The sequence below is a fragment of the Urocampus carinirostris genome, chromosome 8 (assembly GCF_059441175.1).
Source record: "Urocampus carinirostris isolate Australia breed hairy pipefish chromosome 8, RoL_Ucar_1.0, whole genome shotgun sequence".
Lineage (NCBI taxonomy): Eukaryota > Metazoa > Chordata > Actinopteri > Syngnathiformes > Syngnathidae > Urocampus > Urocampus carinirostris.
Window position 1 is genome coordinate 21,429,282 of NC_142356.1, and position 1,143,796 is coordinate 22,573,077.

The 1,143,796-nt window shown below is 40.0% G+C and overlaps 17 protein-coding genes, 2 long non-coding RNA genes and 4 pseudogenes across 22 annotated transcripts; 17 read left to right on the plus strand and 6 right to left on the minus strand.

The window, feature by feature from the left end:
• Positions 1 to 2,682: 2,682 nt before the first annotated feature.
• brat1 (BRCA1 associated ATM activator 1) lies at positions 2,683 to 26,021 on the minus strand. Its single transcript, XM_088341974.1, has 11 exons — positions 25,393 to 26,021; positions 19,868 to 20,016; positions 18,366 to 18,513; positions 16,211 to 16,592; positions 12,465 to 12,667; positions 9,851 to 9,957; positions 9,579 to 9,780; positions 7,751 to 7,824; positions 5,811 to 5,895; positions 5,455 to 5,714; positions 2,683 to 3,656 (listed from the first exon to the last, which is right to left on the minus strand). The coding sequence occupies exons 1-11, from the start codon at positions 25,514 to 25,516 to the stop codon at positions 2,922 to 2,924; spliced, it is 2,469 nt and encodes an 822-aa protein (XP_088198100.1). The 5' UTR covers positions 25,517 to 26,021; the 3' UTR covers positions 2,683 to 2,921.
• LOC148361230 (U2 spliceosomal RNA) lies at positions 5,962 to 6,125 on the plus strand (annotated as a pseudogene).
• On the plus strand, positions 25,786 to 35,215 carry eif3bb (eukaryotic translation initiation factor 3, subunit Bb). Its single transcript, XM_088341975.1, has 19 exons — positions 25,786 to 26,027; positions 28,322 to 28,514; positions 28,589 to 28,708; positions 28,786 to 28,843; positions 28,928 to 29,056; positions 29,140 to 29,297; positions 29,371 to 29,502; positions 29,582 to 29,648; positions 29,721 to 29,767; positions 29,843 to 30,053; positions 30,131 to 30,203; positions 30,279 to 30,401; positions 30,479 to 30,557; positions 30,675 to 30,813; positions 30,889 to 31,014; positions 33,461 to 33,538; positions 33,644 to 33,752; positions 33,834 to 33,946; positions 34,765 to 35,215. Exons 1-18 carry the CDS (start codon positions 25,928 to 25,930, stop codon positions 33,932 to 33,934), a joined length of 2,043 nt encoding a protein of 680 aa, XP_088198101.1. The 5' UTR covers positions 25,786 to 25,927; the 3' UTR covers positions 33,935 to 33,946; positions 34,765 to 35,215.
• A 1,945-nt stretch (positions 35,216 to 37,160) lies between these two features.
• Positions 37,161 to 55,833, plus strand: LOC148361232 (carbohydrate sulfotransferase 12-like). The gene is made up of 6 exons (XM_088341976.1): positions 37,161 to 37,316; positions 46,614 to 47,210; positions 48,364 to 48,506; positions 53,211 to 53,339; positions 53,413 to 53,605; positions 55,293 to 55,833. The coding sequence occupies exons 2-6, from the start codon at positions 46,743 to 46,745 to the stop codon at positions 55,566 to 55,568; spliced, it is 1,209 nt and encodes a 402-aa protein (XP_088198102.1). The 5' UTR covers positions 37,161 to 37,316; positions 46,614 to 46,742; the 3' UTR covers positions 55,569 to 55,833.
• A 2,654-nt stretch (positions 55,834 to 58,487) lies between these two features.
• Positions 58,488 to 82,653, plus strand: ern2 (endoplasmic reticulum to nucleus signaling 2). Its single transcript, XM_088341977.1, has 24 exons — positions 58,488 to 58,751; positions 61,803 to 61,920; positions 61,990 to 62,023; positions 62,109 to 62,181; positions 62,251 to 62,323; positions 64,260 to 64,382; positions 64,450 to 64,551; positions 64,654 to 64,713; positions 65,837 to 66,062; positions 68,792 to 68,870; positions 69,017 to 69,167; positions 70,494 to 70,639; positions 70,708 to 70,887; positions 71,142 to 71,286; positions 73,170 to 73,256; positions 73,325 to 73,412; positions 73,483 to 73,672; positions 75,288 to 75,384; positions 76,498 to 76,697; positions 76,770 to 76,917; positions 77,029 to 77,156; positions 78,926 to 79,049; positions 80,632 to 80,699; positions 80,776 to 82,653. The coding sequence occupies exons 1-24, from the start codon at positions 58,686 to 58,688 to the stop codon at positions 80,956 to 80,958; spliced, it is 2,889 nt and encodes a 962-aa protein (XP_088198103.1). The 5' UTR covers positions 58,488 to 58,685; the 3' UTR covers positions 80,959 to 82,653.
• LOC148361234 (uncharacterized) lies at positions 78,817 to 83,139 on the minus strand. The gene is made up of 3 exons (XR_015851122.1): positions 83,043 to 83,139; positions 82,827 to 82,890; positions 78,817 to 79,065 (listed from the first exon to the last, which is right to left on the minus strand). It is a non-coding gene; the product is annotated as an uncharacterized LOC148361234 (long non-coding RNA).
• Positions 83,140 to 102,632: 19,493 nt separating this feature from the next.
• On the minus strand, positions 102,633 to 141,000 carry LOC148361235 (guanine nucleotide-binding protein subunit alpha-12-like). Its single transcript, XM_088341979.1, has 6 exons — positions 140,304 to 141,000; positions 128,063 to 128,281; positions 106,738 to 106,788; positions 106,459 to 106,659; positions 104,721 to 104,927; positions 102,633 to 103,956 (listed from the first exon to the last, which is right to left on the minus strand). Exons 1-6 carry the CDS (start codon positions 140,619 to 140,621, stop codon positions 103,795 to 103,797), a joined length of 1,158 nt encoding a protein of 385 aa, XP_088198105.1. The 5' UTR covers positions 140,622 to 141,000; the 3' UTR covers positions 102,633 to 103,794.
• Positions 141,001 to 166,094: 25,094 nt separating this feature from the next.
• LOC148361236 (protein-glutamine gamma-glutamyltransferase 2-like) lies at positions 166,095 to 189,290 on the plus strand. Its single transcript, XM_088343097.1, has 15 exons — positions 166,095 to 166,237; positions 168,174 to 168,341; positions 170,833 to 171,069; positions 173,810 to 173,928; positions 175,617 to 175,745; positions 177,955 to 178,135; positions 179,197 to 179,332; positions 179,400 to 179,503; positions 181,344 to 181,486; positions 181,561 to 181,660; positions 183,819 to 183,964; positions 187,371 to 187,500; positions 187,567 to 187,727; positions 188,843 to 188,979; positions 189,057 to 189,290. Exons 1-15 carry the CDS (start codon positions 166,222 to 166,224, stop codon positions 189,196 to 189,198), a joined length of 2,049 nt encoding a protein of 682 aa, XP_088199223.1. The 5' UTR covers positions 166,095 to 166,221; the 3' UTR covers positions 189,199 to 189,290.
• Positions 189,291 to 191,356: 2,066 nt separating this feature from the next.
• On the plus strand, positions 191,357 to 191,440 carry LOC148361237 (U2 spliceosomal RNA; annotated as a pseudogene).
• A 100,950-nt stretch (positions 191,441 to 292,390) lies between these two features.
• sdk1b (sidekick cell adhesion molecule 1b) lies at positions 292,391 to 714,215 on the plus strand. 2 transcript variants are annotated; one of them, XM_088341980.1, is made up of 46 exons: positions 292,391 to 293,456; positions 423,010 to 423,166; positions 431,711 to 431,817; positions 431,896 to 432,043; positions 484,194 to 484,327; positions 532,925 to 532,951; positions 547,620 to 547,722; positions 549,757 to 549,932; positions 559,210 to 559,293; positions 567,061 to 567,255; positions 567,335 to 567,451; positions 567,942 to 568,109; positions 573,240 to 573,342; positions 573,455 to 573,628; positions 578,179 to 578,315; positions 582,580 to 582,727; positions 602,909 to 603,049; positions 607,490 to 607,671; positions 611,826 to 611,941; positions 620,540 to 620,735; positions 625,770 to 625,868; positions 627,654 to 627,845; positions 633,804 to 633,925; positions 634,000 to 634,112; positions 638,015 to 638,165; positions 642,945 to 643,179; positions 643,319 to 643,434; positions 648,842 to 649,028; positions 651,846 to 651,944; positions 659,798 to 659,992; positions 672,789 to 672,990; positions 673,698 to 673,801; positions 674,799 to 674,869; positions 676,414 to 676,537; positions 678,328 to 678,384; positions 678,466 to 678,567; positions 684,749 to 684,864; positions 696,982 to 697,168; positions 698,564 to 698,701; positions 699,587 to 699,748; positions 700,716 to 700,841; positions 703,005 to 703,169; positions 705,343 to 705,480; positions 709,593 to 709,716; positions 709,787 to 709,916; positions 711,455 to 714,215. In XM_088341980.1, the coding sequence occupies exons 1-46, from the start codon at positions 293,381 to 293,383 to the stop codon at positions 711,767 to 711,769; spliced, it is 6,459 nt and encodes a 2,152-aa protein (XP_088198106.1). In that variant the 5' UTR covers positions 292,391 to 293,380; the 3' UTR covers positions 711,770 to 714,215. The 2 variants fall into 2 exon arrangements, with proteins under 2 accessions (XP_088198106.1, XP_088198107.1); XM_088341981.1 differs by lacking the exon at positions 532,925 to 532,951.
• On the plus strand, positions 339,305 to 339,451 carry LOC148361239 (5.8S ribosomal RNA; annotated as a pseudogene).
• On the plus strand, positions 388,262 to 389,524 carry LOC148361240 (uncharacterized). The gene is made up of 2 exons (XR_015851211.1): positions 388,262 to 388,733; positions 389,152 to 389,524. It is a non-coding gene; the product is annotated as an uncharacterized LOC148361240 (long non-coding RNA).
• On the minus strand, positions 410,879 to 411,059 carry LOC148361241 (U2 spliceosomal RNA; annotated as a pseudogene).
• Positions 714,216 to 718,992: 4,777 nt separating the features above from the next.
• Positions 718,993 to 727,609, plus strand: LOC148361242 (uncharacterized). Its single transcript, XM_088341982.1, has 3 exons — positions 718,993 to 719,137; positions 722,456 to 724,752; positions 725,538 to 727,609. The coding sequence occupies exons 2-3, from the start codon at positions 722,533 to 722,535 to the stop codon at positions 726,279 to 726,281; spliced, it is 2,964 nt and encodes a 987-aa protein (XP_088198108.1). The 5' UTR covers positions 718,993 to 719,137; positions 722,456 to 722,532; the 3' UTR covers positions 726,282 to 727,609.
• A 2,698-nt stretch (positions 727,610 to 730,307) lies between these two features.
• Positions 730,308 to 733,302, plus strand: gpank1 (G patch domain and ankyrin repeats 1). Its single transcript, XM_088343098.1, has 4 exons — positions 730,308 to 731,252; positions 731,326 to 731,467; positions 732,647 to 732,725; positions 732,799 to 733,302. The coding sequence occupies exons 1-4, from the start codon at positions 730,848 to 730,850 to the stop codon at positions 733,232 to 733,234; spliced, it is 1,062 nt and encodes a 353-aa protein (XP_088199224.1). The 5' UTR covers positions 730,308 to 730,847; the 3' UTR covers positions 733,235 to 733,302.
• A 1,492-nt stretch (positions 733,303 to 734,794) lies between these two features.
• LOC148361244 (PRELI domain-containing protein 1, mitochondrial-like) lies at positions 734,795 to 750,499 on the plus strand. Its single transcript, XM_088341983.1, has 6 exons — positions 734,795 to 734,960; positions 737,684 to 737,878; positions 739,061 to 739,286; positions 741,474 to 741,587; positions 741,808 to 741,886; positions 748,984 to 750,499. The coding sequence occupies exons 2-6, from the start codon at positions 737,787 to 737,789 to the stop codon at positions 749,103 to 749,105; spliced, it is 633 nt and encodes a 210-aa protein (XP_088198109.1). The 5' UTR covers positions 734,795 to 734,960; positions 737,684 to 737,786; the 3' UTR covers positions 749,106 to 750,499.
• A 1,919-nt stretch (positions 750,500 to 752,418) lies between these two features.
• Positions 752,419 to 798,188, minus strand: mxd4 (MAX dimerization protein 4). The gene is made up of 6 exons (XM_088341984.1): positions 797,993 to 798,188; positions 797,405 to 797,504; positions 789,084 to 789,113; positions 764,642 to 764,756; positions 763,572 to 763,734; positions 752,419 to 760,881 (listed from the first exon to the last, which is right to left on the minus strand). The coding sequence occupies exons 1-6, from the start codon at positions 798,054 to 798,056 to the stop codon at positions 760,688 to 760,690; spliced, it is 666 nt and encodes a 221-aa protein (XP_088198110.1). The 5' UTR covers positions 798,057 to 798,188; the 3' UTR covers positions 752,419 to 760,687.
• Positions 798,189 to 847,747: 49,559 nt separating this feature from the next.
• LOC148361246 (uncharacterized) lies at positions 847,748 to 864,745 on the plus strand. 2 transcript variants are annotated; one of them, XM_088341985.1, is made up of 6 exons: positions 847,748 to 847,941; positions 852,303 to 852,350; positions 852,627 to 852,671; positions 854,389 to 854,536; positions 855,632 to 855,793; positions 858,754 to 864,745. In XM_088341985.1, exons 1-6 carry the CDS (start codon positions 847,891 to 847,893, stop codon positions 859,620 to 859,622), a joined length of 1,323 nt encoding a protein of 440 aa, XP_088198111.1. In that variant the 5' UTR covers positions 847,748 to 847,890; the 3' UTR covers positions 859,623 to 864,745. The 2 variants fall into 2 exon arrangements, with proteins under 2 accessions (XP_088198111.1, XP_088198112.1); XM_088341986.1 differs by lacking the exons at positions 852,303 to 852,350; positions 852,627 to 852,671.
• Positions 864,746 to 871,524: 6,779 nt separating this feature from the next.
• pdcd4a (programmed cell death 4a) lies at positions 871,525 to 897,851 on the plus strand. Its single transcript, XM_088341988.1, has 11 exons — positions 871,525 to 871,796; positions 878,980 to 879,282; positions 882,152 to 882,249; positions 888,122 to 888,235; positions 888,307 to 888,528; positions 889,038 to 889,135; positions 889,278 to 889,392; positions 891,951 to 892,058; positions 895,864 to 895,974; positions 896,069 to 896,208; positions 897,334 to 897,851. The coding sequence occupies exons 1-11, from the start codon at positions 871,751 to 871,753 to the stop codon at positions 897,383 to 897,385; spliced, it is 1,407 nt and encodes a 468-aa protein (XP_088198114.1). The 5' UTR covers positions 871,525 to 871,750; the 3' UTR covers positions 897,386 to 897,851.
• A 498-nt stretch (positions 897,852 to 898,349) lies between these two features.
• On the plus strand, positions 898,350 to 907,335 carry mogs (mannosyl-oligosaccharide glucosidase). Of its 2 annotated transcripts, none has more exons than XM_088341989.1 (5): positions 898,350 to 898,467; positions 899,698 to 900,064; positions 900,689 to 900,912; positions 901,064 to 901,257; positions 905,392 to 907,335. In XM_088341989.1, the coding sequence occupies exons 2-5, from the start codon at positions 899,713 to 899,715 to the stop codon at positions 907,160 to 907,162; spliced, it is 2,541 nt and encodes an 846-aa protein (XP_088198115.1). In that variant the 5' UTR covers positions 898,350 to 898,467; positions 899,698 to 899,712; the 3' UTR covers positions 907,163 to 907,335. The 2 variants fall into 2 exon arrangements, with proteins under 2 accessions (XP_088198115.1, XP_088198116.1); XM_088341990.1 differs by having other exon boundaries at positions 898,361 to 898,467; positions 899,682 to 900,064.
• A 40,328-nt stretch (positions 907,336 to 947,663) lies between these two features.
• LOC148361249 (uncharacterized) lies at positions 947,664 to 950,935 on the plus strand. Its single transcript, XM_088341991.1, has 2 exons — positions 947,664 to 948,039; positions 948,644 to 950,935. Exons 1-2 carry the CDS (start codon positions 947,889 to 947,891, stop codon positions 949,858 to 949,860), a joined length of 1,368 nt encoding a protein of 455 aa, XP_088198117.1. The 5' UTR covers positions 947,664 to 947,888; the 3' UTR covers positions 949,861 to 950,935.
• Positions 950,936 to 998,467: 47,532 nt separating this feature from the next.
• On the plus strand, positions 998,468 to 1,068,019 carry fbxo41 (F-box protein 41). The gene is made up of 14 exons (XM_088341992.1): positions 998,468 to 998,550; positions 1,025,690 to 1,026,430; positions 1,028,302 to 1,028,531; positions 1,036,046 to 1,036,250; positions 1,042,899 to 1,042,972; positions 1,049,555 to 1,049,940; positions 1,052,802 to 1,053,040; positions 1,054,581 to 1,054,696; positions 1,055,467 to 1,055,619; positions 1,057,610 to 1,057,705; positions 1,057,785 to 1,057,903; positions 1,058,970 to 1,059,128; positions 1,059,258 to 1,059,373; positions 1,061,498 to 1,068,019. The coding sequence occupies exons 2-14, from the start codon at positions 1,025,885 to 1,025,887 to the stop codon at positions 1,061,558 to 1,061,560; spliced, it is 2,502 nt and encodes an 833-aa protein (XP_088198118.1). The 5' UTR covers positions 998,468 to 998,550; positions 1,025,690 to 1,025,884; the 3' UTR covers positions 1,061,561 to 1,068,019.
• Positions 1,064,131 to 1,108,317, minus strand: smox (spermine oxidase). The gene is made up of 7 exons (XM_088341993.1): positions 1,108,198 to 1,108,317; positions 1,093,055 to 1,093,289; positions 1,090,383 to 1,090,609; positions 1,088,043 to 1,088,216; positions 1,085,726 to 1,086,452; positions 1,070,454 to 1,070,614; positions 1,064,131 to 1,069,800 (listed from the first exon to the last, which is right to left on the minus strand). Exons 2-7 carry the CDS (start codon positions 1,093,260 to 1,093,262, stop codon positions 1,069,648 to 1,069,650), a joined length of 1,650 nt encoding a protein of 549 aa, XP_088198119.1. The 5' UTR covers positions 1,093,263 to 1,093,289; positions 1,108,198 to 1,108,317; the 3' UTR covers positions 1,064,131 to 1,069,647.
• Between the last annotated feature and the right edge of the window lie 35,479 nt (positions 1,108,318 to 1,143,796).

Genomic DNA, 1,143,796 nt, shown 5'->3' on the forward strand with positions numbered 1-1,143,796 from the left:
ATTGAATCCGGCCCGCGAGACAACGCTCAGAGAAGCGCAAGAGAAAAACGAGCAGCAGGTCGAAATATGTCCACTTGATGTTGCCAAAGCCAGGTGCCTCAAACAAAGACACTGTACTTGTATGTGTTTCTCTCCCTCTCTCTCTTCCTCCCTTTTCCTGGCTCTCTCGCTATCCCTTTTCCTCTCTCTCTCGCTCTCCCTTTTCCTCTCTCTCTCTTTTCCTACCTTTTTCTCTCTCTCTCTTTTCCTCCATTTTTCTCTCTCTCTCTCTTTTCCTCCCTTTTTCTCTCTCTCTCTTTTTCTCTTTCATTGTCCCACCCACTCTTTTTCTCTCCGCTTTGTCTTATTTCTTTCTCTCTTTTTCTTTCTCTCTAATATACTAGTCCGGCCCCCGACAGAATGTTTGTTCTATCGTGTGGCCCCCGAGCTAAAACGAGTTTGACACCCCTGATATAGCCCTTAATCTTAAAAATGTCTCAAAGGACTGCACAGGATTACAATGACACCATTACCTGATCTTAAACCAACATGCAGGCAAGGAAGCGGGAATCGAACGGGCGACCCCTTGATCCCAAGACGAGCGCTCTACCTCCTGAAAACCAAACAATTTAGAGTTAAAGAAGTACAGAATTTGAAACTTTTTTTACTTGCTGGCGCCATATCCTGGCTTGTGTAAGCTTTGCAGCCTTGTTCAGCTCATTCATGATGCGCGTGCAAGTACGTGCAATTCTAAGCTTATTCTTGCTATTTCAAGATTCAAAGTGTTTATTGTCATGCACAGTAAAGAACTACAATTCCCCGCACATTGAAATTCTTACTTTGCTGTCCACACAGTTGCTACCGTAATGAAACTAAGATAAATAAAATAAATAAAACTACATGTATACATAAAAGAATATTACGTGTATTAAAAAGATAAAAATACAAGATTGACTCAAGATTAGTTAAAGGGTGGTGAGCTGATGTTTGGACTCTACTTGAAGCAGGGTTTTTCTTCTATTCACCATTTTCATGCTACACTAACAAATAAAAATGTATGAAAACAGTACTCCCCCACCCCTATTCCTTCTTCCTAATATGTTCTGCCCCGACCTGCTTTTCAGCAAAGAATAAAGTATAAGGGCTCTTTGAACTCAGTTGGGCATACTTAGTAGGGAAAAAATAAAACTGTTTTAAGGACACCGTAAACCACACACCCTACCTTTAAAGACTAAGAAAATGATAGTATGAACTATCATACAAGGCGTGCATTTTTTTAAACCCTGGAGAACCCAAGAACCCTTTTCCTCTTTGGAAAATTATGACGAACCACCCACCAAAAAGCTTCCTGCCGATATATGTTAAAAACTCTTGAGCACTAAACAAAAAACCCATAAAAACTAACTTTGTTTTGTACTTGTAAGTTTTCCTATAGCCTCTTGTTTTGTACCTGTAGCTATTTGACCCGTTTGACTCTATAACTGACTCACATGCATTTTAAAGGGACAGTGTGTATGATGTAACCACTAATTGTTGCTGTATCGTGTAGTGCGACCAACAAGCCTAAAGACCACAAGGCAGAGTATGAACTACGGAGACACAAAGTGACCAAAATTAACCAATTTGTCTTCTTATGTTTTTGTCGCAAGGTTTTTGTCAGCTCATGTTATGTCAAATAAATGCATATTAACTGACATATAAGTATTCAACCCCAGAGAACCAATGGGTCATAAATATCTAAAGGGTTATTTCACGTTTTGTATGAAGGTTCATGTATTTTTTCTTATTATTTCAAGGTAGAGTGAGTGGTTTACGGTGTTCTTAGAACAGTTTAATTTTTTCTCTATTAAGAATGCCCAACTGAGTTCAAAGAGCCCTTATACTTTATTCTCTAGTGCAAAGCAGGTCGGGACAGAACATATAAGGAAGAAGGGTGGGGAGTACTGTTTTCATACATTTTTATTTGTTAGTGTAGCATGAAAATGGTGAATGTAAAAAAAAGCCTGCTTCAAGTAGAGTCCAAACACCAGCCCACCACCCTCTAACTCCATCCATCCATTATCTGCACCGCTTATCCTCAGTAGGGTCACGGGGGTGCTGGAGCCCATCCGAGCTATCTTCGGGCAGTCGCAGGGCACACAGGGACAGACAACTCGCTCGCTCATTCACACCTAGGGACAATTTGGATCGGCCAATTAACGTGACATGCATGGTTTTGGATTGCGGGAGGAAACGGAGTGCCCGGAGGAAACCCACGCAAGCACGGGGAGAACATGCGAACCCCACAAAGGAGGTTTGATCTCATGACCTCAGAACAGTGCCGCACACGCGCTAACCACTGCGCCGCCATGCTGCCCACCCTTTAACTCATCTTGAGTTAATCTTGTATTTTTATCTTTTTAATATTCGTAATATTCTTTTATGTATACATGTATATAGTTTCTTAGTTTTATTACGCTGGCAACTGTGTGGACAGCAAAGTAAGAATCTCATTGTGTGGAGAATCGTGGTTCTTTACTGAGCATGTGACAGTATACACTTTGAATCTGGAAACAGCAAGAAAGAAGAGTTTTTCCCAGCACTTCTAAGAATTGCACGTACTTGCACGCGCATTAGGAATGAGCTGAACAAGGCTGCAAAGCTTACACAAGCCAGGAGATGGTGCCAACAAGTAAAAAAGTTTCAAGTTCTGTACTTTTTTAAGTCTAAATTGTTTTGTTTTTTTAAAGAATTACCTTTTTTTTAACCACTAGGATGCGCTAAAGATTACACGTCGTCCCTTTAACAGAACAAAAGAGGTAAACACACAGTACCAAAGTACTATTGACCGCATTTTAGTATTTATTCTGACATTGAAAAAATAATAATTATATATATATGTATTGCTTCAGTCATACAACATTTTAGGTGCATCCAAAAAAGTCACTCAAAGTCAACCTGAGTTAGTAACAGTCCACTATGACTTCCTGGCCGCCATCTTTGCCGGCATCTCCGTTGTGAAATCTTGTGCTCAGGATGTCCTGCAGCAGAGACTGGAAGGAGTTGTGAACGTGATCGCTGCTCTGGCTCAGCAGAACCCGACGTTTATCTAAACCTAGCGCTGTTAGGGCTTCAAAAACGCTAACGCGCTGGCTTTCACCTCCTGCGAGCTCCAGCATCTTCCTGATCTCCTCTTCCCAGCCCCGTCCCGGCAGTTCGATAGAGGCGCCGGGCCTCGGATCGCCGGCGGTGTCTCGGATTTTTATCAGAAGTTCGCAAGCCTTCAGCGCGACGGGTCGGTCACAGTCCGACAGGCCGTTCAGCAACGCCGAAAAGACTCCGTGCTCGGCTAAAGAACTCAAATCTAAAGCTGCATCCTCAGCTGGTTGTCCACTACCGTGACTGGAAACAATTGCGTAAGGGTGAGTCTCAGCTCCAGTGCGTCGCCTGTGATCCGAAAACGTCGCGTCCAGGAGAAGTTCGGCCAGTTCCAAAGTGTACACCTTCACCTCCCAGTCCAAATCCACGCTTCCGCAGGAAAGGACCACGCGCGCCGACTCCGAGAGGAGCGAGGGGATCGAGGAAGCCGAGGCGGAGCAAGAGGAGAACCAGGCCGTGAAGTAGCGGACCACGGCCCGTCTGGCGAAACCCTCGGGGTCTTCTCGGAGAATTTCCAACAGGCGTCTCACTATGGTAGTCTGGAAGTAGAACGGATGTTTCAGACTCAGTTCGGCTCGGGGGCCAGATTCAGATTTTATGTTCTCAGGTGAGCCACGTATCGGATCGGCAACCACTTAGAAATTTGGTGTCGGTATTAATCTAAAAAAATCGAATCATCTCCAACTTATTCTTACAATATTACTGATTTGGACACAATACCAATATACGGTATCGGTACTCTCATATTCCGAGTGTTATTTTTCTGGTTTTACTACATAAACAAAAGCATCTCCAAACAAAAGAGCACCTTCAATGACAGACTGCTGTCACAGTCTTGTTCCAAGGACAGACTGAAGAGATCATTTCTTCCTCATGCCATGAGGCTCTTTAACTCCACCCGGGGGAGTAAAAGCCCACATTAAACCCCACCCCACATTTGCATATTACCCTATTTTTATTACAGTGTGTATTTTATGTAGCACTATTTAAATACTCTATGTCAACACGTTACATTGGGTATTTATGTATTATATTTCTTTTACTTTATTATTATTCTCTTTTCAACACAAGGATGCTGCTGGAAGTGTGAATTTCCCTACGGGGATGAATAAAGTATCTATCTATCTATCTATCTAGTAAAATAGTAAATTATTTTAATACCTCTTATTTTACTTTCTTTTATTATTGGATGAGGGGCTGCTCCAAACGAATTGTCGGTTTTTTTTTCCCGACAATGACAATTAAAAAAATAATAATCTAGATCTAAACCAGAGGTTAGATCTTGAGCCCGGAATTCAACCTGGAATTCGGGCCGGGTTCGGGCTTAAAATGTCAATCATTAAGTCGGGCCATTCGGGCCTCTCTGTTTTATTTTTTTCCTTCACTTAGTATCTGCACAGCATGCACTTACTTTTACTCAAGTATTCATTTAGATAAAGAATATGTTAACCGAACTACTCCAAATCACAAAATCCTAATGAGTTTTCATCCTCTGTTGGGGTAAAAGACGCCCCGCTTTCTCCTTCCACCTCCTTCATGTCAGACGTCATTTCCGCTTCTCGCCAATAGCTTACAAGCTCTACAAATTTCCTATTGCTTTTTGTCCAAATATTTCACTATTTGTTATCTGCAGATTATGATTTTCTTTTCTGTGCCAATTTTTTTCAGTTTCACTTTCATTTTCGTTTACTGCACGTCGCTAATATGCGCACTTTGGCGTCGAAACATTTATTTTGGCGCTGCACTTGCAGTGAGCGAATAAGTTGAGGGAGTAAGTCCCAAGTAAACCCCAAGTTGCATGGTTTAGCCAAACGCACAGTTTGGCGTTGAAGTACGCACTTAAATTAAAGCTTTGGGTTTATTTCAGACTCAGTTATCAAATCAAGTTACCCAAGGTTCGGGTTTGGGCGGGTTCAGGTTTATATAGCTGCATTTTGGGTTGGGTCAGGCTGATTTTTTTTAGACCCAATCTTACCTCTAATTTAAACTTTTTTACAGATCCTGCTTTGTCTGTGTATTGTGTGTGCTTGTATGTGACTTATAGGCTCCGAAACGGCTAAACCGATTTTCATGAAAATGTACACAGTTGTACTTTAGGCTTTCGCGAATGTCTTTAGCTAGGTTTTGTACCAGGGCACCTCCAAATTATACCAAGGAAATCGAAAAACATGGCATTCCGTGGATCTCTTCTCGGTCGATCGCCCAGTGTGCCATACTTCTTGTCGTAATATAAAAATATTTCTTCAATCAGGACTCATTATCCAGCATTAATGATACTGGTTTTATTGTTACTAAGTATCAAATCATAAAAGATTAAAGTTCTCTAAATTCACTCACCTGTTCCTGAGGCAAGTCTGTTCCCTCCTGCCAGCTGGAAGTAAACATGGACAGTGCGGAGACGGCGCTGGCTCTTACGTAGCTCTCCGGATCCTGCAGCGCCTCCCGCAGCAGCGGAGTCGCAAAGCGCTCGCTCAGCAAAACGGCCTCAGCCGAGTTTAAAGATGAGATGCGGCTCATTTGCCCCAAAAACTCGATGGTGGAGTCTCTCACCTCCCAACGTGGGTCACATGTACGCTTTTCCACCACTGTTTGAAGATCTAAATTCAAGAGTAAATTATTTTATTATTTAACCGCTATATTTTTCTCAGTTTTTTAAGGAGAATTGTTGGTTGAACTGTTGGAAGTACTGCTACCTTCTCTAAGTTGCTTGGAAATCGATGAAATATCTGTTGAAGCACTGATCCATTGTATTAACGCCTTATAGGACTTTTGAAGTACCTACAAAGAAACAACCAATGGTACTATTGATAGTATGGGTAGTAATAATGCAAGCATTTTTAACTAATACCAATATCCAAATCTTGTGTAGTCATTGATACCCATCCATCCAATAAGAATCATAACGAAATAGTGAATCAGGAAGGACCTGGAGATGGAATAAGAGCTTGCTCTGTCCACTCCACGCATCGGCCCGGTATTGCAGTACCTCCGGGAACGGTGCATTCGCAATGATCACAGCAAGGCTTTAAGTCTAGGACCTTAGCTTGGCCTTTTGGCTGAGAGTAAGAGTCCCGGCTCCTAGGCTTTGTGGCGTATTATGAACTGACCGATAACGGATAATGGATAATGAATAAAGAAGATAGACCAATAACCCTTAAAAATCTTCCCCCCCCCCTGGAAATTCGCAATGATCGCAGCAAGGCTTTAAGGCTAGGACCTTAGCTTGGCCTTTTAGCTGAGAGTAAGAGTCCCAGCTCCTAGGCTTTGTAGCGTATTATGAACTGACCGATAACAGATAATGGATAGTTAATAAAGAAGATAGAACAATAACCCTTAAATAATCCCTCCCCCCCAATATATGACCCGCTTATCCTAAGTAGGGTCGCGAAGTTGCTGGAGCCCATCCCAGCAATCTTTGGGCAGTGGGCAGGGGACACCCTGAACTGGTTGCCAGTCAGTCGCAGGGCACACAGAGAGAAAACTCACTCGCTCACTCACATGTTGGGACGATTTGGACCGGCAAATTAACCTGACATGCATGTTTTTGGAATGTGGGAGGAAACCGGAGTGCCCGGAGGAAACCTATGCAGGCATGGGGAGAACATGCAAACTCCGCATGGGGAGGTTACGGTAGCTGGACCTCGACCCCGTCATGGATACCAAATCCTCTAAAACATGAAACACCTACCAATGCCTCGAAGTATTTTTAAATAAATTTGTTTGAATGTATTATAATTAAACATTGACTTACATTGCTGTTAAGTTTTTATGGTACCATGTCCGCACTTATAATGTTTACATTCATTTATGCGTTGTGGGTTACTTATGGATTTATTTTTCTATATTTATTCTGTGTATTTTCTATTTTCTTTCAATTGTTAGATGAATGGATGCTCCAAACGAAGTTTCGTTGGTCTTTTTGACAATGACAATAAATATTCTCAATATGAATTCTGGTAACAGCCACTGTTTTGAGTAGCCTTGAAACAGGAGTGTCAAACTCGTTTTAAATCGGGGGCCACACGATAGAACAAACATTCACTCGGGGACCGGACTAATAGATTAGAGATAAAGAAAAAACAAAAAGAGAGGGGGAGAAAAGTAGAGAGAATGGGACAGAGAAAGAAATACACAGAGAGAGAGAGAGAGAAACAAAAGAGATAAAAAGAGAAATAGTGAGAGAGGGGAAACAAAATCCAAAGAAAAATGGAAAGAGAGAAGGAGAGAAAAGAGAAGGAGAAAGCAAGTGAGAGAGAGAGAAAAGAAGGAGAAAAGGAAAAAAGAGGGACAAAAGAAGGTAAAAAGACAGAGAGAAAGAGACAAAGAGGAACAAAGAAAGAGAAAAAGAGAGAGAGGGTGAAAGAAAGAGAGATAGAGAAAGAAAGAAAAAAGGAGGACGAGAGAAAGGGAGAGAGAGAAAGTACAGCGTTTGTGAGAGGCACCTGGCTTTGGCGACATCAAGTGGACATTTTTTTTTCTCTTGCTCTTCTCTGAGCTATGTCTCGCGGGCCGGATTCAATCCCTTAGCGGGCCTGGTGCGGCCCGCAGACTGCCTATTTGACACCCCTGCCTTAAAATGAGGGCGGTATTGGCACTGATATCAATACCAACTAAAAATAATACAAATACTTACGGTGGGGTCTGTATATGGGTTGCTCATATAATGTACCAGAACATCAGAGACCTCGTTCATTGTGCTGTTAGCCCCTAAAACAAATCAGATTAAAAATAAACATCACATCTTTCATTAAATCCACCTGATGTTATAGGACCGAGTGATCATAATAGAATCATGCTTACAAACTCAAAATACAGAAATGTCATTAGATTGTTTCCATTTTTTTCCGTTTACAGCTCAAAATCTGCAGATATTTTTACTGAGACATCCGCGAGCGGCTGGTGCTGGCACCACAGCTTCAATTGGCTAATGCTAATGTCACTTTCACTATATGCTATTGCTAATTTTATGGCGGTTTTTGCTCGCTTCAAATGTAAACTCCATAGCCTTTGATGCAGGGGTCTCAAACTCATAGCCCACGGGCCACAAATTACAATAGTTTGAGGCAACCTCCTCATATAGAGGTTAAACGTCAGTGGGACCCGTGCAAGTTTGATATGAATGCTACTTCTGTGCTTATTAGTCAGGCAGGGCTCAAAATTGATAACAAATCACTTGCCACAATTACAGTACATGCAAGAGAAAAATAAATAAATACTTAAACATTAGCTGTCAATAAGCAATTTCTGTCTGTAGTGTGTTTTAAATGTGGTATTTGAGGGTCTGTGTACTTTGACAGTGGCTCCCGTTGATAGCATAAGACAAAGCAACAGAGACAGAACGAGAAATAGACAGAGAGTGATGGACAAACAGACACAAAAAGAGAAAGAGACAGGCAGACAAAGAGAAAGTGAGGGACAGAGAGGGAGGAACAAAGAGACAGACACCGAGAGAGAGATAGGAGAGACAGAAACAGGGAGAAAGACGAATACTTAGAGAGACAGATACAGGGAAAGAGAGGGAGATCAAATACACATGGGCTTATGACTATATCTGGTTTCTTCAACCTTCAGGGTTCATAAGTCTTTTTCATGGACAAATTCAAGCCCTTTTCAAGCCAATTTTCCAATTTTTCTAGCACCATTAAAAGAAGAAATTCTTGGTGAATTGTGTATTTTTCAGAGCCACAAGTATATCTGCGATTTGCATATGAAATTTTTAATCTAGCGTGTGCATTTATCAAGACATACTTTTAGATACTGAGTAAATCAGGAATATATATGTTTTTGAGACAAATCTCTCCCCATACAGGTAGGTGTTGGGTAACAACGAAGCTTACATTTTCAGTTGAAGGTTTTTTTTCCCATTACAATTTACGACTGGGAAATGCTACTTCTATTTTTTTGCATGGCCCATACTAAATCTCCGTAAACGAAACGTAATCTTTGCATGAATATACAATTCATAGAGCCCTGTTTAGGTGTAGCATGCACCTATCCTCTTGGGGGCGATGACACTTAATAGGACATTGCCTTACAAAAAAATGCCAGCTGCCGTTTATCTTAGGGCAAGAAGAAATGCAATGGCAGATCGAAGCCACCAGAGAGCAGTGTCGGCATCGTTTTTAAGCTGTTCCTTATTAAATAGTTATCACAAATTTATTATTTTTCTATTAAACCTTAATACAGTTGTTTACTTATATTTAGATCTTATTTTGTGTAGAAAAAGATAATTGAGAATGGCGGAATATTTGATGCAGTATAGCACCACTTTGCCTGGACCCTAACACCAGCAGTTCCCGATTAAATTGAGTTTGAGACCCCTGGTCTAATTCTACTAGTGCTAGCAGCTTGCTTTTAAAGCGGTCTGGATGCCCTGAAAAAAAAACAAGATTGGAATTTTGAAGTAGACACATCGTTAAACTTACTATAGAAAAATGTTATTTTTCCCCCGGGTAAATTACCTGAGCTGCAACTTAGGGAAGCCAAAGCCTCCATAGCAGATTTCAGAATTTTCCCACTGTTGACAATGAAGCGGAAAGCTTCACGCTTGCCGCCATCGAATAAACATGAGGAGGAAGTGGAAGTGTGACCGCTGCACATTCTTAGTAAAGCAACTACTGAGAGGACAATCGCTGCTGGGGGGCACTGGAGCACTTCAGAAGGCTATAGGAAGTTGTCAAAAATCATGTTAGTTTGTCCAAAACCTGGAAAAACATCTCAGCATTTGTCTCACCATGAGGGCCATTTGGGAGGCACTTCTCAAAGAAACACAGATCATGGAGATGAATGTGCTTTTATTCCTGATCTGCAACTCCATGATTAGGTTGTCCTCTGCGGGGACTGAAAATGATATTTACAGGTGATTACAGAAGCCACTACTCGAGATACAAGAAATTCGAGATATGAGCAAAAATCTTGCCTGACGTACAGTACGAGATAAAATCGAAATTACGAGGATTTCCGGAAACTACCACTAGAGACCGCTCACCGCCAGCTTCAGCTCAATACTGTTAGCGCTTGCATTCCCTGCTATATGACACCAGATTACACAGGCTGGTTGCGTTGTTGCATTTTTATCGCATTGCATTTTCTTTTTGTTTTTTTTTACTCTAGCCATGAGTTCTGGAAAAGAGAATTGTAAAGTGTATCCTGAGGGGAAAAAAAGAGGCTGATGTCAATTGAAACGGAGCAGTAAATGCCGTAAATTCCGGAATACAGGTAGCTTCTTTTAGACATAGTGGCTTTAAATACGGTGCGGCTTATTGTTTTTATTCATATTGGCGCCGAGGAAAACAGCGAGCTGCTCTTTTCCGCAATGTATGCGCTCTAAATATGAAACACCGCGGTGAGGTCTGGAAACATTCATGAAAGAAATGAGTCTATATACAGTAATGTCTAACAGGAGCAAAACGGGAGGTTTGACAGTATTTTATACAATATGGACAACATATTCATGATATTTGTAACTTTTTCACCCACAAATCAAGGCCTCAATTTATACATCTGAATTGAACAGCAGTGGAAGTTTTTTATGAAAACTGCTACACTTATTTTTCCTATCATCGGTGTCAATGGTCAGATTGCTGAAGTTTCCTTTAATCCTTAGGGAACGATATCTAGTGAATATAATTTGGTTCGTTACCGCGGCAACCCCCAATGACATCAACACAAAAAGCACTATTGAATAGTGCCAGCTAATAGTGACTATTCTCCACAGTAAGGTTGCACTGGCGCTGTTATCTATAAATATGGGGCTCCCATTTTACATGACACAGGCCTCATTCGCATTTTATTTCTGCTCGTCTTTGTTATCACTATGGCCTGAAAACAAGTGATGTAAACAACTCGGTGCAGAACTGAAAGTCAGGTGTGCTGGGGCACGGCGCCATTTGCGTTCTCCGCCAACCCCACATTTCACACAAAGTTGGCGCCAGGTGTGTGCAAGGCTTAAAATGTAAGATATGGACGTGAATTAGTTCTTTCCTATGGGTGTTTAAGCCTGTGACTGCCCCGGAAACCCTGTACAAAGACAAAATTCTGTTTTTTTTTCTTTCCTAATTCAGAGAAAACAGCTTTTAATCATGTGTCATGAGGAATATACAGTAATAGACAAACATGATGTTTATGATGTAATGAAGCAGTACGATCATCATACAATTTCCACAATTTTAAAACCAAAAGAGGAATTCCAAAGCTATAAAAAACAACCAAGAGTGTGTCTATTTTTTCCAAATTGAGAACCGACATTGATGACAAGATGGCGAGACTTCTGTTGTTATGGATACGCAAGAAGGAGCTGGCGGGAGATACAGTACAGTCTAGGGCTGCACGATTGACCAAAATCGATATTGTGATGTGACGTTGTGCGATTGTGTTTGTTAATGCAACATCCATCACAGCCTGGTCATCTTGAAAGGGGGATTACCACATGTGCGGTCCCTTCTCAAGGTTTCTTCATTTTCCTCGTGTTGAGTTTTTTGAGTTTTTCCTTGCCCTCATGTCTGTTTTAGATCAGGGGATGGTGTAAAAATAGTCTTTAGTTTGCTATAATCTGCTGCTATATAGTCTGTGCAGCCCTTTGAGATTTTTGTGATAAAGGGCTATACAAATAAACATGACTTGACTTATCGTAGCATGTTGCAATTTGAGCCTTGTGTGAGCAGACAGAACCCCTAACAAAGCAACCCCAAGGAGAGGGCGCTGTTTTCTAAATAAAACATGTCAATGTGATTAACCTTAGTGTTAAGGGCTATTTTTGTTTTTTTAATACAGCTTACTTGGAAATATGAATTAAAACAAAATGTATTTTTTCTACTGTTGGGACGAATCTAGAAAAAGAACATTTTAAATATCATTCTAGGGGATTTTTCTGGGTTTTTAACAACACAGTAGCAGGTCATTTGGATCTGAGGACAACAGGAAGGTTAAGTACTCACAAAAAACAAAACCAGAACAAAAAATTGAACTTTTATTTTAAAATCGAAGATCGCATTGAATTTGCATTACTGGTAAAAAAAATTGCAATTAGGTTCAGTTCCAAAATTGTGCAGCCCTAGTACAGTCACTAAAAGGTGCATTTTATTTTTTTAATACCATCTTATAACTGTATTCTGTTCTTCTTTTCGTGATCAAAACAATTTGTTTTATTGCTATTTAGGGTTTACTTGGAAGATTTGGGGCGGCCAGGAATGGATTAATTGGTTTTCTGTTGTTTCTTATGGGGAAAAAAATATTTCGAGTTATGAGACAGTATACATACGAGCTCGATCCGCGAACCAATGAACCTCGTATGTAGAGAGACCACAGTATATCCATTTTCTGTCGTCTTTTCTATGCACAGCTCATACCTGGTCCTAGCAAGGGGTGCTCAGTGACAAAGCGCAGGGGCATCAGGAGGATTCTCACTGCCCGGCTGGTGTTGACGGCATCCCTTGGCGCATGAGAGCCACCTCGATGGAGAAACACAGCAGCAGCATGGACGAGGTCGGCCGGTTTATTGGCGTTCAACATTGAGGACAAAAGACGGTTGGTGACGTCTTCATTGCCAGGGCTGATGATAAAGAGAGTCAAATACATTCAGTTAGATATTCGATCGCAGGGATATCCACGTCAAACAGATATTTTTATCAAGCCATTTATCAAATGTCATGCATACTTTGTCGGAGCAACCCCCAATGTCAACAACATAAAAAGACACGTCAGTGTTGCAATCTGGCACTATTCTCCACAGTATGGTTTCCCTGGTGCTGTCATCTAGAAATATAACGGTCACATTTAAAGTGACGCAGCCCTCGTTCACGTTTTCTTTTCGGCACGTTTTCTTATGTGCTCGTTTGTAATCCCCATCTTAAAACACGTGAGGTAAACGGGTCCAAGCAAAACTGAAAATGAAGCAGCTGAAAACGGCGTCCGTTGGGCGCAAAGGCATTGACACTATATCCCCAAGGTGTTGAACCTAGGTGTATTAAGCTTAAAATGTAAGCCATTAAGGTGAATTAGTTTTTATGGCTGTTAAAGACAGCGGCGTAAAATCCAGTGTGGCTTTTACAAACACAAAATTGAGTTCCGTCCTTAAATTTGAACATGTGGCTTTTGATCAGGTGCATGATGTAGTCCAGAATTTACGGTTTACAGTGCCCAGCAAAATCATCCCCCAACCCCAAAACCTTTAGTCATTTCGCAACATTTCAAGCTTCATACTCAAAGCTAAAAATTGGAAAATATTTTATAATCAACATGTAAGGGGCCGGTCACACAGACATTTGCGGCTGAATCACGGCCAGAAATTTCTGCCTGTGAGGCGGACGCTATTGGACGCTTTGAGATCGCCATACAGACGAGATACAGCAGTACTTAACACGCGGTCGGAAATTCGCGCGCGGGTGGCAGCGCGAAAAAGTTTTGCGCTGCTCAATTCTTCAGAGCGCGGGTACACAGCCTTTCACGAGCGTATCAAGGTTGAACCACGGCCAGAAATTTTGGGCGCTGTTGGACGTTTTGAGACCGCCATATAGACGAGATACAGCAGTGCTTTACTCGCGGTCGGACATTCACACGCGGTTGGCCGCGCGAAAAAGTTTTGAGCTGCTCAAAAGTTTGAGCACGTGTTAAACCGCGTGCCGCACACGTGGTCAGCACGAGGTAATGACGCGGAAATGACGCGGAACGACGTGCTCTGGCCGCGGCCAGTGCGTGGTTACACATGGGTAGGATGGGAAATTTCAGCGAGTAATCGTGGGTGGAGCATGGTAATAGCATGTTCTGCGCCTGTATCACGGTGTTATTACGTGAAATTAGCGTGTTACGCGTGTGACAGTCAAACGCCTTTCTCCGCGTATATACAGCGCGATTTTCCGAGCACACGTCAGTTGTGCTCGAGACGTCAAGGGGGTGAACATGGATCCCCGTCAGCGTAGTGACCTCGTCTTAATCCATTTTTATTTCTTGACATTTCTTTTCAAGATAATAAAATAAAAATGATGCCATAGCTTGAAATCTTGATCTTCACGGGACTGTGTCTTGAGCGGTTATGATTTCTACAGCCCGGTGTTATCCGAGAAATGCATCCCTGCCGAGATTTGCATCCCCTCGCTACTACAACCACTTTTACCTTGTTTTATCTCACTTTTAGGGAATGTAATGGCGAACATATAACCAAAACCACTTCGTCTTGCATTTGTTGGGAATGTAATACAACTTAAAACATTCCGTCTTTGTTTTTGTTGTGAACGTAATCGAACGGTAAATCCTCCCCCCCTCGCGTGAACGCGCATTCTGCTGCGCTTCCAACGAAAGCGATCGTATTCTATATAAAACGCTTATTAAAACAATAAAGCGAGCTAATTATAACAATTGGGAGATCCTAGTCTATATAACGCGTTTATTTAAACAATAAAGTGCGATCGTATTCTACAAAATGCGTTTGTTAACGCGGATGAAAAAGTCAAAAGCGATCGCAGCAGAATGCGCGTTCACGCGAGGGGGTGGGGGGTGTGGGTGTTGCGTAGGAGTCGGATTTGACTGACTTGTTAACCTGACTGCCCATCTTGCACATCTGGTTAGCGTCTCTTCTTGCACTATCGGCACTATGGTAAATAACACAATACAGCTTTATTTATATCTGTACACTGAAGGACACTGAGGGAAACTGTGGGAGTCAGATCCATCGACATTTCGTTCTGTATACACGTGTACTAGAATGACAATAAAGTAGATCTGAATCTGAATCTGAATCTGAATCTGAATTTGGGCACAACACCGGCTCGGGAGCTTTTATACCCGTGGTCCACACGGGAAAATGACGCAGAAATGACGCGATGAGGAAGCGGAACAGTCGCCGGCGTCTGTTTTGCGGGCATACCACCGATGAACAGCGGGTTGGCCAATTTTGCGCATTTTCCATCCCGGGCAACCACGGGCAAAAAAACCCGCAAAATTTTAGCCGTGATTCAGCCGCAAACGGCTGTGTGACCGGCCCCTAAGACACAGCAGCACGGCGGCGCAGTGATTAGCGCATGTGCCGCACAGTTCATGTCTTGGGAACCTCCTGCGTGGGTTCAAATCCAGCTCCAGACTTCCTGTGCGGAGTTTGTATGTTCTCCCCGTGCTTGCGTGGGTTTCCTCCGGTTTCCTCCCACATTGCAAAAACATTGGATTGGCCGGTCCAAATTGTCCCTAGGTGTGAATGAGCGAGTGAGTTGTCTGTCCCAGTGTGCACTGCGATTGGCTGGCAACCAGTTCAGGGTGTCCCCTGCCCACTGCCCGATGATTGCTGGGATGGGCTCCAGCACCCCCGCGACCCTACTGAGGATAAGCGGTGTAGCTAATAAGATGAGATGTAAGACACAATCGTGAAGTGGAACCAAATTAATTTAACATTTAATATTATATTTACAATGAAAAAACTGAAAAGTAGGTGTCGCTCTCTTTCTTTATCTCTCTTTCTCTCATTTTCTCTCTCTCTGTCTCTCTTACTCTCCTTCTTTCTTCTCCCCTCTTTCTTTGTTGTCTCTCTTTCTCTCTCTTTCTCCCCTCTTTCCCTTCTTTCTCTGTCAGACTCTTTCATTTTGTCTCTCTTTTTCTTTCCTTCTCTCTTTCTTCTCTCTTTATTTTTCTAAATATTTATCTCTCTCTTCTCATCTTTTTTTCTCTCTTTCTCTTTTTTATCTTTATTTTTTAATATCACTGTGTCTTTTTCTCTCTCCATGTCCCTCTCTCTTTCTCACTCTCGCTTTGCTCCTCGCCCCTCTCTCTTTCGGTCTTTCTTAAACTCACTCTCTTTTCCCTCTCTTAATATAAATGTCTCTCTTTTCTCTCTTGTCTTTCACCCTTCTTTTTCTCTCCCCTCTTTTCTCCCTTTTTATCCATATTTTTACAACGCCCACAGTTTTGTTTTTTTATTTGTTAGCAAATACAAACTGTTGGATACATTTGGTTTCTTTTCACAATTGAATCTCACATGTTGTAGATTCTTACAAAACATTTTGGCTTTTCTATCAATACGTTTGAGGCCCGAAATATGGCAATATGTACAATACTTTTGCTCGGCAAAATATGTTCTACCTTGTGATGTCAATTTTTATATAAAGTCTACCTGTATCCAGCCATTATAACATCCATCAGCGCCGACGTGAGCTGACTATATCCCGCTTGTACCAGGTCCTCCAGGGAAGCAGCAAGGGCCCAGAGCAGCTGGTCCCGCAGGGGACGCCGTGCCTGGTCCAGGATCAGTGCCAGCAGCCTGAGGACCTGCAGACTACCAGCTGCCAGCGTGCCTTCTTTGGGAAGCAGTGAGCCGTTCATGTGCTCACACGCTTGCAAGAAAACAGCGCCATGTTCTGCATTGGTAGCAATGTTTGCACCTTCTTCTTCTCCTTGCTGAACCGAGAGCATGACGTGAGCCAGCAACTGGTTAGCGGCCGAAGCAACAAACATGCTTGGGTCCGACTGGAGAAGCAGGAGTGGCTTGATGAAACCTTAGAAGAATTAGGACCGTTATATCAATAAACATTTGATCATTAACTAAACGTATTATCATGCAGGAATTTAAAATGTTAAAGTATGTACAGTATGTGCCCTGCAACTGTCTGGCAACCAGTTCAGGGTGTCCCCTGCCCACTACCCGAAGATAGCTGGGCATGGGCTCCAGCACCCCCGAGACCCTACTGAGGATAAGCGGTGCAGATAATGGATGGATGGATGTAGAGTATGTACCAAAATTTATATATTGTTCCACTTTAAGAAAATTTTGCACATATTAAGTATCGTTAATCAAAATGTAATCATCAAAATATATTAAAATAGAGTATAATAACCACTTTAAATAATAGCACATTTTTATATAAAAACATATATTTATAAATCAACCTTGTTTCTAGTCAAATAAGATGAATACCTGGAAGGGAAAAACCCATTTTAAGAATTGTTTTTCAGATTTTAAGTATTATTTCTCACATTTCACCAAAAACACAATTTAAAATATTGTTTTCTTTAAGAAATTTTTGATTTCATGTTTTGTACAGAATAGTGAACTAAACCTAAAAATGAATAGCATTTAATGTAGATAAAATGTTAATATTGCAAAAAAATTAAATGGATATCCCCAAATTAACTTGGAAATGTTAAAAATAAAATGTTTAATCCAATTATGTAATTTATTTATAATACAATATAAATTGATTCGTTTTTCACTTTTTATATACAGCAAGTGAAAAGGCTCAAGTTTAACTTTTATTAAGTAAAATAAGAAAACTAATATTTAGAGTAGAAGGGGATAAAAACAATCCAGAACATAAACAGAACTAACTGCCAATGGTGCAAAACATTTTTAGATTTAATGATTATTTCACAAAGTTTTGCTAACTAACTATAGAATCTTGCACGATAATATTTGTATTCAGATAGTGTGAGCCTTTACTGCCTCCCAGTGGCGAAAGCGGGCACACAACATTAAAGTAGATAGCAGATACAATATTGATCAAATCAAATATTTCATTCTTTATTCAGAATTACTGTGTTACAGTACTAGTTAATAAGCACACACTTTAGAATGGGTTACTACAGTTTTAAATCAATTGACTATTAAACCAGATTCATTTTAACGGGAGTGTTTAGAACAGAAGTAAACAGAAGGAGACCAAGAGGAAAGCCACGATCAACGTGGATGGATGGTGTTATGAGTGCACTGGAGGAAAGAGGTCTAAATTTAGTGGAAGCTAGTGCTCTTGTTGGTGATAGGAATAAGTGGAGAGGTGTTGTTAAAGGATAGTGGGATGTTTGGACGCGTTCTAAGGGTTGGGCAGGGCACCTGTATGATGCGGCAGGGGTAAACCAGTGAAAGCTGTCGGGCCCTGCTGTTGAACAGAAGAATGTGTTGTGTCACCCTGACCCGAGTGACATGGCCACTTTCTTGTGTCCCGTTTCATCTGGAGGGACGAAAGCACGACCAACTTGGGTGCCGAGGTACTTAACTTCTTTGGGCATTTGGGTTGGCCATGGTCCAATTTTCTTGTTTTTGCTACTTTTTTACTTTTTTCTTTTCTTTGTATTAGTGTATGTGTTCTTCTTGCTGTCGGTAACCGCTCTCAAGGGATATGACCATGTTGGGTGTCTATGTGGGTAGGCAGGTAGGTAGGTAGGTAGGTAGGTAGGTAGGTGGGTGTGTAGTTTAGAGCACAAGTGTTGTCCAAAAACAAATTAAATTTCTACCATTATCTTCCTCCATAAAGCAATAAGAATAGTGGACCTACCTGACTGCACAAAAAAAGCCATGGCCATGGGATGCTGCAGCATCGTCTTTAGGCCGTGAATCCATCCGATTCGGATGCAAGGCTCATCCCACAGTTCAACATCTTTCCAATGCTGAACGCTAAAAATCACTTCCAGAACCGAGCGCTCCTGTGCAGAAAAGCAGAAGAATCGACCATAGACACAATGAAAATAACTCAACTTCTGACAGAACTGATTAAGCTGGGTTCTAACATCCTTAGTGAATTTACAGTGCCTTGCAAAAATAATGCCGCCCCCAATAACTTTTTGACTTACTTCCATATTTCAGGTTTCAAACTTATTAAAAATTTAAAAATATTTTCGAAGAATCAACAACATGTGGGACACAATTGTGAAAAGAAACCAAATTTATTCAACATTTTATATTGTGCTATATCTGTTCGGGCGCAGTTAAACTGAGACTTAATGGCACACAGGCGCACTTCCGTTTGTCATTGTTAGTCATTCAGAAGTAGAGGTAATATCAGGCCTAAAAAAATTCAGCCGGACCCGACCCGGTCGCTGGTATATAAACCCGAACCGGCCCGAACCCGACGGATTAACATAATTTGATGAACGAGCCCGAAATAAACCCAAAGCTTTGATATGCCGCCAAAGTAAACACGAAACTTTACTCCGGCTGTGCGTACTTGCCGAACTGTGCGTTTCGACTGAACTACGCAGCTTTGGGTTTACTTGGGGCTGAGACCCTCAAATCAAATGGGCACTGCAAGTGCAGCATCTAAATGAACGGTTTGGCGCCAAAAAGCGCATCTCGGCGACGTGCAGTGAACAAAAGTGAAACTGAACAAAATGGCACCGAAAAGAAAATCTAATTCTGCAGATTATAAGCTGCAAATAGTGAAAGATTTGGCCAAAAAACAGAAAGAACGTTTGTAAAGCTTGTAAGCTATTGACAAGAAGCATGAAATGGCGTCTGATGTGAGGGAGGTGGAAGGAGGAAGCCGCACATCTTTTACCGCAACACCGGGGAGGAAAATGTCTTTGGATTTAGTGATTTTGAGTTTAATCGTCAGTTTGGTAACCATTTTCTTTATCTAAATAATTACTTGAGTAAAAGTAAGCCCATGCTGTGTAGATCCTCCACGAAAGGGAAAAAAAAAAAAAAAAAAAAAGCCCGACCGGCCAGACCTAATGATTGACATTGGGTTGGGTCCAAGATCCTACCTCTATTCAGAAGTACAGTAATCAGAGAACTTATGGAGTGAGTTACCTGAGCTAAGAGAACAGGGCGACAATAGTTTTGCAACACCTACTTTTCAGTTTTTTTTTGTAAATATAATATAAAATGTTGAAATGATTAGGTTGTTGATTCTTAGAAAAAAATCAGTGTTTTGGCTTTACGTTTAAAGCTAAAAATGAGGCAATACGTACAACAAAAAGTTCTTGAGGGGGCCCATACTTTTGCTAGGCACTATATTCACAATCATCTGTGTGTACCAGAAATCTATCGGCTCTTCACCTGCAAGGCTTGGTAGCCGTCCTCATTGGCCGCAATCAGGCCGGTGAGTCTTACAGCAAAGGAAAGGATGCTTGGATCAGAAGTGGAGGTGGTGGCCATGGCAGAGATGAAGTCGAGAAGACAAGAGGAGCTCTCCAGAAGTGACACACCTTCAATGAGAGTGGAAGGCACTGTGAAACTTTTGAAACCTGAACTGATGATAACCAAGAGCGTCTAACCCAGGGGTCGGGAACCCATGACTCGCGAGCCATATATGGCTCTTTCTACGAGTACCTGTGGCTCAGAGACAAATTTGACTGCATGCAAATTTTCTCCATCTCGTTCAAAACATGAATCATTAGTCCTGTTCAGATACACGCAAAGCCAAACCAAAACTGAATCACATAGCAGTACTTCGCAAAATATATAGGGCACGTTTTTCACTACAATTTACAGTCAAGGTGTCATACAAAAATAAAACTCGTTTTGGCTGTACAACGCTAAAGAATCCTTTATATAAAAGCTCACTACATAATCTGTGTTCAGTGTTCAGATACCTTATGATGAATCCACAGAACAAACTGTAAATACGATAAAACACCGGAAGAGACCTTAAAGTTATTTAATTGGGTGAGTGGGAGGGATGGGTGGAGCTATGCAAAAAGTACAGGCCCTCCCTCCCATCTCTCGCCCTACGCCGTCTGCGCCAAAGGTAAGCACATCAGGCTCCCTGTTTGCAGAATGTTGTGACGTTTTTACAAAATAACTGCTTGCATCTGGTTTTGAAACCAATATGTATTTAAAAAGGGTCAAAATCAGTTTAACCGATCTTGAGTAATTGCAAAAAAGACAAGTTTTTTCATAATTTTTATCAAATCATCAAAAATAAATGTGCTGAAGACTAAGCTTTTGTCTGGGGCGCGGGTTTAGCAATTTAGTAAATTTGTCTCATAATATATGGTGTGGCTCTTCCCCAAAATAAAATATATTTTGCTTTTATGGTTCCCGACCCCTGGTCTAACCTAAGAGTCTTTCGACCAGTGTGCCCGGACACACTAGTGTGCCATGAGACTTTGTCTGGGGTGCCGCACAAAACTACACAATTTTATCTTTACAAAAAAAGCATTCCATTGTTCGGTATCTTTGCTTCCTTCCATTGATCAGCCGGGTAGTTGTAACATTCATCCATATCAGTAGGTGGCAGCAGATTATCAATTTTTACATACATTGTTATACACTGCTCACAAAGCAGTTCAGTTTACTGATCCCTTAATCGCCAGGGCTGTCGGGGGAACACTTCATGTGGCGTGTTATGGGCAAATACAGCCTTGCGGCGCCTATCCATATCTAGGCCGGTTTATGGGTAGGGGTTTGCTTTCCCACATGAAACAGATAGTAGTGGTTTCCATGATTACCAGTAGCAGGAGAAACCTCCTGATTTGACTCAGATACAGATCCTCCATCATCTGGTCACCGTTGTCTTTAGCGTCATCCCGTCGATTGGGGATGAGCCGGACCTCGGCATTGACAAGCAGCGGTGTGTGACAATACTGAGAGTGGATTGTAAATCAGTGGAGGAAACTATTTAATTCTGAGAGTTTGTTTGTACAGTATACTAAATAACTCATTTTGTTTAGTGAAGTTTTTGAAGATTGCACTACAAACATGATTTAAAAAAAATCGAATAAAGTAAAAACCGATTACACTATTTTGCTGATTTTAAATATTAATTGATAATTTTACCGGTTCCAATGGCAGACTCATCCATCTATTCATTATCTGCACCGCTTATCCTCAGTAGGGTCGCCAGGGTGCTGGAGCCCATCCCAGCTATCTTCGGGCAGTGGGCAGGGGACACCCTGAACTGGTTGCCAGCCAGTCGCAGGGCACACAGGGACAGACAACTCACTCGCTCATTCACACCTAGAGACAACTTGGACCGGCCAATTATTGTCCAGAAGTCTGGGGCAATAATTATAAAAATTCACTACAGCCCCTTTTTATCCTCCAAAAACGTGCAATTAGAATCATAAACAGGGTAAGATATCGTGATCATACTAATATTTTATTCCTGCAGTCCAAATCGTTAAAATTGGATGATTTATTAACGTTTTTCACTTTACAACTGCTATTTATCGTCAACAAAAACATAGCGCCAGAAAACATCCAACTGTCAGGAAAGACCAGAACAGAGCAGGGGACCCCAGAGTGTTCGTTACAAGTCTTTTATTTGGGAAACGTAAGGGTTAGCGGGAAACACGATGACCGTCGAACGTCAGCAGCAACGTCGTGAAGACAACTTCGGAAGACGTAGCTAATCGTAGCGTGGGACGGAAGCAGGTCGAGTTTACCAGGACTGGAGAGAAGATCGTAGCGTGGAACGGAAGCAGGTCGGATCGGAAGCAGGTCGGATCGGAGGCATGCAGAATCAGGTAAACAAGAAGGCACAGGTAATCGGGAGAGTCTTACGGGGTACAGAAGTAATCCTCCGACAAAGAGTTCTCCGTGTAACGCGTTTAAAAAGGGAGCATTAACCAATCAGGAAGCACATTCCAGCGCGCCACATGATTACCCCAGGTGGCTCCACTTGGGTAATCATGACAGAACCCCCCCCCTCAAGGAACGGCTCCAGAAGTTCCCCAGGAAAAAAAAAAAATAAACCCACGGCACGTCACAGGGTAACACAGGAAAATCAGGAGAGTCAACACAGAAGAGTCGGACTCAGGGGGGTCGGATTCAGAAGAGTCGGACTCAGGGGGGTCGGATTCAGAAGAGTCGGACTCAGGGCGGGCATGTTCAGAAGACTCGTATTCAGGGCGGACATGTTCAGAAGACTCGGACTCAGGGCGGGCAGGTTCAGAAGAGTCGGACTCAGGGCGGGCAGGTTCAGAAGAGTCGGACTCAGGGCGGGCAGGTTCAGAAGAGTCGGAGTCGAACAGGCAGGCATGGGAGTCGAACAGGCAGGCATGGGAGTCGAACAGGCAGGCATGGGAGTCGAACAGGCAGGCATGGGAGTCGAACAGGCAGGCATGGGAGTCGAACAGGCAGGCATGGGAGTCATTGCGCAGTCATACGGCCGGAGGTGCCTTAGCCAATTTTGCCACGTCGGAAAGGACTTGCCGAACTGCACATTCTGAAGGGGAATTGCGCTGCTGATTCAGGCTTTCATAGTGGTCAGGGGGCAAATGTACGAACGCGGGGTCCATTCTGGTCGGAGGATTCTGTCAGGGAAGACCAGAACAGAGCAGGGGACCCCAGAGCGTTCGTTACAAGTCTTTTATTTGGGAAACGTAAGGGTTAGCGGGAAACACGATGACCGTCGAACGTCAGCAGCAACGTCGTGAAGACAACTTCGGAAGACGTAGCTAATCGTAGCGTGGGACGGAAGCAGGTCGAGTTTACCAGGACTGGAGAGAAGATCGTAGCGTGGAACGGAAGCAGGTCGGATCGGAGGCATGCAGAATCAGGTAAACAAGAAGGCACAGGTAATCGGGAGAGTCTTACGGGGTACAGAAGTAATCCTCCGACAAAGAGTTCTCCGCGTAACGCGTTTAAAAAGGGAGCATTAACCAATCAGGAAGCACATTCCAGCGCGCCACATGATTACCCCAGGTGGCTCCACTTGGGTAATCATGACACCAACAATTATTCCCTCGGAAAGAGGAAAGTTATAACTTAAGGGGCTGTAGTAAATTCAAAATCCCAATGGTGAGAACCACCAGGAAAAGTATGAGTGTGTCTGTGCGTGGAGTCAAACTTTGGAACAATTTAGACGAGATCAAACAATGTCCAAATATTCACGTGTTCAAATTTAAAAACCAAAAAAATTACTGACAGAATACAGAGATGAAGAAAATGGGGAACGAGTGATACTAGAGATTGGAAATATTTAGTATCAAATGGATGGTTTACAACTATAGTTAACCTTGTTGTTGTTATCGTTACCATTATTACATCGTAACTGTTATTATTGCTATTGCTGTTAGTATCATTGGTGTCACAATGATATTTAGTGACGAGTAGCATTATAACGTTAATAGATGGGTACTACGATGATTAGTGTATAACATATGAGACTATTGTTATCATTATAATTATTGATATCCAACCTGTGTAATATGTATATCTGTGAGATTTTGTTATATTTAGACACAAAAGAGGAGCTATCTGTAAAATGTAATTAATGAGGAAGATGAAGGGGTAGGGAAAATAAGCGTATGCTTTTTACTATCCCTTTTTAATTTTTGTTGTTGAGTCATTGTTTATGTCCTGTCTTTATTTTTTAATGTTCAAAATAAAGTTTTTTTTTCATTCATCATCCTGTCATACATGTTTTTGGGAATGTGAGAGGAAACCAGAGTGCCCGGAGAAAACCCACACAGGGAAGGGGAGAACATGCATACTCCACACGGGGAGGCTGCGCTAGCTGGACTTAAACCCTGAACCTCTGCACGGTGCGGCTGTGCACTAACCACCCAGCCGCCGTTCTACCTGCAATGAATTCATATTTCAATATTTTCAATGGACGCTGTGCTGCAAGATATTCAATGAAGGTTGAGAAAAACTGGTCTTTGCTCTCAATATAAAAAGGAAGTTTCTTATAATGAGTCCCTTTTAAACACAACATTGATAAACCTAGTTTAACATTTGCCTGCATTTTTTCTGAGGTTTCCCAAACTGTGATTTGAGGTTTTTTTCCCGAAGGGACAGTGTAATATTTAGCGCCTCCTAGTGGTAAAAAAGTTATTCATATGGATTCCAATAATCAGTATAAATACAGGAACTATTATATAAACATGCATTTTTAGATTAGAATAGAACAGAATTTACTTTTATTGTCATTCTTTGTAACCATGTACACAGAACGAAGATTATTATAGGTCAAGGAATTTGTATTTATTGTGTATATCATTATGATATCTTGTTTCTACAGTTGCCCCCCAAAAACCTACATCTTTTCTTTTTTCTCTTTCGCTATTGTTTTCTTTTACTTTTATTCATTCTTTCCTTCTTTTTTTCTTGCCTTTCTTTTGATTATATATGTCGCTCTCTATTTTTCATTCATTAATTCCTTCTTTCTTTCCTTTCCCCCTTTTTTATTTTACCCTTTTCTTTTTTCTTTCTTTTTCTGTGCCCCCTCTCATTTTACATTTATTGGTTCTCCTTTATTTTCTTTGTTTATCAATTATTCTTTACTCCTTCCTTTGTTGTTCTTCTCCTCATTTTCTTTCTTTCTCTTTTTTTGTCTTTTTCCCCTTTTACTTTTCTTGTGTGTTCTTTCCTGTGTTTGTGTGTTATTCTTAATCCTTACCTTATGTATTGCTTGCTCTTTTTACATTTCATTTTTCTTTGTTTTCCTTTCTTCGTCAAAGACAGGTTAAAACACTGAGAATAACTTTGTTGATTCTAGGTAATTTTTGGTCTCAATTGTTTGCCATCTTTTTGTGCTTTTTAGCACCCGTTTTTGGTTGCACTGAACTACTATTGAGCGTCATCTAGTGATCAAATACTCCACACTGCCCCTTTAAGGAAAGGGTAACACGAACCTGCGGGGAGTTCGGAAAGCCGGTCCAGTAGTTTTTCCAAGCTAGTGTCATCAGGTAGAGGCTTAGTGGAGCTCGCCAGGAGCTCGCAAACTCCGGGAAGAAGCGACGCGATTTCGCTATCCATGATTGTGTTTAACTAGAGTAGAATCATATGTTATTACTTTGTATCACTAAGATAATTAATTAGAAATGTGCCGGTAATAATGTCCCTGTTCATGATCTCGCGGGAAATCGCTTCCTTCCTTCGTTTCCGTCAAAGAGCATTTCAGCCAAGGGATTCACCAACATACAAAAACACGGATGCGAACGAATCGGAAAAACACTGCTGAAATGCAACTCCAGTTGGTATACAGCTCTATCATATTTTGCTTGGACTTCCGGGTTCGTGAACTGCTTCCGGTGGAAACCAACCGTCACGTCGTCCATTTTCGCAAAAACCGCACATGGTGTCGCGCCGGTCGATATCCACCAGCCGATAGTTATTTTTCCAATAACCTTGCGGTTGTAAGAAATAACATCCCCCTCCAAGTGTTAAATGCAAGAAACCGTGGATATGGTGGAGGACCCCGAGTACGACGAAGAGGAGCCCTCTTTCAGCGACCCGGAGGACTTCGAGGATGACGTCGACGAAGAGGGTGAGCGGAGGCAGGAAAACCCCCGACTTTACGGCCTGCTAGCTTATATAGCCGTCCTGATACCGGGATGTCATATTCTCAACATCAATCCGCCTCTTCATTGGTGCAATAAGCAATTCTACACGAATCAATATATAATCTTACATTTTCCTACTTTTGTGTTTAGTATCAATAAAAATATGCCGCTCGAGAACGGTTTAACATGCTTGGGTGTTTCTCATTTTGCTTAACGGCTATAATGGAATTTTCTGTGAGGTCATCAAGGTTATTTGAAACAGATTACATGCACTATTAAAGTTGCATTTAAACGTACTTTTATTTATAAGTCAAGACACTTTTTAATTTATCGGATGTCATGCATTCAATTATTTTATACGTTCGATTTTAATTGGTGGCCTTTCATTATGATGAAGATGGCATAATTGCCTTTTGAGTCTTTAGGTGTAAGAACTCAAGTTTGTAATATAAACACAGTACAGCTGTATGTAACGGATGGATTTATTTTTATGCCACCAAAAAACTAGTGTCACTCGATGTCTAGTAACTCAAAGTGCCAGGCACAATTTATCCATCTATTATCTGCACCGCTTATCCTCAGTAGGGTCGCAGAGGTGCTGGAGCCCATCCCAGCCTTCTACAAGCAGTGGGTAGGGGACACCCTTAAATGGTGGCCAGCCAGTCGCAGGGCACACAGCGAATTTGCTCGCTCATTCACATCTAGGGACAATTTGAACCGGCCAATTAACCTGACATGTATATTTTTGAAACGTGGGAGGAAATCGCGCAAGCACAGGAGGTTCGATCTCGTGACCTCAGAACTGTGTCGCACACAACTACTGCACCGCCGTGCTGCCCAGGCACTATGTCTCATCTCATCAGCCGTACCGCTTATCCTCATTAGCGTCACGGGGGGGCTGGAGCCCATCCCAGCCATCTCCGGGCAGTGGGCAGGGGACACCCTGAACTGTTTGCCAGCCAGTCGCAGGGCACACAGGGACAGACAACTCATTCGCTCATTCACACCTAGGGACAATTTGGACCGGCCAATTCACCTGAAATGCATGTTTTTGGAACGTGGGAGGAAACCGGAGTGCCCGGAGGAAACCCACGCAAGCACGGGGAGAACATACAAACTCCGCACAGGATGTCTGGAGCTGGATTTGAACCCACGACAAGTTCCCATGACATGAACTGTGCCGCACAAGCGCTAACCACTGCGCCGCCGTGCTGCCCCCCAGGCACTATGTACAATATTAAAAATTTGATTGCTCCGATGCACTTGGCTTTTAAATAATTAGCCTTTTGGACTCAATGCTCTGTTCACATATGTCTAAATCGTGTCCCGCAAGATGTTCTTTTAAAGATCCATGAAATTATCTTGATTCATTTTTTTTCTTTGTGCACCAGTAATGACTTCTAAAGTATTGTAATTGGTTCATACATGTTTGCATTTTGTTGTGTTCTAATCCAATTTTTATCTGAATAAATATTTCAGTTGATCTGAATGATAAGTAATTGCTATTAGTATTTACTCTTTGAAATATATATGACACTTATTCCAATACAGAAACATTTGGCCACTGATTGTGCCTGAAGAATAACTGCTTCTTTCATTTGATGTTTATGTTTTGTAGATTTTTATATCAAGGTAATTTGTTTTGTGCCTGTTGGAAATTCAAACCTACTGAGTAAATATTTCTTTATCTTAACTTATTCGGATAAAATTGTTACGTTTTTGGTTGGTTCAACTAGGGTCGTAGTACTACTGTATGTGCGTCATTTCAAGAAAATTCAACATTCCATTAGTTCGGCCCTAGGCTTGTAGCCAAATTTTTATTCGGCCCTTTGTCCATTTATCTTTGACACCCACCGGAATTTTATTCGTACAATTTCTATGTTGCTTATAAAAGAAGTAAATGTTAATAATGTTGAGAATCTGCATTTAAAGTGTCATGTCTACTAAACATTTTGAAAACGCTCACAAGATATTTACTAACAGATATTTTTTCCTGTCCCCAAATCAGTTTGATGACATACTGCAACTTCATAGTTTGGTCAGGATTAAAACTCTTCGTGATATCTGTAGGAATAACCAACAATTGCTAGCTTAAGCAAACAAAACTCCTTTAAAGTTTAGGTGGACCAACATTCAGAAATTCTACTTTGGGATGCATATACTCTGTTTTTGAACTAATACACATGTGTATACTCAACATAATTTAAATTTATGTTTGCTAATGCCTCAATGAGGTTTTTATTTTATCACATTCCCACTTGGCTCCTCTTTATTATAGAGCTTCTGGGCGACATCCTCAGGGAGAAACCTCAGGAGGCTGACGGCATTGAGTCGGTGGTGGTCATAGACAACGTCCCGCAGGTTGGTCCGGAACGTTTGGAAAAGCTCAAGAATGTTATCCACAAGATTTTCTCCAAGTTTGGAAAGATCACTACAGAGTTTTACCCGGAAATCGAAGGCACGACCAAAGGGTAGGATGATTCCTCCTTTAGTAATTAGAGGAAGAGTAAAGCGATTTTTTTGATGGATGCATTGTTTTTTCCAGGTACATCTTCTTGGAGTATGCCTCGCCTAACCAGGCCCAGGAGGCAGTAAAGAGTGCAGATGGCTACAAACTTGACAAGCAGCATACGTTTAGAGTCAACCTGTTCACTGATTTTGACAAGTAAGCTGCTTAAATAAGCATAATGATTTATATAAAAGCAGACACAGTTATTCACATCTTTATTCAATTTTATAAAGGTACATGAACATTAGCGATGAGTGGGAAACTCCTGAAAAGCAGCCCTTCAAGGACTTTGTAAGAACTGCACATTATTATTGCGGTCATGTAAGTTTGAATGGCAACAGTTTTGCGTGACCGGAGAACTTTTTATCTCTTCAGGGCAACATGCGCCATTGGATCGAGGATCCTGACTGCCGGGACCAGTATAGTGTCATTTATGAAGCTGGCGAGAGGACCGCCATTTTTTCCAACGATCCCAAGGATCCGATTGTCTCTGAAGAGAGGGCGGTACGTTAGATCAAATTATTTCGGAGTGTGGAAAGCATAAAATGCAAGTTGTGTGGCTCACCCATGTCTATATGTGGCTGCAGCGCTGGACCGAGACGTACGTGCGCTGGTCCCCCAAAGGCACATATCTAGCCACCTTCCATCAACGTGGTATCGCCTTGTGGGGTGGGAAGGAATTCAAGCAAATTCAAAGGTTTAGTCACCAAGGGGTGTCCCTCATTGACTTCTCGCCCTGTGAGAGGTGAGTAGTGATGCTTACTTTAGGACAATGGCAGCTGATTCATTAGTAACCTTTTGTTTCCCATGTTATGCAGGTATGTCGTAACTTTTAGCCCGCTGATGGACACCAAAGAAGACCCGCAGGCCATCATCATTTGGGACATTTTGACAGGGCAGAAGAAGAGAGGGTTCCACTGCGAGAGCGCAGCACACTGGCCCATATTCAAGTGAGCACTCTTGGAGAATTTTTGCATACCCTGCCAAATCTTTAAATGTTTCTCAAGATTATCTTTTGTTCACTTTCAGATGGAGCCATGACGGAAAGTTCTTTGCCAGAATGACACAAGACACTCTGAGCATCTATGAGACTCCAGTAAGAAGATTGACATTCCTCAAAATATCCTAACTTCTTAGGGGTTTATAAACTTCATTGTTCTGCTTTCAGTCGATGGGCCTGCTCGACAAAAAGAGTCTGAAGATCACCGGAATTAAGTATGCGTCATCCAACTACCTGTTCGGGTCTATTTTGGGGTGATTTCTTTGTTAAAATGTACGTTTGGCAATTAGGGACTTTTCGTGGTCTCCGGGGGACAACGTCATTGCCTTCTGGGTGCCTGAAGACAAGGACATCCCAGCCAGGGTGACTCTGATGCAGCTACCTTCCCGCCAGGAGATCCGCGTGCGTAATCTCTTTAACGTGGTGGATTGCAAGTTGCACTGGCAGAGGAATGGAGACTATCTCTGTGTGAAAGTCGACAGGACTCCCAAAGGGACACAGGTGACTGCCGCAATAAAAAAAATAAACAAGAAGTTATGAGTATAAAAATATGAATGATACCTTTTTGTTTCATTCAGGGCGTGGTTACAAATTTTGAAATCTTTCGTATGAGAGAAAAACAAGTTCCCGTCGACGTTGTGGAGATGAAAGGTATGCCTACTACTACATCTGCAATGGAAACAAAAAAACAGCTGTATTACATAAAGACTTTGTTTCTTTTAATAGAGAGCATTATTGCATTCGCGTGGGAGCCTAATGGAAGCAAGTTTGCCGTTCTACACGGGGAGTCTCCCAGGATTAATGCCTCCTTCTACCACGTCAAAAACAACGGCAAGATCGACCTCATAAGTATGTTCACCGCACTGCACAAAGATTTTGTGAGCATGTGCAAAATCTTCACTAAGCAATATTTTTTGCCCTTGTAGAGTTGTTTGACAAACAACAGGCTAACAGCATTTTCTGGAGCCCCCAGGGACAGTTCTTGGTTCTAGCTGGACTCAGGAGGTCCGTTTTTGAGTTGCTTTGTTGATGCAGAAAGGAGATAATTAGATCTCATTGCTTATGCATTAGATTATATAAATTTGCTGTATTGTATTTGTCATTTATATTGTTCCCCAATAGTATGAATGGCGCACTGGCTTTTGTGGATACGTCAGACTGCACTTTGATGAACATAGCAGAGCACTATACAGCTTCAGACATAGAGTGGGACCCCACCGGTCGCTATCTGGTCACCTCAGTCTCTTATTGGAGCCACAAGGTGCTGTGACACCTTATGCTACCAATCTCATTGTTGAAAATAATTCTTACTCACACTCTTTTTTTCACCTTGTAGGTGGACAATGCTTACTGGCTGTGGACATTCCAAGGTCGCCTTCTTCAGAAAAACCCCAAGGACCGTTTCTGCCAGCTTCTGTGGAGACCCCGACCCGCTAGCTTGCTCAGTGCTGACCAGATAAAGGTACTATTTTTTATGTTTATTTGAGAACTATTTTTTAATGGTGCGGTTAATAGTCCTTTGGTTGCTACCTAACCAGAATGTGTTGCCAATAACCTAAGAAACGTGTAGAAGGTAAACATTGTAAAACAAGATCTCCGGATGCAATGAAAAGATGGCCCAAATGAGTGCAGTGATGAGTCAGAAAAGCAGCATCAGTCGAAAGAAACTGACAGAGTTGTTATTTTGGCAGACTCTTAACATATAAAATATAATGAATACTGTCCAGGCAACAAACCAAGCCATTAATGCTTCTCTCCTGCGTGAGGAGGGTAACGAGGACAGCAGAGAAAATAATCGGGACTACACTTCCCTCCATTCAGGACATTGGCCAGAAGCACTGCCTATCCCATGCTAAAAACATTACCGGGGACCCCTCTCACCCCCATCATGGACTGTTCACTCTGCTAGCCTCTGGGAAGAGGTACTGCAGTGTGCGGTGCAGGACCACCAGGCTCCGCAATAGTCTAGTCCCCCTGGCCATTAGACTGTTAAATGGTCAATCTAACATATAGTTAACTTAAATCTAAACGGCTGCTAATCTGACTTTTGCACTACTGGCAATTTTTTTTATAGCTTGCCACTCCTTGCACATTGCTCTCTGCACTATTGTAATTACAGCGTTATTGTTACAGTGTTAATGTTACTGTGTACCTGACTTGTTAACCTGACTGCCCATTTTGCGCATCTGGTTAGCTACTCTTCTTGCACTATCGGCACTATGGTAAAATACTATACGTAGCCAAAATACAATACAACATTATTTATATCTGTACATTCAAGGAAACTGTGGGGGTCAGATGCATCGACATTTCGTTCTGTATACACGTGTACTAGAATGACAATAAAGTAGATCTGAATCTGAATCTGAATCTGAATCTTGTTTCCTTCTTTGAACGGATAAAGTTACAGCTTTTTTATATGCGTAATGACAGAAACGCATGTACGGATGTCATTAACATGTGTTTTATTTGAATATATCACCCTGTCCATCAATTATTTGAAAAACGGTTGCGAAAGTTAAAGTATGATACTTTGAAGCTTGGTATTGTGTTGGGTTATTATTACCTTTAAAACAGATGATGTCAGTTCAAATACCAGCCATTGACGCGTATGTCCTGTCGGATTGGAGCTCCAGATTTAAGGCCTATGCTATAAAAATAGGTGACTTACATCATCAGATGCAACATCATTGATTTATGTCAGATGTATGCCAATTACTAAATGTCTCTGACTAGTAGGGTTGCACGATTTTGGGGGAAAAAAAGTAACTACGATTTCTCACACACGTATTGTAATTTTTGTTCTCGTTTTGTTTTGGGCGGGAACTTAAATGTAGCAACACGCAAATTTACCTCAAGTTGACGTTCTTAGAGACTGAGAATATACAGCTGCAACAAAATAACAACTATAGATCTACAAACAAAAACAGAATTGTACTTGAATAAATGACTTTATTGTTATTATACAACAAAATTGGAGGGCTACTAATTTCAGTGTAAGAAAGCGATTTAGATAGCTACACGCTAGTGATGGGTAACCGCAAGTTCTGCAAGGTCTCTGTAATGATTAAAAATCAACAGTCACAAATGTAGCGGGTTTTCACGAGTAGTAGCTCCGTTTCATGGGTAAAGCATCTGGCATTGGGGACTAGCAACATTTGGCAATGGTGGCTTAAGAGTTGTTAGCCTAACTGTTAGCTTAACCTTTTGATTCCTCCTCAGTCAATTCCCGGATGCAATAAAAATCCAGGGTGCACCTGCTGGTGATCAGCTTCTCTTTGCGCTCTTCTGACTTTCCTCAGAGTCCAATTTAATTGATCAGATTATTTTTTATGTAACCAGCTGCTAAAGTTACGAGTTTGGTGGCCAGTTGTGTGCCCAGCTTCTTGGCTGAGCGCTAACACCAGCCTATCAAAGTCGTGCACACACGTCTTTGCTCCGCTTTTTTTGGCTGGTTCCATTAAGACCTGATTCTGAGTGCCTGGTGCAGTTAAACCCCGATATGTGAGAATTCTTGTTGGCCAAACACTCCATCGCTCAAATAACAAACTGTGTGTTGCGGTTACACTATCGCACTACAGATGCTGCCCTACTTACCAGCTAGAATCTGGACGATAGTTCATAAGTTGAATTTGTTCGCAAGTTGCTTCAGTGCTATATTTTGTATGAAATTACAACTGTATCCGGACCCAAAAAGTTAAACTCTTTGGCAGGGAGGGAACACTTCCCCCCCAGGTCCTCAATATAAGTTATAGCTTGTCTGTGTGTCCAGGCTAATAAATCTCCCTTAATATTTCCCGTTAGGGTTCTCGGGCAATGTCTAATATGGGAACACTAATACTGATCATTACACGTTGACCCATAGCTCTGCCAAAACTTGATTCTATGTGTGTGTATTTTCCCCAAAGAATATCAAGAAAGATCTGAAGAAATACTCGAAGATATTTGAGCAGAAGGATCGTCTCAGCCAGACTAAGGCTTCTAAGGTTAGATATTGTTTCCCCTCTTCCGTCTGTCGATCCGTGAAGCCCATTCTTGTATTTCTGTTAGAACATGCCTACATATTTCAATGTTTATTTGCCTGCTTGTAGGAACTGGTAGACAAGCGCAGGGCCATGATGGATGAGTACCGTAGTTACAGGGACCAAGCGCTGCAGCTCTATCAAGAGCAGAAAGAAGCCCGCATTGAACTCCGAGGGGGTGCGTTGAAATCCTACCTAATCACTTTCTTTTCAACTTAAATCTCTTCTGACTCGTGTATTCTTGTGGGGGGTTTCTTAGGTGTGGACACTGACGAGCCGGATAGCAATGTGGACGACTGGGAGGAGGAGACCATTGAATTTTTTATCAACGAAGAAATTATTCCCATTGGAGATCTGTAGTCCCCTACGCAGGTAAAATTATGTACTGTTTTTTTCTGTATTATGAGGCGCACTGAATTATAAGCTGCACCCCCCCTAAAATAGTCTTTTTTTCATATATTTTTCAAACTTAAAGCACACCGAAATGTAAGGTGCATTAAACGGCTATCGTGTATAAGTCAATAAATATCAATGATAAATGAAAAATATTGTATGCATCGGGAATCAGTTTACAAATGGTATAAAATAAGAAAAGGCAATAGAGGTTATCCCATTGTCACTATTTTTAATAATGGTGCCAGAAACACTGATTTGCATGTGATTTACAGTGATTTAACAGTTTGCACATCTGGTTTTATAGTCTACCCACTTTTTCACCTGTGTTCTCAATAATGTTAAAAGAGCTTCTGTGGTATTTTTTTGACTTTGTTTCCCCATTTCTCTAACATTTGTTGATCGATGATTGCACAATTACTGCTCAAATACAGTAGTTTGCCCTATATGTGTACCTATAGTTATTGTTTGCATCTACACTCTTATCCACTGTTTTCTGCTGTCCATATGGTGCTCTGTGTGATGAGGCACACTTTCACATCTCCAGCCAAATTAGGGGTTTTAGGTTGTGCTTTACAGTCCAGAAAATATGGTAACAGATTTGGGGAAACCAGCATAGTTTCGTGGCTAATAATGGTGGCTGCGTTTTTTAATCTTTAGATTTTTAAATCAAACATTAGCTGGTATGACTTCACTATTAACGGCTAATACAACTTGACTAATACTTTGGTGATCAGTTACAATCAGGAGAAGACTGTAGAATACACGCTAATCCTCTGTTTTTTACTTTTCCTCAGTCCATCTGTTTTTGTGTGGAAGGGACAAGCAGCGTCATTGACTGGAGGACGACGACGAGCACACAGTGAATTTTGGGGTTCAAGGCCTTAACATTCACCCCTAGTGACATCATCACAGCACGCTTGGCAGATCATCGGCCACATTCAGGGACTCATCCACTACGCCTGTTTTCTTTCCCTTGTGGAACTTTGTACTTACTAATCGCCCCTCTGTTGTTTAATTGGAGTGAGGCGTTGATCTGGAATTGGCCTCTCATCATGCTGCTGTGCCTCCGGCACACAGCGCAAAGTGCCATAACGGCAGGGTGCGGAGGTGCTAAACATGTAGCCTTGATAGTGAATGTGCTGATGTGGCACTATAGTGGCTTGTATCCTCCTCCTTTCAGGCTCGCCTTTCACACAGAGAAGGGGTGTGCAGTGGGAATTACTTTAAATAAAAAGTCGGACGTGATTGTCTTTGTGTGATTCTTTGTGTTTACCTCTGCCTTTCGGATGTTTCATGACTTGATTACTATTGCAGGTGAGTTAAAATGAGTCAAACAAAAAATCTACTTGTGAATTGGAGGCACATTTTACAATGTTATAATTTCAGTTAACTCGGTCGTCAAAATGTTAAACCAAAACCCTCGATATCGAGTATATGTATCCTTCCTAAATTTCCTCTTTTAAGCCCTGCAGAAAATTTTAGCTGCTTGCAAGGTCATGTGACTTATTACAACCCATGAAAGTCCTCTTCTGTTTTCTAAGTGAAAGGATTCAAATAAGTACAAGGTAACTAACAAAACGAAATACCAGCTTCAATTTGCTCTTTCCCACCCTGTGTTAAGTTTGTATGTTCTCCTGCTGCATGTGCAGGTTTTCCCTCTGGTTTCCTCCCACGTTGAACCTTGGCACTCTTGGAGAAGACCAACTATTTCTATGTCGTGCAGAAAAATGCGCCACAGATGTACATTTAAATATGTTGGCATCCAGTAAATAGTTAAAACAACATTGTGAGGTTTGCTGATTCTTTAGTGTTCAGAGTTGGTACAGGTAATTGAAATCCTTGAAAATGCTTGAATTTAAATGCTATAATATAATTTGAATTTTGAGTGACGTGATTGTAAATTCTTGAAATTGTTGCTGTTTCTCAGCAGTCTGAGAAAGTTCTGAGGCACACAGTCTGTCGAAAATGAAGTTATGTTTGAAAAAAAAGTTATGTAAAGTATTTCTCTATAACCTCATAAGCAGATAATTGGGATATAAAAAGAAAATTATACTTCAGAATTATGTGCTTTGTTTTTTTTTACAGTGCAATCTAAAACCGCTTTGTTAAACAAATTAAGTTATTAAATGTGCAATGCTACCTCATGAGCAGATAATTGGTATATAAAAATCTACTGCCACCTACTGATATGGATGACTATTACATTTCCTTGTCTGAAGATAGCAAAAATACTGAAATAAGACCTAATTTTTTGCGAAAAATAAAATTTTGGCAAATTCCAACAGTACACTAGACAAGGTCTCACGGAACGCTGGTTGAAAAACAATGCTATAGACCACACAAAATGAATAGATAATACAATGTAAATAATACAATGATGCTGATTCCTCTGTTCTGGTGGCTTTTCTTTGCAATTGCATTTCCTAGTGATAAACGGCAGATGGCATTAGTTTATATGCCATCGTCATTTAAAGTGTTATTGCCGCTAAGAGGACAGGTGAACTTGAAAATTTGCTTTTAAAGTGATTTTAAGGTGTTAAAGTTGTCCATTGTTGGTAATAGGAATGAGTGGAGAAGTGTTGTAAAAGGATAGTGGGATGTTTTGGCGCTTTCTAAGGGATGGACACGGCACCTGTATGATGCGGTAGGGGTAAAACAGTGAAAGCTGTCGGGCCCTGCTGGTGAACAGAAGCGTGTGTTGTGTCACCCTGACCCGAGTGACATGGCCGCTTTCTTGTGTCCCGTTTTCATCTGGAGGGACGAAAGCAAGACTTGGGTGCCGAGGTGCTTAACTTGTTTGGGTGGTTGGGCATTCGGGTTGGCCATGGTCCAAAAAATTTTGAGTGTTTTTTGTTTTTTACCCTTATTTTATTCTCTTTCTTATTGTATGTGTTTGTCTTGCTGTCGGTCACCCCTCTTGGGGGATATGACCACGGTAAATAGATAGATGGATAGATAGATAAAGTTGTCCATGAATAAGATATATGAACCCTCAATAAAGCGAGCATTAAAAAAAACGACCAGATACCCTTGTTCTGTTTTACTCCACTGTCAAAACACAAAATCACTTTGGATCCTTCCCCCCAATATGCAAATATAGAAAATTACGCACTAGAAAGCATTCATCCTGTATAATCACGCGTATATCATTTGCGGTTTGGCGCGCTCACTTGTGTGCTAGAGTGTGACAAATCTCGCGAGACGTTCTCCACATCTCGTGGCGCTCTGGCCGCCCCAAGTCTCCCCGAACCCGAAGCCCTCCCCTCAAAGCCCGCCTGGCTTCTCTCCTCACCGGGCACAAGGACGTCAACACTCCGCTGTCGGCACCATGGAGCACATCCACCGGGTAAGTACAAAAATCCCACTTTTGTTACTTATCCCTCAATTATATTTGTTAAAACAACAAAACGTCCAATTTAACGGACTTTCAACGTCTTGGAGATGCTTGCGGAGTGAAGGGAACACAAGCGGGCTTTCTTCCATTCCTTTACGGGAGCTGGATGAAAGGATTCGCGGGAGGAGTGGAGCTCCCCCCCTCCTCCGACGGCGGCTACTTGTGATGGAAGACTGGCGCCAAATCGTTTTTACGCATGAAAGGTCACATTGTTAGGCGTTTATAAGCGTCGGGATAATAAAAATCGTAAACGAGTCTTCGGACGATAAACGTCAATAACAAGGCATCCTAATGTGTCACTCGGTTGATGTTGAAATCGAAGTATGGAGTCTACGTGGAGTGTTTGGAAAGGAACCACACACAAGGGGAAGAAAACAACATGTTCCACTCTTTTCCACTTTCCAGTTCAGTAGCTGCTGCAAGTCTCCTCTTTGCTTATTTTGCTAACCAAATCAGGCGTTCCACCGGCAGATGTTTTTTCTACTTGCTTCCACGCACGCACCTCCAAAGTCTTCTACACTAGTGTTTTTCAACCTTTTTGATGAGCCAAGGCACACCCTTTTCATTAAGAAATCTCGATATACACCACCCGTCCGTCTTTTTAAAGATTATTGTCATTATTTTATTTCCGTTAAAGGTTAAATGACCGTGTTGCCCGAGTTGACAGTGTAACGTTTTTCTTATCATTTGAGCACATCGTGGTGAAAGAAGCAATGCAGGTTATTCTTTTTGGTTAACGGTCTTGCTGCAATCTGGTTTTCGAGTTTTATTAGTGTCTTTTCCTGTTTTTTCCCTAAATATATAACAAAAATAATAATTAAAATGAGCATTTTTTGTGGCGTTACAATAAACATATACATACCGGTACTACATTACAACAGATTTTTTTTTTTGTAGAATAATTTAAAACAGCAAAATCACATGCAAGTTTTCATCTTATTTTTTACATTATTTGCTTTATAGTTTTATATTCAGCGTATTCCCAAAATATTTTAGAAAAAAATACAGTAAGCATACTTAAAATAAGGAAAACAAAATAAAAAGATTTTGTCATGATGACAGATTAACTTCACCTGTGCACGCTCGTTTGGCGCCAGCCGCTGCGGGCTTCCTGATAGGTTCTTCGTCCTATTTAGGCTCAATCCTTTCACTCGAATGTTGTCAGTCCGTCAGCAAACCTCTGTTTCTACAAGGCAAGCACTTTGACTCTGACTCCCGTCGGTCCCGCTTTTTGAACCTGTTTTCCACCTGTCCGTTCCTGATTTCCCTGTATGTCTACGGCTACGACCCGTTTTTTTACCCCGACCACGTTTTGCTTTCCCGTCCCGGCTTACGACCCGTTTTTGATCCCGACCGCGTTTTTCTCTCCTGTCTCCTATTGACCTATTTTTCCGTCCTCGACACCACGATCTCATGCTCTCGAAGACCTACTTCCGCATTCGGAACGCGTTCCGATTCTGTGAGCGGCTTGCTTCCCGCGTCCAGCGAGCACCGGATCGCAGGCGCTGCCTTTCCTCTTTATCTCAATAAACTTGTGGTTAACGTTATGCATCTGGGTCCTAATTCCGTTCTGATGGTGACAGATTTACGTTCTAACTTTTTTTCCAAGTTTTTTTTGTAAAATACTGATTAAAACAGCAATGTAAAATATAAAGATTTTACTTTATCTACTTTATTCTCAGTGTTTTTGGAAAAATAACAAAAATGAGGCTGAAAATCAGAATATTTATTGGGCTGCTTAACAATGAAATGTGGGCTGGAAATAACCCCTGGTCCGTAGTTTTGACACCACAGATTTATCGTGATCTTGCAACTAATGTGATATTGGAAATCCAAAACACATTTGCTAAGAAAATACTAACATTATTCAAATGTTGTTAAAGAATTTAGTGGAGGAACCTTTTGTGATATTTATAAAATGGCAAATTGGTGCAAATTCATTTGACAGGAAACATGATTTAAATGTAGCGTGCTGTGTGACGCAGCCCTGAGGCCTTGAATCTGATATCTGCATTAATAGTCTCGCTTGAGTAGCAATTCGAAAACACTGTGTTGTTTGTCGTGGCACGACATGCTGTGAGAAATTATCCAATTACCAAACAGTTAAAAAAGAATACATAGAGGGACATTGGTTGATTTATTGACATTTGTTTCCTGTTCATCCAAAAACAAGGTTACAATGAAATCAACGACTTTATGAAACAATTGAGAAAAGCAGAAAGAAAAAAAAGGCTTTCGGGAAGCATCCGGCGCTTATCTTCGTCCTGTCCCCTTGACAGTCGAAACGCTTTTCACAATACAGACGCTGCCCTACTTACGAATGAGATATGCTATATTTTGTTTAAGGTTTATATAAGTATGTTTAAGGCTTGTGTACCTAACCTGTATTGTTTTGTACTAAAAAAATAAACATTTCATTAAATGATATGCTCTATAAAGATATATAAAGTTGAGTTTAACTTACTTTTGGAAGGTGGACTTCAAGAGTAAGGCGACTTCTTTATCCGTGGTAGAAAGTGGCCGAAAAAAAGCGATCTAACCATTTTCTCAACCGCATCAAGCTTTCCTATTCCACTTTCGTTTCCAAAGAAATGTCTCAACTTTTCTTTACACTTTACACAAACCATATTGAATGGATGCACGAGGTATTAAACAATACAAACATCAAAGTTCTTAGCGTGCTAGATACAGTACAATACTGTATGTTTACACACGAACTTGGAAGTAGAAGCCAGATTTCTTCTTCGGGGAAGATGCCGGGTGACTTCTCACAGCGCCACTACACGCCGGTATCCGCTAAAAGAAGCACTACAGAACTGTCCTCTACTCGGAAAAAGGTGCACAGAATGTAAAATCTTACTTACAGCAATGTCCGGATATTTTTTCGACATTCTGAAAAAAATGTTTTTATCTACAGTTTTGCGTAAGTCGAATGGTCTTGAGTAGGGGAGCGTCTGTAATACATTCAGGAAACCGAATGATTATGATGGAGTATAGCATGAAAAATGAATCACATATTATCATTTGTATATGTAATCATATCAGATTCACTTTAACACAATAACATGACAGTTTCTCAGGAAAGTTAAACCAAACCAACGTATAGCTTAAAGGCGCAGTGTGTGATATGTAGTATCTCCTTGTTGTAAAAAATACAATTAAAAATGTCATTCATTTAAAAAACAACAGCAAAAATGATTTAATTCAGTGTTTCTCAACTTGTCTGACTTGAGGACCCACCGACCTACCTAATTACGAGCCCCGACCCAAAAAAGGAATATTCCCTTTGAAGGCACATTGGTGTTTGATTTAGTGCCTCCTAGTGGTAAAAAAAATAAAGAATAAAACACAATATTGATTTAAATAAGCAAAAATACAAGTAACACATATAAACATGTATTTTCTAAAATAATCTAAGGTTGAGAAATCATTTTTTAATTTGACATAACATAAGCCTTTCGTAGAGGGAGCAGACGTAATTTTCGGTAATCTTGTTGCTACGGCCAAAAAAAAGAGAAAAAGCTCAAGAAAATCTTGGTTATTGTTTTCCTCTTTTTCTTTTTCCTTTCCCCTTCTTTCTTTTCTTACTTTTTCTTTTCCTTGTTTTTTATTTTTAGTTTTTATTGCATTTTTTACTTTTTGTTTTTGTTTTTCATCTTTCTTATTTTTCTTGTATCTTTCCTTTTTTCTTTTTTTCTTTTGGAAATGAGAAGCAAAATGTCATGCTTTGGTCACTTCGTGTTTCCGTATTTCAAATTTTAACCTGTGCTTTTTAGCACTCGTTTTCTGTTGTATTACACATTACAGCGGCATCTAGTGGTCAAATAATACGAATGGTCCCTTTAACGCTCATTTAGCTGCATTTTCAATGAATACAAACTATTTCACCTTATTAGATTTGTCTACAATAAAATATAATCTGTGTAGAAAAAACCTTTCTGGTGCATGAAATGGCGATTGCTCTTTTTTCTTAGCATTATTTTGCAAAGGAAGAGCCCCATGACCCACTTTTGTGTCCCGACCCACCTGTTGAGAACCACTGAATTAAATATAAATAAGCAAACTATCACATGAACGCGCATTTTTAAAAAGTGCTCGTAGGTTGTGAAATTAGTTTCATTTTTATATAACGTTATCCTCATCAAGAGGAAGCTGTCATATTTGTCCACCATGTTGATGTTACAGATACCCAAATACCTCAAAAAAGCCGGGCAAAAATATGAAAAGTAAATAGGGTGTTTTGGTCACTTTGTGTCTCCATAGTTTGTAATTTTCCTTGTGCTTTGTAGGAATGCTTTTTTGTTGCACTACACCCTGCAGTTGCATGTATTGGTCAAATAATACACATTGTGAATTTAATATAAACTCAGATAAAATATGTAAAGATTGTTTCTCTATACCTTCCAAGATCCAAATTTGAACCAATTTGAAATTTGACTGGCTAAACCCACAGCAATATCACATAGATGCATGGAAAGGAAGCTGAAGCAAACCACAAAAACAGCGTTAATCATTATCTAACAGTATTAATGAACAAAATATAATGAACACATGATGCAGATATTTTTTAGGCCAGCAGAGAAGACCTTGCAGGCCCTCACGGTCCACCACTTCCAAATATGTGTTTTGGCTCCAATAAAAAGGGTGGGAAACTTTGTTTGAGATGGACTCCAGCAAAGAGCCACCCCCTCGCCTCCGTTTGTTCGCACTTCTGTGATAGTCCATAACTCACAGAAGGGCTTGTGTACTTCCCACATGCCCCCCTCCCACGGGACACTTTCCCCCTCCATTAAAAAAAAAACGAACAAAAAGAGCTCACGAGGGTAGAGTGGGGTGCAATTATCTAACACTGCGTTGTTTTAATCATGTTTTCTTTAGTTGCACTGCACAAGGCTGTGGGATGAGTCCAGCACATTCCGTCCTTGGTTTTGAACTGGACACTTGCGTGACAAGTGTACAATCTATGTTATGCTGGTTGCAGAGCTCCTAAAGAAAAACAAGCGTTTCTTCTGACATTCACAAAAAACATATTTAGAATGATTCAAACCCATATCATTGAACTATGCGGCCACCTGAATGTCTCATTCGGAAATAAAACGCTCGGGCAAAAATGACTCTTGCAGTGACAAATGTTAGAAACTGTTCATTAAAATGGCGCAGTGAGAATTTTGCGGATTATGTGAGACCAGATGGTGTCCTATTTTGGCATCTTTGTACGGTAATCCTTCTGCATAAGGAGGTTATGATTTAAAAAAGAGTGCTAGATAAACCCTAAATAAATTCATGTTTAAATATTTATCATTAAAGGGGCAGTGTGTATTATTTAGTGCTCTCTAGTCGTGAGGAAAACTATCTGTTAAAATAAAACGATATTCTGTTGAATAATAAGCAAAAATATATGAGCTTGTCACAAGCCAGAAACGGAGACAGGAACCAGTAGCGTTCGTTTACTCAGTTTTATTGATAAAGAGGGAGAGCAGGGCTTGCTTCCACGATCCAAGGATCGACGGACACTGGTTGCAGGTGGCGGGAACGCGGAAGTGGTGCTTCCGTGTCGAGCGAGGATAATCGTAGACTGAAGGGATACTGGTCACTAGCCGGGACGGGAGAGCAAGGGTGGTATCGAGTTCGGAAAAGAGGTCAGCAACAGGTATCAGGCGGGAAACAGGGCAAAACAGATCGGTGGTCGGGATGGTAGTGCTATCATATAAATGTGCATTTAAAAAAAAAATACTATTTGATTGAGAAATGTGCTACTTAACATGAGCCTCACCTAGAGGCAACTGACCTTATTGCCGGACATCTTGCTGCTACAGGTAGCCTAAAACCTCCAAAAGGCTGAGCAAAAAAAGGAGAAGTAAATTGATGGAGTTTCCTCAGTTTGTATTCTTCCTTGTGTTTTTTATCACTAATTTTCAGTTGCACTACACAATACCCAATAATATACACAACTATATATGTCCCTGGTCAATGCAAAAAGCCAATTCCATCAGAGGAACAGTTGCCTCTGGATGCTCCATCCAAAGAATTCTGGATGAAAATATCAGAGATTTTGGATGATGTCAGATGTCAATATCAGATTGGACACCCTTGGTGGAACATGGGAACATAGATTAAAATGAGATTCAATTATATTCAGATTTTTGCGTGTGTTTTTGTCTGTATTGCAGTCAACAATAACATAGTTGAGGTTTAAAACAGAAAACGCAAACAAATCTGTGGATTTTATCACGACATTTAATGTTTTTTTGAGGAAAATCCAGAAAAGTAAGTACCCCTAAGAGTCTGGACTGCACAAAATTTACCAACATTTTAAATGATGAAGAATGTAAAATGTATACTGTCAAGGTTAAAACTCGAGATTGTATCAGGATGAAAAATGAATACACTCTGAGTCAGAGATTAGGTTTTTGATAGCCCTTCCATTAGACGCGCGTCCCATCTGAGCTGTCTCCTAGATCTGCTTTCAAGATCGGCTCAGGCAGGAATCACACACCCCCAATGGCTAGAGACTCATTTATTGAAAACACAGGCATAAAGCAACACATCTGATTGGCTAAAGCGATGTCACATGATTACATGATACAAATGTGATTGGTTTAGACAGAAATCACATGTTTGTCGCTAGATGGCGTGCGAGCTTAATAAATGAGCAATAAGGAAAGTGAAACTTTGTAACACGAAAGGTACAATGCGTCACTGTGAAGTCAAGGGAGTAGGAAAAGGGAGGCAAGCTCTTCCCCAGACTTCCCAGCAACAAAGTGAAGGCCATCTTGATAAATAGTTAGCGGGCCCCAACAGGATACAATTCTTGCAAGAATACAAACAGCACCTTGATATAATCTGTGGCTTCGTTAAGGTTCTTTTGAGGATAAAATCATACAAAGGCACATACAAACTATAATCAAACTATAATTTCCCTTACACATATATTTGAAAGGGACATTGTGTATTATTTACTTAATTTATTTAAAAAAAATGATTTAAATAAAATACAAAAACACATGAGCAATCGTATTGTTGTAAATATATTGTATTTTCTGCACTATAAGGCGCACCGGGTTATAGGGCGCACCCCGAAAAAATAGTTTTTGGTCCTATATTTGACATACATAAGACGCACCGGATTATAAGGCGCTACAATGGGAACGTCGACAAAACAGTCAGATAGTTCAGTCAAACTTATTACCCCCTTAACATTCCGAGAGCTTGCAAAGATGCAAATACGTGTCGAGAACACGTGCGGATGCGGTGTCCGTACGATGTCACTCAAATGCATCGTTCCATCATTCGGAAGGTTAAAGTCTTGGGATTCAAGAAATGCCAACCATTCCTTAGTTTCTATTTTCGCTCGCAACTTTACTGTGCATATGACAATAAACACTTGGAATTGAGTTTAATTTAAAAATAGACACTCCATTCCATCCATTATCTGCACTGCTTATCACAGAAACATCGAGTTCAGTCTGAAACAAGATACAGGGAAAATATAAAGCCGAAGTAGCTCACCGAAGTCGTTGTGTTCAATAATAATGTGCAGCCATGGTCCTCTTATATCTGTGAGTTTAGTAAATCCAGGAGAATAAAATATTTACAAATACAGAATAGTAAAAAAAATGCTTCCTGTATGCCGTCAACGATGTGCTATACGCATTCATCTTTTTCGGCCAATTGCAGGCTTTGTTTTGCCGCTTCAGCCAATGCCAGCCTGTAAATGATAAAAAGGATCCGCCCCTTGACCTCCGAATAACTTTAGCCAATAGTGATCGATTCAACTGATGATTGACACATCTTTTTCGGCCAATTGCAGGCTTTGTTTTGCCGTTTAGGCCAATGCCAGCCTGTAAATGATAAAAAGGATCCGCCCCTTGACCTCCGAATAACTTTAGCCAATAGTGATCGATTCAAATGATGATTGACACATCTTTTTCGGCCAATTGCAGGCTTTGTTTTGCCGTTTAGGCCAATGCCAGCCTGTAAATGATAAAAAGGATCCGCCCCTTGACCTCCGAATAACTTTAGCCAATAGTGATCGATTCAAATGATGATTGACACATTGGTTAGCCAATGAAACGCCGGTGCGTGTGCGGACTACTTGGAGTTCGGGGGAAAATCTAGTCGGCGGCTGCAAGTTACCGGTAGTTGGAAGACTTTGCGATTTAATACTGATCCATAAATAAGGCGCACTGTATTATAAGGCGCATGGTCAGCTTTTGAAAAAAATTAAGACTTTTAGGTGCGCCTTATAGTGCGGAAAATACGGTACTTATAGGTCAAAAAATGTGCGTTTATATTAAATAACACTAGCCCCACTCAGAGGGAGCTGACATAATCGTGCGCGAGCTCGTTACTAACTACCCAAAAACACAAAAACCTTGTGAAATGTTTGGTCACTTCGAGTGTCCGTAGTTTGTATTTTCATTGGGCTTTTTAGCTCTCGTTTTTAGTTGCACTACACAACACAGTGACACCGAGTGGTCGAAAAACATTCACTGTTCCTTTGAAAATGTGAAACTCAGGTAAAGTCATTTCAGTAATGTAAAAGCTAGGCAACAAAAATGGTACGGCTTGGTCACTCTGAGTCTCCGTAGTTTGTATTCTTCCTTGTATTTTTAACACTTATTTCCATGTGCACTACACAATACAGCGTCGTCTAGTGGTCAAATAATGCATACTCTTCCTCTTGAATAATCATATTTTTGGGGTTTGAAAAACTGTGTATTACTATCTTGCAACATTGATTTAAATCAAGGGTCTCCAACGTGGTGCCCACAGGCACCTAAGGACATCTGAGGCAGACGCGAACTTGTTATAAAAATAGCTCACCAGTTCTAGGTCATTGTGATTTTCGAGTAAAATTCTTCTTCTAGTGCTTGACTGAGTCTAAATGGCCCTACTTCCAATAAAAAACCTGGTAATAACATAGTAACAACATAATAATGACAAGATAAGTTGTCATTTTAGAAATGCACATCAAACTGTGTGCCCTTTGCGCTTACTAATAGCAAAAAGTAGCCCTCTGCTTGAAAAAGGTTAGAGACTTTAGATTTAAACGTAATCACACTCGATGCTAAATCATATTTCACTTTCTTGTCTGTGAGTTAATTAACCACCGAGCACTATGACAGCACAAACATCATTTCCTCATTTATCAACTGCTCCTTTCCTTTCACTGAGACCTCTCAAACTGCACTTAAATCAACACTTGGCCTGAATCAGAGTCTTAATCACATTTCCTTCTTGTTTCAGCTGCAGTTGAGGAGCAGGAAGTGTCCCCTTCCGCGATAGACGTCCCGCACCATGGAGCTCAGATAACCTCTTCCTCTTTTCTGAACCAATCTCGGGCCTCGCAGTTCCCGCAGCTTCCGCACTTCAACCATGGGAACGTGGCGCGGATTTCGCGCCGCCTTCATTCTGGGCTCTCTGTTCGTCATCCTGCTCATCATCGCCTACTGGGATGACGTCGGCGGCTTTAACCTCTACCCTCTGCGAGATCGTAAACTCGAGTGTTGCCCGCAAGCAGCCACAGGGCCCTCGCACCAGACAGTAACAGTTCCGGCATCCTTTGCGGGAATATCCACTACCAGGTGGGCTCCAGCAGCGACGAACAAAAGCGCGGAGGGGAGAGAGCGACCGCAAATGGGTAGCCAGGACCCCATAGAAGTTGAGGAAAGGAATGAGGGCGGAAGTAGGGATCAAATGGCGAGGAAGCGGAGGATCATGGATGTGTGTTCAGGGATGGACTTTCCCGGAAGGACCCGTGCATTCGAGCAGATTCCAAACAGGGAATTGGATCACCTGATAGTGGATGACACGCATCAGATCATCTACTGCTATGTCCCCAAGGTAGAGAATACTCCGACCATGTCGAACGCCACCAACCTTCTTCAGCTGGGACCTGCAGGCGGCTGTTGCTGAGTCCTATCGCTTGTCGCTTGCTAGCTTTTGTCAGCTTCTCCCGCTTTTATTAGCCGCTCCAGTGAGTTCTCGCTAACTTGCATCCTATTAAGTCAACACTAGATGGCCCACACTTAATACACAGTTCCATGCATCCATCCATTATCTGCACCGCTTATCCTCAGTAGGGTCGCAGGGGAGGGTGGAGCCAATCCCGGCTATCCTTGGGCAGTGGGCAGGGGACACCCTGAACTGGTTGCCAGCCAGTCCCAGGGCAGACGGAGACAGACAACTCACTTGCTCATTCACACCAAGGGACAATTAAGACCCTCCAATTAACATGCATGTTTTTGAGATGTGGGGTGAAACCTACGCAAGCATGGGGAGAACATGCAAACCACACAAGAAGGTCCGATCTCATGACATCAGACTGCCGCACACACACTAACCACTGTGCTGCCGTGCTGCCCTACACAGTTCCTTCACCGTAAATTTTAAATTTAGATACGTCTCAAGCCAGACATTTTAATTGTATTTGTAATTGTTATCGTAACTATGTGCAGGTTAATTATGAACATAGGATTTGGCCAATTAATTTACTAAATAAAAAAACATATCCATATATTCTTGTCATTAAAAATTCAAACATGCTGGTTGTAGTTTCCAAAAGGAAATGGAAATATACAGTTGTACTTTTTGTTATTGATCCTTAATTATAGGTAGCTATATTTAATGAAATATAGAATTTGAGTTGAAAAGAAGTTGGGAGACATTTTAACAAAGAAAATGTCAGGACCAGAACGGAAAGAACAGAAACAGGACCCAATTGCGTTATGTTTCTCACAAGTTTTATTGAAGGAAAGAGTAGCGGATCGTGGGCGCAGCCCTTCCTCTTTCTTTCAATAAAACTTGTGGTAAACGTTACGCAATTGGGTCCTGAGTCCGTTCTGGTCGTGACAAGAAGTTGCTCATCTTAGTAGTAACCATTTTGCAACTTGCTGTTAACTGAAAATAACATCCCTCATCTACTTCCCATCATCCCAAAAAATGTAATAATTGATACAAATGACTAACGGATCATAATGTATCTGTGTTCATTCAGGTGGCCTGCACCAACTGGAAGAGGGTGATGGTGGTCCTGTCCCAGTCTTTGGTCTCGCCCGCCTCAGGAAAACCATACACCGACCCGGAATCAGTCCCCCCGGACCTCGTACACAATTCCTCGCTTCATCTCACTTTTGCCAAGTATGACACATAATCAGGCAGCAAAATAGTGTTTTTGTTCCGTGTTATCAAGATATCTTTATTATGTGTACTATTTTTAAAGACTATTATAGGGATACTGTATTTTTTAGTGCCTCCTAGTGGAGAAAATGACTTCATTCATAAAAAAAGTAATATTGAGTTTAATAATAAGAAAAAATACATGAAATATAATTAAAGTGAATTTCAATTTAACGACATCTGTAGGGCAAAAACACACACTACTGTCATGAACCGGAACAGGATCAGGACCCAAATGCGTGACATTTCTCACTCAAGCTTTTATTTTACGAGAAATGAGGAGTCATGCACGTTAGGCAGCGGTCTGGCGTGGACAGACAGGAAGCTAGAGACCGACGAGATCGATATCGATTGCCCGAGCAGATATCGGACAGATGGGGTCGATACCGGACGGGACAGACAGGATTGATATTGAAACAGCATATCGAAATTAAACAGGACAATCTAGACGGGAACGAAAACTGGAGAGAATAATAAACAGGACAAAAATAGACAGGAACAAAACTGTAAACCGATATTAAACAGGACAAAATAAACGGGAAAAATACCGGACAGGAAATACCAACAGGAAACAGGACCGAGTCAGAACCCACGTCTTGCGGGGCAGAGGTTCGTTGACGGACTGACAAACGGAGAGTGAGAACACTAAACTTAAACAGAAGGAAAGCCAATCTGTCAACGGGCCGCAGCTGGCACCACACGGGCGGGGCCAATTGTGCGCCATGGCAACCGTGACAACTTATCCATTATTCTTTGCCAAAGCCACGAAGTATGATGACATGAGATGACAATGGTAATGAAGGACTTGAGAGGCCATCGATAGAAGGGGACGGAATTACAAGAGTGGGGCGGAATCTTTTGCAGATCCTCCACAAAGAAAAAGAAACAAAGTACAATGACGGGTGAATAATTTAGAAAAAAGGAAAAAAAGTCCGCAAGAGAGAAGTCCGGGCCAAATGTAATGACTGACATTTTAGGCCCAACATTCGCCTTTGGTACCATGACTAAAAATATTGTGATCATGAAGTAAGACATGATCCATATTTATGTGTCAGTTATATCCTTAGGATCTGACACGCTTCACCAAATAATAATATACTAAAAATGTGCTCAAGGAAATAATGAACTTGCTTAGTAATATCATGATTGGGCATTGCCGTTATCCTTGCTCTATCTTCAGCCAGACAAAAGACCGAATGACCCTGTTCCTCCCCTAACGTAAAAATTTTCCTCTGAGCAGCGTGCGTGTGAAGTTCCCACCTTAAGGTTTATATTAGCGCACGTGTTTTGGCAAGCGTCCGTGGGCCGAAAGGGAGTTATTTACTGAGGCGGAGGAAGAGAGTGCAAGGAGCATGCAGCACAGGCCGACCTTTCTTTGCAAGTCGGTGTCATGTCAGCCCGCTTCTAAGTGCCCGACTCGGTGAACTCTCTTAGCGGACCCTTCCCGTGACACATTTGTGTCTTGTTTTTTGCAAAATCTGGACTTGGAGCTTGCAGTCAAATGTACATATTTATATAAGGTTTTTAATGGGTCAGGGATCCCTAAGAGGTTAGCCATTGAGCTCTTGCTAGTTGATAAGTCTTTTTCTGTTTTTGATATCGGACTCCTGTAAAGAGATTCCATAGGAGTCCACATAGTTATTTCAACTATTATTGCTCACTGGTGTTCGTTTTTTTGACTATTGACTACTGTTTACATCATTGTCACTATGAGCCAATCCTGTTTTTGTTCTTTTGTTTTAGGACAGATCTGCTTTGTAACCTTGGAGATTTAATAAAAAGAAAGGGCTCAGGGGAGACCCTTTTAGAACAGGTTGGAGTTGAGGCTTGGCCTCCTGTTTTCCTTGCAAGCCCAAAATCCTTCAATATCGTTTCTCCTTTTTTGAGTGTCCACTAAACTTTAAACTTATCTAATGGTTCAAAACGGAATAATCAAGATTTCCTCCCACATTCCAAAAGCATGCATGTTAGGTTAATTGGCCGGTCCAAAATGTCTGTAGGTGTGAATGAGCGAGTAAGTTCTCTGTCCCTGTGTGCCCTGCGACTGGCTGGCAACCAGTTCAGGGTGTCCCCTGCCCACTGCCCTAAGATAGCTGGGATGGGCTCCAGCACCCCCGCGACCCTACTGAGGATAAGTGGTACAGATAATGGATGGATGGATAATAATTTTTGTTGGTGATAGGAATGAGTGGAGAGGTGATATAAAAGGATAGTGGGATGTTTGGATACGTTCTAAGGGATGGGCAGGGCACCCGTATGATGCGGCAGGGGTAAACCAGTGAAACCTGTTGGGCCCTGCTGTTGAACAGAAGAGTTGACCTGAGTGACATGGCCGCTTTCTTGTGTCCCGTTTCATCTGGAGGGACGAAAGCATGACCAACTCAGGTGCCGAGGAGCCTAACTTGTTTGGGTGTTTGGGCATTTGGGTTGGCCATGGTCCAAAATTTTTTGTGTGTTCTTTGCTATTTTTCCCTTTTTTTATTTTATTTTAAATTTATTTTCTTTGTTATTGTATTGTTTGTCTTGCTGTCGGTCACCCCTCTTGTGAGATATGACCAAGGTAGGTAGATAGATAGATAGATAGATAGATTGATAGATAGATAGATAGATAGATAGATAGATAGATAGATAGATAGATAGATAGATAGATAGATAGATAGATAGATAGATAGATAGATAGATAGATAGATAGATAGATAGATAGATAGATAGATAGATAGATAGATAGATAGATAGATAGATAGATAGATAGATAGATAGATAGATAGATAGATAGATAGATAGATAGATAGATAGATAGATAGATAGAAATCAAGATAATTTCCCAGTAGATGTCGTCAGCAAGTAAAACATTTCCAAATTCCGGACAGCACCTTTAAACTTTTTAGTATGTTTTGATATTTTATTTTTCAATTTTCCTTTGATTCAAAATGATATAAAAACAATGTTTTTTTTTATTAAGGTGAACATGCCATTTAAGTTCCTGTTTTTGTTGTATGTGTGTAGCTATTTTCTTTTCTTTTTTACATTTAAAGCGATTTTGTTTGGACTAATTTCCTTTATTATTTTTTTCATTTATTGTTATTGTCTTTAACAAAAAAATAAATGATAGTTTGTCCAGTTTTTCCCTCCACATATCAATTTGAAATTTAATAACTTTTTTTCTATTCCTTAATATGTAAAAATAATTGATTTTGATATAATGGCTTATGTATAGGAATAAATTAACAAACCATTAATTAAATTGAACCAAATCAAACGCTTTTGGATTGTATTTAAAATGTCCAGATAATTGTATTGATACCCAGCCCTGATTGCGATATTCAAAGGTTTACTTAGATTAAAGGGACAGTGTATAATATTTAGCCTCTACTAGTGCTATAAAAACATAATTTATAAAAATATAATAACAAGCAAAAATACATGAACTATCATTTAAGCATGCACTTTTAAAAATATTTTTAGGTTGAGAAATTAGCATTTATTTTACATAACACGAGGCTTGCCTAAAGGGAGCTGACAAAATTGTCCACTGATTTCCTGTTAGGAGTACCCAAGTATCTCAAAAACGGTAAGCAAAAATCCTAAAAGTGAAATTCCGTACTTTCAGTAGTTGGCCTTTCTCTTTCTGTTCTGTTGCACTAATTTTTGGTTGCATTATACAATACAGGAAAATCTAGTGGTCAAATATGACATAGTGTCCCTTTTAGAAGTTGTACTTTTGCTATTTCAATAATCAGGAATACACCCTAAAAGTAGTACTTCGAGGCAGTTCCCTGAGCCTGAATTTGAGCGTTATTCTTGTTAAATTCATCGTAGGCTTTTTTAGCCTGATTTTCAGTTGCCTCTTTTAGCGGTTCGTCTCAAAAATGATTTTGTTTGCATTTCCATTATTTATTCATTCAAATAGTGTCAAGAACCAGAGCAGGATCAGGACCCAAACGCGTGACGTTCTCACACAAGCCTTTTATTTTACGGGAAATGGGGAGTCATACACGTTAGGCAGCAGTCTGGCATGAACTGATAGGAAGCCAGAGGCCGACGAGATCGATACCAACTGCCCAAGTAGATATCGGACGGATTGGGTCGATACCGGACAGGACGGGACAGACAGGATTGAAACAGGATATCGAAATCAAACAGGACAAACTAGACGGGAACGAAAACTGTAGAGAATAATAAACAGGACAAAAATAGACAGATACGAAACTGGACTTTGATAACAATAAACGGGAACAATACCGGACTGGAAACACCAACAGGAAAACAGGACTGAGTCAGAACCCACGTCTTGCGGGGCAGAGGTTCGTTGACGGACTGACAAAGTAAGAGAAAGCGCACTGAGCTTAAAAAGACGGAAAGCCAATCTGTTAATGAGCCGCAGCTGGCGCCATATGGGCAGGGACAATTGGGCGCCATGGCAACCGTCACAAATAGTGTCTTTAGTCTGAGCAGCATATTGCTGTTGTTATTATTAATGCAAGCACAGGGGGGAAAGTCTGCATATTCGTTCTTGTGAATCGGTAAAACACAATAATTGGCATGTTGACTATTATACTGACATTCTTTTTTCTTTTTTCGTCTTTATTACGTGTTTGATTGACAATAAAGACAATTCTTTTAAGATGTAAAATAAAGTCATCTCATTCCAAATGTGTCCACCAGGTTTTGGCGCCATTACGGTTCTCTGTCCCGCCACCTGATGGCTCTCAAGCTACAGCACTACACCAAGTTCCTATTCGTACGTGACCCTTTTGTCCGCCTCATCTCGGCCTTTAGGAACAAATTCGGCAGGTATGATAACCGGATCGGTGCCTAAACTATGGTCTGCAGAGTCGTTCGAACCTACTTGTGATGTGTTCATCAGACCCAACGAGGACTTCTATCGCCAATTCGGTTCGGTCATCCTGCGTCGCTACGGCAACCTGTCGGAAAGTTTGCCGGAAACGGCGGCTGAGGCCTTTGCAGCCGGGATCAAACCAACCTTCCAGCAGTTTGTCTCGTACCTGCTGGATGCCCAGACGGAGAAGGAGAGCGTCTTCAATGAACACTGGCGGCAGGTTATACAGTAATCCCTCGGTTATCGCGGGTAATGGGGAACAAAACCACCCGCGAACGTGGAACCGCGAAGTTCATATCAAATAAATTGACAGATAACCATCGAATTACTTGCCAACAATTATTTAAAAGTAATTCTTTAGATCGGATCTGGAATCCTCCAAACTGTTGGAATACCCGCTTGTCAAAAGTATTTCTTTTTGTTATTGAATTAAATTGCTCTCATTGTAATTGGTAACAACGTAGTGAAACCTTGTATCCATTGTGAAACACGGGGAAAAATCGTTTGTATACAATGAGTAATACAGTACTGAGTCAGTTTGGAAACTTGTTCTTGTTTGTAAGTTTTATACTGCTCCCAAGTGGCCTAGGCATGCACACCATGCCAATTTAATTGAAGCAAAATACTGTATGAGTGGAAAAAACAAGGCACCACTGTCAAAGTCAAAAATAAACAAATACGAAGGTACAATTCCTTTATATATGACAAGAAATACAAGTGTTAACAATCACCACCTTTTACTTTATAGTCAGTAAATGACCAGACTAGTGTACAAATGACCTCATGCATGTGTTCCGTTCCACTACTTTAAGTGTAACATGTGCGAATGGAAACTTTGTTTTGGCAGGTGCAGCACACTCACATAAATGCACCATTTTATGCGGTTTAGCTTCAAAAACGACATATTTGTGACATTGCAGGAAGGGCATATAAGGATAGCAGTAATCGTAATCTAAAGCGAAGGTGTCAATTATGCGGCTCCTCCTCATAATCACTATCTTTTTCCCTTTTTTCTCTCTTTCCCTCTTTCTCTATCCCTCTTGTTTTCTTTCCCTCTTTTTTGCAACTCTATCTCTCCCTTTTCTCTGTTTCTTTCTCTGTTCCTCCGCTCTCTCTCTTTTTCTGTATCTCGTCCCTCTCTCTCTCTCTCTCTCTTTCTTTCTATCTGTCTTTTTATTTTCTCTATTTTTATTTCTCACTTTCTCTCTCTTATTTCTCGCTCCCTCTCTGTCTCTCTCTTTCTTTTGTCTCTCTCTCTGTATTTCCCTCATCTCAATTATTTTTCTTTCTTTCTTTCTTTATTTCTGTCTTCCTTTCTTTCTTTCTCTATCTTCTTCTAACTCTTCTTTTCTCTCTCTCCCAATCCCTCTCTCTTTTGTGCTTTTTTTCACTCTTTATCTATCTTTTTGTTTTCTTTTTTGCATCTCTATCCCTCCATTTTCTCTCTCAATCTCTCTCTCTATTTCTTCTCAATTTCTTATTCCTCTCTCCCTTTTTTCTCTCTTTTTTCTTTCTCTGTATCTATTCTCTCTCTCTCTCTTTGTATTTCACTCATTTCCATTCTTTCTTTCTTTAATTCTTTCTCTCTCTCTGTCTCTCTCTCTCTGTCTCTCTCTCTCTCTGTCTCTTGCTCTCTCTCTTCCCTATTTGTCCGGCCCCTGTGAGAGTTTTTTTTTTTCCATGTGGCCCCTGAGCCAAATGAGTTTCACACCCCTGGTCCATAGATTAGAACTGTGTAGGTGTAAAAGTAACAATGGTAAATGGACTGCATTTATATAGCACTTTTTAAGTCACTGAAGACCCCCCACCCCCAAGCGCTTTACAATCTATTTCACACTTACAATCAAGTAAATAAATGATATTTGCAGTGTGCTGAATGTGACCATCATCTGTATTTTGGATTCTAGGTCTACCGTCTTTGCCATCCGTGCCAGGTGAAGTACGACTTCATCGGGCGCTTGGAAACGCTGGAGACGGACGCCGAGCATCTTCTGAAGCTCTTGCAAGTGGACCACCTTCTACGTTTCCCCTCGGGGGCGAGAAACCGAACCGCAGCTAGCTGGGAAAGAGACTGGTTTGCCCAGATTCCTGTTTCAATGAGGACCGAACTGTACAAGCTTTACCAACCGGACTTTGAGCTGTTTGGTTATCCCAAACCCGACAGTGTGCTGCAAAATCAGTAGGCCAGAAAAAAAAAGCTTTCCAACACCATGTCTTCAATGCTGTTTGTTTTGAGTGAATACCTCATGAGACATCAAGTGCCTGACAGTGTTAATTTTTCATTTTTCGTTTCAGCCGAGTATTGATGCAGCAAACTCGCGTCAAAGCTACTCTGGAACACTTTGTTGGCCCTCGTTGAAGCACTTTTATGGGTTTCTTGATAAATTATATGTGAGAGGAAATGTGATGAGGATTTATTTTGCAGGGTAATAAAAATGTGAGCAGCAATCTGGCTTTTAGGTACTTTGACTCCCAAAAATATTTTTGAAATATTATATAATATCATATTTTTGAAAAACAACTGTATATTTGTCACGAACCAGGAACGGAGACAGGACCCAGTAGCGTTCGTTTACTCGGTTTTATTTATAAGAGGAAGAGGAGATGCGGAAGTGGAACTTCCGTGTCTAGTGAGGAGGATCGGAGAGAGGCGGGAATTACAAGTCGTTGACCCGGACTGGAAAGCAAAGGCGGAGTCAAGTTCGGAAACTAGGTCGGCAACAGGAGGCAGGCAGGTAACGGGGCAAAACAGGTCAGGTAACAGGCATGCAGAACGGGGCGAAGTCAGGTCCGGAAACAGGTAGGCAACGAAGATCAGGCAGAGAAAAGCAGGACAGGAACAGAGTCGGACAACAGTTCGCATAACGATCTGACGGCTTCCTCTTGGAAGCCGGGGGTTTAAAAAGAGAGCATCAACCAATCAGCTGTCCAGGCTGTTGGCGCCAATTGAGCAGTCGCAGGCGCTCTCAATCGGTAATCATGACAATACCACAATATGCTCAACTTTTCTTTTTCCTTTTGGTCCAAGGGAACTTTATTTTTTGGATGGATGGATGGATGGATGGATAGATAGATATTAATTAGTATTAATATCTGCAAATTAGTCAGTTCGCTTACAAAAAGGCAGAAGTTGGTTGGTTCAGATGAGTTGGTTGGTGGGATGATCCCTTAACCACTAGGGTCACGGGGGGTTCTTGGGCAAGTACAGCCTGATGGCACCCATTTCTCTCCAGGCCAACATATGACTGTGGCTAATTTTACCCCACATCTAATAATAACATAGTAATAAGATTATACGTTATTTTAGAAATGCTTATCAAACTGGTAGCCCTTTGTAGTAATCAGTAACCGAAAATAGCTCTCAGCATCAAAAAGGTTGGTCACCTATGATCTAGATTGAAAAATGTACTCCCGGTCTGGGCAGATAAATAGATTAATTGACTAAAATTAGATGCTTTCACAAGAATGGAACCTTTATAAGAGTGGCATTAGCACCCGTGGCGGTATGTTATCTGTTGATTTTCCTTTTTCGTGTTATCTTGCTATAGCTAAATAACTTACTTGCTATTAGTTGACTACTTGCTGCTTGTCTTGCGATTTAGCAATCTTGCTCTATGACTAGTATTATTGTAATATAGCAACTTAGCTATCCAGCTCTTCCATGCAATAGATACCTCTATCTACCTCTATATCTTTCTACCTCTAAATCTATCTACCTTTATCCATCTCTTTTTAGCCCTAGATATCGATCCCTTTCTACCGCCAGCTATATAGCTCTTTCTAACTCTAGCTGTCTTTCTGCCTATAGCTATTGAAGGATTGTATACATTTGACTATAAAGGATTTTATACGATCGAATACAATTTACATTTAATGCAAAAGATATTCACTGGCTGGGCTGTGGTGCGATGTCAGGGCACCCTGGTGGAAAATGTTGTTTACAGAAACGGCGGGAATGGGACGTAAGGCTGATTACTGAGCAGTTGGCAACAGTTCGCATAACGATCTGACGGCTTCCTCTTGGAAGCCGGGGGTTTAAAAAGAGAGCATCAGCCAATCAGCTGTCCAGGCTGTTAAATCAGCAAAACCAGACGCAGAAATACCCTGATGACGTAGAAACGCTCTGTGTTGTTTTGAGTATTCCAGACATCGCGATACTCTTCGACGAGATGGTGAAGCCCAGAGGGGACTTCCTTGGCACGCTCATGGGAGGAGTCGGCACGCAATCATTCAGGGAGAAGATGGCCAATAGGAGAGAGCTAAAGGACTTGAGAAAAAGGCTTCCCATGGACGCCAACGACACTAATTCGGCCGTTTTCGATGGAGTACACAAATTAAGCCTGCCCCCGTGTGAAAATGTCGGCTTTCTTGTTCATCTTTTCCCTCAAGAAACGAGCGCGCATAAATTGTTGGGTGAATGTAAGTTGTGTTTGGTTAATGGAGTCAGATAACTAATTTGATCAATTTGATAAATGGCTCATTTTGATATTAATTCCCAACACTATTTATCTCTTTCTACTTCTAGCATTCGATGTATTTCTGCTTCTACCTATTTTTCTCTTTCTCTGCATATACCTATCTATCTTTTTATGCCTCTAGCTTTCTATCTCTAGCAATCCTTTTCTACCTCTAGCTAACTCTTTCTACATATCCCTCAACCTACTTCTTTGTAGCTCGATCTCTCACTACCTCAATCTGTCTGTCTGTCTGACCTCTCTTTCTCTCTCCCTCTCTACATATATCTCTACATATACATGTCTGTCTTTATATTTCTCTATCCATCTAGCTGTTTCCTTTAAAAAGGACAATTCTGTCTTTTGTTCAACCCGACGTTTTACATCCTGGGGCACACAGTTTTAATGTAAATAGGCGTGGGTCAGCATCAGGTCACAAAAGTATAGAATGAGCGCCTCTTGCGTTTTCTGTTGCACAAAACGACGCGCGATGACGCTGTCAACTATTGCGCCGTCTCTTTCCACGTGTTCCAGAGTCTTCCTCGCACCACGCCCCCTCTAGGTTTTACCGCCTCTCTCATTGGTCAAGAGCGCCCTGTCAATCCTCGCGTAAACGTCCCCGCCCACGATGCATGTGACGTCAGCGGCTGGCCCCAAACACGGAAACGCACTTGCAACTCTTGCGTCGCTGTTAGGAGGAGTCCAAAATGACAGCGTTGTCTTCAAAACAACGACATGTCCGCCGCTTGTGATGTTACACGTGCGACTCGAGGCGACGCAGAGCGTCAAGGGGCCGTTTGACCTTTGTTTTTTGGTTGAGTAGAACGCGAAGAGGCGGTCCGTGTCATGGGGGCTTTGGGGTGGCCCCTGTTGTGCTTTCTTCTTCTCTCGTGGCGAGTGAAAACATCGCAGGTGAACTTACTAATTTTTGTGTCTTTTGAGGTGTTTCTTTCGAATGTTGCTTGTGTGCCTCCATTAACATCGAAGGAGACTCGTCCAGTGAGCTCATGTCGCTATTTTCAGCAACGATTTAAAAGGAGGGTTATTACTAACAATAGCCACTGTTGTGTGATGTTTTGTTACGATAAACGTTACGCCAACTCACTTTAATTAAGGTAAGATGACGTACGATCATGTGAGCTTCACGTTTTGTAAAATCCACCTTTTATTTTCAAAATGCATATTTATACAGTTCATGTATTGTTTCCTTTATCATTCAAATCATCCATCCATTATCTGCACCGCTTATCCTCAGTAGGGTCGCGGGGGTGCTGGAGCCCATCCGAGCTAACTTCGGGCAGTGGGCAGGGGACACTCTGAACCAGTTGCCGAGAAAGCAGAGACAGACAACTCACTCGCTCTCTCACACCTAGGGACAATTAAGACCGCCCAATTAACCTGTAATGCATGTTTTTGTAATGTGGGAGGAAACCAGAGTGCCCGGAAAAAACCCGCGAAAGCACGGGGAGTACATGGAAATTCTGCACAGGAAGGCTGGTAGCTGGATTTGATCCAATGACCTCTGGACTGAGCTGCAGACACGCTAACCACTCATCTGCCGTGCCGTCATGAATGATCATCTCATCTCATTAGCTACACCGCTTAGCCTCAGTAGGGTCGCGGGGGTGCTGGAGCCCATCCCAGCAATCATCGGGCAGTGGGCAGGGGACACCCTGAATTGGTTGCCAGCCAATCGCAGGGCACACAGGGACAGACAACTCGCTCACTCATTCACACCTATCAATGTTAGTTTTTATCAATATTGACAGGTTGAGAATTGTGTATTTTTTTATATAGTGGATTCCATATTTAGTAGTCGCCGCCATATTTGTCTGTATCTTGCTGCTTCACTGTGCTGAATTAGCATTGGTTTTTGGTCTCATTAAACAATACAGTTTCATCTAGTGATCAAATACTAAACAATGTAGCTTTAAGCCCGCCAAGCCCAATATCTTGCGGCCAGCGAGACGATGCTGAGAAAAGCATAAGAAAAAAACAAGCCGCTTCTGGTCAAATAACAACCTGCAGTTTTCAATATGTCCACTAAATGTCGCCAAAGCCACACACCACTCCACCTATAGCTGTATATGCTGACTTCTATTTATCAAACAGAGAAATTACTGCAAATGCCTATTCAGTTGTTATTTGAATCAAAATAGAAGTCTTTGTTTGAAAGGCATTACGATTGCACTCACCTGGATTTCTTAGCCTGTGTCCCTGTTTACCCCATTTAAGCTATAGTTTTCATTGCGCTCATAGCAAACACTCAAATAGCCGGCTACATTTTCACGCAAATTATTTTTTAAATATCAATTCATCAAGATACCATATTTCATGGAACAAAATATGTCTGAAATAGCCCTATTAAACTGACCTTTTCAATGAAGTCAATCGAATTTAGTGCTTAAAAAGGGAGCTATTACATTCACTTAAAGTATTAAGTTGCGAATCAATATATTCATTTGTATATTGTGCGTGTTTTGAAATCAATTGTATGAAATGGTCCCTTTACAATTGAACACAACTTGCGAAGGAAAATGCAAATGTAAAAAAAAATAATTTGCTTATGTTATCTATTTCCTCACGAATTGCAGAGTTATTGGATTTAACGTTCTCAGCATATATAAAAAATAAATACATCAATCAGCTATTTTTTTTTCCTCTGGCCCCTGTATACATCTTTTTAAATCAATGCTGCCCCTTACTCAAAAGGTTTAGAGAACCCTGTGCTAAATAATACAGTGTCCCTTTAACGCCTTTCTAAAACAGAAAATTTGTTTAAAAAAATCTCACTTTGGGATTTACCGTGTATGGAAAAAAAAGGATTCAAGGTTTGTCATTATTTTCAAAATTTTAATCACATGGCTTGAGTCAGGTCAAAACCATCTACATTCAAAATAATGTACTTTAAGAGACCCGAACATGGCTATATATATTTGTTTAGTAATGCTTTTTTTGTCAAAATATTGGGATGAATTTTCCAGATTGACGCTGTGCTTAAGAGGTTCAGTCCACATTTTAAAATTGTTTTATGAAACCTGAGTTAATTAAGTCATATGCGATATGGTTTTTGTATGATAGTCTTATTCTGACTTTTTTTATGCCATACTTAGGGTTTCACCCAAGAGCTGCTTTGTAAACCACAGTAATATCAATATGTTTTTGCAGATGATACTGTATATAGCTGTCAGTGTTTGTTTGATTATCTTTCTAAAATTCTACGCATTGTTCAGCACATTTTCTTCCCGGTTAATCAGTTCATGGCTATTCACTTGTTTTGTTTGATCAAGTTGTTTAAGTGCACTTCAAAAAGTAAATAGAAATAAATTAAAACTCATGATAAGCTTAACAATTATTTTTCTATTTTACGAAAATAAGAAAGTGTGCCTTTGATTAAAAAAAAGGTTAAGAAATACTGCTCCAGGAGACTCCAAATAATCATATATGTTTGTTCAGTAATTTTGATGACTGTAGTTTCCAGATGAATTCTGTGCTTAAGAAGTGCAGAGCACATTTTTAGATGAATTTCTTCATGAAAAAGGAATTGAACAAGTCATGATTTTTGTCTTATTGTGTGATCCGGACTTATAAGGACATGTTAATGACACACTTTGTGGTAATGTCTCAGCCACAAATGTCTTGGTAAACTGCAGTAACATCAAGGTTTTTGAAGAATATATATCTGTGACTGGTTTTTATTTAACCTCTAAAATTTTACACGTTGTTGAGCACATATGACTATTCACAGCAGGATCTGGTTCCCATCCTGCTCAACTGTGCAGAAGACACTTGTGCTCCAGTAGTCCGTAAACATAGGAGGGGTGAATAAACCCTCATGCAGGGGTGTTTATCAGGATATCCTGCTGAATGAGGAACTCTGAATAGTTTATGGAGTAGAAACACTGTAGGGCCCGACACTCCCAGTCAGCCACTCAAGTGTTTTTTTTTTTTTTGAACCGTCAGGTGGCAGGGATCAAGGCTGTCACCCTCCCAGAATCCCTTCTGTTCGTCTCCACGCTGGACGGGAGTCTTCATGCGGTCTCCAAACAGACAGGGGACATAAAATGGACCCTCAGAGAAGGTTTCTATGAAAAAGAGTGCTTCTTTATCACAAATAATTTTCTCAATAATAGCCTTTTTTTATTTCCAGATCCTGTCATACAAGTGCCCATCAACATTTCGGAGTAAGCATATATACACATATACACGTACACAAACACAACACACTTATTATGTTCACCAGATATTTCTCACAATGTAACCTTCAAGGACGAGTTTTCTCCCGGACCCTAACGACGGCAGCTTATACATCCTTGGTGGAAAACACAAAGAAGGCCTGATGGTGAGGAATGGCGAGCAACATTATGTGTATGAGTGTTGAAATTTCAAATTTCGGTGATGTGTTCCCCAGAAACTCCCTTTTACCATTCCAGAGCTGGTCCAGTCGGCTCCCTGCAGGAGCTCTGATGGTGTCCTTTACACGGGTGAGATGCACAAAAAACATGTGGAATTTGATTGCAGATTCTCGCACAAGCAAAATACATAGTATTATGTTGTAATATGTAGTACTTTTGTAGTAATTGTAGTATAGACACTACCCGACCTACAAATGAATTAGGTTCCGGAATACCGTTACTAAGTGGAATTTGTTCGTAAGGTGCTTCGGTGCTATATTAAGTATGTTTAGGGCTTGTATAAGTGACCTGTATTGTAATAATAGGCTCTACAAAGATAGATAAAGTGAGTTTTAACTTACTTTTGGGAGATGCGCTTCAAGAGGTCGTCCTCCGTGGTAAAAAGTGGCCCAAAGCGTTCCGTTTTCTCAACCACATCAAGCTTTCTTATTCCACTTTCATTTCAAAAGAAACGGCTCGCCTCTTCTTCACACGTTACACCAACCATATTGAATGGATGCACAAGCTATTAAACAATAAAAATGTAAAAGTTCTTAGCGCGCTAGCGATACAGTATACTTTGTTATGAATATACATGAACCAGGAAGTCGAAGCCGGATTTCTTCTTTGGGGTGGATGCTGGGTGGAGAGCCATACCATACATTTTAGACAAAATTCAGCAACATTGTCAAACCAGCTCTCGAGACAAAAACTAATTCTTCAGCGCATTTTTTATACTGTGTGCACGTTAGATGATTTGATAAAATGTATGAATTAAGAATAGTCTTAGAGGCTGTGTCCCATATCAACAAATACTGCATGCCACCTAAAACTCATCTCCATCCCGCATTTCTTTAGGAAACTCGTATTGACTTAATTTTTTTCATAGTCTTTTGTAAAAATGTTGCAAAATATGTTACTGACAAATTTACCTTTGGTTCAGACTGCACTAGGAAGAGGGAAATGAGTACATTTGTAGAAAAAAGGTTTTTATAGGGTTAAAAATGGAATGGGAATTGTTAGCAATCTCCCAGTGATGCGGTTTAAATGAAATGAAATAAAATAAAAAGTACTGTGAAAGGCAGCACGGAGGGGCAGTGGTTAGTGCATGTGTGGCACAGTTCTGAGATCATGAAATCCATCTTCCTGTGTGGAGTGCATGTTCTCCCCGTGCTAGTGTTAGTTTCCTCCGGGCACTCCGGTTTCCTCCCACATTCCCAAAACATGAATGTCAGGTTAATTGACCTGTCCAAATTGTCACTGGGTGTGAATGAGCGAGTGAATTGTCTGTCCCTGTGTGCCCTGCGACTGGCTGGCAACCAGTTCAGGGTGTCCCCTGCCCACTGCCCGAAGATAGCTATAAATAGAAAAATAAATAAAATTCATAGTAACATTTTATAATTTGGTTTCATCACTAATCTTAAATGATTCATTTATAAAGTGTTATCGTATATTGTAGTATTTCATTTTGATAATGCATTTTGAATTGAATTGTCTTTATTGTCATCAATATCAATGTAGTGTTACCTTGGATGCAACGAGAGTAGACATGGTACTTTGCAGAGAAAAATAATATAAAAGACTGTCAGGATAAATAGGCAAAAATACATACAACTTCATGCTTAGAGTCTGGCTAAAGTTATAAGAATAGTGCACTGAAATAAGAGCATCGTAACAGTTTCCAGTTTTATCTACTGTATTTTATGGTTCATAAGGCATACTGGAATATAAGACACTTTTTTGTTAATTCCTGGAAAATTCCTGGTTTTTCAGGTGTGCCTCATAGTCTGGAAAATACGGTCTTTATTTGAAATACATTTGCGACTCCAATTACCTCTTATGTGTTTTGGACAAAATTGCTCCACAATGGTTGAGTTCAGAAAAGAAAATGTTGAGTCAGGTGGAAATCTTTAAATACCGCATTTGTGCCTATACAATGTCAGTAGGAGTTATTTGGTATACCGAGAAACTAGACAAGAAAAAAATAGGTCCCGTAATGACAATGAAGTGATATATTTTTTTACAGGCAAAAAGCAGGATGTGTGGTTTGTAGTAGATCCTGAAACAGGAACGAAGCAAACCAGTCTAACTACATCCTCGTCCGATTCCATGTGCGCCAGCACTCCTCTCCTCTATATCGGACGCACAGGTAAAATTGTTTAATTGGGTGTACATAAAACTAGATATTCTCCCACTACATATGTTTTTCAATGCAGAGTACGTGGTCACCATGTACGATACCAAGAAGCAGGAGCTGCGATGGAATGCTACATACAATGACTACTCCGCTTTGCCGAATGATGAGAAACTCGACTATCGTAGGTGTCAGTTTTGTTTCGGTCCAAGTGGAACTCATTAAAGAGGCCTATTTTAAAATGTTACCACCATTGTGTATTCTGTTTCCTTCTCTTTTCATCCAGGAATGGCTCATCTCGTATCCAGTGGCGACGGCCTCCTCGTTACCGTAGACAGAGAATCAGGTAAGGTCTTGTATGTGAAAAACTTTACTTTGACTGATATCAGAATCACATTTAATATTGTATTTCTACAACAAGAGTACAGTTGCACTGCAGTTGTCCAAAAATATACAACTCTTTCTCTCTCTCGCTCTCTCGCTCTCACTCTCTTATATATTCATATATATAAAGAGAGAGAGTCATGTTTATTTGTATAGCACTTAATCTCAAAGGGCCGCTCAGACCACAGATTATTGCAAACCACAGACAATTATTGCACCATCCCCTGATCTAAACCCTACATGAGGGCAAGGAAAAACTCAAAAACCTCAACATGATGAAAACGAAGAAACCTTGAGAAGGGACCGCACATAAGGTAATCCCCCTTCCAGGATGACCAGGCTGCAATAGATGTTGCATTAACAAATAATACACAGATATTGTCAACATAAAATAAAGGTTATTCATATGTTATAGAATAGAAGTGTGTTTTAAGCTTAAATTTAAACTGTGCCACTGAGGTTGCAGATCGAATATCATGGGGACGAGCATTCCACAGCTCTGGGGCCCGAATGGAGAATGCTCTCAAACCTGCGGATCTCTTCTTGGCTCTTGGATCACTAGTACACCAGCATTTTTAGAGCGAAGGCTCCGGACCGGAACCTAGGGCGAAATTAAATCTGAAAGATATGAGGGATAGATAGATATCTAGATATATCTATATATATCTATAGATGGATATCTAGATGTGTATATATATATAAATATATATATATATATATATATTATAATAATGTAATGTTCACGTCTAGTATAAAGTATTCACATCTGAAATGAGAATTATACACAACCGGGATAATGTTCTTGAATCGGGTGAAATTGCACTCAAAACTGCAAACGGTAAACCTGACAACTGAATTACATTTTCCATTGTAAAAAGTTATGGAAATGAATTCAAGTATAGAAAAGTAAACAGTACAATGTAAAACCTTTAACAGTAAAAAAAATAATAAATATAATGTATAATATATAATCCAAATATAGGATACTAATGTCTCTTTCTTGCATAACCGTTTTAGAAGTAAATCAAAAACACCTGAAGTAAACCGGGATAATGCACTACTGATCCCAACATGCCTTCCTCTAGGTGATGTACTTTGGAGTCAGGACTACGGCTCGCCCGTAGTGGGTGTCTATCTGTACTCGGGCGACTCGCTCCGACATGCTCCTCACCTCTCATTGGCTGTGGAGACGTTACGTTTCCTCACCTTCTCCTCCTCATCCGTCGCTAGTGGGCAGACCGACGCCCACGCTGCTCTGAAGTGGAGCTATCAGTTTGTGAAAGAGCAACCCAGTGCCCAAACACAACTCGTGTAAGACTCACACATGAACATAACATTTAAAAGTGGGGTGTGTTGTTTGAGGTGCACTTAAAAAGTTGAAAATAGTTGATAAGAAATGTCCAACTGAGTTAAAAGAGAATTTATGATATTTTTTTACCGGGCCTATCTGCTTTTAGCTTACTTTTAGCAAAGTTGTTGAAGGAAGAACACATTAAGTAGAAGACATGAGGGTGTTGGAGTGGTGTAGAGTAACGTCATGTTTGTCAATACATTTGTTTGTTTCTATTTGAGTGTAGTGTGAAAATGGTCAAAGTCTTGTTTCAAGTACAGTCCAAAGGCCTAACCAAACCCCAAGAAAGCTGGAAAAAAGAGTGCATCTAAGAAATGCATGTACTTGCATGCACATCATGAATGAGATAACAGGCTGCAACCCAAGATATGGTGGCCATCAGTAAAACATTTCTAAATTCCGTACACCTTCTTAAAATTAGGCTTGGTCAACTAATCTAGTTGGTTGAGTTTATTCATCATTTTAAGAAACAATGATTTAGAAATTTGCTGAAAATTTAAAATTGGGGGTAGAAATTTAAGATTTAATTTGAATTACTCAAACCTGGTGCTGATTATTTAACTTTATGGATTCATATGAGTTAGACACTTGCTCCAAAGAGCTATTTTTTTTGCACGACTGCTAACGTTTTGATAAAGCTTATTTTATATGTGCTATCCCCTATTTAACTCTGGATTTCTGTTGAAATGCAAAAAAAATGTTTTGTTTACTTTAAATCAGGGGTGTCAAACTCATTTCAGTTTTGGGAGCCCACATGGTCCAAAACATTTTCACAGGGGCGGGACTAGTAAATTAGTGGCATAAAAAGTGTGCCTAAGCTTGAGGGCTGAGGGTCTTTTTGGCGGGGCACACTTAAATTATGTTTCAGGGATTTAAGTTTTGATTTTAAAATTAAACTTTTTTTTTTCCGGGCAGAACGGCAGCGCAGTGGTTAGCCCTTGTGCAAAACAGTTCTGAAGTCATGAGATCAAACATTCCTGTGTGGAGTTTGCATGTACTCCCTATGCTTGCGTGGGTTTCCTCCGGGCACTCCGGTTTCCTCCCACCTGTCTCTGTGTGCCTTGCGACTGGCTGGCAACCAGTTGAGGGTGTCCCCTGCCCACTGCCCGAAGATAGCTGGGATGGGCTCCAGCACCCCCACGACCCTACTGAGGATAAGCGGTGCAGATAATGGATGGATGGATATTGTTTTTCCCCCATCAATATTTGTTTCATTTACTAAGATTTAATCTGTTTTAGTGTTTATAAACTGCATTTATAAAAAAAAAAAAACTAAAAAAAAACAACAACGAAAACAATTGAATTCATTTCCACTACAATTCATTTAACTCTGGGAAACTCTGGCTGATTGGAAAGTGACAAAGATAGCATGCAAAAAGTGATTTAAATGACTGATTTATTGGTTCAAAAGTCTTCCTGCTTTTTGTTTTTATGAAAATGTTTATCTGAATATAGGATTTTCGCTGTTAGATATTATATATTTTATCAAAAAGAGTTAAAGCTTCTTAAAACGTTTCCAAAGGTGCAATTTTTTTATTTTGTTATTTTTCCTATTGCCGTAAATAAAAACAACTACCGATTGAGGAAATAAAACATTATGATAGATTTCCCCTATATAGTCTGACAATATAGTTACTGTGGGTGCTTTGCAAGTGGGGCCTGTGTTAGATATTATATATTTTATCAAAAAGAGTTAAAGCTTCTTAAAACTTTTCCAAAGGTGCAATTTTTTTATTTTGTTATTTTTCCTATTGCCGTAAATAAAAACAACAACCGATTGAGGAAATAAAACATTATGATAGATTTCCCCTATATAGTCTGACAATATAGTTACTGTGGGTGCTTTGCAAGTGGGGCCTGGCTTTGTATACATTCGGTGTACATATTTAAAACTGCAAGTCATTGTTTGATGCGATGAAGTTAATTTTTCTCTTGTGCTTTTCTCAGCATTGTCTCACGGGTCACATAAAATAATGTGGCGGGCCACATTTGTCTCGCTGGCCCTGAGTTTGACACCTTACTATAAATGAAGGTTTCTCTCCTCTGTGTTTTAACCTAAAAATAATCAAAACATGCATGTAAATATTTAAGTCATTTAAAAGTGGTTTTGTAACATTATTTAGTCAAAATGAACAAACTATGGCTCAAATCACTCCTTTTTGGGAGATACTTTAAAGTTGTGTCTTCCTACTGCTACTGTTACCAAGACAACGTCGGGTAGCTGGCCAGGCTTCCAACACAGCAAGCGGCTAAACTGTTGCCATCTGAAGTTACATGTAGCGGTTTATTTCAAAACAAGTGACTGGTACCAAATCAAAACAACTGTAAAAAATATTTTTGTCTATTTCAGCCCAGATGATTTCCAATTTGTCATGAATCATGATGCTCACATGCATGTTTTAAGGATGGGAAATGACTGGTTTCGTTCTTCAATTGAATGCTTCATCTGTGGGCTTAACACTCCATTTTCACCATAAAATTCCTCTAGTCATGTAAGAAAAAAATACTATGGAAAGAAAATTGTGTTTGAAAGGAGTTTGAAAACTATAAAGAAAATATAAACAAACACATGGACTTCCAATAAATATTTTGAAAAGTTAACATTTGTAAAAACACTATAATTATTTTTAATGAATGACTAGACAAAAAGGCCCTTTTTAATTACAAGGACTTTTGCTGTCTTTTTAAGGCCCACCCTCTACGTTGGAAAATTGGACTCTCACCTCTATGCTTCCATTTCCCTGGTCCACCACGGATTCTCCCTGGTGGTGAGTTCAGTTACAAATATATTTTCCGTGACCTTCCCAGCCAAGTTTTGGTTGCGATGCTCCCAGCTTCCCACAACAACAGTAAAAACCTTGCGCATTGCACATGTGATGAGCTGAATTAAAAGCGAGCCTTGTTTCCTTGGTAGCCTCGAGGTCTGACTCTTGGACGGATCGAAGGGCCGGAGACGGCTGGCGTGACGGTCAGCGGGAGAGGGGAGTGTGAGATTATCCCATCCACCGACGTGCGCTATCCACCTGGGAGCACCAACAGCCGCAAAAACCACTGGTTGCTAATAGGTACTTGCAATGTCTTACCCTGGAACAGAGGGTGGGATTTACTTACGTGGGTGTAGATTAAAACAAAGTGAAATAGATGTAGTCTTTTATTTTGTGAGTGATTATCTTTAGTAGATGTTCGGGATGAAGAATCTTAAGTTTAAAGTTTAGTCAATACTCATAAGGAAAGAAGACATTGATGGGTTTTGACCTTGCATGGAGAAATAGGGGGAAAAGCCTTCAAATAAGAGAATTCCATTCCCCGTTTCTGGCACCCTACCCTGAGCATCCTCTTTTTATTAAATCTTCAAGGTTACAAAAAACAGATCAGGGGTGTTTATTGAGATTTGTCTCTTTTATTACAAATCTGGTGAATGTGATAAGATACTATTCAATTTATTTGGAGCTTGCAAAGAGAACAAGATGTACAATATCCAGTCCGTTCTAAACATCCTCCACTGCAACCTCTCTTTTAAAAAAAAACGCATAATTTAGAAAGTAGAACAGATTAACTCTAAAGGGTGTGGTAATCAAAAAACCGCAACATGATTGACCAATAGAGACAATGATGCAATAATCAAAACAACAAAAAAACGCACTCAATAATAATCCAAAAAAGGAACTGGAATCCTGTAAATCTCCTTCGCATTTGTCCAATGTTCAAAAGAAATACACTTGTCAAAGAACTATGAGAACCTGATTTGCTGATTATATAACTTGCAATGCAATTATATGAATTATACACAAGTTTCAAGAAGCCATTTTCTTTCTTTTTTTGCACAACTGCTTAAATTGTAAATGTTTATTTTATTAGCTATCCCAGTAAGATCATTTTACACAGAATACATTCTTTAATACAACAAATTTTATTTAAATACATCTGTCAGGTTTGGTACTATTTTACAGAATTGATTTAGAATACTTCATGTCCATCCTGATTATATAATAGAGATTTTACTTTGGGCTTTAAACCTTAAGCACAGGTTTTAGTAAGTGACGCGCGGTTTTGTATTTTAAAAGGTGGGAAACAAATTTTCTGTTGAAATGCCACAAATATGTTTAGTATGCTTTAAATTAGGGTGTCAAACTCATTTCCGTCCCGGGGCTACATGGTTGAAAACCCTTTCTCACAGGGGCCAAAATTAGTGGCATAAAAAGTGTGCTGAGGGTCTTTTTGGAAGCTGTAGAAGCCACATACATAAAGACAATTATAACACTTGCATTTTCATTAAAACAAAGTATTTTCCCCATACATATGCAACATTTTCAAATTTTAAATATTTTGTGATGATGATATACATTCGATAAACTTTGTAGTTGTGGTTCTAAAGATGTCATGCGCTGCAGGGCACCATGAACTCCCACCAGTCGCACACACCACAATGTTAAGGGAATCTCAAGTTAGCTTGCCACGCTCAGGGGAAGCCGTCATCCCCCCTCAATCCCCTGCCTCGCATTTCTCAGAGCACTCCTCCAGCTACAACCAGTACAAAGTGAGTCGTTTATAATATTTTCTCAAAGCAATCGGCCAACCTCAACTGACGTTTCAGTAATCTTCTAGTTCTGGATGGTCGGCCGGAGAAATGGCCAAGAAGGAGGAGGAGACGATGACAGGAGAGGATCAGAAGCTTCCCAGAAGTCGGTTGCGGTGCACCCAGTTTACATGACTCAGGACGGTCTGGCTTTGGCTGTGGTCACCGTCTTAGTGGGAGGATGGCTTGCGTTTGCCTTCACGTACCGCGTGAGTCCGTATATTTTGATTATGAAGTATACATGCTCATTTAACATGGCTTTAAGCTAACTTTTCCACTGGTATCATTAGTGTGATTACGATCTGTGACAACAAAATTGGGTTGCACACTTATTTTTGGCCGTATTTTTGGATTTTTTTTTTTTTTTTAATTCAAACAAACTCATTGTGCGACCTGATTTCAACCCTTGCTTTATTCAAGTTTTAAGGAAGTTTATTGTGATTTTTTTTTTTTGTTTCACCAGCAAGCAGCAAAGAAACTAAAAGCTCTGCAGCAGCAACTCGAGGAAGCATTTGAATCTTGTGTCCAGCGCGCACAGACCCACCCGCCGACACCGAGACTCGATTCGTCCAACTCTTCACTTACAACCAACACGAATATCTCAAGCGGTAACCGTGAAACTTGAATGGGGTTTCTTTAGAAAATACAGCTTGGTTTCCAATTCTGAGGTTTGATAACTGTCACTTTTCAGAGTATGAGATATCAACTTGATTAGTTAATAAATTGAGATACCGTGCTTTTGATATTTAGACCAGTGTACCGTGAGACCGTGTCTAGTGTGCTGCAGGAAATTGAACAATTATATCTGACAAAAAAAGCTCGTTACAAATATAGAAGAACCCCAAATTACAGCAAAACGATTCACTAAAATCAATAAACTATTACCTGCTGAGCCACGGTGACCACAAATGATAAAAATACTGTCAATTTATGCCATGTGATTATTTAACCTTTTAAAAAAAAAATGTGTCTGGAATTAATTTCTGAATATTCTCAACAGATGGCATGCCTTGATATTTTTTAACAAAATAAGAGTCTTGGCCCCAAATCTGTGAAAAATATGCACGACTTATTTGAAAGTCGTTGCTGCTAAAACTTTCTGAACTATTTTTCTTTGTGATATTGTTATAATGCATATTTTGCATATTTTTCATTGCATTATTACAACTTAGGCCAGTCTCTAATAGTGTTGAGAATATCATCGTTATACATTTTTTTCAGTAACAGGTTAATCTAACGAATTATTTACTGTTACTGACGAGCAAAAGTGGTGCGTTACCTAGGCTGCACAACGCCATCAGCGGCATGCCCTGGTAAACCTGGCCCGGGTTTTCCGCTCTCCTCAGAATTATTTATTTCACCTCTTATTTGATCATGTCAGTATTCAAAATAACGACGACCATATAGTTAGATAGCAATTACGAACACAGTATCTTCTTATGTGTCGAAAAAAGAGGCGAATGAGGGCTGAGTTTTGACAGCACATGACTCGTGTTGTTCGCGAAAGAAACGTCTTTATGAGCTGCCTCTTGGAATTGATCGAAGGGAGCCAGCTCCCCACTCATCAACAGCTAGTTCCCTCCGCAACGCCTTTTTTCCTGGGATTGTTAAAGTCTTTTATCTTTTTTAATATTTTAATAATATTTCCTGTGGTTTTCAGTGTTCATGTGTTTGTATTAAAATGCAAAGATTATTCTTTTTTCTTCTTTTATCCATCCTTTCCCTTTTGTTATTGTATCTTTTTTTTTTCATTTTTGTCTTGTTTTATTTTCCCCCCTTTTTAAGTCCTTACGTGCATAATGTTACATAATGATTGGTAATGTGGGGATTAAAGCTACAAAAACAACCCGAAGAACCTGTTTGGGACCTGAAAAAGCCGGCTCTTTTTATTGAGCCGAACCAAAATAGCGGTTTTACAAAAATAGTCAGAATTCCCATCTCTACGAGTAAATGCGGTGTTTCGTATTTGCTCTGAAATCTTTTAATTATTTGACATACATCAACTTATTTTTAAAGTAGCGGAAGTAGTTACTTTCCCTGGTAGCTAGTTACTTTTACCACTGAGTAATTCAGTGACTAACTCAGTTACTTTTTGAAAGAAGTATTGAGGAACTGTAACTGATTACTTTTTTAAAGTAAGGTGCCAAACACTGGTCTCTAAGCACTAAATTATAAATAATTTGTCTATTTTTCCTGAGTCTTTAGTTTTATTTTCTCTCTCAAGTCTTTCTTACGTGTTTACCCTGGAGTGCCATGTCTAATTTTGCAGTACACAATGCGGTAAAGAGGCCTGTGTGCCTCTTTCTTTAAAATCCCCCCATTGTACATTATGTGCCTACATGACATTTCTCAAACCAAGCCGCAAAAATAGGACTTCATATGCAATGGAAAGTTAATTCCGAAGGGGTTTAAACTACACTGTAATGTACATAACAGATTTCGACCACTGTTTGAAAAGCTAGACTGCTTATTCACTTCCTTCTCTGTCCAGACTCCCAGGATGCACTAGCAGGCTTAGACGGCAGTGTTGCCTCAAGCGTTAATAGCAACAGTACGGCAGGCCAACAAATGGCAACAGGTAGCAAGTGTTATTGACTTTCTTGGTCAAAACCAGTTTTATTAATTGGTGCGCTTTCCCCTCTGCAGAATCCAGCGAGGAGGTGCACTTGGGGAAGATCTCCTTCAACACGTCGGAGGTGCTTGGCCGTGGAAGCTCGGGCACGTTCGTCTTCAGGTGCGTGACACTTTGTCAGCCCGCCCACCGAGCGAAAAATGATCCCACCTCGGGGTCGTTTGGGACGCAGGGGCAACTTCGATGGTCGGCGCGCCGCGGTGAAGCGGATCCTTCCTGAGTGTTTCGAGGTGGCCGAGCGCGAAGTGCAGCTGTTGCGACAGTCCGATACGCATCCCAATGTCATCAGGTACTTCTGCACGGAAAGAGACAACCTCTTCACGTACATCGCCATCGAGCTGTGTGCCGCCACCTTGCAGCAGGTCAGTTTTGTTTGCTTCCCTGGGACTACAATCTGGCAATTTCATCATTTGATTCTAATTATTCCTGAGTAATATACTGTGCCATTAAAAATAATTTGCCCCTCATGATTTCCTTATTTTTGTATTTATATCACTCACAAAGGTTTTATAAAATTAAACCAATTTTGATATCACATAGACAACCCAAGGAAATACAAAATGCTGTTTTGAAATGTTGATTTCATTTATTAAGGCACAAAAAACTATCTGGCCCTGTTGAAAAAGTACAACTTGCTGTGGTTGGAATAGTGAATTTTGTTTTTTACTAGAAGTGTCAGAACCCGAACAGACGGTTGACCCAAACGCTTAACGTTTTCACACCAAGCTTTAGTTTACGGAAACGGGGCAGTCATGCGCGGGAACACAAACGCCAGCGATTCGCCGATTGCTGGGCAGAAATGAGACAGAGAAGTCAGGCGCCGGAAAACAGGAAGCCAGGGGCAGACGGGATCGAAACCGGACAGGACAAACAGGATTGATACCATATGCATGATACCAGAGCATATACTGGACAGGACGTGACAGACGGGATCGATTCCTGATATAGGATGCACGAGCAAGATACCTGACAGGACGGGACAGACAGGATCGATACTGGAGACTGAAGCAAGATACTAAACAGGACAGGACGGGTGGGATCGATACCGGATACTGGAAACATGAGAAGGATACTGGACAGGACGGATACTGGATACAGGATGCACGAGCAAGATACCAGACAGGACGGGACAGACAAGATCAATACCGGATTCTGGACACACGAGCAAGATACCGGACGGGACGGACAGGATCAATACTTGATACACGAGTAGGATACCGGACAGGGTCCAAATGCTTTCCTTGCAAGTGCAGAGGTTCATTGACGGACTGACGAGTGAATGAGAGCACTGAGTTTAAATAGGAGGGGAGCCAATCGGGCAACGAGCAGCAGCCGGCCTCAAACGAGCGGGCCCAGGTAAGGGCAATGGGCATTCGTGACAAGAAGATCCTGAAGGAGAACGTCTGGCCATCAGTTCGTGCCCTCAAACCCATGCGCTCTTAGATCATACAGCAGGACAACATCCAAAACACACCAGCAAGTCCACTTCTGAATGACTCGAAAACCAAAATGAAATGAGTTCTGCAGTGGCCAAGTCAAATACGGGAGCATTGAGATGCTGTGGTGTGACCTTAAACAGGCAATTCATGCAAGAAAACCCTCCAATATGGTAAATTTGAAAAACAAAATGCAAAGAAGATTGGCCCAAAATTTCTTCGCCGCGTTGTGAAAGACTCATTACTAATTATCGTAAACATTCGATTTCTTTAATCGCTGCCAAAGGTGGCCCAGCTCACTGTGAGGTTCAGGGGGCAATCACTTTTTCGCATAGGGCCAGATAGGTTTTGATTTTTGTTGCGCAATCATAAATTGAAACAACATTTCAAAACTGCATTTTTGGGTTGTTTCTGTGTGATATTAAAATGGACTTGATGATCAGAACCGTTGTTAGTGATAAATCTGCAAAAATCAGGAAGGGGCAAATACTTTTTCACAGCACCGTAACAGATGTGCATCCTGCTATTGTTTTGTTAACAGTACGTGGAAGAGCCAGATTATTTTTCTGACCTGAATCCAATCGTGATTTTGGAGCAGACCATGTGTGGCCTCTCTCACCTCCACTCACTCAATATAGGTACGTGTCACATAAACGCACAAGATGGGAAGAAAATGGCCTTTATTGTAATTAAGAAAACTGGGGGGCTTCTTTCTTTAGTGCAATTAAAGCAAATAAAAACGGTAAAAATATACAAAAGGAAAAAAATATAATGTTTAGTAAATTTATGCATAGTCGCAGTTGTACATGTACAGAACATGTAACATACAATAAATTTAAAGTCATTCTGACCCCAAAAAATGATTTGATTTTGGTGTTGATGATATACAATCAAATTATAATTAAGGTGACCCCTGTATCATTCACTTTATAAGGGACACTCTGAAGAAAAGCTTTAACATTTTTAATCAAAAGAAAGATTTTCATTAAAATCTATTATTACTTTAACTTGAGAGTTGAAGCATCTATAAAGTAATAACAATTGCATGAGAGTTGGACTTTGGGTAGAATACTCAAAGGTTTAACATATATCTCATTCAAAACTGAGTTAAAGTTGGCTTAAAAGTAACTCGTAAGTTAAATTAGCTTCCACTGTCAGTTGAAATTTAAACATGATTCACTGCAGACTTAATGCTAATAACGATTGAGAGAAAGAATTACTTAGGGTTAAATAATTGTTTTGAATTAAGTTAGAGCTGCTGTAAGGTTAAGCCATAAGTTAAAGCTTTAACTTTTCATAAACCTTTCATCTCTTTGTAATGTTTAAACTTGAGTTAAAACTTTAACTCATAGGTAAAAAAAAATCATTAAATCTTTCACATCTTTGTAAGCTATTTAGTGTAAGTTGGGCCATTAATTGAATGGTAAATCTTTCAATTCTCAATTAACATTTTTACTTGCGTTAAATCTTCATGAAGACTTAAGTTAAACACCTTTAAAACTTTTAACAGCTCTGTGAGCTATTTAGTGTAAGTTGGACTTTTGAGTAAAATGGTCAAATATTTCACCTTGAATTTAAGTTTAACCTTGAGTTACAGCAGATTTAAAACTTTAACTCAAGATTTAGGTCATCTTTAAATGTTTTGACTTTTGAGTTAAAGTTTGAATTTTGAAAGCACTGTTATGAACTATAAACGATACATTTCCTCAGTGCTCTTTTGCTCTTTCCTGCCTCTTTCAACCTTCGTCCAGTACACCGGGACTTAAAACCTCGGAATATCCTGCTGTCCTTTCCATGCGCACTGGGTAAAGTCCGAGCTCTCATTTCCGACTTTGGGCTGTGCAAAAAGATCCAGGACGGTAGGGAGAGCTTCTCGTTGCGCTCGGGAATCCTGGGAACCGAAGGCTGGATCGCCCCTGAGCTGTTGGAGAACATTTCAGGCAGCAAACCAGTAAGTTAGGCACCTTTATACTGCATCGTGTGGATTTCTTATTTCTATAAAGCGTTCTCACTCGTCTTTTAGACCACTGCCGTGGACATTTTCTCAGCTGGCTGCGTCTTTTACTACGTGATCAGCAGGGGTAAGCACCCGTTTGGCGAGACTCTGATGAGGCAAATGAACATCCTGTCAGGAGAATATTCACTGACTCAGTTCATGGACAATTTATACGGTGAGAAGGAATAGTTAATATTATGTTATGAGTGCTCTCCGATCTGCCCGAATTATTTAAACAACCAAACAGTTCCAGTAAGTAACCTCTCGCAATATCTCACTACACCAGAAGACGTTGTGGCCGAGGACCTCATCAAGCAGATGATCAGCGGCAAGGCGGAGTTTCGGCCCTCGTCCACCGGCGTGCTCAAGCATCCTTTCTTCTGGAGCCCTGAGAAGCAGTTGCTCTTCTTTCAAGTCAGTTGTCACACTTGCTCACACGTTGTTTAGAATTCACCAAGCACCGCGTAGCCTTGTTGTGTCACGCCTGGAAAGCATCCGGTATCTGGCTGTCGTGTTTGTGGAAATCTCACCAAACACGTTAAGTCATTTTGTCGGCTGTCCACAGAAACAAGTTTATTATTTTGAAACATCTCGGTTTTCTGTTTCGAATAGAAGTGAGGTCTTAAAACTCATTTAAAAACTATGCCCATCATTATCTTAAATATCCTGAAATATCTTTAAAGTTAATGATTAAATCGGGCGGAACGTAGGATGACTGGTTAGGACAAGGGTGGGCAAATTACAGTCCGTGGGCTTCATGTGGCCCATCAGGCTTTTAAATCTGACCCGCCAGATTAAAAGTGTAATAATATGTACAAAATGGTTGAAATAAGTTCAAATCATAAAAACGGGTTGATTTGGTGCTACTATAGTCCTCAGCGTCCCCAACATTCAAATAGCTGGCTACATTTTTCTTCACCAGGTATTTTTTTAGGTATTCCATCCATCAAGATTTTTATTTAGTGTTTCAAAACCAAATTGATGAAGTTGTGTATTTTAAAATAAAAAGGAGACATAAATTCTACATGTCTGCATGTTTCTTTATTCATAAAGGCATTTTATGCCGCTTTTCTAAAAAGACACATCTCCTTATTCTGCATGAATGAAATGTTTACAAAAAAGGCCAAAAACTTAGGTATGTCTTTTTGAAATAGCGATATAAGAAAAATTTAGTATGCCCAAGGCATAGGATTGAAGACCATATTGTAGATACAAATAAAATCAAATACATTTTTAATGGCAATTTATTTCACCAAATGTGGCCCACCAATTAAAACATTTGCCTACATTAGGTGTGTGACGTTTGCCTCACATTTCAGAGATGCTGGGTTCTAATCCACTTACCAGCTTCCATTTGTCGAATTTTTCATGGTTTCCCCATGCCTGAGTGGAATTTTTCCGGGCACTCCGGTTTCCTCCCACATTCCAAGTACCTCAATTAGAGAGTCAAAATTATTTGTCAGAATAACTGTGTGAATGAATGGTTATTTGTCTCTGTGTGTCATGCAATTCGGGTTTTTCTGCCCACTACATGAATTCAGCTGGGATCCAGCACACTTGCGACCGTAGTTGAGGATAAATGGCTGGAAGGAATGAATGATTAAATCATGTACAGTACCATAAATTTCAAATCACAGAGCGCACCTGATTAAAAGCCACATGCTTAAATGTAAGAAAAAAACTTTTTTACAGGCTGCACCGGACAATGATCAAATCAAACAAGGAAACGATTGCAAAATACAAAAATATTGTGTGTAGTGTCTGTTAAAGCACTGCTTGTAGATACAAATGTTATACTTCTAGCTTGTTACCAGGCTATTGATCTTTATTATCTATCTACACAATTGGGTACTTATTATTGTTTACGTACACAATTTTGCCTACATGCAATGTAGGCCTATATCCAAGTATATACAGTACTTGAAGTCGTTTTCTTTTTGCTGGTTATTTTTGTTTTTTTTGAAAAAAGAAAACGTGAATGCATCATACTATCTCTGCACAATCATTTTATTAGGAACATTTGAGAAGTACACTTTTTTTCTTGATTTGATCGTTACTTCATTAGAGTGGAAAGGTGGGTCCTCAAGTCAGACTAGTTGAGAACCGCTCGTCTAAGTTAGTCATACAATTGTACTGCTAGCCGAATGAGGTCTGATTGTTTAAGATGTTTCATGTCTACACAGGATGTGAGCGACCGCATTGAAAATGAGGCAATCGACAGCGAGATAGTGGTGAAACTTGAGAGCGAGCACCGAGCGGTGGTGCGGACAAACTGGAGGCTGCACATCTCCACACCTCTGCAGATGGGTATGAAGTTTCATTTCTGAAAACATTTTCAAATGTTAGCATTACTTATTGCATTTTCCCACATTTGTAATACCAGCCACAATGAAAAAAAAAAACGATACAAAAAAACTGTAAACAAGAAAAAATGCAGAAAAATAATAATGTATTTTTCCTTTTTCCCTATGTTTTTTTAATTGTTTTTTTGCTCATTTCCCTTATATATATATATATATATATATATATATATATATATGGCTATATAATTATGGCTTTTTTTTTCATGAATACTTATGGTTCGCGTGCCATATATGGCTCTTTTTTTGTGAGCACATATGCATTCAAATAATTTCCAATTATATTAAGTCAATCTTGTTGCCAACATTATACTTCCACTAAAAAAATGTAATTAAATACAGTTCTGTATCGTGCAACGGACTAAATAAGGCCCCAAAAATGTTAGTATTATGCGACAAAAGATACCAGGATAAAAAAGAAATGGAAATTTTGTGAAAGAATTGTAGAAACAAATGACGTTTGTAGGCCGAACAACCTTTGCAATAGTACATGAGTCAATTCATTCAAAAGACAAAAATAATTTTGCATTGCCGGAAACTCAGCAAAATGTAACTTGATGTCAAGTTTTGGACATGTCTGATAATTATTTAGTTGCCACACTTAGAATTACTGTTGCTCACTGTTGTTTCAAGCGTTGCTCACCGTGTGAACGCTCAGACCCGTGGAAGATTTGAGGGAATATTGGTTGAGACACGTTATGATGAAAAGCCACAGGACAGCCCTAGCATAGTACCTGGAGCAATTTGATTTCCTGAGAGGTAGGAATGGGTGCGCAAACTCTTTCTCCTTTGTCCAGCGCCGTCTGCACTGAATGTAAATTTGTTGGTATCCTCTCTTGCAGTATTTTGTGACATTTTTAAAAAATAACTCTGCTTGCACCTTGTTTTGAAACCATTACTTAGGACAAAAATGACGTTCAAAATTAGACTCGACACTGTAAAGCAACTGCGGGAGGGATACAAATTTTAGGTGGTATATTTATATTGATATGGAACACTGGCTCTGGTTTTATCAGTCAAGTCACATTATTTGTGTAGTCCTCAATGACAAAATGTCTTCAAAGGACTGCACAGGTTACAATGACACCATCCCCTGATCTTAAACCAACATGCGAGCGAGAAAAAACTAAACCTCAACATGAATAAAATAAGAAAACTTGACAAGTGGGAACCCCCCCTTCAAGGATGACCAGGGTGCAATAGAGTTTGCATTGGGAAACAATACACAAAACATAGTGAACATCAATAAGAAAAACATAGGTAAGATATAAAAATTGGTCCAAAAAGTGCATGACAGCAACGTCACCTAAAGCCTGTAAAATTGTCCTAATAAATTAAAAAAAAAATCAATTATTATTTTTTTATAGCAAACATCACAAAATGAAGTATCAGCTTTTGTTCAGAGAGCGAGTTAGCCGGTTTTGCTGAATTTTTTTCTATACTGCCTTAAGCCAATTGTTGATTACGGTCTTCTGAATCACATGAATAATGTCCGGACCGCCACGTTTCTCTTCGGGTTTGATCCCCAGACTTAAGGCGTTTCAGGACCTACAAAGGCAGCTCGGTGCGAGACCTGCTGAGGGCCATGAGGAACAAGGTCTACCCAGTCGCTTGTCACTGTCATGTGCACCTAATATTTTTTTAGCCTGTATTGAAATAAAGTCTTCTTACAGAAAGCTCACTACCATCAGCTGCCGCCAGAAGTGCAGAAAAGCCTGGGCGAGCTTCCTGATGGCTTTGTGGACTACTTCACTTCCCGCTTCCCAAAACTACTGATGCACACGCACACGGCACTGCGGGGGTACGCTAACGAAAGATTATTTCACCCCTATTACATGCCACCCGGTGCCAAATAGCTCAAGAGGTAAAGCGCCTTGTCTTAGGATCAAGAGGTCTCGGGTTCGATCTCTAATGCCGCCGATAAGCAGGTAGTTGCCTTGCACGCAAGGCAATTGGCATGTGGGTGTGGGTGTGGGTGTGAATGGGTAAGTGTTGAGCACATTGTAAAGCGCTTTGGGAGGTCTTCATTAACTTGAAAAGCGCTATATAAATGCAGACCATTTTTGAAGATGTTACTGGGTGTAAATGGAGGACCGATCCTGCCTTATGTAGAAATAATTAGATAAAAACCTACATATATATTTCATATGAATAAATAATACATCTTATACCTGAGTACAATAAATAAATGCCATTTTTTTGCTTGATTTAGTCATTTAGTTTAGTATTTGTTTTGTCTGGTATTTAATTGGGTAGTTTATCAATTATTTTGTCTTCTATTTTGTCACAACAAAACACTTTTAGATGAAGGGGCAGGTCAAATTCCCTGAGCTTTTCACTTATTGGTTGATCAGTGATGAAGAAGGCATTGCAATTGATTAGTGCGCACGCCAATCAACCAATGGGTGAAAAGCTTAGCCATTTCGGCCCGCCTCCTCATTTGAATAACATATTATTTTGATGAAATGGAAATATCCATGAAGAATGACGAAATATACGACAAAATGCACAACAAAGTAAATTACAAAAAAATACAGAAATAAATAAATGACAAAATGCTCGGCAAAATAAATGAGAAAAAATTGTAAAATACATAAATGACAAACTACAGGACAGACCACAACAAACAAATACTGAAATAGATTTCAAAATACACACGAAAAATACACAAGAGAAAACACACATCCAAAAAATAAATTGACAAATATACAACAACATGCAAGACAGAATACACGACAAAACAAATACAGGTATAAAAAAATGACAAACTGCATGAACAAGTGAAAAAAATTATGCCATATATGTATGTGATTTATGCGTCCATTTAGTTCTATGGCATATGTTTTTTTTCTAAAATATGACAGGATTGGTCCTCCATAAGGTGTATAGTATATTTACATTAAAATGCCAGGGCAAAGTTTATTTATTTTTAACAGACTTGAAAAGATGTTATGAAGTGCTTCACTTACATACCACACTGAAAATGACTTTTAAATTTGCGGTTTTTAAGAGTATACTGTATTTCTCGAGGCCTTAGTCACAAAGTTGTCTTAAAGAGATTGCCAAATAACCACATTTGCCAAATATTATTTATAACAATGCTGTCAGATAACCGTGTTTTATAAAGGAAGACGAAGGTAGCAACACTGGCTGACGAATTGCACCGTGATTTTAAACACGTCTCCATGGTAACCACTACAAAGCCTACTGATGTTCACTCCCATTGTTGTTTTTTTTTTTTAACGGCAAAGCTGTTTTCGGTACTGTGCACTATAGATTGGTTGGTTGGATCCCTTAACCACTAGGGGTCATAGGGGCACCACTTCTTGGGCAAGTACAGCCTGGTGGTGCCCATCCTTCTCCAGGCCAACAAATGTTTCCTCCGAGTCTTGAACCGAGGACCTTTCGCATGTTAGGCGAATGTGCTAACTACTGCACTATGGAAACCTATTTTGAGGGATTTTCTAAATTAAACCTGTACTTTTTGACAAAGAAAGACGCGTGTGTTGATATATTTTCTTCTTTAATAAAAATGAGGTCAGGGAATTGAACGCTTGCCTTTAATTGTTTTACTTAAAGGGACACTGTCTATTATTTAGCACCTCCCAGTGGTTAAAACTTGATTGAATAATAAGCAAATGTTCATGACCTGTCATATAAATGTGCATTTTTGATACACTCAGGTTGAAAACTTTGAATTTGTATTACATAACATGAGCCTCACCAAGAGGGAGCTGATGTTGCCGGCCATCTCGCTTCTACGGGTACCTAAAAGAACCTCAAAAAGGCTAAGCAAGAAAATGAAAAGTTAAAAAAAATGATGAGTTTTGGTCACTTTGAGTTTCCATAGTTTGTATTCTTCCTTGTGCTTTGTAGCATTTGTTTTCAGTTGCACTTACACCATATAGCATCATCTAGAGGTGAAAAAATACACACTGACCTTTTACACCAAGGATGCAAAACTCTGTTTGGCTTTGGGGAAGGATCCAGACTTTGTTCTCGGGCGAGCTGGATCAGAAAAAGAATGTCAACTCCAAATGTTTAGCTTTGATCACGCAAAATACTGAAAATCATTCAGCCTACCTTAGTAACCTACACTAGTAGCCTAGATGGTAAGGCGCCCGCTTTGAGACTGGGAGGTTCGGGTTCGCGCCCCGGCCGAGTCATTCCTAAGACTTAAAAAGTGGTCGGCGGCGCCCTCTGTTGGCTGCGGCTGCATCGGCTCGCTACAACGGGTCAGGTGCAATCGACATTTACCAGCTCAGTAGCCTAGACGGTAAGGCGCCCGCTTTGAGACTGGGAGGTCGGTGGTTCGCGCCCCGGCCGAGTCATTCCTAAGACTTAAAAAGTGGTCGGCGGCGCCCTCTGTTGGCTGCGGCTGCATCGGCTCGCTACAACGGGTCAGGTGCAATCGACATTTCGTTCTGTGTACATTGTTACACAGAATGACAATACAAGGAAATTATTATTATTATTATTATTATTATATATTATAATCACGAATGACGAGGGATCTTTTCCATTTGTTCACAAACTGTGGAAAATAACGTTCATGTTTAGCTTTGAATGTGTTCACTGGTTTATTTTAACTGTTGAGTGAATGCAGCTTTCCATTTGAACCCACTCACCCCACTATACAAACTCAACACTGCCCTCATAAAGCTGGAGAAAGCATTAGGTTTGCATTAATTGAATAAGTCATAGCTTTTGGTTAAAAAAAGTCCTAGAGACTCGCTTCTTTTTTGACATACCGTAAATTCCGTACTATAGAGCGCACCTGATAATAAGCCGCACGCACCACATTTTAAGAGGATAACCGCTTTTGAACTTACACAAGCCGCACCTGTATATAAGCCGCATGCGCCCACATTAAAACATGTAACACAATTACAAAATTAACCCAAACCCGACTTTGAGTCCCGCGATTGTAACTGAATATAAAGTACACAGTCCAAAAACCACAGCCAGCAAAATGAACAGAAAATGATACCGGTACTTAAGGTTTGATGCAGAGTCCGGGTCCCGTTGAAAATAATCCTAGGAAAAAAAATGTATATTTCCAAAGGTAAGGGTGGGAAAAATATATATCCACTATTGTCCGCTGCATCCACAAACACGTCTCACCTTTACTCCACTTCCCGAAAGCCCCCCTTGTTTTCGGCCCTTCTTTTTGATTCGCCCGTGGAAAACATATCAGAATAAGTCTCTAAAATAAATACATTACAAAAATATACAGTTGCAAATACATATTATACATGGTTACACATATTTACAAAGAAAGACGGTACACCGAGAGAGTTTTCAAAGCTTTGATAATAATAATATAACTTTCATCCCAAACCGTGCCTGTAAAGGGTAGCAAAACGTTACTAGCAACACGCTCGCAACTCAGTAAACGGGTCTGTTAAAAAAAACATACCGCACATGTGGAAATCACGGTAAACCGTTCTCATCTTCCTCCTTATAACTGACGTCACCAAAGTCGTCTTCCTTCAGTATGGGAAAGAGACTTTGTCATATAGACGTCGTCCTACGCTCCCTATTCAAAAACACGCTAGCAACACGCTCGCAAAGTAAAGTTTACGTGCAGTAGCTCTGTTTCCTTCTTCATTGGACTCCTCGATTGCGTTTAGCTTGAAAGCTGCGTCATGTGCCTTTCTTTTTGCAATTTGCATGATGAGGATATGTCTACGCTTAATTAATTTGTGCACAAGCTAAGAAGTTGCAGTCTTCCTCGGCGCATATATTCCACCGGTCAAAATCTTACCATTTGTAATCGAGCGCCGCTGGCGGCTGTTAGAAAAATTACATAAATTGGCCGCATCACTCAATCAGCCGCAGGGTTGAACGTTTGGGGGAAAAAGTAGCGGCTTATAGTCCGCAATTTACGGTACTCACAAATTTATGGGAAGCCGGATTAAATCACGGAACGGGCCAGATCCGGACCATTGCCATATGTTTGTCATACCTGCTTTAAGCCAATATTTAATAAAAGTATGAGTCTGAATTTTTTTAAAGTAAAAAATCTATTGACCTGCCCGCCTATACACAAACAGTACAGCGAAATAAGAAAGTATCCAAACCTTTTGGAATGTCACACATTTCTGCATAAAATCACTATCAAATGTGTTATTTTTTTTCCACATTTTAATAAGGATTACATGCAAACAATGACAGAAGCGGGAGGAATAAGTAACTAGTTCACATATTCTTTCATACTACTGTGCATACGCACACAGTATTCATTTAATATCAATATATTGCATACTAAATTCATCAAGTGAAGTGGTGTCCAACAAGCAACCTGCGGGCCGGATCAGGCCCGCTAAGGGATTGAATCCGGCCCACGAGACAATGCTTGGAGAAGCGCAAGAGAAAAACAAGCTGCATGTTGAAATATATCCACTTGATTTTGCCAAAGCCAGGTGCCTCTCACAAACGCTGTACTTGTATTTTACTCACTCACTCTTTTTCTCTTTCTCTCTTGTTTTCTCTTTCTTTCTCTCCTCTCTTTTTCTTTCTATTTCTCTTTTTATCTCTTGTTTCTCACACTCTCTCTCTTTCTCTTTCTCCCTTTCTCTTTTTTGTTTCTAATGCTCTCTCTCTCTTTCTCCTTTTCTCTTTTTATTAGTCCCACCCTCTCTGCTTTTCTCTCCCTCTCTTTCTCTCATTTCTTTCTCCTCAATCTACTAGAATGTTTGTTCTATCGTGAATGTTTTTTTCTATCAAGTTAAAATGAGTCTGATCTAGTGTGATCGTTGTTTTCAAATTCAGTGTACCCTTTGATGATTTGCCAACAGATGGGATTTAAAGACTTTGGAACGGCACGACCTTGCAAGGTCATTCATTTGAACTGGCTGTTTGCCAATATTTTGTTTCTTGGGCAAAAACAGTTCATGGAAATTTCGACAGACGTGCGTCAAAACAAATGAGGTAAGCAATGAGAGTGCAACAAACGGTTGCCTTTTTTTTTTTTTGTTGAATTCATATTTTTTGTGTTGACGTGCCGGCCACAACATTTATAGTCAAGTTGTGTTTATTCAAATAGCCATTTATCGATAGAGGTCTTCAAAAGCTGCACAGACTATTGTTACACCATCCCTCAAACCACAGGTGTCAAACAGGCGGCCCGCGGGCCAGATCAGGCGCGCTAAGGGATTGAATCCGGCCCGTGAGACAACAATCAGAGAAGCGCAAGAGAAAAATAAACTGCAGGTTGAAATATGTCAACTCGATGTTGCCAAAGCCAGGTGCCTCGAACAAAGACACTGTACTTGTATTTCTTTCTCTTTCTCTCTCTCTCTTCCACCCCTTTTCTCCCACTCTCTGTCTCTCTCTCTCTCTCTCTCTCTCTCTTCCACCCCTTTTCTCCCACTATCTCTTTCACTCTGTGTCTCTTTTTCTCTTCCTTTGTTGCTCTTTGTTTCATTCTCTTTCTGTCTTTTTAACTTCTTTTGCTCTAGCTTCCTTTTTTCCTTTTCTCTTATCTTTCGCTCTTCCTATCCTTTGCGCTTTCTTTTCTCTTTTCTCTCCCTCTGTCTTTCTATTTCTCTTTGGATTTCTTCCTTCCTCTCCCTTTCTTTTCCCCCTCTCTCATGACTTTTTATCTCTTTGGTTTCTTACGCTCTCTCCCTCTCTGTCTTTTTCTTTCTTTGTCCTGCCCTCTCTCCGTTTCCCTCCCTCTTTCTCTTATTTCTTTATCTCTCTTTTTCTTTCTCTTTAATCTACTAGTCCGGCCCCTGGCAGAATGTTTGTTCTATCGTGTGGCCCCGAGTTAAAATGAGTTTGACACTCCTGCCCTAAACTAAAACCTACATGAGGGGTAAATAGTAATAGTACTATAGTCAAAGTAACTAGTTACCAGGAAAAGTAGCCATTTCCAGCGTTTACTCGTACAGCACTTTTTCAGCTCAGGTGACTATAAAGAAGCTCTTTTGGGTCCCAAATCATCTCTTCGGGTTGTTTATGTTGCATTATTCCCGTCATTACCAATTATTATATAACATTATCCACAGAGTGACTTAAAACAGGGAAATAAGGAAACTCAAAAGAAAAATACAATAACAAAAGGAAAAGACGGATTACTTTGTCCTGAGCACACACATTAAAGAGACAGTGTGTATTATTCGACGCCTCCTGAACGGTATAAAATGTAATTTGTATGAAAAATGAAACAATATTGATTTAAATAATAACCCAAATACATGAACTATCATATACATACGTGCATTTCAATAATGCATTTGAGCAGTTTGTATACATTTTACATAACATGAGCCTCAAATTGATGGAGCTGACTTAATCCTCCCGCATTTCCTACTAAGGGTACCCGAAAGAAACAAAAACCTAATGAAAGGCATGGCAAAAACAAAAAAACAGAAAAATATAAAATCCGTCTTGTTTGCTGTCTTTGAATGTCCAAAGTTAGGACTCTTCCTTGTGCTTAGTAGTTCTCGCTTGCACTCCATAATACGGAAACATCTAGTGTTTAAATAATACACACTGTCCCTTTAAGGGCAATGCTAATGGAGAAAAAGAGATTCTCCGTTTTGGTAAATGGTTCAAATGTAACCACTCTAAAAGCAATGGGGACCCATTAAAACACAGATTAAATGCCAAGGGCCACTACCTTTCATCTCCCCTTCAAAATAAAATAAAAAGGGAAATAATACTTTGATGAATAAATACAAATATTACGATAAAAAATTAAAAACAACACGCATGATCTTCAAAAAGGCAAAAAAAAAAAAGAGATGTATAGAGAAAGTATACAAAAACATATACAGTGGAAACTGTTCTCGACCATAATCCGTTCCAGAACCCTGTTCGAAAAGCGATTTGTTCGAACACCGAAATCATTTTTCTCATTACAAATAATGTAAATCGTTTTAACACCCTGAATGTTTACCTTTGTTTACCTTTAAGACACAAATAACATAAACGTAAACCAGGCTAATCGTACGTTCGTGTTATCGTAATCTTCCGTACCAAAGATTACGCTAACACGAACGTGTAAAAATAAGAAAAATAAAGTATAAAGGAAAGAATTATGAATAGGATTTTTTTACCTTTGTGGTGGTCAGCAGAAGGCGAGCTCTTCTGTCTGAGGGGTGCTCACACGTTCAAATCTCTTTGCTACGGATGACTAGGCTACAAGATGTTCTTTTCTCTCAAAGTATCTATCCAATGACACTTTCTTCTGCCTTCTTTTTAGCACTTTTCGGAAGTGGTTCATGACAGTGTCGTTAAAATCATTGATGACTCTGGTGGCTGCAGCTTCATCGGGGTGGTGGAGTTCGACGAAATTCTGTAACTCGGCCCATTTGCTACACATTTGTTTAATCCCGGACGTCCCCTAGTGTAGTGGAGGTGCAATTGCACCTGAGAAAATTAAAAGGAGTAAAAAAAAAAAATGTGATGTGAAACATCAACCCCTAGAGACGGTACCACTGCACTACAGTTAGCCATAGCTGTATCGCGGAATGCTTAACGTGGTTTTGCGACTTCATGTAATTTCATCACCCGTACGCCGCTCAGCATCCCAACCTCGCTTACGCACTCACGCGTCGTACCGGCGTTCGAACTCCGATTTTTGTTCGAACTACGGAGCGAGAATTTCTCGAAATTTTTGTTCGGACTCCGATTTGTTCGAACTGTGAGTCGTTCGAAAACCGAGGTTCCACTGTACAAATAAAATTTCACAATGTAAATTAATCAAAACATTGTGCTTTCAAGTTTTGTTAAAAGGGTTATTTTGTAATATTTAAGCTCTAAATGTCCGTGTATTTTGTGAAAAATAAGTAAAACTACACATTATGGAGACTTAAAGGTACACAGTCTAATATTTGACCACTAGATGGCCCCGTTTTAGGGAGTTAAGTGCTTTGAGTTAAGTTTATATGGGTTTAAAATTGGATTTGCTGGTGACTGGACCACCGGTTAGGTAGACCTGACGATCCACCATTAAAAATATTTTTTTTCATATCCTTAATCATTTCCGAGATATTGGATTTAAAAATATACCCAAGACTTTTCGAACACCAAGTATATCATTAATACCGGTTGTCCAAAATAGCCTCTTTATCATGAAGGAAGCAATTTTCCAAACATTGTTATTTTAGCTTTAAATGCTCGATTTTGCAGTTCATTAATAAATATTAATATTCTCTCTACACTGTCTTGCCTTTTATGAACTAAATTGAGTGCCCAATGAGCACAGTGTAGCAGCAAAATGCTAGACAAACATGGCTGCGACTACTACAGTAAGTGGATTCTGCTATGTAAAAGAAATAAACATTTCTCGACCTAAGAATATTTATAAAAAATAAATAGTTGGTATTATAGTTCATGTATTTTGCCCATTATTCAAATCAATGTTTTTTTTTCCGTGTACCAAATGAAGTTATGTACAGAGGCACTGAATATTACACAATCTCCATTTAAAGTGACCTAAAAGGACCAAATCACATTGTTTTGGGGGGCCTGGTCTTGTGTAAAACAAGAAAATTACAAATGAAAAAAAGACAACATGGGAAAAAATGACTGAAAAAAGAAGAAAAAAAATTAAAAGAGGGGAAAAATAGGGAATAAAAATATAAAAAATAAATAAACGGCGTACCCTTAGCAAGATGACCAACAATGATGTCATCTGTCTATAAGGTGAGCTTCATGATATGTAAAATAAATACGATAATTTAAAAAAAACTTTTATGTATGCCAGTCCCTGCATTTGTGCTTACTATCCAAATCAATATTTTCTTTAATCAATTAGTTTTTTTTCCCCAACCATTAAGTGGCGCCGAATGACACACATTGTCCCTTTAACCCCGCAGACAACGTTTGGTAAACACATTTTAATCGTTGAGACATTTCGTACGACACACTGACCAACAGAGGGCGCTGTCTCACACTCTTAGAACTACAACTACATCGACATCATGGCTCAACCGTCACCCAAAAAAAAAAAACCTGTCGAAATGTTGTTGTTTTCTCAAATTTTGTGGCTTTTTAGTTAGTCTCATCGTGTGAGTAATAGTGTTCAGGCTAATTAAGAGGTTCATTTATTCGATGGCAGCTTCAGTAAAAACGCAGCATTGGCAGCAATAAGCTTCACTGAAACAGGTGAGTGGACTGCATACAAACTACATACACCATAAAAAAAAACAAAAAATAGCTTAGCATTGTGGCTAATTCTGCGAGGGGCTCAATTAAACAAATAGCGTACAAATAAATATTATATTTTGTTCGAAGGTTAGGAGGATTGCTTTTAAATGTAATCTGATACTGCTACTAGTTACCTGTTGAGAAATATGAGTAACATAATCCGAATACTATAATATTGTATATAATAATGTAACTGGATAACTTTTGATCATTATTGGATAACTCCCAATACCAAATATGCTAATAAATAACAAAATACATTGAATCTAAATTAAATTACTACATTTTCTTTAAAGGGACAGTGGTACAAAAAACCCCTCGAATTCAGTAAAAAAAAAACAACATTTTTTGGGGTAACGAGAGTAGGAAAAAAATCGAGAGAATAAGTGAAAGATAGATAGAACAAGAAAGATAACAAGAGAGAGTGAGAGAAAGAAAGATAGAGAGAGAGAGAAAGCGAAAGAAAAAGAACAAGAAAGAGAACAAGAGAGAAAGAGAAAGAAAGCGAACAAGAAAGATAACAAGAGAGAATAGGAGGGAGATACTGTAGAGTGAACAAGAAAGATAACAAGAGAGGAAGAAAGAGAACAACAAAGATAATTACAAGATAAAGAAAGAGAACAAAGAGATAATAATAGAGAAAAAAAGAAAGAGAAAAAAAACATAAGAGAGAGAAAAAGAGAAAGCGAAAGACAGAGAACAAGAAAGATAACAAGAGAGAATAGGAGACATCAAGAATGATAATATGAGAGAAAGAGAGAATAAGTGAGAGAGAGAAAACAAGGAAGTGTAAAAGAGAGAAAGAGAAAAAAGTGTGACAAAAAATAGACAAAAAGAAAGAAACATGGAGACAGTGATGTAAAAAGAGCAAAATCAAATTAAAAAGAATGTCAAGATAAATGAGCGAGCATATTTACGAGGTGGTGCTTGGAGATTGAAAAAAATTGTAAACAATGGTGCAGTGAAAAAGAAAGCAATGACATTTAGCAGCAACATATATCACAAATAAGTCGAACAATAAGATGATTACTCATTTTTCAATACTTAGACAAGGTGTTTGTTTTATTTACTGTCACGGGGAGACCGGATCAGAACGGAGGTAGGAGGAAGGAGGGGAGAACTCATCTGCGTTCACGATCAAAACTTTTATTTAGCAAAATAAAAGTCATCCAAAACTCAGTAAAAAACAAAAAACAAAAACAGGCTTTTACTCAAAACGCGAAAACACAGCTTTCCTCTGAATCAAACAAAACAGGACAGAGCAAAACAGAACGGAAAATGCAGACCGAAAATGCAATGAGCCAGCACCCGCAAAACCCCACTTAAGAAGCAAACGCGCAAATTAGGCGATCTGCTTCAGCTGTTGCCCAGGGGGCGGGGCCAGCCGGTTGCCACGGCGACCATGCTGGACATGACATTTACGGTCAGATGTGCTTATTTAGGGTGGTGATGGCACTGGCACAGAAACTGTCTATGAGTCTGTTTATTCTTGTTTTAGAGCCCACAACAGGCTAAAGAGGTGGTGGCCAGGGTGAAAGGAACCTTTTATAATGGTGTTGGCTCTTCTGTGGTATCTTTGCTCCAGACTGGGCATAGAGCAGCCAATGATGTTCTGGGCGGTGTTGATGACTCCCCATATGAAAAATGAAGTCCGCGGCATGTACGGGTGAAGTGGCTAATCGCTCTCCAGCTAATTCACTTTTATTTCTTACAGTTTGCTGTGGAGTGCTCTGCCCACTGAGATTCCATCTGCAATTTCAGTGGAACTGTTTAAATCTTGGCTTAAAACACACTTTTATTCTATAGCTTATGAAGGACCTATATTTCATTTTGACAATATCTATGTATTATTTGTTATTGCAACATCCGTTGCAGCCTGGTCATCCTGGAAGGGGGATTACCTCACGTGCGGTCCCTTCTCAAGGTTTCTTCGTTTTCCTCATGTTGAGTTTTTCCTTGCCCTCATGTAAGGTTTTAGATCACGGGATGAGGTAATCATAGTCTGTGCTTTGCAATAATCTGTTGTCTTTGCAGCCCTTTGAGACTCCTTGTGATTAAGGGCTATACAAATAAACATGGCTTGACCTGACTTGACTTGTGTTTCTTTAGGTGTTGTTTTGTGGGCCAATTAAAACCCTTGGCGAGCCTAATCTGGCCCAAGGACCGCGTGTTTGACACCCGTGCTCAATGTTTTTTGTTTTGTTATGTTGACTCATCATTGTCTGGGACAAAATGTTGCACACGTGAGCAAGCAAAGTACAAAATGACCCGGCTGTGCGAGCGTCCTTCCTTACCTTTTCGAACCCCGCTGGGGATTCGGCTTTCTGCTGCCTTATTTTTGCTAACGCCTCCTTTTGTGGAACCCTGCAGGAGGTTCCTTTTGTGTGCGTTTGTGAGCTGAAAGAAAGTGGATCTTACCCCGTTTGAGGAACAAGACAGGAAGTGGGCTCTGCAGAGGAAACTTGACCCCCCAACCCCTGCCCCAAACAACTCCCCCTCTTAGTACTTTTACTTGCCTTCCGCCTTTTGTGCCTCTATGCTCCCTCTCATTTCTTCTTCTCTGCATTAGGGATGGGATATACTAGGAATTTTGGTATTTATTCGATCCAAGTAACTACATATTATCGATCGATGCAGATCCGATACTTTTTGCAGGGAAATCTCATGATCATTGAATCCTCTCCCCTTGAGTTATTTCAGTATCACGATAAACACAGCACCGTCGCAAAGTGTCGGCCAGACCCAAATGCAGGACACAAGGAGACGTAAAACAAGGGATGTGAGTAGACCCAAACAGGGGCGTTTATTTACCCCCCCCCAAAAAAACGCAAACTAAATTTCTTAGAGAGAAGAGATTGTGAAACCTGGACTGCTGATGACAGAAAACTTAAGAAGGGGTTTTGGGTGGGTGAAAATCTTGAAAAGGAGATTTGGGAAAACCTTCATAAAAGATAGTTGAGTGGAGGATCTCGGGATGAGGAGAGAACTGAAGAAGAAGGGGTCGGGAACCTTTTTGACCCAAAGAGTCATAAAAGCAGAAAAAGGTTTTAAAAAGAAATTGAGAGAGCCACATCATATATTTTCAGACAAAATTGAAAAAACTGACAAATATGCTCTCTAGACAAAAGCTAATTCTTCAGCACATTTTATTTCACTGTGTGTCATTTGATGATTCAATCAAATGTATGAAATGAATAATGCAAAATCCTGTGTCCCAAATCAATGTAAATATGCCATTTACAATTTGTCTTCCACTTTCAGTTAAGTGTGTTGAGGCAATTTATTTTCCATGAAATTTGTCCTTAATAACGGTTTCAAAAGTTCTTTTGTAAAAATGTCACAAAGTACTGCAAACGATAAGCATATCGTCATATTCACTTTCGGTGTAGACTGCACTGAGCGAGAGAGAGCGAAGAAAGTGCAGGGATCCGCCCACCTGTACTGCTCACTCAATCAAAGTAGTTTAGAAGCGTTTTTATTCATCAGTTTAAATGGTTACTTATCAAACTTATGCATTAAGTTGCTTCGGCTTTATATGGACCAAAATCAGGATAAAATCACTTGACTTTGGAACGCCACAGAGAGATGTGCAATAGTTACATTTTATTTCGGAGCCATACGCACTCATGAAAAGAGCCATATATGGCTCCTGCGCCATAGGTTCCCTACCCCTGGTCTGGAAGGAGAAGCGTGTCGTCATGGTGAGTGAATAACTCAAGAAGATTTCAAAACGGATTAACAACCTAAGGTGGGAGCCCAGAGTATTTATGGAAGAAGTTGGCTAATAAGTTGATGGGTGATTGGAAAATAGGGTGATGCTGCCATCTCTCGGAGAAGGGGAGGGACTGCAGGTGCTGTACCATGACAAGCACAAAGATTCTATGCACTACATTTTTTCATTTTGTATGTTAAATATTTACATTGCAAACTTTAACAACATATTAATATTTCTTATATAAATCTTTTAAAACAAAAGCCAAGAGAGTCCAACGAAAAAAGCAACACTGTAACAAAAATATAACTACTGTGTAACAATGTCACGAAAAGAACGAAAATAGCTTCCATTGCACAATATTTGAAATATAAAGTCAGTATTGCTAATGAAGTGTCAATTGTCACTCATTAGTCCCGTTTCCATAGTTACAGCCGATATACATTTTTTTGTTCAGGAACATGCTTACAATTTTGGTTGCACCTAGTTGCTCTCTGCAGGGTGAGCTTTTTCATGTGTTTATGCAAATGTTGTTGTTGCCACAGTAGTACACCATATTACAACACGAATTACCCTTGGCATTTTCCTATACTGTAGTTGGGGGCAGGGGGAGTCCACCCTGTGCTGCACGTCTGGTGTCTTTCTGTCATTTTTAGCTAATGGTAGGGGTTGGGTGCGTACATATGTCCCTCTCTTCTGCCTGGAAGGCAGGAAGCAGCAGCAGACCAGGTAGTTCACTTGTGAGGTGATAAAAGTGTGCCTGTCATTCCCACACTCAGGCATAAACTTAGAGAGTGGCTGAAGGCGATGGGTAATTGAGAAGGGCTGGGCTATATCCTTAGAGAAGCAGCGCTATGAGGAAAGTGGTAGGGTGAAGTATCGATCCGATCCAAGTACTTGCGTAGTATCAATGATATCGAATATTTGGATCAACAGCCCTTCTTCCCGGCAGACGTCATATCACGTATGTGTGATTTGTGATTAGATTAAAGCTGCAGAAACGAAAAACATTGAAACAAACACAAGAAACATGAAACTGTTTTTGCCAAATCTTGATGCTGCACAATTTGGGACAAAGTTAACTTATTAACTGATCTGCTTTCTCCTCTCTCCAGTGAGGTATAAAACTTTTGACGACCGATCTTGCCGTATGTAGAAATGAACGTATAAATAGAGACCTACAAATATATTCCATTCAAATAAATGTACACATAAATAAATTACATAAATGTAATAGATTCATTTATCCATGCATTCTATCATTTTTTGCGGCATTCGTTTTGTCATGTGTTTTCCTTATTTTTTGTCACTTATTTTGTCATTTCATTTGTTAGTTTTGCCGTGCTTCAGTGGTTAGCACATTCACTCAAGCAAAAGGTCCTTGGTTCGAGACCCGGTGGAAACCTCGTTGGCCTTTACAGGGATGGGTGCCACCAGACTGTGTGTGCCCAAGATACACCACAGGAAATGGTGCCTGGAGTGGTTAAGAGATCCACCCACCAACTATATATTTGGTGTTTTTGTTGTAAAGTGGTTAGCACATTTCCCTCTGAAGCTGTACATGCCCAAGACACACCACAGGAAATGGTGCCCCTAGTGGTCAAGGGATCAACACCCCGACTCCATATTTTGTGTTTTGTAGTGCAGTGGTTAGCACATTTGCCTCCACGCGAAAGGTCCCCAATTCAAGACTGGGTGGAAACATTTGTTGGCCTTTTAAAAGGGATGGTTAACACCAAGCTGTACTTGCCCAAGACACACAACAATAAATGGTGCCCCTAGTGGTTTAGAGATCTACCCACCAACTTTATATTTTGTGTTTTTTGTTGTAAAGTGGTTAGCACATTTCCCTCTGACGCGAAAGGTCCCTAGTTCGAGACTGGGCGTAAACATTTATTGGCCTTTAGAGGAATGGGTGCCACCAGGCTGTACTTGTTGAGAACACACCACAGAAAATGGTGACCTTAGTGGTTAGAAGATGCACCCACCAACTCAATATTTAGTGTTTCTGTAGTAAAGTGGTTAGCACATTTGCCCCCCATGTGAAATGGCCACAGTTCAAGACTGGGTGGAAACATTTGTTGGCCTTTAAAACGGATGGTCAACACCAAGCTGTACGTGCCCAAGACACACCACAGGAAATGGTGCCCCTAGTGGTCAAGGGATCAACCCCCCGACTCCATATTTTGTGTTTTGTAGTGCAGTGGTTAGCACATTTGCCTCCACGCGAAAGGTCCTTGGTTCGAGATTGGGTGGAAACAGTTGGCCTTTAGAGGGATGTGCACCACCAAGATGTACTTGCCCAAGACACACCACAGAAAACGGTGACCCTAGTGGTTAAGGAATCCACCCACCCACTAGCACATTCGCCTCACGCAAAAGGTCTCCGGTTCGAGACCCGGTGGAAACATTCGTTGGCCTTTTGGGGGATGGGCGCCACAAGGCTGTACTTGCCCATGACACACCACAGGCAATGGTCCTTTTTAACCTATTGGCCGTTCAATGATGAGTTGCTCAGCCAGCTTGACCTGCCCCCTTGAATAACATTTGATAAAATACATGACTAAATACAGAATGAAATAAATACTGAAATAAATAAAGGATTTAAAATAGCATTTATCTCATATATTTATGTATTACAAGATTTATATATGCATTCATATAGCATATATTTGTATGTTTACACCTACATATAGAATCGAATTTATTGTCTGTGGCACGAAATTACAAAGCGCCACCGATGGTACAAGAACATTTAAAAGATAAGAAACAACAGTTAAAAATAAGTTAAATGTAATAGTATAATATTAAATTTGAAAAACGGCAGTATTGGTCCTCTTTAAAATCTTCTCCAAACCAGTAGCCATCAGATTTATTGTATAATGTTTCGTCTCATATTTAGTCATAACCCAATAATTGAATTACAATCGAAATGATTCCAATTGCAAACATTTCTGACATCGTTCCTGTTCCTCTTATGTTGCGCTTTTAATATTAAGTTTGTTTATGATCTCTCCATGTACAAGTTGTATAAATTCCACTGCTTTTATGTTCTTGAGTGGGATTCAATTTGACAGAAGCGTGTCTAAGTGTTAGTTATATCCGCTAACAAAAGTTCAGAAAAAGTAATAAACTCCCACCGCTTGCTAGGCTGCAGGCTTTTTCTGGGTTGTTCTGAATCTCAGAATAAAATACGGAAATGTTGAGTGCAAGGCCGAGCTTGATGGGGTGTGTTGGCTGCATGTCCCCCTTGCTAATGTCGAAAGCTTGCCCGAACGCCTGCTGGGAAATATGTGTGGCTTTTATCACAAAAGATTTTCTTCATGTTGAGGTTTTTGAGTTTTTCCTTGCCCTCATGTAGGGTTTAGATCAGGGGATGGTGAAATGTTTAAATCTAAGCTTAAAACACACTTCTATTTTATAGCATATGAATAACCTATATTTTATGTTGACAATATCTGTGTATAATTTGCCCTCATGTAGGTTTTAGATCAGGGGATGGTGTCATAGTCTGTACAGCTCTTCGAGAGTCTTTGTGGTTAAGGGCTATAAAAATAAACATGACTTGACTTGACTAGCCTATGGCCTTCATTTTAGTCATTCGATGCAGTAGATAGAGAATCTATGAGAGTGAGTTTTGTTATATCTTCTGCAGAAATATTGATGCTCCGGTTTGATTCAATTGGCCAAATGCATTCTGGGGCAATCAATTGCGTACTAACATTAATTAAGATATACGCTATGTTACCAATTAGTTTGTTTTGAGCGATCACTGCATGAAAAACATTCAACAGCTCTCTTAAGTATGTTTTTCCCTCTGTGTGATTTGTGGATTATCATAGATCATTTACATTTTTTTAAATGTAATTTCCAGAATTTATTGGTGGAAAGTTTATGTAAAAAAACTTTGTATTTGCAATTACTTAAATTTTACAGTTTAACAGATCTCCCAAAGATTAAAAAAATCTGAGTTGGTAGAGAATCTTCAAATTTATGATTTAAAAAATAATAATCATAATATCACTATGTGTCTATGTTATTAAAATGTTTAATACCAGGGTGTGATTATTCAAATGTGGGTTAACATAGGCTCGGTCCAACTTTAAAACATCTTTCTAGTTAGAAATCAAATGTCTTGGAAAAGCTATATTTAGAACCAGTCCACAGGTTTTCTTAAACGAACATGATGCTTCCAGGTGGTAAAAATTCATTCATACATATTTTTATTTATAATAATATAAATAATAAGCAAAAATACATTAAATATCCTATAAACGTGTTTTTTTTAAATACCTGTAGGTCATGACATTTATATTTATTTTACAAAACATTAGCCCAGTGCTTCTCATTTATTTCATGTCACAATAACCCCAAACCCCCTCCGGAAGAAGAATTCCTCTCACGCCCCCTCAATCTTTTACTTTTTTTTTTTAAAGGATCACTTAATATTCTTGGGGACAAAACAAGGATTGTTAGATATTGGTGGTCCGTGCAAAATCTTTTGGCATATTTTCACTGAGAAAAAAAACAAGCATCTTTGCAGCGTGATTGGCTTGTAATGTCTTAAAGTGACATCTTACTTTATTTGGCTTTGTGCTGTCCGCTGCCAACGTTTTAAACATAAAACTGGTCTTTCTTCGTCTCCTTCTGTGGTCGCAGTGAAGTGCTAGGTCCGCTTTGTCAGACTTCCTCTTCTTAGCTTTCGCAAGACTTTTGTTCGACTCCTTACCCAATCTCTTTTTGCCTGTCTCCGCATTCGTGTTAAATATTTTGTTCATGGAGACACTGAGGGCTCTGCTACAATTTGTGTCAAGACTTCGTACTCAATGCTTATACTGTGCTCAATACATTATGTGAAGGCTGAATGTAAACATAACACTCTGCCAATTAGAACACCACTGCACTCTAGTGTAGCAGAGGTGCAATTGCACTTTACGATGGTAGAGTTTAAGATAAAAAGTTCCGTAAAGTCAAATGTGCCCCCATCGCTTTTGAGAGGCCCGCCCCACTATTTGAGAACTGTTGTTTTAACCTCACTGAGGGGGAGCCGACATGATTTTCCAACATCTTGCTGCAAAGGGTATCCCAAAAACCGTGGGCAAAAAAAATAATAAAAAGGGTGTGGTATTGGTCACTTTAACTCTCCGTCGTTTGTAATCTTCCTTGTGGTTGTAGCACTACACAATAGAATATTTAGTGGTTAAATAATACACACTGTCCCTTTAAGGGTCTCCTGCTGCCTGCGGGCAGCATTTTGGTGACCCCTGCTTTGGAATTTTGGGTCATATATTCACCAGTTTTATGTATTTTTATGTTTCCGCTTCTGAAATGATCAGTAATCTGTCTTTTTAAACCGAACGACGTACAAACTCTTGCTAATCCAAAGTAGGTTTACTGAGCCTTGGCAGAGGTCTTTGTTCTTCCAAGTCAATGCAGTAGTCAAACATTGTCAAAACAGTGCAGGAATTCTCTTGCTGCTAGTCTGTTTTGGCTCTCATAATGCGGAGAGTGGCGTCCTCTTGCTTAACCACACACTCGTGCACACAAACAAACGACTAAAAGAAGCTTCTGGGCAAAGGCGATGTATTTCACCACAAGACACACAGCCAGTAGCACTGAAAACAAAAACAGAAGGTCGAAACGAAGCAGAGGCACCGCGAACTTCCATCTTTCCCCCTCCCACTCCGCAGTTAGTCCTTGTTGTTGTCTCTTAGCACGCATCCAGTGCTGTGACGACATGTATTTACAAGATTATTGTCCTTTTTTTTTTTTTAAAGTGTGTCAAGCGGGTTAGTTGTACATTTTCAGTGCTGCTGATACAGAGTGGTATACTTTTATCCCCTAACACAAACAAAGTGACACTTTTACACTCTTCTGTACACAGGAAATACAAACAAAAACAAAAGGCCGTCTGTTCGGTTTAAAACACATATAAATTAACAAGTTAGACTGAGAAACTGATTTTAGGTTATGATTAGAAATAGTCTTCACCCTGGGTGTTGAACATATTTTAGCTCATGCTAGGAAAACTGTTCTAACAGGGGCTGGACTAGTACATTAATACTGTAAAAAAATGTGCCTAAGCTGGAGGGTTGGGGGTCTTTTCGGAGGCTCACAATCAGGGATGTTAGATTTGATGATAGAACATATGTTGAAGGGTCTATGAAAAGCCGTTTTAGAATTAAATCATACTTGCTCTCACGTGTAGCAATATACTCTTGGACACCTATACTCCCACACAGACAGTCATACCCAAGCACAAACTCTACTACATTCTTATACATACCAATATACTCCTTCACACATACCACTAGCTAATGCAAGCTTTGTAACTAGTTAATGCATAAGGCACTCAGTTTGATATGAGTTTCTAAAATAACATATTGTCATCTTAATACTATGTTGTTACTATGTTATTACCAGGTTCCTTATAGGAAGTAAGGTTACATATACTCAGTCAACCACAAAAAGATAGTTTTACTAGAAAATCACAATAACCCAGCACCTGAGCAATCCTTAGGGGGTACCCTGGTGCCCACGGGCACCACGTTGGAGACCCCTGCACTATACTCTCATACACACACCGCTATACTAATAACACTACAAATATACTCTCTCCTACGCACCATTATATCTCTTACACATACCACTATGCTCTCATATGCATATTACTATCCTATCACACACATACTACTATACTCTCACATATATTACTGTACTCTATCACACATAGTACTAAACTGGGAGCAGTTTGGCATCAAAACTGCCCAACATACACACACACAAAGAAATCAAATGTACCAAATGTACCCTAAGTAAAAAAACAAAAACAATGAGAGGTGAAGTGGCCATTACACTAGGTGTGAAAAACTCCTCGGGTAATAGAAATTGTAATAGTGTGTGAGAAAAAAAATCGTAGCACGTGAGTATAACAGTGTGTGTGTGAGAGTATATGATAGTGTGTGTGTGAGTGTAGTAGTGTGTGCCAACGAGTATAATTGTGTGTGTTTGATAGTCTGTAATAGTGTGTTGGGGAAGGAAAGCAGTATTCGTGTGAAAGTATTGTTTTATGGATGTGAAAGCATAGTAGTGTTTAAAGAAGGGTTTGTGAGAGAGTATATTTCTGTTGTGTGAGTAAGTATGGTGGTTTGTATGAGAGTATAGTCGAGTTTTTGCATGGGTACGACTGTCTGTGTGAGAGTATAGTTGTGCATGTGTGAGAATATGATGTTACATGTGAGAGCAAGTATGATTCAATTCTCAAGCTGCCTCTCATGCAAAACGACAATTGCGGTTATTTCCACTACATTTTAGCATAAAGGACTAGTGTAAATGATTTACTGATTTCAAAGGCTTTCTAATTTTCATTTCATATGAAAATGTTTACATGAATACATGAACTACCCATTTTTATCATAGAAGAGCTGAAGCTTCTTTACACTTCTGCAAAGACACTCAAGTGCTACTTATTTTTTATCGTATTGCCTGCTAGGGTGCGTCCGTGACTTCTTTTTAATAATAAAAAAAAATGAAGGTGTGTTTCCTTGATGTTCTCTGGTTGATTAAGGGTAGTCAGAAAATGCAGCTACAGCGTGTGCTTTGAGAGTGCCGCCTGGCGACATCCAGTTGAAATTTGTAAAACTGCAAATCACTGTCTCATTTTTCTCCTGTGCTTCTCCAAGCATTGTCTCGCTGGCCAAATAAATTAATGTAGCTGGCCACATTAGGCATGGTGGCAATGAGTTTTGAGAAAAACATCTTTGAGTACGAATTTGCAATATCCCTGAAATGGCTGTTACATAAGGGTGTGCACACTTGTGCAACCACCTGATCTCCGTTGTTTTTTTTTGACTTCCTTTCTTTTGACTGCAGTCAAGTTCTAAGTCACATTGACGCTGGAAAAAGTATGGAAATGACGGACTGCCTTGGAAATATGTCTCCATTCAAATGATGGGTCTGGTTTCCGTGGCAATCACAGATAAACAGAAGCTTACTGTATTACGGTTGCTCTGACAAACACCGCTCTTAAGATCGTCTCGAGTTCTATAACGTGGATACGTCGACTTGTTCATCCTACTCAAATTCATTGACGTCCCCAGCCGTCATTGGCATTGAATGAGTCGGGAAATGTGGCGTCATTGAGTATAATCCATTTCCCAATGAGATCGATTGATCAATCAACTCCTGCTCGCATCGAAGAGATACAAAATATGACCCGTTTTCTTAATTGAAGGGAAGTGAGCCATTTCGAATTCTTAGAGTACACTCTAAAAACAGTTGGGTCAAAAATGGAACAACCCAATATTTAAGTTGATTGGACCCAACCAACTGTTTTGTTTTGGAGATACAGCGCCCACAAAAATCATGTGTCCCGTATTTTCCAGACTTTGAATCGCACTGGAATATAAGTCGCACGCCTGTCCAAGCAAAACCGCGACTTATAGTCCAGAAAATACGGTAATGTTTTTGTACAAGAGAATTCTGTTAAAAGATTAGTTTTGCTGAAAATAACAGGCTTCACAATTGGAAAACTGACCATGATAAAGCAATTTGGATTATTTTGTTTAGAACTGGGGTCACCAAAGAAGGTCTTTGAATACATAATCACTTTTTCAGAATGAACTTATAATTGATCTATGTAAATCATTTACTTTCCTTTGATTTTCTTCCTCATTTATTGCGTGGTCTATAGTCAGCCTGCCAAAAATATTGCAATGGCAAGAATTTCAAGCATTTTCACCCCAAATTCAAACATTTCCTGACCTTGAAAACAGCATTAAATTTCAAGCATTTTCAAGCACATGTGCGAACCCTGTAATTCTGGAAAAAGAAATAGCTCCCGTTTTTAAAGGTTGGTGACCCCTGGTTTAAAACCACACAAACGATTGTGTTTTATGTAAAGCGACCCAAAAAAAGGGTCAAATTGAGCCAAGTATTGGGTTGATCCGACTGTTAAGTGTTTTTAGAGTGTGAATGTGTAATATACAGGGTTGGGTAGGGTTACTTTAACTTGATTACTTTTAATTACTTTTGGATTACTCCAATACCAAGTATGCTAATAAAAGACAAAAGAAACTAAATATGAATACAATTATGACTCACAACACGTGGTAAGTTTTCTCCCCTGGCTTTGATCTCCGGCAAAACTAACATAAAATGCGACGGAAACAAAATGAATATAAATCCAAACAGCTTGCCAACATCATTTTGGCTGTTCCATGTATTCCGTTACTCCCCAAGCCTGCACAAAATTTAGTCATTGTATTCATATTTAGTTTCTTTTGTCTTTTATTAGCATATCTGTATTGGAGTAATCCAAAAGTAATTGAAAGTAATCAAGTTAAAGTAACCCTACCCAACCCTGGTAATACATTACTAGCTCACATTATCTTGGTTAGTTTCACCATTATATGTTAGCTCTTGCTCAAAAACGTCTCACATAAAGGGCAGAAAAGGAGGTATAGTGACTCCTTTTCAAGGTTAGTAGCACACAGTGGTCAACTAGCGCACAGGTTTTGCCTGGGACGAATGAAAACCCAACAAGCCAGATCGTCGTCGTTTCCTCTTCGGCTACAAGTTCACCGAAGGGTCACTTGCGCAAGCTAACATACAAGACGGCATGTGACCGCAAAACGGCCGATCACGCGCGCCCCCCACCCCGCTCTGCCGCGATTCAGTGTCTTCCTCGTCAATCGTCTTTCAAATCATCCGTAAGAAACAAACACTTTCAGTGCTGTCGTTTCCGACGGCTTCCACAGGTCGCGTTCCAGCCATTATACGGCTCCACGGGTTAGTCTTAAGCGGTTTTGCCATCATGCTACTGCAGCATGATGTCCTTGAGGTTCTCCTGCAGGATGGTGTCCTTGACGGCGTGGAAGACGAAGCGGATGTTTTCCGTGTCCACCGCCGTGGTGAAGTGGTGGAACAGCGGCTTGCCTCGGTTTCTCCTTTTACGGCTGAACGACTGCACCAAAAACGCCTGCGGGGGGGAAAAACAGTGGAGAGTTTTTCTAATAGCAGGGTTTGTATACCTTCCTCATGGCCACATTCAAGCACTATTTAAGGACTTTCAAAGCTACATTTCCAATGTCTCCTATAGTTTCCATAGTGTTGTGGTCAGCACATTCGCCTAACAGGCAAAAAGGTCCCTGGTTCTTGACCGGGTGAAAACATGTGGGCTTGGAGAGGGATGGGCACCACCAGACTGTACTTGCCCAAGGTACACCACAGGAAATAGTGGCCCTACGAACCTCATGTAAAGGATCCAACTCACCGTTTAAAGAAATCTGTTGTGAATCATGTATTTTGCAGACCCACTAGTACAGACGCTCCCCTACTTACGACCATTCGACTTACGTAAAACACAAACATTTTTATCGGGATGTCGAAAAATACCCAGACATTGCTGTAAGTTACGATTTTTTTATTGTGTGCACCTTTGTCCGAGTACAGGACATTACTGTAGTGCTTCTTTCCGCCACTAACGGCGTGTGGCGCTGTGAGCGGTCACCCAGCATCCAGCCGGAAGTAAAAAAATCTGCTTCCTCTTTCTAGTGTCTATACTGTATCTGCAGCAAGCTAAGAACTTCGACATTTTTATTGTTTAATATCTCGTGCATCCATCCAATATAGTTGGTGTAAAGTGTACAGAAGAGGCGAGCCGTTCATATTAAAATGAAAAGAGGAATACGAAAGCTTGATGCGGTTGAGAAAACGCTCGGAGCTCTTTTTTTCAAGTAGTACCTGCACGTCCTCCAGCCTGCGCGGGTCTCCCCTGTAATCAGGAAAGTACTTGCGGATGTCGACGGTCTGGATTTTGTCCACCAGCAGGTCGGTCTTGTTGAGGAAGAGGATAATGGAGACGTTGAGGAAGAGCTTGTTGTTGACGATGGTCTCGAAGATGTTCATGCTTTCCACCAGGCGGTTGGTGCGACGGTCCTCCATCAGGACCTGGAATCGACACACAACTTTTAAAGGGACTATAAAAGACCGCTTAATTTTTTCAATTCGGTACAGAACACCCAGTCATGCAGAGAGGGTTGCAAACTATTCCCTGCGCTGAGGGATTTGAGAAATTTGGTTAGCTATCTTCTGCCCACTGCCGGAAGATTGCTGGGATGAGCTCCAGCAACCCCGTGACCCTACTGAGGATAAGCGGTGCAGATAATGGATGGATGGATAGTCTGTGCAGCCCTTTGAGACCTTATGTGATTGAGGGCGTCACAAATAAACATGCCGCACAGTGGCTGGGAACCAGTCCTGTATTTGTACCCACGTTTGTCCCTTCAGCAATAATTTTGGAATATTTCATAAATATGAAATCCCTCAGATCATTTGTTGACGGCTTGGCCATGAATGAAATGGCTCTCGATCATATGACTGCTGATTGAAAAAGGAGCCAGCGCTGAGGCAACAGTCAAGTGTCTTCAAGGTGACCACAAAGAAAGCTTTTGTGCTTGCTGAACTTCTCATGTCTCAAGTCCATTTTGCAGTTTTTGGAAAGTACATGAAGAGGGATAAAGACAGCACTGTCTGCTTGGCGCAGAAGGAGGAGGTTAGGTTGTCACACGACATTAATGTCCAGTCGACAGTTTATCAGCACTGATACTTGCACATTTCTCGAATATCTATATCTGCATTTTTTTCTTCGTTAGAGGAGCCGATTATTAAGTCTCATGCAGCTGAGACCCGACCTTCCCTCCCAAACCTCCTCCTCTCTCCTGCTACCCTCCCTGCGCCTCCTGTGACCGGGGGCAGAGCCACTGAAGCAGGAGAGAGCGGCAGCTCAGCTAATTTGTCCTGACCTTCCTGTGTCCTTGATAGAACAGCGGTATTGTGATTAAGAGATAGGGTAAAAAGTGTAGTCAACTTGTTTTAGAGAGGTTTGATCTGGTGGAGATCGATAAATTAGCTTTTATCATAACATGAGTTCGTCACTCAAGCGTGTCTGTTTGTGATTAAGGGAGAGCAAGAAAGCAAGCTAGAGTGGAAGCGATGAGCTCTTATCATAACGTTAGTTTGTCAATCTGGCTCTAAAACAGCAGTGCCCACACTTTTCAATTTTTGTTTTGAGTTAATTTAAGTAATGTTGCTTGTATTGTATTTTATGTACATAGGCTATTGTCAAAAGTTTCATGGAGCTATTTAAGTTTTTATGTACATTTTATACGAGTTGCTGCTAAGCCTATTTTTATGTCCTGTTAGTTTTTGGTTGAGGTGGAAGAACAGTCATGTCAGTTGTAATAAAATTCAAATTTATTTAGTGTTAAATGTTTCAGAAAGGGATTTAGGTTTCTAGTTTATATAGTTTTATTTAAATTTAAACCATTTATCCTTTGTTTCTTTTTGCATTATTAACATTTTCTTACGCCAATTTTAAGCTTTAATATCGGCTACGAACATCGGTTTTCAGCCTCCTCTTATTACTAATAATCTGTACCGGCCTTGAAAAACCAATATCGGGCGATCCCTGTTCCATTACCTGGTCGTACTCGGACGAGGACACCATGAAGAGGATGGAAGTGATCCCGTCGAAGCACTGGAACCATTTTTGTCTCTGGGAACGCTGGCCGCCCACGTCCACCATCTTGAAGGGAATCTTCTTGATGACAAAATCGTGCTCTACGATGCCCTTGGTGGCCTTGCGGGCGAACAGGATGTCCTGCCGGCTCGGGGTGTAGCTCTGAGTGGACGGACCGCCAAGATCGTGTAAAAGTTTGTTTCTTGCTTTTATTTAAACCCGACGCTTAACGTGACTCACCAGCTGACCGATGCGCTCCAAGTTATCCAGGAAGTACTTCACAGACTCGCTCTGCAGACAAGAGGGGATAGCAAGGAGCAAAGATTGTAAATTTGGTTTTCCGGGCCGTGAATTCTAAAAACATCTGGCTCAATCGTTTTCTTGATTTATGGAGTGAATTTTAAACACTATTCTTTAACACTATATATTTATTAACATCATTTCACATTAACATTGAAGGCAATCTATAGCAATCATGGTTTGTCTACTGCTATGGCTCAACATGTGTCAGAAAACTATGCTATCATTTCTAATATAATATCATGCTTGCTCAAACATTAGCAGGGGTTCCGACACGCATCATCACCAAAACCCTCTTTCGCCATCACATCAACCTTGTCCTTCAGCAACTTCATTGTCTCCCAATTAACCATAGAATCAACCATAAAATCCTGCTGTACACTAACATGCCCACTCATAACCATACCCCTCCCTACCTCTCCTTCACACTGCCACGCCATCCCGCACCCTCAGATCATCTTTCTCCCTACATCTCACTATACGCCATGCCCTCCTCAGCTCCATGGAGAGCGGAGCTTTCAGCCGCTCTGCCCCCCAGCTGTGGAACTCATTGCCGCCCGACCTCCGAAATTCTGCGACCCCGTCCACCTTCCATTCCCGTCTCAAAACTCACTTCTTCAGACTTGCCTATTCTCGACCATATGCGTCACACACCGCCTTTTTGCTAAATTTCCCAAGCATTTTTATCATGATGCATGAAAATGACATTTTTATTTTATAAATCTTTGAAGTTCAAACAAATATAAATCTTATTGATGTGTTTACATGTTTAAGATTTTTGAAAATTGGATTGAAAACATCTTAATACCAATAAACGCCTTATTTTTAGAATAAGGAATTTAATGACTTTTAAGACTATTCAAGAATCTTCAGGAACCCAGCTTGTTTTTTCACACTTTTGGTTAATGCAAATGATTCATTATTATGAACCCATGGCACGCGGGCCCATATATGGGTCTTTTTATGAGTACATATGTCTCAAAGATGGAATACGTACACAGTGTAAAGCACTACTTTTACTCAGTGCCGTCTGAGACAAAGGTAAATGAGACGATTTCAGTATTTTGTGACATTTTTACAAAAGAGCTTTGCTTGCACCTTGTTTTGAAACCATTATTTTGGACAGAAATGATGGTCAAAACGAGCACTACACTCTTAAGTAACTGAGGGAGACCAATTAAAGGGGACACAAATTATTACCTTATTTTCACGACCATGAAGCGCACATAATATTTTCGTTAAATTGTGCGGTGCGCCCTCTGTTTGATGTAAAACGGTGGACGTAGCTGAGGCTGTCGTTCACACTGCTTGTTTACGGAAGTACTCATGGATGCCAACGCCGTAGCCTATCAAGCAATTTGAAAGGTATTGTGCTACCGGAGGCTGACCAGAATTAGTCTTGCGCTTCTACAGCCAATCCCCCTTCTTACTTTCACCACTAATGCTACACTAACAAATACAAAGAAAAAAACAAACGCAGGGTGGAGCATGAGATCACTCTCCACCACTCCCCCATCCCTTCTACCTAATGTGTTCAGCCCTGAACAGCTTTACCAAAAGTAAGATAAAAGCAATAGGAGCGAAGAGAAAAACGCATAAAGGCTTTTTGAACTCATTTGGGCATTGATAACACATAACAGAGAAAATATTCAACATTCTTTTTAGGACGCACCACACATTCAAGGGAAAACAATACACCACTTTTATATGCTTATGTTTAAATATTGCTTTTTTCTCTCTTTCTCTCTCTCTCTCTTTTTCTTGCTCTTTGTCTCGGTTTTCCATTTTCCTCCCTTTCTATCTATTTGTCCTCATTTATTTCTACGGTTCTTTCTTTTTTCCTCTCATTTTCTTGTTTTCTCTTTCATTCTCTTGCTCGTTCATTACGCTTTTTCTGTCTTTCTTGTTCTCTCTTTCTGTGGCTTGTTTTCTCTCCCCTTTCTCCTTCTTTATTTTTGTATTTCTCTTTTCCCCTCTTTCTTTTTGTCTCTAAATATTTGTCTCTGTCTTTTTCTCCCTGTTCTTCTCTTTGTTTGTTGCTTTCTCCCTCTTCTCCCCGTTTCTCCCTCTCTCTTGTTGTTGCTCTCTCTTTCTCCAACCTTTTTCTTTTTTTCTTGATCTCTCTTTCTGTTGCTCATTCCCTCTCTCTTTTGCTCTCTCTCTCTCTCTCACTCTTCCTGTTAAATCTACTAGTCCGGCCCCTGTGAGCATATTTTGGCCCTCCTGATCTAACGTAAGTTGGACCCCCCCGCGCGTTAGCAGAAAAGACGATCGCTATGTAAGCGTGCATGAAAATGAGCAAACATCTGGAAGGCCCGTGTGAAACCGTAGAACCGGAGTGGCCTCCTAGATAAGATGTCCGCCAGAACTCTCTGACCCACTTTCATTGAATCCACGTAGTGTTGTAATTGCGGACAGGAGGGAACCTCTCCCGGTAACTAGGACGATGAGCAGATATTGTATTCTCAAAGTATAACACGCAGGATCCATTGTGTACTTTTGTAGGGCAAACCTTTCCTCGAGTGCGTGATTTCCCGGAAGCAAACGCTGAATTATTATTATTATTTAGAAAATCTTTCAAAAAATGAAACCTTTGTACACAGTTCTATCGTACTCTGAATCCAGGAGCATTACGAATCATTTCGGCTACAACGTAAAAACTTCAAGGATTGTATTATTTATTGTTATATGTTTCGGGAAAAATTGAGATTACATTTTGAAATTTGTACAAATTTCAAGATTAAAAATTACGATAATAGAATAACATATATATCTTATTTTGAAATTTACTATGAAATAATCCTTAAAATTAGAACATTTATCTGACATCTGCAACACTAGAGTATTTGTCTCCTTTTATTTTCCACATTTTATTGGAGAAACAATATAAATAGAAATGGAATTTAAAAAAAATAAAATAAAATGAGGTGAAAAATGTTTTTTTTTTAAAGATTTTTTTAGTAAACTGGGAAAATACTAAAGATAATAAAACAATAACAAAAAAGGTCTGCCCAGATTATCTCATTTGTTACTATCAACATTTAACTCATTTATTTCGTTTTCTTGTTTTACATGAATATCAAATTGAAAATATATTAAAAGATAAAAAAAAGATTAAAATGGGTTTAATACTCTCACATTTCAAGAATTTCTTTAGTAAAATAGGAAAAATATAATTAAGAATAGATAATATAAAATAATAACATTTGTCAGACTATCTCACATTTTTTTAATTAATTGATTTAATTTTCTTACTAGACAGGAAAACCAAATTTAAAGTATATTGAAATATGAATAACCTAAAATTTTGAGCATTTCTTTTAGTAAAATGGGAAAAACATACTTCATATGAAAGCATTTATCTGCCATCTACAACGTTAGATGATTGTATTTTTCTTATTAAATTGGTAATGCATAGTTCAAATAAAGTAAAATACACCATTATTTTTTCACATATTCCCGAAAAAATCAAATGTAGTAGAATAAAAAAAAAATCATACTTAAAATTGTTCTTTCATGGGAAAACAAATTGGCAGTTTTTTCCCCGTTAAATATTTATTTTCTGAAGAAAATGGTTGTGTTTTTTTTTTAAACCCCTAAACGAAATAATTTAAAGGGACGATGTGTTTATTTGTCCACGGGAGAAGACTACAAACTACGGGGACTCAAAGAGACATAACTGCACTTTTTTTCCTTTTTTGCTAAGCATTCTGTGAGGTTTTTGGGTTTCTTGGGTAGCCGTAGAAGCAAGATGGCAGACAGTTATGTCATCTCCCTCTTGGTAAAGCTCATATTATGTCAAACAAATGCAAATTTCCCAACCTAAGAGTATCAAAAATGCTCATTCATATACGAGTTAATGTTTTTTTTTTTTGCTTAATATTTAAATCAATATATTCTTTTCAATAAATATGTGTTTTTTACCACTAAGAGGCGCTAGATAATCCTGTGTGTATATAAAAGTGACCCACTAACAAATTTATTTTACGTGTGGACCTTGAAAATAAAATGTTACCCAATTAAGAAATGAAAACAGTAACAAGCGTGCGCTGTTTTGTGTTGGTATCCTTCTAAACAAGGGGTCTCAAACTCATTTGAGCTCGTTCGCCACAACATTCCCACAGGGGCGAGAGAGAGAGAAAGACAAAGAAAAAAGGGTGAGAGAAAGAAAGATAGAGAGAGAATGAAAGGTAGAGAAAGAAAAGATTGAGAGGAAGACATAGAAAGGAAACTGGAAAAAAGAAAGAGATACAGAAAGAGAAACGGGAGATGTAAAAAGACAAAAGAGAGGACGAGAGGGAACAAGAGAAAGAAAAAAGTGAGAGGGAGAAAAACATAGAAAAAGAGCAGAAGAAGGAAAGAAGGGACGTAGGAGAGAGAAAACGAAAAATGTGAGAGTGAAGGAAAGAGAAAACAAGAGGTTGAGGGAGAAAGAAAGAAAGAGCAAGAAGCAGAGACAAAGGGAGTGATAGAAAAAGAAAAGAGATAGCTCAAGAGAGAAAGAAAAATAGAGAAAGTGAGTGACAAAGTGCAAAAGAAAGAGAAAAAGGGGGAGATAGAGAAAAGAAAGAGTGAAAAAGAAACAGAGAGACGAGGAAGGTAAAAACAAAAGAGAGAGGAAAAGAGAGAAATCAAGAAATAAAGAAAGAAGAGACAGAAAGTGAGGGAGAGAAAAAGAGACAGAGAAAGAGAGAGAAAAGGAGAGTCTGAGAGAAAGAAAATGAGAAGTGGAACAAAAAATAGAGAACTCAAATAAAAAAAAGAGGGAAAAAGATAGTAAGTGAAAAATTGCAAGAGAAAAAGAAAGAGAGAAAGGGAGGGACAGAGAAAGAGAGAGAGATCGAGAGAAAGCATACGCCTACAGTTGCCTTGTGACTAATGTCTGACTTTTGCAACATCCAGTGGACATATTTCAAACCGCAGCTCGTTTTTCTCTCGTGCTTCTCTCAGCATCGTCCCGTGGGCCAGATTACAACCCTTGGCTCTCCTCGTTTGTCATGCGACGTGTAATCCGGAGCCTCGTGCACGAGTCCAGTCAGAAATGTAGGACTCCGGGCGGCAAACCTCCTTAAATCAAATCAGGAATAATCCAGCAAACAGGAAGTTCCTGAAACCGTCTCACACATTTCTACATTGAATGCACTTTTGCCGAGTCATCGCTTCGGGCTATAGAAAAATCACTATTGCAACATTATAATGACCTTTCCGAGCCGTTATTCAATATTTGTACCCTGCGGACGTACGACTAATTAAAAATGCTTTATTGAACTTGCCAACATTTATCATGTCCATGTCAAACGTTTGTGACACTGCACACTGAGCCAGGAAGAGATTTCGTACACCGGAGGGCCAAATTCAAGCACTTTCAAGGCCAATTTTTCACATTTTCCAGTACCTTCAAGGGAAGAAATCTAGCGATGATCAAAGTAGTGTTTTTTGGGGAATGGGGGTGCGTGTCTTCCATGACTAGAATGAAGTCGCTATCTTGCTGCTAGCACATTACTATTTTGTGTGGTTCCTTTCTATAATCTCTGATCTTGTTGTGTCAATGGGCTGCTATAAACTGACATGAATTCTGCCATTTTGCTTCAACAATGCATGCGCAGCTTCGCCTGTTAACAAAAATGGCTCTATAGGTGTTGGGTAATAATGGAGTCACAAAGGACCACATAAAGTACTGTATGTCTGAAAAATGTGCCAAATTTTGCACACATTTTAATGATATTGATAGTTTCAAAGCAGATTGCATTCAATATTTCAATCTTACACACTGCTGATCTTTTGTTTTTTGTTTTACTTATTTTAATTTATATATTTGTGCATGTTTTTCAGATGATCTGTGTCCAAATTGGTCAAAATAGAATTGTCAACGTTTTTTATTTTTGCATTTTATCATGTATTTAGACACTGAAGTGTTAATATTTCCAATTTTTATTTTAATGTTTTACATTTTCAGGGATTTTGTGTTGGCATTTGAAAGTTAAATTCAAGACTTTTTCAATGCCATAATTCGCGGTAATCAGATTTAAGACTTTTCAAGTTTTTAAGACATTGGGGGAACCCTGTTCTAATGTTTTTTTTTTTTTTTACTTTGCATGGGTGGTAACAAAAACGGATTAACCGTGACAACCGTGGAAATACTTGCATTCGCGTTGCTGATTTGACATTGACTTCACACAGATTTCTACGAAGTCCCGCTCCGAAGCAGAAAATCGGAATTGGACTGTCGAAAATGAATGTCTTGCTACTCTTTGCCTTTTTAATGGCACATGCAAACGCTACAGGAAACAGCTGTGTGTGTGAAAACAGCGACCAGAGACACGGAGGGGGGAATCCAGTGCGAAACAAAGTCACATTAAACGTGTCTCTTTCTCACCACACGCAGAAACAAACAAATTCTTTCATCGGCAGTTCCTGGAACACAGTTACTTTCCTCCGTAACAAGTACCGTTACGCCTTGTTAGTAACGTTAAGCAACTCATTTGTCGCTACTACGCTAATTTTTGAGAGTATACCGATCTTTGGCGGTTCCACTTTCGCTCAGGAAATAATGCGGCACAGCACTACACTTAACCCTCTCGTTGTCCTTGAGTCAAAATGATCCGACTCAGTGTTGTTAAAAACCCCCCCACAAAAATGAGAGCAGTACAAAAAATTACAAAAATTATCCATAAAATGAGGGCAACACGCAGGTTTTTAAAGTATAGAAGGTTAGGCGTGTTTATATCACTTAATAGTTACTATGGCGTTGTACGAGTAATTTCTTCCTACCGATATTCTGATACTCTACCATATATACTCTTATCAAAGCCGTACAGACGCTGCCCAACTTATAACCATTCAAGTTACGAAAAACGATAGATACGAACATTTTTTGGGGATGTCGAGAAATATCCAGACATTGCTGTAAATTAGATCTTGTATTGTGTGCAGCTTTTTAGAAGTAAGGGACAGTACTGTAGTGCTTCTTTCCGCCACTACTGGCATGTGGCGCTCTGAGAGGTCACGCAGCATCCACCCCGAAGAAGAAATCCGCTTCCTGTTCCTAGTTCAGGTTTAAAGATTCTATACTGTATCCTACTGCGTGCTGAGAACTTCCGGCTTTTACTTCCTGGTTCATGTGTAATCATAACGTGTACTGTATCGCGGGCGTGCTAAGAACTTTGACATTTTTATAGTTTAATATCTTGTGCATCGTTCAATATGGTTGGTGTAAAGTGTAAAGAAGAGGCGAGCCGTTTCATTTGAAATGAAAGTGGAATATGGAAGATTGATGCGTTTTTTTCTGCCACTTTTTACCACGGAGGAGGAAGTCACCTAACTCTTGAAGCTCATCTTCCACAAATAAGTTAAACTTAACTTAATTTATCTTTGTAGAGCATATTATTTAATGAAATGTTTATTTTTCAGTACAAAACAATACAGGTTACTTATACACGCCTTAAACATACTTAGATAAACCTTAAACATACATTCCACACAAAATATAGCAATGAATCAACTTACGAACAAATTCAACTTACGAACAATTGTCTGGAACCTAGTTCGTAAGTAGGGGAGTGTCTGTCTTTACAACTAAAAATAAATACTGAAACAAGGGGGTCACGATATATGCGCACCTTTGGTAGTGTGTCACCAGCCACAAGTGGTAGGGCAGTTTGTTGGGAGGGGACGTGACTTATACTTGAAAAATGAAATCAATGGGGCAAATGTGAGCACAGAATTCAGGGCAAAAGATAGCTGAATACTGGTTAAAAATATATTTTTTTGTGAAATAATATGCCTGGAGAAAAATAAGAAAACATAAGGGATATTACCCAGATCTTTGGGTAGTTTGAAGACAAAAGGAAAAATGGATATGGAATGTCTCGGCTATGTTAGTAAGCTCTCTCTCAAGCCAAGAAATATAAAGGTTTCACCATTTCCACGGATTAGTGTACACGTTTTATTCTTTTATTCTGTAGCTATTTTTAAGCAGTTTTGGAGGTCTGCTACAATGTGAGTATATACAGTAATTTGTAACTAGATAGTTCCTTTCAGAGTAACGCTCTACTTGTACTTTTAAAATTAAGTAACTGTAACCAATTCCTTTTTTTTTTTGGTAAAGCATCCAACAGTGTTGATCTTTTCCACTTCCTGCTCCACCCATCCAGAAAGCGGAGATTACCACTTGTGATGCCCCTTCTCAAGGTTTCTTTATTTCCTCATGCGAGTGAGTTTTTCCTCACCCGCATGTTGGTTTCAGATCAGGGGATGTTGTCATTGCAACCTGTGCAGTCCTTTGACACATTTTTTGATTAAGGGCTATATAAATAAACGCGACTCGACTTAATTGATGTCGTGTAAGCGGCCCGCACAAGTCGAGCACCATGGAGGGTAGGGCTGGACCCCGTGGCCTTTACGTTGACCTGCAATGTCACACTAGTAGAAAACACACATAGCCCCAAATCTCTCATCGGCTAAGCAGGACGAGCGGGGGCCTGAAGGGGAATTCCTGGAGATGAAGGGATTTGCAAACACCGATAGACACACACACGTGTACACACTTCCAGTCACTTTGACTCCCATCTGCAGTAATTGCACGTCCTGATCGTTGATGTAGTGGAGACGTTAAAAGCGGAACGTCTTTTAAAGTCTGCTTTATAGGGTGAAATATGAAGGCTTTAATAGCGTTTGCTCCAGAGTTATAGATGGAAATGAAAATAAAATGTGTGTGGTTGACCAGAGCGAGAGGAATGTGTTCAGGGCACGTATGCAAAGATTAGTAGTGGTCTTATTGCGGTTAAAACAACTCAATAGTCTGACTTTCTGCTGTGCGGCTGAAAAAGAAAGAAGAAAGATCTGCCACTATATTTGACCAGTAGGCTGACCACTAAATTAGAAATAAACTTGAATTTTGCTCACAGACAACATCATTAGAATAGATCACATTTTTCAAATTACCATAATTTCCGCAGGTTCGGTTTCAGATGCTCTGCGATTATGGTTAGAGATGTTTTTCATTGCACAAATACTGTAGTATACCATAAAACTTGTGCAGTAACACGTGTGTAAAAATACTGTATGCATTTACAATCTCCACTGTATTTAGTGGTATATAAGGTACACAGGGTTTTAAGGCGCACTTTCAAATTTCTGGCCAAATGGGGTCTTTAAGTGTCGCTTAAGAGTCCGGAAAATACAGTATCTTAATCCTTTTGTTGCACCATTCTACAGGAAGTCAAATACAGATGATCCCCTACTTACGAACATTCGACTTATGCAAAACGGTAGATACGATCTTTTTTTTCGGGATGTCGAAAAATTTCCAGACATTGCTGTAAGTTAGATTTGTATTGTGTGCAACTTTTTCCGAGTAGAAGACATTACTGTAGTGCTTCTTCCCGCTGCGAGGAGCTGTGAGAGGTCACCCTGCATCCACACTTCCTGGTTCGTGTATAATCATAACAATGTGTACTGTACCGCGAGATTTATTGTTTAATATCTCGTGCATCTTTTTAATATGGCTGGTGTAAAGTGTAAAGAAGAAGCGAGCTGTTTCTTTTGAAACAAAAGTGGAATAAGAAAGCGTGATGCGGTTGAGAAAATGGTCGGAAAGTTTCTTTCTGCCACTTTTTACCACGAAGGAGGACATCTTCAAGCGTATTTTCCAAAAGTAAGTTAAACTCAAAATTATTTATCATTATAGAGCATATTCTTTTATTAAATGTTTTTTTTTTTAGTGCAAAACAATACCGGTTACTTATACAAGCCTTAAACATACTTATTTAACCTGAAACATACATCCCATACAAAATATAGCACCGAGGCAACTTATGAACAAATTTAACTTACGAACTCATTTGTAGGTCGGGCAGCGTCTGTATGCCATTAGCTATGGGATTTGATTAATTTTCTCCATGTGGACTGAGCAAATGAATTACACAACCCGAGAGTTCAGTCTTGGACTCAAAACATATAATGAATCTTGCACTAACTGGAAGGTTATAATCTGCAATCTTCATGTCAGAAATAAATTACATTCAAGAGGTGCTAAACTTGAAAGTCAAATAACCCTAAACTGTAATCTTGGCTTTTACAAGAGACGGATACTAAATATAGAATTAACCACTCGGTAAAGATATTTAGATTTAATTGTGACTCAATAAACCGGAACACTTCTCAGTTGAACTTAAAAGGACGTTTTGAGGGTTTTACCAGCAGACTCTTAACCTTTGTGTGAACTAAAATTGTTTGTGGCCTTTGACGGCAATCGATTTGAGAAACCTACCTCAGATGTATGTAGGGCGGGGTACTGGACAGCTTTCTGAACCTTGTGATACATTATGTACCTATACTTGTGATACGTACCTAAATTCGATTAATACTATTTCATAATAGGGTTAGGGCTAACAAAGTGCTAACCCTAACCCTATTCCTAGCCTAAACACTAAACCCCAACTACTAAAAACAAGACTTCTCACTCTATATTTCAATTTAGTGATAAAGGTCAGTAAAATACATTAGGACCTTACTTTTTTTGTTAAACACATGTAATACTGGTCTAAGTATACATGTAGGATGTAGCTTAGATACAATGCAGCGTAATTGAAAGTATCTCTTGCAAGCTCATTGGCTAATTGTTGGTGCAGCGCCGGCTAAGAAAATAGCCCAGCCACTAATGATGGCAATATTAAAACTTGGAATACCAACACAGAATCCTTTTCATTAGGATCGATAACTATCAATTTTTGCCCCCTCCCAAAATCTTTGTTACAATTTTGCTCCATTAGTCGATGAATTGATGGATTTAATTGCTGGATAGAGGATTTAGACTATACTAGACAGCTGCAGTCCAATTCATATTGGCAGATATTCAAAGAGGATCGTATATCATCCACATTTGGAAGATTTGTTCCTATCTGATGACGCATTTTTCTTCTTCAAGCAGCCATGAAACTGATTCCCAAATTGTGGCCTGGAACCTCACAGTATAAATTCAATGTGGTAAAGCGTTCTGTACTACTGTACATGCACGCTCCACAATTTGAGAGTTCCAGTCTGGAGTTTTCAAGTCTTCGTATTTCCCACTGGCCCCAAAGATTCTGCCTTCCCACGTTTGTTGAAAAAAACTGTGCCGAGACAGGATACAGTGACACCGCAGCAGTAAACTGTTATGTAGTGTGTTTGTTTGAGTGTACACTGATTTTGTACATCGGTTTAAGACCCTGTCACACCAACACTTGCTCCAAAGACAACATCATATATTTTTAGTCTCAGCAGGACTTTGTGTCAGTCAAAGTCTCTCTGGATGCTTGGTCACCATATCAAGCGAGGGGGTGTTATCAGGGTGCAGTGAGAGGCCTTCAAGTAAACAAAATGCCTGCACGGGTTTGTTTTTTCTACTTTCTCCCCATCCCCCTCTCCTCTCTTAAGTTCCCTTCTCCCTTCCCTCCCTCTCTGCGGTGTCTGCCCGTGGCCCGGGTCCAACCGAGCCTGGGAAAAGCTGACCGAAAAAAGCCTCGGCGGGAGAGGAGCAGGACAGGGGCGGAGTTGCTAGAAGACATGAGAGGAGGGGGAATCTAACCCTGGGTGAAGCCTCATTATGACTTCACAAATCTGTTATAGACGAGACAGTACTGTGGATTCATGGTGTCAGGAAACCGAAAAAAAAAAAAAAAACTACACTGCACTGAGGTGACCCCGGCAGGTCTTCTGGTGATATCATGGATCAGATTAGGAATATGAAGGCTTCTCAGTTGTCTGCTTTGGGAAATGCGACCACAAACTGGTATTTCAGCCAACTTGTGACGCTCAATTCTTAGCAAGTTATTTGAAAATGACACATTGAAGTTTAAGGGACATGCAGCTATGCAGTTAAGTGACAGTGCCAACTACTGGTCTGGCATGGATATTTGCAAAGGGGTGTAACAAAAACACTTTGAATAAGGAAATCATTGAAAATTTGCAATGAATTGGACCGAAGCAAAAGTTTCCACTTTGGAATACATAGAGATACGTATCAAATCGTCTTTAATCGGAAAAATCTATATGGGAAAGTTATGGGTCATTGACAGGATTGGCAAGTTGATGTAAAGACAGAAGACCCGTAGGTATGATGACCTCATTTTAAGACATTTTCCCCACTATATGACATCAACAAGAAATGACTTTTTGTGCCCAAAAACTCTGAGATACCTGACAGCTATTGGTCAATGTCATAAAATGCTGGTCTGCTATTTGTGTCAAGACATCTTGAAATGCCGATAATCTTGCATGCTTTGTAAAGACTTAGCGAACTGCTTGGGGGAAACAAAACATGATAACCCAGGAAACAAAGCTTGCGATTATCACGAAATATGAAAAAGGCGCATGAATTGCTACCTTTGCTAAGTTGCATGGCCGTAACCAATTAACAATCGGGACTATTATCAAAAATAAGGAGGCGATTAAAGCGCCATAATCTTATGGTATGACAATCTTTGCAAGTGGAAGTTTTAAGAGCAGTTTCATTTTTAACCTGCCGTTGCCTTCATGTCCCTTCACTGCATCCACCAGCTACTGCACTTGACCAGCTCAAGTCACGTCACACCAAAGGTAAATAAAATGTCCTTTTTCCTTTTCACGTATATCGAATCTAGGGATCTTTAAACATTCATATATAACAGATAAGTAGTACTTATGATATACTTTTTTTGTTATTTTAATGTTTTTATCTGAACACATTAGCTCTGCATTACCACAGTTTTCTATCCCCCACTATACAGCGATTTGACTTTGTGATCCCCACCTCAGAACAGAATAATGTTGTATCCTGGGGGTCTCATGTAAAAGGAAAATGACAAAAAAATAAATCTATCATGGCTTGTAAACTGAATCATAAGATGTAGGATTGAATCACAATCTCTCTTAGTTGAATTAAATATATGTATCCCTCTCTCCAATGAGACAGTCTTAATAATTTGGCAATGCCACATATCCTAGACGGTATCAAATCACTTCTTGTGAATTTTTGACAATGAGACCGATTGCCTACATCCTGATTCTTTTAGATAATTTTGAGCTTACAAATATTGTCAAGAACAATCGAAAATAACACGGGAGCTGCTGGAGTGGCTGCCATTCGTGACGGCGCCGGAGAAACGATTCAATTTGAATCATGTACAAACAAACAAACAATTGAATCATGTACAAGAAACGATTCAATCTGAATCATGTACAAACAAACAAACAATTGAATCATGTACAACAAACAAACAAAATATTTATGTTTCAATAAGTGGAGTGTTAATAAAATGGGGGGAAAATAATTTCTGATACTGATATAACCAGGTAAAACTAATTTTAAGTTATTTTCGATTGTTCTCAGCTTAGGGATGCTGCTGGAAAAGTGAATTTCCCTTCGGGGATGAATAAAGTATCTATCTATCTATCTATCTATCTATCTATCTATCTAAGAAACGAGTCTCCTTTTTTTTGGTATTTTATTTTACTTTTACTCTAAGAAATGTTTACATTACGTTAGTGAAAAGGGACAAAAACTGGGAAACGCTCTTTTTTTAAATAACAAAGATTAATGTTTTTATGTGTTAATTAGCTTTAGGAACAATTTTAAATCTAAAATACACTGCTGTTTAAAAGTATGTCACCTTATTTCTTTTTAAAGAAAAGCATTGTTTTTTTCAATGAATATAACATTAAATTTATTAGAACTACACCACATACATAGTTAATTTGATTAAATACTATTTTAGCTGCAAATGTCTTGCGTTAGAAGGCTGATGGATGATTACTAAACCTTTGTGCGATTATGTTACAAATTTCATATTAGCCATAAAAAGACAGTTATAATGTGAAACCTCGACAATACATTCTTGTTTTAAGAAATAAAGGCTATTCCAGGCGAGAAACTGCCAAGAAACTGAAGATCTCCAACAACAGTGTGTACTACTCTCTTCAGAGAACAGAACAAACAGGCACTAACCAGAGTAGAAAGAGAAGTGGGAGGTACAACCAAGCAAAAGGACCAGTACATTAGAGTCTCTAGTTTGAAAAATAACAGGTCTTAAACTAGACACTAGTCTTAATATCTAGAGTCAGGAGGCAACTTTGAGATGCTGGCCATCGAGGCAAAGAGGCAGAGAAAAAAAAATCTATACCTGAGAAAGTAGAGATCAATATGGGCAAAAGAACACAGAAATTGGACAACTCATTTGATGAAAAAAAGTGTGACCTTTTCATTTAAAACACAAAATTGTCTGAGTGGCCTCAAACTTTTGAACTGTAGTGTATGTCTAAAGCATAGGACAAACATTCCAAAATGAAGCAATACTCCTTCTAAAAATGCTCTAAAATGTTTTTTTTAAGTTGAACAGGCATTTTCCACAGAAAAACGTTTGTGTTTTTTGGACATCCAAGATGCCAGTTGTTATTTTAAAATGACCCTGAAGGACAGGTCACTGGACAGAAGAAGATAATGGGCAAAAAATAACCTGTCAACTTCTGTAGACAGACAGATCTGGAGCGGATGTGGCAATAGGCCCTCCTCCCCCAAGCTTTCCTGATTGTGTGATGGCCTTGTGCGTGACGAAGATCGCCTACATTGTGCTCTCGGCGTTAAGTAAACCCCTGATCTAGAATGTGCATCTCTATGTTGTCTGCATGGTGGTTTGAACTCAGAAAATAAATGTCATAATTAGGCATGTAATCATGACTGTAAAGATAATTCTTCAGTTTCTCACACTAACTGTCAAAGCAGTTCGACACATCACTCAGAAACAGCATCCAATTTGGCAATGTTACTCTGTCAAAAAGGCCGGAGATGCTTGTCTTAGCTCATCTTATTCTAAACAAGACTGTATTTTTTTTAAATTTTTGCAATCAGTTTTAACATCAGTATCCGTCCTCATTTTTGGTTATGTGAAACCACAGCTAGTTTTCTAAAATGTATTGATGATTTTATGTTTATACTGTACACATTTGAGGCTCAGTAATTGACTTCCAAAGGATATATGGTACAAGAAAGGCACACAGATTAAGTAAACAGTCGCTCGGTGAGTATGTCTACAATTTAAATCATTTTATTTACATCTTTTCATTATAATGAAACCATTAATGCTAGTCATTGGTCCATCTAAATGCCATGACTTGCTCTCAAAAACGGCTCTGAACGTTGACAAATGTAATATCACCCAGAGTGATATATTTAGGTGTCATATTTGACGCTGATTTGTCCTTTCAAGCACACGTTAAGAATATTACTAGAACAGCTTTTTTCCATCTTTGCAACATTGCTAAAATTCGCCCTATGCTATCTCAGTCAGATGCGGAGATTATAATTCATGCGTTTGTTACCTCCCTTCTCGATTACTGTAATCCACTACCCTCCGGTCTCCCGAAGTCAAAAATCAAGAGCCTTCAGCTGGTACAAAATGCTGCAGCGATGCTTTTAACTAAGACAACAAAGTTCGAACACATTACCCCGATTTTAGCTAACCTGCATTGGCTCCCTGTTAACTTAAGATGTGATTTTTAAGGTTCTGTTGGTAGTATACAAAATCATGCATGGACCTCATATCTTTCAGATTTAATTTCCCCCTATGTTCCGGTCCGGAGCCTTCGCTCTGAAAATGCTGGTCTACTAGTGATCCCAAGAGCCAGGAAGAGATCCGCAGGTTCGAGAGCGTTCTCCATTTGGGACGCGGTTCTTTGGAATGCTCTGCCCACTGAGATTCGATCTGCAACCTCAGTGGAAATGTTTAAATCAAAGCTTAAAAACACACTTCTATTCAATAGCATATGAATAACCTATATTTTATGTTGACAATATCTGTGTATCTGTGTATTATTTGCCCTCATGTTGGTTTTAGATCAGGGGATGGTGTCATAATAGTCTGTGGTTTGCAATAATCTGTGGTCTGTGCAGCCCTTTGAGACTCAACTGAACCATTTTAATGAATGACTTATTTATGTTTCTTATTTTGAATTATGTATTTTAACTTTTGAAGGAACCATTACATAGATTAAATAAATGTTATTCATCTAGTCCTTTAATGGACAAAGAGTCTTTAAACCTTTAATCAGTCACATAATCAAAGGATGTTACATCATGGACACAAAGTTTGTTCAAATATCCGAAAAAGTTTTCCCTCCAGTGATTTAAGATATAGTATCAGTATGGTCAATGCTGAGGCTCTTTTCTGAAGAGCGGGATGACATTTTACACCGAAAAACAACAGCGACCAAATGATGAAGGCTCTGTATCTAAGTCCGATCAGGAAGCTGCTTTGACTACTAGCAACCATGCAAACCATTACTATCTGTTTCATGTGGGGAAGCAAACCCCTACCTAAAACAAGGGCCTGGATAATGATAGGCGCAGCCAGACTGGATCACAAGAAGTGGTGCCCCTACGACCCAGGTGGTTAAGGGATTTGTGAACCGTGAAACACTTTTTTGCTACCTTTATTTAATGATTTTAATTTGGCACTTTTGGTCTTCCATATTTCACAGCTACACTGACAAACACAAATACTTACATTTCAATACAATGGCAACAAAGCCCGGTGCCCCAGTCTAATAGGAAAGTAGTACATTGGTGTCAAAGAACTATGTTCAAGTGACACACAACACTCACCATAACCAAAGTCAAGTCATGTTAATTTGTATAGCCCTTAATTACAAGACGTCTCAAAGGGCTGTACAGAATAGACTACTATGACACAATTAATAATAATATCCATTACACCAAAAACAAAACAAAAATACTACTACAATGATTCTGTAATACAAAAATATTACTACAGAAGTATTACCTAACTAAAGAACTACTACAAAAATACTGATTCAGGCATCTTCAATGTTTTTTCCACAGTTATCTCGTCACTCATCTTAAAATACTCATCAGCCATTATGTGATATTACATTACAAAAAACACATCCTCTATCAATCCATCTTTCAGTGATGTGATTTTTTTTCTGGTGAATTGTTATTAAACAGGTAAGAATATTTTTAGTATTTTACAAATAAATATAAATTCAAAGCTGGAACAAAAAGTACAAAGAAAATAAGACTGTCCTACTTATCACCAATGATAAATCCATAGATAGAACTCTGTCCATTTTTTGGGGACAATTAAATTCTGTATGTTTCTTGAGATAGAAACGCTATTGCGCAAGAGCAAATCTTAACAGGAACTTTAATCATGTAAGATGCCTCACTCTGTTGGAAAAATGTATCTGGCGACAGTAGTCAAGCCAAGTCAAGTCAGGTTTATTTGTATAGCTCTTAATCACAAAGAGTCTCAATGGGTTGGACAGACCACAGATTATTGCAAACCACGTAAAGCCAGGTACTCTCTCGCTTCTTTGAGCTTTTGGATGCAGTGAAACTGTTCATGGAAGAGAAGGACAAGAACTACCCCGAGCTCTCAGACCTCATGTGGATTATGGATCTGGCATCTTTAGCCGACATCATATGCCACCTGAACAGACTGAACCTTACCCTGCAGGGTAAGTTAAAAATGCTGACTGACCTGACGCAAAGTGTTTGCATTTGTTAATAAACTAAAACGGTTTAAGGCAAATATTGAAAAGGGAGATTTAACACATTTTCAAACTCTTTTTGCCAGAAGTCTCACAAAGCAGCAAAGTAAGAGAAAGATATTATGCTTGAACTTAGACTTTGAGTGTGTAGAATAGAATAAAATAGAATAGAATATACCTTTATTGTCATTGTTACAACATGGGTTGAATATATTGTGACAACGTAATTGGAAATCCTAGTCGCTGAATGGTTTGCCACCCCTGGACTAGATGAATAACATTTATTTGATCTATTTAATGGTTCCTTCAAAAATTAAAATACATAATTCAAAATAAGTAACATCAATAAGTCATTCATTAAAATGGTTCAGTTGAAAATAAATAGTCAAGTCATGTTTATTTGTATAGCCCTTAATCACAAAGAGTCTCAAAGGGCTGCACAGACCACAGATTATTGCAAACCACAGACTATTATGACACCATCCCCTGATCTAAAACATACATGAGGGCAAATAATACACAGATATTGTCAACATAAAATATCTATCTATCTATCTATCTATCTATCTATCTATCTATCTATCTATCTATCTATCTATCTATCTACCTTGGTCATATCCCTCAAGAAGGGTGACCGACAGCAAGACAACACATAGAATAACAAAGAAAATAAAAGGGAAATAAATAGCATAAAAAAAACACACAAAAATGTTTGGACCATGGCCAACCCATTTGCCCAAACACCCAAACAAGTTAGGCACCTCGGCACCTAAGTTGGTCATGCTTTCGTCCCTCCAGATGAAACGGGACACCAGAAAGCGGCCATGTCACTCGGGTCAGGGTGACACAACACTCTTTTGTTCAACAGCAGAGCCCGACAGCTTTCACTGGTTTACCCCTGCCGCATCATACGGGAGCCCAGCCATCCTTAAGAACGCGTCCACAATCCCACTATCCTTTCACAACACCTCTCCACTCCTTTCTATCACAACAAATATAGGTTATTCATATGCTATAGAATATAAGTGTGTTTTACGTTTAGATTTAAACATTTCCACTGAGGTTGCAGATCGAATCTCAGGGGTAAGAGCATTCCACAGCACCGGGGCCCGAATGCAGAACGATCTCAAACCTGCGGATCTCTTCCTGGCTCTTGGGATCACTAATCGACAATGGAATTAATTGTCTACTATTCCTAACATCGATTTTTGCTGCCCTAGTCAAATGGAAATGAAACTGTTTTCACTTCACGGGGACCTTGAATAAGCAGTTAAAAAGAATATGTATCTTTGACACACTGACCATATCTGCTCTGGCCTCGAGATAAGGTGAGGCAGTGTGACATAAAACTGTCGGCGTATGTCTCGCACACCAACTGTTTTGCAAGGGTGAGACGGAAGTGACTTACTCTCTAACTCCAGATTGCTTTGTCACTGATAAATACCCAAGAAGGTAGAAGGTCGAGCGTTTCAGCCGAGCCCTTCGCTTTTGTGTCTAAAAAATGACGAGGAAATCAAAAGTGCAGCGGTAGCTAAAACGGCCGGCCGGTGGAGCAGCGAGAACAATACGGTCTGTGATCCTTCCATGAAACTCAACCTTTAAGCATCTGCCCAGTCCATCATAGTGGATTTGTTGTCGCTGACATGCTTACTTGCTGAGCAAAGTACTTCTCCAGTTCTTCTGTTTTTTTTTTCAAGAGAACATAAAACAGCCTTTTCGGAGTTTCCTTCTCTTTCTACTCAGCCGGGAGAGGGTGTGAGACTCTTAGAGAAAAGATGATCTGAACGGAAAAACAGATATTCGTCACTCTTAAGTAGACCCCTGACTCTTTTTTTTCTCTCCTTTGGACAGATGTATGTTTCCAACTTTGTGGGGAACGTTAAGGGAAGACCCTTTTGTATTCCAGCTCTACTCAGAGCTAAAACTACAGAGATGTTTTTGTGTCCGTTTGATTGATGGCGTTAAATCGATTGATGATTAACCGAAAGAATGGGCGATATGAGAATAATATATTGTAAAAGACTGACAAGATTACAATCTTCAAGCTGAAAGATTGTTAAGCATCCAAAGGGTCCATGCTATTCCAATTAAGTTGCGAAGTTGGTCAAAGGCAAATATTTTTGTGGTCATTATCAGCATTAGTAACTAGTGGTAACTTCAAAAAGGTTTCTATTCCTGAAAGCTAGGATTAACTTCTCTTCAAGAGCTGGGTTCGTCAATGCGGCTTCAAGCCTGATTAGCGACTAGCACTAGCAGCTAGCTTAAGTGGCTACCGTTGCCAATTCAGCTGGAAGCTGCGGCGAGCGTCGACTTGATTCTCAACTATAATAGCGGGGGATTTTCTGTTAAGGGGGGGCATTTGACTTCAAGGATCTTTTTTTTCAGTTTCCTCTACTTGCGAACCATCGGTTCATTAATTTTCATATCTCTTGCAGCTGCTCGGTTCCCATGTTCTTCCGCGTAGGTGATGGCCGCCAGTTTAAATTGTGCTTTGTAGGTGTGTCTCTTTGCCATATTCAGGGTTGTTAAAACAACATGTTCTGAATAATTCACAATCCCAGTCTTTTGTTAAGGTTCCTACAGCGTACGGCAATTTAAATTCAAGACTTGTTAACTTTTTAATGCCTATTGAAATCAAACTCAAGACCAAGTCGGCAAAAAAAACGCACAACTGAAACGAACAAAATAAATCAACAAATTCATAGGTTTCACACAATACATCATGCCTCGTCACATAACCTGGCACAGTTTTTAACCATTGCGAAAAATGTTTGTTGGACAGCCACTTGGTTAAAGTAAAATAAATGGACACTTTCCCATTGTCTAAAGTTATTGTGGGTAGACCTAAGACATGTGCCTGCTCTGAAAGGTCCAACTGAGACCACATCTCCGTTATTGTGGTGACGCGATATTTCCATAAAAGTAAATTGGTGAAATATTAAAAAAGACAGTTGATAAATGTCACAACATGTATTTAGATCAAACAAATACAAATCCTAATAGTGTGTTCACATTTTTAAGATTTTTGAAAACTGGACTTAAGATATTTATTGCCAATTAAGGACTTATTTTTGGGATAATGAATTCAATGCAAGGAGGCACGGCAGCTAAGTCGTTATGTCCGCGGGACAGTTCTGAGGTCATGCAATCAAAACCAGCTACCAGCCTTCCTGTGCAGGGTTTGCATATTCTCCCTGTGCTTGCGTGGGTTATCTCCAGGCACTCCGGTTTCCTCCCACATTACAAAAGCATGCATGTAAGGTTCATTGGCCGGTCCAAATTGTCCCTAGGTGTGAGTGAGTAAGTGTCAGTCCCTGTGTGCCCTGCGACTAACTGGCAACCAGTTCAAGGTGTCCCGTGCCCACTGCCTGAAGTTAGCAGGGATGGGATCCAGCACCCCCGCGACACTACTGAGGATAAGCAGTGCAGATAATAATGGATTGAATTAAATGCTATTTAAGACTTTTCCAGGATGCGCGGAAACTCTTATTATATACACACCCACGCCACTCGTAAGCAGCCCCATGCTGTCCTCAGCTACGTCCGCCACCTGTCATGGCACTTAGGACGCGCTACACAATTTGACTTTCATCTCCGCCTTATTGTCGTGAAAATACATTTTATTGTTCTTTAACATTTTTTTACCCTTTTGCATGTTTAACTCTTGCAAATTTCTTATAATTGTATGACAATGAAGGCCAATTATTCCTTCATTCATGACGCAGAGCGGCGGTTTACTCACCAGCTGGAATTCGGAGCGCCTGGCGTAGGCCTGCTGGATGCTGGCGTCGGCCCAAAGCGCGCTCAGGGCCATCACGTACAGTTGGAACTCGCCAGGCTCCACACCCACGGCGCCCGTCCGGCCCTCCCACGACATCACCAACATGCCTTGCTTTTCATTCTCGCAGCTCTGCCAGCTGATGCCAAGCTTGTCGCGGGCATCAACCAATACCCGCATGCCCTTTGGGAACAAGTTACAGAAACGATGAATCAATTCTTCAAGTGAAATAAATCAACATCCGTGTGGATCATTAGTTAGTCATGCGGAGTAGTCAGTTTTTAAATGTCCAAATCCTTTAAATGTAATTTCCTCGATAGAATCCTATTTTTGGATTATAGGCCACCTAAGAACCCAAATTGGCAAGGAATTTGAAAGTGCGCCTTAAACATGGCAAAATACAGTGGATAAGATTGGAAATGCATACAGTACTATACGTGTATGTTACTATACAAGGTATAACAGTATACTACCACATTTGAGCAAGGGTTGATTACCAGTATTTGAAAAACATCGCTGACCATAATCACGAATAATTGTATGCAACGGAAAACATGATTGCGGTGGTGAGAATGCCGATAGTTAACCACGACCCCACCAGTTATTCAGATGACATACAAAAAGGCATTAGATCATCTCATTATCACAATATTTTTACTCAAGCCGCTGGAAACAAGTGTTAGAGAATGAGGAAAACAGAAATGTTCTCTTGAAAGTTAAAAATAAATTCAAGTCTGATTCATCATCAGACACAGCAAAGAGTTGTTTCCTTCATTATCTTTTTATGCGATTATTTAGATCTTTCAGGACGACTCTCGGTTATCTCTATTCTCTAAAATTCATTTCTGGCACGTGAGTAAAAATAGTGTGATTATGAGATAAAATCTAAGGTCTTTTTGTATTTTGTCTGCATCACTATTGGTCTTGTGGTTAAGTTTCCCGTTTTGCAGATTTGGTCGGGAAAATTGCACTATTAAGATACCATAAATGTATGAAATGTGCAACGGGCATACACAAATAAATATGGTAGCTCTTATTGTAGTGTTAAATTCATGCGCCTGATAGTCAAGTGCGCCTTATATAGGATAAATGCTTAACAAAAGACTTTTTGAGGGAGCGCTTTATAATAAGTTGGGCCTTATAATACGAAAAATACGGTTAATAATTATCACAAAGGTACACATACATCTGTTAAAAAATGGTAAACAAAAAGAAGAACTAGAGATTGTTCTGTAAAATAAAAAAGGAACAACTGCAGTACAAAATGTCACTGTCAATACAAAAAAAAAACATTTCAGTCACTCAAAACACACAAAAAAACGTTCTCGACTTACAGTACATAATGCTGAACTAAGCGCTAGCTTTCCAAGCTATCTAAACCCCCAGCCTCTCACACCATGGCTTAATTTGTCAACTCAAATAACTCTAAATTAACTCAAAGGCACAATGGAAAAAACAAGTGCGCTAAGTCTGTTTTTTTTCTTTTAGATTACGTAATTTCTTTAAACCCTCAAAGCCTATAAATTTTAGGTTATCCCACAAGAACCGATAGCCTGCAAATCATTCTTATAGCCGACATCAAACAATTCCGTTGAAAAGGCCACGGATGGGAAAATCCTACCGCTGTGGTTCATGTTCCTTTTGTAGTTCCCGCTTTTTTCCCACTTAGCCAGACTCCATGATTTACGTTGTTTTTAAATCATTTCATCACCAATCGAGAAAAACCAGCATGCTCATCTTGGCAAATATTTTTGGTTGTAAATGATAGTATACTTTTAGAATTTTATCGACTTCAATGTTTTTTCTGCCCCAAAAATATAGTTTTATCAACTGAGTGAAATGAAATGTCAAATATCAAAACTAAATTAGTGATAACTCTCTTCTCACATACAAATGAAATGCTGCAAGTGACCTGAGGAAACATTTTCGAAGTTAGACCTTTTACGTGGGATGACGAAGGACAGCAAACACTGATGCTTTCATTTAGCCATCTGAGGGTTTGTTTGTGAGGGAGGCAACTTCTTGGGATCAAACAAACCAACACAATCCTTTAGTGTAGTTGCCTTATCTTTAACAGGCAAACTTTGATGAAGATCTCTTGGATAACAAACTGCCTTATAATCATGAAATACAGTGCATCTTCTGTTAATGGAGGGAGATAATATCGTGTATGTTAGAATTTTGACGGACCAACTAATAGAAGTTGCATGTGGTGACGCATTAGGGCGTCAAGCGTTTTTGTTGATAAGCATCAACCTGTGATGTTTTCAGTTAACTTCCAGTATAGAATCTGCTAAACGAGTTAAAATAATGCTACATGTATGTCGAACTATCATTCTTTAAAAGCTACCGGGGCAATGCTAAGCTAATGAGCAACGAACAAGCTACTAGCTCGCTTCGATCAAGACAGTGTAGAGCCACTGACTCACAGTAGATATACTGTGAGTCACTGAAACCTGCACAGCACAGTTAAATAAAATACAGTGTAAGTTTTTGTTTTTTAAATAAGAAAGGATTTCAAGATCAAGATTTTAAAGGACAAGGACCGAGAGCCACTGAACTTATCTCTGAGGCATCAGCAAGTTATATTTATTTGCAGTTTAAATGTTTCTTCTGTTGTGACAATTGCATTTTTGGTTTGTTTGGTGATAACATTGCATACTTTAGGTTAAGGGTGGGCAAACCCTTTCATCTGAAGTTCACACAGCTCCCCTACTTACGACTATTCGACTTTCCAAAACTTGTGACAATGTCCTCCTCACTAGGGTTGTAGAGATGGTCCAATTAAATGACAACAGAAGATCTGGTTTGATTAGAGGGGATTTTAAAGAATGGCAAGTTAGCCCAGGTGGGTAGACTAGCCAATAGTTTTTATGTTACTTCAGAATAATATTACTCAAGTAAAATTAGTCATCCAAATATATTTGATTAAAAGTAAAAAAGCACTTAGTGAAAATATTACTTGCAGTCACTCCTCTACTTACGACCATTTGACTTACGAAAAACGGTAGATACGAAAAAAAATTTCAGGATGTCGAAAAATACTTGGACATTGCTGCAAGTTAGATTTTGTATTGTGCACCTTTTTCCGAGTACAGGACAGTTCTGTAGTGTTTCTTTCCGCCGCTACCGGCGTGTGACGCTGTAAAAGGTCACCCAGCATCCACAATGAAAAAGAAATCTGCTTCCTCTTCCTAGTTCGTGTGTAAACATACTGTACTATCTCCAGCACACAAAGAACGTTGACATTTTTATTGTTAAATATCTCGTGCATCCATTCAGTATGGTTGGAGTAAAGTGTAAAGAACAGGCGAGCCGTTTCATTTTAAAGAAATATAGAATCTTGATGCGGTTGAGAAAATGGATCGCTTTTTTTCCGGCCACTTTTTACCACGGAGGAGGACCTCTCGAAGCACTTGTAGTGGTAGAAAAATCTACATAAAAATATACTCATTTAAATAATAAGCAGAAATACATGAACGGTCATTGAAACATCCATTTTTAAAAATAGTTTTACATCGAGAAATTTGCATTTAATTTAAATAAAATGATCTTCACCTAATGGGAGGTGACATTATTGTCTTGCTGCTACGGTTACAGAAAAAAACTCAAAAAGGCTGGGCAAAAAAATGACAAGTAAAATGCTGCATTTTGCTCACTTTTAGTCACCGTAGTGCATATTCTTCCTTGAGCTTTTTAGCACTTATTTCCAGTTGCACTACACAATGCAGTGACACCAAGTGGTCAAACAACACACTCTGTCCCCCCACCTATATGGTATTAGCTGAAACAGAATGAGTAATGTTCCTCCCTAAAATTAAGCAGATAGGTTGCAAAATATTCTACGCACCAAGGCACTCTAGAAATTTAGTTTTAAAGTTGACCCATGCGGCTTGTTTTCTCGAGAGCTGTGTCGTCATTGAAGGGACACAACACTTTGAACTTGACGAATCCCATTAACAAAACATGTAAGAGCATGCTCTGAAACAGACAGCGATAATAGTGAACAGCGATTGCATAATGCTCATTTCTGCTTGGAGGTAGGCAATTGTTGCGTTTTTTAAGTGTTTTATGCCACGTGTGTCGCTGTTGGTATGTTTGTCCCTGTTATCATCGTGGTTGCCGAGGGCTTTCCTGTTTCGTTTGCTCCCGCCCTTATTGGCTGACTACCTTGTATTGTTTGGCTGGCCAGCGTGGCATCAGCGCCAATTTTGCCGTGTCCCTTGGTTCATTCCCAGCCAGCTTCGTGTTTATCACTATTACCGTTTTTCGTTCTCTGTTAGCCTGGCTGCTCACCCATGTTTTTTGATCGTCTAGCCTGGCATTAGCACCGGATTTGCCGTGTTTATTGGTTTCATGATTCCTTCCAGTTTTGAGTTTGTTCCCATAGCTGTTGCCGCTTTTGGTTGTTGTTTCCCGATTAGCCTGGCTGCGCAATATGTGTATTTTTTTTGGGTCGGCCAGCTTGGCGTTTTTTCGCCAAGGCTGCGGCAACCTTTCGTCGATTGTCCCAGTTAGCCCCCAATTGGCAGCTCTCCGTGTTTGTATTTTATTATTGCCAGGTAGCCCCTTTTGGGTTGCCCGCCCTTGGTTTTATAATTACTGCATCCACCTGCGACACAATGCCTGGTAGAGGTAAGCTCAGGCCAAAAAAAAAAAAAATCCAGACCGACCCAACCCGCAGGTATTAAACCCCAAACCAGCCCGATTCCGACCGATTAACTTCATTTAAGGGACTAATCCCCAAGTAAACCTGAATATTCACATTTTGTAAGGAGGAAGGGTGATTTTGGCCATCTCTTAAAACAACCCCCACTCTCTCCCCCGCCGCACGAATGCTTCTGTGCCCAACAGTGCAGCCAAACAGCGTACGCGCTGAACAGTGCATGTGGCAATTGGCGCTGATGTTTATTTGTGAGGAGAAAGGGTGATTTTGACCGTCTCAGACAACATTTCGAAATCCCGGCCAAGACCGTGCCCAACATCTTATCTCTAACGCCTAGGCATTCTCCACAAACTAAAGCTTGGCTTAAAACACTCTTAGAAGGGTGCTGGTGTTCCTCCGATGACATCACAGCTTACGATGACAAAGACAAGACATGTTGTCTTCAGTATGCATTGACTCCGAAAATAATTAGAAAATATCAATTAATTATATACAGATTTTATGCAAAAAAACTAACTACCGTAAATTCCGGACTATAAGCCGCTACTTTTTTCCCAAACTTCCAACCCTGCGGCTTATTCAGTGATGCGGCCAATTTATGTAATTTTTCTAACGGCCGCCAGCGGCGCTCGAGTACAAAAGATAAGATTTAGAACGGTGGAATATATGCGCAGAGGAAGACTGCAACTTCTTGGCTTGACTAGCGGCGAGAAATCTTTCACTAAAACTGGCGGCATGCGAAAGGCAACTTTTTCGCAAGTCTGCCAGTGGATCCTGACAGCGTGGGGGCAGCATCAAAAAATCCACCATCACCAACGGGTTCCGAAAAGCCGGTCTGCTGCGTGATGGAGAGGAGGGCACAGAATCAGGAGTGGATGGGAGCGTTGGACGACGTCTATATGACAAAGTTTCTTTCCGACACTGAGGAAGACAACTTTGATGGCTTCAGTTCTAAGAAGGAAGATGAGGACGGTTTACCGTGAATTTTACAAGTATGGTATGTTTTTTTTTAACAGACCCGTTTAGTGTGTTGCGAGCGTGTTGCTACCATTAACTGCCCGGATGAAAGATATATTATTATTATTAAAGCTTTGAAAACTCTCTTGGTGTACCGTCTTTCTTTGTGAATATGTGTAACCATGTATAATATGTATTTGCAACTGTATATTTTTGTAATGTATTTATTTGCAAACAAACCTTAAGTACCGGTATCATTTTCCATTCATTTTGCCGGCTGTGATTTTTGGACTGTGTACTTCAATGTAGGATATTCAGTTACTATCGCGAGACTTAAAGTCGGGACTGGGTTAATTTTGTGTTAGTGTTACATTTTTAATGTGGGCGCATGCGGCTTATATACAAGTGCGGCTTGTGTAAGTACAAAATCGGTTTTCCTCTTAAAATGTGATGGGTGCGGCTTATAACCAGGTGCACTCTATAGTCCGGAATTTACAGTATTTCACGTTACTTTTATGTTAATATTCATCATGTTGCTTAAGCAGTCTAAAAAATGACCAAAGGGAAAAACAACAGACTCGTAGCCGTCTACTAATGTATTCCCGAGAAATGGTTAGTAGGATTTCTCGTGCATGCGTTGGTAATCTAACTGCGATGGCCTTTGGTGACCTCGGTGACTAAGTAGTGAGTGCGAGACGGACTAAAACCTAAACAAACACAGACGCCCCGCAGCTGAACTGGTATTTACTGCAGACAGCCGTGCCTAACACTTTTCATGACACACTGCAAGCAGTGCTGTAACACTGATAAGTACATGAAAAAATAGAACATAACATGAACAAACATCGAGTCACATCCCGTTTTGAAAATTGCTATTGGCTTCTTTATTCATGTTAAGTCATTCACTATTTGACAGAAATATTATCTTTGTGGTATTGAAAGTACCGCTGCCAAAATATGAAAATACAAATGAACAGATTGCAGTTCTTTGGAATCTCTAGCCACAGAATGGACCTTGCTTGTGTAAACGTTGCTCGTTTTATTTGATGTTTTACATGGCGGGGGAAGAGCAGCGTCTCAGCCTCACTGTGCCATTTTCCCTTTTTTTTTTTAACTACACGTCTCCTTTTTTGTTTTAATTGCCTGTTTTGTAGAGACGGGCCCGGTGTTTGGTTTGGATGCGTCTTTGCTTTATATGCTAACAGCAAAGAGGTATTCTGCTTGCTCATGATCTTCCTTTAGGACAAGATTACGTTCAAAAAAACTGCTTTGGAGCAGGGTTTATTTTTGCCAAATATATAAAAACATTTTTTATGAGGCAATGTAAAATATTTTATGCTATGGGTTGCCATAGATCTTAAAAGTAAATCCCCTAAATAATTTGTTAGTATGAGCATTTCCTAAAAAACGGACCATCAGAATATTGGAACATAATTTTTAGGCGTGACAGTCCGTAGTACAGCTCCACGCCATATTGTGGCACCTTTTTTTAATTTTGGCACCAGGACACTTCAGCTCAATCTCATTTCTTCCTCTTTTACCAACCCACTTTGTCTTGTTTATATTTCTCGCCACTCTTCTAATTCTCTGGTGAAGGCAAGGTAACAATGCCTCTTTAGGAATTAGGAACGTAGTTCCTTCTTTTAAAGTAGATAGCTGTGTTTGTTGTGATACAATATATGTGACGATTGTTCTTTTAATTATCTCACTCAAAACGGCGATATTGGAACAGGTTACAACAATTAACTGAAGTTCAATTTACTAAAGAAATAAATCGCAGTATCCTCTATAACATTTTATAGTACTACAAAACCACATAACGAATAATTCCCTTCCGTGATTGCTTCCAAGAGTTCAGGAATGCCAAGGGGTGTGACTAAGGAAAGCCTAAGGCGTTCCAGATCTGACTTTGGGGCGGCAGTAGCTCAGGAGGTAGAGCGATCGTTTTAGGATTAAGGGATCCCAGTTCGAATCCCGGCTTGTCCGTGTTACGTGCCGAAGTGTCCTTGGGTAAGACACTGAAACCCCAATACCCCCAATAAGCAGGTTAGCGCCTTACATGGCTGCACAGATCACGGCCGCTATTGGGAAATGTGAAGCACAATGTAAAGCGCTTTGGGAAGTCATTGACTTGAAAAGCGCTATAGAAATGCAGATCATTTCATTTCATTTCATTTCACTTAATGAAACGAGGCTTAGTCACTCAATTTGACTTAACGTGTTGCGGAGGATTTAGGCTTTCCTCAACCTGAAAACACTGAGCTAGAGTAAGGAGTACAATTGAGAGGGGGGAAAATTACCAGATTGAGCCTTATTCTGGTATCTTTCCGTTCTTCTGACTTTGGCTATTGACCTAAGTTCTTCATGAGGATAAGACAAATGAGTTTAGAAAAACCGGTCTTAGTGCTGAACTACATATTTTCATCAGAACTTTTGGGAGGATCAACAAAATGTTGCAAATTTGTGATTAGTACCACATCATGACGTTTTTTTACAGTGGTATTTATATCAACATAATGTTTTAATAGTTACATGCCTAATTATAATTTAGTGTTTTATTCAGTACTTGACAAATGTAGGCGGGATGTCAGCTTGAAAGGAAGTGACACTTTTGGTCTCACAAGGCTATATTCACAAAAGCAGAACTGAAAGTGAAAGAGTCTATTTCAAAGGTTGTTGAGCCAGATGACAGTCAAGTTTAGGACCAGAAGTTAAGTCCAGCATGGGAGGAGCTACTGAACTACCAGTACTTAAAAATGTACGAAAACAAAACAACCATATGTACTGGTATGGCCAACCGAGAAGTTTCAGATAATAAAAACACTCTAGTCACAACTACAGCCCAACTCTGATTTGAACTTTAAAACGTATAAATGGGTAATTTCACAGGTTACTTATCTCAAACTTATCAGCATGGTTGGGTAGGGTTACTTTAACTTGATTACTTTCAATTACTTTTGGATTACTCCAATACCAAATATGCTAATAAAAGACAAAAGAAACTAAATATGAATAAAATGATGACTCACAACACGTGGTAAGCTTTCTATCCTGGCTTTGATCTCCGCCAAAACAGTATGAAAATAAATCCAAACAGCTTGCCAACATCATTTTTGCCGTTCCATGTATTCCGTTACTCCCCAAGCCTGCACAAAATTTAGTTATTTTATTCATATTTAGTTTCTTTTGTCTTTTATTAGCATATTTGGTATTGGAGTAATCCAAAAGTAATTGAAAGTAATCAAATTAAAGTAACCCTACCCAACCCTGTTTATCGGTACCTTACACGCTACGCAGAGGGTCAGGAAAAAATGTGAATTGATAGTAAGTCCACATATATTAATTAGCCGCAGATCATAATTAGTCAAATGTTTCCCCTCAAATATTGGCCAAAATAATTTCCCAAATCACTTATTACCTTATCAAAATGTCATCATTTAAAGTAATATCTGTGACATTGAGAAGATACGCTTTTGAAAATTAAGCAATTGTTAAGGACTTTCAAACCCAATTTTTCAATTTCTCCAATACCATTAAAAGAAATCCAGCGTGAATAATGCATTTTGCAGATCCACGAATGTATCTGTGGTTTACATAAGCAATTTTTAGTCTTGCGTGTGCATTTATCATAACATATGATTTTTAAATCTTGAATAATCGCTAAATTATTTGACGCTTTATAGGGCAATTCCATACCAATTAATGCGAGCTAGGAAGAAATGCAAAGCCAAAGCAAAGCCAGTAAATAGCAGGGTCGGCATCTTTAAGCAGACTTGTTGTTAAACATGACAACAATTTCAAGCCTTTACAAGCACTTCACCCAGTCCAAGCACTTTTCAATCATTGAAAACACAACATTAAAATTCAAGCCCTGGTAGAAATATCAACTAGCAAGCCTAGGTCTTACCCCGGAAAACAATTTATCCTAATATGTATTTTATTTTTAACATTCTTGCTAAAGTAACAGTTTATTGGGGAATACCATTGAAATGCTAATTTGGGCGGTGGGAATCATCTCATAAGGCTGCAATCGCTTTTTTTTTCTTCCACGAAAATCCGTAGCCCCAAAAAAAACAAACTTCCTTATCAGTGAATAATGAATAATAGTTACTTAGACTATAGGTCACGATTGGATGGAGATTATTACATATATTCTCCACTTATTTGAGGGAATTATGGTGAAGAATGATGATAAGCTGAAGGGGGCATTGTACTGGTTTTATGGTAGAGCTGAAGCCTCTTATCCTGGTTGTTGGCTAAGCGGATGTTCTCATCCCTGAGGAATAGTCTGGTATTGTTAGCTGGTGAAGGAGGCCCAGCTATGGCAGCAAACAAAGGGACATTTACACACATGTACACACATACACTAGGATAAAAATATGCAGTGTGTCAACAAACCGATCCACAGTGAAAAGGAAATGTCAACAGTATGATCAAGTATTATTCTGGTGAACTTTATGACATTTTCATACATTATTGAATACATTGTTTTATTGTCAAGGTTTTGATAAGAATGTAGAAAATCTTGTACTTTGTGCAAAAGAAAGTAGCACTCAGAGTGATTTGCTACATTGAATAGCTGTTACATTCGCCTTGATGTTTAAACCTGTGCTGGCGCAAACATGATTTTCATAAATGATTTATTTTTAAAATTATTTTGTTGTAAATCAGATATATTTCATTGTTTTGTTTGAATTCATTTATCCTTAAACATTATAATATATATTATGATTTTGTGTGAGAACATTGGAAAATAATCAACATATTTTAACATTGAAAATCAAATCTTGGTAACCATCAACCTTCCCATTCTATTTTCTTAAAGAGACCCCAAAAATGATCAATAATTTGTAAAAAAAAAAAAAAAAAAACATACTGCCCAAAAATGGACTGACTTTTAAGAATTTTTCAGGAAAAAAATAAGAAGCTTAACCAATTATGAACATTACATCTTGGTCCCAACATTTGAAATGTTTTTATTTAAAGCACAGATGAATTGTAAGCTATCATCATAGATATTTATTTTTTAAATCGTAGAATCTTTAATAATAAGAAGCTCAAATGTTGAGGTTTTTGGAAAAAAAGAAAGAAATTTAACTAATTGTGAACAATACGTTTATGTGCCAACATAGCAAAAGTTACATTTTCATTCAAAGGGACATTGAGTATCATTTAGTGCCTTCTAGAGAAATAGAACAATATTGATTTGTATTTTGAGCAAACATACATGAATGATCATATGAACGGACATATTTTAAATACCTTAGGGTCTAAACATTCACCTAGGAGTTGAAATGATTGTCCACCATCTTGCTGCTACAGTTAACCCCCAAAACCCAAAAATCGTGTGAAAGGCTAGGTAAATAAATAATTCATGAAAATGTGTGGGTTTTGGTGGCTTTGATTCTTTCTCATCTGTTTTCTTCCATGCACTTTGTAGCACTCGTTTTCCGTTACACTAAACAATACAGCGACATCGGGTAGTCAAATTTTACACGATGTCCCTTTAAAGCAGGGGTCTCGAACTCAATTTACCTGGGGGTTGCCAAACCTGGGTGAGGTTGGGCCAAATGGGGTTTTCACCAGAGAATAGGCCGATAAAAAACATTGTACTCTTTTTAAATACTGTATCTTTCAAACAGTTCTATACTAAATAAGATCTAATTTCTTTAAAATCATATAAACTCGATCAATCAGTAATAAAGAATCCATAGTATACTTAACTTGCACTTAAGGGACAGTGTTCATTATTGCCTCCTTCGCCCATTAAAAACAATACTCCTGGTTTAAATAATGAGCAAAAATACATAAACTATTAAGATAATGTTCTTATTTTTATTACTTGAAGGAGGATATGTTTGTATTAATTTGACATAACATGAGCCTCACCTCGAGCTCACATTATTGAGGGCCATCTTGCTGCTTTGGGTACTGATTTTTCCCCTTTCTTTTCTTTTTGTTCCCTAGTCATCCTGGGAGTGGGAGTACCTCATGTGCGGTCCCTTCTCAAGGTTTCTTCACTTTCCTCATGTTGAGATTTTTGAGATTTTCCTTGCCTTCATGTAGGTTTTAGATCAGGGGACGTGTCATAATAGTCTGTGGTTTGCAATAATCTGTGGTCTGCGCAGCCCTTTGAGATTAAGGGGTATACAAATAAACATGACTTGACTTGCTTTTTTGTATTTCATTCTTAGTCTTTTCTTTTTTCATTTTTCTCTTTTCTTCTTTATTTCTGATTTGTCCTCTTTTACCTTGGTTTCTTCTTTCCTTTTTATGTATTTTTCCTTACTTATTTTCTTTTTCTTTCTTTTATCGCTTGTTTCTTGCCTTGAGGGCCGCAATCGGCCCACAGGCCAAGTGTTTGAGACTCTTAGTTTAAAACATCTACTTTAAAACTAAATATTTGGTCATCTATCATGATTTTTTTAAACGTAGAATATTTATTGATAAGAAGCTACAATGGTAGATATAATGGGTATTAAAAATGAAAATCAATCAATTTATTTTGGTAAACGATTGGTTGTCGAATATAGTTGATTAGTTGCTCATATTGACATTTCCAACATATCCATTGTCTCTTACCTTCAATATATTTTCATAAATAGTGTCCCTGAAGTCCAGAAGTGCTTTCTTGTCAAACTCTTGTCCGTTAATGATGCGCATTTGTTTGAGAAATGTCGACTTCCCGCTCTCGCCAGCCCCGAGGAGCAAGATCTTCACCAGCCGCCTAACGGCTCTCCTTTCCCGGGCGAGCATAGCGTCTATCTCCCGGCTCCTCCGGCGAGCCTCCCGCTCCTGCGCGGCGTCCTTTCGCCGGCCGCTTTCCTTGCTGCCACCCGCGTCCCGGCTCGCCTCGGCCGGCAACAGACAGCGGCTGAGGGTGCGGACCACTCCCGCCATAGCTTGGCTTCACCAGACTCGCAGCGGACAAATTGTCATTATAAGCCCCTTCAGCTTCCACTTGTTGCGCCTACATTTAAATAAAAACGTCAATTTTTTTGATACCAAGGAGGTATGTTTAACTCAAAGCGAGCGGGACACGTCGCCGTCTGGTCGGGGAACCGCAGACAGACACGAAGTGTCTCGGTTGAAGAACGCCATGTAAATTAAGAAAGACACGAGTTTATTCTTTACAAAATGACGATTTAAATCCTCTTCGTGTCCACACTAAGATAAATAAAAGGCTAAGAATAGGTTCAAAGTCCGAAAACACGGCGAGAAAAACTTTACAACAAAGCAGCCGACCAGCGGCGATGAACTTGGGCAGCGACCGGGAGGGCGCGACTCGCCGAAGGGGGCGGTGGTGGGACAGCCCCGGCGGGGGTTGGTGAAGCGATACCGGTGCTCACCACAGGAGGACACTGTAACGTACGCATACTAGCGTTTTGGCAACGGTGTTGTGAGATAGATAGATAGACAGATAGATAGACGGACAGACGGATTAATAGATGGATGGACGGATAGATAGACAGAAGGACAAATAGATTGACAGACGAACGGACAGATAGATTGATAGATAGACGGACGGACGGATGGACAGATAGATGGACGGACAGACAGATGGATAGATGGACAGATAGATGGACAGACAGACAGACAGATAGTTGGACAGACGGACGAACAGGTGGACAGAAGAATGAATAGATAAACGGACAGACAGACAGATTGACTGACACACGAATATATAGATAGAGGGACAGATGGAAAGATAGACAGATGGACAGACAGACAGATAGATAGATAAATGGATGGACGGATAGGTAGATAAATAGATAGATAGATAGACTGGCGTAAATAGATAGATATATAAATGGACAGACGGATAAATAGATAGACAGACTGACGGATGGACGGATGGATAGATAGAAAGATAGATGGATAGATAGATAGATAGATAGATAGATGGATAGAGGTAAAAGTTATAGCTAGAGAAAGAGGTAAGATATTTCTTTATTTGCCTCTTTTTCCTTTACTTTCTTCCTTTCTCTCTTCCTTCCTTCTTATCGTTTAGTCGTTCGGTTCTTCCGTTCATCCGTCCACCCACCAACCAACTTCTAAGACATCTATCCTAACCTACATATTGGTGTGACATGCAATCATAGATAGAATATTGCTTTATAAACACATACATGAACAAACATTTTTACACATTGATTATTTTAGGCTAGGTTTACACTGTGGAGCTTAATGCTCAATTCTGATTTTTGGTAATATCCGTTTTTTGTGAGAGCGTTCATATTTCCATCTTAATCGGATTTATATGCAATGTCCTGTGACTTTTCTGCATCTCCTGCGCAAGCAAAGGAGAACACGTGACGTCACACCAATGCACCCAGTGTTTACGGAAGTACACATGGATGCTAAGGGCGGCGGGTATCGAGCAATCTTAAAGTTATTGTGCTCCCGGAGGCTGAACAGAGTCGCCCCCCCCCGAATTATTTATTAAATACAAACCTCAATTTCCCCCCATTGAATCCTTTCAGGGTTGCTGAGTTCTACGCCTTCCCCCGCCTCTCGATGATGCGCAAGTCACATAAATGAGCCTTGGCCGTTCACACAGAAGTCGCATTCCAAAATGTAAAATATGTTTCGGATTTAGGACCACATATGAAAGTGGCTTGGCTCTGGTGTGAAAAAAATCGGATGTGTGCCGTTCGGACGGACTTTAACGGATCAGATACAGGTCGCGTCCCTACAGTTTAAACCTAGCCACAGGTAGACATAAAGATCATTATTTCAATCCCTATCAAAACGATGTATTTCCAAGTTAAGTAAGTCTTTCTCGTGGAGTAATTTGAATGCTTTAGACTGCAATACAATTTGTAAAATCCTTGACAAGGACACAAGCATTCATATTTCGTATTTTTCCGTTGCCATTCAGGGATTGACAAATGTTAACCGTTCAGCTCCTGGCATACCTTGGACTTCAAATTAGTTTCCGTTATCACTGGCTTTAAATATTTATACCCAAGCTTTTTGTCCTCAATGACACAGTCCAATAGCTTTTCTACCCCCAAAAAGTGTAACCCTGAAGAAAAGCACAAATCCATTACAAACTAAAAGCACAATAAAGCAACCTTGCCATTGTGTCAAGGTCTGTCTTTTTAATTCATTTCTCAGAAGTTTGATGGAAATCATCAGAAAAAGACAGCTTCAGTGTGGTGTCCCATTGAAGACCTCAACAAAGTTTCCAATTAAATGAAGAAGTGTCTCGCAAACACAAGGTTACTGTAGTTTATATGAGCGTGGGCCAAATACTTGCCTTGTTTATGTGCGCTTCGTCCTCTGGCAAGGTCCAGGTGCTTTTGTGCGCAAAGTTTTTCATTGTCTAAGTCAAAAGTCGCTGCTTCGAATACTTGATCAGCATGTCGACATTGTTTAATGTTAAACTCTTGTGTAACATACGCAACGGGTTGCTAGGAGAAAAGTCTTTTTATTTGTGTAAATTTTTTCAATTAAAAAATATTTTACAAATATTGAGTTGGAACTATAGTAGATACTCAAAATAAGGAGAGAAGACCTCAATGGATTTTGAACTTGTGAGGAGGACAAGGAGATAATGAGATAAGATAATTACATCTTGTTTTAAAACCCTCCTCTTTGTAATTAAATATTCATGGTTACAAAAAAAACTGATCAGCCCTTAAGGGTGTGGAAATCAAAGAATAGCCACACAGTAGGCCAATAGTAACAATGATGTAATATTCAAAACGAACAACATTGGACAAGAAGGGTAAAAATATTGAACTGGCATCCTATTTAATTTCATTTGCATTTTTCCAATCTTAAAAACAGACTAAAATTATAAACACATAACATTCCTAAATGTTTACATAAAAACTAACATTGTTTTTCGACATTATTGTATAATGGGCAAAGCTCTAAATGATGTTCTTTTTTTATTTATATTGTTTTGAAGAACTACAACATTGATGTTAATCTCTTGTTTCAGATGTTTTTTTTAATTTAGAATATCCATCCATCCATCCATTATCTGCACAGGTTATCCTCAGTAAGGTCGCAGGGGTGCCGGAGCCCATCCCAGCTATCTTCGGGCAGTGGGCAGGGGACACCCCGAACTTGTTGCCACCCAGTCACAGGCACACAGGGACAGACAATTCCCTCGCTCATTCACACCTAGGGACAATTTGGACCGGCCAATTAACCCGACATGCATGTTCTTGGAATGTGGGAGGGAACCGGAGTGCCCGGAGGAAACCCACGCAAGCACGGGTGGAACATGCAAACTCCACACAGGAGGTTCAATCTCATGACCACAGAACTGTGCCGCACATGCGTTAACCACTGCCCTGCCGTGCCGCTCTTGTCCCAGTGTTTTTTTTTTTTTTTTTTTTCTCATTTTGTTCTTGCTCTTGTTTTGTTCCCTTTTTGTTCTAGTTTTGTTTCATACATAGTTATTCATCAATGCATGAGAAAAATCAGATATGGCAGCATGATCTTTTTTCCTTGTCTATCACCGAGGTATGGGATTTGAAAATCTCTAACGCCAGATTAAAAAAAAATGGATTAATCCATCTTTTTTTTCTTCCTGGCCCTGCTCTAAGTGCTTAACAAACACAGGCCAAATGTCTACATATGGTCACATTAGACATAAAGGTTTGAAGAGATAAAGCCGTAAATTTGTTTGCATTTGTTTTTTAATTTGATTTGCGATTTAGTGACTCTAAAGTATTTTGTAAACACTAAAAAGACATTTAAAGACATTTAAATTCCTTTACTGACTAATTAAAGAACAAACAATTGTAAGCCTAACGTAAAAGCAATTTATCTATGTGTGTTAAATCTTATTTAGATTAATTCATTGTGTTAGTCACTAAAATGCAAGCGGCCATCATAATATTCACAGTTGTTTTTAAAAGAAATGTTCTTCTTAATCTAATGATGTTTGATCAATCGTGCTCACAGCTCCGGGATCCGTCAACAGCCAGCGTCGGAGGGGCACCACGTCCTGTGGTGTGTCTTGGGCAAGTACAGCCTGGTGGCGCCCATTCCTCTCCAGTCCATTTTTTGGAGGCAGGTGTTTCTCCCCCACATGAAATAGACAGTATTGGTTTCAATGGTTACCAGTAGTAGGAGAAGCCTCCTGATCTGACTCAAATGCACCTTAAACATCTGATCACCATTCTTTTTCAGTATACAGTGTTAGTTAGTTGGTTGGTTGGATCCCTTAACCTCAAAGGTCACAGTGGCACCATTTCCTGTGGTGTGTTGTCAGGTTCAACCCAACACTTGTAACAAAAACCTGCATACAAAAAGACACAGAGAATTGTGTATGGTTTACTTGCAAGGGAAGTGAACGGAAAACTGCTTTTGGTTACAGACCTCCAACTCACTCCAAAGCAGTTTTCCCTTGCCTTGCCTTTTATTTAGAAAAGGAACGCCCTGGTTACAATGTGATTTCAACACTAAGGGTTAGGGGTTGGTTGAAGGTTGAATTTTCCATTGAAACCAGTTCTTGCACAACAACTTGTTATTTGAAATGTGACTAAATAACTCTCTTCTGCTATACTCAGGAAAAGATCCTTGGCCTTCAGGTCAAATCTGTAACTGATTCACACCATTAGTTCTTTCTTGCCAGGGTGTAGTAGAAGACTTTTGCTGAGAGAATATCCTATTTTGTAAGCACAATATCTCACAAGCAAACATATAACACACATAAATTATAGTAAAGTTGAATAACTTATGTACATTATTCCAACATGTGTCTTGGGTAAGTACAGCCTGGTGGTGCCCATCCCTCTCCAGGCCAACATATGATTCCACGTAGTCTCTTGCCGGGGACCTTTAGCGTGTTAGGCGAATGTGCTAAACACTGCCAGATCCTAAATCACTGGGGAGAAACTGTTTTGTTTTAAAATCTCCAGTATTTTATCGTACAATATGCGTTGCATCATTTGTGGCTTTTATATTTTTTGGGGGAAAAAACATTTTGTGGTGATAACATTTCGTCCTTTGCTTCTGTTTCACATTAAAGGCACATGTATATGTCATTATATTCTGCACTTTTCAAGGTCATTTACTGTAAATTCATCATATCCAATCTTTATGTTTCAGCCAAGGAAAATAAATAAATAACGAGTACAAGTAGATCTAAAACTGACAAACTTAAATCTTCGTTTAAGCTTTTGTGCATAGTGCCGGCTTGTGATATACTTTAAAATCTTGTAGGTAGAATTATTCTCACTGTATGAACAATAAGGCATGGATGTAATATTACATAGTACAGATTTAACAAAAACTGCTTACCTATTGCTCAAACAGAAATAAAGAGCGTGGAAGTCAACCCAAAACACCATGTGTTTCCAAAGGCTTGCAAAAAGACACATACACAAAAATATCCTGCATGTCAAGTCATTGGTGTTATTCGACCATGTCACCACAGAGGGCGCTGCTGGCTAAGATTTCATGAGTTGGAATTGTCTTGAAAAAAAGCGGAATTGTGTCTTTTGCAATATTCCTGGAGTGTAAGATCACATCACTAACTAACAAAGACAGACTTTGAGAACATTAAAGAGCCATGTTCTCTTAAAAACACACACATCCTCAGAGCCTTTATTCTTTAAAGGCCCTGGCATTGTCGATCTGTATCTGTCGAAGCTCAAAGGTATATTGGACCAAATGGCATCACCCTCTTCATCTTCTGTAATTAGCCTAAAAGCATTCTCATCTAGCTTGTGACAACACATACACTCAGCTTAGTTTGCGTGTGTCTGCAGGCGTCATTTATATGCTAATGGCATTGAAAGCCATATTGAGGTTAAAGAAGAATAATAGAAAGGTTTCTGTTGATGTCATGACACCCATACGATCTCCTTGTTCGACATCTAGTCGGGTAAAAGATAACCAAGTGTTAAACCCGATTCCATACCTGTCAACCTCCACAGCTCCATGCTCTTACAAACTGTCGTATTTAAAATACAAAATAATCTTACACCATATTTTTTTTCAAACGTGTTGATTTATGTAGTTTAACATGTTATATTGTACAGGTGTTTCGTTATATCATATTGTTAATTAACATTTTGTTGTGAGATACTGAGTTGCTCGACATGAATGAGGTTTATTATTAAAAAAGTTCAAAAATTAAGTAGCTTGGACGTTCACCTTAGAAGGAAAACATACATGCAGATATAATTAAGTAGAATAATACATGTTCTTATTCAAATTATGAATTCATTTTCTGAATTAAATTATTGTTGGTAATATACTGATTAAAGGGATAACCACAAACCTGTCTTTTTTATTTTCTCTTTTTATACTTCCTTTTTTTCTTAACTTCTTTATACAACATAATAATTCGTAATGTATAATGCATCAAAGCAAGTGAGCCGTTTGAGAGCTGGCTCTCTTTAATAAGTTGAGCTGAAAAAGCCGGTTCTCTAAAAAGAGACGGACTTTCTTTCACTGCACAACTACCACATGAAATCTGATGTTTTTTAAGACCGCATGTATTTCAAATTTACTCAATCAACCCCACCTGTTGATTTCAGATCAGAATGACTTACGCCATTTTAAATCAGGTTTGGCCATTGCGACTTGATGATTGTATCCAAAGAAAATTCAAAACGATGTTGTAATGTAGGCCTATTGCTCTGCTTTCGCTTTGTTCACGTGTGATCGGAATGATGCATGATGGGAAATCCCCAGACGGCAGACGCATGCGCACACTAGCGTCAAACCGCTCGCTTTTTTTGCAACAAAAAAACGATACCGAAATAGAGGCTACCGCGGCGAACTGACTTGATTGATTTGGCGTTTCGTGATAGTCTGTGTATACCGGATGGTACCCATAATTGACAAATTTGCGTTTTTCCGTACAGATTTTCTTGTACGTCGTACACGTCTTAAAATGCATAATAAACGCACTTTGTATGGAAAAAACGTAGTTGACAGGTATGCAATTCACACAAAGACGCTGAAGGTTAATTTGTGTGTAGTGTGGGACAGTGCTAACCGCTATACAGTAATCCCTTGCTGTTTCGCAGTTTACTTTCGGCAGTTTAACAACTTGGCAGATTTTTAGCGTGCATTGTGTTCTGCATTCTGATTGGCTAAATAGTCACCCCGAACCCTTCTCTGACTGTATCTTCCTGTGCGTCATTCTCATTGCCAAGTTGTACATGTGTGTAAAACAACTTGACAAACTTACATAACATACAAACAAATATTTTCAATTTTGAGTTTCAATAAAAGCCAACATAAACAAAATGCTCTGGACAAGCAAAAGCACAGTGGCCAGGCCCAATAGGTCAGAGTTTCTTAACTGGTGGATCGCGAGTCCAAAAGTGGGTTTTTGTTCTTTGCCTTGGCAAATAACTACTTAAAAAAGAAAAAACAAAAACGGAGGGTTTATTACACTCCTTAACAGTAGATGGTGATAATCCCTTGCAAATATGAGTTGACACCAAAGAAAAAGACCGGATAGTTTGTTTTACACATGTTGAATATGACGATACCCAGATACCATAATCGGTTTATCGTGGTTAACGGGGACCAGATCCCCCGCAATATCGTAAATCAAACTTTCTGAAAAGGGGCAATGTCAGTTTGTAACTGTAAAAGGATGATGATTGCAAGAGTGCCTAAGTGTAAAAATGCATTGTTTTCCATGGAGGCACAGTTATATGACCCCTCGTGGATTCTTCATTTTTAATTAGTCATAAAATAAATAACAACACTAATAAGTAAACAAATATCAAACAAATACACCTCTCTGGATTTTGCACAGAACAAAAGTCAGAAAATAAAACAAAATGTTTTCTGAAATAAATGCTAACCAAATAGAGACTAAAGAGATAAAGAGAAGGAAAACACAGTAAAGGGATCAATAAAATAACAAGAGAGAGAGATTTTTCACGGGAAGTCCAAAGTACAAAGACTTTTTGTGTCATAATTGCCAATTTGGAACACCTGCAGCGGCTTGATTGGCACCAACAGCCCGGACAAGCTGATTGGTGGCCACACCCTTCTTAAGCGCCCGGCTTCAGTTCAGTCCTTGTCAGATTGTTGCGAGCTGTTGTGTTTCACTCAGTGAGCGTTCCCGTCCGACTCCTGTCTGATCTTTGCTTTTGACCCGTTTCTGGACCTGACTACGCCTGTTCTGCCTGCCTCCTGCCTACGACCCCAATTAGGAACTTGACATCGCCTCTGATCTCCAGCCCCGGCCAAGCGTCTTCGTCCGACACGGAAGTGTCACTCCCGCCTCGCTCGCTTCCGTTTTCCGTCAGTCCTCGGATCAAGCAAGCAAGCCTTACTCTCACTCTCTTTTCAATAAAAACTGAGAATCGTATGCAATTGAGTCCTGAGTCCGTTCTGGTCTGTAACATTTTGTGTTGCCATGCACCATCAAATTCAGCTTAGTTGTCAGAGCACTGAACTACCAGCGGTTTAGGTAACTTGCGAAAAGGCAATAGATTTAATCTGATTAACACACTATTTTTAGTAACGGTACCAGAAATGAATGTTAATCTCGTCATGCGTTTCACATGTTACATCGACAATAAATTATATTATATTCTTCGACTCTATTCACAAATTTATTGTCATTGTAACATTTGAAAGGCAAAATTAAATTAAAATTTGTCTCTGGTACCCAGACTAAAGAGAGTGTGATGAAATAAAAAAACAATGCCTTTTCATATATCATTTATATAACTGGCAGTGCAGTGGTAAGAGTTTGGTGCTGAGAATGTCTTACTTGAGCTGCCATTTGTCACTTGTCACCTGTGGCAACTCGAGGAATCAATGTTAGGTTTTACACCCGGAAAACACAAAACCAAGAGACAGTTTTCTAGAGTTGAACAAACAAAGATTTATTTACGACCAAAAACGGTATAGGGAGACCAGGGGAGGTCCAAAAACTAAGCTTCATCTCCAAGGCAGAAAAGAAGTGCAGACAAAAGCAGGAATTTGAGAGTTTTTAAATGGGTGGGGGGATTCAACACAAAGCCCTGCAATAGAGGAAAGGAAAAAAAAGAAAAACACAGTCGAAAAACAAGCGGCTGGCGAAAAGGCAAAGTGTCAGGGATAGACATTATTAAAACTATTTAGTGGCTATATTTGCACAGATAAAATACATGTATATAGTTTAATCTTACATGATGGTGGGAGCAAAGAAATCACGACCTTCTTGGCTGAGGTCCCGAACAGAGAGAGAGGGAGTAAAACCTGACAAAAGTCAATCTCCACTGTTCAAAGCAAAAGATCCGACACAGAGGTGTTTCTCCTCGCTGCTTTAAACTGCTAGAGTTAATGTGCTCACTTAACAATTCAAACACTGCGGCGCCCTCTAGCTGGTGTAGACAAGCTGGACCCTTACAAGACATAGGGCTTTTGTGGTCGGTGGAGCTCAGAGGTTGCAGAGATCCTTTTGTCTCCCCTTCCTGGGGCAAGACCACATTAGGCAAATAGAAAGGAAACAGTTAGCGTCAATTCAAGGAAATCTTCAAGCGCTCCCAAAAGCCAGGGTTCTGCCTTGTCTTTATCCCAAACAAAAACGTGGTTGCTTCTCTTACTTCTGAGAAAAATAAGATTCGGCCACTGGCTCCTTACCCCAGAGGCGTTGAGGATTTGGCGCGTTTGCTTCACCTGCCTTGTCTTCTTCCCTCTTTTCCCTCTGGGCAACTGGCCTTACATACAGCTTCCTGGGACTGAGGCGGGACCACTCCCTGTAGCCAATTTATGAACAGGGAAGTAATGGTTGTTCACAACCTTGCCCAATAGGAAAGAGCGATTCAAACCACCCAGTGCAACCTGCCTTGTAGGGTAAGGACTTTGGGTTGCCCCACACTAATGACATGCTGTCCGCCATGAACTGAGTTGCTTACAAAACAAATATCACAAATAAGGAGAACCATAAAGACAAGCATTGGTTTTATTTCTTGCACAGTCACCAAAACACATCTTGCAGGTTCGCCTCGACTGTGTTCATCCCGCTCGACCTTCTCCAGAACCATTTCTTTGCGGAGATCATGATGAAATATTATTATTGTCAGGTTGCGTCTGCCTGTAGGTATTTCGGCGCCAAACGGACGTCCCCTCCTCTCCTCCTGACTCCCTCTCCCCAGTCTCCTGTACCTGACTAAAATGGCAAACTGTGGTGAGTGACAGGCCCGCACTCCACTGGGCGCCACGTGCATTAGCCGTCTGCTGCCTCTGCTGAGACATCAGACGGATCAGCGCCAGCAGGATGACTGGCAGGAGAAATGTTCTATTTGTACCGCACAAACATTGGTTTTCTAAATTATGGCCTTTTATGTTTTAAAATTAAAGTAGACTTTTAGAATTTGTGTGATTGAGATCAAAGCGCCGCCGCCACCAGCGGCAGCCTTTCCAGCAGCCTTTCCAGCAGCTCTGTGTTATTTTGCACTTTTTGGGATTTATTGTTTTAATGTCTGCTTCTATCTTCTGTGTTTTTCGTCCCGTTTGACAACTACACTTTGGATTACTTTCTATCCTATCGTTATGGGTTTTAACGCACAAAAGTGCGTTTATTCGAGGAATCAACTCCTTGCCCTGAAGAATTCTCGAGCCAGCGTGATGAGGGGGCCCTATCGTGGATGGAGAGCCGGAGCTAGCTAAGCAGCTAGCGGCGTTATAAGTCTTCGGTACCGTGTGTAATAATGGTAAATGTGAACTCTCTACCAAATAAGACATACGAACTGGCTGTGCTGGTGAAAAACATCAAAGCGTACAGGGAGTGCAGTTTGCTGTGTTTTACGGAAGCGTGGACCACGTTTAGCATCCTGGACGCTAACGTGGAGAGCTTCAGCGCTGTTAGACAGAAACACGAAAGCCTGCGGGAAGCGGAGAGGAGGTGGACTCGCTAACACGAGGTTGTGTATCCCTGGGCACAAAGATTTCCATCTGCTGCAGGGACGTCGAACTTTTGGACTAGCGTGTGACGTCATCCACTCCGCTGTAGCTAAACTACAAGACAGCACCCCGAGGGCATCCTGTTAATCTGTTAATAAACAACAAAGCAGACTGCTGGAAGTGTGAATTTCACTACGGGGATGAATAAAGTGTCTATCTATCTAGTCTTGAGGCTAAGCTATTTTCACACTGCAGAAATGAGTTCTGCACAGCTCTTAAATTATGGTACCTCTTTATGAGAGCACCTCTTCACACAAGTTGTTTTTTATAAAAACAAAAATCCAGTTCACAGGCAGTCCCAGAGGCTACCACTCAAGACTGCTCGTGACCACTCACCACTATCAGCTTGGTCCAGTTTGCGCATCTGACCCCTGACATCAGGCACCTGATTCGGCGCCCTTGGTTATACAGAGACCCCTCACTACTTCATACTTCTGTTATCGCTGGTTCACTGCTTTGCGGTTTTGATTTGTCTTTATTGTCATTGACATCAACGTATCATGCATTGTGTCCTGCAGCAGACAGCAAATGCCATCTCGGGGGGAGGTTGTATGTGTGTGTGTGTGTGTGTGTGTGTGTTGCTTGGGCATGATTGCCTGTGTGCGCGACAGTGACACGCTGGTGTATGCTCCATACCTGTCAACCTGTACGGTTTTGCTGTACAAAGTACATTTTTTATGCATTTTAAGACGAGTACGACGTACAAGGAAATCTGTACGGAAAAACGCAAATTTGTCAATGATGGGTACCATCCGCTATACACCGACTATCACGGAACTGCACATCAATCAAGTCAAAGGAGTTCGCCGCGGAAGCCTCTACCTCGGTATCGTTTTTTTCGTTGCAAACGAAGCGAGCGGTTTGATGCTACTGTGCGCATGCGTCTGCCACCTGGGGATTTCCCACCATGCATCATTCAGAAAATAAATATATGGTGTACAATTATTTTGTATTTTGTACGGGAAAATACAACAGTTTGTACGGGCATGGAGCCCCGGAGGTTGACAGGTGTGATGCTCAGTCAAACAGCAGGGCAGGCGCACAAGTCAATGTAGCAACCAAAACAAACTGGGAAGCATGGCGCCAGATAGCTCTTTGCGACTTGTTACGTTGAAAAAAAAAACAAAAATGTGAATTTCCCTTCGGGGATGAATAAAGTATCTATCTATCTATCTATCTATCTATCTATCTATCTATCTATCTATCTATCTATCTATCTATCTATCTATCTATCTATCTATCTATCTATCTATCTATCTATCTATCTATCTATCTATCTATCTATCTATCTATCTATCTATCTATCTATCTATCTATCTATCTATCTATCTATCTATCTATCTATCTATCTATCTATCTATCTATCTATCTATCAATTTAATCAGACTCTGTAGGAAGTCAGAATAGGGCGACAAAATTGTGATCACCAGCAGGTGCTCCGTGGATTATTTTCGGCTTCCGGAAGTGACTGGTACGGCTTCGTAAAAAATCTCACAAGGCTGTATCTCACCAACACCACATCTAGTACCCATCAAACTTATTACCTGAAGCTACAACTCATGGAGCCTGCTACATTCGGGATGGTTGTATTTTAATCATTGTGGAGACCTGGCTCCACTTGATTACACCCGATGGTAGCGTCTAGCTAGCCAGCTGCTTTTTTAATTACTTTCTCACACCCTCCAATTTTCTTGTTCTTTTGTTTGATGAAAATAGTGACCATTTATTTAAGTGCAATTCTGTGTTCTGTGTTTCTTTTTGTAGCTCTAAAGTTGTTATTTTGTTGCAGTCGTATACTCTTAGTCGGTGAGGACGTCATCTCCAGGTAAGTTTGACCCTTGGGGGCTTTTGTGAAGGGGGATTGTTACTTCACGGGTATTCACGTTTTGTGAGAAGTTGTGGTCCACATTAACCGAGATAACAGAGGGATTAGTGTACTTGTAAGGTACCTGTATTCTGCAGTAAACTTGTTCCTCAGTTTTGATCGCATCTCTTTAATCACATTTTACATTATCCTCTTTTTGTCCCTTTTCTGGAACTTAGCTCTGAGTTCCGGAAAGAAACTTGTAATACAATCCAAAAACTATTGATGCTCAAACTAGATCCGAGTTCGTCCTTCAACCTAATGAAAATAGGTGTACAGGTGTCCTAATCTGGTATTGCTATAGATATTTCTTTACCCTAAAATTTGAAGCACTTCATTCCGTTTACTATTCCAGTCCTCATATGCACAGACGGCCTAAATAAAAAATCAAAAGTGGGCCTAAAGGATTTAGCGTTATAGATATCAGCCATGGTTAACCCTAAATTTGGAGGAGCAGGAATAAACTTAAGATCAATACTATTAACAGTGACTCGAGAAACCTACTATTATGACACATCCCCTGATCTAAAACCTACATGAAGGCGAGGAAAACTCAAAAACCTCAACATGAGGAAAATGAAGAAACATTGAGAAAGGACCGCAAATAGAACAGGTTGGACTTTCTTTTCTGAAGGCTCTTTTGATGTCTACCTTGAATGTTCAAAATCCATTGATGTCTTCTCTCCTTATTTTCAGTGTCTATTAAAGTTTAAACATTTCATTTTATGTGAAGGTTGGTCGGTTTTTGAGTTAACAAAATTTATGCTAACAATACTCATTCATTTATGAGAAAATAGGTACTTTTAGTTGTGGATAACTCACTTGTACTTGTCCTTGGCTTTGGCGTATTCAAGTCCATATAATTAAAACTCATCTGGGGTTTGATAGGCCTTCGCCACAAGACACAATAGCCAATTGCCGAATTGTTGTAGAGTTTCATCATAAAGTCACTCGGCCAGTGTCTTTTATTTTGCCGACCATATTTCTTTTATTTATAGTTTTTAAATCAACGGTCTTCCTTTGTCCTATTTCAGACTGGATAGACAAAGGAGATCTTTTCTTGTCCGATGTAATTTACCGCATCTTAGCGGCTAGTGAAATAAACGGAGCCAGAAACGTTCAGGCCTTCGAAATACGACCGCACCGTAAACAATGACAAACAATCGTAAGTTGTGCAAGTCGTAAGCGGACAAACGTCTCGAGCCGTAGAGGTGGCGACTAGTGTCCCTCGTTTTAGAGGCAGTAAAGCAAGACCCGGCTTCAAGCTTGTAAACATTAACCTCTTTTGCACTTCCCCTATGGAAAACTGCTGCACCACCCAAGAGTAATGTTTTCAATCCAGGACCAATGAAAACTCTGTTTTTTTTGGGAATCTTTCGTCTGTTTTTTCAAATAGTTTTTATTAAATCTCTTCAACAACAGGAGTTAGTGTCCGAGGTCAACGGTGGGCCATATAAGTTGTGTGGACTATGTACAGTATTGATGTGGAGGCTCTGACCCCATCGCCAGCCACTCCAAAGCTTAACTGTGAAAAATTGGTAGCGACAATAATAACTTAGCCCGGGGCTACAATAGACTGTGGGCTCTCAGGTGGATGCTGAGCCAGACCGTTTCAAAATGGGATATCAATGGCAAGCAAGTGCGGCGGCCAGAAGGCCAGTCGTGACCTCAGAGACTCGCCATGATTCAAAGTGTTCCCTGGCTATAACTCTCAAGGAAAAACACAGCCAAGGTGTCGGAGCTCACTTTTGGCCCATGATTGCTTTGAGTAATAGCCGCTGAGATTTGGAAACAGGGTGCAGGAACGACACTCAGGCCATCTGTCATACACAAGGGTTTCAACACAGCAACCAAAAACAGAAGACGCTTCAAAAACACGTTTTGTAGTGTTCTGAACGAAACGCCGTTTCGCAGATGATTATCTAATAATTTGGACTGCAGGAATAAAATATTAGTATGATCTCGATATCCTACCCTGTGTATAGTTCTAATTGCTTGTATGTATTACGCAAGCAACAAAACTTGCAGTTAATGAACAATTCAAAGAGCTTTTAAGTCAAAATCAAGGCCCGGGGGCCGGATGTGGCCTGCGAGAAGGTTTCTTCCGTCAGCCTGAAATGATCTTGATTGATTATTGTATTATACACCAGAAATCTTTGAGTATTTTTTTCATTGTACAGTACATTATTTGATTTTGGCACTTTATCTGATCATATTTCTATCCAATGCTGTTTATAAAATATTTCTGTTGAGTATATAATTCATAATTGCTATTATTTGTTAGCCCACTTTCTCTAAAATACAAACTTTGGGCTACTGAACAATATTGGCTTCTTTCATTTCATGTAGATGTTATGGGGATTGTTTGGCATATACTTTTTGACTCTCTTACCTATGTTTTATGCAAGTAACAAAACGTGCAGTTTATGAACAATTCGAAGAGCTTTTAAGTCCAAATCAAGGGCCGGGGGCCGGATGTGGCCTGTGTGAAGGTTTCTTCCGTCAACCTGAAATGATCTTGGTTGATTATTGAATCATACACCAGGAATCATTGAGTATTTTCTTCACTGTACAGTATATTATTTGATTTTTGCACTTTATTTTATCCCTTTTTATCCTCCCAAAACGTGCAATTAGAACCATACACAGGGTAAGATATCGAGATCATACCTATATTTTATTCCTGCAGTCCAAATTATTAAAATTAGATGATTTAGTACGATTTTTCACTGCACAACTGCTATTTAAGGTCAACAAAAACATAGTGCCAGAAAACATCCGTAAATTATTCATTCGGAAAGAGGGAAATTATAACTTAAGGGGCTGTAGTGAATTCATAATACCAAAGGAGAGAACCACCAGGAAAAGTATGTGTGTGTCTGTGTGTGGAGTCAAGCTTTGGAACGGATTGCAATACGAGATCAAACGGTGTCCAATGATTCGCTTGTTCAGGTTTAGATACAAAGGAACATTCCTGGCGGAATGCAGAGATGAGGAGGATGGGGTATGAGTGGTGCCGGGGATTGGGAATAGTGCGTCTAGTTAACTTTGTGTTATTGTTGCTATTCTTATGTTGTTACTGATTATTAATATTATTACAATTGTTGTGATATCATTGGTATATTCGGTGGGGAAGATGAAGGGGTAGGGAATATAAGCATTTTGCTTCTTACTACCCCTTTTCGCACATATTATGTAACGTTATTTTGTTGTTAAATTATTTTTTTATTCTGTTTTTATTTTGATGTTTGAATAAAGTTTTCATTCATTCATTCATTCATTCATTTCTATCCAATGCTGTTATAGAAATATTTCAGTTCAGTATATAATAGACAATTGATACTATTTGTTAGACTACTTTCTCTAAAATAGAAACTTTGGGCTCCTGAACAATATTGGCTTCTTTTATTTCATGTAGATGTTATGGGGATTTTCATATCAAGGACATTTGTCTCTTGTGTCAGTTGAAAATTCAACATTAGAGATTGAACATATTATTTTATCTATATTGATAGTTTTCAGTAGCCACTCCACCGTGCGGCATTTGTAAACGTGTTCAACATTCCATCAGTCCGGCCCTCGATTTGTAACCAATTATTCTATTCAGCCTTCTATCCATTTGACTTTGACACCCCTGAAATAGACGATGGCACTTTATTTCTACACCTTATCATTCACTCAAGGCTTTCGACAAAATTTCTTAATAAAAAGGGAATATCTGGAATTTATAAGGCATTTTAAGGTGTCCACACTTAAAACATGGAAATACCGACATCAAAGATGAGTTCCAGGAAAAATGGTTTAAAATAAAATGATTGATGATAATTTGATTTGTTTGTTTTTTGTTAAATAGAATTGTTCTTGCACCACTGATTCAAACCAAGAGAAATTCCCTGGAATGGATGACCATGAAAAAAATAATTTTAAAAAAAAAAAAAAAAAAAAAAAAAAATATATATATATATATATATATATATATATATATATATATATATATATATATTCACAAAGTTAAAACTTATATGAACTCTATGTTGGCATGATTAAACAAATAAAAACAAGCATTAAGGTAAATAAAATTTATTAGCATTGGTGATGGCCCAAACGCCACTCGCCCCGGCTGGGCTCCCGGCCACACTGCGGGCCCCCGTGTGTCCAGTTAACTTTAGTCACACAGGAAACAGATAAATACACCGGAAATGCAACTTCAAAATAAAAGAGTACAAAACTGATAAACATACAAGACACGCAATTAGACTGATTATTGAACCGTTACTTCATGTGTGTGTGTGAAAGATTGTTTTTATATTTAGGAATATAAAAACAAGTTATATTCACACAGTGAATTCTGAGAAATGTTACAACCAAAACGACCAACCTATCATTATATATATATATATATATATATATATATATATATATATATATATATATATATATATATATATATATATATATATATATATATATATATATATATATATATATATATATATATATATATATAATATAAAATAAAAACTAATATATAAAAAAATAATAAATATATATGAAACATATTAAAAAAAAATAAAAAAAATAAGCCGAAACAGAAGACAGTGGAACATTTCCAAAATCCCAACTTCACATCAGTTCTTTGTCCAGACTGTGTCTGACTACAACTAATTAAATTCAAGGACTTCTAACTAAAACATGTGAAATGTTGTAAAGACTGAATGATAACTGAATGAATGGATATATATATAAAAGTCTGGTGATGCTATTATGAAGTATATTAATGACTATTTTTACGAACAATTACATGGATTCCTTACGATTATATAAAGGGGAAGTATATGACTGATATTATAAAACGTTTAAAGCTGAAAACTCATCCGGATACAGATCAGCAAAAGAGAAAGAAGGAGAACATTTGATCGAGAGAAACATAATAAGAGAAAGAAAGGGAGAGAGAAGAGAGTGAGGGACAGAAAGGGAGACAGAGAGAGGAGGAGACTCAGAGAAAGAGAGTAAGAAAGAGAGAAAGAAAAAAAGAGATCGAGATAAAGAAAAAGAAAGAGATGTAAGAAGTCGGAAATAAAGTAAAAGGAAGGAAGTTTGTGAGAAAAAAAGGAAAAGGGAAAGAAAGAGAAAAATAGAGGGATAAAGAGAGAGAGAGAAAGAAAACATGTGTGGAAGAAAGAAAGAGAAATAAAATGAGGGAAAGAAAGAAAGTGAGAGAGAGAGAGGGAAAAAAAGGGAGAGAGATAGAAAGAGATCTAGATATTGAGAAAGAAAGAGAGGTAAGAAGTGGGAGAAAAAAGAAGAAAAAGCAAAAGAGAGAAAAAGGGAGAGAAAGAAAAACGTTTGGAAGAAAGAAAGAAAGAAAATGAGAGAGAGAAAAGGGGTGCAGAGAGAGAGAGAGAAAGAGAGACAACTACAGTTGTTTTGGGAGCGGCACTTGGCTTTTGGCAACATCAAGTGGACATATTTAGGACTGCAGCTTTCATGACATATTACTCATTTGCACTTCTCCGTGCCCGATTCAGCCCGCTGGCCATACATTTTAACCCCCCTTACTTAACCGAACACTCCCTGCAAACTGAAGTCATTCATTTCTTTTTGCGTCAAGCCGGAGACTTTCAAACTACTTTTACTGAGAATTTCTCTTCCGGAAGGTTTTTCTCAAATGGCAAATTGTCCTCTCACCGCGGCAGCCATTTCCACCGTGAAAGGCTCATTCCAGGTAATAGGCAAGCCCCAATAATGCCCGATTACAAATGGAACTCAATCACATAGGATTTGTGTGACAGTATTGTGTGTGTTTTTGTGTGTTAGCTTAATGTCAAACCTTTCTATTCTGGGCTAAACTCTGCGTTTGTATGTGTTTGTGTGTTTGTTTTCCCCCCTATCTGAAATGGCCTCTTTGTTGTTTTATCATCCATTACTCACTCTTTACGCGGGTGTTTGAGGGGGAAACTAGCGTTTGGAGAAAACCAATTACCACAGGTAAATAACATAGCCAAATAACCCCGCCGCGCCATGATTTAACCAAATCAGGAATTTGTTAAAGAGGCAGTGTATAATATTTGACCACACGGTTTTGCATACAATGTTTAAAAACATTGACATCAATGACAATAAAGACATTTCTAGTTCTAATTCTAAGCTATGAGGACTCAAAGAGACCAAATAGCCCCTATTTCTTCTCATTCCAGCATTTTGCAAAGAACGAAAAAAGTGGGTAATTTGAAAAGGAAAAGGGGGGAAAAAGAGGAAAAGAAATATGAAAAAGGGAAAGAAAAATGGAAAAAAGTAAGAAAAAAGAAAAAAGGAAGCAGAAAATGAAAACAACAAATAAAGGAAAAGAAAGAAAAAAAGAAGAAAAAAAAAAGTTAAATAATCTCGTAGGTAGGCCTGATCCCACCCGCGGGCCGTATGTTTGACACAGCCGCGCAATATGTATGGAAAATTATAGAGCAGAGGTGTCAGACATACAGCCCATGGGCAATACCACGCCCACTAAGAGATTACCCAGCCTACATGACAACGCAGAGAGAAGCACAAGAGAAAAAAAAGCCAAAGAGTAAGTTGCAGGTTTAAAAATGTCCACTTGTTGTACCAAAAGCCGGGCGTCGCTCCCCAAAACAACTGTGGATGTATTACTTTCTTTTGCTCTCTCTTTCTGTTTCTCTCTCTCTCATGCTCTCCCTTTCTTTCCCTCTCTCCCTCTCTTTATCTCTTTCCCTCTTTAGTATCTCTCTCTCTCTTTCCCTCTCATTCCCTCTGTCTCTCTGTCTCTTGTTTTGTTTATTCATCTCTTTATTCTTTCTCTCTTCCCACTCTCTCTCTCTTTCTTTCTCTGTTTTTTTCTCTCTTTCTTTATCTCTTAAGTCTCTCTCTCTCTCTCTTCCTATTTCTTTCTCTCTTTGTATCTGTCTTTCCTTCTTTATTTTTACCCCCTCTTTCTTTCTCTCTTTATCTTTGCTTCTCTCTTTCTCTTTCTTTATCCAATCTTCCCTTCTCTCTCGGTTCCCCTCTCTCTCTTTCTCTCTCTCATTCTGTTTTTCTTTTTTCTCTCTTACTTTCACTCTTTATTTATCTTGTACTTTCTCACTACCCTTCTGTTTCTTTCTCTCAATCTTTGGCTTCTTTCTTTCTCTTCTCTTTTCATATTTCTCTCTCCATCCACGCTGTCTCTTTAATCTTTCTTTCTCCTCTTTTCTAATTCTACTTGCCGGCCCCCTCTAGAGTTTTTTTCTACCATGTGGCCCCTCAGCTCAAATGAGTTTTCACCACTATTATTAAACAACTGTCAAATCAATCCTCAAAACATCTTCATCAAGAAACGTTATTATCATTATGAGTTTACCGCAGCGAAAATAAAAACGTGATTTCCTGGGAAAATTAGAAAAGAGGAGGGAAAAGTACGCGGCCTAATTAAAACGATACCGAATTTCCCGGAGAAGACGTGGGATGAAATAGTGTCAGCATTAGCAACGGGAAGGAGGAGCGGAGGCGGCGTCCGTTATCTTGTTTTTCCAGGGAACTTTCTCATTTAAAACCTTCATTAGTCCCTCGCTGGCGCCTCCATCGCAACATTCAAGACTTGATTATTTTCAAGGTTTTTTTTTCCCACGACGCTGCGGAAAGCATCGATCTTTTTTTTTTTTGCTCTTAATTGTAACACGCAGGCCGTATGTAGATTTTGCCCAATCCACGTTCATTTTAACTGTATGTAGTGTGAGCGTACTAAAGGTAGGATCTTGGGTCCGAACCCGACCCGAACCCAGGCTTGAATGTTAATTATAAGTCGGGCCGGTCGGGCACATTCTCGCAGATTTTTTTGGGCTTTGAAGGATTTTATACATTTGACTCTAAAGGATTTTATATGATGGAATACAAGTTACAATTATTGAGTTTAATGTTATAGTTATTTACTGACTGTGCCTTTGTTCAATGAGCATTGAAAGTTTAGGGCAGGCATAAGTGGTGGAAGCGGTTGTTTACAGAAACGGGACGTAATGCTGATAAGATAATCAGCACACCCGGACGCTGTTGACGCAGAAAGGCCCGGTGTTGTTTTGAGGAATTCAGACATCATGACGCTCGTCCATGAGATTGTGAAGCCCACGTTGGGCTTCCTTGGCACGCCCATGGGAGGAGCCGGCACACCATTATGCGGGGAAAAGATGGCCAACAGGAGAAAGCTAATGGACTTCAAAAAAAGACTTCCCAGAGACTCCAACGTCGCTTCTTCAGCCGTCTTCGATGGAGTTCACTTAGTTCTTTTGTTAGGGAAAATAAATCTGCCCCTGAGTGCAAATGTCGACTTTCCTGTTCATTTTTCCCTCAAGAAACAAGCGTGCATAAATTGTTGGGTGAATGTGGGTTGTGTTTGGTTAATGAAGAACATTTTGGTAAACGGTACGTTTTGATAATTTAATTCCAACAGCTTGAATGTCAATTATAAGTCAGGCCGGTTGGTCTTCTCTCTCGCAGATTTTTTATTCTTTTCTAAACAACATGCACTTACTTTTACTCAAGTAATTACTAAGATAACTCAAAATCACTCAATCCAAATAGAAGTTCCTCCTCGGTGATGGGGTAAAGGATGCGCGGTTTCCTCCTTCCACCTCCCTCACATCAGACGTCATATCTATCCTTTTTTTATTACTACAGGATGTGCAATTACAATAGGATATGTACTCGTATTTTTTTACAACAAGTGCATATGTATAAAAATGATTGTACCTCACAAAATGCTAGGTATTGGATTATCAAATGCCAGCATAGATACACATGCAAACACAGACCAACCCACCTGCCATCCCCTTGACGTCACGTGGTTAGCTAAGTGCTAAAAGCTTAAAATCTTTACAAACTTTTGCCTTTCACTATTTTCAGTTTGTAATCTGCAGAGTTAGATTTTCTTTTCCGGGCCATCTTGTTCAGTTTCACTTTTGTTCGTCGCTGAATTTCACACTTCTGGGCCAAACCGTTTATTCAGGCACTGCACTTGCTGTGCACATTTGATTTGAGGCCCCAAGTAAACCCCAAGCCGAAATGCACAGTTCAGCGCTGAGGTATGCATGTCCGGGCGGGTTCGGGTTTATATACTCGCGACTCGGGTCGGGTCGGGTTGAGTTTTTCAGGCCCGATCTTACCTCAAGAGAGTACAGACAGCAGACCGTAGCAGCCAGTTATGAGTCAATGCAAATCACTAATGGAGCTTGGGAATTTCAGGTTTAATGAATTTATATTAAAATGGGTTTCTTTTAAAATTCATTTTACTTGCATATATTTATATAACATTTGTGTCCAGATATCTTTAACATGAATATGCAGAACAGCGATTTTACTTGCCAATAGTAGTTTTGCGAAACCTATCACGAAGAACCCTGAAATAGTTTTGGTAAGTTTGTTTCCTTTTCTGTTTGTAGATACAAGGGGTTGCTTTGATACACTTAGAAAACATTGCTCACAGTAACAGATTATAACATCTTATCTCATCTCATTAGCTGCACCGCTTATCCTCAGTAGGGTCGCGGGGGTGCTGGAGCCCATCCCAGCAATCATCGGGCAGTGGGCAGGGGACACCCTGAACTGGTTGCCAGCCAATCACAGGGCACACGGGTACAGACAACTCACTCGCTCATTCGCACCTAGGGACAATTTGGACCGGCCAATTCACCTGAAATGCATGTTTTTGGAATGTGGGAGGAAACCGGAGTGCCCGGAGGAAACCCACGCAAGCACGGGAAGAACATACAAACTCCGCACAGGAAGTCTGGAGCTGGTTTTGAACCCACGCAGGAGGTTCCCATGACTTGAACTGTGCCGCACATGCGCTAACCACTGCGCCGCCGTGCTGCCCAGATTATAACATATAAATGGAATTTGAATTTTCTTTTCATTTAATTCAGTGTCATAACCTAAAAATTACGTTTTCAGAAGCATTTTCTCTGAAATTGTCACAGACCAGGAATGGAGACGGGACCCAATTGCGTTCATTTTACGGAGTTCTTATTAAAAAGGAGTACAGGACTTGTATCCACGATCCGATGATCGTCGGTCACGGGTGGCAGATAGTGGCACTTCCGTGTCGAGCGAAGGTAGTCGTTGACAGCAAGAACAGACAGGTCAATGGCCAGGACGGGGAAGCAAAACAGAAACGGGTCCAGAAAAGAGGTCAGGTATCAGGCAGGAAATAGGGCAAAACCGATCGATGTCGGGGGATGGAGGAGCAAAAGCAGAAACGGGTCCAGAAAAAGGTCGGCAACAGGTATCAGGCAGGAAAACAGGGCAGGATAATGTCAGAGAGTACAAAAGCTTGCCTAGCTGAGAGCGTAGGTTCGCAGAATGATCCGACGAGTGTTGTCAGGAAGGCGGGGGTTTAAAAAAGAGGAAGCTACCAATCAGCGTCCACGGCTGTTGGCGCCAACGAAGCAGACTCAGGTGCCCCGCATCAGTAATCATGACAGAATAATGGTGGTTTTTTTTTTGAATTATATAAAACAGGATTATAAAGGCCTTGGTGCAGCTCATCAGCATTTAGCAAGCCTCTGGGATTTCAGTATGAAAAATCAAAGGAGAAGCTTTGATTAGATTCATACTACTATAGTATACTATAGTATACTTAGAGTCATACCTAAGACTTACAACATTGGTACCCATTGCCTCCCTGCTTGGCATTAGGGGTTGAAATTGGGGGGGCTTGGTCACCTAATAACTAAAATAAATCGGGATAAAGAAATAAATAAATGCAAAAAATGTAAAAATCGAGCTAGGTCAGTAATTAAAAAGGTGGGAAGATAGCTAGGTACAAAGCTAAAAAGCTAGCCAGTTAGCTATCTAAAAAAATACTGCACATTTTTTGCTCATTCGCTTTAAAATGAAAAACATAAATTGCAATTTGATTTGTTGCAGTTCCTGTAAAATAAATCAATAAAAAGACAAATAAATACATTTGTTTAATACATGAATAGATTGTCATTCTATTCTTTTAATTAATTAATTATGAATAATTATCAATGCTTGAATACATTTTCTTATCCATGAAGGCCATGAAGTGGAATTGATTTATTTGAATTTCTAAAAGAAATATTAATCATGTTATTACCATTTAATTACTATGCTATTAACAGGTTTATTGTTCAAATGGAGTTAAGCTCAATGTTCCCTCTAAGCTGCGTGTGTTCGCAATTGCGCACTACCCAGAGCGCTAGCCAGCTCACAAAAATCAGGGCTAGAAATTGCTAATTAAAACGCGAATTAAGTCAAAGTTACAGTGCATGCAGGTAAAAATACACGGGTTCCCCTGACGCTGTGTTCTAAATGCGGTATTTTGAAGTCAATGTCGAAGTAAAACGAAGTTGAGTAAAGTCGGTAGAGTTTTTCGAGAACCGGCTTCTTCGGCTCGGCTCACTAAAAAGAACCGGCTTTTTCGGGTCCCAAACGGCTCGTCAGGTTGTTTTTGCTTCTTTAATCCCTACACGACCAAATATTATGTAAAATTGTGCACAAAATGACTTAAAGGAAGGGGGGGCAAATAGAACAAAAAAGAAAAAAAATACCAAAATGAAAAAGTCGTGAAAAGCTGAGAAAAAAACGACACAATAGGAGAGAAAAAGAGAAAAAAGGAGCAGGAAAAATTCAGAAAAAAAGCCAGAAGAAAAGAAAGAAGCAAATAAAGGGAAAAGGGTAATAGGTAACAAAAAAGCAAGAAAAGAGTAACAGCTTGGAAAAATTAAACACAATGAGAATTTTTTAAAAAGGAATTTAAAAAAGGAGAAAATAACAGGGAAAAAGTTTGTGTTACATTCAAATAATTTCCAATTATGTCAATTTAAACTTGTTGCCAACATTGTACTTCCACTAAATAATGTAATTAAATACAGTTCTGTATTATGCAACCGACTAAATAAGCCCCCCCAAAATGTTAATATTATGCGACAAAAGATACCAGGAATAAAAGAAATGGAAATCTTGTGAAATAATTGCAAAAACAAATGACGTTTGTAGGCCCTGCAACCTTTGCAATCGTCAATTCATTCAAAAGTGAAAAATAATTTTGCATTGCCGGAAACTGAGCAAAATGTAACGTGATGTCAAGTTTTGGACATGTTTGATAATGATTTAGTTGCCACACTTGGGATTGTTGTTGCTCACCGACTTTGTGTGAACGCTCAGGCCCGAGGAAAATTCGAGGGAACATTGGTTAAGCTGGCACCTCAACTGGTACCATGGTGGAGAACCCCTGTCCTATACCCCTATAAAATAGCTACAGAACAAACTTTTTTGATGGTTTTCAAAAATTGCCCGGCATCCGCACTTCCTATTTGACAGAAATGCCTAGCATTGAACAAGTTATTGAGCAATCTCAACTAGGTTTACGTTTCCTTTCAATTTGGAGTGAAATGTGAGTAAATATCCCCGTACGATGCGATCATATTGATGATAACTAAAATGTTACATCGCCTCAACGAAATGACGCTGATAACAAAATGAGTTTGCTCACTCTACTGTCTGTTCGCCTGAGATACTCTTTGCAAGACAGTGCAAGAAGTGATCCAGATCAGTGACAACGGTTTAATACATGACGAAAACCTAGTCACTTTTGAGACAATGTTGGAGCATGGAGGTGTGGGTCTTCCATGGGGAGGGGTCACCCTTTCGCTGTTTAAATAAAGGACTGGGCCAGACCGTAAGACAATTGAGTGGAACAAAGAAGACTCAAACCTTTGGAAAAGACAACCCAAGATGTCGTATAGCAAAGGTGAGTGCTTCCGTCTCTTTTCAGTTTTGCTCATAAATTAGGGTGGGCGGATCTATCCCATTATCGATACTAGGCGAATATTTGGATCGGATTGATACTATTGTCTTAGGTATTTTTTAACCGTGAGAGTCAAAGAGCCACACCACGCACTGACCCACATTAGACGTAACCTACGCAGATGATTGGGAGTCAGTTGTGTCCGGAGCAGCATAAAAATAACAAATCTGCCAAATTAATTTCAAAATATTATTTATTATTTCTTATAAACTCTGATGGATTCAAGAGTGTTTTAGGAGGGAAAAAAACTAAACATGAAACGAGGCAAAGAGCCACAGTATATAGAAAATATGATGAGGCAAAGAGCCGCATTCTTATTGGCTCTTAGTCGTCAATGAGACTCATTGTCAAATATTTCAATTCAATTTTTATCTTCGACGTCGACTAATCGTTACAGCCTTACTTGGGGTGGATACCGTCTTTCCATTTTAAGTATTGTTATAATCATGTTGTTAGTGGGTCATAAGATTATACATGCATTATAACCATATTTTTGCACCCAATGCATATGTTGACTATTTTTTGCACTATGATGACTATTTTTGCACTAAATGCATAATTGCACAAACCCTTAGGATACCAACTGGATTATGATACCAAACTGTATGTAACATCCTACATGCCGACATTTCTTGTGTAAATATTGTGTAAATTATAACTATAACCTTATCCTCCTTGTTTTATAACCTTATCTTCTCTGTTCCTTTATCTTCTTGGCTTTTTTACCTCACTGTGAATGTGTGAAACTGGAGTGTCATGCCCAACTTGGTTGTCACAATATGTTAACCCATTTTGTAACAATGACAATAAAGGTATATTCTATTCTATTCTATTCTATACCTGTCAACCTCCAGGGCTCCATGCGCTTACAAACTGTCGTATTTTCCCTTACAAAATAGAAATCTTACACCATATTTTATTTTCAAACGTGTTTATTTATGTAGTTTAACATGTTATATTGAACATGTGTTTCGTTATATCATGTATATGCTTAATGAACATTTTGTTGTGAGACACTGAGTTGCTCGACATGAATGAGGTATATTACAAAAAAGTTCAAAAATGAAGTAGCTTGGACGTTCACCGTAGAAGGAAAAAATACATGCGGATATAATTAAGTAGAATAATACATTTTATTATTCAAATTATTCATTCATTTTCTGCATTCATTTATTGTTGGTAATATACTGCTAACCACAAACCTGTCTTTTTTCAATTTCTCCTTTCATACTTCCTTTTTTTCTTAACTTCTTTTTACAACATAATAATTCGTAATATAATGCATCAAAGCAAGTGAGCCGTTTGAGAGCCAGCTCTCTTGAATGAGTTGAGCCGAAAAACCGGTCCTCTAAAAAGAGACAGACTTCCTTTCACTACACAACTACCACGGAATGATGCATGATGGGAAATCCCCAGGCATACGCACAGTAGCATCAAACCGCTCGCTTCATTTGCAATGAAAAAAACGATACCAAGATAGAGGCTACCGCGGCGAACTCGTTTGACTTAATTGATTTGCCGTTTCGTGATAGTCGGCATATACCGGATGATACCCATAATTGACAAATTTGCGTTTTTTCCGTAAAGATTTCCTTGTACGTCGTACACGTCTTAAAATGCATAATAAACATACTTTGTACGGCAAAAACGTACAGGTTGACAGGTATGAATAATTCTCAAATATGATCTAATTGTTTTTCGTTATTATAAACTAACTCAAGGGGGAAGGAATTCAAGTATTTAACAATGACATTAACAAGCAAAACGTATCGGTATCGGGTAGGTGTCGATCGATACTTCCCTCCATTTCCTCGGATCAGATTGATATCAAAATTCATAAATGACTCGGTAAACTCATTTGAACTTCATCTTTTGTCAGTTGGGATCGTGGAAGCTGATCTACGAAGTCACTCCAACAACCAGAAGCACCGCACCCATGAGATTAGCCTGGAGCGCTTGATCGTACGTAGAGGGCAGAACTTCAGCATTACTGTGAGATGCTGGAACTATTATCCTGACAAGATGCTGGCTTTGGAACTCTCTACTGGTGAGTCAGGCTTGAAGTGGCTCGAGGAAAAACTCTAAGTTGACAATCCCAAACTCAAATTGGGTCAAAAACAGACCAATCTACTCCTTAAATCAATTTCATCAAACTTTTTGAGTTGTTTGTGTCAAGAACCAGGTCAGGAAACGGGAATGGAGAACCCAATCGCGTAACGTACTCACAGTTTATTAGGGAGAGGAATGCGCGTACACTCGATGCGGGGATCGATGGTCGCGGAAGTGGATTGAAATCCGAACAAAAGAGTGGTCAAAATCAAACAGATCAGGCCGAAAATAAAACAGCATCAAACGCAGGCAAATTCACAGAACTGGGAGTTTAACAGGAGTCTTGCAGACGCTCTCACAACCAACGGCTCAAAGGACCACGTTTAAGTACTCCCAAGGAGCAATCTGTCAACCCGTTTCAGCCGGTGTCCATGGGCGGGGCCAATTGGGCACCCGTGCAACCGTGAAAGAACCTGGCGCCACACGGCGGGGACCAATTGGGCGCCATGGCAATCGTGACAGTTTGGTATATCACAACTCAATTACCCCAGTTCTATTAAACAAACTCACACATCTTTTACGAAGTTGTTATGTGAAGCTTAGTTATCAGGGTACTGGAACACCAGTGATACAGATTACTTGCGAAAAGGCAGTAGATTTTATCTCATGATCACACTATTTTTAAACATGGTACCAGAGAAGAATGTCAGTACCGTGACTAAAGATTGTGTGATAACGAGATAAACCCCAACGCTTTTTCATATGTAATCTATGTCATAGGTAGTCCAGTGGTAAGAGCGGTGACCTGGGTTCTAATCCCTTTACCAACAAAAACGTGCACCTAGTCTTTGTGTTTCTTTTTGTCACAGACCAGAAACGGACACAGGACCCAATAGCGCTCGTTTTCTCAGTCTTTATTAATAAAGAGGGAGAGCAGGGCTTCCTTTCACGATCCGATGGCTGAGGGTCAAGGGGAGCGGGCGATGTGGAAGTGGCACTTCCGTGTCTAGCGAGTAGGATCGGAGACAGGCGGGAATTACAAGTGGTTGGCCGGGACTGGAGCGCAAAGGCGGTGTCACGTTCGGAGACGAGGTCGGTAACAGGAGGCAGGCAGAACGGGGCGAAGTCAGGTCCGGAAACAGGTTGGCAACGAAGATCAGGCAGAGAAAAACAGGGTAGGAACAAAGTCGGACGAAAAGGCTTACTGAGCTGAAGGCAACAGTTCGCATAACGATTTGACGGCTTCCTCTTGGAAGCCAGGGATTTAAAAAGAGAGTATCAGCCAATCAGCTGTCCAGGCTGTTGGCGCTAATTAAGCAGTCGCAGGTGCTCTCAATCTGTAATCAAAATCCCTGGACTTGCATTGAAATACACTGGGTTCATGATATATCATTGCAATAGTTGGGGCCCACTGAATTAAAGGCATAAAAGCTCTTGCTCCAGTAAAGGACTTTGCATTCTGTAAATATTCGGATCTACTGTATATTCAAATTATTTATGTATTTAATTGAATAGATAACTAGATCAGGGGTCAGAAACCCATGGCTCGGAGCCACATATGACTCTTTTCATGAGTCCGTATGGCTCGGAGATCTAATAGAATTGTGCATCCTTTATTACAGGCGTGTCAAACAGGCGTCCTGTGGGCCGGAACAGGCCCGCTAAGGGATTGAATCCGACCTGCGAGATAACGCTCAGAAAAGCGCAATAGAAAAACGAGCTGCAGTTTGAAATATGTCTACTTGATGTTACCTATCACAAATGCTGTACTTGTATTTATTTCTCTCTCTCTCTCTCTCTCTCTCTCTCTCTCTCTCTCTCTCTCTCTCTCTCTCTCTCTCTCTCTCTCTCTCTCTCTCTCTCTCTCTCTCTCTCTCTCTCTCTCTCTCTCTCTCTCTCTTTCTGTCTCTTTGTCTTTTTTTATCTCACTCTTTATCTCGCTCTCTTTCACTCTGTCTCTCTTTTTCTCTTTGTTCTTCTTTGTCTCTTTGTCTCTGTGTCTTTTTACCTTTTTTTGTACTCTCTTTCTTTCCCCTTCTCTCTTTTTCCCCTTCTCTCTTTCTACCCTTCTCCTTTCGCCCCTTCTCTCTTTCGCTCCTTCAATTTCTCTTTGGATTCCTTTCTTTCTCTCTCTTTGTTCTTTTTATCTTTCTCTTTTTTCACTTTGTGAATTTCCCTTAGGGGATGAATAAAGTATCTATCTATCTATCTATCTATCTTTCTTTTTCTCTCTGTATTCATTTACCCCTTCTTCTCCATTCATATCTCTATTCTGCTCTCTCTTTTTTTCTCACTGTTACTCTATCTCCCTTCTTCTCCATATCTGTTTATCCCTCTCTCTTTCTCTTAAACTTACTAGTCCGACCCCCGTGAGATTTTTTATAGCATTTGTGGCCCCCTGCTAAAACGAGTTTGACACCCCTGCCTTAACTAGACGGCTAAAGATACCTTTCTGAAATTTCTCATTCCACCTTTCATTTCTTTTTCAGGCAAGAAAGAAGAGACTAGGTTCAGGGTTAGGAGCGGGCGTGGCAATGGAAAAGGATGGTTTTTTACAGAGCGCCACACCCACGTAGATGAATTTCTGCTGACTCTGTACAGCCCACCAGATGCACCCATCGGTCTCTACAGTCTGACCGCGTTGCTGCTGGACAGATTTTCCGGAGACGAGATAGGCAGAAGCTGGGGCAGTAAGTTCCACCTGCTCTACAACCCGTGGTGTAAAGGTGAATTGATTTCACTCACTTTTTATAAAAGTATTTCATTTTCACACCCATTCGGCGCACTCTCCTTGGTTCCAAGTGTTTCTGAATCGGCTCATACGGCGCATTGGCTTATTAGGCGCGAGTCTCACGCGACCGCCTTTGATACCGCAACAAGTGCGCGTATCAAAAACAAAGTATCACAAGTATCACAAAGTAAAACCCGAGAATACAACAAAACAGTACAAAATAAAAAGACAAAACAGACTACGTAGTCCTGGCCCAAATGAAAAAGCGGCAACGTTTCATGGAGCGAAAGCACCAATCTTCATCTCCTTCGCTAGCGTTGTCGCTTGTAGTCGAATGGAGATCGTGGAAAAACTTCTGCCACTGGATGGTTGCTCGATGATCCAATGGCAGAGGTTCTCTTGGAATTCGGGCCACCTTGCCTTAGATTCGCGGAAGGTAAGTTGCGTTTTCTTTACCTGTTGGACAGTGTTCATTTTACCTGTGAAAAGTGATGGGTCCCGAGGACTCGCATGCTCAAAAATCTATGGGTCCCAACAGAGATCTATGGGCCCCCAAAATTTAGTGTTATCGAGGTTGACATTGTAAATCGGCGACAAATATATAATATAAATCTATATATTTATTCAGTTTTGATCATCACAGTTTATTGGTAATACAAATCAGTTATCACTTCATTTTAAGTTCACAACAATATTGTACATTAAACAAAATAATATTGCTGAAATTATCATCTTAATCTATATTTTCATTTAGTTTTAATTATCACAGTTAATTGGTAATACAAAGCAGTTATCGCTCCAGATTTTTCAGTTCACAATATTGTGTATCCGTTCATACTTGCCTCTCTCTTCCTGTAGCAACGGAATTTCCATAGCTAATTTGTGGTTTTTATTGTCGTTGTGCCAATCCAAGACGCTTTTCTGAAAGTTCGTATTGCGAAATGATTTATGCAATCCAGTTTTTTTGTCACGCTGGGTACACGCATCACAGAACATGGAGCCTCCGTTATCATCTCCTCATAGCGTAACCAGGAATATAATTTAGTCCATTTTGGCAGAAGAGTCCTTTTCTTGCTAGGAGTATTATTTTTTTTTTTTGTATATTCTCTTGGCAAGTTAGATAGATAGATATACAGATACGTTATTCATCCCCGTAGGGAAATTCACATTTCCAGCAGTATCCTTTGTTATTTATTAAAAGATTAACATGATGCCCTCAGGGTGCTTTGTTGTAGTTTAGCCACAGTGGAGTGGATGACGTCACACGCTAGTCCAAAAGTTCGACGTCCCTATAGCAGATGGAAATCTTTGTGCCAAGGGATCCACCTCCTCTCCGCTTCCCGCAGGCTTTTCGTGTCTCTGTCTAACAGCTCAGAAAAGCTCCGAGTAGCTCCACTTTAGTGTCCGGGATGCTAGACGTGAGCTACTTTCCGTAAAACACAGCACACTGCACTCCCTGTACGCTTTGATGTTTTTCACCAGCACAGCCAGTTCGTATGTCTTATTTGGTAGAGAGTTCACATTTACCATGATTACGGACAGTTCCGAAGACGTATAACGCCGCTAGCCGCTTAGCTAGCTCCGGCTCTCCATTTGCGGTAGGGCCCCCTCATCACGCCGGCACGAGAATTCTTCAGGGCAAGGAGTTGATTCCTCCAATAAACGCACTTTTGTGCGTTACAACCCATAACGATAGGATAGAAAGTAATCCAAAGTGTAGTTGTCAAACTAGACGATGAACACCGAAGATAGAAAAAGACATTCAAATAATAAATCACAAAAAGTGCGAATTAACACGGAGCTGCTGGAAATCAGAACAATTTTAGCATGTTGCGTAAATGGTACACGCGTTTGTTTATATGCGATAGCGACGACGCCCACCATTCAAATGGTAGCAGCGACGCCTACATTTCAATTTTTCGCAGGGAATCCCACACGGCTGTCCTCTGTCAAGTCCGCCGAAAAAGGCACCTTGCGTGATAGTGCCCGGCTGAATTTTTGAATGAAACTTTTGAGACTTTTGTGTGTGCTTAGATCTCAGCTACTGTCAACCTATTCAAAACTTGTGGCATTCAGGTGTATATTATTTACATTTTCATGTTTTTTCTGTATTTTCAATCAAAGATAGGGCATTGATTAATAAACAGAAGCCCAAATTCCCTTTGGAGTGTAAAAACATGCACATGTTTAAAATGGCATTGTGTTGTGATCTATATGTCATTGAATTTTGGAGCTAACAACATACTAGACACAAAATGTACATTATTTGGACAAATGGACATTGATTATAATTCGTAATCAATGACATATCATAAACCCAGTGTATTTCAATGCAAGTCCAGGGATTTTGATATTTTTCTCTCAATTATATGTAAAGAATATTTTTTGGCGAAGTGGCCTGAGGGTTGGGTGCCCGGCCTCGAGACTGGAAGGTCACACATTTGTATTACCTAAGACTGTCACGAACCAGGACAGGATACAGCAATCAGAACCCAATCGCGTAACGTTACTCACAAGTTATTGGCATATCACACAGAGTCTAGCAGGAGTTTCGCAGACGCTCTGACACCAGGCAACCCGTGATTTCACTCTTATTTTCAAATAAGGCATGCTTTTTGTCCCAAAAAACCCAAAACAAAAAACACATTCCACGAAGGTAAAATTGAAAATGGAGGACTGTCGTCTATTGCCGTCACTGCCATTGAATCTGATGTGTTTGTGTCTCCGTGCCACAGATGATGCTGTGTATCTCCCTGATGAGAGTCTCATCAGTGAGTATGTCATGAACGAGAACGGGATCATTTACCAGGGCAGCGCTAAGAACATTACCCATAGACGTTGGAACTTTGGACAGGTTTGCATAAGTTTGATTATTCTAGCCCAGGTATGTCAAACTCCGTTTGGCTCCGGGGCCTGTATTCTGTTGAATTGCCTACCCTTGTCCAAACGTCCTAACGTAGGCTGATCTGACAGCAACTTTGTCTTTTTAATCAAGTAAAACAGCAACACTAAAACTCGGAATCATTGAAAACAAAACTTATACCGATACTGTTAGGAAGTAAATATTAAAATGTACCGTTTACCAAATTGTTCGAATGAGTTATCTGACTCCATTGACCAAACATAACCTTCATTCACCTAACAATGCATGCTCGTTTCCTTTTGTGAAAAGACGGACAAGAGACCGGCATTTCCACGCAGGGGCAGATTTAATTTCTTAAATAATAAACTAAGTGAATTCCATCGAATTAGCCGAATTATTGTCGCTCGAGTCTCCGTCGATCTTTTTCTCTCGATTGTCCCTCTCGTTCTCCGATCTTCTGAAGTTCATCTCTCGACCACGTCTCTCCAAAGCTGGCGTGCCGAATCCTCCCATGGGCGGGCCAGGAAAACCCATGTGAGCTCCACCTTGTCACCTCGATATCTGTCATGGTCAAAACATCACCGCGCGTTTCCACGTCATCAGGGCTTTGTTCTCCAAACATCGCCTGCCGTCCCCCGTCATCAGTGCCCCTCTCCGTCGTCGGATGTGCTGATTATCTTATCAGCCCTTGTCCCAGTTCCTGCTGTTTTCTGTAAACATCATCCTCCACTAGGTCGCAATGACCTGCCCCACAGCTCAGCCAATGAATATATTTTGCGTTTTAATGTAGTTTGTATTTGATCATACAAAATCCCTTATAATTAAATGTATAAAATCCTTCAATACATACACAAACGTGATTACCGTTGTCAACAAACCCCATGCTAAAAAAGCTACCACAGAAAAACACGCCAGGCTTAAAAGCTATATCAGAAAACAGTATTTTGAAGCAGTAAGAGAGTCAAATAAGACAAAATAGTAATACCTGCGACTCAGGTCGGGTTGAATTTTTTATGCCCGATCTTACCTCTAGTTTGCAGACGGTCTCGATCCTAGGACTATAGGATTGATCCGATCCAAATACACCCTTACTACTTGATCCTCACCATTAGGAAATAAACTATTAAAATGTACAGTTTACCAAATTGTTCTAATTAGTTATCTGACTCCATTAACTAAACTTAACCTTCATTCACCTAAAAATGCATGCTTGTTTCTTTTTGGGAAAAGATGGACAAGAGACCGGCATTTCCACACGGGGGCAGATTTAATTCCTTAAATAATAACCTAAGTGAATTCCATCGAATTAGCCGAATTATTGTCGCTCGAGTCTTCGTCGAGCCTTTTCTCTCGATTGTCCCTCGCGATCTTCTTCGTTCTTCTGGCCCACGCCTTTTTCCGCAAGCTGGCGCCTCCCATGGGGCGGGCCAGAGACTCCCCACGTGGGCTCCACCTCGTCCCCTCGTTGTCTGGACCCCGAGCGATTATCAAATCAGTGTCTGGCGTCCTACGTCCGGCCTTCTCCGTCAAGAATCCTGTTATCAACAGAACTAAACAAAACATTCGCATTCGAAACGGCGTGACCTGTCATTGAACTTAAGCCTTCTCTGTGAAAAATCTTAATTGTAGTAAAATGTATAAAATCCTTCATCACTCATATTTACTCATTTTCAACATAGTTTGAGGAGAATATCATGGACATTTGCTTCAAAATCCTGGACAATTCCAACGAGGCACAGAAAGACTCCAAGGCGGACTTCAAACAAAGATGTGACCCCGTCTACGTCAGCAGGATCATCACCGCCATGGTGAACAGGACTTCCACGCAACATTGACTTTCATTCTTTTGTCTGTGGCCCAAAAAAACCTGACTGAAAAAAGGAATTAGTTACAGTTACTAATTACCTTATTTAAAAAGTAATTACCCTATTTAAGTTGGCGGCTGATAAAGCTAGGGTCTGGTGATGTAGGTCTAAATGGGGTTTTCCACACAAAAAATTGCTGATAAATATATTCGTCTGTTTTTAAAGAGGCAGTGTTTGATATTCGCCCACTAGATGTTGCTGTGTTGTGTAGTGCAACCAAAAATGGGTCCAAGGAAGACTACAAAGTACTGAGACTCAAAGTGAGCAAAAGGCAGCCTCTTTCTTCCAACTTTTACCCAGCCTTCCACATAGACAGACGAAAAAAAGGGAAATGATTTTTTTTTAAAGGAGTAAAAATAGGGGAAGAAGAAATAAGAAAGAGGCAAAGAAGGAAAACAGGTGTAAAAAAGTAGCAAAAAATGGAGAAAAGCAAGTAAATAGGAAAAAAAGAAAAGGAAGGAGTTAAAGAGAAAAGGGACAAAAACGGCAAAACAATGGAATTTTTCTCTCTTTTTTCTTTACATATTTTTACTTTTATTTCTTTTTCTTTTCTATTATTTTCTTTTATTTTATTCTTTTATTTTTTATTTTTTTATTTTTATTTCTTTTCTTTTCTTTTCTTTTCTTTTTTCTTTTCTTTTTTCTTTGTCCCACTCTATGTCTCTCCCTCCTTCTCTTTCTGTGTCTTTCGCACTCTCTCTCTGTCTGTATCTCTCTCTCTCCCTCTCTTTCTTTGTCTGTCTGTCCGTCTGTCTTTCTGTCTGTCTGTCTGTCTGTTTGTCTGTCTGTCTGTCTATCTCTCGTTCTCTTTCTCTCTGTCTGTCTCCCTCTCTCTTTCTTTTTCTTTCTCTCTCTCTCTCTATCTCTCTTTCTCTCTGTGTCTGTGTCTGTCTCTGTGTTTGTCTCTGTGTCTCTGTCTCTCTTTCCACTTTCTCTCTCTCTCTCTCTCTCATTCTCTCTCTCTCTCTCTCTCTGTTTCTCCTTCTCTATATGTCTCTCTCTGTTTTTCCCTCTGTGTGCCTCTCTCTATTTGATTCTCTTTATGTGTATATCTCTCTCTGCCTCTCTTTCTGTGTCCCACTCTCTATGTCTCTCCCTCTCTCTCTCTCTCACACTCTTTCTCTCCCCCCCTCTCTCTCACTTTCACACACACACTGTCTCATTCCCTTTGTCTGTCTCTCTCTCACACTCTTTCACCTTCCTTCAGTCTGTCTCTCTCTTTCTTTCTCTGTGTCTCTCTCTGTTTATCTTTGCATCTCTGTGTCTCTTCTCTGTCTCTCTCCCTCTCTCCCTCTCCCTCTCCCTCTCTGTGTCTCTCTCTGTTTCTCTCTCTCTGTCCCTCTCTCTCTCTGTCTCTTTTTCTGTGTCCCACTCTCTGTGTCTGTCTGTCTGCCTGCCTACTTTTTTTTTCTTCTCTTTTCATTTTTCTTTTCTTTTGTTTTTAAAGAAATAAAGTGTATTTTCCTCACATTGAGTCACCCTTTTTTATTCCTCCCTTGTGATTTTAACACTCGTTGTCAGTTGTACGACAGAACACGGTGACATCTAGTGGGCAAATAATACGCAACCTTCAACTTTAATATTAGAGCATGGGGTATCAAACTATACTCCGGGGGCCACAAGTGGTCCTTTGGTGGCGAGACCCCTGGTGTACACCAACCTTTGGAAGTGGTAACGCTTTCATGATTCTCGTGTAATCTTCATAGCTTGCTGAGACACTCCATATCCATTTTGTCTACGGGCTTCAAACCACTCGAAGACTTCCTCCTTCATTGATGAGTACTGTCCGAGACGTTTGCCTATTTCCAGGCATGGTCTATTGCTTAAGAAATATTACGAAAAATAAGACCAAAATTCAGCACATTTTTAGTGTAAATTCTATGCTCACATTTGCCCCATTGATTGAGAGGTTCTTGTTGGCAGGGGTGATCAGGTACCAATAAGATACCGTTGAAATTCCAGAACTGTTTGTAATAAGTAGTGGAGTATCGCACCATGTAGTAACGCTTTTGGCTTACAATTTTTTTTCAATAAGAACGTGTTACGGAGAACAGTATTTGAGTTCCAGGAATACGTAACTTTGTAACTGAGAAGAGCTTCATTGATGGATCAAATAACGAAGGGAAGATGAATAAGTGTTACGTTTGTCCAGATAAACAAGAGCGAAAGGGACCGAGGCGTGCTGGTGGGCAATTGGAGTGGAAACTACTCCAACGGGACAAACCCTGAGAGCTGGACGGGAAGCGTTTCCATCCTCCGGAAGTGGAGTGAAAACATATTCAAGCCCGTCAAATATGGACAGTGCTGGGTTTTTGCTGCCGTTGCCTGCACCGGTCAGTGCTCTCTGTCTCTCTCTCTCTGTCTCTCTCCCTCTCTGTCTCTCTCCCTCTCTGTCTCTCTCTCTCTATCTCTCTCTCTGTCTCTCTCTCTGTATCTCTCTCTCTGTCTCTCTCTCTCTCCCCCTTTCTTTCTGTATCTCTCGCACTCTCTCTCTCTGTCTGTCTGTCTGTCTGTCTGTCTCTCTGTCTGTCTGTCTCTCTGCCTGTCTCCCTCTCTCTCTCATTCTCTTTCTCTCTCTCTCCATCTCTCTTTCTCTATGTGTCTGTCTCTGTGTCTCTGTCTCTCTATTCCCCTTCTCTCTCTCTCTCTCTCTCTCTCTCTCTCTCTCTCTCTCTCTCTCTCTCTCTCTCTCTCTCTCTCTCTCTCTCTCTTACTCTCTCTCTCATTCTCTCTCTCTCTCTGTTTCTCCTTCTCTATATGTCTCTCTCTGTTTCTCCCTCTGTGTGCCTCTCTCTATTTGATTCTCTTTATGTGTATATCTCTCTCTGCCTCTCTTTCTGTGTCCCACTCTCTATGTCTCTCCCTCTCTCTCACACACTCTTTCTCTTTCCCCCTCCCCCTCTCTCTCACTCTCACTCCCACACAAACATTGTCTCATTCCTTCTATCTGTCTCTCTGTCCTACTCTTTCACCTTCCTTCTGTCTGTCTGTCTCTTTCTTTCTCTGTGTCTCTCTCTGCTTATCACTGCGTCTGTGTCTCTTCTCTCTCTCTCCCTCTCTGTGTCTCTCTCTGTTTCTCCCTCTCTCTGTCCCTTTCTCTCTTTCTGTCTCTCTATGTGTATATCTCTCTCTGTCTCTTTTTCTGTGTCCCAATCTCCGTGTCTGTCTGTCTGTCTGCCTGCCTGCCTGCATGTCTGTCTGTCGTTTTGTTTTCTTTCTTTTGTTCAGAATATCATAGGGAAGATCGAATGGAACAATTATCTACCCTTTCTTTTTTAATAGATGATTGACCCCATGTTTTCTCAAAAAATACCTGTTTCTCTCATCTTGAGAGTTATAGTTTATACAGTAGACTGGCACTGAGTTTTTTTGTGGTGTGTTCTTCTTCGAACAGTACTGCGTTGCCTCGGAATCCCAACACGCCACATAACCAACTTTGATTCCGCCCATGATAAAGATGGAAACCTTTCTATTGACTATTTTGTCGATGAGAACGAGAAACTTATCGCAAAGAACCGCGAGAGCACTTGGTAAGACTGCATGCGAAACATGTAGGAGAAAAAACAACCTGTCCCTTGATTTCTTGAAATGTCTTAGGAATTACCATTGTTGGGTTGAGTCCTGGATGAAGAGAGATGACCTCCCACAGGGAAATGACGGCTGGCAGGTTCTGGACCCGACTCCTCAAGAATTGAGTGCTGGTGTGTTCCGATTCTCTGTAGTCAATAGAAAATTGCGAGCAGCCATGTTAAAGGCAGCGGTGGGAAGATATTTTAAGCGGTAGGGCCGCATTTGGTTAAAAAAGTACAGCCAAGGATCCTGGAGACCAATCCATTGTTTTCATTTATCAAAAAATACACATCCAGACAATTACATGGTATGATTCTTCATGATTGTTTTAAAATAGATAGATAGATAGATAGATAGATAGATAGATAGATAGATAGATAGATAGATAGATAGATAGATAGATAGATAGATAGATAGATAGATAGATAGATAGATAGATAGATAGATAGATAGATAGATAGATAGATAGATAGATAGATAGATAGATAGATAGATAGATAGATAGATAGATAGATAGATAGATAGATAGATAGATAGATAGATAGATAGATAGATAGATAGATAGATAGATAGATAGATGGATGGATAGATAGATCGATACTTTATTCATCCCCGTAGGGATATTCACACAAATAGATTCATTTCATCGAATCAAAATGAAAGCAAAATAATATATTATTAGGTCCATGTTTTAAGCACAAAACTTAATATTTAGGTGTAATTTGTTGTCAGATTTTTGTAGTATTTTAACATTAATATTTGTGTTTTTTCTGTCGTATTTCCATTTTTTAATTTTGTAGTATATCTGTCGTATTTCTGTAGTATTATTTGTAGTATTTCTCTGGAAGTATTTTTGAAGTATTTCCCTAGTATTATATTTTGTCGTATCCCTCTAGTATTTTGGAGTATTTTTGAGGTATTTTCATTGCATCTCTGTAGCGTTTCTGTAGTATTTTTGTTATATTTCCATAGGAGTATTTTCATTGTATTTCTGTGGTATTTTTTATTGTATATCTTTATAGTATGTCTGTTGTATTTTGCTGTATTTCTGTAGTAGTATTTTTGTAATATAGTATTACTGCAGTAATATTTTTGTAAGTTATATTTTTTTCAGATTTCCATTGTATATTTTTTTAGTATATCTGTAGGTTTTTTTTGTGTATTTCCATAGTAGTATTAGTGTAGTATTTTTCTCGTTTTTTAAAAAGTATTTTCATAGTAGTATTTTCATTACATTTCCGTAACATCGCTGTAGTATTTCTATAGTAGTATTGTTGTAGTATTTTTGTAACTTATATTTTTCTCAGATTTCCACTGTATACTTTTTTTAATGTATCTGTAGTTTTTAAAGTTCTACTGTAATAGTATTTTTGTATTATAGCTGTGCTGTAGTGGTATTTTTGTAGTATTTTTTGTAGGAGTATTTTTGAAATATTTCCATAGTTCCATAGTAGCATCCATTGTAGAATTTCTCTATTATTCCCATACTCGTATTTTTGTGGTATTTCTTTCGTAGTTTTGTAGTATTACTGTAGTTGTATTTTTGTCTTATTTCTCTTGTAATATTTAAGTAGTATTTTTGTTTCATATTATTACGGTAGTAGTTTTTTTCTTCCATATTTCTCTTGTATTTATTCTTTTTTTCTGAATAAAAGCTAAATAATATATTGGGTCCCTGATTTCAAATACTAAATTTTATATTTTATTTTGCAGACCTGTTTTTGTAGTATTTCTGTAGTAGTATGTTTTGTTGTAGATACACAATGGGGACAAAGTTGGAACCCCCAAAAAATTTTCATTAGTAGTACTTTATTAACTATTACGTATGTTGTCATTATATTTTGACCATTTTCGTTTGGGGGCGGAATGAAAAAGCCGGCTGGGGCCCGTGGGCCGTAGTTTCCCACCCCTGATTCCACGTCCATAGCTTTCAATGGTTCTGCGTGTGTTATGTAATCTTTGGTTTCTCAGGTGAATACCGTTGTGGCCCCTGTCCTGTGAAAGCCATCAAGGAAGGAAATCTGGGAGTCAAGTACGATGCTCGGTTTATATTTGCTGAGGTGAATGCTGATGTCATTTGGTGGATGGAACGAAAAGATGGCACACGTCAAAAGGTGTTTGTTCTCGATTGGAAAACGAGCAAAGAACATTTTTTGAGTTTCTTGAATGAGGATTTTGTGAATTGCAGTTTATTACCCAGGAGACCTCTGTTGGCAGCAACATCAGCACCAAAAGTATTTATGGCAATCAAAGAGAGGACATCACTTTGCAGTACAAGTACCCCGAAGGTTCGTCAATTATTGCTGACTCTTCTAATCTGTTGTCGTAGGTCAGGGGTGTCAAACTCATTTTAATTCGGGGGCCACACGATAGAACAAACATTCTGTCGGGGGCCGGATAAGTAGATTAAAAAAAAAGTAAAAGAGAGATAAATAAAAGACAAAGAGGGAGGGAAAAAGAGAGAGGGTGGGACAAAGAAAGAAAAAGAGAGAGAGGGAGAGAGCGTGAGAAACAAAAGAGATAAAAGGTCATGAGAGAGGGGGGAAAGAAAGGGAGAGGAAGAAAGAAATCCAAAGAGAAATAGGAAGACAGTAGGAGAGAAAAGAGAAAAGAAAGCGCGAAGGGTAGGAAGAGAGATAGAGAAAAGAGAGAAAAGGAAAAAAGGAAGTTAGAGCAAAATAAGTTAAAAAGACACAGAGAGAGAAAGAGACAGAGATTGGGAGAAAAGTACAGTACAGTGTCTTTGTGAGAGGAACCTGGCTTTGGCAACATCATATTGACCTATTTCAACCTGCAGCTTGTTTTTCTCTTGCGCTTCTCTGAGTGTTGTCTCGCCGGCCGGATTTAATCCCTGAGTGGGCCTGATCTGGCCGCCTGCTTGACACCTGTGTCATAGGTGGTCACGTAACTTCAATTTCCACACAAAAAGTTACATTTTTGCAATAGAAACCCAATTTAAAACCAGTTTATGCATCTTTTTACAGTTATTGGATATTTAGTAATGGTCGTTCAAAGGATACTCATTCAAAAAGTATGAACTTGTTAAATTTCCCCAAATTGGGTCATCATCCATTTTTCACCATCACCTTTTTATCAATACTATCCATGTTTCTGAGGTTTGGTATTTATTTTCTGGTTTGGATAGTTTAGTTGTTCATTGACTATTGTTTGTTACTTTGTGTCACAGACCAGAAACGGAGACGGCACCCAATAGCGCTTGTTTTCTCAGTTTGTATTGATAAAAGAGGGAGAGAAAAGCTCGCTTCCACGATCCGCTGATCGACGAACACAGGTAGCAGGTGGCGGGGACCCGGAAGTGGCACTTCCGTGTCGAGCGAGGAGGATCGGAGACAGGCGGGGATAGCAAGTCGTTGGCCGGGGCTGGAGATCAAAGGCGGTGTCGAGTACGTAAGCGAGGTCGGTAGCAGGAGGCAGGCGGGTAACGGGGCAAAACAGGTCAGGTAGCAGGCAGGCGGAACGGGTCGTAGTCAGGTCCGGAAACATGTTGGCAACAAAGATCAGGCAGAAAAAAGCAGGACAGGAACGGAGTCGGACGAAAAGGCTTACTGAGCTGAAGGCAACAGTTTGCGTAACGATCTGACGGCTTCCTCTTGGAAGCCGGGGGTTTAAAAAGAGAGTGACAGCCAATCAGCTGTCCGGTGCCAATTAAGCCGCCGGAGCTGCGCTCAACAGTAATTCAATAACATTCTTTTTGCGCACCTTGCCTTACTTCCTGCATTTGGGTCCACCGCAAAATCATGACACGATGACCCGATCGTGTGCGATGCCTAAAATGTTCAGGATAATTGGGTACAGGTGTGTGGTGATTGGACACACCTGTGCCCAGTTTAAGTCCTTGATGGTTCCCTCTGATGTTAGGATGAGTACTAGACCCTAAAATTACAAACAGAACATGGCACCTATTTACTCATAACAAGACGGACTCAGTACCGCTACAATACTAGTTATCTACAATGACGTTGTCCTCTGCTACCATTGACCGAGACAATAGGGATGAGAGTCGAATTGGACAAGACGAGATGGGTCTGCCTTTTGATATCCAACGGATTGTCAAAAGTTGGCAAAAGCAGACATCATTGGATACGTTTTTCAAAAAACGCGAGGGAAAAAACACTGCTCTCTACTTACAAATGTTCCAGGTTACAAAGCTACTCCCAGAACGAATTCAATTTGTAAGTAGAGGCTCTATATCCATCTCAAGACAATAGTATTCATCCGAACCAAGTACTTGCCATGTATCAATAATATCGATATTTTCTTCGATCCACCCTCACTTCGAAACTGATTGTTTCATTAAAACAACGGGCTGTTGCTGACGTGAGACTCTCCACTCGCCGTCCAATTTGCTTCCGCGGCGTGTCTGCGATTGTCACGTAGCTGCAGTCATGGTTTAATTATCTCGGCTTGATTAATTTTCCTCATCAGGGTCTAAGAAGGAGAGAGAGGTGTACGCCAAGGCCCAGGTTGTAATCAGAGAGCCGTCCCCAGAGGAACCCAGAGAAAGCAAACTGTCGTTGAGCGTCAAACCCGGGAAACTCGTCTACGGCTCGAACGTCGATTTTGTCATTGAGGTATTGCACGCTACAATGATACCACACTTTTCAACGCAATGCAAAACTACTGGAGTAGTTCAGACATTCCATGATTGTTTTATCAGTATCAATGTTCCCTCTAATTTTCCTCGGGTCTGAGCGTTGACACGAAGTATGTGAGCAACCCCTGAAACAACAGTGAGCAACAGCAACCCCAAGGATGGCAACTAAATCATTATCAAACATGTCCAAAACTTACTTGACATCACGTTACATTTTGCTGAGTTTCCGGCAATGCAAAATTATTTTTCACTTTTGAATGAATTGACTAATGTACGATCGGAAAGGTTGCAGGGCCTACAAACGTCATTTGTTTTTACTTTTTTTTTTTTCCTGGTATCTTTTCTCGCATAATACTAACATTTTTGGGGGCTTATTTATTCGGTTGCACGATACAGAACTGTATTTAATCACATTTTTAGTGGAAGTACAATGTTAGCAACAAGATTGACTTGGTATAATTGAAAATTATTTGAATGGAACACAAACTTTTTCTTCTTTTTCCGTTTTTTTATATTTCTTTTTAAATAACTTTAAAAAAAATCTCATTGTGTTTATTTTTTCCTAGCTGTTACTTTTTCCTTTTTGTTCTCTATTTACTTTTTTTCCTTTGTTTCTTTCTTTTCTTTTTTTCTGTCTTTTTCTGAAATTTTCCTTCTTTTTTGTCTTCCTTTTGTTTCTTTTTTTTCTCATCTTTTCACTACTTTTTCATTTTTGTTCCATTCCCCCCCTTCCTTTAAGTCATTTTGTGCACAATTTTACATAATATTTGGTCTGTATGGATTAAAGAAGCAAAAACAACCTGAAGAGCCGTCTGGGACCCGAAAGAGCCGAGCTGAAGAAGCCGGTTCTCGAAAAACTCTACTGACTTTACTCAACTTCGTTCTACTTCGACCTTGACTTTAAAACACGTTTACCATAAAGACCACCAGTGTTGGGCAGGTTACTTAGAAAAATAAATGAGTTACTCACTACTTTTTCCAAAAACGAACTGAGTTAGTAAATGAATTGATCCCTTGTTAACGGAGAAATCAACTATTTTCATTTTTTTTAAACGAAGCTCTGTGTAAAAGAATTTCAAATTTTCTGAGCAAAACACCCGTATAGGTATTTGACCGGAGTTTACTCAAAGGGATGGGAATTTCGACAACTTTTACAGAACTTGGGTTTGTTTTCAGCTCGTGAAACAACAAGACATGGCGACACACCTAAAACATGCATTAAAGACTTTAAAAAGGAAAAAAAGACTAAAATATATTAAGAATATTCAAAGCGTAGTGCTTAGAGACTGGCCTGAGTTATGATAATAATGGAATATTTGCGAATCAAAAAGAATACTGTCGTACATCGTAACAATAATGCAGTAATAAAATTAGCAGGAGCAACAAAAACAAAGTAAGCCACAAGATGTGTGCAATAGTATCTCTTTTAACAGTTTTTTTAGCTTCAACAAAAAAACCCCAAAGTAAATCATAAGATGCGTTGTCACAGTTTTGTGCGCTCGTTTAGGGTGGTGATGGCCCCCGGGAAGAAGCTGTCTCTGAGCCTGTTTGTCCTAGTTTTGAGGGACCTCTACCAAGGATAGCCATTTGCGTGCCCTGAGCACAAATGCTTTATGGTGTTTTAACATTTTTTGTATGTGATCTGTGTTATTAATTTAGTGCTGTTAAAATAATATTTTACTCACACAACGGATTAATTCTTACTCACCCTATCAATCAAAAACTTTCACTGACAGTCTGACACTGAAAACACGCCTCCTAGTGACACTTTTCACTTCTGCCCAACACTATCATCCACTATCTGATTTTGAGGGCTTTGTTTAAAAAATGTGATTACCAAATTGTTTGGTCTTTTTTTATTGTTTTTTTTTGTTGTAATTTTTGTATTCTGGTACTTTACTCCGTGATAAATACTTGATTAAACCACAATCAAACTCAGTTTTAATCCCGGTGTTTTTTTTTTTTAATACTCACACTTCTTTTGGCGGTGGCGTGAGACTCGCATCTAATAGGCCATTGCGCTGGAGCAGTCGCATCTAATAGGCCAGTGCACCATGCGAGCCAACAAAATGTAATTTGAACCGAGGAAAGTGCGCCCTTTAAAACAGTGCGCCAAATCGGTGTGGGACACAAAATACAGTGGAACCTTGGTTCTCGACCATGATCCGTTCCAGAACCCTGTTCGAAAACCGATTTGGTCGATCACTGAAAATCGTTTTGCCCATTAAAAGTAATGTAAAATCGTTTTAGTCCGTTCCAACACCCTGAATGTTTACCAAGAACGTAAACATGAAGCTAACCCAGGCTAATCGTACGTTCGCGTTAGCGTAATCTTCCGTACGAAAGATTACGGTAACATGAACGTGTAAAAATAAAAAAAGGATTATGAATAGGATTTCTTACCTTTGTGGTGGACGGTGGGGAGAGAAAAATCATCAAAAGTTTTTCAACCTCTTCCAAATCTTGCGGCAGTTGCTTGCTTATAGCGCTAACTTCCTTAGCCGCATCACTCGATTTCACAGCCTCCTTATTCTTTACTATCGTACTGATAGTAGATTTAGCCATGCTGTATTCACTAGCAAGATCGGAAATTCGTACACCTCTTTCAAATGTAGCTATTATGTCTTTCTTAAAGGCAATAGTTGGACAAACAACTTGTCTTTTTTTTCACCTGTCCTGCTTGCACCGACCTTCTTCGGAGGCATAATTAGGGGCTAAAACACCCGTACGCCGCTCAGCATCGCACCCCAGCGTACCGGCGTTCGAACTCCAATTTTTTGACCGAACAGCGAAGCAAGAATTTCTCGAAATTTTTGGTCGAACACCGATTTGTCCGAACTGAAAGGCGTTTGAACACCGAGGTTCCACTGTACAATAATGACCTTTTTTATTTTAACATTGACTACCGGCAAGCGACGCATGGGCTTCATCTCATTTTTTCTTCTCTTTTCTTTTCTTTTCTTTTTCTGTTCACGAATGAGGCATAATCAAACAAACCATTAGGAGGGGAGGTGGGCACCATTAAACTGGAGAAAGGCCGGGGCACAAAGCAGATTCACAGCATTTCTCGGAAAGTTTGATTTATGCTGCTTTTGTATTGTTTAACCATGTAAGTTATATTATTAATCATATTATTAACACTTTACAGGTTTTTTTTTCATGACCCTGATTTTTTTGGTGTCCCCCTGGGCACTTGATGTCCTGCGCAGTGCGCATTATGTGCATTTGTGGGTCTAAGGCCCTGCCTGTAGCGCCTACCAGAGGGCAACAGGTCAAAAAAGTTGCGGCTGGGGTGGGAAGTGTCTTTTATGATGGTGATGGCTCTCTAGACGGTCAGATGAAATCATTTATGTTTGTGGAATTGTCTTTCCCGCTCCACACAGTGCAAAAACGAAGGCAAAAACCAAGCCGATGTCCGTCTTACCATGGTTGCCACGGCAGAAACGTACAATAAAGAATTTCTTGCGACTCTGAAAGAAAAAACCAAGATGATTTCTCTGCAGGCTAACCAAGGTGCGTGTCCATATTTTTCCCTAACATTTTTCAGCTCTATGACCTTCGCTAAAAAAATGTGTCCAGTTCACCAGGAGGTGCTGCAACTGTGCTATGAGGACTACGTCAAGTACGTCTCCGGGATGGAAACAATTAAGGTGACAGCGATGCTTCTGGGCGAGAAACTGGAAAGACCTGTCATGGCCCAGGGCAAAGTTACTGCCACTAAGCCTGAAATCGCGGTGGAGGTAGCAATTTTTTTGGTTTTTGATATACGTATACACACACACACATGCACACAGGACGTATTTTCCGCACTATAAAGTACACCGGATTATTAGCCGCGCGCTCCAAAAATAGTCTTATGTGATATACAGTAATCTCTGGGTTATCCAGAACCCCCCTTGAGAAGTGAAAATCCACAAAGGAGCAACCCCTTCATAAAATCCCTCGAGGGTCAAACTTACCTCTAGATTACATCCTTACCGACTGAGAGTATACGATTGTAACAAAATAACAACTATAGATCTACAAAAACACGGAGTTGCAGTTGAATAAATGGTCTTTAACTTTATTTTACAAAAGTACAACAAAACTGGAAGGTTTCTCTTTTCAGTGCAAGAAAGCGATCTGGAGAGCGGCTGGCTAGCTGCACGCTAGCATTGGGTATTCTTGAATTGAACCAGGTCTCCGTGATGATCGGAATACAACCGTCCCCAATGTAACAGTTTCCACGAGTTGTAGCTCCAGGTCATCCGTTTAATGGGTAATGGATCTGGCGTTCGTGACTAGCTATGTTCGGCAGGAGTGGCATTTTTGAGTTGTTACGTAGCCTAGCCGCACATGCGCCGCCTTTGTTTCCTTTTCTCTCGAGGCCACCTCAGTCTCTTACCAGATAACAATCTATGGCGCACTCGCTGGTGGTAACCATTTATTTGCTCTCTTTAGAATTTCCTCAGAGTCTGATGTCATTTGATTGAATTTCTTTTCAATGTAATGATTCGCTGAAGTACAAGCTTTAGCTGTAGCCGTGCTAGGCAATATGTTTTGGCCTGACGCATTGACTTGTGGACCCGGCCACCCTGGTAGTTTGACTCATAGCATACACCAGCCTATCACAAATAGTTATGTCTACCCAACACACACATACAAACACGCAACATGCCCTCATGATAGCATTTACTGTGTGCTGTTTGCTGCAGTACACATTGCACAATACGTTGATATCAACTTCAATAAAGACAATTCATTTCAATTCAGAATCTGCAAAGCAGTGAACCAGCAATAACTGAAGCAGAAGGTGTACTACAATAATCATTATATATTTTACTTCATATATGTATATATCTGCATGTCTCTACAGGTTGACAATAACACTTATCAACATCGAAAAGCAAGGTGCACCATCTCTTTTACCAACCCTCTCAAGGTGCCGCTGAAGCAAGGCATTTTCACTCTGGAGGGGGCTGGCCTACTGGCGCCCACTAGGGTCAAAGTCAAGTAAGTACAAAAAAAGTGGACTTAACTTTATGACCATGAATCACTTGTTCCATTCTTATCAATCTTTTGCCTTTCAGAGGTGACGTCGGTCCCGGCCAGAAGGCGTTTGCCGAGGTTTCCTTTACTCCAGTTCGCACCGGATTCAGGAAACTTCTGGTTGATTTCTGCTCTGATGGCCTGATAGACGTGAAGGGAAATGCTACAGTGAATGTTTGCTAAGGTCTGTACCAAATGAAATAAATGGGACAGGAATCAGCTGTCACCATAATGTCCCTCATGAGGGTAATACAAATAAACAACTGAGCATCAAATCATTTTGGTCATTATTTCAACTTGAGTGACATGCAATAACAGAGTACAATGAATTATCAGTTCACCACTTAGATTCAGGGTTTCTTCTAAGCCTGGGAGGTGAAAGAGGACTGGCTTTGCTTCCTTCATGTATCTTAATCAACATCTGGGTAAAACAAGCACTGGAGTGAGGTTTTATTACAATAGAATGAATAAAACCATATTCTGGCCTTTTGAATACAGAATGAGGCTCTAATGTGTTCTTAAGTGCACTTTCAAAATGACTGACAAACATTTATATACAAAAGGGGCGGAATGTAAAAGTTAGTGAAACATACCCAAAGTACCAGCTTCACACCCATCCCTTCTCCAGACGGAATCCTGCGGGTGGTTTGATGAGAATAGATGAATGGATATTGTTATTAACTCACTGTAAATGGTACTGAAGCACAATGCTGGAGCACATATTACTACAGTTAAATGGTAGTACTTTATTAGGGCAGGGTTCAGTACTCAGAAAGTCAAGTCGCATCTCTTTAAATCGCCCTTAATCACAAACTGTCCCACAGGCCAGAATCAAGCCATTCCATTATCTGAAACACGGCATGGAGGCAAGGAAAAACTCAAAAACCTCAGCATGAGGAAAATATTTGTCGCCAGCCAGTCAGCCACAAAATACAGGAAAAGAAAAGTATGAGGTTGGCATCAATCAAAAGTTATAGAAAATAAGTGTGTCCTTAGTCTAGATTTAAACACTTATACTGAGGTTGCAGATTTTTTTCTAAAGGGGCAGAGGATTCCACATACCGGGCCCAAATGGAGAACGCTTCAACCCTACATATTTCTTCTTGACTCTTGGAGTCATAGGTAGATGAGCATTTTTCGAGCAGAGACTCGAGCAGGAACATATGGGGTTATCAAATAAGAGCGATAAGAGGGTGGAACCTTTGTATGTTAGTGACAGAACCTTAAAGTCACATCTCTAAAGGACAAGAAGCCAGTGCAAAATAAATTGAGTTATATTAAAGGCAGACATCGTGACAACAGTATCCGGTTCATCAGAGGCACTCAAAAGGCACAAAGATGCAGTCGCATAGACAGGCGAAACGTTTGGAGATCCCAAGTTAAAGGAGCGAAGTGGACGGTCCAATAGTTCGTAAGGCATTACTCATAATCTGGTAGGTCAGGCAGGGCTTCAGAACAGGGAATCATCAAGTTCTAATCAAGTTCAAGGGTGCCTTGACTGTGACGAGAAAGGAACCAATGATCAAAGAACCGAGGAAACAAAATACCAACCAGACCATCACATTGCCACCACCATGCTTTATTGTTGGCATCGCGCTCTTTTGGTCAAATGCTGTGCCACTTTTACGCCAGATGTAACAGGCAGCACATCTTTTGAAAAGTAAAATCATTTACTCATCAGTCCGCAGAGTGTTTAAAGAAATGTTTTCAGGATAATCAAGATGTTTTTGGCAAATGTGATACGACTCTTTGTGTTCTTTTGTGACAGCATTGGTTTTGGCCTGGGATCTCTCCTATGGATGTTATTTTGTCGACTGGCTTTTTTATGGTGGAGTCGTTAACAGTAAATGGTCTGGGGCTGCTTTGCTGCCTCAGTACAAGGATAACTTGCTGGAGTTTACGGAATAATGAATTCTAGTTTTCACCAGAAGCAATGAAATGACTTCCAGCCATCAGTTCATGCCCTCAAACTCAAGCACTTTTGGATCATGCAGCAGAGCAACGATTCGAACCACACCAGCAAGTCCAACTCGGAGTGGCTCAAAAAAACCAAACATAGTGAAGGTTTTGTAGTACCCAAGTCAAATTTAAATAAAATTTAGATGTTGTGCTGTGACCTTAAACAGGCAGTTCATATTAGAAAACCCTCCAATATGGCAGATTTCCAACTTGTATGGAAAGAAGAGTGTGCCAAGATTCCTTTATGCGACTTTATACCAATTAGCGTAAATGTTTGATTTCCGGTACCACTGCCAAAGGTGGTACCGGTGCTATACATATGAGTGTGCTATTAAGTTCAGGGGACAACAAGTTATTCAAATCGGGTTTTGCTTTTTGTGCCTTTTGCATTCCGGAGATGGAATAAGAGCGTGCTCTGTCCACTCCACGCATCGGCCCGGTACTGCAGTACCTCCGGGAACGGTGCATTCGCAATGTTCGCAACAAGGCTTTGGGGCTAGGACCTTAGCTTAGCCTTTTGGCTGAGAGTAAGTGTCCCGGCTCCTAGGCTTTGTAGCGTATAATGAACTGACCGATAACGGATAATGGATAATGAATAACGAAGATAGAACAATAACCCTTAAAAACCCCAATAAATAAGATGATAATTTCAAAACTTTTTCTAGAATGTCCTTAGATTGACTCTGTGCAATATTCAAATTGGTTTGATGATCTGAAAACTATGTGACAAAACACAGAAATCAAGACTGGAGCGAATACTTTTTCACGGCACAGTCCCTTTGAGAAACAAAGTTGTTTAAATAGATCTACAGACGCTCCCCTACTTACGACCATTCGACTTCCGAAAAACGGGTGATACGAACATTTTTTTTCGGGATGACGAAAAATATCCGGACATTGCTGTAAGTTAGATTTTCTATTGTGTGCACCTTTTTCCAAGTAGAGGGCAGTACTTTAGTGCTTCTTTCCGCCGCTACCCGCGTGTGGCGCTCTGAGAGGTCACCCAGCATCCACACCGAAGAAGAAATCCAGCTTCCTCTTCTTAGTTTGCTAGTAAACATTCCATACTGTATCTCCAGCGCGCTAAGAACGTTGACATTTTTATTGTTTAATATCTTGTGCATCCATTCAAAATGGTTGGTGTAAAGTGTAAAGAAGAGGCGAGCCGTTTCATTTAAAATGAAAGTGGAATAAGAAAGCTTGATGTGGTTGAGAAAACAGTTGAATGGCTTTTTTTCGGGCACTTTTTACCACGGAGGCCGAAGTTGCCTAACTGTTGAAGCCTATCTCGCTAAAGTAAGTTTAACTTAACTTAAGGCATCTTTATAGAGTATATTATTTCTTTAAATGTTTATTTTTTAGTACAAAACAATACAGGGTACATATACAAGCCTTAAACATACTTGTATAAACCTTAAATATACAAAATATAACACTGAAGCTACTTAGGAACAAATTCAACTTGGGAACAATCGTCCGGAACCTATTTGGTTCGTAAGTAGGGCAGCGTTTGTTATCAATATTCTAAGATGGGCCATAGTAAAGATCTGTTTTTCGGCATGTTTCGAGGGTCGGCTGACGTCTGCCATTTATCTGCACCGCGAGTCGAGCAGTCTATTTAGTCTCCATCACACGGACGACAAGCTGTCACTCCAGCGTGAGGCTGTTGATTTTATCTTTAAACACCCGTCTGCCTTTAATCGGTTGACACACATGAAATAGTGAGGAGATCCTAATCGGACTAATCCCGGATTACATGGCCGCTATTGCAAACTGTGTTTGATTTAAATGAATACTATGCATGATTGTGTTGGTTTAATTAGATTTTAAGTGGTATTTAAAACCCGTTTTTCTAATACTCCATTAATAAAGTAGAAAGCTGCAAATACATGCTTAGAAATCACAAAATTGTGATCCCGCATCTTTGAAGATTTTATTCTCAGCCATGCTTTAAGAGCATAACCGCATGTTTCTGATTGTAAGGGCGTAACACAGATGGTTCGATGTTTTGAAATCACATGACCTTTTTTCACCCGTCTGCCCGGCTAAGGCCGATACTTTCCCGCATGAGTGAATACTCACAATGTGCGTGTCTGAGGAGCCACCAGCAACAACATTGCACACGCTTTACCACCAACATGTCTACAGGCTTTACGTGACACACATTTTCAAAATGACAAACATCCTTTTATACAATGTCCAAACTATGCTGCTAAAATATATTTGTAATATTGAAAAGGAGAACCAACGCCGGTAAGGCTTTTTTTTAGGTTTTTATCAAATGTTAGGAGTGAAACACGAATGCATGCAGCGACAGACATCTCACTCACTTTACTCCTGCACTTGAAATAATTTCAAACTATTAATTCCTAGGTTTGTTATTTCGAATAGAATAGAATTGATTGTCAAGGTAACAAGTTAAATGCACAATGAAATCAAAAAGCGCAATACAATTTCCATTTGATGAGAAATAAAACAAGTGTGTAATGGTACAATCCCTCACTACTGAGCAGTTCGGTTATTGCTGATTTATTGCTTCGCGGATTTCCAATTGAATTGTCTTCATTGATATCAATGTATTGTGCCTTGTGTTCTGCAGCAGTCAGCACACAGCATATGCTATCACGAAGGCAGGTTGTATCAGTGTGTATTGGGTGGTTGCGACTGGCAGTGTGTGTGATGCACGAGTAAAATGTGGCCACCAAAACTAACTGACAGCCAGCTTTTAGCAGCTCTTTATAATGAAAATAACTTCATTAATTAAATCGGACTCAAAGGAAAATCAGAAGGGCGCAAAGAAATAGTGATCACCAGCGCGTTCGCTGTGGATGGATTGTAATCGGGTCCGGGAGGGGACTGATGTGCATTGGGAGAGAAAGATAAATGGGGGCGACAGGTCTCACAAGCAACCCCTGCCAAGCCTGTATCTTACCAACACCAAATCCATTACCCATGAAACTGATGCTACAACTTGTAGGAAACCGCTACATTCGTGACTTATTTTGATCATCAAAGAGACCTGGCCAATCCAAGGATATCCAATGCTAGCGTGCAGCTAGCAAGATACTCTCTAACTACTTTTCTTACACTGAAAGGAGAAGCCCTTCAATTTTGTTGTACGTTTGTACAATGCCAATAAAAGTTATTGGCAAAAATTTGTTCCGTGTTTTTATCCATAGACATACAGTTGTTATTTTGTTGCAGTCATATACTCTTAGTCAGTAAGGAAGTAATCTCGAGGATTGTTTGACCCTTGGGGGGTTTATTGGGGGTTGCTCCTATTTTGCAGCTTTTCACTTTTTGCGGGGGTCCCTATTAACTGCAATAACTTAGGACTTACTGTACATACATTGTTTATGGGATAAAACCTACTTTCAAGCAACACAAACTTAATTGAGACCCAAAAATAAATACATATTAAAACAATGGTAAATACAACTTGTTTTCGTGTCCCTGTCACCTGGTGAAGTGCTTTTCTCACACACAAAAATTGAAAGAGTACTTGCAAAGTTTAGAAAGTTGTATTCGTTTGGGCCTTTATAATTCCACTTTTTTCAATGCAAACGCTTTGGCTTTATTCTATATTACAGCAATACGTTTTTAGTCACACAGACGCTGCCTGACCTACAAACGAGTTAGGTTTCGGACGATCCTTCGTAAGTTGAATTTGTCCGTAAGTTGCTTCGGTGCTATATTTTGTATGTTTAAGGTTTATATAAGTATGTTTAAGTAACCTGTGTTGTTTTGTACTAAAAAAATAAATGTTTTATAAAATAATATGCTCTATAAAGATAAATAAATTGAGCTTGAACTTACCTTTGGGAGATGCGCTTCAAGAGGTCCTCCTCCGTGGTAAAAAGTGGCTGAAAAAAAGCGTTCCGACCATTTTCTCAGCCGCATCAAGCTTTCTTATTCCACTTTTGTTTCAAAAGAAACAGCTCGCCTCTTCTTTACACTTTACACCAACCATATAGAATGGATGCACGAGATATTAAACAATAAAAAACGTCAAAGTTCTCAGCGTACACACAAACCAGAAAGTAGAAGCCGGATTTCCTCTTCGGTGTGAATGCTGGGTGACATCTCCCAGCGCCACACGCCGGTAGTGGTGGAAAGAAGCACTACAGCATTGTCTTCTACTCAGAAAAATGTGCACACAATAGAAAATCTAACTTACAGCAATGTCCGGATATTTATATATTGTTTGTGTCTACCGTTTCTCGTATGTCGAATGGTCGTAAGTACGGGAGCGTCTGTATACGTCTTTTTTTCTATAGTTATCTAAGCATGATAAATCCCACATAGGTTGCTTTAATCAAGTGTAATATATTTTATTTTTCAAACCTATTGGAGGAACAACAACATGCTACACTATTATGAGATCAGAATTTGTCCCAATGTATATAGTGTGTTAGATTAAAAAGGGTTGATGTTGGTAGCCAACATAATAGCTTGTGTGCTATTTTAGAAGTTAACAAGCGGGGTGCGTCGTATGTGTTAACAATGCCCAATTGAGTTCAAAGAGCTCTTGTATTTCTTACCTACTGCGCCTATCTGCTCTTATTTTACTTTTAGCAAAGCTGTTCCGGCTGCGGAACACACTAGGTAAGAGGGATGGAAGTAAAAAAAGTCCTCTTTCATATACAGCGCCAAACATGAAAAATGAGTTTATATAGTATATAGGAAATGCATGTATTTGCACGTGCAACATAAGAAGCTTGACAGAGGCTGCAATAATGACACAAGACTGAGTAGAAATTCCATACAGATTCCATACAGCACCTTTAAAGTCAAACACTACTCCCAGATTAAATTTAAAAAGTGGGCTAAAAAATACAACCAAACTTGTCGTAGTTAATTTCATTACTTTGCTTTCAGACTGTTAATAAAAATTGCCGTGAAGAGCAGAGCAGCTTCCATCATGCATTGGCAGGAACGTGGTTGCATGATGTTGGTTTTCCTTATGGTTGAACTGCTCATTTGTATGCACACTACTAGGTTGTGTTGGGAACTAATTTAATTGTCGGGAAATTACCTTTTTTTTGTTACTGATTATTAAATACAGTATATAAAAGAAAACAAAGAAACATTTATTGAAATTTTTCCAAATCTGAGCTTCAAAAGACATTTTTTTTTAAAAGGGAACTCAATATCCTAGTGTTGGCTCAAAATACAACTCTTGTTTTCATTTTAGAAAAACCTCATGAAGGACAGGCTGTTTTCCGTTAGTTGCAAGCTATTCCTCATGTTTATGTCTGTCGCAATTGCGACAGACACATCAATGTCTATACTGTATAACGTTGAACTGCCCTTGTGTCTAGACTTTGGTCTCGTTTTGCTGAGTGACATTGTTATGTGTTGTTTTACAGTGTCACTGTTATATGTCTGCGACTCCTCTGTACGACTTGTAGTTGCTAATTTTTGTTACCCAATGCGATTTAGCGTGTCCATAGAAAAACGACACCACGTTGAAAAATTGTACAGTCAAACGAAACAAAGAAATGGCATGTAAGGACAACGAATAGCAAAATATTGTTTAATTTAAAGTACACACTGTAGATGTTTAGTAACAATGCTGTACCTACCAAAGGCAAAGGGACAAATGAACTTACCATTGGGAGATGCGCTTTTTTTTAATGATTTTATGTCTTGTTTTTATTTAATATTTCGCTTACAATTTTTTACATTGTATTTTCTCATTGTCTGTACAGTGTCCTTGGGTGGCTTGAAAGGCGCTTTTAAATATAATGCATTATTATTATTATTAAATGAATCTTTGATCAGTTTACGAATCACGGATGGGTCGTCGGGGCACCAACGTGGGCCAACTCTGGACAGCCTTGTCCACTGTTGACATTTCCTGTTCTGTTCTTGGGTCCTGGCAAAGTTGGCACCCGTCCATTCCTTAATGTTTGCTGCCTATTGCTTTTTCCGTCTTCCACTCCTCCTGCCACCCTGGACTGTGCGCTGGAGAATTGTCTTGGTTAAGGCCCGGTCACACAGCCTTTCACGGGCATATCGAGGCTGAATCACGGCCAGAAATTTCTGCCCGTGGAGCAGACGCTGTTGGATGCTTTTGGATGCAGCCGCGGTTACCAGCGATAAGGGCGCGGAACAGTCGCCGGGCAAAAAAAAAAATTGCAAAATTTTACCCGCGATACAGACGCAAAAGGCTGTGTGACCGGGCCTTTAGTCCTGAGGATACGGTGACGTGACCATACCACTGAAGTTCCCGTCTGCGCACGGTTAACAACAGTTCTTCGTAGGGTCCATGGTGTTGTGCACCATTTCGTTTGTCACATGGGCTAAGTAGCTAAGTAGAAAAAAAGAAGAAAAGTAAGCCAGAAAGAAAAAAAACATTTAAAAATTTTTTCCCAACAAGCAATTATTCCAACCTATAGGAGGCACTAAATAATACCGTCTCTTTAAATGCAGCTCACATGGATTTTGGATTCATCTACAACTGATTTACTGATTTTCATATTCATTTTAAAAGCTTTATATTTTAAGCTCTTATTTTTCATTTAAGAACAGCGTTTTTTTGGGGGGGAATAACATTTTGTTTGGCCCCCATCTCGCTCAAACCCTAGCTCCAGAGGCCCTCAAGTCAATTGAGCTGTAGACCCCTGGAATAGAGCATTTAAGGCCTTCGGTAAAAACGAGGAAGAAATTAGAAGAAAACAAAATAGGAACAATGCACTGACGAGATAGGAGAGTTGAGTGAAGGATCATGACGGTAATTAGCACGTAACTTCAAATAAGTGTTGAACGAGTGCTAATTATTTGATGACATGCAAGCTTTTCCCCGTTGGGGGCATTTAACAAGCTCATGAATCCGTCGTGCTTTTTCGGTTGATCAAAGAAGACACACCGTGCATTTTAAGCAAGCACAAGCCAATTAATGTGTGCACCCTTTACAAATACATTATATATTGTATATATTTTTAAAGCACCATAGCCCCACATCAAAGTACCTTGCTTCCGAGGCCAGGGATACATTTTCTGCATTTTTAAAAGTTGTTTCTATATTGTATAAATTGTATTACAACACACAATGTTTCGCTACAAAAAATCAAATGTGAAAACCTTCGAAACTATTGCATTTCATCAAATTTAGTGCTTGAAAATTGATGTTTTTTTATTTTTTACTAGCACTTGAAGACTATTCAACGTTTGATCAGAATTCCGTTTTGCAATGTTAGAAAATGATCAAACTATGTCAAAACATATGAAGTAAATACCTGTACTGTGTTTTAAGTCAATCACATTAATATGTTATCTGACTGATACTGCTGGATTGTGAGGTTCGCATCAAAGGTCGCCGAGACAACTCCAGCACAGGGTGTCCGCCTTTCCCAGGAGACCGGAACACAGAGCTGGTACATGTCTCAGCTCGCAAGGGCAGTCTGAGATTAGCCAGTCAAAAGGCAGAGGGCAGATCCTAACAAAAGAACTGGACCAAAATCCTGGCCGGTCCTGACCAAGTCTCAGCTCAACAAGCAGCCAGAGAACCTTGCCAAGTCAGCAGCCAAGCTTGATCAAGCTGGTGGCCAAACCAGTGGGAGAAAGCCAGCGACCACAGAGAAGCCTCAAGCCACCAAACCTCTGCTTCAACAGTCTGCATTCTGTGGTCCTCGTCCCAACCAGCTCTCGAGCCTACCAGGATTCCTCATCGAACTACAGCCGAGGACATAGAGACTGGGCCGTCATCTTCATCGACCCGGAACTTCGCAGAACATCTCGTTGTTACTAGGTATTGGGATTGCTGTGACGTAAAAGGGGGAACTCTATCGAAATACAATAACGTAATAATGCTGCCAATGTTGATGTCTATCCAAATGGTGCCAATTTAAGTTCTCAACGTCTAGTTTTGTTTTGTTTTATTGTCTTATTATTGTTTTGTGTTCTATTCAAGATTCTTCAGTAGATAACTAGTAAAAGAAAAGTCCATCAATCCTAGAGTGTGTGTGTCTTGATTAAAGTATAATGAACTATCAAAAACGGTATAAAGAATTCACCTAAAGTGTGTGTAGCTACCCTCCAGAATAACTAAACAAGGTTTTTCATCCGTTTTCCTGACCCATTATTTACCACCCCTATTTGTTAGACACTATTTTAAAACCAATTCGATGAAAAGTATTTTAAAAGGTCTTTATATGAGCAGATATTTTCAATGAAATGAATTGTTTTCAACATGATTTAGTTTCAATCCACGTGTTGACTACATGGGTTGAAATAAAATCCCTTCAAGTTTAGTAAAATAAGTAACAAAATAATCAACAGATTAATCAAACACTAAAATGGTTCTCTGCAGGCCTGGATTCCAATTACTATATGTTTTACATATATTCGAACCATTTCGATAACGGTGTGGAATTTGATGAATTGATAGAATGGTAATGTGAAACAGAAACTTTCTCATAGGTTTATTCTGCTTCTTTCTGTTTTTTTTATATTCGACACTTGTAAATGAGAATGCTAAAATGCCATGGTTATTTGCTATTTTGGGTTAACCCATACCATAACCCTTTGATGCACTCTTTACATCATTGTCATTATTGGGGAATAAAGTTGCTTTTCTTTAAGGCCGATTGGATTTTTGTAACCCATCCATCCATTATATGCACCGCTTATCCTCAGTAGGGTCGCGGGGGTGCGGGAGCCCATCCCGGGCAGTGGGCAAGGGACACCTTGAACTGGTTGCCAGCCAGTCGCAGTGCAGATAGGTACAGACAACTCACTCGCTCATCAACACCTAAGGACAATTTAGACAAACCACTAAACCTGACATGAATCTTTTTGGAAAGTGGGAGGAAACCGAAGAGCCCGGAAGAAACCAACACAAGCATGGGGATAACATGCAAACTCCGCACATGAAAGCTGGTAGCTGGTTTGAACCCATGACCTTACAACTCTGGCGCACTAACCATTGCGCTACAGTGCTGCAGATTTTTTGTAGATTTAATAAAAAGAAAGGACTCTGGGGAAGACCTTCACTACTCATCTTGATGATTTTTGTACAGTCCTATCCTGTTCTTATTGCAGGTTAAAAACAATATCATCTCTTCTTATTTATAGTGTCTACTAAAGCAGTGGTACGCAACCTTTTTTGTACCACAGAATGGTTTATTGTCTCACTATTTTCTCTCAGCCCGGCCCAAAAACAACATTTATAATAGAAACAACAACAAAAATGGTAATATTCATAAGCTAAAACCCAATGTGGATCTAGGTATCATTGGAAGAGGTTTTAGATTTCATCTCATCATCACACAATTTTTACTCATGGTCACACGTTGTACAACTTGCTTCGGCTGAACTATTTCCCATAATGCTCCCTAACAATGTTGTGAAACGTGGCAACGTGATTAAAACTGGAGTAATAATGACATTAAATCTAATGCATTTTTTTGTCATCCACAATCACAGTGACATAATGGTTAGTATTATGCACTCTTTCCACGCGATCTGGGTTTGATTCCTGTTACATCCAGTTCTGAGTAAATATGGTCAGCGTTATTTATCGTCTGATCAACCATTGCTCGATTAGTTATGTACTAATGTAAAACCTCAGCATAATGCGCTATCAAAATGTGTGCATCCAAACTATGGCCTGCCTCAAAATTTGGTCCAGCTCTCTGAACAATACCAGAGAGCATTTTGATGCAAATATTTGTGTAACCGAAAAAGGAAGTAAAAGTCTGGCGTTTTTTTTGTAGTACCGGCATGTAAACCCGGGTTATAGCGGTGAGGGCGGTGACATTTAAAGTTTTTTTTTTTTATCTCATGATCACAGAATCTTTAGTCACTGAACCAGAGAAGAATATTCTATTCCGAGCATTGTAATTGACAAATTTCATGTTACAGCATGTTAAATGCACAGCAAAATTAACATTTGCCCTTGGTACTGTGACTAAGAACATAATAACAGGATCAAATAATTTAATAATTCTTTTTGCAAGTCATCTAGTGCACTGACACCCAAGCTGATCTTGGACCAGTTAAAATTCTACAGAGCACAACACGACATTTATGTTCTGTGAACTTTTCTCCACAGTGTTATTTGGTTATTTTTTATTTCACAAAAAAGAATACTCCAGAAGGGTGTTTAGATTGAGACTTTCTGGAAAACAGTATTTCTTTAATATATATTAAGGCACTCCTGGAATGGTCACACTTTTCTGTTACAAACTGACCCCGGACCCTCACAGAGAAGAGAGAAGTTATGTGGCCCTCACAGGAAAACGTTTAGGGACCCCTGGTATACATGAATACATTTAGTATAATCATAAAAATCAGGTTTGTTTTTCTACCAAAAACAACCCAAGGCCCAGTATGTGCCGACCCCTGTACTAAACGATAAACTTATCACCTGTTTCAAAGAAAGAAAAATCCCCAAAAAGGAACTTGTTCGTGTCCATGCAAGTGCATATGTCTGTTTACGTTTGCAGCAATTAGAGAGACGGCATACTGAGTACACATGTCGAGCAGCTTTGAGTTATTTTCACCAAGCCACCACCCAAAGGACCACACAAAAATGCGGGTGTCAAACGAATATCTGCAGGAAACAAAAGAACAAAAGCAGGACAAGTGGGGAGCGACGTCGCTGCGTGTCTTCAAAGACGACTTCTAAGAGAATCGGGAATGAGTCCACATGAAATGCGATGAGATGAGCTCGTGATTGCTGAAAACAAACAAAAAAAACTAACCATCCTGTCAGAACACAGGAGAACGTGTGTGAGTTGCTTGAACGCGATGTGTGAGAGTGCGTGCTTTTGATAGCATGAGCCGGAAAAAAAAATTCAAATAAGATAGCTGGTGCCTGTGTTGTGTGATCATCCAATTCCTTATTAGAGCTGTGCCGGCTCTCCAAGATGAAGAAGCACTTAAGAAATTTTTTGTTTTTCGCCGCACGGCTCTCGCACTTAATTAAAGCTTCGGTGCGATTGCTTTCTCCCACTCGCCGTTCCGAACGGCAACAATTCCACGGATGAGAGATAATTTCACTCTCGACACAAACAGGACTTTGTCACGTAATATATTAACGTGTTAGAGGTTCTGGTAGGATGCTGTGAAATGTGATTGAAACATGCGTGGTAGCTGAGAGACCATTTTCTCCTCATGACTCCTCCATAAGAAAGACACTGGCCAAAAATGGAAGCCGTGGGAGAGTTCCGGAGCGAAAGAAAACAATCAGTCGTCAAGAAGCATCTTGATTATCCTCAAGACTTTTTGAGTTACAGTCTGTGGAGTGAGGAGTCAAAAATGTAGCTTTTTGGGAGGTGTGAAGCCCGTTGCATCTGGCGTAAAAACGGCAGAGCATCTGACAAAAAGACCATGATGCCAACAGTAAAGCATGGTGGTGGCAGTGTGATGTTTGGGGCTGTTTTTCTGCCTCAGTACGAGGATAACTCGCTGAGGTTTACTGAATAATGAATTCTGGTGTTTATCAGAAAATCCTGAAGGAGAACATCTGGCCATCAGTTCGTGCCCTCAACTCAAGCAGCGTGACAACGATTCCAAACATAAAGTCGGAGTCTGAATGGCTCAAATAATACAAAATGAAGGTTCTTCAGTGGCCGAGTCAAAGTCTGGATTTAAATCCAATTGAGATGCTGTGACCCTAAACGGGCAGTTTATGCTATGAAACCTTCCAATATGGCAGCTTAGGAACCATTTGTGGGCCAAAATTCCTCCACAGCGCTGTAAAACACAATTATCGAAAACTTTTGATTTCTGTTATCAATGACAAAGGTGGGGCAATTCGTTTTTCACATGGGGCCAAATAGGTTTAGATTATTTTAATTTATTTTTTGCCTTGATAACATTTAAAAACTGAATTTTGTATTTCCTTGGGTTGTCTCCGTGCGATCTTTGATACGGTTTGATGATCTGAAACTTTTGTGAGTGATAAATATGCAAAAAACACAGAAATCAGGAAAGGGTCAAAAACTGGATATCCCCCTGACATTTATTCTGTATATCTGTCAAACCTGTTTGCCCCATCATAGGTATCTACCGTTAACTTTGGGACCGCGGCGTTTGACAAGCATTACAAAAGCACGTAGAGCTATTTATATGCAAAGCAGACGGAAGAGGAAAATATTCATTGGAATGACACACAGCGAGACAGGCGGAGATCTAATTGGACAGAAGCTTACGCGTTCTGACTGCGCCCGAAATTGCTTTGATGCAAATAAAGACCGCAACGCATCTGTGCGACGCGTTTTAGCAAGCAGGGTGTCTTATCGAGGTGCTGAAAAGTTTGAAATTTAAAAAAAATGAAAAAAAAAAATAGGCAAATATTTGCAGTGGAATGTAATAAAGTAACAGTACTTAGTTTCTGTGCATATGTATTTTTTTATTTTTATAAATCTGTTCTTTACAAGAATATACTTGTTAAGGGATACAACATTTAACACGAAGTTTGTGTTCTTCTAATCTCTTTTTAGTTTTTAAATTGTGTTGAATGACACGCTCCTTTTCCTTTCATACTGGTAAATAGTTGTGGTGACGCACTGCTCAAAAAAAAAAAAGGGGGGGGGGGCAAGTGGGAATTTACTGGAATCGATTTTACTGCCGCATGTCAGTATTTCCTCGTGAGTGGCTTACTATGTTCCTGATCTTCAGTGTGCACAGGTTACAGCAAAACCCAGATGCATCTACTGGAAATCTAATCTAAATCTAGTCTAAATATTGTCTAATCAGATCTAAATCTGATCTAAATCTAAATCCAAATCCAAATCCAAATCTAAATCCAAATCCAAATCCAAATCTAAATCTAAATTTAAATCTAAATATAAATCTAATCCAATCTAATCCAAATCTATTTCGAATCTAATCCAAATCTAATCCAAATCTAATCTAAATCAAACTAAATCTAGTCTAATCTAGTCTAAATCTGATATAAATCTGATATAAATCTGATCTAAATCTTATCTAAATCCAAATCCAAATCCAAATCTAAATCTAAATCTAATCTAAATCTAGTCTGAATCTAATCTGATACCATTCTAAATCTAATCTATATCTAATCTATATCTAATCTATCTCATCTCATTAGCCGTACCGCTTATCCTCATTAGGGTCGCGGGGGGCTGGAGCCCATCCCAGCCATCTCCAGGCAGTGGGCAGGGGACACCCTGAACTGGTTGCCAGCCAATCGCAGGGCACACGGGGACAGACAACTCACTCGCTCGCTCATTCACACCTAGGGACAATTTAGACCGGCCAATTCACCTGAAATGCATGTTTTTTGGAATGTGGGAGGAAACCGGAGTGCCCGGAGGAAACCCACGCAAGCACGGGGAGAACATACAAACTCCGCACAGGAAGTCTGGAGCTGGATTTGAACCCACGACAGGTTCCCATGACATGAACTGTGCCGCACAAGCGCTAACCACTGCGCTGCCGTGCTGCCCCTATCTAATCTATATCTAATCTATATCTAATTTATATCTAATCTATATCTAATCTAGTCTAAATCTGATCTAAATCGGATCTAAAATCCAAACTAAAATCCAATCTAAAATCTCATCTAAATAAGGTCAAATCTAATCTAATCTAAGGTTTCATGGCGGTGCACGTGATTTATAGACTCCAAAATGGCTAAACCGTTTTTGTGTGAAAATTTACACAGTTGTACGTTAGGCCTATGTGAGTGTCTTTATCTATGTTTTGTGTCCCCAAAAAATACTGAGGGTAAAATCGATAAACATCTGCTTTTGTGTGGTCTGCTTTTGTGTGGTCTGCTTTTGTGGGGTCTCTAACACTCTCTGGCGGGCAAACTAGGTACTGTAGTTACTAACCAACGACCACTCCAAGCAGCCAAAACCAATCTCCTATCGGAACCAACACCTTGATTGATGCAGTTGTTACTTATGCACTCGTTTCAATAAACCACGGCCTCTAACCCAGGGCCGTTCTGCTTATAAAGAAATAACAATAAAGGCTATAAATGGTGATATTTAAATCCAGTGACTGAATTATTTTTTTGTGATTTTTCTCTTTACTTTGAGATATATTCTAAATTAAGTGGATTTTCCACTAATACTTTAACTTTCCTCTGGTCATGTTTTTTACAATTGCAATGGTACTTTCATCCATCCATTATCATTATTATTATTATTATGCACCACTTATGATAGATAGATAGATAGATAGATAGATAGATAGATAGATAGATAGATAGATAGATAGATAGATAGATAGATAGATAGATAGATAGATAGATAGATAGATAGATAGATAGATAGATAGATAGATAGATAGATAGATAGATAGATAGATAGATAGATAGATAGATAGATAGATAGATAGATAGATAGATAGATAGATAGATACTTTATTCATCCCCAGAGGGAAATTCACATTTCCAGCAGCATCCCTGAGCTGAGAACAATACAATAATAAAGCAGAAAGAATGCAATATACAAATACCCAGTGTGACGTGCAAATGCCCACTGTAGCGTGTTATATAGAATATCTAAATAGTGCTACACAGAATACATATTGCAATAAAATTCGGTAATATGCAATGTAGGTGGTGTGGTTTAATGTGGGCTTTTACTCTGCCGTGTAGAGTTAAAGAGCCTCATGGCATGAGGAAGAAAAGATCTATGCAGTCTGTCAGTAGTACAAGACAGTGACAGCAGTCTGTCGCTGAAACTGCTCTTCTGTCTGGAGATAATGCTGTGTAGTGGATGCGATGGATTGTCCATGATTGACCGCAGCTTTTCCAGTACCCGTCTCTCAGATACTGTTATTAGGCTGTCCAGCTCTTTGCCCACAACAGAGCTCGCTTTCCTAGCCAGTTTATTGAGACGAGAGGCATCCTTCTTCTTGACGCTGCCTCCCCAACACGCTGTCGCATAGAAGAGGGCGCTTGTCACAACTGTCTCATAGAATATTTTCAGGAGCTTTTTGCAGATTTTGAAGGAGGCCTGCCTTCTGAGGAAGTAAAGTCGGCTTTGCCCTTTCCTACATGGAGCTTCTGTGTTGGCAGTCCAGTCCAGTTTGTTGTCCAGCTGCACACCCAGGTATTTGTAGGTCTGAACAAATTCCACACATTCTCCTTTGATGGTTACAGGAACCGGGTGAGTTCTGGTTCTCCTGAAGTCCACCACCATCTCCCTGGTCTTGGTGGTGTTCAGGTGCAGGTGGTTTGCGTCGCTCCATCAGACAAAGTCCTGAATCAATTTCCTGTACTCCTCCCCCTGCCCATTTCTGATACATACCACGATCGCAGTGTCGTCGGCAAACTTTTGCACATGGCAGGACTCAGAGTTGTACTTTAAGTCTGGTGTATACAGAGTGAATAGGAACGGAGAGAGCACGGTCCCCTGCAGAGATCCTGTGCTACTAACCACAGTGTCCGATGTACAGCCCCCCTGTTTCACATACTGGGGTCTGCCTGTCAGCTAGTCAGTAATCCATTCTACAAGGTGTGAGCTAATTCCCATCTCTGTCATTTTCCTACTCAGTAGGAATTTAGTATTAGAAGATAGTGATTGGCTTTAATTTTAAGTACAAAATTCAAGTTTAAATTCTACAACTACGAATACAAAGTAAGACCGTAAGATTTGGCCGGATAGGGAAATTTACTGTGATCTGCTGATATTCCAAGTTTTGAGACGAATCTTCCTTTCTGCATGCTCGTCAGCTTAGATCTCCGCTCTGACACTCGATCAAAAGTGGCCACGCACAGTAGGGGAGAAAACAAAGCACGCAAGATGAAGTCCGCTCAAGTGTGGCGGCTGAAGAGCTCTCATACATCATCTCATTAAGTTTGGCCCTCCCACGCACTCACACAACAGTGATGTTGCGTTGTCGCCGGGCGGCAAAAAAAGGGGCAAAAGATGTTATGATTTGAATGGAAATTTTGCCTCTCACCATCGCCATCGCTAAATTTTCAAACTTGTGACAATGTCCTCCTCGCTAGGGTAGTACAGATGGCCCAATTAGATGAAAGCAGAAGGTCTGGTTTGTTTTAGGGGGATTTTAAAAAATGGCAAGTTAGCTGAGGTGGGTAGAGTAGCCAAATGTTTTACTCAAGTACTGTTACTTCAGAATAATATTACTCAAGTAGAAATAAAAGTAGTCATCAAGATACTGACTTGAGTAAAAGTAAACAAATACTTACTCAAGTACAGACACTCCCCTACTTACAACCATTCGACTTACAAAAAACGGTAGATGCGAACATTTTTTTCGGGATGTCGAAAAATATCCAGACATTGCTGTAGGTTAGATTTTGTATTGTGTGCACATGTTTCCCAGTACAGGACATTACTGTAGTGCTTCTTTCTACTGCTACCGGCATGTGGCGCTATGAGAGGTCACCCAGCATCCACCCGGAAGAAAAGAAAACCGCTTCCTCTTCTTAGTTCGTGTGTAAACATTCTAAACTGTCTATACTATGTCTTTACTATGAACTTTGACATTTTTATTGTTTAATATCTCGTGCGTCCATTCAATAGGGTTGGTGTGAAGTGTAAAGAAGAGGTGAGCCTTTTCTTTTAAAATAAAAGTGGAATAAGAAAGCTTGATGCGGTTGAGAACATGGTTGGATCGCTTTTTTTCAGCCGCTTTTTACCACGGAGGAGGAAGTCGCCTAACTTTTGAAGCTCATCTTTCAAAAGTAAGTTAAATTTAACTTTATTTATCTTCGTAGAGCAAATTATTTTATGAAGTTTATTTTTTTAGAAAAAAAAAACAATACAGGTTACTCATACTAGCCTTAAACATTCTTATATAAACCTTAAACATACAAAATATAGCAACTGAAGCAACCTACAAACAAATTCAACTTACGAACGATCGCCCGGATCGTCTCATTTGTAAGTAGGGCAGCGTCTGTTCCGAGTAACCGTAGCAACGTCGTATTAATTGATTTTTCTCAAAACAACCAATGAGATCATTAAATTATCAAAGTCCATCCAATCAACAAAAAATACATTTAATCTAAAAATAGGTTGAAATAATCATAATAATTCAAGTGTTTTAACAAACATTAAAATAGAAATAGTATGAATCAAATAAATAAATTAAGCCCTAACACTTAACAGGCTCTGCAAGCAGAACAACAATCTTGCCCATGAACTCGAACAAAGGGGACATTGCATATTGTCGCATCCTTATAAAGGGGAACATGCTTTTCATGTAGAGCCGGGGGTGCTCTTCCTGTTCTGTGTTCACGTATTCGGTATTACTAAGCGACATTTTCGATATCTTTCATCCGTAAACAATTCCCCCCACTGATCCCGTGACGATGCTGCTACGTTCGATTGGTCAAACATGGTAGAACTTGGCAGAGTTCTGCGTCAAAATAAATGCGCCTTAGCGGAGACAGACAGACGCGTATTTACAGGGAGTCGATTTATTAAGTAACGAAGTAACGGCTTCAATGTTGCCTAATGTCGCGGAGTAAAAGTACCTAATTCTAACTTTCAAATATGCCCTCACCTCAAAAATGGTCTGGAATCGGAATGTTTTTTTTTTTTTTAGCTATAGTCCTGATATCTGACATCCAAGTACTTCTTGATGAAAACTTTTTCAAACGAGCTTCCCTTAATAAATGCGACTGTAGGCGTAATCGTTGCTGGTTGGAGGTCAAGAATGTGCTGGAATTCTCAAAGATAGGTTATTGGAGCCAAAAACTACGTTGAATGGGTTTTTCTTGAAAAAGTGGCAATTTAAAACGTACAAAAGCTCCAAAAAGTTGGAGTTAGTGTAAAAAAAACACAAGACACTATTAATGACCGTGTACACTCATCCTTTACAACCAGGAGGCTGTATGACCTGTCACATGCAGATGTTTGTGTCACAGTTCTGTAATCCGCAATCATGTAAAATATTTTTACAAAGAGGATTAAATGCTAATGCTATTCATAAGCCTGTCTATGGCATTTTAGATTTGTTAGCATTAAGCTAAATAGGCTTAATTCTATGGGAGTCTACATAATGTGATTGTTCTTTAAAAGTGCCGTTGGAAATTCACTAAACCTATAGGCTGCACTATACCAGAATAGACTACTTTATTGATCTTGAGTTTACTGGAAAATCAAAGTAGCATTTTTTCTAACCAAATCTTAACCACCCACACTGTGTGAATTTACTTATACATGACCTGGGGTATGTTTTTCCCCTGAAAGTGTCACCCAAGAGTTAGTACGATTTGTCACTCGGTGTTTCGTTCATGCAAAGCACCCACAGATTCCTCCGTTGAACTTGAGAGGCCACATCACGGGATTTACTTCTTCTTGGCAAGAGAGCATCCACGCGGAACTGAGTGGAATGATTCGAGATTCAGATCTCAGCTCGTATACAGCAAGGATTTCATGTTATTTGAAACGTGCTTGTGCAAACGTGAAGATAATACTGATGATTTTGATGAATGATACCATCCACAAACGTGAATATTCTAGAAATTCTGATTGATTGCAGTACATACCATTTTTGGGGTACTTTCTAGTTTCTACCCAAATGTAAAATCCGTCATTGGTATGAAATTGTCACGGAACGTGGTGGCGTGGAAGGTGACCGGACCAGAACGGAGGCAGGAGGCATGAAGGGAGAACTCAAATGCGTTGACGATCCATAGGTTTTATTTAATAAAATAAAAGTCGCCCAATACTCCGAGGCAAAACAGAACAATACAGAGTTCCTCCGGCACGAACTCAACAGGACAAGGCATAACAGACTAAAACAGGACAAGGCATAACAGACCGGGATTGTGAATAATGAGTAATGAACCAGCACCCGCCAAACCCAAAATCCAGCCTTAAATTGCAGAACAGCAATCAGCTGATCTGCTTCAGCTTGAGTTCGGGGGCGTGGCATACTGGTCGTCATGGCGACCGTGACAGAGCCCCCCTCTTAAGGGACAGCTCCCGAGGTCCCAAAAAAGAAAAAATTACTACCTCGCGCCCCGGAATGTTGACGATCGCGATTGGGGCAACCCTGCTCCCTCCTCCGAACACGCAGGAACGGGGAGAGGCAGGCGCCATCTGCGTCGGGCGGATCGGAATCGGCGCTCGGCAGGGGGGGTCTGGTGGCCAACTGGACAGGGGATGACAGACAGGCAGAACCGACGAGAACAGGACAGATAAACAGGACAGGCCTCTACAGAAGAGTCGCACTCAGGACAGGCCTCTACAGAGGAGTCGCACTCAGGACAGGCCTCTACAGAAGAGTCGCACTCAGGTCAGGCCTCTACAGAAGAGTCGCACTCAGGTCAGGCCGATGCAGAAGAGTCGCACTCAGGTCAGGCCGATGCAGAAGAGTCGCACTCAGGTCAGGCCGATGCAGAAGAGTCGCACTCAGGTCAGGCCGATGCAGAAGAGTCGCACTCAGGTCAGGCCGATGCAGAAGAGTCGCACTCAGGTCAGGCCGATGCAGAAGAGTCGCACTCAGGTCAGGCCGATGCAGAAGAGTCGCACTCAGGTCAGGCCGATGCAGAAGAGTCGCACTCTGGGGGTTCGGGTTCAGAAGAGTCAGACTCTGGGGGTTCGGGTTCAGAAGAGTCAGACTCTGGGGGTTCGGGTTCAGAAGAGTCAGACTCTGGGGGTTCGGGTTCAGAAGAGTCAGACTCTGGGGGTTCGGGTTCAGAAGAGTCAGACTCTGGGGGTTCGGGTTCAGAAGAGTCAGACTCTGGGGGTTCGGGTTCAGAAGAGTCAGACTCTGGGGGTTCGGGTTCAGAAGAGTCAGACTCAGGGGGTTCGGGTTCAGAGTGGCGATTCAGACAGGACAGGCGGAATCAGAACAGGCAAGACATGAGAGGGTCAAAATCAAAACAGACAAGACATGAGAGAGTCAAAATCAGAACAGACAAGACATAAGAGAGTCAAAATCAGAACAGACAAGACATAAGAGAGTCAAAATCAGAACAGACAAAACAGGAGGAGCGGAGTCGGACTGGCAGGCAGCGGAGTCGGAGTCGGCCCGACGGGCAGCGGAGTCGGAGTCGGCCCGACGGGCAGCAGAGTCGGAGTCGGGCTGGCACGCAGGGGAGACGGAATAGCAGGCAATCGGCACGGGAGTCGGGCAGGCAGGCATGAGAGTTGAACAGGCAGGCTTGGGAGTCGAACAGGCAGGCTTGGGAGTCGGAGTCGGCCCGACGGGCAGCGGAGTCGGAGTTGGCCCGACGGGCAGCGGAGTCGGAGTCGGACTTGCACGCAGGGGAGAGGGAATAGCAGGCAATCGGCACGGGAGTCGGGCAGGCAGGCGTCAATTCTTCCTGGGACCCCATTCGAGGCACAGCAAGGGCCACGACGGGCGGGGCCGTGGTTCGAACAGGCAGGGAAGGCCAACTCAGTAGGCGCCTGCCGAACTGCGCTCTCCAGCTCTCCCCAAGTCGCGCTGGGATCGTTCGCTGAGTTCTATTTGTTGGCGGGTTCATTCTGTCACGAGACGGCGTGGCGGCGTGGAAGGGGACCGGACCAGAACAGAGGCAGGAGGCATGAAGGGAGAACTCAAATGCGTTGACGATCCGTAAGTTTTATTTAATAAAATAAAAGTCGCCCAATACTCCGAGGCAAAACAGAACAATACAGAGTTCCTCCGGCACGAACTCAACAGGACAAGGCATAACAGACTAAAACATGACAAGGCATAACAGACTAAAACAGGACAAGGCATAACGGACCGGGACTGTGAAGAATGAGTAATGAACCAGCACCCGCCAAACCCAAAATCCAGCCTTAAATTGCAGAACAGCAATCAGCTGATCTGCTTCAGCTTGAGTTCGGGGGCGTGGCATACTGGTCGTCATGGCGACCGTGACAGAAATGAAATGAAATGATCTGCATTTATATAGTGCTTTTCAAGTCAATGACTTCCCAAAGCGCTTTACAGTGTGTTTCACATTTCCCAATAGCGGCCTTGTATTGCAGCCATGTAAGACGCTAACCTGCTTATTGGGGGCATAAGGGATTCAGTGTCTTACCCAAGGACACTTCGACATGTAACTCGGACAAGCCGGGATTCTACTGCCACCCCCGGTAAAATTATATGTGTAACTTCATCTCGATGTTTTCTAGAGTACTGTTTTGTCCTTATGACTCTTTTTATGTATGGTACTGTTGTAATATTGACATATGTTACTGTCGATATTTAGACATGATTGTGTAATTTCTTCATTTATAACTTTATTTAGTCCTAATTCATGTAACTTCAGTTGTGTTGCTGTGAATGGGCTTGAGCGTCATTGTTAGGTTATCTTTGACTGGGATACACATTGACAGGAAACATCAAGGAACAGTGATCTATTTAATTGTCCCTTAAATGATTACCTTTGTATTAGATTCAGTTTATGGGCAACTCTTTTTGTATAAGAATGATGATAAGCCACCTCAGTCTTTGCGGTAGTGAAGTAAATCATTTGTGCCCAGAATATTCTTTTATTTAAAAAAAAAACTGCGAAGAACCCGCTCATTCTTCTTCATACTTTATCTTGAAAACCTACTGTCTCACTACCTGAAGTCAAACCTACACACAGAAGAAGAAAAAACTGTTTAAACGAGCATTGCGTATGTTAGATTAACATGGCTCCGTTTGCTGTTGGGGGAAAGGAAACACAAATAAGGACAGAGTTTGAATGCTAGCCAGTGAATATCCAAAGTAGCCTTTAGTTACTACCAGCTGGATCCTCAACTGCGTCTCAACACAGTTCTTTGGCACAAAAAAAACGAAATGGCAACAAAACCTTTAGAATTAGTTCAAATTCATGTAAAATAATAACAAAAATGTAGTGATCATCATTTTGCGAACTTTGTCTTACAATATTAATTCAAACCACAATTCCACAAAGAGGGCAGCACGGCAGGGTAGTGGTAAGCGCATGGGCGGCACAGTTCTGAGGTCCTGAGATCGAACCTTTCTGTGTGGAGTTTGCATGTTCTCCCCGTGCCTACGTGGGTTTCCTCCGGGCACTCCGCTTTTCTCCCACATTCCAAAAACATGCATGTCAGGTTAATTGGCCTGGATAAATTGTCCCTGGGTGTGAATGAGCGAGTGAGTTGTCTTTCTCTGTGTGTCCTGCGACCCGTTGGCAACCAGTTCAGGGTGGCCCCTGCCCACTGCCCGAAGATAATTGGGATGGGCTCCAGTAACCCCTGACCCTGGATTCCACAAAGGTAAATTAAATCAAATGATCCATGGAGAGGGATGGATGCCACCAGGCTGTACTAGCCCAAGACACGCCACAGGAAATGGTGCACGTGCGATCCTAGTGGTCAAGGAATCCAACCAACCAACTGAAAAAAGACAGACTTTTTACTTTCCTACATGCTCAAATCAACATCCTGGTTGTGAGATGGGGGGTAAAAACAATCGCTGAATGTTTTTATTACAACAAGAAAAATACAATTAATAAACAGGGCTTTTAATAGTACAAGGCTGTAATGTTTTCACAAATGCCCTTTTAAAATGGCTGACAATGATTGTATCAAATCGGCTTAACAAAGACTTCAGTGAAAAATTCCCAAAGTAACAGCTATACATTTGTCCGTTGTCCTGCAGGTTGTTTTATAAAACTCAAGGCTTCTCAATAATAAACCAGAACACCACTCAGAACAATGTAGAAATAGTATAAAGACTAGATAAATGTAGATTTTGTGGCAACAAGTGAATAAAACAAAAATTAAATAAGTGCATATGTGTACGGATAAGGTGCATTAATTACGGCTAAATGATCAACTCGATTAAAATATTAGAATAATGTGTATATGTGAATAGGAATAATAAAAGGGTTATTACTGGAAAACGGACAAAATTCTGAGTATATACAGGGATACCTTTTAACATTATGCACATATGTGTTCCAGTTTGGAGTTTCCTGAATGCATGCAAATTATGGAGTGTTAGAATCAATAAGCAAAAAAAATATTAATTGCAAAAAAGTATCCAGTGAAATGAAAGTTCTCTAAAGCTTTTCTTGGTATCGTCTGATTAATTAATCTGCGGCATCTCTTTATAGTTCCACATCATCTGTTCGGAAAAAAACATCACATGAAGTAGAAGGCACTCATGTTTATTCACGAAGGCGATAAACACACAAAAAGTTTTACTGTTGCCGCTGTTTTGCCCCACACATGTCGAACTGTGAGAACATCTTGAGCATTTTTTTTGCACTTTACGGGACGGATTAATTTGAACTTGTCTGTCACTTCGTGTTTGTGTGTGTACGTGTTAGAAGAGAGCTTGGCAGCCATTTTGGATGCTTTTGAGCATAATCACATGTGTGGGGATGTAATACGGAATGACGCCTTGGATCAGAGCTCTGTGACAGAACGAAGAAGAGGGGAATGTCTTTAATGTAACACCTACTCATCGACTTTAGATGCCAGTCAAAGGCAACAGAAGCACCGAGTATAAACACACGCACGTTTAAGTGCTGATAACCAATCTTCATCATCGGTAGACATGAAGGCAGTTGTAGTGCTTAATCAACTTGAATGTAAATTACAAACTAGACAGCTAGCGTACGACGTCTTGAATAAGTTCCAGGGTTGGGTAGGGTTACTTTAACTTGATTACTTTCAATTACTTTTGGATTACTCCAATACCAAATATGCTAATAAAAGACATAAGAAACCAAATATGAATACAATTATGACTCACAACACGTGGTAAGCTTTCTCTCCTGGCTTTGAACTCTTTGATCTCCGGCAAAACTAACATAAAATGCGACAGAAAGAAAATGAAAAATGAAAAAATTTGTGTCACCATTGGCAATTTGTGTGTCCACTCAATGACATTTCTACAGGAATACAACGAAAATACTACACAATAACTACAAAACTAAATATCAACTATTGTGCTTAAAAATGGGGACTTCATATATATCATTTTGCTTTCCTTCTGAAAATAAAAAATAGTATAGCATCACTACAAAAAATACAATTAGAGTATTGCTACATTAAAAAATATAACAACAGAATGATTTACTCTAAAATACTGGAAAAAGAAAACTACAGTAATATTACTAAAAATACTAAAGAAATGTGACAAAATACTAATATGGAAACACTACAAAATACTACGAAAAAACTGCTTTGGAAATACATCAATTACACTTCTACTAAAATACTAAAAATAACACCAATACATAATACTATAATATAAAAACCTACTAGAGAAATATTACTACAAAAATACTACTACAAGAGGATTACAACAGAAACTGCAAATTACACCTAAAGCCATACTACAACAATATTCCTATGGAAATATCACAAAAATACTACAAAAATAAAACTGCAATAACACTGTACTACAAAAATACTGCAGAAATACTACATACATGCAACAAACATTCTAATATGGAAATACTACAAAACACAACAGAGATAGTACAAAATTACTAAGAAAAAATAATCCTAAAGTAATACTTCAATAATACTACAATCATAAAACTACAACAATAATAATAAAAATATTACGAAAATACTAAAGATATACAACAAAAAACAACTTTTGTAATGCAACAAAAGTACTACAGAAATACAAAAAAATACTACTATGGAAATACTACATAAAAAAATTGCTTCAGAAATACTCCAAAAATAATACAAAAATAAAACTACAGTAACACTACAAACTGCAGAACTTCAATAAAAAAAACAACTTCAGAAATACTAAAAAAAAATAAACTAAAAAAAACCTACAGATATAACTAACAAATGAAGTGCTTAAAACAGGGACCTCATATACAATTTTGCTCTAATTGTGGTTTCAAAACCAATTGATGAAACTAATCTATTCAAAAAGTAAAAGCCTGACTCCAAAACAGTTGCGTACCCCTTGAGTAAAACATAGAATGAGTTCTGGTATGGATGCAAATTATCAAGTAACAGGTGGCCCCAAATCTCATTTTTGCTTGGGGCCCCATTAAGGCCCGGGCCGGTCCTGTCTCGACCACTACCCTTTAGGGCCGCCATAAAAATGGAACAAAAGTACAAAAAAGTGCCTTTAGCTTGCTAATTATACGTAAACATTTGATGCTAAGCTAACACAGGCTAATACCCGGTCACACAAAAGTACATAAATGTGTACAAAATCCTACAATAAACAAAAAAAGTATATCCAGAAAGTAATCACAATCTGTTTTATACTTACAGACAATAAGTCAAGTAAAGTCATGTTTATTTGTATAGCCCTTAAACACAAGGAGTCTCAAAGGGCTTCGCAGATTATTGCAAACTATAGACTATCATTACACCATCCCCTGATCTAAAACCTACATGAGGGCAAGGAAAAAAAAAAAAAAAAACTCAACATGAGAAAAATGAACAAACCTTAAGAAGGGACTGTAAAGTAAAGGAATATGGAAGTTTGAATCTAGTTTTGTTTGTTGGACTCTCTGTGTTTTGTGCAAAGGTTTTCTGGAGTATATTACGTGGGGCAGCTCTCAGGCAGTGGGAGGTGACCAGCTGTTAAGGGCCGAGACGGAGGAGGTTGACGCGCCATTCTTCCGGGTACGGGAGACCAATGGGAGCAAGCCAAGTGGCGGAGGAGATTCTTTGCTGAGCAACTCGGAAGAAGGAGAAGAGTCGGTTTTTGGAAGGAGAAGAGTGCAGAGCTGTATTGATTTGTGTGTTAGAAATAAATCTACTCGTGAGTGAAAATGCTTCTTGAGAACTTTCTATGCAGAAAAGAGCGCGTGAATTGTTGGGATGAGTGGTGATTGGGAAAGGTCACAAATTGGAGTCAGATGATTAATTGAAGTTTGTGTTGATTTAACAAAAAAATTCCAACGAAATTAATCAACGCAAGAACAAATTTGAGGAATTCTCACAGAGCGTAACACCGTGCTTCTGATGTGCTTCAGTCTCTGTGTTTCTGCTGCTTTCACTTTCTTTTCAAAAACAATTAACATGTTGAATTGTAGAGGATGCTTAAGACCACTCTATATTTTTTACTACAAGGGAGAACAGTATTCATGTTTCGATGATTCACGGTTTACATTGGCCTTAACGATTTGGGTCATTGAGGCACCACTTTTTGTGGTGTGTCTTGGGCAAGTACAGCCTGGCGGTGCCCATCCAGGATGTTTTTTGGGGTTTTCTTCCGCACATGAAACCGATAGAACTGTTTTTTCATGGTTACCTGTAACAGAAGAAACATACCGGTCTGACTAAGGTACAGCACCTTCACCATCTGGTCGCGTTTGTTTTTCGATGTCTTCAGAGATGAGTCGGACCTCGGCATTGACAGGCAGCGCCGTGTGACTATACTGATACTAGTTTCTTAATTACTAGGGAACAAATATATTGTTCTAAAATTTTCAGTACTGTATCCTGCAATACACCTTGCATCGCTTGTGGTTTTCATCTTTTTGTTAAATAACAAACTTTGTGGCGACGTCATGTTCTTTGCTATTGTGACAGATTAAAGGATCAAAGGCGCTTTGTCCAGTAAAGGACTTTTGAGAAAAAATAAATATTTATAATAAGTTTCATAAAAAGATAAATACATAATTCAATAAAATGGTCCCATAAAAAACACATAAATAAACAAGTAAATGCATGAATGTCTATAAAAAGATTTGAAATAAAAAACATACTTATTGAGAGCCGGAAGCAATGTCCATTTGCATGATTTTTCAATTGGAATATTAATAGGATGAATTAATTACATGCAAATAAAGAAAATAGCAGCACGTTAAGGTTTATTCTGCTTGCTTACAATAGAAAGTACTCGCATTTGCATCCTAACAAAAATGTTCTGGTTCTCAGGAAATGTCATACCTAGACAGATTCATAACGATGATTCAAATTGCCAGAGTGTAAGCTTGGGGCTTTTTGCACAGTCCTCTCCTGTTTTACTTTCAGATTCAAAATTCATTGATATCTGACTTGTTTATAATTTATTCGACAGTTAAGTCAAGTCAAGTCATGTTTAATTGTATAGACCTTTATCACAAGAAGTCTCAAAAGGCTGCACAGACCCCAGATTATTGCAAACTCCAGACTATTATGACACCATCCCCTGATCTAAAACCTACATGAGGGCAAGGAAAAACTCAAAAACGTCTTCTGAAGTAAATAAAGAAACCTTGAGAAGGGACTGCACACGAGGCAATCCCCCTTCTAGGATGACCAGGCTGCAATTGATGTTGCAATAACAAATGATAAACAGTATTGTCATAAAATATAAGTTTTTCATATGCTATAGAATAGAAGTGTGTTTTAAGCTTAGATTTAAACAGTTCCAATGAGTTTGCAGATCAAATCTCAGTGGGCAGAGCATTCCAAAGAACCGGGGCCCGAATGGCGAAGGCTCTCGAACCTGTTGATCTTGGAATGGCTCTTGGAATCACTAGTAGACCAGCATTTTCATAGCAAAGGTTTTGGATCGGAACACAGGGGGAAATGAAATCTGAAAGATATGAGGGAGCAAGTCCATGCATGATTTTGTATAATACCATCAGAACCTTTAAATCACATCTTGAGCTAATAGAGAGCCAATAAAGGTTAAATAAAATCAGAGTAATGTGGGGCGGAAGTGGCTCGTCTTGGGATCAAGAGATCGCAGTTCGAATCCCGGCTCCTCTGTGTTACTTGTCGAAGTGTCCTTGGGTAAGACACTGAACCCCTAATACCTCCAATAAGCAGGTTAGCGCCTTACATGGCTGCACGGCCGCTATTGGGGAATGTGAAGCACACTGTAAAGCGCTTTGGGAAGTCTTGACTTGAAAAGCGCTATATAAATGCAAATCATTTCATTTCATTTCAGCAAATTTACTCGTCTTAGTAAAAAGCCTTGCTGCAGCATTTTGTACCAGCTGAAGGCTCTTGATTTTGGACTTCAGGAGGCCGGAGTGTAGTACATTACAGTAATCAAGACGGGAGGTAACGAACATATGAATTATGATCTCCGCATGGGACTGGGGCAGCATGGGGCAAATTTTAGCAATGTTGCGAAGACGGAAAAAAGCTGTTCAAGTTATATTCCAAACGTGTGTTTAAAGGACAAATTGGGGTCAATGTGATACTTAACTTTATCTCTAAATAAGGAGATATTACATCGATTAATTTTGAACTTGCAAGAAAAACAGGAGAGGACTGTACAAAAAAACTACCCGAAGACCGCTGAGATGGGCTCCAGCGCACCGCGACCCTACTGACTACTGTATAAGCGATGCAGATAATGGATGGACGGACTCATGATTGGCCAATGTTGACAATGATGTAAACAGAGCATCATGGACAAAATAACAAACAACAGTGAGGAACAATAGTCACAATAACGAACAAACTGTCATCCTATGCAATCTCCTTTTTAAGTATCCAATATGAAAAACAGAAACAAGCAGAAAAATGTCTTTTCTCCTTATTTTGGGTGTCTACTAAACTATAAACTCATCATTTTGGTCCTTCGAGCTGGATGATTTAGAATTGCATGAGTTATTGAATAAGCACTTTTGTAAAAAATTAGTCACGAGAAACACATCCCGGTGTTTGTGCGTATCAGGCTCAAACCTCAGAGGCTTATTTTTAAACTGCCTCCATCTGCATTAAAATATGAGTTAAATATCCGTCTCATCTAAAAGGAGCAAGAGCAAGTAGCAGTTCGCCCTGACCCTAATGAGGATCGATTTTTTCATTTAATTTAATTAAGGTCAGTTTTTACCTCAGCTGAGCAAGGCGAGCCGTATTGCTGATATTGACATTTTCCAAATTACTTAATTAGTTTACAGAAAAGCTGCAAAACCAATTACCACCTAACTTTTTTAAAATCTCCTGCTCTTGAACTGTATCACATTCCTCATTTTTGATGAACCATTGCTGTCAAGTGATTTAAATCTTATTTCTATAGTGAACTATAAAAAGCAACTTAATACATCATTAGTAAAGCATGTCAGCTTTAATAATTTAATAGAAAGCCAACATTTTTAAGATATTTGTCATTTTGAATGTATTGATTGTATTAAACGTCTGGCTACATTTGAATGCACCTTCAGCTTCATGGCTGATGATAGCTGCCAGTCACTAACACTGATGATTTGTCCTGTATTAGTCATTAAAAGGCGTCCTTTTCACCTCTGTGTTTTTAGGTCAAGTGCAGGCATATAAAACATACAGCCCGCTGTAAATTTCCAAGTATGTAAAAAAAAAGAAGCAATTGTTTAAATCTAAACTTAAAACACACTTCTATTCTATAGCTTATAAATGACATATCTTTCCTGCTGACGATATCTGTGCATTAATTGTTAATGCATCATCCATTGCAGCCTGGTCATCCTGGAAGGGGAATTACCTCATGTGCAGTCCCTTCTCAAGGTTTCTTTACTTTCCTCATGTTGAGGTTTTGAGTTTTTCCTTGCCCTCACGAAGGTTTTAGATCCGGGAATGGTGTAACAATAATTACTTCTCCGGTGCTTATCTTGTGCTAATAGTCTGTGGTTTGCAATAATCTGTGGTCTGTGCAGCCCTTTGAGACTATTTGTGCTAAAGGGCTATACAAATAAACATGACTTGACTTGACATCAAAAGTTATGATTTTTTTTTTTTTAATTAATACACACCAAATGCTCCTTCTCGCCACTAGAGGGTAGTCAAGGTTTTAAAGAGCTGACTTCCAAGAAAGGTTAGGCTCATGTTTGGGACTACTTACAGTATATTTGTGATTACGTGTTCTCTGTGATGAACAATAATAAAACAAAGCAGCGCTCAAGGTTAACAAACACATACTTGAACGATACTTTTAACTGTGCTGCTACTACAGGATTTGACACCTGATGCACATATCAAGGCAAACAGATGCTAAGGTTCAGGAGCCAGCAGAATCAAAAAGACTGCAGTGGTGCAATGAGAGAAGGGAAAGAGGTATAACGGCACAAACTTTGTTCGTGCAGACTGGTTTCATGTTTAAGACAATATTGTGCAGTATTTTCTCAGCTTCATTGTGCCCAGCCTGGTAGTTGTATCTCATATTATTGCCTTTTCACTGCAGAACCTATTATTTCGTATTTATTTTTTATTTATTCTATAGCAGTATGACAATTAAGGCAAGCATATTTTTTCATAGCACCCACTTGAGTTTGTTTAGTGTGGTGAATTGGTTTGGATGTAAAGTTGCATTTATTCAACTGTTAAAATAACCAATTTCAAGTCAAGTTAAGTCAAGTCAAATTTATTTATATAGCCCTTAATCACAAAAATGTCTCAAATATTATAACATTCAAAGTATTTCCACTGTTTGTTGATGAATGTGTTGAACTTAGAAAATATCCCTTTTCATCCGTGATTATACTTTTTAAGGTAAGCTACAAATGTAGACTAAACGATAAAGCATAGTACTGAAAAACAAAGCAAAATATTTGGCATTGACATTTTTGTATTGATCCGCCCCACCCGAGAACATGAAGTCTGGATCCAGCCCCCGAGCCAACCTGAGTTTGACATGCCTGGTCTAATGGACTCACAGTTCAAGGTTGTCAGGGCACCATTGAGGACACAACTCTGGACAGCATTCTCCTCAGTTGATGGGTTTTGGCAAAGTTGGCACCAGTCCATTCCTTAATGTCGTAGGCCCAGTTCTTTTTCGGTCTTCCTCTCTTCCTGCCCGCTTAAAAAATACCTTGGTCAGCCCTGATGATCTTGTGACGTGACCATGCCACTGAAGTTTCTACCCGCACACAGTTGACAAAAGTTCTTTGTTGCGTCCAATGTGCCCTCTGATGGTGTTGCGCACTGTTTCGTTTGTCACATGGGCCAGGTAGCTGATGCCTATAAGTTTCTTGTAGCATTGCATTTCCATGGCCTGGATTCTCTTTTCCAGTTTTAATGTGAGAGTCCATGGCTCGCAAGCATAGAGGAAGTTGGAAGTAACCAGCGCTTGCATGAGTCTGATCTTTGATTTCACTGCTATGATCTTGTCACTCCATAAGGGTTTAGGTCTGGAAAGTGCGGCTGTGGTTTGAGCTATCATGGCCATGAATTCTGGTTCCTTTTCTGATGTGATAGCTCCAAGATATGTAAATGTGGTGACAGGTTCTAGCTCTCTGTGCTGATGGTGATACTGTGGGGATTGTTGGTCATTAGTTTTGTTTTTCGTGTGCTGATTTCCATCCCATAATGGGTTGATGCTTTGTCAAGGCGATAGACCAGATTTCTAAGTTCCTGTTCGTCTCCTGCCAATCCGACAATATCATTAACCAAACAGAGGTTAGTGACGTTGTGTCCCCCAATACTGACTGTACAACAGTGCCAAATTTGTTGACAAATGATTAAGTATGACTAGATCAGGGACGGGCAAACTACTGCCCCTGGGCCATGTGTAGTCAGGTTTATTAACCTGTAAATTGAGATAAAATATTTATTTTGCATTTTGAAGGAATAAGCCATAACCACCATTTGCTCCTTTCATGCAGCCATCATGACATTCATGCAGCCATCATGACAGAAATGATCGTCTCAAGTCACAGATTAAACGGAAATGTCCTGCGCAGGTCTTAAGGGAAGACTGAGCTCACCCGCCAACTTTCCCACAATGAGCTCATGGTCACCGAGAGCGTGTTTTACCCAGCATGTGACCACCCTAAACATGTTATTATGGATTATTTGGCCTTGCACCTCGTTGTCAGGTTCCACTTCACTGATCCACTATTGGGGCACAAACGCCCAGAGGCCGCAGCGTGACTGCAAATTGGCTGAGGCAGACCGCGGTGCAGGTTGAAGGTAGACACAGGGACTTGAGAGACAAATTGCATGTTAATGTGCAGGTGTTCAATAGCAGTTTAGCGCAGGAAGGCTGCGGCATACGAGCACTTTCCACCTTTACAACAACCGGATAGAATGCTAACAACCTCAGTGTTAGTTTAGTGCAGGCTTTGCTGTGGAAACCGAGCTGTAGAGAGAATACAATGTTTACGATGCTTGTGTGAGTAAATTTGTGTGTGTGTGTGTGTGTGTAATTGGTCATTCTCACCACTTTGCCGGATTTTTTTTCAGCGGCAAAACAACCTCAACGGACGGCTGGGCAAAGCTATTACTCTGCCTCAGTGCTTTTGACACGCACACAAAGAGACAAACGCGCAAACACTGACGTGCCGAAAATGACCTGCAGTGACTTTTACGTGCCACATGACCTTTTATACATACTGTGGGAACAAGAAAAACAGAGTGGGGGTGGGTCAGGGGAACAGAGGTGCTGGTGTATATTTTGCGGTGCACAGTATGCGAAGTTCCAACACACATAACTTATATGCAAAAGAGAAAAACCTACTGGATGGCTTGACTTGCTGCTAGCTTGCTAATACTGTCACTCATTATATTATTTGCGGCAGAGATGTGCCCCAAAACAGAATCCTTGGACTCACTATTGCCCTCTGTCACGAGGTAAGAGAATTGCGTGCCTCACTCTGCATTTGCAGTCACTCCGCACAGTTCTACGTTACATCCCAGTTTAATAAATAAAATTCATAACGTAATGTGAGAAATCAGCAAATTTCAAAAGTAATTCAAAATAGTTAGAGAAAGAATTTTACACTTAATAGGCAAAAACATTTAACATATATTAATAGTATTTGGTACCAGAAGGGTAAGTTCAAATACTGGAGGGCAGGAAAGCAGTAGAATAAAAGACACAGGGAAGGTGTTTCATTCTGTGCAAATAAATATATTCATAAATAAAATGTAAATGTACAAAGATGGACGCCACCAACGCCAGATCCATTACCCATGAGACGGATGACCTGGAGCTACAACTCGTGTTAAACCGCTACATTTGGGACGGTTTCATTTTAATCATCACAGAGACCTGGCTTATTTTAAGGATACCCGATGCTAGCATGCAGCTAGCCAGCCGCTGTCAAATCACGTTCCTAAACCGAAAGAAGAAGCCCTCCTATTTTGTTGTGCTTCTGTGTAATGACGATAAAGAGCATTCATTTAACTGCGATTCTGTGTTTTGTGTTTTTATTTGTAGATTTTACAGTCACATACTCTCAATCGGTAAAGACATCCTATTGAGGTAAGTTTGACAAATGGAGGCTTTTATCAACGTGCAACGCTACTTCGCAAATGTTAACTTTTTATGGGGGTTTGATCGCCATTAACCACGATAACCGAGTAATTACTGTACTGTAACTGAAAAACGTACACAAATATGACTATATGCAGTAACAAATTTTAATAGTGCCTTGCTCAAAACACAGCTCCGTTCTTTAGTTCTTCGAAAATGACAACGAGAAATCTGACGATCTAAAGTACCACACATTTTCCATTAGGCCTTGCATTTACCTGAGACACTGGATGCTTTGAAACGTCTGACCTTTTGCAAACCGTCTTTCAAAAAGGTTCAGATGGTGAAATGCTGAGTTAATTTCTTTTCCGGTGCTTATCTTGCGAGTCTGAGTGCTATGATGGTGTCTGCCTTTCTCTCCATTTTCTAAATAGAAATAATGTGTGTTCTGCGCTTGACTATGAAACATTTGGCACATGGCTCAAGGGTACCATAGCAGTAGGAGGGAGGTCAGACTGTTTCTTGGCAATTGGCCGGAGCTATTTAGATTTCGATCGAATGACTTGTTATCAAAGGTGAAGAACTTTCAGTCTAGCCCTGGCGGCTGCTGGAATCTTACAATTTATAGCGCAATATGTTTCTGGTAACCTCTTAGCCCAAATGTTTTTAGCTGGGTTGAATGTTGTCCATAATATGGTTTTGAAATGTATATATAAAGATTATATAGATTAATATAGGGGCAGCACGGCGGCACAGTGGTTAGCACTTGTGCAGCACAGTTCTGAGGTCATGAGATCGAACCTCCTGTGTGGAGTTTGCATGTTCTCCCCGTGCTTGCGTGGGTTTACTCCGGGCACTCCGGTTTCCTCCCACATTTCAAAAACATGCATGTTATGTTAATTGGTCGGTCCAAATTGTTCCTAAGTGTGACTGAGCGAGTGAGCTGTCTGTCTCTGTGTGCCCTGCGATTGGCTGGCAACTAGTTCAGTGTGTCCCCTGCCCACTGCCCGAAGATAGCTGGGATACGCTCCAGCACCCCCGCGACCCTACTGAGGATAAGCAGTGCAGATAATGGATGGATGGATTAATTAATATAGGGCGGCACGGCGGATGAGTGGTTGGCACATTCTGAGGTCATAGGATCAAATCCAGCTACCAGCCTTCCGGTGAAGAGTTTGCCTGTTCTCCCCGTGCTTGCGTGGTTTCCTCCCACATTTCGAAAAGCATGCCGGTCCAAATTTTCACTATGTGTGAACAGGTAAGCGAGTTGTCTCTCTCTGTGTACCCTGCGAGTGTCTGGCAACCAGTACAGAGTGTCCCCTGCCCACTGCCAAAAGATGGCTGGGATGGGCTCCAGCACCCCCTCTGACCCTAATGAGTATAAGCCGTGCTGATAATGGGTGGGGTGGGTCGAGTAATATAAATTGTTTAATGAGTTTCCACATAAAGGATTCCTTAGCCACAAACAGACAAAATGGGGTGGGCTGGTGTGACACCTTGACTTTGCCCTCTATATACTTGACCGAACCATTTCCATTGCTGGTGTTTCATTGGTTATGCACGCGCCATACTTGACTCTGTGCTTATCAGACTTGGAGTGCTATAGGAAATTTTGCAGGTTTAGAATTTCATTTCCGAGTCAGAGGTACTCATGAAAAAGCCAAATCTGGCTCGAGAGCCATAGGTTCCCAATCCCTGCCTTAGTAGAATAATAGATCTTAGAATTTGATGCTTTAGCACCTCTAGATGACATTTCCTACACCTGCAAGGAGGCCTTGATGTCGTCAACTCAAAATCCGATTGGCTAAACAAACTTCTTTATCGAACACTGATGTTATACTACAAGCGCTGTCAGATGTGCGAATGAAGGCATTCGGGCAGATTTCTATGCCTAGCAGCGAGTAATGGCAGAAATGTCATTGGGTAAATGCTTTAATAGGAAAGCAAATATCTTGAAAAAGTGCAACATGGTGGAAAACAAATGAAAGGAAGCTGACAGACATTTAGGAAATATTCAACGAGAATATAAGAAAAAATACAATTACATCAAATGATTCAGTTACTTTTTAGGCCAACAGCAAATACTTTGCAGGCCCCGACGGCCTACCACCGATAGGATGTCATATATGTGGTATGCCTATCTGTGTTTGGCTCACGGGTCCTAATTATGGACAAGGAGCTACAGTCATTGCATAGTTATGTTATCATCCAATTTCTTTTTCACAATACAACGCTACTCCAACAAACTATTTAATTAAAGTAGGTATTTTCTTTATTTTCCACAGTTGGTTTGTGAGTTTGGTGGACTAGTTTGAACTTTCTGATCCAAAATCAGACCTAGGCCAGTCAGATCCAAAGTGCTTTGCTAATATCATTCAAGTAGGCTCATCAGTTGAAATGATTGAGAGGAAAACAATATGAATAATGTGGAAAAATGGAAAAGCAATCATATTTTAAATTGCTTTTGGAGTACATCTGTAACGTGACCAACTGGTTATACATTATAAAGCACGATTGTGTGTCAGTAAAAGAGGCACATTTTTCAAGTAAACGTTATTTATTATCCGACCCTGCAGCAAAGGAGCGCAGATACGAGAAGTCAAGTTTGTTGCTGTTTATGTAGCGAGGGCCCGTCTTGATGAGGCAATCCTCCCATCTGCACTCTAATTATGGTCTATTTCACAGCACAAGGAGATTGTGCTGTGTAATTTGCGGTAAAACGCAGATCAATTATCATTCATCTCACCTGTTGTGTTGAGAAAGAAAAAACCCTATTGATGGAAAGAGAGGCTTGCCAGCACACTCGTCACTAGAGGAGATATCGCACTTTACAGCAAGGTCAATGGCGGCCTTTTTTATCTCATCACCGGCCATCGCTCTTTTTCCTCCATGTCTTTGTCCTCGGTGACTTCCTTGCTTTTCGTGTTTCTTCACACACCGTCTAGCCTTTTATTTTGCAACACCAACAACCAGACCCACCATATTTTTGAGTGCTGGCTTTCTTCACAAAAAGAAAAGCACCTGAGAGTCAAACCTAAACAGTCTTTTTTTAATAATCAAAGTTGGCTCAGTCCTTTTAATTGGATTTTATTGACAGGGGATCCGAATATCTATATCATCGATATCAAGCACACTATTGTCCTGGGATCGATACTTCACCACTCCACCAAATTTCGCAAAGCACCTCTTCTATATCAGATCAGTTCAGAAAATGTCTTGTCATTGTCAAAGAACAACGAAACTTTGCGTGGACCATCCAGTCATCCATTCACAGTTAAAAAAATGTCTAAAATGCAAAGATCCATAAATAATCAGAATAAATATAAACCTACCGGACACTTAATTAGGTACACCTCGTTAACACTTAATTTCTAAACAGCCATAGCGGCAACTCTGTGTATTTATGCATTTAGACATGGTCAAGACAATCTCCTGCAGTTTAAAACAAGCATCAGCATGGGGAAGAAATGTGATTTGAGACTTTGAACGTACCATGGTTGTTGGTGGCAGAAAGGCTGGTCTGAGAACGTCAGTAACTGTTGATCTCCTGGGACTTTCATGTATAATCATTAATCATCCCGAGGGTTTATAGAGAATGGTCTGAAAAAAAAAAATCCAGTGAGCGGCAGTTCTGTGGACGGAAATGCCTTGTTGATGCTAAAGGATGGCCAGACTGGTATCGAGCTGATAGGAAGGTAAAGGTGACTCAAATAACCACCCGTTACTATCAAGTTAGGGAGAAGAGCGTGTCTGAACGCACAGTATGTCGAACTTTTGAGGCAGATGGGCTACATACGAAGACAACTCCTTTCAGCTAAGAACAGGAAACAGAGGCTACAATTTGCACAAAGCTCACCGTAATTGGAGATTGGAAATTACGTTGCCTGGTCTGATATGTCTCGATGTCAGCTGCAACATTCGGATGGTAGGGTCAGAATTTGACGTTAACAACATAAATGCATGGATCCATCCTGGCTCCTATCAACGGTTAAGGCTGGTGGTGATGGTATAATGGTGTGGGGAATATATTCTTGCCACTCTTTTGGCCCCTTGCTAACAATTGAACACCGTTGCAACGCCGCAGCCTACTGAGTATTGTTGCTGACCATGTCCATCCCCTTATGACCACAATGTACCCAACTTCTGATGGCTACTTTCAGCAGGATAATGCACCATGTCTTAAGCTGGAATCATCTCAGACTGGTTTCTTGAACATAACAATGAGTTCACTGTACTCAAATGGTCTCCACAGTCACCAGATCTCAATCCAATGAAGCATCTTTAGGATGTGGTGGAATGAGAATTTGCATCACAGATGTTCACCCTACAAATCTGGGCCAACTGTGTGATGCCATCATGTGAATATGGAAGCAACTCTCTGAAGAACGCTTCCAGGACCTTGTCGAATCCATGCCATGAAGAACTGAGGCTCTTCCGATGGCAAAAAGGGGTCCAACCTGTTACTGGTATGGTGTACCTAATAAAGTGACCAGTAAGTGTAAAAACCCAATACCCATAGATCACCCAATAAACAAATTAAGAGTAAAAGTGCAGAGTTGTATAGCCTTACAGCCTGAGGATATAAACTGTTGCTCAGTCTAGATGTGCTGGCCTGTATTTGTCCCCACCCTGCCCTGCTGTGTGTGGTCTGTCAGGAAGTCCACAGTCTCTCTCTCTCTCTCTCTCTTTCTCTCTCTCTCTCTCTCTCTCTCTCTCTCTCTCTCTCTCTCTCTCTCTCTCTCTCTCTCTCTCTCTCTCTCTCTCTCTCTCTCTCTCTCTTCTCTCTCTCTCTCTCTCTCTCTCTCTCTCTCCCCCTCTCTCTCTCTCTCTCTCTCTCTCTCACACATACACACACCTTGTGCCCTAAGTTTATTCCTGTTTGTGTGACTGACAAGCACACTTATAGTACCTCTCTATAGCACCTCCCTACCTAGCCTGCTGCTGCATCTTGCCTGCAAGGCAGAAGAGAGTTCCAAATGTAGACCATTATCAGAAACTAAATATGAGAGAGGCAAACAGGAAGCGCAACGCTGTGTGGACTTTTTTTTCGACAACAAAGAAGGACAATGCCAGGTGTCATTCGTGTGGTAAAGTGGTTTTCTACAGTAGAAAATTTACATAAACTCACAAAGAAGTTCCATACAGAGCGCAACGAGCTTCAACCAAAATGCAAAAATGTTCCTAAACAAAAACTTGTAAATCTGTTGTCACTATGGCAACAGAACCTAAAGGGCTTCGTCAAAGATTCTCTATTGAGTTTTGCTCAGTTACAGTTGCTGTAGTAGAAGTATTTTTTTCTATACTGTCAGAGGTTCTCAGATTGTACTGTTTACACCAAGGGAGTCCAAACCTTTCAGAAAGTTGGCCAGATTTGGTAAGCTGAAAATGTGTGATTCAGCCTAGAATGCCTTGGACAGTATTCAAAAAATTCACCTTCTATGAGAGGTTTGTAGTGCTTGGCAATCAGCGTTGAAACCTCGTAGCTCGTCTTTGTAGCATTTTCATTTGATACCCGGGGTCTCGTGAAAAGGCGCTGTTGTGCTGTTAAACAGCTTCCAGTTGCTTCATCTTTCCACAGCGTTCATTTCCAGTAAGTGTTTTGTGTCACGCGGCGTGGTGGCGTGGAAGGTGATCGGACCAGAACGGAAGCAGGAGGCATGAAGGGAGAACTCAAATGCGTTGACGATCCATAAGTTTTATTTTACAAAATAAAAGTCGCCCAATACTCCGGGGCAAAACAGAACAATACAGAGTTCCTCCGGCACGAACTTAACGGGACATGGCATAACAGACTAAAACAGGACAAGGCATAACAGACCGGGACTGTGAAGAATGAGTAGTAATGAACCCGCAACCGCAGAGCCCACCATGCAGCCTTAAATACAGACCCACCATTAGTGGAACTGCTTTCAGCTGTTGCCCAGGGGGCGGGGCAGACTGGTCACCAAGGCGACCGTGACAGAGCCCCCCTCTTAAGGGACAGCTCCCGAGGTCCCAAAAAAGAAAAAATTACAACCTCACGCCCCGGAATGGTTCGACGCTCACGATTGGGGCAACCCCGCTCCCTCCTCCGAACACGCAGGAACGGGGAGAGGCAGGCGCCATCTGCGTCGGGCGGATCGGAATCGGCGCTCGGCAGGGGGGGGTCCGGCGGGCAAGCTGGACAGGGGATAACAGACAGGCAGAACCGATGAGAACAGGACAGGCAAAATCAGGGCAGGCAAAATCAGAACAGGCAAACATGAGAGGGTCAAAATCAAAACAGACAAGACATGAGAGAGTCAAAATCAGAACCGGCAAAACAGGAGCAGCTGAGTCGGACTGGCACGCAGGCAGCGGAGTCGGACTGGCACGCAGGCAGCGGAGTCGGACTGGCACGCAGGCAGCGGGGTCGGACTGGCACGCAGCGGAGTCGGACTGGCGGGCAGCGGAGTCGGACTGGCGGGCAGCGGAGTCGGACTGGCGGGCAGCGGAGTCGGACTGGCGGGCAGCGGAGTCGGACTGGCGGGCAGCGGAGTCGGACTGGCGGGCAGCGGAGTCGGACTGGCACGCAGGGGAGTCGGACTGGCACGCAGCGGAGTCGGACTGGCACGCAGCGGAGTCGGACTGGCACGCAGGGGAGTCGGACTGGCACGCAGGGGAGTCGGACTGGCACGCAGGGGAGTCGGACTGGCAAGCAGGGGAGTCGGACTGGCACGCAGGGAAGTCGGACTGGCACGCAGGGGAGTCGGACTGGCACGCAGCGGAGTCGGACTGGCAGGCAGCGGAGTCGGACTCGGCCCGACGGGCAGCGGAGTCGGCCCGACGGGCAGCAGAGTCGGAGTCGGCCCGACGGGCAGCAGAGTCGGAGTCGGACTTGCACGCAGGGGAGAGGGAATAGCAGGCAATCGGCACGGGAGTCGGGCAGGCAGGCGTCAATTCTTCCTGGGACCCCATTCGAGGCACAGCAAGGGCCACGACGGGCGGGGCCGTGGTTCGAACGGGCAGGGAAGGCCAACTCAGTAGGCGCCTGCCAAACTGCGCTCTCCAGCTCTCCCAAAGTCGCGCTGGGATCGTTCGCTGAGTTCAATTGTTGGCGGGTTCATTCTGTCACGCGGCGTGGTGGCGTGGAAGGTGATCGGACCAGAACGGAAGCAGGAGGCATGAAGGGAGAACTATATATATATATATATATATATATATATATATATATATTTTATTTTTATTTTTTTTACTCTGTACTGCGTATCCAATAAAATAAATAAAAGTAGTTTTACAAGGCGGTTAAAAGGAACACAGCAGCCCTTTTACTGGTGTAACAAGTAAAACTGCAATTTCTGGCAGCTTTCACATATTCGTACATTTCAGCAAAGTGTAATGAATTCAGTTAATCCTTCTGTTTGACTTTGTTACCTGCACTGCGTGACCATGTGTTCCTAGTCTTATTTTGCTTCTGCAAAGATTTTCTCAGCCTCCCAATAAGTTTTCCCCTGTATTGATTTTACGCTCTGCTAAATGTGCCACTACAAGACTGTCATTTCATTTTTACGTGTTTTACGTGTTTTACTTTTTGACAAATGCATTAATTCTCTCCTCGTCTGAAGCGGCCTGCAAAAATCGACTGAATATTCACAGCCCGCTCACCTTAACCCTATCCTGACCCCAATTGTGTGCTATGTTTGTGCCGTTGTGCACGGGTGTGTGTGCATGTGCACGTGCAAGCTAGTTGGAGAAGGTGTTGGGCATTAAATTGAGCGATGGAGCGCTCCTATTGATTTCCACAGTAGAGGAAAAGTAATCTTCTTTTTGCAAGGATCCATGCTGGTGTGTGTGTATTTGTGTCCGTGTGTGTGTGTGTGTGTGTGTGTGTGTGTGTGTGTGTGTGTGTGTGTGTGTGTGTGTGTGTGTGTGTGTGTGTGTGTTTGGCAATCCCTCTGTGATTGAAACAGTGGTCAGAAACAGTATTAAAGATTTTATAGCCTCCGCCTCGCCGGTACAGTATATCACTCTAAAGTAGTGGATAATAATTGTTGCTGTAAACAGCATCCTGGCATGTTTGGGTGAAAACAAAAGCCCTGAGTCCACTTTACCTGTGGAGTGCTATATAGAAGCATGCTGCATGTTTTGAAATGACAAGCAGTGAAATGGTACATGACGTGAAAGAAAAAGGGAAAGTATTCATTTGGCTTTTGTGTAATGGCATCAAAGATTTATGTGATTTTGAAAACATGGTCAAAATTTGGTCAAGGAAAGAGAACATTTTTTTCAAATGGTAAAAGAATTCAAACTAACAAAATAAAAAATAAATTGAAGTATTTGTTTTGTTTTACTATACAACGGGAGAGGTAAAAAAAAAATGGAGTCAACATAGACCCAAAAAGAGAAGCAGGAACTGAGACAAGAGTGCCCAAAATAAAGATAGCTTTTAATAGCAAAACAAGGAATAAGGTAAACAAACAAAAAAAAAAAACAAGAATGTGGTCTCAAAACAAAATTCATGGCCAAACAAAGTCAAACTTGACAGTTTCGAAACCAGACACAAAGACCAAACCGTAAAAAGAAAGACAAGGGACGAAGTAAAAAACAAACAAGGGTCACAAAACTAAAAACATATCTAAACTATATCAAACCTAAAACTATCCAAACCTGAAACAAAGACCAAAAAAGAAATGCAATGACCCGATTCTGTCTGCTGCCCAAACAGTCATTATAAAGGGTCAGGATATTTAGGAACAGGTGTGTAGAGATTGGGCTCAGGTGTGTCTTGCCTGACACCCTTCTGGTGCCCGCTCAGGGAAGGTGGCATGCCAGATCCTAATATTATCAACTGATTTCATGTGAATTTTGAGGATTTTCTAATAAACCAAAAATATATAGTCAGGTCCAAGCATTTTCAAAATGTACATTATCTTGCCTAAAAACACACAGTATGCCACAAAACTATCCATGCATCCATTTTGTGCACGGTTCATCCTTACTATGGTCGCAGGGGTTACAGGAGTCCATCCCAGCCATCTTTGGGCATTGGGCAAGGGACACCCTGAACTGGTTGCAGGCCAGACAATTAACTCGCTCATTCACACTTACGGACACTTTCGAGTGGCCAATTAACCTGACATGCATGTTTTTGGAATATGAGAGGTAACCTTAATGCCTGGAGGAAACCAACGCAGGCATCGGGAGAATATGCAAACATAGTGAGGCAGTGGTAGCTGGAATTGAACCCTGGACCTTTTGCACCATGGGGCCGTGGCCACAGAACTAAATTATTGCAAATACAATGTTCAAGCAATTGATTGATCAAAAAATGTTGTTGGTGCTTTATAAATTTGATAGCCTTCATTAGCCACAATGTTTATGCTTCATTTGTTCCTTATCGTCATCAAGATTCAATGCTTAAAAATGCAACCCTGTTTTGTTCCCAAAAAAAGAGTATTTCCCTAACTGTAGAGCACGTCCCTTTCCACGTTAAAGAGAGAATACTTTGGTGTAGTTGTGAAATTCAATTAGATCTATGATATGTCCGGAAATTATGTGTGTTTTTCTCAATTAAACTCTGTATTACACATGATTGTTGACGGTTTTCTAAGCAGATGGGCAAAATTATATTTGTTATGTTTCTAAATTACTCTCAACACACACACTATGAGATAATCCCCGCAGAAAAATGCTTGATGGATACGCGACAACTGAGGCATTGCTTACTTTGAATGCGGGTATGGGGTATTTCCCCCTTAGCCCATGACAAAGTCCTGGAGACAAGCATCATAACTGAATACAATGTAAGGTGACCTCTCCACCCACATATGTGCAAACGCTTTGTCCTTGTCTGTTTTACAGCACCGCTCTAAAATAAATCAAGATAGGCTTGTATTTTCTATCTCAGCACTTACTTGCAGAGACAAAGGCAAGCACACTGATGAAACATAGGTTAATCCAATACAACCCTTTGACAACGTTATTTATCAGTTCGTCAATGGAGCAGGAAGGCCGACGTTATTTATCACATCGATTTATTGGCATTGTTTTCAGAATGCTGGTGAAGACATCAAATGTGTTATTGGGACAGTTTATGGTCAGACTACTGCCAGTTATTTGCAACAGTTTTACCCTTGTAGCATGTGACTGTCATCTATTTTTCTGGCATAAAAATAAACCTACTTGGTGTCTTCGGCAAAAAGCACCGTTCACTGGCCAATAAAAAAACCACGATATGCCGCATCATCTTTTTTACCGTGTTTGTGTTTTTTTAAAGGATTTGTGTCAGGTTTCATATGCGTCCGTTTGTGACTTTTTCACTGATCACAAGCTCCCCGGCTCCGGCTTTTGCCTGAGCTTCAATATATTCTGACTATGAGGTGGCCTATAGCAGGGATTTAAACAGACATCCCGCTGTATGGATGTGATCTGAATCGCGAAGACGATATTCATCTTACATTAGAGTGAAATGGTGAGAATAAAATCAATTCATTTCCCATCGAGAGGAGGCTCAGTCCTGTTACAGCCTTTTTGCATTTACAGATATTTTTTTTCATCATCAGTCTTTCACAGAGACTCAAACGGCAATCATCTATGACAGCACGGTGCGGGACAATTTCAGATGGAAACTGAAAACAGCTCTCGGAATAACGCCTCAGTGCTATTTGCTCTGTGGCGTTTTGTGTGTGTGTCTGTGATCACAAGATCCTGTTTCGGCGCATGTTTTCATAATTTGTAGTTTTACTTTTTGTTGTTGTTGTTGTTGATTGCCAGAGTTTTGATTAGTCGGATCACTGTCTGAATGCAGCGCAGGGAGGCCAGCCTTATTTTGTGATTGCCAGTCAAAACAGTCATTATGTGATGAGACACGACAGGCTGTCGTTCTCTTTCCAGCTGATTGGACAGCACAACTTTGTGTGGAAAATGTGCCATATTTGCCAGCGGCTCTTTTAAAAGCCACTGCAAACAAGCCATGACCAGTTTCAAATGACACTTTTTTGAGCTCAGCAGATTCTATGCTCAAATTTTGGTTGCCCAGGTTTTCCAGATCCATTGGAGACTAGGAATTGCCGTATAATGTGAATAGTTCTGTAAGTAGGAAGTATGGCAATTAACATTTTAAAGAATATTTGGCACTTATGCAAGAATAGTAGAGTGAAAGCTCAACGGTAAATGATTTTTCTTAATGCCACATGTGCTGATCAAACTCTGATAACAATACTATTGCCGGATCACACCAGGGTACCTTAGAGGACAAGGTTGAGCCCCCTTGTACAAGGGCAGAATATTATGAATCCACCTTTAAGGAGAGTGCCGACAAATAATGTCCAACTTTGATTCAACACCAGCATTTAATCTTCTTTTTTTTAATTTATTTTGTTGTTGTTTGGGCTTCATTCAAATGAGGATTTTGTTTCACTGCTAAGCGTGAAGTCACTGATATAGGAATCATCTTTCAGATTGTGGGGACCATAGTTTTTACACTCGAAATGTATATGAACTTTTTTATCCGGGGCGTAGAGGATGGTAGGATTCTGTAACAGCCATCAGTATTGGCATTCAATTTGCCTGTCACTCTGTGTTCCATGACAGATCTCAGGTACAACCAGCCAACATAAGTTGTCTTTCTAGGGTCTGCATTAGGGGGAGTGAGTGTGTAGAGATACAGAGTACAGACAGTATTACTTTCTATTCAAAAGAGCTGGACAAACTGGCTTTTGCATCATCTGTAGTTGTACTATTTCCCTGGTGGCTTCCTTTTCATGGGAATGTGTTCGAAGTCAAGTCATGTTTATTAGTATAGAACTTAATCACAAAGAGTCGCAAAGGGCTACACAGACTAGGATTACCCTGATCTGAGACCCAGGAAAAACCCGAACCTTACCATGAGGAAAATGAAAAAACTTTGAGACGGGGCCACACATGAGGTAATCCCCATTTCAGGACGACCAATCTGCAATGGATGTGGCAAGGGCATCAACAGAAAATACACAGACAGCATTAATATGAAATATAGGTACAGTAAGAACATAATGACCAGTTGACAGCTTGCTGTTCCAAAATCTTGACAGATGCGTCAGGTTCTAGGTGATGCCATACATCAGCTTGAATTCCATGCACCATGCAAAAACCAGGCTCATCCTTCTCCCTCAAGGACAGCCATGTCCAACAGGAGAAATCCCCAAAGCCAAGCCAGGCTGCCTGTTAGCCTAGGATCCCTAAGGAGAAAGACGGAGTGTTTGGCTAGTCTCCCATAAGATGGATAGATGGCTGTATGTACCTCACATTTGAATGGTGGGCAAAACCAAGGTGAAATAGATTCAATAACCTCCCTTCCCCCCTCCCTTCAATTTTCTGACTGTTACAAAAGTAGACCTTCGCTAGAGCTTCAGTTCTTAAACTGTTTGCATTCCAGCACATTGCAAAGGATCTTTTTTAATTATGAGCAAGGGACCTGCACTCTGAAAACAGTGGCTAATTAAATCATGTTCATTTGGCACAGTCACAGCCCCGCTGGGACTCAAGGCCCAAAGCCAGAACCTTCACAAGTCACCAGCGACATGCACTTAATTTTGATTTAAAAAGTTGCCTTTGTTTACTTTTAAACATTTTGGCACAACCTTGTTTGATATCTGTGAGTGTACTTTAATTAAGTTTTGTATTATTTCTTAGGAGAGTACTCTGTATACCGGGTATTTTCCTTACGTCTGCCGCCAACTAATATTTAGTAATAAACTGAAAATTAAAAGACTATTTTTATGCCATTGTAAAGACTTTTAAAAGGTGTGGCATAATGAGAAACTGGACGTGGAAATTGTATATTTACTATTTTACATGTTTGATCACTTGTCTTGCTTATCAAATGGCTAAAATTGTATCAGTGATGAAGGCTAGAAATAAGAAAAAAAGATTAAGATTATGTTTTTGGGTTACAGTTTGTCATTAACAATAGATGTAGCCAGTTTGAACATTTAAGGTAGTGCAGACTCACCATTAGTAACAAGTTTATAATTTGTTATTCCAATTATCTAAAATAGCACTTCAACTTTCCCATTTACTGTACAGTACATGCCCCATGCTGTAATTAACCTTTTTATCTTTAGCGGGCACCCTTGCAATTATAGTGTTTCACATTACTTTGGTTCTAAGGAAGGAATAAGAAAACAACAACAGTCATAATTAAAGGGGAAAAAGTCACGCCTCCCAAATGAAATATTAAACTCATGCAAAGCTTATGTTTTCCTATGAGGACTTTTTTAGATGCTTTCATCGTTTGAAGGTTCGCATAAGTACACATGAAGCCAAGAAATCGAGAAAACGTGTAAGGGAACAAACAAAAGCACACGCGCACACAAATAGAGAAATGGAGTGTAGAGAGTTGGTGGATGAAAGGAAGAATACCAGGCGATAGAGGAAAAGTCAGTTGTATAGACCAGGAAAAGACTGAAAGGAGATTAACGATGAGCACGAGTGCAAAACTGCGGAAACACTCCGGTGATGGTGGAAGAGCTACAGGGTTGCGCCAGCGTTTGCGTTCTCGTGTGCAGGAAAAGATAAGAAACCAGAGTTAAGGGAGCAACACGTTAACGGTGGGAATCAATGGCGGAGGAGAAACAAGGGTTTGTTGGCTTCAGTGAACAAGTGGGGAATGACGAAGAGAGTCATAAAGACGCACACACTCTCACACACAACTGCATGCGGTGTGGGACAGGTGAAGTGCAGCATGAATAATGGAAGCAATGGCAAAGAAGAGACACCCAATGGCCGGGAAAGCAGAGGCCAAGGATGGCAGGTTATATAGGACAGAATAAATAAGGACATTATGTGACGGACAACTGGGTTGATTGACATTTTTTGTACGGTATGGTTTTCCCAGCTCTTTGCAGAGGAAAATCAACATATGGTTATGACGTACAATTGGTGTTGAAATCATTCACTCAAGTTGCACTTTCATAAATCAATTAATTCGTTCATATTCCGACTGATTATCCTCACAAAGGTCGGAGGGGTGGTTATGCCCAACTGACTTAAGGCAGTGGACAGGGGAAACCCTTGACCCGTCCCCAGCCAATCGCAGGACACATGGAGACTAACACTTACTCCTACGGACAATGTTTGGAAAAAACAGTTGACCTGCTATGCATGTTCTTGGGATGTGGGAGGGCACCAATGTGCCTGCAGAAAACCCACGCCATCACGGAGAACATCTAAACTCCATACAGGGAGGCAGGTAGCTGGAAGTGAGCCCAGGGCCGCTGAACTATAAGGCAGATGTGCTAACTAGTCATCCACTATGGCAACTGAGGTCCAATCAGAATTTGAATAAACAGATTGAATAATTGATCTAAAGAGCTGAGTCCAATGTTCCTACAAAGCCCATCCCACCGCATTGCTTTTAGAATATAATAGAATAGAATATACCTTTATTGTCATTGTTACAAAATGGGTTAACATATTGTGTCAACGAAATTGGGCATGACACTCCAGTTTCACACATTCGAAGTGAGAAACCAAGAAGATAAGGAACAGAGAAGATAAGGTTATAAAACAAGGAGGATAAGGTTATAGTTATGATTTACACAATATTTACACAATGAAATGATGGCATGTAGGATGTTACATGCAGTTGGTATCGTAAGGGTTTGTGCAATATGCATTTGGTGCAAAAATAGTCATCATAGTGCAAAAATAGTCAACATATGCATTCGTGCAAAAATAGTCATCATAGTGCAAAAATAGGCAACATATGCATTGGTGCAAACATAGTCATCATAGTGCAAAAAACAAATAGTCAACATTGTGCAAGGTGAGCAGTAAACATAGTGCAGTCAACATTGTGCAAGAAACATAGACATGAGTACCATTTTACGTTCGTATGAGGTAGTGTTTTTTTGTGCGCTGTGTGTTTAGATAGTTTGATAAGGAGAACGATTAAAAAACTTAATGCAGTCAGCTATTAATCTGGATGTGGCTACACATCAATTTAGGTGAGTTTTTGTACCGTTTTTTTGCGGTTTAAATTGGCGTATTTTAATTGACACATACATGAGTACGCAATGAAGTTGGTTTTCTGTGCGTGTTTAATACTAATCTACAATGGGGATTCATGAAAATATGAAAATAGAAACTAATTAATGATAATAGATAAAGAAAAAGAAAATAGGAGTACAATACATTGTTTTAAACTGAGTCATTGAGGAGCTTCCTAACAAAGCTATATGAGAGTGGCGTGACATTTAACAGGACCACTCAAGATCCAATTTGTACCAATCCATACAACCTAGTCAGCAAAGTTGTAAATCACGACCGCCTTAGCTTGAAGAATGGGATACTGACTACGGTAGGTTACGTTGTCATCCTGAAGAATGCATGTAAAGGTTTGGCCTCAAAAGCAAAGGTTATAGTTCCTAAAGATGAGCAACCCCAATTGGTACTTGAGTTTTAGCTTGCAGTCCTGGAGTCTGCAGGGTTTCTGAGAAGTGGGATTAAGTGTGTTGGCTGAGACCTAGAGTGAACCTCTTGGATTTCAAGTTTGGCAGCTTCGTTGGATCAGTTTTGATGTTCAGGCCTATTCTGACATCAATTGTGGCACGTGCGGAAGTGTTTGAAACTTGAATATTTCTAAAAAAAAATAGCAAAAAGATGAAGAAATCTAAGACTTCCCCATACCCCTTGTATTTTAACCGAGATGTGGGACAGCCCATTTGTATTTTTCGGCCATTTTTTGTAAAGGAGAGTTCGTGAGATTAACTTCTCAATAAGTTTCTGAATGAAAAAACATTACGTTAGCAAAAGTTAAGACTTGAAGTCAAACTACAGGATTTCTGAGTAAAATGCCATTCATGTCATTCTACCCGGGGCGGGTCGTGCATTTTAGACCTAGACCTTCAGTGGTGCTATGTCTAAATTATCACAACCCTTAATAACTATTTTATGGCTACACAACACTTACTGCAGCTACAGCTGGACATATTGAATTGCAATAATATTTAGGAAGATTGCAACATTTTATTCATTTTTATTTGTGCGCAAAATTAATCCTCATTTATTTCCTCAAGAAGAATTCAAGTTATTAACTATCGCTAATGAAACTAATGCTGTTGGTCGATCCTGCCTGTCTTATTTCTGGCGTAAGTATTTATTAGATTAAGGGCTAAAAATGTCCGTTCGACAGAAGTAGTGGTTACGGGGATCTTTTTCTTCACCTTTTCATTGGCATACTTCCGGCCCAATCATAGTTTGTGAAACTGGTGACGTTTCCCAAGCCCCACTAGCAGGCGCTGACTGCCAACTTAGAATCTGATTTGCTAAACCAACAGCATTATTGACACTAGTGTTATGCCTCAGGGCCTGCAAAATTGATTGCAAAGGCCTCCGGGCAGATTTCTGACCCTGGCAACCTATAATGGCTGTAATGTGATTTTTTAAATCCTTAAAAATGAAAGCAAACATCTGGAAGCAAACAGGGTAGAAGCAACAAACGGAAGCTGACAATTTGAAAGTTTTCATAGACAAAATATAATTAACACCATATGATTGAGCTATTTTTAGGCCAGTACAGAAGTCCTAGCAGGCCCTGATGACCCACCGTGGCCATTTACATGCACAGAACTAAACACAATGGCAAAACAAGAAAGCGATAGCGTTTTGTAGTTTTTTGAGTTGTTAGAAGACGTTGGGACACGGAGTCTTGAGGCATTATATCTTGAATCAGCATGATGTGACTCAAACCCTGCCGCCAGGAATCTCTTTTGACTCTTGAGTGTGTTTGAGTGGGAAGGGAGGTGTATATCCGTAAAATGCCTTATTTAAAGATGGTTTTGGCAATCTCCGATGAAATTATCCAACTGGACTCCAGCGTAAACCTTACCAGAACTAAAGGATGTGTTTGGTAATAAGTAACAGTTATAATTTTATGAATGCGCATCATAATAGTAACACTTCACACTCATCAGTAACAAATTAGTGTTCAGCTTCAAAAAGTTGGTGACCACTGCTTTAAACGCACCATTTCTTGTCCTCATATTTCATGGAGTTTGGTATTTAAGTTCAACTTTGAGTCGTGTAAAACCGCTACCATTCTCTGATTTTTCTAGTTGAGTTATAGGTCACTTTTTATTGTTACGAAGAGTCAATAGTTGACGTTTTTCGACTTTACCAATAATGTTCTGATTCTGAGCCTTGGTACGGTATTGTTTAACTCGTTTAATATCTGAGACATACACATCAAACACACATTTTAAATCAAAAATGGCCCCTGTCTGTGACATACGGTATTAGGCAGCCTAGCATAGTAAGCACTTCAAAGGTGACGACTGCTAAAATTCAATCCGGATTTGATACATATACAGTTAACCCTTGTCTATTCATTACCATTCTCTAAAAACTGAGAATCTTTAATGTCCAACTTCTCAGAAAGTTACAAAATGCGTTTGACTTAATACTGTACATGAGCCTAATCAAGCATGGTATTCTTTTGTTTATTTCTTTAATATTTGTCAGAAATGCTATGAAAGACTAGAACTAAATGTAATCAAGCAGCTTCATCGTTCATCCCTTTGCTCATATAGCAGAAGAAACTTGTTTAAATAGACTATAGCTACGCAATTACGCCCGTTGAAGAGGATAAGGACTTTAACACCGGGCCATTTTGTTGAAGAGAGAACTGGAAATGGGCCGGTGGGTGCAGAGATTTTCATCAGCACAAGAACGCATGCATCAAGGAACATGTTGAGATAATGAGCCTATTTATAATAAAGTGATCCCAGTATGATGCAGCCATTGTTCTGATCTGGTTGATCTGAACCATTCATGTCTACTCAAGTATCAAGTAAAAGGGAATTTTCTAATCACATAAGTGTCATTAACACAAGATGTATGTTCTTGCTTCAGTGCTATATTTTGTATTGTACGTATGTTCAAGGTTTATAAAAGTATGTTTAAGGCTTGTATAAGTAACCTGTAATTTTTGGTACTAAAAAAAAACATTTCATAAAATAATATGCTCCATGTAGATAAAGTTAAGTTTAACTTACTTTTGGAAGATGGGCTTCAAGAGCTCCTCCTCTATAGTTAAAAAATGCCTGAAAAAAGCGTACCGACCATTTTCTTTACCGCATCAAACATTTTATTCCACTTTCATTTAAAAACAAATGTCTCGCCTCTTTTTCACAGTTTACACCAGCCATATTAAAAAGATACACAAGATATTAAACAATAAAAATGTCAAAGTTCTTAGCGCGCTGGAGATACAGAATAGAGTGTTTACACACAAACTAGGAAGAGGAAGCCGGATTTCTTCTTCTGGGTGGATGCTGAGTGACCTCTCACATTGCCACACACCGCACTACAAGTACTACAGTACTGTCCTGTACTTGGAAAAGGTCACAATATATATATATATATATATATATATATCTCATCTCATCTGCCCGATGGGCTCCAGCATCCCCGCGACCCTACTGAGAATAAGCGGTGCAGCTGATGATATATATATATATATATATATATATATATATATATATATATATATATATATATATATATATATATATATGATATGTATATATATATATATACATACATATATATACATACTAAGGCATGGCGACCAACAACAAGGCGGAAAGCCTGATTTCAAAAACGTTTAATATTAAAAAAAAAATGGTTTCTGGAGAACTACAACGTTATTAAAGTTTTACATTGAATATAAATATATACAGAATGTTATATTTTGCATTCCTTATAAGGCAGGGGTTGGGAACCTATGGCTCTTTCCATGAGTACATATGGCTCGGAGATAAAATTATACTCATGTTAATCTCATCTTCAGCGTTCCAACTCTAAATAACAGTAAGTAAGCATAGCTGACGAAGCGCGAGTAATATGAGTGATTCGGTCCAGTATATAAAGACCATATTCCCCATTTATTTCCACAACAGTTTACAGTCAAGGTGGCACACCAACAGACCCCATTTTGGCTGTACGTCGCTAAGGAATCCTTTATATGGGAGCTCATTAAACAATTTAGGTTCACTCTTGAGACATTTTATGATTAAACCCCACAAAAAAACTGTAAACAGCCAAAAACGCCAGCCAAGCACGCAGAGAATTTTAATTAGGTGAGCAACGGGGATGGGCAGAGCTATCCACATAGCACACTTCTCTATGCCCAGTGCTGTCTGCACCGAAGGTAATAACGTCAGTATCCTCTTTTGCTTTTTTTTTATACAAAAAACTCTGCTGCGCCATGTTTTGAAATGAGCCTCAAGATCCTAAGTAATTGCGCGAGGGAGATACGTTTAAAGTGGTTTATTTGTTGGTATGGATAACAAGCTTTGGCATTATTCTTAATTCATAAATTGTATTAAAAAATCTTACATCAAAGAGTGAAATAAAGTGTGCAGAAAAATGTGATTTTGTCTGGAGAGCAGGTTTGGTGGTTTTGCTGAAATTTATGTCAAAATATATGGTATTTCTGGATTTCTCCTCATGGCGATATTCTCCTTACCTTAGCTCTTCAATATTTTTAACTACATATAAAATTATTTGAGCATATTTGGTTGAGTGTCGCCAGTAAGGAATAGTAAGCAGCGCATGGGCAAGAGACGTGATTGATAGAGGAACAATAAAATCAATGGGGCAACTATGATCACAGAATTTACATTAAAGCGTGCGAAATTTTGTTCTTTGCATTTTTGAAATTATTTTTGCGCTACACAATTCCTGTAAAAAAAGAAAAGGTCGTAGGCAGTACCCAGATATGGAGAATTATATCTTCTAGTGGTTTGAAGCCAAAATGGATATGGAGTGTCTCTGCTGTTTTGTTTGGAGTGTTTGTTTGCAAGCTCACAAGATTGCAAAACCAAACAAATATTTTACTGATTCTAAAGGTTGGTGTACATCTTTTCTCCTACTTGTTTAACGAGGTGCTATCTAAAAGCAGTTTTAGGGGATCGGTTCTAATGTGAGTATGTAGAGTGTAATTTGTGCCTAATATCTGTGTTTTGTCTTTTCACAAGTATAATTGATTAACAGAAGAAAGTAGATTAATTGTTCAATATTACTGACATATCCAAGCAAAAGCATTGTTATCTGACGGGTATAAATTGATACTAATATGTATCTATGGATCAATACCAAAATTCAAAATCACCTACTTGGCTTACGGTCCAATTTTTTTGATCAACCTATGTAAGGCATGTTAATATCTTATGACATACCTAGGCTTTGTTCACACTGCAGGAATATTGGATTTTTTGCACAGATGTGACCTGTATGAACCAAACATATCTGATTTTTTTCTTACCCAGACTCTGGCCACTTTCATATGTGGTCCTAAATCCGATACGTATCCGATCTTTTGGAATGCGACTGCTATCTGAACGGTCAAGCGGCATTTATGCAACCTGCACGTCATCGATAGGCGGCAGATGTCACTATTCTGCCATCAACCAGGAGGGAGGAAGCGGAGAATTCAATAACCACGGCGGAAGAAAACACAAATTGTCACGAATTCACACATTCATGGAAGATGAACACTTGTTTGTTTTGTAACTCACGGAGCAGCCAACATCCAAAGTGATTGTATCCTCTAGTGGTAGTTAAAATTATTTACATTCAAATCCAGTTTTGGGCACGTTACCTCAAAAAAAGTATTTAGTTATAGTTACTCACTACAGTGGGACCTCGCTACTTCGCGGTTCGACGTTCGCGGATTCTGAGCTTCGCGGGCCTAAAAAATAATAATATTAAGAGAAAATTATTATTTTTTTAAATATATATATATATATTATTATTTTTTTTTTTTTTTAAGCATTTTTGAAGGGGCGTCGCTACTTCATGGTTCCACGTTCACGGGTTCAGAGCTTTGCAGATCTAAAAAATAATAATAATAATAAAATAAAATAATTTTATTTAAGCATTTTTGAAGGGGTGCCGCTACTTCGCGGATTTTCACTTTTCGCGGGTGGTTTTGGTACCCATTAACCGCAATAACAGAGCTCCCACTGTACTTCTTCCATATATTAACTGAGTTAGTAAATGAATTACTCTATGGTAAAAGTAACTAGTTCCCAAAAAAGTAACTATTTACGTTACTTTAAAAAGATGTCAGCAAAGAATTTGTAATTTTATGAGCAGTATTTGGTTGAATAGAGAAGAACAGAAAGGTAGTTGTGATGGATAGATAGATAGATAGATAGATAGATAGATAGATAGATAGATAGATAGATAGATAGATAGATAGATAGATAGATAGATAGATAGATAGATAGATAGATAGATAGATAGATAGATAGATAGATAGATAGATAGATAGATAGATAGATAGATAGATAGATAGATAGATAGATACTTTATTCATCCCCATAGGGAAGTTCATACTTCCGGCAGTATCCTTGAAAAATAAAATAATGAAATAAAAATATAGAATACAAAAATACCCAATATAACTTGTTGATATAGAGTATTTAAATAGTGCTACGGAAATACACACTGTAATAAAAATAGGGTAATATGCAAATGTGGGGGAGGGGTTTGATGGGGGCTTTTTCTCCCCCGGGTGGAGTTAAAGAGCCTCATGGCATGAGAAAGAAATGATCTCCTCAGTCTGATTTACCACCTCGTCAGCACCAGTTTCATCCTATACAATACAATAATAATCATCAGTAAACAATATACAGTGAGGTTAATAGATTAAATCTAACTTGAATGGTCTGTTTTTGAGAGAACCTGCTTTTTCCAAATGGCTCTTCAGGTTGTTTTTGTTGTTTGATTTATTTATTACCATTTAGTATGTATTATTATAAATGAATAAAAAAGGGGAAACATAAAGAAAAATTAACACTAAAAAACACAGTAAACATAAATTAAAACCAAAATTCAAATGCAAAACAATTTCTAACCCTACCCGGCTCTCGATTGGTGGGTAGCCGGCTCCCACTTCCAAGACCCAGCATGGAGATGTTTCATAACGTGTACATGCTGCCATTGGCGTTCTGCACCCAAAGTAACGCACAGCTTTTGACCATCAGTAACGATAACGGCATTGTTATGGCGGGAAAAGTCATAAGTTAGATTACCCCATTACTAAAAAAAGGAATGCCCTTACGTAACACGGCTATTTTGGATTTATTCAATATTTTGGGGGACAACGTTCCACTGTTGACATCCATGAGTACTTCCTCAAACATGAGTGCATTGCGTGTGATATTTCGTGTCCTCTTGTGCTCACGCGTGACAGGTTTGGCACATTCACACAGGAAAATCAAGTCACATTTAAGACACATTTAGGTAGTAATCTGAATGATCTTACAAAAACATCGGATATTACTCGGAAATGAGAGTTAAGCTCTGCGGTGTGAACGTAGCCCTAGTGACGGCCATTTACCGTAACTACACCATTACAGGTAGTACAGAAAATGATTCTATGTATCCATGACAACCTCCATCTCATATCTGAGTCTTGTCCAATAGTGATTTGTTCTTGGCTCACAATTCGGCGCCCGAAGAGGAGCACAAGGTGACACCGAACCATGAATGGGGGTGTAGGGGCGATGTATTCTTAATCCGATTCCATCTGTCTCACCGCTAGTGGCTTGTATTTACTGTCTATGTGTGTGTAGTACAGAAACAGAGGGGAGAATGAAAAGAGGATGATGTAAAGTAATCTCTGTCAGCAGGCTACTTCCCCCGAGAGTCTGAGTTCATTTTATACATACGCCAATAGTTCGAGCGTATGACGCTCGCTCAAAGACAAGAAAATAGTCCCTTCGGTGGAACACGGGAAGAGATGAAATGTCATGATACAATAGCATTAGCATTTGAATTGCCTTATGAACTTTATTTGATGCTGCACCATGAAAGATTGATCTTTGGTTGAGATCAAATGACTTTTAACCTACAGCGGAGGCTCGCTCAATCAAGGGGACGTGGGCGCGTTTGCCCCCTGGGACTTTTTTTATTCATTTTTTCTAAATAAGTGCAATTGCAGCTCCACTACAATAGGGTGCAGTAGCACTCTTATTGCGCCATGAAATATTGAGGTTTTGTTGAGATCAAATGACGTTTAACCTACAGCAGGGGCTCGGTCAAGGGGGGTGTGGGCACATTTGCCCTAGAGACCTTTTTTTTTTTTAAAAGAATCAAGTGCAGTTGCAGCTCCACTGCACTAGGGTGTTGTGGCACTCTCGTTGCGCCAAGAAAGATTAAAGATTTGTTAAGATCAAATTTACCAACGGCAGAGGCTCAGTCAAGGGGGCATTTGCCCTCGGGAACTTTTTTTTCTTCTTTTTTTTCTAAAGAATCAAGTGCAATTGCAGCTCCACTACACTAGGGGGGAGTGGAACTCTCATTGCGCCATGAAATATTTAGGTTTTGTTGAGATGAAATGACTTTTAACCTACGGTAAAGACTCGGTCAAGGGGGGGCGAAGGCGCATTTTCCCTCAGGAACTTTTTTTTCCAAAATAATCAAGTGCAATTGCAGCTCCAATACACTAGGGTGCACTGGTACGCTTATTGCGCACTGAAAGATTAAAGATTTGTTAAGATTAAATGACTTTTACCAACAACAGAGGCTCACTCAAGGGGGCACTGGCGCATTTGCCCCCAAGGACTGTTTTGTCTTTTTCCATAAGAATCAATTGCAATTGCAGCTCCACTACACTGGGGTGCAGTGGAACTATCATTGTGCCATGATGGATTGAGATTTTGTTGAATCAAATTACTTTTAACCAACGGCAAAAGCTTGGTAAAGCTGGCGCATTTTGACGCTCTTCATTTCATATAGTATTGAGTATAACGTGTAGATATAAAGTGGAGCGGACCCTTAAGTGACCGAATGGAAATATGTTTAACCCGGGTGAGGAAACAGGCGAAGAGAGACGGGTTAAAAGAAGAAAGTATTTGAAAGCAAAGACGGGGAAGTTTGACCAAACGTACGTGGCGCTTAGATTCACTGCACAACAGAAGTGAAGACAAAGAAAGATCTGACTTCCTGCTATTTTAAATATGTTGGCAGCGGACAGCACAAAGCCAAATAGATTAAGCTTTCACTTCAAGACGTTACACCCTAATCACGGTGTCAAGACAGAGAAGTTCTTCTCAGTGGAAACGTGCCGAAAAAGGGAGAAGATTTGGCATGGACGGAGGTGACGTGTACCACCGATATCGAGCAATCGTTGTTTTGTCGCCACCAATACCAAGTCTAGAAAGCTTTCTCAAAAATTTGGACAACCCTGCCTTTAAGTGAATTAAGTTGGGTCCTATTGAGAAAATACAAAATCCATCATATGTTTATTCTAGCAGCACGGCGGCACAGTGGTTAGCGGTTGTGCGGCATAGTTCTGAGGTCCTGTGTTTGCATGTTCTCCCTGTGCTTGCTTGGGTTTCTTTAGGGTACTCCGGTTTCCTCCCACATTCCAAAAAGATTCATGTCAGGTTAATTGGTTTGTCTAAATTGTCCCTAGAGTGAGTTGTTCCCTGAGCACTGCTCGAAGACAGCTGGGATGGGCCCCAGCACCCCCGCGACCCTACTGAGGATAAGCGGTGCAGATGATGAATGAATGAATGGATATTCATTCTCATAAAACAGAGAAGAATTGAAAATTCAAAATCCAAATGCTGACTAAGAACACCTAGGTAACAAAAGGTGTCTTATATGCTTCAAAGTTAAACCAACAAGTAAAGCATCCATCCATCTAACCATTATCTGCACCGCTTATCCTCAGCAGGGTCGCGGGGGGGCTGGAGCCTATCCCAGCTATCTTCGGGCAGTGGGCAGATTGCCTGCAGGGCATACAGAGACAAACAATTATCTCGCTCAAACACACCTAGTGACAAATCAAACCGGCCAATTAACCTGGACTGCATGTTTTTTTGGAAAGTGGGAGGAAACTGGAGTACCCGGAGGAAACCCCCGCAAGCACAGGGAGAACATGCAAACTCCACATAGGAAGGTTCGATCTCATGACCTCAGAACTGTGCCGCACACGCACTCACCACTGCCGCCGTGCTGCCACAAGTAAAGCAATCATTTTGAAAATGGACCGTCATTCGCAATGCTGTTTGAATGTTCTGAGAGACACGCTTCCCTTTTGACAAGCATTGTTCGGCCCCGTCACGCCACAAGAGGCTGAAAAGAATCAAAACGGTCATAATGCATGGTGACATACAGGAAATACCCGAATGAAAGAGAAGCGTTCTGAACAAAGAGGGGAACCGTTCACCTCAAAGTTTCCATCTGAAAGGGGAACGAAGGCTAATGAACAATTCATCCCTTTGAATGTCTCTCAGAAGCCTCTTCTCTTCAGCTATGCAATTTTGGACAAAGATTAGCTACCTCAAAGTGATTGCTTGTGGTGCAAACAAATCACACTAGATTGCTTTTGGAGAGTGCTCTCAAACAATCCTTTGCAGTCCGAAGCATGGTCGGCAAGAAGGCTCCACATCCTCTAGATGTCACGAAAGTGCATACGCTTTCATTACTTTAATCTGAATATAAAACCGATTTGCTGAAATCTGTAGCAATTATATGTGTTGAATTTGCATTTTTTTCCTTACATAATAGAAGCATAATTTTGAATGGCAGTAGATGGAAAAAGTAAACTGTGTTAGATTATTAAAATAGAGACTGAGTATGTTTTGTCACCATAACATGAGTTTTCCAGCTAAGTTTTTGGATGGAAAACTTCCATGCTTTGATACAATTGTGTCCATTTTAATTTAGCATATTTTAGTACTTAAATTCAAATGTTAAAAAAAGAGTGTGAATTCACTTTGTAGGGACCTGTTAGTTCATCACGTGTCTAATTTCTAAATGCATTTGGCAGCAGCCAGAAGAGCATTATGTTCTACCACTAGATGGCGGTTAGATACTTGTCACGTACCAATTCTCGTTTTTGTTTAATCATCACATCATTGCTTTGATGTTCGCATTGTTTATTTAGTTGTTGTTGATGTGCATCATGTTTATCCACATATTTTAGCAAAGTGTTTACAAGGTGTATCCTTTCGTATCAGTACTTTCCTAGCAATGGTCTTCGACCCTTATCTTATTGTACAACTTTCAAAATCCAGCTGTGTACAGTTTTAACAAAAGTCTCTTGTTCATTGGGATTGTAATGCAAATTTGGCCCGCAAGACAACGCTCGGAGAAGCGCAAGAGAAAAACGCACTGCAGGCTGAAATATGTCCACTTGATGTTGCCAAAGCCAGGTGCCTCTCATAAACACGTTTCTTTCTCTCACTCTCACTCTCACTCTCACTCTCACTCTCACTTTCACTCTCACTCTCTCTCTCTCTTTCTCCCCTCCCTTTTTTCTAACTCTCTATCTCTCTCTCTTTAACTCTCGCTGTATCTATTTTTCTCTTTCTTTGTTCCTCTTTGTTCCTCTGTCTCTGTGTTTTTATATATATTTTGCTCTCTCTTCCTTTTTTCCTTTTCTCCCTCTTTTCTCTCTTTCTCTCTCCACCTCTCTCTTTCTCCCCTTCTTTTTTTCTCTCCTCTTTTCCTCTCACTCTCCATCTCCCTCCCTTTCATATTATCTGTCTCTTTTTTTCTCTTTCTTTGTTTCCTCTTTGTTCCTATCTCTTTGCGTCTTTTTACCTTCTTTTGCTCTCTCTTCCTTTTTCCCTTTTCTCTGTCTTTTCTCTTTTTTCTCTCTTGCTTACCCCTCTTCTATCTTTCTCGCATTCTCTTTTCTTTCATTCTCCCTTTCTCTCTTTCTATTTCTCTTTGGATTTTTTTCTTTCTCTTTCTTTCCCCCTCTCACACTATATCTCTTTTTATCTCTTTGGTTTTGCACGCTCTCTCTCTCTCTCTCTCTCTCTCTCTCTCTCTCTCTCTCTCTCTCTCTCTCTCTCTCTCTCTCTCTCTCTCTTTCTTTCTCCCTTTCTCTCTTTCTTTGTCCTACCCTCTCTACTTTTCTCTCCCTCTCTTTCTTTTACTTGTTTCTCTCTTTTTTTATTTCTCTCTAATCTACTAGTCCGGCCCCCAAGAGAATGTTCTATCGTGTGGCCCCCCGAGTTAAAATGAGTTTGACACCCCTGGTCTAGACAAAAGGCCGGTGTGAAGAAGGATTCTTTTACCACCTCTAGAGTTTTGTTTTCATGGCCAGTGTAAAAGTGTCAGCCATTTTGACATCACACTCTAGTAATCCTACAAGCCATTCTCCTGTAGTTGAGCCCAGAATATTCTGATATATCAAAACTGTTAAACTCAGCTTTGTTTGTTTTACCTGTCTCACAACCCGGATATGAATGAACATGTGGAAGAACATGGTCACATAGCGATCATTTTTGGAGTGGAAACTAAAAATTAACATAGCTGTGAACCCTGCCGGACTAAAATGTACAAAAGTCAAGCTAAAAATCGACATTAACATACTTATAAAACATCCAGCTCATAAACATACTGCATTACACAAACCTATTTATATCTTTGTCTGTTGTTAACATAGACGTATGTCCCCTGGAATTACAATGCTGGTTTGGGTACAGTGGATACAAGAGTCCTTCATTTCAACCAGACTTGACCTAGAACGTTTCAACTTATTGGCGCCTGTGCCTCATTGTCCCTTTTTTTCTCAAGCACCATAAAGATTGTAAGTACACCATGTGTTCCAGATACGGAATTATTTCCAAGAACGCGTGTGTTGAAAATAAACGCATTTCAAAACGTAAAAACATAAACAAATAAAAAATTAAGTACAGTTCCATATTGGTCTATACCAGGGGTTAGGGTTAGGGTTAGGGTTAGGGTTAGGGTTAGGGTTAGGGTTAGGGTTAGGGTTAGGGTTTATGGTTAGGGTTAGGGATACGCTTAGAGTTAGGGTTAGGGTTAGGGTTAGGGTTAGGGTTAGTGCTAAAACATAACCCTGAACCTAATTTCAAATTAAAGCAAAACTCTGAAACCAAGTTTTAAGCCTAAAAATGTTGGCAAACTAGCCTCTGCCTCTTGTATGCTGAAAACAAGTGTATTTTTGTAGGATTTCTGAATTATTTAGACACATTTTTTACATAAACCTCCAAAAATCCAAATGATACTTAAGGGTAACGGATGTTTTTTTTGTTCTTCTAGCCTTTATGCCTGTCTTTTACATAAAGTTATTTGTGACACATTTCAACAACATCAATGAAATCCCACTTGCACAGATACAGTATATGGGTTACATCTCTAGTGTAGAAACTGAATTCCTAAACTCAGGTACTCTGTGTTTGTTTTTTTGTTCATTTTCATTCATAAAAGAAGCAAAAAAGTCAGGTCAAGTCAAGTCAGATTTATTTGTATAGCCCTTAATGACAAAATGTCTCAAAGGACTGCACAAGTTTCAACAACACCATCCCCTGATCTTAAAACAACATGCAAGCAAGGGAAAATTCAAAAACCTCAGCATGAAGAAAATAGGAAAATGTGAGAACGAGCCTCAAAGGTGTAAAAAATTTAGCATTGGGTCACAATCTACAATTCATAGTGAAAATCAATAAGAAAAATATTGGTAATGTCATTGTTTATCAACATGCACCAAACTTTTAATGCAATCTCGGGCTTTTCTTCAAATTTTGTAGAGAAATATTTGTTTTTTAGCCATAAAGATAGAAAAAAGTATACATATAATTACTTTTCCCCTTATTTGAAAAAGTGCTTCAGTTAACATGGTCAGTAGCTTTAAAATATGACCCCACCTTCCTCCCATTTCAAACTCAAAATTGGCGAACACAATTATTCCACAAACGGGGTAGATATATCTGTTGAATTTTTCTGCTGATGAAAAAAACTAATTTAATGCCATCACTTATCGATTCATGTAGCCGCCAACCTCATTGTGTCGGCCAGACATAGTCGTGGAAATTAAATGCAGAACAGTCACGTCATGGCTAATGCTGAGTCAATTTTGGAACCAATCAAATTATGGCCAGCAGTCGGTAAAACCCTGTTTGGGTTTTGAGCAAGCATTTCATCTCAAAGTCTCAACCCACTTTTTGATAACATTAAGGCCAATCATTCGATAGGTTCAGAGGCAGGCGATAATCTGATTGGAAACTATTGCCAATATTCAAATTATGTAAAACCATGTAAACGCGCACAGAAATCAGATTAATCCAACTCATTTTCAGATTACTCGTGCATGTAAACGTATTCGAGTAATCCGATTGCTTTGTGGACGTGCATTTCCCCCATTTGTATAAAAGTCGCCGCCGACACCTTTGCAACCATCTGCCTCACAAAAAAAAAAGAATGATAGGCCGCAGGGTATTGTGGGCCGCGGTGTTTAAAATGTAGAAAAAGAGAGCACCGATAGTGCGGAATTTACAATAGTTTAAAAAAAATTGTTTTGGATATGGGGCCAGAAGCAGTTAAACTTCCACAAGATGGGTCACCACGTCGTAGTTTTCCCTGACTGACAGGTGATCGAACTTATTTAACAACCCGTCTCATCATTCAGACGTTAGTTCATTGTTACTCCGAGGGCAAAGGTTCTTTTTGTAGTCCTAACTGTTGCTGTTATGGTGTGGGTTCATACATTCAAGTAGCAAGGGACACTACTCTGCTTGAGTATTTGTTTATTTCCCCGGGACATTTCCGGTTTATTTCCTGCTCCCACGGGGGAAACGCTACTGTCCTATTATAGTGCATGCAACAGTTGTATCCATCCATTAATAGTGTAAGTCTTTGCTTTTGGAAAGCCATGTATGAGCTCACCAGATAAAAACATGCCACTTTTGGAGCACAGAAATACAAACTCGGTGCTTTGTTGAATTTTGGTGAGGGATATGAATGAGATCATCCTTTATTTGATGTCAAAAACCAAAGGCAAAAAGTATTTCTATTGGCATAATGACATCACTCATGCTTTGCCCTTGCAATCGGAATTCTCACAAACGCCATATGGACGGGGTTGTTTGTCTCTTGGCATTTAAACCACTTTTTTGGACTAAATAAAAAATCTAACTTCTGATTTCTGTCATGATTGCCGATTGAGCGCAACTGCGGCGGCTTAATTGGCCCCAAAAGCCCGGGACGACTGATTGGCTGTCACTCTCTTTTTAAACGCCCCGCTTCCTCTTGGAAGCCGTCAGATCGTTATCCGAACTGTTGCCTCCAGGTCAGTAAGCCTTTTCGTCCGACTCCGTTTTTGCCCTGCTTTTTTCTTCCTGATCTTTGTTGCCAACCTGTTTCCAGAACCTGACTACACCCCGTTCTACCTGCCTGTTCCCTGACCTGTTTTGCCCCGATACCTGCCTACCTCCTGCTACCGACCTCGATTACGAACTCGACACCGCCTTTGATCTTCAGTCCCGGCCAACGACTTGCTGTTCCCGCCTGTCTCCGATCCTCCCCGCCAGTCACGGAAGTGTCACTTCGGCACCGCTCACTCCTTTTGTTCGTCAGCTTTACTCTCCCTCTTATTCAATTAAAACTGAGCGCTATTGGGTCTTGTGTCCGTTTCTGGTCAGTGACAATTTCAGGTGAACTATTCCCTGCATGTTAATGAAGTAATATATATATCATTACTGTTAGTTACTGGTACGGCTGCACATGGGTCCACCCGCAAAAAACAGGCTGATCTGACCACAAAGGACACAGGGAGAAGCTTCCACATCCCTGCCCCGGCGGCAGCTTTTGGTTTTCTGTCTCGGTGGTAAAATTAAAGCCCTTTGGCCACTCCTGTTTCCTGTCTCGGCGGCAAGGTCGCAAGGACCTTCAGCCGTCCCATTCCCTTTGCTGCAGCAACTGTAATTTTTTTCTCATTGTTGTGTTTTTGAGGGGCCGACTGGTATTTAGCCCTTGATGTGAAGGTTATGTTAGGGTCTGGTAGACCTCCTTCCACCACATGGGTCCACCCTTAAAACAAAACAATTATAGTGATGAAGCAAGGCGGCTACCAAGTTTTAAAGTCCAAACTTACTTTGTCTTCTGGTGACTGACAGCTCTCGAAATGATTGTCTTTCTTTCGGCAGTCGCGGCATGAACCCTGCGATTGGTCGGCGCGTTGAACAGCTGAACGCCATCAAGCGTGACTGCTCACGTTCTCGTGTCTTGTGCTAATCGCACAGCCGGACTGCTTTTCAACAACTGTGTAATAACAACGATAGAGCAGCATTTGTAATGGCGGTAAATAACGCCGGGAGGAAGAGAACGTGATATCAACAGTGAGCACCGATTTGGCGTTTAAAGATGCACATTTTTTTTTTTTCTAAGAATCTCACCCCAGCTTTTGAGAGACAACATAGTTTGCTGTGCAGTATCCATCTTGTCACGGTTTCCCATTGCCCTAACTTGGGTCCGCTCGTTTAGCGCCAGCTGCTGCTCGTTGCCTGATTGGCTTCCCGCCCTTTCTGGTATCTTGCTCGTGTATCCAGTATCCAGTATCAATCCCATCTGTCCCGTCCTGTCCGGTATCTTGCTCGTGTAACTAGTATCTGGTATTAACCCCGTCTGTCAAGTCAAGTCAAGTCATTTTTATTTGTATAGCCCTAAATCACGAGGAGTCTCAAAGGGCTTCACAGATTATTACACTATATTACACAGACTATTTTCAACCGACAAGAAGAGTAGGTTATTCATATGCAATGGAGTAGAAGTGAGTTTTAAGTTTAGATTTAAACATTTCCACTGAGGTTGCCGATCGGATCTCAGGGGGAAGAGCATTCCACAGCACCGGTGCCCGGATGGAGAACGCTCTCGAACCAGCAGAAGACTTCTTTGTTCTCGGGATCACCAGAAGACCGGCACTCTCAGATCGTAGGCTTCGGACCGGGACATAGGGGCAGATCAGATCTGAAAGATAAGAGGGAGCAAGTCCATGTATGATTTTGTACAATACTAAGAGAACCTTGAAGTCACATCTTTGGCTAACTGGGAGCCAATGCAAGTATCTGGTATTTTGCTCCAGTATCCAGTATCCAGTATCGATCCCGTCTGTCTCGTCCTGTCCGGTTTCTTGCTCGTGTATCCAGTATCCAGTATCAATCCTGCCTGTCTCGTCCCGTCCTGTCCGGTATCTTGCTGTTGTATCCAGTATCTAGCACCCGGTATCGATCCCGTCTGTCCCGTCCTGTCCAGTATCATGCTCCAGTATCAAGTATTGATCCAGTTTATCCCGTCCTGTCCGGTATCTGCTCCTGTATCCTGTATCTGCTATTGATCCCGTCTGTCCGTTCCGGTTTTGATCCCGTGCCTGACTTCTCTGTTTCACTTCTTCCGCCCAACGATTGCCAAATCACTGGCATTTGTGTTCACACGCATGATTGCCCCATTCCCGCAAAATAAAGCTTGTGTGAAAACCTTACGCGTCTGGGTTCACCATCTATTCGGGTTCTGAGACATCTATTTTCTTCGCCGCTCATCCTCAGTAGGGTCGCGGGTGGGGCTGGACCCTATCCCAGATATATTTGGGCAGTGGGCAGGGGACACCCTAAACGGGTTGCCCTCAAACTCTTCATCCTCCGTCTCAGACATGAAAAGCTGCGCCAAGGCTTCATTTTCGAACGGCTGGTGTTGTGCCGAGAAATTGTGCCCCGATAAATGTGCCCCTATAGCAAGAGCGTGCACATGATCTATTCATTCAAGTTAAATACAATTTATTCAGTTGTTACGTCTCGTTCGATGATGACAAGAAATCAGAAACATTAGTCTTCTGTTTTATCTGTAGATAAATTGACAGTTCATTTCAACGTGATAAGCCTTATGGTAGAGCATATAATATTTTCAATACCAGTGATGTTGGGTAAAAAGGGCAAAATAAGGATGATACTTGCTCAAATGTGCGTTACTGTTCTATTACATTCTCAACAAATGCGAGACGAAATGTTTTGGTGACATTTTCGCGATTACATTCCTGAAAAAGTGTGATAAAAGTGAGATACGAAGAGGTTTTATGGTTTTAGTGATAAAGCGCGGGTGACAGGTACACGCTCCAGCTTGGGGGGGACAATTCTCGGCACAACACCGGTTGACACCGATGCCTAGCGGTAGAAGCTCCTTTGTCAGCCTCCCCAGGATGATAGCAAGAACATAGTTTATGTCAGAACCCGAACAGACGGAGGACCCAAAGGTGTAACTTTTTCACATAAGCTTTATTTTACGGGAATGGGACAGTCATGCACGTGAACACAAACGGCAGTGATTCGGCGATCGCTGGGCAGAAGAATTGAGACAGAGAAGTCAGGGGCGGGCAAACAGGAAGCCAGAGGTAGACAAGATCGAAACCAGACCGGACAGAAGGGATCGATACCAGATATAGGATACACGAGCAGATACCGGTAAGGACGGAACAAACGGGATCGATATCGGCTACTGGATACAACCGCAAGATACCGGACAGGAAGGGACAGACGGCATCGATACTGGATACTGGAGCGAGATACCGGACAGGGCAGGAATCGATACCGGTTACACGAGCAAGATACCGGACAAGGCAGGACAGATGGAATCGACACCAGATACTGGATACACGAGCAAGATACAGGAGAGGACGGGACAGACAGGATCGATACTGAATATTGGAGACAGGAGCAAGATACCAGACAGGACGAGACAGGCAGGATTGATACCGGATACTGGAGACTGGAACAAGATACCGGATAGGACGAGACAGGCGGGATTGATACCGGATACTGGATACACGAGAAGGATACTGGACAGAGTCAAAATACAATTCTTGCAAGTGCAGAGGTTTGTTGACAGACTGACCAGGAGTGAATGAAAGGACTGAGTTTAAATAGAAGGGAAGCCAATCAGGCAACGAGCAGCAGCTGGCGCCAAACCGGCGGGCCCAAGTGAGGGCAATGGGCAACTGTGACAGTTTATTTGCTTCACTATTTTTTTCACAACGGCTGTCAGATGGGCACGCATAGAGCCACAAATCAAGAGCGATGGGGCGGCATGAAAAAAACCCACCTGGTCTTCTGGCCATAAACATTCCTCAGCCATTATTTCATCATGCCTTCGTCCATCCAGCTCTTTTCATTTGCTTGTTTGTATACAATAACAGCAGCGCCCACTATTCAATTGATACAGTGTTGTTGTCAGAACCAGAATGAAAACAGGACCCAATTGCGTAACGTTTACCACAAGTTTTATTGAAGGAAAGAAGAAGGCTGGGCGCGGGAAGCAAGTCGCTCTGGTACTCGGATTGTGATCCGAACACGGAAGTGGATCATCCGTACCAAGCGATGGCGATGTCAGGGACGGAAAAACTGGACTGATAGAGCAAGGCGTGGTCGGGGTCGGAAAAGAGTCGTAGGGGAGAGTAGACGTAGTCGGGAGCAAAATAGGTTGTAAGCAGGGACGGGAGAGCATATGTGGTAGCGATCAAAACAGGTCGCAGCCGGAGACAAATGGGAGCAAAAACGGGACAGGTGGGAGTCAGGGTCAAAAAAAGGCTTGCTTTGTATACGCAGAGGTTCGCAGACGGACTGACAACAGGGGACTGATAGGACTGGGTTCAACTAGGGACAGGGCGCCAATCAGAGCCAGTAGCGGTTGGCGCCAAATTAGCGGGCACAGGTGATTCACATTGGTACAATTGTAGTGCCTGTGAGAGTGTGGCAGCATGTATGAGAATATCGTAGTATGTGTAACAGAAGACAGTAATTTGTGTATGAGAGTATAGTAGTGCGTATAACTATGAGAGAGTATAATAGTGTTTGCGCATGGTGTATGACTGGAGCTGTATGTATAGTTGTGCACGTGTGAGAGTATGTTGTCATATGTGAGAGCAAGTATGATTTACTTCTCAAAGGGCCTCTCATACCGCATCACAGCTACACATCAAAAGTAAATGTTCACTCGCACAAAAAATAACAACAAAAAAATCAAATCATCCCGCAGCTCAGAGGGCAGGTGTTGCTCCGTATTTGCTTACTGATTTGGATGTGCACGCAGAAGCGTGTGCATGTACGCAAACTAACCTGTCCGTGAAATTTTGCACGCGTGTCATCGAGTGCTCGGTTGCGTGGGAAATGCGCTTCGCTTCGATGGTGATCTCACAGAGGTCAGTTCGTTTGATGAACATGAGTTTTGATTGGTTCAGGTGACCTAGCTCAAATGCACACTCACACACATTCCTGTACTTACGATTACATTGTGAGGACTTCATATGTTGGTTAAAAAAAAACCATGATGCAATATGTATACAATTACTCAAGGGTGGGTGAACTACACCCCTTGGGTCTTTTATGGACTGTTGGGCTTTTGAATCTGACTGCCAAACAAATAAGTTAAAAGTATAATGATAATAAAGATACAATGTTCCTTTCAATAGACATGTGTTGACTTGGTGACATTCTTGTCCGCAGTGTCCCTCCCTCACTTGAAAAATATAAGATAAGATAATACTGTATTTTACAAGATGCACTATATGTGCACGTCCCAAAAATACTACTACTGTTTTTGTTAGTTTTTCTAAAAATTAGGATTTTATGTCAAGAATAGGATCAGGACCCAAATGCATGACTTTCTCACACAAGCTTTTATTTACGGGAAATGGGGAGTCATTCACTTTAAGCAGCGATCTGGCGTGGAAAGACAGGAAGCCAGAGAACGACGAGATCAACAGCAATTGCCCGAGCAGATATCGGACAGATGGGGTCAATACCGGACAGGACGGGAGGATTGATATAAAAACAGGATATCGAAATTAAACAGGACAAACTAGACGGGAACGAAAACTGGAGAGAATAATAATCAGGACAAAAATAGAAGGGAATATAACTCAAAACTGATATTAAACTGTACAAAATAAACGGGAACAATATTGCCGGAAAAAACAACACAGTGAACATTGGCTTCAATGAGATTACAGGACTGTCTCAGAAAATTAGAATATTGTGATAAAGTTCTTTATTTTCTGTAATGCAATTAAAAAAACAAAAATGTCATAAATTCTGGATTCATTACACATCAACTGAACTATTTCAAGCCTTTTATTATTTGAATATTGCTGATTTTGGCTTACAGCTGAAAAAAACTCAAAAATCCTATCTCAAAATATTAGAATACTTCCTCAGACCAAGTAAAAAAAATAATTTTATAACAGCAAAACTAAAACAAACATTTGAAAATGTCCATTGATGCACTCAGTACTTGGTTGGGAATCCTTTTGCACGGATTACTGCATCAATCCGGCGTGGCATGGAGGCAATCAGCCTGTGGCATTGCTGAGGTGTTATTGATGCCCAGGATGCTTCGATAGCGGCCTTCAGCTCATTTGCATTTGTAGGTCTGGTGTCTTTCATCTTCTTCTTAACTATACCCCACAAATTCTCGATGGGGTTCAGGTCGGGGGAATTAGCAGGCCAATCAAGGACAGTGATGCCATGGTCAGTGCACCAGTTACTGGTGGTTTTGGCACTGTGGGCAGGTGCCAGATCATGCTGGAAAATGAAATCCTCATCTCCATAGAGCTTTTCAGCAGATGGAAGCATGTAGTGCTCTAAAATCTCTTGGTACACAGTTGCATTTACTCTGGACTTGATGAAACACAGTGGACCAACACCAGCAGCTGACATGGCTCCCCAAACCATTGCTGACTGTGGGAACTTCACACTGGATTTCAAGCAACTTGGATTTTGCTCCTCTCCAGCCTTTCTCCAGACTCTGGCGCCTTGACTTCCAAATGAAATGCAAAACTTGCTTTCGTCTGAAAAGAGGACTTTGGACCACTCTGCAACTGTCCAGTGCTTCTTCTCCATAGCCCAAGTCAGACGCTTCTTCCGTTGTCTTGAGTTCAGAAGTGGCTTGACCATGGGAATACGGCTATTGTAGCCCATTTCCCGGACACGTCTGTGAACTGTGGCTTTTGATACCTGGACTCCAGCTTCAGCCCACTGTCTTTGAAGCTCCCTCAAATTCTGGAAGCGGCTCTTCTTCACAATTTTGTTAAGGCTGCGGTCATCTCTCTTGGTTGTGCAGCGTTTCCGGCCTCATTTTTCCCTTCCAACAGACTTTTTGTGGATATGCTTTGAAACTGCACTCTGTGAACAGCCTGTTCTTTGAGAAATTTCTTTTTGTGTCTTACCCTCCTGATGGAGGGTATCAATGATGGTCCTCTGGACAGCAGTCAGATCAGCAGTCTTCCCCATACTTGTGATTTAGTTTACTGAACCAAGCTGAGTGTTTTTAAGGCTCAGGAAACCCTCGCAAGGTGTTTCGTGTTAATTAGATGATTCAGGTGATTAGTTGAATAGCCTACTTGTATACTTTTTCATGATATTCTAATATTTTGAGATAGGATTTTTGAGTTTTTTTAAGCTGTAAGCCAAATTCAGCAATATTAAAATAATAAAAGGCTTGAAATAGTTCAGTTGATGTGTAATGAATCCAGAATGTATGACATTTATGTTTTTTTAATTGCATTACAGAAAATAAAGAACTTTATCACAATATTCTAATTTTCTGAGACAGTCCTGTATACATGACACTTAAGGAAAACTAAAGACTTAAAAGAAAAAAAATTGTCATGAACCAGAACTGTATAAGGACCCAAACGCGTGACGTAGTCACACAAGCCTTTTATTGTACGGGAAATGCACGTTAGGCAGCAGTCTGGCGTGAAATGATAGGAAGCCAGAGGCCGCCAAGATCGATATCGATTGCCCGAGTTGATATCGGACAGATGGGGTCGATACCGGACAGGACGAGACAGACAGGATAGATAAAGAAACAGGATATCAATGACAAACAGGGCAAACTAGATGGGAACAAAAACTGGAGAAAATAATAAACAGGACGAAAATAGACGAAAACAAAACTGGAAACCGAAATTAAACAGGACAAAATAAACGGGAACAATACCGGACAGGAAATACCAACAGGAACAGGACTGAGTCGAAACGCAGAAGTTGACGGACTGACAAAAGGTGATTGAGAGCACTGAGCTTAAGTTGAAGGAAAGCCAATCTGTCAACGAGCCGCAGCTGGCACCACTCGGGCGGGCCAATTGGGCGCCATGGCAACCATGACAAAAATAACATCAAAATAATGTCAGGATAAATAGACGAATTATTTACAAGCTAGTACCTCAAAGCCTTCCTAAGTTGTAAGTGCATCGTCACAATATTGCAATGAAAAATCCTGCAACAACATTTAGAAGCAAGAGAATGATCAAAAGTTCATAAATACCATAAAAATACACATATTTCTATACATAGAGAAACTGTGTATTTCCAAAGTCTTGGGTGCTTGTTTGTGAGGTGATAGCTCTGGGGTAGAAACAGCCCCTGAGCCAGTTAGTAGTCCTTCATTTAAGGGACCTGTGCTGATGCCAGTTCAAAAAGATGGCCAGGGTGAGATAAGGCCTTTATAATGTTGTTGGCTCTGTTGCGGTATTGCAAGCCCGCATGCAGGTTTAAGATCAGGGGATGGAGTGTAATTGTAACCTCTGCAGTCTTTTGAGACATTTTGTCATTAAGGGCTATACAAATAAATGTGACTTGACTTAACAATATTGTTAGGTCTATTACCTTACATCTCTGAAGAAAATACACAATAAGAGAGACAAGCGAATCCAATATTTTCTCATGAGGAGATACTTCATATTCAAAGCCTGATTCACATCTGACCAGAACTACAAGAGCTCCCCTATTATACTACAAACAATTGAGTCACAGGGTCGATGGAGGAGTGTTTAACCTAGCGGGAGGACACCATCGTAAAATAAGAAACTTCAAACAGACCTGAGAAAAATTAACATGATATTGCAGCAGCTTCTCCTCTCAGGAGAATGGTTGAGAGGTTCACAAGCCAAGTCAGGTGATAAAACTCTTTGAAGCAAGCAAAACATTTTACTCAACTGTAGGAACCCTATATAATAAGGCCATTCTAATTCCAGTTCTAATTCTAATATTGTAGTAAATAAATAAAAAAACATATTTACAATTACCCCATCAAATATCCTCCAGACTGGGCAGAGAGCAGCCAATGATTTTTTTGGCAAATGTAAATTTTGTAAACAATCATTGCTACAAATGTTCCTTCATCCCTTTATTTCAAATCCATTTTTTTAATGTTTCCTTATCCACTCTGTCTATAGTCAACCTTAGATTAGTTTCCGGTCCAGTATTTGGAACACAAGATCGACAACCTTTACCAATGACTGGGTTCGAATTGAATGCACGCTGCTTGCACCGTTAGATGAGCGAACAAACATCAGAGAGTCATCCTTTAAGTTTTATTCTAAACAAATCAAATATCCTTTGGCCTTAGAAGTTCGCTGTAATTTTGTCTTGTGTCAAAAATATACAATCTTGCCCTTTTCTGCTTTGATGGATGAAAGAGCATCCAGCCTGTGGGGGGCAGTGTAGCTCTGTGACCTATTAGAAAACAAGCCCCATGAAAGAAACGTTTGGGGAAAAAAAAGACAAGAGCGAGAGATGAGGAGATGGTGACATTTTCTCACACTTATACACGGTATCCGCGCCTCGCTGGAAAAAGCGGCCATGTGTCACTCCTGTCTTTTGTTGCAGCCCTCAAAGGTCTCGAGGCTCTTACTCTCAAGTATGTCTTAAAAGTTACAGCTTGTGCACTGAAAAGTGAAGGGGCTTTTTGGTCAAGTCCAGAAACCCACAAGGTTGTGTGTTGCGGGAGAGTAAAAGGCAAAATGAAGTGCCTCTCCAGTGTGCTTTTTTTATGCACCGTGGTTTGAATCAGACATGACCGTTTAGAAGTGGCTGGCCGTGTATTTCAAACCTAGACCTTCAGCTTCGGTATGAATCAGTGATGTGTCGTCCATAAACCAACCAGCTCTATGAGCGGGCTCTCGGATGTGAAATTTCCTATTTTATTTGTGAGGACTCGACTGGAGGAGAGATTATTTGTCCCCCGGCCCCGGTTCTCTTGGTCTGGACACTATTGTTGCAAAGCACAGTCCGCCCGGGGAGCCTGCAGCGTGGGGGGAGGGGTTTGAGCGCATTCCACAAATGGCCCCACGCTGTGCAAAGGGCCGCACACTGCGCAAAGGTTCTGATGTTGCGCGTCACACGTAAAGCCTTTTGTACCTTTTGTAACTAAGTTAACAAAGACGGTATAAAACAAGACAAAGAAGAACAATGACGGGTAGATAGAGAAACTTGGCCCGACCCGAACCTAATGATTGACATTATAGGCTGTTGGCGTGATCGCTTTGGTGGTTTACTACCCATTAGCCAATTGTTTGATAACCAAATGACATTTCCCAAGGCCTGCTAGCAGGCGCTGATTCTCCAATCCGATTGGCTTTATCGAACACTGATGTTACGGTACATGGCCTTCAGGATTTTTGTGTGAAGGCTTCCAGGTTGATTTCTGGGCCTAGCAACAACTAATTGCTGAATTGTTATTAGTTAAATCATTAAATTTGAAAGCATACATCAGGAAGCTGTGCAACCAGGGAGAAGCTATGAAAGGAAGCTTAAAGACAATTATTCAGGGTAAATATCGAAAGTGAAAATATAATTAAGATCACATGATTTAGATATTTGTTAGGTCAGCAGAGAGGGCCTTGCGGGCCCTGGCGACCCCTCCACAGCCGTGTAGTGATATGTTCCACCTTGCTCAATGTCTGACAACCAAATCACTCATCTGTGAACTGATTCTGAGTTGGCGTGCATAAGCGTGTGCGTGCATTGATGCATGTGTATGTCGTTGCCTCAAAGAAGGACGTGCGTGGGGGGTTGACAGTGTGTTTGGAACTGCATCTGTGACAGATGTGCATGAGGAAAGCATGTCAGAGGATGTACATGCACCAGTTACTAGCTCAGCCAGGTGAGTGCACGGATATTTAGTATACGTATGAGTGAGCATGTGTGTAGAATCCGCAACGATACCCAAAGAGTTTTTGATGTAGAATTTTGTATTCCTCACTTCTTCTATCACAAACAGAACATCGCCCAGTTATATCTTTGTGGCCTTTCCTCAAGTGACATTTTTTCACAGCAAAAACTGTCATGATTACAGATTTGAATCAGCTGTGCCCGCTCATTTGGCGCCAACCGCCACGGGTTCTGATCGGCTCCCTGTCGCTATTCGAACCCGGTCCTGTCAATCCCCTGTTGTTGTTCTCCCGTCCCGGCTTACGAACTCTTTTTGTCTCGGACTACGTCTACTCTCCCGTTCTGGCTTACGACCCGTTTCCGACCCCGACCACGACTTGCTCTCCCAGTCCCGGCTACCGACCTGTTTTTCCGTCCCTGACACCACCATCGCTCCCTACGGAAGATCCACTTCCGTGTTCGGATCACAATCCGATTGCGAGAGCGACTTGCTTCCTGCGTCCAGTGAGCATCGGATCGCGGGCGCTGCCCTTACTCTTTGTTTCAATAAAAGTGAGAAAACGTTACGCGATTGGGTCTACCCTGTGTGCTGGTCGTGACAAAAACAAGTTAAGTATATTTTTTTACACTTTTCTATACAGTAAATTAAAGTTGTTGTCTTTAGGTTCTTTATAGTAATTGATAATAAAAATAAACTCTTCAAAACATTCCACCAGTAGTTAGTTTTGCTAATTTCAAAATTTATTTTTTATCATTTTTTTTAATTTAATTCAAATGAAAATATGTTTACAGTAAAGTAATCCCTTTCTGTATCGCGGTTGACTTTTTACAGTTTCGATACTTCACGGAATTTGAATTGAATTGTCTTCATTTTCATTTATATATACTTATTTTAAGCAGACAGCGACACAGCAAATGGGTGGGCGTGACTGTCAATGTGAGTGACTGTGGTCAAACAGCCGAGGGGGGCAGGCACACAAGTCAATGTGTCCACCCAAAACAAACTGCAAAGCACGGCTACAGCTACAGCTAGTATTTTAGAGGCTTGTTTGATGGAAATTAAATTCATCAATTAAATCAGTCTCTGCGGGAAGTTAGAAGAGCGCAAAGAAATGGTAATCACCAGAGGGGACCCTGCTGTTTTTTATCGGGTCCGAGAAGGGACTGAGGCGGCGACAGCAGAGAAAACAAAGGTCCTGCAGGCTTACTGCTACGGAAATGGAAAAAAAAACAATCCTGTGGAGCCTGTATCTCACCAATGCTAGAACCATTACCCATGAAACGGATGACCTGGAGCTACATCTTTTGGAAACCGCTAAATTCTGGACGGTTGTATTTCAATCATCAGAGAGACCTTTCCAATTTGGGAATACCCGATGCTAGCGTGCAGCTAGCCAGCTGCTCTCCAATCAATTTATTTCAATGAAAGGAAAAGTACTCCAATTTTGTTGTACTTTTTTTATAATGACATTAAAGACCATTCTTTCAACTGCAATTCTGTGATCTGTGTTTTTATTTGCGGGTATATACAGACGCTGCCCTACTTATAAACGAAATAGAGTCCGGACGATCGTTCTTAAGTTGAATTTGTTTGTAAGTTGCTTCAGTGCTATATTTTGTTTGTTTAAGGTTTATATAAGTATGTTTAAGGCTTGTATAAGTTAACCTGTATTTTTTGTACTAAAAAAAACATTTAATTAAATAATATGCTCTATTGAGATAAATAAAGCTAAGTTTACCTTACTTTTGGAAGATGAGCTTCAAGAGATAGGCGACGTCTTCCTCCATGATAGAAAGTGGCCGAAACAAAGCGATCCAACCGTTTTATCAACCGCATCATGCTTTCTTATTTCACTTTTTTTATCATAAGAAACAGCTCGCCTCTTCTGTCACAAAAATGCATTTCGATTTGGTCTTTGTCCAACACAATCAAGTATTTGGGGAATTTAGTTAAAGAAATCCCATCTCGCTTCCATGTGTCACCAAACGGTTTATCGAAGATTCCTCCGAAAAACTAAACAGATGGAAATATAAAGGGCACAAAATCTACATTAATCTTCAGCATCCCAATTACCATAATGATCATAATACGTTGCCCCTTTCGAACTGTCTCCTTGCATACGAACCTCACTTCATTTTGCCGTCAAATATCGATTCTGTGTTAAAACCTAATGTGGGAGCGCGTCAGGGTTCAGGTTTACGCGATGACATATTGATTTAAGTGAGCGGACAATGAAGAGATATAATGACAGATGATGAAAGCGCATTTATTAACACTCAGCAGAAAAAAAATAGCTCGGCATGTTGAAGAATGTCTGTTATCTCGCTTGTTTTTATCCTCCCCCAAAAAATATTTTACCCGCTATTTTCAGGAATATTTTTTGAGATTTGTCTGGTGGGGCTCCTGATTTATTTGTTTGGAGTGCATATTAGTTAATTTGCATTGGTTTAATTAAAAATGTTGATCAAGGCGCAATTGTTTTGTGAGCTCATTTAAGTAAACGGCTGAAGGAATAAACAGTAAGAAAGGGCGACGGCTCACAGAGGCAGAGTGGATGTTGCTGGTTAGGGGGTGGGTGAAAAGTCCGTTTTTAAGACCAAAGAGGAGGGTCGGCAACCAGCGGCTCAGGAGCCATTTGCTGCTCTTTAGTGCTGCTGAATAGCTCCCTGGGGCTTTTTCAAATTTTACAAATCAAAAAGTTGGAGTAGGGATACAGATTTTTGTTTTAATATGGTTTGTATAGCAAGGCAAACATGACACAAACACTTTTTACGTTTTCAAATGTAGAAAAATGTGTAGAATAAACATTACATTTCAACGAAGGGTGTAATTGTTTAACTATGAGACTAAAAGGAAGATCAGATGTTAGGAGATCATGGGTAGGAAGCAATGGGTTTGAATGCCGCTCTCTCACTGGTGTTGGGTTAAGTCAAGTCAAGTCATTTTTATTTGTATAGCCCTTAATCACAAAGAGTCTCAAAGGGCTGCACAGGTTAGATAGATAGATAGATAGATAGATAGATAGATAGATAGATAGATAGATAGATAGATAGATAGATAGATAGATAGATAGATAGATAGATAGATAGATAGATAGATAGATAGATAGATAGATAGATAGATAGATAGATAGATAGATAGATAGATAGATAGATAGATAGATAGATAGATAGATAGATAGATAGATAGATAGATAGATACTTTATTCATCCCCGTAGGAAAATTCACACTTCCAGCAGTCTAACCCGTTGTTTATTAACAGATTAATATGATGCCCTGGGGGTGCTTGTAGCGGAGTGGATGACGTCACGCTAGTCCAAAAGTTCGACATCCCTGCGGCAGATGGAAATCTTTTCTTTGTGAAAATCAGGGATACACCACCTCGTGTTAGCAAGTCCGCCTCCTCTCCGATTCCCCCCGGCTTTCGTGTCTCTGTATAGCGGCGTTGAAGCCGGATAGCTAGCGGTAGCTCCGGGTGGCTACACGTTAGTGTCCGGAATGCTAAACGTGAGCCACGTTTCCGCAAAACACAGCAACTGCGCTCCCTGTGCGCTTCGATGTTTTCCACCAGCACTCGATGATCTTATTTGGTCGTGAGTTTGCATTTACCATGATTACGGATGGTACCGAAGACTTATAACGCCGCTAGCCGCTTAGCTAGCTCCGGCTCTTCTTCCACGATAGGCCCCTTCATCACGCCGGCACGAGAATTCTTCAGGGCAAGGAGTTGATTCCTTGAATAGACGCATTTTTGTGCGCTAAAACCCATGTCCATAGGATAGAAGTAATCCATAGTGTAGTTGTCAAAACGGGAAGAAAAAACACCGAAGATAGGAGCAGACAATAAAACAATAGGGCAGCTGCTGGAAAAGGCAGCGGCTCGTGGCAGCACCGCTTTGAATTACCTAGCGGTTATTTCAGACTATTATTACACCATCCCCTATTCTGGAAACAACATGAGGGCAAGGAAAAACTCAAAAACCTCAACTTGAGGAAAATGAAGAAACCTTGAGAAGGGACCGCACATATGGTATCCCCCTTTCAGGATTACCAGGCAAAGGATGTTGCAATTACAAATAATACAGAGATATTGTCCACAAAAAGTATAGGTTATTCATATGCTATAGAGTAGAAGTGTGTTTTAAGCTTAGATTTAAACATTTCCACTGAGGTTGCAGATCGGATCTCAGGGGGAAGAGCATTCCACAGCACCGGTGCCCGGATGGAGAACGCTCTCGAACCTGCGGAACACTTCTTGGCTCTTGGGATCACCAGTAGACTGGCGCTTTCAGAACGAAGGCTTCGGACCAGAACGTGGGGGGAAATCAGATCTGAAAGATATGAGGGAGCAAGTCGATGTATGATTTTGTATAACACTAAGAGAACCTTGAAATCACATCTTACGCTAACAGGGAGCCAATGCAGGTTAGCCAAAATCGGCGTGATGTAATCAGACTTTTTTGTCCTAGTTAAAAGCCTCGCTGCGGCATTTTGTACCAGCTGAAGACTCTTGAGTCTGGACTTCGGGTTGTGAAAAGAAGAGATACAGGTTGTCGCCTCGAAAGCAGAATGGTTATACAGACGCTCTCCCACTTATGACCATTCGTCTAACGTAAAACGGTAGACGAATATTTTTTGGGGATGTCGAAAAATATCCGGACATTGGTGTAAGTTTGTTTTGTGTACACCTTTTTCAGAGTACACGATATTTGTGTAGTGCTTCTTTTCGCCGCTAACGTTGTGTGGCGCTGTCAGAGGTCACCCAGCGTCCACCCAGAAGTAAAAAAAAGTGTGCTTCCTCTTCCTAGTTCCTAATTCTATACTGTCTATGTCTATACTATCTCCAGCGCGCTAAGAATTTTTAAATTTTTATTGTTTAATATCATATACATGCTTTCAATACGGTTGGTGTAAAGAATAAAGAAGAGGCGAGCTGTTTCTTCTCAAATGAAAGTGGAATAAGAAAGCTTGATACAGTTGAGAAAATGGTTGGAATACTTTTTTCTCAGCGAGTTTTTACCACGAAGGAAGATCTTTTATAGCACATCTTCCAAAAGTAAGTTAAACTCAACTTTACTTACCTTTATAGAGCATATTATTTTATGAATTGCTTATTTTTTAGTACAAAACAATATAGGTAACTTATACAAGCCTTAAACACACTTATATAAACCTTAAACATACAAAATACAGCACTTAAGTAACTTACGAACAACAACCGTTTGTATGTAGCGCAGCGTCTGTATTGTGGCGTAAAGTGGTGGGTCTCAGGTCTGAAATTCTGCCAGGAAAACTAAGCAGTAATAAAAAACTCAGGGTTATTTCTTCTCAATTTTTTTGGCTCTCTCTCCACTGTCACCTTTGTTAGAGCTGAGCTGTACGGGCCCAAGTTCCGTCCCTTTGAAATGGAAAGCATCACAATGTAACTCTACGTCTTTTCAACAGTTAAGTCACATTAGAGGGGTAAAAACACAATCCTGTCATAGGCACTTATTTAGTAACAAAGGACCTGTTTTTATTAAGTGACTTCTGATTTTTTTGTTCGTATATATTTGGACTGACACTTAGGGATATTATTGTTTTGTTGCTCAGGCCTGCGGACGGGTGCATTGATTTGGTAACAAGAGATCGAGACGAGAATGCTGCTGCGTTTTACCCATGCATTGATTTGCTTGACATTTGCACATAAATCAAATTTAAACTTTATTCATTTAATTATATTTACATTTTCAAAAGGCTGCTGTTTCATTCGTATGAATGCATTTTGCGTTTTGATAGCACTCCGAATAGAGTATACCTTTATTATCATTGTTACAAAATGGGTTGAACATATTGTGACAACCAAATTGGACGTTTCACATTTAACTGTAAGGATAAAAAAAAACACAATTAAAAAAGATAAAAAATATAATTTACACAAAAAGTGAGGGCATGTAGAGGCAGAAGATATTTACATTGGGTGTTTACCTACAGTTTTGGGATCGTATTAGTGCAATATGCGGTAGTGCAAAATAGGCAACATTGTGCAAAGCAAGTTTAGGCATGAATACAATTTTACATCTTTATGAGTTAGTGTGTTTGCAAGAGTTTCCGTTTTTGTGTAGTGTGTGTTAAGGGTGGTGATGGCTCTGGGGAAGAAACTATCTGTGAGTCTGTTTTTATTTTGTGTGACCTGTAGCGTCTGCTGGAGGGCAGCAGGTCAAAGAAGTGGTGGCCGGGGTGAGAATAGTCCTCGATGATGTTTTCTGCTCTGGTGAAGTAGCAAGAGCAGGCAATATCATCTAGACTGGGCAGAGAGTAACCAATGATTCTCTGGGCTGTGTTGATGACCCTCTGAAGTGTTCTCCTGTCTGCTGCCGTGCACCCAGCATGCCACACCGAAATGCAGTATTATTAGCATTATTAAAACCCTAAAAATGGATATGACATCAAAAAGTGGATCTCTTTATTGCATTTCTTTAGAAATGTCAAAGCAAGGCGGTTCGGCAGCTGAGAGCTTAGCTCGTCTATGGCACAGATCTGAGGTCATGGGTCCAAATCCAGCAACCAGCCTTCCTGTGCGGAGTTTGTATGTTCTCCTTTTGCTCACGTTGGTTTCCTCTCACGTTCCAAAAACATGCAGTAATGTACTCCAAATAGTCCCTAGGTGTGAATAAGCATTCAGGGTGTCTCCTACACAGTGCACAAATTTAGCTGGGATGGACTCCAGCACCCCTACGATATTACTGAGGATAAGATAGTGGATGGATGGTAACCGTAACAATGAATTTAGAAATAAAGTTGAGGCAGTACTCTACAACAGAATAGTTACATGGTGCACCATTATTCAGATTCAAGATGGCTGCGCATGGATACATGCTTGCGGCTCGTAGCTCTCCAGCTAATCTTCTATTTATTGCCGTTCTCTTGTCTTTTTTGCTTTCACTTTTGGACACATGTGTGGCCAAAAACACTTACAGTAGGGACGAACTTATTCGGTTGGGTGAGCGTCTAAATTTCGACTTTTCGGGCACTTTTTATACCGCCCATGATATACCGAGTGAACTTCAAAGAGACCCGGGATCCTTGTGGACAGCTATTCTTAATAAACGACGCCGACGGCGCCGTAAAGAAAGGAAACAGAAGCGTGGTTGCCGTGCAGGTAGATGTGTGAAGCGTGTGAAGTCCAAGCAGCAAGATGGACGCGAGGATGGACGCGAGGATGTAACTAATTCCACCATTCATTCCTCGCCGGACAACCGACGCTTTAAACTCAGCGCTCACGAACGGCCACAACGCCGGGAGCTTTTGAAGATCTCGACAAAGACTACAAAGAGTTCAGCTAAGTCAAATGATTCAGCAAAGCTGAAATTTGGTCTGTTAAATATTAGATCGCTTGCTCCAAAAGCTTTACTTGTTGATAACATTATTCGTGATTATAAACTTAACTGTATGGGTCTTTGTGAAACGTGGTTGCGCCCGGATGAGTACTTAGCGCTAAATTATGCCTCTCCCCCAGACTACGAGAGTAGTCATTTAGCGCGCACGTTGAAAAGGGGTGGTGGTGTTGCGCTAATCTCTGAAAAATCGCTCAAATTTAATCCACGTACCTCTAATAATTACAAAACGTTTGAGGCTCTTGTGATGCGGTCCTCTCTATTGTCAATTGACGTAATAACTATCTATCGTGCACCTGGGCCATACACAACTTTCTTAGACGAATTTGCTGAACTTTTGTCTGAACTAGTAACCTATGCAGACAAAATGATAATTATGGGAGACTTTAACATTCATATGAACTCCCCACACAGTTCACTTACTATTGCGTTTAGTTCTCTAATTGATGCATTTGGTTTTAATCAATTGGTTGATTTGCCAACCCATAAAAATGGGAACACGCTAGACTTGATTCTGACTCGAGGAGTTTTAACCTCAAACATTATGGTGTTACCGTGTACTACCGTTATCTCTGATCATTATCTAGTGACATTTGAGGTGCTAACTAAATGTAGTGTTAAAAAAGCTGAGGGATTTAGCGGACGCAATATAAGCAGTGGCACAGTTTCTGAGCTCTTTGAACTCCTTCCTGGAGCAGTTGCGTCCTTTCCTAAATACAATGGCTCGATTGACTCACTCATGAATGAGTTCAATACCACCCTGACTAGTGTGCTGGATTCAATAGCGCCCATAAAACTAAAATCACGTCCTAAAAGACGCACACCTTGGTTTACTGATGAAACTAGAACCCTTAAAAAAGAATGCAGGAAATGGGAGAGAAAATGGCGCGCTACCAAGCTTGAGGTTTTCCATAAAACCTGGTGTGACAGCTTGTTAAAGTATAAAGCGGCCCTTGCCTCTGCAAAATCGGCCTACCTTTCGAAGGTGATTGCGTCTCAAAAGAACAACCCCAAAGCCCTTTTTGACACTGTAGCATCCCTTACAAGGCAACAGACTATCGCAGATAGTTCGACACACTCTGCTCAGGACTTAATGGTCTTCTTCACTAAGAAGATTCAATGCATACAGGAAGAAATTGCAAAAGATATTGTTAGTACCACACGTATTAAAGGACTGAAATTTACAAATGCACGACAGGGTGGCTGCCCTGGGAAAATGGCCGGTTTTAGTGAACTGTCACTTGATGATCTCAAACAAGTGGTGAATGCGGCCAAACCGACAACTTGCCAGTTCGACCCGCTCCCAGGTTCACTTATTAAAAGTCTTTTTAGCGTCCTTGGGCCTTCAGTTCTAAATATTATAAATACATCACTCTCCTCAGGTGTAGTTCCAGCAGCTTTTAAGTCCGCCGTTATTAAACCCACACTGAAACGACCCAACCTTGATCCAGAAATCTTAAGTAATTACAGACCTGTGTCAAACCTACCTTTCCTCTCTAAAGTACTCGAAAGAGTAGTGGCACAGCAGCTGAATGCTTTCATATCTGAGAATAACCTTTTTGAATCCATGCAATCAGGATTCAGGGCTAACCACTCTACTGAGACAGCTCTGATCAAGGTAACAAATGATCTCCTAATGTCAATGGATTCTGGCGCATCATCACTTTTGCTGCTGCTGGATCTTAGTGCTGCTTTTGACACAGTGCGCCACAATATCCTACTAGAACGGTTGGAAAAATGGATTGGTCTCTCAGGAACCGTCCTCTCGTGGTTCAGATCCTACCTCTCAGATAGGACGCACTGTGCTAAATATGGTGAAACGACATCTGAGCCCTTTAATGTTACCTGCGGTGTTCCGCAGGGTTCAGTGCTCGGCCCCCTACTTTTCAACATTTACATGCTTCCATTAGGTGATATTATTCGCAAGTACAATATCAGCTTCCACTGCTATGCAGACGACACTCAACTATATCTTCCGTTGGAGGAATCTTCCATACTAAACTGTGGAAATTTGGAGGCCTGTCTCACTGAGATAAAAGAGTGGATGTCACTCAATTTCTTGCGTCTTAACTCTGAAAAGACCGAAATGTTAGTCATTGGTCCTTCTAAATGCCGTGACTTATTCTCAAAAACTGCTGTGAACATTGACAAATGTCACATCACACAGAGTGACTCAGTTAAAAATTTAGGTGTTATATTTGACCCTGATCTATCCTTTGAGATGCATGTAAAGCAAATTACTAGAACTGCCTTCTTCCATCTTCGCAACATTGCTAAAATCCGTTCAATACTGTCTCAGTCTGATGCGGAAACAATAATTCATGCATTTGTTACCTCCCGTCTCGATTACTGTAATGCACTACTCTCCGGTCTCCCGAAGTCCAGAATCAAGTCTCTTCAGCTAGTACAAAATGCCGCAGCGAGGCTTTTAACTAGGACAAAAAAGTACGATCACATAACACCGATTTTGGCTAACCTGCATTGGCTCCCAGTTAGCCAAAGATGTGACTTCAAAGTTCTCTTAGTATTGTACAAAATCATACATGGACTTGCTCCCTCTTATCTTTCAGATCTGATCTGCCACTATGTCCCGGTCCGAAGCCTACGATCTGAGAGTGCTGGTCTTCTGATGACCCCGAGAGCAAAGAAGTCTTCTGCTGGTTCGAGAGCGTTCTCCATCCGGGCACCGGTGCTGTGGAATGCTCTTCCCCCTGAGATCCGATCTGCAACCTCAGTGGAAATGTTTAAATCTAAACTTAAAACTCACTTCTACTCCATTGCATACGAATAACCTACTCCTCTTGTCGGTTGAAAATAGTTTGTGTAGTGTAACAATCTGTGAAGCCCTTTGAGACTCTTCGTGATTTAGGGCTATACAAATAAAAATGACTTGACTTGACTTGACATGTGCTGCACACAGTCTTATTCATTAGCTGATACAGATACATACAGCATATGTTGCATTCATTAGAAAGCTTTTAAAAGAGTTTAAATTTTTTGCTCCAGACACATCTTTGTTTTTTTTTTTGGTTTTTTTTTCCCCAATAAGGCTCTTTTAACATTTTGACTTCCTAACCCCTGACCTAGAAGGAGGAGAACATGTTTAGTATAGTATTTGATGGATATGGGAAACTCAGTTTTGAGGATAATAGAGAAAGGGCATCAAGCTCGACGGATGAAAGAGTAGAAAATGAAAACTAATGGCTCGCTTCCCTGCAGGTATACCATCATTTTTCTCAGGAGATCAAAAAGGTCCTCCACACCCAAAGACCAAAGGGGTCGTGGACGCTCTTGTACAAACGTTTGCCGCTTCACATGCTCTTTTAACAATACTCCTAGTTTGGGTGCATTTTGGGTGCGGCGATCAGAATGCCAAATTCTAACCACTGGACAACTAGTGATATAGATGACACATGAAAACCCATTTGGTCTGATCTCATTAGCATTATTTATTTATTATTATTATTATTTATTATTATGTTTAGTTACAGTACCAGGGACAAATGTTAAGTTACATTGTTCATGTCACTTGTTACAATGAGAATACAATGCTAAAAATCAAATAAAGAAGGGGTCTTCATGAGCGCAAAGGCCTCCCAGTTTTATATGCATTTCTAAATTGACAACTTATTATTATGTTGTTAAGATCAAAGCGGCGCTGCCACGAGCGGCTGCCTTTTCCAGCAGCTGCCCTATTGTTTTATTGTCTGCTCCTATCTTCGTTGTTTTTCTTACCGTTTTGACAACTACACTATGGATTACTTCAATCCTATGGACATGGGTTTTAGCGCACAAAAATGCGTTTATTCAAGGAATCAACTCCTTGCCCTGAAGAATTCTCGTGCCGGCGTGATGAAGGGGCCTATCGTCGAAGAAGAGCCGGAGCTAGCTAAGCGGCAAGCGGGGTTATAAGTCTTCGGTACCATCCGTAATCATGGTAATGCGAACTCACGACCAAATAAGATCATCGAGTGCTGGTAGAAAAAATCGAAGGGCACAGGGAGCGCAGTTGCTGTGTTTTGCGGAAACGTGGCTCACGTTTAGCATTCCGGACGCTAACGTGTAGCCACCCGGAGCTACCCCGAGCTATCCGGCTTCAACGCCGCTATACAGAGACACGAAAGCCGGGGGGAATCGGAGAGGAGGCGGACTTGCTAACACGAGGTGGTGTATCCCTGCATTTTCACAAAGAAAAGATTTCCATCTGCCGCTGGGATGTCGAACTTTTGGACTAGCGTGACGTCATCCACTCCGCTACAAGCACCCCTAGGGCATCATGTTAATCTGTTAATAAACAATGGGGTGGACTGCTGGAAGTGTGAATTTTCCTACGGGGAAGAACAAAGTATCTATCTATCTATCTATCTATCTATTTTATTACCTTGTTAATACGTGGAAGTAAGGTAAAATAGACTCAGTCAACCATTAAAAAGTTTTTTTTTAACTTGAAAATCACAATTTTTCTGAAAAGTTCTGCAGGCACCTCAGCTGTCGTGAGGGGTCACCCTGGTGCCTGCGGTCACTATCTTGAGTAGAATTTATTGTAATTGTAACATGTTAAAATGTCAACAGAATTAACGTCCACGCACTATACACAAATTAATACGGTAACGTCGAATATGTTTATAATATACACTGAAAATTTTAAGTTTGACTAAAAGAGCATACTATATGCTCCGACACACAGACAAAAATAATATAAAACCATCAAGAAATCTCTTTTTCAGTTCCACCTGTAGTTCTGTATTGTTGGATTCTTTTCAACTGGGTCCACTCGTACCCAACTGTGTTTTGCCGGATAAATGTGTGTGATTACAGGTGCACCAGAAAAAACTTCAGAAAGATCCCCGCCGTGAGGCTCCCTGTCGTCATGGCGGACGCCCGATGCGTGTGCCGAGGCGGAGGCCCGGATTATCTGTCGAGCTTGTTGCTCAAAACAAGCCACCCCCGATCTCGGACTTAATCGATCAAGAGAAAAGGGTAAAGCCCTAAATAAAGTAAAACAAAACAAATCAAAAGTAATACATCTCTTTTATTTTTGCATATCTTTGCGACCGTCCTCCTTCTCCATCACTTCAAGTGGACTTAACTACGGGTTCTCATCTGCTTTGCGTCATTATCCTCTACTTTCACACTCTGTTCTCAGACTCACTAAAAGAGATTCCTATCCCTCACCATTCTGCTTTTTCCCACAGGTATTACACTTTTCCCTACATCCCTTCTTGTCTCTTTCAGCCCAATACAGGTGTGACTTAACCCCTCTTTAGAATTTCGGCTTCATGCTTTTCCTTCCCCCACCCATCCACATGAAAGGCTTCCCACTACCCTCGGTTCACCCTGGCGTTGCACCCAAGGGGAAAACTGGAATACCGGGTGGAGTAGTAGGTTTTTTTGGGGGGATCAAATTCCCAATCTTGAAATGTAAGAGCGCAACGTCACCGTGGGCTACAATGAAATGAAACACTAAACGATACGGTTGCAGTTGTCCCGAAAAACAGTAAGAAAACTCAAATTATTTAGGTGAAAACAATGCCGTTGTAATGGCTTGAGATTACTGATAAATATGGCTTGAAAACTCTCTAAGTCAATTAAAGTGACATTTCTTTTTATAGCCCTTAATCACAAAGTGTCTCACATGGCTGCACAGGCCACAATTACAGTATGGCAAAAAACAACCCAATCGTCCACTTCTTTCTGTAACAATACTGCCCCACGGTTCTGGTTTCTCTCTAGGTTCCCTCTCTACTACTCTCTCTCTCTCCTCTTTCACCCTTTCTCTCTCGGCCTTAACTTATTTGCTCACTCAATTTTCCTTCCTTGCTGCGGTCACTTTCTTGACTGCCCTCCTATCACGACTATCCTTTATCACTATTTACTGTAAACACTGTCTCCTTAGTCAAATGGTAAATGGTAAATGGTAGATGGTCTGCATTTATATAGCACTTTTCAAGGCAATAAAGACCTCCCAAAGCGCTTTACAATGTGCTTTACACTTACCCATCCACACACTAGTTCTGTGCCAGCTTGTTGTCTCCATGTCACGTCCCAAGCACTATTGTCTCAGGCTTTGTACTCTTTCGGTGTACCGAACCCTTACCTGCCTAGAGATGTTATGAACAAATGCAATTTTGCACAAATCAAAACCCCATCTTTGAGTTTACTACTAACAGTCCTATTTTTCATATATCTAAAAGAGATTTTTGGTGCAATGATCTCTTATTAAGAGTGGCAAAAATCTGATTATAATTTGTAAAATCCCTCTTTCAGTGTGATTATGAAAACTGAAAAAGTTATCTAAAACTATCACGAAAAGAGAAAAAAAACTTAACGAGTGATTACAAAAAATATAACTCACTGAAACCACCATACGTTTCATATTCCCTAAGATAACATTTTGGATAATTTACATTTTGTTACATTCATAAACCTTCTCTGTGTATTTTAGATTTAGTCATTTTGTGGCGACTCGGCGAGAATCAAAACCCACGAAGTAGAAACATTTGTTTATATAGATCTACCAATGAAAATACAGTACACAGAATGGCAGTTGAATGAACGGTCTTTATTATCATTAGACAATATTACAACAAAATTAGAGGGCTTCTCATTTTCGAGTAAGAAAGTGAACAAGAGCCTCCGGCTAGCTGCACCCTAGCATCGGGGATTCTTAGGGTCTACCAGGTCTCCATAATTATTGAAAAACAAGAGTCATAAAGTAGGAGTTTAGCATGAATTGTAGCTCCATGTCTGTTTTATGGGTACTGGATCTGACGTTGTTGAGAAACAAGCTCAGCAGGGGTGGCATGTGTGAGTTTTTACATAGCATAGCTGCAGTAGGCCGGACCTGCAGCCCTGCTATTGCTTTCTTTCCCGACGCAGCCTCAGTCTCTTCCCTAACCTGATTGCAATCCAGGGAGGATCTGCTGTGTGTTGTCTGTTGCAGAACACCATCCACAATGTAACTCCGCCAAGTATTGAAACTGTGAAAAGTAAACCGCGATACAGCAAGGGATTACTGTATACAGTAGCTAATGTAATTCGTTTTTATGATGTTTATAATACAAAAACTAATTATGAAATAAATATTACACATTATAAAAACAATTTCAAATATTTTAAACCCTAAATTTCAAAGCAGATGTCAAAACAAACTATCAAGAAAAATTCAATTTTTTGGGGGGGGGGGGATTTTATATACAAGTGCATCATAAATTACTGTTTTGTATTATACCGTCATAATGCTAATGTTGATGATAATGATGATACTGACGATAACAATCATTATAATAACGATGACTATGATTATAATGATGATGATAAAAGATTGCCCCTCCTTCAGACTCAAAGCCTATTTAATCTCTTTTGCCTAGGACGTGTAGTGCCTCAAAATTATATACTTAAATAAATTATGTCAGTTTTTGGGTCACCCTATAATTTAAAGATCAATTGACGATTAAGAGTAATCCAGTGTATTAACATACACGGGCTAAGATAATTATTAGAAATCCATGACATTAGGGAATAATCCCTAAAATCTCAAAAATTGGATGGAAATGTGACCAGATAACAGCTAAAGTAAAACAACATTGAAAAATATTGCTGATGGACCCGGGAGTTCTGGTGGCAACACTAAGAACTGATGATAGTGGTCAAGCTCCGACTGTGACGCATTAAATCCTGCATGTCCTCCTGTCCGTTACCACTTCCCTGTGGTGTTTATCCTCCCAGCTCCTATGACAGGTCAATTAATATTGACATTATCTCCCTCCACCACAATGACAACTCGAGCTGCAGGAAGCCACTCATTAACTGCATCGGGACTTGCGCGGGGTGTTCTCAAAGTGCCTGTTTGCTTCTGTGTTTGCGTGCTCAGGTAGCGGTGTTGATTACTGGGACGATGGTCATTAGCCAAGTTTAACATGTGTTGAAGAGATGAGGGATGGTGCAGGTGTTTATCCCACCGAGAAGAACAGATCGGAGCCATCGCTCAGGCCTATTTTGGTGCAGATTTTGGTGCTGATGTTTTGAGGGCTGTTTGTGAGTATATGATAGGGGTTAAGAAAAAAAAGGTGGTCATTCTAAGTGTGAACAAGAAAATAGCTCAAAAGCTCAAGATAACAAAATCCTGTTAAATTGTATCTTATTTAATATCTTAAACATGTTAGTATCACAAAAGTCCTCCTAGGTACTCACTTGGGAATATCTTGTGCAAATATTTCTATACGGCTGCAAAAATCTGAAAGTAATCCTCAAATCTCTGGATTATGCTGCTTAACACAGTGGTCGTCACTGGGCTACGAACCGGTACTGGGCTGTGTGTGTTTTATAGTAGCAGGACCATATTTTTGCTTATGCTGTAGTCATTGGTGTATGCAAAATGTTTTTAACCCATAAAATAATTCAAAGTTAAGGAGAAAGATTTAACGTTTGTATATCACTATAATTGACTGACCTCATTTGCTCAGCATTACATTAAACAGGAATCAAACCCAAATCGTGGTGGTGAGAGCACAAAATCTTAACCACTATGCCATTAGGACTGTGAATGACAAAATAAAATGCATAAGATTTGATTTCATCACCACACTTATACCCACGGCGCCACATTGTGAAATGTTGTAATGGAGCATTTTGGGAAAGAGTTCAAGTCAAGTCAAGTCATGTTTATTTGTATGGCCCTTAATCACAAGGAGTCTGAAAGGGCTGCACAGAGCACAGACTATTGCAGACTACAGACTATTATGACACCATCCCCTGATCTATAACCTACACGAGGGCAAAGAAAACTCAAAAACCTCAACATGAGGAAAATGAAGAAACCTTGAGAAGGGACCGCACTTGAAGTAATCCCCCTTCCAGGATGACCCGGCTGCAACAAATGTTGCAATAACAAATAATATAGTTCAGCCAAAACAACTTTGTACAACATGGTACCATAAGTAAAAATGGTGCGATATTGAGAAAAGATCTAATGCCTTTTCCTATGCCATCCAGATCCCAAATGGTCTAGTGACTAAACAGTGGATTTTGGCTCAATATTGGTTTTATTATTATTATTATTATTATTATTATATTAATATAATATTGAACAATAATAATAATATTCGTATTGATATCACCACTAATGTTTTCCGCGAGGATATAGACAGACATTAAAACGGTATGACCACTGTATTAATAGGTTAAAGTGTTTTTATTTCACCTGACATTAATATTGTGGAAAATACATGTAAGAATTATATATCATATGAATTACGAATTCCTTGACCATCGATATGTCTGGTTTATTCTTATGTTTCTAAATTCATTTTTATGCAAATATATGTATTTTACTAGGTTTTGAACCTTGTGGCATTCATAAAGATGAAGTAAGCCTGTGGATTTTTCTCTGACAACTAGGGACGATATAACTATCCATCCATCCATTATCTGCACCGCTTATCTTCAGTAGGGTCACAGGGATGCTGGGGCCCATCCCAGCCATCCTCGGGCAGTGGGCAGGGGACATCCTGAACTGGTTGCCAGCCAGTCACACGGCACACAGGGACAGACAATTTGCTCGCCCATTCACACCTAGGGACAATTTGGACCGCCTAATTAACCTGACATGCATGTTTTTGGAATGTGGGAGGAAACCGGAGTGCCCATAGGAAACCAATGAAAGCACAGACCACAGATTATTGCCAACCACAGACTATTATTACACCATCCCCTGATCTAAAACCCACATGAGGTAATCCCCCTTCCAGAATGACCGGGCTGCAATGGATGTTGTAATAACAATTAATACACAGATATCAACAGGAAATATAGGTTTTCACATAGATTTCAACATTTCCACTGAGGTTGCAGATTGAATCTCAGGGGCAAGAGCATTCCACAACATCGGGGCCCGAATGAAGAACGCTCTCGAGCCTGCGGTTACCTTCTTGGCTCTTGGGATCACCAGTAGACCAGCATTTTCTGAGCAAAGGCTCTTGACATCAACATAGGGGGAGATTAAACCTGAAAGATATGAGGGAGCAAGTCCATGCATGATTTTGTCGGCAACAGGTAACCAACCTTAAAATCACATCTTATGCTAACAGGGAGCCAATGCAGGTTAGCGGTAATGTGATTAAACTTTCTTGTAGTTAAAAGCCTTGCTGTAACATTTTATACCAACTGAAGGCTCTTGATTTTGGACTTCGGGAGACTGGAGAGTAGTGCATTACAGTAATCGAGACGGGAGTTAACAAACAAACAAATTATAATCTCCGCATCCGACTGAGACAGCATAGGGCGGATTTTAGCAATGTTGTGAAGATGGAAGAAAGCTGTTCTCATAATATTCTTAACGTGTGTTTGAAAGGACAGATTGGGGTCAAATGTGACACCTAAAGTCACTCTCTGTGATATTACATTTGTCAATATTCAGAGCAGTTTTTGAGAACAAGTCACGGCATTTAGATGGACCAATAACTAACATTACGGTCTTTTCAGAGTTAAGGTGCAAGAAGTTGAGTGACATCCATTCTTTTATCTCAGTGAGGCAGGCCTCCAAATTTCCACAGTTTAGTGTGGTCGATTCCTCCATCGGAAGATATAGTTGAGTGTCATCTGCATATGTATATGAGTACAAGTGTATTTAATCTTTGATTTGTTCCAATATAACACAGCAAAATTACTTCAATATTATAAGACTCTCTGGTTCTACTTATATAAAGCTCTGGTTTACAGTGTGTTACTTTGTGTCTTTTATACTGAACCACAAACTTTTAGTGTAAGGAGTAAAAAACATTTGCAGTATACGCATGCTTGATTTGTCATGCTAATTAAATTTGCCCTGAACCCCATCATTCTGCTTCTGAAGATGTCCCTGTTAAATTAATTTTTTTCTGGCCAAAATAGATACTTCTTTCTAAACAGAGTCTATAACCTGACCATAAGAGCTGAAATCAAATGAGACTGTAATGTGCACGGAAATATGTTTTTGTAATTTTCAGTTGGATTTCATGGCGAGCCACAGAGAGATTGAGTTGAAAATGCAGCGGTAATTGCAACGGGTACACAGGTAATTGGAACCTAAATTGGGTTCCGAATTAGACCCTGCCAAGCACTCGCCGTGCCATAAGCCTGCGTGTGGATTTAGAAAAAGAAAACGAGCTTAAAAAAAAATGACAATTACCTTGTAAAAGAAGGCTTTTATCCGTGGGTGTTTCTGAATGGCAGGAGTTAAAGGTTGGAACATCGGCATTCATCGGCTCTGCATTTGAACCTTGGCTGGGGACCTTCATCTGTCAATATAATATGTTTTTTCCATGTTCATTTGGATTTCCAAAGAACATGTATGTTTTCAAAAAAAATTAAGATTCTAAATTGAGCATAAACGTAAACTATAAACGATTGATTTCCATTATTCAGTTCAATTCATTGTATGAAGAAAAAATGTCAAGGTTAAGTTCAGAAAACAAATTAAATGTGTTACGTAAAATACCAAGTCAAGTCACATTTATTTATATAGCCCTTAATCACAAAAAATGTCTCAAAGAACTGCACAGGATTACAATTACACAATTACCTGATCTTAAACCAACATGCTGGCAGGGAACAACTCAAAACCTCAGGGTAAGGAAAAAAGAAACCTTGAGAAGGGGCCTCACAAGTGGTAATCCCCCTTACCACCATACTAACTGTCACGGTTGCCCATTGCCCTGACTTGGCCCAGCCCGTTTGGCGCCAGCTGCTGTCACAAGCCAGAAACGGAGACAGGACCCAATAGCGTTCGTTTAACTCAGTTTTATTGGAAACGAGAGCAGCGCTTACTTTCACGATCCGATGATCGTCGGACACAGGTAACAGATGGCAGGAACGCGGAACTTCCATCTCAAGCGGGGATAGACATGGGTGGCAGGAAAGCTGGTCGGTAGCCGGGACAGGGGAGCAAGGGCGGTAATCGAGTCCAGAACAAAGGTCGGCAACAAGTATCAGGCAGGAAACAAGGCAAAACAGTTCGATGGCCGAGACGGAAGAGCAGGGCAGAAACAGGTCCAGAAACAGGTCGGCAACAGGTAACAGGCAGGAGAAAACAGAGCAGGAGATTGTCGGAGGGTATGGTGCTTGCGTAGCAAAAGCGTAGGTTCGCAAGACGGTCTGACAGCTTCCTCTTGGAAGCCGGGGGTTTAAAACGAGTCAATGAACCAATCAGCGCTCAGGGCTGTTGGCTCCAACGGGGCAATCGCAGGTGCCCCGAATCAGCAATCATGACACACCTCAACTGTCGTCAGGGGGCACTCTGGTGCCCAGAGGCACCACGTTGTAGGGATTGAATCTGGCCCGCGAAACAACACTCAGAGAAGCGCAAGAGAAAAACACGCTGCAGGTTAAAATATGTCAACTTGATGTTGCCAAAGCCAGGTGCCTCTCACAAAGACACCGTACTTGTATTTATTTATTTATCTCTTTTCCCCTCCCTCTCCCTCTCTCAGACCCATTTTCTCCCACTCAGTCTCTGCCTCTTTCTCTTTCACTCTCTGTGTCTCTTTTTTTCTCTTCCTTTCTTGCTATTTTTCTCTTTCTCTCTCTGTGTCCTTTAACCTCTTTTGCTCTAACTTCCTTTTTTCCTTTTCTCTCTTTTCTTTCTCTCCTCATACCCTTTGCGCTTTCTTTTCTCTTTTCTCTCCTTCTGTCTTTCTATTTCTCTTTGGATTTGTTTCTACCTCTCCCTTTCTTTTCCCCCTCTCAAAACTTTTTATCTTTTGTTTCTCACGCTCTCTCCCTCTCTCTCTTTTTCTTTCTTTGTCCCGCCCTCTCTCCTTTTCCCTCGCCCTTTCTCTTATTTCTTTATCTCTTTTTCTTTCTCTTTAATCTACTAGTCCGGCCCCCGACAGAATGTTTGTTCTATCGTGTGGCCCCCGAGTTAAAATGAGTTTGACACCCCTGCCCTAGTGGTTAAGGGAACCAACCAGCTAACCAACCAACCAGTCATAGGTTGAGAACAGTATGTTTCCTTTAAATAGCGGAATCCATGCCTAGTAGTCACTACTATGTTTGTTTGTCATCTTGCTGCTACGTAGTTTTCGTTTGGCAATACAGGGCCATCTTGTGATCAAATATTACACAATGTACCTTTGAGGATTGTGCATTTGTGTGATGAACTGCAAAGCTGGACACATGGGTGACTTTCCTTAACAAATTGGCACCTCTTAGTTCCATTTGAGGGGGTGTCAGAAAGAGCCTGTTTAGTCAGTGTCTCGAAAAATGATACAACCAGAGAGGAGACGCATGTTGACTTCTGTCGATTTGCCGCGAAGATTTTCAGAACATTGTAGCCTACAGACATGTGCCTAAACAATCCATAACCGACTACTCGCCGCCAATTGCAGGAAGGCTTCCACAAGGGGGTTGGGGTTAAGAACATGATGTCCACGGATGAATATGAATTCCGCCCACGGCAAATGTACCGTAGGATATAAGTGTAAATAGGAGGTGGTGAACTCTACCATTAGAGTTTGATTTGTAGCTTTTTTTAGGTAAGTATTTGTAGGTAGGTTTTGGGAGGCATCTTCTCGACTTTACATTTGAAATAAGCAAAATTGTTAACAAATGGCAGAAAAATTGCTCATTTAAAAATGTTTATAATCTTGTCGGGGAATATTTTTTACAATGAGAAACATTATAATACCAACATCTGCTGTGTCAGGACCAGAACGGAAACCAGACCCAATTGCGATTCGTCTCTCCCAAGTTTTATTCAAGGAAAGAGGAAGGGCTGCGCCTACGATCCGGAATTCGCTAGGCGCGGGAAACAATTCGCTCTTGTACTCGGATTGTGATCCAAACACGGAAGTGGATCTTCCGTAGCGAGCGATGGCGGTGTCAAAGACGGAAAAACAGGTTGACATCCGGGACAGGAGAACAAAAACGTTGTTGGGGTTAGGAACGGGTCATAAGTCACGAAGGGATAGCAGACGTGGTCAGGAAAAACGGGTTGTAGCCAGAAGCAGATGGGAGCAAAAACGGGACAGGTGGGAGTCAGGGTCGAAAAACGGCTTGCCTACTATTCCCTGTGGTTTGCAGACGGACTGACCAAAAGCGACAGGCTCAGGAGTGAGTTTAAATAGGGACAGGGAGCCAATCAGAGTCCGAGGCAGTTGGCGCCAAATGAGTGGGCACAGGTGCTTCACATCAGTAATCATGACATATCTAGCTTCTGATACGTCAGATATTTTCTTTTTCTCGTTTTAAGGATTTTTGTTTTCCCGGGTAACTAAACAAATATGTTGGAAACGTGTTTTAAAATAACAATTCATCATTAAGTAATCCCAAATATTCTGGCTGGTGTTGCGGAATGTTTTCTGCAAAATATTTGTGAGCAATTTAGAGAATTGTTGCCTGTAGTCCCCAAAAGGAAGGTGACAATTTGATTATGTCATTTCAATGTTCCTTACAAGAAATGCTTGAGGAAACCTGGAAATTGGAAAAATTCGGCCTTTTATTAGATTGGGTATGAAATGAATAGGGGAGTCCCTGGAGGGAGTGTTTACTCATGGAGTGTGAAATTAAACGACCAACTAAATCTTTAGTTAATCGTCTATTTCTAAAAATACCTATGAATGCGAGTGGTATTAGGCTTCTGTTACATTGCAATGAAGCTAATTTAAATAATTTCGAAATGACTAATTGGAATTGTCTGGGTGAAGGTCAGGAGCCACTTTAAAATAGAGTTCATGAACTGTGCTATGCAATCATTGAAAATCAACCCTACCCCTCACATTGTTAAAATTAATGTTGAGCAGAGCTATGCAAAATGCTGTTTATTTCACTGATCATCACAGATCATCATTTGCTTTTGGAATGGGTTTATGATTAGGGATAGATACAGTACATGTGTAATTTATCAAGAATGAATTCCCATGTCAACTTTTTTTAGAATTGAACTTTGGTTGAGAAATGACACTCCACGGGCAAAGCATATCCTTCATTTCAGCTCAAATTACAGGCACTGTAAATGACAGTAGCTCAGGAGGTAGAGTGCTCGTCTTGGGATCAAGAGATCGCAGTTCGAATCCTGGCTCCTCCGTGTTACATGTCGAAGTGTCCTTCGGTAAGACACTGAACCCCTAATGCCCCCAATAAGCAGGTTTGCGCCTTACATGGCTGCACGGCCGCTTTTGGTAAATGTGAAGCACATTGTAAAGCGCTTTGGGAAGTCCTTATTGACTTCAAAAGCGCTATATACATATGCAGATCATTTCATTTATTTCTAAACAGGAATTTAAAAGTATTCCACAATACTCCCCTTTTAGGAAACTATTGAAAAGATGTTTTGACAACAGCTGAGAAACTGCTGAGGCTTGAGAAAAAAAGAATGAAAGGCTGATCAGCAAAAGAGCCTGTTAGGTACATTATTGCAGAAAACAACGTTCGGAAAGTCTTATGTGAAATGAGCTTGGGCGTTAAAAGCAATAGCTGGGTGAAGGTGCTTAAAGAGAGTATGTCCGCCGCAGCTCGACAAGTAGGGAGACTATTTGGCCAATCACAGGATGGGAAGTCCATCTGGATTTATAGGGGAAATAAAAGATAAGGTCACTGTGTTGTAAGCTTTAATATTAATGTGCTATTTAATGACCCTTGCAGGGTTGGAAAGTAGCTTTTCACTAATAGTAAGATATAGCCCGAGGCTCTTATTTGGTGTGCCACTGCTACTCTGCTGCTGGACCACCAATGGTGCTTCGGTGTCTGTTTTGCATGAATTACTTGAGGATTTTTTTATAACAGGATGAGGAGTTGATGACGGTCCTCGGGCTGCTTTTCTCATTTTTGTATCCTTTCGACACCGAAATGGGCGCCACTTGCGGTGTTGAGAATAACGCGCACTCACAAAGTTAATTACAAAACACTCTTCAAAATAGCCCTCCATATTAATTCATACTCAGAGTGCCATCACCCAATCCTGTAATTGTGATTAGTAGCATTATAGAGTTAAAATATGCGTAAGACAGATAATCAATCTGGTATTAATATTATTATTATAATTATTACAATGATGTTGATTAGTATTATGACTGTTATGTGAACTATATTGCTATTATTAATAATATTATTATTGTTATTATTATTATTACTATTATTATTATTATTATTATCATTATTATTATTATTATCTAAATAATGTTAGTGAGCAGAAGCCTTATACAGTCAATAGATGTGGCAAGCTAATAATTGAGCTTGTTGTTTTTATTATGATTATGATTATTATGATTATTATTATTATAACTATCATCAGGACTATTATTTTGTTGTTATCGTTGTTATTATTATTATCATCATTATCAACTATATGACAATGTTTATTGTTATTGTTGAACGTTGATATTGTCACTATAGTGGGGTCAACATTATATTATGCAAAATTCATTGCAATTTCAATCTACATTCATAAACAATATTTATAATCTTTACCTTTTGTAAACAGGAGCAATCAGGTAGTTTGACACCTCAGAAAAAAATATTGCGAACTGAAGTTTTCGCAAATCCCATAAAAAAGAAATACTCAAATTACCTCAGTCTGTTCGAATTCAACAGCTACACTACCGCTACCAACTAAATAACGTAAAATGTTTAAATCAGCATTACAATCTAAATTTATATTTATAAACAAAAGAAATGAGGTGATTAAATATGTTGGTAATGATGGTGAAAAAAAAGAAAAGAAAATATTTACATGGAGATACAATCACGTAGAGATAACAATTTAATAAGAACACAAAAGATACATGAACAACTCATAGTTAGGGAAGACAAGCAGGAGCTTTGGTGCTTAAGGCATTTGGCTCAAGCTGCTATGTTTCGTCTTTTTAATGCGCAGATCAGGCACTTAATAATTGGTGGTCCTGCTGCCTGGGGGCAACCCCCTCTAGCGGCAGGTTCAAAGAGACTTTGCATTAAAAATACAACCCCCCACACACCACACTCAGTCACTTGTCACCATGAGCACCAATGAGAATTATTGTTATTATAATAGATATTCTTATAATATAGTATGCTCAAAATTTATGAAGACAGCTATGATGATGGGACCTTCTCCCAAGTTTGAGATACTTCTTTTAAACTACAACCACAGCTATGGAAAAAGGAAACTGGGATTTAAAACTTAACCTTATCTTAATCCTGACCTTGGCTAAAAAACATGGTTTGAAATGTTGAGCCAATTTCAAACCATACTCTAAAACACAAACTTCAAATTAAAGTTTGAACCCTACTTAAAATGACTAACTTCTTTTAAAAACCTACTTTTGAACTATACTTTTAACCCTTCAATATATTTTACAGTCATACTTTGATAGTTTAAGAATCGTGTTTCTGTGTTTGAAACCCCAGTTCGGTCTTCAACCCTTCATTTGAAATCCTAATTCAAAACCCTTATTTAAAACATAAACAATAACCTTTTGTAAACAAGAGCTACCTAAGAAAACAATATTGCGGATGTAAGTTTTTCTCCAATCCCGTTAAAATAATTACTCAAATTACCTCAGTCTGTTCGAATTCAGCAACTACATTACTGCTACTAACTAAATAACGTAAAGCATTCAATCACCGGAACACTACCGCTACTAACTCAAAATCATCAAATATTAGCAGCAGAAAAGGTATAAAAGAATGCTTTACTGGTACATTAGGCAGATTTATATTATGTTTGTGTGTGCATGCAGAAAAAAACATACAGAGAGTCAGCAACACAACACAAAATCATTGGCTTCCCTCTCCCCAATCTGAAAGACATTGCTGGCTTACGATACTGCAGATGAGCCAACAACATTGTATAAGTCTGCGAAAGACATATATTACCTATGTACAGACAATGGGAACTCGTATCTTATTTATATACTTATTTTGGAATTATTTTGCTGCACTTACATTTCAAGCCAGTCTCAAAGTACTACTCTGTAAATATGTTTGCATATTTCTACTAACATTCTCTTCATATTATTTTAGAATTTTAAGTCTTTATTACATGCTCGTTCTGGAGTGCCATGTTTAATCTTGTTGTAAACAATGTTCACAATGTTGTTATCAATGAAAATAATTGCGATTTAAATTCTATTTTTGATTTCTAGTTTTGTGTAAATAAATCTAATATTGTTGTGTTTTTTCATTTAATCAAGGTTTCCAAATGATCTCTTTCATATCTGATATTCTCAAGCAATTGCTCCACTTATAAATGATTGCAATTACCATTATTAAGCGATCATAAACCTTACAAACACAAAAGAGCACCCGATTACTCACAGCAAGACAGACTTTGTAGAATCAAAACAAAGATACTAACCATATTTTCTGCACCATAGGCCTCACCGGATTATAAGGCGCGCTCCCATATAACGGTCTTTTGTCATATATTTATCATTCATAAGGCCCACTGGACTATAAGGCGCTACAGTAGATGCTAGGGTTACTGTATGTTATGCATCCAGTAGATGGTGCTGCGCTAAAGGGAACGTAAACAAAACACTCGTAATAGTGCAAAGCAATAACACAACTGATAATAACTCCAAAGCAATAGCATAATAACTGTAAACTGTAAACACACAAATAAAACACGTAAAGCTGACTTTCTCAGTCCTACATCCCAAATCCCTTGAAATCTTCTTCCGTGTCTGAATTGAACAGCCAGGCAAATGCGGCATCCAAACGCTCGGCTCATTAATTCATTAATTGACTCAAAAATGATCCACATTATGGTCAGCTTTTGAAGTTGAAATGAGTTGAAATTTGATTGTTTTGAGTTTTTTTTTAATTCTAACAAAATCTTTTTTTTTTGTTGCATTACTGTTGAAATTCTGGTACCACATTCATTTGCTAAGCCATGGGTGTGTGCGACTGTCTTTTTCGTTTGGCACTTTATGGGCTTCTGCGCTTGCCGTACTTTCAGCTCAATAACATCGTGCTGAAGGCAATAAACCGAGTGACTGTGAACCCTTGTGTCGCGCATGATTGAGGTTTGCATACCTGTCAACCTCCATGGCTCCATGCCCATACAAACTGTCGTATTTTCCCGTACAAAATACAAAATAATCTTACACCATTTTTTTTTCCGGAATGTTGCATGATGGGAAGTCCCCAAGCGGCAGACGCATGCACACAGTAGCATAAAACCGCTCGCTTCGTTTGCAACGAAAAAACAATACTGAGATAGAGGCTCCCGCAGCAAACTTGTTCGACTTGATTGATTTGCCGTTTCGTGATAGTCGGTGTATACCGGATGGTACCCATGATTGACAAATTTGCGTTTTCCCGTACAGATTTTCTTGTACGTCGTACACGTCTTAAAATGCATAATAGACATACTTTGTACGGCAAAAACGTACAGGTTGACAGGTATGCACCTTATATTGCGGAAAGTACGGTAGTGTAAAACAAGTCGTTTTATTTACCCAATAAAAAACTCAAAAAGTTGCAGCATTTTTCTTTGTTTTTTTCCCCGACATGCTGTTAATTCAGTGATGCTTAATATACGTAGCAGTACAATAAAGAAGAAACTCCCATATACAAACGTTTGTATGGCATATATAATTTGAAATGGTCAAAAAATGTATAAAATATGGGAAACACTTATAAATTGACAGGTATGTCCTTTATTGATATAAATACTATTTTGATAGAGGGCAGCATGGCGGCGCAGTGGTTAGCACGTGTGCGGCACAGTTCTAAGGCCTTGGGAACCTCCTGTGTGGGTTCAAATCCAGCTACCGGACTTCCTGTGCGGAGTTTGTATGTTCTCCCCGTGCTTGCGTGGGTTTCCTCCGGGCACTCCGGTTTCCTCCCACATTCCAAAGACATGCATTTCAGGTGGATTGGCCGGTCCAAAGTGTCCCTAGGTGTGAATGAGCGAGCGAGTTGTCTCTCCCTGTGTGCCCTGCGAGTGGCCGGCAACCAATTCAGGATGTCCCCCGCCCACTGCCCGATGATTGCTGGGATGGGCTCCAGCACCCCGCGACCCTACTGAGGATAAGCGGTGGAGCTAATTAGATGAGATGAGACTATTTTGATAGCATGAGAGTGAGATTATTTTGGTTCCCTCCCCCTTGAATTAGTCTGCCCAATAGGAACTCTGGAGTTTGTCGCTAGGGCCAATCAGCGACTAGGGATGCTGCTGAATGGAAGTTTTTGAGTTTGGAGTACCGTAGACCAAGTGTAAAATCGAGCGTGTACAGTCGGAGTAAACCTGAAATGTTTGAGGGAAATTACAGCCATGGAATTTAATTTTCCCATATTTCTTTCTCTGAGCACGGAATAAAAAGAGGAAGATAACGTGCTCCCTTTCTCTCACTCTCTCCCCCTCCAAGTGTGCGCGGAGGAGCTTGGCAGGTGTTCGTTCGCGAGGGAGCTGCTTCCTTCGCTCAGTCTGCGCCCAGAGCTTCAACTGGGTGCCGGCAGGGCTCCATAAAGAACCAAAGAGAAAAGAACTTCGAGGACCTCAAGAAGGAATTTAACTCATACATTTTCACAGACTACCGACAATCGTAAAGGACCGCGAAGGAGTTTGTGGAACTACCAAAGCGGCAGCGGCGGAGAGGCACCCGTGACGCCGCGGAAGAGCTCGGATATCCGAAGGTCCTTCCTCCCGCTCTAAAAACAACTTTGTTTTCCGCTAGTTTTGAACAAACTCTCATTTTTGTTCTAAACATCTATGAAATTGTGAACTGAGTAACTCACACAAGGTATTTAAACGTTCTTGTGTGGGTTTATGCTAACCTGTTGTGCCAGCGGCGGTCCCCGCCGCGCTTATCCGAGGAGGGCGACCCTTCTGCGGCGAGAGTACTTGAGCGGCTCCCTAACGAGCACTGACCTACTACTGAACTATTGACCCGCAACTAACTTAGTTAAATTGTACGCAATCAGCGGAATATTAACTAGATTTAGTGTAAGCATAATTTAAGTATTTTATTAACGCTGGTTTTTGCAGACATACCCCTAGTGCAAAATTAACCAAGCATCATTTGGGAGGTGATAGAGGAGTAATCGGATAACGCATGACCAAAACAAAAAAACACACATTTATTAATTTAGCAATCCATAATGAAGAGAGGTGCAATGGGACTAGGGGACTCCTTCACAGTGCGTTGCGGGGTGCTTTAGCAGTGAGTTGCTTTTACCCGGTGGCTTCCTCCCTCAAATGACTTTTTGACGCCGAGGCTGCCTGAAGTCACCAGCTGCCATCCGTACCAGAATTTGGGACTAACTTCACCAGGGAAAAAGGCGTTATTAACAGGAGTGGACGTCGTTGCTCCAGGATCCCGCGTGTTGGGAATTTGCTGGTACAGAGGCTCCCAGAGGTCGTGGAAGAATTGTCTCCAGGGAGAGTGAGGATGATGCCGAGGAATAGGCGGGAGCCTCTCCTGCTCCTGCTGCTGCTTCTCAGCTGCCACATGTTGCACGGCCAAGGTAAGAATAAAAGTGGTAGATGTGCATTAAACAAGATGGCCATAAAATTTACTATCCTAAATGGTGTACATGTGGTAAACTTGATAACAGATGGCTTTGCATAGGTAATTATTCTGCTTTCTGTGTGTTGGTAGTAACGCCCAATAAAGGAACGTCAATTACTTTTCTTGTTAACGAGTGCAGACTCTTCCCTACTTACGAACGAGATAGGTTCCGGACGATTGTTAGTAAGTTGAATTTTTTTGTAAGTATGTTTAAGGCTTGTATAAGTAACCTGTATTGTTTTGTACTCACAAATAAACATTTCATAAAATAATATGCTCTATAAAGATAAATAAAGTTAAGCGTAACTTACTTGTGGAAAATGGGCTTCAAGAGTTATGCTACTTCCTCCTCCGTGGTAGAAAGAGGGTGAAAAAAAACGATCCAACCATTTTCTCAACCGCATCGATCTTTCTTATTCCACTTTAATTTCAAAAGAAACAGCTTGCCTCTTCTTTACACTTTACACCAACCATATTGAATGGATGCACGAGATATTAAACAATATAAATGTCAAAGTACTTAGATATACAGGACACGGAGTATGTTTAGACACAAATTAGGAAGTAGAAGCCGGATTTCTTCTTCGGGTTGAATGCTGGGTGACTTCTCACAGCCCCACACGGCGGAAAGAAGCACTACAGTACTGTCCTCTCCTCGGAAAAAGGTGCACACAATACAAAATCTAACTTACAGCAGTGTCTGGATATTTTTGGACACGAATAAAATGTTCATATCTAGCGTTTTTCGTAAGTCAAATGGCGGCTGTGCTGTAAAGCGTTATTCATGAAATATTGTAATTCAACTGTATTTACAACATGGTGCGTTTCTTCAGAATATGAAGAGTTTTCTGTTTTCACTGGTTGGTGTACACAATTTATTTTATTATGTAGCTACTCTTAAGCAGTTTTAGGGGGTCAACTTCATTGTAAGTATATACAGTATTTTGTAACTAGGTAATTACTTTCAGCCTAACCCTCTACTTATGCGATTACTTTTAAAATGTAGTTACTAGTGACTGTAACTAATTACTCTTTTCAGTAACGCGCCCAACACTCATTGTGAGAATTATGTTAGGGAGATAAGGGTCTGCAGGATTAAGGTATTGTGTATGTGCGTCTGCCTTGGGGAGAGTGTTACCCTTTCTAAGGATTGATAATCCCTCCCCCCCACCGCTATAGTCAATGACCTGCTTAACCGTGGCCCCTGATTTGACACAACAAAGACACACACAATTCCAGGGTTTTCTAATTTAAATAATGCTTTTGGGTTCATCTCTGTTGCATCACTGTATGGAAAATTGTTCAACATAAGAAACGATTGACACTGAACGTTTTACGTTGTTCATGGCGTAGGGTAAATGTGTTTTTGTGTGTATCAGGAGAATGGGGTGTAGGAAGGTGGTTAGGCCGGGCAAAACAAAGACGCAACGAAAAAGGTCAGGCCGGTGTCAGCGCACAAATGTTCTCTGGGTCACAGATGGTGTGTGGTGGGCGAAGGCTGAGATGCAGGGTTATGAGGAGGAGGGATTTGGAGGAATGTTTGTGAGGTGTTGGGGCAGAGTGGTGGGGGTGGTTGAGCTATTTGTAAACGTTAGAGGAATCGAAAAGTGTCAGTGTCACTGTGAAAGAAAAAACACTTGGCAGTTAGGGGGGAGGCACAGTGGGTTAGTAACGGATGAAAATCGTGCTGGTATTGGCATAATGGGTTGCCTAAAGTTAAATTGATGACAGCAATACGGAACAAAAACAGTACAGGCAGAGTTGTCGGCAATCACCATCATCACCCTCAATCCTGGGAGTTGAGAGAGGGGGTGTGAGCTGGACTTGTGGCTGCAGAGTCAGCTCCCACTTCCTGCTCCCTCCTCCCTTTGCGATATCACGGTCAGCATCATCATCAATAGCAGCACCTAAGTTTATCCAAAGACCTTAATTGATTTTTTGCCCTTTTTAAACATACAGTAAGTGCATGTTCGTATTTCCATGTCACCCTTTTTGTTCAATTCCTTTGTAGCACAGTTGAAGGTAGGCAATCCTTGAAACTAATCATACGGGTCATAAAAGCTATGGTTCGGTAGTTTAGTTCCCTTTACAACACATTCAAATGTGGAGGTTTCTGCAATGACTAGCAAAGCTAAAGGAGATTTTTTTTCCACATGAAACCTCACACATGACCAGAAAAAGATTGCCATGCATTAGCGAAGCTATCTTATTGTAGATAACATTTCACCATAGCACATTTCCAATCACCCCTAAAAATGTTTACCTCTTTTAAATAAATCAGATTTCTGCTGTAATGCCTGGACTAGCCTGTGGGAGGCAGTATATAGCCAAAAGGAATCTGCACTCTCCAAAGAAAGCAGTAGTGGAAGAGGTAGAATAATAATAATAATAATAATAATAATAATAATAATTTCCTTGTATTGTCATTCTGTGTAACAATGTACACAGAACGAAATGTCGATTGCACCTGACCCGTTGTAGCGAGCCGATGCAGCCGCAGCCAACAGAGGGCGCCGCCGACCACTTTTTAAGAAGAAGCTACGTCAACAGTTTGTTACGTTTCTGACAACATTGCGGCTGAAACCTCTCCTTTTTATTTTGGTAATGAGGTACCGCAATTTACTTGAACCATATATTTGTGTAAGTTTTTATGTGGCTTTCATCCCATTTAAATTTTTACAGTACACTACAAATATCCCCCAAAATAAATTTACCTTATAGTACTTGTATTTATTAAACAAATACTTGAGCGTGCAAATTGGGTTTGTTCTTAGGGTTTCAATGTATAGTAGGGTATTTAATTAATAAACAAATAAAGGTTTCTACTTTGCTGGTTTTGACTGGTGCAGGACATTTTTGGAACGCAACCCCCGTGAAAAATGAGGGATTACTTTTTGTCCATTTGTTTGTGTTATACTGCACCACAAGGCACCACATTCAGCTGCTAGACAGTGCCACTTGTTAAAATCCAAAGCTATAGTCTTTATTTAAGGTGTTCCGAAGCCCTGATCGCCAGCCTTTATTCTGGCTTTTTTTAGGTGGAGATGGACGAAATTCACAAGCAAGGATTGATCTTACTGATCGCACCATCTCTCTCACTATAACTCCATCCCTCCATTCCTTTACGCCTCCACCTCCAATCGATGCCCACACCCTCATAAATGCGAGGCTTCATACGAGCCAACCCTCGTCTCAGGGAGCACATTTAAATAAGCTCATCGATCTTTTATTTTAGAGTTTAAGTGACGGCAGCATTTTACTGTCTCTCTTCCCCAGGACAGCCCCCCCACTGCCTCACTCTCCCCTTAGCTCTCATCTGTTCACCTTTCTGCTCTCCCTCCTTTTATTCATAACTTATCCCGCTGCTTGCCGACTGCCCCCGTGTCATTGACTGGGTTCAGCTCCGCAGCTGTTGGAATGATTTATTTTTCCGATGTAGATACTTGACCGAGTCTTATTCAGTACTTCAGATTCAGATGAGAAGACGAATAACGTTTTTAATTGACAATGTTCTTCACTTTCTATGTCACACACTGGATGAGAAAGAATTGCCATGATAAAATGGGATTCTTGGATTTTTTTCCAAAGGCACCCACTGTCATCGGAACACATCCATGTTTTAATTTTGTCGCATTCCTTTATGGGGCCTGACTGAGTTCCATGTGAAATTAGTCAGATGCCTAAAGTCAGCTGAGGTTAACATAACAACAGTGATGTGGATCATTTGGCTCCCAACAGCTGTCCCAGTTACTGTGCAATAATGATAATGGTTTATAAGTAGACAAGGTATCATGAAAAAAAATGTCTGGTTATTGTTAATATTACTAACCTTGGCCAAGGTAACTGCAGCGTGTGCTCTTGTGCTTTCCTAATCCTGGAATGACAATTATCCAGCTATACTTTGTTATGTACTGTAAATGAGTTAAGAACGTTCCAAGAGTGGTGTGACAGGACATATTTCAAATTCAACATAACAATCTACAACTGTCCTGAAATCTTACTAGCTTTCTCACGTTTCTTGTGGTAAAGACATTCCCTGCAGTACATGTTAGTATCGGTCATAATAAAGGTATGTAGGCATTGCATTTTTCCTGGAAGTAATTGGGGAATAATTTCTGCAAAGCAAATCATTTTATAAGGAAAATAATGATGACAATTGGTAAAAAAAAACATTAACACTAGGGGTACAGTATAGTATATACTAAAGGTAGGAAAATGTTTTAAACTGTAATCAAATGTAAACAATGTAAGGGCTTTAGATCAGACACCATCAAACTGGTTTAATTCCAAATATGTCAAAATATGTAATAAATAGTCTTTTATCATATCTTCTCAGCCAAATATTTGTAAAACGACAACAACAAGAATAACTATCATGTAGTACCGCATTGAATTTAAACAAAATCCCACAGTGGTCAACCCAACGGAATCGTTTCTCATGCATAGGCCTGGGCGATATGACAAAAATTGTTATCACGATATAAAATTTCTTATTAGTTGATATCAATTATCATCATGATAATTATCACATCTTTTTATATTTGACATTCTGAGTCTAATTTTCGACAAAACCAGATGCTGCTTGAATCTTTAATGTCAGAACAAAGGCGCGTGGTGACACTACTACACAGCATTTCACAAATTTTGAAAAAAATTAAACAAAATTAAAAGTTAATGAAATGAGATTTGCACATAACCACAGGCAGACCTGCAATCTCCCAAAATTAAATAACCATAAATGCACAAATTTTAATCTACAATCATCAACAGATACGTTAACGGTTTTATGTTCAATAAGTCTTAAAATGTCTCACAATGTTTACAAAATGAATAAACAAAAGGAGACAGCAAGCTTCTGGAAAACGCTGTAATGAGTGTTTGTTACTTTGGGCTCAGGACTTGATAGCCTGGTGCTTGGCCCGCTAGCACTCGTTTGGGTTTGAATGTTTTTACTTCTGTATATACTAGCGGGTTATATTATTTTAAATTATAAAATACATTTGTTATAAAGTCTTGGGGGCCAAACGTTGTAGGCAAAGTTTGTAATAGATGCTTTAGCTCTGCTTTTTTCCGACTCTAAGTTTCCGAAATACCTCCAACCAACTGAACTTTTTCAGTGTGCATGCCCGTGTTATCCTGTGTCTTTTTCGCTCATTTTGACCCATTTGTCTTTATTTCCTTATCACTCTGTGTGAAGTGCGCCATTGCCATTCCTGCGAAATAATTGGCTGATTCCCGTCACCTTCATCATCACCTAAATGTTGGTCTAGAATTTGCGTTTTCATTGTATTAGCGCCTCCATTTTCTCCAATGTTCGGGTTGTGTAATTACAGGTAAAATAAATTGACTTTAATCAAATGTTTTTATCATTATTTAATTATCGTTTTATCGCCCAGGCTTACTTCTTCGAAACAGTCCACGATTTTTTTGGCACACAATGTACAGAGAAAACCACATTGAATAAGCTTTGTTGAAATATTTACACCCCTAGTAAATACCAACGAATTAGAAATAACTGTTTGATGAATCAGGTCAGCTTTCAAATTTTTAATTTTACCCAATACCACATTCGACCAAAAATTCGATTCAATTTATATCATCTTTATTTCTATTACTCGATTTTAAGAAGCCACTGTAGAAAATAATTTCAAAAGAATCCTGGTCTTCTGAGCATCTGCTTAATTTGACCCAATTCTTACAAAATTGACAAAAGTCTTTATTTTGCAGAGGTTATTATAGTAAGTTATTTGACAAAACTTTGCATTTATCCAGGTATACAACAAATCAACACAATTTTTTGACATTTGCAATTACTTGTCTTCATCCTTTACTGGGCCAGGCAGACAAATCCCAAACAAATCCCTTTGTCATGCTCACCCAGTCTCATTTGATCCATGAATATGACTAGGTCTGATGTGACGCAACACAAACACACCACTCACTGAGCTCTGACACTATTGGACCTTACTAGGCTAAACTTGGGTGACGTGGTGTAATTGATAGAAATGCTTCATGGTTAGCTTAAAACTTGCATATCCCTCACATGAAAAGACTAGCGTGCAGAATTAGATAACACACAGACACACACATTTAAACAACTTCACACTCATCACTGTCAAACTGTTAAACCAAACAGAAAATTTACCTCAGTGTGTTGTAATGAGGAGGAGGTTAATTAGATACCACATCTAACTAATTAGACTGAATCACCCACACACCATTACTTTCCTACCTCCTCAACACTCTTGGTGTGGGATTTGAATTGTTTAGAAACTTTATGTCCCTTACGATTTGTATAGTCAATTTAGAAGCTTTGCACACAGCAACAGCTTCTCAATTACTTGGGGATTGAATTGAATGATATGTGGTTATATAAACTGGATAGGTTGGTAGAATATAAATCATTTCCTTGGATTTAATGCTAAACAGTGTTTTACTTCCTATCAAGTTCTTTGAATATCAGCGACCTGGGGGTGGACAGAAGGCAGTGGTGTGTATGATGATGTGATCGATGTCTGGGTCAAACAGGTTTAAGAGAGAGGCCCCCAGTCGACTCCCCTATTTCTTCTCTGTCAAGCACAACAAATCACCAAGCCTCAGGTGTCACATGAAATTTTGCATTTTTTTGTGCCTGTATTGGTGTATTTGTGCAACGGTAGACGACTGACAGCCTTATGCAGGAAATGAGGTGTCAAATTATGCTAACCGGACAGTTTACAAAGTGTGACAGATATTTTGTAGGGAAAGTAAGGGATTCAAAAGGATTACAAGGCGGGTGCATAAAGAATGGTGCCGCCTGTCGTTTTCACACCACTGCACACACTTCATGTAATTGATGGTGACATTGAGCCTGGTTACTTGTTCTGCTGAAGTTACTCTTCGCTGAAGTGGTTTAAACACTATTACTTATTGAGACTGATAATGAAATGAGAAGAGAAGAGAAGTTGAGAAAGTCTTTTTTGCTCTTTTTACAAAACATTAATCAACAACGGCCCATTCTGGCTGACGCCAGGCAGGGAGTAGGATACACTGTCAACTGGTTGCCAGGAAATCACAGGGCACAAATAGGCTACGTCCACACTGCTAGGGTTAATCTTCAATTCCATTTTTTCGGTGAAATCCGATGTTTTTGTGAGATTGTTCACATTTCCAACTAAATGCAACTTGTATGTTATCTCCTGTGTGAACGCCACAAGTGGACATGTGACGTCACACGCAATGCGCTTAGTGTTTGCCCAAGTACCCTTGTATGTTACCGCCGGAGCATATCCAGGAATTTATTTTGCTCCCGGAGACAGTAAACGTACAACTTTTAACAATTTAAAAAGAAGATTAAGAATGCTCTTTGTGTTTTCCTCCACCATGGTTGTTGATTTCTCCGCTTCCTCCTGCCTCGTTGAACGGAGAATAGTGACGTCTGTTGCGTATCAGATGACGTGGTGCTCAGATGAATGAGTCTCAACTATTCTGGCAGCAGTCACATTCCAAAAGATCAGATATGTATTGGATTTGGGACCACATATGAAAGTGGCCTGGCTCTAGTGTGAAAAAAAACAACAACAGATATCTGCCGTTTGGACAGTCTTTAACAGATCAGATATAGGTCACATTTGCGCAAAAAAAAAATCCAATTTACTTGCAGTTGTGAACGTAGCCATAGTCATACAACTTTTCACCCACACATCTATAAATAGGGACAATTTGGATTCACCAGTTATCCTGGAATACATTTTTTTCAGAGGGTGCTGGAGCCAATCCCAGCGCTCTTCCGACACTAGGCAGGGTTACCATGAACCGGTTGCCATCCAGTCGCAGGGCACAGAGACAACACGCTAGCTCATTTAAACCTGCTGCCTAACATTGATTAATTTTTTGTAAATATTTAAGATACATTTGCTTTATTGTAAGGCAAGACTGTAATCTAAGATGTTAGCAAAGATTTACAGTTACCGTGAGTCTACAGCCTGGGCATATATTTATTTATATTCTAAAGCAACAGGCAGCACTAAAACCATAATTTAAATTTTAGCTTTGGATTTTTGAAACATGTCTCAAGCTAACAGTCACACACTGTGCCAGTAAACCCCATTCCTAAACATTTAAAAAGGGTAAGATATAAGTGAGCTTCTTTTTGGCACTCGGTACTTCTCATCTGATGGGATAAGGCCTTGCCAACCCCCCCGCAAAAATTGGAAAAATTCTCCCATAAGCGTTTTCCACAAAAAAAGGGATAAAAAGAAATTATAAAATCTATTTTACTGGCAGAGCTCTCTGTGTTTCTAATTGAACTAGACTTTCTTACTATTTCTTTTTGTTCATGTGAGTTTGAGATTCAAGGACCTCACCTTGAGCCTTGCTATGTCTTCAATAGTGGGAAGGAATGATTAGAATTCACTGCTGAAAGCCCTTTTTCGGTGGAAACGTCTGATTGGAACCATTTCTGAATTAAAAAGAAAATCCTAATATTTTTTCAAAGTTGTATTGTCTGTCATGAAAACAGGTTGCATTTTAGATTTTTGTTTTGGGTGGTTTAGAGTTCACACACAACAAATGAATGTTGTTGCCACATGGCACCAAAGAATTTACTAACAATTAAAGCAAAAACAATATTTCATATGCAGACAAAACACAACAATGAATTATTATATCAAAGGTCATTTACATTTAGAATGTAAATGAGAAATGCAGTTGTCTGCAGTGTCACGTTGTGCAACCATGGATTTTACATCCCTAATTGTCTCGGAAACCCGATAAAATAACATCAAAGTTAAAAAGATGGACATGCTTGACTGGCGACTTTAAATTGCCCAGTTCAACAAAAGTATGACTTAAAAAAAGAGTGCACTGTGAGTGTTCAAAATTCAAAATCACGTGATTGGTGCATTTTCCCAAGATATTGTCATGAAGTAAGGTAAAATTGTTGTTCTGTATGTCATATGTTAAGTATCTCTCCATTTAGATCAGGCATGTCAAACTCAGTTTGGCTCAGAGGCCAAATCCAAGCTTTATGTTCTCAGGTGGGCCAATTCAGTAAAAAAAATGTCAACACCAAATATTTAGCTTTACTTTTTTCATAATTTGGCCGGGGATGCGACTTATACTTTGGCGAGACTCATCTGGTAAATCATTTCACAATTTAACACTAAACTGCAAGAGGGTTATCTAGGCCTGTGTTGATCATTTCAACCTTGCCATGTTGTGCTCAAAAAGGATTTCTTATTTGAAAAAGCAACTGAACAAAAATGGCACAGAAAAGAAAATAATATCCTGCAGATTATAAACTGAAAATAATGAAAAGCAGAAACCGCCATGACAATGAGTCTGACCAAAGCAATGTAGAATCGGAAGACGGAAGTGGCTGATTGTTTTTGGTAACAGTGACAAGAGGACGAAAATTTCATTGGATGAATAAATCAAATCAAATCTAACCAAATTTATTTGTAAGGCACTTTTTAAGCAATAAATTGCCAAAGTGTAGAATAAGACAATAAATTCCCCTCCTTTATCCCCGCCAAACAACCCAAAATATGTAATACAGACACACGCAATGGTTAAAACACAGTGAAAACCAAATAAACAGTAAACAAAATGTGATTTCGACAAAACACAGACTAAATATGTTAGGAAGGGGACCTGAGGGAGGGTCTTCCACACTGATCGAGATGGCAGCAGATGACTTCAGGATTTCAGCCATTAAATCACACTCGACCAGTGTGGCGCTCCAAAATGAGAAAACACTGAAATATAAATATATAAATGAAAACAATTACAGAACAAAACATAAAAATGTGAAGTAAGAGTAAAGCATGATACAGTAAAAGATTAAAAGTTAAACAAATCAAAGCTAAATGAAAAATGATCAGTTAAACGCCATTTTAAAAAAAGTGGATCTTGAGCCTCCGCTTAAAAATAACAAGGGTCCCCGCAGACCTGATGTCCTCTGGCAGACTGTTCCATAGGTGAGGACCTAAGTGGCTGAATGCTGCTTCAGTATTGTCAGTGTTAAAAATTAGTTTCATTTAACGGTTGAGTAAATGCAGCTCTACATCCGAACCAACTCACCACAAACATCACAAACATAAACAAACTTAAGTGGGAAGTATGAATAAAACAGAAAAAAAAAAGAAAAAAAAGATAAGAGTTTTAGCAGTGAACAAGCAATGATAATTTGTGATATTTTGTTTATATGATTGATTAAGAATCCAAAGTTATTTTTATTTTTCTTAAAAGCTTTTGGCTTCAACATACCATCCCTTTTATTCTTTTCAGGGGATTTGGTCATTATGTGATGTTATATTTATTGCAACATGACTGAAAAGAGAAAACAAATGAGAAAAAAAAGACATCAGATCAATCTACTAGACTGAGCCTACATATCTGAGAAAATGCTGCTTAATTTTGTCTTTAACATGAAACCAGACTGGACGTCAGCACTTTAACTACTGCCGTCTAGCAGTGGGAAGGAGCCTTTGGTTTGTGTGTTTATTTAAAAATAATCATTATATCCTTTGATAGGAAAAAAAGCTAGAGACTTGCTTTTTTTGACACGCTCTGAAATGTATGGACATGCTTTTATTTATGGTCATCCTGAAAGGGGGGATTACCACTTGTGAGGTCCCTTCTCAAGGTTTCTCTATTTCCTCACGCTGAGGTTTTGAGTTGTTCCTTGCCCGCATGTTGGTTTAAGATCAGGTAATTGTGTAAATTGTAATCCTGTGCAGTCCTTTGAGAGATTTTTGTGATTAAGGGTTATATAAATAAATGTGACTCGACTTGACTTGAATTTAACATGATGTTGCTTAACACACCTGATTTAGACAAAAAATTCACAGCTATAAAGTTCTATCTCAATCCGTCACTTGGCTGCCTACAGGAAATTCTACTTGATCAGCCTCTGCATTTTTTTTTTATTCAGGAAACTTGTACTGCGTGAGTGATGTACGAATGTTTCATTGACAGAGTAAAACTCCAGTCCCTGGTTCTTAGATTGCTTTGATGACAACCAAACACATGGAACATTTGCGTGATTGTGTACTCTACGCATTACATTCCCGTGATTTGCTTGTTCAGTACACAAGCTGCACCCTGCTGCAGGTGCGTGTTCCTTGTATGAAGCTTTTGATCCACCACAAGTGTTTGAGTGGGAATCTTGTGTGTGTGCTTGTGCAAGTGTTTGTATCACTTCTATAAGCGCCAAGCGGGGAAAAAAGAGATCCTTTTTGATGTCATGCAGGAATTGCTGTACGTGCGTGTCTGGTCAGTCCTTTTTTTCTTTTTTAAACCTACCCTTTGATCTAAACTGGAGGAGGGCTTCGCCATGGCAGGTGGCTACAGATTTTGCGTGTGCATCACATCAGACTCGTGTGTGAGTATATCCATCCACAGATCAACTCCATGGCCGAATTAAAACTAAAGTGCTATGTTTACTGTGCATTTGTAAAGCACTCATTAAACGCTTTAATGTATGGCTATCACAGAGATGTTTGCTGTTTAACAGGCTCGTTTTTGTTGTTGAGAACTGACAAATGAATAACATAGTGTCAAGAGGTCTACATTTTTTTTTTACATTTCAAATAACGCAAAAAAATTCACTCAGTTATTCGTTGGAATGGGTGACTAATTGTCTGAGAAATTAAAGGTTCATAAAATTCACAGTCTTTCAACAAAAAGGCATGATTTGAATCAATCCCAGTGGAAATTGATTTAATGTACTTAGGACAAAAACAAGCTTTAATTCGCAGGTGATTTAGGAAAGTTACCAAAAAAGTATAGAATAGCTTGAATAGATGTTCAAGCCTGTTCTTCTGTTTTTGTGACCTCGTAATCACAAACCCATTAATGTTGTGATGAGATTTTATGTGAGGGTTGGCAGAAAGTAGCTCATAATTGTTAAGTGGAATCAGAGCTTGATTGGGACAAATTTACAGCACTGATAGTTTCAGAGCTCAGAGCTCAGAACTCCGCGCTTTGCTTGGTGATATAATGAAATGAAGCTATACCGTTTTTTTTTAAACATTCATGCGGGAATTTACTAACACATTTAGTCAAATCAGATTTTGTGTAATTGTAAAATTACTGAGTCGGTGCCCAAATAGAATTAAACTCATACATGTTGCCTACCTTTTAAGTCCCTTTTTATATTCAGTCCTTAAGTGATGGTGGTAAAAACAGTACAATGCAATTTGCTCCTAGAGGTTGACTTATTAGTGAAAGTTCGGACTATGTGTAATTTTTACCTGCTAACAAAATACACTTGTTCTGCGTAACTCACCAGTCAAATCAGGAATGAAGTTGTGAATAAATTCAAAACAGGTTCAGGTTACATACATTGATTAAAAAATGGAAAGGTGTGCAACAATTTCAAATGGAGTAAGTCATGTCCTTCTTATTGAATTGAAACATTGAGTGGGGAACATTCAAGTCAAGTAAAGTCACATTTATTTATATAGCCCTTAATCACAAAAATGTCTCAAAGGACTGCACAGGATTACAATTACAAAATTGCACAATGACCTGATCCTAAACCCGCATGCGGGCAAGGAACAACTCAAAAACCTCAGTGTGAGGAAAAAGGAGAAACCTTTAGACAGGACCTCACACGTGGTAATCCCCCTTCCAGGATTGACCAGGGTGAATTACAATTAGCATTACTGTACACATAATAGTAAACATTAGGTAAGATATTGAAAATGTCCGGAAAGTGCACATTTGGTCATAAAATCAGCATTGAGGCCTGTAGACTTTCTAGATGAGCCGCAGAAATCCACTTCTCAGGTGGTGGATTGTGTTCATAGGATACCCAGAAGCACACTCAAAAAAATCTGTTTTTTTTTGGATAAGTGGAAAGAAGAAAACTGTTTAAAACGACACGATTAAATGATCTTAGACTGGAAAGTAAGTGCTGTGTGTACACAATTCTCTCCAATTTTTAAATCCTAATTGACCATCTTGTCTGTTACCACTCGCAGTTTGATAACTAACCATTGATTTGCTTTAACAACACCAAGAAAAACAAGTAACAACAAGAAACAAAGAGAAAAATACGCAAATTCATGCAATCAGTGCCACTCCAAAATCAACCCTATGCTTCAGGAAAAAAGTTCTTATCTCCTACAAGTTCAATCCACCGACAGGCTAATATCAGGCAGAGTGAACTTTTGTGACATACTTCTTTTCCTTTGAGCCCAGAATGCTTGATGTGCCTCAAGCCTCCGGTCTGGAGGAATCAATGAGCACAAGACTGGAATGCTCAGGTGAAAACCAATCAAGTTGTTGGCACCTGGAAAGAATGAATAGGGGGATGAAAGGAAAAATACTCGGGAGAAAAAAACCCTCACAGGTAAAAAGCACATTCACTTCGTCTGGCACACCGAACACTTTGTCGCATTGACAATGTAGCTTTCTGGTTGATGGAAAGTTCTGGGCTTAATCTAGATTCTGGCACACACTCTAGTTTTCTCCTGAAATGCTTCCGGAATACAGAAGATTTTATGTGCCATTTTGTGTGATATTTGCGTGTAGAAGGTTCACTTTGACCTCAGATGATGTCGCCCAAATAGGAGCATCTGCTTCCTTCACAACTCACGGAGCCTGCTTCAGCAAACAAACAAAAAAATCAATGATTTATGATACGTAAAGGTTTGACCCAAAATACCGCATGTCAGAAAATACGTATACAGGCTCATTACTGTCCAAGGTAAAATGCATTCTCTGGTTTACAAGCCTTTTACAACCAAAATTGTCACTATTCATGAGAACCCCCAAACATTTCCCATGCATTTTCACACCTTATATTAGTCAATATTTTCGAGGGTTGGGGACATTTGAGAAAAATATACAATTAAAGAGAATGTGACCTACGTTCCAACATTAGCAAAATGGATTTCTTCTGATTCGACAAGTCAATAACCTTTATTAACAATGGAAAATAGAACATAATTCCCGCTAAAATGCTGAAACTAAAGTTTAAGGGGGGGAGGATTTCAAATGCAAAATATATTTTTATGATCAGACGACTTTAAAAATAGTTCGCCATTAATTCGATAACAATTTCTTGACTTGCATCTGTTTCAAACACATCTATTGGTAGAAGTTCAACCCAGCGTGGACCCCATGGTTAGATTGATGGGTATGTGATACGTTTATTCTGAATTTAACATTGGACAAATGGGAAGGAGATTTCACAGGGTGCTGGTTGTTTATTTTGACTATTGTGCTCTGTTTTCTGTTGTTTTGACCATTACATCAGCGTTTCTATTGGTCAATCCTGTTGCTGTTCTTTGATACACACACTCTTCTGGACTGATCTGTTTTATAACTTTGAAGATTTAATAAAAACAGGGGACTCATAGGCGGGATTTGGGATAGGATGAAATTCTCACCCAACCTCCTTGAAAGTTCCATTGATGCATTCTCTCCTTATTTTGAGTTTTTGCTAAAGTTTAAACTTAACACTTTCATTGTCAATTTAAGGTTGAAAGTTAGGTATCCCATTATACGATCCTGTTTGCACTTCTAGCGCCTAATGGTAATGCCTTACGCTTTACACATAATAACATTAAAACATACCTTTAGGAGTTTAAGTAATGACTAATAATCAACCATTTTACAATAGATTTATCTTCAATTAATTATTTTAGGTCAATAATTTTGAATGGATAACTATTTTAGGTTGGGCACATTTCCATCCCAAAGCGTCTCATTTCCTTCGTACTGATATTTTCAATGTTAAGAAGGGGTTACCCTGACATGTTGATTCAATGATGAAATGAGTATGTTAGTAAGATGTGGAAATGAAAGGCGACAGATAAGATGAAAGTATCAATCAAAGACGCAAACTCATCAAATTGGGTTGGGTAAGAAAATAGGGTTGAAGAGTGTTCTGTCTGGAAACACTGATGCATTGGACACATTTTTTTGTGGGTGGATGGGGTTTTAGAATTTTTCATCACTAAAGAAGACTGATATGTTTAAAAAGACAGCACAGAAGGAGGGGATATGGGTAGGGTCATCTTCAATTCATAGTCCTGACGGATGATGAGAGATCCTCAAAGTGAGAGGAAATAGTTTAAAGGTAAATGGACTTCCTTCATCTCTCCCCTCTACCATTTCTCTAATTCCTCTCCAGCTGCTGTCTCCATATTTTTATACAATCATTGAACATTATTTTGCTTCTCTGCTTCTCTTGCTTATGTTCAATTTGGCAACTGAATGCAGAATCGGCTCCTGTTTTATCATCTTGTGGTAAAATAAATGTTTCCCCTCTTCTCAGATTAACTGTGCTCAGTTAGTGTGGGAGGAGAAAAGCAAACAAATGAAAGCGTTCGCGTGGAGACAAAGGAGAAATTAATTATCCCATTTGCTTGTTCATGCAAACTCCTCTCTGTTGCACCATGGAGAAGGCTGCTTGCTTCAGTGTTTGTACAAGGAGCACACTTCCATACACACAGTCACCTTGTATTGTATTCCAAACGACTGGCTTTCATTGCTGGAGATATTGTGCTTGAGCTTGACTCAGCAAAATGTTTTGCCATTCTATTTTCAACCTGCTATTATATTAGCTTTATGAATAAACCTTTGTTTTGAAACCTCACAATTTATATAATCTGTCACGGACCAGGAACGGAGATGGAACACAATTGCGTTCGTTTTACTCAGTTTTATTTAGAAGAAGGAAAGGGCTTGCACCCAGGTTTCGGGTTTACAAAGCTATTACAGTATCACATCATCAGTATCAATGTTTAATGGTAAGCATAAAGCTGGAAATTGAATTTAGACCAAGCAATAGCCAGAGGTAAAGAAATATAGTCAAATACAGGATGAATTACGCGCTGCATTGTTTCAGTGCAACTAGGAATAACTTTTTATTATATATTTTACAGAAATGCTTTTTTTGAGTAAAATTATTTCATTGGACTTTGTCTGATTTATTTCAATCCAACAAATATGCAAAACGTGATTGAAGACAGTAAAAAAGGACAATTTTATTAAAGCTTCTTCAAGTTTTTTTGTTATATTTTGATTTGTGATGAGATACACATGACGCAATCTATGTTTATTATGCCACAGCACAGCCTGTTCTTAAAGACACACTTGTGCAATTCACATGCTTTTTGTGGAAGAAGACACATAATACGGAATAGAAAGTAACATTTGTCATTTTGTCTTTTAAAGCAGACTGGATATAAAAATTATGTTGTTTTTTTAAATTAAAGTTGCAATAACTTGCAATCAATTTGATTTTGAAATCCTTTTGGATTGAAAATGGATTGTGAACAAAATTGAGGACCCAAAGAAAGAAATTAAATAGACACACTCAAAATTAAGGAAGACATCAATTGATTTTGAACTTACAAGTGTGACCAGGAGAGAAGCCTTCAGATAAGAAAGTCCAACCAGTCTCAAGGGTCCTGCTTTGAAAACTTTCTTTTTATTACATCTCCTAGGTTACAAAAGCAAATCCGCCCTAAAAAGTATGAAAATCAAAGTACAGCAACAAGAATGCGCAATAATAGTCAAAATAATAAACTAATAAACGCCCAATATTAAAAACAGGAAAAATGCAACAGTGAGACAGGTGTTTTAATCATCATGATCCAAAGGATTTTGTTTTTTGACCTGTTGCCTAAAATGCAAATATTATTTGTGTCTTTGTGGATTATTTTATTTGTATTACCCACTGTATACTATATATAGGGATGGCACAGTTGTCGTTGCGGATAATAAGCACTTTGATGAATTAGGGAATCTGCTTTTAAAAAAAAAAAAAAAAGACTGTTCATAACAGATCTTTATGAACCTGTTAAATATAACTGCTCGCCTTCTAGTTAGGGTTCCATAGTGCAGCGGTTATAGCCAGGGTTGGGTAGGGTTACTTTATGTTGATTACTTTCAATTACTTTTGGATTACTCCAATACCAAATATGCTTATAAAAGACAAAAGAAACTAAATATGAATACAATTATGACTCACAATACGTGGTAAGCTTTCTCTCCTGGCTTTGATCTCTTAGATCTCCGGAAAAACTAACATAAAATGCGACAGAAACAAAATGTAAATAAATCCAAACAGCTTGCCAACATCATTTTTGCCGTTCCATGTATTCCGTTACTCCCCAAGCCTGCACAAAATTTAGTAATTTTGGCAACTGTGACAAACGATAAGGTGATAAAAAGATAAAATCTAATAATTTTCGTGTGTCATCTCACAGTTTTGAACCGGCTTTAAATCCCTTTTAAACTATTTTTTGCAATAATATAGTTAAATCTCGTGTATAACGCTCACCCGAACATTTGAGTTATTTATTTTTTTTAGGTGAAAAAAGAATGTTTGTGTTATGCAAATCAATACGGTAGTTCCAACATGTTCTGTTCCTGTAATGTCCAAAGGATTTGGAAGTTGGTCAACTTCTCTGACGTGAGTTTTGCTCAGTAATTTAGGATTGTTTGAGGTATCTTTCTGTCAAAGGTGTCTGCTGGAACTGCGTGCAAATTGAACCTTCTTTTACTGTAATTTCAGGATTCACAGCAGCCACCTGTCCGCCGTTACTGAAGGCCAATTTGTAACAGTCGTCGCTAAATATGTGTTGCACGCTTCCAAACAAGGTCCCATTTGCAGCGTCGCGCTATATGATTGCTATTGTGACTGCGGCCTCTAATTGTTATGTGAAATAATACGATCCTCCTCAAAGGCGGCGTGTGTGGGCTCGGCTCCAACAATCTGCCGCTCTGCCGTTCAGACGTCCACATGCCAGGCAAGCAAGCCTTTAATGGCTTTTGCGTTTGCGCGTGTTGCTTTTGGGGCATGTGTATTTTCTGCTTCGTATACTGCTTTGCCAAATTGACTTGATTAGTGCTTGCACACTCACTTTGTCTTCTTCAGTGGCTTATTAGGATGTCACACGCATGAAGTGACGTGCGTGTGTTTAGCTTTTGTAACGGAGCATTTTAGTCTATTATCTTACTGGATAATTGCGTGGTGGAAATGCGTTTGATTTAGCTTTTTAAGCACATATTTGAATATTTTTTTGACAATGATATCTGCCTAGTAATCTATCTACACTTACCTCCTTTCTCTCCTTCCTTATTTTATGCTTCATGTCGCTGAGAACAAAATATATTTATTGTGTATCTTGGATGTACTAGACTTGTATAATGGTACAGCTGGGCACTTCTCATTTTGGGCACAGACTTTCATACATTTACACACAAATGCACACGCCCTTGTGGTAGTTTCCACATTTTAAGGAGCTTTTCGGATCCCCTTTCATTTCAACCGTTGGTCTGAACTCACTCTCTTTTTCCATACCGTCACCATCACCTCCCCCCTTTGCGGTGTCGCGTAACTGCACACAGACTTTTCCTTTTTTGTGTCAACGGCCGGCTCTCTTGTGATGGCTGTCCTCCCTCTCCTCCCTCTCCTCCTCTTTTCCTTTAACACTCTCTGTCCATCCAGTGATTATCAAATATTTTTTGTCAACCCCCTCCCCTCGGAAGAAAAAGTCCTCTCCCTTCCCCCAAGACCCAATACCCCTCCAGGGGTATAATTCCTCCATTAAATTTGGTTTAAGTACCGCCAAAAAAATGTGTCCAATGCATCAGTGTTTCCAGACAGAACACGATTCTACCCTTTTATTCTCTACTTTGATTGATTGACCTTTTTTAAGGTGATCACATATTATTGGTGGGGACAAAACAACGATTGGAACAATATTCGTGGTAACACGTCACCTTCGTCCATGCCATGTATTTTCCTTTCGAAACATTTTTGCTAAAAAAAATTCAAGCATGATATCAGCATGATTGGGCTGCAATACTTTGTAGTGACAGCTTGATTCTTTTGGCTTAATGCGGTCCGCTGCTAACATTTTTAACATAGCAAGCACGCTGGTCTTTGCTTGTCCCGCACCGTGGTCGCAGTGACGCACGTCAAATTTCCTCGTCCTAGCTCTCATTGGAGTCTTTTGTTTGTCTCTTTACCTTGTCTTTCTTCGCCTGTATCTGCATAGGATCCGTCTAAAATTGTTTTTATTATGGGGTCACTTGAGGATCTGCTCCATTTTACACTCAATGCTCATATACTGTTCTATATGAACTGCGTGGAGGCTAAATGTAAACTAAATACTCTGCCGATGAGAGTGCCACTGCTCTCTAGTGTAGTGGAAGTGCAACTGCACTTCATTTTGTTAAGGTTTAAAAAAAAAGTCCCCTGAGATCATGGCGCCCTAAGATTGGAGAACTACGGTTTTCTATTTTACATTTTTGTCAATTTTTCCACCAGGCTCAATACAAGGAGATCCATTCCGGGGGTTCGGGTAACTGCCCCCTTTGGCAGCAGCTGTTGGTCCAAACCCCCATGACTTCGTACTTTTTTTACCGTGCGTGTGTATGTGTGAGAAAACAAATGAGTCTTGAGTCAAGTGGTGTTTCGTGAATGCGGTGAGTAACCCAATCTGGGGCTGCATGCAGTTAAAAGCACTAGGTTATAACAACTGCCAGGCCTGCCAGCATTTGCTAGGGCAAAGATAGAAAGACAACTGGAATGTCGGTACCTTTATTGTGTAAGTATGTGTGTGTGTGTGTGTGTGTGTGTGTGTGTGTGTGTGTGTGTGTGTACATAGAGGTTGGTGTAGGGTTAGCGGACGTTTTTGAGTAGACAGTGATTATGGGGACCCAGAGTTGTTAATTTGTGTAATCAGTGTATAATTGGCATGGAGGAAAACACATTAATCAGACTAGAATAAGTCTCCGGTCGTTATGTAGTTATTCATTAGCCAACCTCTTTCGGCCAATCACAGGCATGCTGTGGGCCGGAAATACCTGGTGAGTAAATGACATGTTTTGCTCGCCACTTATACAGAGTCCCTGCATAATTGCACCATAAGAGTCATAATAGTAATGCCGGCACTTATTTGCATTTGCCTTTTTCTACAGAACATAGCTCGAGTGAGGTAGAATTAGTATTAGAATGTGTCTTTATTGTCACTGATATCAACGTTGTGAAACATTTCATGCGACAAGATTAGACATGGCACTAAATGATAAAACATGTAATGTAGACTTTGAGGGAAAAAAATAAAGGATTATCAGGCTGAACAGGCCCCCCAAAATATAACTACATACTGCTAATAAGAACTGGCCTAAGTTGTAGTAATAATAACACAATGAAGAAGAATAGTGCACTGTAACAGGCCTAGAGAGTGATGGGCATCTCTAGGCAGTATTGGAAATGGTGCCGCTACAAAACTAGTGGTCAAGGGATCCAACCAACCAACCAACCAACCAACCAACCAACCAACCAACCAACCAACCAACCAACCAACCAACCAACCAACCAACCAACCAACCAACCAACCAACCAACTAACCAACCGACAGCAACAGTTTTAAAAAACAAACACCTGGCACTAGTAAGGCTGGGTCATCGCCGGTTGGTTTTAGGCAGGGTCTAAGGGGGTCGTGTTTCGTCAAAGCACAGCATTTCTAGCCTCGTCCCTCCGCACGGAGGCTTGTTCTGTCTGTGTGCTGGCCCCCGGGTTTCCTCAGGTCAGCCCATCTCTTCACTGACCCAATAGCAACAATGTCCCACCTGAGTGCGTGGCCCATCCCTCCTCAGTGTCATCACGAGACAGCTGCCCTCTGAAACTAAACCCAGTCGCTGGGTATGCAACACCAGGATTTAAAGTCCGCGCCATATTTCTGAATTGACACATCAAGTTGCGATTGTTCATTTCCTGTTAGTAACTCATCTTCATGCTGGACGTCAGCCCTTTTACATATTTACTGCTTCCAAGTGGAAGGAGAGAACATTTGGTTAGCATTTACTTTAAAAAAATTACTGGAAACCCGTGTCTTATTTTGACAAATTCAGAAATTTACGGCGGGTCAGATCAAATCATCCAACGGGCTTTGTCCGGCATGTGGCCATATGTTTAACACACATAAAAACACCTATCACATTTAAAGGTGGTCTCTGTAACCTCAAAAATATTCTACATGCTGACACCATATTCTGTCTGAAATCATCTTTGCCGCCTCTGTCAAGCTGCCTGTCTGCTGTGTGCATGTGCATGTCTCTCTTAGACACGCTCTTCTTTTTTCATTTTTTGGGAGTTAAGGTTAGCATTTGGACCGTATTTGAAAGAGTTCATTTCTTAATTTGACCATTCTCAAATAAATGAAAAAAGTGCCACGCAAAATCACGAAATGCGTTATATTACTCTCCAACACCCTCTACCGCCCGCCTCGTTTCGTCCAACATACTGAGCTGAATGTCTGGAACACAGATGATAAAAGTAAGATAAAAGAAGATAGGCAGTGATTTTTTTTAACTGAGTTGGGCATTGTTAACACATATTTAAAGCGACAGTATGAAATATTTAGTCCCCACTAGTGGTACAAAAAATGTTTAGTAATTAATTTTAGAAAAACTTTAATTTGAATATTAAGCAAAAATACATAAACCAGCATACTAATGTTAATTTTCATAAAAGGTTATAGTTCAAGAAATTTGTATTTCTTTTAGTACATGGAATCCATAGCTAGCAGTCGCTGCCATGTTGATCTCTGGTCTCACTTTCACAACGTTGATATAATAATCATAATAATAATTTCCTTTGTATTGTCATTCTTTGTAAGAACGAAATTTCGATACACCTGACCCGTTGTAGCGAGCCGATGCAGCCGCAGCCAACAGAGGGCGCCGCCATTTTACCAATGTTATCAAGACAATTGTAATTCTAACGTACTATACAACTACCATTGTGAATTTGCGCATATTATTTATCATCAATACATTGTGTCTTGATTTTTTAAAAAAATAAATCCTTTTTACGCACTTTTATCTTTTCTTGGCACGTGGGATCACTAGTAGACCAGCATTTTCAAAGCGAAGACTCTGGACAGGAACAAAGGGGTGAAATTCAATCTGAAAGATCTGAGGGAGCAATGATTTTGTACAATACCAACATAAACCTTAGACTTGCATCTTAAGCTGACAGGGATGTAATGCAGGTTAGCTAAAATCGGGGTAATGCGATCAAACTTTTTTGTCTTAGTCAAAAGCCCTGCTGCAGCATTTTGTACCAGCTGCAGGCTTTTGGTTTGTGGACTTCGGGAGACCGGAGAGTAGTACATTACAGTAATCGAGATGGGAGGTAACAAACGCATCAATTATAATCCCTGCATCAGACTGGGACAGCATAGGGTGACTTTTTGCAATGTTGCGAAGATGGAAAAAAGCAGTTCTAGTAATATTCTTAACGTGTGTTCGGAAGGAGAGATTGGGGTCAAATATGACACGTAGATTTTTGACTGAGTCACTCTGGGTGATATTACATTTGTCAATGTTCAGAGCAGTGTTTGAGAACAAGTCATGGAATTTAGATGGACCGATAATTATCATTTTGGTCTTTTCAAGGTTAGTGACGTCCAACTGTGGTACTCAGTGTAGCAGGCCTCAAAATTCTCACAGTTTAGTGGGTCAGATTCCTCCGTTGAAAGATACAGTTAAGTGTCATCTGCGTAGCAATGGAAACTGATATTATAATTGCGAATAATATCACCCAATGGAAGCATGTAAGTGCTGAAAAGAAGGGCCAAGTACTGAACCCTGCGTAACGCCACGGATGACACTAAAGGGCTCAGTTGTAATTTCACCATGATTAACACAATGCGTTCTATCTGAGAGCTTACATGCTATTCTCTTAAAATTACATCTGGGGGCTAGAATATTTACTGTATAAAACCCATTGCAAATATGTTCTCATGATTAAGACATTTACTTCACATTTCTAAGATTCATGGTTGAAATCTGGGTTCTTTGCGTTTTTACAAGGCTGAATTATGTGTTGGACAGCTGTTAGCGACAAGATACAATTGTATCATTAAAAAAAAAAAACTGGTTGCATAAAAAAACAAAATAACAGTTTTTTTTCTATATTGAATCAGGTTATTATTTAAAAAATGCAAATAATTTTATGATTTGATAATTTATTTATTTTTTGTGTACTACACACTATACTCTTGAAAATGTTGCCGATTTTTATATCCATTATGTGAAATACCTGGGATAGGCTCCAGTAACCCCGCAACCCTACTGAGGATAAGCGGTGCAGATAATGGATGGATGGATGTTAAAGACATATTTACCTCGTTTTACCTCTAGAGCTCTCAATGCAACGAGTTAATGCCAATTATGTTGATAGCTTTTAACAACAAATAGTAAGTTATGTATTGTTCATTTAATCTTAGCAAAAAGTAATTCTGAAAAAAGAGAAATTCATCTGCCGTGTCAGATAAGTTTGCCTATTTAAGGATTATGTTAATTAATATTTTAAAAATACAGTTAAAATAATACTAAATCATGTGCAAAAATGTGGCAGCACGGAGGCGCAGTGGTTAGCGCGTGTGCAGCACAGTTCTGAGGTTGTGTGATCAAACCTTCCTGTGTGGAGTTTGTATGTTCTCCCCCTGCTTGCGTGAGTTTTCTCCGGGCACTCCGGTTTCCTCCCACATTCCAAAAAACATGCATGTCAGGTAAATCAGCCGGTCCAAATTGTCCCTAGGTTTGAATGAGCGAGTGAGTTGTCTGTTTCTGTGTGCCCTTCGATTAGTTGGCAACCAGTTAAGGGTGTCCCCTGCTCACTGCCCTAAGATAGCTGGGATGGGCTCCAGCACCCCCGCGACCCTACTCAGGATAAGCGGTGCAGATAATGAATAAATGAATGAATGAGCAAAAATGGCTGTGTTTGAACAGATACGTTCTTTTTTGCGGTGTATTAAAATCACGATCTCAAAATTCCTGTGGGTGTGGCCAAAATCTCGATAATACCTTTCCTTCTCTACACCACTAAATATTATGACTTGTGATATATATGATAGTTTTCTGTCACATATTATTATTATTTTATGGACTTAAATGTGGATCGAATTAGTCTCACACACATTCATTATGTGTGTAAATGTCCACGTGCAGCACTTTCAGCAGATCTTTTAATGCTTTCTGTGGAACCATCAAATAAGTTGTTAACCCAGTTTTCCCAGGGGATTCTTAACAGCCAGTAAATGGGGATTTGACACTATTAATCTTTAATCAAACACGGAAAAAGGGTGAATTATTTAATTTGTGGTTTTGATTCCCAATTGATTTTGTTGCTTGTATTCAATTACTGAAGGGGGGGCGCGTTTCCAATTCACAAAATAATTTCCTGAGCACCATTATGTTGAAATCCGGTGGAAATATGAAATATGTATGCAATTGGTTAAAAAATGTCTCCGTCTGGACTTACAACCATAGTCGGCTTTGTAGCGATGAGCTCCGATTTCTCTAAACACGAAAAAAGCCAAAACCCCAGCTCATCTCACAGTCTGTAATGGTCTTGCTGTTTTCCAATCAATTATTCATGTTTAAACAAGTCCAAACAAACACATAATTTTACGGGTGGCTTTATATAAAGTGGTATATTTCTGTGGACTTTATAGCGTTTATGGTGAAGTAACAACAATTTTTACATCAAAACAGTTCTCATTAAAGATGTCAGAGTTGCTGTCGGATCTCCTTTAGCCTTACAGCCCAGCAGGGCTCCCAACATTACAACATCGCCCAGCGGGAAGAGTAACCACAACATGGTAACCTACAAATTACACAGTAGAGCAACATAAAACGCAGATGAAAAAATGCATCGCTTCCCTGATTTAAGGCTTTCAAGCTTTTGTAGATTAGTCCCTTAGTGATGTCAACAGCTGACTGGCGATTTACAGTTAAAATTTGTCTGTGCTGGCTCGAAAATCTATGCCATGTTTCTATAAATACTAATGTATTCGATTGATGTCAACATATTTTCATTGTTGCAATCCAGCTATAACCAAATAAGCATGAGTGCTACCTTCCACGGTGTCTTCTTTTATTTAATTTAAACGATGGCTGCAGGCATTTTAGGTTCCTCACTCACCAGGAAGAAAACGGTAAAAGGCACAAGAGAGGTAGAATTAGCTTGTTCCAAAGCATTTAGGGGTTACTGGGGGGTTACATATGCCACATATTGTTCTTTCAAAATAAAAAGCGAGTAGTCAATGTCACGTCCTCAATGTCAATGCGGGCCCTAAAGAAGACTAATAGACTAATTTGTATATTCAAATATCATATTTTCTTAATACATAGGGTTTGAAATGCACGTGTGTTTTAGAAAGACCCAGAAAGGAGCCCCAGAGGTCGGCAACCCGCGGCTCAGGAGCAGCATGCGGCTCTTTAGTGCTGCTAAACAGTTTGTCAAATGATTTCCGTTAGCCTTTGACCTTTTGATTGACACCATTCTCAGTCAATACTAGGTTTTTTCATGTTCCACAGCCCCCACGAGCCTTTAAGGGCCTGCATTGATAAAACCGAGACTGCCTTCCATGCTCCGAATATCTTTAGCCAGTAGTAACCGATTCAAATAATAGTTGACACATTGCTTACCTGATGAATTTCTGAACAGAACAGTACGCAGATATTCATTGTGTATTCAAATTAGACCCTAATATAAACGTGCGTAAAGCAACTCGTGATTGATTTTTACGCACCATTATTACCCGCAAGTGTGCACAATCATTGATTGACTTCTTGTAAGCAAAGTCAAACTCTTTCAACGTGTCTAAAAAATTTGGCCAAAGTAAAATACACAGTTGCAGAGTTTTTATAGCTGTAAAGTTATTGTTTCCAAATGGCCACCTTTGGGAATGGCTACAGTCTAGCCGCTAGACCAACCCTTAGAAAAATGTGTAAGATACAAATAGTTTTTTAGATTGTGATCAAATTTTACAAGGTACCAGGTAAAGTCACATTAAACGAGTAAAATTACAATCTTGACAAGCAGCTGTTTTTGATAAGTGGCTTTGGAATTTTGTCTTTATAAAATTTGAACGACATTAGCGTTATTATTTGTGTTTTGTTGCTTCGGCCCAAGGATGGATGCATTGAATTGGGATTCAAAAGAGAGAGAAGAGGAGGCTACTGCATTTTACCCATGCACTGACTCCTGACATTTACACAGAAATACAACTTAAATTGTATTCATTTGAATTAGCTATTCAAAAGGGTGCTGTTTCATTCTTATGAATCTATGCTATCTATTCGTTTTTCCCAGATAAACGGCACATTATGCTTGTTCCATCTTGGTTTCTTGTCAAATCGAATGTCTGTAAAAATGGCTTTGTTACATCAAGGACAATTCATAGAGTCTAACTGTGTAATATGTTTACTCTAAAACACAATAATTCTGGTAGATGAATAGGAATCCGCCGTGAATATTTATGCTTTGTTGGACGATGGTTCTTGGAATCGCCACATTATTTTTGTTGTTATTAAGGACTATACAGACGCTGCCCTGCTTATGAACGAGATGCGTTCCAGACAATCGTTCGTAAGTTGAATTTGTTGGTAAGTTGCTTAAGTGCTATATTTTGATTGGAAATGTATATTTAAAGTTTACGTAAGTATGTTTAAGGCTTGTAAAAGTAACCTGTATAGTTTTGTACTAAAAACATTTTATAAAATAATATGATCTATGAAGATAAATAAAGTTACATTTAACTTACTTTTGGAAGATGAGCGTCAAGAGTTAGGCGACTTCTCCTGGTAGAAAGTGGGCGAAAAAAAAGCGATCCAACCATTTTCTCATCTGCATCAAGCTTTCTTATTCCACTTTCATTTCAAAAGAAACGGCAACTCAAATGTTCGTAAGTAAGGCAGCGTCTGGGCAAAAAACTTGAATCATTACGGTAGTTTCTGCTCCCCTTTCAATTGACACTTTTTCCTTGATGAGGGTCTTTTAATGCTGGTTTTATTCATGCACAACGTGTGAAGTAACATTAAACTTGCGTCTTTCGTGCCACATATATTCCACGTGTTTCATTCTACCTTTACTGCTTGGGCGACCTTGGTGGCCGTGAGAAAAAATACATTAATTAGCCGCATCATTGAATTAGTCGCAGGGTTGAAAGCTCGAGACAAAAGTTGCGGCTTATAATCCTGAATTAACGGTAGATACGTATAGGATATGTTGCATTCGTTAAAAGACTCATATAAGGCTCTCATTTCTTTGCATTTACAAAGAAATTCTTTTTTTCTTTTTTTTTTTGTCTAATATGGCCTTTTCAACATTTTGGGTAGCTGACCCCTGCCCTAGCCCATTCAAAGTAACATGTCAATGTTTTTATTCAAAGCACAGATTTCTCATTCCAACTTGAAAACTGCAATGTGAATCAGCTTAGAGTCTTTCGTTCCATGTTTGCAGAAAGATTGCATCGAAAAGGGCTCAATGAACCTCACCATAAAATCAGCTGACGTACTCACTACCTGTAGTGCAACATTATCTCCCTTCATCATAGAATCTCAGTCAAAAAATTAGATTCAGGGTTACTCAGTCCATCAATTTCATTTGTTTCACCCCCCCCTAATAACAAGTACTTTTTCACATCTTGAAATGTTCAGCTCGGCCCTGGCAAAATGGAAATGCTCATTTGACTCACGAACTGTATGGAAACTTGCACTCGACCATAAAGAGCTTCAATATGCATAGTAATGGGATGAGAGTGGCACATTCACATCTTCCAAATGGAAAGCAATATCAGCCTCCCTTTCTTTGTCAGGATCTCGCTTTATTGAGTGAGCTACTCCTTTATGTCAAAATCTTCGTGACATTTAACTGATCAGTTTAGCTTGCCATCAAATACCAATTTTCAAGGCCTACCAAAAACAATTCAATAAATCCTGGGTCAAATACTTATATATACTTACAGTACATCAATATGGAAAATTCAGCTACGTATACCCTTTACATTATGATAATTAGAGGTGGTGTGCACCGTTTGAGATGTCCTTATAAAAGTAGGTGTGACCAATGCCCAACCTAAAAGTTGAGTTGAAACAGCCGTTATGCTTTATTTTCCACTGTGCCTATATGGAGCTGTTTAGGGCGGAACACATTAGGTTCTCGGAATGAAGGCTGAAGGCAGTGCTTGTGAGTAACGTCATGTTCATCCCCGCAGGTATTTTTTATTTTTAAGTGTAGCATGAGAATGGTGAAAGTAAGAGCAGTCCAAACGCTATCCCAAACTAGGGCTGCAACAATTAATCGATAAAATCAATTAAAATCAATGATTAAAAGTGTTGCCAACAAATTGGATCATCGATTTGTTGTATCACATGCTTTGGGAGCCACTAAGTACGTTCAATTAATTAAGTGAGCATGCAATTCTGCTTTGACCTTGGGAGTTTTGATACCGCTTTGGTCTGGCAGAGTGCGGCAAGACAGTTTTTATGAAAAAATTACGTTTTTGAAATATTTTTTTTTTGTTGAAAATCGCATCTTTAGAAACAAAACTGGCATTCAAGTTTGATATTTGTAGTGTTTGACTTTTTCATCATGAAACAAAGTTAACAATTTTCAAGGGAACAGACAGTGCTTCAGAAACAAAAAGAAAAAAATCAGAAAATTAGTACAGTATATAAAACAAATAAAGTAAAACAACAATAATAATTATGACATGTTTAACTCTACACAAGGGGAATTTCGTTGAGAATATATTATTTTCATATTGGCAATGTTCCAAGATTTGGGGGTTTTGGGGTTTTTAAGGGTTATTGATCTATCTTCGTTATTCATTATCCATTATCCGTTATCGGTCAGTTCATTATATGCTACAAAGCCTAGGAGCCGGGATTTAACCCCCCCAAAAATGTTGACAACATTTTAACAAGTTCACAGATCACAACAGCGTTGTCTTTTGATAAACAATGGCTAGCTCTACATGGTTCATGGTTCACTTCTATTCCTGTTTTCACACTTGAGTAATTTGCAAAAGTGGACAAAATAAACTTTACCTTGAATTAAATGGGGCAAAAGGTGCAACTGTGAATTGGAAATCCACTTTTTAACCACCATCACGAAACGCACATCTTTGTGTACTTGCCCAAGGGTGTGCGTGTGCAGATGTGTGCGTGTTTCAGTTAGCTTGTTAGCACTATTCTGGAATGAAAGAACACTTTTTTTAATTACAGCTCTCGGATAATAAAGAGAGGAGGAGGGCAGGGAGAAAGGCAGTGAAAGAGGGTTGGTTTAATCTCACAGTTCGTTTCACCCGTTGCTTGTGGTTTTATACTTCCTTTTAAAGACATAAATCGCTGATCACCCGGAAGACAGAACAATGAAGAGGGACGGGGTGGCATACTGATAGCTTTGCATGATGTGTTATATATTCTGATATTTGGATATTGTGTTTATTAACAAAGCCTTTTTCTCTTTGAATATTACCCAAAGTAATTAGTGGAGCACATTATTTCATGGTGGCATTAATTCATAATTTTCTGTGTTTTTGTATTATCCTCAAAGTGTATGCATTATTATTTTACTGGAAGAGTATTTTGTATTAATTCAAACTTTTACAGGGTGCGTCATAAAAAAAGATTAATCCGAAACGACTCAAGTCCAAACCATGAATGAATACTAAACAACACCAATTAAGACCAGCCAATAAAATGGAATTGTAAAATAATTCAAATTCATAGTTGAGGATGAAGCAATATGTTTTGTTAAGTTTGCTTTTTTTTGAAAAAATACTGTATGGCAGTGCTGTGTTTAACATGCTGTAATGAAATGTATCTTTGTGGTTAATCAAGAGCTACCAAGTTTGGAACCTCATGAATAAAACGTCCCGTGTTTGTGTGTGTCCTCATGTAGAAATGGAATTATTCATGAAGAAATGTTCCAGTGCCTCAAATATTCTAATAAGGACACTGTAGTCGTTTTGGCCGATTTCCTCACGGAACTTGATAGATAACTGATAAGAAACAAATAAGCAAGTGTTGCTGCTTACGTAAAGTGGATGAAAAACTTCAGATTTTTCGGGCTGGAAAATTTAACCAAAAACAAACATAAAAGTAAGGTGAAAAAAAATGACAGTTTAGTCTTACGGCTCACAAGGGGTATTGTTTGGAATTTCAGGAAACAATATGAATATGTTTTGAGCAGTGTTGGAGAACATGCCACAATGAGCTGGAATCAACAGCTCAGTTTTTTCGCAGTTAAGGTGCAAGAACTTAAATGACATCCATCGTTTTATTTTAGTTTGTCATGCCTCCAAATTTCCACAACCATACAGCGTGGTTGTCTCCAATGGTAAATACAGTTGAGTGTCATCCACATAGCAGCGGCACTGAACCGATCGTGCTCCACTTTGGAGTTTCCACAGTATTTTTTTCCCCTCCACATTGACTGTGAAGCCAGGGGGTGATAAAGAGTCAAGAGATTTAAAAGCAGGCGGGAAAGTTGCTTTGTGTCCCGCGTAGGCTGCGGGACTTAATAATAGACACGTATATGCTGCAACGACACCAAGCTCCGTTCTGCGTTTTTTTTTTCTCATTGTGAGTTCCTTTTTTGATTGTCGAGACTCAACAGCGTCTATTTTCAGGTTGAGAAGTGTGTTGAATGCAGGTTTATATGTGGCAGCGGCACGTCTGTTTTTGCACCTTGGCCACAAACACGAGTGTTAAAACCTCCCTGGTAGCTCGAGTGGACTTTTTCTTTTCCCCCCATCTGAGAAGTCGATGCAAGACGTTTTAGAGACATTTACATCCTGATACCTCAACTCTCCTGCTCCCCAAGATGCTTGTTCTCTCCACCCATGCTTCTGTTCTTTCTTTTCCCAAGCGTTCTTTCAAACATACCCATTCCCCTATTACTCGCGTCTACCCCCTCAACCCACCTTTTGTCTCTTATTTTTGCCTTTTGACTGTTGAGCCTTCTCTCTTTATTTCATGGGTGTCTATTCATTGTCTCGCGTAAGTGGTCTTAATCCTCCCCCTGATGCCATGATACTTCTTGCATATTTGTGTATTCGTGATATATCAAGGATGCCTCATGTTTAATAAAGAGGCAGAATCAAAAACAAGGACAGTCAAGGTGGGAAAAGCTCAGGATAGAATAGCTAAAAAGCCAACAGTGAACCGTCTAGCGGCTAAATATGCTCGCTATTATCAATCAATTTGCATTATAGCTTATCCCTTTCAGGGTCGGGGGGTGGCTTATCCCAGTTGACTTGAGGCAAAACATGGAGTGTACTAAAGTGTTTGAATTGAGTCATTGGGAATCACGTGGAATATTTCAACATTGAAAAATTGAATACATTTCTATCGTTGACGTATGTTTAAAGGTGGGGTTTGTGGTTTTATGTGTCCTTAAAAAGTTGAAAGTAGAATATTTTATCTACAATGCCGAACTGAGTTCACATAGCCCTTATGCCTTATTTTCCACTGCACCCATCTCCTTTTATCTTATTTTTAGCATTGCTAAAGAGTTTATTCGAGCATATCTAAGAAACCCACGTACTTGATGAATGAACTGACTTAGGCTACGATTATGACTTTAAGTCAATAGATGGCGGCAGGGAGTCAAAAAGATCCAGATTTCTGACAGAACCTTTAAATTAAATGTGAAATTTACAAAAAGTGGAATGCCATTCAAATAAATGATTACGAGTGACTCAACCCATTTAAACCGCATGATACAAAAAAGGTTAATTGTAAACAATCTGTTTACCTTAAAATTTAACATTATGTAATCATTCTGCTGAGCTGTTTCAAGATTGACTAGTATTTTATTGTAGAAATTCACACTTCCTAGTGAAAAGCATAATCTACCTGCCCGTTTAGTAGACGGCTGCAATAGTCACAGTCACATTCAAAATTGGTTTGAATAGTTGCTCATTTACTTTTAATATAAAACCATGCCATACAGTATGTTTATTGCAGTTTTTAATTGCATGACATTGTTTACATTCTGTGTATTTAGTTGTTGCTTTCCCTTTAAACATGATTTGGATATTGGAATCAATTATATCATTCGCAAAGTTTTCTGTATTGAAAAATTGAATTACAATAATCACTTATTGCGATTTACTCATCCCGGTTTTGCTGCTTTGTGGATTTTCAACGTGTATTGTGTTCTGCATTCTGATTGGCTAAACAGTCGCCCTGATTCTGCTTCCGTGTCTGCGCGTCAATGACGTTGCAATCTGAGTTGTACACACACAAAATAAAACTTGATGAAACTCCATGATGTATGTGCAAAACTTTTTCAACTTCGTTATTTCAATTAATTGCTCTGGACTGACAAAAGACCAACAGCCGGTGAAAAAAAGCAGACTTAGATGCTTTTTATCGCCGACAAAATGGACCTTTTGACCTGCTAAATGTGCTCTGAAGCCACAGTGGCTCCCTGGTGCTTTTTCAAAAATGTTTGATAATGGAAAACATATGTGGTTTCTGTGAAAATACACATTGTTAACATGTTTCAATGAATATAAATAGATAGCGTATGAGTTTCCTTCGTTAAAAGGCTTATATAAGGCTTTTCATTTTTTGTGCCTCGGTCTCAACTCAACTTTATTTATAAAGCCCTTTAAAACCGCCACAGCTAAAGACAAAGGGCTGTACTGTCAAGACAAGAATGGCAACAGAACCCACTTGCGTAACGTTTACCAAAAGTTTTATTGAAGGAACGAGGAAGGGGTGCGCCCACCATCAGGTGTTCCCTCTCGTACTCGGCTTGTGATCCAAACACAGAAGTGGATCTTCCGTAGCGAACGATGGCGATGTCAGGGGCGGAAAACTGCTCGGTAGCCGGCACTGGGAGAGCAAGACGTAGGCGGAATCAAAAACAGTTCGTAATTCGGGACGGGAGAGCAGACGTGGTCGAGATCAAAACAGGTTGTAGCGGGAGACAAACAGGAGCAAAAAACGGAACAGGCGTGAGTCAGAGAGCCAATCAGAGTCCGAGGCAGTTGGCGCCAAAGGTGATTCACATCAGTAATCATGCCATGTACTCAAACAAATAAATAGTTTATAAAAAACTCAATAAAATAATAAAAACACTTAAAAAGTATGGAAAATAATAAATAAATAAAACAGTCTCACAAAAGCAAACAAAAATCAGAGGTGATTTCACAGAGGAGGGAAGAAAATTATGATGGGGGTGGGAGGTTGAAGACATATTACTCATTTATTTTTTTATTTTTATTGTTTTCTCTGGTTTACAATACTGTAGAGCTTCTATAACGTCCACATGATGACAAAAAGTATCAAATGACGTCAATTTGATTGTGACTTTAATCAATACAATTGTGCAATAACGTGTCAAAATTATTTTTAAAATCATAGTATGTAAAAGTACAGAAGCTATCTGAAAAACAAACGTTTATACTGTAAAGTACTTTTATTTGTTAAACAAAGAAATGAGCCCAGAAATTGGGTTTTTTCTTTGGTTACGATGTATAATTGAATGTTTCATAAGCAATTATTAATTAAATGAATAAATACATCAATGAAAAAAGGTTTCTACTTTGCGGGTCTTGATTTTCATGGAAGCTTTTTGGAATGCAACGAGGAATTAATGTAACCCCAAATTGTTATAGCTCGATTAGGCTGAAGTTCAACCCTATATAACATTTCTACAAACAAATTGTACTTTCTTGATCAAAAATAAGGTCATCTTTAGCACCACTGTTGAACAAATATTGAGCCTGTAAATTTGGTTTGTTCTTTGGTCACATTGTTTAACAAAATATTTAGTAAATAGATAAATACAAGTTTCTACTTAGTGGGTTTTGATGCAGAACCTTTTTGGAACGCGACCTCTGCCAAAAACTAAGGATTACTGTTGTCACAAAATTTAAAAGAATGCCTGGGCCAAAATTCAACTGATATATTCATATATGCAAACTTGTCACTTAACAAGCCAATGTTGTTTTAGATCAGGGTTCTTTAACCCTTTTCAAGCTGAGAGCACCTTTTTGTTACTATTTAGCGGAAAGGCACCCAGTTTGATATGCATTTCTAGAATAACAACTTCTCGTGTCATTACTATCACTCTACTATGTAATTACCAGATTTATTACTGGAAGTAGGGTTGCATAGACTCTGTCAACCACTGAAAAAATACAAAAAACACAATAATTAGCAATGACCGAGCACTGGTGAGATATTTTCAAAACAGGTCCGCGGGCCACTCAGGTTTCCTTAGGGCGCACCAAGTTGGACACTGTTTAAGATCACCATAAGGGTATTCTCAGCACTATCTCTCTGAAATATTATTACCCGTATTTTATGGACTTTAAATCGCTCTGGATTATATATTGCACTGGAGTATAAGTAACACCCCCAGCGAAACTGTGAAAATAACTGCGACTTATAATCCGGGAAATACGGTATGCATTTCATTTCCCCCCCAATTATTCGTCTCGTACACATAATTTATGCTTGGGCTCTCAAGGCCTCAGGCGAAAAGATCATATGTGCTTAAATCTTTGAGTTCAACTTCACCGGCTTAGCTTCTCTCCTATGCCGTCATCCCCTTCCCACCTCCTGCCCCATCACAACTTTTCTTCTCACCTCTGAGGAATCATGTCTGCTTCTTGTTTGCTTTGTATGCATGTTTTCACACTAAATGTGGCAAACATATTTTTCTTCTCTTCTTCTCTACCAGACTTTTTCCTCCTTCTCTTCCTCCTGCTCACTCTGACATATGGCAGTGTGATATCCACAGCCGCAAGGCTTTAATTTATTGAGCTAACGATCTACACCACCCCCATGAATATAGAATGAAGGTCTAGTCTCACCCTCTTGCTGTCTTTAGCTCTCCGTCTGCACGCTTCACCTGTTGTTCGCCGCATGTAAATGAGTTGACACACATACAGTGCACACGCGTTTGTTTAATCTAATTAAGCAGGAACCTGTTTTCACAAGCAGGTCGTAAATACTGAGACTGTATTAGAGAAATGAAATTAGGCATGGTTGTGCACGCCTGTGTGCGCCTTAAATAATGGTGTTCAGGAAATTGTGTTCACTCATGTGTGCTTGGCTTTATTTTGGAGTAAGATCATGTTTCATATGGGTATTGGACAGAGTCTTAAGCAGGGGTGTCAAACTCATTTTCACTGAGGGCAACATCAGTGTAATGGGTGTCTTTAGAGGGCCTGATGTAACTTATAAATGTGACTAAATGTAATTGGTATTTAACTCATTCATTCATTCGTTTTGTAGCTATATAGATCTCATCTCATCTCATCTCATTAGCCGTACCGCTTATCCTCAGTAGGGTCGCGGGGGGCTGGAGCCCATCCCAGCAATCATCGGGCAGTGGGCAGGGGACACCCTGAACTGGTTGCCAGCCAATCGCAGGGCACACAGGGACAGACAACTCATTCGCTCATTCACACCTAGGGACAAATTGGACCGGCCAATTCACCTGAAATGCATGTCTTTGGAATGTGGGAGGAAACCGGAGTGCCCGGAGGAAACCCACGCAAGCACGGGGAGAACATACAAACTCCGCACAGAAAGTCTGGAGCTGGATTTGAACCCACGACAGGTTCCCATGACATGAACTGTGCCGCACAAGCGCTAACGTGCTGCCCTAGCTATATAGATATATGTGACATTTCAAAAGAAAGCTTGAACCATCATCCTTTATTAGAAAACAAGTATGTTTTTAGCTTTTACAATTGTTCAGTAAACAACAGTTGCACATTTCCATGAAAACTGAGAAAAAAAAAGATTTTTGTGAAAGGATGCATTTCAAGCAGAACATTTTTGATACTTCCAATATCTAAACAATGCTTTCAATAAACTTAAGAACACTTTGCATACACTTGCATCATATAGAAGGGACACTTTGCATGCAAACTCACATTTTATTGCAGGAACACTGAACTGATGCATGAACTATGCAAGAACATTTCAGCGCCTAATGTGATGATCACACGATTTCAGTCATCATGGCGTTCGTGTTCACTTAGACCAGGGGTGTCAAACTCATTTGTACTCGGGGGCCACACGATAGAACAAACATTCTGTCGGGGGCGGGAGTAGTAGATTCAAGAGAAAGAAAAAGAGAGATAAATAAGTAAGAGAAAGAGGGAGGGAAAAGGAGAGAGGGCGGGACAAAGAGAGAAAAAGAGAGAGAGGGAGAGAGTGTGAGAAACAAAAGATAAAAAGTCGTGAGAGAGGGGGAAAAGAAAGGGAGAGGAAGAAAGAAATCCAAAGATAAATAGAAAGACGGAAGGAGAGAAAGGAGAAAAGAAAGCGTGAAGGGTAGGAAGAGAGAAAGAGATAAGAGAGAAAAGTAAAAAAGGAAATTAGAGCAAAATAGGTTAAAAGACACAGAGAGAGAAAGAGACAAAGAGCAACAAAAGAAGAGGACAAGAGAGAAACAGAGAGTGAAAGAGACAGAGACAGAGTGGGAGAAAAGAGGTGGAAAAGAAGGAGAGAGAGAGAGAGAGAGAGAGAGAGAAATAAATACAAGTACAGTGTCTTTGTTCGAGGCACCTGGATTTGGCAACATCAATTTGACATATTCCAACCTGCAGCTCGTTTTTCTCTTGCGCTTCTCTGAATGTTGTCTCACGGGCCGGATTCAATCCCTTAGCGGGCCTGATCTGGCCCGCGGGCCGCCAGTTTGACACCTGTGCCTTAGACGATGCTGTCCCCTCGGGCGGCCGTGTTCCTGCAGACGTGCACGAAACATCCCTCTTTGACCAGTCAAAGAAGATAGGACTTTGTCATCCTTTTTGGAAGGGATAAGCTACCTGAAAAGTTGACTGCATAATATTATTTGTGCAAATCTCGCGACTCCCACCACTCTGCCTCACAATGCCCCCTCGCAGTATGGGGCCGCCTACACACACTCATCCACTGGATACAGAGAGCAACATTAGGAAGTAGGGCTCCATCGATGTGCGGATAAAATATGATCAGGCAACTCCTTTCAGATATATATATATATATATATATATATATATATATATATATATATATATATATATATATATATATATATATATATATATATATATATATATATATATATATATATATATATATATATATATATATATATATATATATAAACTGGAAGAGACTTGGGAATTTCATTGAGTGAGTTACATTAATGATTATTGTTTTATAATCAAGGCTTGTGTTGAAATGAAATGAAATGATCTGCATTTATATAGCGCTTTTCAAGTCAAGACTTCCCAAAGCGCTTTACAGTGTGCTTCACATTTCCCAATAGCGGCCGTGCAGCCATGTAAGGCGCTAACCTGCTTATTGGTGGTATTAGGGGTTCAGTGTCTTACCCAAGCCTCTGCCGCCCCTGTGTTAAAAACAAACACAAATGCTGTGTATTAATCTACTTCAATTATTACTATTATCACACCTGCTATTGTAATTTCCATACTTAGTGTACATTCTTCCGATTTTCTGCTCATTTTGCTTTTTTTGTAGTCACCATTACAACTTAAACAAGTTCTTTGGTATTTTTTTTTTGTCTGAGACATGTGATGATTCACAACCACAATTTTCCACTTATCACGATACAGAATCCTCCAAAAGTCAGACTGGATGATCTTGATATTTGCCAGTCCTGATTTTTAAAAATAGTGTAGCGTAACCTTGCAGCCAGACCTTTGCCAGTGTCGCCCAGGTCACCTATGACCATGAATGTAGCTTACTGCTTCCTATGTGACTGTGAGACTGTGAAAGTGAATGAATAATATCTTCAGTGTAAAGCGTCTTTGAGTGTCCAATAAAGTACTGTATAAATCTACTGCTTTATTATTATAATTATTAAAGTGCTATGAGTCACCTCAGGAAGAGTAGACAGTGGCTGACCTTCTTGTATAGAAGAAAATGGAGATGAGGTTGATGGAAAAATACAATGTATTTTACAACAGACCAATGACCTAAAATAACGAAACACAGGCTGATGAATCTGGTTGGCCAAACCACAACTCTGGCATCATTGTTTTCCCTTTTTCCTTTTTTCCTGTTTCAAGACACATTGATGTTATTTGTAAATAAATGTACTTATTTAAATCTTTGATAAAAAGTTCAGTAATTATCATTTTAGGTAGCCAAGTTTGGAATGTTTTAGTGCCCTTCCTTGACATTTTTTTATGCGTAATTGACAACAGTTTGTTTCGGTACTTGAAGTCCTTGGAAATGCTTGAATTTTAATGTTGTTTATTCAGAGACTGAAAAGAATTAGAATTTTTGGGGATGTGCTTGTAAAAGCCTGACATAGTTGCCATGTTTTACAACAAGTCTGCTTAAAAATGACCCCAACACTGCTCTCTTGTGGCTTCACTTTGCCATTGCATTTCTTCCCTCGTGATTAACAGCAGCTGGCATTAGTTTGCCTTCTACGGGTCGCGACCAATAGGGCACTAAACAAGGCACTATGGAATGTGTATTTGTGCAAGGATTACGTATCAATTATGGACATTTATTATGTGCCATGTAAAAAAATTAAGTTAGCATTTCCCAGTGGCAAACTGTATTAGGAAGACTTCCTGCAACTGAAAAATTAAGCTGCATTTCACTATCAATTTTCTAACAAACTATATGGGAAGTAATTTCCCTCAAAAATATTTACTCACGCATTGCTCAGGTCCACGAATATAATCGACTAAGGATCTAAAAATCATGTCTTGATAAAGGGACACGGAGGATTAAAAAACACACATGCAAATTGCAGATATATCTGTGGAGTTGCAAAATACATGATTCACACAGGATTTCTTTATTTGATTGTATGAGAGAAATTGAAAAAAATAGTTTTAAAGTTCTTCAACAAGTGCTTGAATTTTTAATTCGAGAATCCTTTTGGCAATGCCATTAAATTTTTTTTGCAAAAATAAATCAAATAAAGCTGCGAATGTAAAAACACTCAGTTCCCAAGTTTTTGAATTTCTATTGAGAGTCAGCTGCATTTTCAAACCCTACAAAAGACTCTTTATCAACATGCAGCATTTCTATTTCAATCTGAAGAGTGAAGCCCACCTTGCTTTCATTTGTTCTCTCCTCCTCTAAATCATTTTCAGGAGAGGTTACGGTATTAGGAACAATCCTCAAAGAATGAAAGAAGAGGTCAAAGCAAAGTTTGGGGCCCAGTCACAAGGAGTTGGCAGACTTTCTTAGTTACTATAGCAACACAGCCCCCTTCGGACCACTTTTTACCTGTGGGGGACATGGAACAGTTGTTAGCGTCATTTCATATCTCATCAAATTATAATAGAGTGCAGGTTCCATTAGTGGCTTTATTCACCTGATCATTGATGAGTCTCTGCAGGGAGCTCTTTAAGACTTATTTGTGGCATTTTTTGTATGAATGGGAGCAAGGCAAAGCCGAAAAAGAATCGTCTCCTTTCCTGCGAGCGTGTCTAAGTAGGCCATTGTAGCAGTTTAGTTTATGCCTAGCTCCTAAGAGACAGCTTAATAAATTGCTTTTTCTCCTGCATGAAATCAGCAGGGAGATATGTGATTGGAAACACTTTTTTTTTTCTTTGTGTTTGTGAGATGAGCGCTCAGGGTGGGAATTAGCCTGCCAAATGTGGGCGATTTTTATGCTGTGGCACATTAATTTGCTGAAGCAAGAAGCCATGCTGACACATAAGTGTATGTTTGATTCCTTTCAAATCCAAATGAACTTGTGCTTGTATCACTCAACAGCAAGACAAAAGAGTTAGGCTGAGCAGGATTTAACACAAAATTAACTTTCTCCTGGTAAATACTGTCCCAGTACTTCATTTAACAGTGGCCTGCTGTTCTGTGGCCAATTTATTTCTTGCTGCTAAGTGTTATTGCACTACGTTTTTGTTGCATCACTGTTAAAATGTATTGTACTATTATAAGTTAGACCGGTCTCTAAGAAATGGACGTACTTGCATGCGCATTGTGAACGAGCTGATGTGCGGACAGAAGCCAGATGATGGCGGCATTGTTAAAAAAGTTTAGAATTCCATACAGCTCTTTTAAACACTGGTATATCTGTTAACTACGGGGCTCACATTTAACCCCGATTTTATTATTATTTATAAGCTACGTACGCATTCTTCTCCTCGCGACAGTGATGTGATGCTGTCCTTCGATATAAATAGAAATGCCTCACTTTATTTTTCATAAACATTATTTGTGTCCCTCCCCTCTTAATATCTTCATAGATGGGACATGAGTCCTTTATCATGTTTTACTTCATTGAACACAATGAAACCATACAGTACAGCACTATTTTCTTTATTCAATATACAAACTTTGGATTGGAAGGATTCATAGAGTTTCAAATCAGGAAAAAATAATTTGTTGTTCGACCACAAAAGAAATAGCCGTGCTCTCGGTGTGTTTCCATTTCAGTATTTATCACGGGAACCATTGTTCGGCAGCATTCTGTGTTACCCCTCATCTTGTTTCAGACTGCGTAGCTGCAGTGTGCATCAAAGCTTAGCCACTCTCTTGCCCAATATTGGTTGCACGTCATACTGGCCCCGTGGCTATCGGGCACTCATATTCAATCAGAAATAGTGTGGGAAAGAAAGTGAGCATGTCTCAGCCTGTTTGTGTTCTTGTTAATCATTTAACTTTATAAAAGACTTATTTACAGATGTATTTATTTTGTTATATATTGATTTTACCTTCTTGTTAAAATGAAAAACCTGTTGGCATATTCTCAGCTTCAAAGCACAGTGGACAGGTGGATGAAAATAGTTTATGTCAAACGCTAAATGACATTAAAAACCATTTTCATATTCAGTATACCTTGAGACCGGGTAGAAACATATGTTTGCCTGGAGAAGGACAGGCGCACCAGGCTGTACTTGCCCAAGAAACACCACAGGAAATGGTGCCTCTACGACCCTAGTGGTTAAGGTATCCAACCAACCTACCACCAACCAACCAATCATACCTAGAGGGAAAGTCAAGAATGTTGGTATCATTTGCGGTTAGGTGTTGTGGTTATAGATTTTTTTAGTTTTTCTATGTTTTCATATCTTTTTAAGGGACTTCTTTCAATTCAGTTTGTTCCCATCTTTGAAATCTGTTGCTTGAAATCATTTGTATACATTTATTCATTTGTTTGATGACTAGGAAGCCCTGCACTGATTTGTAGACTTACATGAACTTGTTTGTAATATATTGGCTATAAGTTCTGAATGAGAATTAACATCCACATGTTTGCGGATGCAAGCATGAACACAGAGCTATTATATAAATAGCGGCCCCACGGGATGATGCGATTTTGCAGTGTAGCTAGTTAACTTTTATGTATGCTGTGTTGGTAGAAATCAGCCATTTGATTAGAGCAATTCCTCGTTTGTTCCAGTGGCCGCGATTGAAACCATCCCTGCAACATCGCAGTTTCTCAAATTAGATTACGTTTGCAGGAAGCCCTACCTTTGTGACAACCATTAAAACAAGGACTTGTCTACTCCCGTGTAATTTCTCATGTGCTGTAACTTTAACATGCTTCACTCGACAAACAGCTCAAATCAAACATCAGACAACAGGAAGAAGCCTCAAACTGAATGGGAAAAAAGCAGGTTGTTTTTATTTGTTTGTTTGTTTGTTTGTTTCTATCTTTAACCACTTGAGTCATAGGCGCACCATTTCCTTTGGTGTGTCTTAGGCAAGTACAGTTTAGTGGTGTCCTTCACTCTCCAGTCCAACATATGTTTTCACCTGATTATACTTGGGTTGAAAACAGCACTGCTGATAACTGGTGAGAGTATAAGCAAAAACAGATTTTTGTACATTTAAAGTCACCCTCCTTTCGTTCATCTTGTAGGAATCTATAGAACAAATTTTATACATTTCGGTAAAGTTTTGTTATACTTTTGTAAAATTTGTTGCCACATCATTATAGTCATTACTTCTTCTGGCTTTCTTTCTGTCCGTTGCAGATGCAATAACCGTTTTAATGCTCCCAGACAGACGGAGGTGTCGTGACCCAGGCTTTTTACTCTTAGACATTTTCAGTTTTGTATGGCTGCCTCTGTTGTGAAATTAACTGTGTGTTTGGATGTAGTATCGCTGGCATTTTTCAATTTCACAGTTTTTACAATTCTTGGTGGGCACAGTAGTGAGTTATAACATTGCAAGGGATTTGTGCTACAGTATACTCATAGATTACCATTGCATGCCAGTGTGTTTGCGATTTGTGTGGATTTGTGGGTCCATAAGGTTGAATTTGTGCTGGACAGTAATAGATGCAGATGCATGCATCTATCCACGCTTGTATTGATCGAGAGCTCTGTTAAACCCGCTAAATGCTGATCAAAAAGCCTTCCGATACATTATAAGCCTATAAACCCCCTTTTCATCCCACCGTCTCCCAATCCTTGACTGTCTGCATCATTCTCAAAGGCTGCAATCATTGCAAGCAAGACAATGAGGTGTGTCAAGGGTTGACGAGGAGAAATCACAGTGGACATGACCACACAAACAATCAAAGTCATATGGACTCATAGTAAGCCACATCTGTATAACACAATGCTGGAATACTATTGGATGACAAAAATGTCTGCCTGGGGTCAGCCAAGTGAAGCATAAATTTCAATTTGTTTCTGCATGCGTCTCATTGCTCATTCAATAATGTCGAACTCTCTCAAATCTGTTTGCGTCCTTTGTTATCTGTTATCGCTCTTGAAGGAATGGGATTACAGCACCATGTGATCTAGACACACATGCACTGACAAATACAGAACTATTGACTCATGCTTATGCACCCTAACCTCTGGACAGGGTCCCATCCAAAGTATTAGAGGGTCTTAAGAGGCAGAAATCACTAATGACTTCCTTTATCTCTTGAACACAGCTTTAAACCTGATCACCCGGCCCTGAAATCGCTCGCAGACAAACACACACATACACAACCTAACACACCTAAATTCCAAAGATGGATGATATCCCAGCATTTTGCAACTTGTTGTATGGTTAAAACGATAGAGTTATTTAAAAAAAAAACAAAAAAACTGTTTGTATGAATGACCAGGAATAGAATGTCTTATAAAATTCACATGACCTGCATATTGATGTTTTGGCAGCCACTAAATTACATATTCAACACTTTTTTAATCAATAAAGCGAAATCAGTTACTAAACTGACAAGTTGTCCAAGATGTGAAATGTACCGTAACACCCCCCCCACCTCGATTTAGAATCAATTACAACGTTCTTTTTACCCCTTGCCACCTTAAATGGCTCGCAGCCCAACTTTTTGTCTCCTTGGTCAGCTTAATGCATTGTATTTAAAAGAGTGTTTGACCTCTTTGTTAGTGTAAGACACAAACAAACATTAGTGAGCTACAGAAAATCGATCAGCAACTGAATAAAAGCAGCATTTTCTTTTATTTATCTCTCCCCAAGTGCTTACGCAGAGTGCATCTAAAATTTTGTGCTTCAATAGTCTTGTGCCCTGCATAGTGTAAAAAATTGCGAGTGAGGTACTTTTTATTGAAGTAAAGCTATAATAATTTAGTGGCAATAGCTCAGAGTTGGATTTACCTTTGCCAATGTCACGCAAACAGGACTTTAATAGGCAAAAAATAGTAACTACTAAATGACCTTATATAGAGAACTGCATACATTTGTAAATTTTTGATACACACGTGGTTACCTGTGTTCGGTTCTTTCACTTGCCTTCGTTTTGAATTACACTATAGACTAATACACCCCTGACTCAGAATAACATTGAAGAAAATGGGCCATGGTTTTTATCTAAGAGTCTAAAGTGGGATTTGATTTAAACATGTTGGAAGAGGAAAATGAAAGGCAAGTAGGAGGAGATTCCTCCGGATGAAGGAATTGGAGCTGCTAAGCCTGGTTATCTCCCTGGCTTTAAAAACAAACACTTAACTGAGTGACCAGTGATAAAGTTCCTAAACATACTTGGAGCTTTTTCTTTTTGAACGGCCCTCCTACAGTTTTCTTTCGTTGCGTATATCCACCCGCAGGACTGATCCACTAGATGTTAGCACGGAAGCTGAAATCAAACAGATCGTATATCAAATAAACGCTTTTCTGTGGTTTTGAGCTTAGCTGTCATTATTGTTTAACACGCTAAAACCAAAACCAAAACTGCTGTCTAGACTCCTATGTCTATAATAGATTTTTTTTTTTTTTAGCTTTGAAGCTCTTCGAAAGCTGCAAACAACCTGCTGACCTTGACTGATGCATTTCACTCTGTGTTTGGTATTTTGCAGGCAGGTAATCACAAGCTTAATATAAGCATTTGGCATCCTATTTGGAAACTTATAGAGGGAATTTTAGTTTTTCCCGTTTCTCAAATGGCTACAATTGCACAATCACCTTTAAACAAGCCATCCATCCATCCATCCTAATTTTATTATAATAATAACGCAGTTTGTGACAAAAGTGAGGACACCCCTTACATTTCTGGAGCGATTTCATCATAATGTTTTCAACACTGAAGAAGCATCACCTTGACACAATGAAAGGTAGTAATTATTAGCTTTACCCCTTGGTGAGTACACCCTTAAGTAAAAGTTCCTGAAGTTTAATATTTTGTGTGGCCACCATGAATTTCCAGAACCACTTTAATCCTCCTTGGCATGGATTTCACCAGAGCCTCACAAATTGCCACTGGAATTCTCTTGCACTCCTCCATGACAACAAGACTGAGCTGGAGGATATTCAATATCTTGTGCTTCTCCACCTTCCGCTTGAGGATGCCCCAAATTTGTTCGATTTGATTTAGATTTGAAGACATGCTTGGCCAGTCAATCCCCATTACCCCTTTAAAAAAGGTGTATTTGGGGTCATTGTCAGGCTGAAACATTGCCCTCTGACCCAGTTTCTGTAGGGAGGGGATCATTCTTTGCTCCAGTATTTTCACAGCACATGCCTCAAACAATGACATTTCCAACACCATGCTTGACTTTAGGCACAACTCAAACATGTTTGTGCTCCTCACCCGGTTGCCGCCACACATGCTTCCCACCATCTGAGCCAAATAAATGTATCTTTGTCTCATTAGACAAGAGGATATCTTTAAAGTAAGCCATGGCCTTTTTTCTACATTCTTCTTTTCATTTTGCCAAGGCGTTGTTTCTTATTAATGTTCTATTAAGCGTTATAATGAAATCTCTGCAGAAATGTGAGAGTGTATTAATTTTCTTGACATACTCTATACCCATTGACACTTTTCTTTCATTCATTCATTTTCCGAACTGCTAAGGGTGACGGGAGTCCATCCTACCTTATGTAACAGCTAATCACAGGGCGCAAAAAGACATAACTACCACTCACACATGCATCCATTCCTAGTGACGACTTAGAGTCACCAATCAACCTGTCGGGCATGTTTTTCAAATGTGGGAGAAAACCAAAGTTCTGAAAAACACAAACTCCACACAGGGAGGCCAGTGGCTGGAAAAAAAAACTAGGGCCGCCAGTAAATTTTAAGGCAGACGAGCTAACCCAGTTGTCAGAAACCTTTTTGACTCAAGGAGCCATAAAATAAAATATTTCCCGCATTCTAGAAATGCATATCAAAGTGGGTGCCCTTTGCGCTAAATAGTAACAAAAAAGTGCTCTCGGCTTGAAAAGGGTTAAAGAACCTGGCGGGGGTCACTCCCGGGCCGCGCGATGGAGTGAGTTCGGCGGACGCGGCGTCACACGGCGAGACGCGAGAAAAGGCGGCAGGCGTGATCGGGCTACCACCGTAACTGGGGGGAGCCCGCTCGTCCGACGACCCCAGTAGCGCGGCGCAACGACAGGCGGGTGAAAGGCGGCGGACGTGCGCGGGACCCCCGTAACTGTGTCGGTGCCGTTCGTTTCGCGCCCGAAAGTACCCCCGCCGCGTGTTAGTGGCTCGCTCGCGGGAGCGACCAAACGGCACCCGCGGTGCGCGTAAGTAAAAACCCTGTCGTGAATTTGTCTCCGATCGTCCCAGGCGGACGTAAAATTGCCCAGCTGTACGACTCTTAGCGGTGGATCACTCGGCTCGTGCGTCGATGAAGAACGCAGCTAGCTGCGAGAACTAATGTGATTTGCAGCTGCGATTGGCTGGCAACCAGTTCAGGGTGTCCCCTGCCCACTGCCCGGAGATGACTGGGAATGGCGACCCTAATAAGGATAAGCGGTGCAGATAAAGAGATGAGATGAGATTCTTTTCTTTTTTTTTTTGAAGGTGCGCCGCTACTTCGCGGATTTTCACTTATCGCGGGTGGTTTTGGTCCCCATTAACCGCGATTACCGAGGTCTTACTGTATATAAAAATTTTTGAGAGCCACAACATCCATTTTATGACATTTTTCAACAAAACCGGGACAAAAATATATTTCTTCAAATATATTTTTTCAACTCTGTGTGATGTTTGATGAATTGATAGAACTTATGAAATAGTAATAATGCCAGAGCCTGTGTCTAATACCAACAAATATACCATTTACATAAGTCTCCCTCCCGCAATTACTTAAGATCGTTGCGGCTCATTTGTTGTAAGTAGTGGTTTGGAAACAAGTTGTTTTGTAAAAATGTCACAAACACTGCAAACGAAAGATACAGATTTGCCCCATAGGGCGCTGGGCGAGAGATGGGGCAAGAGTGCGCTATGTGTGCAGAATTCCACCTACCATTGCTGCTCATCCAATAAAATTGGTCCGCATGCTTGGCTGGCATTTTCGGGTTTTTACAGTTTGTTCTGTGAGTTTTTATCATAAAGTGTCTCAGCAGTGAACATACTTTATTTAATGAGCTTCCATATAGATGTACAGCCAAGACGGGGTGTATTTGTTTCACACCGTGACTATATACTTTAGCTGGGACTTTCCCCGATATGTGCTGGACCGAACAAGGCACCCAACATGTTGGTTTGCATATACTACAATTGGAGTGATACAGAAAAAATTAGCATCACCTTTATTTTATCTCTGAGGCAGATGCACTCATGAAAATATCCATACCTGGTTCGCAAGCCATACGTTCCCGTCCGCTTTGCAAACCAGTCATCTACCATGTCACCCCTACTAACTTTTATTTTGATTTAATTCAGTGAGCAAAGACTGAATTCTGTTTTTGTTATATTTGTGGTCATAGAAACTTGCAAGTCAAGGCCCATCCGTACACATCTACAGAATGATGATCAGATTGTGAAATGAAATTTAACATCATTTTGTGGGAAAAAAAATCCAAGGTTTTGCTATAGGCTTAATAGTAGGGTTTTCAAAATTTGACCCTCAGATAAATCAACAGCTACTGGTAAATGAAAATAATTATTGCTTAAACACCCTTTTTTCATTAAAGTGTACACTTCCGCTAATTTCTGTAATTTGGAATGGCAGCAATAATTCACTTGTGTTTAACTGAACCGCATTTGGTAAATCAATACCACCCTGATATTTTCAATTAATTCTAAACATCATCTTATTACATTTTCACTTGCATGTGATACTTAATAATAATGCAAGTCTACCTACTTTTTCAGTTCCCTTTTCCAGCTCTAAAATAGCGCTCTGTTGAATGTGCTATACCGTAAGTCATTCAGGGGCAATGGGCTTTTCAAAACCGCCTGCAGCAGCAAAAAGTGCGATGCTAAAGTTAGGAAAACGTCAAGTATTGACTGTGTTACAAACGATGCTATGACTGCCCTCGGGATCCTTTGCAAAAAACACAGCATCTGGCCGGATGTATTCCTTGCGGAATATAAATGATAACAATCCTTAACACTGGTAGAATTATGGGCTCGAACATTGTGATTTATGGAGTTCTTGCTGCTCACTTGAGCTGCTAATGTTTCTCAATGAGGCATAGCCTCCCACTCAGTGCTTAGAACCAAGTCACACAGAAGATTGGACACAACACCATCATACCCACAACATCTACAACCTTTTTTATACTCAAATACATAAGAAAAAATTGTTTACAGTATCATGTTTTGTAGTATCTAATGCGATATATTTATCGATGAATTCATAAAATATACCATTTGAATTGTTTTGACGCGTTATATTTTTAACAAGAACCTCCTAGAATTTTCTTTTTAAATTTTTTTCAACAACATGTTCATTTTGTTTGAAACAATAAAAAAGGACATTGGTTTATATATCACTCTAATGAATCTAACGTCTTGTTCAAGTTTGTGTAAAATAACTGTTGAAAATGGGTATTGTTGTAAACTAAAATGAAAAGGATCAAACGTTGGGTCATTCCAAACAAAACAGACCAGAGCATTGGATGAAATTGATTCAAGTTCGGTTAGCGCGTATTCCATCCAGGTCAGAAGTCCTGGGTTTCATTCCAGCTACTGGCCTCCCTGTGTGGTGTTTACTTGTTCTCCCCGTGCCTGAGAGGGTTTTTTTGGATGCTCCGGTTTCTTCCCAACTCCCAAAAAAATGCATGGCAGGTTCATTGGTAATTCTAAGATTTGTCCCTAGGAATGAATGCATTTTAACAGTTGTATGTCTATGCCCTGTGATTGGCTAGCAACCTGTCCAGGGTTTCACCTGCCCACTTCCCGAAGACAGTGGAGGACCCCGCAATCCTAGTGATGACAAGTGGATGGAAAGTGAATGAATTAATAATATATGTTCTGGAGGATTCCACTTTTGACTGAATTTATTTTATAGAATCTTTACATACCTAAACAGCTTTGTATAGTATTTTGTTGAAAGACTTTCTGTTTTCTCCATTCTTCTTCTGAAGAAGAGGGATGACTGTTTCACGAATCAGAATGCACTAAGCAAATCAGTGTTTCTGGCACCGTGCGTAACAACAATGTGATAAGATTAGCTCTAATATCTTTTCAGATGTCATCTGCACCACTGGTGGTCCAGTGGTAAAGTGCCTGTGGCGTCACCATCACTACTTGGGTTCAATATCCATTTTGTCAATTGATCAATTATTGCACAATCATTGCTCAAACATGGTAGTATACCATAAAACCACATACAAATATGTTACCTCATACCTACTGTTTTGCTTTATTTTACCCCCGCCAAAAATGGTGCCAAATGAGCAATCAGTTGGTTAAAACTCAAAACATGTTTCCAATGGATTGATTTATTTATTTTCTTGTCTACATTTAAAACTTAGCTTTTTAAACCTGTAGATAGAGATAAATGTAATGGTATGATTCTTTTTTTTTAATTCAAATATTACATATAAATACATAAATGCTAATAAATAAAAATACAAATACATACATCCATAAAGATCTCCCCCTCGGATGGGTCTGGCCTTGATGCGGCGAGGGGGCTTGCGTGTTCCAGTGACCCTGGAGAGCGATACCGTCGGGAGCTTGCTCCTGGTAGGGTCACCCATGGCGGGCCGGTCTCCGGGGTAGGTTCCAGACAAACAAAGACCCCAGCGTGTCGGTACGCTGTGAGGTGGCAGCCCCACCAACCGACTATCCTGCGGAGGGCTAACAACTCACCCAGGAGAAACACACTTTGTTACGAAACTGACCAGAGAAAGAAGCCGGACTGACCAACACGGTAACGGACCCCAGCCTGCCCCCGACCAACGAGTACGGATCGATCTTCGTCATAAGACCCGTGTCGCCACCTGGAATGTCCAGACACTCCTTCGCCCCGGAGCTGCCACCCTGCTGTCCCGAGAGCTCTGTCGCTATAACATCACCATGGCAGGGCTCTGTGAAGTACGATGGCAAGGCAATGGTGAAACAACAGCTGGCAACCATTGCTACATCTGGAGTGGCCCCGAGAGTCGGACCGGCCTTTACGGTGTGGCTCTTGCCATTCCAAAAGCCCTCCGGAGGTCCCTCATCAGCTGGACACCAATAAGCGACAGACTACTGTCTGCTCGATTCCTCCACCATCACGGCAAGATGACAGTGATCGTCGCCTACGCCCCCACCGATGTCGCTGATGAGGATGCGAAGGACGCGTTCTTTGACCAACTCCACCAGGCTGTCAACCAAGCCCCACCACACGACGTCACCATCATCCTCACTGATGCCAACGCCACTCTATCCAGCAATGATCGGTCCCCCGGCTCACCTGTCGGCACCACCTTCGTTGACAGCACAACAAACGACAATGGCAACCGCCTCCTCCTCCTCTGCCACCAAAACAACCTTTGTGTTGCTGACACCTGGTTTCCCCGGAAATGCATCCATCACTGGACGTGGTACAGCCCAGATGGCAGAACCAGGAAGGCATTGGACCACATCCTGATATCACGACGCTGGAAGTCGTTTGTAACCAACTGCCGGGTGTTCAGAGGAGCACAGCTTGGCAACACAGACCATCGTCTGCTGGTGGCCCAGCTCAAGCTAAAGCTCCGAGCCAACCAGCACAAGACTCTGCCTCGCCCCGACTCCTCCCGACTCAGCGACCCCAACATCGCCAGAGACTTCAGTTGCTCCATCCGCCGCTCTCTTGATACCCTGGCTCCTGACAAGCTGACAGACTGGGCGGCCTTCAAGGAAAGTGTCCTCCAGTCTGCTCACAATGTCCTCGGACGCCCGCGATCCTCCCCGAGAAAGCCCTGGATATCAGAGAGGACACTAAACATCATAGACCAGCGGCGTGAGGCCCGACTCCGAGGCGACCTCACAGAGTATCGGAGACTGAATCGCCTGCGCAATGTGGCCATTGCTGAAGATAGGGAGAGGTTTTGGCAGGCAGAAGCCCAACAGCTTGAGTCCGCGGCCAACAACAACAACATGAGCCGCGTATTCAGTCTACTACGCCAAGCCCGTAGCGGCCCACACATAAAGACAGCCCTGGTAAAGGACTCAGACGGCAACCTCATCATGACAGAAGCCAACTGCCTCGAGCGCTGGAAGGAGCACTTTAGCCTCCTCTTGCAGCACAGCACCATCCCGGCTGATCCCACCCTCCTAGGGGCTGCGAGCACAGCACCTCCTAACGACACCTGCTGCACAGACCCTGTAACACCCGAGGAAGTGAGAGCTGCTCTGAAGAAGCTGAACACCAAGAAAGCCCCCGGCATCTGTGCCATTACCGGCGAGATGCTCAAGGCCGGCGGTGATGGCATGGTGGAGTGGCTAACCCGCCTATTCAACCAGGTGTGGGAATCGGAGCAGCTGCCCACCGACTGGACCAGAGGAGTCATCTTGCCCTTCTGGAAATGCAAGGGCGACAGGCTTGTCTGTGGAAACCACAGAGGCATAACCTTACTCTCCATCCCGGGCAAGGTCTTTACCAGGATCTTGCTCAGCCGTGCCCTTCCAGCAATCAGAAGCTGCCGCCGTCCCCAGCAGGCTGGCTTTATGCCCAACCGCTCCACAACGGACCACATCTCTGCCGTCCGTTTGCTGATAGAAAAGACCCGTGAATTCCGTAAAGATCGCCATCTATATATCGGATTCATTGATCTGAAGGCCGCCTTTGACACCGTCTGCCACTCTTCACTGTGGAACATCCTCCAAGCTCTCAGAGCACCACCCAAGATCATAGCCCTGTTCAAGCTGCTCTACAGCAACACAGAGAGCTGTGTCCGTATCAACGGCATTGACTCCGACTGGTTTGCTATCTCCAGCGGCGTTCGCCAAGGCTGTGTGGCTGCTCCCGACCTTTTTAATTGCATCATCGACCATCTGATGTTCAGGGTTAGTGAGCGCATCCCCGGAGTGTCTTTCGGCAACTACCACCTGACTGACCTGGAGTATGCTGACGACACCATCATTCTCAGCACTTCCTACAGCCAGCTGAGAGACGCTCTGGGCATTTACAGCGAAGAGGCAGCGCGGCTTGGCCTGCAAGTGAGTTGGACGAAAACCAAGTTCATGTATGTCGGTGATGGACCAGATCCACCTCCCATCCAAATTGGTAGCGACATCGTAGAGCCTGTCAAGAGCTTTGTATATCTGGGGTCCATGGTGACAGACAATGGGGACCTAAAACCAGAGATTCTCCGCAGAAGAGCCCTGGCAGCATCTGCTCTGCAGTCTCTCTGGAAACCACTCTGGCGGCACCAGACCATCGCACGCAAGACGAAGCTCCACATTTACAACCTCGCCGTACTCCCTATCCTGCTTTATGGCTCAGAAACATGGCCCCTGAACGACACCCTGGCCACAAGAATCGATGGTTTTGATAGCAGGGCTCTCAGAACCATCGAGAACATCAGGTGGCCCCAGCGAGTCTCCAATAAAGAGCTCAGAGCCCGCACGTGCCAGCCCCAAGCATCTTCCTTGGTCGCACAACGCCGCACCCGCTGGTTTGGCCATGTCCTTCGTCTACCACCAGACCATCCGACATGAGCCATTCTCCAGTTTGACCCAAAGGCCGCAGGCTGGAGACGACCACGAGGGAAACCCCGCACTCGATGGCTCGACGTCGTTGCGGGCGACCTCCAACAACACGGAGTTGCCGTAGAGGATGCAGAACAGCTGGCACAAGACCGCCAGCATTGGAAAAACCTGGTTCATCTGGTCGGCTCAACGCACAGGGACGGGACCCCCCGACCTTCGCTGGAGCAATAAGTAAGTAAGTAAGTATAAAGATCTAAAATATATAAGCTATGCATTATTTTCAACATTGAGCCGCATCAGTGTAAAGAAATATCAAGCACATGAACTTTATTGGCCATTAACACTACCTTTCCCAAACTGTCTCATCTCATCTCATTAGCTGCACCGCTTATCCTCAGTAGGGTCGCGGGGTTCCCAAACTGTATCACTACAAAACAAGGAAGTTGATACGCAAGCCAAGTCCAATTGTCCACAGGTTTGCTGCAGCAGACAACCAAAACGACCCCAGCAAGCAATACAAAGTTAATCTGACCAAATAACAAAGTAGCAGCAGACATAACCCTAAGCAGAAGAAAATGCATTTAATCTTACCAGTGGCGTCTTGCACAGTCGGCATTTGTATGGACATGGTTTGGTATTTTCCATACTTTTTTGGTTTTATGGCTGCTCCGGTTGTGCTGACAGCGCGTGCCACCAATCACCAGCCACCACGGTGAGTGAACCTCTCCACCCTATTAGCTGTTATACATGACAAAATCACCCTCGGGTCACCCAACTACAGTGTGAGTGTGCGCAACACCTAAAATTACTGTATTCATTTCAAATCTTATCCGTTGTATTCTGCAGTATATATCTGCACCGGTTTATAAGGCGTAATTTCATATTTTATATCCCAATTGAAAAAGATCAGGTAAATATTAAAATGTAACATTTAGACACTGTTTGAAGTCACTTTGCTTAGCTTTGTCAAATTTTTGGCCTACAAGATCATTCAACTAAAATGTTTTTGAGAAAGCTTTTAAAGGCACAGAGAAGACCAAGAGGTTTTGGGCAAAGGAAAAATAATCAGGTGTATATCAGTGGATTTGTCGAAGGAAACAACGTGGGGACTTAAAGCATCAAATGGTCTGTCAGAGCTGATCCTGACCCATTACACTTTCGTTTACACACACACGCACTTCTCCGTCTCTGCCCTGCAGCAACAGATGCTGGCACACACAGCGGCTTCCTTTGAATCTCCTCTCTGTTTCTATTACTTACTCTCTCGATCTTTGTTGCTCCTCTCGTCTGCGAGATAAAATGCCAGTCATCCTTGGCTCTGATCGTAAACAACAAATGAGGGTTGCGTTGAGAGTACAAGGAAACCGGCGTGTGACCGTTAAGACGAAGTGGGGTGTCGGGGGGCAAGGGGATGTTGAGCAGAGTATAAAGAGAGAGAAAGGCAGTGGCTATTTGATAGTGTCGGCTGTATAGAAGAGATACAGACAGGCCATTCATCTCAATGGATCAGATTGTGGTCTCTGAGGAGTGCACAAACACAAAACACAAGAACACACCTCAACTAAGGGGACCTGATGGAACTTGCATATTGAGAAGCCCTTTGATACACTAACCAGTTCAGGTTTCATGATAACATATGAAACAAAGACTTTCACCGGGGCTGTAAGTCATGAGTTGACTACTACGGAGAAATGGCTCAAGTGAAGGTTTGTTTTGAAAAGTGTAGGGGTTTGTGCAAGCTCTTCACATGTTGAGCTGTTCGCTTTCTTACTCGGATCACAGGGGAAAGAGGAAAGAGCGGCCTACCTTTCTACATCCCAAATCTTCGGGAGTCACTGTCTACCAAACCTCCGCAGAAATAACGAGCCCATTGTAGTGTTGCCAGCCACGACCATGAAACTTTCTAAGCTTATTCCGGTAACAGAGATAAATAACGATTAGTATTGGTTATTTGTTATCCAACTAACTTAACTGTCATGTACACCTGAGTGCTCAACTTAATATTTTGATTAAGAACTGAAAGGATCTGGGATAAGTGTCCCTGGGGCACACTTATACAAAAAGGACTCTGTGTTGGGCGTTGTAACCAATTTGCCAGTAAACCGATTAATACGAGTTTTGTTAATTGTTTTTTCACTGTGTCCTTAAATGATTGGGAGAGTATGGAGTGCATGTGACAACATTCAACAAAAAATTTCTTTACTTAATTTGTGTTCCGGAGAATTAAACAGGTATTTAATTTTCAATCTGTTTCCTAGGACACACCATAACTTTAAATTGTCATTGTACAATAAAATAAATCAAATAATTAGTTATATACTAGTTTGACCTATGTGTCCAAAACGAAAGAAAATCAATCCTCTTAGACGGAAGATAGAATTCTAAAAAATCATTTTTTCCAACATTTTCATGCTTCAAACTAATAGCGATGATTTGTAAAAACAACACCATTGTCATGATTTACCGATATGCTTCACCTGTGCCCGCTCCTTTGGCCCAACTGCCTCGGGCTCTGATTGGCTCTCTGTCCCTATTTAGATCCCCTCCTCTCCGTCCCCTTTTGTTAGTCCGTCTGCAAATCTCCGTAATACAAGGCAAGCCTTTTTTGACCCTAACTCTCGCCTGTCCCGTTTTTTTGCTCCTGTTTGTCTCCCGCTACGGCCTGTTTTGATCTCGACCACGTCTGCTCTCCCATCCCGAATTATGATCAATTTTTTAATCCTGATAACGTTTGCTCTCCTGTCCTGGCTTACGACTCATTTCCGACCTTGACCATGTCTTGCTCTCCCAGTCCCGGCTACCGACCAGTTTTCCGCCCCTGACACCGCCATCGCTCACCATGGAAGGTCCACTTCCGCGTTCAGAGCAACCTGCTACCGGCGCCTGGAGAACTCCGGATCGTGGGCGCAGCCCTTTCTCTTTCCTTTAATAAAACTTGTGGTAAACGTTACGCGTTCTTGTCCTGACACCATTAAATCCAAGCTAATAAACATATATTTCGGAAACAGTTTTAGTTTTATCAAATTGTAAATGTTGAAGTTTCTTTTGAAAGTCAGCAAAATGTTTTTTTTTATTCAAACCAAAAATAAATGGGAAAAACACCTGAAATTTGGAGGGTTTTGATAATTTCCAATAATAATAATAAACATGAATTATTTCAATAATTGTTGGTTGATACACAAATATTTCACTTTGAGCTGGAGCCATTTCTAGTTTTGCTTTCAGAACTAATCATTTACAAATAAAAATTGACAGAATTTAAATCACAGATTTGTATAGAAATAATCTTCCCTTGTTGTACTAACTTGAAGTGTTTTGATTGAGGCATTTTATCTTCCTAGCCACATGTTGACATTTAACTACCTACTCTGTAATTTAACAATAGATTGCTGGTTGCAGCCAAGTTATGCCCTTTTTCCTTAAGACTCAAACATCTACCGATCAGGTCCAAACAATTATTTCTTGTGTTTCGGGCTTTACAGTGATACTGTTTGGTATTCTTTATTTATTCCATCCAAAGGTCTATTTCCTGTTCTTGTTTTGGAGCTGCATCTTTTGTATACTTGAGTCCCTTCCCAATTTCATGTTTTCAGTTTACTTTCCTAAGTAAAAAAAAGCAGACTTGTGTGATATTGTCCATACCAACACTGTTTCTCTCTCTCCTCAGCAGCCATTATTCTGCTCTCTCTACTTCTTCTCCCTCCGCCTCGGCAAAATCAACTTCTTTAGTATTCCGCTGCAGACGCTTTTGAAGAACAATTGCAGTTTAGCCCTTTCCTCATCTGTCTGCGCATTTATTAGTCGGGCTGGTTTGTTTCATTTGCCATACAGGCCCCCTGATTAGATGTTTACTTCCTCTCTCAGCATTCGTCACTTGCAATGCAGTGTGTGTGGTTTTAATGCCGAAGTGGGGCTTTGAAGTTGTATGAAACAGGCATGACCGTCCTTTTTTTTGTTGATAGGTGTATTAGTTATGAAAGAGGGCGGTAATGCTATAGTAAATGAGAGACAAACAATTCTGTAGATAAAAGTGGAAAATCATCACTTTGTCTGTGTAATGGATGTTTTGAGTTTTCTCAATTACTGAGATGATGCATGTGTGTGTACATTTTGTGTTTTGTGTTATTGTCTTTGATGCAAAAAGTTACTGTAATTTCGGCACTTTAAGGTGCACCGGATTATATGGCCTACCACCAAAAATAGTATTGTTATATATTTTTACACATACTGTAAGACGCAATGGAGCACATTATATTGAGACTACAGTAAGATCTTTTGTGTGTATAAGTTAAAATCAATCCAATTAATTAGTATGTGCTGCTGACCTAAATCGCAAAACATTGTATGAAATGGTAATCAAACACAAATTGTAGTAGCGTGTGCGCCAACACAGTATCACACAATCACGATCAGTTTAAATGAGATGCAAAATGGCTTTAGAACTTACCTGATTATCACACCATTTATACTCATGGTGCCACTTCACTGATTTGCATAGTGTATTCTGATAGTTTAAACATCCTCTCTTCTTCCCCTTTGCATTACTAACCTCTCAGTTTTAATATGTAGGCATACGTAAAAAGGCTTGTAAAGTATTTTGTTGAAATACTCTGTTTCCTCTATTCTCTAACATATGTTAGTGAAATAGTGAAGGGACTGTTCAACCTATTAGAATGCACTAAGCAACTCAGTGTTTCGGTTGTTGGAGAAATAGTGTAACAATGAGAAAAGGTCTAATGCCTTGCCGCACTTTGTTAGCATCACTGGTGGTTTAGTGATACAGTGCTCACACTCTCACTACTCGGCATTGCATGCTATTTATTGGAAAATAAGGTCAGAAATGTTTATCAATTTTATCAGTCATGAACCATCATTGCTCAAATGAGGTTTGCCGTAAAACCTTGTATGAGAATAGATACCTATAATTACTGTATGCATTTCCAGTATGGTAACGCATAACCATAATTACTGTATGCATTTCCAATTTTGTCCGGCATATTCTGCAGTATAAAAGGCTCACCGGGTTATAAGGTGACCTTTCAAATTTCTGGCCAACATGGGTTCATTAAGTGCGCTTTATAGTCCATAAAATAAGGTAGTTTTTTAATAGTTGACAGGTTATTAGTGAAGAAAGAGGGTACTAATGCTATAATAGATGAGAGACATGGATGCGCAGATAGAAGAACTAAATCATCACCTTGTCTGTGTAATTGATGCTTTGAGTTTAGAGTTCAGCGACATTTCTTGATACTTGAAATGATGCATGTGTGTATATTCAGTGTGTGTGTGTGTGTGTGTGTGTGTGTGTGTGTGAATGTGACGTCTTTGCTGAGAAAAGGTAATCAGTTCCTTGTAGAGGTGATTTAATCTTTGGGTCACGTGCACAGGATGGATTCCTCTCGGGGTAGATAGATCATTGTCAAACACTCACACATAGACACCCACACACACGGTTAAATGACTGGTCAAATGGAAGCTCGGTAGCGATGACACTGAGGTGGCGGGAGGTCATCGAGTCTGTCTGGCTGATAGCGCTTTTGTCATTTTACATCACCTCTGTTCGAAACCACAAATCCACCTCCATTCTTTTCTCCCTCGAGAACTGTTCAGCTTTTTCTGTGTTCTTAGATGTGGGTGGAGCACACTCCCACACACTTTGTTAGGAACAGGTTGGAATGGGGAGCTGAGAAGAGTAATGACAAGAGAGTGATGGAAGGTTCATGGGTAGTCGTGTTAGTAATAACTTCTTTTGTGTGCCTTCTCTTGCATTGAGTACTCGCGCCGCCTGTCTTTTTGTCTTTTAAATATATGCTAATGTTGTTATCTGGCCGCATCCAATCCAGTTTTTAAGGTGCCAAAAACCTTAAAAGATGTATTTTTGCTATTTGTCACACTGCAGTAGGCTCACTGGTGTGTTTCTGTGAGTATGTGAGTTTTTCACCAGTTGTTTTGTTATGGAATTATGTGGAAAAACTCTCAATTTGCAATCATTTGACTTCTTTTGATATTGGATTTTTATGAAACATGCCAACACATATATTTACACACACAAATGTACATGCTCTAGCGGTGCGGTGACTCAATGCTTTGAGCTTGGACCCAAAATATTTCTTCGTGGTAGTATCTCCATGTTGCAGATGAAACGGGAGCTTCGCCAAACACATTGCAAGGGTCGGTCGCTTTGAGTGCCAGTAGCAGCAAGACCCGAGACAAACATGCCAATGACTTCTAGCTCTGGATTCCAAGAGGTACAAGAAATACAAATTTCTCGATCTATGTTTTTTTAATGAAAATTAACATTGGTATGATAGTTTATTTATTTTTGCATTGTAGGCAAATCAATGTTTTTTTTAATAAACAGATGAAAGTTTTATGTACCATTAAGAGGAACTAAATATTACACACAGTCCCTTTAAGCGATGATAAACCTTACAAACACAACGCGCAAAACAGACTGTATAGAATAAAAACAAAGATAATTTGTGTAGATTATTATATTTAACAAATAAAAAAAACAAACTACTAGATTTTTCTTAGATCTTCCCCACTTGCTGTAAATTCAGTGATCATTCATAGCAGTGCAGGGTTTTGCAGACTTCGTCTTCATTAGCGATCTACAATGACATTATCATCTACTAACAATAACTAAAACGATCCAGATTAGAGTAGAAATGAGCAAGACAAGATTGGTCTAACAAACAATTTTTTAAAACAAATTCCCGTAAAAAATTGTTATTCTGCGTATACAATTTGAAATGATTAAAAAACGTACTTAGAGGGAAAACGTACAAAATGACAGGCATGTACAGTGATGAAAAAAAGTATTTGAACACCCTGCTATTTTGCTATTTCTCCCACTTAGAAATCATGGAGGGGTCTGAAATTTTCATTGTAGGTGCATGTCCACTTTGATAGAAATAAACTAAAAAGAAAAATCCAGAAATTACAATGCAGGGTTTTTTAACAATTTATCTGCCTGATACAGCTGCACCTGTGTATCATCTAGATTTCTCACCCTAAAGACCTGTTAGTCTACGCGTTAGATGTCCACATGCACTCCATGTAGAATCCTTAATCAGATGGACCTGTTTTGAGGTCGTAAGCTGCATGAAGACACCTGTCCACCCCATATAATCAGTAAGACTTTAACTTGTAACATGGCGAAGAACAAAGAGCGGTCCAAAGACACCAGAGACAAAATTGTACACCTCCACAAGGCTGGAAAGAGCAATTGCCAAGCAGCTTGGCGCAATCATTAGAAAATGGAGGAAGCTTAACATGACGGTCAATCTCAATCGTAGTGGAGCCCCATGCAAGATATCCCCTCGTGGGGTCTCAATGATTCTACGAAAGGTGAGGAATCAGCCCGGAACTACACGACAGGAGTTGGTCAATGACCTGAAAAGAGCTGAGACCACCATTTCCAAGGTTACTGTAGTTACACTAAGACGTAATGATTTGAAATCATGCATGGCACTAAAGGTTCCGCTCCATAAACCAGCTCTTGTCAAGGCCCGTTTTAAGTTTGCATATGACCATTTGGATTATACAGAGGAGTCATGGGAGAAGGTTTTGTGGTCAGATTAGACCAAAATAGAACCTTTTGATCATACTTCCACTAAGCGTGTTTGGAGTAAGAAGAATGAAAAGTACAATCTGAAGAACACCATCCCTACTGTGAAGTGTGTGGGTGGTAGCATCATGCTAAGGGTGTGATTTTCTGCACATGGGACAGGACGAGTGCACTGCATTAAAGAGAGGGTGACTGGGGCCGTGTATTGTGAGATTTTGGGGAGCAACCTCCTTCCCTCAGTCAAAACATTGAAGATGGGTCGTGGCTGAGTCTTTCAACACGACAACCACCCAAAGCACACAGCCAGGAAAACCAAGGAGTGGCTCCGTAAGAAGCATATCAAAGTTTTAGCATGGCACAGCCAGCCTCCAGACCGGAACCCAATCGAAAATCTTTGGAGGGAGCTCAAACCCCGTGTTTCTCAGTGACAGCCCAGAAACCTGACTGATCTAGAGAAGATCTGTGTGGAGGAGTGGACCAAGATCCCTCCTGCAGTGTGTGCAAACCAGGTGAAAGACTACGGGATACGATTGACCTCTTTTATAGCAAACAAAGACTATTGTACCAAATATTAACCTTCATTTTCTCAGGTGTTCAAATACTTATTTGCAGCTATATCACACAAATAAATCATTAAAAGAATCATGCATTGTGATTCCTGGATTTTTCTTTTTCGTTTATCTCTCTCACAGTGGATATTCACCAAAATTTCAGACCCCTCCATGACTTCCAAGTGGGAGAAATAGCAAAATAGCATGGTGTTCAAATACTTATTTTCTTCGCTGTATCTGCTTCATCAATACCATTCGGTAATACATATTTGTTTTTTATAAGATAATTCTCGCTCACTGAAAAAAACAAACAACCATATACGGCTCATAAAAATATACGATGATATGTACACAGCATATGTCAATACAATATTTTTACGAACCACACATTTTGTCCTCATATCTTTTAGTAGGCTAACAATAATGGAGCCAGCCATTTTTGCTGTAAGTGATTCTTAACTACATTCCCATTATATAAAGAGGAGAATGTGTAAAAAAGAACTTCCAAATTGAACGTATCTGCATTAGCTTGATGACCGAGCACACACCCTTGTGTTTCATCCTGTGCCCGCTTTCTGGACCGTAACCATTTTGCCTCACTATTGTCTGCAAATTGGCCAAGTTTGTATTCAGCAAAGCTCCCTCGCGTTACCTTTCAAGTCCACATTTTCCATTCGCTATTTTTTAATCCATCACACAAAGAACCTGACGGAAAACACGCACATACTTTATGCACCGAGACCGATATGCTTTTAAAAAATTGTTCTTGCAGGAAAAAAGTTCCATTGTAGCAGGAAAAAAGAAGCTCTTGATCAGTTGTGTGCTTTTCCTCTGGCTTGTGAGAGGAACAGAGAGATAGACTGGGGAGAAGATAGTGTCAAGAGCAGGCGGGTGTTCACACGCTGATACTGGAGTTGAGGAACTGCTCACAGATCCGTACGATGATATCGGCAGACACGTTTGATAAAGATGCTGCAAAAAGCACACAACCGAAAAATGTGGCCCAATTACTAGCATCTTGTGTATCCCAGGCAGTAAATTGCACAACCGCAAACCCCCAGCCCCTCCACCCGGAACACACACGCCATGCACTTAGATGCATTGCAAATGCTGCTTGTTGCCTCGGGGAAGCATCATATTTAAAAGGATATTTTCATATCTTGACAGCTGAAACATAAATACAAACCTCACCTTGAAAGGCCTTTTTTAAGGAAATGTGCAAAGCTGAGCAATAAATCATCACCAATCACAGTCTCATATCAACAAGGACAATATTTTTGGTTTGTTTAATAAGTCCTGATAAATGTGCACAGTTGGCAAATTTATGAGACATTAAAATGATCCCATGGTTCCACCAAGACTGATTTTGCTTTTTTCAGAGTGAAACACATTGTGTTTGAAATGGTTCCATCAAGGTGAAAAAATATTTTATTGTCTAGTGAATTTTATTTAGAGCTACCTTGAAATAGATATAATGTGAGGGCTTATGAGGGCAGCCAATACCAATATCTACTACGATCTACAGAGGTGGTCGGCAGCCTTTTCTGTACCACGGATAGGTTTATTGTCTGACTGTTCTCGGGGCCCAGCCCAATAAAAAACAATAGTAATAATAACAATAACAATAGTAACAAAGATCATAATAGTTATAGTAATTATAATAGTAATAATAATAATGATAATAATAACATAACCACTTTGTAAACACTAGACAACCAAGGGTCTAGATAACAGAAAAAGGCATTACATTTTATGTCATCATCACACCGTTTTTACTTACGTCACGACTTTATACCACATTGTTTTGGCTGAACTCTTTCCCATAATACCCCACTAGAACATTGTACAATGTGGCATCAGTAGTAAAAATACTGTGATTAGATAAAATATAATGCCTTTTCCTCTGACATCTACAAACCCACTGATCAAATGGTTGGTATTCGGCGCTCTTGCTGCCGTGATCTGGGTTTAATTCTAGTATCCAATGCTGGTCAAACGAGATAAGTGATATTTGTTGCCTGGTTAATCAGGCTTAATTATACTGATATACTACCGAATGGCTTCTGTGGAATGCATACCCAGAATTTGAGTTTCTATTGTTGTGAAAAAAATATGCATATACAAGAGTAAATGCGGTATGAGCAAAAAATAAGGCATTTTTTTTTTGTCTTTCTGTGTTGCCCGGTACCAAACAGTCCATTACAGGTCCGCGGTCCGGTGGTTGGCGATCACTGATATGCAGTACTCATAATTAAGTTCAGTAGCAATACCAGTTCAATCCAATTTGGTTACATTTAAATTTCTCTTATTTATTGTAGCTTATTAAACAATTCAGGCATGTTTTATAACACTTTTCTCCGAACCGATACTATACTTCACTCTAGTGGTCATTGATGCCGGTACCAGATACCGATCCCTAAATAATCACGATCAGTCTATAACAAGATAACCTAAAACCACAAAGCCTGGGTAACTCACCAGTATGTCCCACTGGGCCATCTTCAACTTCTTTGAATCTCTGCAAAAATGGCTTTGTACTTCAAGGACAATCCATAGAATCCAACCGTGTAAAATATTTACCCCAAAACACACGATACTACTGACAGATAAATAGGAATCCACCTTAAACATTTCTGCTTCGTTGGACATTGCTTCTTCAAACCCGTCAGTTTCACCACATTATATGCTTTTACAAATAAACAGACTCACAATTATTCCATACATGGTAGTTAGCCCTGTACCTTTCGAAGTGACACCTTTTCAACGATAAGTGTCTGTTTATGCTAGTTTTACTCGTGCACAAAGCGCAAAATTACATTAAACTTTCATCTTCCTCGGGAAATATATTCCTCATGTCTCACTCTCACCTTTACTGCTTCGGCATCCCTGTCGCGGGTAGAAAAAAATGCATAAATTGGCCGCTTTGTTGCATAGGCCGCAGGGCTGAACGTTTGGGAAAAAAGTCGCGGCTTATAGTCAGAATTTTACGGTATAAATCATTGATAAAACGGCAGAGACTTATAATTACACACAATCGCACTACGTCACATTGTGATCACAATTGGATTTCGGTTAATCGTGCAGCCCTAGTGCTACGTGTGCCAAACAAGTCTTTCAAAATAAAAGAAATAAACATACAAAAATACACAATCTAATTTTATTATATGGGCTAACTCATCGCATTTGTTCTTCTGCCCATGTTTCTTCCTGTCATGTTCATCTATTCGTCAGCTTCTCCTCAGGGAGCTTTGCACTACCGCCAATTCTAGATAGAAGCTTGAGAGGTTCTGTTCACACCTGTCACCTCAGAATGCAAATATGTTTTTATAGATATCCCAAACAAATATAGAACTATTTTAGCACATTTCAACTACTGGAGCGCCTCTTTTAATCTCAATGATTTAAGAACTGTCCTTTTGAAATGGGAAGGGACTGATCCAACTGAGTGGTCATTTTAGCACATTCTGCTATCCTTTCCATTTCTTAGTAATGACACAGAATGCTAGTGACTCATAAAATAACCATGGAGCACCAACAAAAAGGCAAAGTCACTTGCATCCTAAAGCCCACTGCATCCGATTCTTACCTTACCAGAGTGCTTTTACCTGAAAATAGGTCTTACATATAGACAGTTTTCCAATTCAGGCCTGTAGTTGTGTAGCTTTTACTTTGCAAGCTTGTCGGTCATTACATCACCAATCCGAAAGTGACAACTTGAAGATAAGTGTATATATAGACCCTTGAATGTGATATATACCTTCCGGGTGCTTGGTGGTGAACTGCAGAATTGAGCTAGGGGCCTCATCTCCTAATTGCTTGCAAAATTGATTGTGTTGCCCGACTCATCCATCACACCCTGCGCCCTTTTGACCACTCTTTTATTAGTATGCAATGCATATGCATATGAGACCTTTCAATGGTGTGTGAGACTTTCCTTCTGTCTCGCTGGGGGTGACTTCCTGGACAGGTGTGAGCGCTGTATGCACATAATATGAGGCGCACAGGAAATAACAGACACATTATCAATATGCCCTGGCTCAAGTGCATTAAGTATTCTGGCGCTTGTGCCATTTTGACGTGTTGTAGATTGAGTGATTGTCTTTGCATGGACATGTGATTGTTCATCCACTGGTCAATATTTGGAGTAAAAAAGAGAAATGGTTAATGATATTGATTCCGCTAACGGATAATCAGACATTCATCAGGAGATGTATAATGTATTAGTACTTAGAAAAATCTCTTCCAGAAGGCTGTGTGAAGTGTCCATGTCACAACACTTGCAGCTTGAATACCATACCTGTCAACATCAGCCAATTTCTCCCCTTATTATAATTGCAATTCCCCTTATCAAACAATAAGAGACCTTACAAACACAATGCAGAAACTATTTACTCACAGCAAGACAGAATGCGAAGAATAAAAACAAACATCATTCGTATGAACACGTTTATTTGATAAACAACACAAACAATTTTCTCAAGATCTTTCTTAGGTATTTCTCTACTTCCCTAATTCAGTGTTGCTTATTATACTTAGCAGATTACAGATTAAAGCGGAAATTATCGGTTTTTAATTTTTTTTTTGTTTTTCCTGGGAACTTTTGGTGAAGGGTGTATCTAACTTGAAATGATCAAAAACATATGAAAGGAAAACATAGGTAGACAGGTATGGAATACATCTGTGGCCTACATACAAACTATGTTTTTTTTTTTTAATATTAGCTTTTGTTTTTAAGTAACGTCAAAGATATGCATTTAAAACATGCACTTAGATTTCAAAAACATACATTTCAGTTACTGAAACACACATCAGTATTTAAGAACTACTTGATCTTCTACTATTTAGTTATTTTTTCCATTGTCTGTACATTGTCCTTGGGTGGCCTGAAAGGCGCTTTTAAATAAAATGCATTATTATTATTATTATTATTATTATGTTGTGTCTTGTTTTGATGAAAGCTGAGCTTTTTGTCGTGACACTTGTCTACTTCATACATTTAGCCTTCAGATGTGAGTTTATTGTTGAAGTACCATATTTTTTGGACGATAGGGCGCACCTAAAATCCCCAAATTGGGCTGAAATTTAAAAGTGCACCTTAAAACCAGGTGCGCTTTATATGTGGATAAAATTGGAAATGCAGAGTTATCTGTGTGTGGAAGTACATGAGATTTTACAGTGTTACCGTGCAATGATTGGTCAATTAAAGAACCCTACTGACCAAAATTGCAAAGCGTTTTAGGGTTCAGAAACCTAACCACTACAACATGAGAGATACAGGAAACAAATGAATAAACATTTGGTTTGATTATTACAAATTCTTACAGTGTCAGAAACAAATGTTGGAGAAATCAGAAATTAATTCTGAAAGATATCTTTGTAGTGTGATTTCTGTCTCACTGGTGGTCCTGCGGTTAGATTTCGGCCCTCTCACCGTTGCAACCCGCGTTTGAATCTTGTTGCATGCAATGTTTTGCATTCTTGGTCTGCGACTTGAATACAATGAAAATGAAAATGCACAACAATTGAACATGAATACCAACGGCAGGTCTTACTTTAGTTTTAATTCCATGCACTGTATAGTCCTTCTATATGAAAAATATATGACGAAAGACTGTTTTTTGGAGATGCACCTTATATTGGGGAAATAAATGGTAGTCATATTCACAAAATATTCATGTAGTATTTTTAACATTTATGGCAATGCTTGTAAATAACACAAAATCTTTAATAAAACTTAATATTGAACCACACCTCGTAAATTAAGCAATTTTTTATAGACTAAAACTTCTTACATTGCCTTTCCTATGGCAGTTTGCACATTTCCCTAAACATAGGTGGCCAAAAAATGCTGATATAAAATTAACATATGGCCGAACAAGCTTGTGTACCATCAGTCTGCTGGCTGTAAATGTGACAATGGTGACAATGATCGTTGTAATGCTGATCCACGTCTTGTCTGCTTTAATGGCGGCCAACATTCCTAGCGCACAACTGCGTCACATTGCATCCCGTCAGTTCTCATTGCATCGGTTTTGATCAAGGTTCGCCGTCTATGACGTCGCGTGACTGCCTAAGCGGTCGGCTCGTCTCCGCCGTATCATCCATCCCTAACGCTTTCTTTCTGCCTGCCACGCTTGCTTATCAATGCTGACATCCTCACTATCTGTCGCCCATTATATTCTGCTATCTACCCCTCCCTTCCCACCCTCCTCTTCCGCTCATTTTAGAGCTTTATGTACTCACACTGGCATATGGAGAGAGACAGACAATGGGCTGATAGACGGTTTATGCAGTTTTAGAAACAGGTCCTTGTCGGCTTAAATGTACAAGTTCCCTAATAGCTGCAAGTCAGCGTAATATAGAGATAAGCGCTACATAACAGCAATGTATGTGTGACGCCGGATTGCACTTCTATTGATCCTCTTCACTTAGGCACACATTTGCTGCATTTTCTGAGTTGTACCTGGTGACAGCACATTAGCCCTATAGTGGCTATTTACATTTGCTTCAGGGATGGGAAACCAATTCGAGCAACACCTTTGCCCCTTTGTTTCACATCCCTCTATAGTACCATCCAGTTAATGTACTCTGTCATTGCCAGGTAGGGTTAAACGAAAGTAGAATGCTTTTTTGGGTCATCTGTGCTGAGACCGGACCGGACTTGATCGCTGGATTGCATGGATGTATCACTTTAGATCCTGTCACTGTTCTGGCACGCTGAGTGTGACATCAACATATAGCCCCAGGCAAGCTGGCAACATTCCCCCTTCAGGGAAAAGCTTCCCTCATGTTCAGAAACCTTGTGGCTCCGCACTACTGCAAAATTGTGGTTTGATGCGTTTGGTGCCCGAAAAACACCGACTTTTCTCCCTTCTTATTGATCAAAGACAAGGAAGCTGAACCAAAGAATGAAAGAAAGTGCTTCCAGACAAGATGGCGCAAGGAGTTTTTTTATTCCATGCTGCGCCGGAGTTGCAAAAAAAGTTGTTTCCTTCCATGACGGGTACATAGAGTTCTGTTTTCTGCCTCATTAGATGGAGTGCCAGTGTGCGAAAGAAGGATGTGATGAAAGATGCAAAGCATGAAAGTTTCATGTTTATGACTGACATGAGCTAGATAGTTCAGCCAGCTTTTTAACAAATTCTTTAATCCATTCTAGTCAACTTTGATTTGCCTCGATTAAGGAAATAAAAAATCTCAACCGATCCAACCTCAGTTCACAACATGCACAACCTTTAATTTGAGATATGGAAACAAACTGAGCAGCACGGCGGCGCAGTGGTCAGCGCGTGTGCGGCACAGTTCTGAGGTCATGAGAGGTTTGAGGTCTGTGTAGAGTTTGCATGTTCTCCTCGTGCTTGTGTGGGTTTCCTCCAGGCACTCCGGTTTCCTCCCACATTCCCAAAAATGCATGTTAGGTTAACTGGCCGATCCAAATTGGCCCTGGGTGTGAACGAGCGAGCGAATTGTCTGTCCCTATGTGCCCTGCAACTGGCTGGCAACCAGTTCAGGGTGTCCCCTGCAAACTGCCCGAGGATAGCTGGGATGGGCTCCAGCACCCCCGCAACGCTACTGAGGATAAGCGGTGCAGATAATGGATGGATGGATGGATGGATGGATACAAACTGTTATATTGTAAACATAATGATTTCCTAGTTACTCCTAAATGTACCTACTTAATAAATATAGGAATTTGCTTCCGTTTTAAAGAATTATAAGTTAGGTTAATACTTGCCTACATAAGAAGAGACAGCCCTAATCATCTGGCATTCATTCCAAGGTGTTACGTGGTTATTGGCAGTTGACCACCTGCCTTCAAAATAAATCAACTTTTAATGTGTATGGTAACAACAATACATCGTATGAAAAATGCTACTTATAAGTGTGATGGTGCAGCAATTTTCAGTTCTATGTTAAGTGCACTATTTGTGTCTCTGAAGTACTTTCCTCCAACATTTTACTCAGAAATTCAGAGAAGACCTCTCAAGTGTAATTTGGAAAACTATATATTTCCCAAGAACATTTCTCCTCAGGACTTCTCTGAGGAAATAGAGCTCAGAACACTATTTTCTGGGTGAAGGGTTCTCTGATGCACATGCATATTTACACTTGTTGGCCTTTCGAGCTGCATAAATGTTGGCTACATATGTATGAGAGGAGCTTGCAGTTGTGTGAGAGCGCAAGACACCCTCTTACAAACAGAATTTATTAATCTTAGTTATTCAAATCTTTGATATCAGTGCAACTTCAATAGCAGTTTCTTGAAAACTTTGAATCTCGGTGAAATGTATGTTCCTGTCATCTTTTGAGTTTGGATGCCTTTTGTTTGGCCGTGCTGGACATGGTTACTGCTCTAATTTTCCGGGCTTCTGAACATGTTGAAGAAAATGGACTTTTAATTAATTTTGGATGCGGTGTGACTCTGTTGATATTTTTGCAGATGAGAATCAGCGTTACGCTTCTCTGCATCTTTTATTACACAGTAAGAGCACCTGTTTTTTCCTGGCATTATTTCTAAATGACCATGTAGTTGCTACGCCAGTTGGTTTTGACATGATCAGAGAGCGTAACCTTATAAACATAGAAGATGTTGAAAAACCTGTTAAATAGCGGTAAAATCATATTGCCAATATTATCCTGTGAAAATTAATGATTTATTTTGTGATTACAGGCAAACAAAACCGCCACCAAGTACTAATTGTTAGCCTGTTTGTTATATTTCTAATTCTACTGCAGTGGGACCTAATAAGTTGCCCTACATTTGCAAAATGCAGTTTTTGTTTTTTGACAGAAACCACCAGATATACAGGTATGTCGTATTGGGCAGTTTGAAGCTTCCTTTTCATTCACATTTTCATACTATCTGCCTAATGTCATCTTATTGCCAATTGAAAGGCGTCACCACCACCATTTTCAAACTACTTATCTCTGTAGTTTCTCTTTGGGATTGTGACCGCTGCCCTGGAAACAGTAATGACACCTGCATAATTCATGCCCATAAATTTGGCAGGTGTCCTCCTGCTCACCTCCCTATGCTTATTGAGAGGATGTGTGTACTGCAGACTTGAGGAATCAGGGCCAAAGATGGACAGATGGACCCCTCCACTATACTCATTGTGTCGATCTTTCAGCCGCCACCAACATAATTAGTGTCCTATGAGGCGTCAACCTTGTCTTTTTAACCACACTCTCAAACTGTCCCATCCTCCATTTCTGGAACCCTTTAACCCCCTCTCTTTCCACCTCGATCAACCTTTCTGCCTCTGTACCTTCCACTCTGCCCCTCGTTTGCCATGCCAAGTTCCTCTTGAGAGACTTTCACCCCATCTGTGTCCTCCCACAGGTGGCTCTCTTGTTGCAAACCCTCCAGACTGTATTCTCTATCCCACCCCATCTGCTTCTATCAACCAATATGCCCACCTGACCTGGAGCATTTTACCGTGGGCTTTTGCCTGCAGAGTTTATAGTCCAAACTGTCACATTTAGAGACCTCCTTCACCTTGAACCGCTAAGGTCTCTGTGTGGGTATGTGTCTACAGCGGAGCCAAACGAATGACCTGTCATAACTTGTTAAGTCTTATTATTAAGCCTTTTAAAGGCTCCAGAGGCAACAAAATGAGCTATTTTAACACCTACCTCATGATGGATAACATTTGCTGCGTTTGTCTTTTTTACTCAACGCAGTGAAGTGGGCACTAGTAGTCGCACCGTGACCACATGTGTGAATCCTCTCTCTGCAACCTACGAGGATTAAAAAAAAACAAAAAAAAAAACAGATGAGTATAATAATGAGTTATATTACTGATGAATGAAATGTGCCATCACCATTTACTGTTTTTAGAGCTGTCTGTTTGCAGCTAGATTAAATCCATCTAAATCGAAACACAAGTGCCATAATTGAGTGAGTTCAAATACATGGTCACATATGAGGATTTTTTTTAAGTTTTGGCTCAATCTGTTTTCCCATTCTCTGACAATCTTCAAAAGTGTTGCACGGAAATGGGAACTTTTTAACTCACTGATGCCGTCTTCTTGCTTTTGTCATTATTGTCATGATGGCGATTAAGAGCACCTGTGACTGCTCAATTGGCGCCAACAGCCCTGAGAGCATGAACTCTTTTTAAACCCCCGGCTGTCAAGAGATCTCTGTCAGATCGTTTATGCGAACCGTTGCCCCCAGCTCGGTAAGCTCTTAACTCAGACTCTGTTCCTGCCCTGCTTTTCTCTGCCTGATCCCCGTTGTCAACCTGTTTCCGGACCTGACTCTGCCCCGTACTGCCTGCCTGTTATCCGATCAGTTTTGCCCCGTTACCTGCCTGCCTCCTGTTGCCGACCTCGTTTCCGAACTTGACAACGCCCTTGCTCTCCAGTCCCGGCTAGCGACTTGTAATTCCCGCCTGTCTTCGACCCTCCTCGCTAGACACGGAAGTGCCACTTCCGCGTCTCCTGCTCCTCTTGTCCGTCAACCATTGGAGCGTGGAAGCAAGCCTTGCTCTCCCTAATTATTAATAAAAACTGATAAAACGAGTGCTATTGGGTCCTGTGTCCGTTTCTGGTCCGTGACAATTATTGGATTCTCTATCAAGCTCCTTATGCTGCATGTGCAAGCACGTGCATTTTTTAGACATACTCTAAATCCTTTTTTTTTTTTTATCACTTTTTGGGTTTGGACTGGCATTTGGACTGTACTTGAACATGCCATGTAATACTTCCACCATGTTAATGTATCACTAACAAAAACTGCTATGATAGGTCATTCTCCAATTGCCTATCCCTCTTCTTCATCTTACCTAATTTTTCTGTGGCCGTAAAAACTGTACTTAGAGTAAGATAAAATCAGATATGCGCAGCGGGAAGAAATTATTTGAACTCAGTTGGGCATTGTTAACACATACTTAATAAAGAAAATATTCTACTTTCAACTTGTTAATGACACTTCAAACCAAACATCCCATCTTTAAGTTGGAAAGTGCAGTAAAGCCAAAGCTATGGAATCTAGTCAAATTAATCAAAATCTCAACCACCACAGGGATGCATTTGACCTTTAGTTCTGTTGTTTTCCTGCTTGACAGGACAGCTAGAGCGAGAGCCAACTAGGGCCTATGCAACTTCCAATAACAAACCCCTGCCCCTCAACCCGCCGGCACACAGCAAGGGGTACTCGACCAGTGTTGTCTCATCGATCCCACGCATGCATCGGTCGCACTAACACTTGCAGACACAATGTGGGGAAAGAATAATAATGCTCATTTTTTCAAGGCTGTGTGAGGACTTGTACCCTGTGATTGGCTCATTTATCCAGATTCATCGTGGGAGGAAAAGCTTTAGCATACATATGTAATCTTTTTAGTGTTGGGTTGTGGGTCAAAATCAGAACTATGCTGAAATGCACGCTCACTTTTGCAAGAACGCTGCATTCAATACACTATGTCGGGAGCGGAGTTGAGGAAAAGGTCTTTGCCTTTAAGTGTTCTACCTTTGTGTGCGCCACAGACTTATTTTCCAGTTCAGTTTAAGTGTGAGGCACACATTGGCAGATTTACAAATGGAGGTTCTACACTCACTCTGTAGAATTGCAAATGGCAAAGTCACTCTGATTCTCAAACCGTTCACAGCATTATGATTCTGCTTTTTCTTCTCTTTAAGAAGAAATGTAGTAGTTGTGTTTGTGTGTGTCTAGAGTTTCAGAATTTGCTCGGATTAGACACAATGATGAATGAAAGGCTTTTCTATCCCGACATCGCAAAGACATCGTTAGTCGGTTGATGGAAGACTCTAAATATTCTATTGGTCTGGATGTGGGCGTAAATGCTTGTTTGTCCCTGCAATTGACCGGGAACCAATCTAGCATGTCACCCGCCTCTCTACCCGAGTGAGCTTTGATAGGCTCCAGTTACCAGCGACCCTAATAGGAACAAGCACTATAGAAAATGGATGGATGGACTTTATTCCATGTCAGTTCTGTTGATACAGGGACCTGTTAAATGTTTTCTTGTTATAAAAACTCACTGTTGAATTGATTAATTAATAATTAATGTCAAATGTTTTCATTTTCTGGATTTTTGTACCTCTGAGAGAAATAATGTAGATAGCGTACCCTATTTAGGAGTGAACTAGCCGTAAACATTCAATGACAGATAAAAATTCTTATAAAACAATTCCTCAAATTTGAGGATGGATGCTGGAACGAATATTTTATTATGTCAACTTGTATTTTTGAGTTTTTTTTCTGGACTTGTTTCTTTTTTGCAAAGCTAACATGTATTTAGGCAAAATTGCACTCCCACCTTGTTAATTGTTATTTCGAACCAATGAAAAACTCAAGTGATCCAAAACGCTAAATGGAATTCACTATTTACAGCTGGATTATAGTCTTTTCTTTACAAAACTAAATCACATAACTCATTCAAATAGACTGCATAAAATTTTAGCACTCGTCAGCATCGTCTGAACACACACACAAAAAAAGTTTATACATTTATTTTTTGGGTTTTGGTTTAAAACACTTCCTGTACCATATCGTACTATGCTCGACTATGCCTAACATGATATCAACAAATTGTTTATTTAATTTTGGTCTTATTCTTTGCGGCTATATTCCTCATCCTAGCTGGTTCTAAGCTAGTTTAACTTTTACATATCTTGTACAATGTGCAAATTGTCATTTTTTCCCCTGCTAGAACAAATCAAGCTATTTGTTCTGCTCACTGTCCCTATGAGCAGTATAAACCAAATAACCAAGAGAAGGCTGTTCAACCTAATTAAAAAAGTGTGTTATGGGATCTTTTCTGTTTTGTGTTTTAAATATTTCTTTCCATCTACTTATATCTCACCCGGTTCCTGTAACCATCAAAGGAGAATGTGTAGAATTTGTCCAGACCTACAAATACCTGGGTGTGCAGCTGGACAACAAACCTGACTGGACTGCCAACACAGAAGCTCTATGTAGGAAAGGGCAAAGCCGACTTTACTTCCTCAGAAGGCTGGCCTCCTTCAAAATCTGCAAAAAGCTCCTGAAAATATTCTATGAGACAGTAGTGGCAAGCGCCCTCTTCTATGCGACAGCGTGTTGGGGAGGCAGCGTCAAGAAGAAAGATGCCTCTCGTCTCAATAAACTGGCTAGGAAAGCGAGCTCTGTTGTGGGCAAAGAGCTGGACAGCCTAACAACAGTAGCTGAGAGACGGGCACTGGAAAAGCTGCGGTCAATCATGGACAATCCATCACATCCACTACACAGCATTATCTCCAGACAGAAGAGCAGTTTCAGCGACAGACTGCTGTCACTGTCTTGTACTACGGACAGACTGAAGAGATCTTTTCTTCCTCATGCCATGAGGCTCTTTAACTCTACCCGGCAGAGTAAAATCCCACAGTAAACCACACCACCTACATTGCATATTACCGAATCTTATTGCAATATGTATTCTGTGTAGCACTATTTAGTTATTCTATATAACACGCCACAGTGGGCATTTGCACGTCACACTGGGTATTTGTATATTGTATTCTTTTTGCTTTATTATTGTATTGTTCTCAGCTCAGGGAGGCTGCTGGAAATGTGAATTTCCCTTCGGGGATGGATAAAGTATCTATCTATCTATCTATCTATCTATCTATCTATCTATCTATCTATCTATCTATCTATCTATCTATCTATCTATCTATCTATCTATCTATCTATCTATCTATCTATCTATCTATCTATCTATCTATCTATCTATCTATCTATCTATCTATCTATCTATCTATCTATCTATCTATCTATCTATCTATCTATCTATCCATCCATCTATCCATCCATCCATCTATCTATCTATCTATCTATCTATCTATCTATCTATCTATCTATCTATCTATCTATCTATCTATCTATCTATCTATCTATCTATCTATCTATCTATCTATCTATCTATCTATCTATTGTGCAAAGCTAAAAAAATCCTTCCCACATTTTTTTAACTTATTTATATTTTTTTGGTTAGCAAGGAAAATACATTATAATAGGAATTTTGCAGCCTTGTTTGTTACACTTTCGCTTATAATTGAATGTTATGTGCTCATATTTTAAAGCGGCCTTTTCATCACGGCTTCTCTGTGCAAAGGGCTACTAAATATTCTCTTCCATTGTGGAGCTAATTTTTTTTCTCTCCATTTTCTTTCAATTTCCTTATGCTGGCACTGCCTACCTGGACATGTCTGCACACTTAGGTGAGTAACATTTTTCTTATTAAGACAGCACACATTTGAATGCTCTGACAGTGAATGTGTGGCTTTAAGTTGTTTTGGCTTATCTCTTTAAAAAACGTTATTGAGTGAAACCTTTTTGATTTATGCATTTAACGCCGTTAGTGCATGCATAATGTGTCTGTATCCAAAGTGCACTCGAGGTCTTAATCATTTTAATATATTGGGCTGCTATCGACAGTATGTTGGTGTTAACTTAATAGGGTGACACCATAATGATTTGGGCCCTTTTCATTGCAAACGGAGAGCTGTGGGCATGACGATTATTCCTTGGTGTGATGCAGTGGCTGGCTGGGTTAGATCCGAACCTTAAAACAATTTCCAAAGGAATTTTGTTAAGTAAAAGGAGCTACGCTACACATGCGTATTGAAATTGGCCAAGTCTGACATGGTGTCACATTTTTTTAAGATGTGTATTCTGTGAACTATAGAGTAACTACCCATTCATTGAGGGGGCTCAATTCCACTTCATTGGGCTGGACATAATGTTTGCAACGCCAAATTGTTTGTATGTAACTTGCTCCGACTTTAATGGCCCACTCTTGACACTGCAAAAACAAATGTTTACTGAAGCCAAGCAATTTCAACAGCATCTTAGAGAAGAGGGTTCATCAGATCGAGCTGTCGCAAGTTTATAAAAACTCTAGAGATGTCTTAAAATTGATGGTGGAACCATAATTAAAAATGTTTTTTTGTGATGGATTGCATTTTTGCTTTATTGCCCAATTGTATTGTTATTAAGACCCAAATGGTAATCTGCAGTATTGATCTTAATAGCAATTAGTACCGACGTTGGTTGGTTTCTGGTGAGTGGGCTGAAAGGGCACTCAGAAAAAGGCCCTTTTTTGTTTTTTTGCTGACATCATATTTATTTTGACCCGACAGTTTTCTGTGACATCTTCCTCAATGTTTGAGTTTTCCTATTTTTTTTCCCTGTCTGCACCGCTTTGGCAGGAGAGCGAGCTTGTGTGGGTTTTAAAAGGATGCCACACTGGACGGACTGAGTCCGAGAGAGACAATGTGTTAGTATGTGGGTGCTTGCGTTGAAAGGTGATGGCACTTAGCCTAATTGTGCTCAAGCTGAATACTCTACATTGGCTGGCAGTCAAATTTAGACCATCCGCTAGGCTACAAATACTCATTTGGATGAGCTCCAAAAAATGTAATCATGTTTACACTTCATGCATGAATCTGATTTTTGAACATGTTTTCCTGTTTCTTTCCTTATATAATCAAAGGTAAATATTAACCTTTCCCCGGTGACTTTGGGTCAGATGTAAACAGGACTTTTTTTTAGCATTTAGAAAAAAATACTCACAAAAACACATAACGCTATTATGAAAAATAAAAAACTTAAAGTTCTTCATGATCTACTCCTGCATTATATATTTTTTTCTTTAGTACAGAAACCCCTCACTACTTCGCGCTTCACTTATCGCTGGTTCACTCCTTCGCGGATTTTGAATTTAGTTTATATTGTCTTTTTTTACATGGCTAACATTGTTTCATGCATTATGTTCTGCAGATAGTGGGAACTTATTTAGAAGTCGACCGAGTATCGGGTGGGTGGATTATCTGCACAGATATTTGCGAATTCGACTGATATCTGTAGTGAATGGTTTATAGATAAAACATTAAAATGTGATGTGGTCAATGGATGAGGAGAAAATACATAATTATACATCTTAATGCAGTGCTAGGAATCAAATGAACAGACCCATTTTAAGGCAGTGGAATGTTTTTTTTTTGTTTTGTTTTCCTTTTTAATTGTTTAAGTTAATGTGTCCACCCTAAACAAAGTGCAAATCATGGTGACAGCTAGTATTTTACCGACTCATTACATTGATTAAAAAAAACATCGATTTAATCGGACTCTGAGTTAAGTCAGAAGAGCACAAAGAAATGCTGATCACCACTGGGTGCTCTGTGAATTGTTATCGGGTCCGTAGAGAGACTGAGACGACGTCGGTACAAGCCACCCATTCCGAGCTTGTATCTCACCAATGCCAGATCCATTACAAACAAACGGATGACCTGGATCTACAACTCCATGAGCATATCAAGGGGATGATCACCAGTTACTTTGCCAGAATCTAGCTATGGTTTAAAACAGCCCATTTTATAACAGAGTGGCAATCCTTGAAAAAAGGGAATCATAACTGGATTTTCTTCATCATGGGCCTAAACCTCTTAAGGAAGCTTGAGGCTCAAAGATGGAATCGGGCATATGACAACAACTACCTCCGGAGATGGTTGGGAAACCCTCCGAGTTTCACATCAGTAAACCTGAATATAATGGGGCAGTTTCAACTTTCTCTGTTATTTGGGGTGGAGGATTTCAAGGTAGCTAAGTGCAGAGTCATATTGACATACAGAGACTCCCAGGACAAACAAGTTAGACATGCAGGCATCCTCACAAGATAAGGAAGCAAGTGGGCAGCTGGCCCAGCTATTGCACAAGCTAAATGACTACTGAAGCTTAGTGACATTATCGGAACAGGATGCAAAGGAATACAGGGCCTTGGGCCTTTCCAAACCCAGCAATAGACAAAGACAGGAATCAAGGACCAAAGAGCCATGATCCAGCCTAGAAGAGGAAAGCCGGAGGGCAAAACCAGTGGAGCTTGGGTCCCAGGGAGCTTGGACCAGTTGGGATCTACCCAAGTGAATTATCACATGGGAAGATGTACAGCAAATGAGACCGTTCCACATCTCTTTCCTGCTAAGATCTGTTAATGACACACTGCTGACACTGTTTGACTCGCACAAGTAGGGCTTAAGGGAAAACCCATTTTAAAACCTTTGTGGAGAAAAGGGTACCATGGCGGACATTCTGTCAGGGTGTGCAATAGCTCTCACCCACGGAAGATCTCATGACCCTTGCTTACACCTTGGAACAGGAGCAATGCTAGAAACGGCCACCACATGGGAAAACAAAACTTTCCATCAAATTAGTTAGAAAAGGACAAAATCCTTAGACCACTGCTACGTCTAGAAGCAACCTACATCAGAAGGCCCCATCAAGGGAAATGAAGGTCGACCTGTGGGAAGGACTGCTATTTCCTTTGGGTTGTCCAGACCACCCTAAGGCCAGTTGTGGTAATGTTGTCCAAAGAGGCAAAGGAGAATATCCTCATAGAACTGACAGTGTTGTGGTTCAAAACTGAAACACCTGATGATTTTGGTAACCACCTCTTGGCCCTAGCTACATTCACTAAAAGTGAATGAAGTATAGGTATCTTCAGGCGATAAAAAACAATCATTCACTCATTAAACTTCCATTTTTTTCCCGTGTTTCTATCTGTAGGTCTATAGTTGTTATTTTGTTACAGTCGTATAAATTATTTACTACTGATATCTTCTAAATAAATTACGAGTTTTTCCTATCACAGGACTTTTTGGGAATGTAACCCCCGCGTAAAACCAAGCATTACTCTACTAATTTGTGCAATGGTGACTTCTTTTTGTTTTAATAAGAGTTCTACTATTCTCCTGATAACAGGTGCTCAATGCCTAGGAAAGTGTAGATGATGTATGGGGCTCTCTATTGTTATAAGTCAAGTTCCCCTCTCTTTGAGTGTTTACGGCATTCTGCAGTCTTGTTAGCAAGTCGAGGAGGGCAGTTTCAGTTTTGCCCTTTCCCAATCCACTCTATTCTCTTAACTCGTCTTTGCTTCCGCCTCTTTTGTCTTCCCTTCAGTCCCTCAACATCTATTCCCTTCTTTCTTCATCTCCGGGCCAGTAGAAATTACTTGTCCCTTTGCTAGGGTGCATCATCAATCCCATGATTCATCGCGCGGTGCCACTGTAACGGCACCTGCCTTGATTGAATTGAGGGTGCAACCACGTTTGTATCTGCTCGGACACAGCTGGCCACATGTGTGAGAGATGACTTTTGAATTAACGCTTTAGTTTTTTTTAACCCCTATAAATGCTCCATATTTGTCTGGCCTCCACCCTTACAATGTGCACTTTCTCTTCGTCTCTGTCATGGTCTTTCCTTTTGCCATTCACCACATCGCCCACGCTCTGCAAGGCCAGAGAGCTGTTTGCCTGGCCCTTACGCTCTTGTTTTTTTGTGTAGTTTATCTGTCTGTTTACTACTAAAGGATAATGCTGCAGTGAACTATAGTAGTTCCCGGCATTCTACAAGTAATTGGTAACAATCACAGAAATGGGAGGGCTTTTAGTTCCTGGTAATTGACTGCTTTATGATGTACTTTTCTGCAGTAAAGCACTCTCTACCCCAGTTATTTAAACATTTGTGTTTGTTTTTTTAAAGATGACACCGTTAGCAGTGACCACCATTAAGAAAACTTATTCCGTATGACCCTGCGGCAGGGAGTCAAAAATGTCATGAGAATTAATTAAATTCACACTTTTTATACAGGAACTAATATTTGTATTTATTTTGATTTATTTTTTAAAGAGAGCCACACCATATACATTTAAGACGAAAAGCAGAGTTATTCTTTAAAAATTATGCAAACTGACATTTTTACATTCGGTGTAGACGGCGCTGGGCAGGGAGAAGAACAGACACTCCCCTACTTACGAACACTTGTTTGGGGATGTCGAAAAATATCCAGACAATACTGTAAGTTAGATTTCTGATTGTGTGCACCTTTATCCGAGGAGGGCACAGTGCTGTGGAATGCTTTCCCCCCTGAGATTCGATCTGCAACCTCAGTGGAAATGTTTAAATCTAAGCTTAAAACACACTTCTATGTGAATAACCTATATTTTACGTTGACAATATCAGGGGATGGTGTCATAATAGTCTGTAGTTTGCAATAGTCTGTACTTTGTGCAGCCCTTTGAGACTCTTTGTGATTAAGGGCTATACAAATAAACATGACTTGACTTGACTGTAGGGCTTCTTTCCACCGCGTGGCGCTGTGAGAGCTCAACCAGCATCCATTCGAAAAAGAAATCCGGCTTCTACTTCCTGGTTTGTAATGTTATAGAGCATATTATTTCATTAAACGTTTATTTTTCAGTTTCAAAACAATACAGGTTATGTAAGCCTTTAACATACTTCTATAAACCTTAAACATACATTCCATATAAAATAAAGCACTGAAGCAACTTATGAACAAATTCAACATACAAACGATCGTCCAGAATCTCGTTCAAAAGTAGGGCAGCGTCTGTACGTGCGCCGTAAGCATAGCTCCGCCCAAACGTACCCCTTTCCCTATCAAATTGCTCTGTGTGCGTGGCTAGAGTTTTGGGGTTATAAACTTTGTTCGGTGGGTTTTAATTACAGTGTCTCAATACTGAACAAACATTTTTAATGAGCTACCATATAAAATCATTTATTAGATTTACAGCCAAAACAGGGTCTGTTGCTGTGAAACCTCGACTTTAAACTATAGTTGGCGTGTACCCTTCATATACTGGCATTACGTGGGTTATGACTTTTGCATGATTAGAATTTGATCTGTGAGCCATATGTACTAATGAAAATAACCATATGTGGCTCACATACCATAGTTTCCTGACCCCATGTGTAGATCCTTCCTTTCAGATAGCACATATTTTATGAGATTATGTAGGGTTATGTAGCGAAATATGGGTGGTCAATTTTTTTTTCCATGTCACAAAAGCCAGTTTGTGTAAAAAACAACCTTCGCTTAATTTTTACTGTTGGTGACATTTGAAGCAACTGTAATTTGATAGAATTCCCCCTTAAAGTCACACCAATCAATACTTAGCACCATGAGATGGACTTTGGTCTTGGTTTGATAAAGTTGAAGGCCCCATCTTGAGGTCCCCAGCAGTATCCTCAGAGCTGAAGACCCAGTCGGGATGAGGAACACCGAATGCAGTGTGTAGTATTTATATGCTTCCGCAAGGTGATATTATTCGCAGGTAAAATATCAGTTTCCATTGATGGCACTCGGCTGTATCTGCCTCTTGAGGAAATTTCTTTGCTGCCCTTTGACACCTTTTTGTGAAATAGGGCTATACTAATAAGCATCACTCGACTTGACTTGACATGAGAGAAAACATTTTAAGTTCTGTAGTGCCCCATGTGGAAGTGTCCCCTTGCATTGTCCCAGTATGACATGCATCATCCATTAGTAAAACTTATTGTTAAAGACAAGTTTTTAAGACATAGGGAAATTGCTTATAATAGAGGAGAACATACTAGTAGCCAGTCTTTCTTCTAGCTTTTTAATCATAATGTTATCTCGCAGTTCTTTCCTTACTGGCTTTTAAATGGTTTTTCGTGATATCATTGGTTTTAGTATTAACTGAGAGGAATCATTGGATACTTGGAGTGATGTTGTCTTTCACCAGTTACTTTTTGCCCTGCAACGACCAGCCATTTATTAGGTTTGCACTGTATCTGCACAGAGGCACTGAATTTGTGTCTAATTGATTTAAAAAGTGATTAAAGTGAAGCAGTCTGTTAGCCTTGTCTCCAAGTAACTGTGATTTAACAGTCATCAAGCTATAAAATAATATTTTATTAGTCTCACGGCTGGGAAATTTACAGGGTTACTGCAGTAAAAGCGTTCGAAGGATAGGGGGCATAATAAAAAGTGATCTATATTAAGACGGGGAAACTGACATGGGGTTGGAGGTAAAATTATTACTTGGGGGAAAGTACTTACTCCAGCACAGGTTTGTCTACAGTAAATGAGGCATTTATTCAGATTAGAGCTTTATAACTGACAAGATGCAAGCAATTGTCATGTTAAATGGTGTTCCAATTGCAGTGCCAAAGAGTTTTCTTGCCAGCCTGTGAAGAAAGACAAAATAGACGTTGATAACTAAAGAATCAGCATTTCTTTACGTCGAATACACATGATCTAACACTAGAAGATCATGCACTTTCCTTGTGTTTTTCCGAAAATTATTCAAGGCATACCAGGTTTTTCTGAAATTATTTAGTCACCAACATTTCAAGGTTTGATTTAGTCACTTATAGTTTAAATAAGCTCTTTGTCAATGAACTTTTTGATTTGCGCTGGAATGGATGGACCAGCTTTGGTGGGTTTTTCTTTGGTACGTAAGCAAGGAATCAGTAAATCATGTGCAGAACCCGACTGAACGGTAGCTCATTCCGTGCAGGGACACATGGAGTAGTATGTCTTTGGAAGTTTTCTTTTGTCGCTTGCTTGTACAGAGCATAATTGATTCCTTCATTGAGGGACAGAGCCATATTTCAGTGGGCTAGGCTCCAAGCAACAAGGCCATTTGTGTCAGAAAAGCAGCTGATTGGACTGATGAGCATTTCACCTGGGCCCATCTCTTCCAGTGATGTTGTTTTTCTCACAATATTGATCGTTTTTGTTCAGTGATAAAACCGCAACGTAAATGGCCGTTATTCCTTTGTGTCGGTAAATGTTTATTTCTAACACAACGATAAGAATTAACATTTACACGCATGCATAAACTCACTGGAAGAGTGTGTTTTTGGCAGTTTGTTCAAACCAGTCAATAGGTAATCTGCTTGGCGACGATGCAGTAGAAGTTATTAACTCTACCTCACGGCTTGGTCGTGTGAATTAAAAAGTTGTCAAATATCACCACACATTTAAATCCTCACTCAATTTTGGATCATCTGACTCTGCACAAACTGCCAGATTCTGAGTCTTAGCAGACAAACATTTATCAGCAATCCATTTTCTACTCCGCTTATAAATATCCTGTTCAGTGTCATGCCAGTGGCTGGTCATTTCAAATGACTCTAGGTGTTAGGTGGACAACACCCAGGAGTGATTACCGCTCAATAGAATGGCATCTGTAAATGTGAAGACCCCTTCAAGCACTGCCTGGAATAGCCAGCCATTAAAAAAAAATTGTCCATGTTCTATCTAAAGACCATCAGCACAGAAATGGGGACAAGTTACAAATTATGTTGCAATGAAGCACAATAATTATCCGGCCAATTGTTACCAAACTGATAATAGCCAAGTATGACATCAAAGTTATCCGCTAGACAAAAAAACAACACAAGCTATACTATTCAATCACTACTTGTTTTTATCCTCCGCATTTATGTTGCCCATTAAAATTTATTTTGATTTTCTATAACAATTGTAGCACAGCCTCTTCATGTCTCTTTTCTAATTCCCCATAATAGGCGTGAGTCAACAGACAGCTTGGACATAAACAAACGCATGGGTGAGGATGTGTACAGTCTGTTGTGGTTGTACAGGCTTTTGAATTTTAGCTATTATATTAGGTTTTGTTTTTTTTATAGATGATTTTTGTTTGAGTAGTTTTGTAGTGCATTTGTGCATGCCCAACCAAAATAATTGAGAGACAATATGTTTTTTTCCTGTACTAGACATACACAAATTGTACAGTACATATTTTTATTTTTTATACCCCTTAAGCAAATCATCACTGCCATACATTTGCTTCACATATTTTTAAATTTGACCGATGTAGAGTATCTTCTGCATAGGCAATTGTATATTAACTAATATGATAACTACTATAATTACACCAAGGCATTTGTGATGTTGTATATTAGAACACTTTAATGTTTGAAAGTGACATACTTTTACGGATACAACACACCCACACACACATATGCAGTTTTTATCCACATGTCAGTAATGTGGTTTTAATAACAATACCCTGTCATTATGGTTATTATTGACAAACAAAGTAGGTATTGATCAATTGATTAATAAAGTGAAGCTATCCTTCATTATTTTTGGAGACGTGTTTAATGGAGCTGTATAATTGCATTGTAATAGTAAACTGTAATAAAGACTAACATAAAATAATTCGATATTGCATGCTATTACATGCCCACACTTTCTTGTGTAAATGCTTTGTGTTCATATACATCCAAATTCTTTTTATCCTTTTAATGTTTTATCTTTACAGTCAAATGTGTAACTGGAGTGCCACGTCCAATTTCGTTGTCACAATATGTTCAACCCACTTTGTAACAATGATAATAAAGGTATATTCTTCTTCATTCTTCTTCAAAAAAATAATATACATAAAAATAGTTATCGGGATCAGTCTCCAGAAGCATGATTTTAGCATTTATTGTTATCGGTAGAAACACGATAGTTATCGTGCATCTCTAGCTGTGATACTACTTCTGTGATTGTTTAATTAGGGTTGTGGTTGGTCTGATGATGATATTCAATATCATTTAAATGTCATTTAAATATCATCATAGAAAACTGTATTGAAGTTGATCAGATTTTATCCTAAATCTTCAATATTAGGGCTCATTCCATTTTCTATCCAGCAGTAAAACCTTTTCGATCAAAACAACTGTGTCATGATGACTGATTAATTTTACCTGTGCCCACTCGTTTGGCGCCTGATTGGTTCCCTGTCCTACTTAAGCTCAGTCGTTTCACTCGCCTGTCGTCAGTCTGTCAGCGAACTTCTGTTTCTACAAGGCAAGCATTTTGACTCTGACTCCCGTCGGTCCCACTTTTTTCATCCGTTTTCCACTCGGCCGTTCTTGATTTCCCGTTTGTCTCTGGCTGCGACCTGTTTCTTGACCCCAACCACGTTATGATCTCCCGTCCCGGCTATCGACCTGTTTTTCCGTCTACGACACCACGATCTCCCATTCCGCAAGATCCACTTCCGCATTCGGAACACGTTCCGATTCTGTAAGCGAGCACCGGATCGCGGGTGCTGCCTTTCCTCTTTGTCTCAATAAACTTGTGATTAACGTTTTGCATCTGGGTCCTAATTCCGCTCTGGTCGTGACAAACTGTGGGTCGGAAGGGGTTACTTTTATGGATATAAAGATAAAAAAACAACAATATAGGGAGAAAAACTGAAATTCAATTTAATATGTTGATTTTGTTTACTAGTATCGTGGAACCCAAATTGTCAACATTTAATCTACATTAATACACACTTTAAATTAAACACAATACATTTACTGATTTTTACTGATATTGGATAAGTTATCTCATTATTAATCTGGGCTGCAGAATTAGTATCAAATCAAAAGAGAATTTGTGTCTGACAACTGTAATTGCACTGCAATTATCGGAACTATATATCATGTTGAACACCTTACACTTACCTCCCACATTGCAAACATTGAGGAGAACCCATTCAATACTAACTGCTGAAAGTCAGCAACATCATCCAGTGCCCTTCAGACCTACGTGAACGTAAACACACCACATAACTTCGTTATTATGAGCCTGCCTAGAGCAGAGGTCTCCAACCTTTTTCAAGCTAAGAGCTACTTTTTGTTATTTTTTAGCGCAAAGGTCATCCAGTTTGATATGAAATTCTAAAATAACAACTTATCTTGTCATTACCATGTTGTTACTGAAGAAGGGTAAATATTCTCACTTAACTACAAAAAGAAAACCCTCAATTGTCATCAAACTGATTACTGAGCAACAGTTTGTATGTAGTTCGCATGCTGGCACCCCTTATTTTTAATATCCCTGTAAGGTGGTAGCTCTTAGATTCTGATAAATATGTGGAGTCTTGAAAAAGGTAAGTAAATATGACACTGCATTACACTAAATTGTAATGTAAAGTTCTCTTGTAGGGTAATACCGATGTTTCAAACCATGCACTTCAAACTGACTTGTTTTTACTAAAATAACACTTCCCGTCTGTCACTCTCACCCAACCCTGTTGTCTTAATTTTGGCCTTGCTCGACTCGATTTTACTTGTCTCTCTCCTGTACGGACGTTGAATTAAAAATTAAGTGCTGTAAGTCTCCTTTCATATTCCAAAATCTTTTGAAAAATGAAATAATCCTGGCCTGAGCATTTTTTTATACCACAAGAAAATTTCCTTTGATTCTGGGTAGTGCCATCGTTATCTGTATAATTGGACAAAGGAGCCTTTTTGTTAAGTGACACACTCAGAGGTGTAGCCTCTAATTAAAACTGTTTACCTCCCGGCTGACACTATGTGTTGTTTCTTTAGTTACGTGATGTGGTTTCTTGATTTTGGTTGCCTGTTGACTGGCCTTTCTTTTGTGGTTAAAACTTCTTCTTCTACCCTGCGTCATGGTCCTGTTCTCTCATTGGTATATGATCGTACCTATCTATACAAGCACCTCTCAAATGAGAATTTCGGCATGCAAGTTTTATTTGCAACAAAAATATTGTTTTCTATATGAAGGAAAATCCCAGTTTTTGAGCAGTCCCACAGGCTCCCACTATAAACTGCTTGCAGCTGCTCGCCGCCCTTAACCGTTTACCGCCTCCAAGAGGATGGAAATTACTACAGGTAAAGCACTTGTAACGAGTTTTGTCTGAAAGTTCATTTAAAGTTACAGTATCTTTAATTTTACGCTACGATTCTAGCAATCTAATGATGTTGTCGTCTGCTATCAGTGAGCAAGACGAGCCGATTAGAGCAGAAATGGTCTTTGTATTTGTATTTTTTTTCATCCCCCGTATAAAAATGTTACTTGCCGCACATAATTTGAAATGTTCAAAAACTTAAAATACGAGGAAAACATATAAGTTCAAATCTATGCACTCTCCTTGCAACACTTTTCATTATGTTAATATTGTCTTATTCCTATTTTAGGATGACAGTAGCAGACCAATTTATTTGTGATTTTTTTCATATCCCAAAAAATCCACTCACTACACAAGCAATTCCAGCTACGGGCACAATCCTATAAAGAATTAATCTTGTATGAAGTTCAAGTTACCAATGTACATTAATTTGACGATTCACAATGTTTCATAATTTGCTGGGATGTCACACTGGTTTATCAACAAACAAAATGAGAAAATGGCAAAGGTAGAGTGTGACCTTTTTGTATTTACCAGATCACACTGCTGACTTTTGCACCGCCTAATGAGATCAATCCCAACTTGATGCAGTCTTTACATTTGACCTGTGATTGATTGGTGCTCTGTCTAGCTGGTTGGTTGGGTTTTTGCAGTGAGTTGACCCAATCAAAACCAGGATTGATGTGTGGATCGATGAATTGCAAAGGATGGACATGTGGAACAAGAATTGGACACCCATCCATCCATGCAGCTATCTGTTTCCTATACTGCCCAATTATTCCATTCATTGTCACAAGAATCTGTAGTCTATTCTGGCAGACTTGGGGTGAAAGACAGACACTAAGCAGACACCTTCGCTCCTCAATCACAATGCCAGGTACTGGGCACTGGAGAACAATGACAGTTTATCAACAAAGAGTTGTAGGAGAGACACAAAGTGAAAGCAGTGAGTAATGAGTTAAGAAGACAATTGGGAAATTGCAATGACTATGTGCATAAATTAGACTATTATGGACGGAATGAGTGCTGCGTTTTTGATTGATTGTATCAGTCTTAATTGTCTAAAGACATAGGGAATGAAAGATACACGTTACTGCATTGAAGACATTTGGTCCATCTTATCAAACCTGTAATTTACAAAACAACCCATATTATTGTTACTATTCATCCATCCATCCATCATCCATCCACCCATTTATTATCTGCCTATCTTTAGTCGCAGATTGTTATTATTTTTATTATTATTTGAGAGTACAATGAGAACTTGAAAAAAACGCTTGGTAGAATGTCAAGCGAGATTAGAGATTGTGTCTATACTTTGTTCAGGGTTCAAATGAGTGCTTAAAATACTTGAAAATGCTTGAAATTTAATATTTTGTCTTCAAGAATTGAAAAGTGCTTGGGTGCAGTGCTTGTAAATGCTTGATGTTGATGCCATTTTTCTTAACAAGTCACCTTTTTGGTGGCTTTGCCTGCTGTTGCATTTCGCCTTAGTTTGTGATTAACAACAGCTGTCATTAGTTTGTATGGCGTTGTCCTATGAAGTGTCATCGCTCTCTATGAGCTGCGCCCTAGAGGACAGATGCATGCTACACCTAAACAGGGCAATATAAAAGGTCTATTAGTGCAAGGATTACGTATCAGTTATCAACAATTTTCATTGACCATGTAAATGATTAAGGTAGCGTTTCCCAGTAGTAAATTGTAATTGGGAAGATCTGCTGTCAACTTAAAATGTAACCTGCATAATACTTTTTACCCAATACCTCCAGATATAGGAAGAGATTTGTCTCAAATACAAATATATTTGCGATTTACTCAATATCTAAATATTATATGTCTTTATAAATGCGCACGCAAGATTAAAAATCAGATATCTAAATCGTAGATATTTATGTGGCTCCACAAAATACATGATTTACATCGGATTTCCTTTTACGGTACTGGAGAAATTGGAAAATTGGCTTTGAAAAACCTTAAAATGTGCTTAAATTTGGCCATGATAAAGGTGTATGTACCCGCAACCCCAGCCTCTCAACAGTACCAATGTGTATGATGCAACAGATAATTTGCGCATCATGTTTGTGCGCTTCCCGTTTGGTTGAGGTTAATGTTCAATCTGTCTAACGAGAGAAAAATTGATTCACGCTGCCAACCCCGCGGGCGGCGACTTTCCTCTTCTGAGGAGTGTGTTACGAAGCCTTCACTTAAACAGTCACAGCACACATTCACGTCCGAGCTTTGTTGTGGAATCCAAGACCCCTCCTTGCACTCGACGCAGGCTTACGTTAAATTGTGCCTTGCCCTCCATTATTTTGTGTTCAATGAGTTTGCCATCCTGATGAAGGGTGTGTGTGTGGAGCCAGTAGCTGTCACGCAGCAGATTGTCCCATATCTCATCATGGCATGGTCGTGGGGTCAAACGGGAGGAGGGTGCGCTGGCAACGCAAGACCGGGCGGCTTGACGTGATATAAAAGCCTGTCAAGTGAAGACAGGAAGTGTCACCGCGTGAGCACGAATCTGTGTGCGAATCACCACGGTGTGCGAGACAGAGGGACGCTGATAAGTGTCCGTGTCTGGGGGATGGTAGGGAGGCGGAGGGCCGACTGCCAGGGTCTGATTGAAGGGCGGCGCAAAAGGTCAAAGTCAAAAGTCGTCTGAAGAGCCCACAAAGTGCTTAGTGATTGAGGTGTGGTCGTAAAAGAAATAACCTGCACGATGCGCTGTCTTGCACAAACTCAGGGCCAATGTCGTAATTCACTTAAGCAGTAATAAATGTTCTACTTAGGTCGGGCGCTGTATTTGATGGTTCCACCTAATCCAACTATTGTTCATTTTCCACACAGAGTACTTTCAAGTAAATGAAATTCAAATACAGTTGTGTTATATTGTGTTGAGATTGATGCCTTCTCCCTAAAAGTCAAGTCATTTTTATTTGTATAGCCCTTAATCACAAAGAATCTCAAAGGGCTGCACCGGTTATTGTACAGACTTATGTCAGAGTATTATTACACCATCCCCTGATCTGAAACCAACATGAGGGCAAGGAAAAACTCAAAAACCTCAACATGAGGAAAATGAAGAAACCTTGAGAAGGGACCGCACATGTGGTAATCCCCCTTTCAGGATGACCAGGCTGCAATTGATGTTGCAATTACAAATAATACAGAGATATTGTCAACAAAAAATATAGGTTATTCATATGCTATAGAGTAGAAGTGTGTTTTAAGTTTAGATTGAAACATTTCCAATGAATGACGATGAGGTTGCAGATCTGATTCTTCAGGATGCGAGCTACATACAAAATGACGAAGTCAAAATGGTATACCCACTTGAAAAAAATGGAGATTCCAGAGCAGGTTAGCATTAAAAATCACATCCCATTAAGTGAAATTGAATGCTCACAATATTTCTCAACGGACGCTTGAAGAAATCAAATGCGATATTTCAACAAAGAAAAAAAAATGTAATACCACTATAAATTATAATATGACAGTAATGAAAATTATTTGTAAGGTTTTTAATGTACAGTAATTTTAGTTTTGAAACTCGTGCTTGATTCTGTGAATTGGGCTTGTTTATCGGTTTTAATGTATGATAGAGTATTTACCGTATGTCACAAAACATGAGTAGACCCCTCACAAACCTGCAGATATTTCATAATATTGTTTTAATTAGAAGAAATAACACTGAAAAAACATCGCTTTGAAACAATCAAAGGTATTTTGTGTAAAGCTCATATAGCAGTATAAAGGTATTTTTCCTCTCAAAAAACAAAACCCCTGGCAACAAAAGTGAGTACACACTAAAGTAAAAGTTCCTGAAGTTCAATATTCTGTGTGGCCAATAGGATTTTAGGAACCACTTTATTATTCCTGGCCATGGATTTCACCAGTGGCTTAAAAATTGCCACTGGAATGCTCTTCCACGCCTCCATGACAACATGACTGAGGTTGGGAATATTTGAGATCTTGTGCTTCTTCACCTTCTTAAGGATACCACAAAGATGTTCTATTGGGTTTAGATCTCGAGACATGCTTGGCCAGTTCACCCCCTTTTCTCTTTAAAAAAGCCGAGGTCATCTTAGAAATGTATTTGAGGTCATTGTCAAGCTGAACCATTGCCCTGCAACCCATTTCCAGAGGGAGGGAATCATTCCTTGCTCCAGTATTTCACAGTGCATGGTTGAGTCATGTTTTCCTCAATGAAATGCAACTCCCTAACTTCAGTTGCACTCATGCAGCCCCAAAACATGGCATTCCCAACACCATGCTTGACTTTAGGCACAGCACAAATATGTTTGTACTCCTGACCTGGTTGCCGGCACACATGCTATACACTGAGCCAAAAAAAATAATCTTTGTCTCATACGACCAGAGGATATCTTTCCAGTAAGCCATAGCCTTATATTGACATACTTCTTTTCATTGTGTAAAAGTGATGTTTTTTCGGTGATGTTCTATTAAACATCACAATGAATTCGATGGAGAAATGTGAGGGGTGTACTCACTTTTGGAAATCTGTTAATCGTATTATTGTGTCTTATTGTGTTTACATTTTGAAAATATTTGGAAATCGGATTTGAGACATTTAGACTGAGACTGTCTAGAGTAAGTCTGTTTGAGCACACTTTTGGAGCGAGGAGAATACCAAACACACTGTTTTTGTTAGTTAGTGCTTTTTTTACGCCATTGCTTAAGACAAAACATAGCAACTTCTCACAGAGATTTTTACTTTAGACCAGTGGTTCCCAAACTTTTGCAGGCTGGCGCCCCCTTCGCTCCCCAGTGAATTCTGCAACGGACATTTTCCTCTGTTCCACGTCTGCTTTGTCAAAACAAAAATAGGTCCAAAAAAGTTATGTACTGCCCTTCTTCGGTGCAAGCTTCGTTTCCTTCTCGTTTGTTGACTCTGGGACTATGTTAACGGAGTCCGTCATGACACTCACTGAGCTCACACAGTGGGTGTGGCATAATGTGGTGCTTGCAAACTTTGAATCTCGTTTATTGGCTTGTGCTATTATTAAAACTTGCTTCTGATTGGTCCGTGCTTTTAAAAACTTGAACAGTAACAATTGTGGTTGGCGAAAACTCCATCACTCACGACAGAACCTTGAAAAAAACCGCAGTGCTTTGTGGTTTCACTACCGCACTAGTTCACATCGCGATGTCTGATTCGATTTCGGTTAATCGTGCACTCTCAATGTGTTACGTACAAATCGTCAAACAAACCTTCAAACTTCGACTTCGGACAGTCGCCCCCTGTATTGTTTTATACTAAAAAGTAAACATTTCATAAAAGAAAATGCTCTATAAAGATATATAAATTTAAGATAAACTTACTTTTGGAAGATGAGCTTCAAGAGTTAGGCGACTTCCTCCTCCGTGGTAAAAAGTGGCTGAAAAAAAGCGATCCAACCCTTTTCTCAACCGAATCAAGCTTTCTTATTCGAATTTCAACGGCTCGCCTCTTCTTTACACTTTACATCAGCCATATTGAATGGATGCACTAGATATTAAACAATAAAAAGGTCAAAGCTCATCGTACGCTCGAGATACAAAATAGAATGTTTACACACGAACTTGGAAGAGGAAGCGGATTTCTTCTTCAGAGTGGATGCTGGGTGACTTCTCACAGTGCCACACGCCGCTAGTGGAGAAAAGAGGCACCACAGTACTGTCCTGTACTTTTAAAAAGGTGCACACAATACAAAATCTAATTTATAGCAATGTCCGGATATTTTTTTTAACATTTCCAGTTTAAATCAACCATTACAGATTGAGCCCTTTTCATTGAGTAAGCCGAAGTATCTTTTCCTCTCTGTATTAAAAGTCCAATATTTCCTGGATGACTGCATAAAAATATTAAAAATATTGTCGGGCGTATTTCCCTTACTCTCCATGGAACACGATTAATATCATGGGAAATATTATAATAAACAGAGCTGCTGTCAAAATAGTTAAGAACATTCACTGTGATTCTTATCTCATTAAAAGAACATTTTAACAAATAGAATTTCACTAGATAAAGGAAAACATCCATTTATTTTTAAATAATTTTGCAAGTCAAGTAAAAAAGTAATTCCCTAATAAAAAGTTAGATAGGTGCTTCCTTTCCTTCAGAGACATTTTTTAAATCGCTTTTTCTTTCTTCGTTTTTAGTGTGTGATAGTTGACATGTTTTATGGCTCCTGCCAGACTGAGAGTCACTGCATGAATCATACCATTATTAGCCGTTACTGAGTCGTTAGAAAAATATTACCATGCTTTTTTGTAACTAAAGTCTCAGTTGTGATAAATCGCTACCCTTCTACCTCTGACAGCATGTTGAACATTGGAAAAAAATACTTGTTTCCATTATCTCAAACCTGTTCTTACCATTGATATAGTGCATCATTCAACTCTATTGGAGGGAAACACACAAACATTTTGCAAACATTCTTCAAAGATTTTGATTCCCTGGCGTCCGAGGTTACGTTTATAGAGTCTTTGGCTGTCTTTTGCATGTTTGCTTTTGGCTGGAAGTTTTTGTGCAGCAGCCACAAAATGCAAAAGCAGGCGCCTGAGCCAATAGTTACCCTCCGCTCTGCGCAAACTGCTGCAGATTCCGGAAAAGCATAGTAGTCAGGACGTTCTGCCAGCTCCCCCGTCGACGAGCTTGATTAATTAGACCTCGATTCTGTCCGTGTGATATTTGGAGTCGCTGTACAAACACGCCACCGGTTAGTAACGCAGTTGGAGTGCTGTTGATGCGGCTTAGCATACCTGTTGGCTTTGTGCTCTCTCGATCCCGCTTCCCTCTGAGTAAACATCCCATGTTTGTTTTTATCTCACACCCATACCTTTGATTTTAACAGACGTACTGATTTGTGTCATATCCTGTTGTGTCGTTTGCAGCTATCTTCCTGTCAAAGTACCTTAATGCATATTTGGGAAAAATATCTTCTAAACAAAGACATTTCACCATCCATTACAGTGTATCAACATAATGATATTAATCAATAAATTTGGGCTGGAACTACTGTATTTTTCAAACTATAAGGCACACCTCCCAAAAATTAGAATGTTGTGATATTTTTTTTTCTCATATATAATGCGCACCATACTATAAGGCGCATGTAATTAAAATTACATTAAGAGCTTGGGTTAGTCAGACAAATTAAAAAGTGTCAAACTTGTGTAATACATCCATGATCACAGTTGCATAACATTGGATGCAACGAGAAATGCGGCAGATACTATTCACTAGACCACTAATGATACAGGCTACACATTAAAAGGCATTAGGTATCTCATGATTACACGTACCAGATTGTTTTAGGCCGGGCAAGGCCGATATTTTCAGACATTAAACAGATCAGTAGTGCAGAAAAGGTTGGGGACCACTGAAAATCTTTACGAAGCACATGAGATTCTGAACTGAATGATGAGGAAGGCATTGTGGGAAGTAATTCAGTCATCTTTAAAGGTATAATCAAACATTTTACGCATGTATTGAAAATTGTTAATACTTTCAATGCTTGGTTTGACCTAAGAAAGTGAATAAAATGTTCTACCCATTTAAAATCACTCTGTGTTTTCTCATTTTTCTAACCTATCCGGTACAATGACTATAATAGTGTGATAGTGAGATAAGAACTAAGACAAGAAAAGAGCTTTCTCACATTTTGTATGTATCCCCAGTGGTCTAGTGGATAGGATCTGATGCTCATTCCGCCGGGATCCGGGTTTTATTCCCATTATGACCAATGCTATGCAATTGTGAACAACCATCCATGGTCCTAGCGGGCTGATATTTAGGCTTTATGCCACAATAGCTATGCAATTGTGGTGAATATATTGTTAGAAGTTTTCGTCAGAACACTGGTTGCACGCGTTTAAGTTGAATGCTGCTACATCCTAACATGGCACTATCTAATTTAAGAGAAATGTAAGGATAACCGAGTGTATTGCTTGACAGGAAAAACATCAATATTCTTTTTATCCAATGGTTCTCCAACAAGCTTTGGCTTTATGATTGTTTAAAAATGCTAGAAAAAAAAACTCAATTAAACAAAAAACAAAACTAAAGTGCTAAGAGTAGCCCCTTTGTAATGCTAGCCGCTAGCATTAACGATTGCACTGATGAAGCTATATAGCTGCATTAGCAGTAGCCATTTTTGAGCTGTGGTTAGTTACAGCAACACAAATTAAAATTATTCATCACTAATTAAAGTAGTTTACTATTATTTTTATTTTCAGTGCATTTATTACACTTAATTTTTAGACTAAGTACACTTTCATCAATGACAAACCAAGCCATTGTTTGGCTTGCCAACAACTCAGAAACAAGAGCTTGGACAAGGTATCAATCTCCAAGAAGTGCATTATTGGGAAAGTGAGCTTTATTTTGAAATTCATATATGTATATTTTTTGGAACAAGTGATATAGTGAGCATTTTCTAAATTCCTAAAAGGTTGGCAATTTGACTCACATAAACAATGCCTCAAAATAAAAATAAAACACATCTCCTGCATTATGTGCTTTGCAAAAGCGGGATTTCTCTTGGGTTTTTAATATTGTGGAAACACTAAAACATACCCTCGTTGGAAACTATTTGGTGTCGTTGATTACTGTGCAGAGGTAAGATCTTAAGCACAATCCCAATCCAACCTGAATTTCGGGTAGGGTCTGGCCTAGAATCTCAATCATTACGTTTGGGCCGGGTTTCTCGCTCAGCGCCTTTTTTTGAAAATTATTATCCACCCGTCATTGTTCTTCTTTGTCTCTCAGCCTTCCTGCCTCTTAAAGTGTTACACTAAATTCTTGAGGTCATACGTGGCTTATGGCCCAAATGTCAACCGATGAAAATGACGGACGGCCTCAAAATCTTCCGTCAATTCGTAAAAAAATCCGCTGATGGTTAATGTAACCTGCAGACAGAAATATAAAAGATGTAAATGTTTACACGGTTTTGTTTAACTTTTGTTATTATAAATCACCCCTCTTCCTTTTGAAACCTGAAACCTGACTTTATTTCAGGTACAGTCCTGCAAATCAAGTTAATATTTAGGGCTCAGGCTGGGTCTGGTTTTAATACCGAGGGACCTGAGTCGGGTCGGTCTGGATTTTTTTCGGCCCGATCTTACCTCTGTTACAGGGTGCTACCAAATTCATGTAAAGCTTTGCCCTGTAAAATGAGTCATAGGCCCAATCCCATTTCTCTCACTCGGCCCTGAGGACCCTCCAGTGAGGTCCCTCGAAGAGGAGTGCCCTCCGCGAGTGAAGTGCAAAGCGGAGATGGTTTGGACAAGACTTGCAAGGTTCCACCCCTGTCCAGGAGATGGCGGTAATATTAATTGGCTGTAGACCTCAGTGACGTATTGGTCTACGTCACATGTAAACAACTCGAGTCTCAACCTGTAGTGTGTCAGTTGGAGAGTTCGTGCAACGTTAAAAATGCCCGCTACTGCTGTGTTATTACCGATTGCCTGAAAGCTAATCATCTTTTCCGTGTCTCCAATCAACGGAGGAGAAATGTGCTATACTGAAGACAGCTTCGGCGCTATGTAGTGCTGATTCATCTTTACAAGGTACGTACACTCATTAAAAAAATTTGACCCGTTCGGTCAAATACAGTAAGAGTTAACATACAATGCACGTTCACATAATACCCTATGTTTGTGTAGACATAAATGGCAATCTACTTATTAGTATCTTAATGCCATTTTATGACATATAGTAGGGGTCTTGAATCTGTGACATGACGAAACGTAAACAAACACAAGAACAGTCCACCTGACCCTTTAGCTGACATAATATCGTCACCAAACTTCCCTGTACGACCCAAAAACCTTAGTTCATAAGGAATTTAATTCAAAAGAGTTGTCATTGAATATAAAAAGGTCATTTCAACATTTTTTCATGATGCTTACATCACAGTTAAAGCGGTCTTTTTCTTTTCTATGCCCACATTTATGTCTAAATTGTTTGTTATCTATTGTGTTCCAGAGTGGCTGTCCCATAAGCGTGGACAGGTTGGACAGGAATGTTCCCATCCTGTGCTTATGGTTGGATGTGGAGTCAGAACTCATTCAGGACTTAAGGTTGAGCAAGGTTATGTGGGCCCTGCAGGAGCTGCTAAAGAGGGAACAGGGCCATGGCTGGAGGTCCTGATCTACGTGTACTGGCTGGTCCACGCTCTGTCCTACCGTGTGGTGTCACGGGTCTTCAGGGTTCCCTGGTCCACCGTACAAATAATTGTCCACAGTTAATATGGAATAAATTGCCCAAAAGCCATATTTTAGGCTCTGGAAGTCAGACCCACATTTGCATTATGTGCTTTTCTGCATTACTATTCAATAAACATCTTCATTTTGAGTAACACCTTGGTGGTTTATTTCATAATGATGTGAGATACTGTGTGTGAACTATGTGACTGTTGGACAGAAAACAACTACAAATCACTCCAGCTTAAATAATAGTTTACTTTCAGAAAAACAAACTCACATTGGGCCAAAATACATAATAGTAAATAAATAATGTGTCACAAATTTTAACAAAAATATACCAATACTTCCATAAAGCTGGAAACAAACTAGAACTTCATTGAGTTCTTAATAAAAAAAAAAAAAAATCCTTTTATAAAACAAAGGGAAACATTGCAGAGATGTCACTGTTCTGGAAATTTGTCCACGAGCTTCCCAAAAAGGACGGGAACCACTCAGTTTTGGCCACAGTTTATTCGAGCCTTTTCCTCGCTCCGGCAGACTCCGCTTTCAAAAAGTCAAGGAGTGTATCGTGCTTCCTTTTTTTTCTGGGTGATTTGGGGTTTGGCGCCGGATTAGAAGGTGCCAACGACGTGCCCGGTGGTGTGGATGGCGTGGTAGCTGTGATGGTGACCAGCTCTTCCACGGGACGTTCTACAGTGGCCTTTAGGTTGGGTGGAAAAAACAAGAATTACTTAATGCTGATGTATTGTACAAAACAACTGTGTATAGGATGCTCAACAAGTTGATATGAGACAGGAAATTATAGGATGTGTTCTGGATAATTATTTGATAGTGAATAGATACAAAAAAATGACATGTTATTCTTATGGCTGTAAGAGCCTTCTATTGGCCAGCATCACATGCTTTAGAATTGTCTCCACATTTGGACAATATTTTGAGAAGGTAATTAATTTGTTTACTTAATATGTGTTTACAGAGAAGGCAGTGGACTATGTGATAGTAATTTGTTTCAACTGTATTTCCACGTGAAATTCGGAGACATTACTCATAATGCATGATGAAAACTAATGCATTCTGATCTCACATGAAAGAATCATATTGTAAATAAAACACGACACCCGAAATTGTGTGCAGTAAACAAGGGCTTATGTCCAGAACGGTATTCTGACTATGCTCCATGTAGATGTAAAAGCACGACTCGTTTAAGATAAAAACAGGGATGGGCTGAACCGTGATTTTCTGCACAGTTATCCTACTTTACAGATTGTAGCGTGAAGATTTTTTTTGCCAGCTCCCTTGGTAGATTAGTGCACTTCGTAAAGTAGCGATTTTGCAATGTTCGTGTTTTAACGCGAAAATACGATTTTCTATTGCATTTACGTCTAACTAAGATATCTCAATACATTTTGTTGCAAATACATGCGTGGTTGTGGAAAACTACTTACATTTGTGCGGTTCCTTTTCGGGCATGTTTGTTGATATTGAGAATTCGCAAAGCCTTCTGGGTAGTCACTTCGCTGCCAAGTGAGGTCGAGAGCCCCCTCGGTCTTGAAGTGGTTACGACATGGTTTGAGGGCACTTCTGCCTCGGTCTTGAGAGTATCGGGACACACCCCATTTTCACGTGAACGCGCAAACCGAGTGACTAGGGCACATAGCGAGTGAAAGTGCGAAGAATGGGACTCAGCCATAGTGTTATCAGGCATCAACATTAGTTCATTGCCAGCAGACCCGCTTGACATCAAATTCCATTCTCTTCACTACAAAGCACTCCGCAGTTTGCCTGGAACCATGCCGACTCATTTGGCCCGCATTCTGTTTCCGAGCTCACACCTGACCAAACAGAGCGCTGCGGCAACAAGCAAAACAAACTGCGATTGCATTCTAAGAACACCTAGAAGGAAACAATAAGGACATATGAAGGTGAAGGCAGACTAGCTGATAATGGTTTTCTGTTTACTGTGCCGGCTATAGCCCAGCCTTCTCCACATTTCCCCATTTATTCTAGGAGATCTGCCAAATTCACTATCGCCGCATCGTGACACACCGACGTCAAAAGAATGCACTTCCCGCTCAGCATCTGCTAAAGAAAGACACTCCTCTTCGTTTATCAAGTTTGTTTATCATGCAAACTGATAAGCCTTTCAGACCGACTGGCAGATGGGCTGCATGTGAAATTACTTTTTCCTTCTTTTTCCAATAAGTTCATATGATATCTTCCATTTTTCTTCCCTTCCCTCTCTCGCTCTCTTTCTTTCGTTCTCATATACACAGTTGATTGCCCCCCCTACCACACTTGTGTTGCATTACTTTCTCACCCTTTATGCTTCATCCATCTTCACCGGCAGCCAATACAGGAATTGTTGGTGGAGGGCCATTTTCTGTAAATCTGAGCTTTGTTGCATCTCCCCTGTTAGCTATTCATGAGCTCCCCGGACTCGGGTCTGCATACTTGACTGAATGTGGATATAATGACAGTGTCACGTCAAATGCAAGAGTGCGATGCATCCTAAAAACGGAGAGTCGGAGTGGGATTACCTTTTCATCATATCCAGACTACCATATTTTTACGACCATAGGGGGCACTGTGTCAAAAGCGTAGTCTCCAAAACTGGTTCTTTTTCTGTATTTAACACATACACAAGACGCACAGCATGATAGGGTGTGGATGCCCTTTGCTGGGTCTGTCTTACAACAACACAAGCATACAAGTGTGCATATTTAAAAATAAAGCAGGAACAAAACATAGTTTGGTTGAGGTTTAGTTAAAAATTGACTACAAATTAAAACACTCGGATTAAAAACTTGTCAGAGTTCATTTTTCAGCTTCCTTGACCTGCAAACTATAGATTTGTTTTCAATGCCTTTGCAGCTCCTTGGTTTCCATGTTATTTCCCCTAGCATATAAATCAAACTACCATGGCAGACAAAAACAAAGAAGGGAGGGAAAGTGAGCTTTGGATTTAATTAATGTTTTGTTCAGCCTCCGGTAGCACAATAGCTTTCAAATTGCTAGATATGCTACGGCATTACCATCCGCGAGTGCTTCTGCAAACAATGTACATATTGTATGTGACGTAACATGTCCTCTTCCACGCAATCAGGATATGACGGCGTTCACACAGGAGATGCATTTAAGTCACAGGAGATCAAATACAAGTTGCATATAGTTGGAAATGTGAACGACCTTACAAAAACATCGTATTTCACTTAAATATGTTGTAAGTCTTAGGTACAACTCGGTCAAGGCTCAAACCTGTGATCTCTCTGTCTCAGGGCGGACACCCAATCCTAAGGCTACCGAGCCAGTCTACAACTGCCACCATACATTACAGACAGGGCACATTGCTAGAATTATAAGGGAGTCTGAGACTTATAGTCCCGTAAATACAGTAACTAAAATACGGTCTTACCAGCAACTCTTTTATTAATTAGCAAAAAAAACCATGAAAACATAGACTTTTTTATGCATGTAAGGTAAGCTACACTTAGGCACAGCAGATGGATAAAGCTGATGTTATCATTGGATCGTTTTGGACATGTTTCAATGACAAATTTGACGGACCGCTGAGCAACTGGCTGTGGTTTACGTCACCCCTGCCAATGGAGCATTTGGTGGTAGTCAATTTGCCACTTTCCGATTCATAGACCTTGCATAATATTTTGTACAATGGACCAACTGCGCAGGTTCACTAACTTGCTTTTCTACAATTTAAATGTTTTGTTGTGATAAACTTTCCTGGCCTCATGATTTTGACAATTCCAGACAAGGGTTGAAAATGGTTAACCTTCCTTGATGTTCCATTGTCAATAAATTAATAAGCAATAGGGTATGGGGTTTCTGGAAAAGCACTTTTGGAGCAACTAAATCACACAGTTGGTGGTAGTGATTTGAATATGCCCTAAATGTAAGAACTTTAAAAGAAAAACGGTATCTTACCTGATTTTTTTCTACATTATCTTCAGAAAAGTTCCATGAAATATGGTTTGATCATTTTTCACCCCCTATACCAACCAGTGTCCCTACCATACCCTACACGGACAGTCTGTGCTCTCTATAACTTAGCCTTAAAGTTTTTTTTTTTTTTTAGCCAGCTGAGCATTTGATGCACTGCACTTACACACTCACATGCTCACGGTTTTTCAGCACATTGACTTACAAATTGCAAGAAGCGAGCAGATGAAACTCTGAACTTTGAATCCAACACCTGCTTTGAAATTCTCCTGCTTCTTTTGCTTTCAACCTGTCTTGTTCCTCTCGTATCTTTCAGAGAAAAATCTTCTCTGTCCTACAGGGTAGTGGCCATATAATTAAAAAATAAATGCTGTAAAAGGATAGGAATCTTGAAACCTAAGAATTAATTCATTAGCCTTCGGTATGAATTTTTCTTGACGTTACCTCAGAGTGGGCACGACAGGTAATATTTTAGGCCTGGCCCGAACGAACCCTGACCAAACCCGACGCGAATGTCAAACATTAACTAGGGTTCTGGCTGGGCCGGGCTTCTCTCTAGCTGGTATTTTAATATTTTTAATCAGTTACGTGTCATACGGCAATAAAAAAAAAATGCTTGTCCCGCACTTTAAGGTCTGTCGTGTGCCTAGCTAGCTAGACTCCATTCATCTCCAAACCTACAGAGGGTGGCTAAGCCATGTATGCCGGATTAACATTGCCTGCTTTCGCGTGTAACTAGCTGTTGGCTTCAATAAAAGTTTCAAAAGATCCACGGCACTGGTGGATCGCCAGGCAGGGCGAGGAACGGAGGAAAGGGCGAGATTGGAAGCTCCATCTTTGTCGCCAAAGCAATGTTTAACAAGGCAATTGGAAACCAGATTTGTGCTTACTTTCAATAGTTAACTCTTTGTGGCAACTGCACACACCATCCTAACCTTACACTGTGGCTATATTTACACATGTCATGTTCTGTGGTTCCTTTTCTCTGTCGACAGCGCCAACGCACGCATGCGTGTGCGTTCGGCGGCCAAAATCACATTATCTTCCTCCTCCATCCTCTCCCTCAGCCTCACAAATAAGATATGCAAATTATATATATTTTTTTGGCTTGCTCCCTCAAATCAAGTTCATTCGTCGGGCTCGGGATTGGATTTATTGGCCCCGATCTTACCTCTGGTGGGCACATTTTGAGTAAGTAGCATCGGCTCTTTGCGTCAAGTGCTGAAGACCAATTTCTTCTAGGTTTTCAAATGTTGTACAGATGCTCTCCTACCTACGGCCATTCGACTTACGAAAGACGGTAGATACGAAAAAAAAATTCGGGATGTCGAAAAATATCCGGACATTGCTGCAAGTCCGATTTTTCTATTGTGTGCACCTTTTTCCTAGTAGGAGACAGTACTGTGGTGCTTCTTTCCGCCACGTGGCGCTGTGAGAGGTCACCCAGCATCCACCCGAAAGAAAAAAAATCCTCTTCCTCTTCCTAGTTGGTGTGTAAACATTCTATAGTGTATGTCCAGCGCGCTAAGAACTTTGACGTTTTTATTGTTTAATATCTTGTCCTTCCATTCAATATGGTTGGTGTGAAGTGTAAAGAAGAGGCGAGTCGTTTCTTTTGAAGTGAAAGTTGAATAAGAGGGCTTGATGCGTTTGAGAAAATGGTTGGATCGCTTTTTATCGCCCACTTTCTACCACGGAGGAGATCGTCGCCTAACTCTTGAAGCTCATGTTCCAAAAGTAACTTAAACTCAACTTTATTTATCTTTATAGAGCATATTATTTTACAAAATGTTTTTTTTTAGTTAAAAAAAATACAGGTTACTTATACAAGCCTTAAACATACTTACTGTATACAAACCTTAAACATACAAAATATAGCACTGAAGCAACTTACGAACAAATTCAACTTATGAACAATTGTCCGAAACCTATCTCGTTCATAATTAGGGCAGAGTCTGTATTTACTCGTCAACTCAGGCTAACCATCAAGCCAAATAACTTCCATTAACAATCAGATTAAAACATTTCATCCCTTTTGTGATTGTAAAAACAAATAACAAAAAAAAATACTTGCATGATAACAAAAATAAAAATGATGGAAACAAAGTCATGTCACCCTCTCGCTTGTTAAACTGAGACAGCCGACGACATTTAATGATTTCCCGGTACCTGCAAAAAGTGCAATTGCACCAGCAAACAACCACAACTTCAGTTTCCCTCAAAGCATAGAGGTGACAACAAACTGATTAAATGTTTTCTGAGCAGCTATCTTTTAAAAAAACTACTCAAACAAACTACTTGCATGGAGAAAGAAAAACAGAAACGTCCATCTAAATATAGAAACACCCTCCTTAACACTTATGGTATCTCTGATAGTGAAACAAATCCAAACAACGAAGCCCTTGGCAAACAATGAAAGTGTATGAAGTCTCTGCGTGTTTCCAGTCATTAGCAGAGTTTGGCCGCTCCTAGTAAATGGAAACATCTGTGCTGAATTATTGGTTGACCTTCAGTCTACTGTATATATTATATCCCCATCTTTTGTGTTTGCAATGACAGTTCCTTTCTTTTCACAAGGACATCTATGTACCTCTGTATTTAATGACTTAAGTACAGAAATTTATACATTTTCTGAGATATAGTGTGCCGAATCCCAGAGGAGATAGCCTTTTAGGTAATTTGGGACGGGTGACAGTGCAGAGACATAAGCTAGTGGCAGATGTTTGCAAACTGTGGAAAGGAAGAGGTAAACATCCACATTTATGAAGTTTAATGTACATGCATGCTGTAGGTGGAGTATATACAGTATATTTTAACATTATGGAGAGTTGTTGGGATACAATCTACAACTAACCCAAGATCATTGTTTTAGTATATGACATTATTATAATTAATTCCACTTCGTAGACTGATTACTTGTGTAAACATGTAAAAATAGATTGTTGCAAAAATGCAACTCAAACATCATATTCTTTGCTGGGTATTAATACATTAATAAATAAATATCTTAATAAATATCCTGAATGAATTTGAGTTTTAGTCACACAGATATAATTAGATTCGATTTTGCTTTTTATCCGTGAAACGATTCAAGTAATTCAATCCTACATCTACAAATAAATGCACTGTAGTGTTTGGTACAGTAAAAATGTTACATTTGGATTGTTTCAAAATAAGGGTAGTATTATTTGCGTTAAGATAAAGTAACGTTAACACAAATCTTTTTGGCCGTCTAGCAAACTTATTTTATGGCTTGCTTCGCACATAACAACCCCTTAATCGTTTTCTGTTGTTTCTGTGATCCTTGTGCCCTATGGTTGCCCCTCGCATCCATACAAACAGATAACAAAAACAGCCGAAAAGGACGCATGGGCCAAATAAGCAAGTGCCTTAATGGAAGAGGCAGATTGTAGAGGTGAATCTTAAAACTGCTCTTTTTCCTGTCCACATGTGAATAGCAGTGTCCAAAGTTGTAACATACTAGGGCTGCAATCATTAGTCTACGATGTCGAGAAAAAAACAATTATAGTAATAGTCGAAAATGAGCTTCATGGTTGACTATTGTTGCCAGACTTGTTTTTCCAACAGACGGAGGCATCTCTACATGGTTATGCTCATGCGCAATAGCCAATAGTGTCAAGCAGTAACATAAACATTTTCAGAACCCGAAAAGACGGTGGAGCCAGCGCGTAACGTTTTCACACAAGCTTCATTTTACAAGAATAGGGCAGGCATGCGCGTGAAAGCAAACGGCAGTGATTTGGCGATCGCTGAGCGGAAAAAGTGAGACAGAGAAGTCAGGCGCGGGAAAACAAGAAGCCAGAGGCAGACAAGATCGAAACCGGACTGGACAAACGGGATCGATGCCGGATACTGGTTACACGAGCAATATACCAAACAGGACGGGACAGACGGGGTCGATACCAGATACACGAGCAAGATACCGGACATGACGGGACAGACGGGTTCTATACCGGATACTGGATGCTGGAGCAAGATACCGGACAGTACGGGACAGATGGGATCAATACCGGGTACTGGATACACAAGCAGGATACCGGACCGAGTCAAAATACACGTCTTGCAAGTGCGGGGGTTCATTGACGGACTGACAAGGAGTGAATGAGAGAACTGAGTTTAAATGGGAGGGAAGCCAATCAAGCTACGAGCAGCAGCTGGCGCCAAACGAGCGGGCCCAAGTGAGGGCAATGGGCATCCGTGCCAACCATACAGAAATGATGGCGACAACATAAACTACGTGTACCAAAACTTCAAAATTTGGGAGCATTTTGACCTTTTTAGGGTTAATAAAAATACCACTTGCAATGTTTTCAAAGCAGATATTGTGTATCATAGCAGTGGATTGGTAACACACGGACATTTAAAGAGCACGTCAGACAGTTTAAACAGAGTCTGACTTGCCTTGGTGTGATTAAGGTAACTGTCAAGCCAATACGGTTTTGATGACATTATTGTACATTTTCTATTAATAATTTAATCAAATGCACATAGTCCAAAGTCCAAATATCAGTTGTTGAAACTTTTTAAACAACAAATGTCAGTTGCACACGCTCTAATTTGAAAAGAGAATGAAATGAGTCGGTTAGTCCGCCCCCCCCAAAAAACAAGCAAAAAAGAATCAATGCTAACCTATGCGAGGTATGGAATTGAGGTAAGAATAATTGAGACTGATGACAAGGGGAGATGATGAAGTGTGGACCAACATTCAAAATGGATGACAAAAATACACAGGAGGAGACTGACTATTGGATTTTGCTGTCAGCTAAGATGATATTACTCATCACTGTAAGCATGTTTCATTGCATCGTCTGGGGATTATTGATGATTCCTTGTCAAAACGTCAAGACCAGTAAAAAAAAAAAACATGCATGAAATATTTAATAATGTTTGGACGTATGAAAACAATATTATAACTAAAAGACGTCTCATATTGAAGGACCATTACCAGCTTCTACTGAAGGAAACAAATAACCCTACACTCTGATACAAATATACTGTCCAGTTTCAAATCATGTATTTTTTGATTACAAATCTTTTATTGCTGAGCTATAGGATAAAAGCCATGTTTTGATTAAATTATGACCGGATGCTACTGGAGTTGTTCCCCGGTATGTTATATTTCCTTTTATTTAATAGAAGCCCACCGGCAATTTCATCTGTGCGGTTATGATTTCATTGAGATTGTCTGCCATTGCTGAAAGCTATTTGGCGGTAGTATTTGGGCTTTTTATGCAAAACACCCACCAGGGTCAAATATGTTGCGGTTATAACTTTGAACCAATCACATTTACCCCAGCAGCAGTGCACATCGCAAGCCATCCATGCTGGCCTCAACATGGTCAAAAGCACTCACTTGCATGTAAATATCATGCATAAAGCTTCATATCCAACAGGTTTGTTTTCATCTTTTTGTAAACGTCTTGCTGTTCTGGGGTACTGGATGAACGCAAATATCTGAAAGATAAATAAACTGTAGATATTAGAACAAATCATATTCAAAATGAGGATAATTATCCCTCTCCGACCAGACGATGACAATGTGACTTTGTCATCTTTTTTTGAAAGAAAAATCGCCCATTTGTCTATGCATTGCCAGTACTGCAATACTGCAAACGAGGATACTAACGTGTTTACATTTAGTGCAGACTGAGGTAAGTGAGAGGGAGGAGTGTTTGCACCCTGTGTATTCCACCGCCCATTCGCTCCGCTCATCCAATCAAATTGCTGTAGATGCTCAAGGTGCTAGTGTCTCAACAATGAACATAGATTGTTTAATGAGCCTTCATATAAATGATTATTTAGCGATATACCGCAAAATGGAATCTGTTGCTGTGACACCTTGACTGTAAACTGTAGTTAAAATGGTGTCCTATAAATACCGGTCTGAACCCAAACTAATTGACCAGGCTTCGCACTTGCGGAAATCGCTATGAATGTGTTAGTTATTTGTGCAGGTTAAATTTTATTTCAGAGCCATATGTATGTCATGTAAAGAGCCATATATGGCTCTCGAGCCATACATTCCCGACCACTGATCCAAACACTTCTACAATCGATGGAATAATCACACAAAATCTCAAATTTAAACAGTTGGCCATATGGGATGAGTCCACCAGACACAATTTGATTTTGTCAGGGGTCTACATTCATTTAGTTCAATGTTCAAATAAAAGAGTAAGGCATCAATTGTTTGTAAATAACTGTTTTTTTTTAAAGCATCGTTACTCGACGAGTGGAGCGCAGAAAGAGAAAACCTCAATTAGTCAATGCAACTACTGACGTGCACCATAAAGCCAAGCAAAAAATAGTGTGGTGTTTGCCGCTGAAATGAACTCTAAAGAAAACCCAGAGTGCACCCTTATCAGGTGAGTTGAGGACAGAGCAAGGACCTGACCTAGTGTATTGCGACTTCCGGGTATGGCCTTGGCGCACCAAGACGCTTGGTCGATGATGGTGAGCCTTTTGCCGGCCAAAACGAGTCCTAGAGAGCCTTAATTAAACCCTAACCCCTCCTCCACTCATTTGTCCCTAGCTTGTATCTGTGTTGTTTATTGATCAGTGAACTTTTGTTGTCGGCAACATAGCCTGGAACATTCTTCTAACAACTAGATCTGTAAATTTCTGAGGTCAATCACAAAAACAAGAACTTATTTACTTTTGCATGGAGGTGCCCCCTCATATATTTATGATTTAATTTCCCCCCATGTTCCTGCTTAGAGCCTTACCTCGCAATTCGCTGGTTTACGCGTGATACCAAAAGCCGCGAAGAGATCTGCAGGATTAAGAGTGTTCTCCCCTCGGATACCGGTGCTGTACAATGGTCTGCCTTTGGAGATTCGATCTGCAACCTCTGTGGAAGTGTTTAAATATAGGCTTAAAACACAGTTATATTCAAAAGCTTATGAGTGACTTCATACTCTTGTCCTTTTGTCCTTGAGGGAAAAGGATGAGCCTGGTTATTACACAGTGCCATCGTATCAGTACTTGGACCTGAAGTATGACATCATCTAGAACAGGGGTATCAAATGTAGTGCCGCCGGGCCCCAGGGTGCCTCCAAAGATAGCCGAGATTCCCACAGACTGGTTCTGAGAATAGCTCACCTGGTCTCGGTCATTGTGATTTTCTAGTGGAAGGGGGATACCACATGTGCACATGTGTGGTCCCTTCTCAAGGTTTCTTCATTTTCCTGTTGAGGTTTTTTGAGTTTTTCCTTGCCCTCATGTTGGTTCCAGAGCAGGGGATGGTGTAATAATAGTCTGAAAAATAGTCTGTGTAATATAGTCTGTGTAATATAGTCTGTGTAATAACCTGTGAAGCCCTTTGAGACTCTTTGTGATTAAGGGCTATACAAATAAAAATGACTTGACTTGACTTGACTAGTACTTTTTTTTTAGCTGACATGATAGGAACCATCAATTCCCCTCGTTCATCATGGAGATTCTTTGAAATGGTCATCCAAGAAGATCACCATGCAACTCATGCAAACATTTTCAGCTTCAACCACTTCTTGCAAACTGGCTCAAAGTCAAGAATGTAAAGCGATGAAGGACAGCACCTGTGTCTGATCCGACCATTATCATTCTCAGACAGCATTCATTCCTTTATCAGCCTCCGTACTTTTCCTTGTTTGTTCGGATGACCTCCCCCTCCACCTGAGCACTTTACTACCGTCTGCTCTGCTGGGCTGTAACGGCGATACCCCTTGGCGCTGCGCTCACGATCTCCTCCTTCAATAATGAATGAGTGGATACAATTCGTCAATCACTTCAGAAGCAGGCAGGCAACAATGTCCAAGGTCAGACCTATGGCAGCTGTCAGAGAGGCGATATGATTGGTGCCTGGATACATGCACAGACACAAGAGATGGAGTGGGTGCCGGATGGATGTTGTACTTCTACCCCAAAAAAAGTTGGAAAAAAATAGAAACAAACAAGCTGGCTTAAATGATCCTCCAAAGAGGTAAGACAAGTCAAGGATAATTAAACAATGGCACAATTACAGAGAAGAAAACAGTGTGATTGAAAGAGATGCAAGGTCGTTAAATAAAGTAGCTCAGGCTTATGTTTGTCTGATGGACATCAAGTTAGGATTTTCTGTTTCTTCCCATGTCTAGGCTTTTGCTCAACATACCTTATTTTCTTTACTATAAGACCCGCCAGAGCATCCCCCAAACAAAAACTTTTTCATAAAAAAGGCAATCTGGGCTATGAGCTGTATTTAAATGTGACTACAGTAAGAGCTACTGTTTGTATTTGTTTACAATCATTGGACGATTGGTACATTCACGGTATATGTTAACGCAATGGTTAGTGTCACTGACCAAGGTCGTAAAAAATGCGACTGGAATTGAACCCAACTAGTGGCAGTGAGGGAGCCTACACTTTAACACTAGACCACCAGTGGTACGGACTGCATACGAAAAAGCACATTACTACACTCATTATTACACTATCTTACTCTGCCAGAAACAATTATTTGCACAGTACATTTTGTGCTGCATTCTGATAGATTAAATAGTCTTTCCACATCTTCACCTGTGCGGTTTAATATATATAGTGAAGAAAATAAGTATTTGAACACCCTGCTATTTTGTTATTTTACCCACTTTGAATTTTTCATCATAGGTGCATGTCCACTGTGAGAAATAAACGAAAAAGAAAAATCCAGAAATCAAATTGCATGATTTATTAACAATGTCTTTGTTTGATATAGCTGCGAATGAGTATTCAAACACCCGAGAAAATTAAAGGTTAATATTTGGTACAGTAACCTTTGTTTGCTCTTACAGAGGTTTCCCGTAGTCTTTCACCAGGTTTGCACACACTGCAGGAGGGATTTTGGCCCACTCCTCCATACAGATCTTCTCTAGATTAGTCAGGTTTCCGGGCTGTTGCCGAGAGACACGGAGTTTAAGATCCCTCCAAAGATTTTCAACTGGGTACAGGTCTAGAGACTGGCTGGGCAATGCTAGAACCGTTATATGCTTCTTACGGAGCCAATCCTTGGTTTTCTTGGCTGTGTGCTTCGGGTCATTGTCGTGTTGGAAGACCCAGCCACGACCCATCTTCAATGCTTTGACTGAGGGAAGGTGGTTATTCCCCAAAATCTCACAATACACGGCCCCAGTCATCCTCTCTTTAATGCTATGCACTCGTCCAGTCCCATGTGCAGAAACACAACCCCAAAACATAATGCTACCACCTTTAGAGTAGGGATGGCGTTCTTCGGATTGTACACTTCATTCTTCTTCCTCCAAATACGCTTAGTGGAATTATGACCAAAAAGTTCTATTTTAGTCTTGTATCACCACAAAACTTTCTCCCATGTCTCTGTATCATCCAAAAGGTCATATGCTAACTTAAGACGGGCCTTCAAATGTGCTGGTTTAACCAGGGGAACCTTTCGTGTCATGCATGATTTCAAATCATGACGTCTTAGTGTATTACCTACAGTAACCTTGGAAACAGTGGTCCCATATCCTTTTAGGTCATTGACCAACTCCTATTGTGTAGTTCCGGGCTGATTCCTCATCTTTCTTAGAATCACTGAGACCCCACGAGGTTACATCTTGCATGGGGCTCCACTCCAATTGAGATTGACTGCCATGCTTAGCTTCTTCCATTTTCCAATGATTGCTCCAACAGTGGACCTTTTTTCACCAATTGCTTAGTAATTGCTCAGTAGCCCTTTCCAGCCTTGTGGAGTTGTACAATTTTGTCTATAGTATCTTCGGACCTCTCTTTGTTCTTAGCCATGTAACAAGTTTCTTACTGATTGTATGGGGTGGATAGGTGTCTTTATGCAGCTAACGACCTCAAACAGGTGCATCTGATTCAGGATGATACATGGAGTGCAGCTGGACTCCTAAAGGGTGGACAACAGGTCTTTCGGGGTGCAGAATGCAATTGTTTTTGGCTCTGAGTGTTGAAATAGTGTGGTGCTCTAATGCCTTTTCATATGTCATCCTTACCACTGGTGGTCTTATGGAAATATGTTGGCGCTCTCACTGTCAGTACGTGGGTTCAATTCCTGCTGCTTTAAACTTTTTACGAATTACGTCAGCGATGTTTATTGATTGTTTGATAATTGCAATATAATTGCTCAAAAATGGTAGTACACCGTAAAACCTTATAACCAACCTATAATTACTGTATGCATTTCCAATCTTATCCATCTTATTCTGCGGTATATAAGGCACACCTGGTTACAAGGCCCCCTTTCAAATTTTGGCCAAATTGGGGATTTTAGGCGAGCCTTGCAGTCCGGAAAATATTATAATTGTTGCTCTTGAATCATGTTCAACTCTGAGACACTTCTTACTGTCATTCGTCTCTGAGGAAAGTAGTATCTGGAATCGCCCTGATCTGGGTCGAGTGTGTGTGGAACCCGGGGCAGTCGTGTAAAGGTTGAATGCTAATGGTGACCGACAAGGACACACCCCCAGGAGCGTGCTGCTATTGACCCCATCCATCCATCCATTCATCCATTCATCCATCCAAGACACACATAAACACACTCATTCTTTTGTTCTCAAGTGAGCATGTTTTAATGAGGACATGTAAAGAGTTTGAGGACAGTGGGTGTTGGGGAAGATCAAATGAGTTGGTAAAAACAGAGATTTACTTATTGAATTGTGTGTGTGTGTAGTTCACTCCTACGTGTGCAACACTTACCACAGGCACTTGTATGCACAACTTTTCCTTTGTGGAGTCTGGTCGCAACAGGAGCTATTTATTTCACTCCCTTGAAAAGAACAGACAAGATGACAATGTGTTGGAGACATTTACTTCTTTTCACTTTTGCAATAATAATTTTATGTAGATAAATCATGACAGTGGTATAAAGGTAAGATCTAGCCTGACCCAACTCGGCCCGTGGGTATAAACACTCGCACCAACCCGAAGCCAGACAGATTAACATGACTTGAGCGACCCAGCCTGACAAAAACGGAAGTTTCACATTTTATTTGTGGAAAGTAAAGGTGGTAATGGCCATCTCCGACAACAAAAAGTCCGGCACCGAGGTGCACAGCATTCACGCTACCCCGACTATCTCGCAAGAGTGATTTTTGCTGTCCATGACAACAAACAGCCTGGCGTATAGGTGCGTACTTCGGCCCAATATCTTAGCTGTACAAGTGGTACCTCTATATTTAAGCACCTTCAGACCTACGAATTTTGATATACAAGATATTTCTTCAAACAAAAATCTCGCTCGACATTGGAAGGAAAAGCCGACTTATGTGTATTCCCAGAAGCTACCAATCACCGTTAGCATCAGCGTGGCCAGTTTGCACTTGCACTTCCTGAAGAACTACACTGGAAATAAACGCAAACATGCTGTAAAATGTTTGTTCTTTTAAGGGTGCAGTCAATTAGTTGTAAGTGTTACAGTGAGTGCTTCCATATCGTCAGTCTCGTCTTCCATCATTCCTCCCTGATGCTTTTTATAAAATATTTGATAATGGAAAATTATACGTTTTTTGTAGGAGGACACATAGGACATGGACATTCTTAACATTTTACAATGGATATAGATATATACACTACACGTTTGCATCATGTGTTGCCTTCTTTACATAAAGCCTTTCATTTTTTGTGGCTACAAACATGTTTTTTTATTTTGGGTCAAAATGTCTTCTTCAGCGTTTTGGGTTGCCAGCTCCTGCCCTGGCTGAAGCCATGCCGCCCTAGCATGTGTAAATGGACAATGCATGTTTTCTAGAAGTATCTACACAATTTGTGTCTGCATTTTCTGCAATAAAATGCCCCCAAATGTCGGTTCATGCCTGATGTTTGCCAATCAGACGATCAGAGCCGACAGTATCATGTAGCATTTGTGTGTCCTCTAGCAGATGTGCCCTGCAAGGTGGTCCACCTCTTTGGAAATGTCACTGATCACAGTCTCTTCCATCCGATTGCCTTGCTTTTTCCCCGGCTGTCTCTCGCTCTCTCCTAAACACACAAAAGCACCATGAGTGGTATTATTAAATGCCAAACAATAAGCCGACATTTTCAAAAGACTTATATTAATTTAGTTTAATAATGCTGTAGGCATATTCCTTACTATCAATAATAACATACTGGCATTGCTAAATGCCTCAAGCTCTTGTATTTTTCCCTTATATCCTTTTCCTCATCTCTATATAGAGTAGTGCAAATATTTTTCCCCTAAGCTGCAAGATTTTGTATCTGTTATGTTTTTCGATTTGCAGTACAGTAAGAATCGTCAATTAGGACCTTGGCAATCAACTATTGAACCAATCCCTCCACTAAAACAAATAACCACGAAACAAATATTTAAAAAACATTAAAATAATCATTATTTAAGAATGTCCCACTGTCCATATGGGGTAAAATTTTACCAAAATATGAATTCTTCGAAATACAAACTATCCCTGTGAGTGACAAATGATATTGTAGGGAACAACTATCCCCACAAAAAGTGCGTGTATTACACATTCTGTAGTATCATCGATATGACTCGAACTTAAACCACCAAATAAGGACTGTGACCACAGGGGACATGTTATTGAAGCTTTAATTTGTTCCCCCTGATGGTAACAACTGCAACAATACAATACAATGTTATGCATTGAGACCATGTGCAAATATATTTGTGATCTACTTATTATGATTACAAGACATAGTTATTTATACTTCAAAGAAACACTTCTTTGAAGTATAAATAATCTTCCGGCATTTCCTTGTTTTCCTTTAACATGAATGGATATGGATTGGACATACAACCGTCATGTCAGAACCAGAAGTGATGCTGGAAACCCGGCAATAATATAAATTTGCTAATAAATACACAACATATTTATGGAGGACAATTCTTCATTGATTTATACCTGTGTTTAACCTTGTGCTATATTTTAAAAACAGTCAATTATTTAAGAAAAATATTTGCGTTATGATCATCGTCTTTTGAAATCACTAACAGTAATAGAAGATTAGGTATTATTTTTCCTTTATGTTTTAAACTTTACTGCCAACTAGTGGCCAAGACAGGAAATCAAAATAGAGGACCACGTGATAATAAATTGCAGAAATATATTATTGCAATTACGTATATACATTTTTTTCTTGTTTTCAAAAACTCTCTTTGTGAAATGACTGTCACGGTCGCCTTGGTGACCAGTCTGCCCCGCCCTCTGGGCAACAGCTGAAAGCAGTTCCACTAATTGTGGGTCTGTATTTAAGGCTGCATTGTGGGCTCTGCCGTGGCGGGTTCATTACTCATTATCCACAATCCCGGTCTGTTATGCTTATCCTGTTCTAGTCTGTTATGCCTTGTCATGTTTTAGTCTGTTATGCCATGTCCTGTTGAGTTCGTGCCGGAGGAACTCTGTATTGTTCTGTTTTGCCCCGGAGTATTGGGCGACTTTTATTTTATTAAATAAAACTTATGGATCGTCAACGCATTTGAGTTCTCCCTTCATGCCTCCTGCCTCCGTTCTGGTCCGATCCCCTTCCACGCCACCACGCTCTCGTGACAATGACAATGCACAAAGTGAGAAAAAATGTTGAAAATTGATCATTTAGATGGCAAATTATTTGTTTTTTGTTTTGTTGTGTTTGTTTTTGTTTTTTCGCAGTTACTGTACAAAACCCCAACTGACCTGATTGCGCAACATGACTGGTGAAACAGAAACAATGATGAAATGTGAATAGAAAGAAACCAGGGAACTGAATACCAGCAGACTAACAAGGAGACAAGTAACGCCTGCACAATGGTTGGAGGCATATTTTAGGTCGACACAAGGGACTGGGCTGATGAACAGGTGAAAATGGATCAGCAAACACAAATAAAAAAACATGGGAAAAGAAAACAGATGCACAATAAAATGGAATTTGAAAAGGTTTCGTATGGAAGTGTCATTGGTTCAATAACTTTGATGACATTTACTTCAGATCTTAAGACACCAATGTATCCGCTTTATTCAGGATTGGGCTTCAAGTAACAACTATGTCAATAGTCTTCTAGTCACCAACTTCACGGTTCATGGTTCATGAATCCCCTAATCACCAGCGTGGTTAAGGCACCACTTTCTGGGGTGTGTCTTGGGCAAATTCAGCCTGACGCCCATCCCTCTCTATGTCATGATTACTGATGTAACTCAGCTGTGCCCGCTCTTTTGGCGCCAACTGCCGTGGGTTCTGATTGGCTCCCTGTCAGTATATGAACCCAGTCCTGTCTGTCGCCTGTTGTCAGTCCGTCTGCTAACCTCAGTGAATTATAGGCAAACCTTTTTTGACCCTGACTCCCACCTGTCCCGTTTTTGCTCCCGTCTGTCCCCGGCTTTGACCCGTTTTGATCCTGACCACATATGCTCTCTGTCCCGGCTTTCGTCCTTTTTTCGTCCCTGACTACGTTTTCTCTCCTATTCTGGCGTACGACTCGCTTCCGGCCCCGACCACGCCCTGCTCTCTCAGTCCCGGCTATCGGCCTGTTTTTCCCGTCCCCGACACCGCCATTGCTCGCTACGAAAGTTCCACTTCTGCGTTCGGAGCACCACCCGAGTACAAGAGCGACTTGTTTCCCGTGTCCAGTGAACACCGGATCATGGACGCAGCCCTTTCTCTTTCCTGTAATAAAACTTGTGAGAAACGTAACGCAATTGGGTCCTGTTTCCGTTCTGGTCCTGCCATTCCAGGCTAATGAAATTCATTGTTGACTATAAATTAACAATTTTTTCGAGGACGTCGTCGAGAGGTAAAGTTTTAGGCCAAAGCCTAAAACCGGCCCGAAAATAAAAATCTTTACGTTCGTGTTAGGGCCAGGGTGGACATCCCTCCTATTGACTTTATTTTTGAAGTATTCTTCTATCATTTGTTCTGTGTTTGTTATTATTTGTGGAAGCTCATGCATGCTCGTTCGGCATGTGTGCTCGTCGGCACGTGCACTTGTCCAGACTTGTGTTCGGTGGCACTGTTGGACACTAAGCATTGGGCGCCCAAATCACACTTCCTTCCTCCTCCTGAGTCCTCACATATACATGCTGAAACTATGGGTTGATTCGTTGAGCTTGGATTGGACTGGATTGAGAATCTTAGTCCGCAAAATGAGCAGGAAAAAGGCTTCTCACCAGTATGGATTCTTTTGTGATTTTTTAAGTGTTCTTTCTGGATGAATTTTTTTATTGCAAAATAAGCATGTTGACTTTGGGGTGAATTTTGTCTGCCAGCTCTTACCTCTAATGGTGACTGATTGTTGCAGCCCTAATTCGGAGTAGCCAAAAACCGTGACCTTCCCACCATCGACGATAGTAAACCGGCATGCATTTTTGTGTGCATTTGTTGGTATCTCGGTCTGTTCTGTCATCTGTCGATCTATGAGTCGCGATCAGTCAGTCACCTGTCCTCTCCGATTTGATAGCTATCAGTCAAAGCTCACTGAGAGCGTGATAGGACCTGGCGCTGTTGGATCTCTCGGGGTGCTAAAGAAAAGATGCATAATCTCCACTCTAGGAGTTTAAAACAGCCGCTGCTGCTATTGTTAGTCATTTAATTATATGAACAGCAATAAAAAGGCTGACAATATCTACAGCCTCATTTTTGGGAATTGTGGGAAAAGATTAGAGGATGTTTTTTTTTTATGCAAGCCTTAAGCCAAGGAAACATTTTTCCCGGCGTGTGCTGGTTTCTCTGTTCGCTTCCCATCCAGGAACAGAGCCTCTCATCCTTGAGCCCAAGGTGTCCTTTATGAGTCAGCAGGGCGCCACGGGTGCTCCAGTCATGAGGCCATGTTAACGTAATTAGGAGCTCAGGCAGGAGGTCTTTCCTCATCAAGTGTCTCATGTAACACATTTAATTAGTGTGGGTCAAAAAATTTAATCCTAAGGGAATTCCAATACTAGAGAGCACCAATTACATTTGTTGATTGTTCTTTACATACACTAAGTGCATGGCTTTTGATTAGGTGTACCTGATTGAAACTAAGGCCTGACTACTGTCTGAAACCCACACGGGGTGGTGCGGAAGCATAGTGCAGTAACACTGGTTAGTACAGCAAACAGATTATCTATTCAAGCAGGGCTCCCTACACAAGAAGTCAAGTAGCAAGGATGCAGGCGAGGGGTCGGGGGTTTTAGTGATGCCAAATAGCGAGAGTGACAATCCAAGTGTTTCGATAGGCAGCACTTGTGATCTGGAAATGCAGGGTTCTGTAAACTGGAATGACAGAAGGCTAGGACAAGAATGCTTGGAACAAGACATGAAGGCAACAAACTAGCACTGGGCCAAAAGTACAGAGTGTTCAAATACATTAGAGATCAAAATTAGAGAACAACTTGTAAAAGAAATATACATATGTACTAATTTTGAAATAGTGCCATCTTCACTGCTCTACAATTTAAGGACATTTTGTTGTGTATATACAATGCTACTACTGTACAACACTTTTTTCATAAAATGGGTAGGGCAGTTCAACCAAAACCTGTACTTAACCAAAATTGTTCTAAACAAAATTACACTTTCAGGTGCTTCCCACTCAATGGTGCTAATCTTGCACATGGTGCTAATTTCCTTGATTATTTATGAACCTCCATTTAAATGGCATTCTAACTGCCAGTTTCTCTGACTTTGCAAGATGTCCAAAATTTCATTTAACCGTGTAACAGTAAAAGTGTTTTATTTCAAATGTATTTAATTTTTAAAACAAAATATTTTTCTCTGATTTTGATCCCCAGTGTAGTGAAGAGGGAGTGTTATTGGAGGGTTATCAGGACAAGTGCTACCAAGTGTGGGGTGGAAAGTAAAGCTGGGAAACTTGTGATCAAATAAGGCAATGGCAAGCGAGAGCAGGGGGAGAAAAAGAGAGAGAGAGAGAGAGAGAGAGAAAGAGAGAGAGAGATACTTTAATAAAAAAAATCCTAGAATTACTGTATGCAAGCTTTGATGGCACATTTTAATTGTTTTTGTTCGAGAAGAAAATAACTCTTATGATAAGGAAAATGAAAGACCGTCTACTAAAGCGTCTACTGTTTTGGCCCTTTAGCCTATCGTTCGGGGGAAAATCGAGTCGGTGGCTGTTGCGTAAGTTGCGAGACCTTGCGATTTAATATTGAGCCATATATAAGGCGCACTGTATTATAAGGCGCAAGGTCAGCTTTTGAAAAAAATGAAGACCTTTAGTTGCGCCTTATAGTGCGGAAATTACGGTATATTAAATGATATAAGAATTGATTGGCAAAATCCAAAAGGTTGTGCTTTTAAATTCACCTACCATATTTATTCGTGTATGATGGAATTTTTTTTTTTTCAACCCAAAAAAGAACTTTGGTTGTGCATTATACACAAAGTTTCATATATTACAGCAAAACGGTAATTGTAACAGGAATCAAACCCAGGCTGCAGTAGAGGGGGGGAGGGTTTTTTTAAGGGTTATTGTTCTGTCTTCTTTATTCATTATCCATTATCCGTTATCGGTCAGTTCATAATACGCTGCAAAGCCTAGGAGCCGGGACTCTTACTCTCAGCCAAAAGGCCAAGCTAAGGTCCTAGCCTTAAAGCCTTGCTGCGATCATTGCGAATGCACCGTTCCCGGAGGTACTGCAATACCGGGCCGATGCGTGGAGTGGACAGAGCAAGCTCTTATTCCATCTCCGAATTGCAAAAATCACCTAAATCGAACAAATCGTGAACCCTCGTTTCGTAAACAGCATTTCCGTACTCTAACATCTGGACCACCAGTGGTATAGATGACATATGAAAAGACATTAGGTTATATCTCATTATCACATTATCTATACTCACGGTACCAGAGACAAATGCTACGTTTTATGTGCATTTCACTTGTTACAATGACGATACATTTGTCACTAACAATGCTTAGAATAGAAAGTAAGAATAAAATATAATTTATTGTCATTTTAACATGTTAAACGCACAACAAAATTAACATTTTTCTGTGGTACTGTGTCCAAAAAAGTGATCGTGAGATCAAATCTACTGCCTTTTTGTGTGTCACCTATACCAGTGTTTCTCAACAGGTGGGTCAGGACCCAAAAGTGGGTCACTGACCCATTTTTAGTGGGGTTCAGGCCTTTGCCTTGGCAAAATAATGTTAGGAATAGAAAAAAAAACTCTGTATCTGTGGATCTGGCGACCTCTCAGATATTAGAAGACTTGAACTGAGCCGCTAGGTTGCTGAGACTTGTTTTTGTTTGGCGTTTTACTATTTAAAAGCACTCCTGCACACATGGTTACTTATTGTATTATAACTTTGAAGAATAAGATTTGAGATTACATGGATCACTAAACACAACTAATTGGGGGGAGGCGTTTCCCATTAATGATGTTTGCTAGCGTTCATATTTTTTTTAAATAACACCTCACGTTACAGCAGCACGAACCGCGTAAAAATCTTTTAGTGTTCATTTATGACCTCATCCATCATGATCAGCACCATCACCTTGGATTGTCTCATTAATTGCTTTCCCTCAGTTCCATCAGTTCGCCATTACCATGCAAAAAATTCTTAACTTATCCCTTCCCCAACCACTGTGGCACCCTAATTGCGTGTTGTAAATGCCTGTTAAAACAAGTGCAGGCAGATTTATGAGATCAAAATGGACTAGAACTCATTTGCTCCCAATAATCAAAAACTCTTCTGCAGTGAGGGGGAAAAATGCTTAGCCACGCAAATTGCTACCGCTTATTAAAAGTAAAATGACTTGTCATAAAAACGACTGATTTAGGTATTTTCTCTCCTTCATCCTTACGCGGCAAATGTGTGTGTGTGGGCGCTGCGATACCCCAAATCAGTATTCATCGGAGTCGACAGTCAATTCCGTTAGCCTAGTCTCACGACGGGTGTAGCTCTATGAAGATTAAGTGATTTTTCTAGGGTGACTGGCCCCGGTGGTGACCTCTCCCACTCAAATTCATTAACACCGCATGGTTCCCACAGCGGCTCAACCTGTTTTACTTTAGTGGGACGTGCAAATTTGGTGGAGTTCTAACACACTTTTAATACTTCAAAGTTGAGGTGTGAACCATTAGCGTTTGCTCGGTAATACATTTCATTTAAAACAACCAAACTTTGTATGAGTATTTGAATTCCTTAATAACGCTTGAATTTTAATGTTGTGTTCTCAAATATTTAAAAAATGCTTACATTTTGGGAAAAATGCCATTAATTGCTTAAAATTGTTGCCATGGTTCACAACAAGTCTGCCTAACAATGACGCTAACACTGTCCTTTAGCAGCTTGGTTATGCGATTGCATTTCCTCTTCCCTTGTGAGTAACAGCAGCCACCATTACTTTGTATGGCTTTGTCCTATTAAGCGTCATCGCAACCTACGCATTGTGCCCAAGAGAACAGGTGCATGCTACACCTTAACAGGCCACTGTGAAATATCTATTATGTATCAATTATGGACATTTGATATGGGCCATGCAAATAATTAAGGTAGCATTTCTAAGTGGTAAGTTCTAATGGGAAGATTTTTCTGCAACTAAAAAAATAATCTGAATATTACCGTCATTTTAGCTAACACCGAAATGGGTAGAAATTTGTTTAGAATATATTTACACACATATTGTTCAAACCAACAAATATATTCGCAATTTCCTCAAACTCTAATTTCAATAAATGCACACGCAGAATTAAAAATCTCATGTATTAATCAAATATTTATTTGCAGATCTCCAAAATACATAAGTGATGTCTTATTTTTTCTTTTAATAGTACTGAAGAAATTGAAACATGTTATTTGCAAGTCTTTGAAAAGTGCTTGAATTTGGCCAAGAAAAAGGTGTACAAACCCTGAATGCGGACCCGAGATTTGAGATGATTACCATTTGGAATACTAAATTTCCAATATGTTTGCACTTACCGATATGTACTAATAAATTGTGTTAGGCTTTAACATGTGTTTATTGTTCTTGCTAAAGGAGCGATACATGGCGTTTGCGTCTTTAACATATTTTAATTGTTTAAAAGTTTCATCATTCGTTAATCCTTTTTCATTGTACTTTTACTCACCTGGGTAAAACATCATCACACTCGCTTTGCTCACAGTTGAAACTATAATTGAGAATATATTTATTTGATGTCTTTTGAAGTCAGATTCATCCATCCATCATCTGCACCGCTATCCTCAGTAGGGTCGCGGGGGTGCTGGAGCCAATTCCAGCCCTCTACGGGGACACCCTGGGCAGGGGACACACTGAACTGGTTGCCAGCCAGTCGCAGGGCATACAGAGACAGATAACTCACTCGCTCATTCAAACTCAAGTACAATTTAGACCGGCCAATCAACCTGTCATGCATGTTTCTGGAATGTCGATGAAAACCCATGCAAGCACGAGAGAACATGCAAACTCCGCACAGGAAGGCTAGTAGCTGGACATGAACCCATGACCTCAGTACTGTGCTGCGGACGCATTAACCACTCTCCCACCGTGGTGACCCAAGTCTGATTCAGTTTTAATGAATTATTTTAAATGTGACTCCACGTTTTACTTTGTACTGTAAAATTAATGTGATGATGAGATAAACTCTAATGCCTTTTCCCGTGTCATTTGTAACTCTAGTGGTATAGTGATTACGATATGGCACTCAAGTCCGGTTGCGATCATTTTTGAAACGTTTGTGACCTACAATGCTTAGTTTGAGCGGGGAAAAAATTGAGAACAAAAATGTTTACAGATTTTTCATGAAAAAATAGGGATGCAACTTGTATGCGAGTGCAGGTTATACAGAAATAATTAATGGTACATTTGTTTGTTTGGCATACAAATCATTACTTGATGGTTGAGGAACACAATCATTAATCTTTTCTTTGCAACCACATGCATTTACTGCACGTCAGCCTCCTAACGGCGCCTTTCAGTTTGTCAGTCCTCCTTTGCAAAAGCGAAATAAACAATCACTGCTCTGTTTGGCCTGGTCAAAGCGACACACTGCCAGGTAATAGTGACCGTTGCTTTCTGTAGCCGAGGTGCTTGAAGCATAATGGCGGAGAGTGGTTGGTTGACAACGGGTGACAAAGACAGCAAAACATCCCGTTCGCTGACCTTGCTCCTCTCAGAAGCTCGCTAGCGTTTGCCGTCTCCATCTCTCATCCCTAATGGACTTGCCTTTAAAGCACAAGGTAGGATTAAAGGGCCACGAGAAGTGGAGCCGGCTACCAAGAAAGTGCAGATAAGTGAAATGGCAGGGGCACTTAAAAAACATTCGCACGGTTCTATTTTTTACTGCGTGCAGCCGTGCCTGCCTTACTTAGTCGATTCATAGGGTATGATAAACCGTTACGGCTCCACACACATACACACACACTAGCATACATGCTGAGATGAATCATGTCGCTGTTCACTGGAATGGCCGAGGTAGCGCTGTTAGCCATTCAGTGAGGAATTTTCCAAATAAATTCTTACGGCGGTGTTAACACTTACTCACCGTTTCCTTCTTAGTGCTCGCTCACACTCACACACACATCGGCATGCACACACGGGCTCAGATATAAATCAAGTGGCGATGGAGCATTTCCCCCGCGTGCACAGCGAACGCAGCTATCAATCCAAAGTAGAGGGGGCAACTAAAGATGGAAAGAAGGGAAGAAAATGCGACCCTGAGATCTCCACAGGGAACGAGCAGAGTGGACGCCAATGAAATAGATACAGAATGAGAAAGCTGTTCCCAATAAGAAAGGAGAGTTGAGAGTGAAATACTTGTGACCTTAAAGTAGGGGTCATCAACCTTTTTGACGTTGAGAGCCACTTTTTGTTACTTATCGGCGCCAAGGGCTGACATTTTCATTTATATTTCTAAAATAATAACTTATATCTTATTACTATGTCATTCACGGTTAACGGATCCTTAACTACTTGTCAAGTCAAGTCAAGTCAAATTTATTTATATAGCCCTTAATCACAAAAAAATGTCTCAAAGGACTGCACAGGATTACAATGACACAATTAAATGATCTTAAACCAACATGTGGGCAAGGAACAACTCAAAACCTCAGCGTGAGGAAAATGAGAAACCTTGAGAAGGGACCTCACAAGTGGTAATCCCCCTTCCAGGATGACCAGGGTGAATTACATCGAGCATTACTGTACACAAACATAGTAAACACTAGGTAACATGTTGAAAATTTGTCCGGAAAGTGCATGACAGCAGCGACGCCCCCAGCCTGTAAACTAGTCCAGAAAGTCTATGACGGCAACGGCAGCTTCCCATCTCTGCCAGATGTTTGTGTTCATAATTTAGGGGTTGGTCATTTCTTTAGTTTCTTCGATGCTGATTTCCATGTCATATCGGGTTGATGCCTTGTCTGGGCCATGATCTGATCACTGAATTCTAGTTCTCCTCCTGCCGGTCCGGTAATATCATCAGCAAAACAGAGGTTAGTGACGATATCTCTCCCAATGCTGCATGTACCTTCATATTGGTCCAGGCTTTGATCATGATCTTCTCTAGGAAGATGTTAAATAAAGTTGGTGAGAGAATGCAGTCCTCTCTCACCGTCAGTTTGAAACCAGTCTCCAATGGTTCCTTTGATCAGTAACGCGCTGTTGACATTGGCATACAGCTGTTCAATGATATGAACTATTTTATGGCCCATGTTGTTTATTGTGTTTTTCTCAGGGTGGAATCATTAGAGGTTAGGTCAACCACTGAACATGTCATTTTTAAATCATATTTACTACAATATCGCAATGAACCATAACTGGTGAACTTGTCCACAGGAAACTCATGTGTTTTTGGGGGGCTACTCGGGCACCAGGTTGGAGAACCCTGCCTTAAAGGACTGATCTAAGATAATACTTTACTACACATAGATCACCATTAACCAGTGGTACTACTGGTAACCAAAGATTCTTTTGGGATGAGTGTGATTAAGTTTGAAAAAGAAGAACGTATCATCAAAAAGTTTTTCGGTATCAACAAATTTTGTCTTCTTCCCTTGTTGAATAATTGATGTCTTTAAACATCAAAGATTCTCCAAGTAGCTTGGTGCTTAAAAAAGTCTACAAGAAAAGTTCAGCACATAGTTTATTTCACTGTTGAGTTGAAAGCAGAAACTGGGCTACACAATCCAAGAAATTATGTCTAGCAAAATATAACAAGATAATACTGGAAATGAGGGAACTTTTCTTTATTCTTAACCGAGGATCTCGGACTCACGGCCCGGGGGCCACTCTGTGGTTTAGTAAATTACAGTATTAAATAACAGTACTGCAGCTTTTGTGATTGCTGCTGACAGGTTGTCGCTTTCTCTTTCTTGGTTTACGGGAAACTACCTGTCAACCTCAGCCTCAGCTCCCCTTTTTAATGTTTGCAACTCCTATATTAAGTGATTATCAACTTTACAAACAAAATGCGGCACTTATTTCTTAACAGGAGTTTTTATAAAATAAAAACGAGTTATTATTCTTCTTCTTATTTTTCACATACATTTTAAATGATCAAAACACGTATAACATTAGGGGAAAACGTGTAAGTTGACAGGTATGTTATCGAAACATGCAACCTATTACTGATTTGTTGCTTTAACAAAATACTCCCAATAATAATGTAACATCAAGCATGAAATGAATAAGTAAAAATGTATTATACCACAATATTATACTAGGCTTTATTTTTTTCACTCAGAGTGAACTTTTAAGTAATTTGAACTTGTTCATACTAAGCAGCTTTAAAGTTAAGGAGCTGTCGTATCAGAAGAGGGGTAAAAACCAGAAATCATGGTCAGGTTAGCTCAAACCACAGCCGTACTTACCAGACATAAACCCATCTTGAAGGACAAGAACTTAGCAGTGAAATCAAAGATCAGACTTATGCAAGCACTGGTTACTTCTATCTTCCCCTACGCTTGCAAGACATGGACTCTCACAGCAAAATTGTAAAAGAAACTCAAGGCCATGGAGATGAGATGCTACCGGAAACCAGGCATCAGCTACATAGCCTGTTTGCCAAACAAAATGGTGCACAATACCAGCAGAGGGCACATTGGACCCTAGTACTGTGTAATGCTGTGCCCTCTGAGATTCGATCTGCAACTTCAGTGGAACTGTTTAAATCTAGGCCTAAAACACACCTATATTTTGTAGCAAATTAATGACCTATTTTTTATGTCTGTGTATTGAAACATCCTTTGCAGCCTGGTCATCCATGGAAAGGGGGATTACCTCATGTGTGGTCCCTTCTCAAGTTTTCTTCATTTTCCTCATGCTGAAGTTTTGATTTTTTTCCTTGCCCTCATGTAGGTTTTAGATCAGGGGATGGTGTATTACTAGTCTGTAGTCTATAACAGTCATTGGTCTGTGCAGACCTTTGATATTTGTGATTAGGGGTTATAGAATAAATATGACTTGACAAAAAAAAATAGAACTATTATTTTTCAGTGCTATAAAAATCTTTCAAATACAATAACCAGAACATCTGAAAAGACATGCAAAAATAAAAATTAAATGGGTACTGTATAACTAAAACAACAATATCATTAGTCTCTACTAAATATTGGAATTAAGGAACACAAAGTGTTAAGCTTTCCTCTTCTGCTCAGCAAACGAGAACACTCGTATTAACCAATCAACCAATAACCCAAAAGTGAGTGAGAAAACACAAAAGAATACAACTTTTTTTCTAATGCAAGCTTGAGACCCTGGCGGTGACCAACTAAACCCTGGCAGCCCACCAGTATTTGTATATAATACGGGAAACACTGACTTTGTCATGATTACTGATGTGACTCAGATGTGCCCGCTCATTTGGCACCAACTGCCGCGGGTTCTGATTGGCTCCCTGTCAGTATTTGAACCCAGTCCTGTCTGTCCCCGGCTGTCAGTCGGTCTGCGAACCTCAGTGTATACTAGGCAAGCCCTTTTCGACCCTGACTCCCACCTGTCCCATTTTTTGCTCCCGTCTGTCCCCGGCTTCGACCCGTTTGTTGATCCTGGCCAAGTCTGCCCTCCCATCCCGGCTTTCGACTTCTTTTTGTCCCCGACTTCTGGCTTACGTCTCGCTTTCGAACCCGACCACGCCTTGCTCTCCCAGTCCCGGCTACCCACCCGTTTTTTTCCGTCCCTGACACCACCATCGCTCACTACGGAAGATCCACTTCCGCGTTCGGAGCACTAGTACGAGAACGACTTGCTTCCCGCGCCCAGCGAACACCAGATCGTGGGCGCAGCCATTTCTCTTTCCTCCAATAAAACTTGTGAGAAACGTAACGCAATTGGGTCCTGTTTCCATTCTGGTCCGGAGAGTACTTATTTTGTAAATAAAGATAATATTTGTTTCCAGTTGAATGTTTAAAATATAGCTTTTCTTGTGGAAAACCCGATTCAGCCCATCCTGACACAGATCCTATCTCTCGTTAAATTAAATTGAGATTGAGACCCCTGAACTAAATACAGTGGTTTCAGTTTTAGTATCAAAATTTGATCATTTATTATAAACAAATCCACTCCCTTTTTTTCTAAAAACATGTACAAAGATGTGGACGTTTTTTTTTTCTTAATATATTTGACAGTAAAGTAGGTGGTAATTATAGTGGCACAAGTGCAGATGCAATGTTATTATTTTGATGAGGCTTGAGCAATTTGCTAAATGTACCTTGGCAGACCTGGTGGATAACTTCAATTATTTTTTAGGGCTAATAATTGGACCATCCACCTTCTTTTCCGAGACTCCAGCATGCACCTTTTATGACTACATCTAATTTAACGGTTTTACTGTCACCATTAACGACCTCTGTTTTCATGCCCCCCTCTCTATGCCCCGCACCTTTTGTTTCTTGGCAAATTAATATGGTGGGTCTTTATGTACGGCATTACTTTGTGCTTTTTATCACCCTTAATGGGATTTTACGAATTTCCTCTTTTGCTTTTAGGAACATAATTATTAAAAGCGTATTCAAAGTTCATTTTTTTCGACAATATGTGTTTTTTTGCGCATCAATATTTTATATCTGCCTTGGCATTTGCTAAATGCCGCAGGTGAAATGAATACATAATATGCAGATACTCCTCCAGATATATTAGGTGTCTTGAAAGTCCCAATCCATTTTTTTAATTTGTTTCAGTTTTTGCTATGATCCTGAGAGAGCCAAGATCTGCTGTAGCCGCTATACTAATCAACATTGCAGCAGCATTGCAAAAATGCCACATTCCAGAATATACATCTTTTTGACTCAGATACTTTTTACTAATCCTGCTCCAACGTAGAGTGCAAATCGTGCCATCCATGCGAATATCCTTCCAACCGGATCCGTTTTGACAAATCTTGCAACGGAAGGTCTGCTACTACCGCCACAACTGATGAAAAAGCTGAGCTTTTAGAGTGGGCATTTTTGTGCAAAGCCAAGGAAAGTCTGTCCGCAGGGTTGCATTGTAACGTCGCATCAACAGAAGTTTGCTTCGGCGGTTATTAGAGCTTTAAGTGGTCAGATTCAGACTTCAGGTCACTGAGTATCTTTCCTTTGAAGTTGTTGGACAACCTCAAGTTGATTGCTTGCAAAATTGAAAATCGGAAAATGTTTATGCCTGAATTTATATAGGAAAAAAACCAACAGGTGAAAACAAGTGTATTCGTTTTGCGACACCAGATTTTAGAACTGGTTGCCAGCCAGTCGCAGGGCTCACAGAGACAGACAATTCGCTCACTTATTCACACCTAGGGACAATTTTGATCAGCCAATTAACCTAACATGCATGTTTTTGGAATGTGGGAGGAAACCAGAGTGCCTGGAAGAAACCCACACAAGAACTGGGAGAACATGCAAACTCCACACAGCAGGTTTGGTCTGACATCAGAACTGTGCCTCACACACGCTAACCACTGCCACCGTGCTGCCTGTCAATTCTAATTATACTAAATTATTTTCAAGGTCTGAATGACTGAGGAAAACTTAAAAAAAAAACTTCAAATTTTTGATGATTTGTCGAATTTGTAAGTGTTCTCTTTCTTTTTCTTCTGATGAAATAATTTTGTATATTTTGATTATTAATATTTATCTTATTTTATCACATGTCTAAGTGTTTTTCCTGGTAAATAACAAATTCATACTCAACACAACTTAAACATTAATCCAAAAACAAAAAAAATAATGTTCTCCTTTAACAATACTTTAAAATTATTTTTCTAGTACAATCAGTATGTTAGTTAGATGGTCAAGTCAAGTCATCTTTATTTGTGACGCCCTTAATAACAAAGAGTCTGAAAGGGCTGCACAGACCACAGATTATTGCAAACCACAGACTATTATTACACCGTCCCCTGATCTAAGACCTACATGAGGGCAAGGAAAAACTCAACCTTGAGAAGGGGCTGCACATGAGGTCGGAGGGGGATGATTTGCATCGGTCACAACTCGATTGTATCATGATACTAAGTTGCAGATTTTATTTATATCACAATTTTAGATAATTGCGATTCTACTAGTACATTATTGCTTTTCGAAATAATTAATGAGGGTGATGTAATTTTCTTTCCTAAAAACAAGCAACTAAAATTGCACACTTCTGAGACAATAAAACATGAATGATGTTCACTCAATGCAGTTTGTGCCCGGCAGTCAGAAAGGGGACATTTATTTCAACTAAGACAATAAGAACATAACATGTACACTGTTCAACACTTTTACAGCCACAAAATGTCACGAACTGAAATGTCAAGGTAACACAAATGTGGTCCTTTAATGATCCTTTTTACAGTTAACACTGTAAGATGATAAAATTAAAATACAGCAAAGAAAAAAAACAGCACAAGTGTAAGCCATCATATTAAAATCGAGATCCTCCAAATTCAACATTTTTTTTAAACCCACGCACTGCAGGTAAACGTTGATGGCCAAAGTCATGCTTTCAGGCTGCTTCTGTTAATTGAGCTCGTGCTTAAGACTATCAATGTTCTTGTGCATAAACAAGAGCTGCCGTGAGGGTGCTCCGCTGAGCTGTAACAATGTCCCCAGCAGTGGAGAACACACGTTCATCAGACACACTTGTTCCTGGCACACATAACTATTGCTTTGCCAGCTTTGCCAGGAGAGGATACTCAATACGATGATATTTCCTCCTGTCTAATGGGTTCTCAGATAGTGAGAGAGAAGCAGGCGTATTTTAAGCTAACCCCCTCTTCCAACTGATGTTGCCAAAGCCAGGTGTCTCTCACAAACGCTGTACTTATATGTCTTTCTTTCTCTCTGTCTCTCTTCCTCCCATTTTCTCTCACAATCTCTCTCTTTCACTCTTTTTCTCTTTCGTTGTTCCTCTTTGTCTCTTTCTCTGTCTGTGTTTTTTTACATTATTTTGCTCGCTCTTCCTGCTTTCCTTTTCTCTCTCTTTTCTAATTGTTTTCTCTTATGCTTTCCCCTTCCCTCTTTTTTTCTTTCCTTCTCTTTTCTCTCCTCTTTCTCTTTCTATTTCTCTTTGGATTTCTTTCTTTGTCTCTTTCTTTCCCCCTGTCTCACTATTTCTCTTTTTATCTCTTTTGTTTCTCACGTTCTCTTTCTCTCTTTCTCTGTCCCACCCTCTCTCTTTTCTCTCCCTCTCTTACTCTTATCTATTTCTCTCTCATTTTCTTTCTCTTGAATCTAGTTCGCCCCCGAGATAATGTTTATTCTATCTTATGGCCCCCGAGTTAAAATAAGTTTGGCAGCCCTGTCCTAGAGTGTCTGCAACAAAGTTTGCAGACAGTTTTGGTTTCGCTTCCCGGGAACTGTATTAAAACCAAAATGTGTCCATACTTTTGATTTAACATTAGTTCTCGTTCCTCGCTTTTCCCCTCCATTTTTCACTTCCATTTTTCACTTCCATTTGCATTCCTGTAGTTTTACATTCTGGATATGACGTCAGAAAAAATGTTTCTGGGAATAAACGTCGATTATAAAAATCGTCAAAAACAATACGATATATACATGAATCTGTTTTTGTCCCACGCCTATTAGATGACATATTGTATTTTCTATTATTTTATAAATTATTTAGCATTTTTAAGAATGATTTTTAGTGAAAGTATACATAAAAAACGCAAATGTATCTGTCAGTGTAACAATGACATTTTACTTGGTTTTCTGGTAGATAAATTTGGTCATTTTCAGTTAAAGAAAAAAAATAAAATAAAAAATACATATATATATATATATATATATATATATATATATATATATATATAAATATGTGTGTGTGTGTGTGTGTTTTTATTATTATTTTTACAATAAGAATACAATTTAGAATAAAGAATATAAAGAATCAATATTTTAAAATGAGTATACCGTACGTACTCATCTGCCATTGTAAGATACGATAATTTTACATGGAGCGGTATTTACTTTACTACCTTTTCCTTAGATTTTATACATAGGCTTTTAATAGGAATCAATTATGTAATAGGAAATATTACTTACTATAATATATTAACCTCAATGCTCTTGGGTTACACTGCTGAACAAAGACCCAGAAAAAAATGAGTTCACCCACTCCAGATGGTTTGCAAAGAAAAAACCAACAGTGACAATTCATTTTTGAATCCCCTTCAACATTATTCTCATTTAAAACGTGTGAATTCAAAGGTGGAAAGTGCTTCATTACGTTGAAAGAAAATGCAAACGTGCCTTGCTGTGCTCTCCAGGAATTCCCAATCATGTAATTTGCAAAACATTGATTTATTCCTTGAAACGTATGTTTCTGTTTGTGTCCATCAGAAGTGGCGCCCTACCTGCGAGGGATTGGCCTGGGGCGACAAGTTGTGCTGGAGGGAAACAGGCTGGTGCTGACTTGCTTGGCTGGAGGCAGTTGGCCGCTGCAGTATCGTTGGACTTTAAACAGCAGCAACATCACCGATTGGACGCAACAGTACAGGTCAGTGAGAGCCAACTGGCTGTTTTGGTCTAGTTGGCCACCGTTGTAAATATCGACACCCAGGCCTCTTTGAAACAGTATCTTTGGGAGAAGACATCAACCATAAAACATGCATTTACCAGATTTTTGCACTATAAGGCACAACAGATTATAAGACGCACCTTCACAAATAGTGATTTGTCATTTAGAAAACTATTTTTTAAAGGTGCACCGGACTATAAGACACATACAATTCAAATTACAGTAAGGGCCAGGGTTACAATAATAATATATGAGGACGATTTTTGTGTGTCGATAGATTATTCAAAATTAGCAACCTCTGTTCCAGGTTAAGAAGAGTCGCTGCTGGGCCTCCCACACCACACAGCACAAAAACAAATTCTTGAAATGAGAGGGAAAAAACAAAGATCCACCCGGTCAAACATTTTTGCTCTTTAACTTAGAACACGTTTCTGCCAGTGGGATAATAATTTAATTTTTGCGGATTGTTATGTAGCCTATGTCTGCTGTATTTGAGTGGTTCTCAAACCGTGGGGTAGGACTCCCTTTCCAAAGAATCAAGTGCAATTGCACCTCCACAACACTTGCAGTGGCACGCTCATTGGCAGTGTTTCGTTTACATTTAACCTCCATGCTGTGCATAGAGCACAGGGTATAAGCATTGAGCATGAAGTGTAGATACGAAGTGGAGCAGATCCTCAACTGACCCCATGTAGGAAATTAATCAACCCGCATGAGGAGTTTTTTGGTGGAACACAAGAGGATCTCTTCTTCCTGGGAGTTGCGATAAGTCTAAAACAATGGTTCCCAAACGTTTGCAGGCTGGCGCCCCCTTGGCTCCCCAGTGTATTACTAGCGCAAACCAACAGTCCACTTGTAGATGCTCCTTCTTCGTCTTTATCTTTTACTTGTAATCCCTTTTCTCATGCAGTGATAATTTTTAAGGTGCTGGTACAAAGGACTTGTGTTTCCTCTGGACCTAGCGACTACGCGAAAGCAAATTCTGCAATGGGAGTTTTCTTCTGTTTCACGTCCGCTTCGTCAAAACCAAAATGGGTCCAAACAAGTTATGTACCGCCCTTTTTCGGTGCAAGCTTCGTTTCCTTCTCGTTTGTTGACTCTGTTGAGTACGCCATGACACTCAATTAGCTCACACGGTGGGTGTGGCATAGCGTGGTGCTTGCAAACTTTGAGTTACGTTTATTGGCTTGTGCTATTATTAAAACTTGCCTCTGATTAGTCGGCGCTTTCAAAACTGGAACAGTAACAATTGTGGTTGGCCAAAGCTCCCATCACTCACTACAAAACCTTGAAAAAAAACGCAGTGCTTTGCGGTTTTCACAACTGCACTACGCTCAAACTTCGACTTCGACATCGGAATGTCGCCTTCTTCTTCCTCACCGCCCCCCCAGATGTGTCCACCACCCAGCCCGGGGGGCCACTCGTTTAATGTCTTATCTTGGAGAGGAAGTAACATATTAATGGACGAAAATGTATGTCATTTCATCGTTTTACTATATGCAGGGATCAGAATTTTCCGCGGATCCGCGGATTTCGGCTGTTTTTGAACCCCAAAGGTCATTCCCGTAAATCGTCTAAATTCGATGAGAAAATATTTTGGAGGGGTGAGGTATGATACGTGACTGTTTCATCACCCCAAGTTAGCAGTTAGAGATCGCGAGAAAAATCGGCAAAAAGAAGCGCAGCGCATTAGATCTATAACACACAACAAATAGATCGACTCCTACCATTGGTCGATTCGACCATTGGTTCGCTGATAACCAATCAGCGGAGCTTTTGTTCAGAGCATTGGCTTTCTCAAACATGGCGCTCCTTCCGGTCTTTTCAAACGGTGAAATGAGTGTTTGAAAAAGTAAATATGAAAATACTAAGAAAAGAAGACAAGGCTTTTGTCTCCGAGATAGATAAAGGAATCAAGAATAAATTTAAGTGGTCATGGCTGGAGAAGACTGTCACAGACTGACATGTATTTTCTTTAAGCATGTTCAGTTTGTGCATTCTATTTTCAAATTAATGATGAATGGTTATTAATGTATATATTTTCATATATATTGTTGATTAGTAGCTAAATACAAGGTCCATCTTCATCATCAAAACACAACAATGGTGATGGTTGTAACATTGTAATCCCCCAATTGTTTTAAACATCTCAAAACTGAAAAAAATACATGGTTTCTGTTTTGTTGGATTTAATTCATTCTAGTGCAATTTTCACATGGCAAATAAGATAAATGCTGTGGCTTCAGGGGGGCTTCGCCCCACTGAGCCCCCCACCGGGCTCCGCCCTGGACCTGGCCGGGGCCTGCGGCCCCTGGACCATGGCTATTTCAGCTGAAAATGAAAATATCCATTCTGATCCCTGTATATGTAGCTGTTTACGTAATTACGACATCCAACCAAAGCTTCGCAGGTCTTTCTATCAAAGCCCCCGAGAATCAATTTAAGTTCCAGGGTCAAACGAATGGTTCCGAATTTAATATGATAAAACCAAAATAACCATTTCAGAATGTTTTTTTTCTCCAATTCCAATGTTTTGTTTGTCAAAAGCCAAACTGTCCTTGTGGGCAGAACGGCTGATGTCAAAAAATCCATAAATCATTTGTTGTCATCGTTTAAAATAGTGTCAAACTTGGGAAGGCCCATCCAATCGGGTAAGACAGCAGGTGTTATGCGATAGCTTGGACCTCTCTCAAAATTATGGCATCTGTAGTTTGATGAGTTCAGCGCCGTGGCAGATTGGCAGGGCACTGTGTGTGTCATTTTTGCACCACTGTCAAAATTTAGGACCAGTCTGATGAGAAGACAAACAAAAGAGAACACAATGCTACATTATTTAAGTATATTTTATCTCCAGTCTTTATTGGTGAATTCAAACTGTTTTTTTTTTAATTTCTTGACATACTCTGTTTGGTCATCTTAAAACATGGCTGATTAGCTTTATTATTGTGGTATTTACTGTTTTTTACTGACTAAAAAGCTCACCTAAAACCTACTATTTGCCAGAAATTTGAAGGTGCGTTTAACATACAGTTTTGCAGAATATGGTGGATATGATTGGGAATGCATATCCACCAGTATCTAAATGTGTACAATACTACACAAAGTATCACAGTACTTTATACTACTGTATCTACTGTATCTACTACTGTTATATTGAGATTAATATAAGCACTGATCAATTGATAATCATCGTCAGGTAAATTACAATGCATCGCTTGCAACAGAATTTAACTCCAGTCATAAGTGACGATGACAACACTTTAACCACTAAATGTAATATGAGAAGTCTTTAGTTTATAAAATGGTCGCACTATTTTTATTCATGGTGCTGGAAACACTGGTTTGCATAGTGCATTTTGTTGTGAATCTTGGTTAAACAGTTTACTTCTTCAGCTGTGCGTCGATAATGTTGTGAAAGACAGAAACATGAAACACAAAGTCTCTCAACAAAATACTATACAACCTCTTACAAAAGTATATATACTAAATGCAAAGTTATTGATGCACAGATGAAGAAATGGAGAGACTGTTTAACCTATCTGAATGCAGAACAAAATGCAATATACAAATCAGAGTGTCTGTAACCGTGAGTAAAAGTAGCATGATAATAACATAAGCTCTAATGCCTTTTCATATGTCAACTGTACCGCTAGTGTGGTCTAGTGCTAAAGTGACGACACCCCTATGAACTGACCGATAACGGATAATGGATAATGAATAACGAAGATAGAACAATAACCCTTAAAAACCCCTGAACTACATACTCCGAATACGATTTCTGCGGCTTACTGTGTTTTGCGATTGATAACCAGCAACACTTGTTAAATACACTCTTGTATGTCATAAGTATAAAAAGAGCCCAACTGTCATTCACGATAAAACACAGTAGCCGTGTTACTTGGATCCCCACCTGTCTAGTAATTACATTGTGGATTTGGGCTTTTTCTTCTTCTTCTTTTCATTATTGTCATTCTTACATATAGTCAGGCATTAACCTGTAAACTGGTTTGGATTTTAGATGTTTAAAAATTCAAACACAAATAATATTTATACATCTATTATAAGTTAGGGTCTCTCAAAACATTTTTTACAACTGACTCCCAACACCAAGTAAGAGTTGTGTCTTAAATTAAGAAGAAATCTCAACGTGGAAGCAATCAAGCCTAAATGAGAATGATATATGAGAATCGATTAAAGCAAACACAAATTTAAGGATACAGTATAAATCAAATCAAAACAATCCTTATGCATTCATGTTGATTATTAATGAGAAAAGTAACTAATTAATTGCTCATTGAATATTTGTTTATGAATTGGTTAATCTGTTGCGCCTCTACTACAAAGACACAAACTGCATTTTTAGTGTCTTTCCAGATAACATAACTCCAGTGTGGTTACGTTTTAATCATTGCTGCATAATTAATCATCAAGATCGTCAAGATTTGTCTTGATCCAATTGCTGAAAATAAGTTTATTTTGCACAAACCCATGTTTACCATCTTCCACACAGATATTGTTGATTGCTACATACATTAAGCTACACTTATTTATGTATGCTGACATTTATTGTAAGGGATAGAGCCAGGAGCTGCTTGTGCCAGTTAACTCATTCAATTACTATCATGTATAAATACATTTTCAGAAGCATTTTCCCTGAGTGTCAAAACGTAAAAATATGTGTTTTTGTTTGTTTAAAAAAAAAAAGGAAAAAAGTTTTAGCAACGGTTTTGCATATACCATTAGTATCAAGCCTCTGGGAATTATTTCACCATGACACATAACCATAAGATGGCAGGAGTGGCTTCTTTGTCCACTTACAGAGGGGACCCTCAATTCCTAGTGTTGCTTCCTGTATCCCTCAATTGAAGTGTGTAGGTGGCCCCATATGGCAAGTGGGTAGTGAAGTTGTGTTTAAGAAAAGCAAATAAATGGATAAGTAAAGACATAGTTTTTTTTTCTTATAAAAAATTTGCCTTAGTCCCTTAGTCATCCTTGGGACAGAGACGGATGGCATTTCCGTAGGAAGGCGATCGCCATGGTGACCAAAATGTTGTGATCATGTCACCGCAAACATCGGGCCGTGAATAGTTCCTTCCAAAGTTCACTCATCGTCCATGTTCAAGTTCAGCGTTCTTGCAATAAAATGTTAGTGCCCCTGCGTTTATAGAAAGTTTTGTACATTGGAGGGATCAGAAATGCAAGAAAATTTCCCTTCAAATGCATACCTTCACAAAAGCGGTTTTGTATTTTCAAGAAACTTAGCAATGTTCATCTGGAGTTTACTCAGCAATGATAAAAGCTAGAAACACATATTTTTTTCTAATGAAAGATGACGGTTGAAGCTTTCTTTTACTATGTCCTATGGCTATATCGCCACACAACTAAAGTTTCTGTAGGCCCTAAAAAATGAGTCCAAATGGCAAATATTGTCCGGCACCGGCTCTTCCCTTTTGAGAGAAGCGTCTGACATTGAATGAGTCAGGAAACTTTCCATTAATTGACAAAAACAGCTTCAACAAACTTTTCTCACCAGCTATCTCTATTTCTTAAATTGAGCCCACACAGTAACAGAAGCAGTCAGGTGGATTCTGAGCCACCACTGCCTGTATAAGCCGATTGAACTTGTCCTAAATCATCCAGGGAATTGAGCCCTGCTAGTGAGGCAGCGACCATGTCACCAATATTATTGTATTGATTGGCAACTGTCACCATTCAACTTTGAGTTTAGTGAGATATATACCAGCAAATCGACGGCTGCTTAAGAACTACAGTGACAAGCGATGAATAGAAATCGAATTGATGACACCTTTGTGTTATAGTATGTACATGTTATCACTGATTAAACTGAGTTATGCAAGCCTTTTAAAGAGTATTTGAGCATACAAACAATGCATATACAGCATCCTAGAGTTTGTGTGTACGCCTGTTGTGCTCACTATTTGGCATCATACACTGACAGCCTGGGTGTTAAGTACTTGGCCGGCCTATTATTCGTAATGAGCCCCAAGCGATGTCCAGTTTTGTGTGTGCGTTGGTGTGCGTATTTGTCCAGCATGGCAGCAACCTAGATCTTACGCCAAGATCGCCATTAGGGAATCCCTGTCCAATTTAAAACCCATTAATGCCCTCGCAGGAACGAGCAAAAAACAGAACACAAACAGTCAAATAAATATGCTGGTGATAAGCCGGTGTAATGTTGCCCCAAAAATATGGACACTATTTTGACAATGGAAACAAACAGCCAGACCTTAACCAAATTCTGTACATTTCGCTCTGTATGGTGCACCAGATTATAAGGCATACCTCAACAAATAGTTTTTTGTGATTTTTTTTTATACATTAGGCACACTGGAATACAAGGTGTTGCGTCGAATTGGGACTATAGGGTGCACCTGATTATAAGGCTCACCCTGTACCTTTTTACAAAACATTTTGTACATACATAAGCCGCATCTGACTATGTGCTCATATTGAAACACAAGATATTTACAAAGAAAATACAGTACTGTACACAGAGTTTTAATACTATATGGTACCTCAAACCCTCAACGATCTGAAGGCCCGCCAGTGGCCTTCCAGCACCTATTTGGTAAACAAATAGGTGTCAGTCTCTTAAATATGTCATGCCTCATTATTGGAAAGCTTAAAGTCTTAGGATTGTATGATATGCGGACCATTTTAATATATACTCATCAGAGAAACACCATGATAAGTCTGAAAAAAGAAACCCTAAAACTATAAAGCCGGCATAACTCACCATTACGTCCCTTGCCTGTCTTGAACTTCTTCGAATGTCCTCAAATGTAGCTTTGTTACATCAAGGACAAACCATAGAATCGAACTGCCTAAAAAATGTACTTCAAAACACACGATAAAAAGGAATCCACCTTTAACATTACGGCTTCATTGGACGTTGCTTCTTTAAATCCGTTTGTTTTACCACTTATTTTTGGTTCACATAAGCAGACTCGTAAAAATATGGTAGTTAGCCTTTCCCTTTTGATTGACACCTTTTCTAGATAAGGGTTCATGCTAGTTTTATTCATGCACAAAGCACGGAGTCACATTAAACATGCGTGAACGTGTCTCACTATTAACTTTACTGCTTGGGCGCCCCCAGTGGCCGTTACAAGAAATGCATAAATTAGCGGTATCATTGCATAAGCCGCAGGGTTGAAAGCTTGGGGAAAAAAAGTAGCGACTCATCGTCTGAATTATATGGTACGTATTAATGCAATGCTGCAATATGTACCGCTAATTGCATCGCAAAACATTGTTTGCAAAGGGAATCTAACACGAGTAGAGGAGGTGAGAGCACGAACACATTACTACAGTGGAACCTCGGTTCTCGACCATAATCCGTTCCAGAACCCTGTTCGAAAACCGATTTCCGTACGAAAGATTACGCTAACATGAACGTGTAAAAATAAAAAAAAAAGGATAATGAATAGGATTTCTTACGTTGGTGGTGGACGGTGGGGAGAGAAAAATCATCAAAAGTTTTTCAACCTCTTCCAAAACTTGCGGCAGTTGCTTGCATATAGCGCTAACTCCCTTAGCCGCATCACTCGATTTCACAGCCTCCTTATTCTTTACTATCGTGCTGATAGTAGCTTTAGCCATGCTGTATTCACGAGCAAGATCGGAAATTCGTACACCTCTTTCATATTTAGCTATTATGTCTTTCTTAAAGCCAATAGTTGGACGAACAACTTTTTTTTTTTTTCACCTGTCCTGCTTGCACCGACCTTCTTCGTAGGCATAATTAGGGGCTAAAACACCCGTACGCCGCTCAGCATCGCACCCTAGCGTACCGGCGGTCGAACTCCGATTTTTTGACCGAAGAGCGAAGCAAGAATTTCTCGAAATTTTTGGTCCAACACCGATTTGTCCGAACTGAGAGGCGTTTGAAAACCGAGGTTCCACTGTACTTGACCACCAGTGGCACATATATCAGGACATTAAAGCTTATCATCACACTGTTTTTACGATTCAACTAAACCGATTTTCCCCAATGCTTTCTAATAGCATAAACAGTCACTCAATTTCTTCTCCTGTGTGTCAACAACACAACCCGGTTTGATAGGTATGCATACTTAAAAGGGCTTTTATAGTATTTAGTTTAAAGACTCCATTCCTAAACATTCATTGAGAAAAAAGTGAAGCGACTGTTTAAACTATCAAAATACACTATGCAAATCATTCTCACCGCGACTACTAGGGTCCAATAGCCGTTGCATATAATGTTTTAATTTAGGTCAATAATTATTATTGATTTGATCAATCATTTCTCTAATATAGTATTAATGTAAAACCTTTAAATACTGTATTAATTTTGAATTTTGTTCTCTATATTGTGCGGTACACATGACACACTGTTTTCAGGCACACTTTTAAATCTCTAGCCAAATCGTGGTTTTCAGTGTGCCCTATACTCGGTAAAATATGGTATAATGAGTTCTCTGTTAAGTGGAAACATGCTCAGGTTTACTATTTCCTGTGTTTTTTTTATACCACGTGTAGGTTGTTTGTGCCGTCACTGCAGAGGACAGACACTGGTCTGTATCAATGCACAGTGAGGAACAGGATGGGTGCCATCATACACAGGAGGACGGAGGTGCAAGTGGCCTGTAAGTACTAAATACTCAAAGAAATGGGCCAAAAACATCAAAATGGTGTAACATGAAGTATTTGTATGTTGTATCTAGTTATGGGCAGGTTCTCAGGCCAAGAGCAGAGGATGACGGCCAGCCAAGGCCAGGCTGCTATCCTCAGCCCGCCTCCCTTGGCGTCCTTCCCTAAACCTTTGGTCACTTGGTACAAAGATGGACGCAAGATTATTCCCAACAATCGTATGTAAGTAAAACATTCCCACTAATTCTAACCCAAGAAAATTCTTAAATGAAGCGTCACTGCCCCTTTTGTGCTGCGCCCAACAGGACAGGTGCATGTTACACCTAACAAGGGCATTATGAAATGTGTATTAGTGCAGGGAGTACATATTAAGGATTAAGATTTATTATGGGACATGATACATAAGAAAATATTTTTCAGCTGTATGTGCACAGAAAAACTTAATGCAACTGGAAATGTAACTTACATATTACTGTCACTTTTACCCATATGAGAAGAGATTTGTCTCAAAAACAAATATATTCACAGTTTATTCAATATCTCAGTCTTGGCAGATTCAGCAGGGAAATGTCCAAGAATAAGTCTGTCTATTGCTAACTCTGTATTTTTCTGTAACATATTAGGAACAAATATACCCGATTATAAGTCACCTGCTGCCACCATAAAATGTCCAATCAGCCGGCAATACTTGTTAGAAAGTTTTTAAGTGCAACAATTTTTGTCAAACTTGTGCATAAATGTTTATGCCTTTTAAATTCATGTCGACTGCTGCGCAAGTTGATTAAGATTGACAGCTGCGGACAAAGTCCGCAAAGGAGTGCCTTCATGGCAGCACAAGTTTTTATATTTTACTGCTTTTTAATTTTTTAGATATAATAAATGTACAAAAATGTATTCATTTTCATGCTTTTTTACGTACGCGCCCTGAAATCCAGTGCAGCTTGTACAGAAAATCAAAGTTATAGTCCTTTGGTTAAATTTGCACGTGCGGCTTTTAATCAGGTGTGCTCTGGTTGTACGGAATTTAGAGTATGCCTGGTAGCCCTTCTACTCACCGTGCAGCTCCAGCACTATTGTCCGCAAAAATGGAGCTTGCATCCGCAACGTAAACCGTTATTGCTAGATGCTAGTAAAAGATAGATGTAAGTAAATCAACATTGATATTATTATTATTATTATCATTATTATAGTAATGTGATAATAGTTATTATAATCATTATGACCGTCATTAATTATTATTATTGTCATTATTGGTGACTGAATAATATTAGGTGATTGCTAGCATTATAGTTAATAGATGGGTAAAACAAAATCAATCTGGTATTTTAAAAACAGTGATGGAAGTGGTCATGGTGATGATGATGATAATGTAGAGACTGTGTATCCACAGAGCCAATGTAAATATGTATATTCGAGAGGTGTTTGTTGTTAGTAAATACACAGAAGAGCTAACTGTGGGACCCAATTATTAATGAAGTCAAAGGGTTAGGATTTGATAAGCATATGCTTCTTGCGACTCCATTTCGAACATGTAAGGTAACATCGCATGTGTTTTTTTTCCTATTTGTTGTTTTGTTTTTGTTTTGTCATGTTCGAAATAAAAGTCATTCATTCATTCATTCATTCATTCATTCATTCATTCATCCATTCATTCATGTTATTGTCTGCAATGTTAAATGCTAAATATAAATATGCGCTACATACTGGCCAGGGACTTAAAAAAAAAAGGCACATCACCCTTATCGAGCTGTATTTATTAAAGCCTCAGTAATTTAAAACAAGTGTAAATAAAACCATATGTAAGCTACTAAAGATGGTATAGATGGATGAGAATGCTTACTGGTTTGAAAATAAATGTGTCAAGAACCGGAACAGGATCAAGACCCAAATGTGTGACGTTTTTCACACAAGCCTTTTATTTTACGGGAAATGGGGAGTCATTCACGTTAGGCAGCAGTATGGCGTGGAATGATAGGAAGCCAGAGGCCGACGAGACAGTTTGGGTCGATAACGGACAGGACAGACAGGATTGATATCAAAACAGGATATTGAAATTAAACAGGACAAACTAGACGGGAACGAAACTGGAAACTGCTATTAAACAGGACAAAATAAACGGGAACAATACCGGACAGGAAATACCAACAGGATACTGGACTGAGTCAAAACCCACGTCTTGCGGGGCAGAGGTTCCTTGACGGACTGACCAAGGAAGAGTGAGAGCACTGAGCATAAATAGACGGAAAGCTAATCTGTCAACGAGCCGCAGATGGCGCCACATGGGTGGGGCCAATTGGGCGCCATGGCAACCATGACAAAATCATTTAAAACACAAAGCCATCGACGGTGATGGATATTTCTGTTGTGCATAATCAATCATTATTGCTTGTGACACACAAGATAATACAGACTTCCAGAACACCCACAAATGTGAAATGTGTACTAGATGTTTATGTGGAGCTGATTTAAGGAGATAAGTTACTCAAATATTATGGGACGGACAAAATAAGGTCCAAATCGGATGAACACCATGCTGCATGAAAGCCGTGTCTACACAGTCTTTGTCCATCACAAACATTTCGGTTCCACGATCATAATCATACCACTATAAAATAAGAAGTTTCCCAGCATTTTCAACAATGCCATACATTGTTCTGTTTCACATCACTGTTTTCCCCACACAATGAAACCCAGGCAGATTTTGATCTCGGCCAGTATCAAATTGAATAAAACTGTGTAGTCGGAACATGAACGACGTGAAGATACGTTGCTCGCCGGTATAACTAACCATTAAGAGCACTAACTGCTCCCGGGCGTGCCATGGAATCAGATTGTCTGAGGCCTCTCTGTGCACGTAAACGGTCAGTCTGCTGCTTTTTTTACTCCTTTAATGGCGTTCCCCCAATGCTCGACGGGGTCCTTACCAAATAAACTCGTTTTTATCGCGAATCATTTCAACCAATAGCTTACGAGGGAAGACATTTTTACGTTAGGTTATCAAAAAACAATTACTTTTTCAATTATATTATTAACTGTTATGTTATACTCTTTCCGTGCATCATCCAACGAGTTTGAGGTTTTATTTCGTTTTGCGTGCTTCAACGAAAAGATTTGTCAAGACATTACATTTAAATGTTGTATGGATTACTGCCAAATCCCCATATGAATGATTCCACTTTCCCTAAAAGCCTTTGCATCACTGTTCACTTTGTCTCAACAAATTCCACCCACTCACATTTTTATAAGGCCTAATGAATTATTTTACAACATTCTGGCGCAAGTAGAGCTGTGTTACAGTATATTATAAGAATTACGTAAATTAAAGATAATTGCTGCCTAGATTTAAGTGCTCTAAATGCTCCGCAGTGCAAAAACAGCAACTATGTTTGGGTTTAAAGCCTTTAAGTTAAGGATGACTGGTACTCGGCTCGATATTTCGTCAATTTGGAAATCTGATGTCAAGATAAGCGCCTCACTTAATTCTGGTGTACTGCACTTCCCTGAATACCCTGAATAAACATGGCCACCTTACCCAATTTAATGATGCACAAAGGTGATGCTTTTACGAGGTATGGGCAATCTTTAGAAACTAGGCCTCAATCCATCAATCACTTCCCATTTATTGCAAGGCTATTTCTGACATGTCAAAGTGTTTCATCTTCATAATTTCACCCATTTTCCCTTCCTGTAAATGACAGACGTCCACATACTTTAGTTTAATTTGTATGCAGCCTTTCGCGTTACAACAACAGTTTGGGTTGATGTTAGATGAAATGTACTTTACGAAAGAAATTGCTTATTTTCTGACACTGGAAAACGGAGGATGACGTCAATGCCTCTAACATACTGAAGGTGAAGCACATTAAAAGAGAGGGAAAAAATGCGTTAACGTGTCCTTGACAATGTCCTGACCTACTGGGTGAATAAAAGTGCAAAACCTGGTCAAATAAACTGCCAAACACTGAGGAGAAGAATCAAACTCACAGTCAACCACATTTTAAGATATCTGCCTGTGTAGTTAGGAAGCTGTAACGACTGCAAATCAATTTTACCTTGTGTTGAGCAAATGATGGAAAAAGTAATAGCAAGGAGAGGCAATTAGAAAGACAAACTTCATTGATTCCTTGCTAGTTTTTCTTCTTCTTGCCATTGTCCTCTTCAACAGCAGTAGCATAAAGCAATATCTGCAGCACATAGCTGCTCAGATATTAAATGACTAAGTAGACAATATGTGCATTTTGTCGACTTTTTGCACAGGTTTGAGAATATAGATTAAGTTCAGTAGAGTGACCAGTTGTCAGGAACCAGGACAGGATCAGGATCCAAACGTGTGACGTTCTCACACAAGCCTCTTATTTTACGCGAAATGGGGAGTCAAGCACGTTAGGCAACAGTCTGCCGTGGAAAGACAGTAAGATCAATTCCAATTGCCCGAGTTGATATTGGACAGATCTGGTCGATACCGGTCAGGACAGACAGGATAAATAATGAATCAGGTTATCGAAAATAAACAGGAAAAACTAGACGGGATCGAAAACTGGTGAAAATAATAAACAGGACAAAAATAGATGGAAACAAAACTCGAAACCGAAATTAAACCGGACAAAATAAACGTGAACAATACCGGACAGGATTCACCAACATGAACAGGACCGAGTCGAAACCCAAGTCTTGCGGGGCAGATGTTTGTTGACGGGCTGACAAAGGAAGCGTGACAGCGGTGAGCTTAAAATAGACAGATAGACAATCTGTTCACAAGCCACAGCTGGCGCCACACAGGTGGGGCCAATTGGACACCAGTATTCTTACGTGCTTTGGCTATACTGTCCTAAGCAGCACAGGAGTTTCTTATTTGCTTCAGACATCCATGTCCTGGTGTCAAGGAAATATGTCAACAGGTGTCAGGCCGAAGAACAAGAGGAGCCAAAAACAGACCTCTTTAACATGACACTCACTGCCTATTCATCTCTTGGAAGTGGGAGCCGGCTACCCACCAGATATGAGCCTATTCCCTTAGAGACCCTATTTTCATCTTGTGATGGGTCAAAATTGATTTTTTTCATGTATTCTGTGCTGTGGACTTATGAATTTGTTGAGGAGGAAAAAGAGTTAAAATTGTTTTGTATTTTATTTGTATAGACTTGTAAATACTTTCATTAATGTTTCCTCTGTTTTTCAGTGTTAATTGTTCTTTATTTTTCTCCTTTTTAAGTCATTCATCATAATAGATAACAAATGGTAATAATGGAATAAACAACAAAAACAAGCTGATGAGCTATTTGGGAGCCAAAAGAGACGGTTCTTTTTAGTGAGGGAAGCAAAAAAAAAAAAAAAACGGTTCTTTAAAACGAGGCGGAATTCCCATCTCTACCATGGACCATTTGAGTTAGTATTAAATTACAAAAGTCCCTTTGTACTGTTTTCTGCTGATTGTTATTTGATTATATTGTTTACATTTTTGTTCTTGTTGCAGTTCAAGTGTTGGATAAATATGTTGCTGGTGCAGTGGAATCAATAGTCATGGTTCACAGAACACAGATCCAGTAACCGCATGGGTTGTCGGGGCACCAATGAGGATGCAACTCTGTACAGCTTTTTCCACTGTTGACGGTTCTTGTTCTGTTTTTGAGTCGTTGCAAAGTTGACAGCAGTCCATTCCTTAATGTTTTTGGCCCAGTTCTTTGTTGGTCTTCTTCTCCTCTTGCCTCCTCGGACTGTGACACAACTACCTTTTTGTTCACTATTCAACTGACTCAAACACTGCTAAGAAAACATTCAAATCCTTTTACAAACAACAACTTATTTTAAAAGTAATGGAAACTTTTTGGAAGAAGTAGTGAGTAACTATGACTAATTACAAATGTCGGGGCGGCATTAGCTGAGGAGGTAGAGCGCTCGTCTTGGGATCAAGAGATCGCAGGTTTGATTTCCAGCTCCTCCGTGTTACATGTTGAAGTGTCCTTGGGTAAGACACTGAACCCCTAATGCCCCCTATAAGCAGGTGGGCGCCTTGCACGGCTTGGTGTGTGAGTGTGTGTGAATGGGTAAATGTGAAGCACATTGTAAAGCGCTTTGGGAAGTCTTCATTGACTTGAAAAAGCGCTGTATAAATGCAGATCATTTCATTTCATGTTCCCAACACTGCTGATACAGAGAAAATGCCGATATTCCTGAATAGTAACTTTGCTAATCCACATTAACCTTACTCAAAGTGTTTTGTAGTGTAAGGTGGTTTTGCAAAGGTCCAAACAAACAACTACTCCAGAGGGTGGATCACATACCGGAAGGCAGGGCAGGCCAAATGAAAAGGTAGACGGACCAGCTTGTTCCTAACTTGGGGCGGCAGTAGCTCAGGAGGTAGAGCGCTCGTTTTAGGATTAAGGGATCCCAGTTCGAATCCCGGCTTGTCCGTGTTACATGCCGAAGTGTCCTTGGGTAAGACACTGAACCCCCAAAACCCCAATAAGCAGGTAAGCGCCTTACATGGCTGCACAGATCACAGCCGCTATTGGGAAATGTGAAGCACAATGTAAAGCGCTTAGAGAAGTCATTGACTTGAAAAGTGCTATATAAATGCAAAACATTTCTTTTCATTTCATTGTTTTTTTAAGTTGCGTTTTCAAGGATTGAAAAGTGCTTGAATTTTGGGTGAAGTGCTTGTAAATGCTCAAAATGTTTGCCATGTTTCTCAACAAGTCTGCTTAAAAATGACACAGACACTGCTCTCTGGTGTCTTTGCTTTGCCGTTGCATTTCTTCTTGCCTTGTGATTAACTGCAGCTCACTTTAGTTTGTATGGAATTGACCTTTGAAGCTTCATAGACCCCTACGAGTCCCGCCCAAATGGACAGGTGTGATCTCCACCCAAACAGAGCACTAGGAATTGTGAATTGGTGCAAGGATTACATTTTAATTTTGGACATTTGTAATGGGCCATGCAAAAAATGAAGGTAGCGTTTATCAGTGGTAAATAGTAATGAAAAGACGAACTTCCTAACTGAAAATGTAGGCTGCATATTTTTGTCATTTTTACCCAACATCTTCATGAAGAGATATTTATTTTAAATAATATAATATAAGTATTGTACAGATCCACAAATATATTTGCGATTTACTCAAGATCCTAAAATGATATGACTTAATAAGGGCAAGATTAAAATTTGCATATGCTAATCGCAGATATATTTGTGGCTCTGCAAAATAGTTGATTCACATTGGACTTTTTCTTTAAATGGTACTGGATAGATTAGAAAATTTACTTTGATAGTCCTAAAAAATGCTTGAATTTGGCCATGAAAGAGGTGTCTTAACCCTAAATAATTATTTCGCAGCTACTCACTGTCATATGTGTCACGGTTGCCATGACGCTCAATTGGACCCGCCCGTGTGACACCAGCTGCAGCTCATTGAAAGATTGGCTTTCCGTCTTTTTAAGCTTAGTCCTCTCATTTTTCCTTGGTCAGTGCGTCAACGAACTTCTGCCCCGCAAGACGTGGTTTTCGACTCAGTCCTGTTCCTGTTGGTATTTCCTGTCCGGTATTGTTCCCGTTTATTTTGTTCTGTTTGATTTCAGTTTCCAGTTTTGTTTCCCTCTATTTTTGTCATGTTTATTGTTTTTTCTCCAGTTTTCGTTCCCATCTAGTTTGTCCTGTTTATTTTCGATATCCTGTTTCATTATCATTCCTGTTTGTCCCGTCCTGTTCGGTATCGACCCCATAGGTCGATATCTGCTCGGGCAACTGGAATCAATCTCGTCGGTCTCTGGCTCCCTGTCTTTCCACGCCAGACCGGTGCCTAACGTGCATAGTTCCTCATTTCCCATAAAATAAAAGGCTTGTGTGGGAATGTCACGCGTTTGGGTCCTGATGCTGTTCCGGTTTTTGAAAATATGACATTATCAGTTACAGTATCATTTGGAAAAAAAATACAAAAAGAGACTTTACAAATTACTAAGCAACAAATTGTGTGTTTTTATCACTTAGAATTGTCACATCTTAATTGCTGCAGTTAATTTCGATCAATGTTCAGTAGCATGTTTCCTCATTGTAGTAACGGACCAGACTAGAACTCAACTGCAAATATAAGACGGAATGACTCAGTACTCTTGGACTGTCCATTTATTTTCGTTTGTTTTTTCTTTGCTCTATCCATTTGTTGAGCAGTCAATTAACTGGTAATAAATTGAAGACCGTATCCGTTGATCCATCGTCCATTCGTTGTTATGAGAAACTGTGTGATTTTGGCAACATTTATGTACTCTGATTAGTTTGACACACGTGTCAGAATTGAAATTTTTTCCGCTTTCCAAGACGCTGTTTCACGCTGGCATTTCAAGCGTGAGAGTTATGTGGACAGAAATTGTATTTCCTCATCTTGAAATGAAATTTGGCTGATTGGTTTGCCACCCACGCATCCTCACACACGCTCCTACACCCTCATGCGAGCCTTTTGAAGACTTGCGCCTGGCACTTCCTTTGAACCTTCATAAGACTAATTTGCACCTTTCTTCACAGATCCTCTCTTGTCTTGACAAGAAGCGTCACACCAGCCTCCCCCACCAAAGGCAACCCACCTCCTGTTCCCTCACGTACCTTTTTTTTTATGCATACAATTTTTTCTTTATACCACCACATTCCCCTCGGTGCATTCGCCTTCTCTGTCTCTTTTACGGTCATTATGGCTTTGGAGGATATACTGTCATGGAAGCCGTAAACGTCTGTTCCTCGGTGAACACATGCATAATTACAATCTGTCTCCAATAGCAGATCTGACTTACATACGCTATACCTGGCTGGCAAACTGCTCAGCTTCTACACGTGGATGGTAAGCTCTCGACGTTGTGTGTACGGGTAAGAGTGGCTGGTCCCACGGTCTGAAAAGACAAGGCCAGATGGCGCCTCGGTGGTGGGCTATCTTGGCGGTGACCAAGCTGATGATACCGTTTATGGAGTTTATTGATCTGTTCAGCGTTGTCTCACTCTCTTTTTTCAGCCCTCGCACACAGCTTTCACTTTATGTCTGACATGCGGCTCTTAAAAGTATATTGTCCTGTGCTGAACATACTGAACACCCTTTAACTGATAGTTTTACCATTCCTTTTGTTAGGGGATAACGTTCTCACATTTAAGTACAATTAGTACAGTGATATATAGTACAGTGACTGTACAAGTTGTTATGAACTGAAAAAAAGAAAAAAGAACTTACACCGCGTGAAAGAGCACAGTCGCCGTAGCTGGTTCTATGTGTTTGTTTATTGAATTATTATTTACTATCCATGTATTTGCCAACAATATTCATATAAAACATAGGGGGAGCAAAATGGGATGTTTGACACTATCCATCCATCCATCCATTATATGCACCACTTATCCTCAGTAGGGTCGCGGGGTGCTGGAGCCCATCCCAGCTATCTTCGGGCAATGGGCAGGGGACACCCTGAACTTGTTGCCAACCAGTTGCACGGCACTCAGAGACAGACAACACACTCGCTCATTCACACCTAGGGACAATTTCGACCGGCCAATTCACCTGAAATGCATGTTTTTGGAATGTGGGAGGAAACCAGAGTGCCCGGAGGAAACCCACGCAAGCACGGGGAGAAAATGCGAACTCCAGACAGGAAGGTTCGATCTCATGACCTCAGAACTGTGCCGCACTCGCACTAACCACTGCGCTGCCGTGCTGCCCTAGGTTTGACACTAAGTAATTTATTAATATTTACAACGTACTCTCTGTTGTACCCTCAAGTCCTCAATGTATACATACAAATCGGATAGCAGTGGAAGTTATCTATCAAGAACGCTCCTCACACTCCATATCATCGGCGCCAATGTCATGTCGCTGGTGTTTCCTTTAATCCTTGAGAAACGATAGCAAGCGAATGCAAGACACATCCCTCTTTCTCGTGTTTTGTTTTCTTTTTTGTGCCGTCGTAAATACTCTACGTGCTCGGTTTTAAAATCACCATTTTGAATGGCCACACGGTCACTTAACCCCCACCCCTGTCCCCCATTCCTCTTACCTAATGAGCTCGCAATTAGTAACCGACTAAAAGGTAAGATAAAAATCTAAATGCTCTGTGGTAAATATGCATAAAAAACTCAGTTCGGGCATAGTTAACACACACTTAATACACCAAAAATATAACTTTTTTAAGGACTCAGACGATATACCTAACCTTAAATAAGGTGCGGCTCGTACAAAGACAAAATTGAAATTCGTCCCTAAATTTTCGAATTCACGGTATATATAATAGTGCCACATCTGATTTACCAGGTTTATGCCACAGCTGTCTGCTGGCGATCAAAACAACTTTGGGCCGGCTCTGGCCACCGATCCGCGCTGATATATATTTTAGCGGTGACCCCAGTAGACGCGGGTGACGCGGAGCGCGCCGCTGCCTTTAATTAGCTCAGAGGCTTGTGGCAGATGGACGTGAAGTGAATGTGATGAAGAGGTGTTGAAAAACATAGCCAGGATGTGAAGAATTAGAACCCTCCTGACGATGGACCAGATAAAGCCGGTGATCTATGCAGTCGGATCGTAAGAACGGTCGGTGCAGGCCATATGCTGTAAAAATGTGTACGCCAAGTCTGTGGGTGTGTGTGTTTGGTATTCATTTATTTTCATTTGTCACATACCGCTTTAACGGGAAGGAGACAATTCATTATCCCACTTTTTCTATTACACGCGCCGAAGAGGTCTGAACCACAAACAGAAGGAATTTTCTCGGTAAATGAACTTTTAGAACAGGTGTGTGTTTGTGTGTGGGTGTAATGCTGGCATTGCAAAAACAAAAAAAAGCAATAATTTTACAGGGATTCTGAAAGCTGCCACATATTGCAAATACAGCAGACTATTTCGACAAGCCTCCGACTTTAACATTGCCACTTTCTCACGGCAGCCTCAGTGGCAAGGGGCCTTGAGGGTTGCGTGGAGGGGATCACGGTGACTGGAGGTAGCAGAGCACTTGAAAACAGGAAATGAGTGTGGAGTTTAGCAGTTTAAGCTCTTCTGAATCCAATGTGTCTGGAACTTAATCTCTGGAGTCAGAAGGGTTTAGATAGTGTATGTGACTATCTTCCCAATGATATGATTTGGTTGCTTTGGAGATTAAAGAAACAGGCCAAGCATTTTCAGGCATATGGCTGCAAAAAGTGCCATGTGCTGAATGTTTGCTCATCTCTTTTTGTGCTAGAGTGTCAAGTTTTTGTAAATCCTAATTTCTGTTCAGTTTTTTTTTGGGCAGGAAATCAAAATGTTTCCTGGAATGGAAGCTTGAGTTGGGTATTGGTTGAGTATTATCCAAAATCAGTGCCAACTCTACTCTTTTACCATTACACAAATGCACATGTTTTCTCCAAAACCAATCAAATTGGACAGAGCAATATCCAGAAAGTTGCCTTATTCATTTGTTTATCACGCGAACCCCTAATTTTTTTGTATTAAAAATCAGAGTGATTTGATCAAATCCCTGCTGACTGGTGGACAAAGAGAGAGAGAGAGAAAGAGAGAGAGAGAGAGAGAGAGAGAGAGAGAGAGGTAGATAGAGGGAGAGAGGAAGAGAAAGAGAGAGGGATGCATCGCTTCGCCGAAATGACCAAGGTGCTTCACACAAATTATCAGCGAGATGCAGAGAGACGCAGAGCTGGTGTCCGCTCACACACAATACAGTATGAAAGACGCTATGATATGAATTGGCATCGAAGATCTAAAGTCAAGGGGTACTGGCATATCGACATGAATCTTGGCTGTCCCTGCCTCTCACTACAGCCCTCCCGCACAGTTGAGCCAGAACACAAACACAGCGAGAGTAATTTAGCAAAAGCGGTGCCACACTCAGTAAGGGAAACATTTTTATTTTTAAAATTGAATGGCCAATCAGCTTCAATCTTGGCTGCTCGATTTGTCCTCCGTCCACTGGTGTGGGAAGCATCCATTTTTCTTTCTCTTTTTTTATCTGATCTTTTCCTTTTTTAAATTGTATACCCCCCATTTTTTAATTATTATTTGTTTCTGACGAAGGAGTGAACCTGCAATAACCGAAGCGCAAAGTAGCGAGGGGTCCCTGTACTTATTTAATGTTCTTCAAAGTCTGATTTATCATCAGATACACCAAAGAGTTTTTTCTAAATGTGTTAAAATGGTGAATTATATCCACGAGCCGCATGTACTCATAAAAATAGCCTCACCTGGCTTACGAGCCATATGTTCCCGACTTCAGGCTTCGAGTAAACATAAAGATATGTAAAATCTACTCATAGTACTAGTAGTATTGAAAATACTTGATGAATTATTTGCAAGTTATATTTACTTACACTATTGGAGAATGGTTCAAAGAACAAACTTTATACACTGATAAAAATGCACTCCCCTTAATTTGTCAACATATTTAATTGTGATGACAAAATGTTGGCACCCGCAAGTAGTTTCAATCTATTAGTGCATATGATTTCCAGTTGGAATTGTTGGGCCTTGACGGATGTCTGCGCTCCACTGAGTGCCAATCTCTTTCGCATCGTGATATTAAATGAGATTCGCTTTTTGGAGCGAGGTATCATTCCATCAGTTTTTTCACATTTTGTATACCAATCTACCAAAATCCATCTATCATGTACCTGCAGGACTTATCGGTCTGTCTCAACCTTGAGATAAATTGAGAGCGCTAGACGGTTTTGTGGATTTTTATTCCGCATTATCACTGTCAGACTTTTATACCCGCATTTCTTTGCAACTTCCATTATGTGTCATCCTTCTTCTCTTGTTTTTCACCGACTCGTGCATCATGCATATTTAACAAATGGAGTCCAAAACCCATTTGGAGCCTCTCCAAAACATTCCAAGCACATTTGGAAAGTTTAATTTTACATTAATCACAAACCACTTGCGTGCTGAGTTTTTGTGCCAGTTGTGATTCAATTATCTTAAAGTCTCCTACATGAGTTCACTGCCAGAACAGCCTCTTCCCTGCAAGGCTAAAACAGCTTGTCTGACTTGTTTGGGCAAAAATGTCAATGCGGTACGTCTTCATTTGCAGGATACTCTCAACTGGTGTCTTAATGTGAGCTTTTAGTCAGCCGGCATTACAAGGATTAAAGATCAAAAGACCAGTTTAGCTTCACTTTCGGTCAATATTCTGTCGTTATTTGGAGACAATCAATGCCAAAGACGAACACCTTTTTTTGCCCAATGTTTGTGAACAAATGCATACATGCCTACCTTCTGGAATTAAAGAGCTCTATTTTTAAGTGCAAAACACAACCATCTCCAGAAACCATCTTGTTTTATACCGTAAGTCGCAAACTTTTACCAAAATGGAAATCTAATACGATTGTTGGGCACACAACCACTTTAAAACAAAGCAGACATACTGATACGCACTGCCTGAGAATAGAAAATATGAATCTAGACAGACTGATTTTGCCAACCCTGAGATAGTCCATCATTGCCGAGATCGGCGTGCAGACGAAAACTCGAACAGCGAGATCTGCCGGTTCTGCCTGACGAAAAGTTTGGAGTGTGGTAAAGCCTTGTTTAAAAAAAATATAATCGGGTAATAATGACAATTTTGTGTCAAAAATGTTGCGTCCTGTGGACGCACGTTGATTCGACATTATGCGTCCCCACTAATAATGATGCGTCTAGGTTGCAGGGACGCGGGCAAACGAGAACACTGTGTACTGTATACAAGTCATCAACGATCTATTCCACTCATACTTGGTTATAATAGTCCCTCTACTAGAAGCTAAAATGCCATGCATAGATGCCTCCCCTCTTGACAATTTTTCAGTATACCCTCACCATTCAATTCACTCCAAACTCTTTCTCAATATTTTTGCTGTATAATTGAATGGGTCCCATTCCTCCCTTAATGCAATGCCAAAGACCTGAATGAGCATTTTACATTGTAAACATGTCCGCCTTTATCGCCACACTCATCTTTTAAAAATGTTTATTTTTCTGTCCTTGGGCCATTATAACCCCACTTAAGCTAATGTCGACAAATCGCCCTCCCCCCATGAAGTTTTCTTGCTTTTTCAATATGACCTAGATATAGTCACCTTAATTGCCCCTATTACCTGATCTCCCGCTGGCATGCCAAAGGAGAAAACAACGTTGCGTAGTGACACTTCAGATGAATGCCTTGATTGTGTGCATCGGGGCAAAAGACTCATGCAACAAGAGTCAAAGGCTTTTTCATTAGGATATGTTATTTCTGTTTGATAAATACAAATGTACATTTTTTTTTAATATATCTATTGCTGACTGAGCTATCATAGCAACACTTTGGTAACAGACTATATGAGAGGACACTAAGCTTTCTTTCTTTTTATTACTAGATTTCAGCCCTTCATCATTGTTTTCAGTGATGGACGTCTGTCAGTGATATATTGTTAGCTGTCCATTCAGTACAGTCAGAAAGTCCACCTTTGAATGTAAGTTTAATAATTGCTCCCAGTGCTGCTTGTTTTGTTTAGCACTGACATGCAAATATGCTCTGTGGGTGAGGACAATCATCTCATCTCTCATCTCATTAGCTACACCACTTATCCTCAGTAGGGTCACGGGGGTGCTGGAGCCCATCCCAGCAATCATCGGGCAGTGGGCAGGGGACACCCTGAACTAGTTGCCAGCCAATCACAGGGCACACGGGGACAGACAACTCACTCGCTCATTCACACCTAGGGACAATTTGGACCGGCCAATTCACCCGAAGTGCATGTTTTTGGAATGTAGGAGGAAACCGGAGTGCCCGGAGGAAACCCACGCAAGCACGTGGAGAACATACAAACTCCGCACAGGAAGTCTGGAGCTGGATTTGAACCCGCGCAGGAGGTTCCCAAGACATGAACTGTGCCGCACACATGCGCCACCGTATTTACTAAATCCATGGTTATTCGTTCTTTGTTATAAGCACCATTTTTAAATGATTTGACCTGAATTCATTAAGCAGACCAAAATCAGTTATACCAGGTGTTTGAAATCCTTGAAAACACAAATTGTTGTATTTTTAAGGGTTGAAAAGTGAATTTTGGTTGAAGTGCTTGTAAATGCTTGTAATTGTTACCATTTTTTACAAAAAGTCAGCTGAAAAATGATGCCGGCACTGCTCTCTGGTGACTTCGCCTTGCCATTGCATTTCTTCTTCCCTCATGATTACCTGCAGCTGGCATTAGTTTGTATGGAGCGTCCCCTCCCAAAAGGACAGATGCATACTACACTTAAACAGGATACCATGAAATGTGTATTAGTAAAAGCATTATGTATCTATTATAGATATATAAAATATTATGCCCATGCAAATAAATGAAGGTAGTGTTTCCCAGTGGTAGATAGTAATGGGGAGAATTTCTTCAGCTAAAAAAAATCTTCATATTACTGTCATCTTTTCTATATATGTGCAAACATTTGTTAAAAAGTGCATTCCTAAATCACAGATATATTCGCCGCGCTGCAAAAAACATTATTCAAACTGGATTTTTTAAAATCTTTTATTGGTACTGAAGAAATCTTAAAATTGGCTTCAAAAGTCCTTAGAACGTGCTTGAATTTGGCCACGAAAACAGTGTCTGAACCCTGTTTTCAGTATTTCACTAAATACTTGATGGTTAAGGACCATGCTGCCCAAAAGAAACTATTGCTAAATTTAAAAAGCTAATCTACAGAGTAGCTACTTTCAGTTGGGCTGTAATCTTTCTGGTAATGTGTTCCCATTTCCGCCTTTGACTAATAGCTAATAAAAAATAACTTTATTGCAAATACTTTATTCAATAGTGTAATAAAGGGAATGGTTAATGAACATTTAATTAATTTCTATTTTTGGAAAACAAATCAACCCTTAGCAAATATAATTTTGAGTGGATGCCACAGGCTACTCAAAATGCATAGTTGGCCCCAAATGGGCCCCAAATGTATTTTTAACAATTCTCATTTAATACTATCATATTTTTTATGGTGAGTTGTTTGCACCTGAATTGTAGATTCTGGAATATTTCAATTCTAAAAGACTTTTGCCCTTTCCTGTTTGCCCACCGTTTTTCCAATGTCTCCTCTAATTTGTATGCGGCTACACTTCATCCACTCTGAAAATATTTCCTTTCACACATTTATTTCACTTTTACCTTATTTTTCATGGATTTTGCAGGTGGTGAGGATAGCCAGCTCTGTGGCAAAGTCAGGACAGAGACGAAAGGTGTTTTAATTGAGTTTTCAAGTATTATTTTCATCGTCTGTGTAGAGGTTGTATAAATGCGAGATTGAAGAAGACTTTAGGGCCTTCTGTAACATCAAGAATATTCATGATTTGCGATCCTAAAAGTAATTTATTGCCGCTCAGTATTGATGTGACTTCTTGTCAACGTACAGGTTGACAGGTTAAGTATGCATACCTGTCAACCTGTACGTTTTTGCTGTACAAAGCACGTTTATTATGCATTCTAAGATGTGTACCACCTTGCGCTATAAGAAAACGTAGATGCAAGCAACCATATGGAAAAGATACATCCATTTCATTTCCAAGCTCGTGTCCTGACAGTGCTTTTGTGTGTGCTGATGCTTTTTGCAGCTCAATTCTGTAAAGAAGACGTCAAATAATGCTTCTTTTATAAATAAAATATCTCTACTGCGAAATGCCGACCCCCGAAATAGCCCAAACAACGGCAACTGTATACAATTTTTGTCTTAATGGTTGACAAACTAATCCAGCATCCACATACAAAAGGACTTTTTAGTTGATAATCTAAAACTTGCCCCTAATTAACAGCTACTTGTCCCAGCTCTCCAACAACCACTGTAGACATTTTACTCTTGGCACAGATCTGGTAGAGGCTTGCTGGTTTCAGACTTCTACTCTAACGTCACGGACAGCCGGCAGCCCAATAGTCATAAAATACCCCAAAATTGTATAGTTTGTTCCAAGATTAATCTGCTTCAACATTTAAGTCAGCGTTAATTCATGCAGATACTTTGTCCACAGACTTAGCATCCACACAGATCATAACAAGGACGATTAGATCCTGCTTTGCTCTTAATGGGACCCTGGACCTCAATTTTATAAGCATATGTAGATAAACATATGCTAATGAAAGGTGTTAACACGCCGCATCGTCTCGTCTGTGCTGGAGCGCCACATACACAATAGCAATCCAGATCATGAATAATGCTAATTCTTTTCACCCTACCTTACAAGACATGATCTGTTTTGCTCCAACAAGGATCACATTCTCAGAAGTTTGAAGGTTTGCAAACACACAAATAAAGCATTTAATTACAATGAAAATGACAATTCAGTCTCCATCCACCAGCATTTGAGAAGAGGCTGTTTGCTCTCACTAATAACATGATACTCTCACACATGCACAACTCTACTCTAATACTCTCTCATACATACTCTTATACTTTCATACACACAACTACACTCTCACACAAATATTATTATACTCTCATACACACAGCTATATACTCTTTCACTCGGCACTTATAATCTCATAAACACAGACAAATATGCTGTCACACACATACTACAATACTCACCTATGGGATTATATTATCTCACTTGTAATACTATACTCTCTCTCACAGACTTCGTATTTTCCCGACCATTAGGCGCTCATAAGTCTCAGATTTTCTTAAAATTGTGCAGTGAGTCCTGCGTCTTTATAGACCAGCTCGGTGGGCTTCAGGGTTAGGTGCACACAGATTCAAGCCTTGGCCGAGTCAAGACTGACAACTTTTTGGGGTGAAATCGGATGCTTTTGTTCACATTTACAACTAAAGGCGAAATGTATGCGATCTTCTGTGACTTTTGTTCCTATTTTGCGGAAGTACTTACGAATGCTAACGCCATAGAATATCTTCTTGGTGTTTTCGTTTCTCGAAACGGTGTAATTTTTTCATCGGGATTAGGACTACTTTGGCACAGAAACCCTCAGTGGAATATAATGAAAGTAATGGATTCTTAACGCTTGTTGTTTTAGCTTTAAGGAAATTACTCTGAACGTGACTCTAAAAGTGAAGAAAGCAAACCTTTTATTTTAGCGAAGCTGTTCTGGTCAGAAACAGAGGACGAGGATTTTGACCGCTCGTCTGTATTAATGCAACACATCCTGGGGTGCCCCCTGTGTATGTGTTAAATACAGGAATTAAACCAGCTATGGAGACTGCATCTTTTAACTGTGCGCCCAAAGATCACGAAAATACGGTACCATACTGTAAGCAACTCCAGTTTGACATCGAACTGTACAATATTTAAACACAGATGAGTGTGGATTGCCGAAAAAACCAAGGTAAAACACCACTGAATAATGAGGGGATCATAAAACTAGATGTGAAAACCCCCTGTAGTAATAGCTATTCTAGTGGAATGTAAGAAAGAATATCAGTGTGTGAGAGAGAGTATAATAGTGTGTGTGTGTGAGATTTTATAGTATTGTGTGTGGGAGCATAGTAGTTTGTGTGTGAGAGTATGAATGTGTGTGAAAGCATGGTAGTGTGTGTATGCGAGTATTGTCGTATATGTGATATAGTATAGTAGTCTGAGTATGAGTGTTTAATATTGTGTGTGAGAAGTGTGTTGTGAGCGTCTAGTAGTGTTGCATGGGTCTGTATGACAGTATAGTTGCGCATGTGTGAGAGTATTATAAATATGAAAACAAGTATGATTTACTTTTTAAACATCTTCTAAAGCACCTTTTCTCATCTGCATGTGCTTTAGATTAATGATTTGGTGCTCTGTTACTTCTGCCCGCCAGGCAGCAGCTGCTTCTGTCTGAGTCTATCACTCAAAGTCGGCCAGAGAACCGCACACTAGTGATTCATTCTCAGCATATTTGTATTCTCTCCATCGCTCTCGTCTTTGCTCGTTTGACTCCAGCCGCGTCCCAAATCATCTAAAAAATCTTTAAGGCCCCGTTAAGGGCAGAGACAATAGAATGCCTGCGCGCACACCTGTCTGAAGTCATTATAGGTAATCCAAACAAAAATGTTCTTTTTTTTTATTAGGCACGGAATGTGCCTAGTGTTTCTACCCACAAATATGCACATACGTTGTAAAATATTGCAATTATTATTTTACCTGGGGGCTCTAGAAATTTAGTCTCAAAGTTGGCCTGTCTAGGTTTTTTTACGTACAGATATGATGTCATTGAAGGAAAACAACAATTTCAAGACAGCAAATCCAGTTAACACAACAAGTGAGGCGAGCTCCGAAACATACAGCAATTAAGGTGAACCGTGATTGCAAACGGCTCATTTCTGCTTGGAAAAAAAACTTTTCTTACCCTCTTGCTGGAGGCCTTGTGACTGTTTTGTCGGTGGGTAAATCATGCCCTCCAAAGGCTGCGTGGGGTTTGTTTACCTGCTGCTGTTCCGGCGTGTGTTCCTTGTTTGTCTTCATCACTTTTAAGGGGAGCGATTGTGGCTGACCTTTTTGACTAATTAACATGTAAAAACAATACGCCGACTGGCTTGCTAGAGTGATGGTGCTCCTCTGATTACGTCACATCTCAAGATGATAAAGACAATACATGCTGTCTTCAAAATGCTTTATCTCAGAAAATATGTGGCACACACTGGTGAAATATAAATAGATTTGATGCAAAAACCATGTACAACCACAACACAATCAAACACGTATCCGAACCATGCAAATCCGCTCACCCCAAAATCAATATCAGTAAAACAATAAAAATATGGGTAAAAATTTGATTCAGTGAACACTTTCCAATACTTTGGAGAAACCCTGGACGACAAACCACAGACATTAAAAAAAAGAGTCACCAAAGACTGTCGGTCATCTGTAAACTCAAAGGATTATATGTTGCCCCTCTTCTGTTACTACTGTACCAAAGCATTGTTCAACCCATCATCGTGTACTGTTCCCGAATTTTTTTACCATGCTCTCTGTCACGAACCGGACCAAAGTCACACGTATCACTTAGACAGCAGCTAAAATCATCGGCCTAACCCACACGCAACCTCTCATACTCTAATGACAGGTCCACATCCGACTGGTAAACCAAATAGTCCCGGATTCCACTCACCCACTACACCCTGGATCTCCTTTTTCAAGGTTAAATCTACTTTTTAATAATTAGCGCAAAGGGAAGCCAGTTTTATAGGTATTTCTAAAATAACAATTATTCATGTTACTATGATGTTGTTGCTATGTTATTAACAGCTTAATCATTAGAAGTAAGGTTAAATAGACTCAACCACTGAATAAATGATTTTCCTAAAATATTTCAATGACCCAACAATTGTGAGCTATGTTAGGAACAGGTTCGCGGGCACCTTAGAGGGCACCATATTGAAGACCCCTGCAGGACACCAATACTTTATCCCACTACCATTAGAGCGCAGTTACAGGACACTGAGATTAAAGAGGGCCTCTGGAAAAGCCTGATCCCCACTGCCATCACCCTTCTGAACAACAGGCCGCGCTGACTCATCTAATCAGTCTGCCCTCGGTGTCCCACTGTCACATATGTTTGTCATTCTGGTGTTTTTGTGACGGGGCGCCTGTTTTCCGCACGGTACAGTTGATGGAAGTGACTTTCCCTCCGGGGACCAATAAATCAAATCTTATCCATTCGACTATTTCCTTACATTTTGCCCGTTAAAGAATTTGGGATTACTTTTGAGGGCCGAAACAATATTCCGCCTGAGCACGCACTTGTCTGGAGTCATTGAATATTCCGACGACAGAACCATCTTTTAATTATCCACTAATCACCCTTTTAATTACCTGCCATGCACGCATCTATCTCACACTCTCGACTCTTTACACGCACCACGCACACACGTATGAAGGTTCTTAACCCATCGATGCGGAAGACAACGCGAGCCATCGACTGCGCGTGAGCGAGGAAGGCAGCGGTGAGTGACTGATGAAAACGTTCTTTTAGTGCTAAGGCTGGTTAGCGCAGGAAGGACGCAGCTTACAAAACAATAAACAAATCCTGGGTTGGGTAAAGGCGATGCAAACATATCTGTTCTTGGATGACACCAGCCAAATGTTTTTGCTCTAGTCAAGTCAAGTCATGTTTATTTTATCCGGCCTCTGATAAAGGTTTTCTTAATTTATTATTGCATTGTATCCCGAGAATCGGTTTTGTTTTTTTCTTTTTTTCTCTCCACTGTATGTTGTTTCTGGCTCAGTAGCCTAGATGGTAGTGTGCCCGCTTTGAGACTGGGAGGTCGCTGGTTCGCGCCTCGACCGAGACATACCTAATTGGTATAATGGTGGCGCCCTCTGGCTGCGGCTGCACCGACTCGCTACAACGGGTCAGGTGTATCGACATTTCGTTCTGTGTACATTGTTACAAAGAATGACAATACAAAGGAAATTATTATTATTATTATTATTAGATTACTGGTCGCACATTTCATTTCAATCCAATTATATTTGAAAAAAAGAAAACACTTGAGGGTATGACGGAAATTGTTATTATCATTTTTTTCTTAAGTACATTTAGACAACTTTTGCTAAACTAGAAACTAAAGGCTACTGATGGTTGCTTGAATAATACTTGCTTTATTTTTCATGGTATGGGGGTTAGGGGTACAAAAATGAATCGATAACATTGGTTAAACTCGATTATTAAAAGTGGTGGCAATAAATTTGATCATCGATTCGTTGTGTCACGCGATTTAACCATCATTCTGCATGTTAATTCAATGCAAATGCATTACTTTTTTGTGACATTGTAGTGTAGTCGGGTTGTTGAAGGGACATGCTTGTAGTTCCACTTCTATCCAGCAGAAGGTGAATCCAGATCACATTTTGTTGTGTGACGTCCTCCTAGACCAGTGACAAACTTGTAGTAGCAATTATGTCCATCAGAGGGCACCCTGAGACCATATTTTGATGCACAAGGTCCTCACATTCTCGTTTGATGTTGCCACTCTATTTTTACACTTAACAAAAAAAGTTTCTTACATATTTGCTGGTGTATAGCATACATTTTTATGAACTATTTGTATTGTTATATGATCAATATTTGTAGGATAGTCTGTTGTTCTGTGCACTATTTTTTTGTCTGTCCAAAGCTTGCAATTATTTAACTGAAAACTTTGTTGCTATCTACGTCATCATGCATTTGATGACAATATAAAAATAACGTAGGACTGACAAAAAAACTTGAAACTAAGTTAAAAAAACAAGTAACTTTCTCTCAGAACTAAGAAGACCAACTCCGAACGATGACAATCCAATCCATGCAATCTTACGATCAAAATACCTATTTTCATTGATATTTCAACATATCACCATAACAAAGGCCGTATATTTGGTATTAAGTCATGTTTATTTGTATAGCCCTTAATCACAAAGGGCTGCAGAGACCACAGATTATTGCAAACCACAGACTATTATGACACCATCCCCCGATCTAAAACCTACATAAGGGGGAAATAATACGCAGATATTGTCAACATACAATATAGGTTATTCATATGCTATAGAAACGAAGTGTGTTTTAAGCTTAGATTTAAACATTTCCACTGAGGTTGCAGATCGAATCTCAGGGGGAAGAGCATTCCACAGCACCGGGGCCCGGATGGAGAACGCTTCCGTACCTGTGAATCTCTTCTTGGCTCTTGGGATCACTAGTAGACCAGCGTTTTCAGAGCAAAGGCCGAAACATAGGGGAAAATTAAAATCTGAAAGATATGAGGGAGGAAGTCCTTGCATGATTTTGTATACTACCAACAGAACCTTAAAATCACATCTTAGATGATCAAAACATTGTAGGACACATATTCCTTCATGTACAGATGCCAAATACACATTGTGACTCATGCTGTTGTTTCAGCGACTCGAATTCCTGATTGAATGTCATATTTTCCCCTCTTTTTTCATACTGCACAGTGAACGGCCCAAATCTCATGAGCAGGAACCCAAATCAATAAGCAAAGGTCACACATTTATTCTGTTGACTTTATAATCCTTTTGACAACATTCATTTGGTCGTTGCTCTCGCTTTTTTGGTTGGAAAGCTTTATACATCCTACCTTTTCCTGATGCTGTTTTCTCCTTGACTTTTCACAGAGGTTAATTACGACAGATGAGACACACATTTGCAAAATACACGCAGACACAAACACAGAGTTTTGTTCTAGGGTTGTTTATGGAGCGTAGCTTGACTTTTTATTATCTGTTAACGTGTTTTGCCTAATTGAAGTTCTCATCACATGCATTCCTACATGGAAAGCCTGAGACCAAACTTTTTTTTCTCTTTTTTGAAAAATCAGAACTATCCTCTGATTGACAAATATCAACAGCTACAAGTGAAGCCCATTAAAATGCATTTAAAATAAATCTATTTATATCAAACAGTTAAAAAAGGCTTTGATGAATACCAAAAATTTAGGGAAATCTCAGTTTGAAACTGAAAATATGTTGAGGTCCACTGTGTTGACATTGGCATAAGATGTGCAAACTTTGATTAATCAGAAACAAATCATTTAATTTTTACCAATTAATATACACCTTTTTTTTGGTCTTCGTTGATATAAAACAAAATATTCTCATGTTGAATCAATCAAACATATTAATAACATCAGAGCCCAACATTATAGGTCACTAATTCGTAAATTGTGGATTAAAAACATCCTTAAAATTCCGTAGCTCACACATTTGAGGTTATTTTCATTCATTTATTTTACAAATTATTGACCACAAAATAATTTGGTTTGATTCGGGAAATACTGATCCCTATGTAAGTCAATTTTTTCACATTTTTGGGCCAAAGCATTTCCTGAATTATCATCAGTTCGTTTTCTAGAACTGTAATCCGAACTACTGTGTTTTTTAGCCTGATATAAAGAATATTCTAATATGTTTAATTATATTAAATGAAGATTAATTGTGTACCAATATTATCAAAATTATCAATAAATAGTTAAAAGAAATCATCAATATTGAGGTTTTAATATAAATATTTTAACATGTAAAAAATGAAAAAAATTGTGTTTACTCTCATGGTCCATTTGTGTATGATAACTAAAATCTATAAGAGGCCATTTGAGAAGTAAATAATTCTGTCTTTAACATTTAACATCATACTCTCACATATGCACAACTGTACTCTCATGCAAACACAGTCATACATATGCACTTTGCTCTCTCACACATACTGTTATACTCACATACTCACTACTACACTCTCTCACACATACTACCATACTCTTCTACACACACTGCTATGCTTTCCCACACATACACTATACTATTACACAAATACATTCACACTTGTACTATAGACTCACAGAATGGTGATTCACACTGATCTGTATGTCATCTGGTCACTTAAGTATATTACTATTTGTGAAATAGTATAATAGTGTGTGTATGAGATTAAAATGGTGTGTGTGAGAGAGAAGAGTAGCATGTGTTTGAGAATATAGTAGCATTTGTTAGAGAGTATAGTAGAAAACTGCACAATCATTTTATTAGATTCTTTTGAGAAGGTTTTTCTTTTTTTTTGGGTCACAGCTAGTCATAAGGGTGTAACGGAGGTTCTAAGACCAGTTGTTCTGCCTCATGTTCCTCTTCATCCTTGTATCCACCTTGGTTTCTGTCGCACTTCTTTGTATAAAGTGTTTCTAGTAAAACACATCTTATCTGAAATTAGCATAGCCATCGAACTGTGCTTTTTTACCAAAAGATAGTGTCATGTGAGCGATGAGCGATGTCTTGAAAATGTATCAGCATGCTTTGTGTTTTGTTTTATTTCTTCAAAAAGATCACGCGAACACTCAAGTGTGCACTTGCGTAGTAGCAAGGTAACACAGTAATGCAGATGAAAATGTTTTTGCCTTGGGGCGGAAGGCTTGTTTCCATTGCATTGATTTGCGATTAGCTTGGTGGCGAGTGTATCACTTAAAAAAACGTGCTGTGAGACAAGAAGCTTCGATGTTCGCTGTTCGTTTAATGAAGTTGAGGCGTCGCTTCCGCTGCAATGCTTTTATCGTTGACCCACTGTAATTGTGTAGCTGTGGAGATTGCGTCTTTGTCACCACTGTAGTGTGTTTATGCTTCTTCAGTTTGGTATTATGACCCTCAGATACTTTATTGGACAAAATCACTGAGTGTCTTTTTGATTACATAATCAAAGGCTGACAATGGAGCAAATCAACCGTTATAACTGTAACCATCCATTTAGTTCCAATAACTGCATTGTAGTTGACATGTCCATTGTATGTTACCTAATCTATGTGATAGACCTTTAGCGTTTAGCTTTTGTAGAATACATTGTTAACTTTATTACCAAGCTCATCATTTTATATTTGAGTTATGAAACACTATCACATTTCTTTCATATTGATTGGTTTAAAAATAGATCACATTCAATCTAGCCTGCTACCTACCTACCTTAAAGCCATGCAAATAAGGGCCACCCTAATACATCAATTTACTTTAGATTAAATGGTATTCGCCAAATAGAACATTGATATATATATTTCTGATATTTGATATTTGAGATCACAATGACATTATCCTTAACCTTTTTAGGCCAGGTACAAGGTGGTTCGTACTTCCCCTTGGCCACGTTATCAGCTAATTATTGAACCCGTTAAAAGCATTTCACTCAAGTACCACCGAGAGTGACGTGTTAATGGCTCTTGGCTCTCCTTTTAAACAACCTGCTGTATGGCTCTGCATGTACACTTTTGTTCTAAATGCAAGGCCGTCCGGGCTTTGGAAGAGGCCGTTAAAATGCCACTCAGGTGAAACAGATGCTGTCAAAGTGTCACTGGGTGAATTTTACCAGACACCCCTTGCCCTCCTCCCCCATTGATTTACTGTCCTTTCCCTCCCTCCCTCTGAGTACACTGTCAGCTTTTTTGCCAATCCTGATCTTCGCCTAATATATAACTCGCATTGTTTGCCTAATTGCTTGAGTTCAGTTTAATAAAAAATCTGATGACTTTGTATAGAGAGGAAAAAACATATAATAGGTGCTCCGAATAAGCCAAAGTGCTTCACGACTCACAAGATGAAGCAGGTGAGAGAATAACGATTATGCCAGGGAGATTAATGTCTGACTCTTAATGAAAATTAGAAAAGGACTTGGTAGGATTAAAAGACCTATTTCCTTAATTTTCTTAATCTAACAATGGTCATTTAGCCCTTAGGGCTCATTTGTTACAATGATTCAATAGCAATCCCGACACAGACAGAACGATTTTCTCCACTGATGTACACTGAGAGACTCACAACTCAGTGACATTGTAACAGCTGAAAACAGAATTGACCTTAGTGCACTGCCCCATCTGCAAAAAATGTTGCTTATTTTGAGAACTCTGTTCATTATTTGAATAGAGAAATACAGATTAAGAGAATGTAGTATAGTCAGTTTAGTGAAATAATACCAAAAAGGAGCCGTATTTTCAGAAAATATATTTTTTCCTTTTTTTTCTCTTTTTTCATAGTTACTTACTGTACCGTAGTGCAAAAGGAGCATCTGGGATATACAGCCATATGCAAAACTTTGGGACCCCTGATCATTTTCAAGATTTTCCTTTATAAATCATTGGTTGTTCGGATCAGCAATTTCAGTTAAATATATCATAAAGCAGACTAAGACACTGTTATGGTAGAAGTGAAATATGATTTACAGAAAATGTGCAATAATTGCTTAAACAAAAGTGGCCATGTGCGTAAATTTAAGCACCCTTGTTGTTTAATTGATTTGAAAACCTTTAGCACTAATTCCTGGAACACAAAATGTGTTTGGTAAGCTGATTGACCCTTAAACCTACATACACAGGTGAAGCCAATCATGAGAAAGGGTATTAAAGGCGGCCAGTTGCAAGTTGTTCTTCCCTTTGCATCTTCTCTAAAGGTTGGCAACGTGGGCGCCTCAGACCAACTGTCAAATGACTTGAAAACAGGTATTGTTCAATGTCATGGTTTAGGGGGAGGATACATTAACCTAGCTCAGAGATTTCAGCTGTCAGTTTCCACTGTGAGAAACATAGTGAGGAAATGGAAGTTACAGGCACAGTTCTAGTTATGTGTGGCCAGTCCAGGTACTGGCAATCTTGTTGAAGTTGAAGGAAGGTCACACGGATTCCAGTCCTTATCAGCAGATTCTTGCTAACAATGTTCTAGAATCAGTAACAAAGCTGAAGTTGCGCCGGGGCTGGATATTTCAACAAGACAACGACCCTAAACACTGCTCCGATTCTACTAAGGCATTCATGCAGAGGAACAAGTACAATACAGTTCTGGAATGGCCATCTCAGTCCCCAGACTTGAATTTCATTGAAAATCTGTAGTGTGATTTCAAGCGGGCTGTCCATGCTCGGAAACTTTCAACCCTGACTGAAGTGGAGATATTTTGTAAAGAAGAATGGTCAAAAATACCTTTAACCAGAACCCAGACCCTCATTGGAAGCTATAGGAAGTGTTTAGAGGCTGTTATTTCTGCAAAAGGAGGACTAAATATTGATGTAATTTTTCTGTTGGGGTGCCCAAATTTATTCAACTGCTTCCTTTTGTTAAAGCAATTATTGCACATTTTCTGTAAATCCTATGAACTTCATTTAGCTTCTCAGATATCACTGTTTGCTATATGATATATTTAACAGAAATTGCTGATCCGAACAACCAATGATTTATAAAGGAAAATCCTGAAAATGATTAGGGGTGCCCTAACTTTTGCATACGACTGTATGTGCAAAACGGGCTGTGAGGTAAACGTATGCACACACAATACAATACATAATGCAGTAGTGCAGAGGAGAACAGATCCGCAAATGTGTATAAGTACTAGAAGTAACTTACTTACTTACTTATTGCTCCAGCGAAGGTCGGGGGGTCCCGTCCCTGTGCGTTGAGCCGACCAGATGAACCAGGTTTTTCCAATGCTGGCGGTCTTGTGCCAGCTGTTCTGCATCCTCTACGGCAACTCCGTGTTGTTGGAGGTCGCCCGCAACGACGTCGAGCCATCGAGTGCGGGGTTTCCCTCGTGGTCGTCTCCAGCCTGCGGCCTTTGGGTCAAACTGGAGAATGGCTCGTGTCGGATGGTCTGGTGGTAGACGAAGGACATGGCCAAACCAGCGGGTGCGGCGTTGTGCGACCAAGGAAGATGCTTGGGGCTGGCACGTGCGGGCTCTGAGCTCTTTATTGGAGACTCGCTGGGGCCACCTGATGTTCTCGATGGTTCTGAGAGCCCTGCTATCAAAACCATCGATTCTTGTGGCCAGGGTGTCGTTCAGGGGCCATGTTTCTGAGCCATAAAGCAGGATAGGGAGTACGGCGAGGTTGTAAATGCGGAGCTTCGTCTTGCGTGCGATGGTCTGGTGCCGCCAGAGTGGTTTCCAGAGAGACTGCAGAGCAGATGCTGCCAGGGCTCTTCTGCGGAGAATCTCTGGTTTTAGGTCCCCATTGTCTGTCACCATGGACCCCAGATATACAAAGCTCTTGACAGGCTCTACGATGTCGCTACCAATTTGGATGGGAGGTGGATCTGGTCCATCACCGACATACATGAACTTGGTTTTCGTCCAACTCACTTGCAGGCCAAGCCGCGCTGCCTCTTCGCTGTAAATGCCCAGAGCGTCTCTCAGCTGGCTGTAGGAAGTGCTGAGAATGATGGTGTCGTCAGCATACTCCAGGTCAGTCAGGTGGTAGTTGCCGAAAGACACTCCGGGGATGCGCTCACTAACCCTGAACATCAGATGGTCGATGATGCAATTAAAAAGGTCGGGAGCAGCCACACAGCCTTGGCGAACGCCGCTGGAGATAGCAAACCAGTCGGAGTCAATGCCGTTGATACGGACACAGCTCTCTGTGTTGCTGTAGAGCAGCTTGAACAGGGCTATGATCTTGGGTGGTGCTCTGAGAGCTTGGAGGATGTTCCACAGTGAAGAGTGGCAGACGGTGTCAAAGGCGGCCTTCAGATCAATGAATCCGATATATAGATGGCGATCTTTACGGAATTCACGGGTCTTTTCTATCAGCAAACGGACGGCAGAGATGTGGTCCGTTGTGGAGCGGTTGGGCATAAAGCCAGCCTGCTGGGGACGGCGGCAGCTTCTGATTGCTGGAAGGGCACGGCTGAGCAAGATCCTGGTAAAGACCTTGCCCGGGATGGAGAGTAAGGTTATGCCTCTGTGGTTTCCACAGACAAGCCTGTCGCCCTTGCATTTCCAGAAGGGCAAGATGACTCCTCTGGTCCAGTCGGTGGGCAGCTGCTCCGATTCCCACACCTGGTTGAATAGGCGGGTTAGCCACTCCACCATGCCATCACCGCCGGCCTTGAGCATCTCGCCGGTAATGGCACAGATGCCGGGGGCTTTCTTGGTGTTCAGCTTCTTCAGAGCAGCTCTCACTTCCTCGGGTGTTACGGGGTCTGTGCAGCAGGTGTCGTTAGGAGGTGCTGTGCTCGCAGCCCGTAGGAGGGTGGGATCAGCCGGGATGGTGCTGTGCTGCAAGAGGAGGCTAAAGTGCTCCTTCCAGCGCTCGAGGCAGTTGGCTTCTGTCATGATGAGGTTGCCGTCTGAGTCCTTTACCAGGGCTGTCTTTATGTGTGGGCCGCTACGGGCTTGGCGTAGTAGACTGAATACGCGGCTCATGTTGTTGTTGTTGGCCGCGGACTCAAGCTGTTGGGCTTCTGCCTGCCAAAACCTCTCCCTATCTTCAGCAATGGCCACATTGCGCAGGCGATTCAGTCTCCGATACTCTGTGAGGTCGCCTCGGAGTCGGGCCTCACGCCGCTGGTCTATGATGTTTAGTGTCCTCTCTGATATCCAGGGCTTTCTCGGGGAGGATCGCGGGCGTCCGAGGACATTGTGAGCAGACTGGAGGACACTTTCCTTGAAGGCCGCCCAGTCTGTCAGCTTGTCAGGAGCCAGGGTATCAAGAGAGCGGCGGATGGAGCAACTGAAGTCTCTGGCGATGTTGGGGTCGCTGAGTCGGGAGGAGTCGGGGCGAGGCAGAGTCTTGTGCTGGTTGGCTCGGAGCTTTAGCTTGAGCTGGGCCACCAGCAGACGATGGTCTGTGTTGCCAAGCTGTGCTCCTCTGAACACCCGGCAGTTGGTTACAAACGACTTCCAGCGTCGTGATATCAGGATGTGGTCCAATCCCTTCCTGGTTCTGCCATCTGGGCTGTACCACGTCCAGTGATGGATGCATTTCCGGGGAAACCAGGTGTCAGCAACACAAAGGTTGTTTTGGTGGCAGAGGAGGAGGAGGCGGTTGCCATTGTCGTTTGTTGTGCTGTCAACGAAGGTGGTGCCGACAGGTGAGCCGGGGGACCGATCAATGCTGGATAGAGTGGCGTTGGCATCAGTGAGGATGATGGTGACGTCGTGTGGTGGGGCTTGGTTGACAGCCTGGTGGAGTTGGTCAAAGAACGCGTCCTTCGCATCCTCATCAGCGACATCGGTGGGGGCGTAGGCGACGATCACTGTCATCTTGCCGTGATGGTGGAGGAATCGAGCAGACAGTAGTCTGTCACTTATTGGTGTCCAGCTGATGAGGGACCTCCGGAGGGCTTTTGGAATGGCAAGAGCCACACCGTAAAGGCCGGTCCGACTCTCGGGGCCACTCCAGATGTAGCAATGGTTGCCAGCTGTTGTTTCACCATTGCCTTGCCATCGTACTTCACAGAGCCCTGCCATGGTGATGTTATAGCGACAGAGCTCTCGGGACAGCAGGGTGGCAGCTCCGGGGCGAAGGAGTGTCTGGACATTCCAGGTGGCGACACGGGTCTTATGACGAAGATCGATCCGTACTCGTTGGTCGGGGGCAGGCTGGGGTCCGTTACCGTGTTGGTCAGTCCGGCTTCTTTCTCTGGTCAGTTTCGTAACAAAGTGTGTTTCTCCTGGGTGAGTTGTTAGCCCTCCGCAGGATAGTCGGTTGGTGGGGCTGCCACCTCACAGCGTACCGACACGCTGGGGTCTTTGTTTGTCTGGAACCTACCCCGGAGACCGGCCCGCCATGGGTGACCCTACCAGGAGCAAGCTCCCGACGGTATCGCTCTCCAGGGTCACTGGAACACGCAAGCCCCCTCGCCGCATCAAGGCCAGACCCATCCGAGGGGGACTAGAAGTAAAATAAGGCCTAAAAGAAATTCAACCGACCTGCAGGTATTTAAGCCCGACCCAGCCTGAGTCTACCAATTAACTTGATCTGAGGCACAGAGCCTTTTCATATTTTACATGTGACGGCTGGGCCGTGTTCCCTCTAACTGACTTTAAAAAAAAAAAAATCATCCACCTGTCATTGTTCTTTGTTTCTTTTCCTTTGTGTTGTGCGATGGAGGATCCGTGCGATGGATTTATCGTGTGCAGATACTGGTTGAGCGCTCTGCTGAGCACTGCGATGCATTCTTTGATGTATGCTGTACTGCGCAAGAGGGGGGGTGAATTCATCCTCCACCACACTACACAAAAAAAAGAAACAAAAAACAATAATGGGTGGATATTTGAAGAAAAAAAACAGCCTGGCCTAAACCTGAACATATCATTGACCCGAATTTTGACCCGAGTCAGGCTTAAGCTTTTACATCTAAAAGGTACTATGAGATCTAATAGTAGTGAAGGGAAAAGCAGATATGCGTGGAGAGTAAAACTGAATGTAAGTTTTGTTACCATTTCTGTCTCTTCTAATGATGTTGACTGTGATAACTTCTAACTTTCTAAGGAGGGATAGCCCACCCTTCAATTGCCAGGCACTTTTCTACAATTTGCTCACATTTCTAATTGCTCATTGTAATACATATGAATTATGAATCACTATTCTCGCACTCATGTAAATCGTACGTATTTATTGTTTTGTGTTATAAAAATTTTCCAGCCTTACTTAGAGATCTCCAATTGAATCTATGGTGTAAATCCTGCTTTGAAAAAAGCGGCCCTTTTGACAGAAAAACAACCAAGGGAGCTCACTGCCACAATTGCAGTTAATTAGTCAAACACGTAATTGGTGCTAATTAGAAAAAGGCTGTCCGCCTAGACAGCCATCCCCCTCCTATTGGGACATGAATGCAAAAATACACAAACCTAGGCATCCATTGGTGTAGGGTTTTTTTTCCCAGGATATGTTTAACACACTTTTAAGCGCAAATCTTTTTCTGTCTGCATTCGTTTGAACAACTAGCATGCAGCAGAACCTAAAAGAAGGTCAGTGACAGAGATCTTTTTACTGAACAAAGAGCGAGCATCTATCCTTTACTGGTCCACTCAATACCTGTATTAAGCTCACCTTTTCACTGCACCGGTATCATTCGCTTGGATGCATTTATATAATGTGATGTCTCCTCGTGTTGTTGGAGATTGTTTTAATCCATTTTCCTGCCACTGTTCCGTTCCATTTTTCATTAAAATTCCGGTTGCGTGGTAAAGTATGTAGGCCAGATTTTCAAAATGGCTTCTGTGGCTGGAAACTGCTAATGGTCATTAATAGTCACCTAGGAAAAAATGTTATGAACTGAGTTAAAAGGAAATTTTTTAATGCATTTGAAACAAAGGCTAATGGAATCATATACTGCAAATCACCAAGAGGTCGCTAAATGGATTTTTAACTGATTGTTGTTGTCTTTTTTGAGAAAAATGTCACCTAATAATGAATTAATTTTAAAGCTGAGACATTTTATTTCTGTATTCGTATGCAGTGATCTCTTGTTTTTTGCCGGGGTTGCAAAAGTCCTGTAACAATCAAAACCCGCAAAATAAACATTTTTTTTTTGTATACTGTTTTAAAACAAAGAAGGACATCTTCATGCGACGCGGGGGTCAGCAATCTGTGGCTCTATAGTGCCGCCATTGTGGGTTCTTGGATCTCTGTCAAAAATGTTAGGAAATGGGAAAAAATGGAGGGAAACATTTTTTTTTGAATGGACAATTTGTATTATTTAGCCCGTCCGAGTGGTTAAAAAAACATTCATTATTTAAAAACAATATTTTTAAGGGTCAGAAGGAATAATACATGCACTATCATATATTTCTATATATTTTTTTAGATCTTCGTAGTTGGAGAAAATTATAACATAAGATGAGGTTCACCTGGTGGAAGCTTACATTTTTGTCCGCCATCCTGCTTTTTTCCCAGATTTGTATTTTTTTTTTCTCATTTTTTTTAATTTCATCTATCCTTCCATCCATTTTCTGCACCGCTTATCCGCAGTAGGGTCGCGGGGTTGCTCGAGCCCATCGCAGTTGTCTTCGGGCAGTGGGCAGGGGACACCCTGAACTGGTTGCCAGCCAGTTGCAGGGCACTCAGAGACAGACAAATCACTCGCTCATTCACACCTAGAGACAATTTGGACTGACCAATTAACCTGACGTGCACTTTTTTGTAATATGGGAGGAAACTGGAGTCCCCAGAGGACACACAGGCACAGGGGGAACATGCAAACTTCATACAGAGAAGCTGCGGTGAACTTTAAACCTCTGCTCCGTAGGGCTGCGCGCTAACCACCCATCCGCCGCGCCACAATGTTTGTTTTTTATTCATTCTTTACTTTTTTCCCATATATTCTTCGCATTTTCTTCTTGTTTTTTTTTTTTCTTTTTCACCTACCCCCTTGTAATTTTCCCCGTTTTCTCTTTTGTATCTTCCATTTTTTCACTTCTTTTTTACTGTCATTGCAAATGGCTGGGAAAAAAATGAAATGTAGTGTACTTGATCACTGAGTCTCCATGATTTGTAATCTTCTTACTCGTTTTCGGTTGCACTACAAAATATATTGACATCAATTGGTCAGATATTATTCACTGTCCCTTTAATCTTATAGTTCTTTTGGGAGGACAAATCCCTGTACTAGTTCCTTGTTTTTACTACTCCACAATACTAAGTCTACTTCAAAAAACAAATGAAATTGAATTGATTTTATTGTCATTGATATCAACATTGTATGCAATATATTGGACATGACACTCCAAAGTAAAAGACTATCAGGATGAAAGTCAGAAAAAATAAATTCAACATAGTGCTTAGAAACTAGCCCAAGTTAAATAGTGCAACGTCAGTGAATGAAAAAAAAAATAGTGCATTGTGACAATTGTGCAATGAAAATAAGTGCAACAAACATTAAAAAAAAGAAAAAAAAGTCACACGGTATATACTTTCAAAGTTTCGTGCAATAACATTTAGCAGCAACAATAAAGAAAGAACCCGAAAAAAGTCGCAAGATCTGTTTTCACAGTGCGCTCGTTTAGTGTGGTAATGGCCCTGGGGAAGAAGCTGTCTCTGCGTCCTTTTTCCTTGTTTTATGGCACCTGTAGCGCCTACCAGAGGACAACAGGTCAAAGATGTAGTGGCTGGGTTGGGTCTTTTATGGCTCTGGTATAGTATCGTAGGCTGGCGATGCCATCTAGACTGGGCAGAGAAAATTCAATGATCCTTTGGGCTGTGTTAATTACTCTTCATGGTCCGCACATTTCAAGTCAATAAAGCGCTTTACAACGTGCTTCACACTTACCCATTCACACACACACTCACACACCAAAAGGGAGTCAGCCATGCAAGGCACCTACCTGCTTATTGGGGTCATTGGGGATTCAGTGTCTTGCCTAAAGACACTTCAACATATAACACAGAGGAGCTGGGAATTGAACCTGCGACCTCTTGATCCCAAGACGAGCGCTCTACCTTTTGAGCTAAAGCTCGCCAGCTGCTCCAAAACGAACAATATTTATAGTATTACATTTTGTCCCACAACATTTATTTTTGCTGTTCTTCTGGATTACTTTGAGAAGAAGAAAAGCTATTTTTGCGCTCCCAAGAAGAAGAAAAAAAGGCATAGGGCATGCTTTTGAGATGAACAATGCGCTTGTGTGCACCAAGTTTTACCTGCGCGCTTTTTATTGTCAGCGTTATCTCAGCGCGCCACGGCGTTGAGGTCGCCCCCTCTGAGGCCGCTCAGTGCTTTGAAGGAGCTCTAAAGGTGATTGAGGGAGAAAGGCGCTGATTTAGGCAGTGCATTAATTACAAGTCACAAAGCTGCAGAGTGTGTAGGGGGAGAAGGCAGTAAAATGTTTTCTGACTCACTGAAGGGGGCTGTTAAAATATCCCACAAACACATCAGGGTTCATTACAGCTGTAACCTTTACCATATTTCTTTTTTTCACCTCTTCTCCCTCCCATTTATTGCTCTCATTTGCAGTCACATATATTTCCTATATTTCTAAGGCCAAGGCGAGAGAGAAGAAAAAAAAAATCAAGATTTATGGAGCAGATACAAGACGTAAATGGAAGACTTTGATGTATTAACACAATGTGGAATCCAAATTGACTGAAATGCCATATATATATATATATATATATATATATATATATATATATATATATATGAGGTTGTGTTATTCAAATACAATAAATTGGACCTTGGCCACACTGAAAAAAAGAATATATATAGAGGATGAATTGTATCATAATTTCAATTCAAGCATCGTTTAGGGACACACATATTTTAGCTGACTTTAGGTCAGAGATTTCAAACTAATTTTGATTCTGCGGCTGAATCCAGTCTTTCTGTTCTCAGGCGGGCCAGTAAAGTCCACATTTTTAGCTTTTTGTTTTTCAATTGTATGCTATATGACAGACATGGGACCAAGTCACACATGTGCAAGTCTCAAGTAAGTCTCAAGTCTTCACCTTCAAGTCCCAAGTAAGTCCCAAGTATTTTTTTCTTGGGCAAGTCAAGTCACAAGTCAAGTCCCGAGTCTTAGATTGCCAAGTCCAAGTCAAGTCACAAGTCATAAAAACAGCGACTCGAGTCGACTCGAGTCCAAGTCACTAAGTCTCAAGTCCCCATGTCTGCTATATGATGATAGGAATGAGTGGATAGGTGTTGTAAAAGGATAGGGGGATGTTTAGATCTGTTCTAAGGGATGGGCAGGGCACCTGTATGATGCGGCAGGGGTAAACCAGTGAAAGCTGTCGGGGCCTGCTGTTGAACACAAGAGTGTGTTGTGTGCGAGAGAGAGCAGGTTGAGAGGTTCAAATTTGTCAGCGATAAAAAGTATCTTTCTCTGTTTATCCAATCATAATAGAGAACACAATGAACGATGAAAATCCACAATGTAGCTAAACCCGCATTAACTATACTGCGATACAGCAGGGGATTACTGCAAAGAAGTTTGCTAAGGGGTGTTCGTTATTTTTTATATTATTATTACGCACAGTTGTTAGTTATTTTTGGCTCATTGTTTATAGTTTTGACAATGCTAATGTTGTCCAAGATATGATTTACAACATAATCACAACCCATTAATGCTATTTGGTATATACTGTAGTCCTATATCATCAATGCTCCCGGCTCTCAGTTGAAATGTTCAGCCCATGAAAATAGGAAGATACTGACTGACAAACGCTCGTGCTTCATAACTTGATTGTGCATATTCCCCAATTAGCGAGTTCAGCGAGCATGCACACTCCCCTCTTATTCTTGCAAAAGGCTTGCATCCAAAAAAGCAGCCTTCGCTCCTTGTAAATTGTTGATGCACCTTTTCAATGTGTTGCCAGCACACCACTTTATCTTTTCCTTTTATTTGGTTTAGCTCCAGCAAACTTACTTTTAATGGGGTTGAGATTTATTTTGAAAAGATGGCGACCGACAGTCTTCGACACAAGTTTTAGTTGGAAAGGAAGATGCCAGTTTTTGGCGTAGATAAAGACAAGGCTTGCTTATAAAATGGGGGGAAACAGCACTAGTTTGGGCCGTATAGGACCGTTGTGTTGTTTTTAGTGTCTATAAAGAACAAGTGTTCAACGTATACGAAAATGATGCTTGTTTTTAATATATAAAAAACCTATCTTTGTTTGCTCTATGAGTACATTTTATTTTTTTCCTTTTGTTGTGGATCATGATAGCAAGAATCAGGGGAGATATTAAATATTAAAATGGCATCATTCGGTTGAATAATTTGTATTTAAAGCACATGGAAATGCATATCCCTTTTGGCCAGAACAATAATTCAGGGTGCACTAATTTAAAGCTTTATCTGCAAGTTTTTTTCCTTTACACGCTCCAATTTACAACAAATCTTGCTCAGTGATACTTGTTTGCAGCAAATTGAGAGGATTAAATTGAAGTATACAAATGTGTTATGAAATAAGATAAACGTGTCACGACCGGTACAAGCAGGGACCCAAACGCGTAACATTTCACACAATGCTTTATTGAGGAATCGAGGAAGTCAGGCAAGGGGGGAAAAAAACAAAAGCGATCCGATGTTCGCTCGGCAGGAGGAGCAAGACGCCCTCGCGAATCCGTTGCTCGCTGGACAGGAGGAGCAAGAAGCCTTTGCGTACGAAGCATAGTCGAGGATCGGAAGAAAATCGGGCAGCCGGGACGGGAGAACGAAGTGTGGTCTCGGAGATCGGAGCAAGTCGGGCACCCGGGACAGGAGAAAGGAGCGTGGTAGGAGATCGGAAGTAAGGCGGGCAGCTGGGACGAGAGAATAGCGCGTGGTCTGAGATCGGAAGCAGGTTGGGCAGCCGGGACGGGAGAACGAAGCGTTGTAGGAGATCGGAAGCAAGTCGGGTAACCGGATAAGATCGGGAAGCCAGGGACGGACGAGCAGGATACAGGACATGACAGTACAGACAGGAGCCGGAGTCAAAAAGTGCTTGCCTTGCATGTGCTGAAGTTCGCTGACGGACTGACCAGGAGTGAATGAAAATTACGTGCTTAAATAAGAGGATTAGATAGGAAACGAGGGACAGCTGGGGCTAAACGACTGAGCGCAGGTGAGAGCAATGGGTAAATTATGACAGAAAATACATCTTCCATCTTGGGGTATCAACAATAGCTTTAGGAAAGCCTCATGTGGAAAATCATGAAAACTGTCATCGCAGAGCAACAGGCAGCAGGGGGTCACAACCCTGTCATTCACTTCTTACTGGCCACTAATCTTTTCGAAAAAAATGCACCATATGCTTGGAAACCGTGGGTGTGTTGGCAGGATACCTTAACCACTAGGGTCGTAAGGGCACCATTTCCCGTGGTGTGTCTTGGGCAAGTATAGCCTGGTGGCGCCCATCACTCTCACAAAAACTGTACCAAAGCATTCTGTAACTGATAACACACATTCAACTTTGTACAGTATTGTTATGTTTAAACTTTGATGGGAAATTCAAATAAGGAGAGAATACATTAACGGAGGCTCTGGGAGAGTGGCCTTCAGATAAGAGAATTCCATCCAGTTCTATAACCCACCTTTGATTTCCCCTTTTTCAATTAATCTTCAATGTTACAAAAAGACAGATCAGCCTTGATAGGTGTGGAAAAGAACAACAAACCACATCGGTCCATCGTGAAAATGAAAGCAACAAACAATATTACAGAATAATAGTCAAAAGTGGCATCCTATGAAATCTTCCTTGCAGGTGTCCAATTTTGAAAACAGAATAAACTTATCAAGTATGAATATTACAACTGTTTTGAGCCAATTTCTGCCTTTAAAAAACTTAGATATACAATCATAGTCCTATAAATTAACCCCCAAATGAGAAGTTTTACTCAAAAACCAAACCATATGTTGTATACAACTGGTTATGCATGCGTGTGTTTGTGTATTACGTTAGGTGTAAAAAGCAATTGATTTATTGCAGTCCACGGAAAATAAACCCCCTGTCCGGCATTGTTGCTCCCTTCGCACATCCTCCCAGTCATCTTTTCCAATTTCACTGTTAATTATTTGTTTTGTCTTCAAGCCAAAGCTGCATTTGTTTTCCCAAGGAACTCATTTCTAACACAACTTTGGGGCTCTTCTTTTATTTGTGCATATGCAAAATGACTAAGGTGTCGCCCCACTAAGGGTGGGCGATACTGGTAATTTTAGTATTGATCCAAACTAAGTAAAAACATGGTAGTATTGAACAATATCAATCCAAAACTGATACCATGATCACTGAATAATTGAACCCTCCCCATTGAGTTACTTTATATTTCTGATATACACAGCACAAATATTTTAGGCACTAAAAATGTTTTGTTATTTTATTAAATAACTAAAACTCTAACAGTATACAAAATTAATTTAATTATGGACGCTGCCCTACTTACCAGTGAGTACGTAAGTTGAATTTGTTCATAAGTTGCTTCAGTGCTATATTTTGTATTTTCAAGGTTTATATACGTATGTTTAAGGATTGTATACGTAACCTGTATTGTTTTGTACTGAAAAAATACATAAACATTTCATAAAATAATATGCTCTATAAAGATAAATAAAGAGAAGTTTAACTTACTTTTGGAAGATGAGCTTCAAGAGGTAAAAAGTGGCCGAAAAAAAGTGTTCCGATCATTTTCTCAACCGCATCGAGCTTTCCTATTCCACTTTCATTTTAAAAGAAACGACTCGCCTCTTCTTTACACCAACCATATTGAATGGAGGCACGAGATATTAAACAGTAAAAGTGTCAAAGTTCCTAGCGTCTTAGTGCCAGCAATTCACTACACGTTGTTGTGATCACACACGAACCAGGAAGAAGAAGCCGGATTTCTTCTTCGGGGTGGATGCTGGGTGACCTCTCACAGCGCCACATGGGAGAAAGAAGCATTGCAGTGCTGTCCTATACAGGGAAAAAGATGTGCACAATACAAAATCTAATTTACAGCAATGTCCGGATATTTTTCGACACCCCGAAATAAATGATCGGATCTACTATTTTTCGTAAGTCGCTAGGCTGTGAATAGGGGAGTGTCTGTAATTTCATTATAAAAGTTTCAGAACAAAATCCAAGAGAGTCAAATATAAAGCAGCAATATAACTAAAATACAAAAACAATGTCAACATGTAAACTATATCTTCCATATTACAATATTTAGAAAATAGTGCAAAAAGTGTAAATAATACCATCTAAAAACGTTTAACAATATACAAAATAAAATACTTGTATTACAACAACTGTTTCAGATGAAAAGTCAAGAGAGTTAAACTAACAAAAAAAATAATCAATGTAATAAACAAGCCCTTTTGTCTCTGTTGTCAGAGTTCAGGACGGATTGACAGGTTTTTGTTTGGAAAGAGTAACATGTACATTTTTGGTTGTAGCTTGTTGCTCTCTGTTAATGTAAATCTGCCCCAGTAACAAACCACTTTACCACACACATGACACCTGGCATTGTCCTTTTCTGTTGTCGATAATCTCACATGGTGCTGCGCTTTCCATTTGCCTCTCTCATATATATATTCTGGTAGGGGTGGGTGCATAGATCTGGCCCTGCCTTCCGCCTGGTAGGCAATGTGCAGCATCAGGCCAGGTAGGGAGAGGTGCTAAAAGTGTGCCTACCAGTAACACAAATGGGCATCACTTAGAGTGGCCGAGGGCATTGTGTAAGAGAGAAGGACTGCACTATCTACATATAGAAGCAACGCTTTGACGACATTGGTAGAGGGTTGGAGTATCAATCCCAGGACAATTGTATTGTTCCGACCAAAGTACTTGCTTAGGATCGATAATATCGCTATTTGGATTGATCCGCCCACCCTTACTCCACAATATTTTCAACCCTGCACACTCTGCAGTGCCCGCTATTTTCCTACATCGGCTCTTCAAAGAGTCCTTGTGTGCAGTCCTGTTAGACCTTTGGCTGTTAGGTCTCAGGAAGGCTTTAGTTTTATGGGGCAAGCATCAAACAAGCAGCCACACATGGGTAGGACATAAACAACTTCCCGGTGAGCGGCGCCACAGTTGGCAGCATTCAGTGCGCCTCGCTGCCGTTAGGAGTGAGCGCTTGCTCAGGTGGATAGTGAAAGATTCCTGTGTTGGACTGTGATGCTTCATCGAGAAGGAACACTCTGTGAGTGTGGTTAAACATCAGTGTGTTTTTCCATCATCGTCGACTGCACTTTTGGCTAGTGCTTTTATTGTGTGATACATTTAGAGTTAGGGCTCAATATTGCGACTAAGATTTTTGCAAATGTAGCTGATTTTACCGTTCATGCAGTTTACAGAAATACAACAATGCTCTCCGTCCTTACTATTAAATACGTTTTTTTTAACTAAATGTTTTGTTTTGGATAATAAAACGGCAACCCTCTGGCCTTGGGTCGTGTGGTACCAGGCTGCACAGAAAGAAAACAAGTTGCTTGATTGTTAGTTTCTCGTGTGCATGTCATTCGCGATGGTTACGGTTGTAAATTACCGCATTTGAGCTATGCTTAATTAGTCGACAAATACCACTCACCATTTTTTGCTTAGCATAGGATGCAACTGGAATTGAATCGGATAACTGCAGTGACAGTTACTCGAATGATCACATTATTTTTGCTCACAGTGCCACGTTGTACAATGTTGTAATGGACCATTATAAGAAAAAAAAAAACTGACAAAATAACATTGTGCATTGTGGTACCATGAGTAAAAATGTTGATGATAACATAAAATCGAATATCTTTTCCTATGTCATATCGAACCTTGGTTTTTTAGTGAATATACATTGGCTTTAGTCTTATGATTATCATTATTATTATTATTATTTTTTTACTGTTATCACAAATCTTACCTATGCTATCATTAGACCAGGTCACAAGAATATTGTCAACCTCTGTTACAGAAAAGGTTACTGACAACTGTAATTCAACACAACAAACTATTTTGCTCTGTTAATTAAGATATAAACTCATATTATTTGCAGACCTCTTGCACAAAATCCCTGGCTTTTTTACTGAATTATCCAACAACATAATATGCAAGAAGTTGACACATTTTTTTCTGAATGTATGAAATATTTTGGGAGTATTCTGAAAAACAAACAAAAAAAAAACCAACAACAACTTTGGGACAATGGTTCTTTAAAACAACCCAGGATGTTGGGTCCAATTATCCAACCTTATGTTTATAAATGGCAAACCTGTCATGATTACTCATTACACTCACCTGTGCCCGCTCGTTTGACGCCAGCTGCTGTTCGTTACCTGATTGGTTCCCCCTCCTATTTAAGCTCAGTGCTTTCACTCTCCCTTTGTCAGTCCGTCAGCGAACCTGTGTTTACACAAGGCAAGCATTTTGACTCTGAGTCCCGTCTATCCCGTTTTGTCACCTGTACCCCACTAGTCTGTTCCTGATTCCCCGTTTTTCTCTGGCTACGACCCTTTTTTGCCCCCGACCACGTTCTGATCGCCCGTTCCGGCCAACGACACGTTTTTGACCACCGACCACGTTTTGATCTCCCATCCCGGCTAACGACCCGCTTTTGGCCCCCGACCACAATCTGATCTCTTGTCCCGGCTAGCGATCCATTTTTCCCGTTTGACCACGCTACAATCTCCCGCTACGGAAGACTTTTTGTGATTAAGGGCTATACATTTATAGCCCTTAATAGATTAATTAATAAATTAATAAATTAGACTTGTATGAGAAGAGAGAAAATGAAAAAAATGTAAAGTAACTATTTGAATGCTTCTGCTGTTGGCACAGTCATTATATACTGGGTTCATAATGAGGGACAGGTGTGGGTGATGAGAGGCAGGTGTGGAGATCCTCCAGTCCATCTTTCTGCTGGCGCCTTCTGGATGACTTTGGTGTGCTGGGTCCTAAGAAACGTAGTTGATTGGTCTGTTTTGACCCAAACTGGGGGAGAACATGTTCAACCCAACTATTTTTATGTCTTTTTAAAGATACGACAAAAGGAGAAAACGGTAATTATGGGCTGTACTGTTTTAGGTCACACAGAAATTACTTCAATATGACATACCATCAGCTCTAAGGGACACTGTATAAATATTGCTCTCATACACTGTTCCGTCACCTTTCAGCTGCAGGGTTTCTATTATTACTATTTCTTTTTTAAATCCAATAAATTGAGGGGCTCTAATCTAGGCTGCTGGAGCAGACACACATTGGCACATTTCATTTATTCTGCACCGGGTTTCTTCCGATAAGCGCGCTCCATGTGTTCATTTAATGGGAAATCAAGCCTGAGACCTCCCAGTTTGAAACAAACGAGCGAGGCGAATCACCGCAAACATCAGCCCCGTGTCATTGTCGGTAATTTCACGTGCAAATGGAATATTTAAATGGAAAAATGCAAATGAGAGAAGGAGGAAACTACGCCCGAAAATGAACACATTCTTTTAACGCGACAAATTTGAAGATGTAATTGTTCTGTTTTAATTGGCCTTGCCGCATACTTAGAGCCCTGCGCCTCGCTCTTCTGGTTCTGAACCTTATTAAAGAAACATTCCCCCAAAATTTTTCAAAGCCACATACTTTGCACACGCCAGAAAAGAAGAACGTGCTGGCGCTGTCTATTAATCAGCATCTGCTGAATTAAACAGTTGAAATGAAATGGGCTGGCCAGCGCAATTAATCGGCTTAGAACCTTATAGTGATGCTACAGAGTGCATGTTAGCCGTAACTTGACGGGAAAGAACACGCCAGAGGTTAAAAATGAACTGCGCGAGTGGAATCCTGGCATTGAGTTTTGGGCTCTTGTCGACGCCCTCCTGGGAAATCACTCGAAATAAAATTAGAGCTGAAATATTCTGTACGCGATTGTGTGTTGGTCTGAGTGGATGTCAAAAGCTCTTGTTATACGATGGATGAGATCTTCTCTGCTCATAGCTGCTCTCCTGCTTTCCTTTTTGGGAGGATTACACTTGCTTCACTTTCTACTTCCACAACCTGTAAAGAAGACCTCCCTAGGTGTCTCAAGTTTGGTACATAGAGTCCTTAAGTCAAATAACATTTCATACGCAAAGGATATCACTGTGCCTGGCACAATGAAAGAACATATATTTGAAGTACACTTTTAGAGAAACTTTTTGAGTTATTACTAGGGCACGTGAGCATAAATTCTAAGGTTTTGTATTTAATTTTGTACATGACGAAAAAGTTACTGTAGTTAAATTTCTTGTTTTACCATTGACTAAGTTACCAGAATGCTTGCTAGTGGCTGCGATATAGTCATCCGAAATCAAATTTTAATTCATTGTCTATTCAAACAGACAGCGTAAAACCCCCAACAACTGGACAGCACCTCATTGCGTTTTACCTCTTTGGTCAGCAAACGGTGACCACAGGCAAAGTATCAGGATCTGGCACGCCAACCGGGTGAGGGATTCGACACACACCTGTGCCCAACCCCCCTCACCTGTTCCCAATAATCCGCACCCTTTACCCGTCCCTGTGGCGAGGGGAACCCTCAGGTGCTTCTGTTTCCTGTGCCGGGAGAAGGCCCCTCGACTGCTTTGTTTTCTGTCATGGCGGCCAGGAGAAGGTCCGTTGGTCGCTTCTTTTCCCCGTCCCTGTGGCGAGAAGGTGCCCGTCCTGGTGGTGAAGTGAAGGTCCCCCTGCTGCATCTGGTCCTTCTTTTAGTGGGGAAAGACAAAGACCCTCGACCACCCAAATCCTGGTGGCAAGTAGGTCGCTGTCGTGGAGAGGAGTCTTTGGCTGCTTCTGCCCCTGTTTCGGCAGGGACAGAGTCCTTAGGTCAAAGAACATATCATACACAAATGACTTTAAAAACAAAATCATATTTATTTTAATTCTGTCTAAAAAAATATAGATTGACAATGTTTTCTGTTGAACATGTAGAACTTTGCAAGTTCTAAGGATTTTTGTCAAGAACAATCAGAATGTAGCTGCTAAGAGGGCCAATCATTGTATTTATTGATTCATTGATTAATTAATCGATGTATTTATTTATTTATGTATTTATCTATTTAAAATGAGTACTTAGTCTGTGTCAAGCTCATGTCATTGTGCCACTCGCATCATGCTCATTTAGAGATTATTTTTCTTCTAGTGCTACGGAAATACAGAAATCCGTTTTTTTTATTTTTTATTGTTTGTTAATGCAACATCCATTGCAGCCTGCTCATCCTGGATGGGGGATTACCTCATGTGTATTCCCTTCTCAAGCTTTTTATTTTCTTCATGTTGAGATTTTTGAGTTTTTCCTTGCCCTTATGTAGGTTTTAGATCAGGTTATGGTGTAATAAGAGTCTGTAGTTTGCAATAGTCCGTAGTCTGTACAGCCCTTCGAGAGGCTTTGTGATTAAGGGCTATACAAATGAAAAAAATATTTTATTACATTTTGAATAATTTTAATTTCCATTTAAACTTTTTTGTAGTGTGCTGTTATGCATTGGACCACAACTGTTATTCATAATTAATGAAAACAAACCTGGGATTCACTGTTCATGTCTTTGGTCTCACAAAAATAATTTCAATTATGCATGGGCCATTGAACGATTTAATCCGGCAAGCCATACATTTCTTTGTATGAGGAAAAAGAGAAGTCGTTTCTATCAAAAGTTAGATTTTTTTTTTAAACAATGCAAATCAAATGCTCTCCCGAGTATTGAGTTTGTATTGCTTGGTATGTTGGTCCAGGTATAAACTGCATTCACTCAAGTGTTAAAATAAACCACTTAACATATTCAATTACAAACACGGAAAAACAATACAATTCATTGCATGTTATTTTAATGTGTGATACACAATCCGTCTCCAGAATATCAAAACATAAAAACAATATGTGCCTGTTTAAAAGCAAAATGTGGCAAACTATTACCCAAATGGAAATCTTCTGCTATTTTTCTTGCGGTCTATTCACACACACACGGACTTATTCTCGCTGTCACGGTTGCCCAGTGCCCTCATTTGGGCCCGCCGTTAGGCACCAGCTGCTGCTCATTGCCTGATTGGCTTCCCTTCTATTTAAACTCATTGTGCTCTCATTCACTCCTTGTCAGTCCATCAACGAACCTCTGCAATTGCTCCAGTATCTGGTATCGATCCCGCCTGCCTCGTCCTGTCTGGTATCTTGCTCCAGTATTCAGTACCCGGTATCGATTCTGTCTGTTCTGCCCTGTCCGGTACCTTGCTTGTGTATCCGGTATCGATCCCGTCTGTCCCGTCCTGTCCGGTATCTTGCTCCAGTATCCGGTATCGATCCCCTCTGTCTTGTCCTGTCCGGTATCCTGCTCGTGTAACCAGTATCCGGTACCGATCCCGTCTGTCCCGTCCTGTCCGATATCTTGCTGTTTTATCCAGTATCCGGTATTGATCCCGTCCTGTCCGGTATCTTGTTCGTGTATCCAGTATCGATCCCATCTGTCCCATCCGGTTTCGATCTCTTCCTCCTAGCGATCGCCGAATCACTGACGTTTGTGTTCCCGCGCATGACTGCCCCATTCCCGTAAAATAAAGCTTGTGTGAAAACGTTACGCTTCTGGGTCCACCGTCTATTCGGGTTCTGACACTCGCTTCAAAACAAAGAAGCCATTGACTAAACTAATCAATGGATATACTATAGTCTTTGATTTTTTGTTTTTGTTCTTTACATTTCTAAAAGCGTTTTATAAAAAACCCAAGGCGTTTTTAAGGAAAGAAAAGCAATAGTCCATCTCTTAAATCGGTTGTGTCGGTAGGTATGTAAATCCCTTGTCATTATATGAGGTAAGGTATGTTACTAATGTCAAGTAATATACTGAAAAACAAACATTTGGAGTTGACATTCTTTTACTGTTTCAGCTCGCCTCAGAATAGAAAGTCTGGATCTGGCCCCAGAGACAAACGGCGTTTGATATCCCTGAATAAGACACCTAAAGAACATATTTTAACAGTATATTTTCTTGTTTTATCCCTCCTACGCATTTTTAAATACTTCCCAAATGGCTTAAACGTATTACAACTCACTTTTTAAAATATTCCTTTGCTGCATAGCTCTTAATTAGGCCTCCTCATCTACACATTAGTTATTTCATTGCATATTAAGTATTTATAGTTCCAGTGATCTTTTTTCCTCCGAATCCTTTGCGATGCCCGACATTCCACCAAAACAAAACAACAGGGACCCCCTTTCTAACACTTTCTTTGCTTCATCTCTCGCGGTCTTGTTTTATCATAGATTTTCAAGGCATGTTTTAATATTAAAAAGAAAGTTGACTGGAAAGTTTTCAGATTTTCTCAGATTCACCTTCTTGGATGTGTTCCAGGCAAGGTTGCGCTTCCAGAAGAACAGCTCCCTCTTAACATTGGCTCATCCTTCTAAAAAGGTGCAGTCGAGAGTGTTTTGGACGTATCTAGCGGCCACTTCTGCTGCTACTCGGTATTTGGGCTGTAATAACAGCCATGCCAAAAGATCAGCCAAGTGCCGCCTGGAGATCGGCGGAGCTCACAGGAGGCTTTCTATCGTCTATCTAGTGCCCTTCACGCAGCGCTGGCGATTGTCACGGGTTCTTCACAGCCTCTTCTGAAATATTTTTAATCCCTTGCTGATGAAACGACCAAATCCTCCATTTAGAAACGCTGATAGCCTAATTACATTTCTAGTGTTTGCTGATGAGCTTACGTTTCTTCTGCTACACGCGCTGGCAAAGGTTAAAATGTTTAAAACGGTGGTCGGCAACTGACGGGTCACAAGCCAATAACAGGCTGAGGGTCGTTTGATATCAAGTCGCACAGAAAAAAGAAAAATAAAGTTGCTCTTGCTTTCAACTCATATTTATTTTTTTAACCTTAAAAAAACCTTAAGTTTTTACAGTTTTACCAGCTGTGAACCATCGGGGCCTGCAAGGACTTCTCTGCTGGCCTAAAAAATACCTGGAACATGTCATGTTGTCATATTTTGTCCATAATTTCCTATTTAATAATTCCAATGTGTCTTTTAGCTAATTTGTGGTACTTCCAGATGTGTTCTTTCATAATCAAGCATTTAACACACTCACATCTGATCCAATACTTGCCAGGGTCAGAAATCTAGCCAGAGTCCTTCACAATCAATTCACAGGCATAACTAATTAAGACGATAAAGCTGTTGGTCTAGCCACTCAGATTCCAAGTTGGAGAGACTTTGGGAAACATCAGCAGAAACGAAAAACTATTGCCTAGGGGGCGTCAACGGTAGTACCGCTACAAACATGTGAAGAAAAAAAATCACAGTGTCCACTGCTCCTGACTTTCATCACCAAATCAGATAAAAGATTAAGCCAAAAATACTTCAGGACAGGTTGGACTTCCAACATTATCTTTGATGGCAATAGAAAAGAAATTATTGATGGAACTGAAACTAACAAAGTATGCATGGCAGAGTAATTGACATCCTTATTAGCAAAGAGAGGATGATTAATTTGTGCATGAATAAAAAGGATTTTGGTGAGTAAAAGGTGGCTATGTTCCCACTAATGTTGTTATTGTATGAGGTTATTCTTAATGCTGATTTATATATGCTGCAGCTGCAGTAATTGTTTTATTCCCATAACATAGTAATTAAGGGTTGGATTTATTCAGTCTTCTGAAGGCTTATGTGTGAAATGCACAGCCCACTACTGGGTTATACAGTTTTACAGTAACAAATTATCACATTTGCGCAAAGGTTGATCAGTTGGCAAATACCACCGAGCAGATTTGTTTACATTTGGATGCTACGGGTGGAAGTCCCGAATAGACGGTAGACCCAAACGCGTAGCGTTTTCACACCAAGCTTTATTTACAGAAGCGGAGCAGGCATTCGCGGAAACACAATTGCCAGCGATACGTCGATCCCTGGGCAGAAAAAACAGGGCAGAGCAGTCAGGTGCGGTTAAACAGGAAGCCAGGGGCAGATGAGCAGGATATCAGACAGGACGGGACAGACGGGATCAATACCAGATAAAGGATAACAGACTTGGATCAGAGCTCAATACAGGATAAGGGACACACGGGATCGATAACGAGCAGGATACCGGACAGCACGGGACCGATGGGATCGATACCGGATACAGGATTCAGGATGGTCCGGGAACAGAACGTGAGTCAGAGTCAAAATGCTTGCCTTGCAAGTGCGGAGTTTCGTTGACAGACTGACAAGGAGTGAATGAGAGCACTGAGTTTAAATAGGAGGGGAACTAATCAGGCAACGTGCAGCATCTGGTGCCAAACAAGCGGGCACAGGTGAGTGCAATGGGTAATTGTCTCATCTCATCTCATCTCATTAGCTGTACCGCTTATCCTCAGTAGGGTCGCGGGGGTGCTGGAGCCCATCCCAGCAATCATCGGGCAGTGGGCAGGGGACACCCTGAACTGGTTGCCAGCCAATCGCAGGGCACACAGGGACAGACAACTCACTCGCTCACACCTAGGGACAATTTGGACCGGCCAATCCACCTGAATTGCATGTCTTTGGAATGTGGAAGGAAACCGGAGTGCCCGGAGGAAACCCACGCAAGCACGGGGAGAACATACAAACTCCTCACAGTAAGTCCGGTAGCTGGATTTGAACCCACACAGGAGGTTCCCAAGACCTTAGAACTGTGCCGCACACGCGCTAACCACTGTGCTGCCGTGCTGCCCTGCAATGGGTAATTGTGATAACGGGAATTAAACTCGGGTCAATGCAGTAAAGGCATAGTTGATAAGATAGGCAAAGGCATTCGGTTGTATTTCATCATCACACTATTTTTACTCACAGTGCCATGTTGTCTCACTTTTTTTTATCTTGAACGAGCACATTATTGGTCAATCGTACAACATTGTTTTCGCTGAACTCATTCTCATAATGGCCAATTACAACCTTCTGGCACATTTAAAGTGTGATAATGAGATCAACTCTAATGCTTTTTCCTATTTCATCTAGCTAGTGATAACACAGTTGATTTGGGCTTATTAATATTGCCATTACTATTATTGTTACTGTTACAAATGTTATTAATGGGCCAGGCCGCGATAATATTGTTGGACATAAACCGGTCCCTGGTACTGAAAAGGTGGCGGACATCTGATCTAAAATGTATACGGGTTTTGTAAAAAGTTTCTGTTGTACACAAATTCAATCACCCTTGCTAACAGTTCTTCTCTTCTTCTAAAATAAATTCAATAGATACAAATTTTACTTCAATGCAGATTGCATATCTTATCCCACGTCATGTATTATTCACATGGCCTAAAATCCCGAGTGTGCCGCTCAGGGTCGTGCATCTCAAAATGTAGTTTACAGTAGATGCAGAATAAATAAGGCGGTCATGATGATTTAATGTGCTTTCTTCTGCTTTTCCTCATATTGATTTTTTTTTCTTGCCGTTAGAACTCAAGTCAACACGCCCAAAAATATTGCGGTATATAGTTGCCCCCGGTCTGAAAAAACACAAGTCACATCAATAAACCATCACGCTGACTTCCTGACTAGCGGCGCCCTCTTCCCAGAGCGACGCGCTCAAATAGGGTGAAATACGGCAAGCTGCCTTCTCCTAACGTGCTTCACGATCAACTTTTAGGAAATGCTTCTGAAAAATAGTCTCTTGTGAACATCGTTTACGCGTGGTATCGATTGCCGCGGAAAATGACGATGGATGAACATGGTTGAATCCTCGTTCCTCCCTGCCGCTCGTGTTGCTTTAGTGCTTGCGATTTCCAAATGTGCCAAATTCCTTCCTTTCCAGAGTCTGGGTTCGAACAATATACCTGTCTGGATTTTTCTTTTACGGGGTGTTTCAAAAGTCTTGTGCACATTTTGACATTGGATATCTCAAACTGTAAATAATTTTACTTGGTTCACACTGCAGGAATATCAGTGTTTTTTTAAGGAAATGGCCTTTATCCAATTTGTTGAAGTCAGTCGGAACGGCACCTAAGCACTTTTTTCACACTAGAACCAGACCACTTTCATTTGTGGTCTTAAATGTCATACATGTATGATGTTTTTGAATGTGACTTCTCTGTGATCAGTCAAGACGCATTCATGCGACCTGCGCATCGTCCGTAAATGTGACTATTTTCCCTTCAACCAGGCTGGAAGGATGCGGACAAGTCAAGTACCATGTCGGATGAAAAAACAGGGTGCCATGAATTCACACATTCATGGAATAATAACACTTGTTTCTTTTGTAACTCACGAAACAGCCAACATGGCATCGCATTCAACTGGTTTCAAAAATGTTTCTGAACGCCCCCCCTGTTTGGCACTCATCAATAGTATCCTGTAGTGGTAATTAATATTTACATTCAAATTGCAACATAGAGAGAACATCCAATTGCAGTTTTGATTTAAACAATATATAGAGGGACAACCCTCCGCTGCTAACATCCATGAGTACTTCCGCAAAGATAATCGCAGTGGTTGCGATGTTATGTGACCTCTTCTGCGCATGCGGACCAGTTGTGGCGTTTGCATGGGACATCAAGTCACATACAAGTAGCATTTGGATTTGTGAACAATCCCCAGAAAACATCGGATTTCTCCAGAAAAATAGTATCGAGAATTAAGCTGTGCAATGTGAACCTAGCCATAAAAATGCATCTGGTATATTCAAAAGGCATGTCAACCTAATTTTTACATAGTATGTTCAATATGAGCCCATTGGTCACATGACACACATCAAACCGATGGTCAAATTCTTGCCAAAGGGGCCCAGGGTTGCGTTTTCAATGGTTGCAAAAGCTTCTGTTAGTTGTGCCTTCAGCTCATCCATGTTTCTTGAAATAGGGGGCACATAGACCAATCCTTTTACAAATCCCCTCAAAAATACATTTCATGTTGGAAGATCTGGGTGGCCAGGACATAAGATTGTGTTCATTCTCCCCAGACTGTCCAATCCATCTGTTTGGTAGTGTTGTGTTCAGAAACTGTATAACCCTGAGGCTCCAGCTATGTGGCGCCCCATCAGGTGGGAAAATGAAGTCACCAGACTCTATTTTAATCAATTTATCCATCAACCAGTTTTAAAGCATATCAAGGTATATCTCATCATTGATTGATGCTCTTCCGGTAATATCGCTGATGTTCAATAAATTCATGTGGGTTTTCAGTACCCCAAATGCAAGTGGTATGATTGTTAAAACTGCCGTTTACATGGAAAGTCACCTCATCACTAAAAAAAAGCCCGTTAAATTTTTCGTCTTCCATCTTCTGTTGCATTGCAACAAAAAAGTAACGAGCTGGTTTATGAGTTTTCTCCAACTGTTGGACTTACTATTCAATGTAAGGCGTCATGTGCAGTCGTCTTCTTAAGACACGCCAAACAATTTTTGTAGGCAACAGAAGTTCCCTACTGACTCTTCTGATCGATTTACAGAGGTTCCACTGGAAAGCAGTTCAAACTTGTTCAATAACGTCTTCTGAAGGTTGAGGGGTGTCTTATTTTTTTTAGAATGGGCGTAAGCACCAAACCTTTATGAATTTACCATGCCCATCTGACTATGGCTCCTTTCCGAATTTTCTGCAAAATGCATGTTGAACATCATTCCATGATTCAGTGTTTGCTAATTCAAGCACACAAAATGCCTTTTCTGTTTGATTGAACAGCAATAATGGATCTGAAAAGAAAGAAAACAATGAATAAACTTAAACAAATATAGTAAGCTTTAAAATTGCATATTATCTCACTACCATTAATAGGAGAAATGGGAACTTCAAATGTTTCCAAAACTTTTAGTACGCCCCCCGTTTGGCTTTGTTTAGTAACCGCCTCTCCCGGATGTCTTGCAGCGCCATCACCTTGGAAAATCAGCTGGTTGTCCTGGCAACAACTGCCGCTGATGCCGGACGTTACAGCATGGAGGCTGTGAACGAGATGACGGGCGATAATGTGACCAGTCCAGCTGTCTACTTGAGCATATCAGGTAAGGCAAAAAATGAATAAAATAAATAAATGAATACACATTTTGTGTCCAAAACCTTGAAACGTTCAAGGTGCATTGGCGTGCGCTTGTTGTGCTCCTTGGTTTGGTTTGAAAAGAGGAAAACAATGATTTATCCAGAGATTTGCACATCTGGCTCACGGTCATAGGGGGTTGAAATCTTGGCCTTGTCCTTCCTCTGTTGTTTTTTTTTTTTCTTGGTATATGCCGTATTTTCTAGACTTTAAGGTGCACCCAAAAAATAAACAGTTTGGCCAGAAATTTTAAAGCGTATATTATAATCCAGTGTGCCTTGTAAGTGGACAGCTGTAAGGCTATTGCACTTTGCCCCTGTCCCTCTTTGTCCCCCACTCACACACACACAATAGCTAAACTACTTGCACTACTACTACTCAATCATCACTTACCACTTCTTTCCATCATAATTCCTGAGTGAACAATGATGACTGTCAGACACAAATGCACTTGAACATTGACTAATTCAATTAAGCTGCTATCGAGTTTTTATGGTACCATGTCTATACTTTTACTTTTGACATGTATATTGGGTCTTAGGTTTTTATCCGGCTTGGGGATGAGATCTTGCCCCAAGTGGAGGAGTTTAAGTATATTGGGGTCTTGTTCACGAGTGAGGGCAGGATGGATCGGTAGATCGACAGACGGGTTGGTGCAGCGTCTGCCGTCATTCGGACCTTGTACCTGTCCATCGCGGTGAATAGGGAGCTGAGTCGAAAGGCAAAGCAATCGATCTACCGGTCGATCTACGTTCCTACCCTCACCTATGGTCATGAACTTTGGGTTATGACCGAAAGAACACGATCCCGGATACAAGTGGCCGAAATGAGTTTCCTCCGCAGGATGTCTGGGTTTTCCCTTTGAGATAAGGTGAGAAGCTCAGTCATCCGGGAGGGACTCTGTTAAGAGCCACTGCTCCTTCGCATTAGGAGGAGCCAGTTGAGGTGGCTCGGGCATCTGATAAGGATGCTTCCTGGCCGCCTCCTTCGGGAGGTGTTACGGGCATGTCCCACTGGCAGGAGGCCCCGGGGGCGACCCAGGACACGCTGGAGAGACTATGTCTCTCGGCTGGCTTGGGAACGCCTCGGGATCCCGTCGGATGAGCTGGAGGAGGTGGCTGGGGATAGAAACGTCTGGGCTTCCCTTCTAATGCTGCTGCCCCCGCGACCCGACCCCGGATAACCGGAAGATAATGGATGGATGGATGGATATTCTTAACATTTATGCGTCCTAACATTTTCTTTTAACTGTGAATGGATAACCGGATTCTCCAAACGAAGTTTCGTTGTTCTTTGACAATGACAATAAGTTTTCTGAACTGAACTGAACATTGGAAATGTAATACTGTATCTGTGCAATTATCGACCAGTCGGTAAATTATATCACTGATTTAAATTGCATAACAAATGGTGGCAACGGGGATATCGCTACGGGCATGGAAGATTGCAAACTAGTGCTGTGTATTGATAAGGTTTTAGCCATTTTGATTCCTTATCGATCCCTGCTTATCTATCCAATTCCTTATCAATTCTCACTACGGAAAATTAAGTACGATGTGACTACAGATATAATAGAAAAGGTTTTATTAATATAAATGTAATTTAAAGATGGGCTGGACACGTTTTAACCGTTAGCAGGCTAGCTAGGTTGTTTACCTCTTGTGGCTACACTGTCTTCCTGTCTTCGAAGCGCCTCAAACACGCTGCATTCTTTTGAGTCTAATGCCATGTTGTCCAGCCAGGTGTCTGGGATGGCTTTTTAACAAGTATGGCAAATACCTGCATCGTCTTTTGGAGTGAAATACAGGCACACCTTTGAGCCTGCAGCTGATATGATTGGTAGAGCAGCGACAACAAATAGCACGTGCAACGACATCACCTGACCCTGCATCGGGTTGCGTTCATTTGCTATGTTATCACCACAGCACGATCAATAGTGGAACCGAAAGTTTTACCACCGATTCCAAGGAACTGGTTTACTGTGGAACCAGTTCAGAATTAGAACCGGTTATAGGTGCACAGCCCCATTGCTAATGTGGTATGTAACGTGAATCGAATCCGGAACAAGTTGGGGAATGCGCCAGATCCTATCCAGTAGACCACTAGGGGTAAAGACGACACATGAATAATGTAATGCAATTGTGATCAGTGATGTATTTTTACTGATCAATGGGCAAGTAAGTTACTTTTTTTGAAAAGATTAACCCTTACTGTATTTTTTTTTCCATTCGCCTTATAGTCTGGTGTATATATATATATATATATATATATATATATATATATATATATATATATTGGTATATATTTCACAAAAGGCTATTTTTCGTGGTGTGCCCTATAATCCTGTGCACTTTATAGTGTGGAAAATAGATATCCAATATTATACACAAAACATTTTAAACTGGGAAATATTTATTTACATACCTTACATATAAAATAGCTTTCAATCTAAGACTTGTACAAATTTCCTGTGATACTAGCAAGTCAAGTCAAGTCATGTTTATTTGTGTAGCCCTTAATCACAAATATTCTCAAAGGGCTGCACAGGCCACAGATTATTGAAAACCACAGACTATTATTACACTATCCCATGTTCTAAAACCTACATGAAGTCAAGGAAAAACTCAAAAACCTCAACATGAAGAAAATGAAGAATTTTGAAAAAGGCCTTGCGTTTTATCGATCCTTGCTAGACCTGGTCTAGACAAAGAGCTGGTGTGAAGTAAGGATTTTTCACTATCTCTTTGGTTCCTTTTTGTCATACTACCCTTCTGTTATTAAAAGTCATTGTCAGCCATTTTGTATGTGCATTTTTGAAACCACCCATCCTTGTTCTGTACCTCACATTGCCGAGAGTATTATTATAATTAAGAATCTCGCCAGCACTGTTCTCTGCCTCTTTGTAAGTCTCAACTTCCCTGAACTTAACTTTTGAAACACGGAAGGAAACCAGTGAACTAAAACCTCAGCCTGGTAAAGACATCCTCTCATTTTGAGTCTCTTAAAATTGCTTAAACTCCAAATGACAGCACTTTTGGGACAAGGGTCCACTGTACAGAGCCTCGCAGGATGAGCAACTTTTTGTGACGTTGCCGGAATTATGTTATCACTCTGCTTTCCCCCCCTAACATCCGTCTTTATCTCTGTGGGAGTGAGATGATAGACTGCGCCGTCTAGCAAGTCCTTCAGCTGAGACGTTTGCTGGAGAGAGGCACAGTGTCTCTTGTGGCTGCATAGACTTTTAATTAGATTTTCTTTACGGGGTTGTATCCTTTGGCATCTTTTGTCACTTATACCCGCTGATGCACAGACACACGTTGCATCCTCGTTACTGCTGTCAGCATGGAGTGTTCCCCTGGGTGCTTTCTAAGAATTGGTAAGACGGGCGTAGTTAGGCTTGAATGATAAGACTTGGGTCGTAAAATATATACATTTAGTGGGTCGGTGTGTGTTTGTCTTCTTTTTTTTAGCTTTTGTTTTCCCACTTTAAACTTTGCTTTTTTCAAATTATCCTTTGCTATAAAGCAATTGTTCGTTGTTTATTGACATTGGGGGAAAATAGAGTTAAGGAAGACTTTGGGAAATTGTTTTTTTTTTTCACTCAAATGAGAAATAAAGCCGAATGCAAAGACAGCTGTGTTAATATTAGCAGTGCAAGTCATTTGTGGCAGTGTTGAGAAATTTGTCTGAAACAAAGCAATTTCTTACATGATGCAATCAGCACCTAAGATGGTTGTGTGGTGTCTGTAGTCTGGGTTATAACAGTTTTACATGCGTCTAAGCTAAGGCTGTCACATAGCGGAGCGGGAAGCAGGAAGTAAGAACTCATTTGCGTAGACTTACTTACACAATTTATTGGAGAAAGCAAAGGGGGGTGTGCACACTCGATCCGGGGATCGATGGTCGCGGAGTGGATTAGAAATCCAAACAAAAGAAAAGTTGGCCAAAACGGATCAAACGGACCAGACTAAAATCAAAGCAGGGTCAAACGCAGGCAAAATTACAACCTAGGCACTTCTCAGAATAAAACAGAACTTGCAGGAATCTCACAGAAGGTTTACCCAAAGTTTAACAGAGCTTAACAAGTATAACAAACGTTCAAGCAAAGCACAGGTCAAAGGAGCGCGTTTTAGTACCCACAGAAGCAATTAGTCAATGCGAGTCAGCTGGTGGCCTAGGGTGGGGCCAACTGGGCGCCATGGCAACTGCGCAATACATGACAAAGGCTTGCAGAGAGGATTTTCTTGACAACACAAATTGTAGCCATTTTTAACTAATTACATTTGTAGTTTGGTAAAATATTTTTGTATCTTATAACTTGAAAAAGTACTGTATGTTGGTAAAGTATGTATTACCGTAAGTATCATTTTAAGGGATGCTGTCAAGCTGAAAAGGGAGTCTTATCAGGCCCTCCTGGCCTGTGGGACACTGGAAGCAGCTGGCAGGTATCAACTGGCCAAGCGAAATGGCAGTCGCCGAGGCAAACTCTCGGCATGGGAAGAGTTTGGCGAGGTCATGGAAGGCGAGTTCCGAACGGTTTAGTGGAAAGACCGAATAAGACCGAAATATACCTTCCTTATTCCCACCCTACAACCCCAAAACGTAATATTTTGAATGAATTATGATTATGGCAAGGTACAGACTAACCATGTGAGGATTGGGACCTCCAGGAGACTTATCCACACTGACCAAAAGCGCAATATATGGCCTTAGGATTTTCAGCCATTGAACCACACCCTACCAGTGTGAACGTGAGGAAAACTGAAATAATAAAAATGAAGTGAAATGCGAAGTGAAAACTAAAGTATGTTACAGTAAAAGTTTAAAAAGTAAAACAAATCAAATTAAATCAAAATGATCAATTGAAAGCCACACTTCAAAAAGTTCTAAAGAGTATGAATGGTCCGCTCAGACCTGATGTCCTCCGGCAGACTGTTCCATAAATGAGGACCAAAATTAACTGTATAATATCAGACCCATTCACCCTGGTGAGAATAAACGGTGCATATAATGGACGGACGGCTAATAATGTATTGGTTGTTGTTTTGATAGTACTGGAGACGTGAACAAAATTAGCTTTGAAAGTCCTTGATTTTGTGCTCAGAAAAATAAATGTAGAGAATCCTGTTTGGTGACTGTGGGCTCCAGAAACAGAGGAGCTCAGAGTGAGAACTTTCAAGTCCCGAGGCGGAAAACTACTTCAGTTTTTACTGTACAAGCCACTAAAGCCTGGAACTGTTTATTGGGTCATTTTTAAGTAGAAAATTAAAGACTTTTTAATTAGAGGTAGAAGGTGTGACTACCTGTAGCCTCTGCAATTGTGCTTTTTTTACAATACTGTGTATTTTATGTATTCTTTTTTCTGTAAAAGCCCTTCTGGGGATAGACATTGAGCCATAGATTTGGCTAAAATGTTATAGAATGTGACATGAGTTTATGGAGCATACTTGTCCCTTTCCAAATAAACGAAACTTGAACTTGAACTGCTAGAAAAAAAAGTAAAACAATGGTAGCATTCACCCATGCTGGAGACAGAATAGGCTCGATTGATGGCAGCTCGACAGCACGGCAAGAGGTCGCACGGTAATCACTGGCACGACAGCGCCGCTCCAAAGTAAACAGCTCCTGCTGTGTTTTAATAGCAAAGACAATATACGCTCATAAACTTCAACATCCTCAGTCAGCAGGACTCCGTAACGGCTATTTTGATTTTCCCTTCAGAAACATAACGTCGGGCTTTGTGGTATGATAAAAAGAGACTATTATAAATCAGTCCAAAAATGAATAGTTTGCAGAATGGTTTTCCGAAACATACATTCCGCATCTCAAGGCAAGCATGGTGCTTACAGTGACATGATTTGTGGCTGCCTTTTAAATTTGGTAAAGAACCGAATGAAATATAAACAGTTAAAAACAAGGGGTCCAGGTTAGCGCAATACATCCAGGTTTCTGTGAGAAGACTATACACAATGAAATGAATAGTCAGGAAAGGGCTACTAGAACATTTAATTTCCATTTATGGGCTATAAAAAGGCACTTTACATTGGATTTGATATAATTAAATTGTCCTTATTATAATTTATATCAACATTGTGAAACTTTGTATGCAACAAGATTAAACATGGCACGTTAGGGTAAACATGAATAGAAGACTTAAAAGACAAACGTACCCCAGAATAGCCCCTCGGGATAAATGGGCCAAAAGACATTTACATGGTAGCTCTAAGAGACTGGCCTAAATTATAATAATAGTGCAATGTTTATGGATGAAATAGAATAATGCATCTTAACAATAGTGCGATGGAAGTAAGTGCAACAACATTAAGCAGCAACAAAAAAACCCAAATAAGTGAAACGGTATACATTTTCACAGGTTCGTGCATTAACATTTAGCAGCAAAAAAAAAACAATAACCAAAAAATGGTGGGCAGGTTTTTGCTGATTAAAAATTGTTATAGTGGGGGTATCATAGAAACAAACTGCAAAGAACAAAAATAAACAAAAAATGGTGCAATTTTATATATTTTTTCAAAATATTTGCTTGCTTTCCATGTTTTCCCCATTATTCCTTACAGGTTGTTATTGTAGAAATGACAAAAAAATATATAAGATAATATTTTTATTTTTATTTTGACTAGTATTTTGTAATAAAACTCAACAAACCTACTAATAAAGAACATTTTATTTATAAAAGAGACAAAATGTAATGACACAATGTTCTTCTTTTTTAGTATTTTCTTTTTACGAATATTACTTAAAACGATTAAAATAGTGTACCAACAGATATTTCCTTTTCGCAAAGATAATTTTCTTTTTTTAGTATTGTATCCTTTTTCTAAATACGAGTTTGCAGTGTCTAACTGCAAACAATATAGTTCAATAAAATGTATTCACGTTTCTTTTTTAAACAATAAAAGAAAATAATCAAAAAACACGATTATCTGCCAAAATAAAATATTATTTCACAAACAGTATCATTCATATAATTTTACAATTTATTTTGGTTGGTCATTTGAACTGGGCAACACTGATTTTAATGTATCCATTATATATTGTATTTGTTCCTGTTATTGCGTTGCGCTAGATACTGGTGCTGTCATGATTACCATGGGAATCACCTGCGCCCGCTCTTTTAGCGCTAACTGCTGCGGGCTCTGATTGGCTCCCCGTTCCTACTTAAACCCAGTTCTGACAATCCCCTGTTGTCAGTCCGTCTGCAAACCTCAGTGAACATTAGGCAAGCCTTTTTCCGACCCTGACTCCCACCTGTCCCGTTTTTTGCTCCCTTCTGCTCCTGGCTTCAACCCGTTTTGGATACTGATCATGTCTGCTCTCCCCTCCCGGCTTTCAACCTTTTTTTGTCCCCTACTACGTCTTCTCTCCTATTCTGGTTTACGACTCGCTTCTGACCCCGACCACGTTTTTGCTCTCCTGTCCCGGCCTCCGGCCCCGCTTTTTCCGTCCCCAACACGGCCATCGCTCGCCACGGAAGATCCACTGGCGCGTACCCAGGTACCAGAGCGGCTTGCTTCCCGCGTCCAGCAAACCCCGGATCGTGGGCGCAGCCCTTTCTCTTTCTTCCAATAAAACCTGTGAGAAACGCAACACAAGTGGGTCCTGTCTCCGTTCTGGTGTTCACAGGTGCCTGTTTTCATGTATCGATTACCACTTCTTCTGGATCCTTTTATTAAAGGAAAATACAGGGTGATAACTAGACGATACAAACAAAATATATACATGTCTAGTTTGTTCAAAGATCCTGCATATTGCCCATTCACATTCAAGGGAGTAACAGGCACGCTTATTAAAGTATCGATTTTACACAGTAAGTTACTTGGTTTTATAATCCAAACACAATACGCAACACATTATTCAGTGTGCATTTGAAGGTGCAGTTGCTTAGACTGAATTTGACTCAATGAGCTGTCAGAAAACAGTGTTGTGTTTATGTCTAATCGCTAAACAGCAGGTCATAACATAAAGAAATGTTTTTCCATTCCCTCCATGCCTCCAGGAATCCTAAATTCGGTACCCGGCGGCTATCTGGGTGCCACTCGCTGCTCCACAAGGGATGGATTAAATGCAAATTGTGTTACAAGTTTTGGCACAAGTACAATTGGCATTCTTGGGCAAAAAGTTGCTGATCACAACCAGTCTAGGACACAAAGATCTAAAAGCAGTTGCTGATAGGCTCCACTTCATGCATGACCCTAATGAGGACACAGTCAAAAATAAACAGTAGCGCGTGTGTGTCGTTTCCAAGCGAGACAGGCATTTCCAATTGCCTAAAGGCTTTTATTTTCACAGTGAAAAGATATGAGACCATGTAGTCCAATTAATTAAAGTCCATACATACATGCTATTATATGTCTTTGATGCCTAAGCACGCTAACACACCTTGGCTTGTCAATCAAAGGCCCGGCGGTGGCGCCTCTTTTTTCACCTCACTTCAGTGCAGCGGAGCTCTTTGTAGATTTATACTGCAGACCATTAGAGAAAAAAATATCCCCAAAGAAAGCGACCACATGAAACACGTACAAAAACAGCAACCAGACCAGCCACAGAGGCGCTCTCGCCACATTTCGGACACCATCAAAGACACAACGAGCATTTAGAAGCGTACAGGAACAAGGGGATGGGAAAAACGGCAACTATGGATGGCCGCGAGGAAAACAAGGTGAGGGAAGCAGCCGTGTTTTGGACAAGGACATGAATCAAATGGGCTGTGGGAATAAGACGCGAAATATAGAATAAAAAACACTCTGGAATTATCACTTTAAATGCTATCTCGGCTTTGGCTTCAATAATTGATCAGCCGCCACCATCTTTCGGAAGAGAAGGCGCTAATGTCACGCTTGTTAATGATTGCTGAATTGCGAGAAAAATGCTCAAATGACTGCTATTCATGTCCAATGGCAACGGGCTTCAACTCTTCTGCCTAACAGGAGTCACATCTCCAAGCCAATTTAAATTCACAGTTGGTTAGTATTAGTTTAAGAAGCAAAGAGAAAGCAAGGAAACTGTGCGGGTCAGATTTATCGACATTTCGTTCTGTATACACGTGTACTAGAATGACAATAAAGTAGATCTGAATCTGAATCTGAATCTGAAAACTTCATGCATTCCTGCCTGGATGCAACAACATATTATAATGCATTGTGTGAAATTTCAAATGGCATATATCATAAAGTCTCGATTCCTCCCTAAGTGGAGCTAATAGTTGTTCTGGACTAGAAAAATAGATCAACATGTTTTTGGTTCACTTTTTGTTAGCAATCAAGTGCCAGAAAGAGCAAGGAGTTTTTTTTTTAACTAATTTCAAAATGATTGTATTGCTGTGATCAAATGAGATATAATATCTCCTTTTCTCTCTGTGTGGCACTAATAATTCTGCACAATATGAATGACGCTGATACACTTTTTGTTATTAAGTTCTGAAAAGAGCTTAAAGTCGAATATTTCTTTGTAACGATTTTCGTTATTGTTGAGTTCAGTTAAGCACTTTCACCTCAGGTATTCAGTGCTAGTATCCCAAGTGTAATGCGAATATTTAAAAAACAACAATTGCCACCCTAATAATGACTTGTGTCTCAAAGTATTTAGCTTTTTCATGTTTTTTTTCTCCGCGTAAACTAAGTATTGTAACTAACAAACGTTCTTGAATACGTACGGCTGTGATAAAAATCATGTATTGACAACGTAAAAAATGAACAAAATAAATAATACCAAAATACCTTTAACAATATGTTTGTAGTCCTTCAAATTCCAATTCATCATCAGATGCACTAAAAAGTTTCCTTGCCTTGCTTTTTTTTTTCTTTATATCTTTCAGGATGACTTGATGTTCTCTCCATTCTCTAACATTGGTCTCTGGTACAGTGATTTTTTTTCCCCTAGCTTCTACATTACTATGAATTTCAGCATGGTCGGCATTTTTAAGATCGAAAGGGGTGTCATTTGCATAACTTTTCCTCTTTGCAGCCCGAGTTGCCATCTAACATGTACCAATATATAATTATATTTATGAAAAAGACAGATTTCTATTCATAACGATAGATACTAGTAATTGTGCGAACTGGCAATGCTTAACTTGCGCTTCAGTGTGAGCGAGGAAATGAATCAAGAGGCGCCTTGCCCCTTTGCGTAAAAGCCATCGATAATTTCTTTAAATATAAGGTCCACGCGATTAATGTGGATTTGTAACACAAAAATGTGGGTGTCTTACAGCCAGAGAGATGTGGTTGCATTCAATGTTTTGCGATTGTGTTCGGTGATATTTTTGATTATTGTACAAATATGGTAACACAAAAAGTATAGTTTATAATGCACACCCAAACTTTGGGTTATTTTTGGGGGTTAAAAAAAATGCATGTTATACACGAATAAATATGGTTTGTCACAAATGTCAATACTTTAAGTGCCAATGTTGATATCTAGTATCCAAATGCAATTCCCATTCCTCATGGTACATGTACTGCTGATTTCAGTTTAATTAAACTGTTTATTCCGCAGGGGTCGGGAACCTTTTCGACCCAAAGAGCCATAACAGCTAAACATTTTTATTTTCGAAAGAGCCATATACATATATTTTAAGACAAAATTCAGCAAAACCGCCAAACCTGCTAACTTTTCAGCGGCTTTTGTTTTACTGTCTGACGTTAAATTATTTAATGACATGTATGAAACAATAATAATATTAATAATAATAATGCCAGAGCCTGTGTCCCATATTAATAAATATAACACTTTAAAATTGTCTTCCTCCCACTGTTGCTTAAGATCATTGAGGCCCATTTTTACCTTCATTTTTTTTCTGTAAAGAATGGTTGCAAAACAAGGTGCAAGCAAAGTTCTTTAGTAAATATGTCACAAAAAACGTTAACCAAAAATATACGGATGTATTTCCCTTCAACGCAGTGGGCACGTGCTATGTGTGCCTAGCTTTGCCCACACCCACTGCTCACAAAATCAAATTGTTCTGTGTGCTTGGCTAGCATTTTGGGGTAACTAGTATGTTTCGGGTTTCTAATCTTAAAGTGTCTCAACAGTGAACATACATAATTAAATGAGCTTCCATCTAAAGTATTGGTTAGTAATGTACAGCCAAAACAGGGTCCGACGGTGACACCTTCACAATAAACTATAGTTAAGACTGTGCATGTTATATACTGGACCCAACACCCTGCCGTGACAGAGACTCTTCGGCAATGTGGGCACCAGACTCAAAGCTGAGCTTATCAGGATACATAAAAATTTACCTAGGAACAATTTTATCCCAGCATGAAAAGAGCCATATATGGCTCACAAGCCATAGTTTCCTGACCTCTGCTGTACCAGCAGGTTTGTGTTAGTCATACAAGTAAAAAAAGGCGTTTACCTAGTGTTTTCCGATATCAAAAAGCAATATTTTATTTCTCTAGTATTTCATTCTCGATCTTGACATTTAAGCATCCTAAAATCACTAGCAACAATGCAGCAATACTATGCAAAAAGAGTGAAATAACCTTGTAAAAACCCAAATGATCCATTGATATATTTGACTCGAATTTCAAAAACTTTGTGTAGTTTACTGTCTTTATATACTTCCATAAGCCATTTAACCTGACTTTGAAAGTGGTTCAATAATCCTGACCACAATCACATCTCCATTGACAAGAGCCTGTGCACCCTCAGAAACATTCTGAGGTAATTTGTCTCTACTTTTTTCATACTGTATAAGACTGTCATCTGGACATGTCTAAGGCGCACAGCCTTTTTGTACTTATTGTATGGACGCAAAGGCGATCAGGTGCTCTATTATCTAATTTCCCTAATGTTGGCAACACAGCGAGATGGTAATTTAGAGAACGTAAGGCTTAATATTGATGCAACAGCAGTCAGGATGTCTTGACTTCTGAAGCCTTTTTTCATATGATCACTAAGATCTCTGAATCGCAAATGCGTGCAAACTGTTTTTAACTCTTTGGTCTATGGCTGGAGTTGACAACTCAAAATGTTGAAAGAGTCATATTGGACAAGAAGGAAAACGGGCAGCACGGCGGCCCGGTGGTTAGCGCGTGCGCGGCACAGTTCTGAAGTTATGGGTTAAAATCCAGCTACCAACCTTCCTGTGCGGAGTTTGCATGTTCTTCCTGTGCTTGCGTGGGTTTCCTCCGGGCACTCCGGTTTCCTCCGGGCACCCCGGTTTCCTTCCACATTCCAAAAATTCCCTTGCCAGAAGGCCCATTTAACATCGGATCATTGACTATGTATATATGATCCAGACAGTTCAAGGAAAAATAATATATGCTCGTCGTAATTGACCGCTTTAGTCGTTGGGTTGAAGCAGTACCATCAAAAGATTTAGGCAGAAACAATAATTCAGTTTTTGATCAGAGAAGTTATTCTGCGATTTGGTATTCCATCAGATTCAGATTCAGATTCAGATTCAGATCTACTTTATTGTCATTCTAGTACACGTGTATACAGAACGAAATGTCGATACATCTGACCCGCACAGTTTCCTCGAATGTACAGATATAAGTAAAAGTTGTATTGTATTATGGCTACGTATAGTATTTTACCATACCATAGTGCCGATAGTGCAAGAGGAGTAGCTAACCAGATGTGCAAAATGGGCATTCCGGTTAACCAGTCAGGTAAACAGTAACATTAACACTGTAACAGTAACGCTGTAAGTACAATAGTGCAGAGAGCAAATGTGCAAGGAGTGGCAAGCTATAAAGAACTGCCAGTAGTGCAAAAAGTCAGATTAGCAGCCGTTAAGATTTAGGTTAACTATATGTTAGATTGACCATTTAACAGTCTAATGGCCAGGGGGGACTAGACTACTGCGGAACCTGGTGGTCCTGCACCGCACACTGCAGTACCTCTTCCCAGAGGCTAGCAGAGTGAACAGTCCATGATGGGGGTGAGAGGGGTCCCCGATAATGTTTTTAGCATGGGATAGGCAGCGCTTCTGGCCAATGTCCTGAATGGAGGGAAGTGTAGTCCTGATCAGAAATAAGCTCAGATAATGGTGCGGCATTTGTTCAAAAGGTCGTGAAGGGTATCCTACAAAAGCTACACATTAAACAACGGTTAGGTGCGGTGTATCACCCACTGCCCGGAGATAGCTGGGATGGGCTCCAGGACCCCCGCGACCCTACTGAGGATAAGCGGTACAGATAATGGATGGATGAATGGATGGAAAACATAAACATATGTTTGGAGCCGCAAAGCCTTTTAAGGAAGCCAACACTGTACATGTCTATATCCTTTTAAAAATGTTGAAAATATTTGTGTCATGTTTGTCTTCTTGCAGAAACAATTTCATATCCCATTAACAAACTTTTTTCAAAAAGTGCCAGGGAGCCACTAGAGAGTGCCAAAGACACATTTGTTGCTAAGTCCTGATCTACAGAATTGAATATAGTTTTGTTTTATTAACCTCAATTTTACTCATTGTTTTGTACCTAAGACAACAATGTTGGATGCACGAACTTTTTACATTTCTATTAAAAGTTCCATAACTTGAAGTAAGTTTCCTTTTATACGAACATTTTACATTTACACGAGAGGTTTGACTATCTTACAGAATTTCCAATGTTCTACATTCTGTAAGTTTTATACTTTTGCACGTATTCACATTTTTATGTGAGTGTCAAGTCTTTTTTATTTTTTGCTACGGTCTTTATGTGATCACATTATCATTTTTTAGTTTCAATTGAATACATTTTAATGTTTCTATGTGACACTTTTCATATTTTTGCATCTTTGATTTACATTTTACATGGTAATAATTGGAATTTAACCTAAAGATTATGCAAAAACTTGACGTGTCTCTTGTAAAGTGGAACTTGGAAATTTTCATGTTAGAATAATACAGGCATCATGCAAAAAAAAACCACATAGCTGTGTTTCAGAAATCCATTTCAATATTTATTTTTGTATAAATGATCAGATGCAAATGTTTTTGTACAATAACTTGTAGCTCAATTTCAAATACAGAATTCGTAGGGTGCCTGTGGTTTTGCAAACCAATCGATGCAAGTTAAAAAAAACAGGGTTCGAACGGATGCTTGGGAATGTTGCCTTCTGTCTAAACAAGACTGCTTTGAAATGACGCTGACACTGATCTCTGGTGGCTTTGCTTTACCGATGCATTTCTTCTTCCCTCGTAATTAAAGGTAGTTGGTTTGTATGGCATTGTCCTTTGAAGTGTCATCGCTCGCGCCCAGAGGAAAGGTGCAACCTGCACCTAAACAGGACACTATGAAATGTATATTAGTGTCAGGATTACGTTTCAATTTATTATTAGCTGTGCAAAGAAGGTAGTGTTTTCCCGTGATGGATTGTAATGGAAAGAATGTCATGTAATTCACAGATATATATGTGGCTCTGGGCAGCACGGCGGCGCAGTGGTTAGCACGTGTGCGGCATAGTTCTAAGGTCTTGGGAACATCCTGTGTGGGTTCAAATCCAGCTACCAGACTTCCTGTGCCGAGTTTGTATGTTCTCCCCGTGCTTGCGTGGGTTTCCTCCGGGCACTCCGGTTTCCTCCCACATTCCAAAGACATGCATTTTTGGTGTACTGGCCAGTTCAAATTGTCCCTAGGTGTGAATGAGCGATCGAGTTGTCTGTCCCCGTGTGCCCTGCGATTGGCTGGCAACCAGTTCAGGGTGTCCCCTGCCCACTGCCCGATGATTGCTGGGATGGGCTCCAGCACCCCTGCCACCCTACTGAGGATAAGCGGTGCAGCTAATGAGATGAGATGAGATATGTGGCTCTGCAAAAATACCTGATTCACACTGGATTTCTGCTATAAATGGCACTGAGAAATTTGAAAAATTGACTTTGAAAGTCCTTAAATAGTGCTTGGATTTTGCTATTAAAACCATTAATCAACCCTGAAAAAAAAAATAAGGAAAGAAAACTAAAGCATACCCAACCCGGTAGTTCAAAAATTCAAAAGTTACCGTAAAGCTTGAATCTGTCCTACTTTTTTCCTGCTTTGTTATTTCACATGGTTTAAAAAGAAGTAGTTCAAATAAAACTAGAAGCATAGCCTGGGAGTTTTGCGCAGCACTGTGTCCTGTTGAATGCCAGTGTGTGGATGCCGATTCATTTCTCATCCAAGTCACTGAAAGATTTTGGAAATGCTTGTTAGGGCTTTATTTGCCCTTTTTCTTCCATCACTTTTCTCTCGAGCTTTGCTGCTGAATGACAAAGCCTTTTCAGAGAAAATGAGGCGATGGACTAAAATAGAGCTGACTGACTGCAAGTTCCCAAAACGTGAATGGTAAAATAGTTTCACAGCAGTGATTGAAAGAAATATCTACAACCTTCTTCTATTCATCTTCGCCTTTAAGGCTGCTGTCTGTCCCCTGCACAACCTCGTGCAAAAAGTGAGCAATTCTTCCAAAAATGAGCCCTCTACATCTTTAAATTTGCTGACAAACTATGATGACCTACAAAAACATTTACATTCCATTAGCACAATGCTAATGCCAAACAAAAACTAAGCAAATTAGAATGTTAACCATTCTCAACAATGCATCACACTTCTTGCTATTTCAGGTTTCTCCTAGAGAAGTGATTACCATAGTTTCCACACTATAAGGCACACAGAATTAATACTAAAATAATGACGAGGGTTACAAAAGAAAATGCCATATTAGCGCATTGATTGATCCGTCGAAATATGTCATTGATCACGATAGCATGAAATTGCACACCATAGCATTGGATGCAACCTAGATCACGGCGTGGATTCTATCTGTGTCTAGACCAGAACAGAGACAGAACCCACTTGCGTTGCGTTTCTCACAAGTTTTATTCGAAGAAAGAAAAAGGGTTGCGCCCACGATCCGGTGATTGCTGGACGCGAGAGGCGGGTCGCTCTGATACTCTGATTGGGCTCCAAACGCGGAAGTGGATCCTTGGTGGTGAGAGATGGCGGAGTCGGGGACGGAAAAGCGGGTCAGTAGCCAGGACAGGAGGGCAAAAATGTGGTCTGGGTTTGAACTGAGGCGTAAGCCAGAATAGGAGAGACGATTTGGTTGGCGACAAAAAGAGGTCAAAGGCCGGGACAGGAGAGTAGACGTGGTCAGGATAAAAAAACGGGGCGAAGCCGGGGAACAGACGGGAGCAAAAACCTGGACAGGTAGGAGTCAGGGTCGAAAAAGGCTTGTCTAGTGTTAACTGTGATTCGCAGACGGACTGACAAAAGGGGACAGACAGGAGTGGGTACAAGTACTGATCGGGAGCCAGAGTCCGAGGCAGTTGGCGCCAAAGGAGCGGGCACAGCTGAGTCACATCAGTAATCATGACAATCTGCTAGACCACAAGGGATACAGATGACACATAAAACGGTATTAGGTTGTATCTTATCATCGATATTACCACTTAAATACAGTATTGTATTGCCAGCTAAAAAGGTCTTTGCAAAGCGTATGAGATTCTGAACTAAATGTAGAGATAGGTATTGTGGGAAGTAATTAGGCTGTCCTGAAATATATAAATAAAAACAGAGTGGTAAGTATTCTAACCGTTTGCCACTTTTTTTTTTTAATTTGAGCTGAGAAAAGTAAAACATCTGTAACAGCTTTTTCATTTATTGGGTGTATCCCCTTTTGATTTAGTTGATTGAATCGGGCCCGATTCCCTTTGCATTCAACTTCAGGCAGATGTGGACAACCGTTAATTACCGAGTGGCCTGTTCGATCCCTGTTGCCACCTTTGGTATGCAATTGTATTAAGCGATTTTTATCGATTGTTTAATAATTGCGCAAATGAGGTAACACTTTTCCAATATTTCATGCATCTAAAGTGGAACAAATAATAAGGCACACTTTCAAAAATTTGGTCGATTTGAGGTTTTGGGCTGCGCTTGTTTGGGTAGTTTTTGTGGGTCTATGGTTGTTATTTTGTTACAGTCATATACTCTCAGTCTTTAAGGACGTCATCTTGAGATATGTTTGCATGTCGCTATATTTAAGTTCTCCTTAAAAACAAAAGAAGCACAGATATTGCACTGTTCTTTTAAAATCACATTCGCTCAGGTGGTAGAGCGCATGTCATGGGATCAAGAGATCACAGGTTCGATTTCGGCTCCTCCGTGTTATATGTTGAAGTGTCCTTTGGCAAGACTCTGAATCCCTAATGCCCCCAATAAGCAGATCGGCGCCTTGCATGGCCGCTATTGGTGTGTGAGTGTGTGAATGGGTAAGTGTGAAGCACATTGTAAAGCGCTTTCGGAAGTCTTCATTGACTTGAAAAGCGCTATATAAATGCAGACCATTTACCATTTACAAATCAATTAGAAATTGCAATGCATGTCTGAAAAGTTATTCTTTTATTTTATTTTATTTTTCCCCGAAATCATGCCGCCTTACTAGAGGACCTGAGCCAAATCGGCTAACTTCTAGACAAAATGTGGACGTGAGAATATTTTTAAAACATTGCTGCATGATTGCGAGGAGAAACACCACACGGTGTGTGCCTAATTGAAAAAAAAAAAAGGTATTTTATAATCCCTTTAGTATATGCACGTTCATGTTTACGTACAAGTGGGTATGGGTGCTCCTGTGGACAATATTTGTTATGTTTGTGTGGCAATGTTCCATTTGTTCCCATCCTTAAGACCACCCCCACCACACACACAGACGCTTTCGACCAGATGTTTCCGTTCTACATCACTGAATCTTAAATGAGAGACTACCGCTGCTCTTTCTCTTTCTGTATGTGCGTGTATGTGCGCACAACTGTGGCTCCGGGTCCCTTTCTGGTTGTTCTGCGGCACATCTAATTGGAGGTATTTTACTGTCCCTGATTGTTGTTGTGCGTGCATGTCGTATGAGCATTGCAGCGCCGTTAAACCGATTCTAACAGGTAATTTAAAAACACGTTTAACACTCTCTGACTTTCTGCTATTCCCTACGTGTAGTATAGAGGTAAGATCAAGCGTAAAAAAAATTAGCCCGACCCGACCCGAGTAGCAAATATGTAAACCCGAAACCGACGGATTAACTTGATCTGACAAACAAGCCTGAAATAACCTCGAAGCTTTAATTTGCCGCTAAAGTAAACACAAAATTTTACTCCGGCCGAGCGTACTTCAGCACCAAAACTGTGTTTTTTGGCTTAACTTTGCTGCTTGTGGTTTACATGGGGGAGAGTCCCTCAAAACAAGTGTGCACTGCAAGTGCAACGCCGAAGTGCGGATATCAGCGACATGCAGCAGACTAAAGTGAAACCAAGCAAAATGGCACCGAAAAGAAGATCTAATTCTGGAGATTGCCAGCTACAAACAGTGAAATATTTTGCCAAAAAGCAAAACGAACGTTTGTAAAGAATGTAAGCTATTGGCAAGAGGAAAAAATGACTTCTGACATGAGGGTGGTGGTGGGAGGAAGACGTGTGTCTTTTACCCCAACGCAGAGAAATAAAATGTGTATGTATTTACTTGTTTTATTTTAAACTGATAGTTTGGGAAGCATTTTCTTTGTCTAAATAATTACTTAATTAAAAGTAAGTGTACGCTGTGTAGATCCTCCACGAAGGGAAATAGTAAAAATCGAATAAATATTTGAAGGATTTTTGTGACATTTAAACATAATAACTGCTTGCACCTTGTTTTGAAACCATTCTTCCGAACAAAAATGTGCCTGTCTTCTATTTTGTATGTTCACGTGATCTGTAAACACGGGCAACACTTGACAAATCAGAGTTGAAAAAGGTGCCGCTTAAAATGGCTTCAGGTATGCGGGTGCCTGTGCCATTGACATTCTGTAGCTAACGGCGTCAACGTCAAATGGCATTAAGTGTATGTGGGGGCCTACTTGTTTTAGACAATCCTAAAACCTCAAATACATTTATATATTTTTTTCCAAAACAACACCGATTGACAAAAGTCAATTCTCTTAGTAGATTGGTCCTTTCTTCACCTTGTTTGTTATTCTTGACCCAACCATGTGGTATGCTTCATGAAAGATTTTTGGTGGTCTTTTACATTTTCATTATGACGGAGTAATTCTAAAAAACATCCTTAAGTCACTTAACACAGTACATATTGAGCCACGTGGAAAGCCTTTTGTCCGATGCTCTTGTGTAAGAGGCAAAGGTTGATAACAATCTGTGTTTTTGTCACAGCTCTGAAGAAGCAATTTAGCAGTATCTCTGTGTGAACAAGGCCCCCATTAGCTTTCAAACCTTTTTTATTTGAAAACGCCAGTTCTTTTTTCTGGAAAAGCCTTCCTCGGTTTATACTCATTACTGCTCTGCTCGGCTAACGACTCCGTACATCTATTAATTCCTGCCACAAGAGTTTGAAACGATTCCATTGACTGCTGCAGCTGCAGAAGGATCAAGCGGTCCTGCGTTCGTGCTTCCCCCCGCCCCGACGCTCTCATTTCGCTGTCTTTGTCTCTCGCTGCGCTTCCATAATTAAAACCCGGGTAAAAAGACAAAGAGATAGAGTGATGGACAGAAGAATGAGTCATGCACTATGTTGGTCCGACAAGCAATATGCTCGCAGCGTTACTGCTTTGTACGCGGCTCATTGTATGTTTTCCATCAAAGATTTGATATCCGTGTGTATTGTTTTGACAGTCACGTAGGCGGGCGCCCACTCACACGGGCCAACGCTCAAGAATCTTTAAAAGAAAATGGCTGTAATTAGTGAAAGACCAAGAGACAAAACTAACAGGAACAAGCCGAATACTCCATGTACCGTAAATTCCGGAATACAGAGCACACCTGATTAAAAGCCGTCAGCGCATATTTACGGAAGAGAGTCAACTTTGTTTTTATTCAAGCCGCATACGATTTTAAGCCACAGACTTAAACAGCAAGTAGAATTAAGCCATTCATGTCAATTTATTACATTTTAAATGGACAGTGTGTAATATTTAGTTTCTCCCAGTGGTACAAAACAGTAAAAAAAAAAAAAAAAACAATAATAATAATTCGACTTCCAGGCAAAAATACAATAACTATCATACCAATGGTAATTTTCATAAAAAAAAATCGGTCGAAAAATGTATATTTCTTTTACAAAGTGGAATCCCTATTGAAGGCCGCCGCCGTGTAACAGCCTGGGTTCTTGCTGTTACGGTGTGCACTTGGCACTGGATTTCACTTGCATTAAACAATACAGTGCAATCTAGTACTCAGATGTTACACATTGGGTTGTAAAAACTAAGTGGAGAAAGGTCTCTTGCCAAAAAATAACAAACGCATTGTAAGACAGCCTTCTGTTTTCAGCCCGATACCTGATAATTAGTCCCCTGCTGCCAAACCAAAATATTCAATCAGCTGACACTACTCGTAAGAAAGATTCCAAGCATGTATGTGTAACGATTTTTTTATGTATTAGTAGCAATACTTTGTCCCTGCTTTATTTTATCATGTGTGTAAGGGATGGGAGAGCTTAAGATAAGCCACATGGCTCAGCAAGTGTATGGGGTGTTGTGATTGTACGGGCTTCTGAATTTTTATAAGTACATTCTATTAAGTTTGGTTTTGAGGATGTTTATTGTCACACTCCTGCATATATGTTAATGCCAATGCATTTAATATTGACTGCTAAGCAAATGTCCTAATCCCGGCACATGTGTTACAGTACTTCTCTGTACTAGACATTTCCCCACTGATTCTGTCAACATTGCGGTCTTACTCCATACGGGTAGTGGGAATATCAGTTACACATTAAGCGCGCCACTAATTAGATGGCAAGGCATTTTCTACCAAAGGGAGTCATAGTTACTTCTGCTGTTTAGCTACGCTTTATTCAGAGCACATGGCAGAAATCACACCGTGTCATTTCATGTCCCATGCCCTTGCGATGCTTTGATTTAATAAACAGTCAGATTCCAGCTAAGCCAGCTGCTAGGAGACTCCGGAAACGGAACCTGGACAGTCACCGTAGCTGGGGAGATCCGTGGGAAGGGCCCGGGGTGCGTCCAAAGTTTCCGCCGACAGCCTTGCTCGCTAAATAGGAACGCTTCATTGTATTGTAAATCGCAGTGTTTGAAATTTAGAAAAAAAGTAGAGGCTTGTAGGCCGGTAACATGCTATTTGTACAAGCCAGCGAGCAAAAAGTCTTAACTCAACTTTTTTGGCTGCCGCAGTGGAATCAAGGACAAGAAACAGAAAACAAGCGTCTTGGAGACTCTCGGAGTTATTTGCATGCGTCACCGTGTCTCCTGGCAATATACAAATGAAGCAGATGGATCAATGTCCTGTGTTGAATCAGCCCAGGGGAGCGTCGGGAACCGCCGATGGGGTTTACTAGACGGAATAATGTGCCGTTATTGTGAGAGATGCCTGTTAGAATAGATCCCCCTCAAAAATACATTGCACACCGGCTATTGCATGGGGATATTATTCCTCTTCGCTTGTAGAGATGCGCAAGCACACATGGAAGCCACTCAGGGATGTCGAATGAGGTGTCAAGTGCACCGCTACGTTGCTCGGATTTTTAAAGATGCAGACATCTCCGGCGCCGTCCCTGCGACCTAAAACCATGTCTTTATATCCAAAATGTGTGTATGCAAATCAATGTTGTGGATAGCAGCTGGAGACAGCACATGCTCCTCAATGTTTTACAGTCATTACTTGGCTGCTTTAAAAAAAGATGTATGTATGAAAGGCACAGATGCAGAACTGGGGAGACAGATATATTTTGCATTTGCATTTTATAGTGATCACTTAAGTCCTGAAGCTGCAAGATGTTAATAGAGCTTCACTTAACCACTACCTTGGAAATTAAACACTCTAATTGAATGGTTAAAAAATAAATATAAACCCGTCAAACTAAAATGTTTTGATTTAAGTAGATAAAATAGCTAGTGGAAAGATTAGCTTTTTTTTTCTAATGTCCATTTGCAAAACATAATAACATACCTGCAAGGAATGGTCATCCAATTATTCCCGAAAACATATAGCTGTAGGAATACTTTTCTATTAAATGTAATCAAACATTATTAAATATGCTTAAAGGGACACCCTGCAATATTTAGCGCTTCCTAGTTGTAAAAAAAACAAAATCAAAAAATGGTAAAATAATAATATAAGCCATAAAAATGGAAATATTGATGGATTTTATATATATATATATATATATATATATATATATATATATATATATATATATATATATATATATATATATATATATATATATATATATATATAAATATATATATATATATATATAAAAGCAAAATATAGGAACTACGACATGAATGTGCAGTTTTTTAAATACTTTTAGATCAAGAAATGTTTATTTTACTAAATATGTCATGCTTTTGGGTGAAGTGAAGGAAAGCAGAAACAGACGCATGAATGATTAAAAAAGGGATTTTTTTTTAACAACAACACCAGGAACCAAGTAGCAAATAAACAAGGGGTCACAAAACAAATAAAATGTTCAAACAAAAACCAGTTGACATGGTAACTGAAGTGGTAAAGTATAAAAATGCAATAATCAAAGTTGAAGTCACGAAGTTGCAAAAAAATAACACCATGTCCAAACCAAAAACGGGAAACACAAATAAATCAGACATAACACGACAGTTGGGATACAATTAGAGCTAATATGTGAGTGACCAGAAAAGTTAAGGCCAATAAAGAGCGAATAATACAGCAAGAGAGTGGAGAAAGAGAGAACACACAGAAAACAGGACTCACCTAAAGGGCCTTGATATGATTGCCCATCATCTTCCTGCTAAGGGTACCCCAAAAACCCAGAATCTTGTAAAAGGTTCATATGTTTAATAATAGAAAAAATAGAAGAACAATTCTGCAGTTTGGTCACTTTAAGTCTCTGTAGTTTGTATTTTCCCTTGTCCTTGTAGCACTCATTTTTTGGTTGCACTACAGATTACAGCAATATCCAGCGGTCAAATACAACTGAACCACATACATAACTTGGTAGTTGTATTGGGAAATTGCATTTTGCATTCATTCTTAGTTTTGGGACGTTTTAGGTGGAAAACGGTCATTCGGACATATTTTTCTTGTTGATGACTAATATGTGGTCGTAAGTGATGTGTTGTTGCCAACCAATTAATCAGTGCACAAATCGATTACCAAAAAAATATCCTCTTTATACATCTGGACCTAATAGATGCCACAGCCTGAACTATCCCAAATAAGCAGCCAGGCAGGATTACAATGTTGACATCCTCACTCGTATCACCGTGTTCTGCTCGTGTAAACACTTTCAGAGTATCCAGAATACAAATGAAATATTATTATGCATGCAAATTCAACATCCAGTCTCTGTGCGACGGAGCTTGCACTCGTGTGCACTGCATAACAGGTTAGATGAGAGTTTGGGGCCGGTCGGGAGCCACTCATTTGTTGCAACAGTAAAAGGCGGGCAGACGCAGCAGTGAATGATAAAGCTGCGTGTCAAAGCAAATGTGACTCTGCATAGGAAGAAAAGGAACCTAAAGGAAAGGGTGGAATGTGATTTAATGAGGTGCTGAGGAAGGCGAAATAGTGCATGGAGAGTTCAGACGAGATAGGAGCAGAAGAATGTCAGGAGGTTCGTTGCTCAGCTACCTCCGCATGTGTATAATTCAAAACGGTTTCAATACGTGGTTTGGAATTATTTGATTTGGACTTTATTATTTTGATTAATTCATTCATTAAAATACGTTATATATCACATTATCAATTACCACTTTTATCCGCATATAAGCCAAATTTAAATCAGGGGGTGGGCTTATATGCACATAAAACAAAATATACACAAGGGGGGCTAAGGCAGACATAGTCCTCCAATAACCCCCTCGCCCGATCTAATCTTCCTGTTTCGTCAACTGGTCCCGTCCAGATTGTTTTTGAGAGGGACCACATTTATTTTTTATTTTATTTTCTGCATTTATATAGCGCTTTTCAAGACAATGACTTCCCAAAGCGCTTCACAACGTGCTCCACATTTCCCAAAAGCGGCCTTGCAGCCAAGTAAGGCGCTAACCTGCTTATTGGGGGTATTAGGGGTTCAGTGTCTTACCCAAGGACATTTCGACATGTAACACGGACGAGCCGGGGTTCGAACTGGGACCCCTTGATCCCAAGACGAGCGCTCTACCTCCTGAGCTACTGACGCCCCAAATCTCATTTTATTGTGATCCAATGTGTTTTTTTTTGCCCTATTTGCCGATGGTAATGAGTCTAAGTTATTAACAAGGAAAGGTGGAAACAGTGTCAAGAATGATCTAGTCGAAAAAGGAAATGACCACGAAATATGAAAACGTTGGGCTCGTGTCTGCCATCGGAGCGCTGCTTACAGGAACTATACCTGCTTTTAAATGGTTTTATTTTTACAATTATTCCCAGGATATTAATCTTCATCATCCATCCATTCATTATCTGCACTGCTTATCCTCAGTAGGCTCACAAGGGTGCTGGAGCCCATCCCAGGTATCTTCGGGCAGCGGCCAGGGGACACATTGAACTGGTTGCCAGTCAGTCGCAGGGCATACAGAGACAAACAACTCCACTGGCTCATTCACACCTTGGGACAATTTGGACCAGCCAATAAACCTGACATGCATGTTTTTAGAATGTGGGAGGAAACTGCAGTGCCCTGAGAAAACCCACGCAAGCACGGGGAGAACATGCAAACTCGGCACAGGGGGATTTGATCCCAAGATCTCAGAACTGTGCCATGGACGCGATAACCATTCACCCGCTGTGCTGCCCAATAAATGTTATGGGAAACACTGCTCATGACAGGGGAAACTTTCACAGGCATTTGCTTTGATATATGCGCTCTAAATAAAGTGTTATTGCACCACATAGATTATATTTTTCTTCAAAAGCATACACTAAATCTGAGCACATATTGGCATTCAATTGTTTGCGGTTCAAGGCCTTGATTATGCATTTTGTGGTGGAGTCAATTGCTGTGGTTAAAAAAATTACCTTTTTACGGTGTTTCTCTTTTTTATAATCTTGATACTGTGTAGTTTTACAGAGGTTATTGTATAGTATAAAATAAAAGCAGACCAAACAGAAACAATGAACCAATTGAATGAGCAGAAAAGGTGTTGGAATGAAATCTCAACAATTTTGATACAACTGCAATTGCTGTGAGGACAAAAACAACTCGAAGAGAGTCGGAGTGAGAAACCGATTTTGAAGGGAATTCTGAGAACAGGAATAGATCAACCGTCCTTTCTTCTAAATATAGTCTCTTAACCTCTCACTCACTCTTTGCGTGTGTCTGCATGTACCTGTGTTAAAACACACAATGTACCTCATCCGACCGCAGTATCGCAAAAAAGATGACGGCCATTACCAAGCTGTCCAAACCAGGTGGTACAGCTGCAAACAGAACACACTGATCTATTGCCGCTCTAATGAATCCGTTATGGCCAGACCCAAACAATCAATCTCCGAGCCACTTAATCAATTAAGCCATTAATCAGACGCGGACCCCAACTGTTCTTGCCGGTGGGGACTGGAGGGGAATGAGTGATCGCTTTACATATAAACACAGACTAAAATACACACAAGCACGCTCGCTTAATTTGTGAGTCAGCTCATGTGCCATATGCCTTGAAGCGTGTCATCATCAGGCAGTGACAATTCTAACACTTTCTTGGCTTATGGGATAACAAAGTATCTAAGGGTATGTGTATTTAAAAATAATTGAGAAAAAAAAAATCTATGTTTTTCATATTTGTACAGAAGCACCAAGGAAAACATCTAGAAATTAGCAAAGCTATCTCTAGAGACAACTAAGCATTTTAGTTGGAAAGATTGTTATTCCCCCTCTTTTCCTGTTATTTTTTTACATCCATTTAAAAAATTTACTTTCACACAAAGAAGAACAAAAAGTTAACCTCATGCAAAAACAACATTACTTACGATGATAGTATCACGAAGCCGGACCAGGGAGGCAGGAACGGTGAACTCAATTGCGTAACGATCAGTTACTTTTATTTAAAAAATAAAAGTTGTCCAACACACAGGGGCAAAAACAAAACAAAAACAGACTTACAGGCAATCAGAAACTTAGACTAGGAAATACTCACAAAACAAACTTAAAGCCACTAACTCAAACAAACGGCATGACAGGTCTTCCTCGAGTCAAACAAAACAGAACAGAGCAAAACAGAGCAATGCAATGAACCAGCAACCGGCAGTCCCCAAACCAGCCCTTAAGAATCCCAAACGTAATTAGGACAATCTGTGTCAGCCGGTGTCAAGGGGCGGGACCAGCTGGTTGTCATGGTGACCATGCAGGACATGACAGATAGGTTTTCGAGAAAAAGGCTAAACACTGTTCAATTTTGAAAAAAATAACATTTAATTAGCCTTATTTCCTTCTAAAATCACAAGTTAATTTGTATTTGTACCACATAATTAGTAAATGATTAAAACATTATTCCGTGCACTGTGGCCTTACGGTTTACATATTTTTCATGTAATAATGGACTTACAAACATCTGGTGACTTTGTTTGACATATTTACAAAAAATACCTCATGTCAAAATAATAATGCATGTCATAATGACCTCACAGTACATCAGTACGGCCATTATCACATACTAGGTATGTAATTATTTAAGGCAATTGTCAAATGCCAACAGTTAAAGTATGGAATTTAGAAAAAAACATTGAGAGTTTAATTAACTGAGATAATCTTCCTACTTAACATGCAATTTTTTTTAAAATATTAAAAAAAAAATCCTGTGCCATCTTCGCATTAAGTTAACAGAATGTACCAAATAGTATAGGATATGAGACAATACAATTGATTTCCAAATCATTCAAATGGAAATGAGTTTAACAGGGAAAACCACAATTTGATATCTGCATTCCTCTACCGATTCTTAAAAAATGGAAAAAGAAATATCCTGCATTTCACAGAAGAAATTAGCTCATCATATTTTTTGTGAGTAAACAACTTAAAATTCATGGAAAACTGTTTAACATAGTAATTCGTGATTAATTTGCCTTTATTTTTAAAGCTCAAACGATAAAACCTACACATTCTGATTACAATTTGATACGAAAGACGTGATTGCTTGTAGATACAGTATTCATGGAAATTAGTCATTGAATAATGAACACATTTAATAGATGTAGTTGTCATATTGAGGAACGAACTTCCAAACTAATTTATTTTCAAATAAAGTTAACCAGGACAGGCCCAAGTTCAAGAGCCAATAAAATATACAGAGCTCATATTAAAGATTACCGTATTTTTACAATCATAATGTGTACCGTACGAAAGGCCGTTGTATCAGTCACTTCTACCAATGCTGTATTTAACACAAACTTAAGGCGCACCTTCTAATATGGTGTGGGATTCTTATACAATCCATGTGCCTACACTTTACTTTCTAATGTCCTCATGGTGTCCACCACTGTGTCCACCTTACAACAACAACACGTAGCAGAGTCTTGCAATTGCACGACGTGAATGTTTTCTGCGTATATACATGTGAGAAGTAATGCATGCTAAAAGAAGACAACATGCCAATGTTACATATACTGCAGGAAAGTATGCATGCTCCACATTTCTAAGGAAATGTAATATTTTCATGTGCGCCTTGTAGTCATAAAAATACAGTATTCACACTTAGACATCATGATTGTCTTTAATTACAGTGTGCTTTGCTATTTGTTGTGCATATGGAAAAATTCTTAGTGTACTGCTATGGTAAATAGCACGCTGTTTGACTGAGAGCATGTCAAGACCACATACACACTAAAGTGCTTCCGTATTTCTAAAAATTATTGGCAAACATGTTCAATACAGTCTGATTTTGTAAACAAATGTAAGACTAATAATCTTGCACGGAATATGAACAATATAAGCAATTGGGATTTTATTCAAAAGCTCATATTGTCTAACTTCTAATTGCAAGTAAAAATGTGTTTGAGTGTCTGCGATTATTATAACGACCAAGGCAATATCACGTTTTATTAATAAATGTAAAAGCTTGGTCTTCAATGAAATAGAAATATGACTCTAAATGAGTTTGAAATTATATGTATTTTTCCTGGGTGGCACTGCGGCTGAGTGGTTAGCTCGACCGCGGCACAGTTCTGAGGCCATGGCATCAAATCCAGCTACTAGCCTTCATGTGCAAAGTTTGCATGCTCTCCCCGTGCTCAAGTGGGTTTCCTCCGATTTACTCCCACATCCAAAAACATGCATGGTAGGTTAATTGGCCGTTCTGAATTGTCCATAGGTGTGAATAAGCGAGTGAATTGTCTGTCCCTGTGTGCTCTGCGACTGGCTGGCAACCAGTTCAGGGTGTCCCCTGCCCACTGCCCGAGGATGGCTGAGATGGGCTCCAGCACCCCCGCGACTCTACTTCGGAAAATTGATGGATGGATGTATTTTTTCTCACTGTGACTAGTCGATGGACTATGTCGTGTCCGACTTTGTTCAATGCAAATACGTTTCAATCTAAAGTTACTCCAAACTTATGCTTATGTGCCCTTAATCTATATTATTAAACATTTTTCAATAAACATAACTTTTATTCAGCAACTTCTTGTCCCCACTGCATGGCAATGCATTTTCCTCAGAGGAACACAGTTCTTCGACAGAAAGCCCGCACTTGGATTTGACCTCAAAGCTCAGCTCACGAGTGGCTTTACCTACTTGCGATTTCTGTCTCTGTTGTCTTGCGTCATCTGCATTAATTTTTCATTTCCCATTTACATACTTATTCATTCCTAATGCATTAATTATGCATAAACACGGGATTAGTTTACCGTTTCTTCTTCATTTCGTTCCAAACACCAGGCAGTGCAGGATCTTTTTGGGGAATTATTTATTGGGAAGATTAGATCGGATCAAAAAACTGAAAATTAAATGTTTTGATCTCCCTAAGAATGTATGAGTTTTGAGAAGTGGGGTCACTTAAATGCCCCCTTGACCCACTCTTCAAAAATCCTTTAACTTTACCGAAATATTTACTCAATAAATAAGCAAATGAATGAATACATTCATAAATTCTTGACTATTTCCATGGCAAAGTGACAAGAAACATACGAAGGAGAACATTTTGCCTCATCCTAATATCGAACTGCATATATTCTGTTGATCTTTAATGAAAATACATTGTGTAATATTTGACTTCTTGATGTATTGTACAAAGCAGAGGTCCCAGGGTGCACCCTAAGGACAGTTGAGGTTCCTGCAGACCTGTTCTGAAAAAAAAAACTCACTAGTGCTGGGTCAAATTATTTTTTTATTGTTTGACTGAGTCTACTTAAACCTATATTTAATAATTAACCTGGTAATAACACAGTAACAGCATGACGGTAAGTTATTGTTTTAGAAATTGAAATAAATACATTCTAGTTCATGGGCTTCACGGAGAAAAAAATCATAATCTATTCGTGTATGAAACTTATCTATTTATTCATCTATTTATGGATTTATTTGACATGCAACAAACTAAATGCCAATTTATGAGGTTTATAAAGCGAATGAGCAAAAGAATGTGCAGTTTCTTTTAGCTAATTGGCCAAATTAATGGCGGCGCCCTCTGGCTGCGGCTGCATCGACCCGCTACAACGGGTCAGGTGTATCGACATTTCGTTCTGTGTACATTGTTACAAAGAATGACAATACAAAGGAAATTATTATTATTATTATTATTATTATTAAATTGTTTGCATGCTACCCAGCTACCATTTGACCTTTTTTGCTATTTATAAATCTAAATGTAGGCTTCCTTTCTTGTTAGCTTTTTAGCTTTGTCTTTGCTTTCTTTCTCGCCATTTGAATGGATTTTAGTCCTATAGCTAGCTAACTAGCTAACTTTGAGTGTTTTTTTAGCCGTTTACCTTTCTGGCTAACTATCAAGCTACATTTTTGGCAATTTAGCAAGCAATCAAGCTAAGTTGCCGTTTTAGAAATGTATATCAAACGTGGTGCCCTTTGCGCTACTTCGAACACAAAGTAGCTCTCGACTTGAAACAGGTTGGAGACCCCTGGTGTAGAGCAACCAAAAATGAATGCTAAAAAGCACAATGAGGAACACAAACTATATACACTTAAACCGGGTACCTGTGACAACAAGATTACTGAAAATGGTGTCTGTTCCCTCCTGGTGAAACTCATGTTGTGTCAAATGAATTCCTTTTTCCTTTACCCATGTTTGTTGAAAAAAAATACAAATTGGTATTATAGTTTGTTTATGTTTGCATTTTATTCAAATAAATATTATTTTTCTTAATTAGTTAAGTTTTGCAACTAGGATGTGCTAAATAATACAGTGTACTTTTAAGAATAGATCAAACATAATCATCAAAACAAATAAAATAATTGCTTACTGGTAATTATAAAACAGCAATATACTGCCCCCTATTGATGCTAAAGGTAACTTCAGTTACTTTTTTGATCCTCCCCCCAAAAAAACAGCATGGATATCCATCAATGGGCACACTTTATGCAAACATTCATTAATTTGTTTCGACTAATAACATGAAATTGGGCACAAGAAAATGTCTCATGGCACACAGGTTAAGATAAACTCAGACACAATTTGTTTCATTTATTTGGGTTTTTGGGGTGGTGTTTACATTCTTAAAAACTTTTAACTGTTTTAACTGTCGATTGTTTTAACCGAGTACTTAATGCAACTGTTTTATTTTTTATTTTTTATAATACATAGTGCTACCAAATACTACGGATATTCACACTTAAAACATACCTGACTCAAAAGGGTAAGCAGTGCAACCAAAAAGTCTGAATCTTCTTTAGTTTACTACCCCAGTTTATAGTAAATTACGAAAGACTGACTTTCTATGAAAACGACTAAAATTGAAAAAGAGCAAAGCTATTTTAAGTATTGACACTATTCCTTAATAATTTCCGGTGCGTTGCTGCCATCTGCTGGACACTATAGTAAAATCAGGTTTGGTTCTTTTTAGAACTACTTTGGACTTAGAAATTGCACTTTTAAATCCTACTGTGAAAATACTTTCAAAGTATTGAAACTATTATTGGGGCAGCACGGCGGCACAGTTCTGAGGTCATGAGATCGAACGTTCTGTGTGGAGTTTACATGTTCTCCCCGTGCTTGCGTGGGTTTCCTCCCACATTCCAAAAACCTGCATGTCAGGTCAACTGGGTGGTCCAAATTGTCCCTAGGTGTGAATGAGCGAGCAAATTGTCTGTCCCTGTGTGCCCTGGGACTGGCTGGCAACCGGTTCAGGGTGTCCCCTGCCCACTGCCCGAAGATAGCTGGGATGGGCTCCAGCAACCCAGCGACTCTACTGAGGACAAGTGGTGCAGATAATGGAGGGATGGATGGATGGATGAAACTACCTTCACACACTCTGAAATATGATTTTCAATGGTTGGCAGCTCTGAATTCACAATGAAAACGGGGGACATTGGCCCATACACAACTGTTAGCAGTATTTTTGGCGTTATCATTTCATTGTCACTGTGGTAGCGAGAACACGTTTCACCTTGCCATTATTGTTAGCGGAAATAATTACAATGTGCCTGTTGCTTCCAAAGCGCATTAATATTGGTGTTTTAGCCTCAGTATACAATAAGCCCCTAAGTACCTGAAGCAGTTCCAAGGCCATATCTCATCCAGCCTCGTCTGAAATGGTCAAAAAGTGAAGGGCGTAGGCAAAGAGTTGTGAAGACTAAGCCAGAATATCCATCTCTTCCTTAAGGGGACACTTGAAATTCAATCTCCTCTCACATGCCAGCAAATTTACTCGAGCCGAAGGTGCGCCGTGCTCACTTGCTCGCGTCGGCCGGACAAGAGCAAGACGATAAAGAGCGCCAGGGACATAAAGACAAAGGAGGCGAGACAATGAAGGAGCGTGATGTATGCGGAGGATTACCTCGCCATTTTCTGCAGGGGGAAATAAGGAGAGACACACCTGATTAGATGAGAACGGATGGTCTCCGTTGGCAGCGTTGCTCCATCTGCTGTTACGCCGCTAGGTAGGGCCTCCGGAGCAATGCTGCGCTTTCTCATATGCCTCACAAGAAGTTGTTAAATCAAGGGAAAGGATGGATACCTTTAGGTAAAACGTGCTCTTTCAGGGTAAGGGGGCTTCCCTTGAAGCATGATACTGCATTCTTACATGAGTTTGAATTCCTTAAAAATGCTTAAATTTAAATGTTTTGTATTCAAGGTTGGAAAGTTCATGGAATTTGGGTGACGTTCTTGTCAATGCTTGAAACTGTTTACATGTTCTCTTGTGAATGACTGCAGCTAGCATTAGTTTGTATGGTATCGTCCTATGAAGTGTCATCGTCACTTACGGACTATGCCAAATAGGAGAAGTGTATGCTCCACCTAAACAGGACATTATGAAATAAGTATTAAAGCAAGGATTACGTATCATTATGGACATTTATCATGAACCATGCAAAAAGATTAACGTAAGCTACATTTTACAGTCATTTTACCCACACACATATTGTTCAGACACACAAACGTAGTCGCTATCTATTCAAGATTTAAAAACCAGAAGTCTTGAGAAATACTCACACAAGATTACAAATGACATATGTAAATATCTTTAGATCTTCTTAATACATAGTTTACACCGGGTTTATTATTTTAATGGTAATCGAGGAATTGAAAAAATTGGCTTTGAAAGGCCTTAAAAAGTGCTTGAATTTGTCAAAGAACTAGGTGTACGAACCCTGTTCATAACGAAAATGTTTTTTCCGCTACTTATTGTACCGTACGTCAACTATACCCTTTCAAAGGTTAGATTGACTTTTATCCGAGTCACATTTTTAATGAAAGTGCTCATTTGCTTTCTCCTGACTTTAAGAATGGCAAAAGATCAAATCTCCATACAGTCAATACGCTCTCTTGCTGTGTCCCTCAAAGGCTACACTTGTCGACAGGGATAACACAGCGTGACGGCTGTCTAGGTTCAGACGGGTGCTAACATATTCTGCTTTGATTGCCCCAATGCACTGTTGGTCGATTGGCAATGTTATTCAGATGTGGAAATAAGAATTCAATCAAAATAAGATGAAAACAACTTATAATTAATTAAGTCACAAGAGTTACACTACAAAAACAATATTATAATAGGAACCTTGTTGTTCATGTTAACTGCAGAAAGTCAATTTTTAAAAGAAAAGAAAAAAGTTGCACGGACATATTATCAGGTAAAATAGCACAGAACTGTCTTTATTGCCATTGATAACAATGTAGTAAACATTGTTTTCCACAAAAGTAGACATAACATCCATGATAAAAAAGCGAAACATGAGAAATACAAGAAAAACAATAAGATAAATGAATGCCAGGATAAATTGGCCAAAAAATGGCCCTAGTTGTAAGTGCAGTTTATTTTGTAAAAATAGCACAATGAACAATAGTATATTGTAACAATAGTACAGTGAAATGTAGTGCAACGGAATTCAGAAACATCACAATTCCCAAATAAGTAGATTAATAAGATATAAATAACTATTTTTCGATACAATACCCACTTTTCAATACAACTGTCAAAACATATAGTTTTCACAGTCTTGCACACTTGTTTAGGGTGGTGATGGCCCTGGTAAAGAAAACCTGTTAGTCCATGTTTTAAGAGGCATATAGCACCTATGAGAGTGTAACAGTTGAAATGGGTGGTGGTTTAAGTGAGACTAGTCCTTTATTTTCCTTGTTGTTGGCTTTGTTGCGGTATCACAAGCCGAAAATGTACTCAAGACTAGGAAGAGCAGCCATAGATTCTCCGGGCTGTGTTAATGACTGTTTTTTTTTCGTCCATTGTCATGCTTCCAGCATACCACACTTTTGTGATGGTCAATTCTTGTTCGAGTGATGGATAATATTGCTCATTTACTTTTTAAGCAGAAATACATTCAAGCACAAATAATTGTAAACATAATCATTCATGTGAATACTAAATACCTATTATTTTAAAGAATGATGTCATATTTATATTGATATTTGGAAAAAAAAATAAGTAGACATTACCCCATCTTCCATATCATTGTTAGGATATTTTTTCTAATTTTACTGTAATTTGAGTTACTATTCAATTAGATATTTACTACATTATAATCTTTGTTTTTCCTAAAAAAGGAAAAAAAAAAGAATAACACCTACTTCGAGCTAAATTATATGTATTCTATAGCAGGTAAATTTACTTCATATAAATACATTTATAATTAGAAATGTCTTTGTTGTCATTGATAACAATGTTGTAAAAACATACTTGCAATGGGATTAGTGTTAGAAAAACAACAATTGGTCTTGCTTTCAATAATGAACACGAAAAAATGACTTAAAGGAGGAAAATAAGAAATAAATGATGTCATAATAGATAGTAAAAACATATTTACAAAGTATTGCTGGGAGACAGGGCTAAGATGTAAGTGTAGTCGAACAATAATGCCACACACTACACATAAACAAGATATATATTTTTTTTCACAGTCTTTGTACTTTTGTTAAAGGTGGTGATGGCCCTATACAACAAACTGTTTCTCGTATAAAACATCAAATTATTAAAATCCATTAACAGTTCATTGTAATTAATGATGTTCATTATTTTACAGTTTATTTTTAGAACTAATCTTAGCAACATTAGAAAAAATAAGCGCTATTATCTGAAACAAGTACTAGAAACGTTTACTTAATTAGTACCACACAATTCGGACTATAAGGCACACCTGATTATAAGCGGCACACAGTGCATTTTTAAAGTAAAAAACATTTTGTGCATACATAAGCCACACCTGACTATAAGCCACATGTGCCCACATTGAAACATGATACATTTACAAAGAAAGAGTTTTATTAATACATTGTATCTCAACCCCTTACTGTTCCGATTTGGCCGCCCGACTTTTGATAAACAAATGTGTTTGTACGATGTCACCTGTCAGCAAAATATGTAATGCCACATATCATTGGAAAACAAAGACTCTTGAGATATGACGACCATTTCAACATATACTAATCAGAGAAACATCACGATCCATCTAAAACTATAAAGCCGGCATAACTCACCATTACGCCCCCTTGCTGTCTTCAACTTCTTTGAATGTCAGCGAAAATGGCTTAGTTAAATCAATGACAATTCATAGAATCCATACGTGTAAATATATTTACTCCAAAACAGACGATAATGTTGACAGATAAGTAGAATTCGCCTTAAACATGTCTGCTTCTTTGGACGTTTCTTGTTGTAATCTGTTCGTTTCCGTTCCGTTTACAGATAAACGGACTCGTGCAATTATTCCTAATATGGTAGTTAGCACCCCCCTTTCGATTGAAACCTGTTCCATGATGAGGGTCCGTTCATGATAGTTTTATTCATGCACAAAGTGCGAAGTTAAATTAAACTCTCAACATATATATATTGTGAATTTCCCTTAGGGGATGAATAAAGTATCTATCTATCTATCTATCTATCTATCTATCTATTGCACGTGTCAAGTCAAGTCATGTTTTTTTGTATAGCCCTTAATCACAAAGAGTCTCAAAGGGCTGCACAGATCAAACTACAGACCATTATGACAACATCCCCTCATCTAAAACCTACATGAGGGCAAATAATACACATATTATTAACATAGAATATAGGTTATTCATATACTACGAAGTAGAAGTGTGTTTTAAGCTTAGAATTAAACATTTCCACTGAGGTTGCAGATCACATTTCATGGGGGAAGAGCATTCCATCGCACTGGGGCCCGGATGGAGAACGCTCTCGAACCTGCGGATCTCTTCTTGGCTCTTGGGATCACTAGTACACCAGCGTTTTCAGAGCGAAGGCTCCGGACCGGAACATAGGGGGAAATTAAATCTGAAAGATATGAGGGAGCAAGTCCAAGCATGATTTTGTATAATACCAACAGAACCTTAAAATCACATCTTAAGCTAACAGGCAGCCAATGCAGGTTAGCTAAAATCGGGGTAATGTGTCTCACTCTTACCATTACTGCTCGGGAGCCCCTGGCGGCCGTTATAAGATTGCATACATTGGTCACATTGTTGCATAAATCGCATGTTTGAAAGCTTGGGGATAAAGTCACAGCTTATAGTTTGAATTTTACAGTATTTTTACTACTGTTCTGTAAATAGATTTGTTTGTATTGCATTATGAGCAACTCGGTTTGAGTTTTAAAGCCAAATATTCTTGGTGAAATATGAGTGCTGTCTTCAAACATTGTGAGTGGAATTGGCATTTTTTAATGCAACCTGCATATGCAAAGCCAGATCTTGCGTCTTCTGCTGCTCTATTTTTGTTGCTTGAGTCATTGGCTTCAGTCATGAGCCATTATACGCACGGTCTGACACCTGGAAAATCAAGCATTCACAGCACAAATAGTAGCAGCTTGTCCGATGAGAACACTGAGATTGAGTTCGCCTTGTCCAAGATTCATCTGCGTCCTAACACATTATCGAACTCGGCGGAATCTTGGACAGAAAAGCAATGATACCATGGCACTGTCAGAAACTTTTCTGTGAGATATGCAATTTCTAGATTCCACCAAGGAGGATGATTTTCGCCTTCTATTGGTTGCATGGGGCTCCTGGAGGAATGGGGAATACCTGATTTCCAATCTTTAACTTCTATTCTTAAGGGTCGTTTGGATTTTTTTTATTTTTTGGGGGGGAATAATCTGCATACTGTTTCACCTACTCTGGAGAAAGAAATTGCATTAATTTGTAATTATTCAATTTTTCAGATTCTTTAAGAGATGAACGTGTACTTTTAAAGAAGAAGTTAAAAAATATATACTGAAATGAATTTAATTTAACATAAATCAATTTATACCGCACATTTCATCCCTAAGAATGGCACACAACTCAAAACACTGAATTTTTAAATATTTTTATATATTAGTCACACTGGACTATAAGGCCATTAACAATACAATAAGAGTTAGGATTGCATGAAAAAAATAATTTAGTTAATTACAATTTATATCATACTTACAGACAATTATAGTCCAAAGCATTAACAAAAGGGTATTTGTACTAAGCATGTTAACCACAAGAGAGCGCTCAAAAACCACTCTGTGTGTTTCTCAAAGGCATTACAGTTACTGTATGCATTATCATTTAATTGTAACTGCCATATTTTCAGGTATATAAGATGCACTTTCTAATTTCTAGCCAATTTGGGTTTTTCGGTGCGCCTTATAGGCCGGAAAATATGGTACATAAAAAAATAAACTTTAAATAACACGTATAACGACAGGGAGATATCAAATTAGTGAGGAAGTAAAATGAGCCGCTTCCAGTTTCTGTCTCTGCTGCGAGGAGAAAGTCCCTTGACCGCTTCTGATTCATGTTTCAGCGGAAAAGGGAAAGCCCCCTTGGCCACTACTCTTTCTTGTCTTGGAGGAGACGTTCCCTGTCTTGGTGGTGAGGAGAAATCCCCTTTACTGCTTCTGGTTCCTTTCTCTGCACCGAAGAGAAAGCCCCTCGGACGCTTCTGGTTGCTGTCTTAGTTGTGATGAGAAAGTCCCTGAGCTGCTTCTGGTTCCTCTTTCGGCGGAAAGGGGAAGGCGCCTCTGCCACTCCTGGTTGTCGTCTTGCCAAAACAGAAAAAGTCTCTTGGCCACTGCTGATTCCTGCCTAGGCGGCGAGGAGGAAATTCTTCGGCTGGCCCTCAATCCTCGTTTCAGCGGCAAGGAGAATGCCCCTCAGCCACTTCTGTTTCTTGCTTCGGAGGAGACATGAATCCAGGAGAATGTCCTTTGGCCAGTTTTACTGAGGATGAATACCCCTTAGCCGCTTCTGGTTGCTGTATCAGCACCGGGGAGAAAGCCCCTCGGCTGCTCTTGGTTTCTGTCTCGGGGCGAGGGGAAAGCCACTCGGCCGCTTCTGGTTTCTCTCTCAGCTGCGAGAAGAAAGCCCTACAGCCGCTTCTTGTTTCTGTATCAGCGGCCAGGGGCACAGACCTTCAGCTGTCTCATTTCGGTGGAGTCAAGTAACAGAACACGTTCAAAGCAGATGCTAACTACTTGTTAGTATCTGAACATTTAGCATTGGCAAATTAAGCGTGTTTTTGTTAAAGAATAGATTGGATGTATTTCTTGTCACATTCCAAGTTTTATAGTTAACTGGGGAACTGGGCAGTCAACATAGTTATTTTTTCCCCAATACATATTTTTTTTAAAACAGAGCACACGACACATTTCCTTTGCTGGCAATCAGCTGCTTCAGAGTGACTGCCTGTTTTCCCTGTTTTTTTTTTCTCTGACGCTTGTTTATTTTTCCAAATCTTTTGATGTCATCAACGCTAATTGCAGAAAACGAGTGGCGGGCATTGGATCCCTAATGTTTATCAAGGAGCATACAAACAGGTCCTACTGAATAAGAGAACGCTTCTGATTTTTTATTTTGCACAAGAGCCACACATGGCCGTTTATACATTACAGTAATCCCTTACTATAACGTGGTTCACTTTTCACAATTTCCTCAGGGATTTGAATTGTGGATTGTGTTCTGCATTCCAATGGACTAAGCAGTCTACCTGATTGTTATTACTCTACAGCTCAAGAGTTAAAATAAAACTTAAAACAGTTTTACAGTACTTTTATTTGTTAAACATATAAGCATGTAAAAATAGGTTGTTCTTTGGTGCAGTGCATACTAAAGCAGTGTTTGTCAACTGTTGGGTCGTTGGCCGAAAAGTTGTTCGCCGACCCATTTTCAGTAGGTCTTGGGCCTTTACTTTGTCAAAGTAATGCCATGAAAAGAAACAAAATAAGTGAGGGTCATGTCACCCCTTTAACAGTAGGTGGCGATCATTCTGATTAAATGTGAGTTGACACCCGCCATTTCACACCACAGAAAAATATAATGTTTTTTAAAACATGTTGAGCATGGCCAAATGAAGATAATGCGAGAACATATAATATATGGATTTTGTTATCTAGCGCTTGGAATTTCATTAAAAATGCTATTACTAATTGAAGTTGTTATGTGTTTAGCTGGTCTAGGGTTTTTTTTTCCCAATTTATCATACAAGTACCATATCTGGTTTAAACTGCACAATGCTTTCATTGAAGAGGTGTTTTTTCTTGATTTGGATCGCGACTTGTAATTAAGGTGCAATTGTGGGCCCTAAAGTCAGACCTGTTGAGAACCACTGTACTAGAGTATTTCATTGTATTATAATTATACAAACAAATAAAGGTATGTAGTTTACAGTTTTTGCCTATTGCATGTTATATTCAGAACATAACACTATATACAAGGACTTGCTGTTTACTGCATTCGCGAGAAGACCTTGTTTTTCCCAGTGTATCCATGCCCTTGGTTTGCTCGGAGGCAAGATTGGTATACAAAAAAAAACATCTGACAGGTCAAGTGTCAGCAACGTACAAAAGGCCGAGAAATAGGAAACATGGACCTCGCCGGGAGTCCACGTTTATGGGGTCGAACAAGGCCAGGAAAAGGATTTGTGCAGGTGTGTTTTTTTTTCTTCTGGTACCGGACCGTTAGTCACACCTAAATACTCCAATTTGGCCAGAAATTTGTATGTGCGCCTTATGACCTGGTGCCCCATATATAATGCAGAACATGGTGGATACATTTGAAAATGCATACAGCATTTATCGTATGCGTTACCATGTTAGATTTTACAGTATTTTACTCTATTTGAGCAATGATTGATCAATCAATACACACTCTAACCTAAATTGCAAAATAGTATTAATAGTATATGCAAAACTAACCCAAGTAGTGGCTGTGTGAGTGCCGTCACTTTACCACTAATGCTACAGATGATTTACGAAAAGGCATTAGAGCTTCCCTCATTTATCACACTATTTTTGCCAGTAACTCTGATTTGCATAGTTCATTCTGGTAGGTTAAACAGTATCTCCACTTCTTTGCTAACACATGTTAGAAAATACAATTGAATCTCTTTTATGTACTCTTTTACGTACATATCTCTTAAACGTTCCTTTGAAATTTGCCTAAAATCCCAATCGAAGACGTTTCCAGAGTAAATTAAATCCTGAAAACAAGCCTCCAATTGTGGTGTCCATCAAAAGGTCAGAAGCTATTGGCTATCTTGGAAATCATCTGACGAGTCTGTTGATTTTTAAAGTGAGTTATGGAGCGAACCACACTGATTACAACAAAGATCCTCAAACGATGCAGGAATAGTTTAAGGCATGTTTGTTTTAATTTTTGGGCATTATCGTGTGTTTTGGAGTAACAATTTAAAACTGTTGTATTAACTTGGGGCCCTGGATGTAACGAGGCCTTGTTTGCGGACGTATTTGGTGAGCTGCAGCTTTAGTTTCCCGATATCTTGTTTCAGACTGATTGTGATGTTTCTGTGATAAGTACACTAATCCCAAGAATTTAAGCTTTCCAATGATGTGTGGCATGACTTGTTTCAAAGACTGGTAAAATTGTAAAGACTCAACTTTATTTATCAACAGCCTGATGGCAGGCCGTCAGAACGTTATAGGGATATACATATTAAAGCACATTATTGACACAGAGGTGAATAAGTGGTGATACTAACATATGATATTCCAGAACAAAATGTTAATCAGTGTTTCTGGCACCATGAGTAAAATTAGTATGACAATGACATAAGGTTGAATGCCTTCTCATATGTGATAACGGCGCTGCCACGAGCGGCTGCCTTTTCCAGCAGCTGCCCTATTGTTTTATTGTCTGCTCCTATCTTCGGTGTTTTTTCTTCCCGTTTTGACAACTACACTATGGATTACTTCTATCCTATGGACATGGGTTTTAGCGCACAAAAAATGCGTGTATTCAAGGAATTTCAACTCCTTGGCCTGAAGAATTCTCGTGCCGGCGTGATGAAGGGGCCTATCGTGGAAGAAGAGCCGGAGCTAGCGAAGCGGCTAGCGGCGTTATAAGTCTTCGGTACCATCCGTAATCATGGTAAATGCGAACTCACGACCAAATAAGATCATCGAGTGCTGGTGGAAAACATCGAAGCGCACAGGGAGCGCAGTTGCTGTGGCTCACGTTTAGCATTCCGGACGCTAACGTTTAGCCACCCGGAGCTACCCAGAGCAATCCGGCTTCAACGCCGCTAAACAGAGACACGAAAGCCGGGGGGAATCGGAGAGGAGGCGTACTTGCTAACACGAGGTGTTGTATCCCTGGATTTTCACAAAGAAAAGTTTTCCATCTGCCGCAGGGATGTCGAACTTTTGGACTGGCGTGACGTCATCCACTCCGCTACAAGCACCCCTAGGGCATCGTGTTCATCTGTTAATAAACAACGGGGTAGACTGCTGGAAGTGTGAATTTCCCTACGGGGATGAATAAAGTATCTATCTATCTATCTATCTATCTATCTATCTATCTATCTATCTATCTATCTATCTATCTATCTATCTGTCTATCTGTCTGTCTGTCTGTCTGTCTGTCTGTCTGTCTGTCTGTCTGTCTGTCTGTCTGTCTGTCTGTCTGTCTAACTACCATTGGTGGTCTAGTGGTATGCTGCCAGTGTTCCACTGCCACCACCGTTCAATTCCCATTGCAGTTGCATACAATGTTTTGCGTTTTTGGTTAGCGACACCTATCGACTGATTAATCATTGCAATCATTTATACCGTTAGTGTATAAAGAGTCCAATCAACACAAATACACAGGGTAGCTCTTACTGTAATCTTGATTTCATGTCCCTTATTGTTAGGACCAGAACATAGACAGGACCCACTTGGGTTGCGTTCCTCACAAGTTTTATTGGGATAAAGAGAAAGGGCTGCGCCCACAATCCGGTGTTCGCTGGACGCGGGAAGCAGGTCGCTCTGATACTCGGATTGTGCTCCGAACGTGGAAGTCGAGCTTTCTTGGCGAGCGATGGCGGTGTCGGGGACGGAAAAAGCGGGTCAGCAGCCAGGACAGGAGAGCCAGAACGTGGTCAGGGTAGGAAGCGAGTCGTAAGCCAGAATAGGAGAGAAGACGTAGTCAGGGACAAAAGAGGTCAAAAGCCGGGACAAGAGAGCAGATGTGGTCAGGATAAAAAAAACGTGTCGAAGCCGGGGACAGACGTGACTAAAAAAACGGGACAGGTGGGAGTCAGGGTCGAAAGAGGATTGCTTAGTGTTTACTGAGGTTTTCAGACAGACTGGCAAAGGGGGACTGACAGGACTGGGTACAATTACTGATCGGGAGCCAATCAGAACCCGCGACAGTTGGCACCAAAGGAGCGGGCACAGTTGAGTCACATCAGTAATCAAGACACTTATAATCCGGTGCGAATAAAATAAGCTTATTTATTTATTTATTTATTACCACCTTATAATCGGGTGCGGAAAATACGGCAAAATTCAAACATGGAGACCCATTCCTTTATTGCATCTCGTCTCCTCATTGGCTCTGCTTCAAATAGAAATACGAGTCTTACAGGAATCACTGTGGAGTCGAAGGTCAAAAATGCCCGCAGGTCGATTATTTGACAAGTGTGTAGTTGTGTCCCCGACTCCGTTTGTGTGTACGTGGATCTCTATGAATTAGTCTGCCATGGAAACCAAAGTAGTTAGTGCTCGATATGAATTCCAAAAGTGACTAGTGAGGAGGCGGATGAGAGGAAGGGTCGGAGGGGTGGTGTTGGTCGGTGAGATTGACAGGATAAATTGGAGTGCAGAGGGGGGTTTTTCCGAGGTCGGAGTCGCCAGGGAGCGAAAGAACTCCCGAATGTGTCGCCCCAAAAAATTGGCGACTAAGCGAGACTGCCACAAGGTCAAAGGACGTTTGTGAGCGAGCGGGCTTGTGTCCGGTGGGGTTGTAAAGTCACCTCAGCTAATAGGTGACACACCGCAAGGGCTCAGGTCCACAAAATGAGACCTGACAAACATAACAACCTCGACCCACACACATTCAAAGAAGGCAGGCCAAACCAAAGCGGCGCACACACAATTTGAGGACATACTTGTGACCTGCTTGTTTTAGATCCTTCGGGCAGCTTAATATTCCACGCTTGAATTCATGAATACAAATCAAACCCGGAGGCCACAAATATTTCCGCATGGGATCAAACGGCATTTCAATTTCAGATAAATTTAGGACAAATCGCATTGCATTCTGTTGCTGGGAATGGCAACACAACAAGAGTTTGAATGTGACTTTTTGGGCCTCGCCGTCAGAATTGTTTTACTGTGTCTTCAACTTTAGGAATTATAAGTGTGATATAGTTGCAGGCGAACGAACAATTTAGTTTGAAACAGCACGACGTGTCAAACGTACGGCCCGCGGGCCAAATCCAGCCCGTTGGGTGACTAAATCTGGCTCGCCTAAATATCTTAGCATGTCAAGAAAAGAACCGAGTGTCTGGGTAAGTTTCATCAGGGGTCTTCAAATGTTTTGAGTTACATCGGTCTGAAAACAATTGCACACGCCAACCTCGGGAAAAAGATTGTTGATTGTTGAATTCAACGTGTTGTATATGCGGATGGAGAGTACCTCGACAATACATGAGAAAAATAGATAACAAATACCAATACATTTTTTTTACATTTGTATTTACCTACACAAGTTGTGTTTCATAGTCTTTGTTTATAAAGGGCCCATTACATCTGATTCGCTTTGAAGCGCAGAGATTATATCAATAAATATTTTCATTTACAAATAAAAACTTTAAGAGTAATAGCAAAATAATAACGCAATAGGGATACTTTAGAAGTGATTTTTTTTTTTTCATGTAATCTAATATTGTCAGAACCAGAACAGGATCAGGACCCAATCGTGTGACGTTCTCACACAAGTTTTTATTTTATGGGAAATGGGGAGTCATGCACGCTAGCAAGCCGGTCAGGCGTGAAAGGACAGGAAGCCAGAGACCGACAAGATCGATAACAAATCAGAATAACGGAAATAAACAGGAGAAACTTGACGGGAACAAAACCCAAAGTAACTGACAAACAGGACAAAAAAAGACGGAAACAAAACCGGAACCCGAAATTAAACAGTACAAAGATAAACGGGAACAATACCGGACTGGAGATATCACAGGAAAACAGGATCGAGTCAGAACCCACGTCTTGTGGGGCAATAGTTCGTTTGGGAGATAATCACAGGAAAACAGGATAGAGTCAGAACCCACGTCTTGTGGGGTAGAAGTTCATTTGACGGGCTGACCCCCGATGTAAGAGAGCGCTGAGCTTTATATAGACAGAAATCCAATCTCTCAACGAGCCGCAGCTGGCGCCCTATGAGCGGGGCCATTTGGGCACCATGGCAACCGTGACACACACGTGCGGGGCGAATTGGGCACCATGGCAACCATGACAAATATCTTGTTAAATGAAATTAGTTTCATAAAGCAACTACGGAAAAATTGAGCCAGCTTTTTAAGTGTTGGCCATGAACGCAATGAAAAAATATAGTTTCTATGAGAATAGACGGACAAAGAAATCCGGGTGAGTACAATTGTATTGCCTTAAACAAAGACTTCTATTTTAAAGACTGCTAATGCAAACTTAGGTGGCCACAAGCTCACATCATTATTTTTTTACCAGACGTGCCACTTGAATGGCATAATTGTAGAAATACAATCAATTTAACGTGTGTTTTGGACTGTAAGGCACATTGGACTATAAGGTGCATGCAATTACAACTTGAGAACATTGCGGACTTCATTGTACATAAACAAGAAATCTGCTTTCCCCACTAATTTGGGTTTATTTGTTCTTAAAGGTTTACTACTTTTCGTTTAAATTATGTATTTGTATTCACCTGTATTAACCCTATCTACGGTATATAAAATGCACCACATTGTAAGGCACACTTGTGAATTTCTGGCAAATTTGGGTTTTTAGGTGCTCGCTATAGTCCAGAAAATAGAGTAAATATTATTTCCTTCATTGTTTGACTGACACCCATCTGGTTCCAGTGACCAGACATCAACAACTGTCAGAACCAGAACTACCCAAATGCGTAACGTTTCACACAAAATTTTATTGGGATATCGAGGAAACGAGCGCCAGTGATCCGGTGCTCTCTGGACAGGAGGAGCAAGAAGCTCACGAGATTTTAGCGTGATTGGAATGCGGAAGTGGATTTGCCGGAGCGGAAGATCGGAGCGTGGTCAAAAGGGCAAAACGGGTCGATAGCTGGAGCGGGAGATCAGAGCGTAGTCGGTGGTCAAAGACGGGTTGTTAGCCGGAGCGGGAGATCAGAGCGTGGTCAAATGGACAAAAAGGTTGATTGCCGGAGACAAACGGAAAATCAGGAACAGATGAGTCTGATACAGACGAAGACGGGTTCGACGGGAGCCAGAGTCAAAGTGCTTGCCTTGCGTATGCAGAGGTTCGCTGATGGACTGACCTGGAGTAACTGGAGTACTGGGTATAAATAGGAGGGGAATCAATCAGCTGGCGCCAAACAAGCGGGCATAGGTAAGTGTAATGAGTAATCATGACAACAACACTATATTTTGTAGCCTTAATTCTTCTAAGACAAATACCAGCAAATAGTAGTGTTGACTTTTCGGTGTCAACACTGACCCAAAAATAAACAAATGATATTTGTTTTAAAAAGCAGTCGGGAAGTCCAAAATAAAACCTTCTGACTTCAAATTGAAGACATGGAATGCTCACTACTGTTGGGTGGGTTTGAATACCTGAAGTCCGAGTGGTGTTGCTCATACCTGCCAAGAAATCGGCAATGCTGGGATTTATTGTAATGGAATTTATAGGTCTGTTGGACAGCATACACCAAGCAGTGACAAAGACGCATGCTTTTGTAATATGCTGTATATGTTATAGTAATGGAGGCACAAATTAACCAGTGTAGAGTATCGATAGATGTGAAGCCAGCGCTGATTCTCGTCCAACAAAATGCCAATGGATTCATTTATCTCAGGCTGTACAGACAACAGGCTTCTTTTGCACAGTCCTTCATGTGGGATGACATCCGTTTTACGTGTTTTGTTCCTGCAGGTCCTTTAAAGCTCTGAGCTAAATGCATTTTAACTTAATATGGTGCTTTCAAGGTTGTTCATTTTTTATTCAACATGTTTTATTCTTCAATTACGTATTACTAGAAGTTCAATTTAAGTACACATGCCATAACTCATGTACAGAACTGGTACCATACCATTCTTGAGGCATGTGCTTGGAAAAAGTTTTCTATTTTATATTTCCTCCGGGCACTCCGGTTTCCTCCCACATTCCAAAAACATGCATTTCAGGTGAATTGGCCGGTCCAAATTGTCCCTAGGTGTGAATGAGCGAATGAGTTGTCTGTCCCTGTGTGCCCTGCGATTGGCTGGCAACCAGTTCAGGGTGTCCCCTGCCCCCTGCCCGGAGATGGCTGAGATGGGCTCCAGCCCCCCCGCGACCCTAATGAGGATAAGCGGTATGGCTAATGAGATGAGATGAGATGAGATGAGATGTTCACATACAATTTAATATGCACACTTTTGGCAGAATTGCTTTAAATTCTATGTATTTTGTTAAGAATTCATTTTGGTGGTAGCCGGTTCCCACATTAGGTGGGGCTGACGTTTCACCAGAATTAGTCCCCAAAACACAGTCTCATTGCATTTTAAAAGAATTATCAAGTTTGTAGTTTGCTGCTTTTTGATAATGATTAATCAAAAAATTAAAGACATAGAGAGAACCACATTTCTAACAAGTAATGATTGTTAACAAGGAAAGGACAATCAAATCAATAACAAAGTAAACATTTGTGGTAGAAGAAAAATGTCTAACTACCAAAGGAGACCGAGTTTGAAGAAAGGCGGCGGGGGGGATTCTGTACGATTGTAAGAACTGATCAAAAAAGCCTGTTTTTCAGATAATCATATTTCAAAGATCATTAGTTACTTTGTAGCGTGTCAGAATGATATATTTGCCTCCAAAACATCAAAAACGGTTTGTTTTGGAATATTTTATTGGGTTACCTTTGAAACAAAAGCCTCTCATAGGGAAGGAAAAGCCATGTGGTCTATTAAGAAAAGCGGATCTTTCTCCCTTTTTGGAAACTGATCTTGCAGACTTCTTAGCCGATCGAAAGGGAAAGACAGGACCAAAGGCACTCCAAGCTTCGTGGTTCTTGTTGGCCAGGCTTTCTCGCTGAGGGGCCAAGGCCCCTTGGCTTCGGCCTTCTTTGTCCCCATTGTCCAAGGGGGCAAATGCCAGGGCTCCTTTTTGGGCTGCAGTCAAGTGTGAAGAAAAAAGAGAGCAGGCGTTCCGGCCTGCACTTTGAAATACCAATGATATCATCGGTCACTAGAGGCGTGTCCTGTGACCGGTCGAAGTTTACTTTTGACGCTTTTCAAAATACAATTATCCAATTCACTAATTGATTAATAGGCAAAATTTAATTCAGACACAAAACAAAATAGATCTCTGGCATGAATCATGACGACATACTCAGGTACCTAATTAACCTTTTAATTACAAATGAACGTTTAGGGGGTTCAAATATTTATACAACTGGCGAGTCTGGTCATTTCATGTAGACGGGGGGGCCGTGGTGTAGCGTGCTGTTGTGTGGACTTTAGGGAAAAGGAGAAGGGAACGGTCTTGTGAATGAATTGCAGGTCTTTTGAGTTTCCTTCTTGTTTTGGCAGTTTGTTGTTCGAAACGGCTAGGGAAAAACGTATTTGTGGCAGTGTAGTCATCTATAACACATTAAATGCGAGGTGGTTTAGATATGTAAAGTAACAAAGTTTTCAACATTTTACAGGTTTACAATTGAGTTAATGTGATTAATTACTGTGGGAGTCTTTTCCACCAATGCGTAGTTTGTATCGGTAGTAAACATGTGCCCCAGCTGCAATGACATAAGGTACAGAATGATCCTATTTGGAAAAACACAAATCTTTACATAACCCTAGGAAATTTCACTTCCTTAGTGTTTCTTCCAATGTTTTTTTTCCCTTAATTTAAAAAAAGGGTGAATTTTTTTTTTTTTTGCATCAAACACATCCAAAAATGTTTTTTTCAATAAAATAAACCAATTTCCCAAAAGCTAAACAATTATAAGAAAGGAATAGGTGCAGGCTATTTAGCACTACATAGTGTCCATCTATGAAGACCACTGTATGAATTAGAATCAGAGTTGCCTTATTTGTCATTGATAAAACAATTGAACACGAAAGGATTTCACATGGAGCTTTAGGATAAACACGTAATACATACTTAAAGGTGAAAATAGAATTTCAGGATAAATAGTCAAAATATTTACAATGTTTTGCTCGTATACTGGCCTAAGTTCTAAGTTCATTGTTACAATAGGGCAATGACAAATAGTGTAATGACATTTTGATACAATATAATTCCAAAATTATTTGCTCAAATGGTTATAAATACCCCTTTTTTGTACATAGGCTATATATATATTTCACAGTCTTTTGTTCTTGTTTAGAGTGGTGATGGCCCTGGGAAGGTATAAGTATGGCTTTATCAAAAATAATTGACAAAATGAATATACGATATCATCTTATTCACATATAAATTGTCCCAGGTTTTTAGGATTCTTGTTTTTTTTTTTTAATTATGTTTTTGTTGTTGTACTTTGTGTTTGACTTTCAATGTTTAATTTTTTGTTTTTTTTACATACCCAAACATTTACATTTCTGTTCTCCTCTCCCTCTTTGTTGTTTCCAAATTGCTACCAGTTGTCAAGAAGATCGAGGGGTCAACAGGTAAAGCTCACATTTACATTTGTCACTCATGTCCCATCCCCTAGATTATCCTGTACAGAGCTCCCTCAGCTTTCACGGTTAACACTTGCGAAAACTGAAAATCTGCGAAGTGGTGTTGCACATTTTTTAGTTGACGTTTTAACTGTTTTTTTATTGATGTTTTTGGTGATTTTATTATTGCGTACTTGCTGACTTTTTGGGATATATCACAGAAAAACAGGATAGAGCGTGTGTGTGTGTGTGTGTGTGTGTGTGTGTGTGTGTGTGTGTGTAGAGAGAGAGAGAGAGAGAGAGAGAGAGAGAGAGAGAGAGAGAGAGAGAGAGAGAGAGAGAGAGAGAGAGAGAGAGAGAGAGAGAGAGAGAGAAGGGGGGGGGGGCAGAGAGAGAGAGAGAGAGAGAGAGAGAGATCCATTGAGAGAGGGATAGAGTGACTGAAAAAGATAGACACTGAAAAAGATAGACACTGAAAGAGAGAGACATAAAGAGAGAGAAACAGACATACTGAAAAAGAGGGAGAGAGAGAGAGGGGCATACACACAGAAATAAACAGAAACAGAAGGAGGGGCACTGAGAGAGAGAGAGAGATAGATAAAGAGAGACACTGAAAGGGTGAGAGAGAGAGGGAGAGAGAGAAGGAAGAGAGAGGCACACACAGATAGGGAGAGAGAAGCACACAGAGAGAGAGAGAGAGAGAGAGAGAGAGAGGCACACACAGATAGGGAGAGAGAAGCAAAGATAGAGAGAGAGAGAGAGAGAGAGAGAGAGAGAGAGAGAGAGAGAGAGAGAGAGAGAGAGAGAGAGAGAGAGAGAGAGAGAGAGAGAGAGAGAGAGCCCCTGAGAAAGAGATAGATAGACACAGAGAGAGACATAGAGGGAGACAAAGAGACAGAGGAAAAGAGAGGGAGAGAGACAGACGATTGTCCATTTCAATTCAATGGACAATCGGCTTGACTTTTTTCCAGCCCAAATGTTCCTCGGGTGTGGGAAGCATCAGTTGTTTTTCTGTTTAATGATTATTTTTTTTCCCAAATAAAAAATATTTTTCCCCGAAAATGACTTAACTGACGATAACTGAAGTGCCAAGTTGCGAGCGTTCTCTCTATTTATGTGGAACCTCACAGCCTTCATGAGTAAATCATCTTGGAATTTACGTGTGGCCTAAACACTATGTGAACGTAATGGCCTCCGGTCTTGTTGTCCGTGGAGTCTCGCAGACAGGGCTCTTTGTATTGTGTTTTTTTTTTTTTTTTTTTTTCGGTTCGGCAACTGATGAGCGTGTAAATGACGTGCGGTGCCGTTAATTGGTGTCAAGTGTCTGACCTCGGTGCTCACCGCTAATAAAAAGGAAGGTTAGTCAGGCAACTTTACACACTCATACAGGTCGATGGCAACTACAGTCCTAATTGGAGCCTTGAATTACTTTATGTCTACTTGTATTACAAATAATCAAATCAAAACAATACAAAAATGAGAAAAACGATCACTCATTTGGAATTTTATGATAATAATAATAATAATAATAATAATAATAATACTGTTCTTTATTTTCTTATTTGTGTGGCACTTCAGGAAAACATACGTCTTTTCTAAGTACTTAGAATAGTAGTAATATAAAGTAAAGGTCAGCTAACCCGTATATAGATCGCTCTCAACATTTACAGCTAATTCCACACTAACTTTCTAACAACGAGAGCTGCACGGTTTTGGAAAAAAAAATATGACTTATGCTTCTTCAGACCTTTATTGCAATTTCAATGTGATTTTTTGATTTTAAAAGATTACTGGGTTTCTGTTCTCGTTTTGTTTTTGTGGATAACTGACAAGAACTGGAACAGGATGAGGACCCAGATGCGTGATGTTTCTCACACAAGCTTAATTTTACTGGAAATGGGGCATTCATGCACGTCAACCCAAAAGGCCAGTGATTCGGCGATCGTTGGACGAAAGAAGTAAGGCAGCAGTCTGCCGTGGAATGACAGGAAGCCAGAGGCCGACGAGATCGATACCAATTGCACAAGCAGATATCGGCCGGATGGGGTCGATACCGGACAGGAGGGGACAGACAGGATTGAATTGATATCAGGCACTAAAGACTGGAGTCCGATGACAAGCAGGACGAGATAGACGGAAATTATACAAGACACTGGCGATCGAAATTAAACAGGACAAACTAGACGTGAACACAACTGGAGATCGATATTAACAGGACAAAATAGACGGGAACACTACCGGACAGGAAACACAAGCAGAAAACCGGACAGAGTTAAAACCCATGTCTTGCGGGTGCAGAGGTTCGTTGGCGGACTGGCAAAGGGTGAGTGAGAGCACTAGAGAGCTTAAATAGAAGGGAAGCCGATCTGTCAACGAGCCACAGCTGGCGCCACATGGGCTGGGCCAATTGGGCGCCATGGCAACCGTGACAATAACTTAAACGAAGTGACATGCAAACTTACCTCAAGATGACATCCTTAGAGACTCAGAGTATACAACTGTCACAAAATAACAACTATTATATCTACTAATAAAAAGAGAAAATTCAGCTGAATAAATGGCCTTTATTGTCATTATACTATAAGTGCAACAAAATTGGAAGGCTACTTCTTGGAAACTCCTTGAAAGCGATCTAGGGAACCAATGGCTAGCTGCACGGTCTATGTGATGATTAAAATACAAGTGTCAAAAATTTAGCAGCTTTCCACGAGTGGTAGCTCCAAGTGGTCCGTTTTATTGGTAATAGATCAGGCTTTGGTGACTAGCCACGTTCAGCAGAGTTGTTAGCCTAGCTGTTAGTTTTCCCTTCTGACGCCACCTCAGTTAATTCCCGGACACGGTAAAAATCCATTGAGCACCCGCTGGTGATGAGCTTTTCCTTTGCGGCCTTCTGAATTTCCTCAGAGTCCGATTTAATTGATGAATTCATTTTCAATGGAATGTTACGCTCTATCATGTTTGTTTTTGTGGCCAGTTGTGCGCCCGGCTGTTTAACTGAGCACCCAAATCAGCCTTAATTATGAAAGTCGGGCACACACGTCTTGCAAACTTTGCGCAGTCTTTATTGGCTGGTGCCATTTAAACCTGTTTCTGATTGGCCGGGGCTTAAACTCAAATAACAAACTGGAACTACAAATCCTTAAAAAAAAAATAAATAAATGTTTTGCTGTTACACTATTGCACAACGTCACATCACAATATCCATTAGATTTTGGTTAATCATGACCCCTACTAACATCCATCCAAAAACGCCAACCCCGATGGGAGACAATTTTGCTCATTTTAGGTATGATGCATTTTCTTGGTTTAAGTGTTATTAAAATATATATTTCCTTGTAGCAGGTTTTAGCCACAAACTCAAGGAGTGCAATTCAAAATGATTCCACCGCTCAAAATGAATGATTCTTTGGATTAGCTTGTTAATAATAAGAATCACTCTCTGTCTCTGTCTCTGTCTCTGTCTCTGTCTCTCTGTCTCTCTCTCTCTCTCTCTCTCTCTCTCTCTCTCTCTCTCTCTCTCTCTCTCTCTCTCTCTCTCTCGATCAGTCTCTCTCTGTGTCCCTCTCTGTGTCCCTCTGTGTCCCTCACTGTGTCCCTCTCTGTCTCTCTGTTTCTGTCTCTGTCTGTCTCTCTTTCTCTGTCTTTCTGACTGCCTCTCTCTCTATCTGTCTCTCTCTCTCTGTATCTTTCTCTCTTTCTGTCTCTCTGTCTCTCTCTCTTTCTGTCTTTCTGACTCTTTCTGTATCTGTTTCTCTCTCTTTCTGTCTTTCTGTTGTCTTTCTGTTTATCTCTTTTTCTGTCTCTCTCTTAGTGTCAATCTTTTTCAGTGTCTATCTTTTTTCAGTCGCGCTCTCCCTCTATGTGTATCTCTCTCTCTCTCTCTCTCTCTCTCTCTCTCTCTCTCTCTCTCTCTCTCAATCTGTCTCTCTTTGTGTCCCTCTCTGTGTCCCTCTCTGTGTCCCTCACTGTGTCCCTCTCTGTCTCTCTGTTTCTGTCTCTGTATGTCTCTCTTTCTCTGTCTTTCTGTCTGCCTCTCTCTCTATCTGTCTCTCTCTCTGCGTATCTTTCTCTCTTTCTGTCTTTCTGACTCTTTCTGTATCTGTTTCTCTCTCTTTCTGTCTTTCTGTTGTCTTTCTGTTTATCTCTTTTTCTGTCTCTCTCTTAGTGTCAATCTTTTTCAGTGTCTATCTTTTTTCAGTCGCGCTCTCCCTCTATGTGTATCTCTATCTCTCTCTCTCTCACTCTCTCTCTCTCTCTCTCTCTCTCTCTCTCTCTCTCAATCTGTCTCTCTTTGTGTCCCTCTCTGTGTCCCTCTCTGTGTCCCTCACTGTGTCCCTCTCTGTCTCTCTGTTTTTGTCTCTGTATGTCTCTCTTTCTCTGTCTTTCTGTCTGCCTCTCTCTCTATCTGTCTCTTTCTCTGCGTATCTTTCTCTCTTTCTGTCTTTCTGACTCTTTCTGTATCTGTTTCTCTCTCTTTCTGTCTTTCTGTTGTCTTTCTGTTTATCTCTTTTTCTGTCTCTCTCTTAGTGTCAATCTTTTTCAGTGTCTATCTTTTTTCAGTCGCGCTCTCCCTCTATGTGTATCTCTCTCTCTCTCTCTCTCTCTCTCTCTCTCTCTCTCTCTCTCTCTCTCTCTCTCTCTCTCTCTCTCTCTTATTCTCTCTCTCCTCTGTCTTCCTCTCTCTCTCTCTCTCCTCTCTCTGTCTCTCTCTCTTCTGTCTTTCTGACTCTTTCTGTATCTGTTTCTCTCTCTTTCTGTCTTTCTGTTTCTCTTTTTGTGTCTCTCTCTCTTAGTGTCAATCTTTTTCAGTGTCTATCTTTTTTCAGTCGCTCTCTCCCTCTATATGTATCTCTCTAAGTCTCTCTCTCTCTCTCTCTCTCATTCTCTTGCTCTCTCTCTCTCTCTGTCTTCCTCTCTCTCTGTCTCTCTCTTTCTGTCTTTTACTCTCTAAGTGCGTCTTCCTCTCAGTGTATCTATTTTATTGTCTTTGTCTATATTTTTCAGTCTATATTTCTCTCTGTATTTGTTCTCAAGAAAATAAAAACCATGCCTAATGAATTATCCGCTGTATATGTGTTTGACCTTGCTCCGCATGTGTTTTGTATTTCTTTATATTTGTATTTGCATGGCATCATCATTATTAAAAAATGCATTCAACCGTCAGTTATTTACTTCATTTCATTTTCTTAGCATTATTTTACCAGGGTCAAAACGTGCGACCCACTGAAAACAGGTCCGCACCCCACCTTTGGCTCGCAACCCACCAGTTGAGCAACACTGCTTTCAACGAGGAGTTGCCGGTTATGAGAAGTGTATGTCTCTTTCCTGCTTTGGGAGTGACAGGGTGTTAGCGTCATGGCACTTTCAAGCTGACTAGCTCACTTAACTCAGTTTGAACGATGGCTTCTGACAGTGTGACTAGACTGTGTTACCTGAGTTTGACTCCAAAAACACCGTTTGTTGCCCTTGCCATCCACTCATGCACTTTTATCCTGTGTGCAATTATTCTTCTTCAAGCCGATTATATAACCTCAATATGTCATCATGGCTCTAAGAATACAGTGGGTGAAAAAAACTCTTATTCGGTCTGTCACAAAAACGATGGAGGATTTTTGACAACCGAGAAGCGAGGGATGAATATTTAAAATAGGGCGGGTCGATGGGGGTCAGTTTTTGGCCGCTGGTGCCGCCGGTGGTGATGTGAACGGGAGGCGAGACCGTCGTAGTCGTGTCGTGACAATTCGCTGTCAGTGCGCCGCATTAATGAGAGTGGTGACATGCACAAAAACTCGTTTTTGCACGCTCTATTCTCAAGTCGGTAAGCAGGGTTTCCCCAAGGTCTTAAAAACTTAAAAATAGCTTCTAATTCTAATTTAATGACTGCAAATTAAGGCATTGAGAAGGTCTTAATTTGTATAAACACCAAAAAATCAGGTCTATAATTCTTAAATTTCAAATGTCTTGTCCGTGTTACATGTTGAAGTGTCCTTGGGTAAGACACTGAACCCCTAATACCCCCAATAAGCAGGTTAGCGTCTTACATGGCTGCAATACAAGGCCGCTATTGGGAAACGTGAAGCGCACTGTAAAGCGCTTTGGGAAGTCATTGACTTGAAAAGCGCTATATAAATGCAGATAATTTCAGATCATTTGTCTTATCTGTGTGATAAAGCAAAAACTGTATAAGTAAACTAACAACAGTATGGAACATGTATTGTAAACATATTTTTCACTTTCTCCGACTTTATCGATAAGGGCGGCGTGTTGGTCGGAAAATCCTGATTGCCGCGTTTTCCGCTGTCCTTCACAACTCCACGCCTACCTCCCACAACTGTATGCCAGAAGAGGTGCGAAATTGGTATTAATTTTTTTGGTGGTCTTGAATAAATACTGGTGGAATCCTGGTAAGGCAATTGACCACCTTTTTCCTTGCAAAAAAACAAAACTAATATTTGTTTTCCTCAATCTAAATTTCAATTGGGTAGTGAATGTTTTTGTCCAGTTGTCTGACCCTGGTGCCCTGCGACTGGCTGGCAACCAGTTCAGGGTGTCCCCTGCCCACTGCCCAAAGATGGCTGGGATGGGCTCCAGCACAACTGCGACCCTACTAAGGATAAGCGGCGCAGGGAATGGATGGATGGATGCCACTTTATTGTGAAGTGCAATTATACAACACGACTCATGACCATCCGTAAGTCATCAACTAAAAACATATGGCCAAATGGCTGTTTTTAACTTTAAATGCACAAAAACCAAAAACAAAGGCACAGTTTCTGACGCTGCCAAAATACCTCGAATGCAGCATTTTACATTGCAACTAGCAAGTTATGTATATGGCGTTATTTTGTTATTAAAGGGACACTGTGTGATATTTGATCACTAGATCAACTACGGAGACTCAAAGTGACCAAACCACTTATTTATTCTATTTTATTTTTTTTGTATTTTTTTGACCTAGCCTTTTTTATATTTTATATTTTTTATATTTCAGCTCAAGCCATCAGTTTGACAAATATTTGCTCCAAATCATTCGAAATTGATCCATAAAAACCTTAATTCATTTTTTTCAACAATTTAAAGACATACATATTCATTTAATATAGCATATTTACCCCCAAAAAAATCCCTATTCTCTAATTTTTCAATATGTTTCCAAATCTCGCACTTTATTTTCAAAAAGTTTTATATGATATATATATATATATATATATATATATATATATATATATATATATATATATATATATATATATATATCATATAAACATCAATTTTTCAAAATACTTATAGGTCAAGAAATGTGTTAATTTTACATCACATGAGGCTTCTTTAGAATGAGTTGCCACCAATGCCCACCATCTTGCCGCTAAGGGTGCCCAAAAAGAAAATCAAAATCTTGGGAAAGGCCTGGCAGAAAAAAAAAATGTGGTTTGGTCACTTTGATAGGTAATGTTTCTTGTGCTTTATAGCACTTGTTTTCTGTTGGACTACAATGCAATAGTTAATAATTTAATCTATTTAATAAGTGAAGATTGTCAAATATTACATAGCGGTGTCCCTTTTATCAATTGGCAATTTACTCCTGCCGCATGATTTGGGATTTAAGAAATGTTCGATTTTTAAATTCTTCACTGCCATTGACGGCTACAGATGTCAATGATGCATTCTCACTGGAATGACAGTGAAAGAGTTAAAGACTAATTGATTTTCCATAAATATCAAATAAAAACAAAACAAAAAATAGTCAAATTTAAATATTCTAACAATCAGAGATAATGAAACACTAAATTAGGGTCAAATGCGACACCTAAAGTCACCCTGAGTGATATTACATTTCTCAAGGTTCACTGCAGTGTTTGAGAACGGTCAACACATCGAGTTGGGAAAATAATTTCAGTTTTTTTCGGGGTTAAAATGCAAGAAATTAGGTAACATTCATCTTTTCATCTCATTGAAGCAGGCCTCCAGATTACCACAATTTAACGGAGCAGTTTCTCCATTGGCTGTTACATTTGTGTGCCATCTGCATAGCAATGGCAACTCATATTTAACCATCGAATAATGCCCCTTAGCGGAAGCATAAAAATACTGAAAAGGACGTGACCAAGGACTGAGCCCTGTGGAACGCCACAGCTAACACTAAAAGGCTTAGCATATCACCGTATTTGAAACTTTTTATGATTAAGAGCTAAACAAATACACATGAATGGACTTGAATATTAGTATTGTTCACTGTCCTCGGTGTTATACATCCAGAATTTGTAGGCTAGAACAGATTGATAGCATTTCCATTTATTTCAATGTTAAAGTTGATTTGAGACAAATCCCTCTTCTCTCCTCACAGTTCTCTCTGAAAGGATTTCAGATCACAGACACACACACACACACGCTGGCTGGCTCTTCATAATGCACTGAGTGAGTGACAGCTTTAATAGGAGAACAAGCTGTAATCCAAGAGAATCCAGTCAAAGCGGGATTACTCTCTAATCTGGCTGGAATCACCTTTGCGCTCTCTCTCTCTCCCTCTCTGTCCCTCGTTTTATCTATGTTCACGTTGATCTCTTCTTTGCCCTAAGGCTGCATCAATCCTTTTCCTGGATTTGATTTTGGCCAATCCCATTCTGGATTTAATTTGTGAATTTCTGACTCTGACCACACACTTGCACAATCCATCTCACGCAGTCGAATTCAGGCAAGCCTCGCAGACAACTAGCTTTCAATGTGCAGCGATTTTCACTGACGAAGGCTACTGGATACAAAAACTTACTGAGTTTTTTGCCATTTGATTCATTATAATTGGGCCAGGTGTCAGTAACAAGTGGTTCTGGTGCTGCATGCGGCTCTTTGGCGCTCCCCAGTGGCTTCTTGGTGCTTTTTAAAAAATGTTCGATAGTAGAAAATTATATGATTTCTGTAGGAGGACAAACATAATAAAAACATTCTTAACATTTTCCAATGAATATAGATATACTGTATACAGTATGTGTTGCCTTCCTTTAAGGCTTTTATGAAGCAGTTGATTTTTTTTCAGCTCCAAACCTTTTGGGTCCATTATGACTCTTTCAAAATGATGGGTTGTTTTAGGTAAATTTTAACAAAATATGTATATGAGCGTGTATTTCGTGTCGAAACGTACGTGAATTCTGCTGGCTTACAGAGGGTTCCCGCGGATCATTGAGAAGTCTTGAAAGGCCTTAAATTTATTATTTTAAGAATAAGTCCCTAATTAGCATTAACTTGCCTTAAATCCAATTTTCCAAAGTCTTAAAAACATACACATAAATGCGATTCATATTTATTTGACTAAAACTATTTAATGACAGTAATTACTTGTCTTTTTTTAATAATTTACCGATTTACTTTTGTGTACACATGGCATGACCACAATGACGGAATTATTAAACCGGTGATGTTGTTTCAGTCAGGCCTTTCAGAGCAGCCACATATCTTAGGTTTAGCCACAAAATAATTTATTTATGTTTTATTGGCTACGCTAAGGGTGAGAAATGTGTTAAGACTTTCTGGCTGCATATTTTTGCCAATGCAGCCTCTACGTTAGCAGCTATTTTTATCACCAACATAGACACTAGCATTAGTGATTGGCGTGGCCAACACAAGAGCATTTAGCGTCACAAGTGTGGTCGAAGGTGTAAGCATCAAATGTAGCAAATGCTTATAAAATGTAGGCACATGTAGATGCATTTCTTTCTGTTAAAAGTAAATTAGGAAAATTAAGGGAAAACAAACCAAATCCTTTTTACTGTAGTGTACTTAAGGTTTTTTCTTTTTTTCTTTTTTTTTTTTCCATTAACAGTATCCGTGACTATATAACCGACTGAAAGGGGTTTATTTTCAAAACTTTCTCTTTCTTGGTGTTTATATAAATCAGGGCTCCCAAAATTAATACACCTTTTAGGTAAGGCTGGGCCGCATAAGGTTGTTCCCAAGAAAATATTCCAATGTTCTCAAATATCTTTATTTTGTAACATAAAATAAAAGGGAAAAAACTATTTCCCAAAAACTTTTTAGTAAATTAAAAAAAAATAATAATACAAAAAATAATAGTACAGGAGATATAAAAGACTAAAGATAGCACATAGTTGCTGATTACAAAAAACACTCTTTTTATTCAGTTCTGTTGCCTGTTCAGTATTAAACTTTTAAGATGAACTGTTCTAAACATAACTTCTCTTTCCAACTCCAACCCAAAAAATGACAAAAAAATTATCAGAAAAACATACTTTCAAATTAAAATCGACCCAAAACGGACAATGCCCAATTTCGTTGTCACAATATGTTAACCCATTTTGTAACAATGACAATAAAGGTATATTATATTCTATTCTTCAAACTACTTCTTTTTTTCCAGACAGGGCGCACAAAATATCATCCCATGGGCCGCATTTGGGCTGTGGCCCGCGTGTTTAAAAACCCCTGCATAAAATGGAGCAATGTAGCTCAACAGAATGTTCAAATCAAATTCAAATTGATTTTGTATTCAACACGAGAGTTGTCTTTCAGGTGTTTTTTTATCAAAGGTTGTGAATATTTATAAGGTTGTTTGACTTTCGGAGGACGCCAGCCGACCACATGGTGCTTCTCATTTGCTTCAATAGCAATCTCATATTTTTGATGAAAATTCTGGATTTGCCTCGCAGCTTCTCTTTGTGGCGAGCTTTTCAAGCCAGCACCATTCGCCCGTGCACTGAAAAATTAGGCAAGCAAAGTAACTTCTGTCAGCCGTAATCCTGAGCTGGAAAACGTTTAATCAGTGTAAGAGGAGTGCTGATCGAATGAGGGATGCTGCACGCTCAACAAGATGAAATAATATTCCCCCGCGGAGTGAGGCTGCTTGAGAGAGGAGACGGGAGGGAAGATCACATGTCCATATGGCGTTTTGCGTCCCAGACGCTTCCACCATCCTTTACTCTGGCGACCGGCAACCATCTGCAATACTTTGCCCGGCACTCTCCGTCTGCCCTAGCTGAGACCGTTTACTGAATTTGTCCCACGATATTTCGTCTGCTTTCCTTGGTCCGAGCTAGCAGGCTGTCACCATACTTAGGGGGGCACTGTCGGCTGGTTTGACCACTCTTCATCTCGCTGACCAGACAATTTGTCACTAAGTTGGTGTTTTTATCCTTCCATGCATCTCCTGTACTGGTTATCCTCACAAGGGCCGCGCTGGAGCTAGAGCTCTCTTGCGATGGAGAGAAGGGGACACCCTGGACCAGCCAATTGCAGGGTACACAGAGACAGACATCCATTCACACACTCACTCATACATTGGGACAATTTAGACCCGCCAATCTACCTGCCATGCATATTTTTGGAATGTGGGAGGAATCCGGAGTGCCGAGATTAAACCCATGCGGGCACGGGAGGACATGCAAACTCCAAACAAGGAGGCGAGTAGCTGCAATTGAACCTTGGACCTCAGATCTGTGAGGCAGATGTGCTAACCAGACTTGACTATGCAACAACACTTATTTAATGGCCATTACACATAGAAAGTCGTGTCCATGTGCCTTTAGCGTTACTCTTAGATAGGCAAACCTAATTGATTCTATGTGTATGTATGTATGTATATATATATATATATATATATATATATATATATATATATATATATATATATATATATATATGATAGGCAGCACGACAGCTGTATGGTTAGCACACAGCCCCACGGAGCAGAGGTTCAAGTCCAGTTACCGCAGCCGCAGTATGGAGTTTGCATCTTCTCCCCGTGCCTGCGTGGGTTTCTCCCAGGCACTCAGTTTCCTCCCACATTCCCAAAAACATGCATATCTGGTTAATTGGCCGGTCCAAATTGTCCTTAGGTGTGAATGACAAAGTGGGTTGTCTGGCTGGCAACCAGTACAGGGTGTCCCCTGCCCAGTGCCCAAAGATCGCTGGGATGGGCTCCAGCACTTTCGCGACCCTACTGAGGCTAAGCGGTTCCAGATAATGGATGGATGGATATATAGATACATATATATATATATATATATATATATATATATATATATATATATATATATATATATATATATATATATATATATATATATATATATATATATATATACATATATATATATATATATATATATATATATATATATATATATATACATATATATATATATATATATATATATATATAAATGTACACACATAAATACAGTTTTTTTTTAGTTCATTTAGGGTGGTGATGGTAGTGAGTCCTCATTTCAACAGACTTCTAGCGTGTGCCAGAGCGCAGCAGGTCATAGAGTTGGTAGCTAGGGTAAGAGGAGTTTTTTTAATGTTGTTAGCTCTGTTGCCGTGTCACAAGCCGGCAATGTTCTCCTGACTGGCAGAGAGCAGATGATGACTTTATGGGCTGTGTCGATGAACTTATAGGTCTTTCTGTCTGTAGTCTTTCTTCAACCACATGCTGTATGTCTGCTCTCCACTATGGCTCAGTTGAAGGAACCAGCAGAGTATATTCCAAGTTGTTCTTCTTGAGCATTATTAGGAAGTTGAGTCGCCACTGGGCCTTTCCTACCACAGCTCTGGTGTTAGCAGAGCGACGTGGACACCCAGTCTCCATTGATGATGGTGGATCTGGGTCCGTGCTTGTTTTACTGAAGTATGCAAGACTTCCTTGGATTTTTTTTTCATTAGTGGTTTCTTTTTCAAACACCACATTGTCTCTCCAACTTCTCCTTTTAGTGTCGTCAGGGAACTTTACGATTAGGGTTGATCATATCGATATCTTCATTGATTCTTAATAATGACAATGCACAGACTACTTGTGACTCTTGGGGGAACAAATGGTGAGCTTCAACGGTTTACTTTGCCGTTAGTGACTCAACCTCTCCTCTTAAGTCAGAGCACCAGTGTGGGTGTCAGTGACAAGTCGCTGACATGTAGAAGTTTGTTTTTTTCGCATCACTTAATCACAGCTGGGTGTCTCCATCATGTGATGGTGGGATGCCATGCTCTCACGGGCTTCAATTACCACCTTTTGGTAGGCCGGCTTCAAACAAGAGATGAAAGGCACACCTCACCTCCTTTCCGATCACTTATGTTGCGCCGCTTACATCCCGGTCCAACTCCTGTCACAGTTGGCCCCCTCAATTTGTTCTTCCTACTTCTGACTGATTGCAAAACTGCATATTCACAGTAGCGTAGCGACGTGGCCAATCCAATGACGTCGGTGTGTATAGGCCCTTTGCCGACAAATACCACTGAGCACGTTACAAGGGATGATAAGAATCCTATAGAACTTTTTTTCTTACATTATGAGAGGCCATTTGGGTCATAAATCATCTCCTCTCTGGCTCATTCTCAGACACACACACATCATCATCATAATCTCTTGCAGGCGCCACCATTTATTTTACCGGTGGGGACATAAATCACTCTATAGGCACACTGCTCTACTATTTTTCATGTTATCACTGTAACGCATGTGTAGTGTTAGCTTCTATGCAATTCATCATTACTGCTCACACAAGTTGGGAATTGTTTTCTGTGGGTTGGTAATGGATTTTTTTGGTACTGTATACAATGAAAATATGCTGAATCTCAAAATCTGCAGATATATGATGCCCAAATGAGAAGAAGTTGGGAAAACAAAACCCTGGGTTTGCACCGATGCTTGACATCCTTTAGAATTCTTGAATTTTATGATGTGATAAAAAATATTGAAAAGTTCTTGAATTTTGAGTGAAATGCTTGTAAGTGCTTAAAAATTTTGCCATGTATCTAAACAAGGCTGCTTAAAATTTACGTTGACACTGCACTCTGGTGGCTTTTCTTTTGCCATTGCGTTTCTTCTTTCATCGTAATTAACTGCGGCTGATTTTGTTTGTAAGGCACTGTCCTGTAATGCTCAATGGCCCCCTATGGGTCGCGCCCAAGACAACAGGGGCATGCTACACCGAAACAGGGCACAATTAGGTCTACAGCAGTGCGACTATTACGTATCAATTTTGGACATGTACTATAGGCTATGCAAAATATGAAGGTAGTGTTTCCCAATGGTAACTTTTGATGGGAATAACTCTCTTTAATTGAAAGTGCATTTAGAAATTGCGTATGTAAATTGCAGATATATTTCTGGCTCTGCAAAATACATGATTTACAACAGATTTCTTCTTCTATTGGTAATGGATAAATAGGAACATTGGCTTCGAAAGTCCTTCAAAAGTGCTTGGATTTGGCCATGAAAAGGGTATACAAAAGCCGTGATAGTTAATGATTTAATCTATTTAATAAGTGAAGATTGTAAAAAAGAAGTATCAAACCTTTGGACTGTTTTCTTGGTACCTTGTTCTTGGTATTGAAATCAGAAAAAGTGAAACGCATCTTGAATAATTCCTTTAATGTGGAAGTAGGCTGAAGTTTTATCAGACTGAAAGCTGAACTTTTTTGGGAGGGGTTGGGGCATGTGGGTGGCTTTCAACATAAGCATACATTGAAATAAGCGGGCCTTGCAGTAGCACAGTTCAAAAAGTGAAGTACATTTATTATGCAGATACATTAAAAATAAATGTTGATTGAGCCCTGGTTAATAATTTATTTGGCTATAATTAACCAAAACAATACTTTTTTCTTCTTCTTCTTTTATTCCCCCCAATAACAATGTGGCTTGAATGAACCCTTGTTTGCCTTTTTTTGCCAGATTTGGAGTCCGAAGGTGACACGCCGGCCGTTGTGATTGGTCCGAAAAACACAACAGCGCTGGCAGGGACCATGGTCACCCTGGAGTGCATCGCAAATGCCAGGTATGATATGTTATCATTGACTGCATACTGTCGCTCAATTTTGATTTTATGACAATTTCTTGCTTTAGTTATGTTTTAAACATCTCTCAAATAAACAATTGTGAAAACTTCCTTTTACAACATTTTTAAAACAATCACGCTAATCATATTTAAAATCGACAAACATTAGCAGTTTTTTGCACAAACTTTTTATAAAATGTAACTGGTATTACGCTTGTGTATTTATGTGCATGCTTTAAGATTTTGTTTTTGTTGTTTTACGAGCGTGCAACAGAGGTAAATGGAAGGAGACCAAGAGGAAGGCCGTGATTGACGTGGATGGATGGTGTTATGAGTGCACTGGAGGAAAGAGATCTCAATGTAGTGGAAGCTAGAGCGCTTGTTGGTGATAGGAATGAGTGGATAGGTGTTGTGAAAGGTTAGAGGTATGTTTGGACGCATTCTATTGGATGGGCATGGCACCTGTATGATGCGGCAAGGGTAAACCAGTAAAAGCTGTCGGCACCTGCTGTTGAACAAAAGAGTGTGTTGTGTCGCCCTGACCCGAATGACATGGCCGCTTTCTTGTGTCTCGTTTCATCTGGAGTGACGAAAGCATGACTACCTTGGGTGCCGAGGTGCTTAACTTGTTTGGGTGTTTGGTCATTTGGGTTGGCCATTGTCAAAGAAAAAATAAATGTATGTGTGTTTTTTGCTACTTTTTTCCTTTTTTATTAGATCAAGATTCTTGCCGAGCGTCGTCTCACATATCAACAGTGGAACTTCCCAGTTTAAAGTATTTTGTAAACCGACTGTTTAAGAAATAATGAACCAGATGGGGTTGCTGGAAAATCTGGTTAGGACATCTGGGTCCACTCAGGACACACTACAGCAGGGGCGGGGAACCTTTTTTGCTCAAAAAGCCGTTAAAGGCAGTTATTTCTATATTTTTTTCAGTGAGAGGAACATATAATTTTAGACAAAATCCCATAAAACTGCCAAACATGATCTCCAGACAAAAGCTTTTCTTTCAGTTGATTTTATTTCACTTTTGGATGTCTGATGATATCATGAAATATAAAAAAAATCAAAAATACATGAACTATCATATAAATGTGCATTTTTTAAACACTCTGGGTCAAAAAATGTGTATTTATATCACAGAAAATGAGGCTCACCTAGCGTGAGCTGAGATGATTGTCCACCATATTGCTGCTACAGGCACCTTCAAAAACCTTGTGAAAGGCTTGGGGGAAAAAAGAACTATTGTGCAGTTTAGTCACTTTAGTCTTTATTGTTTTAATTCTCCCTTAAGCTTTATAGCACTAATTTTTGGTTGCACGACACAAAATACCCACGTCTACCAGGAAAATATTACAATGTAATTTTAAGCTTAACATGGTTTTCTATGCAATGTAATGAGCTGCATAATGTCTTACAAATTCATGATGCCAATTGTGCAACAATATCTTACCCTACATGTACTTTTGAAAATGACACATTTCTGTTGGCTAATTCTTTAAATCTGTATGTATAAATAATTGTTAGCATTGTACGTATTAGCATGATTAATATTAGCATTCAACTCACTTGGCTTTGACTCTATCTGGTTAATTGGAAATAAACACAATGCAGTTTTATTTAACTGTTTTTAATCATCAGCTTTATGTCCATTTACAGGAGAGCCATGAATATTTAACCTCCACTAACTAATTGAGGCAATTTTCTCTAAATTGGGGCCATAAGTAATTGCTGTTTACAATACAAATTTACTGCTTTCAACCCTATTTTAATTTACCTCCTTAGGAGGGCCTTACATAGGATTTTATTCAATGAACAAAGTATGTAAGAATTGTACTCTCACAAACGAACGCCAAAAAGTCAAATTAAAAATGTTGTTCCGCTCTGATTCTCAGTTGGTTCTTGCAGAGAAGATGTGACTCCAAAATCTAACGTGTCATTATTTATTTACTGCCTCATGGAGGCAAAAAGTGAAGCATCCACTTTGTTTTACAGTCTCCATTTTCTTAATTCGCTTGATTTACTCCTCCTCAGAGATGTGGACAGCCTGCTGATTACGTGGAAACGCGATGGGCGTCAGATGGCCAGTGGGCGTCGGCTGATATTGCCTACTACGGCATCCTCAGATGGCGGCGAGTATGTTTGTGAAGTGCTTCTCGGCAACAGTACTGGCAAAGCTGCAGAAGCTAGGGCGCACCTCAATGTGATCGGTAAGCAAAACAATTATTACTTGCTCAAGCATTCGGCAAACTTCCGTAGACTGTAAAACTCGGTTATTCCAGATTCAAATGTACTGGAAAAAATATCCTAATTATCCGAGTATCCGGATTAGCCGATGTCCGATATTCTCAGAACCCCCGACCTCAAAATTATGTTTAGTAAAAAAAATGCATGAATAACTCATCTGGTGTCAAATGAACATGAATTCACCCGTTTATGTTCACACAGATAAAGTAAGAATTGTAACGTGTAAGAATGGGAGTCTGAGGTGGAGTAATTAATGTGCGCAAACGGGAGCTTTATTGACATAGATCTTCAAAACAGGGCACAACAACAATAGCACGTTGCTATCTCTTTAACCGGAAGAAGGGACAGCGCAGCTTCCTAACTTGTGAATTATGTAAACCCATTACAGAATATTAATAAAACATACATAATGCGTCTTTCAGAATATCTGACAATGTTTGAAGTTTGGTGTGAAAATAAGCAGTGATATATTTCTTCTTCAGGCCATTGTGTTCGTGATAGTACTGTATGTCTGGTCCTCTCGACTCTTCTTCACTGATGCCATGATATGACACTCAGTGTAGTTTCCTTTGGTGTTGTTTTGCACGACTAGAGCACAACTTGAATCGAAACACAATGAGATAGAGTCAGTCAGTGATAACCGGAAAGACCTCCCACGAAAACAAACGCATAGAGAAATGTGTTTGTCTACGGACAAAAGGATGTCATACACCTTCCCGGAAAGTTGCGTCTTCCAGCCTCTTTCGGGAAGAAGACGTCAAAGATGGCATGTCGACTTGGAATACAGTATGGCAAAATGCATAGGAATGGATCAAAATTATAAGGATTTTGATCCGGAATAGCCGAAGATCTAGATTGCAAAATCCGGAATATGCATTGATTTTTTGTAAGAAATACATAAGAAATTATCTGGATTAAACTTGTACCCGGATTTCGTGAAGATACAGATAAACCGAATCCGGATTAATCTAGTTTTAACGTATATCATAAGTGGACTAAAATAAATAACAACCAGCTCGCTGGCTTTATGTTTGAGCACCTGTCCTGATACTGGTAGGTCATGGCTGGTCATTGCCTCCCTGCCTGGCGCTCAACATTAGAGGTTGGAATTGGGGAGTTTGGTCACCTCATCAATCATTATTAGATACAGGTTGTTCATTCTAACTTTAAGATATTTGTCTTTATTATCTGTATTGTCGATGGAACTGGTGGTCCAGTGGTTAGAAAACAGTGTTCTCACACACAACCTAGGCTTGACACCTGAGCATCCAATGGGTTGCGACTGTGGGCAGCGATATTATTCGTTTGATCTATCATTACATGAATTGTACCATAGACCTTTGTGTATAACAAATATATTTGCAGTTTACTCAAGATTTAAAGCTCATGTCTTGATAAATGCACACACAATATTAAAAGTCGGATATGAATATTACAATTATATCTGTGGCTCTGCAAAATACGTGATTCACCAGATTTTTGGTCCCGGAGAAATTGGAAAATTAGTTTTGAAAGTCCTTCAAAAGTGCTTGAATTTAGCAATTAAAAATGTATACGGACCCTTACAATACATCGAGGAGTGCATTTCCCCTCGGAATAAAAAACGTAAAATAAATCAAACAGGAACACGTCTCCGGAAATTGTAAATGCACACACTACCGGTATTAAATGTCTACCATGGTAGAACTCTAGCTATACATCTTGTCCATCAATAAAATGTATCAACATGCAGTAAATTAGTGAGCGCGAGGTTTGTGGATTTCAGACTCGAAAACGCAACAGAGAAATGATGCAACAAATACACACACCGGTAAAATATCCCTTGTTTTTGGGTCACAAATCAATGTACGGGTTGAGTGTTGTTGACTAAGGAGTTTAACAAATAAATAAATAAACACAGGCAGTGTCACTGGAGCCCTTGTCGCACACAGTGGCTGTCCTGGATATTTGTGTGTAAATAAGAAACAGCAGAGACCGGCAGCCAACGCTTGATTGATGAAGCACTCGCTCCCGCCCACATGCCAGCCTCTTTTTTTTTGATCTACTGTGATTGTCGGAGCGTGGGAGCACCTTAACGCAAAGTGAGCAAACCAGCGACACCGATAGAATTCTCAGCAGTCACAAAGGATCCGCCTGGGCACGCTAGGTAGTTTCAGCACGGGTGGGGTGATAGCACCTGATGCTGCAGGCTGCATACATCCTAATTTCAGATATATGAATTCATTTAGTTTTTCTTCGGTGCATTTTAGAGAATAAACACACAACAAAGGGAAAAAATGGGGGTTATTGCAGCACCCGTCCATCCATCGGTTGTCTAAACTGCTTATCCCAGCAATCCTCGGGCAGTGGGCAGCGGACACCTTGAACTGGTTGCCAGCCAGTCGAAGGGCACACAGAGACAGACAACTCACTCCCACATTCACACCTAGGGACAATTTGGACCAGCCACTTATACAGACATGCATGTTTTGGGAATGTGGGAGGGAACCGAAGTGCCCGGAGGAAACCCACGCAAGCACGGGGAGAACATGCAAACCCTGTATAGGAAGGTTGGTAGCTGGATTTGACCCAATGGCCGCAGACTCGCCAACCACTCAGCGCCTCTTACTGCAGCATGTATATATATATATATATATATATATATATATATATATATATATTTATATATATACCGTATTTTCCGCACTATAAGGCGCACCTAAAAGTCTTATTTTTTTTCAAAAGCTGACCATGCGCCTTATAATACAGTGCGTCTTATTTATGGATCAACATTAAATCACAAGGTCTCGCAACTTACGCAACAGCCGCCGACTCGATTTTCCCCCGAACGTGGAGTAGTCTGCGGTGTATGCTGGGATTTATATACCGGCGTTTCATTGGCTAACCTATGTGACAATCATCATTTGAATCGATCACTATTGGCTAAAGTTATTTGGAGCCTCGGATAGGCTAGAGGGCCGAAACAAACCCTGCAATTGGCCAAAAAAGATGTGTCAATCATCAGTCAAATCGATCACTATTGGCTGAAGTTATTCGGAGCCTTGGATTGGCTGGAGCGCCAAAACAAACCCTGCAATTGGCCAAAAAGATGTATCAACCATCTGTTGAATCGATCGCTATTGGCTGAAGTTATTCAGAGCCTCGGATTGGCTAGAGGGCCAAAACAAACCCTGCAATTGGCCGAAAAAGATGTGTCAATCATCCGTTAAATCGATCGCTATTGGCTGAAGTTATTCGGAGCCTCGGATTGGCTAGATGGCCAAAACAAACCCTGCAATTGTCCGAGTTTAGCAATGGCGTAGCAAGCTTAGCAAGCTTGCTAAAGTACACCATAAAGAAACATGTTTTATTAGTCTGTATTTGCAAATAATTTACTCTCCTGGATTTACTTCACTCACGGTTGTAAGAAGACCATGATTGCGTATCATTATTGAACGTGAGAACTTAGGTGAGCTATGCGGCTTTTTATTTTCCCGGTATCTTGTTTTAGAACGATCTTGATGTTGCTGTGATGAGTTGAGTCAATTAAACTCAATTCCGAGTGTTTATTGTCATATGCACGGTAAGGTTGCGAGCGAAAAATAAAATAGAAACTAAGAAATGTTTGGCATTTCTTGAATCCCAAGACTTTAACCTTCCGAATGATATTTGAAATGATGCATTTGAGTGACATAGTACGGACACCGCATCCGCACGTGTCTACGACACGTATTTGCTTCTTTGCAAGCTTTGGGAATGTTAAGGGGGTAATCAGTTGGACTGAATCATCTGACTGTTTTATCGATGTTCCCATTGTAGCGCCTTATAATCCGGTGCGCCTTATCTATGGAAGATATAGGACCAAAAACTATTTTTTGGGGGTGCGCCCTATAACCCGGTGCGCCCTATAGTGCGGAAAATACGGTATATAAAACATATGTGTGTGTGTGTGTTTATATAAATCATATCGATGGGAAAAATATTGCGTTCATGGTTTGCGTTATAATTTTCAATTTAACGCGTGAAAATATATTAACGTAACGATTAAAATTCCCCCTGCGCCCGCCCCCGCAGGCGGCATTGTTTTTGTGTCTGGTGGAGAGAATCAGAGGAAAATACAGATACAGAAGTTGGTAGCTAGCCTCAGGAAGATACCTAGTGCTGTTAACATTATAGCTGGCACTTGGCAGGAAAGGCAAAAACCAATAGGTTACCTGATTACCCAAAAGACAATCATCAAGAAATACAACCAAATTTCACGATTATTTTGTCTAAAATGGCTTTGTGTTTAGTCACCTACCGATTACAAATTGTTTAGAACAGACTGTAACATTCGGATACAGTTTGGGTGTTAGGTCTGCTCTACTACACCTTGACAACCATGAGTGTCTGCCTACTTGTCGACAATTCCTTACCTTAGCAGCAGGCAGACGAAAAAACCAACTCCTTAAACTTCCCACTTTTGTTTTAACACCCAATAACAACAATTTAAAGCAGACATGTCCAAAGCCCGGCCTTGGGGGGCCAGTTATGGCCCGTGATCAAATTTTTACTGGCTCGCGGCCTCTGTCATAAATATAATAGAACGTGGCCCATCAGTAATGTTGACGGCAGTATAAGATTAATACGTACAAAAAAATAAATGAAATAATAAACTAAATCACCATTTTACCAGATGATGGCAGATGAGGGTCGGCGTTTCCAGGACAAATGGATATTGGAGTATTTTTGTACCGAAATCAGAGACAACCGTGTCCGCCTAATTTGCCGAGAGACTGGCTGTTTTTCAAATGATACTAAAATAAAAATAAAATATCAAGCGGCACTGCCAGACAAAACATTCCGATTACAAAAAGCTCACTGGACGCTGAGAAAAGGTGAAGCAATTTGAATACATAATGAGTAAAACAAATATTATTTTCCCACACAGCGTTTTTGTTCATTTTATAATGGTCTCTGATTTATTTAATGGAATAAATATATTCATTCATTATCTTTACCTTAGGGCAGTGCTTCCTCAATTATATTCTGTCATGCCTCCCTAGAAAGAAGAAAACCCTTTGCGGTCACCTTCCCCCCTAAGTGAAGGGATACTGCCCCCTGGTATAGTGTTGGTGCAGTTGCACTTTATTCTAGGACAGTTACAAAAACAAGCAAAAAAATGCAAAGGTCAAACGTGCCCACCTTGACAGAGCCAATGGCTAAAGGTCATGTGGTCTGCTGGAGCATATCCCGGCATTCCTTGTGTAAAGGCGGGGTATGCCCTGGGTGAGTTGCAAGTTCACCATAGGGCCACATAGAGACAAACAACCATTCACTCTCGTACTCACACCAACGAACAATTTGCACTGTCTAATTGGCTTCTCATGTATGTTTTGGGTGTTCGTGTTAATGATAATGGTTCAAAGAATGCCAGGTCAGTCCTCACACAATTTCAGTTCATGAAATCTGGCCCTCTTTCGGAAAAGATTGGATAGTAAGAACCATGACAACATTAAACTTTGTCTGTTAGACCTAAGTGTCTGAAACTCATGACAAAAAGTTACCGGGTTACCAGGGCAGGCAACTTTTCAGAGTTGTCTGCCCTAAAGTTGCCTGCCCCATTTTTCACAACTTGAAAGACAATGAGATGACTAATCGCAAAAAAAAAATGAAAAAAAAACATCCTTGCAAAGTATTAAACAATATATAACAGAACAACACTTTAAAATTGAGTTTATTATAAATCTACTTGTAACATTCATTGCATGTATATGACATCGCTGTTTTCCATCTGTCATCAGTATGTGCCTGTATTTACTCAAATTTATTCATGCAATGTTTGCGTTGCGTCGTCTGCTACAAGCTACGTGAACTCCTCTTTCCACGATGCTTTTAATTTACGTTTACGTTTTGTAGCGTCATCAATTTTGTTAGCTTCTTTTGAATATGGAAAAGGTGGATTCCTAACCACTTCTCCATTTTTCTTGTGTTCTCTGTGCGTCTACTTTAGAAAATGATATGCAAATGCACGACCGTATAACGCTCAGGAAAGTCCGGAAGCACAAAGTTATTCGATGCAGGCCTCTGATTGGCTGCCGAGTATGCAAATTGCCAAACGAACTGAAATTCCGAAATTTCCAAACCGAACAAAGATTTCAAAATCGGAATCAATGAAGCGTTTGATTTGAAAAAAAAAGTTTTACACCCGACATAAAAGATATTTCAGACACTGCTGTATAGTCGACTGTCTGCATTTGGGTATGTGTGTGACGTTACACGAATACTATTTATAGTATTAAAAATATACTAGCTTCCTTGTTCAAACTATAAATGAACTCACTTTTCTGATTTTAGAAATTTGTTGTCAACACAATAATAATCAAAACAAAGTGCACGTTGTCTTGCCACAGCTAATCATGTTTATTTTTAAATGTATTACTCCCATAAGCTCTACAATTCATTATAACTGCTCTAACAAATATGACAAAAAGTTTAGACCGTAGATTAGCTACCCCAAGAGGTCGACTAGACCGCCCTGGTGAATATTAATGTGTTTGGTTAATGGACTCACTAGACCTGAATGCAGTGAAATGAATTCCTGCGCCGAACGGCGTGTTTGCGCGCGGGTCGGGCGCTGGCGGGGGAGCGTGCGCATGCCTCAAAGGTCTTCATTATTCAGTCGCATTTCTATTCTGCCCGCTAATCGGAATATGTATGACACGGGGAGCTGGTGTGTTGCGTTGCCGCCACGAACAACAATGGGCGCGTTGTTTTTCCCCCGCTTTACCCCCCTACAGGAGTGGGACTCGGGCGCAGGCGGCATGAAAACCTAAACAAGCAAAACAAGACCGTAACGGGGTTTTCGCTATGCCTGCGTCTCGGTTCTTGGAACTTACCTGACTGAAGGGGATTAATGCGCCGTCTTTATCAGTGTCACACCAGCAGCCTCCTTTTTTTCTCGTTTGTTTTCCTCTGCGGCACGCTTTTTCAACAAGTCCAAATCACACCAAACCCCAACCTATAAATCTACGAATCGGGCTTCATGTGCTTTAAAGGCAAACGCATAAAGGGTGACTTCAAAGCTGAAGTAGTCAAATAGAATACATGTAGAAGCTGCTAGCTCCCTGTACACCATCACAAACATCGTTGAGATTCCTTACAATTGAGGATGTGTATTTGATGTATTTTTATTTTATTTTTTGTCAGAGATATTCAAATAGAAGAGTTCCACATATCTTCTTTCAAGCGCGGAGTTTAGCAGTGACAAAAGTGAATGAAGGCTTGCAAAGAAGGATAGAAGGCCGTTTTGAAAAGGGGACCAAAAAGTATGTGTAGTGCACTGAAAGATGTTGGAATACAATGGCAGAAGGTTCATCTGGTTAAGGGGAAAACTAGTTTTTCAAAGAAGCAATAAATAGATAAAAAACTTAGAATTTCACAAAGAAGGACGTTTGCCATTAGAATATTTATTTTAGCCAACTTTTTTTTTTTTGCATTTTAGACAAAAAAGAAAGACCTACTTACAAATATAAGCTTCAAATACAGTGATACCTGTTAAGGCTTGCGAGTTTGACTCAAACACAAACACACGAGAAGAGTTGGTCTGCATTTATATAGCGCTTTTCATGTTACTGAAGACCTTGCAAAGGGCTTTACAATGTGCCTCACACTTACCCTAGTTCAAACGGTATTGGGGACAATGTTGAATGAAAAAAGGTGCTCCGCGTATGGGAGGAGGGAGAGGAAAATTAGAAATAAAAACGATAGTCCGACAACAACTCACGGCTGGAAAGAAACAAGAAGTCCGGGGTTGGTTACAGACAGGTGTCCAGGAGTAAGGCAACAGCAACAAGCAGGATGTCCACTCGGAGTAAATACTGATTCGACAAAGAAAGCTGTTGGTGCAGTCATTTTATACCAGGTCATAAATGATAGTCATGTGTGGATGATGAGAAGCAGGTGTAAAGATTCTCCAGTCCTATAGTTTGTTGCGGCCTCTTGCGAATGGTGGCATGCTGGATCATCACAAGACCTCTACATATGAACTGCTGGAGATATGAGAAATTCGAGATACAACATATCTTACGAACCAAAATTCTTTCCTGCCCTACAAGAGAAAATCCAAGTTTCGAGACTTTCTGAATGCTAAAGGGTCGGATGTTCGAGAACGCTCAACGCTAGCATCAGCTCGTCCCAGTTAGTGCATGTATATCCCACCATACAGACCTTATCCCGGGCTTTTATGTTTTTTTTGTGGGTTATTTTTTTTTTTTTTTTTTTTTTTTTTTTTTTAATCTGAGCTCTTGTGCTCGATTGTATTATCATCTTATCATGTGTAATTTTGTTCGATTACAATCTCAATGTGTTTTTAGTCATCAGAAGATATATTTTATAGTCAAGTCATGTTTATTTGTATGGCCCTTAATCACAAAAAGTGATTATATATAAAGCTATTTAGGGACAACTTGGATGCTGTTGGGAGGCCCAGAACGAATTAAATGGTTTTCAGTTATTTAGTTTTGGGTAAATGCATTCAAAATACGATCCGGGGACAATTTATTATCGTATGTGTTATTCTATTATTTAACTAAATTCATAATAGAAGACTAAAATCGAGTACTGTTTTCACACCGATAACTGATAAATATTTGTTGGTGCGAGCTAGTGAGATTCCCACTGAGCAGGAGCTAGCTTTGGTAGCTAACACAATTCAATGGCGAGAGACCCAATGGGACTCCAAGATGATACGTTTTCTAGATATGAGATGCACATGCTGGGATCCTTCACTCTTTGAAATGATTTATTTGTCACATATTTGTAAAGATGCACCTTTTTTGTTTAAATAGTATCTAAGATGTTCCCACACTATTTAGATACATTTCTTGTACAATATTTTTTTAAATAATTCTATGGAAAAAAACACTTTTTTGTAATATATTTTTTCAACAATAATTTAGTATTATCATCAATGACCAAGCATTGCTGTAACTTGTACAATGAGAAGTTTACTTTTGTATCATAGTAGTATATGTCATGCATCTTTAATGTATGTATTCAAAAAGGTCACTAGAGATAATTTTCTGTTTATAATTGCATGCATCCTGCACTCCTTACAATCCATAATTAGTCTGTATTTAACATTTAAAGCGCTATCATCCCAATCATTGATTAAAAACGATCGCTATTTTTGGTTCTGACGGATCGTCTTTCCAATTCAAGAAATCTTTTATTTTTCTGTTGAATGATTGGATTTTCCTTTTTTTGGCCTTTTCTCTCCAGATCCGCCTTCTTTGTTGGCGCAGCCCCAGCCGAAGATCTTTGGTCAGATTGACAAAAATGTGGATATCCCCTGCTTGGCCACGGGTAAGTTGGATGAGTGTAAAGCTGATTTTGATTTTAGCTTCATCTTCTCTTGTAGTTCATAAGGATTTTACTAAATAGATCTGTTTTCATTGAGTTACTGTTAGATTGAAATATATCACGATGATTTATTGAGAGTAGAAATGGAATTTAACTTCCTTAAAAGAAAATGTAAAAATGACTGTAATAAAAAAGAAATTGCTTTATTACAAATATAATATGTTCATTTTCAGTATTTGCTTATTTTATTGTATGTTTGTATTCCTTATACAATTATATATTGTATGAGCTGGTAGAAGCTATCCACTTTAGGTCAGGGGTCTCCAAAGTGGTGCCTGCGGGCACCAGGATGCTCTCTGTGGACAGTTGAGGTACCCACGGACCTGTTCTGAAAACAGCTCACCAGTGCTGGGTCATTGGTATTTTCTTATTTTCTGTTTGTTTGTTTTTTTTAGTTATTGACTGAATCTATTTAAGCATACTTTCAATAATTAACATGGTAATTACATAGTAACAACATAGACATGACATAACTTGTTATTTTTGAAATGCATAATACACTAGGTACACTTTGCGCTAATTAGTTAAAAAAATATATGATTTTATTGTACATTGAATATTTTGATATGGCAATTTGCATTTTATTGCCTGAAAAGTGCGCTGTACAAATGATAATATGTTCTTATCATTTTTTCAAATATCTAACACTTTTATTCTTTTGAGGTATGAGGTTTCTTATTTCTACTACAATTTTAACCAATTTCTTTACGGGGGGAAATACACTAAGTAAGCACATTTGGCAGAATATCTTTAATTTGTACCTAACATTTTTGTTCTTCTAGTAAAAACAATCTTATCAATCATAAAAAATATTGTCATAACAAATATATTAATTTGATCAAAATAAAAAAGAACTTTAAATTTCACTTTTTAAGATGCATTTTAAGATGATTTCCATTTAATATGACACAATATGTTGTGTTTGGATGTTAAACCAAAACGCAGACACACGGGCAACATTGGGAAAACGGAAGGGGAAAAACATGAACAAAAAGCACAGTCCAATTAACTCACGGCTGGATGAATAATTGCACATTTTTGGGGCGTATGGCACAGGCACATTGGCAGGTAGGAACGATGTGAAGTGCAACAATCCGTTAACTAAGATTGTCAGCACAATCCATTTATACAAAGCCCCTGATGAGAGGCAGGTTCAGACGTTGGCTAGCAGGTGTTGTGCTTCTCCAGCACCCCCTGATAAACAATGGAATACTGGATCATTACACAAAACCTAAAACGAGTAACTATATTGTCCACTGAAACAGATTTTACCTATTTTTTTCACATTTTTGACCAGATTTTTTTGCAGGGAGTTTTGTTCTTTCCAATTTAACCCTTTAATATCAAGAAGCAAATACGTGTCAACAGTCACTTAAATATGTCATTCCAAATATAATTGGAAAGCTTAAACTCTTGGGATTCAAGATTTCATGACCATTTAGAAATGTACTCATCACAGAAATATCACGAGGCGTCTGAAAAAGTAGACCCATAAACTATATATTCGGCATAGCTCACCAAAGAAGAGATGTTGCCGCCATCACATTCGTCAGTAGTACACAACCATGGGCTTCTTACATTCGCGAGATTTTAGTGAAAAATATTTCCTCCAAAGCACAAGATAAGGGTGATAAATTTAAAAAAAAATCAGCCGAAAGACCTCTCTGCATGGCTGGCAGTCCTTGTTGCTTAGCCCCAAATAAACAGTTTAGTAAAATGATTTTGTATTGGCCATTTGCAAATGAACTTTTATTGACATTTTTCCACGTATAGGCTAATGGTGGTCCACAGCCCGCATTAGCCGATACGGGGCTGGTTTCTCAAAAAAAAAAAAATATATATATATATACATATATACATATATATATACACCAGGTGATTCATTTTCAAATTTGTACGTGCAAGTGTGCACAATAGTGATGGAAACGTGGAAAGAGAATTTAAACGTTTACAACTCGTTCACAATGTCTAAAAAAAAATTGTAAATCTAAAATGTACATTTACAAAGGTATTAGTATTGTAAACTTGTCGTCTCCATATGGAGACTTTTGGAAATGCCTAAACCTCCCCTTAAAAATGAATAAATATACAATGTTTAGTTTTTTAACATTGTGATCAAACTTGATGAGGTACCAGGTAGGTCTATAAGCTATTGTTTCACCTGTTTTTTCATCTGAAATGCCCATGCTACACTAATCTGGAGGCACTTAATAAAACATTACTAACATTACTCAATGTTAGTAGCATTTGCAGTGATCATTTCAGTTTGGGACACAACTTCAGAGTGTTAACTTTTAAAATACATGAAAACCGTCCATATTCTCCAAATGGTTCAAAAACACCAATTAATTTACTTTGGTTGCTTCTCGGTGGGACAGGTACTTTAAAGGAACATCTAGGGGTTAAAAAGACAAACACTTTGGTTTGCACAGGGTCAGAACAGATTCAACTTGCATCCTTAGACACCACTGTAATTCAACCATGGTCCCTGGGTGTGTGTTTGTGGAGTTTGTGTGCAAATGTGTTTAGCAGTAGAAGTAGATTAACACAGTGACACCAAAGCCTATTGTTCATGACAGCTGCTAGAAAGTGGATTATGGATTATGTGAAGATGATTTAATGTGTAGGAGTGGACACGACTGGGCGCGGAATAAAAACAAGTCAACATTCGGGCCACTGTCACATGAAAGTTTGAAGTTCCTCGTCGATACGGCCAGACTTAATTAAATAGGCTGAGCGCCTCGGGGTGAGGGCAGAGCAGAGCGATGGAGGTTGGAAGGACGAGTGACAGGTCGAGAGAGGCGAGGAATACTTGACGTGTTTTCCCGGGAAGTTTGACACTGAGACATCTAGGTGAAAGTCAGAAGCTCTTACCACGAAGCATGCTCACACATACACACACACACACACACACACACACATATATATGCATTCTCTTCAAATTAGCATGGATAGCCGATGCTAATTAAATTAGCCACCTGCCCGTCACTTTTGACACTTGTGTCGGGCGGGTTGACACTTATGCTGTAGATATTTGCAGCTATAATTTATTCAGAATGTTTTCCTGCTGCCCCCGCCACCCAAACGCAGGCTGCAATCAATATATTATTAGCGGTCATTATGTCCCCATACATATTAATAGACGGAGGGAGCAGGGAAACATATTGTAGGCCCGTCAGGGTATTTGCACAGTTCGCCGATGTCAGAATTATTTTTATGATTAATTGTGTCCCATTTGAATGAGCGGTGAGTGGAGTGTGTGCAAATCCTGGGTCCAAGTCTGACAAAAAGGCACATGCGGAGTTTTCAAATTGAGATTGCGTCATTACAACCACCAATTACCGTAAATTCCGGACTATAGAGCGCCCCTGATTATAAGCCGCACCCACCACAGTTTAAGAGGAAAACCGATTTTGTACATACACAAGCCGCACCTGTATATAAGCCGCATGTGCCCACATTTAAACTTGTAACACAAACACAGAATTAACCCAAACCCGACTTCAAGTCCCGCGATTGAAACTAAATGTCCTTTGTTAAAGTCCACAGTCTAAAAATCACAGCCGGCAAAATGAATGGAAAATGATACCGGTACTTAAGGTTTGATGCAGACCTGCAGAGTCCAGGTCCTGTTGAAAGTAATCCAAGGAAAAAATGTGCATATTTCCAAAGGTAAGGGTGGGAAAAATATATCAGATGAACACATTTACTCACGCAACTCCTTTTTCTTTAACCAACTTTTTAACCCCTCTTCTTTCCTTGTCTCTCCCTCACATTTAGCGGTCCCCACTTAAACTCGGCACCCCACGTTTGTTCCGCCCCTCATTTTTCGTTCACCCGTATCAGAATAAGTGTCTAAAATAAATACAAATAAATTCATTACAAAAATATACAGTTGCAAATACATATTATACATGGGTTACACATATTTACAAAGAAAGACGGTACACCGAGAGAGTTTTCAAAGCTTTAATAATAATAATATAGCTTTGACAGGGCAGTTAATGGTAGCAGCACTCAAGCGCCACTCGCGGCCGTTAGAAAAATTACATAAATTGGCCGCATCACTGAATAAGCCGCAGGGTTGAAAGTTAGGGAAAAAAGTAGCGGCTTATAGTCTGGAATGTGTTTGAAATAAAAAGGGGGTTGGATTAGAATAGAGTAAACCAGGAAAGTCTTTATTGTCATTGATAGTATATATATTATATTATAATATTAGACTTGGCATTCCAGGATAATCACAAATTAAAGACTCGAAGGAAAACATATATAAAAGACTGGCAGTCCTCGTTTTGTCCCATATTTTCAAGAACCGTCTTTGAAAATGTATTACATTTGTCCGAGATTTGTGTTTTTTGTTTTGAAATGTCATTGATACTGATCAGAATCCTCCTCAATCTCCCAAAACTTTGGCATTAAAAAAATTAAAATACAATCCAATACTGTATATCAATTTTCTTTTCGGGAATATTCTATTCTTATCATTTCTATTTTCTCATCATAACATGACCCTGAGAGCAGCTAATACTGTTACAAAGGACTGCTATTAGTATTGAATGTGGAATAAAAGTACTCACCTATCCTTAGTATTTCAAAATGATGTATGGGTAATTTAACAGGAAATTCAATTTACTTTACAAATGTGGCTTTTACAAAATATAGCCTGTTAACCATTTGAATACACACATACGTTTTCCGTTAGTTTTGCATTGTTTGACAAGTTTCACATTCCACAAGTTTGAAAAAGTACTTGAGTACAGTAGCGGGAAAAAACTGGTCGAAATTAGTCTAATCTGAGGCTTGATGCAACCGTAATCTACTTGGTATATGCACATTCTCTTCCAAAGTTCAATATGTTGTTAGCTGAAAATCACACCAAAAAAAAAGTTGAATCTTTTAAAAAAGTAAACTTTTGCATGCCGTTTTGATCTAATTGCCTACCGTGCAATTAAGATGGCCTTGTATATTCTATTTATTGAATCAAACCTTTGAACGGTATTCTTTTCTGTGATTTCAATCCGCTTGCCCTTCAGTGAACTAATGTGAACAGCTAACTGACACAGAAACAACATTGAGATAAGAATAAAACGTCTTCCATTCTATAGAATTGTTTTGTACTTCTATTTTCTACAAGGATAAGTTGGTGTGCTTTGCCAACTTGCTGAACAATTTTATACAAAATGTGTTCTCCATCTTTTAAAGTAATGGATTTAAAAATACAAGTTTTGTTATAATGAGTCCATGGGTTTAACCATGTGATAAGAGGAAAAATAAGAGGAAACTCAAAAACATATTGATGCAACATCAATTTAAACGTCACGCCAGACAAATCATTAATTTAAATGAAAACACCTTACATTCACAAAACATGACATACTTCTTCATACTTCTAAAACCCACAATAATACTAAGAAAATGGGATGTGGATCGTTTGGGTCAAAACATATGTTGGCCTGGAGAGGGATGGGCGCTGCCAGGATGTACTTGCCAAAGACACACCACGGGAAATGGTGCCACTAAGTGGTCAAAGGATCCAACCAACCAATTTGTTTCTTTGTTTCTTTCTTTGTGTTCCCTGAGGTAATTTTCCTGTTTCTGCTTCTTTGAATCCACTTCTGTGCATTACTGCCCCCTATCATTACGGATATTTGTCTCTGTTTCACTCACACAAACTCATACACCCTTATTCCATCAACTTACTCCTTTGATTATCCCCCTCTACTTGACTTCTCAAATTCTATTAAAAAGCCCCGTACGCCTTAAAAATTGGAGAAGTATCCTTTTGTTGAAGCCTGTCCAACAATCCTTTTAGTGATGTTTTATTTACTCTTTCTACCAACCCCTTCTTCATCATCTCCCTTCCTGTGTCTGTGACATGTCTTCTAATTGAATGATCTTGCGTCCTTAAGAGAACTTTTTTTTTTTACAATGTAATCAAGAACTAAACAGGAAACTAATATGTTTAACCATTCACAGAAAGAGTAATATTTCTATAATCCACCGTAAATGTAAATGTTTTAACTTTATTTTTATTATTATTATTTATATATTTTGCTTTATACTGACACAAGAGAGACATAAGTCACATTTCTAATGTGTCCATTTTCTCCATCTGAATTCAGGCATGATTGCCATGATTCCAAACACTGTGGATCACCCTACCTAAGACCAAACATAAATCTATTTTTCAAACAATAAAGCTGACATCCAACTTGTTACCTGCCCTATTTTTGCGTTCTTAAGACCACAACCAGCAGATGCTGTATTTTTCCCCCAGATACCCGTTTATTTTATGTCATGATTACTAACTCTGATCACCTTGAGGAATCATGTGGGTGCCTTCTGATTGGCTGGCACTTCGCTCTTAAGCACACTGCGCCCAGACCTCCTCGTCAGAGTGTACTTTGTAAGTCTGTGTGACTCTCCTGATTTCCCGTTCGTCAAAGAACTCTGCTTACCTGTTTCTGCCTGCCTCCGATCCGACCTGTTTCCGTCCCACGCTTCGATCTCCTCTCCAGCCCCGGTAAACTCGACCTGCCTGACTTCCGCACTCCGATTGGCCACTTGATCCGAAGCTATCTCTCCGGCTCCGCTGCTAATGTCTGACGGCCATCACGTCTCCCGCAAGCCCTGAACGCTTCCATAAATAAAGAACTGAAACGAATGCTCTGGGGTTACCTGGTCTGTTCTGGTCCCCTGATATTTTAATCCAATGTCTGGCACCTGAGCACATAGTAGTTCGGCAACGTGTTTGACAATTTTGGCAGCAAGCCGGCACAGCAATCTACTACTGTGAAGATGGCAGGTCGCCAGTAGCCATACCACACCCAGTAGAAAGCACCAGTACACTAGTACTTCAGGAGTATGAAATGAGACGTGTGCTGTGAACTGTAAACCCCAGGAAGTCAGCTGGCCTGGATGGAGTACTAGGGAGGGTGCTGTGTGACTGCACTGACCAGGCAGCTGGGGTCTTCGCCCATAACTTCAACTTGTCCCTGTCACAAGCTACCCTTCCACCCTGCCTTAAGACCTCCACCATCATCCCCATCGCAAAGAAGTCACGATTGATCAGTCTCAATGACTATAAGCTTGTCACACTTATGCATGCGGTCATGAAATGCCTTGACCGTCTTGTATCATAATTTTCTTTGTAAAGTCTTGAGGTAAAGCATCTGCCCCAAGACTGTGAGGTCATTTGTTCGAACCTTGGCTGAGTCATATCGAAGACTTACAATGGTGCCCATTGCCTACCTGCTTGGCTCACAGCATTAGGGGTTTAGATTTGGGTTGTTTGGTCCCCTAATAACTCCCAAGGTCAGGTGTTGCAATACATCGGTTGGTTTTACCTATCGTCGTTTACTGTGCACATTCATATAACTGTGTATGGCAGCCGACCCCTGGTAAGATGGAATAAGGCAGGAAAGAAGAAGAAAGTCCTAATAACGAGTTATATTGAGTGCCATGTCTAGTATCGTTGCATACAATTTTACCATGTTGATATCAATGACAATCAAAACTATTAAATTCCCTGTAACTTGATACTATATTGTCAGCATTATCATGGATTTAGGATCGGTTGTTCGGGAAAGAATGCCCCTTGAAAAGCGGAGGCACGAAGAATAATTTAAAACTAATTATACTGCATCATCTGCAAAGTTTATCCCATCCAGATCTAGTCTAAGTTTTTGTCCCCTTTGTGCTTTCTCACAGGTGTCCCTCCACCCAGAATCGAATGGTATAAAGACGCCATTCCGCTGTCCAAATTGGCTAATCCTCGCTACAGAGTCATAGGGGCGGCAGGCTTGACGGTGCGGCGGGTGCAGCCGGGGGACGGTGGGATTTTCCAGTGTTTTGCCCGCAACGCCGCCGGAGAGACGCAGGCCCACACCCAGCTCCTTGTCACCAGTAAGTCATCTGAAAATTTCAACCCTGTGTTTTTTTTTATTTTAAATGCTATCAATGTTTCTTTCTTGCTCCATTCCAGATGCCCCTCCTACCTTCCACATGCGGCCTTTCGACAGAACCGTAACAGAAGGAAACACAGCCTTGTTTATATGCCAGACGAGCGGCGCTCCCAAGCCCGCCATCACCTGGAGGAAAGGTAACATGTCGGCAGAATTACAGACACAACACAACAATGGCTCTGAAATCTAACCTGCAGAGGGTAATAGAAAGCAAAGTGCTTCTTGGGTTCTCACAACACTGAACGATGTGACCAAACTGGACAACTCAGAACAAATGAAACTTAGTGACTCACTGTTGGCCGTTGACCTCGCATGCATTCAAGTGATAAAAACCTCCAAGTAAACAAATTTCAGGTGCTTTGTATGCGCATTTATGAGTTTTGTATTATTTTTTATTCATGAGACAGTTAATAAAGAAACAGTTTGCCTCGGCCCTGTGACGCTACAGCATATTGAACTATTGCTTGGAGGGAAAATGAGTGCAAAATATCTAAGAGTGCTGCTGAGACTATACTCACGTTGCTTTTTCGCCACAGGTTTTTATTTTAATTTTCGGAATGATTGGATGGACAGATTGATGGCTTTCAGCATTTAGCTAGTTTTCAACAGGCATTGTTCATGTTGCAGGATCTCAGGTGCTAGCAAGTGGTGCCGTACAAGTTCCCAGGTTCACACTCTTGCAGTCTGGCAGCCTGCAGATTCAACCCATCAGCTTCCAGGATTCGGGAGTTTACACCTGCGTGGCTTCTAACTCGGAGAGGACCATCAACGCATCGGCCAAGCTCACTGTTTGGAGTAAGTACAGCACATTTTTTGCAGCCATAACTGGCTTTTGCAGCCATAACTGGCTTTAAAGACTATCCGTGTCCAAAATACAATTTTGGGGCCATTTTACAGCCTGTGAAACAAAAACACTTCTACTACTTATAATAATAACAGCCTTTGTTGATATGAATAAATAAATGAAATTCTTTGCTTACTAATTCTGATAGTGAAAACATTCTTCTGATAAAACGTTTTTACTCCTCTTACAGCTCTTAATTCATAAATTTCTGTGACTTACAGATTATTCTTCATTTGATTCTAAAATGGGAACTAACGTTAGAAATTTGGGAACAGATATAGTAAAAAAAAAATGAATGTTGTTTTAGGTCAAATGTCATGTTTTCATACCTGTCAACTTATATGGTTTCCCTGTTTTTTATACGTTTTTCTGATCATTATAAACTGTTAAAGTGGTATAACCATCGTTGTACGGGGAAAACAATAATTTGTTAGGCTAATCTCGTCTTGCCCATTTCGGCTCTGATCCGAATCATCTCCGTCACTGTTAGCAGACAACAGTGTCCTCGTTATTTGCTAAAATTGTTGCGACATGCTACATAGTCTGTGTTGCTGTTGATAAATAGGTGCCGCATTGTGTTTTTAAGGTTTGTTGTTTCTTAATAAAGGTAATTGCAACCATGAATAAGAGGGAAAATTGGCTGAGTTTGACACATAGGCTATGCTATTTTCTGATTACATACGTGGGATTATAATATAAATCATATTTCAACCTGACTTGTTGACGATCTGAGAGCACGCTAAAAAGGTCCAGCTAAAATTATTCAAAAAAATTGAATTAGATAACAAAAATGTCTTTAATGCAAACATATATTTCAACAAAACCAGGAACTTTTACTTGGAGTGACTATTTTCTCTTATTTTACTATCTGGTTTACTGCACTTCAATAAGTGCAATAAGAAACATCTCATCTCATCTCATTTCATCAGCCGTACCGCTTATCCTCATTAGGGTCGCGGGGGGCTGGGGCCCATCCCAGCCATCTCCGGGCAGTGGGCAGGGGACACCCTGAACTGGTTGCCAGCCAATCGCAGGGCACACAGGGACAGACAACTCATTCGCTCATTCACACCTAGGGACAATTTGGACCGGCCAATTCACCTGAAATGCATGTTTTTGGAACGTGGGAGGAAACCGGAGTGCCCGGAGGAAACCCACGCAAGCACGGGGAGAACATACAAACTCCGCACAGGAAGTCTGGAGCTGGATTTGAACAGCGCAGTGGTTAGCTTGTGTGCGGCACAGTTCTAAGGTCTTGGGAACCTCCTGTCTGGGTTCAAATCCAGCTACCGGACTTACTGTGCGGAGTTTGTATGTTCTCCCCGTGCTTGCGTGGGTTTCCTCCGAGCACTCCGGTTTCCTCCCACATTCCAAAGACAGGCATTTCAGGTGGATTGGCCGGTCAAAATTGTCCCTAGGTGTGAATGAGCGAGCGAGTTGTCTGTCCCTGTGTGCCCTGCGATTGGCTGGCAACCAGTTCAGGGTGTCCCCTGCCCACTGCCCGATGATTGCTGGCATGGGCTCCAGCACCCCCACGACCCTACTGAGGATAAGCGGTGCAGCTAATGAGATGAGATGAGATGAGATTTATATATATATATATATATATATATATATATATATATATATATATATATATGTGTGTGTGTGTGTAATATATGTAATCTATAGATAGATAAATGGATAGATGGATTTTTTTTTTTCCCATTTACATTTTCATAAACGAGCCCATGTGTCTGGTGGCTTTTGCTCTCCTCTTAAATTGGCCCACATTAATAGATTCTATGTCGGAGGGGGTGGCCCAAGATGCCCCGTGCAGTTCTCAGCACCCATTGCAGTGGTTTCCTCTCCTCTGTCCTGCAGCTGCCATACCACATGGTCAGGCAGAGGATGTTCTTAATTGTTGCTCAGGAGAAGTTGAGGCGCAGTTCAGGGGGGAGACCAGTCCATTTCGATTTCCTTAAGAAAAAGACCCTTTGCTTATCCTTCTTCACCATGCGGCACGTGTTGGTGGACCAGGAGAGGTCTGATGTGATGTGGAGGTCTAGGAACACACACCATTTCTCCATCCAGAAGTAGGAGGGCGTGATCAGTCTTTCTGAAAATCCTAAAGTCCACGGTGACCTCCCTGGTCATCTCAGTTTTCAGCACCAGGTTGTTTGCTGAGCACCACCGTGAGAGCTGATGTATTTCCTAAATCCGAACATTTTTTTTGCTCAATTAACTTTATCTATGTGGTATCACCCAGAATGGATAAGGACAAACTTCCACAAAACAATAGACAGTTTTAATACAGTTCTTCTTTTCACATAGTAATATTCCTGTGTTTTGTATTCCTTACATTATCTTTCCAAAGACAAAAAACTCCCATGGTGCCTTATCAAACTTTAGCCAAGCTTCTTTAATTGCGATCACCTTCATAAGGAGAATTATTTTTTGTGGTTTATTAATAAAACAGCTGAAGTAGTTTATTCCAAAGGCCATGATAAAGTTGGTCGTGAATACGTAAAAGTAAAAATCATATTTTGTTCACCCAACTTGGAGGAGCATGACGTCCTTGGCTTAGCCACCGCTTCGAATAAACCTTCGATATTTTCTCGCAGCGGACGACGACCACTAATTAAGCCATCGCTGTCGGCCAGCATTAGTTCAGCATAGCAAAGAGGTGCGCCATTGACGATCGATGTCACGGGCAGACGCGACGGCGAATAAATCACGCGATTGGTCGGCCGGGAGGACGACTGAGCGGCCGCTAAATGCATCGATCGCCTCATTTTTACATTCATTCCGCCGGCCTGGCATTAAATACTGCTGGATTCGATTAGGCCGGCGGCCTGCGGGATGCTCGCCGTCACTGCTCCTTTGCCGGGTGATTCATCTCAATCGCCGGCGAATGAGCCGCTGACGTGCTCTCGGGCGCCGTGCCCCGCACAAGTTTTTATTCCCTTTTTGCGGGCAGGATTAAATAGGGTCTACTCAGCGCTTTTGAGAGTGTGTTTCCCGTCGATAACACACGCACATCCTCGCAGCGATGTGCGGTGCTTGTTCCTGGCTTTAGCAGTCACTAATTGATTCTTCACCAGTCATGGACGCTCTCGTTGACACGTTCGAAACGACGTCATATTTGACAAAGTTTCATTTTTTTGTTTTTGAAAACTTTTTTTTTTTCTGGCATATGTTGTTTATATAACTAACTCTACATTGATTTCAGGTATTAGTATCAGGCTTTCTGACAATATCGCCACTAGCGACAGCATGCGATACCAGTATCCACTGCCCTCTTCTGTCTGATTAAAGGGACATTGTATTATATTTGACCACTAGAGGTTACTCTACTGTGTCATGCTTTAAGCCCAAACTGAAACATACAAGGAAAATACAGTGAGTCTAACACAATTCCACAAATGATTGTCTAGATTCAGATTCAGATTCATATATACTTTATTGTCATTCTTGTACACATGTATACAGAACAAAATGTCGATACATCTGACCCGCACAGTTTCCTTGAATGTACAGATATAAATAAAATGTTGTATTGAGTTGGAGTATTAAAGTACTAATAATATACTAAATTATTATAGCTATGTATAGTATTATACAGTAGTGCAAAGAGTGCAAGAGGAGCAGCTAACCAGATGTGCAAAATGGGCAGTCAGGTAAACAAGTCAATATACAATAACAATAACACTGGAGTACGATAGTGCAGAGGACAGATGTGCAAAGGAGTGGCTAGGTCTAAAACCACAAAGCAATTAGATATTTGATCTACTTGAATTAAATTTCTATCTACAAAATAATATATTTGGAAACTCAGAAAAGATGGGGTCGGAGGCGGAACAGAAGAAATAAATGGCTGTTAATGGTGATGATGCAATGTGTCCATGAGAACATGTCAATAGATTGAATGAATGACTTCAATTCATGTCTGAGAGTCTCCTTCAAAATAAATACGCTAAACTATATAAACTTCAACTTAACTTTTTCATGGGGGCAGAACAGGTACCCTTAACAGTAAAATTGTGAACAATTTTGTCTGCTACCTCTAGGTGAGCCTCATGTTATGTAAAATTAAAAAAAATAAACAAAAAAAATTGTATTTATGAGTATTTGAAAAATGCACTTTTATGTGATGGTTCATATACTTGTCCTTATTGTTCCAAACAATGCAAACTTTTTAAATTAATTACATATTTTCTTTATGACGAAGAGTTGCTAAATAATGTACACAGCCCTTTTGATGAACAGGAAGCAAAAATATTAATGAAAACAACAGAGAAATACATACAAGTAAACATTTCTGTAGAATAGTTTACATTTTGTTTTTTATTTTGTTTGTTTCCTAATTAGGATTAGAATTGCCTTTTATTCACAACAACATAGTTAAAATTGTTTACAATGAGATTTGACATGGCTCCCCAATATATAAATGTGATGAAGGCTTTTAATTTCAGTAAAAAAAGGCAAAAGTATTTTTAAATTGGTGTTTGGAGACTGGCCTTAAGTGTACATGCATCATAACAACATTGCAATGACAAATAGTGCAATAATATTTTGCAACAATCGAAATTACAAACGAAGTCAATAAATAAATTAGGAATACCTATTTTTTATACATGGTCAGGATATAAATTAATCACAGTCTTGTGCACTTGTTTAGGGAGGTGTTGTCCCTGGGAAAAAACTGTCTCTGAGCCTGTTAGTCCTTTTATTAGGGGACCTGAAGCCAGGTTGAAAGGAGTCCTTTTGAATGTTGTTGGCTCTGTTGCAGTATCGCAAGCTGGTAATGTCCTCCAGACTGAATGCAGCCAGCCAATGATTTTCTGGGCTGTGTTGATGACTTACTGTCTGGTTTTCTGTCAGCTGCTGTGCTCCTAGCACGCCACACTATGGAGAAGGACTGTCACACAAATGTAATTTTTACAACCATTGTTTTGATGGTTGCTCAGGTCTACAATGCAACAGGACTTTTATGTCGGCCAGGATGGTGTTTTGTATATGGTACTTGGTGTTAAATTGAGATATGCAGTTTACTGGACTTGTGTAGAACACCCCTCTCTAATCACAATCCTGTTTTCTAGGTCGCACTGTCATTTCCGGGCCTCCGTCCGACCTGCGTGTCATCAAAGGCACCACAGCTTTTTTGGCCTGCAATGCCACACACGACCCCAGGGTCAATGTTAGGTAACCAGCTTCTTATTTGCAGAGTGCAAACATTTTAGTCTGTATTCACATAGTTTTTTGTTTTTTTGAAATAAATTAATAAATCATTGTATCTGTTTTTTCGTTGTTACAGTTTCAGGTGGGAGCGAGGCGGTGCACCAATACTCAGCACAAGTGGGGGTCGCGTATCGGTACGCCAAGGCTCCCTTACCATTGGCCAGACCTGGTCAGGTGACATTGGTGATTACACCTGCACTGTGAGCTCGCAGGCTGGCAACGATTCCCGCTCGGCTCGTCTCGAAGTTATGTGAGTAAAGACATTCATCAATTATTAGGAAACAAAAATTGTACAGTTTAAAGTTAAACAAGGAATTTTCAACTTTTAATCAATCAACCTAATGTTTTAAAGTAGTTAAATTGGTAAATCACCTGGACAAAGCATTAACCCAATATGGTATGGAAATCTGCACTGACAAAACAAAAGTATTGATCAACTTCCCCCAAGGTGTCACCACAAACATCACTATTAACCAGCAAGAGCTAGAACCTGTCACCAAATTTTGATATCTTGGGGATGTCTTATCAAAGGACAAGGAATGATGTCACATTTGCCAGACTTAAACCCATCCGGAGGGACAAGAACCTAGCAGTGAAATCAAAGATCTCATCCCAACACTGGTAACTTAGATCTTCCTCTATGTTTGCGAGTCATAGATTCTCACAGCAAAGTTGGATAGGAAATTCCAGGCCGTGGAGATGTGATGCTACATGAAACCTCTTAGCATCAGCTACTAAGCCCATGTGACAAATGAATCAGTGCGCAACACCACTCGAGGGCATATTGGGCCCTACGAAGAACTGTTGTCAACTGTTTGCAGACGAAAACTGCAGTAGTTTAGTCACCTCACAAGATCATCTGGACTGATACAAGAGGTCAGTAGACGAGGAAGACATACAAAGAACTGGGCCAACAGCATCAAGGAGTGGACTGGTGCCAACTTTGCCATGACCCAAAATCAGGCCAGGAACCGTCAGCTCGGAGAAAGCTGTCCAGAGTCGTGCTCTGCCTCTCGTCTCAATAAACTGGCGAGGAAAGCGAGCTCTGTTGTGGGCACAAAGCTGGACAGCCTGACAACAGTAGCTGAGAGACGGGCACTGAAAAATCTGCGGTCAATCATGGACAATTCATCACATCCACTACACAGCATTATATCCAGACAGAAGAGCAGCTTCAGCGACAGACTGCTGTCACTGTCTTGTACCACGGACAGACTGAAGAGATCTTTTCTTCCTCATGCCATGAGGCTCTTTAACTCCACCTGGCCCACATTAAACCACAGCCCCTACATTGCACAACACCGTACTTTTATTGCAGTGTGTATTTTATGTAGCACTATTTAAATACTCTATACAACACGCTACAGTGGTTATTAGCACGTCACATTGGGTATTTGTATATTGTATTCCTTTTGCTTTATTATTGTATTGTTCTCAGCGAAGGGATGCTGCTGGAAATTTGAATTTCCCTGCGGGGATGAATAAAGTATCTATCTATCTATCTATCTATCTATCTATGTGGTGCCCCAAAAACCCAAGTGGTTTAGGGATATGTAAACTGTGTAGTTTCACTTCTTTTTTCCTTTAGACAGTCACCATGTCCAAATAAATAACGACTACATTCATCATTTAAGCTTCTCATGTGTTCCTGTCAATTACACAAAATAACTACAAAGTGGCTATCTGTATGGACCCTCTAAAAACACACACGGTACACAAATGATGAAAATGTTCTTAAAAGCATTTAATGTGACCCGAGATTGGCTGGCGACCAGTGAAGGGCGTCCCTAGCCCCTCATTATGAGTCAGCTGGGATCAACTCCAGCTCACCGGCAACCCAAATCACCGCAGGCCCTCCAGAAGATAGATGGAGCTGAATATTAAGTCGCACTACGATGAGATAATGTAGCACTGGCTCAAACATACACCAGAAGGCTTGATCTTATTTTAATCTGTCATCTAAATAATTGGCTTGATGTGCAAATGTATCACAAAAGTACGTGCCCCGCCCACCACCACCGCCCACAATACGAGTCACTAATATTGAATCACGCCGCATGTATATTTCACACACCGCACCTCATTAAAGCCGCTGTGAGAAAATGCTCGCAGGTAGGGGCCATTATGTATTAATAAGCACCTGTATGATGTATTTATAAATGGGACTTATGCTATATTAATACAACGGCTGGGGCAGAAGAGCGAGCGAGCAGGAACTCGGGTTCTTCGGAACAATGGTGAGCTCAGAGGTTCCGTGTCAATTGGCGAGGCTTCTTATTTACGCCGATATATGAAAATAAAATAGGGGGTCGGGAAATTAATGACGCGGCGTACGTACGCCAGGGGGACATTCTCGTTAGCTCGCTATCTTTGGGTCGCGGAGGCTAACAGACGCCGGCAGCTGAGGAGACCGACTAATTACCAGCAGGTTATTGGTTCAACTCTCACAAGACCCATCCATGTGTTCGTCAATCTTGTGGTGTGCGTGTGTGTGTAGCCCTGGCGGAGGTTACCACTCCAATGTTCTCTATGCTCCTCCATTAATTAATGCCGTCATGTCAGCCCTGAGAAGAAAACATCAATCTCATTTCTCCCCTCGACTTCAATCCCCTCCCCCGCATCGTCTCGAAGCGTCGTCACCTTTCACATCACCTTCATCTGTCTGCCGTCATCATCCTCACCCTCTCTTCGCTATTGAATGAAAAATGGAGCAGCTAATTAGCGGCAACAAAAAGAAACAGGTTCATAAGGGGTACGGTGAAAACAGTCTGTCATTATTTTTTCCTCTGAGGTGATTTAGCTAGCTGGGTCAAGGCTTAGGTGAGATGATTTCGAGGTTAGGGGAGGAGCGTTTAATTTTCCAGTACAGACTGAAATATTTCAAAAAGGGACTCCATTAGGTCTTCTCAATTGTCATTTTGACCATGTGAGTGCAACAAACACCTACCGGGGTGCATGTGCAATTACACTTTACCATAGTCAAACACATTAAGCTGGTGTTTGCTGAAATCCGTATTTGTGTAACATAAATTCCGGACTACAGAGCGTATCAGTTTAAAAGCCACATGCTAAAATCTAAGAACAAAACTCAATTGTGTCTTTGTACAGACTGTACCAGATTTTAGATATGTGTTACTGGACACCCTTTCCTTTCATCTTTGGTTTACTCAAAGCTAACACATCAACCTTCCTTTTAGTCATCATCCTTCCGATATCCTCTTTCCTCTACTCTGTCGCTTTACTTCCACATCCTCTCACATTTAGTGACCCTATAACTAGCGTTTGCAAGACCTTTCGGTCTCCCGCCCCCCTTTCTTTGCCTTGCTGTCTCTTAGAGAGGAGAGGATTCACTGTCCCCTCGCTCCCTCCACTTTAGTCCCCTCTTACGACACGCAGCGGACCACGGTGGGAGAATTCTCACACCTCCCAGGGGGAGAGGACCCCTCACCACAGGACTGAAAGGTCTAAATATAGTGGAATCTCAAGCTCTTGCTGGTGATAGGAATGAGTGGAGAGGTGTTGTAAAAGGATAGTGGGATGTTTAGATGTGTTCTAAGGCATGGGCAGGGCACCTTTATGATATGGCAGGGGTAAACCAGTGAAAGCTGTCGGGCCCTGCTGTTGGACAGATTAGTTTGTTGTGTCACCTTGACCCGTGTGACATGACCGCTTTCTTGTGTCACCTTTAATCTGGAGGGACAAAAGCATGACCGACTTGGATGCCGAGATGCTTAACTTGTTTAGGTGTTTGGGCATTTGAGTTGGCCATGGTCAAAACAAATGTTGTGTGTCTTTTTTTCTACTTTTGCCCTGGTAGTCACCCCTCTCGAGGTATATGACCAGGGTAGATAGATAGTTACTGGACACGCAACACATTAAGAAGTAGGGCAGCAAGGGGGCGTAGAGAGTAATTTATTGCTCATCTTTGCAGTTTTTTGTTTGTGTCGCAAGAAAATGGTAAAAGTAAAAAAAGGTCTCTTTCAAATACAGTCCAAACGCCAACCCAAAACCCAAATAAGATGTAAAAAGAGGAGTTTATTTGAGTGCATCTAAAACATGTCTTCATCGTTTTGCAAACCGAGAGCTATTTTTTGTCAATGAATAGCGCAAAGGGCCGCCAGTTAGATATTCATTTTTAAAATAACTTATTATGTTATTACTAAGTTGCTACATTGTTATTTTCAGGGTAATTATTGGAAGTAGGGTTTAAAGAAAATACTGAGTCAACCACTGAAACCATAATTTTACTAGAAAATTACATTGGCCCAGCACTTCAGAACTGGTCGGCAGGTACCTCATCTGACCTTGGGGGGGCACCATGTTGGAGACCCCTGATCTAAGATGTGCACGTACTTAATGAATTAACTCACTGAGGCTGCTAACATGACTTGCTAGAGTGACAAAGTTTCAAATGCCGGACAGCACCTTTAAAATGGGCAAACATTTTTTTTTTTTCCCAATCGGTTAAGATTATTTATTTTACCAGTTCACATAAAAAAGTAATTACTGCTCTGCTGTTAGATTATAAGTCACAAATGTTCATTCTGTTTGCATGCATTGTGACCTCAGGAATAATTCCCTTGACAGCCACCAGTTTATTTCAACATTCAACTAAAGTGAACTCATCTCTAAATGTGAAACTGTTCAAAAAGGCACTCTGCCAATTGTCCTTAGCTGCTTTTAGGTACATCTGTTGGAAAGAGTGAGGGTTTTATTTAGTTCCGTGACTTACTGCATGTCAATGTGAACATCACATAAAAACCTTGCATTTCAATTGTTGTTTTTCCGACTTTTTCCCAGTGAGCTGCCGCACTCCCCACGCTCCTTGGCTGCACGTCTTAACGACTCCGACTCTCGCTCTGTCCTTCTCTCCTGGCTGCGTCCGTTCGACGGCAACTCCCCGCTTCTCTACTATCTACTGGAGCTTTCTGAGAACAGTACGTATACAAGCGGGGGAATTTATATCCTCAACGCATCAAACAGCTGTTTGGTTGCTGTCTAGAAATAACTGAAGTAGGATGGTTTATAAGGAGACATACGGGGAATAGTGTTGCTGGGTTAATGGATGTCCAAGTCGACTATAAATAAATTCTATCGCCAGCCTCGGCCTCACTCTTTCGGTGTGGGCTGTCTCTCGGCCCTCCGTCGGAACAGATGTTGGCAACAGCAGGCAACGTCTCTCTCAGATGGCACACAGAGGGAGTGAGAAAGACGATGACAAGATGGCTACAATGATTTCTTTTCTCCTTCTGTTATGTGCTAAGACAGGCACTTTGGACCTAACTTTTGGAAAAAGTTCAACTCGTAAACTCAGCGCTTTGGGATGGAGTGTGTTGTCTAGAATCTGCTGGCGAGATTTAAATGCACCCGTGCTTACTTCTTTACTTCCTCCCTCGAAACACAAAAATGTGCATGACATGACGCTAAGACAGCTAGGTACATTAACAGCAATGATTTACTGATGTTGGATTTGCCCAAATAGAATTGATGTCAATGAGCTGTTCAGTGGACTGTATAGACCAGGGGTCGGCAACCTATGAGCGCACGACAAAAATAATACTGATTGTTTTTTAAAAAATTGCAATTTTACCTGAAATTTAGACATTTTCAGTTGTGCGCTGTGTTATTTAGAGGCTTTACGATAGCGCCCCTCCTCCTCTGCTTCGTGTGTGTGTGTGTGTGTGTGTCCACGCTGTGCTGAGAGGAGGGATCCGTGTTTTGATAAATGAACGAATCATGTCTGCTCCTCCAGCGGAAAAATCTCGTTCTTTCCAGCCTGCGTGGACAGATGACTGGGGCTTTGTTTAAAGAAATGACCTTGCTGTTTGTGCATTATGCCTCGAGAGCGTTGTACCTAGCACATCGAGTGTTATACGTCATTACAAGACGAAACATGAACATGAATTCAAGGATGAGTCCGACATGGCGGAGAAATTAAAACACGCTGTGTCCAGGTACGGCAAACAAACACAGACCCTGGAAACTATTGTCACTACTGAAAATGCCACCACCGAAGCAAGCTATCACATTGCTCACTGCATAGCAAAGCTCAGAAAACCAATTAGTGCTGGCGAATATTTTAAAGAACCCTGTGTGTGTGCTTGTGTGCGTGCGTGTCTTCTGCTTTGCTGCTGTTATTTATTTATTTTTTTTAGTTTTGATATTTTCTGCAACAAAATACCATTGATGAATGGTATAGTAGCTGTCCATATTACTTGTAGTTTATTGTTGATGAAGAATGGTTGATTCTGGTTAATTCTTGTGGTAAAAAGTTAAAATCATGAAAGGCTACAGGCCTTTCCAAATGTCGTTCACATTATTTTTTTAGTTAATTGATAAACACGTATAGTGGAAGATAAATAGGTCAGTTATACAATTTAAATGTACAGTATATCCATGTTGTATATTTGGACTGGTGTAAAATGACAGCTCTGTTGGATATAAAAGAAATGTTGCATGAGTCATTAATCTTGGTATGGCACACTAAATTTACAAGGAAATTTGAAAGTGGCACTACAAACCAAAAAGGTTGCTGACCACTGGTGTAGACAATGTGAATTCACTCTATTTGGACATTTTTGAACAGCATTAAAAACAAATCCCAACTATTATTGAAAAGATAAATGCAATTCAATGCACTAGGAAAAAAATATTAGAGAAAAAAAGAAATGAAACACAGCAAGGCCGCTAGTATAGAATGGCTGACAATAGTCGTTTTTGTTTTGGTCTCAGTGTGAGTGCACCCTCAAGCATTCAAGACACATGAGGTGCTTTGGATAGCCGCTTTAAATAACCCACAATGGCTTATTTGCTTTGTTTGCACCAACATCAGACTTGCCAGTCACACAATTACGCGTTCCTCCTTCGGGAGGCGTGGCAAATAGACAATGAAAAGCAATATCAGCATCTGTTGTACATTTTTGTTTTGCACCCCTAGATGATATGATGTCGACATTTTCGAATGTTGATTTTGTGAACAAAATCATTATCATAATTTTACAATAAAAACAACAAAAGAAAGAAACACATGCGCATAGATGCATGTCCTGAAATACAAATAAGCATGCTTTCCAGACTATGCGCTGCTCTGGAGTTGTTTCAACCGGGTCGTGACCCGTTGACTGCAAAATAATGCGAAGAAAAACTGTAAAATAATGCTGAGGCTCAATTACAACTAATTACACTAGATCAGGGGTGTCAAACTCATTTTAACTCGGGGGCCACACGATAGAACAAACATTCTGTTGGGGGCCGGACCAGTAGATCAAAGAGAAAGAAAAAGAGAGATAAAGAAATAAGAGAAAGATGGGGGATAAAGAAAGAGAGAGGGGGAGAGCCTGAGAAACAAAAGAGATAAAAAGAGAAGTCATGAGAGAGGGGGAAAGAAAGGGAGAGGAAGAAAGAAATCTAAAGAGAAATAGAAAGACAGAAGGAGATTAAAGAGAAAAGAAAGCACAAAGGATAGGAAGAGAGAAAGAGAAAAGAGAGAAAAGGAAATTAGAGCAAAATAAGTTAAAAAGACAGAGAGAGAAAGCGATAAAGAGCAACAAAGGAAGAGAAAAAGAGAGACACAGAGTGAAAGAGACAGAGAGTGGGAGAAAAGGAGTGGAAAGAGAGAGAGAGAAATAAATACAAGTGCAGTGTCTTTGTGAGAAGCACCATTCTTTAGCAACATCAAGTTGACATATTTCAACCTGCAGCTTGTTTTTATCTTGCGCTTCTCTGAGTGTTGTCTCGCGGGCCGGATTCAATCCCTTAGCGGGCCTGATCTGGCCCGCGGGCCGCCAGTTTGACACCTGTGCACTAGATGGTGATCATGTGCTCCAAATGCGAGTTGACACCAGCCATTTTACACCACAGAAAAAGACCAGTACAGTTTGTTTACACATGCTGAGCATAGCCAAACACAGATACAGCGGAGAATATATTAGATATGGGTTTTATAACAGTAAAGTTACTCAAGTTAAGTGTTGCGGATTTAATTAAAAAAGTAGAACATTGAGCATTAAAGGGACACTGTATGATTTGATCACTAGATGTTGCTGTATTGTGTCTCCCTTACCTCCTGCGCCACAGTGACCAAAAATAATAAGAACAACTTTGTAGTCTCATTTTAACAAACATATAATTTAAAAAAAGGTTGGGAAATCTCTGCAATAAGCACAGTCCAGAAAACGCTCACAGCTTGCGAAATTCAGGTCCAGGATGGATCACTAACAGGTATACTCAGGCAGAAGATCAGGAACATAAAGTTAAACAACAATTTGACTGCTTTTGCTGTTGGCACAGTTCTTTAATACTAGGTATCTGATTAGGTTATAATTGACAGATGTGGGGACTTCCATTTCATGTGCCCCTCTCTGAAGGAAAGTGGTGGATCCTAATCATTTTATTTTTTCGAAATATTAATAATCAAAAGGCTAACTTTTATGTATGTATCGCCTTGTTTTTTAATGCAATTTTAGTTTTATAAAAAATGTTGTTTTTTGCGGATCCAGGCAATTTTTTTTTTTTGCGTTCCTTATGGCTCTTTTAAAATGTTGTGTTGCAGACAAAAAAATGATCCCTAATTTTTTTGCGGAGTTTTGTTCCAAAAATAACCTGCAATAATCAAAACCCGTATTTATTTAATATAAATATGTTATTTTACATTGAAACCAAATAACAAACCCTATCTATAGGCTCAATCATTTTTTAACAGATTAAAATGATGTACTTGATTTTATATATTATATATATATATATATATATATATATATATATATATATATTCTCATTATTATCTTTATTTTTTCCACAAATAACTTGTAAAATTATTTCAGGGCACTGTTTCAGATTGTCATATGGATGTTATTGGGAAAACATAAATGTGGCATGTAAAATATTTTACTTTCCTTTAGCATGTCTGTAAGTCCAACTTTATCAGAAATAGAAAGCCTCTTCCTCTACATATTGGTGCGTTTTTGGCATAATGGCTTTTAGAGAAACTAGAAAAGTATGTGTTGAACAACAAAGACCACAACATTACAGTATTGACATACAGGAAGAAAAGGGGTGGGGCGACGGTTTAGCCAATCAGAATGCAGAACACAATGCACTATGAAATCTGCTAGGTAGCAAAACTACGAAAAATAAACCATGATATAGCAAAGCTATACAAATTAAATTTCCTTGGCTTTTCTCTCCTTTGTTTTTTTTTAGACTCCCCATGGAAGGTCTACCTGTCCGAAGTAGACCCCACCGTGACCAACATGTCAGTGGGCGGACTCACCCCCGCCCGGACTTACCAGTTCCGACTTTGTGCCGTCAACCACGTTGGCCGGGGTCAATACAGCGCAGAGACGCAGCGGTATGTCTAACATTCTTAACCCGGATCTTCTTTGGGTTTGTTGGCAGTTTTATTGTTCCTTTTAAGATATGCCATAAAGTAATGCCTCGTTTATCACATTAACCCCTCGCAGAAGTGAACTATTGCGAAGTAGCGTCTCACCTTCATAAAAGCCCCACTATGACGTCCTTACCGACTCAGAGTATATGACAGTAACAAAATAACAACTATATATCTACCCAAAAAACACAGAACAAAAAAATGCTGTTAAATGAATGGTCATCATTGTCATGATACACAAGTTAAAAAAAAATTGGAGGGATTTTCATTTCATAGTATCCTTGTATTAGGCCAGGTCTCCGCAATGATTAAGATACAATTGTCCAAAATGTAGCAGTTTCCCGCGAGTTGTAGCTCCAGTTCATCTGTTTCGTGGGTAATGGATCTGGCATTGGTGAGATACAAGCTCGGAAAAGAAGGCTTATGAAAGTTGTAAGCCTAGCCGTAGCAGTAAGCTGGACCTGCATTCTTGTTTATTCCTTCTCTTCCGTTGATGCCTTAGTCGCTTCCCGAACCTGATAACGATCCCCAGAGCCCCCACTGGTGATCACCATTTCTTTGCGGTCTTCTAACTTTCTTCAGAGTTTGATTTAACTGATTAATTAATTTTCAATGTAACAAGCCTCTGAAAGCTATCTGGCATCATGCTACACATTTTGTTTATGTGGCCACTTGTGTGCCCACCCCATCGTTTGACTGACAGCATATGCCAGTTTATCACAGTCGTGCACACAGACGGTCACGCCTATCCAACTCAAATCCCTCCCTAACCTGTCCCGTGATAGCATTTACTGTCTTCTCAGAACACAATGCACAATACCTTGATATCAATGACAATAAAGTCAATTCATTTCCAAATTCGGCGAAGCAGTGAACCAGCGATAACTGAAGGGCGAAGTAGCGAGGGATTTCTGCACTTTCTATGAAATACAGAATTATCGTGGCAAACTGAGAGTCAGAATATGGCGGGGATTATTTTGATAGCTGTGCACGAGGAGAAGCCACTCTCCAGTCTAGTGCTCGTTGCCAAGAGGGATTACGACAGGAGATTGCATCTCTGAATGCTTTATCATTTGAAGGTTTATTGTTAAAAAAAACGTATGCGCCAGTAGTAGGCTTTTTGATCCCCACACATTTGTCTCTTGTTTGGAGGAGGGTGGATTTGGCCCGAATAGCGCACTCGTCGTGCAGGTGTGTGTTATAATGTGTTTGAAAAGCTTGATAGAGGTTTTGAAGGAGGTGTGGTTTGCAATTGTGCTCCTGATCGCACATGCACGCACAATGGCGCAGATGTGGCCATTGACGGATGCCAGATGTGCCACCTCCAAATAGCATATCAGCCGGGGGAGACGCTGCCAATTGTGATGACAACAAACGCATCTCGCGAGTGCGTTTATTTAACCACCTAAACTCGTTAGAGTTAAGAAAACACACCATGCTCTTTAAATGACAACATGATCGATAAAAAAACATCTGGCTTTACATAATACAAGGAATGAAGGACACAGATAAGAATATGAAAACAATTACAAACATGATCAAGAACATCAACCTGCTATGGAAACAGCACTTCTGATTTGATTTACTTAGCCATGGCCACACAAAGGCGCAGCTTAACACAATCATCATTGTTCATGTATCCCACAACCAGTGTTGGAAAAAACGCCATTATGTAACAATGTTATTTTTTTTTTATAACAGGGTAATCTAACCAATTACATTTTCTGCTATTAAAACACCGTTATCGTTACTGACGGTCAAAAGTGGTGCGGTACTCTGGCTGCAGCGGCAAGTCTCTGCACACCTGATGCTGTTTATAGTGGCACGGATTTTTGCTCTCTTTTGAATTCGTCTTTTGGGATCATACAAAATAGCGACAACCATATTGTAAGATAGCAATTACCAATACACAGAGGTGGTTAGATTAGCCAAAAAATTGACTTAATTAAAAGTATTGTTACTTTAGAATAATATCACTCAAGTAGAAGTAAAAGTAGTCATCCAAATACTAGAATAGAAAGTAAAAAATTACTCTGTGAAAAAATTAGACAAATATTGAGTAACTGTAGCAACGTCGTGTCATGACCAGAACGGAATCAGGACCCAAATGCGTAACGTTAACCACAAGTTTATTGTTAGAAAGAGGAAAGGCAGCGCCCGCGATCAGGGGCTCGCTGGACGCGGGAAGAAAGCCGCTCACACAATCGGTTCGTGTTCTGTATACAGAAGTGGATCTTCCGTTGCGGGAGATGGGGGTGTCGACGATGGAAAAACCAGGTCGGCAGCTGGGACAGAAGAGAAAAATGTGGTCGTGATCAAAAACAGGTCGTAAGCTTGGACGGGAGAGCAAACGTGGTCGGGGTCAAAAATAGGTCATAGCCGGAGACAAACGTGGAGATCAGGAACGGACGGGTAGAAAAACGGGTGCAAAAAGCGGGACCGACAGGAGTCAGAGTCAAAGTGCTTGCCTTGTTGAAACAGAGGTTCGCTGAAGGACTGACAACAGGCGAGTGAAAGGACTGGGCTTAAAAAGGACAATCAGGTAGCCCGCAGCAGCTGTGGCCAACGAGCGGGCACAGGTGATACTAATCAGTCGTCATGACACGTCGTATTTATTAATCATTTTTAAAACAATAATCAGATCATTAAATTATCAAAGTCCATCCAATCAACAACAAAAATATTGAATGTAAATGTACATTAAAATAATCAATGTAAATTCAAGTGCTTTAATAAACAATAGAATACAAATAGTATAAATCAAGTAAACAAAATAGGCACGTGTAGCACCAAGCAGCACATTTAAAGCCCCGATAATTAACAGGATCTGCAAGCAGGACAACAAGCTAGCTCATGAACTCGAAAAGAGGAGACATTTGATATTGTGGCTGGTGTTTGGCACCCTTTTTAAGGGGAACATGCTTTTGATGCAAGGCCAGGGGTGCTCATTCATAGTCGGTATTGCTAAGCGACATTTTCCATCTTTTTCATCCGTAAACAACTGAAGTTGAATACGGTCACGTGACGAGGTTGCTATGTTAGATTGGTTGAACAGGGTGGAGACCAATGTTCCCTCTAATTTTCCACGGGTCAGAGCGTTCACACATAGTCGGTGAGCAACGCTTGAAACGACAGTGAGCAACAGCAATCCCAAGTGTGGCAACTAATCCATTATCAAACATGTCCAAAACTTGACTTCAAGTTACATTATGCTGAGTTTCCGGCAATGCAATGCTTTTGAATGAATTGACTAATTTATTATTGCAAAGGTTGTACGGCCTACAAAAGTCATTTGTTTTCACAACAATTCTTTCACAAGATTTCCATTTCGGTTTTTTTCCTGGTGTCTTTTGTCGCATAATACTAACATTTTTGGGGGCTTATTTAGTCAGTTGCACGATACAGAACTGTATTTAATCACATTTTTGAGTGGAAGTACAATGTTGGCAAGAAAAGATTCACTTGATATAATTGGAAATTATTTGAATGCAACACAAACTTTTTCTTCTTTTTTCCGTGTTTTTTTTCTACTTTTTTTAAAATTCCTTTAAAAAATCTCGTTGTGTTTATTTTTTCCGAGCTGTTACTTTTTGTTCTCTATTTACTTTGTTCCTACATCTCTTTCTTTTCTTTTTTTCTGGCTTTTTTCAAAAATGTTCCTTCTTTTTTTCTCTTCCTTTTGTTTCTTTTTTTTCTCAGCTTTTCACTACTTTTTTCTTTTTTTTTTTTGTTCTATTCCCCCATTCCTTTAGGTCATTTTGTGCATCGTTTTACATAATATTTGGTCATGTTGGGATTAAAGAAGCAAAAACAACCCGAAGAGCCGTTTAGGACCCGAAAGAGCCGGTTCTTTTTAGTGAGCCGAGCCGAATAAGTCGGTTCTCGACAAACTCTACTAACTTTACTCAACTTCGTTCTACTTCGACTCGACTTCAAAATACCGCATTTAGGACACAACGTCAGGGGAACCCGTGTATTTTTACCTTCATTTACTGTAACTTTGACTTAAGTCGCTTTTTTAATTAGTAATTTTGAGCCCTCATTTTTGTGCGCTGGCTAGATTTTCGCTGACAATGTGCGAGCAGTGCGCAGCTTAGAGGGAACACTGGTGGAGACATGTACTTACGTGGAGGGGATTTATTAAGTAACGAAGTAACGACTTCAATATTGCCCAATGTAGCGGAATAAAAGTACAGTTTTTTCTTCACAAATTTACTCAAGTAAAAGTAAAGCTATAAGGGTTTAAAAATACTCCAAGAAGTACAAAAGTTCCCAAAACTTACTCAAATAAATGTCAAAGAGTAAATATACTCCGTTACTACCCACCTCTGGTATCTACTAATGCTCTAAAAGAAAAGGCGAAGTAGTGGTACGGCAACCTACTTGGTCGTCCGCTAATGAAACTGCTCTATTATCCGTATCTTAGAAGTGGGAGCCAGCTACCCACCAATCGAGAGCCAGTACCCTTCGAGATGCCATTTTTCTCTTATGATTGGTCAAATCTATCTTTTTGGGGGACTCCGTTCTGTTGACTGACTTTATTGAGTACAAAAAAGGTTTTAATTGTTATGTATATGTTCCTTTAATTTGTAGATTTATAAATATTTTAATTTATTTTTCCTGTGTTTTCAATGTTAACGTTTAAGTGTTAATTTTGCTTTATTTTCCCCCTTTTTAAGTCATTCATCGTAATACATAATAAATGGTAATATATGGCTTAGACGGCAAAAAAGCCCAAAGAGCCATTTGGGAGCCGTATCTTTTAAGTGAGCCAAGCCAAAAAGGCCGGTTCTCTAAAAGAGTCGAAATTCACATCTTTACAAAAGTGACCATTCGAGATAGAGTTAATTTATTAACTCACTTCATATTGTTTACTGCTGATTGTTTTTTTTTTATTATATTGTTTCTTTTTGTTTCACTTCAAGTGTAGGATAAATCAGTTGCAATAAATATTACAAGGTGCTATAACACAACTATCTGCCTGTTCTTCATTCAACTGACTCAAATACTGCTTAGAAAATGTCAAATTCTTTGATTTATGACTTATTTTTAACGTAACAAAAATAGATACTTTCCCTGGTAACTAGTTACTTTTAATATAGAGAAACTCAGTTACTAACTCAGTTACTTTTTGGAAGAAGTAGTGAGTAACTGTAACAAATTACTTTTTTGAAAAAACCTACCCAACACTGCCTATACATACCTTGGTCGTCCGGGCACCACTTCCCGCGGTGTGTCTTGGGCAAGCACAGCTTGGTAGCGCCCATCCCTTTTCAAGTTGTATTTTTTTGGGGGGAGTGAGTACAGGTTTGCCCTAACCCTCAAAAACTGTAAAATACATAGCGTGATTCACAATGTGATTATTTGTAAACTGACGAACAAATCATTGACATAATAATTTCTTTGAATAACTGATAAAAAAGAAAGCGTCGGAAGTTGCCCTGGACACAATTCTTATAAGCTTTTGGCCTTAACCAATCATCCCTTTTTTTAGGTGATTAGTTCATTGTTTGAAGTTTGTTTTAACACGATTGAAAGTTTAAAAAATGAATGAGAAATACAAATATAAATACAGTGATATGTCGACTTACGAACGTCTCTAGATATGAAAATTTTAGGTTACGAAGTACCTGAATGGGAATATATTGGATCTAGTTACAAAGGCGTTTCAGGATACAAAGTCTAAAATACAGTACACGCTGCTAGTAGCCGCTCCTAGAGTTTCCCAAACGTAAAAAAAGTGGTTATCGCTTAAACTCTGCCTGGAAACCCAGTGCACGTGCATGCTCCCAGCATCCTCTTTCAGTCACCGTCACTGTTCAAAGTTCAGAAAAGACGAGAAGGAGGGGTTCCAGCAAAATGGCAGGGAGGAGGAGGCAGCCATCATTCAATCAGCTCTAATTCAGGACATTTTAGCAAAATTCGATAAGGTCTCAGGATTTGTGGAAAGGAATCACCCAGAAAAAGTGTTGACAAGTCGGGCTATTGCTATGTATGCCTCGCGCATTTGCAACAGATTGTCAAAAGCCTGCAAAAGCAGACATCATTGGATCAGTTTTTCAAGAAACGCGAGGCAAAAGGTTATATTAATGTTTTTATCATTTCCTTTGTTCTTTGTTTCTTTTAACATTGTGTGCCTTTCGTTTTATGTTTATTGTAAGTAATCTAGTTTTAACATGTATTTGTTTCATGTTCTGATGCTCTTTTATGGTTCATTAAAAAAATATACTGTACTTTTGCAGGGCTTGGAACGGGTTAGCGCATTTACATTTAAAAAGTTACAAAGCTACTCCCAGAACTGATTGAATTTGTAAGTAGAGATTCTACTGTAATTTGTTTTAAAGTTTTAGCACAAAACAGTTGACAATGAGGGTATGTTTACACCCAAAAAAAATTAGCATTAGTTTTATAATTTGATATTTTAAGGCTGCTGGGAAATTCAAGAAGTGATGCTATTGAGTCTATTTTTTAAACAAATCTATAATCAACAGGATTCCCTATTGTGTTTGTTATGATTTGTGGCGAACCCTAACGCAGGGAAGCAGGAAATGCTCAAACAAGATGGCATTTAATCACAAAATAATTCAATTTTTGTCTTTTTCTCTTTATTTTTATAGTGCATGTTACATGATAATTGGTAGTGTCGGGACTGAAGCAACAAAAATAACCTAAAAAGTGGACCCGAAAGAGCTCATTTTAGTGAGACAAAATAAAACGGTAAATTCCTGATAATTTTACACACAACATATTTTTAAAGAAACAGATATAGTTACTTTCCCTGTTAACTAGTTACTTTTACTATAGAGTAATCAGCACTGTCAATGTCAGAAATTTCTCTCAAATGGGAAGAGCCAGTGCAAGCCAATTTTGGCTATTTTGATTCATTTTTGAAAGCCGACAGAATACCTAGTTCTGCAGATTTATAGGCAAAGGAAAGCTCAAATCCTCTTATTTTATTAGGAAAATCAGTGTTATATGGTATGTTTTTTATCTTTGTCCATTGTTTAGTAAATAACAATTAAAACTGTTTTTGAAAATATTTGTTTCCAAGAAAACTACTGAAAATTGGTTTTCAAGCAGAACTTTCACTGTTGGTGCTTTATTTTCATTTGTGATACCACCAATATATAAACAATGCTTTTCGTAAACACAAGAGCACTTTGGTTTCAAAATAACATTTGAATGCACGAACACTGAATGTATGCATGAGCGATGCATGAACGTTGCAATATCCTTTCAGCACCCAACGTTTCTGGTGACGTGATCACACTATTTTGCTCACCATGGTGATTGCATTCCTGCACACATACATAGATTGTAATCCATCCTGCCCCGACGATGACGAAGGGACTTTGTCATCTTTTTAGAAAGAGAAAAGCTCTGTTAAAGCCTCTGTCTGTCCTTATCCATATATTTGCTCGTCTCACTACGCAGCCTAACTAAGCCTACTCGGGGCCGCCTTCACACTCTCAATCTTTGGATACAGGAAACAAAACTATGAAGTGGGGGCTTCCTCAATGTGTGGACAAAGATCTGATCAAAGACACTCCTGCCATCTAATGATGTTTTTTAAACTGAAATCATTCCCAGTGGCTTGACAGTTACTGATGATCTATGCCAAACCTCTATACAGTAAGATTGCGGTTAACGGGGACCAAAACCACCCGCGATAAGTGAAAATCTGCGAAGTGGCGACGCCCCTTAAAAAAAAAAAAAAAAATCTCATCTCATCTCATTATCTGCACCGCTTATCCTTATAAGGGTGACGCCACGTCCGCCGAACTCGCTGCGTCGCAAGTTCGGTTTTAACCATTACAGACCGCGAAGCTCTGAAGCCGCGAACGTCGAACCGCGAAATAGCGAGGTCCCACTGTAATATATATTTTTTGAATATAAAACATTGAAAAATCCATATATTCATGTTTTGGCAATCAGGGACAATGCTTCTGAAAACATTTTTACAAGTTATGGCACTCAATGAGCTGAATGAGATTTCACAGAATCTTTTTGTTTATATTTCACATGACATGGAAACAAAACCAGAATAAGCACACAGGGTACTGGAATAGTGTACTAGCATATTAATTTTATTTCGGGATACACTTATGAATCAAAGTACAGAAATCATCTCAATTTGGGAGCAGATTGGTAGAGGCCACCTGGCATAAATTTTGTTTCGACTTGGCAGCCTCTTGTGCATACGTGTCCTCTGTTTGCTGCTTGCCAATCTTCAGTGTTGTTCTCCCGTGCACACGTGCGTCATTTGCGCGGGGCAGTGGGCCAGTTTCTCCTCAGCACAAACTCACTTGTTAGAACAGAATGCATTGATCCTCCCCGAATGAGGGACTGGCAGGCAGACAAGTCATCAGTGGTCAGCGTATCACAGCAGATGGATACGGCTCTTCATCAGCGCTCTCTTCGTATGTGACCACACGCGCCGTGCTTTCAATTTCACTGACGTAAACTGGCGCCAGACGACACGCCGGTGCGGTTGGCCAGCAAGGTATTCAGTGTGTTCGAGGGGAACGAGATGCACCAGCTCTTCTTGTGGTTTCAGACTTGAGGAAGTGGAAAAGTGAAACTGAATATCAACATGGTCCGTAAGGGTGCTTGAATTCCTTGAAAATGCTTGAACTGTAATGTTGTGTTTTCGAGGATTCAAAAGTGCTTTTGAGTCAAGTGCTTGTAAATGTTTGAAACGATTTCCATATTTCACAAATTACGCCCGCACTGCTCGTTGGTGGTTTCGCTTGGCCATTGTATTTTTTCTTTCCTCGTGATCAACGGCAGCTGGCATTAGTTTGTATAATATTTTCCTATAAAGTGCCATTACTCCTTACAGATCACACCCAAGAAGGCAGGTTAATGCCACACCTAAACAGAATATGTGTGAAATATGTAGTAGTTCTGAGGTCGTGAGATCAAACCTCCTCTGTGGAGTTTGCATGTTCTCCCCGTGCGTGTGTGGGCCTCCTCCGGGCACTCCGGTTTCCTCCCACATACCAAAAACATGCATGTCAGGTTAGTTGGTCGGTCCAAATTGTCCCTAGGTGTGACTGAGCGAGCAAATTGTCTGTCCCTGTGTGCCCTGCGACTGGCTGGCAACCAGTTCAGGGTGTCCCCTGCCCGCTGCCCGAAGATAGCTGGGATGGGCTCCAGCACCCCGCGACCCTACTGAGGATAAGCGGTGCAGATGATGGATGGATATGTAGTAGTGCAAGGATTAGGAATCAGTTATTGCAATTTATTATGGGCCATGCAACAAATGGAGGGATCATTTACCAGTGGTAAATTTTATTTTAAATGGTATTGAATAAAACAAAACTTAAAATAAAACAGAGCATGACTTTTCAGAAGAGATGAAAGAACTATTATCTAAGTTTAGAGTGGATGATGTTAGTTTTTGGGAAAAAAAAATGGTACCCTCTGTCATCGAAGTCCCATTTTTTTTTTTAGGGTTTTTCCTCTCCAAAGCAGTTTTTAGCAACTGTGCACAGTCATTGATTGCCGTACAGTGCCGTAGGAAATTATCCAATTTGTGTGCCTGTGCGGTGTAGTAAAAGCTATCTTTCACTTCGATTTCGTTTTACCGGAGATGCAACGGCACCGACCGGTAGTGTCCCACAAGACCTTTTAAATTAAAGAAATGTGCCTCTGCTCAAAAAAGGTCGAAAAATATTGCTCTAAAGAAGGCGGCATTCCTTTTTCAGCAAACAAGAAACATTTTTTTGTCATGTTTTAGACAAAGTTATTTTTAAAGTGTGGATCATAGGTGTCAAACTCACGGCCCGAGGGCCACATCCGGCCCGGCGTACATTTATATCTGGCCCATTAAATCATTTTATGGATTGTTTGTTAATGCTAAATCCATTGCAACCTGGTCATTACATTATACTTTAATTATTTTATATTTTATTTTTATTGTTATTGTTTACCTCATGTGCAGTCGCTTTTCAAGGTTTCTTCATTTTCCTCATGCTGAGGTTTTTGAGTTTTCCCTCGACCTCGTGTAGGTTATAAATCAGGGAATGGTGTAATAATAGTCTTCAGTTTCCAATAGTATGTGGTCTGTGCAGCCCTTTGAGACTCATTGTGGTTAAGGGCTATACAAATATACACAACTTGACTTGACCAGCTCAGTAGCCTAGATGGTAAGGCGCCCGCTTTGAGACTGGGAGGTCGGTGGTTCGCGCCCCGGCCGAGTCATTCCTAAGACTTAAAAAGTGGTCGGCGGCGCCCTCTGTTGGCTGCGGCTGCATCGGCTCGCTACAACGGGTCAGGTGCAATCGACATTTCGTTCTGTGTACATTGTTACACAGAATGACAATACAAGGAAATTATTATTATTATTATTATTATTGATCTACTATAATAGCCCGGCCCTATGAAATGCTGATAACTCTCAAACTACAGATCCCACAATGCAGCTCTTCTGCTGTCGCCACAAGTCTTCCCAAGAATGTTCCCGCATCAATCGAGTTAGCTTGACGAGTGCAGCCACTCTTAAAACTATCTACTGACAAACAACACGTTGGCCCAATGGAAAAACAAGGCCGACAAGTGCATTGATAGTAAGTCTTAAGTGCCAGGAAGCTGAGACATAACGCCCATTGACAAACTTCTATCCATCACGATGTGACAGAAGGCTAAACGGAGAAAAGCAGGGTGACTATTCTGCTTCTGTGGATTACGTGGATGACAAACCCTCACAATGGCCGAGCAAAAAGTAGATTCGGAAAACTGAGCCTTTCAAAACTGAGGAGAGGCCGAATATTTGTGAACTGACGCTTGTGGAGTTAATGTGGACCTTAATTTAATCTAGATCATCTTAAGAAAACAAAACATCAGAGTAAGAAAAACCGAATGCAGAGCAGATGGTAGAGAAAGTTGAAGATTTAAAGAACAATATGAGGACCCGGCACATGTTTTTTACTAGAGCAAAATTCCCAAAGTGAAAAGCACAAATTATATTTAAAAAAAATCATATTTTGAATTTGGATAGTTTTGACAGGAGATATTTTTATGGAGAGCAACGATTTTTGGTTATTTAATGTTCAAGTTTGTTTATTCCAGAAATACTATTCCCGTCTGTTTTTTAAAAAAAAGTTTTAGTGTATTCAATAAATATTTATCCTTTTCGGCCCATGGCCATTGGCGTGGTTTGAGTTTTGGCCCTGTGTGCAATTGAGTTTGACACACCTGGTGTACATAATGACACTACTTTTGTCACGGTTGCCCATGGCGCCCAATTGGCCCCGCCAGTTTGGCGCCAGTTGCGGCTCGTTCGTGATTGGCTTCCCTCCTATTTAAGCTCAGTGCTCTCACTCACCCTTTGTCAGTCCGTCAACGAACCTCTGCACCAGCAATATACTGTTTGTGTATCCCGTCCGAAATCGATCCCATCTATTTCGTCCCGTTTTGATATCGCTCTCCGGTCTCAAATATCTGGTATCATTCCCGTCCTGTCTGATATCTGTCTCCAATCTTCTATATCTGTTATCAACCCCGTCAGTCCCGTTCTGTCCGGTATAGCTTGTGTGAGAAACGTTACGCATCTGGGTCCTCCTCCTGTTCCGGTTCTTGACAGCTTTTTGGTGTTGAAGATGATGCCAAGTGTTGTTGTGGAATAAAACAGTAAATATTTCATAGCACTGATACTCAACTTTTTGTTGTCATCAATACAGCTACGAAAGGGCAGATACCAGCTCATAAAATCCTTCCTCCCCCATTTAACTAGTAATTGCAGTTATTTATAACAGAGGTGAAAAGAGGAGGTCCCAACATCTTGGCTTGTGTGCTTTCATCCTTTCCTGCTAGCAGTACCAAGGTACGGACTTTGCACAGGTTGCCACATCAATATTATTAATGAGGCACCTTTAACCAAGGTGGAATACAGGTTCCAAACCAGGCTGCCCTCTTTTCCACCTATCTACCATGAACACACACTCAAACACGACAAGGCACTCGGAGATGAACCCGTTTAAATGAATCACATTAGTAGCACCCGTCGTACTAACTCACAACAACTACTTTGGGTAATTAGCGAAGCACATCTACATTAAATTGCATATTAAAGCAAAATTGTATTACTTGTTACTCTTCCTTCCAGTCATTTCACATTGAAACAAAGCCAAATTGATTGCCTGTCTGCGTTGTTATGACACAGTGGCAAAGTCTTTTTGTGTAATCATCTGCAAGGCGACTGACAGTTAATACAATGTGTTAATTGTTTTAGTCACACTTTTTAGTTCACTTGATTTGTTTGGTAACATTCGATTAACCTTTGAGGTAGCAGCGGGGATTACTCTAATCATAATGCTCGCAAGACCGTGCACTCTATTTGCATATCTGCTCGTTAATTATGACACACACACAAATATTGTCAGAACTTAAGACAATGCAAAACAGAACTCAATTACTAGTTTGTATCTTACCTGATTTACACAATTTGGAATTTGTCACAGTGCCACATTCCTGGGACGTCTGACCTAGTTCTGAGTTGTGCAAATGTACATGATCGTGCAGAGAGTAAGGTTAGCTTATTTTGGCACATGTTAAAGTGTTAAAGTGATGTTGTTGTCACGATTGCTGATTCAAGGCACCTGTGACTGCCAATTGGCGGCAATAGCCCTGAGAGCTGATTGGCTAAGAGACTCCTTTTAAACCCCCGGCTTTCAAGAGGACGCCGTCAAACCGTTGCAAACCGATGCTCCCAGCTAGGCAAGCTCACGCTTTCAGACATTTTTCCTGCTCTATTTTCCTCTACCTGATGCCCGTTGCTGACCTGTTTCTGAACCCGATTATGCCCTGTTCTGCCATCCCGACATCCGAACTGTTTTGCCCCGCTACCTGCCTGACACCTGTTGCCGATCTCGTTTCCGAACTCGATATCGCCCCTGCTCTCCTGTCCCGGCTAACTACTAGTATTCCTGCAAGTTTACGATCATCCTCGCTTGACACAAAAGTGCCACTTCCGTGTTTCCAGCCACCTGCTACACTTGTCCGTCAACCATCGGATCGTAGCAAGCCCTACTCTCCCTCTTATCAATAAAACTGAGAAAACGAACGCTACTGGATCCTGTGTCTGTTTCTGGTCTGTGACAGTTGTTTCCTTGACTGCAGTCGGTGTGTGTCCACTGGTTAAAAAAAAAATAAAAAAATAAAAAAGGGGAGAGTCAGGCTCTAGGTGATGCGGGCAACGGGGAGAGAGTGGCTGCGAGGAAGGGTGGCAGAACAGGGAGTGAGTTCAGCATTCTGACAGCCTCAAGGGGGAAGGTGTTCAATTCCTCAATGATCATAAGATGTCTAAGCATCTATGCTACCCTATATTTACTTGGATCAGATTTATTCCAGGGCAGCACTGCGGGGCAGTGGTAAGCACATGTGCGGCACAGTTCTGAGGTCATGAGATCAAACCTCCTGTGTGGAGTTTGCATGTTCTCCCCGTGCTTGCGTGGGTTTCCTCCGGGCACTCCGGTTTCCTCGCGCATTCCAAAAACATGTCAGGTCCAAATTGTAGGTGTGAATGAGCGAGCAAGTTTTCTGTCCCTCGGTGTCCTTCAACTGGCTGGCAACCAGTGGGCAGGTAGGTGTGATGGGCTCCAGCACCCCCGCGACCCTACTGTGGATAAGCGGTGCAGATAATGGATGGATTGATACCAAAAATCCCAGAATATCCCACTCCTACTTTTGACCCCCACAATCCCCCTCCTCGCTCTCCGATTTCTTCAAAACGGCTGATCGCCCTCCATTTTTCTGCAGCAATGTTGTCAACCTCTTGCTTTTCCTCCCTCCTAATCTTTGCCCTCAATTATTTCATCTTTCACTTGTCCTTCCGTTCTTCTCTCCCATCCCGTTAACCTCTCTTGACGTCCCACCCTGACCCGACCCGGCCTCGCAAGTGATTACGGCTCCAGTCAAAAAATAAGAGTGCAAGTTGGCCCCCGTCGGTGGTTTTACTGTAAGCTGCTCAGCTTACACAATCTGCGGCATATGTGTCCGTAAATTAGAGCGTCGCATTTGGCTTAGGAGGTGCCGCAACATCCGACGGCCTCTTCCCTGGCCTGGATTTGGACTTGCCGCATCTCGTTTTTGAGGGGTGATGCTCAGAGTAACCGACCCATTAATCGTGTTTTTGTGCGTGAGTTTGTGGACTTTTATTAAAACTGTTAGCTTGTTAGCTGGATTCACCACACAGACTGCTGGTTTTACAACTGGGATGTGGTAAAGGCATAACGGCATAATATATACTTTTATAGATTGACTATTTCCACATATCTTTGGGTCACTTCAATGTGAAACACTTTATTTGTGCGTAATTCATAGCGGCACCTAGTAGCAAAAAAAATAATAATTTTGGTAGTCCTGGAAGGGGGATGACCTCATGTGTGGTCCCTTCTCCAGGTTTCTCCAGTTGCCTCATGTTGAAGTTTTTGAGTTTTTCCTTGCCCTCACGTAGGTTTGAGATCAGGCGATGGTGTAATAATAGGCTCTGGTTTGCAATAATATGTGGTCTCTGCAGCCCTTTGAGACTTCTTTTGATTAAGGGCTATACAAATAAACTTGACTTGACTTGACATTTATATTTTGATGTATATAATGAGAAAAAAATTTATAAACTATCCTATAAACATGCATTTTTTCAAAATGCTCATAGGTCAAGAAATGTGTATGCATTTTGCATAATACGAGGCCTACCAAGAGGGAGCTGAGGTGATTGTCATCTTGCTACTACGGAAACCCGAAAACCCCCCACAATTTTGACGTTTGGCCAAAGAAAATGAGACAAAAATGCTGCAGTTTGGTTGCACATAGTTTCCACACTGTGTTCTTTCTTGTGCTTTGTAGCACTTGTTTTCGGCTGCATTACAAAATACAGCAATATCTAATGGTCAAATAATACACAGTCAATTTAAGGTATTGGTCCAAAGCAGATACGGTCTGTTAACAAAAGTCTTCGAACTGCAACATTAGCAAAACACACAAGGAGTATAATAATATTAATCAACTTTAAAGCTTTTAATTTTGAATTAAAGATGAGTAATCAATTACATCATCAATGTTTTGCTATTTGTTATTTTTTTGCGGGTGTAAAAATTGACTTTCAAATGGGTTGTACGGATTTTGGAACCGTTTTACTCGCTGCTGCCATCTCCTGGTTTGTTTCATAATTGCAGCCTAGGTCAGCTTGTTCATGATGCGCGTGCAAGTACCTGCATTTTTTTAGACGCGCTCGAATAAACATTTTGTTTTCTCAGCATTCTTAATGTTTGGCTTGGCGTTTGTATGAAGACCCTGTTTTACTTTTATCATTTTCAGGCTACACAAAAAAATCGAAACAAATACACTCGAGGGGACAAGCAAGATGTCGCACTCCAAGCACTTCCCCCAACCCTCAACAGCTTTGCTAAAAGTACGATAAAAGCAGATCCACACGGTCGAAAATAAAACATAATGCATCTTTGAACTCAGTTGGGCATTGTAAACACATTCTTAAAAGTACGATAAAAGCAGATCCACACGGTCGAAAATAAAACATAATGCATCTTTGAACTCAGTTGGGCATTGTAAACACATTCTTAAAAGTAAGATAAAGCAGATAAACGTGTTGAAAAATAAAACATAATGGCTCTTTGAACTCAGTTGGGCATTGTAAACACATACTTAATCGATAAACTATTTAACTTTATTTTTTTTTTTGGACACTTCAAATGATGCACCCCACCTTTAAGACTAATAATTAGCACATTGGTGCCTTTTTGCAATTGTTGAGTAGTATTGGGCTAGGTTAACTATGTTTTTTTTAAATACTGTGTGCATGTAATTATCTTCTTCAGGTAAATATTACTGTACACTTACATTGGGAGTTCCACTAATGAGCTTTTTTCCTCACTTTAACCTTTTGGGAATTTTAGGGAAATAAAAACGGTTGGGGATATTAAAACAAGACTGCTGTTGCCAATATATGTCACAATCATGCGTCACTATTTAAAAAGAAAATCAGATAAGCACATTGGCACATCTAAAAAATCATGCTTAATACTACAAGAAAGTGATGAAACAAAAAAGTTTAGAATTATTGAAAGGGACTTTGTGTATTATTTGCCCTCTAAATGTCGCTATCTTGTGCCCAGCCTTTTGTGAGTTTTTTGGGTACCCGTAGCAGCAAGATGGCTGACTTTTAAGGCAGCTCCCTCAAGGTGAGGCTATTTTGTAAAGTGAATTCAAATGTCTTTTTTTTTGCCCAACCTTTCGCGACAGTCTTGTTTTTTGGTGTTTCCTTTAGTAGCAAGATTGCAGCGAAATTATGTCAGCTCCCTCTAGTTTAGACTCCACCAAATTTCTTCACCTGAGTGTATTTCGAAAGATTCACATTTCAATGATATTATAGTATGTATATCTTTGTTCATCATTTAAGCCGATTTTGTATTTTTCAATGATCAAAGGTATTTTTTTTATACCACTATCAGTTGCTGAATACTACACACTGTCCCTTTAAACTAATATATGAACAACGACACATAAATCATTCCCTTTACAAAAGAAACAGATGTAAATATATGTCATTTACAGTGAAACGTTTCCAAAAGAACATTTCCAAACTGGGAAAAAAATCACTGCATTTGACAGCAAGACAAGGCTCTGATGAAAATGACCACAAGGAAGACAATGGCTGAAAACATGGATTGTGCGGTCAAAAGTTAAAGCTCTAACTCTTTTTTTGTGTTTAATCTCCTTCAAATCAAAAGTTACCATAGCTTTCCAACTGTATTTTAGAAGTTAACAAACTTTTCAAACTATAACTGTGTTAGAGCTGGCAAGGTTGATGCCACGGCAGCCCATTGCCCTCACTTGGCCCCGCCCGTTTGCCGCCAGCTGCAGCTCGTTGTCTGATTGTATTCCCTCCTATTTACACTAAGTGCTCTCATTCACTCCTTTTCAGTCCGTCAACAAACCTCTGCACTTGCAAGAATTGTGTTTTGACTCTGTACGGTATCCTGCTCATGTATTCAGTATCCGATATCGATCTCGTCTGTCTCCTCCTGTCCGGTATCTTGCTCCAGTGTCTGTATCGATCCCGTCTGTCCCGTCAGGTATCTACCCGTGTATCGATTTCATCTTTTCTGTCCGTCCTCGATCTTGTCTGCATCTGACTTCTCTGTCTCACTTCTTCTGCCTAGCGATCACCACATCCATGGCGTTTGTGTTCTCGTGCATGACTGCCCCATTCCCGTAAAAAATAAAGATTGTGTGAAAACGTTACGCATCTGGTCTCTCCGTCCGTTCGGGTTCTGACAGTTGAAGCAGCTTTAAACCTTTAATTCCAGATTAAAGCTTTAAAACTTTAACATCGGCAGCTCTACTCAAAACACAATTTGGACAGACAAAAATTTGAGCAAAAGATTTAACAATGACACCACAAACACAATTACGCTTCTCTTTCTTGACAGGTCGACTTTTTCAATATAAAAACGCGCTATATGATTATCCTGTCGCGTTCAGAACCAAAATCGAAAATAAACATTTCCCTGCCGCCCCATCTCTACACCCGCTCACAAGCTTTTGCACCCTAAAATGAAAAACACCTTGTGAATTGTCTACCTTCCCACCCGAAACCGTTGGATAAATATTTCACATCAAGCGGGTTCAACACGGGGCTGTTCACTTCGCACAAACACGAGTCGCAAAGCCCCAGCCGACTCGAAAGCGCCACACAAATATAGCAAACTGTTCCAAAACAACAACTCCAGCTCCTAACTTTATCTATCCCCTGCTATTAAGGAAAAGAGGATGGATTTCTGGAGATGAACATTTTATCTTTGTGTGTATGTGTGTGTGTATATGTATGTGTGTAATTATCCACCATGCAGGAATTAGCAGAAGTTTCTATCTGTGTCATCCTCCACTCTTTAATGCCCACACACTTGCTTCGCGTCGAATCCACATTGCGTATCGACTTTGGAATGAAACGCTTGAGTCGACCGCATTTCAAAGGAAGTAAGAAGGGAAAAAAACGACAGTTTACTGGAAGAGGAAATCAGGGCAGGATATTAAAAAGCTGAAAAGCAGCAGTGGACAAAGTGCGCGAGCGCCGGTCCGTTTACCTCGCAACAGAATCCAGCTGACCTCCAATTTGTTGACGGTTTTCGATTAGGAATTAAACACCCACCCGTCCAATTTCCATGCCTCTTATCCATGTCTGGTGAGCTGGTAGCTTTCCCAGCCTTTCTTAGGTAAGAAAGCAGTTAAATTACCTTTGTACATTATTCAAAAGTTGCAAAATAATACACATGAAGAAATATAAAACACGTTTGCACACATCACATTTTACATTGGAAATCAAGTGGAATTTATTCAAACATAACAGACAAACCCCGAATTAGAAGTACACTGAAAGATAACTTTATAGTTTAGTAGTAACTCAAAATAAGGAGATAACACATCAATTTTGAACATGCAAGAAGAACGGGACAGTACTGGAATAAAAAAAAAAAACCTCAAAATGCCAAATGCCAAATATGTTCTAAAAGCGCTCCCCTGAGCCCTATCTTTTTTGTGTTAAATCTCCTGGATTACAAAAAGCAGATCCACCCTAAAAGGTGTGAGTAACATAAACAGCAATAACATTTGCCGATTTCGCCAATGTAAACAGTCAAAATAATGGACATGTACTCCATGCAATCTGCTGAATTTATGTTTTTGAGGTTTTCATACATATATATATATTATATATATTATATAATTTCTAGCTTCCATGTTGATGTCCTAACCTGGAATCAAACAAACAGGGTAAGGAAGAAAATAGCTTTCTTGTACAGTTAATCTGTTTGTTTATATATATATATATATATATATATATATATATATATATATATATATATATATATATATATCAGTATAGTAATTCTGTACATGAAAAAAAATCAATCATAAATAATGAGCAAAAAAGTACGAGAAAGTCATCCCGTCACCGCGTTCATCTCAATTCGTAACGGCTATCCCCTAAATGCTCTTTTATCGTCTGCCACGGGACTATCGAAAGATGCAAGGCAATCAGCAGTTGGCGGTCGTAAAGAGCCCGTGTCCGTGCCAAAGGTCTCCTGGGATTATGGCTTAAGCACTTCTATCATCACAGGCTGCAGCAGTGATTGTTTGAAAGGAATGAACAAGACTGCAAGACAAGGAAAACAAATGAATTGCACGACCTGGCCAGACAATAACAGTAATAATGAGGAATGGGGAAAATGAGCAACAAAATGCCGAATGATATGTACAGTAATTGCTGAGGGATAAAATGAGTTGTAGTGATCTCGCCAACGTGGTACTTGAATGTGTTACCTTCTGTCTTTAATTGTTACTCTTTTCACATGCAATCTACCCTCTGGCTCAAATGTGGCAATTAAGCTAAAGTTTATAAAACATTTGTTTAGGACTTTAAAACTATAAACTGTGTTTTTTGGGCAAAGACGATGACACTAGTTTTTGACTCAGAAGAAATGACAGTATATTTCGGTTGAAAAAAAAAATACAACACTTTTGTTTCCTAGGAAATACTAGATATTGGATGTTTGGTTTAAAAATATAAAGCTGACTAGCTTTCCATACAAGAAATGACAATACTAGCTTTCAGCATAATTTTTGGGGTGAAATTTAATACAATACTGTTTTGGGCCAGAAGAGAATTTTTAACCAGTTTCCTGTCATTGTTAACAAAGAACATTTGATTTCCTCAGGCAAATTTGCACGGCTTGAGAAAATTACCCCCAAGTGTGACGGGGCTATTTGTCAGTAGAACAGTGCTCTATTCACCTGTGGGATCCCATTGTTATGAATGCATAATCAGTTTATGGACAGCACTTTTTTCTTTTTTCGTTTGTGAATTCCTACAGCCATTGTCTGTAGCTAAATTTTGCACAGAATATTCTTTAAAAATAAACTTTGATAGAACTGCTCATCCTTCTCTAGCCTTTATGTTTATGTCCTAACATGGAATCAAACAAAAAGGCTGAGGAAGAAAAGAGCATTCTTGTACAGTTACTATGTTATTTTTTATAAAAAATACAACAATAACCATACTACTTTTTATTGGGTCTCGAATTCATACAAACTTTGCTCTCTCCATCTGTTTTCATGATGTTTAAGGTTGATGCTGAGGGAAGAGGCACCTAGCGCCCCCCCAAAGAACATTGTGGCAAGCGGGCGAACGAACCAGTCCATCATGGTCCAATGGCAGCCTCCTCCAGAACTACAGCTCAATGGAGTCCTCAGAGGATATATGCTCAGGTACAAAGGCCACAGATACATCATACACATTCTTTCTCTTCCTTTAATAGACCCCTTTAAAATACAAACACATGTCCTTAAATTAGGCTCTGTAAATTGCTCATACCTGTGCAATTTAAGAGTTTAATTGTAAGAGTTTGTCCCTGTTATCTTTTTTGCTCAGTCATCTTTGGACACTAATGGAGATAAACTTTGTTAAAAGATAAATGGACGTCTGGTGCACTTTGAAAAGCTATTGTCCTCTCTATGGAATTTTTTTCTGCACTCTGGAACAAATTGCTCTGGTCTTAAGGACTACAGAAGAATGAGGAATGGATCCCTTGTTTGTTTTGGGAAAACAGTAAACAAGTTAACTTTCACCCTTTATTTGTACCCAGATGGCAACTTCTGTTGTCAAAGTAAATTATAAAGGTGCTTTACAGGATACCTTTTTAAAAACTCAGTTTATGGAAAACCTATCACTAAAGAGCATTAGGCACTGTAAAATACTTCTACTGAGCCTATGCAAATGCATTATTCATGATAACATGCATGCAATACACATGTGTTTGCCTCCAAAATACAGAAATGGCGAAATGTGTTTTTTTTAAATAATAAATATTATCATTGCCTCATTTTCCCAAGAAATGGCCACATGTTTCCATTGTTCACTGCACAATTGCAGGATGATAACACGTATTAGTAATCTGCATAATGAGCCCCCCGCGTCTGTCAACAGTAGCTATGAGTCAAATAGATATGCGCTTAATGCCACACAACCATAATAAAATGGCTGTATGTGGATTCTATATCACATATGTCTCCATATTATGCGTGTGTTATAGTTGTGTGCATCCAATAAAAGACGATGCATGCGGGGCGACACATTTCAAGACTACGGTATAACCAGGAACTGTTCTGTTCAAATGGGATTGTGATCTAATTTGATACGGCACAGCTCAGCCTAGCTCAAGAGGAAATGATGAAATAATATCACACATATATGTATGAATAAACCTGCCAATAATGGAAATGTGCCTCTCCAAGATATGTGTCTCCTTAAGAGCCTATTTGATAAAGAAATTATATATAGTTGGAGAGATGGATTCAATACTTTCAACCAATTGAATTCAACAATTCACCAATACCACTGTAATCCAGCAATTAGTTGCTTTTGTCTTGCTGACGAGATTGACGGACAGGCAGGAGAAGAACGGGAACTGAGATTTGTTCAATTGCCTGGACAAAGCATCAGACTGGTATGGGATGGACATTAAAGGCATCCAAAGGCGCCAACGCCAAGTTCCACACGTGGGTGGCGCCAGGTGTGTACTAGGGCTAGAATGTAAGAAATGGACATGAATTAATTCATCTTTATGGTTGTTTAAGTCTGTGGCTTAAAGTCTCGTGTGGCTTGCAAAATCGAGTTTATTTTTATATTTGAGCATGCGACTTTAAATCAGTTGCACGCTGTAGTCCGGTCGGTATTCTTCTATTCATGGCATGGAAAGACAAATTATTTCAAATTTGCAGTTGAAAGAATGGGCAAGGAATAGTAAAGTTTTCTACCCGGGATTCCATACATGTAGTTCATTTTCACATTTCTAGAGCCGTGTTTGCTAATTTTTGCAATGTGGCACGGATACACGGTCAGACCTATGCATGTGAATTCGGAAAATCCTTGGGAACCTTGTTCTTTCCCTGTACACTATTCGATTGATTTTCTGTGAACAAATCCTCAAAAATCGCATCTCTGTTTACATTTATGGTGTCACACCAAAACACAGAACATAGTAGTACAAAAAGTACAGAGGGTGAAAATATCTGAGACTATGGAAAAAATACACATGAAAGGAAATGTGTAAACTTTTTTTCTTACAACAGCATACGTTACCCTACCCTGTTATATAAAATATAATAAATAAAAATAAATTTATGTGATAAAGAATCTCTGCTCTCTGTATTCATTTTTCCAAATACTGATGTGTGGATTGTCAACATGAAACAAATTGCAAGCTCAAGCACTTTTACACCTGTTACCCAAAAGGTTTGCAATTTGTTTGAACAAGTTCTTTACCGCTTTCTTTTTTGGGGTCCTGAAGGCGAAAAGGACAGTCTGATGTCTCACTGCATGTTAAGACTTTGGAAAAATAGAGCTGGAGAGAAGCAATTCAGTTGTGAAAGTTTCTAAATAAATATAAAATCAGAGTGCACTCAGGACCCAGGAACAATTGATAGAGACTCTTTCTCCCACCAAGAGGCATGCAAAAATGTTTTGGCCCCTCTCTTACAGTGAAAATGTTGTACGTGCAGCATTACAGACACTCAGAATTCAGACTTCACATTACAAAACAAAACAGAAACAAAAACTCCCTCTACAAGATTAGTACTGCACATTGCTGAATCTTCAAGGTTGTATAATAAGTCCATTCCTGTGAAAGTACACTGATATGAAAGAATACATTCAGGAAGTAAATAATTCATTAAAATATATGGATAAATATGATATGCATTTACGACAATTAAATGAAAAATGTGATTATCAAATTATTGATGTGATCATTAAATAATAAACTGAATATAGCTGGGAAACTCATGTTATGGAAACAACATACTCAGGGACCTATTTTAATAATTAAACAATTCACATCAACTACAATGTATTGGTTACTATTTGAATGTTACTAACTAAGTCTCCTTAAATGCAGTGGCTATACCTTCCATATTTTTTTCTTTATTTATGTTTCTTCGTGTACCTCTTTCTGTTGCTTGTGTCACACTGCAATCAAAATAGCCTCCTGCCTCCTGCTCATTTGCATATAATTGCAGCGCCTATTTTTTAATCCTCATTCACCGTGTAATCTGCTCCCACTCTATTGTAATCATAAACTCTGGGGGTGAGGGGTGGTATGCCAACCCCTTCTTTCTTTGTATTTATCTAGCCTTTCCTCAGTCCCTTGTTCCCCTTTTTCACTCTCGCCTCTCCTCTGTTAAGCTTGCACTCGAGCATCGCTACTGTTTCTTTTTTCCCTCGGCCTGTCGAAAGAAACATCTTGTCAGCCTCCAGTGGCGCCTTCACCAAATGCAACAGTGTTCATTTGTGCAAGCGCCCTGCTCCAGAAGACACATAGCACGTCATTCAGACGCTCTGACTCTCGTTACACTTTTGACAAAGACATATAGATTAGCACTTCTTTGGTTTTTATATTATATTTTTTCTCCCGACAGTAGCAGTAGCAGTAAGCGCTAGCAAAAAAAACTGGAGGAAGAATTGTGTGCCCAAAGCTTTTCTTAAAAACTGTACACAATAAAATGACCGGTGTTAATTTAACACCACTAGAATACATTTAACACTACCCTAATGAGTATATAACCCTTTCGCCTGAGCAAAAATGTTCACTGAATGTAGAGTTAATTTTACTCTGGTAAGAATAATGTTTTACACTACACGACACTAAGGAGTGTTTGTCTAGTTTTATACTGGGTCAAAAGTCACACCATTGGTGGCATGAACCGGAACAGGATCAGGACCGAAATGTGTGACATTTCGCACACAAGCTTTTATTTTACGGGAAATGGGGAGTCATGCACGTTAGGCAGCGGTCTGGCGTGGAAAGACAGGAACACCGACAACATCGATACCAATTGCCCGAGCAGATATTGGAGGGATGGGGTTGATACCGGACAGGACAGGACAGACAGGATTGATATTGAAACAGGATATCAAAATTAAACAGGACAAACTAGACGGAAACGATAACTGGAGGGAATAATAAACAGGACAAAAAAAAAGCAACAATACCGGACAGGAAATACCAACAGGAAACAGGACCAAGTCAGAACCCACGTCTTGCGGGGCAGAGGTTTGTTGACAGACTGACAAAGGAAGAGTGAGAGCATTGAGCTTAAATAGACGGAAAGCCAATCTGTCAACGAGCTGCAGCTGGCGCTACATGGGCGGGGCCAATTAGGTGCCATGGCAACCGTGACAATTGGTGTGGTTACAATTAAACAATGGAGAGTTAACAGCTGCAGTGTAAATCCTATTTACTATTTTTTAACTTGTTCTTACGAGCGTTGAATGATACAAAAACACAAAAATTAAGCATGGCTCATGACAAATTTATTTTGAGTAAATGAACATTTTTAATCATTTGTAAAATCACAGTTGAACCAAGAAGAAAGTTTTCTAGAGTAAAACATTTTCTTCACTTTTAAAAGTCAGGTATTTTGTACACCTTAAAGAGTCTGCTAAGGTACTGGTAAGGTATTTTACCCCAGACTTAGTGTTACAGTGTAAAACCTATGTGAATAACTTATTTTCTTCCATTTCACTCAGTCTATTGTTGGACGAACACCATGGGAATTAAAACACTTTAACAATGCATATTTAACTCTGGTAAATTTACTGTGTCGATGCCCACAATAATGATGTCATAATGTATCTCCCGGATTACGAAGGTACCGTCTAGCGGGGCTACCTGGTGACTATCAGGAGAAGAACATCAGCAGTCCAGAGACCAACTACTGTTTACTGAAGGAGCTTATTATTTGGACTCAGTACCAGATCCAAGTGGCCGCCTACACTGGTGCTGGGCTGGGTGTCTACAGCAGTCCTGTTACTGAATACACACTGCAAGGAGGTCAGTACACACACAGAAAAATATTAAGCATAAGAATGTGTTGTTTTTAAATAAGCTTTGTGTGTATATATATATATATATATATATATATATATATATATATATACATTGATCTCATTACGCTCAGATTTCATTTATGCGGTTATTTGCTTATTCTTCTTTGCTCTTCTTTGTTTTTTTACAATGAAAACTAGCCCAACCTACTAATAATATTAGTAATGATTACAATAACAATCTCAACAATAATAATAAGGCTTAATCCACTTCATTATCACTAAAGCACTAGCAATCTAAAATACATGGGAAAAGGCGTTCTATTTTATCTCATCACCATACTATTTTTAACCTCATGGTACCACATTCTCTTACATTTTTTTATCTTGAAAGTGCATGTTTTGTTCCTAACTCTTACAACATTGTTTGGACTGAACTCATTCCCATAATGCTCCATTACGGTAAATTGTAGCATTTGCTCAACATCAGATGTGGGGGTTTTGGGGTTTTTAAGGGTTATTGTTCTATCTTCGTTATTCATTATCCATTATCCGTTATCGGTCAGTTCATAATACGCTACAAAGCCTAGGAGCCGGGACACTTACTCTCAGCCAAAAGGCCAAGCTAAGGTCCGAGCCCTAAAACCTTGATGCGATCATTGCGAATGCACCGTTGTAACGAGAATCGAACCCGGAAAGCCGAAGTGAGAGTGGCGTGGATCACAGGTAAAGTTGTTAGATTTTATCCCTGCATCACACTATTTTTACCCACAGAGCCATGTTTTCGCTTCTTTTTTTAATCTTTAAGGGGCACCTGCTTGATCAATAGTTGCAAATCAATCTCTTGGCTAAACTCATTCCTATGATGCTGCATTACACCGTTGCGGCAGGTTTGTTTCCATTGCAAATGTTGTCGGCGGTAGGTGTCAACTGAGCAACCGTTATAACCGTTAACTTACAACCTTAAAACTATACAAATCCTGTATACAGAAATAAATAGTGTTTGATTAAAGAACAAGGGCAACTATTTCTTTCTTTCTATGTGACGCGGTATCAAAAGGACCCACGGCCTGGTACCAGTCTGCGGCCCGGTGGTTACCGTCCACTGCTCTAGCTTACACTATTATATTTGTTCTTCCCTGCTGACATCTAGCTTCTTCTTTACCAAATATTATTCATTCGTGCCAAAAATTAGCAATGTCTTCTCCTATGCAGAAACTTTGCACCATTTTGTCTTTTACATTAAAAAATAAACATCGTGTACACATACCCAAAGAAATAGCATCCTTCTCGTCCAAAACTAGTGTTGTCTTCTTCTACACCAAAAACGTATATTCTGATTCCTACCCTAACCTTCTGTACTGAAAACCTCTGCTGTCTTTATTTACGTCTTCTGCACTAAAAATAAGTTTCTACTTTTTCTGCACTGAAGGACTACTATTTTTTTCAACAATTTAGCCATGATGTTGCAAAAGCTGTAAAATTGCTACTTGTACTCTATTGCAAGTTATTTCAAACCTATTCATGATATTTATTGTCCAGAAATATGGTAAACACTTGCAAAATTGTCAACACCAGTGCTAGTAACTGTTTGGACAGACTTACGCGATGTCCAAGTCAAGTCATGTTTATTTGTATAGCCTTAATAGCAAGGAGTCACAAAGGGCTGCACAGACCACAGACTATTGCAAACTACAGACTATTACTACACCATGCCTTGATCTAAAACCTAGACGAGGGCAAGAAAAAACTCAACCTTGAGAAGGGCCTGCACATGAAGTAATCCCCCTCCTGGAATTACAAGGCTGTTATGGATTTTGCATTAACACACAACACAAATAAAATATGAAATAGTTTAAGTATAATTGGTCCAAGAATCTCTTATCTTTACCTGATGCCTGTATGGACTTGAAAACAATCACTAGTTGCTTCTATCAGTGCAGCGTGTATCACTTCACCTGCCAAAAATAAAGCTCTACATAAAATAAATGATGGGCAATGCCTATCTATGATTCAACGAACTCACATCGCGAAAATTGTCTTCACGGCTGTTCAGTTTCCCTCCGCGGGAGCTCAGCCATGATTGTGCTTGATGGTTTTAATTCCCGATAGGGATGCTCTTCGCTCCACGTTGTTAAGGACAGAGCCACTTAAGTATTAGGAAGTTTTTCAATTTGTTGTTTTTCATTTGAAGTGTTTTGTAATTAAACCCGCTCGTCATCGGCCAGCGCGGCGGACAGCTTTATCGACTCCGAAGTGTAGCTCATTAACGTGATCCGGAGGGTGTGGAAGTGGGCGGATGAGTCACGTTCCGTCTTAGGTGAAGTTCGGCTGGTGTTTTAATCGTATTTCTCTCCCGCCGCCGCTTCTTCTTCTGCCGCCCTTCTCCACAGCACTCCGGCATGCCTGCATAGTCAGATTTCCCCAGAGGACAGACTTTAGTCTTTTATCTGGGGCCGCGAGCTGCCGGGGTTAAGAAGCCGGGCCCCACGAGTGCACTCAGCATGGCAGGGGGAAGAGAGCATCTTTAGCATCAATTAATCTCTGTCTCCCTCCCGCTCGGCCCCTCCAGTCTCTTCTTCACTGGCGCTCCCTCAAACCATATAAAGGGCATTCCCATGTATCGCCGTAAACCTCTTACTGCATAATCACCGTGACGTTTTTCACACACGTCTTTCGTATGACCGCTCAGTCGGGTCCATGTAAGACGGACTCTTTCTCCTTATGGCATGTTAGCCATGCGAGTATCCCCTTTTGCACCCGCACTTTCAAATTAAACTGATAATAAGTCTTAAAAATGAGCTGGCATTTAAATGGTATGTCCCTAGGCGCCTCCACTTAATCACCGTCTGCTCAAAACACTTTCCTGTTTTGATCTCAAAAGTTTACCGAGCACTTTGCATATAATTACCATTTTTTGTTTGGCTTTTCGCTTTGTGTCTTGATGGGCAGAAGATGTTTGTATTTTGAAATAATACGAGACACCAAACAATTTCTTTCTGATTGCCTGTGGTGGAGGTAGGGGCTCAATCCTGACTTGCACAGACCCTTGGTAATACTAATATTTTGAAAACAAATACAAAATAGATTTACAGTATGGGCTGCTGATAAGTCACTGTGGAAGTGTGCAAGGCTTTAAAAATATCTTACACTTTATTCAATCAACCGAATTAATAATAAATCAATCATTAAAAAGAATAGATTAGCGAACTAATCACCATCATAGTTAAAATTGATCATTTATTTTTAAAAAGTGTTTTTACTACAAAATTTACCAACTCCTAGAAATGGTTTTATCTCAACAGTAAGTAATACATAGTTTCTATTGTCAATTATATCGTACAGGTACATAGTGTAATACATCTACATACATGATTAATTTGTTCCCCGATCATGCTCGTCTCTAGATTTTCTCGTATCTTGAGTGCATTTTTCCAATATGAAATAACTGAAAACCAATCCAACTGTACCCTAAATAAGTAAAAAACATCTAAGTGATCACTATAAACACAGTCATATAGTAATCGACCATAAAAATGCCATATTGAGAAGAACAAGATTATAATAAAATTACTGTATTTTTTTTGTTGAATCAGATTAAAACATGTGTTTAATAAGTTATGTCACGGTAAAATAGATATCACAATTTTTCCCAAAGGTTCTCAAAAATTATTTTTGATGTTTGGAAAGTGCAAAAGTATTACGAGACACATGAATTTGGTTTGCATGATTTCCTACTCCTTCAATGTGGAAGCAGTGCACACCATTGTGTATTATGTCCTAGATATCAAAATCGGTTAAAATACGAACAATTTTTTGAGAATGGACTTCATTTGTGACACTCTCTGGTCTCTTTAGCTGTGCTGAAATTTCCATGACTCCAAATTTATCATTGGCAGGACAACGCTATGTAAAATACATGAATGCAAAATTAAAATTGGGTACTTAATGAGAGGTCGTGCCATTTGCAAGTCAGTCACTAATGGCTGCATAAGTGGAAAAGTTCTCATATATCCCAATTCAGAACCAATTTCTCATCTACAAACTGTTTAATATACTTAGTTTCTAGGGTGCGTTCTTCCTCTTATATACCACTGCATTTTCCGTCTTGTAAGCTAATCATTCAAGCTAAATACAGCGTATGTTTGTTTGTTTGTATAGTTCCCACAGCTCCTCCACAGGAAGTGGAATTGGTTGCTATCAACTCCACCACCATACGCTTCACATGGAACCCGCCTCCTCAGCAGTTCATCAACGGCATCAACCAGGGATATAAGGTAAAAATACAATATATTTACTATTTTTCAAACTTTCCAATGTTGCCATTGTATCACATGGGTTTGGAGGGAGGTGGGGGCAAGAGAGCGAGAGAGAGAGGCAGGTAGGCAGGCAGTCATTTTAGGCAACCACAGTGAAATCCTCACAATTACTGAGTATTGCAAATCCTGGCAATGTATGCATAATTCATAACTCAGAGGAAAATCACCATTTAATAAAATAAAAATAAATTCAAGGTAACACTTTGGTGATTTCAATTTTCATCACAAATCTATTACGGTGTGTCATTTTTCTGAAAATTATTGGGGAAGGAGTTCGGTGTAGTCATAGAAAAGGCATTGACCTACACTTTCTATCCATCCATCCATCCATCCATCTGCACCGCTTATCCTCAGTAGGGTACCCAGTGGGCAGGAGACACCCTGAACTGGTTGCCAATTGCAGGGCAAACGGAGACACTCATTCACACCTAGGGACAATTTGGACTGGCCAATTTGGAATGTGGGATTGATATACGTTCAATATGAGCGTCACCTATGACTATGCACACGGCGAGATGGTATTCGAGCTTGTGCTTTGATCGCTAAAGCAGCCCTTTTTTAAAATGTTGGGTGCCAAATACTAATTTGATTTGTAGTTTATGCATTCTTTGCAAAAGAAAGCACTCTGAGTGAGCATAACACGCAAAATGGCTACTCTTTTGAAGTGAACGGCATTTCTTAACCTGAAAAAATAGAAATGCTAAAAGCTGGGAAAAGTTGAGATGATTCCAACAGATTTTTTTTTTTACATTACAGTAAGACCTCGGTTATCGCGGTTAATGGGGACCAAAACCACACGCGATAAGTGAAAATCCGCGAAGTAGCGGCGAACCTTCAAAAAAAAAAAAAAATTTTTTTTTCTTCTAATTATTATTTTTTAGACCCGGTTAATGGGGACCAAAACCACCCGCAAAAACTGAAAATCTGCGAAGTAGCAACGCCAATTCAAAAAGAAAAAAAAAAGAAATCTCATCTCATCTCATTATCTGCACCGCTTATACTTATTATTTGCGAGCGAGCCCCTAACCCGCGGCGCGGGTACTTTCGGGCGCGATACGCACGACGCCGCGACAAGCTGAGCGGGTCCGGCGCTACGCGCGGAGGCCGGCCTGTCGGAAGCGCAGAATCCGATTTTTTGGGGGGGTTACTTATAGCAGTAAGATGGTAGACAATTTTGTCATCTTCCTCTAGGTGTGGCTCATGTTATGTCAAATGTATCTACCTGGATTTTTTTTTAAACACACGTTTAAATGATAGTTCTTGTATTTTTGTTTAGTATTCAATCAATATTGCTCTTTAATGAGTAAAGGTTTTTTTAACCCTAGCAAGCACTAAATAATGCACACCGTCCCCTAAAGACTGCTCTGCAGTTTGTTCTTAACGGGACAGTGGATATTATTTGACCACTAGACATTACTGCATAATGACGTGCAACTAAAATTGAGTACTAAAAAGCACAAATGTATACTATGGAAACTCAAAGTGACCAAAAAGCACCATATTCCTTCTCTTTTGTTCGCCAAGCTTTTTGAGGTTTTCAGTCACCCATAGCAGCAAGATGTTGGTAAATGGTCTGCAACTATATAGCGCTTTTCAAGTCAATGAAGACCTCCCATAGCGCTTTACAATATGCTTCACACTTACCCATTCACACACACCAATAGCGGCCATGCAAGCCGCCGACCTGCTTATTGGGGGCATTAGTGATTCAGTGTTTTGCCCAAGGACACTTCGACATAAACCCTAACCCGAACCCTAACCCTAACCTTTAACACAGAGGAGCCGGAAATCGAGCCTGCGATCTCTTGATCCCAAGACAAGCGCTCTACCTCCTGAACTAATGCCACCCGTTGGAAAATTATGTTCGCTCTATTCAGGCGAGGCGTTTGTTATCTAAAATAGATGGTAATTAATCAACCTACGATTTGTTTTTTAAAGGCCCGTTTGGATGATAATTTGTGTATATTTGTTTATTATTTAAGACAATATATATACTTTCAATGAATTACGGGTTTTTTTTTCCAACACCGGGGGGCATTAAATCAAGGGTCTTGAACCCTCTGCCCAAAGGACTGCTCAGGTGCTTGAGGATCTGTTCTGAAAATACCTCTTTATTGGGTAATTGTGATTTTTCTTGTAAACTGATTTCAATAGTTAAATGATTTTTTTTTCACCCGACATCCAGCAATTAACCTGATAATAAAATAGTAAAAACATTGTAATAACCAAGTTTTTACTTAGGACATGTATATCAAACTGAGTTCTCTTTGTGCCAATAAGTAGCAAAAGGTGGTTAACAGCTTAAAAAGGTTGGTAACTCCCTGCGCTAAATAATACATACTGTCCCACCAATATAACAATTGTCTGCCCCACTTATCCTCACTAGGGTTGTGCGGTTCATACTGCCCCTTTAAACAAAAACTGAGTCATACCAGTGAACAAGTTCATGTTAAACTCTGAAAGTAAAGTATTGAAATCTGTGAAAAGGCATCTAATTATAACCAATAATTTTGAGCCGACCTCCCTGCCGAAGCATAAACACACTTATTCAGAGCTGAGTGATGTGAGCATCAAAGCCTTCAAACAACGAATGGACTTTTTTGTCATTGTTTTATCCGCAGAGACTTTCAATTGAGTGGAAATTGTACGAATGGAATTATAGAGTGCATTTCTAACTTGTGAACTTTTAAAGCCAACACTGAAGGGAAAAAAGAGCAGACTCTAAAGGAAAACAGCATGTGCCACAAGATTGAGCATGATTTTAAAAAAGAGAAAGTCTATATTTACATCGTGTTGGCAATTGCTCACCATTAGTCAAATGTTGGCTCCATGGAAGCGAGTCCATCTGTGTCGGACTTTACAGTGATGTGCACTTATTTACAGTCTGTAATCAGGAAGTGTGTGGCTTTGAGCCCTTAAAAGGTGAACCTGGCCTGTTAAAAACAGCAACGCTGTGATTTAAGTACTGCGCAGTACGAGGAGCACTCATCGGCGAATTGAACTTGCCTGGCGTCTCGGGTCCTGGATCAACATGTAACTATAGCAACAGTAGGAACGATCCTTTTTGGCACTCTTAAAAGGAAATCTGAGGCGAAGGGACTTGCATCAGATGCTCAGGGTGCCAAATCAGCACTCTTTTAGTGCGCCCAAACCGTACTCGGGCGATAATAGACGACAATAGAGCCCCCTTATCTTGCCATGGCAGGCCTGGCTGCAATGCGGCACCCCGAGGCGCTTGGGAAAAAAACGGCCACTGGAACGTGTCCGGTGTCACTGGCACTCTTATTTGAGTTGTCGATTGGAGATTTTGCCAGAGAATAACCATTCAGACTGCTAACTATGGTTAACACTTATCTTTGTTACTAACTGAAGTGTGTTGTGGTTTCTATGCTGTCGATTGCAGTGACGTTACAGTAGAGGAAAGATAGGGCGTAAAAAAATCCAGTCCGACCCAGGCCTGAGCCCAACCAATTGACTTCATTTGCAGGACCGAGCCCGAAGCAAACCCCAAATTTTCTATTTTTATCTGTGAGTATTCGAGAGGAGGAGAGGTGATATATGAAAAGATAGTAAATCATGTCTTTTTAAGGATATCTGAATTAAATAAGTCTGTATAAACAATAACATATTTATATTTTGGGGACTGGAGAGGTTACATTAACCATCATTGACGGATTGTTTTAAGAGTCGATGGGAAAAATCTAAGGCTGTCTGTCATTTAAATGGGTTGAACATTAGGCCATAAATGAAAGCAGTAGTAAACTCTTAAGAATCTAGTGCGGAACTTAAAGAGAGAAAGAGGCAGAGAGACAAAGAAAACAATGTAGAGTGGATATTTCTTTTTAAAAAGTCACAGAAAGAAAAGGCTGGCGAAACCCAAACATATTGATTGACATTTTGGGCCCCAACCGGGCGAAAATTCAGGTCATGTCGGGCTCGGACTCAGGCTTGGGCTTAAGATCTTACCTCTAGTGTGTTTTACAAACACATGAGCCAACCATCATTTGATTGGCAGAGAAAAACATGTTTTATTGTCTTACCTTAACTTACAAATGCAGTCCATGCAGTGTTCCTTCTGAATAAAAGCATAAATAAATAGGAACCATATTTATTCATGTATCACACACACCTGTGTATAATGTGCATGCCTAATTTTTGATTAGAAATCTTTATGAAAATGCAACGGAAATCGAACCCAGCTTGAGGCATTAAGAGCCCTCAATCCCAAATACTGTACCACCAGACATATAGATGACATAAGAAAAGGTGTTAGATTTTATCTCATCATCACATTATTTCTATTTCTATATATTTCTACCAGAGATGAATGTTATTATTGTTTTGCATTTCACATGGCCCAATGACTATAAATGTTATTCTTCTGTCTTTAGCATTGTAAGTGACAAACTCATTGAATTAATTTAATTGCAGGACCAATTTATGTTTTCTCCAATCGTCTCTAATACGATGAGTGAAAATAGCGTGATAATGAGATAAAATCTCATAACTTTTTGTATGTCATCTATATCGCTGGTGGTCCAGTAGTTGGGATTTTGAACTTTCACCGCCTCTATTTCCATTGCATCCAATGCCTTATGATTGTGGTCAGGGATATTTTTTAACAACTAACAAGGCGCACACAAACTAAATGTGTGTTATGCACAAATACATACAGTGAACTTCCAAAAATAGAAAAAAGACCATGCAACGAGAAAAAAGTACAGTACTGGATGGTTTGATGTGTTGTTTGCTTGCTAATACTATCAGTTGTCCTAATGTTTGAGGCTGAGGTTTCCGCCAAATCAGAATACTTTGTCTCGCTATCGCCCTCTGCCATGAGGCAAGAAAATTGCGGGCTTCACTCTGCAGGTGCTCAGCACAGTAATATGTGACATTCTAATTCTATTAATATTAATTCGTAGAAAACTCAGAGATTTGAAAAAGAAAATCAAAACATCTTGAAGTTACGTTAGGAAAAAATTTCACTGTGAGTGAATATAACCATTTAATACATTTTCTCAACTATATGTTTCCATAATGATAGTTGATGCACGCCTTTCCTGATTGCACATTGTTGATTTGTTTCTTAAAAAGAGAGACTAGCTGAGACAGCTTACTAAGCCTTGGTTTTAAATAACTCACATTAACACATACTATATAAAGTTAGTGTCGTATCATGTTTTTAAGTTTATGTTTTATATATTATTTGAGATAAATTTATAAAGCAGAAAATTATCCCACTACCAGATCATGTATCACAAGTATTTTTCCACAATATTTTTACATATGGTTTAACTATTTGATAATTGATTTGTTAAATTAATTTAAAAATGGCAAATCAGATTTTTTAACTCATTTTAGGTATTTGTTTTCTTATTTTAGTAAAAAAATGCATGTACAGAATTCCTACTTTACAAGTTAAAATATATTCACTACAATACATAATATGGAAATTAGCAATCAAAACTACTCATTTGGACTTCTTATCTTAGTAACAAATAATTCTATAATAATTACCATGATAAAATAACCTCACAAATTGCCACTGAACTGCTCTTCCACTCCTCTATGACAACATGACAGAGTTGAGGGATATTTGAGATCTTGTGCTTCTATTTGGTTTAGATCTGGAGACATGCTTGGCCACTCCATTCCCTTTGTCCCTTAGGCCCTTTAAAAAAGCCCTTGCTCATCTTAAAGGTGTATTTGAGGTCATTGTCAGGCTGGAGCATTGCCCTGTGAACTAGTTTCTGAAGGGGGGGAGATCATTCTCTGCTTCAGTATTTCACAATAATTTATATTTTCCTCAATGAAATACAACTCCCCAACTCCGGTTACACGTATGGAGCCCCAAACCATGACATTCCCATCATCTTGCTTGACCTTAGGCATGACACATAAGTTTGTACTCCTCACTTGGTTGCCGCACCATCTAAGCCAAATAAATGAATATATGTCTCATCAGACCAGAGGCAGATCTTTCCAGTAAGAAATGTTCTTCATTGATGGAAAGCGATGTTTCTTCAGTGATGTTTTATTAAACATTATAATTAAATCTCTGCAGAAATGTAAGGGGTGTCATCACTTTTATTACATACTGTGATAAATTGATGTGTTCAGATTACAATTGCCTATTCGCTTCTGGCTGTAGACATGCTATTTCATAATTAATAATTTGGCTTTCAAAGAGACCCCTTAAAGAAATCCATGCCGCACTAAAATTGAATCTAATAGAGAGCAGTATATCCTGGAGGGAATAAGCTCATTATTGCCAGCACGGGCTACATTTGCTTTTTAAAAACAGTTAGTTCACCTAATTGTTGATCGTTCTAACCTGAAGAGCGTAATTAAGATGGCCTGACACACCACTAACACAATGTATCACACCTCAGAAGCGATTACTCACCGCTTTGAATTGCTCCAAACGTACAATGACAAATGCTAACGTGCGCCCGCCAGCAAAATAGCGCTAATTAATCATTTACATTTCCATTAGAATGCGATTTTCACATGGGGAGGCATCGACCCGCCTGTTAATTCATTGTCAGTGGGCGGGCAGGTAGAGAGATGTGATCCGACAGATGGAGCGGCTGGCAAATGGGCCCCTGACACCTCGGCGTGCCCACGCGCCTGCTCGGCTAGCAGGCCAGAAAATGTCTTAAGAACACAGAAAAATCCAGATTGGGTATTACAATCTCTGGATACAAACACTGTAGTCCTAATGAGAAGATGACGGAATACTATTGGGGATTTTCGATGTTTTACAGAACACGCTCTTTCGGCTCGGCTCAATAAAAATAGATGGCTCTTTTTGCTCCCTAACAGTTCTTCAAATTTTGTTTTTTGGTTATAATTCTATATTAATAATAATAATGAAAAAATGTGAACTAAATTAATTAATTTGAATCCCTCTTAGCATGCAAGTACATATTATGTACCATTTCATGCTTTTTGTATTTTCAGTCAAAGAGAGAGCATTGAAAAACACTTGTAAGCTCAAATTTCCCACTAGTAACAATATGTGGATGTTCAAAATGGCATTGTGCTGTGATTTATATGTGATTGCATTTAAGAGCCAACCACATACTAAACACAAAACGTGCTGTGTACATTATTTGGACTTATAATCACCCATTATAATTCATCATCGTCCATTTCTCATAAACCTGGTGTATTGCAATGCCTTTCCTGGGATTTTGGTATTTTTTCTATTTAGTGCCGTGTAAAATAAATATATCTAACTAAAATTGTATGCAAAGAAGAAATTTTTCTTGAGTGATGACAAAGTCGAAGTATAATAATAGTAATAATAATGATAATAATTTTGCCTGCAAACCACTGACTGCAGCCCCCATGAGGCTGGTATTGCAAACTGTGGTGCATCGTGCATGTAACAATTATTTTGCATCTTTCATTTTGCATTGCTTTGCCGTAACTTATGCAAAGCAATGCAAAATAACTGTCATGCTTTCTACATTTTTGGTGCAAAATCCAAAGTGTCGTGAACTACAATTGCACGTGTGCCTCTTGGCTCAACCAAAGCACTTGTAGGCGTGTTTACCCTGTGCTGATTCAAAGATAAACAGATTTATTACAGGGAAAGAAACATCTGAATGATTCTCTTTGGAAAGGTAAACAATACAAATCAAAGTTTTTATATATATATATATATATATATATATATATATATATATATTACAAAATTTACCTCGGAGTGTTATGTATATAGTTTCTTTATAGTCACTGTAACGATATGTACTGTCCTAAGGGTTGGAGTGATAAATAAATACAAAACTATATGTGTATGGATAGGTCTGATGCCACTGAACATGTTAAATATTCATAAATGGTTTTCAGTTTTCACACTTTAAATTCCCGGCCAAATTATGAGCTAGCGAGAGAGAAGGGGAGAAGAGTTAGCAATAGAGAAGAGAGAGTTACAGAGAGAAAGAGAGAAAAAGAGAGAGATAGAAAGACAGAGAGAGCTATAGCATAGACAAAAGAATTAGAGAGAGGGAATTTGACAGAAAGAGAGTGAGAGAAAGAGACAGAGAAAGAGATATAGCAAGGAATAAAGAGAGAGAGGCATAGCGAAACAGAAAGCAAGAAAAAGAAAGTGAGAGACCTAGGAAGAGAGCAAAGAGATAACAAAAGAGAAAGTGAATAAGATACCAAGAAAGAACGAGAGAGAGAAAAAGAGGGAGATGAAGAGAGTGAGAGAAAGAGAGACAGAAAGTGAATAAGAGAATGGGAATGAGAGACAAAATTCAAGAGAGAAAGTGAGAAAGCAAGAAAAAGGAAGAAAGAGAGGAAAACAGATAGAGATAGAGAGAAAGAAAAATACCGCGTTTTGAGGAGAGCTGGCTCCTCATTAATTGAGACCCGGCTTTCATCGTTCACTTCACACAGCCGGCTTATAGAGCCGTTTCGTTCGCGAACGCCACATTACTAAACGGAATGAAATGAATGACTGTACAACCTTGGGGATTCACCTGTAAAAGTTCAGGCCCTGTAAGCATTGTAAATGAATTTTAAATATTTACATTTGTGCTCTAGCTCCTGGTCTGGCCGGAACAGTCAGCAGAGGACGTCACCCTGGTAACCATCACCCCGGATTACCCTAGTTTGCGCCACACGGGTCTGGTCAGCGGACTGAAGAAATTTGCCTGGTACTTTGGCTCCATCCTTTGCTTCACAACGCCCGGCGACGGACCGCGAAGTGCACCCACCCTGCTTCAAACACACGAAGACTGTGAGTTGATACGTACATTGAAATATGTAGTTGTTTATCTTGCTTGTACATCATATAGCTTCCAGAAATGATAACCGTATAGTTAAGCGAACAAACAAAAAAGGAGAGAAGACATCAATTGATTTTGAACTTGCAAGGAAAAGAGGAGAAACTATATACACAACTGTCAAGATGCAAAACTCCAATCCATTCTAGAAGTCCTCCCTGAGCCCTTTCTTTGTGTTATATCTCCTCAGTTACAAAAAGCAGATACACCCAAAAGGGTGTAGACATAAAAGAAAAACAACAAAATTGGCCTATAGTGACAATGATGTAAGCAGTGCATTATAGTCAAAATAACAAACAATAATAGTAAAACAGTGCGCTATAATGTGAATAATGAACAACCCTTGCATCCTGTTCAATCTTTCAATATTAAAGGGACAGTGTGTACTATTTGACCACTAGATGTCGCTGTACTTTGTCGTGCAACGGACTTAGTGTAAATACAGACATAAATCAAATTCCTTTTGTGACATATCATTCAGCCATACACAACTCAAAGTGATATCACTACTAGTCAGTTTTTAATAAGTGTGGTGGATGGGCTTCCTTTAAGAAGAAGAAAGAATTACTAAATAGCATATCACAGTTCTACAAAATGAACAATAGGGGTGTCCAAACTATGGCCCTTGGACAATCCGTAGCATACCAACAATGTTACTGCAGCTTGCAACATTGACTAAAAAATAATGCAACACGGGACCATGTGTATTATTTGACCAATAGATATCGCTGTACTGTGCCATGCAATTGAAAACGAGTGCTAAAAAGCTCCTCCAAAGCTCAAGAATACGAACTACGGAGACTCAAACACCATAAAGCACTGTTTTGATTCTAGTTTTTTTGCAAGGTTTTTGTTTTTTGTGTATCCGTAGCAGCAAGATGGCAGACAAGTATGTCAGCTCCCATGTTATGTAAAATAAATGCTCCATCGACAATTATTCAAAAATAAATGTTTATATTCATGTTTTTTTTAAACAAATTAGGTTTTTTTTCACCACTACGTGTCACTGAATAATAAAACAGAAGCAAGCATAGTAAACTTACCACAGCAAATCTTGTTTTTCCTGTTAATTATACTGACAAAAGAAAGGGCATTACATACCATCGTGCCACAGGATGGCGCTGTTTTTATTAGATATTGCTTAAACCAGCGCTTTTTTCAACTTAACCCCAAACCATATGTCCCTTGCCTGACACCCTTTTTTTTCTCCTCAAATTCAGATTATTTCATAGGAGCTATTAGATTTTCCAGGAGGTTTTCTTTAAAATGGACTGAGAATGTCACACAGATTTCAAGAATAGATCACACTGGAAAAACAAACGTGTTTGCCTATGTGTGTTCGACTGGTAGAACTTTTGAAAACTAAACCTCCCCCAAAAATTCTCATCCAGACTGCACATATGGAAGTAAAATGAATCTAACTCGCCTAATCAAATTTAACATATTTCGGTGCTAATAACTGTCTAATCTCATCACATCAGTGATTTTGTCGTATAAAATTTTAGTCTTGTATGGCCAGAGGAAATTGAGGGCCTGGAACAAATTTAGAATGATAATTCAAACTGATTTGTTTTTCTGTGAATAATATGGCACCTTTTCCCAAAGATCTGGCTACTACTTTCAAGCTTACATTGTGTCACAGTCGATTGAGGAAAATAAACAGTAAGTACCTTGATTTTTGACGTGGCCTACGGTTTTCAGGAAACAAGACCGATAGCTTAATGCAATTATCCATCCACTATCTGCACCGCTTATCCTCAGTACGGAGCCCATCCCAGCCATTATCAGGCAGTGGGCAGAGGACACCCTGGACTGGTTACCCACTGCCAGTCGCAGGGCACACAGAGACGGACGACTTTTGCCTCAAATATATTTACAGGCATTTTGTTTAGATACACAAATATATTCAAGATTTACTCAAAAATCATATGTCTTGATAAATGCACATGCAGCCCAGAAACCTGACTGAGCTAGAGAAGATCTGTGTGGAGTGTGTGCAAACCTGGCGAAAGACTACAGGGAACGTTTGACCTCTGTAAAAGCAAACAAAGGCTACTCTACCAAATATTAACATTTATTTTCTCAGGCGTCCAAATACCTATTTGCAGCTATATCACACAAATAAATTGTTAAAGAAATCATGCATTGTGATTTCCGGATTTTTCCTTTTAGTATATCTCTCTCACAGTGGAAATGCACCTACGACGAAAATGTCCGACTCCTCCATGAGTTTTTAAGTGGGGGAAATAGCAAAATAGCAGGGTGTTCAAATACTTATTTTCTTGACTGTATGTAAATTATAGATATATTTGTGGCTTTGCTTAATACATGATTCACACCTGATATTCTTTCTTTTCATGTTACTGAAGAAATTGGCTTTAGAAGTCCTTAAAAAAGTGCTTGAATTTGGCCATGAAAAAGGTGTACAAAGCCTGGAGAATACATACACATGTTCTCCAGATGCTTGTATTAATCGCCATTTTTTTTTCACGGATAAATAGAAATCACCTCAGTCCTCCACGGCAAACGCCAAGTACGCACACGTCACTGTAAAGTAAACACAATAGCCTTTGGCGGGTAGACAAGCCATTATGAGCAAGCGCAATTATTGAGTGGGAGGCCGCAATGAGAGCCCTCGAGCACGTGAGCAAACACGCGCACAAATTCACATAATCGTTGACGGGCATTGATCGGGCGCCGGGCGTGTCGCAGGGTTAACGGCGGGTGTAATTCTCGCTTGATGACGGCTTTCTGTGTGTGTACGCGGGCATCGGCGTACGTGTGTTAGTGTGTGTGTTATCGAACGTCTCAGCTGAATAGCTTAATCGCTCTGCTGGGAGAGGAGCTTAGAGAGCCGTAGATGAGATGAAAAATGGCCGGCGCGCATGGCTAAGCGTACGTGTACGTGCAGCAGTGGTCAATGCTAGCGTGATTGCTTGCCGGTGTGATAATGGCATGTCGGGTACTCTGTGTTTTTGTCCTGCAACTGTAATGTTCTCGGACTTCCCGTGGCGCTTTGTGTATGAGGGAGAAGGTTTTACCATAGGCGCTTAAGTATAGAGCTTATCCCAAGTTGATGGACAGCCTGTGTGTAGTTAGGTATATTTATTTTACAATGTTCCATTGTGATTAACATAAAAGAAAAGAAAACTTGAACATACCACAATACATTTAAAGTGAGATACCTGTACATCTAGTTCACATGCGTCAAACTCAATTGTGGCACGCCAGATCATTTTATGTGGCCCGTGAGATAATGCTGAGAGCAGCACAAGAGAAAAAATGAGTCAAACAATAATATGCAGTTTTAAATATGTCCACACAACTCCTAAAGCAATGTTTGTAGCTGTAGTTGCTGACTACCATTGGCTCTTTTAATGCCATAACGTATAAATAGGTTTGCAAAAGCATTCTCCCTTAGTGCCAAAACATAAACAAATATGTTTTCATAGTTTTAAAAAAAAATATCCTAGTGGGTTTGGCGCTGCTTATCTGTAAGTACCAAGCCTCTGAGAATGATTTAGGTATGATAAATCACCATTAGCTGGCAGAAGAGGCTTTGATTCGAATTTTGTTCTCATATTAAAGAAGCCATTTCCTATATCTGGCTTCTGGCTGTCTGCTCAGAACACAAAGGCTACATTGATATCATAGACAGTAAAGACAATTCAATTCTATTTTTTTTTCTAGACAGCCCCATATCATGAATAGGCATAGTGAAGCAGTGTCTTGGGAGTCACGAGCCATGGAGTTCATGGTCGAATACAGACCGTTAACTCTTAAAAGAGCTTTTTGCTTTTAGAAAAAAAAAAAAAAAGACGACGACGTCCCATCGTCATCGTCTGGTCAGGGAGGGATGACAATACATTCACGTCAGCAGGAACAAGATTGCCAGAGGGAACGCGATTGCCATGGTGACAATGATGGTATCATCAATTTACAGGAAACATCGGGCGCTAAAAAGTGCTTTGAAAGATCATGCATAAATTATTTTTTTTTACAATAAACTGTTATTTTACAAGCAGAGTGCCCTTGTGTCGTTTATGGAAAGCATCATTTAGATATTGAAGGTATCACAAATGCCAAAAAGAATACAAAATTAATTAATTACTTCAGATGTCCAAGAGATTGGGCACCGTGTGTTTTTGTTTTCAGTTGTCTAATTTAGCAATCAGTCTCCTTATTTCAAAGGCCGCCTCATTGATATGTTAATTTACGGCTTTTTGATTTAACAATAGATTTATTAAATTCTGTCAATGACACACACATTGATTGATAAAATACAATATTGAGTTTATTTAAATTAATATAGATAATCAAGGCACTTCAATGCGAAAATCACCGGGTTTAAAATATGCAAGTAGCAAGGACCACTACTTTACTCGTTTCTCAAGTAATGAGCAGTTTGAGGAGCAACTGCTCCTAGAATTAATCAACAGCTACTTGATGATCAGATTGTTTGTCAATTATTGGAATAATGGATTAGTTGTTTTTTGGATTTGAATTTCCCCAAATTAAAACAAAAGAAAATTACTTTTAATATGGAACAGTTTATGTGTATGCGATGCACAAAACATACCCTGATATCAAAATGTCATGTCACAATTTGGTAAATTAAATAATAATCAGGAAATCTCCAATAATGGTCAGCCCAAATGCTGTTACACATATTGTCACTCTTTTTACTTTTACTTTGAAATGATCAATGAGTTAAAACACAATCAAAAATAATAAAGAAACACATTTAAAGCACTGTCATTCTTTATTGACAATTATCCATAATCTCAACCTCCTGCTGGTTGTTTAATTTGTTTAATTCAGGGATCCTTAATTAAATGTGCCTATTTTTGTTGCCATTAAATGAATTATCATTCATTTGTATTTTCCACACAGTCAATTTGAAATGAGAATTCTGATGGATTTAGAATGGAAGGTTTGAAATTGCAGTAAAATCTGTCAATAATCTGTGACATGTGTGCATCTTGCAGCACCTGGACCTGTCCGTCAATTGAGTTTTACCAAAATTATGGACACATCCGTCCAAGTTAGCTGGGCGGAGCCAGAAGAAAAGAACGGCATCATTACTGGTAAGTTGATGACTTAATTCTAGTAAAACAACACAGCAAAACAGCCATATGCAGGGAATTTGCTAGTTTATTTACTAGGAACATACAATCTATCTATTTATTCATGTTTTTTTATTGATAATTGCTATAGCGAAGACAACGATTTTGTTATTCTTTTCATATTTGTTTTTTTCATCACGAAATAACTCCCACTGTCATAAGCTCCATATTGGCTTTCACAGTAGGTAAAGATACTCTGAATTCCTTGTATTCAAGTAAGATACTTCAACTTTTGGTGGGGTATTTGATGGACTGTTCAAGATCTGAGTTGGTCCGACTGGATGTAAGCGATTCATCACCCTGCTAATCTTTACTCCCTGTGACTTGTCTTCTTACATTATCTCCAACATGGCCTCAGCCAGCGTGTCAGGCAGATAACACCACACACATGCACACACACTTTTGCGTTTTTTCATCTTTCTTTTACATGAGAGATGTTTTTAGTTCATGCTCTTTTGTGGAAAGAACAGTGCTGCTTTGAAAATTTTGTCATTAGAAAGATGTATAAAAGTCTCTACTACACCTACCTTGCAAAACTGCTAAATACAATATAGTTATCTCTCCAAACTCATCAGATTGCCTTGATTGTCACGCTCCAGTGGCGTAACGTGTGATATGTCACAAACTGAAACATCCCATGGGTTGACTATAGATTTAAATGTGATAATGGCGATTTTGGGTTTTGGGGTTTTTATATCGAAACGTGTATACATATAGCTTCTTTTTCAAATATTTGCAATTTTTCTATAACATTGGTACAGATACCTGGATTTAATTGAACAGGTTGCAGTCAGTAAACACAGGTTGAAAATTCAACGTGAACACATGCCACTACCCACCTTAACACATTTAGCAACACATGTTCACCATTCCGAATACAAAAATACCTGATTAAGTCAATAAATAAAATGAAGAAAAGAGTAAGTAGCTGTATGATAATGATAAAATATATATTTTGATAAATGCACAATGCTACTTTTGTAAGGATTTTTGATACCATAATTTTTAGACTAATGCGATACTCCACACTGGATTACTCATTGATATTGATACCAGATACGAAATACAATGTTTCATCTGAAAAAATTGGCTATCATGGGGCTGGTATCCTTTAATCCCTATGTAATATGTTAGCATTATATTTATCCATTTAATAAATGGAAGTTTATTATTCCTCTAATTTTGAGTTCTGTTTTGGTAAATGACCACTAGGGGACAGTCAATAGGTTTCAACTTCCACAGAAATGGTGTAATATAAAAAAGAACCCGGTCAAAATCTCAGAGCACCCCATGTTCTGTAACTGTTTTTCTGCTGGAATAACCCAAAAACCCTTTTCACAGTCTCTTTTCATTCACTAGACCTCTAAAGTTCTTAGGCCAATGTTTAATGGCACGACACTGAGGTGCCACGCCCGGATTTGTCTTAGCCACACACCAGAGCGGCAGAGAACTTCTTCAATCACGTCACCTCACACAATATTCTCTCATCCCTACCATAGTTTATTCCTCCCCCAGTGAACAGAGGAACCGCGCACTCTCTCTTGAGCTTCACACAAACAGGAATCGAGCTTTCACACGCACGTTTGAAGTTGCCGGAGTGTAACGTGTGACTCTCAAGATGTTATGGGACACAGGGAGATTTAGGATGCCGTTATTCCACCTTGACTCACGGCCTTGTTTTTCTTATTGGTATCAAGGTATTACGTGCTCTCAAGCGTCCCTTTAATCACTGAACGCTTCCTTCAGGTTACACGCTGATGTGGGAAGTGTCGGGCGTGCAGTCCCGGCGTGAGGAGCGAGCCCTGTCCAATGCCACCCTGCAGTACCGGCTCACAGGCCTCACCTCTACGACCTCGTACTTGCTGAAGGTGGCTGCCCTTACTGCCGCCGGAAGGGGTGTGGTCACGTCTTCCAATATCACCACAGGGGTCCCGCCAGGTACCAAGCTCCTAAAGTTAACTGTAGCGCCCATTAGGTGGATGGAAAAAAAGCTAGTTCTAGGTTTGATGAGTGGCAAAATTAAGAAATCAAACACCAAAATGTGTTTAAACAATGGCTTGCAATTTAATGAACAATGGACTAGATAATTGACGACATTATACATACGTTACAGAACAAGAATAATTGTATTCGGTTAAAGGTGTTGGATGAGAAATGCTAAATTTGGTGAATCTTAGTTTGATAAAACTGTTTCATTTGTATTTCAATTTGATACCCGGGCATCTACTCTTGATTTCAGTCCATAGACCTATTATTAGTCGCATTTTTTTTTTCACACTGTCATCGTTTCAAAATTCAAAGTCACAGAATAATAAACTTCAAATTTCAATGAAAATTCAAATGAATGACAAAAAAGGTTCAGCATATAAGCAAAGAAAACACAATTTTGATGTTCACCAATTCAGGGAATTCCAAATCCATGGGTATGTGCTATAAGAACACGCTGGTTTCTCAAAGTCAAGCAGTCCACAGTCAAGCGCAACGAAATAATCCAATTCGTATTGCAACCTTGATGTGGAGCTCTTTGATGAACCAGATGTTGTTGGATTCCTGGTCAGGGTAGCTTGAGTCTGCCATTATAACAATGCTTTCTACCCTCCCGCTATTGATATTTTTATACTTTTTGTACTTGAGAAAGTGTTTTAAAATGTATATAGGAAAATAAGACAAATGACAGTTAAATAACAAATTGTATTTTAGCACATTTTACTAAAAAAAAACAGGTTACAAATACAGGGAAAAAATAGGAACAAAATAATTAAATTGATCAGAATTATCTGGCAATGGAACAACGCTATGGGTACCCAAAAACCCAGAAACTTACGAAATGCTCTGAAAAAAACAAAATAAGGAAAATGGTTCAGTTTGGTCACTTTGAATCTTTGTAGTTTGTTTTCTACCTTGGGCTTTTAAGCACTCGTTTTTAGCTGCACTACACAATACAGCAATATCAAGTGGTCAAATGATACACACTATCCCTTTCACATAAAACTGAAACCTGTTTTTGCTGCTTCATCAAGTTTGGAATTGTTTTTAGTAAAAGAGAAAGGTGCAATTTTAAAACAAAAACAGCAACAACAGAAAGTTGGAAGTTGTCCTAACTCATTCACTGCGTTTGACAGCTATTAACATTAAATATCCATTTTGTCTGGCCTTAAGTTGATATACAGAGTTCATACCAATGGTTGAATTTCTTGAAAATGCTCGAATATTAGTTTTGTGTTTTCAAGGATTGATAAGTGCTGAAGTTTTGGGTGAAGTGCTTGTAAATCCTTGAAATCATTGTTATGTTTCTCAACAAGTCTGCTTAAAGATGACACTGACACTGCTCTCTGATGGCTACTCTTTGCCATTACATGTTATCTTCCTTCATGATAGTTTGTATGGAATTGTCTTATGAAGGGTCATCGCCCCCTACGGGTCATGCCAAAGAGAGCAGGTGCATACTACACCTAAATAGGCCACTATAAAACGTGTATTAGTGCAATTAATAGGCAAGAACCTCCTGCAACTGAAAATGTAAACTACATAATACTCTCACTTTTACCCACCACCTATATAAGGAAAGTAAATGATTAATGGTCTGCATTTATATAGTGCTTTTCAAGTCGATGAAGACCTCCCAAGCGCCGTCAGCCATGCAAGGCTCCTACCTGCTTATCTGAGCTACTACCACTTGACTTTGAGCCTAGAGATGGCGGCAGAGAGTAGCAAAGTTTCCAATTCCGGACAGCATCTTTATTCAATACAGTTGTGCAATAAAGCAGCCAGATTAGGTGCATTATTCAACATTCACACCGGATATCTTCTTTTAATGGCACTAAAGAGAGATTAGAACATTTGCTTTGAAAGTCCTTGAATTCGACCATGAAAAAGGTGTACAAACCCTTGATATACTTTGTGTGTTACGTCCTCACACATGGGTTATCCCTTCCTGACGCATACCTATCCGTTTAAATCAGACCAACATTCCGACCCCGTGATTTTCCTCAATTCTGGAAAAAATTCACTCCTGTGATCCTGCTGCGTTAGATTGATTGCACTTGTTCAGATCATCAGCGCTCATTCTGCAAGCACGCTCGCTCTCGACGTCCTCGGCCGGAGAGACAAGAGGTCATCAAAAAGTTCCCCCTCCAAAAAAACATAATGAGGCAGAACAAAATGTGTCCCGCAGGCTGGAAGACTTAACAAGGCGGGAGAGGAGTGTGGAAGTGAAACCGAGCAGATTTTTGTGCGCGCTAACACTTTCTGATGACTAATTCATGAATAAAAGCAGGAAGAGTAAGAGCGAGATGACTACAGACAGTTCTTAGATTCACGGGTTCTTCATTAATTCATGAAAGCAAAACTCGTCAAAGAAAGACAGGGGCCAAAGGATTAAAGATGCTCAAACGTAACAAAAGAATGAACAGAGTGAATCAGGGTGGCGAGATTCCTATCCCGTTTCTCTATTCATGTATTCATGAAGTTGGCGGCGTTTGATCATCACAGCAAAGCCGCCCGATGTCAACATCATCATCGCAACACCAGCTTACCGTTGTCCTCCTGTCGTCACTCCCAAATCCCTCAGTATATGACTTATATGCATATCTGGCAAATTTTTCAATGTAGATAGCAGGCTATTCTGATTTTTTTTCCGACTCATCAGCAAAAAACGCGTCGCGGAATCCCACGGATCAGTGGCGATCACGAGAGACCACTTAGAGCTGCTCAAAGATATCAAGTATTCGCCCAACATGGTTTAAAGCCCTCACCCTTGTTAAGATTGAGTGAGAATCCGAATGAGATTCATCCCTTTCTCCCTAGAATTCCCTTTTCTTCTCTGCCACCTGACATTTTATTACAGAAACAAGATTGTTCGTATATTGCCAAAGTTTACAATGGCTGTCAGTGAAGAAACCGCCTAACTTTTATTCCTTCCCTCTCGTTGGTGGAAATTAAAAGTGTATTACCGATATGTTATGAATTCCAGCTCATGACTGGGGAAAAACAATATCAGTGGTGCATGCCTTTGAACTAAACAAGCATCGCAATTATATATTTGCAGCAAATTGTCTCATTCAAATTTTACATTGAGCTCACGAGGAAGGAAATGAGGCGCATTTGCATCTCATCACTTTCAGTACAATTATAAGAGCTGTAATAATGATACGGGTTTGCAAGACATACGGTAAGTTATTGTTATTATAATGATGCTTAAAGTGCTTTATTGAAATGCACTACTTTACACTGAGAGAACTTTTTAGTGTTGCCATTATTGTTAGGATCATATTGAATGTATTTTGTTAGGTAGGCATCAAAAAACACACATATTTTTATTTGCCTAGTTTATGCAAAAAACTATAAATGTAACCTGTAAGAATCCAAAGTTAAAGTATTACGCTATGGCTTTAAGCATGGATCCAAACCAGCGGTCATGACCCCACGTTGATATGAAAGTTTAAATATAAGTGTAGCCAACGCGAATTATGAATGCATTTATCACCGACTGAATTTTATATTCATTTTGAATGTTTCTTTCTTTTTTTTTTGATGTAATTTGTGTGAAACACTTTTAAAAGATATTGGACAACAGTGGAATAGTTTTTGTATTAGAGAATTTCTTCTGGAAAACCTGATGCGGCCGACCTTCAGCCATACCTCGGCTCTGGCGCCCCTTGTTATTTGAGTTTGAGACACCCGGCTTAAAGGAACATTGTGTATTATTTATCGCTCTCTAGTGGTTGAAACACTCATTAAAAATGTAACAATGTCAATTTGAATAATGAGCCAAAATACATGACACATATGGTCACTTTGAGTCTCTGTGGTTTGTATACTCCCTTGTACTTTGTGTCATTTGTTTTTCGTTGAGCTACACAATACAGCGACATGTCGTGGTCAAATATTACACAGTGTCCCTTTAAAGATGCAAACAGTTTAAAACTGTTGCCAGCACGAGCAAAAGAAAAATACATGTCAAGGAATATAGTAAAAGAAGACATTTTGAAAAATGTCTGCCTCAGGCAGTAACAATTCCAAAAACTGTAAATGAGATCAATTCATTCCCGGATCTAGTTAGTATCTAGATTTTTCTTGAACCCCGAATGAACATTACCCATGAAAAAAGGAATGAAAAACAATGAATCCATTCCAGGCCCCTCTAATCTAATTACTGAACATTCAGTAATTTTGAACACTTACCATGAAGGAAGTCAGCAGTTCCTGACTGGGGGTATGAGTGGTGGTGGAGATAGGGAGGACAGAGGTGCAGGAGGAGTGAGGGAGCACAATAAAAAAAAACACAACACAAGAGCCTGGGATCAAGGCTTTATGGTTGTAAACAGACGTGCTAATTAGAACGAGGTGATTCTGGGGGTGAGCGGTCTCAAGCAATTGATCCTCAAGTCGTAGCATCTGAAAATTTGTGTAAATTGGATTTTCTCGAATATGTCGGAAAATATATCTGCACAAAATACTTCTTGTATCTCGAATTCTTCATAACTGGAGTAGCTTGTTTGTACATTTAATTTCTCCAAGAGCAATGACAAATGATGTTTTATCCACGGTTTAATCCCCAAATAACAGGATGTCTTCAAATAGCATGAAATTAATGACAATTTGTAATCCTTGTGATGTCCAACGGCAGAATGTAAAATGACCTCAACAGGGCACACACTGCAACACATACCAATAACGAAATTATGGTTCTTTAGTATCTGTGCTCACCATTGACCACATTGTAAAAGTGTTCTTCAACTGTGTTAGAAGGATAGGTACTCCCCATCTAGGGCCTAGATGTTTCCTCTGTTGGTTATTGCCGCCGAAACAGAGTAATTAACGATGGTCAAACATGATTAACAAGAATTGCTACCCTGCACTTGTCTGGTCTTAATGAACTTGGATTGGGGAGCACATTGAACTCATCACTCACCATCAGACTTTTATCTTTTAGGTGTCGGGTAGTCACGTCATACCTTTGATTTAAAAAAAAAAGGTGAGCAGTTAAAAAACCCTACAACTTCAAGTTGCTTTTCTTCTTTTGCTACTTGCAAACAAAGAATAATGAATCTATTATAATATTTAAGTCAATCAGCGGTTGAGAAAGATCATATGTGCAATTCAATATTTTGGTGTCTTGTGTCAGCTGGACAGTCTGCATTATTTTTTCAATATGACGTTGCCGTATTGTGTAATGCAACCGAAAACAAGTGCTTAAAAGCACAAGAAAGACTACAAACTACAGAGACTCAAAGTGACCAGAAAGTACCATTTTTATTGGCGGGCAAAGGGAATTAACAAAAAGCAGTCTGCACATAGCAGGAGAGTAGAAAATTAAAAACTAAAAACACAGTCTAGGCTAAACTCACGGCTGGCAAGTTACAGGTAGTCCTGAGTCATTCAATAGCAGGCATCAACAGATAAGGAAATAAGTGCAGGTAGGAACATCAGCATGTTGGCACAGTCATTATATGTAAGGTTCATAATGAGGGTCAGGCGTGAGTGATTCGTGGCAAAGGTAGAGATCCTTCGGTCAATTTCTCCACTGGCGCCCACTGGAGGACGGTGGTGTGCTGGAACTTAACACATCCACGAAACAGGTTTTACTTTTCTTTCTGTGGTGTATTTTTCTCAGCTACTGAGCTCCGTTGTATATGTATAAACAGATAGTATTATATAAAAAAGCAAGCTGCCCCTAACAATTGGATTTTGCCATACGTATTCCATCACTTTTGGCTTTCATATTTTTTTTTAAACAAACTTTGCGGCGATAACATTATGTCCTTTGCTTTTGTCATATGTCTAAGGCTTAAAGGCTCTCCGTCCGGCAAAGGACTTTGAGTTTTGTATATTTACTCCTGATTAAAAAAAAAAACTGATAATTACCATTGACACCCAAAATAAACTTTGTCTTAGAACTCCCTGGTGCTCCATCCAACTTGGTCATCTCCAACATAAGCCCTCGGACTGTGACCCTCCGCTACCGGCCTGGCTCTGACGGAAAGACGGCCATCTCGCGGTGGATCATTGAAGGCCAGGTACTCCCATCCAAATAAATCAGACGGTCTTTGACCACTCTATCACTACAACGGTGCCTCTTTGTTGCTCGCAGGTGGTAAAGAAAGATGGCTCAGAGGATGCCTGGAGGGTTGTTTACCAGCTGGACAACCAGGCAGGAGCTGACAGTTTGGAAATACCCAACCTCACTCCCTTCACTCAGTACAGGTGAGTGGCTTTTACACAGGAATGCAGAAAAGCCATCTCTTTTTCCAACACACACAAAAACACGCAGACGTCAGCTCCCCCCCCAAACTTGACACCCTGGCAGTTTTTGCTATATCGGAAGCCGAAGTTGAAGTCAGATAAATCACAGAGACGGTTCCATATGAGACCATTTTTGTTTGTCAGCACCTTCACATCTGCTGCATGCAGATCCTCATTAGCCTCTTGCAAATAGCGCCCAGAAAGGATGGGGGGCCCAAACGAGGTGGAAAGAAAGGGACGAGCGATCTCAGAGGGAATGGAGAAAGGAGAAGTAGAGCTTTCTCATCCAATAGATAAAATTGGACAGGGAGGTTGAGTTGAAAACAGCCAAGACACTTCGCCAAAGCTAATTTCTTTTGGTTTAATTTTTTTTCCTCATAGGAAATTTAGGGGAATGGAAATAATCTGTCAAACTGTCGCCTGGTATGTGGGCAACGTTTATTACCTTGCGGGCACCATTTTAAGAGATATTTTACCATGCGGGACTGTCATGCGAGTGTAAAAATATGGTAATAATTTCACACTCAGGCATAAAGTAATTTAACTTTCAATCTTAATTTTAACAAGCTTCTTAATAATATATTAGACAAGTCAGCAATACTAAGCAAAAAACGGATTGTACCATGAATTCAAATTGAGGATGGGAAATGTGTTTTCCAGACCTATCTATCTACCTTTGTCATATCCCTAGCGAGGGGTGACTGACAGCAAGACAAACACATATACAAAAACAAAGAAAAGTAAAAAGAAGCAAAAAACACATAAAATTGACCATGGCCAACCCAAATGACCAAACACCCAAACAAGTTAAGCACTTCGGCACCCAAGTTGATCATGCCTTTGTCCCTCCAGATGAAACGTGACACAAGAAACCGGCCATGTCACAGCTTTTACTGGTTTACCCCTGCCGCGTTTTCTAGACCAGACGAGAAAAAAGACGCAAATTACTGCATTTCTGTTTTTTGGAAGAAGACAGTGTCTGTTTTCAGTTAAAGGAAACAATAGTTTTCAGTGTGCTCGAAGAACTTGCAAGCGTGTCTGTGAAATTATAATTATTCCGTTGTTTACCACGCCAGTTTATAACAAATTACGTAAATACGGATTTTCTATGCTGGCAGCTTGCCAGACAAACATGGCAGTGACCTAAGTGGGTATTCCGAATTTCTCGACCTATGATTTTTTTTTAATAAAAATTAACATTGATATGATAGTTCATGTATTTTTGCCTATTGTTGCCTTGTTGACACACCACAGGAAATGGTACCCCTACAACCCTAGTGGTTAAGGGATCCAACCAAACTATTCTTAAAACACAGTGGAAAGTTGTGCTCATATTATGCTGTTTTTGTTTTTTACAAAAAAATCAAACAATAATATAACTCATAATAATAATAAATACAATTATTTGTTAAGAAATACAAAGTTCTCGACCTATGAATTTTTTTTTATTAACATTGGTGTGATAGTTCATGTATTGTGGCCTTGTGTTTGAAGGTTTGGGCGCCTCCAGGCTGTACTTACCCAAGACACACCACAGAAAATGGTGCCCCTACGACCCAAGTGGTTTAGGTATCCAATCAACCAACCAACTGAATAAAAGTTGTTTTTACAATTAGGAGGCACTGAATATTACTCAAGGTCCCTTTAAATTTGTTACGGTTGCCCATTGGCCCCAATTGACCCCGCCCGTTTTGCGCCAGCTGCGGCTCGTTGACTGATTGGCTTCCCTCCTATTTAAGCTCAGTGCCCTCACTCACCCTTTGTCAGTCCGTCAACGAACCTCTACACCCGCAAGACGTGTGTTTTGACTCTGTCCGGTATCCTGCTTGTGTATCCTGTTTGGTATCGTTCCTGTCTATCTCGTCCTGTTTGATATTGGTCTCCAGTCTCCGGTGTCTGGTATCGTTCCTGTCTATCTCGTCCTGTTTAATATCGGACTCCAGTCTCCAGTGTTTGGTATCGATCCCGTGTTTCTCGCCCTGTCTGATACCTTGCTACAATCTCCAGCATCGGGTATCATCCCCGTCTATCTCGTCCTGTTGGATATCAAACTCCAGGCTCCGGTGTCTGGTATTGATCCCGTCCGCCTCGATCTATCTGATATCTGTCTCCAGTCTCCTGTATCAGATATCAATCCTGTCTGTCCCGTCTTGTCCGGTATTGACTCCATCTGTCCGGTATCTGCTCGTGTAACTGGTATCGATCTCGTCGGCCTCTGGCTTCCGGTTGTTCCACGCCAGACTTCTGCCTTACTTCTTCCGCCAGCGATCGCCGAATCACTGCCGTTTGTGTTAACGTGCATGACAGCCTCATTCCCGTAAAATAAAGCTTGTGTGAGTAACGTTATATGCATCGGGGTCCTGATCCTGTTCTGGTTCTGACAAAATTTGGGCATGAGGTGCAGTCTGTAGTCCAGAATTCATGGTAATCAATTGGCAATTTATTTGATTATCACAATATAGAAAACGTCATTGTTTTTTTATTTTATTTTGTTTCTTTTTGGAACCGAACCACAGATGTAATTCTTCATGCATCTCGTCCCATCTTCTCATTGTCGAAAATGCGACGGGTTGTGTGCAGGAACACACAGCGGTATTATGCTGTTGCATGTCCCACCAGCGGGACATTTGATGAAGCGGTTCACTCGTATGGGAATTCTTATCACATTTTCAGAACATGTTCCAAACACCAGCATATATGCACCATGTTTCTTCTCGTGTCATTTCAATCAGGTGTGCGGTCACATTTGTTTGGACGGCAAATGCTCCCCTGTGAATGTTATGGATGTATGACAGCATTCATCAATGTTTGGTTACCCTCCTTACCAAGTACGTGGCTTGTGACACCGCTCGCAAGCTTTTCCTATCTCTTCCTCGCTTTCTTCACATGTCACCTGATCTGCCTACAAAGGTGTGAAGGATGTGAATTGAATTGCGCACATGCAATATGTGTAGAAGAATCATGCCAGGGAGTGTGAACCACGGCTCTCACTTGACGATTATTGCCGCCATCCTGCACATCATATGCACTGGAAATCTCACACTAGAGGCATATCTAGCTCCAATGGATTGCGATAAAATGAATTTTATTTGCATTAATGTTTAGTCCATACTATGAGAACAGTCAGAAATACTTGTCAATCTAACCAAACATTGTTGATATTTTTCACAACAAATTGTTGGTGTTTTAAAAGAAACCAGTTTGTGGGGAAAACATTTTTTACTCTCTCTTGCCTGAATTTGTATTTATTTCTTTACTCTTTTTTTAGAATGTGAATCTTTTTATGTATTTATTTATTTATTATGGTCAAAGGACTAGTCTAAAAAGTTTGTTTTTTGGGGCTTGTTAGAAAAATCATGAATGTTGTGTTGGGCTAAGTGAGAGAGAGAGAGAGAGAGAGAGAGAGAGAAATCCATCTTCTGTGTTGTTCAAAAATAAGTCAATGTAAATAACCCCTCCACATATATATGTTTTATTTAATATGTTTTAGAACAATACACACATAAATAAAAAGCCAAGCCCCCAAATCCTTCCACCCCAAAAAATCCCCCCCAAAAAAACAAGGATTGGTTGGTAGCATAACAATTTTGAATTGAATTTTAAAGCTCGTAAATATGCACTAAAATAATACGAAAAGTAGTAGTTAACCTTTTAACCAAAACGTCGGACCATTAAGGATCAAATTTGGGTCATGGTTCCGGGTTGACTGAAAAACCCAATCAGTTGACAAAAAATGCAATTGGAGATGTAGGTGAGTCGTGATTGTACAACACCAACGTCACAATTTTTCTCAACAGCAACATTCTGATTTTAGTCTCTAACTTCGTTCTTTTTTTCCCTTTCATTTTGTGTGGCCTGCACAGATTTAGAATGCAGCAAGTGAACATCGTGGGCTCCAGTCCTCTGAGCGGCCCCTCCAGGCTAATCCAAACCTTACAAGCGGCCCCTGACACACACCCGACCGACCTCAGCGTGCTGTCTCCTACCAGGACCGGCCTTCGCTTCAAGTGGAAGGTACCTGCATACAAATTATTTTTACTTGATGGGGAATCATCTGTGTATAGCTCGGCCTGGCTTATGATGGGCATTACACTTTACCTATTTCCAAAACACGTACAGAAGTGCACAATCAGTTCAAGAGCTCCTTCTGAACTGTATATTGAATTGTGATCGTCTAGGCTTTTCATAAAATTAGGACTACTCTTGTCAAAATGAAGCTCTACAACTCACTTAAACACCCGAATCCCAGGAAATGGATCCAATGATTTGGTCTAAATGCAACACTCACCATGTTTTCAGTGAGAATTAAAAGCAAAAATGTATGGTTATGTTCTGACGCCTTCATTATTATTATTTTATTTTATTTTTCTCAGATTTAGCAAATAACAATTAAATTAAAGATTTCCAGCTTGTGATACTGTAGCATTATAAAGAACAATTCCTGCTCCGGCCACCACCTCTTTGACCTGTTGCCCTCCGGTAGGCGCTACAGGTCCCTCAAACCTAGGACAAACGGGCCTCCCCAGGGCCATCACAACCCTAAATGAATGCACACAACTCCAAAAACCTATCTTGCAACGATTTTGGGATTATTTCTCTCTTTGTTGTTGCCAAATGAAACTGTAGAAAAATATACTATTGCACAAAACAGTGAAAAATCTGAGAAGTTTATTGGATTCACAGAAAATGTGCAATAATTGCTTTAACAAAAGTAAGGTGCATAAATTTGGGCAGCCTTGTTGTTTTATTGATTTGAATACCTGCAGCACTAATTATTGGAACACAAAATTTGTTTGGTAAGCTCATTGACCCTTGACCTACATACACAATCATGAGAAAAGATATTACACGCGGCCAGTTGCAAGTTGCTCTCCCTCTTGCAGCTTCTCTGAAGAGTGGCAAGATGGGAACCTCAGAACAACTGTCAAATGACCTGAAAACAAAGATTGTTCAACATCATGGTTTAGGGGAAGGATACAAAAATTAGCGCAGAGATTTCAGCTGTCACTTTCCACTGTAAGAAACATAGTGAGAAAATGGAAGACCACAAGTATAGTTTTAGTAAAACCCCGGAGTGGCAGGCCAAGAAAAATCAGCAGAGGCGAAAGATGGTGAGAACAGTCAAACTAAACCCACAGACCAGCTCCAAAGACGTACAACATGATCTTGCTGCAGAATGTGTCACTGCACATCCCATAAACAAAGTCGCTTGAGGTATGGTAATGCACATTTGGACAAGCCAGCTTCATTTTGGAATAAAGTGCTGTGGACTGATGAAAATGAAATTGAGTTATTTGGACATAACAAGGGGCGGTATGCATTGCGGAAGAAGAACACAGCATTCCAAGGCAAACACTTACTACCCACAGTAAAATTTGGTGGTGGTTCCATCATGCCGTGGGGCTGTGTAGCCAGTGCAAGTACTGGCAATCTTGTTAAAGTTGAAGGTTGCATGGATTCCAGTCAGTATCAGCAGAATCTTTTGAACAATGTTCTAGAATCAGTGACAAAGCTGAGGTTGCACCGGGGCTGGATACTTCAACAAGACAACAACCCCAAACACTGTTCAAATTCTACTAAGGCATTCATGCAGAGGAACAAGTATAATGTTCTGGAATGGCCACCTCAGTCCCCAGACCTGAATATTTTTGAAAATCTGTGGTGTGATTTTAAGCTGGCTGTCCATGGTCGGAAACCATCAAACCTGACTGAAGTGGAGATGTTTTGTAAAGAAAAATGGTCAAAAATACCTTCAACCTGAATCCGGACCCTCATTGGAAGCTATAGGAAGCGTTTAGAAGCTATTTTTTCTGCAAAAGGGGGATCTACTAAATATTGATGGAATTGTTCTGTTGGGGTGCCCACATTTATGCACCTGCCTACTTTTGTCTAAGCAATTATTGCAAACTTTCTGTAAATCCTATGAACTTCATTTCACTTCTCGGATATCACTGTGTTGGTCTGCTATTCATATATATATATATATATATATATATATATATATATATATATATATAGTTGTAGTATTATAACTTAAGCCAGTTTTTCTAAGCACTATGTTGTCCTGGTCAATTCACCCAGATAGTCTTTTATCGCTTTTCTCTTCAAAGTAGCTATCCTACATGTTTTACCCTGGTGTGCATTGTCTAATCTTGTTGCCCATCAATGACAATAAAGACAATTCTAATGTGATCATTTCTAAATTGACTAACAAACTATTGTTTTAGTGATGCAAGACATAGTAATGAATTGAAATGAGTGATAGAAAAAGCGTCAGGAATTATTTTAGGGATTGATCTCCCATAAGCCTTTGGCATCGCCAGTTTCTTTTTGGGTGATGTGTTGATTTTTTAAAGTGATGTTTGTTGCAACATACTTGAAAAAAAGAGAAAAATATGAAATACAACATTTCATTTCAAATACAATAATCATATAAATAATTGCAAACCTCCCTTTGGGTGAGACCTTGAATCTGGAACATTTTACCTGCAGAGTCTGCTGGGTCATCATTGTTAAGCACGTCGGTTCGCCTTCCTCCACATCGTTGCTGTCCCTGGCTTTCTGCCTGATAAACTGCAACCCTGCCTGACTTTACTGTCTGTTTTATGTCACGTTGTAGTCCACGGAGGGTAAAAAAGGACAAAGTAAACAGTAAAAAAATACACTTTTTGTCAATGGTAGACATAAAACATAACCCTTCCCCAAAAAATATACTTTAGGTCATCGAGAACAGAATTAAAAAGAAAAAAATCTCGAGTTTTCCAAGGCCCTTTGCATTGTGGTTCTTATGGTTTAGAAAAATAGAAAGTTCAAATTAGAATGTGCAGTGTCCAATGCCCGCTAAAAGTCAGCCCAGGCCATAGAAGCTCTCGGCACCAAGAACGCCACTAATAAAACAGGACGCTGTAAAGAAACAGAGGTGACAAAGCATAAAGGGCAAAATGGGCATGTGAGGTGACAATGGCAGGAAATGAGAGAGGAATCCAGGACGATGCCGGTGACAAAGACGATGATGAAGGGTGAGAGGGACACGGGGAGGACGTTGGTCAGGAGATGGGATGTCAAAGGGGAGAAGATTGTAAAAGGATTTTAAGATCTACTTAAGATTCCCGGCCCGTCCATGTCATTCAAATGGCAACAGGGGGAAAAGGCTTCTTTTAAGGTGTCCTTTTCCGTTTTTTTTGGGTGGAGAGACATTTTTTTGTAAATGTCGACTTTGCATTATTTTGTTTCTGGATTTTATGTTGGAAACAGGTGAAATCACCTTCATCAACTAACACTAAAACGGTTTTACCACAGAATGACTGCATAGCTTGTGGGGAACTTCCAGTACACAATTTGGATTTATCAGCAATCATTTGTTTTTATTATTTAGGTAGGTCAGTAGGTATAGTAGGTTGTAAGTTGGCCAGTCTGGTCATTTCGTTGGTAGGTCGGTATAAAGCTAATTGGTAGGCCGGCTGCCAGGTCATTTGATAGTTTGGTCGTATGAAAGGGTGCCTTTATGCTTGGTAGGTTGCTAAGCTGTTCGGTACATATATAGACAAGTTGCAATTATCATTCGATTGTTAGGTCATAGGTGGGAAGGTAGGTACCAAGCTGGTAGGTAAGTTTATTGGTGAATCAATACACAGAAAGGTCGCTAGCTAGATTTTCAGTCGTACGTAGGAAGTGAGGTAGTTAGGTTGTAAGGTAGGAAGCTAATCAGTACGAATATAAGTCGACAGCTAGGTTTTCTGTAGGTAGGTATGTAGGTAGGTTGGTGACTAAATAGGTAGGTAAATAGATTGTAGGTTGATAGCCATTTTGTCTGTAGGTAATTAGTTAGGTAGGTAGTTGGGTAGGTAGTGATAAGGTTAGTCTATATTTAAAATGTATTGACTACAAATATTGAACATTACAGAGATATATCAGTTAATGGTCATATGAGGATCAGGACTTGAACTGGTTACATCTCCTCATGGGCTAGAATTAATGTGTTTGTTATTTATTGTGTGTTTTATTCACAGATGTAAGGTGACAGACCTAACAGGCAGGTAGGAAGGTAGGTCGATACTTGGTCCGTTCGATAGGTATGAACATGGAAAGATAACCAAGTGGTCTATAGGTGGTTAGATTGGCATGTTGACAGGTGGATATATTGTTGATTTGATTGATATATTGGTGGGTAGGTTGATGGTATGTTGATGGCATTTGTAGGTGTGTTAGTAGAAAGAGATAGTTGGGTTGATCAGTACATACGTTGATAGCTAGGAAGAGTTGGTTTTTGGCTTGTTTGATGGGTAAATCGATCAGTATATAGAAATACTGCCAGGTTGTCTGTTGGTGGGTAGTTCCTTAGGTAGGTTGGTTGCTAGGTTAAAACTTGGTTCGTTTGATATGTTGGTCGATAGATTTGTTGGTAGGAAGGTTGATGTTATGTTGCTGTTTTTTGTAGGTATGCAGGTAGTTGGTTGTTTTATAAGTCAGATTTGATTTATTCATTATTGTATTTACTTTAAATATTTTCTTTTTAATGTTATTTTCCACACTTTGCACAGTATTTTTTTGTCTTTCCTAGATATGATCCACACATGGAACATCTTAATTCCATATCCTCAGTTTTTAGCAAAATAGCTTACAGGTTTTGTATTCATGAAGAATTTGATTTGGAAAAGACACTAAAATATATCATTCCATTGAACTAGCTAGAATCAAAACCTGCAGCATTCAGATTATAATCTGAAATGCTTAATTAACCAAAACTAATGACTGATTTGTACCCTAAATACTTCTCTCCTCACTTACCTCCAGCCTCTCCCAGAGTCCGAGTACAACAGCAGCCCAGAAACAGTTGGCTACAGGCTTCGCGTCCGCAGGACTGACGGACTCGCCGAGGATCGCACCGTTGAGGTGGAGGGTGTTGCCGGTGAAGTCGCCGTCGAGGGCCTGGACCCTTGGACTCAATACCGGACCCGGATACAGGCTTACAACTCCATTGGGCCTGGCCCATGGAGCGACGCCGTCTCTGCTCGCACAGCCGAGTCCGGTGAGAGCTTCAACACTTTTGTTTTCTCTTTCACGGAGGAAGGCCTGGAAGTGATTCTAAAGCAGATTGATTGTTGATGTGAAGTATCACTGATCCAAATGTATGTGTTTGTGTGTTTGCCTGTGTTTATGTGTCACAGTCCCATCAGGATCTCCGGTCAATGTGACTGCCAATGCCGTGAGTTCCACCAAACTTCTGATTACGTGGTCTCCCGTCCCTCAGGCTAGGCGGAATGGGGCAATCCTGGGATATAAGGTACATATCACATCTCTCTCTCTCTCTCTCTCTCTCTCTCTCTCTCTCTCTCTCTCGCTCTCTCTCTCTCTCTCACCCTACACACACACACACACAATTAAGAACCCCCCCCTCATCTCCCAGTTGTCACACCCAAGCTCTCACACGTTTGCAAAAAGTAATACATGAAAGGCCAGGCATGATGTAAGGTCCGGTAACCACAGTGCTATTAGTTTAAGATAAGTTCAAGCTCCAAGTTTCTGCAACTGCAGTTATGGATATGCACACTTTCATGTTCTAACATTGTGTCAAAATACTTTTTTTACTGTTGGTGTTGTTAGTTTACTCTTCATATTTTAAATATATGAGTGGGGTCTAGAGATATCAAAAACAATATTTTCGCTTGACCATAAAATACCATAGGTGACGCAGAAAACATCACTTTTTAACGGCCTAACGAAATAGTTCGTTTTTAATTGGCATTTTTAATTTTCCTCATTCTTCTGAATAAGGCTTTTTAAGATTATTTTATCATTGTTTTGTTTTGTTATCCATACATGTTTTTTTTTTTGTCAATGATTTTAGTTTTAACTTAATTTTTTCTCATTTTTTATGTTAAATATAATTAGTTACTGTATTTTCCGCACTATAAGGCGCACCTAAAAGCCTTTATTTTTATTTAAAAGCTCACCATGCGCCTTATAATACAGTGCGCCTTATTTATGGAACAAAATTAATTCGCAAAGTCTTGCAACTAACTTGCAGCCGCCGACTAGATTTTCCCCCGAACGCCAAGTAGTCTGCGTTGTATGCTGGGATTTATTTACCGGCGTTTCATCGGCTAACCAATGTGTCAATCATCATTTGAATGGATCACTATTGGCTAAAGTTATTCGGAGCTCAAGGGGAGGATCCTTTTCATCATTTACAGGCTGGCATTGGCTTGAACGGCAAAACAAAGCCTGTAATTGGCCGAAAAAGATGAATGCGTATAGCACGTGGCTGACGGCATACAGAAATTATTTTTTTACTATTTTGTATTTGTAAATATTTTATTCTCCTGGATTTACTAAACTCACGGGTAAAAGAGGACCACGGCTGCACATTATTATGAACACAACGACTTCGGTGAGCTACTCTGGCTATATATATTATCCCTGTATCTTGTTTCAGATTGAACTCGATGTTTCTGTGATAAGCGGTGCAGATAATGGATGGAATGGAGTGTCTTTTTTAAAATTCAACTCAATTCCAAGTGTTTATTGTCATATATACAGTAAAGTTGCGAGCGAAAAAGAAAATAGAAACTAAGGAATGGTTGGCATTTCTTGAATCCCAAGACTTTAACCTTCCGAATGATGGAACGATGCATTCGAGTGACATCGTACGGACACCGCATCCGCACGTGTTCTCGACACGTATTTGCGTCTTTGCAAGCTTTCGGAATGTTAAGGGGGTAATAAGTTGGACTGAACTATCTGACTGTTTTGTCCATGTTCCTATTGTAGCGCCTTATAATCCGGTGCGTCTTATGTATGTCAAAAATAGGACCAAAAACTATTTTTTTCGGGGTGCGCCCTATAACCCGGTGCGCCTTATAGTGCGGAAAATACGGTACATGTATTTTTTAATTGCATTCATGTATTTATTTATTTATTTATTTATTTATTTTTTACTTATAAAACTATACCCTACCCAGCAAAATTTGTATATGTATTACCATAACACATCTCAAATATAGTGCAGTGGTTAGCACATTCGCCTAAAACGCGAAAAGTCCCTGGTTCGTGACCAGGTCGAAACAGAAGTTGGCCTGGAAAAAGGATGGGCGACACCAGGCTGTACTTGCCAAAGACCCACCACAGGAACTGCTACCCCTACGACCCTAGTGGTTAAGGGATCAAACCAACCAATACTTAAAACACATCTAATATTTGTGCTCGGATTATTATTTATTCTTTTTACAAAAATTCCGAACAATAGTATAACTCATGGGCAGCACGGCGGCGCAGTGGTTAGCGCTTGTGCGGCACAGTTCATGTCATGGGAACCTGTCGTGGGTTCAAATCCAGCTCCAGACTTTCTGTGCGGAGTTTGTATGTTCTCCCCGTGCTTGCGTGGGTTTCCTCCGGGCACTCCGGTTTCCTCCCACATTCCAAAAACATGCATTTCAGGTGAATTGGCCGGTCCAAATTGTCCCTAGGTGTGAATGAGCGAATGAGTTGTCTGTCCCTGTGTGCCCTGCGATTGGCTGGCAACCAGTTCAGGGTGTCCCCTGCCCACTGCCCGAAGATGGCTGGGATGGGCTCCAGCCCCCCCCCCCCCCCCCCCCCCCCCCCCGCGACCCTAATGAGGATAAGCGGTACAGCTAATGAGATGAGATGAGTATAACTCATAATAATTCTTCCATCCATCCATTATCTGCACCGCTTATCCTCAATAGGGTCGCGGGGGGGCTGGAGCCCATCTCAGCTATCTTCAGGCAGTGGTCAGGTGACACCGCAAACTGGTTCAACTGGTTGCCAGCCAGTTGCAGGGAACACAGAGATGGACTATCCACTCGCTCATTCACACCTAGGGAGAAATAGGACCGGCCAATTAACCTGACATGCATGTTCTTGGAATGTGGGAGGAAACCGGAGTGCCCAGAGTAAACCCACGCAAGCACGGGGAGAACATGCAAACTCCACACAGGAAGGTTTGATCCCATGACCTCAGAACTGTGCCACACAGGCGCTAACCACTGCCCTGCCGTGCTACCTACTCATAATAATAATGAATAAAATTATTTGTTAAGAAAAATAAGAAAAATGCTAATCTAAAGCTATATTTCGTATATGCTCGGATAGTTTTAAATGTTTTTTTATGAAATAATATAAAAGATATTTAAATCTGTAAGATTGTCTACCATTTCCCATGTCAGATATTTGTGCTATTTCAAGGTTAAGATATGTGCTTATTTTTATTTTTTTAAAGTTAAAAACAATTACAATAACAAATATGCAACACTTTACTTTTCAGTCATTTCACCTTGTAAGGGATTTCCTTCACTACATGTATCTTTTTTTTTTTTTTTCTGTTTTAAAACGTTTCATTGAGCAACCACCAAACTCGCCTTGTTGCAAAACAGCTCCCTAGTGCCATATTCTTACTCCAAGGCACTTTTTTTAGGGGATAGACTTCTTACCGGATAGTGAATGCTTTTTCTATTTAGAGAGTGTTTACATTTTTTTTCATATACCAACAAGAGAAGGAAATGTTTCTACGCTCTTAACACACAGAAAGATGTATTAACATGCCAGAAGCAAAGATGGAGATGATCCGTCATTGGCGCGTCATCCGTCTTAAGAAAGTGCAATCTGTCAAAGCTGCACAACGTCACAAAGCTCTTCATTGAAATCAGGACATAGATAAATAGCTGAGCTAGACGAATACATGATATGCTCATTTTTTTTTCTTCACACTGTATCCCCACGCGTCCCCTGAGGATTTATCGCAACCTACGGTTTTGTTGTTTGTTTGTTTTGATCCCAACATAAAGAGACAACACGCAGCTTTGTGTCTGTGTTTTCACAACACGGAAAAGAACAAAACTATTTTGGCTAATGTGATGTTGAAATTGTGTCCGCGTCTTAATCTGCAAAGGAGATGAATAAAGAGGGATTTATCTCCACTTGTGTTGGCATGCGCGCCTTAATATGCAGGAAACAAAATAACTCCGGCGAGCATTGTTTGGAGATTTCTGCTTATATAATCCGTTAGCCCCCCAGCGCATGGCACACTTCGGGAGCTCCCTGGTGTGTGTGGCAATGTGAGAATGTGCCCACTGTGCTGCGAGATGACAAGCAGATGCCAGCAGCGCTTGCTTCCGTTCGATGTTTGACGTCCGATCGTTTTTGGGGCTTTTTTTCCTGCAAGCTGCCACCAGCAGCTCCTGACTTTTTGCTTTGCGTTCCCTTCAAGTCACAACTGACATTTTGCTGTGCGCTTTATTGTAAGGTGAGGCATCCAGTTTAAAAAGCAGAGGGAGACTTTATATATATATATATATATATATATATATATATATATATATATATATATATATATATATATATATATATATACACAGTGGATCCTCGGTTCTCGACCATAATCCGTTCCAGAACCCTGTTCGAAAACCGATTTGGTCGATCACCGAAATCATTTTTCCCATTAAAAATAATGTAAATCATTTTAATCCGTTCCAACACCCTGAATGTTTACCTTGAATGTTTAACGTAAACATAAAACTAACCCAGGCTAATCGTACGTTCGCGTTCTCGTAATCTTCCGTACGAAAGATTACGCTAACATGAACGTGTAAAAATGAAAAAAACAGGCTCGTTTACAAGTCATTTAGCACCCGGGTCTCCACAACAAGTGGTGAGTGGTTCATTGGAAAGGGGGCTCCGTTCCAACACCCAGAATGTTGGGCTCCGTTCCAACACCCTGAATGTTTACCTTGAATGTTTAACGTAAACATAAAGCTAACAAAGGCTAATCGTACGTTCACGTAATCGTAATCTTCCGTACGAAAGATAACGCTAACATGAACGTGTAAATTTTTTTTTAAAAAGGGCTACAACACACCTATATTAAAAGCGAAAGCAAAACGAAGCACGTCCGCACGCGATAACAGTTGGTCACGAAAAGAGCGATCTACACCTCTACGCCTAGCTTACGCACTCACGCATTACCGGCGTTCGAACTCCAATTATTTGACCGAACAGCGAAGCAAGAATTTCTCAATTTTTGGTCGGACTCTGATTTGTTCGAACTAAGAAGCGTTCGAAAACCGAGGTTCCACTGCATATATATACACATATAGGTGGTTATGTGTATGAGTCTCAGGGTTCAAGTCAAGCTACCGTAGCCTCCCCATGTGGAGTTTGCATGTTCTCCCCGTGGTTGCGTGGGTTTACTCCAGGCACTCTGGTTTCCTCTCACATTCCAAAAGCATGCATGTTGATATAATTGGCCGGTCCAAATCGTGAATGAGCGAGAGAGTTATCTGTCTCTGTGTGCCCTGCGACTGGCTGGCAACCAGTTTAGGGTGTCACCTGCCCAATGCCTGAAGATGGGATCGGCTCCAGCACCCCCGCGACCCTACTGAGGATAAGCGGTGAAGATAGTTGATAGATTTCTATTTCTATTATTTTTTTTATAGTTAGGCATTCATCAATTGCCTAAATGTGTCACAACATTGCACGCTGCTTCAGTTTAATCTTCTGGATATTGTTTACCCGCACTTTGAAGCGCCATCCAATAAGTTGTGAAGCATTTCACTAAATGTTATTTGTCTTTTTGTTATGTTTTTAACATGTTTCAGCATTGAACTTATTTTGTTAAAGTAGTACACACGTTCAATTGTGTGTGTTTGTGTGTGTGTGTGCGTGCGTGTGTTCAGGTGTTGTATTCCGAGAAGGACTCGAACCGTCCCCCAAGTGTCCTTTTGGCAGAAGGAGAGAGGAACGCATCCTTGCTTCTTAGCGGGCTGAGGAAGTACGCGGTGTACACGCTGCAGGTGTTGGCGTACACAAGGTTGGGCGATGGACCTCCTTGCAGTCCTGTGCTTATGAGAACCAAAGAAGACGGTAGGAACCTTCTAGCAGCAAATTTATCAATGGAGCTATACGTTTTGGATACTTGATCGCGAGAAGTTCTGATTATGATGGATAATTTGTTATGTGTAAGCTGTAGTCACTAATTTGAACTCTTCTCACATGCCAGTAGGTAAAGATTCGTCTTTACGACTACTGTGCCCCGTCCACTATTACTATCTTTGTTGGTGCTCCAAGCTTTAAGGCCGTGTCATGGGTTCCACCTATACATGTTTTACAAATAAAATATTGTCAAATATTGTATTTTAAATTAAAAAAACACACTAGCCTGACCAAAATGCATAATGTCCCTGTGATGTCAAAATGTCTTGCTAAGCGTCCCTCCTGGTTGGTCAGATTGATAGCCAGTTGGCAGAAGGCAGAATCCTAAACACGACTTAAAAATATTTTGAGCCTCGATGCGTCACATTGTGCTTTATGTGTGGTAAAAACTAGCACTTTGTTCTTCCGTGCTGAAAACATGCATTATCATTTATGCTGAAAAGCCTCAATCATTTCTATACGGAAGCTATTGTCTTCTTCTTTTGTAAAAACAAGCATCACCTTACGTGTATTAGTAAAGCTCACCTTATTTTCCACTTAACAAACATTTTCTCATTATATGCTAAAACAAGTATCCTCTTCTTCTATGCTGCAAACTATCATCATATTTTTGCATGCCAAAAACAAGCATCTTATTCTTCCTTCAAGCATATACTCTAACGCTGAGAAGTGCCAACCTCTCTACTATCAAGTACTATCTTCTATCTCACTGAAAACAGGCTTCAGACTCTAGTTTAATATTTTATTTTGCTAAAAGAATCATCAATAAACAATCATCTTCAAGTCAAAAATGGACATAATCTTGTTTTGCTGCAAAAGAAAGTTTTGTCTTTTTAAAGCTAAAAAACTGTTGTCGCCATTAATGATGAAAACAAGTATGTTTTCTATGTTGACATTTAATTATTTCTTCTTCATATGTAATTAAACTAGCATTTTCCTCTACTATAGTGAAAGCATGGCAAAACTAGTGTCTCTATATTTACCAAAACTTAGCATCTATGCATTTTATTACACATTTCTATAAACAAACCGATTTATCTACACTAAAAACAAGCATCTTCACCTTGTGTTATGCTGAAACTATAGTAGTGGTCTTCTTCGCACTGAAAACAGGTATATTTTTGTATGCCAAAAGGAGCGTGCTTGATTTTGCCCAAAGCTTGTCAACAATTCGTGTTATACTCTAGTGCGGGGGTCTCCAAACTAGTGCCCGCGGGTACCTGGCTATCCTTTGAAGTAAGCTGAGGTGCCCGCGGGCCTGTTCTGAAAATACCCCACCAGGGCTGGGTCATTGTGATTTCCTAATAAAAAAAATGTCTGTGGTTAACTGAATCAAATTAACCCCACCTCCTACTTATCTTTATTCTTCTCTTTCTTTTTCTCTCTCTTGTTCTCTCTTTTTTCTTTCTTTCTTTATTTCATTCCTTCTTTCTTTCTCTCTATCTCTTTTATCTTTCTCTTTCTGTCCTTCACATTTATTTTTCTCTTCCTCACTTCTCTTTCTTTGTCCTTTTCATTTTCTCTCTCTCTCTCTCTATCTATCTATCTATCTATCTATCTTTCACTGTATGTCCTCTTTCTTTTTCTCTCTCTGGCTTGCTCTCTTCCTCTACTTATATGACTTTTCTCTTTCTTTCTCTCTTTCTTTTTATCTTCCTTCCTTTATCTCTCTCTCTCTTTCTCTCTCTCTCTCTTTCTTCTTTTTACTTCCAATAATGAACCTGTTAATAACATAGTAACAACATAGTAAGTAGCACAGTATTCGTTATTATTTTACAAATTTATATTAATATGTAGCAAAAAGATGTACTGCATATATATATATATATATATATATATATATATATATATGCGCACTAATATGTAGCAAAAAGTAGCTCTTAGCTTGAAAAAGGTTGGAGACCCCTGCTCTAGTGGGACTTAATAATTCTATTCTGACGCTGTATGTCAAAGTTCATATTACATGACCAGTGTTTTATAGGGGTGCAATAAATGCATTTCTATTGAGGAACTTCAGCATATGTTTAACTTTGAGAGAATCTTGGCAAATATTTGTGCTCTATGAAAGCTCTGATATCTTGCCAGAAGTCTTCCTGGAAAAGTAGAGGCTCATTTTTCCACTTATAGTGTCGCAAAGGTTCCTCACTTCATCTTTGAGTGTCAAAGAAGGCATCAGGGTTTTCATGTCTGTGCACGTTTAGGTTGTAAGACGCCCTCTGCTGCCCCTTAAAAAAAGAAAATCAAATGGTAGCTCGCACAAACCTACCTCAGTGAACGCTGTCACATTTGAAAAGTTTTTCTCATTTCGGGCTGCAACCTGAACAAGTCAATTTGTCAAAAGTATAATGAACCCGCTTTTTGTGTGCGTGCACTTGTGCAAGTGTGAGTCTCTCCTGGGGGGCGCGTGGGCGTGTGAGTCGCAATGACATTTATTTGATGGTGTGGAACATGTACAGTACTTCTGTCGGCTTCAAAGGAAAACGCAGTCAGGTTAAGAGAAAACTACGTTTTCTATTTTTTGCATCTTTCAAGGTATGTCTTAAAAATTTATAAGATGCTCTACCGTTTGAGTGTGCGCGTGGGTTTGTGCGGGGGTGTGCGTTTGTGGGCAAAAGCATTCCCGCTGCCTCGTATACTGCATATAGTCACACATTTAATGTTAGCGGTTGATGTACTCTGCTTCTCTTTGTATATTATTAGTGGTCTGCTCGGCTCTCAACGCCCATTTCTTTTTTTTTCCCCTTTTAGTCCCAGAACCTCCAGTGAGGGTGTTGTTTCCAGAGGTCCGCCTTTCATCAGCCAGGGTGGTGTGGGAGCCTCCATCAAACCCCAACGGAATTATATTAGGTATAAAACACACACACACACACACACACACACACACACACACACACAATCGTGCAAAAACACAAAGGAGGGCAGTGGGGGTTGAAATTCATCACCTAGTGTTTTATATTTAATAGAGCTGAAAAACAGTCTCCTTTTCAAAATTTACAAAGTCAAAATACACACAAAAGCTCACAAAAGAGTATTTCTAAAAGTCAAGCATTTAGCGACTAGTTACTTTCTATTAGTTTGTATGTTGTCATAGGCGCAGCTGTGACATGGTTACCTGTTGAAACTGTAAGATGGCAGAAAAACTTGACTTAAGTCAGCCTGGAGCTCCGCAACTCCCATCCATTCATCAACTGCACCGCTTATCCTCAGTAGGGTCGTAGGGGTGCTGGAGCCCATCCCAGTTATCTTCGGGCAGTGGGCAGGGGACACCCTGAACTGGTTGCCAGCCAGTTGCTGGGCACACAGAGACATACAACTCGCTCAGCACGAGGAGAACATGCAAAGTCCATACAAAAAGGCTGGTTGCTGTATTTGAACCCATGACCTCAGAACTGTGACGTGGACGTGCTAACCACTCAGCTGCTGTGCCGCGAACTCCGCAACTCACTTCAACATAATTTGTTGGCGCCCGAATAGGGATGTCAAACTGATTGTAGGTCAGGGGCCAAATGGTAGAAGAACAACTCTCACAGGGGCCAGACTAGACAACGAATGGCCTAAAAAGTATGCCTTACCTGTAGCGGTGAGGATTGTTCCAGGTATCACAATTAAATCATGATTATGATTCAGGGATATAAGATTTCATTATAAAACGATTATTGAGGGTTTTTTCCTCAATGTGTTTTATTCTTCACTAAAATTTAATCTCTTGCGGCGTTAATCAACTGCGCTTTTGTAGACATAAGCAAAACAACAATTGAATTCATTTCCACTTTTATATATAACTCAGGAAAGGTCGTACAAACTGTAAAAGAACAAAAAAAGTACACAATACAAATATCAGTGCAAATGATTTAAAGGATTTTTTAATGATCCAAAAGTACATTTATTTTTTGTGAGTTGTATAAAAAAAATATGTATCTGAATTTGGGAACTTTGCTGTTAGATTTCATATATATTATACAAAGGAGCTTGAGCTTTTATAAACCTCTGCAAAGAAACCCAGGTGCTACTTTTTTATTGTATTTTTTAATCCATGTGCTAACCAATATTTCCAATCACTAGGGATAGAAAGCTTATTTTTTTTAGCTAATAGTGCAGTCAAGAGAGATTTGCACGCAGGACACAAATGCGTGAGTTATATTTGTAAGTAAAATAACAAAGGTGTTTCCTGAAGTCTTCTCTGGTTGATAAATGTTAGTCAGGAAATATAGCTACAGTGGGTGGTTTACTTTAATAGTAGTGTCTGGCTTTGGCGACATCGAGTGGACATAATCTGAACTGCAAGTCATTGTTTAATGCGCTGCGACTCAATTATCTCCTGTGCTACTCTCAGCATTTGCGGGCCTGATCCAGCCCACTGGCCGTATGGTTGACATCACTGCCCTAAAAGCATCACTTTTGTGTAGACGAAGCATCTCAAGTTATGTCAACATACTTCCTCTGCACCAAGATGGGACAAGACAGTTATTTTATTTTACATTTTCATTGAATTTAGTGAAAGGCTTTTAAAAAGTAATGCTCAGATAATCATCATCTAATTGCCTTCTGGCTGGATTTCAAACCTTATTTAAATATTCAATTAGGGGGTTTTATGTCCGATTGAAAGAATCACATTTTCCGGTGAGTAAAGATTTTAACTTTTGTAGTTTTAGATAAATCAAAAAGTCCCTAATCCAGCTTTTATGTTATGGTATTTGGAGCCAGAAAGTGAGAATGAAATGACAAGACCAAATTGGTAAATGGTTGGCTGCGGATTGTTTGTATCTATTGAAGGTAACATTTGAGTTAGGGTATACTGTGGCTAGTCTAATGTTTGTTGATAAGATTGTTTTCTTCAGAATTTGTTTTCTCGATTGTATATATTTGAGGATTGTTCTGAATTATCTCCCCCATAAAGTGGCAGTGGTTAGCGCTTGTGCGGCACAGTTCATGTCATGGGAACCTGTCGTGGGTTCAAATCCAGCTGCTGGCCTTACTGTGTGGAGTTTGTATGTTCTCCCCGTGCTTGCGTGGGTTTCCTCCGGGCACTCCGGTTTCCTCCCACATTCCAAAAACATGCATTTCAGGTGAATTGGCCGGTCTAAATTGTCCCTAGGTGTGAATGAGCGAGCGAGTGAGTTGTCTGTCCCCGTGTGCCCTGCGATTGGCTGGCAACCAGTTCAGGGTGTCCCCTGCCCACTGCCTGGAGATGGCTGGGATGGGCTCCAGCCCCCCCGCGACCCTAATTATGGGAATAAATTCAGCCGAAACAAAGTTGTACAATAATTGACCAATCGCGTACCCCTTCAAAAATAAACAAGGTGAGAGAGACAACGTGGTAAAATGAAATAAAATGGTGGGATGATGAGATAAAATCAATTGTTTTCCTATGTCCTATATCAACGGTGCTCTCATTGCCGTGATCCAGACTTGATTCCTTTTGCATGAGGAGCAAATGTGATTGATGGTATATGTTGACTTATGGACATTGCCCAAGTTCTATAATTTACCACAGTAAAACCTCATGAACTTTGAGGTTGTTATTGTTTAAAAATGAAATTGTGAATAAGTACAGTACAGACGCTGCCTTTGTTGCTTCAGTGCTATATTTTTGGATGTTTAAGGTTAATATAAGTGTGTTTAAGGCTTGTATAAGTAACCTGTATAGTTTTGTACTAAAAAAAATAAACGGTTCATAAAATAATCTGCTCTAAAAATATGAATAAAGTTAAGTGTAACCTACTTTTGGAAGATGTGCTTCGAGAGGTCCTCCTCTGTGGTAAAAAGTGGCCGAAAAAAAGCCTCCCGACCATTTTCTCAACCGCATCAAGCTTTCTTATTCCCCTTTCATTTCAAAAGAAACGGTTTGCCTCTTCTTTACACTTTACACCAACCATATTGAATGGATGCACGAGATATTAAACAATAAAAATGTCATAGTTCTTAGCGCGCTGGAGATACAGTAAAGAATGTTTACACAATAACTAGGAAGTAGGAGATGGATTTCTTCGTCGGGGTGGACGCTGACCTCTCACAGCGCCACACGATGGGAAGAAGCACTACAGCACTGTCCTCTACTCGAAAAAAGGTGCATTCAACACAAAAGCTAACTTACAGCAATGTCTGGAAATTTTTCAACATCCCGGGAAAAAATGATCAGATCTACTGTTTTTCATAAGTCGAATGGTTGTAAATAAGGGAGCGTCTGTATAAGCAAGGGCAAATTGTTTTTGGTGCGCGGCCTGGTACCAAACGGCCTGGTACTGGTCCACGGGCTGGTGGTTGCCATCCACTGGTTTAAATGACAATCAGAGTTGTCCTGCATTTGTATCAATCATGTATACTGTGCCTTTTAAACATGTTTTGAAAAACAATCTCTTCAACCCGGAGCTTGAGCTGCACTTTATTTGTGTCCACACAAGCCATAAGTGCATGTCCAACATGCTTCGCCTCTATAATGTATATTGTAAATTGAAAACATGAATATAGATACATATTGATAAGGTTTCCCAAGTATGAGCGTGCCATGTAAGAGCTATCTCGTGGACGAGCAGATGAGGTCTGTGGGTCTTTGTATGTCACATTCGCCAGCTTAACAGTGGTAAGAATCACTTGTCCTCTCTGCAGGGCAAAGAGAAAGATGTGTGAGCCTAATGTAAGCAGGAATGCATTTAAAAGTGCCGCTCGCTGACACAATCGGGCAACGGCCGGTAATCCCGCTGTGCCCTTGCTCGGACCCGTGGAGTGCACACGGTGCATGTTTGTGTTTATATGCAGAGACAAAGGGGCAAAGTTAACATAAAGTGTATGGTCTCATTTGGTGCAAGGTGCCTTTTATGAATAATAGCTTCTGTGTGTCCTTTCTGCATCCTGGCGCTATACAATGTAGTCACATTGTTTAGTCATTAAAGGCATTAACATCATCCATCTAGTTTATATAGCATGTCCTGATTAGCCGCCGAGTTCAGTTGGAGCTTATAATAGCCCGGAGATATAATATAACAATACGGACAGGCATATTTTCTTTATCATTTGCGAAAGTGACAACTAATATTGCTGCTGAGGAGGCATAGATGATGTTTGAAACATTTCTACAGGAACAGTGTATATTATTTAGCGTCTCTTAGTGGTTAAAAACATAATTTATTAAAGAAACAACCACAACGGTTTCAATAATAAGCAAAAATACATGAACTGTCATTTGAACGCGCTTTAAATAAATATATAGTTTAATAAATTTGCCTTATCCATGAGAAAGCTGACATAATTGTTTTTCATCTTGCTGCTAAGACTAGACAAAAAAGTGAGGAGAAAAACTGTGCAGTTTGTTCACTTTGAGTCTTAATAGTTGGTATTTTACTTGTGCTTTTTAGCAATAGTTTTTGGTTGCACTACGCAATATAGTACAACAACATTTAGGGTCAAATCATACATGCTGTCCGTTCAAAAGTTTAGAAACAAAAGTTGTTTTCTAAAAATAAATTTTGGTCAGAAATAACTCAATTTAGTTTTGCAATAAATCAAAGAAAAATGAAAAATGTTCTTTAGTAAAACTCAACAACATACTCCCCTCCTCCTACCATCATTTTTTCAAATTCAGTACTAAACAACACCTAACAATTGTGTTATTTTGTTAAATTGTACAACTGCCCCCAATATTTTTCAACGTTTTGTTTTGTTCCTACTGTCACACCAATATATAAAAAAAACTGAAAAAAGAAAAACAACCTCCAAAATAAGATGTATTGGTTTAATAATAAAATAATTACAAACAAAATCCCCTCCTCCCTCCTAAGTGTCTCGTTTCATACTAAACAATGCCTAAAGTAGTAGATCAGTTGATTTTTTAACCAATTCCGGTGATTTTCATACTCAGGTTCTTTTAGATTGAATAGAAATGCCATAACTATGAAATGGACCCGTCCATCCATCCATTATGTGCACTGCTTATCTTCAGTAGGGTCGTGGGGGTGCTGGAGCCTGTCCCAGCCATCTTCGGGCAGTGGGCAGGGGACACCCTGAAGTGGTTGCCAGCCAGTCGCAGGGCACACAGAGAGAGACAACTCATTCGCTCGTTCACTCCTAGGGACAATTGGGATCGGAAAAATTAACCTGACATGCATGTTTTTGGAATTTGGGAGGAAACCCACACAAGCACGGGGGAGAACATGCAAACTCCACACAGGAAGGTTTGATCCCATGACCTCACAACTGTGCTGCGGACGCGCTTACTACTCAGCCGGTGTGCTGCCTATGAAATACACCTTCAAACTAAAATTAATTTTTGGAACTAATAAAATATTTAACAGAAACGACAATCTCAGCACTGGTTAATTTTAACGCGTGCGCTACAAGAAATCTGTACGTTCCTCGAAGCGCTACATCTAGAAGTGTTAAATATACAGTCGCGAGCATGCTAGCTTGTTAACTTGCAGCAGTTCTGAGTATTTCATGAACTACACAAACGCAGCCAAGCACGCTGAGCCGCAAGCGTCCCCATTCACGCGCATTTTGCCAAAAGCCAGCAGCCCGCGTTAAATATTTATGCGATGCATCTTTCCCACGGCAGGAAAAAAAAACGAGAGTGTCTTTTTAAGAAAACGAGACAGTCCTCTTTTGTAATGGAGATTTATCCTCATGGATCTCGTCGGCGGGGATGTCCCGCAGATATCACCTACATAACGGCGAGCTCGGAAAGCGCTTGTTTTGATGTAGCGGATTTGCCATCTCGCCGTTATCGTGTAATCTGGCTCGCTTGATGCTTACATCCAGCAAACAATTGGACAAACTGATGAGATTATCGCAAAACGCAAACAGATTAGATGCCCGTCAGCAGATTAGCGTCACGGCAGTTTTAATGGAGACCGATCGTTTCCGGCATTGAGCCTTTTTGCTCGGGAATTTCGTTGGATTTTCTAAATAGGGATACATAAGTGTGTACTCGCAGATTCACAGTCGCCCTGTTTTCTAAGGTTACCATCGTTTGAAAGATTTCAACTCAATCAAAAAACACACTGTTGTTGTATTGCTGAGTAAACAGTGTTGTTATAGTGAACATCAAAGGATAGGTTCTGCTTTTTCTTTTTCTTCTATTGGTGCACTTTTATCCGATATTTTACTATTTTGCATCTTGCAAATGCTTGTTGGTGTCAGGGGCTCTCGTAGGATAGTGTGGAAACAAAATTCAGAAACATAGATTAGTACAACTGAACAATTGTCATTTATTAGAGCAGTGTTTGTCACACAGAAAGGGAGGCAACAGTGTAACAGTATCCAGAGCATGGCAGGCAAACAAGCATTTCCAAATGAACATGCGAATGGTTCGGAGATTCCAGCAGCAAAGTCGAAAGTCCAAACGCTTATTATCAGTATTAGTCAGTATTAGTAGTCTGGGAGGTCAGGTTGGGGTTTGGTACACTGAGTAGACAAGAGAGCTGTGACAGGGGTGCTTGGAACGTGACGAGAAAGGTAACAAACTAGCAAGGAACCAAGGGGATTGAGTACTAATAAAGGAAAGAGGAAAAGTCGTGATAGGAGGGAACAACTGCAGGGAAATCAAAACAAGTGACAACAGCTTTGAGGAGGAGAGACCAATAAAGATGGTGAGCATACAGAGAAACACAACTCACAGTGTAGGATTGTGACAGTTGGATTTACTTATTTATTATTTTTCATCCTGGTCTGAATTCCAGCTCAATTTCCGCAGATTTTAAGATGTACTTACAACCAAGGCAAGTGTTCAAGCACTACCTTGTAAGTATATAATATTTTTTTATATTTAGTCTTTTAATACATGTTCATATTGGAGTGCTACATCTTTTTTTTTTTTTACAACAATGTACACTAAGATATAATCAATGCCAATAAAGACAATTTAAATTCAAGATTAATTGCTCTGAATGTGACAGATAAGGTTTTTTTTTAACTCCAGTAATTACAAGTACGTTTACTTATACAATAGAACAGAATTATCTTGATGTCATTGACAACAACACAGTGAACAAGATAGACATGTAAACATATAAAGATTGCAAGGAGAAAAATAAGATGGGAAAAAATATTTACTATGTTGTGTTTGGAAACAGTAGTGTAATGAAAAGTGTTGCAATATCATTTAACAGCAAACCTATTATTCAATATACCATTCACAGAAAGAAACTGTCTCTGAACCTTGTTAGTCTTTGTTTGGAGAGGATAACTAACAGGTCAAAGAGGTGATGTTTGGGGTGAGAAGAGTCCTTTACTTGAAGTATTCATTAATTTATTTTAAAACCGCTTATCCTCGAGGCCGTTCTGCAGCCCATGCCAGATGACACTGGGGATTTCCAACACTGTGGACTCGTTGCCAGCCGATTGCAGGGCATATTTACACAGACAACCATTCACACACACTAATACCTGGGGACAACTCACACCTGTAAATCAATATTTTCAAAAGTAGCTATAATTGCATTTACAGTCCACGCTATTTTTAACTCGACCCATTCTTGCAAGCATCTATTGCGACCTGTGGAAAAATGGATGTAGGTGTACGTTATCGCTATTACATGGCCTGCTGCACATGAGACAGGAAGCGCATGTACACCCTGATTCCCAGCCAAGAGGATGAGAGCATGTACGCATATATGAGAATGTCACAACCTGAGCACTCTAGGACTTGTTTGCCTTCACACTATGATTTTCTCCATGCAAACACGTTCCTCTTCATCACTCTGTTTCAGGCTACCAGATTGCATACCGCCTGGAGCAAAGGGATAGTCAGCAGTGGACCACAGTGGAAGTTGGTTCCAATGGACGGCAGTTCACCGTTACGGGACTCACCCCAGAGCAGACGTACGTCTTCCGACTGGTGGCTCGCACTGCTGTTGGCTGGGGTCAAGAACTTGTGGCCCTGGTGGTCACCACAGAGCGGAGAGGTAAAATTAAAAAGAGTGCTAGGATTAGTGGAGACAAGCAAATGGCATTACGGGCTAAGGTTTGTTGAAACGTGTGTATAAGAAACATCTGCATCAATCAAGTCAAGTCATGTTTATTTGTATACCCCTTAATCACAAGGCGTCTCAAAGGGCTGCACAGACCACAGATTATTGCAAACCACAGACAATTATTACACCATCCCCTGATCTAAAACCTACATGCGGGCAAGGAAAAACCTAAATTCTTCCCCCTGAGATTCAATTTGCAACCTCAGTGGATCTGTTTAAATCTAGGCTTAAAACACACTACTACGTATTCTATAGCATATGAATAACCAATATTTTATGTTGACAATATCTGTGTATTATTTGTTATTGCAACATCCGTTGCAGCCTGGTCATCCTGGAAGAGGGATTACCTCATGTGCGGTCCCTTCTCAAGGTTTCTTCGTGTTCGTTCCAATAGAAAATTTGATTCGATTGCTTGGAGTGGATCGGTGATCGGGAGCTGAAGTACTCAATTTGACCGCCAGAGGGCGGTAGGGAAGAAAGCATGTGTTTATCGACTTTGCTGGTATTTATTAGGGGTGCCTTGACACAAAACCTAACAAAAGACACTTGCATATATACTTTTATTTTGTGTTTTTGTAAGAATACCACTAAAAGTGATAATCAAAAGTTTTTATTCACAAAATATTAACAGGAAGTGACTGACACAAAATTTCACATACTAATTGTCAATTTCATATATTGAGTTTTTTTTTTTAATTGCTTGAATTTCAATTTTACAGTCCAGTTAAGAGCATTATAAATGTTGCTTGTGAACTGAAGTTTTTATATTGCAATCAATGAATAATTTGTAAAAAGTAAAAAAAAAAAAAAAAAAAAAGCAGAAAGAACGGAGAAAGAAAAGCTTTTTTTTCACATTTGTATTAACAAGAAACAGACAGAAACAGACAGAAATTACTAAATTTTCAATAGGTTCAATTAAAATTTGGTTCATGGTTGACAGATCCCTGTAACCGCATGGATTGTCAGGGAACCTTTGAGGACGCAACTCTGGACAACCTTCTCCACTGTTGACAGTCCCTGGCCTCTTCTTGGGTGGTGGCAAAATTAGCACCAGTCCATTCCTTAATGTTGTCAGCCCAATTAAGTTTGAGTTTAATAAAACCTGGATTTTCATGTAAAAAAATATGTTTAATGCATAATTTACAATAAATGATTCACCCAAAAATCTAACTACAAGTCAACCTTTTATCGAATTAATTATCCAAAAACAGGATTGATTCCCCAACTAGGGGGCGTAATAAAGCAAATTCTTTAATTTCACATATTTGTTTAAAAAAAAAAGAGATTTTTGATACTAACACATCAGTCCTTTTTCTCTGCCAGTGACGGACAATGAAAGAACAATCAAATGTGTTTCTGCCACTTACAAAATAATAAGAAAAACTTTTTGGAGCTCAGATTTTACATCAATTCCCGATTTCAACTTTCAAATTGTGAACATTGAGATAGAAAGATTCACGCTTTGTGAATCCACTTGATTTATACTCTTTAATTCAATTGTATCCATTTTATTTAAACCCTTTCAAGACCTCCATTGGCTCTTTTTGTGACTTATAATAAAACTCTCTCCCCTAGGGAAGAATAAGTATGTGTATTGAAGATTGAAAAGGGATGTCTTAATGAAATATTGGAACCTTTTTCGCTCTCATATGTTTTGTTTCTTTGTTGAATCCTTCCAACGTATGCTTAAAAGTCGATAAAAATAGAAGCGTCCGGGTGAAATCATCCATCCACCTGCAAAATGTGATTACTTGATGTGTGTTTAGAGCACAACATCTCATCTTAAATTCATTGCGAAGAAACTTCCCCGAAGGAATCGGTACGCAATCAAAATGATGTATGGGAAAATGAAACAATATCTACAGAGGCGGCTGCAGCACATGGCGAGAAATGGAGGAAGCAGGTCGTCAACATGTAAAGCACCCGAGATGCCGGAAGCGACAACCTCTTTAAAAGCCGCTTCGGTGCATCTCCTTCATTAATGCGGAAAAATGCCAACCGCCGTGAACGGTGTCTTCAAGCATCAGCTTCCTGTTGTGGCAACCTGGTTACCTGATTAGCTTATATTAGCTGCACTTGGATTGATTTCGCGGTGGATTTAGTATGGGACTGATTTCTATTTCTCATCTCATCTCATTAGCCGCACCGCTTATCCTCCAAAATAAGATGTATTGGTTTAATAATAATAATTGGAGCCCATCCCAGCCATCTCCGGGCAGTGGGCAGGGGACACCCTGAACTGGTTGCCAGCCAATCGCAGGGCACACAGGGACAGACAACTCACTCGCTCAGTCACACCTAAGGACAATTTTGGACCGGCCAATTCACCTGAAATGCATGTCTTTGGAATGTGGGAGGAAACCGGAGTGCCCGGAGGAAACCCACGCAAGCACGGGGAGAACATACAAACTCCGCACAGTAAGGCCGGGAGCTGGATTTGAACCCACGCAGGAGGTTCCCACGACCTCAGAACTGTGCCGCGCACGCGCTAACCACTGCGCCGCCGTGCTGCCCTGATTTCTATTTTTATAATAAATTTAAATTTCTTTTTTTTTAATTCTCATTTTGATAAAATAAAGACAGGAGTGTGTCCAATAATTAAACTAATAGAGTATATTTTGGATGAACTATCAATTATGATACAGTATGCCCACACTATAACGTGTTAACCTTTCACATTCTCGCTAATTCGCGGATTTCGTTTCATTTATTTACTTTATTTTGGTCCCCTTGGGGAAATTTGTTTCCGCCAAGTGGACCGGGGGGGTACAGTCAGTGCCATCGCAGTAAAGCGTGCACCAAATGACCGTTTTACAGCACCTGGTATTTCAAGGTGGTCTCCCATCAAAATACTAACCAGGCAGGTGAAAATAAGCTGAAACCCAGTACGTATTTTAAATTAGTTAATGATTTTATTTTGGGTTTTTTTTGGCGGGGTGCACCTTGATGAAATGCTTTGCAGAATAAGGCAGACAAATAGAGAGAGAGAGAGACACAGAGAGAGAGAGAGACATCGAGATACACATTTAGGCTGCATGAGGAAAGGTGCAGGACACAATTTTTTCTCAGCAAGATGCAGTAGAACGGAGAGCAGCTGTATGGTCACAGTACAGTAGAAAAGACTCTATGATATGAATTGGCTGAGATCAGGACTCTGGGCAGGCCATATCATTGATTCAATTTTTCACTCTTCAAAGATAATGTTTCCCCATTTTACTGTGTGACATGGAACATTGTCCTGCATGAAAACTGCAGGCTGATTGGAAATGAAAGCAAGGAACCATGTGCTTTTGGAGAAGGCTCTGATACATATTTGCATTCACTTTGCCATGTGGCTGTGCAAGGAGCCCAACTTCTGCTGCAGAAAACATGCCCCAAACCATGATACTTGTTCCTCCACCTTTCAATGATTTTTTCAAACACTTAGGGTTTCGCCTTTCTCCAATGTGTCGCAGAACAAAATGCTTCCCATCAGACCCAAATGAATTGAAGTTTGAAGTTTGGTCACTGCAGTGTGGGCCTTTAGTCTAAATGCTCTTTGACAACACTGTATGGCGAGACAAACACCAAATGCCGCACTGAACTGTCGAGCAATTCCAGCTGCAGTGTGAAGATCTTTGACATCCTCTGGAGTGACCTTTTCTCTCTTACATTTGTCCTCCGTGGACAATCAGCCTTCTTGGGTGACTTGAATGAGTTTGTAGTTTTGTAAAGATTGCATATTCTTGAAATCACAGATTTGGAACCATCAACTGGTCTTGCTACGGGTGATCGTGTCATCCCTCTCGTTTTCATCTGGACAATCTCCTGCCGGGGGCTTTCAGTCACTTAAGAACAGCCCTCCATCATGCAAAGTCAGTGAAACTGGCAGTTAGAATTCCAGTTATGGAAGTTGACAGATAATCAAGGAAATTAGCACCATGTGCTAGATTAGCACCATTAAGTGGGAGGCACCTGAAAGTGTTGTCTAATTTTGCTCAATGCATTTATGGCAAAATACGGGGTTTTATTAAACTTCAACAGTTGTAGTGTTGTATTAGCATGGTATAGACACCACAAAATATCCTTAAACCCCTAAGTAGTGAAGATGGTATTATTTTAAAAGTATTGTTTTTTTTTATATATATATAAGTTCTTTAATTTTGATCTCCAGTGTAAATTCATAAATTTGTGACTATCCCTGTAGACTTTTAAGGGTGGCTTGTTTTACAATGGATTGCCATGACATCGACATCACACGTCCTTTTTTTATTTAAAAAACTGTCAACACTAGTTCTGATGCAAACCTGCCACGTCAGAAGTTTGCAGATGACACTGCTATCGTGGGATGTGCCAGAAGTGGGCAGGTGGAGGAGTACAGGAAATTGATTCAGGACTTTGTCCAATGGAGCAACGCTAACCACCTGCACCTGAACACCTCCAAGACCAGGGAGATGGTGGTGGACTTCAGGAGAACTAAAACTCACCCGGTTCCTGTAACTATCAAAGGAGAAGGTGTAGAATTTGTCCAGACCTACAAACACCTGGGTGTGAAGCTGTACAATGAACTGGACTGGACTGCCAACACAGAAGCTCTATGCAGGAAAGGTCAAAGCTGACTGTACTTCCTCAGAAGGCTGTCGTCCTTCAACATCTGCAAAAAGCTCCTACAAATGTTCTATGAGACTGTTGTGGCAAGCGCCCTCTTCTATGCGGCAGCGTGTTGGGGAGGCAGCACCAAGAAGAAGTATGCCTCTCGTCTTAATATAATGGTGAGGAAAGCGAGCTCTGTTGTGGGCACAGAGCTGGACAGCCTGACAACAGTAGCTGAGAGATGGGCACTGAAAAAGCTGCGGTAAATCATGGACAATTCACCACATCTGCTGTCACAGTCTTGTTCCACGGACAGAGGAGATCATTTCTTCCTCATGCCATCAGGCTCTTTAACTCCACTCGGGGGAGTAAAAGCCCACATTAAACCACACCCCCACATTGCATATTACCCTATTTTTATTACAGTGTGTATTTTATGTAGCACTTTTTAAATACTCTATATCAACACATTACATTGGGTATTGGGTATTTATGTATTGTATTCCTTTTACTTTATTATTGTTTTATTTTCAACACAAGGATACTGCTGGAAGTGTGAATTTTCATACAGGGATGAATAAAGTATCTATCTATCTATCTATCTATATAAGAGATTCTTCTCTCAGCTCTGTCAAATCTTTCAGAAGAATAACAATATTAAAGTCTATTATGTTGTTGATCCTTCAACAGCCAAGTGATGATGTCACACATCTAGCAAGCCCTATCGGCCTCTCTAGTGCACTTTAATTGGTTGGCACACACATAGCATCCCTATCTTCTTTTCCCAGGACCACCATTCACAGCTCAACTGTTCCACTTCACTGGCGTGACGGCCCGTTTCCAATAGTCTCATTGAGAATTGTTTCAGATGATAGCAAATAGGCCGAATTAATCCCACGAAAATGAAATTGGTTCTATGATGGTATGCGTGTGTGAGTGAGGGTGAGTTTTTGCGGATATTGTGCCATAAAATATGATTCTCTTTCTCCTGGAGATGTTAATGTCTGCAGTGGAGAGGTTAGTAAACAATTGACGGCAGACGTTTTAAAAGTGAACGTCTGTGTTGTATTCAATTGGGTTTCCGATTCTCTTCTGACCTTTTGCCTTATTGCTGTCGTTCACCCATCGTTTTTTATCCTTAAATTGGATAATGTTGACATAAAAGCGCAGTCTCTTGTCAAAATGTGATACTATTATCAGAGCATTATTTTCTCTTCACAAAAATAACCCATCCATCCATCCATCCATTGTCTTCCGCTTATCCGAGGTCGGGTCGCGGGGGCAGCAGCGTTAAAAGGGAAGCCCAGACGTCCCTATCCCCAGCCACTTCCTCCAGCTCATCCAACGGGACCCCGAGGCGTTCCCAAGCCAGCCGAGAGACATAGTCTCTCCAACGTGTCCTGGGCCGCCCCCGGGGCCTCCTGCCGGTGGGACATGCCCGGAACACCTCCCGAGGGAGGCGTCCAGGAGGCATCCTTATTAGATGCCCGAGCCACCTCAACTGGCTCCTCTCAACGCGGAGGAGCAGTGGCTCTACTCCGAGTCCCTCCCGGATGACTGAGCTTCTCACCCTATCTCTAAGGGAGAACCCAGCCACCCTGCGGAGGAAACTCATTTCGGCCGCTTGTATCCGGGATCGAGTTCTTTCGGTCATGACCCAAAGTTCATGACCATAGGTGAGGGTAGGAACGTAGATCGACCGGTAGATCGAGAGCTTTGCCTTTCGGCTCAGCTCCCTCTTCACCACGACAGACCGGTACAGGGTCCGAATGACGGCAGACGCTGCACCGACCCGTCTGTCGATCTCCCGTTCCATCCTACCCTCACTCGTGAACAAGACCCCAAGATACTTGAACTCCTCCACTTGGGGCAAGACCTCCTCCCCGACACGGAGGGAGCATACCACCCTTTTCCGACTGAGAACCATGGCCTCGGACTTGGAGGTGCTGATCCCCATCCCGGCCGCTTCACACTCGGTTGCGAATCGCTCCAGCGAGAGCTGAAGATCACGGGCTGAGGAAGCCAACAGCACCACGTCATCTGCAAATAGCAGTGACGCAATGCTGAGGCCCCCAAACCGGACTCCATCCCCGCCAAGGCTGCGCCTAGAAATTCTGTCCATAAAAGTTATGAACAGAATCGGTGACAAAGGGCAGCCCTGGCGGAGCCCAACCCTCACCGGAAACGAATCCGACTTATTGCCGGCAATGCGGACCAGACTCTGGCACCGGGCATACAGGGACCGCACAGCCCGGATAAGACTGTGCGGTACCCCATACTCCCGAAGCACCCCCCACAGGGCCTCCCGAGGAACACGGTCGAATGCCTTCTCCAAGTCCACAAAACACATGTAGACCGGACAGGCAAACTCCCATGCACCCTCAAAGACCCTGAAGAGTGTATAGAGCTGGTCCAGTGTTCCACGGCCAGGACGAAAACCACACTGTTCCTCCTGAATCCGAGATTCGACTTCCTGGCGGACCCTCCTCTCCAGTACCCCTGAATAGACCTTACCAGGGAGGCTGAGAAGTGTGATTCCCCTGTAGTTGGAACACACTCTCCGGTCCCCCTTCTTAAAGACGGGAACCACCATCCCAGTCTGCCAGTCCAGAGGCACTGTCCCCGATGTCCACGCGATGTTGCAGAGGCGCGTCAACCATGACTCGCCCACAACATCCAGAGCCTTAATGAAGTCTGGGCGGATCTCATCGACCCCCGGGGCCCTGCCACCGAGGAGTTTTTTGACAACCTCGGTGACTTCAACCCCAGTGATACGAGAGCCCAACCCAGAGTCCTCAGGCTCTGCTTCCCCAGAGGAAGACGTGCCGGTGGAATTGAGGAGGTCTTCGAAGTACTCCACCCACCGATTCACAACGTCCCGGGTCGAGGTCAGCAGCGCCCCATCGGCACTATACACAGTGTCGATGGCACACCGCTTCCTCCCCCTAAGACGTCGGATGGTGGACCAGAATTTCCTCGAAGCCGTTCGGAAGTCGGCTTCCATGGCCTCGCCAAACTCCTCCCATGCCCGAGTTTTTGCCTCGGCAACCGCCAAAGCCGCATTCCGCTTGGCCAGCCGATACCTGCCAGCTGCTTCCAGAGTCCCACAGGCCAGGAAGGCCCGATAAGACTCCTTCTTCAGCTTGACGGCATCCCTCACCGCCGGTGACCACCAACGGGTCTGAGGGTTGCCACCGCGGCAGGCACCGACTACCTTGCGACCACAGCTCCGATCAGCCGCCTCGACAATGGAGGCGCGGAACATGGTCCACTCGGACTCAATGTCCCCCGCCTCCCTCGGGACATGGGCGAAGTTCTGCCGGAGGTGTGAATTGAAACTTCTTCTGACAGGAGATTCTGCCAGCCGTTCCCAACAGACCCTCACAACACGCTTGGGTCTGCCGGGTCGGGCCGGCATCTTCCCCCACCATCGAAGCCAACTCACCACCAGGTGGTGATCAGTTGACAGCTCCGCCCCTCTCTTCACCCGAGTGTCCAGAACATGCGGCCGCAGGTCCGACGAAACGATGACAAAGTCGATCATCGAACTACGGCCTAGGGTGTCCTGGTGCCAAGTGCACATATGGACACCCTTATGTCTGAAAATGGTGTTCATTATGGACAGACCATGACGAGCACAGAAGTCCAATAACGAAACACCACTCGGGTTCAGGTCAGGGGGGCCGTTCTTCCCAATCACGCCCCTCCAGGTCTCACTGTCATTGCCCACGTGAGCGTTGAAGTCTCCCAGCAGTACGAGGGAGTCCCCAGGGGGAGCGCTCTCAAGCACACCCTCTAAGGACCCCAAGAAGGGTGGGTACTCCGAACTGCTATTTGGTGCATAAGCACAAATAACAGTCAGGACCCGTCCCCCCACCCGAAGGCGGAGGGAGGCTACCCTCTCGTCTACCGGGGTGAACCCCAACGTACAGGCGCCGAGCCGTGGAGCAATTAATATGCCCACACCGGCTCTGCGCCTCTCACCACGGGCAACTCCAGAGTGGAAGAGAGTCCAACCCCTCTCGAGAGGACTGGTACCAGAGCCCAAGCCGTGCGTAGAGGTGAGTCCGACTATATCTAGTCGGAATTTCTCAACCTCACGCACCAACTCGGGCTCCTTCCCTGCCAGAGAGGTAACGTTCCATGTCCCAAAAGCCAGTTTCTGTAGCCGGGGATCGTCGCGCCAAGGACCCCTCCCTTGGCTGCTACCCAGCTCTCTGCGCACCCGACCCCTTTGGCCCCTCCTACAGGTGGTGAGCCCATGGGAAGAGGGTCCCACGTCGTCCCTTCGGGCTGTGCCCGGCCGGCCCCCGTGGGTAAGGGTCCGGCCACCAGGCGCTCGCCAGCGGACCCCACCTCCAGGCCTGGCTCCAGAAGGGGGCCCCGGTAACCCGCGTCCGGGCGAGGGAAATCGAGGACCAAAGTTTTCTCTCATCATTAGGGGTCTTCTGATCTGCGTTTTGTCTGGCCACTCACCTAGGACCTGTTTGCCATGGGTGACCCTACCAGGGGCTTAAAGCCCCCGACAACATAGCTCCTAGGATCATTGGGACACACAAACTCCTCCACCACGATAAGGTAGCAGATCAAGGAGGAGCAAAAATAACCAAAAATGTACCATTTTACTTCTCATTTTTTAAGGTTTTGTGTATCTAGCTCCCTCTATGCGAGGCAAATGTTATGTAAAATAGATGCACATTTCTCAACCTACAAGTATTTTTAAAAATGCACGTTTTTTCACTTATATTTCAAAATCAATATTGCTTTGGTTTTGTTGAACAAAGTGTTGTTACCACTAGGAAGCACTAAGTTATATTTAACATCGTGTCATGATTACTAATCTGACTCAGCTATGCCCGCTCATTTGGCCCCAACTGCCTCAGGTTCTGATTGGCTCCCTGTCAGTATTTGAACCCAGTCCTGTCTGTCCCCTTTTGTCCATCTGTCTGCAAACCTCAGTGTATACTAGGCAAGCCTTTTTCGACCCAGACTCCCACCTGTCCCGTTTCTGCTCCCGTCTGTCTCCGGCTACGACCCGTTTTGATCCTGACCACGTCTGCTCTCTCTTCCCGACTTAAGCCCCGTTTTTGATCCCGACCACGTCTGCTCTCCCATGCTGGCTTGTGACCCGTTTTTCCGTCCCTGACACCGCCATCGCTCGCTGTGGAAGATCCACTTCTGTGTTCGGATCACAATCTTGAGTACGAGAGCGACTTGCTTCCCAAGCCTAGCGAAAACCGGATAGTGGGCGCAGGCCTTCTTCTTTCCTTTAATAAAACTTGTGAGAAAAGTAACGCAATTGGGTCCTGTTTCCGTTCTGGTCCTGACACATTGTCCCTTTATAACAAACGAATCTCTTCGGTTTGAGTTATTATTCATCAGGCAACACAAGCAGGAGTTTGCTTAAAAATAACCAGTTTTTTGAGCAATAGTATTTCCGAAACAAGTAGGGATAATAGGTCAAATTGAATAAGTTGTAGATCAGTCCAAATCAGGTTATTTTTGACCCAATTGTTTTAAGAATGGTTCTTACAGAGGGATTAAAACTTTTCGCTTGCAGTCAAGCTAAAGCAACAGTAAATGGTGATTTTATTTATTTGTTTACAATTTTTTGTTTTCTAAATTCTAAGATCTCAGAAGGAGTCGGCATCCTTGGTTGTACTCTTATCAAATGTTTTGAAAGAGACTGATGAAAAAAGGTGATAAGAGGCAAGAGGAAAGCAATCCAATTTGTCTTAATTACTGGTGATAAGGATGAATGGAGATTCGTGAGCGTGCGCGCGCGATCACGCTTTGCACGCCTGTGCAGATTAATTATACCTCAGGGTGAATCAATAACGCTTTTATTACCGCACATAGTCAATATCCTCATAGCCCTGAAATGAGACAGCCAAGTTCCCTTAAGCGGTGTGTGGGGCTTTATTTTCTTTGCACATTTATTTTATAAATCCACACAGACATCAAGTCAGTTAAAGTAGGAGCAACTTGTGAGTCTTTGGTCCACGTGCCTCCTTTCTAATTGAATATGAGCGACGCAGACCAAAGCAATCGCCGTCTCTCGTCATTCCTGCTCCAGCTGTTATGTCGTGTTTCATTTCATCAGTCTGCGCGCGATGCATGAAAATGTATACGCTTCAAACTCGATGGGAGAGTGAATCACCGCCGAATTCAGAAAGTGACAAAGGCAAAGCGGATGAACGCACTAACATGAATTACTCATTTGATTCGGCCTGCTGTTCAAATTGTCTTTCAACGTACTTCATCCTTACAAGGGAGTAAAGTACATTCATCATTTCCTGGTTCAACGTGTTTTCAAATGCTGACAGATTTGTATGGAAGTGGAAATCGGCACATACCTTCATAATTGCCTCGTGCTATTTATTGATTCCTTTATATTGAGATGGGTTATATCATGAACACAATGCCGACACTGTCTATACCTCTATGTTTTATGGTAATGACAAAACAATAAATACAAATTAAAAAGATCACAGTAAGATTAACTGGCCACTTATATCATAACTAGAGATGGTCCGGTCCAATCCAGGGCAAAATATTAAATCATTATTTATTGTTTTATTGGCAAAAAAGATCTAATCCATAGATTCAAACAATGACTCATTTCCTTAAATTCAAGTCGCGACTTATTCTTTGTTGACCCCACAATTACTTCTTCGTGTTCGGAGGCTCCTTGTGTCAGACTGAAAGAAAAGCTTATTGCAACTTTATAATGAAATAATCACACACTCGTCTGCATGCTGAAGTTACTCGTAATACAGCAAGTAAACCGGCTCTTTGTCTTGGGCGAAACCAAGAGATCAATAACAAGTTTATTACATGCACACAGAGATGGGTAGAGTAGCCCAAAACTCACTCAGGTATAAGTACCGTTACTTCAGAATAATATTACTCAAGTAAAAGTAAAAGCAGTCATCTAAATACTTACCTGAGTAAAAGTCAAAAAGTACTAGGTGAAAAAAATTACTCAAATACTGAGTAACTGTAGCAACGTCATATTTATTGATTTTTTTGAAACAACCAATCAGATCATCAAATTAGCAAAGTCCATCCAATGTACTCCATTACTACCCACCTCTGCATTACTACCCACCTCTGCATACACATTTAATTATCTTTTCATTTGAGAAAAAGATTGGGATCGAAATCTACCAATGCACAATGGTATGTTTATCAGTATCAGATACGAAAAAAGTAGTATGGAGTCATCCTTTTGGTGAAAGCACACAAATAATTTGTCTTATAAACAAAGAAATATGCTACCTCATTAACTGAGATGTGTTTATATTTTAATTTTGTGTTTTGTTTTTTTTTAGTTTATCTGTAATACTATTTATCAAAAGGAGAAGTAATGCTTAACCCGGCAAATGAAGGATATTTTTGCTTTTCTGTACCATCCTTCTCATTAGTAGTGTTAGAAAAAAAAGGTTAAAATAATATACCATTTTAAAAAAGCACTCAAATGTCTTGACATTTCTTCCAAAGGGTTAAAAAGGTTTACGTTTCCCAGTACAGTCATACCCAGTCAAATAAAGCGAAAACTGATAAGACAGGAAAGGAATTTGGAGGACGGTGAAAAAAAAACAAGTCCAGTAAAGAGGATGGTTGTGGGGTAGTACACATGCACTTCAGAACACATTTAAAAATGCAGTTTTTTTTTCTTGATAACTAGACGCTAAATGTAATAACAGCTTTAGGAATGACTAATGTCGTTGTGGATGAGTGGTTACTGCATCAACCCCACAGTTATAATGTCCCTGGTTTGAATCCACCAGCCTCCTTATTCAGAGTTTGCATGTTGCCCCCAGGCCTCCGGTTACCTCCCACATTTATAAAAACATGCAGGGCAGATTGATAGGTGACTCCAGAGTGTTTCTAGGTGTGAATGTTCGTATATCTCTGTGTGCCCTGCATCTGACTTGCACCCAGTTCAGGGTGTCCCCTGCCAACTCCCAAAAATACAGCTGAGTTGGGCTCCAGGACCCTTGTGACCCAAATGGGGATACGTGTTTTGAAAAGTAACAATATTACTACCTATTATTTTTGAAGGCATATTCAAATGGATTAATACTAAAATTAATTGTATCCAAATAAAATGTGGAGTCACAACAATCGTTCTTTTTCATATGTGCAGAACGTCCACAGCCGCCCAGGAAGCTGGCAGTTCCTCAGGATGGCGTGGAAGCACGTCGACTTCGCCTCCATTGGGTGACTGGCAGTTCGGGCTCCACGCCCGTGAGGTACTTCACCATACAAATCAAAGAGCTGCCGGATGGAGATTGGATCGCAAATGTGGAGGATGTCCCACATAACCTGACTGTCTGGACTATTGACAGGTAATGAGATCAAATCTAACACCTTTTCATATGTCATCTCTATCACTGGTGATCTAGAGGTTTAGTGTTGGTGCTCTCACCTGGGTTCGGGTAGGATGCTTTGCGATTCTGATCGGCGATGTTTTTCGATTGGTCAGTCGTTACACGAATATAGTAGTAAAACCTGGTGTAGTATGCTTTTCCAATCATATCCACCGTATTTTGCGTTAAATAAGGTGCACTGGGTATGAGCTGCGCTTTCAAAGTCCTAGCCAAATTGGGGTTTTTAGGAGGCCAAAGATATGGTAAACTTTTTAAGTGTTTTCTTTTATAAACTTTGATTAAAGCTTCAGTTTTTAAGTGCAAGCAATGACAATTATAAAGCGCTAAGATTATATTGCAAATCATTGGTTTGTGTTGCGAGTTATTGCTCATTGTTTGTACTCGGAAGTGTTCTGTTCCTCAATATGAATAATGTTATGATTACTCTTTGCTTATTAATGCATTCACCTTGCACCAATGAGTAAATAGAGATAAGATACTGTCTCCCGACAGCATTTAAAAACATGCAGTTATTATTCCAGACCCTTTCCTACTATTTACAAGCAGCATGATTCTCAGTCGCACCACAGCCTTGAAAGAAAGTGATTCATTATTTTTTCTTCAGAGCTAAAAGTGGATGGAGGAATCATAAAGAAATATGTGTGTGTGTGTGTTTTATTGTGCAGGTTGAAACCTTTCACTTCGTATAAGCTGCGAATGCTGGCCACTAATGATATCGGAAGCAGCGTCCTCAGCAAGGAGACGGATGCCGTCACAACCTTACAAGATGGTGAGACCATGCACAATGACGAAAAAACCTGTCTTCTTAAAAATGAAATCAAAGAAATCTGATGTGGTAATATCAATTCTACATCCATTCGATTAACCGTAAATTTGTGACTACCGAGCGCTGCCGATTAAATTTAAGAACAAAACTAAATGTTATTTTTGTACAAGCCGAATACTTAAGATAGAAACTACATGAGTGATTACGAAAACAAGTCATTTTTTTCTCCGGCGACGAAAAAAAACACGAATGAGAGCTGTGTCGGGTAAAATATGAACCACATATTTTGAGACGAGAGCGCCGAAACAACCATACTGTGGAGAATAGCTTCAGGTTGCAACACAGACATGGTTGGTGTACTGTTGTCATCGGTGGTTTAAGTGGTAACGGACCAAAATGCATTAGCTTGCCATTGTTCCTCGAGGATTAAAGGAAACTCCAGTGACCTGAAAATGACTACAATAATACTGAAAGAGAACACAAGCGATTTTGATAGATAACTTCCACTGCTGTTTAATTCTGATGTATAAATTGCGGACTTGATTTCTGAGTGAAAAATCTGAAATATCTTTGGTGCGTAGTCAATATTGAATAAATTAGCATCACACCTTCTTTTGGTTCCTGTTTATCAACACATTGTTCTTCATGCTGGCGCCTCCACCTTCTCACCATTGATTTATTTATTACAACTTAGCCGGCGGTAGCTCAATGTTGTTTATCAACTGCCAGAGTGATTGTTTTTCACTTAAATGCCACACCATATGCTTTTTTTTCTAGTATTTTCACAGTTGAAAAAGGTTAGTACATTTGACTAATTTACAATAATGAAGGTTGGGATGAATCATACCATGCAATTGGACCTCTGTGAACCACTCATTTAAAAATAATAATAAGAATAAGCTTCACCCAAGCTAAAGTGGCAGTGCTTAAATTATAGCAAAAAAGTAGCAAGTTTTAGTCCGGAAATTACCATATGTATTTTACTTGGTTTGTCTTTTAGCTCCCGAAGAGCCTCCTGAGATCCTCTCAGTCAGACCTTCAACGACAACCTCCGTACTGGTGCAGTGGAAGGTAAATGTTGCAGCAATGTATTTAATTTATTGTTACATTCATTTTAAAAATCATGTAATTAGTGTGTCAACTATTAAATCGGGTTTTTGCTTCCGTGCATGTTATGACATGCTTGGAAGCAATTAGGGCTGCTGGAGGAAAACCAGCACCCGCATGAAGGGAAGATAAGGTCCCCAAATGAAAACCAGTAGTCATTATCACAGAGCAAACAGAATATTTAATATGTGTGTCCCTATTTGTATATGCTCTTTTGGGGTTGTGTGTGAATGTTAGTACTAAACGAGCAAACTTCAGTTATATGCAATTGAACAACTATTTGGGATAAAGTAAAAGAAAAACTTTTTTTTTTTTACTTAATCCTGTAAGGCCCAGTGTTGTAAAATAACAACATTTGTATTGGTTCCAAAAATCTGTAGAATCGTTTGGGGTTGTTTCTTAGAGTTTCTTCACATTAACATAGTCAGTGGGTGTTAAGGTGCGACACTTGCATATAATCCCTGCCCACAGATGTAGAACCTTTACAATCTGCAAAACTTTGGCTGAGCAAAAACACTTTTAGAATTTTTTTTTTTTTTTTACTATAACAAAAAAATCAATCATGCAAGTGTTGTATTTTACTGAGGCATACATTTTTGCACTATTAGCCAAGAGGAATTTCTCCTAATCTGCGGCAGAATATCAAAACATTCTCACAACATTTTATATTTTTATTTTTTCTTGCAAACACCTCATTTTCATCTCCAAATTCATCATTGAAACACTTTCTAAATGTTTAAAAATGTTTATTATGTGTTTTTTTTTCTATTTCTGGGTCTAACTGGATAAAGCAAAAGCAGGCCGTTTGTTAATTTGTTACTATTGACCTTTAAAACTTTTGTCGGACAGCCTAATTTGCTTTAGACAAATACTTTAAAGGGACAGTGTATACTATTCGACCACTAGATGTCGTGCAACCTAAAACGAGTGCTAACAAGTGCTTTTTTTCTTGTGTGTACTTAAATAAAGGAGTTTAAATAAGCTGCTCCACTAAGGCTTGACCCCATCGCATATTGTAGGCTTTTTATGATAACAATCTATTACAGTAACTGACCATTATCCGCTCCCCTGACATGCTTTAGACAAGCACACTTTGGAAACGCAGTCTAAATACACGTTAATAATTCACCGTGGCGATAAAAGCCCTACAGAATGTGTGTTTGCGTTTAATGCATTATTCATCAACTCCAAAACATCAAGAGCGAAGTGACGATTGAAGGGCCGGATTAGCCAGTAGCGGGGCGAACGGACGGTCCCGGGGGTAGAAACACAGCCGCCCGTTGCGTAGCGTCTTCTTCGCTTCGTGTCTTAATGGCAAAGGCAGGAGGCTGCAAAAACAAAGTCGCAAGCGATGTCATCATCTTTTACGGCCCACTCGGGCTCCGCGCCGCTTTCAAAGTCATCTTTGTCAGCTGTACTTTTTGCCGTCAGTCAGCACTACCCGGGAAGATGAAGGCCCGGAATTTACGCAGTAGGAAATAAATGATTGGGTCTGCTTGTTTCCCCAGCGGCCGAGCGACGAGCGCATCAACGGGGTGCTGACGGGGTACCGGTTGTATTACAGAGAGCTGCCAACCAACTCAACTTTACCCGCTGATATGGTCCAGGGAACCATAGATGCACATATTACAAGTAAGTTTACTAATATGTACTGTATATACTCTCATATAAGCTAAATTAACAATAAAATGCAATGCTGAAATCAGGTGGCCGGCTTATATGTGCATAAAACAAAATGACCACACGGGGGCGTAAGTCACCCAATTGCTCACAACCATGCTGTGTCCTCGTGCTCCCCCCTCGCTTGATCTCTTTCTCCATGTTTTTTTTTCGTGTTTTATTGCCTTTTAGCACAAAATAACGAATCTCAAGAAAGTTAGTGATAAGGGGTAGGAAACGTGGAAAACAGTGACGACAATGATCTACTCGAAGAGGAAGTTATTGCAAAATATAAAAATAGTGCTGCTTAAAGGTACAGTACATGGTTTAGACATGTTTTATTTTTATCTTTATTATCAGTATATGCGTTTTTATTTTATACACATTTAAATAATTATTGTTGTTTAGGTACTGTACACATTTCGTTAATATTTTGGGTATGTATTTATTTCAGTATGTGGCAATTTTAAAGCAATTTTAGGGGTCCGCTTATATGCCATGTGTGTAATGATTGCCGATTGAGCCCACCTGCGATGGCTTAATTGGCGCCAACAGCCCGGACAGCTGATTGACTGTTGCTCTCTTTAAACCCCTGGCTTCCAAGAGGAAGCCGTCAGATCGTTATGCGAACTGTTGCCTTCAGCTCAGTAAGCCTTTTCGTCCGACTCTGTTCATGCCCTGCTTTTTTCTGCCTGATCTTTGTTGCCAACCTGTTTCTGGACCTGACTACGCCCCGTTCTGCCTGCCTGTTACCTGACCTGTTTTGCCCCGTTACCTGCCTGCCTCCTGCTACCGACCTCGCTTACGAACGCGACACAGCCTTTGATCTCCAGTCCCGGCCAACGACTTGCTATTCCCGCCTGTCTCCGATCCTCCTCGCCAGACACAGAAGTGCCACTTCTTTTGTCCGTCAGCCATCGGATCGTGGAAGCAAGCCTTACTCTCCTCCTTTATCAATAAAAACTGAGAAAACGAGCGCTTTTGGGTCCCGTCTCCGTTCCTGGTTCTTGACAATGTGGGCTTATATGCGAGTGTGTAATTCATATGATATATATGAAAATATAATAAACTGTCATTTTAATTTGGTGCTAATATGGTGTTTTTATTGTGTTCTTTGATCCCATAAAACATAAAAAAACAACTTCACATTCGCATCACATCTTGATGTAAATATTTCATAAACGTCTTACCCTCAGTCAGGTGCACATTTTACACACATGATATCAATATTTAGTATGGCGTATATTTGACCGATGCTACACGATGACGATTTTTACGGACAAATAAACAATCGGAGAGACCTGTTTACATGAATGAGCACAGAGATTACTCCCGTTGTTGGCATAGTCGATCCCGGGAGTGTTAAATGAATGGATGTTGTTATTAAAACTTAATGGTGGTTGGGTTCACATGAATTATAAATTAACTAAATTCTGATTAAGAAAGTGGAAAAATTCTGATTTTTATAAAACCCCAAAAAATATTTTTGGGTTACATAGCCTTTAACTAGGACTGAAAAATGTTTCACTGGGGATACAGTGAAGATAGAGGGTATACAACACTGAATGTAAGCACCATATAGCTAAATTGGTTTTGACAAGGTCACTAGCTGGATTTAAGAACTAACCGGGTAAGCCAATCTTTTGTAAAATGTGAATAAAACTGAAATAATGGTTGCTTCTTCCCATCTTAAAGGATGTCAAACGTCTCCATCTTTGTGACATTTATCAATGTTCTCGTCGATTTGTCTCTCTCTGTCACAGCCAAGAGCACCTTCAAGACTGTCAGCAGCTCTTCACTGACGGAGTTCGAGTTGACACGTAAGATTTTTCTTGTCATGATGAAAATCTATGCAAAACTGCCGTGTCCCGTTTTCACAGAACTCATCGTTGTATTTTCAGAGCTGAAGAAGTTTAGGCGCTACCAAATCCTCATGACCAGCTACAACATCGTGGGCGAGAGTCCTCCCTCTGAACCCGTGGAGGTGTCGGTCGGAGAGGCAGGCAAGTAGAACAAAACGGCGGCTCTTATTGAATTGAATTGTTTTTATTCATATGGATATCAACGTTATGAAACATTGTATGCAACGAGATTAGACATGGCACTCCAGGGTAAACATGTAAAATGGACTGCTTTTTATATAGCTTTTTCGAGTCACTGAAGACCTCCCAAAGCGCTTTACAATGTATTCCGCACTCTTAAACACCTGTAGGCACCAACATGCTTATCAGGGGCATTAGACACTTCGAAAGTAACTCGGAAGAGCCAGGAATTGGAATTGAACCTGCTAGCTTTCAGTCCTAAGATGATGGCTCTACCCTCTGATAACCCTAAAGAAGTAAACTGTGTTCTTACGAGTGCTTGAAAACCTTAAAAGGGCTTCTATTTGAATGATTTGTTTGGAAGGATTGAAAAGTACTTGAATTTAGGGTTAAGAACTTTTGAATGCTTTAAATTGTTGCCAAGTTTCTCAACAAGTGTGCTTAAAAATGACACTGACACTGCTCTCCGGTGGCTTCGCTTTGCCATTGCATTTCTTCTTCCCTCGTGATTTACAGCAGCTGGCATTAGTTTGTACCGTAAGTGTCATATCCCCGTGCATCCAAGAGAACAGGTTTATGCTAAACCAAAACAGGACGGAATGAAATGTGTATTAATGCAAGTATAATCATAGACATTTATTATGTGCCATGCCAAAAATTAGGGTAGCGTTTTCCGGTGGTAAATTGTGGAAGAACTTCCTGCAAATGACTTATTTTTACCTATCACCTACATTGGGAAATATTTTGACACATGTATTGCTCATTTATATTTATATATTTGTGATTTACTCTATCTATCTATCTACCTTGGTCATATCCCTCAAGAGGGGTGACCGACAGCAAGGCACACACATACAATAACAAAGAAAATAAAAGGGATCTCAAGATCTGAAAATCATATGTCTTGATAAATGCACACTCACGATTAACAATAGCATATATAAATCACAGATATATTTTTCGCTCTGCAAAATACATAATTCACAACGGACTTGTTATTTTAATGGTACTGGTTTTTTGGTTTTTTTTAATGGCTTAGAAAGTCCTTAAAAAGTGCTTGAATTTTACCATGTAAAGGGTGTACAAACCCTGGATAAAAGACTGTCAGGATAAATTGGTAAAATGTTTACAAAGTGCAATGAGAAACAGTAGTGCAAAAGCATTAAGCAGCAACAAAACACTATTAAATGATTCCCAAAAAGTCGCAAAATATATATTTATGCTGTCTGAATCCCTTTTGTGACGCTCAACAGAGCAGCGGCTTTTGTAGAAGCGGCCCCTCTGTGTTGATTAAGGCACTTCGTTAGCTTGGGCGCATTACAGGCTTTGTTGGTTTTCACTTTTGCTGCAATGTTTGGTCTGATCCTTCAGACTATTTCCCGTGTTGCGTCATTTGTGGACTGCCCTCGGTACAGCACTCTCCTAGTCAAGTCAAGTCATTTTTATTTGTATAGCCCTAAATCACGAAGAGTCTCAAAGGGCTTCACAGATTGTTACACTATATTACACAAACTATTTTCAACCGACAAGAGGAGTAGGTTATTCGTATGCAATGGAGTAGAAGTGAGTTTTAAGTTTAGATTTAAACATTTCCACTGAGGTTGCAGATCGAATCTCAGGGGGAAGAGCATTCCACAGCACCGGTGCCCGGATGGAGAACGCTCTCGAACCAGCAGAAGACTTCTTTGCTCTCGGGATCATCAGAAGACCAGCACTCTCAGATCGTAGGCTTCGGACCGGGACATAGTGGCAGATCAGATCTGAAAGATAAGAGGGGTTAATTTAGGTTTCTTCATTAACATTAAATTTATTTGAATCTTGACCTTTCGGTAGCTACTGCACAAAGCCCATTTGAGCTTGTACAGTACAACAAAAAATGGAAAATAGACTCAATGACGCAGAGTTGAACAGGTTCCCTCCCTGCTCAGTAATGTACATCAGTGAATAGGTAAGCTACTATTGAATGCATCCATTGAAACTGTTTGGCCTTCAATTAGTGAGCACTTACTTACTTATTAAAACATTGAAATACTTAACAGATGTAAACTCTTCACCTATAATGCACCCAAAGCAGGCAAGTCCTAAGCCTGGCCCAGGGGCCAGATATTTTGTCGTAAAATTGATGATATGTGGCCCGCCAGCAATGGTGACCGTAGGATAAAATAAAATTGTTTAAAAAAAAAAATCACAATTTCACAGAATGTCTGCAGTAGCCCTTTGGCCACTGTCCCCATAGCGACTGTAAATAAAAAAGGAAAGTTGACTGAGGGTTGCCGCTTTTAGGACAAGTGGAAATTGGAGTATTTTTTTCAACAAAATCTGCAACAATTGTGCTTTCAGAATTTCAATTGGCATTACGCACGTGAATATGCATTGGAGCTCGAGTCAAGAGAACTCAAAACGTTAGCATGTGTCAAGCAAAGCAAAATGCCACCAGAAAGTCCCTCTTCATTATGCTCCAGTTTTACTGTTGTTATAATTCCTGTTTTTTGTTACTTTATGCTGTTTAATATTGCTCTCTTTGTGATTGTTGTCTTAGTTTAGTTTTGCGGTTCTAAAAATGTTTAGACACTGAATGGTCACATGACAGCACTTCTGTGGTGCGGTGATTTATGGGTTTTGTAGTTTTTCTGGTCAATCGTTGTGGCGAATTAGGATAGTGAATGTTGCTTTAAAATAGATATCATTTAATTGCTTTATTGTTTATTTGGTACTTGAAATGAATGTAAAGTAAATTATGTTTATTGTATTGTAGGCGTATAACCTACCCAAGTGTCTTGAGGACTGAATGCTTTTGGTGAATCCAGTAAAGGAAATCAAACCTACAGCAAGAGTTGTAACTCTGATTTTCCTTTTTTACCGCGAGTCAAATGAAAATTCTACAAACACGAGCTACGAGGTCATGTCAGTGATCGCCAAGCACTGCAAACCTTTCACGGGGGGTGAATTTATTAAAGTCAGGGTCATAAAAATGTTTGGGAACATTTGATCGTCTCTCACACTTTTTCAGCTTACCAAATCTGGCCCCGTTTCTAAAAGGTTTGGATACCACTGTATTAAAGGGACTTCGTAATTTTTTTTATTTTCTGGACATTGTCTTCCATTAAGCGCTTCTTGTGGTGAAAAAAAAATAATTCATTAAACAAAACAATATTAATTTGAATAATAAGGAAATACACAAAAACTATCTTTTTTTTTTTAAATATGCGTAGGCCGAGAAGTTTGGATTTTTTTACATAGCATAAGGAGCTAGCATGATTGTCAGGCATGGTGCATGGTACCCCCCAAAACCCCAAACATTGTGAAAGACTGGAACATAAGAAATGACAAGAAAAATTGTGCTTTCTGGTCTCTGTATTTTGCCTTCTTCCTTATGCATCGTTGCACTAATTTTTGGTTGCACTAAACTATACAGCAGTCAAATGTTACAGTGTCCCTTCGAACTCCAATTTTTGTTGTTTGAAAATGATTTTTTATGTTATAAGGTTGATAAAAAGACAAAATTGTCTTACATTATGAACAAATGAACATAACTTTAAAAATATCTATCTATCTATCTGGACTTTTTTGCACTGTTGACTTATTTCTTCAGTACATGTTTTACTAACATAGTTAACAAGTTAAATTCCCTTAAAATATATATATATATATATATATATATATATATATATATATATATGTATGTATGTATGTATGTATGTATGTGTGTGTGTGTGTGTGTGTGTGTGTGTGTGTGTGTGTGTGTGTGTGTGTGTGTGTGTGTGTGTGTGTGTGTGTGTGTGTGTGTGTGTGTGTGTGTGTGTGTGTGTGTGTGTGTGTGTGTGTGTGTATGTGTGTATGTATGTATGTATGTATGTATGTATGTATGTATGTATGTATGTATGTATGTATGTATGTATGTATGTATGTATGTATGTATGTATGTGTGTGTGTGTGTGTGTGTGTGTATATATATGTGTATATATGTGTGTGTGTGTATATATATGTGTATATATGTGTGTGTGTGTATATATATGTGTATATATATGTATGTATATATATGTGTATATATATGTATGTATATATATGTGTATATATATGTATATATATATATACATGTATATATATATATGTATATGTATATATATATGTATATATATATGTATATGTATATATATGTATATATATATGTATGTATATATATATATATATATATATATATATATATGTATATGTATGTATATGTATATGTATATGTATGTATATGTATATATATGTATATATATGTATGTATATGTATATATATGTATATATATATATATATGTGTATATGTATATATATGTATATGTATATTTATATATGTATATTTATATATGTATATTTATATGTGTATATATGTATGTATATATATGTATATATATATATATATATATATATATATATATATATATATATATATATGTATATGTATGTATGTATGTATGTATGTATATGTATCTTATTTTATTTTTTAGAAAATATCACTGTCAGAACCCATTCCTTGTGAATAGTAATGATAAAGTATTATTTTCAAAAATGCTTGTCACATACTTTGTGCAGCCTTCCCACTTTAATCCCGACTTGTTGGAGAATTGCTTTTGTTTTGATGATTGTCTTCTGTGCCAGAAATGTTATGAATATAGGAGCAAATGATTGATCCACTACTTTTTTTGTTGTCAGCAAGCAAATAAATAAATTAAAGTCCAGAAAGTTCTGCCTTGGTCTCAAAGTTGTTTGGCAGCGCTAAATGTTACATCGGGCGAGGCTGACAGCAACCTTTTGAATGACTAACCCACAAGTCGGTCAAGCCTCTCCTTTTCGAAGAAGATCACGTCTCGAATTCTCCACCAATATTTACCTTTCGCCACGCAAACAAAAACCGGCCCAGATTTCGGTCAAGGCGCATTCGTATTCCGGAGAGTTTGTGCGTTTTGTCAGCTCGGGAAGGCTCCGCATATCCCATGGCGAAAACGGAGACGATGGTAAGCAGAGGAAATGGCTGCAGGGCGATAATGATGAAATGCGCTGATTTTGTGAGCGCCTCAGGTACGAAGCAATCGCATATGTGCGGACACTGTGCAGTCAAAAAGTCTCCAGCCTCGGGCCCACACTAATTGGGAGTCTTCGCTGTAGAGCAGCAATGGAAAATGAGAATAATTGTGTGAATTACAGTAACATATTCTATGCTGGTTCTTCAATTTGAAATGTAGTGGTGATCTAAAATTGACAGATATATTTATCAAAGATTAACTGAAACTTTTAATACGTTTTTTAATATGTCTTGGAATGTAATCAATTATCAATCTAATTATATATATATATATGTATATATATATATATAATATATATATATATATATGTATATATGTGTGTGTGTAAAAAAAGCAACCTTAAATGTTGCTTGCATTGTGCTCATGGATGCTGTAGATGGAAGTTTAGGGTGGTAATGGCTCTTTGGAAGAAGCTGTTCCTTGTTTTGTTCCTGCTTTGATGCACCTCTAGCCCCTTTCAGAAGGCAGCAGGTCAAACAGCTGGGCACCTGTATATAACCTGTCATTGATGATGTTTTGGGCTCCGCTGAGGAATTGAGTAGAGTAGCTGTCCATCAGGGAGTGGAGAGGGCAGGCAATGATGCGCTGTGCTGCTTTCATTGTCCTCTGCAGCCTCGTTCTGCCCCCATCAGTGCAGCTCCTGTACCAGACAAAAACACAGTAGCTCAGCAGGCTTTCAAAGGATGAGCGGTAAAAGGTTAGCAGCAGCTTTCTCGTCTAGGTTGGTCCTCCTGAGAACACTCAGGAAGTGAAGACCCTTCTGGACTTTTTTTATGATGGCTGTGTTGTTTGCTGTCCAGTAGAGATCATCAAAGATTAGGACCCCAATAAACCTGATTTGGTTAGACCCTTCCACAAACTTGCCTCCTGAAGTCCACAATGATCTCCTTCATTTTATGTGCGGTTGTTTCCAGAGCACCAGGTAGTCAACCTCTGGACTTTCTCCTCTCTGTAAGCGGCGTCATTGCACGTAGTAATATATTAGTAGCAATATTAATGAAAGTTTAGTAAACTAAGAAGCACATTGTCCTTCAGGTGTCTTTTTTAAATGTATTTTTATTTGTGTTAACAGCTCCATCTGTGGCCCCGCAGTCAATACGAGTGTCAGCCGCGTCTGCCTATAGTCTGGAAGTGAGTTGGGATACGCCACCCCTGGAGACCCAGAATGGACTCATCCAAGGATACAAGGTGAGGGGCACAAAAGCAAACAAGTGTGTGGAAGCACACACCCACCCACTGTACCTTCATTTTGGTGCACTTGTCATTGCTTCTCGAAGCTGTCACTGTGCTGCACCTTCAAGTGCCCTGCAGAGGGGCAGAGAATTAAGTTAGAGCAATGGACTTAAATGGTTTCGCCATCACGGCGCCAACCGCACCCCCATTTCTCCTCCTCCCGTCTGCTCTCAGCACTTCAAACACAAGGTTATCTGTCCCGCTTCAGATACATTGATTTCTGCTGCAGAGCAGAGGTGGAATGGAGAAGAAAGACGGGAATGTAATATTTGCCAAGTCGGGAAAGGAGACGAGCGGCGCGCCCCCTCGAGAATCCTGATTAAGGCGACTGCATCAAAGTGTCAGAGACGGACGGACACGGTGACGAGGTTAAGCAGATTAAGTGCTGCCAAATAGGAGGGAAGAATGAATCTTTAATGAAGTGATAGCTTCTGACTTGGGTTAATAGTCCCCATGACTTCAGGTAAAGAACAGGGAACATTTTTTTCAGGAGGAGAGAAGACTTTTTGCCACCTGCAACATTCCAGTGGGCTTGTTAGACTCTTTAATAGAAAAACAACAGGTAATGGCGCGTTTCTGCAAAAATCAATCAGCAAAATTACACACTCGTGCTTATCAGCAATGAAGCTGGCCCACCAATAGATTATTTGTTACTCAAGTTTATTATCAGACTTTGAGATTCTTATGTTACACTTGGGGACAATTTGAAGTTTGAAGAGTCTGGCGTTTGGTGAGTTTGCAATGTTTCAGCAATAGTAGAAGGTGTGGTGTTTCAATCTTGACTTGAAGTTTTGAGCTTTTTAACTGGTGTTAGCGCTTTAAACCTGCTTAGCTCGAGTTAAATCTTGCAATTTATTCATTTCTTAAGTTTAAGTTCTAAACTTGCTTAAACTGTCCAATGTAACATACATCCTTATCAGTAGGTGGCAGCAGATTACTATTTTTCTTTTTGTATACAGTGGAACCTCGGTTCTCGACCATAATCCGTTCCAGAACCCTGTTCGATTTGGTCGATCACGGAAAATACTTTTTCCCATTAAAAGTAATGTAAAATAATTTGAATCCGTTCCAACACCCTGAATTTTTAGCAAGAACGTAAACATAAAGCTAACCCAGGCTAATCGTACGTTCGCGTTAGCGTAATCTTCCGTACGAAAGATTACGCTAACATGAACATGTAAAATTTTTTAAAAAGGATTATGAATAGGATTTCTTACCTTTGTGGTGGACGGTGGGGAGAGAAAAATCATCAAAAGTTTTTCAACCTCCTTCCAAAACTTGCGGGAGTTGCTTGCTTATAGCGCTAACTTCCTAAGCCGCATCACTCGATTTTACAGCCTCCTTATTCTTTACTATTGTACTGATAGTAGATTTAGCCATGCTGTATTCCCTAGCAAGACCGGAAACTTGCACACCTCTTTCATATTTAGCTATTATGTCTTTCTTAAAGGCAATAGTTGGACGAACAACTTTTTTTTTTTTCACCTGTCCTGCGTGCACCGAGCTTCTTCAAAGGCATAATTAGGGGCTAAAACACCCGTACGCCGCTCAGCATCGCACCTTAGCGTACCGGCGTTCGAACTCCAATTTTTTGACCGAACAGCGAAGCAAGAATTTCTCAAAATTTTTGGTCGAACACCGATTTGTCCGAACTGAGAGGCATTTGAAAACCGAGGTTCCACTGTACTTATTTACTCATGGTATATATAATAACTTAATTTGTCTGATGAAGATGTTTAAGTTGGCCCTGCAAAAAAATTTCAACGGACAGTGTTCCTCGGGATTTAAAAAAATGTTTGACTTGGCTCAAAATAGGTAAATTAAAACTCTGGCTAATCTATAAAACTGAATTTCAAGAATTAAAATTTTAGGAGTTAATCTAGTTTTCAAACTTCAAACCTGTTTGAGTTAAAGCTCGTATTTTGGATGTTTCAGGTAAAAGTATTTTATTGAAATCTTCCTTTGTTCTTGGACTTTTAAGAATCGAAAACAAAAGTTAATGGTTTGGGCTAATAATGGGAAAATATACATTTTAGGTCATACAGTGTGTTTAACTACCGCTTGGCCTGGTAAGGCCAAACATCTGTTTTTTGATTTATTTAATCTATATATTACTTAACATGAATAAAGAACGTTTTGAAGTTAAAGATGTAAACACATTTTTCTGTTATGAATACCTTAACTTTTCTAATTCATTTATTACTAAAGTTGGGAGTGTGTATAAAAATATACTGATACAAAGTAAAAATAAATAAATAAATAAAAGAAAATAATTAAGTAATAAAATCATAACAAAAGACCCTCTAAGATTGTGCATATGGTTAACGAGTCCACAGTTTTATTCTGCAAATATCCTATCATTAAATCAGGGGAACCAGAATCCTTTCAGATGGTTGACTAAAATTCCCAAAAGCAATTAAAAGAGAATATTGCTAATGTCACAGCACAGAGCTACCCAATACTTTGAATCTTCTTTAGTTTACCATGCCAGTTTGTAGCAAATTACAAATTACGCATTATTTGAAAAATACGAAATTTGGGGGGAAAAAAGTCGGATAATGTTCATTTTTCTCCTCAAAACAGTGCTCTGGGTTAAAACAATAAGACTCTGTCAATACATTTTGAGTGCATCTTTAGATAAAGAACGCCATCTAGAATTTATAAATATCAAAAGTGCTTTATGAAACCAGATGTCTATCACAATTTATACTTTAATCACTAAATCTGTTGATTTCTGCAAATATAAAACAATTATATTCAATTAGGGAGTGACTCATCGGGAAGAACGGGAGACTTCCCCAAGGCCGGCTCATGTCAAAGTGGACTTTGGGCTAGCTGGATCAGATAAATCATTTTAACATGTATCTGTCACTTGCACTATCTAAAGGCATGGTCACACAGCCTTTCACGGGCGTATCGCAGCTGAATCACGGCCAGAAGTTTCTGCCCGTGAAGCAGACGCGGTGGAAAATGTGCAAAATTGGCTAAACCCGCTGTTTACCCGTGGTATGCCCGCGAAACAGACGCCGGCGACTGCATCGCGTTTGACCGTGCTTACACGCTGTACACGCGCTAATGCACGTGATAACACCGCGATACAGGTGCAGAACAAACGTGCTATGACCGTGCTCCACCCGCGATTACCCGCTAAAATTTCGCGTCCTACCCGCGTGTAACCACGTCTTGGCCGCGGCCGTAGCACGTCCTAGCACATTCGGACCGCGTCTTTACCTCGTGTATACCACGTGTGCTGCCTGCGGTTACCCGTGGTCTAAAGTTTTGAGCAGCGCAAAACTTTTTCGCGCGGCCAACCGCGTGAGAATTTCTTACCGCGTGTAAAGCACTGCTGTATCTCGTCTGTATCGTGATCTCAATGCGTCCAACAGCGTCTGCTTCACGGGCAGAAATTTCTGGCCGTGATTCAGCCGCAATACGCCCGTGAAAGGCTGTGTGACCGGGCCTTAACCTTACGCTTGCATTCATTCTCAGTCAGCTATTTGGCCATGTTCAGAACAGTAGATGAGGTGATTTTATCATCTAGGAGAATTCCCCACACCCAAATTTTAAGTTTGTTTAGCTTTACCATTCTTCTTTTCTGTAGCGGTAGAATTAACACAGAACAGTGCGGCTGATATAAGTCAGGTACAATAGAGGGGAGGAAGGTGCTAGGTGTAGCCAAAAAAGCCGGGAAAAGAAAAGAAACACGTTAAAAGAAGGACTGTAATTATTAATTTCTCATTTTGCACTTTTTGCCTGTCATGTCTGTTTGCGGTTGTGTGTTGTTCTACGTGTTTGCAGAATTTAATAGTTAACTGTCTTTACCAGGAAACGAGCTCCTCATACTCAAATAAGCTCATATGGGAATTATGTGTCCTTTTTCAGAAGCGGCTCACTGAAAAGATCCGTCTCTTTCGGCTCTCAAAAGCCTATTCAGATTGTTTTTGTTGTTTTTATCCATATATTAAAAATAAGTACGTAACAATATGCACAAAGTTACTTATGGGGTACCAATAAAGCTAAAGAAAAGAAAAAAATTACAATAATGAAAAAAGAAACAACAGAAGAAAAAAAACTAAGTAAAGGCAAAAAGTGAGAAAAAAGAAGAAACAATATGAAGAAAGTAAAAAGAAGTAGAAGGATAAAAGAGTCAAAAGAATGCAAATAAAATGAGAAATGGAAGAATAAAAAAGAGAGGTAAAGAGGAAAAAAGAAGAAAAAAGTTTGGGGAAAAAGAAACAAAGGAAAAGAAAAGAAAACAAAAAAGCAGGTCCTCACACAATATAACCCCCCCACAGTTGCCTATCATGTCATTGGGCTGGCATATAAATTCCTGTTGACCCTTTCCTTTACTCAGGTTGCATGTGAGCGGAGCTTCTCTGCTTCAAAATTTGTAAAAACAAGGCTAAGAAGCTCACTGACTCAGGAACTTCCTGCTGATGTACACTGAAAAGGAATTTCTAATCTCTATAGACATTGACATTTTTATCAACATAGGTTGCATAGAGCATTGTTTTGTTTTTAAGTAGTCTACTTAAAATGTGTGTAGTGAGGCTACTTCATAAGAGTAAGAGTAGTGAAAAGCCTAACAATCCCTTGGAAGGGCAATTGCAATTTCCGTTTCAAATTACTGATACTGTACAGAGGTAAATATATCCATACCACAATGTTTTTATAATTTTCCATTGAATTAAAATGGTAAAGTGTTTTCTGTTAACTTATCTACATGTACCTGACTTTATTCCAAACAAATTCCTCTTCTATAGCTACGTGGGCCGGCTTTGGGTATAAAACAGCCGGCTGAAAAAAGGGCCTCTTCCCTGGTTATACTCATACCAAATTTACACAATCAAGTGATTAAAGATTTCTACTTTGTTGTTTGCAGTTTTTTGAGTCATTACATGAAGTAGTTTAAACTTTAAACTTAAAATTCTGCTCTCAAATGCTACTACGGATTTTTTATTATTTTCTTCAAAATCTGAAAACTGTCTTTATCCATTCTGAAATTCCATTGTCAATATTAGACATACTTTTGCATTCTGATGGTTGAATCTAATGTTCAACTTGGAAATTTTGGTACAAGGAGGTTCAAACCCATCTCACTTCGCTGGTGTGGTGCTGCCCTCAAGTGTTTTTCATGGGGTTTGCTCTCCAACCTGTAAATGGATGTGAACGGCGGCACCCTAGAATTTGCTGTTGTGTGGTTGAATGAGGATTAGATTACATTTTTAAAAGAAATTGGGGGTGGAACACCAAAGCTAAAAGCAATAATTGAATTACTTCGGGATAGGGGTTCACTTTGGCCTGGAGAGGGATGGGCGCCACCAGGCTGTGATTGCCCAAGACGCACCACAGAAAATGGTGCCACTACGACCCTAGTGGTTAAGGGATTCACTTAATATGTATCTATGCATATTTAACGTCTATGTATCAATGTTGTGCAATTGATGGATATATAGAATTAAAACTATATTGAATGGTGATATTTATTCAATGTTAAGGTTGTTTCTGATTGAACCGCACAATTTTTTCTTCAAAACCATTGAATTTTCTCATGATATTATAAATATAATAGGTATGATTAGTACCATTACTAAGTAATATATTACCCTGCTGATTGTCTGTAGATGAAATGTGAGGCGCGCAATTCTTTTGCCTTTTGGCATATGGCAATAGTTAGACTAGGGATTTAGATTTGCCGCACACCTCAGCCCCAAAACAAGAAAATTAGCGATAGTATTGGGAAGCTAACAGTGAGTCAATGGACTAGAAAAAACTGAAATATTCTTGAATGTTTAACTTTATGTGTTCAAGGATTGAAAATGTATTGAATTTTGGGTGGAATTCTTGTAAATGCTTAAAATGATTACCTTGTTTCTACAAGTCTGTTTAAAAACAACGCCAACACGGCTCTCCAGAGGCTTAGCTTTGCCGTTGCATTTCCTCTTCCTTTTGATTAACAGCAGTTTGTACGGCATTGTCCATTGAAGTGTCATCGCCCCCTACGGGTTGCGACCAATAAGACAGGTGCGTGCTACACCGAAACAGGCAATATGAAATGTTTATTAGTGCAAGGATCAGGGTTGGGTAGGGTTACTTTAACTTGATTACTTTCAATTACTTTTGGATTACTCCAATACCAAATATGCTAATAAAAGACAAAATAAACTAAATACGAATAAATTGACAAAATTTTGTGCAGGCTTGGGGAGTAACGGAATACATGGAACGGCAAAAATGATGTTGGCAAGCTGTTTGGATTTATTTTCATTTTGTTTCTGTCACATTTTATGTTAGTTTTGCCGGAGATCAAAGAGATCAAAGCCAGGAGAGAAAGCTTACCACGTGTTGTGAGTCATCATTTTATTCATATATAGTTTCTTTTGTCTTTTATCAGCATATTTGGTATTGGAGTAATCCAAAAGTAATTGAAAGTAATCAAGTTAAAGTAACCCTACCCAACCCTGGCAAGGATTAAGTATCAAAAATAGACATTTAGTGTGGGCCGTGAAAAAAATGAATGTGGCGTTTCCCAGTGGCAAATTGTAATGGGAAGAACTTTCCGCACCTGAAATTCTAAGCTACATATTACATCATATTACGTCATTTTTACTCAACACCTATTTGGTGAAAGATTTGTCTCAGAAAGATTGACACACATATTGGTCAGATCCACAAATATATTCACTATTTACTCAAGATATTGTCAAGTCAAGTAATGTCATGTTTATTTGTATAGACCTTAATCACAAAGAGTCTCAAAGGGCTGCACAGACCACAGATTATTGCAAACTACAGACTAATAACACACCATCCCCTGATCTATAACCAACATGAGGGCAAGGAAAACTGTGCACAGAAGATTAATAATCGCATGTGTAAATTGCAAATAGATTTGTGGAGCTGCAAAATACATGAGTCACAACGGATTTCTTAAAAAGTGCTTGAATTATGCCATGAAAAAGGTGTACAAACCCTGCTATCTGTCTATGCTTTTATTCAAAAGGAGCATAGACTTAATTTACAAGATAGGATATTCTATGCAATAGTTTATGTATTGTTTTTGGGGGGTTAGGATTGTATAAGACGTTAGTTATTTTATTGGTAATTCTGACTGTGCCTCACCAGACACGAACCTCACGGCAAGGCATTGATTCATACCAATTTAAAATGTCTGTAATTATCACAGCTAAAAATAACCCAACTAAGTGGAATGTACTGTCCTATCTTCCTCCTCTCTGTTTTCTCCCTCAGAAAGCTCTGGTGAATACAAGATACGTTTCTTACCTCTCCTTTTTAATTCATTTATAATGCAAGAGGCTCAGCCGGTGCCGTTGTTGCAATTAGCGTGAGTGGGGGGGAAAAAACGAGAGTTTCCCAGCACTTTCCGTGTCGGGCCTTTATTCGCTGCCGCTTAGCACCATCATGTCTTTCCTATACACGCTTCGTGCTTAAGTGGATCAAAGGGAAGGAGTTGCACTTATCGCGTTACGGGTGAGAGGATGCCACTTTGAATGCGTCGCGAAGGCCGCTCAATAGAAGTCCATTGCTCATTTACAGCGGTTTGGCATTACACTGCCCGTTATTTAACTCATGTCGTACTTTGAGTAAAAAAGAAAGACTAGGTAGCTTTAATATCAATGCTGGATCTTTGGCGTCTTCAGCTTCTGACCATAAGTTTGGATTTTCTATTTCAAATTGTTCACCTTCTATTATGAAAATTATTAATACAATTGATATGTAAGGTATTACGGTGCTAAGCGTCTGCAGAGTGAGGCACGCAATTCTATTGCCACGTGGCAGACGTGAGTTCAAGGATTCTTATTCGGTACACACCTCAATCCGAAGCAATACGATTAGTGATAGCATTAGCAAGCTAGCTGTCATGATTACCGATTTGATTCACCTGTGCCCGCTCATTTGGCGCCAACCGCCACGGGTTCTGATTGGCTCCTTGTCACTATTTGAACCCAGTCCTTTCATTCCCTTGTTGTCAGTCCGTCTGCGAACCTCTGTTGATACAAGGCAAGCCTTTTTTGACCTTGACTCTCGCCTGTCCCGTTTTTTGCTCCCGTTTGTCTCCGGGTTCGACCCGTTTTTGATCCCGACCACGTCTGCTCTTTCGTCCTGGCTATCAACCTGGCCCCGACCACGTTTTTGCTCTCCTGTCCGACATGTTTTTCCGTCCCTGGCACCGCCATCGCCCGCTATGGAAGATCCACTTCCGTATTCGGAACACTATCCGATTGCGAGAGCGACTTGCTTCCCGCGTCCAACGAGAATCGGAACGCGGGTGCTGCCCTTCCTCTTTCTTTCAATAAAATTGTGAGAAAACGTTATGCGATTGGGTCTACCCTGTGTGCTGGTTGTGACACTAGCAGCAAATCAAGCCATCCAGTATTTTTTTTCTTGATGCATGGACTTTTTTTAATAATGCAGGATTTTCTATCAACTGATGCTTTTATTTAAAAAAAGCAGTATGTAACATTGCTGTACTCAGCATCTAAAGATGCAGAGTGAGGCACACAGTTATCTTGCCTCGTGACAGAGGGCAATAGTGAGACGAGGTATTCTAAATTGGCCCACACGTCAGCCTCAAATAATACAATTTGTGATAGTATTAGCAAGCTAAATAAATGCAAGACAGGCCATCCAGTACATTATTTCTTATTCCAATGACTTTTTTTTATGTTGGGTGATTACCTATCTATTGATGTTTTTACTCAAAAGGAGAAGCCCAAAGACTTTATTAATAACTTAGATTAAGACAATAAGATGTTTTCTTCAATGCTAAAGTTTACATATTGATTTCTTGTTCTGCCAATCAAATGATGTATAAAAGATGTAGGTTCCATTTTTTGCGAATCGTCTGTGCCTCACCAGACACCAACTTCCCAGGTCACTGGTTTAGGCACTGTGCACACAAATATTTTGTGTTTTTTGTCCTCTCAACAAGTAGTTCACATCTCGTTTTGGTTCAAAACAAAAAGCAAACCGCAAAACGTTAAACTTTAGGGTCAAGTCAACACAGCACAATGATTTTTCTTAAACAAAGAATAATGCATTCATCAGCCAAGAAAGCCAGAAGGGCCCCAAAAGAGCAATATTCCTCCAAAACATCTGGTCAGAGCTTTACATTCGTCTGGAAAAATAGATTACATTTTTGACACCTGAAAGTGGGTATAAGCATACGGCTTCCATCAGAGGCGAGATTGCTTCATTTGAGCCTGAAATAGCCTTTGCGTCTTCATTACTGCCCACAGTTAATGAACTTTGGCAGCGGGGTGAATTTGTTGTTAGCGCGTCTGCCTCACAGCTATGAGGTTTTTAGTCAAGGACAACCCATATTGTGTATATGTACCAGAATCTGGACCCACAGAAACAAGTACTGTACATAAAATGCAATAGCCTTGCCTCGAATAGCAAAATAATGTCAGTAATTGTTATCTTCCCTAAAAATGTGTTAATTAAGGTTGACAAAGGCTTGTTAACTTAGTGCTAACACAAATTGTTGAACACCTTAGTGTGTGTTAAAGTAACATTTAAAACATTAGTGTCAAACATGAAGCCTGCAAACCAGATCAGGACCACTAACGGATTTATTCCGGCCCCTGAGACAATGCTGAGAGCAGCGCATGGAAAAATGAGGTGCATCAAAAAATAATAATAATAATAATCACGTGCAGTTTTGAAAATTCCCACCAGATGTCGCAAAACTGTTCATTTTCTCAATACCCAGGGTTTTCAGTACTTTTCATTACTTTTCAACTTATTTTATTACTTGTCGAATTTGTTGACACATGTCAAATACTAAATTAGTCTGTATGGGTGGCACAGAAGCTGGGTTGTTAGCGCGCAGCCCCACGGTGCAGAGGTTCAAGTCCAGCTACCGCAGCCTCCCCGTGTGGTATTTGCATGTTCTCCCCGTGCGTGGGTTTCCTCTGGGCACTCCGGTCTCCTCCTTCATTCCAAAGACATGCATGTCAGGTTAATTGGCTGATCCCTAGGTGTGAATGAGCGAGTGAGTTGTCTGTCTCTGTGTGCCCTGTGACTGGCTGGCTACCAGTTCAGGGTGTCCCTGCCCACTACCCAAAGATAGGTGGGATGGGCTCCAGCAACCTTACTGAGGATAAGCGGTGCAGATAATGGATGGATGGATGGACATTAGTCTATAATGTCCATCCATCTATCCATCCATTATCTTATCCTTTCTGGGGTTGCGGGAATCTGTAATGTGTGGGTGTCTCGCATGGCTGCATGGCCGCTATTGGTGTGTGAGTGTGTGTGTGTGAATGGGTAAGTGTGAAGCACATTGTAAAGCGCTTTGAGAGGTCATTGAGTTGAAAAGCGCTATATAAATGCAGACCATTTACCATTACCATTTAATGTGTTATTATAAATTAATACATCTGATAACAATACTGTTTTAAATTTATTTTATAATACTTTCACATTCACCCTGTGTTCTTATTTTTCTCATGTGTAATTTCTAGCAGGCATATTTTCTTCAACTGTTCTACTTCCTGTTGTGTTACATTTACCGTGTCCAACACTGTTGACGTTTCTAGAATCATGCCAAGTCAGATGCTTTCCGCATTTTCTGTTTGCCATTGCATTCAGAAAAGCTGAACAGCATTTTGGGCTACTCAGGGTTTGGCTGTTGGCCTCTAAAGAGCTTCCCTAGACTTTACTGTATTAATACAGTTGAATCCAATTTGCATAAATGTTGTGATAATTAGAAACATCAAACAAGTTCAACTTTCCAACTCATCTATGTTCCTATACTTTTTACATTTGGACTAGCTTGTAAAAATCCATGAAAAATCATATTTTATAAAAGTACAATAAAACTGTGACAGTGAAGTGTGGTGAGGTGTCTGGCCAGGCAAGGTCAGAATTACAAATATTTAAACCTACATCTGATTCATCGTTTGATTGGTCGAACAGGTAAGCATTATACAAACTAGGGCATAGAAAAAAATGTTCTATTGTCTGACCTTAACCTATAAATGAAGTGAATACAGTGCTTCCTTCGATTTAAGCATCACCGGATAGGTAATAATCTATTATGGGGGAAAAAACGACCATGCAAAGAGAAATAAATTACTGGATGACTTGTTTTGCTGTTGGCTTATACTACCACTAATACTATGATATAAGGCTGAGGAGTGCGCCAAATCAGAAACCTTGGTCTCACTATCGCCCTGTGCCATGAGGCAATGGATTTGCATGGCTCACTCTGCATCTGCAGATATTAAGCTAAGTAATACGTTTAATTCATTAGAATACTAATGGTATTAATCCAAAAATTGAAGTTAAATGAGAAAGGACTTGTGAAAAAATATAACAATTTCTCATCTCATCTCATTAGCCGTACCGCTTATCCTCAGTAGGGTCGCGGGGGGGCTGGAGCCCATCCCAGCAATCATCGGGCAGTGGGCAGGGGACACCCTGAACTGGTTGCCAGCCAATCGCAGGGCACACAGGGACAGACAACTCATTCGCTCATTCACACCTAGGGACGATTTGGACCGGCCAATTCACCTGAAATGCATGTCTTTGGAATGTGGGAGGAAACCAGAGTGCCCGGAGGAAACCCACGCAAGCACGGGGAGAACATACAAACTCCGCACAGAAAGTCTGGAGCTGGATTTGAACCCACGACAGGTTCCCATGACATGAACTGTGCCGCACAAGCGCTAACCACTGCGCTGCCGTGCTGCCCATATAACAATTTAATATATTTTATTTGTTATATTTAAGTGATGACTTTTAAGGCCCCGCCTAACCTGCCTTCCCCTGAAGGTCACTGAACAGCGACCTCCACTATGAGCTGCATCATAAAGAATGTCTGCATCATTCTGTTTTTTTTTTCCTTCATGCAGCAGCATCCTTACCGTTGAAGCGTTTACAGTCAAGTTTTGTGTCATCGGAATTAACGAGTGGGTGTCGAGGAGCAGATAACGTGACCGTACACAGCAGGCACTGTTGTTAAGGGGGCAGTTTTGAAGGCAGATGACGAACGGGCCTTGGACGAAGCACTTGACTTTGTTAACAGTTCCTCTCCTTTGGTAGGTGCACTACTGGCAGAAGAACAAACAGAACCAGACAGAGAAGGTGAAAGTGATTTTTGTCCCGGACACCCGCGTTCTCCTGACTAACCTGAGCAGCTACATACCATACCTGGTCACTCTTACCGCCTTCAACACGGCCGGGGATGGACCGCCCAGTGACCCCCGTGGAGCACAAACTCTGCAGTCTGGTAAAAGCCATTATTTTCCTTCTAGTTTTTGCTTCATTCAAAAAGAGTAAACAATACAATTTGCCATTATGTGTTGTTTATTTAATATTAAGCATTTACAAGTGGAGAGTTACTTTTTGTTACTAATTAGTGCAAAGGGCACCCAGTTAATTCTGCATTTCTAAAAAACAACTTATGTTATAACTATGTTGTTAGTATGTTATTACAAGTTTAATTATTGGAAGTAGGGTCAAATAGAATCAGTCAACCATTTAGAAAATAAGTTTACTAAAATAACACACTGACCAAGTACTGGTGAGCTATTTTCAGAACAGGTCTGTACGCATCTCAGCTGTCCTCAGGGGGCACCACGTTGCAGACCCCTAATTTAAAATATCAAGATTGAAGTATCACAAAAGTGATCGTATTAGGAAAATGTTGGGGTTTTTCAAGACAGATAACTAATGTTATTAATATTAATGTGTTCGCAATGAGTCTTGTTGTTTAGTTTATGGCTGTTTGAAATTAAAGTGTCTAATATCCACAAACCTGTCCCCTAGCTTTATTAAAATTTAAAAACGAATCAATACGATTTTTTTTTAATTCTGTCTTGAAGTAAAAATTTGGTTTCCTAATACAACCAGGATCATGATACTTCAATATTGATATTATAAATATTTGATGTTATAAAAGTTGTCTCCATGAAGGAAAAATGTGTCATGCAACGTTTGTTTCAAGGACAGCAACTGTAGTGTTATCGATATGACACGAAGTTAAACGGGCAAAGAAGGACCCTGAAAACAGTGGACCTATTATTGAGACTTTAAGTTTCTTGTCGGATGGTGAAAACTACAATAATACAATACGGTGTATTGATACCATATGTCCATCAGTGCATAGACTTTACATCTGTCCAAAATATAGTCGTTAGAATTTGTCAAAAAAAACATTGAATATTTATTTACAACACCTCTTAATGAACCTTGAGCCTTGTGCTTTATTTAGGACATTAATTAAAGAAAAACTATTTCCTTTAGGGAAACCACAGCAAAAAGTGGCGACCGTCAAAGATTTAACACTTAAACAATAAAAAACACCAAAAGTATACTTCCATGTGTAATAGTAACTCAGTATGGACAAGATGGTTATAAATTGACTACATTTATAAGATTTCAATCATTACAACAACCAAATAAAATACATATTACAATGTTATGACTACAAATTGCAAAGCAATGAATATTTATACAAATAAAATGGCATAATATTAAACTATTAAGTGGGATTATTTTCAAGAAAGTGTAAAAATATGTAGAATATTACAGAGCTAAAGAAAATTTTACAAAATACTGCAGCCAGAGGTCTTCACCTAGAAAAGAGAATATTTCTGATTTTCTGCATTTGTTGTATCATCAGCTCCTGGGCAGCCCAGCTACTTGTCTTTCTCCGAGGTGACTGGTGGGAGCGTCAACGTTTCCTGGGGGGCTCCACTAACTCCCAACGGCCTGCTGGAGGGCTACCAGGTCATGTACCGGCCCACCGCTCCGGTGCAAGGTACGCAAACACAAAAATAACAAATACATGTGACGTGACGCCAGAGTTGGATATTAACGAGTTCTATTGACTGTTACATTTAATTAAGTTTCAGGATATTTTGTACTTTTAGGAGTATTTTGAAATCACTATAATTGACTTTTACTTCAATAGTTTTTTAAAGAATAAACTTTACACTTACCCGCTACATTAGGCTACATTGAACCAGTTACTTAAAACCCCTCCACATAAGTGCACGTCTGTCTCTCCTAAGCCGCATTTCTTTTATTCATATTTGACCAGTAACCCAAACAACCACCAGGTGGCACTTGTGTGCAGGGTTATAACGTTGTTGGGTTTTTTTTTGTTTTTACTTTACTGTATGCGCAGTGTATATAGCTGTAGCCTCACGTATCTATTTTTTAATCCACATAGGGTTCACCCAAACAGACTTACAATTGCAGATTTTATTGTTGATAGTTTATTGTTAATTTATTGTTGATTGAATGGAATTTGATGATGGTAAATGGTCAATGGTCTGCATTTATATAGCGCTTTTCAAGTCAATGAAGACCTCCCAAAGTGCTTTACAATGAGCTTCACACTTACCCATGCACACACACTCACACACCAATAGCGGCCATGCAGCCATGCAAGGCGCCGACCTGCTTATTGGGGGCATTAGGGATTCATGATCTGTTTTAATAGTTAGTTTAAACATAACAAAAATCAACAATAATAAGACGTTCCCACAGTTACCAGTGCTTGAGTAGTTTTTTCACCAATTACTTTTGTTATTCTACTCAAGTAATTATTTAAAAGACTACTTTTTGCTTTGACTTCAGTCTTTTATTTGAGTAAAATTTTTGGCTACCATACCCATTTTGGATGTGTTTGTTTGCAAAGGCGTCAGCAAGGTTGTGACTGTGGACGTAAAGGGCAGTTGGCAGCGCTGGTTGAAGGTTCGAGATCTGGTCAAGGGGGCCACGTACACTTTCGCTGTCCGAGCCCTCACCGTCAGCTATGGACCCCCGATCCGCGCAAACCTCACGGCAGAGCCCGTCCAAGGTGAGCTAATAACAGTGTGCCGACTTTTATATCTTGTGGTGCATTTGGATTTATTTTGCTTATGAATAGAAGGCTTATAATAATTAAAGGGACAGTGTGTATTATTTAGAGCCCTTTTGTAATTAAAAAAAACATACATTAAATAAATTGTTGATTTGAAATATTAGAAAAAATATCAATAACAAAACATGCATTTTTTAATTACTCATGGGTCAAGAAATTATCATATATTATACATAACATGAAAAAAAACGAGCTAAATTTGTATGCATCTGCCCATAGTTTCGATTTCGATACCCTGGCCAATCATAAAGGGGAAACAACAATTGTATTTTCTTAATTTGTATTTATGAATAGATACACATGAAGACATTTATGTATCTGTTATATGACGTTTTTTATTGGTTTATAAATAGGATATAATGAGTTAAAAGACTCAGAATTAATGCAAAGTAATACTGGTCAAAATTGATTCGGAAAACGCCAAACCGTGTTATTTCGGAGGTATCATTGCATATAAAAAACAATACTACCGTTTTATTTTTGGTCGTCTTAATATATGTCTCGAGAAGCTAACATGCTAAGCTACCTGATTTTCCGATTTGATGACGTCACTAGTACGCTGGGTAGCCATGAACACGAAAATAATATACCATTAAAAAACAAACAGCCAGATCAAATAGCTTGAAGACCATATGTAGCCCGCATGTCATAGCTGGCCCACTATTTTACTAAAATGTCACATTATGAACAATAACCTGAAACCTTTTTATGGAGGATAAGACAACACCAAGAGTGACATCAAAAAATGTATTGTTGTGGTTTTCTTGGAAAGGTTTTGTTCAGAAATCTGGATTAAAGAGGCTAGACTGGGCTGCGTGTAGAATGTGGACCATAGTTTGCCCACATTTTGAACTTTGATATCTAAGTGATGTAATCCAAAGTGTGTTTATATGTGAACTTGCAGGGGCACCCGGGCCACCAACGGGCATCTCCATCACCAAAGCGTCCTCCGCCCTCACCATCCACTGGGCAGAGGGCGAAAGCGGGGCGGCACCCGTCAGCGGCTATGTGATTGAGTCCCGTCCCTCAGGTGAAAACCGGACGTCCCCGTTCGTTTTTGTACCCCAGAGATCCTGTGGTATCTTAACAACGCAAATTAAGCCCTTGAAGAGATCTTGAATTGTGTTTACAAGCAGTGTTCCCTCTAAGCTGCGCGCGTGCGCAATTGCGCAGTGCTCGCACATTCTCAGCGCACAAGAAAATCTAGCCAGCGCACAAAAATGAGGGCTCAAAATTACCAATTAAAGAGCGATTTAAGTCAAAGTTACAGTGCATGAATGTAAAAATAAACGGATTCCCCTGATGTTGTGTCCTAAATGCGGTATTTTGAAGTCAATGTCGAACGAAGTTGAAAAGTAAAGTCAGTGGAGTTTGTCGAGAACCGGCTGCTTCAGCTCGGCTCACTACAAGGAACCGGCTCTTTCGGGTCCTAAACGGCTCTTCAGGTTGTTTTTGCTTCTTTAATCCCAACATGACCAAATATTATGTAAAATTATGCACAAAATGACTTAAATGAATGGGGGAATAGAACAAAAAATACAAAAATACCAAAATGAAAAAGTAGTGAAAAGCTGAGAAAAAAAAGAAACAAAAGAGAAAGAAAAAAAGAAGGAAAAATTTAGAAAAAAGCCAGAAAAGAAAGAAATGTAGGAAAAAAAGTAAATAGAGAACAAAAAGAAAAAAGTAACAGCTTGGAAAAAATAAACACAATGAGATTTTTTTTAAAGGAAATTTTAAAAACAACATTGTACCTCCACTAAAAGATGGGATTAAGTACAGTTCTGTATCTTACAACCGACTAAATAAGCCCCCAAAAATGTTAATATTATGCGACAAAATATGTCAGGAAATAAAATGAAATGGATATCTTGTGAAAGAATTGTAAGAACAAACAACGTTTGTAGGCCGTACAACCTTTGCAATATTACATCAGTCAATTCATTCAAAAGAGAGAAATAATTTTGCATTGCCGGAAACTCAGCAAAATGTAACTTGATGTCAAGTTTTGGACATGTTTGATAATTAATTATCTTGCCACACTTGGGATTATGGTTGCTCACTGTTGTTTCAAGCGTTGCTCACCGAATTTGTGTGAACGCTCAGACCCGTGGAAAATTAGAGGGGACATTGTTTACAAGTCTCAAATTTAACTCTTAAATGTAATATATTTTCCATTTTTTTTATTAACTGTATAATCAGTAAACTAACAAAAGTATGGAAAGTTGTGTCGTAAAACTGTTTTTCAATTTCTCTGACTTTATCAATCCCTGACCGTTAAATGCAATGTGTAGGTCGGAAAATCCAGATTTCAGCGTTTTTGAAAATGCAGCCATATGTTGGATCGTAAAATGGAGGTTTAACCTGTTGTGGTTGAATTATTTGAAGGATAGCTAGGTTCAGGTTGTACCAGGGATTGAGTGGGCGAGGTTGCCTCGTTGCGCTAGTGTAGCCGGGTCGTCGTCGGCGAGGTCACCGCGTTCACAATGGGTGCATTGCCTTCTGCTCTGTCCCCCCAGGGGATCGGTCCCCGTACTCAGTCCTGTCCTCTCACGAGTCGCTTCGGTGTTCGGGTCGATCTTACCCATCCCCGGCGCCACGCGGTCTTGCTGACGGCTTCCTCTGTTTCACCCTTAGTCCAGGCTTGGTCTTGACCGTGGGCCAGTTCGGCCTCCAGGCACACAATACCTTCCCCGCTCCTTCAGCACAAGGCAAGGCCCTAAAGTCCCCGCTGCCGTGACCTGGTAGCGTTGGGCACCAGGGTCCACCTCTCCGCATCCGTATGCCAAAATCGGATGGGTCAGATTGGTCCTAAATTTAATTGGATGTAGTCTTATAAAGGTCTCAAAAAGTCTTAAATTAGAATGGAAAAATCCCGGTGGAAGCCTGTAGCCTAACTCCGCCGCGTGTGCTGGTAATGAGCCGATCTATCAGAGGCATGATCATCAGCGGCAAATGATTTAACAGCGGCGGTAAATTGCTGGACCATTACGAGCATCCCGACCACAATCGTAAACTGAGTCAACGTTATTACAATCGCGTCAGCCAATCAAGGCAGAATTGGGCACGTTCATCAAATGATGAACGCAACCAGCGCATCAAGTCACTTTACACAAATTGAACAAGAATGCGAACAGTGGCTCTATTCATTCCCGTGAATGTTTTTATTTGATTGACACAAGCTCCTTCTGTGCAGATGAGGGCGTGTGGGACTCGTTTATCCGACTGTTGTCTCCTGGGACCCGGTCTGTGTCGGTGCCGCTGGAGCGCCTGCGACCCGGAATCGGATACGAGTTCAGAGTCATCGCCGTCAACCGTTTCGGCTTCGGACAGCCTAGTGCGCCTTCTGCGGCGCTGGCCGGTAAACACAGTCACAAATGATTACACACAACCACAGCAGCAGATGAAGGTTCTTGAAGAGTGTTAGCTGATTTTGAGATTTTGTCTCAGGCAACCTAGTGACAGTGAAACTATCAAGGTTTGCAAAATTTCAAAACAAATTTAAGCTCAATCAAGGACATAACGTTTTTTATTGTTGTTTTTTTATTGTTGTTTTTTTATTTCACACTCTCTCAATGCAGGGCTAAGTAGCTTTTTTTCTCTCTTCAAAACTAAGTATTTTGTATTTGATATGATAGCTTATATTTCAAGGAAACTACTGTAACAGGTTCGTATGTTTAAAGTTTAGCAGACACCCAGAATAAGAAAGAATACTTACAAGCGAGATGGGTTCCGGAGGATCGTTCGTGAGTTGAATTTGTTCGTAAGTTGCTTCAGTGCTATATTTTGTATGTTTATAGTTTATTTAAGTGGTATGTTTAAGGCTTGTATAAGTAACCTGTATTGTTTTGTACTAAATAAAGATTTCAAAAAATAATATGCTCTATAAAGTTAAATAAAGTCAAGTTTAACTTACTTTTGGATGATGAGCTTCAACTGTTAGGCGACTTCCTCCTACGTGCTAAAAAGTGGCCCAAAAAAAGCGAAAACCATTTTCTCAACCGCATCAGGCGTCAATATTCCACTTTAATTTTAAATGAAACGGCTCGCCTCTTCTTTACACTTTACATTAACCATGTTGAATGGATGCATGAGATATTAAGCAATAAAAATGTCAAAGTTCTTAGCGTGCTGGAGATACAGTATTGAATGTTTACACACGAACTAGGAAGAGGAAGCGGATATCTTCTTCGGGGTGGGATGCTGGGTGACTTCTCACAGCGCCACACGCCGTTAGTGGCGGAAAGAAGCACTACAGTAATGCACTGTACTCGGGAAAAGGTGCACACAATATAAAATCTAACTCACAGCAATGTCTGGATATTTTTCGACATCCCGAAAAAAATGTTTGCATCCACCGTTTTACGTAACTCGAATGGTCGTAAGTCGGGGAGCGTCTGTACATTAATTTTGAGCTTGCAAAGCGATAAGGAGAGAAATGTAACGATGCAATAATCCAACCTGTTCTAAAGGTCTTCTCACAGACCCTTTCTCTTTATCAAATTTCCAATGTTACAGAATGCAAATCGGCATGAAGGGTGTAGGAGTGAAAGAACAGGCCAATCGTAACATGATGTAAACAGTGCATAATAGTCAAAATTACAAGCAAAAGTGAGGCAAAATAAATATTTCACAATAATAGTCAAAATAAAGAACAACTCTAGCATTCTAGGCATTCTATTTTGCAGGTGTCCAATAGTAAAAACATCTGTGAACCTTAATTATGTTTTTAACATATTTCAACAGTAAAATAAAAAATTTACTCCATCCTTATCTTTTTATCGAGTATAATCAAAATGCAAAATAGTATTATTTCAATGCTTAATATTACCTCGGTATGTACAAAAGGGACCACTCATGACAGAAAAAGAAATGATGAGACAAGCCAAGCTATCATAACTGTAGTTGGGAGTAAAAACACTATTTTAGGGCATTTTGAATTGTCAATTTCCTCCAAAGGCCCAAAAGATCATCGGCTGCTCTCTGCCTAATTTAGAGGACATTACCAGCTAGCGATACTGTAGCAGAGCCATTAACCTTTTAAGACAATTTCCACCCCGGCCACCACTTTTTGTTGCCCTCTGCTAGGCGCTACAGGTGTCTAAGATCTAGGACAAACAGGCTTTGAGACAAGGGCCATTGCCACCTTATACAAATGTACACAAATATGAAAACATATCTTCCGACTTTTTTTCCCCCCACTTTTTAGTTGTTGCCAAACAACACTGTGAAAATGTACACCTTGTGACTTTTTTTGGGTTATTTAATTTTTGCTGCTAAATGCTGCACTTATTTTCATTGCACTATTCTATTTCATTGCATTATTGTTTTATCTTGGGCATTTTATAAGCACTACATGTAATTATTATTTTGCCTCGTTTTATCTTTTTTCCTTCCAAAGTCTTGTACATGTTTTACCCTGGAGTGTCAGTCTAATCTCGTTGCATGCAATATTTTACAACGTTGATATATCAAAAGACAATGAAGACAATTCAATTCAGTCCAAGTCACCTAGGTGGGCTTTGTGTGTGCAGCCCTGTCAGAGCGTCCCTTCTATGAGGAATGGTGGTTCCTGCTGGTCATGGCGCTGGTGGGCCTCATCTTAATCCTCATCCTGGTCTTCACCCTTTTGCTGCACGGACACAACGGCAAGTACAAGGCCTGTGGAACAGGTAACATCTACTTTGTTATATAACTGAGCTTAACTAGAAACATAAAAGAGTCATATAATTACATCACTGGTTTTCATACAACAAAATTGTTTTGCTCTTTTATTAAAATTCATAATCCATTCCAAACCAAGGTCCTTCTCTTCAGTAAGCTGCAGTAGTACAAGTTAATTTTTTTCTGAGAATAAAGGAAATACTCCTACATGTATTATTATATTTTCTTTGGTTCAAATATCCTTGAAATAGCTCATGAAAACCCGGCTGTTAGCGTTTCTCTGGTGGTATGCATTGTGCGCCCCCTAGTGATAAACCAAACTTAATTTATTATAAAAACAATAATGACTTAAATAAAAAGCAAAAATACAGGAACTATCATATAAACATGCATTTTTTAAATTAAAAATATGAGGGGTGAAGGGTGCATTTTGGTCACATTTTGTATTATTCCTTGCGTTTGAGCACTCGGTTTCAGTCTATTAGTCCAATAATACAGACTGTCCCTTTAATCAACCTATATTTAGTGATTGATAGGGATGGGTATTAGTACTCATTTTTTAAATTGATTTGATTTGGAATCACAAGAGTTTAATTAGAATTTGATTTTCCATATTTTTGATTGACTCCAATTCAATCCAATATAAATTGATATAAATGTACGTCAGGACAATTCATCCATCATTAATATCAACATGATTAAAAACTCAATGATTTCCAAATTCAATATTGCGGAGGGCGTAAAAGGATTTATCATTTAGTGTCATTTTTGTGAAATAATGGTATCATAGCGGTAATTCAGACGTTAAAACGGCAAGCCTCACTTACCCGGAAAGAAAGATATTAAATTACATATGCAGTATATGAATCATATTTGACAAATCCAAACTTTTTTTTAAAAAAAATTAGTAAATGAAAAAAAGCAAACATGAAAACTCTTTTTTTCCAGATCATTTTAAACAAATTACATTCAATATTTAGTGTTTGATTTTTTGCTCAGGTGAAAAAAAGCGACGTGACTGCTTGGATTAATTAGTTAAGTAATCCTTGGTTGAGCAAGGGCTCTGCAGTGTATTCAAGTGAATAGAAATAAACAGTTTCAGAAATATTTAAGTTGATGTTCAATCCTTTAGGCATGACAGTTTGACTCACAGCTTTGGAGTCAGGCAATAACAAAAAAGAAGAAAAAGAAAAAGGCATCTACTCTTGAAATGAGTCCGCCTTAAGGAGCCCAAGCCGTACACCAGAGAGAATAACAAGGTTGTCTTTGTTCCGCCTCATTCAGGTTTCAAGGACAAGTACTAACTTCCCTCAAGCATCTGAGTCTGAAAACAAAGCAATGCATACGAAATCAGAATATGCATTTATGTAGTGTTTATATATCATTTATGAGCTTATTTGAGAAAGCTGCAGGCAACTTTAGTGAAAAGCTTTTTAGTTACCATTTCAACTATAGTCCTAGATTTGCTTCATTCATTCATTCATTCATGTTCCAGTTTCCATCACAGCTGACTTTGGGCAGTGGGTTGGGGACACCCTGTATTGGTTGCCGTCAATTTCAGGAAACAGACAACCACTTACGCACTCATTCTCAGGGATAATTTTGACTTTCCAAGCCCGTTTTGGTACATGGTAGGAAACTTTAGAGCCCAGGCAAGAGAGATTATGCAAACTCCACACACAGGGAGGCTGGTTGATGAATTTGAACCCAGGACCTCTAAACTGTGAGGCAGATATGCAAACCAGTCATGCGACAAGCTGCCGGATTTGCTTTCTGATTTAAAAAGAAATAAAGAAAAAAGTAAGAAAATAAAGAGGGTTGTCAAAATATTCATGCGAATTAAGCTGGCAGTGAAGGAATCAAAATACTATTTGAACTTTAGTTTTCAACCCTTTTCCAGACTAAGATACAATACAATCTCAACCCAGACAAATTCAAAACATACAAGCGTAAGAGCAGTTCAACATCATATGTGCTAAAATGAAAAGCAGTTCTTTACTCTCTGCTGCCATCTACTTGCTTAAAGTCATGATCGCATTCAAAGTCTTCATGATGCGATGCAAGTAGATGCATTTCTTAGGCGCGTTCAATAAACTCTTGTTCTTTCATATTTTTGGGAGTTTAGTTTGGCGTTTGGAATGAATTTCAGACAGTACTTTTCTTACTTTCACCATTTTCATGCTACACTGACATATAAAAAAAATTTTACGTGTGGGGACGAGCATGACGTCACTCTGCAGCACTCTTCCAGCCTCTATCCCTCAAACCTAATGTGTTCTGCCCTGAACAGCTCTGATCAATTTAAGCTAAAAGCAGATAGGCGCAGTGAGAAATAAAGCATGAGAGCTCTTGGAACTCAATGGTAAACACATATTTGATGGATAAAATATGAAACTTTCGACTTTTTAAGTACTCCTCAACCAAGGCACTGCACCTTTAACTAGGAGTGTGACATGATGCACTACAAACACAGAGGCATTACATTGTTCTGCAAATTAACAAATTTCAAATTAAATATTGTAATATTTCATGTTAAGCAGCGAGACTCCATCTTCCTTGATGATAAGTAGAATCTATCAAGTCAAATTTTAGGTGTATTCATGTCCCACAAGACACAAGTAAAGTTTTATCATATTATCATAGCTTGACAGTATATTTTGGAATGAATATATGTATCATGAGCAGCACGGTAGGGCAGTGGTTACCACATGTGCGGCACAGTTCTTAGGTCATGAGATCGAACCTGTGGAGTTTGCATGTTCTCCCCGTGTTTGTTTGGCTTCCCTCCGGGCACTCTTGTTTCCTCTCACATTCCAAAAACATGCATGTCCCTAGGTGTGATTGAACAAGTGAGTTGTCAGTCTCTCTGTGCTTGGACACTAGTTCAGGGTGATCCACTGCCTACTGCCTGAAGATAGCTGGAATGGGCTCCAGCACCCCCACGACCCTATTGAGGATGAGCGTTGCAGATAATGGATGGATATATGTATCATTCCCGTTGTATAATGTATTGGTCGTGTCTCTGACATTTTAAATTTAATGTCAAATTTAATTTACAGTACTCCACTTTCCAAGATGTATTATTACTTTGCCCAAAACCTTTTTCATATGAATCAAGAGAGTTTCTTTAATATCTGGAGAAGGTTGTATGCCTAAATACAGCGTACCTGTTGAAAGCATTGTTAAAATAAAGGGTGTTAGCGAGGTTCAATTGCCAATTGCAGCCCCCAGGATGAAAGTTTGAAGCCTCCCACTTAATATGAAAGTTAAAGGGACAGTGTGTATTATTTTCCCACTGTATTCTGTCTAACACCGAAAACGAGTGCTTAAACACAACGGAAGAAGCCAAAATACGGATACTAAAAGTGACCAAAACACACCTTATTACTTTTGAAAAGAAGAGAGAGAATACAATAAAAAATAAATTAAAAAAGGGGAGAGAAAAAAACAAAAGAGATATCAAATGTAAAACATAATAATAATACAAAAATTAAGACTCGAGAAAAGAGGGAAGATCAAAACAGATACAAATTTAAATATTAAAAGAAAAAAGAGAAAATTGCATTCTGTTTTTATCTTTTTTTCTCCTTAATTCCTTTCTTTCATTTTTACTTTTTTCTCCTTTTCATTTTTTGTCTGTCTTTTCCCCTACATTTCTTTTTATTCCCATTTTCATTTTTTGCCTCTTTTTCATATTCCCTCTTCCCTATTTCTTATTCCGTTTCTAAGGAAAAAAAACATTTTCCTTCTTTTTGTCTTTGAAAAGGCTAGGTAAAAAATGAAAGAAAAAGGGCGATTTTTGCTCACTTTTAGTCTCAGTAGTTTGAAGTCTTCCTTGGACTCATTTTTGGTTGCACCGCACATTACAGCAACACCTAGTGGACAAATGTAAAACCGCAGAATGATTTTTTTTCAGCGCTGTTTTTGTGGAAAACCCCATTTAGCCCAACCTCACCCTGATCCTAGCTTCATCATTCCCCAACTCAATAGTGTTTGAGACCCCTGCCTTAGGCTGTAAGAACCCCGGTTAGTTGGTCTTGCGAACACGTCGTATAAAGAAAAAAACATGATGCGTGAAGTCAGTTGGTTTAATGTCTGCTGCCCCCTTGTGGCGCTTCAGGAAAACATCTGTCTTCAATGGAGGAGTCGGTCACTTTAGACAACGGCGGCTTCACCACATTGGAGCTCAACAGTAGAGCGCTCACCAACACGAAGAGCAACTTCTTGAAAAAGAACGGGACCAGGTGCATGAACACACAAACACAAACAAGTTCTTTCTGGTGGCCCCAATGCTGAGCCTATAAATCCTTTTAGGTCACCTCCAAGACCTAGCCCAGGCGGTCTGCACTACTCCGACGAAGACATTTGCAACAACTACAACGGGGCCGTTCTGACTGAGAGCACCACGCTTACAGAGAAGCCCACCGAAGTCTCAGAGTCGGAGGTAAGAATCAAAAGGGAAACTGACGTACGGGAAGTAGCAAAAGTGTGCACACCAATCACCTTTGTGAAGATATTTCATGATGTCCTTTCTTCAGGCAAAACTCAAGAAAGAACACTTTGACTCTGTGGAGGGTTGCCGGAAGACAGATCCTTATGATGTCTTCATTCCTCGTTTCCTAAAATAAAAAAAGCCCGTATGTAGCTAAACCGTTTCGAGTTCGGCCACGTTAGCCAATATTGTTGAATCCGACATTTTTCTTTCGTAAACCTGGTGTGTTAAAATTACATTCTGGTCATTATAGACACAATCACTTCTCTTGGAAGTCTAAGTCCCCACCCCCGACAAAATATACAAGTGTATTTGCCCAATATATTACCCAATATCACCAAATCGTCCAATATGTATTTTGCCAATTTGCAGAAAGTTTTCATCCATTTGAGGCATATTTTTATGGCAACATGAAAAATGCCGGCAGTGCGTGTGCAGCACAGTTCTGAGGTCATGAGATCGAACCTTCCTGTGTGGAGTTTGCATGTTCCCCCCGTGCTTGCGTGGGTTTCCTCCGGGCACTCGTTTCCTCCCACACTCCAAAAACATGCATGTCAGGTTAATTGGCCGGTCCAAATTGTCTCTAAGTGTGAATGAGCGAGTGAGTTGTCTTTCTCTGTGTGCCCTGCGACTGGCTGGCAACCAGTTCAGGGTGTCCCCTGCCCACTGCCCAGAGATAGTTGGGTTGGGCTCCAGCACCCCCGCGACCCTACTGAGGATAAGCGGTGCAGATAATGGATAGATTAATATTACCGTAAAATGTACATAGTGCACTCGGACTTTGAGTCTTTTTTTAGGTATGAGAAAATGTGCGTTGTGTATGAATATATACAGTGTCATGGTATTGTCATTTTTGCATTTTTTGCAAGAGTGAAATGTTTACCAAAAAGGGGGGGAGATACGTCTTTCTGAAATAGACATAAACATTATATTTTCCCTTATTCGTTGTCGAGATTATGAATTAGATACTGTAAAAAGGCAAATAAAAAAAAAATATTTCCTCCTTCTGTTACTATTTTGGGCAGCGCGGCAGTGCAGTGGTTAGTGAGATCATGAGATTAAACCTCCTGTGTGGAGTTTGCATGTTCTCCCCGTGCTTGCGTGGGTTTCCTCCGGGCACTCCGGTTACCTCCCACATTCCAAAAACATGCACGTCAGGTTAATGGGTCGGTCTGAATTGTCCCTAGGTGTGAATGAGCGAGCGAATTGTCTGTCCCTGTGTGCCCTGCGACCGGCTGGCAACCAGTTCAGGGTGTCCCCTGCCCACTGCCCATAGATAGCTGGGATGGGCTCCAGCACCCCTGCGACCCTACTGAGGATAAGCGGTGCAGATAATGGATGGATGGATGTTACATTTTTAATCATATCCAGCCCACCAATCAAAATGTTGACCCTCCCCTGGATCAAACAGTTATGTTTAAATATATAAAGATGTTAGATCAAAACGCAGAAAAATAGTCCTTGTCCTCAGCATTCGTCTTCCTTTCCAGATGACGGACAGCGACTACGAGGAGGAGCAGCCCAAGCACTCGTTCGTCAACCACTACATGAGCGACCCCACCTACTACAACTCGTGGAAGCGGCAGCCCAAAGGCCTCAAGCCCCTCGGATCGCCCTTTAGCTACGAGGAGTGCGCCGCCGCAGCAGTCGAATCGGAGCCTTACTACCAGACAGTAGTCACCCAACACAGCGCCGGGGGCGTCTACACACCTACCGGCCAACCAGCGCTAGCCCACGCCAATCCCAACACAAACCCCCCGCCCGGATCTCGCACACCTGTCACTGGATTTTCCTCCTTCGTGTGAGGCCGGGAGCTGACTGGTGTAAGGGGGGGCGAGGACTGACTTTTCAGACTGAACTTGTCGCTCCCCTAAAATAAAAACAGACGCACTTATCCTGGTCAAAAAGCTCTCCAGCTCTTTCATGCTTGAGTGTTACTATGCTCTCCGACACACTGTTAGCATCCATGCACACTTTCCTACTTGGACACTGCAGAGACTCTCAAAGAAGAGAACTGGGCCGGTGGAACGTGGATTACGCAGCACAAAACAAAAATATACAGTGGTACCTCTTCATATAAGTTTTATTTCCAGGATTGTGTAGCTCGAAATCCTCGTGTAACAAGCAAATTACCCCGATAGGATTGAATGCGTTCCCGTCCTCCCAAAAGCATCTAAGTGAACCCTAAACAGCTATAAGACATATTCTTAATCACTAAAAACACATTCAAATAGAAATTGAACACAAAAAATACAGCAATACGACAAAAGGGATGATATTTGACTATTTTTATACAGGAGGTTTTTGTTTTTTTTCAAAATGACAGATCTCGTCTTGCCCTGTTCAGCACTGATTCCAGATCATTTCTGTCACTGGTAGCACACGACAACGTCATCGTAGATTGCTACATAGTCTGTCTTGCTGAGTAAATAGGTGCCACTTTCAGTGTTCTCGTTTGCCCGCGTCCCTGCGTCCTAGACGCATCATTTTTGCTGGGGACGCATAGTCTCAAATCAACGTGCGTCCCCGGGACGCAACTTTTTTTACACAAAATTGTCATTATTACCCGATTACATTTTTTTAAACAAAGATTTACCGCACTCCAAATTTTTCGTCAGGCAGATCCGGCAGATGCTGTTTTGGTCTCGCGGTTTGAGTTTTCGTCTACACGGCGATCTCGAGTTGTGTCGTGAAAAGTCCATCTCTTTTTAGAGAACCGGCTTTTTCGGCTTAACTCAATCAAGAGAGCCGGCTCTCAAACGGTTCACTTGCTTTGATGTATTATATTGCGAATGATGGTGTTGTATAAAGAAGTTAAGAAAAAAAGTAAGTATAAAAGGAGAAAATGAAAAAAAGACAGGTTTGTGGTTATCCCTTTAATCAGTATATTACCAACAATAATTTGATGCAAAAAATGAATTAATAATTTGATGATTAAAACTGAATGAATATATAGATTTTATTATATTATGTGTCACCGATTTACAATTTCAACCTCGATAACACTAAATTTTGGGGACCCATAGATCTCTGTTGGGACCCATAGATTTTTGAGCATGCGAGTCCCTGGGACCCATCACTTTTCAGAGGTAAATTTAACACTGCACTTTATGTTTGTAAGGTTATCATCACTTAATAAAGGGGATTGCAATCATAAATGAGGGAAGGAAATGGCTGAGTCTGACAGGTATGACATTGAGTTCATGATACGTAAGCACTTAATGTACCCATAACATTACTGTAACTTTAAATTAACGTGCACAAAAAATCCCTACAGTATGACTGTTTTTTTTGTCTGCTGTAGTTTGCATGCACAAACTGGAATGAGCTGATGCTCTGTTGGTGAGCAGTCTCTAATGGTAGCCTCTGGGAATGCTCGTGACCTGGAATCTACGTTATTTGCAGAACATGGTTTTTGCTTTCAAATAAAACTCGTATAGTGAAATAATTGTGTTTAGATTTTCTTGTATAAAGAGGTACCACTGTAAAAGCTTCTTGTCGTCTGTCTGTATGTTCACAAACACACCCCCCAAAATATGTTCATGCACCAGCTGAAGATTGGATTTCCTGTGCACACAAGTGAAGACGAGAGCTTTAAAACGAATTTGGGGAGTGGGTGAAAATCACTGTTACAAGATTTGTGTGTGTTTGCGTGTTGACTCTCCCCCATCGCTACAAAGTGAGCGGGATTGAGTTTTTGTTTGTTTTCTTACTCAATTTGACCCTATTTTTCGAACGTGACACTCCTGTGTTAAAGGGACTGTGTGTATTATTTAGCACCTCCCAGAGGTTAAAAGAAAAAAAACATTTATTAAAAAAAAACAATATTGACTTATAAGTTTATATTCTTACTTGTGTTTTAGCACTCGTTTTTGGTTGCACTATACTAACCAGAAGTATCTGGAGGTCAAATCATCCACACTGTCCCTTTAATTTTTGTTTCACTGCGAATTGGAGTGCGCACGTGTGAGTGTGTTTGACGCATGCGCACAGAAAGCATCCTTGTGACGTGCAAAGGGCGCCATGGTGTGTTTATATTTTTTAGAAATGAAATTTTGTACATTTAAAAAAAAAGTCAGAGTGGCCGAGCTTTGACTTCTTTGGACTGGGCTGATACGAACACACGCACGAGGACACACACGCGCACACCTCATGTATTATTTAAGGTTCTTGCAAGCAGCCTCCAGCACTCTGTACCACACGTTTTAACGCCTGTACGGTGTGTGAATAAATGGTCATTGTTAAACCGCGTGTCTTTTGCCATGCTTTGGTGGTCAACGATGCGGAACGATTATATTCATACAAGGCCATGTTTATGCATTATCTGGTCTACATATACAGTAGCGTAGCCATATTTTCACGACCATAGGGTAGACCGTGTTGAAGGGCGCAGTCTCCGTAGCTGGTTCTATTTCTGTATTTAACACTACACATGGCGCACTGCAGGATAGGGCACGGATGCCCTCTGCTGCAGCCGCGTTTCAACAACACCAATACAGACCAACATAGAAATGTGCGTATTTTAAAATGCAATGGAAACAAAACTTGAGTTTGGTTCTGGCGTATTTAAGTATTGATCATAAAGTAAAACAGACTTTTTTTAAGAGCTGGTGCAAAACAGCAACCCATATTCTGCTACAGCTACACTTAAAGGGACAGTGCATATTAGTCAGTGCCTCTAAGATAAAAAAAAATGTTAAAAAAGAATATTGATTAATGGATTGTCATATAAATGAGCATTTTGTTAAAATACTCATAGGGCAAGATTTTTTTATTTTACATAACATGAGCCTCACTTAGTGGGAGATTACTAATTTGTCTTCCATTTCGCTGCTCCGGATACCTGACAAAAACAAAAACCTGGTGAAAGGCCGAAGAAAAACATACAAGAAAAATTGTGCTTCATAATCACTCTGAGTCTTTGTATTTTTTATCCTTACTTGTGGTTTTCAGCACTTGTTTCTGATTGCACTACACAATACAGTGACATCTGGTGGTTAAAAAATACATTTTAAATGACTGATATTCTACATAGGCAGGGGCGATTTTAGGTTGAGAGCTTTGGGGGTGCTGAACACCCAGAGTGTCTCCCTGGTTAAAAATGTAAAATGCAATTTAGATAACATTTTAGTTAAAATATTTTGCGAAAGTTTTTCTAAAGGCTGTTTTTATTAACTTTCGTTTTTTATTGAATTATGACACTCTTGGGCTTCCATAATACTCTCACAGTTATACACCGGGGCCTCCACAGACTCCGCCGCTATGCCGCAAGTGACACTAGTCAAGCGAAAGAAGAGCGAGAGCGGTGCTAGGAATCATCATATTTAAGCCTATGCTGTCCTTTATTAAGGAAAGAGTTTTAAAACTACAATCATGTCTTGGGTCTTGCCTTTAATTGTCGTTGTATTTGAGCACCACCAAAAACGGACTGCTTACGCTCACGTTCATAAGCAAGTGTTTTCTGTTAACTTATCAACATATACCTAAATTCCTTCACAATAAAACTGCGTTATAAGAGCTCACTGCTGTTCCATTCATTCAAATTCCTCATGGCTAAGTTGCCCGCCTTTGGGTAGAAAGCTCCTGGGCTGAAAGAGGGGCCCACTCCATCTCTGACTAAAAGTCCTTAGAAAATATTAGAAAATTGACCTACGAGCTTGCGTGGATGATTGCCAAACACTGCAAACCTTTCACGGACGGTGAATTTATTAAAGGCTGTTTAAAGAATGCCAGGCTGAATAGTCGGCCCTGACACAATTTCAACTGACCAAATCAGCCCGTTTTATGAAAAGTTTGGATACCCCTGCGCTAGGTTACTGTGACCTTGGATTGGTCTCTCAGGAACCGTCCTCTCATGGTTCAGATCCTACCTCTCAGATTGGACGCACTGTGTTAAACATGGCGAAATGACATCTGAGCCCTTTAATGTTACCTGTGGTGTTCCGCAGGGTTCAGTGCCTGGCCCCCTTCTTTTCAGCATTTACATGCTTCCATTAGGTGACATTATTCGCAAGTACAATATCAGCTTCCACTGCTACGCAGACGACACTCAACTATATCTTCCGTTGGAGGAATCTCCCACACTAAACTCTGGAAATTTGGAGGCCTGCCTCATTGAGATAAAAGTGTGGATGTCACTCAATTTCTTGCGTCTTAACTCTGAAAAGACCGAAATGTTAGTCATTGGTCCATCTAAATGCCGTGACTTATTCTCTAAAACTGCTGTGAACATTGACAAATGTCACATCACACAGAGTGACTCAGTTAAAAATTTAGGTGTCATATTTGACCCTGATCTATCCTTTGAAACGCATGTAAAGAAAATTACTAAAACCACTTTTTTTCTATCTTCGTAACATTGCTAAAATTCGTTCTATACTGTCTCAGTGGAATGCGGAAATTATAATTCATGCGTTTGTTACCTCCCGTCTCGATTACTGTAATGCACTAATCTGTGGTCTCTCGAAGTCTAGAATCAAGTCTCTTCAGCTGGTACAAAATGCCGCAGCGAGGCTTTTAACTAGGACAAAAAAGTCCGATCACATCACACCGATTTTGGCTAACCTGCATTGGCTCCCAGTTAGCCTTAGATGTGATTTCAAGGTTCTTTTAGTATTATACAAAATCATACATGGACTTGCTCCCTCTTATCTTTCAGATCTGATTTCCCCCTATGTTCCGGTCCGAAGCCTACGTTCTGAGAGTGCCGGTCTTCTGGTGATCCCAAGAGCAAAGAAGTGTTCTTCTGGTTCGAGAGCGTTCTCCATCCGGGCACTGGTGCTGTGGAATGCTCTTCCCCCTGAGATCCGATCTGCAACCTCAGTGGAAATGTTTAAATCTAAGCTTAAAACTCACTTCTACTCTATAGCATATGAATAACCTACTCTTTTTGTCGGCTCCAGAGCAGGGGAATGTATGATAATATTCAGAAAAATAGTCTGTGTAATATAGTGTAATGATCTGTGAAGCCCTTTGAGACTCTTCGTGATTTAGGGCTATACAAATAAAAATGACTTGACTTGACTTGACCTTCCTTGCTTCCTTGAGTTTTTTGCTTCCTCTTTTGTCTTTTAGCCCTTTTTTTAGATTTTTACTTCTTCTTTGTTGCTGTTTTACGATTTTTTTTCTTTTTTCTTTTTTACTTTATTTTATCCGTCTTTTGTCATTTTCTTTTTTTTTCAAACTGCCTTCAAAACAACATTCAGTTTTCTTTGGGTGGGCAGAGTTTGTCAATGGGTGGGCACTGCCACAACCACTGTCAAGCACGGTGGTGGCAGCATCATGCCCTAAAGGCCAGGTCACACAGCCTTTCACGGGCGTATCGAGGCTGAATTACGGCCAGAAAATTCTGCCCGTGAAGCAGACGCGGTGGAAAATGTGCAAAATTGGCTAAACCCGCTGTTTACCCGTGGTATGCCCGCAAAACAGACGCCGGCGACTGTTCCGCGTCCTTATCGCGGGTAACCGCGGCTGCATCGCGTTTGACCGTGCTTACGCGCGGTACACACGCTAATGCACGTGATGACACCGCGATACAGGCGCAGAACAGACGTGCTATGACCGTGCTCCACCCGTTAAAATTTTGCTTCCCACTCGCGTTTAATCACGTCTTGGCCGTGGCCGTAGCACGTCCTAGCACGTTCGTACCGCGTCTTTACCTCGTGTGTACCACGTGTGCCGCCTGCGGCTACCCGTGGTCTAAAGTTTTGAGCAGCGCAAAACTTTTTCGCGCAGCCAACCGCGTGTGAATTTCTTACTGCGTGTAAAGCACGGCTGTATCTCGTCTGTATCGCGATCTCAAAGCGTCCAACAGCGTCTGCTTCACGGGCAGAAATTTCTGGCAGTGATTCAGCCTCGATACGCCGTGAAAGGCTGTGTGACCGGGCCTTAAAGTTGCTAATATTGAGCAGGAATTGCTATTCTGGGCAGGAAATCTCTTGGAGTCTCCAAGACACCTAAAATTTAGATGCAACATCATCTTGCAACAGGACAATGACCCTAAACATTAAGCAAAATTTATCCTCACTAGGGTTGCGGGGTGCTGGTGCCCATCACAGCTATCTTTGAGCAGTGGGTAGGGGACACCCTGAACTGGTCCCAGTCAGTCGCAGGGATTAAATTATCTAAAATTTACAATATAAAGATGTTGAATGGCCAAGACAAAGTCCAGACCTCAATCCTATGGAGCATGCTAAAATTTCTGCGAGGCAGGCCTGTCAGTACATTTGCCAAACAAAACATTTTATAATCCGGAATCATCTAACATCAGCATATAATGACGTGAGAGCAAAGCCAAAGATTTTCATTACAATGAAAAACCTTGTCAGTCGGCTCTTGTAATCTAATCATCTGATAGAACAAAATTGTTGTCTTGTGGGGGTAGCATGTGACGCTTTTGACAGATTGCAAATCTTGGCAAAGGGGTTTCCGCATTCAGTTTGAGAATATCTCTACAGCCATCTTTTAAAAGCAGTCAGGTAGGTTAACCAGATATTAAAACTCCCACAAAAAAGCGGGTTTGGCATTTTTGGTTTTGATGACTCAGCAGCTTGGCTAAAAAGAGAAATGCCTCCGTTTCAACTCGAATGTTGCTCGAATGGCGCACAGCCATTCTACTTCTATTTTTCCAATATGAATCACACGAATGGCAAAACGTTAGGTGCAAAATAATAAATAATAGGTATATATTAAGAATTGTGGTTGGCAATTTTCAAAATTTTCACACAAGGTGAATGAAAGAGCTGAATGGTTTTATTTTGAAGAGGAAAAGATGGAGGTGATATATTTTGAAATGCCTCTCATAGAACGAAATGGAAATCTGTGTGTGAAATCGTTGCAAAATTCATACAAAGGTGTTTAAAATAAATTGATAAATAACAAGCAAACACAGAGGGCACAAATATTAAGAGATTTACATTCGGTCCTCGAAATCCAAACAAAATCATACCTGCGAAATCCAAATACAACTAACAAAAAATGCCGTGTGGTATCCTGAACGCTAAGAGGCGCTGTCTGTTACGGCGTGTGTTTGTACTGAGCGGAAGTAAATAGCGTTTTTCCTTTATCGTCGCCTAATTCGGACATAGTGTTTCTTTTAGAGTTTCTGTGAGGTTTTTTGTTTCGAAAAACATAATAAACAATTTTGTTTTGTTAGCGACGTGACGTTCGTGACGGTGAGTTTGTGCCGCTTATGTTTTCTTCAATGAAATGATTTTATTGAGGGCGTAGTTTTGGTGTGGACGGAGAGGACATGTCCTCACCAGTATTGAGCAATGATTATTTAATGCCCAACAATATTAAGTGATCACTTTCAACCAAATGTGCTTCTTCCTCAAAAATATCGAAAATTCCTTGTTTTGTCCCCACCAATATTACATGATCCCTTAAAAATACCGTAGGTCCCCACCAATGCCAAATCTCCGTCCTTGATTGTTACCCTCTTTAGTATTTTGTTGTTCTGAAGTCATAGAATATAATTGTCTTTATTGTCATTGATATCAACGTGGTGAAACATTGCAGGCGACGAGATTATTTACGGTACTCCAGGGTAAACATGTAAAGAAGACTTAAAATAGAAGAATAAGATAAACGATTATCAGAATAAAAAGGCAACATTGTTTTGATCTATAACACTGCTCAAAACATTGACAAATGTATTCTCACTCAGAGCGAATCGGTCAAAAATCTCGGTGTCACATTTGACCATAATCTGTCCTTCTCGTCATACGTTAAGAATATTACTAGAACATATTATTTTCCATCTTCGCAACCAGGGTTGGCTAGGGTTACTTTAACTTGATTACTTTCAATTACTTTTGGATTACTCCAATACCCATATGCTAATAAAAGACAAAATAAACTGAATATGAATAAAATTACAAAATTTTGTGAAGGCTTGTAACGGAACACATTGAATGGCAAAAATGATGTTGGCAGATGTTTGGATTTATTTTCATTTTGTCTTTTATTAGCACATTTGGTATTGGAGTAATCCAAAAGTGTTTGAAAGTAATCAAGTTTAAGTAACCTTACCCAACCCTGTTCGCAACATAGCAAAAAATCTCCCTAGGCTGATGCAGTGATTAGAATTAATGCGTTTGTTGCTTCGCGTCTCGATCAAGTAATGTACTACTCTCCGGTCTCCTGAAATCGAGCCTGTGCTGAAACAAAATGCTGCAGCTAGGCTTTTAACCAAGACAAGAAACTTTCACAGTATCCTGATTTTGCCTGACTTGCACTGGCTCCCTGTCAGTTTAAGAGGTAGGCGCCTTCCATGGCTGACTCCCTATTCAGGGATCAGAATGGAGATTTTCATTTTCAGCTGAAATAGCCAGGGTCCAGGGGCCGTAGGCCCCGGCCAGGTCCAGGGCGGAGCCCGGTTGGGGGCTCCGGGGGGCGAAGCCCCCCTGAAGCCAACAGCATTTATCTTATTTGCTATGTGAAAATTGCACTAGAATGAATTAAATCCAACAAAACAGAAACCATGTATTTTATATATATATATATATATATATATATATATATATATATATATATATATATATATATATATATAAATTTAAAAAATAATAATATATTGACATTAAAAGCATTTGTAATATTGAACATGATCATGATGATACAAAATAATTTATTTTAATCATGTTTATAACAAATTTTAAATTTTGTTTATCCTGTTCTAAATATTGTATAAACACAAAAGATAAAATCATTTCATAAATAAATAGATTTATAAATACCTCAGATTGGGATTTTCTGTCACACAGGGGAACCAGTGGTTGACTGCTGCTAGTATTTGAAGTGGAAGGATTTGGAACGGCCAATAATGTTGAACCGGTGGTGTTACTGTTAGTTTCACTGCCGATTTTAAATGCGGATCCGAGTGCATAATTTGATTGCCGGCAAGCTATTTTTGCTTTGTGTTTGTTCATTTTAGCATGATCAATCCGTGCCACACAATCTCGCGTACCATAATTGATCAGATCGACACAGTATAGACACTTTGCTTTCCCTGGAACGTTCACACTTTGCGATGAACTGGCTCAAAGTTTCTGTAACTTCCTCGATCTTTGCGTCGATTTTAACGTTTACTGTGACAGTCTTCTCCAGCCATGACCACTTAAATTTATTCTTGATTCCTTTATCAATCTCGGAGACAAAAGCCTCGTCTTCTTTTCTTAGTATTTTCATATTTAATTTTTCAAACACTCATTTCACCGTTTGAAAAGACCGGAAGGAGCGCCATGTTTGAGAAAGCCAATGCTCTGAACAAAAGCTCCGCTGATTGGTTATCAGCGAACCTATCGACCAATGGGGTGACGAAACAGTCACGTATCATACCTCCACCCCCCCCCCCCCCCCCCCCCCCCCCCCCCAAAAAAAAAAAACTATTTTCTCATCGAATTTAGACGATTTACGGGAATGACCTTTGGGGTTCAAAAACAGCGGAAATCCGCGGAAAATTCTGATCCCTGCCTATTGGTGTGTGAGTGTGTGTGTGTGTGTGAGTGGGTTCGTGTGGAGCACATTGTAAAGCGCTTTGGGAGGTTTTCATAGACTCAAAGTGCTATATAAATGCAGACCATTTACTCTTTCAAGATTCTTTTGGTTTTACACAAAATTAAGAATGGACATTCCCCCTCATATCTTTCAGTTTCAATTTCCTCCTATATTCCTGCTTGGAACCTTGTTTTGGAAAATGACAGTCTTCTTGTGATCCCAAGAGCCAAGAAGAAATTTTCCCTCTGAGTTTCGATCCGCAACCTCATTGGAACTGTTTAAATCTAAGATTTAAAACAGTCTAGTCTATAGATTATGAATGACCTACATTTCAGATTGATGATGTCTTTGTAGTGTCTGTTGATGCCTTTGCGTCACCCATTGCAGCCTAGTCATTCTGGAAGGGGGATTACCTTAAGTGTGGCCCTTTTTCAAATTTTCTTAATTTACTCATGCTGAGGTTTTTGAGTTTTTTTCCCTTTTTCCCTTGGCCTCATCTAGGTTTTAGATCAGAGGATGGTGTAAAAATAGTCTGTAGTCTGTGCAACCGTTTAGACTTGGTGTAATTTAGGGCTATGCAGATAAACCTGACATTACTTTACTTTTAAAACATAGTGCTTAGAGACTGGCTGAATTGATAATAATAGTGCATAGAAAAAATGGTGCTTCATAACAAGAATGCAATGAAAAGTATTGCAATAACATTTAGCTACAAACAAAATCCCAAATAACTCACAAGTTGTATATTTTGACAGTTTGGCACGCTTGTTTGGGGTGGTGATGGCTTTGGGAAAAAACCTGTCACTGAGCCCGTTTGTTCTTATTTTGTTGTGTTTTCTAAAATCGTGCATGTCTGAGTTGAAATAATATTCAGTTGTTTTTTTTTTCATTTTATAAATTGAGTACCCATAACTTTGAGTAATTAAACACAAAACTTGTGTTGCATTTGTCAAACAAGGACATTGACAAATAACTATGTTGTGTTTTTGTAGAAACCCGCCATCAATTTGACCGGGAGGAGTCATCTGGAGACCTGAGAGAAATTTGTGTCAGTTAAACAACATCAAGGATGAGTGAATTGACTCAATTTATGGATGAGGTGATGAAAAAAGTATTTTTACCAGAGCCACAGATGATCGTTTTGGCCATGCCATCCCCTTTCTTGCCAACGCCCGGTGAACCTGAAATCGTTTGGCCTAAATGGCTTAACTCCTTCGAAAGCTACCTGGATGCACTCAAGAATGAGAACATGACAGACGCCGGTAAATGCATGCTCCTGTATAACTGCTTGGGCCAAGAAGGCCAGCGCATCTTCACAGCGATCGTCACACCGGAACAGACGTACTCAGCGGCCATCTCGGTGCTGACCGCCTACTTCAGTGCCAGCCGTGTATCCCAGCTGCGTTTGCTCCGATTCTACCAGCGGGCCCAAATGGTCAATGAGTCCACTGATGAGTTTGTTAAAGCGCTGGGGGCTCTGCTGGAGCCCGGAAAACATGCAAGCGACGAACTCATTCTCAATCAGCTGATCGAGAAAACAAAATGGCCGCAGCTCAGAGAACGGCTACGCGCAGAGAGGCAAACGCTCACGCTTGCCACAGCCTTGTGGATGGCAAAGGAAGTGGAGACTGGAGTCCACAGGCCTCAAATCACGCAACGGCGCAAACGAGGAAGACCTCGCCGTGTGGACACAGATGGGATTAAAACCAAGATGTTACAGCAAATTGACTGTGGCCATCATGAAAATGGGTTAAAGACTGAATATGACAATAATGATGGCAATGATCAAGTCAATCCTATCGACGGCTCGTCATCGCCTCCCTTAAAAGTAAAAGAAGAAATCCTGCATGAATCAAGTCTAGTAGAGAGACCCATGACACGAAAACGGTTTGCTTGTACCGTTTGCCCTGACAAATACTTCATCAGTGCAGACAAGCTTGCAAGACACATGCGAACGCACACCCAGGAGAAACCATTCCGCTGCCCCGTGTGCCCCACCGTCTTCAGCCAAACATACCACCTGACGCGGCACATGCGAATGCAGCACAACGCGGCCAAGCACGTGTGCCACATCTGCTGCGAGAGCTTCGACGACATCGACCATCTCAAAAGCCACAAGAAGACGCACACTGCGCGTATCCTGCTGTGCCCGTACTGTCCCGAGCAGTTGTCCAACAGTGAGGCATTTTTAGAGCATGTCGCGCTTCATGTGGACCCGCCACAAGGAGGCTCTGAGAACGACCAAAACAGTTCAGTGGAATCGAAAAAAATGGCTGATGACACAGCAATCGAAACAAAGGAATCGGGCATCTGCGTACAAAATGTGTCGACGCAAATTGAGAACAACAACAACATTTTAGTGGAATCAAAAACAATAGCGGATGACACCGCAATTCAAATACAGGAATCGGGCATCTGCGTAAAAAACGTGATGACGTCTTATGAAAGTGGCTCTAGCATCCCCTGCAGAAAGAAACACGTTTGCTTCCTCTGCAACATGACCTTTAGCCGTTCCGACAAGCTCAACCGGCACATGCGCAAGCACACCAAAGAGAAACCCTACCGCTGCACCGTCTGCAAGCAGGCTTTCAGTCAGTCGCACCACCGCAACCGGCACCTGAGGGAAAAGCATAACCTGTCGCATCATGCTTGCCACAAGTGTGGCAAGCTGCTGCCCAGTTGGCAGAAACTCAAAGAGCACCAGAAGATGCACACGGTCAAAGCGCTGGTGTGCCCCGCCTGTGGCAAGAACTTCAAAGAGAAAGCCCTCTTGGAGGTCCATCTCAAGACCCACGAGAGCATCCCGCACAGCCCGCACTCGCTCATCTGCCAAGAATGCGGCAAAGTTTTTGGTCGCCGTTACCACCTGAAGAGGCACATCTTGTCACACCGCAGGGCGGACAACAATCCATCCTACACCTGTGCCGAGTGTCACAAGAGCTATGTGACTGCAGAGGAGCTGAAGAAGCACCTGATAAACCATGCCAAGGAGAAGACGGGAACGTGCCCGCGCTGCCAGCGCCAATTCGGCAGCCGTGAGGAGCTGGAGGCGCACATGCAGGCGCACGACATCTCCTACTTGTGCGGAGTGTGCGGTAAAATGTACAAGGTAGAACAGGCGCTGAGGCGGCACGAGGAAAAGCACAAGCACGAGCCCTTCTACTGTGCTGTGTGTAGCAAATACTTCATTGAGGCGGCGCAGTACGAGCGCCATTTGGAGATGCACGACCGGCACGAGCACAAGTGCCCGCACTGCGAGTGTGTCTTCCTCAAGCTCTCTAACTTTAAGGTAATCCCAAATTCTTAAAACATGCAAAAGGTGTAAAATTATATACAGTGATACCTCAACATACAAGCTTAATTTGTTGTTCCTAGCTCGTATTGATCGTGTAATGAGCGAAATTTACAATTATTTTAGGAAATAATAATAAACGAATTGTCTCGTACCTGACCTTCCAAAAGGATCAAAGTTAAACCTAAATAGCTATAAACACACCTTGCTGATCACTAAAACACCTTTGTCGTGTGCTGCAGATGTGTGAGAGTAGTTACTGGGCACGACTATTGATGAAACGCAAGCACCTTTTGTACACTTGAAATTTTATTTTATTTACAGTAAATGAACTTCAACACACAAAAACATTTCAGAGCACGATTTTTGTTTCGCCCTTTTCCATTCTTCACTTTCTTTTGCCCTTTTAGCTAGAATCGCAAGGCATTCAGCCAAACATGCTCACCTTCAAAATGTTACGAAAATTATTAAGGCAATTCTCAATAAAGTAAACTGTTGGATGACCAGTTGCCACTTTTTCAGGATGTTTATTTTCAACGAAGCCAGCAACTTAAGCTAGCACAACTCTAATCTCTTTTGTAGCCTTTAGGGACTGCTCATGAACTGGATTTTCCTTCGTAAAGCGACGTCGATTTTTGTATAAAATTAACTCGTGTATTGAAATTCCTGTATACATATGCTCGTATGAAGAGATACCACCGTATTTGCGTTATTGTGGGGAGGAACACTACACATTCTGTGCCTAAATTGAAAAAAATCTTGTTTGTGAAATACCTTTCAAGGATCACCTGCAGACGCACACTGAGGAGCGGCCCTACCACTGCGCCTTCTGCGCAGAGACCTTCGTGGACAGCGAGGAGCTGGAGCGCCACCGACTTAGGCACCGCGTTTTCCGTCAGGAGCGTCCATACAACTGCACGCGCTGTGACGCCGCTTTTGCCGAGCTGGCCGAGCTGACGGCGCACTTAGAGGGCCACAAAGGTGAGGTGCCGCTCTCCTGCGACATCTGCGGTCGCACCTTCCTCAACGCGGGCAAGCTGGAGAAGCACATGAGCCTCCACTCTGGCCTGCGGCCGCACTTGTGCTCACAATGCGGCAACGGCTTCCCTACGGCAGCTGACCTCAAGCAACACATTTACTCGCACACGGGAGAGCGACCCTTTGCCTGCTCACAGTGTAGCAAGACCTTCCGCTCGGCAAACGGGTTGCGTTTGCACGGCCGGCAGCACATGGAGGCACCTCCCACTTTTCCCTGCGCCGACTGTGGCAGGACCTACGGTCGTAAGACCGAGTTGAAGATGCACCAACGCTACCACACGGGCGACCGGCCGTACGCCTGCGTCAGCTGCGGTAAGACCTTCATCAGCAAGCACAAGCTGTCAGTGCACGCCCGCATTCACACGGGCGAGCGGCCGTACTCGTGCCCCTACTGCATGCAGACCTTCAGGCAGTCGGGGGACAGAAACAGACACGTGAACAAATTTCACCCTGAGGACTCACTGCTGGTTTCTACAACCGATTGGTGACGTGCTAGGTAACGGAATCGAGGGCTCAAATATTACTGTGGATGAAAAAATACTAACGGAGTTTAGAGGTCATTTTACTGGCCCTAATACTACTGTATTTTCACACCCATTAGACGCACTAGACGTTTTAAAGGGCGCACTCTCCTTGATTTTTTTTTTGTCTGCTTATATAGCGCTCTGGCCTATTAGACGCGAGTCTCACGCGACGGCCTTTAACAACTCGACAAGTGTGTGTGTCAAAAGAAAAAACACCGGGAACAAACCTGAGTTTGATTGGGGTTTATTCAATACTTATCACAAAGCAAGACACCAATATACAACAAAATTCTAAAAAAAAGACCTAACAGTTTGGTACTCACATTTTTACACAAAGCCCTCGTAACTCTTCTTCCTCTGTCTCGGACTTGAAAAGCTGCGCCAAAGCTTCATTTTCTGAGTCACTTTCTGTGCCGTGTGGCTCTAACAGGGTGTAATGCAGGTTTTTGAAAACGATCAACTGACAGTCCGAGTAGAAATGCCAGCGTCCACAATCCATTCACAAACTGGCGTAACCCGCCTGGCGTTGCCTCCCACTTTTTGTGAAACTGTGCACCCCTTCAGTCATCCATCGCTCCCACGCCGCAGGTAACGCCACCTTGAACAGCCGGTTGACATCGATGTCGGCAAGAACGGAGTTCACTTGCTTTACTGTTTTTTTCACATCGGCTGTCAGATGGGCACGCATAGAGTCTCAAATTGTGAGCAACATAAACATCCCTCAGCCATTTTTTAATCATGCCTTTGTCCATACATCCCTTTTCATTTGCTTGTTTGTGTACTATAGCGGCGACGCCCACGATTCAAAATTATAGCGGCGACGCCCACAATTCCAATGTTCGCGAGGAAACCCACACTGCTGTCCTCTGTCACATCAGCCAAAAAGGCGTGCTGTGTGATAGAGCGCGGCTCACATTTTGAATGAAATCAGAGGCTTGTGTGTGGCTAATGGGCGTGAAAATTTGGTACATGATGTGATGACATATATTTACACCACTGAATCACCGACATTATTCATTGCATGGAAACAAACCTGTATAGTGTAAACATTGGTAGTGTAATAAACAGTTTTGATCGTGTTACTGAAGAACACTTAATTAGTTAGAGTTACTATTTACTTCATTTAAAATGCATCTCAGTTACCCAAGCCCGCAGATTACCGACACCCAAAAGTAGCGCGTTACTCTGAAACTAACAATCTAGTTACAAATTACTGTATATACTGGCGTAGAAGGCGACCCTCTACAATTGCTTCAAAATCACCACATAATAAAAGAAACCATTTACATCAACCTGTGGAAGCAGGGAATTCTTCATAGTTCTTGGCTTGTGTGATCTTGAGAGTTTTCGGGGAGAAATTCAATTTTCATGTTTTATCTGGGCTTCAAACCACTTGAAGATATCCTCCAGTTCTGGGTACGCTCCAAGAGATTGTTTTTTTTCTCTCTTGCAAACAATTGAAAAAAAAAAAAGACTTAATTTAGGCACACGTTTACTGTAAATTCTATGTAAGGAGGACATCAGCGTCTTCTATGAGACTGTGCCAACATAACTGCATTCAGTTGTACTTTTAGGTACTGTACGTATAAATATGCCCACCCATTGGCACTGATAGAATGAGGGTTTTATCATCCATACATTATCTGCACCGGTTATCCTCGCTGGCAGTGGGCAGGGGACACCGGGAACTGGTTGCCAGCCAGTCGCAGGGCACACAATGGCTCATTCGCACTGGCCAATTAACCTGACATGCACGGCACCTGGGTAGCATGCAGCCACACGGTGCAGAGGTTCAGGGTTCAAGTCCAGCTACTGCAGCCTCCCTATGTGGGGTTTGCATGATCTACCCGCGTCTGCGTAGGTTTCCTTCGGGCACTCTGGTTTCCTCCCACATTCCAAAAAACATGCATGTTAATTGGCCGGTCCAAATTGTCCCTAAGTATGAATGAGTGAGTAAGTGAGTCTGTCTCTGTGTGCCCTGTGACTGGCTGGCAACCAATTCAGGGTGTCCCCTGCCCACTGCCCGAAGGATAAGCGTTGCAGATAATGGATGGGAGGAAACCAGAGTGTCCGGAGGTAACCCACGCAGGCATGGGGAGAACATGCAAACTCCACACTGGGAGGCGGCGATACATGGACTTGAACCCGGAATCTGCACCGTGGGACTGTGCGCTAACCACCCAATTGCTAAGCCACCAGGATTGTATCTATCACATTTTATTTGTATAGCACTTTCAAGGGAAATGATTGCAGCTTAAAGAGCTTTTTAAAAAGATTCAGTACAATAAGAATAATCTTCTAAAAAAAACCTCCACCCAAAATGCCAATACAGACGCATAATTTGTTTTCTTTTTTACGGAAACTGATTGTCTTCTCAAACACTAAATTAAATAAAATAAAATAAACACATTGCATAAAATGCATATTAATATGATTATGGGTGTGTTCATGTTGTAAAAATACCTATGTGACAATATGAATGATGCAGACCCCGCTCTGCCCACACAAAGAAAACTGGATATAGCGGTGAGGGCAGACTGAAGAAAAGACTAACAAAAAATTCCAAAAATAAAAAGGGGATAAAACAAGAAAAAAATGAAGTAAAAAGTCGGTCGGGGAGGAAACAAAGGAATACAATAAAAAGAAGATGAAAAAAATAATGAAGCAAGAAAAATCAAGTAAAAATCTAGGGGGGAACAATAAGAGAAATGAAAGGAATAAGAAAGTAAGCAGGAAAAATAACAAGGAAAGGCACGAAAAAAAGGCTAATATATGGGAAAAAAGCAGGGAAAAAATAAATAAAAAGCGAGGGAAGGAAGAAAAATAAAATGATTTTTTTTTTTTAAAAAGGCTAGGAAAAGACAGTTTTTTTCCCAGGGGTCCTTTTGTATATTACCAATAATAAAATATCTCCACATAATTAATATTTTTTTGAAAAATCTAATATTCTCCTAAATCATAATAACATTTACTTTTTTCACTTTGCTGCGAATGTTTTACACTTAGCAACTTAAAACTACAATCCCGGCATGATGCAAAACACTTTTTATTAAGAATATTGACTTTTCAGTGCAACAACAAACTACTAAATACAAGAATAAACTATACATTTTCAAAATAGCTAATCGTGAAACACATTCCTGAAAATCACTCAAAACTGCTGTGCAAAAATGGTGGTGGGGGTAGTAATAGTTGTGCCCAAGCCATGACCTACACACCTCCCATCCAGGAATATTTAGTGCCTACTAGTGGTACAAAAACATTGATTTGAACATTGGGTAAAATATATGAAATATCATACCAATCCTAAATTGTATATATATTCATAGATCAAGAAATGTGTATTTATTTTACATAGTGGAATCTATACCTAGCAGTCGCCGCCATATTTGTCTGGCATCTTCCTGCTATGATGTGCTTATTTTGCACTGGTTTTGTTTGCATTAGACAATACAATGCCAATGGTCAATTACTACACAATATAAATTTAAGTATGATGAAAAAGTCAAAACCTTCCTGTGTGGAGTTTGCATGTTCTCCCCGTGCTTGCGTGGATTTCCCCCGGGCACTCCGGTATCTTCCTACATTCCAAAAAACATGCATGACAGGTTAATTGGCCGGTCCAAATTGTCCCTAGGTGTTAATGAGCAAGTGAGATGTCCGTCTCTGTGTGCCCTGCGACTGACTGGCTGGCAACCAGTTCAGGGTATCCCCTGCCCACCTCCCAAAGATAGCTGAGATGGGCTCCAGCACCCATGCGACCCTACTGAGGATGAGCAGTGCAGAGAATGGATGGATCGATAAAAAGGAAAAGAATTAACCAACCTAACACTCTGGGTGCTCTGCACCCCCAAAAATGTGACCCTAAAATCTCTCCCGAATTCAAGCTATTTTTTTCATGTATCGACTGAAATCCATTTTAACATAATAATAATAATAACAATAATGACATTAACCATTACAAAAATGTTCGAAACGTGTTCGTTTTTGTGAGGCAGCGAGTTGAATTGTCGAAAGGAGGCGAGACTGAATATCGGTACAGTGTAGACGCTACTTCGAGTTAAGTCACGAAGAAGAAAAAGGAAAACATGCTAAAGCTAGTCATGTAGTTTTGCATTTTTTGGTTTGTAAATTTTCACTGTTTCTCCTCACGTTTTTTTTTTCCTAAAAAGATCCGTAACGTGTTTGGCTAACATATTTATATTTAAATCCTATTATATCTATAACTGGGATTTATTAAACGTAATATTGCAGCTAAGCTAGCTTCGTATTTGCAGTTTTAGCGGCGTGTTGCAATTATCTTAAACAAAAAAACTGCTTCAATCGTTTATTTACATTATTAAAACATTAGCTGTTATAAACGTACGTACTCAACCCCGACATTAAAAAACAGGACGCTGTTAAGTTACTTAATGCCACGTTTGCTTGTTTCAGGGCATACTCTTTGATACAAGTGTCAATATGTGTCACGGTGAATAATATAATTTACAGGGAGTGCATTAGCGTAAATAGTGAATTACGGTATTTGCAATGGCTAGATTAGGTTTCAACCCTGCCCGTAAACAGGACGTTTTCAGCATAGACTCATCTGAGCCTTCCTCTTCTCAAAGGAGTGGCCCATCTGATGGACAGGAGGCTAGAACATTTTACGAAAACCTCCTTCATGATCGAAAAGTGACTTTCAAAAAACAACGGCATCGAAATAAGCAGGCGGGTAAAACAAACAGGAGAATTGCAACAGAAGCAATAATTGGAGAAAGGACAACCACGTCAGGAGGTGTTGAAGGCAGGCGAGCAAGGGAGAACACAGAAGTGCAAGACAACTCTGAAATGTTGTCGGAGCTCAAAGGTCTCAAGCTGCTACGCTGTGCCCAGGAGGGAGACATCGCCGGGCTGAAAGATTTGCTGGCGAAAGGGGCGGACATCAACTTCCAGGTTGGCCCAATCTCTTGTGAGTGAAGGTGAAAAAATGATACAAACCTTTATGATGATATGACTTGTGTTCCAGGACACCTTTTTTTGGACGGCAATGATGTGCGCTTGCTGGTCAGGACAAAGAGATGCTGTGAGGCTTCTGCTGGAGGAAGGCGCCGCCTGGGTGGGCGTTGTCGACACTCGGGGTCGGGATGCCAAAGATCTCGCCATTGAGGGTACAGTTTACCACCTGCCTCAGACATACATGCCAACCTTTTGACTTAAAACAGTTGTAGATGTTATCGTGCACTCTATTATTACGCGCAAAACACAATTTGTCTCGGTAAAATTAAAAAAACTACTTGTTTGAAACCCTAAGTGTCAACTTTCACCATAAGGGAACTCTAATAAGATCATTGGAGCCTTTCATTCCGAGCCCAAAGACCTAGTCTTGCTTCAAGATAAAGCAGCTATAGACTAAAATACTAGTCTCGAGGCAAGATTTTGTTGTCGTTGTTTGAATTAGAAGAAAAAAACGCAGGCATAAAGTCTCAAATGTCTTAAAATGTTTTCCCTGTGCCAGTTTTATGTTTGAAAAAAAAAAAAAACTTGCCTTTAATGACAGTAAAAATGTGTTGTTATCATTTGTGGTTGCTGTGCCATTGAAGGTAATACAGGTTAGTCATTTTGGATCAAAATGTTTTTTCAAACATAACTATTAGTAGTATTTTTCTTAGTAAAATAATAATTGCAAACTGCAAAATTCTATCACAGTATGCCACACCATTTCTTTCATCCCCAGTGGCTGGATTGCATCACCTGCACTTCTTTATTATTCCAACTCTTCATATTAGTTAGTCATTTTTACTTTGTTTGATTTTATTAATATATTTTATTGTTTTTCAATGTAGTCTTAAATATCTCAATTGAGCAAAATAAGTTATCTATCAATATTTTGCCACTTTCAATCGGATTTGTTGTGGGTGGAATTACAACCCTTCTTGAAAAATGCCAATTACACCTTCAAAATGCAGCTAACGCTGTAAAAAGGATAAATACACCACTGAATAAAATAGGCAACCAATGTTGGCAGGGTTAGAGTTTGAACTGGCCTGTCAGTGCAAACACAAGTTTATTTGTGAAAGGTTAGTATAATATTAGAGCCTAGTTCCCTGATCCGTGGCTTTAATAGGGTGGAGGACCTGTACTACCTTAAGGGCAGAAGCTTATTTAAAAAGAAAAAATAGTAATCTGTTGCTGCCTAATGATGTGAATAAATGTTCCAGTTACTTGGCTGATCACTGGAAGAAAGCAATGATATCACAAAGATAAAATTGGGCAATTCCCTGCGGCACACTAGACAAGATCTCGTTGCGCACGCTGGTCACCTAATCGCTTTCTCTTGATTTCTTCAGCGGGTTACAGCGGCGTGTTGGAAGAGCTAGAAAGCTACGGGAGGAATCCCCCAAGCGCACCCAATGCCAATGACCTGGGGTGAGGTGTCACGTATTGTTCACGACATCATCCTTCCTTGGTCTCTTTTTAACATAATAATTTCTGTCACCAGCTTTGCCCAACCACAACAGTGCCAACTTTGCGGTGTGGAATACACAAGCAGTCTTTCAGCACACGTGTCGTCCACTCTGCATCAGTTCAACAGAAAACACCCCCCGCCCGCTCCTTATTACTGTCTCCCGCCCTGCGCCAACAGTTACAAGATGATGCTCAACTACGGCTGGCGACCCGGGGGCGGCTTAGGTCCAGACGGGCAAGGCACGAAGAGACCAGTGGCCACGGTCTTGAAGAGAGACCAGAAAGGACTGGGCTACGGGGAGGCGCCAAAATCCAGAGTGACTCACTTCAAAGCGAACGATCGGGACGCCGTGAAAGCAAAAGAGGTGGTTAGGCCGTTATTGAAGAGAAAAACTAAAGAGGAAAGTAGGAGAAAAGAACAACAAGACAAAGAATGGGAAAGGGATTTTAGAAACTCTTTTTATACCTAAGCTCCTCTAATATTGGATTTCTTCATATTTGTTATATAGTTCAAATAAAAATGTTTATTTAACTTTCACTGTGAATGTCAATTTGTTTTTCATGTGGGAGCGCTTCCAAGTACTATAAATCTTCTGTAATTTACTGCAATGTTTTCTGTGAAAACTACGAAGATTTAAAAAAAAAGAATCACCAATGCTTATTTTTGTATTGATATTGATAATTGTTCCTTGGTTATTTGTGGTACATTAGTGTGGTGCAGTAACAGTATGTTTGATGTAGTTTCTTTTTTAAGGTACATTGTGTATTATTTAGCGCCTCTTAGTGGTAATAAAGTTCAATAAAAATCAATATGTTTTCAATAATAATCAAAAACACATGAATTATCGTATAAGCGTGCAATTTATCAAAAAATACTCTTAGGTTGTAAAATGTGTATTTAATTTAAATAAAATGGGGCTCACATAGAGGGAGCTGACGTGATTGGCCACCATCTTGTTACCAAGGGTACCATCATGAACCAAAAACCTTGTGAAATGCTCGGGGGATGGTGTGGTTTGGTCACCTTGAGTTTCTGTATTTTACCAATGTTATGCTTTGTAGCAATTGTTTTGTGTTGCACAATACATTTCAATATACTGTAATATTTTGGTTACACAACACAGTGAAATCCAGTGGTCAAATATCACAGTGTCCCTTTAAGTCCCAGAACCACTTCCGATTTGTATGACGAAATATCAATTTTAAATGCTACTACGGGAATGAAAAATCAAAATCTGAAATCTCTCATTATACATTTTGAAATCTTATTTTCAATGTTCGGAAGCTCTGATGTAGAAATTATTGTCCCTATAGCAAGGCAGAGGACAACAATATACATTTAAGTAAAGAACAAGAACACCGTAATATATAAATATCTCATTTCATTAGCTGCACCGCTTATCCTCAGTAGGGTCGCGGGGGTGCTGGAGCCCATCCCAGCATCATTGGGCAGTGGGCAGGGGACACCCTGAACTGGTTGCCAGCCAATCGCAGGGCACACGGGGACAGACAACTCACTCATTCACACCTAGGGACAATTTGGACCAGCCAATTCACTTGAAATGCATGTTTTTGGAATGTGGGAGGAAACCGGAGTGCCCAGAGGAATCCCACACAAGCACGGGGAGAACATACAAACTCCGCACAGGAAGTCTGGAGCTGAATTTGAACCCACGCAGGAGGTTCCCATGAAATGAACTGTGTGTGTATATATATATATATATATATATATATATATATATATATATATATATATATATATATATATATATATATATATATATATATATATAATTTAAACTACAGTATTTCAAAACATGACAATAATAGACACGGTCACTAGTACAATTTTAAATGTTTTTTTTCAATACACTATATGTATTTCAAATGCATTGTGTTCCTACATCTCGTTTGTTGATGCCCTATTAGTGAAAAGGGTTACCGTAAATAAGATTCCATTCCGCATCGGAAGAGGGCGCTACCGCGTGATTACTCATCTTTCCCTAAACCGAAAAAAACAAGGTCTTCGGTGCCTGCAACAGTGCCGCCCACAGGAGAAAACCCGCAATAGCGTCGGTCATTATGTCTACAGTTTAAAATGGCTAATCGCGGTATCCTAATTTAAACCCCCTAACGCTTCGAAGAAGACACTCAAGAAAGGGATGTTGCAACCGTCATCTTTTGAGGAGATAATAGGTACAAAGCTTTTTAATTGCCGGCGGCGGTGTTGATGTCGCTTCACTGTGTTAGCTGAATCCCTATCTTGTTTTCCAGTTTAAAGTCCTAAAATGATAACATTCATGCAATGTGTGGACACTAAACGATAACGATTTTCGTGTTATTTGCGTGTTTCATGAAATAAGGGTGTTCATCGCACGGTATCGTTTTCCTTTTAGCAACATTTAAAACACTCGTGAAATAACCTTCGGACAAACAACTCCATTACAGACTGACTGACTTTATTAACATGTACAACATGACGTACATTCAAATATTTTTTTACGCCAATGTGTCCAATTTTCACACACACCAAAAATTACAATAATAATAATTTAGAAATTAATAGCATAGTTGTATTGAATTTTTGGTTTATCTAATATATCAGCCTAAAACCAAGACAACAAACTACAGCATTACTATACAAAATGCCATTTTCAAACACCACCACTATTGTAAACAAACAACAACAAACTATAATAATAAAAAAAAATTTGTTCGAACAATTTTATTGACACTTTTAACAGCAATTAAAAACATTCACAATTTCATTATATCATATTCTAACAATATAAGGTATGAACAATATTTATCAACACTTATAACCGCAATTAAACACATTCACAATTTCACCATATCATATTCTAACAAGGTAATCAAATTAATTGATAATAAAGCAAGTAAAAGGCTCTTAGCGTCCTTTTGAGATACCACGTGTATGAGGGTATTGGTAGTAGGCAACTACCCATCATATGACTGGTTCCAATTCATAATATAGAGGCAATTTACTACAGCTTCTTGAGATGCCATGATCAAGATTTTGGAACTTCCAGTCCAAATTGTTGTTGGTGGAACCATAACTCTTCTCCCAAAGCTCCAATAAAACCTACACAATGCAGATGGTGAAGAAAGTCATGCAGGTGATGCCGTGAGATGGGGTAAAAACGGCAAACATACATAGGGTTTGGATTAGCTCGTTAATGCAAACACTAGTTCATTTGTGCTAGACCGGGCTGTAAAATTGTAAAGCATTATCGGCTGGTCCAAGGCGTGCATACGAGTGGAGGATCTCCATGAGCCAAGGTGAGACAAGAGTATTGACAGATATTAAGGCAAAAAGAATAATCTTGAAATCTATTCTGAACGGCATAGAAAGTTTACTTGCTTCATCCCATGAGCAAATTTACCTTTTGGATCAATTGAAGATTTACTACTGGAGTAATCAAGATGAAATACATTACAGCAATCAATTTAAGAAGTAAAACAGAATTAAAATTAGAATCAGAATTTGTCTTTATTGTTATTGATAACAGTGTAGTGGTCATTGTGTGTGTATCATTTAGGGTCATCTAGTTGTAAAAGAAAACCCTAAATTTATAAAAGACAACATTGATTACAAAAGAAGCAAAAATACATAAATCCTCACACAGACCTTCATTTTATTAAATTCTCGTAAGTCGAGAAATTTGCTTTTATTTTACATAACATAAACCTCACCTAGAGAGAGATGACATAATTGTCCCCATCTCGCTGCTACGGGTACCCAGTTAACCAAAATCCTCACAAATGGCTGGGCAAAACAATGAGAAGGAAAATGATCCTTTGGGGGTCACTTTGAGTGTCTGTACTTTGTATTCTTCCTGGTCCCTTTTAGCACTTTATTTCAGTTGCATTTCACAGCACAGCAACGTCTAGTGGTCAAATATCACACGCTCTCCTTTAAAAGAGAAAAATACAAATGAAAAATTCTGGATGGATTGGAAACCTTTTTACTAGGTAAATGCTTGGAGATAGATCTAAGTTGTAAGTGCATCAGGATAGTGCAAAGAAAAATTGTGGAATAAGGTGTTGATTACCATTCTTTAAAAACAATGACGCCTATAGCCATTGTTGGAACTATTTTAAGTGTATTACTCAAATAAAATATCTCTTGCAGAATTTTTGTTAAAGTTCATACTGCCTCTGATTTCCTTCAGTCAAAACAAAGAAAATGTAAAGGGGCCCCAAAGTGTAACCCTGCAGGACATCATATGGCAAACCATTTGGAATGGAATGGAATAGTCTTTATTGTCATTTATAACAACAACCAAATTAAACATGGGACTCACGATAAACATGCGATTAAGACTTTAGAAAAATAAGATGAAAAGATTGCCAGGATATTCGGGAAAAATATTCGAAAGGTAGTTTTCTTTTGGAATAACGGTGCAATGAAAAAGAGTGCATTGTAACACTATTACAATGCAAAATAGTGCAATACCATTTACCAGCAACAAAACTATAAACTAAGTATATCAATAAGGTATGAATACCAATTTTTCTGTACAATACCCAATTTTCAATACAACTGACAAGATATATACTTTTCACACAGTCGTGTGTGCTTGTTTAAGGTTGTGATGGCCCTGGAAAAGAAACTATCTGAGTGTGTTAATCTTTTTTTAAGGGACTTGTAGTGCCCACCAGATGGCAATAGATCATAAAGGTGGTGACCGTGCTGAGAGAACTTATTAATAATGTTGTTGTCTCTGTTGTGGTATCAAAAGCCAGCAATGTCGCTTAGACGGGGTAGAGAGCAGACAATGATTTTGGGGGCTGTATCCATTACTCTCTGTGCATTATGAATGATGGCTACTTGAGCGCAACACAACGGTTGCACTTTTAATGTCTCAATATTAAAGAATGTTGTTTGACCACTGCAGGACTGTCCTCAATTTTGGATGGAGTCAGCGTCTTGTTTGTCTTCCTGTGGTGTCACAAGTGACTCCACGTCGACACATACTTCAGATCACCATCAGGAGAACAATGGTCAAGTACTACGCTAGCAAAATCGACATCAGCAGCGCCTGGGACCATGTCATGCTTGCGTTTTGGCAGCGCTATCCGAACCCGTTCAGGTAACCTTAGATGTCACTGTGCCAAATCCAGAATAATTGAAATATTTGTCTTTCGCAAACAAAACGGCTCTGTGAGCTGGCTCTAAGTAAACTACAGGTGTTAGCATTAATTAATGTTTCATGTGTTTTATGGGGATCATGCGTTTCACAGTTAGTTTTTCGTTTCATAAAAAATATCAAGCTTAAGCGTGTGTTTCGTAGTTTGACGTTGCCCTGAAAAGTCAATATTCGTATTGAACATTTTGTCATTGGCCAAATTCGGCTCGCCGCATGAAGGGTTTAAAATGTCTGAGCGCCTGAGAATAAGTAAGTCAAAGGTGTGCATCGATGAAAAACTACATTTCCCACAATGCTGGGCGACTATGATCCCCATGTAGTGACAGCAACAGTGTTTCCATATCACAACCAATGACTGGAATTGATGCAAAAATGATCCCAAAAATGTCCAAGAATATTTATTTTTATTTTTAAATATTTTGTTTATAATATGCGGCACAGCAACTGGGTGGTTAGCGCGCAGCCCCACGGTGCAGAGGTTCACGGTTCAAGTCCAGCAATAGCAGTCTCCCCATGTGGGGTTTGCATGTTCTCCCTGTGCCTGCGTGGGTATTCCCCGGGCACTCTGGTTTCCTCCCACATTCCAAACAACATTCATGTCAGGTTAATTGGCCGGTCCCTATTCTCCCTAGGTGTGGATGACCGTGTGAGTTTTCTGCCTCTGTGTGCCCTGCGACTGGCTGGCAACCAGTTCAGGATGTCCCCTGCCCACTACCCGAAGATAGCTGGGATGGGCTCCGGCACCCCCGCTACCCTACTGGGGATAAGTGGTGCAGATAATGGATGGATGGGTAGTTTATAACATATTATATTTGGGTAGTGACATTTTTCCAATGCAACTTGCATGACAGCTAACAAATTCATCTTACATGAATGAGTAGTCACATTCGTTTTACATGACATTCAATTACATTTAGTAACATTTATAAGTTACATCAGGCCCTTTGAGGACAGACATCACGTAGATATGGCCCCTGAGGAAAATGAGTTTGACACCCCTGGATTAAAGCAACAAAAACAAACTGAAGTGCCCTTTGGGATCCAAAAGAGACAACTCCTTTTCATCAGCCGAGTCAAAAGACGGAATTCCAATCACGGTAGACAACATGTCCTCTCGTTTGTTAGCACCCACGTCCTCACGGAGGACGTTGTGTACCGCGAGGTGACCTCGGACAACCGGCTCCTATCCAGGCGCCTTCTCACAAAGACTAATCGGCTTCCCCGATGGGCCGAGCGCTTCTTCCCCGCTGGAATGTCACGCTCCGTCTTTATTTTGGAAGATTCCATTGTGGACCCCGTCAGCCGCAGTTTGACCACCTACACTTGGAACCTCAATCACACCACTCTCATGGTGAGCAGAGATTTTTAATGGAAGATTTGTTGAAGAAAGCTTAATCAATTCATCCCGCTAAAGAGCTCCTGAAGTTCCATGAACCATATTTTATTTCTTGGTGCTTTTAAAATAGAAAATGTGCTTGGAGTCTCTTCTCACCTCAATTTCTTCTCTAATTTCAACTGTGGACCTTTTTACAAGCACTGCCATCTGTTTTCTATATACTAAACACATTTAGACAAATGTTTCTGCTAAATTCTGAACCACAAAGAGAGACGTCTTTTGTAGTCGCAATGGCAAATGTATAAAGCTGTATGTGCTTGTGACAACCTTAAAATACGTTAGAAAGCTCTTAAAGGGACAATTTGTATTAATTGACCTCAAATCATTTAATGGCCTGGATCGTTGGGGCACCTTTTTCTGTGGTGTGTCTTGGATCAGTACAACCCATGCTATACTCGAACCCGTTTTTTTTTTTTTTTTTTTTTTTTTTTTTTTTTTTTTTTTTTTTTTTTTTTTTTTTTTTTGAGTAGGAGTTTCCTCACCCACATGAAACAAATAGTACTTGTTTTCATGGTTACCAGTAGCAGGAGAAGCCTCCCGATCTGACACATATAGAACCTTCCTCGTCTGGTCGCCGTTGTTGTTGGTGTAAAGCCTCCTCCAGCACTTCAAATATGAGCTTGATCTCGCCATGGATGGACAGCAGCCCCAGAGAGTACTAGATGTCACTGTATTGTCTAGTGCAACTGAAAACGAGTTCTAATTAACAGAAATAACACAAACCAGCGAGACGCAAGTGACCAAACCGAACCTTTTTTCTTCTCATATTTTTGCTCAGCCTTTTGCTAGGGTTTGTGTACCCATCGCAGTAAGAAGCCATACAAATATTTCAGCTCCCTCTAGGTGAGCCTCATGTTATGTAAAATAAAGGTAAATTAATGAGGATGATTAAATAATTTGCTTATTTTTTAAATCTATTGGTTTTTTTTTCCAATTATGTTTTTTTTACCACTATGAGGGGCTAATTATTAGCAAATCAGATGTATTTGTAAAACACTTTTCAGGCAATAAATTGCCACTTTAAGTGCTGTATATAAGCATTAAATATATACCAAAACGATAACATCTCCTCTCCCTTCCCCACCCAACAACCTAAAAAACCTTATACACAGACACACACACAAATAATAAAATACAATAAAAACAAAATAAATATTAATAGAAATATGATTTTGGGAAGGCACAGACTAAGCATGTGAGGAAGGGGCCTCGAGGAGGCTTATTCACACTGATAGGATGGCAGCAGATGGCCTTAAACATTGTCCCTTCAAATTGTGAGTACCGCAATGTTGTGTGGGCCCCACTGATTTTAAAATTGCATTTGGATAAAGATAGTTTGTAAACTATGAATCAAAGGGACACTGCATTTTTGACCACTGTATTGTAGATTAGGGTTGGAGTTGGGTCAGGATTGTGCAACCAGAAACTGCTAAAAGGCACAAGTAAAAATACAACGGAGAATCAAAGTGACCATAATGCACTGCTTTTTTCTCGATTTCTTTGCCCAGCCTTTCACAAGGTTTTGGGTTTTTGGGGTACCCTATCAGCAAGATAATCATGTCAGCTCACTCTACATGAGCTTCATGTTGTGTAAAATAAATAAAAATTTCTCCACCTATTAATATTTTAAAGAAATGCTCATTTATATGATTCTATCTATATCTATCTATTTATCTATCTATCACTAGCTCTATCTATCTTACAAAACCATTGGGTTTTTTTCCCACTAGGAGGTGCTAAATAATTCAGAATGTCCCTTTAAGAACACACTATGAAAAAAGGTGCTGGTAAATTCTGGACCAAGATGAAATAAATCCATGGTCGTCACTATGGCAACTATTTTTTTTCTTGTGACAACCTTAAAAGGCATTAGACAGGTCTAAAATTGGGAGTCTCGCCATGTTGCACGGGCCCAATAGTTTAAATGAACGAAATGAAATGAAAATTATGAAGCAAAATCCGCCTTTTGTATAGCTCCCTGAGGCGCCCATTTTTAGAGTTGTTGTCGAGGGATGACTTTGAGGTCTAAAATCTATTCACGGTTCAGCTGCTGTTTTGACTATGGATTCCATTCAAACATAAGTGTGATTATTTTGTTCCCTTGGGTTGTTTTTCTGATGTCCCGGGTTTCTCTCTTGGTAGTCAGTCGAGGAGCGATGCATTTTCCAAGACTCCCCCGAACAACTCGGCGTCACACAGCTAAAACGAGAGGCGTGGATTTCCTCCGGCATTTACGGCTTCTCTAGACCCATCCAGGTGCCTCCATGTCCTTTTCTCTTGTCTTAATAAACCTGTTTGAAAATGTTCTCTTCACTTTAGTTGTTTTCTAAACACTCAACTAGATTGTTATAATTTTACCAAGTTGATGATCCTTCACAGAGCATAAGAATAGTTCAGGAGTTGAAAACAGGAAGTTAGGTTCTCCATAGCCGTCTTCCATTAAAATCATGTCCCGCTTTTCTCCCTCCTCACTCAGGAGTTTGGTTTAGCCCGCATTAAGAGCAACCAAGCGAAAGCTATGAAAGGCCTGGAACACGTGCTTGCCAACCTACAAGGTTAGTCCGCACAACCAAATATACCTAATCATGTATTTTTTGCTGTTATAGTATCCTCCATTTCAGTCAGTTTTAAATCTATGCATGAATGGGATGTTTGTAATGAAAAAAAAATGCCCAAAAATAAAATAAACGCCAAAAAATGGAGATACATCTTTTTGAATTTGTAGCGACAATCAGGGATTGTACGGGTGCTTAAAATCCTTGAAAATGCCTCAATTTTGATTTTGTGTATTCAAGGTTTGACTAGAGCTTGAATCTTGTGTGACATACGTGCCATGTTTCTTGGCAGTGTGACTCGATATTTCACGCATTGAATGGAGAAAAATAAAACAAGTCCGCTTAGAAATTACGCTAACACGCTCTGATGACTTTGCTTAGCCATTGCATCTCTTCTTCCCTCGTGATTAACGGCAGCCGGCATTAGTTTTTATGGGGTTGTCATCTAAAGCGTCATCGCCCCCTACGAGTAGCGCCCAAGAGGACATGTGCATTGGACCTACAGTAGAGGCTGCCTTTTATTGAACAATGACTAGAAAACAGAAAATGTAAACAATGGCTAAAACGCGGAACAAATCCATGCGCAACATGTTGTAAAGTATGCAAGAGATAGATTCAACTCCAATTATATGAAAGTTAATTCAAGGAGATGATTAGCTTAAGTGTTTCTTGTTTTTGCTTACCGCTACATGCCACACCTAAATAAGGCACTTTGAAATGTGTACTAGTGCAAGGATTACGTATCAATTGTGGACATTTATTCTGGGCTGTGACAAAATGAAAGAAGCATTTCCCAGTGGTAAAATTTAATGGGAGGGACTTCCTGAAACTGAAGATGTAAGCTACATTTTACTGTCATTTTTACCCAACAGCCATATGTGGAGAGATTTGTTTTAAAAACATATATATATATATATATATACTGGACTGTCTCAGAAAATTAGAATATTGTGATAAAGTTCTTTATTTTCTGTAATGCAATTAAAAAACAAAAATGTCATACATTCTGGATTCATTACACATCAACTGAACTATTTCAAGCCTTTTATTATTTGAATATTGCTGATTTTGGCTTACAGCTGAAAAAAACTCAAAAATCCTATCTCAAAATATTAGAATACTTCCTCAGACCAAGTAAAAAAATAATTTTATAACAGCAAAACTAAATCAAACATTTGAAAATGTCCATTGATGCACTCAGTACTTGGTTGGGAATCCTTTTGCACGGATTACTGCATCAATCCGGCGTGGCATGAAGGCAATCAGCCTGTGGCATTGCTGAGGTGTTATTGATGCCCAGGATGCTTCGATAGCGGCCTTCAGCTCATTTGCATTTGTAGGTCTGGTGTCTTTCATCTTCTTCTTAACTATACCCCACAAATTCTCGATGGGGTTCAGGTCAGGGGAATTAGCAGGCCAATCAAGGACAGTGATGCCATGGTCAGTGCACCAGTTACTGGTGGTTTTGGCACTGTGGGCAGGTGCCAGATCATGCTGGAAAATGAAATCCTCATCTCCATAGAGCTTTTCAGCAGATGGAAGCATGTAGTGCTCTAAAATCTCTTGCTACACAGTTGCATTTACTCTGGACTTGATGAAACACAGTGGACCAACACCAGCAGCTGACATGGCTCCCCAAACCATTGCTGACTGTGGGAACTTCACACTGGATTTCAAGCAACTTGGATTTTGCTCCTCTCCAGCCTTTCTCCAGACTCTGGCGCCTTGACTTCCAAATGAAATGCAAAACTTGCTTTCGTCTGAAAAGAGGACTTTGGACCACTCTGCAACTGTCCAGTGCTTCTTCTCCATAGCCCAAGTCAGACGCTTCTTCCGTTGTCTTGAGTTCAGAAGTGGCTTGACCATGGGAATACGGCTATTGTAGCCCATTTCCCGGACACGTCTGTGAACTGTGGCTTTTGATACCTGGACTCCAGCTTCAGCCCACTGTCTTTGAAGCTCCCCCAAATTCTGGAAGCGGCTCTTCTTCACAATTTTGTTAAGGCTGCGGTCATCTCTCTTGGTTGTGCAGCGTTTCCGGCCACATTTTTCCCTTCCAACAGACTTTTTGTGGATATGCTTTGAAACTGCACTCTGTGAACAGCCTGCTCTTTGAGAAATTTCTTTTTGTGTCTTACCCTCCTGATGGAGGGTATCAATGATGGTCCTCTGGACAGCAGTCAGATCAGCAGTGAACCAAGCTGAGTGTTTTTAAGGCTCAGGAAACCCTCGCAAGGTGTTTCGAGTTAATTAGATGATTCAGGTGATTAGTTGAATAGCCTACTTGTATACTTTTTCATGATATTCTAATATTTTGAGATAGGATTTTTGAGTTTTCTTAAGCTGTAAGCCAAATTCAGCAATATTCAAATAAGAAAAGGCTTGAAATAGTTCAGTTGATGTGTAATGAATCCAGAATGTATGACATTTTTGTTTTTTTAATTGCATTACAGAAAATAAAGAACTTTATCACAATATTCTAATTTTCTGAGACAGTCCAGTATATATATATATATATATATATATATATATATAATCACATATCCTAATCGCAGAACTATTTGTGGTTCAGCAAATTACATGATTCACACCAGATTTCTTTATTTTATGGTTAGAAAGAAACTAAAAAATTGGCTTTGAAAGTCCTTAAAAAGTCTTTGATGTCTCAAAACAAAATAAATAACAACAAAATTGAGATTCATCTTTTTGAATTTGCTGCAACGGTATCCAAGCCAAAACGATATAATGGTTACAATACCTGCCCGTACAAACTGTCGTATTTTCCCTTACAAAATAATTTTACACCATATTTTTTTTTCAGAATGATGCATGATGGAAAATCCACAGGCGGCAGACGCATGCGCACAGTAGCATCAAACCGCTCGCTCTGTTTGCAACGAAACAACAATACCGAAATAGAGGCTACCGAATTCGTTCGACTTGATTGATTTGCTGTTTCGTGATAGTCGGTGTATACCGGATGGCACCCATAATTGACAAATTTGCGTATTTCCGTACAGATTTTCTCATACGTCGTACACGTCTTAAAATGCATAATAAACGTACTTTGTACAGCAAAAACGTACAGGTTGACAGGTATGGTTTACCGTTATATTAATAACAAAATGACCAGTGAAATTATCCTTGACTTGTCCTGTGTTTAGCCTACAGGTTCTTCCACACAGCTATGGGTGGGCAATACATTTAGATTCTAAAAATTACCAGCTTGGATTCAGCACGTATTTGTGCAATATTTGCTCCTGTTGTTATTGACCCATCCGTGCTAGCATGAGCAGATAGGACCGTGAAGGAGGAATGACTCTTCTTCCTCTACATTTTGGTTTAACATCCAGGTTGCCAGACGCGAAGGGTATAACAAACGCTAGAGTGAAACAGTTCTGTTGAGGTTTCTATTACAATAAAACAAATAAGTTATAACCCTAACCTAGGTTCAAAGTAAAAATTAACCTTACGGGTGGAGCTAGTTGCTTGCCTTACACACTCTGGGGTTTGAACCACAGTCAAGCCAGGAAAAATTCTAGGCATAGGGTTTATGCCCAAAACTTGGGTTTTTGAAGAGTTGTTTCTAGTTACCTACTGATTAAAGGTAATTTTGATCACTGGTAGGCTTAAATGTCAACACGCACAGCTTAGTTGTGGGTTCAATTCCCAGTCAAGACAGTACAGGGTCAAGGGTTACTGTTTTGGTTAGAGCTGGAGCATTGCTTTACACACACATTGTTGTGGGTTTGATCCCGAGTCAAGCCAGTGTAAACCCTAACTCTAACCAAAATCCTGACCCTAACTCAAACCCTTAACCTAGCTGTAAACAAAACCTGGTATGTTTTAATGTTTCTTATGTTATTGTTAAAATACTGGGCAGTTATAACCAAAAATCAAATATCACATAAGAGTAAGTTGCGCAGTAAAATAATTTTCTTCCCCATAGATCATAAATCATTGCATTGTCAGCCAGTTAGTTTGCTGCCTTGTAGAGTTTAAACTTAAACGGAGGGAAGTTTGAAAAAAATGGGTAAATTGCATGCTACAACAAATCAAGTGTGCATACGTGTTTAATGTCGATGCGTGATGTCTGTCCCACTCTCATGTGATTCTGTCCCACCGCCCTCAGACGTCAGCTTCAGGCTTAGCCGGGTGAGTAAGGTAGCATTAGTCGCGCCCAAGAATTCTTAAATGAAAGGTATCGAAATGTGTCGAGTGACTGAATGAGATAAAATCTCTTTGATACAAGCTCCGGTGCTTGATGTCATGCGTTGGCAAATAGTGAAAATGCCCCCAGGCTTTGGTGTTTAATGCCACGCCTTGTTGACATTCAAATTCGAAAACAAATTGATGTAAAACAAACAGAATTTTGAAGCAAACCAACTGTTAGTCTTTAGTCTACCCTCTTGTTGCAAATGCTAAACTCTGCCAAGTTTCAATAGCTCCAGACATTCAGCTTAGTTTTTGTAACAGTTAGGAGAAATTGGTCCCCTCACTCAATTTAGGTCCAAACCATGTTATCAAAAATTAGATAGAGTGTCTTCGCCCCGGCCGAGTCATTCCTAAGACTTAAAAAGTGGTCGGCGGCGCCCTCTGTTGGCTGCGGCTGCATCGGCTCGCTACAACGGGTCAGGTGCAATCGACATTTCGTTCTGTGTACATTGTTACACAGAATGACAATACAAGGAAATTATTATTATTATTATTATTATTCTACTCCACTATTTTTAGAGCAGGGATCACCAGTGTGGTGCCCGGGGCACCAGGAAGCCCCCTGAAAACACCCGAGAAGCCCCCTGATCGGTTTTGAAAAGAGCTTACCATTGATGGATTATTGTGATTTTCTAGGAAATTAGATTTCTAACTGGCCTGACAGTGACATGATTAGTGTTTTCCAAAATTATATTTGAAATCAGCCAATAATTTGTATATCACTGAGTGCCTTTATTCATGGCAGATGTCTTAATAGTTGACAGAATCTAGTTTGACCTTACTTCTGATATTACAATCTCGGTAATAACACAATGACATAATTATAACACAATAACTTCAAACTGATTACAAAAAAGTAGCTCTCAGCATCCAAAAGGTTAGGCTATACAGATGTGGGCAGGTTCTCGAGTCTAGACCTCACCTAAATCTGTGTAGCCTAGCGCCTCATTGAATGATCTTTGCCGGTTTGGTGTTAACTAGCCCCACCCTGGTTGATGGTTGATACTAGTGCTTGTGCAATAAACCCAGTAGATCTTGCTTCCCTCTATTTCCAATGTCTAGCTCTAGCACCACAGTAAATGATGTCAGTACCCTAGATGCATGTTGCATTTCTTTTAATAGTATCTAGAATAGAATAGTCTTTATTGCAATTTCACAGAGTGCCATCAAATTCATAGCTGCCCCATAGAGTGCACATATAATTTAAAAAAGAAACATAGAATTTACTGCAATTACCAAATGCCAAAAAATATATCTAAACTTAAACAACAGAAGACGAAAACCCAGTAGGCAGCAACTGAGATAGCAGCGATCAATGATATATATTGGTTATTTACAGTGTCAAGTCATGTTTATTTGTATAGTCCTTAATCACAAGAAGTCTCAAAGGGCTGCACAGACCACAAATTATTGCAAACCACAGACTATTATGACACCATCCCCTGATCTAAAACCTACATGAGGGAAAATAATACACAGATATTGTCAACATAAAATATAGGTTATTCATATGCTATAGAATAGAAGTGTGTTTTAAGCTTAGATTTAAACATTTCCACTGAGGTCTTAGATCGAATCCTCAGGGAGAAGAGTATTCTACAGTGCTGGGGCCCGGATGGAGAACGCTCTCGAACCTGCGGAATACTTATTGGCTCCTGGGATCACTAGTAGACCAGCATTTTCAGAGCGAAGGGTCTGGACCGGAACATATGGGGAAATTAAATCTAAAAGATATGAGGGGGCAGGTCTGTTCATCATTTTTTTACCAACAGAACCCTAAAATCACATCTTAAGCTAACAGTGAACCAATGCGGGTTAGCTAAAATCGGGGTAATGTGATCAAACTTTCTTGTCTTAGTTAAAAGCCACACTGCAGCATTTTGTACCAGCTGAAGGCTCTTGATTTTGGACTTCGGGAGACCGGAGAGTAGTGCATTACAGTAATCGAGACGGGAGGTAACAAACGCATGATTTGTAATCTCAGCATCAGATTGGGGCAGCATAGGGTGAATTTTAGCAATGTTGCGAAGATGGAATAAAGCTGTTATAGTAATATTCTTCACGTGTATTTGAAAGGACAGATTGGGGTCAAATGTGACGCCTAAATTTTTGACTGAGTCACTCTGGGGTGATATTACATTTGTCAATGTTCAGAACAGTTTTTGAGAACAAGTCACGAGATATAGATACTATGTAATTAACCATCAGATAAAGTATTGACACTACTTAAAGCCTTTTATTGTGTGTCAAGCTTTTGTTAGGGTCATGTTCTACGCCAAGGGTGTTCAACTATGGTCGCGGGCCACCGGGGCACATACTGCCCGTCCGGTTTTTTAATCTAGCCTCCCCAACAACAATTTTGAAAATATCATCATAATGTACTGTATATAAAATGTTGTTCTGGTTTCTTTTTTTTTTTACAATTTGTCTTTTCGCCAGTGTCCCTTCATTTGCTCCCCCCTCAATAAGAAATGTGTTTTCTCAAGGCCAACATTAAAATAGCTGCCTTTATTTTCGTGTACCTGTTATTTTTTTATCATTTTTCATACAAAAAACAACACAAATTTCTGAGCTAGCCATGTTGTATTTAGAGTTTTTTTAATGCATAGTATTTAATGTAGTGTTTGATATATTACTTTAATTTAATTCTCAATGTATTGTATAAGTATCGGATTAGAGACTATCGTCAGATCCCCAAAAATGAAGTCAATCCTTTTTTCCTCCTGGCACGACACCCCAGCTCTGTTTTTTTTTTCAACCCAATGCGGCCCATGACTCAAAAAAACTGTCCGCCCGTTTTCTGCACTATGAATGGGTTGGTTTTGGGTTAGGCACAAGTAAATCACAGCAATTTTCTCCGTTTTGTGTTTTTGTGGATGCAGGAGAGACCCCCCAGCGGCTGCTCCGGTGTTCGGTAAAGGAGGCCTCGGACAAGGGGAAAGGAACGAGCAAGAGCCTGACCACATCCGCCTCCACCTCACAGAACTCCCAGCAGTTCGTCTGACAGATCAGAGGCAAATTATGTTAGGATTTAACTCTCTCGTTGTTTGGTTTCAAGTCTCAGGGCTGAGCTTTTTAAAGCGATAGTACATAAAAATAGAGTGATGCTACGTCTCCCGGCAGACTGAGCAGCAGCACGTTTCATTGTTGTATCATTTCAACATATATAAGCTACTATTTTTCTATTTTTAAGAATAATATTCATCTCCTGTATTGGGTGTCTTATAAAATACCAGTCTGACTCTTGGCACAATGATCAAAAAAATTGCACGTGATGCCATTTACGAATCTTTACTTATGCCTCTATGAGCAGAAGACACACCCCGGTGTTAAATGTCAATCGGATTAAAACCAGAAGTTCATTAGTGCGTGCATGACATTCTCCTGAAGCGAGAAGTTAAAATCCTGTTTACACAGCACAAGGTAAAGTGAAAAATAGGTTTGCAATTGTCTTTATAGTGCCTGCTTATGTACACTAATGAAACATATCAATGACTGCAAAAGTGGAATCAAGATACATTGTTGCAGATAGATTGTGATTGTAAAGATGATTATTAGTTGATAGAATATTCTTGTGGTATTTTCTTTCCTATTAAGCTTTAATAAAGCAATGTATTTGTGATTTTATTCCTCCTGTGTCTAATGTAGGATGAAAATGCTTGATTTAAGTTGTTTTTAGTTAAAGCGGAGGTGTCTAGGGAGCGGGCCAGACTGGCTAACTTGAAAATATGCGAGGGCTGACTAGTCTGACTAGACAGTACTCGGCAATCAGCGTCGCGACTTCGCAACTTGCCTTTGTAGCATTTTCATTTGACTCGCAGGGTCTCTTGGAAAAAAGTGCTGCGTCCCGTTAAAACTGCTTCAAGTTGCTTCAACTGTTTTCTTATGGAGTCAGCATCTGGCAGTGCCTCTCGATATTCTTTGAAAACGGCCACAGTCTTTTAGTAAATTAGGCAGATGCAATTGTTCCGGATTTCGGTGAAAATATACTCAAATTTCCAACTGTCCTGGAAGTGGTGTCCCTCACAGTCAACTTTCCTTTTTATTCACAGTCGCCATGTCGTAAATGGGGTGGGGTAACATTCTCACAGAAAGCCATGGTCTATGTGGCTAAAGGGCCACTGCCATCTGGTGAAACGGTGACTTATTTATCTATCTATTTATTTATTTATTGGACAAATGAATTTTATACTGTGGTAAACATCACTGGTGGGCCAAATTTTGTTATAAATTTATGACAAAAGGCCATAGGCCAGAAAAGTTTGATCCGTAACTGGTCCCCGGGGCCGGTTTTTGGACATGCCTGGATTAAAGAAATGAGTATTTTAGGAGGGGTAAAAGTGATGTAAAGGTATGTCACTCGTGATTTATTTCTGAAATAAAACATGCATGCATAAAGGGACAGTGTGTTTTATTTAGCACCTTGTAGTGGTTAAAAAAAACAAAAATACTCATATAAAATCAGATTTGTTTTAAATCCACGTAGGTCAAAATTTTTTTCTCATTTTATGTATCTTGTGGGAGCTGACATCTTGCCCATCTTACTACTACACATACTGGGAAAAAAAACAAGTTTGTGAAAGGTTTGGCGCCAAAAAGTTAAATGAAGCTGTTTGATTACTTTGAGTCTCCGTAGTTTGTATTCTTCATGCTTTTTAGCACTTGTTTTCAGTTGCTGGACACGATACAGCAACATCTAGTGTTGAAATCATACACACCCTGGCTGTGTGAACAAGTCTATGGTAGGCAAACTATGGCCTACAGACAACATTTGGTCCTTTTAATCTGGTCCGCCAAACAAAAATTTTAAAAACATGCAAGGGTAATCACAGTACCACTAATAAACGAATGGTTTCCATGTATCCATATTAATTTATAAACCCAAATGGTTGTGCACTAATAGAGCATTACCTGCGGTAAGATGCCAAACCATTTTTGGGTGGCATTTCCCTTTTTGGCAGGATCTTTGGTACATGACATTGGAAATCCCAAGAAGTAAGACTTGAGTCCAGACGGCCATTCCTGAAATGGGGGTATTAACGTTCCAGAATTGGAATTTGTCTACATATATATTGTTTGGAAATATTAAACTCAAGATGCAAAAGAATCCAAAGACAAAAAAAAATTAAAATCTGGAGACGGCAAATTGATAAGCAGCTTGTTCAGTCATCCTCTTGATCTTTTCTGCTAAAAATATACTGAGTCAACAAAAGCAAGAGTGCTGAGTCAGCTTTTTGGCAATTTTTGAATCTAGGGTAACCTGTCTGACTGCCTGTAAAAGATGGTGTTTATCTAAACACCATCACCATTTTTGGGGACGGACAAACACACAAAGTACAAAGGTATTTCTGGGAAAACTGCCTAGTCAGCAAAACCAAAAGTACCAAGTCAGCTTTTTGGCAGTATTCACATCTGGAGTAACCTACTTGACTGCCTGTAAAATTTTTTGATTTTTAATGTCAATCTGGCCTAGGAGAGCGAAATGTCTTTATGGAAAAAATGCTGAGTCAACAAAACCAAAATTATTGAGTCATCTTTTGGGGGCATTTTCACATCTAGGGAAACCTACCTTGACTGTATGTGAAAGATAGTTGTCTTATCTAAACTCCTTTTCTTGGGTGGACAGAAACACGAAAAGACAGACAGACCAATATACAGGCCCCCAATAACTTTTTGACATGTTGCCATATTTCAGGCTTCAAACATGAAGATAAAAAACTTAAAATATTTTCTAAGTAACAACATGTAAGACACAATTATAAAAAGAAACCAGATTTATTTTTATTAACGTTTTATACTGTACCATCAAAAAAAGAAAAAAAGTAGGCATTGCAAAAATATTGGCCCCTTTTGTACAACCCCCCTTTGATTTAACAAGGCCAAAAGTACTGAATAAGCGTTTTGGCATTTTCATGTCTAACCTATCCGACTGCCTGTGAAATATAGTGGTCATATCTAAAGCCCTACCTCCTTTTCTAGGGTGGACAGATGGAAACAGACAAAAAAATGAACAGTAGAAAGTCTGTCTTGGAAAAATGCTTTTTTTGACTGTTTTCACATCCGGGGTAACCTACCAGACTGCCTGACTTTCCCCATTTCTTGAGTGGACAGACACAAACAGACAGATACACATACTTATCCCAAACGAAAACATCACTACTCTTGCTTTTCTCGCAGGGGATTAGAAAAACAATTAGATAGGACTACATTATGTTTTCTATTTGAATTGCGAGGTATCAGATTCACGACTATCAGCAGATACTTTCCTGGCCCTTTTAAGCGTATGCAATTATGTATACAATGATAAAACCAATGCACCATTTTAGTATAAAACATTTTATTTATTTTACAAGAAGAAAGTACACAATACCTTCAAGTGATTGCTCAAATGTAGCCAGCACCAGGTACTCGTGCACACACACTTTCATTCGTGCACACACGCATACAAACGCACTTAAAACTTTTTTTTTTTTTAATAGCATCCCGTGAACGCATATTACACATCTGCCAACCGGAACATATTCACAGGTCTCTGGCACAGAACTCTCCCCAACTCTCTGTCCATACGCACCCGTCTGCTCTTCAGTGTCCTTTGATAAAATATTCTTATTCACTAAGGTCGCCCTAGTTAAAGCTACGCAGAACTACAAACATTTGTAAAGGTGTTCGAAAGTGACTCATGTATTTGGCAGGAATATTGATTTGAAAAGCAAGGTTATCATCAAGGTCACAATGGGTTTGAGTTCAATCTCTGTGCAAGAGCAACAACATCCATTCCCATTTGCACTTCAAGCGGATACAGTGGATACTCTTTAAATGATTACATATATAATAACATCTACTCTACTTTTTTTTATAACTTTTTTTTCAATCTTTAAGAAAATACAGTTTTCACAAGGCACGTCGTTAAAAGAGGTTTCCAGAACTGGTTACTGCATAAGAACTATAACACATTCTACCAAGGGCTGTTGGGGCCACACTAAGACAAATACAGACTATATTGTTCACTACCATTCAAACAATACACTGTATTTCAAAGGTCTTTTTCTTTTGAGGGGAACTGACAGTAGGTGATTTAAATCAGTCATTTAGCGCAATACATCTCTTAATATAAAGGAAATCGTTGTACTAGGGGGAAAAGATACATTTACAAAGTAACTACATAAAAGATTAATGTCACATGATAACAGTTAGATTTCTGCCTGTTTTACTTCTTAATGTTTGCCTTTCATCATTGACACAAAAAAATAACTTAACGGGTGAATTTCGGATTAAGGTTTGGAGAAAAAGAATACATCGTATTACAGCGAAAAGAATATACAAAACTCAGAATGTTGCAAGATAGAATTCATTTAGGAAAAAAGAAGATTTATCAGACTAAAGGTTAGAATAACGTTTTAAAATAATGGAGGACATAAAACAAGGAAAATTGCTTCTGAATTCATAAAACAAAAATATAATTTTACACTTTGAAAGTTATTTCTAATGGGTGTTTTTTTTTTAAGATTATAATTTTAAATAATATTCAGTGTTGTGTACAATGAGTTTTTGAGGTTATACAAGTATATAAACTCGATTTTGATGACAGTATTTTATTTTGAAAAATGACAGCATTTGCGCATATTTACTGTTTATGCGAAAATGCACGTAGAATTGTCTTTTAAACAATTGTGTACACGGCGAGATAAACCTTGGTAAATAATCACCACAAAATCCTGTTGAACTAATCTCACACGCGGCTCCCAAAAGCAATCACCTCACCAGCGCTTCTCCGTAGGGAGGTTCTGTGCAAGAGATCATCTTTTATACCAGTAAAAATGTCTTTTTAGCAAATCATATTGTTGCCACAGTCAAAAGAAAAAAAGCTCAGTAACTAGTTCAAAAATACGCACTAATTTTGAGATGCATGTGATTTACTATATTGGATTGAAACTTTTTGTAAATTTGACCACCAGGTGGTGGTAGAAAACAGACCGATCGATGTAATGTCCTTTGGGGAATTTTATGACCGTTTAAGTGACCAATTATATTGCAGACTTTCTATTTTTATGCTAGATACAAATCCAAAGCCACTATCCAGATTTCAGAAATTTAGGAAACTAGTTAATAACATTGGCTAACTCGAGTGGTGGGCCGCCAGGGCCTGCAAAGCCTTTTCTGCTGGCCTGAAAAATACCAGAATCACTTGATGTTTATTATTTTATCCATGAATACTTATAAACTAATTCCAAATTTTCCAGCGTCTTTTCTTACATTGCTTATCCTCTGGTTACGCCGATGTGTTCTTTTATTTTCAAGCATTTAACCAATCACATTTCAACACATTAGTTATTACTAGGCTTACAAATCTATCCGGAGGCCTTAATAATAAATTCTGAAGGCAGTGTCTTGTAAAATCAGTCATGGATAGAGCTGTTGGTTTATCCAATCAGATTTTCAGTATGTGGGGCCAGCGCCTGCTAGCAGGCCTTGGGAAATGTCACAGGTTTCACAAGCTATGATTGGCTAGGGGGCAGTAACGAAAGCATCACAACAAAAACGTGGGAAGAAAAAGAATCCCTGTGTTCACTTATTCTGTCGAACGGACTATTTCAACCCTAATTTGAACAAAAACGCCATTATTATGACAGGACTGGCTCAACTTTCAGCATTAACTTCGATAGCATAGAACTTCTTGATGAAACTGAAACGCACGGAATCTGCACAACAAAGTGGATGAAAGATGGATTTTGTGCGCTAATAAAAAGAATGTTTTGTGAGTAAAACGTCATATTACAATTGTGTCAAGTGATTATTGATGCTTTTTTTTACATGTGTCGCTGCTGCAGATGCAGTAAATGCTTTATAGCCATAAAATCGTTCTTGAGGAGAGTTGGGTTGATTCAACCTACTGACGGCCTAGGAGTGAAATGCACGGCCCTCCACTGGCTAACCCAAACTTATAACAATGGTATTGTGCAATGAAGTGATACTGAGTCTTTGTTTTTTTACCCTGTGGCAGCAATCATCTCACAAACGTTTTTAACCAACAAACTCAAACGAGCGCTACAGTCATTTTTAAATTCTCGACATGAATGTAAACTGTCAATGATGACAAAAAAAAGAAGTTTTTTTTGTTTCGCTTAATTTTCCTTTTTTTTTCTTGGCCCTCCTGCAGTGTTTAAAGAGAGTGCAGATAGGAGGTCGTCAAGAGTTGGTCATCATTAAATGCACCACAGAGTCCCAAAAAAACAAAACAAAAACAAACAAAGCAAACACCTGCTTGTCAAAAAAAAAAAACCCTGGCCGCCATGACAAAAAAGCGCACGATGGTCGTATTGCTGTGTCAGCGGGAAAAAAGACAAGGAGGAAACAAAATAAAACACTGTTGTCGGGAAGTCAGGGAGACGATCACGCCGCAAAGCTGCCATCGGGTCCGGTTTTCTTGAATAAAAAATCGCTCCTTGCCCGCACAACTGGCACAAAAGCTTTTAGAACAACAAATTTTGCACAAAAACACGCTTCAAGCCTGAAAGGTTCCAGCCCCCGGTGGTGATAGTTTTTTCATGTTTTTTTGGGGGGCGGGGCAACTAGAAGCTGCCATGGGGCAATACCAGTGTGGAGGGCGGGGGCACCAAATGCTGTCACGCCCCCTGCTGGTTGGAAGTGTTTTTTGGTTGATGGTTGGAGTGGATGGGAGTGAAGGGGGTCGTTGCAAGGTGGAGGGAAGCAACCTGAGCGGGAGGGCCGGGGAGGGGTTTTGGGTATTCAAGGTGGCTCACCAAGGCACAGAACACAGCAGGAGAGTTTGTTTGCCCCTGTGCTCCCTTCCACAATTGTCTTTTGTCACATGGGCCCAAGAGACCTCGGGTGCACTCCCACCAGACCGCGTCCACTAATCGGCCTTTACCCAGAAAACAACACTCTGTCCCCAGTGGTTATTAGCAAGAACATTTAGAGAAATATTTGGAGTTGGAGTACTCGAAAATAGGCTTCATTTTCAGGTTAGGCAACACAAAATTGAAAAGCCCTAGAACACAAAAAACAAAAAACTTTAAATAAGCCTTATGAGAAAGGCTTCACATTCTGAATATAATATATATGTATATTTGTATATACATGCCATGTTTGTCCTACTACAGAAAACAAAAAAATTTCCATTATCAAATATTTTTGAAAACGCGCAAGGTAGCCAGTAGGGGGCTCCAAAAAGCTACATGCAGCTCCAGAGCTGCTTGATGGTGACCGTGTGTAAAAGGACAGTGTGTAATATTTGCGCACTAGATGGAACACACAAATACTATCACTTTAGGTAGTTTTCGACAACCAATTTTCTCCACTTAAACGCAAAAAGACTTACTATCGCTTCAAAATAAAGCATCCGTAGTCTAAAACAGAAGTCTCGAGTCAAGATTTTGCTACTTTTTTTTTTAAATGGGCGGCCGTTTTTAAGGGGAGTAAAAAACGGAAGTGTAACCCATATCAGTAGTGTTGGCGAGTGTGTACTTTCAGGTTGAATACAAATTGCTCTAAAAATAATCTCCGTTTTACAGAGAATTAATGACCCAGTGTGTAATAGTTGACCACTAGATGGCACTGTGGTCTTGTGTGAAAGAAAACCAGTGCCAATGAGCACACCGTAGTAGCAAGATTCTCTGCAATTATGGCGGGACCTCTGGGTAGGGATTTCCCGATGTAAAAAATTGTGGATACTAATTTTCTTTAAGAAAATTACATTTGCATGATCCATTCATCCATTATCAGCACCGCTTATCCTCATTAGGGTCACGGGGTTGCTGGAGCCCATCCCAGTCGTCTTCGGGCAGTGGGCAGGGGACACCCTGAACTGGTTGCCAGCCAGTCGTAGGGCACACATAGACAGACAACTCGCTCACTCTCACCTAGGGACAATTTGGACCGGCAAATTAACCTGACATGCATGTTTTTAGAATGTGGGAGGAGACCAAAGTGCCCGTTGGAAATACACTTAGGCACGGGGAGAACATGCAAACTCCGCACAGGAAGGCCAGTCGCTGGATTTGATCCCATGACCTCAGAACCGTGCCGCGGTTTGTATGATAGTTAATGTATTTGTGCTTGGTATTCAAATAAAGGTTTTTCTTAACACTAGGGGGCACTAGATATTACACACTGTCCCTTTGACGTAATGACAAAAAAAATGTGTTAAATTGAACTTTTATAATACCTTGCAAAGGAATAAAATAAACAAAACAAACTGTGTGTTTAACAAAAAAAAAAATCAATTTATAGATTAATTAAAAATATCAAAATTACACAAGATAGATTCAACAATTTTATATTCAAAAATTCGTGTTTACAAGCTAAAAGTAATTATAAAACTGCATTATTCCCAGAAGAAACCAGAAAAATCTTATAATAAAAATTATTTTAAAAAACATACAAGATAGATTACTGGAAACAAAAAAGTCAAATTATATAAGAGACGCGTAAGCTCTTTTCAAGTAATAACTATAAATTGAAAATATATATTTCTTAAAATATTTCGGTAAAAAAAATTTAATAAACTGAAAACAACAATAAAAGGTTCTTTGCAAGATTAAAAAAAGTCAAATGAATTTGGTAATACCACTTGGGACCGTGTTCTTATCTTTGTTAAGGCTTTCATATTGTATTTGTGTATACATCCATACCTAGTCCGTTTTGCATATTAGATACACAAAAATCAGTATGTATGTGCACACAAAAATATACATCTATTCATATATTTATATCTTTATATACTCACTTTTTTGTCTTTTTTCAAAGAGACATGTAGGAAAATAGAATACAAAATGTAATGAGAGGAATAGACTACACTAGCGAATATATACTTTTTTTTGGGTGGGGAGGGGAAATGGGGGTATTTCAGCCTTCTGTCTTTTTCTTCCAAGGCTTCTCATGAGGGTTGTTTTTTCTTTTTCGCAACTATGACGCCTCAGGTGGCAATCAGAAGCTTCTCCTCCGTCAATAGTGACTGTCGTTAAGTAAGGAATCTTTTTCTTCTTGTTAAAAGATTGGAGTGACTTTGACAAAAAAGGCATGACTAATTGATGAGAGAGCTGCTGCAGAGAAATGCCAAATCTGTAATTGGGTGATTTGACATGGGTTGGGGGGCAAGTCTTCTCCGTTCTCTTGCATGCTATGCTACATCGCTTTGCTACTGAGCGAATAGGATTTGCAAAAAGGCCATAGTAGTCCATCCACACCATAGGTTTTTATAGCGTAGTGGTCAGTAGTGTGGAGTAAGTGGTGAGGCAACCCAACCAAACTAAATTCAAATAAAAGAAATAATTGAACTGCTCGTTTTCTCTGTCGCAGCTCAGTGACTTATCTGACCATCTGTTTTTGTCCTAAAACATTACCGAATTTTCGATAACACTAGTTGGATTTTAGGATTTAGGTGTTTTTAGATTATTAGACTACCTTCATCCAGACTATAGATGAATTTAGCTACCGTATTTCCAGACTATAAGGCGCACCTAAAAACCTCGATTTGGCCAGAATTTTAAAAGTGCGCCTTATAACCTCATGCCCCTTATATACCGCAGTGGATAAGACTGAAAATGCATAGGTGTACGTTACTACACAAGGTTTTACGTTATACTTCTGTATTTGAGCAATTTTTTATAAATTGATAATCATAGCTGGCCAGGGCAATACATTGTATGCAACGGGACTCGAACCCGGGAGTGAGGGTGCCAACAGTATAGATGATATATGAAAAGGCATTAAAGTTCACATTATCTCTCATGATCTAATTATCACACTATTGCATGATTTTGAAGGTTTTTCTTCTTCAACTCAGGTGATACAAACCACCAGCTTGTTAGCAAGCTGGCAAAAGCTTGGAATGACCTGTATTGAAGCAGAGAAACCTCAAAAACCGGGGAGGACATGCAGCCCTCGAGGACCGGTGTGCTCAGGTCTGCTCTATTGCTGTTTCATAGGTCATCCATACCACTGATGGTCTAGTAATAAAGTGTCAGCACCCCCACCTCTGGAATTCCGGATCGATTTCTGTTGCAAAATAAAGATCATTCATTCCACTACTGTATGCAAGGTTCTAGACAAATAAAAATGGTATCTGTGATTTTAGGATCAATTACATATACCCTATAGTCAGTTGCGCCTTATGTATGAAAAATGACAAAAGTCATATTTTTGGGAGTGCGACCTATAATCTGGTGCGCCTTACTTTGCGGAATATACGGTAACTTAAATTCAGCGGAGTCAATTAACAACAAAGATATAAAATGGTAGTACATAGACATAATGTAACTTTTTCAAAATACTTGCAATCTGGAGGATATTGCTAGTCCAATAAAATGCTTTTTTTTCATTTACTTTTGCAAAAAAAGACAATACACAATACAAATAAGCTAACGCTAGAAATAAAATGTCTGCAACGGTTCCCAGTTCTACAGATAATAGTCATCTGAAAAGTTGATTTGGGGCAACAATATTCATCTATTATTTTCATGTAATTTTTAAATGCCTTTTAGTTGTGCTACTAGGTTAGCGGTCCTTTATTTCTCCGCAGCTGTATTCAGGATCGCAGCAGTGTGCTAACGGTTCGACTCAACAAATGGGAAAAAACATACTTTTTTTTTTTTTTTTGAAAGTTAAGTTAGCTTCCCAATATCTTCTTTCTCATTTGTCACAAATGTATGCATTACAATGATTTTTAATTCAAATATTTTACGACTTAATAGGCTTGTTTTGATGAGCATTTGGGTTATTGGTTTTCTGGAGTTGATTGTTTTTTGTTAATTTATTTTAACTGCCTTTTTAGCTGAATACTATCACCATTTGGATGAATTTTAAAGTTATGTGTTTTGTGGAAGTATTTTAAACTATGGTTCATTTTTTAAAACACTGCTATTATTCTGAACAGAACAGGGGCTTCGGTAATGACGAGCTTGTCTATAAATACAATTTCATTGTAAAACTCAAGCAAATTTTTATGGAATTTTAGAGTGGCGCGGCACTGTTTTTTCCCAAGGTTTAATTGTTAAAACCAGGCTAACTGGTTCTCCTTCACCTCTCCGGTGCAAAGCCAAAATGTTTCCTGATTCTGGAGTGGGAACACTATGTATCTCCTGTTCACTCTCAAGCCCGTGACTATTGTCACGCTGTGTGTTGCGACAGGCAAACGAGGTCCTAGTTGTGTAAAGACTGCGGCTAATTTGCATATTATAAGGCTTCTGTCTGCGTGTTATTGCCAGGTGGAGATGACACACAGCTTTATGTCACGTTGCCTTCTGACGCACACTCCCAAGTCTTGATTAAAAAGGTAAAGTTATCCATCTCACCACAGAAGTCCACCACTGCCCATTGTGAGCCTGCAGCTATACTAGCTAAGAGTTGTTGGTCGGTTGGTTGGTTGACTTGTGGAGGTGTTGGTTTCAGGGCACAAAGGGCATGATACAACATGGTGACGTGGGGGCTCGGAAAGCTTGTGTGGTATTCATAGGACTTTTCAGACTGCTCCTTTGAGGGTTGCAGGTATGCAGTCGGGGCGACGCTGGTCCAGAGGTGAGAGGGTGCCGGCAGATTGAAGAAACCAGATAGTCTTGTCACGGGCGTCTAGCAGTGGTGTGGCTGAAGTCTGTGGGAATGTGGGGCCGTGTAGCTGGTGTCGCTGGAGCTGCTCTGAAGGCCGTAGTGGTCCTCCTCTTCTTCCTCCTCCTCGTCATCCACCTCCTCTTCCTCGGGATCGGTGATGCTCCCTACACTGTCCACCTCCACAGGGGTGAATTCTATGCCCTCGATGTCCACCTCTGTGTGCGAAACAAAAATTAAGTCAAGTCACATTTATTTGTATAGTCTTTAATCACAGAGTCTCAAAAGGTGCAATGGCTACCATAGAAATATACCCTGATCTGAAACATACATGAGAGCAAGAGAAAAAAAAAACAGCTTAAGGAAAATTACAGGGTCACACTTGGGGTAGTCTATACATATACATTATATATATATATATATATATATATATACATACATATATATATATATACATACATATATATATATATATATATATACATACATATATATATATATATATATATATATATATATATATATATATATATATATATATATATATATACGGGCAGCACGGTGACGCAGTGGTTAGCACGTGTGCGGCACAGTTCTAAGGTCTTGGGAACCTCCTGTGTGGGTTCAAATCCAGCTAGCAGACTTCCTGTGCGGAGTTTGTATGTTCTCCCCGTGCTTGCGTGGGTTTCCTCTAGGCACTCCGGTTTCCTCCCACATTCCAAAGACATGCATTTAGGTGGATTGGCCGGTCCAAATTGTCCCTAGGTGTGAATGAGCGAGTGAGTTGTCTGTCCCCGTGTGCCCTGCGATTGGCTGGCAACCGGTTCAGGGTGTCCCCTGCCCACTGCCCGGAGATGGCTGGGATGGGCTCCAGCCCCCCCGCGACCCTAATGCGGATAAGCGGTACGGCTAATGAGATGAGATGAGATATATATATATATATATATATATATATATATATATATAAATAACTTCTCATTAGCTCACTAATCTTATTCACGGTACCAGAGGCGAATGTTAGACTATGGAGAAATCCGAATGTTTTCCCGAAAGATATGAATAAACGCAAAAATGACAACAATGGAAACAACACTCTTTGGTGTGTGTCTCTGATGACAAATGGGACTTTGAAAGACATGAAATAAATACATTGTAAATTTTATGATGGTGAAAAGTTCATAGTTGAGGGGTGCGTGTTATACGCAAGTGAGCGTTATACACCAATATTGTCTTTTGTTTGAAAAATTGAAAACCTCGGCAAAAGGATTTCAAGCCAGAGTGTCATTTATTCGTGAACTTCGAACATTCTGGCAGCACACGAGGGCGAAATGGGAGCTAATTACCATGTGGTTAACCACTTAAGACCGTTGTGAGGTCCACAGGTCACGTATCAGGAAAAGGAAAACAACCAATGTGTCGGAACAAACAAGTGTGGTAAGAGTTAGTGCGGCAGGCACCTGTAAGTCACGACTAAATGCAAAAGCACATGGGGGTCAGGCTCGGACCACCCTTTTGCAAGATTTATGACTAAAGTGCTTTCGAAAAGCTGTATATCCAGTCTATTCGCGTATATAATCAGATGTTAGCTGCTCAACGGTTTATTGCAGGTTTATCAGAAAATGGAGACATTTGAGATTGGTGATACCCGCATGTCAATTACCAGAATTATAGAATTTTAAGAGAAAACATATCAATACAAAAAACACAATAAAAACAAGAAATTTGCCATATTGTGAATTTTGAGGAATCGGCTGTTGGCTTTTAAGTGAATCTTTTGGTACTTAACCCAAAAACATCTCGGTCAACAATAATTCAGATTGTGTTAAAAAGGGACCAATACACCTATTTAGAATTGTTTCAATTGTCATTGAGAACAATACAGTGAAAATTGTTTACAACGAGATTAGACTTCCCACTTGAAGATAAACAAGAAATAAAGACTAAGAAAAGAAATATAAGATAAACACAATGCCAGGATGAATACGCAAAAATATGTACAAGGTAGTGCTTGAGTTATAAGTTGTAAGCGCAATTTTCTTTCATAATATAGTACATCTTAACATCAGTCCAATGAAAAGTACTGCTATAAGACCTAGCAGTAACAAAATTCACAAATAAGTCGACGAATAAAATACCCAGTTTTCAAAACAACTGGCAAGATATTTATTTTTCACAGTCTTGTGCACTTCTTAAGGGTGTTGATGGCCCTAGGGAGGACGCTGTCTCTGAGCCTGTTTAGTCCTTCTTTTAAGGGACTTATAGTCCCAATCATAAGGCAACAGGTCAAAGAGGTGGTTGCCCGGGATGCAAGGAATCCTTGAAATTCATGTTTGCCTTTTTCCCGTTAATGAATCGATTCAAAAAGATTGATCAAACTAAATACCCGACAAAAAACATACAATTGAGTTCTTTTGTGAGTTAATGATTCAAATTCCCATCATATTGAGGTTTAGTAACTCAAGAGGTTGGGTCAGTCTCAACTCCATCAAGCATATTAATCTGAAATGTTGGGTCAAAAGACTAACCCGAAATCCCTTGTGGTGTATTCATTTTGATGGGGTTAAATCATTCCAAAAAATGTGTCTGTCAATTCTTTGCCCTGATATAATTTTCAATTAAATCATTATGTGTGACCGGAGTTCTTTTAGTGTGTTCTCATTGATATTGTACGGTTGGTCACAGCTCACACTCAATGTCAATGAGAGTATGACTGGTTTCTGTCTCCATGTACCCTTTGATTGACAGTTAAAAAGTGGATGTTGTTTAATGTGGGCTTTTACTGTCAAACTGGAATTTTCCCATTGCGTGACTGGAAGGGTAATTTTTACTCAATGCTAGTCAGCACTCCAATGGTCAGATATTCCCACTGTTTGAAAAATTGTGTCAAGGCGTCCCCTAGAGAGCATACCTTGCTCCGAGTCGGTGGAGATGGTTGAACCCATGCTGTCAGTGCGGACACGTTCCACAGATCCAGACACCGAAAGCTGCTCGAGGCGGCGTTTGAGGTAGCGGTGCTCTCTCTGCAGCTGCTCCTTCATGTTCAAAGCCTTCCGGTCCTGCTCTTCCAGCTTCTGCAAACATACACATACAAAGGCCACTAAATCAATAGACGTCGGGTCTAAGAGGAACACCAATTTGAGTCAGAAATGTAAGTCGTTTATCAAGCGTCTACTCATTAAATGTGCCAGTCAAACTAAGGTAGCAGCGACACAAACTGAATAACAGAAATACTAAATGGTTGCACTTATACTAAACTGTTTTATTTTCCAAAACCAGACCAAAACAGAAACTGGTGTTACACTCACGCAAACCAGGCCACGTCCTTAAAAATGTGTTTAACAAATGCATTTCCACACACAAAGAAGGAAGTGGCCAAATGACCAAGCAGAACAAAAAAAAATTCACTCTGCTTTCCCTCAGTGAGGGTTTCAAACTGGTACGGATCAATAAAAAAACGTGTTTATTTTATAGTTGTTGTTGTATTAAAGAGAAATGTCATACCTAAAAAGGCTCTTCAAGCGAGACTACAATGATGACAACCATTGCTACAATATTAACACAGGCACAGAATGCACAATAAACAGGAAGTGAAGGGTTAAAACTGGATTTTCCACAGACGACACAGTATTACCTCTCCCGCTGCGGGTAAACAGATCGAGCATTTTTACTTCAGTTTTTCTTTTATGCCGACATCGAAATAATATCTGGCCCAAAGTGGATTTGCAACTCATTTGTTTGAAGTCTGACTACCTTCATCATTTCCAGCAAAGGAAAAAACAAGCTCAAAGTAACTTATTTCACCGTGGGCATGGTGTTCTTGTGTACATATTTTTGGGGAAGTGTTTTCAAAAAGTAGTACTTCAAAAGATCTGTCTGTAAGACACAGCATGGCACATCCCTCAAAAGAACACCAGACCCACAGTATGATCCTTGAGGGAAGTAAAACCCAAAGTTTGGCTGACTAGGGTCCTTTAATACCTTGATGTGCATCTTGGCCCTTTTGAGCAAGCTCAGCGTGGTGTGTCTGGTGCTGTCTGGACCCAAAGGCACCAACTTCTTTAGCTGCTCCAAGTACAGCCGTAGTTTGGCACGTCTGCAAGCAAACAATTGGAGGGGCAAGTGAATAACAATTCAAAAGCAATAAATAGTGAGACGCTGTGACCTAGAAGGAGCTATGCTATTTTTTCGGTTCTTGTCTCGGCGAGAGAAAAAAAAAACATCCATGTAGCTGGAAGGACAAGTTACTAAACAATCAGGAATGATTCTCTGTGGATTCAATGATTCCAATTCAAAACTTGATGTATTTCCACCCTTGTTTCTTAACCTGTTTAGAGTTTGATTTTATAGTAGAGTGGTATTCAGCTGATGTTAACCATCTATTTAGTATTCTAATGAACAAAAATGGGTTTTAAACACCAAGTGTAATGTATTCCCTCACGTGCTTCTTATCCTGTTTTGAGTTTGATTTTATAACTAGAGTAGGATTCTTGGGTCTGAATCAAGTGATGGTCATTGTGTCAAGTCAAGTCAAGTCTCATTCATTTATATAGCCCTTAATCACAAAAATGTCTCGAAGGACTGCACAGGATTACAATTACAAAGTTGCACAATTACCTGATCTTAAACCAGCAAGCGGGCAAGGAACAACTCAAAAACCTCAGTGTGAGGAAAAAAGAGAAACCTTGAGAAAGGACCTCACATGTGGTAATCCCCCTTTCAGGATTGACCAGGGTGAATTACAATTAGCATTACTGTACACAGAATAGTAAACATTTGGTAAGATGTTGAAGATGTCCGGAAAGAGCATGACACCGAACAACGCCCCCAGCCTGTAAACTAGTCCAGAAAGTCTATGACGGCCACGACGCAGCTTCATGATCTTTTTAGTTTTCTTGATAAACCAAGAAACTATACAAACTATACAAACTGGATGTAACAACATCATTAACTAATTAAAATAGGTCTAAAGTAGGTGGTTGCTGACTGGATCATACTTGGTATCCCAATCACATCTTGGATAGTTTCACTAGTTTTGTTCCCCATTACTTTTTTTGGGCACATCTGCCCGTTTGAATCTTTGGTACAGTCCACAGACAGTATAATATAAGGGGGTGAAATAAGCTGAATTCTATGTATCAGCTTCCCTTTTTCATTATTAATTCACATTTGTCAATGCTTGCACTAGTACACATGCCAACAGCCAATAATGGTAAACAAATGTCCTGATGTTCTGACACAGGTCTAGCAAGGTCAATCCGAGAAAAAGGAATTCAAGGCACTTCCAGACAGCTCTGTTTGGACCGCGTTTATTTTAGAAACCAATCAAACGCCACAATACTTTCTGACCTCCCATTCTGGCCTTTAGGGACTGCCTCTTTGAAAAGCTTGCAACTGTTTTTGGAGAGTCTGCATATAAAAACCAGGAGCAAATGTCATTGTTGACCAACATGACAGGCATGGGAAGTTCCCCAAGTTACTGGCTGAACATGAGAGACAAACAGTGGCCTGAGAATACCTTGCATTCCTGCCAAGTCTTGCCAAGCTAAAGTTTCCTAAGTCACGGGCAAACTTGTCTGTCGATGCACAAGTGCAAGTTCAATTCCTAAACGTTGAACAGTAAAGCAGCACACGTGAACTAACTTAACTTTGTTGGACATACTGTATAAAACATTATTTTAGAAAAACAAGGGATTACTCCCTGTCAATCCTTGGTCTGTTCAAATTTGCTCACGAGGGCCTTTCAATCTTCCATTAGTCAAGCTTGTCCATGAACCACGTCTTTGTTTTCAGCACCAAAACCCCCTCCTCACCCCTCACATCCATCGTTCCTTTAGATAACTCCAACCAAATTGTAAACAAACTCCCAACAATGGACTGTCTTCAGTCCACTGACCATTGCTGCAGCCACAATAAACCTAATCAGGGAGATGAAGCTGGTAAGAGTGGCACTCCTGACACAAGCACAGCTTTTTCCCAGTTTCATCTTCAGGAAAGTTGTTGCCACCGCCATGTACACAAGCTAAGACCTTCCCAGAAACCAAGTCAGTTTATTATGACCACTTACATGATAAGCCTTTTTCAATTTAAGATAGAAATGGAATCTTGTTTAATGTCCTTTAAAAAGACTTTACCTCTCTACAGGTGCATTTAGCAGACTTTAAAAAGGGCGTGTGAAAGTTCTCTAGTTCTTTTATTTCATCTTCTCCCAAGGGGGCGGTCGCAATCCCTCTTCATCCGCAGACTCCCCCCAACCCTTTTCTACGCTTTGCCAACAGAAACACACCCTCGTCCCATCGAAAAACAAGTGTCTTCAGAGGACATGGGTGGAGGCCCCACCTCCAACCTGCCCCAGTCACAGCCACATGAAGCACTTGGACCATAGCCAGGGGGAAGCAGGCAGGAAAGAGCTGTGGGTCTGCAGCGAGGGGAGGGAGCGGGGGCTTATTGGTGTTTTTCTGGAAGGGAGCGGGGGTACGAGGATCAACGAGTGGATGACTTTCTTCCAGTTTGAAAAAAGGGCTCTTTGATTGCAGTGTGCTCAGCTGCACCAGGCAGTGCTCCATACACATCATCCAAAGGGGTAACTCGAGCCAATGGGCAAGATTCTTGCACCCCACATTTCCCCATTCTGCCTCTCTTGTAAAGAAAAACAAAAACAAGGCGTTGCCTCAAATTCTGTGCCTGACTACTCACAGAAAAATTGACTTTTTGGATAGTTTACTCATTGGAGCTCCAAACCTGTATCCTAACCGCATGATTCTGGCACGTGACAAATAAAATGTGTACTCCTTCCATTCATTATGTTCATCTACAGAGGGGCAGTCACCTACTATATTTCTATTATCCACAACAGGATTATTTTGTTCTAAACACCAATTTTAATGCCAGTTTTGACGGATTGATGCTAACCCATTGTTTGTTGCACTCTCACAGAAAAGTTGGAAAATATAATCCAGGCCATGGAAATGCAATGCTACTGGAAACTTGTACGCATCAGCGAAATAGCCCATGCTAAAAACCCTACGAGGAACCGTTTTCAACTGTGCCCAGATAAAAACTGCAGCGGTATGGTCAGGTCACAAAATCATTAGGACTGGCCAAGACCATTCTCCAGCGCACAGTCCAAAAAGGCAGAAAGAGAGGAAGACAGAAAAAGAACTGGGCTGACAAAATTAAGGAATTGCCTGGTGTCAACTTTGCCACAGCAGCAAAAACAAGTGCACTAGCTCAGACCATACCAGCATTTCTAGCCTAAGATGATACTTTTTTGTACACAGGAAAATAAGGATACAACAATATTTACCAAGACATGTCTAAAGGAGGGAATGAAAAGACAGCCTGACAGGGGTGACGGGCTCATTTGGGTTAAAATGAGTTTACCCTCTGCCAGAAGTTGAAGAATTATTAGGCATAATAAGCCTCTCTATGGGCAGTGTTTGTTTTAGGTGTAGAAGGATTTCACTTGGCTGCTTGATGCACATAAATGTTTCCATACAAGTGTTAAAATCTTCTTGGGACACATCTGTCCGCGATGGTGGTTCTTAGTACAGACTTGTATTTTTGTTCATTCTGTATGATTACAAATGAAGTGCACATTAAATAAAGCCCTAAAGGGGCCAATTTCTTATCAGCAAGTTATGGCTCATACAATTTTTACAGCTTTAAATAATATCACACGGTCCTCATCAGGAGGTCTGGCCAACCCATTCTGGTACTGTAATATAATTTATCAGTCTAAAGAAATATAAAAATGACAGAATCATTATTAAATTCAAGAACAAATGATCATTCAGAAATTTACAGGGGTCCCTGTATCATATCAATGGAGCCAAAGTGTCTATGTCTGAAAAGTTGGTTATGGAAGCCTAAAAGGTTTGCAATTGGCAAAACTTGCCCAAAAATTAGCGAAGCAGCATTTTGGCAAGCATTTTGACATGGAAGTTGGTGGGAATCCCCTTGTCTGGATTTACCCGGAGCTGTTAACCAAGGCCAATACAAGAAGTGACTAGTTGAAGTAAGTCACGACTTGAGTAGGTAGCATTCAAAGGGCTAACTTGAGCGGAAAGCAGGAGAAGCTACAGAAAAAGCCAATGTAAGACTGTAAAAGCTAAGAAGAACTGGTCAAGCGAAAGGAGCCTGAATCACAGGACTCAGCAAACTGTATTTTCCTAAAGCAGCAAACAATGACAACAACGGCTAGCGACGAGCTGTAGGCTGCAATGAAGTGGTTATGTAATGTATGGTTAGCGGGCAAGACAAGTGAATAAAAGGCTAAGAAAAGCTTGTGGGCAAAGAAGAAGTTGACAAGAATTGCAGATTTGAGGGATTTTGTAGTGATTAGGTGTAGGATCCAGATGTGAAAGGAAAGCATCTTTTATACAAGAAAACTTCACAAAATTGTCCTTCCGACATGGATACATGCTTGCGGCTCGTTGTCCAGCTAATCTTCCATTTATTGCCGTTCTCTTGTCTTTTTTGCTTTCACTTTTGGACACATGTGTGGCCAAAAACACTTACAGTAGGGACGAACTTATTCGGTTGGGTGGGCGTCTAAATTTCGACTTTTCGGGCACTTTTTATAACGCCTATGATATACCGAGCGAACTTCAAAGAGACCCGGCATCCTTGTGGACAGCTATTCCTCTTAATAAACGACGGCGGCGGCCCCGTAAAGAAAGGAAACAGAAACGTGGTTGCCGTGCAGGTAGATGTGTGAAGCGTGTGAAGTCCAAGCAGCAAGATGGACGCGAGGATGGACGCGAGGATGTAACTAATTCCACCATTCATTCCTCGCCGGACAACCGACGCTTTAAACTCAGCGCTCACGAACGGCCACAACGCCGGGAGCTTTTGAAGATCTCGACAAGGACTACAAAGAGTTCAGCTAAGTCAAATGATTCAGCAAAGCTGAAATTTGGTCTGTTAAATATTAGATCGCTTGCTCCAAAAGCTTTACTTGTTGATAACATTATTCGTGATTATAAACTTAACTGTATGGGTCTTTGTGAAACGTGGTTACGCCCGGATGAGCACTTAGCGCTAAATTATGCCTCTCCCCCAGACTACGAGAGTAGTCATATAGCACGCACGCTGAAAAGGGGTGGTGGTGTTGCGCTAATCTCTGAAAAATCGCTCAAATTTAATACACGTACCTCTAATAATTACAAAACGTTTGAGGCTCTTGTGATGCGGTCCCCTCAATTGTCAATTGATGTAATAACTATCTATCGTGCACCTGGGCCATACACAACTTTCTTAGACGAATTTGCTGAACTTTTGTCTGAACTAGTAATCTATGCAGACAAAATTATAATTATGGGAGACTTTAACATTCATATGAACTCCCCACACAGTTCACTTACTATTGCGTTTAGTTCTCTAATTGATGCATTTGGTTTTACTCAACTGGTTGACTTGCCAACCCATAAAAATGGGAACACGCTAGACTTGATTCTGACTCGAGGAGTTTTAACCTCAAACATTATGGTGCTACCATGTACTACTGTTATCTCTGATCATTATTTAGTGACATTTGAGGTGCTAACTAAATGTAGAGTTAATAAAGCTGAGGGATTTAGCGGACGCAATATAAGCACTGGCACAGTTTCTGAGCTCTTTGAACTCCTTCCTGGAGCAGTTGCGTCCTTTCCTAAATACAATGGCTCGATTGACTCACTCATGAATGAGTTCAATACCACCCTGACTAGTGTGCTGGATTCAATAGCGCCCATAAAACTAAAATCACGTCCTAAAAGACGCACACCTTGGTTTACTGATGAAACTAGAACCCTTAAAAAAGAATGCAGGAAATGGGAGAGAAAATGGCGCGCTACCAAGCTTGAGGTTTTCCATCAAACCTGGTGTGACAGCTTGTTAAAGTATAAAGCGGCCCTTGCCTCTGCAAAATCGGCCTACCTTTCGAAGGTGATTGCGTCTCAAAAGAACAACCCCAAAGCCCTTTTTGACACTGTAGCATCGCTTACAAGGCAACAGCCTATCGCAGACAGTTCGACACACTCTGCTCAGGACTTAATGGTCTTCTTCACTAAGAAGATTCAATGCATACAGGAAGAAATTGCAAAAGATATTGTTAGTACCACACCTATTAAAGGACTGAAATTTACAGATGCACGACAGGGTGGCTGCCCTGGGAAAATGGCCGGTTTTAGTGAACTGTCACTTGATGATCTCAAACAAGTGGTGAATGCGGCCAAACCGACAACTTGCCAGTTCGACCCGCTCCAAGGTTCACTTATTAAAAGTCTTTTTAGCGTCCTTGGGCCTTCAGTTCTAAATATTATAAATACATCACTCTCCTCAGGTGTAGTTCCAGCAGCTTTTAAGTCCGCCGTTATTAAACCCACACTGAAACGACCCAACCTTGATCCAGAAATATTAAGTAATTACAGACCTGTGTCAAACCTACCTTTCCTCTCTAAAGTACTCGAAAGAGTAGTGGCACAGCAGCTGAATGCTTTCATATCCGAGAATAACCTTTTTGAATCCATGCAATCAGGATTCAGGGCTAACCACTCTACTGAGACAGCTCTGATCAAGGTAACAAATGATCTCCTAATGTCAATGGATTCTGGCGCTTCATCACTTTTGCTGCTGCTGGATCTTAGTGCTGCTTTTGACACAGTGCGCCACAATATCCTACTAGAACGGTTGGAAAAATGGATTGGTCTCTCAGGAGCTGTCCTCTCGTGGTTCAAATCCTACCTCTCAGATAGGACACACTGTGTTAAATATGGTGAAACGACATCTGAGCCCTTTAATGTTACCTGCGGTGTTCCGCAGGGTTCAGTGCTCGGCCCCCTACTTTTCAACATTTACATGCTTCCATTAGGTGATATTATTCGCAAGTACAATATCAGCTTCCATTGCTATGCAGACGACACTCAACTATATCTTCCGTTGGAGGAATCTTCCACACTAAACTGTGGAAATTTGGAGGCCTGTCTCACTGAGATAAAAGAGTGGATGTCACTCAATTTCTTGCGTCTTAACTCTGAAAAGACTGAAATGTTAGTCATTGGTCCTTCTAAATGCCGGGACTTATTCTCAAAAACTGCTGTGAACATTGACAAATGTCACATCACACAGAGTGACTCAGTTAAAAATTTAGGTGTCATATTTGACCCTGATCTATCCTTTGAGATGCATGTAAAGCAAATTACTAGAACTGCCTTCTTCCATCTTCGCAACATTGCTAAAATCCGTTCAATACTGTCTCAGTCTGATGCGGAAACAATAATTCATGCATTTGTTACCTCCCGTCTCGATTACTGCAATGCACTACTCTCCGGTCTCCCGAAGTCCAGAATCAAGTCTCTTCAGCTAGTACAAAATGCCGCAGCGAGGCTCTTAACCAGGACAAAAAAGTACGATCACATAACACCGATTTTGGCTAACCTGCATTGGCTCCCAGTTAGCCAAAGATGTGACTTCAAAGTTCTCTTAGTATTGTACAAAATCATACATGGACTTGCTCCCTCTTATCTTTCAGATCTGATCTGCCACTATGTCCCGGTCCGAAGCCTACGATCTGAGAGTGCTGGTCTTCTGATGATCCCGAGAGCAAAGAAGTCTTTTGCTGGTTCGAGAGCGTTCTCCATCCGGGCACCGGTGCTGTGGAATGCTCTTCCCCCTGAGATTCGATCTGCAACCTCAGTGGAAATGTTTAAATCTAAACTTAAAACTCACTTCTACTCCATTGCATACGAATAACCTACTCCTCTTGTCGGTTGAAAATAGTTTGTGTAATATAGTGTAACAATCTGTGAAGCCCTTTGAGACTCTTCGTGATTTAGGGCTATACAAATAAAAATGACTTGACTTGACTTGACTTGAAAGGTGGCAGCTTGTCAAGCCTTGTAATATAATTACAAATTTATAAATTCACTAATTTGTCCTAAGCGCCTGTTTATTTGACATTTATTGTGTTCTTGTCATTTAACACAATAGTGTATGATATTTTCCGCACAATTAAGCATACGGGATCATAGTGCGCACCACCAAAGAACAGTGAGATATTCTCATACATAAGGCACACTGGACTATAAGGCGCATGGAATTAAAAATAACGTAAGAGCTAAGGTTGCATAATAAATAAATATATTTAGGTTAAAATAATGTGTTTCGTAGAACATAAATTAACATTATGGCATCTGGTTACAGCAGCTAGTGAACGAATAATAATTGTTTTGGTTAGTTGCTATTTATTCAGACAATGGCCTCAACCATTACTCTCATATGGTCGCCCCGAAACTAAAAACTAAGTACAAAAAAGTCCTGTTATCTTGCTATCTTAGCTACACCTAAGCTAAGATATGCTAACAACAATTCGAACAATAGTATGTAAATTTTTACAAAACATTACCATAAACAAAAGTCTCCGGTCAAGTAACCAAAATATGTCTCATACTTGCGGACAATTATCGTCCAAGGCAACAAAGGAAGACGATTTGCAATAAGTGTTCGGAAGTTGGCGTCTTAGCTGCCGCTGAAGTTCTACTTTTCTAGATGGCAGAACAGTTGCCATATGCAGCAGATTATAAGGTGCACCTTGATCCTTTTTTTTTTTTTTGAGAATAACGAAAATATTTACTATAATACAACTATTTGCCTCAAGGTGTACTTTAACAATCTCTATTAAACCTTAAGGCTAACACTGATTGCTTATCAAAGAAACCAAAAATAACTTTGAGCCTCACATTGCACCCTTGTCTTAATATTGACATTCGGCATTTAGACGTCGAACAAGCCCGGGCAGGACCTCTTTCTAGCACTACATGTTTTCTTTGACGTGTTATTGTGACTGTGTCGAAAAAACAGCTGGCGATGCGCCCGATGCATATCTCTGAGATACGACCCGGAGGTCAAAGCTGGTGGGGCCTCCTGACAGCCCCTTGACCGAAGCACGTGCTTGCAAAACGAAGATCTCCACTCACGAGTATTTACAGCAGAGTGCGTAGCTCATTGGAAAGGGGGACATGACTCTTACTCCCTCCTACCCTGCCTCGCTCACTTTTGTTATTCCCAAGTCAAACCCTGGTCACGCTATGTTTATCAGATTGCCTCTCAACAGCCGTGCAGAGTGTGGCACCGCTTTGTTGAGTACATGAAAGCAAGAGCACAGATTACGCCGTCTGGTATGCGTTATTCTAAATAACATCAAGTTTTTCCAATTTGCCTGGTTTCAAAAGTGGACGCTCTTTTGATACTGAAGTGACAAACATAAAGGGTGTTTACAAGAAACTAAGGAAGAGGGATAGGCCCGTTTGTGTATTTACACGACGCTAAATTTGAGAATTGCTTCCAGTGTGGAAGTCTTTGAAAGAAATCGCATTTCAGTCTGTTTCCATTGCTTAATTGCTTACCACTGGTCAGGCGTTTATATTACAACATGTTCATTGTTTTGTTTGCTTTTTTCAATACTACAACGTTCAATACTACACTTGTACAGTCCAATATGATTTGGATACTCAAATCTTGAGTGGTTAACCAAACCAATGCCGCACACAAATACCTTTAGAGCATAAAAACTGATATTCTTAAGGAAATACCTTTAAATCTCAAATGATGTTTTTATAGAATATTGCATTTTGTTAAAGATCATCGATTATTATTTGACGACTCTGTTAATGTTTTGTATTGTGCAACTGAAAAAGAGTGCTAAAAATAACAAAGAGGACTTCAAACTATGGACACTAAAAGTGACCCATCCACACAAATTTTCTTCTGATTTTTTTTTGTCTTTTGCCAAATTTTTGGCAGTTGCAACATTAAGCACAATTATGTCAGCTCCCTCTAGGTGAGGCTCAATTTATGTAAAATGAAAGCACATTTTTCAACCTCAGAATTTTTTAAAATGCATGTTTATATGACATCCATGTATTTTTACTTATTTTCTGAATTAATGTTTTTTTTTTTAATAAATGAAGATTTTTTTACCACTAGGGATAAATCAAATACAGTCAATCACTCTTAAAATAGACTTTCATTTGTGAAATCTGCGGCTATAGTCATCTATAGTTTGGGTACCTTAAAAATTGATTGACAAAAACACCACAATAACTCGTATTATAATGGCTGTACGGAATTGGGAGCGTTCTTACTCTCTGCCGCTATCTCCTGGATTGTGTCATCATTGCAGCCTTTGTCAAGCTCTATATGTTATGCAAGCATTTCTTAAATGCGCTTGAAGGAACTCATCTTTTTCCTCTTTTTAGGGGTTCGGATTGGCGTTTGGAATGTACTTGAAACAAGGCTTTTCTTATTTTTACTGTTTTCATGCTACACTAACAAAAGAACTGCGGTGACAAGCATAAAATCACTCCCCCCCCCATTCCTTTTCCCTAATATGTTTTGCCCCGAACAGCTTTGCTAAAAGTAAGATAAAAGCAGTGGGGAAAAAGCATAAGGGCTCTTTGAACTTAGTTGGACATAGTTAACATATACTAAATAGAGAAAATGATCTACTTTCAAGACATTTTTTGGTTCATATTGTGATAAAAGGGTACCAAAATGATTAACATCTTAAACTATTTGTATTTTTAACATTAGTCAAAAAAACGTTTTACAGAAGTTTTACTTTTTTTTTTTTTTTTTTAATAATCGCTCCATCTAAGAAATGTAGAGTGTAAAATTCAAGTCAAAGAATATTAAATTGGCCTTTTCAATTTTTCAGATTTTTTACAGTGTGGCTTTAAATTGAAAGACTACAGAGATTTCTGATTTTAATTCCATTTAACAATTATACAAAAAAAGAGTTTTGCTTTAAAAACAAACACACAAAAAAGACACAAGACATGTTGGCTTAAGCCTGCAATTGAATTTGACATCTACAGGGAAGCAACCACCTGACTGCTCTCACGTGCACAGCACCACGGGACGATGTGTGTCTGATCTCTGGCCTTTCCCGTCCCTCCCCCAAAACCACCTCCCTCCACTTGAGGCTATGTGCCAAAACAAAGCTAAAGCAAAGCACGGAAAAGGAACTTAGAAAAAAAAACTGGACCAAGCTATTTAAACTGCTGACTTGCTCTCCAAGGTTACGCGGGTACGGATCGGCCCGTTCTCACAGATTTGCTTGGGCCTCCCCTCGTTTAGCAAACAACGGCAGCTATATTTAAGTCTACGGCCGTGTTGTTGTGCGCTGTACTAGAGACATCAACGTAACCAGTTTGACACAGTCCTGGAGAGAACAACTCTTTCAAGGGAGGGCTTTGGAGCAGACAAAGGGGAGCAGGTTATGAGAAGGACAGCCAGTGCAAACAGCAAACCCTGAACCCTCACTCGCTCACTGACTGCGCTGCTTAATGAGACCGCTGCGACCCTGCAAATTCCTTAGCCCATGTGCACAGGAATGAGTGGCTTGGCTGGCACTCTGACAATCCTGCTAAATGAAGGTCAACAGTCATCAGAACCCCCATTCCGGTGTTTCCTAACACAGCTCACGGTGAAGGAGAAAGGAAAATGCCAGGGCCTCTGGAGTTGGAGCCCACAAAATAACATGAGGGTCATCTTCGCAGCTGTAAAAGCGTCTGAATTTTACACCCTAAAACCACAAGATGCTAGTTTGGTGCAGCTCACCGTGATGCGGTTTGGGCCCTAATTGAATGAACTTTGAATAAACTATAAATAAACTGTGTAAAATCATAGTGGTGGGATGAAATCTAACCTGTGTTCCACAAGGTTCAAGATCAAGTCATAGAACAGTATACCAAGAGTCAAAGAATCTACTAAGAAAAGTTTTTCTCACACTGTATGTTGCCCACTAGTAGTTTGGAAGAGGAAGACTCTTGCACGTCACTTCACAGAAAAGGATAATCCCCTCCATAGAAAAGTTTTGATAATTCAAAGTACTGTATTATCATATATTATGTTTTTGATCCCCCCCCCCCGGAAAATATAAAATGTATCCTTAAAATGAACTAAATAGTCTGAAATGGCATTTAAGTAAAAAAAAAAAAAAAATTAATTAAAAAAGTAATGCCATACTAAATAATTGAAAGGATTATTTTCTTGTTTTAAGTTAAAAATAGGGATTTCACAATTTTATCCATAGAGTTGGCTATAAAGCCTGATCAAATCCAAAAACACAGTCTGTGTTCTAATTAGAAAATAATCCAAACCAATCCAGATAAAAAAATAATAGCCAAAACAGCTTAAATTCATATTTATTGTTGTTCATTTAAATGTGTTGACCACCATGCCGCAATGTCTTTATTAACCTTTTTGCATTGTATGCAAGCTGCTGTTACACATGGTGCAGCGATTAAAAAAAAACAAGTTAAACTTAAACTTTATAAAAAGCATATGCGGTCCTTATATAATTATCAACGTTTTGGTTGAAAAAAATAATCAGATCAGTAAAGTAGCAGTAACGACAGATCCACACGCTCGCAGTTTCTTAGTAGTATCAAGTACAAAAAAGTGGGATTGGGACATTATGTTAAAAATCCATTAAAATACTAAGCAAAATAAGAGGAAACATTTATTTCACAGCGTGCAGCTGTCTCTATGTCACTATGTCGTAATCTGAAACTATACAAAATGACAGCTTGATTTAGCAAAATTAACAGATTTTGTTACGAAAGCAGAACCGTGGGAAAGAAAATAGAAAACACGGTTACTTCATCCTATGATGTCATTAATGCTATAATGGTGCAAAACGGTTGCTTTTGGCTTTCCAACAAAAAACCTCAACCCTGGCCCTCCAAACTCAGCATCTGCTGGCCTCTTTGCCAGTGAAATGTAGCGCCTGATTTGAGTGTGGGTCGCTACGGCGCAACTGGTGCAATCCAGGCTTGCCACTATAGTGGTTCCACATCTGGCTGGCAGGTACCTGGTGCACACACTGCACAGATGGGTGGAGGAGAGCTCTGGTGGCTTAAGGAACCCGCCCTGGGGGAGAGTAGCCATACAAACACACATATACAGTGGGTCTTTCAGCAACTCTTCATCAGTCTCCCCGTCACCCTGCCCTCAAGTGTTTACATTGAACTCCCATCACATGCAGAGTCTGTGAAAACGAGCGTGGACGCGAAAGTGGCCGTGCATCGCACATGCACGCTAGATGTGCAGGGTAAGAGGCCTCTCTCGCCTCAATATGAAATGTCAATCAGATAGGGACAAGAGCTGTTTGTTTTCTGTTGTCCGTGCCCCTCACAGCCCCACCCGTGTCTGAGGCAATGCAAAGCGAGACAGACGTTGACGCGTCCCTCATAAACACGAACTCCTGACGCTGGCAACATAACGCTGGCGCTCACATGACTGTGCGCTGACACGCAAGCAGCTCACTCAGCACTCGAAACTTGGCGAATAATCAACAGGAAACCCGAGAGTGCTAGTATTTGAAAAAAAAAAAAACCATTTATATTACAGTGTGCTCGGGAAAGCCATGTGAGTGCAACTCATTAGACTTTTTTCCCTGTCTTTTAGAAATAATAGAGTGGTACCTCTTTATACGAGCACCTCCAAACATAAGATTTTTGTTATACGAGTTTTTTAAAAACCAAACTCTTGCTGTACAAAGGAAAATACAGTTACAATATCAGCATCCGCTTGTCCAATTTGTGCATGCAAAATACTACTGGCAGAAAAATTGTGCTCTACTAAGTTTTTGTGTGAACGTTAATTTAAAGTTACAGTAACTTCAATTTAAAGTGTGCAAAAAGTGCTTACATATCATCAGCCTCTCAAAATCCTACCTGTCAACCAACCCCAATTGCTCCCCTTATTAAAGGTTGCAAATTCTCATTTAGTGATAAAAAAACCTTACAAACAAAACGTGTCACCTACTTATAGAAAGACAGACTATGTAGCATACCACGACAATTTTAGCAATCGACAATGATGTTGTCATTTGCTACCAGTGACTGAGACGATCCAGATTAAAGCCAAAATGGGCAGACCAGATTGGTCTTTTTTTAAGTGCTGTTATAAAATTGTGAAATGATCCTGAAAAAACATATAAAATACGGGGAATACATATAAGTGGAAAGATATGCCATCTCCGTCACTCCTCCTTGCAACCACCTCCCCCTTCCTCCGTAGCACGTGCACACATACGTTACAGCGCTCATCATAAACTCACATTTTATTTAGTTAATATCTTCTTATTTATCTCATTACTCTACTTTTCTGTGTTTAATTACTATTTATATGTGTTTTTGGTGATGAGGAAGATGTGTTTGTATAGCTATTTAGGGTTCACTTGTATGCTTTTGTGTGGATGGAAACGGACCAAATGGTTTCCAGGGAAAATTTGCAATTCAAAATACGAGCAAGATCCTGAAATCAATTAAGCCAGTATGAATAGCTACCACTGTACATTACCACATGCTTGGGGAAGCTATACGAGTGCAACTCATAGGACTTTTTTTTGTTAGAAACAAAATATCTGTGAAAGGATTCCATAATGCTTGCTGGTCTTAACAGAACCATATGTCAAGTAAAAGCTAAAAAGGGTGTATAAGCAAAAAGAAAAACAGAAATGAGAGGAAACTCAAAAGTCGGGTTGGGTATGTGTCTCGGAAACATTTGAGCACAATGTCAAATGACAGACTTGGACAGTAATTGCCTACCGCTGTGAGCTCACAGGAGTACATGTTGCGACGCACGAGCATGGACAAGTTCTGAGAGCTCCATAAACACATTCCCCTGACATCGGCGAGCTCTGCTTTTTTTTTTTTACTTTAATGAAGCCCTGTCAATGATTAGCACACCGGTATCCTGCACCAGGACAAAAGAGCTCAGCGTTGATATTTACTGTAACACAGGATTAGGAACAGTGCACCAGCCTCCAAGGGGGATAGTGGGAAAAGTATGTCAACGTACTGATTGTTGCCATGGTGGTAAGATCGTGATTAGTGGCAAAACTAGATATTATTGTCAGAAGTTTGGATCGAGTGATTACGATAGATGTTTTTAAAAAAAATAGTCTATATAAATGTATGAGGAGACCCAAAAATCTATTAACGAATCAGAGTTTTTAGCACACTTTTAGAACATGACAAATTAAAAGCTATAACATGTTTTGTTGTTTTTAAGAAAAAAATGGAGGTGGACAAGTGGGACATTTCATGTCAAATAACCACCCAAAATTCAAGAACAATAATGTAAGATCATTTTCGTTTGAATAAAACTTTGCCTACGTGTTGATTGTGATTACACACCACAAAATCTAAAATTTTATGTCATTAAGAGCATGAGTTTGTCAGCTACGCCCCACACAATATCGCATTTTCCCGCAATAAAGGACTTTGATCCATTGTATCTCAAGAACTCCACCATTGGAAAGGAAATTCTAAAAAGATACCAAATTCAAAATTGGTGCTAGTTTTTATACTTGAAAATAGACCATTTGGACCACGTGATCTTGGCACATTTTCTCTTGTAAGAATTCCTGAGGTGCAATTTGTTTTTGTTATACAACTGCATATTTGTGGCTGCAAAAGGTTGTAATAACTGCTCCCCTGCGACTTTGATGACTTCTCCTACGCACAAACTCTGCTCGCTGCAAAAGGCCTGTTACTTAACACTGCATTCTAGCATATGTGTGCATACTCTGCTGACCTGAATTTCAGGCTGACTGCTCTACGCACAGCAGCCACGTCCTTCCCTCAGGCAACGCTCAAGAATGTCTCAGCCTCGGCCTGCATCCAAAGCAGCCAGCTTGGTCTCCTCCCTGCTGTTAACCTCATGTGTTATTTCATTGTTTTCCAGGCACTCCAACGCACCCCTATGCAAGCCTTGCACATTAATAAAGCAAATATGGTACTTTCACCCCACTTTTTATGAGCATCAGCTGTTTGGCAGCAGTCATGCAAGAACATGACGTTCCCCGCCATCCAGTGATAACACCTGAGAGGCAACGCGAGTGTGTTGCTGAAATGTATGTGGCTGTCCAAGTGCACAGGAGGACACGCAAGGAAGGTTATAACGCCAGAGGCCAGAGATAGCGTACGGAGCCGCGGTTGCACCCGGGCGTGACCCGAGCAATACGTGGAGCTTCTCAGCGGCCACTGACCTCCAGCTAAGAAAATTCCACAAGGGAGCTCTAGCATTGACATCCAGCTGGAGATGTTGTATTATTGTTTTGCTCACATATGACTTTTTGCCATCTCTGACTGTGCACTTTGACCACATGCTATCGTGTCCTCGGGCAAAAATCACTGTGAAAAACAGTCTCTAAAAACAATTTTTACGAGAAATTCCCAGCAGCATGGTTACATTCTAACTTTGCAGGAATGAGCTTTAAAAAACAAAATTACAGCCAGTTCCAATGGAGCTCTCCTCCATTGCTAACAGACTAGCGCTATATGTTATCTGCTATTTGTATTGCCTCTATATCAAAGATAAACATGCATCTAAATATAAGTTTTGTAACACTTTAAATGTGTTATTTTTGGATCAAGTTTAGCTTTAGTTTGTGCTAAACAAGAGGATGACCAATTTTTATTTCCATGCAGCCTCCAGACGTTTTGAATTATGTCATAAAATAAAGTACGATGTTTTGTATTAAAGGGCATTTAATAAATTGTATTCATATTCTATTTGTCACTTACCAAATATGTCAGCAATAAGAACAGTGTACTTCACCTCCCTATTTGCGCAAAGCCTGAATGGTTCACTACATTACATCTGTCTTGTGATCGTCTCCAACTTGTCCAAATTCAATTTGAAATCGGACGCAGCTCAATAATGCGGACAGGTGCACTCGACAGTAAGCATTGGAGAGAAAGATATACCTTTATTTCAAAAGGGGCAAAAAAAAGAGAAGTAAAGGAGGGCTATTACTCAGTAATACTGCATCTGGTCGAAAGAAAAAATACCTGAAAAAACACCTGTCTTAAGTTACCCGTAACACTACATAATGCAATGTGTTTTAATCATCTGTGACTTGGATATGAAGAACAACAACTTAAAAATGTCATCTTGGCCTCTGGGAACCCACTTAGCACATACACAGACTCTCAAAAGTCAGTGCGTACAGCTGCATTTCTTCGTTGTGTGACCAGCTGCATGAAGTGCAAAGCAAGATTTTCCTATTTTTTAAGTGTTTGTTTCCATTATGGCTCTCACTCAAAACGACGTTGATTGTCGATTACTCATTGCAATAAATTCTGAATTATTTGGTTCAAAGTCTTCCAATCAAGATTGTGCATTACATTGGTTTATTTTTTAGTCTGAGGATACGTTTAATTATATAGCGGTTCTCAACTGGAGTAATCTGTACCCAAACTGCAGCACTTTGTTCTATTCTACTCACATTCTGCAAATGATCATGTTATTTTGCAGTTATTCTTTCCAATATTCTGTATCATTTTTATACTACCCTTAAGTTTTATACTTATTTTACAACAAAAATGAGAAGAAAAAGTATATCTCAATGATCAGTTTTGCTCGAAATAAAATGCATGAGTTAAACTACTACAAAACAAGAACAAAATTGTTAAATTACTGATTGTTTTTCCAGTATTTAGGTAATTTTGTAGATTTTTTTGGTGAAACAATCCAAACAAATATTTCAGAAAAAAAATTTCAACAATTGAGTCGATAGGTCAGCTTTTTTTAACGTAATGTACAGAGTCAAAGACCCTCAGTAAAACAATGGGGGGGACATAGATGAAAAAACATATATCACCCAAGGTAAGTCAATGAGAAAAGGGTTAGAAAAGGGTTAGAAAACTGTTATAACACATGCAAATCCTTTTCAGTTGGAACTGGACTTTATGTTTTACCGAACAAAAAGTTAGTCCTGCTCTATTCATGTGGTCTTTTTTTGTATCACTAAGCATCACAAGACTGGGTTTCGCATAGTTTGTCACCCGGTCTGTGGGTCACTACACCGTCAGGAGGTATGTACTGTATGTTAAAATGACTGTTCATAACAGATAAAGATCCACATAAATTCTCTCCTTTATGTTATCGAGCTTGCCTATGCTTTTGTACTGCATCTTCATCCTAAGTCCTGAAATGACCTCCACTGCATTCCTGATAGAGTCAGTATGCAATCTGCATTACAAATGTTGGACTCGCCACCTCCTACAGCGAGTCACAAGAGAAGATTTATAACTTTACAAGAGGAGCGACTGGCACAGATGAGTGTTGGCATGGAGGGCGGTCAGGAGTGATAAAGGCCCTCTGTGAGAGAAGGGGGGTGAGCGGTTTGGAGGGCACTTCTCTCCCTCTTTCTGCCGCTTCAGGTTTCTGCTGACTTGGTGAATTTTATGGGGTGAAAAGTAAAGGTGGAATGAGGAGAAAGGTAACAGAAAAAGCAGATGTGGCATGTCGAGATAGAAAAATAGCAGAAAAGAAAGGCGGAGGAGGGGCCATACAATGCAACAATTCAAACATACATTCATTCATCAGGTCGGCTTCACTCAAGGGGAGAAGAGCACCCCCAAAGCCAAATAAGTCATTCATCACAGCTGGGAGTGGAAGACACCAGGAGAGTAAATTTAATTAGAGGGAAGCTTAGAGCGTGGTCAAGTGTCCCCGGAGTAAATTTAAACTCAAAGACCAACATTTGCTACACAGTTGCCCTGGTGTAATTTGCAGGAGCACCCTTGACTTGCACATTACAAAAAAATTAGCAGAATATTTGGATACAAGATGTTATAATATACACTAAACTTGAAGATAGTTGCAAAAATTGTTTTGTTCAAATGACAATATAGCAGATAGTGTAAAATGTTGCTGGACAGTCACCAGAGATGGAGTTTTTATATCACATTTAGAAAATATAATCCTCCGAATGTTTTTTTGTGTTAATATTAGGATAGTTCTATATATTGTAAAACATTTGAAGAAAAATATTTCTGAGCCGGTAGTTGTATTCTTTTTTCTTTTGACATTGATTTGTCTGACAAACAACTGATCCTGCATGATAGCCTTCCAATGTAACGTGGCTTCAGCTTGATGTTTATTTGGCGTGTGATGTACGACTTACGCACTACCGGTAATGTTGATGTTACGCAAATAAATTTCAAAATAGTTCAGCGGTTACCATTGATTCTCCATGCACTTCTGCTATGTACACTTTTTTTGATACGTCACAAGAGTTTTCATCTATAGAGTGTCCAACAAATTAATGTAATCTATTTATCGCTTCTGCAGTCTTTAAAATTATATAATGCTGTATTTTGATATAACATGAGAGTAGGGATCGGGAACCTTTTTTACTTGAAGAGCCATGAAAGCAATTTTTTTTGAGAGAAAGCCCAAATTCAACAAAACCACCAAACCCGCTCACCAGACAAAACCGAATCTTGAAGCACATTTTATTTCACCGAGTGCCGCTTGATGATTTGATAAAATCTATGAAATAATAATAGAGACAGAACCTGTGTCCCACATCAACAAATATTCCACTTTAAATATGTGTCCCATAGTTACTTAAGATCGTTGAGGCTCATTTGATCGTCATTTTTGTAAAAAATAAACGTTTCAAAATGAGGTGCGAGCAGAGTTATTTTGTAAAAATGTCACAAATTACTGCAAACGAGAAGGATACTGATATTTTTACCTTTAGCTACGTGACAGCTGTGTGACCACCCACCCCATCAAATTGCTCTGGGTGTTTGGCTAGCTTCTTCAAGAGTGAACGGTTTGTTCTGAATCATAATGTGTCTCAACAGTGAACATACATTGTAAAATGATCTTCCATATATTGGATTTCATTGAGACGAACATCCAAAACTGGGTCTGTTGGTGTAACACTAACTGTAAACTGTAGTTGCGCTATGTAGTCTGGACTAAACCATGCAATCACTGTGACGCTTCAGCTTTGCAAATACCAAAATTGGGATGACACAGAGAAGAACAGCATATCAGTATCTTATCTATGAGACAGATGTACTTATGAAAAGAGCCATACGTTTCCGACCCCTGCATAAGTGCAACTTTAGGTAAACGGTTTTCCGGTCAGGGATTATGTTCAACCTCTAAAAGGCTCCACTGTGTTAAGAGGATAATGAAACGTGTTGGACAAACTTCGGACATCATGCTTGTCATGTGTGCAGTAAAAATGAAACCAAGAGCAAACATGGACGGGGACAAAAATAAAGGCGTAAATCTGTGAGTCAATTGAAGAAAGTGTGCATAAACAAAGCAGAGGAATGCCACACGCGAGTGGACTCACATTTCCAATAAACAGGTGACATCCTTCGTAGCTTTGGTGTCACCAATAAATTAAAGCAAAAAAGGAAGCATGGAACAGGGTCGGTTGGATGGTTGGTTGGATCCCTAAACAACTAGGGTCGTACGGGCACCATTTCCTGTGGTGTGTTTTGGGCAAGTACAGCCTGGTGGTGCCCATCTCTCCAGGCCACCATATGTTTCCAACAACGGCAAGTCAGAAATAGGAAGAAAGCTAACCCAGAAGCGACTGGTCAAAAGGCATTTTGGTTTATCAAAGCTCTTGCTAATCCAGGCCTGTTCCATTACACACTTACAAAAAAAGAAGAAGCAGAAGTCACCGATGAGATAGTCGAAAGTGAAAGCGTCACAGCTACAGCCGATAAGCGACTCACATCAGGGCAAGGGCCCCTTCGGACGCCGCTGGCACCCACCCAGCCTTCCTCTGATAACAGGACATAAATACTAGCGAGCCGCCTCTTAAAGAGCAGACATCTTTGTGCTATTAATAAAGCCAGGAGAGTTTGTAAAAGCACATTCGAAAAATCCACACAAAAAAAGCTATGTGTCCTAGTTTCAACCACCGCACTCCCCAACACCCAAGAAAAAAACCTTATGGTAATGTTACCATGGCCAAAACCACCCAGCAATTCTAATTTATATACCCAATCATCTTTTTGACAGTCACTTCCTTTTCCATCCATGCATCCATCTATTTCTATGCCGCTTGTCCTCATCTGGGTTCAGGGTTAACTGGGGCCCATCACAGCTGACTTAAAGAGTGGGGATGAGTACACCCTGTACTACTTGTTAGCCAAATTGCAGGGTATCGTACATAAGAAGAGAATAAAAAATTACACTTATTTCCACTCACAGGACGGATATACAGTAATCCCTTGGAGTATCCTGATTCACTTATCTCAGATTTTCATCGTTCATTGGGTTCAGCATTCAGATGGCTAAACAACCGCAGTAATGTTGCAGTCTAAATTGGTACACATACATAAAACAGCTTGACGAACCTACATGATGTATTCACATTTTCATTTTTAAGTTTCCCTTAAAGCCATCATGTGAACTAATCCCTCTGAACCCACAAAGCATCGGTGGTTGGGGAAAAAAGGAGAGGAAGATGCTTTCTATCGCCAACAAAGTTTGACTTCTCCACCCGCTAAACTTGCTCTGGAGCAACATGCTGGTCTTTGGCACTCCATAAAGCTTCCATGGCACTTTTTCAAAAATGTTTGACAAGGGAAAAATATATGTTTTTTTTAATAGGAAAAAACAGGAACAATTCCTAACGTTTTGCAATGACTATAGATAGATACAGTATGTGTTTGCTTTTTTAAAAGGCTTGTATCAGGGTTTTATATTTTAGCGGCTCCAGACAGATTTTTTGAAGGGATTTTTTGGTCCAATATGGCTTTAAACAGAAGGTAAATGCAATTTTCCATAACGTCCACGTGATGGCGGTAATGCGCTGGAGCCTGGATATTGGGGTTGTCCCCGGGAAAAATTAACAATTACTGTATATATAAGTTGTATTTGTATAAGTCAACAGTGTTTTTGCTATAAGCAAAAAGTGGGAAAACGGTAATAAAGAGAATTCTGGCACTAAATCAAAAGATAAAATAAAAGAAAAAACTTTAGTTAATGCATTGCCTTGAAGACCATTAAAAGATGCAAAACATGATCTACTGCCCCAGTAGTTAATGGCAATAACTATTGGCAAAAAAAGCTAGTTTCGATTTGCTGTAGAAGTTACTTTTATAATAATCTGGTTCTATAAAGGCAATGCACCAATGAGTGAAAATCTCTTACTATAAAAAAAAACAATAAAGATGATACAAAATGAAAACTATATTAAATTGAAGCCTTACATTTAAACACTACATGTCTCGTGGAATTCAAGGTCTTATTGTCACCTTGCCAAGCTCAAGAACATAGACTAAAAGGATAGCTCAATGTGACTGAACAAAGACGGTGAGTCAGAGATGCCAATGCAGCGCCACCCTGGAGTGCATCTGCTCGCGTGAGGGTCAAGAGGTGGATTTTTTTTTTTTTCCAACGATGACGGCCTTGTAGCAGATTAATCTACAAAGGTTGCGATATACCCAAGGAACTAGTTGAGCAGGAATGATGACAGCTTTCAATGACTTTATGAAACAACAACCAAACGAATGACAGCGTCAACAAAGCTATCAAGTTGATTTATTTTATTATCTTGGAAGCTCATCAAAGACTCTTCTTTCATTCAAGCCAAATATTGTAGACTGTGAATGTTTTAATCGGGAGAAAAAAACTAAAATCATCTTCCTAACACATATGTGCTTCCAAAGACAAGCATTTACAGTCGTACAGTCAATAAATTGAGGACTTTTTTAAGATACTGCCCTTAAAGTATGTTGATCGTTTTATTGTTTTATTAGTATGATAAAGGACTCGTTATTTTAGCTTTGAATACAAATAATATAATTTGCTTACTTTGGAAGTTGGCTCCTAACTTCATAGATTACACTTAAGTGTATTTCTAATTTTTCCATAAATTTGAGAACTTTTAGCCCTCATAAAAAAGTTTTTGAGTAAAGTACAAATGGCAGTGTTTGAGCAAACAAAACATTCTGGATTATCATTTCAATGGGTATAAATAAAATGAACTTTTTTTTGCACCATGACTATTTACACTACACATGTCATTACATTTTTACTGATTTTGTGTCAACAGGGCACTAAAAATTTACAGCATGAGCCGACCAAGACCCGTAGCTATTTAAGCCCGACCCAGTCTGAGCCTGACAAAACAACAAGATTTGCAGGACCGAGCCCGAAGCAAAGCCGAAATTTCACATTTAACTGTAAGGAAATTGGGAGAAAGAGAGGTGATTTATGAAAACAAATTGAAGCCTGTTTTTTGTAACAAAATCAAAGTTTAACAATACCGTATAAACTTTTGCATCTTTTTATATTTCTGTGTCTGCAGATGTCACATTAACCGAGATTTTTCCCACATCAACATATTTTATATAAGAGTTGAAGGAAACATTTTAAGACCATGCGTCATTTTGATGGGTTAAAAATTGGGCCATAAACGGCAACCGCTGTACTTCCTTAAGTAGAGTGAAACTTTAAGATAGCAAGGCAGCGAGACAAAAGAAGAACAATGGCGGGTGGATAATTAAAAAAATAAAAAAATCATGAGAGAAGCATGAGAGAAGCCCTGTCCAACCTGAACATAACGTTTGACATTTTGGGCCCAACCAGGGTTAAAATTGGGGTGGGGTTGGGCTCAGACTAGGGTTTCAGCTTAAGTTTTCAACAATTTTAAAATGTTTATTGGTAAGTAATAATACACACAAACCTATAAACTTGCTAACATATACAAATGATCTTCGGTAATTAAAAGTGCCACCTGTTCATTTGGCATGGGCTCAATGCACTTAAGAGTTTTCCAGTAGTGTGGACTCTGAACATTGTTTGGACTTTGGAGTAAGAATAAAATAATGCCCGTGTCAACACGTCATCAAAGTAATAATGACGATAAGAAAAAGAAGTAAAGTGGCATTACCAGAATGAATTGGCATGCATGTGAGCGTCATATGGCTTTTGTCCATAACCACACCCATGGTTGGACATGAGGTATATGTTGTGTCTCAACATCTGCAGCATAATCACACCTTTCCGTCTTGTCTTGAGGTGGAACTTGCCCATGCATGTTCTACCCCTCACGGCACGTCCCCTGGCAGACATGTGACTTGCTAATCCTTCAACGTGGATGACTGTGTGTCACATACACGTACCAACACTCGACCTTACACACCCATCGCCGCCTCTGCTCACATGCTGGTAGTCACATCAGCTGTTTCCTAAATCCTCTTGGCCATGCATATTTTTAAGTCAGAAGATCACAAGCTTTTGTTGACCTTAATACAGCGATGGTCACAATAGTATTAATTCACTTTTCTCTCCAATGGAGCAGCAAGCACACGAAGAGATTCCAGGATTCCCTTTATTTTCATACAAGGAAGTGAAACCAGGGCACGTCATATCTCGATGACCGCCCACTGTTTTTAATACATATTATCAGTTTCTTTTTCAGCAAACGGAAAAATGTAGCAGCGATTTAATCGATCTCTCTGACGAAGGCGTCTGTGATACCAGCCGCCTACCTGGAGGAATCTATGCTAGGAGAGTGAGACAAACATGCTCGTTGTGTGTTTAAGCGGCACACACGTACACTACACACACGAAAAAACTTGAAAAACAGCCTTACCTGTGTTTCTCCAGCTCGTTGTGCGACGATCTAAAAGGAAAACAGACGAATGATGAGGATGAGTCTCAAAATATGATGTGCATGTTTTGTTCGACCAAACAAAAGTCAATCTGTCACAGGTCGACTGTAAAAACAACATTGAGTACACTCTAAAATCCATTTTGGTGAAAAATAAAGATAACTGGCTAAAATAAATGTAACGGTCGAACTGTCATGGTTGGTTTGTACGAAAACACCCAACTAATATTAAGTTCTTCTAAACAAAAGGAGGAGGGGTGGGGGCTGGTTTTTATAACACAACCCAATTTTATTGATACATTGGAGAGATATTTAAAGGAGGCTCAATATTTTAAAATGTTTTTTAACTAAACCCTATCTATTGTTCCATAAACAAAATGATCAAGCTTGTTTTGCTTGTGTGAAAAAAATAAACTCCCTTTTCAGGAGTTGTTTTGTATTATACGACCTAATGAAATCTCATTTGTAAAACAGCAACACATAGAGGGGTTGTTTACGATGACATTACTCACATTGACATTAAGTAAAACAAAAATTGAACCAGTAGATTTTTGAGTTACTTAAAACCAAAAAATACAATTTTTGAGGGGTGGATTTGCACTTAACGACCCGCTTTTTGAGTTACGTTACAGAAATATGAAGCTTTTTTTCATATTATTTCCAAAGCAATAAACCCATACTTTGAGCATTCATGTTAAATTTTCCTGGGGGTTGGATCAAATCAATCCACGTTCCTGATCGGTGGACTACTCTAGACCTTGGGTTATTTTTGACATGCTTTATAGAGTGTGGTAAATGAACAAAAGTTAACTAGTTATATTGATAATGTCAACTATGGATTGACTGTATAAAAGACATAACTTGTCTGAGTCCCTAAGAAGAAACTTACTTCGTGGAGACATGTTTCTGTTTAGGTTTAGTTTTTGAACTGTAATCTGTGGCCCAAAAAATGTTAGCACAGGTGAAATGAAAAAGAATGTCAGCGTTTGCCAAATATTCCTATGTAAATTAAATCCAACAAACTACGCTTTTCCAAAAGAGCAATGAATCGTCCAACTCAACTGAACCAATTCAGAAATTATTGAGCAAATTCTAAATCCGTTTAATCAAATCAAGATTGGAAACAAGAAAATACGAAAAACGAAGACCTGACATGGCATGTGCCCAAAACCAAAGGTCATTTTATCTATAGGAGTTGGCAAACTGGAAGATAGGCCCCCAGCATGGGGCACAACAACAGCCCTCTCAGACGTCTGGAGGCCTAGACGCTGTAGAATTCCACAGAGTGAGTGCTATTCTGAGGAGAACCCAAGACCCGCCCACAAACAACAGCTCCCCGGTTATGATATGCTGACCCGGGAACAGCGAGGACACTGCAGGGCCTCTTGTTGATGTGGCTGTCATGGATACGATGGCAATAAAAACAAAAACAGGGACAACAAAAGTGTGTAGCGGGAGGGTGGGCATAGGCACACAACAGGCCTTTTCACATTTCACTCCCGGTTTGAGGGCCCTTGTGCTGGCGAAGCAGTGGTTCCCACAGCTGTGTCGGCAAGTTGGGTGCACCACGGGATGCGTGTGACATGACCAAGAAACATTAGCTGTTTAAAATCATTAACAAGACCCGTTGCTCCAGCAGACCTTTAAAGGTGTTACTCAACAGATTTTTTTCCAATTAGGCATGGAACGTGTACTGTTCCTTCTCACAATTATGCAAATGTATTGCAAAATATTCCACGTGGCAGGGGACTCGAGTCGAATTCAGTCTCAAAGTTGACCCATCATGTTAAAAATGGTTTTGGTCCCCATTAACCGCGATAACCAAGGGATTACGGATTACTGTATATACAGTGCATCCGGAAAGTATTCACAGCGCTTCACTTTTTCCACATGTTGTTATGTTACAGCCTCATTCCAAATTGTATTAATTTAATCTCTTATCTCGAAATTATTCACAAAATACTCCATTATGACAATGTGAAAAAGTTTGTTTTTTTTTTATTTTTTTTGAATTGATTAAAAATAGAAAACTAAGAAATCAAATTTACATAAGTATTCACAGCCTTTGCTTAATACTTTGTTGATCCACCTTTGGCAGCAAATACAGCCTTAAGTCTTTTTGAATATGATCCCACAAGTTTAGCACACCTATCTTTAGGCAGTTTTGCCCATTCTTCCTTGCAATAAGTCTCAAGCTCAATCAGGTTGGATGGGAGACGTTTGTGCACAGCCATTTTCAGATCTGTCCAGAGATGTTCGATCGGATTCAAGTCTGGACTCTGGCTGGGCCACTCCAAGACATTCACGGAGTGGTTCTGAAGCCAATCTTTTGAGATCTTGGCTGTGTGCTTTGGGTCGTTGTCCTGCTGAATAATGAACCTTCGCCCCAGCCTGAGGTCAAGAGCGCTCTGGAGCAGGTTTTCATCCAGGATATCTCTATATATTGCTGCATTCATTTTTCCTTATATCCTGACTAGTCTGCCAGTTCCTGCTGCTGAAAAACATCCCCACAGCATGATGCTGCCACCACCATGCTTCACTGTAGGGATGGTATTGGCCTGGTGATGAGCGGCGCCTGGTTTCCTCCAAATATGGCGCCTGGCATTCACACAAAAGAGTTCAATCTTTGTCTCATCAGACGAGAGAATTTTGTTTCTCATGGTCTGAGAGAGTCATTCAGGTGCTTTTTGGCAAATTCCAGACGGGCTTCCATGTTCCTTTTACTAAGGAGTGGCTTTCGTCTGGCCACTCTACCATACAGGCCTGATTGGTGGATTGCTGCAGAGATGGTTGTCCTTCTGGAAGGCTCTCCTCTCTCCACAGAGGAACGCTGGAGCTCTGACAGAGTGACCATCGGGTTCTTGGTCACCTCCCTGACTAACGCCCTTCTTCCCCGATCGCTCAGTTTAGAAGGCCGGCCAGCTCTAGGAAGAGTCCTGGTGGTTCCAAATGTCCATTTACGAATAATGGAGGCCAATGTGCTCATTGGGACCTTCAAAGCAGTAGAAATGTTTATGTATCCTTCCCCAGATTTGTGCCTCAAGACAATCCTGTCTCGCAGGTCTACAGAAAGTTCTTTTGACTTCATGCTTGGTGTTTGTGCTCTGACATGCACACTCAACTGTGGGGCCTTATATAGACAGGTGTGTGCCTTTCCAAATCATGTCCAATCAACTGAATTTACTGCAGGTGGACTCCAATTAAGCTGTAGAAATATCTCAAGGATGATCAGTGGAAAAAAGATGCACCTGAGCTTAATGTTGAGTTTCATGGCAAAGGCTGTGAATACTTATGTAAATGTGATTTCTTAGTTTTCTATTTTTAATAAATTCAAAAAAAGTAAAAAAAAAAAACTTTTTCAAATTGTCATAATGGAGTATTTTGTGTAGAATTTTGAGATAAGAGATTAAATTAATACAATTTGGAATGAGGTTGTAACATAACAAAATGTGGAAAAAGTGAAGCGCTGTGAATACTTTCCGGATGCACTGTATATAAGGGGGCAGCACGGCGGCGCACTGGTTAGCGCGTGTGCGGCACAGTTCTAAGGTCTTGGGAACCTCCTGTGTGGGTTCAAATCCAGCTACCGGACTTACTGTGCGGAGTTTGTATGTTCTCCCCGTGCTTGCGTGGGTTTTCTCCCACATTCCAAAGACATGCATTTCAGGTGGATTGGCCGGTCCAAATTGTCCCTAGGTGTGAATGAGCGAGCGAGTTGTCTGTCCCTGTGTGCCCTGCGATTGGCTGGCAACCAGTTCAGGATGTCCCCTTGCCCACTGCCCGATGATTGCTGGGATGGGCTCCAGCACCCCCGCGACCATACTGAGGATAAGCGGTGCAGCTAACGAGATGAGATATATACCTGTATATATAAACACACAATTTCGTATACAAAAAACATGAACTATTTCCTCACATTTTGCACGTTTAGGAACTTGGGATTACCTTTAAAAGGTGAATACATAGAAACTGTTTGTTACTTTACAAAATGGCTTTTAAATAAACATGCGTCCTGTTGTCATAAGCGTTTAAATCATCTCTTTTTGTCATGTAAGCCATTTCTGTTTTTGCTTTTGGAGCCTCAAAAAAAACATCTGGGATTGATCTGTGGTATTCAGAACCCAGAAAAGGTGATCTAACACTGCAGCTTGGTTTGTTACTCAGAATAACAATACATCCGAAACCTAATCTGTGAGATGACATCACCGCTGTTTAAAGTTGTAAATATGTGTTGGATAGTGACAATGGCTTTGAATAAACAGGGAATGAGACGAGAGTCTTGTGTGTGAAACAATATCTTGTACTTTGGCTTTTTTTCCCATTATAATTGGCAAACAGCCATCTCCCACCGCTCCCTTCTCCATATTTCAGCTTTCAAATTCCGTGTAAAATTGGTGAAGGAAATAACAATGAAGTTTGCATGCACCATATTACAGTGGTGTCAAAACAATGGCCCACAGGCCATTTGGTACAAATCCCCACAAAGTGGAAATACACTCAAAGGATTTCACACGATAATTCTGTATGATATATGGACTCCGGCATGGGCTGCTGCATTCGGATTATTATAGTGTTTGTAGAATATGAGTTATAGACCAGAATCTCCTTACTTTTATCTATCTCAGAGGGTGGCCATTTTGTTACATATCGTCCAGAAAATTACAGTATTGTCGCTATCGGTCAATCGTGTTGCTGTTCTTTGATTCCACACCGTTTAGCACTGCTCTATTTTTTTGTCACCTTGAAGACTTAATAAAAAGAAGGGACTTGGAGGATGACTATAGGAGGGATTTTATGATGGAATTCTCTTATCTGAAAGCTCCTCTCATGGTTTCTCCGGGCAATTTTAAAACCCAATGCTGTCTTCTCCCCATATTCTGAGTGTCGACTAAAGTCTAAACAAAACAACAGTCTGCAGCTAAGTGGCCGGCATATCAAATTGATGAAACAAGTTGGTTTTGATTATCATAAGCACCACAAAACATTTTTAAGAAAATTAATTTCCACATTAACATTTAATGATGTTGCTCTTTAGATTCAAGGGATAGTTTTATCATAAGAAAGAAAACCAACTTAAATACAATTGTTATACATATAAGCTGTATTCCCTTTCAACAGTCCAAATATGACACTGTAACATCACATTAGAGAATTTGAAATCAAGTTGAAAAAAGGCATTGTCCCTAAAAAAGGCATCACCAATGGTAAGGTATCAGGCAAAAACCAATCATGGCTCAGCTATTTTCTAATTTTGATCATGTGACATTTGCAAGTCACAGTTTGATTAGTTGTTGTCTAAGCAACTACAATTTAATTTTCAGAAAACAGCTAGGGCAAAAAAAAACCCCACCTGGGATGATAAAAAAACAGGTGAATTTTCATCCCTATTCAACAACACAATTCATACGTCCAACAGCACTTGTTTTCAGCAAATCAGAACGTGAGGAAGACAGCCCGTGGCTGCCGATTAAGGTCAGCCATCTTTGTATCACAAACAATGCACATGTGATCCACACGCTTCTACAGTGTTTTGTATTAAAATCGTTCGCCAATGTGTCTGGGGCACTTGTAATGTAGATCTCTTAAGACATAAGTTGCCTGTCAGAGAATATGCTTGAACCCACGTCTTGCATTGCATATGATTGAAGGACATTTGTCTTTCCATATAAAGTCTTAAAAATGACACGGCCTGTTACTGTTATTATATGTAAAATCAACAATCAAGATAAATGCATTTAGAGCAGATGCCTGTTTTAACGCTTACATTCACAGTAACATGCTGGGAAAATTAGTTCCTTATTCCTTACAACACACCCTATCAGCCTCGCAGCATGACATATAGCTCCTTTCTGCTATTGAAACTTGGTAAATTACCATGAAATAGAAACGTGGACACGCCTTGAAAAAATTCGGAATGGGTTCGTTCTGTCATAAGTTATGAACTTATACTGTTATCTGAAAAAACAGCGTAAAGAAAATTTGGCTTCTTTTATAGCATTACATAAGCCGAAAATAAGAGTGAGGCGACGGATCTAAAACTGATGAAGGTCCGTTAGAAGGGAAAACAATCAAGTGTACATACCCTGCTTTACATGTGCAGTAAGAGCCCGTCAGAGCTGACAAATCTGAATCAATTTCTATGTGTGGTTCAAGACCCCATGGAAACATTTGTTGGCCCGAAAAAAGACGGGCGCCACCAGGCTGTACTTGTCCAAGAGAAACCACAGGAAATGGTGCCCCTACCCTAGCGGTGAAGGAATCCACCCACCTACCCCATATTTTGTGTTTCCGTAGTGCAGTGGTTAGCAAATTCGCTTAACAGGCAAAAAGTTCCTAGTTCTGGACCAGGTGGAAACATTTGTTGGCCTGGAAAGGGATAGGTGCTATCAGGCTGTACTTGCCCAGGATAAACCACTGGAAATGGTACTGCTTCGACCCTAGTGGTTAAGGGATTCAACAACCCAACCTCCATGTTGGTACAGGGCTTCTGACTTCCTCGTAGATCGCCAACATCTTGCATACACCCTTCAAAGGTTAGCATCTTTGGACACCTTGATGCCATCCTATCAGGAATATCGACTAAAGAGTTGCTTGCTGTTGTTGTTTCAGCCACTATATTTGCTACGCTTGTGATACATGGATATCGTACCTGTGGTGTGTGTTGCTTAACACTAGCTGTCAAATGTTTGAATTAAATCATACTATAGGGTTTATGAGAATGGAGATTAATAAACCATATTGTTGGACTAAACTATTTGGCCTGATGTCCCCTTTAAATCCGTAACACTATTGTGGTGTGTTTACAACTACAAAGTATGTGCGTGTTTTGGAGCAGGGGGCGGGGGGCACAAGTCTGTTTTAAGAGCGCGAGTGGGCCAGTGTTTGTAACAAGCGTGTAGGTGTCTGTTTCAGCCACCACACCCACTTTGCTATGCATGCCCCTAACCCAGTCACTCACATAATTATGCTATGCTGTCAGACACAACCAGAGGAATGTGGAAGAGCGTAGATTGTGGGACGAAGCTAGTGGGTTCAAGTGTACGAAACTACACCTCAAAATGTAACAGTAGAGTCGTGTGTGCATGTACTACTATGTTTTTACTGAACAGTAGTCTTTGATATTTGTAGAAGTTTGTACCAAATATCCCAAAGACAAGGGGTGCATAGGTTAGCCAAAGCCTAATCAAGTTCATTTTAGAAGAGCCGTAACCGAGTAAACAAACACCCAATTTTACTCACATGTTGAATAAAGACAACTTGCATATTTTTAGAAAGTGCAATGACAAAGTCCCTGGCAAAAGGCCACAAAAGCACGGGAATAACATTCTAACTCATTAAACGCTTTTATTGAAAACTTTAAAAATAATTCTCCATTCATCCAATGAATTTCAATACTGCTTATCCTTAGCCTATCACAATTAACTTCAAGCACTCCCAGGGATATATTTTGGGCAGTTTGTCACAAAATCACTGAGAGGACTGATAAAGACAAGGACAAACAGACTAAACTCCTTAAGGAGTCGAGCATGCTTAATCATAAAAACAGAGTTGTGATAATAAATTACAGCTTGGTGGTGCCCCCAACCCTCTCCAGGCCCCCCAAAAAACGAATGATTAACGAAAAATAATATTTTTTTATAGGGCTCCAAATCAAACAGAATCAAGAGATACCGCAACATTGCGTAATCCAATGATACATTACAGTCATTAGTCATATTTTCCATTGAAAATGGCAATATTTCCCAACTTGGGTGAGTGATTTTGCTTGCAAAAATGTATTTTGAAGGCAACAAATGCACACACACACACAAGAAAATAAACAGTGCATATCCCCATAATCAAATCCAACTATGTGCTTATACGACTTCAATCGTGCATGCACTTACACTTGGGTTGGTTGGGCTTACTTGTGAGGGTTAGAGAGTAGCAATCATTTTATGATGGTTTTGGAGGGAATAAGGACTAGATCGGAAATGCATGATGACAATACATGTACATATGAGTGTGGGGGTGCATGCGCGTGTTCCTGTGCACGAAGGGAAAAAGAGGGGCTAAAGTGCCTTTTAATCCATTGAGTTGACAGTGTACGCGTGGCAGTGTTTATTAGAAACCAAAACAGAGCCCAGCCCAGCCCAGCCCCAGGCTGCAGAGAGATGGCAGTGTGTAGAAAAACAGCGACTCCCCGCTCCCTCCCTTTCATTCCCTTCCTCCCCAGCCCGCAGCAGCACTCACACTAACATGCAAAGAAGAAGAAGGGCAAGAAGAAAAACACAATAGAAGAAGAGAACATAACCATATCGTACCTATTGTTTGGACTTTTTCTGTTTATTGTTGAGGTTTTCGTCTTCTTCCTGGAGAAGTCACTACTGTAGGGTAAAACGGAGGCATATCCGTGTTCTGCCTCTGTGGACAAAAACAAAAACAAACGTGCATTTTTGCAAAAGTGGCTGCAGAATACAGTAAACAGTGCAAACGTGAGCTGTCAATGAGCCGTGTTGTTTTGTTCAAACACACACGCATGCGCACACACACGTCCCGTCATTTTTAATCTGCGGTGGTTAGTAGCTGATGTGACTGTTGTTTACGAGTTTCTCATGCAAAATATTGCACTCTACCAAGACGCACCAAATCGTTTTTAAGAATACAGCTTAAATATTATCATGCACACATATTTTCAAAGCAACAACCCAAAATTAAAGCTCTATTTGGCACCCATCCTTATCTCCACGTCCTATTGTCAGTACAGTGACATCATACCTGCAGCACCGAAATTTCAGCTCAAACTTAATTTTAGTGCCAAGCACAAAACGCCAAACAAGTCAGAATTGAATCCTGGTTGTAATGTTAACGTTAACAATTGCTGTCATCATGTCCATTAAGTTTAGGAATACCTCTGTCTCTTCTTTCCAAGTACTCTGCAGCCTCCAGCAGAATTAGAAGCGAATTAAGTTCCATCTTGTTTTTGTCTCAAAAACAAATAGGATACACTATGTACTCAAGTTTACATAAAGCGTTGGAATGTAAATTATAATTGAAAAATCGTTTCAGTCCAGCGTGAGTTTGTGAGTGTATCAGTTCTGAGTCTTGGCGACTCCAAACTACAGTAGCAACAACCTTACAGCACCTAACTAAAACTCGGTGAAGTGAATGATGTCATTCTTGGCCAATTGAGAAGAAGCAAAGGCGGGATTCTGATGCAGATCTGAACCAATGAGCGGGAGAGAAATGATAAACGTGACTCTGATTGGCTTGACTACGGGGAAAGTAATCGGGGACATTCCCTAGCAACAGCCCGCCTTCTTCCACATGGTTGGTGTGACGTAGTCAAGTGACATATGATTGGTCAGAAGCATTTGTGGGTGTTTCCCAAAACTGAACTCGCCACTGTCGTTTTGGTAACCAAACGACTCAGAAGTAAACGTTCGACTTTACACCGGAAGTTAACCGAAAAGACCAAAAAGTTAAGAAAACGCGTGATATTTCTACATTTTAAGTATTTGTAGTTAGGCAGCGCCTTGGTTTGAATAATTTATTCATGTCTGGGCCACGACGTGTTGTGTGAGAACATGAATAGAAATTGTGCTGTGGTCTGTTTGAGTTTTCTGGCCTGTATTCAAGGCATGCATTGTCATTTTGCATGAAGCTTAAAGGGACAGTGTGTATTATTTTATCACTAGTTGTCACTGTAATGCATACTCTCTAACACTACCGCTATGAGTGTTGAACTACCCCAAGATTATACGTGGTACTCCGGGATAAACAATTAAAAAGCCTTAAAATACAAAAATAAGATAAAACAGAATGTTCGGCTTAAAAGGCAAAATTATTTTGAAGACCTAATTTCTGGGTGCATTAGAACAATAGTGCAATGAAAAAGTAGTGCAATGATATTTAGCAGCAACAAATTTCCAAAATAAGTCAAGATACTGTATAAGATTTTGTCTTGCTTTTATTGCAAACCACTAAACGCCTCAGCTTTTTTGTAAGCATGCAGATGAATAGTGGGGGTTCGAGAAAGTGACAGGACCCCCCCCCCCCCATATTATTGAAAGTGTAAGAACATCTTAGCAGCAGAGCCTTTTCAAATGCGGGTCGCTCTGGCTGACAGATGTTTGTCATGCTGCAGCTTCAAATTGTCTATGTTGATTCTGAGACAATCTCGTTTTTAGACCCCACATTTTTTAAGCTTTAGCTTTAGGCTTGCGAACTTGACACCGAGGCTTTAATGACTTTGCTAATTGCATGTTATCAATGTTGAGAAATGTAAAGGCATGCGTATGGTTGTTGTTACTTGAACTCAGGTTTGACATTGGTAGTGTTCTTTTAAAGCCACGGAGTGTAATGTTTGATCGCTAGATGACTTTGTACTGTCTAATGCGAACAAAACCCACTGCCAAATGATCACAGTGTAACAGCAAGATGCCAGACAAACTTAGCGGTGACTACTAGATAGGGATTCCACTATGTAAAAGAAATACAAATATTTTGATTGATGATTTTTTTTATATATGTATAAAAGGCAACACTGCTATGACAGTTCATGTATTTTTGCATAGCATTCAAATGAATGTTTTTTTTTTTACTGAATGATAGTTTTTTGTACCACTTGGAGACACTAAATATTACACACTTCCTTGTACAGAAAGAAATGAAGGTCCCATGATGGAGTTATGTAGAATCTATTACATGACTATAAAGGTGCAATGAGGTAACTTAGTGTTGGGAACGTTACTGAAAAACATTATTCGCTGTAGTTACTTCATTTAAAACGTAATTTAGTTGACAAACACACACACAGATGACTGTCGCTCTAAAACTAACTATTCAGTCACAAATTATGATGTAAACTAGCATATAAGCAGCCCCCCTCAAATGTTTTAAAAATACATTTAGCCTCATGGTAGTAGAAGTAGAACAAAACCTGTACAAAGACCTGTGGAAGCAGTGCACCTTTCAAATTTCTTGGCTTGTGCAAACTCCAAAGTTTGCAAAGAAACACTTGGCCGAGACACTCCATATCCATTTTGTCTCTGGGCTTCAAACCTCTCCACGATTTCCTTTTCCATTTCTAAGTACAGTGGTACAGCTACTTACCAATTTAATTTGTTCAGAGAGTAGGTTCATAACCTGAACATTTCGTAAGAAGAGACGTGTTTTGAATGTAAATGCGGTACCGTACTAAGACCCACAAAAGTAGGGTATGATATTTTTTTAAATAAATCATGAAAGAGTGTCAGAACATGAAGCAAATACATGATATAGTAAGATTTCCGCACAATAAAAATAAAACGAGAGGCACATAATGCAAAAAATAAATAAATAAAGAATTGATAAAAATATCCATTTACCTTTTTGTCTCGCGTTTCTTGAAAACTGATTCAATGACGTCTGCTTGTGCAGGCTTCTGACAATCCGTCGGAAATGCACGAGGCAGATGTAGCAAAAGCACAACTTGCCAACAATTTTTTCGGGTGATTCCTTTTCACAAATTCAGAAACTTTGTAGAATTTTGCTAAGATGTCTTTAATTTGGGCTGATTAAATGATGTCAGTGTCCTCCTACCTGCTAAATTGCCGGAATCCTCTCTTCTTCCTGGTCCCTGAACTCTGAACTGTGACGGTAACACGAAGAGCATGCTGGAAGATGCATGTGCACTTGGTTGCCAAGCAGATTTTAAGCGATAGCCAGTTTGTTTACGTTCGTATTTTTGACTCCCTATCTTGAAACGCCTTAGTTTCCCTTTGAGGTACTTCATGACCTGAAACTTAGTTGAGGTACCACTGTACTGTCCAAGACATTTTTTACTTCAGGCATGGTGTATTGCAAAAAATAAATTTATCAATAATAAGACCAAAATCCAACACACTTTTACCGTAAATTCTGTGCTCACGTTTGCCCCATTTATTGAGTTGGTTTGTTGCTCCTGTATAAGCCACGACCCCCTCCCCATTGCCTACTGTTTGCTACTGGTGACACACAACCAAATATGCTCACATAGGTGACTCCCTAATTTGAGTATTTTATTTTGTAGTAGTAAATTTGGCTTTTATGACAGTTTATTTGGTGGGGACAATACTGTATCTGAGGAGTAATTCAGCGATCCTGTACTCTGCTTAAGATGGCACCACCATAACTGTATTTGCTTCTATCTTGAAGGTACACATATACAGGGTTGGGTAGGGTTACTTTTACTGGATTACTTAAATGACTTTTGGATCACTCCAATACCAAATATGCTAATAAAAGACAAAAGAAAATATATATGAATAAAATTACTAAATTTTGTGCAGGCTTGGGGAGTAACGGAATACATGGAACGGCAAAAATGATGTTGGCAAGCTGTTTGGATTTATTTTCATTTTGTTTCTGTCACATTTTATGTTAGTTTTGCCAGAGATCAAAGCCAGGAGAGAAAGCTTACCACGTGTTGTGAGTCATAATTTTATTCATATTTTGTTTCTTTTGTCTTTTATTAGCATATTTGGTATTGAAGTAATCCAAAAGTAATTGAAAGTAATCCAGTTAAAGTAACCCTACCCAACCCTGTCTGTGCTTAAGATGGCACCACCATAACTGTATTTGCTTCTATCTTGAAGGTACACATATATATATGCCTACCCATGGTGGATGGCAAATGGCAGATTGAGCTTTGTATGTTGCAATATGAGTACATCAGTTGTTGAACATCAAAAATCAGTTTCTGCAATTGATAAATCATGTTACGCACCATGTTGTAACGACAGCTGACTAACTAGGTTTTATCTATGACACGTACAATACCCTTTACTGAGAAAACTAGTTGTGTTGATTTTTAACGCGTTAGTCCTAAAACTGGTAACTATATAAAATACTTATGAGGTATTTGTCTATTTCTGAGTATGTGTATGAGATGACATTCCACAACCTTTTTTGCACATCATCATAGTTTGGGTTGAGTAGTGCTTGTCGCTGCTATCGGATTAGTTGGCACAGTCATTCAAATAAATTGCTCTACTCTTTAATAGAACATATTTTTATGTCATTTTCTAATTCTTTCCAGACCCCAAAGCATCACTATTCGGTTCAGCCTCTATTCAGTCCATAGCTAGATGTTAACTTTTAAGGATTGCTGTCCTTACGCTGCCTGTGATTGGCTAGCGACCAACCCACCTCTTTATCTTACAAGATCAATCTGAATAGATGATTGATTTACCTCACTTTAATTTGAGCTGTGTGGCAGGAAATGCAGTGTGCAACTTGAGTTATAGTTTTTTCTTTTCCTTGTGAAAAAGCAGATGTCGATCTGATTCATGACCTCATCTCTCGCGCCTTTAATTTAGTCCACTTCAGCACAAAGTAAGAGGGATGTTAGTCTTCACCATGTCATTCTTTGAGTTTACTGGAAGGCAAAAATTCAATTCAACATCATTTTATTTAATGTATACATTTTTCCTAAAATGTTTTACCTTATTCGTAGACGTGCCGAACCCTACACAACGTGTTTGGATTCGTATCTATCCTTACACTATTGGAGCAGCCGATATGATTTACAGGGTTGATAGTGGCATGGTGGTATTTGGTTAGCACTTCTGCCTCACAGTGTGTAGGCTCTCGCTTCAATTCAATCTGCAGGTCTCTCTGTGAAGAGTTTGCATGTTCTTCCTGGGCCTTCGTGGGTTCTCAGGACATTCCGGTTTCCTCCCACGTTCCAAAAACAGGTATGGCAGGTGGGTTGGTGACTTCAAACTGTCCTTAGATATTTATGTGGGTGTGAATGTTTGTATATGCCCTGTGATTGGCTGGCAGTCAGTTCCGGCTGTCCCCTGTCCACTGCCCAATATCAGTTGAGATTGGTTCCAGCACCCTCGTCCGTGGCTCTAGTGACGCAGTTTGGAAAATGAATGAATGAATGAATAGCACTCATGACTGTAATATGGCACAAATAACAACACAAAGAGCAAGTTTTCTCTCAAAACTGGATAATAAGTGTTGTACCAAGACTGACATATGAGCAGCAGTGTGATCCACGATGGCAATGCCAATGGTCTGCATTTATATAGTGCTTTTCAAGTCAATGAAGTACTCCCAAAGCGCTTTACAATGTGCTTCACACTAGTCCATCCACACATCAGCCAAAATATCCAAGCTGCCTAATTATACAAAGAACGAAACTTAGTTGACGCGGGCTATGTCCGAATGTGAATACTGTCCACTATGTGGCGTGGTTAAGCAATAAAATAAACAAAAGAGTCAATAAAATAAACCTTTTACTTGAGGATGGTTGCTTGAAACAACAGCAATACGTATCTATGTGTCCTCTAAGGTTTTTCAAAGAGCATTGATATATGGTTATTGAATGAGTTCTTTATGGAGGGGGCATTGGATAATCCTTTAACTTTTGAATACCGGTTAAGTATTTTATGCAGTTGGGGGGAACCAAAACGTAGTTGACTTCAATTGTAAAATATTTTATACCAAAGGATAATCTATAATAATCCAAAATCATCTTTTATAGTTTTGCAGACTCACCATTTTAAGTAAAAGTTCTCTTATTTGGCCTGAATATCAATTTGTGTGCACTCAGCATACACATAGTCTCACAGCAGCAGAGCCAGCCATAACGTACGTGCGCATATGCCAAACTCATTGTGCTTGAAGTTGTCAAACCAGATGATTTGTTTGGCCTGCATCTTAACCACTATTCCTGCAGTAATTATAGACAAGTTATGCAACGCACAACCCTCTTCTTATCTAAAGCGCGCATAAGCCGCGACGTGGGCGCAGTTTGCCACCAAACTGTGTACATGCTTTGCTAGTCTAAGATTGCGGGAGGCCACAGGTTTAACAACGTCACGCGAGGATCGGGTCCGACTTGAGTCTTGCGCTCGCTTGACCTCAGTGTAATTGAGCCGATGTCGGCAAGCCGGCGTTGACCCCGCATGGATTGTTTATGTAAGGAAGCAGTCACCATCTTGCTGGAGTTCATTTTCGGGGTGCAAGCACTCCTGTAGCTTGTTAAAACTTTATTTCTCTCATAAAGCTATGCTAGGTTTTTTGAAAGATTGTGATGGTACACATTGACAATGATCTCAGTTCCTTTGGATGTCATTGCCCTAAGTGTGTTTTCATGGTCAACAAGTTCTTATGAAGCTGACACATGAGGGTTTACAGAAAGAAGATCCAGAATTCTTTCAATCTGGGTGGGGGTGCATTACTTAACATTTTAAGAATTAGAGTTAGCATCTCAATGTTAAAGGGACTGTGTATATTATTTAGCGCCTCCTAGTGGTTTAAAAACCCAACAACCATTCATTAAAACAAAGCAGCATTGATTTATGATGCAAAAAATCATGAAATATCCTATCAATGTGCATTTAAAGAAATACTAATTGGTCAAAAGTTTTCTTTTATTTTTCTGACATAACATGAATCTCACCTGACTTAATCGCCAGCCATCTTGCATTTACGGGGATCCCAAAACCTCATGAAAGGCTGGGCAAAAAAATGGTGCAGTTTGGTCACTTTAAGTAAGAGGTGAGGATCTTGGGCCTGACCCGACTCGGATTTCAGGTCGTGCTGGGGCCTGAAACGTCAATAATTAAGTTCGAGTTTAGGCCAGGCTTCTCTCTCGCCGATTAATTTTTTTTAGGGATTATCCACTCATTATTGTTCTTTGTTTCTTTTTCATTGTGGAAGCTCCACACAATGCAGAATGCACACTCGGTAGTGGTTGCTGTGCGGCACTGTCGGACTCATAGAAGACGGAGATGGACAAATTCACCCCTTCCTTCCTCCTCCAAATAAAATATGTAAATTTGGGTTCGGACTCAGGCTGGTTCTGGCTTTGCTACCCGTGCACCTGGGTCACCTTGGACTAGATTGTTTTAGGCCCTATCTTATGTCTACTCTGAGTCTACCTAATTTGTATTCTTCCTTTTTTTTTTGGCAATCATTCCGGTTGCACTACACATGACCGTGACATCTAGTGGTCAAATAATACCTAATTGTCCTTTTAAGACTGCCTGATTAGCAAGCGAAATGCTGCATTCGAGGAAGGTCGGTAATTTGATGTATTCTGCTCGCAGTTACTACCCTACTACCCAAATTGTTTGGAGCCATTTTACACAACAAAGATGGTGAATTTTGATCGTTTGTCATTCCGGTTTTCACGTCAAGTTTCTTATTTGACACCTTGAGTCATTTTATTTTACCACTTGTGTGTGTTTTATTTGTGACCTAAGAACACAAATAAATATTTTGTTTGTAACTGTGGCGGCACAGTGGATAACTGGTTAGCATGTGTCTCTTACAGTTCAGAGATTCCTGATTCGATTCCACTAATAAGCCTTTTCCTCGCCAAAGAGGGCTATGACATGCTTCAGCACAACCTCTACGAGGGTAAAGTCTGAAACTGGTATTTTGTCATAGAGTGATGTTTAGTGCTCTGAATTACATGCATCTAGAAATCAGAATTGAATTTCAAACTTCAGTTCCTGTTTTAGAAGTATGCATTTTGTTTTGTTTCGCATGTATCACATATGAGATGTAAATAATACTTGACATACCTGTCAACTTCTATGGGTACTTTATAGGTTTTTTGATCATTTCAAATTGTGTACGCTGTAAATTTTTTGTACGGGAATTAAAAAAAAGAAAAGAAAATACTATTATATAAAAGACGACAACATAATCATTAATTGCTAATATTGTCTCGGTATTCTACATAGTTTGTCTTACTGTGAGTAAATAGTTACCGCCTTGTGTTTGTACATTTTATTATCGTTTAATAAAGGGAACTGCTATAGTAAATTTGGGGAGCAATTGGCTGAGGTTAACAGGAATGCTTTTCCGAGTTTATATTTTGATGATTTTTATGAGCTATATGTTTTACTTTTAAATCAATTTAAAACACTTAACAGCACTTAGATTAACATTTGTATGATCTTTTATGAAAAAGATCACGATTGATTTCCATAGAGATTCTACAAACTAGTTTTGCTGTAATTTAAAAAAAAAAAAATCACGGGCAATTTTCTTGAAAGAGAGCTGAAATCCAAGCAATCGTTTGCATCATTTGAGAGGGAAAAGCCTTTATCCCTCCCGCTCTAAGGTTTCTATTTATAGTCTTTATCATCTGAATGCACTTTGATCATATTGGCTCATGCTTGGCCATGCTCCTCGCCCAGGGCACGGCTGCCAAAGGACTGCGCCTTTCCTCACCCATGGTTTGTGTTCTTCTGTCGTTACATCTTTACCTCTAACCAGTTTGGTTCCTTTGGTGCTATTGGGTGTCTACCTGTCTGGGGTGTACAATGCCTTTGCCCAACGTCAAAGAAGAAGTCTTGAGCTTGCACTAAACATGAATAGATACTCTCTTCAACCTCAGAGGAAGTGTTTAAATCTATGCTTAATACGCACCTATATTCTACAATATAGCGTATGAGTGATGTTGACCTCATTTTCTTGTTTCCTGTCCTTGAGGGAGAAGGACAGGCCCTGATTTTGCATGGTGCAGTCATTCCGAGCAATCATGCACTTGGACCTGATGTAAGTCATCATCTAGAACATGCTGCATCGGTTTACATTTTTGGGGAGGAAGCTGTCAACTGGACATTCTGTTATTACCGATGTCTAATGATGATGACCTGTGACTGGCTGGCAACCAGTTCGGGGTGTCCCCTGCCCACTGCCCGAAGATGGCTGGGATGGGCTCCAGCAGCCCCGCGACCCTGCTGAGGGGAAGCGGTGCGGATAATGGATGGATGGTTACTGATGATGACTGTTTATTTTCCGTCCATCCCCTCTCAACATCCATTTCAGCCTTGTCATAATGGAAATCGGATTACCCCTTCTCAATCTTTACTATTTTCCTCATGCTGGGTTTTTGGGGATTTTTCTTTGCAACGTTTCCTGGTGGCCTGTGCAGACCTTTGAGACTTTTTGTGATTGAGAGCTTTACAAAAAAACATGACTTAACTTGATAGTCAGGTGAGCCGCCAGTGAATTCAGACCTGAGTAACTTTCCTCAGTGCGTCATACACGGTTAAAAAAAAACTTAAATGACAGGATTGGATGTTGGTCAATGTCCCTGCAAGCCCAAGTCTATTCTTACTGACCAAGTCTATATGTTAGAATGCTTCCAGGAATTGTCTTTCTTTGGTGTTTGAGGGAAATGTCACATGAACTGGTGTGGCTGGTGTAGTTTACCCATTGATGTCCATCAAAAAGACACAACTTGTGTTTCACTAATAGTGAGATGCAATTCTTCACAGAGTTTGCAATTAGTCATTACTCGTCCCTGGTAGGATGTCATTGAGCACCTCGTGTCGTATACATGGTCACGTCGTGAAGAAATAAATCAGATGTAACTGTCTGGAAATGTCGCCACTTTGTCCATGGTTGAGACAACCTCACCCACACATATCGGAACATTGCTCATCATGTAGAAAAGGCGTCAGTTTAAAAAAAAGAAGGGAAATTTGTGTTCATTTCAATGATCATTTTTCTAATGTTACTATAGTTTAGGTAGTTTATCAAGTAAAATATAAAAAGTAATGAGTAATATGATGTTTTAAAACAGATTTCCCAAATTCTTTTAAGGAAAACTTTACTTGTGCTAGTCTTTTTTTGACTTAGTATGTTTGTCAAATTAGAAGAAGATTACATCAAGTAAGCAAATTTACTGTATTTCTCTTGTACGTCTGTGTGTTTTAAAAAAAATGCTAACAATATATATACAATACCCAAAATTAGGTAAATATATCCGTCAATAATTTCAACATCCCCTTTACTTGAAACTTGTTGAAAAATATTACCTAAAATGAGGAAAGTTAAATTCCAATGGAACATTAGGTAATTATACTTTTTAGATTTTTTTTCTTATATTACTACATTTTAAAACTTGTTTTTGCAGTGACATATTTTTTTAAATCCATATAATTGACTAAATGTATTGCACATAGAAGATGGTAAGTTTAAAGGTGCTGTCCAGAATTTTGAAATTTTCTTTTTGCTTACTCCATCTTCTGGTTTAAGTCACCATTGCAGCCTCTGTCAATTTTGTGTGGCGGCTGCAAGAATGTGCATCACTTGAATGAGCCTGTATAAACTCTTCTTTGTTCAGACTTTTGGGGTTTAGGTTGGCTTTTGAGCTGTATTTGAAACAGTCCTTTTCTTACTTTCACCGTTTTCATGCTACAATAAAAGAAAACAGTGAGGATAAGCATTAGATCACCATTTGCAACCAAAATGTACGCACTTGATGTATACTGTTATATATTTTTCGAAATATTTGAAGTGTTTCTGCTATCAGATCATCTGCTGTAAAACAAATCCCACCACACTCAATTGTTCAATATTTGACTTGCCTTTACGATTTACTCTTAAACACTAGTCTCTTTTCTTTGTGTAGTTTTCTCATTCAAAATGTTTGCAATCCAAACCAACATAGAGTGATGTATGCGTTAAATCATAATGCAGGAGCTGGGCTGTGAATTTTCATAGTCAACACTCACTTCTCCCACTCTCCTGTGCTATCTAACAGGATGAGAGGTTGCACTACAGTAACTGGTGGAAACCAATTATCTGATTGGGGTATGCCAAATGCACAACAACTAAATACTTCTTCATTTATGCCGGTTAAAACTGTTTTAAGGTGTAAAGTGTAGGTTTTTTTTATTTGCAGGATCTTTTCCTGCGTCTGCTGGTGCATAAGTAATTGCATCGGTTTGAACTAACCGCACCTGTCATGAGTAAACACGCCCAATTTGTAATGCTGTGAGTAGTAGTGTCAATAAATGAAAGGGAAACCTGGTTTTCTCTCTAAGAACAGTTGGGTCAAAAATAACCCACGTTTGGGTAAAAAATGGACCAGCACAATATTTGGGTTCATTTGACACAATTTTCTCAGTTACTTTGCAGACTTAATGACGCGCAGGTGCACTCTATTTTTCTCTGTTAGTCATCTAGGTCGATATTCGATCATTCAGAAGTCATTGGGGAACTTCTGGAGTCAGTTGGCTGAGCTGAGAGAACAGGGGGCAATTATTTTTTCATTTTAAATACAATATAAAATGTTGAAAAGATTTGGTTCCACTTGATGATTGTGTCTAGCATGCTGTTGATTCTTCGAATATATTTTCAGCTTTTTAGCTTTAAGTGTGAAGCCTGAAATGTGGCAATGTGAACCACACACATTCAGATCTCATTGTGGTAACACCTGCACTGTTTTCCTTCATGCTCCTAACCCCCTACCAAGTTGCTGCATTCCTCACCTCTTTTCCTCTTTAGGTCAGGGTGTTGCTGTGAACCCAGATTCGCTCCATCCGGCTCCACCTGTGCACATGACAAACCCCATGTTTTACATGCATCCTGTAAGACCTTTTACACATATACGTGATGACCTCTGCTTCTTTCATACTCATTGCATGTTTAGCTTCACTTCACGAAGAGCCTAAAGCCAGCCGTGCAACACCAAACACCAAATAAAAGACAGACAGACAGGCAGTAAAGGCAAAGGGAGCCTCCGGGGGGCAGGGTTGCAGACACGAGGTTGAAAAGGCTCAAATAAAACAAGCATATCTGTGGCCATGGCAACCGGCGAACTTGAGCTAATTCATACACTGAAACCGCGGAGCTCCAACAACAAACATTCTCCCTATAAATATGCAAACAAGGACTGTCCTCATTCGTGTGTAGGAAGCAAAGACGAATGGCGACAGACCACCCACTCGTGTATGCGAATAGAGACCTTTAATAGATTGATTTAAAGGATTGTGAGGTGTCCATTCTCATTAGATATCTTTTGTTGTGCAATACTTTACGATTAGAATATTACCGATTTTTTCGAACAGCCCAGTCTTTACTCCAACTGCAACTATCAGCTGGTATCTTCCTTTCAGGCGGCAGTTAGGTTTTCGGATGATGGTGGCATTTGCGAGGGAAAAAGTTGCATACTTTCAAGTCGAACACTAACCCAAACTCATGATATTATAGACTATTCTTTAAACAGAATGTCAGTTTTAATTTATTGCTTCTGTAATAATTATCCGTTATACTGCTCAGTTTGCTGTGCCTTCATTGGCTACCAGCGCAGCATAATAGTAATATCTCGAGTTTTCACAATAGAAAGATAGATAGATAGATAGATACTTTGTTCATCCCCGAAGGGAAATTCACATTTCCAGCAGCATCCCTGAGCTGAGAACAATCGAGAACAATCGAAAATAACACGGGAGCTGCTGGAGTGGCTGCCATTCGTGACGGCGCCGGAAGAAAAGATTCAATTTGAATCATGTACAAACAAACAAACAATTGAATCATGTACAAACAAACAAACAAACAAAATATTCATGTTTCAATAAGTGGAGTGTTAATAAAATGGGGGGAAAAATAATACTGATATAACCAGGTAAAACTAATTTTAAGTTACCTGTCCAAATGAATGTTGTGCCATCTCACCTTTCCCACTCTCTCTCCTCTCACCTTTCCCACTCTCTCTCCTGCAGTTGACTTGCTGCTGCTCGCAGATAGATCGATAGATAGATACTTTATTCATCCCCATAGGGAAATTCACACTTCCAGCAGTATCCTTGTGTTGAAAATAAAACAATAATAAAGTAAAAGGAATATAATACATAAATAACCAATGTAACATGTTGATATAGAGTATTTAGATAGTGCTACATAAAATACACACTGTAATAAAAATACGGTAATATGCAATGTGGGGGTGTGGTTTAATGTGAGCTTTTACTCCCCCGGGTGGAGTCAAAGAGCCTCATGGCATGAGGAAGAAATGATCTCCTCAGTCTGTCCATGGAACAAGACTGTGACAGCAGTCTGTCGCTGAAGCTGCTCTTTTGTTTGTAGATGATGCTGTAGAGGTGCAACAACTTTTCTATCTATCTCCCCTGGTCATATCCATCGAGAGGGGTGACCGACAGCAAGACAAACACATACAAAGAACAAAGGAAAGAAAAAAGGAAAAAGTAGCAAAAAACACAAAAGATTTGACCATTGCCTCCCAAAATCCCAAACAAGCAGGGTTGGGTAGGGTTACTTTAACTTGATTACTTTCAATTACTTTTGGATTACTCCAATACCAAATATACTAATAAAAGACAAAAGAAACTAAATATGAATAAAATTATGACTCACAACACGTGGTAAGCTTTCTCTCCTGGCTTTGATCTCTTTGATCTCCGGCAAAACTAACATAAAATGTGACGGAAACAAAATAAAATAGAGTATTTCTCTAGTAGGATTTTTTTGTGGTATTTTTGTAGTTGTTTTTCCTTAGTATAATGTATGTATAGTATTACTGTGGTGGGAATTCTGAAGTGTTTCTTTTCAGAATTAAAGCAAAACAATATATCAAGTCTGTTTAAGCACAAATTTTGATATTTAGCTTTGTTGTATTTTTGTAGTAGTATTTTCATAGTATTTCTGTAGTAGTATTACAATTTTATAGTATTACTGTAGTAGTATTTTTGTAGTATTTCTCTAGTGTTTTTTATCTTCAGAATATAAGAAAAATAATATATTAGGTCCCTGTAGATACACTACTACAGAAATACTACAACAACACTGCTCCTGGAGCATTTAAAAATACTACTACAAAAATAATACTTGAATACTACTCCAGAAATTTTACCAAAGTCGCCACAAATGCCAGTTTACTTCTAGTACTGGTCCATCTGCAAGATGAACTGTCATGTCGTCTTTGTTTACATTCTATTACACATTCACTGTTCATTTATGAGTGCAAAATAGTATTTATGATGAAAATGCCGACCTCTAAATTATCTTGTGAGAAAATTGCAGCATTAGAAAGAAATAAGACCAGAATTTTTACTCTGCTAAAAATCTGCCCCAATAATAGTTTAACACACTCCGGGACTCCCTGATTGACATCCCCATTGGCCATTAATTTGATTTATGAACAGGAAAAGGGCATTTCTAGCAAACCGCCTTGTGGTTCTGCCTTTAATCAGACGTAGGAAAATAAATGGCAAACTGCAGGCGCAGAAGTTGAGACTCACATGAAATGTGCTTGCAGTAAAAATACATAAGTCACTCATCTTTTCCAAGTAAATTGCAAGTCTGTACATTCAAAAATCCGCAAGCATGGTTAATTGTGAGCGTCCCAGTACGTTGTGGAAAAGTCTGTGTTTTCAAAAGTTTTGCAGCAAAGGGCGTGGCAGGTAAAGGGGAGGCGGTGAATAGTATGGCGTGAGAGTCGTCACGGCGCTGTAATTACTGCCGTCTCCTGAGACACAACATACAGTACGACATGTTTTCCCTTCGGGGATTGCCTGCGAGCCGTTGTTGGTGCAATTTGCAGACTGGCACGCATACTTGCTATTTACCTTGTAAACTAAAAAAAAACTGAAAAAAGTGACACGTGTTTAACTATCGGCAGAAGATATTTTGCCCATCTGGCTTTGCAGAGCCACAGCTGCAGGGTTCAGGGTTTGGCTCATATCCGGTGCTGAGCTGGCAGTGGAGGGAGGGGCTGTTAAAGGGTCTGAGGGCGTTCGGAGACTGGCCATGCTGCTCCCTTCCTGCTGTACTATTCCACGACTTCACTTCCACTCCAAAACTTTTTGTCTCTTGACTTCAGAAAGGGGGTCTCTGTGTCAGAACTGTACAGTGGGTGTGATGTTCTTGGCCCTTTATAGCTTGTGGAAAACTCGGCTGCGGATGTTTTTTTTTCCTATTAGTTTAGAGGTCTTTCTTCGCTGTTATGTAAAAGGTGTCAGAGCAGGGGTGGGAAAACTATGGCCCGCAGGGCTTATACAGCCCACCAACCTTTTTTTCTGGCACGCTAACCTAAATGGTAAAAATATAGGGTTTCTGAAAAACATCTATACACATTTTAGCAGCTGATAGCTCAATTATGTATTCTTTCTTTATCAACTGAACCCATAATCCCGATTGATGGCAGCCAGACTTGACTCAGATCAGGCATGTCAAACACACGGCCCACAGGACAAATCCGGTCGGTTGGATGATTAAATCCGGCGCTGTCTCTAGCTCGTTTCTATCAGAAATTATGATTTTTTTTAATAAATACAAACCAAATGCTCCTTCCTGCTGCTAGAGGGCAGCAAAGCTGTAAAAAGGCTTACGTCAAGTCTGGTTTCATGTTAAAGACAATATTGTGCAGTTTTTTTCCAGCTTCAGTAAGCCTAGCCTAGTAGTTTGATTTGATGTTACAGCCCCTCACTGCTAAAACTCTTTTTTTTTATATTTCTTTTTAATTATTTCAAAGCAGTAGGGCAATTGAGGCACATTTGTATTCATAGCTCCCGCTTGAGTTTGTGTATGTTTGGGAGGTTTGCGGTGACGAGGTTCGGATTTAAAGTTGCATTTACTCAACTGTTAGAATAAACAAATTAATAACACATTCAATATTAAACATATACATCTCTTTTTTCTATTATTTTTTAATAAATGTGTTGTGCTAAGAAAATATCCCTTATCATTGGTGATTATAATTTGTAAGGTAGGATACAAATGTTGGCTGAATGATAGCATAGTACTGTAAAACTACAGCAAGCTAAAAATTTTGAGTTCACATTCTTTAATTAATCCGGCCCGCCTGAGAACATAAAGTCTGGATCTGGCTCCCGAGCCAAACTGAGTTTGACATGCCTGATTTAGAAGAAAGAAAATTTATACTGAAATTCTACTGGAAGAATGAAAATGCAGTAGAAGTTCAAAGGCAATTTAGAAGGGAGTTTTACAAAGAACTACCAACACGAGTTACCATCATTCAAATTAGGGATGAATTTGAATCTGATAGTACTACATTTTCATACACCCAGCAGCATTTCAGATTTTTTTTCATCCCTTCTAAGTCAAGTATGGCTGCATCACTTTGTTCAATGTGTTTAGTCCATAGAGAAATAATCATCAATTAAGTTATCATTGGGTCACACTGTATATTATGATGATGTATGGTCTCGCTAATAACAAAAGTGCATTATTCACTTTTCGGCCCATTGGCCAAAATCAGCTTCCCATACTAAGTTGCATTATTTAAACAAGTGCTCAAGTCGGTAAACAATTCATATTGAAGATAACAGCACAAACAGCATTACTGCATAACTCATGATCATGACTTAGACGATTTTTTCTTTTTTTATGGTAATAACAAAAATAATTGTTTTGGTGCCACTCTTGTCCCAAGTCTCCCATTATATAGATCATGGGTGTCTAACTCATTTGGCTAGGGGCCACATGCTAGAAATAAATAAAAACTCACGGGGCCTGGACTGGTAGAGAAAGAGAGAAATAAAGAGAGAGATAAAATGAGTGAGAAAACAAGGGAGTGACATAAAAAGAAAGAGCACAATAGAGAGAGGGAGAGAAACCGAGAAACAGAGAGAGGAAAGAAAGAGACAGAAAAAGAAAGAAATTAAGAGAGAAATTAAGTGAGAGAGAGAGAGGAAGATCAGAAAAATGAGAGAAAAGAAAGGGAGAGAAAAAGACAGAAAAAGAAAAGAACAACTGGAGAGAAAGAGAGAGAGTGAGAGAAAAAAACGATAGATAGAAAAGAAAAGGAGTGAAAGAGAGATAGGGTAAGAAAGAAAGAGAGTTAGAGAGAGGGGGAAAGAAAAAAAGAAAAAAGACATCAAGAGTGAGAAATTGATGGATAAAAAACCAAGAGAGAGGGAGAGAGAGGAAGAGAGAGAAATATTACTACAGTTGCTTTGTGAGTGGTGCCTGGCTTGGCTGATATCAAGTGGACATATTCAACACTGGGCAGCATGGCGGCACAGTGGTTAGCACGTGTGCGGCACAGTTCTGACGTTGTGAGATCGAACCTTCCTGTGTGGAGATTGCAAGTTCTCCCCGTGCTTGCGTGGGTTTCCTCCAGGCACGCCGGCTCCCTCCCACATTCCAAAAACATGCATGTCAGGTTAATTGTCCAGTCTAAATTGTCCCTAGGTGTGAATGAGCGAGCGGATTTTGTGTCCCTGTGTGCCCTGCGACTGGCTGGCAACCAGTTCAGGGTGTCCCCTGCCCACTGCCTGAAGATAGCTGAGATGGGCTCCAGCACCCCCGCGACCCTACTGAGGATAAGCGGCGCAGATAATGTATGGATGGATGGATATTCAACACTGCAGCTCTATTTTCTCTCAAGCTTCTCTGGGTCGTCTTAAGAGCCTGATTAAAACCCTTGGCGGGCCTGATTTGGCCCAAGGGCTACCTGTTTTACACCTTCAATGTATGTCCCTGATTCATGAAAACAAATTCATGAAGCATTTTTATATACCTGTTTTTTTTTATTATCATGTATTTATTAATTTTTCAATCAATATTTAAATTGAATTTTACGCAAAAAGTTTTTCAATGCATATTATCAAATTTATCGCTTAAAATTGGATCAGTATATATTCATTTGCATGAAAAATAACATTTAAGGGTCTGCAAGTATATTTCTTGAGAAAGAATTATATTTGTTTCTCATGTATTGCCGAGGTATCGGATTCCAGACTCCTTATGAAATCAAGTAAAGTAATCATTTTACCCCTCCAAGTCAGGCCCCACTGCCAAATCTTACAACCCAAAGCGGCCCGCGGCTAAAAGAGTTTGCCCACCCCTGCATTGCGGCAATAAATTAGAAAAAGTAAAACACGAGACGTTCATGTAGAGCACTATTAAGTGATTTTGTGTCTTTCTGATAAAAGAGCAGACGTATTTGTGATTGTAATTTTCAAAAAGACATAATTCTCCATGATGTTGAACTTAAGGATTGAGGGACAGATAACAATATATCACTCCGGAATAACATGCTTTTTTAAAATGTCTCAGCAGTTCAGGATTAAGCTTATGCCTGCACTCTACTGAGTGACGTTCGAGTTCTTTAGGGTCATTATAGCCTCACTGTAACAACAATTTGAAATTTAAATTGTAGCTTTTGCAAAGTACTGTATGTTTATGAGATAATAATTCATGACAAACACTTTCATCAAAAGCCACTCACCATATTTTGTATCGCCTGCCATAACGTTAGGTCAGATTCACACAGTTTCTTTTCACTATTAAGCTTAAGATATCAAAACATTATTCTTCATGTTTTAAACATTTATCATGTCATTGATCTAACAGAAAATGATCCTTGCACCACAATGTAGAACATCAGGTTTTTGTCCACTGGAATACTTAAAGATAAAATTAAGTTGACGTAATGTTTTGGACTTTTACTATGTTAAAATGTTTTTTTTTCCTCTTTAAACAAAGTATTGTGTTTTCTAATTGTATTCTGTAAGAGTTTAAGGATTACTAAAGTAAGTCAAAAGCATTTGATGTATTCAACTGTAATGAAGTCTAAAAAAAATGCGTTACTACAACATTTTGTGACTCTACTGTCGCTACAATATTTCTGAATTATCCCACTAATCATTAAATGAAAATCATGAATTTTAAAGTCCTCTGACTGCTAAAGGATCCTGCTTCACTCACAATGCCTCATAGAATCCTCGACCCGATAGCAACTTTCTCTGAAAGGAGGGCATGTCAGCACAGAGTACGAGGACACTGAATTTCTCCTCATGGATATATTCTCCCTACCATGCATACTCGCGTCTAAGCTGAATTTACTACTATACTGTACAAAAAAATACTCAAATCAAGGGTCAGCTTGTATGCGCATATTTGGTTTGTGTCATCAATGGCAAATGGTAGACAGTGTGTGGGGAGTGGTTTATACAGGAACAACAAACCAACGGGAAATCAATGCGGCAAACATAAGCACAGAATATAGGGTAAATGCATGCTGACTTTTGGTATTTTTACTTGTAGAATTATTTTGTATATACACCATACCTGGAGAAAAAACAAAGAATGGAGGAGATATTCGAGTGGTTTGAAGCCCAGATACAAAATGGACATGGAGTGCATAGGTTAAGTGTTTTTTTACAAGCTCTTAAGATTGTACAATCCAAGAAATATGAAGGGTTCACTAGTTACAAAGGTTGATGTAAACATTTTGTTGTATTTATTTTCATATTTGGATATTTTAAAGCAGTTGTAGGGCCTCATTCTCTATGTAAGTATCTACCGTTATTTGTAACTAATAGTTATTTTTGTACAACATGCTACTCTTTAGTGTCATTTATGTAGCAGGCAACTGAGTTACTTTTTAAACAAGCAACTAGTATCTGTAACTAAATACTATTTATCAGTAACAGCCTCAACACTGATCACTGTATCAGTTTGGTGCAAAAAACAAAACAAAAAAAACTTCAGGGCCCGGAAATCCTAACGAGGACATCCCTAGTAACAATATTATTCTGAAAAAACAACTTAACCTGCCATGGTCAAGATGATATTTGTAGCAAAAGACCATGTCATAACGTTCAAGCAGAAAAGCTTCCCCAAAAAAACAAAAAAACAACAACAACAAAAAAACAGGAAGATGATTTACCGACAAATAATTTTGGTAAAAGTGTTACTTCAGAACTGTATCTCATTAATGATTACCTAAAAAGCAGCTCTCAGTTACAGAGGTTATTAACCTCCTGTAAAGAACGTATCCTTGTTCCAGGGTCAACTCTCATTTACTTCCCCAAATTTTTGAACAAAATACAACCCCTAGCAAAAAATATCGAATCATCAGTCTTGGACAAGTACTTAGTCCGACATTTTATTCTGTAGAAAAAACTCACAAAACATGAAAACAAATGTAAGGTCATTCCAAAGTGCAACATATTGGCATTCAGAAACACTAAAAGAAATTAAGAAAAGCATTCCAATTGTCAGTAAATGTTATTTTTATAGAGAGTAGAAGTGTAGGAATCTAATATGGGGTCACTCCATTCTGAGGAAAAATATGGAATCATGAAAAACAGACAAAGAAATAACAAAACGTATCACAAGTATTTAGTTGCACCACCTTTGGCTTTTATGACAGCTTGCAGTCTCTGAGGCATGGACTTCATAAGTGACAAACTGTATTCTGCATCAATCTAGTGCCAACTCTTTTTGGTTGCAGTTGCCAGATCATCTTTGCAGATCGGATCCTTGCTGTGAACAATTTTCAATTTCCAGCATAGGTTTTCAATAGGGTTGAGATCTGGCCTATTTGAAGGCCATGACACTGACTGGAGGCAGCACGGCGGCGCAGTGGTTAGCGCGTCTGCTGCACAGTTCCAAGGTCTTGGGAACCTCCTGTGTGGGTTCAAATCCAGCTACCGGACTTCCTGTGCCGGGTTTGTATGTTCTCCCCGTGCTTGCGCGGGTTTCCTCCAGGCACTCTGGTTTCCTCCCACATTCCAAAGACATGCATTTCAGGTGGATTGGCCGGTCCAAATTGTCCCTAGGTGTGAATGAGCGAGCGAGTTGTCTGTCCCTGTGTGCCCTGTGATTGGCTGGCAACCAGTTCCGGGTGTGCCCTGCCCACTGCCCGATGATTGCTGGGATGGGCTCCAGCACCCCCGCGTCCCTACTGAGGATAAGCGGTGCAGCTGATGAGATGAGATGAGATGAGATACTCAAACATTTTATCAATTGAAGGAATAAGAAAGCTGTCCAAAATTTCAATGTAAACATATGCATTTATTTAAGATTTGAACTGTGGGAATTTTGATGTTTTCTTTAGGCAGCCCTCTTTGTAAATCTCACCGGAAAAGCACCAAACAAAAGTTTCAGCATCATCACCTTGTCCAATGCAGATTCGTGACTTATCACTGAAGATAACCTTCACCCAGTCATCCACAGTCCATGATTGCCTCTTCTTAGCCCATTGCAGTCTTGTTCTTTTGTGTTTAAGTGTCAACTGTGGTTTCCTTTTAGCTCCCTGTATGAAAATCCCATTTCCTTTAGGTGATTTTTCACAGTTGTCTCACATACATTGACTCCAACTTCCCCCCATTTCCTCTTTATTTGTTTTGTTGTGCATTTTCTGTTTTCATGACATATGGGCTTTTGTTGTTTGTCTTGATGCCTACATGTCCTCCTTGGCCTACCAGTATGCTTGACTTAAACAACCTTCCCATGCTGTTTGAACTTGGTCCAAATCTTTGATACAGCTGACTGTGAACAGCCCACATCTTTGGCAACCATATGAGTAGAGTTACCTTCTTCAAGAAGTTTGACGATCCTGTCTTTGGTCTCAAGAGACATCTCTCTTGTTGGAGCCATGATTTTTTGCCAATCCACTTAGTCCAGGAGCCCTCCAAGGTGTGATAACTGCACTGTTTTTAATGCTGACTAACGAGCAGACTTAATCTAAGCCAGGTGCCCAATTAAGGAAAGGAAATTGACTGGGTATGTCCTTATTTTCTTCTGAAAATGCACCGATTCCATCTTTTTTTCTCAGAATTGAGTGATTCCCTATTAATTTCCCTGCATTTGCTCTGTAAAAGTAACATTTACTGAGCATTGCAATGTTTTTTTCTTAATTTATTTTAGTATTTTTTTTCTGAATGCCAATATGTTGTTTGGAATGACCTTGTGATTGTTTCGTGTTTGTGATCTGAGTTTTTTCTACAGAATAAAATGTGAGTAAGGGCTTGCACAAGACTGGTGATTCCATACTTTTTGTCAGCGGTTGTATAAATTTGATGGATTTGGACCTTTTGATTCCCCGATTGTGGCTGTGAGAACTGTGCGTCTGACAAGCCCCCACGCCAATGAGACAATGAAAAAGAAGTAATTGATATTGTTTTCTTTTCACACCTTCAATGGGTTTAAATCTTTGATTGCAACGTTTTCATAGTAAGTAGTACTACCTGCAGATTTGGAGCACTCCTTTTCAGTGACCAAATATGGTGTTTTGTACTGTACACAGTTTTCCAGTGACGTTGCATTCTTCTGAACACGCCTGCGGGCATAACGTTAAGTGTCGACACGTCTCATTTCACCGTTTCCAGTTCAGAATAAGATCCAACAAGACAGATTGTTTATCAAACTGAAGACAGATTGTAGCTTTCTGCAAAAAAATAAGCATATCCTATTATCGACCTCAATCAGAGAAGAACAAATGCCTTTAAAGGGACCGTGTGAATTTCTTTAGGCCTCCTAGCAGTTCAAAAACATATCGTCATTCATTAAACAAATTGATATTGATTTGGATGAAAGAAAAAAAGACAATAACTATCATAAAAATTGCATTTATTTGTCATAATATGAGCTTCACCTAAAGGCAGTTGAGATGATTGTCGACCAAAGATGTTACAATAATAGCAGTTCCTACTGAGAATATATACCACGAAAAAGCTGGTGGAGAAGGCATTTAAAATACATTAAGAGCCACCAAGACTCCAAAACGCACAATAATTTGAGTGAAAAGTGACTTTAAGACACGCCTTAAAATGACCTTTTGGCAACATGTTTTGGCCCACACTGTAGAAAGTAAGTCTATTTTTGGAGAAAAATTGGGTTCATGTTTGATGAGCTAAACCAGGGGTTGGGAAAGAGCTATATTTGATCCTGATTTTAAAATTTATCTTTCTTTTTGTATCTTTTTTTCCATTCTTCTCTCTCTTTTTCTTTTCTTTCTGATTTTTTTCTTTCTTTTTCATTTGTTTTCTTACTTTACAAAAAGCTGGGCATATAACTATAAGGTGTGCAGTTTGGTTACATTGAGACGCCATAGTTTGTAATCATCCTTGTGCTTTTCAGCACTGTTTTTTTTCTTACACCACACAATACAGTGACATCAAATGGTCGAACATATACACACTGTCCCTTTGAAAAATGTAAAAAAATCAGATTTGTTTAATTACTGTAATTTCAAGGTGCTCCTTCCTGCAAAATTCACTCACAAAAAAACCCCAGACAAGTAGCGGTCCCCGGGTCCACATAAGGTTATTACCCCTAGGTGCTATGAGCACATGTGTGTGCGTGCGTACATGCAAGCTGGTGTTTATAATAAGCATTGGTACCAGCGAGGGGTAATCCAGTCATGTTAAAATCAGTGTTACCTTCAGGTCTTGACTTCAAAACCCAATTTACTCCAAAACAGCCATTGTCCACTGCAGCAGGAGGCCACCAAATGCTTTTGAAGTGGAAAAACAAGAAAAAGACGCCGTTTTGTGGAATGTTTTTTCGTTTAGGATTCTCCGAATATTCAAAGATAAGTTTAAAATATTTTAATGCAGTAATACAATTTATATTTCATACACTGCAAGCAACGCGGCCAAGACGAAACTAAGATTTGAGCAAGAAGAAATTAGAGATTTAAATTCATTGGCCAAATCCATTAACCATTAAATGACCACGGTTGCAATTCTTAAAAATAGCTCAAATTATTCTTCCTCATTTAAATAATTAAAATGCCATTGATTTGTTTCAGACTCCCATAAAATGCAACCCAAGTCATAACCTTGATTAAGAACATACACAGTAAAATAACAAACGTCAATGTAACACTCTGTATATAAGGACCATATGTTCACTGAACTAGTGTCAGAATTTATTCTTTAAATGTTAAATTAGCACTTTTACTGTGTACACAGTACAATAACCAGTTACATTTAAACACTATTACTGTATACACCGTAAAACAACCAGTGTAAATTTAACACTTAAAAGGACACTTTGACACTACCTCAGTGAAAATCTAATCCTTATTTAGAATGTTAAAGTAGCATTGTTTTTCACTGAGCAGCATATGATATGATGCTTTATTTACAGTAATATTTAACTTTAAAACATTTCTCATTACTCAAATAAGCTACACTGCTCTTATGTAAATAATGTACTGGAGTCTTGTCCTCTGATCCTTTGTAGTACATTAATATTAGTGATTCTTCGTAGAGTATAAAGAACTAATACATAACAGTATTGTCAAGAACCGGAACAGGATCAGGACCCAAATGCGTGACGTGTCTTACACAAGCCTTTCATTTTACGGGAAATGGGGAGTCATGCATGTTAGGCAGCAGTCTGGCGTGGAATGATAGGAAGCCAGAGGCCGACGAGATCAATCCCAATTGCCCAAGCAGATATCGGACAGATGGGGTCGATACCGGACAGGACGGGACAGACAGGATAGATATAAAAACAGGATATCAAAATTCAACAGGACAAACTAGACGGGAACGAAACTGAAAACCGAAATTAAACAGGACAAAATAAACGGGAACAATACCAGACAGGAAATACCAACAGGAAACAGGAGCGAGTAAAAACCCACGTCTTGCGGGGCAGAGGTTCGTTGACGGACTGACAAAGGAGCAAGTCCATGTATGATTTTGTATAATACTAAGAGAACCTTGAAATCACATCTTAGGCTAACAGGGAGCCAATGCAGGTTAGCCAAAATCGGCGTGATGTGATCGGACTTTTTTTTCCTAGTTAAAAGCCTCGCTGCAGCATTTTGTACCAGCTGAAGACTCTTGATTCCGGACTTTGGGAGACCGGAGAGTAGTGCATTTCAGTAATCGACGCGGGAGGTAACAAATGCGTGAATTATAATCTCCTCATCCGACTGAGACAGTATAGGACGAATTTTAGCAATGTTGCGAAGATGGAAGAAAGCGGTTCTAGTAATTTAGGAAGCCACAATGTACTCAACAAAAATCATTTTTATCTTTAAACAAAATCCATCCTCCTTTCTTTCCACAAGAAGATTTCAATCACTCTGTCGTACAGATTATCCTTGCGTTCAGTTCCAAAAAGAAGTTATTTTCAATCACTGAAAGTCGGTCCTGTCAGGTTTTTATACTTCTTTTGGCTAAAAATTTTAATTTGACAGAAACAATGGACAGGGGGATATTTTTCTTTACATTTTTGTTGTGATAAATGCATTGCTGCTCCCTAGCCAATCATAATTTGTGAAACCTGTGACGTTTCCCCAGGCCCACTGGCTGGCCCTGGCCCGCCAACTCGGAATCTGATTGGCTAAACCAACAGCTTTATTGTCACTTATTTTATGCCTCAGGGCCTGTAGAACCGATTGTGAAGGCCTTAGGGTAGATTTCTGACTCTGACAACAAGTAATGGCTGAAATGTGATAGATTAAATGCAAAAAGCTTGAATTTGGTTGAATCTGACAGCAGTACAACCAGGGAAAAAGCAATGAAATGAAGCTCTGCCCACTCAGATTTGATCTGCCACCACAGTGGAACTGTTTAAATCTAGGCTTAAAACACACTTCTATTCTATAGCTTATGAATTACCTATATTTCACATTGACAATATTGCATACCTGTCAACCTCCACGGCTTGTATTTTCCCGTACAAAATACAAAATAACTGTTTCGTGATAGGAAATCCCCAGGCGGTAGACGCATGCACACAGTAGCATCAAACCGCTCGCTTCGTTTGCAACAAAAAAGACGATACCGAGATAGAGGCCTCCGCGGCAAACTCCTTTGACTTGATTGATTTGCCGTTTCGTGATAATGGGTGTATACCGGATGGTACCCATCATTGACAAATTTGCATTTTTCTGTACAGATTTCCTTGTACGTTGTACTCGTCTTAAAATGCATAAAAAAATGTACTTTGTACGGCAAAACCGTACAGGTTGACAGGTATGGTATTGTTTGTTATTGCAATATCCGTTGCAGCCCGGTCCTCCTGGAATGGGGGACCACCTTATGTGGGGTCCCTTCTCCAGGTTTCTTCACTTTCCTCATCTTTGAGGTTTTTGAGTTTTTTCTTGCCCTCATGCAGGTTTTAGATCAGGGCATAGTGTAATAATAATCTGTGGTTTGCAATAATCTGTGGTCTGTGCAGACCTTTGAGACTCCTTATGATTAAGGGCTATACAAATAAACATGACTTGACTTGATTATTCATGGACAAAATATATTTAACATCACACGTTTCAAGTATTTTTGTAAGCCAGCAGAGACAACCTTGCAGGCCCTGAAGGCCCACCACTGGTTTATCACTGTTAGGGTGCGGATCTTAACTCATAAAAAGTTCGTTTTTTTTGTTTTTCCCAAAGTTCTCCTCCACATTCTACCAAGCAATGCACACCCGTGTCGAAGTCGTAACGCGGCGCCCTCAGATGCTCGGCGGGCCCGACGGACACGGAGAAGGAGCGGCCCACTAACACACAGCTGTTTCTAATCGGTAACTCGCCACTGATGCTTGACCTACATTCTGTTGCGTGCACGTCTCTTAACCCGTGGCCCGCTACGAGCAATCATGGGGGAAGGCATAAGGGACCAGGAAGAAAAACAAGAGGAAGGGCTGATGATAAAAAAAGGATTCGAGAGTGGAGTATGGAGTATTTGCTTCCCTGTATGTTACACTATGCCCCGTGTTGTTTTCTTAGTACGCCGTCTAGGTCGATGCACAATCCAGGTGTCATGCTTAATAATAGAGCATGTGTTTCTCCTTGTAAACGTTTCCACAGCCCCGAAAGTTCAGCTGTATGAAGAATGAGGAAAAAAGATCTCATAATAACATCTTGTCTATCAATTTTCTCTTCATGTGACAATCAACCCCCTTCCCCATTTATTTCTACTCTGAAAATTGCCTTTCTTTGTCAACACCTGTCTTTGCCATCCATCAAAATTTCATAAATGCTGTCCTTATTGAAACGAGGCTCCTTTTTACATGAAAGCTGCAAATGCTTGTCAGAAGCATTCCTTGCATGCAGCGGACAGGTAACGCCAAGTACTCGGGGGTCCCCCTCAGTAATGTCTCGTGGCAAAGATCTTTATCCTCTTCCCACACCCAAATAACTTGCATGGGTTACTTTAAGGAGAAAGGCAAGTGGGGGCAGAGTGCTCACTGCTTGTGTTGGGCTGTTGGGTGTGTGTGGGTAGGGGGGTCCGGTTCTAAAATCCTGCAAAACAAGAGGCGTTAGCTGTTTTCATTCGCATAAGCTTTGGCTGTTTTGCAGAGTGGGCGGAACCTAAAGTGGGTCACTGTGCCGCAGGACTGCACAGTATCAAACAAGAATCGAATAGTGGAGGAAACTGTAAGGAGGAGTGAAACTTGGAATCAGTTTAAAGAAAACATTTCTGAAAATGTAAAGGATTGCTTCTCTTAAAAGTGTGGCACGTGGTTATGATAATGCCAACACAGAACATCGATAAACATTCCATAACTTGGCCGTTGCTGACATCTTAAAAATGTTCCAGTAATTCTGATAAAATGATTGAGAATCTTTCCATAATATGGAACCAGTGGTGGGCCGTGCTCTACAAACCTAGGCCTTCAATAATTTCTGACCCGGCTTGAACAATAATCCATCCATATATCATAATTTATGGCATTACTGTTTGAGAAATCAATGCTCAAGAAATCCTACACAGAAGCACACTTGCCAACAGTCTGGAGTCACATCACCTTAATCGTGTACAACACAGGCTATTTTTCTTAGCATTTAAATACCAATTAACCTGAACCAGCAATTGGAATGTGTCATCATACACAATGCAAACATTTAACAAAAAAATAATTTAAAATAAATTGTTCTGAAGGTTTTACCTCATCACGCTATTTTCCTTCTCTTGAAAGGTCCGTCTTGAAAATGGCTTTGCAAGTTTATCTGTGACCAAATCTTTGTTGTCATCTCCTTCAGTTGGAATGGGTACCATGACATATGGGGGATTCCCTAATGTGCGGCCCCTTCTCAAGGTTTCTTCATTACCCTCATGCTGAGGTTTTTGAGTCTTTCCTTGCCCTCATGTAGGTTTCAGATCAGGGGATGGTATAATAATAGTATGTAGCCTGTAATAGTCTGTACACCCTATGAGACTTCTTGCGATTAAGGGCTATACAAATAAAAAAACATGACTTGATTTGACTTAAGAAAAGCTATGATGTAGCTCGGTTGATCTGCGTAGTGCTACCTTCGTTTCAGTCAAGCGAGTATCCAATCACAAGAAGCATACATATCAATTCTTCTTCTTTTTCTTCTTCTTCACATTGAATGGCAGTTGCCACCATCATTTTGGTGCATTACCGCTCCATGACGTTCAACATGAGGCCTACTAGCTGGCCTTACAGTCGCCATCTTGTGATCTGATTGGCTATTGCAACTATCTATCAGCTACATGTGCCATTCCCTCACAATGCTCAGATGCCAGCACTGTTGATTCTAAAGATTTTGAATCGAGAAAGATCATATTTCATACAGCCTGACGACACAGGCTAGCTGGATTGTAATTGGATAAAAACTCTGACTTAAAACTACTGGAAGGAGTGTAACCAAATGAATAAACTCTATATATATTGTGAAAAGTACAAAATATGAATAATAATAATAAGGATGTATACACTTTAGAAAATTACATCATTAGTAAGGCCAACACAGAAGACCTTGCTGGCCCTGATGGACCACCGCTGGATGAAACCACGTAACCAATTCTGTTTGCCACCACTGAACTCACCATAAATGTGTTTCCATTAGAATAGAATACAATTTATTGTCATTGAAACATTTGAAATGCAGAATTCAACCTTCTAGTGGTCATTCTATCAAACAATTGCAGTGCAATAGTAATAAAAGTAAGAAACTATAATACGTAATGCTTCACTGCAAATATCTTACCTGATTGAGAGATGTTTTCCAATTTACGTATACTTTTCTCATTTGTAAAATGTTTTATGTTTTTTTTCTCAGTAATGAAAATAACGAAAAATATCCTATATATAAGCAAAATGGGTTTGTCTACCAGAACGTAAGTCATCATCTCATTTTTGGAAATATTTTTCTACCAAGCACTTAATAACCACCAAAATGTTCTGCCAATGGGATAAGAATTTAATTTTTGCACTGTGCTTAGCTGATTTTAAGTACTATTTTTCAGATTTTACAATAGTTTTAACTTGTTTTTCTGGATAAAAACAAGAATAATTGTCATGATTACTGATGTGACTCACTGTGCCCGATTTTTTGACACCAACTGCCGCGGGCTCTGATTGGCTCCCGATCAGTACTTGTGCCCAGTCCTGTTTGTACCCTTTTGTCAGTACGTCTGCGAACCTCAGTTAACACTAGGTAAGCCTTTTTCGAACCTGACACCCACCTGTCCCGTTTTTTTGCTCCCGTCTGTTCCTCGGCTTTGACCCGTTTTTGATCCTGACCACGTCTACTCTCCTGTCCCGGCTTTCAACTTCTTTTTGTCACTGACCACGCCTTCTCTCCTATTCTGCCTTACCACTCGCTTCCGACCCCGACCCTGTTTTTGCTCTCCTGTCCCGGCTACTGACCCGTTTTTCCGTCCCCGACACGCTATCGCTCGCCACGGAAGATCCACTTCCGCGTTTAGAGCACAATCCGAGTATCAGAGCGACCTTCTTCTTGCGTCCAGCAATCACCGGATCGTCGGCGCAACCCTTTCTCTTTGTTCCAATAAAACTTGTGAGAAACGCAACGCAAGTGGGTCCTGTCTCCGTTCTGGTCTTGACAATAATACTTTAAATGAGCAGAACTGTCTTATATGGCAGATGTATTATTTTGTTGTGCTATAAAAAATATTACTATTTTATCATTTAACCATTCTGGAGATTATTCGTTTATATAAAAAGAAATTCTAGTTAGCTTTACAAAAAAACTTCAATTTGTATGTTTTACAATGTTGTTTTCTCAGCAAATCTTTTTTTTTGACTTTATGATTGGCTGTACTTAGGTCTGGTGTGTGAGACTCTGACAAATGTAAGTAGGGAGAATGTTTATTGTTTTTTTCTCATCGTTCCCTTTTTACACGATGAGGCTTTTGTCTGCCAGAAACCTTTCTTTTATTTTGTTTGGAAACGCCAACATATGGTTACAATGCCATATGTTTTGCATATTACACTCCTCCATGACTTTACATAAACAAAGAAGGCGACGCTGCACCAACTATGAAGCTTCAAGTCGACGCGTTGGCGTTTTAAAATGTGTCTCACTGAACTTCGACAAGACAGTAATGAGGAAACAGACCGCAGACACCATGGTCAGCTTTTTCTTTTTTTGCCCAGGCAATAAACTTTGTGTACAAGTATTCTAAATCCTGACACAGACCTTATCTGTTTGTTTTTTTTTCAATTGAAACATTATCACACTAATGGAATAGTTCACAAAAAGTGAAACCATCTCCAAACCTTTCATTGGGGAGACATTTAAAACTTTGAGATTGTTTAGTAACTCAAAGTACATAGAGTGAGGTTTTGTTTTATCGTTTTATGATGACTTGTGTGTAAAACAGTCATTAAATGTCATTTCGGAATCAAGTGAGTAGACACATGACTCTGATTGACTTCCACATTGGGTAACAATAAAAGTTGGCTTAAAAAATCTCAAATATAAAGTTTTTACTTATTATACAGTAAGCTCGGTTCCAGTACTACTCATTTTGACAGCCTATTTTGATTGGTTTACATTAACTAACACCAACATTTCTTTTTAAATACAGAATCTTTTTACAATCGTCTTGGTTATGATAAATAAAAATATTGTGAATATTTTTTATAAAAAGATTAGACATGGCCCTCTGGGGTAAACGCTTAAAAGGGCAGCGTGTATTATTTCATACCTGTCCACCTGTACGGTTTTGCCGTACAAAGTACGTTTTTAATGCATTTTAAGACGAGTATGACGTACAAGGAAATCTGTAAGGAAAAACGCAAATTTGTCAATGAGGGGTATACACCGATTATCACGAAACGGCAAATCAATCAAGTCAAAAGAGTTCGCCGCGGAAGCCTCTATCTCGGTATTGTTTTTTTCGTTGCAAACGAAGCGAGCTACTGTTCGCATGCGACTGCCGCCTGGGGATTTCCCATTATGCATCAAAAAAAAATAAATATGGTGTACGATTATTTGTATTTTGTATGGGAAAATACGACTGTTTGTACGGACATAGAGCCGTGGAGGTTGACAGGTATGTTATTTAACCGCTGTATTGTGTAGTGCAACTGAAAATGAATGCTACAAAGCACAAGGAGCGAAACAAACTACAGAAACTCAAATTGAACCAACAGAAACCAATTTTATTATCTTATTATTTTTCAAAGCTTCCACAAGTTTTCTGGGGGTACCTGTAGCAGCAGGATGGCGGGCGGTCCTTCCAGCTCCCGCTAGGTTATACTCATGTTCTGTAAAAAACATACATAATTTTTTGACCTTCGAGTGTTAAAAAAAATGCATATTTGTATGATTGTTCTTTTAATTTAACTTATTATTTAGATCTTCTTTTATAATAAAATAAGTTTTCTTTTACCACTAGAAGGCGCTAAATGATACACACTGTCCCTTTAAGAGGGAAAAACAAGAGTCAAGTCATTTTTATTTGAATAACCCTTAATCATAAGAGGTCTCTTTTCACCCGATATTAAGAAGCAAAAAAGGTAGCTTTTAGTGACTGGCCTTGTAAGTCCATCAGAACAATAGTGCAATAAAATATAGTGCAATAACATGTATTTATTCATTTAAAACTAAAAAAATGCTACCAATTGCCTCATCAGCCCTCTCTGTACCCCATAAAACCCTAATTCAACTAACCAGAAGCTACATGTTAAATGTTAATTCACTGCACAGGGAGTATGAAAGTCTACACACCCTTGTTGCAATTTCTAGTGAAAAGATATGAGCCCCAAACGGTTTCTACCAATATTTTCACATACAACCTGCACAACCACATTTTCAAAAATATTTTTCAGAAGGGGAGGAAAAATATACAACGAAAAATGTGGTTGCACATGTGTACACACCCTCTTACAATGACAATATTGCTGTTTTCAGAATTAACCACATTCTGTGATATTGTTAACGGGGTAACATCATACCCCTTCTGTTGTATAAGTGCATCCTATTGATTATTATTAAAATTCAGATGTTCTAGCAGCCATCTTCTCGCATTTTTTGGGATTGGGCTTCCCTCCCAAATCAACAGTAGCGCTGTATCACTTTCTTGGATACGTGATAATAATATTTCGTGTGGGTGTCTACTAGTCTAGAAACAATATTCTGATTAATACTATATTTGCAGAAAAAGAGTTAAAAGTCATAATCCTGCTGATTGTATACAACTCGGTGGGTGGCCATGTTGCTGCTCAATGAAAATGACATCGGATTGTTCAACAATTGCTAAAAGTAACATGGAAACTGATAGGCAAGATGGATAATCAAGCATAGGGTCTCTTTGAACTCAGTTTGGGCATCATACTAAATTGAGAAAATATTTACATTTTTTAAGGACACCTTTAAGTACTGAAGGCAGCTAGACAGTTATAATAACTTGGATATGAATGAAAAAGATGATTTTAATCAATTTATTTATATTTACTGTGTATTAAATGGTTAAATGGTAAGTGGTCTGTGCCAGATATAAAGGAGCCCCAAGTGGAATGACTAAATATCTGTTGGGAAATGTTGTTAAAAATATCACATGTTAAGTGCTATAGTCAGTGTTTCTGGATCTATTTTTTGCATTTCAAACACGTTTTTACGGTGTACTTTTACCCAGCTCGTGCTATAAACAGCCAACGTGGTGGCACAATTAAGTGCGACCTTCTCAGCACTGGACGATGATTCATCTCCTGCTCAGCATTTAGAAATTGTAGGGAACTTGGGTCACAATTTGCAGATGACGTCACCGAAGTGTGACTAATTTTGACAGGCAGGTTTCGAAATGCATGCAGAAATTCCTTTTTTGCGGGACACGAACTTGTGTTTTGACAACGCTGTCAAAGTGTGAGCTCTTTGCCGTCTAATCTCTTAACAGATTGCTAGTGTTTTGACATGCCACACACGACCTTAAAAGCACTTCATTGGGTTTTGTGGGGGATATTTTGTTAGCTTAGGTCAGTGTTTCTTGACTTTTTGAGCTAAGGCACATTCTCTAGGAACACCGTCCGTGGAAAATGCTTGAAAATGAATTCCCGGCATTACTTTTATGTTTTTGTTTTTTTTAAGTAAAAGCCTCAGTACAACATTTATTTATATCTGTACATTCAAGAAAACTGTTCGGGTCAGATGTATCGACATTTAATTCTGTATACACGTGTACAAGAATGGCAATAAAGCATATCTGAATCTGAATCTAAAGGGACATTGTGTAGTATTAAGCGCCGTTTAGTATTCATGAAACCTTCATTCATTAAAAAAACAACAGGATGGATTTGAATAATAAGCAAAAATATATGAACAACCATATAAACATTCTTTAAATACTTGTAAGCCAAGAAATTTGCAAAAAGTTTACATGACATGAAGCTCACCTAATGGGAGCTGACACAATTGTCCTCCATTTTGCTGCAAAGGGTACCTCAAAAAACAAAAACCTTGTGAAAGGCTGAACGGAAAAATGAAAAGAAAAATGGTGCAATAATGTTTGTGATGTTCCTTGTGCTTTGTAGCACTCGTTTCCGTTTGCACTACACCACAGAGGTCTCCAACGTGGTGCCCTCGAAGACCTCCTGAGTACCCTGCGGACTGGTTCTGAAAATATATCTTGGGTCATTGGGATTTTCTAGGAAATTTATGTCGAACTGGCATAATGTGTAGTTGGCTTAGCTTATTTCAACCTCTATTTCAACCTCTAATAATGACATAGTGTTGCATTGTACAATATGCTTTGCATCACTTTCACGTTTTCATTTTTAAAGAAAAAAGATGTCAGGACCAGAACGGAGACAGGACCCACTTGCGTTGCGATTCTCACAAGATTTATTGGAAGAAAGAGAAATGGTTGCGCTCACAATCCGGTGTTCGCTGGACGCAGGAGGCAGGTCGCTCTGATACTCGGATTGTGCTCCGAACGCGGAAGTGGATCTTCCGTTGCAAGGCATGGTGTCGGGGACAAAAAAAGGGGGTCGGTAGCCAGGACAGGAGAGCAAAAACGTGCTCGGGGTCGTAAGCGAGTCGTAAGCCAGAATAGGAGAGAAGATGTAGTCGGGGACAAAAAGAGGTCGAAAGCCGGGACAGGAGAGCAGACGGATCGAAGCAGGGGGACAGACAGGAACAAAAAACGGGACAGGTGGGAGTCAGGGTCGAAAAAGGCTTGCCTAGTGTTAACTGAGGTTCGCAGAAGTACTGACAACCGGGGATTGACAGGACAGGGTTCAAATAGTGACAGGGAGCCAATCAGAACCCGAGGCAGTTGGCGCCAAAGAATCGGGTACAGCAGAGTCACATCAGTAATCATGACAAAAGAAACAAATTACAATAAATTCAAACTATTGTTCCATTGACAGAGACTTTACCCTAAAAATAAAAACAGAAATTAGAAAAATTGCCTTCAAAAGTATACATTCAATGCAATACCGCTTGCATTATTCATTTGGAAAAATAATTCTCTATTATCAGTATTGTCACATGCTCCTGCCGAGGTCATCTCAGATACAGCACCTTTATTATCTGGTGGCCATTGTTTTTCGGTTTGAAGCGCCATACCGCTCTTCATAGACAATTCCGAAGGGCTTCTCCCCCCTCTGCTAACCAAGGAAACCATCTGTTTTATCCATGATTCATGAGTGACGTAGTAATAACATAGTGACAACATAGTAATAACATGTTATTTTAGAAATGCATATCAAACTGGTAGCCCCTTTGTGCTAATCAGTAACAAAAAAGTAGTAAGTGGCTGACCTCTGCGCTACATAATGCAGAATCAAATATTACACAGTGTCCCTTTAAAACATCACATGATTTTATTATGATCTGCTAGATTTTAATTTGCCTCTGGTACACCATCCAAACGCTTGCAAAAATAAAATCGAGCTTTTTTTGTGGCACACGAGCCAAGGTCTCATGCACATTAGTATGCCCTGGCACACTGGTTGACCAACACACGCTTAGGTGAATGATCAATGAAACTGGCTTTTACCAACTGCACATCCAGCAATCGTTTATAGCAGCGCTGCACAATCAAAAGTGCATTAAAGGTTCAAATTCCTCTTATCTTTCATACACAATCGTAAAAAATAGCATAAAATGAGTTGGGCAGTGTGATGACATGAACTTCCACCAGCCTCGTCATGCAACAATACTGTAGTTTCACTTTCTGCTAAATTCATTTCTCATGGCTTAATACACCAGTGGTCCACAACTTTTTCTGTACCACAGAAGTGTTTGATGTAATAATGATAATAATAAAAATAATAATTGAGTAACTGCTAGACATCTTGGTATCTAGATATCACATGAAAGGGCTTTTTTTTAATCTCATCATCACACTCTGGCACCATGAGAAAAAAATAGTGTGATGATGAGATAAAAAAAGCAAGGTCATTTCCTCTGTCACCTACTGTATAAGCTTAGGTTAGGGTTCAGCACCTTTACCACTGCGATCTGGGTTCAATCTCAGTTGCATTCGTTGTTGAGCAAATGGTACCACATTGTACAACATTGATTTGGCTGAACTATTTCTCCTAATGCCTTGTTACAATGTTGTATAACATGGCACCGTGAGTAATAATAGTGTAGTCAAGTCAAGTCAAGTCATTTTTATTTGTATAGCCCTTAATCACAAAGAGTCTCAAAGGGCTTCACAGGTTATTACACAGACTATTTTTTCAGACTATTATTACACCATCCCCTGATCTGGAACCAACATGAGGGCAAGGAAAAACTCAAAAACCTCAACATGAGTAAAATGAAGAAACCTTGAGAAGGGACCGCACACGTGGCATCCCCCTTTCAGGATTAACAGACAGCAAAAGATGTTGCAATCACAAATAATACAGAGATATTTTCCAAGAAAAGTATAGGTTATTCATATGCCATAGAGTAGAAGTGTGTTTTAAGCTTGGATTTAAACATTTCCACTGAGGTTGCTGAACGGATCTCAGGGGGAAGAGCATTACACAGCACCGTTGCCCGGATGGAGAACGCTCTCAAACCAGCGGAACACTTCTTGGCTTTTGGGATCACCAGAAGACCGGCGCTCTCAGAACGAAGGCTTCGGACCGGAACATAGGGGGAAATCAGATCTGAAAGATATGAGGGAGCAAGTCCATGTATGATTTTGTATAATACTAAGAGAACCTTGAAATCACATCTTAGGCCAACAGGGAGCCAATGCAGGTTAGCCAAAATCGGCGTGATGTGATCGAACTTTTTTGTCCTAGTTAATAGCCTCGCTGCAGCATTTTGTACCAGCTGAAGACTCTTGATTCTGGACTTCAGGAGACCGGAGAGTAGTGCATTACAGTAATCGAGACGGGAGGTAACTAACGCCTGAATTATAGTCTCCGCATCCGACTGAGACAGTACAGGACGAATTTTAGCAATGCTGCGAAGATGGAAGAAAGTGGTTCTAGTAATTTTCTTCACATGTGTTTGAAAGAACAGAGCGTGGTCAAATATTACACCTAAATTTTTAACTGAGTCACTCTATGTGATGTGACATTTGTCAATGTTCACAGCAGTTTTTGAGAGTAAGTCACGGCATTTAGATGGACCAATAATTAACATTTCAGTCTTGGGGCGGCAGTAGCTCAGGAGGTAGTGCGCTCGTCTTGGGATCAAGGGATCCCAGTTCGAATCCCGGCTCGTCCGTGTTACATGTCGAAGTGTCCTTGGGTAAGACACTGAACCCTTAATACCCCCAATAAGCAGGTTAGCGCCTTACATGGCTGCAAGGCCGCTATTGGGAAATGTGGAGCACATTGTAAAGCGCTTTGGGAAGTAATTGACTTGAAAAGCGCTATATAAATGCAGATCATTTCATTTCATTTCATTTCATTTCATTTCATTTCATTTCTTTTCAGAGTTAAGACGCAAAAAGTTGAGTGACATCCACTCTTTTATCTCAGTGAGGCAGGCTTCCAAATTTCCACAATTTAGTGTGGCAGATTCATCCAACGGAAGATACTGTTGAGTGTCATCTGCGTAGCAGTGGAAATTGATATTATACTTGCGGATAATATCATCTAATAGAAGCATGTAGATGCTGAAAAGAAGGGCGCCAAGCACTGAACCCTGCGGACCGCAGTGTAATGATGAGATAAACTGCAAGTAATAATAGTGTGATGCCTTTTCCTTTGATAACTACAATCCTAGTAGCCAGAAACACCTTTTCCTTTGTCATCTACAATCCTAGTAGCCTGGTTGTTAGGTTCGTCCTTCTCACAGCCGTGATCTGAAATGAGGTCAGTGATCCAAAATGAAGTCAGCGACGATAGGTGGACTGGTCGATCATTGCTCAAATACAGCAATGAACTATAGTATTACCTTCGGTGTTACGCACACCCAAACTTTTTATCTGTGTTTAAGAGGCAAATTTGTGGCCTGATACCAGTCCGCGGCCCGTTGGTTGCCGTCCACTGCAATACACAACATATTGATCTAATTAAAACATCCATCCATCCATCCATTATCTGCACCGCTTATCCTCAGTAGGGTCATGGGGGGGCTGGAGCCCATCCCAGCTACCTTCAGGCAGTGGGCAGGGGACACCCTGAACTGTTTGCCAGCCAGTCGCAGGGAACACAGAGACAGACAACTCACTCGCTCATTCACACCTTGGGACAATTTGGACCGGCCAATTATGGGAGGAAACCGGAGTCCCCGGAGGAAACCTACGCAAGCACGGGGAGAATATGCAAACTCCACACAGGAAGGTTCGATGTCACGACCTTAGAACTGTGCCACACACGCGCTAACCACTGAGCTGCCGGGCTGCCTAGAGATATATTTTCATTTTCAGTAAAATATTCAACTCCCCCCAACACTTGTTTAGGCTTCAAAAATACAACAACTGGAAAATCTGTTTTTTCATCTCATTTTATTGCTGACCCCTCTCTGATTCAAAAACAAGCTAAGCTCAAACATTTGGACACGCTTGCAACCAGCTTTCTTCTTTATTTGAAAAAGTGTGTTTCGTTTTCATGAATCTTCTCAAAACATCAGAGTGATTCTACTACGCAGTATTTGTATGTTGTGCGAGGGCACACACGTGAATGTGTTGCGTTAATGAGTCAGAGGAAGTTATGACATATTGTGTCAAAGAGTGAGCAAACAAGCTCTTTGGGAAATTTACAGAAAATCTGATCATGCCATCAAGGAGGACACGCCTTTAATGTATTTTTCCCACCACCCCATGTGAACATTACCTCTCTCGCTAATTCCTGTCGAGTCGGCTGACATTCGAGTCGTCTATAGCACGAGGGCCCATATTTGGTAACATAAATGAAGTTGAAATTGACACTGTGTGTCAATCAACAAAGAGATATTTCTAAAGATGGGCAAAGAAGTAGAAGTATATAGTTGCATCAGATTTCACGTGGCGACCGTGCATTTAGCAAACTGGTTTCATTTTAAAAAAAACCTCTTTAGCTTGCTTGTCCTGGTTTTCAAGTAGGATAATATCAAACACAGCAACAGTTGGATAGGAGTTTTATGGTCTTTATGGTTTTTGCTTTTGATGTGTACACATAGTACAGTGATAAACAGTTGACAAAACAGAAAAGGAAAAATGGGCTGACGGAAAAAAACAACAGTATATCTTAGTCCCCTCCACTTGACAGTCCAAACACTATTCACATAAACAAATCATGAAAAAAGTGTAATTTCAAAAGTTGGATTAAGTTTTTGGGCAGCACGGCGGCGCAGTGGTTAGCGCGTGTGCGGCACAGTTCTGAGGTCGTGAGATCAAACCCCCTTTGTGGAGTTTGCTTGCGTGGGTTTCCTCCGGGCACTCCGGTTTCTTCCCACATTCCAAAAACATGCTTTTCAGGTGGATTGGCTGGTCCAAATTGTCCCTAGGTGTGAATGAGCGAGCGAATTGTCTGTCCCTGTGTGCCCAGCTGGCAACCAGTTTAGGGTGTCCCCTACCCACTGCCCGAAGACAGCTGCGATGGGCTCCAGAACCCCCGCGACCCTACTGAGGATAAACGGTGCACATAATGGATGGATGGATGGATGGATTAAGTTTTTGACACATGTTATTTGATCAACTAAAATAAAGTACTCTATACCATAATCCCAATAATATGCTTAAAGGGACACTGCATATTATTTTCACCACTTGATGTCGCTATATTGTACAGTGCAACAAAAAAATGAGTGCTTAAAGCACAGGGGAGAAGACAAACTACAGAGACTCAATGTGTGACCATACCTCATAATTTTTCTTCTCATTTTCGAATATATCACAAGGTTGTTTTGTTTTTTTACCCTTAGTAGCAAGCAGAGCAACACCAGACATCAGTCACAGGGGGTGCACATCAAATGCATAAGGGGGCATAACTATTATTTCCCCCAATTTTTTTTACACAGTGCTAATGCACGTTAAACATAACCAACAGCACATGCAGCAAAAGCTTACATCAGGCCTCATTATTTAAAACAGACAGCCAGCTCCCTTTTTGACGCTTTTTCCTCCTTGTGATTGCTCAATATGCATTTTTTTTCATATATTCTGTGTTGTTGACTTTAAACTTGTTGAATATATGAAATAGTTAACAATATCAGTGTGTAAGAATACATGATATGGATGTATACAATGGTTTGATGTTTAAAATTGTTAAAAGTTAACAGGAGAGTGAAAAAATAAATGCTATTGCAGAATAATTCAGTATAATGGTTAATACTTTTTTTATAAAAAAAAAACAATAATTCGTTTGTGCGTAATACTACATCACTATTGGTAATATAATGATCAAGGGACCCCAAAAATCGGTCTATTTTTCTTCTTTTTTCCTAATTTTTTGTTTGTGTTTTCTTTTTTCCCCATTTCTTCTTTGGTTTCTTTTCCACCTTGCTTTTTACTTATTTGTATCGCTTTTTTCTTTATGTTCCCCTTTTCTTTTTATCCTCCGTCTGTTTTAATTTTTATACATCCACTTTGGGTGGGCAGAGCATATGTGGGTACTGCCCATCCCTGCCCCCTTTGGTAATGCCCCTGCCAACGAGACCATTTTGTTTAGTAAATGAGTTTTTGTTCTTGATTTAAACACTTGGAGACATTAGATTACACAACATCCCTTTATTAATCCCAGGATTTCGTTTATCTTTTCTTATATTACTGTATTAGTTTAATACACATGTTTGATTTTCTGCAGTTTTACCTCATAAATAAAGTTCAATTATGTTGTTGGCGTTGTTCTAGTCATAACAAAAACGACTTATTTACCACTGTATGGTACGATTAGTTTTATCTTGTAAATATTTCGAAACGATGTACTTTCCCTTTTTTGATTCATGAGGTGGTGGTCATGTGATTTACACCAGAAAGGGTGGTGGGAAAAATACAACTGTTTATCCATCCATCCATCCATTGTCTTCCGCTTATCCGAGGTCGGGTCGCGGGGGCAGCAGCGTTAAAAGGGAAGCCCAGACGTCCCTATCCCCAGCCACTTCCTCCAGCTCATCCGACGGGACCCCGAGGCGTTCCCAAGCCAGCCGAGAGACATAGTCTCTCCAACGTGTCCTGGGCCGCCCCCGGGGCCTCCTGCCGGTGGGACATGCCCGGAACACCTCCCGAGGGAGGCGTCCAGGAGGCATCCTTATTAGATGCCCGAGCCACCTCAACTGGCTCCTCTCAACGCGGAGGAGCAGTGGCTCTACTCCGAGTCCCTCCCAGATGACTGAGCTTCTCACCCTATCTCTAAGGGAGAACCCAGCCACCCTGCGGAGGAAACTCATTTCGGCCGCTTGTATCCGGGATCGAGTTCTTTCGGTCATGACCCAAAGTTCATGACCATAGGTGAGGGTAGGAACGTAGATCGACTGGTAGATCGAGAGCTTTGCCTTTTGGCTCAGCTCCCTCTTCACCACGACAGACCGGTACAGGGTCCGAATGACGGCAGACGCTGCACCGACCCGTCTGTCGATCTCCCGTTCCATCCTACCCTCACTCGTGAACAAGACCCCAAGATACTTGAACTCCTCCACTTGGGGCAAGACCTCCTCCCCGACACGGAGGGAGCATACCACCCTTTTCCGACTGAGAACCATGGCCTCGGACTTGGAGGTGCTGATCCCCATCCCGGCCGCTTCACACTCGGTTGCGAATCGCTCCAGCGAGAGCTGAAGATCACGGGCTGAGGAAGCCAACAGCAACTGTTTATTTTAACTTTATTTCATATATCTTTATCTTAAGTAATAGTTTTTATATCTAACATGTGATCTATGTTAAGTTGTTTGTACCTGAAAATGACTGAATTCGCCATTTGACAGTTGGTTATGTAGATGTTTTTTAAAAACGTTCCAAACGACAGTTGATACGTATGGAAATGCTGCCGTTTAGTGGATTTAAGGAGGAATGACTCCCTGTGCTATAGAGTAGCACAGGAAAATCAGATCGTATTTTCACAATTTTAAACAACCTTTTCAGAACACACTGTTTGAATGTTGGAAATTTTGAAATGATGCATATAGTCGAGTGAACTTCTTTGGAACTAGTTAAAAGCGAACACATACTTGTATATCCTAATAAGATCAGATAAATAACGCAATAGTTTTTATGGCTCTGTCAGAAGTCTTTGATTTTCAACAAAAGACAATTTTCCTAGATATAAAAATCCCTTTAACTTTAAATGACAGGAGTCTGTCAGAACTGTACACTACTCTCTCCAATCACTCCACTCCTGGTTGAGATTTTCCAGACCCTTTGCAAGGACTGCTTGGATAGTGGATTGGTTTTTGGGGCATTACCATTGTCATCCTTATTGGCATATCAATCTTTTTTTGCAACATCTATGCCATTTTTGATGTTTTTTGCTTGTGACCACTTTTTTGTTTGTTACTTTGTTCCTGATTTTGCCGTGAATACAATCCCTTTTTGAGCAACCTACCTCTGTTCTGAGGTCATGTTCATTTCGGGATAAAGGTGCTGTATCTGAGTCCGTTCAGGATTTTTTTCCTGCTACTGGTAACCATGGAAACCAGTGCTATCTGTTCCATGTGGAAGAGCAAACTCCTACCCAAAAAAAGGCCTGGGAGAGGGATGGGCACCGCCAGGCTGTACTTGCCCATGAGCAATGTTCCTTCTAATTTTCCACGGGTCTGAGCGTTCACACAAAGTCGGTGAGCAACGCTTGAAACAGCAGTGAGCAACAGCAATCCCAAGTGTGGCAACTAAGTCATTAGTAGTACGATACACAACTGTATTTAATCACATTCTTTGGTGGAAGTACAATCTTGGCAACAAGATTGACTTGGTATGATTGGAAATTATTTGAATGCAACACAAACTTTTACTTCTTTTTCCCTGTTTTTTTCTATTTTCTTTTTATTCCTTTAAAAAAATCTCATTGTGTTTTTTTTTTCCTAGCTGCTACTTTTTTCTTTTTGTTCTCTATTTACTTTTTTCCTTTGTTTCTTTCTTTTCTTTTGTTCTGTTTTTTTCTGATTTTTTTCTTCTTTTTTCTCTTTCTTTTGTTTCTTTTTTTCAGCTTTCCACTACTTTTTCATTTTGGTATTTTTTTCTTTTTTGTTCTATTACCCCTTCCTTTAAGTCATTTTGTGCATAATATTTGGTCATATAGGGATGAAAGAAGCAAAAACAACCTGAAGAGCCATTTGGGACCCGAAAGAGTCGGTTCTTGTTAGTGAGCCGAGCCGAAGAAGCCAGTTCTCGAAAAACTCTACTGACTTTACTCAACTTCGGTCTACTTCGACTTCAATTTCCAAAACCAAAACTCTGCTAGCCTCTGGGAAGAGGTGCTGCAGTGTGCGGTGCAGGACCACCAGGTTCTGCAATAGTCTTGTCCCTCTGGCCATTAGACTGTTAAAGGGTCAATCAAACACATAGTAAATCTAAACTGCTGCTAATCTGTACATCTGTTGGTTTTGTTTGACTTTTTTGCACTACTGGCAGTTCTTTATAGCTAGCCACTCCCTGCACATCTGTTCTCCTCTGCACTATCGTACTACAGTGTTATTGTTACTGTATACCTGACTTGTTTACCTGACTGCCCATTTTGCACATCTGGTTAGCTGCTCCTCTTGCACTCTTTGCACTACTATTTGCACTACTGTAAAAATACTATACATAGCCATAATTATTTAGTATATTATTAGTACTCAATACTCCAACTCAATACAACATTTTATTTATATCTGTACATTCAAGGAAGCTGTGCGGGTCAGATGTATCGACATTTTGTTCTGTATACACGTGTACTAGAATGACAATAAAGTAGATCTGAATCTGAATCTGGAATACCGCATTCAGAACAGTCAGGGGAACCCGTGTATTTTTACCTTTATGTACTGTAGCTTTGACTTAATTCACTTTTTAATTAGCAATTCCGAGCCCTCATTTTTGTGAGCTGGCTAGATTTTCTTGTGTGTGGAAAAGTTCTGGGTAGTGCGCTATTGCGCACACACGCATCTTAGAGAGAACATTGCCCATGACGCACCAAATTAAGTGGATATCCGAACAACTCAGGCGGTTGAGGGATCCGTGAATAACATAATGTTGGTGGGAATAAAAGAATGATTAAACAATTATTCATTTTGTGCATAACGTTAAATTATTATTGGTGTCTTTTTTGTTTTCTCTTGTCCCTCGCTTTTTTTCTGTTTTTGTTTATTTTTTATTCATCCACCCCTTCTATCAAGTCCTTTTGTAAATAATGTAACATAATTACTGGTAATATATGGATTAAATCAACAAAAACAACTTGAAGAGTCGTTTGGGAGCCGAGATGAAAGAGCCGCCTCTCTAAATAGGGCCGGAATTCCTGTTACTCATTTGAATCAATCCAACCCTCAATATCAACACAACATACTGTAATTGCTTCTGCAGTGGCTTAACAGCGGGCAGTTGGCGCGATTGTTATGTTGAACAACCGCCTTAGCTTGTAAAAGCGGTAATATTTCCTCAGGCCTTCCAGCCGGGCCGTTTGGACCAATTTGAAACTTGTTTGGCTTAACCAACACCGATATAGAATGGAATAGAATAAAATAGAACAGAATATATACCTTTGTTATTGTTATAAAATGGGTTCAACATATTGTGACAACGAAATTGGACGTGGCACTCCTGTATCACATTTAAATGTGAGGATTATAAAAAACCAATAATAATAATAATAATAATAATTTCCTTTGTATTGTCATTCTTTTGTAAGAACGAAATGTCGATACACCTGACCCGTTGTAGAGAGCCGATGCAGCCGCAGCCAACAGAGGGCGCCGCCATTTTACCAATGTTATAAGTCTTAGGTATGACTCGGCCGAGGCGCGAACCAGCGACCTCCCAGTCTCAAAGCGGGCGCCCTACCATCTAGGCTACTGAGGATAAAGGAACAAAGAAGATAAAGGTCATAATTTACACAATATTTACACAAGAAGTGTGGGCATGTAGGATGTTACATACAGTTTTGGGATCGTATTAGTCCAATACGCAGTGGTCAAAAATAGTCAACATTTTGCAAAGTGAACATAGGCATGAATACAATTTTACATCTGTATGAGGTAGTGTGTTTGGAAGAGTTTCAGTTTTTTGTGCGGTGTGTGTTAAGGGTGGTAATGGCTCTGGGGAAGAAACTGTCTCTGAGTCTGTTTTTGTTTTGTGTGACCTGTAGCGTCTGCTGGAAGGCAGCAGGTCAAAGAGGTGGTGGCCGGGGTGAGAAAAGTCCTTGGTGATGTTTTCTGTTATGTTGAGATAGCAAGTCCTCCAGACTGGGTAGAGAGCAACCGACGATTCTCTGGGCTGTGTTGATGACCCTCTGAAGTGTTTTCCTGTCTGCTGCCATGCACCCAGCATGCCACACCGTAATGCAGTATGTCAGAATGCTCTCCCCTGTGGCTTTGTAAAAGTACACCAGCAGATGCTGTTTGAGATGATTTTTCCTGAGCACTCTAAGGAAATGGAGTCTCTGCTGGGCCTTCCCTACCACCGCTCTGGTGTTTGCAGACCAGGAGAGGTCATCCGAGATGTGCACACCCAGGAATTTGAAAGTGTGGACTCTCTCTACACAGTCTCCTTTTAAAATGAGTGGTGCTGCGTTCCTGCCTTTCTTCCTTTCTTTTGTTTTTGTGGTGTTCAGTATGAGGTGGTTTTTCGAACACCACGTTGACAGTGACTCCACCTCATCCCTGTACGCCGCCTCGTCCCCTTCAGAGATGAGGCCGACCATGGTAGTATCGTCAGCGTACTTAACAATTGTGTTTGTAAGGTGGGTCGGTGAGCTGTAGGTGTAGAAGGTGAAAAGCAGGGGGCTCAGTACACATCCTTGGGGGGAGCCAGTGCTCAGTGTTAGGGTGAGAGAGATGTGGTTGCAGAGTTTCACGGACTGTGAGCGGTTTGAATGGAAGTCCATTATCCAGTGGCAGATAGAGGAAGAGAGTCCTGGGTGAGAAAGTTTCTCCACCAGGATCTCCGGGATAATGGTATTGAAGGCTGAGCTGAAGTCCAGAAAGAGCATTCTGACATAGTTCCCCCGGTGGCCCAGGTGTCTCAGCGCGGTGTGAAGTGCACTTATGTTATCCTGCACATAAAATATCAAAGGCCTATTGGAAGATTTCTGAGCCTATCAACAAGTAATGGTAAATGTTTAAAGGGACCGTATGTAAAATTTGGTGCCTCCTAGTGGAACAAACAAATTTTGATTCGGTAAAAAAAGCTAAAGAAAACTTTGATTTGAATGTTGAGCGCAAATAAATAAACAATCACACCAACGTTCCATTCATCCATTATCTGCATCGCTTATCTTCTGTAGGGTCACGGGGGTGCTGGAGCCCATTCCAGCTCCCTTTGGGCAGTGGGCAGGGGCACCCTGAACCGGTTGCCAGCCAATCGCAGGGTTTCGAAGATAATATTATGCCACTTTGTTTTATTATACTATTGTTTTTGGCATTTTTCCAACTGCTCCAGCCATGTTATTGGCTTTATGCTTCCCAAAAAATGAGACCCATGGCCACTCTTGTATTTTGACTCGGCTAGAGGAAATAATTTCTTTTGTCATGAACCGGAACAGGACCCAAATGCGTGACGTTTCTCACCCAAGCCTTTTCATTTACAGGAAATGGGGAGTCATGCACGTTAGGCAGCAGTCTGGCGTGGAACAACAGGAAGCCAGAGGCAGACGAGATCGATACCAATTGCCCGAGCAGATAATCGGACAGATGGGGTCGATACCGGACAGGATGGGACAGACAGGATTGATATCAAAACAGGATATCTAAATTAAACAGGACAAACTAGACGGGATTGAAAACTGGGGATAATGATAAAAAGGACAAAAATAGACGGGAACGATAACTGGAGATAATGATAAACAGGACAAACATAGACGGGAAAATACCGGACAGGAAACGCAGGCAGGAAAGCGGACAGAGTCAAAACCCACGTCTTGCGTGGTAGAGGTTCGTTGAAGGACTGACAAAGGGAGAGTGAGAGCACTGAGCTTAAATAGAAGGGAAGCCAATCTGTCAACAAGCCGCAGCTGGCGTCATACGGGCGGGGCCAATTGGGCGCCATGGCAACCGTGACATCTTTGCGTTTTGGAAGAAAAGGTTAAATAACTTTATTCTGGGTTGATTTTTTTTCTTTCTTTTTAGTAGTTGTTCGCGAAGCTTAACTATTTGAGCTAATTGTTAGCTTTACCCTTGGTTTTGATCTTGATATTGCTTTTGTGTTATTAGCTCGGACTACGTTATCTAGTAATTTTTCACTTAGTATGACAATTGTTCGCATGTGCTAAGAGAGAGTAAGATACAAAGACTGGGTTCTTAATTTTAGATATGATATACACTTTGTATGCATTAGAACAAGGTAAATTAAACAGATACATCAAATCACTGCAAGAAAAAAAACTATCAATGAGACTGCAGCTCTTTTCTATAACCTTTTGTGAACAACTTTTTACATTTATTTTTCAATATTGATCAAAATTACAAGGGGAAACCCAGTCAATTCAGGATGTTACCTCAACAAATACTAATTGTCATTCACAGGATCAACTGAACAGGCACCTGAATCATGGAGTCATTACCATCCTTCCCAAGCCTTTGATGCACAATAATAACCGCTGGTGAAGTGTCACAGAACTAGGCTATTCCAAAAAGTGGTGCATTCATAAAAATAAAACCTTTTTGCTAAAACTAGGGGAAATCTTGGAGTGACTACGTTTGTCTTGTTACGGTACTTCTTACTTTCTTTGTTTTGCCTCAAAATGATTAGAGTGGGTAAAAAGTGGAGTCGTTGGTCCAATTTACAGTGGCCATTAGAATAATGTATTTATTCATTTATTAGTTTATTTTCATTGCACTATTGTTACAATGCAATCTTTTTCATCACATTTTTATTATTGTAACTTGGGCCAGTTTTCTAAGCACTGTGTTGTAATTATTATTATTTTTGGCCTAGTCTAGTCTCTTCAAAGTTTCTATATTACTTGTTTTACCCTGGAGTGCCATGTCTAATCTTGTGTGACACAATGTTTCACAACGTTGATATAAATGACAATAAAGACCATTCTACACTATACAACTGCCATTGTAAATATACACATATTTAATATCATTAATGTATTGTCTTGCATGTGCCTTTTTTATCCTTTTACACATATTTTTTAAAAATTTGTTTTAATTGCACTAAAAGGAGAGGTCGTCCAAATTCACTGTACTTGAATAATAACAATAAAGGACATTCATTGATTATTTCATTTACATTGTTTTTTGTGACGGTCTGTTGAGATTGACAAATGTTGCAATGTTATATTTCTGGTCAAGTTAATTAGTGTCAGGGCATACAATGATACACTTGCATGTTGGCCCAAAATAGTGTGTATTCTGTATACATACAAATATGAATACAATAGATAATTACTGTTTGCTTTGGAATTAGAACACGGGTAAACTCAAACCTGGGTAAGTGCAGGCTCCCTGATCTTGTTTTCAATTAATGTCATTTCCACTGTGAGTCTACCAGAAGGTAATTGTACAAAGATTTAGCAAACAATCTTAAACCTATAAATGAGGGGTAAAAATAAAATATAAGGAGCCATATGGAAAAAAATGTATTCATATTTAGTTTCTTTTGTCTTTTATTAACATATTTGGTATTGGAGTAATCCAAAAGTAATTGAAAGTAAACCAGTTAAAGTAACCCTACCAAACCCTTTGATCACCAGGTTCTTTGTAGTTATTTCTTCTTTCTGCTTGTAGGACCCGTTTTCGGTCGCACTAGTCGACACCTAGTGGTCAAATATTACATAAATTACCTTTAAAAATAAAAAGCACACTTTTGCAAGCAGCACAATCAGGAGAGAAGCAATGGAAGGAAGTTGTCAGACAATTTGGAATTACTGTATGTATAATTTGTGGCTTTATTCAGGCACAGCACAACAGCAGCATCAGTCATTGATTAACAGGTATCGATAGACAACATACAATTAAAATCACACGATTCAGATATTAATTAGGCCAGCAGAAAAGGCCTTGCAGGCCCTCACGGCCCACCACGAATATTGTCCTGGTACACTAGCAAATGTTATCCTCGATCAAGCATTTATTTTCTGCGTTTATTGCTGTGCCTTCCTCACTCTAAGGCCGCCAATGATAGTTTTCAGCCATTTGAGGAGAGTACATACAGAGTATGGGATGACAGCGGGAACAGTTATTATAACATATTTGCTGATCATAAACTAAATTCTGACAGTTTCCATTACAGAGTAAAACCATCTGTGGAACAGATGAAGGCTGCCAAATCCGGCACTGCCAAGTGTAATAAGCAACACTAAATTTACTGCAAGTGGGAAAAGAATAAAGAGCTGAGAAAATTGTGTAGTTTATTTTCTGAATAAATTAAAGTTGTTTACATGAATTATCGTTGTTCTTGTACATAGTCTATCTTGCTGTGAATAAATAGGTGGTGTGTGGCGTTTGTCAGGTTTGTTCTCGCCTGAAGGTATTGCGAAAAAAAAGGTTGTTTTTTTAACTTAGACACAGAATGTGTCATGTTCCTCCCCACAATTACGACAATTTGTTGCAAAATATTTCGCATGCCAGAGGACTTGACACATTTAGTTTGTAAGGCTTGTTTATTGTAAAGCAGTGTATCATTGGAAGAACATACTACTTTGAAAATGGTGAATCCCATTAACATAACATTTGAGGCAAGCTCCGAAACAGACAATGATTTGCTCACTGTGTTTTTAACATGATTTTACATTTGCCTGGCGTTAACACCGTTTTTTCCGCGTTCCTTGGTTTGTTTATTTACAGACGGCTTTGCGTTTGTCGACTTAGCCGTTGCCGCTTTAAGTTGTCGGTTGCCGGTTAGCCTGGCTTATTTGTTTTTGGCCGGCCAGCTTCACCTTTTTCCATTCAAAGCTGCAGATACCTTTTGTTGATCAGTACTGGTTCCGCGGGCCACTCAGGTTTCCTTAGGGGGCACACTGGTCAAGTTCATCTCAGGGGCCGAATAAAATCTTCTCAGGGCCGTATCTGGCCCCCCGCCCTTGACTTAAAAATAGGTGATCTATAGAACGATCAAATGGTATATAGATTAAGCGTGTCAAGTCAAAAAAGTAGATGGTTGAGTGGATTTGCACCATGGACGAATCACGAGAAGCGTGACGTCACTTGCAGCATCCGTGGACCCACTCTGTCAAAACAAAGAGGGGGGGTGAAATAAATGACATCACCAAATTTAACGTCACTATACGACACTCTTGTTATTTGCTTAAATCAAGGTCATGCATCTTTTATCCTATACGTTTGGCGGGGGTGAGGAAGGGGGAAGTCCTTATTGAATATTGTCTCTCTTTCAATAATCGCTCGGTTTGTGGAGCGACACAGAGAGAAAAAGGTCCGGGAGGGGCATCCTCCCTTCCCTCCGTCTGTCTGTCTGTCTGTCCGTGGCTGAATGGCGGATGGGGAAGCCGCCGCGTTTGCGGAGAAGGGGGGCGACCGCCGCGATGGAGCTGTGATGCCCGCAGACCGAGCTCACATCTCGCCTTTCTGCACCTCGTCGCCCCAATAGGACGTCCGCTCCTTGTGAACATGGATCCCGAGAAGACGTTGACTTTCTGTCTCGGGCTTAGGTCTGAGGAGGTACATGCACACACACACACAGGCATTGAGGTCTGAGGAGGTACATGCACACACATTGATTGCTGCAGAGCAACATGCTTCCCATGTTGACAAACACTGCAGCCTCTACTAGCCTCACTCATGCGTTTATTTGTCACTGGAGTTGTGCATTCTGAAGCTTATTATATTATAAGTAGCATTTGTCTTGCAAAGAAATCAATTGGCGTGCGGAAGAAAATGGGATTGTGTTATAGCTACGATGCGTTATTTCCAGCAGTGCTTTATCCATGACAGGCAAATAGTTGTAGAAGTGAGTAAATTGCTGATTCAAGATGCTGACAACTCAACATTGAGGGATGACATTTTATGTTTGTGTGTTGATGATTGATGAAGTTGCACTTTGTTGCATGAAAATTTGGTCAGTGACATAAAACAAGTTCTTCATAGAACCTGCTTGAATTTCACAAAATTGCCTCGGGACTGGTGTGTCACATGACAAGGGGGTTACTTTAAGGAATTTATTAAATTTAATATCTCTATTTTCCAATAACCAAAAGTATGGATATTCATTAGTTATCTCTGCTGCTCACTCACAAGGAGTATAGATGTCCTGATGCCCCATACAGTGTACTTCTGGCAAACCCCTTGGAGCAGTAATTTTCAACCACTGTGCCGCGACACACTAGTGTGCCATGAGAGATCGTCAGTGCCCCGAGAAATTATCCAATGTTACTTTTTAAAATTTAAAATTTAATAAAACATTTATGAATCATTTTCTGCAAATATTATGTCATTGTCAAGTGTCTGTGCTGTAAAAACTGGGGGTATTATATATTGAAATGAAATGAAATGATCTGCATTTATATAGCGCTTTTCAAGTCAATGACTTCCCAAAGCGCTTTACAATGTGCTCCACATTTCCCAATAGCGGCCTTGCAGCCATATAAGGCGCTAACCTGCTTATTGGGTGTATTAGGGGGTTCAGTGTCTTACCCAAGGACACTTCGACATGTAACACGGACAAGCCGGGATTCGAACTGGGATCCCTTGATCCCAAGACGAGCGCTCTACCTCCTGAGCTACTGCCGCCCCATTGTATTGTAATTAAACATACTGTTCAATGTCATTTCATAAAATATTTGGTTAGTGGTGTGCCGCAAAAAAATTCCAATGTAAAAAAACATGCCCTGGCTCAAAAAGGTTGAAAAACACTGCCTTGGTGTACAGATCCTGCCATATGTAGAAATGAGAGTACAATACATTTTAGCCAACAAATATGTTCCAAAAATAAATCACAGAACGCCTAAATATGTGACATTATAAGGAGATGTATTTATTTATTTATGCATTTTTAAATTGATTATGTCATTTATTTTCTGCAGTAATTATTTTTTCATGAATTTTATTCTGTATATTGTTGTGTATTTTATCACAACAAAATGTTATTCTTGTGAGGAGCCGCCCCATTTGTTTGAACTTTTCACCAATTGGCTGAACATTCAGCTACCACACCGATCAACCAATAGGTGAAAAGCTCAGCTGTTTTGACCCGCCTCGTCATTTGAATATTATATTGTTGTGACAAAATACACAATAAAATATATAACAAAATACACGGCATAGTAAATTACAAAATACACGACAAGGTAAATGATAAAATAAACAACAAAATGAATACCGAAATAAATTAAGTCATTTTTAAAATGACTGCTTTAAAGTGTGAGTCAAACCAAAAGGTTTTTTAACAGCAATATATTGTATTTGCCAACGATGCATTTTGTGTTGCGAGAATATGAGTTAAGGTGCAAAATCCTCTTGTTTCTACCATTTTCATTTTGAGAAAACTTTCGAGTAAAGATGACAACACAAATTTAGGCTTCAGCCAACCACCAATAACAGTTGTCTTGCTTTTTGATGGAGAGTTGTGATTGGTCTTTTGGTGAAGCCTGAACGTTTGTGTTTTAATCTTTACTCAAAAGCAGAAACAAAATAACTGACCCGAGAGAAGTATTAGAATAGGTGGATTTAGCTTTTCTTACTTATATTTTACAAATAAAATATTAATCAAAATGTTTAGCTCTATTATTTGTAGAAATCCTATGTGTTGACTTCCACTTTGAAGAGATAGCTTAGCCTCATGAAGTGCTTTTTTACAGACTCTTATATTAGTTTTATAATTTGAACAAAGATGTACTAAGCTTTTTATATATAGTTTTCAAATGAATTAATCATAAATTTTGTTAAATAGTGGTATAAACTGCAGAAATATAAGTTATTAGACAATCTATGATAATGATGAGGGACAGACTTTTTCTTATCGAATCAACATCCGGTTCACAAGCCGAGACGGGTAAAAGAAGTGTTGGAGTTGAGCAGTGTCGTTAATTTTTTTTTTAAATTAAAATAATAAAAATATTTTTAAAAAAAGAATACACCATAATCTGAGTTTGTGAGTACAGAACAAGGCTGTTATGCGGTCAAAAGTACAGTTTCAAAATTACTTAAAGTATTTATACCCATTAGGGGCAGAACATAAAAGTTAGTGGAAAATTCCCAAGGCACCAGTCCTTTGTCCAAACTGAATACTACAGGTGGTTTAATAAGACCTGTGGACTCTCTCCCATAACCCTACTTAGAACAATGTAGAGACTATGTAACGACTGGATAAAACAGATATATTTAGCGGTAAATAAAAAAGAAGTAAATAAGCACATTCAAATTCATGAATAATAACAGATTAATTACAACTAAATGACTATCTTGATCCAAAAAATAATTGTGAGGATTCAAAAGAATGAAACTGATATAACTAAAAAACTCATATAATTATATGCAATGACACATCTCAAAATTACAACAAGACACAATCTTGTGTGTCAACACCATTTAGTTTAAGCTAGAATAAAAAAAAAATATCTTGTTTTGTCAAAAGAAGGCATTATGTCACTGTGACATTCGGTGTTTGTTTGTTGCTGTTCAAATTTTGGCTCATCATCATTTAGTGTGAGCTTGAGTTCTTTGTGCGCATTGCATTGTGTTGCAAGCTGCTGATGAGCGTGCATTGTTCCGTCACACGGGCAAAATACCCATCAGGCGGTCGACAAAACAGCGGCAAACACAAGCACAGCGCTTCTGCATTGTGGCCTCTCACTTTCACTGGCATTTTGTCACTTTCCTCACTGTGAGCCTGTGTGACATTTACACGAGTGTGACTGAAATACAGAGACCCCTCACTATTTCGCGTTTCGGTTATCTCTGGTTCACTCCTTCTTGGATCTGTAATTGAATTGTCTTTATTGTCATTTTTACCAGAGTCAGATAGAGCACAGAGTATGTGCTGCATGTGTGTGCGTGTATTGGGTGAGCGTGACTGTTTGCGTATGCTACTCTGATAGGCTAGTGTATGCTGTCAGTCAAATAACCAAATTGGGCATGCACAATTGAATCAAAACAAGTCAGGACGGGCCTCTAGCTTTTAGCAGCTCGTTATATTTAAAAAAAAGTAATCAATTCAATAGGACTTTAACGAAATTCAGAAGAACGCAAAGAAATGCTGATCATCAGCACTTCACTGGCATCAACCCCAACAAGTGAAAACATCCAACCTGGAGCACGATTTCCTATGTCCGAGCAGGAGAGAAACCTCAATCCTTCAAGAAGACTCAGCGGGGCCTGCTCACAACTGCAAGGGACTGGCATCTCCTGGTGGACATAGGGAAGCGGTTGTGGTTCCCAGACATCATTGCAGCTCCCACACTCCGGCCAGACATGGTCCTGATGTCTGGAGCCGGCAAGTAGGTGGTGCAAGGTGACGGTCCCCTGGAGGATCGATGAAGCTTAGGAGAGGAAGGTGCACGCTCTGCTGCGACAGCATAGAGTGTGATTTCAAAGGTATCTGAAATGGCTAAACATAATGTCACAATAATATTTAAATCTGTTTTTCCTGCGAAATAAGGAAGACAATCCATAAGATTATATTGGATATTTCCTGCGGCACATCAGACTAGGTCTCATTGCACATTGGTTGAGAAACACTTCCCTATGATATCGTCATCTGCAAAGAAATCTTGAAACAAAAATGCTAAGGAGGTAAGGAAATGTCCCTAAGCTGGTTGAAATAGGTGGAGGAGTTTGGAGGTTTGACATGTGATAGAAGAGGCTCAGCTTTAATAAAGGGGAAGGTCTATAAGATCAGACATGATGTGATGGTGAGGTGTCCACGTTTGGTCGTTTTGGATTAGCACTACACTCACAAGACAGACATCATGTTTATGTTTCATGGATATAACAAATTTGAAAATGCTTGTCAATTTCAATTGTCAATTTTTCTTAAACAAGGCATTTCCCCTAAATTGTGCACGTGTCCGCTTTTCTTTGGTTAGCTGACGATGACCCTGAGATACTTGGATGGGACCACCGAGGCTTCCACGGTGAGCAGCTCGACCTTCACTTTTCATTTCAGAGCTCTGTGAAAATCAAGCCTGCCATCATAACCACAGTGGTCGTCATGGCGACGCAATTATTTGTCGGCACAGCTCGTGCGGTTACCATGTGCGCGGCAGATATCACTGCGGCTCACTCCGGGCTTTCCTGCATTGATGTGGTCACTGTGAAATGATTCTGACAAAGTCATTTAGTCCAACAGCAGCATCCATCTAAAATACTTTTAATACATGTCTACATTTATATATGTCTTTTTTTTGTAGGTTACTGCCACCCAGAAGGAATCGGACCAACCTGCGGTTCACAAGGTGTCAGTGTTTATGTCTTTATTTCTCTATAACTACGCCCCGTGAGCCACATCGCTTATATCCGGCCTGGCAAACAAAAAAATGTTAAAAATATAACGATAATATATATATTGGTGAAAAAAGTACTAACAATTTAAGAAAATGTTGTTCTTGTGCCACTCTGGTCCCCAGTGTTCATTTGTGTGTCCTGCTATTGTCTTTATAATGGCTTTAATTTTTATTTACTATTTCCTTTTGATATTTATACTTGTCAGACTTGACATAAAAAAAACTGTGAGCTAGCGTTGTTGCATTTATAATGTCAATGTATATGATGAAATTTAGTGCTTAAAGGGACAGTGTGTATTATTTGACCATGAGATGTCGCTGTATTGTGCAGTGCAACCAGAAACAAGTGCTATAAATCACAAGGATGGATACAAACTGCAGAGATGCAAAACCATAAAGCGCAATTTATTCCTTCTCTTTTTTTTGCCAAGCCTTTCGCAGGCTTTATTTTATTTTGGGTACATGAAGTAGCAAGATGATGAATAAATATGTCGGCTCCCTCTCTGTAAGGCTCATGTTATGCAAAATGGATGTACATTTTTCCTCCTGCTAGTATTTAAGAATGTATTATAGTGCATGCATTTTTTCTCATTATTTAAATAAATAGTGTTTTATTTTCTAATGACTTTTTTACAATTAGGACCTAAATAATACACAATGTCCTTTAAAAACAGATACCTATTACATTGCTTTAATTCTTATTGTTTCAAAACCTATTTGATGTTATTAATTAATTTAGAAATACTTATAAAAATATGTATAACCTACATATCTGTATGTACATTTATCTATAAATAAGATTGAGAAAAATTGGACGGGGGTGCATACTCTTTTTTTTCCTAATGCGTTGCTCTTCATATTTGTTTTACTTTATGATCTAGACTATTATGTAAATCCTGATTTTCGTGGGTGTGAGTGTGTGCGTATGTGGCTTATAGGCTCAGAAACCGCAGAACCAATTTCTGTGAAAATTTACACTGTAGTAATTGAGGCCTCTGTGAGTGTCTTTAGCTAGGTTTTTGTGTCAAGGCACCCCAAACAAAAAAACAACCAAATCGATAAACATCTGCTTTTGTTTACAAACATCGCTGGAGCTGCATGCAGTCATACTGCTCTTTGGCACCCTCTTGTGGCTCCCTGGTGCTTTTTCAACAAAACATGGCCCCAACAACCTCACTCAAATACAATTCCCGGCAACTCAACGTCAAGCCCAGGCCATTATAATTTTAATTTACAAGTTTGAAGTTTAGTAAACACTCAAAACAAGGAACTAGGCTTTGAACTTGCACAGAGAACCGGAAAGCGCTCAAACTACAGCTAAGAAATTCCAACCTCTCCTGCAGGCCCTCCCCTGATCTTTATTTTTATTAAACTTCCTAGGTTACAAAAGCATATCCGCCCTAAGGAGTGGGAATCAATGAAAAGCATCATGATTGTCCAATAGTGACAACGACATAAACAGTTCATAATAGTCAAAACAATGAACAACAGCGTGCGATAATAGTCTAAATGACAAACTGGCATCCTATGCAATCTCCTTACAGGTGCTCAATATTAAAAACAGAAAACATTCACCACTAATCACAAATAGATCAACCCAAAGAAGGGGAAACATAAATAGGTTGATGTCCTTGGTTACCATTCTCATTATGTTGTTTTTGTCTGCCAGGTGGTGAAGCCACAAGAGGGTTCTGGTAGCCAGCCTGTAGTCAGTCCAAAGTACTGTCCTGGTATAAACAACAACCCAGGGTACCTCTGTGAGACAGGACACTGCTGCGGCGAGACGGGCTGCTGTACCTACTATTACGAACTCTGGTGTGAGTCCCGTCGCCATTCTTTTCAGAAAAAGCACAGGTTCAAAGACGACTTGAATTGGCTTTATTAGATGGATACCGTACGTTCCGGACTATAAATTGCTCCGGAGTGTAAGTCCCACCAGGCAAAAAATGCATAATTAAGAAGGAAAAAAACATTTATAAGTCGCATTTTTGGGGGGAAATGTATTTGTAAAAATCCAACACCAGAAGCAGACATCTCATCTTAAGAGGTGATTTAGAGTAAAAATAAAAAAAAGTCCTTTCAGCGTGAAATGTCCGCCATAGCATGTGTCACTCAAGTGTCTATGCATCTCATTTCTGGGGAATGTATTAGAACAATAAAACACATAGCATTAGCACGTTGTATAAAAATCACTTTTGAGTAAGTAAAATATTTACTTTAGCAAAATGAAATTTGTGTCCCGATTGGTAAGAAAAGACTATCACGTGGAAGGTCCCTGGTTCGAGACCAGGTGGAAACATATGTTAGACTGGAGAGGGATGCGCGCTACCAGGCTGTACTTGCCCAAGACACATCACAGGAAATTGTGCCCCTGTCACCCTAGTGGTTAAAGGATCCAACCAACCAACCAAAAAAAAAACAACCAACCAAATATTTTCAACTTGCTCAAAGGTTGAATTCTATACAAGGTGCAAATGTTCTCTGCTTTACTGTTGTATTACATTTCCCAAAAGAATGAGATACAAAATCATTTTAGTGACGTTTGCGCGAGTGATGTTTGCTTTGGGGGCCATTTTTAGGCACAACATTACAAGGTAAAATTATTAACGAAGGCCTGGAGCGCCCTCTTGCGGTTAAGTGGGAAAATAACATGAAAAATGATATACCCGTAATAAAAATGTAAAACTCAATATTGTGATAATGTGTTGAAAAATTCACATATAAGTAGCACCAGAGTATAGGCCGCACCTCCAGCCCAACTATGACAAAAAACTGTGACTTATACTCTGGAAAATACAGTAATTGTCTTTGTTTTAGTTAATGCTTGACGGTGGGGGTAATCAAGTTTTCAAGTCAGGTTTCTCTGTGTCTTTTTGCGTTAAATATCAGGTCTCTTTATTTCATTCTGGCAGGGTTCTGGCTGCTGTGGACCGTGCTGATCCTTGTCAGCTGTTTCTGCGCTTACCGCCATCGCCGTGCCAAAATGAGAATCCAGCAGCAACAGAGACAGAGGGAAATCAATCTCATTGCCTATAACGGAGCCTCAAACTGTCCGTCCTCTATGCTGGACCTCAGTATGTTTGTGTTTCAATTGATTTTGAGTTAAAGAACACTTTTTTCATGAAACTGCTTTTGAGGCACACAGTCTGTTGAAAATATTGAAAAAAATTGCAGTTTCTGTCACAAGCCAGAAACGGAGACAGGACCCAATAGATTCGTTAAACTCAGTTTTATTGAAATAGAGAGCAGTGCTTGCTTCCACGATCCGATGATCGTCGGACACGTTTGGCTGATGGCAGGAATGCAGATGTGGCACTTCGCGTCGAGCGAGGATAGTCGCGGGTGTCAGGAAAGCAAGGGAGGTAATCGAGTCCAGAAAAATGGTCAGTAACAAGTATCAGGCAGGAAACAGGGCAAGACAGGTCAATGGCCGGGACGGAAGAGCAGGGCAGAAACGGTTCCAGAAACAGGTCGGCAAAGGGTAACAGGCAGGAGAAAACAGCAGGAGATTGTCGGAGGGTACGGTGCTTGCCTAGCAAAAGCGTAGGTTCGCAGGAAGGTCTGACGCTGGAAACAGGGAGTCGGGGGGTTTAAAAAGTGGCAGGGAGCCAATCAGCGACCAAGGCTGATGGCCCCAACGGGGAAGCCGCAGGTGCCCCGAATCAGTAATCATGACAGTTTCACTTTTTTTTAAAGTTTGAATAATCTCGTTTTCCTTGTTGGATCAGGAGGTAGTACAGTTTATTTATTTTGGTAAATCATTTTGCGATAATTTTTGATTTTCCCATTTACTCAACATGTTTTTTGAGTTTTACCATATTTTTATAATACGTTTTCTCATGACACACTGGTTGTTAAACATTGCATTCGAGGAAATGTTATCTTTTGCAGTCATTGGCGGTGTCTGAAATAATGTCTGTTCGGATGCCCGGGGCGTGCATCTTTTACGTCGGGCGTTCAACTTACAAAACGTCTCTGCCCGAGTGTCCAACAACCTTTTCCCCCCAAAAAATCTTTCTTTTTTTTTTTTTTTCCAGATCAAACGTTTGCTTTATTCGAATAACTTACATCGAATAACTTTGTGCTTCTGGACTTTCCCGAGTGTCATTAAGTCGTGCATTTGCTTATTATTTTCCAAAGTAGAAGCCCAGAGAACACAAGAAAATGGATAAGTGGTTAGGAATCAAGCCAAAACCTCAACCCCAGAATAAAGATTCAAAAGAAGCTAAAAAAAAATATGACGCTACAAAACGTAAACGTTCATTAAAAGCTTTGTGGAAAGAGGAGTTCACGTGGCTTGTAGCAGACAATGCAACGCAAACATTGCATGAATGAAGATGAGTAAATACAGGTACATACTGATGGCAGATGGAAAACAGTGATGTCATATACATGCAATGAATGTTATAAGTAGATTTATAATAAACTTAATTTTAAAGTGTCGTTCTGTTATGTATTCCGATTATCAAACCTTAATACTATGCAACAATGACTTTTTTTTTTTCGATTAGTCGTCTTATTGTGTTAAAGTTGTGAAAAATGGGGCAGGCAACTTTATGGCTGGGCAGGCAACTTTTCAGAGTTGTCTGCCCTGGTGTCCGTTAACTTTTTGTCATGAGTTTCAGACACTGTCATTGGTCCATCACTTAAACAGAATGATATAAGTAAAATTTTAAGTCTAAAAGTCAGAAAACTATTATGCTTAGGGGGACAATGATCTTTAAAATGAATGGGGCAGGCCATTTTTTTTTTATATAATAGAATCGTGAAATGTATGCAAATACTCGAAAATGTGAAATAATGTTAGCTCTAAAGATTATTAGTCCCACGAATGATCCCAAATGTCGCCTACATGGTGCAATGAATTAGCATTTGTAATCGATAAATGTATTATTAACAACTCAAATCCCTTTTTTTGGTAAATATTATACAGGACTGTCTCAGAATGTAAATAAAATAACAAAAATGAAAAATGTTGTACATTCTGGATCCATTTCAAATCAACTAAATTAATAAATAAAATATTGTATTTCTTATCTTATATTATATTGAATTAATTACAGGAAATACACGGTATTACAATATTCTAAATTAAAATATTATCAAATACTGTATTTTCTTAACACAAATGACCCTTTACTGTCAGAACCCTAACAGACGGTGGACCCAGACGCGTAACGTTTACACACAAGCTTTATTTTAAGGGATTGGGGCAGTCATACGCGTGAACACAAAAGCTAGTCATTCGGCGATCACTGGGTGGAAGAAGTGAGACAGAGAAGTCGGGCGCGGGAAAATAGGAAGCCAGAGGCAGACAAGATCGAAGCCGGACAGGACAGACGGGATTGATACTGGATACAGCAGCAAGATACCGGACAGGACAGGACAGACACCGGTTACACGAGCAAGATACTGGACAGGATGGAACAGACAGGATTGGTACCGGATACACGAGCAGGATACCGGACAGGACAGGACAGACAGGATCAATACCACAATTGTAACCACAATAATTAGTTAACAAAATAGAGATACAAATTACAATTGTCTTTGTCATCATTGATGACAATGTAGTGAACATTGTTTATAGCAGACTTAAATATGACAGTCCAGGAATATGTAATAAAAAAAAATCCTTGAATAATTTTTTTACATTATATTTTCATTACAAAATATAGTTTGTAGTTTGTAGATTCAAGTGGGAAATAAATGATGTCCTGATTTAAAAATATCCAATATTCCTACACAGAATTCTGGTTTACATTATGTTTAGCTGGGAACAGAAGTGACAACACCCTAATGTCCACATTTTCACCATTCTCCCCACCAATGTGATGTGACTTGATCCCTAGTGTGAATTGGTGTGTAGAATTTTGTGCTAGTGCGGCCGAACAAATATATTCATAATTTTATTTGTCTTATTCCTAGATGTTTGATATTAATATGAGTGAACTTTAGTTATTTAAAAAAAATCTAATTTGGCTATAATCATTTTGGGTTGCCACCCACTGGCCTAACTTCATTCTCCTTCCAGGTTTTCTGGCCACATTCAAATTACCTTCATATGACGAGGTGACAGCGGAACCCACCACACCCCCTCCACCCTACAGCTCTGTCTTTGCCCTGCAGGGAGATGCTATGCTCGGTCCCAGTTCCTCCTACCTCCGCCACCCGATCCACATCCAGCCTTGCCCCCCCTACCCAAGCGGCCTGACTTCTTCTCAGAGCTCCGAAAACTTCACCAGCTGCTCCTGCGAGTCCTGCTCTTTTACCTCGCCCTGCAGCACTTCCTTCTCTGTCCAGTTAACGGACGAAACCTACAACAGCAGCCACGTGTCCACGCCCAGCGAGGCGGGGGTTGACAGGGCACTCCGACTGGGGGGCCACTTTCTTACCCCTTTGCCCTCGCCGGACGTCGTCCCGGCACCCGCTCCGGTTGTCGTTCCCAGTCATTCCCATCACAGCAATGAAGGGATCTCGCAATCGGTTCCCCCACTGTCTCTTCCCTTCCACACCCTTAATAGCTATTGCCCCTCTGCCAACCCCCGCTTTCCACTTTCACCCATCATCCTGCTTCCCTCTGGGCAAATTGATCATCTCGTCTTCTCAAAAAGAGCCGTAAATATCCCGTCCCCTTCTCAAGTGGCCAGTGTGAAGCTCTCCAAAGAGGATGATGAAGAAGATGATAAGGAAGACCACTTCCGTCACCGATGCCTGACGGGTGATTCCGGCATCGAGGTGTGCCGCTGCCAGGTGAAGCCCCTAGATAGAGACGATAGAGAAGAGGAAGCCAGTTTCAAGGAGAGGGAGCACCACGACAGCTTGGACTGCTCCCGTCTACGTGATCATGGTGTCAAGCGGCATGGCGAATCCGTCGTAGTGGTGGGCTCCTCGTTGGTCTGACGGGCAAAATGGGATAGGGGAAAAAAAGTGAGATGTTCATTGTTCAGGTTATCCTCGTCAAGCAAGACTAGTAAGTGAAAAGATGTGTCACTGAAGTTCAAGTCTTGGAGGTGAGTAGGAGGACAAGATGAGTTTGATCTCTTCTCGTTTTCACATCAGAGAGAAGGTGTTATCTCCGCCGAGTCTGAAAAGTTGATCATTCTCTGTTTAAAACAAGCAGGAGTTACACACGTTCCCACATAACGACAAAAACTAGAAGTGCAACAGAAAACGTTTTAAACACTAAAATCGTTTTTGTGGTAGTTCAAAACAGGGGTGTTCAAACTTTTTAGGTTGAGAAAAAATGATGAATCCAGGACTGGTTTGACATTACAAATACAAATGTTCTCTTACAACTGGTAAAGCAAATATCGTAAATTCCCGATTACATTTTAAACAAAGCTTATTCTTTTGTTTTTTCATGGTAGCACCGAGGAATATGGCAAGCTGCTCTTTCCCACAACTCTAACAATCTAAGTACAAAACTCTGCGGTGACGCATTGAGACAAGCCCTTCAAGTGATCCATTTTTTTACCAACATTATTCATAAAATACATAACAGAGGCAAGACAGGAGATTTGACAATACTTAATTTAATATTTACAGCATATTATTATTATTATTAATCTTTTTTTTCATCACAAATTAAGTCCTTAATTTATACATCCAATTTGAACAGCAGAAAAAAATGATCTATGAAAAACGCTACACTTTCCGTATCATCTGCGTCAATGCCAGATCGCTGAAATTTCCTTTAATCCTTGAGGAATGATACCAAGCGAATGCAGTTTGGTTTGTTACTGTAGAAACCACCGATGACAACAACAGAAAAAGAGACATCCATGTTGCAATCTGGCACTATTCTCCACATTGAGGGTGCCCTGGCAGTGTTGTTGAAATATAGGACTCACATTTTATGCGGCACCACCCTCCATCCCGTTTTCTTTCGGTGCACAGTGAATATGTTCACGTCTTTGTAATCGCCGTCTGGAATGGTTAAATGATCGAAAACACATGCTGTAAACAATTTGGAGCAAAACTGAAAACGACACTGCTGGAAATAACATAAGGTGTGCGGGGGCGAGGCGCAGTTGGGATGCTGCAGCCAAAGGTGTCAATACCAAATTGCTCATGTTGTTGATGCCTGGTGTGCGCAAGGCTGAAAGTGTAAGCAATAGACATGAATTTGTCTATTTTAATAGTTGTATAAGCCTTAGGCTTAAAATCCGGGGCGGCTGGTACAAAGACAAAATTCAGTTTTGTTCTTAAATTTAAGAATCCTGCCATTAATCAGATGCGCTCTGTAGTCCTGAATTTACTTTAGTTGAAGTTTTTTAAGAATTTGGGGTGGCCGAGCCCAGTGCCCGACCAGACGAGCACCTTCCCTGCACTGAACACCAACTCAATTCTATCTCCACATGCACAACAAAAAAATGTCCGGAAAATATGGTAGGTTCAAAATATTATTTGAAAAGTGGAATTACAACATTGGAACTGCAAAATCATTCTATATCACATCGGCAAATTCCAGGAACCGCGTGAAAAATCTGTTCTTTCCACAGATTATTAACTCTTCTCCCTTTCTAGATGCTTTATCTATATTTCACTAAGATTATTTAAAGACATTTTCCGGACTGTAAAGTACACCAAAACCAATATTTTACAGGATATGGAAAGAGATAGGGCAGCACGGCGGCGCAGTGGTTAGCGCATGTACGGCACAGTTCATGTCTTGGGAACCTCCTGCATGTGTACAAATCCAGCTCCAGACTTCCTGTGCGGAGTTTGTATGTTTACACCTGAACTAGGAAGAGGAAGTGGATTCTCTTTCTTCCGGTTGGATGCTGGGTGACCTCACAGTGCCACACGCCGGTAGCGGCGGAAAGAAGCACTACAGTAATGTCCTGTACCCGGAAAACTTAGAGCAATGTCCGGATATTTTTCGACATCCTGAAAAAAATGCTCGTATCTCCTGTTTATCGTAAGTCGAATGGTCATAAGTAGGGAAGCGTCTGTATAATCGACGGAACTAGAATCGTTACTCTTTCCAATTGAACTGTCTTTGAATTGGTTTCACTTCACATATTGTCTTTTGTATAAAGAGTTAGATCTCTGAAAATAAAACGTACCAATTCCCACAAAACATCGATGGTCAACTAACGAGGAGACCCCATTCGATTGTCCTTTTTCAGTCAACCTTGATATAAGTGGCATTGTTGAGCACTAGTCACATCATGTCATAAAGGAGTCTTGTTTGATTTAGATCAATTTTTTTGGAGAAATCTGAAAAAGAAAAACACTAAAAATTGGGTAGAATGCATTTACAAAGTGTTTCTACTCTCTCAAATTTGCCCTTTGGCGAAACTTGCTCCATTGTAATATTAATGAAATCTATTTTACTTTTTATGTGACCTCACAAACATTTTTAGTGGTACAGGGCTAAATAGTAGGAGGATTTAATCAAACCACATTGCCAGGAAACCCTAACATTTCACTCACCCTTTACTAAAATTACATCACCCTCTAGTGAGTGGCCTTCTTGCTAACACAGTTGGATAAGGAACCATAAGCAATGTGCTTTATGGAAGAAAGAAACGAGAGAAAACAATAGAAGTTTGACAGTGATACAGGTCTGTGCTTCAAGGTCCGCTATTCTACTTTGTTTGACCCCGTTTCCCATATTTAGAAGAAAAACAATAATCAACTACAAAAAAAATTACATCATTCTATATGCATTATATATTACTATTATATCACAGACTATTGCTCAATGCTAACAATTCTATACAATCAATTCAGTTTGAGTTTGCTTATTGACTTATGCAATGCAAAGTGGCCATACAAATCAGGTCGGTGAAAGTCCTGAATTAATCATTTAAAAGGGCATGGGAAATGGCCATATAAGGCAAAAATATTTTACACATTCATTTACAACCTACTTAAATGCAAAGAGGTGGTTTTATCTCTTTGACCTCCAAAGACAGTGAATGAGATCATTTACAAACAATTGGGTTTATTTCCATTTCTCAATTTAATGGCATAATGATATTCAACAAAATTTCTATCCCCCCTTTTTTATCCGACTACATCCCTTAGTCAAAGCTTAAGATCAGGGGTCTCAAACTCACAACGTGCGGGCCTTTAGCGCGCCTCCAGTTGATAGTATTGATTCTCCACCATAATATGAAAAGCTTAATCTTACTGCATCCCGTTTGATCCATTGCAGTATGTGCACATCACAGACTGTATGTTTCAACAATTAGCTGTTTCATTTAATCTCTTTTGCAAACTAATTGTTGAATCACGATTAGCGGTTCACGCATCCCATAATCGCATGGGTCGCGGGGGCACCAATGAAGACCAAACTCTGGACAGCCTTCTCCAATGTTGACGTTCCTGGCCTGTTTTTGGGTTGTGGCAAAGTTGGCACCAGTCCATTCCTTGATATTGTCGACCCAGTTATTTTTCTGTATTCCTCTCCTACTGGCCTGTTGGAATGTGCCTTGGATAATTATCTTGGCCAGTCCTGATGATCTTGTGACGTGACCATACCACTGAAGTTTCCGTCCACGCACAGTTGACAACAGTTCTTCGTAGGGTCCAATGTGCACACCGTGTCCTTTGTCACTTGGACTAGGTAGCTGATGCCTCGAAGTTTCCGGTAGCATTGCATCTCCATAGCCTAGATTTTCTTATGTGGGAAATACTCTGGGGAAGGAGAGTGTCACTGCTTTTGTACTGTAGCTCCAAAGATATTTAATGCATCTTGCATGAAAGTTTCAATGAGTTTCAGCCTTTGAAAACCTAATGCGGCCCAACCTCTCTCAGACCTTATTTCCAAGTACGGTAAATTGAGTTTGAGACCTCTGCTTAAGATGCAATTGTTCTAATTTGAAAACCTCATGGATACCACGATGTGTGTGTTTCAAGGCTAATACAAGTCAAACTCTACTCACTTATACACTGATAATGAATGTAAAAAAAATAAAGAGGTTCATAACACATTTTCTATAGTGGGAAACCCCACGGGTACGCAAGCAACGAACTTGAAGCTCCGATGAGACGTGTTGTTTTGGACAATTTTTTGTCAGTTTCAGAGTAAGCTTAGACTGTTGCTTTATACTTCAAAGTCATTACTTGTGCAGTTCAGTTATCATGTAGAGTACCCACCGCAGTGGGTGGAAGCTTTTGACTGAAGTACACACTGTATTTGAAGGGGTTTATACTGGGAAATAGCACACACAGAAGGGCTCTAATTGAGCATTAAAGAAAATGATTATTTTTTGCAACTGTTATTGTGTGGGACACAAAGGATCAACAAGAACAAGTTCTAATTTTATTGTGGCAGATTTGATCCTTTTGTGTGTGAAATCTTTACTTTCAACTTAAAGCGAAAACCATACGGAAATGTTAAGTCAAATGTAACATTTGCATTTGTGATTGTTTTAGTTTTATTAGATGCTCACAGATGTCTTTGTGTCTGACAGAAAAAAAAACTGTTAAACTGAGATCATTTCAACAGTTAATTTGAGCCTTTATAGACCACTATGATGGATATGACATTAATTGGCCAGGGTGTTTATTGAAATACAAGATGACAGTAAAAATCATGTCATCAAAATAAGTAGCACTTTGCCGGATAGTGATTGATTTTTCAATCATTTTCCCTAATGTATTTTCCATTTATTTTTATTTTGTCTATTTCCACTGCAACAATCAATCGAAAATGCTATCGTGGTAAACAATAATTATAATCAATTAAAATTGCAGTTTTGTAATCCTTAAAGCAAAAGTTATTTCGGAAATTTTGTGGAATAAAACATTTAGTCCTATTGACTGCTGAAATTGACCGTGTGTAAACAGCATTATTGAAGAGCAACATTTTTAAAAACCAAAATTCAGGTGTGCTTAACATTTTCAAACCACAAGTCATGGTGCATGTAGGCAAAAGTGTCACTACTACTGATGTCCTCATTTGTATGTATCATTTGTCCTCAGAGAGAATACTTGATAATTATAGCCTTTTAGGAAACTATTTGTTTCTGGATGACTGAAGTATTTATTCTTAGTCATTATAGTAGTAGTATTATATATATATATATATATATATATATATATATATATATATATATATATATATATATATATATATATATATATATATATATATATATATATATATATATATATATATATATATATATATATATATACATACCGCAGCGATATTCCCCTAGTGGGAGGTGGCTAGAGTCATTTCTGGCTCTTTTTCGGGAGATTGATACAGAGGAGGGGATTCCCAGGCCCCACGCTCAACCCAACTGAGGTGTTGAGAGTCATTAGGTGACCAAACCCCCCAATTCCAACCCCTAAATGCTAAAGGGAGGCAACGGGTACCAATGTTTAAGTCTTAGGTATGATTCGGCCAAGGCTTGAACCACAACCTCCCAGTCTCGGGGCGGGCGCCATACCCCCAAGGCCACCGAGCTGGTCAACCGTAGTAGTATTACTAGTAATATGTTTCGTATTTATTTTTCATTAATATAACGATTTTATATATTTTTGAATATAGATAAGATATACTATTAGGATTTTATAAATGTATTATTTTGAAATATAGGGGACCATTCAGACAGACAGACAGACATACAGACAGACAGACATATATATCTATATGATGTTTAAATATTTATGATTTTTTACATATTATTTTACCATTACTGAAAACAAGTCCTACAAAGCACAAAAAGAATACAAACTATGAAAACCCAAAGTGACCAAACCAGACCCTTTTTGTCTCTTTATTCGTTCTAATTTTTTAGGGGGGGTAACTGAAGGAGCAAACAATTGTGTCTGCTCCCTCTAGGTGTGGCTCTTATTATGCAATATAAATGTGCTTTCAAAAAATGCAGTTCCTTCACTGATATCCCCTTTGTCCAAATAGTTTGAGCCATAGCAAATGGAGGCGTTCAAACACAAAGTGGCTATAATTCCCAAAGTCTAAGTTATGTATTTTGAACACTCTAAAACCTAAAAGTTCACTCTTCAATTCCATTCTAGTGGTATTTAAAGGCTTGGACTTTCAAACTTTACGAAGCTTTGTTGTACATTTCAGATTCAGATTCAGATTCAGATCTACTTTATTGTCATTCTAGTACACGTGTATACAGAACGAAATGTCTGTGGTGCCTAGAAACTCTTTAGGCGTGATATATTTTCCTGTTGCTACATGAGCACGCACATTTTTTGTATGTTATATGTCGTACAAGAAATTAGTTCTCGCTGTGCTTTTACGCGGCTCCTCGGAAGACGCCGCAAGACTCGCAAAAGTAGTATTTAGCAATAGTGTTCACACTGTTTTTCCTGACTGGTGGAGGCTGATAAATGGGAAACAAACTGTTGTGAAAAAAAAAAGACTTTTACCTCTTTCGCACTGAGCCGTGAGCTGTGCTGGGCCGAGGCCCTCGATTGTAAATACGCACTGAATATATATACTGTAAGCATTTAAATGGCCTTTGGTTCAAAGGCTTCTCCAAAGTGCAAAAAAGAAAGGGGCTTTTTTTAGGCTCAGTACGTGGCCTTCATGTGTTACCAGTACTTACGCCAGTTTTACACAACTTGCGCCCTAAAGAGACCAACCCAAATTAATAACCCCCAAAAATGTAAAAGTTGTGTTCAAATGAATAATACCCAAATATTTTTTTGTCGTTGAATATTTTTTTTTGCATTATTTTTTGTTTAACAAAAAAATCATTTATTCGAGAATAACATTATTACATTATTAACATAATTTGCAAAACAATCCTATTATTGCAGTTCGGTTATTTTTGTGAGACAATACTCTTGAACCAAATTAATTGGGTCCCCACAAAATCTTTTTTGTAATCTTGAGTCAGCAATCACTAATAAACATTTTGGTCTCATTTGGTTGATTGGATCCCTTAACCACTAGGGTCCTGTAGTGTGTCTTGGGCAAGTACAGCCTGGCGGCCCTCATCCCTCTCCAGGCTTCCACTAAATTAGGGCAAAAGTCGAAAAAGCATTCCCTTGACGCCTTTTGATTTTTTTAAACTTGCACTAGAGAAAAATATATCTAAATTGATTTTAGTATTTTTTTAAAGAAACTGTATTCTTTTTCCACTAGACGTCACTGGATAGTTTGGTGCAACCGAAACCAAGTGCATCAGAGCAGTGTTCAACCGGCCAGAACGATACTGGGCCGTGGGTTGTTTTGGTACCAGGCGACACAAAAAGAAAAAGAAACGTATTTTGGGGATTTTACCTTTTTTTTTTTTTTTTTCAGTTTATGTAAATTTTTTTTTTTACACACAAAAAAACCCTCAAAGGTCAGGTGCCCTTAAGGCTGGGGTTTTACGGTAGTACATCGTTTTTATTGGGCCATAATTGATTAATTGATCAATCGACAAATGGATGGAATGGAGCATGGTGGGAAAGAGTTCCGCCGAAAGAATGCTGGACAATGTGGTACCATGAGTAAAAATTGTTCGATGATAGAACGAATGCATTTTCCCAGGTCATTTAGAAGTCTATTGGTCTAGTAATAACACATTGGATTTTGGTTTATTCTTAAAAATATTGTTATAATTATTGTTATCATTATTAATGTTATTATTGGGCGTGGCCGTGGGGAAATGGTCAGATATTAGACTGGCCGATTGTACAGAAAATGTTGCTGAACACTGCTTTAAGGGAAAATACAGACTATGGAGACTCAGAGTGACCAAAACACAACAGGCTTACGAGGCTCACGTTATTTAAAATAAATGCTTACTTTTCGACCTACGAGTAAATGCATGTTTATATGATAGTTTGTGTAATTTTCCTTATTAATAAAATCAATATTGCCTTTTTTTGGGTGAATTTACCTCTACTACCGCTTTACATATACCTGAAGGAGGCACTAAATAATACACACTGTATTAAACGATTTCTCGCACGCACCAAAACACTAAAAATTCCACTGCGAGTTATAGCCACACAGAATATAATCCCATCTATTATTCGTAATCGAATTTGCCTTTTGACACAATGCAATGGTAACACATGAGCGCCATCTAATCCCGAGCGTTGATTTTGCACTGAAGCCGATTCGTCGTGTGTCCTTTCGTTGTACATACGAGAAAAGGTTTTCGTTTTGCCTTGGATGCAACTGTTTTCGATGAATCGTGGCCAAACTCTGCCCTCAACGTAGGCCACGGGCCAATTTTAAGACTGTTAGAGAGTTTTGACTGCAAAGGACTGTTCTTTATCTCTATCAAGAGAGAATTTCTTTTATTACATTTTTTACTCGAGTGAAGCAGGGAATTATTTGGTAGGTCTTTCCAGGAATACAAACAAACATGACTGATCACCCTCGACTGTTGATCTTTTGAGAAATGTATTCTTGTGTTTAGCAAAAAGATTTATAGAAGTACACGTGTACATGTGAACTAGTTGAGCTGACTATTCCTACCGTTTGTGGTGTTCCTTTTAAAGTATTTACTATCTGTGCTGCTCTCTTGTGTTGTACGCATGTGTGAGAATAACTTGATGTGCAGTTGAGAAAAAACAAACTCTTGTTGCTTATCATGAAGGCCAAAGTGGATTGTCGCTTTGCTACCATGATATTAATCATAATGTCTATTATGTCCTGCTATTGATTTAAAACCTCGGTGTGTATAGCATAGACAAATGTTGTGCATACTCGATTGTGAAATAAGGTTCTAATGGCATTTTCACATATTTGTATATTTATTGGGTGCTGTTTTCCAGGAGGTTTCTTTGGAGTCCTACCTCCTGATGTTTTTATTTTACTTTATTGCTGATTCTGGAAGTCAATCATGTTGGATACAAACATTTACCCAACTCTAAATCAAGGACGCCTGTGGATTTGGTGATAAAATAAAGTGAATTGCGCTAGCAGATGTGTGCATTCTCTTCCTTAACAGGTAGAACAATTTTTCTGTCTAAAACCTAGAAGTAAAATAACAAACTGTTGTTTTACATTAAGAGGGCCAAATATTCAACATTCACTGCTCAGTAGCCTAGATGGTAAGGCGCCCGCTTTGAGACTGGGAGGTCGGTGGTTCGCGCCCCGGCCAAGTCATTCCTAAGACTTAAAAAGTGGTCGGCGGCGCCCTCTGTTGGCTGCGGCTGCATCGGCTCGCTACAACGGGTCAGGTGCAATCGACATTTCGTTCTGTGTACATTGTTACACAGAATGACAATACAAGGAAATTATTATTATTATTATTATTAATTCTTTTGTGCATCATCTACTTATAAACGTATAAATATATACTTTTACAGCAAAGCGGCACAGCGAAAAAGTGATTTTTTTGAGGGATTGCACAGAAAACAAAATCGATTATAAAATCTAGAATTGTCTTTATTGTCATTTATAACTTAGTGAACATTATGTACCACCAGAATATACATTGCATTCCAGGACAAACATGTAACAAAGACTTAAAAGAGAAAAATTAGACAAAAATAAATTGGCAAGATATTTACAAGGTAGTTATTTGAGACTGGCCTAAGTTGTAAGTGAAGCGTAAAAATAGTGCAAAGAAAAATAGTGCAATCACATTTAGCAGCAACTAAATTCCAAAATTTGTCAAATAAGACACATGTTGCCAGACAATTGTGCTCATTTGCAATATTAGTATATTTCCCTTATTTTTACAATATTTTATACCTATGTTTTAGTAATTTACTGTTAGTTTTGTTACATATTTCTTCAAACGAGCAAAATTAGCTACTATATCAGATCAATGTCTTCACATATTTAAAAAATGTAAAAAGCCCTAAAAGTGGGCAATGCTTCAATCCATTCACAACTGGATGGGTCATCAGTCAATTTTCCAGTTGAAGAAAAATTACGGCATAAACATTGAAGCAAGGACACATCGAATAAATTCCCAACAGGATTACTCATGTTGAGATTCTTGTTCAAATTTAAGTCAGTAACGTGCACCCAGGGGAGGCAGCTGAAGGGGTGCCTCACTTGTCATCAAGGAAATATAAAATTATAATTATAATAAGTGGTTTGATTTATTCAGTGTTAAAGGTTATTTCTCATCTAGCCTCAACATTTTTGGATTTTTTTTACATCCATCAAATTCCCAACAGGGTTACTCTAGTGAGATTTTTTTTCAAATTCAAGTCAGTAATGTGCACTCAGGGGAGGCAGGTGAAGGGGTGGCTAACCTGTCATCAAGGAAATATAAAATTATAAACATATTAAGTGGTTCTATTCAGTGTGAAAGTTCTTCCTCATTTAACCTCACAATATTTGGATTTGTTTTTTAAATCACTGATTTTTTACATTGCATTGTGAATATTATTAATACAATTAGTATGCAACGTATTATTGGCCTGAGTTTCTGCAGATCCAGAGTGAGGCATGCATTTCTCTAGCCTCATAGCAGAGGGCGATATTGAAACCAAGGATTCTGATTTGGCACACACCTTAGTCCCAAAAAATACTGATAGCATTAGCAAGCTAACAGCAAGTCAAGCCATCCAGTAATATTTTTCTCGTTGCATTGACTATTTTTCATAAAGGAGGATTACCTATCTATTGATGCTTTTATTCAAGGCGAGCAGCACAGACTTCAATCATAAGTTAAGTTAAGACAATAAACGTTTTTGTCCATGCTAATTCCCCTGATAAGCACGTATGCACCTTGCATGGCTGTCTCTGGCTATTGGTATGAGAATGTGTGTCGCAGGGTTCACCACACATCACTGATTGTAATTATTATATTATTCTTAAATATTCATATTAATTGGGGGCGGCAGTAGCTCAGGAGGTAAAGTGCTCGTCTTGGGATCAAAGGGATCCCAGTTCGAATCCTGGCTTGTCCGTGTTACATGTCGAAGTGTCCTTGGGTAAGACACTGAACCCCTAATACCCCCAATAAGCAGGTTAGCCTCTTACATGGCTGCAATACAAGGCTGCTATTGGGAAATGTGGAGCACATTGTAAAGCGCTTTGGGAAGTCATTGACTTAAAAAGCGCTATATAAATGCAGATCATTTCATTTAATTTAGTATTTAACACAACAAAAATTAAAATATCTCAATTTTGTGTTCCTATAATTTTATTTGCGATCAATTTCAGACCACAGTAGTTCGGGGGGCAGAATCCTGTGGCTCAATAGCCTCATGCGACTCTTTAATTCTGCATAAGTGGCTCCCTGAATCTTTGTCAAAAATGTTTGGAAATGGTAAAAGATGAGGGAGGGAAACACATTTAAAAAAGGTCTCTACAGGAAGACTAACACGACACAAACATTCAAACATTTTACAAAGTGTTTGCTATACATATTTAATATTACATGAAATACTTTTATGTCTGAATCCCCTTCACGTTTTGATTTAAAAGAGGCTCTTGATTACACTAAACTGTCTTTATTGTCATTTAAAAGAGGCTCTTAGTTACTCTAACTAAACTGTCTTTATTGTCATTGATATCAGCGTTGTGAAAATAGTATGCAACGAGATTTGACATGGAACTCTAGGGTAAACGTGTAATACACTTTAAAAATAATCATTAAAGAACTTCAGGATAGATAATAAAACGATTACCAAACGCTGCCATCTCCTGGCTAGATATTGAACCACAACAACACTTGAGAACATGCTGTACCATCATCACGCACGTGATAAGACCCGCTTTGAAAAGCTTTTTAATAAAATCTTAATGTGAATTTAACTATATTTCACAATTTTTATATCTGATTAAATAATAAGTAGCCTCGTTTGCTCCATACAAGCGTTTGTTTTACTCATTTGCTTCTGATTGGCTGAATCGGCCCAGCCCCCACCCTCCACGCGCTCACGTGACCGCGTTTGCTCCTCTTCAAGTTAAAAACAGACTTTGTTTATCTTACTGCTCAAATGTGCTCAGCCCGAAGAGTCCATCTGATCGTCTTTTCATATTCCTCTCTCACAAACCACCACAAAACGCAAACCTAGTTCCCCTCCTTTGTATTTAGTTTTTTTAATACTCCCTGTTGGAACTAAGCGAAGAGGACACGTTTGCAGGACCTGCGTGGGGTTGGGGTTTGCAATCAAGTCTCGTCATGGCGACCGAAGTGGACACTCGTTCTTCGGCCCAACATGCAGACGGTGAGTCACTGTTTGGGGCCCAGGTTCAAGATCTGATTCCCCCTGGGAGGCCTGCTGATAAGCCAGATTCTGCATGTACCCCATTGTCCATGCATGGGATGGGCTGCACTGCTAGCATGCTGCACCATGTGCTCCGTAGACTCAACCCCCCTCCCCTCCTGCATACACTCTTCCACACAAGTCTCATGATGCGACGTTGCACGTTTTAAATCACATATTCAGCGTTTACTTTCACGGACTCGCTACGTGAATGTTGTTATTCGGCCCCCCTCCTAACCATAAGTTTAAAGTCATCACTTTCTGATTGGAGAAGCCCGTTGCGCTGACTTCCGTCTTGGCAAATATGTCCACCCACGCTGCAAAAATAATAAACAAAACAATCTTTGTCTTTGAGGAGTTTCTCAATTTTCCACGTCATAAAAAAGACACGTCCGTGCTTCGGTGCGTGCTTGTGACGTCACACGTTTCAACGCTTTAAGGGAGACTTTATATAATCTGCGGTTTTCAAAAACGTTACGTAAAACGAGCGATATTATTAGCATCGTAACCATCAGGTCGTGCGGTTAACCAGATTCGGATTAAACGTGTTCTTATTAATGCATTGACCTGTTTTGGATTCGGAAACGCACAGCCTGCAGGTTTTGAGTGCTTTGGTGCAGTTTGTCCACATGGCCCTTTAAAAATGGGTTTCTAATAGGGATGCAACAAATTATTTCTCTATGATTTGATTAATCATCTGCCTGTTATTTGTCATTGAATTCAATCCACAGATAAAAAAATCAATCATGCCCGATTAAAAACGACAACAACTACATGGTCGTAGTTTGGCCTCACAGTGTGTGAGAAAATATCATTTAATGATAATTATTCGTCTGTCTGGTAACGTTCTACTCACGGAATTATCTCAGGAGGCCGACCAGTAGTATTGAAATGAAAAATCATAAATGTCCTAAATTGTGATGAATGTCAGTTCAACATTTTGATTTAAAGTGACAACGTGTGCTATTTAGCAACTATTGGTAAAAGAAACTTAATTAAAAAAAAGTCAAGTCATGTTTATTTGTTAAACCCTTAATCACAAGGAGTCTCAAAAGGGCTGCACAGATTATTGCAAACTACAAACTATTATTACACCATCCCCTGATCTAAAACCTAAGATGAGGGCAAGGAAAAACTCAAACCTCAAAATGAGGAAAATGAAGAAATCTTGAGAAGGGATCGCACATGAGGTAATCCCCCTTCCAGGATGACCAGGCTGTAATGGATGTTGCAATAAAAAACAAATATTGTCAACATAAAATATTGGTTATTCATATGCTTTAGAATAGAAGTGTGTTTTAAGCCTAGATTCAAACCGTTCCACTGAGGTTGCAGATCGAATATCAGGGGGAAGAGCATTCCACAGCACCGGGGCCCGAATGGAGAAGGCTCTCAAACCTGCGGATCTCTTCTTGGCTCTTGGGATCACTAGTAGACCAGCATTTTCAGAGCGAAGGCTATGGATCGGAACATAGGGGGAAATTAAATCTGAAAGATCTGAGGGAGCAAGTCCATGCATGATTTTGTATACTACCAACAGAACCTTAAAATCACATCTTAAGCTAACAGGGAGCCAATTAGCTATAATCAGAGTAATGTGATCAAACTTTCTTGTCTTGGTCAAAAGCCTCCCTGCAATATTGATTTAAAAATAATATGCAAAAGTACATGAACTATCATAGAAATGTGCGTTTTTAGAAAGTATTTGTCGATAGAGAAATTTGCATTAATTTTACATAATATGAACCTCACCGAGAGGGAGCTGACATGATTTGGCTGCTATGGGTACCCGAAAAACTCAAAACAGTGTGAAAGGCTGTGCAAAAAATGATAAGAGTCTCTGTAGTCTGTATTCTTCCTTGTGCTTTTTAGCACTTATCTTCGGTTGCATGACACAGCACAGCGACATCTAGTGGTCAAATAATACACACTGTCTCTTTAACATTAACAACAAGAATCGGAATATTTTCCTAGTGGCAATACGCTCTATTCTGCGTATTTGAATGCAAACTATCCAGAGGGCTAATCTGATAATAAAGATAACGTTTGTCATTTAATTCAACGTTTGTTTAGTTGTTGATTAATCGTTTAATTATTGCACTCCTAAAGTCCAGACAAGACAATGTCGAAGACTCTTTAACAAACTGAGAGAAACGATGAGCAACAAACAAATGTATCTAACTATGAAACATGGTACTCGGTATCAGTAAAGCACTCAAAAATGTTGGTGATCTGAAAAGTATGACATCGCACAGCACTACGAGAGAAGATAGGAACTCGAATTGAGTCATTTTATCCTGGACCATTAATTGGATCCATCATCGATGGGTCTTATCAATATTACAGATAAGAAAAACTCAACTAGTTGCGTTATGATCGGTTCCCATTAGAGTTTGTTTGCTCATTTCATTTTGCGTTCAATCAGGGATGACTTTTTTTCCACGTGCATACAAGAGGTTCTTCGGCATATGCGCTGTGTAGCGTGTGTACTGAGCGCGTCAAGTTTGCACAGCGGATCCATTAGCTCACTGGACCGCGTGAGGGCAAACTGAAGGGAAAATGTCAACTTTAGGCCCTGGAGTTTACAGTGTAAAGCAGGATTGCCTGTTAATTTGAATGGGAGGTTGTGTTGTTAACCACTTGCTCTTTTGCTCAGGCCGCTACTGTGCAAGTATAAATAAAAAATAAAAACCGTGTCAACAGTTCTTCTTTGTCTTGTTGGCTGCCAAGCAGCAAGCAGGGCAGAGGTCCAACGCAACTTTGTGGTCATGTCTTATCTGTTTGAAGCCGCTGTCACACTGTGTGCTTGAGTGGCACTATCCAACCGTTTCTCAATCAATTTGAATCGACATCTAACAGAATTTTGAAAGAGCAATATTTTTTTTTTGTGAGTAAGATGTATAATCTAGCCTTACTGTTTACATTGTTTCATAAAACATCACTGTGACTAACCCACAGTTTGTTATCTTTCGATTAATGGCCCAAATTCTTGTCACGCTTGTTGGGAAAATTTTGGTCAGTCTGTCAAGTCAAGTCACATTTATTTGTATAGCCCTTCATCACAAAATGTCTCAAAGGACTGCACAGGTTACAATTACACATCCCCCAATCTTAAACCAACATGCGGGCAAGGAAAAACTTAAAACCTCAGCACGAGGAAAATAAACCTTGAGAAGGGGCTTCACAAGTGGTAATCCCATTTCGAGGATGACTATGGTGCAATAGATTTTGCATTGGTAACAGTACACAAAACAGTGAACATCAATAAAAGAAAACAATTGGTAATATGTTGATTTCTTTTTTTTTTTTTTTTTTTTTTTTCCCTTCCGGAAAGCGCATGACAGCAACGACACCTCAAGCCTGTAAAATAGTCAATAAAGTCCATCAGTTCAGTAGGGGTGCACCTGCAACAACTGAGCACTTTATTTGAACAATTTTTCAATACAATTTAAATGTTTTTTTTTTTTTTTTTTTTTTAATATTTCAACTCTTGTTTTTTAAAGCCAAAAATTTCAAATCAACAAATCGATCTTGTGATTTAGTTGATAATTCATTTAGGGTCCCGAAAATTGGTGAACCTTGATTATGCTTCCAAAATAAATGCACATCTAAAATTTTAATGAGTATATGAATACAACCTTGAGAGGAAACATGAAAACACAACTCTCTTGAGAGAACAAAACCTTCAAACTCATTTCACATTGTATATGATTTATTTCCACATGCTGTAGGTTGACTTCTGCTATATATGTGTCACAGTGTTTCAAACAGCTGAAGTTTCCAGATTTAAACACTTGTTGCGCAATTCCCATTTTAGACAAACTTTTTTCTCCTTCCTTCCCTCCTGCAGGCTCTCTCCGCTGCTCCTCAGTTTTGGCACAGGGCCATTGGTCGAGTTCTAATTTACAGCCTGTGACAGGCTCCGTGACCTAGATTTAAGAATGAAGGAACACGCCAAGAGAAACATGCTTGTTTATTCTCCTGGTCGGGTGTGGCAACAAACAGTTGACTATACCTCGTCGCCACTTTTTTATGCTTTTGTTTCATGGATTGAAATTCCTTGAAATCAGCAGCTGGAATTCTAAGAAAATCCATACTAAAAATTCAGGATTCAGGACTCCCTATGGTAATATATAGCGCGGTCAGAGCTCACACTATTATTTGGGCCACTGCAAAGTATTTATTACACCCCCATCGAGTTGCACCCAAGTCAGGCATGTGACCCACTGCCATGCCATATGTAGTCAGGTCGGCAACGACGAGAGGAAAAAAAATGAGTGTCAGCAGTTCTTTAGCATGTGTTCTCCCTTTTCTCTGCCCCACCCCTCCTTCATGCAAGCCTGCAACAGCACACCAGCCCTGCCTACTACTGTGACTCGCACGTAAACAAATGTTTAATTGGCATGTCTAACAGTAGAAAACTAGTACATGATTTGTTTACTCAACGTAATGCGCAAACTGGATCAGTACAAGATATGATCCTGCAAAGGCGATGAATTGAACCCTTTGTAAAATCAAATATTGCGTTGATTTACACTCAACAGAAGCATAATGTCAGACAACACTGCTAAATTTGAAACATTTTCATTTGGAAGGAATTCTACTTAAAATATGATTATGTGTATGTGACTTGGCTTATTTGAGACACAAGTCAAGATTTCTGGTAATGAAAACTAATTGTTTAAATGAAACTGTTTTGTTTAAAAAAAAAATCAAGTAATTAACATAAGTGGAAAAATTATACTATACTATAATTTTTATGGTATTTTCTTGCATGCTCAGTAAAATTGCACTGTTCAAGAAGGCAAACAAACTAAGTTCTGCACTGCTTTGCAGATAATTTTGTTCATTCAAAGTAGGGCTGCACGATAATGCTATGTGACGTGGTGCGATAGTGTAATCACGGCACAGTGCAATTTTTTTTTCATGGATTTATAGTTTAAGTTTTTTATTTGAGTGATGGAGTGTTTGGCCGACAAGAATTGTCACGTTTCGTGGTTTAACACTGCCGGCCAATCAGAAGCAGGTTTTAATGGCACCAGCCAATAAAGGCGAGGCAAAGTTTGCAAGACGTGTGCGCGCGACTTTGATAGGCTGGTGTTAGCTGCCAGTCAGTCACGCAGCTCTTAATCGTTTTCTTACACTGAACGGAATAGTTTTGTCCTTTTGTATTATAATGACAATAAAGACCATTTATTCAATGGCAATTCTGTTCTTATTTTTACATTTATAGTCGATACTTTGTTACAGTTGTATAATCTCTGTCTCTAAGTGTGTCATATCAAGTAATGTTTGCATGTCATCATATTATCCGAAATACAAAAAAACTAGCACAGAAAATGCACTTCTTATAAAATTGAAAATCACATCGAATTTGCAATTTCGGTCTTAAAATTTGCAATTGTTTTTTCCCCAAAATCGTGCAGCCCACATGCAAAGTATTTGTTCTGTTTTACTGTGTTTTTTTTTTTGTCTATTTTGCTCTGTGGTGCTGCAAAAACAAACGTTTTCTCTGTTCTTTTGGACCAAACGACCATTTTTTGAGGGGATCTTAACAGCAACAATTAAAGCCAAGTAATGGATTGGCCCATGCTACCACTGTCCAACTCATTTATTGTCAGGCTACTTGAATTGAAAATGGAGGTTCAACATTTATAGCTGTCGATGGCACTATGTGTGTTTTGGTGGGCCACGGTTTGAGCAGGGAACATTATTTCAAGCAATGCAGCTTAAAGCTAGATGAGTACTGTATGAGTGATAACGCACACTTGTTTGTAACATGCCTTTGCAGTTTAGAGCAACGGTAAATGAACCCGGGTTGCGGCAGTGAGAGCGGGGTATTCTTACCACTGGAGCACCAGTGATATATATTACGTACGGAAAGGCATTCGATTTTATCTCATCATTTCACCATTATTCACTGAACCAACATAATTATTACCTTGAATTTATCTGGCATCCTTCAAAGTCTGAATCAACATCAGCTACACCCAAAAGTTATGTCTTTTGTCATGCTTTATTGCGTTTTTTTTTTTATATCTGTTAGGACGACTTTCAGTTTTGTCAATTCTCTTAACATTTGTTTCTGGCACAGTGAGTAAAAATAGTGCGAGAATGAGATAAAATCAAAAGCCTTTTTATATGTAATACATATCAGTCGTGATGTATTTGTTGGGATACGGCGCTCTTAACGCTGTGATCCTTGTTTAATTACAGTTGCATAAAAATGTTTTTAATAGTTGTCAGCAATATTTTCAACTGATCAATCACGGCACAAATATGGTAAAACCTTGTGTATAATTCACACTATGTTTAGGCTGTTTGACATAAATTGTTACTATAAAACATTTATCGGTAAATATTGATAATTGTCGCGATAATTTTGAGCTTTTTTTTCTTTCGCATTGAGTGAAAGTTGACAAAATCTAATTCTGCTTTAACCAATCTTTAATGTCAGAAGATGCACGATGACAAACTATTACACAGCATATCACGAGCATTAAAAAACTGGTCTTGGTCAGCAAATGTTGTTGGCACGTTACTTCTTTTCCACTTTGATTATTTAATTTTGTAATTTAACTCTCAAGTAAGCAAACTACCTCCAAACAACCAGAAATGACTACTTTTTCTGCATGCTTTGAGTGGGGTCTGCTGGGTGTCCTTGTTCTCTTTATCACTCATTTTGACAGCGTCAAAGTCGTTACGTGTTCATTGTGTCAGTTGCTCTACTGCCATATCTGCAAAATGATTGGCTGGTCCTCGTCACCTTCTACGTCTCCTGAATTTTGTTCTGGAACTTGAGTTTTCATTGCTTTCAGGACCCCTTTATCTCCACTGGTCGGCCAGTGAAATTACCATTAAAATTATCTCCTTTTATCAAAGGTTGTTTTTATTTATCGTGGCGAATATAACATCTCAAAAATTATTGTTATCAATTTATCACCCAGGCCTAACTCACACCCAAACTTTGAGTTCTTTTTTTGGGGGGTAAATAAAATTGCATGTAACGCATGAACAAATACGGTTAATTCCAACTTTAGTGCCATTTGAGCCCTCTAGAATTTCACTTGAAGTGGCAGGTTAAAGCTTTCCACCAGAATGCAAAGCAGATTATTAAAATTTGCGGTGTCCCTCCCATGCACAGGGACGTTTCCAAATGATGACAAACCGGAAGAGGCAGAACCTCCTTACGTCGACGGCGAGGATGGAATGAACGAGGCGGAGGTGAATGGCAACTGGACGCCTCAAGAGAAGGCCCTGCACGAGGCCAGGCTAAAGGCCAAGGCCAAGCGCCGCCTTCGCAAGTCGTCATCTCGCAATTCTACCAGCGAGTCTCTCTCGGAGTCTGGGGACATCGCTGGCACCGACCCCAGCAGCCCCAAAGGCAAAGTTCCCTCCAACGATCGCAAGTCCAGAACAGGCAAAGGCAGAGGCTTGCCTAAAAAAGGTACTTCACGGAACAGCAGTTGCATCCTATAAGTAAGGAAGTTCAGTGAGCGAATTTGGGTGGTCAATAAGTTATTTCTACAAATAATCGATGGACCAGCTCTTTAAACTCAACTCATCTTTAAGGGGCACCGCATACGTTTTTAGATCATTTTATCAGGAAAACAGATTAAAACCATTTTTAGTTAATCTGAAGAATTGGCTGCACAACAAAGGTGAATTATTTTCACCTTTTTTAAAAGTTCAACATACTTTAATCAAGGCACTACACTCTCGGATTTTTTACTTGTCATCCATGGAAGAAACTTGAATAGAACATAAAACAACAATAGGGATTAAATAAAAAAAATAATTTTGGATGTTGGCTGCCCCCGTTAGGACAGAAAAACAACGTGGTTGGCTTCATTTTTTACGAAAAGTAGAACTTTAGGTTGTTTGTAATTTAAATAAATTGAATAAACCCTATCGAAGATAATTAGATGGTAAATGGTCTGCATTTATGTAGCGCTTTTCAAGTCAATGAAGACCTCCCAAACCACTTTACAATGTGCTACACACTTACCCATTCACACACACGCTCACACACCAATAGGGAGTCAGCCATGCAAAGCTCCTACCTGCTTATTGGGGGCATTAGGGATTTAGTGTCTTGCCCTAGGACACTTCGACATATAACACGGAGGAGCCGAGAATCGATCCCAAGACGAGCGCCCTACCTCCTGAGTTAATGCTGCCCTAACATTTGTCTCTTGTACCATGACTAAATAGTGTGATAATGAGATGAAATCTAATGCCTTTTCCTATGTCATCTATATTATCAACAGGGTTGGGTAGGGTTACTTTAACTTGATTACTTTCAATTACTAAAGACAAAAGAAACTAAATTTGAATAAAATTACTAAATTTTGTGCAGGCTTGGGGAGTAACGGAATACATGGAACGGCAAAAACGATGTTGGCAAGCTGTTTGGATTTATTTTCATTTTGTTCCTGTCGCATTTTATGTTAGTTTTGCCGGAGATCAAAGCGATCAAAGCCAGGAGAGAAAGCTTACCACGTGTTTTAAGTCATAATTTTATTCATATTTAGTTTCTTTTGTCTTTTATTAGCATATTTGGTATTGGAGTAATCACCACAACCCAGATTCGAGTTCCGTTGTTTATGCGATTGTAGTCAGTGATATTTTTAACGCACACTAACACTTTGAGTTATTAAAAAACAAAATAAGGTACTACTGATACGATTCTTTCCCCCATTTACATAATTTTTCCTTTCATTTGATGTTTTTTTAAATCCTGTTTTTTTACATATAGTAAAAAAGACAACGGTTTGATGGCAGATGATTTTTCTCAGTATTTTTATTCTATTTTAGTATAAATAATTCCTTGTAGTCTTGTTTTAATTCTTTTATATTTAAAAAAAATGAACTAGTCTCATTCTAATGCAACTTAAAAACATAGTAAAATTAGGCGAAAGAAAATCTTCAATGAAGTTGTAAAATCAAATATCTACAAATAACTTAGATAATGATCAAAATGGTCTTAGAGCTGATCATATACTTTTCTACTTACATGAGAGAACAAGCTAAGTAAAAAGACCATTAAAAGCCATAATGGTCCTTATTTTACCAGGAAAAAATATATCGTAAGAATGAAATTTATCTTAAAAATTGAAACAATTTATAGAATTTTTTGGGGGGCGGTGTGGGTGAATTGAAAGTATGAGTATTTGCCCCCTTTTGAGTAAAAACAAAACCTATTCTCATTTTTTCTTAGGTTCAAATCTTACGCAATAGGATATTTGTTTACTCATCATTCAATAGAAAAAAAGCACATTAACAGTGTCTGAAATACGTCTGCCCGGACGCCCAGAGCGCATGCATCTTTCACGTCGGGCGTACAACTTACACAACGTCTCTGTCCGGGTGGCCGACAACTTTTTTAAGAAAGAAAAAAAATCTTTTGATTTTATTGTTTAATTTTGTATTTTTTTCAAATCAAATGGTTGCTTTATTCCAATTTCAGAATCTTCGTTCAGTTTGGAAATTTCGGAATTTCTCTTCTTTTGGCAATTTGCATACTCGGCAGCCGATCAGAAGCCTGAACCAAAAAACTCTGTGCTTCTGGACTTTCCCAAGCGTTATAAGGTCGCGCATTTGCATATCATTCTGCAAAGTAGATGCACAGAGAACACAAGAAAAAATGGATAAGTGGTTAGGAATCAAGCCAAAACCTCAACCCCAGAATAAAGATTCAAAAGAAGCTAACACAATTTATGACTCTACAAAACGTAAACATACATTAAAAGCATCGTGGAAAGGGGAGTTCACGTGGCTTGTAGCAGACGACGCAACGCAAACATTGCATGAATGAAGATGAGTAAATACAGGTACATATTGATGGCACATGAAAAACAGTGATGTCATATACATGCAATGAATGTTATAGGTAGATTTATAATAAATTTAATTTTAAAGTGTCGTTCTGTTTATGTATTCTTATTATCAATCCTTAATACTTTGCAACAATGTTTTTTTTTTTTTGTTTGTTTTTTTTGCGATTAGTCATGTTATTGCATTTCAAGTTGTGAAAACTGGGGCAGGCGACTTTGTGGCTGGGCAAGCAAATTTTCAAAGTTGTCTGCCCTGATGTCCGGTAACTTTTTGTCATGAATTTCAGACACTGACATTAATCAATATAGTAAACATGGATTAGCTCTTATCTTTAATATAAACCACCAAATTACTAATCTACACATCCTCAAACATTTATGTAATGAAATTCTCACAATATCTAGCTGAAAAGTTATAAATACGTCTTTACTCCTAAAAATTATAAATTTGAATTTATGTTTTGTGTACTTGTTTTCTAGGTGGAGCAGGTGGTAAAGGTGTGTGGGGGGCCGCTGGGTTGGTTTATGAGGATGAGGAACTGGATTTGCAGGATCCCAACTATGATGAAGCTGCTCAGGTGAGCATGAACGAATATGTTGTAATTTATCTACAAAAAGTTTGGGCTGCCACATTCAATCACTGAGAGGATTTGTAAACCGTTTTACTCTCATTTACAAATAGCGACTGTCTGAAAACGTTAAGTTTCTCCAGAAAACCACAATAGTTTGCAAATTAAATAGAAAAAAACTTACAGTAAACAGAAAGACAGAAAGGCAAATTAAGTACAGAGTTAACGCTGAGATTAAAACACAAAAAAAAAGATTATTTTAATCTTTGAGATGGCATAATGAGGGCAGCACGGCGGCGCAGTGGTTAGCGCGTGTGCGGTACAGTTCTGAGGTCGTGGGAACCCCCTGAGTGGGTTCAAATCCAGCTCCCGGCCTTACTTTGCGGAGTTTGTATGTTCTCCCCGTGCTTGCGTGGGTTTCCTCCGGGCACTCCGGTTTCCTCCCACATTCCAAAAACATGCATTTGGCCGGTTCAAATTGTCCCTAGGTGTGACTGAGCGAGTGAGTTGTCTGTCCCCGTGTGCCCTGCGATTGGCTGGCAACCAGTCCTGGGTGTCCCCTGCCCACTGCCCGATGATTGCTAGGATGGGCTCCAGCATCCCCGCGACCCTACTGAGGATAAGCGGTGCAGCTGATGAGATGAGATGAGATGGCATAATGGAGACTCAAGATTACAATGAAATACAAGTAACCAGTTCAGGGTGTCCCCGGCCACTGCACGAAGATTGCCGTGATGGGCTCCAGCACCCCGCGGCCCTAGTGAGGATAAGCGGTGCAGAAATGGCAAAAAATACAAGTACTCGAATGAAGTATTTGTATTCCTTCCCAGGAAAAGCGGTATCAGTACACCAGTAGTCCAAGCAGCCCTGTTAGTCACATGACTCTCTTATCCAGATGTCCGTGTCACATGTCAATCAACGGGACTTTCCAACCTTTAACCTCTTTATCACGCAAAGTGCAATCAATGGTGAAACAAAATGAAGTGGGAAAGGAGCTTCTGCAGTGACGCAAAAAAAGGTTGATAACTGTAATATTGACCTTGACGTTGGAACGGCGTGGGACCGGAACTCTATCAATGAGGAACAAGTACACACCGGTACTGACAAATAAATGAGTCGAGTGCTGACACAGGATATTGTCTGACTGGCAAGGTCACTCTGTCCTTGGGCAGATTCCAAGTATTAAAGATAAAAGTCAGGGTAAATTTGGGTAAGTTCACACGGTTCATTTTAAAATGGTGGAGAAAGGGGAGCTGTGCAAGGTTTTGGATTAACCAAATCATTTAGTAAATTTTGAAAAAATCTATTTATTTGGCATATTACAAATTATTTTTCAGCCTTGTGAATTATTCCTTTTTCCAAGATTGTTTCATTCTCTACTGAGAACAATTGAATGAGTCTTAATTTATTAGATTTTTCCCCCACTAGTGGACTTGTATGACAAATTTAAGGTACTCCTGATCATTGTCATGATTTCCTTTTATAAATTATTTGTTGTTGCAATTTTGGTTAACCCTTTAAAGTTCCGCTGGCGGGTAAACGAGTCATGTCTTCCGCTTTTCCGGGGTCGCCGGGGAAGCAGCAGTCTCAACAGGGAAGCCCAGACGTCTCTATCCCCAGCCACTTCTTCTAGCTCATCCGACGGGATCGCGAGGCATTCCCAGGCCAGCCCAGAGACAAAATCTCTCCAGTGTGTCCTGGGTCGTTCCCGGGGCTTCCTGCCTGTGGGACATGTCTGGAACACTTCCCGAGGGAGGCATCCAGGAGGCATCCTTATCAAATGCCTGAGCCGCCTCAACTGGCTCCTCTCAATGCGGAGGAGCAGTGGCTCTACACAGAGTCCCTCCCGGATGACTGAGCTTCTCACTTTATCTCTAAGGGAGAGCCTAGCTGAGGAAACTCGTTTTAGCCACTTGTATCTGGGACGTGTTCTTTCGTTGAGAATCCACAGTTCATGACCATACGTTAGGGTAGGCACGTAGATCGACCGCTAAATCGAGAGCTTTGCCTTTTGCTTTTCGGCTCTGCTTCCTCTTCACCACGATGTCACCAGTCCTACATCATTGGAAAGTTTTAACTTTTGGGATTCAATATCTGATGACCATGACCAAACCAAATCACTGAAAACTATAAAGCCGCCATAGCTCACCTAAAATGTCTCCCAGGAGTCAGCTCATTATACAATCACCTGCAAATGTGTTGTGGTTACATTCAAGAAAGTCCAGTGAATCCAGCCGTGTAAAATATCTACTCCAAAACACACGATTATGCCGACAAATAAAAAGAAAAATTTACCTAAAAGCGTTTCTGCTAGTGTCGCTGTATGGTGGGCTTCATCAATCCCCTTTCAAAATCAACAGACTTGTTGAAGTATTTTCAACACTTATGTTCGCCTCTGACCTTTTGATTGACACTGCTTTTTTGTCAATTTCAAGCTTTTTTCTTATGTTCCTCAGCCCGTGACAATCTATGAGGGCCTGTATTGATGTATTCATAAAAAAAAAATTGTCATGACCAAGTGATCCATTTCAATGTGGATTTAGACATTGATTGGCCAATGAATCCCCAATGTAAATGTGTACTCATTTTTGGTATGTAATCAAATCTGAGTCGGAGGTAAACGTGCGCAAAGCCAATCGGGATTCATTTTCACGCACCTATATTACACATAAGTATGCACGATCATGAATTCGCTGCTAAAAAGAGAAGTTAAACATTTACAACTCTTTCACATTTTGTAAAAATTGGCCAAAATAGAATACACAAATGCAAAGATTTAAGGGCTGTGAACTGTTCGTCTACAAATTGCAACTTTTGGAAACGCTTAGACATACCTTTGGAAAAATGTGTAAATTACAATTTTAGTTTCTCAGATTGTGATTAGATTTGACAAGGTACTAGTTAAGGCCTAAAGCGATTGTCTCACCTGTTTTCCAGTTGAGATGTCCATGCTACACCCTTTTGCAGGTATTTGATTGCAATTTTTTTTAGGCGAGAATAGAAACCTTCTAATTCTGTGTGTTCCAATTCAGACTATCCAATGTTAGTAGCACGAGTAGTGATTATTTCGGTTTGGTACAAAACGTCAGTGTGTTACCTTGCAAAAAAGACTGTCAAAACTGTCAATATTCGCCAAACAGTTCAAGACCACATTCAGCTTTCTTTGGGTATGCCTTAGATGTGGATTTTAGGCACATTTTTACAGGAATGGTATGGGGTTAGTTTCCAATGAAATGTATAGGATTTACAAAAAGTGTTCATTTAGTTAAACAAATGGGCACCCCTTGTTGGATTAATTTAAGTATCTTCGGCACTAATAATTGGAAAACAAAATGTGTTTGGTAATGTAATTGACCCTTGGCCTACATAGACAATCATGAAAGGATATTTAAAATCACCAGGTCCAAGTTCTTCTCTTTGCATCTCTCGGAAGACTGACAACAGGAGCTTCAAAACTATCAAACGCCTGGAAACAAAGGTGGTTCAACATCACTGTTTAGGGCTTGGGTCAGGAATCTCTTTGACCTAAAGAGCCATAAAAGCAGAGTGAGAGCCACAATATTATAGAAGACAAGATTCAACAAAACTGCCAAACCCGCTCCACAGACAGAAGAAAAATTCATCAGCACATTTTATTTTACTGTGACGTTTGACGATTTTATTAAACTTATGGAATAATAATGATAATACCAGAGCCTGTGTCCAATATAAATATACCATTCAAAACTTGCAATCTTGCAGTTACTTAAAGGTGGTGCCCGTACCTTCAAAGTATTCTACTTGCTGATGCCATCTTCTGGCTAAAATGATCATTGCAGCCTCTGTCAAGCTCCTTTTGTTGTTAACTCATTTTGACCATCACTTTGTCCTAAATAACCGTTTCAAAAACAAGTTGCAAGTAAATGGCACAAACTACTGTAAAAAAGAGATATCAAGATATTTACCTTTGGTCCATATGGCGCTGAGCAAGGGGAGGAGTGTGTGTGTGTGTGTGTGTGTGTGTGTGTGTGTGTGTGTGTGTGTGTGTGTGTGTGTGTGTGTGTGTGTGTGTGTCAGTCCATTCCTACTGCTCACCCAATCAAATTGCTCTTGGTGCATTACTGAAGTTTGGGGGTGGACAGTGTGTTCTGTGGGTTTTCATTATAAATTGTTTCAACAGTGAGCCTACATTGTTTAATGAGCTTCCATACTAGGGATTTAGTCACCGTTGTAGTTGATGTCTGGATTTGCTGGATGAATCTGTCATGTGATGTTAAGCGGGCTGCCAGGCTTGGAAACCATTAAACCCGATTGAACTGGAAATTTTGTGGTAAAGAAGAATGGTCAAACGTATATTCAAGCAGAGTCCAGACCCTCATTGGATTATATAGCAAGTGCTTAACGGCTGTTATTTCTGCAAAAGGAGGATCTGCCAAATATTGATGTCAGTTTTCTGTTGGGGTGCCCAAATGTATGCACCTGTCTACTTTTGTTAAATAATTCATTGCACACTTTTTGTTACCCCTGTAAACTTCATTTCACTTTTCAAATATTACTGTTTTTTGTCTGCTATATGCTAAATTTAACTTAAATAGCTGATCCCGACAACCATCCATCCATTATCTTCCGCTTATCCAAGGTCGTGGGGGCAGCAGCCTTAAAAGGGAAGCCCAGACGTCCCCATCCCCAGCCACCTCTTCCAGCTCATCTGACGGGATCCCGAGGCATTCCCAAGCCAGCCGAGAGACATAGTCCCTCCAGCGTGTCCTGGGTTGCCCTGGGGCCTCCTGCCGGTGGGACATGCCCGGAACACCTCCCGAGGGAGAGGCGTCCAGGAGGCATCCTTATCAGATACCCGAGCCACCTCAACTGGCTCCTCTCAATGCGGAGGAGCAGTGGCTCTACACAGAGTCCCTCCCGGATGACTGAGCTTCTCACCTTATCTCTAAGGGAGAACCCAGACACCCTGCGGAGGAAACTCATTCCGGCCACTTGTATCCGGGATCGTGTTCTTTCTGTCATGACCCAAAGTTCATGACCATAGGTGAGGGTAGGAACGTAGATCGACCGGTAGATCGAGAGCTTTGCCTTTCGGCTCAGCTCCCTCTTCACCACCGCGGACCGGTACAGGGTCCGAATGACGGCATGGCAAACGGGTTCTCGGTGAGTGACCAGACAAAACGCAGATCAGAAGATCCCTTATGACGAGCAAAAACATTGGTCCTCAATTTCCCTCGCCCGGACGCGGGTTACCGGGGCCCCCTTCTGGAGCCAGGCCTGGAGGTGGGGTCCGCTGGCGACCGCCTGGTGGCCGGACCCTTACCCACGGGGTCCGGCCGGGCACAGCCCGGAGGGACGACGTGGGACCCTCTTCCCATGGGCTCACCACCTGTAGGAGGGGCCAAAGGGGTGAGGTGCGCAGAGAGCTGGGTAGCGGCCAAGGGAGGGGTCCTTGGCGCGACGATCCCCGGCTACTGAAACAGATCCCGACAACCAATAATCTAAAAGGAAAGTCTTAAATGATCAAAGAGGCCCTGACTTTTTCCTATAACTGTAGTTTTTTATTCTTTATTTTCTCACGCTAGCGCAGCATGGCTATGGCTAGGGGACGCCCATATGTTAAGAGTTTACTAACTGTGTTCAGTCTTGGATCCAATCAAAGACAACCATGCAGCCACTAGCATTAGAGACTCGCGTTGCCAACTCAGCCGCTTATATTAGCGAGTAACGTTGCAGACACAGCCATTATACTAGCAACTAGCTTAGCAATTAGCGTTAGCGACTAGCGTTGGCAACAAGCGTTTCTGATATTGTTTTTAATAGCCTGTTGCAATATTGTTTTTTTTTTACTTTTTTAAAATCATTAATAGTTTTCACAACCAGAGTTCTATTTTTGTTGAAGGGCAACACCGTCTATGCAAAAGTTGTTCCAGAAGTGGACAAGAGGGACGTGGGAAAAATGGTCAACCCTATCGTCCAGGAATACTTTGAACACGGTGACACCAAAGAGGTCCAGGTTAGTAAACATGATCTGTGATCAGTGATTTACCACCTTCACACTCAACACATTCACTCCTGCACACAAAGATGCTGCTGAAGGAGCTCAACTTGGGCACCAACAAGTATGAGTTTTCCTCTGTGGCCGTCTCCCTGTCTTTGGAAGGCAAAGCCAGCCACCGGGAGCTCACATCCCGCCTGCTGTCAGACTTATCCGTGAAGGAGATGAGTCAAAATGAGATGGCGCGGGCCTTCGACAAAATGCTCAAAGAGCTTCCTGATCTCATCTTGGACACGCCTGAAGCACCTCAGGTACGCCTTGTATACTCAAATATGGGCTCTACGTTGTTGATTGGTAAAAAACACAAATATTTGTGAAGTACTAGGAGTGACCACTGAAAAACAAAGTGGTGCCGCAGGACACTAAGGCTATTAGAACTTTTAAAAAAAGAAAAAGAATGGGAGAAGCAGATATTTGAGTTTTCTATTTTTTACATTAGTTCAGAGTAGTTGGAGGAGGGAGGACTTAATCAGTCAATCGGCGCCATCCAACTGTTTGAGGGGAAACACATCTACTTTTATCGTGATTTAGTGTTTTATTGCCTTATAGCCCATAAAATGGGTCCTAAGAAAGTTAGTGAGGAGGAAAACGGCATTTGATTTAAAGGACTATTTTGTTGAGTTGAAAAAAATAAACATCGACGTAAGAAGGAAGTGAATTGTTGAAAGTTTTCGACAACTCAAATGGTGCAGTGTTCATCATGAAATGGTTTTACTTTATGTTATCATTTTTTAAAAAATGATTTTCTTGTATTTTCCAGATGTTGGGCCAGTTTATAGCTAGAGCCATAGCAGATCATGTCCTTCCAATGTCATTCTTAGACTGTTACAAAGGCAAAGTGGATTGCGACCATGCCAGGTGAACATTTTTTAATTGAAATATTTTAAATCCCGAAAAACATATATTGTTTTGTACAAAGTACAGCATTTTATTTTAATTCAAGGGCAACAAAAAAAAAAGATTTTTTTTTTTACTAACTCATATTTTTCTTTTTGGTTAGAGCTGCTTTGGACCGTGCCGCTGTGCTTCTGTCCCTAAAGAGCGCCATGGTGCGTTTGGACAACGTGTGGGGCGTAGGCGGCGGCCTCAGACCTGTCAAGCATCTCATCAAAGAGGTAACGTCAGCTTAGGCACTGTTTGAGGTCTTTGCTATTTGGCGAAATGGGAAAATATAATTGTATTTTGTAAAAATGCAAAAGCAAAATATTCCCAATGGTGTCTAGATTCGTGATAGGATCATTTGTGATGCCTTTTCTGCCATAAAACGACAGTGTGCATTATTTAGCACCTCCTGTTGGTCTTAAACTTCATTCATTAAAAAATACAAAATTGATTTGAATAATAAGCAAATATAAATTAACTATCATGCAAATGTCAATTTTATGAAATATGAATGAATCTGAAAATTTGCATTTATTTTACATAACATGAGGTTAACCTTAGAGTAAGTAATTGACCACCGTCTTGCTGACACCCAAAAATCTTGTGAAAAGCTGGGCATAAAAATGAGAAAAAATTGTGCAATTTGGTCACTGAGTCTCCATAGTTTGTATTCTTCATTGTGCTTGATTCGTTTTCTGTTGCATTATACACTACAGTGACATCTAGTGGTTAAATATTAGACTGTGTCCCCTAAAGTCAGGGGTCTCAAACTTAATTTTTTGGGGGGCGGCCTGGGGGGGTTTGGGCCAAATGGGGTAAAAGCGTTGAGAAAAACATTCCACTGTTCTCAAAAATCTTTTTATCTTCACCAAAAAAGATTTAAAAATAAGAAACATTAACAATTTATACAAAGATTAATCAATACGTGTGTCCATAATTTGATGGGCTGCACTTAAAGGGACAGTGTGTATTTTTTGGTGCCTCCTTCAAGAATCGTCACTCATGAGAAAACATATTCATTTAAATAATAAGCAAAATCCGTGAGGAATAATTTAAGCATGCATTTTTTTGTGAAATGTGTATTTATTTGACACATGAAACTCGCCTAGAGGAAGCTGACATGATTGTCATCTGTTTTGCTGCTATGGATACTCAAAAACAAAAATCATGGCAAAAGACTGGGCCAAAAAAAATGGATGCTTTTTGGTCACCAAGTCCTCATAGTTGGTATCCTCCTTTGGGCTTTTCAGCACTAGTTTTCAGTCGCACGACACAATACAGCGACATCTAGTGGTCAAATAACAAAGAGTCGTTTTAAGTTATAATTGATTGTAATTTAAATGCCACAGTCTGTGAAGCCTGTTGTCATTTTGCAAGATAAAGAGGATGCGCCATGGCTTTTTTCGTAGGCTAAATGTCATCTCCACACCTGCTCATCAGGACCTTTTCTTTTTTAAACCAAGTGCTCCTTGAGCTGTGTATTGTGTAATTTTCAACTCTGTGAATTTGGGACTTGTGCGAAGTAGATGGCCACATGCAAGAGTGGGAGTGATGTTTGTACAAAGGAAAGCACTTTTGACAGTTGGCGCTCACTCATCACAGCATTGTGTAAACCTCTCAGGCTTCTGCTGTCCTCCCATTTTGTTTTACTTCACTAATCTGTCCATCTCAGGACCTACTGGACGTTTTTCCCCTTTTTGTATCAATCAATATTTGTCATTAGTTTCTTTTGGGGACAATATTATATATTATATATTCATAATTTTCCCCGCGACCCTACTGAGGATAAGTGGTGCAGCTAATGAGATGAGATGAGATATTCATAATTTTGGCTCAAAGTAAGATTTTCTTTATTACGTTAGTAGTCTAGAAAGAAATCCCCTCAGTGTGTTTCTTAATGACCAAGTAAATCCGAAAGAAATAAAGCGCTGCACAATAATTCAGAACTACAATAAATTCCGGACAATAGAGTTCGACCCACAAATAAGTTTTGTTTTGTTTCAGTAAATATTTTTTAATGTATAATTTTAGTATTTATTTAGTCTATTTGTGTTGCCAAATACGAAGACTACCATAGTTTACTACGCCAGTTCATAGCAAATTACAAAATACACATTTTGTATGATAATTATGAAAATCAGGGAATAAAACCAGCTGTGTTTTGTATTAATGTTAGTTGTCCCTTAGTTCTTCATGGGGCATTAGTGCCATCTGCCGGACATTTACAGAAACAAGAGGTTTAATGTGCAGGTCCTTTCAAATAACATTGACCAAAAAACACTTCCACCCTAAAAATTCTACTGGGGGGAAAAAGAAAATGTGAAAATCCTCTATCCATTCTGAATTATGAATTTCAATGTTTGGCAGCTCTAGTTTCTTAATGTTCTGTTAGCTGGAACAAATAAAACATTTGGGGGCACAAATTGCAAAAATTCAAAAACCATATTGTTTACGAATGAACTAAGAACAATAACGATAAGGTAAGAAATGATGGATGAAACGTTTTTCCATGATGCTAAAATAATTGTCACTTTGAAAAAAATCAACAAAAACAAAATGTTGTGACTATTATGAACAAAGATGTTCACAGAATTTGTTCACCTCAAGATACCTCACCTAAAGAACGGTCTTGCATTGCAGAAGTCGAATGCCGCTTTTGGGTCAGAACTACAAAAATGAATGAATCAGAGTCATTGCCTCATATTAAAGGACAGACTACTGTACAATATCTCATCGGCATTAAAAACGTATTATAGCAATAGTGTGAACGGATCTATTATTTTTGTTCCAGATGAACCTTCTGCTTAAGGAGTATCTTACTTCTGGTGATGTGATTGAGGCAGAGCGCTGCCTGCGAGAATTGGAGGTGCCACACTTCCACCACGAGCTCGTCTATGAGGTATCAAAGCAGTGACTGAAACCCATGACAAAAAGGTTACCGGACACCAGGGCAGACAACTCTGAAAAGTTGCCTGCCCAGCCATGAAGTTGCCTGCACAATTTTTCACAACTTGAAACGCAATAAGACGACTAATCGCAAAAAAACCCACTGTTGCAAAGTATTGAGGATTGATAATAAGAATATATAACAGAACAACACTTTAAATTTAAGTTTGTTATAAATCTACTTATAAGATTCATTGCATGTATATGACATCGCTGTTTTCCATCGTCCATCAGTATGTACCTCTACAGTAGTTACTCATCTTCATTCATGCAATGTTTGCGTCGCATCGTCTGCTACGAGCCACGTGAACTCCTCTTTCGTTAACGTTTTGTAGCGTCATAAATTGTATTAGCTTCTTTCGAATTTTTCTTCTGGGCCTGAGGTTTTGGCTTGATTCCAAACCAATTATCCATTTTTCTTGTGTTCTCTGTGCGCCTACTTTAAAAAATGATATGCAAATGCGCGACCTTATAACGCTCGGGAAAGTCCGGAAGCAGGACGTTATTCGATGCAGTCTTATGATTGGCTGCCGAGTATACATATTGCCTAACGAACCGAAATTCTGAAATTTCCAAACCGAACGAAGATTTCAAAATCGGAATAAAGCAAACGTTTGATTTGAAAAAAATAAAAACAAAAGATTTTTATTTTCTTGAAATGGTTGTCAGCCACCAAGGCAGAGACGTTGTGTAAGTTGTACCCCTGACGTAAAAGATGCATGCCCCGGGCGTCCGGGCAGACGTTATTTCAGACACTTATCAAAGACTTGAGTCACATTTGACAAAAATGTATGTTTTTAAAAAAACAGATCATGCAGCCAGTGTTGGATCTGATGAGTTTGCACCGTGGTATCAGGAAAGCATCCATTTCCAACCTGCCAAGTACAAAACAAAAAAATTGGAATCAAATATCTCTTCATTCGGTCGTATTCATGCCAAGGACTGTTTGCCGTTTTTGGCACAGACTACCCTCTTTCAGTTCACAAACGTGCCCTAACCAATATATCTGAAATAAAATGGATGATTGTGTGGCAGAGTGACAAAAAATTAAAGTTCCCGTCTCCTCAACTTCTGGAAAAGGCAATTTGTATCAGCTCATTAAAACATCAGTTAATTGGCGATACTGTAGAATACTTCACAATGAATGTGCAGTATTTTTAGATGAATCAAAAAATATTTGACAGAAATGTCCATAACTTGTCATTTTTTTGACATTTGGATGTTGTTTCATGACTTTTTTTCTTGAATTTGCAATTAACAGTGTGCGTTGGCGTAATGTATTTTCTAAAAAAATAGTAAATTTTGCCCTTAACCAGATTCTTCATGCATAGGAAAAATTGAAAGATATCTTATTTTTCAACGTTGAAAAGTAACGTCTGAATCCACTCAGAATTATTGCATGTAACACCGAATACCAGTGTTCTCATCGTCTTCTCCACTGAAATCTACCGTTATCATTTTCTCCCATGCGGAAGGATACCATTGTCTTCTTCTATTCCCTAAAGTTGGCTTGGCTCCTTACGGGGAGAAGGTTAGCATAGTCTTTTATGCCCAAAACTTTTTTTAATTGTATGTTTCAAGTTAGCGTTGTTGTCTTTTCCAACGCAAAAATTTGGAGTTGTCCTCCTCTACACAGAAAATAAGATTTTTCTTCTTTTACGCTGAAAGTTACCACTATATTTTTATACACTGCAAATTAGCGCTCTCTTCTTCAATGCCAAGAACTACTGTTGTCTTTCAAAATGAAAGTTGCCATTGACATTTTCTAACTCAAAAATTTGCCTCTTCTTTCGTGTGGAAAGTTAGAATTGTCTTCTTCCACGCCGAAATATTGTGTTTTCTTCTTCTTTGTGGAAAACTAGGGTTGTCGTCGTCTTCCACGGGTAAAGCTAGCATTGCCTTCTATGTCCTAAAGTAGCCTTCCCTCCTTGCGCAAAAAGCTGTGTGTTGAACGCTAGCGTTGTTGCCCTTTACAACGCAAAGAGTTGTCTTCTACACCAAACATTTACTTTGTGTTATTGTACACTGAAAGCTACCATCATATACACTGAAAATGAGCTTTCTCTTCCTCTGGCTATGTGAAAAACGACTGTCTCTTCAAACCTCTTTAGCTGCGTGGTTACATAAGTGACAAAAAAAACTACCCCTTTTCTTTTTCTACCTTATCAGTTTCTGGCCTAATGCGTCTTGTACTCTCAAGAGACTCTTAACAGCCCCCCAAAAAACAGCATTATCTTACACTGAATGAAGCTAGTGTCGTCTTCTAGGGTGTAAAAAAATCATTTTCTTCTTCTGCACGTAAAGCTAGCAATTTTTGTTTTCCTTTTTTTTGCAATGAAAGGTAGTGTAGCTCTTATCAAACATTTATCCTTGTGTTTGAATGAGCAACACAATTCTGACATGTTTTTTCCTCACTTTATCAGTTTTGGGCCTTGTGCTACCTGTACTCTGTGGAGATCATTAACGTCCCCAAAAACAGCGTTGTCTTCCTCTGCTCATGAAGCTAGTGTCTTCTTCTTCTATGATGAAAACCAGTGTTTTCTTCTTCTGCACCTAAAGCTAGCATTATCTTTTTTTGCCTTTATCAATGTTTAGTATTGTGGTTACATAAACAGAAAAAAAATGATTTTTTTTGTTACCTCTTATCATATTAGTTTTTGAGTTTTGTGTGACTTGTACTGTGTAGAGACTTTTAACATCTAGAAAACATTTTTAGACCTTTCATTTTAAACATTGAATATGATCACAAATGACAATAATTTCCCGAAATGAATTTGGAACTCAAATGCATATTTTTGTCAACATAAGGAAAGTGATTGTGTTATTTATTAAATAAATTCCTATAAATTATTATAAGTTAACAATATAACATAAATATATTTATATATACTGGAAGTTCCAAAACTCTTGAATATCTCTGAATCTATTAAGGATATAAAAACACATCTTGGGAATTCAGAACGCTTGTAATCTCAATATTTACATGGAACATTTAAAGACGTTAAATGTGAGCACATGACACACATCAAGCTGATAGTTAACTTCTTGCCAAACGCGCCCCATTCTCAATGGTTGCAACAGATTGTTATTCATGCCTTCAGGTCATCCACGTCTCATGGAATGGGGAGGCACATCGACCAATCCTTTCACAACTCCTCACAAAAAGAAATTGCATGGTGTGAGATATGGAGATCAGGGTGACCAGAGCATGAGATCCTGATCATTCTACCCATGTGCAGTCGTTTTCTGAAGACGCACCAAACAGTTTCGTAGGACACTGAAGTTCCCTACTGGCTATTCTTATTGATATACAGTTGGAAATCAGTCACAACTTCTGAAGTTATGGGGTGTCCCGTTCTTTTGGCTCGGCGTAATCACCCATCTGTTATGAATTTAATATACCATCTCACTATGAACTTCTTCTCTGGTGGCACCTTTTCAAATTTTCAGCGAAATGCACATTGAACAATAGTCAATGATTCAATTTTTTGCAATTTTTATCACAAAAAGAACAGCTTTTCTGGTTGATTGAACGCCAATAATGGGTCAGAAAATAAATACGAATTTTAAAGCCTTACAAAAACCGAATTAGCTTTAAAACGGCACAACTGTTATCTTACTACCATTAATAGTAATGGAGATATGAGGACCTCAAACATCCCCATGACTTTTGGAACACTCTGTACATTTTCCATAATGTTATCTTCTACAAATGACTAATTGAGCTCTTTTTAAAGCCGTGTTTGTGTTGTTCCCAGGCTATCATAATGGTGCTGGAATCCTCTGGTGATATGGCTAGCCCCATGATGATCAAACTGCTGCAGTCCCTTTGGAAAACGGGCCACCTCACCGTGGACCAGATGAACAGGGTCAGCCTAATTTCTTGCATTAATATGAACATTTAGTTCTTAACTAGTAAGTTCCCATTAGCAATCACTTTTCTGTTTTCATTTTCCCCTGTAGGGCTTCCAGCGGGTTTACAACGAGTTACCTGAAATCAATCTGGACGTGCCGCTTTCCTACACCATTATGGAGACGTTTGTGGACCTCTGCTACAAGGAGGCTGTCATCACCAAGCAGCTAAGAGATGCCTGCCCCTCAAGGTCAGCTATGAACTGAGGAAGTCCATCTTTTTCTTTTAAAGCCCTTTAAACACCTTAGCTAAGATCTCTACTAGTGTGATTTCAGGGAAGACAGTTTTCAGTACAGTGGTACCTCTTCATACTAGCTTAGTTCGTTCCAGGATTATGCTTGCAGTTTAAAATGCCTGTGTAACCAACCAATTTTCCGGATATGAAATAATGAAAGAAGTGTTTGTCCGATATCATCCAACAACTGTAAAACACATCCCTCTGATAACTAAAAACATATTCAAATAGTTGAACCTATAAATACAGTAATATGATAAATAAGATGGTATTAACCAGATAAAATGTGAGTTTATTATTCACTCTTACCATTGAGGCAGTCGCCGTGTGTTGCAGAAGAGGGGGGCTCGGTGTGGCGAGCAATGTTTTTTGCAAGAAGGAGTGACTGAGATCGCATACCTGTCAACTTTTCAGTTTTCCTTGTATTTTATACATTTTTTGATCATTTCAAATTGTGTACGTCATACAATTATTTTTATATGGGAAAAAAAGAATAAGAGACTCATTTTTGCCTTGCCCATTTCGACTTTAATCCAGGTAGTCTCGATCACTGGAAGCACACGTCATTTTAGATTGCTATTATTTTTGCAGTATTCGCCATAGTCTGTTTTGCTATGGCTAAATAGGTGCTATGTTGTGTTTAAGGTTTAATAGCGCTTATTAAAGGGAATTGCAACCATGATTACGGGGAGCAATTTGGTGAAGTTGATAGGTATGAGATTGAAAGACTGTTGATGATAAATAAGCACTTACTGTACAATTAAGATTAAAGTTACTGTAATTTTAAATGAATGTACGCTCAATAATTATTTACAGCATTTTGTTTGCCTGTAGTAGTTTGCAGTCAAGAGCAGTGACCCGCTTTAAACAGTCTCTAGTGGTAGCCTCTGGAAATGCTGGTAATCTGGATTACCTGTCGTATGCAGAGCAAGATTTTTTTACCCCCAAATAAAACGGTTCTATTGTAATGCTCTTGTTTAGAAGTGTTGGTATAAAGAGGTACCATTTCATAAAACTTAAGATCCGCCATCTATAATGTCTGTCTTTGCATCAACACGTTTTTTGTTTTTCCTTCAATAGAGGGCGCAAGCGTATGGTAAGCGAAGGAGATGGCGGCAAGATAAAAAATTGAAAATAACGAATGAAGAGGATCTTCAGAAGTATGCACTTCTTTTTGTGCGTTTGTCTCTGATCTTGGTGCACGGGCAGTTTGAAAGTCCTCTCCTGATGACTTCATCAGCATTACACAGCAGCTTTGGTGAAATTGAAGCCAGTTATTTTTGCCTCGTTCAGCGCTGTTTTTTTTTTTTTTTCTCAATGTGCATTATTTTCTTTGGGTTATCCACCCCTCTCATCTCAACGTTTGTATTTTTTTTTTCCTTCCAAAAATATGTCTGAGCTGCAAAAGGAGGGAAAGTGCACCTGCAGTTAGGGTGCTTATTCTTTTGCTTTGCTTCAGAGTTTACAGTTTTAAGTTGTTCCTGAAATGGTTTTGGACACTTCACTGCTTTTCTGTCTGGTTTACATGTTGACCAAAGTTTGAATATGTATTAAAAGATTATTTTCGTTCATTAAAAAAAGCAACATGACACTTGAAACATGTCTGTTTCCTATTACGTCATTGACAGGCATCTGTGCCAGCCTAGATTTTGAGAACATTTTTACTACTTACACGTTTATTAAGTAATGACTGTTAGGTCTAGTTTTCTTTAGATTTACCTTTTGTTAATATAAAATGATACATTGCTTGTACGTATTTTGTATATTAATATAAAATCTTTACATTGCTTGTATGTATAATACCAACTAACCAGTCATTATTTCCTGAAACATAAAACGTATCGGCTAATTATAATATAGAATATACCACAGGAAGTGGTGAAATTGAGTGTACATATTCTATGTTTTTTTCCACCAAATGCCAAAGATGCAAGTGTTCTGTGCCCCATGTTAACCTTTGGCCGATAATTTATTTGGGATTTATTTTATTAAAGTTGATGTTTTAATTTTGGAGTTGAAATTACCCTTAAACTACAAAGAAATTACAGTACTGATACAAAAATGTTTTTGTGTATATATGGGCGTCATCCACTGGTATGACGCCACTATTGTGCGCGCGAGCCATACGTCATCAACAAACGACATAAACGCGGAAGTAATGGTCCCACCGATGACAGTCGTATAATGAACCGTTGAGATAAGTAATTTGGAACGGTAAGTACCGTTTATTCAATACGAATTTGCTTATTCTGCAGATATGTTGTGGTTACTGTATTTATCTGCGTAATCGTGAAAACTGAATGCCCTAGACTGCGTTGCCTCCAAATCCGGTCGAGCAGGAGGCATAATTGCAACGTTGCATTATGGATTGAAACATGTTTTTCTTTAATCTGGGCACTTTTCACATCAATTATACCATTTTAACAGTCCCATGCGATTCGACACGACTAGAAATCAGATTTTGAGTATTTAATTATATTGACAAAAAGCGAGCAGTCGATCGCCAGCTTGGTTGACACTAGAATACATATGGTAAGTGGTATGCATTTATATTGCGCATTTGAAGTTACTGAAGACTTCTCAAAGCGCTGTACAATTTGCTTCACACTTACCCATTCATACACTTTCAAAATGGCTTATAATTGACTTATTAGGTAAAGTGAACTAAATTCTTCTTCAAAGGTCCGCATATTAGGCGCAGCGGATTAAAAGATGCTCCCAAAAACAGGCATGTGATATATTTTCATATATAAAGAGCACTGTAGTACAAGGTGCATAGAATTAAAACTAAAGTAAAAGCTAAGGGTGCATATAAATAAATAAATACATTTAATTAAATATAAATTAAGACATTCTGACATCTTAAATTAATTCATAAATGGTTACTGTGCTGTCTTTTTTTCGACAGCTTGTGAATGGCATTCCGAATAACCAGACTCCCCCCCCCCCCTGTGTGGAGTTTGCATGGTCTCCCTCTGCCTGAGTGGGTTTTCTCTGGGCACTCTGATTTTCTCCCACATCCAAAAAAACGGCATGGCAGGTTAATTGGCATTACAAATTGTCTCTTGGTATGAATGGTTGTTTTTCTGTGTGTGCTCTGCAATTGGCTGTAAACTGCTACAGGGTTCCCCCTGCACAATGCCCTGAGATAGCTGGGATTGGTTAAAAGACCCTTGCAACTCTAGTGATGACAGGCGGCTGGAAAAATGAATGATGTTGATGATTTTCAAGACACACGAAATGAAAGAACATACACAGCTTCGTAACCAGGAAAAATGTGTACAACCACAAAGTGCTGTGTGAAATATGAAAACATATACTTTCACCGTAGTCCCTTAGCTTTAGATTTACCCTTTTGATCCAGCTGTATTCTGGTAAAAGCACAATTATCCTGGTTTCCCACTTCGATTCGTTCCGTTGAATTGCAGCTGTTCCCCTCCACAGCTTGACGAGGGCAGGATGGGCAGGCAGCGAAAGAGGGTGGTAACCGGCGATGCCACCCTCCCTCTTCTAAGAAAAGATGAGAAGCCCCCTGCATTTCACCGCAAGGAGAAGAAGAAGAAAACGGACATCGGCAAAATCTTCATTAACATCTCCATCGGCCTCTGTGTGGTCAGCCTGATCTGGTTCTTCTACGCCCTTTACATGCGCTCCACTTTGGCCAAACGTGTGGTGACGCTGCACTCGTCTCCTCGCGTCTTAGATGCCAACTCTAGCAGTGCTCAGGTCTCACCAAAGAGATTTTGGGGATCCTACAGACCTCAAGTCTACTTTGGCATGAAAACAAGGAGTCCCAGGTCAATTGTGACCGGTAAGATTATGCATGTTTTTAGATACTGTTGGGTGAAAAAGGCAATACTTTTTTTTTTCTTCATTTTTTTTTTTTTTTAATAATTAAAAGAGCTGTACTGTACAGAATTTGGAACATTGTTACTCTTTGCCACCATCTTTTGGATTAAAGTCATGATCACAGCCTCAGTCAACTCACTAAGGGTGCATGTGCAAGTATGTGCATTTCTTAGATGTAATCCAATAAACGTTTTTTGTTTGTTTTTTTAGTGGGTTTGGCTAGGCGTTTGGACTTTTCTTACTTTCACAATTTCCATGCTACACTGACTAATAAAAATAAAATAAAAGCCTGCGGGGAAGAGCCTGACGTCACACAACCGCTTCACTAAGCCCCATTCCTTGAACCTAATGTTTTCTGCCCCAAACAGCTCTAATAAAAGTAAGATTAAATCACATTGGCACAGTGGATTATAAAGGATAATTGCTCTTTAGACTCAGCTAGGCATGGTTATCACATACCCAATAGCACTACACTCAAAGAGGGATGAAAATAAAACTGGAAAAAAATAAAGTCAGCGGGAAATCTCATTCTGTGATTATAAACTGCTTTGGATATTCATATTTGCCTCTTCTATGTGTCCATCAGGTATGATGTGGATGAATCAGTTTTCCGACATGGACATGAACCTGCGGCACACGTGCGAACAGGGAGATCGCTTGCAAGGTTACGGCTGGCTCATGCACGATGGGCTCACATTCGGCGTGCAGGAGATCCGAGACAAAAATTTCACTCTGACTACCGAATTTGTCAAGAGAGCCGGAGGGGATCACGGTGGAGACTGGACCTGGAGGGTCACTGCTAAGCAGCATGTATGTTTTAGAGCTTATGAGAATATCTTGACCGAAAACATAAAAGAGTGTTTGGTACCATGTGAATAAAACCTCTTACAGTGTTTCCATAGCAACCGCTATGTACAAACCGATCATTCTTTTTTTTCTATTTTTTTTTCAAATGCAACAGAGCTCTTCCCCCAAGGCTCCAGTTATCTCCCTGATGTTCTACGCCGCGGCAGATACTCAGGGCTCACTAGAGGCACACGTGGAGGAGAAAAAACGTCTCGCCTCCATCACAGGCGTCTCGGAAGAGTTGGGCAATTTTAAAATCACCTTCCGAAAACCAGTCACCGGGGATTTGACCAGTCCCAAATACGCCAGGTAAGTGTGTAAATTTGTAAAGTAGGAATGTCTGGTGTTGTATAGGACAATATACTTTAAATCATGAATGGCACAAGTAAATTTGTCTATCTGATGCAGTGCGAAATATAGATTCATTTATTGGTGAGTATTTCAGTGGGATGAGAAGAATACAAATAAAATGGATTTGCAAGGCCCAGTTTTATCAAGATAAATTGTTAAAAACTCCCATGATAGTGCATCACATGAAATTTCAACGCTGTAACCACTGGGTGGCAATATCAAGCTGATATTTTAGCCAAAGAGGAGACTGTGTATGGTATTTTTTTAGGCAGGATTCAGTTTGTAAAGATGAAAAAGTCCACTTGTTTTATCTAGTCTGATACAATATTGGTTCATGTGAGTTAAATATTATCCCTCCATTTATTTATTTTCTATGAATAATGTACCTTTCTTTGGTTGTTTGCTGGCAGCATAGATATGTAGAATGCACATTCAAATGCAGAAAATAAAGCTTTGACCTGTGTTAATTCCACAATTAAGACAATAATTTCACGGGTTTTCAGACATTTCTTAGCAGAAAGTCCTTTAACAGTGCAAAAATGCTGGATTTTCTTTTAACAAGTAAACATGATTCAAACTACAATTTCCTGTTCTGCTGTTAGATTGTTTTCAGGGTTCGTACGAGCCCTTTTAAACCTTGGAACTGCTTGAGTTTTAATGTTGTGTTTTCAAGGATTGAAAAGTGCTTGAATTTGGGGTGAAATGTTTGTGAATACTCTAAATTGTTGCCATGCTCAACAAGTCTGCTTAAAAATGACACAGATACTTCTCTCTGGTGGCTATACTTCGCCATTGTATTTTTTCTGCCCTCATGATTAACGGCAGCTGACATTACTTTATACTTCATTGTCCTATGAAGCGTCATCATCTCCCATGGGTAGCGCCCAAGGAGACAGGTGCATGCGGCAACCTAAAAAGCACTATGAAATGTGTATTAGTGCAAGGATTACAGGACTGTCTCAGAAAATTAGAATATTGTGATAAAGTTCTTTATTTTCTGTAATGCAATTAAAAAAACAAAAATGTCATACATTCTGGATTCATTACACATCAACTGAACTATTTCAAGCCTTTTATTATTTGAATATTGCTGATTTTGGCTTACAGCTGAAAAAAACTCAAAAATCCTATCTCAAAATATTAGAATACTTCCTCAGACCAAGTAAAAAAATAATTTTATAACAGCAAAACTAAATCAAACATTTGAAAATGTCCATTGATGCACTCAGTACTTGGTTGGGAATCCTTTTGCACGGATTACTGCATCAATCCGGCGTGGCATGAAGGCAATCAGCCTGTGGCATTGCTGAGGTGTTATTGGTGCCCAGGATGCTTCGATAGCGGCCTTCAGCTCATTTGCATTTGTAGGTCTGGTGTCTTTCATCTTCTTCTTAACTATACCCCACAAATTCTCGATGGGGTTCAGGTCAGGGGAATTAGCAGGCCAATCAAGGACAGTGATGCCATGGCCAGTGCACCAGTTACTGGTGGTTTTGGCACTGTGGGCAGGTGCCAGATCATGCTGGAAAATGAAATCATCATCTCCATAGAGCTTTTCAGCAGATGTAAGCATGTAGTGCTCTAAAATCTCTTGGTACACAGTTGCATTTACTCTGGACTTGATGAAACACAGTGGACCAACACCAGCAGCTGACATGGCTCCCCAAACCATTGCTGACTGTGGGAACTTCACACTGGATTTCAAGCAACTTGGATTTTGCTCCTCTCCAGCCTTTCTCCAGACTCTGGCGCCTTGACTTCCAAATGAAATGCAAAACTTGCTTTCGTGTGAAAAGAGGACTTTGGACCACTCTGCAACTGTCCAGTGCTTCTTCTCCATAGCCCAAGTCAGACGCTTCTTCCGTTGTCTTGAGTTCAGAAGTGGCTTGACCATGGGAATACGGCTATTGTAGCCCATTTCCCGGACACGTCTGTGAACTGTGGCTTTTGATACCTGGACTCCAGCTTCAGCCCACTGTCTTTGAAGCTCCCCCAAATTCTGGAAGCGGCTCTTCTTCACAATTTTGTTAAGGCTGCAGTCATCTCTCTTGGTTGTGCAGCGTTTCCGGCCACATTTTTCCCTTCCAACAGACTTTTTGTGGATATGCTTTGAAACTGCACTCTGTGAACAGCCTGCTCTTTGAGAAATTTATTTTTGTGTCTTACCCTCCTGATGGAGGGTATCAATGATGGTCCTCTGGACAGCAGTCAGATCAGCAGTCTTCCCCATACTTGTGATTTAGTTTACTGAACCAAGCGAGTGTTTTTAAGGCTCAGGAAACCCTCGCAAGGTGTTTCGAGTTAATTAGATGATTCAGGTGATTAGTTGAATAGCCTACTTGTATACTTTTTCATGATATTCTAATATTTTGAGATAGGATTTTTGAGTTTTCTTAAGCTGTAAGCCAAATTCAGCAATATTAAAATAATAAAATAATAAAAGGCTTGAAATAGTTCAGTTGATGTGTAATGAATCCAGAATGTATGACATTTTTGTTTTTTTTAATTGCATTACAGAAAATAAAGAACTTTATCACAATATTCTAATTTTCTGAGACAGTCCTGTACGTCTGAATAATTGACATTTATCATGGTCGATGCAAAAATGAAGGTAGCGTATCCCAATGGTAAATAGAAATGCGAAGAACTTCCTGTAACTGAAAATGTAATCTACATATTACTGCTCTTTTTACACAGCACCTACAACCCCTAGCAAAAAGTATGGAATCACTAAATTTGGGCAAGCCCTCACTCAGACATTTTATTCTGCAGGAAAAACTTAGAATAAAATGTCTGAGTGAGGGCTTGCCCGAGACCTTTCGCTAGGGGTTGTATATGGAGAGAGATTTGCCTCAAAAACATTCACACATGTATTGTTCAGATCCACAAATATATTCGCGATTCACCCATGATCTAAAAAACATTTTGATAAATGCACATACAAGATAAAAAAATGGCATATGTAAATTTCAGATATATTTTTGGCTCTGTAAAATACATGATTCCCACCGGATTTCGTCTCATAATGGAGCTGGAGAAATTTGGCTTTGAAAGTCCTTCAAAAGTGCTTGAATTTGGCCATGAAAAAAGGTTTAAAAACCCCGCATTTTGCTCATCACAACGACTTTTAAGCCTTAAACCTACTTTAATTCAATAATTAATGCAATTTTAGATTTTAACCAGAAACTAAAGCTGCTTTATAGCATTAACGTTGCCAGCCAAAGTCAAACTTTAAAGGGACAATGTAGATTAATCAGCACCTCGATGAGGAAGAAAATACAGATTTAGATAATGAGCAACTATCATAAACGCACATTTTTTTAAGTACTGGTAGTTCGAGATTTTTTTATTTATTTTACAAATCATGAGGCTTTGCTAAGGGTACCTCCACATCCAAAAACCTTTTAAAAGGCTGGGCAAAAGAATGGGAAGAAGAATAATCACTTTGCGTTTCCATAGTTTCTGTAGTTTGTGTTCTGCCTTGGGCTTTGTAAAAGGCAATGACCGATATAGGTTTTTCAGCAAAGATACTGATTATTAGTATCCAGAGGAGGTTGATAACTGATATTTGAAGACGATATTCATTTGTTGTAAAGGCTTAAAAATTGGCGCAATAATTTTTTAACAAAGCAACAAGAAACAAAGAATATTTGTTCTAAATTCAAATACAACTTAAATAGCTCGGAAACCTTTTAAAGCTTTAACTCATAATAGTTGATACTGTCTCCCAGTCAAAAGAGTAATATTTTATTTACTTCCTGTTTGCATAAGAATCAGAATTTGTGACAAAATTCAAGTAAGATTGAATTAAGTTGAATATTCTTTATTGTCATGGATAACAACTCAGTGAAAGCTTGTATGCAACAAGATAAGATATTGCACTCCAGTGTAAACACATAATAAAGATTTAAAATTAAGATAAAAGGCAGTTCCTATAAAATGTCAAAAATATTTACAACGTAGTGCTTAGTGACTGGCCTAAGTTCTAATAATGGTGCAACGAAAAAAATAGTGCATCGTACCAATAGTTATATTAAAAACAGGGCAATGAAAAACTATTACTATATTATGTCAAATTTTCTTCCGTTTCAGCTATAACTTCCTTCAGACTCGTGCTCCCGGATTGGAGAAGCTGACTGACATTGTGAAACACAGTCTGAACCACAGGTTTGTCTACAGCCCACCGTCCGGAGAGAAGAGGCATTACATTGCAGTGGACGCTTACAAGCCACAATATCACCCCAACCATCAGGAAAATCCTGACACTCGCAAAGAAGGCGATTTTGTGCTGCACCAGGTCACCGTCCAGACTCCCTTTCAAGTGGAAGTTCTCTTTGAGTCGGCGAGTTTCCACGGCCGCCAAGACCAGCTGGCAGGCACGGTCATGACTCAGGAGCTGGAAAAAAGGAAAGGAGAGTTCGACGCCAAGTTTGAGAAGACATTTGGGCTGGAGGGTAAAGGTTACAGCCGCGCCCACGTAAGATTTGCCAAGGCGGCGCTCAGCAACATGCTGGGCGGAATGGGCTACTTCTACGGACAGTCGGTGGTGCAGTCCATCTATAATGAGTACCCGCTCCTGTATCCTGAGGGTGCTTTGTTCACCGCCGTCCCGTCACGCTCGTTTTTCCCCCGGGGTTTCCTTTGGGACGAGGGTTTCCACCAGCTTTTACTGAGTAAGTGGGACCCCCAAGTGACCAGGGAAGCAGTCTCTCACTGGGTCGACCTGATGAACGTTGAAGGTTGGATCCCCCGTGAGCAGATCCTGGGCGACGAGGCCCTAAGTAAGGTCCCAGCCGAGTTTGTTGTTCAACGGAACGAAAACGCCAACCCGCCAACGCTTTTCTTAGCTCTTGAGGGACTCATTGAACGTTTGTCGTCAAATCCGGACAGCCCCGAGACGCAGCTGACGCTGCCTTTCCTCAGACGCCTTTACCCCAGACTCAAGACTTGGTTTGAGTGGTACAACACCACCCAGTCAGGGCCCCTGCCCAACTCATACCGTTGGCGAGGGCGCGACAGAGACTCTAATCTCTTCCTCAATCCCAAGACTTTGACCTCCGGTCTGGACGACTACCCGCGGGCCTCGCACCCCTCCGCGCAAGAACGCCACATAGACCTGCACTCCTGGATGGCCCTGTCCTCTGGGATTATGGCTCGGATCGCGCAGCTCTTAGGCGAACCGCACCAAGACTACGAAACCACACACCGAGTGCTGACTGACAACGTCATCCTGGAGCGGCTCCACTGGTCCGAGCAGATCCGCGCGTTCTGCGATTACGGCAACCACACCCAAGATGTTTCCCTGCAACAGGAGAAGGTTTACATGCCACCCGGGCAACATCGCCAGCAGTTCCCCGTCACGCGTCTGGTTCGCAACGTTCGCAAGCCGCCCAAACTGCAGTACGTTAACGCTTTAGGCTACGTCAGCCTGTTCCCTTTTTTACTGCACATTCTCCAACCGGATTCTTCCAAAATGGAGCACATTCTCAGAGACATAAAAGATCCCAATAAGCTTTGGACACCCTACGGCCTGCGATCTCTCTCCAAATCAGACCCGTTGTACATGAAGCGAAACACGGAACATGACGCACCCTACTGGAGAGGAGCAGTGTGGATCAATATCAACTACCTGGCGGTGAGAGCCCTCCACCACTACGGCAACACCCAGGGGCCGTATCAGGCGCAGGCCGCTGCATTATACGAGGAACTCAGGACTAACATTATCAGTAACGTATACAGACAGTACAGTGAAACTGGTTACATCTGGGAACAATACAACGATGCCACTGGGAGGGGGCAAGGAAGCCACCCTTTTACTGGCTGGTCCTCACTAACTTTACTAATGATGGCTGAACAGTTCTGATCTCATCATTTAATGACATCAGGGGCTTAAAAAATTAAATCAGCATTTGGTTAATTTGAAATGAAAATGGTATGTGCTTACAATCAATGTTTTGACTCAGTGGAATATGAATTGTCTTTGTTTTTGATCATGTCACGGTTGTTTAAAGACAATAAATGGTCTTTTTGACAAAATTCTTACTAACCTCTTGTGTTAACTCCATAAACATTTCTCAAAAGTGTAGCTAAAATTATTCCAAAATAAGTAACCGTTCAAACAAAAATGCTGTTACATCTTTTTTTCTCGGTTCAATATTATGAGATTTTTTTAGATGTACTTTGAAATGTTTGATATCACTTTTACTGAGCTATTTTTGTTTATTAGTTTTTGTTAAAAAAACAAACAAACCAATTATTAAAATCAGATAAACTATTCAGACAAAATAATACTTTTTGAAATTGGTCTTATTTGGGAAGGAAAAACACATTAAATATAGCATTGTTTTTACATTATTACCAGATAGTTCTACCCTTTTATCTCGTGACTTCGTTAACTCTCTTTAAGTCTGTTCAGTCCTTTTAGACTTATTGTGATTAGGGGCTGTACAAATAAACACAACTTTTTCAAAGGGAAAATAAAAACCTAAATGCATGTGATGTGTCATTTAGCTCCTCCTATTGGTAAAAAAAAAATACTCAATTACAAAAACAACAATTATTGGAACAATAGGTAAAAATACACAAATTTATCATAAACATGCTATTTATTTAAGTACTTGTAGGTAGTATTTTACACAACCTGGTGCCTGCCTAGAGGGAGCTAACATGGTTGTAATCTTGCTGCTAAGGGTAACCCCATAAACCTAAAACCCTTTAAAAGCTGGGTGAAAAACGAGAGGAAAAACAGTGCGGTTTGGTTTCTGTAGTTTTTGTTCTTCATTGTGCTTTGTAGCACTCGTTTTCAGTTGCACTACACAAAACGGCTACATCCAGGAGTCAAAATATAACAAAGTGTCCCTTTAAGTCAAGTCATGTTTATTTGTATAGCCCTTAATCACAAAGAGTCTCAAAGGGCTTCACAGATCATAGACTATTGCAAACTATTATTACAGACTATTATGACACTTTGCTTATTTGAAATTTTCGTTGTCCTGTTATATTGTTTTTTATCTTTATTAACTACAGTAGGGCAGCACGGCGGCCCAGTGGTCAGCGCGTGTGCGGCACAGTTCTGAGGTCATGAGATCAAACTTCCTGTGTGGAGTTTGCATTTTCTCCCTGTGGTTGCGTGGGTTTCCTCCCACATTCCAAAGACATGCATGTTAGGTTAATTGGTCGGTTCAAATTGTCCCTGGGTATGAATGAGCAAGTGAGGTGTCTGTCTCTCTATGCCCTGCGATTGGCCGGCAACCAGTTCAGGGTGTCCCCTGCCCACTGTGCAAGGACAGCTGGGATGGGCTCCAGCACCTTCCGCGACCCTAGTGAGGATAAGCGGTGCACCACAGATAATGGATGGATGGATGGAAGAACTAGAGTAAAGAAAATAAGTACTTGAATACCCTGCTGTTTGCTATTCCTCCCACTTAAAAAACATGGAGGAGTCTATCATCTAGAATTCTGACCCTGAAAAACATGTTAGTCCGCCTATTAGAAGTACACCTGCACTCCATGTATCATCCTGAATCTGATGCACCTGTTTGAGGTCATTAGCTGCATAAAGAAACTTGTCCACCCCATACAATCAGTAAGATTTCAACTTTAACAAGGACCAAAGAGCTGTCCAAAGACACCAGAGACAAAATTGCACACCTCCACAAGACTGGAAAGGGCTACGAAGCAATTGCCAAGCAGCTTTGTCCACTGTTGGAGCAATCATTAGAAAAATGGAAGAAGCTAAACATGACTGTCAATATCAATCGAAGTGGAGCCCCTTGCAAGATATCACCTCGTGGGGTCTCAATGATTCTAAGAAAGGTGAGGAATCAGCCCGGAACTACACGACAGGAGTTGGTCAATGACCTGAAAAGAGCTGGGACCACCCTTTGCAGGGTTACTTTAGTAACACGAAGACGTTATGATTTGAAATCATGCATGGCACGAAGGGTTCGCCTCCTGAAACCAGCACTTGTCAAGGCCCGTCTTAAGTTTGCATATGACCATTTGGATTAGACATAGGAGTCATGGGAGGAAGTTTTGTGGTGAGATTAGACCAAAATAGAACTTTTTGGTCATAATTCCACTAAGTGTGTTTCGAGGAAGAAGAATGAAGCAAACAATCCAAAGAACACCATCCTTACTGTGAAGTGTGGGGGTGGTAGCTTCATGCTTTGGGGGTGTTTTTCTGCACATGGGACAGGACGAGTGCACTGGACTACAAAGAGGATGACTGGGGCTGTGTATTGTGAGATTTTGCGGAACAACCTCCTTGCCTCAGAGCATTGAAGATGGGTCGTGGCTGGGTCTTCCAACACGAGGAAAAACAATGAGGAGTACATTCCGCAGAACACCATCCCTACTCTGAAGCATTGGGGTGCTTAGGGGGTGTTTTTCTGCACATGGGACAGGACAAGTGCAATGCAATAAAGAGAGGATGACTGGGGCTGTGTATTGTAGGGTTTGGGGGAACAACCTCCTTTCCTCAGTCAGAGCAAGATGGTTTGTGGCTGGGTCTTCCAACACAACAACAACCCAAAGCACACAGCCAGGAAAACCAAGGAGTGACTCCGTAGGGAGCATATCAAGGTTCTAGCATGGCTCAGCCAATCTCCAGACCTGAACCCAATCGAAAATTTTTCGAGGCAGCTCAAACTTCAGTCAGCCCAGAAACCCGACTTTAGAGAAGATCTGTGTGGAGGAGTGGGCCAAGATGCCTTTTGCAGCGTGTGCAAACCTGGACTACAGGAAAGGTTTGACCTCTGTAAAGGCAAACAAAGGCTACTGTACTAAATATTAACATTCATTTTCTCAGGTGTTCAAATACTTATGTGCAGCTATATTACACAAATAAATCATTAAAAATCATGCAATGTTACATTGCAAGCAAAGTGTCCTTGTATTTATGGAAAGCATCATTGGAGGCATCAAAAATGCAAAAAAAAATAAAATAAAAGCTCCAAAGTGAAGGTTCTGCTTGAAATGCATCCTTTCACAAAAAGCCATTTTTCTCTGTTTTCTTTGAAACAAGAATTTTCAAGAAACGGTTCAACTTTTATTTACTAAACAATGGTTAGGGCAGAAATATATTTTCTCCCAATGAAAGATAAGGGTTCAAGCTTTCTTTTGATATGTCCTATGCCTATATAGCTCATGGTTCACGATTCCCTTAACCACTTAGGTCATAGGGGCACCTCTTACTGTGGTGTGTCTTGGGCAAGTACAGCCCGACAGTGTCCATACCCTCTAGGTAGAAGTTTGCTCCCCTACATGAAACCGATAGTACTAGTTTCCATGTTTACCAGTAGCAGGAGAAGCTGACTTAGTTACAGCATCTTCATCATGTGGTCACTGTTCTTCAGTGCAATGTGTTATCCCACTCTTCGGAGATGAGCAGGACCTTAGCATTGACAAGCAGCAACATGTGACAATACTAATACTAGATCCTAAACCAGAGATGAAAGACTTTTGAGTATCATATTACACAATACGTGTATTACAGCCTATATAGCTGCAGAACTAAATTTTCGTTTGGCCTTCAAAAATTTGTCAAAATGGCAAAAATTGGCTGGCACTTCCCCAAAAATACGTACGCATTAAATGTGTTAAATAATGAAATTTCCTGTCAACTGAACGTTTTTGTTTTTTTGCAGTGTGATTTGCAGTTGGCAAATGAAATAATTATTTCACTATTTATTTGATCTACAAACAACAGAATAAAACATTTTTATTCACTTTGTGATCTCAATCGTAGCTCACATTAGCTTCAGCACGCCCTGACCCAAGCACAGCAACCTGAGCATCTCTTTTGTCATTCGAAGGCCTCCTGGTGACGTCAGGTTTTTTTTTTTTTTTTTAGATGGTTTCCATGGAGAATGGTTGTTGTAAGGGCTCAACGTTTAATTAGCTGACATCAAAAGACACCAGAATTGACTTCTCCGCACTCTCCGCGAAATCATGACACACATTCACACTGGTGGGCATCTAGTGGCCATGCAGTTATTAATACTTTGACACCGCGCATAAAAGCCAGGTAGTCCGAGCAGCCGACTGACTCCAACCCTTATGACTCGAACCAATCCGTTGAATGCTCTGAATGCGCTTGTAGATTTAGAAGCCTGGAGCGGTGCAGGGAGGTTGCGCGCCTATAAATAGGGGATTCTATCGACCAGCACAACAGCATGCAGACTGTGGAAAGTGCAGGATGGCAGTTTCAACACATTTAGCAGAAGATGACAGTTTTTATGGGGGTGTGAAAATGTTTAGACCCCCCCAGCAGTTGTACTATTTGAAATGTAACCACAGTTTTCTAGAGAAATGTGCAATGATCAGATTGGAAATGCACCAATGCTAGTATTTGAATTATGTAGTCATATAAAACTAATTAGAGGGATAGTATGTACTATTTCACCACTATATGTTATTATTTGGGCAGCACGGCAGCGCAGTGGTTAGCGAGTGTGCGGCACAGTTCTGGGGTCATGAGATCGAACCCTACTGTGTGGAGTTTGCATGTTCTCCCCGTACGTGCGTGGGGTTTCCTTCCGGGCAATCCGGTTTCCTCCCACATTCCTAAAAACCTGTATGTCATTTCAATTGGTCGGTCCAAATTGTCCCTAGGTGTGAATGAGAGAGTGAGTTGTCTGTCTTGATGTGCCCTGCGACTGGCTGGCAACCAGTTCAGGGTTTTCCGTGCGCACTGCCAAAGATAGCTGGGATGGACTCCGGCACCCCCGCAACGCTACTGAGGATAAGCGGTGCAGATAAAGGATAAATAAATATACATTATTGTCATTCTTGTACACACGTATGCAGAACGAAATGTTGATACATCTGAGCCTTACGGTTTCCATAAATACATAAATAATACTTATAAAGTAAAATATGTAGTACAAGTTGGAGTCTCTGAAAAAGGATAGTGTACAATAGTGCAAACGAATTGTGAGGATCATAGAATGTACAAATACATGGATGTGCAGTTGTAGGTAGTCATAGTTATGAGTACTGTACAGTAGTACAAAAGGTGCAGTTGAACAGATGTGCATATACAGTAACAAGGATTTAAAAAGAGAAAAACGTTTTATAAAAAAATCCATCATTTTGACTTAAAACAATCATTAATGTAACAAAAAGACCATTTTGGCTCTGCTGCCATAGCGAGAACAGATTTACAGGTTTTTGTTCAGGAACAGTAATATGTTTGCATTTCTTAGTTACAGCTCATTATTCTCTGTTATGTGACAGTTTTTCATGTGTTTATTTAATTTTGCCACAGTAAAAACGACTTGACCACACAAATGACACCTGGCGTCACCTTTTTCTGTTGCTGAAAAAAAAAGTCAACACCACATTGCACTTCTCGTTTGCCTCTGTCATATTCTGATAAGTCTGCAGGAATAGATTTCCCCTCTCTTCTTCCCGGTAGGCAGGATGCAGCAGAAGGCCAGGTGTGCCTGCCTGTCACGCAAACAGGCATAAACTGCGCTATCTACTGTAAATATAGTAGTGCTTTGAGGAAGTTGGTAGAGGGGTGAAGTATCGATCCCAGGACAATAGTTTCAATCTGATCCAAGTACTTGCTTAGTATTACTAATATCGGTATTTTGATCGATCCGCCCACCCCTAATTCTCAAGCAGTTTCGTCACGCCTGGATCTCGATACTTTCAAATCCTAAGCAAACAAACAAAAAACACTGATTATAATGTTGATTTTTTTTAAGAAAATACTTGCTTTAAACCAGTGGTTTTCAAAAGACCTATGTTAAAAATGTTGGCATCGGACAGCACAAAACCAAATAAATCAAGCTGATACTCAAAGACTTTATAACTACGCTTGAGCTTTTCTTTAACGAAATTGTGCCAAAAAGTGTAGATTTAGCATGGGTGGAGGTGATGTGTTATCATCATTATTATGCAATCTTTTTGTTTTGTTCCTACCAACATTTGGATATCGCTAAAAAAAATCTGATCTTGGGGGGTCACGACAGGATTTCGACTTCCAAAGGAGGATGTCAAGTCAAGTCAAGTCATTTTTATTTGTATAGCCCTAAATCACGAAGAGTCTCAAAGGGCTTCACAGATTGTTACACTATATTAGACAAACTATTTTCAACCGACAAGAGGAGTAGGTTATTCGTATGCAATGGAGTAGAAGTGAGTTTTAAGTTTAGACTGTCTTAAACTAATTCCAACCATTTCTTGCAACCTTTTAAGAAATATTTCAACATTTTATTCCAAAGTGTTCGCGGCCCCAATTGTGTGGCTGCCAAATGACTTTGTCGGTGCCTAGGTTTACACTGGCTAGCACTTGACCTTAGCGCTATCAATGCAAAACACGGAAGTCAAGGCAATTAAAGCAGATGAGCCATCATATCCTTTGTCTTTTGCAGCTTTTTGCAGAGGAAATTGATTCCATGTCCCTTTTATGCGGCTCCAAAATGCATGTGTTTCTTTGGAGTGTGTAGACAATGTGTGTGTGACTAAGGCACTCAGTGTGCAATCCGTCCCCCTCACCCAAGACCCCTTTTTTCCTTGTGCCATGATGGGATAATAAGCGAATGGCATCACGGCTATCTAATGTGACTGCATAATCCAAAAATGAGTCACATGTATTTATTTATGTATCATTCAGACATGATTTTCGTCCATAGGCAGTAATTGATGATAAATCACAGCAACTCAACAAGTTCATGCTATCGGGAAAAAAATGCAATGGCCAAATAGGTTGGTTTCTGTACTTAAAGTCAATATGTAAAAACATTTTAATGGTGGAAATTGAATTTGAATTATATTAATAGAAAGTACCACTTATTTTAAAAGGACTCATATTTGACCACTAGACGTCGCCACATTGTGTAGTGCAACCAAACACACACACACATGCATATATATACATGTATGTATAATATATACAAACACTTATACATTTATCATATACACTCAATTACACACAACAACATACATACATACATACATACATACATACATACAGTTCTTTCCAAAATAATAGCAGTTCAATGTGACTAACCAGAATATCCCTGGTTTTTGTCATGTCCTGCACGGTCGTCATGGCACCTAGTTGGCCCCGCCCCTTGACACTGGCTGAGACAAATTGAATTGATTGCTGGTGGAGTACTAAAACGCTCCTTTTGGGACTGCCCGTTGCCAGACCATTGCTTCACTATGAGGAAAACCTGTTCATGCCTGTTTGTTCTGAGTAAATGCCTTGTTTGTAATTTTGATTGCCTTTAAGCCTGTTTTGTTTTGTCTTTGGTCCCTGTGTTCTGGACAACTTTTATTTTCCAATTAAAGTGACAGATCGTCTACGCATTTGAGTTCACACTTCCTGTTTCCTGGCCCGTTTCCTGACAGTTTTAGTACATGTTTGAATTGTTACATGCCTGACAAGTTATCAGAGAGTGCAGTAGATTCTCAGAAACAAACGAGACACAGCATTCATAATAGGCTTGCTCCGAAAGCTGTGAAATTGGGCATATACAGACGCTCCCTTACTTAAGACCATTCGACTTCTGTAAAACGGTATATATATAAAAAAAAAAAAATCGGGGTATTAAAAAATATCCGGACATTAGTGTAAGTTAGATTTTGTATTGTGTGCACCTTTTTCGAGTAGAGGACAGTAGTGTAGTGCTTCTTTCCGCCACATGGCGCTGTGGGAGGTCACCCAGCACCCACCCCGGAGAAGAAATCTGGCTTCTACTTCCTGCTTTGGGCGTAATTATAACAACATGTACTGTATCGCTAGCGCGCCAAGAACTTTAAACGATTGTTTAATATTTTGTGAATCCATTCCATATGGTTGGTGTAAAGTGTAAAGAAGAGGCGAGCCGTTTCTTTTAAAACAAAAGTTGAATAAGAAAGCTTGATTTGGTTGAGAAAATGGTCGGAACACTTTTTTTTGGCCACTTTTTACCACGGAGGAGGAAGTCTTGAAGCGCATCTCCCAAAAGTAAGTTAAACCTCACCTTATTTATCTTTATAGAGCATATTATTTGATGAAATATTTATTTTTTGGTACAAAACAATACAGGTTACTTATACAAGCCTTAAACATACTTATATAAACCTTAAACATACAAAACATAGCACTGAAGCAACTTACGAACAAATTTAACTTACAAACCATCGTCCGGAACCTCGTTCAAAGGGATGTGTTCAAAAATAACAGAGTGGCAACCAATCCGTGACTACATCAATTTTGGGGAAGAAAAAAAAAGGCGTGAATCGGGTGGCGCCTATTTAAGGATGATGAAGCCAGCACAGGTTTATCATGCATTTGAGACCCTGCTCCGAGGAACTGCGTTTTTTGATTAAAAAGTTGATTGGACAGGAAAGAACCTATAAAAAGGTGCAGATAATTGTTGGCTGTTGCGCTAAGATGATCTCATATGCCTTGAAATGAGTAGAAAAAAAACAGAAACATTGGGAAGAAAACGGAAGACAACTGTTAAAATGGACCGGAGAATAACCAGAATGGCAAAGGCTCAGCCAATGATCAGCTCCAGGACGATCAAACACAGTCGGCAGTTACCTATAAGTGCTGTGACAGTTAGAATACATGAGTTTGAAGCAAATGTGTTTTCAAGAATCTCGCACAAAGTCCCTCTGTTTAAAAAAAGGCTTGTGCAGAAGAGGTTACAATCTGCCCCAAAACACCTCAACTGGCCTGTAGAAAAATGGAGGAACATTTTGTGGACTGATGACAGTAAAATTGGGTCCAGAGATCACAGACCTTGTGTGAAAAGCCGCCCAAACTCAAACCTCAGTAGACATTGAAGACAGTGAAGCATGGTGGCGCAAGTAGCATGTTATGGGCATGTTTCTCCTATTCTGGTGTTGGGCCCATTTATCGCATACCAGGGATCATTGATCAGTTTGTGTATTTCAAGATACTTGCAAACGTTCTATTGACTTATGCTGAAGAGGACATGCCCTTGAAATGTATGTTTCAACATGACAATGACCCCAAACACACCAGTAGACGAGCAAACTCTTGGTTCCAAACCAATAAAATCAATGTTATGGAGTGACCAGCCCAATCCCCAGATCTCAATCCAATTGAGAACTTCCATCCATCCATCCATTGTCTTACGCTTATCTGGGGTCGGGTCGCGAGGGCAGCAGCCCTAACAGGGAATCCCAGACGTCCCTATGCCCAGCCACTTCCTTCAGCTCATCCGACGGGATCCCGAGGCGTTCCCAGGACAGCCTAGAGACATAGTCTCTCCAGCGTGTCCTGGGTCGCCCCCGGGGCCTCCTGCCGGTGGAACATGCCCGGAACACCTCCCGAGGGAGGCGTCCAGGAGGCATCCTTATCAGATGCCTGAGCCATTTCAATTGGCTCCTCTTAATGTGGAGGAGCAGTGGCTCTACACAGAGTCCCTCTCGGATGACTGAGCTTCTCACCTTATCTCTAAGGGAGAACCCGGACACGCTGCGGAGGAAACTCATTTCAGCCACTTGTATCCGGGATCGTGTTCTTTCGGTCATAACCCACAGTTCATGACCATAGGCTTTGCCTTTTGCTTTTCAGCTCAGCTTCCTCTTCACCACGATGTCACCAGTTATATATCATTGTACAGTATAGGTAGGAACATAGATCGACCGTTAGATCGAGAGCTTTGCATTTCGACTCAGCTCCAATTGAGAACTTGTGGGTTGAAATAAAAAATGTATTTTTTTGAACCAAGAAATGTAAATGAATTGTGAAATGTTGTTAAGTAATCATGGAGTGTAATAACAACAACAGGTTCCACAAGTTTGTTGACTCTTTGCCACACAGATGTAGCAGTTGTAAAAAAATGTGAACATGGTCATGCAACTAATATTAGGATTGCTAAACCCTACCTTTTTTGAAATGCAAAGTATGAGTTATTACAGTCAACAACAGACACTGCTATTTTTTTAACACACCTCTTTGAACTATTTGCCTAATTGCACAGTCTTCGTGCCTATTATGAATGCTAGGTCTTGTTTGTTTTCTGAGAATCTACTGCACCTTCTGGTAATTTGGCATTTAACAATAAAAGATATACTAAAATCTGAGATATTCTGGTTAGACATATTGCACTGCTCTTATTTTGAACAGCACTGTACATACATCTAGGCCTCTCTGCCTCTCGTTACTCTGCCATTTTAATCAATCAAATTAACCAGGAATTATTCCTAGTTATTCTCTTTTTTTGTCTGTATATTCAATTGATTTATCTCATCTCATCAGCCGTACCGCTTATCCTCATTAGGGTCGCGGAGGGGGCTGGAGCCCATCCCAGCCATCTCCGGGCAGTGGGCAGGGGACACCCTGAACTGGTTGCCAGCCAATCGCAGGGCACGCAGGGACAGACAACTCATTCGCTCATTCACACCTAGGGACAATTTGGACCTGAAAATGCATGTTTTTGGAATGCGGGAGGAAACCGGAGTCCCCGGAGGAAAACCCACGCAAGCACGGGGAGAACATACAAACTCCGCACAGGAAGTCCGGAGCTGGATTTGAACCCACGACAGGTTCCCATGACATGAACTGTGCCGCACAAGCGCTAACCACTGCGCCGCCGTGCTGCCTCAATTGATTTATTTGATATTAAATTCATGCTGTCAATATGAGGGTGTTTCAATTTAAGTACAGCATACTAAATGTTTGTGACAAAATACATTTCTAGCAAACTCAGTTGGATATCTTGCATGTGTGCTTGCTGGTGTGTCTTGTATGGCGGGTGCTAGCTTTTAAAAAAAAATGGTGTCTGCAGGCTTGCAAGGGGATTTTAATGACAAATTTCATTAATTTTAGAAGTTATAAAAAACTTGTCTTTTGAGTTGTGCTTTCCTGTCCTGCACTTTACAGGAGACACTCAGTACCTAGCAAAAGTTCGCCTGCAAACTGGAGGCAGCGGCTAATTAAAAAAGCATTCACCAGAAGTGGCTTTTTTGAATATGGCACAGCCTGGCTATCATTTTACTTTACAATAGAGAGCTACTTAGAATTAAAGTAGTGTAAGTGGATAATTATGCTAATGATCAATTTACATTGAAGATCTGGTAGCAGGCTGTCATTTTCTTTTTTTCCTTTTTTTTTAGGAAAAGGGACAGCTCTTGCAGGCTTTTGAGGCCTGTGTTTATGTATTTAACCCTCTTCTTGTGTTAGCTTTTAGGTAGTGGGTCGGTGGCAACCCCTTACTTAATTGAGCTGCAAAATATCCTAAAAACAATAATACATCACCCATTTTTTTCTTAACTCTTGTTAGGCCTCCTTATCCATTATAATATTACTTTTTTTTTTTTGGGGGGGGGGGGGGGGGGGTTGGCCTTCTTACTCCAAAAATACCCCATAATTTCTATCTTTAAAAATAGTAAAATGAACTTCAAGATAATTATATAAATGAAAAAAACAGTTTTCTGTTACCTGACCATTATTGAGGACTATTACAACACACCTGATAGATATTTGTTCAAATTGTTTTAACATTCATTTTTTGATTTTAGTAATAATAACAATACATTAATATACGTAGTAATAAAACACATTGTACCTATATTTTTATTTTTTATCAATTTTGTCACTTGTGTAGATTTTAAATTACACATATAGTTGATTTTGGCATCACAGACTCAATTCATGTCTTGACGAGTCTTTGTTTTTTTTTTGTGCAGGGATACTGAAAAAACGGCAAAATGAGAATACCCTAAAGCTCACATGAGTGGGAGTGGGACTGCTTATCACTATGTTGACTGACAGTCTACTTATGATTTCAGTTTTGGTGGTAGTTAGTGTTTTATAATCGCTTTTTTATCGTTCTTGCTACCCTAACAATACAAATGTAACTATTAATGTAGATCATTTTATAATGTACTGGCATTTTTTAATTATTTGTTTTGTTGAAATAGACACTCCTAACAAAATCAAGAAGCCTTGATGCAATCGATCAATGTATGCATTTTTAAAATACAAAACCGGTCGGTGGCGACTCTAACACAAGAGAAAGCTGCAGCCAGCCGATGTTCTGCCCAAAAACAAACACGCATGTTCTTGCCATTTATATCCACATTAAATTTTCAAAGCTGGCGGCCATAAACACTCGTAAGAGTGTATATTTTATCGCTGTTGCATTCACCATCCTTTTTTTCCTTGCTTTCTATGAAATCTTTGCCCCACAGAGGATTTGCTGTTGAGCGGTGAACTCGCCCGAGCCAACATAGGGATCTGTACGTTATGTAATCCCCACTATAAATAGTTTCACCCGGGATCTTTTGTCTTTACCTGATCCGCTCTTGGCCCAACAGTTTTTTTTTCTTTATTTCTGGCGAGAGCTGTGGATGCTAGCGCCGTGTAGTGCTGCCCGTTTCCATAGTTACTTTTGTTAGCCGCGAGCTCTTAATATTCTTCATCTGTTTCCTCGCGTGTCTACTGCGTCGGGCTATTTGTTTGGACCTGTTTGCGTTGCGTCGTCCTCGCTTAATGACTGTGTTGACGGTGGAGCGCTTGATGAAGATGAAGGCGTTCTCTAATTATCGGCGGTCATGTTTTCGTATACGAGCGCTGCAAGGGAGAAAGAGCAACAAATAGAAATTAGTGTGGGTGCCGGATGAGTCAGAGAGCACAACACGGGGACCCATTAACTTACGACGGTCAGCTGAGCTCAGTAAACGTTGTGTGTGGATAGTGAGTCCTCCCTTTAGGGGAGCATTTTGTAGTACAGGGGAACTAACGGGGGAAACCCCCAAGGGGTATCCACGAGTTTACTGCCAACGGCCAGTTGACCTCTTCACTCGGTGATATGCAAAACTGTAGCAGAGCCATCAACAATATAAAAAACACTTCTCACCCCAGTCACCACCTCTTTGACCTGTTAGCCTTTTGGTAACCGCCACAGGTCAAAGTAAGGACAAGCAGGCTCAGAGACAGCTTCTTCCCCAGGGCCATCACCACACTAAACAAGCGTGCAAAACTATGAAATCATATCTTGCGACTTATTTTGTGTTTTTTTCCCTTCTTTGTTGCTGCTGAGGGCAGCACGGTGGATGGGTGTTTTGCGCACAGCCCCACAGTGCGGCGTTCAGGGTCTAAGTCCAGCTACCACAGCCTCCCTGTGTGGAGTTTGCATGTTCTCCCCGTGCCTGCGTTGGTTTCCTCCAGGCACTCTGGTTTCCTCCCACATTCCAAAAACATGCATTTCAATATACAAAAAGCACAGTCCCAACTACAGTTTACAGTCAAACTGTCAAACCAACAGACCCCGTTTTGGCTATACTGTACGTCGCTAAGCAACCCTTTATATGGAATCTCAATAATCAATGTATGTTCACTGTAGAGGCAGTTTTTTGAAAAGACCCACAGACAAACATTTAAACACCCAAAAGCATGAGCCAAGCACATGGAGTGCTTTGATTGGGTGAGCAGTAGGGGTGGGCCTAGCTATGCAAACAGAACTGTCTGCACCCAAGATAAATACGCCAGTATCCTCGTTTACAGTATTTTACAGCAGTTTTACATAAGAACCCTGCATGCTTCTTGTCTTGAAACCATAATTTATGAAAAAAAAAAATGAAGGTCAAAATGAGCCTCAATGAGCTGAAGTCAATGCGGGAGGAGGACACGTTTAAAGTGATATATTTGTTGATGTGGGACACAGGCTCTGGCAATATTCTTATTCAACATATTGTATTAAACTAAAAATCGTAATTAACTTCACACAGTGAAATAAAGTGCTCTGAAAAATTAGATTTTGTCTGGAGAGCAGGTTTGGCTGTTTTGCAGAATTTTGTTTTAAACTATATTTTATGGCTCTCACTCAAAAATCATAAAAATGTCAGAACCAGAACAGACGGTGGACCCAGACGTGTAACGTTTTCACACAAGCTTTATTTTACGGGAGCGGGGCAGTCATGCACGGCAACATAAACGTTAGCGATTCGGCGATCGTTGGGCAGATGAGATCGAATCCGGACAGGACAGACAGAATCAATACCAGAGACTGGATACAACAGCGAGATACCGGAAAGGACGGGACAGACACCAGATACTGGTTACACGAGCAGGATACCGGAACGGACGAGACAGATGGGATCGATACCGGATGCTGGAGCAAGTTACCGGACAGGACTGGACGGATGAGATCGATACCGGATACTGGAGCAAGATACCGGACAGGACGGGACAGACACCGGATACTGGTTACACAAGCAGGATACCGGACAGGACGAGACAGATGGGATCGATACCGGATACTGGAGCAAGATACCGGACATGACGGGACGGACGGGATTGATACTGGGGATTGGAGCAAGACGAGACAGACGGGATCGATACCGGATACCGGATACCGGATACTGGAGCAAGATACCGGACTGGACGAGAGAGGCGGGATCGTCATTGTTTTCTGTTTATTTTTCTTTGTGAAGATTCAGATTCAGATATACTTTATTGTCATTCTAGTACACGTGTATACAGAACGAAATGTCGATACATCTGACCCGCACAGTTTCCTTGAATGTACAGATATAAATAAAAGGTTGTATTGAGTTGGAGTATTGAAGTACTAATAATATACTAAATAATTATGGCTATGTATAGTATTATACAATAGTGCAAAGAGTGCAAGAGTAGCAGCTAACCAGATGTGCAAAATGGGCAGTCAGGTAAACAAGTCACTGTACAGTAACAATAACACTGTAGTACGATAGTGCAGAGGAGAACAGATGTGCAAAGGAGTGGCTTGGTATAAAGAACTCCTAGTAGTGCAAAAAAACAAAACAGACAAACAGATTAGCAGCAGTGTAGACTTAGTATGTGTGTGATTGACCATTTAACAGTCTAATGGCCAGGAGGACAAAACTATTGCAGAACCTGGTGGTCCTGCACCACACACTGCAGTACCTCTTCCCAGAGGCTAGCAGAGTGAACAGTCCATGATGGGGGTGAGATGGGTCCCTAATTATGTTCTTGGCTCGGGATAGGCAGCGCTTCTGGCCAATGTCCTGAATGGAGGGGAGAGAAGTCCCAATGATTTTCTCTGCTGTCCTCATCACCCTCCTCACACTACCCCAGTCCGAGGCACTGCAGCCTCCACACCACACAGAGATCCAGCTGGTCAGGATGCTCTCTATGGTGCCCCTGTAGAATGTGATGAGGGTAAGTGGGGGCAGGTGGGCTCTCCTCATCCTCCGCAGGAAGTACAGGCGCTGCTGTGCTCTCTTCACCAGTGATGCAGTGTTCACGGTCCAGGTGAGTTTGTTTGTGATGTGCACCCCTAGGAACTTGGTGCTGCTGACAACCTCCACAGCCTTGTTGTTGATGAGAAGTGGGGCATGGTTGGGCTGGTTTTTCTTGAAGTCGATGATGATCTCTTTAGTTTTGTAAACATTCAGGACCAGGCTGCTCCGCAGGAAGTACAGGCGCTGCTGTGCTCTCTTCACCAGTGATGCAGTGTTCACGGTCCAGGTGAGTTTGTTTGTGATGTGCACCCCTAGGAACTTGGTGCTGCTGACAACCTCCACAGCCTTGTTGTTGATGAGAAGTGGGGCATGGTTGGGCTGGTTTTTCTTGAAGTCGATGATGATCTCTTTAGTTTTGTAAACATTCAGGACCAGGCTGTTGACTCTGCACCAGCCCACCAACTGCTCCACCTCCTCTCTGTAGGCCAGGTCGTCGTCGTCCCTGATGAGGCCCACCCCTGTTGTGTCGTCCGCAAACTTCACAATGTGGTTTGTGGCTGACCTGGGGACGCAGTCTTGTGTCATCAGGGTGAACAGCAGGGGGCTCAGGACACAGCCTTGGGGGAGCCTGTGCTGAGGGTGATGATGTCGGAGATGTTCTGACCAATCCGCACTGACTGGGGTCTGTCAGTGAGGAAGTCCAGCAGCCAGTTCCGCAGGGGGGTGTTGAAGCCCAGGAGTCTCAGTTTGTCTACCAGGTGTTGTGGGATGATGGTGTTGAATGCTGAACTGAAGTCCAGGAACAGCATCCGCACATGGGTGTTCTTCTCCTCTAGAATTCTCACGATGGATTTCATCGCCCTTTCGCACAACGCATTCCGCGTGCTTAGCGCACGTCTGCAAAATCGGCGCATCAATCGGCACGTCCCCGGGTTCCTGGGCGCTCCACTGGCATGAAAGGGAGATGAGGGGAATGTATTTTGCGGATCCTCCAAAAATAAAAATAAACTAAGAACAATGACAGCGGGGTAGTTTTAAAAAAATACAGCGAGAGAAAAGCCCTCCTACTCACTCATGAAAAGAAAAGTGCTTAAAAGTAATTAACTTAGAAACTTCATATATATTTGATGTCACACGTGTGATACAATGCTCAAAATAACCAGAATATAGCTTCATGTTCTACTGTGAAAACTCGCGTCCTCTGTGTGTAATCGTAGTATCCTACTACTCCACCCTGCGCCTTCCTTTTTGCCCAAAGGGTTTGTATACTTTATCAATAACTTAACAGTCTGTTTGCATCATCAAGTCAAGTCAAGTCATGTTTGTTTGTATAGACCTTAATCACAAGGAGTCTCAAATGGGCTGCACAGACCACAGATTATTGCAAACTACAGACTATTTGTATACCATCCCCTGATCTAAAACCTACATGAGGGCAAAGAAAAACTCAAAAACCTCAACATGAGGAAAATGAAGAAACCTTGAGAAGGTACCGCACATGTGGCAATCCCCTTCGAAGCATGACCACGCTGCAATGGATGTTGCAATAACAGATAATACGCAGATATTGTCATCATGAAATTTAGGTCATTCATAAGCTATAGAATCCTAGATTTAAACAGTTCCACTGAGGTTGGAGATCTTAATCTCAGGGGCCAGAGTATTCCACAACATCGAGGCCCAAATGGGGAAAGCTCTCAAACCTGCAGTTCTCTTCTTGGCTCTTGGGATCACAAGTAGACCAGCATTTTCAGAGCAAAGGCTATGGACCGGAACATAGGGGGAAATTAAGTATTTTTTCAAGTATGACAAAATGTAGTTTGCTGATTATTTAAACAATGAAAAACATGAATACATTACAATAAATAGCCTGTATATGTTACGTGAAACTCATAGAATTCTCATCTCATCTCATTAGCCGTACCGCTTATCCTCATTAGGGTCGCGGGAAACTCATAGAATTGTTTTTAATAAAAAGAAAACTGCTCCCAGTAAGTCAAAGAAGTTGTTCTTTTCAGATCTTACATGGATCGTGTATATTATTTACGCCTCCTAGTGGTAAAAAACGTCATTCATTAAAAGTACAATGTTGATTACAAAAATAAGAAAGAATATCATACAAATTTGGATGTTATGAAATATTCCTATGTTGAGAAATTTGCATTTATTTTACATAATATGAGCCCCACCTAGAGGGAGCCTACATTTTCCGCCATCCTGCTGCTATGGGTACCCAAAACCTTGCAAGAGAGAGGGCAAAAAAAGAGAAGAAAAAAATGGCTTATTGATCAGTTTGAGTCTCTGTAGTTAATATTTTTCCTTGTGCTTTTTAGCACTTGTTTTAGGTTGCACCACACCAGGGTACTCTAACGTGGCGTTTGCACCAGGTAGCCCCCTAAAAACACATAAGTAGCCTGTGCCTTCTGCCAGGTTCTGAATAAAGCTCAACATTGATGGGTCATTGTGATTTCTCGGAAATTTACTTTCTATCTGGTGGGATGTTTTAGTGGTTTATTGAGCCAATTTTAACTTAATTTTAAAATATAATGACCTGGCCATAACATGGTAACAACATAGTAATAACAAAATAAGTTGTCATTTTTGAAATGGTAGCCCTTCATGCCAACCAGTAACAAAAATTAGCACACAGCTTCAAAAAGGTTGGTGACCCCTGCAGTACACTATGCAGAGATATCTAGAGGTCAAATACACCCTGGCCTTTTAATGAAATATGTACCTAAATAATAACTATTTAGATGTATAGATAATAAAGAATATTATACCAGTGCTAAATTAAATTTATGAAATTTAAAAATAAAACAATTTAAACCACTTTCTGTAACTTTCAGGAGAGTTTCTATTGTAGACCCTCACACACCTTCTATTATGTTCATTCGTTTAAGTTTTCCAATGTTTTTAAATTGAAAAGCTTGATGCCAGAATCTACTTTTGCTTCTGCTAGCCGCTACTATTCAGGCACCATCAGTAACCTTCAGTTTTTATTTTAGACTAATGTATTTTTGGAAACATATGAAATAAAATGTGAAAACCTGTTAGCCAAAAACAGCACTTTCTTCATAAAGTAATGTTCAGTAAAGACAAAAATTCACATGGATTCTTGGTGTATGCTGAAATGATGAACTTCAGATCATCTTCACAAATCAACTTTCACAAATGCGGCTTTAGGGTTGGGAGGATTACTTTAGAAATGTAATCTGTTACAAATTACCTGTTGAAAGCTGTAATCAGTAACTTAATTGGAATACCATAATATTGCATTTATGTAACTTGTTTACTTTTAATTAATTTTAGATTACAGACGCTCCCCTACTTACAACCATTCGACTTACGTAAAATGGTAGATACGAACATTTTTTTCGGGATGTCGGAAAATATCTGGACATTGCTGTAAGTTAGATTTTGTATTGTGTGCACCTTTTTCAGAGTACAGGACAGTACTGTAGTGTTTCTTTCCGCCGCTACCGGCATGTACCACTGTGAGAGCTCATCCAGCATCCACCCCGAAGAAGAAATCCGACTTCTTCTTCCTAGTTCATGTGTAAACATACATACTGTAGTACGTGTGCTGTATCTCTAGCGAGCTAAGAACTTTGATGTTGTTATTGTTTAATATCTCGTGCATCTATTCAATATGGTTGGTGTAAAGGAGAGGTGAGCTGTTTCTTTTGACCAGAAAGTAGAATAAGAAAGATTGATGCGGTTGAAAAAATGGTCGGAACGCTTTTTTTTGGCCACTTTTTACCACGGATAATGACATCTTGAAGCGCATCTTCCAAAAGTAAGTTAAACTCAACATTATTTATCTTTATAGAGCATATTATTTTATGAAATGTTTATTTTTAGTACAAAACAATACAGGTTACTTATACAAGCCTTAAACATACTTATATAAACCTTGATTATACAAAATATAGCACTGAAGCAACTTACGATCAAATTAAACTCACGAACGATCTCGTTCGTAAGTAGGGCAGTGTCTGTAGTCTCACACTAAATATGCTAATACAAGACAAAATAAACGTACAACAATATATGGATTCAGAAAATTACTCAGTTTTTTGCTAACATCTGCAATTAGACAAATAAAGACAAGCAGAGCGTTATGTATCACGGATTCGCCCACAGTTAGGTAACAGCAGGTGCAGGCCCTGGATCCGATCCAGGTTTAGTACTGTCGTTTCTACGAACAGTTCAAGGCTAGGGGCCATGTGTGGAGGAGTCTTGGGGCACGTTTAAAGGAACACTTACATTGGGTGGGTTGGGGGGGGACATTGGGCAATCATGAATACAGCACTTGCTGCATGCCACCCTCACCCATCTCAGTTGCAGAGCAAGGCAGCTGGGGACGCTGGTGGGCGAGCGAAAAAGTATTTTGGGAAGCGGCGGGAAAACCTGCCGCACTAAACGCAATGGCGGCTGGAGCGTTGGGGCCCGGTACCGAGCGGGCTTCCCTAACCCACTCCCACTCCGGGAGGAAGTGAGAAGTCTTTCAAAAGATGCATCATGCTTCCGTTACGCTTGTTTCTCCACAGCGTTTAAATGTATAGAGGAGCTATCTTGCCATATGTGGAAATACATGTGTGAATATACCTACAAATATGTGTATTATAAATCAATCAACCTACCAAAAAAATCCCGTGATGCATAAATATATGACATAAATGCAATTTATTCATATATCTATACATTTTCTTATGTGTTTTGTCCTGCATTTTGTTGTGTATTTTGTTGTCATTTAGTTTGGAATTTATTTTGTCTTGTATTTTATCATTTATTTTCCAGGGTATCCATTTTTTTGCGTATTTTTTCATGTAATTTTTCATTTATTTATTACGCTATTAATTTTTTCATTTATGTTGTGTTGTATTTTGTCATGTATAATGTAATTTTTTTTGTCATGAATTTTGTCATTTATCTTTGTCATCTATGTTTTCGTGTATCTTGACGTGTATTTTGTTGTGTATCTCGTGTATTTTGTCATATATCTTGTTGTGTATGTTGTCATGTATTTTGTCATTTAAATATTTTGTCTTGTTTTTTGTCATGTATTATGTATATTAGTTTGTCATGAATGTTGACATGTATTTATTTAATTTTTCATTCATTTTGCAATGTATTTTGTTGTGTATTTAATCATGTATATTGAAAATTTATTTTGTCATGTATTTATCCTTCATTTATTTTGTCATTTATTTCACCATTTATTTTGTTGCGTATTTTGTCTTCTTTTTTGTTATTTATTATACAATTTAGTTTGTCTTGAGGGCAGCATGGCGGCGCAGTGGTTAGCGCATGTGCGGCACAGTTCATGTCTTGGGAACCTCCTGCGTGGGGTTTGCATGTTGACCTTGCACGAGGGTGGGCAAAAAGTTGTCATTTTTGAAATGGTAGCCTTTCATGCCAACCAGTAACAAAAATTAGCACACAGCTTCAAAAAGGTTGGTGACTCCTGCAGTACACTATGCAGAGATATCTAGAGGTCAAATTCACACTGGCCTTTTAATGAAATATGTACCTAAATGATAACTATTTAGATGCATAGATAATAAAGAATATTATACCAGTGCTAAATTAAATTTATGAATGTGCGGCACAGTTCTTGTCTTGGGAACCTCCTGCGTAGGTTCAAATCCAGCTCCAGACTTCCTGTGCGGAGTTTGTAGGTTCTCCCTGTGCTTGCGTGGGTTTCCTCCGGGCACTCCGGTTTCCTCCCACATTCCAAAAACATGCATTTCAGGTGAATTGGCCGGTCCAAATTGTCCCTAGGTGTGAATGAGCGAGTGAGTTGTCTGTCCCTGTGTGCCCTGCGATTGGCTGGCAACCAGTTCAGGGTGTCCCCTACCTACTGCCCGATGATTGCTGGGATGGGCTCCAGCACCCCCGCGACCTTACTGAGGATAAGCGGTGTAGCTAATGAGATGAGATGAGTTTGTCATGAATTTTGCCATTTGTCTACTTTGTTATTTATTTTGCCATGTATTTTGTTGTCTATTTTCTCTTGGATTTTGTCGTGTATTTTGTCACGTTTAGTCGTATAGTTTGTAATGAACTTTGTCATTTATTTACTTTTTAATTTATTTTGACGTTTATTTTGCCATGTATTTTATTTTGTATTTTGTTTTGTATTTTGTCGCATGTTTTTGTCGTATAATTTGTCATGTATTTTGTCACAACAAAAATTGATTTAAATGAGGGGGCGGGTCAAACAGGCGGAACTTTTCACGTATTGGTTGATTGATGGGTGCACTGATCAATCATCACTGACCAACCAGAAAGTAAAATGCTCAGGCAACTGGGACACCTCCTCGTTTAAATAACTAAAAAATACAGAAAAATATGCACTACAATATACATGACAAGATGCATGCCAAAATAAAAATAAATAAACAAATGATGAAATAAATGACAAATTGCTTTAAAATGCGAATAAATTGCATTCATCTCATATATTTAGGTAATACGTTCTTTATATGTGTTCATTTATTTACATGGCATATATGTAGGAATATATTTATGTATATATTAATTTATACATGGGCAGCCTGGCGGCGCAGTGGTTAGCGCGTGTACGTCACAGTTCTGAGGTCATGAGATCAAACCTTCCTGTGTGGGTTCAAATCCAGTTACCGGACTTCCTGTGTGGAGTTTGTATGTTCTCCCCGTGCTTGCTTGGGTTTCCTCCGGGCACTCCGTTTTCCTCCCACATTCCAAAAACATGCATGTCACCAGTGTTCATTTTACCTCTGAAAAGTGATGGGTCCCGGGGACTCGCATGCTCAAAAATCTATGGGTCCCAACAGAGATCTATGGGTCCCCGAAATTTTGTGTTATCGAGGTTGAAATTGTAAATCAGTGACAAATATATAATAAAAATCTATATATTCATTCAGTTTTATTCATCAAATTATTAATCCATTTTCTGCATCAAATTATTGTTGGTAATATACCAATTAAAGGGATAACCACAAACCTGTCTTTTTTTTATTTTCTCCTGTTATACTTCCTTTTTTCTTAACTTCTTTATACAACATTATAATTCGTAATATAATGCATCAAAGGAAGTGAGCCGTTTGAGAGCCGGCTCTCTTTAATGAGTTGAGCCGAAAAAGCCAAATCTCGAAAAAGAGACGGACTTTTCACTACACAACTGGAGATCGGCGTGCAGACGAAAACTCGAACCGCAAGACCAAAACAACATCTGCCGGATCTGCCTGACGAAAAGTTTGCAGTGCGGTAAATCTTTGTTTAGAAAAAAAAAATGCCATCGGGTAATAATGACAATTTTGTGTCAAAAAAGTTGCGTCCCGGGGACGCACGTTGATTTGAGACTATGCGTCCCCAGCAAAAATGATGCGTCTAGGACGCAGGGACGCGAGAACACTGATGTCAGGTTAATTGGCTGGTCCAAATTGTCCCTAGGTGTGAATGAGGGAGTGAGTTGTCTGTCTCTGGCTGGCAACCAGTTCAGGGTGGCCCCCGCCCACTGCCTGAAGATAGCTGGGATGGGCTCCAGAAACCCCGTGACCCTACTGAGGATAAGTGGTGCAGATAATGAAGGAATGAATCATTTCTACATATGGGAGGAATCAGTCTCCCATATAAATGATGATGTCGTTAATGTTACATCGGAACCCATCATGCACACACACAAAAACGCACACAGGATAGTGAGATTCAGTAAATTTTTTAGTGTGTGTTGAGACTGAGAACCTGGCAGCCGAGGCGAAACAGCACGTATTTATAGCAAGTCGTGTTTCAGGCATAGGTTTTTAAACTCTCCCAATCCATTTTGTGCCGTGTCTTACAGGCCTCATTGTATCCGCGTTTAGATTGAAGATGTTCCCTCAACTCACGCCTCAGGGCTGAGATTTCAATGTGAGACATGTCACAATGTGCTTCAGAGGAGGCGGATAGATTTCACCGCTTCTTGTGCAAGCCCAAATGTGTGTGTTTGTTTTTGCAGGATTGCACCCAAAAAAAAAATCCTCTTTACATCCATAGACCTAAAAAGGGTTTCCTCAAAAAAGGAAAAAAAAACACTCAGGGCGGAATGTTAATGTGTTTATCGGCTGATATGGAGCAATTTGATGGATCTGTGGATTTTGTCCCAGAATTTAATACATTTCCTGAAACCTCCTCAAGTGCTTTTATGAAGGGATTTTGAAAAATAATTATTTTAGAGCCCCATGTGGTCAAATGATTGGGAATATCCAAATCTAAACTACTTATAAATCATGATTGGTCTGTACGTGCGTGTGCATGTGTGTGTGTTTGTGTGTGTGTGTGTTTGTATGTGACTCATAGGCTCCGAAACGTCAAAACCGATTTTTGTGAAAATTAACATTGTTGTACTTTAGGCCCCTGTGACAGTCTTTAGCCCATTTTAGTGACAATGCACCCTTAATAAATACCCCCAAAATAGAAACATCTGCTTTCATGTGTTTTGCTTCTGTTGGGTCACAAATGCCCTCTGGCCTAACCGCTGACTACTCCGAGCAGCCAAATACAATCTTATATCACCTGAACAATACCAGGCAATATTTGCTTGCATTGGAAAGTAACTTTAAGTGTAGCCTGAAATATTGAATTAACTCCAAAATTGTGCATGCACTGCAAAAATATGCAAACAAACAAACAAACAAACAAACAAACACGCAAGCAAACAAAGAAACAGCAATCTCTACCCATTGACAGAATATTATTTTTATTTTGAATGTTATTTTCCCATTTTTACTGTAATTTGTATTTCTTTCATCTTTTTCCCAAAGTGTATTAAGTGCCACAATACTTCAAAGAATCTAACATTTGCAGATTTTTATTTCTAATCAGAGTCAACTAAACAAACATACAAGTTTAATAAGAACTATATTACTTCAAATAAGCAAAACTTGGAAGATTCTTTTTCGAATCTGAGTTAACAAAATTACACAAACACTATTTTTAAAAGAATAGAAACATATGTGTACCAGCAGATACATTTAATCATGATTAAAAAAACATTTTAGGAGCTATATACTCTATGTTTGACAATCTAGTAAAAAGATTAAAAATATACTTAAACCGAGCAAAATATTATAGCAAAAATATTGAAATAAAAAATATTTTTTCCAATCTATCTGCTCCAGTTTATAATTTTGCTCATTATAAGAATGAGTATTCTTTTCTAATTGTCACGGCCGTAACAAACGGTGGACCCAAATGCATAACGTTTCACACAATGCTCTACTAAGGGATCGGGGAAGTCAGAGACAGGGGAAAAGACAGCGATCTGGCGCCCGCTGGACACGTGGAACAAGAAGCCCCCATGGCCGATGACAGATAGGGAGGCGGACAGGCAGGGCCGGAGAACGAAACGTGATCGTATATTGGAAGCCGGGACAGGAGAACGAAGTGTGATCATGGATCGGAACAAGTCGGGTAGCCGGGACGGGAGGATGAAGCGTGGTTAGGGATCGATACAGGAAACAGGGAACAGGCAGGATACGGGTAGCCGGTACAGGAGAACGGAGCTTGAATCGGGGATCGATACAGGAAACAGATTCAGGATACGGGTAGCCAGGACAGGAGAACAGAGCTTGGATCAGGGATTGATACAGGAAACAGAATCAGGCAGGATGCGGGTAGCCGGGACAGGAGAACGGAGCTTGGATCAGGGATCAATACAGGAAACAGAATCTGGATACGGGTAGCCGGGACAGGAGAACGGAGCTTGGATCGGGGATCAATACAGGAAACAGGTCGGGATTTAAATGGGAGCCTGAGTCAAAAGTCCTTGCCTTGCATGCGCTGAAGTTCGCAGACGGACTGACCAGAAGTGAACAAGAATGACGAGCTTAAATAGGAGGAGGACTAATTTGAGAACAAGTGGCAGCTGGGGCTTAAAGGGTAAGCGCAGGTAAGGACAATTGGCAAATCATGACACTAATAGTAAGTAAAATATTAATAAAGTTAGAAAACTTGTATTTGAAATGATAAAGCAAGTTATTATTTTATGTAGTCCCGTTAAATAAAATGTCTTAGGTTTAGTTTGAATAAAATTTGGAGGTTCTCTGATTATTTATATTAAATATTTGGTTTATTTTTGTGACTTCTTGTTGTGTTTGTACTGACTCGGGTCTCATCAGACCACATTTTCCAACATAGATTTTGTCTTAAAATACATGCAAAAGCAATATTTCTATGTATATTAGGTCTCATCATAAAACCATCATTTTTTTCAATCAAGTCAAGTCAAGCCAAGTCATCTTTATTTGTACAGCCCTTAATCACAAAGAATCTCAAAGGGCTGCACAGACCATAGATTATTGCAAACCTCAGACTATTATGACACCATCCCCTCATCTAAAACCTTCATGAGGGCAAATAATACACGGATATTGTCAACATAAAATATTGGTTATTCATATGCTATAGAGTAGAAGTGTGTTGTAAGTTTAGATCTAAACATTTCCACTGAGGTTGCAGATCGAATCTCAGGGGGAAGAGCATTCCACAGCACCGGGGCCCGGATGGAGAACGCTCTCGAACCTGCAGATCTCTTTTTGGCTCTTGTGATCACTAGTAGACCAGCGTTTTCAGAGCGAAGGCTCTGGACCGGAACATTGGGGGAATTTTAAATCTGAAAGATATGAGTCCATGCATGATTATGTATACTACCAATAGAACCGTAAAATCTCATCCTTAGCTAACAGGGAGCCAATGCAGGTGAGCTAAAATCTGGATTATGTGATCAAACTTTCTTGTCTTAATTAAAAGCCTCGCTGCGGCATCTTGATTTTGAACTTCGGGAGTCAATTAATTTTTTCCAAGAGTTAAAAATAGTCCTATATTGGTTAATGAAAAAACATTTTCTAAATATCAAGGACATCATTTAAGATCCATAAATCTAGTGATTTTTTTATTATCTTAAATAACGCAAACTAATAATGCAATGATGAAGTAATTTGGAATGAATGAACGAATTGAATTGTCTTCATTATTATTGATTTAAACGTTGTGAAACATCTTATGCAACAAGATTGGATATGACAGTCCAGGGTAAACATGTAATAAAGACTTTAAAAAGGCAAAAAAAGGCAGAAAACATTATTTACAACGCAGTGCTGGAAGACTAGCCATTTTTAATAATTGCTGTACCGTATTGGTCACAAAAACAAATTATTTTGCAGCAATGCTTGGTAGTTGCACTTCTTATTGAAATAACTGTTAAACATTTTGTATTCAATTACACATAAAGCATGTATTTGTAAACCAAAGCCTGCAAATTTTGAACTATAATGCAGCACCATGCATGGAGACTTTACTAATTTCTAATAATGTAGACTTCAGTTTGCACAAAAAGCTCTTGTAAACCCCCCCAAATAGAAGACAGAGCATGAAAATAGATGTGTTATGCAGTCAAGGGAGGCCGGTAAAGCTCTGCCTCACCTGTCATTATGGAAATGTAAAGTTAAAAATATATTTACTGTTTAGATTTTCTTTTCAAATATTGCTGAAGGTTCACAATATCAATAGTTTATTGCAATCAATATGTAACTATGCCAAGTGTCCGCAGATGCAGTGAGGCACACGATTCTCTTGCCTCATGCAAGAAGGCGATAGTGAGAGCAAGCGTTCTGATTTGGAGCACACCTCAGCCCCCCAAAAAAGAATTAGGGATAGTATTAGGAAGCTACCAGCAAGTCAAGCCATCCAGTAATTTTCTTTCTAAGTTCATTGACTTTTTTGATAACTGTGAATTACCTAACCATTGATGTTTTATTGTATTTTAAAGGAGCAGCGAATAGACTTTATTAATAAGTTAAGGTAAGACAATAGATTTTTTTTATGCTACAGTTCTTGCTTTGCCAATCAAATGATGAATAAGATGTAGGTTTATTTATTCGTAAAGCTGACTGTGCCTTACCAGACATGAACCAGAAGGTGAAACCCTGCATGCTGTGTTTGTCGTCTTGCTTGGAGTCCCAACACAACATAATCACCACTTTTTTTCTGTTACAAATAAAGAAATATAATAATTTTACAGGGCAGTATTGTCCATCTAATGTACTCCATCTCACTTGCAGTGAAATCCCTTAGGGAAGTCACTCCTCACTGCCTCTTCAAGTATAAAAGCTGGCACCCACCTGCAAGCGCAACTCCCACACCCTGTCCAGGAGTGAGCCTTAAAATAACATGGCTCTGCATTTACAGTGCACAGAAAAAAAAGGGAGAAAGATTTACCTTTCTCTCCCCCTCCAGCTCTGGAGATATTACAGAATGTTGCGCCAATCATCAACAAAACAAAGCTTACGTAATGAGAAAAAAAGCATACATGTGTTTAAGATGAGGTTTGCACAAGCATGCGTTTGAAAGCTTCCATGACCGGTGTCAATAACTACAAAATACAACCCCTCCTTGCCCTTTGTTGTGGGCGTTATATTCATTTCTACCCTGTGCAGAAGTAAAGATAAAATAGCTTATGAACACGCACATTTTTAGGGTAGGATGCAAATACTAACAATTATACAAATACAATAATATGTATTAGTTGTAAAGCAAAAGAGCAAAACAAGACATTGATGAACAGTCACATCATTTCAACTTAACACGTTGCTTTCTGCAGCCCACAGGAGAGTTTAAGTTCAGTGCCTTGGGGTAGCTCAACACCCAGAGTGCTTGGCTGGGTATTTTTTAAAAATTGTTTTCATTTTACTTAAAGTGAATACTCTGAAGCCTCCACAGACTCCGCCGCTATGCTGCAAGTGACACTAGCTGAGCAAAAGTAGAGCTAAGAATCAAAAGACTAAAATCTAGGAAGCGGAATCCTGATATAAAACATATAAAACTATTTGACAGGCATATTAAGAGATCGGAAGAAATTATATTTTACCAATTTATTAAATAACATTAAAAAAGCAATAATAAAGGTATTTGGGGAGTATTAAATACTATGATGAAAGCTAATAATGTAAGTAATGCATATCCAAACTATTTCACCGACAACAACAGTGGCAATAATAATTTAAATTAAATTGTGGAGAATAATTTTGGCTTTTTTTGTAAATGTTGAGCCGGAACTAGCTTCAAAAATCCACGCATGCAGTAATAAACGAAACGAGTCTGACATAAAAATAAAATCAAAGCATATTTTTGTGTGGAGTAGCTGAATAAGAAATATTAAACATCGTAAACATCTGCAAATATAAAACGTCTATTGATAGTTTTGACAAAGATATGGTATCATTTAAGCAGATCATACATAGCATTGTGAAACCAACCTATATGTCATCGACAGTATAATTTCAAACAGGGAAATTTCATATCTGAGAAGTGAAATTAAGTTTATAGGATTTACAGAAAATGTGCAATAATTGCTTGAACAAAAGTAGGCAGGTGCATAAATTTGGGCACCCCAACAGAAAATTACATCAATATTTAGTAGATCCTACTTTTGTAGAAATAAAAGCCTCTAAATGCTTCCTATAGCTACCAATGAGGGTCTGGATTCTGGCTGAAGGTATTTTTGACCATTCTTCTTTACAAACATCTCCACTTCAGTCAGGTTTGATGGTTTCCGAGCATGGACAGCCCGCTTTAAATCACACCACAGATTTTCAAAAATGTTCAGGTCTGGCGACTGAGATGGCCAGAACATTATACTTGTTCCTCTGCATTAATGCCTTAGTAGAATTTGAGCAGTGTTTGTCTTGTTGAAGTATCCAGCCCCGGGCAACATCAGCTTTGTCACTGATTCTAGAACATTGTTCGCAAGAATCTGCTGATACTGACTGGAATCCATGCGACCTTCAACTTTAACAAGCTTGCCAGTACCTGCACTGGCCACACAGCCCCACAACATGATGGAACTACCACCACCTTTTACTGTGGGTAGCAAGTGTTGGAATGCTGTGTTCTTCTTCCACCATGCATACTGCCCCTTGTTATGTCCAAATAAGTCAGTTTTAGTTTCATCAGTCCACAGCACCTTATTGAATGGTTGAACGATGCACAGTGACACCATCACTCAATGCGTCAGGAAAACAGGAGCGCCCGGAGGAAACTGACACAAGCACCGGGAGAACGTGCAAACCCCGCACAGCAAGGTTAGGTAGCAGGATTTAAACCCATAACCAGAGAACTGTGCCACAAACGCGGTAACCACTCAGCTGCCATGCCATGCAGCTTTTGGCCAATCATGTTGTTGTTATTTAATATCCACACCTTTCAGGGCGACTCTGTTTTTGTAACCTAGGAGATATACCGTAATAAAAGTAACTGGATTGAATAATTTTTATTGTCATTGATATCCGCGTTGTGAAACACTGCATGCAACAAGATTAGCCATGGCACTCCTGGGTCAACAGCTAATAAAGACTTTAGAGCATGGGTCTCAAACATACGGCCCACGGGCCGTAACCGGGCCCCAAGGAGATTCAATCAGGCCCGCAAGGTAATTCAAAAGTGAAAAAATTGACACAAAAGACATGGAATGCATATTAGTAATAAGATTATATTCACGTATAGGAGGCAGAGTGGTGCTGTTTCGATCAATAAAGTGTGATGCAAATTTGAAGGGCAAATTTGCCTCCGTAGGTCTGGACAAATTTTATCAGCATCCACTACCAGAGTACCCCAAATTAACAGCCCCGGCTGATAGAATTTTGTGCATGTTTGGAGCAACTTACTTTTGTGAACAAATCTTCTCAGTAATAAATATTAATAAAACAAAAATGTGTTCAAAGCTCACAAACAAGCACTTAAATGACATTCTAAAGTGTCAGCTAGTCAGGACATGACACCTGATATTGAATCATTTGTACAGGCGTAAAAGAAGCTAAATATCAGGAACAAAAACGATAAAAAGTCCAGACTTGACTAACGCCTGTAAAATGCTGCCTTAGAATGAAGAATACAGCTCTGTAAATATGAAAACTTACAGTGATGATTTAAAAAAATGGGAAATTAGTTAGTCAGCAGCTTCGCTAAATAAAAGTATGGTGAAATCCTCTATAGCATGTATGGAATAATTTTAGTAGTTTGGCCCACTTGACATCCACCGAGGCCATGTGTGGCTCACGATGTGAAATAACTTTGACACCACCACTGTGCAATGCAAAATAAAATTACATCGTAAAGATAGCGCAATAACGTTTAGTAGCAGCAAGAATCCCCAGATAAGTCGCAAGATGCTCCCTTGCTTGCATACCTGTCAACTTCCACGGCTCCAAGCCCTTACAAACTCTCGTATTTTCCCTTACAAAATACAAAAAAATCTTACACCGTATTTTTTTTCAAACGTGTTTATTTATGCAGTTTAACATGTTATATTGTACACGTGTTCCGTTATATCATTCCGTACATATTCTTAATAATAAAAAAATAAAATGAAATAAATAGATAAAGAACAATTGTTATCAGCGTAACTAAACTATCCATTAATAACACTTTAAATTTAAATTTGTAAATAAAGATATTTTTGGAGGAAAAAAATAGTTGGCATTTCTATTTTGTAAACCAAACTACAATATCAACCATTGATGTGTAGTGCCTAATTTCGACTCCCCTGCAGAATCCTCCCCCCTCACGTGAACGCGCATTCTGCTACGCTTCCAACAATAGCTTTATTGTTTTAATAAGCTTATTGTATAGAATACGATTGCTATTGTCGGAAGCGCAGGGGGGGCGGGGTTGCAGGGGAGTCAAAATAAGGCACTACAGCGGCAGACACATGCATACAGTAGCATCAAACCGCTCGCTTCGTTTGCAACGAAAAAAACGATACCGAGATAGAGGCTACCGCGGCGAACTCGTTTGACTTGATTGATGTGCCAATTCGTGATAGTCTGCCGGATGGTACCCATAATTGACAAATTTGCGTTTTACCATACAGATTTTCTTGTACGTTGTACACGTCTTAAAATGCATAATAAACGTACTTTGTACGGCAAAAACGTACAGGTTGACAGGTATGTACTTGCGAACATTCGTGTTACAAACAATGGTACATGAGAACATTTTTTTCGGGATGACGAAAGATATCCGGACATTCTGACAGTTTTGTGCACAAACATTTATCAGCAACAAAGCAAAACATGTCGCAACATGTATGTTTTCCTTGTTTTGTACGCTAGTTTAGGGTGGTGATGGCCCTTGAGAAGAGGCTCAAGGCTCAGGGAAGGGCCATTAGAACAGGTTCTTATTGGAAGTTTGGGCTCCCCTGTTCTCATTGCAAGTTCAAAATCCATTGGTGTTTTCTCTCTGTCTACTAAACTTTAAACTTATGAAGTTTTCTTTTTGTTGTCCTTTGTTTGTAGCTCAAAATGACAATGCAAAGTTTTTGTGACTTTGAAAGTTACACAAGCAATTAATTTGGGTAATATTTGATTATAATTACTTTTTTGATTCAATTTTTAACCTGTTTTACCTGCTCACTCCCGGGTCGCGCGACAGAGCAACTTTGGCAGACGCGGCGTCACACGGCGCGACGCGAAAAAAGGCGGCGGGCGTGACAGGGCTACTTCCGTAACTGGGGGGAGCCCGCTCTTCTGACGACCCCAGTAGCGCGGCGCGACAACAGGCGGCCGTCCGCGCGCGGCGGGCGAAAGGCGGCGGACGTGCGCGGGACCCCCGTAACTGTGTCGGTGTCGTGCGTATCGCGCCCGAAAGTACCCGTGCCGTGGGTTAGGGGCTCGCTCGTGGGAGCGACTGAACGGCACCCGCGGTGCGGCGCAAGTAAAAACCCTGTCGTGAATTTGTCTCCGATTATCCCGGGCGGACGTAAAATCGCCCAGCTGTACGAATCTTAGCGGTGATCACTCGGCTCGTGCGTCGATGAAGAACGCAGCTAGCTGCGAGAGCTAATGTGATTTGCAGCTGCGATTGCCTGGCAACCAGTTCAGGGTGTCCCCTGCCCACTGCCCGGAGATGGCTGGGATGGGCTCCAGCCCCCCAGTGACCCTAATAAGGATAAGCGGTGCAGATAATGAGATGAGATGAGATTTTTTTTTTTTTGCTCCTTCGCAGATTTTCACTTTTAGCGGGTGGTTTTGGTCCCCATTAACCGGGTCTAAAAAATAATAATTTATTTATTTATTTATTTATTTTTGAAGGTGCGCCGCTACTTCGCGGATTTTCACTTATCGCGGGTGGTTTTGGTCCCCCTTAACCGCGATAACCGAGGTCCCACAGTAATTGGGAAATTTACTGCGGCACACCAGACAAAGTTTCTTGGCAAACTAATGTGAAAAAACACTGCAAACGTTTTGTAAATCCATTACTCCATCTCTCTGATGAAGCATTTCGGAGTTACTCGAAGCTTCCGCCGCCCTGCGTGACATTCCCAGGTTTCGGGAATTTTGAGCACAGATCTTAAGTAAAAGCCATTTGTTGCAAAAAATGTCAGTGGTGGCAAAGCGTTTCTAGCTTATTATCAATCGCCGCCGCCTTCCGAAGGTGACGTCGCATACGCCGATACCTCATTACGGCGTTTGAGGAAATAACACGATTTGAGTGACTGTCTTGTATTGTGTGTATTGTGTTCGATTTTACGTGACTCACATACTTCATTATTTCCTATGTCAATCCGTTTCGGCACAAAGACATCGCATTGCTGATTGCATCTGTCTGTTTTTCACCCCCTTCAAATTCAGTAGCTTAAGGCCATTTAGCTTTTGTTCGGAGTCAGAAGTTACATGTGAATTATTCTCATTGAAGTGATTAATTATGATGCGGTGCTCATGGAAGAAAAGTTTTTTTTCATCATCTGAGATTTCTTTGGTAGAAGTGCAAAGTAGAGAGTTGGGAATGTTGCTCAGGCCTCCAATGCAAAGTTTAACATATTCTGTGCAATTGACAGTAATGTATGTCAAAAGTTAGAAGTCTATTTTAATGCAATTGATGACTAAAGACAACAAAAATAATTTTAAATAGGCTGAATAAGATGAATTAAACCTTCAGAATCTATTTGATTAATCAGAATACCAGATTAATCAATCAACTTTTGATTTATTTTACTTTTTTATACATATTCTTTGCCTTCTTTGTTTTTTGGGTATGTGTTTGTCTGTTGGTCACCCCTCTCGAAGCATATGACCAGGGTAGATGGATAGAGATATTGTCAGAACCCACACAGACGGAGGACCCAGACGTGTAACGTTTTCACACAAGCTTTATTTTACGGGAATGGGGCAGTCATGCGCGTGAACTCAAATGCCAGGGATGCGACAATCGCGGACGGGACAGACGGGATCGATACCGGATGCTGGACACTGGAGCACGATACTGGGCAGGAGGAGACAGACGAGATCAATATCGGATACTGGAGACTGGAGCATGATACCATACAGGACGAGACAGACGGGTTCGATACCGGACGCTGGAGCAAGATACCGGACAGGACGAGACAGGAGGAATGAATGCCGGATACTGGATACACGAGCAGGAAACCGGACAGGGTTAAAACACAAATCTTGCAAGTGCAGAGGTTCGTTGACGGACCGACAAGGAGTGAATAAGAGTACTGAGTTTAAATAGGTGGGAAGCCAATCAGGCAACAAGCCACACTTGGTGCCAAACGGGCGTGGCCAAGTGAGGGCAATGGGCAACCGTGACACATATATTCTTAATGTTCAGGTATGTTACAACAAACATCACATCGCAAAATTAACAAATCACTCAAAAAAAGGAGGCCATTTTGAAGCCAAAAGTTTATTTGAGACCCATTCACTAAATAACTTTGGACACTTCTTCTATCAATCATTTTAGAATTTTCATAATATATGTTTTCTTTCTAGGCATTCATTGTTTGGCTACCTTTTACTATGTATTTGTTGATATTTATTGTTATGCAACATGGTGGAAAGAATATTTTTGTTTCTTACCAAAATTAGATATTTGACTCAAGTCTTTCCTGCTCACGCTTTAGTCAATTTCTTACCAGTATTGATTAGTCCATACGCATGGGTGGTATTTTTTTAAACATTTTCTGACCGTGTGAAAATGCAATCATAAAGTTTGCACAATACAGATTTTGGAAGGAGAATAAAATGGCCTCCCTCCAGTAATCTGCTTGATAACATTGTTTTAATGTTATTTGAAAATAATCTACATTTTAAAATAACATTGTTTTGCGTTGATGAAAAACTAAAAATGTTCTTTTGTAATTAATGGAATGGGTGACACATTTAGAGAATGAAGGGTAACAGCTTGTGTATATGCTCTTTATTTTTCTTATTATTGACACATTATTTTTTAACAGGCCACATCGTGCTGAGCAGCCAGGCCTGAGTGTACTGAAAGACACAGCACAAAGCTAATTGCCACCAAAGACTAATCCTTTTTCTCTCCAATGTGTTCCTTGATTGCAACTATCAACTTTTTTGTTTAGAAAAACATGAATCACATCCAAAAAATTCCCAAAAAGTAGAGAACAACTCAACTAATGCACATCCATCAGTTGATGGCACTGATGTCCCACGGTTCTTTGAAGAAATGGGTGTATTTTTCTTCGGGGGATTTTGCCACCCATAAATATGGATTAAAAAAAGCTGGAATCAATTCTTTTTCCAGGAATACGGACAAAGTATTTTTAAATTTGTTTTTTTCACCCCAATCTTGCACTCCCTTTCCATTTAAGAATTTATTTAAAGGTTTTGTCACAAACATGCAAATGTGTGCATGGTGTTGGCCCTTCTTATCTTTTTGTTTGGTTTTGACAGGTTCTTGCTTGGAGGTTTCACTCAGAAAATGCTGGACTCCTTGTGATTCCAAGAGCCAAGACGAAATCTGCAAAGCGTTCTCCATTGCCAAGGAATGCTCTGTACTCAGAGATAAGATCTACAAACAAAATGTTTGAATCTAGACTTAGAATGTATTATTACAGACGCTCCCCTACTTACGACCATTTGACGGTAGAAAAGAACATTTTTTTCGGGATATCGAAGAATATACGGGCATTTCTGTAAGTCAGATTTTGTATTATGTGCACCTTTCTTCGAGTAGAGGACAGTACTGTAGTGCTTCTTTCTGCCGCGTGGCGCTGTGAGAGGTCACCCAGCATCCACCCCGAACAAGGAATCCATCTTCTCTTTCCTGGTTCGTGTGTAAACATAACAACGTGTTCTGTATCGCTAGCGCGCTACGAACTTTGATGTTTTTGTTGTTTAATATTTTGTGCATCCATTCAATATGGTTGGTGTAAAGTGTAAAGAAGGGGCCGGACGTTTCTTTTGAAACGAAAGTGGAATAAGAAAGCTTTATGGGGTTGAGAAAATAGTCGGAAAGCTTTTTTTTCTGCCACTTTTTACCAGGGAGGGGGACCTCTTGAATCGCATCTTCCAAAAGTAAGTTCACTCAACTTTATTTATCTTTATAGAGCATATTATTTTATGAAGTGTTTATTTTTTTAGTACAAAACAATACAGGTTACTTATACAAGCCTTAAACATACTTATATAAATCTTAACATACATTCCATACAAAATATAGCACTGAAGAAACTTATGAACAAATTCAACTTACGAACGATCTCGTTCGTAAGTAGGGCAGCGTGTGTACACTATATCTCATGATTGTTGTTGACCTCTTACTCTTGTCTTACCATGTTCTGTTGCCTGGCCCTTGGCTGGCGATGGAGAAAAACTATCTTGGAGTCCGCAGAGCAGAATCTGGCCCTCATGCATTCCATTACTTTGAGCCTTTTGCAACGATCTGGAAGTTAACATGGTGAATGAGGACAATCTTTTTTCCCTATGTGTTCAAATCAATATCTAAGCCACAAGACAAGCAAAAGTAAACCATCACTGGACAGAGCAGTTCTGTTTAAGATTTTATCACAATTCAAAAAAATAAAACAAAAAAACAGAGTATTGTAAAGTCTGTTACATTTGTTGCTGTTGTCTGTGATCACTCATGGTCCCTTTAAGAAAGGACGTGTTGCGAGGAATATATTCCGGGTTTGTGAATAAAGATTAGAGCGGTTTGTGTTCTTCACAAAAAGTGTTGACAAAATAGCTGACTGTTGTAAGTCTTAAGTGAGTAAAAAAATCCCAAAACACCGTCCTCACCCCAGTCCTATACTGTCTGCATCTTGCGGGATTTTTCAGGTTGTCTGATAATACCCAGGGCAAAACTGAATGCCTCTCCCCTACAGCAAAACAGATATGACTTGGAAAAATGTAGAGATTGTAAAATGACAAAATTAATGAAATAATTTATTATATACATCATATCATTTTTTCTATACTGTAACAGTGGAAAGCTCAGTTGTTGCTGTCTAGGGCTTTATTGTTAATGTTGATATTGAGCAGTCTTTCCATTCATGTTCCATCTCCTTTGCTCCCTGGTTGTCCTGGAAGCCCTACAACTTCATGTTTGGCCCCTTCTCAAGTCAAGACAAGTCAAGTCAAGTCAAGTCATGTTTATTTGTATATCCCTTAATTGCATAAAGTCTCAAAGAGCTGCACAGACCATCATTACAATATCTCCTTGTCTGAAACCTGAAAAAGCTCTGCATGAGGAAAAAAAAACCTTGAGAAAGGGTCGCACATGCAGTAAAGCTCCTTCCAGGACGAACAGGCTGAAAGAATGTTGCAAGGGCATCAACAGTCGATACGGTCAATGTCAACAGATGCAGTATAGGTAATGACGGAGTGCAATATGTCTGAAAGACAGCTTCCTTTTTCAAAATCCTGACCGATGTAGCAGTTTTTAGATGGTCCAATATGCATGCATCATGAAACATCCAGGCCTCTCTTCTTCATTCAGGGACAAAAAACAAGGTTAACATTACTCTTAAGTAATAAAATATGTGTGTATTAAGCCTAGATTTAAACATTTGCACTGAGGTTACAGATAGTATTTTAGAGGGCAGAGCATTCCACAACCCCGGGGCCTGAATAGAGAAAGCTCTTGAACCTCTAGATTTCTTCATGGCTCTTGGAGCCACTAGCAAACCAGCATTTTTTCGAGTCGAGACTTTTTTATGATAGCAACAGTACCCTAAAATGAAATCTCGAGATCACAGAGCAGGGCAGCTAAAATCGCTGTAAAATGATCAAACTTTAAATTAGTCCTTGTCAAAAGTCTAAGTGCAGCATTTTGCACTAGACCAGAGAACAATACATAACAGTTATTGAGACGAGAAGTAACAAACACATGAATTGGACAGCATCGAGCGAATCTTCTCAATGTTGTGAAGATAAAAAAAGCTATTCGAGTAATATTCCTTATGTTTAACTGAAACGACAATTTTGGGTCAAATCTCACCAAAAAAATGTTTGACCAGTCATTTTGGGTGATATTACGTGTCAAGGTTTAGGGCAGTGTATAGGGTTACCTGCGTTCCTGTGCAGCCCTTTTCCGTCATGAACACAAAAATGTGATTTGACTCGTATATGGTGGATAGTCACTTAACACAGGAACGTCCAAAGTCCGGCCCAGGGGCCAGTTACGGCCCGTGATCACATTTTTACTGGCCCTTGGCCTCTGTCATAGAATTAATAATATCTGGCTCGCTAATAATATTGAGTAACCCTTTGGACACCTTGGCTTCTGTGAGAATTTTAGCCCACCCAATTTCCAATATAGTGACTGTAAGTCAAAAAAGGAAAGTTGACTGTGAGGGCCACATCTTCCCGAAGAAGGGGAAATTTGAGTTTTTTCAATGGAATCCGAACTGCATCTGCCTAATTTGCCAAAAGTCTGTGGCCGTTTTTAAAGAATATGATATTAAAAGGCACTGCCAGACGAAACTTGCTGACTACAAAAAACAAATTGGAACCGAACTCTGTGAAAAAGTAAAGTAACTTAAAGCTGTCTTAACAGCGTAGCAGCACTTTGAGTCAAACAAAAATGCTACAAAGGCGAGCTAAGAATTCAAGACGCTGATCGCTAAGCACTGCAAACCTTTGACAGAGGGTGAAAGGCTTCTCAAAGAATGTCAGGCTGAAAAGTCACCCATCACACGTTTTCATCTGACCAAATTTGGGCCGCTTTCTCAAAAGTCTGGACACCCCTGACTTCACAGACTATACTATATGTGCCAATATTTGACCTAACCTACTTACCATTTTCTTTTAAGTTTTTGATTATGTCACAACTGATATCACTTGAATTAAGCATTTCCTTGCCCGTAAAAATACTGCATTCTGTGTGCTTATGTGTTTGCAGGTTTGCTCTTTGCCGTCTTGAGCGAGAGGTCCGTCGAACACCGCGCCGCCTATCAAAGAGTATCGACTTTATGTAGTAGGAAGCATGACCGCCGAGTTCACCTGGCAACAGAATCCGAGAGAGAGAAGGGAGAAGAAAAATAAAATAAAAATAAAAACGCTCGGGGAGTTGAAATGTCATGTGAACGGCTGGGTTCAACCAGTGAACACATCAGGGGTGTTATCGACTCCCCTCCGACGCTTTCAAAGGCCAGGGGTTGCTTTTGGGATTAGGCTTGCAAGCGACCCTCAATTTACAGCCGTAGCACCAGAGCGAGGGGGCCTTTACCGAGCAAAGGCAAGCAATCACTGCAACTGCTGAAAATGTGCAGTCCGGCCTCAGCTAGGGAGCAATCAGAACGCAATCCCCATAGGAGAGTAAATGCTTTAAATGGGTAACAGATTGATAATACTGTAAAAGGGATGTAGAGAGTCTTTTTTTAATAAAATACAACCGCTATTATTAGCTTGTTGTTGTTAACTCTCAGCAGAAATTAATCGTTAATCTCATGCGGAAATGGCATCATTGACAACAATTGTTTTTTAAAAAAGGCTAAAAACGTACATTTTGAAAATAATAGTTAGTCTTATTTTTTTTAATCCCCAATTATTTAGTATTGATACCACGTGGTTGTAGGAGAGTGATTCTCCACCCGTATGGTGGTTTTCATTTATCCTAGGATAAAAATAGTGAAATTAATAGAATCACTATTTTGAATACAGTCCAAATGCTAACCCCAAACCCAAAACAGATGAAATAGGAAGAGTTTATCCGGGCACATATCAGAATTTCAAATACTTGCACGTGCGACAAAAGGAGCCGCAAAGATTATTCCAGCCAGAAGATGGTGTCAGCAAGACGAATATTTGGGAAGTTATTGTCAGAGACCAGAACAGAACAGGACCCACTCGTGTAACGTTACTCAGTTTTATTGGGGGGAAAAAAATAGGCGTGCACACTCGATCCGGAGATCGTTGGTCACGGGGGGTAGATTGCTCGAAAAGCGGAAGTGGTATTTCCGTGGCGAGGGAAGGCAGAGTCGAGAGCGGGGGAAAAACAGATCGATGGCTGAGAGGAAAACAAGAACAAAAACACAGGACAGACAAAAACAGGGCTTCCTATGTCAAAATGGAGATTCGCAGACGAACCAACCAAAAACGACTGACAGGACAGCGTTTAAATACTGACAGGGAGCAATCTGTCAACAAGCTCCAGCTGGCGCCCATGGGCGGGGACAATTGGGCGCCATGGCAACCGTGATGTAAGCTGGCGCCACACAGAGGGGGCCAATTGGGCGCCATGGCCAATGTGACAGTTATGTACACCACAATTAATAAGAATATAGATAACTGAGATAAAAAATGAAAGCAAAACAATAATACCATCGTCGCACAAGGTTAATGATTATATTTGCAAATTTTCCATTTTTATGCTCATCGAGCCATTTTTTTTTTGATGTATAAAGAATTGCTCTACCTGTTCATAAAATGAAATGTATTGCTCTTTCATCGTTCTTGCTCTTTATGATAAGTCGAAATGTAATACGACCTTTTGGATAAGGAACAGGTAGTAGCGCTTTTTCAAAAATGTTTTATAAAAGGAATTGATATGGTAAACATCATTGCCTTCATTATAAGGTTTATATAAAGCTCTTGATTTTTTGCAGCCCAAAAGACATGTTTGTTTTTTGTTATTTTTTGGGTCCAATATGGCTCTTTCAACATTTTGGGTTGCCAAACCCCGGGATAGCAGGATTATTCCAGAGCTGAATCGGGCGACCACTTGTTGCAACGTCAGGTTCCATCCTTTCAAGTCCGGGCGAGGAAGGGAAGGGAAAGGCCGCGATGGGAGGAGGAAAAGGACAGTCTCGTCACATCCTCTGTCCTTATATGGGCATGAAGTTTACACGCAGCGGGGAATCCTCTCACTGGAGCTGATGAATGGGGAGGAGGGCTGTAGAGCCGCCAAAGTGTATAAAAGGGGAGCGATGCGAGCACCTCAGAAAGCAAATGACTACAGAGCTCCGGACGAGAAGGATTATATTGAATTTCTTTTTTCCTCCTTTCTCATTATTATTATTTCCAAAAAGCACATTCGGGGATCATTTGTCGATCACTATCCCCCCAAAAAGAGGAGGGGGTTGAAGGAAAAGCAAGACACCTTCGATTTCCCTGCGATTTTCTCTCCTCGAGGCGGACCTTTTGAAGTGCAGCATTATGTTGAACAACATGGATTTGAACGCGAAAGATTCTTATTATCCTCAGTTTGACAACTGCAGCGGATCTTCTCTGGGTATGGACGCGAGGAAGGAAAATCGAGATGCTTTCGGTGATGCGGAGCGTTCGGTGCCTGCACAGTTCGGCCACGGTAAGTCCAAATGCATTAGGGTTGTTGCATGTAAGGGAATGTTTCGATGGAAAGCAATGGGGGGAAACAACGCACACCTGTCAACTTCAGCCAACGGCTCCTCTTTATTATTGATTGCAATTCGATTTATTATGCGATAATAAACACACAGCGGCACCTACTTACTCGAAGCACGACAGACTTTATAGAATACAAAACACGTAATTTGTGTCAACAATACGCACAGAAGATGTTTGTTAGAGGATATAATTTGCTAGTATACCGCAACAATATTATCATTCTACAACGACGTAGTCGTCTGCTACCAGCGAACGAGACAGTCCGGATTTGAGCCGAAATAGGCAACTATAGTCCGTCCTGACAAAAACATTGAGTTAAAAAAAGGAAAAAAGGATTCATGTACAAAAATTGTTATACGGAATACACAATTTTAAATGATCAAAAAACGGGGGAGAATGTGTAAGTTGACAGGTATGACGACGACACTGGCGATGCCGCCTCTACGCGCAACGTGCGCGGGTGTTTATGTAATGTCGCTTTCCTCCCTTCTTAGAAAGCGGAACAATTTGGTCTGAAAAAGTTTTCTTCGTTTCTGATTTGACAGAAGGAGCGCCGGCCACCCTGAAAACTGAAGCTTCCAACTCGGAATATGCGTTTAACCCTTGCGAGGGCCCCAAAGACGCCTACACCCCGTCCTCCCTCGCCTACTCGGGAAGCTTCTACGTGGAAGCTTCTCAGGGGACTACATGCACCACTGAGACACTCCTCAACATGATCACCGAAATCGTGGGCATATCCACCGCACAGATCTCAGAGACCAACATTCGGGGGGCTTCTTACTCACCCTCGGCTGATGGCGGGCATTTTGGGGACAACAAGAGGTCCTACCCGACCTCCGACCCACCAGCGCCGGAGCCCTCCACCTCCCAGCTGAGCTTCACCAAAACCGAGCCAAAATCGGAGGCCGCCTCCTTCCCTGTGGTGGTGAAGAACGAGTTTGAGAGCTATGAGTGGGGGTCCTTCTGCAAATCGGACTGCTTGGAGGGTGGCTTCCACTCGGAGACCTTCCCCATGTCCAGCGACTTCCCTCCAGACCAGCAGGTGGACGTGAAAGAGCTTTTGGACACCTTCCCCGCCATGTGCCCCAACCCCGACAACGAGTTCAAAGTGGAGGGCGGTATCAAGCAGGAGCAGTGTTTTTCTGACACCTGCTCCCAGGGCTACACCTACAACGGTTACCTTCCCCCGCCTTTGGGGTTGAAGCCGTACCTTGAAGCCCCAGGTGAGTCCAACCAGTGCGACCCAGTATACGCCTCCCCGGCTTTACCCAGCACCATAGATTCCATCCTCTACTCCTCCTTGCTGCCAGACTCCTTTGCCCAAAACTACACTGCTCGTGCCACAACCTCTACTTCTAACTCCACCCCCCCAAAACCCACCAGAGCCCGAAAAAGCACGGCATCTTCGTCGACGAACGGTCCCCCGAAGGAGAAACCTTTCACCTGCCCCATGGAGAGCTGCGACCGCCGCTTCTCTCGCTCTGACGAGCTCAACCGTCACATTCGCATCCACACGGGCCACAAACCCTTCCAGTGCCGCATTTGCTTGCGCAGCTTCAGTCGCAGCGACCATCTGACCACGCACACCCGGACCCACACGGGCGAGAAGCCCTTCTCGTGCGACGTATGCGGTAAGCGCTTCGCCCGCAGCGACGAGCGCAAGCGGCACGGCCGCGTGCACCAGAAGCAGAAGGAGAAAATGGAGCTCAAGCCACAAGTAACTCCCAATGCGTGGTCCTTCACCCTCCCGGAGGGGATTTGAGGGCATCCCTTTAATACCTATAGGCACAACATTTTCGGATCTTTCGAGCGACTCTCGTTTTGAGCGCAACAGTTGGACCCTCAGGGGTCAGAAGTCGGTGACGGCTGAGGCAAAGGCGGCTACTGGCGTTCAGCACTTCTGCATCTGGACAGCTCCTCGCTCTCCTCATCCTGCCTCTCATTGCCAACGGCTGCATTGCACTTGCAGATTTCTATGGAGATTTTCAACTAAGAATGTTCTATTTTTTCCTCTTTTTCCGGTTATTGGAGTATGATGCTCAATGCATGTTTGATTTTTTTCTTTAAATATCTGGGATATAGCACACTCTCCTCCAATCACGACACTCTAGAGGGGGTGTTATTAAAATGAATGTAGGCTAATATATTTATGGTTTTGACCATAGTGACTTATCTGTTTATACTTCCTATCTTTTAGCCGTCAGTGTTTTTTGTCATTGGAATTTGTGTTGTTTCAATTGTGAAAGATATATAATGAATGGCAAATAAATATATTTGTATTACTGTACTTCCTTGTATTTTTATAGCCGAGTGTATATTTTATGAGCCTCGTTTTCCAGAGTGCTCTAAAATCCTGAATAATGTATTGGTTTTTGAGGGCTATCTCGTTCAGTAACTCAGTTTTTGAAATATCGCCGTTTGATATCCTGGACTTTTTCTCAGCTTGGGCTGATGTGCACTTGTTGAAAACAAACAAAAAAAAGTATTTTACATGTACAGAAAGTGTTGACTCAAGCTAGAACCGTCTAGCGCATCTTTCGAGTATTCAGGTAGCGCACATTGCTGCAAGCTCGGGTTCAGTGAAGGACTTTTTTAACGTCATGTATTTTTCGCTTTTAAGATGCTGAAACTTGAAATAGAGAAATGAAAAGATTGACAGTTTGGTGAAATTGTCACTGACAGGGTACAGCAAAAAAGAAAAAAGTATTTTAACTCGCCTTAAGTTATATTAACTGTTCGAATTTGTACATACGGTTTTTAAAATACATGACCTTGATGTTGTTATTTTTATGACGATGATGATGATGAACAAAATAAAACCTTTCTGACAACTGCTACATTTTTCCTGGTGTATCATTTAAAACATATTTTTGGGGGATGGATGTATGTGTCACCTTGGATAAATATATACATTTTTCAGCATTAAACTTTAAATATTGATTACTCATGGAGGTTCTCAAAGCCAGGTACGATACTTTAAGACGAAGACAATCTGACATCAATCTTTTTTTTATTATAAAAGCTGAATTCTGATAACAAAGAATACAACGGACTGTTATAAGTGTATTCAGTATAGGTAAGCATTCAAACATTGATTGTTTGAGCATGCGTTGGTACAAGAACAAAGAAAGTGGCATTTTGTGTTTGATGTTATTGATTCTTATAAAATCCAAATGTATTAAATGTTTGGTTGGTTAGTTGGTTGGACCCCTTTATCTATAAGGTCATAGGGGCACCATTTTCTGTGGTGTGTTTTGGGCAAGTACAGCCTGGTGGAGCCCACCCGGTCTTCCATGTTAGCTGAATGTGTGTAAGTAAAATAAGAAAACAAAAACAAAAATGTGGGCTTTAAGTGGCACGGCAGCTAAATGGTTAGCGTGCTTGCGGCACAGTTCTAAAAGTTATGTGTTCAAATCCAGCTACAAACCTTCCAGTGCAGATTTTGCATGTTCTCCCCATGCTTGCATTGGTTTCCTCCGGTTTTCTCCCACATTCCAAAAACGTGCATGTCAGGTTAATTGGCCACTACAAATTGTCCCTAGGTGGGAATGAGCGAGTGAATTGTCTGTCTCTGGGTGCCCTGCGACTGGCTGGCAACCAGTTCGCGGTGTCCCCTGCCCACTGCCCAAAGATACCTGGGATGGGCTCCAGCACTTCACGACCCTACTGATGATAAGTGGTGCAAATAGCAGATCTCTCTATTCAACTTCAATATAAAAGCTTATTTTGAAATGTCACGTAGCACCTGGAATGCTCTTACATATCCCCCGTTTGAGATAGGCTTACTATCTTGGTGTATTTTAAATCAGATTTGTTTTAACATCAAATAACATTTTAATTAATTTTTTCATTGCGTACGGGTGGAAACACATGTTGGCCTGTCGAGAAATGGGCGCCAACAGGCTGTACTTGCCAAAGACACACCACAGGAAATGGTGCCTCTACAACCGTAGTGGTTAAGGGAATGTGTGCTTAAGACTGTCCTGAAATGGCCAGAATGGCTTGCTAACTTGGTTTTGTTAAATCAGAGTATTTATATACTGTAAATCAATATTTAGTGAACACAAAAACACACATCACCAAGCTAGCTAGTCTGATCATTTATGCATTCGACAATGCAGCAAAAATTAGCACTAATATCTGTTGATGACAACAAAGTCCTGGTATTGTGTGGTGAAATAGCTGTTCAACATAACTCCTGTTTAACAAACCTTCAATGTAATACACCGAGCCTCCACAGACTCTGCCGCGATCCTGCAAGTGACACTAACCGAGCAAAAAAGGAGCAGAGAGGGGGCGAGAGCAGTGCTAGGAATCAAATGGACCATTTCCGATGCTGCGTTTTCCACCTTTTATTTTTTTGTATTTATTTATTTATTTTATTTAGCATATCCCATACCATTTAAGCCTATCCTGTTTTTTTAAGGAATTTCAAAAATTTGATATTTTTTGGGGGGTGCTTTGGTTGAAATTAGGGGTGCTTCAGCACCCCCAATAACGGGCTGGTTACACATATGGTGCCCACCAAGGCAAACTTCATCCATCGCCACCGTTCTATCCGTTCTCGACTCCAGAAATGACATTTCTTCTCTCCTTAAGAAAATCAACATCTAGAGTACTTTTTTGTGTGTCACACCGATGCGATAATTTGATCCTTTCTTGCTATTCTTTGCTTTGCACTTTCAAAAGGAGAGTCATTTCCACTTAGCTACAGGCAGTGATTATGGTCTGTTATCTTTTTTTTTCTTTCCCAAGAATCATGAACGATCTCATGCTTTAAATGGCGTTAATGTTCTCCTATTGCTGTGTGGAAGATAACGTGAATACGTAGTGACAGATTAAATACAGTATAATTTGCAAATACATCGGCTTGATTCCTTTTTATGTCAACGGCCATTTCCAAAGAAAATTCATGATAAAATATCATTTTGAGGCAGAACGCTGTACTAGTAGTTGACCTGTCTGCCTGGCATATCTGCGGCTTCTGGTTTGAATCTTAGCTCAATCTCCCTTCTGTGTAAATGCTGACATTTTTCTCCTGCTTAAGTTTGCTGACATTTAATGATCTCTTTGCGTCATTCTAAAACGTAGCGCGACGTGACGTAAGCGGTTGCGTCTCAAATACGCCGAACTTGTTCCTGCGATTTGGTTGAGCCGACGCCGGTTGCCCCAAGCGACTCGTAAGTGTCAAACATACTGTGAGCAGTGTTAAAAGGCAGCTTGCCAGTTGGACAGACGCGACAAAAGTAGTCACACTTTTAGTGTAGAAGTACAGATATCATTATTTTTTGTACTGTAAGTCGGAGTTTTTATCAAAGGTTGTCTCCCTGTAGCAATTTTTACATAAATGAAATAGAATTTCTTAGAAACTTTCATGTGTTATGTCCTGGGGTCGGCATCCCAAGATTTTCAAACAGCCTTGACGGAGAAAAAAAAAAAAAAACTAAATCGGTCTGAAGCTGCAAAAAACAAAAACAAAAGCTTTATAAAAACAGTTTTTAAATAAAAAGAAAATGTGGAAGAGAACGTTTTGTTTTTGCTCAATACACTATACAATGTGATTCAAATGTGAGCACTTTTTTGTTGGACTACAAGCAACTACCTGATCTTTGTTTCCTCTATTCCTTTTTCAAGGTTACATTGATCATTTATCTTGAACAAAATTTTATAATCGTATATATATTCAGTTTATTTTGTCCTTTATTAGAATATTTGGTATTGCGGTAATCCAAAAGTAATTCAAAGTAATCCACTTACGTTACTGCAGTATTATGGTATCTAGATTACATTACTGATTACATTTGTTCAAGCGGTAATTAGAAACTGTATCAGATTACATTTTTAAAGTAACTCTCCAAACTCTGGTCGTTAAACAGCCGCTACATTCTTTTAATTGGTGTTCTGATTTAATGTTGGGGGAGGCCTTGAGACTTATCAAACCACCTGCAGGATTTAGTCAGGATAAACCTGGGATTTGGGGAATTTTCCAGTGACTTATGTTTCGTTTTTGTCATTGACTGCTATGTTCTGTTTTAATGAATGTAGCTTTTTTTTTTTACCCCTAGCAGGCGCTTAATAATACACAATGTCTTCTTAAGACAGAAAAAAGTGTTTTTGCTTAAAAATGGTGAAACTCTTTAGATACAATATACACGGATTATTTCCACCATGACAGTTGAAGCACCATAAAGTATACCTTCCATCCTCTGCTGACTATTAACATTTACAATACCACACTGTGTTGTTTTAGTGGCAAAAGCAGTCCAGCAGTGGATAGAGGAGCTTTTTGAATACCAGCAATGTGCAGTCACTGTGACCATTATCCCAACACTTGAAGACTGAAGAGTCATTGAACTCTGTCCACGGATGAAATTTCTGCATTTGGGCGCTTGCGTCTCCATTTGCATATTATAAATGGTGCTCAGTATAGCTCACCGATGTCGTCTTTATCGAACTGCAAGTCCTGGCTTGGCCTACAAAAAAAAGGCATAAATGAGTTCTTTCCTTGCCACTGACATTTATGTTGCCAGCTCCCGTAGACATGCATAATTGCAGAGGCCATTAAGTAATCGCGCAAGAAGGGCATATGTCTGCCGCTAAGATTTCTCACGATGCAGACCTCCGCTGTGAATGGTAGCACATCTAGTCCATTAAATCTTTGCCAGGTGTTACAAATGCAAACATGTTAACATTAGGCCTGGAGAAGGAGGAGGAAGAAAAGAAGGGGGAAGGTGAGGAGGGTTATTCAAGGTTGTGCTGCTAATGTATTCCGAATGCGACCATGCGCAGATGCGTTCCGACTTCCTTATTGTCTCATCCAATTAATCGCTCGACGCAGGATTGCTCCTGGATAAATCAATATGGAGCGTTTTATCTGCGGCACCAAACGAGCACTTTGGCTCCAGATTAAGAAAAGCCTTTGAATTGACAGTAAGGGATTAGATTGGCTCGAGTTCCAAAGGATATGTGTCACCGCACAATGCTTTATACTTAATCGGCATTTTCGCTACACCGTGTGGACGAATGTAGTGGGACGCGTTAGCTATGACACCTATATGGAATTCTGGAGTTGGCGGAATGGAATCTGATGAAATATAATCTGAATTGTCTACGGGACTGTGAAATATGCCATTTCTAATTTCAACGGTGTGATACAAATTTGATTCAAAAATGCTGTTGACTTAAATCTTGATGCAAATTGACCTTTTTCGCTGCCGTTGATTGCTTTAGATGTGAAAGATCTATTTTTTACTGGTCCATGGTTCACCACCTGGGTTGTCGGGGTAAATTCTAAAAGTTGTCAGTACAAGGATTGCAGATTTTGATGGCAATTTTCAACCAAGAAAGTGTTATTTTTTTCTCCTTTTTCAGTTATTGGAATGTGTTGCTCAGTGTGTGTTCGATTTTTATTTTAACATCTGGGATATAGCACTCTCTTCTCTAATCATGTCACTCTAGAGGGTTGTTAAGTTTAAACTTTAGTAGACACTTAAAATAAGTACAGAGAAGACATTAATTAATTTTGAACAAGCAAGAAGGACAAGGAGAGGAAAACTAAGATAGGAAAATACCATACTGCCCTGAAGCGTTTCTCTTAGCACTCTCTTTTTACTAAAATTATTAAACGTGGGAATCAAAGAACAGCAACATGATTGGCCGATGGCGACAATGATGTAATAGTCAAAACAACCAACAACAGTGGACGATAATAGTCAAAATAAGGAACTGGCATTCTGTGAAATCTCCTTTGAAATTGTCCGATAGTAAAACAGAATTAATATATCAAGGGGTATTATCAAAATTAATGTAGGCTAATATAATTACAGACGCTCCCCTACAAACATTCAAAACAGTAGATACAAACGTTTTTTTCAGGATGTCGAAAAATATCTGGACATTGCTGTAAGTTAGATTTTGTATTGTGTGCACCTTTTCCCGAGTAGAGAACAGTGCTGTAGTGCTTCTTTCCGCCGCGTGGCGCTGGGAGAGGTCACCCAGCATCCACACCGAAGAAGAAATTCGGCTTCAACTTCCTGGTTTGTGCGTATACACACTGCACCGTTTCTCTAACACACTAAGAAATTGACGTTTTTATTGTTTAATATCTCGTGCATCCATTCGAAATGGTTGGTATAAAGCTTAAAGAAGAGGCGAATTTCTTTTAAGATGAAAGTGGAATAAGAAAGCTTGATGCGGTTGAGAAAATGGTTGGATCACTTTTTTGTCCACTTTTTACCACAGAGAAGGAAGTCACCTAACTCTTCCAAAAGTAAGTTAAACTTAACTTCATTTTATTGTCAAGTCAAGTCATGTCTATTTGTGAAAACCCCTCATCACAAGGAGTCTCAAAGGCTTCAAAGACCACAGAATGTTAACGCCTAATGTGTAGCTTTGTTTTTCAGTACTATGCTTTATTTTTCAGCCTGCTTTGTAACGTTATAGAGCATATCATTTTATTAAACATTTATTTTTCAGTTAAAAAAAATACAGGTCACTTATACAAGCCTTAAACATACATTCCATATAAAATATCACACTGAAGCAACTTACGAACAAATTCAGCGTCTGTATGTTTTTGACAAAATGACTTGTTATTTATTTAAACTTCCTATCTATTAACCCTCAGAGTTTTCTGTCTTTGAACTTTATGTTAATTGTGAAAAATACATAATGAAAGGCTAATAAAAAAATTTGTATTACTGTTCTTCCTTGTATTTTTTTGTAGCTGAGTATATATTTTATGAGCCTTGTTTTCCAGGGGTCATTTAAAATCCTTATTAATGTATCCGTTTTCGAGCACTATCTCGTCTAGTAAGTAACTCAGTATTTGAAATATCGCCGATTGTTATATGGGACTTTTTTCAACCCACTTGTGGAAAATACCTTTAAAAAAAGACTACATGTACAGAAAGTGTTGACTCAAGCTACGACTGACTAGGCCATCTTTTGAATACTCAGTTAGTGCACGTTGCTGCAAGACAAAGACGTGACAGTTCTCTCCTCTGGTGACGGTTCCTGGCCTGAGTTTGGGTTTTGGCAAAGTTGGCACTTTCCTTGTCCATTCCTTAATATTGGTGGCCCAGTTCTCTTGATGTCTTCCTCTGCTTCTGCCTTCTTGGACTGTACCATGGAGAATGATCTTGGCCAGTCTTGATGATCTTGTGAAGTGACAATACTACTGCACTTTTCGTCTGTGCACAGTTGACAACAGTTCTTTGTGGGGTCCAATTTGCCCTCTGATGGTGTCATGCACTGTTTCATTTGCCGCATGTAACTGATGCCTTGAAATGTCCTGGAGCGTCACATCGGTATAGCCTGGAATTTTACTGGGCTGGCAGTGAATGAGTTAAAAAGGAATCCACATTTTTGGATCCAATTGGAATGAATCATAACAGATTGCAGAGTGAGCTGCTAATGTCACAGGCTCACAGGTCCTGCGTTGTGTGAAGTGTGCCTTTCAAGAATCCAGAAATCATTGAAAGTGTATTGGAATTGTTAGCTGGCAATATTCAAAATTGCAGCAGTCAATGAAGCTTGCCCAAGCTGGCTTCTGACATTGCCCTAGCATGAACACATGGATTTTAAAGGGACAATATGTGATATTTAGTGTCGAATAGAAACAATCCTTCAGTAAAATGAAAATCATTTGTTAAAATCCTGGGCAAAAATGTCGCACTGCTACGGGTGGCCAGAGCAACAAAAACTGCTATGTGTCTTGAATTTTACGCGAAGCTCGCCAGAGACTTTTATGCATTACGTTTGGCCGAATCCTACCAATGGCAAGACAAAGGCAATGTAGACGTTCTTCCGGTCCGCCCAAGTTAAAAGTACCAAAAAAAAAATTATTTTTGTTGCTCAGTATTAAATTAAAAATTTCAATCTGAGAGTCTAAAAATAAAAGTTAAATAGCCTTTGAATCCATCCATTGCTGCTAAACGAAAGTGTCCCGATCATAAACAGCATAACAGTACAAAGATTTATCTTGGAGCTGCATTTCCAAGATGGAGAGATTTCAGGGGAAAACTACAGATGAAAAGTGACGCTGCCTTCTCCAGCTATTTACTTGACGGGTAAAATGACTTTATGTTTGTGTTTTGAAGAAAAGATTATGCCACTATATGGAATGCTGCTGTAATGCCCAAGTATCACTTCCTCTCCCTCTACCGCCCCTTCGTCATGCCCTGTCACTTTTCAGCCCTCGTTAGCTCGGTGTTTCAAAAGTCTACACAAAATGATGTCGTGGTTTTTTTTTTTCTTTAGCGTATTTAAGTTGCATGTACGAATGGAAAGTAGCTATTAACATCAGCAACAGTAGTATGGACGATGGAACTACAGGATTCTCTTTCAATGCGTCATTGCACGATCAATTAAAATATCTATAAACAAGTCTGAAAGTATATCAGTCGCACTTTCTATGAAAAAATGACCACCAAATCATTAAAAAGATGTAACTGACTGATGTCATCATTTGAGGGAATACTAGAAGTTGTTCAAGAGGACATCTCGCTTGCGTGCTGGAAAGCTGACACCTATGGCTGGTACATTGGAGGAAAGCATGGTGCTGTTTGTTCACCTAGGACAGGGGTGGCTAACCCGGTCCTGGAGAGCCACACGTCCCGCATGTTTTGGAGGTTCTCTGCTCCAACGCAGGTGACGCCAATTTTCAGCTCTGTGAGAGCTTGATAACAATCCAGGTGATTGGAATCCTCTGTATTGGAGCAGAAAAACCTCCAAAGCATGCAGGATGTGCGGCTCTCCAGGACCGGGTTAGCCACCCCTGACCTAGGGTTTACGTAGTGCCGGCTTGCACCAGACAACACAGTGCCAACTAGACCACTAGGAGGCACTGAATATTACACACTGTCTCTTTAAGAAATTTGACTGATCAAATGGAGGGACATTTTTTCCCAGACTAGCTTACCTCAGGCTATCTACAATAAAAGAATCAAAAGTGGTTTAACACTTGCCCAAACGAACAGAAAAAACCAGCACAAGTTTTCAGTCCAGGGAAGTTAAAACTACCGTAGTTTCCGCACTATAAGGCGCACATAAAATCAGATTTTTAAAAAAAAAAGCTGACTATGCGCCTTATAATCCGGTGCGCCTTATATATGGATCAATATTGAATTACAAGGTCTCGCAACTTACGGTAAGCAGCCACCAACTCCATTTTTCGCGTAGAAGAAGAAGTGCGCTGTGCATACTGGGAAATATTAAACAACGATTCTCTTTTATTAGTGCGTTTGTATAAAGACCCTGAAATGACTGCTATTAATAGACACGCTTACAACGCAGAGTTTAAACTCAAAGCGTTCAGTCACGCAGTAGAACACAGGAATAGAGCAGCAGCGAGAGAGTTCAACATTGAGGAATCGAACACGAGAGTGGCTCGAGCCGGCAGAATTAAGAGTCCCCCTAGGAACTCGCTAACTGAACAATGAATTATGTAAAACCCACTACAACGTTTTTACATTTCACAGTTATTATGTTATTGCTTTACTGTTATTGATTTGCACTTGTTGTTTTTGCACATTACGAGTGTCACTATATTGCGATTGCACTAACGTTTAATTTACCATAACAGTATCAGACGTTTTTTTGCGTGTTGACTAAATGGAGGAAAAGTAAAATGTTATGCCTTGCTGTTGTTCAAAGATGTTAAAGATGTGTCACGAAAATGCTTTACCTCAGAGAAAATAATAAAACGGCTGTTTATTCATCAGTTTGACTGACCTATCTTACTGTTTTGTTGACATTCCCTTTAGAGCGGCACCATCTAACGGTTGCATAACGTACCTACATCCTCTACTGTAGCCAAGTCAACATCTTAATCACAAAAATGTCTCGAAGGACTGCACAGGATTACAATTACAAAATTGCACAATTACCTGATCTTAAACCAGCATGCACTTATAGCGCCTTATAATGGGGTGCGCCTTATGTATGGAAAAAGTTTAAAAATATATCATTCATTGAAGGTGCGCCTTATAACACGGTGCGCCTTATAGTGCGGAAAATACGGTAATTACTTTAAGTAAGTAGTTTAGCGCATTGAAGGCAGAAATTACCGTTAGAATTACAAATATTTGTTCATATAAGGCTTGGTAAACTTTGATTTTAGGATTAGAGTGTTAATTAAGCATTTCTTGAAATTACATTTGCCAGGAAGATGACAAACATACAATTAGTAACCCATTTGAGTTGATTCATAGTTAAAATAAAAAAGTGGAAATTTCTGTGCAATGTTTTGAAATCTGGACTCAAGCAACAAAAAGCATGCCACTAAAATAATTCTTTTTTACTTTTTATTGTAAAGTTATATTTAAAAAAAAAAAAAAAGATTAAAATAAGCTACCATCGAGTATGTCAGATATTTTTCTTACTTCAATAGAGAAACAAGAAAAAAATACTAAAAGTAATATTTTTGTGCCAATATAAGAATACATGTCGTTTCATGGAAATAAACACATTAATAAATAAACAACAAACTATCTAGCAATCTAGCTAGATAGCTAACAAACGAACTAACAAACTAACGATCCAACTCACCAATTTACTTACTAACCAACCAACTAACTAAACAAACACAGAGAGAACTGCTGTCGGGGTGAAATGATAGTTGTAACTATTGTTTTTTTCCCCCCTCCAAAAAGTAATTCCACTTTTGGATAATTTTATTTGTGCAGTACTTTTATTTTTTTAAGGTTTAGTTCTTGGATTTCAATATATTGTAGAGTATTTCATTGTATAATAATTAAAAATCATGGGTTTCCCAAAACTCCTATCGAGCTAAGTTCTGCATTGTTGTAAAGTAAGTTGAGTTCAGTCATCGCTACATATGTCGAATGACTACTCCGTTTGCGAAAGCTCCTAAATTTGGTTACTGGTATCTATCCAAAGGCAGCACTTCATCAAAATATTTTAATAATTCACTGAAAAGTGTGACTAGAATTCTATAAAATGCGGCAAATTTAAGGGCAGTGAATTCCAAGTATACCCTAAGGATGCATTTATTTATTAAGATGTAGGTGTCTTCTTTTTCTCGCCTGCACAATCAGTCAAGAGGTATTAAGCAAACACACCTAGTGTAAATATCAAACGTAGTTAAGTGGCCCATCTCGGAGTCAAAGCCTTTCTTATCTTCGGGGGCCATTCAGCATCTTAAGCTTACCTGGAGAGCAATAAGTGCAGCCTCCCGTTGCCCCTCAAGCATCCCACATCCCGGTTATCCATGCTTGAACTCCAAACAATTCCCCCTCTACAATAATAATCCAATAACGACTTTGTCTAAATTCATGTACCCGTGCGATAGGATCTGACGTACTCACTGCCTTTTGCGCTACGGATATCAGGTCACCTCAAGGGCCAATTAATAATCACAGTCCTACTTGAGACAGTCTATACGGTTCTTGGGGTGCTTCTGGATGGATCAGTTGCGGGGCAATCACGTAATGTTATGCGCACCTTTTCGAAATCTGAAACCGGGGGCTCCGTCATGGTCCTTGGGGTTGGCACGGTAATCAAGGTGTATAATCGCACGGCGCTAATGGTAATCAGGCCCGGCAAATTAATTTTCCTCGGATCGCGCATCAGCCCGCCGAACCCGCTTCGGACCATGAAGAAGGGTGTAGGTGGTCTGGAGAGTGCAGGTGATTAAAAGGCAGAGAAAGCGCCGCATGGCCAAGGAGCTCGTTATGCAAACATTTTCAAAGTGCTTAATTCCTCGTCTCTCGTTCTGCTTGGCCAATTCTGCATTTGCGTTGGTGATGAGGCCCAGCACAACAAAGTATTGTTTAGTCACGGGCGCAATGTGTTAGAAATGTTGGCAAAGTGGCCAAACGGGGAAGAAATTAATAATTGATTGATTGATTAATTGATTTGATAGAGGTTGTCAAATTTATCACCGTTCCAACAGTGATGAGCAATCAGGTTCATGTCTGGAGAGGCGCAGTTAAATTTACAAATAAAAATAACAAAATCTTATTCATCATTTGATTGGTAAAGTGAGAAAGAAATATATAAGCTGCCGAATTGAAAAAAACAAAACAAATTGTCTTACCTTAACTTATAAATGAAGTCTATGCACTTCTCCTTTTGAAAAAAAGCATCACTAGATAGCCCCTTGTCCATTATAAAAAACAGTCCATGCAACGAGAAAGAAATGACTGGGTGGCTTGACTTGCTGTCAGCCGGTTAATGCTATCACAAATTCCATTGTTTGGGGGTGAGCCTTGTGTCAAATTAGAATCATTGGTCTTGCTATCACCCTCTGCCATGAGGCAATAGAACTGCGTGCCTCACTCTGCTTTGCAATACCTTACATAACAATTGTACTTAACAACATTTCTTTCCAGTTTTTTTTCCACAACAGAGACTTAAAGTTATCAAAAAGACATGCTATTAGAACCAGATTTCTTTTATTTCAATGTGAACGTAGTGCTGACACAAAGTAAATTCTCAATTTGCCAGGAAACTAATTTTCATTACAAAATCAACTTCACTGACATTTGGTGACATTCAGTCGCCTTTTGAGGTGCTTAGAAAAAACACACACGTTTGAGAACGGTTTATCGAAGAGAAATGGCAAAAAAAAAAAACAGCTATTTAAAACAGTAATGTGATCTTTCACAGCTATGTATCATAGCTTTGCTGCTTTTTATGAAATTTTAGGACAAGTGGCAAATTCTTGAAGTAACAGTCACATCGATGGACATAACTGAACATTAAGACCTAAGCTAGATTCACATTGCAGGAAAAGTTGATTTTTTTCTTGCATGAACGCGACCTGAAACCGATCTTTTAAGGTCCGCCTTAAAGGCACATATCCGACCTTTTTTCACACCAGACACAGGTCTCTTTCATATGAGGTCCTAAATCGGATACATAAATTATCTTGTGGCATGCCACTGTTGTGTGAACGGTCGAGACGCATTCGTGCGACCTGCATGTCATCCATAGGCAACAGACGTCACAATTCTGCATTCAGTTAGGAGGCAGGAAGAGAAGAAATCAACAACCATGGTGGACAAAAACATGGAAAGCACTCAATGGAGAGAAAGTGAGATTTGGGATTTATTCATATTTGGGGGGGGCAACTCTGTTCAGCCCCCGGTAGCACAATAACTGTAGAATTCCTAAGTACGCTACACCGTTAGCATATGTCAGTACTTCCGGAAACACTGCATTGCGTGGTCTTCTTCTGCGGGACACTTGTGGCGTTTACAAATAATTAACTATAAGTCACAGGAGATCGCATACAAGTGGCATTTATGTGGAAATGTGAACGATCTCACTAAAACTTTGGATCTCACCAAAAAAATCTGAATTGAGCATTAAACCTAGCAGTGTAAACCTATTCCTAGTGGCAGAAACAGTTGGATGAAATTAACAAGTTTAACATTTATTATGTTGGCAAATTTCACCTTTTAATGAGATACAACTTTAATAGGGCCTTTTTGTGATCAATTTCAGATAGAAACTTGCAAAGTTTCAATATCATTTTTTTTTCTATTTTACTACCTAATACAGTATTGACTTCATCATAATCATTTTAAGTAATTGTATTTATTTACAAGGTGTAAATTCATTTATTCCTATATTTTTTGTGGAATCCTTATGTTGCTTGTGATGCAAACATTTTCAAAGTGCTTAATTCTTTGTCTCTCGTCGTTCTGCTAGGCCACGTTTGTGTTGGTGATGAGGCCCAGCACAACAAAGTACTTTTTTTTCCCCGTTTTCGTTCCTTCCGAGTCAACCCCGGGGTCAAGGAGTTCATCGCTATGGTAACCACGTCAAAGGCCGCACTATATAAACCATATCCTAAGTGAATTGGAAAACGTGTTTACGTCTCGCTCACTGAATGACTTCTTTGGCATCCAATTACTTCGGACAATCTATAGTCGCCCTTGGAACATCCGCATTCCGCCTGAAGCTGGAGATGGCGATGGTCGATAGCTTTTTTAGTAATACACTAAAGATGAACGGTTTACGTGCCTTCGTTTAAAGTGACAAGCAAAACGTTGTAGTCTTTGAAGAGTCTGCATATACTTTGTGTTCTTCAGTCAGTTAAAAGGTCAAATGCTTATTACATTAACCTTGTGCGTAAATGGCACGACTGAATTATTTTTAGATTTTTTTGTTTTAAGCATGGGAGGTAAGAAGAACATCTCAGTTATTCATATTTTTATTGGCTTTTTAATATTGGAATTGTCATTGTTTAAAATAATTTAACTGTTGGCGCACAATAATGGCCTTAGTGACTTACATAGTCAAGTCAAGTTTATTTGTATAGCCCTTAAGCACAAGGAGTCTCAAAGAGCTGCACAGATTACTGCAAACTACAGGCTATTATTACACCATCCCCTGATCTAAAATCTACGTGAGGGCAAGGCAAAACTCAAAACCTCAACATGAGGAAAATGAAGAAAGCTCGAGAAGTGACCGCACATGAGGTAATCCAGGATGACCAGGCTGCATTGGATGTTGCATTAACAAATAATGCACAGATATTGTCAACATGAAATATAGAACATTCATCAGCTATAGAATATAAGTTTGTTTTAAGTCTCAGCTGAGGTTGCAGATCAAATCTCAGGGGGCAGAACAATCCACAGCACCGGGGCCCAAATTGAGAACGCTCTCAAATCTGCAGATCTCTTCTTGGCTCTTGGGATCACTAGTAGACAAGGATTTTCACAGCGAAAATATTGTCTACATGAAATATAGGAAATTCATGGGCAATAGAATATAAGTGTGTTTTAAGCCTATATTTAAACAGTTCCACTGAGGTAGCAGGTCAAATCTCAGGGGGCAGAGCATTCCACAGTACCGGGGCCGAATAGAGAACGCTAAGAGACCTGGTATGTGATACGTACTGTAAGGCCATTATTGAATACTATATCATTTTAACATCCAGTATTTTTTTCCTCAATTTTTAATACAAATTAATCAGATGTTGGTAGAAATCTTTAAGCAGTAAGGCCACTATCTATCGCTATCTATAATTATAATTAAATATTCACTACCTACAAAACTGATTAGACAATCTCATTAAGAGATAGCAATATAAATTCATTGATGATTAAAGAAAATAAGACTAATTACGTGTGACTATTGTTTTCAAAAGAAACTGTTTTTAGCTTTTTCTTAAAAAAACAGTTATTGACAGTCATGCAATTTTTGCATGAGGTTAGCGTTCTCAAAATTATTTATTGAGTAAGTAACAAAAGCAATTAAAAATGCAAGTATCTTGAATGATACTCAAATGTAAACTAGGAGTAAGAACAAAAGAGGAAGAAATGTAGGAAGAGAAAAAAAACATTAGCAGGAAATGTTACTCGTTTTAAAAATATTAAAACTATCACAAAAACTATTAAATAAGTTTAAAACATTTTATCTACTATGATCAAAGAAAAATACATAAATTGTGCAAAACGATCCACCACCTTCTAGATACATCATTTTAGCATGCTTGAAGTATAAAGTTTGTTCATAATTGTTTTCCTTTATCTTTATTATTTACTTATTTCTTCCTTCTTTTTTGGGGGGAATATAAGGTAATATGTCATAAAATTAGAACAAAAACAGCACTTAACATAAGCAGAATGTTACACCAATGTGGTAAGTGCAGAGCCAAGATCGAAATATTGAGACCAATTAATAGCATATGTCTGACATGTTACACTTTTGATAAACTTTATATGCTGAAATCAAAAATACAATTCCTGTCATGATTAACAAATAAAATGAAAATATATGAAACGGTTGTACTAATTCATTGTTGTTTTTCGTTTAACTTCACACTCTTGGAGTTTTGTTTTTTTTAAATTACAGGATGTTCACCTTACATTCCATGTCCCAGAACCCAGTTTTTGTAGCCGGGGATCGTCGCGCCAAGGAACTCTCCCTTGGCTGCTACCCCGCTCTCTACGCACCCGACCCCTTTGGCCCCTCCCACACGTGATGAGCCCATGGAAAGAGGGACCCACGTCGTCCCTTTGGGCTCTGCCCTGCCGGACCCCGTGAGCAAAGGCCCGGCAGCGGACCCCACCTCCAGGCCTGGCTCCAGAAAGGGGCCCTGGTAACCCGCGTCCGGGCGAGGGATATTGTGGCCCAATGTTTTTATATTAATATTATTTATATTGTATTTAGATGGACCAATAACTAACATTTCAGTCTTTTCAGAGTTAAGGTGCAAGAAGTTGAGTGACATCCATTCTTTTATCTCAGTGAGGCAGGCCTCCAAATATCTCACAGTTTAGTATTTCATTTTATTTATATTTTGATATTATGACCGGGCAGCACGGCGGCGCAGTGGTTAGCGCTTGTGCGGCACAGTTCATGTCATGGGAACCTGTCGTGGGTTCAAATCCAGCTCCAGACATTCTGTGCGGAGTTTGTATGTTCTCCCCGTGCTTGCGTGGGTTTCCTCCGGGCACTCCGGTTTCCTCCCACATTCCAAAAACATGCATTTCAGGTGAATTGGCTGGTCCAAATTGTCCCTAGGTGTGAATGAGCGAATGAGTTGTCTGTCCCTGTGTGCCCTGCGATTGGCTGGCAACCGGTTCAGGGTGTCCCCTGCCCACTGCCCAAAGATGGCTGGGATGGGCTCCAGCCCCCCCGCGACCCTAATGAGGATAAGCGGTACGGCTAATGAGATGAGATGAGATGAGATGAGATATTATGACCGAAAAAACACGATCCTGGATAAAAGTAGCTGAAATTAGTTTCCTCCGCAGGGTGTCTGGGTTCTCCCTTAGAGATAAGGTGAGAAGCTCAGTCATCCAGCATCCTCCACATTAAGAGAAGCCAGTTGAGGTGCCTTGGGCATCTGATAAGGATGCCTCCTGGACGCCTCCCTCGGGAGGTGTTCCGGACATTCTCCACCAGCAGGAGGCCCCGGGGGCTACCCAAGACACGCTGGAGAGACAATGTCTCGAGGCTGGCCTGGGAACCCCTCGGGATCCCGTCGGATGAGCTGGAGGAAGTGGCCGGGGATAGGGACGTCTGGGTTTCCTTGTTAAAGCTGCTGCCCCCGCGACCGACCCCGGATACAATGGATGGATGGATGGATGGATGGAGGATGTTCACATTATAAATATTATTAATTCAATTAGCATACTATATGACATTATATTATATTACGGTGCTGAGTGTTTACAGATGTAGAGCGAGGCATTGAATTCTCCTGTGTGTGGTCTGCATTTATATAGTGCTTTTCAAGTCACTGAAGACCTCCCAAAGCGCTTTACAATGTGCTTCACACTCACCCATTCACGCAAACTCATGCACATCGATAGCCAGAGGCAGCCATGCAAGGTGCCCTTTGGGGGCAGAGGAGTTCAGTGTCTTGCCCATGGGCTCTTCGATATTTAACTCAGAGGAGCCGGGAATCGAACCTGCGACGTCTCTTTCCCAAGACGAGTGCTCTACATCTACTGCATGTTAACAAGAAAACTGTTTTAAAAACTTCCACTGGGAAGGATAGCCTAGCCATTAGAAGATTTCCTTGCGTTAATCGCCTCCTTTTTTCTTCGTACTAATGCCGATCGTTGATTGGTTAACAGCATGCAATTTAGCGAGGGTAGCGATTGTTGCGGCTTGTTTGTATTTCTTGATAAATACTAAATAGTCTCTATGGTGATCATCAGCAGTTTTTGTTTCTCTTTAGCATTACTGCAAACTTCGGACCTATGGCGAATAAATGCAGTTCAAAAAGAATGGTATTGTATTGTCAATTGGAAAGTCTTAACGAATCACACGAGATTCTTAACTGAATGAAGAGGACAGACAGGCATGGTGGGAGGTAGTTCAACAGACACTATATCAGCATTTTCCCAAAGTTGTGATGCAAACCAATAGCATAAAAGCATCTTATATGACATCAACCAATAGCACTTGCCTCATGGAAGAGGGAAATAGTGAGACCAGGGATTCTGATTTGGTGAACACCTCAGCCCCACACAATAGAAATAATGATAGTTTGAGCAAGGTAGCATCAATTCAAGTCATGCGATTTTTTTTTTTCTCGTTGCATGGACTTCTTTCTTATATCGAAGACGACCTATCTATTGATGCGTTTATTTAAAAGGAGTAGTGCATAAATGTTTGTTTCTACGCTACAGTCTATGTATTGCTTTCTTGCTCTGCTAATGAAATCATGAATAAGATGCGGGTTATTTTTTGGAAATGACTGACTGTGCCTCACCAATGGCGAGCTTCACTGTATGTCACTGATCATAAAATGCTTAAGTGCTGCATGTTATAAATGCATTTATGGCAATTCCAGGACACAATCTGATTTATTATTTACAATGATTTAAGTTTGTGTAGCAATTTAATTGAGAAGTTTTAATGATTTCAAGGTACCGGTTCCAGGACGGCTGCTGACACGATAAAGATGATGGCTGCCGACTTTATTCCAAAATAGACCTCATTTGCTTGTTTGGAGTAGAAATGGAAGTTTCACCCCCCTCACAGCTTGAACATATAATGAGGGCACCTTCTTTTGGCGCATATACGTCGCATAGCACACTTGCTGACTGGCGGCTAAAAGCGGCCCGGATTGACAGTAATGACTCTGAAGGAAGTCGGGCGGCAAAACCTGTTGCCGGCTGTCACGTGATCACGCGGCTAGCCCTCCGCGGCCTTTTATAACACAGACGGTTGAAAAGTGTCGGAGGGGCCACTTTATCCACGTTGTTAACCCCCTACCGTTAAAAAAACAGGCGACGGCCTGACCGCGTGTCCGGCCCGGCGGTGAGTGATTACTTTAGTGCTTTGACATTTGCGGCGGCGGTAATGAGGCGCACGTCTGTGACAGCCATGTCACCGACGGCGGCTGAGGCAGGGGCTGCCTGTGCCTCTCGCCAGCAGCTCATTGCGCCGTCGGGAAGAGGGGCTGTGCTCGGCCGCGTTTCTTCTTTCCGTTTTTCACTGCGTAATGCCAAGGCAAATGACTGACAAATATGGAGGAACGACCCAGCCATGTGTAGAAATAAATGTACAAATAAACGAATACATACATACATATATATATATATATATATATATATATATATATATATATATATATATATATATATATATATATATATATATGACTTGACATATAAACAAATCACATAATACTGTACTTAAATATGTGACATAAATGCAATATATTCATTTATTGATGCATTTTGTCTTTTATATTGTCATTTATTTATTTATGTATTGATTTTGTTATTTATATTGTTGTGTGGGCAGCACGGCGGCGCAGTGGTTAGCGCTTGTGCGGCACAGTTCATGTCATGGGAACCTCCTGTGTGGGTTCAAATCCAGCTCCAGACTTACTGTGCGGAGTTTGTATGTTCTCCCCGTGCTTGCGTGGGTTTCCTCCGGGCACTCCGGTTTCCTCCCACATTCCAAAAACATACATTTTAGGTGAATTGGCCGGTCCAAAATTGTCCCTAGGTGTGAATGAGCGAGTGAGTTGTCTGTCCCCGTGTGCCCTGCGATTGGCTGGCAACCAGTTCAGGGTGTCCCCTGCCCACTGCCCGGAGATGGCTGGGATGGGCTCCAGCCCCCCCGCGACCCTAATGAGGATAAGCGGTACGGCGAATGAGATGAGATGAGATTAGATATTGTTGTGTATTTTGTTTTATTTCTCGGCTCTTTGGTCATGTGTTTTGCCATACGTTTTATAAGGTTTTTTTGTGTATTCTATCATTTATTCGTTTCGGTATTTCGTCAGTTATTTTGTTGTGAATTTCGTCATGTATTTGATCATTTATTTTTCATATTCTTGTGTATTTTATCATTTATTTATGTCATGTATTTTCTCACTTATTGAATTATGTATTTTGTCGTGAATTTCACCTGTTGATTGATGAGTGATGAACAAAATACACAACTAACAACAACAAAACACAAAATAGGAACATTGGTGACAAAATAAATCACAAAAAATACATTAATGTCATATATTGAGGGATTACATTACTTACGTATGTGTTAATTTAGTTATATGGCATTTTAGGTATTTATCAATTTATATATTTATTATTACATATGAATTGGTCCTCTAAAAATATGCCTTTTTGTTTGTGTGTCTGACTCACGGGTGCAATGTCTAGTACAAATGTTGGCATACAAGCCGGACAGAGGGGAATAAATTATTGATTGATTTATTGATTGATGAATTGATTAATTTGATACAAAGGGTCAAATCCGATACCTTTGCAACAGTGACGTGCGGTGAGGTTTGTGTCTGGCGAGCAGGGTTGGGCAGGGTTACTTTAACTTGATTACTTTCAATTACTTTTGGATTACTCCAATACCAAATATACTAATAAAAGACAAAAAAAAAAAATATTAATAAAATTATGACTCACAACACGTGGTAAGCTTTCTCTCCTGGCTTTGATCTCCGGCAAAACTAACATAAAATGCGACAGAAACAAAATAAAAATAAGTCCAAACAGCTTGCCAACATCATTTTTGCCGTTCCATGTATTCCGTTACTCCCCAAGCTTGCACAAAATTTTGTAATTTTATTCATATTTAAGTAATTGAAAGTAATCCAGTTAAAGTAACCCTACCACACCCTGCTAGCGAGACACAATTAGATTAATAACTTAAGCTAAATCTGGTAGAGCAAGAAAGCAATATAAACTGTCAACTAGAGGGAAACCTTTTATTCTCATTACTTAACTTATAAATTAACGCTATACTTTGCTCATTTTGAATAAAAGCATAAATGGATAGATAATCCCTTATTATGACAAAAATGTCCATGCAACAAGAAAAAAATGACTAGATGGCTTGATTTGCTGTTAGCTTGCTAATGCTATCACAAATTACAATTTTTGGAGCTAAGATGTGTGTCAAATTAGAATCCTTGGTCTCACTATTGCCCTCTGTCATGAGACAAGAGGATTGCTCGCCAAACTCTTCAACTGTAGACACTCAGCAAAATGTAATACTTTGAGGGAAGGATTTGCTCCCCAAAATTGTATTAATACGTTTTTAAACAGAGAGGCCGGTAGCTGGATTTGAATCCTGGATCTTTGCACCGTGGGGCTGACAGGAAATCAACTCAGCCGCCCCTGTATTTCATCTTTTGGCGAAGTGGGTTCAAATCACTTAAAAGAAAAGATAATGGCAATTTTTTTATCATTTACTTAATTACAATAAAACGAAGTGTAAAGAGGAGTAACGTAAAGTGAAAACAAAGGAAAAAAACGACAATTGGTGTATGATACAATAATGAATCAAGATCATCTTAGGGGCCGGAGAAAGAATTCTCGTTTTAGAAAAAAAGTTAGAGAAAAAAGGTTTAAGAAAAATCCAAATACATACCAGATAACTAGAGTGGTTGTGTGCCATCAGAACATCACCCGCATTGGGACGCGACACTTTTTTGGGTTGGCTGGGAGGGTACAATGTCTTTCTGTGAAAGCTGTTTGGCAAGATCCAAAATGCCAAGTCCCCTTTTTACATACAGTTTTCATGTCTGAAGTGACATACCTGACTGCCTGTGAAACATGGTGTTGATATTTAAAGTCGTTCTGGCCTGGGAGAGTGGAAAGTCTTTCTGGGAAAAAATGCTGAGCCAAGAAAAATAAAAGGGCTGATTCGTTTTTGGGGGGTATTTTTCACATATATGGTAACCTACCAGAGTGCCTGTGAAATATGGTGGTCATATCTAAATTCCTTCCCCCTATTATGAGTGAAAGACACACAAATATGATGATATGTTAAATAGATTTGTAGATCCCAAACCAAAACATTATCACCACGCTCGCTTGGTGAAAATTGATAGGTCTTATGGTATATGGATGTCTTCAACATGATATCTGAACATCTCTTGGAATAACAATTGTTTTCAAAAAACACCAACAAGTGTTAAAAAGAGCTATACCCGCTGAAATTTCAAAACGTTGGACCTTTGAGGCGTTTGACTTTGGAGGTTCCGCCATTGTTCCAAAGTGAGTGGGCTTGCACACATCCAGCTCGCAGAGTGCGCCAGGCCAGCCATTTGCATGAGCTCTACCAGCTTCATGCAAATGGCGCATCTAAATTAAGCTCTGAAATCAAGTACAGCCTCACCATGAAATGTATGCAAAATGAGACCACTTGAATATTAGCCCCTCGCACGAATTCTCATCGAAAAAAGCGGACCAATCCCGCCAGTCGCGTCTGTGACAATTTAATGGACATGCATAGGAAAGTAGACTGTACCCTTAAAAATGTCTCCCTGTGTAATGTAGCGTCTGTGATATGACGGCTCTTTCTCGTGTTGTTGTTGCAGGAGAATCGTTTTTGTTTCCTCAGTGGTGGAAGTGGCTATGTAACAAAATAAGAAAGCAGGCCACTATAATTAAAGTACATGCATATTAAGGGCAAAAATGTATACCGGGTGAATAGCTTTGGCCCTGACATTATGCTGAATGGCACTTCAGTCGTTTGAGGAAAATTGCGCTGTTAAGTCTTGACATTTTGTCGGCTCTTCACTTAGTTAGTCACGGCAAAGTCAGACATTTACCAAATGAAAGACATAAGATGAAAAAAAAACAAATCTTTATTGAAAGTCGCACATGTACACAAACAACAGGTGCTTTTTTTGCTATTCCATCTTTATTATTACTTTCGAATAGAAATAGATAGATAGAGATAGATAGACAGACAGACACAGACAGACAGACTGACAGACGGCTAAATAGATAGAGATAGATCGATAGACAGACGGCTAAATACATAAATAAATAGATACAGACAGACTCACAGACAGACAGAGACAGATAGACAGACAGAGACAGACAGACAGACAGACAGACAGACAGACAGACAGACAGACAGACAGTAAACCTACAGAGAAACATGGACCTCGGATCAGGATTGTGACAGCCCTCCCTATTAGTTCATGCAAGTGAACGTCCCTAGGTATAAATTCTGGTTTCCTCTTGCAATGTTTTTCTGGCAATTTTTAGTTATTTTGATTTTCGAAAGTTAGTACCTTACACCAGCTATGTTCAACTCCAACTAGAAGCTCTTTTCAGCCACTCTAAGTGTATCCAGCTCACTCGGTCGTTTGTTGTCGCTGGCCGGGAATAACACCGGGAATAACACAGGGAATGACACTGGCTTACATGTCCTGTTGCTGGCAGAAAACCATCATTAAAGAAAATATTGAACTGGGCTTCCAAAATTTGCCAAGCAGTTCCCTTCAGGCTTCTGCACTGCGTCTTCTTCAAATGCACACGCTTTGGCTCAATTCTAAGTTACAGTGACCTTTAGTGTCAATTCTTATTATTAGAAACTACCAATTATAAGTTAAAGCAGGAGTAGGCAAACTACAACCGTGGGCTTCTATTCAGGCCTTTTAATCTGGCCTGCTGAACAAAAAGTTAAAAGAAAAAACAAGAAACAGCACTCTACAAATAAAAAAATCTGATGTTTTGGTGCCTCTTTGGTCCCCAGTTTCGCTTTGTAGCCCCGTTCTCCATAAAAATATATTTTTCATCAAACATTGTGAAGATTATAATGTTTCTAAAAAATCACTTCTTTTAACGTGATAATTATGAAATAAATTTAGCAAAATTAAAACCAATTTGATGAAATGATATTTTACTAAAAATATACAAAATCAAAAATGACATGTACATACAAATGTCTGCATGTATATTTAGTACATACAATCTTTTTCCTCTTATACTGCCAATGCATCTTATTGAGAATCTGTATTGATCAATACAAAAATATCCAATCAATCTATTGTACAATAACTAGACACATTTTCACTTACAAGCCTCAACTAAAACTATATCAGACTCAGTGATCAATCCACAAAAAACAACGAAAACATGAAAAAACATTTTTATGTAGGTCTTGTGGTGGTTTTCCACCTCCCCCCTCACATCCTCAATGACCTGTCACTTAACACAACAGGGGACCCCAATAGTGACTCCCTCTACAACCTCCCGTCCCCCACAGCAAATACAAGAGCCATGCCAGGGTCATGTGAGGATGCCGAGCAGGGATTAGGTTTTGCCGGTCTGAAATCTGCACCAATAGATCAGGCAAGGCCTGCCTCTGATCTCAAACCTGTAGAGTTTTGGAATCCCGAAGAGACAAATTACACCCCCTACCCCACCATCCCTTCTCTCTAAATAGGCCTTTCATATGTGTGAGTCACTTTTTCAAATCAAAACACTTTCTCAAGGCTGTTTAATCCTCTTGTCTTGGCAGTACTGCATGAAATGACAGTTAAGTGTTTTTGTGAGTACACATCCAAAATCCAAAAGTGTCATTAGGGCTAGCACCAGACACAATCCTCATGATTATTATTATCTGGTGATGATTTCCCTTTTGGTGGGCATGCTTGAAAAGTCAGATAGGTTTCTGCAATTAATCATAAAAAAACAGAATTTAATGTAGACAAAGAAGCCTTCTTGAACATCTAAAATTAACTTCAAGTTAAAGTGATTAGTTACAATTATAGCCAAAATCCTGCATTTGGCTGGCTGGCTGGATGCCTGGCTGTCACTTGATTACCCTCTAATCATACATCTCCCTCTTCACTATTTAAACACTGTTTCATTGGCTCTAGTCCATTGCCATCATGTCGTGCCCCAAGGACTCTTGTCCCGGGGTTTTGTCGTTCCAATGTACCGAACTCTTGCTGCCTTTCCTGACTGAAAGAGCCACCTGCTGAACCCTTAGACTACAGTATTTTGTCTTTGCTGAGTGAGCTTTCTGGATCACTGACCCCTTGCCTGCATCCTGGACCTTTACTCTCTGTTTCTTGAACACTGTTCGAATTAAGACCTCCATTGGCAGAGCGAGAAAGCACTATATTAATTGAAAAAGAAAAGAAACTATAATAGTATTACCTTAACTTAGGGGTGTCATAACGTGGGAAAGCGGGCCAGGTTTGGTAAGCAAAAAATGCATAAGGGCCGACTATTCTGCCTGGCATTCTGTCAACAGATCCCTGATTTTCAAATAAACAAGAATTAATGGTTTTGTTTCATGGGTAACACCAAAATCGGGAAAAAAGAAAAGCCTCAGTCAGGCATGAGATTGAGCAGGATGACCACCATTTTGTTTTTGAAGATGCTGTTGCAGGCTCTTCTACAAATATTCTATTCTATTTTCTTTTTCGTTTTGTTTTATTTATCTATTTATTTTAGGTGGGGAGGGGAACACATTATTATCTGTTATTCCTTGTCATATGACAACATTTGCAAATATGTTGATTTTAAAAAGAGAATGTTTTATTTTAAAGAAAACACACAAACACGCACACACACAACAGTCTGTTTAAATAATAAGAACTCTAAAAATGTTAAAAGGCTGAATTTAATGGTTGATGAAAAACATTTAGCAATTGATTTCAACTCAAGATATATTTTTAGTTAAGGTAAATATCTTATAGGCCTGAGAGCACTAGTTGATATTTACTGTAAATAAAATATCCAAAGGGAGACTACGTAAACAATCCCAAAGTCACCCAGTAGTGGAAAGTTACCCCCCAAAAATAAGAAAACTTAAATATATTCCCTAAAAATTTTCACAGATGAACACAAATATCAATGTGGAAGTGATGTATTTTTAATTGATGACTGTTTTTAGGATTTCCCATGAAATGCTGATTCATTTATTATTACGATGATAATTTCTATCGGTTATGATTGTTTAATGCATTGTGTCTCAACCAGGGTCCTGGAGTACACTTGTTTGGCGTGAACCTGGTCTCGTGTGCCACCGGTATTTGCCCAATCTTATCTTTGTAAAAAAAATATATATATATGCCATTGCTCAATATGGTTCCGGCCCGGAGCCTTCTCTCTGAAAATGCTGGTCTACAAGTGATTCAAAGAGCCAAGAAGGGATCCGCAGGTTCGAGAGCGTTCTCCAATTGGGCCCAGGTGATGTGGAATGCATTGCCCACTAAGATTCGATCTGCAACTTCAGTGGAATCTAGGCTTAAAACACATTTCTATTCTACAGATTATGAATGACGTATATTTCACGTTGACCATATCTGTGTATTATTCATCTGTTGGAGCCTGGTCATTACCTCATGTGTGGCCCCTTCTCAAGGTTTATTCATTTTCCTTATATTGAGGTTTTTGAGTTTTTCCTTACCCTCAAGTAGGTTTTAGATCAGGGGATGGTGTAATAAGAGTCTGTGGTTTGTGATAATCTGTGGTCTGTGCAGCCCTTTGAAACTCTTTGTGATTAAAGGCGTCACAAGTAAACAGGACTTGAGTTGACTTGACTTGCTACTCTATAGCATATGAATAACCTACTCTTCTCGTCGGCTCCAGAGCAGGGGAATGTATAATAATATTCAGAAAAATAGTCTGTGTAATATAGTGTAATAATCTGTTAAACCCTTTGAGACTCTTTGTGATTTAGGGCTATACAAATAAAAATGACTTGACTTGACTTGACTTTCTTCCAGGGATAGGATAATTTTATGTACTAATTATATACTCTGTAGTTAACGGGTCACAGGGGCTCCCCTCCCTGTTTTGTTTCTTTGGCAAATACAGCCTGGTGGTGCCCATCTCAGCATTTCCCGTACAAAAATTGTTATACGGTGTACACAATTTGAAATGATCAAAAAGTGTTTAAAATAAGGAAAAAACGTACACGTTGACAGGTATGACAATGACACTCACGTAGCTGCGTCGACGCACAACGTGGGTGCGTGTTTACGTAATTTTGCTTTCCTTCCTTCATTAATTCATTTTTGAGGGAAGGATTTACTCCCTCACATGAAATGGTACTGGTGTCCATGAAAACCAGGAGCAGGAGAAGCCTCCTGATCTAAATTAGATACACCATCTTCATCATCTGGTTGCTGTTGTTGCCGGTGAAAAGCATCATTCTTCTCTTCAAAGCTGAGCTGGAGATCCTAAACTACTGGAGTGAATCTCTTCTTTACCAAAATTTTGCATTTTGTTTCCGCAGTTACATTGTTCAATACACATTTGGCTTTCATATTTTGTTAAAAAAAATACATTTGCTTTTGTGACATATTAAATGCTTTTTGTCTGGTAAAGTACTTTGAAGTTCATATATTTTGTATCTATAGAATAATATATTTATGTATTTGATTGTTTAAACCTTATTTTTAAGTTTTTAATTTTGATTTTACTCATGTGTGGTTGTTTTTGACACAACATGCATTAATTAGTGAATTAAAATGCTGCACATTACATCTTTTTATACAGAGCTGCAATTGGTTGAATGAAAAATGATGTACAAATACATTTTGATGTGATGTAATTGCAAAATACATGAACTTTTTCGACAGAAAATAAACCAAGATAAATATCTATATGATATTATATTTTCCCAAAAGCTGATACAATAAAATGAGGCTCAAATAAAGGGAGCTGAACTCGACCAGGACTTAACACTCCTTGAAAAAAATACATATTTGTTTGTCTACTGCCACAAAAAGCCTATTAAAACACTTGTAGAACAATATATTTAATGACTTATTTTCTTTGATGAAGCTGTTTAAGATTGCAATGCAAAAATTGCCTAATGAATCAAAAATCTTGCACAACATTTTGATGACTTAATTATTTTTACTTTAAAATGTTCTAGTGTGTCAGAACACGAACCGACGATAGACCCAAACGCGTAACACACCAAGCTTTATTTTATGGAAGCGAGGCAGTCATGCGCAGGAAAACAAATGCCAGAGATCGCTGGGCAGATGAGCAGGATACCGTACAGGACGCGACAGACGGTATCGATGCCAGATACAGGATACCGGACAGGACGGGAAAGACGGGATCAATACTGGATAAAGGAAACACGAGCAAGATACAGGTGAGGATGGGACAGGCAGGATCAATACCAGATACATGATACACGAGCAAGATACAGATGAGGACGGGACAGACGGGATCGATACCGGGTACAGGATGCACGAGCAAGATACCGGACAGGACGGGACCGATACCGGACAGGACCGTTTTCCGGATACAGGATGGGACTAATGCTGGATACTGGATACATGAGCAGGATACAGGACAGGACGGGACAGAGTCAAAATACTTGCCTTGCAGGTGCAGAGGTTTGTTGACGGACTGACAAGGAGTGAATGGAGTACTGAGTTTAAATAGGAGGGGAACCAATCAGGCAATGAGCAACAGCTGGCGCCAAACGAGCGGGCACAGGTGAGGGCAATGGGTAATCGTGACACACTGTAGTAAAAAATGTGTTCCACTGGCAGAGGATTTTAACTTATTTTAAGTATTCGTTTTTTTTTTAAGTTTAGAGAAAAAAAAGATGTTAAAGCTATGATTAAAATGGTTACAAATAAAACAAGTCTGAACTTAAAGATGATGACCAAAGTTCATATCTGTATTACTTCCAGACCCACAGAAAATCTTCCCACTGCTGATTCAGGAAACATGATGATTTCGACTTTAAAAAACACACATGAAACTGGGAACTAATGTTTTTTTTTCTTTCATGGAGACACAATTGTGTGACTTGGCTCAATAAAAGGTTAAGAAACACTGGTCTGATGAATGAATACACGACAGGCTAAAATATTATTGTGCCAACGTGAAGTCATTTGGAAAAATATTTAGAGGTAAAAAAATTAAAAGAGCATTTTTTTCGTGAAATGATTCTTTTTTGAGCTCCTATTGAAATCGAAAGAGATTTTTTTCTGCTGGATGCCCGCTGAGACAAATAGGAACAGGTGGTCTTAAGAAATGTGTTAAGCACTGTGTGTATTTCAGCTTGGGAGAGTCAGCAGTACATTTGCTTATTCCTGGAGCGTGAAAAAAAAAGACAATATAAAAAAAAAAAAGACAAAATACTGTCAATTTGGGGGTAAATAGAGCTCAGGCTTCCTGTCAGTCAATTTGACGTTGCTTCCTGTTAACACGACATGTTTACAGCATCAGCGTTGGCCTCCTGCTGTCTGCGTATTTGTGCATCCGTTGCTCCCTGCGAACCCCCCGGACGGATGGCGACGGATTTCAGCCTTCTTTTGTCCACCAGCCAAAATAACGTCTGAGTGGCAGGATGCTGCGGGTAACCATTAACTAGTGAAGCCGTGCCGCTTGAGGCTCACTAGTGGAGGCCCTTCCCTTTCCTGATTTCAGGCTGGGGAAATATTAACCCCAACTCAGCTGGGGCTCTTCCTCTTATCGTCCCACGGATAAATGAAGAGCTGCCGATCCTTCCATCAGCGGGCGCTCCTCCTTCCTCCTACTCATCCATCCGCTCTGTTTGTGTCTCTCTTGGCACCGCTGACGCTAGCGACTTGTAAAAAGAGAAGAGAGATTGATATGATGAGCGCAAGACGCTCTCCTTCCTGCCCCTGGATGATACACAGAAGAAAGAGAGAATTTATGGACTCGTCGTTTTGCTGGTTGTAGTTAAGTTCAGATAAGAGGTAAGCACTTAACCATGAGACTGAACCTAACCCAACCTGTATTTAATCCTGGGTTGATCCCAAAATGTCGATCATTACGTTCGACTCAGGGTGGGCTTCTTTCTCGCTGACTTTTTTAGAAAATGTATGTTTATTGAAATGTATACCTTGAACCTTCCTTTGTGGAGTTTGCATGTTCTCCCTGTGCTTAGGTGGGTTTCCTCCGGGCACTCCGGTTTCCTCCCACATCCCAAAAAACATGCATGTCAGGTCAATTGGCCAGTCCAAATTGTCCCTAGGTGTGAATGAGCCAGTGAGTTGTCTGTCTCTGTGCGCCCTGCGGCTGGCTGGCAACTGTTTCAGGGTGCGTCCTGCCCACTGCCCGAGGACAGCTGAGATGGGCTCAGGCACCTCCGCGACCCTACTAAGGATAAGCGGTGCGGATAATGGATGGATGGATGGAAAATGTATACCAAACTAATATGTGGATACAAAAAAACACATTTATTGAAAAAACAAAAGGTTTCAAATCAACCTTCCTCTCTATGCCTTGTCTCTCTGCCTCTGTCTCTCTCTTAAAGAGCTGCGCTAGATACCTAATGACGTACTGCTACTATGGTTAACGGCCCAGTTTTCAACCTGTAAACTTGACGCACGGCTTTAAAATGTTCCCACCAACTCTTAAAAAAAATCAGTCAATGATGAAAATTGTGGGTCATTGTAAGCTCTGGAGAGACAGAACTATAAAAGATGTGAATGTTTATAAGGTCATGTTTGACTTAGATTTTGTTACAAAAGGTAGGCTTTAATTTATCATAAACGACCTCTCTTCCTCCCGAGTCCTCTCAAATAAAATAAAGAAAATCAGGTTTGCTTCGGGCTCGGTCCTGCAAACCATGTTGATTGGTCGAGCTTGGGATGGGTCAGACTTTAATATCCACGGGCCTGTGTCAGGCTGGAATATTATTGACTTCTGGTTCAGATTACATCGCTTAAAGCATAGGTGGACAAGGTTTTTGAGTTTCGGGCCGCATCCGCTTACAACATATCACAAAGGGGCCAGGAGGAAAATAATTACAGATTTGATTTTTCATAGCTGGCGATAGTCTCGAATCCAATACCTTGGCAATACATGAGGGAAAAAGATAGTGTAGGCGTATCCAATTCCTCATATCATCTCTACTACTTCAAAAAGACATCTCTTTATTCCAAACATATATATTTATTCATTTGACATAGTCGATTCATGCAAACACATACATTTCTTTTAAATAGCAGTGGTTATATGTGTTTATGATTAAACATGAAGACATATACATTTACATTTCATGTTTTAATTTTGGCTTATAAATAGACCATTTGATCAAGTTGATTTTGAAATAATTAAAATGTTTGCAAAGTTACATATCATGAGCCTTTTCAAGCACTAAATGTAGTAATATCCCTTGAAAAACTCAGAAGTGTTTTTCTGCATGAAATATCCTGATAAATAAAATAAATACATTAAAAAAATACAATTTAAAGAAAGGTAGCCAGCTATTTGAATGCTGGGGACACAGGGGGAAAAAGTGGTCCCAAATCAACAAATTATTTTCGCAGTATTTGTTTTTTTTGTTTACATATTATCATTAACATTTGGCAGGCTGGATTAAAATGCCTGACGGGCCACATGAGGCCTGTAGGCTATAGTTTTCCCACCCCTTATTTAAAGGGTGTATACTCTTGTTTTACTGATTAACCATTTTGTTAAATGTAATTACCATTTGTTCTTTTTTTTTATGTTTTTGTGTTTTTAATTAAAAAATGCTTTTGAATTGGCACCATTTGGTAAAATGACAAGAATATATATTTTCTAGTATTTCCAAAAGTATTTTAGAAATGTCAAGTCAAGTCAAGTCAAGTCATTTTTATTTGTATAGCCCTAAATCACGAAGAGTCTCAAAGGGCTTCACAGATTGTTACACTATATTACACAAACTATTTTCAACCGACAAGAGGAGTAGGTTATTCGTATGCAATGGAGTAGAAGTGAGTTTTAAGTTTAGATTTAAACATTTCCACTGAGGTTGCAGATCGAATCTCAGGGGGAAGAGCATTCCACAGCACCGGTGCCCGGATGGAGAACGCTCTCGAACCAGCAGAAGACTTCTTTGCTCTCGGGATCATCAGAAGACCAGCACTCTCAGATCGTAGGCTTCGGACCGGGACATAGTGGCAGATCAGATCTGAAAGATAAGAGGGAGCAAGTCCATGTATGATTTTGTACAATACTAAGAGAACTTTGAAGTCACATCTTTGGCTAACTGGGAGCCAATGCAGGTTAGCCATAATCGGTGTTATGTAAAGATAATGTTTTCTTAGTTTACCCCAAGAAAGATAAAAAAAGAAGAGCTTATTGGAACGTGTCTAAGAAATGCAGGTACTTGCACGTGCATCATGAGCTTGATGCAGTAGAGCTTCTTTAAAAAAAGCTAGTCTTTGTTGTAAATTGGTCTGTATTATTTTATTTCTTATTCTCTTAAACAACAAAACGGTTACATTCATATGCAGTGGTGTACTTAAATGATTTTATAGACAAATTATAATGTTTGTAGACGTGGGGGGGGGGGGGGTGAGAAGGGGTAATTGGGCAGCAAGAGAGCTTTTGTTCTTACTAGGGGGGACATGACATAAAACAACTGAGAACCACTGCCTTGAACAGACCCTTAAAGCTTCCATTCTTTGTTGGTGTGTTATTATCTGCCTATTCTTTGGTAATTCTTCCATGCATTTATGGTTCAATTAAAGAAGTCCTGTTGATTGTCTGTGAGGCTTTGAACTTAGAGAACCGGTGGAGTTTTATAATTTCAGTTCAACAGACGCGAGCTCTCAACTGAAGAAACTAAACGGATTTTCTTTCGCAACAATCTGATATCCTCTACCCTAATTTGTTAGTTGCCATCAAAGAGTAAACATTTCCTCAGACTCAATTGCAACCTTAATGAATGGATCAAAATTGCATGTATGCAAGGATACGGTATTTATCTGTTGCTCCCTTCATTAAATGGCCCGAGCATCCCCCCTGTGGCGTCCAGACCCGAACGCGCTGAAGGGCTTTCATGTGTCGTGGATGGTCCACTCCTCTCGTTTGGGCTCACGGTGGCCTCATATCAAACAGCTTCATTAATTCCAACAAGAGGAAGCCAGTTAGCGGCCGCATAAACAAGCCGCAAAGTGACGGGCAAGTTGAAATACAAAGCTGCACTTTGCCTTTTAAGCAAAGCGTGCACAGAAAGAATTATTGTATTTTCTCTAATAAGGTGCTAATTATTGCCAGGTGGGTCATCCACACATGAATTACTAACCAAACTGCTGATAGAAGATAAATGGCCATTAAAAAAGGGGAAGAAAACACGAGCAGTGTGACTGGTCTTTGCATGGGCTTTGTTTTTACAAGCATGTACTTGCTGGTAATATTGGTGCTTTTTCATTTTTGGGGGGCCAGGGTCGGTTAAATTGGCCCAGTACATTAATGGGGAAAGCTGTTTCAATTGGCCTGGGATCAAATTGACTGTTCACTCCTGCAACGGTGCACTTATAGTATTTTCAATCAAAGGACAAATTAAACTAGTTTGCAGGACAGAAAATAGGGTGCACACCTGTGCATACCTGCAGGTGTGCCATTGGTAAAGCTTCCGTTTATCAGGTAGAGTTTAGTTGAATGAATGAATGAATTAATGAATGAATGGCCTTTATTAGCTTAATATATTATTTCAAGGGTCTGTTGGTAGTATAAAAAATCATGCATGGACTTGCTCCCTTATATCTTTCAGATTTAATTTCCCCCTTTGTTCTGGTCCGGAGCCTTCGCTCTCAAAATGCTGGTCTACTGGTGATCCCAAGAAAAGAACCGCAGGTTCAAGAGTGTTCTCCATTCGGGCCCCGGTGCTGTGGAATGCTCTTCCCCCGAGATTCAATCTGCAATCTCAGTGGAATTGTTTAAATCTAAGCTTAAAACACGCTTCTATTCTATAGCTTATGAATGACCTATATTTCATGTTGACAATATCTGTGTATTAATTGTAATTACAACATTCATTGCAGCCTGGTGATCCTGGAAGGGGTATTACTTCATGTGCGGTCCCTTCTCAAGGATTCTTCATTTTCCTCATGTTAAGGGTTTTTGAGTTTTTCATTGCCCTCATGTATGTTTTAGATCAGGGGATGGTGTCATAATAGTATGTAGTTTGCAATAATCTGTGGTCTGTGCAGCCCTTTGAGACTCCTTGTGATTAAGGGCGTAACAAATAAACATGACTTGACATTGGTATTATACAATCCTACAATGAAATGGGAGGGCTTCTCCTTTTAGTGCAAAGTAAAGACAAAATTAAAAAGATAACTATTAAAAAAAATTTAAAATAACATTCATGATATGTATTAATTATTTGCATAATCACAGTGGCAGTTGTACAGTACATTGTGCTCAAAAACGTGCTTGGATGAAGCTTTTCTTCATTCAATTGCAATACAGACAATAAAATTATTTTTATTTATCATTAGTTGAATTGTTGTTATTAATATTACTATTAATATTACTTATATTTTCTCAATTTATTTCAAGGGTGTCAAAATTTCTTCAACCTCTTGGGCTGAAAAATACAGTTCTTCCTTATTCCTTCTCATTGATCCCAAAAACTGGAAGAGTTTACTGACCTTGGTCCTCAATGTTTTGGAACAATTCAATTCAAATGCTCATCATCAAGCTTCCATAGGGTTTGCAGATGGATGCGGTCATGTGAATTAGGTGTGTCGGATGAGGGAAACATCTAAAACAGTCTGCCCAGGAGCCCTCGGGTATGGCGAACTGGTGACACCTTTAACACTGGCACTTTCCGTCTATACGCTTCTGTCTGAGGGTGGTTGCCAAGGAGACAACAACATCATGTAAGAGACAAAAAAGTTAAAATGGGTCACCAAGAACAATGCAAAATGCAAAAAAAAAAAAAATTGTGGTTTTAATTGTAAAAGTGACACAACCCACTTAGAATTTGAGGCCCTCACTGCCGCATCCTAGGTTTTACTCCCATTGCATCCAACGTTTTGCGGTTGTGGTCTGCGAAATTTTTCAACTGATCAATCCTTAAAAAGTACAGTGATATACTACCCTAAAACCACAAGTGTTACGCATTCCTAATCTTAGAGATATTTTTCTTTTTAAAGAAACGTGCGCCTTGCGCACAAATAAATATACAGTAATCCCTTATTGCGGTTTCGCTACTTTCGCTAAGCAGCAAAATGTAGAGGAAGATGCTTTCTATCGCCAACAAAGTTAGACTTCTCGACGTGTACAACTGGCTCTGGAGCCACATGCGGACCTTTGGCTCTCCCTTGTGGCTACCTGGTGCTTTTTCAAAAAAGGTTTGTTAATGGAAAAAAATATGGCTTCTGTAGGACAGAACTGGAAGGTAAACGCAGTTTTTAATAACGCCCATATGATGGCGGCAAAGTATCATGTAAAGTGGATCGTTTCCTTAATCCTCAAAGCTGTGCAATAAAACAGCGAGATCTATTTAAAATTGTAATTTGACACACAGTTATTTAAAAAAAACGTTTATAAAGTACAATACTTTTGTCAAACAAATACTCGAGCCTGTAAAATGGGTTGTTGTCATAAATAAATACATGAATAAATGAATAAATAAAGGTTTCCACTGTGTTGGTTTTGACTATTGCGGAAGGTTTTTGGAATGCAACCCCCAACCAAAAAAAAACAAGGGATTACTGTAATTATGATTTCTCTACTTAACCATTTCAATCATCATTCTGTCTGGATGTGGATGTACAAAATCCATCATCACACCAAACTCAATTTCATGCCTATTCATAGATCACAGAAAGCCGAGCAGGCACCACCAGGCTAATTTAACATGAGCTAATGGCAACGTTTAAGGGCTCAAGTTCAAAGGTTAAAGTAACCCGCGAAAAGCTCCCGGCGCCATTAAACATGGAAATGAATGCAACAGCTCCACGGCCCGTGTGTTGTCATACCTACAGTGAACAGTGAGAATAAAACTAAAAAAAAAAATCACAAGGGTTGTACTTGATAAGGCATACTTGTGTTACTATGGCAACGTCCGTGGTTCAAGCTAAGAATGCAGAGAGAAATATTGTCGTGTATGTTTTTAAACGTGGGTCTCACCAACAGGCCTGTGTTATTATCATACTACACTTGCACATTAATGGGTCCATTCAGTGTTAATCTTAACAATAGCTTCGAATGCATATGCTCAGCGGCACGCTGTGAAAAGCACTCCATCCGTCCATCAGTCTCTTTTTCAAATGCACCCTGTGCTAGAGATAAACAACTTGCAAGGATTTTTGCACTAGACATAACAGGAATCCTTTTTTTAAAACACACACTAATTGCCCCAAGAGGCATCGACGTCTAACGAAACACATTTTTGCTTTTTGTTATTGCATTTTAATTTCACAAGTACATTTTAGAAAATTAAAAAAAAACACAGCCAACACAACATCGACTTCCAACTGTGATGCACGAGTGAAAATAAAAGCTGGCGCAATCAGACACCAGCCCTTGGACCAAACGGAGAGGGGAGAAAAAAGAGCGCACATGCGATTCTGTCCACAGGGTGAGAAAAAAATAATACAATTTATCACTTGTAAACACTGTCAAGTGTTGTAATGACACAGATGCTTGTGTTGGGTTTTGGAAAGGTCATGAGCAATTTTTTAAGGCTTCATTGTGTTAAGTCGAGTCATATTCAATAGAAAACCCTAATCAAAAACAGTTTTTAAGACTGCCATTAAAAACACCCCCTTATTTGAAACCAATGAGGTAGGAAAAATTTAGAAACCCTGAGAAGGGGTCAAACATTAGGTAATCTCCCTTCCAGGATGACCACGATGGATGCTGCATGGGCATCAAAAGACAATACACGGACATGATCAACATGAAATTCAGTATAGGTAAAAACAGAATGTTGGTTACCTCCCCCAAAACCTTGAGGGATGCAACAGGTTTTAGAAAATTGCATACATTAGGTCCAAGTGCTGGTATAATAGCTCAAAATGCATTCCCCGTGCAACAAGGAGGCTTATCCTCTTCTCCCTCAAGGACAAGAAGTGAATAGTATGAGTTCTACAGTATCCATAAGAAATTGAATAAAAGTGTGTCTTGGGCTTAGATAAAAACACTTCCACTGCGGTTGCAGATAGAATCTTAAAGGGCAGAACATTCCATAGCACAAGGGCCTGAAACGGAGAACGCTCTCGATCCTGCCGGATTTCTTCTTGGCTCTTGGATTCACTAGTAGACCATCTTAAAAAAATGTTCTTGGAGCCAGTCCTGGAGACCTATCAATTTTTTCCCCATTAACATACATGCAGACATCTACATGGTTCTTTTACCTCTCCATCTACCAAACATTAGAATCCCAACAGATTTTGAACATTTTCACTACTTTTCAAGGGCAACTAGAATATTGTGTTTTGAAATTACAAATACATGTTGGGCACTGTCTGAAAGATTGGGTTCTGTTTTTTCATTAGGAAAAAAGTATAGTTCTACTTATTTTGTTCTTCATATGACATAAATCAACAACCTCTCACAAAATAAGGAGAAAACAAACGTTTTGTGTAATTATACATTTTTTTGCAAAACAGTGACTTTCACGTCAATTTTTTGTTTAGTGACATTCTCAAATTACTGAACAGTCCGTTCCTTCCATAAAACATAAAAAAACAGAAAATGTTTTTTTTTTTTTTTTTCAAAATTGCTAAATAATTATTTATTTACATATATCAGCTATGACAAATAGTAATATTTTCACATTTTAGAAACGATTTAAATATTTTTTGCTATTATCAGGAATGTTTGTGCATATCTGTGTGTGCATGTGGGTGAGTGTGTTTTTTTTTTTAAACAACACTGTATTTTGGTGTAGTAGCATGTGAAGCACTCTACTGTGTGTAAGGGGACATTGCAAGAATTGCACACCCTGTTCATTTCTTTTCACCGGCCCCTGCGCACAAAAACCCTACAGTTTCTTGTTGGCTTTGTCTTGGAAGGCATGAGAGAAATCAAGGTATGTTTTGCCATCAAACAGATTACTTTCCGGGTTATGGCATTGGACCCAATTTCCACCCAGGACTCGCCTTCCTTTCCATTAAATTTCCTCCTCTTCTCTGACCTCACGTCATGTCCAGCGCTTCAAAATCTGGTGTTCTGTCCGAGGTTGCTTAGATAGATAGATAGATAGATAGATAGATAGATAGATAGATAGATAGATAGATAGATAGATAGATAGATAGATAGATAGATAGATAGATAGATAGATAGATAGATAGATAGATAGATAGATAGATAGATAGATAGATAGATAGATAGATAGATAGATAGATAGATAGATAGATAGATAGATAGATAGATAGATAGATAGATAGATAGATAGATAGATAGATAGATAGATAGATAGATAGATAGATAGATAGATAGATAGATAGATAGATAGATAGATAGATAGATAGATAGATATTTTAGATCCCAATTATTTTCAATGAGGTGTAAATTGCAGTAAATACCGGTTAAATGATTCCCATTCCATATTTTGGTAGGATGATGAGAAGGAACATTTCTCCCACTGAGTTTTTCCTTGTTTAGTCATTTGATCCTTGCATTATTCTAGTGCCCCCTGCTGTTAACAGCCATGTGTTGGTTTTAAGCACATACTCCAGCTCCAGTAGTCGGGTTGCCAAAAAACACAAAATGCGTCAAAAAGAGACACACATTACATTTTTAAGACAAAGATCATTTCAGGTTGCCAATTCCTCATCTTTAGAATTACAACTGTCATTATTGCCATTGATAATAACGTAGTAAACATTATTTAGCATGAGATTAGATGTGGCACTCAAGGATAAACATTTAACAAAAGACTCACTGTAAAAGAGAAAAAAAGGCTGTACAAAACACAACAACAACAAAATAACTAGTAAAATATAAATATTAGCTATATGAAATAATTTTATAGTATAATTATTGCACTTTTTGACACACACAACAGAAATTCTAAAAATATATACCGGTATATATATATATATATATATATATATATATATATATATATATATATATATATATATATATATATATATATATATATATATATATATATATATATATATATATATAAATATAGTTCCAAGGTAGTGCTTGGGGGCTGTTGTTGTAAGTACATCAGAACAATAGTGTGACAGAAAATAATGCATTGACATTATCAGCAACATATTTCCAGAATTAAAACATGAATACACATTTTTCTATACCTAGGAAATATATATATAGTTTTTTTGCACAGTCTTGCGTGCTGGTTTAGAGTGGTCATGGCCTTGTGGAAGAAACTGTCTCAGAGCCTGTTAATCCAGACCTATAGCATCTGCCAGTTATTTGGGTTATTTCCAAATACTGAAAGGCATCATGCACACTGTACACAATAAATTATTGCAGTCTAGCACAAAAGCACTACTAAGTCATACATGCATTGCAAAAAGAAGTACGCTCGGTTGTAGCAAAGCAAAGCACAGCATGTGCCAGTCTCCACCAATGTAAAGACAATGAAGGTTCACCACACTGTAATTAGCCAACAATGACTTTGCCAGTCACTGCTCATAAATATGAATGAGGAAGGAGGAATGGAGGGAAGGTGTTGGGTCTAAATTTGCTCCTATTTTTTCTCCTTTTTTTGACGTGGCCCGGCGTCATATTCATCCTATCAAAACCTCCGGAGGAAAAGAGTTTTTAAAGCTTTTGTGTGTCACTCTTGTGCTGTCATGACTGCATGAGAGCAGCTTGTGGAGGGCGGCAACAGAGTGCACGTTGATGGAGAAACTTCGGATTTAGGGTTTTTTTGTGTCTGATTTTTAATTTGCTGTTAAATAATGCTGTATAATTTTATTTTTTTTGCAAATCTCCTTTCGTGTCAGCTGTTACTGCGAAATAATGGAAATGTTTCTGAGGTTATGCTTGGGTTTCAAGTAAGTGATTCATTAGCATCGATCAAAAGTCCTTTCAGTGTCACCCAAGCAAATTTTTTTGGTACAACTTCAATTGTTAAAAAAGTGATCTTGGCATTATTTTGTGATGTCTGTCTAGAATAGAGAGTCCTTTTCGTCTATAGGCCATTCAGAGAAAAAAAAAAAAGATACAACGGGCACAATTATATATTTTTAGCTGGAATTTATATCACATGTGTAGACGCACATCTAAAATAAGCAAAGAACAAATAATACCAAAACAGGCCAAATGAGTCTTCCTGCTAATTTCCTCTAATCATGGCCCTCGCTCTAATACACACAGTGCTTCAATTAAGCCCCAGGGGAGTAGCTTGATGGACATAATACCTCAAATAGAACAAACAACAGGTGGTATTCATCTTCAATATAATCTCCTCACATGTGATGCAAAAACTTGCACATCTGAGGAGCTGAAGCCAAAGTTTACTGTTTCAGCATTGACCAACTGGAAAAATATCTGCATGAATCCATTCACAGCAGACAACATAGTAAGTTTAAACAGTTAAGCACGCTATTCAGATTCAGATTCAGATTCAGATATACTTTATTGTCATTCTAGTACACGTGTATACAGAACAAAATGTCGATACGTCTGACCCGCACAGTTTCCTTGAGTGTACAGATATAAATAAAATGTTGTATTGTGTTGGAGTATTGAAGAACTAATAATATACTAAATAATTATGGCTATGTATAGTAGTATACAATAGTGCAAAGAGTGCAAGAGTAGTAGCTAACCAGATGTGCGAAATGGGCAGTCAGGTAAACAAGTCACTGTACAGTAACAATAACACTGTAGTACGATAGTGCAGAGGAGAACAGATGTGCAAAGGAGTGTCTAGGTACATAGAACTCCTAGTAGTGCAAAAAAAACAACAACAGACAAACAGATGTACAGATTAGCAGCAGTGTAGACTTACTATGTGTGTGATTGACCATTTAACAGTCTAATGGCCAGGGGGACAAAACTATTGCAGAACCTGGTGGTCCTGCACCGCACACTGCAGTACCTCTTCCCAGAGGCTAGCAGAGTGAACAGTCCATTATGGGGGTGAGAGGGATCCCTAATTATGTTCTTGGCTCGGGATAGGCAGCGCTTCTGGCCAATGTCCTGAATGGAGGTGAGAGAAGTCCCAATGATTTTCTCTGCTGTCCTCATCACCCTCCTCACACTCCCCCAGTCCGAGGCACTGCAGCCTCCACACCACACAGAGATACAGCTGGTCAGGATGCTCTCTATGGTGCCCCTGTAGAATGTGATGAGGGTGGGTGGGAGCAGGTGGGCTCTCCTCATCCTACGCAGGAAGTACAGGCGCTGCTGTGCCCTCTTCACCAGTGATGCAGTGTTCACGGTCCAGGTGAGTTTGTTTGTGATGTGCACCCCTAGGAACTTGGTGCTGCTGACAACCTCCACAGCCTTGTTGTTGATGAGAAGTGGGGCATGGTTGGGCTGGTTTTTCCTGAAGTCGATGATGATCTCTTTAGTTTTGTCAACATTCAGGACCAGGCTGTTGTCTCTGCACCAGCCCACCAACTGCTCCACCTTCTCTCTGTAGGCCAGGTCGTCGTCGTCCCTGATGAGGCCCACCACTGTTGTGTCATCCGCAAACTTCACGATGTGGTTTGTGGCTGACCTGGGGACGCAGTCGTGTGTTATCAGGGTGAACCGCAGGGGGCTCAGGACACAGCCTTGGGGGGAGCCCGTGCTGAGGGTGATGACATCGGAGCTGTTCTGACCAATCCGCACTGACTGGGGTCTGTCAGTGAGGAAGTCCAGCAGCCAGTTCCGCAGGGGGGTGTTGAAGCCCAGGAGTCTCAGTTTGTCTACCAGGTGTTGTGGGATGATGGTGTTGAATGCTGAACTGAAGTTATTGTATGAAGACTTTTGTTCATATTTCACTGCTGAGCCCATTTTAATCACGTTCGCTAACCAAAACAGCAGCTCCAAAAGAAACTGTCCCGGTAGGATGAAACACAAAACTACCTTCAGACATCTCAAATTACACGTAGATGCAATTGCTCATTCTAGCAGATGTTTGGGTGTGTCCATATGGATTGGCATGTTTAAGTGAGGTTCCGTCTTGTGGCAATAAAAGGTTTAGCAACTACAAATTGTTTTGCATGCCCAAAAACTTTACGGTGTCCATGCGCATGATGACTTTGGTCTTTTCTATGGCTGTCTGGCATTAATTTGCATGATGTAAAATTCTGATGCGGTATTCGTTTGCGTCACGGCCAAATGAAAATAGCAATATGCAATTGGCTGAACTACACCCCATAGCACCTTTCTCTTCATTCAGTTCAGTTTCTCATGAGTTTTGTAAAGATAAAGCATCATCAACAAAATACTGTATGCCAAAGGGACAAACAAAACCATGATAACCATGAAAAGAAAGCTTGCGATATCAAGAAATACAAAGAGGGCATAAAAATAGATACTCGTATGTTGCATTGCCATAACGGTTGGGACTTTTAATACAATTAAGGAGGCGAGTAAGGAAATATTTTGAGGGCATAACAATCCTTGCACGTAGAAGGTTTAAAATCAGTTTAAATAATTCATTCCCCCAACCTAATGCATCCACCCACAACTCTACTAGACCGTCTGAAGTCATGTCACATCAAATGTAAACAGAATTTAATTTCATCTTTCACGTTTCACGGATAATTTAACCACCTGAGTTGCAGAGGCACCCTTCCTGTGGTGTGGCTTGGGCAAGTCCAGCCTCGGTTAGAGGTTTGCTCCCCAACATGAAACAGATATTATTGCTTTTCATGGTAACCAGTAGCAGGAGAATCCTCCTGATCTGACTCAGATACAGCACCTTCATCATCCGTTCGTCATTGTTTTCAGTCCAAAGTGAGATAAGCCGTACCTTCATATTGAGCGGCAGAACGTTATTTAATCATATGCAACTATATTACAAATTAATAGTACTAATTATGTACTTTTTTGTTGTTTTAATGTTTAATTCTTGGGTACTGGGGGTTCGAAGCTAAGTACCATAGGTTTTCTATCTTCGGCTGTACTGCAATTTATTTTTAAAACAAATTAATGTCATATCCGGAGGGTCTACTCTGCATTTAACACACATTACATCCGTTTTTCTTTTGTTTTAGTTTAAATCCACTCGTTTTGCTTAGTGTAACATTGAAATCAATTTGATTTTATGTTTTCAAAAACTGTATATTTTAGACTTTTGATTTAAATCATTATTTTTACCCGTCACATGTCATTCCTATGTGTGTGTAAGTTTTAAAGAACTCTTTTCTTACTTGCAAAATTGGGAACGAGGTTTTGGCAAGAGGAAAAGGAGCTGGGAGAAAGTTGACATTTTGGCATGAATAATTTGACAGTCGCTGCAGTGTGATGAATTAGGGCCCGTTTGACACCTTAATGTTCTGTACAGCTGCTTGCAATCACTTGTACTGGAGAAAGGTGGAAATGAATTGATTAAAATCGCCGAGAATGAAGAGAGGGGGGAAGTGTTTGCACACTCCGAAAGTATTTTTGAATATTAAATGCAAAGTGAAAAACAACGACGCTGATATTTAGCAGGTTATTGACTCTTATGTGCCATCTGTCATCTTGCATTATTCCATGCATCCATCCATCCATCCATAGGCTAAGACGACGATCATAATGATTTTATGTCCTTCTCATTGTAACACTATGAATCACCCTCACAAAAGCTACTGTCACCCCCTGCTGGCTATTTTTAAACAGTCCTGTATTTCCCAGACAGGTTTTTGACATCAACCAATAATAAACAAAAGGAAACAACGAAATATTTGCACCGAACCACCTGTATAATACAATGATACATAATACATAATTATGTGCCCAAAGGGAACAGGGCGTAATCAGATTACAGTTTAATCTATTTTAAACCTCTTAAAATATTTTCTGAAATCACAGAGGCACACTCTTGTATTTGATTAAAAACAATTCTTTTGATGTTACATGTTTTTTTGTTTGTATTTCAAAAAAGTATTTGTTGTCATGAATGTTTTGAAAATAAGAGTTGGTAATATCTGTTGCCATCATTGATTTTTTTTTTTTTTTAAGTTTTTTATTTTATTTTGTAAACATCAACCAGCAACAAGAGTAACAAAGTGCTACAACATCTCATCTCATCTCATCAGCTGCACCGCTTATCCTCAGTAGGGTCGCGGGGATGCTGGAGCCCTCCCAGCAATCATCAGGCAGTGGGCAGGGGACACCCTGGACTGGTTGCCAGCCAATCGCAGGGCACACGGGGACAGACAACTCACTCGCTCAGTCACACATAGGGACAATTTGGACCGGCCAATTCACCTGAAATGCATGTTTTTGGAATGTGGGAGGAAACCGGAGTGCCCGGAAGGAAAACCATACAAGCACAGGGAGAACATAAAAACTCCGCACAGTAAGGCCGGGAGCTGGATTTGCACCCACTCAGGAGGTTCCCACGACCTCAGAACTGTGCCGCACACGCGCTAACTACTGCGCCGCCGTGCTGCCTGTGCTACAACATCTTATCTCATCTCATCTCATTAGCCGTACCGCTTATCCTCATTAGGGTCGCGGGGGGGCTGGAGCCCATCCCAGCCATCTCCGGGCAGTGGGCATGGGACACCCTGAACTGGTTGCCAGCCAATCGCAGGGCACACAGGGACAGACAACTCATTCGCTCATTCACACCTAGGGACAATTTGGACCGGCCAATCCACCTGAAATGCATGTCTTTGGAATGTGGGAGGAAACCGGAGTGCCCGGAGGAAACCCACGCAAGCACGGGGAGAACATACAAACTCCGCACAGGAAGTCTGGAGCTGGATTTGAACCCACGACAGGTTCCCATGACATGAACTGTGCCGCACAAGCGCTAACCACTGCCCCGCCGTGCTGCCTCGTGCTACAACATATTATCTTAAAATTAATCTTCAAAATTACAGTATGGGTTTGAATAACATTATGTTATTTGTTTGTATGTGTTCCTAGAGCATCTGTGTGGGAATATGTTCAGCAATATCTGTATCCATTGGATTTGATTATCATTATATATACAATATATATATATATATATATATATATATATATATATATATATATATATATATATATATATATATATATATATATATATATATATATATATATATATATATATATATATATATATATATATATGTAACGGGTGTAATAATAACTTTTGTTTTATTGAAATTCCTGCTGAAATATGTGTATAGTTTTTGGTAAATGTCCTGCAATGATGAGTCCAACAGTGCCATCTGTATGGGATGGGGTTTGGTTTTGGCTTCTGACATGTGACCGGGAGGCGGGGTTTGTTGGTAGTCTTACCAGAGAGAACTGCAATGGTAAGACACATATTTTGGTGCTCCACAAAATTAGTTAATTTTAAACATTATAACCCCGGCTGACAAATCTCTCAACATGCACCGTAATGTGATGTCAAGCTGTTTATGATTATTTTTGTTTTGTTTCTGTTTTACTAAATTATGAATTCCCCTTGTAGAGATCAAAGAGATCAAAGCCAACAGAAAAGCTAATGTTGTGACTCATCCATTTGCAGGTAACTTGTACCCGTTTTTATACTCATTATTGTTTTTATTTCTATTTTTTTCATATACATTAAAAAAGGATGATGTTGGTTAAAATTCAGACGAAAGAAAAATATGTTGAATCCATTGTAAACGTTAAAAATCCACTATACGATCTCTTGTTAAAAGTATCTTGTTAAAATGTAAAGATGTAAAAATGTATTGTGATATTTTAAAATGTATTTTCTGTAAAGTGAAAAGAAAGCTCTTTGATATGCTTTGTTGGCAGTCTTACCAGAGAGAACTGCAATGAGATCAAAGAGATCAAAGCCAACAGAAAAGCTAATGTTGTGACTCATCCATTTGCAGTAACTGTAATAAAAACCTCATCATCCAGTCCAGCGTGAATGTGGATCTTTGGTGGGACAAGTACACCGCGGTTACATATATATATATATATATATATATATATATATATATATATATATATATATATATATATATATATATATATATATATATATATATATATATATATATATATATATATATATATATATATATATATATTTGCATAAAGATGAATAAATAAATGCATTTAAATTAAAATAATGTATTTCATAGAACATGAATAAACTTTATGTGTCACAATCACCCGGATCGGGAACACCTGTGTTCAGGATTTGGCGCCAACAGCCAGGACAGCTTATTGGCTCACCCTGTACATTTAAATCCCCAGCTTCCGGTAACACTTTATCCGCTTGTACTATGCGATCTGTTGCCATCCGCTCAGAAAGCCCGTACCTCCGACTCTTTGCCTGCCTCCTGTTTTTCCACCTGATCTCCGTTGCCGACCCGTTTCCGAATTTGCCTACGACCTGCCCTGCTCGCCTGACTCCTGATCTCTCTTCCGAACAGAACGACGCCCTTCTTCTCCAGCCCCAGCCCCAACCCACAACACGACGACTACGCCTGTCCGCGACCATTCCCGCCAAGCCTTCACTCGCCTGTCAAGTCTCGACAATCTGTCAAACAACGGATCGAAGATTCACGTCTTGTCATTCCTTCCTTCCAATAAAAACCAAGAAACGAGTGCAAGTGATCTCAGTTTTCCTTCCGTCCCGTCTGACATTATGACGTGATTTCACCACTACGATGAATAAATTATTCTGTAAAGGGTTACTATACACAGTTTCATTTCATTGTAACTATCCATGTCCACTTTTAGCCACCATATATTTCCGTTTATAAGGTGCACCGGATTATTGGGTGCACTTTCAACTTTCTGGCCAGTTTGGGTTTTGTAGGTGCGCCTTACAGTCCAGAAATTACGGTAAGTGCGTTTTAGGTGCGCCTACAGTGCAGAATTTACGGTGATGACTGTATGTTGGCGTTTAGTTTGGAGTTAAAGGGGAAATGTTATTTAACGCATCTGAGTGGTAAATAAAACTTTAATTGGGAATCATATATATATATATATATATATATATATCCATCCACCCATCCATTATCTGGACTGATTATCCTTAGCAGGGTCGCGGGTGTGCTGGAGCCCATGCCAGTTATATTCGGGCAGTGGGCAGGGGACACCCTGAACCAGTTGCCAGCCAGTCGCAGGGCACACAGAGACAGACAACTCATTCCCTCATTCACACCAAGGGCCGTTTTGTACCGGCCAATCAACCTGAAATGCATGTTTTTGGAATGTGGGAGGAAAACGGAGTGCCCGGAGGAAACCCACGCAAGCACAAGGAGAACATGCAAACTCCACACAGGAAGGTTCAATCTCATAACCTCAGAACTGTGCCGCACACGCGCTAACCACTGCGCCGCCATGCTGCCCATATATATATATATATATATATATATATATATATATATATATATTCCAAAGACATGCATTTCAGGTGGATTGGCTGGTCAAAATTGTCCCTAGGTGTGAATGAGCGAGCGAGTTGTCTGTCCCTGTGTGCCCTGCGATTGGCTGGCAACCAGTTCAGGGTGTCCCCCTACATATATTCGAATAATTAGGAAAAATACAAGAACTAATCCCAAGTGGGAGGTTTATTTAACCATATAACACACATTCATTGGAGGCAGAATATATATACATATTCTTACACATTTGGTGCACAAGAAACATGGTGCATTCATTAAGAGGGTTAAATGTTGAAAGATATAATCACATTTATTTCATAATTCTTTAGTATTTTTGTAATAATACTGCAGTTGTCTTTTTGGAGTAAATAATTCTGCAGTAGTATTAAGTAATATAGTATTACTGTAGTAGTATTTTTGTAGTAATTCTATACACTTCTTTTTATTTCCAGAATGAAAGCAAAATAATATATGAGGTCCCTGTTTTAAGCACTATATTTGATATTTAGTTTTGCAGTTATTGTGTAGATTTTTTGTTGTATTTCTGTAGTAGTATTTTTGAGTGGACACACAAATTGACAATGGGGACAATGTTGGCACCAAAAAAAATAACCACTCTTGGGGGCCCCTTAGTTGTTGCGGGGCCCTAAGCAGCCACTTAGCTGGCTTATGCCTAGGGCCGGCTCTGCCCCCCTTAGTTGTAGGAAAATTTAAGGATGAGTAATGATGACAAATCAGCAATTAGAGGAAACAGCAATTGATAATCTGCATTTATGAATCAGCTGCGTAACATAACAACGTGGTGACAGAATAACGTGGTAACGTAGTCACGTACCAAATAGTAACGACAGTAGAGTTACAACATGTTTTAAGAATTGCACTGAAGCATACCTGTCCACCTCCACGGCTCCATGCCCGTACAAACTGTAGTATTTTCCCATCCTAAATAATCGTACTCCATTTTTTTCTTTTTTCGGATTGATGCATGATGGGAAATCCCCAGGGGGCAGACGCATCCGCACAGTAGCATCAAACAGCCGGCTTCGTTTACAATGAAAAAAAACGATATCGAGATAGAGGCTTCCGCGGCGAACTCCTTTGACTTGATTGATTTGCAGTTTCGTTATAGTCGGTGTTTACCGGATGGTACCCATTATTGATTTCATTTGCGTTTTTCCGTACAGATTTCCTAGTAAAATTCATTAAAAAAACGTACAGGTTGACAGGTAGGCTGAAAGAACGTGTAACTTTGAAACACATTACTCCCAACACTGCTCCTGGGGTCCCCAGACCGTAGTTTGAAAACCCCTATGCTCAGCAGCGTGCATCTTACTTTACACACTATCAGAGCATGGGCGGGGTGTGATTCTTTTTATTTAATTATATATTTTGTATCTGTCCTCTCTCTTCTCCCTTCTACCTCTCCTGTCTCCCTCCCTCTTTCTCTCCCAGCCTCCGTGCTGCAGCCTTGTGACGTCAATGTGGGCTGGAGCGCTTCCTCTTTGCTCCGTAGCGGTAAAGGGAGAAAAATGAGCGCCAGGAAATTGACATTGCGAGGTGAGTTGTCTTTTCTTCTTCTGGATATAAACACAATCCTAACTGTATATGCACGAATGTTGTTGCACGCTTGTGCTCTGACAATTCACGGCGTTATGGGCGCTTCCCGTGCGGCTAATTGACGTCCCCGGTTAAGCGGGAGGGATGCTAAAAAGAGGAGGAGGCTGCAGGGCGGGGATGGTGTCGATTTTTACTCCTTTTCTGCAGCTGCACCCATGCTTGTGCCCTCGTTTACGCTAGAAAATGTGCCGCTTGTTTGGGGCCCGTCCACGCCCACAAGATGTTCTGCAGCCTGTGCCTACCTGCAAGACACGCTGCCATGTGTGATGCTGATCAATGGGACTGCATATGCGTGGCCTGCACCGGAGGGCTAGCACCTACAGTGACAGTAGCTGCTGGGGTTTGTGCGTGCAACATCTATCTTTTTTAAATATGAGTCTGATCATTAGAACATAGTAGATTTCAGTGTTACTGAAAAAACTAAAAGTAATTAGTTATAGTTATTAGTTACTTCATTTAAAAAGTATTTGTGTTACCGCTCAGATTCACGGATCCCTTATCTCCAGAGTTCCCCGGGGCACCACTTTGTGTAGTGTGTCTTGGGCAAGCCTGGCGGTGCCCATCTCTTTCCAGGTGTTTTTCTGGTAGGGGTCTGCTCCCCCACATTAAACCGTTGGTAATGGGTTCCATAGTTACCAGGAGTAGGAGAACGCTCGTGATATGACTCAGATACAGCACTTTCATCATCTGGTCACCGTTTTTTCAGTGTTAAGCGCCATACCGCTCTTCAGAGATGAGCTGGACCTCGTCATTGACGGGCATCACTTGGGGCTTTCATATTTTTGTTGATTACATTACGTCCTTTGCTTTTTGTAATATATTCAAGGCTCAAAAGGCTCTTTGTCCGGTAATAGACTTTGTGTTTAATACATTTTTGTATCGAAATCAAAAATATTTTTATATTTAAATGAATAGATAACTTGATGGATAAAAAAAATAAGTAGCTCGTTCAAAAATAAGAAATAAATGATTTAAAACAAGGTACACGAATACATAAATAAATAATTCAATAAAATTGTTTCATAGATTCCTGACACCCAAAAGTAGCTAGTATCTAGTGACAATTTACCATCAATCGAAGCCGACCCCCTAGAACTGCTTTAAAATAACCACAAAAAAAAGGAAAAAAAGAAAACGTGCACACAAACCTGTGGAAGTAGTACACCCTTTATATTTCTTGGCTTGTGCAATCTTTACAGATTACACACTAACTTAGCAGAGACACTCCATATCCATCTTGTCTTTTATCTTCAACCACTATTATATTGCTGGATACTTTCTAAAAAATTGTCTTTTTTTCTCCAGAAAAATCAATTTTACAAATTACATTACCAAAACTCACCACTCTTTTACCATAAATTCTATACATACAACATTTCAAAACTGCATAATTGCCCCATTGATTTTGATATTCCTTTATAAACTACACCCTGCCTACCAATCCCTACTGGTGGCACACAGCCACATATGTGCATATAAACAGACCTGGGCGGCACGGCGGCTGTGTGGTTAGCGCATCCAAGGCACAGTTATGAGGCCATGAATCAAATCCAGCTACCAGCCCTCCTATGCGAAGATTGCATGTTCTCCCCGTGCTTGCGTGGGTTTCCTCCAGGCACTCCGGTATTCCCCCACATTCCAAAAACATGCATGTCAGGTTAATTCCCTAGGTGTGAATGAGTGAGTGAGTTGTCTGTCTCTGTGTGCACTGCTACTGGCTGGCGGGATTCGATGGGCTCCACAACCCCCGCGACCCTACTGAGGATAAGTGCTGCAGATAATGGATGGATGGATAAACAGACATCTTGATTTCAGTATTTTATTTTACAGTTGTAAATACAGCATGGATGTGAGTTCAAACAGTAGGAAGAATATAGAAATATCAGTAGGGAGAAATTACGCATTCTCTTACTCTGTGCTTGAGATGCCACCACCGTCTCTGTATTTAGTTGTATTTTGTAGGTAGATATAAATCCACCCACCCAATTAATACGTTGCATTCAGCGTTGTTTTGTTGGTGTATTGAGGATCGTATATTACTATGTGAGCAAAGGAGGAACAGTAACAGGATAGAAGACATTGATTGTACCTCTTTATATGCTATTTAAAACTTGTGGAGTAACGCACCATGTAAGTCACAAAATTTAATCAATAACGTGTTACAGGCAGCACTCGTTACTGAGAAAAGTAAGTGTGTTTTCAGGAACATGTTTCTTTGTAGCACGTTACTCCCTAAACTGCAGAAGGGTTGCACATACAATGACAGTCTAGCTGCTGGGGTTTGTGCATGGAACGTCTTTTTTTTAATATCAGTCTGATTATTAACATTTTGTACACTTCATTAGAGCTGCTGGATAGTGTATGAAAGATAGCCAGGCCAAAACTATGGAAAACATTGCGGTTTTGCAACCCTGTGGACACTCGCTTTGAAAAATGTTAGTCCTGAGTCAGAGGCGGGAAGAAGTGCCAGAGTTTGGCAAACTCGTACGACTACAAGGCGTGACAAATTGGAGCCATGCTCTCATGTGCATGCTGTGCTTCCACTGCTGCTGCTGTAAAAAAAGGGAGAAACAACAAAAAGAGGCTGTCATCACTGAACAATGAGATAATATTCACGCCAGTCTGGTTGTATGAACACATTGGTGAGTTCTTCATCCGTGCAGCAGCATAACTTCGACTTGTGGAAGTTAAGGCCTGACTGATATGGATTGTTGCAGGCCGACATTATGGACTAAACATATGAATCAAGTCATGAATGACATTGAAATGGGTCTTTGACGTTAAAGGAGAAGAAGCTTTTTTCCATTCTCTTTGCTTGATAAGTTTTAAATTTACGAGACACTTCAAAAAAGGAGAGAAAACATCATTTAGTTCTGCACTTGGAAGAAGAAGAGGAAAAGACTGTACAAACAACCCTCAATGTGCAAAATTGCAAATCTGTTCTAAAAGCCCTTCCCTTAGCCCTTGTTTTAATTACATTTCCTAGGTTACACAAAGTAGATCCGCCCTAATAAGTGTGGGAATCAAAGATTGGCCAAGAGTGACCAATGGTGTAAAAAGTGAATAATGATAAAAATAACGATCAACAGTGAGCAATAATAGTCAAAATAAAGAACCACCCTATGCAATCTCCTTTGCAGGTGCCTAATAGTAAAAACGGAAGCAAGCAGAACACATTTATCAGTGATCAACATCCGGGTCACGAGACTACACAAAAACAAGCACTAGAGTGAAATATTTCTGTATAAATATTTACTAAAATAAACAAAAAACTGAATATTCTGGGCTTGGAAGTACAGACAGAGCTATGTGTCTTTCAAACGATTATCAAAATAGCGGGCTAGTGTTTTATAAATAATGGGTATGGTTTGAAAAGAGCAAAACCTCAAATAAGTGTCCCCTAACCTTTTCCTAATCCTTAAATGGAATTTGAAAGTGTCCTGGCAGGACCACAGCCTTCCCTTCTCGGCAAAACAATCACTTGGAAAACACCATGAGGTCCATTAATTACAACAAAGAATTTGAATGATTAAAATAATAACGTGATAATTAAAGTAATAAAAAAATTATACAATTATGATTATGCAATCACACAATTCAATATGTTAAAAACGCCTATAGCTGGCAGTGGCATCGAATGGGTAATTTTAAGTAGGGTCGCATGATAAATCTTTTGATCAGGTTGACATGTGTAAGACTTACAAAACAATATTAACAGACTTTCAATCAGTGTTACATCTACGGATTCTTCTACGTAGTTTATCCATTCTCACACAACACTAATGAACGCACGAGAAGAGCAATAATGGGAGTTTGTTTTCATAACGGCGGTTAGGGAATTGCAAGACAGATAGGCAAAGGGATTTTGTTTATTACTCTATTGATCTGTGGAGTGTAACGTTTCAATTGTCCACTTGACTAATCATCATGTCTGTCAATGTGCTTGGGAAGAACTTTTATCATGAAAGTCAGTTAAGTCAGTACGTAATCAGACCAAAATGTGAATTATTACAATTTCTCTCTGTTTTTTTAACCTTTTTTGTTTAAATATGCCAACAGAATTTGAAAACTGTACTCTTAGGACAGCAATGATGATTTCTATCTCGTGTTAGTATTTAGATTATTTTCTTCACAATGTTTTAAATGGGTTGTCTCATATCTTTATTTAACAAACAAATACTCTCATCAGAGTTTTTCTCATAAAGGTGTCCGGGTTTTTTTTTGTCAAAAAAGGGCTAAAAATAAGATAAGAATGAGGTAATGTCCACAGAACAGAAAATGTTGTGATATGCATGATGTGAGCTAACAAACATTTGTGTCCTGGCTGGTCAGTTGATGTCAGCTGATTCCTCAGATTTCTTAGAATCATTGAGATCCCACAAGGTGATATCTTGGACGGGGCTCCACTCCGATTGAGATTGACCGTCATGTTTAGCTTCTTCCATTTTCAAATGATTGCTCCAACAGTGGACCTTTTTTCACCAAGCTGCTTGGCAATTGCTCCGTAGCCCTTTCCAGCCTTTTGGAGGTGTACAATTGGGTCTCTAGTGTCTTTGGACAGCTCTTTGGTCTTCGCCATGTTACAAAGTCTTACTGATTGTATGGGGTAGACAGGTGCCTTTTTGCAGATAACGACCTCAAACAGGTACATCTGATTCCAGATGATACTGTACATGGAGTGCAGGTGGACTTCTAATGGGCGGACTAAGATGTCTTTCAGGGTCAGAATTCTAGATCATACAAATACTTATTTGCAGCTGGATAACACAAATACATTTCTAAACAAATCATGCATTGTGATTTCTGGATTTTTCTTTTTAGTTTATCTCTCTCACAGTGGACATGCACCTACGAGGAAAATTTCAGACCCCTCCATTTCTAAGTGGGAGAAATAGCAAAATAGGAGGGTGTTCAAATACTTATTTTCTTCACAGTAGGGGCGGCAGTAGCTCAGGAGGTAGAGCGTTCGTCTTGGGATCAAGGGATTCCAGTTCAAATCCCGGCTCGTCCGTGTTACATGTCGAAGTGTCCTTGGGTAAGACACTGAACCCCTAATACCCCCAATAAGCAGGTTAGCGCCTTACATGGCTGCAAGGCCGCTATTGGGAAATGTGGAGCGCTTTGGGAAGTCATTGACTTGAAAAGCGCTATATAAATGCAGATCATTTCATTTCATTTTCATTTCATTCACTGTATATGATAAAGTTATAATTATGACCAGCCCGGTGGCCTTGTGGGTATGGCGCCCTCCCCGAGACTGGGGGGTTGCTGGTTCAAGCCTCGGCCGGGTCATACCTAAGACTTAGAACATTGGTACTCATTGCCTCCCTGCTTGGCGCTCAGCATTAAGGGTTGGAATTGGGGGGGTTGGTCACCTAGTGACTCCCAACACATCAGTTGGGTTGATTGAGGGGGCTGGGAATCCCCTCCTCTGTACCAATCTCACAGAAAGAGTCAGTAATGTGAATGTGCTTGACTCTAGCCACCTCATCATCTCATTAGCCGTACCGCTTATCCTCATTAGGGTCGCGGGGGGCTGGAGCCCATCCCAGCCATCTCCGGGCAGTGGGCAGGGGACACCCTGAACTGGTTGCCAGCCAATCGCAGGGCACACACGGACAGACAACTCATTCGCTCATTCACACCTATGGACAATTTGGACCGACCAATTCGCCTGAAATGCATGTTTTTGGAACGTGGGAGGAAACCGGAGTGCCCGGAGGAAACCCACGCAAGCACGGGGAGAACATACAAACTCCACACAGGAAGTCTGGAGCTGGATTTGAACCCACGACAGGTTCCCATGACATGAACTGTGCCGCACAAGCGCTAACCACTGCGCCGCCGTGCTGCCCACTCTAGCCACCTATATATCTATATCTATATATATCTATATATATATATATATATATATATATATATATATATATATATATATACAGGGAGTGCAGAATTATTAGGCAAATGAGTATTTTGACCACATCATCCTCTTTATGCATGTTGTCTTACTCCAAGCTGTATAGGCTCGAAAGCCTACTACCAATTAAGCATATCAGGTGATGTGCATCTCTGTAATGAGAAAGGGTGTGGTCTAATGACATCAACACCCTATATCAGGTGTGCATAATTATTAGGCAACTTCCTTTCCTTTGGCAAAATGGGTCAGAAGAGGGACTTGACAGGCTCTGAAAAGTCAAAAATAGTGAGATATCTTGCAGAGGGATGCAGCACTCTTAAAATTGCCAAGCTTCTGAAGCGTGATCATCGAACAATCAAGCGTTACATTCAAAATAGTCAACAGGGTCGCAAGAAGCGTGTAGAAAAACCAAGGCGCAAAATAACTGCCCGTGAACTGAGAAAAGTCAAGCGTACAGCTGCCAAGATGCCACTTGCCACCAGTTTTGCCATATTTCAGAGCTGCAACATCACTGGAGTGCCCAAAAGCACAAGGTGTGCAATACTCAGAGACATGGCCAAGGTAAGAAAGGCTGAAAAACGACCACCACTGAACAAGACACACAAGCTGAAACGTCAAGACTGGGCCAAGAAAAATCTCAAGACGGATTTTTCTAAGGTTTTATGGACTGATGAAATGAGAGTGAGTCTTGATGGGCCAGATGGATGGGCCCGTGGCTGGATCGGTAAAGGGCAGAGAGCTCCAGTCCGCCTCAGACGCCAGCAAGGTGGAGGTGGGGTACTGGTATGGGCTGGTATCATCAAAGATGAGCTTGTGGGGCCTTTTCGGGTTGAGGATGGACTCAAGCTCAACTCCCAGTCCTACTGCCAGTTTCTGGAAGACACCTTCTTCAAGCAGTGGTACAGAAAGAAGTCCGCATCCTTCAAGAAAAACATGATTTTCATGCAGGACAACGCTCCATCACACGCATCCAAGTACTCCACAGCGTGGCTGGCAAGAAAGGGTCTAAAAGAAGAAAAACTAATGACATGGCCTCCTTGTTCACCTGATCTGAACCCCATAGAGAACCTGTGGTCCCTCATCAAATGTGAGATTTACAAGGAGGGAAAACAGTACACCTCTCTGAACAGTGTCTGGGAGGCTGTGGTTGCTGCTGCACGCAATGTTGATCGTGAACAGATCAAAGCACTGACAGAATCCATGGATGGCAGGCTTTTGAGTGTCCTTGCAAAGAAAGGTGGCTATATTGGTCACTGATTTGTTTTTGTTTTGTTTTTGAATGTCAGATATGTATATTTGTGAATGTTGAGCTGTTATATTTGTTTCCCTGATGAAAATAAATAATTAAAATGGGTATACATTTGTTTTTTGTTAAGTTGCCTAATAATTATGCACAGTAATAGTCACCTGCACACACAGATATCCTCCTAAAATAGCTAAAACTAAAAAAGCCCCACTCCAACTTCCAAAATATTCAGCTTTGATATTAATGAGACTTTTGGGTTCATTAAGAACATGGTTGTTGTTCAATAATAAAATTAATCCTCAAAAATACAACTTGCCTAATAATTCTGCACTCCCTGTATATATCTATATATATATATATATCTATATATATATATATATATATATATATATATATATATATATATATATATATATATATATATATATATATATATATATATATATATATATATATACAATTATGACTACGTATGAAATGATAAGCATGGCTTAATATGAACAATAACATGATTTAATTTGACAACAGTAATAAAGTACTTTAAAGGAGTTTTCCAAGTGTATATTGTAAGTTACTGCTCCATTAGGTATGCTAATATATTCTGTGTGTGTGTTTTTTTGTTAGGCCATAACTCAGAGAAGAATATATGGTAAAAGTGTCAAAACAAACTGATGATCTGATTTTGTCAAGACTTTAAAAAAAAAAGTCTCTGACTAATTACCAACTTTCAAACCGTTTTTCTTTTATGTTTACTAAAAACTTAAATCATAAATGCCAGGAATTTTTTTTAATAAAAATGTGTAAAATCTAACATATTGGAAAGACACCAGTATTAGCGGCTATCAACTGTGTCCACAATATAAAGTGCTATGAAAAAGTATCTGCCCCTTTTTGGATTTCTGTGCTTTTTGCATGTCTATCACTCACAAAGGTTTCAGATCATCAAACGAATTTTAATATCACACAGAGACATCCATTCATTTTCTGCGCCGCTTATCCTCAATAGGATCGCAGGGGTGCTGGAACCAATCCCAGGCATCATCAGGTAGTGGGCAGGGGACACCCTGAACTGTTAAACAACCCAAAGAAATACTAAATGCAGTTTTGAAATATTGATTCTGTTCATTAAGGCACGGAAAAAAAAAACTACCTATCTGGCCCCATGTGAAAAAGTAATTATCTCCCGAACCTAGTAGCAAGTTGGGCTACCTTTGGCAGCGATAACAGAAATCAAACACGATAATTGGTAATGCATCTTTCACAACGCTGAGGAGGAATTTTGACCCACTCTTCTTCACAAAATTGTTTCAAATTTGCCATTTTGGAGGGTTTTCTAGCATGCACTGCTCTTTTAAGGTCACACCACAGCATATCAATTGGATTTGAATACGGGCTTTGACTTGGCTACTCCAAAACTTTTGTTTTGTTTTTTTGAGCCATTCAGAGGTGGACTTAATGGTGTGTTTGGGATTGTTGTTCTGCTGCATGATCCAAGAGCTTTTGATTTTGAGGGCACAAACTGATGGAGGATCTTCTGGTAAACACCAGAATTTACTATTCCATCAACCACAGCAAGTTGTCTTGGTTTTGATCCAGCAAAGCAGCCCCAGACACCAACACACCACCACACTGATTTACTGTTGGCATCATGTTTTTTTTGTCAAAGTCTGTACAATTTCTTTACCAGATTTAACAGGCTACACACTTTCCAAAAAGTAATTTTTTTGACTCATCAGTTCACAGAATCTCATCTCATCTCTCACCCCATTAGCTGCACCGCTTATCCTCAGTAGGGTCGCGGGGGTGCTGGAGCCCATCCTAGCAATCATCGGGCAGTGAACTGGTTGCCAGCCAATCGCAGGGCACACAGGGACAGACAACTCACTCACTCATTCACACCTAGGGACAATTTAGACCGGCTAATCCACATGAAATGCATGTCTTTGGAATGTGGGAAGAAACCAGAGTGCCCAGAGGAAACCCACGTAAGCATGGGTAGAACATACAAACTCGCACAGGAAGTCCGGTAGCTGGATTTGAATCCACACAGGAGGTTCCCAAGACCTTAGAACTGTGCTGCACACGCGCTAACCACTGCGCTGCCGTGCTGCCCCCAGTTCACAGAACGTTTCTCCAAAAATCTTGAGGGTGATCAAGATGCTTTTTGCAATTACTTTTTCACATAAGGCCAGAAAGGCCAAGATTTGTTTTTGTCCCTTAATGGAATCAACATTTCAAAACTGCATTTTGTATTTCCTTGGGCTGTTTCTGTGTGATATTAGAATTGTTTTGATGACCTGAAACCATTGTGAGAAATAAAGATGAAAAAACACATAATTTGGGAAGGGGATAAATATTTTTTCTCAGCACTTTAGTTAAGCGATGTGACGCTAACTGGAGTTGCTTAAAAAATTAGCATCAACTACTATGGTGATGCTAGCAGCTAAAGTGAAGCTACCCACCAAAGCTATACTATTTGCTAATGCAACCATCGTCTATATTAACAACAATACGAACTGAATCCAGGTCAAGGACCTAAATAGGCGCTAGAGACCATCTAGAAAGCTTTCAATTGTTTAAAATCACAGTCCTGTTTAAGTCTTTCACATTTTCATATCGCTTACTCTTAGTCCAAACGCCAATGTTTGTATTTTCTACTTCTCGAAAATAAATCACCATCTTCTTGCTGTGACATGCTTGTTGAGTGCATGTGTGGTATGGGAGAATCCATTAAATCGCGTCTGTGACATTAACTTAACAAGATGGAGACTCCATCATCTTTAAAGCTCCACAATGAAAGACAACGATGCGGCGTTGATGTACAATAATCACAACAGTGTTTAGCTAAATTGATGCATTGCCAGCTTTTGTGTTTTATATCCACTCTCCCTTTGTCATAACATTTGACATTTAATTATAATTCACTCTGGATAATGCATTGATTCACAACAACTATGATTGCATGTGAGATCACGTGTTGTGTGAGACCCATGTAATTGAGTGCAAGAAGTGAGTGAATGAATGTTGAATGGATGCTTGTAACAGGGTACACCTCCTAGGCATGTTTTAGCATTATTCATTTATTTTCATGTTCTTTCATTTATATGTTAAAATTTGTTTTTTTAATGTTGTTCCCATGGCAGCATGGCGGCGCAGTGGTTAACGCTTGTGCGTCACAGTTCTGAGGTCGAGAGAACGAACCTTCCTGTGTAGAATTTGCATGTTCTCCCCATGCTTGCGTGGGTTTCCTCAGGGCATTCCGGTTTCCTCCCACATTCCAAAAACGTGCATGTCAGGTTAATTGGCCGGTCCAAATTGTCCCTAGATATGATTGAGCGAGCTAGTTTTCTCTGTGCCCTGTGACTGGCTGGCAACCAGTTCGGGTGTCCCCTGCCCGAAGATTGCTGGGATGGGCTCCAGCACCCCGCGACCCTACTGAGGATAAGCGGTGCAGATAATGAATGAATGAATGAATGTTGTCCCCTTTTGTTGCAATTTAATTATTTAGCACCTTTGTATTTGTTTTGCGAAAACTTGCATAGTTTTGTGGTCAGGCATTGAGGGCAGCTAAGGGGTCCTGAAAGTGGCAGGGTTGGCCCGTTGGAACAATGAAAGAGACGAATGAGGAATTAAAGAGAGACGGATAAAAAAGACGAACGGAAGAGCGTACGAAAACTAAATGACAAATGTTAAGAAAGTTGATGCAGATTAAAACACTATCAACTAACGCTGCCCCCCTTGAAGTGTGCAACAGTTGGCTTATTTTTTGCTGTTATATTATTGAGGCTGCAACATGCAATGTTGCTCATTCAAGCGTCACATAAAAAAAAGACCTAGCTTGCTAGCTTGTGATTCTGTCGTTTGAGCACATTGATTTTTCTCACAGCCCAAAAGTGTCAGTGCAAGATGTTAGTATGGAAATGTCACTTATGTAATGTCTGAAATTGAAGGAGGGAAAAAAGATCCACAACCGGTGTGTGAGTGTTCTACTCCTGTCTTGTCTCAAACTGTTCCATTTCCATATATGTGTCAATGTCATTCAACACGTTTGGTGAAGTCATGGGAGAAAAATGTTACTCAAAATATTTATGTGGGACAGGAATTGTGTATGAATCATAAATATCCGTGCATGTATGACACTCATGGGTGGTACGGCGCGCATCCCCACGGTGCAGAGGTTCAGGGTTCAAGTCCAGCTACCGCAACCTTCCCCTGTGGAGTTTGAATGTTCTCCCCGTGCCTGCGTGACACTCCGGTTTCCTCTCACATTCCGAAAACATGCATGTCAGGTCAATTGGCCGGTCCAAATTGTCCCTAGGTGTGAATGACCAAGTTGTCTGTCCCTGTGTGCCCTGTGACTGGCTGGCAACCAGTTCAGGGTATTCCCTGCCCACAGCCCGAAGATAGCTGGGATGGGCTCCAGCACCCCCGCGACCCTACTGAGGATAAGCGGTGCAGATAATGGATGGATGGATGTAATGACACTCATTAAAAATGCAATCTTAATACATATTTAATTTAAAGCGTACCCCAAAAACCCAAAGAAAAAATGGTAACCTAAAACAGAGGGAAGAGGAGGTGTGACCAAATACAAATATTGTTAAATGTATTTCCATATAATTCACCCAAAAGTTACTGCTTCATTATCATTCCCCTAAAATGTTGTAATGACTTGAAAACATAATTTCATCATCTGTACTAGAGGTCTGGCAATGTTGTTTTTGTTGTGGTCTGCGGTACAGGACTCTTGAAAATGTGATTCATTGCAAAAATCGAATATAAAATCATTAGAATATAGTTTTGCGCAAACATTTATCAGTGCTAAAAATGACTATTGATCGTCCGTGGTTTACTGCGCCAGTTTACGGCAAATTACACTGAAAACCAAGTATAGTTCATTTTTGTTTTGACAATGTTGATTGTTCCTTTGTCATTAATGGTGGATCATTTGTCTTCTGCTGGACACTTGCAGTAATGGCAGATGTTATGTGTGTCTTAAGAACCACTTCTGATGACACTATGAAATTATTGTAAAAATCTGAAAATTCTCTATCCATTCTGAAATATGATTTTTGATGTTTAATATTTGTTTTTAATTTTTTAATAGACACATATAGTTAAATATTTGATCAGGCAGAAAGATTGTTTTTTTAATCTGCAATTAGTTGTATGGAAACAATTTAAGAAGTATTTTTCTTATTTACTAACAAACATTTATTTAAAAAATATTCAAAGGGACAATGTTTTAAAAACTTATTTTTTGAAAGAAATGATGTAGATTTAAGAAACAAGCTAAAATACATGAACTAAGATTCAAAAGTGCATTTATTTAGATGTTCATAGGTCGAAATATTTGCATTTATTTACTACTTTATTTATTACTTTAGGCTCACCTTGACAGAACTGAGAGCAATGTCCACTATCATGCTGCTTTGGATACACCAGGGGTGTCAAACAGGCGACCCGCGGGCCGGATCAGGCCCGCTAAAGGAATTGAATCCGGCCCGCGAGACAAAGCTGAGGGACGCGCAAGAGAAAAACAAGCTGCAGGTTGAAATATGTCCACTTGATGTTGTCAAAGCCAGGTGCCTCTCACAAAGACGCTGTCGATGTATCTCTCTCTCTCTCTCTCTTTCTTTTTTTTTTTTTCCTCTTTGTCTATTTCTTTCACTGTGTCTTTTTACCTTCTTTTGCTGTCTCTTCCTTTTTCGTTTTCTCTCTTTCTCTCTGTCTCTCTTAGTTTCCCCTTCTCCTTTTCCCTCCTTCTCTTTTCTCTCATCTTTCTTTCTATTTCTCTTTTGTTCATCACGTTCTCTCTTTCTCTCTCTTTCTCTCTCTCTCTTTTCTCTCTCTCTTTCTTTCTCCCTTTCCCTCTTTCTTTGTCGCACTCTCTCTCTTTTTCTTTTTCTCTAATCTACTAGTTCGTAATCTATCGTATGGCCCCTGAGGAAAAATTAGTTTGACACCCCTGCGATACACCAATAAAACAAAAACCTTGTGAAAACCCTGTGCAAAATTAGGAAGACAAAGGAGCAAAGGCAATTTACAGGCTCAAGTATTTGTTTAATAAATAAAAGTACTTTATCACCTTTTTTTTCTTACAAATAACTTCTGTACGGTCAAATTGTTATTTTAAAAATAATCATGCGGCTTTATTGCACAACTGTATTAAGGACACGATCCACTTCACCTCACATGGTAACCAGTCGCCTTCAAATGGATGTTATGGAAAACTGTATTTACTCTCCGGACAGCAACCTTAAATTTTGAAAAATACATATTGGACAAAAAAAGAGCCCCAACCCAAATGTCTGGAGCCCAAAAAACGACTTTTATAAGTCTTATAAGCAAGGAAATACATGTTGTATCTAATGTACCGTATTTTCCGCACTATAGGGCGCACCGGGTTATAGGGCGCACCCCCAAAAAATAGTTTTTGGTCCCATATCTTCCATAGATAATGCGCACCGGATTATAAGGCGCTACAATGGGAACGTCGACAAAACAGTCAAATGATTCAGTCCAACTGATTACCCCCTTAACATTCCCAAAGCTTGCAAAGAAGCAAATACGTGTCGTAGACACGTGCGGATGCGGTGTTCGTACGATGTCACTCAAATGCATCATTTCAAATATCATTCGGAAGGTTAAAGTCTTGGGATTCAAGAAATGCCAAACATTTCTTAGTTTCTATTTTCTTTTTCGCTCGCAACTTTACTGTGCATATGACAATAAACACTTGGAATTGAGTTTAATTCACTCAACTCATCACAGCAACATCAAGATCGTTCTAAAACAAGATACCGGGAAAATATAAAGCCGCATAGCTCACCTAAGTTCTCACGTTCAATAATGATACGCAATCATGGTCTTCTTACAACCGTGAGTGAAGTAAATCCAGGAGAGTAAATTATTTGCAAATACAGACTAATAAAACATGTTTCTTTATGGTGTACTTTAGCAAGCTTGCTAAGCTTGCTAAGCTTGCTACGCCATTGCTAAACTCGGCCAATTGCAGGGTTTGTTTTGGCCATCTTGCCAATCCGAGGCTCAGAATAACTTCAGCCAATAGCGATCGATTTAACGGATGATTGACACATCTTTTTCGGCCAATTGCAGGGTTTGTTTGGGCCCTCTAGCCAATCCAAGGCTCTGAATAACTTCAGCCAATAGCGATCGATTCAACCGATGATTGATACATCTTTTTCGGCCAATTGCAGGGTTTCTTTTGGCCCTCTAGCCAATCCGAGGCTCTGAATAACTTCAGCCAATAGCGATCGATTCAACGGATGATTGACACATCTTTTTCGGCCAATTGCAGGGTTTGTTTCGGCGCTCTAGCCAATCCGAGGCTCCGAATAACTTCAGCCAATAGTGATCGATTCAAATGATGATTGACACATTGGTTAGCCAATGAAACGCCGGTATATAAATCCTAGCATACACAGCGGACTACTCCACGTTCGGGGGAAAATCGAGTCGGCGGCTGTTGCGTAAGTTGCGAGACCTTGTGATTTAATGTCGATCCATAAATAAGACGCACTATATTATAAGGCGCATGGTCAGCTTTGAAAAAAATTAAGACTTTTAGGTGCGCCTTATAGTGCGGAAAATACGGTATATTTATTTGGTAACATTAAGAATGTGTCCTGTTTGTTCTCCTACAGAAACCGTATATTTTTCCATTATCAAACTGCATCTGGCCTCAGAGCAAGTTTAACGGGTTAAGCAGTTCAACTTTGTTGGCAATAGAAAGCATCTTCCTCTGTCTTTTGCGCCTTTTCACCAGTGCTTTTATTGGTCCAGAGTGTTTTGGGGGACATGATGGCTTTTAGAGAAATTTGAAATTATATAATGTAGGTTCATGAATCACACACAAGCAGAAAAGGGTTGAGGCAACTTTAACGCTAATCAGAATGCAGAACACAATGAACAATGAAAACCCGTGATGTAGCGAAACCACAAAAAGGATAGCACGAAACAGCAAGGGATTACTGTATTGTTGATGTCTACATGCGAGAGACTAATTGTTTCAACGGACCTTTTTCCAAATCATAAGTAGATGGTGGCAGTCGGGTTATGACGGTGGGGGCTCGTGGGGGCTGTTGGTTGTTATGAGCATACCCATCAGCTTTCTCTTAAAGAAGTCTTGTGGTCCCAATGGTCTTTGACCTCGCTGCCGATAACGATCCACTCGAGTTCTACTCTCGCATTCTTGTTGCGTCGCGGTCAATGACAATGAAGGTTTCCAGTGCTATATTTTAAGACTATTTCAGTCCGTCAAAACAAATCAAAATGTGGAAGAAAGGGCTCCTGATGTCTGCGGACTAAAGATGTTAAAGCTAACAGCCAAAAAACGACCTTCTCTTAACATTGTGTGTGCTATAAAGTAAAACAGATTGGTATTTAGGGACACTATGCGCAGTGTAATGTAATGTCATTAAAAGTATTCACTACAATGATTGTACAAACCAATAAAACACAGGCGACAGTTTTATTTTCAAGCAATCTCGGGATGTTATCACATCCAAGTTGGCAATTATTGGCCTTTTATTTTAGTCTTGCAGTTCTGCTCAATTTGTCTGAATAATTTTCCGAGTCTTAGTTTTAATGGGTGTGTTGTATGATAAAGATACTTTCTCATTGCCTGTTGATAATTAAAGAGACTGATGGATTTTTCAAGTCAGAAGCAGGTGCTGGTCTTTCTTTTATTCCCAATGCAGGTCCAAATTTGCCAAACATTATCGTATCATGAAATATAAATAAAAGGGACAGTGTGTATTTTTCAGCATCTTCTAGTTGTGTCAAAAATGTATTAAAAACATTATCCTTTCGAAAAATAAGCAAAATTACATGAACCATCATATAGGCGTACATTTTTTTTAAATAAATTTACTTTTAGAAATTTATTTTTTATTGTGCATAACATGAAGAGAGACCTTATATATAGTTGTCCACCATCTTGCTGCTACGGGTACCAAAAAAGAACTGAAAGCTTGAGCAGTGGCATGTGCCGGATAGAAGAAGAAGGCTGTCCGCGTGTCTGCTTTTAAAGGGTGGTCAGGTCACGGTTACCTTAGGCGGGTCCTATAACCGGTAGGTTCCACTTGAGGCTTTTTTAAAATAAAGTTCTCCAATTGGTTGATTACAACTATTATGATGATTATAATCATAGATAATTGGCCAAATTTCACTCTAAAGAAAATAACACGCAGATGCAGATCGTTAATCTTTAGATTACATATGAACACTTTGGGGGTTTGAAATCTTTATTATACAGCTAGAGAGTCTGTTAACTTCCTGTAAATGGATTGTTCTGTGTGTGAAGTTGACTGGGGGATCACCCCTGCAGTCTAGCATAGTATGGTATGGTATGGTGTTTGGTATAGAAACTCTCTGAGCCTGTTTGCCCTTGTTATAAGGGACCTGTAGCGCTTACCAGAGGCCATCATGTCAAACAGGTGGTGGCCGGACCACGAAGAGTCCTTTATAATGTCAAGGGCTTTACTGCGATGACTCCAGTCGTCAATCTTCTCCAGACTGGGCAGAAAGCAGCCAATGATTTTCTGGGCTGTGTTGAATACTCACTGTATGTTTTTTAGTTCCACTGCCGTGCTCCCAGTAAACATAATACATAGAAATCTAGACCACATATGCTCAAAGTATGAATCCAAGCACTTTTTCTAAATATCTTCAGGGTATGAAGGCTATAAAAACAGGATGACGATCGATTACCATTGCTTAATGAACTAGAATGTTTATAGTGCCCTGGGAAATCATTTCTGTCGACCTTTATTTGTGTTCTTTACTGCGTTTCTGTGCCAAGAAAGTGGCAAAACAGGCTCTGTGTAATCAAATGTATCCCAAGTGCTTTTGCTGTGCCCTTGGCTGGCGTTCAGGGAGCCTCAGGTAGCAATCTTGTCCTGTCACTGGAATCCCGTAGCGTTCTGTAACGTTAAAACACTTTGACACCCTCCCGTTGGTTCTCACAAGTCTTCCCGAGCTCTTTGCTTACCTCCCATATAGATTCTGCTATACATAAGTGCGGCAATGAGCAAAACGCATTGAAGTGGATGTTAAGTGTTATTGTTTACTCGCTTGCAGCTTGACACCAGATTGAAATGTGAATGTATTTCAGCGTGTGCTGATGCTCATGTCACACCTCATACAACGAGTCTTGGCACCTTTTGTGCATGTTTTTTGACCATGATTTTGGAATGTGGATGGTCAGAAAAAAAGGCCTTTGTAAAGGGCTGGTGTTATTCACTACCTTATTACACATTCAGCAAAAGAAATGAGCACATCAGACGCATGGCAATACACTATTGCCTTGCCTCTAGTAAGGTCCCTTCAGAACGGTTTATAACATCTTAAGCATGTTTAAAAGACAACCCAGTGTGCTGTTCATTCAATAGCTACCCTGCTACAAATATCCATCCATCCATTATCTGCACCGCCTATACTCAGTAGGGTCGCGGGCGTGCTGGAGCCCATCACGGCTATCTTCGGGCAGTGGGCAGGGGACACCCTGAACTGTTTGCCAGCCAATCGCAGGGCACACAGACAATTCACTCGCTCATTCACACCTAGGGACAATTTGGACCGGCCAATTAATTTGATATGCATGTTTTGGGAATGTGGGAGTAAGAGGGAGTGCCCGGAGGAAACCCGCGCAAGCACAGGTAGAACGTGCAAACTCTGCACAGGAAGGCTGGTAGCTGGATTTTAACCCATGACCTCAGAACTATGCCGCCGACGCACTAACCACTCAGAAATATTGTGCCATGCACCAATTGACCCTAGAGTTGTTTAACCTCCTAGCTCTTTGCCGTCTCTCACAAATGTTTTTTTGTGGTTAATGTTTTACATTCTGTTAATTTAATTATCTATCTGGTCTAAAGTGACTAGAGGTAATATCTTTGGCCCAACCCTGGCACGGCCACAATGTCAATAATATTGTTCAGGGTCGAGCTACTGTCTCGCTGACTTTTTTTATTTTTATTTTTTTATCCTCCACAGGTCATCTCCCCTCAAGTACTCACCTCAAGTATGCAGAAAGTACATTATTTTTAAACGTTTGTAGTTTCATCAAAGAAAAAAACACATTCGAAAAATAATTGAGACCTGAAATTTCTAACAACTGTGAAAAAAGTGTATAAAAGATCAGGATGTCGTGGTTTCTTTGATGGACCCAGACGCAGGAAGCAGGGAATTCACAATTCTCAAAAAAGACTACCGTATTTTCCGCACTATAAGGCGCACCGGGTTACAGGGCGCACCCCCAAAAAATAGTCTTTTGTCCGATATTTTCCATACATAAAGCGCACCGGATTATAAGGCGCTACAATGGGAACGTCGACAAAACAGTCAGATAGTTCAGTCCAACTGATTACCCCCTTAACATTCCGAAAGCTTGCAAAGAAGCAAATACGTGTCGTAGACACGTGCAGATGCGGTGTCCGTACGATGTCACCAAACAAACATTTCTTAGTTTCCATTTTATTTTTTGCTGGCAACTGTCTGGACAGCAAAGTAAGATTATTTACTGTGCATATGACAATAAACACTTTGAATTGAATTTAGTTTAAAAATAGACTCATCACAGAAACATCAAGATCGTTCTAAAACAAGATACCGGGAAATTATAAATCCGCATAGCTCACCTAAGTTCTCTTGCAGCCTTCACGTTCAATAATGATACGTAACCATGGTCTTCTTACAACCGTGAGTGTAGTAAATCCAGGACAGTAAAATATTTACAAATACAGAATAGTAAAACATGTTTTCTCAATAGTGACTAACTCAAATAATTATTGACACATTGGTTAGGAAATGAAACGCCGGTATATAAATCCTAGCATACACCGCGGACTACTTTGCCTTCGGGGGAAAATGGTCTTCTTACAACCGTGAGTGTAGTAAATCCAGGACAGTAAAACATTTACAAATACAGAATAGTAAAACATGTTTTCTCTATGCCGTGGTGCAACCCAACTGTGTGATAAACATTCATCTTTTTCGGCCAATAGCAGGCTTTGTTTCGCCCCTTTAGCCTATGCGAGCCTGTAAATGATAAAAAGGATCCGCCCCCTTTACCTCAGAATAACTTTAGCCAATAGTGACTGACTCAAATAATTATTGACGCATTGGTTAGGAAATGAAACGCTGGTATATAAATCCCAGCAAACACCGCGGACTACTTCGCCTTCGGGGGAAAATGGTCTTCTTAGAACCGTGAGTGTAGTAAATCCAGGACAGTAAAACATTTACAAATACAGAATAGTAAAACATGTTTTCTCTATGCCGTAGTGCAACCCAACTGTGTGATTAACATTCATCTTTTTCGGCCAATAGCAGGCTTTGTTTCGCCCCTTTAGCCTATGCGAGCCTGTAAATGATAAAAAGGATCCGCCCCCTTTACCTCCGAATAACTTTAGCCAATAGTGACACACCTTTCTCAATTACCAACTAATTAGGCGCCCTCTGGTGGACGGAGTAGCACGAGACAATAATATGCTGTCCTTTCTCAACAACTGCAGCTGGAAGAACAATTTGTTAAAGTCACTACATTACAAAAGATTTTTATTTTGTTCTGTTGGCTTTTATTTTATAATTTTTTATATGTTATTGATCTAATGCCAAATTGCGTTCACATTTCTAGATACTCTAAATTTTTTCATTAGGTTAAAATACATACCTGTCAACCTGTACGGTTTTGCCGTACAAAGTACGTTTTTTTATGCATTTTAAGACGTACAAGGAAATCTGTACAGAAAAACGCAAATTTGCCAACCGCGTGCGTCTGCCGCCTGGGGATTTCCCATCATGCATCATTCCGAGAAAGAAAAATATGGTGTACGATAATTTTGTATTTTGTACGGGAAAATACAACAGTTTGTACGGGCATGGAGCCGTGGAGGTTGACAGGTATGAGAATAGCAATTTTATCAATAAGGAAGCTTAAAAATTTGGGTTTGTTAACCAATCCAAACACTCACTAGAAATATAATGTTTAGAAACCATCCTATCTTGCCTTTTGTTGCCTTCGATTAATTTAAGCCCAATTAAGAACATTTACCACTTACCCCTCACTGCTAATTTACTTGTGAATCTTATTAGATCCAATACAACAACTGTGTATTAACAAGTTCTCTATCAAGATAATGAAATTCCGTTTTAAGGTATTGATTTAATACATTCTTTTAATTTGCATCATTGTTGTTCTTACGTGATGCGGAACCGAGCAGGAAATGGCCTTTTAAAAAGCAGCTTTTGCAGACAATGTGTTGTGCAAGGCTATTTGTCTCTATTAGAGAGGCATTGTGGATTTGACAGCCTGTCGAGAACCTCGGACGGAATTACACTGCAAAGCACAGTATTTTGTGATTCTAGTTTACTTTGAATTCACAAATTTAAAAAAAAAACACTGTCCCGCGGTCAATTGCAAAAGAAGCAATTGTATAACGTACATTAAGTAATAGTATTAATTTTTCGATGACACTTGACGATGTGCCACTGGAATATGTGCTAATTCAATGAGATAACAAGATACAAGATTTGCTGCATGATGGTAGTTTAAAACGGTGGTGTCCATGCTATTGCCAGAGGGCCATTTGCAGCCCTCCAACCATTTTCTAGCAGTCAGGAGTATGTACTGAAGGTGACAGTTTCTAAAAAAATGAGGTTTATGCACAGTACATCTTTTTAAAAATAATTTAATTTTAAATTAAACTCATCAAGAGGTTTTACAGTTGAGATTTTTTGATAAGGTACACTTTTTTAAGACTCCATTCTATGGTTTAAATTTTCTGTAGTCTGCTCTCAGGGGAAAAGGTTTTGGGACATTTGGTTTAAAGTCTGGGCAGCACGATGGAGCAGTGGTTTGCGCTTGTGTGGCACAGTTCTGAGGTCATGAGATCGAACCTTCCTGTGGGGAGTTTGCATGTTCTCCCCGTGCTTGTGTGGGTTTACTCTGGGCACTGCGGTTTCCCCACACTTTCTAAAAACATGCATGTCAGGTTAATTGGCCGGTTCAAATTGTCCCTAGGTGTGAATGAGCGAGTGAGTTGTCTGTCTCTGTGTGCCCTGCGACTGTCTGGCAACCGGTTCAGGGTGTCCCCTGCCCACTGCCCGAAGATAGCTGGAATGGGCTCCACTACCCCCGCGACCCTATTGAGGATAAGCGGTCCAGATAATGGATGGATGGTTTTAAATATGGTTTGACACTTGAGTGAAGAATTCTCAATTCTGAAGTTTTGGAATTGAACCATTACACAAACACCAAACAAAAAACAAAAAAAGAGTTCGTTATTGCCGTTAAATATATATTATATCCAAATTCTATGTATGCTTTTTTTTTCATCTTATTTTGCATTGCCCGAGAAAATACTAAATAGATTACTTCATTCAAAAATATGTATTTGAAGAATATACAACTTTCACTAACAATACAGGCTAAAATAAACTTGTACCCAACGATCAAAGCTTGTCTCTGGGTTAAGATTAATCATTTCATTATGCCTCCTAGACACGTTTAGTGACATATTTTTGAAAGAGTGTAAAAACAGCAATGAGGCATGTTTCTGTTCTTAGCGGCGGATATTCCCCTCAAAAGAAAAACAAACATGAATGATATTTCGGATCCGTGTATTTTTTTAGCTATGATTTGTGATAGAACCAAATGCGAGAAGCAGGAAACATGGCAAGGTACTCAAAAAGGATGGTATTCAACAAAAAATCATCGAAAAGGCAACAAACCAATGGTCAAAATCAACAATAAAACTGTCCGAATCAGAAAACTGAGACCTGACAAATGAAGATGGAACTGGAAAATAGGTGATGACGGTGTGGATGCTAAAAATTGGTGGTAAAAGGAATAAAGATTACCCGACAATGGGTTCTGTCCAAAGTGTCCTTGTGAAAGCTCAGGATAATTAGGGATAGGTGTGTTGGGATGGACATACCTGTCTGAATTCCAAACCCATTAGGCGCCCTCTGGTGGATAGAGGCGCACCAGACCAACATTTTTGTTCATATAATCACTAGCACCTACTATTTCCTGACATCAATTTCTATGACTGACACCTTTATGTTATTACTTTATCAAACAAATGGAAGGATTAAACCCCTTCCCTGTTTTTTTTTTTACGTTAGGCTCCCAACAAACATCCAAATTCATAAAGAGGAGATTAAAGACCACGTTGATTGTCATGCTATCTCAGAATATGAAGCACTAGAGGTTAATTCTTTACAGTGTTTATTAATTGCAGTAAAAGGTAGTTACTGAGTTTCATGTTTTAAGTGGCTGACCTACCAGAGTATTGCAAATGTTTACAGTTTTTGTTTTTTTTTGCTTTGATGCAGCTGTCAATTCCAACTTCACATTTTCAAAATAGTTAACGCAAAGGCTAATATGTACTGTGCGCATGCGTTTGCCGCCTGAGAATTTCCCATCATGCATCATTCAGGGAAAAAAAATATGGTGTACGATTTTTTTGTATTTTGTACGGGAAAATATGACAGTTTGTACGGGCATGGAACCGTGGAGGTTGACAGGTATGCTGTATAGAGCGTCTTCATGGCCAATATGGTTCCTCCTTAGAAATGCGGGCAATGGTCGTCACACACACACACACACACACTATTGATATTCTGAAATATGTCCTGATCTGCGATCACTGATTCCCTGATTTTACGTAGCCTTCTGCTATTGTTTGCCACAACTATGTTCACAATGGCTGATTCCCGCTCAGCACTAATGGATCTCCCTCTGCCATCAGAGTATGGTGGCCTTTGAATTCTATAAAGAATACACGTAATGGGAATGAGGAGACAATTAGATGAAGTATATTACTGAAGCCATTTTTTTATGTACTGTCCAGCAACATTAACTGTTTTCCTGTTGAAAAGTTCTGATAATGGATGTGACAGTGTTTCTTTTTAGTGGCTCCCAGATTATTTAAGGGGGCCAAAAAAACTGTAAAATGCTTTCAAAAAAGTCTGTTCAACTGGTGATCTAATCTAATGCGAATTTAAATGCTGCCATTTAATGTCTACATGTGTAAAAAACAAATACACATAGAGCTGGCAATGAATGTGTTGAGATTATTTGTGTGGTCCTTCTGTGGTTTTATGCTTTTTCCTGTAAGTCTTTGAACCTCATTTGCTAATGAAGTAGTCTAAAATGCATGATAAACATACTAAATAACAATTCTTCAAAGGGCCCTTCCACAGCCTTATGCTCGGTTATGAAATGAAATGAATAAAAGAGAATCATTTACAGTATGTGGCGATATAAAAGGGCCTCCTATTTCCCTGCCTCACTAAATGCCTGACTGGATATTGTTGTAAGGCAGACGGGGACACAAGCTTCCCACAGAAATCATTTTTGTTCTTGTGGAGAAATTCCTTTTATGACTGGGCACTACTTTTACATACAATTTATTTATTTTCTTTTCTTTTCTTCAGCCTCACCAGACTTTAAAATGGATCTATGGATTCTAGCTGCTTGGTAAGATTTTAGAACTGTAGCAGATTGCGGCCTTATCATCTTGTGTTATGGTCATTTGAAAATATGAAGTGCCATTAGTTGTCATCTGGTAAGGTAGAGAATTGAGTCGCTTAATTTTTTTGTCTACTTTCAAATGATCTAACTTGTTTGGTGAGGTTTCACTTAGTATCCTTGAATAATGTTGTAGTAAACAATCATTCAGGGAATCACGATTTCAACCTCCCTCATAAGGTCTTTTCGGGGGTACTGGAGAAGAGGGTCCGATAGAAAGCTGAACCTCGGATTCAAGAGGAGTAGTGTGGTTTTCGTCCAGGCCGTGGATAAGTGGACCTGCTCTACACAGTCTGCAGGGTCCGCAAGGGTGCATGGGAGTTTGCCTATCCGGTCTACATGTGTTTTGTGGACTTGGAAAAGCATTTGACCGTGTTCTTTGGGGAGCCCAGTGAGGGAGTGCTCTGGGAATATGAGGTACCGCACAGTCTTATCAGAGTTGTGTGGTCCTTGTATGCCCGGTGCCAGAGTTTGGGCCGCATTGCCGGCAGTAAATCGGATTTGTTTCCGGGGGAGTTGGACTCCACCAGTGCTTCCCTTTGTTACAATTCTGTTGATAACTTTCATGGACAGAATTTCTATGCACAGGGTTGAAATGGAAGGGATTCAGTTTGGAAGCCACAGCGTTTCATATCTGCTTTTTGCAGATGATGTGGTGCTGTTGGCTTCCTAAAGCCATGATCTTTACCTCTCACTGGAGCAGTTTACAGCCGAGTGTAAAGCGACCTGAATAAAGATCAGCACCTCCAAGTCAGAGACCATGGTTCTCAGCCAGAAAAGGGTGGCATTCTCCTTCCGGTTTGGGGATGATATCCTGTTCATAAATGAGGGTAGGGTGGAACAGGAAATAGTCAGACGGATCGGTGCACTGTCTGTTGCATGCGGACCCTGTACTGGTCCGTTCTGGTAAAGAAAGAGCTAATCTTAAAAGCCAAGCTATCGATTTACTGGTTGATCTATGTTCCTACCCTCATCTATGGTCAAGAACTGTTTGTCATGACCCAAAGAACAAGATCCCCAATACAACCAGCTGAAATGGGTATCCTCTGAAGGGTGGCTGGGCTCTCCCTTAGAGATTAGGTGAGAAGCTCAGACATCGTGTAAGAACTCAGTGTAGAGCGATGCTCCTCTGCATTGAGAGGAGCCAATTGAGGTGGCTATGGCATCTGATAAGGATGCCACCTGGACTCCTACCTCGGGCGATGATCCGGGCCTGTCCTACTGGAAGGAGGCCCCGGGGAAGACCCAGGACACGCTGGAGAGACTATATCTCTCGGCTGGCCTGGGAACACCTCAGGATCCCATCGAATGAGTTTGATGAAGTGGCCTGGGACAGGGAGGTTTGGGCTTCCCCGCTGAGGCAGCTGCCCACGCGACTTGACTCTGGATAAGCAAAAAAAAAATGGATGGATAAATAAACAATTATCCAGTGTAGGAAGCTATCCAAGACTTACTTTGACCTCTTAATCCAATCAGTTTCTAATTAAAGGGTTTCATTTTGGGGAGCCCTTGGGTCTTTCAAGACAAGCAAGGCTTACGGTATTCAGGAGCACTCTCAATAATGGATCCATTTCCTGTTTTCTACCCCGGTTGTCCTTCGAATACTATGACATACATGACAGATTGTCATCAAATACAGGCCAGTGAAACACGATTTTCATGTTTCCTGACCTTCATACTCGCAAATCAATAGCTCCTTACATTGTGCGGACATCCAGAAGATGTAAAACACTTAAAACCAAGTGTCTAATTGCTATCTATTAATTATCTATCACTGGTTTCCTCATTAGCTTTGCAGAGAAAGTGTAGCATGACGTTTCTGAGTGTAAACCCCAGCTTTCACTATAAAAAAAATCAATGTCAGCGAGCATGACAAGAGAGCAGTATAGGAGTAATTGGATATAAATGGAGCTGCTGAACTGTTATGTATTTTTTGGGGCACCTATATGCCACCAGATATTTGAAAGTTTATCCAAGATGATTTGGATTATTTACCCCTAAATAATTGATGTATGAATGTCACATTATAGATTTAATCTCAAACACAACACCATACATTATAAAACAATATAATATGGTAGTGGCAAAGTTTCAACTTAAGAATTTAAGCTTTTAAGTGACTTAAACTCTTAAGTTAAAGTATTAAAGTAGATATAAAACTTTTATTCGATCTTAAAGACTACAGATGCTTTTCTTCTTGAGTTAAAGCAGCTATGACTTCTGGGGTAAAGAGGGATTCACATGTTAGAGCTTTGTATTTTGAAATTACTATAGAAAGACATAAGCCAGAGATGTTTATGCAATATGTACATTATTAGTATATGAATGGTTTGTCTCACATTTTGGGGAGGTTAAAGGATTTAATGAGTGCCAATTACTGTAGATGCATGTTTCAATCTATCTAACTGGTGCAACAAATTATAAACACGTCTTAGTTTAATTAAGAGCAAGAGTAATGGATATTTGATGCCTTTTGAAGTGCTTGAACTTTTTTGAAGATGTATATTCTAAAATAAGCTTATAGCGACTGGAAATATTTGAAGGCACCTAGACTTTTACTGTAATACTTACGGGTTTTTTTTTTTCTTTCAAACTATTTAACTAAAGAATGCGATGCCATCATGTGGTCATACGTGGAAGAGTCCGTTTGCAATTATAAAGTTGAGCACATGTTTACTATTGCGTGGAAAGAAAACACAAAACGAGGGCTGCGCTAGGGCAACCACTGTGGAGAATATTTCCAAATTGCAACACAGATGTGAGGTCATATGTGTTACACTTAGTGGTGGTTGCTGCAGTATTGGGCCAATCTGCATGCGCTTGTCATCGTTCCTTGAGGATTAAAAGACACTCCATTAAATCTAATGATATGGAGATTTTGATAGATAACTTTCACTGCTCTTCATTTGGATGTATGAATAGAGTACTTGATTTGTGGATGAAAAATTTAAATATTGTGAGTACTTAATATCAATAATATTGACTAAAGTACTGACAAACCTCCTGTTTTGGTTGTGTTATTAGATGAATAATGTCGCCCCAAAAACATTCAAAATTATTACTTTAGAAGGGGTCATAAATGTTTTCAGATGTCATTGTGGTGTTTTGTATATAGAGAGCATACATTGTGTAAAAAGGCAGCTTTGACCCAAACACTTGAGGAATTTGGCAACAAGGCTTACATTTTAGACAAGTTTGATACTTGATGACATTGGCGGCACACCATTTTTCTCCCAAAGTGCCTCTGCACAACTGACGCCAGAGGGAAAATGCTGATTGCCAGTGGGGTTGCATGTGATTGGCGGCAGGTCTTAATGTTTTCTTTAGACATCTATTGTGCTTCCTTCTGTTCTAGGCAGTGATGACGGCATGAAAAGACAGAGAGAAAGTTGTCGCTATGTGACCTTCTAGGATTTATCATTCCTCCTGACGATCGACTGCCACAGTTGTCACCATGAGAGCACTCGATGGGTTCTTAACCCACCGGCGCCACCATCTGGCTGCGTGAGCCCCGTCTGGCTCATGCCCCCCCCAAGCGTCCCTGCACGGAATGGCCTCTCTGGACCTGCCATACCGCTGTCCTCGCTGTGGGGATCACAAGCGCTTTCGAAGCCTGTCGTCCCTTCGTGCCCACCTAGAATACAACCACACCTACGAAACCCTCTACGTCCTGTCCAAGTCCAACAGTATCTGCGACGCCGCTGCTCTGCTGCCCCTTGTGACAGAGGGAGCTCTCCTGCCTAACCCCGAACATACCAATCCTTTTGAGTCGGTGCAACCGTCAGCTCTGAAAGAACGCCGCTTCCCCTGCCGTGAGCTTCCCTGCGTGGACGACCTGAGTCTGACACCAGCGAGCTCCAACCAGGCCAGGTACATCCCCAATGTGGACTTCCCTCTGGGGGAAATTTTGATGAAGACGGCCATGACATCCACAGACCCGGGTCCCTATGGGAACACCACTACAGCCGTGGCCGTAGCAGCTAACGTGGCCGCCAGCGCAGTGGAAGCCGCTTATGAAGAAGGCCTGGCCAGGTTAAAGGCGCGAGCATTTGAGCGTCTTGAGCTGGATGAGAGGATGGAGAAGCTTTCGGAAGAGGTAAACAAAATCAGACACATTTTGTTTTTATTTCTTTTTGTCTGTTTGGATGCATAAGACTGGGCATGCCCAATTTAATGAATACAATGGTGTAAAACTCCTCTAGGTCAAGGACCGCATTTAAGTATTAGTGTCCATTGACAGGCAGGCTAAACAGGGCTTGATTGGACCGATAACCCAGTCATGTCAAGATCAAATTAAAAAACAATATGGGTTGAGGGATTGGGCAACTAGATTGCATTGTGTGGTCTGTTGCGAGTGAGGACCAGTGCCACAGAGCACAGCATGGCGGCAGGCTGCTGGACAAACATGGCAGTCACTGTGTAAAAGAAATACAAATTTCCCGACCGATAATTTTTTATAGGAACAGTAAGTATTACACACTGTCCCTTTTAGTATTTATCTCTGCCTGAACATCCTTGCAAGCGGGATCCTTACGATCCTAAATCTTACTTTTTGTTAAAATGAAGACAAGATAATAATTGTTGACTATTTTTGAACAATTGAACGGAGAAGAACATGGATCCACTTTCTTTTTATATACTAATCATCTGCTCATGAGGTAGGCTGTGACACACATTTTAGAACGTATCTTATTTGTGATGAAAATGTTTTAGATTTCCAAACAGAAAATAATAAAATAAAGTAAAAAAAGAATCTTGCACATAGTTATGATTTTCACGTTATGATTTGGTTGCGGAGATGATGGGCCGACGAGGAGGCAGGAACTGCTGGCATAGGTCCCCAAAACAAGGACGGTATTTCTTAACAGAATCCGGACCAAAGTACCAAACAAACAAGTGGGCACAAAATGCCCAATCAGAAAAAAAAACGTGGAATCGGAAAATGGAAGTAGCAAAGAAACAAACCACAAATAAACAAATCTGGCGTGGTGGTAAAAATGACACATGAATGATAACTGGAGAACTCAAAAAATGACAATGACCCAACAGAGATTGCCAAACAAAATGTCCTTTTAGAGGGTTCAGGATGATTGGGCATAGGTGTTTGATAATTTAACACAGCTCTGTTCAGTTCAAAAGGCCAGTTGGGGCCTTCTGGTGGTGAGAGGTATGCCACACCCTTACATTTTATTTTCATATATTACAAAAAAAAAAATTAAAGAAAGTTAGAACATAGTAAACTATGTTTTGTCCCACTATAAAGAGTCATTTTACTCATTTTAAGTATTGGTTAGTTTTTTAGAAAACAGGCTAAAAATAGAGTCAAACTTGAAAACAGGTAAACAAAAAAAATGTAATAAATTCCTCAAACACAGCAAAGGATATTAACCAAAATGAACAACCTGTATAACCTCCGGAGCAAAAGTAACCAAAAATGATAAAAAAAAACCAATTTTGTCCAAAAAAAGGAAAGAGAGAAACTGGTGCCAGCAACTTTTAAACATATTCGGCGGATAATAGAAAAAAGGTGTTCCTTGTCTCAAAAAAGGTTGAAAAACACTGTGGTAACCTGTTATGTCGCACATTTAACTTGCACAAAGTGTTGTAACTTACATTTGATGTGACGTCCTGCATGTTGTGTGTACCTCAAGAAAGGAGCGTTTTTATTTTTTGATTTTCAGGCACATGGGACAGTAGTCAAGTCAGTCAAGTCAAGTCTTAGTGATTTCTATTATTATTTTTTAACCTGGACCAGCTCTAATGTTTAGTTGTCAATCATCTGCCTGCAACTCAATTAACTACTCGATATTCTCTCCCGTCGAAAAAACGTGATAACCACCGTCAATGCAAACATTGGTTTATACAACACTGGTTTGCCTACGTGAAAAAATTCCTACCACCCCCGAGAGTGGAAATCGCAGTGGTTTCATATGCAAGCGCGCAACTCAAAGATCTATCGTTTTGTAGGTGGAGCAGAAAATAGCGGCCCGCGTAGGCCGCCTGCAGGCCGAGCTGGAGAGGAAGAGCTCGGAGCTGGAGCGGGCCAAGCATGAGAGCGACCGTCTCAGCCAGGAGAAGCAAGAGCTGGAGGACAAGGCCTTGGAGCTCTCGCGGCAGGTTGACGTCTCAGTGGAGATGCTGGCCAACCTTAAACAGGACCTGGTCAACAAGGAAGCAGAGCTTAACCACAAGCAGCAGTAAGTTGAGCATCTCCCGTAAAACACATTGAATACAACTTTTATGGTAATCCCCAGGTAACATTTGAAAACTCATTTGAGCAAAGGGCATCTTTTTGTATTACTGTCTCAACATTGTCCCAGTCCTTTTCTATCAAGCTTCATTAGCAGATTGATTTTCTGCAGCCCGAGACTGTGTCCCATCTCTTAGGGAAAGGAGAATCCATCAGAATCTCATTTGCAGACTAAAAGTATTGGAATAGTAAGGCCAACTGTCACATTTACAGGTGTAGCGTCCTCTCATACAAGCCAAGCCTCAAGCCTTTCAACCCAGATCTACCAACACATTTTAGAGAGACAATTTAAGCTGAGATCTGGGAGCTTGTTTTTTTCAGAAGTCTATCTATCTATCTATCTATCTATCTATCTATCTATCTATCTATCTATCTATCTATCTATCTATCTATCTATCTATCTATCTATCTATCTATCTATCTATCTATCTATCTATCTATCTATCTATCTATCTATCTATCTATCTATCTATCTATCTATCTATCTATCTATCTATCTATCTATCTATCTATCTATCTATCTATCTATCTATCTATCTATCTATCTATCTATCTATCTATCTATCTATCTATCTATCTATCTATCCATCTATCTATCTATCTATCTATCTATCTATCTATCTATCTATCTACCTACCTACCTACCTACCTACCTACCCTGGTCATATCCCTCAAGAGGGGTGACCGACAGAAAGACAACACATACACAAAAACAATCAAAATAAAAAAAGGGGAAAAGTAGCATAAAACACACACAAAATCTCAGAGAATGTCTTTAATTCAATTTGCAATTATTTGTCAAACTTTTAAGCTCTTCGATTATAGTCCTATTAGATTAAAGATGCCTGAAAAAATGCCTTGTTCGCTTAATACCAATCTTCAATGGATAACATCGTTAATATGTTAGCAACTAATTAAATTAAAACGTTTGAGAAACATATGACAATTGTCAAAGACCAACAGAGGTAGATGTGGGGCCTAAAATTTAACCACAATACTCGGGTTGCAATAGGTGTTCTGTGGTCATCATGACTAAACACACAGACACAAAATAATTCCAGTAAAATAAATCCCGTTTTAAGACCCTTATAACAAGAGAATTTGGAGCAGAAGTTCTATGGAGGTATGTGTCCAGATACTTTTGACTACATACCATTTGTGGGATTGTCCTTTTAACTGGGCTGCTTCGTGAGCTGGCCCATTACTTGGATTCTTTAAATAGAAACCTTGGTTGGACATGAATCACATATGGTGCTGATATTAATCTGGACATGAATAGGATGTCTGTGATAACTTGGACACTTTATTAGGTACAGCATACTTTTATACTATAATGAGGTCCAAAGCTCTATTTCTAGATAATTCGTGCCTTTGCAAATAACAAAGCATCTTTTTTTCCTCACATTCAGCCTCTCTTTGTGTGCACAGTCTTTCTGTAAGTCCCTCTCTGGGGGAAATCTGACAGTCAAGCAGCGACATCTTTCACACTCTCAAGTACAGAAGCGTAAAGCAAAGATAGAAAAGCAGTGTTGCCGTCGCCGCACATTCAAATGAGTCAATGACTAAGAATTCCCAAACGGACAAACAGCATTTTAAAAGTCAGCGCGTGTCATGGAGCTTTAACAAAATCACGTTGGACTATCCGAGGTGAGAAGTACGAAAAATGTGAGTTGCTAGGCGACAACAGGACATTTCCATAACGTCCGAAGAGTGGCGCTATGCAGAAATGTGACAAAAAGGCCAAAGGCTGAATTGTAAACCTGTCTGGAGGAATTATAAATAAAATAAGGGTAGTAGCCTGCCTCAGCTGATGGGCTTTTACAGGAGACGCTCATACGTCATTTTTCTGAAAGACCAGACTTACTTTGTCATTGCTCGATCAGAAAGAATGAGGAAAAACTAAAGCTATGAGTAAAAAATGGTAGGAGTGAACTGTTTTTCTTTTGTTTTTTGTTTGTTTTTTTCAAAAACATCCGAAAATAAAAGAAAAGGTTGCTTCAAAAATCAATTTTCAGTTCAAATCAACACATGGTTTTGATAGATATAAAAGATGGATGGATGGGTGGACGAAAAGAGGATCCACAAAAGGATGGGTGGATTTAACTCCCCCACCCAAGCTATAATTACAATTAGAATTGTCTTTATTGTCATTGAACAACTTCAAAACAATGTATATAGGCAAAAATATTTAAAAGGTAGAAAGTAATAAAAATGACAGAACAATAAGAAATACATTTAACAAAAACTAGCTGGAGAGCCATTAGATGCTGCTCCTGCGCATGCCACTAAAACAACTAAGCAATTACCTCATCATAAAAAGGTTTAAGCTAAGTCGGCACAAAAATATTGCTAGAAAAACTAAATATCAAGATTTCCTAGAAAAATCTATCACTGTAAAAAGAAAAAAAGAAACACATATGTTACTGCAAATTATTGACTCAGCAAATTGTGCGTAACATTCTTATTTGTGTTTTTCTGTATGTCTTTAATATACTGACCTTCTGGTGGCCAAAGTGTGTAAACCCAATGAAGCAACGAACATAAATATGCAAACACTATCAAAATAACAATAATTTATTACAGTGCTTTTCATTAATGTTTTCCAATGTGTTTTCAAGATGTATTTGTGTATAATGCATATTTTTCTAACCTAAAAAACAACTCAGAGAATGGGTGCACGTTATACACCAGGTTTTAATACAGTATTTAATGATGGATAAGTCGAAAAATATCGCTGATCTCAAAACATTGGAAAAAACGGGAATCTAAAATGGGTCACAGCAATGAATGTGCTTAACCCTAACCTCTAGACCATGGTTTGGTTCACGGTACCAGAGACAAATGTAAAAGGAAAAGGGAAAGCCAGCCTGAAGAAGAAATACAGTAATCACTTGTTTTTTGAGGGGGTTATTTAAAAAAAAAAAGACTCGCGATAGTCAAAACCTGCAGAGTAGAACTTTTTACTTACTTACTTTTGTAAGTGTCAGATTATAAGTTTGAAGATAATCTGTTGGTAACAACACGATACAATTTATTTTCCATGATACTTTGCTGTAGTCAAGTGGACGTTATGAAAAACTGCATTTACCTTCCGGTTCTTTCCTACAAAAACCATATATTTTTCCATGACCAGACATTTTCAAAAATGTTTTAAGAAAAAATTGGGCGTGCTCGTTACGGTACATAATGATAAATCTCGCAACCTGGCAAGTGTCCTTTACGTCGTTTAGGTCTTCTGCAATATTTATCGATTAATGGATTTTTAACGCTGTAAAACATGTCTCAATCGTCTGGTTAGCGGATTTCTGCTACCATCCACATGTTTTTTCACTATGTTTGGGTAAGTGGGCATTGGTTTTTACTGCCTCCGCGCTTGAAGCTTTCTTTCCCATTTAGACCCTTTCAGTCAATCATCTCTTGAAATATTAATGAGGCACCGTCATGGATTGGCACGGAGCGCGGGTGACACCTGTGATAGGACTTTCATTTGCATTCGAAGTGAATCCTTTCTTAAGCACATGAATTATTACAGCGAAACGTCTCACTGTACCAAACGAGCTTGATCTGACAAGTGACAGCAGGATAAGCGCTAGTTAGCAATGCTATAAATAACTACTCAATGTGTTTCATTATCAACACGAATTTAATGACAGATATATGGAATTGTAAATAATGGCTCTCTTAGGAACTATATATTTGTACTCTGTTTATACACATACAGCTCTATTGTTAAAGGCGTAGCGTTTAACGTTAGCATGTTTTCCTCCCTGTTCTAAAATCAAGGCACCAGTCTTTGAGTGTGGAGCTTCCTTCCTTTTTTGCACTTTCCATCTACTCAAGAATAAAAGAAAAAGAGACCAAAAATGGAGATAATTTTTTTCAGAATAACAGCAACAAATGTGTTTTTTTCTTTATGAATAAACCATTCAATCAAATTGGTTTGGAAATGGTCAGAAATAAAGCAAAGTAATACATTGAAACTCAAAATGCTACACTTTGTATCTAAGTGTTTTTCAAATATGATAAATATCTTGATAAATAAAATAAATACATGATAAAAGTGCTAGTTAAAAAAAATGTAGATGACGAATTGAATGTTGCGAAGCTAGGACAAGAGTGTTACAAAATAAACACATTTTCCATATCTCTATTTATAAAACTATTTTATACGTATTATCTTCATACTATTACTATTTTTGTCTGAGTGGCCGGATTCAAATGCCTGTAAGTGGCCCCTGGGTCGTAGTTTACTCACCCCTGGTGTAAGTGCTTCATGATAACTTGATCAACAAACCAAGCTTAATGAATTACCTAAAAATACATTGCCTCATCTCATATCATTATATATATGGTTTTCTCCGGGCACTCCGGTTTCCTCCCACATTCCAAAAAACATGCATTTCAGGTGAATTGGCCGGTCCAAATTGTCCCTAGGTGTGAATGAGCAAGGAGTTGTCTGTCCCCGTGTGCCCTGCGATTGGCTGGCAACCAGTTCAGGGTGTCCCCTGACCACTGCCCGATGTTTGCTGGGATGGGCTCCAGCACCCCCGCGACCCTACTAAGGATAAGCGGTGTAGCTAATGAGATGAGATGAGATATATATATATATATATATATATATATATATATATATATATATATATATATATATATATATATATATATATATATATGCGATACGTTTTTACATTTGTTGCTAGTAAGATGGACTGTGTGCTAGGCAGTATGTCACTGAATATCAGTAAAATCTCCACACTCTTACATCTACAAATGACCTTGAAGCCTTAATTATGACGGTTTCAATTCTAAACCGACAGCATTTTGTGATGAATATACTCAATTTGACCGGACTGAATTTTCATCAACCGCAAACAGCAGATGGAGGAGACATTTGAAACGGATAAAACGGTCTTGGTCTTACATGCGCACACGGCCAGGCGGTCGCATTCTTTATAGCAGTGCAGACTGCAGACCTACAATCAAAAATTCTGATCACCAATTGTTGCTGAGTCAAAGCATTCGACATAGATACAAATCTTTTCCTTCTTCCGTTGGGAACCAATAACAGGCAATAAACGCTGATCGGATTGCTTTAATGCAGGCGGGTGTCAGCCAATTGAGCAATTATTGACAGATACACATGTTGCTTCCCTCACGTATACGTCACTCTCTCTCCGGTTCTTTTCGGGACGACAAAATAGAAGTTGTCTGAGCCCGGTGGCACATTATTTTTAGCCCAGAGTGCCCTAATTTCAAGTAGCATTAGCCAGACTCTTGCGTAAGAGCATCTTCCAACTGCTAGGAAGAAGATTTCCAGATTTTGCAGAAATCAGAGTGAAAAAGGAATAATTAAGAGGTTTGAGTCAAGGTTTTGAAATCTTCTTGTTATTTTTTTTCTTCTTCTTCTTCTTGGAATTAAAATTAAACGATAGTAAAAATTGTTAGACCTAGCATTTCAGAATAAACACGTATTAAAGACTTGAAAGGGACAAATAAAATGAAAAGTTTTATCATTATTGAAGGAAGCATGGTGGTAAGTGTTTAGTGCACAGCCCCACGGTACAGAGGTCCAGGGTTCAATTCCAGCTATTGCAGGCGACTAGTGCGGGGTTTGCATGTTGTCCCCGTGCCTGTGTGGGTTGCCTCTGGGCACTGAGGCTTCCTCCCACATTCCAAAAAACATATATTTCAGGTTATTTGGCCGGTCGAAATTGTCCCTAGGTCTGAAGGATCGAGCAAGTTGTATGTCTTGATGTTCCCTTAGACTGACTGGCAAACAGTTCAGGGTTTCCTCTACCCACTGCCCAAAGATAGCTTGGAATGGGCACCCTCTGTGACCCTGCTGAGGATAAACGGGGCAGAAAATGGATGGATGGATATTATTACTGATTACCGGGTTTTAGAGGAGGGTTTGCTTTCTGCCCATTCTGAAGGACTACGCCAGTTTGTGCTACTGTAGCAGAGCTGACAGCATTCTTAAGAACTCCTCTTGCCGCCACCTATTTGACCTGCTACCCTCTGTCAGACACTAAAGGCCCCTTAAAACTTTCTCAGAAACAGCCTCTTCCCCAGAGACATCACCACCATAAACAACCACACAAAAATCAGAATTTTTCATACATATAGAAAAAATTATATTCATATTTCACTCTTATTTTGACACAATGTTGCTGCTAAACTATTTTTATTGCACTATTTTATTATGCACTTTTAGGACTATCTACAAGTACTACCTTGTATCCCAGTGTTCTCTTTTTATCCATTTTTTTTCTTTAAAGATTTTCATGATATGTTTTTCCTATTCTTTTGTATTTTATTGTATTGTATTCTATTATATTGTATTGTATTCTATTCTGTTCTGTTGTAATTACATAATATTGCAATTGATTATTTTTATTTTAAGAATAATCTGTCATATTCATTTTTACCATTTTTTATGTACATATATCTCATAGCTGTCCATGCCCTTACAAACTATTGGATTTTCTCTTACAAAATACAAAATAATCTTACACCATATTTTTTTTTTCTCAAACGTGTTTATTTATGTAGTTTAACATGTTATATTGTACATGCGTTTTGTTATACCATATATATTGTTAATTAACATTTTGTTGTGAGATACTGAGTTGCTCGACATAAATGAGGTTTATTATAAAAAAAAGTTCGAGAAAATACATGCAGATACAATTAAGTAGAATAATACATTTTCTTATTCAAATTATTAATTCATTTTCTGCATTAGATTATTGTCGGTAACATACTGATTAAAGTGATTACCACAAACCTGTCTTTTTTCATTTTTTCCTTTTATACTTCCTTTTTTTCTTAACTTCTTTATACAACATAAAAATTCGTAATATAATGCATCAAAGCAAATGAGCCGAATGAGAGCTGGCTCTCTTTAATGAGTTGAGCCGAAAAAGCCGGTTCTCTAAAAAGAGACGGACTTCCTTTCACTACACAACTACCTTACGAGGCGGCAGACGCATGCGCACAGTAGCATCAAACCACTTGCTTCGTTTGCAACGGAAAAAAACCCGATACCGAGATAGAGGCTTCCGCGGCGAACTCCTTTGACTTGATTGATTTGCCGTTTTGTTCCGATAGTCAGTGTATACTGGATGGCACCCATAATTGCCAAATTTGCGTTTTTCCGTACAGATTTTCTTGTACGTTGTACACGTCTTAAAATGCATAAGACGTACTTTGTGTGGCATAAAGAGAAATGTATAGGTAGGTACGTAGGTTCAGTAGGTAGGTAGGTAGATAGGTGGGTAGGTAGGTGGGTAGGTAGGTGGGTAGGTAGGTGTGTAGGCAGGTACTGTAGGTACTGTTGGTAGATAGAGAGAAGTCAGGTTGGTACTTAGGAGTTACAGAGAGAATCATCTCTTTGCTTCACCTACGACGATGCTCAAAAAGAAATCTAAAAATGACTGTTTCACGCTCCACTCCTCGTAGGGAGGTGGCCCAGATCGACCAGTTCCTGCAGGAGACTGCGGCTCGCGAGGCCAATGCCAAAATTCGCCTGCAGCAGTTCATCGAGGAGCTACTGGACCGAGCCGACCGTGCTGAGAAACAGCTGCAAATCATCAGCAGCTGCGGCACAACGCCCAACGGAAGCCTGGGACGATGCAGTCTGCAGGGCAAGGGCAATGGCCGCCAGGTGAGCCGACATTAGTACAAAGCAGTATGGCAGCGGCGGCATAATTAGGACGGCGCTGGGTCCAAATTGCAGACGTTTTGAATAAGTTGTGTGTGGCAATCATTAAATATATAAGGTGGACTGGGTGGGTGGGTGTTTGGATCCCTTAACCACTAGGGTAGTAGAGGCACCATTTCCTGAGGTGTGTCTTGGGCAAGTACAGCCTGGTGGCGTCCATCCAAGTAGTCACAATTTTAAGTCATTTTTATTGTTTTACTAACATTTTTAACAATTTTACAATTTAGTATGCTTTGCTTTTTCCATACAAATTCAGATTTTTTTTTTATATCACAGTTACCTATTGAGGCAGCACAGCGGCGCAGTGGTTAGCGCGTGTGCGGCACAGTTCTAAGGTCTGTGGCACAGTTCTATGGAAACGCCTTAAATGTGTCCTTTTTGTTTGGTTTTGTTTTATTTCAATACCATTGGTTCATTTGTCACCAAAATTGCTTGGAATGTCTTTCGGTTTCCTCCCACATTCCAAAGACATGCATTTCAGGTGAATTGGCCGGTCCAAATTGTCCCTAGGTGTGAATAAGCGAGCGAGTTGTCTGTACCTGTGTGCCCTGCGATTGGCTGACAACCAGTTCAGGGTGTCCCTAGCCCACTGCCCGATGATTGCTGGGATGGGCTCCAGCACCCCCGCGACCCTACTGAGGATAAGCGGTGCAGCTAATGAGATGAGATGAGTTACCTATTGAAACTCTAGTAGGTTGAATAACAGAGCCATGGAGAGAAAAACAGCCAGCATGGCCCTTTTCCCTGGGACTTGTTCAATCTAGAGCAACAAAGACTACAGACGCTTAAGCTTGATTTACGCAAACACATTTTTTTTTAAAAAAATTTAAGCCAAACATTTTCATCATTAAATTTGAATCCATTGAAGAATTGATGAACTCATATACCTTAAATGTTATGAGCAGAAATGAAATGGTCCACTGTTCTCTTGAAGGGGATGGGCTTCAATATTTACCCAATGCCATCAATATGTGCATACTACTGGAAGTAATCCTCCTGGGAAGAAAAACAAATGTTGGAAATGTGTGTTTTTTTATGTCAGAAAAAAAATATAATATAAAAAAAAAAAAAAAAAAAAAAAGTTTACCCAAAAAATGTGTCACGACCGGTACAAGCATGGGACCCGAATGCGTAACGTTCCACGTTACGCATGGGACCCGAATGCGTAAGGTTCCACGTTGTTTTTTTGTTTTTGGGGTAACAGTTTAGTTTGGTTTTATAGTACAAGTACACTTTTGTAAAAAAGTCAAACTATAATATAAATCAATATTTGATTATATTTTTATTGATCCTTTACTTAATTTACTATTAAAATTATTTCAATGTACAAGTAATTGTACCAGAAATAATGTTTGAAATATATTCTGTACTTAAAAAGCTAAGTAAACATTTCATTTTATGATGTCAATGTAATATTACAGGAAATATTAAATAACATAATTCTTTTTTCTTTTACTAGAACAAGTGTACTAAGATCCAATTTTGAAAGTACAAGATAAAACAAAACAATAGGTGCAAAGCAATGAATCACAAAGTTATTATAGTATTATATAATGACAAGTCAGTTTTGTATATATTCAAACAAAGGACACAATTTCTGATAAAAGGTAAAAAAAAAAAACGTCACATTACGATAACACACGCATCAACTCATTTAACTTCCCTTGTTGTTATTTTATCTCATGTTGAACAAGCAACAGGCAAGCATGTCACTTATTTAAATCTTCATCCAGAATTTCCAAAGAGAAACCACGAGAGAGACAGAGAGAAGCCACCTGCTCTCTCGCAGATGGATGCGTTTCCATGGAAACCATCTCTTGCTTTCTCATTCAAGGTCGCAATATATTTGATGTGATGTAACATATATCTACTGTGCAGTAATCGCTGTGTCCATCTTGTGCCTTTGCTACACACAGATTCCACATTGTCCGCACTTATGATGAAAGCAATCTGCTAATCACTGGTCAGTTAGCAATAAGGTTAGCATCCCAATATCCACTACCTAATGTATAAATATTCTAATCTTATAAAATACTTAATGAAGTTGTATCCTTCAATGCATGGGCGTAACCAGCCCCCAACTTCAACACAAACACTGGACAAAATTAAAGCCTTTTTAAAACTAAAGGGAAAGATAGGCTTAAATATTTTGATGAAATGAAATGATCTGCATTTATATTGCGCTTCTCAAGTCAATGAAGACTTCCCAAAGCGCTTTACAATGTGCTTCACATTTACCCATTCACACACCAATAGCGGCCATGCAGCCATGCAAGGCGCCAATCTGCTTATTGGGGGCATTAGGGGTTCAGTGTCTTACCCAAAGACACTTCGACATGTAACAAGGAGGAGCCGGGATTCAAACCTGCGATTTCTTTATTCCCAGACGAGCGCTAATGTCGCCCCATAATTCTTGATAATTCTTGATAAAGAAATTAAAATATGGAAAACAAAAAAAATTGTAAACAACCCAGCGTCGGAAATACTTCACTGTGTTGAAATGGTTTGGTCCATTTTATTCCTAGCACAGTTTTTTTCCTGTAGAAGGAAATGCATAAAAACTCCTCATGATGTATTTGTATATGGTTGTCAGCGCTAGGAGAGAGAGCGGTAGAAAGGGAGGAGACCGCAGGTAACAGGTTACACACTCACGGAGAAGCAACATATGAACACTGGTTGAAGTTAAAAACATCCCATAAAATATAAAATGTAAGATATATTCTGATAATTATGTATTTGTCCTCATCAGTTGACAAAAATATCATCGCATTTTGATAGGTTATCTTTAAACCACTTCACTATTAAAAAAGTTTTAAAATGATACTGATTTTTATGAAACTTAATACAAATATTCTCGGCATAAAGCAGCTTGTGTTCGAGAAAATGAGATCGATTATATTTTTATCATTCTATTATCTACTATATTACCTATTCAAAGGACTGAATTATTATTAACATGCGGTCAGGTTCATGTCTGATGTAGCACAGTCTGATTTACAAATAAATGAACCTACATCATATTCATCATTTGATTGGCAAAGCAAGAAATCAATACATAGCACTATCACCCTCTGCTCTGAGGCAAGAGTATTGCGTTCCTCACTGTGCATTGTGTCATATGTTACATACTAATTGTATGATTAATATTCATAATATAATGTCAAAATTCTGCGATTTTAAAAATGGAAATCCAATTCATGTGAAGTTAAATGAGAAAGAAGTTTGAAGCTACAGTGTGTAATATTGGACCACTAGGTGGCCCTGTTCTGCCAGGTACGAGCAGGGCCAGCGCTACGGTGCACAGCGTGGCGACATGGCACTCGTAAAACATAGGGTAGACTTAAGTGTGGATTCCAAAGTGTAAAAGAAATACACATTTCTTGACCTGTGATCTTTTATAAAAACTAACATTTTGTGAATTTTTGCTTAATATTCGAATCATTTTTTTTAATACTACTTAATACTTTAATACTACAAGTCAGATGTTTAGTCTTTCCCGCTTTAGTTGCGCTCAATTTTTACATAACCCATTTGCATCTCATATATTACATCTTACTTTAGACACTCGATATAAAGTCTAAGAATTGAGTCATAGGACTGTTGGCACCTTTGTTGCTGCATGAAGGGAAGCCCAGAGAAGTCACCCACACACAGCTAGCACTTACAACGGTCCGCAGGCAACAGTGCCACCTAGCTCAACATGGACTTCTCACGTTTCAAGTTATTTCCCCCCACCATTTACATTATTATGAAACAAATGGAAGATTATTAGAAACATAGATAAAAGATGGCATATTTCCAGAATAAAGTTAAACATGGGCAGCACGGTGGGCCAGTGGTTAGCGCGTGTGCGGCACAGTTCTATGGTCTTGGGAACCTCCTGTGTGGGTTAAAATCCAGCTACCGGACTTCCTGTGCGGAATTTGTATGTTCTCCCCGTGCTTTTCCTCCGGGCACTCCGGTTTACTCCCACATTCCAAAGGAGGTGGATTGGCCGGTCCAAATTGTCGCTAGGTGTGAATGAGCGAGCGAGTTGTCTGTCCCTGTGTGCCCTGCGATTGGCTGGCAACCAGTTCAGGGTGTCCCCTGCCCACTGCCCAATGATTGATGGGCTCCAGCACCCCCGCGACCCTACTGAGGATAAGCGGTGCAGCTAATGAGATGAGATGAGAAGTTAAACTATTAGTTAAAGTATTAATAGGACAATGTGTAATATTTGACCACTAGACGTCGCTGTATAATGTAGTGCAATCGAAATTGAGTGCCGCAAAGCACAAGGAAGAACACAGACTCCAGGAGAAGACTTTTGGCCACTACAGGGCATTACAAAATACAATTTTGAAATGTCGATTTCTTTTATTTAGGCGCAAAAAAATCAAAACCTATCTGGACCTATGTGAAAAAGTAATGGAGATTTGATTCTTAGAAATAGGCAGACTAACAATGTATTTTTACAAAAACGTATTCAATTAACCTCCTATCCACTTCTTTAGGAAACCATTAAAGCTAACCTTAGAGGTAAGATTATTTTCTTTACTGCACTTGTTTAAAAAAAAGCTAAATGATAGGGGAAAGGAAATTATGACACCAATAGGCAAATTGGATTAAAGATATGCATTGAATCCAACGCCAGAACTGCTTAAGCGTATTTGATTTGATTTTGACCAAACAAGTTGAGCGTTTGTTACTTTAAAGTCGCGGGGCACATTACAAACATGGTTATAAGGCTAGCTGTTTCTTAGCGCATCTGTTGTGTCGACCAAGCTGCCTCTCGGTTAGTTCCTAGCATTAAAAATGGTACTAAGGCAATTGTCACAGAACCTTTACAAATAAATGCCACATGCAAATCATTTTGCTGTTCGAAAGACATATAAAAGTTTCCTGTAGATGTTATAAAATGAATGAGTTTCTTCTAAATCTGTCAAATCCTTTGGATGACTCCAATACTTCAGAACAATTGGACTCACTACTTTTTGTGGAATAAGTAGAAATGCAATCAGGGCTATGCAATCCAATAAAGCTCCGAAACTGGACGGAATTCCTATGGACTTTCTGAAGAAATGTTGTGAGAAATTGGCGCTGCTGCTCTTGTCTGTGTAAAATGAATCTCTAAAATAAGCCTCACTACCATCCACCTTGACACAGGCTAATATAGACGCTACCCTACTTACGAACGAGATCGTTCCAGACGATTGTTTGTAAGTTGAATTTGTTCGTAAGTTGCTTCAGTGCTATATTTTGTATGCTTAAGGCTTATATAAGTATGATTAATGCTTGCATAAGTAACCTGTATTTTTTTGTACTAAAAAATAAACATTTCATAAAATAATATGCTCTATGAAGATAAAGAAAGTGAAGTTTAACTCACTTTTGGAAGATGAGCAAAAGAGTTAGGCGACTTCCTCCTCCGTGGTAAAAAGTGGCCGGAAAAAAACAATCCAACCATTCTCTCAACCGCATCAAGCTTTCTTATTCAGCTTTCATTTCAAAAGAAACGGATCGCTTCTTCTTTACACTTTACACCAACCATATTGAATGGATGCACGAGATATTAAACAATAAAAATGTCAAAGTTCATAGCACGCTGGAGATAGTATAGACATAGTTTAGAGAGTATATAATGTTTACACACGAACTAGGTAGAGGAAGCTGGAATTCTTATTCGGGGTGGATGCTGGGTGACCTCTCACAGCGCCACACGCCGGTAGTGGTGGAAAGAAACACTACAGTACTGTCCTGTACTCGGAAATTGGTGCACAATACAAAATCTACCTTACAGCAATGTCCGGATATTTTTCGACATCCCGAAAAAAGTGTTCGTAACTACTGTTTTTCGTAACTCGAATGTTCGTAAGGAGGGGAGCGTCTGTACTTTGCTTCTTCTCAAGAAAGATAAGGACCTGAACTCATTTACCTCTTTTAGACCTTTATCTACTTTTACTTGAGTAACATTTTTGGCTTTTAAACTCAGTTTCATTTACATTTTCTATGCCGCATTCAGTGAATTATAGCTACTGGTTTACTGTTTGGATATATATATTAGGATTTATTTAATTTTCTGGTTATTTTCCCTACATTCAGCACTCAGTTACCTCAAACAACAGGGCAATGGATTGATTCACAGCGGATTTCTTCTTTTAATGATACTTGAGAAATTTAAACATTGGCTTTGAAAGTCCTCCAAAAGTTCTTCAATTTGGCCATTAAGAAGGTGTACCAACCCTGTAGTATTGACATTTCACTATTATCATTATATAAATGTATGTATTTGTGTGTGAGATAATGCCTTAACATAAGACATAAGCGTTCACGGTTTGTTTGAACACTAAAACTACAAATGAGACTGCTGTTTTTTTGTTTTTGTTTTTTTCATTTTGCAGCAGTTTGAATTTATGTTGGGTTGTGTTTAAAGCCTCTAGGAAAGCAATTAAAGACACAGCAGGCGCATAAAAGGTGTCCCCCGCCCACACAAAGCCCAGCATGCATAATCAAAGGTCACAGCAAAATAGACTCGGCGCATTATTATAATAACTTCTTTCCTTCAGACTTGAATGTTTTCAGAATAATTGATGTCTTGACGTTTTTCTGCAGAGAAACTCCAGTATCTCTGGAAGCACAAGAGGCATCTACCAAGCATCCGAAAGACGCTCTTCACCGAGTACTGGGTAAGGTACAAAGTTGAATTTTGTGGGTGAGGCCCAGCTTATCATATTTGTTTAACCATCATTGGATTTTGAGTAGGCAGTAATGAATGCAGAGTATACATTTTGGGGGTGAAAAAAAAACGATCTGACTCAGCTATAAAAGAAACCATAGTGTTTGAAAAGAAATGACCAATCCCTGTACTCCTCGATGAACTGCTGCAGGCGAATTTTGGAGTTGGCCTCACGAGCCGCAGTCTCCTGCAGTAACTGGTCGATCTGGGCCACCTCCCTATGATGAGTGGAGAGTGAAACATTCATTTTTGGATTTATTTTTGAGGATCTTTGTAGGTGAAGCTAAAGAGATGATTCTCTCTGTAACTACCTTAGTACCTACCTGACTTCTCTCTATCTACCTACAGTACCTTCCTACCTACCCACCTACCTACCTACCTAGCTACCTACCTATCTACCTACCTACTTACCTACCTGTTACTGTTCATACCTATCTATTCACAAACCTTCAAATCTGTTTTTTTTTATAAATCTATCCACAAACATTGAATTCCATAAATATATCTATAAAAACCTTCAAATCCATGCATCTATAAACCTATCTATAGGCCTTCAAATCTAAAAATCTATGAATGAGCCTTCAAATCTGTCTATAAATATTTAAATATATCTTCAAATCTATTTATAAATCTTTAAATCTACTTTCAAATGTCTTTATAAATCTTCAAATCCAACTGAAAATCATTCTATAAATCTTCAAATATCAAATCTATCTATCCATCCATCCATCATCTACACCACTTATCCTCAGTAGGGTCGCGGGGGTGCTGGAGCCCATCCCAACTACTGTATCTTCGAGCAGTGGGCAGGGGACACCCTCAACTGGTTGCCAGCCAGTTGCAGGGCCAAATCGATCCATAAATCTTCAAATAGATCTTTAAATCTATCACCCTTAATGATGGACTGTACCTGCATATACATCTAAAGATATGTTTATTAGTATCTATATGTCTCATTTCATCTTATTAGCTGCACCGCTTATCCTCAGTAGGGTCACGTGCAGTGTTCCCTCTAAGCTGCGCGCGTGCGCAATTGCGCACTGCTTGCACATTCTCAGCGCACGAGAAAATCTAGCCAGCGCACAAAAATGAGGGCTCAGAATTACTAATTAAGAAGCGACTTAAGTCAAAGTTACAGTGCATGAAGGTAAAAATACACGGGTTCCCCTGACGTTGTGTCCTAAATGCGGTATTTTGAAGTCGAGTCGAATTAGAACGAAGTTGAGTAAAGTTAGTAGTTTGTCGATAACCGGCTTCTTCGTCTCGGCTCACTAAAAGGAACCGGCTCTTTCGGGTCCTAAACGGCTCTTCTGGTTGTTTTTGCTTCTTTAATCCCAACATGACCAAATATTATGCAAAATTATGCACAAAATGACTTAAAGGAAGGGGGGGATAAAACAAAAGAAAAAAAATACCAAAATGAAAACGTAGTGAAAAGCTGAGAAAAAAAGAAACAAAAGGAAAAGAAAAAAAAGAAGGAAACATTTAGAAAAAAAATGTAGGAAAAAAGTAAATCGAGAACGAAAAGAAAAAAGTAACAGCTCGGAAAAAAAAAACACAATGAGATTTTTTTTAAAGGAATTTAAAAAAAAGTAGAAAAAAACACGGAAAAAGAAGAAAAAGTTTGTGTTGCATTCAAATAATTTCCAATTATATCAAGTGAATCTTGTTGCCAACATTGTACTTCCACTAAAAATGTGATTAAGTACAGTTCTGTATCTTACAACCAACTAAATAAGCCCCCAAAAATGTTAATATTACGCGACAAAATATATCAGGAAATGAAAAGAAATGGATATCTTGTGAAAGAATTGTAAGAACATACGACGTTTGTAGGCCGTACAACCTTTGCAATAGTACATGAGTCAATTCATTCAAAAGAGAAAAATAATTTTGCATTGCCGGAAATTCAGCAAAATGTAACTTGACGTCAGGTTTTGGAAATGTTTGATAATGAATTATCTTGCCACACTTGGGATGATGGTTGCTCAGTGTTGTTTCAAGCATTGCTCACCGACTTTGTGTGAACGCTCAGACCCGTGGAAAATTAGAGGAAACATTGGTCGCGGGGGTGCTGGAGCCCATCCCAACAATCATCAGGCAGTGGGCAGGGGACACCCTGAAAGGTTTGCCAGCCAATCGCAGGGCACACAGGGACAGACAACTCGCTCGCTCATTCCCACCTAGGGACAATTTGGACCGGCCAATCCACTTGAAATGCATGCCTTTGGAATGTGGGAGGAAACCCACGCAAGCACGGGGAGAACATACAAACACCGCACAGGAAGTCCGGCAGCTGGATTTGAACCCACACAGGAGGTTCCCAAGATCTTAGTACTGTGCCGCACACGCGCTAACCACTGCGACGCCGTGCTGCCCAGTATCTATATGTGTTTATAATAATTATCTAAATTTCTTTGTCTTGAAAACATTTGCTATTTTGCTAATCAAGGAACATTATTTCAATATGATGGAGTTTGGATTATATTTTTTACCTAGTAAGACAATTGTATTGGAACAAATTTTTAAAGGAACTCTTCCGACCTTGACTATTACTGTGAATTGTTGTAAATTATTTTTTTTTTGTGAAATTTGAAATGTAATCAGGACTTGTTTTTGTTGAAACAAAACATTTATGCTTGGAAGATTAAGACTCAGACTAAAATGATATTTTACACAAATCGCTAGTTATTTTATAATTAAATTGGTTTGTAAGTCAATTATAGGCTCCAGAATTACTGAATTGATTTTCGTGAAAATATATGCAGATGTACTTTAGGCCTCCTCTTTACCAAGGTATTGTGTCAAGGCACTCCCAATAAATACCCCAAAAATTGATAAACATCTGCTTTCAAGTGGACTGCTTTTGTCGGGTCTCCAACACCATCTGGTGGCCAATTTAGGTACTGCAGGTCCCGACCTCTTTCAGCAGCACAATCCAATATCATCGCAGGCCATTTTGTTTTTTGATAACAGTAAAATATTATGCGGGGAAAATATACTCGAAATGTAAAAATGATTATTTTTTTGTAGAAAGAGTTTAAATCCTGATTCTCGGGTTGTGGTACTATTTGAAACAAAAAGTTGAGTTCAAGTGGATCGCAGAAAAATATTTTCAGGGAACGTCGTCTTTATGTCTTTGGAACATGTGACGTCAGAGTCAAGGGCATGTCACTTTTCTCATCCCTAGTAAAATGCAATCTGGCATTTTGCAGAACATGCTCCGCCCGATCTGTCTCGCTCACACCTGTCTTCTGTTAGAGGAGAGTCCAACCGTACAAGTGATATCTTGGGAATATACTGTGTTATTTCGCACATTGACATCCAGTCTTGGCGTGAGGTCCAACTGAGTTGCCAGTTGGGGTGCAAATGTTTCCCATGGGGACGTCACACACTTCCCGGCCAGCAGTTAGTCATTGCGGCATGCTGTGGCCCGAAAGCCTTCTGTCCTTGTGATGAGATCCTTGTCTTGGATTAACTGTGCAACTGTTGTGTGACCTCAGCAGATATTTATACAGCCAACATAAGCACCTCTTGCGTCATTTTAACACAGAGTGACTGCTATTTTGTATTCTTGTACTGATCAATCTGTGCGGAGTTGACATCTACTTAAATGGTGTCCATCTCTTGATGGTGGCCCAATTAGTGTCTCTGTAAGGAACAAAATAGAGGCCATTATTTTCCCTATCAGATTAAAAAGGGATTTTTTTTTCAACGTTAGATTTAACAGAGGATCCCTTTTGAGATCTTTTGTTAGTTGAATCCAGCTGCGCCATTAAAGTCTCTCGGGTGAATTAAAGAAGGGCTCCAGAATTTGGATTTGTGATACTCAATGCTGCCATCTACTGGCTCGTGTCATATTTGCAGCCTCTGCCTGCACATTCATGATGCGTGTGTAAGTTCATGCATTTCTTAGACCCTTGAATAAACTCTTTAACTTTCTTGGGGTTTGGCTTTTACTTTACTTGAAGCAAGAATAGATAAAAAGAATAAATTATTTTTAAAAATACATGTTTCAGATGGGGCAGCACGGCGGCGCAGTGGTTAGCGCTTGTGCGGCACAGTTCATGTCATGGGAACCTCCTGCGTGGGTTCAAATCCAGCTCCAGACTTCCTGTGCGGAGTTTGTATGTTCTCCCCGTGCTTGCGTGGGTTTCCTCCGGGCACTCCGGTTTCCTCCCACGTTCCAAAAACATGCATTTCAGGTGAATTGGCCGGTCCAAATTGTCCATAGGTGTGAATGAGCGAATGAGTTGTCTGTCCCTGTGTGCCCTGCGATTGGCTGGCAACCAGTTGAGGGTGTCCCCTGCCCACTGCCCGGAGATGGCTGGGATGGGCTTCAGCCCCCCCGTGACCCTAATGAGGATAAGCGGTACGGCTAATGAGATGAGATGAGATGAGATGTTTCAGATGTAAATTTTGAAATAAATAAATAAATGAAAAGGGATGCTCCATTCCACATTTTTTTTTCACAGCAATGCCCATACTCAAACTTTGAGTAGTCTTCGATACAGTTATCATCACTAAATAAAATAGCTTTGCCTCTGCAATGATGATTGACTTTTTAAGGAAATACCACTGCGTTTTGTAGCACTCATTTGTGCCTGCTCTACACAATACAGCAACATCTATTGGTCAAATATTACACAGTGAAGTTTTGAATGCTAATAGGAAAACATTTCCTAATCTTAACATTCTCTTTATCCATTCTGAAATACAATTATCAATATTCATTATGTTATCAACAGTTCGGTTATTCATTAATTTATTTTCATTTATTATATTTATTTTTAATGAGGGCATTTTTGGTGTGGGCATAGTAACCTGCCCACAACTTTACGCCTGTACGTTGGAGTTCACCCAGTAGAAGAGAGGATATCCTCTCCCCACTTTTGGGTGGGAGGACGGCTCCTGACTGTTGCTTACGTAGCAAACAGCAATTCGGAGTACTGATCCTTCTTGGAATCCTTGGAGGGATTGAGAGCACGCTCCCTGGGGACTCCCTTTTACTGCTGGGGACACAAGGGCAATGACAGTGAGACCTGGAGGGACGGCTCACCTGAACTAAACCCGAGTGGTGTTTTATTTTTGGACTTCTATGTCCACCACGACTTGTCTACAACAAACACCATGTTTAAGCATAATAGTGTCTATATGTGCATCTGGCACCAGGGCACCCTAGCGGAATGTGGCGGCGACAGTTGCAGAGACAAAAACACGGGCATGGGAGGAGTTTAGCAAGGCCATTGGAGGCGACTTCCAAACGGTTTTCTAAAAAATTATGGTCCACCATCCGGCGCTGCTGAATTCGACCCAGGACGTTGTGAAGCAATGGGCTAATACTTCGAAGACATCCTCAATCCGACTAAAACGCCTTCCTCTGAGGAAGCAGACCCTGGTTATTCTGAGCTGGACTCTCATGTCTCTGGGGCTGAAGTCACTGAGTTGGTTAAAAAGCTCATCGGCGGCAAGGCCCCAGGGGTGGATGACAGCCACCTGGAGTTCATTGAGCCTCTGTATGTTGTGGGCGTGTCATGGTTGACATGCCTCTGCAACATCACGTGGACATCGGTCGCAGTACCTGTTGACTGGGAGACTAGTGTGTCGGCCCCCCCTTTTCAAGGAGAGAGACCAGAGTTGTGTTCCAACTACAGGGGAATCACACTTTTCAGCCTCCCTCGTAAGGTCTATTGTGGGGAAGTGCAGAGAAGGGTCCGTCAGGAAGTCAAATCTAGAATCCAAGAGGAGCAGTGTGGTTTTATGCCACCGTATAACAGTGGGCCAGCTGTACACACTGCAGGGTCCTCTGAGGTGCTTGGGAATTTGCCCATCTGTTTTACATGTGTTTTGTGGACTTGGAGAAGGCATTCGTTTGTGTTTACTAGGGAGCCCTGTGGCCCAACCCTAGTTAAGCGTAGGAAAATGGATGGATGGATGGATGGATGGATGGATGGATGGATGGATGGATGGATGGATGGATGGATGGATGGATGGATGGATGGCTGGATTGAATTCTACATTGTAAAACTAGTTCACAGCAATATATTAAAGGTGATGAACAGATGTTGGGACTTTCTTACTTACTACCGCCATCTCCTGGCTTCCTTCATCATTGCAGCCTCTGACAAGCTCCTCATGTTGCGCGTGCATTTCTTAGATGAGCTTGAATAAACATGCTTTTTCATATTTTTGGGGTTTCGGTTGGCATTTGGACTCTACTTTAAACAAGCCTTTTCTTACTTTCACCAGTTTCATGCTACGCCAAGAAAAAAAAACACGGCATTAATCACCCTCCTCCCTCGGTCCTCGTTCCCCCATTTCTGCGTCCTAATGTGCTACGCTCCGAACACTTTTGCCAAAAGTAAAATAAAAGGAGATAGGCATGGTAGAAAAATAAAGCAAAAGGGCTCTTTGAACTCAATTGGGCATTGTTAACACACACTCAATAGACAAAATATTCTATTTTCAACTTTTTTAAGACACAGCTAATGACGCGCCCCTCCTTTACAGATATTGTAATGTGTCATTGCAGCGCATCAGGTCGGATCAAGTCAGTGTCACAGGGTTCTGGCGGCTACGACAGCGACAGTGTGGAGATGCACCCCATGGAGGATTGCACTGAGGCTCAATACTACCACATGCAATGTCGCTTGAACGAGGCGGCTTACGAGCGCTCTCCAGGATGCGGCGGAGGAGGGAGGAACTGGGGTCTTCGCAAACAGGCAATCCAGAACTGGCAACGGCGGCCTTACAGGAACAGCACCGAGGGCGAGGAGGGAGACGTGTCCGACGTGGGCTCTCGCACAACTGAGTCGGAGGTGGACATGTGGGAGCAGGAGAGGAGGGCGGTGGCGGAAGTGCAGCACTCTAGCGCCCCCTATCCGTACCATGGCAGGGCTGGGTATCGACTTAACCCAGGTAACAATACCAGTAATAAGTTTCAACTTTGGTGATTACTGAAAAGTGTTTCTGAAGTGCTGTGGTTAACACATATGCCTAACACTCAAAAGGTGCCCGGTTAGAGACCGGGTGGAAACATTTGTTGGCTTGGAGAGGAATGGGCGCTACCAGGCTGTACTTGCCCATGACACACCATAGGAAATGGTAACCCTACTACCCTGGTGGTTAAGGGATCAACCCAACCCTATCACTGAAAACAAGAAGAGAAAACATCAATGCTTTTTGAACTTGCAAAGACAGGGAGAGAAGCCTTCAGATAAGAAAAAAGTCCATCCTATCTTTAGCCCTTTATTTTTATAACTTCTCTTAGGTTACAAAAGTTGATAGTGACAATGATGTAAACAGTTCATAACTGTCAAAACAACAAGCAACAAGCGTATTAAGTGTCAACATGACACCCTGGCATCCTATGCAATTTCCCTTGCAGGTGTCCAATATTAAAAACCTAATAAACTTATCAACAGATCATTTGAAAATGATAAAATATATCCTAATGGTATTATTCACAACCAGTTCAGGGTGTCCCCTGCCCACTGCCCAATAACATGCATGTCAGGTTAATTGGCTGGTCCAAATCATCCCTAGGTGTGAATGAGTGAGTGAGTTGTCTGCCTCTGTGTGCCCTGCGACTAACTGGCAACCAGTTCAGGGTGTCTCCTGCCCACTGCCCAAAGATAACTGGGATGGGCTCCAGCACCCCTGCAGCCCTACTGAGGTGAAGGTAATGGATGGATGGATGAACATTGAAGACTGGACTTTGAGTAATGACTTGTGCAGAGTAGATATCCACCAGTGTGACGTTGTTGTTGTTTTTTTGTTGTTTTTTTTCTTCCACCCTTTTCCCCATTTGTTGTCTTTTGTTAGTTGTATGTTCAAAAACACACTAAAATACAAGTTAAGATATGTCAAAAAACATCTTCCACTGGCAGACATTTTTTGCTAATTTTCATTATTATTTTGTCTTTTTTTTCTAGAAAAAAAACAGATACAAATATAGTTTAACTCAATGACAAGGTCATTGGAGCTTTACATTTTCCATGGAGAGTTTTCAAGTGGTTTTGTGCTTTGTAGCATTCATTTTTGGTTTCATTTCACAATACGACTACATCCAGTGGTCAAATATTAGACGGTGTCTAAAGATTGAATTTTGTTATGGACATCTGGATATGCTATTAAACAGTATAGCACATAATGCATCTGACTTATATAAGTTTTGTGTTGTTGTTTTTTAGCTTCATCAAATTCTTTAATTTTTTTTCACATTTTTAATCACTTGCTGTTTTAAAAAAAATGAATGATTCAGTGTTTTTTTGAAGTCACAGTGGCACCTAGTGAATTTTCTTCAACATTGCACAGGAGAGTGGAAGATTCACTCATATTTCTTCTATATGACATTAGCATTATGACTGAAATTGAGTCATTATATGAAAAGGGAAACTATTTGACGGATTTGGGTGACTCCGTGTCACACTCAACCTAGCATTTAGCTGACGTAATTCGCTACGACATGAAGCTATCTATATTCACATAGCCTCCGGATGTTGCTTTCCTTAGCATGTAACGTGACTTTTTTTTCTTAGCTCATTTGGCAGTCAAAAGTGTAGGCGGTCCGTGTGCATTGCTTGCGTTTGTGTGTGAAGCCAAAAGTGCGAGCTGTGGTTCACAGGCATGATGGTTCGGAGCAGACGGCCTTGGACGGCAAGGATGAAGATGAGTCACCTGCATCAGCCAAGATGCTTATTTTCGCCTATCTTGGCAAACTGCATGCACACAAAGCTGTTAGAATCACTCTTCAGATGAATTCCTTCCCGTATAAACCTTGCTACAGTCTCTGTACATCCGTTACAAATGCAACTCAATCTGCTGCGGGCAATGATATTAATCTGATCAAATATAACAATTGTATGATGACAGGGAAATAGGAAGTGTGCTAGAAACGTTCTAAGTTATAAATATTCCTCTTAAATGTGAACTTGATTACATTCAGAAATGTCCTTCTACAGGGTTTGTACGGGTGCTTGAAATCCTTGCAAATGTTTGGATTTTAATGTTGTGTTTTCAAAGTTTGAAAAGTGCTTACATTTTGCAGGAAAATTCCTGAAATTGTTGCCACGTTTCTCAACATTCTGACTCGTTACACCAAGTCTTCCTTAAATTGAGGCCGTGCCTTATTTCACACATAAGTTCAACTTTACAAATATTGACATTCCTTTCTCTGCCGTTTGACATCATCGAGTGCTGTCAGTAAGAAAAAGAATATGAAAATGTGATGAAAAAAAGACTAAACAGAGACTGCGACAAACATGAATTAAACGGGGCACAGAAACTCAGTTTTAACTACTTTGCCACGTTGAATGAATGATACCTATATTTGGCTGAGGAAAAGCGTGTGCTAAGTCTGGCCTGGGGGCCAGTAACCGCCCGTGATCAAATTTTCACTGGCCCTCTTTCATAAAATTACCTAGTTGTGCTGCACCAGTAATGTTGATCGCAGTATAAATTACATTTGTACAAAAAAAGAAAAAAATCACCATTTAACCAAGTAATAGGACTAACCTTTTGGCTACCTTGCCCTTTCTGTGAGAATTTTAGCCCACCCATTTCTGACATGGCGAATGTAACTAAAAAAAGGAAAGTTGACTGCAAGGGCCATACATATAGTGTTTTTTTATCCTCCTGAAAAAAAAGAATTTGGGAGATAACCGCTTTTCACATAATAGTGACGTTATCAAAATGTGATTCTAATTCACCTTTCAAATACAGTTTTTAAAATAACATAAATTGAGCATTATTTTCCTTACATTGTTCTTTGCTTTTAGGTCGACCTGAACCCATCTACAGCAAACCGTGTCGCCATGAGAAAAGCCCGTCCAAATCCAACGAGGTGATCAGTCCGGAGATCCTGAAGATGCGCGCTGGTTTGTTTTGCATCTTCACCTACTTGGATACCAAAACGCTGCTGAGAGCTGCGGAGGTCTGCCGAGATTGGAAGTTTGTAGCCCGCCACCCAGCCGTCTGGACCAGAGTGTTGCTGGAGAATACACGCATTTCCTCAAAGGTAAAGACAATTTGGTTGTTGCACTTTTAATGAATTGTGAAGGAGAAGAGATTTGTATCCACCGTGTGTTCTAATCAACATCCGGGTCGCGAGACTAGATGAGTAAAAAAGCGCTGAGCAAAGCAGTTCCATGGAGGTTTTTTTTACAATTAAAAAAAACGGAATATATCCTGGTCTTGCAGATACAGACAGAGTTGTGTGTCCTTCACAAGGCATCGGCAAAATGGCTAACATTTCTTTATGTAGGAAATGAGCGTGGTCTGAAAATAACAAAGCCTAGGGTGAGTAGAAAGTCCCCAGACCTCATTTTAACTTCAGACCTGTTCGGACCAGCTTAGCTGGGATTGGCAGGTGGTCTGGCAAGAGTAAAGCCACCCCCTCCTCAGTAAACCCAATCACTTGGAACAATGTAGAGACTCTGTAATGACTAAATGAGATGTCAAGTGAACACAACAGGAAGTAAATACTCCAATTCAAATAAATGGATAATTATGAGGTGCATTAGATAGAACAAATAAAATACAGTGGAACCTCGGTTTTCGAACGCCTCTCAGTTCGAACAAATCGGTTCTCGACCAAAAATTTCGAGAAATTCTTGCTTCGCTTTTCGTTCAAAAAATCGGAGTTCGAACGCCGGTACGCTGGGGGCGATGCTGAGCGGCGTACGGGTGTAGATTGCTCCCACCCCTCATGAAGAACTGTTGTCACGTGAGCGCGCACTCCTTTTTGCTTTCGTTTTTAATATCGGTGAACGGAGTGTTTTACCCCCTAATTATGCCTCGGAAGAAGGTCGGTGCAAGCAGCAAAGTTGCTACAGGTGAAAAAAGACGGGTAGTGCGTACAACTATTGCATTTAAGAAAGAAATAATAGCAAAATATGAAGAAGATGTGCGAGTTTCCCTTCTTTCGAGGGAATAGAGCATGGCTTCTGCAGACCACCGCGAAGGTAAGAAATCCTATTCATAAATCTTTTCTTTATCATTTAACCGCTCACCACTTGTTGTGAAGACCCGGGTGCTAAATGACGTGTAAACGACCTGTTTTTTTATTTTTACACATTCATGTTAGCGTAAACTTTCGTACGGAAGATTACGCTAACGCGAACGTACGATTAGCCTGGGTTAGCTTCATGTTTACGTTCATGTTAAACATTCAGGGTGTTGGAACGGATTAAAACGATTTTACATTACTTTTAATGGCAAAAACGATTTTCGGTGATCGACCAAATCGGTTTTCAAACAGGGTTCTGGAACAGATTATGGCCGAGAACCAAGGTTCCACTGTATTTCAAATTCAAAAACAGCAAGTAATAGAAAACCCAATTATCCGGGACAATAAGACACACCCTATTAACAAGGTTGACTTTATTTTTGTCATGATGTCACCAATATATAAGTGTACCAAAATAGCAAAACATTGCCCTGAAGCTTCTTATTGGAGTTGGCTAAGAACAAAAAAAAACATTTTTCACGATATTATTAGGACAAATATTGTCATCCCATTTTTTTGGAATCATTGTGGTTTTTTTTGTGTTGATCAGTTCCTGGGAACGTTGTCTCAGTGGTGCACTCAGACGCACTCGCTCATCCTGCAGAATCTCAAACCGCGACAGCGTGGAAAGAAAGAAACCAAAGAGGAGTACCTCAAAAGCACAAGGTGAGCTGTGATCTGTGCGTACCTACGCTCCCCTACTTACGAAAGCGATAGGTTCCGGACGATTGTTCGTAAGTTGAATTTGTTCGTAAAATGCATCAGTGCTATATTTTATATGTTTATGGTTTGTATAAGTAACCTGTATTGTTTTGTACAGAAAAATAAACATTTGATAAAATAATATGCTCTATAAAGATAAATAAAGTGAAGTTTAACTTACTTGTGGAAGATGGGCTTCAAGAGTTAGGTGACTTCCTTCTTCGTGGTACAAAGTGGCCGAAAAAAAGCAATTCAACCATTTTCTCAAGCTTGCCTTATCCACTTTAATTTCATTTGAAACGGCTCGCCTCTTCTTCACAATTTACACCAACCATATTGAGTAGACGCACGAGCTATTAAACTATAAAAGTGTCAAAGTGCTTAGGGCTCTGGAGAGACAGTATGTTTACACTCAAACTAGGAAGAGGAAGCCAGATTTCTCTTTCGGGGCTGATGCTGGGTGAGCTCTCACAGCGCCACACACTGGTAGCGGCAGAAAGAAGCACTAAAGTAATGTCCTGTTCTCGGAAAAAGGTGCACAATACAAAATCTAACATCCCGACATCCCGAAAAAAATGTTCGGATCTACCGTCTTACGTAACTCGAATGTTTGTAAGTAGGGCAGCGTCTGTATTTACACAACTCACACATTGCAGGATCATAAAAATCCAGATTTATTTGTTGAGTTTTCCAATTTTGTTGTCACGCTCGCTATTCTGTCGTAACCTTGTTAGAGGATGTCTGGAGGAGGGTCTGGAAGCGCTGCTAAAGGCCACAGGAAGCAATTTGCTCATCCTCAAAATCTCACATTGTCCCAATTTGCTCACCGATCGATCACTTTGGCTGGCCAGCTGCTATTGCCGAGCTTTGCAAGCTGTCACATACAGGTGAGATTTCTTTGTTCATATTCCAATTTTTTCATCTCTTCACATCAATTTGCTGAAATATTTACTTAAAACATTATTTTTCATTTGCAAATGTTCCTTCCTATTTCATTGTTATGAAAAATCTTACTTCTTTTTCATGATTACAGTTTGTTTGTGTTTTTTGGTATTAATTATTATTGTTCAAAAATGATTGTATTTTTAAGTTGTTTTTTTCCAGTAGGTGATGAAAACTTTTTGTATGCCACATAATTATTTTGCTCATTTTACGTTTTGGGGTACTAGAGTTTAATATTATGTTTATGGGTCCTAATGTAAGCAGATGCTCTTAAAAAAACATACAATAATTTAACAATAAATGTAAATGGTCTGCATTTATATAGCGCTATTCAAGTCAATGAAGACCTTCACATGGCGTCAGCCGTGCAAGGCAACTACCTGCTTATCGAGGGCATTAGAGATTCAGTATCTTGTCCAAGGACATTTTGATATATAACACGGAGGAGCTGGGAATCAAACCTGCAACCTCTTTATCCCACAACGAGCACTACCTCCTGAGCTACTGCCGCCTTATACATAGTAAGCAAGCACTTACATAGAGTGAGTAAGTAAATACGTAAGTCAGTCAGTCAGTCAGTAAAGTAAGAAAGCAAGCACTTACATAAAGAACACACTGTCACTTTAAATTGGCAAAATACAATTCTTAGATTTTCTTCAAATCGTTGATTCAAAGTGGAGGATGTAGATGAGCATGGTGGCAATAGGGTTGGGTGGCCACCCCGAGACTAGGACGTCACAGGTCCGAGTAATACCTAAGACTCACAACATTTTGGGGTGAAATCCGATTTTTTTTTCGTGAGATCGTTGACGTTTCCAACTAAATGCGGCTTGTACGCAAGCTCCTGTGACTTCTATGCATCTCCTTTGTGAATGCAACAAATGTCTTGTTCAGAAGAAGAAACGTGATGTCACACGCAATTCCTCCATTGTTTGCGGATGTACTCCTGGATGCTAACGCCGTAGTGTATCTAGCAATTTGAAAATGATTGAGCTACCGGTGGCTGAACAGAGTTGTCTGCCCAAATATTAATTGAATCCAAAACCTCACTTTCCCTCAGTTGAATGCTTTACGCAATAAAACGTGGAAACTGAGTAGCCACGCGAGAATTAAAGATTCCGAATTGATGATTCACGAGTGGAGGAAGCTGAACAACGAACTCCGGCAAGTTTTTATCCGTGTGTTTTACTTTGAAATCAATCTCCAAATAAACCACAATCCCACTCAGTTTTGTTCCCACTATATTTTTAAATAAGCACACTTTTATGCTTGTCTTTGTTGTCATAAGGCGGCCATAGCAGAGGGCACCCGCGCCCTACCATGCAGTGCGCCTGTGTATGTGTTAATACTGAAATAGAACCAGCTCCAGAGATTGCGCCTTTTGAAGGTTATAAAATATTTTTAAAAGTAAACATTTAATGATCAATTGGCAGATTATTTTGCTGATATATACTAACTAATACTTAATATAGTTAAAGTACAGTGTATGTCTAATTTTACAATATAGTTTTCTCATTTTGCTACCTTTTTTCCATACTGCTTACAGATTAACATTGCATAAACACATTGAACATATAATTATTCATTGCAGTATGCTAAAACAAACTATTTTAAACTATATTTCTAGGTCAAAATATGTAGATAAAACCTTTTTTGGGGGTTAAAGATAATAAAAATGAATTAAAAGTTTTTGTTTGAATTGTGTACATACTTTGTACAGGAAGCAGGTGAATAAATGGGTAGAATACTTGCACTTGCACTTCTTGTTTTTATATGAATGTGTTTTTCTTTTAAACACAGGACTGAAGTTAAATAATTGTCAGTGTATGCTTTTTGAAGCCTCATATTTAATTGCAAGGAAGAGGTCCTGACGCGGGTCAGCACAATATTACACTTCCTTTGAAATATTTTCCACGATATACTGCTATGTTTCAGGAGTGCCACAGACCCCGTCGGTCAGGAGGTCATCTGGGCTCTCGGAGCCGGCTGTAGGGACATCATCTCCCTGCAGGTGGCACCGCTACACCCATGGTATTACCTCCACTCAGATATTGTAGACAAAATGAAAGAATGACCCAAAGTGACACTGTTGTGGTTTTGCCAATTTCAGCCAACAGCCGGCTCGTTTCAGCAACAGATGCCTGCAGACTATTGGGAGATGCTGGCCGCATCTCCGTGCACTTGGTGTAGGGGGAGCTGGTTGTGGAATTCAGGGCCTGGCCTCCTTGTGTAAGTAGTATGATTGAATGAATGAATGAATGAATGAACTTAACAGGTACCCCAAAAAACATTTTCATTTGGACAACACAAAACAGCAACATTTAATAGTTAAATATTACACAGTGTCCCTTTAAGAGGCTTCACGTGATCTAAAAAGTATATATTTAAAGCCTTCTTCCAAATTTGATATGGAATTTTACCTTTTTTTAACTTGACAAGTGCTCTTACTTAAAAAAGATTAATATAATTTTTCGAGATATCCCCAACTTTTACACTTCTAAATGCATTTTTTTATTTCTTAAGAGAGTATGGCACATTTTAGTTATTGCACCATAAAAGGAATCCCTGAGGGCTTCCACACTTGTGTTTTAAGCCTGTGGTGAAAGCAAGCACTTAATCATTTCAATTTGATTGTTATCGTTTATTCTATGAATTAGAGTACAAATTATCATGAATGACATGTGAAAACTGATTCAATGAGTCATGGATGCAACCAGCCTGTTTTTGAGGGTGCTTAAGCATCCCCAAATTCAACCCAAAGACCCCCAAATAATATAGCATTTTTAAAACTATATTTCCCTTAATAAAAGAGCAGGATAGGCTTAAATAGAATGGAAAATGTTAGCTAAAATAGAATAAGTCAAACAAAACCAAAATGTGAACAACAAAGCTTACTCCTTTGCTTGAAATGGTTCAGTCTATTTGATATACAGCACTGCTCTAGCCCCCCTTTCCCTCACCTTTCCTCGGGTATTTTCACTTGCGGCATAGCATTAGTCTTTGGAGGCTACATGACGGTGAGAGTGTGTTGTTATGGATGCCCAAGAGTGCCATAATTCAATTTAAAAAACGCAATATCCAAATAATAAAAGCAGCCTTAAAAAGAACATTCGATTGGTAAAAAAAAGACTTTTAAAATAAAAAGCCTTCAGCAAAATATTTTAATTAAATGTTATCATAATTGAATTTGACATGTTATATCGCTTGAAGTGAAAATAAAAGAAAACATTTAAGCAGACAGAAACCTAAAATCGCCCCCACAGTGAGTGCGATTGACGAGATCCTGTTTCTGCAGCAAGGAACTGCATGCGCCTCCAAGTGCTCGAGTTGGACCACGTGAGTGAAATCAACCAGGAGGTGGCAGCAGAGGTCTGCAGAGAAGGTTTAAAGGGCCTTGAGATGCTGGTGCTCACCTCCACGCCAGTCACCCCTAAAGCTCTGCTTCACTTCAACAGTGAGTTGGAAAAGTGCATTTTCAAAAACATTATATCCAAAATGTTTTGCTTGAATTACGTAAATCTAGTTAATAGGGTGTCTGTTCCATGATTTAACATGTCACGATACTTTTTGTTGTGGAGTGCAGGTGTGTGCCGCAACCTTAAGTCCATTGTGGTGCAGATTGGTATTGAAGACTACTTTGAGGACCCTAACAGTCCTGAAGCCAGGAAACTGTTTGATGAGATGGTTAACAAGCTCCAGGTAACAAATTTGCTCATTTTAAATTAGAATTAGAATTGTCTTTATTGTCATTGGTAACAAGGTGGTGAGCATTGTTTACAATGAGATTAAACATGGCACTCCAAGATAATCATATAATAAAATACTTAAAATAGAAAAATAACATTTAAAAATGTTAGGATAAATAAGCTTTATACAAAGTAGAATGGCCCAAGTTGTACGTGTAACAATTTGCAACGAGAAATCGTGCAATGAGGGGCAACATATTACCAAAATAAGAGTAAAGAATATGTATATAAGTGATAGAAAGGATTTTTTCTGGTTACAGATGCTTGCCAACTTACATCGTTTGTAAGTTGAATTTGTTCGTAAGTTGCTCCAGTGCTATATTTTGTATGTTTAAGGTTTATAAAAGTATGTTAAAGGCTTGTATAAGTAACCTGTATTGTTTTGTACAATAAAATATACATTTCATCAAATAATATTCTCTATAAAGATAAATAAAATTGAGTTTAACTTGCTTACGGAAGATGCGCTTCAAGAATTTCTTATCCGTGGTAAAAAGTGGCCGAAAAAAAGTGTTCAGACTATTTTCTCAACCGCATCAAGCTTTCTTTTTCCACTTTCATTTCAAAAGAAATGGCTCGCCTCTTCTTTACACTTTACACTAACCATATTGAATGGATGCATGAGATGTTAAGCTATACAAATGTCAAATATGTCAGCGCACTGGAGATACAGTATAGTATATTTAAACACAAACTGGGTAGAATAAGCCGGATTTCTTCTTCGGGGTGGATGCTGGGTGACCTCTCACAGTGCCACCACACGCCGGTAGCGGCGCAAAGAAGCACGACGGTAATGCCCTGTACTCGTAAAAAGCTGCACACAATAAAAAATCTAACTTACAGCAATGCTCAGATATTTTTTGAAGTCCAGAAAAAATGTTTGTATCTACCGTTTTGTGTAAGTTGAATGGTCTTAAGTAGGGAAGCTTCTGTATTCTTGAACATATCTTTTACTTTCAAGTAAAAAAAAAATATATTAAAGTTAAACAATAAAAATTGGCTAAATTAAATGACTTCACTAAAAATAAATCTTAAAATCCGTCTTAAAATAATCCCAAAAACATATTCAAAATAAAAAAAAACAACTTTGATTAAAAAAAAATAAAAAAAAATGATTATTTTTCCTGTTTGAGTGCATTTTCATTAGTAAAATGTTTGCATGATAAAGATTGTAAATGGAAGAGGAAAATGAACCTATCAGAAAATTCAATACTCAGGTGATTTTTTTTTTACAAATACAGTGGAACCTCGGTTCTTGACCATAATCCGTTCCAGAACCCTGTTCGAAAAATGATTTGGTCGATCACGGAAAATCGTTTTTCCCATTAAAAGTAATGTAAAATCATTTTAATCCCTTCCAACACACTGAATATTTAGCAAGAACAAAAACATGAAGCTAACCCAGGGTAATCGTACGTTCGCGATAGCGTAATCTTTTGAACAGAAGATTACGCTATGAACGTGTAAGAATTAAAAAAATCAGGTCGTTTACACGTCATTTAGCACCTGGGTCTCCAAAACAAGTGGTGAGCGGTTAAAGGATAAAGAAAGGAATTATGAATAGGATTTCTTACCTTTGTGGCGCTCAGCAGAAGCCATGCTGTAAGATTGGAAACTCAGATAATGACTAAACTACTTTACAGACTTGAGGCGCCGTTGCTGTCACTTACTTTCTAGACAAATTTCAACATCTTGCTTATGTTTTGTGTATTGTTACCCAATGTTAAATCTATTGCACCCTTGTCATCCTGTAAAGGGGATAACCACTTGTGAGGCCCCTTCTCAAGGTTTCTTATTTTCCTAGTGCTGAGGTTTTGAGCTTTTCCTTGCCCGCATGTTGGTTTGAGATCAGGGGATGGTGTAATTGTAATCTGTTCAGTCCTTTGAGACATCTTGTGATTAAGGGCTATACAAATAAATGTGACTTGACTTAATAGTTGAGATGCACTCTCATCAATGTGAAATCCGGAGTAAACCCCATTTCACATTGTCGAGAGTGCAAAATGTCCTGGCTGTTAACATGCTTGAGAAATCAAAACAAACCCGGACACTATTTTAAACCCTTTCTCCTTTGCAGGCATTGAAGAAAAGACCGGGTTTCTCCAAGATCCTCCATGTGAAAGCAGACAGTCTATGCTAACGACATTTGCCGATTATGTAGAAAGACCAACACGGTCAAGTTGAAAGATGCCTGAAAGTAAACAACTGTCAGGGCTTTGAAAGATATCAATCTGGGCCACCTTAATACGGACCCGTAAGGAGGAGATGCTGCTACGTTAGCTTGACCTGAAGTACTCTCATAATTGGGGCCCTAGAAAACATTTTTCAGATTATGTCTCATCTCCGAATCGGACCTCAATCAAGCTGGACTGGGACGCCGGGGTCAAATCAAACTCCCTTGAGCCCCCTATGTCTTGAGACTGAGTTAAAACTTCCAGTTTCAACTTCCTGCACAAGAAGTGTGCTGCGCCTACTTCCTGGTTTGCCAGTCACACGTTTCCTCTACCGTCGTCTGCTTTCACAATGGAAAGCCTTTATTTTTTTCCTGACGGTTAAAAAAAAAATCATGAAGTCAACAGAGAGAACGGCAGGCAGGATCCATTTTAATCTCTAAAGCGGTGCCATACGTGTCTGCCCTCATTTCGGTGTGATTTTTTTTCTTTATAATCCAATGTGCCAGGAATATTTTATGTCCTAATACTCGAAAACCTCCCGCAGGTGTCCCTGTGTTAGTGTTAATCCATCCTTTTGGCGTCTTCGCCCTGATTTTTAAAACAGTTGAATGGTAGGATTTGATCCTGTTGAACAAGAATTTTAATGGTTTGTGGTTTAAATGTGGGGTATTGAGGCTCCACCCATTAACCAACGCTCAATTACCGCCTTGCTTACCATTTTATTGGCTTGATTTCTATTTATGTCCCGTAAGAAATTTCCCTACAAGTATTGACATGACCTACCACTTTATTACTAGGTTATCACAGGTTTCTGATATACAGGTCTGAGTATAGACCTAAGTATATTACAGAGGACAGTCTCAAACAGTGGAATGCAATTTCCAGAAGAAATTGTGTGAATGCTGAGAGATGCCAAAGAGTTGGAGGTAAATAAACACGATCAATCGCATTGCCTAATATTAAGGGATATTTGGTCATATTTGTTGAACAATTAATTTCTGCTGGCAGTAAAAAAAAGGATGAATTAAAAAAACAAAGTTTAAAGTTGTTATTGGAAAATATGAGTGAAATTTTATGAAGGAAAAAAGTTAGTCATCTAAGGTGTCATGTTTTTTTTCTACTTAAGAGTTTTTCTCATTTCATATTTCTCCTTCCCCTTACTCTTAATTACAGAGGCTGCCTTACTTACGAACGAGATAGGTTCCGGACGATCGTTTATAAGTTGATTTTGCTTCAGTGCTATATTTTGTATGTTTAAGGTTTGTATAAGTAACCTGTATTGTTTTGTACTAAAAAAATACACTTTTCATAAAATAATATGCTATATAAAGATAAATTAAGTAAGGTGTAACTTACTTTTGGAAGATGTGCTTCGAGAGGTCCTCCTCCGTGGTAAAAAGTGGCCGAAAAAAAGCGTTCCGACCATTTTCTCAACCGCATCAAGCTTTCTTATTCCACTTTCATTTAAAAAGAAATGGCTTGCTTCTTCTTTACACTTTACACCAACCATATTGAATGGATGCACGAGATATTAAGCTATACAAATGTCAAAGATGTCAGTGCGCTGGAGATACAGTATAGTATGTTTAAATACAAACTAGGAAGAATAAGCTGGATTTCTTCTTTGGGGTAGATGCTGGGTGACCTCAAACAACGCCACCGCACGCCGGTAGCTGCGCAAAGAAGCACGACAGTAATGTCCTGTACTCGGAAAAAGCTGTACACATTAAAAAATCTAACTTACAGCAAATTGAATGGATACACGAGATATTAAATACAAATGTAAAAGTTCTTAGCGCGCTGGAGATAGTATAGAATGTTTACACACGAACTAGGAAGAGGAAGCGGATTTTTTTTCTTCGAGGTGGATGCTGGGTGACCTCTCCCACCACAAGCCAGTAGTGGCGAAAAGAAGCACTACAGTAATGCCGTGTACTCGGAAAAAGGTGCACACGATACAAAATCTAACTTACAGCAATGTCTGGATATTTTTCGACATCCCGAAAAAAATGTTCAAATCTACCGTTTTCCATAAGTCGAATGGTCGTATTTAGGGGAGCTTCTGTAATGAGGTTAAGAGAATGATTCTTCCTGGAATTGGGACCATATTTCCTTCCTAATTTTAGCCACGCTCGTTGTGTTTCAACTTATGCAACAGTTCTTCATTCCTTTAATTGTTTTCTTTTCCTTTTTCTTAATTTAACTCGCTTCAAAGCAGTAACATTGGACATTAACTGTAATGCCACCAGATGAGTACTGTACTTCACTCCTGTCAATTCTTCCTTGTCTTCCCAACAACAATCTCTCACGTCTGTTTCTGAGCTTTTCCTTGTCTCACAGTGATCTCTGTAGGAATTTATGTTCCACAACACAAAATACAGTCAGTATTGCCAGAAGGTAGGGGGCATGACCAGGGAGAATTCCTAACTGTGTGAAAGAGGGTATGTGTACCTTACTCTTCCACCTTCCTCTACAGTTTGCAGAGGAATGAGACATTCTTTGTCTCCTAGTGAATGAGTTTTGCCAGGGCAAGTGATGGAAATGAATGAATGAAAACTTTATTCGAACATTAAAATAAAAACAGAACAAAAACAATAACTCAACAACAAAATAATATTACATAATATGTTCAAAAAGGGGTAGTCAAAAGCAAATGTTTATATCTATATGGGCTTGATCTTGAAGCTTGATACTCATGAGCATAATAAAAACCTGTGATTGAAATGTACTTCAGGGAAGGGCAGAATAAAAAATATTGGAGGGTAGATAATGAGAATAAATAGAAAAATATATTCAATTTTTGAATGTGTCAATGTTTGTCTCAGTATTCACACTTTATAAAATCTTCTGGTGCTAGCTCAACTCGACTTATCTCATCTTCTTGAAACTTTCCTTAAACTTCTATTAATTTTAAACGGCCCTTTCCTATAGCCACATAAACTGTAAAGGGGGATAAGTCAAAAGAAAAACGTAAAGAAAAAGTTGCTTTATATTGGCCTTGAACCCATCCAAATTAAGATATTAGTCTCTCGTATAGCTGCAGGAATTAGTTACTTGGCTACACCAGGCTAATATATTTATTAAGTTGTTTGCAATCATGATATATAATTAGTTTATTAGTTAATTGTTTTTTCATATGCTTAGAATGTATTTGTGTGGCCCTATTGGATAGAGGAAATTCCCGCTAGATCGGTCCCAACTAAACAGGAAGTTAGGTCAGATGTCAAACACATGTTAGCCTGAATTTGAGCTTTTACATGCTACAATTTGGCACTTCTACAAATTTGAGAGAAAACAGGGAGTTAATGAAGCAATAGCTTTACAAACATTTCAGTGGTTTTGTTATGTGCCCGGTATTACGGAAGTATGTCGTACCTGCTTTTGCTAGTTCGCGCTAATGGTAGAGGTGTGTTGAGTCGAGCAGGAACAGTCAGTGGAAAATGTAGGCTAGCAATACTGAAGCTCATCTATCCTTCAAATAATAAAGAATGCTCTCTATTGACCTCTAAGAATCAGGGAATAGTAGCCACCATTCTCCATCTTTATCCATTAGCATTGTTTTGAGAAAAGTTATGAAAGGGTACATCGCAACGGCATTAGAATGGACCAAAAGGCAATTTCTCTTCTGCTGCTACATCCGTGGATTTCATCTAAGTGCAATACAAAATCCGAGAAGATCGTTTCGGAACAAAAACCTCTGGCAGCGACTCATTTTTGCTTATAGGCACACGCGTCTGACATGGGATGACGTTTAATCCCAGGTAGCACATTTAGGGTGGAAATCACATGCTCCTTTTTCTTGCTGAACCTACATTTCTTTAGTTGTCTTTAAACTTTCAGGGACCTTATGCTTGTTTTATGTAGTTTGCAATCTTATTTTTGCTCAAATCATGAGCAAGGATGGTTTTGAGCAATTATAGCATTTTTTTCAGCATTTGCTTCATACTGTTTTTTTTAATCAAAAATTTAAAATAATGCGGTGAGACAGTGTCCCATTTTAAAGTATTGTTCATGTTTAACTATTTAATGAATATGTTGCACTTATGAAAATAGAATATATGAACAAATGCATCCAAAATATTAAAGAAATATAAAGTGCTATATGACATGGTCAGTATTATTTTCGATGAGGTTTCTATTAGAGCGGTCATTATTTGAGGAAATACAGTAGTCGACCTTTTCTTCGGGCTCAACTGATGTATCAGATAAATTCTTTTATGGTCTCTTCAAAACTTTTTTTTTTTCCCCTGATTTTGGGGACAAGTACTCGACGGTCGCGAGGAATCAACTTTTTTGCCTTTTTTGTGATTTAAAGTCAGATACTGAAAGGACAGAGTATTTCAAAGCAGTCAAACTGTTTGCTTGCAAAAAATACATTAATTGTTAAATGTATACAACCTTTGAACTGCTTATTCCCTTTATAATTTAATTCTGCCTTGGACAGAATCTGCATTGGCTTATAAAAAAGTGTCAAACGTACCGTAGGGGGAAAAAATAGGAAATTACCCCACTGGCAGAAAACTTTGGAGTCATTTTTTATGATTTTACTATACTGTATTTTTAATGTACCGGTACTTCTTGCACAATTTAGAAAAAAAATATTCCTTGAGCTGAATCATCAGATGTGACAGGTACATTTCTGTTTTGTAAGAACAGAAAATGATACTTGAAATGTGCAGCAACAAAAAATAGCTCCCATATCAGCCAATTTGACTAATTTTAAAGGGAAAGTGTGTCGTATTTAACCACTAGAAGTCACTGTATTGTGTCATGCAACCAAAAATGAGTGCAAATTTGTCAACCTACAGGCATGGTAATAATTACATGATTATTTAGTTCATGTATTTTTGCTTGTTATTTAAATCAATGTGTTTTGTAATTGAATTACATTTTTTTACCACTAGGTGGTGCTAAACTATACACAGTGTCCCTTTAAGTAGTAAAAATAGGAAAGAAAAAAATATTCTGCCATTGGGGTAAGAATGTTCCTTTTGTTTCAGCGTAATCTTTTAACTCGTTTAACTCATTAAGTTATTTTGCTACTCATCGAAATTTACTATGTTTTGTAGTCTTATAATCATCTGACAACACCAGGCACAAAACGTTAATACAAATTAGATTTGTTTTATTTGCTTTAAAGGATAACCCCATGAGTTACAGCATCTGTTTTTCCAGGGGTCCCTATAATAATCTTTAATTATTTATGGATTTATTTTTTTAAGATTTTGGACAATCCTGCCTTTGCTGTCAGCACCTCTGTATATAAAACAGTATTATGGGTGAGGAGCAACAAAAACAAAGGGGAGAAAAGGAGCAGCAAAATTTGACCACTTTGTGGTGAAAGAGGCTAATGTTTACATTATATGAGCTTTCTCAAATCGAAAGCCGTTTGAGAATTCCGATGTATATCAGTCGTGTTTGAATTGTGTCTTAGATATTTTATATTAAATGTGCACCATTCACATAGAGATGGAAAGTATTTAATGAAAATAAAGATAACAACAGTATTTATTTCTGTATATGTAAATATATTGGGGAAAAAGCGACGTATATAATGTTGGCATGTTTGTGTTAAAGAATCATTAAGTTGCCTTTTCAATGTTCTGCTACTGTGGCGAGAAATGTGATGTTCAACAGCTTCAATTGCCTGCAGGTTGATGACATTTCTCTTTTGTTGAGTCTGTCTGTTGTTGCACTAGCCAAAAGAAAAAAATAACATAGAAACATATAGTAACTAGATAAAAATATATTAAAGATGTTTATAAAGAGTGATGTTTTTAAATGTTGGGCTGCTACTTAGTTTCCACCCCATACGATGCACTTTTGTTTCATGATCATCAACCCACTGAGAAGCAATCCGTTTTCTGTGTTAATAGCATCTTCCGGGGATCGCCAAGTGCTTATTCAATTCATTGCCAATATGACCTTATGCACACCGTTATCAAACGTTTGAGAATTTGGATCAGTAGACAGTTTTGAGCCTCGCTGAAGAAGCTCTGTAAAAGGCAGGAGACATTTGCCCGAAAAACATATCTGCCTTTGCAAATGTCAGACAGTTTTTCAGTTTTTGGAACTGATGAACCAAATGTTACCGTCACGCATCAACATTATCGTCAAAACTGTACAAAACTGTACATACTGTACTTGTATTTCACGTATGAACGATTGTATTTTGCTTGTTTATCAGAACGATAGTGGGTTTTTTTTTTCTTTTTTGGACATTACCTCAAAACTTACAGTATTTGGGCGATTGTGCCATTTTTTTAGGGGGGGGAGGGGGCCAGTGATTCGCAAACGCTAACAATATCGAACTTCATCCTCAAAAAGAAAATAGGGTGTTGAAAGTTCTGAAACTTATGATGACCACAATAGATGATTTTTTCTCTCCCATTTGTTGTCATCAATAAAACTGCTTTAACATTGTGGACATTTGTCTAGGATTCATTTGAGATCACCTTGGAGGCAGTACTGCGTATTTTGAAAGGTCACAGGCTAGATTACAGGTGTTGGCAAATATTTTGAGAGGCGGGTCATTTTAGGTTGAAAATTTTAGTTTATGGGCCAGGCAAGGCTGAAAAAAAATGGCAGTGATGAGTTTAACAATACATAAGGAAAAAGGATAACTCAAGCCTATTTTGTTTACATTTACATGTACAAGTTGGAACATTTCGTCCAATTGGTTTTGAAACACTTTTTTTTAAGTATTCATTTCTGAATAAATAGTTTAATCAGAATTATTTGATACAAGGTAATATATCTCCCTTTTCAAGCACTAATTTTTATCATTTGCATAGAAAAACTCAAAATACACCTGCTTTTTTGTGACATAGAATCTAATAAATCTCTTGATAAATCAAATGAATACAGTAATCCCTTGCTGTATTGCAGTTAACTTAACGCAGTTTTGTTGCTTTGAGGATTGTCATCGTGAGTTGTGTTCTACATTCTGATTGGCTAAACAGAGGGAGATGCTTTTTATCGCCAACAAAGTTGGACCTCTCCACAGGCTAAACTTGATATAGAGGCTAATGGTCTTTGGTTCTCCTCAGTGGTTTCTTGACGCTTTTTCATAATTTAATGGAAAAATACAATGGTGTCAACGTATCATGTAAAATGGATTGGGTCATTAATCCATACAGTTGTGCAATATTTAAACAGTAAGATTATGTGTAAAATTATAATTTAACAGAAAATACATTGTTTGTGTTTAAAAACGTTTTTAAAGTACAGTACTTTGATTTCTTAAACAAATACTTGAGCCTGTAAATTTGTTCTTGTAATAAATAAATAAAGGTTTCTTATTTGCTAGTATTGACTATCACGGAATGTTTTTTTGGAACCCAACCCTTCGAAAAAGGAAGGATTACTGTAAATGCTTTTACAAAAATTGTTCAGAAAGAAAAGCCACGGAAACTGAGGATGAGGCAGGCACTGAAAAAAACAAAACATTTTTTGGGTGATTTTTTTTTTACATAAACAACATATTTTAGCATTAATTTTTTACCATTTTCATTAGGCGGGCCAAAATAAAACGCCTGAAGTGTGTGGACCCCGGCCGTAGTATGCCCATCCCTGGGCTAGAAGCCTCTCACTTTGTGAGTTTGTAAGTCCAGTTAAACCATCATTCTTTTAAAAATACTTGGCAAGATTGATGCGACAATTGATTAGTATTCTGAAATGAAAAGCAAATTTTATTTTTTTTAAAAGTTCTCAATTCGTATATTTTTTTTCTAAAACATTTGGCAGAAGGCACTTACATTAAAAAACAGGTAAGATCACAGTTGCTGTTAAAGACATTAAAAGTTTTTTTTTATATATTATAGCATCATTTTAAGTGGTAAACGCAAGAAATGACAGCACCATTTACAACTTTTGAACATTTCACTTGGCATAAAATGTGGCATGATTTGTATCTACAGAACAGTAAAAATAATAATAAAAGAAGTAATGCCCACCATACATATATGCATATATATTATCATTATTAAAAGATTATAAATTAATCTGTAAGAACATTTGTTTTTCACAAGTCAATATTATTTCCTGCTCATTTTTACACATTAGTCTTTGTGGGGTCGGCACAGCGCCAATTCTGGTACATGTCCACCAAACGGTAGGCCTCTCGTTGTCCGGACAGCAATGCACCATGGGTAGTGGAATAGTATTTGCGGTGGGTGGCCTCGCCAGCAAACAAGAGTTGAAGGGCCTGTGTGGGGAAATAAAGAATTTACAGCTTAAAAGTGTTGCGGTGATATCATTTTCGGCTTATTTGTTTTGCCGTCACACGCTCACAAGTGCGGGGTTTTCTAACAATTGGGTTGTTTTTCAAATCTTAAGAAATCTTTTACAATTTCCTGAAACTATATACATTTAATAGGCAGCACGGCGGCGCAGTGGTTAGCGCTTGTGCGGCACAGTTCATGTCATGGGAACCTGTCGTGGGTTCAAATCCAGCTCCAGACTTCCTGTGCGGAGTTTGTATGTTCTCCCCGTGCTTGCGTGGGTTTCCTCCGGGCACTCCGGTTTCCTCCCACGTTCCAAAAACATGCATTTCAGGTGAATTGGCCGGTCCAAATTGTCCCTAGGTGTGAATGAGCGAATGAGTTGTCTGTCCCTGTGTGCCCTGCGATTGGCTGGCAACCAATTCAGGGTGTCCCCTGCCCACTGCCCGGAGATGGCTGGGATGGGCTCCAGCCCCCCGCGACCCTAATGAGGATAAGCGGTACGGCTGATGAGAGATGAGAGATATACATTTAAATTTGATGGACTTTTAAGACCAAGTAATAAACAGAGTAGGTCACATTCCTTTTTTCAAGATTACTGCAGCATCATTGGTCAAAATGATATGAGAACTTTTACCGGAGCCTTTGAGGTGTTGGCATAAGGCAGAGGCATGGCCAGCCTCTCAAAATCGCCACCATCTGAGCCCACCCTGGTATAAGAGTAGGATCCTCGAAAATATTGGTTGCTTCCCCATGAGGAGCGCAGGATTCGCTTGGGCTTTGGAATGTCTGGGTTACCTGCACATAAAAAGAAATAATAATGTTAACATTTTCATTTTGTTTTTGTGCAATTTGCAGCTTCTTCCACGATGTAGAATTTCACTAGACTGACCACAGTTTTCAACTATTTTGATTTCCTTTCCATATGTCCACCTGAGGATTGTTATTCTACAGTATTAAACGGTTTCTGATAGGTGCTTGGTTGAAGTGCTTATCATTCTACCTCCTGTTGATTTGTGCGATTTTTAATTTCGCTCTTCTTACAAAGATTTTTTTTTGACTAAACTTGAGGTAAATTTTATTTTTTGCTAGTTTTGCATAAGTTTTATTTACTCACTCAATTCTTTCTGAAATACCTTTTCATTATTTTTGCTTCCTGTCCAACTGATTGTTTCTTTTTTTTATCTCAATCATTTAAATGTTACTTGTAATTTTACTATAAATAAATGAGCTAGAGATAATGTTCAATATATAAATATCAGTGATGGTCAGTCAGGGGAAGCAGGGGAGGCAATCATGGAAATATAGAACTAAAAATATATTAAATGGAAGTTTTCTTCATTCAACTAAACATTTTCCGGATTTTCTTTTTTCAAAATTGCTGATTTTTTATGCATTATGTATATTACTAATACATTAAGTATCTAACGTATTACTGTGCTGAAAGATTGTAGATTCAGAGTGAGGCACGCAAATCCCTTGCTTCTTGGCAGAGGGCGACAATGAGACGGAGGATTCTGATTTGGCGCACACCTCAGTCCCCAGTAATACAATTAGTGACAGTATTAGCAGGTTCACAGCAAGTCAAGCCATCCGGTCATTTTTTTTTCTCGTTTTATGGACTCGTTTGTTAATATTAGAGGATGACTTATTAATGCTTATATTCAAAAGGAGCCGCATATAAACTTATTTTATAAGTTAAGATAAGACAAGCTGCGGCTCGTTGACAGATTGGCTTTAGGTCTATGGTAGAGATTGGCTTTGGGTCTATGGTAGTCTTGTTTACCTCAAGACCAGACCGTTTTGGCAACCTCCTGTGTGGAGTTTAAATGTTCTCCCCGTGCTCTTACTCTCCCTTTGTCAGCTCGTCAATGAACCTCTGCCCCGCAAGACGTGGGTTCTGACTCGGTCCTGTTTCCTCTTGGTATTTCCTGTCCGGTATTGTTCCCATTTATTTTGTCCTGTTTAATATCGGTTTGCAGTTTTGTTCCCGTCTAGTTTGTCCTGTTTAATTTTGATATCCTGTTTCAATATCAATCCTGTCTGTCCCGTCCTGTATCGACCTCATCTATCCGATATCTGGTCGGACAATTGGTATCGATCTCGTCGGCCTCTGACTTCCTATCATTCCATGCCAGACTGCTGCCTAACGTGCATGAATCCGCATGAAGGCTTGTGTGAGAATCGTCACGCATTTGAGTCCTGATCGTGTTCCGGTTCTTGACAGTTTCCTAAGATACGGTTTAGATTTTGGTTTCTTATTTTGCCAATCAAATGATGAGTTAGATGTGACTTAATTTATTTTGTAAATCTGACTGTGCCTTGCTAGACACAAACTTTACTACATGCCACTGATGAATGTTTGAATTGCTTAACTGTTTGTTTCTAAAGGTTTTAATCACCTTCTGCAGAACCGTTTGTATCTTGAGTCACTTAGAAGGGAGTGTGAATTGTGTCGAAATTAATTAAATTAGATCAATAATTTAGATCCTTTTTGGATTAAAGGTTCTCCAAATTTGAAGAATATCAGCTTCTCGAAAATAATTGTTGTAATTTAACTTTGTCTGTCACAAGTTGGTCAATTTCATATTTGCCCAGAAATCCTTAACACTAGTAAGCTGACCGATACGCATGATATTTTTTTTTACAAAACAATTACATATTTTTGACCGTTTTCAGAATTTCATTCTGAGATTTTGTGTTTGTACTTTATATCTGGCCGAGGCCAGGAATATGCTTGATGTCCAATAGGTATCCACGAATTTGGATATCTGACAATTAGATGTCACTTTACTGTGCAGTGCGACCAAAATCAGGTGCTAAAAAGCACAACAAATATTACAAACTATGGATACTCTAAGTGACCAAACCACCATTTTTCTTCTCATATTTTTGCCCAGCCTTCCAGAGGTTTTTTGGGGGGGAGGGTACCCATAGAAGCAAGATGGCGGACAATCAAGCTAAAGTAAGCTCTTCTCTACCTATGAGTATTCTTAAAAAACGCATGTTTATATAATCGTTCATGATATTATGCTTATCATTCAAATCGATACCGTATTGTTTTTTTTTTTTTTAAATGGATGGATTTTTTACCAATAGGAGGCACTAAATAATCCACAATATCCCTTGAATCCCCTAATCTCTCTCTCCTCAGCTGCCCCGCTTATCCTCAGTTGGGTCGCGGGGGTGCTGTAGCCCATCCCAGCAATCCTCGGGCAGTGGACAGGGGACACCCGGAACTGGTTGCCAGCCAGTCACAGGGCACACAGGGACAGACAACAGCTGAATCAAATATTAAAATGATATTTTTCCAGGCCTATGTGTTACGCTATTGTAGAAGCCTTTGAAACCTATGAATCCACCTCACTTCTATTCAGAACAAACCTCTTTATAATTAAAACAGAAGATCACAGGACAGAGGTAGAGCCTTGAAAGTGGACAATTGAGCTTCAGTACGTTCTCCTGTGCCCCAAGGAAAATAGCAAGCACGATGGCAGATAAAACAAAATCACTGATGTGCAACTTTGCTTTGCTTCTAATTGGATAACAAAGACTCTTATTGTTATCCTGGGGATGGATACAGGGGGCTCCATCAGCCAACTTTCTGACCATCTGTAGTGCCATCTTGAGCAAAATCTTAAAAAAGTCAGTGTGTAGAGTAACCCCAAGAACTTATCGTGGGCCTATGGCACCATCGTTCAATGAGATAAAAAAAGTAGAACTTGAAAGGGTCTATGAGCTTCAGGATTTTCCTTTCTCACAAACTTTGCTTACATTTTGCAAATTACGATCACTTTATCTTTTATTTTGGCTTGTTTTGACTAGCGAGAATGATCCCGTAAATGGTAGTCTTGTTTACCTCAGTGTCTCAGTGCAGTGTCTGAAACTCATGACAAAAAGTTACCGGACACAACTCTGAAAAGTTGCCTGCCCAGCCATAAAGTTGACTGCCCCATTTTTCACAACTTGAAACACAATAAGACGACGAATCGGAAAAAAACCCACTGTTGTAAAGTATTAAGGATTGATAATCAGAATCTATAACAGAACAACACTTCAAAATTAAGTTTATTATAAAACGACTTATAACATTCGTTGCATATATATGACATCGCTGTTTTCCGTCTGCCATCAGTATGTACCTGTATTTACTCTTCTTCATTCATGCAATGTTTGCGTTGCGTCGTCTGCTACAAGCCACGTGAACTCCTTTTTCCACGATGCTTTTAATGTACATTTACGTTTTGCGGTGTCATAAATTTTGTTAGCTTCTTTTGAATATTTCTTCTGGAGCTGATGTTTTGGCTTGATTCATAACCACTTATCCATTTTTCTTGTGTTCTCTGTGCGTTTACTTTGGAAAATAATATGCAAATGCACGACCTTATAACGCTCCGGAAAGTACGGAAGCACGAAGTTATTCGATGCTGGCTTCTGATTGGCTGTCGAGTATGCAAATTGCCAAACGACCCCAAATTCAGAAATTTCCAATGCGAATGAAGATTTCAAAATCGGAATAAAGCAAACGTTGGATTTGAAAAAAACCCAGAAGAATTTTTTTTTTTTTTAGTTTTTTTCTTGAAAAAGTTGTCGGCCACCCGGGCAGAGACATTTTGTAAGTTGTACACCTTAAGTAAAAGATGCACGGGGCGTCCGGGCAGACGTTATTTCAGACTCTGCTTTATTTTTTAATTTGGCATGTTTTGACTGGCGAGGCGACAATGATTCTGTGGATGGTAGTCTTGTTTACCTCAAGACCAGACCGTTTTTGCAATTTCATTAAAGCATCGTTTCCCAACCTTTTTAGAGCCAAGGTACACTTTTTTTTAATTAAAAAATCTCGTGGCAAACAGCTCGTCTATGAAGGTGAAAAATGACTTCCCGGTGCCACTTCATGTTTTTAAGCTTAAATTATCATGTTGCATAAATTTCTAGTATAAAGCAGGGGTCCTTACCCTTTTCAAGCCGAGAGCTGCTTACCAGTTTGATATGCATTACTAAAATACTAACTTATCATGTTTTTACTTTGCAGTTACTATGTTATTACCATCAAATGTATTCGTATGGCACTTTTGAGACCCCGAATTGCAACTCAGAGTGCTGTATAAAAATGTTAAATATACAAAAAAGAAAATCACCACTCCGCACCCAATATAATGGAACGTCGAATAATAAATAATATGTTAGCGAGTAGTTATTAGGAGAAAGGTTAAAATACGTTCAACATAGCGCTGAAACATCTGCCTTGCACAGGGGGCATGGGGGAAATACATATATAAACAACATACATATATAAACACATTATATAAGAATGAATTGTGTATTTAAAGACAATGATAATCTCAATGATTTTTCATGCCAGTTAGAAATCAAACTTCCTAAAAAGTCACAATGACCCATCACTGGTGGGCTATTTTCAGATCTGGTGTTTTAAGGGCTACCTGGTTACCATGACTGGTAATTGGCAGACAGACAAAATAATAACAATACTTAAAGGGACAGTGTGTAATATTTAGTGCCTCCTAGTGGTACAAAAACATTGATTTGAATATTAGGCAAAAATACAATAACTATCATACAAATGTTAATTTCTCTAAAAGAAAATCATAGGTGGAGAAATGTGCATTTCTTTAACATAGTGGAATTCATCCGTAGTAGTTGCCATGTTTGTCTGGCATCTAGCTGCTACGCAGTGATCATTTGGCACTGTTTTCCTTCGCATTAGACAACAGTGGGGCAGCACGGCTGCGCAGTGGTTAGCGCGTGTGCAGCACAGTTCTGAGGTCATGAGATCGAACCTCCTGTGTGGAGTTTGAGTGTTTCCTCCGGGCACTCCGCTTTCCTCCCACATTCCAAAAATATACATTTCAGGTTAATTGACCGGTCCAAATTGTCCCTGGGTGTGAATAAGCGAGTGAGTTGTCTGTCTCTGTGTGCCCTGCGACTGGCTGGCTGGCAACCAGTTCAGGGTGTCCCCTGCCCACTGCCCGAAGATAGCTGGGATGGGCTCCAGCACCCCCGCGACCCTACTGAGGGATAAGTGGTGCAGATAATGAATGAATAAATGAATAGACAACAGTGTCTGCTAGTGGTCAAATATTACACATTGGGGGTTTAAATACTTAAAATGAGCAAATATTATCTGCCAGTGGAACAAAAATTTATTAACCTATTTTCTTTTACTAAAATGAAATGAAATTAAATGATCTGCATTCATACAGCGCTTTTCAAGTCAAGACACCCCAAAGCGCTTTACAGTGTGCTTCACATTTCCCAATAGCGGCCGTGCAGCCATGTAAGGCGCTAACCGGCTTAGTGGGGCATTAGGGGTTCAGTGTCTTGCCCAAGGACACTTCGACATGTAACGCAGAGGAGCCGGGATTCGAACTGCGATCTCTTGATCCCAAGACGAGCGCTCTACCTCCTGAGCTGCCTAAAATGTTGTGAAACAATTTTACTTTACTATATTTATTTTATAATATTTTTAAACAGATCCATCAAGCAAAATACGCGTATAAATACCTTACAGTAATCCCTTGCTGTAACGCAGTTCACCTCTCACAGCCATGCTTCTTCACGGCTTTTCAATATGCATTGTGCTCTGCTTTCTGATTAAACAGTTGCTAACAGAGTAGGTATTAGTGAAAAAAATATAAGTAAAAGTGAACTGCGCATGGGCAGCACGGCGGCGCAGTGGTTAGCACGTGTGCGGCACAGTTCTAAGATCTTAGGAACCTCCTGTGTGGGTTCAAATCCAGCTACCGGACGTCCTGTGCGGAGTTTGTATATTTTCCCTGTGCTTGCGTGGGTTTCCTCCGGGCACTCTGGTTTCCTCCCACATTCCAAAGACATGCATTTCAGGTGGATTGGCCGGTCCAAATTGTCCCTAGGTGTGAACGAGCGATCGAGTTGTCTGTCCCTGTGTGCCCTGCGATTGGCTGGCAACCAGTTCGCGACCCTACTGAGGATAAGCGGTGCAGCTAATGAGATGAGATGAGAGATGAGAACTGCGCATGTTTAAAACTTATAGCCTTTGGGTCAATTGTGGCCTGCCACAACATTTTATGTATGTTTATGGAGACTCAAAGTAACAAAACCTCACCTGTTTATGTATGAACCATGTCTGAGTGTCTGAAAATAAATGAATTAAGATAGTTTTGACCAAAAACTATATTTCCCACAATGCCTGCAGACTACAAAACCTACAAAGTGCCGGCTCATCGTCACTACAAGCCAGAGTTTTGATATCAATGCCAATGAGTCGAATTTAGAAGTTTTCGAAAAATGTCCCCCCCCCCCAAAATTATTTCTTTATGTTAAGTTTAGAACATATGTACGTGTGGCACTGAATATATTACTTATTTAGGCCACAAATATTATTTTACATCATGGAGTAGTTAATTATGTTTAAATATCATTCAATTACATTTGGTTACATTTGTTAGTCACCTCAGGCCCTTTCAGTACAGCTATTACGCTATAGTGGCCCTCAGTGAAAATGAGGGACAACTTGGTTTACAGGTACAGCATACAGTAGATTTTTTGTTGGACCTGGAAAAGGGGTTTATTGTTTGATTTCAAAGTAAAATTGAGTACTTAATTGTTTAATAATTATAAAAAAAGACCCACACTAATTCTAAGATAAAAGGAATTGTAATTCTAAGTTCCTCTCGAAATTGACTTGATGTGTGCCAATATCATGAATTAACTGTTATGCTCAATAAGGTTTTGTGTTGCTCTTTGAATTATTAGTACAATGATTAACATCATATAGACGACTTTCCAGAATAATTGAATCAGCATGTTTCTTGTGCACAGCTGTTAAAACAATATTTATGTTTAACTTATTTGTTGCGTTCACAGCAGACTATGCTCTCAAACAAGTGCAGAAATGCCCAAAAATGTACAAGTTTCTACGTTGCGGATTGTGCCAATAAGGAATTATTTTTGGCACCTACCCCCCTACGATGAATGAGGGTTCACTGTATATTCGCTGTACTACCTCATTCAGCGATAAATAGTATTTAAAAAGAGAAAAATTGTAATCTACTGCCACCAACTTATATGGACAAATGTTACAGTTATTTGAGTGATCTCTGGAAGAAAGCAAAGATACTGAACAATGGCATGCTTTATCCTGCGGCACTCAATGCCAAGTTTCGTGGTACAATAGTTGAAAATTACGTCTTAATGGATCACAACGATTTTCAAATAAGTTCGCATGTACAGGTGTGGGAAGAAGTTGAGAGCTTTAGGTACTTGGGTTGTGATGTGGCTGCGGTTGGTGGAATGGAGTGTGAGGCATTGCACAGAGTGAATCAAGGAAGCAAGGTTTTGGGTGCTCTGAAGAGAGCGATGAGCAACAAGAGTATTAGTATGGATGTTAAGAGGGGACTGTATGAGAGTGTAATTGTGCCGACTGTGTTGTATGGTGCAGAGACTTGGAGCCTGAATGCAGATTTGAAAAGGAAATTATTTGTTTTTGAGATGAAGTGTTTGAGGAGTATGTTAGGAGTGACAAGATTGGATAGATTGAGAAATGAAATTGTGAGAGACAGAACTGGAGTAGTCGTGGAACTGAGCAAGTGTGTGGATAAGAAAGTACTCGGTTGGTTTGGACACATGGAGAGGAAGGATGAGGAGCAAATGTTGAAGAGGATCTACTGAGCAGAAGTAAATGGAAGGAGACCAAGAGGAAGGCCGTGACTGACGTGGATGGATGGTGCGCTGCAGGAAAGAGGTCTCAATATAGTGGAAGCTCTTGTTGGTGATAAGAATGAGTGGAAAGATTTTGTAACAGGATAGTGGGATGTTTAGACACGTTCTAAGGGAGGGGCAAGGCACCCGTATGATGCGGCAGGGCTAAACCAGTGAAAGCTGTCGGGCCCTGCTGTTGAACTGAAGAGTGTGTTGTGGACCTTGACCCGGGTGACATGGCCGCTTTCTTGTGTCCCGTCTGATCTGGAGGGACCAAAGCATGACCAACTGGGTGCCGAGGTGTTTATCATGTTTGGGTATTTGGGCATTTGGGTTCACCATGATCCAAAAAAATTGTATGTGTTTTTATTACTTTTTCTCTTTTTTAATTTTCTTTGTTTTTGTATGTGTTTGTCTTGCTGTCGGTCACCCCTCTCGAGGGATATGACCAGGGTAGATAGATAGGTTTCGTGGTACAGTAGTTGAAAATTACTGTCTTAATGGATCACAATGAAGATGCAAAACCTTTCAGGGCATGTCACCATGACCCACAATCTGCCAATTCCATCCATTTAATGACCGGATGAGTATCTGTGCAATAAAACAACCACAGATTGAATAAAATCCAGCTGACCTGACAGAGGACTGTTTGTGCATCTGACAGACAGCATATGACTCCCTTTCGGCCTTATGGTAGAAAAAACGTCAGTTCACGGTCCACAGTACGTAACCTATCCTTTGCGGGGTTAAGAACACAGTCTTTCTCTATTTCTGTGCACATCAGGACATTAGTTGCGCTAGCATTTGTTATAGTAAGCCGAAATGTCAATCTTAACAAACCTCAGATGTTCTCTCAGTCATAAAATTGTAACCAGAGGACTCTTTTCGAAAAGTAAAGTTATGTCTCAGACCTTTTTGCATTAAGTGAAACAGAAAGAAATTTTGTCATCGAAATGGATTGAACACATATTGTACAGGAGCCCTTTGCAAAATTGTGTTGACAAATGAACATCTCTCATGTTTTCTTTTGGGGGGAAGGTTAGTTTGTTTTTGGCACCAACCCAGCCAAAAGTACTGACTTGGTGGAAGGCGCAAAGTCTTAATTTTTTAAACTGGTCGATTGATAGACGACGTAGGTATTCATGAAATAATGGGCAACTTCATAATAATTGATTGATAGTTTACCAAGGTGTTGGATTAGAACTTCTAAATTTTTAGATTCTCGCAGCTAATATTTACCCATTTTTATTGACTTAGATTATGAAAGCCGGATTATCTTTCAATCAAAATAGTATTTTTGCTATGTCAGAATCTCTGTTCACAATTTGTTACAGTTCTGTTCTTAAAGGAACCACATGTGTTGGTGTTATATTCTAAAAGTATTGACCAATCTAAAATGTTTAAATGTCAAATTCCTGCTCATCTAAGTGTTTTATTTGAATGTCGAAGGTTTCTGCATCAAATCAGCAGTGCAGTCAGAGTGTAATATGTTAATCATTTATTTATCCTTTGAGCAAGTCAGTGCAACATGATTGTTTTAAATTATTATTAGTTATTATTATTATTAGTTTTGTCCCTTTTTTTATTTTTTCGGTATTTCAGCCAAGTGTTACACATTTTTGTTTTCACCCCCAAAATTTAATTTGATGCATACATTGTATTTATCAAGGTTCTGTTAATGTGAATATGAAGCACTGCAGTGAATAGTCTTGTGTCTTATCTGACCACATGGTTAGTCATTGTAACTTGTAAAAACAGTGACACACCATTTACTGGACTGACCTTGAATGAGTCATCTGGTCGACTCGTGAGTTCAAACCATCACTCGTCACTGATGATGTTGCGGGTTGTTTTGCACTCTGGTGAGTCACAAAGGTGACGGACAAGATTTTGTGATTTTACAGCTCAATTCAACACGTGGTTGAATGTTGATATGAAGACAATTTTAGAAGGCTTATGTCAATTATCATTACAAGATCAGGGTTTGTTGTCTTCTCGGATTTACACACTTGATAATCAAAACAGCATCATTGATGAATTTTGTAGCTTTAATAATGTGATTCTGTGACTGCACAAATTTTCAGTTTGAATGATTTCAAAGCACCATTCACGATTAAGGCATGCTCCACTTGAGCCCAGCTAACTAACATATATTTTGGGCTGCAGTGCAATTCTTTCATGTTTTTAATTGCAAAAAAAAAATTGCTTATAAGTAACAACAGAAAACTCGGACAAAAGCACATTGTTTCAAATAAACCGTCATAGGCTACAATATTTCTGTATTTGAAAAGTTATGGATAAGTTTATTATTTTGTAGTGATCATCAAAGCGGCTGCCTTTCAAGCAGCTCCCTGTTATCTCGCACTTTTTGTGATGTATTGTTTTTATTGTCTGCTTCTATCTTCTGTTTTTCGTCCCGTTTGACAACTACACTTTGGATTACTTTCTATCCTATGGACATGGGTTTTAACGCACAAAAATGCGTTTATTCGAGGAATCAACTCCTTGCCCTGAAGAATTCTCGTTCCGCCGTGACAAGGGGGCCCTATCGTGGATGGAGAGCCGGAGCTAGCTAAGCGGCTAGCGGCGTTATAAGCCTTCGGTACCGTCCGTAATCATGGTAAATGTGAACTCTCTACCAAATAACACAGACGAACTGGCTGTGCTGGTGAAAAACAAAGCATACAAGGAGTGCAGTTTGCTGTGTTTTACGAAAACGTGGCTCACGTCTAGCATCCCAGACGCTAACGTGGAGCCACCCGGGGCTACCCGGACTGGAATTAACCGGCTTCAGCGCTGTTAGGGACAGAGACACGAAAGCCTATGGGAAGCGGAGAGGGAGTGGACTCGCTAACACGAGGTGGTGTATCCCTGGGCACACAGATATCCATCTGCTGCAGGGACGTTGAACTTTTGGACTAGCGTGTGACGTCATCCACTCCGCTAAACTACAACAAGCTACCCGAAAGCATCCTGTTAGTCTGGTAATAAACAACAAGGGAGACTGCTGGAAATGTGAATTTCCATACGGGGATTAATAAAGTATTTATCTATCTATTTACCTAATGGACACCTGCAAAGAAGATTGCATAGGATACAAGTGTAACATTTTGGATATTATGCACTGTTTATGTCATTGTCACTATCTGCCAATAATGTTGCTGTTCTTTGATTACCACACCCTTTGGGGTGGATCTAATTTTTGTAATATAGTAGATTTAATCAAAAGAAAGTCCTGGGGGGAGGACCTTTTAGAACAGGTTGGAATTTCTTATCTGAGGGTTGGCTCCTCTCTTTTTCTCCTTGTAAGTTCAAAATCCATTGATTGTCTACTTAACTATAAACTTATCAGTCATTAATTCCGAACGCATCAGTTTTTGGTTTGAGGTGCAAATATAGCTACCCTGACTCAGAACAACACTTAGTATGTATATAGTTTATCAAATGAATAGTTTTATTTGGCTGTAGGCATGATGGCTAGCTAATTAGAATGTCTATAATCAGCTGGTTTTGACAAAAGCAGTTTATTAGCATATAACTTTCTAATAAAAAGTAATGTTACTGTTTTATTGTATCGAGGGATTTCAAACATTTTAATAAATGGCTAATTTCCCTTACACGTGTATTATTATTTATTATTATTAGTAGTATTATTAATTAATTATTTGAAGAAAAAAAAACAATAATTATTTGAATAATAGGAAAAAAATACACGAAAATACATATAAACATGCATTCATTTTAACACTCGTAGATTGAGAAATAATGTAATGTAATGAAATGTAATTATTTTACATAACATGAGCTCACCATCTTGCTGCTACCGGTACCCAAAGATCCCAAAAAAGTATGCATGCGTGCTGGAGAAGTCGGACAATGATGGGAAAGTAAATGAAAATTAAAGTGGTGTTTGGTTACTTTAAGTCTACACTGAGTCTATGTTGTGTAAAGTGGGATACAATAAAATTCATATTGCGTGGAATCGCTGAGTTAACAAATGATAAAATAACTAATGCCACACAGTACTGGACTGTGTGCCGGTGTCTGAAAATAACCATCACAAATAGCATACATTAATGTCTCTTATGTAATCATTCTTCTTTTCAGTTCCATTTTTGCTCCTATTCCACATGAAAGTGGACCATAGTTACACTAGTGGGCAAATGCTATTTTAAGACCGCATAGTGAAGTGGAAGGGGGTCAACAAGTAGCACGTTTGCAGACAACTAGAGGCAATGCTTCCATTGCTTGTTTCTTATTGATGTTGTCAGTACCCATCACTATTTCCCCCGTCACAACCCCATAAAACAATAAAAATGTAACTCAGCCAAAAGGATGGGTCCTTGGCGCACTGATCAGAAACCGGCTTTTGGGACACAGAATGTAGGGAAGAAGCCCTTTCTGGTGTGTGAGGTTTTGAATAACTCTTCCACCCTGGAGTCGCCTGCGGTGAGCGGTGCAGAGCCAGTGTGGGCATATTAGTTGCCCCACGGTCAAGCACCTGAACATTGGGGTTTACCCCAGTTGACGAGAGGGTAGCTTCCCTCTCCCTTCAGGTGGGGGGATGAGTTCTGACTGTTGTTTGTGAACACGCACTAAACAGCAGTTCAGAGTCCTTGGAGTATGTGCTTGCGAGTGCTCCCCTGATGACTCCCTCGCACTTCTGGGGCACTTCAACACTCATGTGGGCAATGACAGTGAGACCTGGAGGGGCGTGACTGGGAGGAACCCCCCCCTGATCTAAACCCGAGTCGTGTTTTGTTATTGGACATCTGCGCCCATTGAGGCGTATCAATAAGGAACACCATGTTCAAACATAAGGGTGTCTATGTGTGCAACTGGCACCACGACAACCTAAGCCGCAGTTCGACGATTGACTTTGTAGTGATTTCATCGGACCTGCAGCCGCATGTTTTGGACACTCAGGTGAAGAGAGGGGCGAATCTGTCAACTGATCCCCACCTGGTGGTGATTAGGCTCTGATGGTGGAGGAAGATGCCGAACCAACCTGGCACACTCAAGCGTGTTGTGAGAGTCTGTTCCGAACCCCTAGCAGAATCTCCCGTCAGAAAGAGTTTCGAGACTCACCTCCAGCAGAACTTCACCCTTGTCCCGAGGTGGTTGGGGGACATTGTGTTTGAGTGGACAATGTTCCGTGTCTCGATTGTTGAGGCAGCTGATTGGAGCCGAAAGGCAAAAGGCAAAGCTTTCAATTTATCAGTTGTGGGTCATGACCGAAACTACACCATCACCGATATAAGCGGCTGTAACAAGTTTCCTCCAAAGGGTGGCAGGGCTCTACATTAGAGATTGTGAGGGTGAGAAGTTTGGTCATCCGGGAGGAACTCCTCTGCTCCTCCGCATTGAGAGGAGCCAGCTGAGATGGCTCGGGCATTTAATAAGGACACCTTTGGACCCTCCCTCAGGAGGTGTTCCAGGCAAGTCCCACCTGCAAAAGACCCCGGGTACAACCCAGGACACTCTGGAGAGACTATGTCTCTCGGCTGCCCTGGGAAAGGCTCAGAATCATATTAAATGAGTTTGATAAAGTGGCTGGGGATAGAGACGTCAGCTGAAAATGATGGATAGATGGGTGGGTGGATGAATGTAATAGTTCATCAATTTTTTTCCAAAAGCTTTACCTTGCTAGATGCTAATGATACACAAGCAAAATGAATTCACCATTTAAGGTTCCATTTTACATCATTGGTGCCTTTGTTTTATGTAGTTTTCAGCAAAACAACAGCTCATATTTTGCTGATTCTAATTGACAGCTAATTAATCGGCCAGGCCATATTTTTTTATAGATTTACTGTAATTATTTTTCTTAGTTGTTCTTTTGTTTAGTTTAATTGATTTTATTTTGTAAGCTTGGGTTTTTAAGTTTTTGTGAACTTTTTTTTTACTAATGATACACAAAGAAAATGTTGCAGTCAAGGTACTTTCACCACATTGGTGACTTAGCTTCGATTTGTATTACGTCATTTTCAGAGAAAAACAGGACATTATTTGCTAATCCTATTTGGCACCTGATTAATCGGCCTGGCCATAGTTGTGTTTTTTACTGTAATGACTATTCTATTATTCATTTTAATTTTATTTCCCATTTAAAGATATTATTCTTTTTTGTAAGCTTGTTTTTTTAAGTTCATGTAAAGCTTTTTAGATTATCTGTAATTTTTTTATTATTGTACGCGAGTTTTATTTTGTAGTAGGTTATTATTTGAGTTTTTTTGTAAACTTTTTAGAATTAAGGGGTTTATGACTCTCATGCTTTCGTTAGTCTGAGTGAACTTTCTCTATAGATTTTCTCTTATTGTTAGTTTATTTGATTTTTGTATTAATTAGAGAAAATATATTTACTTTTTGTTAACCTGTTTTTTATTTCAATTCATTGTAATAATTTTATTACTGATAAGTTTATTCTGTTTTTAATATTGGACACCTGCAAAGGATATTTCATAGAATGCCAGTTTGTTATTTTGTCTATTATTGCACACTGTTGCTTCTTGTTTTAACTGGTACAACACATCGTCGTTATCAGCCAATCATGTTGCTGTTCTTTGATTTTCACACCCTTTAGGATAGTGGATCTGATTCTGAAAGCTAGAAAATGTTATAACAAGAAAGGGCTCAGGAAAGGCCTTTATAACAAGTGGGCCTTTTTATCTGAAGGCTTCTCTCCCTGTCCTACTTGCAAAATCCATTGAATGTCTACTAAACTTATCATTTACTTTTCACGATCCAAATTAACCTTGAAGTGGACACTCTCTAAGATTCAACCAAAGGCTAAAAACAGCTGTAAAAGAAAGACCACTAGATGTCGCTGTATTGTGTAATGCAAAATAAATTAGTGCTAATAGGCAAAAGGAAGAATGCAAACTACGGGGACTCAAAAGTGGCTGACAACAAAGTCAGTTCCCTTTATGTTAGGCTTATGTTATATAATAAACAGTACATGAACATTTTCGGCCTGCAAGTTTTTTTAAAATGCACCTTTAGATGATAGTGAATTTTTCCTTTATTTTTGGATGGATATTCTTTTGTTTAATGAATTGAGTTTTTAAACCACTAGGAAGAGCTAAAAAATACAAACTCTACCTTTAAACACTGACTCGTACCCTGAACTTAGGCAAATTTCTATATATCCATTAGGTACTACTGTTGCTCATGACAAGACGCATACATTATTTCTTTGTAGGGTATTCTGACCTGTAAAGTGCCTTAGTAGCTCTGTGCATGTCTCTGCAACAGTTTCATCATCACAGCGTTCCATACAGATGGCCTCCTCGCCGCAGATCCAGCCGCTCAGCATGTAGCCGTAGCGCTCAGGGGGGTAAAGCACGTCGAAACTGCAGATCTTCTTATACCACAACTCCTCGGGGTAGGTCATCTGCTCCAGCTGCGCCTCATCTTCCCACACAAACTGAATACTGTTACACTCTGGGCTCCAAAACGGCTCAGCGTACTCTAGGAAAATCTTATCCGTGGTGCTGATGCCTAGCTTCTCGATAGCCAACAACTTGTCCTCAGGTAAAGGAGGCGAAAACATGGCCTCATGGTTGTGCTTCAGCAAACCTAAGGAGACCGTCACAATCACGTGGTCAGCCACGATCCATTCCTCATCTTCGCACTCCACGTAAACTGGTTGGCCTGCCTTGAGGGGACCCTCGTCGTTTCTGTTGTGGTCATTTTCCCGGTCGCCGTAGTGGCTCTTACCAATCGACTCGCCGTGCTGAGCAGAGTAATTCCAGTGGATGCAGCGGATTGGTTTGCTGAGGCAAATGGTGTGAGGAGGGATGTCCCGGGACAGGAGTTCAACGATCTTGTTGAAGCCTCCAGGGATGACGTAATGCGCACCGGGGATCTCTGTCCACTCGCCAAACTCGCTCAGGGACACCTCATCCATGCTAGGCGAGCTACTTTCACAGCTCTCCACCTAGAGAAAACATTGTACATATAATACTTACGTGTTGCAGCATATTTTACGTACCCGGAAAAACCTTGGTAAAACATATTTTAACAAGTCCAAATAAACTTATTATGGAACTACGTTGCTTATACGAGAGGTTGGTCATTTAAGGTGTTCATAGAAAGTAGAAAGTTAAATATTCTCTCTATTAAGTATGCGTTAACAATTCCCAAATGAGTTCAAAGAGCCCTCATACTTTATTTTCCACTGCGTCGATTTGCTTGTATCTTTCTTTTTTCACACATCAATATCGACGAATAGGGGCTGAGAGTAGTGCTAGGAAGTGATGACATGCTTGTCCCTGAAGGTTTTTTTAAAATGTATTTCTATATGTCAGAGTAGCATAAAAATAGTGAAACTAAAAAAATCCTGTTTCAAGTAGTGTCCAAACGCTAACCCAAAACACCAAAAAGAAGAAAAAAGAAGTTTATCTGAGCCCATCTAAAAAATGCACATACTTGTATGTGCATCATGGACGGGTAGACTAAGGTTGCAATCATGACTTCAAGCCAGAGAGTAGAAAACTCCCAAATTCCGTACAGCACCTTTAATAAGGAATATTTTAGCTTAAATGCATAATAGAGCTTACCTCTATATGAAAAGTTTCTCAACAAAAAAGAACAATAATGTGTATTGTTCGGAGAATTTAATTTATTCGATCGGTGATTCTTGCATTTTTTAGAGTTAAATTGTGTCCTGAGTTTTGTCAAGTGCTTACATATTATAAACAGTCTTTCTATCCCATACTTTTCAACCTCCACAAATTTCTTCCCTTTTTAATGACTGCAAACCCTCCTTATTAAGTGTTAATACACCTTACAAAAGCAACACAGCACCCATTTACTCCCAGCAAGACAGACTATGTCGAATACCGCAAAAATATTAGCAATGTATGATGACATTGTTGTCTGCTACCAGTGACCGAGACGATCCGGATTACAGACGAAATGGGCAAGACAATGTTGATCTTTCTCCCCCGTGTACAAATTTTCATAAGGCATTTACAGCTATCCATTCATGCATCCATCCATCCATCCATTATCTTTACCGCTTTTCCTTAGTAGGGTCTCGGGGGTGCTGGAGCCTATCCCAGCTATGTTTGGGCAGTGGGCAGGAGACACCCTGAACTAGTTGCCAGCCAATTGCAGGGCACATTCACAACTATTTTACAATTAGTTTAAAAAAACATGTAAAAAAAGGGCGAAGACATATGGTTGAAAAGTATACGATCGATTCACACTTCCTTACAAACAGCCCCTTGCTGAATTGTTTTATGTTTAATCACTATTTGAATGTAATTTTAGTGATCGGGAAAATGTGTTTCAATAGCAGTCAATTACTTTTTTATTAATTCAATATCGGGAAATATAGCTAGTCACATGAGCAATTCAAGTTACAAGCACGATCCTGGAACAAATTATACAGTTTCTGTATCAGGATAATAATAAATGACTACTCGAAGTCTTAGCGTCCCTATTCAATGACACAGTTGGTAATGCAGGCAAAGATAAAATATTTACATGTATGTGCTTACAAACGTACATACAACCCACACACCTTGAGGTACTGTTGAAGCATAGACAGTTTCAGCTTCTTGGTGCTCTCTGAATCGTCAGGATCCATCGTAATCCGCTTGCGCACCACATCCCGCGTAAAGATGCCGACGCTGTTCTGGCTTTCAGCACCGACGGGCTTCCCATGCTGAAAGAACTCCTGAGTCAGCTCGTATACCTTGAAGAAGAGACAAAACCAAATGAGACCAGGCGTCATCAGTCTGCATTAAGAGGAAGAAGAAAGTGCAGAATGCAGAGTGCGAATATAGAACACTACCGCAGCCATGAACTGCAGTGCACTGAAGTTGACTGAACTTTTGACTTCTAGGAGCGAACAACAAGGGAACGCAAGATATATAAAAAAAATTCTACAAAGTCTTACTCCAAAAAAAAACAAAAAAACAAAAACAAGAAGTACCATATTTTTCGGACTATAAAGCACAACTAAAAAAAAATCGCCTTATACCCTGGGGCGCCTTATATACCGCAAAACACAGAGGATGAGATTACTACATGTGCGTTACTACATGACATTTTACGTATTGTGACTGCATATTTGCAATGATTGATCAATTAATAAACATCGCTGACCATAATTGAGAAGCATTGTATGCAAATGGGATCAAACCCATATCACAGCAGCGAGAGCGCCAACACTTAACAAACAGAACAGACGAAACAGAATTAGATTTAATCTCATTCATCACACTATTTTCCTTAGTGCCAGAAACGAATGTTAGAGAATGGAGAAAACAAAAATCGTAAAAATATAAATAAAAGCAAAGTCCGATCCATCATCAGATACACCAAAGAGTTGTTTCCAAGGTCGTGCTTTTTTTTAATATTATCTTTCAGGACGACTTACTGCTTTTTTCATTCCCGAAGATTTGTTTCTGGTACCGTAAAAATAGAGTAATAATGAAATTAAATCAAATGTCTTTTCTTAGGTCACCTGCATCACTGGTGGTCTAATGCTTAGGTTTACAATCTTTTGCGATTTCGATGTGCAACATTTATACCTGTATAATTACAATATCTCTTCGTTAAATTTTAATCCCATGCCCCGTATTGAACCTTTGCACGTGACGTCCCGTTGCCTTCCCCAGCAGAATGAGAGCCAAGACAGACAGGAGAAGAGCACTAGCGGTCAGCACTTGAACTACGAGTTGAGTTGAAACAAATATCAAGAACAACGATAAAAGAATATAACCACCACTTTCTATGATGGTGATTTATTTCCGCGCATTGGGCAAGGTTCTAAGCCTGATTTGGAGTCTTATCCCTTTTGATGAAGACATAAAGTGGCGATGTTTATCTGCAAATCAAACAAAGGGACTCCTGTTGTGCAAGATGTGTTTTAGAATGTAACCTCTGCAATAAACGCGGGTTCACTATAGATAAATATGTTCTCTGTGATTTGCAGCACACATTTTTCATCTCTCGAGATAAATCCAATAGATTATGGTGATTAGCAATTCACAACATTCAGAGTGAACTGAAAACAGCATTGGTAAGGCTAATGTGCTAATGTGTCGCTGCACATTCCATTGGGAATGACCAATCATGGCTTTTAGTTGACAATTTCAGTTGGCAGGAAAATACATATGTAAAAGCACTCGAAATTGATTCAATTTTGCTTTTTAAATCATATTCGACACATGTGAAAATGAACGATATAGTGTAATTTTTGGACTAGTTGGGGTAAACGTCCATCCATCCATTATCTGCACCGCTTATCCTCAGTAGGGTCACAGGGGTGCTAGAGCCCAATCCCAGCTATCTCCGGGCAGTGGGCAGGGGAAACCCTGAACTGGTAGCCAGTCGCAGGGCACAGACAACTCACTCACACAATCTCCGCACAGGAAGGCTGGTAGCTGGATTTGAACCCATGACTTTAGAACTGTGCCACGCGGGCGCTAACCACTGCGCTGCTGTGCAGAACACAAACTTCATCTCTCGAAATAAATACAAGAGATTTTGGTGATTAGAAATTTGCAACATTCAAAGAGTTAACAAATACCAGCATTGATAATGCTAATGTTGTAATGTAGGGCTGCGCATTCCATTGGGAATGACCAGTCATTTTAGTTGTCAGGAAAATACATATGTAAAACCACTGGAAATTGATTCAATTTTGCTTTTAAAATCATATTCCACGCATGTAAATATTAATTTCATCGTGTGATTTTTGGACTAGTGGGGGTGAACATATTATTCGAATATCATATTATCATATATCGTATTATTCTATCTCAGAACTTTTTGGTTTAAATAACCCAAAGTATTGACTTCAAATCCATTTGATGGCAGTAACTTATGAGTAATTAGTTAATTCTGTCGTCACCTCATTGTATAGATCACTGAACTCCTCAACCAGGTCCTTTGGTATCCTTTTTCCAACATTGGTCAGGTAGTGAGCAACACCGTTTTTGCTATATAGGCTGATGCGCCCAATGCTTGTCTCGCCGTCTGCGTTTTGTTCCAGCAGCCCGTTGGCCTCTGCCAGGTGGTACACCGGGTTCCCATTGCCTCCATGGATCCAGGTTGCTCCGAGCTCCAAAGCTGTTTCACCTGCAAAAGAAAGGCCATCTTAATTTTAGCCCTGAGGTATAAGGTGTTGAACATTTACAGTATACACTTGAAAAATAGTTAGTTTAAATACATATACATAGTCTCAAAGTGGTTGAGTCAAAAATAAACCCATTTTCAGGTAAAAGAAGATAGTTCCACCATGTTTGGCAATTTAACCCCTCAACATTGCTTTGGTTTGTACAAAATACAGGTTATGCTTCTGGAAATAACCCTAAGGCACATAGTGTCTTATAAAATAAAAAGTAATTTGTGAAAAGAATAAAAAAGTGTGAAAATAATCAAAAATGCATGGACTATCATATAAACATTTTTTTACATACAATAACATGAGGCTCACCTAGAGGGAGCTGACATGATAGTCCACCATCTTGCTGCTATGGGTACGCCAAAAGCCAAAAACCTTGAGAAAGGTTGGGCAAAAAATGAGAAAAAATTGGTGCGGTTTGGTTACGTTTGAGTCTCCGTAGTTTGTATTCTTCCTTGTGCTTTGTAGCACTCCTGACATTCCTTTTTTTTCTCTCTTTCGAGTTTCATTACATGTTTTCACATGTTTAAACTGGAGCACCATGTCGAATTTCATTGAAAACAATGTTTAACACATTGTTATAATGACAATAAAAACAGTCCAATTCAGTTCACTTCAATTACCCTGTGTCCTTTTAAAATATTATTCAGTTTCTTTCAAAAATTTATCTATCCATCCATTATCTGTGGGCTTATCCTCTTTAGGGTCACGAGGGTGCTAGAGTTATCTTTGGGGCAGTGGGATGGGGACACCATGAACTAGCTGCCAGCCAGTTGCAGGGCACAGAGACAGACAACTCACTCCCTCATTCTCACCTAGGGACAATTTGGAACGGCCAAATAACCAGACATGCATTTTTAGGGGGAACGAGGAAGGAAACTAGAATGTCCAGAGTTAACCCATGCAAGTACGTGGGGAACTTGCAATCTTTGCATGAGGAAGCTGCGGTAGCTAGAATGAACGCTGAAACTAGTTTAGTTGCGCGCTAACCACACATCCACTGCAAATACTCTGTCAAAAATTTGACTCAATTAAAGTACCATTTAAGAGAGCGATGCTTGAAACCAAGAGAATTGGTCGATATGTGACCAATGTTATGGCTAATTAAGCTAAAATTAGCTTGCCCATTTCGAATGGTTGGGTTTGTTTTGTTTTTTTACACCAATCAGAATGCAAAACACAATGCACATTGCAAATACATGTAGTAGCGAAACCAGAAATAGAAAACTGTTATATTTAGGGATTACTGTAATACTAAAACTGAAAACAAAATTTCCCTTTGAAAAAGCATCCCCCAAAATATGACTTAATTAAAAGATTTTTCAAGAAATTATTGAGATTTAATGTCCAAAACAATGTTCTGTTTAAACCCCCCCAAATTGGGCTGTTTTGTACAGTCACAGTGAGTGCCATCTTGAGTTCTGGGACGTTTTTTGTCTGTTCACCATTTATAGTAATGCTGCATTCCAGAAAAGTGGGAAGACAGTTTTCCAATAACCGACCAGGAAAATATCATTGGAATAACACTCAAGGTAGGAGGCCCTAGTCGCAAAGTCGGAGATCAGGGGATGGTGAAATTGTAACCTGTGCAGTCCTTTGAGACATCTTGTGATTAAGGGCTATACAAATAAATGTACCCTGACTTTATCGAGTAGTTTTAATCAGACGTCATTCAACAAAATGGCGATGGTTATGAAAACGCAGACGCTGAATGGTAAAATATAATTTACATGATAAAATTAATATTCATTATAAAATTAATGTAGTTATGTAACACAGTGTTTGCGAGGACGCAGGTTTGCTGGAGGTCCAAATGTCTTTTAATGAGCAAATTGAAAAAGTTTTTTCACGATCAGCCATCTTTGCAGTTTACATTCACTTGGAAAGCTTTAAGGCCTTATATGGTACCATCCTAGTGAGATAAATCAGACAACCCAATTTTCTGAAATGCAGCAGATGGTCTAGGTCAGTCGAGTCCAATTACGTTTGTCATTATGGCGCCAGTTTTCCATTTTCTTCCTTTCCTCACGGTTCATGATCCCTTAATCGCCAGAGTTGTAGGGGCACCACTCCCTGTGGTGTGTCTTGGGCAAACAGCCTTGCCTTGCCCATCCTTTTCCAGGCCATTTTTGTTTTTTTGGGGTGGGGGGCTGATTCGACTGAGATACAGTAGCTTGATCCTCTGGTCGCTGCCGTTTGTCAGTGTTTTTGGCGTTGACGAGCAGTGGTGTGTGGGTGACATTACTAATACTAGATACTAAATCACTGCAGAAAAACTATTTTGTTTTGAAATTTAAAGTAGGTTTTTTCTGTTCATATTCACATCATACTATGTGCATTTCATCACTTGTTGCTTCCATATTACACAAAATAATCTTTGTGGCGATGACATTACTTACCGTGCTTAATACTCTGAACTCTTCCACCAACTCGGTCTAAGGCCTCTAGGACTGTGACATGGATGAAGCCCCTCTTAAGAAGGACCTTGGCTGCAGCTAGGCCGGCCAAGCCAGCGCCGATCACAACTATTCGAGGCTGCCGAGGAGTGTGCAGGCTGCCACTAAGAGGATCATCTGTGCCGTCTGAGGAGATTTCACAACTTTGCATGCCGTCCAAGCTCCTCTGCAGTTTGGGCTGTTAAGGAAATAATTAACTGAAGTTGGTCAATGAAAGAAGCCACCCCAGTGACCAGGCAAAGGTACTACAGAGCTGTTTTTTTTTTCCACTTAGGCACAAAACATCGTGGTCCTCCTCACAATTATGCAAATATGTTGCAAAATATTTCATGCGCAGGGGCACTCGAGAATGTAGTCTAAAAGTTGGCCCATCTAGGTTGTTTATTCCAGAGTTGTGACGTTATTGAAGAAACACGTTCAAAATGGCAAATACCATTAACACAACAAGTGAGACAGCTCCGAAACAGACTGAATGTAGATAACAGCGATTGCATTCCGCTCATTTGTATCTATCTCTCTATCTCCCAAAGCCATATCCCCATAGTGGAAGGTGGCTAGAGTCAATAACACAATCACATTCATCAAACATTAATTCCACTTTCATTTCCAAATCTGAAACCAAACATTAAGCTCAGAGCGCAACAACGGGGGAGTTGCTACCTCACCACCTCCCGAACACCTTACCTTACTCTTGTTTGCATCACCTTAAGCTTCCTTATCTTAAACACTATCAAACTCCAAAGAATATGCCACCAAGGCTGTGTCATCTGCAAACAACAGATGACTTACATGCAACCCACCCTCACACAGTATACCTGCTCTCCCTGCGCATACACACACATGTTGCACCACTGCATTCAAGCCAAGGTGGAAAGACACACCCTTGCCTCAAACCCACTCTTACTGGAAACCACTCGCTCACTTCACTGCCCTCTCTCACACAAGCTCTACTTTTCTCATACACGCTTTGCACAGTACGATTCAACCCACCACCTGCCCCATATATCCTCAACACTTGCCACGATGCTTCCCGATCTATCCAGTCTGAATCTAGGAATGTCCAATACACCTCGCTTCCTTTTGCTATAAACTTTTCACACAATTGCCTCACTGCAAAAATCTGATCTGTACATGCCTTTCCTCGTCTAAACTCACACTAAGTACTACTTTTGCCTTATCCCTTATTCTTCCAATCAAAATCCTGACATAAAGTTTTCCCACCCCACTCAAAAACTTATCCCCATAGAATTACAAGACACCAGCCTTTCACATTTCCCTTTGTTCAAGGGGACCACACATGCTTTATGCCAGTCCTCTGGTACCACTCAGAGCACGAAACATAAATTCAACAACCTGGCAATCCACAATATCACAGCTTTACAACCTCTCCTGATATGTTCTACCATGCATTCATTCAACCCAGAAGCCTTCCCTTCATTCATCTACCTAACTGCTGCTTCCACCTCTTCGCTCACAATCTCCCTCTCATTCAATTTTCCAAACAAAAGCATCCCTCCTAAGCCACAGGCACCATACATGTCTCCCTCTGATCAGTCACATTTAACAGCTTACTATAATACTCAGCCCATCTTTCACGCACCTCTTGCCCTTTTACTAACAGCCTGCCATTCTGACCTTTCACACTCTCCTTCCGACCTGTCTCCCCTTTACTTATCCTCTCACTTTCTGTTTCAACTTTGCTTACCCTGTAGATGGGGACCTTGTGACCGTTTTGTCTGAGGTTCTTCACCCTCCAAAAACTGCAGAGGGTAGGATTACCTGCTACCGTTACAGTGTGCCTTTGTGGCTTTTGTTTTCCGCCGCTTGTGTCACGGTTGGTAAAATTGGCTAGCGTCTGGGCTTCCCAGGTCTTTCCTGTTTTGTTTGCTCCCGGTTGGCACTCGTTGGCTGCACACCGTGTGTTGCTTGCTTGGCGTCAGCAAGGGTTTGGCCGTATTCCTTGTTTTATTTATTCCCAATCGGATTCACATTTATGGCCATAGCCATTGCCGCTTTTTGTTGTTGGTTATCCTGGTTGCTAACTGTGTGTTTTGGTCGGCAGGCCACACATTATTTCGCTGTGGCTGCAGCCGCCTTTCATTGATTGGTCCAGGTTAGCCCCCATTGACGGCTCTCCGTGTGTTTTTTTTTATGCCAATTATCACCATTTTGTTTTCTCAGCCTTTGTTATACATTACTGCATCCACCTACGACATGATGGCTAGGCATTCTTTACCAAAACTAGCAGAACTTCCCTTAAAACATCTCGGAAAATATTGGAATATACCGATGAAATATATGCATTTTATCCAAAAAGCATTTACTATTTCCTCCAATTCTGCAGGTTTAAAAAAATGGTACTCCCTTCAAACACAGTCCACAACTACACAAAGAACAAATGTACTCAACATCTAATCAGAAAGCAAAGTATTGAGTCACCTGTTGGGTAAAGGAAGTCTGGGGGGAAAAAAAGAAGGCGTTTGAAAATGATTTATGTAAGGAAACATTCAAAACTCTTAACTGATCATCTTAGTGTATTTGATGCGGCTTAAATTCTTCCTCGCCAAACTCATCCAAGCATGACTTTTTTCAACCTTTCTTTGTATGCCGGGACACAAAAAAGGACGTCGCTGATTAAATCATTCTGATAAAATCATTCTGATAAAATCATTCTAAGTTTAGCAGCATCACAGGATCTAAATCAGACAGCGAGTTCCAGGTTTTTTTTTATAACTTCATCAAAAGCAAATGTTATTTAAGATTTGTTTGGAATAATTATTACCTCATTACCAAAATACTCAATTGACATGTAAGCAAGTAAAGCACATTGTAATCCTTCATTTATGTTCAAAATAACTTATTTGAAACATTCAATATTTTTTGAAGTAAATACATAAAATACTAGTTTATAATAATTGAAAATGAATTGCTTTAGGAGACCTATAACAATTTCAATAGGCGATTTCACAGTATTTGAATTGCTCATCGCTTAATGAGGGCGGCCCATTGTCAAATTGCTACTAGCATATAATTGTTCAAAATAACTTTCTTGGCAAGATTAGCAAAAGATATGGGCCAGCATCCAATCCATGACCGATTATTTAATTCATTATGACGCGTCCCAGAAGAATTTATTAATCCGTTTCAGAAAAGATGCAGATTTTGATTGAAATAAAGAAATTAAATTGTGCATGACGCCACTACAAAGTGCCGCCGCTTGGCTTCACTTGACTTGTCTCCTCACATAACACCCATTATCAAATTAATACTTCCTGTTGTTCTTTTAGAAGTCCTGGAACAGCCCAAAGTCCTATTCTATTTCAGTCAGAACCCAAGAGCGTACAAAAAGAAAAAAAAAACTATTTCAAATTGCACTTTTCCAAAGGCACTTTGGCAACTGCATTGTACATGTCATCCATTGTTTAAGAAAATCAACAACTTCAGAACCAAAACTAGCACAACCCAAATTGGAACATTTTCTAGACTGGAGACATAAGAGCAAGGTGTCAGTCGCGACAGATGACGCATTACCATGCAAAGTACGGCCTGAACACGTGCTGGCTGAATTTGGAGAAAAACACCCTGGGAACAACACGGAGCTGTTGAAATCAGCAACAGCACCTGCTTGATGTTATTTTGATTGGGGCGCCAGCAAACGCACGTATGTGCTAACCGCGCTAATCTGCATGCAACATGGGGCCTTTGCCATCTCCTGGGATGTGGGTCAGCCTCTGCACGGATTTACAAGGGGATGCTGTAGAGCGACCATGTTGTTCCATTTCATTGAAAGTTTAACACAGAGGGGCATACTGTGACTGGAAGTAAAAGTGGCATCATGACTCAGGAGGTTAATTTTTTTATTATTGTACAAGATGAACCGGAAAAACAAAAAACGATTTCTTCAACATTTATTTAAGATCGGGTTCAAAATTTAAAGTGTCCTTTAAAAGTTGAAGGTGGGGAATTTTCTCTATTAAGTATCATATTTATTTCTGTACAAAGACGTTTTTCTTACCTAAATAAGAACTCAAAGTCAAAAGGTTTTACAGTGATATAATAACGTTTTTCGCAGATGCAACAGGAATCACACCCAGGTCACGGTAGGGAAAGTGCCAAACCCTTACCACTAAACCAAAATTAATACAGATAACACGTGAAAAGACATTAGACTTGATCTCACTAATGGTACCAGAGAAATGTTAGCAAATAGAGAAAACAGAAAGTCACCCCGAAAGGTATGAATAAACTCAGAAAAGTACAACAGGGGAACCAACTCTTCGGTGTACTGATGATGAATCAGACAATAAGAGACATTGAATAAATACATCGTGAAGTTTATGTTGGTATTCTGTTTATACTTTACGTTGTCAAAAAAATATTTCAATCATGGCCAAAAGTCTTCTTTGTCACTTAAAATGCTCAGTTTAAGCTGAGAAAAATATAACAAATTGGTATAACAATTTGTTTTTTTGAATTAGGTGCACGTTCTTCATGAGGGCGTCTAATACACGAATTAATATGGTATGCGTGAACAAGGCCGCGCAGAGTTAAAAATTCTTTATTTCCCTAATTTTAACAAAGCTGTTTTTGCTTGTCTCGGTGTTTGTTTGTTTTTTTTCTAGTTGTTAGTGTAGCGTGAAAATGGTGAAAGTAAGAAAAAGCCTGTCCAAACGCCAACCCGAACCCCGAAAAAGATTAAAAAAAAGAAGCGGTTATTCAAGCGGGTTGAGGAAATGCACGTACTTGCACATATAATCATAAGGAGCATGACAGAGGATGCAATGATGAATTAAGCCAGGATATGGCGGTTGTAAATAAGAAAAGAAATTCAAGTTCCATGCAGCTCCTTTAATGTGCTTGTTATTTCCTTCATTTATCGATTAACCAGATAAACAAAAAAGGTAATTTCTGTATTCTTAAATGAAAGTTGATTTAAAATACACAAAAATCACAGTCAAATATCTGTAAAATTCTTAGGTTTAGAAAAAAGTTTACATACTTGCAGGTCTTCCTGAAAAATGGCTATGTTGACTAAACATTAACATTATTGGGTTGGGTAACGAAGTTTTAAAATTAACAAACGTATCTGTGCGCAGAACAGCGATAAAGACCAAAGAAGATATAACAAAATGTGATTTGGGTTGGTTCAAAGTTTTGGTTTTGACACCAGTGAGAGATTTAACCACAGATATATCGGTCTTCTGTCAAACAGGATAATAAAATTTGATGAGTTAGTGATGAAAAGCCAAAATTTCTTATCACTAAAGCAGGGACTAATATGCTCCAAGACGGTTTCTTCCCCTAAGCAATCACCGCCATAAACAAGCACACAAAAAAGTGGAAAATATATGTATAGAAAAATCTATTTTCATATTTTATTCTTTGCTATTCTTGCTTTTGCACACATAATGTTGTGCCTGAAGGTCATGTCACTATTTTCATTGCATCTACCTTGTAAATATTGCCTATCTATCCTAATACTTTTTACATTGTATTTTTTTCCTTTAACATCTTATTATGTTTATCCTGGAGTGCCAGGTCTAAACTTGTTACAACAATGTATCATACCTTGTAATCAATGACAATAAAGACAATTTAATTCTAATTTAAAAGTAAATTATAATCCAAAATGAATCTAAACAAATGTATTGATTCCAAGAAAAATTGTTGGCGCACCTTTCATCCGATTTTTAGGTCCAGTTAAAAAAAAACAATTAAAACATTATTTTTCTTCAATTAATACAATGACAAGGGATGTGTGTCACAACCCAAACAAATGGTCGGACAAAACGCGTAACGTTTCACACAAAAGTTTATTGGGATATCGAGGAAACAAGCGCCATCGATCCGGTGCTCGATGGACAGGAGGAGCAAGCAGCTCACGGGAACGTAGCATGATCGGAATGCGGAAGTGGATTTGCCGGAGCGGGAGATCAGAGCGTGGTCAAATGGGCAAAACGGGTCGATAGCCGGAGCGGGAGATCGGAGCGTGGTCAAATGGGCAAAACGGGTCGATAGCCGGAGCGGAAGATCAGAGCGTGGTCAAATGGACAAAACGGGTCGATAGCCGGAGACAAACGGGAAATCAGGAACAGATAAGCAGGATACGAATGAAGAGGAGACCGACGGAAGCCAGGGTCAAAGTGCTTGCCTTGCGTATGCAGAGGTTCGCTGACAGACTGACAAGGAGTGACTGGAGTACTAGGTATAAATAAGAGGGGAACCAATCAGGTAACCAGCAGCAGCTGGTGCCAAACGAGCGGGCACAGGTAAGTGCAATGAGTAATCATTACAATGTGCCTTAATAATTGGACCCACTTTCATCCGACCGATAATGGCAAAACTTGACCTTGCATTAATCTGTTTGATTAAGAAAAAAAAATACCAGAAATTTGGTGAGTTGGAACTACGCTACATAAATATTTCGCAAACGTGTTTGACGAACTGTGCGATGTCTCATCTCATCTCATTAGCTGCACCGCTTATCCTCAGTAGGGTCGCGGGGGTGCTGGAGCCCATCCCAGCAATCATCGGGCAGTGGGCAGAGGACACCCTGAACTGGTTGCCAGCCAACCACAGGGCACACGGGGACAGACAACTCACTCGCTCATTCACACCTAGGGACAATTTGGACCGGCCAATTTACCTGAAATACATGTTTTTGTTATGTGGGAGGAAACCGGAGTGCCCGGAGGAAACCCACGCAAGCACAGGGAGAACATACAAACTCCGCATAGGAAGTCTGGAGCTGGATTTGAACCCACGCAGGTGGTTCCCATGACTCTGTACGATGTTGTTTATGATAATGATTTAGGATTATATATTCCATGTGCATGTTTTAATATAATGAATAATGATAAAAAACAAGAAAAAAATATACATCGTATCGGGCTGAATATGTTAATTTTTTTTTTCTTGAATCTCTAATAATCAAGAACCAAAATGAATTACCACGGATCACTTCTCTAAAACAGATCATTATTTCGGAATGAATAAAAGATGTATTTAAAGGGACAGGTGTACTGTTTTTCTTAGTAGCTCCTAGTGTTAAATATTGATTAAAAAAAAAGCACAAGTGAACTGTCATAAAAGTGCATTATTTTAATAACTGGTGGATCAAGAAATTCGTTTTTATTTTGCATAACATAAGCCTCAGGTAAAAGGAGCCGACATAATTGTCTGTGATCTTGCTGCTACAGATACACAAACACTTCAAAAAGGCTGGACAAAAAATGAGAAATAAAATGGTGCGTTCAACTCAATTTAAGTCACCACAGTTTGTATTCTTCTGTGTGGTTTTAGGACAAGTTTTTGGTTGAACAAATAATGCACAGTTACCCCTAAGTGTATAGTATATTTAATAACTTAAAAAATATATTACTTAGCTTTTGTAAAGCCTACATTTTTCTACAGATCACAGATTTTTGTGATTGAAAGTGATGCCGATCCCTTTTGGGAAATGTACATTTATGAATGCATGAGGCTCACTAAAAAGGGTCAGTTGGCTCTCAAATTTGATTTTGTTGCCGCCGCCCTGGTTACACCATCACGGCAGATTAATGTGTGGGCCGGCCTTGGGTGGATGGGGAGCTCAGAGTGAGGTGGCGTAAGGAAGGGAGGCGGACGAGGAGAGGAGGGGGATACCACTGACCTAGAAATGGCAATCTGCCAGCGGCTTTTTACCGTATTTCCCGGAGTATAAGGCACACCTAAAAACCCAATTTGGCCAAAAATCTCAAAGTACGCCTTATAACCCGGTGCGCCTTTGACTGTATGCCGCAGAAGACAGCGGTTAAAATCGGAATGAGTTACCATACAGGTATTTACAGTGATAGTGAATAGAGCAAAATGATTGCAATGTACTATTAATCTCGACATCACAGTATTTTTATGGTGCCACAACACTGATTTGCAAAGTGCGTTCTGATAGGTTAAGCAGTCTTTCTACTTCTTCACCTAAGTATTTGTATGTAAAAGAGCTTGTATAGTACTGAATTTTGTTGACTCTGTTTTCTCCGTTCTCTGGGTGAAGATTTGCATAATGCATTCTGATTAAACAGTCCCTCCACTTCTTCACTAATAAATGTTAGAGAATGAAGAAAGCAGATAGACTTTTAACAAAATAATATATAAGCTGTTTTACGTACATACACATATTAAACTGCAAGGTTTTTGACACACAAGTGAAGAAGTGCTGTGGTTCCATAGAGCTGCATTAGGGGCTCCCCAGAGCGTTTTCATAAAAGTTTGAAAATAGAAAAAGATAGGTGATGGAAATTTATATGTATTTATTGTGTGGTGGATTTATTTGGGATAAGTATCAGATAGAATTACTAACTTTAATGTATGAATCACCTTCTATCTATACACACGAAGCCATTTCCCACTAGTGGGAGAAGGTTAGAGTCAAAAACACACTGACGTTCACCAAACATTTATGCCACTTCGCTCTTCCCAACCTGACAATAAACATTAAGTTCACAGCACATCAAGGGGGTGATTTGCTGTGCCATGCATCCCTTCATCAACAGAGAGGCCTGACAGAATACACTAGTTGACCCCCAGAATGCACAACACAAAACAGTGTTGTGACAACGTAAAAATAATGTGATGAGGAGCTATATGCCTCTTCGTATGCCATTGGTACCAATCTTTTGGTAATATTTCAGTGCTCTTACTGCCACAACTCGGGTTTGATTCCCATTGAATACAATGTTTTACGATATAAGTAAGCAGCACATACATTAATAAGTTCCTGTACACACGGAAGCTCTTACTGTTTAATCTCTATCTGATGCGCCTTATAATCCAGTGCGCCTTATGTATGAAAAATATATAACAAAAGACCGTTTTTGAAGGTGCGTCTTAAAACCCAGTGCATCTTATAGTGCGGAAAATACGGTTATTTATAAAGAGAACAGTCAGAACGTCACATTGTGCATGTCCCGCTTTTGGTTGCAGCTGCATCCACAATCACATCTGCGGTCACTTGGAAAACCCGCTTGAACAACATAAAACATGTCCTTAGCCCTGAGTCAAGCTGCAATCCAGAAAGAAAAAGCAGCTTAATCTCAGCGGCTTTGTGTCAAAGGTTGGACATTCCACACTTTTCCTCTAAAGAAGATGGAATGTCATGTAAACAAATATAATACACACAAAAAAATCAAAATAATTGAATTTGGGTTAACTTTTTAAAGTCCAGCTTAAGCATTGTAAATGACAAACGTTGTTGAATATGCGCGGCAATGATTAATATAATTTATTGATAACCAAAACTATGAAATCAATACTGACAAAAACTCTACAATGTAATTATTTAATGTCCTTAAAACTCTGATTCATCATCAGATTCACCAAAGAGTTGTTTCCTTCTTTGTGCTACTTTGTGTTTATTTGTATCTTACAGGATGACTTTCTGTTTTCTCCATTCTCCAAAATTCGTCTCGAAAACAGTGACTAGATTTAGTGTGATAATGTGATAAAATCAAATTACTTTTTGTATGTTATCTATATAAATGGTGGTCTAGTGGTTAAGATTGGGCGCTCTCACTGCCGCAGCCCCGGTTCGATTATTGCTGCACCAAATGTTTTGCGAATGTTGTCAGTAATGTCTTCATGAAACCCCATGTATAACATGCACCCAAATTTTGAGATCTTAAAAAAAGCACATTATACACAAATACAGTATTTTTTTCTTATTTTTTTTCGTGAAGCGGTAATACAGGTTATCCATTTTAGTTGATAATTTTGCTTATATTTTTGATTTTACTATATTTTATCCTGTTTTACTACATTTTTATTATTTACCAGTGAAACAAACATATTTTTTTCTTTTTTTGTAATAAAAATATATTATTATGAGCAAGATTACGTGCAAGGTTTTTACTTGATTCGATTTGTTGTTTGCATTGCATTTGCATCTTAAACAGATTAATCAAACAAAACAAGTTGTTAAACATTCTGTGGTACCTCATGAATAGATGATGAATGTATAAAAAGAGAAAAATTTATTCTGCTGCTACCTACTTAGGTGGATGAAATTCACAGTTTCTTGGGTGATCACGAGAAGAAAACAAAGATAATACAGTGGGACCTTGTTTATCACGGTTAATGGGGACCAAAACCCCCCGCGATAAGTGAAAATCCGTGAAGTAGCGGCGCACCTTAAAAAGAAATAATAATAATAGTTAACATTTTATTATTATTTTTTAGACCTGGTTAATGGGGACCAAACCCACCCACGAAAAGTGAAAATCTGCGAAGTAGCGACGCCCCTTCAAAAAAAAAAAAAAAAAATTATATATATATATATATATATATATATATATATATATATATATACATATTATTCTATTATTATTATTATTTTAAAGACCTGCGAAGCTCTGAACCCGCGAACATGGAACCACGAAGTAGCGACGCCCCTTCAAAAATGCTTAAAAAATAATAATAATAATTAAATTATTTTATTATTATTATTTCTTAGGCCCGCGAAGCTCTGAATCCGCCAACGTCGAAGCGCGAAGTAGCGAGGTCCCACTGTAAATAATGGCATGTTTTTTTCTGCACGGATAAATTTGGGTAATTTACTGCAGTAAGAGGTCTTATGGCACCCGTGTCTGTCCTGGCACACTGGATGATAAACGGAGAGTATTTACCTAAAAAAACTTTGGTCCCAGTAGTCCAAAGACAGCATTTTGATGAATATTGTATGTAGATCAAATATTGTTTTTCTACGTGTTTATACCTATCCCGGGGTTCGGTTATTTGAGAGAGCTGTCAAGTGACATCACAAATGGCCAGGACTCAGCTAATGACCAATAGCGGTTCACCTGCATCCTAAAGCAGAGCCACAATTGGTCTTTAGCAGAAACTAGGGTAAATATGATGTAATCATTAACCGAAAGCATTCTTAAAAGGACCGCCCCAAAGGATGGATTAAAACGGGTCGATATTGCTTCTTGACTAATTTTCTACAATCTCAAAATGCCGTGTTTGGACTGATACATGATTTTTTCAGGAAATACTTTGGGTTGATTTCCACTTTAACAAACCTCTCGACTAAAGTCATCTGCAATTGACTCCGGATTAGATGATTGAATCAACAGACAAATGATGAGATTACAATAAACAAACATTTTACTCATACAGACAAAAGCGCAGTCACGCCCATTAGTACTTCTAGTCATTTAAACATTAACTGATCAACAACAAGTCAGGTTAGCTAAAATAAATGTTGCCCGTCTATACTATCGTCAATGGCACTAGTTATCGTAAGTTAAGCATGTAGTATTTTTCTCCTGTCTTTTTTCCCTTTCTATGTTTTATACTTATAGTGTTTTAATTTTTATTTTGGCATGTTAGCTGAAAGCATTTTGCCAAATTCCGATATGATATACAGTATTTAAAGACCTTTTTGATGGAAAAGGTTTGAGGTGACATATCTCTCACCCCACTCACGATGGTTTACGAAAACATTTGATAACTGGAAAAGCAAGAAATATTCTTCCCTGATAAAAAAAATAATATTTATGTTTTGACGGTAGTTAGTAGTGATTGGTGATTCCAGGCATCAATATTAGACCAATACCTGCCTAACTGTTAGCAATTAGGCTTATATGAAGCGGGCTGATACTAAAAACAAATTATATTAAAGGCAAAAATGAAAAATATTTATTAAGTCTCCTTAGGCAGGGGGTAATCTGTGATTGAACTAAAGGTCCTATGCTAGCAATTAACTATCATTGCATCAATTCAACTGTGATATTTTTTTCAAAAGTTATGGTATCAGTTGTTCTGCGGGTAACTCAATGTGAATTATCCGAGTTTTATCAGCATGAAAAAAATAAACACCTGTAACAGAATATCTTGCTGTGATAGTAGTAGTCGGCAGATTTGTTGCAAATGTTTGCTGATATAAGAAAAACAGTATATTAGAAACAGCTATATATATATATATATATATATATATATATATATATATATATGTTAGGGATTTTCCAATCTAATAGTGATATTGGTCCTAAATCAACCGGAAAAAAAAATATTTCCGTATTTTATCGGATTTCATCCAAAATCTCAGGTGTAGGCACTAATAGAAGCAGTCCATTGCAAATTATGCTTTGGCTTTTTTATCCAGCAGCATCTGAATGTAGAGTGCAGGAACTACGTGATAAAAACAACCATTCGTTTGAAGCAAACTACGAGTTACCTCAAAATATCTCCATAGTCGGCTCGCTAGAGTTTAGCTGTCAGGTGAATCTACATTTCGTTCTGTGTGCATGGTTACAAAGAATGACAATAAAAGTAAATTATATTCTATTCTATTCTAGTCCACACAAATGGTGTCAATGCAGTATTTGTCCTTTTTTCTTCCTATGAGTGGTAATTGTGGATCACTGGGTGACCTAGTGCAGGAGTCACCAATCTTTTTGAAGCTGAGAGACACTTTTTGTAACAGATTACAGATAAGAGCTACCAGTTGGAAATGTATTGTGTATTGTAATGTATTGTGTACAGATGTTTACCCATGACTACCCATTTTGCACATCTAAAATGATTTATCTACTATTGCACATCGATCATATTTTGTGAATTTGTACATTTTGCGAAAACTGTGCAGGTCGAATGTTGAAACACTTCGTTCCCCATACATGTGCACCAGGATGACAATAAAGTATATCTGAATTTTAAAAGTAATTCACTTTCTAAAATAACAACTTATTATGTTACCATTATGTTGTTACTTTGTTATAATGTTATTACCAGGTTACCATTATTAGAAGTAGGGTTAAAATAGGCTCAGTTTAACCACTAAAACAATGTATAATAAGGATAAAATAATCATAATAATTTACATATTTAATTATTGTGATTATATCCATCCATCCATGATCTGCACCGCTTATCCACAGTAGGGTCACCTGGGTGCTGGAGCCCGTCCCAGCCATCTCCGGGCAGTGGGCATGGCCACCCTCAACTAGCTCCCAGCCAGTCGCAGGGCAAACATAGACAGACAACTCACTCGCTCATTCACACCTAGGGACAATTTGGACAGGCCAATTTACCTGACATGCATGTTTTTGGAATGCAAGAGGCAACCGGAGTGCCCGGAGGAAACCCACGCAAGCACAGGAAAAACATGCAAACTCCACGCAGGAAGATTCAATCTCATGACCTCAGAACTGTGCCACACGCGCGCTAAACACTGCGCTGCCGTGCTGCCATTGTGATTATAATAATATGAAATATAATGTAAAGATATTTTGGTCATATATTTAAAGGGTCAACGTGTATTATTTAGCACCTCTCAGTGTACGGAAAAACGTAATTCATCCAAAAAAACAACAACAATATTGATTTGGATAATAGCGAAAATACACAAACTATTATATGAACATGTATTTTTTTATATACTCTTAAGTCAAGAAATGTGTGTTTATTTTACAAAAAAATGAGTGTAGCACAAATGTCAGACATGTCAACTGTCAATGCCAAATATTTAGCTTTGTTTTTCTGTATTATGCTTTATCATGCAGCCTACATGTGTACCCCACCCTACAAATTATAATCACAGATGAAAAGGGATGTTTTCTAAGCACAACACATTTATTCACAAACAATGGAAAAAAATATTTTCATGTTTGGCATTGAATGTATTAAAAATCTGTTTATTCTAACAAACATAAACAAACCCAAGTGAGAGCTATGAATAAAGATATCAAAGAAAAATAAATATTGAATTAGAGTTTTAGCAGTGAACTGGCAAACACATCAAACTACTAAGCATAGGTGCTACATCACCTCGAGAGAGCTATCATGATTGTCTGCCATCTAGCTAAAGTTCCCGACCCCTGGGCTCCCTGGTACCTGTGGGCACCACGTAAATCAATGAAAGAATGAATAATGGAGCTTTTTAGGCACAGCACTGAAAAATAAAAACAGCATCAACCACTAATTAACAAAAAGGAACAAGAAAATATTTGCACAAAATACAGGTAAACAATACAATAATATTTTACGTGGACATGTGCCCAAAGGGAACAGGTCGAAGCCGAAGCTTTTAAATGTTTCCTTGCAGAGAAAGTATATTCTAAATAACAAAACAGAACTTTAACCCACAAAGGAAATTTACCAAACAACAAAATTGTATTTCAAACTTATAATGGTATCGTCAGTGACTCTGTGTATAGCTCATAATAGGTAAAGAAAATATATCAATGGCTGACTCCCTATTGGTGTGTGAGTGCGTGTGTGAACGGGTAAGAGTGAAGCACATTGTAAAGTGCTTTGGAAGGTCTTCATTGACTTGAAAAGCGCTATATGAAAATGCAGACCATTTACCATTTTGTATGGTTGGTTGGTTGGATCTCTTAACCACTAGGGTCCTAGGGGCATTATTTCCCATGGTGTGTCTTGGGCAAATACAGCCAAGTGGCGCTCATTCCTCTTCAAGAAAACATACTTATCTAAAATACATTTTGAATATAATCATCTTTTGTAATGATATAAATATGGGCCATTTTAAAGGTCATCATGTAACTGGTTCCATAAATGAATAGCTTTTCAGGTAACGACCCCTGATCTGCTGTAACATAAATCTAATATAAAAAAACATGACGACAGCCTTCAAAAAAAACAAAAGAAAATAAATTGTTATTTTGGTGTTTTAATAATCGGTCGTTGGTGAAAAGGTGTTGGGGACAAGTGAGGTAACGGAGCGTGTGCGCGCGCCACGTAGAAACTGCGATGCCACAGTGGCAGTGAAACACAAACACAAGTGCATTGAGTTTTCACATCATCAGCACACAAAGAGCATTTTCTTTCAAAAAATAAACAACGAGAGACCTAAACCGCGAATGCATGGTGAACCAAACACCCCGAAGATTGATTTAAAATGGAAAATAAACGTGAAAGTGGCATCTGTTTTTCAGTCAGAAGTCTTTTTGGGCACTACTTGGACGAACCGGAGTAGCGGTAAACAGAATCAGCGATTGTGATTTTGTTTGACTCTTGTGATACAAAGCTTGTGGGTGACGTGAGGTAAGAAATGGGAAATTATTCGTTGTGTGAGAAAGCAGACTTACCCCGAGTGTCTCGTCGTCTTGTCGCCGCTAAAACGTCGCGCTTTGACTCGCCTTTTGTGCCAGTAGTTGGCCTCCTCTGCACCGGCTCCCGCTTTTGTGTGCGTGCGTGCGAACCAGAAGCAGCCAGTTTTGTGCGGAGCGCTGCTTAGTCATTGGTTATACATGAGCAGGCTGTGACGTCATGGCCACGCCCACGGAGCGCGCACGCATGTGCTCGGGGCAAACACAAACAAACCCCCATCTTGGTGATTGACAGAGTTCAAGATGACATTAGATTAGTGCAGGGGTTTCCAACCTTTTTTCCAAGCCGAGGGATACTTAAAAAAAAAAAACTAATTAACGCAAAGGGCACCGACTTTAATATGCTTTTTCTAAAAATAAAGATGTATTTTGTTGTTACTATGGTATCACTATGTTACTACCAGGTTAATTATTGGAAGTAGGGTTAAATAGACACAGTCAACCACTAAAAAATTCATTTTACCAAACAATCACATTGACCAAGCACTTGTGAGCAATTTTCAGAACAGGTCCACAGGCACCCCAGCTGGAGACCCCTGAAATATTCCATCCATTATCTGCTCATCTTATGCTCTGTAGGGTCACAGGGGAGCTGGAGCCCATCCCAGCCATCTTTGGGCAGTGGGCAGGGGACACCTTGAACTGGTTGCCAGAGTCGCAGGGCACACTGAGAATGACAACTCTCTCTTTTACACCTAGGGACAATTTGAACCAGCCAATTAACTTGACATGCATGTTTTTGGAATGTAGGGGGAAACTAGAGCGCCCGGAGGAAACCCACGCAAGTACGGGGAGAACATGCAAACTCTGCACAGGATTTGAACCCATGACCCCAGAACTGTGCTGCGCACGCGCCAACCACTGCTCTACCGTGCCGCCCACCCCTGAAATACTGGTTCTCAAATGGAGGTGTTAATATCCCTGATCTTAAAATACCGAGATACCTCGTTTTTTGCGGTTAATTTGGAAATGGGGAGTCATGCACGTTAGGCAGCAGTCTGGCGTGGAATGATTGGAAGCCAGAGGCCGACAAGATCGATACCAATTGCCCAAGCAGATATTAGACAGATGGGTTTGATACGGGACAGGACGGGACAGACAGTAATAATATCAAAACAGGATATCAATATTAAACAGGACAAAATAAAAGGGAACCATACCGGACAAGATATACCAACAGGAAACAGGACCGAGTCAAAACCACGTCTTGCGGGCGAAGGTTCGTTGAGAGCACTGAGCTTGAATAGAAGGAAAGCCAATCTGTCAAGGAGCCGCAGCTTGCGCCACACGGGCGGGGCCAATTGGGCGCTATGGCAACCGTGACAATCTATACCCAATACAAGAGCCACCATTGGATTATAATTCAGAGTTTATCCTTATCTTTATCTTTGTGGAAAATTCCATACATATACAGTACATTCAAGAGCTATTAGAGTTGTAGAGTTACAAAATACCTGTTGCCGACCTGTTTCTGGACCCGTTTCTGCCTTGCTCCTTCGTCCCGGCCATCGACCCATTTCGCCCTGTTTTCTGCCTGATACCTGTTGCCGACCTCTTTTCTAGACTCATGACTGCCCTTGCTCCTCCTTCCCGGCCATCGACCTGTTTTCCTGCTGCCTACGATTACCCTCGCACAACGCAGAAGTGCCACTGCTCTCTTTCTCAATAAAACTGAGTAAAACGAACGTGATCCGTTTCTGGCTTTTGACAGAACGGTCTGACCAGAAAAGGATCCAGCGAACGTTTTTCACAAGCGCCGATTGGAGAGAGAAAGTCACATGCAGCGTTCGCATAGGACTGAGGGGGAGTTCCTACGGATGTCGGGTGACGTGTCCGCCATTCTTTGACTTGTTCGACAACAACAAGAGTTGCTTCAGCGCCAGCAACAATGGTTGGATGCATTCCCGGAGGTTCTTGCTGGTCAGCTGCACGCATCTGCCCCTCCCCCCGGTAATTCTCCTCCTGCCGTGCCGTCGCACGCCCCGCCCGTCCCGTTCACGAACTCTCCCACCATCGAAACGGTGGAGCCGCGAGTGGGTGCCCCGGAGAAACTCTGTGGTGATCCTGCCTAGGTTCGTGCCTTCCCAGTGAACTGTCGGCTTATCTTCGATCTGCAACGACGCAACTTCACGTCCGAAGCGGCCAAAGTGGCCTTTACTATTAATCATTTGTCCGGGAGAACTCGACTCTGGGGAACGATAGAATTCGAGCAGGGTTCAGCGCCGTGTTCCTCGTTCCTCTTGAGAAATGTCACGGATATGGGTCCTGATACAGTTCCGGTTTTTGACAGTAGATTTGTGTGGTTGAGCAGGAATTTCTACCGGGAGCCGATAATTACTGTATTTGGGCTCCTGAGATCGCACAAAAAGGCCATCCTGCCAGTGGCATAACGAGACATCAGTCGCAGGGGGGGCATATCAAATCTATGGGGGGGCACTACTATTATTAACCCAATTTTCTTTTAGACTGCACTAAATCACATTAAAAAATAACCAACAGCACATCCAGGAGCACCTTACATCAGGTCTCATTATTTAAAACAATAGACAGCCAGCTCCCTTCTAGACACTCTTACTATTGCATTTTGTCCCGCAAATGTGTGTTGTTAAATTTAATCTGTTGATAATATAAACAGTTTAAAATTGTTTTTATTGTATTGTTTTTGTTCTTTTAGATTTGTAAAGATTTTCTTCATATTTTTTGTCATGATTACTGATGTGAATCACCTGTGCCCGCTCCTTTGGCGCCAACCGCCTCGGACTCTGATTGGCGCCCTGTCCCTATTTAAATCCACTCTTTTCTGTCACCTGTGGTCAGTCCGCCTGCAAACCTTAGTGAATACTAGGCAAGCCTTTTTTGACCCTGACTCCCACCAGTCCCGTTTTTGCTCCCATCTGTCTCCGGCTACCACCCGTGTTGATCTTGACCACGTTTTTGCTCTCCAACGTAAAGCAATTGGGTCTTGTTTCTGTTCTGTTCCTTGACAGTTTATAGTGTTTTTCAGCAATAATTTCCATTACAATACTTTCTTCCAGGAGTGGGGGCGAAAATTAGTGAGGGAAAAAATATATATATATATTAATGGCATGCTCTATGAGGAATACCTCATAAATATTACAACTATTTAAATATTTTGAACAATAACAACCCGTGGGGTCATTTTTTAACCCCACTTATGCATCCGATGATTATAAAAAATAGTTTAGTTTATTGTTGTACTATGTAGTTTATGTGGTACTGCACTGAAAAGTCAATTTGAAATTGACATTGAGTTGTTTCATGCAGCGATTCCAGTTGCTTGACTTTGAAATTGCTTAATATAAAAAGGTTTTGAGTTTGAAATTATTTAAAAGTTCACTGGAGAGTGAATACATTAAAGCTATCATAATTTAGAAGAATAATAGTTTTGATGAAAAAAAACATTGATTTATTTTGTGCATGATATAACATAATATAGGGATCAAGGGACCCCCAACAATCTGTCTTTTTGTTTTTTTCCTCTTTTTCTTGCTTTTTTCTGCTTATTTATTTATTTTTTCCCCTCATTTCTCCTCATTTCTTTTTTCCTAACTTTTTAGTTATATTTTTCAGCTTTTGTTCTTCAATTCCTCTTTTTTATGTGGGTGGGCACTGACCACCCTCTCCCCTTTCTGGTAATGCCCCTGCATCCAGCCTTTTTTCATCCAAACAGGTACAGAGCTGCCCATCAATGGAAGGTCAGGTTCAGGGCATTGTGCCTCAGAAATGTCATTAGAGTATGTTTAGGTGTGACTTTATAAAAGTTATGCTAGCATGGTCACCTCCCTTCCTGCCCTCGGCCTTGTCTGGCCTTTGTTAGGATGCATGGTGAGCCAGAAAATAAAGGGCTATGATTTAGGGCCCATTAGGTAAACAATTGGTTCCTGTGATGAATGCATTAAATTGTTTCTGCTCGATACTATCACTGTGCTAAGCTCAAGCTAGTTAGTCTGGTATGGAAACTTAAGATTTATAAACCCAGAAAATTGCTTTGCTAGTTTTAAAAGTAGCTTTAACTTGCAGTACCAAGATTTGCCACTAGATGGCAGACATAGCTGGATAAGGCTTATATGCCACTATAATAAAACAGTTGCCGAGAAATATTTTTGGTCTTACTTAGAATGAATGGTATGTTTAATTTTGTTCTCTTGTCCAAACACATTTTGTCATCAATGTATGGTAATTTTTGTATAAATTGATATTATTTGCAAAACAAAAAATAGTATGTATGAATTTGCTTGCTTTAAAGGCACATGTTGTATTATTTAGTGCTTCCTAGTGTTAAAAAAAATCATTCAAATAATATATGAGTGTGAAAAATAGGCAAAAATACATTAACTATAATATAAAGTTACATTTTTTTTAAACACTCACAAATCAAGACATTTTTATTTTCTTTTTTATATTAGACGAGGCTCACCTAGAAGGAGCTGACATAATCGTCCTACGCTGCTGCCAACAGTGGCACCTCCAGAAATTTTCCATAGGGGTGGCCAGATGGGGCCACTTGAAATCTTAGGGCGGTACACCAAAACTAAAAGCCGTAACTGATGCGACAACAATCTAACAATATAATTTATAAGTGGGGCCGTGGCCACCCCTGGCCACCCCCTGGAAGCGCCATTGGTATCCAAATACCTCAAAGAGGCTGTGAAAAAATGAGAAGTGAACCGGTGCATTTTTGTTTATTTAAGTTTCTGTAGTTTGTATTTTTTCCTTTTTGGTACTCGTTTTTTGGTTGTATTACTCAAAACAATGATACCTAGTGGTCTAATAATACACGCCTTGCCTTGTCAATTATTTTTTTATATGTAAAACACGTGGGTCAAAAATAACCCAAGCCGAGGCCAAAATGGAACGATCCATTGCTTGAATTGATTAGATCCAACCTTTGGGTTGTGCTAATGTCGATAACCCAGGTAAATTGTAGGTAGACTTGTACAGTATTTATTTTTATAATTCAAACAGATTGACCTAATTTTGGGTTGTTGTTTTGAGTAATATTGTCATGATTACCCTTTACACTCACCTGTGCCCGCTCATTTGGCGCCAGCTGCTGCTGGTTACCTGATTGGTTTCCCATCCTTTTTAAGCTCAGTCCTTTGACTCGCCTGTTGTCAGTCCGTCAGCGAACTTCTGTTTTCACACGGCAAGCATTTTTGACTATGACTCCTGTCGGTCCCATTTTGTCACCTGTTTTCCACTCGTTTGTTCCTGATTTCACCGTTTGTCTCCTGCTACGACCCGTTTTTTTACCCCGACGTCTTGATCTCCCGTCCCGGCTAACAAACCGGTTTATGACCCCGATCACGTTCTGATCTCCCCTCCCGGCTAACGACCTGTTTTTCCATCTAGCTACGCTACGATCTCCAGCTCCGGAATATCCACTTCCGCATTCGGGACACACACTGATTCCGCGTCCAGCGAGCACCGAATCACTGGCGCTGCCTTTCCTCTATATTTCAATAAACTTGTGAGTAACGTTACGCTTCTGGGTCCTCCTTCTGTTCTGGCCGTGACAAATATTACTCTTTGGGGCTGTTTTGTAGAATATGACCCATTTTTTGTGTTTTATTTCTGACAAAAAAGCATTTTTTAATTCTTGCTATCTTTGATCTATAAATAACAACAAATGGATTGTTGTTGTTCGAATCTAAATGAGCAGATTTCTCAGTATTATAAAAAAAAACTTACCCATTGCTTTGAAGCTATTTTTCAAGAAAATACAGATGGAGGGTGGGTGATTAAACAACTTTATGGTATCGTTCTCAAATCGACCAAATTTTAGGGTGCGAATGTAAAAAAATAGAGCGAGGATGGGTCAATATGATTTCAAACCAAACGGTTTTAAAGTGCAGTAGTGTGGGTTTGATTATCCAATAGGTTGATTAATGTAAACTTACGATTCATACAGGGGGGGCAGCAATTCTTCAAATACTTGAATTATGTAATCTAATCACTGTATTGTTCTTGTCTTAATGAGGGTGATCACATGCTTCTTCGTTGGTCCTTTTTCTGCTATCCAATGTGATGAGGCCAACACGTGAATTTGGATGGCCCCTGCGCATAATTAGAGTTGAGAGAAAGGCATTGGTGCAACACTTGGATCACCAAAAAGGCTTCTCTGTTTGCAGCTTCATAGAGGCTTCACATTGTGAGTCTGCCCAATGTTGGCTGAAGGCATTGTCTATGCTTTCCCACCTCCCCGTAGGAAGAAAGTAGCTTTTCATTGATGTTTCCCTTTGCACAGGGAAGGAGGGAAGTCAGTCAGCTGGCTCTGAGCGCCTTTCATGACCTCCAGCCATTCCCCAGCAACCAGCAACTTGCCTGGAAGCTCCAGAGCACATGGTTAAGTGCACCACCAAAACAATAGAGGAGGTTTATTGCAGTTTGAGTTTTCATTGTTGAGAGATGCTGCTAGGGGTCGAAGTACTTTGGAGGAATCTGGGTGTCATCTGTAGGATGTCCGAGGACTAGGAAATCTGCTTCATTTCTAAAACCTTAAAGCCCTAATGTGTAATATTTGACCACTAGATTGCACTGCATTGTGTAATGTGAACAAAAAATAGTGCCAAAAGTACAGTGTAGTAGCAGGATATCAAACAAACATGGCAGCGACTTCTATTCCATTATAATAAAAATACCGGTATATACATTTCTGGACCTATAATTATTTAAAAAAAATTAAATTTGGTATGATAGGTATTCTATGTTTGTCTAGTATTCAAATCAACGTTTTATTTGTTTTACTGAATAAAAGTTATTTTGTACCACTAGCCAATGATTTCATAGTGCGCCTTATATACATAGTGCGCTCATTCACACCTAGGGGCAATTTCGATTGGCCAATTAACGTGATATGCATGTTTTTGGAATGTGGGAGGAAACTGGATTGCCCAATGGAAACCCACTACAGCACATGGAGAACATGCAAACTCCTGACAGGGAGGCTGGTAGCTGGATTTGAACCCATAACCTCAGAACTGTGCTGTTGACGCGTTAACCACTCAGCTCCCATATGATTTATAAATGCATTTAATATATAATACATATTTAAATAAGGAAAACAGCACGAGAATGAGCCAATTTTTCTATCAATGAGTCAAAAAATACATGTTTGCAGTGTACCAACTGCTCCCACATTTTTTTTTCGCAGAAGTCTAGTTAGGAAGAAAAGAGATTAAATGAAATGATCTGCATTTATATAGCGCTTTTCAAGTCAATGACTTCCCAAAGCGCTTTACAGTGTGCTTCACATTTCCAAATGGCGGCCTTGTATTGCAGCCATGTAAGACGCTAACCTGCTTATTGGGGATATTACGGGTTTAGTGTCTTACCCAAGGACACTTCGACATGTAACACGGACAAGCCGGGATTCGGAACTGGGATCCCTTGATCTCAAGACGAGCGCTCTACCTCCTGAGCTACTGCTACTGTATGAAAGTTTTTTTTCTCCTGAATTAACCAACGTAAATATATGATAGGTAATCTTCAAAATATATATTTTTTCTAAATACATAGCACTCTAAAAATGCAACTCAACCCCTGTGTGAAATAAAAACATCCAGGACACAATAAAGAAAACATAATAGAATCCACATGTGAATCCCATTTTTAAAAACATTGTGAGTCACAGAAAAAAAACAATGTAAAGACCTTATTTGGAGTGTGGAGAGTGCTTTCCTTTAGCACTAGGGTCGCAGGGGCACCAATTCCTGTGGTGTGTCTTGGGCAAGTACAGCATGGTGGAGCCCATCACTCTCCAGGCCGACGAGTGTTTCCACCTGGTCTCGAACTGGGGACTTTTTGCTTGTTATTGTTGGAGTTGTCAGGACCAGAACGGATACAGGACCCACTTGCGTTACGTTTCTCTCAGTTTTATTGGAAGAAAGGAAAGGGTTGCCCCTACGAACCGGTGATTGCTGGGCGCGGGAAGCAGGTTGCTCTGAACACGGAAGTGGGACTTCCGTGGCGAGCGATGGTGGTGTCAGGAAGGGAAAAATGGGTCATTAGCTGGGACAGGAGAGAAAAAATGTGGTCGAGGTCAGAAGCGAGTTGTAAGCCAGGATAGGAGAGTAGACGTGGTCGGGGACAAAAAAGGTCGAAAGCCAGGATGGGAGAGTATACGTGGTCAGGATCAAAACGAGTCGAAGCCGGGCAACAGACAGGAGCAAAAAACAGGTTGGAGTCAGGGTCGAAAAAAAGGTTTGCCTCGTGTAAACTGAGGTTCGCTGACGGACTGACAACAGGGGAAAGATAGGAGTGGGTTTAAATAGGGACAGAGAGCCAATCAGAGTCAGATGCAGTTGGCGCCAAAGGAGCGGTCACAGGTGAAGCGTATCAGTAATCATGACAGGTGTGGATAAAAGATGAAACCAATAATAACTTTTTATTAGATTTGGAAAGAAAGAGTGCTACCAGTGCACTAAAATTTGGGGAAAAATATTTTAAGAAAGGCTGATTTCCTTTTTTTGTGATGAATCAAAATTAATCAACTTAAGTTCACTGCTGGGCAGCACGGAGGAGCAGTGGTTAGCGCGTGTGCGGCACAGTTCTAAGGCTTTGGGAACCTCCTGTGTGGGTTCAAATCCAGCTACCGGACTTCCTGTGCGGAGTTTGTATGTTCTCCCCATGCTTGCGTGGGTTTACTCCGGTTTCCTCCCACATTCCAAAGACATGAATTTCAGGTGGATTGACCGGTCCAAATTGTCCCTAGGTGTGAATGAGTGGGTGAGTTGTCTGTTCCTGTGTGTCCTGTGATTGGCTGGCAACCAGTTTAGGGTGTCCCCTGCCCACTGCCCGATGATTGTTGGGATGGGCTCCAGCACCCCCGCGACCCTACTGAGGATAAGCGGTGCAGCTAATGAGATGAGAGATGAGAAAGTTCACTGCTATAAGATGCTAATTAAAAAAATCATTTGAAGTTGTGTTTCTCCTAACTTAAGACAGCGCTGTAATTTAAAACGTATTGCATCGGATAAATCTAAACAACATCTGTGTCCTGGATTTCCTACTTTGTGTCTTTTGGTAGCAGTAACAGACTTATGAACTAGATTTTCGAGTCCCTTCCTGAGAGTGTTAAAAAAAAGAAAATGACTTGACCCAACCACCAGCTGCAATATGGCACCAGCTCAATATGCAGTGCAAGATCAACCGAATTATTGTTATGACTGAAGCAGGTCAATCTTGAGATGTAATCACTGAATTACATTGTTGCCTTATTTTCCCATTTCTGGTTCTGCAATCCATTTCATGCTTAAGCCCAGGTCAACTTGCAAATCACTTATCTCAGAGTCCTGAAATCCATGGTGCTTTCTTTGGATGAAATGATGTCTTATCTGGCTAAATTCTTCTGTCTTTTTGCAATTATATGTCTATTTTAGCAAAAAAAATTTAAAAAAAAAAAGGCCAAAATCTCGTATTTTAATCCGTGTTTAAAAAAGAAGAGAGAAAAATATATGCATAACATAGAACATGTTTATTTTTAGCATCATAAAAAACTGATTGAGTGAAAGGAAAGACGAAGCCACATAATGGCTCCGGCGTATTCAGCAGGTAGCGGTCAGACAGAGAAAGAAATAAAAATAGCGGATGCAATAATAAATATAGCTTCCTGTTGTAACGTTGGCCTAAAAACCTGCACAATACGTCCTGGCCTACTGTATTGTGTCATCTGGGAGTGCGACAGTGGAGATACGGAAAAGAAAAAGAAAAAAAGAAAAACAAGGACATCAGTGCCTGGCGAGTGTATGCACTGGGATTATTTTAGAAGTTCAGGAAAGGGATGAGTGGCCACCGCCCTGGTAATGTTATTGTAACCAGTGAGACAATACAAGCCCTGATTGAATATACAGACTAAGAGAATCTTGATCAAATGATCAAAGTTATGAAATTCATATTCATGGGGGTCAACCAATGAATTTTTATGTGTTTATTGATGTATTCATTTAATTATCTTGTTTTGTAGGATTAGTATTTTTTTGATTTATTACACCAAATTTTGAAAAAGTTATATTCTTTTATTTAAAGGTGTTGTGGTAAGCTTAGTGGGTATCGCATCCGCGGCACAGTTCTGAGGTCATGGGTTCAAATCCAGCTTCCAGACTTCCTGTGTGGAAATTGCATGTTCTCCCCGTGCTTGCGTGGGTTTTCTCCAAGCACTCCAGTTTCCTCCCATATTCCAAAAATTTGCATGTCAGGTTAATTGGCTGGTCCAAATTGTCCCTAGGTGTGAATGGGTGAATGAGTTCTCTGCCCTGCGACTGGCTGGCAACCAGTTCAGGGTGTCCCCTGCCCACCACCATAAGATAACTGGGATGGGCTCCAGCATCCCAGCGACCCTACTAAGGATAAGCGGGGCAGATAACCGAAGGATGGATAAAGATGTTGTTCGTAACTTCAAAATACTGTACTGACTGATGTCATCCTCCGGCAGAAATCATCAATGCAGCTCCTTTTGTTACGCGTGCAAGTATGTGAAACTCTTAGACGAGCTCAGTGTCACGATCAGATTGTAATCAGGACCTAAATGCGTAGCGTGAACCACAAGTTTATTGATAGAAAGAGGAAGGGCAGTGCCCGCGGCCAGGTGCTCGCTGGACACGGGACGCAAGCCGCTCATACAATCGGATCGTGAATACGGAAGTGGATCTTCTGGAGCGGGAGATGGCGGTGTCAAGGATGGAAAAACAGGTCGATAGCTGGGACAGAGGAGCAAACGTGGTCGGGGTCAAAAACAGGTCGTAGCCAGAGACAAACGGAGATCAGGAACGGACGGGTGGAAAAAACGGGTGCAAAAAGCGGGACCAGCGGAAATCAGATTCAAAGTGCTCGCCTTGTAGAAACAGAGGTTTGCTGACGGACTGACAACATGCGAGTGAAAGGACTGGGCTTAAAAAGGACAGCCCGCAGCGGCTGGCGCCAAACGAGCGGGCACAGGTGATCCTAATCAGTCATCAGATAAACATGGTATCCCTCTTCTTGCAATATTAAAGGGTCTGTGTCAACTATTTAGCAATAAAAAAACTTTATTCAATAAAAAATATATTGGTTTGAATAATAAGCAACAATACATGAAAAGAAAAAATATGCGGTGATGTTACTTTGAGCCCTCGTGTTTTGTTTTCTTCCTTGTGCTTTCTAACGCTTGTTTTTAGTTGCACGACACTATACAGTGACATATAGTGGTCAAATAGTACACTCTGTCTGTCAAGGAAGACCAGAACAGAGCAGGAGACCCCAGAGCGTTCGTACAATTCTTTATTTGGGGAAGCGTAAGGGTTAGCGGGAGACGTGATCAATCGTAGCGTGGGACGAAGGCAGGTCAAGTTTACCAGGACTGAAGAGAAGATCGTAGCGTGGGACGAAAGCAGGTCGAATCGGAGGCAGGCAGGCAGAATCAGGTAAACAAGTCAAAAATACACAGGAAAATCAAGCGAGTCAAACGGGGTAAAGAGTAATCCTCCGACAAAGAGTTCTCCGCGTAACGCGTTTAAAAAGGGAGCATTAACCAATCAGGAAGCACATTCCAGCGCGCCACATGATTACCCCAGGTGGCTCCACTTGGGTAATCATGACAGAACCCCCCCCTCAAGGAACGGCTCCAGAAGTTCCCCAGGAAAAAAAAAAATAAACCCACGGCACGTCACAGGGTAACACAGGAAAATCAGGAGAGTCAACTCAGAAGAGTCGGACTCAGGGGGGTCGGATTCAGAAGAGTCGGACTCAGGGCGGGCATGTTCAGAAGACTCGGACTCAGGGCGGACATGTTCAGAAGACTCGGACTCAGGGCGGACATGTTCAGAAGACTCGGACTCAGGGCGGACATGTTCAGAAGACTCGGACTCAGGGCGGACATGTTCAGAAGAGTCGGACTCAGGGCGGGCATGTTCAGAAGAGTCGGACTCAGGGCGGGCAGATTCAGAAGAGTCGGACTCAGGGCGGGCAGATTCAGAAGAGTCGGACTCAGGGCGGGCAGATTCAGAAGAGTCGGACTCAGGGCGGGCAGATTCAGAAGAGTCGGACTCAGGGCGGGCAGATTCAGAAGAGTCGGACTCAGGGCGGGCAGATTCAGAAGTGTCGGAGTCGAACAGGCAGGCATGCAGCGGAGTCGAACAGGCAGGCATGGGAGTCGAACAGGCAGGCATGGGAGTCGAACAGGCAGGCATGGGAGTCGAACAGGCAGGCATGGGAGTCGAACAGGCAGGCATGGGAGTCGAACAGGCAGGCATGGGAGTCGAACAGGCAGGCATGGGAGTCATTGCGCAGTCATACGGCCGGAGGTGCCTTAGCCAATTTTGCCACGTCGGAAAGGACTTGCCGAACTGCACATTCTGAAGGGGAATTGCGCTGCTGATTCAGGCTTTCATAGTGGTCAGGGGGCAAATGTACGAACGCGGGGTCCATTCTGGTCGGAGGATTCTGTCAAGGAAGACCAGAACAGAGCAGGAGACCCCAGAGCGTTCGTACAATTCTTTATTTGGGGAAGCGTAAGGGTTAGCGGGAGACGTGATCAATCGTAGCGTGGGACGAAGGCAGGTCGAGTTTACCAGGACTGAAGAGAAGATCGTAGCGTGGGACGAAAGCAGGTCGAATCGGAGGCAGGCAGGCAGAATCAGGTAAACAAGTCAAAAATACACAGGAAAATCAAGCGAGTCAAACGGGGTAAAGAGTAATCCTCCGACAAAGAGTTCTCCGCGTAACGCGTTTAAGAAGGGAGCATTAACCAATCAGGAAGCACATTCCAGCGCGCCACATGATTACCCCAGGTGGCTCCACTTGGGTAATCATGACACTGTCCCTGTAAAGGACATTTTGCAGTTCATTTTAAATACCTACCTTTAATTTAAGTACAGGAATGTCCTGTCACATCAATGTACAACACTTGAACGTTTATAAAGGAGGTGTAGCATTTTGATGTTCAACTTAACCTGTTCTGAAAATAGCTGGCCAGAGCTGCGTAATTTCTAAAAAAAAAAATACTACTAATAATAATATATTTTTGTGTGTTTAACTTAGTCTATGCCACTAATTAACCTGGTAATAACATAGTAACAGCATAGTAACAATATGATATGTTTTTAACGCATATCAAAAAGTAGCTCTCAGCTTGAAAAAGGTTGGAGAACCTTTGGAGAAAGGTTTGGACAAACCTATGAAATACATGTCAAACTGCACTCTTGTATGACATCATGGTAAATTAAATCTTTTGAAATATATGCTTATCAATTATTGAAAAAAAACAATGAAAAAGCAGTGTGGGCTACACAGAATTCCCAAATGAAAATGAAGAGCTCCAGAGCACTCTTAACCTTCCTGGGGACACGGTTCGTCTTTCAGCGCAATCCAAAGCGCATTGCCAAGTGGATATAAAAGCTATGGCTACACGACAGCTCTGGCAATGTCCTCCAATGGCCCAGCCACAGAACACACTTGGACCTGTTAGAAGAACCACACGAAAGAAAAATTAGTATTCAACATTTTTTATTTAGAAGGTTGCAGTTAGATATTGCATTTTGAATCTCTATTGCTACCTGTGGCCAAAAATTGAAACTGCACACTCCTCCCATGTACACATACTTCTCCATGAAAACGAATACCATACAGTATACAGACGCTGCCCTACTTACGTACAATCGTTCGTAAGTTGAATTTGTTCGTAAGTTGCTTCAGTGCTATATTTTGTATGAAATGTATGTTTAAGGTTTATGTAAGTATGTTTAAGGCATAAGTAACCTGTATTGTTTTGTACTAAAAAAATAAAAAAAATCATAAAATAATATACTCTATAAAGAAAAATAAAGGTAAGTTAAACTTACTTTTGGAAAATATACCTCAAGAGTTAGGCGACTTCCTCCTCCGTGTGTCAAGATCAGAACAGAGACAGGACCCAGATGCGTAAGTTTCTCTCAGTTTTATTGGGAAGAAGGGAAAGGATTTCACACAAGATCCAGAGATCGCTGGTCGCGGGGAGCAGGTTGCTCTGAACGCAGCAGTGGTATTTCCGTGGCGGGAGCTAAAAAAACAGGTTACAGGGGCAGGGGAGCAAAAAATGTGGTCGAGATCAGAAAATGGGTCGGGGCCGGGAAACAGACGGGAGCCAAAACAGGAGTGAGTCGCTTGCCTAGCGTAAACTGAGGTTCGCAGACAGACTGACAACAGGTGACAGCAAGACGGGCGTTCAAATAGTGACAGGGAGCCAATCAGAATCTGAGGCAGTTGGTGCCAAAGGAGCTAGCACATGTGCCTCGCATCAGTAATTAAAACACCGTGGTAGAAAGTGGCTGAAAAAAGCAATCCAACCAATTTCTCAACCGCATCAAGCTTTCTTATTCCACTTTTATTTCAAAAGAACTGGCTTTTTTACACTTTACAGCAACCATATTGAATGGATGCACGAGATATTAAATTTAAAAATGTCAAAGTTCTTAACTCGCTGGAGATACACTATAGAATGTTTACACACAAACTAGGAAAAGGGAGCGGATTTCTTCTTTGGGGGTGGATGCTGGGTGACCTCTCACAGCGCCACGCAGTAGAAAGAAGCACTACAGTACTGTCCTGTACTCTGATAAATATGTTCACAATACAAAATCTAATTTACAGCAATGTCCAGATATTTTTCGGCATCCCCAAAAAAATATTCGAATCTATCGTTTTTCTGAGTCCAATGTTCATACGTAGGGGAGCGTTATCTTTCAGACTTCTTTTTAGTACAGTAATCCCTTGTTGTATCGCAGTTTATTTTTCGTGATTTCGCTACTTCACGGATTTTCATCATGCATTGTGTTCTCCCTTTAATAATCAATTACATTTACTGAAATGTAAGTCGAAATGGAAAAAAAAACATCAAGAAAAACAATCTTGCTTTAATACATTCTATGCATCCTTAATATGCAACTTTCTGATTATCTTAGGTAAAATTAATTGAGAAGCAAAATCCTCTCATTTTATCCATCTACGGGGGCAGTCATTTTGATACTGTCGAGTTGAGATGTTAAGACGTTGCTTAGGCACCGAAAATAAAGACCAATTATAGTTCACCTTTTTTCTGAAGCAGTGCTGTTTTTCCTACTTGACCAAGGTCCCAGTAACTCTGATGTCATCTTCACTGGATGGCAAATATCAACAAGGTTGTTGTTTTTTAATTTGTGGTTTATAATAACATCATTATTTGATGATTCTCAACTGCTCTGACTTGAGGACCTACCATCAAACCTTATTTACAGACTGTGACCCAAATCAAGAAAAATAAATCTTCTGTTCAAATTTCTTGAAGGAAATGATTGTTCAGTTTAAACCAGATATAGTAGAAAACTAAAATTGTGTATGTATGTAGCTTAAGAGCACCACTCACCAGTGTTACCTCTAAGCTGCACGCGTGCGCAATTGCGCACTGCTCGCACATTCCCTGCGCACGAGAAAATCTAGCCCCTGTTATGCATAACACCGGCGCACAAAAATGAGGGCTCAAATTACTAAATAAGAAGCGACTTAAGTCAAAGTTACAGTGCATGAAGGTAAAAATACACGGGTTCCCCTGACGTTGTGTCCTAAATGTGGTATTTTGAAGTCGAGTCAGAGAAGAACGAAGTAAAGTTAGTAGAGTTGGTCGAGAACCGGCTTCTTCGGCTCGGCTCACTAAAAGGAACCGGCTCTTTCGGGTCCTAAACGGCTCTTCAGGTTGTTTTTGCTTCTTTAATCCTAACATGACCAAATATTATATAAAACTATGCACAAAATGACTTAAAAGAAGGGGGGAATAGAACAAAAAGAAAAAAAATACCAAAATGAAAAGTAGTGAAAAGCTGAGAAAAAAAGATACAAAAGGAAGAGAAAAAAAGAAGGAAAAATTTAGAAAAAAGCCAGAAAAAAAAGAAAAGAAAGAAATGTGGGGAAAAAAGTAAACAGAGAACAAAAAGAAAAAAGTAACAGCTCGAAAAAATAAACACAATGAGATTTTTTTAAAGGAATTTCAAAAAAAGTAGAAAAAAACACAGAAAAAATAAGAAAAAGTTTGTGTTGCATTCAAATACTTTCCAATAATATCAAGTGAATCTTGTTGCCAACATTGTACTTCCACTAAAAAATTTGATTAAGTACAGTTCTGTATCTTGCAACCGACTAAATAAGCCCCCAAAAATGTTAATATTATGTGACAAAATATATCAGGAAATAAAAAGAAATGGATATCTTGTGAAAGAATTGTAAGAACAAACGACGTTGTAGGCCGTACAACCTTTGCAATAGTACATGAGTCAATTCATTCAAAAGGGAAAAATAATTTTGCATTGCTGGAATCTCAGCAATATGTAACTTGATGTCAAGTTTTGGACATGTTTGATAATGAATTATCTTGCCACACTTGGGATTATGGTTGCTCACTGTTGTTTGAAGCGTGGCTCACCGACTATGTGTTAACGCTCAGACCCGTGGAAAATTAGAGGGAACATTGCCACTCACTGAACCCCAAATTCTACACTGTACTATGGGGTTTGGGAGGAGGGGAATCAATATTCTCTGTAGCTGTTTTTGTCAGAACCAGAACAAAGGGTAGACCCAAACACGCAACGTTTCACACAAAAGTTTATTGGCATATCGAGGAAACAAGTGCCAGCGATCCGGTGCTCGCTGGAAAGGAGGAGCAAGCAGTTCACCGGATCTGAGCATGATTGGAATGCGGAAGTGAGTGGATTTGCCAGAGCGGGAGATCGGAGCGTGGTCAAATGGGCAAAACGGGTCAAAAGCCGGAGCGGGAGATCAGAGTGTGGTCGGTGGTCAAAAACGGGTCGTTAGCCGGAGCGGGAGATTGGAGTGTGGTCAAATAGACAAAACGGGTCGATAGCCGGAGCGGGAAATCAGAGCGGGAAATCAGAGCGTGGTCAGTGGTCAAAAACGGGTCAATAGCCGGAGACAAACGGGAAATCAGGAACAGACAAGTAGGATACGGATGAAGATGGGACCGACGGAAGCCAAAATCAAAGTGCTTGCCTTGCATATGCGGAGGTTTGCTGACGGACTGACCAGGAGTGACTGGAGTACTGAGTTTAAATAGGAGGGGAATCAATCAGGCAACGAGCAGCAGCTGGCGCAAAACAAGCGGGTACAGGAGAGGGCAATAAATAATCGTGACAGTTTTTACAATAAACTAAAATAAATTCAACCGAAAAAGTGAAATTCAAAATTACACAAAAATACTTTTCTTCTTATTAGCTTATCAATTAGTAAATACAGTGGGACCTCGCTACTTCGCGGTTCCACGTTCGCGGGTTCAGAGCTTTGTGGGTCTAAAAAATAATAAAATAAGATTTAAAAACATATCTATATATATTTTTTTTTTTAAGCACTTTTGAAGGGGCGTCGCTACTTCTCAGATTTTCACCTTTGGTGGGTTGTTTTGGTCCCCATTAACTGAGTCTAAAAAATAATAATAATAAAATATATACATTTTTTTTAAGCGTTTTTGAAGGGGCGTCGGTACTTAGCGGATTTTCACTTTTCGCGGGTGGTTTTGTTACATGCCATAGCTGCATGTAAATTAGGTCGTCTGTACTGGTGTGACGCTGTCTGGTTCATTCAGACATTTTTATAACAAAAATACTAAAAAGAAGAAATGCAGACGCTTAATTGTATTCTAGCTAAGAGAAGGCAGAAGAAGAATTGAAATTGGGAGCTGGCTCATTCGATTCCTGCTGTTCCTCAGTCACCCCATGGATTATATTTCACTTTGGAGGCTCCTAGTTACTGTATATCTCTATCTCCTCAATAGATATCATAAGATAACTGTTTAAAACATCTAACATTACTATTAGACCTTAGTATAACATTCTACAAGTTAAATGTGTGATAGATATTTAATAATTATTCTTACGGAGGCTTTTTTAACTTAGCAATACGATGTGCCACCAGTGAGATTCATGCATTGCCTGTTGCTTCAAGAGTGAAGAAGTGGGGCTCTTTGGTGACGTCCTCAGTAATTGAAATCATCTTCTGAAGGCTTATTCTTTGAAAGAATGGTGATTTGTTTTCAAAATCTGCTTCAGTTTTGATAGCTTCATGCTTTTATGTGCTGGCATCTCGCCGCACCGAACACAAAGAAGGTTTTTGTCCTCTTTTTTTTTCAGGATAGTAGAAGCCACATCTCGTACATTCTTGGCTGTATTTGCATTTTGCCATGCTCAAAATGTGTATATGAAATGCACTGGTCTTTTTCTGTAGTGTGCAGGGAATTATCGCCATCTACTGTTATGGGGTGTAATTGACTGTCAGTTTTTTTCTTTTCTTAGCATTATTTTGCTATGGCAAAGGCCCACACCCCACTGAAAATGGGTCTGACACCCACCAGTTGAGGAACACTGATTTGGACTACTGGGATTCAATACACAATTTTAAAGAAAGTCTTACGCTTTCAAAGTTGTGACTCGGGCACACCTCCAAAATGCGCTCTTCGAAAGGTCAGCAGACTGCCCTCTTCTTTTGAGATCCATGTTTGTCATCTGATAGTTTGTCGCTGCTTGGCCAAGTGTCTCAGCGTGGGAGCCGGCCCAGTTATGCGCACATGCGCGCTTCCAGTTACACAACATTCAGTGCAGCTGGACTAACTTGTTGATTCCAAATGTCTCTTTGGTGCACGTTTTTGTTGCAAATTTTTATTTAATGCACTTGTAAAGTGATGGCCATGTCATGCCTATGGCTGATGAGGTTCCATGTAGATTATGTCCCAGTTATACCCTTATCGTATAACTAGGGTTTGCAAGACCTTTCGGTCTCCCGCCTCCCTTTCTTTGCCTTGCTGTCTCTTAGGGAGTAGAGATAGAGAGGAGAGGATCCCCAGTCCCCTCGCTCCCTCCACTTTAGTTGCCTCTTACAACATGCAGCGGACCACGGTGGGAGAATTCTCACACCTCCCAGGGGGGAGATGTCCCCTCACCACAGGACAGAAAAAAGGATAGTGGGATGTTTTGACGTGTTCTAAGGGATGGGCAGGACACCTGTATGATGCGGCATGGGTAAACCAGTGAAAGCTGTTGTGCCCTGCTGTTGAACAGAAGAGTGTGTTGTGTCACCCTGACGCGAGTGACATGGCCGCTTTCTTGTGTCCGTTTTTTTTCTGAAGGGACAAAAGCATGACCAACTTGGGTGCCAAGATGCTTAACTTGTTTGGGTGTTTGGGCATTTGGGTTGGCCATGGTCCAAAACATTTTGTGCGTGTTTTTTGCTACTTTGTCACTTTTTTATTTTCTGTATGTGTTTGTCTTAGTGTCGGTCACCCCTCTCGGGGGATATGACAAGGGTAGATACATAGATGGATAGATATGTGAATCGGGCCACCAGAGGCGGTGATTGCAAGTGATGCGCAGCAGGATTTGGAATGTGAAAATATATTTGCAAAACAATTTGCAGCGAATAACATGTTTGCATATAGATTTTTGCATACAATGGACAGATAGTTCTGCAAATATATCTGAATCCCATACAAAAAATTAAAAAACATTGTGAGGCACTGAAAAAAAACATGACAGGACCTCATTTGGAGTGTGTAACTTAAGTTAATTAGTTTTGATTTGAATCCTTTTTATTACATTTTGTTATAATAGTACTGATGATTATCCATTCATCAATTATCTGCACCGCTGGAGCCCATCCCAGCTATCTTCAGGCAGTGGGCAGGGGACACCCTGAACTGGTTGCCAGCCAGTCGAGGGCACACATAGACAACTCACTCGCTCATTCACACCTAGGGACAAGCATGTTTTGTGGAACGTGGGAGGAAACCGGAGTGCCCGGAGAAACCCACGCAAGCAGAGAACATGCAAACTCCACACAGGAGGTTCGATCTCATGACCTCAGGACTGTGCCGCAGACGCGCTAACCACTGTGTCGCCGTGCTGCCGGATATTGATTATGATTATGGTTATGATTATGGTTATGATTATGATTATGATTATGATTATGATTATGATTATGATTATGATTATGATTGTGGTTATGATTATTATTATGATTATTATTATGATGATGATGATTATTATTATTATTATTATTATTATTGTAGCAGTAGTAGTTGTAGTAGTAGTAGTAGTAGTAGTAGTAGTAGTAGTAGTAGTAGTAGACGTCGTTTTTTTTAATTGCTCGTGAAAGATACGAAAATGAACTTAAAATTAGGAAATTTATCAGATGTGGTGCTCAGGTTGAGTTCTTTGTGAACATTTTTTCAAGAATATTATTGATATTATCTGTCTTTTGTATGCAATGTTGAACCCAGTTTTCTGGTATGATAAAAAAATGATTTGGATGATCATTATTTGGTTTTAAGTATTTTTCTGTTAATGTTTTGTACAATATAAAAAATTATCTTAGACGGCAAAAAGACTGCTTCTCAAATAGCTCTGTTAAAAAAATGTATGTTAAAAGAAGCCAAACTATTTTTTGTATTTTAAGTATTTTAAAAGATATATACAAGCTAGATTATATTAAATACAATATAATGTAGTTTTGTGATAAAAGCTGTTTTTATTTTTATGTTTTATTTTTATTTTATTATTTTATTTTTAGTTTCTTTTTTCATGCAATCAATTGTACATTGTGATTGAATGGCAATAAAAGTAAATTATATTATATTCTTTTATTCTATTGTGTGTAATACAATTTTGTAATTACTTAGTTTTGTGATATCACATGTAGTTTACGTACATTTACTTGTTTTAAGTTTTTTTGATATCTTGTTTAAAAAACTACTTTGCTTGAGCTAAATGTTGTTAATAATTTTGCATATTGTAATTATGTCCTTACTAAAATAAATAAAAAATCGTACCTAAAAGCAGCCAAATGTGCCATCCCAAATAATTAAGACATAAATTATATTATGTGCAATCAAACAGAATTTTGTTCATTAATATTTTCTGAGTCTAGGAAAATATATAATCTTTAAAAAAACTATCATTATAGTATGTAAAAACTAAAAAATTAAATGATGAAGGAAAAAACGTTTAGGTTTTTTTTGCATTGTGCATGGATGGAAAACCCCGCCCATCATCAATCAAAAATACTGTATCATAAATAAATTTTTGTGCGCATGTTATATTTGGACTCATTGGGGTCAGACTATAAATCAGTTTAAACAAGAAATTTCGAAAACGTTGGTAGCTTTGAATAAAACCCCAAATAAAAACGTTTTGGTGGTATTTTTTAGTGATCTGTAGAACATGAAAACTTATGGCACGGTGACAGTAAAAGCACACTTTGTACATTTTCATTGGTCTTCTGAATCTTATCTTCTACACAAGGTTGGTAGTCATCCTTGAGGCCTGCACAGGTCGTCCTTCACCATAATATGTCTCTTAGCCATCTCATCACAGCGGTTGCTCACTCCCTCTTCTAAGTAGTGTTGAGCATTTTATTGAAAAAATAGTTAGTTACAGTTACTACTTGCTTAATTTCAGAAACAATTGCGTTATCCCTCATATTACTGACACCCAAGAGTGTGTTTTATTATGGAAGTAACTAAATACTATTTACTCATATGTTCACAATGAAGTCTACCCCCTAAAACTGCTTAAAAATAGCCGCATAACAAAAGAAATAGAAGTAAACGTGTACACCATTTCACAAAAGCAGTGAACCCTTCATATTTCTTGGCTCGTGCAATCTTGAGAGCCTGCAAATTAACCCAGCCGAGAAACTCCATATCAATATTGCCTCTTGTGTCACGACCAGAACGGAATCAGGACCCAAATGCGTAGTGTTAACCACAAGTTTATTGATAGAAAGAGAAAGGGCAGCGCCCGCGATCTGGTGCTCGCTGGACACGGGAAGCAGGCCGCTTATGCAATCGGATCGTGATCCGAATACGGAAGTGGATGTTCCGTAGCGGGAGATGGCGGTGTCAATGACGGAAAAAACAGGTCGATAGCCGGGACAGGAGAGCAAAAACGTGGTCGGGATCAAGAAAACGGGTCGTAAGCCGGGATGGGAGAGCAAACATATTTGGAATCAAAAACAGGTCGGAGCAGGAGACGAACGGGGAGATCAGGAACAGACGGGTGCAAAAACGGGTGCAAAAACGGGACAGGCGGGAGTCAGGGTCAAAATGCTTGCCTTGTAACAACAGAGGTTCCCTGATGGACTGACAACTGGAGAGTGACAGGACTGAGCTTAAAATAAGACAGGGAACCAATCAGGTAGCCCCCAGCGGCTGGCACCAAATGAGCGGGCACAGATGATCCAAATCAGTAACCATGACATTTCGTCTTCAAACGGAGATTTCCTCCATTTTTGGGTGATAACCAATCTGTTTTTTTTTTTTTTCAGATTTTTACAAATAAAAAGACAAAAATTCAGCGTTCTTTTACCGTGAATTCTGTGCTCACGTTTGCTCATCCCCCCTCTCCGACGTGCTGCCTACCATTCGCAACAGGTGACACACAAACAAATACAGTATATGCATATAAACTGAAACCTGATTTCAGTATTTTATTTAAGAGTTTTCAATATGTCCTGGATATGAGGATAGGTAGGGAGAATTTCAGATTACTCAGAGTACTCTGTGCTTGAGACGGCGACACGGTAATAGTACTTTGTACAAAGTTGTACTTTGTAAGTGGACATGACCTCCCTTCACTTCTGATTAGTGTTATGTTGCTGGCCAGTTTAGGGCTGTATGTTACTACCTGAACAAAGTAAATGGATATAAGACAATATAAACCATGTTTGCTTATAAAAAATAGCAGAGTAACGCACCACGTTGTAACGATAGTTGAGTTACAAAATGTTATCGATAACTCGTTACAGTGCGCTTGACCGAAAAGAGTAATTGCCTTTCATGGACGGGCTCCTTTGTAACACTTTGTTGTGTCTAAATGGGCTCAAGATTAACAATTGTTGTAATCCCCAAGGTACGTGCTTATCTGTGGAAGTATATGAACATTTTTTACTCTTACTGTATTTCAACTTTCCTTATATGTTGCCTTTTCTTACAAGCGATTAGTGCAGATTATATGTTTACTATTAGGGTGATTATTTTCAATGATTTACGCTTTGGGAGTACCTCATATTAGTCTAATGTGAATTTGGAATTTCATTTTTTTTTAACTGTTCAATTTTGGGACAGCACGGAGACGCAGTGGTTAGCGTGTGTGCGACACAGTTCTAAGGTCATGAGATCGAACCTCCTGTGTGGAGTTTGCATGTTCTCCCCATGCTTGCGTGAGTTTCCTCCGGGCACTCTTGTTTCCTCCCACATTCCAAAAACATGCATGTTAGGTTAACTGGCCGGTCCAAATTGTCCCTAGGTGTGAATGAGTAAGCAAATTGTCTGTCTCTGTGTGCCATGCGACTGGCTGGCAACCAGTTCAGGTGTCGCGAAGATAGCTGGGATTGGTTCCAGCACCCCCCGCGGCCCTACTGAGGATAAGCGGTGCAGATGTTGGCTGGATGGATGTTTATTTTTGAAAAGAAACACTGCCATCTACAGGCCACCTGCTACACTTTATTTTTTTTCAAATTTAGATTGTAATCTCAATTGTAACTATGCCTGGCCGGGTTCAGGCATAAAATGTCAATAATTAAGTCGGGCCAGGCCGGGGTTCTTTCTCGCTGTTTTTTCTTCTTCTTCTTAGTGGAGGATCTACACGACATGCACTTACTTTTATTCAAGTAATTATTTGGGTGTCTACTTTTTGCTTCTACTTGAGTGATATTATTCTGAAGTAACTGTACTTTTACTTGAGTGGCACACTTCGGCGTTGCACCTCGTCGCCATGCGTACTTCTGCGTCGAAGCGCACTCTTGATTTGAGGCACCAAGCTCGAAGTAAACCCGAAACTCCACATCGGCGCTGCATTTTGGCGCAGTGCGTATTTCAGCCAAACAAGGCGCATTTGTGCCAAAGCACACTTTGGCGCCGAAGCACAGAAATGCAGCGCCGAGGTGTAGCCTCGGGCCCAGTCCCTTAAATTAAGTTAATTGGTTGGGTCTGGCTGGATTTTTTAGGCCCAATCTTACCTCTAATTGTTACTGATTTTAAATTAAGTGCCTGGTTAAAACACGGGATTATTTTTTTGTGATGGAGTGAGTCTTAGTATACAAGCATACATTCTATAGTGAAATCAGATTGGAATATTTCAAAAATACACAGCCAGAACCTACCACTTGTGACCATTACACAACATAGGAAATTGTGGATAATTTACATCAGCAATATATTGAAGTTTAAATTTTAAATAAATACTGCTTCATTTATGTCACATTTCCACATTTTAATGCAGTACTTAACTGGTTATTTCTATGTTCATTGTGTACAAAAGGCAAATGTGTACTCGGTTTGTAGTGCATCGTACAATGGTAAGCAGTGTTATTCATACGACTGTATGTTGTCTTTGTACAAACTCAATAGTTGTGTGTAATCTTCCTTGTGTACTGTAACCACTGTGTCAATGGCATCCTCTGTTTGTTAAAAGCTCTGCTTTTATTTGTAACCTTTTTATACTACCTCTTTCATTTATGACATTTTGCCACAAACAGATACATTGCTGTCTAATGTTGACCTCGTGTTTGGCTGCTTTTGGAATAAAGTCACAATTAAGACTGCTTGTTGAGAGATTCTCACAAAATATAATATCAAGATTGAGCAAACATTTCAATTTTCTCTTTATTTATTTATTTGTTTATTTATTCATTTGTACATTTATTTATTCATTTGTACAATTATTTATTCATTCGCGTATGTATGTATGTGTATATGTATATTATTTAAGGGTGCTTGGAAACAATAGAAAAATAACAAGTGGTTGAAATATTAACGTCCAGATTTATTTTTAAAGGAGAAGTGGAATGGGATGGTGACGCTCTGAAACTGCGACTGGAAGAAAGCATCCTCTCTAGTTGTAGGTGAAGAAGAAAGACGTGCACGTAGACCATTGAGTTTGTAAGAAAACACAACTCCTGTGGGAAAACAACCAATCAGGGACAATGAAGCAGTGACGTACAGTGAGGCACTGCCTCACCTATCGTCATTGAAATCTCATCTCATCTCATTAGCTGCACCGCTTATCCTCAGTAGGGTCGCGGGGGTGCTGGAGCCCATCCCAGCAATCATCGGGCAGTGGGCAGGGGACCGAAAGGTCTTGCAAACCCTAGTTATACGATAAGGGTATAACTGGGACATAATCTACATGAACTGGTAGCCAGCCAATCGCAGGGCACACAGGGACAGACAACTCGCTCGCTCATTCACACCCAGGGACAATTTGGACCAGCCAATTCACCTGAAATGCATGTCTTTGGAATGTGGGAGGAAACCGGAGTGCCCGGAGGAAACCCACGCAAGCACGGAGAGAACATACAAACTCCGCACAGGAAAAATATATAATTAAAATCATTTAACTTCAATATTTGGGGATTTTCTTTTTGCAATTGCTTAATTTTTGCATTGTATTATGAATATTATTGACACAATTTGTCACATAATTCTGTGCTGAGCGTCTGCAGGTGCAAAGTGAGGCATAAATTCTCTTGCCTCGAGGAGAAGGGTGGTAGTAAGACCGATTATTCTGATTTGGTGCTTATCAAAGCCCCAAACAATATAATTAGTGACAGTATTAGCAAGCTAACAGCAGCAAAGCAATTCGATCTTTATTTTTTTAATAATGGAAGATTACCTATCAATGCTTTTATTTGAAAGGACCAGCACCTAGACATTTATAGGTTTAGGTGAGACCATAAAACAAAAAATCCTAGGCTACAGTTTATTTGTTGCTTATTTCTTCTGCCTATCAAAAATGCAGATTCATTTATTTGTAAATCTGGCTGTCCGTCCACCTGACAAAAACCTCACTGCGGGTAACTGCAGGGAAGTAAAGTTACTTATAAACTTAGCTGAAATTTTCAAACAACAGACTAAATAAAACTAAATAATTTGTTTTTAATGATGGCATATAAAAACATCTTGCAAACCTCTAAAGTAAGTGAAATATTAAAACATTACGTTGATCCGGTTTATGAAATTAATTTTAAGCCAAAAGATTTGTTACCTATAGTCTCTAATTTGGACGAATCTAGCATATTTGTGATGTAAATCGCTTTACTGGCAATCCATCGAGGTACTTTAAAAAAAAAAAAAAATGGTAAAAGACGACCGTCCACGTACATGTAGTAATACTTTGAACCACTAGAGAGTAGCAAATTATTAAAGGGCTTGAGTCTGTGCTGCGGCCTTGTCATTGACAAATTCAGGATGTCGGCTACTTTTAACTTTTAAACACCAAGTTGAAAGTTCTCTTTGGCTTTGAAAATTCGTCATTGGTAACATTTTTTATAGGATACAAATAAATCCTCCAAACCCCCCCAAAAAATTGCATTCTTTAGAAAAGAAAAGAAAAAACATCTCAGGGTAATTATGAATCCTAAATCAACCAACCAGTCTAATAAAGAATCAAGCTTTTTTTTCCCATTCATAATCGTTGAAAATAAAAACAACAAAAAAATGTTTCCTGAGTGATTTGGGGTCTGGTGCCTTATTTATAAAAGACTTTGTATGCACAAAACCAGGCGTATTGGGTATGATTTTGGTTAGCAACATTTGGTAGCCTAATCCATCAATCGATTATCTGCACCGCTTATCCTCACAGGGGTGCTGGAGCCCATCCCAGCCATCTTCGGCCAGTGGACACCCTAAACTGGTTGCCAGGCAGTCGCAGGGCACACAGGGACAGACAATTCACTCGCCCATTCACACCTAGGGACAATTTAGACCGGACAATTAACCTGACATGCATGTTTTTGGAATGTGGGAGGAAACCTGAGTGCCCGGAAGAAACCCACACAAGCACAGGGAGAACATGCAAACTCCACAGAGGAAGGTTTGATCTAATGACCTCAGAACTGTGCCGCACAAACGCTAACCACTCCGCCGCTGTGCTGCCCTGGCCGCCTAATTATATATGGAAAAAAAAACGTGTGTGCACTTTCACGGGAACTCTGGCCCTGCCGATTTTGGGCCGAATACTGCCCCTCTGCATGAAATAACCGACCACGCGCAAATGTCGCTAAAATGACTTTGTATCCATGTTGGGGGGATGGAACAGTAAAGCATGGATATATTGCACCTTTTAGAAATTACTTTTGATCAAGTTGAAAATATTGACTGTGGTGAAATGACACTGCTTGTTTACCACTTGATGGACACGTAAACAAGCTGCTTTTCTTGCGATCAACGAGCGATTCAAAACAGTTCTCTTCCTAATATCACATGTATTGAAAACTGCTCTACCAGAACGGTTCTTACGCTAAAATGAACTGTCTGATTCCCAACGAAAAAATGGGAGAGGAGCGTTCAGGAGATAGGCTTCGGCGTCGATTCGAAAGTCAATATTTTCAACATGCCCCAAAGTGATTTCTACAAAGTGTAATAAGTGCAATATTTCCGTGCTTTACTGTTCTATTATATTCCCTCCAAAATTAGATATAAAGTGGTTTTACTGACATTTCTGCAAAAGGGTCATTTCACGCCTTTTGCCACAACACTGCACGCACACAACCTGGAGAAACAGGAAACCATGACCCAATGGAAGATGGATAAAACCCAAGAAGTTGTCTGAAATTCATTCGTTAGTGCCTAAGCTTAAAAATCTTACTTTCCACATAACACATACAGTATGAAGAGGATATTTTAAAAAACGAAGAGGCATAATTGACATTGACTCTCCCTGGGAGCACGCACACAAACATATAAATAAATTATTCAATTATTAATATTTAATGGTTTTTATTGACTATTAAAAGGTCATGGTTGTTGCGCATAACAGTTGGTTAACTAGGTTAAAATCAAGGTATTTCCCCCCTACTGTCGCGCACACGCTCCTACGGTGTAGGGTGATCAGCTTCTTGGCTTCCACTTTAATTTTAGACCTCTTCTTCTTTGTTTCTGACACAGTCCGGCCCTCTGAGGCAACATTGTTGAGGCATCTGCCACTTACATTCGTGGTATTTGTAATATTGCACTTTTGGGTTCATTTCTCCGCATTATTTATTTCCGCGTATGGTACGTTTGAATATCTCTCAAGGCTGTTACACCCAGCCATTTATTGGCATAAAGGGGCGGTTTCATCACGAGCTCCAACTTTAGAGTTCATTGTGATTTATAAAGCACAATATGAGTGGTACGGGCTTGCGCACTCTTTTATAAAGCTCAAAGTTTTTGTTCGCACATACTTCCCGTGTTTTCTCTGTACACAGCCTTTATAACCTTTCCTGCGCACAGTTATATAAATGAGACTCCTGGTATCACTATTCTCACACTAATGACGAGCATAATGACGTTTTACACTGACAACGGTGACGAGATGATGAAGGTGCTGTATCTGAGTCGAAATACGAGGGGTTCTCATCCTACTGGTTTTCATGGAAAATGTTGCTGTTTCACGTGGGGAAGCAAACCCTACCAAAAAAATACCCTGGAGAGGAGTGGACTCCACTAAGCTGTACTTGCCCAAGACACACCACGCGAAGTGGTGCCCCGACATGAACCGTGAATCTACGTAGTGTAACCGGGTCAAAGATGAGACAGGCTTTGTAATACTTTGGCACTGTGAGTCTCAAGACCTTAAATGACATGGCCAGTGTAGCGGGACCATCTCTACTTGCAACTCAACAGCTGCTTCTTCAAATGGGCTGTCTGCCTTTTCTTAAGCTGCAATCACATTCCTAAAATGACTGCACAATTTTTTTTTTACAATTTTTCCTCGTCACACTCCTTAAAGCGTCTTAATGGTACAAGAATTTTAAATATCACTCTCTTGGGTGCTGCTGACGCTCGGGATAGTTTTATTGCAGAAAAATATATTTAATAAGAAATAAAATCACGGTTCTCCGCCATTCCGATATGACAGTTCCAAGATATTTAAATTTGGTAACGGGATCTAGCTCTCTTTGGTTGATGGGGATTTTTTTGGTGACACCTTGGGGAATGTCGGTTATTATTTTCATTTTTTATGTCCTGATTTCCATCCCTTACTGGCTTGATGCTTTGTCCAGGTGATTGATCAGATCTCTGAGTTTCTGTTCGTCTTCTGCTTATCCGGCAATATCATTAACAAAACAGGGGTTGGTGATGTTGTGCATCCCAATACTTACTGTACCTTCATGTTGCTCCAGCGCTTTAAGCAAGATCCTCTCCAGGAAGTTGTTAAATAAAGTTGGAGAGAGAATGCAGCGTTGTCTCACACCAACCGTGGTCAGAAACCACGCTCCAATTTTACCATTGATCAGTACCGCACTGTTGACATTGACATACTGTTGTTCAATGGTCTGAACGGGTTTTCTGGCCCATGTTGTACTTCTGCATGATGGCCCATAAAGTGGCGTGCCATGCGCTGTTAAAAGCGTTCTAGAAATCAACAAAAACGTGATAGAATGTGCCCAGTGTTATTGAAACTTCTTACACAGGATACCCAGATTTAAAATCTGTTATGTGGCGCTTTTTCACTCCCTGAAACTTGCCCGTTTTTTGGCTAGGATGTTGTCAGCCTGTGGTTTTAGCCTGTTCAGTGGGAGCAGTAGCATAACTTTACTTGCATAGCTGATGAGACTGATGGTTCTGTAGTTGGAGCATAGTTGAAGGTTTCCTTTCTCTCATAGCATAAGTACTAACGATTATGTCCAAGCAGATTGCCACTGTCCTGTTTGCCAGATGTTTTTGCAAATATTTGTCAATATGTCTATAGTTTGCTCACCACCATTTTATTTGCGTTCTGATAGGGTGTTGTGTATTCTTGGAGACTTTACGTTCTTCAGTCAGTAAAGTGCTGCCTCTACTTCTTCTATGAGGATAGGGAAGTTGTCACTTTTCCCTAGGCCAGAATTCTTAAGGACCTCAGGGTCTCCCTGTGTCGGGTGGTTGTACAGTTTAGAGCAGTATTATGTCCATTTATTAGTGATCCCTTTTTCTTAAGTTCGAAGAAACTTGATCCGTGGGTTCCATGACTTCTTGAGGCGAACGAGGAAGATTATCATGACCTGTCATGATTACTGATGTGACTCAGCTGTGCCCGCTCATTTGGTGCCAACCGCCGCAGGTTCTGATTGACTCCCTGTCACTATTTGAACCCTGTCCTGTCAATCATCTGTTGTCAGTCCGTCTGCGAATCTCCGTGTATACCAGGCTAGCCTTTTTTGACCCTGACTGTCGCCTGTCCGGTTTTTGCTTCCGTTTGTCTCCGGCTATGACCTGTTTTGGATCCTGACCACGTCCCGGCTTACTACCCCTTTTTGTTCCCGACTACGTCTCCTCTCGCGTTCTGGCTTACGACTTGTTTCCGACCCCGGTCTTGATTTCCCAGTCCCGGCTACCGACCAGTTTTACGCCCCTGACACCGCCATCGCTCGCTACGGAAGATCCACTTCCGTGTTCGGATCACAATCCGAGTGAGAGAGCAACTCGCCTCCCGCGCCTAGCGAACACCGGATTGTGGGCGCAGGCCTTCCTCGCTCTTTCAATAAACCTTGTGGTAAATGTCACACAAGTGGGTCCTGTTTCCGTTTTGGTCCTGACATGACCATGTCGCGATGGCTTCCCACATTGGCTCCTGGATATGTGCGCATGCCCGTTGTCTTGATTCCACTACATGTTTACTAATGTTTTTTGTCCAAGTATAATTAAGTCATGTTGAGGTGCTTGATACAAAAACATTATTAGACGATTGGACTACACATAGGTCGGAAATGGTTGGACATGTTACACAGTGATAATAGTGCTCCTCTCTCCGATTCTTTTCAAAGAATCCCTCCCTTTGAGTAGGTACCAGGCAGCATCCTCCTCCGAGAAGGGGAAGGAAGAGCAGAGACGAGTCCATGTAACCTCAATGAGGCTTTGTGGACGCTGCCATCCTTCCCCCCTGGCGAACCCCCCTGGCGATCTATTCAAGGGCGTCACGTGGCGCACATCTAACAAAAGCGAGCCTGTCACTTGGGTCTCATTCAAATGCACCCAAAGTGACGTTCATCGGGCAACGAGGGCACTCCTCCACTTGATTCAAAGGGAATAAAGTGTCAGGCTGGGCGGCCAAAGTGGGGCTTCCTGGATACTGGGTTCATATTTTTTGAGGGAGGAAGTGGTGAGGTGTTGAGAGAGGGCAAAGTCAGGGGCAAGGTGGGAAGAAATTCAAGAACTTCAACTTTCATTTCATGTGACATACAATTCAGTAGATGGAAAGAGTTGCAAAAGAAAATCACGGCTATCCAAGTGTGATGATAGTACAAGTACTACTAGATTTGCTGTGCGCTTATTGGGCGGGCAAAGAAGCATAAATAAAGAAAATTTTGACTCAAATATCATATAATATTTCTGTCAGATGACGCTTTCCACCAAAAACAAACAAACCGACCAGATAATGAAGATTCTGTATCTGATTAATATCAGGAGGTTTCTGCTAATGGTAACCTTTGAAACCGGTCCTTTTTTCATATAGGGGAGCAAACTCTTAACCCCAAAAAAACATCTGTGTAGGGATGGGCACCACCAGGCTGTACTTTCCCAAGACACCCCACAGAAGGTGTGGATCCGGAAACCGCAAACTCAAATACCTGTATCAGCAGCCATCTATAGGTCATAATGGAATAAGAAAATAGAAATAATAGGAATACAAATGAACTAAAAGAGGAGATTGCAAGGGACGGAGAGGTCACAGGTTGGAGTCCCGGTTTCTTTGTGTTCAATGTCGAAGTGTCGTTGGGCAGGGCACTGAACCACTGATGGTGACTGTTCAAAATAAAACAAGAATATAGTAAGATCCAAATTTACAGCAACATTATTAACCAAGACACCCATCCATCCATTGTCTGCATTGTCTGGAGCCCATCCCAGTTATCTTCGGGCAGTGGGCAGGGGACACCCTGAACTGGTTGCCAGCCAGTCGCAGGGCACACAGGGACAGACAATTCGCTCGCTCGTTCACACCTAGGGACAATTTGGACGGGCCAATTAACCTAATATGCATGTTTTGGGAATGTGGGAGGAAACTGGAGAGCCTGGAGGAAACCCAAGCAAGCATGGGGAGAACATGTAAACTCCACACAACAAGGTTCGATCTCATGACCTCAGAACTGTGCCGCACACGTGCTAACCACTGCGCCGTCGTGCTGCCAACTTATATACTAATATACTAAAAATTTAGGCAACACAATAATTTAAGAGAACTGTTACATTATTGGCGGCCCGTGAGAAAATGCTGAGAGAATTACAAGAGAAAAATGAGCCAGACCTGCGGTTTTCAATATGTATGCTGGGCGTCGCTAAAGCCAGGCACCACTCAAGAAGCACGCATCGTAGCAGCATTTGTTGACTACCATTAGTCAACTAAAAAACATTGCTGAAACCCATTTTCATGTTATTTTCTTAAAATAAAAGTTACGTTTAAGGCAACACGAAAAATGCAAAATACAATAAAATACTACCTGGATGTCTCTGCAGGAGTTTAAGCTTTAGCTCCCTAATGTATTACATATGAAATTTAACTGCGAAGATCCTATATTCAAGTAAACATTTATATTTTAAAAAAATTAAAAGAGAGACCAGAAAACCTTTTAAATCATTATTTTCAATCTTTTAAATCAGTGTTTGTGTACTATTTTTTATCTTTTTCCACTCTGCATGAGTTTCCTCACTGTCAGGACCAGAGCGGAAACAGGACCCAATTGCGTAACGTTTGCCACAAGTTTTATTGAAGGAAAGAGGGAGGGCTGCGCCCATGATCCGTTATTTGCTGGACGGGGAAGCAATTTGCTCTCGTACTCTGATTGTGATCCGAACACGGAAGTTGATCTTCCGTAGCGAGCGATAGCGGTGTTAGGGAAGGAAAAACTGGTCGGTAGCCAGGACTGGAATAGCAACGCGTGGTCGGCGTCGGGAACGAGTCGTAAGCCAGGACGGGAGAATAGAAGTAGTCAGGATCAAAAATGGGTCGTAAGCTGGGACAGGAGAGCAGACGTGGTCAGCACCAAACAGGTCGTAGCCGGAGCAAAAACGGGACAGGTGGGAGTCAGGGTTGAAATAGGCTTGCCTTGTACACACAGAAGTTTGCTGACGGACTGACAACAGGGGATTAACAGGACTGGGTTTAAGTAGAGACAGGAAGCAAATCAGAACTCGCAGGGTTGGCGCCAAATGAGCGAGCCCAGGTGATTCACATCGGTAATCATGACACTCAAGTTAAAGAAAATTGTGGAGATGAAATAAATTGATTTTGTTTGTTTTACAAATGCACAGTTGATAAACACTACGAAAGAATGTTAGAAAGGGATACAAATATTGAGGACAACGCCCCCCTAAATAATCAATTTGTAACCAAATCATACATACTTGAATCATCATTTACATTTGCTCCTCTGAATAGACCCCCAGCCCACCAGTTAAGGCACACTTTTTATGCCATTCATTTAATAGTCCGGACCCCGTGCGAATGGTTTTCCTACCATGTGGCCCCCAAACTAAAAATGAGTTTGAAAAGCCTCATATACATACCTGTCAACCTGTATGTTTTTGCCGTACAAAGTATGTTTCTTATGCATTTTAAGACGTGTACGACGTACAAGAAAATCTGTACAGAAAAACCCAAATTTGTCAATTATGGGTACCATCCGGTAGGTATTGTTTTTTTTGTTGCAAACGAAGCGAGCGTTTGATGCTACTGAGCGCATGCGTCTGCCGCCGTAGTGCCTAATTTCGACTCCCCTCGCGTGAACACGCATTCTGCTGCCCTTCCGACAATAGCGATTGTATTCTATATAATAAGCTTATTAAAACAATAAAGCTATTGTCGGAAGCACAGCAGAATGCACATCTACGCGAGGGGGGTGTCACGGGACGTGGTGGCGAGGAAGGTGACCGGACCAAAACGGAGGCAGGAGGCATGAAGGGAGAACTCAAATGCGTTGACGATCCATAAGTTTTATTTAATAAAATAAAAGTCGCCCAATACTTCGGGGCAAAACAGAACAATACAGAGTTCCTCCGGCACGAACTCAACAGGACAAGGCATAACAGACTAAAACAGGACAAGGCATAACAGACTAAAACAGGACAAGGCATAACAGACCGGGATTGTGAATAATGAGTAATGAACCAGCAGCCGCAGAACCCACAATGCAGCCTTAAATAGCAGATACACAATTAGTGGATCTGCTTCAGCTGTTGCCCAGAGGGCGGGGCAGACTGGTCACCAAGGCGACCGTGACAGAGCCCCCCTCTTAAGGGACAGCTCCCGAGGTCCCAAAAAGAAAAAATTACAACCTCACGCCCCGGAATGTTGACGCTCGCGATTGGGGCAACCCCGCTCCCTCCTCCGAACACGCAGGAACGGGGAGAGGCAGGCGCCATCTGCGTCGGGCGGATCGGAATCGGCGCTCGGCAGGGAGGGGTTCTGGTGGGCAAACTGGACAGGGGATAACAGACAGGCAGAACCGACGAGAACAGGACAGGCAAAATCAGAACAGGTAAAACATGAGAGAGTCAAAATCAGAACCGGCAAAACAGGAGCAGCGGAGTCGGACTGGCACGCAGGCAGCGGAGTCGGACTGGCACGCAGGCAGCGGAGTCGGACTGGCACGCAGGCAGCGGAGTCGGACTGGCACGCAGGCAGCGGAGTCGGACTGGCACGTAGGCAGCGGAGTCGGACTGGCACGCAGGCAGCGGAGTCGGACTGGCAGGCAGCGGAGTCGAACTGGCAGGCAGCGGAGTCGGACTGGCACGCAGGAGAGACTGAATAGCAGGCAGTCGGCACGGGAGTCGGGCAGGCAGGCATCAGAGTCGGAGTCGGCCCGACGGGCAGCGGAGTCGGAGTCGGCCCGACGGGCAGCGGAGTCGGAGTCGGCCCGACGGGCAGCGGAGTCGGAGTCGGCCCGACGGGCAGCGGAGTCGGAGTCGGACTTGCACGCAGGGGAGGGGGAATAGCAGGCAATCGGCACGGGAGTTGGGCAGGCAGGCGTCAATTCTTCCTGGGACCCCATTCGAGGCACAGCAAGGGCCACGACGGGCGGGGCCGTGGTTCGAACGGGCAGGGAAGGCCAACTCAGTAGGCGCCTGCCAAACTGCGCACTCCAGCTCTCCCCAAGTCGCGCTGGGATCGTTCGCTGAGTTCAATTGTTGGCTGGTTCATTCTGTCACGGGACGTGGTGGCGAGGAAGGTGACCGGACCAAAACGGAGGCAGGAGGCATGAAGGGAGAACTCAAATGCGTTGACGATCTATAAGTTTTATTTAATAAAATAAAAGTCGCCCAATACTCCGGGGCAAAACAGAACAATACAGAGTTCCTCCGGCACGAACTCAACAGGACAAGGCATAACAGACTAAAACAGGACAAGGCATAACAGACTAAAACAGGACAAGGCATAACAGACCGGGATTGTGAATAATGAGTAATGAACCAGCAGCCGCAGAACCCACAATGCAGCCTTAAATAGCAGATACACAATTAGTGGATCTGCTTCAGCTGTTGCCCAGAGGGCGGGGCAGACTGGTCACCAAGGCGACCGTGACAGGGGGAGGATTTTGCAGGGGAGTCGAAATTGGG

What these genes read in the sequence shown, in the direction of transcription:
- brat1 (XM_088341974.1), bottom strand. Translation starts at nt 25,516, where the DNA reads ATGGATAGCGAAATCGCGTCGCTTCTTCCCGGAGTTTGCGAGCTCCTG. An exon ending in GTTATAATGGCTGGATACAG is followed by an intron (nt 12,668 to 16,210) that starts GTAGACTTTATA and finishes CTTTATCATCAG; the next exon opens with CCCTGGCAATGAAGACGTCA. An exon ending in TTCCAAGCAACTTAGAGAAG is followed by an intron (nt 5,715 to 5,810) that starts GTAGCAGTACTT and finishes TCTTGAATTTAG; the next exon opens with ATCTTCAAACAGTGGTGGAA.
- eif3bb (XM_088341975.1), top strand. Translation starts at nt 25,928, where the DNA reads ATGCAAGAAACCGTGGATATGGTGGAGGACCCCGAGTACGACGAAGAG. An exon ending in AGCAGCCCTTCAAGGACTTT is followed by an intron (nt 28,844 to 28,927) that starts GTAAGAACTGCA and finishes TTATCTCTTCAG; the next exon opens with GGCAACATGCGCCATTGGAT. An exon ending in TCTCTTATTGGAGCCACAAG is followed by an intron (nt 30,814 to 30,888) that starts GTGCTGTGACAC and finishes TTCACCTTGTAG; the next exon opens with GTGGACAATGCTTACTGGCT.
- LOC148361232 (XM_088341976.1), top strand. Translation starts at nt 46,743, where the DNA reads ATGGGAACGTGGCGCGGATTTCGCGCCGCCTTCATTCTGGGCTCTCTG. An exon ending in TCTACTGCTATGTCCCCAAG is followed by an intron (nt 47,211 to 48,363) that starts GTAGAGAATACT and finishes GTGTTCATTCAG; the next exon opens with GTGGCCTGCACCAACTGGAA. An exon ending in TTTAGGAACAAATTCGGCAG is followed by an intron (nt 53,340 to 53,412) that starts GTATGATAACCG and finishes TGTGTTCATCAG; the next exon opens with ACCCAACGAGGACTTCTATC.
- ern2 (XM_088341977.1), top strand. Translation starts at nt 58,686, where the DNA reads ATGGGGGCTTTGGGGTGGCCCCTGTTGTGCTTTCTTCTTCTCTCGTGG. An exon ending in GTGCCGCCACCTTGCAGCAG is followed by an intron (nt 73,673 to 75,287) that starts GTCAGTTTTGTT and finishes TTTTGTTAACAG; the next exon opens with TACGTGGAAGAGCCAGATTA. An exon ending in CTCCACACCTCTGCAGATGG is followed by an intron (nt 79,050 to 80,631) that starts GTATGAAGTTTC and finishes TTTGATCCCCAG; the next exon opens with ACTTAAGGCGTTTCAGGACC.
- LOC148361235 (XM_088341979.1), bottom strand. Translation starts at nt 140,621, where the DNA reads ATGGCGGGAGTGGTCCGCACCCTCAGCCGCTGTCTGTTGCCGGCCGAG. An exon ending in TGGAGCGCATCGGTCAGCTG is followed by an intron (nt 106,660 to 106,737) that starts GTGAGTCACGTT and finishes CCGTCCACTCAG; the next exon opens with AGCTACACCCCGAGCCGGCA. An exon ending in CCTCGTCCGAGTACGACCAG is followed by an intron (nt 104,928 to 106,458) that starts GTAATGGAACAG and finishes TGTCGATTCCAG; the next exon opens with GTCCTGATGGAGGACCGTCG.
- LOC148361236 (XM_088343097.1), top strand. An exon ending in GACGTTGGAACTTTGGACAG is followed by an intron (nt 173,929 to 175,616) that starts GTTTGCATAAGT and finishes TTTTCAACATAG; the next exon opens with TTTGAGGAGAATATCATGGA. An exon ending in TGCTGCCGTTGCCTGCACCG is followed by an intron (nt 178,136 to 179,196) that starts GTCAGTGCTCTC and finishes TTCTTCGAACAG; the next exon opens with TACTGCGTTGCCTCGGAATC.
- sdk1b (XM_088341980.1), top strand. Translation starts at nt 293,381, where the DNA reads ATGATGCCGAGGAATAGGCGGGAGCCTCTCCTGCTCCTGCTGCTGCTT. An exon ending in CGCCATCACCTGGAGGAAAG is followed by an intron (nt 567,452 to 567,941) that starts GTAACATGTCGG and finishes TTCATGTTGCAG; the next exon opens with GATCTCAGGTGCTAGCAAGT. An exon ending in GTACAAGGCCTGTGGAACAG is followed by an intron (nt 705,481 to 709,592) that starts GTAACATCTACT and finishes GTGGCGCTTCAG; the next exon opens with GAAAACATCTGTCTTCAATG.
- LOC148361242 (XM_088341982.1), top strand. Translation starts at nt 722,533, where the DNA reads ATGAGTGAATTGACTCAATTTATGGATGAGGTGATGAAAAAAGTATTT. An exon ending in TCAAGCTCTCTAACTTTAAG is followed by an intron (nt 724,753 to 725,537) that starts GTAATCCCAAAT and finishes ATACCTTTCAAG; the next exon opens with GATCACCTGCAGACGCACAC.
- gpank1 (XM_088343098.1), top strand. Translation starts at nt 730,848, where the DNA reads ATGGCTAGATTAGGTTTCAACCCTGCCCGTAAACAGGACGTTTTCAGC. An exon ending in GGGCGGACATCAACTTCCAG is followed by an intron (nt 731,253 to 731,325) that starts GTTGGCCCAATC and finishes CTTGTGTTCCAG; the next exon opens with GACACCTTTTTTTGGACGGC. An exon ending in CAAAGATCTCGCCATTGAGG is followed by an intron (nt 731,468 to 732,646) that starts GTACAGTTTACC and finishes TGATTTCTTCAG; the next exon opens with CGGGTTACAGCGGCGTGTTG.
- LOC148361244 (XM_088341983.1), top strand. Translation starts at nt 737,787, where the DNA reads ATGGTCAAGTACTACGCTAGCAAAATCGACATCAGCAGCGCCTGGGAC. An exon ending in TCAATCACACCACTCTCATG is followed by an intron (nt 739,287 to 741,473) that starts GTGAGCAGAGAT and finishes CTCTCTTGGTAG; the next exon opens with TCAGTCGAGGAGCGATGCAT. An exon ending in CGTGCTTGCCAACCTACAAG is followed by an intron (nt 741,887 to 748,983) that starts GTTAGTCCGCAC and finishes TTGTGGATGCAG; the next exon opens with GAGAGACCCCCCAGCGGCTG.
- mxd4 (XM_088341984.1), bottom strand. Translation starts at nt 798,056, where the DNA reads ATGGAACTTAATTCGCTTCTAATTCTGCTGGAGGCTGCAGAGTACTTG. An exon ending in CTTGGAAAGAAGAGACAGAG is followed by an intron (nt 797,505 to 797,992) that starts GTATTCCTAAAC and finishes TTTTGTCCACAG; the next exon opens with AGGCAGAACACGGATATGCC. An exon ending in GGGCCAAGATGCACATCAAG is followed by an intron (nt 763,735 to 764,641) that starts GTATTAAAGGAC and finishes GTATGTTTGCAG; the next exon opens with AAGCTGGAAGAGCAGGACCG.
- LOC148361246 (XM_088341985.1), top strand. Translation starts at nt 847,891, where the DNA reads ATGGATCCCGAGAAGACGTTGACTTTCTGTCTCGGGCTTAGGTCTGAG. An exon ending in ACCAACCTGCGGTTCACAAG is followed by an intron (nt 852,672 to 854,388) that starts GTGTCAGTGTTT and finishes TTTGTCTGCCAG; the next exon opens with GTGGTGAAGCCACAAGAGGG. An exon ending in CTACTATTACGAACTCTGGT is followed by an intron (nt 854,537 to 855,631) that starts GTGAGTCCCGTC and finishes TCATTCTGGCAG; the next exon opens with GGTTCTGGCTGCTGTGGACC.
- pdcd4a (XM_088341988.1), top strand. Translation starts at nt 871,751, where the DNA reads ATGGCGACCGAAGTGGACACTCGTTCTTCGGCCCAACATGCAGACG. An exon ending in ACACGCCTGAAGCACCTCAG is followed by an intron (nt 888,529 to 889,037) that starts GTACGCCTTGTA and finishes TGTATTTTCCAG; the next exon opens with ATGTTGGGCCAGTTTATAGC. An exon ending in TCAAGCATCTCATCAAAGAG is followed by an intron (nt 889,393 to 891,950) that starts GTAACGTCAGCT and finishes TTTTTGTTCCAG; the next exon opens with ATGAACCTTCTGCTTAAGGA.
- mogs (XM_088341989.1), top strand. Translation starts at nt 899,713, where the DNA reads ATGGGCAGGCAGCGAAAGAGGGTGGTAACCGGCGATGCCACCCTCCCT. An exon ending in TCCCAGGTCAATTGTGACCG is followed by an intron (nt 900,065 to 900,688) that starts GTAAGATTATGC and finishes TGTGTCCATCAG; the next exon opens with GTATGATGTGGATGAATCAG. An exon ending in ACCAGTCCCAAATACGCCAG is followed by an intron (nt 901,258 to 905,391) that starts GTAAGTGTGTAA and finishes CTTCCGTTTCAG; the next exon opens with CTATAACTTCCTTCAGACTC.
- LOC148361249 (XM_088341991.1), top strand. Translation starts at nt 947,889, where the DNA reads ATGTTGAACAACATGGATTTGAACGCGAAAGATTCTTATTATCCTCAG. An exon ending in GCCTGCACAGTTCGGCCACG is followed by an intron (nt 948,040 to 948,643) that starts GTAAGTCCAAAT and finishes CTGATTTGACAG; the next exon opens with AAGGAGCGCCGGCCACCCTG.
- fbxo41 (XM_088341992.1), top strand. Translation starts at nt 1,025,885, where the DNA reads ATGGCCTCTCTGGACCTGCCATACCGCTGTCCTCGCTGTGGGGATCAC. An exon ending in ATACACGCATTTCCTCAAAG is followed by an intron (nt 1,053,041 to 1,054,580) that starts GTAAAGACAATT and finishes TGTGTTGATCAG; the next exon opens with TTCCTGGGAACGTTGTCTCA. An exon ending in TCAGGGCCTGGCCTCCTTGT is followed by an intron (nt 1,057,904 to 1,058,969) that starts GTAAGTAGTATG and finishes CTGTTTCTGCAG; the next exon opens with CAAGGAACTGCATGCGCCTC.
- smox (XM_088341993.1), bottom strand. Translation starts at nt 1,093,262, where the DNA reads ATGCAAAGTTGTGAAATCTCCTCAGACGGCACAGATGATCCTCTTAGT. An exon ending in TGCTTCAACAGTACCTCAAG is followed by an intron (nt 1,086,453 to 1,088,042) that starts GTGTGTGGGTTG and finishes TGTTTTCTCTAG; the next exon opens with GTGGAGAGCTGTGAAAGTAG. An exon ending in CCAACACCTCAAAGGCTCCG is followed by an intron (nt 1,069,801 to 1,070,453) that starts GTAAAAGTTCTC and finishes TTCCCCACACAG; the next exon opens with GCCCTTCAACTCTTGTTTGC.